At 42.9% G+C, this 1153433-nt stretch overlaps 4 protein-coding genes and 4 pseudogenes across 18 annotated transcripts; 5 read left to right on the top strand and 3 right to left on the bottom strand.

Moving 5' to 3' along the window:
- Positions 1–157651: 157651 nt before the first annotated feature.
- LOC308355934 (olfactory receptor 2L8-like) lies at positions 157652–158573 on the top strand (annotated as a pseudogene). The gene has a single exon. The product of its transcript is annotated as an olfactory receptor 2L8-like (transcript).
- A 44667-nt stretch (positions 158574–203240) lies between these two features.
- On the bottom strand, positions 203241–257815 carry RCOR3 (REST corepressor 3). Of its 9 annotated transcripts, XR_013967979.1 has the most exons (13): positions 257420–257664; positions 256944–257000; positions 247343–247420; positions 243964–244016; positions 241774–241935; positions 240280–240404; positions 239443–239521; positions 228806–229024; positions 222529–222606; positions 215178–215235; positions 206790–206922; positions 206316–206557; positions 203241–205846 (listed from the first exon to the last, which is right to left on the bottom strand). XR_013967979.1 is itself a non-coding variant. In XM_080823952.1 (12 exons), exons 1-12 carry the CDS (start codon positions 257592–257594, stop codon positions 205502–205504), a joined length of 1668 nt encoding a protein of 555 aa, XP_080680078.1. In that variant the 5' UTR covers positions 257595–257815; the 3' UTR covers positions 203241–205501. The 9 variants fall into 9 exon arrangements, 7 of the variants coding, with proteins under 7 accessions (XP_080680078.1, XP_080680077.1, XP_080680082.1 ...); XM_080823952.1 differs by lacking the exon at positions 206790–206922 and having other exon boundaries at positions 257423–257815; XM_080823951.1 differs by lacking the exon at positions 206790–206922.
- Positions 257816–322398: 64583 nt separating this feature from the next.
- LOC308355933 (dnaJ homolog subfamily C member 2-like) lies at positions 322399–324225 on the top strand (annotated as a pseudogene). The gene has a single exon. The product of its transcript is annotated as a dnaJ homolog subfamily C member 2-like (transcript).
- Positions 324226–344680: 20455 nt separating this feature from the next.
- Positions 344681–349199, top strand: LOC308355932 (small ribosomal subunit protein eS4-like; annotated as a pseudogene). Its single transcript has 3 exons — positions 344681–344773; positions 348224–348316; positions 348769–349199. The product of its transcript is annotated as a small ribosomal subunit protein eS4-like (transcript).
- An 8763-nt stretch (positions 349200–357962) lies between these two features.
- On the top strand, positions 357963–730062 carry KCNH1 (potassium voltage-gated channel subfamily H member 1; the record flags this gene model as incomplete). Of its 2 annotated transcripts, none has more annotated exons than XM_080824606.1 (11): positions 357963–358041; positions 386166–386289; positions 390010–390116; positions 402392–402520; positions 409335–409453; positions 438832–439224; positions 514644–515073; positions 619987–620186; positions 625550–625802; positions 644801–644997; positions 729188–730062. In XM_080824606.1, the coding sequence occupies 11 exons, from the start codon at positions 357963–357965 to the stop codon at positions 730049–730051; spliced, it is 2895 nt and encodes a 964-aa protein (XP_080680732.1). In that variant the 3' UTR covers positions 730052–730062. The 2 variants fall into 2 exon arrangements, with proteins under 2 accessions (XP_080680732.1, XP_080680731.1); XM_080824605.1 differs by having other exon boundaries at positions 438832–439305.
- On the top strand, positions 602610–603693 carry LOC308355559 (annotated as a pseudogene). Its single transcript has 2 exons — positions 602610–603004; positions 603149–603693. The product of its transcript is annotated as an uncharacterized misc_RNA (transcript).
- Positions 730063–737825: 7763 nt separating the features above from the next.
- HHAT (hedgehog acyltransferase) lies at positions 737826–1067710 on the bottom strand. Of its 2 annotated transcripts, none has more exons than XM_080824654.1 (12): positions 1067652–1067710; positions 1039675–1039808; positions 1025964–1026031; positions 1003478–1003591; positions 990743–990937; positions 988227–988442; positions 979391–979562; positions 926748–926898; positions 881137–881172; positions 821807–822008; positions 794958–795102; positions 737826–738811 (listed from the first exon to the last, which is right to left on the bottom strand). In XM_080824654.1, the coding sequence occupies exons 2-12, from the start codon at positions 1039763–1039765 to the stop codon at positions 738720–738722; spliced, it is 1482 nt and encodes a 493-aa protein (XP_080680780.1). In that variant the 5' UTR covers positions 1039766–1039808; positions 1067652–1067710; the 3' UTR covers positions 737826–738719. The 2 variants fall into 2 exon arrangements, with proteins under 2 accessions (XP_080680780.1, XP_080680779.1); XM_080824653.1 differs by lacking the exon at positions 1067652–1067710 and adding an exon at positions 1053606–1053788.
- A 63779-nt stretch (positions 1067711–1131489) lies between these two features.
- SERTAD4 (SERTA domain containing 4) lies at positions 1131490–1137637 on the bottom strand. The gene is made up of 3 exons (XM_080824781.1): positions 1137452–1137637; positions 1135907–1136022; positions 1131490–1134008 (listed from the first exon to the last, which is right to left on the bottom strand). The coding sequence occupies exons 1-3, from the start codon at positions 1137624–1137626 to the stop codon at positions 1133247–1133249; spliced, it is 1053 nt and encodes a 350-aa protein (XP_080680907.1). The 5' UTR covers positions 1137627–1137637; the 3' UTR covers positions 1131490–1133246.
- Positions 1137638–1153433: the final 15796 nt, after the last annotated feature.

Here is a 1153433-nt window from a genome sequence, read left to right as displayed (position 1 = left end):
TAGCATTGTAGTGGTTGTCAGGATTGGAAAATTAAAATCAGTAGTATTACCAAAGGTGGACTGGAGATGATAACTCCAGGACAGAGAGAGTATGACATGATTGGTGTATCTTATAGTCTAGATGACTCCAATTTAGTTTGAGAAGATTATTATCTTTGCCCAGGATACAAATATAACCCAAATAAAATTGAAGAATAATGACCCTTTCAAAATCTGAAGGTATCTTTTGGTCAGTGAAGCTGCTCTGACAACTGATATGTGTCTTTTGAGTTACTGCCTACTATTGAACAGAACGTGGTGTCCTGCACTCTCTGAAATCTATAAAAGCGCAATACAAATTTAGCCTAAAAACAAATCCTGAAACCCAGTTCATCATGTCCAAGTTTTCTCTAATCTCATTGTCCGTGATGATCTCTTCTGAATCGCTACAGCACTTACACCTAACAAGTACAGGATGTGGGTCATTGAAGACAGGGATGAGAATGTATAGCTGTTTCTAAATTCTAGCCAGCATCAGACATTGATCTGTACATGTCATGGGCATCTGGCATGCATGTATTTGTTAAATAGATTTGAGAATAACTTTTTTATCCAAAAATAAACTCACTGCTCCCAAAATACTAGCCACGTATTTCACATATCACTGCCTCATTCGTAATTTCACATGTGTATGCGTGTATAATGGATAGGTAGCTCTCATCAGATAATAATGCTGACATTCAGTGTTAAAACAACCCAGTTTTTAAGAAAATCATCTGAGAAGCATTTCACATTAGCACAGTCTAAGGCCAGCATATTAAAGGTCCTGTACAACTAGTATGTACACATGTCCTGCAGAAGAAAAAAGGGCCCACAGACAGTTTTTAGAGGAAACCTACATTGAGAACATTGCAGGTGTAGAAATCCAGAAGATCCATCAGTTCCATGTGCTACCATAACAATCTCTGCAGGTTCTTCACAGACTTCACCATTCTTTAGAGATTAGGTCCTTCCCCATTCTTTAGAGATTAGCTCCTTCCCCATCACCCCTAAAATAAAGAACAAAGAGCAGAAGTTACAATCTCACAGGCATTGACTTGTTGTCATCTATAAAAGACAGCTACAAAATGCCATACACACTGTTTGATTTTTAAAAACATAATGGCCTGTTCGCCTTAGCACAAAGCTAACTCTTTGCTGGCAGGGACTGTTTGGAGAAGACAACTAAAAAGTAGTGTAGAAATCTGTGCATTGAGAGTCACTGTAAAGAATGTGAAGGCAAGGGGAGAAAAGTTTTCAGTATACACACATAGACTGTACAGTCTTCATTGCAATAACCTGATACCACCCCCTCCCAGAATAAAAAAATAAAATCTGCTTGCAAAGAGACCTTTGAAACAGCTGATTGATTTCATGGTCACGTTACATGGTTTGTAAGACTTGAAGGTATTCAAGTCAATGATAAACACCAGATCTCATGATCCACTTGAGGAAAAGGTGTGGAAAAATCTTTCTGGAGGTTATACTGACTGTGCAAATGAATGCACTTAGTCATTACTCAACATCACACTTAAAAGCAAGCAACTGTTTCCCTTCAAATGCTCATCTTTTCTCTTAGCACAAACTGAAAGCCACTGCCAGCATCATTGAATTAACACCGCCTGCTACAGAAATAATAACTTGATAAAATGTTAACCTTAACCAAGTAAAAAATAGGGATTAATCATCTTTCCTGTTAAAATGGTATTTAACAATGTTTAGGGAGCAAAGGAAAACACATATCTTATGTAGGTAATCACATTATAAGATTATATGAAGGAAAGAAGAACCTAGGAAACACTGCTCTAAAATTATTTTCTACTTCTACGTGCCCTCCTAATATTTATTACTAAATAAGGAGATTAGATGAAAAATAGAACAGACACCATTTTTGATAATGCATGATTTCTTCACTTAAAAACATGAGTTAAAACAGATACAAGGAAAATTTCTCTTATCTGATTTCTCTTAATAAAAAAAACTGTTCTTGAGCCTAAAATCTGAAGAGAACTGATGAGGTACAGTTATCATCTCTTCGAAGATTACTGAGGACCTTGAAGAAGGTAAATCCTCAGAACTTTGCAAAATTCCAATACAAGTAAGTTTTGATGTGTTCATGGTAAATTCAGCCTTACTATTATAAATATTCTTTTTTTTTAAGATTTTTTTTTTTCGACAGATAGAGATCACAAGTAGGTAGAGAAGCAGGCAGAGAGAGAGTGGGGAGCAGGCTCCTTGCTGAGCAGAGAGCCCAATGCGGGGCTTGATCCCAGGACCCTGGGATCATGACCCGAGCTGAAGGCTGAGGCTTTAACCCACTGAGCCACCCAGGCACCCCAATATTATAAGTATTCTTAAGGGTATTTGGTCCTACCTGAGCTTTACACATGGTAGTCGATGCTCAGATTAAGTAATTCTTGGCTCCTGTTTATCTCAGAATAAGATTCAAGGTAAAACAATACTTAATGCCCCACTAAAAGATCTGTTTTCAGACTTTCCTCTTTCTTCCTCAAGAGGACAGTCAATATAAGCCTTCAGAAAGGGGAGTATTCAGAAATGGGTTTTTTTTTGTTTTTTGTTTTTTGTTTTGGTTTTGGTTTTTTTTTTTTTTTGGAAGTCATCTGGTGCTTTATTGTAGGGGAGAAAATACCAATTTCCTTTCTAAGTTCTTTATAACAGAAGACTTTTGAAAGAAAGCATACAAATTTATTTAATACAGATTTTATGTGCAGATTTTATGTGCAGAAGGAAATGAAGATCAAAAAAATGGTTAAAATCGATTTTTATCCTAGGTTTCATCAAAAGTAGAGGGAAGATGAAAAATACGATAGGAAAAAAGGAGTATGAGCTAAGAGTAGTAAACAGAGGAAAACAAGAGTCTTTTTGGTGTCCCTCCATCTTTAGAGAGAAGTATGCTCCTTCCCTCTGGATACAGGGAGGACACCTCTCATTTGAGGGCCTTATGACCTACTTCAGGGGAAGTTCAGGTAGTCCTTCCTGCATGTGCTATTTCTCAAATTCCTTCAGTTTATAATACTCAATATGCCAAGGTGCTATATTCTCGGGTAGAACGTCCTGAACCCTGTCATGTAATACTCCGTATGCCAAGGTGCCATATTCCGGGGTAGCACGTCCTGAACCCTGTCATTCCACCATGTGAAACTTGCCCAAGAAATTTCATAGTCCAAACCCCGAGTTGGTAGACTGTCCCACAACCCATGGAACCAGTCTCTGTCCTGGGAAGTGGTCGGTCCTGTCAAACAGTTGTGTCTCATTTCAGGAGGTGGTAGTATATAGGTGGGAGTAGATACCCACCTACAGTAGGCCTCTCTGTGGTATGAGCAGTCAGGCATTGAAGAAGACATTTTTCTAGAGACAAAAGAAAAACAAAGATTAATGTTTAGAACAAACTCTAAACTCCGTTTTTGAGTGCAGAAGGCAGGCAGTTAAGATTTCTAGATGTTGGGTTCAAAGCATCTTTGAGATGGTGGAGTGAGGACAGGCAGAGACAATCTGACAGATTTTCCTGGTTTGCAATTTGAATGTCTCTGGGGTCACCACGTGTTTCAGTGAACTTTCCGAGTGGCCCACATGGCTGCAGGCAGGAAGGTTGCTCACATGTGATCTGTTGGGGCGATTTCTCAGATGTTTAAATCAAATCAGCTATCCTCAGCTTGCAGGGCTTCAAGAAAAGGACAGTTTCGGTTCTCACTGCTTCCAAGGCAGGAGGGTGGGAGAAAAATTGGAAATGTTAATTTGGGGAATTATAGCCAGATATTGGAGGAAGCCAGAAGAATTCAGGATCTAGTCCAATTTATAGGTAGATAACAAAACCTTAAACTCAGTGAACAAGAGTAGAAATTAAGACCCCCCAAGGTGGATTCAGTTAGCTGCTGAAACATTATTTTTCTTTCTATAGTCACTCCCATTTCTATCAAAGATAAAGTGTTTCGTTTGCAAAATAAGGCTAGTCTCATTAACTTTGGCCTGATTATTTACACAAGTGCAGCAAGAACGGGGATTGACCATATAGACTCAAAATTCGATATTTGTATACATTACAAAATGGTCACCACAGTAAGTTATGTTGTGTCACCATACAAAGTTGTTAAAATATTATTGACTATATTCCCTATGCTGTACATTACACTGCCCTGTCTTATTTATTTTGTAACTGGAGGGTGGTACCTCTTAATCCCCTGAGCACTAGACTCAAATTTTTAAGTCTGCCTTGCTAGAAATTTTAATCAAATTAGATTTAGAAGCTTCTCATGGCTAGGAAGCCAGGAACTTGCTACTAGATTTTGCCTTCAGTACCTATAGATTTGGCTGTATTCCTCTCTTTCTGAGAGTCTCAAAATATTTTAAGTTTCCTGGGTCTCCTAGGAAGTGGCATTCCTTACTCACCTTAAGGCTGGGAAGACTGTAAACCCGCCACTTTTTTCCTCAAGAGACTTTTATTAGCACCAGCTGCATAAAGACCATCTTTGTCCTTAAAACTGTCTGGTCATATCTAATTGTATACAACATTCCTAAGTATGACAGTTGAGTAATATAATCAGTGTTTTCAGTTAGTTCCTGTTACAAGGAAAACCGATTCTTATTGGACTTAGGCAAATAACTATATTGCCATGGAAACAAAAATAGTAAGAGGTTCTGAGCTCTGGAAGGACCAGGGAGGAGAAAACTAATTGTCTCATCTCTTTTCACTGAAGTATACTTTACCAAGTTGCTGTAAATTATAGATAGTTTGAGAGGAAACCCAAAAATTATAGAATGAGCAATGTTTCAAAAAGTTGTTAAAAAATTATAACCCTCCTCATCAGTTAATTCAGTCTCAGGTAATTAATTATCGTTCTGGCTGATCTTTGATTAGCAGTTTTATGACCCCACCAACTTCATTGCTTGGAAGATTAGTCCACTGGTGTGATCTCAGAGTGATGGCATCATTGGCATTCTCACCTGTAGCTAATTGCAGACACTTTCAGAGAAGGATCAGGAGTAAGAAAACAAGTCTTTTGTCTCTGAATGACAAAATACTGCAAAATGGCCATGGATAAAAACCCAATGAGAGGTCATTCTAATGTAACTGTCGAGGAACTTTGTTTCAGTGACATATGATGCTTTAATGTGATAACCAGAATTGTGACTGATAACATGATGCTCAAAACATCATGAACATTAAGAGTACTGACAGATTTCTGTGGACTTCATACAGTTCTGAAATACTTATATTAATAGCATGTATCCATACAAATAAAACCAAAAGATAGTTATCACTTATTTGACGCTTCCCATGGAGTTTATTTGAATAAACTTAATTAGTTTAACATTTCTCACAAAGTGAGAAACAAATCCTTTGAGATTTTCCAGGGACCCTCTTTAAAATAACAAAGCTAGTTTCATTCAAAAAGACTTTATTTTAAATTTGATTTTGGAAAGCTTGTCAAAATGTCAAAAGATTTGAATATTTGATTAAATAGTACCATGGATCATTATAATACGTGATTATCTATTTAACCAAAGTGACCAAAAAAAGTTCTTAAAACCCTTAGTTCTTTTAATATTGAGAAGGTTTGGTTTTCTTAAGTAATCAAGGACCCGATAAAGACAACATGAAGCCTAGGAAATCATTCTGATAACACACAAAACTTTGGTTCCCAGGAAGAATACTTAAAAGATAACAATCTGGGGCACCTGGGTGGCTCAGTGGGTTAAGCCTCTGCCTTCGGCTCAGGTCATGATCCCAGAGTCCTCGGATCGAGCCCCGCATTGGGCTCTCTGCTCAGCAGGGAGCCTGCTTCCTCCTCTCTCTCTGCCTGCCTCTCTGCCTACTTGTGATCTCTCTGTCAAATAAATAAAATCTTAAAAAAAAAAAAAACAATCTTTTTTCAGTTTCTTAATGAAAGCAGACCAATAATCCAAGAAAATCTGTCATTCTAGTTTTACATCAGTATACTTCTGATATTAAGGTTCATTTTTTTTAAAGATTTATTTATTTGAGAGAGAGAGGGGCAGAGGGAGAAGGAGAAAGAGAATCTCAAGCAGGCTCCCTGCTGAGTGTGGAGACTGATGCGTGGCTCAGTCTCACAACCCTGAGATCATGACCTGAGCCAAAATCAGGAGTCCTACGCCTAATGGACTGAGCCACCCAGGTACCCCCTTCTTTTTTTTTTTTTGACTTACAAATGAGTCTATTTAATCTTAGCAGCTTGAATACACAATAAATAAATAAACACAAAATAAATAAAGTATCTACTCAGTTTTTGTCCTATTTTCCTTTTTCTCTTTCTGGAACAGCCAGTCATATCCTATATTAGGACAAATTACTCTCTCTCAAGACAATCATGATCCTTTATACCTTGTATACTTTTTCTTACCACAAATACATCTTGCACATTTTCCTTGCATACTTGTATATTTTTCTTCTTCGTCGTCTGTATTATTTTTAGTAGTTTCATTTACATAGTTGATAAGAATTTTTAATCTTTAGTAACCTTAATTTTCAGCAAAAAGTAGGGAATAGACAACTATGAACTGTCTGCCACATATTAACCATTTTTAGTATACGAGTAAGTTTATGAATACACTACTTCACAATTTCTAGAGGCATATGCCTCCTTTAAATACAACTGTTCAGTGCAGCAAAGGACATGTTTGCTAAATATCTTTTGTCTCTGTATAAAATTTAAGAAGCTAAATATCTTTTGTCTCTGTATAAAATTTAAGAAGCAAGAAGTATATAAACTTATATTTAACAATTAATGTTTCAGTGCTTTATGTTATTTGAAAATGGTCAAGATACTCAATGACTATCCATCATTTAACTTAACTTAGTATAGCTAAGTTTTTTCCAAGAAAATTTTGGAAACTTTTTAAGTAGACATATTATAAAACATAATGATTGTTTTAAGTAGCTCATTTATAAACTTTAATCCCACTTACATTAATTCACTTGTTCTTAACAATAATGCCTGAATTGCTCATGAAAATTTTGTGAGACACTAAACAAGACTAGCCATCATTTAAAATTATTTTTCATGTGGACAAATCAAGCAAGTATGAAAATTGTTGCATTTCTTTCCCTCTGAGGTGAGTTCCTTGATCAAAAGCAATGCAAAATACCATGATGGTGGATAAGGTATTTTATAATCCACGGATGGTAGTTTTGGCAGAACCCTGTATTTAAGGAAGGGAAATCAATATCCAAGGGTGTTCATTCCAGTAAGGACACAATGCTGACTCTCCCATGATGGAAGTGGCCTAGTGTCCTGGGGAATTGCGTCATATTAGGGGCTCAGCTTTGTTCCCTACAGCTGGCAGATTGGACATTCAGTGATGGCTGTAGCCATGTCAGCCTTGGTGAGTGGAAGTGTGTGTTGCTGAGCCCAGGCATATCCTCTAGCATTGCCACCACGAATACCTTCATGAGCTTGCCAGTTGACCTGGGGGTTGCTGGTGAAAGAGGCTAATTGATAGCCACAGAACAGATCATCTTAGCCACTTGATTGTTAAAATCTTCCTCTGCTAAAGTTACCCTTGGTGAGTATTACCATGGAACCCAGAGATCTTCATACATTTTGCCCATGTAGAAAGGTATGGCCACATTCATCTTTCCCAGGTTTCTTTGTTCCCAGTTTTCTGATTCTCTTTCTCCCCTGTCCCTGACCATCCAGCCACAGCACTGGCTACAGCCCACGAATTGTTAGAGTCGAGTGTCTGGTCATTTCTTCTTCCAAGCATAGTGCACAGCCAGATGCGCTGCCCCGAGTCTGTCCACTGAGAGGCTTTCCCTTCACTGTTGTCCTTGAGCCATGCCCCAGAGGAGGAGGGGTAGTGCCATTTCTGGCAGTGCCTGCTTGTCAGGCAGACCTGTCTGTAGACAGGCTTGAGTCTCCATCTGTTAGCAAATCATAAGGAACTCCCCATGAAGCTGTAGGTGCAGGTGAGGAGAGAAAAGGCAGAGTAGCAGGAGTGAGGGCCATGGGCGTTTGGGCCACTTCATGTGTCTGTCTTATGCTTTCAGGGCCTGCTTGGGCCTGACCATGAATGCACCACATACATTTGATGATGGAGTGTGGCTGTGCATGCCAAGCTGTGTGGCTTGGTGGGTCACATTACACTGCGTTCGGGATGGGCGGCTCAGATCTTATGGTAATTTGGGGCCCATAGCCAAGCATTTAATATTTACGAAGTCCCAGTAGCAGGCTAAGAGCGTGTCTTAAAAGGAGAGTAATTGTCTGGGGGTGATGGCCAGGCCTTACTCCAAAATCCTGAAGGCCTGTGGTGACTCACTTTTAGGGGACTGCAAGATGCTCCAAACACGTTCGCATCTGCCACTGACACTTAAGACGCCATGGGATCTGCTGCATCACATGACCCAAGGGGCGCAGCCCCAGTCAAACCAGCAGCTTTTCCAGTCACTGGGTAAGTGGGCTGGAGTCATACACCCAAATGAGGAGTATGTTTCTTTGGTTGTAGGAGGGACCAGATAGAATTTGCCCTTCATCTTGGAGAGGATGGGTGGTCAGCATGCTTCGATGTGTCTTACCAGCCAGGCTAGAGCAGTTCCGACTTTTCCTTCAGTAGGGCCTGGTCACCACAATGCCATCGACGTAATGGACCAGTGGAAGATCTTGTGCAAAGGAAAGGAGATCCAGGTCTCTGGGAACTGAGTTATGCCTTATAGCTGGAGAGTTGATATGCTCCTGAGGTAAGACAGTAAGGATGTATCGCAGACCTTGGCAGCTGAAAGCAAACGGCTTCTGGTGGGCCTTCTGGACAGGTCTTCGGAAAAGGGTATTTCCTGGATCAGTAGCTGCCTGCCAGCTCCCAGTGGGACGCATTCACTCATGCAGTGGGAGCACATCTAGCGCAGCAGCTATAGTTGGAGTTCTCACTTGGTTAACTTCGAATGGTCTGTTGTTCTTCAGGATACACTGTCTTCTCTCCAGTAGGATTTTCACAGGGATGTGGTAGGCATCCCTCCCCGCGCAGCTCTCAGCTCCTTGATGGTAGCAGTAAACTCGGCAATCCCTGTAGGGATGTGGTATTGCTTCTGATTTACTATTTTCCTTGCTTAGTTCTCCCGGCTTCCACTTGGCCTTTCCCATGTAACCCCTCATTGCACAGTTCAGGGAACCCATGTGCGGATTCTGCCAGCTGCTAAGTATGCGCATTCTAGTTATGCATTCTGGCACTGGGGAAATAACTGCATGATGGATTTGGGGACCCCTAGGCCCCTGTGAGACAGGTCTGAGCCAAAACTCCATCGATCACCTGACCTCTGTATAAGCCCATACTCTGACTGGAGGGCCACATGATGTTTTGGGTTTCCTGGTTTCTGTCATTTCAGACCCAGTATCCATTAGTCTTGAAAGGCCTAATTATTTCTATTTCCCCAGTGCACAGTTTATGAAAGGACTCTGTAGGTGTCTTTGGAGGGATGCTGGGAGAACCATTAACTGTATTCATTTTCAGTAGTCTGCCAGGGTCCTTCCTCAAGGGGACTGGGCCTCCCCTTCATTTCTGGATTTGGGGGCAGCTGGGGGGGTTGGTCGGTTCAGCATCTGATTCTTGATCTCAGCTCAGGTCTTGACCTCAGGGTCTTGAGTTCAAGTCCCGTGTTGGGTTCCATGGTGGGCATGGAACCTACTTTAGAAAAGGGGGAGGGGCTCTAGATCTGTAAACTGACTCAAGTCTGGGAATTGACTGCAGGACCGTGGCTCTATTTGTGTTCTGAGTTAGACTTTTGTTCACTTGACCTAAATCTTTTTCTGCTTCTGCAGATCAGGTGGGAATTTAGTAGACTTTGTACCTACATCACTTCTGGCAGCACCATGGATAACCAGCCAGTGCCATAGGCCTGGAAGAGTCCTGCTGTTCTGATGGCTGTTTTGGCTGCTGTCCATTACAGTAACTATACTCGCCTTGCCTTTGGCTGTTGAGTGCTGTCACTTGGCTGCTGCCCTTCTGGGATCCAATTACTCCCATTGCTTTCAGGTTTTCCGGTTGAGTTGGCTGTAGTTCCCAGGGTAAGGTCTGGCTTATAGAGGAGAGCAATTAATGGAGCTCTTCAAGAAGGCTGGGACCTCTCCTCACAAATTTATTTCTCAACGTATGGGTGAAAATTACATCTTCTGGATCCTCCCCCACCGAGTGAGCTGACCTTAAATGACAGTCCACTCTAACAGTCTGGTCTCCCTGAGCCTTTGAATCCCTTCCTCTGCGTTAAATCGAGGAAGCTTGGGCATTTCCAGGCTGCTCACAGGCACAGCATATTTTGATCTGCCTTTCAGCCAACCAACCAATGAACTGACCAATCGTTAGAGCCTTTGCTAACTCCCTGAGCTGCAACATTAAATGCAGAATTTCTTCTTTGTGAGCTCGTACCAATCATTTCAGCTTGATCCAACTTGATGTTTCTTCCACTGTTATTCCCCTGCCTTAAATATCCATTCCTATACACGTTCCTTGGATTTCTCCTTGTATAAATTAGAAAACCCAAGTAGTTCTTTTGAAAGGTAGTGCACTTCCTCATGAGTCACACTTTGTATCCCACCTCTAGGTACCTTGTGGGACTTGAGTCTGGTTATAGGTCCAGAAACATAGAGGGGTGGGAGAGGTGAGTCCTGAGGACAGTCAGCATTGTCTTGCATGACAATGTTTTGCTGCCTTTGGGCAGATCAGTACTATTTCCATAGGCAGGTTAAACCCCTCAGATGGAAGTGGACAGGTCATTTCCGCTGTGGGTGTGGAGGCAACTGCTTTTGGATATCCAGGAGTGTTTGGTTAGAACCAATCCAGTTGTGCCGTATTTAGCAGGAAATAAGATTTTATTTGAGAGAGACTGAGAGAGAGAGCATGAGTGGGGGTGGGGGGAGAGGCAGGGGGAAAGAGAGAAGCAGACTCCCCGCTGAGTGGGGAACCCAGTGTGGGGCTCGATCCTAGGACCCTGAAATCGTGACCTGAGCCAAAGGCAGACACTTAACCGACTGAGCCACCCAGGCGCTCCTAGCAAGAAATTTAAAAATAATATGTATTCCTTTGTCACTTAGCATGATTTAGTAGAAATAGTATAGGATCTAGAGACAGAATATGCGGTTGAATCCTGGCTGAATTATTATTAGCTATGGGACCTTTGGCAGATAGCTCTGAATCTCAATTTCCCCGTTTAAGATGGAGGGATGATAATACTTACCCGGGAGAAAGACTGCTAACTATACCCCAATAGTCATTTTTTTTTCTTCTTTGTGCTTTCTGGTCCCACCCCAATGTAAGCTAACCCATGACACCCCACCCCAACTGCATTCCCTAGCAAGATGCACTTGGATGTGGCTCTGTGACTAAGTTTGGGACCCTGGTATTTGGAAGGAAGAGTTGTGGGCAACTTCTGGGTCTTCTTCTTAAAGACAGTTATTTGGCCTGAATGTCCTCACTTCCTGTTTCTCTTTGGCTGGGAAATGACAAGAATTGAAGCAGCAGCCTTGGATCCAGAGGTAGACACCAAATGAGGACGACTCCTTCACTTTGAACTGTTAGGTGAGAGAGAAATAAACTTCTGTCTTACTTAAGCCCTTGCATTTCTGTATTTCTTTGTTACAGCTGTTACAGTTTGTTGCATTCTACCTAGTGACCTAAATAAAACACTACCTTAAAGAGTTGTGGGTTGCCTCCTGAATGTCAGAAAATATTTGTAAATCATATATCTGATATAAGGGGCTAAGATCCACATATATAAAGGACCCATACAACTCAGTGGCAGAAAACATTGTGGTTAACAAATGGGCAGAGGATCTGAAGAAACATTTTTCCAAAGAAGACATACAGCTGGCCAGCAGGTGCATGAAAAGCCGCTCAACATCACCAGTTGTCAGGGAAGTGCAAATCAAAACCCCAGTGAGATATCACCTCACACCTCTTAGAATGGCCATTCTCAAAAAGACAAGAGATAGCAAGTTGGTGAAGATATGGAGAAAAGGGAACCCTCGTGCACTGTTGGTGAGAATGTCAATTTTTTCATGCTTATACACATATGTTTTATTTTTTTATTTATTTAAAAATTTTTTTGGGGGTGGGGGAAATACAAATTTGTACAGCCACTGTGGAAAACAATGTAGAGGTTCCTCAAGAAAATTGAAAATACAGCTACTGTATAATCCAGCAATTCTATTTCTGAGTATCTGAAGAAGATGAAAGCACTAATTCAAAACGTATCTGTACCCCCATGTTCATTGCAGCATTATTTACAACAGCCAAGATGTGGAAGCAACCTAAGTGTCCATCGATGGCTGAATAGATAAAGAAAACATAATATGTGTGTGTATCTGTGTGTGTGTGTGTGTATCTATATTTAAATGTAATACTCAGCCATAGCAATGAAATCTTCCCATTTACGACAACACTGGTAGACGTTGAGGGCATTATGCTAAGTGAAATAAGTCAGACATAAAAAGATAAATACCATATGATCTCACATGTGGAACCTAAAGATGAAAAACTGAGCTCATGTATGTAGGGAACAGATTGGCGGTTGCCCAAGACCAAGGGTGCAGGTGGGCAAAAATGGGTGAAGGGGGTCAAAAGGTACAAATTTGCAGTTATAAAATAAGTCGTGGGGATGTAATGTACAGCATGGTGATTATAGTTAATGATACCATATTGCATATTTGAAAGTAGAAGAGTGGATCTTGAAACTTATAAGAAAAAGAAGTTTGTAACTGTATGGTATTGGATATTAATTGGACTTAATTCTTGGAAAAATGATTTAATTTAGACATAAAAGAATATAAAAATATATGGAGGGGTATTTCATGCTACTTGATATTATAAATGGTTGTTTCTTACAAAGGTTTATGGGTTTAATTACTGTTAAAAAGCCAACCAATGAGGTCAAGCCTCTAGAGAAAGATGTGGGTCAGTAGCCCCAGCGGCACCTGGTTTGAATTCTTTTAGCGGTTTCTTCTGGTATTTACCTCTGTATTTTAAATTTTTTTTCTTTTTCAAAGATTTTATTTATTTATTTGACAGACAGAGATCACAAGTAGGCAGAGAGGCAGGCAGAGAGAGAGGAGGAAGCAGGCTCCCTGCTGAGCAGAGAGCCCGACATGGGGCTCGATCCCAAGACTCTGGGATCGCGACCCGAGCCAAAGGCAGAGGCTCTAAGCTACTGAGCCACCCAGGTACCCCTACCTCTGTATTTTTAAATATTATTTATGATGCTGTTTCTTCATTTGTCACTTATCTGTTGACTGTTTAATGAGGCAGTTGAGGATTGACCTCTTCTATACCTCGCTTTTCAGTTCTCTCCCTCTCCTCTTCAACACTGGTTCTCCATAACAGGTACACGATTTTTGATTGGTCAATGACTTCATTATTATAATTAAGTATTATTTATAGCAGAGTTACAGTGACTGCAAGTTATATTCACTTCTTCCCATAACTTGTTTGTCTTGGGGTTTATGGGAAATTTTTCTTATATTATCTTTTTGATTATTTCTTCTGTTCCCTTTTCTCTTTTCTAGAATTTCTGAAGTGTAGTATTGGATCTCCTGGATTTTGGTCTTCTAATTTTCTTTTTTTCTCTCTCTCTTTCTAGTATCTGGGACTTTTCTTCTGCATTATCTTCCAGTCTTCATATTATATATGTATTTATGTTTCTGCTCTCAGTTTAAAATCCCAAAGGCTTTTTCTTGTTGTGTAAACATTTCTTTGGATAGGCCCTGTTAGTGTTCTGTGGACACACTTTCATCTCATCCATCTGAAGATGTTAGTTTCAGTTAAAAAAAAAACAACAAGATTTCTTTGTGTACCGTATTATCTCTTTTCCATTTGTTTTTCTGTTGTTTGGTTTCTGTCTTTCATGCAGAGGAATTCCTCACATGTTTCTCAAGTGCTTGGCTAATTTGAGAAGTCTTAGTGGAAGCTGTGTGCATGGCTTTCATTCCAGGGCTGTTAGATGAAGACCAGATTTATTTTATTACACATCTCTGACTCTTAATGCCTGTAATCTTTTCTGATTTTCTTCCCAAAGAGGAATCCTGTCTCCTATCAAGGGGGTGTAAGACTGGCCACCAGATTCTGGCGGTTGAGTAGGGGAGAGAGCTAGGGGTGGTGGGTAGCTCATTGCTTAGCATATAAACTTGCCTCTGTCCTCTCTGCTTCCCTGCGGTGTCTCATCCTCGTACTCAGCGCCTGCAGCCCCTCAGTGTAGAGTCCGTCAGAGTCTGTTTCTTCCACAGAGAGTAACTGCTTTCATCCTGCTGGAAAGAGACTTGGAGAATCAGAGAGAACATTTTTACATCCAGCTGTCTCAGGAAACGTTCTCTCCTTCTGATTCTAGCCCCACCCACCACTCTGCCCAGAGTCCTGAGCCTTATCTACAATTCTTCATTGTGAATTACCTTCTTGTTGGTATCCTTTTGACTACACCAAGTTAGGTTTCAATTTTCTCTGTTCTGCTATGCCAGAAAGTACTCACACCTCTGCTTTCCAGCTTCGAAAATTTGATTAACTTCTTTTGTCTATAATCACTTCTAGTCTTCATACTTAAGTGTTTCATAGTTTAAAAAAAATGGCTTCACTGGCATTTTAGTGGAGTTTCAGGAATAAGTGGGAGTAGATCTATTTTAACTAAAGCCTTTCCATGTTTTAGAATAGTAAAGTTTAAACAAATAGCATGAAAACAAAGACTGTTAAGATGAGGTAGTTTGATGCTCAGTGGACCGCTCCAGGGGCAAACCTCATTTACATATGTCCTGTTTTCCCTTTGGCTCCATCATCTTTACCCTTTTCTATGGAAATTGTGTTACCATATGCTAGGCTTTTGATTTGGGAATGCTCAGTTTTCCTGGCTCCTGGGGAATTACAGTCTTGGCATTCCTGAAAATCTCCCAAGTCAGGCATACCCTTGTTTTGCTTCTAAGCCAGTTCTGAAAGATAGCCTAATAATTTCTCATTCAAAACATGTATTCAGTCTAAAATTGTTAGGTCCCCCCCAAAATGGGTACCCCAATAATGGGTCCGTGATTAAAGGAGCAAGACTGATACAAAGCAAAGGTCAAGCAAAGCTTTATTTTGCACCAAGCATCAAGAATCAGACCGACCGTCAAACAGACCGGTCAGGGACACCCCTACAGAGAGGACGACCCCTCCCTGCTTTCCAGACTAACTTTTATAGAGCAAAGGCCATGTATTTGGGCCTGTCCACACACAGGTGGCTAATTGAATTACAATTCACCCCACAGTAGCCATGGAAACTAGCCCAACACCTTGGTAGCTAGGAGACAGTATGCGGCCCGCACTGATCAGATGTCTCCACCTGGCCTGACCCACCCTTGTACCTGGGCTTTGTTACCTGGAACTGGTTTCCGGGACTTGTTTTTAGGTCCCCTGGGGGAAGGGGAGCAGGGACAGTTGAAGGGTTAAACAACAAAGTTATTGTTTAACTTCAATGGAAGCCTCTGGCTAAAATAAAAATATGAAACAGGTCCTTACAAAATGAGTGGAAATTTTAGTGGTAGATCAGCTAGAACTTTACCTTTTACCATGGGTATCAGACAGAATGCTTCTAGTTGCAAATAACAGAAAACCTAACCAGCTAAATAAAACAGTAGAGATTTATTCTGTTCACCTGACTGGAAAGTTTAGAGATAGGTCAGTCTTACATGCTATTTGATCAAAACTCTGGTTCTTTTTGTCTGCAGTTCTCTCAGCGTTGGGTCCCCCAAAAATGGGTACCCCAAGAATGGGTCCGTGATGAAAGGAGCGAGACTGATACAAAGCGAAAGTCAAGCAAAGCTTTATTTCGCGCCAAGCATCAAGAATCAAACCGACCGTCAAACAGACCGGTCAGGGACGCCCCTACAGAGAGGACGACCCCTCCCTGCTTTCCAGACTAACTTTTATAGAGCAAAGGCCATGTGGTTGGGCCTGGCCACACGCAGGTGGCCAATGAAATTGTAACACACAGAGAAAGCTGCACAGTCATGCTAGGTGACCAATTGAATTACAATTTACCCTGGTAGACATTTGAACCAGCCTATCACCTTGGTCAGAATTGGCGCCCAAAAGGTGCTCAAAGGGCGGGACTCATACTCCTTGGTAGCTAGGAGACAGTATGCACCCCCACTGATTGAATACCTCCACCTGGCCTGACCCACCCTTGTATCTGAGCTTTGTTACCTGGAGCTGGTTTCCGGGACTTGTTCTTACGTAAATCCCCTGGGGGAAGGGGAGCAGGGTCAATTTAAGTTTTACTGCCTAAACCACAAAATGGGGTGGGGCTGCTCTGGCTAAATTGGCCCTTACACTCAGCTCTGCTCTGATCTACATGTTGACTGTGTGTTTAGGCTGGCTTCCCTCATGGTTCCAAAATGGCTGAGCAGCTCCAGGTTGAGAGAGGTTCTTTCCCAGAAGTTACCTGATAACCTCTCCAAACTTCAGGATGGGGTTGGGGTGAGGCAGGGATTATACTGATTAACCTTGCCTCTGAGTTCCATGTCCTGTTTCTAGAATGAGGGTGGTTCTAGGCCCCCAAAACATATAGGTTATGTGAAGAAGGACTAATACTCAAAAACAAAACAAAACGAAACAAAACAAACAAACAAAAAAAAGGGGCATGGATGTTGGGAAGGCAACCACAATATCCATTACTTGTGCTTATTTTTAATATTTCTGCTTTGATCACTAAGTGCCATAATCATCATATTTTATATCATTATGCTTTTTATAAATTGTTCTTCTCTAATTCTTCAAATTCTATTGGTTTTTACCTGTTAACAAACTATTACTGTCTTTTTCCTAGAAGCTCTCCTTAAAATTTGTGTTTCTAATCTGCCCTTGAACCCACTGTGCATTATTTATTTATTTATTTTTAACTTCTTTCTTTCTTCCCCCAAAGTCACATGGCCTCTCTGATGCTGTCCTTTTGTTTTCTCCTCAAAGTTTTATAAAGAATTTTGTTTTTAATAATTCTAAGCATATTTTATAGTTTCTATCTGTACTGTTATTTGAAGTGTTTTGTTGTCTAATTGTTGTTTTTCTTTCTGTTCTTTACCTCGTGGTAGATTATTTCTTCTTGCGCTTTGCAGCTTTGGGCTGTGAGCTCATCTTTAGTGAGGCTTTTCATTGTTGGAATTCTGCAGGCCCAGAGTAGTTACACATTTGTTTCTGCTAGGTATCCCATGGCTAGTATTGGTCTGAAATCACTCTTTTTATAAATTTCTGAGACTTGGATTTCTTGGATCATGCAGGTAGTATAAATTTGAACTTCAGGCCTTTGTGAAGGCTGGCATATAATTCAAATTCTCAGTGTAGCTTTTGGGGATTTTTTTTTATCCACTTAGAACTCAGGCCAAGGTATAGCTAAGCTTCCTTGATGGGGAAATTGGTTTTATGAGGGTGTTTTATTCCAGTTCCCTGTCTCTCAGGGTTAAGTCCTCATTTCCAGCTACTTGATAAGTGTTAAAATTCAAGCTCCTTGGTTATTGAAACTGGTAAATCTACCCCCAGCAACTACAGTCAGTTCATGCTGACTGCTCTGGTCCCCCGCTCCTGCCTGATTTTGGCCTCTCAGCACTTAATTTCTTACTGTGTATTTAAGGAATGTTTGTTTTATTTCATGCAGCATTTTGGAATGTTTAAGTTTGTCTTAGGTCTGGTTCTCTAGGCAATAGAGATTTGAGGCAGAGATTTACATGCAGGAGGTTTTTTAGACAGTTCTCTTGGCAGCAACACCTGTAGGAAAGTGAGGGCTTGTGAAGTGAGATTGGGCAGAGGAAGGAGCTAACCACAGTGCAGTTTCCACCGCTCCTGGAATCAGCCCCTTGGGCAGCTCTGAACGTTGGGATTATCACACATCCAGGCACTGGGACCAGGTCTTTGTGCCTCAGGGAACCCAGCTCTCTAGCAGTGTTTCTGGTGGCCAGCCTGGCCTTACGAGGATAGCCATCACTGAGCTTCTCAGCAGTATGGGTAGCCCTCTTGCAGGGGCGATCCTCATTGATTTGGGAGATGCAGTGGCCCCTGGGCCCTGCTGGAGCAGAGTGGCCAGCGGCTTTTCCAGCCTATCCCGGTCACGCTGTCAAGCATGCCCTCTTCTCTGAGGCTTTCCTTCCCTTATCTCACCATCTGCCACAGCAGTTCTGGCAGTCCTCCTGCGTGACTGTGGGGTCTTCAGTTTTCCCACCTTTCAAGAGCTGTCTTTGTAGTGTTGTAATGTCATTTCCAAGGTCCTTGTCCAGGTTACATCCTGGACATAAATTCTTCTCTGGACTCTTTCCTAATAGGTAACAGGTTTGGATATCATTTCTTGGTGTCATTCAACCCTCATTTTAGTCAGAAATTTCATTTTCAAAGAATTGTGTAAATCATTCATCTTTCCACTGAAATGAAAGATGATTTTGAGATAAACCTAGGCATGATCGATATATTCCTTTAAGGGGTAGATACACTTTTTGGTGATGGTGATATAATTTCTATTTTTAGGAAGTTTTATCATAGGGTGTCAAATTCCCAGCTCATTTAAAAAAAAACAAAAAACAAAAAACAAAAAACCCCACAAAACTTACAGAACCAACTCCTGCAGCTTATACTACTGACAGTCATGAAAAACAAGTCAGAACACATGCTCAAAGCTTGCATATATATGTGTGTGTGTGTATATACACACACACACACACACACAGACACGTATGTATGTAATTTTTGAAGTTTTATCGAGATACATTTCACATAGCATAACAGTTCACATATTGTAAGTGTGCTGTTCAGTGGTTTTTAGTATACCCAGAGATGGTTGTGAAACCATCACATCTAATAGTAGCAAAATGAGAACACCCCCATAAGAAACCCCATGTCCATGAGCAATCCCTGCTCCTCCCTTCCCTCCCCACCTCAGCAGCAGGAAAACACTAATCTACTTTCCTTGTGGATTTGCCTATTCCGGACATCTCACATAAATGGAATCATACAACATGAGACCTTTTGTGATTGGTTCCTCTCAATCAAAGCTAATATACTTTAATTCCACTTATATCAAGATTAGTAATAATTCTCTTTCTTATAATAAGGGAGAGTCAGAGTCTTGCAGAACAAAGCTGAGACTTTCAGAACCATCTCCACTTGATGCCAGTAGGGCTCCCGTCAGCTGGCTTGGTGAGGAGTTTCTGGTTATCAGTAGCAACTCTATTCGGTGGCTGTGTTTCAGTAGGTTAGTGAATTAATTTGTAATGGATGAAGTCATTTCAGTGATTTAGTTGTGTAATTTATTCATTGACTAGAGGCAGGGAAAGATGGTGGAGGAGTAGGGGACCCTATTTCAACTGGTCCCCTGAATTGAGCTGGATATCTACCAGACCACTCTGAACACCCACGAAATCAGCCTGAGATGTAAGAAGATATATCTGGATCTCTACAAAAAGAATATCTCCGGCGGTTGGTCTCATGATACAAGTGGGGAACTGTGATTCTGTAGGGAGATATCAGAAGAAAAACAGAAGGGGGAGGGAGCCTCCGGGATCCTGTGGTGCTGGAGCCCAAAATCATTCCCATGCTGGGAACCAGGCGAAGACTTGCAGACCGGTAGTGGCAGGGAAAGGACTTTAGGGAAGCCCCCCGGACTGAAACCTGGAGTTGCAGGGGTCACATGTATGAGCTGGGGACGGCTGGCGGTTTTAGAAGCACAAAGGACAGTGATTGCCTGCACCTGGAAGTGAGGGCTGGGAGTGATGCTATGGGGTGCACAGCCCAGGATGCTGTGGTTTTTAGCAACACAGACAGAAATGGAGACAGTATAGCCTGGAGAACTCAGTGAACAGCAGACTTGTATGTCTCTGTTCTAAGACAGAGGTTTGGTTACGGTCACTTTTGCTCTGACTCTCGGAAGAGACGAGGAAATCCACCTGGGAAAAGCCCCCAGAACGAGTTTTCACTAAGCCCATCCACTCCCACAGGGTCAGGGCAACTCTGCCCAACCAGGGTTGCCTGAGTACTAGCGCAAGATGCTCCTCCCCCAGAAGACAGGCTGGAGGAACAAGAGGCTAACAACCCTAAGATCCCTATAAAACAGGTGCATCTTGCTTGGGTTGTGGTCAATCCTTTGGACTCTGTACATTTCCTCAACCACCCCTCAACAGAATGACTAAGAGGAGGAACCCCGACACAGAAAAATTTCAGAGACTGTGACCTCTGTCGCAGAACAAATGGATATGGATATAAGCAAGATGTTGGAAATAGACTTCAGGGTAACAGTTGCGCAGACAATAGCTAGGATGGAGAAAACCATTAATGGAAACATAGATACTCTAAGGGCAGAAATGAGAGCTGATCTGGCAGAACTTAAAAATGCCATCAATAAGATCCCATCTAATCTAGATACCCTTAACAGCTATGGTAAATGAGGCAGAAGAACGAATTAGCAATCTAGAAGACAAACTGATAGAAAAGAAGGATCAGGAGGAGGCCTAGAACAAACAGCTTAGAATCCATGAAATCAGAATAAGAGAAATAAATGATGCCATGAAAGTTCCAATATCGTAATTACTGGGATCCTTGAGGGTGTGGGGGAGGGGACCAGAAGATATATATGAGTAAATCCTAGCTGAGAACTTCCCTAATCTGGGGAATGAAATAAGAATCTGTGTCCTAGAGGCAGAGAGGACCCCTCCCAAGATCAAGGAGAATAGACCAATGGTCTGGGAGGTAATAGTAAAATTCATAAATCTTAGAACCAAGGAAACCGTCTTAAAGGCAGTTAGGGGCAAGAGATTCCTTATCCATAGAGACCTGGCAAGCCAGAAAGGGCTGGCAAGACATATTCAGGAGAGGAACATGCAGCCAAGAATACTTCATCCAGCAAGGCTGTCATTCAGAATGCATGAAGAGATAAAGAGCTTCCAAGACAGGCAAAAACTGAAAGAACACGTGACCACTAAGCTGGCCCTGCAAGAAATATTAAGTGGGGTTCTATAAAATGAGAATGACTGCCAGAGTGGTATAGAATAGAAATTTACAGAGACAATCTGTAGAAACAAGGACTTTTCAGGCAACATGATGACAGTAAAATAATATCTTTCAGTAATTGCTCTCAATGTGAACAGCTTAAATGCTCCCATAAAACAGCACAGGGTTGCAGATTGGATAAAAAGATAGGACCCATCCATATACTGTCTACAAGAGACTCATTTTGAACCTAAAGATACATACAGACTGAAAGTGAAGGGATGGAGAAGCATTTTTCATGCCAACAGATTGCAAAAGAAAGCTGGGGTAGCAATTCTCATATTAGACAAATTAGATTTTAAGCTAAAGACTGTAGTTAGAGGTACAGAAGGACTCTATATCATTCTGGAAGGGTCTATCCAACAAGAAGATCTAACAATTGTAAATATGTATGCCCCCAACATGGGAGCCGCCAACTACATAAGCCAACTGTTAACCAAAATAAAGAGACATATTAATAATAATATACTAATGTAGGAGACCTCAACACTCCACTCTCAGCAATAGACAGATCATTTAAGCAGAAAATCAACAAAAGAAACAAGAGCTTTGAAAGACACACTGGGCCAGATGGACCTCATAGATATATACAGAACATTCCACCGTAAAACAACAGAATACTCATTCTTCTCGAGTGCACATGAAACTTTCTCCAGAAAAGACCATATACTGGGTCTCAAATCAGGTCTCCACTGATACCAAAAGACTGATGTGATTCCCTGCATATCCGCAGACCACAATGCTTTGGAACTCAACCACAAGAAAAAGTTTGGAAGAAATTCAAACACTTGGAAGCTAAAGACCATCCTGCTTAAGAATGTTTGGGTCAACCAGGAAATCAAAGAAGAACTTAAACAATTCATGGAAACCAATGGGAATGAAAACACATCGGTCTAAAACCTATGGCATACAGCAAAGGTGGACCTAAGGGGGAAATACATGGCTATCGAATCCTCACTCAAAGAAATTGAAAAAACCTAAAGACACAAACTGTCTTTACACCTTAAAGAACTGGAGACTCCATAACGAATTAAGCCTAACCCATGCACAAGAAGGAAAATAATTAAGATTAGAGCAGAGATCAATGAATTAGAACCCAGAAATACAGTAGAAACATCAACAAAACTAGAAGGTGGTTCTTTGAAAGACTTAATAAGATCAATAAACCACTGGCCAGACTTACACAAAAGGAAAGAGGAAGGACCCAAGTTAATAGAATTGTGAATGAAAGGAGAGAGATCACAACTAACACCAAGGAACTATAAACAATCATCAGAAATTATCAACCGCTATATGCCAATAAGTTAAGCAACCTAGAAAAAATGGATGCGTTCCTGGAAACCTATAAACTACTGAGTCAGAAAAAGAAGAAAATGACAACCTGAATAGACCAATAACCAGTAATTACTGAGATTGAAGCAGTGATCAAAAGCCTCCCAAGAGGGGCACCTGGGTGGCTCAGTGGGTTAGGCCGCTGCCTTCGGCTCAGGTCATGATCCCGAGGTCCTGGGATCGAGTCCCACATCGGGCTCTCTCCTCGGCGGGGAGCCTGCTTTCCTCTCACTCTCTCTGTCTGCCTCTCTGCCTACTTGTGATCTCTCTCTCTCTCTCTGTCAAATAAATAAATAAATAATCTTTAAAAAAAAAAAAAAAGCCTCCCAAGAAACAAGAGTCCAGGACCTGATGGATTCCCTTGGGAATTCTACCAAATAATTCAAAGAAATAATACCTATACTCCTGAAGCTGTTTCAAAAAATAGAAACAGAAGGAAAACTTCCAGACTCTTCATGAGGCCAGCATTGCTTTGATCCCTAAACCAGGCAAAGACGCCATCAAAAAGGAGAATTTCAGACCAATATCCCTGATGAATATGGATGCCAAAATTCTCAAGAAGATCCTAGCAAATGGGATCCAACAGTACATTGAAAAGATTATCCACCATGACCAGATGGGATTTATTCCCTGGGATGCAAGGGTGGTTCAACATTCGCAAATCAATCGGTGTGATAGAACAAATCAATAAGAGAAGAGAGAATAACCACATGGTCCTCTCAATTGATGCAGAAAAAGCATTGGAGAAGATACAGCATCCTTTCCTGATTAAAACTCTTCAGGTATAGGGATCGAGGGAACATTCCTCAACTTCATAAAATCCATCTATGAAAAACCCATAGCGAATATCATTCTTAATGGGGGAAAAGCTGAGAGTCTTTCTTTGAAGATCAGGAACATGACAAGGATGCCCACTCTTGCCACTGTTGTTCAATGTAGTACTAGAAGTCCTAGCAGCAGTAATCTCACCAAAAGCAAAGAAAAGGTGTTCAAAATGGCAAAGAAGAAGTCTAACTCTCTCTCTTCACAGATGACAAGATGCTTTGTGTGGAAAACCCAAAGGACTCCACCCCCAAAGTACTAGAACTCATACAGCAATTTAGTAATGTGGCAAGATACAAAATCATTGTATAGAAATTAGTTTCTTTCTTATACACTAACAATGAAAATATAGAAAGGGAAATTCGAGAATCGATTCCATTTACTATAGCACCAAGAACCATAAGGCACCTGGGAATAAACCTAACCAAAGAGGGAAAGGATCTATATGAATTACAGAGCACTCATGAAAGAAATCGAAGAAGACACAGAAAGATGGAAAAACAGTCCATGCTCATGGGTCGGAAGAATAAACATTGTTAAAATGTCTATGCTGCCCAGAGCAATCTATACTTTCAATGCCATCCCAATCAAAATACCAACATCATTTTTCAAAGTGCTAGAACAAACAATCCTAAAATTTGAATGGAACTAGAAAAGACCCTGAATTGCTAAGGAAATGATGATAAAGAGAAACAAAGCTGGGGGCATTACATGGCCTGACTTTAAGCTATACTATAATATATATGGAACACAGAGGTTGAGTAACATGTTGTGATTACTGAGTGGTATTCAGATTCCCCTCTGGGGAATCAGTATTCATGCAGCTCTAGATGGTTGTTTCCTGATTATTCTTTTACATTCTGTGCTGACCCCTACATTGGGAACAAAGCTTCTTCACTGATCATTTCCTGAAGGCCAGTGGAACCATAGCTGCGTGCCCTACAACTCAGCAGCAGTATTCCTACTCGGTAATGTGACTGAAGAGCCAAGGGTTCGCATCTGTGGCCACATAATGGTCATGCCTGTCTTGTTTATAAGATGATATTTGTTGGGTATTTATATAATGCCAGCCTCTATGCTGAAGGCTTTATCTCATTTGAATCCGAAAACAACTTACATAACAGTGGCTTCTGGAATCATCATTTTCAGATAAAACAGGTGAACTTTGACAAGTTAGGACACCCCTCTTAAGATACCTTAAGTTATAGAACTAAGTAAAGACAGTGCTGGAATGTGACCCCATGCATTCTGGTACTGAGGCCTACACTCTGAGCCTGCTCTGATGGCTCTTGTCTTTCAACAGTGATAATAGTCATCTTTACTCGTCTTCAGTGAACTTTGTCTTCCCTTCCATTCTTGTGCTGTTTCTGCTCAGTATGATCTCTGTCTTGCCGCTGGTCTTGTCTTTTCAATTTTGACAGAATGGTGAGTTGATACAAGTCATTTACAATAGTTGAGGAATAGTATTTTAGTGAGAAAATTTGAAAGATATCAAATATTTGGGGCAGGTGCCTGGGTGGCTAAGTCAGTTAAGCGTCCAGCTGTATTTCAGCTGAGGTCATGATCTCAGATAGCTCTCTGGGCACCCCCTATGTGCTCTCGCTGTAAAAAAACCAAACAAACATTTTTTTGTGATCAATTTAAAGATAATCACATGCAACTAATTTTGTCCAGTGGAGTAGTCTAAGTCTAGAAGTTAGACTTTTCCTAAGAATGTAGTATCCGATATCCTAAATATTTAGAAATATGCTGCTGATTTCAGCTGCTGAGACAGTACGGAGGGAGAGAGATATTTAGGTAATTGCTATCTGCTCTTAAAGGGATTATAGACTTAAATCTTTCAAAAATTTCTATATAAAAGTTTTCTTTTAAATACTGTGACCATTTATTTGTGTTGATTGAAGTTTTGTGTGCATGGTGTATACTTGAAAAATCTGGACATTACTAGGCAAGGTTGATACAAGTGGCCAATTTAGCAGGACGATCAGGCTATCACAACCCACAGCAGAAACATGAGGGTCTAAGAGCAACCAGAAACCTGCCTGAGACAAAAGAGGCACATTGCAGGCTTCAAATTGTCCCTGTTCATTTCTCTCAGAGCAATCAAATTATTTGGTAAAGAAAACAGTACTAGTTTCTTTTAAGTTCAGCTCCCAGAGCCAGGCTGTCCTTTCCAGCAGGCTCTAATCAGCTAGTGAGTGTGGAGCAGAAGGGAAGATGTGATTACATGTGCTTGTCCACCTGAGTCACCAGCTTGACCTTTCACTGGTGGTATGTCTAGAGGGTTCTTAAAAACCATGACAATAAAACCACATTTGTGCGCAGTTACACCATTTAATTACATACTATATACATATAGTTTATTAACTTTAAATTTTTCATAAACACTAAAGTGAGCAGAGTACCCCTGTAATCTTGGGTCAGAGATTTTATCTTGTTTATCCTTGTGACTGTGCACCTAGCACAGTGCTGGGTGTGCGCAAAGCCATGAGCATGTTTTTGCATGAAGGAGTCCACGAGTTAGGGAATAAGAACCAATTTTTAAGTTGGTATGCATATCATTATCATCCATAAATCCTTTTGTTATGAATATGTTTCATTTGCTTTCCTTAGGTATTTGAGTCCTTCCTTTTAAAAACTTACTAAACTTTGGGATGCCTGGGTGGCTCAGTCCGTTAAGCATCTTGTCTTCAGCTCAGGTCATCATCACAGGGTCCTGGGATCAAGTCCCTCTGAGCAGGGAGCCTGCTTCTCTCTCCCCCTCTACCTGCTGTTCCCCCAGCTTGTGCTCTCTCTCCCTCTCTCTCTAATAAGTAGGTAAAATCTTTAAAAACAACAACAACAAAGCTTAACAAACTTCAAGTAATTTTCCCTTATAATTAGGATTCCATAACAAATAAATAATGGCATATATAACAAATATTGATGTAGTGCTTCTTACGTGTCTGGTCCTCTTCTCCGTAAGTCATGCTCTTCTCAGGAAAACCTTAGGAGGCGGCTGTTGATATTATGCCACCAACATGGGGAAACTGAGGCACTGACAAGTTAGGTAACTTGCTCAGAGTTACCGGCTAGTATGAGTCTCAGTGGGATTTGCAGCTGTGTCTGGGTTCCAGAGTCTGTGCTTCAAGACCGCAGTAGGTATACTCCTGTTTTTAACAAATACCAACTCAGAATCTATTTCCATCTCTCCAGAAGACTGTCCATACCGGTGGGGTTTATCTCACTGTTTATAGTAAAATTTTGCTAAAATAGAAATTTTCTGAAAGTAACTTTCACTATACTTATCTTTTATCATCAAGCTATGTAATGAATATATTGGGTTATTTAAAAAGTTAAGCTATGTAATGAATATATCGGGTTATTTAAAAAGTTACACTTTTTGTAAGTATATTTTAAGTGTGCCTTTAATAGTTACATTGATAAACTATTGATAGTGGCAAGTGGGCATTATTTCCAACTGTAATGGTGGCTGTGACTGTTGGGTTGCTTTACCTTTCTATTGGTAAAGTGCTCTTTCTGTCTGAAGCATCTTTGAGGTGTCAGAAGAAATGAGAGTTGTTGGATCAGAAGGATTGGATTTTTAGACATCTAGCTGTTATTTTTGACACCTGTGCTAGGTACCTAGTGAAATCTGAACCTAGGACTGCCCTTGGTCTGCTCTAATAGCCCTGGGACCTGAGGAATTGGAATGTCTTTCTCCTTACCTAATTCTGTGATCTAGGAGAGCACTCTGAAGGTTCATGCTCCACTCTAGTTTGAGTTTGGTATCACACAAATCAAGGCACTCAATTTACATTTTGTTTATGGCTATATGCAGCCCTTTAAAAGCCTTTGGATATTAGTATTTTAGTTGTTTTAAAGTGCCCATCAGCCTGAATTTTGAAAAAATGAAATGTCTAAATTCACTGTGCCATCTCTTAAGCAAAACCTGTCATTTAAAAAAAGAAGAAAGGAATTATCTGTTGAATTCGTATACAGCTACAGCAGAAAGGTTGAATGTGAGCAGAGCGTTGCTTATCTTTTCGGGTGTTACTGTTCTTAGGAGAAGAATATTAACTTTATCTCTTTTTTTAACCTTTATGCCTTTCCTCTTTCCCCAGTAGCCAGTACCTTTACAAATAGAGCATCTTGCAGAAATTGCTTTATGTTAAAGATTAAAAACAACAACCAATAGTGACTATTCTCTGTAAATCTTAGCATTTGCCAAAATATATTCTGTGAGACTTTACTTTTGGGGGATGCTCCCCTGCAGTGTGGTTTTGTAATCATAAGCTGAGGAACAGTTGCATCAATACCACCCCTCCCAACACACACAGATGGATGGGTCAACACATGTGCTTTGAGGAGCTACAGTATATATGAATATGTTAATGATACGGAGAAATCCTGTAGTGATAAAAACTGGCTTCGCTTCCTTAGCTCCACATTTCCCACATTTGTTGGAACCTAGAACCCTTTTCCCCATAATATCTGTTGGCCCTTTATGATCCACAGACTGAGAAATAATGGTGCGCAGTATAGCAGTAACAATGTAGTGTTTTGCTGAGGTTTCAGAATAACAATCCATCAAAAATCTACCATCATTTCATTTCTAGCTAATAAATAGATTTTAGGAACTAGCACTTAGAAATTGTTAGAAATTGAAGTTACAATGAATCTTCTTTGAATTTATATGCTATAGTTCCTTATATTTGTAGGCATAATATTTACAAATGACTTAATTATTCTCTACTTGATATATAGGGTCACAATGATAAGCCTTATTAATTCCAACTCTTGGGGAAGTCATGCAAATCCAAGATAATATAAAAAACACAGACTGTTTTTTAAAGAAATGAGTTTTATCACTGTAAATATTTCATCACCAATTATACTAACAAAATATTCCCAAGCAGGAGATTCTGGGTGGAAATTCTTTAAAGAGTAAATATCAGTGACTTACAGTTAGTTCAGGTGCAAATATGTAGGTACTTCTGAAATACTTGAGATTATTTTAAAGCATTTCTTTCAAAGGCTTTAGCTTTTATGACATGAATCTTATTTATAGTATTTGCTTGCTAAGTCATTTCCTTATAAATTAATCTGCTATGGATTCTTAATATGGCGTGTCTCATGAAACCTTAGTTATTTAGTGAGCTGTATCCTCATTGAGAGTAAAATGAAACATGGAAATAAGGCAAAAGAGAGACCTTATCTAATGATGAAGAAGGAAAAAATAATTTGAGCAGTGATAAAAACTGACAAGAACCCAAGGCTTGACCATTAAAGCCAAAAGGAAGGATCAAGAATTGTTAAACCAAAAAGAAAGGCGTCTGTTTGTTGAGTTCTGTAAAAGTCCAGCTTGAATATCAAGAAGTATTAAGTTACCTAGAATGAAAAAAATAAGAAAAAAGTGATAAGATGCTGAGGAAAGCAAAAAGATGCTGGAAAAGAAAGATGAAATTAGTTATGGTGGTTGTAGCAGTCATGATGCTTAGACATGGAGGTGGTCTGAAGGCAGAGGCCAGTCTGCAGACAAGCCAGCCTCGGAAGGAGCAGGAGCAGCAGCAGCTGCAAAGCCAGAGATGCCCGTGTGGCTGTCGTGGTGGCTGCTGTGGGTGCCAGTGTGCTTCACCCTGCCAAGTGCACTTGGGTCCAGGGAAGACACCCGTGGGGTGGCAGCAGTCCTTACCCTGCTGCTTGTTTGCATGCCAAGTGTTCGTCTCCAGAATATATCTAAATGCTCCATCCTTTCCTCTTTGTTGTATTTTTAAAATAGCATTTACACATTTGTTTGTAAAATCTTGTCATATCAGCGGTTCTTACCAGGCTTTCATAAACCTGATATGTTGAGATTTCCTTTCATTGCTTTTTGCTTCTTCGGTACTTTAATTCCTTTGTACTACGAGAAAGTATAGTAAAGCATGGTAGTGTCACCCCTTTTGACAGGAATGGGGACATCACGGTGAGGGTTGAGTGGCTAATGCAAAGCATGAAGGGAAGGAGGCTTCCATGAGCAGAAATTTGGTATCTTCACAGGGAAAAACGATGATGGCTGACTGAGCAGGCTTTCTGAATTTAACTTTTAGATCCTTGGTTCTGCACTCTAAGTATTAAATCTTCAAGCATTATCTGGATCAACACTGACTAATCTGGATAGCTGATCTAGCTTTTCCTTTTAAGAAAATCCTTGATGTGGGGTGCCTGGGTGGCTCAGTGGGTTAAAGCCTCCGCTTTTGGGTTGGGTCGTGATCCCAGGGTCCTGGGATTGAGCCCCGCATGGGCTCTCTGCTCAGCAGGGAGCCTGCTTCCACCTCTCTCTCTATCTGCCTGCCTCTCTGCCTACTTATGATCTCTGCCTGTCTAATAAATGAATAAAATCTTTAAAAAAAAATAAAAGAAAATCCTTGATGTATTAGGTCGTTAAAACAAATTCTAACATTTGGTGTTCATTAGTGTTGTAACCGAAACAAAAACATTTTAATGGTTGATCCCAGAGTATTTTGAAGTTATTGTAACTTTGCTGGAAAGGTATTTAAGCTGTAGTATCAATTACAAACAGGCCACGAGCCAAGTTTCAAAGCTGTTTCTAAGTAAGACATTGAGTTTTTCAGAATGCAAAAAGGACATTATATGGCTGTGTGCCATGTGGCAAGAAAGCAGAATGGAACAATTACAACAAGATTTGTATTGATAATAGTGTTTCTAAGTGAGTAATTTAAGATATTGTGAAGTGGAGTTTGGAATAACTCCCCAGGGTGTCCAACAATTGCTTTATTTTAGTTGTAGACTGTGAAAGAGGTGTTTTGAATATAAAGGATGGGAATTGCTGATTAACAGTAAAAACTTCAGACTCCGCATTTAGGGATTATAGCTCGTTGACCTGACTAAATAAAAATGGGATACTTAAGCTTTCTGACTGTACGTTTCAAGAAAACTGTCAATCATTTACCTATAAAGGTTAAAATAATAGTTTTTTATAATCTAGTGATTAAAAAGGAAATATCATAATTCAGATACCTTACTGTTTGTTTTTGGCTGAGCAAAAGTGTTTGCAAAGTGGATATTTCTTTGAATACTCAAACCTAACTCACTTGGCTTGTGGTAACTGTCGAAGAAAGGCAGAAGTGTCACTAATGTTCTGTGTGCATTCGAGATTGATTCTGCACTCCATTTGTCATCCTAAAGCAAAAACAGAAATGGAGACAGAATGATTAGATTCATAGTAAATACCATCTAGTGGTTTATGTGTGTGTTTTGACTTTTAACCACGCACACCATTCTTTAAAGGGCTCTTTAAAAAAAAAAAAATCCCAGAGTATTTTTTATTTAAATTTGTTTGAATTTGTGTAATTTCTTAATGTAAGATAAAAGACTTAAAATTACATAGCTATTAGATGTGTTTTCAACTAGTGTTTTTGAAACATTATGTAGATCTGCAATGTGACATTAGCACGGGAAACATTTCTTAACAGGGTTCTCGATGAGCTTCTTGTTATTTGAACAACATGTTTAGGTTGTTTTGAATGATTTTTATTATGACTGTGAGTTAATTTGTTTTTGCTTGCATGTTTGTGTATTTTGGCTTTATCTGGACCTCAGCCAGATAGTTTAATGATCATGCTGTTGAGAGATAATTTTGAAGCCTTACTCTTTACTTTTTCCCCGTCTGTAAGATGCAGGATTTTGGGGTGGAAGTATGTTTTGAGATACAGTATTTAGGTACTATATGGGTACAGTATTTATAGTATTTATTTATAGTATTTATATTTACATAGTATTTAGAAATGTATGAATCACTTTACATGTTTCTAATACTCAGAATGATTTACAGTGAAACTGAATTCTTAGCAACTAGTCAATGTCCTTTATTGAATATCTGCTGTTTTTACCTGAGTAAAATGTAAATTTATCAGGTTTAACTTCTAGGCTACTTTGAAAATATATTTTTTTTTCTCTTTTAAAAAAATTTTTATTAATTTTTTAAATTTCTTTTCAGTGTTCCAGAATTCCTTGTTTATGCACCACACCCAGTGCTCCATGCAGTATGTGCCGTCCATAATATCCACCACCAGGCTCACCTAACTTCCCACCCCTCTCCCCTCCAAAACCCTCAGTTAGTTCCTCGGAGTCCACAGTCTCTCATGGTTTGTCTCCCCCTCCAATTTCCCCCAACTCCCTTCTCCTCTCCATCTCCCCCTGCCCTCCATGTTATTCCTTATGCTCCACAAATGAGCGAAACCATATAATAATTGACTCTCTCTGCTTGACTTATTTCACTCAGCATAATCTCTTCCAGTCCCGTCCATGTTCCTACAAAAGTTGCGTATTCATCCTTTCTGATGGGGGCATAATACTCCACAGTATATATGGACCACATTTTCTTTATCCATTCATCCGTTGAAGGGCATCTTGTTTCTTTCCACAGTTGGGCGACCGTGGCCATTGCTGCTATGAACATTGGGGTACAGATGACCCTTCTTTTCACTACATCTGTATCTTTGGGGTAAATACCCAGTAGTGCAGTTGCAGGATCATAGGGAAGCTCTATTTTTAATTTCTTAATATTTTAAACATTGGTTTCCTACCAGTTTAATTTTTAATTTTGAAAAAATTTAATTCTGTTAAAGATGAAATTTAAATGTTTAGTTTAATAACTTGTTTTTTATTTGTTTTGGTTTATATTATTTTGGTCCAGAGCCACAATGTAGAATATTGCTCATATAGAATAAAATGTCATTAATTCCAAACAGATTGGAGTAATTTTTGTAATTGTCCTAATGAGATTTCTATAATTATTTCTTGAGCCTAGTGTTTTGGGCAAGTATTGCCTTCTGCTTTTTTTTTTTTTTTTTTAAACCTGTGTTCTACGGCATGATTTACATGGAGAATAACAGCTGTAGGTATTCATTAGGAGGAAGAAAGATGGAAAGTAGTAGATGGAAAGTAGTAGATTTGTTTGGGATCCATTTTCAATGTTGTAAACAAACAGAATCAATATCTTTATGATGATGAGTAAGCGCAGTTAACAAGTACATACAATGACTGGAGAGTGTAAGGACTGTTTTGGTTGGGGATATTGTTTCCATTCAGAAGTGTGGGAGGGCTCTGTAAAGCTGTAAAACGACATGCTTTCTGAAGTTCATTTTCTGATATTACTTGATATTTCTAATATTGAATATTACTGCGTTTGAGGGGTAACAGCTTCTATCTCAGATTACTTTTTAAGATAGACACTGTATGCGTGTGGTAAAAAATTCAAAAGGGGTAAAGGTATTAGTCCTTCTAGCCTTCCCCTGTCCTTGGAAGCGACAGCTGACGCCAGTTCCTTCAGTCTCCTTCCTGAGATTGTATACAGATACAAACATGTATGTGATATGTGCGTATTTTTTATTTATATCACAAGCAGCATCTGTGCCCTCTCCCCTATTTCACAACACATCTTAGAGATCATTTATTCGGCCAATGTGTGTATTAATAAGTGCCTGGCTGGCACACATCCTGGGAATACAGCAGCGAACAAAATACGCAAGATCTCTATTCTCATGGAGCTCACATTCAGGTAGGGGAGATAAACACACACATGGAGAGAAAGGATGAGTATTAAAATAGGGTTATTTGGTGGCGCTTAGGGATGGTCTTAGAAGCAATGGAGACCTGTCTGACAAGAAGTGCCTAGCCAAGGGAAGATGAGCAGAAGGAGGCTCCGGGAAGGTAAAGAACTCAGTACCGATGGGGGCGTGGAAGGTAAAAGAGTCAGGCAGGCAGGCGCTCGGCCAGGTAGGGCCAAGGCAGACGGTTTGGGTTTCATTTTAAGAGTGACGAGAGGCCCTTAGGAGGCTTGTTTATGTGCCTGATTAGTGGAGCGTGATGTCTGCTTTAGGTTTTTGAATGGATAATGCTGGCTCCTGTGAGACTCCAGTCTGTAGACAGTAGGTATCTGTGCGTACAGAGCTGCTTACTAGTCCCTTGGAGGGATGATGGGGCATGTGCTTAGTCCTCTTTGGCTGACCTTTACGCTGTTTCCATTCTTGGATTTTGTGAACAATGCTGTAAAGGCACTATCTCTTTGTATGGATAAATCTCATTTAAACTTTTTTTTTTTTTTTTTTTTTTAGGTTGGGGGAGCAGAGGGAGAGGGAGGGAGAAAATCCTCAAAGAGGCTCCCTGCCCAGTGCAGAGCTCAACTCGGGGCCTGATCTCACGACCGTGAGATCATAACCTGAGTCAAAATCAAGAGTCAGATGCTTAACTGACTGAGTCACCCAGCCGCCCCTTGTTTAAACATTTTGAAAGTATTTTTAAAAACGTGGAAGCAGAATGATTTTCATGAAGGAGAACCAATGATACATACCTGAGCTTTGTATTACTAAAATATGTTTTGCAGATGACCAAATACTTGTACCCTGAATAGCTTGAGCCGGCCGGGGAGAAGTCAGAAACATGTGTAATCTTGGTAACCAGTGTTAAATGAACATTTTTTTTTAGTCTCTCAGTCTAGTTTTTTAATAAAATTAACTTTATTGGGGCACCTGGATGGCTCAGATGTGTCTACCTTCAGCTCAGGTCATGATCCCAGGGTCCTGGGACTGAGCCTTGGGTGAGGCTCCCTGCTCAGTGGGGAGCCTGCTTCTCTTTCTCCCTCTCCCTCTCTCTGAGATCATGCTCTCTCTCTCTCAAATAAATAAATTAAATCTCTAAAAAAATTTAAAAAATAACTTTATTGAGATATAATTTGTATATAATAAAATGTACCCATTTTAAGTGTATGGTTTTCGGTGTTTAGCACATCTCTACAGCCCCATCTAAAGAGGTGTTCTGGGCTCATCTTGTTCTTTCCCTGCTTGAGCTCTGTACCCAGTCATTTCTCCCAAGAGCTCCAGTTCTTCCTTGTGGAGAACAGTGTTTGAAACAAAGATCTAGACACTCGGTGTACTCACTTACTGCCAAGCCCTCATTGCTTTTAGGTCCTGTCAGTGGACTGACTTTGGAAGTCAAATATGAATGTGCATGTGTGTGTGTACACACCCAGGTGTCTACGTAGAGAATACATATCTATATGTGTTTCTGCATTTGTTCATCTGTATAAATACCCTCTGTTGTAGTCTGGTGTCATAGGGCTTTCTTCTTTTCATGCAGCCTGCCTCCCACTAACCTCGGGATTTTGCTTACCTGTTCAGTCTCTTATATGTACAACTCTTCTGGCTATAATTAGCTAGATTTTTGCTACAGGACTTGTTGGCTCCCCTTTCCCAGCAGCCATGCCCAGCCTAGGGGACGGGAAAAGGTGAGGGAAGGGAGAGGGAGGAAGGGAAGAGAGTGAATCTTGTCCCAGTTACTCTATCGGGTGGAAAGAACTGAAGGAAGGAAGGGGCCAGTTAGAATTTTAAACCTGACAATAGGCAATTTCATCAGTTTCTCTTTCTCTCTTTTTGTTTCTGACTTTCATGTCACCAGCGAAGTTCATAAAAGTATTTGTAGTACTCTTTATGCCTTTTGTTTCATTTTTGACATTTGAATCTTTAATCCACCTGAAATTTACTTGGGGGTGTTTTAGGATCTAATTCTATTTGATGTGTCCAAATGGAGTTTGGAGTTTGTCCAAATGGAGTCCAGTTATTCCAACATTGATGTTCACTGGTCTGTCTTTCCCCTTCCGAGCTGAGATGCCATCTCTGCCCAATTCTGCTTTACATTGTTGTTTTCCTGCGTTCATATGTATGTCCCTTTTATCTGTTTGTTCCGCTGTTTGCCCGATAGTGGGATAACACCTCACAGTGTGATGGTGAGCATCGCATGAGAAATGAACGTCCGATGATTAGTAATGAGTAGAGAAGATGTGATATGTACACATTGGAATATTACTCAGCCATGAAAAACAACACGATCTTGCCATTTGCAACAACAAGAATGGATCTTGGAGTTATCATGTCAAATGAAATAAGTCACAGAAAGACAAATACTGCGTGATCTCACTTATTTGTGGAATCTAGAAAATAAAAACCAAGCACCTGGATACAGAGAACAGATTGATGGTTGCCAGAGGCAGGGGGTGTGGGATGGGGGAAATGGGTGAAGGGGAATAAAGGGAACAAACCTCCAGTTATAAAGTAAACTAGTCACAGGGTTGTGATGTGCAGTATGGTTAATAACACTGCAGTACAGGGGCGCCTGGGTGGCTACACTAGTTAAGTGGCTGCTTCGGCTCAGGTCATGATCCCAGGGTACTGAGCTAGAGCCCCATATCGGACCCCCTGCTCAGTGAGGAGCCTGATTCTCCTCTGCCTGCTGTTCCCCCTGCTTGTACTCTCTCTCTCTCTCTGTCAAATAAATAAAATAAAATCTTTATAAAAAATAACACCATAGTGCATAGTTGAACGTTGCTTACTTTGGTGATCATTTAACAATCACTACAAATATCAAATTATATTCTGCACCTGAAACTAATGTAATGTACGTCAGTTATACCTCAGTAAGAAAATGACTAGAGCTAGCTGTCTACTACAGTGAACACATACTACCCATTGTTATTAGCATCTCAGTGGAGAAGGAATCCACTATTGAAATAGTAAGAGTGAAAATTGCAAAAGAAACGTAAAAAGCATAGCAAGAGGTACTGGCATCTCTTTTTATTTCCGTAAAAACTCAGAATGTCTCATTTTTGTACTCTACACACGTGTGTGGGGTGGGGGGAGGGGCAGAGGAAAAGAGAGAATCTCAAGCAGACTCTGTACTGAGTGCGGAGCCTGATGCAGGGCTTGATCCAATGACCCTGAGGTTATGACCTGAACTGAAACCAAGAGTCAGAAGCTCAAATGACTGAGCCACCCAGGTGCCCCTTAAATACTGTTTGAATGCTAGCTTCCCATGAACTACATCTCAGAGTAGTATATATCCGCCCCCTCCTTCACCCCCAAATCCTTGTAAAATGCCAGTCTCAAAAGCAAAAAGCCACATTTTGGGAATGCTTCCTTTGTGTATTCTCTATTAAATACATTAACTCTATATAGTCCATGTTTAATCCTGAATAGTGAATGTTTATACACCATATATTAACAAAATGGTGGTAATTTCTGTACGTTATTCTAATGTTTTCTCTGAATGCTTCTAATTCTGTGACTAAAGTCGTGTAAGTAGTTTGTGTGGTTTTTTGAAAAGATCAAATTAATGCATTTTAAAATCCCAAGTGTCTGTTCTATGTATGTTTCACACCTATGACAAGATGATTTTAGCCATTCACTTGTAGAAGAGAAGCACACTGTCAGGGGCATGCCAGCTTTGAGGCATATGTTCTATTTTTGCGGGGTAACTGTGTGAAAAATACCAATTACTGAAACTCTGGGAAGAATGAAGTTACTTGTAAACTGAGTATGCATAAATAAAGGGCCATCTAAATCAGAACCATGCTAGATGCAATAGACCAGAGCTGTATAACATAAACCTTTCCAGATCAGTGTAGCTAGAAAAAGAATTCCACGATTTGGGAAGGCAGCATTCACAAAATAGTATTGTTGACAATAATGTCAGGAAAGTAGCTGGCGGCCGGTCTGACAAACATGTACCTCGGAAAGACTGTGGAACTTGAAGTACCTTCGTGAGTGACTGTGACAGGTTTTGTTTCTAGTACATTTTTTAAATAATATTTTAATGCATATGATGCATTTTGACAAGTGGAATTATGAAATTTCTAAAAATCAAAAGCCTTAAAATAAAAGTACCAGTTCAGTTGGAACGAACATCACGACCCAGTGTGATACATCGATTATACCACAGCACAGCCGGAAAAAGAGAAAAGAACACCCTGACCATTTTGGCTCCTGACAAGCATGTCACTGAGATTCTGAAAGGGTGCCCCCTGAGAAAGAGAATGCATTCTGATGCCCCAGACATATTAGAACGTGCTCTGAAAGAGGGATGTGGAGAGAAGCACAGGTCATGGGTGGGGTGGGGCAGCAGGCCTCTGTTAGAAGTCACTTCCTGGTGGGCGGCAAGGCTGCTCCCCTTCCTGCGCCTCCAGCTCCTGAGCTGGGACATGTGCAAGGTGGATGTCCTGCAGTGCTTGCAGGATTGACATGGGCGCTGACATGAGAGATGCCAGCAGACCTCCTCCCTCCCTCCTTCACTCCCCGCCTACCCCTTTTGCCCCTTCTCCTCGGTGTTCTCATCTTCCCACGTGTTCTCAGTTCCACCACTCCCTTGTCCTTTCCTTTTTCTCTCTTCTCACTCTCTGTTTTTCCCACTTTACCCCAAGGGTTATTACATTTTTAAATTTCCCAATTCCTGCCCCTTTGCCTGACAGCCCAGTGGCCGTGATTCCTTCTTCCTTGTGGTGCTCCTGTCTTTGCGTGCCTTCAGCAGGGCTGCTGAATCCCTGGAATTGTACGCAAGATTCTATGAAGATGCATTATTTAAGGGAAAGTCCCATAGTTCTTTCCCAGTTTCAGAGGATTTCATGAGTTCTCTGAGTTGAAGATGTCCTCCTTCCCAGATGATTTGTGGGGCCCCTTTCCATTTGCTTCTCGAGTGTCAGGGAACCTCTCTGTACACAGAAAGGTGCTCCCCACTTTATTCTCTGCGTTCAGGGAGGACAGACAGATCTGCACCATACAAGTATAAAGGGACTTAATTATTCCCCAGTAATTCATTAACTGTTACATTCCTGGGTGTGCTTCAATATTTGAGTGTAACAGCTCTGCTTTTAAATATTTTAAAAGCTAATTGTCCAGTGGAGGAATGCTTTATTTGAAATCAGTTACAAACTCGTTAGGAAAAAGTTCAGATTGATAGCATTTGGGGTTTCTCATAAGCCTTCGAAGGCAGACAGGTCAACTCTAACAAAACAATAATGTAGACTTTTAGTGTATATTTTTCTAGTCGGCCAAAGTGCAAAGTTGTCTACTTGACTAAGATCATCATTCATGTGACTCACCATGATAGCCAGACAAAGTCAGACCTCCTCTAGGAGGACGAGATACCCAAGTAACACATCTTATCATGTATCACAGTTGAGAGAAGGAAAATACTCCTTTGAAATCAATGTTGCTTTTATTTCTGCACTGCTAATTCTGACCTCAAAAATAAAATGTCCTTTTTCAAGGGTCTTAATTCTACTGGGGAGTAATCAAACCAAATTAACAAACAGAAGCACCTTACCCCCCTTTTAAAAAACTACCGGTGAGGGGCGCCTGGGTGGCTCAGTGGGTTAAAGCCTCTGCCTTCAGCTCGGGTCATGATCCCAGCATCCTGGGATCGAGCCCCGCATCGGGCTCTCTGCTCAGCAGGGAACCTGCTTCCCCCTCCCTCTCTCTCTGCCTGACTCTCTGCCTGCTTGTGATCTCTATCTGTCAAATAAATAAATAAAATCTTTAAAAAAAAAAAAAAACTACCAGTGATTAATCCTGCTTTGGTGTGTGGGACTTAGCTAACAGGGTGTCACATACACGTTTAACGAAAGTAACTGAGTGCACTCACTTGGGTCATGTGCTAGTGAACATGGCAGTGATGGTGCCTCGTGGGTACTTGCTCAGGCAGTCTGCTGGTGAACGTGGCTGTGATGGTGCCTTGCGGCTACACGCTTGGGTTGTGTGCTGGTGAACGTGGCAGTGACTATGCCTTGAGGGTGCTCGCTCAGGCTGTGTCCTAATGAACATGGCAGTGACTGCCTCGCGGGTGCTCACTCGGGCAGTGTACTGGTGAACGTGGCACTGATGGTGCCTCGCAGGTGCTCACTCTGGCCGTGTACTAGTGAACGTGGCACTGGCAGTGCCTTGCGGATACTGACTCAGGCAGTGTGCTAGTGAACGTGGCAGTGACTGTGCCTTGCGGGTACTGACTCGGGCAGTGTGCTAATGAACGTGGCAGTGACTGTGCCTTGCGGGTACTGACTCGGGCAGTGTGCTAGTGAACTTGGCAGTGACTGTGCCTCACAGGTACTCGCTTGGGCAGTGTGCTAGTGAACATTGATGTGATGGTGCCTCGCAGGTGCTTGCACGGGCCGTGTGCTGGTGAACCTGGCACTGACGGTTCTTGCCTTGGAGACAGACGTGTATGTGTGTAAGTGTACGTCCTACATATGTTCATATACAAATAGCCTCAAGTACAGGAAACAGACGAATAGGGCCTGAGGAGAGGGTAGTCTTTGCTTTAAAAAGCCACCTCCCATGAGTTATTTGGCAGAGAGAATAGAGCCCTTTGCCTAGTCTTGATAATTAATGTTTATTCTGTGTTTTAATAATAAAGTTGGTGCCAGGCCATGGTTGTGGCAGTTCAGAGACGAAGCTGCAGTCATCCAGTAGTATTTGTGCCTGGAAACAGAAACTTTGCCCTGGAAATGCAGACATGTGGCCATACGGAAGCGGTTTAGGCGGCCGCCTGTGCAGGAGGGAAGGGGATAGATAGTCCCTGATACCACAGAACCAAGGTGTGGAAGCCGGTGCCGGAAGCTGCTCCTGGAGATGGCTGTGTGCCCCACCCTCCGCCGACCAGTCAGGTCTGGGCTGCTTCACTATTGCTGCAATGGTGGCTTCAGGTCTTTCCCTCCTGTTCATCAGAACAGATCCTCTTGTCCAGCCTAAATTTTCCAATTCACCGCTTTGTTTCCTTTCCTTTTTTTTTTTTTTTTTTTTTTTTTTGCTTATCCAGAAGACTATGCTTTGAAAGCTGAGCGCTGAAGGATATGTGGGGATGTCGAGCTGCTTTCGATGAACAAAATTGGGGGACTAGAGTGGGTGCTCCAGAGTACCAAGAGTCCTGTCTGTGGGGAAGCCAGGGCAGTTCAGTGTAAATCATTTTCACCTTTGTCTCGGGGGTACAGGGCCCCCCAGACAACCCTGGGGGCTGCCAGGGGGAGCAGGTTTGCAGAGATGCCGTGAGTGGGGCCTCAGCCCACCCTACTCCCCTTAATTAACTAGGGAGCTGCTACAAAGCCAAACAAAGAACTGGAAAGCAGTGGAAGTTCTTGACTCTGTCGCAGAGCCTGCCGGAGGTAGAGTGTGTGCACCAGCCCCCGAAGCATCTCTGCCTGTGATGAGGAGCCGTCACAGGAAACTTCTCATCGGGCCTTCCCTGTTCTGGCCTCCTCTGCCCTTCTCACACAAGGAGAGTAGGGGAAGGAACTGTTTAACAGTTGACTTCCACACTGTGAGAGCCAGGAAAGTAAGAGCTATTAGAAATGATGGATTTAAATGTTAATCAGCGTTTGAAAGCCCTGAAAGATACTCTTCCGTTTTCTCACTAAATGGAAAACTTGCCTTATCTTCATTAAGAATATGTGCAGATGTAACCAGCACCCTAAACTATTTGGAAAGCAGCAGATTGTAGCCATAATGAGTTTTAACCTTGGCAGGATCAACACGTGGAGATGGTTCTTAGATGCCCGGGACAGATGCACATCCCAGGCTGCCTCACTCAGGCCACGTCTTCATCAAATCAAGCTGTCCTGATTTTTGCAATTAATCTTAACTTGGTTACTAAGTGCTTTTCATGTTTAATGAAACAAAATTTAAAGAGTTAATTAGCTTAATTATGCAGCGTAAAATGCTTCCTTTTTTAAATTTCAAAACACACTTTTCTCCCCACCTTTCGAAGATATTTTCACTAATTCAGAGTTCGCATAATATTAAGAATACCATAACTTATAAGCTGTAAGGGTGTGTGATTTGAATGCTTCCTACGTAATGGGACTGGAATTTTTCTCCAATTACGGGAGAGGCAGACCATCATTCTCCAGTTTCAAAATCAGAATGCAGCTGGCTGCAGGAGGGCTGAGCTAACAGAACATTTAATACTTTGAAAAATATGTCCTGGGGGAAAAGATTTTTCTGTTCAAAAAGATACTGAATTATTTAGCTTGGCAGCTTCAGGGTGTGAATATTTTGAGCGCCGTGACTGTCATTTATTTTTTATTGAGTTCAAATGGAAAAATTGAAAACTGTATTCCGATGTGTAGTCCTTTATTAGATCTCATATAAACCTCTGGCTGCAACGGCCAGCGCGCTTCTGTGATCTGCATAGGCACATTCCACTTTGAGGGGGTCAGTGTTTAATTTTCAGAATTCTCAGCAAAGAGCAGAGCTACAGCCAAAAATTCCTGCACTGAGGCTCCTTCCGGCCCAGATGAAACTAATAATTCCCAGCCGTGCTGCTGTCACTCATTACTAATCCAGGTATGGCTGCTCACTGTTTTTAATTGTCCTTTTCTGAACCCAAAGGCAGTTTCTTTTCCCATGAGAAGGCGTGATCATGTGCTGGAGATTCCAGCGGCTGGAAGTGGAGGCCTTCTCTACCCTGACATAACTGGGCTTTGTTGTTGGGCTGGTGGGTGTGGGCTCGCTCATAGACACAGCACAGGGGAGGACCAGTGTGGGGCAGAGCCTTCTAGAAAAACGAGACTGTGTTGGGGGTTGGCCCTAAGGTGTTGAAGCTGGTGTGAGGGAAAGCAGCTCTTTCCTACCACAGGATATCGACTGATGCCACTGGCCATTTTGGGACAGAATGTTGAGCTGGGTGGACAGTATGTTTTAATGTTTATTACAAGTTATAAAAATAATAGTACTTTGGGAAACATTCAAAATGTTGTCACCATTTAACATTCTGTTAAAATCTGATCAGAATGTATCCATTTCACATTTTATTTTTATTTATTTATTTATTTATTTTTAAAAGATTTTTATTTATTTATTTGACAGACAGAAGTCACATGTAGGCAGAGAGGCAGGCAGAGAGAGGAAGGGAAGCAGGCTCCCCACTGAGCAGAGAGCCCGATGGGGCGCTCCATCCCAGGATCCTGGGATCACGACCTGAGCTGAAGGCAGAGGCTTTAACCCACTGAGCCACCCAGGTGCCCCCCATTTCACATTTTAAACTGTATTAATGGACACTTAAAAACAGTGAGTATGGAATAAGAATCATGGAACTTGGAATTGGGCAGTTTTGACTTTATCTCAGCTGACTCTGTGACCTCAGGCCAGTGACATAAAATCCTGGGTTTTAGGGGTTTTTGTTTTGTTTTGTTTTCATTTTTAAATAAAATAACATAACAGATTACAGAGTTAGTGTGAGGGTTAATGATATGGTAGGTATAGGGTACCTGTGTAAGGCCTGTGGCATATTTGGTACTCAGTAAATGATCCATTATATATTTACTGTGAATTGTCTGTCTCTGTCCAGTCTGTCTGCTTGCTCACCCATCCCCTGCCTACCTACTTGCCCAAATATTTATATTTATCTTACAGATCTTTTTTTTTTTCGGCCTCCCCGTTCTTTTTTAAATCCAGCTGTATTCTGGGGCCACCTGGGCAACTCAGTCAGTTAGGTGTCCAACTCTTAGTTTTGGCTTAGGTCATGATCTCAGAGTTGTGGGATCGAGCTCCATGTGGGGCTGCGTGCTCAGTGGGGAGTCTGCTTGAGGGTTCTTTCTCCCTCTGCTCCTCCCCCTACTTGCACCCTCTGTCTCTCTCTCAAAAATAAATATTTTTTAAAAATCTAATTGTGTTCTGCAGGAATTTAAAATATGAGAATACTTAGCATAAAGGACAAATGTATGAAAAATGAAAGGTTCACTGGTTATCTCCCAAGAGGCTTCTAAGATTATGTTATCTTCGTGTGACTTTCAGTCTGCTGGTATGTCAGCCTCTTAAGCCTCCAGCTCTCTCTCCTGGGGAGACATTATTAAGGTCACAGAGCAAGATAACTGCAGTTACTGCCTGCTAATAGGACTCTACAGACTCTGGCTTCTAGGCGGCCCCAGAGCAGAGAGCTGAGGAGCCGTAATCAGCATCAGGTTTCTTGGTGAGCAAGGGAGTGTGAAAAGGGGGAGCTAGTTCTGGGATTCAGATAGTTAGCAGCACAGGTAAATGTGGTAAACTGAACATGTGCTCTATTTTCTGGCCCCTATGAACTCTCACTGAACTGACTGTAATGGAATGGAGGGTGACAACCATAGAACGAACTTGACCAGCATTTTGGAGGCTGGACTGTGGATCGTCCAGCGCTGTGCTGACAGGTACTGTAGAGCAGAGAGGACAGAACAGGGTAGAAGCAGATAAGAAGTGAGTGATTGAAGATCGCGTCCCTGGAGGCCATAGACCTGGAGGGCATGGGCTATCTCTGAGGGCCAGCATGCTGCAGGAGCTGCAAACAGGAGAATTGTTTGAAAACTGGGTTCCTGGGCTCCTGTGTCTGCTGCATGTGGCCAGGGGACTGCCTCTCCCCGCTGTAACAGAAGACCGGTGCTGTATTTTCAGAATCCTTAAGTTGGGCACAGCTAAGGACGGGGTGAATACCGTGACAGGTATTGGGTCTGTATGAGTGATCTCAATGGATCAAAAAAGCTTTGTTCTTGTGGGAGGAGATGAACAGTAAATAGTAGATGTAGTGAAGTGATTTGCCTAGGATGTCAGAAGTGATAAATACTTGGAGAAAAAGAACTTAGAATCAGGGAAGTTGTGAGTGCTGGGGGGAAGGGCTGTGGTTTAAAACGAGGTGGCCAAGTGGGAGCCATTTGCGTATTGCACTGGGAGAGTGAAAGAGCTTTGCAGATTGGAGGTGGTAGTGTTCTGGGTAGAGGAACAGGTAGTGCAAAGGTCCTGAGGTAGATGCAAGACTGAAGCCACAAGGAGGTTAGCTGGTGGAGGGGAGTGAGAGATGAGGTCAGGAGGGCCATGGGGTGGGCAGTGGAGATCATGTAGGGCCTGGCTGGCTATTGTAAGTCCTTGCTTTTTCTTAGAATGAGTTTGAGTAACACAGTCTGACTTAACATTTTAACAGAATCAAACCAGAGTCTGCATACTGAGTTGCAATGCTCTCTGCCCAATTTTGGCCAACACATAGAGGCTCCCAGGCTTATACCCACCCCCCTTTCTCCACTCCCAACAGACACACACACAGGAGAATGGAGGATCTCTCTCTAGGGAAAAGAAACAGTTCTGCCATCTACATACGGCTACTGCTTATGTCTCTGCTGTCTCTTAACTCGGACAGACGTGCCGGAGGAAAGTCTCTCACATGAAAGAAACTAAAACAAACAGAAAGATTAAAAAAAGAATGTGAAAGGAGCAGAATCAATAAAGGAGCATAAGACATTTCAAGGAAACTGTAATTAAAGTCCTCAGGTATAAGAGAAGACGCTGTGTCTGTGGAACAACAAGGCTCCAGAAAGGATCATTCACAGAATAAATAGGGCTCTTGGATATTGGAAGATTATTAATTCAGTAGAAGGTCTGGGACATCAAATGGAGACTACCTTCCCCCAAATAGATTTCAGCAGGCAGGGAGGCAGACAATAAAGTGGGAATGGAGGTAACAAGGTGCAGCTAGAGGGAGCTGGCCTGGTGTTTGCTGGGGAGGTAGAGGTACAGGACCCCAGCAGGAGGAGCTCCGAGATAGACAGGATGGACAGGACAAGAGGAGGTGCAGTACCGACAGGACAGGAAGAGGTACAGGACAGATGGGATGGACAGGACAGACAGGACAAGAGCAGCATCATGATGGACAGGGCTGTCAGGATGGACAGGACAGGAGGAGCTCCAGGACAGGTTTGGGGGGACCGCTGTTGTCCAGGCTTTTGTACTCTAGACTCTAGATCCCATGGAGTTGGGAGTTGTTTGCTGTCCTGTGTACACATGTCACAGGCCTGGAGGTGTTGTCACTGAATCATCCCTGTATTGAGAAGATGAGCAGAAAAGTAGGAGGCTGCAGATGAGAAGGAAACATGTTGTCAAGAAAGGAACTGTAATCATTGTTCTATAGGTGATTCCTTTGGGAATAATATTGAGGTACTATTTAGTTGTAATGTGAAAAGTGCTGATTTAGCGAACAGGTGTGATTTGCAGAGAGGCGGGAGGGATGCTCTAGAGAGCTACATTCCTATCACCTGTGTGAAGTCCATGCATAATGCCTGAAAGACTTAAAAAGCAGGGGTGCCTGGCTGGCTCCATCGATGGAGTGTACAACTCTTGATCTTGGGGTTGTGGGTTTGAGCCCCACGTTGGGCGTGGAGCCTACTTGAAAAAATTTGCAAAGCAGTTATGAACATGTGAACTGCAGGTAATGAATGAGGAGAAGGTGTAGGGGAAGCAAGGCGGGGCAGGGGACCACTTTTCCCCCCAACATGGGCCCTGTAGAACTACTTTTAAAACTATGTAAATAGGTTTTACTTTTGATAAAAGTAAAAATTAAATTTCAGATATTTGATGGAACCAGGGTCCACCCATTCCTCCACTAAGGCCACAGTTGTCACCAGAGTGTGGCTGTCACTGGCCAAGAAGCCCTCCCTCTGGGACAGCCCATGTCTTATTCTCTTGGTTTCCGTCGCTGCCATCCTGCCTTCTGAATTACTGTGTTCCTTTAGAGACCTTAGGACAGTCAGTTCCATCACAGGCCAGTGAGTGGCTGGGAGCATTCTGACCCTAGTTCTTTGGTTTCTTTTGTGGTGACTTTGCATTTACGTACCAAGGCCACCCCTTATTAGCCATTGGTGGTAATTTTATTGTAACTTCGAATTACTGATAGCACATTTCACTCTAGAGAAGCCTGCTAGTGCTTTGTTATTCCAGCCATTTACATATTCTAGACCAGAAATACTGTGGAATCAGGGGTTATGTTGTTTATCATTAAGTGTCTGTCATACTCTGTGCACATGGGAGATCCTCAGACGTTTGACCAGAGTTCTCTTACACCATGAAACACAGATTCATGTAACAATTAAGTAATCATGTAGTGATTAAGAGGTTGGCTTCTGAGTCAGATGAGCCTGGATTTGAATCCCATCTCTGTCACATCCTGGCCCGGTCCCTCCTCTGAGTCGGGAGGGGGTGTGGGGAGGCAGGGACCTGGCTCAGCACTCAGCATGGGCCAGAAACTGCTCATGGTGCTGTTTCTGCCTTTCTGTGCGGCCATCCCTGCCCTTGGCTTGGTCTGGTTATGAAGTCAGAGCAGCTCAGCATGTGTTCATGACTCTCAGCACAGCTTTTCAGCCGTCCTTTGCGTGGATGTCTGCACCCACCTCTTGCTAAAGTGCTCTCCCTTGACTTCCAGTTAACACCGACAAGCCCACTCCTTCCCAAACATTTCACCTTCTCACCGTGTGGTGTTCTTGATCATCATCCTACTGTTCTTCCAAAATTCATTCACCATAGTGAATGATTAATTTGGCGTTTAAAAATAATATTTGTTAGTACAGCCACACTCCCTGAATTCCCTAGTAATGTTGTGTAATATAGATCATGTACAACAGAAATGTTTTTAAAGCAAAAATTCTGTTTCTCAGGGGACAGACATTTATTTTTAGGAATGTTTATTATCGAACTTCTAGTACAACTGGGAAAATGTTCACGTCCTTCACAATATGCTTTCCTCATGAGGTATTTTGGGTGCATTAGAAGAGAGTAGTAATAAGATAATTTTAGGGGTGTCTGACTGGCTCTATCCATAGAGCATATGGCTCTTGACCTTGGGGTTGTGAGTTCGAGCGCCATGTTGGGTGTCAAGATTACTTTAAAAAATAGAATCTTAAAAAGTGAAGATAATTTAATCATTTGTTTTTTTGAAAGGCTGAGCAACCCTTTCAAGACTAAGCTGTCCTCAAGGGTAGGAATCTGTGTTCTGTTCATCTTTGTCCACTGTGTGACTTTTATAAAGTCTTAACTGTCAGCCGAAGGACTACATACATGAGTGGATTAACTATAGTGTTTCGTTTGTTTGTTAACTTTTTATTCTGGTATAATTTTGAACTTAAGAGTTAACAAAATTAGGACAAGGAAATCTCATATACTATTTTTACAGATTTACCAACAGTTTACTAAGTTTTCATTTTTTTAAAAAGATACATTCATTTATTTGAGAGGGAGATTGCGTGTGTGCGCATGTGGGGATCTGAGCAGAGGGAGAAGGGGAGAGAGAGAGTCCCCAAGCGGACTCCTTGATGAGCAGGAAGCTCAACGTGAGCCTTGATTCCAGGATTCTGAGATTGTGACCTGAGCTGAAGTCAAAAGGCAGAACCTTAACCAACTGAGCCCCCTGGGCACCCACATTTTTAATTTTTTATATATGCATAGTGTTTTTCTGAACCATTTGAGAGTGAGTTGCCGCCATCATGCCCCTTTACCCCTAAATACTTCACTACGTAATTCCCAAGTAGTCCATTCTCTTTTAAAGTGCCATCCTCTGTATTTAGCCTTGATGCACTGCTGTGCTCCCCTGTAGTCCACGGTCTCGTGCTGTCTGGTACAGCCATTTCTTTCCGGTCCAGAGTCAGATGTTCCACGTAAGCCTCGTGTCCTCCTTTAATTCAATCTGGAGCAGTTCTTTAATCTTTCTTTACTTTCTTGACCTTAATTAACATGCTTTGAAGAGTAGAGTTCAATTATTTTGTAGAGTAGTCCTCAGTTTGGGTTTGTCTAATGTGTCCTCATGATTCAGTTGGAGTTTGCTAGTTTGGGCAGCAAAGCCAGAGGAGGGATATTGTGCCTTCTTCATATCTCCTATCGGCAGGAACATGACGTCAAGTACAAATACACTGATTTTTCAGTCCGTTAGATTGCATCCACCAGTTTTCTCCACTGTAAAATGATTGTTCTCCCTTTGTAACTAATATGTAATTTCTGGGGAGATGCTTTGAAACTGTAAATACCTGGTTCCTCATCAACCTGTTTCACTCTACAGCCACAGCGTCCATCCTTCCAGCCTTCCCTATTTGTTAGTTGGTATTATGCTCTAAGAAAGAGTTTCCCTTTCTTCCTTTTTAAAATTTATATTCGTTCAAACTCATAAGGTTCTTACTTTATTCAAGGAGTTATATTCCTAACAGTCATTAATTATTTTGATGCTTGAAATTATTCCTGCTTTGGTCTGTGGGAGCCCCTACCTACTAACTATTGCTCTGACCTTTGGAAATGTCTTCATCATTCTTTGAGAATTTCATCTTTCTTGGCATAACAAGATGTTTTAAGTTCTTTGTGTACTTTCTTTGCCCCAGCCCTGGACTTGGCCTTTTTCTAGGGTGTCTTGGTTCCTTTTTGTGAAGAATGGTGTTGTAAAGGCAAGATCTGAGTGCTTGGCATGCACGTTGCTACTAATTTGTTGTTGACGTTAGATCCTGTCAGGTCTCAGATCTCTCGGACTGAGCCAGGGAATATGTGTACCTGTGTGTGTGTAACACACCTCTGTCTGTGCCTGAATTAAAGCTCTGTATTTAAGTGAATGCTTGACATCATTGCACTTCAAATCCAGCAGCCCATGATTTGTTCTGGTCTCAGCATGTTTGTAACTCCAACGGGGGAAACCTGGCTCCATGATACTTTTCTGTGTCCCTAGTATCTTGTCCAAGTCTTTGGCATTGAGTGGTAAATCCATGGTTTAAGGTTTTGGATGAATGAATGAGTAAATACAGTCGTTACAGTGTTATCTCTGGATGTATTATTCACACTGCTGTGACCAATATTTGGCATGAGGTAGATGGTAAATAAAATTTTGTTGAACAAGTGGTTCTTTCCTCTCCAATATCTTCCTATTTTATTTTAAACCAGCTGAGATAGGACTCCATATAAGTATTCTTGGTTTGTTTTATTTGTTTTTATTTCTTTAATATTTATTTATTTAGAGAGCATGAGTGGGAGGGGCAGAGGGAGAGGAAAACAGAATCCCAAGTAGACTCTGAGCTAAGCGTGGAGCCCATGGAGCCCAACATGTGGCTCAATCCCATGACCCCAAGATCATGAGCTGAGCCGAAACCAATATTGGACACATAACCGACTAAGCCACCCAGGCACCCCAAGTACTCTTGTTTTTTGTCATTTAAAGCTTGATGCAGAGAAATTATTCAGTTACTAGAAACAATCATTTTCCAGTAAGAAAAAGTCATAAATAGAAATAAAATTACTCTGTAAGAGAAACAGTTCTTTTATTTGAATAACCTCAGATTTGAGCAGCACCGTTGAAAAGGTTCCTGTTTTTCTAATTACAGAAATTGTAGCTTGCAAAGTCTGGCACATTTTTCCACATTTGTCAGCTCTGCAACGTGAAATAAGTTTTTCATCTGAATTCTATTCCTATACCCCCGCTGTCAGACAAAAAGAATTTCCATGTCACTGGGACTTGTTATTATGTAAGAAAGAATGCTTGAAGATAACGTATGAGTAAGTGATCAGAAATCTCTGATAACCTTCAGACTCATTGCCAGCTATATTAACTGTGAGTAATCGGGGCGGGGGGTGGGGGGGACAGTGGAGTTTCATTCACCTATGCCCTCAAAGGTTGTAGATTTACAATTTAGGACAGCCGTTAATGATGTTCCTTCACAAAGTGGATTTTTTTCCTTAAACCTCAGGAAATGCCTATATTTGTCTTGATATAATTAAAACTAAGTAACTCCTTGCTGTATAAACTCTTATTTTATTCCTAGAAACTTGTTTAAAAACTACTTTATTCTTTTTTGTATTTGCTTTTTCTCTTTACCTGAAGGATATTAAGTGTAGCATATGCATTGTAACCTCTAGGATAGAATTCACAGTGTAATTTCTAATGAGTCATGCTACCAGATACTTAGGAAGAAACAAGGGGGTTAGTTTTATGTTCAGGTAGACTTTTCCATACAGTTGGCTGGGAATTGACCATTTTCTGTTTTAAAGACATTTTTTCCAATATGGTTTCTTTAAACTTCTACAGAAACATTTAAGTGTTTTGTCCCCATGCTTAAAAGGGGGGAGTGCCAGGAGTCTGCATCTTTTAAAACTAAGAAAAATCAAGACATTTAAACAACTTCAGTCTTGAAATCCCTTCCTATTTAAAGAAAAACTAAATAACAGTTTACCTCCTCTTTTCTAAGATTAAATGTTTGAAAGTAAAGTTTTTTGGATTTCTTTCTTTTGTTAAATGTTATTTTATTTTTTCAGTGTTCCAAGATTCATTGTTATCATCATCATCATCATCATCATCATTATTAATTAAAGAGGAAGAGAAAGAGAATGCATGTGTGTGGCCAGGGGGCAGGGCAGAGGGAGACGGAATCCCAAGCTGACTCCCCACACAGCATGGAACCTGACATGGGGCTCCATCTCAAGACCCTGAGATCATGACCTGAGCTGAAACAAGTTGATTGCTTACTGGACTGAGCCACCCAGGTGCCCCTGGATTATTACTTCATGGCGTGGGGGGAGGGGGGTGGGGCTTAAAGTGTTTTATCTTGCTTCCCTGCTGCAGAGACTGCTCTTGAGTCAGCCTAGTATTACTGATTGACACATGGGCTCATGGTAGTAATTTTTAGAGGCAGGTGTAGTTGGCATATTTCCAGAAATATCTTTGCACGTGTAGCACAAAGATACTTTTTTTCTCTTTGAATTGTCACTTCAGGGCCCCCTGTTGGGTTTATGATAATGCAGTGCCTTCTTCAAGGAGTGGGCCCCCCAGGAACCAGACCAGCATGAGGACTGGTGGGAGTTACCCAAGGAAACTCATGTTTACCTCAGTGGGTCCGTACTCTGCCAGCCCACCCATTCCTCCCCTTAAGCAGGAGGACGTGGGCGGGGCAGAGGGGCCAGTGGGGGTCTATTTCCAGGCTGGCCATTGTCCCCCTCCCCCCACACCCCCCCCACCCCCAGGCGCAGCCTCATCTCTTGTCAGTGCTGGCTTTGTCTTCACTGCTTTCTCTCACAGAAGAACATGGACTCAGAAATGGGATCCATGCAGTGTTTTGGGGTTTGTTTTATATTTCATTCTGTTTTATATGTTTTTGAGTGAGACAAACATCATGCAAATTAAGATGCAGGTACATTTTCATTTCACTCATGAACTAAAGGTACTCATGGGTGTGAAGTAATTCTTGTCACCCTTTCCTATAAATTTACAGTGAGCCAAGCCTCTCTTGCTGGTTGAAGTAAACACTAACTTTCCTTTCTGTGTTTGAGCATGCAGCAGAGAGGCCCCTGGGGGGCTCAGTCATTAAGCATCTGCCTTTGGCTCAGGTCATGATCTAGGGTCCTGGGATCGAGCCCTGCGTTGGGCTCCCTGATCGGTGGGAAGCCTGCTTCTCCCTCTCCCACTCCCCTAGTTTGTGTTCCCTCTTTCGTTCTATCAAATAAAATCTTAAATAAATAAATAAATAAATAAATAAAAGAATGTAGCAGAGGGGTGCCTGGGTGGCTCAGTCGGTTGAGGGTGAGACTCCTTATTGTGGCTCGGGTCATGATCCCAGGGTTGTGAGATCAAGCCCCGGATGGGCTCCACAATGGGCATGAAGGCTGCTCAGGATTATCTTTCTCCCTACTTCTCTCTCTGCTCCTGCTTGCTCACACACATTCTCTCTCTCTCTCTCTCAAAAAAAAAAAAAAAAAAAAAAAAAAGACAAAAAAAAAAAAACCCGCAGCAGAATATTTGTAAAAAATGACACACGAGGGGCTGCTGGGTGGCTTAGTCATTGGGCGTCTGCCTTCGGCTCAGGCTATGATCCCAAGGTCCTGGGCTCGAGCCCCGCATCGGGCTCCCTGCTCAGTGGGAAGCCTGCTTCTCCCTCTCCCACTTCCCTGCTTATGTTCCCTCTCTCATTGTCTCTCTGTCCAAAAAAAAAAAAAAATCTTTAAAAAAAGATTACACACAAATCTTTTAACAGAAATATATTGAAATTTAATTGAATCAAGTCCAGTGATGGAGGGACCAGTTTGAATTAGAAAACAGTCTAGGGTGCAGAACTGTAGGTGTGTGCCGTCCCAGTGGTGGGGGGCCACCCCAGGGGGGCATGGGTCTTTCCCATAGTTATGGCCCTGGAACAGCACAGTGTCTGCCCAGCACCCTGGACATGCTTGATAAAGATCATTTAATGAGTGGGTGAATCCTAAAGCTTTGGGGGTACTTCTGAGTTTTTTTAAGTGCAGAAACTTAATCTAGAAACTGAATGGCTGAGGTGGAAATACAGGCAGGTTCCCAGTAGCCATTCAACACTAAGTACATTTTTAAAAAAAATTTTATTTTCAAGATCTGTAATAATTGGAACTGAGCCAAACATATATAATAATGTGAGATTTTTAGTTACTGCTTCAATAAAATGACCATTATAATTGTGATTAGCATATAAGTTATAAATAGGTAATTATAATGTTCTTATGGAAATACTTAAATACTTAAAAAAGTTTGCTTTCTTGAGTTGTTAAGATATGTGTTCTTTTAATATTGTTTCCACTGTTCATTTTTTAGTAAATCTCTGTGGGAGTTAAACAAAGTTTCTTTTAGTAAATACCCTCTCTTGGGCTGTCATAAAGCCTGCATTCATTGAACAATATAGGATCATTGATTTTAGTGTGAAGGGACTAGAAATTATCTAGTTCACGCAGCTCATTATTTAGGAGAGGAAATGGCCCTCCAAGTAGTTAAACAACTTTTCAGTGTCACATTGGTGGCTCAACTGACACTGGAAGTAGAGTCTGGGGTTCATGGTTCTCTGTCTTGTGTATCTTTCTTGTAACTAATAGACTTCTCACTACCATGTAACATATTAGTGTCTTTCCTTGCAGATTTATCTAGGCAGTATGTTAAATATATTCAAACGGGGGACAGTGAGGTGTAGCCTTACCCATAAAATTGGGATTAAGAAGGAGCTTTTCCGTCCTTCCTAGCGCTCCCGGAGTGTTGGATGCAGAGGGGGTTAATGAAAGGGAGGCCCACAGGGAAGGGTTTAGGGTGGCAAGCATTCATTTGGAAAGAATCTGAACATCCGTCAGGAGAAGGGAGTAAAGGTGTGGGCATCACAGAGACTGTGTACGCTCTGTGTTGTGAGAAAAGACGTAGCAGGATATTAGTGGAAAAGGCAAGTTGCGAAGTAGTATGTATTATCTGATCAAAAATAAAATAAAACCCTGCGCATGTGTGTTTATATCATATGTCTCCATATGAGGAATGTAGGGATATACACACACATACAACGTATATACATGTATGTTACATATGAGAGGTTTCTCTATCTGTGAATGTGCATGGGGTATGCATTGTCTCCTGGAGTGTGATCTGGAAACCTTGTTGTTTCTTTTTATGTTTATCATTAGATTGTTTAATTTGTTTCAAGAAGCATCTATTCTTTTTGTTATGAAAAAGACAATAAATAAAAATTAAAATCAACCTATAGCTTTGTGTATTTGTGGTTTTTTAAAAAATATGGAATGCCAGGGGCACATGGGTGCCTCAGTTGACCACCCAACTCCTGATTTCAGCTCAGGTCATGATCTCGGGGTCATGAGATCGAGCCCTGAGTCGCGCTGGGCAGAGGCTGCTTAAGATTCTCTCTCTCCCTGTGCATCCCCCCGCCCCAGCTCATGCACACATGGGCTCTGTCTCTCTCGTTCTCAAAAAAAATAAAAATAAAAAATACAGGCTGCTTCATAAGTTTCTATGTCATCTGTGTGCAGGGGCCATGTGATCTTTTCTTCATTGTTCCAATTTTAGTGTATGAGCAAGCACTGATGTTTTTGATAGTGGGGTGTGTGTGTGTGTGTGTGTGTGTGTGTGTTTTAATAAACTTGTAACAGTGAAGTTAGTAAGTAGAATTTCCCATAGAAGAAAATCACAGATTATTACCTGGCTACCGATTGGCTCTGTTTGGATGGTTTCTAATATACTGAAATTCTTCATTAATAACATATACAGAAAGAACATCTTGAGGATAATTTTCAGATGTGCTTTCCCTAAGATCACATTTTTCAAATGCTTACATTGTTCATTCACATAATTTTAAGCATTTACATAATTCAAAGGCTTTTGTATTTAGCATCAAACTGATTAAATAAGTATATTTACCAATAAAAGATGAATGTTGTTTCCATGGGAAACCAAGGCTAATAAATTCTCATGCCCATGGTTTAGTGAAGACTCAGACCTTTCTTTTGTCAAGAAATGAGTTGCTTAGTGTAATTATAATTTTCATTTAAAAAGAGAACAACATGAACTCTTTGCATTTTGCAAATTTTCTTGAATTCTCAGACTCTGAGCCTTTAGTAACCAAAATAAGTGCAGATACCCTTGTAATTTTCCAACAGAAGGGATGCCTCACTCCTAAGATGCTGTTTGTTTGTTTTAAATCACAGGTACTAATAAAAGAGAAATATTTTTGAATGTAAATATTTACTGGAAGTGTGTTAGTCATAGGTCTTACGTAGCACTAAGAAAGCCATTATTCACATCAAACTTAAAAACTAGTCAATTTTAAAACTTGAAGAAAAATACCAGTCACAATTTGAGTGTACTTGGGGTGGAGAGAACAAAATACTAACACATTTCTTGGCCAAGATCTGTGTGTATAATCAGTTGCTCTTGTGTCAGGCTTTTATGTTTTCATTAAAGTAGCACAAAATTAGTGTCTTTAAAAGACCTTGAGAGTGGGGCGCCTTTGTGGCTCAGTGGGTTAAGCCTTTGCCTTCTGCTCAGGTCGTGATCCCAGGGTCCTGGGATCAAGCCCCGCATCGGGCTCTCTGCTTAGCAGGGGGCCTGCTTCCCCCACCTCCCTGCCTGCCTCTCTGCCTACTTGTGATCTCTCTCTCTCTCTGTCAAATAAATAAATAAAATCTTACAAAGAAAAAAAAAAAAAAGACCACGAGAATATAGCCAAGACCTGAGCCAGCAGTGCCTGTGGACTGGGGTTCTTTAGAGCCTACTGGAATGAGTGAATGAATGAATGAAGTTCTTAGGATTGTGTCTGACACAGAACAAATGTTTAATAAACTTCTTGGTTTGGATACTCATTTTATTTCATAAACCTTACTCACTTGCTCTGTGTATATGGGGAGAGGTTTGTTTGATCAGTGTTTGTGGGACCAGAAGACTCAGCTTCCCAAGTATATAATATGTTGTATCGTTAATCTTTAATCAATTAAAATGAAAGGAGTACCCGCATGTTGGTGAGCAGATTGGCTCTTTCTGTGCAATGATTCCTCTGTGTACATGAACGATTTCACTTCTTAGTGAGTAATGCAAGGGTTAGGAGCACCGACTTCCCAGGCAATCAAAAGTTTCTATGTAACTTTTGACTCCAGACTTCACTATGAAGAGCCTACTGGGAAGCCTTACCGATATCTTCTCAATGAGCACATATCCTGTCTGTTGTATGTATTGTGTACTGCACTCGTACAATACAGGAAGCATTAGGAAATCACAAGGAAGAGAACATATACAGTCATGTCCTCCTGTAACATCTGTGTAGGAGCAGACCTGTGCAGTTCAGACGTGCATTGTTCAAGGTCACCGGAGCCCTGGGGAATTACCTACATGTACCAGAGGCAGAAAGAGGTTCATTGCAGCACTGTCAGCAGTTGTAAAATATCAGAACTCCTCAGTGTCCATCAAAAGCGAGTATGTGAGTGAACTTTAACATCTCCACACTGTGGATTAAGCCTTAGCAGTTAGATGGAGGAAGCAGAGCTGTGTGAGAGTAGGGATTGCAGAAGCAGCAGTGAGCCAACACTTGGGAGCAGTGCATGTGATATGACGGCGTTTACAGGAAGTTGAGGACTTGCATGACGGTACCCTGTTGTGTATGGATACAAGTGAAAACCCCGGATTCAGGATAGCAGTCACATCTTTGGCATGAAGAAAGGGAAGAGGATCGCAGAATGTTCTGCCGGGGAATCTACTTAATATGGTGGTGGTGGGTGGGGGGCAGATAAGACAGAATTTAAAGATATTTATAAAGCTGGGAAATGAGGGCATGGGCACTCATTATATCCTTCTCTTTTCTTTCTTTTTTTTTTTTTTTAAAGATTTTATTTATCAGATAGAGATCACAAGTAGGCAGAGAGGCAGGCAGAGAGAGAGAGAGAGGAAGGGAAGCAGGCTCCCTGCTGAGCAGAGAGCCCGATGCGGGGCTCGATCCCAGGACCCTGAGATCATGACCTGAGCCAAAGGCAGAGGCTTTAACCCACTGAGCCACCCAGGTGCCCCTTTCTCTTTTCTTTCTTATGTTTGAAATACCTTACATGCACACAGATTAAAATAAGTACTTGGAGATACCATAAAAGCAGCAAGGAGAGAGAGACAGTATGGCCCCTGGAGTCAGAGGTATGGGTCTGCCCTCTCTGCTTCTTTGGACTCTGGCCCTCAGCTCATGGCCTTACCTCTCTGAGCTTGTGATCTCATCTCTAAAGTAAGGATAATAATACCGCAGGGCTCCTAGGTGGCTCAGTTAAGTGTCTAACACATGATTTCTGCTCGGATCTCAGGGTCATGAGATGGAGCCCCATGTCGCGCTCTGTATCGAGCATGGAGCCTGCTTAAGAGTCTGTCTCTCTCTTTCTGCCCTTCCCCCTTTCCTTGGCTCACATACACACTCCCTTTCTCTGTCAAAAAATAAAATAATTTTAAAAAATAGTGTCTCAATCCCCGTTTGTTGGGAATTAATAGCATCCCTAAAGTGCCTTTTATAGTTGTTGATGCAGAAATGCCAAGAACTGGGAGTAAGGTCTGAGCCCCAACAGACATCATCCTTGCCCTTACATCATAGGGGAGGTAGACCATCAGTTAATCACCCACACAAATGTAAATGACACCTGTAATCTGTGTCTTGAAAGACATGTGCAAGTGTGATTCCCTCTAATAGGGGATATTCTGGCCACAAATTTGTGTCCTCTCAGATTCATTGTTGAAACTCTAATCCCCAGTGTGATGGCATTTGAAGATGGGGTCCTTAAGAGGTAGGTAGTTCTTGAGGGTGGCGTCCTCATGGTGGGATTAGTGCTCTAGTAAGAAGAGACAGGAGAGATCGTGTTTCATCAGCTGTCCTATTGAGGAAACCAAGAAGGGGGCTCTTACCACAACCCCTTTCTGGCATGCTGGTGCCTGGATCTGGGACTGCCCAGCCTCCAGAATGTGAGAAGTAAGTGTTTGTTGTTTGAGCCCCCCAGTCTATGAGTTTCTGGCTACAGTCGTGCAAACTGACTAGGACTGGGGTGGGAAGCTGGTTGGGGAGGTCCTAAAAGGCTTCTCTGACAAGAGTCTTAGGGCTAGGCTCTGAAGAAAAAGAGCAGGAGCTCAGTGAAAAAGAGAGGGTGGTGTGGTCCAGCCCAAAGTCACAGCCTAGAAGTGCTGCTGGAGGGGGCACAGCCAGAGAGGAACCCAAAGGAGGCCAGTGGAACAGGTTGCAGAGCTCCAGGGGGAGGGACTGGAGATGAAGCTAGAAGGTACGAGTCATATGTGTGGCCCTCTGAAGTCCCAGCCGGGTATATGGGGAATGAGAAGAGCAAGGAAAGACACTGTCGGGTGGACTAGAGTCCCTGAAAATCAGGGTGAACCAAAAACATTCTTGAAGGATGGCATGGGAGCAACTGTAAACAATGGGGGCATTGTTAGGAAGTCTTACACATTGATCTGCTAGAGGGCCCAGGGTAGTCAGGTTACATGGCTTTTTAGAAGAAGACAAGAATTGAGAGGTGGAAGCTACATCCACAAGTCCATGGGTAGTTTTTTTTGAAACATCTGTGCCCTTGGAAAAGAGTCTTGGTCCTCACTCCCTTAGTCCTTTTTGCCAGTAGCTGTTCACCCTAAAGGTCACCATCTTTAAATATAATAGAGTGCTTTGTGGCGCACATTCCTAAGTTTACACTGTTACACAAACACGGAGTTAAAGCCTGAAATAAATAGTGAACAAATACCAAGGAACTTAACAGTGTTCTAAATAAATGGTTTGGGTCTAACCACTGTTACCAGAATGACCGTGATATTCCTACTCATTGCCACCCTCAGCTGAAGTGCCTATTAATACATTCATGTTTGCAGTGTTTTCCAACTTTCATGAGTTAAACGAACACTTGTTGAGAGTTCACTGTGGCTAAAGCACCATGTGCGGTGGGTGATCGATGGACGAGTGTATTGGTGTACTCCTCCTTGCTCCCGAGATCGCTCCCCTCTACCCAGCCCCGGCTGTGGAGCTGCTTCCCCGTGCTTTCTGAGGTGGTCCCCATGTCTCTGCCAGCAATAAAGGGCAGCCAGAAAGAGGGGAGAAGTTGTGAGCTGGGCCCCAGACACTGGTTAATAAGAGAACTAGATCTCGGTCCTCATGGTAATAGGAGAGTATCAAGGACTTCAGGTGTAGTTTAAGAAAATGGAGAAGCACAAAGATAAACATTTTTAAATAAAGATTTGACAAAAACTTCATGCTGTTGGGGGTTTGTCAGAATGAACATTCATGCCTTGCTTGTGGAGTACGGAACACTTCAAGAGAATGGCTTTAGCGTATGCATCAAGACTCCACTGCTGGGAGTCTTAAGGAAATGACAGTACACATGAAAAAGTCATGTATGAAGGTAATTCACTGAGGTTTCTCAATTGTAAAAATCAGAAGCAATCTAAAAGCTTATCAGGAGAATTTTTCAATAAATTATGAGGTATCACCGTGATGGAATATTATGCAACCGTTCCAATTTATATTTATGAAGCTTGACTTGAGAACTGGGTTGTCCTGTTAAGTGGGGAGGAAACAGGAGCACAATCCCAGCTCTGTTGTAAAAAGAGGAACGTGGGCACATACATGGGCCTGGAAATACAGGCACTGGGATGTTGAGAGAGCATCCTGGCTTTGGGATTGTGGGTGATTATTTTATCTGTGTTCATGCTTTTCTGTGTTTCTTCAGTATGCATGCACTACGTCCGTCACCAGAAAGAGAGCAGACAGTATTTACTTAAAATAACTTCTGGGACAATATTCCCATGCGAGGGAACGCAGCCTGCCTTGGCCTTCCTAGCAGGCTAAGAAGGCTGTTTGTTCCAGAGAAAGCACCTATGTTTTCCAAAGAGAGGGCAACACTTTCCTGTCCGAACTACTCAGGGATGCTTGAGCCCTTCTGGGGGAAGTGCAGCTTTCCTGAGTGTGAAGAGGGGGCCGTGTGGCCTTCTAGAAGAGCAGCAGGAGAGTGTGCTGTACAGGAAAGCTGGTTTGAACTCACGTGACTTCGAGAACACTCACAGGCCTGCTGTGTCCCATGACAGGGAACTGCTCCATAGCTTTTAGCACCTTTGACGCAGAATCATTCCCATTGTTCACATCCACGGATTTTAAGGAAGGAACGGGAGGTTCAGACAAGCGCTTCTGTCTTTTCTTTCTAAAGTTCTCCTTACAGTGGTGAGGGAGGAGCTGCATTTGTGGCTCTGTCATGGATTTATTGGCAGAGCCAGCTAACATTGGGGTATAATTTGAGCTTGTAAAATTAGCAACACAGTGTTTTCAGTTGTTGTGCTCAAGTATTTTTACAGATCACTGTACCTTTGGTTTTGGTTCAAAGGAAGAATACTACTTTGACACTCTTTAATTCTAGATTTTGGAAGGGACACAAAAGATGTTCCTATTTTGGAAAGAGTAGACAGGAACAGATTTTTGAGTGAGTACCTTCATATATATATTTGTGTGGGTTTATGTATCCAACACGTACACATGAAATAAGACTATTTTACCAAATGAAAACATTTGATTAAAGGAAATTTTGAGGTGGGGACTTCAATAATTAACATTTAGAAAAACAGCTTTTCTTTCTTTTCTGTAGAGTTAGAACCTTGCCCCATCTTGAAAGGAAGTACTACATGAGCAGACAAGGAATTGTCTCACTTCCTTCTGAGCCTGACATGGAGAATTTTTAGCTTTTCTTAATCTTTTCCATCATGGTCTCGTTACCGTATGTGTTCATGTCATGAGATAATCAAGAATAAAATACTTGTACATTGCAGATCATGTAAGATAAAATGTACATTGCAAATAAGTATAATAATGTTATTTTGCAACGATTTTTCTCATCTCTTAATTTAGCTTCTAAATTTAATTCCTCCTTGCAGGTGTGTGAATTTCTCTTTACTACTCAAGGGCCATTCCAATCATCTGCACCACAAAGGAACATTTTCTCTAACTAGTGTAGTAATTTGGGAATGGCAGGTATCTGGAGGACTCCAGTAGTGTGGCAAAAGAAGGAGATTGATGTCTGGTGGGATCTTGTCTTGTCTGCATTACATTTGAAAGCATCTTTGTCCGGTGAGGGAAGAAGAAATATGGCAAATTTGCAAGTTAATGCAAAGGAACTGAATTTTTCTCTTTATAACTTTGTAAATGGAGAAATTCTCTCTATGTTCCCTTTGTTGTAGTTTTACAACTTCCTATGTGTTCCTCTTTTAGGGCATTTCCCATTTGTCTGACTTGGTTTTCCATGGAATTTGACAGAACAAAGAAAACAGTTTATGATGGAATTACATAAATTCCTTATTTCTGTGACGGGCCAGTCTCACTGGACATAAATGATAATGGCAACAATTGAAAGTATGTTAAACATTAGCATAGAGGATCTGTACAGATACACAGAAACTAATGTCCAGTGGAGAAATTAAAAATATTATCAGAGAAGATGAAAGTTTTCCAAGGGACTTTTTCAGAAAGAATGTCAAAGTCTGTCCCATGTAAAGGCTTTACTGAAATAGGTGATTATGCCTGGACCAGCCTTTAGGAAAGATGTGTGTCCGTACAGCAATTAGACTAGTGGAAGGATACTGTTAACTAAAGAAATGCCAGTTAAAATAAGGCAGGAGAATAATTTCATGTCTTTTAAACTGACATTTTCTTTGTTTTTTTTTTAAAGAAGAGGAGGCCCAGTCCTTGTCAGGTTGAAGGATGCAGAGGACAGCTTAAGCACCGTAAATATGTTCATAGCCTCTGACCCAGGAATTCCAAGCATAAACATTTATCTTAAGAAAATAATTGAACAGACTTAGACACAGCTGCAACAGAGACCAAGGGTATGCACACGGACCAAGCGTTGTATAGAAACCTTATTTTTTCCACTTTGCAGACTGATTGTTTAGAGACAGACTGTACAGGAGTTACAAGACATAGTGGCTCAGCCACAAACACGCACAGAGCTGTTAATTCTGCAGATGGACTCGTACATGTGCTTGCACAAGGCTCACTGGAAGTACAGCCATGGCTCTGGAATGGGCAGTGTGGAGGGTCACGGTGCCAGAATATGGCGAACCTGGACGGTGTGCTAACTGTGCTTCCGGGTAGACATATGCCAGCTGCACCCGCACCGTGGTGGGGGCCGGTGACACACCACGAGGGGAAGGGGCTCTGATGATGAGGAGAGCCGGCAGAGTAACAGCTTGGAAGACAAGGACCGAACTGTCTTTCTCATCCTGGTTCCCCAGTAGAGGACCTGTCCTGTAGCTGGCTGTCAGTCAGGGGTTCATATTTCATCCGTCACTCTTTTCTCTAGACTCTGATTGCTGGTGCAGGCTTCCAAACTCCTGCCGGGTGACTTCACCAGAATCACTTGAGATGTCTGTTTGTTTATTTTTAAAGATTTTATTTATTTATGACAGAGAGAGATAGTGAGAGAGGGAATACAAGCTTGGGGGAGCTGGAGAGGGAGAAGCAGGCTTCCCTTTGAGCAGGTAGCCTGATGCGGGACTCAATCCCAGGACCCCGGGATCAGACTTGAGCTGAACGCAAATGCTTAATGACTGATCCCCCAGGTGCCCCACTTGAGATGTTTAAAAACATAAATGCCCTGGTCTCTGTTCCCAAGTGTTTATTTTGAAATAATTTTAAACCTTCAAAAAACAGGGACGCCTGGGTGGCTCAGTCTGTTGAGCACCTGACTCTTTTTTTTTTTTTTTTAATTTTTTATTTATTTTCAGCGTAACAGTATTCATTGTTATGAATACTGTTACGCTGTGCCCTCCCTAATACCCACCACCTGGTTCCCCCACCCTCCCACCCCGCCCCTTCAAAACCCTCAGGTTGTTTTTCAGAGTCCATAGTCTCTCATGGTTCACCTCCCCTTCCAATTTCCCTCAACTCCCTTCTCCTGAGCACCTGACTCTTGATTTTAGCTCAGGTCGCGATCTCAGGGTCCAGGGATGGAGCCCGGGGTCAGGCTGTGCACTCGCTCTGTGGGGAGTCTGCTGAGATTCTCCCTTTCCCTCTGCCCCCTACCCTGTCTCCATTCACCACCACCCCCTCTAAAATAAATAAATAAAATCTTAAAAAACAAACTTAGAGAGGTCCCCTTGACCCTTCACTTAGCTTCTTTTCATGTTACCCTATGTAACGATAGCACAATTATTAAAACAAGGAAATGAATATTGTCATAATACTATTAACTGATCTATAAGCCTTATTTGAATTCTGCCAGTTTTCCCATTTATATCCTTTTTGTGGCCCAGAATCTGATCTAGGAACCCACATTGAGCTCAATTATTTGCCCAGTCTCTTTCAGGGTGTGATGGTAGCTCCTAAGTCTTTATCTTCCATGATGTTGGCAATTTTGAAGAGCCTTTTTTTTTTTTTTTTTTTTGGTAAATGTCTCTCAATTTGGGTATATCTGATGTTTTCTCGTATTAGACTGAGGTTATGCATTGGGGCAGAAATACCACAGGAGCTGTATACCTGTTAGTAAATCCTATAAGGGGTAGATGATGTCAAGTCTTATCACTGGGGATGGTAACTTTGATTTCTTATGGTGTCCACCCAGGTTTGTTTCCCTCTGTAAAGTTACTATTTGTTCCTTTGTAATTAAGTATCTTGTGAGGAGGTACTTTGCAACTATCCTATTTCTCAACAAACCTTACCAGTAGGCAGATACCAGGATACCATAGTAGTGATTCTTATAGTCAACAGCATCTGTGGCTTGATGACTTTGTAAATATCCTGATTCTCATCAAAATGCTGTGACTCTTGCCTGCAACAAGTATCAGTATGGTACTTGCTTGATTGTTTATTTTTACCCTTCCTTCCACATTAATAACTGGAAAGCGACTGTAAGGAAGAACTGTCCCTTTCCTCTCATTTACTTATTTATGTCAGTGTGGCCTCAGGAGTGTTTACTGGACCCTGTGGGCTTTCATCCAGTACCATCATTAATTTGTTTTCCTGCTCAGATGGTTGCAACCTTGGCCATGGTGAACTCCTTTGAATTAGCTTTTGACTTCTTTCCACATTTTTTTTAGCACATTTATACTTTGGCGCATCACAAAATATTCTAAGCTCGTCTTCTGTTTTTTTCTGCAATGGCTCTAGAGCTCCAATGGTTTCCTGTACTGGAGAGTGACGTGTAGAAACCAAGATCAGGATGCTGGATGTGCCCCCTGCTGTTTGGGTGTCTTTGCTCGTAGGTCTGTCTGGCTGGATGGAGCTAGTTAATGCACATATGTGTGTGGACTCAGCTGCACACATTCATTTCAGTATCTACATACCTCTGACTCAAATCCCATAAGACAGGGTTCTTTCTAAAATCGCCCATCTTACTGGTCACTTGTTTCTCCAGCAGTGAGAGACTTGTCTCCTGTTATCTATAATACATTTACTTGTTTCTTCAAATCTTGTAGACACATGACTCTAACTGGAGGTCGGTTTGTCCCCAAAGGCCATTTGGCGCTGTCTGGAGACATAGTCCATTGTCACAACTCAGGTGGGGGAGTGCTAATGGCCTCTAGTGAGGAAAGACCAGAGTTGTGCCCAGGACGGCCCCCACACCAGAATTAAATGGTCCAAAATGCCAGTAGTGCCCACATTGAGAAACCTGGGGCATCGAGCAGTTTCAGAATGGCCAGCCTATCCCCCTATGAAAAACACATAATCTTTATGTAGTTCCTTTTTCTTTAGTCTTCCAGTATTCAGTCAAAACAGTGTAATTGAGTTTATTAGGACCATTTCCTTCCTCTGCCTCCTGCAGTATGGTTGTGACTCACTCGTAACCCAGTTAGGGTTCTTTGTTAGTGTCTGTACTCAGTGTGGGGTGTGGGTGATTGAACGTAGATTCTAAAAGTCAGAACGGGACAGAAAGATGTGCTCCAAAAGTACGGAGCAGTTTTTACAAGTTCCTCAGATGATTCTGATTTCCATCTTCTTTCAGAACCAGTGGTGTAGCCCATGGGCTGTGAAGTCAGACCTGAATTTACATCCAATCTCTAATCAGGTATGTAATGTTGGATAAGTTACTTTCCCTCCCTGAGTCTGTACTTCCAAGGGTTGTCATGAGGGTGTAAAAGTGTACACGTGGTGTTTATCAAAACATCCACACAAAAAGGGAGCTGAGATGAGAGCTGTGTTCATTCTTTCATGTATCCATGTAACAAATATATTGCATCGCTACTATGTGCTGGGGTGCTATACTTGTTCCCCAGTGAGACAGAATAACTGAGACCTGGCTCGTGCCTTTGAGGGGTTCATATTTTAGGGGGGCTCTTGGTGGTTTTAGAATAGCTATTTCTTACAATGATGTGCAATATAAGAGACTACAGTGAAAGTAAATCATGATTTTGTGGAAGCTTTTCCCTAGAAGGCCCAACAAATGCAGACTATCTGTACCTCTCTGGTCAACTATCATGGTAAAAAAAACAGCCATCTAGAGAAACAGATCATTTTAGGTCTCTGACTCTTTCAAATAGAAGTGATTTCAGCCTTGTAAGGATGTCTAGATATCGGACTATATGAAGTTGAACTCTCTAGGGAGCATCTGTAGTCAGATGTTCTTGGATACTAAGCACTCAGGCAATTTTTAAAAATATGTATGCGTTCTAGAGCAGTGCTTCTCGATTTTAGTAGGTACACAGATCATCCGAGGATTTAGTTCAAAAGCAGAATCAGAGTCAGTACGTCTGGCCTGGGGCCTGGGACTCTGCATTTGTAATAAGCTCCCAGCAGATGTAGCTGGTTGTGTGTCGCACTTCAAGCAACAAGGGTTATGACCTGACTTTGAAATCATATTTTTTGGCTTTGAACCCTAGTTCTTCAGCTTATTAGATATGTGCCTCTTATTAGTGATTGATTTCACACTGAGCATATCGTACCTTGTCATTATTAGCTATTAAAGTCACCACCTGGAGCTTATTGACATTTTAAATTCACAGTATGTGAAGACAGACCTCTAACAACTCACTGGTAGATCAGAAAGCAAGTGTCGTGATTTGGTATCGCAGCTAAAGATGTACTTCTTCTGTTTGGATCCACATATTATCTGAGACTTTTCTTCCCCATGGCGACAACCACTGGTACCTAAAAAAACTGAAATTAGGACCAGGGTTGTGTTTTGTTTTGTTTTTTTTAAGTAGGCTCTATGTGGCCAACTTGGGGCTCAAACTGACAACCCCGAGATTAAGACCTGAGCTGAGATCAATGGGTGGATACTTGACTAACTGAGCTCCCCAGACACCCCTGGTTTTTTTGTTTGTTTGTTTTTTTAAGCTCTACACCCAAGGTGGGCCTTGAACTCATGACCTGAGAGCAAGGGCTGGATGCTGTACTGACTGAGCCAGTGAGGAGGTGCCCCAGTACCAGAGGTTAAAAAAAGAAAGCATATATATACACACACATACATATATATAATAACACTGTTCTTACTATGTCAATATATAAATAATAAATAAAAATGTTATAGTGAAGCAGTTTTTGAAATAATAACTAAATAACTAAAATAACTAAATAACTAAAACAATACTTTAATGTATTATTTACATTGTCCTGTTAACAAATTTCTAATTTGTGTGTTTTTTAATTTAATGAATTTTTTAGTACAAAAGTACATTTCTGTAATTTATATTCTAAATTGGGGGTATGTGCTCAGGAGCACAAGGGGTGGAAGAAAAAAGTTTTAATTTTACTGCTATGTAGCAAAGGAAAAAATGACTTTCTTTTAAAAACAATATTGAGACATTGAGATACCACCTTACACCAGTTAGAATGGCCAAAATTAGCAAGACAGGAAACAACGTATGTTGGAGAGGATGTGGAGAAAGGGGAACCCTCTTACACTGTTGGTGGGAATGCAAACTGGTGCAGCCACTTTGGAGAACAGTGTGGAGATTCTTCAGGAAATTAAAAATAGAGCTTCCCTATGACCCTGCAATTGCACTACTGGGTATTTACCCCAAAGATACAGATGTAGTGAAAAGAAGGGCCATCTGTACCCCAATGTTTAAAGCAGCAATGGCCATGGTCGCCAAACTGTGGAAAGAACCAAGATGCCCTTCAACGGATGAATGGATAAGGAAGATGTGGTCCATATACACTATGGAGTATTATGCCTCCATCAGAAAGGACGAATACCCAACTTTTGTAGCAACATGGACAGGACTGGAAGAGATTATGCTGAGTGAAATAAGTCAAGCAGAGAGAGTCAAGTATCATATGGTTTCACTTATTTGTGGAGCATAACAAATAATATAGAGGACAAGGGTAGATGGAGAGGAGAAGGGAGTTGAGGGAAATTGGAAGGGGAGGTGAACCATGAGAGACTATGGACTCTGAAAAACAACCTGAGGGTTTTGGAGGGGCGGGGGGTGGGAGGTTGGGGGAACCAGGTGGTGGGTATTAGGGAGGGCACAGATTGCATGGAGCACTGGGTGTGGTGAAAAAACAATGAATACTGTTACACTGAAAATAAATAAAAAATTTAATTAAAAAAAAAAAGGAGAGACAAAAAAAAAAACAATATTGAGGGCAGATATGAATGGTTTGCCACACGGACAAACTAAAGATCCCCTCAGGGTGTTTCCAGGATATCTGACACTGAGAAACTCTCTATGACCACTCCAGGTAGTTTAGCTGGAATTGGGGACACTTCACTCAGGACTAAATGTCTGGCAACACAATATTCCTCCCTTCCCCAAAACAGAGGGTAAAGGATCCCAGAATTTAAGTGACCAGTTGGTGTGTTACATTGATTAAATGGGATTGACCTGGTCCTGATTAATGAGAGTCCCAGGATCTTCAAAACAAAGTAATTATTAGAGCATAAGGCAGTAAGTACAAATGCATTAGCCCACCCTGGCATTGTAGCGAGGTGAACTGCTTGGGGTCTCCCTTGTTCTCAGTCTTTGCCTAGACATTTCCGGCCAGCTGAGCCACAGTGCCCAGACTCTTTGATCTATAGAACCTTTTACACTCTTTACATTGGTTGAGGACCTCAAGGAGCTTTTGTTTATGTGAGTTACAGCTATGAATCTTTACCATGGTAGGAATTAAAACAGAATTTTAGGGGGCTCCTGGGTGGCCCAGTTGGTTAGGCATCCACCCTCAGCTCAGGTCATGATCTCGGGGTCCTGGGATTGAGCCCCACGTCAGGCTCCCTGCTCATTGGAGAGTCTGCTTCTCCCTCTCCAGCTCCCCACTGCTTGTGTTCTGTCTGTGTCTGTCTGTCTGTCTCAAATGAATAAATTAAAAAATCTTTAAAAAAAGGAATTTTAAAATAGTCATTAATTCATTAAAAAAATAAACCTATTACATGTTAAGATAAATAATGTATTTTGTGAAAAAAATAACTATTTTTCCAAATAAAAAGAAGAGAACAGTGGCAAGGTTTTACAATGTTTACAAATTTCTTTACTGTCTGGCTCACTAGAAAGAGAGGGATTTTTCTGTTTGCTTAGTCTGCTACAATGTTGCTCATCATGTAGCCTCCAGAAAACTGCACTGGACACTCATGAGGGAGTAAGAGTGAAAAGGGGACTGACCTAGCAGGTGCCCTGGAAGGGGATGTGGGACCTGGGGTCTCCCTTCTTACTGAGTTAAGGGGGGTTGCCATGGCTCTCCAAGGCCTGTGTGGGGCTGGATCTGCTTCTTGGGAGAGGATTGGCAGGGGCAGAGTTAGGGGCTGCATGTGGAGCCGTCTTCCCTGTTTCAACCTCCCTGACTGTGTCATGGTTTCATTCTTAAATCAGCTTCTGTGGTGCTCTGATGTCCCACACGCTGCCTGGGTGTGTCTCTGCTGTGTCCAGTAAACGTGGTCTCTTCCAAGTTCCCTGAAACATAGATTAACTGGATAGGATTTGCCCAGTTTTGAGTTTTTCTTTTATAAATTATTCATATCTTTTCTTACCTTTTGTTAGTAGACATTACGTGGAAAGACAAATGAACAGTTAAATTATATTATTGTTAATGCCAGACTTTTAAATGATCATATAAAATTTATAAACTTGTTTTTTGTGTGTGGTATAGGCCCTTGGTTGAGTTTTTAAAGGGAAGTGTTTCAATAATTGCTTTTATTTTTGTTCTTTTTTTAAAAAAAGATTTTTTATTTTTTATCTGAGAGAGAGACAGAGCACAAGGAGGGAGAGGGAGAAGCACACCCCACCCTGAGCAGGGAGCCTGATGCTGGGCTGGATACCAGGACTCTGAGATCATGACCTGAGCCAAAGGCAGACACTTCACTGACTGAGCCACCCAGGTGCCCCAAAGATATAAACTTCTGGGGGGGAATATATGTGTATATATATACACACACATATATATACATGTATATATATTCATATATATATATATATATCTCCTGTAAAGAACGCCTGCATTTCTTCCTCGAGGAGGATTGACTAGGATAGGAGGCAGCTGAGCACAAATGTGGCTGGCTGGGGGCCAGCTCTTTGAAGTTCCCTAAGCTTGTGTAGACTCGGCCTGTGGATCCCAGCGGTAGAGGAAGCTGCATGGACTTTGATGTCGGAACTGTTGTGAGACCTGTGAGACGGTCTTAGGTTGCGCTTCCTTTGAAGCAGAGTGATGCAAGGCAATTTTGGCATACCCGGGGCCAGTCAGGTGACCTAGAAAGGCCTAGAAAGAAAATTCCTCTGCCAGAAGGGAGTTGAAAATAGCTGCGGGTTATTTGAAACACCATGTTTACTTAAAGAGTTTTGAGAGAGATTATTTGGAGTTAATCTAGCTTCCCTATAGGCAGAGGATTAGTTTTTGAAAAGGATTCCTCAACGGGAAGTTGGGTGGGGTGTGGTGGGCCCTTCAAGTCCTCTGGCTGGTGGCCTATGTCCTTGCAGACATTTCTGGGAAGGGCCAGGTGACGAATGAGTGCACAACTCTGCACACACACCAAGTGTGCGGTTGAGATGTTTTCAGTGAAGGGTTTCAAGTGGGGAAAAAATCACCACAGATGCTGACGATTCAGTTCAGAGATGTGGAGTTACCGAGTTTCTCTTCCCTGAGGTCAGGTTAATGGGAAATCGGAAACCAAAAGCTGGTTTGTGTTACCCTCTCACACCTAAAAACCTTGCTTGTTAAGACAGGCACATTTTTAAAATACTTGTTTGAATACCTGAATTACAAACCTTATTTTCGTGTGGTTTGTCATCCTTCTGAGTGGCTGTCCTGATCGTAGCCAGAGCATCTGGACATTTCTCTACCAGTTGAGAGTAAAAGAAACCCATCAGAGTATTTTTTTCTCCCATTATTCTGACACTCCTAGGTCAAAATACTGAGTAGTGTCAGGTATAAGAGTTTCCTGAACTAAGTAATTACTTCTAAATACTACATTGGTCTTTTAAAAAAAAGTTCAGTCTTGTTTTTTAAAAATTCAGTTTCTTTAAACTAAAAACAACTACGTTTCTCCTACTCTCTACCTCCCACACCTCTGGCAACTACCTGTCTGTTCTCTGTACCTGTGAGTTTGGGGTGTTTGTTTGTTTTCGATTCCACAAATAAGGGCGATCCTATGGCACTCATGTTTCTCTCCTCTCTGTCTGACTTACTTCAGTTATCCTAACACCCTCAGGGTCCATCTGTGTTGTTGCAAATGGCAAGGCTTCATCCTTTTTTATGGTTGAATGGGGATATGGTACATGCACACTCACACAAACACACACACACACACACTCACATCTTCTTCATTCATTCAGCCATCGACGGACACCTGGGCTACTTCCACATCCTGACTGTTGTCAGTAATGATGCAGTAACCATGGGGCTGGAGATATCTTTTCGAGTTAGCGTTTTCCTTTTCTTGCAATAAATATCCAGAAGTAGCATTGCTGGATCATAGGGTAACTCTCCTTTTCATTTGTTGGGGACCCTCCACCCCGTTGTCCACACCGGTTGCACCAGTCTGCATTCCCAGCAACAGTGCCGGAGAGTTACCCTTTCTCCACAGCCTCACCAACACCTGTTGTTTTTTATGTTGCTGATTTTAATCATTCTGACAGTCATGAGGTGAGATCTCACTGCGGTTTTGACTTGCGCTTCCCTGACGATCAATGATGATGAGCCTCTTCTCATGTGTATGTTGGCCGTCTGTATGTCTCCTTCGGAAAAATGGCTCTTCAGGTTGTCTGCTCATTTTAAAAATCAGGGTTTTTTTTCGATTGAGTTATGTGAGTTCTTTATATATTTTGAATATTAGCCCCTTATCAGATGTATGATTTGCAAATATCTTCTCCCATTCAGCTGGCTGCCTTTTCAGTTTGTTGATGGCCTGATTTGCTTTATTATTTATAAATATCATGTTGCTTTTGTTTTGAACATCTTCATGTTCAAAATAACGATGTCCTTAAGAATGGAAAGAGCTGGGGCTCCTGGGTGGCTCTGTCATTAAATCTCTGTCTTCGGCTCAGGTCATGATGCCAGAGTTCTGAGATCGAGCCCTGCACTGGGCTCCCTGCTCAGTGGGGAGCCTGTTTCCCCCTCCCCCATTTCCCCTGCTTGTGTTCTCTTGCTCTGTCAAATAAATAAATAAAATCTTAAAAAAAAAAAAAAAAAGAATGGGAACAGCTTTTGTCCTAATGTAATAGGTGGGAGTGAGGTTCAGAGGTCACAATAGCAGGGAAGTGGTGCTGTGGACCCTTTATCATCTGATTGTTCCAGTCAATGATCCTGGGTTCCAACAGGGACTCTCCTGGGGCCTTGGCTGCTTGGACTTTGAATATTGATTAAGGAACTTTAAGGAGTTCACGGTTTGGGTGGATTTGCAAAGTTGGTCTCCCTGAATGTGAGGATCAAGTTGGCATTTCCTACCAGTTGTTTCATTGAAGACCATTCCCACTTCGTGGTTTAGCTTTGTAGATTTACCCCAAACAGTCACAGCATTCTCTCTTTGAGCTTCCCCCCTTGCCGCTGAGTGATGTGTGTGCAGCACAGAGAAGGGCCTGTGGTACAGTTTGATTTCAGCTGGAGAGGCAATCCCAGTGACCCCCGACCCCCACCCCCACCCCGGGTGACACAGGCTGGCCACAGCACAGGCATGAATGGCACAGAGCAGGTCCCTACACACGTGTGTGGTGTTTACACACACAGATGGAACAAACCATCTTCTAAACAGTAAAATTTCAAGCTATTACATGTATTGGATAAGCCAATCTTGAGAGTTTAAGTAAAACTTTTCGTGGTAGCATATTGAATGAAAAGAGATAAAACTTCTACTTTTGTTAAGTTTTTTTTTCTGAAGCAAGGGCGTGCCCGGTAGGGTGCTACTAGCACGTCCACAAGAGTGGAAAGATCTCTGAAATATTCAGTGTACAGTGTTTTTATCGTTGCTGTCCACTGGAGGTAACAGAAGGTGTTCCAATGATCCTTATTTTCTCCCACAAACTTCCACAACATCCCCAGTGCTATCTTTTATGAGAACTACAAACATTTTAGAGTTTCTTTTTGTGTTAGTGACAGCCTTATCCTGAGTCACTGCTTGTGTTCTGTGTTTTGGTGGGTTTTTGTTGTTGTTGGAAAGACTTCTAAGAGATTTCTTAGTTTATTTAGTTGTTTACTTGTTTTTAGCCTTGAAACCTTTTAGATAAGTAGTATGTTTATTTTCCTGAAATTCTAACTCTTGTTAAAAATACATTTTATGCTATGATGAGTGCTGTGAAATGTGTAAACCTGGCGATTCACAGACCTGTACCCCTGGGGATAAAAATACATTATATGTTTATTAAAATAAAAAAAATACTAAAAAAAATTTTATACTTCAAGTCATGTTTTTCTGGTTATGGTGTATTTTGGAAAACAGTGTCAGGACCCTTTCTGAGGTCAAGAATTTTTACTTTAAGAATGAGGGAAGAAGAAATGTCAAAATCCAAGTAAGCGAGTATTAAATAAATTGACATCTAATCCCTTGAAAGCCAGGGTTCTGTTTGGTGTCCAGTTACCATGTCTGCTCAGATAATTAATGATAAGGTGTCTTTTTCCCCCCAATAAGTGCTTTTCTGCAATTCCTAAAGATTCCCGTGTAAAAGGAACTCTTTTGAGAGATTTTCTGATTGAAAATGACATGCAAACAATAGCACTTGGGACAATATCTCTTGGTTTGTGTGATACTGTTTTTCTTCCAAATATAGTTTTGAATTGGCTTATCATTTTTCTCATAGTCATGGCCATAATATTATTACAACTACATGAAATGTATGTGCTTTGGGCAAAGACCATAGGAAACACAGAAAAAAGGAAAGTCCCTATTCTGTTAGAAACTTAGGATAATGGGTAAAAATAATTTTTTAAAATTTTTATGAATTTATTGGACAGAGAGAGATATCACAAGTAGGCAGAGCAGCAGGCAGAGAGAGAGGGGGAAGCAGGCTCCCCGCTGAGCAGAGAGCCCGATATGGGGCTCGATCCCAGGACCCTGAGATCATGACCTGAGCTGAAGGCAGAGGCTCAACCCACTGAGCCACCCAGGTGCCCCTGGGTAAAAATAATTTTTAAAAATTTCTCAGTGTTGCGGGGTACTTGGTTGGCTCAGTTGGCTAACATCCAATTCTTGATTTCAGCTCAGGTCATGATCTCATATTGAGTCCCATGTTGGGCTCCCACGCTTCTCTGTCCCTCTGTCCCTCCACCTGTTTGCTCTCTAAATAAATAAATAAATAAATAAATCTTTAAAAATTTGTCTTTATGTTGCTACCATTACATCGGCAATATCTAGAAAAAAAACATTTAGCCCTTCTCCATTTTGCTATTTCAGAGCAGAAAACTTAATGAAGAAAGTTTTGAAAGTTTCTTGTGTTTTTTTTTATTATTAACATATAATGTATTATTTGCCCCAGGGGTACAGGTCTATGAATCATCAGTCTTACACATTTCACAGCACTTACCATAGCACATACCCTCCCCAATGTCCATAACCCAACCACCCTAGCCCTACCCCCTTACCCCCCAGCAACCCTCAGTTTGTTTTGTGAGATTAAGAGTCTCTTATGGTTTGTCTTCCTCCCGATCCCATCTTGTTTCAATTTTTCCTTCCCTACCCCCCACAACTCCTCACCCTGCCTCTCAAATTCCTCATATCAGAGAGATCATATGATAATTGTCTTTCTCTGATTGACTTATTTCACTCAGCATAATACCCTCTAGTTCCACCCATGTCGTTGCAAATGCCAAGATTTCATTTCTTTTGATGGCTGCATAGAATTCCATTGTATATATACACCACATCTTCTTTATCCATTCATCTGTCGATGGACATCTAGGTTCTTTCCATAGTTGGGCTATTGTGGACATTACTGCTATAAACATTCAGGTGCATGTGCCCCTTTGGATCACTACATTTGTATCTTTAGGGTAAATACCCGGTAGTGTGATTGCTGGGTCGTAGGGTAGCTCTAATTTCAACTTTCTGAGGAAACCCCATACTGTTTTCCAGAGTGGCTGCACCAGCTTGCATTCCCACCAACAGGGTAGGAGGGTTCCCCTTTTTCCACGTTCTCACCAACCTCTGTCATTTCCTGACTTGTTAATTTTAACCATTCTGACTGGTGTGAGGTGGTAACTCACTATGGTTTTGATTTGTATTTCCCCAATGCTGCGTGATGTTGAGCACTTTTTCATGTGTCTGTTTGCCATCTGGATGTCTTCTTTGCAGAAATGCCTGTTTAGATCTTCTGCCCATTTCTTGATTAGATTATTTGTTCTTTGGGTGTGGAGTTTGATAAGTTCTTAATAGATTTTGGATACTAGCCCTTTATCTGATATGTCATTTTGGAATATCTTCTCCCATTCTGTCAGTTGTCTTTTGGTTTTGTTGAAAGTTTTGAGAAGTTTTATCTTCAGTCCATGAATTTAAATCATTTTGAGATCAGTCCTAGCTAAGAGCTGTGCCTTTTGAGTTCTTTTGTTGGCAAACATTCTTAAATAATAAATATCAGCTGGAAAGCAGAAATGAGTTGATGAAGAATGTATTAGTGCTTAATGAGATTTCCTTTAACAAAGAGAAGGTTATAGTCCTCAGACTTTCATTGTTTTTAAGTGACTACAGCATCCTTATAATGAACTGCCCGCCATACTAAATAGGCTCCTTCAGTCATTTATTCAGCCTGGAGAACTCCCGGTTGCCTTCTGTGTGACTGTATGCTGGGGACACAGTCAGCAGTGGGCAGAGCAGGTCTGGGTTCTGGGGTTAGTTGTCTATGGGTGGGCAAGCTCACTGCACACCGGCCACACACCTGGCGCCATCCTACAGGCCAGGGTCATGCTTGGTGGAGGAAGAAGCAAACAGTAAATAAGTACATACATAGATGATTGAGCTAACTTCAGACTGGGGCCAGGACCTCAAGGCCAGAGAGAAATAGCCGTGGACCTGGACATAGTCTGTTTTATAGACTAGAGGAGATCAGTGCCAGTACAATTAATCACACAGATAAATAAGATAAATGCCACAAAGGAAGAGTAGAGTGAGACCATGTAAGTGAGGGAGGTGGGGACTAGTTCATTTTGAGGGAGACAGGGAGGCCTTCCTTGAGGAGGTGACATTTGAGCTAAGATTGAACGACGACTAGGTATGTCAGTTTCCAAGGGTCTGCCATATGAAGTGCCACAGACTGGTGGCTTAAACGGCAGAAATTTATTGTGTCATAGTCTGGAAACTAGAAGTCTGAGATCAAGGTGTTCCCTCTGAGGCTTCTGAGGAGAATCTCTTCCATCCTCTCTCCTAGCTTCTAGTGATTGTGGGCAGTCTTCGGCATTTCTGGGTTGTAGACACATCACCCCCATCTTTGCCTTCATGCTCACACAGGCATTCTCCCTGTGTGTGTGTCCAAGCTTCCCCTTTATATCAGGACACCAGGCATAGGAGCTCATCTGAAGAAATTCCTCGGTTTTGACCCTACTTCCTAATGAGGTCATTCTGCGGTGTTGGGGTTAGGACTTCAGTGTGTGAATCTGGGGGGACATGGCAACTCACAATACCCATTGGCCAAGTGAAGAAGAGGGGAGGGGAAGACTTTTTTCTCAGGAAGTGAGGACAGCATGTGAAGGTCTCATGTTGGAAGGAAGCCTGGCTCACTGAAGGACAGAGTTGGGAGCCAGTGCAGTGAGGTGGCCCTAGGACATGCTAAAGATAGGACGGGTGCAGAGGCCGTGTGTGTCCTGAGCATGGCCTAAAAGAAAGCAGGATTGCCATCTCCAGGTGCTGAAATCCAGCAGACAGAAGTTTGTATCTGTCAGTCAGGAGCGAGGCTGCAGCTGCAGGGAAGGACCTGGGGGTCAGGGCGTCCTGGGTCAGAATTTGCTGAAATCACTCAGGAACAGTGTCTCAGATGGAAGTCCTGGGCTCCTTAGAACCTGAGGAAAACCTTCATTGGAGGAAGAGGTCAGAACAAGCAGCCCACAGAAAGGCAGTAGGAGGTACCTGGATGGAGCCCTGCTCAGAAAAACAAGTTAGAGGACTGATGAGTGGCAGCAGGTGCTACATGGAGGTGGAGGAGGAGGAGAGCTGAGAAGAGAGCAGAGGTCAAAGACCAGGCTCTGTAGGAGGTGAGAGTGGAAACCTGACTACCCTGTGTTGAGGAGGAGCAGGAGTAAATCATTAGTAAGATCTTTACATTGTATACATTTATACTACAACATAAGAATACATAGTAAATGTACTGAACAGTGGCAGGGGAGAGGGGAAGGAAGGCAGCGCTCAGAATGGTTTGATTGGAAGCCAAGAGCAGGAAATCAGTGGGAATGGAAAGGGCAGGTGATGAAAATACCTAAGAGAAGGGTTTCCTTGCACAATTTATGTCCTTTTCCCCAGACCCCTAAATGGTGGGGAAATCAGGAAAATAGGGAAAATATTGTAACTCTCCTGTAAAAATTAAGGATCAGCAATCAAGGCATAGATTGATTCAAAGGGTCCTGCTGACATCAAATCTTTAGCGAGAGCAGGAAACCTGGGTGCAGGTGTCAGGGGCCAGGGCACACATTCCTGGGAACCTGGACAGGAGCATGCAGGAGGGAAAGATTCACATTCTCCCGTTACATTTGGCTGTTACATGTATTCATGTGTATTCTTAGTCATGTCTGCTGCTAACAGTGAGTCCTTCTTGCAAACAAAGTATTTATTTTAAAGATTTTATTTATTTATCTGAGAGAGAGAGCACACAAGCAGGGGGAATGGCAGGGGGAGAGGGAGAAGCAGACTCCTTGCTGAGCAGGGAGCCTGACAAAGGGCTCAATCCCAGGACCCTAGGATAATGACCTTAGCCAAAGCAGACAGTTAACTGACTGAGCCCCCCCCAACCCCCACAAAATAAGTATTAATAAGTCCATTATATATTTCATCACTTTGTATGATTCCAGGGAGTGGTGTTCCAAGACCTAGCTGGTACTCATGCAAACTGGCGGTCTGGACCTGTGGGTCTATGTCACGCCCTTTCCCTCTCTAGAAGATTCAGATGACATTATTGGAATGCTACCTCATTATGTTTGCTGACAGTTTCCAGGGCTTGATACTTGCTACAGGCTGCAATTATTGTTAGTACTTGAGTAGAACAAAGCTGTGAGCATGGCTGTGGGATTGAAACTGATGTGTAATCTGAATTCATGACCCAATACTGACCTCGTTGGCAAAACCAAAATCAGGGCAAGCAGGCAAAATGATCTCACCATTAAAAAAGGAATGGGGGGGGGGAAAGGAAATGGGTATGGAATTTAAGAAACAGAACAAGTGAACAAAGAAAAAAAAAAAAAGACAAACCAAGAAACAGACTCTTAACTCTAGAGAACATGCTGATGGTCACCAGGGAGGAGGTGGGGAGATGAGGGGAACAGGTGATGGGGATGAAGGAGTTTACCTATCGTGATGAGCACCAGGTGATGTATGGAACTGTGAAATCACTATATTGTACACCTGAAACTAGTATTATACTGTATGTCAACTATATTGGATTTTAAGAAAACAAAAAACGGAAATGAGTTTAAATGAAGCAAAATATACCCAAATGCTCAGTCCACCCATTTGTCACAACTGACAACCCTTTGTGGAGCTGGCCCCCTTGGTGCCTTTTTTGCATCCGTGCAAAATGAAAGAAATTTTTCTGTGTCTGGATCATTTGTCATGAAACAGAGATTAAGACTGTCACTGTTTTGTGTGTTTTAAAATTTTTGTTAAAAAAATGATGACTTTCGGGGTGCTGGGCAGCTCAGTCAGTTAAGCATCTGAGTCTTGTTTCGGCTCAGGTCATAATCTCAGGGTTGTAAGATCGAGCCCCAGTCAGGATTTAAGGTGGGCATAGAGTCCACTTGGGAGTTTCTTTCCCTCTCCCTCTGCCACACTCGTGCTCTCTCTCAAAAAAAAAGATGACTTTTGGGGCACTTAGATGGCTCAGTCAGTTAAGCGTCCGGCTCTTAGTCTCAGCTCAGGTCTCGGTCTCAGGTCATGAGTTCAGGCCCCATGTTGGGCTCCACCCTGGGTGTGGAGCCTACTTGAAAAAACTAAAAAATAAAATATGATGACTTATATATATCTTTTAATTTTTAAATGACTTTTGTTGGACATTTACATTATGTTCATTTCATTTACTATTTTCTGTATTAGATGTCTATGAAGTATAGATCGTTTTTACATGTTATTGGAATATGTAATCTTATTACAATATGTTGGTGGTTAATAATAAAAATAATAATAATAATAAACAACCATGCCTTTGTTACTAAATATCTTGTGTTACAGGGAATCTCTGAAGCTTTTAATATAATTCTATCTTGGAAAAATTATTCACTGTGTATAATTTCTGTCGCCTGTTATTTAAAACATAAATGTATGAAAAATACAGACTAAAGTATGGTATTGTGAATTCTCGGGGATTCCAGTTTCCGGTTTCAGAAATGTGGATTCACCACGTGAGACACTGAGGCTAAGATGAAGGACATGGGTAGAGAATCCGGCAAAGAAGGAGGGACATTTCTTTCCTTTTTTCTGTCCTGGGAAAGAACTAACTTTGCATGGAAATATGGATGAATTTCAAAATCTAAAAGATAAAGATGGTTTCTGTTTTCTCTCTAAAGAAGGCGTGAACTCATACCTCTTGGTTATCATGGCCGAGCAGGCTGGCCTGGCTGGCCAGGGCAGGGTGGTTATAGTTGGGGAGAGCTGACCAGGGATGAGTCTGAGGGAGCACTGTCCAGCTGAAGACCAGGGAAAGCGTTTGGGGGAAATTCTGAAAGGCTTACTGACAACACTTTGTGGAGCTAGCTCCCTTGGTGCTTTTTTGCCTCTATATTCATTCCAAGTAGTTAACTGAGTAACAGTCAACTTAGAAAACTAGTTTAACACATTTTAGCATTACCTTGGCTTATATTTTTTGTTTTAAAAATAAGTGACCATTTTTAAACAAGATTTATTATTTATTTGAGAGAGAGAGAGAGCGTGCATGTGCATATGTTTTCACAGGTGTGTGCATATGGGGGAGGGGCAGAGGGAGAGAGAATCTCAAGCAGGCTCTCCACTGAGTGCAGAATCCTGCATGGGGGCTCGATCCCATGAACCTGAGATCATGACCTGAACTGAAATCACGAGTCAGACCCTCAACTGACTGAGCCACCCAGGCACCCCTAGAAGTGATCCTTTTTAAAGAATATCAAAATAAAAACTTTTGCCATTTTTCTCAATCTGTTACTACTCCTTGTTGAAGGGATGCGTCAGCATCAGCAGCTGCCCTGCTTCTGACTCCTGATACCAAGACAGAGGAAATAAAGTCCAGTTCTCCTCGTTAAGACAGCATGATTGGTAGATAAACAGATAAATAGAACAGAATGAAGAGTCCAGAAATAGACCCACACGTGTATAGCCAATTGGCTTTTCGGCAGAGGTGCCAAACATTAGCCTTTCAACATGTGATGCTGGGTTAACTGGATCTCCTGGGGGTCAGGTGAGATAACCTTGATCTCTGTCTCACGGCAAATACCAAGGTCTGTAAAAAATCTATCATAGACCTAAATGTTGTAAAACCTAAACCCGAAGCTTATAGAACAAAGCATGGAAAGCCTTTGTATACTTAGGTTAGGCAGAGCTTTCTTAGTCCACTCGAGCCCCTGTAACAAAGTAGCACAGGCAGGGGTGGCTTACAGAAAACAGACTTTATTTCTCAGAGGTCAGAAGGCTGGAAGTCCAAGATCAGGGTGCCAACGTGGTCAGGTGAGGGCCATCCTCCTGAAGGTGAAATTCTCCTTGGGGTTCTCTCTGGGCTCTCTTCTCTAAGGGTACTAATCCCATTCATGAGAGCCTCATCCACATGGCCTGATCACCTCCTACAGGCGCACTTCTTAATCTATCACATTAGGATGTAACTATGAATTGGGGGAGGAGGGGTGGACATAAACATTTAGAACATAACAACTTCTTAGGAGAAAATCACTATTCATACAATTAAAAAAATGTTTTGATACATTGGACTTCAAGACTGTACATGTTTCTGGCCTTCAAAAGTTACTATTTTAAAAATGAAAAAACAAGACATAAAGTTGGACAAAATATTTGTGAAACAATGTGTGACAAAGAGCTTGTGTCTGGAAGATCTAGTGAACTTTTTTAATACAGTAACAAGACGATTTTTTAAAAATGGGCAGACCTGAAAAGACACTTCAGTTATTTAAAATTCATAGCAAGGGGGCTCCTGATTCTTGATCTCGGGGCTGTAGTTTTGAGTCCCATATTGGGTGTAGAGATTGCTTAAAAGTAAGATCTAAAAGATAAAATAAAATACAATTCACAGCAAGGTACCACTTACAGCCACCAGAATGGCTAAAATAAGAAAGACTGAGAAGAACAAGTGTTGGACAGAAAGCAGAACGAGTGGAACATTTTCAGTGGGCGGGAATGTGGCATTATCACATGCCCAACAGCCAGTCTCTGAGTAAACACACGTGCAATTCCATAGCTGCGTAGCTAGTGAAAACAAAGACTCGCGCATGAACGTTCACATCAGCTCTATCTATAATCGACAAAAGCTGGAAATAACCTTGGCGTATATCCACAGGAGAACGTGTAAACGCATTGTGGTGCCGTCTTTGAGTCAGTGCTCTAGTGGGGAAGAGGCAGCTGTGAACACAGGAGTTAATCGGTGCTGGGGGGAGTGGCATGGAGTCGGGAGGCTGGCTGGAAAGGGGGCAAGAAGTGACATACTCTGTAGCTCGAATCTGGTAGTGGTCACGTGGACGAGCCCACCCGTTTGTCAAAACTCACTGAAATCTGTACATGTCATTGTGTGGAAATGATACATCAACAAAGCTGTTTAAAAATAAGAAAGTGAAATTACATTTTCAATGATTAAAACACTGTTAGCATCTAGTTTTGTGTATTTGTGAGAAAGTATATGATCACTTAAATTTGCAAGGGGCCGTTCTGTCTTTCCAGGGGGTTGTACTAACCCTTCGAGGAGGCCGTTCTGTGAGCCGGTCATGAATGGTTTAATGTTGCACCTAACAGATGTGGTGTGATCGAGAAATAAAGAGGTCTGCCCTGCTCTCTCCGGGAAAAGCTTCTGAACATCTACAGCTCTCACTTTCAGCTGAATGGCTTATATACTTAATGTGCGTACCAGTATTATTATATATACATATGTGTGACTGTACCTTCAGAGGCTCAAGTACTTGGTGTCTTGGTTAAACTACACGTGCCTTAAAAACACGATTGTGTTCCTTTTGGATTTCCTTTGGAGAAAATTTTCCCTGTGTCACCTGGGTACTGAGAGCACACGTTCCCCCATCTCGGTCTCCAGTTGCTGGTCAGCGGCACCTGCACGTGCCGTCCTGCTTTCCTGCCTTGTGTCTCCATGTCTTACAGATGGTTTATTGGCGTCTGATTTTCACTAGCTGAGTTCTTGGAGCAAAAACATAAGCTTGCTTATGAAATGGTCTTATTTGTAGAGTTCTGGTCGCTTTCTCCAGGGTTGGTTATAGCTTATAGCACATGGAAGAAATTTAGCTGCAGGGATATAAACATCTTTTTGAGTGGAGAAAATCGGTACCAGTTGATGTATTATAAAAGTTTAAGCCAGATCAGAATGTCTTTCTCAGAGGTGGGAAGGGGAATTATTTTTTAAAAGACCCGAGTTCACACAGTGGTTGGGGGAGGGACACAATGACTGAAGTATCAGCTTGATCTTTATGTGGCATAGAATGTTCTTTGAGGAGGAAAAGTGCTTCTCTTGAAAAACAAATGAAAATTTTTAGGTCATTTATAGGTCTTGAAACCCTTCCTGTTGAATTTTTGGTTTAATAATAACAAGAAAACTTTTTTTTTCGATTAAAAAAGTGCCTAACACTTAAAACCATGTTGTTGTTGTTTTTTAAGATTTATTTATTTACTTGAGAGAGAAAGGGTGAGAGAGAGTGTGAGTGGGAGGAGCAGAGGGAAAGAGAATCTCAAGCAGACAGACTCCCCACTGAGCACAGAGCCGGCTGCTGGGCTCCATCTCAGGGCACATGAGATCATGACCTGAGCTGAAATCAGGAGTCAGACACTCAACAGACTGAGCCACCCAGGCATCACCCCCCAACCCCCGCCACCAACCTTTTTCAAATGTGGCATCTCTCCTGAGCTCCCCAACAGCCCACTGAGGTTGGCAGGGAAGGCACAGTTTCCATTTTTAATAGACGCTATGTGAAGTTGCCTCCAGGGTTAGGTTATATAATACATATTACATTACTGTCATTCCCTTACATCTCTGATATCTGAGCTTGAATTTCAGACTAGTTTAAATTAAAGAAGCTTGTTGGTGTACTTGGGCCCTGATCTGGTTTATCAAAGTAACTGACTAACACTAGTTACTAACACTGAGCTACTTTAATTAACTAACCCTGAGCTACTTTAACTTTTGTGACATTTAATCTTTGATGCTTCTGAGAAAAGATTTATATATCTTTTTAGAAAATAAGTTGCAAATACATTTTTGAGCAGCTTCTTTTTGAAATAACGCTTGGTGTGAATTCAGACCTTTACTTTTCAGTCGATTCGTACAATAAGGCCACGAGAAAACCGAAGTACACAAAAATTATGTTTCATACCGTCTTTCCACTGCCTTGTGCTGTCTCCTGAAATTTTCAACCTGTTGATCATAGGGGGTAAATCAAGAAAATAGAGTCTTAGGTTCTAACAGTAAGAGGATATCTACAACAGTTTTAAAAGTAACTTGCTTTCCTTCAGTCTCTGCCTTCAGTGTCTAATTTTCTCAAGCAGATGTCAGATGAAGACTAAGATGTCTTCTTAGTTGATGAATTGTCATCTGTGATTTCTAAGTTGTGGGCATTCAAACCCAATTTTTGTTAACCAAGTTTTCAATAATAAAATCTCCATTTTAATGATGTCCTCATTGCAAAGGGTGAGGGCCTTATTTCATATTGTTAGGCTTAAAGGAATGAGATTATTTAACTGGAGCAAGAAGAGATTTAATGTCAATTTCTATGTAGAGCTGTCTGTTGCCTTAATCCAATTTTTCAAAAAGTAATGGCTTTTACACGCCCAAAGGTTTTCTGACTTCAAGAGTTCAATTAATTTTACGATTAAGTTTAACAAAAAGTACAGTATATGCTCTGTCATTAGGTAAATTAGTAAGATTAATTAAAACAAGTAAAATGCTGGTAGTTTAGTTCCTAAAACCCTGACGGGGTTATGTGTTGGAGAGCACACATTACCTTACAAACCTGAGTCCTTAGGACTGACCTGTACAGTGGGTAAGAGTCTAGGCTCTGGTCTCAGATGCCAGGCTTTATTGTCAGTTCTGCAATGTTGTTAAACCTTCATTTTCTCACTGCTGAAATGGGGATAATCATGGTACTTGATTCTCCGGGGAAGAATGAGAATTAAACAAGGTGAATAACAGGTCATCCATATATGGTCACACAATGCAGGGAATTTGGATTATCTATCTCAGTAGATGAGACAGGAAACAGAAAATCTAGTTGGTGAGTGGCTTTTCAGTTCATCATACCCTTCATTTATTGTTGTTCTTGGCTTCTGTTTTCTTTTTTTCTGTTGGGGATCCTACTGAACAAGGAATTAATTGAAATATGGAAAAGTCCCATCCTTCAACAAATTTGCAAACTGGGTGGTATATCATTCTGAAAGACTGAAACTTGACTTTAGTTAGACTTTCAATGAAAACAGCAATAACCAAAATAACCCAGAACTTACTTTAAAAAAGAAGTAGTATTTGTTCTAGAGCAGTTTTAGTTTCATAGCAAGATGGAGAGGGAGGTAGAGAGAGCTCCTCTGTGTTCCCCAATCCCATGCATGCATAGTCTCCCCCACTGTTAACATCCTCACCAGATGGGACACTTGGTAGATGGGTAGATGGACCTACATGGATGCATCGTAATCATCCAGAGGCCATAGTTGTATCCATTAGAGCTCATTCTTGATGGTGTGCGTTCTGTGGATTTGGACAGATGTATAATGATGTGTGTCTATTGTTATCGTATCACAGTGTTTTCAGTGCCCTCATAAACCTCTTCATCCTTCCCTTCGCCCTTGACCCCTGGCAACCACGGATCTTTATATTGTCTGCACAGTTTTTCCTTTTCCAAAATGTGCTATAGTTGGACTCGTACAACATGTAGCCTTTTCAGATCAGCTTCTTTCACGTAATAATAAGCATTTAAGATTCCTCCATGTCTGTTCATGGCTTAAAATGTCATTTCTTTTTAGTCTGAGTAATGTTCCATTGTGTGCATGTGTTCATTTATCCATTCATCTACTAAAAGATATCGTGGTTCCTCCCAGAACATGCTTTTAAGGCAGGATAGTAACTCACCTGAAAAATTAGAGATAGATCAATATGGCAGTAGTGAACCACGATCTCAAGTGATCCCAGTGTGATCCCATCAAACTTGACTATGATCTCACTTGTGATCAAAGCCAATATTATAAGAACAGAGTGATGCGTGGTTGCTGAAGGTAGGAGCTCTGTCTGGAAATCTGGGCATGAGCTGAGGGGAGGTTTTATATTTGTCTTGTTATTTTTAAAACAGAAAAACTAAGAGCTTATTTATGAACTGATGGGGTGAGCCAGTAGACAGGGAAGATTTTGTGAGAAGTGTTGGGCAGAGTTCTGTAGCATGTGAGAGAATGCATCTAGGGCACAAACGACTCTCATGCGTGAGAGTCGTTTATCTGTAGGAGAAGGCAGCTGTCAGAGAGCTGGCCTGCGTGCAGTTGCTGCTGGGCCCCTGGCAGTGAGTGTGGACACTGATTATTCATGTATCCCCGGGAAACTAGAAACCCAGGTCATTAGCCCAGCACGAGGATTGAGGCAGATTTGTCAGAGGCTGGAAGAGCCAGGACCAGGTGTGAAATAGTCATCGAAAAGAAAATGCTAGCAATGACTGCAGACAATGGTAGGTTTCCTTCCTAAGACTGACAGCCGACTTCCTAGCAAGTGTCAGAAGGCTGTGGGCTAACACTTTCAAAGTGCTAGGGGCAATAATTTAAGAGTAACAGTGAAGAAAAGACATTTCGGGATCTGCAGAGACTGAGGATGTGTCCTATCAATAGATTTTTGCCAAAAGAGCTGCAGAAGCATATCCTTCAACTAGAAGGAAATTGAACCCAGATGCAAGCGTGAGAGGCAAAAATCACTATGATCATAGACGTGGGTCAGTATTTTGATAGATCTAAAGAAGCATTAATTGTAACAGTAAATATTAAATTGTAGCATTATATACATATTTAAATGTATCTTCTGATATTACAGTGGGAAGAATTTGGAGCATATGCTTGACTATAGCAGATTGCTTTGTTACAAAAATTACTATGCTTCTGCTCTGGGATGAGTGAGGACACAGAAAAGCCCTGCAAGCTCCTGTCCCTTGGTGTGCCTTGTGATCACTGTGCAGAGATGGTGGGTGAAGTGGGGCCTGAAATGCACTGTGTAAGGTGCCAGAGATAGTTGACATCACCTTCAAGGTATGCTAAACATTAATAGTCTAAATCCTGGATTTATCAGATGCCAGAGACCTTCCCGGTCTCCAGGGGTGTTTGCGCAGAGACTGGGGAAGGGCGCTGCTCCTGTGTGTTGGAAGCTGTGTGTTTGGGTGCTCGCTCAGCACGAGACAGCAGCACAAATCAGCATCAAGTTTGTGCTTAAATACATCTTTTATTATCCTCGTATCCTCCACTCTTCGTGTTCAGATCTGATAGAACTCAGCGTGTGTGCTGGGTTCCCCACAATTCAGATCCCTTTTGTGGAAAATAAAAGTTTGTGTATTCCTTCCTTCAGGAAGGGTGAAGCTAATAGGCACTGGGCACCAGCTGAAAAATAGTCTCATGTCCTTTATGTAAAGGGTGCAACATCTTTAGAAATCACACAAAATATACTCAGGTTGCAAGTAATGTCTGCTGGTCATGCAAATCAGATTATTTCTTTTGAGGCTGATTTCATTGAACTTTTAGATGAAGATTTTATTGTTACTGTATCTAAAAGAAAAAAGGAATTAAGTGGCTACCATAAACCCTTTCAGGGATAAGTCGGAACGTAAAAATACAAAAATAAGATGTATTTATGACATATGTTCTGTGGGGTTAACATTTTATTTTACAAATAGTTAAATAATTTAAGAAATATTTTTTCCCTTCAATGTTACTACTAAACCAGGTTAGTCTGAGATACATATTACTAATGCTCAGGATGGAAAATATACACCTGTGGTAGAAGAAAAATGTCATGGTAAATATGTTTATACAGCTGTGTGGTAATGTCAGTTATTACGAGTACATTCACAGAATCATGTAATGAGCCTCATTTTCAAATAGCCGTTAACTTTGGCTTAGAAATGTTAATTAAAGAATAACTTCATTTTTCAAATGCAAACTGTACAAGCAGTATCTAGCATCATTTTAGCTATCCACAGCTCTGAGTGCATGAATTTGATCATGGGTAGATTTTGCCTAATTTCTGAGGAAATAGAGACTTTTTGTAAGACTGTTTCTTATTTATAACTTATGCTTTCATTGCATACGATGCCCACTCGTAGTACCAGACTGAGTTTCCATTAAACTTTATTGCACTTACATGGGCTCTTCTGTCATGCTTTAATAAAATTATAAAATTGACTTAATTGGGTCTGTGTGAAAGCTTCCTTTATCATTACTAATTCCATTTATTCCATGGGCTTATTAGTTTTGGATAACTTGAATGACTTCATTAAAATTTGCACTGGAAAATGAATAAATATTATTTAAAAATTAAGCACGAGTAAAAAGAGTAAAAATGTACTCATAGGATTTTGAGGATTAAGAAAATGTCTGTTTGGTTCAAAAGACTGAGTAAAATATGACCACTGAATATATATTGCCGTGGTGTTGTCTGTAAAAATATTTCATCTGAAACATATAACAGGCAGGGAGTGGTTTCATCCTTTTGTCTAGATCTTGAGCTGTCGTGTGCCATTAAGCTCCAGGAATACCAAGATGGCAGGCTTATTTCCGGCCCTCAAATACTTCAGTTTCCTTCTATGTAGAGAGAATACCCAGCATGAGTTTGTAATTACCAGCAATTAGTTTTCTTAAGCCTACAGCATGAGGTTGCAAATCAATTTAGCATATACATAGTGGAATCTTTGTTAAACTCTTTAACTCTTTTTTAGAACTCTTTAAAATGGATACTAAGGGGCGCCTGGGTGGCTCAGTGGGTTAAGCCTCTGCCTGCTGCTCAGGTCATGATCTCAGGGTCTTGGGATCAAGCCCCACATCGGGCTCTCTGATCAGCAGGGAGCCTGCTTCCTCCTCCCTCTCTGCCTGCCTCTCTGCCTACTTGTGATCTCTCTCTGTCAAATAAATAAATAAAATCTTTAAAAAATAAAATAAAATAGATACTAAGTTACAAGAGGGCCAGGAAAGAGACTACACTAGATACACCACATATCCATTTCCACTCCTGGAAAAACCAGTTCAGAATGCTTTGGGGGGACTTATTTTTTGCTTGTTTAAACAATTTAATTTCTAAGACAGATATGGAGTCATGGGGTATTTGTTGATTTGAGGCTAATTATGGCTGGTTTTGACCTCAGTATTTTTCACAGCACTAAGTATGGTGACTCCTAAATAGTTATTGAATTACTGAGTGAAAGAATAAGAAATGATAAAAGAGTGACCATTTATTGACAGATAAGGAGAGCCTTCTAGCCGAGTGAGATCAGGTAGTCAGAGCTGTGAAAGGGTTTGGTTGGTTGGACAAGAGATGCTTTGGGGGTGGACGAGGGATCTGATTAATAGAGGGGCCAAGGGAGGAAAGGGAGTTGTTTTAGCTTTCATGTGACAGCTCTGCTTGTTACACTGATGTCTGGCCTGAGGAGGATTGGTTTAACTCTATTGGATGTCGTGAAAGGGGAAAGAAAGAAGCTAGAGCCTTGGTTCTCAGAGTGAGGTTCTCCAACCAGCAGCTTCGACATCCTCTGGGAGCTTGTTAGAAATGCACATTCCTAAATTGGAATCTGCTGGTGAGTTTTAAATGGGCCTTCCAGGGACGCTGGTATCAGCAGGCTCATCAGGGAACAGCCGAGGATCAGGAATTCTATAGGAACGATGACCACTAGGGTCATTTCCAACAGAAGACAGGATGGTTTAAAGATCTGATGATTTAGCACAGCTGTCAAGAGATTATTAGTCCTGGAATGTACAGAGTTTTAAAAGAAAGTGATGTTTGTACTTCGATGGAGTGACCATAGGCTTTCAGCTTTGCAGGTTATCAATTTACCCAGAAGTAACCAAAGACTTCTTTGTAAAATACATGGTCAATATATTATGTGATAGCGGGAACGAAACTAGCTCGAACCAGAATGACACACTTGCATGTGGTGTGTTTTTTCTCCTGGAAGGTAAAACTATCAGTCAGAGCAGCTGTGTGATGCCCAGAGAATTAAGTCAGTGGCAGCTGAATATTCCTAAGCATTATTTATTTTGAAATCAACAACCTAATAAATTTAATTTCTCTGTACCAAAAATATTTCCATGTTAAATAAATGGAAGCCTTTTCAAAAAATCAAAGACCATTTTCTCCTGGTCAGTGCTGAAGCCATCTGAAAAATTTTTATTCTTTGACCTTTTCTTTCTTTTTCTTCCTTTTTTTTTTCTTTTTTGAGAATTCCTGGGGATTATTACTCTTCTTCCTGTGGTATTTATATGCTATGCTTTGCAAATGTATTTTATCCTGATGGCTTCAGGATTGGTTTGGGAGACATTGTTTTTCCTTACATTACACACTTCCTGCAGAAAAGCTTCTTGGAATGGCTTACTACTTTCTTTTTTTTTTAAAGATTTTATTTATTTATTTATTTTAGAGAGAGAAAGAGAGAGTGCACATGAGGTGAGGAGCAGAGGAAGAGAGGGAATCCCAAGCAGACTCCACACCCAGTGTAGAGCCCAATGCAGGGCTCAATCCCAGAATCCCAAGATCACAACCCTGAGATCAGGACACCAACTTCAAGACCTCAGCCGAAACCAAGACTCAGACATTTAACCGCTTGTGCCACCCAGGTGTTCCAGGATGCCTTTCTTCTGAGAATGATGTTGGCTAAATGGGTTTGAGCCGATTCATGTTAATTTCAGTTTCGGATCCGAAAAACATTTTTCTTAGGATCATGTCATCAATAATACATTAAATGTAGAGAATACCCATTAGCTCGCTGGTGTTCTTAGAATTAGAACTGTTTCAAGCTTGTTGTGAGTCGTATAGGAAATTGTCACATTCGTGTGGCTGGTGTGGACATGGCTATTTTTTTTAAGATTTTATTTATTTATTTGAGAGAGAATGAGGGTAAGAGAGAGAGCATGGGAGGGGAGAGGGTCAGAGGAAGAAGCAGACTCCCCACTGAGCAGGCAGCCCGATGCGGGACTTGATTCCAGGACTCTAGGATCATGACCTGCGCCGAAGGCAGTGGCTTAACCAACTGAGCCACCCAGGTGCCCCAGACATGGCTATTTTTAATCAAAGCAAATAAAACATATATGCCACAATGACTGTTGGTGCTGTGCTATGCTGATTCAAGACTCCATCAACATTGGGTTGTGTGCACTTACCTGTTGTGTATTAGGCACCACGCTGGGTGCCAGGAGAGTCCTGGTCAGTGAGCCTGATGTTCCACACCGTCCTCCACATGCTGATGACAAAACAGAAGAGAGAAAACTGAAGTGACACAGCCAGCCCAAAGACCAGAACGTGCTCAGAGATAGGCAGTTGTGATCGGACTGGAACTTGGAACGGTGAGCCAGCCGGTCTCCTGGCCAGAGTGGGAAGGTGCACGAGGGCTCCTTGGCTATTGGGACAGGGGCAATGGAGCCAGGCTCCTTGCTTGTGGGAAGGAGTGGAAACGAGAACCCTTCTTCCCCCACCTGATTCCCATCACCATTGTGACCAGATGCAAAAAGTCACTAGCTCTGCCATGTGTTGGGGCCGTAGTGTTGTTAGAAGTTGTGAAGCAAGGGAAGAAAGTGGGATAAAAACATGGTTTGACCAGAAACCAAGGCAGATTGTCTGCTGGTTCTGCTCTATTCCTGATATCACCATAGAACTGAAGCTCTAAAACGCTAATATCCACACTGTCTTAGAGTATGTATGTGAACACAGTCAGGCTGGGAGAAGAACTAAGTGCAGGCAGCTATGAAGACAGTTGTCAGGAGAACAAGGTCGAAACAAAACAAGAATGACCTCTCTTTCTTTTATTTTTTATTTTTTTTATTTTTTTTATTTTCAGCGTAACAGTATTCATTGTTTTTGCATCACACCCAGTGCTCCATGCAATCTGTGCCCTCCCTAATACCCACCACCTGGTTCCCCCAACCTCCCACCCTCCGCCCCTTCAAAACCCTCAGGTTGTTTTTCAGAGTCCATAGTCTCTCATCGTTCACCTCCCCTTCCAATTTCCCTCAACTCCCTTCTCCTCTCCATCTACCCTTGTCCTCTATATTATTTGTTATGCTCCACAAATAAGTGAAACCATATGATACTTGACTCTCTCTGCTTGACTTATTTCACTCAGCATAATCTCTTCCAGTCCTGTCCATGTTGCTACAAAAGTTGGGTATTCGTCCTTTCTGATGGAGGCATAATACTCCATAGTGTATATGGACCACATCTTCCTTATCCATTCATCCGTCGAAGGGCATCTTGGTTCTTTCCACAGTTTGGCGACCATGGCCATTGCTGCTTTAAACATTGGGGTACAGATGGCCCTTCTTTTCACTACATCTGTATCCTTGGGGTAAATACCCAGTAGTGCAATTGCAGGGTCATAGGGAAGCTCTATTTTTAATTTCCTGAAGAATCTCCACACTGTTCTCCAAAGTGGCTGCACCAGTTTGCATTCCCACCAACAGTGTAAGAGGGTTCCCCTTTCTCCACATCCTCTCCAACACACGTTGTTTCCTGTCTTGCTAATTTTGGCCATTCTAACTGGTGTAAGGTGGTATCTCAATGTGGTTTTGATTTGAATCTCCCTGATGGCTAGTGATGATGAACACTTTTTCATGTGTCTGGTAGCCATTTGTATGTCTTCATTGGAGAAGTGTCTGTTCATATCTTCTGCCCATTTTTTAATATGATTGTCTGTTTTGTGTGTGTTGAGTTTGAGGAGTTCTTTATAGATCCTGGATATCAACCTTTTGTCTGTACTGTCATTTGCAAATATCTTCTCCATTCTGTGGGTTGCCTCTTTGTTTTGTTGACTGTTTCTTTTGCTGTGCAGAAGCTTTTGATCTTGATGAAGTCCCAAAAGTTCATTTTTGCTTTTGTTTCCTTTGCCTTTGGAGACATATCTTGAAAGAAGTTGCTGTGGCTGATATCAAAGAGGTTACTGCCTATGTTCTCCTCGAGGATTCTGATGGATTCCTGTCTCACGTTGAGGTCTTTTATCCATTTCGAGTTTATCTTTGTGTACGGTGTAAGAGAATGGAAGAATGACCTCTCTTTCAAAAATGATCCTGCAAACCTCAGTGACAAAGCATCTCTTAAGGAAGACAGAGCAAAACCTGGGACATTGCATCCACTCTTGGAACTTTCTCACAAAGATTATAGATAAGTGTGTCTAGGATGCTCAGAAAGAAGGGCTGGGCACCCAACCCCAAGTCTTCTAGAATCGATGAAGATCAAGAGGCAGCAGATCAGAAGGATTCCAGGGACCAAACAGCAAATAAAGGCAAATTCACATGAACTATCTTGGACACAGAGAGAATTGTACAACGAAGAGGGGAAAGGCTTCCCTTAATAGACTTGTCCTTGGCAGCTGAGATGCCAGAAGACAGGGAAGTAATAATCCAGCAGGGCTAAGAAAAAAGGACAGTGTGTGTAGAATCTTGTATCTTCCTAAACTGTTGTTCCAGGAGGAGAACAAAATTAAGAAAATTTAAAATACATAAAATAAGAGTGTTTACCGTTCACATAACCTCCCAGAGGAAATACCAAAAAAATAGAATCAACAGGAAGAGAATTATCCCAGAGGGAGCACGTGGGTGAGATTGGACAGTAGTACGGGAGGGGGTGAATATGTCAGAGGAGTGGGAGTCAGGTGTGAACCTGATGTGCTAATAAACAGCTTTAATTCACTTACTCCAACTACAAAAATAGAAGCCCTTATGATCCCGCAAATACCCAGTACAGGCACAGAAACTAGCTGTTAGGCAATCAAAGGAAAGAAGGATTTCTATGAGTCCATAGTCTAAAAGGAGAAAAGGAGGTTTTAGCTGTACCTTGAGGAAACAGCATTCAGCTTTGCAGCTCTCACAGGAGACAGCATCGTGAGCACAGTGCACATTGGTAATGAGGTTCAGGACTCAACGCTGAGGGCAGTTTGTCCCGGCGTCAGGATTTATGTAAGAAAGTAGTGGATTTTTTGGAGCCCTTCTCAGGGGCATGGGAGTGTGTCTGTATCAAGAGAAACGGGTTCATCTCCTTGTATTACTTTAACTTATGGTTAAAACCCATTTTTCCTTTGTCCCTCCGGTGATCCTCAGACTGAATAAAGGCTGCTTAGGGATTGGTATAAATTAAGGGTGTCCCAGCAGCAGCGAGTATCTGCTCCCAATGGAAGCCTGTTGCTATTTCTCCCTGAAGTGTCCAGAAGATAACATGTCTGCCACAAAGGAACTGATAGCTCACATTTACTTTGCTCAATGGTAACACTGGGAAGAGAGTCTGGTTTGGATAAAAGCATGAAAAGCCAACCATGATATTTCTTATGATTCAACAGCAATTTACTCCAAATTTATAAGCCAATAATAGTGCAACATATTGTAGTCATACTTAAAATATATTGAATCTTGGCTGTTTCTTCCCCCATAATCACAGTGGAAGTGGTCCTTGGGGCTCATAGAAATCAGCAGGAAAAAAAGATTTTGTATACTGAGTTTTATTTTGCATTTCAAAACCACATTTATTCTGTTTAACAAAGTAGTAATAACATACCGAAGTTAAGAGTACAATGGTAGCAAATTGCAAAACATCCTTCTATCCAATAAATAATTGTCAGGTACTTGTCACATGATAGATCTTCCTGAGGGGTATTAAAATGATGGTGATAGAGTTTGTGGAGTTAAGTGTAGATGAAGGGGTGAAAGGTATAAAAATGAGCAAGATACAGGCTTCTGGGTGGTTCAGTTGGTTAAGTGTCCGACTCCTGGTTTCAGCTCAGGTCAGGATGTCAGGGTTGTGGGATCGAGCCCCACGTGGGGCTTTGCACTTGGTGTGGGGTCTGCTTGTCCCTCTCCCTCTGCTCCTCCTCTCCCTCTCTCTGGAATAAATACAATCCTTTTTTAAAATGACCATGATAAAGAACTAAGGTGTACATGCCATAAAAGAGATTCAGGGAGAAGGACTGGAGGGCTCCTGCCTTGGGTGGCCTGGGAAGGCTTTGTAGCAGGACGTTACCCATCCTGTGTTGTGAAGAATGGATAAGATGTGGCCGCAGGAAGGGTGAGCAGAGACCACCGTTGGTGAGGGAGGGCGATAGCACCGAAATGCCGTGTGTATGCGTGTGTGTGCAGCCCATTCTGTTTGGCAAGAGCACTGCATGGGAAGGGCCATAGCCAAAGGGTCTCATGTGCCGGCCAGGGACTTTAAACTTGACCTTGTGCTCCTGGAGCAGCTGCTTGTGTTTCCTGGACTGGGCGTAGTATACCCAAATCTGCCTGTTCCGATGGAGACTCGGGAACCTCTTGGTTGCCTGAATGAGGGAGCGCACAGCTGCAGCTGCAGCAGGGGTTAGAGGGCAGACTGGGCAGCCTGGGAAGCCGAGGAGGGGCGTGCCCACCAGTGGCTCCAGCTGGGAGGACAGTAGAGCGCAGTGCCGCAGGCAGCTGGGAAGGGGTCAGGACGCCACACAGGCAGGCATTCAGTAAATACGTATTTCAGTTAGAGTTTGGGCTTCAGTGAGTGAGAGGATAAATAAACACAGGAAAACAAAGAGGCTGTCTGAGGATGACGTGATAATTATACAGTAGTCCGTCTGTCCATACCCTGTCCCCGCCCCCCGCCTCAGCTTTTCTGGGTTTGGCTTTCCGTGGGTTCGGTTCCCCGCGGTCAGCCACAGTCTGGAGGCAGATGACCCTCCTGCTGATGTGTGGCCCGAGCCTCAGGGGCGGCCCAGTGCCGTGTTGCATGCCTGTGCCCTTCACCCCATATGTCATCTCCATCACAGGAAGAAGGTGTTCAGAGGGAGAAGCCGTTCACGCGCTGTTATTACTGCGTTGTGTTGTGACGGCTCTGTTTTATCCTGAGTTACTGTCGTTCATCCCACCTGCACCTCGTTTATACAGGAAGCTCCATCCTGAGCGTGTCTGTGTGGGAACGGTCATGCAGGGGCCCAGCCCGTCTGCCGTTTCTCGTGCCCACGGGGATCTTGCACACGTCCCCATGGATTGGGGGATGACCGTATTTTTCAATTACTGAGTTTGAGCTGCTGCCAGGACACATATCTTGAAATGTCCTGAGATAGCAAGAGCTGCAGAAATGGAACTTAGAAAAGAAGTTCAGGGACTCCTGGGGGGCTCAGTTGGGTAAGCATCTGTCTGCCTTCAGCTCAGGTCATGATCTTAGGGTCCAAGGATCGAGTCCCCGCATCAGGCTTCCTGCTCAGCAGGGAGCCTCCTTCTCCCTCTGCCTGCAGCTCTGCCCCTGCACGTGCTCTCTCCCTCAAACAAATAAAGTCTTTATTTAAAAAGAGGGGGCGGAGAAGTTGAATGTGACAACACAGGCAGGAGACAGCTGACAAGAGCCTGGGGTGTCACTAAGGTTTAGAATAAGAGAATTACAAGCGTCCTCCAGGAAAAGGGAATTGAGGTCCTGCATGCAGAGGACGTGAGAACAGCAGAGACTGAGCAAGGAGAAGAGAGTCTTGCCAGGGGCATTACGAGATGAAGAAATTTAAAGAAAGTGAGTCTTGAGAAAGGACTGTCGCTTTTCATTTCTGAAGGAAGGGTTTGGTCAGACGGTGGGTAGGACTAAGAAGGGGTGAGAGGGACTGTCTGGCGAGAAGAGAACGCTGGAGCTGCTAAACTTCCAGTTTCGTGGCATTTTAACTTAAATGTAAATTGTCACATGTGGCTTGTGTCTCCCTTACTGGGTGGCAGAGATACAGTGGGTAAGTAGTTAATTTCGGAAAGTGGACCGGACATTGTGAGAAATGAGAAGGACTGCCTGAAAAAGTTTAAGGGAGAGATGATAACATTAGAAGGAACCCATGGCCAAATAGTCTCATTCTTTTCCATGAAAGAGGTAGCACTGTTTGTGGAGAGGGAGAAGGGAGGGAGCATGGGAAAGGTTTTTAGCTGGCCCTGTGGGATTTCAGAGAAGATGGGTGGGTGGTGAGTCTCAGAGGTATAGACAGCCTGCTGAGAGGTGAGAGCCTGCATCAGGGAAGGTAGGTCTCTGCTTCCCTGTCTGTTGGCTTTTCAGTAGTGTTGACAAACCTGGGGGAAAACCAGAGGAGCAGGAGATGGAGTGGAGGGGATGCCGCCAAAAGGCCTGTATGAGGAGGGTAGTGAAGTGAGTGGGTGCCAACCACAGACTGCCGGGAAGAGCGAGGAGGAGGGTGCGGTGAGGGCCAGGGGCTGGAGCACGTGGCCAGGGTGAGGAGTAGATCTTGGGTTGTCAGACTGGAAGGTGAAGGGTCATAAAGCGTGCGTCTGTAAGAGTTGTTGATTTCGGTTGCAGGCTGTTCAACAAGAAATGGGATTTTTTTTTTTTTATTTGACAGAGATCACAGGTAGGCAGAGAGGCAGAGAGAGAGGAAGGGAAGCAGGCTCCCCACTGAGCAGAGAGCCCGATGCGGGGCTCAATCCCAGGACCCTGGGATCATTATGACCTGAGCCGAAGGCAGAGACTTTAACCCACTGAGCCACCCAGGTGCCCCAAGAAATGGGATTTTAAAGGAAGATGTTAACATGAAGGAATCCAAGTGCCCAGTGAGAGGAATCTATGAGGCCGATGTCTTGGCTTTGCTCCAAGCTCACGACCTCGGCATCAAATGTGTAGATGTGAAGAGTAAACTTGGGACTCCTTTTATCCATCTGCAGTAATGCCCAGAATCATAAAAACTGAACTCAGAGCTGGGAGGGATCTGGAGGCCATCTTGTGCAATGTGTGGATTCTGTAGGCTGGGGGGTGTGATATTTGACGGTCACTGGGCTGTCTGGGGGCACTGACCCCCAGTAGTGGCCAGGACAGGGCAACCGCGTGCTCTGGACTCTAGTCCTCAGTGTCCCCAACAATGTGCAGAGACATTAAAGTACAATGTGGAGTATTACCTGCAGAACATTCCTATGATCCCCTTCTCTGGACGTGTCCTTTAGGAGGACCGTGCTGACCCAGTGCTTCACTGCATCATACCTGCTGTGTGGCACACGAGGACATTATCGGATGGGAGTGTTGATAAATACAGCAAAACCTGGAGCGACGTTTTGGACTGTGTTCCAGTGTGAAAGAGTTTGTCAGTCAGCAGACCCGTCTTCCCTTCTCTGAGGGCCCCGTGCTGTGCCCCGCTGCCAGCTCCTGTCTCTGTCCTATCTCCCACCCTCATCTGTCTAGTTCTGGAGGGAGAAAGATCCCTTGATAATGGGACCTCAGAGAAAACAATATTGTTTTCAGAGAACATGAGAACTTTGTCAAGTTACTAGCACTTCCCTTCTTACTCTAAGTGGTATATTGAGAAACATACAGAAGCCCTTGGAAGTAATCCTGATGGTTATTTGTAAAATAGTAATGTAGTGCATGTGACCATGTCAGAGGGGTACTTTAAATGGTCTGCTTCAACATGGACCCAGCATTTTTAAGTAAAGTAATTAAAATACACCAGTTGGTGACTTGGTTAAAAATATAAGTAAGACATTGCAGGTTTATGAGTTGAAGAGTTTGGGTCTTTGGTTTCTGTAGCACCGTAACTAATTTAAAGGGTTTCTTGAGGTAACGTATGGATCAACAACTCTAGAACCTTTGTTTGCATCTCTTGCAACAACAAGCACGATGCTATGGGATTAGCTGCTTTAATAAACTGAACCAAAGTCCTCTTCAGACCATCAAAGAATGTTCATTGTAGTTCTTCCCCCTTTTTTGGAGATTTTTTGGTCTTAAACAACATTTGGCATCCATATGACATGGAATTCAAACACCCTGTGGTTTCAGAGACTGAATGTTTTAATGTATTTACTTGAGTAAATGCTTTTCTTCTTCCATCTTTGTCTTTTTCCCCAGGATTGTTTCTTCTGTATATAAATTCAGAGGATACAGGGGAAAAGTTACCTTCCTACCCTGGAGGAGCTCATACAATGTCTTTATTTTTTCCATGTTTGCAATTATGTTATTTTTAGTTGAAGTGTAATTGACATGCAGTACTGTATTACTTTAGGGTGTAAAACAGGGACTTTCATATGTTGGTTCTCAGATTGTGGACTCAGATCAGCAAGGTCTGCATTACCTAATCAGACAGAATGTGGCCTCAGATCAGCATGGTCTGCATTACCTGATCAGAGCCCTGGGGGGTTGGGATGCAGCAGTCTACCTTCTCCCAGCCTTCCTGGATGTTCTGACACACGCTCAAGTTGGAGGGCCTCTGGGCTAAAGGCTGGAACTTTATACTTATTTTGTTGTTGTTGAGATAAAATCCATATTCCAGAAATTCACAAGGTCATGCACCATCACCTCTGTTGAATTCCAGAACATTTTTATCACCCAAAAAGAACTTGCCTCCCCCATGGCAGTTACTCCCTGAGTCCAAACCCACCCCCACCCCAGCCCCTGGCAACCACTCACCTGTTTTCTGTCTCTATGGATTTGAGTTTTCTAGATGTTTCCTATAAATGCAACCATGCAGTGTGTGACCTTTCATGTCTGGGCTTTCACTTAGCGTCCTGTTTCCCAGGTTTGTCCATGTTGTCATGTGTGCCCTTCATCCTTATGGCTGAATAACATCCCATCGTGTGTGTGTGTAGCATTTTGTTTGTCCGCGGGTCATTGACACACATTTGAGTTGCTTTCTTGCTGTTATGATTACAGTGCTGTTGTGAACACCCAGGTGCAAGTGTTCGTATGTACCAGTGTTTTCACTCCTCTTGTTGCTTGTGGTGTTTCTATTCCTTATGGTCGCCACTGACACCAAATCAGGGAAATGCACGATTAGGTGCCTTCGAGCCTTGCTTCCATTTTGGATGATCAGTCAGTACATGACCTTGTTTTGTGTGTGTTTCTGTGGAGAGACACATTATCTAACATATATTGTTGGTTTGGGGACATCAGGTTCACGGCCAGCAGTGCTATAACTCGTGCTTGAAGGAATCGTACCTAACATACACATCACACCTTCATGAGCTTACTGACAACAGGCGGGCTGCTCACTGCTCTTTGAGGCCAGTTTAAACAGTGAAATTGCCAACGAAAAGCACAGAAATGTGAAAAAAACATGGCACTAAAGAACGCTTGTTTATTGCCTGTGAGCTAAAACAAGACAGGGTGTCACTGTGTTCAGTGTCACATGGGAACATGTGTGTTGGAGGACTCGAATTTTTCACTATGTGTGTGCGCATGTCGGAAGTAATGTGAAACCCCTGCCAGGATGATTTGGGGTTAGGAGCAAACTGGAGCTAGTATGCAAATTTGCAAATATGGAATCCGCAAACACCGTGCTAGGCATGGTACTTTTGTCCTACCCTGACAGTAACTGTTTCATTTGTTTAGGGAACTCCAGACCTGTTTCCTTCCCTGCCTTCCTCCATCCTTCCCCCCTTCTTTCCTCCTCCCTCCTTTCCCCGTCTTTCCTCCCTTCCTATCTCCTTCCTCCCTCCCTCTCTCCTTACCCCCTCCTTCCTTCTCCCCCCTCCCTCCTCCTTTTCTTCCCTCCTTCCTCCCTCCCTTCTTTCCTGCTACAGCCATCTTAGTGGTTGTCCGGTGATTTAGGTATGCTTTTATTTTGCATTTCCTTAATTATTAGTGATGTTGAACAACTTTTCATGCGTATATTAGCCATTCATAGTTTTTTTTGAAAAAATGTCTATTCTAAAACTTTGACTATTAGATTGTATTACTTGTCTTTTTATTGTTGTGTTTTCTATAATGTGGATACTAGCCTCTAAGATACATGATTTGCAGATATCGCCTCTTCTGTGAGTTGTCTTCACTTTCTTGATAATGCTGTTTGATGTATAACATTTCTTTATTTTAACAAAGTCCAGTGTTACCTATTTTTTCTTTGATTACATGTACTTTTGGTGTTAATTTCTTTAATTTTTAAAGTGCTGTCTTTATATAATTAATCAATATAGCCTGTTACATTTTTTTATTAGAGAGATGATGAAGAGTTAGATTTCATGGTTTCAATAAATGATTACTTATTTGCCAGTGGCTGTAAATGGAAAGTATTTGTTTGCTGATATCAGATATTTACAAAATTTTTACGTTGTGAATTTAAAATAATGACATCATCAGGGTCACACGTCTATAAAAAGTAGTGTCAAAGTCATTTAACAAACTGCTGTTTTGCTTAGGAAATTTGAAAGGAAACACTTATCACTGCTTTAAATAATACTTTCCTCTTAAATAAAGAAGACTCTGCCTCTTAAAAACTCTGAACTTTCTGCCCTTAGAGTGTCAAGAGCCATTCATGAAAAAAAAATGTAAGAATTCCGGAACTTGAAAATAAACGCAGTTGGTGTTTATTTGTGTTAGTTTAAATGTAGTAGCCCTATGTGTCAGAAAACTGAATCTTAACACTTAAGTTAGTCTAAGCAAGCAAATAATATCAGCTAACATGGCTTTAATCTACTAAGTAACTTTAAATCCAAAAGATCAAAGGAAGTTATAAGTAAAAACAGTCCTTGTTGCTATTTCCCTGGTCGAAGCAGGAAAAGGCTAGAAATTGCATGTCACCTTCATATCCTGGCTGGCTGACCTTGTGCTCAGATCCAGCCTCTGTGTGCCAGCTGTTCCCTGTTGCCCAGACCCTGCCCCTGGTGCGGGTGGCGGGGAAGGGGCGGCGGGGTGAGAGAAGGCGCTCCTGTCCTACAGGAGCGCAGACACTGAGAGTCCCAGCCCCTCACACTCGGAATTCAAAGCCCTCTGCCTGTGCTCACCCTCAGTCCTCCCTCCTCTCCTGCAGCTCTTGCTGTCTGGGTCCCTTGGTCCCTCGAAGAGTAGCCCCAGCCAGGCTCTGTTCTTTACACGCGAAGGTAATACATTTACCCATGCTTCTGTGTGTGTGCATTTGTTGTTTTGAGAATCTATTTAAAAATGGAACTTTGTCCTCTTCTTCAAGGATCAAATTTTAATTTCAACTCATAGGTTTTTTTCTTGGTTTGAACTTTGAATGGCATCTTAATAACGCACTAAAAATCTTATGAAGGTTATTTGAATTTTGATCTGCCACAGTAAGGTAAGGTCAGCCATTTTGGGGGGTTATTAAAATGTGCAGATTTAAAGTAGTTTATGTTCTTTCATGCTTTGAGGGTCGTCTTTAGCCTCTTCTAAATGAGAGGATTTTGAAAATACGTTCTTCTCTCGTTGCTGGCTGGTAGAAAATTAGGTTTAGAACCCTAGGAATTACTTTACTCACTCGTGTGAATTAAATATGGTAAAAAGATGGTAAAATATTAGACTCTTCCAAGCTATATGGATAGAAGTCTGGCAAAGATTTCTATCTCAGAGCTAAGCGTGCACAGCAAGCGTAAGTCATGGCGACGCTTGTCTTAAATACACAGGCTGTGTGCGACCTCAGGCTGTGTTTGAGTTGATGACATGTTTCATGCATTGTAATTGGATTTACCACTCAGAGTGGAAATCGGAATACGTGGGCCGAGTTTACATGTTTTCTTTCTTATTGAATACATTTGACATTTACCATTGTGTGAATTGTAGGCGTGGGTGGACTGATTTGGTACATTTATGTATTATACCAATGAACCCTGTAGTAGTGATATTTAGCACCGCTCTCCTGTTACATGGTTACCCTTTCTGTCCAGTGTTGGGGGTAGTGAAGTTTTAGGTGTCTTAGCAGGTTTGATGGTGGTAGTTCAGTGTTGCTGTGTGGATTCTTTACCCTGCATGAGTTTTCTGACGGGTTTAACTGCCCGTTGCAAGTCTGTACCTTAAAGGACATCCTTCTTACCCCTGCCGTGTTCACTTCTGCTTAACATAGAATGGACAATTTCTATGCCACTGGCAGGAAAATTCAGACTAGTATAACTTGTGCAGTATTTGTCCGAGAGTCAAATGTGAATTTTAAAAAATTGAAGCAGATTAAAAACGTTGTCAAAATTTCATGCCAATCATTGACCGTAAATGAGTTTCTTCGGTGATAATGCAAGAAATTGAGAGCACAGTTAACAATTTGGTACAATTTTGTCTAACAGGTATGCCTGTTGAAAGAAAAAGAATGAATATATCCTTTTTACCCCCACGAAGGTTGTTTTCAATCATAGTATTTATAATTAAGAAAACTCTAGTTCCCTTTGAAGCCTCAGGAGTCACTAAGCTATGCAAATAAATGCCAAACTAATACATGTTTTACTTGTGGACAGTGGATTTACTGCCCCCTGTAGTTTTAATGTCTGCTGACACATTTCTACTCTTAAAATGCTAACATAAATAATCTTTTTGCATTGTGTCATTTATTTTTACACTTTACGTGTCTAATTTACCTGCTTTCATTGCCAGACTTGAACATTGGAATACTCTATTAGATTACGTCTTATTTGTAACTTCTTGTGTCAGTGTACACAAGTAAGGCAGAGTATTTTCATGTATCTTCCATATTTCCTCTAGCTTCCATCTTAGATGTGAACTGGAGGATTGTGAGCAGGACCTCTTTGCACTGATTATGAAAAATGCGGAAGTGTCTGAAATGGCTGACCTATGAAGCAGCTTAGAAACCCCATGTAAACCTCGCCTCATCTAGAAAATACTGTGTATCCGCGGACCGATTCATCCCACCTTTTTAACTTGAGCCCATTGTCTGTAGTTTATACTGAACCAGTCAGCCCTTGTTGGCATCTGTGGGGGAGCCACTTGCCAGTGGGTCGCACACGCTGGTCCTGTGCCTTTTGCAGGCCCGGTGGGAGCAAGGTGTACACCTCGCCCATAACCGAGAGCACAGCCGGCAGCCTTGCCACACTGGCTCTGTGAACACACCTGGTCTTTAAAATGGCAAGTTCTGATCACACCCTAACACAGGAAGTACACGTGGGTGTTTAGGACAAGACGGGCAAGGTGCCTAGCCTGTCCTTCTTGGGAAAAATACAAAACAAAGTAAATTGAGTAAAACTTAGAGAAAGCAGGACTGGGAGGGTGGACTATGTTGGCTCCATCTGGATTTCGGTGCTTTATGGATTCAGTCCCCAGGAAGCAGGCTCATACCCTGCAGGTGCACATCACAGATTCCAAGAGAATCATTCGCAGTGAACACAGTAGCTGCTCAGTAAATGCTTGCTAAAGAAGGACCTTCACCTATTTCACTGGAAAACGTGAGTTGGTTCCCTTTGTAGGCAAATGAGGATCCTGCGTGGCCAGTCACTGTGATTTCAGTCCACCTGCTGCCTCCAGGAGAGCAGGTCAAGCTCACAACCATTCATGGTGATAATATCAATAAAGACAAACAGCTCTATGAACATCACACCCAGGTTCTCACACACAGGGAAGTTACTGATCCAATGCAAGGAAGAATAAAAGTCTTTATGAATTTGATGTTTCTCTAAGCTGCAGGTAAATTTCAGAGTTCTTTAAGTAAAAAGGCATGTTTAACTGTGTCTCATACCAGTACCTGGAGGGACTGCTCAATTGCTCGGTGGAATGAAGGAGGTCCTTGAGACGCTGTTTGCTGGACTCTGGAGAAAGAGACCCTTTGGGGCGCTGCTCTAGGAAATCGGATTTGCTACTGCTCAGACTTCACAGAACAGCAGGCCGTGGGAGCCTGCCATCAGACCCGTTAGTGTTTGTGGGGAAAGCTTAGATGATTCCAAGAGCGGTGTTAAAAAACAGCAGTTACCATTTAAACCAAACAGCCCCGAGTCCTTTATGGTGATTGATCTCAGTTTCTGTGTTGGGGAGGACATCTGAAAAATTCTCTCACATTCTCTTGCCTCACAGTACGTAGGAGTAGAATGTTCTTGATTTGATTTATCTCAGTGACGTGTTTTTCCTTTGAGCTCGCTGCTCAGTTTTGAGTTTCTGAGATGTGTGAAGTATTAACGTTCCTGGTGTCTTTGAGCTTACTTGTGGTCTGTTAACCAGGTTAGTTAAGCTCCGTAATAGGATCCTGTTTCTGCTGGGGAAGAGCTGCAGTGTCCCAGAGAGCTTGCCAGATTGCGAGGTTGCCTGTTGGGTGTTTTCACTTGAGGCAGTATTTTCAGATGCAATCTTATGGCCTACACATTGGCCTGACCTATCACAGAGTGGGGTTGCTGCTTATGGACAGAGTGTCTTTTAATTCTTACTTGTCAGGATGTGAGGTGAGATGCAGGCCTGGTGTCTGAGGCTCTCTGGTCTAAGCATTGGAACATTTAAGATGCTTAAAATACAATCACACGTCTTTTTCTTTTCTTTTTTCTTTCTTTTCCTTTTTTTTTTTTTTTTTGGCGCAAAACTTCAGAGAACATGCTCTTTTAATACGAGGGCTTGGGGGTGGGGGTGTGCCTGGGGGGCTCAGTCGTTAAGCATCTGCCTTTGGCTCAGGTCATGGTCCCAGCATCCTGGGATCGAGTCCTGCATCAGGCTCCCTGCTCAGCGGGAAGCCTGCTTCTCCCTCTCCCACTCCCCCTGCCTGTGTTCTCTCTCTCCCAGTGTCTCTGTCAAATAAATAAATAAAATCTTTAAAAAAAAAAAAATACAAGGGCTTAGGACTTCGTTTTGAAGACTGACAAGGGATTGGGGACATAATTTTTCTTGAGGGTTGAATAAACTCGTTAGTCAAATTGGCTGTATCCTAAACTTCAATCTCAAATAACCTGTGGGTCTGAGGCCTCGTGACTCCATGTTTCACATTTTCACAACGTTGATGCATGTGAATTCCTCACTGTTGTCTCTCAGAGTGTGTGACGAAGGCTTTCTCCTTACTGTGCCCTCGTCCCCACCTTCAGAACTTCAGAAGAACTCTTTACTGTTACAGAAGAGAAGTTAAGATCATCTAAATGCTCCAAAGCATTCCTGACATGGAGTACCGGTTCCAAATTTGTTTGAGTAGAGAGCAGAATCCTGCATTTGAAGCAATATTTTTTGCATGTTGAATACTTTGAGTGTCTGTTGCTTGCTCTTATGACTTGGTCAGCATTAATTAATAAGAAGCATAAATCAGTGATTCTCAACCCTAGCCACACATTGGAATCATCTGAGGAGCTTTTAAAAAATACTAATGACCACAGTCCATTCCAGTATGAATCCAGTTAGAACCTCTGGGGTCAAGGCCCTGGGTCTGCAATTTTTTTTTTTTAATATATTACTAAAGTGATTTTAAAGTGCAGAAAGGGTTGAGAGTATTGTAAGAGACTCGTACCTTTGTAAACATTTGTTGTATGTGTTACGTTCCCTTCAAGACTTGTGGCCGAGTCTAGACGCTGGTCGTGGCTGGCTCTAGGAGGGCTTTCCAGAACTTCTGTGAAAGACCTTTGATTGATACTAATAAGGAGAGAAAACATCTCTGGTTTTATTTTATATAGTCTTAGTTTTACCCATGAGCTCATGTGAAATTGAAGCTCAGAGACACAAGAAGCCTTTCTTTTTGAAGGCCACAGATGTATGGAGACGTTGTGCCTGCCGTGCAGACTGATAATTTCTGTGGATGAACTTGGAAAAGGGAACTCTGAAAACTGTCCTCATCACCGCAATGCAGCGACGGTCCTTCTGAAATAGGAATTTCAGGAGACAAGTGTTCATCAAGAAGATATTCTTGGCTGTCATTATCCCATGTAAAAGATAAGCTTTATTTTACATTTCTCTTCCCAGGAAGACCTGTTGTCAAAGGCGCATTGGACATAAAACACACAAGAAAACGGAGATTGGCATTTCTGCAGCCGAGAAAGACCTGACACCTGCCTGCGTGGGTCTCTGCTCAGACGACTGGATTCTCAACTGGTGATAAGACTGCTTCCCAGACTCCGGGTTTTCAGACTTGCAGTGACACTGTAAGATCTGCCTAAGGATATTTAACTTTTATATTTTTTGGTTGTAAATCTGGGAGCGAAAATTTATCAGACAATTTTTTCCCATATCATGAAGCTGTTTGTAAATACCGTGAACAGTTGTTGTAACGATGAAACATTTTTTACGGTTTATGATGTCTTTATCAGTATCAACTGTTATATTAAAAGTGGTTATATAAAAATAATAGATTTCATTTTCAAAGGTGGTGTTTATTATCATAAATGGAAACTACGTTCGTGATAACGTACATTGAATAGAACATAGTTATGTTTTCATTCTAAGAATGATCTGTGACTCAGATTTCCAGGATCAATCGGTTTGCTTCTTCGTGGTGTGGGGAGAGCATTGGAGCACGCAGGGGGCTCTCAGGGAGCATGTGCTCAGAGGATAGGTGCTCCAGTGTGCACCCCTGTCTCTCAGGGAAGACGACTTCTGCTTTAGTGCCATTTCTGAGGAAGGGGAATGACAGCAGCACTCATTAACTCTCACTACCACTCAGACAATAACATTTCTGTATAGTTCTTTGTAACATATGAAATCCTCGTCGGTGAAGATAACTGCTAAGTGTTCTTGTGGAAGGAGAGCTTTGTGGTAGGAAGTTCCTGAACTCAAACAAAACTAAGAAAATGTAACTTGTCTCAGAAGGGGAGAAGATTCTGTTTCCTCATGTATGACCGGTCTTTTCAGTTCCTTCGCAAGCCTGAGTGTCTGAGTAAAGATACAGATTTGGTTCTCAGGTCACAGTTATGTTTTGAAATTGTGCATGACAACAAAGTTCAGCCCCTTGCCTTGCCTTTCAGGTTTGCATGACGTGATTCATAATTCAGTGAAATCTGTCTCTGATGCTCTTGGATGCTGAATTGTACCTTCTGAAACTGTCTTAGGAAATACTGAATTCAGAGGCTATTTTTCATGTGAGGCTTCAGACTGAGTTTTGTATCTGTTGCCTCCAGGGGTCCCATCAAAGCTCCAGGAGCCGGGCCCTTTCCTGGGGGCATCTTGAGGTGGCAGGAGAGTCTTGGCGGGCTGGTCTGAGATGGAATCCCAAAGGTGTGATTTAGATTAGTTCCACTTCAATACTTTGAACCTCAGGTTCTCTGTAGTGGGTTTAGTAATATCTACAAAGAGGTATTATAAGGAAAGCACTTGACGCACTGAGATGATTAAAAAAAAACAGTTTTAGTAGCCCTTTAAGGGTAAAAAGGTCCCTGGAGACACGGCCTTCTACAGACCAACTTAGCAGCCCCACTGCAGAAGAGCTCACAGGACGTCCTCGCTGCACCTGGAGAAGCTACTTAACCTTCTGGCCACAGCACCAGTATTAACAGGCCAACCTGCTGGCAGTGATCAGAAATGAGGCCATCGTTCAGGACAAGCGTCCAGCCATTTTAGAGGAACGATTTCATGTTCAAATATATTTGATAAATAATGGATACAGGTGGCCGAATGCCTTTATACCTGGTGTGTCTTTATACATCCATACCCTGATATCTGATACCACCTGAGGGAAGAAGATTGTCTCACCCGTGAACTGGGCGTGGTGCTTTGATCCCTATTTGTGTGTTGTACCGGAATGATTGAAATCTGTGCCTGTAGCACTTGAGTAAACTGTACTTAAATTTAGTTACCAGCTAGAACCTCTTAAAATGTGTTACTTCATAGGAAGAGCAGGCCTTTGTTTCCGGCACTCCTGTCCTTTCCCTGCCTGACCCGTGCTGCTGGAATTGTGCATCTTTTGCCGTAACTGAGGCCTGCTGCAGGTCTGTGGTTTGCCTTGGTGCACAAGGTGTGTTCCAAGGACTCACAGTGTGGGCATCTTGCTGGAGCCCTGCTGACCCGCTCAGGCAGACTGGAGCCAGGTCTGCATTGTAGCAACAGCCCCAGGTGATCCTTGAGTTTGCGAAACGGTGGGATAGTGTTCTGTGTTTTACTCGGTGAAGCTGTGTTGTGGGGAGCATCATGCTTCTGGGAAAGGTAACTGGCTAGAGCTTGGAACCATGCTAGGGAATCCGTCTTGCTGCCAGCTATTAGGTTTGGTGATACGGATCTGCCAAAGGTGAGGGTTGTACTAGAATGTGTGATCGAACTTATAGAGAGTCCTTTAGCAGAAGGCCTGGAAATCCTGGGCCTCAGGCTTCCTGGTCAACCACTAGAGACTCCGCATCTTCAGTTCTCTTCAGCAAAATGGACTGGTGATGGCTGACCCGCCTGCTTGTCTGGGGGTCGAGTCAAGTGGGGTTCTGCTAGTGGAATGCTGGAGCCATCGATGGGAGTGGGGAGGGCGCTCCTCCAGCTGGTGAGCCCCTCCTTTGTTAAAGGTCATGCTGGCTTTGCTGGAGGTCACCGTGGTGATTGGAACAGGTCTGTGTATTCTTTTCATCATGGCATTTAGATTTCAACTTGGCAGTCTTCTGACCATGCTCATAGTCCTGACATCCAATTTCAGGTAGCTGTGATGAGGTTTTCATCGCAATGCATTAGAGGTCTCTGTGCTCTGCCAGCCACCGAAATAGCTTGATGGCCTTTGTGACCCTGTGTCCTGTAACTTATTTTTTATAGACTTTGTTGATGAATACAGTATGTTGATGGATAAAATTTTCATAACTCCAACAGGTCCTACTGTGGTTATACAATAATATGTTCAATAAGACACTATTTTTATTTTTATTCATTTAAAAAAAATATATATATATATACTACAAAGATTGTATTTATTTACTTGTCAGAGACAGAGAGAGAGCGGGAATAGGGGAGGAAGGGGCAGAAGGAGAAGCAGACTCCCTGCTCAGCAGGGAGCCCAAAGCAGGACTGGATCCTAGGACCCTGGGATCATGACCTGAGCTGAAGGCAGATGCTTAACCGACTGAGCCACTCAGGCATCCCTACTTTCTGTCTTTTAAATGTAATTTCCTTATATTATAAAAGTATGTATTACTATATTATTATATTTAATTATACTAATTATGTATATTACATGTAATTATATATTCTACAGCTAAATTGTAAGTTTTCTGGGTCCCAAACCAGAGAAGGAGGTGATCATGTGATCCCTGTAATCACGAGAGCTCCGATGACATTTCTCTCTACGTTGAAACATGAGCAAAGGGGTCTCTGTAGGGTCTGTGGTATCTGCCAGCCACCTGTGGCACTGGTCATGGTTCTCTTTCTTGGTTCGTAGATACCTTTGGTCCAGTGGATCATCATGTGTGTTTCCAGAAACCTGACATGGGAACCTGTCCTGAATACGTTGTATCATCCATTCTTGCCCCTCAACTTCCTGTTCATTTCCTGCTTCATCCAGTTACTCAGTATATTGTATGGGTGTTACTGTAACACAGCAGATACATTTTGGAAGATAAGCAATGTAAAACGCCCACTGATAAACAATGTAAAAGGCGCCCACTGAATAGATGTTTAGTCATCCTGTAAGGTAAAAGACAAATTGTTTCTGTTTTTACATTTTAATGATAATTACCTTTTGTGCAATGCTAGTCTCCATGCTAGAGACTTTCTATGTTGTTTTATTAATATTTTATTACTATAAAGAAGATACAGTTACAGCCAAAGTTGTAGGTACTACAGAAAAGGAAATGTGAAAGTCTTCTCTACCCTTCCAAAAATTCCCAGTGCAGCTCTGCAGCAGGAAACAGTGCTAGCATTTTTATGTCCTTCTGGAAACTATCTGTGTATCCTAACCATACATTAGTATCTCTCTCCTTTTTCAGTGGATTGGATTCATACCCTGCAGGCTGTTCTGTAGCTAGGTTTTATTTACACATGAAGATGGACTTTGGACTTCTTTCCATAGTAATATAGCCTGATATAATGCATTCTTTTTTTTCTTTTTTTCTTTTTTTTTTTTTTTTTTGGTGCAGAGTACCCAGTGTACAGATACAACAGAATTTAAGTCTGTCATTGCTGATATTTTAGATTGTTTCCAGTTTTCACTGGTACAGACAGTGGTGCAGTCTGTAACATCCCTATCTGTACATTTATCTTTACACATTGTTCAAGTATATCCAAAATCTAAATTACTAGTAGTACTGTGGTCAAAAGAGGGGGATATTTAAAATTCTTATTTTGGAGTGCCATGTTGCTCTCTTAGATGGTTATGCTAATTTGCATTTGAAATTTAACTCTCAGAAGAGCCAAGAGTAGAGAGTGTAAGAATGTAAATCATTTGACTCATGTTCTCAAAGGTGGAAAGTAGTAGAGTCAGCTTTCAGACTCAGATCCACTCACACTATTTCTTCTAAGCAACAGATGTCTCTGCTGCTGGGTTTTTGGTTTTTTTTTTTAAAGAGATTTTATTTATTTATTAGAAAGAGAGAACACAAGGCAGGGAGAGGGGTGGGTAGAGGAGATGGAGAAGCAGGCTTACTGCTATGTAGGGAGCTTAATGTGGGGCTTGATCCTGGGACTCTGGGATGATGACTTGAGCCAAAGGCAGACACCTAACCGACTGAGCCACCCAGGTGCCCCATATTTTTTTTTTTTTAAGATTTTATTTATTTATTTGACAGAGCACAAGTAGGCAGAGCAGCAGGCAGAGTGAGAGGGAGAAGCAGGTGTCCTGTGGAACAGGGAGCCGGACATTGGGCTTGATCCCAGGACCCTGGGATCATGACCTGAGCCAAAGTCAGATGCTTCACCAACTGTAGCACCCTGGCACCCCTCAGCTGCTGTTTTAAGCATAATTTTGGCTTTAAAGCTAGGAGGCATTATTCTTTATCTCTTTATATTCTTAACACTCAACCAGGCAATTATGATAATTCCTCCATCATAAATGCATGGCCTTTATGATTTTATATATTGATTTCATATCCTGCAACTTCACTGAATTCACTTAGTCTCACAGTTTTGTGGCGGAGTCTTCAGGGGATTCTATGCATAATATCGTCTGCAAGGACTGACAGTTTTACTTCTTCTCTTCTGACTTGGAGACCTTTTATTTCTTTTTCTTGCCTAATTGCTCTGGCTAGGACTTCCGATACTGTGTTAAATAAAGGTGTCAAGAGTAGACATCCTTCTTTTGTTCCTGATGGTAAAGGAGAAGCTTTCAGATTTTCACCATTACGGATGATGTTAGCTGAGGGTTTGTCATATGTGCTCTTTACTACATTGAGGTCTGTTCATCTGTACCCACTTTGTTGAGACTACGTATCACAAATGTATGTTGAATTTTGTCAGAAGCTTTTTCTACAACTATTGAGATGACTGTATGATTCTTCTGTGTCATTCTGTTAATGTGATGTGTCACATTGAATGACTTATGAATGTGGAACCATCCTTGTATCCCTGGAATGAATCCTGTTTGATCACGACGTATAATCCTTTTAACGTATTCTTGAACCCAGTTTGCTAATATTTCCTTGGGGGTTTTTGCCTCTCTGTTCATCAGGGATATTGGCCTGTAGTTCTCTTCCTTGCAGTGTCCTTGTGTGGTTTTACTATCAGGGTAAGGCTGGCCTTGTAAATGAGCCTGGAAGCTTTCCTTCCTCTTCTAAACCCTTAATGGTGGTCCTATGAGATGGACATTGACTCTTATTCTCATTAGTACATGGGAAGAACTGCGGCTCAAAGAAAAAAGAAATTAAATTTTAAAATGTAATCAGCAGATGGCCCTTGACCAAAGGCCTTATGGCCCCCGAACTGCCAAAGCACTCGTTACAAGAATGCTGGTAGAAGAGGTGAGATAAGGGGTGTGGGATTAGTGGTTTTGAGTGTATTGATACTGGTGCATTGTGTTCACTAACAACAGGGAAATACACTGATATTTCTGGCCATGGGGCCCTGTCACACCTCAAGCCAGTAGCAACTCAGAACAGCTTTCTTTTGGCCTCCTCCATGTGTGATGGCCCCAGGGAAAATGGGTGATTTGCAGTTGAGGGCATTTGATCCAGAACTTTCTTTAAACCTCACTGCAGACATAATCATGTGGCATTACATCTGTCAGGATAGTTCCTTTTTATAAAGTGAACTCTTCCTCTGTCTCATCTGCTTTCCTCTCAGCTCTGTCTTAGGCTCAGACCAGATCTTTTTCTAAAGAAATAAGATCTTTGTCTGTAAGGCTGTAGGATCCCTTCTTGACTTTGGATCGAAACTTTGCTATTTTCCAGGCCAAATACACCCACTGAACTTAATCCACAGATATTTCTTAGAATAATTTTTTTTCTGTTTTTGTTTTTAATTATTTTTTGCTTCTAATTCACAACTTATTTATAAAGTCAGTTTGATTGTTCCTATTTTAAGATTGAAGAACCTGAATCATAGGACGCTCGTGTGACTTATTTCAAATAAAAGCCAGTCAGAGTTCAAGTGGTTGTTTACTCTCTACTAGTGCCTACTCCATCGAAAGAAGGCTCCAAAGTAAGGAGCAGGTTATGTTCCAAAAATCCATTTGTAAATCATGATTTGGCACTTGGAGTGCATTTTACCAGTGGTGGGGGAAGTGTTAGAACTGGTGATTAGGCCCCTTGGCCAGCCTGCACAAGTCTGTGTAGCTCTTATATAATCACCTAACAATGCATTTGCAGTAAAACTAAGAATGATCGTGGGATTCTGGTTACCAAAAACTCTCTTTCCTGGGAGAAGCGTCCAGTTGGAAGATGGGAACGCAGAGGGAGCTGGAGAGTCTGCAGGGACATCAGGGGCACTGGGAAGGCTACTAGAGGCTGGGACACTGTCTAATGCCTGCTTTCTTGTTAAAACTTTGAGGATTTGGGTGGTTGGGTGACACTTGGCGCCAGCATAACTTCCGCGACAGCTGTGGTTAGCATTGATAGGACTGATGGAAAAAATCATTTATCTGAGGGGCTATTAATGATCCTGATGGTAAAGACAGACCAGCAAATCAGAGAAAACGTTCCCCCTTCGGTCCTCCGTGTGGTGAGGTCAGCGGAGTTGGTTCCCCATTGGCCCATGGACCCCACAAGCTGGGGCAGCCGGGCTGAGTTCTGGAGAGATGTGGGTCCCTGGTGCGGGGAAAGGAGCCCATGATGCCTGTGTGTCAAGTGGTTCTGGGATGTGATGACATTTATGTCCTGTGTTTACACATTCTGGGCTGCCTTGCACTTCAGAGTACAAAGCATCTTGTATTTCACTTGGCTTTGGAAAAAGTCTAGTGCCTCTTTAGACACCCCATGATTCCTGTCTTATTGTTCTCAGACATTTGTATGCAGCTTTTTTTGTTGTTAGCAAAAGGGAGGATACATTCTTTGGGGAGAGGAAGCTGAGTGATGGATCCCTCCTGAGCGGCCTCAGGGTGAGTTCTTGCCTTGCCAGCAAACTGAGAAGGTGAGGGGAGGCCCGCCTGCAGCCCCTCCCTGAGCCGGTGACACGCAGACCTATCAGAGCCCTATGCCAGGTGCTTAGCCCAGAGAGGGAAACTCCCTTTACTATGACCCCTCCCCATGGTCCCTGCAAAGGAAGGCGGGACCTGTGACCACTTTCAGAAGTGTTAACAAGGGAGGAGGAAAGTCAGCATCCACGGTTTTACGTATATTCTGAGGTTTATAGAGTCTTTGTTTTTCCACTAAAATAATTTACAAAGAAATTTTTTGACATCCATATAATTCTTCCATTTCTTATGATGCTGAATTTGTGCATGTGTTTGAGGAATCTTTTTCTGTCCAGGAGGGAAATACGGTAATGATGCTGGAGTTGTGGCCAACATCTTCTGGGCACCAGTATCAGATTGGACATGCACTGCTGTGACGTGCTCTGCTCAGCCAGTCCACTGCTGTGGGGGCATGGAGTGGGTGACAGTGCACACGGGGACCTTCCTGGGGCAGGGGGTAGGCAGGTTTGCCAGGTCCGATGACTATGTGCTCAGACTGAGCCCTGGTGATTTCTTCTGGTGCCTGCGTGTCCGCAGGAGGTGGGGAGAGACCAGGGAGGGACTATTCTGGAGGCTGTTCTACCTGCTTCAAGGAGTGCCCTGCCCAAAGGTTTAGAGAGCCACACGGCGTTTTTCTTCTTGGCTTGAATTCATGTGTGGGATAAATAGGCCGCAGGCAGTGGGGGGACCCGTTGCTCTTACTGCAGATTCCATTTTGTGCACGTGGTCAGAGGCTAGGTGGGTGAGAGGGGAGGGAGGAGGTTGTGTGTTTTTGCTTTTGTTTGTTGACGGACAGAAACATGCTACTGGTAATTCGACTGTTAATGTTCCTTTACATTGAAGCCCTGGACGTTCTGGTAAAAGGAAAAAAAAAAGTTAAGAACAAAAACCTCATTTCAAGCAAATCCCACTCGTACTATTCTTTTTCTCATGTGCAAACAATGCTACATAACATAGAGGACAACGTAATAAGTTCTTGGCAGCTTACATGGCATGCTTGTTCATTTTTTAAGCATTCTAGTCATCAGTTGAGAGAAAACTCTGGTGTCTGATAGCTTGGCTTAGCTGATTGCTTTTTATTTTCTTTTGTTTCTTCTTATTCTAGGACCTGAGAGACTCAGGGGAAAGATCATATTTTCTTGAGATTTTCCCAAGACACAAGACATTCTTAAGATTATTCAAATTAGGGGTGCCTGGGTGGCTCAGTGGGTTAAAGCTTCTGCCTTCAGCTCAGGTCATGATCCCAGGGTCCTGGGATTGAGCCCCCGCATCGGGCTCTCTGCTCAGCGGGGAGCCTGCTTCCCCCCCACTCTCTGTCTGCCTCTCTGCCTGCTTGTGATCTCTCTCTCTCTCTGTCAAATAAATAAATAAAATCTTACAAAGAAAAAAAAGATTATTCAAAATAGGGGTGCCTGGGTGGCTCAATTGGTTAAGCATCTGCCTTCAGCTCAGGTCCTAGGATGGAGCCATGCTTCTCCCTCTCCAAACTCCCCCTGCTTGTGTTCCCTCTCTCGCTGTGTCTCTCTCTGTCAAATAAATAAATAAAGATCTGTAGGGGAAAAAAAATATCCAAATTATTTTAAACTACACAACTCACCACCCTCATGGTGGCCCTTCATTTTGTCCATTACTCCTGTGTCCTAATACCCCACGCCTGGGTGAAGAGTCGCAGGGTGATGTTGGTGCTCTCTCTTTCCCTATCCTCCCCTAAAATGCACTAAGTCTTACCCCGTACTTCACACTGAGGACAAGGACAGGGGGAGAAGGGCCGAAAGCAGGGGTGGGGAGGCATGGGCGGGACGGTGGCTCTTCAGGTGCATGGGGCCACTGGGCCCCTTGCAGAGGCTGCTGCTTTCCCTGCGCTCTCCACTCCTTCCAGTATCTTTCCTGTCTTGTCTGCATCTTTGCCTGTCTGCCTGTCACTGGCTGATTTTATATAATTTTCTGTCTTAGGGGCAAGAAGTCAGAACATGGCAGTGAGCGATGGAAACAGTGATTTTGTGGTCTGGGCAATGGCAGCGTGACAACCAGTGCTCCCACCCTCAGTGCCGTCCCACCCTGTGACAGGGACCTCGCCACCCAGCAGCTTGCTGCCAGAGAGGCCCTGAGAACTAAAGTGAGTCCGAACGGATGCCTGCAGGTCAATGGCACCGTGAAGTCCTCCTTTCTGCCCATGGACAGCCACCAAAGAGCGCCCGCCATGCTGTCCCCATGCTGCCACCCGTGCCCATTCCATCGGCCCCTGGCCAGCCAGAGCAGTTGCCCAGAGGGCCGGCCCGAGGCTGGCCCAGCCACGCCTTCTGCTCTGGCCTCATGCTGTCTGCAGCCACACTCTGAGCGTTCTGCGCCTCTGTGCCCTGGCCATACGCCCGTCTACCAGGCTGCGTGCTGCCTGCAGCCCTCTCCGTCCTTCTGCTTGCACCATGTATGGCCTGGCTGTTTCCCACACCAGCCCGGGCAGCCGCACGTGGCCGGCTTCAGGTAAGTGTGCACAGGTTCTGCTCACCTTTGTGCCCCACCAAGTCTGCACAAATGCTCCTGCTTGTGTCAATTTCCCCAAAAGGAGGAGCCCGCGGGTGTCAGTGGGAGGAAACCAGAATGCATGTGAAATAATATGTCCCTGTCTCATCCGTTGATAGACCCTCGTGTGCTGCCTGCCTGCGTGCCTGTCAGTTCGTTGTCCTGGTGGCCTTGACTTACAACGTTCCATGAAGCTTTTACTGTCAGCAGCTGTTGTTACTACTCGTGGGGGATACATCTGTGACAAGGCTGCCTGAACAGGAGTCTTGGTGGTCAGCAACCTTTATGGCAATGAAGCAGGTGCTTCCGCATGCTTCCGAGCGGCGTGTCCACCAGCTCTGATCATGTGCTTTGGTTGACCATGTTGAGATCAGACCATCTCTCAAGGGGAGACCCTGTCGATCTGCAGCGTAGGTCTCCGAAAATTACATTTTATGAAGTGTTTTTGGATCTGGTAGATGGAAAAGTGCTGGGCACACCTGTGTCGTGTCTGGCGCCCGCCCTAGCCCAATGCGTGCTTTCTGCTCTGTGTCTCTTCCACACGCACTGCAGGTGAGCGATGCTGGTATTTTCTGAAACACTGAGTGCTTTGTAGAGACCACGTATTAGTTCATGTTTGTGGGTAATGAGCTTTCAGTGAGCTGGGAAAGCACTCTCCTTTGCCAGTGAGGGGAGAGTTCACACCCAGGGAGATGCGCCAGTCTGACACGCACAACTCCATCGGCATTGACCCTTGTGGTCCACACCTCGGCCCACTTGGAGCATTTCTTTCTGGGGTGACAGAGAACGTCCCCTCTGGCCGCCTGCTCCTCATTCCTGCTGTCTTCACCCCACACGGTCACCACTTTGAGCTCTGCTACCGCATGCTGGTTTTGCCTGGAAAGCTCGTGCAAATGCAGTCATACAGTGCGTACACGTCAGCGTCCCATGGTTTCCACTCAGCATAGTGTTGGAAACTCACTGCCATATAGTTTGCCTTTCTGTTGCTGAGTCACAATGCACTGTGTACCTGGGACAGGCTTACTGTCACCTACAGAGTCAGTCAGACCTCCAGTTGGGAAGTATGTCCTGGGGAAGTCACGTACATATGGTGTGCTGACTGTAGCTAAGAACATGGCGCTGTGTGCTTGGAAGTGGCTAATAAAGGAGATTTAAAAGCTCTCATGGCAAGAAAAAACTTTTGTAACTATGAGTGGTAACAGATTTATTGTGGTGCTAATTTCACAACGTATACAAACATCAAATTATGTTGAAACTAATATAACCCTGTATGTCAATTATAGCTCCATTAAAAAAAGGATCAGATCCAGAAAGGGGTTGAGGAATGGATCCTTTTCACCTTTATCAGGTTTGGGTTGCTGTTGACATTATCTGGTTTCACCGTTTTAAAAAGAACACAGAGGGAGATGGGGAATGACAATGGGTCTCGGGGGACTGTCCTCTGCAGTGTGTTCTTGCAGTTTCTAAATACATTTTCCAAGTCAGGGGCGAGAGTCTTTTAGTCACAGAGCTACAGGAAAGATGGGCCAAAGCTGTTTCTCCGAAGGCTTGTCCTGATAGCGTTGTGCTACGTGACTAGCTCTAGGCTCCTTCTACTTTGAATTAAACTGTGGAAGTGTTTGACTTTAAAATTATATGGTCACTGATATTGACACTTTAGAATCATCAGTTATATGGTTGCAGGATGTGAGGGGAGACAGATACCTCTATATTTTGAGGCTGATCCCACCTTTAAAAACCTTCAGAAAATATTAAACCCATGGGCAGGTAACCCATTCTTTTAATACACAGGCAGGACTTTACCATAGTGTTTCTGCACGTATTCTTAAAGGGATGAGAGTCCTATGTTCATACAGCTTTAAATAGGATGGCATGGGGGTGGCTCAGTCAGTTCAGTGGGTGACTCTTGGTTTCAGCTCAGGTCATGATCTTGTCAGAGGTCATGAGATCGAGCCCCACGTCGGGCTTCATGCTGGGTATGGAGTGTTTAAGACGCTCTTTCTCTCTCTCCCTCTGCTCACCTGCTCTCCCTCTCTCAAATAATAGATTAATAAAATCTTTAATAAAAAATAAAATAAATAGAATAGCATTAAAAAGCAGATAAAAATGTCATATTTGTCTATCAAGAAAAGTTGGAGGAAAAAGTGGAATATTCCTTGAGAAATTTTTCCTATCCCGAATGTTTCTCAAGAATTTGAGCCTTTTGATCAACTCCGTGTAACAGATGGAATCTTCTACAGATGTCTGTACAGGAGTGTCTCTTCGCAGTTGTGTCTATCACATACTTCACTTAGGATGTGTCCTTATAAGCTATAATTGACATACAGGATTATATTAGTTTCAACATTTACTTATTTATATAATCAACAGTATTTTCTGAGTGTGTGCTGGGCATCGCAAATGTAATTATGAACAGGATGAGACTGTGAGGTGGCGGGAAAGGAGAGAGAAAAGCCAGCCACAGGTACGAAAGCATGAGGCATGGTGCCGAGAAGGGGCTCGCAGGCTGCAGGCGAACGCTAGTCACCCATGGGAACGGGAACAGTTTGCGCAACGACGTGTCTCTGTGCCCGTGCCACAGATAGGCCCACCTGACTGGTGTTTGGGTTTGTTTTGGGGTTTTTAGTTTTATTTGTTTATAAAACACCTAAGCCATAGAGAATGTTTTAAAGGGTCAGTCAAGTTGGAACTGTAATTTTATCCTTCCTTACCATCTATAAAGTCATAGGTTCTGTCTCATCCCTTCTTGGCTCTTTATGTTCCAGCACATTGCTCCAAAAGAGCAATTACATCAATCACCTGTGTGTGCTTTTTTGCTTTGTAACCTTATCTGTCAATCTGTTGATGGATAAAATGGAGGTCAGTGTGAGAATCATGGTAATACCCTTTTTAATTCCATTTATCACCAAAGATGAAGCAGTTTACCTAGATATCATTTTAAAGCTTCCAATTTTTCATTTCTAGATTCCCATCTTCATACCCGCAGTCTGACCATTAATTACTGGGTCTAACCTAGAACACTGAGGAATCCAAAAGGCAAGAAGTAATGTCTCCCTACCAAAAGACAAGGCACACACCCCTCTGGCCTTCTGAATTACCTGGGGACTTAAACATTAAATAAGTACCATAATAATGATGTTTCCTTTGCAGTAGAAAAAAATAACTCTAGGCAATCAGAGGAGGGAAGGAGCCCTGTGGGTTGATGAGGTGAGAGGCCTTCTGACTGACAGGAGAGGGTTTGGAGGTTGGGGTGGTGAGGGGAGCGGGGGAGGAGCATGGAAGGAGGGGGAGGGAGGGGACATAGCATGGAAGAGGGAGAGGGGAGGAGAGTGGGGATGGAACATGGGAGAGGACAGGGGCAGAGCATGGACATCCTGGGGAGGAGGAGGGGAACGCATGCAGACTGACAGTGTGTGTAAGGATGAGTAGAGTGAGCAGGATGGCGGGAGTGGAGGGTTGTGCGTGCCGGAATGTGTGTGTGTGTGTGTGTGCATGCACACACATGTGGCAGCATGAGAGCGGGCCCTGCTGGAGGATCCTGAGCCCAGTTTGGTCCTCTGGAGATCTGGAAATGCCCTCTGGAGTTTTGGGGTCCTCTTACTGCCATTTGAAGGTGAAAGGGTAATAGTATTATACGACAGGATTAGCAAGGAATTCTGCATCTAGAAATAGCAGATTCCCAATGCAAGCTCTGAGCTGTTTCCAATTGAGGCAGAGGATGCCATGAATGATGCTTGGCAAGTCCCAAACTCGTGATCATGGCAGGGATGATGTGAGTTCTGGGTGCCCGGCAAGCGCACTTCTACTTCCCTGAAGGCAGTCTCGCAGACAGATGGTCACTCTGAGTGTGCCCCACTGCCAGAGGCTCAAGAGCTTGTGCTGCTCAGCAGGCTTGGCATGGAGAAGCCCATGAAAGGGGCTGACAGCGGGGCACACCCTTGTCCCCACCCCAAACATTGTGCCCTATGCCATTTGTAGCGTGCGTCACCTTCTCCTGTTGTCCTGGATTCTTCCAGCGTCTGGCTCACTTGCTCAGAGGTGTTCTGTTTGCTCTCCCCTAGGACACTACTTGCTTTCAGCTCTTCTTAAAAAAAGTAGGAAGTGATAATTCTTGTCTTATGTTAGGAGAGAATCTACTTCCTGAAATCTGGTTTCTTGGTGTACAGTATATCATAACACCCTGGGCCAGATGACAGCTCTGAGCATTGTTTCTCAAACTGCCTTCGTGTGATGCTCGTGCTCTGCAATGATCCACACTTTTCCCCTTTCCTGAGCCCTGGCGATTGAGTTATTTCTCTTTAGCTGGGACATTTGAAACAGAAATCACAGTGAACACTTCACTAGCATTGTGGCGTGAACCTGGCATTGATGCTGATCCCAGTGTCTGTGATTTGCCCTAATCACTCGACTCAAACCAAATGGCTTTTCTAAGATGCTGGTGTGATGAGTGGACAAATTCCAGGTTAGTGCTTCACTTGCTCAGCAAGTAGTCAATGAGTACTTACGTACCTGGTGTCAGGTGCTGAAAGCAGAGGTACAGACCGCGTGGTCCTCACCTTCAGAGGTGCGGGGGTGGTGTGGACGGGATGAGAGCTGGGTCTGGGCCTGGGTGGACTCTAGGTAGGTGTCCACAGTGGTTCCCGAGGTCCAGAAGTGAAACAGCGGCACTCTTCGTCCATACATTAATTCAGAAGGAGAACCAGATCATAGTTGCATAAATTCTTCCCTCCTGTTTTCCTCTCTTATTAAGAGCAACATAATCATGAGCCTTTACTTACAGATGGTGGGACTGCTGGGCAGGCGTGTTGGAGGATGGGGTGGTCCCACTGCATGCTTTAGAAGCGCGCTGCTCACAGGGCCCAGTGAACTTCAGAATTCAGTTCTAAGTCTCCCGGGCGCCATTCACCTGTGCCAGAGGCTTCCATACTGGACATGTGCATTCTGCTAGGGTGTTTCCCTGGGCAAGGCTCTCTTTTCTCTTGGAGCAACTGAGGTTCCTTCTGACCTCTGCAGCAGCAAATGGAGCTCCAGCTCCAGCTCCAGCCCCAGCTCCAGCTCCAGCGAGGTAGAGTGACAGCCGTATTTGACAGTGAATGATACCCTTTTTTTTTGTCAACACGATTCTGGTTAATTGGGGTTTGACTGCTTATGTTTTGCTAACTGTATCATAGGTAAATGTCCAAAGATTAAATCCCTTTTCTTCAAAAATCTAAAGGAGTAAAGCCTCCCAACTATAAAACATTATAGTGGGTTGGTACCCTCTAGCGGCCCCAGTTACACCCACAAAAGCCGCTGCCATGTTATTTAGATGAACCTGAAGGCAAAGCTATCTGCGTATTTCATTTGTCAATGGCAGGTCTACAATACAGTGTCAGACAGAGCTTTTCTGGGAGACACAGCCATCCTCGGAGGCACCACGGCCTCTACTTTACGACTTGCCTTTCACTCTTCCAGCTCTTTCTCCCCTGCTCCCCGTGCCAGGTGAGGGTTGTGCACACGGCTTCGCACACACACGCCCGCGTGAGTCCTGGCCAGGCCACTTGCTGTCTTCGTGTCTCAGGCAGGCATTCGTTTCTCCCAGCCTTCCCTTCTGTCTCTGCAAAGGTGGGAGTGACCATTCTCTTCTGGTGTGTTCCTTTCTGTTTCTTCTCTTTCTCCTAGCTGCTGCTCTTCACTCCATTAGCCTTGTTTCAGAAATCAAGCTATGGCTGACTCCTGGCTGAAATAAACACATGATGTATTGCTTTTCACACTTGTCCCCACCGACCCTAGACCCCAGAAGAACAAGTGTAGCAGACGGTCCCTGACTCACCATCTGGATGAGGAGAGGATTGTGGAGAATAAGGGGGCCTCCCTGCCCGGGGGACCCAGAGCCGCTGTGCTAATGTTAATATGTCATCTGGTTATGGGGTTAATTTTAGAAGTCTGGTAAGATTGAATCTTGAGTTCATTGAAACTGAGGTTTATTTTTAAATTCCTTAAAGTAGTCAAAATTAACTTTTAAAACAGGATAATATTTGTAAAATCTAAAATGTTCCAAGCTTGCTTGCCAAAGTCAGTCCGTCTGGCAGGTGGATGGGGTGAAGGCCTGTTTTATGGTAAGACTCCTCTTAGAGACTAATGTGGATAAAGGAACGGATTTCAGAGGGGGCTGTGAAGTGCACATTTCAGAATTTGGACCTTGGTCATCTTCTGCTTTCATAATACATGTCAGGAAACAATGCCCTCTTTCTTTCATAAAACTAATTAATTTTTTGGAATGCGGCAAACATGTTCTTTCTTCACCTCCTTTCCATGTCAGTGAGAGTTGTTTTAGTGGGTACTAGAGACTGAAGAGGGAAAAAAAAGAAATGGTTTAAATTTTCTCTTTTTCTTTTGGCTAAAAAAGTAGTTTAAAGAAACCTAAGATATTCAACCAACAGTAAACCCAAGTGAAAGGATCAGGTACGTCTCTTCAGGAAGACCCAATCATTTGCACCCTATTTCCATACTTAAGTGGATGGCTAGCTGTCACTTAAAAGAATTTATATAACTTAATGTTTATTAGGAGAATTTTGATTGCTATGCTATTTTATATTCTTTTCAGCAAATTAACTCCATAAAAATACATCTCTCTCTCTCTTTTTTTTTTAAAAGGACAAACAAGGTATCTAGCCAGTTGGTTGGTATTTTGGGTGTAAACTGTGCCTGCGGCATAGCTGGAACTCAGTAAATATTTGTTGAGTGAATGATCACAAAACAGTAATTCTTGGAACATCTTATGTAATGAAAAATTCACAGAGTTTAAACTTTTTAAGGAAAGTTCATGAAGTTAGTCTGGTCACTGACATCAGGGACCATGATGGTCTCGGAGGGTAGAGATGATTAGAGCAAACGCAGCTGCTATCTGAGCACAGACACAATCTAGAGAGTCTTGTGAGTCCCAGAGAGGGTTTCAGGGCCTTTCCTAAACCTGGCCCACAGGAGCAGGAGGCCTGGAGGGGGTGGAAGTGGGGGCATGGGGGCAGCAGGAGCAGGAGGTCTGGAGAGGGTGGGAGTGAGGGCGTGGGGGGCGGCAGGAGCAGGAGGTCTGGAGGGGGTGGGAGTGAGGGCGTGGGGGCAGGTAGCAGGAGCAGGAGGCCTAAAGGGGGTGGGAGTGGGAGTGTGGAGTGGGGGCATGGAGGGTGGTGGCATGTGGCCTCGTTCTGGAAAAGGACCCAGAGGAGGGGTGACAGCACGTTGTGCTGGGTATGTAACATGGGATCCTTGAAGCACAGCGTGCTGAGATGGTCCAAGGAGCCTGCTCCCCAAGCTGCACGTGCCCAGTGTTATGTAAGCATCATGAAGAACTTACTAAGGACTTGCACACAGCAGCTATAGCTGTAGCTATACCTTTGATTCACTGACCTTTCCCTGGGCCCTCAGAACCAGGTTTTGGTACTACCATGTGTCTCCAGGACCCAGCATGGGGCCTGGCATTTAGTAAACACTCAAATTAATTGTTTAACAGGCTAATAAATAATTGAGCATCCATCAAGTACTTCTTGTGCAGAGCTTATTTTGATGATGTGATAATTTGATAATGAAAATTAGGAACCAGTGGTCTAATGAGGTAAGATATTTGCCCAAATGTGGGGGAAGACTCCACAGGTTCTGTTTCCCTAAAAACACTCTTTTATTACTGTTGTTTGAGTCTATTTGGGGGCTATATCTCCTTCTGTTCTTTAAATCTCCCTGCAAATGCACTGACTTCTGACTTAAAAAAAAAAAAAATTGAGGATGCCTGGGTGGCTCAGTTGGTTGAGTGTCCAACTCTTAGTTTCAGCTCAGGTCATGATCTCAGGGTCCCAAGATCCAACCCTGCACTGGGCTCCATGCTCAATGTGGACCTGGCTTGAGATTCTCTCTCTCCCTCTGCCCCTCCCTCTGCTCTCTCTCCCTTTCTCTCTCTCTCAAATGAATAAATAAGATCTTAAGGGAAAAAAAAAAAAGATCACAGACTCGTTCATAAGGAGGAAAAGGAAGACATATAGAGACGAGGCCCTCACACAGCTCCCAAGCTGCCATCTTACCCGGCTCTGGAGCCACTTTGAGAAAGTCAGGTGGGGCCTGGAAACTTTACTCCAGAAGTCGGCCAGGAATAACCTTTCTGTTAGCTCGGCCCCAGCCTCCTCCAGGATATTTGCGGGTCCCGCAAGAGTGACTTTATAAAACTGGTGGATGAACCATAAATTCCCGAATTCTTTGTTCATATGTGTTTTATGAATTTAGAAAGCAGACTCAAAAGAGAAGTTGTAGGACGAGATGTGATACCATGTTCTACATGGATTTGCGAGTTAAGTGGTTTGAATCGTTACCGAGTAGTTTGAGACTCAAGCATGATGCTTTCTACTAGAATGTGAGCAGTTTACTGCTTCTAAGCACTGCTCTGGGTATCTAGTAAGAAGCACATTCATTCCTTCAGACCCTATTTCTGTGTCTGTGGTCGCCTGGGCCTGCCCGCCTCCCCTTCCTGAGACACTGCTTTCATCATGCCTCTCGGCCCTGGCTCAGGGATCCTGCACAGTTTCCCCCAACTCCTTGACCTGGCATTGGAGTCAGGGAGGGAGTGTGTTTGCTGGAGGAAGGAAGGGCGGTAGTTCAGGGAAAAGTCCGTAACCCTGAACAGGAACAGGGTGACAGATCTCAGTGAGTGAGCTGACTGTAACGGATTTTCTTCCTGCCATTCATCAGTTTAAATGGAAATCTGATTAACGGTAGACTGGGTCTTTGTTTCCATTTACACATAATTAAGACTTAGGTAACTTTGGGGGTCCCAGCCAACACTAAATATTCTGGGTCTTTATTTTTTAGGGATTAGCCGAGGAGTTTTTAGTTGTCAGCCTTTGGCTACCTTATTGACCACCAGAAAATAAAACTATTTCATTGTAAAGCAATCCCTAGGAGACATGCATTTAAATGTATTCTCCGATTATTAAAATGCACCCCCCCCACACACACACGCAATTAAACCCAACATTGAGCTCCACATTGTACTGATTTTTTTTCTGACTTTACTTTCTTACCCTCACCTTCTTCTCCCAAAGCACATTGTACTCGAGCAGCGTTTGTGTCTGGTGAGTATTTTGGCTTGAGGATTTTAGACTTTGTTCCAGCATTCCTTGCTCTTAAGTTAGTTAAGTTTAATAAGATTTTGCTGGCTTTCTTTGAGCTTTTCTTGGATCTCTTGTTAGTGATTATTATTCACATCTTACTAAGAAAAGCATATGCTGTCCTCTTATTTATTATTATGTTTGGTGTAGGGCTCACAGCAATCGTCTGGCGTGCAAAGGCTCACATTTAAGGGCAAGTGCTTTATAATTTAGTGTAACGTTAACTGTAACACATGAGGCTGTTTGCTTTATGGGCTCCAACTAAACCATGCAGATGTAACTTCATGGGCTGAGGAAGAATGCTTTCTCTTAACCAAAGCCACTTTTCAGCCATTTAAAACTATTCTTAATGAACTGATTGTGCTTTTTTCCCCAGTGTTCTAATGTCTTTAAACAGTTTCCTTGTGAAAACATAAGGCATTCTTGGATTCCTCTTTTAGGGTGTGCATTGCATGGGACCAGAGCCATGTGGCATTTCAACCTTTGGTTACTGCCTCTCCTCTTTCTCCCGTCTAAGTGGCAGAGACAAAATGTGTTTGAAAATGAATTTCCCACGCCCCGCTTCCTTCACCTTTCAGGGAGCAGCCAGCTGAAGAGCTGCCTTTTAACTAGCGCTCTCTAAAGAGGAGATAATTAACTAATAATAGTAGAGGAAGTGACATCTTTACCCATCTTCCCCCAGTTTTGGATAGCACAATTCCTTTCTTGTTTATTGAAATCACTGGGGACAAAATAGCATCATTTCTTCCTTGCTTCTTAGGACCAGACTCTACTAATAAGAACTTTCTTTTCAACTTAAATTAGAACTCAAGCTGTTTCATGCAAGTAGGATTTGTCCCAGCTGAGGGGCTTTGAGTCTGAGTGGGACAGACAGAGAATCACATATAGTATACACAAACATACTTTCGGAACATCGCATAGAAATGCTTCCACAGGTCACCAGGCCCAGTTACTAATGGAGGCCACTGTTCTTGCTCTTCCTTCCGTATCCCCACTGGAAAGACGTCTTTAAGTGTCAGATATTCCTCTTCTGCCAGTTTTGATTAAGTTGCCATAGGGATTTTTAAATATGTTCAAAATGCACATTTCTATCATTGTGTCTGCTGAATCTTTTATTACATCTCTGCAAAATTTTTATTGTCTCCAGGAGGGAAACTGCAAATTATTTAATAGCACAGTTGGAGGTAGGATTTTCTCAGCTGACCAATAGCCACTAAACGTTTACCTGGGCTTTCAAGTGCCTAGAAGTGAAAGACAGCAAAGGGGACTCAACAGAAGGATCGCCCATAACCAGACATTGTAGCAGTTTGGTCATTTTGAAAAACATGCCTTATTTTCTCCCATAGACTGGCATTTTCCCATCAGTCATAAAGAAAATATAAAACTTGTATGTTAAAAGTGCGGACATTCATTACTGAAGGTAGAAATGGTCATAATCAGCAGTCTAGATGTATCTTGGTTTCAAATAGGATTTTAGTGTCACATAGTTTACAAGTTAAATATTTTGTTTTTCATTGGTTAAAATAACCAACCTAAGACATTCTGCCTAAAAATCATGATTTAAAAGAAAAGCAGTTCTTTATCAGTGTGAATCAAGTCTGTGAAACACAGAGCACACTCACATGGATTTTAGGAGTGCCACCAAGGTGTGAAGATGGGAAGGGATGAAGGCGATCTTCAAGAGTCATGTCTCCCCTTCTCTCACCTGCAGATATAGACTGTTGCTGTCTCTAATATGTAATTAGACTTCATGCCTGTCCTCTGTATGACCTGCAGGCTGACTGTCCCCCTCCCCCTTCCCTGGTGATACCCAGACCGGTGACACCCATCTCCTTTCTTCTCCTGAGTTCTATGGTTCACAGCCCCCACTGATACCCGTCCGTACACAGTTTTCTCTCAGTAGCCCCAGAGTGCTTCTGCTCTTCCTGAGTGCTGTGACCATCCTGCCCATGTGCTGCTCACCGAGCCACTTTTTCCTCTCCCCATACCTTGTCACTGTGGTTTTCCTACCCGCTCTTGTCTGTTAAAGATTTCAGATCCCCGGAGTGCCGGGGTGGTTCAATTGATGAAGTGTCTGTCCTCAGCTCAGGTCATGACCCAGGGTCCCGGGATCAAGTTCCGCATCAGTCTCCCTGCTCAGTGGGGACTCTGCTTCTCCTTCTGCCTCTGTGCCCCCACCCCCAACAGCTTGTGCTCTCTGTTTCTGTCTGACAAATAAATAAATAAAATCTTTTAAAAAAGATTTTCAAATCCCCATTTCCTGCCCATATCTATCATGTGATGGATGTCTCTGTATTCACAGTAGCGTGTAGGACATCTTCCTTCAAATATTCTGCCAAAGTATCAGAGGAGAGCACTTTGAAACCCTTAAATGGAAGCCTGGGTACCTTTGTTAATTAGACACAAGTAAGCATAGCTTATTGTAACTAGATACCATTAACTTGGGCAAGATCATGAATTTTGGAAGAAACTAAAATGTAAGGAAACAGAACAATATGGATTTTTTAAAATAACCTACTCAGAAGTAGCATAAATGGCAGAAAACTGAACCAAGAGTAGCCTTAATGAACGAGGTTGTGTTGCTCGTCAGAGGCAAAGGGCCAGTGGATGCTCATCTGTGAGCCATCCACTGAAATGTCACTAGGGCTTCACCTTTACATATTTTCCTAAGTTTGAGCGAAGCTGAATTTTATTCCAAGTTTGACCTGAAACTTTTCTCTTCGGCTGTCTTAAAAAAAGGCAGTCCTTGAGGCAAAACTCAGAGTGTGGTGAGGGAAGCCTGGACGTTGCTTACCTGTGGGGGCAGAGTATGGCGATTGGTCAGAGGGAGCACCGGCGAGCCTTCTGGCCTGCTGGGGGGTCTTGTATCCCAACTTGAGTGGGAGACGCATGGACATGCACATGCGTGAAAATCCATCAGGTCCAACACTTATACTTTGTGCCTCTTACCGAGCAAGCCGGGGCGAAATAGGAATGATGTAAGGCCTTTGAAAAACTAAAATGTCCTTTCCTCATTTTGGAAGACAGGGAGGGTATTCCATTCATTCTTCTCTTCCTGGTTATGCAGTGGGGCGGGTTAAGAGGCAGGAGGAAGGCGTGGGGTGCTTTCCTCCAGGACTTTGTCATCCTCCCAGCTCCGTGCCCTCCTCCGCCCCTCCCCTGGCCCCCTGACTCATCCCCTTGCTGTTTGTGTGGATAAATGTTTTCCGGGATTTGAAGAGAGCACACCACATGCTCCACAGCTGCATTTTTATTCAGAAGCTGAAGGGTAGAGCCTTTTGTGACACATCACATTCTTGCCCAGTTTGCTTTCCTACTAGCATCTCTGTCGGCTGCCCATCTTCCCGTCGTGGTGCTTGAGAGTAGAAACTATTTTCTGCCTTTTCCTCCTCAACAAGTGCCTAGTGAATTGGAGCTTCTAGGGTGGAGAAGAGATGGCAAAAGGAATGATTTAGTAATATGGAGAAAATAAAGAGCCATCCATGTGGAGACAGTAACACATCTTTTTCATCCATCTGTTGAAGGCCTTACGATAGAACTAAGCCAAGGTTATAAAAAGATTGCAATTTTCCATATGGAAGAGCCAGATTTAGGGCCAGGAAGAAGGAACAGAGAGGGTGTTTCTAACATTTCTGACAGGAGAGAGTCTACATGTGTAAGCCTTTTCTTCCAAAATACCTCATCCTATGACAGAAGTCAGGATCGGGAAAATGTACTGCTCTCAGTTGACTTAGAATGGAAAGTGCGTTTACTTTGTGAGAAATTGCTTCATATTAGGAAAGCATCTGGGAGTCTGCTATAATTCTCCCTCTGGGGCTCATGCCGTTGTCCTGTTAGGAAGTGGTTCTGAGTGAGCTGAGGGCTTCTGAAATCTCCTTCAGGACCTTAGTTCTGGGCTGTAACGTAGGATGCACACATCACTGGAGAAGTGCAGTCCTCTCGTTACCCCTGCTGTTCTCTCCCTCCCCGGAGTCACTGTGAAGTCATGGATGCAGCAGTAACACTGTAAACCCATTAGTTCTCTAAAGGGAGTAGGATTTCCTAAGTTCACTCTGTCCCAGCTCTTGCCTGTCCTGAAGCCAAAATAACAAAAACAATGCAATTCTGTGAAAACCATGGAATCTGTGGACCCACCAGGATAGATGAGACAGACCTCGGTATACATAAAACCTCACTAAAGTAAAACCTCTTGATGACTCTGTGGGCTTCTGACTTCCACCCAGCTCCTAGTCTCAGATGGAGCCTAACATTTGCTGCTGCTTCTGACAAAAGCCTGGAGGAGGTGGGAGGTGATTTCCTGGCCCAGTGTCCCCAGATCTGGCTAAGGTGAGCACCAACTCACCGAGAAGATTCTTCACCACTAGCATAGGCTACAAAGGCCGTCAGTCAGGAGCCACAGGTATCACCACTGATGGTGAACCCATGTGAACAGCTGCACAGATTATGCCCAGTGGGTCTGGGGGCCTCAGCAGCTGCTCCGTGATCAGCTTGCTGTCATCACACGTGTTTTATGAAAATGAACAATTAGACCCTCGTTTCCCCCGAAAGCAGAGCTTTGCAGAAGATGACAGCCAAAGCATCATGAAGTAATAGGGCTGACCTCAGTTACTGAGGGGAAATTGGGAAGAACACAGACATCTGGATCAAAGGTCACTCTTCAATGGTAAAAGTAGTTCCCGAAATTACAAAGGAAGGATGCAGCTATGGAAATTTTAAGATGTGTGTCCAAAAATCATGTTAAAAACAGACCAGACAGCAAGTAGGAGAAATAGTTGCCATAACTGTGATGTTTCCCAGCTGTCACCAGGTTCCCATACATGAGTAGGAGAGATGTGTGTGCGCACAATGTGAACACACAATCACGTGGACATGCCAAAGAGAGGAGTGTGTGATTACCGCTGTGTGTATATGTTAAACTAATCATCATAACTGCAACAGTACACTATATGGCTACAGAATGCTATGTTTTCAGGGAAGTTTTAATTCCTTAGGAAAAGCTCATAATCTGAGGTGATGCCATGTTACATATCCAATTGTGCCCTAACTGTGCGTAGTGACAATCAGATTACTTACTTGTCACTTAAACCATGCAGTAAATGTTTGAACTGAGCAGAACTACCAACTTCATATTAAATGGATTTTAAGTTCTTTGAAAATTATGATCTGTGTGTAGTGTTACCTCTTTTCATCTAGTTTGCAGTTAGTCAGGATTCTGTATCAGTGAGAGAAATTTTCAAATAAAATATTTCAGTTACACATACTTAAATGAACAGGTTCCCAATTTCTCTTTATAAAAATTCTTTCACTTCTGTTTAATTATACAACCGATTCACGAATACATTCTCATGAATTCAAAAATGCAAAGTAGAACTCATCCTTGATTCTTACCCCCGGGGTAAAGAGGGCTATTGATTTGCCGAGTTCCCCTCCAAATTTTTTTTAATACATTTACATATTTAGGGGACCGAGCCTGTGTGGCTCAGTTGGTTGAGCATCAGACTCTTGGTCGTGATCTGATGTCATGATCTCAGGCTTGCGAGATCAAGTCCTGCGTCAAGCTCTGCGCTCAGCACGGAGTCTGCTTGAGATTCTCCCTCCCTCTGCCCCTCCCTACTCTCTCTCTGAAAGAAAGAAAATCTTTTTAAAAAAAGACAATTTCCTCATACTCAAGCATTTAATATGTACTGAATGTCTTTGTTAATATTTATAAAGTGCTTGGTGTTTGTGAGATGCTCTTTAAACGGCAGTCCTCCACTGCCGGCTCTTTAGTCTGCCCACATGGTTCATTTTGTGCTTCGTGTGGTAGCTGGAGCTCCTTGGTGGTAACAACTCCAGATGCAAGATGACCCGCGTGGAGTGGATGTCTGCAAGCATTCAGGAAGTGCATCACCCCAGCACACCCAGCTCTGGTGCGTGAACGTCCAGGGTGCTTGTTTCATCTTCTCGAAGCACCCGAGGGTCCCTGAGATGATCTGTGCAAACACTGGAGGACAAAGAATGCTTTTGCTTTTGTTGGAAATCTTTCAAGAACACTCATCAGGGTGTGGATTCTTTACTTTAAGGTACTTTCTTCCTCACATACCAGCGCTGAACTGAAAAGTTACTATGTGCAGACTGCCCTCTTTTACAAAAAGGCAATATGGTACAATCCCGTGGGACAATTGAGACAAAAACGTGCTACTTTAGGCACTTTCTTACTTAAATTTGACTAACACCACGAAGCAGAAAGTATATTTCCTTCAAAGCATTTTCACTCTTCAGAAATATACAAAGCTATGTCAGTGTTAACCAGACTTAGGATCATTGTGCAGTGAATCCAAATATTGATCATTAGGTTGTACTCCTGAAACTAACATGTTAGTTATACCTCAGTTTTTTCAAAAAGAAGGAATGGAACAGAATGGAGAACCCAGAAGTAAGCCCAGGCTTAAATGGTTAATTAGCCTTTGACAACAGAAACAAGAGTATCTGATGGGGGAAAAGACAGTCTCTTCAAAAAATGGTGTTGGAAAAACTGGACAGCTGCATGAGGAAGAATGAAACTGGACTACTTTCTGACACCATACGCAAAGATAAACTCAAAATGGATTACGGACCTAAATGTGAGACCTGAAACCATAAAAATCCTAAAAGAAACCATTAGCAGGAAACTCTTTGACATCAGCATTAGCATCATTTTTCTAGCTATGTCTCCTGAGACAAGGGAAATAAAAGCAAAAGTAAACTATTAGCATTACGCCAAAGTAAAAAGCTTTTGCCTTTTTAGCTTTGCGTTTTAGCTTTGCCAGCAAAGGAAACCATCAACAAAATGACAAGGCCATCTACTAAACAGGAGAAGATATTCACAAATGGTACATCTAATACCATTAGGGTTTAATATCCATTTTAACTAATAATAATAATTAATGGATATTAATAACCATTAATATCCATTAAGCTTAATAAGGGCTTAATATCCAAAATGTATGAAGAACTTACACAACTCAATACCAAGAAGATCCCAAATAATTCAGTTAAAAAGTGGGGCAGAGGACCTGAATAGACCTTTTTCCAAAGAAAACATCCAAATGGCCAACATGAGAAGATGCTCAATATCACTGGTCATCAAGGCAATACCAGTCAAAACCACAGTGAGCGATCACCTCACACCTGTCAGGTTGGCTTAAATCAACAACACAAGGAACACCAGGTGCTGGCCAGGATGCGGAGAAAGGGGAGCCGTCATGCTCTGTTGGTGGGAATGCAAACTGGTGCAGCCGCTGTGGGAAACAGTATAGAGGTTCCTCAGAAAGGTCAAAATAGAGCTCCCCTACGATCCAGTAATGGCACTGCTGGGCATTTATCCAAAGCAAATGAAAACACTGATTTGGAAGGAAACATGCATACTATGTTTATCGCAGCATTATCTACAGCAGCCAGGATACAGAAGAGCCCAAGTGTCCACGTGATGAATGGATAAAGAAGATGTGGTAGTGGGGCTCCTGGCTGGCTCAGTCAGTAGGGCATATGACTCTTAAGACTCTTGACCTCAGGGTTCTCAGTTCAAGCCCCACATTGGGTGTAGAGATTACTCAAAAAAATAAATAAAATACTGCAGTTTTAAAAAATAATTTAAAAAAGAACATGCAGTCGGTATGCGCGCGCGCACGCACACACACACTGGAATATTACTTAGCTATAAAAAAGGGTGAAATCTTGCCATTTGTAACAACATGGATGGACCAGAGGAGGGTATTATACTAAGTCAGACAGAGAAAGGCAATTATCATATGATTTCACTCATATGTGGAGTCTAAAACACAAAACAAACAAGAGCAGAAACAGAGCCGGTTGCAGAGGGAAGGAAAGAGAGGGATAGGTGATGGGGAGGAGGGACAGCACAGCACGGGAACACAGTCAGTGCTGTTGTCACAGTGAAGAGTAGTGACAGATGGTAGCCACACTCGTGTGACTGCAGCATAATGCACACACATGTCACGTCACCATGTCACGTGCCTGACACTAACGTCACAGCCTGTGTCAGCTACACTTTAACTTAAAAAATAAATAAGAAAAAATATAAAGAAATAATGCAGTTTTCCCCCATGGCTTTGATGTTCCCAACTGCTAAAAAGAATGACTTAGAATTTGTGAAGCCTGACACTGTCTCTTGGTAAGTTGTGATATTAATTCTGGAACTTTGTCAACAGAAGCAATCTAGATGGGTGGGTGGCAGGTTTATGGTTTCCTAATCTCCTTTCCCTCACCCTGCAATCTCCTACTCTATCCCCAGACATTGTTACAAGAGAGAAAACACAAGGGAAACAAAGAAACACCATTTATAGCTTTTCCAACATTTTTTCTTTCTTGTTAACTTTCCTCTCATACTTCTTTTTTTCTATTGCCTTTTTAAAGACTTCCCTTGCCTCTCTATCTGTCTCAACTCCATCACGGAGATACCCCCACTCGGTACCTCCGTACTCCCTTCCTGAGGACTTTGCAGGCTCCTTAGTTGTGCCCTTGACCTAGCCATGTGCACACAGCACAGTTCACTGCCATCAGGGTCCTGGAGCCACAGTCCCCAACTGTTCTTGTTCTCAGGTGTGAGGTGCCCAGCAGCTTACTCCTAATTGCCAGGACCTGACTGACAAAGTTACAAAGTGCTTTCTTATGCAGATTGGAACTTTGCCTATAATGATGTTTTTGTTTACATAGGAGTAAGCCAGAAACAGCCATCATAGCAGTCAAGTGAGCTAACATTGTCAAGGATTTGAAAGTAATTGTCCACAAGTGACATGCTTCTTTTTTCCCTAATAAAAATTCAAGAAACCTAAAGTTGACAAGATACATTTTTGAATTTTTTGAAGAATTCTGTTCCATCAACTTCTGTTCAGCACAGAGCTCATATCAAGATCTGCAAGTGTCACTACGATAAGACCCAGGATCTTACAGAAGGGAGGGATGCCTGGAAGAAATGACTCTGACCTGGGGCAGGGTTGGTGACAGGGAGGGGAAACCGAGACCCAGCTGCTGAGGTTGGTTGGAGAGTGAAGGGAGGGGCAGGTACTCATGGGGTGCCTTCCAAAAGGTGCTGGTCCAGGTGCCGATACGACACTAAATGAATCCAGAAAACAGGTATCTCTCTCTCCTGGAACTGAGGCTGACATGTTCGTTATAGTTCCAGCTGGAAGGAGAGTGGCAGGTTTCTGGGAAGTTTTGGGTTTGATTTGGTTATTCTGAAGATGGATGAGCCTCTTTGTGGGCTGAGTTCTCCGAGAACTGCCAAAGTACAAGGATGGTGAAACAAGTTCCAGAAGAGGCTGCAGGAGGATGAGTCCTGGGTTCCGGTACGTTCTCTCCCCACGTGAGGGTGTAGATTAGAGATCTCTCCAGGAACAGACGTAGATGTGAAATGCTGTCTGTCTTATCATCTCACTGCGTCTTTGATTGATAAACTCCAGGACTAGGTCTGAACAAGGAGGATTTAACACATTGCTCTCTCGGGCAGCAAAGCCTCTATTGCTTTTAAGTGGCCTCCTGTGTGCTCCTCTCTGCTCTGCAGCTACTCGTCCCTGATTGCTGACTGGCCCGTGGTGGTGCTGGGTATGTGCACTGTGTTCATCGTCGTCTGCGCCTTGGTTGGGGTGTTAGTGCCCGAGCTTCCTGACTTCTCTGATCCACTGCTGGTAAGGACGATTCAGCCCATCAAATTGCTGTAGCCCACAGTTAACTCAAGAAATTCAGTATTTTAAAACGTGTAACATTATGTAATTTAGTATCGCGTTTCTTTTAAAACCTTCTCAAGCATCAGGAGGTGTATGCAGCTCTCTTTCTGAAAAGTGAACCCTTGTCACCCTATTTTCAGGTTCTTAAAAAGTCAAGGAACTTGCTCGCCATTACAGAACTGGAAATTTTGCTTCTCGACTCCCACATTTAAGCTAAAAAGCAATAAAATGGAGAATCTGCATTCCATAAAAGTATTTTCATAAAGTCTTTAAGACTGAATGTCTCTTTTTCTTCCCTCCCCCCGAGAAGTGAAAGGAATTTCAGTTTTACTAAGAGATAGCAGGGTCTGTGGGCACCTGGGTGGCTCAGTGGGTTGAGGCCTCTGCCTTCAGCTCGGGTCGTGGTCCCAGGGTCCTGGGATCGAGCCCCGCATGGGGCTCTCTGCTTGGCGGGGACCCTGCTTCCTCCTCTCCCTCTGCCTGCCTCTCTGCCTACCTGTGATCTCTCTCTGTCAAATAAATACATAAAATCTTTTAAAAAAAAAAGAGAGAGATAGCAGGGTCTGTTTTTAAGTAAGTGTTCCCATAAAACACTGTAACGTGCATGTCATAATTCGATTACACCATAATTCTTTATAACATCAAAGTGAGTATTTGCTAATTGCTTAGGTATGATTTTGGAAGAGAAGCTCCAGATACGGTTATTCCTCTTTGCTGAGACGGGTCACTCACCAGAGAACCAAACTGCCTTGTCATGGTGAACAGTGACCACTGTCTTGCTCAGTACTGTCCATTCCCGGGGCAGCTGCGAGGAGCGTCTGTGTTTCTGTTGAAAACCACGTGTTGCCCCAGCATTGCTTTCCCAAACTGCTGTAATCATTCACAGCCTGAAGAGAAATGCACTAATGGGAATTTGTAATATTTTGTCTCAGCGTTTTGAGCCAAGAGGGACTGCGATAGGCCAGAGACTGGTCACGTGGAATAACATGGTGAAAAATACAAGATACAAAGCAACATGAGCAAATTATCCTTTTAAATATGCAGATGAACAAGCCAAAAGGTAATTGTTTATTAATTTTTACACAAAACATTACTTGATAAATTCCGCTGTTAAGGATTACCTAAGCAAGATGATTAAATGCCAGTGTGTGGCTCAAAATCCTTTGCCACTGAATTGGTTTACATTTTTGTTGTCTTTTAAGATTTTGTTGTATTAAGGTAAAAAAAAAAAAGGGAGGGTTCGGGTTTTTTTTTCTTTTACAGAAGTGAAAAAATTAATGTTGGTTGCTTATATTAATCCTTTTAATTTCTTTTTTTTAAAGATTTTATTTATTTATTTGACACAGAGAGATAGACAGTAAGAGAGGGATTACAAGAAGGGGGAGTGGGAGAGGGAGAAGCAGGCTTCCCACTGAGTGGGGAGCCCGATGCAAGACTCTATCGCGGGACCCTGGGATCACAACCTGAGCCAAAGGCAGACACCTAATGACTGAGCCACCCAGGTGTCCCAATCCTTTTAATTTCAATTAGGTCATGGCTGTGGTACACCATTACTGGTATCCTTATTGGCCTTAAAAAACTAGTACTTTATTTATTTTTATGTTTTTATGATTGCATTGTGGTTGACACACATAGTTTAGCTTTGGATATATAAGAGCAATTCAACAAGTCTGCGCCCTACACCGTGCTTGCCTCTGTCTGCCGCCATGCAATGCTATTATGACATTGTTGACTACATTCCCTGTGCTGTCACAAGTGCTTTATTGAAGATCATATTGTCGTTCCATTTCAGCCATCGGGATGATAGATGGTCAGATGATCACTATGAAAGAGAGAAAAGAGAAGTTGACTGGAACTTCCACAAAGACAGCTTTTTCTGCGACGTTCCGAGTGAGTGGCATCCTAGGTGAACAGCCCCTTGGGGCTCCTTGTACTCAGGATGGAGCATGAGTAAATCAAGACTGGTGGGCGGAGATGCTGGGCACTGACACAGATATTAGCTGTTAGTTTTCTTCTCAAGGTCAGTCAACCACTAATCTGAATTTATTTACCTATAATAAAAATTAATGAGAGTATTGAGTTAGATTCAGTTTTAAGGAAGATAAAAAATATAAAAAAAAAACTTGACCTTGCACCAAATTTCTTATCATTTAAATTTATTAAATTACTTTTTAAAAATATTCTCAGTGAGATAACAAGTACATATTTTTGGATCAAACTCTAAAATAATCTACTGTATTATCAGAAACCTACTTAAGTTTTGTTTTCATTCAGAAAGCATATATAATAGCCTTCTCTGTGCCTTAGGCATTAGAGATAGAAAGATGAACAGAATTCGGTCCAGAGGCCCACAGCTGGAGTGCCTCAGGGGCCAGCCTGTCACGTGAATGCATCAGGCAGTGGGATGTGACATCATGTTATGGAGCGCAAATTGCTGCCACCTAGCTCCACAGAATGTGGCCTTGCAAGAATGAGGGCCCAGATGTATAAGAACTTCCCCGAGGTCAGGAATCCAGATTTTAATGTAGCATTGCTAGGTCTCCAGACACTGGCAGCAGATTGACTAACCAGCATCTGCTGTGGCATAGAGCACAGCCTCGGGGACACCGGTGCATGGAGAGCTGGCTGCTTAGCCATGGAGAGCAGGCGTGAGGACCTGCAGCCTCTCCAACAGTGAATCTTCATACCAGTGCTTTTTTTAATACAGCTTTTTAAAATTGTTGTTGAAAATCCCCCTAAAATGTGTATTTTCCTGTCTCGTTAGAGGACCTCACTGGACCTCCTGATGTTTCTAGAGCTAGCCGAGGGTCTGTTTCACTGTGTAGTAACCGAGAGATGAAAGTAGGAAATTAGGGAGAATTCTGTCCTTTGTTTGCACGGGTTTGTTTCACTGTTCGAAATCAGTCAACATAGATAATGGGCATTTGATGAAGAAAAAGGGTTTACAAAAGAAAACTTCATAATCATGAGTAAAAGCTCACGTAATAAAGCTTTATTCATAAATTTGCAGATTGATTTTCTTTGTCATCACTATTAGGCATCTTAGATAACAGAAAGTGAGTTCACTCTATTTTATCATATGAAGTTCTTCTAATGGCAGAAGGAGCAGAAACAGCACTAACTGACCCGCTGTTTTTCCTTTAGTTCTCACACCTCTTTGAGAGAGATGTGCTTTCAAACAAGGGGCGAGGGTTCAGAGGAGCTGCTCATCTCCAGAGCGGGGGCGAGGCAGGACCTGGTTCCACCGCTTCTGACCCCAGCGCTGGGTTTACCCGTCCCACAGCCGGCCTGTGTTAGTGTGATTATCACAGTATTTATTCTAGACTCTGGTGGCCCAGAGAGACCATGGACCCAGCCAGAACGTGGAATATGTCTGCAACCCTGGCCCTCGTTCGATATCCGGTTGACTGTTTTTAGTGCTTTTAAAACGATTACCTGCTCTCTTTCCTCCCTGGTTAGCTGCCCAAGAGAACACCCACCCTTGATATCCCCTAATGGATCCTTCTTGGGTTTTACACCCCATTCTGGTGACATGTTTCAAAATTAACAGGGAGGCATTCAGTTAATTTTGTGCTGAGAGTTCTTACAGATTACTGTTCCTAATCACAGTCTGATCAGAAATGGATCTGTTATATAATGCCTATGAGTTTTCAGATGTCCTGAGTAGACAAAGACTGTGAGCAGGAACAATATTATAGCATTGCTTTATTTTTTTTCCTCCTGGAATTTATCAAGGAAAGACTCCCTGCTGTTAATGACTTGTCCCACTGCTTCCCCACTCTGAGTTGCTCCTGAATGCTGAATCTGATGAAAAAAATGGGCAATTATAAACCTTTCTCTTTTCTTTTTCATGTCACCAGGTGACCGATATTCCAGAGTAGTATTTACTTCAGCTGGAGGGGAGCCACTATGGAATTTACCTGCCATTAAATCAATGTGCAATGTAGATAATTCAAGGGTATGTAAAGAAAAACTGAAATGTGTTGAGAAAAAATAAGGTTATATTTTTGCCAGTCTGTTCCCTGCTGACCCCAGTGACTTGTGGAATGACAGTACTTACTTAGGCCTCACTTCTGGGGACCACACGCCTGAGGCCGGCTCGCACACTTGTAGACCCCAGGATCTGAGCACCTCCACCTGGCCCCATCTTTGACTCCTGCCGCCTTCTTCAGCAAAGAGCACTTTCCTTGCCACTGCCCCATCTCACAGCTCAGACTTGGTCTTTTCTTCTCTTGGGTGCTGTCTCTCCAAAGCTAGTTGCCGTATCTCCTCCTGAGGCTACTGTCAGCATCTCCGCTCCACAGTGAGCAACGAGTGGCAACAGTGGGTATCTGGGGCAGATTTAGGGCCCAGGCTGGGAAAGGGGACATCCAGGGGTGTAGGTGTCTCTGTAAATGATGAGGAATACAGCCCAGATTTCCCTAAACTCTGAATATCTTAAAGACAGAGGATTCAAAACAAAAAGCCGACCGTCCTCAGTCTCTGGAACCAGAAGACGTCAACCCCAGAAACTGTGACATCGGCCTCCAGGCCTGGAAGAGGTGTCAGTTCCGTGTGCTGAGAGGTGGATTCTCCCAGGAGAGCTTGCTGTCTTCTGTCACTGCTGCACCTACCCAAGCTCAGGAACCAGGCAGAAGAGGAGCTGGTTGTATGCCTAGTGTGACTCTAACGCGGAAACTCACTAATAGCAGGAAGTGTCATCACATGCCCACCTGAGAGCTAGACTGTCCCCTGGTGCAGGGCCCTGGGCTGGCCACAGGGCTTCTCGGGGAAGCAGGCTGGGCTCCCCGCTTGGGTCCCAGGCCTCCCGACTTTATTCCTCATTCTGAAAGACTCTGTGTTGTCTGCTGGCCCAGCTATTAGGATTTTCCGTGAGCACCATCTTTTCTCTGCCCAGTTCAAACAGGCCAAAGTCACCAACCTCTCCACACAAACCGAGGTTCTTAAACACTGGTCAATTTTTATCTGCAGGACTTCCTGCTCGGCATTCTCACCCCTCCCCGTAGTCAGCCTCTGACCTTGGCACTTGTGATGCGACTTCACAGACAGTGACATGCTGACCACACTCAACAGAACAGTTCAGGAATTCCACACCTTCTAGGCCTTGATTCCCTACCTTTGCTGTTGACCTTTAGACCTTCCCTCCCTCAAAGGCTCTCGAGCCACGGGATCCACACAGCTGATTAGCAGCTGCTGGGTGTTGGGTATTGTTGAATTTGAATTTGTCAGGGTTTGTCTCAAACACTTGATGGGGTTATTTCATTTAGTCCTCGTGACAGTCCTGTGAATTGAGGATCCTCTGAGTGGAAAATAGCATATAGGATACAACAAGACAAGGGAAAAGGGGTGGTTGTCTTCTGCACGTGATGCATGGCAGGAAAGAGACTCAAGGAAGGCTGGGTTCAAATCCCCATCCACCTATTAACCTCGGCATGGACTTCTCCATTCAGAACACAAGCAAATAAAAGGATTTAAAGAGTCCTGTGGCCTCAAATGAGCAACAGCCTGATTACGAGTGCCGCTGGGCTCTGCATGGACCCAGAGACTCTCAAGCCCGTGAGCACTGTGGACACTTTGTGGACACTTTCATGAATGGAAGCAGGACATTATTTCGTACACATGTGAATATGTATCAGATGCTATGAGATGATAAAAATCAGCATAAGTAGGTGGCTCACAGGAAGGACTACAGAGAAGGCAAAATGGCTAAATTGAAGGGAAAACCAGGGGAGGAAAAGGTAAAGCCACACATGTGACTTCTGTGCAGCAATACGTGCCCACAGTCCCCCACGCTCACTGGTGGTGGCTGCTCACCTGTTCCCTCCCTCCCTGGCCGCTGGAGCAAAGTGGAATTCGCAGTCGGTGACAAAAGTCACAAAGAGGGCAACAAGCTGCAGTTTTAGAAGAAGCCTGGTCTTCCCTGTCCTAACGGGGGGGGGGGGGCGCCATCTCCGTGCCCCCCTGCAGAAGAAATGTGATGTCATGCACAAAGTTCTTAGTTAACGGCATGTTCACGAGACGTGCAGTCATGAATCTGAGCTGATTTCTAAGCCACGTCTCAGGCTGGTCACAGGAGAACTTATGGCAAGAGGTATTTCTGTAAGAAATTGAAACAATGAAGTCTAAGTGTGTGGCTTCCCAATGGTCTGACTTGATCGCATTTGCCAAATGTATGGACTGTGGAGGGAGCAGTGTGCCCCCTTGTCTGAGTATTTCTCTCTGTGGACTCAGAGTCAGCACCAAAGGCCCTGAGTTTGAGCGTGTGATTCCCGGCGGGAACACGACGGGCACCCAGTCCTCTTCTGAAAAGTCGAGGAACAGACCCAAAACCTGTCTGCCCGAATGGTCAAGCCAGTTACAGACCCACAACAACAAATGAATAAACAGAGGGTCGGGGCCCCGAATTCTGCCTCACAGAGCAGGTTATCATTCTACTTGTTCAATATTGTTTTACCAGTTGCACACACCTTTCTATTCCAGTCTTGGCCTCTGCAGCGAGTGCCCAGCGATAACCTTCTGACAAAGGAGTTCATGTGTCCCGTGACACCCTAAGTGACAACTGATGCATAGCAGTTCAGCCTGCAGATTATTACTGTACCCATTCCAGGTCTCCCAGCTCGAGAGCCTTTACAGAGTGCTGTCTAGCCTGGTGGTGACGCAAGCAAGCTGTGTCCCCAGGCTACTGGTCAGCCCGTCCCATCCCTTCCCCTCCCCTGATCTCCTGCTGTCCCGCTCCAGCACGTGGCTGTCAGCCACCATCAGCGGATGGGACACAAGTGATACCAAGCAGAGGAGCTTACCTACAGCTGGTGGTTGGCACGGCGCCTCGGGCCAGATGTGGCCATTGTCACCTGCTTGTGTTTACGGCACGTGGAGCTCCAAGCTGAGTTGTCATAGGGAAACAGCTCTTGCTGTGCACAAGGAGGCAGGCGTGGGTGTAAGCAGCTCCAGCCTCCAGGAGGTGGTGCTGTTTTGCTCTGTAGAGGCTTTCAGATCTGTTGGGCAGCATGAATATGGTGGCACACCCCTTCTCCAGTCCCGGAGCTAAAAATTCATGTTCCCACTTTTCAGTGAGCCCTATCAGAAAATAAATTAATCCTTCTTGTCTTCCTGTGAACTGTATTCAACCCTGCCTTTGTGCGAGCTTTTTTATCTGAGGCACAAACTTCCATTTCAAAGGTCCAAATTTGACGGACTCTTTCTGTGCAGACCTGCTCTGTTCCTCCCAGGGGAAGGCGGGAGGTCTCCCCATGCTTATGCCTTTTGCAAAGCCCCTAACAGGAAATCGATTGGACCACTGTGCAGTGGTTTGCAGTTTATGGAACACAGAGCAGAAAACAAGCATCTAGACCCATTGGTTCAACCAGCTTCCCCCTTATGCCTGGGAACTCAGGTGCACCAAAACACTACTGTTCTTCTTGTGACCTCTGGGATCCTCAGACCATGCTGTCACATCTGGGATTCTGCCTTGCTTTACCACCTAAGCACCTTTAAGTTGGGAACATCCCTCATGTAGCACACTTCTAAAAGTTCTGATTTTGTGCTCCACTACTTGTAATACTTCATGGTCATCTCCTCAAGCAGCACCCCCCTCCACCGTGTCCTCAGCTATATCACAATGGATTTAAGAAACCCCACCTCCTGCATTCCAAACTGGTGGCTTTTCCACATGCAGACTTGCAGTAGATTTCTCAAGTGTTCATAATGAATTGATAACATTCTAGCTGTATTCAAAGGACAAGATAAACTTAGGGCCATTCTGCTCCTCCACCACCTTAACACTGCACATACATTTTAACCACTGGATTTCTGATTTAGTGTTAGGCCTGACAACAACTAACTCAATGTCCCCAAGGCATCCATTCATCACACAGGCCTTCCAAACATGCATAGGTGTCCCATGGTTCCAAGATGCTCTCCTAGCTTCAACATAGACCACATTGGCTGCTCCAATACCCTCCTGGGTCCCACAGACACTGAGATAACTGACCCTTGAAAACTACCAGGTGCAAGCTTCAATAGTACCCCAGTGTGCTCAGCATCCCTAACACAAACAGGCACCCTTTGCTTGTGGGCTGGAGTACAAGTTTTAGGAACAGATAGAGGGTGAAATCAAACTGATTTCGAACTCCCTTTTCCTACTGGTTTCTAATCTGAAGGTTTTCTAGATGTAAATACAGCTGCACAAAACCTCTGAATGTTTTCATTATACTTAGTCCGACCTTTGAAAACAAAAGGGAAGCAGTGACACCGACCTGTGTAATGGGTTCCCTTTGTAACAGGGGTTTCCCTGCCTTGAAATGTCAACCAGAATGCTTTCTTTCCTGTTTATTTGTTGAAATAGAGTTAACATACAGTGTTACATTACTTTCAGGGGGAGAGTAAAGTTATTCAACCGCTCTGTAGCTTACTCATTGCTCATCATAAGTGTGCTTTTTATCCCTTTGTCTCTTTCTCCTATCCCCCATCCAGCTGCCCTCTGTGAACCATCTGTTTTTCTCTAGTTCAGTTTGTTCCTTGGTCTCTCTCTCTCTTTTCCTTTGCTTGTTTGTTGTGTATCATATGTTCCACATATGAGTGAAATCACAGGATATTTGTCATGCTCTGACTTAACCTGGCTTGGCATACTACTCTCTAACTCCATCTGCGTCATTGCAAATGGCCAGATTTCATTCATCCTGATGGCTGAGTAATATTCCATTGTGATATGTAGTACATCTTCTTTATCCATTCATCTGTTGATGGATATGGGAGCTGCTTCCATCATTTGGTGACTGCAAATAATGCTGCTATCAACTTCGGGGTGCCTTTAAACCTTTCATTTAGTGTTTTTGTATTTTAGGGGTTAATACACCATAGTGTGATTACTGGGTTGTAAGGTAGTTCTATTATCAACTTTTTGAGGTACTTCCATACTGTTTTCCAAAGTGGCTGCACTAGTTTGCAATCCCACCAAAAGTGTATCCTCTGCATCCTCACCAACATTGAATTTTTCCTGTGTTATTTATTTTAGCTCTTCGACCAGCGTGTGGTGGTACCTCTTCTTGGTTTTGACTTGCATTTCCCTGATGATGAGTGATGTTGAGGGAATTTTTATGTGTGTGTTGGCCATCTGGATGTCTTTTATGGAAAATGTCTATTGATGTATTCAGCTCAACTTTTGATGGGATTAATTATTTGATTTTTAGGGTGTTGAGTTGCATAAGTTCTTTTTATACTCTGGAGTATAACCCTGACAATAATGTACAGATGGAAAGTGTATTAAAATCTCAGAAGGATTTATAACTATTTCTTGTTGTTGACTGACATTTTTAGCAACTTAGTCTGCAGAGTATTTGGAGTTTTTAATGCTTACGAAGATGGACATACACGTTCATGAATTGGTTCCTTCACTTATGATATAATACTCAGTGAAAACTTCCACCAGGAGAGCAGAGGTTCTTTTCAATTTCCAAACAAATTCTCTTTCCTCTTTGGAGCCATTAGCCAACAGTGGTCACATAAACAAAGGAGAAATAACACAACACTGAAGACATCGGTCATCTCTACAAGGGGTTGATTGAACCTGGCGTTTCTTCTCTCTGTACCACCAGGTGTTTGGAGGAGTGCTCTGTAGTCTAGCTGACAATGACTAGACCTGCATGAGGGTTAAGCCAGTGGTAAGTCAGCCCCGAACCGTGTGACCCTCCACAGGTACCACCCGTGGAGTGGAACAAAATTACTCCTCAATTATGGGCTTGACTAAGATATTCTCACTTCATCTAAGATTTAGAAGCACAGTCCTCCCTTGTCAGCAGAGGCCCTGTTATTATCTTGCTTTTCTTGTCACATATGGAGGCCCACTCAGCAGCACACACTGTCCCCTCCCAGACTCGTTCTGGACATTTTCCTACACTAAAAGGACAGAGCACCCAGTGCCAACACCTGTCATGCCACAGGTATTCAAAGATGCTATGTGAAAACATACATAAATAAAACAGTGCATCTTCTCTAATGCGATACAGACAAGCCTCAAATTGGAATCTGTTTCCCTGGTTGTGAGGTTCCTGTGGGCAGAACCAGCGTGTCAGCATCTGGATCCTCATCCTATCCCTTACATCCCACAGCCTAGCACATCCTCAGCCAAATGAGACACTTTTAAATAAAAGTTTATGGAATGAATGAGCATAGTCTTACTTTACTGGCTTCATAATTCCCAAAATGTGAAAGCACACCATGGATTAATTAGTTAATTAATCAGTTAATTAATTAATTAATCAGTGTAGAGTAAACTCTTCCAGAGAGTGCAGGCTCCTTCTGCTTTCTTGTTCAGACTCACAGCATCTCCAGCAGTGGCTCTCAGGTCTCCTTCTTTTTCACGGTAAGAATTCCAGGGCTTTTGAACAGCAAAACCTCCTTCACAACCAGAGGGTTCTTCCTGCCTGAGCTTTGATCGCCCCATGCCTCTACTCAGCAGCTGCCTGCTCCCACAGAGATGCAGTCTTCCCAGCACCTGCTAAGGATGCACCTCCCCAACTGTCAAGGACCATGCCAGGCACCGGTGGGATATTGTTATTGAAGGTAAAAGCTTTGAACACAGGGCAAAACTATTCTGAATGAACAGTGAAGGACCTTCTTCTGAACTTAACAATCTGTGACTTAAAGACAGAAGCTAAGCTGTGAAAAATGGGTAAAACTGGCTTTATGAGGACTGTAGTTAATGGTGACTATAGTTAGTCATATTATATTGTACATTTGAACTTTGCTATGACAAAAATCTACAAAGTTGTTTTCACAAAGAAACGTGTAACTGTGGGGAGAGAGGTGAACCAGAATTATGTGGTGAATATATCACAATATATACATAGATCACTCAGTTGTATACCTGAGAATAATAGAATGTGACATATCAATTATATCTCCATTTTTTAAAAATAAATGGGTAAAAAGGAATTGGCAAAATTTAAAGTTGGTTACATCAAAAATAATTGCTTTTACACGTGCTCCTTTTGTGAAGCAGGAAAAGTGGAAGTCAAAGAAAAGAACACTGGTTGCTGAACACTAGGGAAGACTTCCCAGAGGAGGAATTGCACTGAATTATGAAGTTTTCCAGTTTGGGGAGGGAAGGGCCTGGTGGGATGGCATGTACAACTACGTGTTTCAATCTGGACACTGCAAATAATCTTCCTTCTCTAAACGAATCATAATCATTCCTTTAAAGGCATAAGAGTCCTTCCTCCCTCCCAGGACTCCCCAGTCTCTTCTTTCTCCCAGCCAGTCTCTGCAATATCCAGTCCTCAAGACTCAGCCCCAAACCAACTCTCTCTGTGTCCCTTTCAGATCTCTCCACACCCTCTCAGTTGCTCTCTGCTCCACATGGCTGGCATTTTAGTATAGCTTACTGCAGTCTCCAATCCCATTTATTAGTTCCTGGTCATATCCTTTAATTCAGTTTGGTTTTTGTTCTTTAATTTCCCTAATGTACTGAAACCTCCATTTGTTAATGGTTTGTCTAGGAAACTATGAAGATACACAGTAGATCACTTATGCAAATCACAGTTTTTAAACGAGAGAAAAGATGAATTACAAGTTTAATTTAAACTACAAATTACACAGGTATTGCAATGAACTACAAAGGTGGTAGGGCTCCCTTTGGATTTTTCCCATGAACTTCAAAATATACTTGGTTCTTCTTAAAGTGAAAACTAAGGATGTTCCACAATTATCCTTCATTGTGTCTTCGCCAGTTCACCTCCCCACCAATATCCTTTCCTAGAAAGGAGATTGAGAGCTCATTGTCAAGGCAGAGCAATGTTGTCCAGCAACATGCTAACACTCCACTGTTAAGTGCTACCTGCTTTACAAGCTCACCAATGTACCTCAAATCTGAGAGAAAACTTAATAGCATGGTTTTGCTTTTAAGTTTTATTTAAATTCAATTTAATTGACATATACTAAATTATTCATTTCATAGGTAGAATTCAGTGATTCATCCGTTGCATATAACACCCAAGGCTCATTCCATCAAGTGCCTTCCTTAATGCCCATCACCCAGTTACTCCATACCCCTATCCATCTCCCCACCAGCAACCCTCAATGTGTGTTCCCCACAGTTAAGGGTCTCTTATGGCTTGCCTCCCTCTCTGAGTTCCTCTTATTTTATTTTTCCTTTCCTTTCCCACTGTTGATCTGATTTATTTCTTAAGCTCCACATATGGGTGAAATCATATGGTATCTGTCTTTCTCCGACTGACTAATTTCACTTAGTGCAATGCCCTGTAATTTCCTTCACATGGTTGCAAATGACAAGATGTCATTTTTGTCATTTTGACGGTTGAGTAATATTCCATTATGTATAAATAAATGGCCAACAGACTCATGAAAAAAGGCTTCTCATCACTCAGCATCAGGGAAATACAAATCAAAACCACAATGAGATACCATTTCACACTGGTCGGAATGGCTAAAATTCCGCCCCCCCATGTTGACTAGGATGTGGACAAAGGGAAACTCTTACTGTTGGTGGGAATGCAAACTGGTACAGCTGCTCTAGGAAACAGTATGGAAGTTCCTCAAAAAGTTAAAAATAGAACTACCCCCATGACCCAGTAATTACACTACTAAGCATTTATCCAAGGGATATGAACATAGTGATTTGAAGGGGTACATGTACCGATATGTATAGCGGCAATGTCCACAATAGCCAGAGTATGAAAAGTGTCCAGGTGTCCATGGACTGATGAATGGAGAAAGATGCAGTATACATATTTGATAGCAGTTTTAAGCTCCTCTTTCCTGTGTAACAGTTACACTCCACCCGAGTACAGCAGAATCCAATCCCTTTGGATGCTCCAAAGATCTCTCCAACCCAGATCTGGGTTCCTGCTGTGGCCGCTGCTCTCCCGCCACCCCAGAGCTCATGCTCAGCTGGGGTCCACTGTGCTGCTTGCCATCAGGGGTGTTGGGCTTGCATGTGGGAGGAAGGTGGCTGTAGCTCTCTTTCTAAGTGCATCTCTCTCCTTTTTTTCGTTCCCTGGGAAGGAATTCCAGGAGCCTTGGCTGCTTCCTGCCAAGCACTCCCACAGTGCTGTCCAAGCTGAAGCATCTGCCTTCAATTGCTCTTCTCTCTCTCTCTGCATTCCTCTCTGTCCTGCTTCCCTCTCTGGTTCTGCAACCTCTTCTGTGGTGCACTTTCCTGATTCTTGACTTTGCTACTTGCCCATCCTTGGGTACCAGTTCAAATTACATAAAAATAAATAAAGAAATGGAATATATACATACATACAAATCCATACTAACTCTTTTGCAGCTGGGAGAACCAATGTCTACTGACCCGCTCTAGCTGCTGCAAACTGAACAGGAAGCAGAAGCCACAGAACTCCTGCACTCACGGGACTCCCAGGCTTCCTGGCTCATGTGAGACTTTCAAAAAGCTTTATCTTGCATCTTGCAGACGCAGTTATGAATCACTTATTTTGGTTTACAATTAAAAGTGGTAACTGGGGCACCTGGGTGGCTCAGTCGGTTAAGTGGTTGCCTTCGGCTCAGGTCATGATGCCAGGGTCCTGGAATCAAGCCCCACATTGAGCTCCCTGCTCAGCAGAGACCCTGCTTCTCCCTCTCGTCTGCCTGCCGCTCTGCCTACTTGTGCTCTCTCTCTCTCTCTCTCTCTCTCTCTGACAAATAAATAAAATCTTAAAATAAAAAAATTAACTGGTAACAGAAGACTGTATATTGTGAATTTTCAACTGAATTTACTTTCAGGGAGGTGTCTTAAGTATAAGCACCAGTCTGCAAATAAGAGCCAGAAGGTACAAAATATTAACTTGTTGCTCCCAGCACGAAATTCAATGTTTTAACATGGTTAGCAATAATAATTTCCAAAATGACCTTTTTGGTTTGCTATTGACTAACAAACTAAGAAATGAATTGGTTTTGTTTGTCAGGTTAGACTGATTCTTTGGTAGAAGCATACTTTGATGTTGTTATCAGAGAGAGAAATAGAAAACATTTTGCTAAAGCAGTTTTAGATAGGAGCCATGATCATAGAATCGTAACACCAACACACACAACCTACAACCTGTGTCAAATGCTCTAATCAGTTAGGAAGAAAGATATGGGACAGGAGAAAAACAACAGGAAGCAGATGCATCGACACAGACAAACCACTGATACACATCTAAGGAGGTGGTGCACTAAGTTTTGTCTCATTTTCCCATGTATATGCTCAAGAATTTAGAGCCGTGTTGTTTGTTTCTGTGACAGCAGCACACCTCAGGGGATCCCTTGGCATACCTGCCCCTACCCGATGGTATGAAATTTTAGAGGGACCCAGTGGGTGGATAAGAATTTCCCTCCTTATACTTCCTTGGGCCAAGACAGCATTTCTGATGAAGAATAAGTGCTTCAGATACTTCCCTGTAACCCCAGCCCTGTCCAGTGGTGCGCATCATGAAAAACTCTCAGGCTCTGTGATCTCAAGTTCAGTGTGTCCCAGCACAGAAAGAGTGGTAGACATTTCTGGTTTCACCAGACCCCTTAAAAAAAAAATCACTATTAATAGGATTCCAAATCAAAAAAGCAGGATTGGATTGGAAGCCAAATAGAGTGAATTTGTCTTCTCTCTTTTTTTCCTTTGTTTTGGAAACAGAATTATTATCATAGCATGGTTATTGAATATATTTGGCTTACATTTGTGAAAACAGAAACACTGTTTTCCTGAGCTTGGTTTAAATAAGGGAAGGATGTACCAATAAAACAGGTGACCAGGCTGGGGAACCTCATCCTATATTACTTCAATTGAAATCAATGGATTTCAATTGGTCCATTGCAGACAACTACATATGATTATATGCAAAAAAAAAAAATTTGGCTTCTCTATTAAATGATACTGGGCGAGGTTTTATTGCATTATATATGGGAATATAAGCATCTCTACAGGTTTTTACTTTTTATTTTACTTATATATTTTTTTTACTTTTTTAGAGGAGTGGGCAGAGGTGCAAGGGAGAGGGGGAGAGAATCCTATGCAGGTTCCACACCTGACATGGAGCCCAGCTTTGGAGCTCCACTTCACATCACCTGAGCCGAAAACAAGAGTCAGATGCTTAACAGACTGAGCCAAACAAGGATCAGAAGCCTGGTATACTTATTACAAATTGTTGGAAACACCATTGTACTCAATCTCCTTTATGTGAATGGCTGCAGGTTACAATGAAATAGCCATTGGTGAGTATCATAAGGATACCAGTGGTACATTAGGAACAATGGGTTTTAGAATGCTTACTAGGTGTTTTCTATTTATGATTCAGTTGTATCTGACAAACTTAAGCAGCAAAGTTGATATTGTCTACACAAGTAAGGATGGTTATAGTTAGGATAGGAACCGCTGGTGGCATGGAGAACAGAGAAGAACCCCTTTCTGAAGGTCATCAAAACATAAGAGAGACAGGAGCAGGGGCAAGATGGCAGAGAAGTAGGAGACTCTATTTCAAATGGTCCTCTAAAGTGAGCTAAATATCTACCAGAACACTGTACCCACCCATGAAATCAGCCCGAGATGTAAGATTATATACTTCTGGATCTCTACAGGTGGCAGAAGACATCAGTGGAGAGGTAAAGCAGAGTGGGAATGTTCAGACTGATATCACAGGATAAGCAGAAGGGGGAGGGAGCCACCAGAAGTGACCCATTGGAGAGTAACACCCCAATATGAAAGGGCCTGTGCTTGGGGACCTGCATTAACTTGGAGTCTGGTTGAAGGCACTCAAAAAGAGCAAAAGAGCTTAAGGGGTGGAATCAGGTGGTCATGGGCATGGGCCTAAACCCACGGACCCAGGATGACCACCGCCAGGGACCACCCATGCCAGGGAGAGTGCAGCAGAGCCCCCAATGGTCCCTGAGCTCATGGCTTTCAGTTGCTTCCACCACCACTGGGATGGGTGCACTCCTGCCCGCACATGAGAGTCTGGTGTGGGTGTCGGCCAGTACTCGCTAGGTCCACAACCTTCTGTGCTCTGCCCGCCCTGTGTGACCAGGGGCTGTGAGCGCACACCCCTGCACCTGAGAGAGCTTAGGGTAGGTGCCAACCGACGCTCTTTAGGACTCCAGCCTCCTGCCACTGGCCAAGGATCTGGACACTTCCAGCCTGAGCCAGAGGGAACCCAGTGCAATCTCTGGTGGGGATCCCTGGTCAGCGGCAGCCTTCTGTGACCCGCACAACCATGAGGTCTGGATCCTAGACAGCAGTCCTGGCAAAGGCAGCCACTGGAAGCGGGCTCCCTGGACCAATATTGCTCATGGTTTTAGTGGCACAGGGGTGCAGAGACAAATGGGCACCTCGGTTGACCACTGAGATGGTGGCTGGGGTACGCACTTACTGTGGGAGGTTGTGTTGTTCATCAGACATTGCAGAGGGGGAGTCTGTGTGTTCCAGACCTCACAGAGGGGAGCAGACTGAGACTTCTCTCTGAGGTGGAGGTCTGGGCGCAGCTTGCTTTCCACTAAACCTCCAAAAAGCCAAAAGAAGCCACCAAAGAACAAAAACCTCCAGAGAACAAAAGCCTGAAAAACCGGTTTCCACAGAGTCCAGCCCCTTGATAACCTGCAGGGTGACTCAACCCAAGCAAGATTAATGGGAGAAGAATGTGGCAGTCACCTTCCCCAGAAAGTAAGCCAAGAGAACAAGAGGACAAGCACCACAGGGTCCCCTCCAAAACCGTAAAACTCCAGCATCAGGGGGAAACAATATATTGAACTCCCAATATTGCCCTAAAACCTGTATATTTCACAGATAAAACTTTTTTTTAAAAAATTCTTTCTCACGATTCTTTTTCTTTTTAATTTTTTAACCCTCTTACCATTACAACTAGAGGTTTGATACAACATATTCCATAACCTTTTAACTTGAACTTTTTTCATACATATACCTGTGTTTTTCTTTTTCTTTTCTATTTTTTTAATATACATATAGATATAAGCTTCAAGGTAATCCTTTTCCCCTAATCAATGCTACCCCTATATATAAACCAGTTTTAATCTCCTTTATCTCTGAAAAGTTGAGTCCTTTAACAAAAATATCTAGATACACCCAGGAAGAATCAAAATAACCTCCCTTGGGGCACCTGGGTGGCACAGTGGGTTAAGCCCCTGCCTTCAGCTCAGGTCACAACCTCTTATGGGATTGAGCCCCACATCTGGCTCTCTGCTCAGCAGGGAGCCTGCTTCCCCCCCTCCACCCTGCCTGCCTCTTTGCCTACCTGTGATCTCTGTCAAATAAATAAAATCTTTAAAATCTTTAAAAAACAAAAACCTCCCTCGCCCACATCAAGGATTTATAAACACCCTCCCATCTTCTTCTGTCAGTGTTTCTGTGTATTTGTTTTGCTCTGGTATTATATAAATCTTATCCTTGGGGTTCATTTTCGCTGGGTTCTTCTTTTTTTTTTTTCTTGTCGTTTACTTTTGTCTGTCTTTTTGTTTGTCCGTTTTTGCTTATATACCTTATAAATCTTACTTTGGGGGCTCATTCTGGCTGGGTTTTCTCGAGATTCTCTCTCTCTCTCTCTCTTTTTCTGTTTCCTTTCTTTTTGGTGGTGACTTTTGATTGCTCCAAAATGTTGCAGGGAACACCTTGCCTGGATCATCGTTGATATATATTCAGCTCTACATTCGCCCCCAACCACCTCTCACCAAAATGATTAAGAGGAGGAACACCCTACAGAAGAAATATTCAGAGACTGTGCCCCCTACATCAGCACTATTGGATGTGGACATAAATAGTATGTTAGAAAGGGAATTGGGGGTAATAATTATTCAGGTAATGGCTAGGTTGGAGAAAACCATTAATGACAACATAGAATCTCTAAGGGCAGAAACGAGAGCCGATCTGGCAGAAGTTAAAAATGCTATCAGTTCTAATCTAAATACTCTAACAGCTAGGGTAACCAAGGGAGAAGATAGAATTAGGGATCTAGAGGACAAAATGATAGAGAAAAAGAATCAGGAGGAAGCATGGAACAAACAGCTTAGAAGCCATGAAAACAAAATCAGGGAAATAAATGATGCCATCAAACGTTCCAACGTCAGAATTATTGGGATCCCTGAGGGGGTGGAAAAAGAGAGAAGATTAGGAGATATAGTTGAACAAATTCTGGGTGAAAACTTTCCCAATCTGAGGAACGGAACAAGTGTTCCTGTCCTAGAGGTAGAAAGAACACCCACCAAGATCAACGAATCTAGAAAGACCTCAAGCCACTTAATTGTGATACTCGTGAACCATAATTGTAGACAAGAGCTTCTGAGGGCTGCTGGGGGAAGAGATTCCTTAGGTACAGAGGAAGGTCCTTCAGAATAACATCAGACTTGTCCACAGAAACCTGGCAAGCCAGGAAGGGCTGGCAAGACATGTGAGGGCCTGTATGAGGGCCTGGTTAGCCAGAGGAACTTACTTGCAAACCCCAGATATAGGGGTGGGCCAGGCCAGATGAAGACATCCAATCAGTGGGGCACATATATATTTACTGTGGTGAGTTGAAATCTCATTGGCCACCTGTGTGTGGGCCAGGCTCAGCCACCTCTGTAAAGGTGAGTCTGTGAGGCTGGGGTGGGGGGGGCAGTAGGAGGAGGAGTTAGAATAGCCGTTGGGAGAGCCATTAGAGTAGCCGTTGGGAGGGGCATTAGGGTAGTCTTCGGAGTAATAGTCATTGGGAGCAGCGCCACCGCTGGTGAGGCCTCGTCGGCGTGTGGCCTTGGGGCGGTGAGTGGCCTTGCCGGAGCAGTGTCGTCTGGGAAGCGGCTTTGCCCTGGGAGCGGCCTCGTTGGGAGCTGCGTCATGGGGAGCAGAGTCTGCGTCGTCGGGACTGTCATCCTCGTCGTTGTCGCCTCTGAGTCATCGGGGTTGTCATCCTCATTGTCGTCACGTCTTCATCATTGGGAGTGGCCTCGTCCAGGGAGCAGCCTCATGGGGGTCGTCATCGCGGCCTCTTCATAAGAGATGGCCCCTACCAGTCAGTTTGATTTTTGATGCTTGGCGCGAAATAAAGCTTTGCTTGACCTTCGTTTTGCATCAGTCTCGTTCCTTTGATCACGGACCCTAACAAGACATATTCAGGTACTAAATGAGAAGAATATGCAGCCAAGAATACTTTATCCAGCAAGGTTGACATTCAAAATGGATGGAGAGATAAAGAGCTTCCAAGACCGGCAAGATTTAAGAGTATGTGACCACCAAGCCGGCACTACAAGAAATATTAAGGGGGGGGGTTCTATAAAAGAAGAAAGAATCCAAGAGTGACATAGGACAGAAATTTACAGAGACAATCTATAGAAACAAGGACTTCACAGACAACATGATGTCAATAAAAACGTATCTTTCAATAATCACTCTCAATGTTAATGACCTAATGCTTCCATAAAACAGCACATGGTTGCAGATTGGATAAAATAACAGGACCCATCCATATGCTGTCTACAAGAGACACATTTGGAACCTGAAGATATGTCCAGACTGAAAGTGAAGGGGTGGAGAAATATCTTTCAGGCCAATGGACCTCAAAAGAAAGCTGGGTAGCTATTCTCATATCAGATAAGTTAGATTTTAAAGACTGTAGTCAGAGATAGGGAAGGACACAACATCATTCTGAAAGGGTCTATCCACCAAGAAGACCTCACAATTGCAAATATTTATGCCCCCAATATGGGAACAGCCAACTATGTAAGTCAACTGTTAATAAAAATAGTGAGTCATATTGATATGAATACATTAATAGTAGTGGATCTTAACATGCCACTCTCAGGAATAGACAGATCATCCAAGCAAAAAATCAATAAAGAAACAAGAGCTTTGAATGACACATTGGACCAGATAGACCTCATAGATATATACAGAACATTCCACCCTAAAACAACAGAATACTCTTTCTTCTCAAGTGCACATGGAACTTTCTCCAGAAGAGACCACATACTGGGTCACGACTCAGGGCTCAGCCAATACCAAAAGATTGGAATTATTCTGTGTATATTCTCAGACCACAATGATTTTAAACTGGGACTCAACCACAAGGAAAAGTTTGGCATGAAATCAAACACTTGGAAGCGAAGACCCCCCTGCTTAAGAATGTTTGGATCAACCAGGAAATCAAAGAAGAACTTAAACAATTCATGGAAACCAATGAGAATGGAGATACATCAGTCCAAAACCTATGGATATGGCAAAGGCAGTCCTAAGGGGGAATACGTAGCCATCCAAGCCTCCCTCAAAAAAATTGAAAAATCCAGAATACACCAGCTGTCTTTACATCTTAAAGAACCGGAGAGTCAACAACAAATTAAGCCAACCCCACGCACAAGAAGGGAAATAACCAAGATTAAAGCAGAGATCAGTGAGATAGAAACTAGAGATACAGTAGAACACATCAATGAAACTAGAAGCTGGTTCTTTGAAAGAATCAATAAGATCGATAAACCACTGGCTAAACTAATCCAGAAGAAGAGATAGAGGGCCCAATTTAATAAAATTATGAAGGAAAAAGGAGAGATCGTGACTAACACCAAGGAAATAGAAACAATCACCAGAAATTATCAACAGTTATATGCAAATAAGTTAAGCAAGTAGACGAAATGGATCCATTCCTGGAAACCTATAAACTCCCAAAACTGAATGAGGAAGAAATTGACAACCTGAATAGACCAATATCTAATAATGAGATTGAAGTAGTGATCAAAAACCTCCCAAAAAACAAGAGCGCAGGACCTGATGGGTTCCCTGGAGAATTCTACCAAACATTCAAAGACAAAATGATACCTATTCTCCTGAAGATACAGATGTAGTGAAGAGAAGGGCCAACTGTAACCCAATGTTCATAGCAACAATGGCCACAGTCGCCAAACTGGAAAGAGCCAAGATGCCCTTCAACAGGCGAATGGATAAGGAAGATATGGTCCATATATACTATGAAGTATTATGCCTCCATCAGAGAGGATGAATGACCCAACTTTTGTATCAATATGGACAGGGGAGGGGGGATGGGAGGTTGGGTGAATCTGGTGGTGGGTATTATGGAGGACATGTATTGCATGGAGCACTGGGTGTGGTGCATTAACAATAAATTCTGGAACACTAAAAAGAAAAATAAATAAATAAAAATTTAAAAAATATATATAAACAGAAGGAAACTTCCAGACATTTTCTATGAAGCCAGCATTACCCTAATCCCCAAACCAGGCAAAGACCCCATCAAAAAGGAGAATTTCAGATGAATATCCTTGGTGAATATGGACGCCAAGATTCTCAACAAGATCCTAGCTAATAGACTCCAACAGTACATTAAAAAGATTATCCACCAGGACCAGTGGGATTTATCCCTGGGATGCAAGGGTGGTTCAACATTCACAAATCAATGTGGTAGAACAAATCAATAAGAGAAGAGTGAAGAACCACATGGCCCTCTCAATTGATGCAGAAAAAACATTTGACAAGATATAGCATCTGTTCCTGACTAAAATGCTTCAAAGTGTAGGGATAGAGGAAACATTCCTAACTTCACAAAATCTATCTGTGAAAAACCCACAATGAATATCATTCTCAATGGGGAAAAGCTGGCAGCCTTCTCTTTGAGATCAGGAACATGACAAGGATGGCCACACTTGCCACCCTTGTTCAACATAGTACTAGATGTCCTAGCAACACCAATCAGGTAACATAAAGAAATAAAAAGTATTCAAATTGGCAAAGAAGAAGTCAAACTCTCTCTCTTTGCAGATGACATGATACTTTATATGAAAACCCCAAAGACTCCACCCTCAAACTACTAGATCTCATACAGTAATTCGGTAATGTGGCAGGATACAAAACCAATGCACAAAAAGCAGTTGTTTTCTTATACACTAACAATGAAAATATAGAAAGCAAAATTAGAGAATTGATTCCATTTCCTATAGCACTGAGAACCATAAGATACCTGGGAATAAGCCTAACCAAAGAGGTAAAGGATCTGTACTTGAGGAACTACAGAACTTTTATATCACTTAACTATTTTATCCAAAGGATGCATGGACATGGCATCAACAAACAGCAGGGTAAAATGTTGGTCCTATAACCCATTCTGCTTGACACCCAATGCAAATCCTTCAAATTATTTTACAGTTTTTCCCAGTACTTCCTCACTACTTTAAACAATAAGCTCATCTAATCTTTGATTCCTAAATCCCAAATACCAGGGCATGATTTGTAACTCAGGCCACTGTGAATGGAGTGTCATCCCTTACCTACATCATCAACATTTTCCCCACCGTCTCCCATTCCGTCAACACAGTTGCATCCACGTTATGTTTGAGGACATGCATTGGTAGCATTCTTCCATCTCCTAGAATTTATTTTTGCATATAAAATACATCACAGTGTTGTGAAACATGATGCTATTTTATATACACTACTGCATATATTTCTTCTATTATCATAGTTTCTTTCAGGGAGAGTTTAAGATGTCTAGCTGATATTGAGAATTATCAAGAAACTATTTTCAAGACAATATTTAGTATTTTCATGAAAATACACTTTAATAGATTATTTCCTTTATTTTTCTGTTTTTTAAAGTCATCTTTGAATATCGTAGCTCATGCATAGTGTTCTGAAATAAGGTTTTGTATATTAATATTCACTTCAAATAAATATTACATCAAGAATAAATCAATGTGATATACATTTACAGGAAGGTACATAGTGTATGCTGGCTCATCTTCTACTATTTGTCTCATTCTCCTATCTGTCCTAAATGTCAAATGTTGTGTTTCAGTATTGCCTTCTGGTCGATTTTCATCAATTTATCTTTTGAAACGTTCAGTAAATTTATTATATTAATTATTATCCTTGATTTTCCAGAAGATTTTTTATTGTTTTATATATCACATAGCATTTTTACTTTGGATTTAACAACTTCTCATATTTCTTTGAAGACATTAGAATTTTTGTAAAGTTTTCTTGCATTTATCCCAATCATTTTTAACTCAGTGTGTGTGTGTGTGTGTGTGTGCACGCGCAACACATGTGTGTGTATGTCTGTCTTTCATGTAAAGACTTCCTCAAGAGTCTGATTGCTTTGGTCCTAGAAAAGTATGAGAGACTGAAGCACTACAATCTTTTTTAAGCCTGACATGCTGGGCTTTACTCAATGATGGTATCCCTTCTGGAGAAGATTTTCTCCATTCATTCCCCCTTAGAACACTCTCAAAATGCCTTTTCTCCTTCTCCTTTTAATTGTCTGTTCGTTAAAATTTCTTCTCCCCAAAAGTTCTTAACCTCTTCACCTCTGATTCCCCCCTCTACTCTCATTCCACTTTCTTCAAATTTATGCAGAGTTACCTTTTTATTATTATGTTCGTTGAGTTTTAAGACTGGGGGATGATACTTATAGGGGCTGAACTCTCACACTTATCTAGAAATGGAAAGAATTTTAAATATACAAAAGCAAGAGGTAAAACAGAATCAGAAAATGTGCCATAAAGCAGTACATAATGTTACATAATTATTGAGAAGCAGATGAACACAACACAGATCTTTTCAGAGTCCTTGAGCAGAGTCATAGAGCTACAATAAAATATTAGAATAATTTACCAGGAAAAGGGTTTCCTTAAACTAAAGCGTTTGGATATTGAGTAAGGGAGAAGAAATCTGCTTCATATAAATTACACTCTGCAATAATTATTTGTTGTAGATTTCTGGGGAAAAAAGAAGCAGATAATAATGCTTGCATCTTAAAATCTTGATTTGGCAAACTTTTTAAAGAAAACAAAATAAACAAAGAAAAATGACATATATCTACAGCACAACCTGATAGACTAGTATAGTTTCAGAAATATTATGACTTAATCATAAAAGAAAAAAATCATTGCCTAAGGGTCATAAAATATATTTTATGTAATTTATGCTTCTACACAGACTTACAAAGTATACTTAAAAGGTGTAAGTTCTGATGTTGATAATACTTAAATTTACATAGGAAAACAAAATGTATGTATCTTAATAAAGTCATAGAAATATATTATTCTTACAAATTTACACATTTCCATGAAATGTTTTGAAGACAGTTGTATGTGTCATCAAAATTTTATCTTTGAGGTAAAAATTGTTTTTCAAAATATGTGTTAAATTTTCTGAGAGCTGCAGTGTGTCATGAATAAATCATAGTGGAACTAAAATAATGAATTAATAAGAGATTATTTTTCTGTACTCAATATGTGTCTCTCTTTAGGGAAAACTAAATTAATGTCCCATGGAAAATGTTAACCAAATATCTACCGATTTCTTCTTATTGGCGTTATTCCCACCATCAAGAATTGGCCTGTTTTTCTTCATTCTCCATTTTCTCATTTTCCTAATGGCTCTCTTTGGCAACCTGTCCATGATCATCCTCATCCTCCTGGACACCCATCTTCACACATCCATGTATTTTCTACTTAGCTCTCCCCTGTGGCCATGAACTACACCTCCACCATTGTCCCCAAGATGGCATCTGATCATCTCCCTGGAAATAAATCTATTTCTTTCATTGGGTTTGGCCTTCAGTGCTTCTTATTTGTTGCTTTAGGTGGTGCAGAAGGATTAATATTGGCCTCTATGACCTATGATCATTATGTGGCTATTTGTCTTCCTTTCCATTATCTCATTCTTATGAGGAAAAAAGTTTGTGTGCTGATGATAATGGGATCTTGAATAATAGGCTAAATCAACTCCTGTGCCCATACTGCATATGTCCTTAATATAGCTTACTGCTGATCAAGGAACATCAACCATTTCTTCTGTGATATTGCAGCCATGTTATCTCTGGTCTGCATGGACACTAGGTCTACAAGCACGCAGTTTGTGAGCACCAACTTCTTCCTTGTGTTTCTTTCATTGACACTGCATGTTCCTATGGCTGGGTCCTCCTTGTCTTCTGCTGCATGTAGTCAACAGAAAGGAGGAAGAAGACCTATTCACCCTGAATCACCCATCTCACTGTGGTGCCTTTCTACTATGCATCCTTTGCTTGCACTTATTTGTGCCCAAGATTCTTCTGATCTCCAACAGAGGACGAGGTCCTGACTGTCTTCTACACCATCCTAACCCCAGTGTTCAACCCAATCACATACCAACTGAAAAACGAGGAGGTGATGAGAAAAGTGATTCTGAGGTTCTGTTCTGTAGAAATGTAGAGAGTTCTCACTAGTCCCGTTGCTTAGAAGTACATTAATTTCACCTTGCACACTCCTTAAGAACAATGTCATTCCAGGATTAAAGACAGGGATTACATTAATCTAGAAAATTAAAATAATAAAGATTTGATGAAATCACTATATATTCCTAATCGCTCTTTTTTTGTGTTACTTTTTTCTTTTCATTTCTTTTTTGTTACAAATAATTTATTAACTGCCATTTGAAGCCCAAAGACCACAGATATTCTCAATAATACAAGTACATAAGCTATACAACAAACAGGATCACAATGGCCAAAATATGGAAAGAGCCCAAGTGTCCATTGACAAATGAATGGATAAAGAAGATATGGTATACCATTATAAAAATATATACATAAGTCTGTATAGATATATAGATACACGTATGTATGTATTAATATTAATGTGCCATACAAACAGAATTAATTCTTGCCATTTGCAATGACATGAATGAAGCTACAGAGTATTATGTTAAGCAAAATAAGTCAGTTGGAGAAAGACAAATACCATGTGATTTCACTCATATGTGACTTCAAGAAACAAAGAAGCAAAGGGGAAAAAATGAGAAGAAGACAAATCAATAGCCAGGCCCTTAACTCTACAGAGCAAGCTAATGTTCACCAGAGGGGAAGTTGTGGGAGACTGGGTTAAATAGGGAATGAGGATTAAGGATTGCACCTATGATGAGCACCAGGTGTTGTATGCAAGTGTTGAATCAACACATTATACACCTGAAACTAATGTTAGGCTGTACATTCTCTAACTGGAACTAAAATAAAATCTTTAAAAAATTAAGTAATGACAAATGATCTAATTATCACTGCAATGGACAATTTGTTTATCAAGCATATAATGCTGTTATCATAACCCCATTCAATGACACTAAAGTGTTTAAAGGAATTCATTTTGCATTTATTTGTTTCAAATAATTTTCAGTTTATAAGCTTGGAAACAAGAGTTTAAAAAAATCTTTATCAATGAACAATCCTGCTATTGAACAATTAATAAAGCAAGGTGTCTTAATTGTCCTTGAAAAAATTAACACACACACACACACACACACACATATATATATACACATATACATATATATATATACACATATACACAAAGATAACACACACACATATGTAACATATAAATATGAAATACAAAACACTGAACCAAAAAGAAAAAAATTAGCACATTTAAAAGTGGTGAGTCACTGGATTCAAGCCAATCCCTATCTTTTTTTTTTTTTTTTTTTTAGATTTTATTTGTTTGAGATAGAGTGAGAGTGAGAGACAGCACAAGCAGGGGGAGCACCAGGCAGAGGGTGAAGAAGGCTCTCCAATGAGCAGGGACTGATGCTGGGCTCCTTCTCAGGACTCTGAGATCATAACCTGGGCTGAAGGCAGAGGCTCAACTAACTGAGCCACACAGGCACCCCAAGCCTCTCTCTATCTCAGTTAAGATTTTGTGAGATTTCATTTCCACTCACTGTATACAGACACGTTATACAATTGTGGTGGCTCTCTATGTTTTGATGACCTTCAGAAAGGGTTTCTTCTCTGCTCTCCATGCCACCAGTGGTTCCTATCCTAACCATCCTTACTCGTCTGGACAATACCAAATTTGCTTCTTAAATCTTGTCAGATTCAATAGAATTATAAATAGAAAATGCCTAGTAACCATCAACGTTCTAAAGCCCATTGTTCCTAATGTACCATTGGTAAACTTATGATACTCACCAATATGGCTATTTCATTATAAACTGCAGCCATTCACATAAAGCACAACAGTGTTTCCAACAATTTTTAATAAGTGTACCAAGACTTGGGGGTCCCTGTGAGGCTCAGTCTGTTAAGTGTCTGACTCTTGTTTTCAGGTCAGGCAATGCGAAATGGAGCCCAACAGCTGGGCTCCAAGTCAGGTGTGGAACCTGCATAAGATTCTCTCTCCCTCTGTTCCTCTGCCCACCCCGCTAAAAAAATAAATAAAATAAAATAAAATAAAAACGTGTAGAGATGCTTATATTCCCATATATGATACCAAAAAAGTATCATTTAAAAGAGATGCCAGCTTGTTTGCATATCATCATATGTTGTTGTCAGCACTGGGCACTTAGATAGATTTCCATTTAAGTAATCCAGGATGAGGTTCCCCAGCCTGGTCACCTTTCTCTTACTTAAACCTAGCCCAGGAAAACAGCATTTCTGTTTTCACAAATGTAAGCCAAATATATTAATAACCATGCTATGATAATAATTTAGTTTCAAAAAAAAAGAAAGAAAAAAGAAAAGAAAAAAGGGAAAAAAAGGAAGATGTTATAAAGGTGATATAAATTCACCTTATTTGGCTTTCAATTCAGCTTTCTTTGATTTAGAATCCTATTAATAGTGATTTTTTAAGGGGCCTGGTGAAACCAGAAATGCCTGCACTCTTTCTGTGCTGAGACACACTGAACTTTAGATTACTGAGACTGAGAGTCTTTCATGATGAGCACCACTGGACAGAACTGGAATTGCAGGGCAGTATCTGAAGCACTTATCCTTCATCAGAAATCTGTGCTCAGGAAAGTTCAAGGAGGGCAGTTCTTAGCCACCCACTGGGTCCCTCTAAAATTTCATACCTTCAGCGGAATAGGTCTGCCAAAGGGTCCCCTGAGGTATGCTACTGTCACAGACGCAAACAACAAGGCTCTAAAATTCTTTACACAGACATGGGAAATTGAGATAAAACTAAGTGCACCACTTCCTTAGATGTGCATCAGTGTTTTGTCTGTGTGAATGTCTTGGCTTCCCATTCTTTTTCTCTTGCCCCATGTCTCTCTTCCTAACCGATTAGAGCATTTGACACAGGCTGTGTGTGTTGGTTCTATGTTTCTATCATAATGGCTCCTGTCTAAAACTGCTTTAACAAAATGTTTTCTATTTCTTTTTCTGATAATAACACCAAATCACGCTTCTACCAAAGAACCAGGCTAACCTGATAAACAAAGCCGATTCATCTTTGTTTATGTTAGTCAACAGCAAACAAAAAAGATCCTTTTGGAAATTATTATCACTAATCATGTTAAAATATTGAATTTCTTGCTGGAAGCAACAAGTTAATATTTTGTACCTTCCAGCTCTTATTTTCAGACTTGTGCTTATATATAAGACAAAATAAATTCAATAGAAAATTCACAAAAGACAGTTTTCAGTTACCAGCTACTTTTAATTGTAAACTAAACTAAGTGACATCAAACGTGGGTCTGTCCAGTGGAACAGAGTAGAGAGCCCAGATATGGACCTGCAACTGTATGGTCAAATAATCTTCAACAAAGCAGGAAAAAATATCCAGTGGAAAAAGACAGTCTCTTCAATAAATGGTGCTGGGAAAATTGGACAGCTATATGTAGAAGAATGAAACTCGACCTTTCTCTTACACCATATACAAAGATAAACTCAAAATGGATGAAAGACCTCAACGTGAGACAGGAATCCATCAAAATCCTGGAGGCAGTAACCTCTTCGACAATGGCCACAGCAACTTCTTTCAAGACACATCTCCAAAAACAAAGGAAACAAAAGCGAAAATGAACTTTTGGGACTTCATCAAGATAAAAAGCTTCTGCCTAGCAAAGGAAACAGTCAACAAAACAGGCAACCCATGGAATGGGAGACGATACTCACAAATGACACTACAGACAAAGGGCTGATATCCAAGATCTATTAAAAAAAACTTCTCAAACTCAACACCCCCAAAACAGATAATCATGTCAAAAAATGGGCAGAAGACATGAGCAGACACTTCTCCAATGAAGACATACAAATGGCTATCAGACACATGAAAAAATGTTCATCATTGGCCATTAGGAAAATTCAAATCAAAATCACATTGAGATACTACGACTTTACACCAGTTAGAATGACAAAGATTAACAAGGCAGGAAACAACAAATACTGGAGAGGATGTGGAGAAAGGGGAACCCTCTTACACTGTTGGTGACAATGCGCATTGGTGCAGCCACTTTGGAAAACAGTGTGGAGATTCCTCAAAAAATAAAAAATATAGCTACCCTATGACCCTGCAATTGCATTATGGGTATTTAAGATACAGATGTAGTGAAAAGAAGGGCCATCTGTACCCCAATGTTCATATGTGGAAAGAACCAATGTGGAAAGAACCAAGATGCCCTTCAATGGACGAATGGATAAGGAAGATATGGTCCATATATACTATGAAGTATTATGCCTCCATCAGAAAAAATGAATACCCAGCTTTTGTATCAACATGAAAGGGACTGGAAGAGATTATGCTGAATGAAATAAGTCAAACAGAGAGAGTCAATTATCATATGGTTTTGCTTATTTGTGGAGCATAAGGAATAACACGGAGGACATGGGAAGATGGAGAGAAGAAATGAGTTGGGGGAAATTGGAGGGGGAGATGAGCCATGAGAGACTGTGGACTCTGAGAAACAAGCTGAGGGTTTTGGAGGGGAGCTAGGGTGGGAGGTTGGGTGAGCCTGGTGGTGGTGGTTATTATGGAGGACACTATGGCATGGAGCACTGGGTGTGGTGCATAAACAATGAATTCTGGAACACTGAAAAGAAATCTTAAATAAATAAATAAATAAACAAAAAACCAAAACCCTGTTATTCAGTTTTCTCTCAGACTTTGGGTACATTGGCGAGCTCGTAATGCAGGTAACGTTTAATAATGGAGTGTTAGCATGTTACTGGACAATATTGCTCTGCCTTGACAATGAGCTCTCAATCTGTTTTCTTTTTTTTTTTTTTAAGATTCTTATTTATTTATTTATTTATTTGACAGAGAGAGAGAGAGAGAGATCACAAGTAGGCAGAGAGAGGGGAAGCAGGCTCCCCGCTGAGCAGAGAGCCTGATGTGGGACTCTATCCCAGGACCCTGAGATCATGACCTGAGCTGAAGGCAGAGGCTTAACCCACTGAGCCACCCAGGCACCTCTCAATCTGTTTTCTAAGAAAGGATATTCGTGGGAATGTGATCTGGTGAAGATACAATGAAGGATAATTGTGGAACGTCCTTAATTTTTACTCTAAGGAGAAATAAGTGTATTTTGAAGTTCATGAGAAGAATCTGAGACAAGCCCTACAATCCATGTATTTCATTGCAATATCTGTGAAATTTGTAGCTTTACTCACCTTTACTTTTGTTTAAGAAATGTGATTTGTATAAGTGATCTACTGTGTATGTTCATACACTCCTAGACAAACCACTAAAAACTTGAAGTTTCAGAGCATTAGGGAGATTAAAGCACACAAAGCAAACTATAATAAGTGATATGACAAGGAATTAATAAATGGGATTGGAGACTACAACAACCTACACTAAAATTCCAGGCATGTGAAGCAGAGTAGTCAGGGGATGTGGAGTGACCAGAAGAGGACACAGAGTTGGATCTTGGGCTGAGTCTTGAGGAGTGGATATTGCAGAGACTGGCCAGGAGAAAGAAGAAGAGACTGGGAATCCTAGGACGGAGAATAGGCTTTCATGCCTCTAAAAGAATGACTATGATTCTTTTAGAGAGAAGGAAGATTATTTGCAGTGTCCAGATTGAGGCATGCAGTTATACATGTCACTTCACCAGACCCTACCTTCCCAAACTGGAAAATTTCATAATTCGGTGGACTTCCTCCTCTGTGAAAGAGGATTTTCAACAACCAGTGTTCTTTCCTTTGACTTCCATTCTCCTTCCACAAGCTTCACATACAAAAGCATGTGTAGATGCAATTATTTTTGGTGGAACCAACTTTACATTTGGCCAATTCCTATTTATCCATTGATTTTTAAAACCGAAATGTAATTGATATGTCACATTCTATTATTTTCAGGTGTACAACCAAATGATCTATGTAAATATTGTGATGTATTCACCACATAATTCTGTTTCATATCTCTTCCCACAGTTACATGTTTCTTTGTTAAAAGAAATTTGAAGATCTTTTGTCATAGCAAAGTTCAAATATACCATATGATATGATTAATTATGGTCACATTAACTACAGTCCTCAAAAAATCAGTTTTACCCATTTTTCACCTCTTAGCTTCTGACTTTAAGTCACAAATGTTTGTTAAGGTCAGAAGAAGGTCCTTGATTCTCTTTTCTTTCAGAATAATTATTCCTTGTGGTCATAGCTTTTACCTTCAAAGACAATAGCACACTGGTGCCTGGCATGGTCCTTAAAAGTTGGTGAAGCACATCCTTAGCAGGTGCTGGCAAGGCTGGGTCCCTGTAGGAGCAAGCAGCTGCTGAACAAGAGGCATGGGGGGAACTCGGGCAGGAAGAACCATCTGATTGTGAAGGAGGTTTTGCTGCTCAGAAGCCCTGGAATTCTTAATGTGAAAAAGAGGGAGTGGGGCGCCTGGGTGGCTCAGTGGGTTAAAGCCTCTGCCTTCGGCTCAGGTCATGGTCTCAGGGTCCTGGGATCGAGCCCCGCGTCGGGCTCTCTGCTCAGCGGGGAGCCTGATTCCTCCTCTCTCTCTGCCTGCCTCTCTGAGTACTTGTAATCTCTCTCTGTCAAATAAATAAATAAAGTCTTAAAAAAAAAAAAAAAGAAAAAGAAAAAGAGGGAGAAATGAGAGTCACTGCTGGAGAGGCTCCGAGTCTAAGAAAGGAAGCAGAAGGAGCCTGGGCTCTCTGAAAGAGTTTATTCTACACTGATAATTAATCCATGGTGTGCTTTCACATTTGGGAATTATGAAGCCAGTAAAGTAAGACTATGCTCATTCATTCCATAAACTTTTATTTGTAAGTGTCTCATTTGGCTGAGGATGTCCTAGCTTGTGGGATATAAGGGATAGGATGAGGATCCAGATGCTGACATGCTGGTTCTGCCCACAGGAACCTCACAACCTGGGACCAGATTCAAATTTGATGCTCGTCTCTATCACAATAGAGAAGATGCACTGGGTTATTCATAAATGTCTTCATGTTGTGTGTGTTGGCACTGGGTGCTCTGTCCTTTCAGTCTCCGAAAATGTCCAGAATGCATCTGGGTTGGGACAGTGTGTGCTGTGGAGTAGGCCCTCAGATGTTGCAAGAGAAGCAGGAAAATATCAGTGCATATGCTGACAAGGGAGTGACTGTGCTTCTAAAGGTCAGAGGGAGTGAGAATATCTTATTCAAGCCCATAATTGAGGAATAATTTTGTTCTGCTCCATGGATGGTACCTGTGAAGAGTCACACAGTTCAGGGTTGACTTACTGCTGACTTACCCTCATGCAGATCTAGTCATTTTCAGCTAGACTAAATAACACTCCTGCAAACATCTAATGGTACAGAGGGAATAAATGACAGGTTTTCATTCAACCCCTTGTAGAGATGACTGATCATCATCTGTTGATTGTGTTGTGTCATTTTCATGTTGTTTATGTGACAATTGTTGGCTAATGGCTCAAAAGAGGAAAGATGGGGCGCCTGGGTGGCTCGGTGGATTAAGACTCTGCTCTTGGCTCAGATCATGATCTCAGGGTCCTGGGATTAAGCCCTGCATGGGGCTCTGCTCAGCAGGGAGTCTGCTTCCCACCTCCCTCTGCCTGCCTCTCTGCCTACTTGTGTAGGCAAGTAAATAAATAAATAATAAATAAATAAATAAAATCTTTTAAAAAAAGAGGAAAGATAGAATTAATTTGTTTGGAAATTGAAAAAAAATCCGTACTCATTGTGGAAATTCTCACTGAGGGTTATATCATAAGTGAAGGAATCAATTCACCAACGTATATGTCCATCTTTACCAGCATTAATCACTTCTCCATATATTCCCTAGACTGTTGCTAAAAATGTCAGTCAACACTTGGGGTGCCTGTGTGGTTCAGTGGGTTAAAGTCTCGGCCTTCAGCTCAGGTCATGATCTCAGGGTCATTGGGTTCTCTGCTCAGCAGGGAGCCTGCTTTCCCCTCTCTCTCTGCCTACTTGTGATCTCTGTCAAATAAATAAATAAAATCTTAAAAAATTTTTTTTAAATGTCAGTCAACAACAAAAATTTATATATTAGATTATAAATCTTTCTGAGAATTTAATATAATTTCCATATTTAAATTATTGGGAGTTATACTCTAGAATATATAAAGAACTTCTACAACTCAACATCCAAAAGCCAAATAATCAATCCCATTGAAAGGTGAGATGAAGACATGAACAGATATTGTCCATAGAAGACATCCAGATGGACAACACGCACATGAAAAGATGATTCCACATCACTCATCATCAGGGAAAGAAATACCACACACACACTGTGTGGGGTCAGAATATCTAAAATATACCACACAGGAAAAAATAGATGTTGGTGAGGATGCAGAGGATACATTTTTGGTGGGATTGCAAACTAGTGCAGCCACTCTGGAAAACAGTATGGAGGTACTTCAAAAAGTTAATAATAGAAATACAACCCAGTACTCACACTACGGTGTATTTACCCCCAAAATACAAAAACACTAAGTCAAAGGGTTATATGAACCCCTAGGTTTATAGAATCATTATCTGCAAACACAAAATAATGGAAACATCTAATGTGTCCATCAACAGATGAATGGATAAAGATGTACTATATATACACAATGGAATATTTGTCATCAGGAAGAATGAAATCTTGGTACTTGCAATAACATGGATGGAGCTAGAGAGCAGTATGCCAAGCCAAATAAGTCAGAGAAAGACAAATACCCTATGATTTCATTCATATGTGGAACACAAGATACAAAACAAGCAAGCAAAGGAAAAGAGAAAGAGAAACCAAGAAACAAACTGAACTGGAGAACAAACAGTTGGTTCTCAGAGGACAGGTGGGTGGGGAATAGGAGAAAGAGATAAAGGAATGAAAAGCACACGTACCATGATGAGCAATGAGTAAGCTACAGGGTTGTTGAATAACTGTGCTGTCCCTCTGAAAGTAATATAACACTGTATGTTAACTCCATTTCAACAAATGAACAGGAAAGAACACATTATGGCTGACATTTTAATGCAGGAAAACGCCTGTCACAAACGGAGCCCATCACACAGGTTGGTGTCACTGCTTCCCTTTCGTTTTCAAAGGTCGGACTAAGTATCATTAAAACATTCAGGTTTTCATGTGGCTGCATTTACATCTAGAAAGTTACATCTAGAAACCATGTAGATTAGAAACCAGTAAAGAAAGTGAGTTAGAAATCAGTTTGAGGCCAAAATCCGGCTCTTGTTTGTTTCTGAAACTTGCACTCTAACTTATAAGCAGGGAGTGCCTGTTTGTGTTAAGGATACTGAGCAAACACTGGGGTGCTATTGAGGCTTTCTCATGGTAGTTTTCAAGGGCCAGTTATCTCAGTGTCTGTGGGTCCCAGCAGGGTACTTGAGCAGGTTATGTGGTCTGTGTTCAAGCTAGGAGAGCATCCTGGACTTGTGGGGCATGTTTGGAAGTCCTGTGTAATGCCTTTGGGACATTGAGTTAGTTGTTTCCAGGCCTAACATCTTTTCTCCACAGAGGAAATCAGAAATCCAGTAGTTAAAATATATGGGCACTGTTAAGATGGTGGCAGAGCAGGAGGATCCTAAATTTGTCTGTCCCTTGAATCATTATGAATACACGAGAAATCGGTGATCTGAGAAAATAAAGGCTGCAAGTCTGCATCGATAAAAGCCACCACAGTTTGGAATGTAGGAGGGGGAAGATTTGAATCCATTTTGATGTAACTGAGGATACGTTGGGGCGAGGCTGCTTGAGGAGGGGACTGCAAAGTATTATAAGTAGAGGAGCACAAAATATAAACTGTTAGAAGTCTGTTACATGGGGGATGCTCCCAACTTAAGGGGGCTTAAGTGGTAAAGCAAAGCAGGATCCCAGATGGGACAGCATTGCCTGAAGATCCCTGGGGTCACAAGAACAGTAGTGCTTTGGTGCATCAGAGTTCCCAGGCATGAGAGCGGGGAAGCTGGCTGAACCAATGAGTCTAGATACTTGTTTTCTTCTCTCTGTTCCATAAACTGCAAACCACTGCACAGTGATCTGATTGCTTTTCTGGGAGGGGCTTTGCAAATGGCAGAAGTACGGGGAGAACAGCTTCTCTCCCTTGGAAAGAAGAGAGGGTCTGCACAGAAGAAGTATGTCAAACTTGGAGTTTTGAAACTCAGTCGTGTGCCTGAGGTTCAAAAAACAAAACAAAACACAAAACAAAACAAAAACTCTCACTAAGGCAGGGTTTGAATGGAGTTCACATGGAGATGAGAATGATTAATTTATGTTCTGAGAGGGCTCACTGAAAAGTGGGGGCATGAATTTTTAGCTCCAGCACTAGAGGGCGGCGGGGGGGGGGGGGGCTGTCATATTTCTCCTGCTCAACAGGTCTGAAAGCCTATACGAAGCAGAACAGCACCACCTCCTGGAAGGTGGAGCTGCTTACACCCAGGCCTGTCTCCTTGTGCAATGGAGGAGCTGTTTGCCTAGGGCAAGTCCACCTTAGAATCAGCTCCACAGACTAATAAAGCCCAGAAACCCACCACAAGCAGCTCATTTACAACAGATTTATTGGTCAAACAGGACTGCAAAGTTTCACCTCTCAGGGAACACATTCTATAGCATTCTTTCCAATTTTACTCTTAAGTTCGTATTATTTTTTCAGTTATTTCCTTATTTTTCAAGTATTTTTTGTTCTTTTTTAAGGGGTATATATATATATACATATATATATATAATTTGTGTTTATATATTAGTTCTATTTCTTTTATCAAATTGTTATATTTTTTTTTCCAAGATACCCGCTGAGAGAAGCAGCTATGCCACTTTCTTCACCAACACAAGCCTAGAACCGTTCCTCAGGGATTCAACCCACACCCTTCAGGACCCTTTGTTTTTCAGGAACCAAAGAACTAGTGCAATATTGTTCTTGACACCGACTTCTTTTTCACTAACGTGTCGGACTCCCCAGTTGTTTGCTCGCGTTCCTGAAAGACTGTCTAGGAATCACACTCCATGTAATACATGAGGGAAGCCCTCTGACCAGAGCTGGCCTGCCGACCCAAGGCCATCGCACTTTTCCTCGCCTTTCTTCAACATTTGGCTTCATAACTGCTTTGATTCTTAGCAGAAGACGGAAGAGAGTGCCTCGTTCTTTGGCTTCCTCACAGCATACACCAGCAAAAGAATGCTTCCTTATCAAACAGCGTCTTAGCTCACAGTCGCCTGTGACACCTATGTCACTCTTCCAGTTAAGGATATAACCTTGCCGATTACCTTACAAGCGTAGCAAGGAAGAAGATTCTAACTTCATGAAACAAGATGACGGCTGAAGGAAGCCCTCTATGCAGCTTGCTTTCCTAGCATAAGCCTGGGACACATTCCAAAAGTGTATTTCACACATACACTTCAAGACGCCCCCCTCTTCAGAAACCATGGTGTTAGCTCCAAGTTGTTTTGACAGCGACGTGTTCCTTAAGGTTAAGCGTGTGGCTCTCTGGGGGCTAGTTTGCATCCTCTTGAAAGCCCTTCTATGCATGGGACCTCAGACGTTAGTTGTTGGAAGCCTTCCCCACAGGGGTTTTCCTCCGAGTGAAGGGTATCGAGCTCTTCCTCTGCTCTCCTCGACACTTGATATTAAAGCTGCATCAATCCTGAGCGAAAGAGAGGGCATTCCAGGGATGGCCTCTGTAAAAGGTTGCCTTTATAGGAAAGTTGACTTGTTTCTCGGTGCTAAATGTAGGGCTCACCTCGAGCTGGCTTGCATTCTCTTGAAAGCCCTTTGGTGCTTGAGACCTCATACATAAGCTGAAGGGAGCCCTCTGCGAAAGCTGTTCCTCCAAATAAAGAATATGGGTCTCTTCCTCCGATTTCCTCAACACTTAGTAAAGTTGCAACGATCTTAGCAGAAGAGACGGCATCTCTACAAGTTGTGTTTAGAGGACAGTGTGTACCACGGTCCTTAGGCTTCCTCCCACCAAAGGATGCCTTGCAAAGGCATCCTTTTTCCAGTAACAACGTGTTAGCCGGTAGTTGCAATCGACACAGTTTTCTTTCCTAGTTGATGGCATGGCGTTCTCCTTCTGCACTCACGCATGGCACAGAAGATACCCTCAGATGCATGTCACCTGAGAGAAGCAGTCTACACCACTTGTTTCACCAGTGCAGACCTGGGGAGCCTTCCACAGTTACCTTCCACCTTCCACACGTACCCTGAAAATGTTTCTAGCTTCAGGGAAGATGTTAGCGGAAGGACGATTTTTCTGCTACATAGTTGCTTAACAGTGCAGAATATGACCCTTAGTATTCAACACAGACACTTGAAGAGACTTCATGCATCGCGAAGCACGGTGTTGCCTCGAAACGGTGCTTCACCCCGATTATTGCAAAGATTATTAAAAGGTAGAGCTTTCCGGAGGCTCACACACATGCTTTTGAAAGCCCTCCTGTGTGCCACACAACGGACCTGAGGTGTGAGACGCCCACCCCACAGAACTGTGGCCCTGAGAGAAGGGCATCGAGCTTTCTCTCAGCTGCCTTCCACACTCGGTCTTAAAGCTGCTTCAGTACTGAGCAGAAGAGAAGGCCGTCGAAGGACAGCCTCTCCACAGCTTTGCTACTATAGGGAAGGGCGAAGCTCACTCTATGGCTTTCAAGCATCACCCATCTGCAAAATGCATCCATTTAACGAAGTGTGAGCTGGAAGTCCCTGTTGACACAGAGGTCTCTCTCCCTCTCACAGCTAAGCATATGAGAGTATTCATTCTACACCTAACGCATAGCAGAGAAGATGCTTCCAGCTGCATGTCGGGGAGGGGGATCTCTTCACAATGTCACTCACCAGCACTGGCCTAGAGCTCTTTCCTTATGGATGGAAAACCTAAAATTTCAGGTGTTTCACTCTTCAGGAACCACGGTGGTAGCTCAAAATCATGGTAGACAACGTCTATCAGCACCCAGTTAAGTGCAGGGCTCTATAGAGGCTACCACTCATGTTCTTGCAAAGCCCTTGTATCCTCAACACCAGAAGCTGGTTGACAGCAGCCCTCTGCACAGAACAGTTACTCAAGTAAAGGATATCGTTTTCTCTGTCAGTGTTCATCCACATTTGGCCTGGACTTGGCACTGATCCTGAGAGAAGAGACAGCAGTCAAAAGAGGGCACCTCTACAACATTGCTTTTAGTGGGAAGAGTGTGGCCCTTTCCTTAGGTTGTCTCACATCACACATTCGCATGCACCTCCTTCTCCACTGAGCTCATGCTAGCCCTTAGTCGCATTGGACCCAGACTTCTCTCTCCCTGTTATGTACATCCCGTCTTCTTTCTGTGATCAACTGGGTGCCATTTGAAAGCTCAGTCTGGAAGCCTAAGGAGAGGGCCACAACCTTACTCCTAGAAACAAGCTGGAAACAGAGCTGCCTTTCGCTAGCAAAGCTCTTGCCTGGGGAGAGAAAAATTCAGCTCCTGCTGTGGGTATGGAAGTCTAAGGAAGGTTGGGGGAACTTGGGTCAGAGGAACTCCAAGAAGGGCCCCCCCCCTTCACTCGGCCTCAGAGCAGCCCGGCACGCTGCTGGGGTGGTGATTACGCCAACAGCCACCTTAACAAAGAGCCCCAGCCGTGGGACACACAGCAGAACACAAACTCCAGTTTTGAGGGCGCCAGAGGAATTCTGGCAGCAGCCCCGCTTCCGTCAGCCTGACGCCCACTCTCGGTCCGCCCCAGTGGAGCAAGCTTTAGTAAAGCACCGTGCTGCACACAGGGCTCGAAGAAAGGACAAGACTGCGACGCCCGCCTTCAGGCAAACCTCTCTGGGGCCGCCCTGACTAGGGAGGCCTGTGCAAAACGGGCTGTGGAAGCACAAAGCCAGTGCCATGCGATTGCTTCAGGACGACGCATTGGCCCCGCACGCCTCACTGTGTCCCATGAAGAGAGAAGCGGTGGTGACACCTAGAAGCACAAAGCAGGGCGCCAACCCCTCAGTTCCTTGAACGAGCTTAAAGGAGGAGGCCTTGTCAGCTCCTCTTTCCCCTAAAGCCCTAAGGCTTCTCTCAGGCCCGGGCGACACTGCACAAACCCTGCCGGCTTGGGCCAACATCCCAGGGACCTGTGTTTGCTGCCAGCACCTCTTTTGTAACAGTAGCTTCAGGGAAATACAGTTGTTTCACGCAGGGGCCTGGAAGTCAAACGAGCCAGAGCAGCCCTGAAGTCATAGAAGCACCATACACCGGCGAGAACATCCTCCCCCAAATGACATGCCTTAAATGAGAAGTGTGGATGAGAGAGGAAAAGGCTCGCTTCCTGAGCCCGGAGTGCCCAGGCTATGGGGCCGGCCTCTCACTCGGCAGCGCCTCGTGGCCTACACGGGAAAGTGGTCTGTTGGCTCAGAGTGTGTGGGAATGCCTGAGGTCAAGCCCCTCAACCTCCCTGTGAGAAATAAGTCAGGGTGGAATGCCACCACCGTCCCCGCACCTGTTGCTCCATGGAATAAGATGCCTTCTCCAAGCTTAGCCTGGAAACCTTGAGAGAGCACCAGAACCTGACCTCCAAGAAACAAGCCTGAAGCCGGGCTGCCATTCGCATGCAGGCCTCTTTCGGGAAGAGAGAAAGAGTCGCCTGGTGGGTTGGGGCGGAAGCCGAAGGAAGTCTGCCTGCTGGTTCTCTGGGAGGGGGCCATCTGAGAAGGCGGCCCCTTCCGTTGGCCTCACCGATGCAACGCACAAGGCCCTCGAAAGCTGCTCCTGCAGCGACAGTGACCGCGGGACCACAGCAGAACACACACTCCAGTTCTGAGGGCGCGGGAGGAATTCTGGCATCCACCCCTCTTCCGTTGGCTGATGCCCGTCGTCGCTCACCCCACTGGAGCAAGTGTAAGGAAAGCACCGTGCTGCACACTTGGCTCGAAGAGAGGACAGGACCGCTACCTTGGCCTTCAGGCAAACCTCTCTGGGGCCGCCTTGTACAGGGAGGCCTGTGCAAAACGGGCAGTGGAAGCACAAAGCCAGTGCCATGGGATTGCTTCAAGACGAAGCATTGGCCCCGCACACCTCACTGTGTCCCATGAAGAGAGAAACGGTGGTGACACCTATTAGCGCAGAGCAGGGCACCAACCCCTCAGGTCCCTGAACGAACGTAATGGAGGGGCCCCTGTCAGCTCCGCTTTCCCCTAAAGCCCGAAGGCTTCTCTCAGGCATGGGCGAAACTGCACACACCCTGATGGATTTGGCCTAAACCCCAGGGCCCTGAGGGTGGTGCCAGCACCTCAGTTGCAACAGTAGGCATCAGGGAGATACAGTCATTTCACGCAGGGGTCAGCAAAGAAAGCACAGCTCTGTCAGAGCCATGCCACTTATCTAGGCTTTGATCTCCACAAGGGAGTTCTCTTCACTGTCTGAGTCCAGGAAATAGGTGATCACCCAATACCCCCGCCCCACCACATCCCGACAAGAGAGGGAGTTTCTTGGGATGGTGGGCTACTGTAGGCTGTGGATACCACAATTTGCAGATTGCCCGACCTCTCTACTAACTGGCAAAAGGGTGGCTCACTATGATAGAGTGGACAGCTGAGACCGAAGGAGCATTTCGGGAATTACAAACAGCCTTACTGAGTGCCCTAGCATTGGCCATCCCAGATGTTACGAAGCCCTTCCACTTGTATGTGTGTGAAAAACAGAGGTGGCCAAAGGAGTTTTAACTCAGACTCTGGGGCCTTGGCAAAGGCCAGTAGCCTATCTTAGCAAGAAACTAGATCCAGTAGCAGCTGGGTTCCCCCCTTGCCTCTGCATAATTGCTGCCACGGCCCTCCTGGTCAAGGATGCAAGTAAATTAACTTTGGGTCAAAATCTCATCATAACTACCACACACGATATCAAGGGCCTTCACCGGACTCCACCAGACCGATGGATGGTGAATGCCCGAGTGACAGGGTATCAGGCCCTCCTCCTCAACAAACCTAAATCCAGCCACGCTGCTGCCAGAGGAGCTGGCTGACCATCCACATGACTGCAGGGAGGTCCTAACCCAAGTCACAGGAGTAAGGCCAGATCTCAGACATTCCCCTCCCAGATGCCGAGATGACTCTGTTCACAGATTGTACATCACAGTAGCTACATGGTCAATGGAAAGAGGTATGCAGGAGCTGCAGTGGTTTCTCCTGAGCAGGAACTCCGGACAGCAGCCCTGCCACACAGAACTTAGGCCCAAAAAGCGGAACTGATTGCACTCACTAAGGCACTGCAGATGGCCAAAGCTAAAACCGCCAACATCTATATGGACAGCAGGTATGCCTTTGTTACTCTCCATATACATGGGGCTATTTATAAAGAAAGGGACCTAGGGGCGCCTGGGTGGCTCAGTGGGTTAAAGCCTCTGCCTTCAGCTCAGGTCATGATCCCAGGGTCCTGGGATCGAGCCCCGCATCGGGCTCTCTGCTCAGCAGGGAGCCTGTTTCCTCCTCTCTCTCTCTCTGCCTGTCTCTCTGCCTCTTGTGATCTCTGTCTGTCCAATAAATAACTAAAAAAAAAAAAAAAAAAAAATTTAAAAAAAAAGAAAGGGACCTATTAACAGCAGAAGGAAGGGGAATTAAAAACAGAGGAGAAATATTGTCTCTCCTCCAGACTATTTGGGACCCAAAAGAGGTGGCCGTTATGCATTGCCCGGGACACCAAAAGGGGACTGATCTGATTTCAAAAGGAAACCAATTAGCAGATCAAGCTGCAAAGCAAGCAGCCCGAGAAACAAGAACTAGTACAAGAACTAGTTACGCTCCCGGCTCCAGCCCTACCAGGAAAACCAAACTATTCAGAAGAAGATTTAAAGTATTTACAGAAATGGGTTAAATTGGACTATGAAGGGGACTGGGCTAAGACTAAAACAGGAAAAATAATTCTTCCTCGAAGACTAGGTAAGAAGTTAGTAGACCAGATACATCAGGGTACTCATTTGGGGATACGCAAACTCAAGGAGCTTATAGGCAAGCAGTTCCAGGTTTCTAAATTAGGGCGTATGGTTCAGGATGTAGTTGATAGATGTGCTCAATGCCAAGCAGTTAATGTGGGAAGAACTAAAATGGGAAGAGGGGAAAGAGAAAGAGGTAAGGAACCAGGAATTTGTTGGGAAATAGATTTTACAGAAATGAAACCCGGAAAATTTGGGCACAAGTATATGTTAGTTTTTGTAGATACCTTTTCAGGCTGGGTAGAGGCTTTTCCCGCCAAACATGAGATGGCAGGAGTGGTAGCCAAAAAGCTACTGGAAGAAATAATTCCTAGGTTTGGGCTGCCTCTTGCGATTGTATCAGACAATGGCCCTGCATTTGTGAGTTCAGTCTCACAGGCATTGGCCAAGGCTGTGGGCACTAATTGGAAACTACCTTGTGCCTACTGGCCCCAGAGCTCTGGACAAGTAGAGAGAATGAACAGGACTCTTAAAGAGACCTTGACAAAGCTAATTCTGGAGACTGGCAGTGGATGGGTGGATCTCCTTCCTTTCGCCTCCTCAGGGCATGATGTACACCCTATTTAAACAAGGTGATCCCATTTGAAATAATGCTTGGGAGACTCCCCACCACCACCGCTCTGTCCTTGGTTACAAGAGGTGGCCCAAGCAGAAATGACTGATCAGTCTATACTCCAGTCACTGCAGGCATTTCAGTCTGTCTTAAAAAAAAAAAAAAAAAAAAAGCCCATGCAGGGATCTGGACTGCCCACACTGGGAAGGAGACAGAGGTGGAACCACATCCTTACCAACCCAGGGACTTGGTTTGGATACATCACTATCAAGTGGGAAACTTGGAGCCTCACTGGAAGGGACCGTTTACTGTTATCCTGACCACCCCCACGGCAGTAAAAGTAGAAGGCATTAGGGCCTGGATTCACGCAGGTCACGTCAAACAAGCCAAGGATGAGGACGCCCCCCAGAGATGGAAGCCACAGCCAACAGACCCCGCTGACCGTGGACTAAAGCTAAGACAAAAAAACTGTGAGTTTATTATTGCTCCTATTGTTACCTGTTTATGTAAAGTATAGGTGGGAAATTAGATGAATGGAATTAGGAAAAATGGAAAAGGTTATACAAAGTGGTGAATGGCTAACTCATCAGCCGACTGTGCACTACTGTTACTTTTTGGCCCCTGCATTATAAACACCCTAATGTCATTTGTACCAGAGAAAATTAGAGCGATAAAAATGTTAGTCTTACATGCTTAATATAACCCTTACAACAGGAGAACATAGAACTGGTTGAAAAGTCAAGGATTTGACTAATTTCCAAGGAAAGGGGAGGAATGTGAGGGCCTGAATGAGGGCCTGGTTAGCCAGAGGAGCTTACTTGCAACCCCAGATATAGGGGCGGGCCAGGCCGGATGGACACATCCAATTAGTGGGGCGCACATATATTTACTGTGGTGAGTTGAAATCTCATTGGCCACCTGTGTGTGGGCTGGGCTCAACCACCTCTGTAAATGTTAGTCTGTGAGGCTGGGGGGGGCGGGGAGTAGTAGGAGGAGGAGTAGTAGCTGTTGGGATAGCCATTGGGGTAGAAGTAGTTGTAGTCGATGGGAGCAGTGCTGCCCACAGCAGCCTCGGCGCCGCGAGTGGCATCATTGGGGTCGGCGAGCGGCCTCGTCAGGAGTGGCGTCATGGGGAGCAGAGTCTGCATCGTTGCGGTTGTCGTCCTTGCCGTCTTCGCTTCTTCGCCATCGGGAGCGGCCTCGTCCGGGGAGCGGCCTTGTGGAGGTCATCGTTGTGCCTCTTTGTAAGAGACAGCCCCTACTGGTCAGTTTGGTTTTAATGCTTGGCGCGAAATAAAGCTTTGCTTGACTTTCGCTTTGCATCAGTCTCGTTCATTTGATCACGGACCCTAACAATCCCCATGCTTGATTTTAGGCACAGCCATTTCAACCCTCCAGGGGATGGTAACCGGCGGGCACATTCCAGTATTTATCAGAGTTCTCAGACACAGAGCATTCTCCCTACCAGCCTGGCTCACCGTTTGTGTTGACTGGAGCTGTTGTGTTGACTGGGCTCTTAACCAGTTTGCCTGCTCCTCTGCTTGGACACTCTATCGGGTTATGTACCCTGACATTTCTGTGCTCTTGAGATCCAGAGACCACAGTAACCTACCTAGAATTCTGCCCTATTTATCCCCTGTGCCTCATTCAGAAAAGAGTGTCTCTCACTGGAGCAGACAAGTAGTTCTGACTTTTTGCTCTGGTATTATGTCACTTTCTTGTTGCTACATTATGGAGGCTCCCTCCTCTGTTTATCTTCTGATATTTCCCACAGATTTCACTTCCTACTTTGCAAAAAGTAGTCGTTTCTGCTTGTAGAGATATAGGTATAGATATAGACATAGACATAGACATAGACACATTTATATATAGATATTAGGTATGTTATTTACACTCAGTTAGCCAAGGTGAACTACATCATTGGCTTTTGGTTTAAATTTTTTTTAATTTATTTATTTGTTAGAGAGAAAGAGTGAGTGAACACAGGCAGAGAGTGGTAGGCAGAGGCAGACGGAGAAGCAGGCTCCCCACTGAGCAAGGAGCCTGATGTGGGACTTGATCCCAGGATGCTGGGATCATGACCTGAGCCGAAGACAGCTGCTTAACCAACTGAGCCACCCAGGCGTCCCTGGCTTTTGGTTTAATGTTCAATGATTCATCAGTTCAGCATAACACTAGTGTTCACCACATCACATGTCCTCCTTAATACCCACCACCCAGTTACCCCATCCTCCCACCCACCTCCCTTTACACAATCATCAGTTTGTTTCCCAGAGTCAAAAGTCTCATATGGTTTGTCTACTTCTCTGAGTTCCAGATATATTTTCTTACATCGCAGGCTGAATTTGCGTGTGTTCAGAATGGTTTCATAAAATCCAGCTGAATTCAAGAGACCAGGTCAAATGAGGTCCCCTACTGTGCCACCATCTTACCTCCCCCTTCTCATATTCAATTTGAATGGCTTCTCAAGGCCAGCGGCCCAGTCAAAGACATCACAACAGATTTTGCCTGCAAGCCCCATAGAGTTGGATTAAGTCTTTTTTCTTCTTAAGGTCTCCACAATATCCTGAGGTTCTTGCACTTGTCATTCTAGAAGTGGGCTTCTTCCCTCACCTAATAAGGCTTCTGGAAACCTTGCAAACAAGGGGTCAGTCTGCTATTTCCAAGGGGCTGGGGCATCTCCATAAAGTCAACCTTATTCCTTCAAGCTCTCTGGTCAGATATGAGTCTATGTACACCCCTTTAAATATGCTTTTCCAGTCAAAGCCTTAGTAACATGACAAATGTTTCCAATTGTGTTCTGTCACAAGGAGAACATGCTCTTAATGAACCCAGGTGAATAAATATTTTACCACAAAAACAGAAATACTCACTACATTTCTGAATTCTGATTTTAAAAAAAAAAGAATTCTAAATGTTTAACTTCTAACCAAAACTAAGTAGTAAGTAGTTATGAACTGTGTGCTATAGCAGCAATCTTTAGAATGACAAATTTATAAATACACCTCATAATTCCCATAAACATGTACTTCTTCATAGTATAATCTTTCAATAAAACACAAAACATAGCCACTCAGAGGCTAAATTTCTCTTGAGTTTCTTTGTAATGAGGAAGCCAAAAGTAGGGAAAACTGTATTAAGTAATTTTTTTATCTTATTTGGAAATCATCTAGATATGCAGTGAATTTAACTGAACTCATCCTTTAATTGCACCAGAAATGAAAATTTGGGGAAACAGAAAGTTTACCTAAAATTTCTGGTGTGATGGCAGAGTGAAGTGGAAACACAGGGGCTGGAGGTGAGTGAGGTCATGACCTCTTCTGAGTGCTGTGTAGGCCCTGGGTAAGAGTGGAGGTCTGGGGAAGCAGCTGGATGAAAATGCAGATGCCTATTCTCCAACCAGCCATAGGGAATGATACACTCTGGAGGCTGAGGAAGGCCTTGCAAGCATTGCTTATGCAAGCTCAGGGCTGAGAAATGCTGACACCCACCTTGTGGATGGGCTGGCCACAGCAGGAAGTGAGGCCCACTCACACCAGACTCCACAAATTAACTTCAGGTGGCCTTTTGGACTTCCATTACCTGTCCCTGTTCCTCCAGGTGCATCCTGGAGACTGAGTGAAGACTCCCCTGAAGGAGGAAGTGAGGTGTCAAGTGAGCCCTCAGACACCTACAGACCTGGAGGTCAGCTGGAAATAATATCCCACCCCTTACTTGTCCCTCCCTTTTGAGGCCAGGCCCCACCCACAGCGTGCCTCCTTCCCTGCTGTTACATCTCAGGGGAAGGTGAATCTCTGCCCAGGTGATGATGCTATTTGTTTCTCAACCACCCAGGAAATTTAAGGTACTTTGCACTTCAGGCATATTTAGTGGAGACCATTTGTGTTACCTCAGAACAAACAGTGGGAATGCAGTATCCCAGACCTGCCTGGGGGCCTTGTGACCTTTGTCTGCTTTGTGTCCAGGCAGTGTATTATTCCCTCATCACTGTTAGCCTGCCTGTGAACAACTCAAGGTGTGACCTGAAAAGGCCAGTATCTGTGCCAATGTCACAGAAGTTCTCCTTTCATCCTGAAGAACTCTCATGCAGTGTGATCTCGTGTACTGTGTTCCATAAGTGGATAACCTGTAGGGTTCGTGGGAAACAGGGAGTGGGTTAGTCAGACGTCCTGGGACCTTTCTTAGACTATTGTGCCCTGGTCATAAGATGACAGTTGAACATGTCAAGATGTGTTGTTGCTGCTGCCAAGAATGTGTACAATAATAATGTTTGTTTTGGGAAAGTAAATGAAAGCTGTGTGCACAAAACACTGTCATTAGAGAGACAGAGAAAGAAAATGGCAATATCAAGAAATCCAGCTAATTCTATCTTAGCAGCAGGCTACCCATTTCTTCTGCCCACTGTACCTTCATGATAATCCCAGGTAAAGTGTTTTCTTTTCAAGATGCCAAGAGAAAGGGATTGGGTTTTTCATTTAGTAATTTATTATCCTCGTACTGATGCTGATAGTGCTGGATCACCCATGGGGTCTTGGCTCTTTTAGGGGATGTGGAGGTGGAGGAAGGATGAGAGCTGAGCGGCCAGTCTGGATATGGGGTGTAAGCCTCTGTCTTTGGTTCTCAGCACTGTGAGATCAATTCCTTCCAGAAGTAGGGCTCAGCTGGAGTCAGATGTGGCAGTGGAGCCCCACTGTGTGAGCAGGCTGCCTTGTCCAGCAAGCTCTTCACCCGCAAGTGGTAACAGCCGCTTGACCTTAGGGCTACTGAAGCTTGAAAGGTCACAAAGTACCCAAGAAGCTTCCTAAATGATTAGGTAGTTGAAGAAAGGTGAAATCAGAGATGGTGACAAGCAGGAGAAATTTAACTCATGTAAAACAGTCACTATAGTAGTTAAAATAGCTATCTGTTCATTACAAAGGATTAGAAACCAATGAACCTGCTGTCCCACCCAAGTTCCTGTTCTGCTTATTGTGTGTAAGGAACCACTAAGCCTCAGATGTGGGTACATGCCAGCTTCTGGGCTGTCCTGTCTAAAGACTGAGACTTCTCCAGCCTCATTCTATGGCTATAGTGTCCTCACAGCCATTCTGGCAGGCAGAGCTGCTTCCCAAGGCCTCCCAAGTCCACCTGCAAAAAAAGCCAGAGGCTGTGTCATGCATGTTGTGCATGGTTGTCATCTGATTCTGTGAATCTCTGGGCACAAGTTGCTCCTGCATCCCACAAGGTCAGCCAGCCAGTTTCTCTGGGTGCCCTGGGTGTGAATTATGGGACTGGTACTTCTCCCCTGAACCAGTGGCCTAAATTAGCCAGTTATGCAGAGTAGTGCTCCGTAGAAGCCTGCAATGGCCCAGAATGCAGAAACAGGGGATGTTCACAAAACCCACAAGAGGGACACAATGACACAAGTGTCCACCTCATCCTCACCATTTCTGCTGCTCTGTGGAACATGGGTTGAAACGTGGATAAGGGCAGTGCATATTTCATGTCTGTGGGAAGCATCCAGGGTCTGAAAGGGTCTCTCAGCACTGTGGCTTTAGTCCAAAACCCCCTACCATGGTCCTGCTGTCCTGAGCTTCCATCTCCTGCAGGTCTCATCTGTATTTGGGTTCAGTGCATGGTTTCCTCAGCAACAAAGCAGTCCCACTCTGGGTCCAAGGGAATACTCTCTCCTTCATAGCAGGACAATATTTTAAGGCAAGGCACTTAGTAAAGATTTGTGGTTCTATGTGGAACTCTTGGATAAATAGCTACTGTTGAAATATGACTTCATATTTCATAGACCTAGATTGAGCTGGATTGCTTCTTTCCATGTGGCTTCCCTCAAGAGCAATGCATTCATTAGTGCAAAATGCCTACTGGACCCTGAACAGATTGTGGGGATCAGTCCCTCTGCTTATGAAGGTAACATTATTGGAGAAAGAATACAATGCAGTGAAGCAATGCCAATGACTCCTGGGACCCGTGTGTTAGCTCAGGGGATGGACGGAAGGGAATAGGTGATGGACTAGTTTGTGGAGGGAGACTTTCTCTGAGTGGTTCCTGAAGGAACCCTAAGTGGACAAGGCACATGGAGATGGGTAACAGCACTCCAGGGGAGATAGGTACTGAAAGCGCATGACATGCAGGTCTGTGGAACTCTGGCGTGGGGTAGAATGAGAAGCTTGTGTCCTGGAATCCACAGGAGGTATGAACAGGATGAGTGTGGGATTGCTTAGCTTTCACTCAGTCCCTCACAGGGAGAAAAGCTGACTGGGAAGAGAGGAGAAAATCCAAGAATGTGGGTGTGTACCAGGAAGTAGTCCAGGAGGACACTGTGGTTTGGGCATGAGTGAGTAGGAGAGTGGGACCACTTGTTGAAGGGAATTGTGGTGACTGAATCTGGACTTGGGTAGCATTGTCCCACAGGGTTTTCTTCATTTTCAATGTGGAAGGCAGAGGTCTACAGAGGCTTCTATATGTTGCAGCACAGCTAGCTTCCTTGAGGTTCACTGTGTGTTGCAACACTCTGAAAATGCTGTTTCTGATGAGTCTACCTAGGGTATGGTTGCAGTAGTGCCTGGATCATCCCTCCAGCTCACCATTTTGCAGCCATATTCTCCCACTGCTGCCACACTAAGCAGCATGGCATGAACAAAGTGAACCTATCTTCCATTTTCCCAAGTGAGACTGAAATGCCTTTCTTTGAGAGTGTGGTTTAAGGGCATCACTTCCATTTCAGGAAACCCACTCCTTGAAGGAAAGTGTCATGGTTAAATTTTGTCAGTAGAGTTTCCCAAAGAGATGTTTTTATTCACCCTGAATGAATGGACTCCCCCATCTGTGGGACAAGACATAATGGACTATAGAGAGAGGGGTTCTGGTAGAGACAGAGTTCGTTTGAAATGCCGTTATCCCCTTTGGGGAGGGGCATTCAAGGATAGTCTCCTCATCCTAATTGGGGTGATCTGAAAAGTCAACTTGCTCCAGCAGTTCTGTGTAATAGGGGTTCTCCACTGCAAGAGGAGAGGCTGGATTTAGCTAAACGGAGGAATAGGTTAGCAGTCAGGAAATAAATACATGGGGCCTGCAGCCCGGTGAAAGCTGAACCAGGGATGGTAATTGTCCTTGGAGTATGCCTGTAGGGAGAACCCTCCATGAGATCCCTGGTCCTTTAGTCAACCGTGAGTGATGTGCTTCCCCTAGGGAGTGCCTAAGAAGATGTGAGGCTGCCCACACCTGCCCCAGGCTGATATGGAGAGGGGGAGAGACTGGCCTTTGGGGACTTCAGGTGACCTTTTCCCTTTGTTACTCCACTGTGATGGTTCAAATGAGAGTAAAGGTCATTCCCAACCTCGCATTTGCCAAAGTGGGTAGGGATGGGAATTTATGTCTAATTTCACCCAAGTCAGCACACCAACTCAGGGCTCACCACTTCTATGAGATCTGGGCTCTCTCAGCAGGACCTCGAAGGATGACAGCTAGGAAGAGGACACTAGTAAGAGGGGTCACCTTAATGTACGTTTTGAGCAAGCCCAACACCAATGCCAGCCATCCCAGTAAGCCATTCTTCCACTAGCATAAAATAAACTTCTCAAATTATGTCCATAAAAAGCTTCTGCACCGCAAAGGAAGCAGTCAACAAAACAAAGAGGCAACCCACAGAATGGGAAAAGATATTCGCAAATGACACTACAGATAAAGGGCTGATAGCCAAGATCTATAAAGAACTCTTCAAACTCAACACCCAAAAAACAGATAATCACATCAAAAAATGGGCAGAAGACATGAAGAAACACTTGTCCAAAGAAGACATACAAATGGCTAGCAGACACATGAAAAAATGTTCATCATCACTAGCCATCAGGGAGATTGAAATCCAAACCACATTGAGTTACCAGCTTACACCAGTTACAATGGCCAAAATTAACAAAACAGTAAACAACAAGTGTTGGAGAGGATGTGGAGAAAAGGGAAACCTCATACACTGTTGGTGGGAATTCAAGTTGGTGCAGCCACTTTGGAAAACAGTGTGGAGATTCCTGAAGAAATTAAAAATAGAGGTACCCTATGATCCTGCAATTGCACTACTGGGTATTCACCCCAAAGATACAGATGTAGTGAAAAGAAGGGTCATCTGTACCCCAATGTTCATAACAATCCCCAAACTGTGGAAAAATCCAAGATTCTCTTCAATAGACAAATGGATACAGAAGCTATGATCCATATATACAATGGAATATTATGCCTCCATCAGAAAGGATGAATACCCAACTTAGGTATCAACATGGACGGGACTGGAGGAGATTATGCTGAATGAAATAAGTCAAGCAGAGAAAGTCAATTATCATATGGTTTCACTTACTTGTGGAGCGTAAGGAATAACATGGAGGACATTAGGAGAAGAAGAAGAAAAGTGAATTGGGGGGGAAATCATAGGGGGAGATGAAGTATGAAAGACTGTGGACTCTGAGAAAGAAACTGAGGGTTTTGGAGGGGAGGGGGTGGGGGATAGGTGAGCCTGGTGATGGGTATTAAGGAGGGCATGTATTGCATGGATAACTGAGTGTGGTGCATAAACAATGAATCTTGGAACACTGAAAAAATAAAATTAGATTTAAAAAATACCCCAAAAATGATGTCAATACACAGAACACACTTTTCCTGAAAACTTCCCACTCCCGAGTAGATTTTGGACATTTACAAAGTCCTCATGAGTCCATCCTCAGAAATGAATCAGCAGACAACATGTTTTTAGCTCATCATGTGCCCTCATCTCTGTCTGCAGGGAAGAAAGCCACCAAGATGTGACTTTCCACGCAGGTTGCACTAAGGCTTTAAGCTGTTTCTGGCCTGGCTTTGGTGTGCTCCCTCTGGTTTGGGCATATAGCAGGGGCTGCCATTGCTAGCCACACTCTTGTATAGCCACCATGTACTCACAAACCAGATTGAAGAAAATCCAGTCTCAGGACATAACACCCCAAATATGCAAGATGTATAACTAAGAATATTCACCATGCTAAAATCCAGAAAAATGTCATCCTGAACATGCTACACAATCCAAAGACCATATCCAATGATGACCTATGTTGGGATATCCAATGGATTTGAAAAGAACTATCCTTTGAAAAGAACCTTCATCAAGAAATTGCAATCATGCTTTAAACCAATGAAAGTAAGTCTCAAGTCAGAAGCAAATATAAAAAGAAGAACTTAAAAAGTAATTAGAACTGAAAAATATAGTAACCATAATTTTTTACCACCCATTAAATGGGCTCAATAGAACAATGATGGTGACAGAGGGAGAGCAAATAAATAGAAGGTAAAACAGAAATACTGAATCTGAACAATGGAGAGAAAATGGACTAAAAAAAGTCAGGAAAGAAAGAAAAGGAAAGGAAAAGAAAAGAAATGAACAGAACAGTAGGTTTAGGACTCTCATGATGTGGTTGGCATGCTTATGAGAAGAGACACCAGAGAGCTTGCTCTCTCCGTGCACACCTACAAAGAAAGGTTATGTTAGCACACAGCCAGAAGTTGGCCATCGACAAACCTCTAGTAAGATGGGTTTCCCCAGAACCTGACCACACTGGTGCCTTATGTTGTACTTCTACCCTGCAGAACTGTGAGAAAATATGTTACAGAAATACATTAACCATTGGCCAAGGGTAGATTTTGGTGCATTTTTATACAGGACAATAAAGCAGGATATAAGTTATAACACAGGACTTTATCAAAATTAAAACCTTCTGTTCTACTAATGATCCTGTTCAGAGCATGAAATGACAAGCTATAGAGTAGGTGAACATATTTATAAATGACATATCTGACAAAGAACTTCTATCTAGAATATGTAATAATATTAATGGCACCATAGATTCATTAAGGGCAGTAGTGAGAGCAGATCTGACAGAACTTAGAAATGCTATCAATGAGATACAATCTAATCTAGGATGTCTAAGAGAGTAAATGAGGCAGAAGAAGGAATTAGTGATCTTGAAGACGAACTGATAGAACAGAAGGATCAGGAGGAGGAATGGAACAAACAGTTAAAATCCATGAAAATAGAATTAAAGAAATAAATGATGCCATGAAACTTTCCAGTGTCATAATTATCGGGGTCCCTGAAGGGAGTGGAGAGAGAGAGAGAGAGAGAGAGAAGATTAGAAGATATATTGGACCAAATTGTAGTTGAGAACATTCCTAATCTGGGGACTAAAACATGTAATCTTGTCCTAGAGGCACAGAGGACATCCCTCCAAGATTAATGCAGGCAGATCAACCCCCAGGCATGTAATAGTAAAACTCAAAAATCTTAGAACCAAGGAAATCATTTTAAGGACAGTTAGGGGGAAGAGATTCCTTACATACAGAGGGAGGAACATCAGAATAATGCCAGACCTGTGGTCCACAGAGACCTAACAAGCCAGGAAGGGTTGGCAAGACATATTCAGGGCACTAAATGAGAAGAACATGCAGCCAAGAATTCTTTTTCTGGCAGGGCTGTCATTCAGAATAAATGGAGAGATAAGAAACATCCAGCACTGACAGAGACTAAAAGAATATGTGACCACTAATTTGGCCATGCAAGAAATATTAAGGGGGGTTTCTATGGGGTGCCTTGGTGGCTCAGTTGTTTAAGCAGCTGCCTTTGGCTCAGGTCATGATCCCAGGATCCCGGAATTGAACCCTATATCAGGCTCCCTGCTCAGTGGAGAACTTACTTATCCCTCTCCTTCTGCCTGTCACTCTGTCTACTTGTGCTCTCTCTATCTTTCTGTCAAATAAATAAATAAGATCTTTAAAAAAATATTAAGGGGGTGTTCTATAAAAGGAGAAAGACCCCAAGAGTGATACAGAACAGAGATATACAGAGACAATCCATAGAAACAAGGACTTCACAGGCAACATGATGACAGTAGAATCTTATCTACCAGTAATCGCTCTTAACATGAATGGCCCAAATGCTCCCATAAAATGACACAGGGCTGCAGACTGGATATAAAGACAGGACCCATCCATATGCTGTCTAAAAGAGACTCATTTTGAAACTAAAGATACATCCAGACTAAAAGTGAAGGGATGTAGAACTATATTTCATGCCAATGGACCTGAAAAGGAAGCCAGGGTAGCAATTCTCATATCTGACAAATTAGATTTTAAGCTAAAGACTGTAGTCAGAGATACAGAAGGATACTATATCATTCTCAAAGTGTCTATCCAACAAGAGAATTTAACAATCGTAGATATCTATACTCCCAAAATGGGAGCAGCCAACTACATAAGCCAACTATTAACCAAAATAGACTTATTGGTAATAATACATCAATTGTAGGAGACCTTAACACTCCACTCTCAGCAATATAGATCAACTAAGCAGAAAATCAACAAAGAAACAAGAGCTTTGAAGCTTTGAATGACACACTGGACCTCAGAGATATATACAGAACATTCCACCCTAAAACAACAGAATACTCATTCTTCTCAAGCACGCATGGACTTTCTCCAGAATAGACTTCATAATGTGTCACAAATCAGGTCTCAACAAATACCAAAAGACTGAGATTATTCCCTGCATATTCTCAGACTACAATGGTATGAAACTGGAATTCAACCACAAGAAAAAGTTTGGAAGAAACTCAAACCCTTGGAAGCTAAAGACCATCCTGCTCACGAATGTTTGAGCCAATCAGGAAATCAAAGAACTTAATCAATTCATGGAAACTGATTAGAATGAAGATGCAGTAATCTAAAATCTATAGGATATGGCAAAGATGATCCTAAGGGAGAAATACATAGGCATCCAAGCCTCACTCAAAAAAATTGAAAAATCCTAAATACACAAACTATCTTCACATCTTAAGGATCTGGAAAATCAACAACAAATTAAACCTAACAAATGCACAATAAGGGAAATAATTAAGATTAGAGCAGAGCTCAATTAATCAGAAACCAGAAATACAGTAGAACACATCCAAGGTACTAGAAGTTGGTTCTCTGAAAGAATTAATAAGATCAACAAACCACTGCCCAGACTTACCCAGAAGAAAAGAGAAAGGACCCTAGTAAAATTATGAATGAAAGGGGAGAGATCATGACCAATACCAAAGAAATAAATACAATCATCAGAAATTATCATCAACAATTATATGACAATAAGTTAAGCAACCTAGAAGAAATGGATGCATTCCTGGATACATATAAACTACCAAGACTGAAACAGGAAGAAACTGACAACCGGAATAGACCAATAACCTGTTATGAGATGGAAGCAGTGATTAAAAATGTCCCCCCCCCCAAAATGTCCCCCAAAACAAACAAGAGCCCAAGCCCTGATGGATTCCCTGGGGAATTCTACCAAACATTCAAAGAAGAAATACCTATTCTTTTAAAGCTGTTTCAAAAAATAGAAACAACAGGGAAACTTCCAGACTCTTTCAAGCATTACCTTGATTCCCAAACCAGGCAAAGTCCCCTTCAACAAAGAGAATTTCAGACCAATATCCCTGATGAATGTGGGTGTCAAAATTCTCAAAAAGATCCTAGCTAATACGACCCAACAGTACATTAAAAGGATTATGCATCACGACCAGGTGGGATTTATCACTGGGAGGCAAAGTTTGGTTCAACATTTTCAAAACAATCAATCTGATAGAACACATAAATAGGGGAAGAAAGAAGAACCACATGGTTCTCTCAGTAGATTCAGAAAAAAATCAAGGGAGGAGGAAGACGGTGGAGGAGTAGGAGACCTAATTTCATCTGGTCCCAGGAATTCAGCTAGATAGTAATGAGATCATTCCGAACTCCTACAAACTCAACAGGAGATTGAAGAAAAGAAGAGCAGCAACTCTATGAACAGAAAAAACGACCACTTTCTGGAAGGTCAGAGATGTTGAGAAGTGAATCCAAGGCGATATCTGGGAAAATAGACCACGCAGGTGAAGCTCCATCAGCCAGCTACTGGCAAGTGATAGAACAGCAGAGCACAAAATCAAAACTTTTAGAAGCCTGCTCTGTGGAGGGACGTTGCTCCAGTGGCTAAGCAAGGGGTAGAATCCTCACCGGGACAGTGAGGTCTTAGGACCCTAGGAGTCACAAAAGTCCTGGTATCAGAGCAGGGAAGCCAGCTGCAAAGATAGCGCCAAGGACTTGGCTTTCAGCTCAGGGTGGCCATAAACTGTCAAGCCACTACTCTTCAAGCAGGGACCCCATAGTGCCAGATCCAGGGAGGCCTACCCCTTGCTTCACTGGAAGGAGCTGCACAGAAGCACACTGCAGGAATCTGCTGGGTTTGAAGACTCCAAATGCACTCATCTGCTGGAGATAGAAACACTCAGTCACAGGCTGGATGAGCATGGAAAACAACTGGAGACCAAGGAGACAGGAGTGATTGACTGCTTTCTCTGAGGGCTCACTGAAGAGGAAGATCCCAAGCTCTCAGCTCCTCTGGTGCTAGAGATTGGGAGGCTGCTAAAATTTAGGGCATTTCAGCTCTTTCCCCAGTCTGGCAATTGTGGACATTGTTGCTATGAACTTTGGGGTACAGATGGCCCTTCTTTTCACTACATCTTTATCTTTGGAGTAAATACCCAGTAGTGCGATTGCAGGGTCATAGTGTACCTCTATTTTTAATTTCTTCAGGAATCTCCATGCTGTTTTCCAAAGTGGCTACACCAACTTGCATTCCCACTAACAGTGTAAGAGTGTTCGCTTTTCTCCACATCTTCTCCAAAAATTGTTGTTTCCTGTACAGTTGATTTTGGCCATTTTAACTGGTGTAAGCTGGTATCTCAATGTGATTTTGATTTCAATCTCCCTGATGGCTAGTGATGAACATTTTTTCATGTGTCTGCTAGTCATTTGTATGTCTTCTTTGGAGAAGTGTCTGCTCATGTCTTCTTCCCATTCTTTGACATGTGTATCTGTTTTTTGGGTGTTGAGTTTGAGGAGTTCTTTATAGATCTTGGGTATCAGCCCTTTGTCTGTAATGTCATTTGCGAATATCTTCTCCTATTTCTCCAACAATGAGTTGCCTCTTTCAAGCAATCTATACTTTCAATACCATCCTGATCAAAATTCCACCAGCATTCTTCAAAGTGTTGGAGCAAACAAACCAAAATTTGTATGGAACCAGAAACCTGAATTGCTAAGAAAATGTTCAAAAAGAAAAACAAAGCTGGGGGCATCACATTGCTTGATTTCAAGCTTTACTACAATGCTGTGATCACCAAGATACCGTGGTACTGGCACAAAATAGACACATAGACCAATGGAACAGAGTAGAGTCCAGATATGGACCCGCAACTCTATGGTCAAATAATCTTCTACAAAGCAGGAAAAAATATCCAGTGGAAAAAAGACAGTCTCTTCAATAAATGGTGCTGGGAAAACTGGACAGCTATGTATAGAAGAGTAAAACTCGACCATTCTCTCTCACTATACAAAGATAAACTTGATATGAGTGAAAGACCTCAACGTGAGGCAGGAATCTATCAAGATCTTGGAGGAGAACATAGACAGTAACTTCTTCAACATTGGACAGCAACTTCTTTCAAGACACATCTCCAAAGACAAAAGAAACAAAAGCAAAAATGAACTTTTGGGTCTTCATCAAGATCAAAAGCTTCTGCACAGCAAAGGAAACTGTTAACAAAACAAAGAGTCAGTTTCTTCTAACCAACCAAAATACAACCAAAATCAAGTGTGTGGCTCTGTCCTATTCACAAGGCTGATTATTGATATCTATATATCTATATCTATATTCTTTTTCCCCCTTTCTTTCCCCCCCAGTTTCAGGTCTCTTCCAAAATCAATAAAATCATGAATGAAAGAGGAGAGATCAACAACCAACACCAAAGAAACAATTACAAACTTATTCTTACAAACAATTGTAAGAACATATTATGAGCAACTATACACCAGCAAATTAGACAATCTGGAAGAAATGGATGCATTCCTAGAGATGTATAAACCAGCAAAACTGAACCAGGAAGAAATAGAAAACCTGAACAGACCTATAACCAGTAAGGAAATTGAAGCAGTAATCAAAAATCTCCTTACAAACAAGAGCCCAAGGCCAGATGGCTTCCCAGGAGAATTCTATCAAACATTCAAAGAAGAAATAATACCTATTCTTCTGAAACTGTTACAAAAAATAGAAACAGAAGGAAAACTTCCAAACTCATTTTATGAGGCCAACATTGCTTTCATCCCAAAACCAGACAAAGACCCCAGCAAAAAGGAGAGTTTCAGACCAATATCTCAGATGGACATGGATGCAAAAATTCTCACCAAAATACTAGCCAATAGGATCCGACAGTACTTTAAAAGGATTATTCACCATGACCAAGAGGGACTTATTCCTGGGCTGCAAGGTTGGTTCAACATCCACAAAGCAATCAGTGTGATACAATACACTAATAAAAGAAAGAACAAGAACCATATGATGCTCTCAATAGATGCTGAAAAAGCATTTGACAAAGTACAGAATCCTTTCTTGATCAAAAGTCTTCACAGCATAGGGATAGAGGATATATACCTCAATATCATAAAAGCCATCTACGAAAAACTCACAACAAATGCAGCAAATACCATTCTCAATGGGGAAAAACTGAGAACTTTTCCCCTAAGGTAAGGAAAATGGCAGGGATGTCCACTATCAATACCACTGTTATTCAAAACAGTGCTAGAAGTCTTAGCCTCAGCATTCAGAAAACAAAAAGGAATAAAATGCTTCTGAATCAACAAAGAAGAAGTCAAAGTCTCACTCTGTGCAGATGAGAAGGTACTTTATGTGGGAAACCCAAAAAACTCCACTCCAAAACTGCTAGAACTCATACAGGAATTCAGTAAATGTCAGGATACGAAATCAATGCACAGAAATCAGTTGCACTTCTATATTCCAACAACAAGACAGAAGAAAGAGAAATTAACGAGTGAATCCCATTTACAATTGCACCCCAAACCATAAGATACCTAGGAATAAACCTAACCAAAGAGACAAAGAATCTGTACTCAGAGAACTATAGAATACTCATGAAAGAAATTGAGGAAGACACAAAGAAATGGAAAAATGTTCCATGCTCATGGATTGGAAGAACAAATACGGTAAATATGACTATGCTACATAGAGCAATCTATACATTTATACAATCCCTATCAAAATACCATCAAAAATTTTCAAAAACATGGGGCGCCTGGGTGGCTCAGTGGGTTGAGGCCTCTGCCTTCAGCTTAGGTCATGATCCCAGGGTCTTGGGATGGAGCCCCACATCGGGCTTTCTGCTCAGCGGGAAGCCTGCCTCCCCCTCTCTCTCTGCCTGCCTCTCTGCCTACTTGTGATCTCTGTCTGTCAAATAAATAAATAAAATCTTAAAAAAATTTTTTTTCAAAAACATAGCACAAATAATCCTAAAATTTATAGTGAACCAAAAAAGACCCCGAATAGCCAGACAAATGTTGAAAAAGAAAGCCGAAGCTGGTGGCATCAAAATTCCAGACTTCAAACTCTATTACAAAGCTGTCATCATCAAGACAGTATGGTACTGGCACAAAAACAGACACATAGATCAATGAAACAGAATAGAGAGTCCAGAAATGGACCCTCAACCCTATGGTAAACTAATCTTTGACAAAGCAGGAAGAATATCCAATGGAAAAAAGACAGTCTCTTCAACAAATGGTGTTGAGAAAATTGGACAGCCACATGCAGGAGAATGGAAGTAGACCATTTCCTACACCACGCACAAAAAAAGACTCAAAATGGATGAAAGGCCTCAGTGTGAGACAGGAATGCATCAAAGTCCTAGGGGAGAACCCAGGCAGCAACCTCTTTGACCTCAGCCACAGCAAATTCCTCCTAGAAACATTGCCAAAGGCAAGGGAAGCAAAGGCAAGAATGAACTATTGGGACTTCATCAAGATCAAAAGCTTTCGCACAGCAAAGGAAACAGCCAGCAAAACCAAAAGACCACTGACAGAATGGGAGAAGGTATGTGCAAGTGACATATCAGATAAAGGGCTAGTATCCAAAATTTATAATGAACTTATCAAACTCAACACCCAAAGAACAAATAATCCAATCAAGAAATCAGCAGAAGGCATAAACAGACTTTTCTGCAAAGACATCTAAATGGCCAACAGACACATGAAAAAGTGTTCAACATCACTTGGCTTCAGGGAAATGCAAATCAAAACCACAGTGAGAAACCACCTCACACCAGTCAAAATGGATAAAATTAAGAAGTCAGAAAATGACAGGTGTTGGTGAGGATGTAGAAAAAAGCAAACCCTGCTACATTGTTGGTGGGAATGCAAGCTGGTGCAGCCACTCTGGAAAACAGCATGGAGGTTCCTCAAAAAGTTGAAAATAGAGCTACACTATGACCCAGCAATTGCACTACTGGGTATTTACCCTAAAGATACAAATGTAGTGATCCGAAGTGGCACGTGCACCTGAATGTTTATAGCAGCAATATCCACAATAGCCAAACTTTGGAAAGAGCCTAGATGTCCATCAACAGATGAATGGATAAAGAAGATTATATATATATATATATATATATATATATATATATATATATATATATACAAATATATATAATCCTCTGTGTCTTTTTTCTCAAATTCCTCGTATCAGTTAGATCATATGATAATTGTCTTCCTCTGATTGACTTATTTCGCTTAGCATAATACCCTCTAGCCCCATCCACATCGTTGCAAATGGCAAGATTTTGTTTTGTTTTGTTTTTTGATAGCTGCATAGTATCCCATTGTGAGATATATGTGTGTGTGTGTGTGTGTGTGATTATATATATAATCACATATATAGGACAGGCGGAGTCCTGCGGTGTGGCTCAGAAGTCCCCAGTCTGGAGGGACGCTGTCAGTGTGACTTTAATCCTGTGGAGGCATTGTGAGCTGTATTAGGAGACCCTGGAAGGCCCAGCAGTGCCGGTTCATGCCACTGGAGGGAGTGGTGAGCTCTGATGCGAGAGTCCCTGACAGGCATGGTAATGTGGCTTGCAACCGCTGGAGGCAGTGCAACCTGCAGTGGGAAACACGCCAGAAGAGGAGTCAGTACAGTCTGTTGGCTCTGAGGGCAGATAGACCCTGAAAGTTGAGGCACTGCAGCTTGTTTTTACAGGAGGGAGTGGTGAGCTGAAGACTCTCTGTTTCCCCAGGCCCAAGAGTGGTGGTAACAACCCCTGGAGCCGGGCCCCCACTCTGCATTGTGCCCCTTTCCCCCAGGTTTGCTGGTAATGTGCTGTCAGGATGGTTCAGGAGGGTCCTCCCGGTGGGGGTCTGGAGCCCGGGGCGGGGGGGGGGGGGGGGGGGAACCAAACCCAACTACTGGTGCATTTGGAACTGATGAGTTGAGTGTTTGTTTGGAAGAGTATATTTGCTTCTCCAAAAGGGACAAGGGCATTGGTCAGCTTTAGAAGGAAATGAATGACCACTTAAGAAACAAGCCTGTGGGGAACCTGGGTGGCTCAGTGGGTTAAAGCCTCTGCTTTCGGCTCAGGTCATGATCCCAGGGTCCTGGGATCGAGTCCCGCATCGGGCTCTCTGCTCAGCAGGGAGCCTGCTTCCTCCTCTCTCTCTGCCTGCCTCTTTGCCTACTTGTGATCTCTGTCTGTCAAATAAATAAGTAAAATCTTAAAAAAAAAAAAAAAAAAAAAAGAAACAAGCCTGTGTCTCTCCTTCTCCCAGGAATCAGAGCAGGTGTGCAGGCTTTAGGTGGGAGGTGCCTGCTTATCCCCACCTGACAACCCTTCTTCACTCTGGCTCCACAAGACCTGAAGTTTTGAAATCAGCATCTGAGTCAGTCATGCAGCTTGTTCCAGGATGTCAGCATTCAGAGAAAATAGCAGGCCCATTGGGCACAACGTCACAAGGATGGGAGGTAAAACTTCTCTTTCACCCCATACCACCTGGGCTTTTCTCTTGTCTCCAGTGAAACCACAGAGTCACACTGAAGCAGCTGTCAGCAATCTAGAGTGGGTGCCAGAATTCCTGAGTTTCCCTGCAGGGAACCCATGGCAGGGATCCCATTTTCTCTGTTCATTTCCGGCTTGCGATGGTATTTGGAACATCTCTTTCTTAGGCAATCCCTTGGATTCGAAAGGGAAGATGAGATTGACTCGGTGTGTGTTTTGAACATAGAATGTGTTCCTTCATGAACAGTGTTTATTCCACTGGGCCTAGGCTGTGGTGGAATGGCAGGCATCCAGAGTTAGGTGGCTGTTTGTGGTCAGAGACTTGGATGATGTCTTCTCCTTTGTCAAAGGTGATGTATCCTAATGGATTTGTCTTTTCATCCAAAGAGTTCCAATGCGGGCAGAGGGAAAATTCAAAAGGACTCCAAGGAACCTTGTACGATTGAGAATGGAAGCTTGACTTTCTGAAAGTTTCACTCAATGGACCACCTAGATAGTTGAACATGCTGTACTTTCTCTGCAATTTCATGGGTGGTAAAGTCGGAAAAAGAGTGTTTGGGAATTCTCCTGGATAGAGGTATTCTGGTGGCTTCAAGGGGCTTGGCGTCAGGAACCCCGGGGTGAATTTCTGTGGCTGCTTGCCTGACACTGGGTGAGTCAGGTTACCCTACAGGTTTTCTGTTTCCTCCTTAGGAAATTGCTGGCAGGGAATATTCGGCTTAAAGCAGAACCCTCCTGCACTGTTGGTGGGCATGCGGGCTATTGCAGCCACTCTGGAAAAGAGTATTGTGGTTCCTCCAAAAGCTAAAAATTGAACAACCCTAGGATCCAGCAATTGCCCTCCTAGGTATTTCCCCCAAAGGGCACAAAAATGCACATTCAATGAGGTACAAGTACCGTGATATTTACAGCAGCATTATCAACCATAGTGAAGCGATGGAGGGAGTCCCAATGTCCATTCACTGATGAGTGATTTTTCTGAATGGAATAGGAACCAGCTTCAAAAAGAATAAAATCTTACCATCTGCAAAGATGTGGATGGATCTAGAGTGGATTTAGCTAAGCAAAATGAGTAAGAAAAGACCAATAGCCTATGACTTGACTCCTATGGAATTTCAGAAAGAAAACAAATGAACATAGTGAGGGGAGAAAAATAGGCCAATGAGGAAACAGACTCAACCTTAGAGCACAAGCCGAGGGTTGTTAGAGTGCAGGGGTGTGAGGGGAAAGGTTAAATGGGTGATGGCTATTAGAGAGGGCACTTGTGATGAACTCTGGGTGTTCCATGCAGTGAGAAATCACGAAATCCTACCCCTGGAGGGAAGGAATTAACACTGCATGAAAACGAATTGGAATTGAAGTCAATGTAGAAAAGAAGACCATGTTCTACTTCATGAAGAGTGAGGTAATAATGGAGTGACTTTTGCTCTCCTGTTCTGTGACTAATCATTTTCAAACACATTGTGGTAGGATATGCTAGTTTCTGATTGCATAAGGAGTCCTCAGAAACCTGCAATGAAAGATTCAGATCTCAGAGCATGTACATGTTCCAATGAAATGTTACTTCCAGTTTGCCCAGGTACAAAGGTAAGTGGAGAGAAATATGTCAGAAGAGGAAAGGAGGTGTTAAGCATTCAGGAGGTAGTCTTCTCCCTTTCTCATGAAAGCCTTGGGCCAGTGTAAATTTAGAAGAAGAAGGAGGGATCCCAGAGCTTTGCAGCAGACATGGGAGTTCCAGGTCTGCCTAGGGCTGACAGGGGTCCCTGAAGAGAGCTGAGCTAGGGACATGGCAGGCCTGAACTGCTGGCGCTGAGGTGGGTTCCCCAAGGGGCTGAGTTGAGGACGGGGTCAGGCGGCACATCAGGCTTTGGGTTTGTAGCCCGGGGGCTGTAAGACATGGGGGAGTTTTCAGGAGCATGCAGGTTTCTCCAGCTCTGAGGGTTCTGTGCAGCTCCAAATGGACTGGTTTCCTGCAGGTGGCGGGCAGATTCCAATGGTATGGCTCCACGGTTTCCCAAGCTGCTGGCGCTAAGGTGGGCTCCCCTCAGGGCTGAGTTGTGAGCATGCATCTGGCAGTGCACCAGAATCTGTGTTTGTGGCCAGGGGGTGCGCCAATAGTGGTGGTGGCTGTAGGGGGGCATCCAGGTTTCTCCCTCTCTGAGGGTTCTGCACAGCTCCAAACAGCACAGTTTCCTCCCGCTTGGTGGGCAGAGTCCTGGGTATCACTCAGGGGTCCTTAATCTGGGGAAGATGGGGGCCAGGCCCCTTGGGATGGAAGCCTGAAAACCTTAACTAGGGTTAGGGTTAGGACCTAGGGGCATGGCAGATCCGATATGCCAGTGCTGAAGCAGGCTCCATGGTGGGCTGAGTTGAGGGTGGGCATCAGGTGGCACGACACGGGTTTGTGTCTGGGGCACCACAGAACCTGGTGGTGCCTTAGGTGACATGCAGGTTTCTCCTGCTCTGAGGGTTCTGCCCAACTCCAAACAACACCATTTCACTCCGGGCAGCAGGTGGAGTCCTGGGGTGAGCCTCAGGGATACCTAATCTAGCAGGCTTGGGGTACAGACCTCTGGGCATGGAAGCCTGTATACCCCACCTAGGGTTAGGGTTAGGGTTAGGGTTAGGGCCTAGGGGCACAGCATGCCTGATCTCTGGGTGCCGAGGCGGGCTCCCCCTGGGGCTGAGTTGTGGGCATGCATCCAGTGGCACACCAGAACCAGGTTTCTGGCGGGGTGGGGCCGCCGATGGTGGGGGTGGCTTTAGTGGGGCATGCAGAATTCTCCCTCTCTGAGGGTTCTGCGCAGTTCCAAATGGCACCATTTTACCCTAAGTGGATGTCGGAGGTCCAGCCTGAGTCTCAGGGGTCCCCAGTTTGGCGGGCTTCGGGCCAGGCCTCTGGGAACAAAAGCCTGGCCACACCATGTAGGGTTATTTATGGTTAGGGCCTAGTGGCATGGAAGGCCCAATCTGCCGGCACTGAGGTGGGCTCCATCAGGTCTGAGTCAAGGATGTGGGTCAGGAAGTGCATCATGCTCTGTGTTTGTGGCCAGTGGAAGCTGCCGAATGTGGGGGTGGCCTCAGGGAGGCATGCGTGTTTCTCCCCATCTAAGGGATCTGCACAGCTCTGAACGTCACGGTTTCCTCCTCAGTGGCAGGCAGACTCCTGGGCTGTGGTTCCAGCCTCCCCAATCTGGAGGGCTCGGGGGACAGCCCCTTGGGGATAAAAGCCTGAAAACCCAGCCAAAGGGTTAGGGTGAGGGCTTAGGGCACAGCAGGCCCAATCTGCCAGTGCTGGGACAGGTAACCCGGGGGGCTGAGTAGAGGAAGTGGTTGGCCACACGTGCGCCTGGCTTGTAGAGGAATTTCTCACAGGGTTCTGGCCGCGACAATTCGGGACCCCAGGTCAGGCCCAGGAGGAGACCCTGCCAGACCCCCACCACTGGATTCGAGTTAGCCAGGGGATTCCCGGCCAATTCTCACGAGCTTTCTGCCCAAATCAATACCAACTTGGGCAGAAAACTTGTGAGAATTGGCCAGTGTGGGTTGGCGATTTGGGCCGCGCTGGCACCTGCTGTCTAGAGCACTTTCTGGCTAGGTGGGTGTCCCGACCATCTGGGAACAAGGGCCAGGATGATGCAGCTCCCCCGAGGGTCCCCGCCCAGGGGAGCTTTCTGGGAGGCAGAGTTGAGAGAGGGGGCCTGGCTGAGCATCAGACTCCATCTTTGTGGCTCGGTGAGGCTCTGAATGTGGAGGTGGCCTCAGGGGAGGCATGCAGGTTTCTCCTGCTCTGAGGGTTTTGCACAGCTTGAATGATGCAGTTTCCTCCTGGGTGGCAGGTGGAGTCCTGGTGTGTGGTTCAGGGATCCCCAATCTGGAGGGATTCACAGCCAGGTGTCTGGGTACAGAAACCAGAAAACACAACCTAGGGTTAGGGTTAGGAACTAGGGGCATGGCAGACCCAATCTGCTACACTCAGGCAGGATCCACAGGGTGCTGAGTCAAGGACAGGGGTCAGGTGGCTCATCAGGCTCTGGGTATGGCCAGGGGGCACTGCCAAAGGTGGTGGTGTCCTCAGGGAGGCATGTGGGTTTCTCCCAGTGTGAGGGTTTTGTGCAGCTCTGAATGGCACGGTCTCCTCCTGGGTTGCAGGCAGACTCCTTGGGTGTATCTCCTGGGTCCTCAATCAGGAGGGCTCAGGCGACAGGCCCCTGGGGACAGAAGCCTGAAACCCAACCGAGAGTTACCATTAGGGCTTAGCGGCATGGCAGGCCCTATCCACCAGCGCTGGGATGGGCACCCCAGGGGGCTGAGTAGAGGGTGGTTTTGGCCACATGTGAGCATGGCTTGCGGAGGGCTTTCTCACATAATTTGGGCTGCGACCACTCGGGACCCCCGGCCAGTCCCAGGTGGAGGGACTGCGAGCCTGTGCCACCGGAAGTGAGTTCCCCAGGGGTTTTCCAGCCAATTCTCATCTCACGATCTTTCTGCCCAAATCAATATCAATATTGATTTGGGCAGAAAGATCATGAGACTTGGCTGGCATTGGGTGGCAATTCCAGCCACGCTGGCACCAGCGGTCTAGAGTGTTTTCTCACTAGGTGGGTACGTGTCAGGGCCATCCAGGAACATGGGGCAGGTTCACGCAGCTCCCCCAAGGGGCCCTGTCCAGGGGAGCATTTCGGGGGAAGAATTGAGGGAGTGGGTCCAGCTGAGAGTCAGCCTCCATGTTTGTGGCCTGGTGGGTCGCTGAAGGTGGGGGTGGATTTGAGGGGGCATGCAGGTTCCTCCTGCTCTGAGGGTTTTGCACAGCTCCGAATGGCACAGTTTCCTACTGGGTGGCAGGCAGAGTCCTGGGGTGTGGCTCAGTGGTCCCCAATCTGGAGGGCATGGGGGCCAGGTCTCTGGGGAAGGAAGCCTAAAAACCCAACCTAGGGTTAGGGTTAGGGTGTAGGGGCATGGCAGGCCCAATCTGCCAGCACTGAGGCAGGATCCCCAGGGGGCTGAGTGAAGGACTGGGGTCAGGTGGCACATCAGGCTCCAGGTTTTGTGGCCAGGGGGGCCACAGGGCCACAGGGAGGCAAGTGGGGGTGGCCTCAGGGAGGCATGCGGGTTTCTCCCAGTCTGAGGGTTCTGCACAGCTCCAAACGGCATGGTTTCCTGGTGGGTGGCAGGCAGATTCCTAGCATTTGGCTCTGGAGTCCCTTATCTGGAGAGATTGGGGGACAGGCCCCTGGGGACGGAAGCCTGAAAACCCAACCGAGGTTTAGGGTCAGGGCCTAGGGGCATGGCAGGCCTGATCTGCCAGCGCTGGGGCAGGGACCCCAGGGGACTGAGTAGTGGGATGGGTTGGCCACACGTGTGCCTGGCTCATAGAGGGCTTTCTCACAGGGTCCAGGCCGTGACCACTCAGGACCCTGTGCCAGGCCAGGTAATGGCCCTATGGGACCGCACCGCCCAAAGCGAGTTCACCAGGTGTTCTCCTGCCAATTCTCATGAGCTTTCTGCCCATATTGATATCGATTTGGGCAGAAAGCTCGTGAGAATTGGACAGTGTTAGGTGGCGAGTCGGGTCGCACTGTTGTCCACTGTCTAGAGCACTTTCTCACTAGGTGCATGTCACGGCTATCCCGGAGCATGGGCTGGTCCTATGTGGCTCCCCTGAGGGCCCCAGCCCATGGGAGCTTTCCAGGGGCAGAGTTGAGGGAGGGGGTCTGGCTGAGCGTCAGCCTCCATGTTTGTGGCCCAGTGGGTTGTTGAGGGTGGAGGTGGACTCAAGAGGGGCATGCAGGTTTCTCCCACTCTGAGGCTTTTGCGCAGATCCAGATGGCACGGTTTCCTCCTGAGCGGTAGGCGGAGTCCTGGGGTGTGGCTCAGGGCTCCCCAGTCTGGAGGGCTTGGAGCACAGGTCCCTGGGGATGGAAGCCTGAAAACCCAACTGAGGGATAGGGTGAGGGCCTAGGGGTCTGGCAGGTCTGATCCACCAGCGCTGGGGCACACACCCCAGGGGACTGATTAGCGGGAGGTATTGGCCTCATGTGTGCCTGGCTTGTAGAGGGCTTTCTTATAGGATTTGGGGCGTGACCACTCAGGATCCCGGGGCCAAGCCCAGGCAGCAGCCCTGCAGGCCTGTGCCACCAGAAGTGAGTTCGCTGGGGATTTTCCAGACAATTCTCGTGTGCTTTCTGCTCAAATCGATAGCAATTTGGACCAAAAACTCGTGAGAAATAGCTGGCCTTGTGCTTCCATTTGGGCCGCATGCCTGACAAATGTTTGGAATGCTTTCTTGCTAGGTGTGTGTTGCAACCATCTGGGACCACGGGCTGCGCCCATGTGGCTCCCCTGAGGGTCCCCATGGAGACAAGCTCCCTTGGGGGCAGAGTTGATGGAGAGGTTAAGGCTGACCATCAGGCTCTGGATTTGTGGCCCAGGGTTGGGGGAGCCCAGAAAGCAGGGTTGACCTTAGGAGGGCCTGCAGGTTTCTCTCACTCTGAGGGTTCTATGCATCTCTGAATGGCATGGTTTTCTCCTGGCTGGCAGGCAGAGTCCTGTGGTGTGACTCAGGGGTCCCCAATCTGGAGGGCTTTGGGGCCACACCTCTGGGGAACAGAAGCCTGAAAACCCAACCTAGGGTTTGAGTTAGGGCCTAGGGGCACGGCAGGCTTGATCTGCCTGCACTGAGGTGGTATTCCCCAGGCGGCTGAGTTGAGGGTGGGGGTCAGGCGATGCATCAGGCTCCGCTCAGGGGGGCCACCGAAGGTGGGAGTTACCTCAGGCAGGGCATGCAGTTTCCTCCTGCTCTGAAAGTTCTTTGTAGCTCCAAACAGCACGGTTTCCTCCTGGGTGGGAGGCAGACTCCTGGTGTATGGCTCTGGGGTCCCCAATCTGGAGGGGTTGGGTGCCAGGCCTCTGTGGACAGAAGCCTGAAAACCCAACCTAGGGTTAGGGTTAGGGCCACGGGGTATGGCAGGCCCGATCTTCCAGCACTGATGTGGGTTCCCCAGGCGGCTGAGTAGAGGGTGGGGTTGGCCAGTGTTCTGAGGCAATTCGTGCCACTCGTGTGTCTGGCACTTTGAGCACTTTCTCACAGGGTTCAGGCAGAGAACACTCAGGACCGTGGGCCCGGCCTGGGTGGTTCCCCTGAAGCCTCCACCACTGGAAACAAGTTGGCTGGGGGTTTCTAGCAAGTTCACAAGATTTCTGCCCAAGCGATATTGTTATCTCTTAAAGTCAGAGTATTAGTTGTTCTGAGGAGACCTTGATACCCTAATGTTAAGTGATCAGCCATAATTAATGTGTGTGAGTAATCTACTTCTTATAGCAGGAAGAAACATTAAAATAGTACAACATATTTACTAACTAAACTCTGTACTTTAATAAAAACCTTGGCAATTTTTTGTTGTTGTTGTTAAAGAATTTATTTATTTGAGAGAGAGAGATAGCATGAGAGAGCATGAGGGGAAGTCAGATGGAATAGCAGACTCCCCGTGGAGCTGGGAGCCTGATGTGGGACTCGATCCCAGGACTCTGGGATCACAACCTGAGCCAAAGGCAGTCGCCCAACCAACTGAGCCACCCATGCACCCTTTGGCAAGATTCTTAATATTTTTTATTTTATTTTATTTATTTATTTTTTTTTTTTTAGTTATTTATTGGACAGACAGAGATCACAAGTAGGCAGAGAGACAGGCAGAGAGAGAGAGAGGAGGAAACAGGCTCCCTGCTGACCAGAGAGCCCCATGTGGGGCTCGATCCCAGGACCCTGGGATCATGACCCGAGCCGAAGGCAGAGGCTTTAACCCACTGAGCCACCCAGGTGCCCCAAGATTCTTAATATTTTTTAAAATCATGGCTGTCACTTTGTTTATTCTCTATATTCCTAAAAGTATGTTGGCCTACATTAAGACAGAATTTTATATTCTTTCATCTTAATTCTATATTGTATTTTACTCATTTAATTGTAGGATTATTAATTAAGGAAAAGTGTTGATCAAAACTTACCTGTAATTCCATCCACATTACACTTGAATTAAAGAATATAGAAAAAATATTTTTCATTAATATTACCAGGCATATCAACAGTGTGATTTATTTTTAGTTATGTAATGAAAAAAATACTTGGGTGTAGATTTTTTCAAAAATGATAACCATGACATGATGAAATGGTTATTAAAATATCTCTAGATTTTGCTTTTTTATAAAAATCAGTATTTAGAATTTCACAGTGAAGAGGTCCTAAATTCTTCATACAACATGAAATTATATAAAAATAGAAGACATAGACATCTTTAACTCTTTAATCCTTTGATTAAGCAGCAAGCATATCACTCTTCCAGGCCAAACACTGCTTAAACAAAAAAGAAAATTAATGACGTGCAAAATATTTACAAAATATGCAAAGCACACAATAAGACATCTCACTATATACATGTGTCATATTACTAATGAAGCTCAGATTTTTTTTACTGTGTGCTCTAGTGTATGTAAATCAAATCACAGCACATCCCTCAGATACAGCATCTTGGCCCATGGCTGGGATAGAACAGATTTTTAAATGAATCATAATATACTTAACAGCTGGACAGATGCTGGTGCTGACCAACACACTGACTTGTCCCACACACTGTATACTGAAGATCTACTGACAAGAGACAAGACAATAAAAGCCGTATAGTATGCACATATGCAAGACAATCTAAGTACTTTAAAAAAATGCTTTAGATATTTTAAGATATATAACTGCCCCCCACCCCGTGGCTTTTAAAGTAAAAATAAGTATAAATTCTTGAATATTAAGAATTTTAAATCAGATTTTTATCGAGTTACAATCCAGGGGCAGGAACTTTTTAAGATGATCCTATGAGAAAGACAAGACACACCCTGGAAAAAATTTGTGTCAGAACATAAGGTCCTTATGAAGAGCAGAGCTCTAAATTTCAAAATTAAAACTAATCAATGAATTTAAATCTAATAGCTCCTTAAGGCGTTAGAGCCAATGGTAGGAACTATTTTTCCAATATCGGGAATATGGGACCTCTCGAAACATAAATCAAGGGCCTTAGATGTTGACTATTTCGTGAGTAGTTCTAGATCTGATGAGAATATAAATGTGCAAACATTTAGCTTTAAGTTCCACTAGTATAGTAATCTAAGTGATCTCTTTGCACAAGTCATGATTCCAATATGAAATCGCTGTATCAAAAATATTAGTAACACATTGCTGAAATACTATTACTTGTAAAATATTCTTTGTAGGTGCTTAATGATTTATGTGTTCAATTAAGACTTGAGATGTTTTCGCTTCTTATAAAAAAGGGGTCTCAGCATTTTAAGTTAACAGCACAGTTGTGACAATATACTGATGCATCTTTAGATAACACAGAACAAATTCTTCAATTTATTTTATGAAATAGTGTTGATGATTTAACCCTAAACCATACCCACAAGCACAGGTCGGCTGCAAGGAATACACAATGTATCCAAATAGTACAATAAAGATTTATCAAGAAAACATCCTTTATATTAAATGCAGACCATATTAATAAGTATGAGGGCAATTTTATGTCAGAACCTAAACACAAAAAGGGTATTGTAAATAAATGCCTCCATAACTATCACTATCTCCACGAAACTGACAAAATATAAGTCTCTTCTAAAGTCCCCAAATATAGGCAACTACTAGTTAAAAGCAGGTAGCATTTTAAAAAATCAAAATTAACTCAATTTTCAAGGAACTTAAAGACATTGTACTTCAACAAATTTGTATGTAAAATTATCACGCCGATCCTCTTATTACTTATAGATGACAGGTCAATGACCTTTAAGCAAGGACTTTGCACTAGGTGTATGTTAAAGGGTTAGTAGGTTCAGTACATTCTTTGTGGTTTCATATAATTGCTTTGCAATTGATTAAATTGCTTTCTTTTAAAGGAATGTATTAAAATTCCTTTAGAAAAAAAAGCAAGATATTTTGAAAAAAGGGATATGCACTATAATTTTTTAAATATGCATTAAATGAACATATGTCAAAATCTGAAATGCAGGCTATTTATTCTTGTACTCCTAACATAGGAAAATGTTGTTAAAAATTAAATTAAGGAAGAAAAAAAAGTCAGACATCCTTAAGAAACTTAAGGAGTTTTCACAATTCCTAAGTCAGTATTTCTGTACTAAGAGCCTTGACTATGAAGAGGCAGAAATATAAAGAATCTCAATAAAATAAATACGGTAAAAACAAAACAAAACAAATTCTATATACTTTCTTAAGTATATAGAATACTTAATCTCCTTTTGTTCCTTTTATGAGATCATGTCGCTGAACGTATACTCTAGAAAGGAGGCTAACTGCAGGCTTTTTGTTGTATAACATTTAGTTTGATTGCACAAACCAAAAAATGTCCTAGACATCCACTTATGCTAGCCCCCTGCCACAGAACTAGTTCACAGCCTCAGTATCAAGGAGGACTGTTCTCCTTTGCATCAGTCTGATGAGCACTGGTCTAATGATGGGGTGAAGAGTTACTGTAGCTCTGTCCAGTTTAATTTTAGTGCAATGAGGACTGTGAATCTGTCTGAATTCCGATAAGTGACGGTGGCTGTTGACCACCAACCGTGGACAACACTGGTCTTGGGTTTAGACGGGGCGGCAGAGAATTAGCAGGGCGAATGAGAGGTGGTGGAGGCTGATTTAAAGTTGGCCGGGGCTGGATGAACCGAGCCTGCTGCTGGAGTGGAGGAGGCTGCCGGTGAAGAGCAGGGGCAGCAGGCAGTGTTGGACGAAGAAGTGGTGGAGGCTGGTTCAGAGTGGCAATGGGGGCTGTTGGTGTTGGAGTGGATGATGGGGCAGGAGGTGATGGACCCAGAGTCCGAGGAGCCTGTGGGGTCTGTGCCTAGAGGTGAGGAAACAAAAATACATGTATGAGATGAGCGTTCCTAATGAACTGAATACAATATAGTTTGGGCTGTCACAGGAAAAACAAAACAAATCAAAACAAAACAAAAACATAACACCAGTGTTTTTTGGAAGCACAAGCTTCTTTTATTTTAAACAAAACAAAACAAAAAACCAAAAACCGAAAAAGCAATGAAGCTACCAAACAGGCATCTTTATTAGTAATCAGCTTAACACTGGAAATAAAAATAAGACTACGAAAGAACAATACACTCTCCGTTCTTCTAGGATCAGAACTTAGCATGTCATTAGGACTTAAGAGTCACGAGAGAGGCACCACTGAATAAGTGTATTGTCAACCTTTCATGCTCATTTAGCTAGTCCTCTGACAAATTAACCTTACAGAACACCACACAAAATGATGATTCCTCAACTCATATTAGCTCAAATTCCATACACAAACACACCTCCTCTTCTTCATCAGTGCTCTTCCCTGATGGCACATTAGAAGCACTTTTTGTCTCCTCCCCTAAAGTAGAAGCATCACCATTAGAAGCCTGGGTTCCTTGTTCTGCTTCCCACTCCTGCAATACCTCCTCTAAGTTAAACCGACGCCTGTAGTTTACAAAGAAGTTCTTCACTTGGCCAACAGTCTTGTTGCCAATTACATCTGCAATAGCTTGAAAATCTTTACCATATTTGCGGACACCTGGAAGGCAAAGTAAATAATACACCTGTGAAGGATCAATAAGGAGAGCTGTGTGTACTATACATCATGCACACACAAAAGATACCAGCAATGAAAATCCTTTCTCATAAACTCTGCTCATTTCTCAATTCTGAGATAGAGACTAAGATATCAGGGTCACAGATGAAAACTATCAATCATGTCATTTCAGCGAGCCAGCCACTTGCCTTCAACTGAACAATCAGAAACTTACCATTTTTTACATACTCAGTTATTTTCTCCAATCCTCTCTTGAACTCTCAAATACAGTCCATTTATTGTAAAGCATTGAATTCTTTGTTCCATCCTCAATTCCACATTCATTTATTTCCCTAGTAGCCAGTCACCTAAATTTGAGCAACACCGTTTGTAAACAAAACTGAATGGGAATGAGCCATCTGTTTAATCCCCTCAATGGATTGAGTGGGTGGTCTTAGAGTTCCCCCATTAAGAAAAGCATCATAATTTTGGTCTTAATACCAGCTTCAATTGGTTTTCTTGCCTAATCTCATCAGGGCACCAATGAATAGAAATGAGGTAAGAATTGAAACATAAAAAAGAGAATGATGACAATGTGATTGGGCAAAAAAAGGGAAACTATTTTTCAGAGTTAGTTGGATTTCAACTCCTCGAACCATTTCAAAGACTGTGTATGAGGAGGAGTCATAGCTGTACTTTATAGCCTTAAGAGTAAGGTTACAGTAGTTACTACATGTACTTGTGTTTATCATCACTACCTTAAATTTAATGACTGTACATTCAGTTATTTGAGAACCTTTTTATAATGGAAATTTTATTGGAATGAAAGATTGATATTTGATTTATGAACCTGAGATAGTCAATTATACTACAGAATTTGGAATGATTTTATATGATCAGATGGATAATAAACTGCTCTTAAGGGAATTCTAAAAGGACGTTCACTAACTCATCATTTAACTCAAAATATAGAAGGTGTCAAAAGTTTTGACTTTATAATTTCATAACTGTTTAAAATACCAGAAAACAGTCATTAATTAGAGATGAGAAAGGAAAAAAAATGATACTTATGACACTAAAGTCTATAATATAACCTAAGCAAACAGAATCATGGGAATTTAAATAAATTCAATATGTATACAATCATAGATGAGAGAATAATATAAGGGTATGTTAACACCTCAGGAGAAATGCTAGATTCATGTCTTACAGATACCCAATTACCTTAAAGCATCATCATGATATGACAAAATTCTTGTTTTTAATTTCTGCCTTTATTTTATACAGAGAATTTGCGAATGAGTATCTCTTGCTTATATTCAACTAGCCAGGCTTGACGATGGGGAGTGCTTTTATCTTAAAGAGCATTTTGGGCAGGAGGTTTGACACTAAGCTATAATGATTTTTAATACAGAGTTTGGGGTCTGTAAACTGTGCTCATCTGCTCTGTTCTCAAAAGGAAAGACATATGCATGATAATAAATTATGACACATTATTTACATCATTTAGCAACATAAGTTCTTTTTAAATCCATAAGCTGGTTTTCAGTTCAAACTCCGTAACTGAGTAAAAATTCTAAGGATGACCAGGTTCCACTAATTCCATATCTGCAATAAAAACCCAAGGTTATTTCATATCAGGAATTATTGCTATATATTCAAGTACTTCTCTACTACTTATATTCTGGAAAAAAATAACAACTCATTTGAGATTGCTGCACTGAAAAATAACTCCTAATTAGAAATCAGACACAGAGTACTGGGACTCCTGGGTGGCTCAGTTGGTTGAGCGGCTGCCTTTGGCTCAGGTCATGATCCCAGCATCCTGGGATCGAGTCCCACATCGGGCTCCTTGCTCAGCAGGGATCCTGCTTCTCCCTCTGCCTCTGCCTGCCACTCTGCCTGCCTGTGCTTGTTCGCTCTCTCTCCCTCTCTCTCTCTCTGACAAATAAATAAATAAAATCTTAAAAAAAAAAAAAAAGAAATCAGACACAGAGTACTATCAATGTACAATTTTTTACAAGGAATATGTAATTTATATTCTAGAAATGACCAAATCTACTGAATACATGAGTTTGGAAATGAAAACTTCAAATAAATCTAAGATTAGTTCTTCTCTATTATAGCAAGAAATCACATTAAGATGGACTCCAAATACGAAGACATTACAATCCTCAGAACACCTATTTGTTTAGTAAAATATATTACAAAACCTACCAGTAAGTTGTCCCCATGTCTGATTCCATTTTATTTTCTCTTGTTTAAGGGACTTTATCTTGTTACCAACATTGTTGCACTTCCGGAATTACAGACCCCCAAATATAAACTACTTCCTATAGGAACTTTAGTTTTCCCAGACACTCTGAATGTCAAGGATTTTTTCCTAAGTCACCTAGATTCTGAGTCACCCAGGTATGTTTATCATTAACTCATGAATGCCATATAAACTACTTGGTAAAATCTCAAGGGTCAGACCATACTGCAGACTTCTGTCGTCTGGTTGAGGATCCCACTGGTGTCCCAAGAACAAGCAGGGCTTCGGGGATGTTAATGTGCTCAGCCTGCAGGGTGGCGGGGCAGGGTCTGGAATAGCTAGAGTTCCTTGACAGTTGTTTCTGGACAAGAGCAGTCTCATCCATTTGCCCCAGTGTGTTGTGACAAATTTCGTAATTTTTTCTGTATGCCATGAGGTGAGAAAAGTTGGGAAGTACTGTCCTATGAAATATAATGCTCAGTGCACAGGAAGTGCTCAGGAAATAGGATTTACTTTTCTTCCCCAAACCACAAGAGTCACATATAGCTAACTTCTTTATCACCTTCACACTTCCCATGATGCTGGTTCAACAGCATACTTTGTTTAGAAGGTGGAATTCTTAATTCTATACTGTGGCTGATAACTAGGTAAATTCTAGTGAAATACCAACTGAAGACTTAACTGGAACAGCTCTTTCAGAATCCCTAGCTAGGCTTCTGGAGGAAAACCTAGCAGGGGTAGCAATGCAGAGCAACTCACTTTAACAACCCAGGACATCAGAGCTTACTTTAGTTCCAATTTGTACCTGCAAGAAGGGTGGTCTACTGTTTTTCATAATTTATAGTAAGTAAGGCCATCTGATTGCTTTATCAGCAAGGCTGAGAATCAACATAGTGATTAAATCTCTTTCTCTTCCTGAAGATGTAATAAAAGGGTTAGGTCCATTTGAACCATGGTTTTAAATTAAACTTCTCAGCTTGGGGCAAAAGGTCAGTTTTTAAAGGTCAGTAAATGAAATTTTAGAAAATCCTGGAAGAGTTAAACTGTAAATCTCCCAGGAAGAGGAAAAAGTATTTTCAGTCAAATTTTGAAAGTTACAATCAAACAACTTGGCTTCTTATGCTGGCAGATGATACCTTATAATCTTTAACATACACTTTTAAAGTTCTGTTTGGGAATTAATATAAAATCACATTTTATAAAAGCCCACATTTCCCAAACAGTATTCTTCATCCTGCCCAACAAAAAAAACACACATTCATATTTTTAAAAATTTGGCTAGTAAGACCTTAACTTCAGGAGCATTTGTAGTGTGGTGTTTTCCAACTCTGGACATGAACAGTAGACTTTTTTTTTTTTTCCTGACATAGAAGGGCTATATCTGCTTTTGCTATGTTCAAAAAGTTATTTTTAAAATCTGATTTGGGGAGCGCCTGGGTGGCTCAGTGGGTTAAAGCCTCTGCCTTTGGCTCAGGTCATGATCCCAGGGTCCTGGGATTGAGCCCTGCATCAGGCTCTTTGCTCGGTGGGAGCCTACTTACCCCGCCCCCCTGCCTGCCTCTCTGCCTACTTGTGATTGCTTTCTCTCTGTCAAATAAATAAATAAATATATCTTTAAAAAATAAATAAATAAAATAAAATCCGATTTGGGGTTACCCCCCCACCCAAAAAAGTAAAAACATTACAGTGGCAAGCTGCTTCTAGGCAGTAAAATTTAGGGGGACATTGTTTCCTGCTTCTCATATTAACAGTATTTCTTAAAGTGAGCATGTACTTAGTATAACCAGGAAATCTATTTTTGAAATAAGAACACAGTGACATCGAGAAACTCCAGAGATGTGGTTCTTCCCTATCAATAAGAGATTAATTTTAAACTCAAACCATTTGGGAACATGCATTTCTTTCTACCTCCTGTAAATCTCTTCAAGAATTCATATTGAAGTAAAAAAAAAAATCAACAGCAGTGGGACAGTGAATGGTGCATCCAGGTAAGGGCTAAAAGTAAAAATCATATATTCTCTTTCTAATATCTAGCTTTTCTCTTCCAAGTCTTGTGTTCCCATCATACTTGTTATAAGTTAAATTCCATCACAAAGATGCTGGAAATTTCGAATCATGAATTATATGAAGCAAGTGCATCCGAGAGCTGACAATTATACTTCTGGGTCTCCATTCTTATGATACCTGTTATAACAGAAGAAACTCTCTAAAGCAAGAGTGTTTTTTCAATGGAAAAATATGAACCTCCTGATCTCCACTTCCTTTTTTTTTTTTTTTTCCCACTTCCTTTTGATTGTTCATGTACTGGTTTACAATCCCCATGTTTTAATCAAGTGCCAAATCTTTCTCCCCTCCTTTAGGAACCATTCTAGCTTTTTTCTTAATGTATGAGATAAAATTAGAAAGAAGAGAGTTTCTAGGCTTGCAAACTAAAAATGAATGAAATGTATAAACTACAGGAAAAGAAGGTAACATTTAACTGTGAAAGCACAACTGACTTGAATGTATTGCTGTCACTTACTGTTTCGTAAGAGAAGGCAGACAATATGGGGAAAAAAACTAAACTAAAAAAAAACTAAACTAAAAATTAAAGCTGATATCTTGAAAAAACTGGAAAAGTTTCTTGTTATTTACCCTAAAATAGCACTAATATTTTATCAGAGAGTGTATTATTTTTTAGCACAAATGATTAAAAAATAAATGCATTTAAGAGAAGGCCAAAAAACAGATATTGTTTACCAGGCTTCTGCCCCTCTAAACTTTGAAGAGTCAATGTTTTTTACTATCATTTAAATGTATTATTATTTTTTCAAAATATTAATTTGAAAATATTGTTTCATTTTACATGAAAAAAATACACCCAGAATCTAATTTTTTTCTTAATTCTTGCTAAATAAGAAATGTTTATCATATGAATATCAAGACTGATTTTAGGGTAATTTCTAAAAGCACTACAAATTAGAAAAGATATTTATATATGTATGATACAAGCTATAAACAGAGATATCTTCATTAACACATATTCTGAAGACTATAATTAATTGCTTGTTAACCAATCTGTTATAATAGAAAACTCAGATACTTAAGGCTGGCACTGATTACTGAAAGTATAGAAATACCATTCTTAACAAGTACTTTTCAGAGAAAGGTTTAAATTAGGCACATTTATAACATTCTACCTGGGGACTCTTGCAGAATGTTAATGAAGTTATAACATAGCTAAAACTAAAATTCAGAACTAAAATTAATATAATAAAGTGATAGAGTACACAAGTACAAACATTCCTGTTTGGTCTGGGCCACCCTTCCAAATAAGGGAGAAAGAAGGAAAAATAACTTTTTATTTATTTAAGTATTTATTATTAGAATAACACTTATTTAAATAGTTATTATTTAAATGGTAGTATTTAGTTAACAACAGTATTAAGTAGATGGGGAAAAAAGGGGGGAAATATATATATTTGAGCCCTAGGAAATGATCCTAATATATGTATGTGGTTTTAAAAGAGTTACAATAAAAAAGTTTAATAGTAAAATTGTAAGTGTCACTAATGACACTTAGAGTGTCATTAGTTTGTTTTTCTCTCTTCAGGTCACTCAGTAGTCAACTATGAGCAAGATTTAAAAAGGCATTTAACAAATGAGTGTTAAATCAGAATATATACAGAATATGTCTTAAATATAAAGTGCTTATAAACTAAAATGTTAATATCAAAACTTACATGATCTACCGTTCTGTAAAACTGAAACAGTGATAATAATACCATATAAAGCTTATCACAAATAAAGATTAAAGAGAAGAAAAAAAAAAAACAGGGACGCCTGGGTGGCTCAGTTGGTTAAGCCGCTGCCTTCGGCTTGGGTCATGATCCCAGGCTCCTGGGATCGAGTCCCGCATCGGGCTCCTTGTTCGTCAGGGAACCTGCTTCTCTCGCTGCCTCTGCCTGCCTCTCGGCCTGCTTGAGTGTACTCTCTCTCTCTCTCTGGCAAATAAATAAAATCTTAAAAAAAAAAAAAAAAAAAACACCACTGCCCGCTAAGATAGGTATTTCTGGACAGCAAACTACATGTTAAAATAAAAACTGCAGTTATGTCCCTTAACCACACTGAGATTCAGGTACATGTGACATTACTATAGGATTATACTGTTTATAAGACACACTTCTGAGAATTATATAAATGTGTGAGCCCATTAGCAAAAATGGCACTTTTTAGTTTTCCCTAAAATAACTATTTTGGACACAAATAGCTCTATATCGTTTTATTTTATGTAATGAACCCCCTTCCCAGAAGTAAAGAAAAAAAAAAACCAACACAGAAAAACCCTAAAACACCCAAAGTGAAGAGTTAAAATAAAGACAGTAACATGTCAAGAAAGTACCTTCAAAATCCAAAGACCACGCATATTTCTGTACAAATTACTTTCTAAAGGTGCATAAGAATATTGAATATATCTCAACAGGGAGGAAATGTTTGATTATATCCATAAATATTCTTTTAATATTTATAAACTGAGATAATGTCCACACATACAGCTCAAATTATACATGTAAATCTTGCCATTGTCCCTTCCCCTGAATGCAGTTCAGCATAATATTCGACCCAGGCGTAAGATTCCATGGTAGTGCTGCAGAACAATCCTGAATGCTCTAGAAACATTAGCCTAGATTTTCCTAAATGAGTCTCTCCAGAAAATCATTTCACTGGGATAATTTTCATATTAGAGTACAAGATTGATATGCTAACTTTTATGCAACTGAAATACTGGAAATCAGGCTACACACACACACACAAGGATGGACAGAAACACAGGCGTTACACCTGTAAAAGCAATGCTTCCCCAAATAACTATGTTAGAGCTCAAAGTCATAGATCTAAATCAATATGAAACAGACCCTGAAAATACCAGTTGTTTTGTTGTTGTTGTTGTTTTTATTAACAGGGAGCTTGTACTCATGACTCATGACTCAGATCCAGTCACACGCTCTACCAGCTAGGCCAGCCAGGCACCCTTGCTCATTTTTTACTCTAAATTTTAAACAGTTACTAATTTTAGAATAGCTATTACTGATTATAAACTAATTAAACTTTGTTCTCATTCTTAAACAGTTCCACAATTACAGATGTGCTCAATGCACACTCCACCACCCTGCTACCATAGGATTAAGTATTTATTCTGTTCATGAAATGACTGTTTTGGGCTGTACAGGCCAACAAGAAGGCTGCCATCATTCTGTTGGCATTGTCCTGTGACAGTTTCTAATCACACTGGTAGGGTAATTCTCACTCACTCTAGTCCAAACTGCCGAGTCCTCTATTAATCAATCTTTAATTACATTATTTCACATCCAAATGATAACCTGCACATCCTTTTTGAGTTAAGTATATTCTCTGTGTTTGAATAATTAGAAATATTTTTCAAAGTATACTTATATGTTTCACAGGGGCCCAACTCACTTATAGTTAACTACTATAACCTACTATATATATGACCTACTATATATCTAGGTTAACTAGATAAAAAAAAGCTATTAGTACTCAACACAAGGAGAGCTCAGGCAGGAAAAACCAAATTGTAGACCAAACTTATAATTACATGATCAGTCCTGCAGATAGTTTATCTTGAATGGGAAAGAAAAAACAACAAAAAACAAAAATAACTACAACAGTGAATAAAAAATATAAAGTTGGCCCTTCCTTAAGTAATTTAAACATGAGAAAATCCAATCTACAAAGTGCTCTGCCATATAATTCAACAAAGCATTCTAGTTATATTAGTGCATTTAAAAGGCTTTATGTATATTTTTCAGTGTATCTCTTAACTCTCTTATTATATATATATATATATAAGATAAATATATATGTATTTATTTTTAAAGCCAAGTTTCTAAGCATTCAGTGGCACATCTTAAGATACACTGAAAGTTAAGTATATCATTAATATTTTCAGTACCTGACATTTATCATACAGAGAAACACTATTATACAGAACAACTGGATAAACCAGAAACACGTAATAGTTTATGCTTTTAATGATGAGGGTTATCAATGACTAATATAGTAAGAATGAACCCAACTGCAGGAAAACTGAAGCAAAGGCACACAGAGACCATATGACTTGTTCGAGCTTGTCATCACCATCATTGTTAAGGCTGAGAATGTGTTACGTGCTGTACAGGACCCAAAATGTATATAGGCTCAGTAAAGCCACACCCACAAGAACAAAACAGAATTCCTGGTTTTCAGGACTTGGTGGTAAACACAAGTGCCCTTTCTTGATCCATTTCTAAATGAAGGGAAGAACTATGGAAGTCACCTTTCATGACAAGTTAAATAATTAACAATAATAACTGCTTATCTTTAATATACCTTGCACTGCTAGAAGCTGCTCCTCTGTGGTCCAACGGGCATTAATTTTCTGATTTGACTACAAAATTAAAGAGAAGTTTCCTAATGAGGATATGAAGACAGACATTTTTCCAAAGTGCTTATTTTTGTTTAACTTTCCACCAAATCATAACTTTTCACCAAGACATGAGATTACTAAAATTCTGATTTACAAAGATCCTGTTTTTAATAAGGATTTAAAAGTACGTTCTGAGTTACCTTTTACCCACACAAAAAAGATAATGAAAGGGAAATGTACCAGTTTGGGAGAATGAAAAACATTCACATTTATACTCAGGTTAGAAGCATTAAAACTGAGAAAATTTATTAGTCATCCATTTTCCAACTACAATGTTCCTATCACACATGGCAAGTGTTAAATTTAGCCTAGTTTTAAACATTCAAGAGACTTTATCTTCTTTAGAGAGATCTGTGACTTGCTCTAAAATTTCTTCTCTTCACATTTTGATTAAACCTAACCTTACTCCACCAAAACCAGTGTTATAAATTAATACAGAACTGTAGCTCAGTCCTAATTCCTAAAATATTTCTCTAAATTTCTGAAGCAGAAAGTGACCCACTATTAAGAATAGATTTTTCTCCCTAAGGTCTCCCCACATTTCTCCCAATATTTTTGTTTAAAAAAATCCTAAGTTTAAGACTTTCACTATGGTAAAACTACAATATTAAACACCAAATCAAATTTCATTAGTGTATAACCACTGATTAGTGCAAGGACCACTGGCAGTAGAAGGAGGGACAGAAGTAAGTTTACCAGCCTACAGAGGTTTACAAAAGAAAGTGCCCAGATAAATTTGCCTGGTGTAATACACAGATAGGCTGGGCAAAACAGAAAGAAAGACTTCCTTTGAGAACAAGTGTTTAGGTCTTATCTCACTTATGGTCTTAGTAATAAAAGATTCTACAGTACACAGAGGTTCTAGGAATATCCACTTTCTCACCAGAGGGAAGAGGTATAGAAAGTAAGTATTCAGAAGAAAGAATAAAACAAAAATTCAAAATTAGAAAAAAAATTATTAGAGAAGAAAGGAAAAAGTTTTTAAAAAGACGGGATAAATGAGGAAAAAACCTAAAGCAGAAAGCACCAAATACCAGATGATGATATTAAGAAGAGAGCAAGGCAAGGCCAGGCAGACAGTGGATAAAACTCAACTTGAGAATAACAGCAGTGAAGCAAAATGCAAATGAACATTAAAAAGGTAAAGAAAAAGAGGGGGCTACAGGCTACAAAGAAGCAGTTAGGGGTGCCTGGGTGGCTCAGTGGGTTAAGCCTCTGCCTTCGGCTTGGGTTGTGGTCTTGGGGTCCTGGGATCAAGCCCCACATCAGGCTCTCAGCTCAGCAGGGAGCCTGCTTCCCCTTCTCTCTGCCTACTTGTGATCTCTGTCAAACAAATAAAATCTTTAAAAAAAATAAAAGTAACATGCACTATGAAAACTTATCGGCTTATAAGCAAATTAAGAGACAGGATAAACGCAAATAGCTATTAATAAAATTAAAAGTTCAGAGTATACTGCGGATTCAAAGATGAGAGGAAAAAGTTACAATGACTAGACCAGGGAAGAGGGCCAGCTGGAAGGGACAGACACCGAGGTGGGTTAAAGAACATGATAAGTTCTGAAATGCAAAGACCAGGAGAAGACACACCATGTACAGGCAACAACAGGATCAACAATTAGGAAGAAGTGATAAATAACGTCTGGAAAGTTGGTGATAGTTTAGTTAAGTATGTAAGGACCACTTTTGGAAGGTCAGTAAATATCAAGGTCAATGAGTTCACACTAAATTTAATAAGCAATAGATTTCTGGGGGGAGGGAACAGAGGGAGAAGAGTAGGGTTCTGATCAGAATAAGACTTTAAGCCTGGAGAGCTGGAAGAAGAGTGGTGCTGTTAAGGACCTAAGACATTATGAAATGCTAATTGGGGAGGTGCAGGAAGGCAAGACTGAGATGATGATGGTAACCTGGGATTCACTGACAATGAGGTCATTCAGGTGGAGCTCAGGATCCAACTGAGGCTAAAATAGATTCATCTATGCAAACACAGCTTTTGAGGGTTTGGAAATGTTTATGAGGGAAAACAATGGAGTCATATCTTACATATAAAGTTCTAAAATCTGCCTATGAATTAAAAAAAAATTGTTTTAAATTCCAAATTACTATTGCAATGTTCTTACAAAGGTGGTCATGGACACAGGCACACGATTGCTCAGTCAGTTCACATGCCAGATATCCCTCCAGCACTGAAATGGACCAAGTCTTTCAGTTAATCCCAGATGAAGCTTTGGTTGAAATTTAGGGTAGTACTGAATGAAAAACAAATACATATTTAAATACTAGAATTTCAAGTCAAGGAGACTGCTCGCACAGGAGGCCTATGGAAGCTAAAGCCTTCTAAAGAAATAGTGGATTCACAGTTCTGGCCTCTATCACCTTGCTCTGCAAGGAAATATTTGATAAATGGGAGTTGAGGCAGGATTGTCAGCTCTGGGGCACCTGGGTGGCTCGGTGGGTTAAAGCCTCTGCCTTCAGCTCAGGTCATGATCCTAGGGTCGTGGGATCGAGCCCCGCGTCGGTCTCTCTGCTCAGCAGGGAGCCTACTTCCCCCTCTCTCTCTGCCTCCCTCTCTGCCTACTTGTGATCTCTGTCTGTCAAATAAATAAAATCATAAAAAAAAAAAAAAAAAAAAAAAAAAAAGGATTGTCAGCTCTACTCTACTTGCTATTACTAAACATAACTCCTTTATACTTGGCTGAATATCTGCAGTTGCGTTTGTGCCATTTAAATGTACATATGATACAATTTTAGTATAGTGAAGTGATGAGCTTGTATGTTTCCAAAGAGAAGAGAAGTGAATTTTGAGGATAAAAACTTGGAGAATGCTTACATTTACATATAGAAAGGAAAACTACAGCTGAAAAGGGAACATAATAGTTACAAAGGACATCCCCTCTCAAAAAATAAAGGTAGAGAGAGAGGTTGTCCTCTATGTCAAGGCTGAGAAAAAGGCAAGAAATATGAATTAGAGCTGTGGAATTTGATCATTAGCAGCACTGTTAGCCTTTAAGCAGCAGCTTCAGTGGAAAAATGCAGGGAGGAGTGTTGAAACTGCACTGAATTAGAGTCCGTATGACAAAACAGAAGCAGTGGAAGAAAGGGAAGACTGAAGGTGAAATGGGGTCAAAATTTTTTAAATACGTAAGATTCCTTCAAGTTACTGATTTTTCTATTCTCTTTTAAACCCAAGAAACTTTGGTAGAGATTTGTCTAACTTACAAAATGGACAACTAGGATGTATCTCGGAATTTAGAATTGTGTAGTTGTTATGGTTAGCTAGGTAGTATGACTGAGAACATTTTTCTACAGCAAACCCCAGATGGAAATACTGTTCTTTTTATCATAATGAAATACTAATCTAAACTAAAATGATCCAATATATAACAGTTATAAAACTAATAATATGAAAGGCCCCAAAGAGCCTTTTAGAACAATGACATCCTCGTGAATTCGGCATCTTTACTTCATCCTTTCCCTACTAAATTAGTCCTCTCATCTTTCCCACTTTTGTCAGTAGTAGATTCACACTATCTTTGAGTTGAAAGAATTAGAAAAGGATACCAAGTTAAACCTTCCATCCAACATCCTTAATGAAAGGATGTCACCTACCTATGCATGAAAACATCAAAAGATAGGGAAATTTCTAGCTCCAAAAAGCACTCCTTTTTTAGTTTCTTCCTTCCTGGTTTCATTAATCTCCTTGTCCCTCGTCTCCTTCCTACTTCCAACCAAAACAAATCAAAGCATAACCCCACAGGCCACCACTCCCCACAACACTCTTACATACTTTCAAATAGATATATTATTTTCTATTTTGCAATGTTCTTTGGATTTATCACTTGCTGTCCACTCCTACAACTAACACCTGACTGTACCCAAAATGCCTTTTACCACTTACTTTATCACTCACATCCTTAGTATTTTAGCAGCTGTAAAGTTTCCAATTTAGCCTGTATAATACTGCCAGGATAACCTTCCTAAAATTAAAAATTCCCATTATATCCTTCCTGTCTGGAAGAAACTACAGGGTCTTCACATTTGAACTAATTTAAAAGGAAAACTTCTCTTCCTAGCTCTCAGACTTTCACACTTTAGCCCTTGCCCACTGATTTCTATCATAAGTCCCTGTTGAACTCAATCCTGTTAACATCTCTCATTTACCAAGTTCATTCCTCCTCAGCGTCCAACTTTGCCTTCCTAAGTAGACAATACTCTTCATGAAAGAAAACTGTTTTACACCTCCACTAAATTCACAGTGGTAATCAGCACCACAATGCGCATGTAAGTGCTCAGGGAATGCCCCTTGACTGATTTTCTCCTTCACAGAATTTATATGTATTTTGAATGTATTGTTCAATACCAAACCATTGTTCATATTATTTCCTTTGTTCCCCTTTTTGTATGTACAAAACTCCTACTCATCCTTCAAACCTCAGCTGAAACATCCCCCGTTAGGAAATCTTCCCTGATTATCCTAACAAGAATGAGTAATCACCACTTGTTTTCCTGTAGCTTTTAAATTTTATAAATTTATAAATTTTATAAATTTTATAAATCTATCACACAACTTTAATCAGTTTGTCTTATAATATCTAGACAGTTTTTTTTAAGGCAGATGGAAAAATCTATCCAAATTTCCCATAGTGCCTAAAACAGTGCCTTACATGAAATAAGTGAACAATACTTATGGGAGTGAATAAACTTTCTTCACCAATTTTTTTCCTAAGTGAAAAGAACAAATACAACCAAAAGAGTAAGTAAAGCATCTTAGTACCTGTTTACTTTCAGTTGAGTTACACCACTTAGTAGCCTATTGTTCTAATGGTTAATGAAATTTCTTTTATTACATATTAGGTAGAAATTCTATCTAATCTAAAGAAAAGGTGATCGATTACATGATTTTTCAAGGTCTTTACTAAGATTGATAATTTAGTATTTTGAAATAGATCTATTCAGGTTATTTTTCCCTGCAAAGCAACAGATATGACATGATAAATATAAATATATCCTGTTTTCTAGATAATAAACCTACAGATATTTTTCGAGTCATATGAGTTCAATAAGTCAACCTCAAACTAATATTCAAACTTCAGCATATGGATGGTAGAGTGTTAAGATTCTGGTTGTTTCATTTGGATCATTATTTTTAGAAAAACTCAAAAGATGTAATATATGTCTGATAACTCTAACCCCAAACCGCATTTAAATGTGAGAAATAATACACAATTTTGCTATTAAATGAAAATTTACAAAAGTAAGAGTCAGCAGGATATGAATCTTGGACTCCATCTAGATTCTAAGACTGTGAAATATAGTCAAAATCTCACTATTGGGGCGCCTGGGTGGCTCAGTGGGTTAAGCCTCTGCCTTTGGCTCAGGTCATGATCTCAGGGTCCTGGGATCGAGCCCCGCATCGGGCTCTCTGCTCAGCAGGGAGCCTGCTTCCTCCTCTCTACCTGCCTCTCTGCCTACTTGTGATCTCTTTCTCTGTCAAATAAAAAAAAAAAAAAAAAATCTTAAAAAAAAAAAATCTCACTATTTATTAGATTTGATGTTGATCAAGCCAGTTAACCTGAGGCCCAGATAGATTTTTCATGTAAAATAGTATTTGCTTCATCTATGAGCATCAAATGAGATACCATACAGTTATGTTATTGCACTTTTATGTCTTACTTTTATGTAATGTTAATGAGTAAAGCTATCCTTCCGTTTTTTTGGAAAATTTGAGGTTAGAATCATTGCTTCCTTGAAAATTTGGTAGACTTTTTTGGTAAAACTGTCTGGGCCTAGTTTTTTCTTATGAAAAAAATGTTAACTGTTCCTTCATTTTATTTAATGACTATAAATTTATCAGGCTTTCCTTCTTAAGACAATTTTGGGAAGATACATTTTCCTACAAATTTCTAAGTTTTGTTTAAATTTTTGAATTTATTGACATAAAGTTCTTTATGGTATTCCCCTATTTTTAATCTCTAATATAATTTTTTAATTTAATTTTTTAAGTTACAAAATTACAGGCATTTAAAGCTTTTGGATTTTATGCATCTTAATGCATAGATATGAAATTAAATAATTTTAATATAAAATTTAAAATAATTTTTGTTACAATAATATAAAGTAGTATTCTTTGTATTACTATCGTTCAATAAATAAAAATGTCACTTAAAAAAAAGTCACTTGAATGTTTGTCAGTTTACTTGTGGGTTTGGAATGAGATGGTATATTAGTCTATGTATATTTCATTCTTTCTCGTTATCTAACCTTCTTGAAAGAGACCATTCAAAACAAAACAAAACAAAAAAACCCAAGAACAACTTTATTCCTAAGGATTCTTCCTTTCTGAAAGATTCTAATGAGTGAGACAACATCTGGTGCATTCGTTCTGAAGCCCTCCCCGCAACCTTGCTGCCTTCCCCCCAAGCCCCTCACGCATATTTCATTTGTAGATATTTCAAGCAACTTGTGATTGGGGGGGACATCCCATTAGGACCAAATAAGGATTATTTGATTATTAAATACATAAAAAAGGCAAGTCCAAGATATGAAGCATAGCATACAAGTCTTAAAAAAAAGAAACAAGAGAAAAGATTTACAATAGGAGCTTCTGTGAAAAGACTTGATTGGAATTACAGGCATTTAAGTACTCCTATAATCATCACAAATATCAAATATATATTAGGTTTCAGAGGAAACAGAGGGAAGAAGTGAGAAAATGGTTAATCTATATCTCATTTTTAGATTTCAAATTTTCAGGGACAGGAGTACAAGAATGTTAATTAAGTCCACATACTAAAATCCTCATTAAAAATCTGAGTCAAAAGACAAATACCTTAAAATTAAAAAATTGTTAAAATTGCTAAACAAACTCCTTTTCTTATGTTCTTTTTCTTGCTGTGTTACAAATTCACTTAGGTAGGAAAAGGCTTTGAGCAAACACTGCTGCAGACCCAGAAATGTACTGGTTTGCTCATCAATTACCTTCCATTTTCATATGCACTGGGCCTACCTGTACAGTTGTTTTTCCCTATTTACTTTGCTTGATATGTATTGCTAACAGCAGGAAAGAAATGACTTCACTTAAATCATTAGCCAAGTCTCAAAAAACTATCTAAATAACAAAATAGAGACATGACAAATTACCCACACTATGATATCTTCAAAGTATTAGCAACACATGTGACAAAAATAGTAAATACTGGATATAATTCAAAGAATAAGGTTTCACCATACTTAGTCACATACTCTTCAATAACATACCTCAGGAGGTTTGAATTCTTCAATTCCACCTTCCATTTTCTGTTTAAGTGCACTGTTTACTTGTTTAGCATTCTGAACCTTCAAAAGAATAACCCAAAATATGAATCAGATCTCATTCTTAGGTAAACATATGAGTACTCAGTAAGTGAAAAGGATATATACCAAATCCATCTTAAATTTTATTTCAGGAGGACAGACAATTATATTTTACCACACTTGGGGCCACGCAACTAATATCCACATCAAAAAACTATATATATTAACTAATTATATATGTATACCTAATATATCTCTAGTAGGACAATAAACAGTCTACAAATTATAGTATCTGAGTATTTTTTAACAATGTCTGTTATAAGACAAATGGTATACAGAGGAATTAAATTCCATCAATATTGCTCATTACTATAATGTTTTGATAAAAGTAACAATTATCCCAATAAGAATAATAATGATGCGAGTGGATAACATTAGGTGTTTATTAGGTTAAGCATCATTGTTGGTGCCTCACATGTAATAAATCACTTAATTCTCACTACTACTTTGTTAAGTAAGTATAATCAGTTCTGCTATAACCTGACATAGGCCTTCTCAAAAATCACCCTACTAGGCAAAATTGCACAATAAAAACCACAGGACTTATGGGGAAACAGAGCCTGGGACCCAACACTGAGAAACTTCATCAGTGACAAATAAAAAAAAGACAGGAACCTCGTAAAAATGATAGCAGATTTATGCATTCTAAATAATAAAGAAATTTACAAAGGCTACAATAAAGATGGCACTTTACCTTGGAAAAGACCTCAGGTTGCTTATAGAAGTGTCAAATAGTTGTATCATGTGAGTTACTGGGAAATGGTAGGAGAAGGGTTATTTGAAATCAAATGAAAAATTTTAACACCAGCTATAGATGTGTATGGTTAATAACATATAGTGAATTGAGAGAACTGATACACATCTGAAGTGTTTGGATATATACTCAGCTAGGTCAGTTTTCCACTGATAAAAATAAAATATAAACAAATGCAAAATTCACATTATATTCAAATTGTTCCCTAGTATATTAATTGTGTTGGAACAAATTCATGTTTTCAAAATAAGCATTATAGCAGAACTGAATCTACTTTTACTGTACCCATTTTACAGATAAGGAAGACAGGGCACAGAGAAGTCAAGAAACTTTCCCTACGCTATAGACAGATGCAGCAGAACCTGAATGTGAACCATGCCAAGTGTTTAACTATCATTCTACTAGAAATATTATTAATCTTTACCTAGAATATTAAGGATTAAGATTTTTGTTTCTTCATTTGTTTACATGTTTTTCTTGGTTTGCTTTTTTTTTTCCCCTCCAGTATGGACAATCAAATATTTATAAAGTGACTTGTGAATTTTTTTTCTCAGAGATCTTAACACAGCTAAAATGTAAAAATCTAGGTTGATTCAAATGTAGTTAGTTGGCCAACCATGTTATACACACAAAGATAAAAGGTAAAAACATAAATTCCTTAAGGATTTCACAGATTAGTGGGGAGATAAATATAAAAGTATAAATATAAAAATATTTATATATTTATATAAATATATAAATATAAATATATTAAAAATATATAAATATAAAAATGTAAAAAAAGCTAAAACACCTAATGTAGACTTGGAGGAAGAGAGAAAAGAGAGCAAATATTTTGTCTTCATGTTAACACACATGGGTAATAGGGAAAATAAGGTAAGTTTTCCAAAGGAGATGACACCCAAATTTAATTTCAAAGGATTAAAAAGAATTAAGCAGGTAGGCAAGGTTTGGCAGGAAATGCCTTTCAGGCAGAACAGCATGTAGGAAGACAGGAAAGCAGTTATGCTGGGACAAAACAGACAATTTGAATTCTGCCTAAAGACTGAAGAAAAGATTTTATTTATTTGTTTGTTTATTTATTTGAGAGAGCATGTGCACACATGCGGGGAAGAGCTGAGGGAAAGGGACAAGCAGATTCAGTGCTGAGCGTGGAGCTCATGTTGGCCTCAATCTCACAACCCTGAGATCATGATCAGAACGGAAACACTTAACTGAGCCACCCAGGTGCCTCGACCTAAAGAATTTTTAAGCAAGGGAGCAAGGTAACCATAACTGCCTTTTAGAATGATAAGTCCAGTAATAATTTGGAGAATGGAATGGAAAGAAGAAGATAAAAATTAATTTAACAGTCCAGATGAGAAACACTGGGGACTTCAAATGAAATAGCAGGAATGAAGTAATCACGGAGGTGGCACACAGATGGATAAAAGAAACAACCTGGAAACAAAAACTAAGATGTGTTTGTAAACACTTGATAAGGAGAATTTGGGAGAAGGAAGAATCAAGGATAACTCTGGCCATGGGCTTGAGTAACTGAGTGTATGTGGTGCTAATCACCATGACAGAGAATGCAGAGGAGTAACAGTTAACTAGGATGGGGTGTCAGAGGAGTCAGTTTGGACACTGTCTTCATATGAGGTGTGTCTGAGATATAAAAATAGTAGGGGGCATCTGGGTGGCTCAGTGGGTTAAAGCCGCTGCCTTCGGCTCAGGTCATGATCCCAGCGTTCTGGGATCGAGCCCGCACCGGGCTCTCTGCTCAGCAGGGAGCCTGCTTCCTCCCTTCTCTCTCTGCCTGCCTCTCTGCCTACTTGTGATCTGTCTGTCAAATAAATAAATAAAATCTTAAAAAAAAAAAATAGTAGAATTTGTAAACCTTAAAGTGCAAACCTTTACTATGTCACACATCAAATGACTAACCAAGAAAGGAGTTTAAGGTTTTAAAAAAGATCCATTATAATAAAAATATGCTATAAGTGAAGTAGTAGGGTTAAGGATAGAGTAGGATACAGGCAACTGAGTGCATTTTACTCCCCATTTTAAAAAATTTTGAGCAATTTAAAAAATTTTAACCCTATGTTTACAAAAAATAGTCATTCATCAAACTGGGTTTCCCTTGGGTTTTTTTTTTTTTGTTTTTTTGTTTAAATTTATTTATTTGACAGACAGAGATCACAAGTAGGCAGAGAGGCAGGCAAAGAGAGAGGAAGGGAAGCAGGCTCCCCGCTGAGCAGAGAGCCCCATGTGGGGCTTGATCCCAGGACCCTGACATCATGACCAGAGCCGAAGGCAGAGGCTTTAACCCACTGAGCCACCCATGCGCTCCTCCTTGGTTTTAATACACAAAAATGGCATGCAATCTAACTCATGTATGACTTTCTGAGACAGTGCAACTGGAAATATTTTTGCAATTTCAGCGGACATTTCTAAAAAGCAAATGCCTATGGATGTTCCTGCATCTTCAAAAGAAAAAGAAAAGAAATAGACACTACAGTTCTCCAAGGCTGGCTGTATTTTATACACTGCAGAAAAACAACTAAAAATTGACTTCAAGAGTTTCAGTATGTATTATAACACAGATTACCCTCCTTCAGTCTGCTCACTGACTTCTTAGAAGACTTGGTTCTCACTGCTGGTTAACTGCTATTGGTACCTGGTAGGCTCTACGTTTTAAACTTCTGAAAGGACCTTATAAGCTATTTCATGTAATTTAATTTTGTGCTGAATATTCTTCAAAGGGCTTTATAAATAATACAATATTTTAAATGAGTCTCCAATTGCTTGTCTTTCTGCCAGATTGTTGCTCTAACTTTTATCTAAAAATTCCAGATAGATTCAAGATGAACTCAAAGACTGTCACTCTTCCTATAAAGCCAACGACCATAGTAAAGAAGCCCTTGAACATGAGAAAGAATTCATAAATTTCAAAGATCATGCCTATCAAAGGCCAACCAATAAGAATTACAAATATGCCACCCATGAAAAACCCTATAGCTTTCATTTTAGGTTTCTAAAAGAATCTAAATGCTCTTTGTAAACCAATTACAAAAGCCAAGCCAGCTACAAAGAAAACATTACCAACAGCCAATAGTGCTTTGTCAAGTAAGAGAATCATTCCAAACGAAAAATATTCTATATCCTGTTAAACCCATTCCAATTTTCTGGGTGGCCATGAGGAAGATCACGGCTGCAGTGGTGAGGGCAGTGGCAACAGAACCTCAGAGCATGACGCAAAGTCAGGAGAAAAGAAGCTCGGAAGCAGATCAGGCAAGAGCCGCCACATCTTCTGGAAAGTTACAGCCACATCTTCTGGAAAGTTGCAGCCACCCCTAACCCAGCTTCAACCCAGGTTTGGAAGATGGGAATTGTGCACATATTCATTGTTCAACCAAAGGCCAAGCATTCAAAGACCTACTACATACATTAGGGAGCCTGGTGTCATAAAAGCCAAAGAAAAGGAATTCCAAGAAGGAAGAAGTGGTAGTCAGTGTCAGATATTAATGAGCAGTGACAGATTCAAGAGAAATAAGAACTAAGAAGAGGGCACGAAACCTGGCAATTGGTTAATAAATAAACTTAAGATAGCTTTTTCCAGTGGTAGAACTGGGATGGTGTATAGGGCAGAAATTACACTGGAAGGGTCAGAGAATATGTGATGGTAAGAAAGCAGAGGAAGCTTAAGTGGTAGGTATTTATTCAAGAAGTTTGCTGGATAAGAAAAGAGAAATTTAAGAGCTGTTTGGGTGAATAACCAGGGTCAAGAAATAGAGAAATAAGAATGTTTGGGATAGAGAAAAACTATCTTGATCCCATACTATACTACTGCAGGATTCTTACATTTTATATAAAGTAGTACAATATTAACTCTAAGGATAACATTGTAATACCTAAGCAAGGATGATATGGTAGGCTGAAGATGCATACTGTAATCCCTACAGCAACTACTAAAATAAAAAATGCAAAGGAATACAGTTGAAAATATAAATAAGACGATGTTACACCTCTCTCTAAAATCCTTCAGTGGTTTCTTAACTCACAACAAATTTTAAATTTAACAAGACCTTTTGATCAATTCCTATCTATCTCTGTTGTAACCTGCTAAAGACAAGTAGAAAATAATGGAGAGCTTCAAAATGAATGATTTTGATCATACCAGTATTTTAAGAAGATAACACAGACAACAATGTGTAGCATGGAGCTATAGCGAAAATGAACAGCAAGGAGAAGCCACAAGACAGTTGTCAGATAAGAGGTTATAAAGACCTGAACAAAGATAGTAGGGATGGGATTAAAAATAAGGGGACTAATTTAAATAAAATATCTCAGGTAAACTTACATAACTAGTTTACTACTTGGATTTGTGTGTTGGGGGATGTGATAATAAGGGATAAATCAAAGCGGATTCTCATGTTTCAACAGACAGGGAACAGAGAAAAACCGTCTTTTAGGGGTAAGATGAGATGCCTAGCAGGTAGCTAGAGATACAGCAATACAGAACTTGGGAGAAAAGTCACAGCCTGAGAAGTAGATTCAGAAGTCACTGGCATATAGTGTAAGACTGCTTGATACAGACCAAGAAAGCACAGACTTAGAAGAGTTACTAGGTCAAAATGGGATAGGGAAAACAACAGAAACCTATCTGTTTCTGAAAATGAGGGGGGAAAAAATGAGTAAAAAGGCCAGAGACCAAAGAGCAACCATTAGCTGAGTACTTACTATGTGCTATGCACTGTCATAAGCACTTTTTATATATTATCCTGTTTAATTTCTCCCAAGCATCATAATATTATCTACATTTCAAGATGAGGAAGCTGAGTTAAGAAGAATTAACCAGACACTAAAAAGAAATTTAAAAATAAACAAAAATTAAAAAAAAAAGAAGAAGAGTTAACCAGCTCCCCCAAGGTACTAGACAATGTAGCTAAGGTTAAAATTTATATTCACTGAAACTAGATCTTGACTCTTAACCATGATTAACCTGATTATGATGATGATATATTTATAATACCACGGCAGCTACTATTGGTGATAATGAGGAGGATGAAGAGAGCAGCCATCATTCACTGAGCATTCAAAATGTGCCAGACCCAGCTCAACAATCTGCCAGTAACATCTCAACCAACTCCTAACAACCTGCAAGAGAAGTATGAGTATTTTATCCTTAATTTCATAGATATAAAACTGAAGCTCAGAGAAATTCTATTATTTCCCAATATCACAGAGCTTACCCAGTAACAATGCTGGGATTCAAATTTAGAACAGACAGAGGCATCTTTGAATTTGGAAACCAAGTAAATTTTAAAGAGTAGAGCTTATGTAAGTGGGTAGCTGAGAAAATCCGTAGAAAACTTAGTTTACTGAGGTTTTAAAAACGGGATGAACAGAATAGACAGAATTATTAAAAATGTGATTTTTATAGACTACCTGACGCTTTAAAGAGATCAGCTCCATGTCCAGTTGCCGCAGGATGGTGTTGGCTGCATTGGGACTACAGGAAACAGCTACCACATCTTCCTGGGTTAAATACATGCCCTTAGGGGGACGGCACTTAGAACGCTGAGAATGATGGCGGTGTTGTAAACTCTGATACTCTCTCCTTCCAAGTCCAATCTTGCTGGTTTGGACAGGCTGCTCAGTATTACCCTAGAAGAATAAAGACAGAGTAATAGGTCATTATGTATAAACCAAAGAAAGCCTATTACTGGAAGAATCTGCTACACTAAGTACACCTTAAATATACTTCTAACCAATTACATTATGCACAAGTACACACACACACAGAAACACACACAGCACACACCAACTGGGGGATAGACAACATAATGTATCCTTGATATATCCACTCAATAAAATGTTTGGTTTCTAGCCCAGAGGACTATAAACAAATGAAAAAATTAGACTCTAAACTATTCTTGTTTGCTTCAAGATAGAATATATTTTCCCTCAGCAATAAAGGGCTTATAAAACAGAAAAGCTGTTAACTTATGAAGCGCAAAGTTTTTTAGGAAAATTAAAAAGGGGCCAATTAGAATTATGACAGGTGGCAGATAACACTTCAGTCTCACTTCAGAGTTGTTGAAAGAGAATTATGCCTCTGAAGATTAAAAAGGACACAGAATTATCTTAATCTTGACATTTCTAAACTCTAAATCTATTTATCTGTGAATAAAATGGAATGTGAATTTGTATTTTGAAAGAAGTTAGGACAGTTAGGATAATAAGGACCGTGAACTCTTAAGTAGGATTTCATTATTACTTGTAATATTCTTAACTGTGATATAAAAATACGATGTTATTCTGTGCTTCTGAGACAGGAATCCATTTGAAACAGTGCCCATTAGGTTGAAGGCCAACCTAATTTCAAGTGATTAATGTTCCAATTCTTTAGAAAAGGAACTCTAAGTAAAAGTCATAAAAACAACTGTATAATGAAACATAATCCACTTCACTGCTTAACAACTAACTCAAAGCAACACATGGCAAATTTGATGTTCAAGGAAATTCCTCCCAGTGCAGTACTTTTAAAATTGCTGGACCAAGTATTTTTTTAAAATATCTTTAAAAATTTAATTCTGAGGTGGCAAGGAAGTGAGAAAATTCCTCAGAGACCAGAAATAATGAGAAAGCCACAATCTAAGAGTATAAGTGCGTATGAAGGAGCTGGCATATGCCTAAGGCCCAGGCTTCAGTCACAGGAGATAAAGCCAGACCCCTGCCAGGGAAACCCATCATTGTGTGAAGTAGAAAAAAAAAACAAACACTCCTGTCTTGTGTCTTGTTGAGGAAGAGGATGATCAAAGAAAAACATGCCTACCTCATCCTTAGCTGAATGAAAAGTAAAGATACCCAAAAAGTCGTCCCTGAGAATCCCTAATCACAGGCCTACACTAAAGTTGGTTTGGGGACTAAATTTATATGAATTGTCTGGCCTGAAAAATCCCAAATCAGAAATTAAAGTGTATCAGGTTAGTAAGATCTTCAGACATTTAGCAAAAGCAAATGCAAAATGTCTCTAGAAGAATCCATTTTAAACCCCGTCTCAAAAATTTTCCACAAGTATGTTCCAAAGAAAATGATTTCCCAACCACAAACTGCTAAACAAGCCCCATGAGTGAGAGATGGCAGAAGCAAACTATAGAATTAGATCTGCAATGACTGCAGATATTAGAGTTACTGGATAAAGGAACTACAATAAATGTGTTACATGTGCATAAAGAGATAAATTGAATATATGGAATATTCTTTCAGTAGTCTATCAAAACTGACTAAGCAGATATGCAAAAGAACCGAACAGAACATCTAGAAATTAAAAAATATTATAAGTAAGATTAGAAACTCAGTGAATGGATTACTCAGCAGATTAGACAGAACTCAAAAAAACAATAGTGACCTAGAATGTACATGTGATAAAAATTACCACAATGCAGGGCAAAAATATGGAAAGACAAAAAAAGATGGAAAATGAGTGGTTAAGAGACATGTGAAGCTTCATTAGATTTCTAAAAGGATTCCCAAAAGAAAGAATAGAGAGAATGAGGAAGACAATATTCAAAGAGGCAACAAATGAGAATTTTACAGAACTTAAGACATAGGACTCAAGAATTACGATGAATCCAAAAGAAATTTACAAAAAAAAACCAAAAACAAAAACAGAACAAACAAAACAAAAAACCCAGTCAGATATTTTAAGGTGAAACACCACTAAAGACAAAGAAGAGACCATAAAAGCAGAGAAAGAGAAAAACACAAATTACCTCCAAAGGAATGATAATTAGACTGGCAGCAGATTTTTCTGCAGGAATGACCAATATCAGAAGTAGTAGAATATTATCTTCAAATGAAATAGACACCAAAACTATTTATAAGTAACAGACTCTCACTAAATTAACCTGTATAAGATATATTTCAGGAAAAGGGAAATGATTTTTGAAGAAAGTCTAATAATCAAGAAAGAATAATGAGTGAATTTTAAACATTTATGTAAATACAAATAAACACTGACTATATTTGAGAGATTTTAAAAAATAAGGTGTAACTAAAATAGGATAAAAACTGTATACATATCAGGAGGGCAGTGGCTAAAGTCAAAGCATTTTAAGGGCCAATATTAATCATGAAGTCATTAAAAAAAAAACCAATATTAGACTTTAAGTTAAATATGCAGGAAAAATTTCCAGGGTATACACTAATAGAAATATATTTCTATAACAACCCAAACTAGCAGAGAATAAAAAAGTGGAACCAGAGATGACTGAGTCTTAATGCAAGGAAAAAAAAAAAAGAAAAGAGCAAGCCTTGAATGAGGGGAAAAAAGGCAAGTCAAATAAAAGGTAAAAATGAGAAAGAACAAAAATATACACAGATCAGTTATCATGACTGATACACAGGGACTAGACTCTCCAGACAGATTATAAAATCCTACCAGTATTTTCCTCAGAAAGAGACACACTTAAATTGGGAGGACATAGAAATATTGAAAGAAAATAATTAAGATAAACCAGGCAAATAATAAATGAAAGAAAGATGGCAGAGTTATATCAGACAGAAGACATTACAAAATACGTAAAAATTTTTGAGACCTGGGCTTGAAATGGTTTCTTCTAGAGACACATACTGATAAAAAGTTCAATTCAGTAGCAAAATAAAACAACTCTAGACTTCTATTCTATGCATCTAATAACAACAGCTTTGAAATATAAAGAGTGTCACCTCTCAATTAATGATCAGGTAAGCAGGTAACAAAAACCATACCAGCAAGGCAAGCAGTAAGAGAACACAGATTTCAAGCACAGAACTGACTAGACACAATTAATAGACACAGAATCCTGTAACTAAAAAAGTATTATTTTCTTCTCAAACACGCATGGAAGAACATTTATGAAAATTCTGTATTCTAGGCTTGAGGTTTCAAAATATGTTATCAAAAGCCTCAACATTCCAGCCATTGAGAAGTGGGATCTATATTTCCCGCCCTTGATTCTGGATCAACTTCAGTAACTCACAGTAACCCACAGAATGCAACAGAAGTGATGTTGAATAACTTCCAAGGCTAGGCCAGAAGAGGCTGGGTAGTTTCCACTTAGTGCTTTTGGAATGAATGCTTTGGAGAAAACCAACCCATGGTAAGAAGCCAGATTACTCACAGACCACCAGGTTAGAGAGGAATGCCAGTTGGCAGCTAGCATATTAACTACCAGTCATGTAAGTGCATTGAAAACTTTCAATTATATTCTAGTTGATAGTGAAACATAAAAACCATTCTAAAATTAGGAATAAGGTAAAAATATTTGTTATCCTAACTTCTCTTCAACATTATAAAGGTCAATCTAGTTCAGTAAGGGAAGAAATAAAAGGCATGTAAGAATTAAAAAGAAATAAAACTATTGTTTTCAGAAAACATAAATCTCTTCATAGGAAATGCAATCTACAAATAAATTACACAAAGGTTTCTTTTCTCCCTATATGTCAATGGAGTATTTATTAAGGCTTTTCTAGGAACAGATAAGCTTTAAGAGCAAAGGTCCAAGAATAGCCAACTACTTACTCCTTAAAAAACACCACCAAGCAGTGGGACTTATACCCTAACAGCCATCAAGACTTACCATAAAGCTACAGCAATTAAGATCTTATAGGATGACAAGAGGAGCAGAATAGATAGTCATGCATATATAAAAACCTCACATATGATAAAGCTGTCACTGCAGACCAGCTACAAGAGAGGAACTCACTTCCGTATTAGGAAACACAAGTAAAAATGGATTTCTACCTCACATGAACCAACCTTAACTACTGACAGATCAAGGACTTAAAAAAAGCAAAACTTAAAGCTTAAGTTTGAAAATATAAAAGAACACAAATTGAATCTGTACATGCTTCTGATGTAATAGCTGTTCATCAAAAGCACGTAAAGAGAGTAAAAAGCTATAAACTGATAAAAAGCTATGCAACACATTTAACTAAGGGATCAGTATCCAGAATGCATAAGGAACTCAGTAAGAAAATGAACTTTTATACATTCTGTCTTTAAGAAAAAGACAAAAACCACCCCATAGGAAAGGAGGTAAAAAATAAGCAAACAAACAAAAATAGGATTTTTCTTTAAAAAGACACAATAATAGACAATAAACAGATGGAAAAATATTCAGCCTCATTAGTAATCTGATGAAATTGAGAACACAATGATACCATTTCATACTACTAGATTTATAACATTTTAAAAGTCTATTATATCAAGTATTGGCAAGGAAGTGGATTGTAAGTACTCTCATGGCCCAACTGACCCTTGAACAATGTGGGGGATGGGGGCACTGACCTTCCCTGCGATCAAAACTCTGTATCAACTGTGACTCCTCAAAAACTTAATTACAAATAGCCTACTATTGACCAGAAGGCCTACTGACAACACAATGGATCAACACATCTTTTGTTGTATATATTATATACCATATTCTTAAAATAAACTTAGCTAGAAAAAAGAAAATGTTATGAAGAAAATCTTAAGGAAAAGAAAATAAATCTACAGTATTGTATATATTGAAAATGTCTGTATGAAAGCAGACACACGCAGTTCAAACCTGTGTTGTTCAAGGGTCAACTTTACTAGGTAACGGCAAATATAAACATGGTTAATACCCTAGAGTAATTCCATTCCAAACACTCCAAGGGTAGTATTTACTCAATAAGTCACTGGTGGCACAATCCCTAATGTGCTGTGCATTTCAGGAGAGTTGGCATGCCTTTCCTACCATGCCACTATAATAATGAAAAACCCCTCCATAATTCTAAATGCCCCATCACGGGGGCAATACAAAACCTACTAAACCTGAGAAGCAATGTTCCAAAGGAATTCTTACGTATGTGTATTCAGGATATATTCTCATCAGTATTGTGTATGATAATAATAAACTGGAAATGATGTCCCTTGATAAGAAACAAATAAGTTGTGGCGTACGCATACAATGGAACACCGTAGTATAACGATGAAAATGAATTGCAAAAACATGCTAGACAACAACAAAATATGAGTAGCTGAAAAACATATATAATATGACTCCATTTAAATAAAGTTTGAAATGGACAAAACTCAATTACGGTTGGTCAGATACACACGTGTGATAAAACTACAAAAAAAAGTAAATAACTGATACAGTTCAGGATAGGGTTCCCTTTTCAGGATAGAGGTTCTCTCTGGAGAGAAGGGAGAGGGGTACAATTAACGAAACACACACACAGGACTTCTGTTTCTTAAGCTCAGTGAGGAGATGCTGGCTGTTTTATTCTTCTTTAAACTCTGCATACTCTATGATACTATATAGTTCACAATTTTTAAAAGTTTATTAAAATTCTGCATAATGTGTCAATAACATGTAGAAGCAGGTATGTAGATCTGTGTTAAAGGCAATAATATAGTATCACTCCTTCCTGTGTCCCTATGATTTGTGAAAGAACAGAGGAATGAATGAAGCTGCTAACCCTAACCTGCCCTGAACCACATTCTGGAGGATTCCTGTTAACATTTCTTTTCAAGATTTTATTTATTTCTTTGAGAGAAAGAAAGAGCACAAGCAGCAGGGAAGGGCAAAGGGAGAAGCAGACTCCCCATAGAACTGGGAGCCTGCCACCATGGGGACTGGATCCCAGGACCCTGGGATCATGACCTGAGCTGAAGGCAGACACTTAATATACTAAGCCACCCAGTCACCCTCCTTTTGACATTGTTTAACTTATACTTTCCTTATGCTAATAGTATGAGATCACAGTCAAACAAAAGGCCAAATGCATATATATCATCTCGCATAGTTGGACAGAACAGTATTACACATACGTAAGTTCTCTAGATAACTCAAGTTCCTAATCTCTTACATTTGTACAATAAACAACAAGTTTATAATGTGTATTCGCATTCATTATAGTAAATCTGACAGAATGCTTACTATGTTTCAGGCTCTGTAGATAGGATTCTTGCTCTTCAAAGGCTTACCACAAAGGGATAGACAGGTAAAACAGGGAACCCCAACGAGTATTTCAACAGATTTAAAGAAAAATAAGGAGGTGGTGTCAATTCAAGATAAAGCATAGGACAGAGTTCATAAAGAAGTTACATCTTAACAGAATTATGAGGAATTTCCTAGGCAGATTTGTGAATAAAGAGAATCCCAGAAAAAAAGAACCATCATAACCACAGGACAAAAGCCAGGGAACTAAGACTTTTCTAAAACACTGTTAGTAATTTGAAATATGTGGGGTGGGGTGGGGAATGCCTCACTAGAGAGCTTTGTGTTTTATCCTAATCCTACAGATAAAGCCATGGGAGGGTTGCAAGCAGTAAATTCGGTTTTAGAAAGACTGCTTTGGCAACAGGGTTAAAGAAGAGACTGGAAGGGGGTGGTGTGGAGAATGTGGAGACCAGGACAGAAGACAGAAAATTCCAATAATTCAGAGAAGAGATGAAAACCTAAAAGTAAGGCAGTTGTATAAAACATAAAGGACAAAATTTACAGTTATTTGAGAGAAAAAATTAAAAACAACAATAAAATGAACAGAATTAAGAAAGTATAGAATAGTATAGTATAAAATAATAACAAAGAAAAAAGTTACTAAGATTGAGACACAACAGTTAAAAAGGCAGACAAAGGGCACCTGGGTGGCTCAGTCAGTTAAGTGTCTGCCTTCAGCTCAGGTCATGATTCTAGAGCCCTGGATTGAGGCCCAGATCCCATATCGGGCTCCCTGTTCAGTGGGGAATCTGCTTCTGCCCCTGCCCCTCACACTACTTTTTTTTTCTCTATCAAATAAGTAAATAAAATCTATTAAAAAAAATTTTATAAATTAAAAAGTAGGCAAGAATCACAGAACCACCAATACTGTACTATATTTTAACAACTAGAATTTAAATAAAATCTGAAAAATAAAATAGGCCACTGGGTGAGGGTGGGGGGAAGAATCACAGAATCGTGTTACAAAAGTCAAAGAAATTTTCAGGGAAAAGGGAGGGGTCAGTAACTTGAAATGATACAGAAAGCTCGAGCAGAATACAATGAATCACTGGATGTGGCAGTTAGGTTGACATCTCTCAGCTGTTTCAGTGAAGTGAAAAGACAGAAGCCTGACCGAAGCGAAGTCAAAAGTGAAGTAGTAGGAAGGAGTAGAGTTTTTTCTAGATTGGTAGAGAGATAGTTACGCTTTTACACAGAAGATGTGAGCATAATTTGGGCTGCAATGAGAAGGTTGAAAATATGGCATTAGAGAGGGATGGGAAAAGTCGTAGTCCTGACATGAAGGGACAGATAGGATCAAACAAGAGAAGGGACCTTTGTTACTATGAGAGAGAGGCATTCAGGCAGACTTTATTCAGTAAATGTTCCTTAGTATCATTTCTATTAATAGATCTGTAAGGGGCACCTGGGTGGCTCAGTAGGTTAAAGCCTCTCTCTTCAGCTCAGGTCATGATCCCAGGGTCCTAGGATTGAGCCCCACATTGGGCTCTCTGCTCAGCAGGGAGGCTGCTTCCCCCTCTCCCTCTCTGCCTGCCTCTCTGCCTACTTGTGATCTCTGTCAAATAAAATCTTTAAAAAAATAAATCTGTAAGATTTTTATAAGTCTGATCGTATCAAATATTGGTAAGGAGGTGGACAAGGAGTACTATGTAAAGTGCTGGGAGATGTACAATGTACAAGATGTACAATGTAACTCAGTCTCTGACTTCAAAGTGTATAGCCTACTGGGCAAAATACAGTAATTTTAATGTTCTAAGTATAAACATGCTCAGATGAAAAGGGTAGTAAAGTAGCACAGAGGTCAGGGAGAAGGGCTGGAATTTAAGGGACTTCCTGCTTGATATTTTCTCTGTGAGATTATCAGGCAAGTTTTTGCAGGGGAGTGGAGAGATGGTAGGTGATGTGTAGAAAGGGATGCAAGTTCAGAACACCTGCTCAAATAATGAATAAAACAATAGTATCTTTTACTCAAGATTCATTATGTACTAGGTACTCTAAGAAGTGCTTCTGTATATATTACCTCTTTGATTCCCAAATAATCCTATTATTTTCATTTTACCAAGGGAAAACCCTGAGGCTCAGAAGTTAAACACTGAGAGACGTAAGGACTACGCTAAGATCTGAAGCCATTTTATCTAAGTAGCAACAATTTACATGATTATGCCATTTTTCTCCTGTTGTGCCTCTCAGACCAAGAATAACAACATTGTGGGTTCATAGGGTTAGGGGTTAGGGAAGGTATAGCAGAGGATAGGGAAATGGGGACTTAATACTAGGGATGTAAGAGAGATATGGGGAAGACAGCAATTTAAGTAGTTGATCACTAGGTCTATGGCTCAGAGAAACAAGGCGGACTTGGGAAAAAATGAAGGAATCAAGTAATTTGGGAGTATTTAGCAGTAGTAGAAAAATTAGTAAAATAACAAATTGAGGTAAGAATAGGATCTTTAAAATGTCACTTAATAAAAGAATTTAAGATGATGACAAGGACCAGGATGGGCCAATGGCATTGAGGAATGGTGGTCATTAAATAGGATGAAGGTACCTTCTGTCTCCCAATTTCGATCTTCACTATGTCACAGATGTCTATACCTCACAAGACTTTACCCTTCAATATTTAATCTATTTTTCACAATTATGTAAATCCCTGCCTATATAAATGAGTCAGTATATCAATTTAGCCTTTTCCTAGTGATTTTTTTTTGAAAGATTTTATTTATTTATTTGACAGAGATCACAAGTAGGCAGAGAAGCAGGCTCTCCTTAGAGCAGAGAGCCCGATGTGGGGCTCGATCCTAGGACCCTGGGATCATGACCTGAGCAGAAGGCAGGGGATTTAACCCACTGAGCCACCCAGGCGCCCTTTTCCTAGTGATTGTAAATCATCATCATCATCATCATTTAGAGGAACAGGAGTGCTTTCCTAGTTGGGGATTCTTGCATCTCTTCCTTCGTGTCTACTTTCACTGCTGTCAGTATACCACTACTACAGATCATCCCCAACTTATAATGGTTCTGGTTACAATTTTTCAACTTTCTGATGGTGTGAAAGTCACAGGCACTCAACAGAAACTGTACTCTGAATTTTCTTCTTATTCCAAGCTAGCAATATGCAGTAAAATGCTCTTTCATAATGCTAGGCGGTGGCAGTGAGCTGCAGCTCCCAGTCAGCTAAGTGGACACGAAAACAATCGATACACTGACAACCACTGTGTATATTTACAACCATTCTGTGTTTCACTTTCAGTACAGTATTCAACTATATGAAATAGTCAACACTTTTTTTTTTTAAAAGATTTTATTTATTTATTTGACAGGCAGAGATCACAAGTAGGCAGAGAGGCAGGCAGAGAGGGAGGAGGAAGCAGGCTCCCTGTTGAGCAGAGAGCCCTATGAGGGGCTCGATCCCAGGACCCTGGGATCATGACCTGAGCTGAAGGCAGAGGCTTTAACCCACTGAGTCACCCAGGCACCCCTCAACACTTTATTTTAAAGCAGGCTCTGTATTAGATCATTTTACCCAACTATAGGCTAATGAATGTTGTGAGCATGTTTAAGGTAGGCTAGGCTAAGTGATGATGTTTGCTAGATTAGGTATATTAAATACATTTCTGACTTACAATATTTTCACTTTATGATGAGTTTACTGGGATGTAACCTCATCATAAGTTGAGGGAGACCTAATTTCTAATTTCTAATTTGCTATAATATGGACGAAAACAAGTGTTTTTAAGAAAAATTGGGTAACAAAACCAGAAAGCTTAATTTTATACTCTATTATACTCATACTATACCATCTGAGGGTGGTTTTATTTCTTTTCTATGGATTAAGGACTAGCGATTGTGACAGGGCTTTTAGACTTCTGAGTGGATGAGATAACCCAATAATTATTTAAACTACTGGCTAACTAGTAGTTCTAGATATTTTTACAAAACCCTCTAACATCGAAATTTACTACTTCCTACATTATGATATAAAAATGTTTTTCTTAACATGAAGGATAGTTCATTCTTCTTTGCATGGATTTGTAAAACAATTACAAGCACTCTAATGATCACCATTACCTCTTTCTTGGCTTCTTTTTTTGGATCGTAATCACTATCATTTCCATCCACTGGGTGTGTTTCTTCCACATCATCATCGCTGAGAAGAAACAAAGATTAGTAAACTTAATTCCCTTTTTATTCTATTCTGGGGGTTTATCAAATTGCAATATACCTTGCTAATAATTTCACTAGACATTTTCCAAAAAAATAAGAGTGTCCTTGGAAGATTACCTTCTATAATTTAGACTGCTGTAGTGTTTAGAAACATTTATCTTTTGGGGTATATAGAATCATGTTAGCAAACATGTATACCTAAAAAACAGAGACCCAATAGGATAGATATTTAGAAAGAATACTATTTGGGAAAGAGAACACATATATTAATTTGATATAGTACTGATTATTTCATCTCTCCAGTTGGAGGATAAAGATAAACACCAGTAAGCAGAATGGTTTTATACCACCAGAAACATACAGCTACAATAATGCTGACTTCAGTTAGTCAGGTAATTGTGCTCAGGCAATTATGGAAAGAGCATGTTCTAGAGAGTGTGTTTCTTAATGTATTCTAAATATATGTACTGAATATATCAGTACTAAAAGGAAGCACTTGCAAGTAGAGTTAAACACAGCTCACATACAACACAGTTGTAGTGTCTGCTGGCTACAATTAACAGTTAAAGAAAAGGCCTTACTGTTAAGATTTCTGATAACTCTTCCTGCCAGAGACGAAACATCTTGAATGAAAGGTTAAGAAGTATTTACAATGTGTTGTGATAATTCTTCTGCCTTAGGAAGTATAAACAATTCAGTAAGTGTCCTAACAATGTAACTATATAAAGGCATCCAACCTACCTGTCACCCTGATTATGTCTATTGGCTAGTTTACGAGCCTGGCGATCCATCAAGCTTGTCCTGGATCGAGTTTTTTTCCAGGAATAGTAATATTTTACAAGGCTAGCAATTGTCTTATCTGGAAGCTTGGAAAAAAAAGTCATGTTATTATCAGCAAGTTTAATTCATAAATTCTGATTAACAGAATGAATAATATTTCTGATACTATTCTTTGATACTTAAAGGCATAGATGAAAAATATTTTCATGGGTATATTTATGAATTATAGAACTAAAAGTACTGTTATAGTCATAGTAACCCATCACACCTATGTCATCGACATTTCTGAATATTCCTATTTGTTCCAAGAAGAAAGGGGAGAAAAGAGTATCACAAACATGGTAAACAATGCACCCAGATGTCCCCAGCATGTTAGCTGTCAGTATTTGTTTTTCTTAAAGATTTACTCTTCTCTTCCCACCTCTGTAAGTTGAAATTTTAAAACTAATACATAATTAACATACCTCAAAATTTACCAATTTAAAATGTACAATTCAGTGGTTTCTAGCATATTCACTAAGTTATGCAAACATCACTATGTAATTCCAGACATTTTCGTAAGTTCAAAAAGAAACATTAGTAGTCATCCTCTGGTCTTCCCTTACCCCAGTCTCTGGCAACAAGTAATCTACTTTCTATTTCTATGGATTTGTCTATTCTGGAAATTTCATATAAATGGGCTCATATACTATATGACCTTTTATGCCTGGCTTCTGTCACTTAGCATCATGTTTTCAAGAAAAGCCATTCAATTTTCGACAATGAATTTTTTAAATTACTGTCTTAACTCTAGGTTTTAAAATGATAAATAATAAAATCAGACTGTAGCTACCAAATAAAGTCTCTGGGTATTAAAATGACTAATCATCATGCACTGATTTGTCATACTGGCAAACAAGGACACATATGCCCAATCAAAATGGCTCTCTTCAATATTTAGATATATTTGCAAACATTATCTAATTTTCATCCATTCAGGTTAAGAGATTCTAATGCAGCAACTTCTCAGGTTTATATTCTTTTGACACAATACTAAAAATTTAAAAAGTAGAAAGAAAGAGTTTTTCTCCTTAAAAACAATAGTGCCTGTATAATATTGAAATACAGAATTTTTTAAAATTGATTTTCATATCCAAAAGAATATATTAGAAAACCCTAATGTTAAAAAATGAAAACATTTAAAATAAAAATGAAATTGTGATTTTTTTCCTAGAACCACATTTAATACACATATTTAAATCATAACAAAAAATTATGATGAAATAGTACATAACTGCCATGCAGTTGAGTGCTTATCAAAAATAGGGTATATACAAATATATAGGTATCTGAATTATCAAATACTTTTAAACATTAAAATTAGGCTGAAAACTTTTTTGTTTTTAAGAATTGGAAAGTGTTTAATAACAGCAAATCTTTCAGGCACAAATTACAGTGAAACTAAAATTACCATACCATTTGCTGAATCCTGTGAAAGCTCTTCCCATGAAAACTAAAGGCTTGTTCAAACAGGACTTTATCTTCCACTGTCCACTCATCCGGAAAGGGAGTGAAATTAGGGAGATCAGCAAGGGACTTCTCAATGTTATGTTTATGCCAGAACAACATGCCAAGAGCCTTTGAAGAAAAATCATTCCCCTTTGGTTTTAATGGACTTATGTTCCATCACACTTAAGAGAGTTAAACACAAATTAGGTTAAAATCTTAAGCCCAATGACTTCAACTGAAGATACACTCACAATTTAGAGCTTTTAATCAGGAATGCCCAGGTAGACCTCATTTATTTATCTCTTTTAAATCAGGGCCTCAGAACAGTAAATGTTCTTACATACCACATTTGCTGCATAATCTAGGAAAAACAGTGAACTGAGGAGAGTGACTATAATTACTAAAGCAGGTTTGTAGACTCGTATTACAACTGACCTACATTTACTCATTAGTCAATGTGTAGAGAAAACATGCTGAAAGGAAAAATATCCAGTAAATATTTGAAGAAAACTAGCAATCATAATATCAAACTAGAAGTGCTCAGTTGAAACGTAGTAGAGAAACATTTGTTTTAATCTTTTAGAAGTACCATGGGCTGAACAGTTCCAAGGAGTACCTCAATGCAATCTTAATATTTACCACATATATGTCTTAAAGTTCTTTATTATCATAATGCATAGAATCATTATGAGGCATACTGATAACTTCAATGACTTTATTACCAAATCATAGTAAAGCCCAAAATGGGTAATTTCTAGGGGCGCCTTGGTGGCTCAGTGGGTTGAGCCTCTGCCTTCAGCTCGGGTCATGATCCCAGGGTTCTGGGATCGAGTCCCACTTCGGGCTCTCTGCTCAGCGGGGAGCCTGCTTCCTCTTCTCTCTCTCTGCCTGCCTCTCTGCCTACTTGTGATCTCTCTCTCGGTGAAATAAATAAAATAAAATCTTAAAAAAAAAATGGGTAATTTCTAACCTTCCATAACCTTCCCTTCTATTGTTAAGCTGCAGGTCTTTATCTTTCCTATAAGTTACCAAGTAGCAAATTTCATTTTTACGAAGAAATTTAGCAACTTTTCAAATAATGCATTTTAAAATTAATTTCTGTACTTCAGTAACACTCCTTTAAAATGAACATGAAAATAAACATATGTGCAGTCACATTTTAAAGGATTAACATCTCAAATATTAAACAGAAAGCCAAAAATTAAAAACAAAATAACCAAAGGCTTCAAAATTCACAAAAAAATTAACTATGTTTAGAAAAACATCTCAATTTCTAGAAATGACTTTGTATTATTTAGCCATGGTAATGACTGTAAAATTAGCTCTTAATAGTGCAGATTACAGGTAATTCATTTATTTTATTATTACTTCTGATAAAGGCTGATCTATAATTAGTTGAAAACAGATTTAAGAATCTCTATTTCATTTTTATTTTTTCATGTTCTTCATTCCCTCACTACAAGGGATAATGAACCATATGCCCCATATAGATCTTTTAAAATTATCTAATAAAAAAAAAGCCCCCCCAAGTAAATTAAAGAATTAAAAACTAAATTTGGGAAAAGCCCTTCATAAATTATTTCATTCAAAATTGAGAAGTCTTAAATACTAAATAAAAAGTTTAACTTATAGGTCTTTCAGATTAAAAGATGAGAGAGAACTGGGGTGCCTGGGTGGCTCAGTGGGTTAAGCCTCTGCCTTCGGCTCAGGTCATGGTCTATGGATTCCGGGATGGAGTCCCGCATTGGGCTCTGCTCAGCAGGGAGCCTGCTTCCCTCTCTCCCTCTGCCTGCCTCTCTGCCTACTTGTGATCTCTCTCTCTTTCTCTGTCAAATAAATAAATAAAATCTTAAAAAAAAAAAAATCCCTTTTTGGTTAGCATTTGCCAGAATAATCTAAAGGCTTTGAGATACTTTTAGAACCCAAAGCAGACTAAGAAACAGAAGTATTGAGAGAAAAATATTCAAGCCCTTGAGATGAGCAATGTTTATAATAAAAGCAAAATCCCTAAGTTTAAAAGGTCATACTTTACTAGACTTCTTATGGTATCTATAAAATTGGTGGAACTGCAATTTCTTAGGATAGAACCAACCAGATGTTCTTTGGATTTGTTAAGTACTGAGGCAAGCTTTAATACTAAAATGTTTCTCTACATACCTGTTCCACATTGTAGCCATGTTTCTCCTTTGCAATTGCAATATATTCATCCACTGCAATGAAACAATGTCATATAACTATATTTACTTCAGGTGCTCAGGTCTTTTTTTTTTTTTTTTAAACATAGCAAAATTAAAATATTATATTCCAGGGCTTTTCCAGGGAAAAGTCATTTTCCATGAATGGTACAAAAAAAGACTTCTACTTCTATAAACAGGATCAGAGGCTTCCTTGATTTAAAATTTTACTTAGTATGATTTATTTCTAAGATTATATAGCACATACTTATTAAATTCAACGCCATTTAACTGTTTTTGTATACAAAAAAGAACAATCTGGACATAGTCAATAGAACCTAACTACAGTGCAGAATATTAGATAATTTCTTCATTTTTCTGTTACAGTCTTTATTTGAAGAGACTTAGCTGCTTCAGATCCCATCTCAAAGTAAGAGTTGGCCCAAAGCTAGACGTAATAATGACATGTTCAAGTATGCTTCGGTAACCCTAAATTTTCTTCAGCTCTTCTTGCAAGCTATACAGAAGGTGTCTGAATATTCCATTTTCATTCAACATCCATATGTAATCAAGCCAAAAAAATTACTTAGATAAGCACAGCTTCAATGATGAGGTACTAACTATTTTAAGGCCTCACTTCTGAGAAGTCTGCCATTTCAGTCAGCAGGACTGTTTTATGTGAAATCCATATAGTCACTCCTGTTTGATCCTTTTTTAAAGTTTATATATAAAGTGCATATATATATATATATATAAATAAAGCATATATATATAAAGTGCATATATATATAAAGCATATATATATAAAGTGCATATACATATATTTATATATAAAGTGCATATATATGTGTATATATATGTGTATATATATGCACTTTATATATAAATATATATATACACACACACACACACACACACAAAGATAGATAGATAGATACATAGATGGCATATTTGGAGAAGCAGAGGTTAAGAATTCTGATCCCAGAACAGCTAGTCTACCAGGGCTTGATTCTCAGCCTTGTTGCTAGTTTTTTGACTATAGGCAATTAACTCTTCTTTTCTGTACCTTACTTTTCTCACTCTAAAACAGTACCTTCTTCCTAGGATTAAATGAGATAATACATATCAACTGTTTAGAATAACCCATGGTAGGTTTTAGGTACTTTATATGAGTTTGCTATTACCATTAGTCACTGTTAATATAATTTAATATATAAAAATGATATTATAACAATAATGCTGTTAGAATAGTAACTATTTTCGATGGATGCTATTATAGTTCCCTAAGACTGTAAACTTTTGCAGAAAATCCAAATATTGTATTTTGTTTAGAACTTAAATACATAGCACATAAACATAAGATAGGCCTAAATATATACTGTTTAACAAAAATGTCCTACAGTCCTATAAGTAGAAGGCTAAACAATACCAGTCAATCTATGGTTTCCAACCTTGGCTGTGCATTAGAATCATTGGGGGAGCTTTTAAAAAGTAAGCTCAGGAGCACCCACCTGGATCGGTTGGAAGAGAATGCAACTCTTGATCTTGGAGTCATGAGTTCAAGCCCCATGTGGGGTACAGAGATTACTAAAAAATAAAGTCTTTAAAAATAAATAAATGGGGGCACCTGGGTGGCTCAGTGGGTTAAGTCGCTGCCTTCGGCTCAGGTCATGATCTCAGGGTCCTGGGATCGAGTCCCGCATCAGGCTCTCTGCTCAGCAGGCAGCCTGCTTCCCTCTCCCTCTCTCTGCCTGCCTCTCTGCCTACTTGTGATCTCTCTCTGTCAAATAAATAAATAAAATCTTTTAAAAATAAATAAATAACTAAATAAATAAAATTAAAAAATTAAAAGTCCAGACTCCAACCCTTAAGATTCTGATTTAATTGGTTTGAGATAGAGACTAGACATCAGCACTATCTTTTAAAAGTTCCTCCACGTGATTCCAGTGCACAGCCAGAGCTGAACCCGCTGCCCGATATCTTTGGTCTAGAATATTCTACATGGGCACCACACAATCAAGATATGCTGGCTTCCTAAATTTTGTTTTCTACCTTGTTAAGAAAACAGTGGTAGGACAGCAGAAGTCAGTGATACCCTGATGCTTAGTTTATGAATGAAAACCTTTGCTATGTAACAAGAACTGAACCAGAGAAACCTGATAATCTCCCTCAGGTTTCTCAGTATACAGTCCCAGGCCAAATGTACAATTTTGTGTTTTCTGTTAAGAATGCCTCAAGGGTATGTAATTCCTAGATTACCAGCTAGACCTCTTGCTGGTATTCCCAAACTGTCAAAAGGAAGAATTATCAGGTAGGCAGCATAATACTCAATTTTCAATTTTTAGTTCTCTTATTGCATCAAGAAGTATTCTTAGCTTACTATTCACATGACATATAGAACATCATTAATTTTCATAGGACTAAATAAACCATTACGGGACATTTCTAAGATTTCATAAATATTTTTATAAGACAAGGTTATTTTATAGCTGCAAGAATAGCTGTGCAGTGGTTTTCTGTTTGTCTAATTAACAAATTCAAAGATAACTGAATGGAGGGATGGGGAACTTAGTTTTGTTACCTGCATGTTTCCTATATCTGATGTGCCGCAAAGGATCAGGTCCGCTACATCACATTGAAGTCTAAAGCCACACCATGATTCAAGAAGTGCATGGTCAATGATCCAGAAGGTCTCCGTCCAGAAATGGAGAGCTCAAAGATGACCTGATTGATGGCTGCTGAAGTCAGTTCTTTCCCCTTTCCTCTTTAAAATGGTAATGATACTGGGCTCTCTGAAGTTTGAAGGCATTTCTTTACAGCTCCATATACTGAGGAAAAGCCTGTGCAGATGTCTACATAGTAACTCCCTCCCCTGCTTGAGGATTTAAGCAGCAATGCCATCAGATTCTAGGTATTTTCAGTCTTCCTGGGCCTGACACAAATTGGAATGATCAACCCACTATCTTTCAAAAGGAAAAACATTCGGGACGCCTGGGTGGCTCAGTTGGTTAAGCGGCTGCCTTCGGCTCAGGTCATGATCCCAGCGTCCTGGGATCGAGTCCCACATCGGGCTCCTTGCTCGGCAGGGAGCCTGCTTCTCCCTCTGCCTCTGCCTGCCTCTCTGTCTGCCTGTGCTCACTCTCTCTGACAAATAAACAAATAAAATCTTAAAAAAAAAAAAAAAAACTGTTAAAAAAAAAAAAAGGAAAAACATTCTATTATAACAACCTCGATCAAAAAAACAAAACAAAGACAAACCGTGTTCTTATGAGAATCTAAGCAATCCAAAACAAATATAAGTTGCATTTTGAATTGGTTGATAGAATCCTATTGACATAAACATTCAATTTCAGAAAACTTACATTTAGCATCTGGGATACTGTGATATGGAGACCACACAAGCATTCCTCCATTGTCTTTATCTGTGTACTTTGTAGCACCTAGGGAAAAAATCCATTACTTTAAATATGATGGATTTTATGTACATTTAAAATTAAGTATAAACAAAGTAAATTTTTTTCTATTTTAGTACAGTACCTGCAAGAGGACAAAGGAACCAAGTACAAGGATACAAAGAAAAACAGATTTTACATTAAATATACTATTTCACTTATGGAATTGAAGAAAATTTCACAAAGACTGAAGTTAACCCCATTTAAATTAAAAAGAAAGACTTTCTTAAGTACACTATATAGCCCTATTTCTTTTTTTTTTTAAAGATTTTATTTATTTATTTGACAGACATAGATCACAAGTAGGCAGAGAGAGGGGGGAAGCAGGCTCCCTGCTGAGCAGAGACTGATGCAGGGCTCGATCCCAGGACCCTGAGATCATGACCTGAGCCGAAGGCAGAGGCCTAACCCACTGAGCCACCCAGGTGCCCCATATATAGCCCTATTTCTTGACAGATAATACATTTGATTTAACCTTCTAAACATTATTTGCAAGTCATTAAAAATTCTGACTTTTAAAACTAGAGAATACCTCTGGTGGTAAGTTATTTCTGTTTTGCCCCATATCTAAATGGGTCAAGACTACCATCATTCAAAAATACTTATATCTGCTTTTTATGTTTTTTCTTTAATCTTATTCCTTGTGAGTCTGCCAACTGTTCCTTTTGAGCGTTAATTTCATTTATTACAGTTTATATTTATAAAATTATGTGCTCTGTATAAGAGGAAAACAAAGTCAAAAAATGTAAAAGTTAATAATGCTGTTTCTCCTTGAAATAATCAAAGTCCACCTCAAACGTAGAAGCATAACATTACTATTGCTTATTTCTAACCTATTATAATCTAAAAAGTCAGAAAAATCAAGCTCTATTAATGTTACATCAAGGATAGAGACTGAATGAAAGCCCGACACAGCTGTCCCAGTGCCAAATACATGCCTGTGGGTTCTGTCTTTTAATTACTCGGTGGTCTTTTTCTGGATTCCTTCTAATTCCTAGGTGCATTCAAGTTAATTAAAACTATCAAGAAATGAAGCATTGTTGCTACCTACTTAAAGACTTGTCTATGAATATATCATAATTGACTTTTGTGAGGTATTGATAGCTACCACCAACAAATGGCAAAAATTCCGAAATTATTCATTATTCATAAAACATTAACAGAATTTTGAGGTTAAACTATAATCATTCATAAAGTTATAAGATATTTGGAATAAAGAACACTCACCTCCAAGGATAAAGGAACTAAGGGTATAATCTCAGGAATAATCTAATATAGTTCAGCAGTTTTTAACTTTTGGAGAATCACTACACATCACTATTGCATATTCAATCAACAAATTATAGAAAATTATAATTATATACTGTTAGTGAAAATATGAAGCTAAAATTGTTTAAAAATTGTATATGTTTTACTCTAAAAAAAATTTAGAATGGAAAAAAGAGAAATGAGAGAACAGTACCAAAGGATTACAAAAATCATATTTATAAAATGAATCTAAAAGGAAAACCTACTGCACTTTGTCATATCTTTAATAAAGAGGACAAAAATCTAAGAATTTAAGAAAATGCAAAGTAGAAGTACATTATCTAAAATTTATATTCAATGAAAACAAATTTCAAGTTTTTTAAAAACTTCAAAAATAAGATCTATATTAAATTTCTAACCACATAAAATATAAACACAAAAGCAAAACTGGCAGTCACTCAGTGGAAATAAAACAGACAAATCCAAGTTGGTCAGAAGTCTTAATCTACTGCTATTTCTAGTGAGTATTCTAAACTTCAATTCTTCAGCATGGACTTTTTCTTTTTTACAATGGATTATAACAATAAGATAATTTAAATCCTACTTAATAAGAAGTGCAACAAAGAAAGGTTTTCATTAAGTCTCAAGTCTTAACGGCGTTGTCATGCTTAATATTTAAACATATTTCTTGCATCTGCTTCTTGCATTACAGAAAATCTTAATTAAAATACCTTCATGAAATCTCTCTTCTTACACAGATATCAACTATTTTTTGTATTTTTTCCCCAGAAGAAAAACAGCTAGGTTTCCCCCAAAATTCTTAGGACTACAATTAAGGGCCTGATCTGACAAAAACTGACATCTAAGCCATGGGGACTAACAGCTCTTCTAACATAGGAGTAGGGAATGCTAATAGGGAGAGTAATTGTGTCTGGTAGCAGAGAATGACTAATTAGGCTTTTCACAGTGATTTTATTTATTTGATTTTATTTATTTGATTATAGTGATTTTATTTATTTGAAAGGGAGAGAGAGCATGAGTGGGAGATGGGGAGAGGGATAAGCAGACTCTCCCCTGGGCAGGGAGCCCCAAGCAGGGCTCAATCCCAGCACCCTGCATCATGACCTGAACTGAAGGCAGACACTTAACTGACTGAGCCACCCAGGCATCCCCACATTGTTCTTTTCCTAACCTTGAACTAAACTCCACCATTTTCAATCATGTATGTGTCAGCTAGGCCCAAGAAATGACTGATGTTCACAGGAAATGAGATATTTTAATATAATGGTTAAGAGCGTAACCATTACAGAGCCAGACTCTAATTCGAATCCAAGCTCTGACATTTCCAAGCTTTGTCATCTTAGGAAAATTTACCCATGTTGTCCATGCCTTAGTGTAATTCTTTAAAAACACTGATGAGGGGTGCCGGGATAGCTCAGTCTAACGGTTAAGCAGCTGACCATGGATTTCAGCTCAGGTCAGGATCTCAGAGTCCTGGGATCCAGGCCCCACACCGAGTCCCCATGCCAGGCTTCCTACTCAGTGGGGGGTCTGCTTGAGGATTTGTCTCTTCCTCTCTCCCTGGCTCCTCCCAGCCCCACCCCCGCTCGCTCGCATGCTCTCTCCCTAAAATAAATAAATCTCAAAAAAAAAAAAAATAGGGAAGATGAGAGTACCTACTTCACAGAATTATTAAAAAATTAAATGAATGTATGCAAAGTACCTGGCATACAGTAAGCATTACCTAAACATTATCATTACTAATATATGCTCACTGAAAGTCCTTTCTTGTTCCATTCGATCTCTACTCTGAAAACACTTCTTGTCACCTTATCAAGTAACACAAACGAATAAAACCTCATGGGGCTCTAACATAAACAGATAATGCCTTCTCTCACCAATCCCTTGAAAATGAGACTGGATAGTTGAAATGACCTTTCTCTTTTTTTTTCCTAAAAACTCAGACCTGACTTCTCTCCTATAAAAGGAGAAAGTAACTTGTATTATTTTATTATTAATATATAATGTATTATTTGTTTCAGGGGTACAGGTCTGTAACTCATCAGTCTTACACAATACACAGCACTCAGCACAACACATACACTGTACCCCTCAGGATGCTTTGCATACAATAATTTTATCCTTTCCATTGTAAAAGTTGAAGACAAATATCTCACGGACATAAAGTCAATATTTATTTTGCTTTTATGTGTAACAATATTTAATATTATATCTCAAACCTGTCTGATAACTCAGAAAGAATACTGAAGGGATGCCTGGGTGGCTCAGTCAGTTAAGCGTCTGTGTTCCGCTCGGGTCATGATTGAGTCCTGGGATCGAGTCCCACCCACATCAGGCTCCTTGCTCAGCAGAGAGCCTACTTCTTCCTCTGCCTGCCACTCCCCCTGCTTGTGTGTGTGTGTGTGTGTGTGTGCTCTCTCTCTGACAAATAAATAAATCTTTAAAAAAAAAAAAAAGAATACTGAAAATCAAGCTTGCCTCACCAACGAAATAATCCAACCTTAGAAGTATCTTATCTTCCAAATAGATGAAAAAAAAACAAACAAACCCCAAAGCCTAGATAGCAAGCTACCATCATTTTAAAAGACTATATATTAGCATGACAGTTCTAAAAACAAAATTATTAAACAATTTTTAAAAGTATGAAATGAAACACTTAAAAGTTTATAATCATTTTGAAATCTTTTAGATACCTTAACTGCAATTGGTAAAGTACATTTATGAGACCAATTGGGGAAAACCAACAACTAAGAAACAAAAATATAATTTTGAGGGGCGCCTGAGTGGCTCAGTGGATTAAAGCCTCTGTCTTTGGCCTAGGTCATGATCCCAGGGTCTTGGGATAAAGCCCCACTTCGGGCTCTCTGCTCAGCAGGGAGCCTGCATCCTCGTCTCTCTCTGCCTGCCTCTCTGCCTACTTGTGATCTCTGTCTGTCAAATAAATAAATAAAATCTTAAAAAAAAATTTTTTTTGATGAGCTAGGATTTTTACATCAATAGCAAATTTCAAAATAAGTACAAAAATAAAAACCTAGGGCACCTGGGTGGCTCAGTCCATTAAGTGGCTGCTTTCAGCTCAGGTCATGATCTCAAGGTTCTGGGATCGAGTTCCGCATTGGGATCCCTGCTCTGCAGGGGAGTCTGCTTCTCCCCCCACGCCTCCTCCCACTTGTTCTCTCACATTCTCTCTCTCTCCCTCAAATAAATAAATAAAATCTTTTATAAAAAGAAATAAATAAATCTACTTCTTAGATTTAGGACATTTAAAATAAGGAGTTCTATGGAAATCATGGGACAAATATTCTATAGGAAAGAACTTAAGGGGTGCCTGGGTGGCTCAGTTGGTTAAGCAATTGCCTTCGCCACAGGTCCTGATCCTGAGTCCCAGGATCGAGTCCCACATCGGGCTCCCTGTTCAGCGGGGGAGTCTGCTTCTCCCTCTGATGTCTCCCCTCTCATGCTCTCTCTCTCTCTCTCCAATCAATAAACATTTAAAAAAAAAAAGAAAAGAAAGAACTTAAGTACTGAGAATATTAAGACACACCAAATATTTGTTAAAGTTCTCCAATTTATGAAGTGGGCTCTCACATATTTAATTTACTACCTTCAAATTGGGATAAATAATGACTTTCCAAGGGTTATATAAGTAAGTTTTGTGGGAATTAATTTTCAGAACTTTAGCTTCCCTGTGTGCTCTTCCCCAAGACAATCTGCCTGAGAACTCACCTGCAGTCTAAGCTAGCTGTTCATTCCACTTATGACCTCTTTCACAGATGCCCTTCCCTCACTTACTAAAAAAAAAAAAAAAAAAAAAAAAAAAAAAAAAGGCAGCTCTTTTACCCCATCCCACATCTGAGAAGAGTACATCACCTAACATTTTAAGACCTCTACAGTGCCAAACGAAGGGTGTCAGCAAGGCTCTCCTTTACTAAAGGCATCATAGCTATTACAATTTCAATCAATTATACATTAAGTGTAGTAACTCAAACCAGAAGAGACTTAACACTTAGAACCTTATGTTCACAAGAATACATATTACAATGGTAGAGAAATTGGATAGTTGATCAATAAAGCACTTTCAAGCACAAAAATATAAAATTCCATGGGGTAAAATCCATGGCAATGAATTCTAAGATAAAAAGGAAAAATGTAAACTTTCAGACTATTCACCTCTCCATACTTCTTATAAAATAGATACTATCATATTACTGTAGTATTTATATTTAACTGGATGCATTTAAAACAAGGACATAATGGCTTTATTTCAAAGTCCTAGTATTTTCAATACACTGGAGATTATGTTTTTCAACTATTTTAACATAGCAACAAGTGATGTCAAAAATACATGAGAAAATTTTTTTGAAATTTCTTTTATGGGGGCGCCTGGGTGGCTCAGTCGTTAAGTGGCTGCGTTTGGCTCAGGTCATGATCCCATGGTCCTGGGATCGAGCCCCACATCAGACTCCCTGCTCCGCGGAGAGCCTGCTTCTCCCTCTCCCACTCCCCCTGCTTGTATTCCCTCTCTCGCTGTGTCGCTGTCAAATAAATAAATAAAATCTTAAAAAAAATTCTATTATGAATATATAAGCAAAACATTTTGAAGACCACTGCTTTATAGACATCAATTTTCACCTAATCTAATGACATGGTTAACATTATCTCCTTTCACAAATCACAAAATAAAGGCATAGATACTTCAGGCAGTTTGTCAAGGACACTATACCATATTACCTAAAAGGCATATGAAAAGAGGTAAGATTTAATCGCCACACAAAACTGCTCCTCCTTGATACACAAATAGGCAGGAGGCACTAAATAAAAGTTGGGAAGTGAAAAATCTAAAGGAAAAAAAAAGCACCTAAGAAAATAATCAAATCCAGGGATGCCTGGTGGCTCAGTCAATTAAGCATCTGCTTTTCTCAGGTCATAATACTAGGACTCTGGAATCAAGTCCCACAACAGGCTCCTTACTCAGAAAGGAGTCTGCTTCTCCCTCTGCCTGCCACTACCCTTGCTTACACTCTATATCTCTCTTTCTGACAAATAAATAAAATCTTTTTAAAAAAAGAAAAAGAAAGAAAATAATCAAATCCAGTCAGTAAATTTTTATAAAGACATTCTTAGCAATGGTGTTAATTAACATAAACTGTTCCTAAAATTATATTCAGTAATTCCAATTTAAATCACAATTCTTCTCATATTTTCTAAAATACTCATTTTAGTAAGTCATTCTGTTTGATTTCTATCACTATTAATTTCTTCAATAAAAATATCCTAAACACGCATACACACACAAATCCTCTTTAATTTTCCTATATTCTGATCATAATAATCTTGGTACCTAAGGAATTTTTCTTCCAAATAAGTTGGTTATGGCTGAATAATCTCCATGAATGTAGACTGAATGGTTTATGAGACTAAAGATGAAGGTATAGAAAAAGAAAAGGAGAGAGAGATACTGATCATTCCTCAAGCTCTATCATTAATAAATATCTCTTTTCCTTTTATCTTTTCCAAAGAAATATGTTTAATTTCTCACCAAAGTATACTGAATTGATAGAACTTCACCCAACAGCACAACACTTAGAATAAAACAGACGAATGGCACCGTATTGAAAGGCATAGGGGTTCAATATTTACTTTTTAAAAAAAGTGTCTAACAACTGATAATCTACATTTGCTTGACAAGATTTGCTTATAATGGCTATAGGAAAGCCTATCCAGGTTTAAGTGATAACTGGTTTTAGTTGTGTCCCTGGGTTCAGTATTCTTCTGCAGATTAAGGAGAAAATTTACAAATGAATTTCTAAAATGCGACATATATATATATATATATATATTTTTTTAAGATTTTATTTATTTATTTGACAGACAGAGATCACAAGCAGGCAGATAGAGAGAGAGGAGGAAGCAGGCTCCCGCCGAGCAGAGAGCCAGATGCGGGGCTCGATCCCAGGACCCTGAGATCATGACCTGAGCAGAAGGCAGAGGCTTTAACCCACTGAGCTACCCAGGTGCCCCAATGACATATATTCTTACCCTAATAGAAAGTGTCAATTATAATCTGTGTAAACAACTTGAAATGACTTTTAAAAATGTAATAATGCAGTGATTTTTTTCCCCACAAATATTCTGCTTAGGTTCAAAGTAATTAAAAAAATGATGATCAAGTAAACTGGATAATTCAAATAGTGGCCATGTGAAACTACCTGAAGTGTTCTGCACTTTTAATGAATTATTTTTCAAATTTTGAAATTTATTCTCTATCGTGAAATGAAAACAAAACAAAACAAAACAAAAAAAACCTTTACAGTGATCCAGACCAAGGCATCTATAAATTTGTTCCAGGAAGTCTGGTTTTTAACACAAGACCTCCTAATCAACTGTGTACAGTTATCTATGAAATATAAACCTATCTAATGGAGCAAAAAATAGATACATTTATTAACTTATGAAATAGTTCTGGTTGTTGAATTCTAATTTGTAAGTCAGTTTATCATTTCCCAGAAAAGCAAAGTACCAATGAATGCCCCAAGTCATAAAGATGTAAATGTATGCAGAATCGTTCTTAATTATCAAATTTGATCTTTACTGAATAACCGCCATATGCCAATCAGGTATTTCTGATAAGAATTCCATGAAGCATTTTTTATGTCCATTTTACAGCTAGGGAAACTAAGGATCAGAGAAGGTCACTAACTTGCTCAGAGCAGAAAAATAAAATACCTGGGAACTGAATTCAGTCTATTTTAAGCCAAAGCATGCTTTTTCCAAGTAACAGGTTAATACCTTGTAATGCCAAAATGTTATTCACCTACTAGCTACATCAATAAACAAAATTAGTTTCACAAACCATTTAAAATTATTTGAAGACCACCAGTACACACACTTGATAGCTTTTGAATAAAATATACTAACAGCTATGTCATTTGGAAGGCAACCCATACCCAGTGAGCACTCGAATCACTGGTTTTACCTATTGAAAAACAGACTGCACTAACAATCCTTTTAACACTCATTATTTTACCCTCCCCCTCAGGACAGAAGGAGATGTTACCTAAAACTCTTCTGCATTGTTGTAATGGGCAGGGGATGAATAATACCCATCCGTACCCTATAACGAAGTAAAGACGCTATCCCTCCCCTCTCCCACCAAAAAACACAAGTAAGCCCTATTAATATCTAATACAGAGTTCAAAAGCCCGACACAATGTTATTATGAGGGGACTGTGGGCAAGAAACTGACCAACTGTAAGGAAGAAAGGGTTTAAAAAAAAAAAAAAAAAAAAAAGCTCCTTCAAAGTCTATCCAAAGCCTGAACTGAAGAGGGTCTGGGGTGGGGAGAAGGAACACGCTCCACTCCGGGAGGCTCCAGCAAGGGCGCCTCCATATGCGGAACTCTCGCCCAATCCCCGTCCAGGCTGAAATCCCGTGACCGCCAGAGAGCCTGTTTGGAGAAAAGTAGACGGGGAGCCCGCAAGCTGGGTTAGCAGAGGACGCTGGAACCTGGCTGCTCGGGGAGAAAATGTCTCCTTGGCAGCTGCTGCCACTGTCCTGTGGTCTGACTGCCTAGGGCTGGCTGGAGGGCGAGGTGTGCCTCTGGCTTCTCCCCACCCCCTTTCCCCATCCTTTCTCTCCGCGGCTCCTACACTCCGCAGAGCTGTCGCGACCAAAGCTACACCACCTAGCTAAAAAGAAAGAAAAAAGAAAATCCTGTGTTCGAGCGGGTCGGCCAAGGTTCGCCCTCAGCTTCGGCCGATGACAGCAGCCCGGGCATCCGCCGCCCTTGCTGAGCGAGGCCCTCCGCTCTCCGGGGGCCGGCGGTGTGGCAACTGACATTTGCATGGTTCTTCCACAGGCAGCCTGCACACCCTCTCCTCCAGCCTCGGCCCAACAGCCGCTCCTTCCCCAGCCTCAGACCCTCGAATCCGCCAAGGGCCGCCTCCCTCTGCTCTCCCCCACCTCGCCCCAGGCTCATGGGGACAGAAAGGCGATGCCACCAGCGGGCAAGTGGCCTCTGAAGGAACCATGTTAACCTTGCAATGCACACATCTGCCCACACGCCCTGTGTCACAGCCCTGCCAAGCCTGACAGCCTCCCCGCCAGATGCCTGCCCATCCCCGCCCCGCATCCCCGCCCAACCGCACACCCTGACCCCTACCTCGGCAGCCCCTCTATCCCTTTCACACTAAACCATTACCAAAAAGAGGAGACAGGATTTTGCTTAAGCAAATATATCTACCTGGATCAAATTCAGGGATCCGAGCTTGGTATTCAGCTCCGACTCTCATCCCAACATCTGCAAAGCAATGCCAAAAAGAAAAAAGGGGGGGGGGAGAGAAAAAAAAAAGAAGAAGAAGAAGAAGAAGAAGAAAAAAGAAGAAAAAAAGAAAAAGGAAGAGACACTTAATAAAATATAAAATTTGCTGGAGGGAGGAAAGAAGCGGCGGGTGGATGGGAAGATATTAACTCCGGGCACTCCGGGAGATGGCAGCGGATGGGGGCGGGGAGCGGGGGGGGGGGCAGGGCGGAGGATTGGTCGAGGGGCGGAGGGACGGGGGTCGCGGGGGGTGCTACTGCACTGCACCGGGAGTTCGAGGCTACCGCAGCGCCCGGGCTCCGAGGGGAGGGAGGACGGGAGCGCGGCGAGGGGAGGGGGCTGGGGGAGGGGAGGAGGGAGGGGGGCAGGCGGGCTGGCGGGGAGGAGTTCGAGGCTACCACCGTGCTCGTCGTCGCTACTGCAGCCGCTCTCGGGCTCGGAGTAGTGCAGCCCGCCGTTGGTGGACGAGGCGCCGCCGCCGCCGCCGCCGCCGCCCGCCGGGCTCTTGGCGCTGCCGTTGGCCGATCGGTTCTTCCCCAGTAACTCGGGCCCTTTCTCCATCATGCCGGGCATGGTAGAAGAGGGGAGGGGGAAAGGTGAGGGGAAACGGTAGGCGTCAGGGTGAAGGGGGAGATGGCTTACGAGTGCGGGCGGGAGGGAGAGGAGGAGGAGGAGACGGCGGCGGCGGCGGCGGCGGCGGAGGCGGAGGAGGAGGAGGGTGTTAATATGGAGCCGCCATAACCACCCCGGTCCGGCAGTAGCGCAGTCGCCTCACAACAACCCGCCCCGGCCCCGCCTCTCTCCCCTCCTCCCTCCGCTCGCCCCGCGCAGTCCCGGGCGCCCCTGTCGACCGCGCCGCGCTCTACGCCGTCGCCGGTATCACTCCGCCCCGCAGGGAGGTTCCGGCCGCCGGGCGGGGAGGGGCAAGGGGGGGGCGGAGGGGAAGAGGGGGAGGGGCGGGGAAGCCCCACTCGCCGGCAGCCCTGGCTACCCCAACCGAGCTAATAAAATCGCCGCAGAGGCGCGGCCGCCTCTCCGGCTTCCTTCCTAGGGGGCGCTCTAGCGCGCGGGCGGAGGCGGACAAGAGGGCGTGGGACTCTTTGCCCTCTCTGGGCGGAAGGAACGCGCCCAGCCTGAGAAAGGGCCGGCGGTATCCGAGGCGCCGGAATCAGGCAACGGCCTCCCTCTCCCCGTGGGGGTTACGGGTCGGGACGGCCGGGAGGGTCTCGGCGGGAGCGCGGCCCTTTTGAGATCCTGTGGCGGTTTGCTGCTCGTTTTTGCGGCTCCTCCAACCGCGACGAGCTGGTGTTGCGCCCTTTCCCGCCGGGGAGTCGGACTGTGTGGCGGGGCGCCGTTCGAGTTCCAAGCCCAGAGTAGCAGTCGCGGTCTTGTTTATCTGGACGCTGCAGTTCTGGTGTCTGAATCCCAGATCTGGGGCCTGACTCCCGAGAGAGACTGAGGGTGCCGAGATGAGTTTCCAGTGCTAGCATTGCAGCTGTATTTTGCTAAAAGGTGTCTTGTTAAAAACCTTTCTTCAGTTTTCTTTTCTCACCTTTGCTTTATTTTTATCCATTTTTCTCCTCTACTGTTTTATTAGTTAGAAAGTGGGTGTTGTCAGTGGTGAAATAAAATTACGACCGCGGCCTTGTCCACTGGTGCTTACTCAGTCCTCGCTGACTTGTGGTCAGGGCTTGGAGCAGAGCTGTAGGGAGGGCGGAGTCCTCTAGTGGAGGTGAGGCAAGAGCTGCATTCTGGCCGAGTTTCCAGCTTGTCAGGCTCCGTGCTCTGTAATGCTTTTCTGAACTGCGTTAGGAAGAAGGAATAGGGAACTGCATATTTCCTTCACCCGATTTGAGGATATCTGCTCTGTTCTGGCACTGGGAGCTATTTATGATTTTCTATTTCTTTCTTCATTCGTCATTCATTCATTCATTCATGATTTTCTATTTCTTTCTTCGTTCATTCATTCATTCATTATTTATTTATTGTTTTTGCTCAGCAGTAAGAATTGAGGGCTTCCCATGAACATCTAGTATGCAAATGAATGAAGAGCAGTATTTGTGGTCCAGAGGTAAGGTATTCTCCAAACACTTAAGAGGCTGTCCTGAATAACTCTGTTACAGGTCAGTGCGGAGTGGATCAAAGCAGAAATAAGCATCTCTGGCCAGAGCAAGACTCCACCTAAAGCAGGAATGTCTCAATCAGGAATTGAGCCAGGGGGGGAAAAAAAGCCTGGGGAGTAAATATTTGGCAGGATCCCTGTCTAAAGGGGAAAGTCTCCTGAGCAGGTACAAAACGCCTATCTTGTTCTGATAGTGGAAATAGTTTGATCTATCGAAGCTTGATATGATTCCCTTAGATCATACAACTAAACCTTTTATTCTTCTCTTTCTCTCAACAAATACAGTTCTGGATATTATTTTAATTCCTGTATAGTTTTTCTACACTGAGAGAATATCCTGGGCAAATAAAATGAGTAGCCATTTCATTTTTATTGTAAATGAATACATTGGTGTTTTCATTTTTATACACAAACTTCCAAAGAACATGATTCAGCAACTCTGGTCCTGTAATGCAAAGGCCAGACCATGAACTAAGTGAATTCATGAAAGGTAAATGTCGCTCTGATGCCCTTTGGCCAGCATGTTTTCTAACTCCTCAACTTTGCAACACTTTAAGCCTCTTTTTTATTGAAAGGAATTTTATAGATCAAGGATTAAAATGTTTTAAATTGGGGACTTTTGTTCTTATTTCTAATGATTAGTAAAACCCTTAAAGAAGATTCCACACTTTTCTTGAGTACAACAAAGGGGGCAGAACAAGGAAGAATGCATTCCACTCTTGGGAGAAGAACCTCAGGGCTTTTCTTTCTGTTTTGCCCGGAAAAGGAGCAAAACCTGAAAGGAGAAAAGGAGAACACCTGAAGCTGACCTGCTTCTGAAGAAGAATAAGGCCTTAAAATGATTTCCCAACAGTTAATAAGAACAGTATAAAATTAGGAAAAGCCTAAGAAGAAAATCCTGGGGATGTCAATAAGGGGTTAGAGGAAATGAATCTGGTCAAGGAAGAAGAAAGCTTTAAGAAAGAGTTAATAATGTCCAATGATGAAGAATCATGAGAAGGGTTTAAGAAAAGGTCTCTGGATTTGTTAACAAACAATATTTTGTTTGTTTGACTGTTTTTTACTGTATTAAAAAATTTTTTTACTGTTTTCATTGCAGTTTAAATTTGGAATAGATATATCTCATAGTTCTAATATCAAAAGATATCAGAGGGAAAACTTCAGTATTGTACTGGATATCCCAGCAAAAAAAAGGCAAGGAAAAAAATGTATAAGGATTGTTTTGATTTGTTTTGTTTTTAATTTATTTGAGAGAGCGAGAGAAAAAGCATGAGTTGGGGGGAGGGGCAGAGGGAGAGAGAGAAGGAGACTCCTCACTGAGCAGGGAACGTGACTTCAGTCTTGATTGCAGGACCCTGAGATCATGAGCTAAAGATAGACACTTATCTGGCTGAGCCACCCACTTGCCCCCCACAATGTATAAGGATTGGAAAGAAATACATTAATTTGTTAACTGGAGAAAGATGATAGGCTGTATATATAATTATAATCTATAAACCTTTAGTATTAATATTGAATTTAGCAAGTTGCTGGATACAGTCAGTATATAAAGATCAGTTATGTTTTAGAATACTAGCACTAAACAATTAGAAAATGAATTTTTGAAACTGATAACATATGAATGAATGCATTAAAAATATCAAATATCTAGTGTATTAACTTTCTATGATAGCTGTAACAAATTACCACAAACTCAAGTGGTTTAAAACAAACTGTCATACTTCTGGACACCAGAAGTCTGAAATCAAGGTGTCAGCAAGGCTACACTCGCTACAGAGGCTTTAGGGAGAAACTGTTCCCTGCCTTTTCCAGTTTCTGGTGTCTGCTAGCATTTCTTGGTTTGAAGCTGCATCACCCGATCTCTGCCTCCATCTTCACATTGCCTTCTCTTCTGTGGGTGTCATGAATTTTCCTCTTCTTCTATTATATAAAGACACTGATAGTGTTATGATCCATCTGGATAATCTAGGATTATCTCCTTGTCTCAAGAGCCTTAACTTAATCACAACTCCAGAGACCCTTCTTCCAAATAGGGTGACATTTATAGGTTCCAGGGATTAGGACCTGATATTTTGGGGACACCATCTAACACATGGCTCTTAGGAATAAATCTTAATGAAAGGTGTATTAGGACACTATACTGAAAAATATATTTTTCAAAGAAATTAGAGAAGACCCAAATAACTGGTCAGATGTCATATGCTCATGGATTGGAAAATTCGATATTGTAAAAATGTCGGTCTCCCAGTTGATCAGTAGATTTAGTCTAATTCCTATTAGCATCCCAGCAGATTGTGTGTGTGTCATTTGACAAGCCAAAATTTAAATGGGAAATTCAGAAGATCAAGAACAGCCAAGACAATCTGGAGGAAGAACAAAGTTGGAGAATTTATAGTACCAGGTATTAGAAAGTAGACCAGTGAAACTAAATAGAACTCTTGTGAACGTATTATTTATGCAAAGGTGACACTGTACTAATGTGGAGAAAACAATGGATGCTTTGATAAACGTTGCTGGGTCAATTGAATGTCTATGTGGAAAACAAAAAACCTTGATGCCTACTCATACTAAAAATAAAAGAAAAAAACAAAAAAAACTCTAAATAGATTGTGGACCTTAAAGTTAAAGATAAAACAATAGTGCTTTTAGAAAATACCGTAGTTTATTGTCTAATAACATTGGATAATCAAATTATTTCTTAAGTAGGACATAAAAAGCATGAGGAAAATATTGAGCATTCCAGGTACAGAAAATAGTATGGGGGCCACTTGGCTGGCTCAGTCAGTAGAGCATGCAACTCTTGATTTCAGGATTGTGAGTTCATGCCCACCATTCAGGTGTGGAGATAGCTTAAGAATAGAGAGATCAGCAAGGAACCTGCTTTCCCCTCTCTGCCTGCCTCTCTGCCTACTTGTGATCTCTGTCTGTCAAATAAATAAATAAATCTTTTTTTAAAAAATAGAGGAAGAAAAGAAAGAACAGAAAGAAAACAGCATGGAATATGCAAAGAATCTTGAATTGTGTTATGTCAAGGAGCTACAAATAATTTTGTATTCCTGGAGCATGAAGTGAATTCAGAATGGGCCTAAAGAGTTAGGCAAGGGCTGAACCACATAAAGGCCTTGATAGTGTTCAAAGAGTTAAGCAATTTTTAGATAATCGAAGAGGAGCAGAGGGCTCTAAGCAAGAGAGTGATTTAGTTCAGTTGGTATTTTAGGTAAAAATTGAATGTGGCAAATAGATGAGAAGGCCATTGAATTTGTTAAGAAATTATGAGGTTTATGGGTGCCTGGGTGGCTCAGTGGGTTAGGCCTCTGCCTTCAGCTCGGGTCATGATCTCGGGGTCCTGGAATCGAGCCCCACGTCAGGCTCTCTGCACGGTGGGGAGCCTGCTTCCCCCTCTCTCTCTGCCTTCCTCTCTGCCTACTTGTGATCTCTCTCTGTCGAATAAATAAAAATCTTTAAAAAAAAGAATTTATGAGGTTTAAGTTATGGCATTGGTGACAAGAGTAGAATTGGGGATAGATGCAAATAATTAGGAGGTAAAAAAGTAGCAAAATTGGGGGATTGGTTGAATATGGAAAGGAAGAAGGAATGGAAGAGTCTAAGCTGACACCAGTATTTTAGCTTGAATGGCTGAGTGGATTGTGTGAACAACAGAGTTGGTGAATACTGAAGACTTACCAGTTTGAAGGACAAGGAGAATGAATTAATTTCCAGATACGTTGGGTTCTCAATAGGGAGATACCAGCATGCAGTTGGATATATAATTAAGCTCAAGAGTGCAGAGAGGGATTTGTTACCAATTGATTGTAGCTAACCAAGGTCATGAGACCAAAGTAAATCACACAAGAAGAGGATATAAGATAAGAAGTATAATGAGCTGAGGATAAAAAGCAAATGGACATCAACATTGAAAGGCCATACAGAGGAAAAGAAATGCATAAAAGAGACTGAGTGTAAATAGAGAAAGAAGAGAACTAAGGAGAGTGTAACTTCCTGAAACCAAAGGTTTAGAGAGATCTAAAGAGAAAGGATCCCAGGACAGCAGAGAAGTCAGTAATTAAAGCTAAGGCTCCCGGGTGCCTGAGTGGCTCAGTTAAGCAACTGCCTGCAGCTCAGGTCATGATGCCAAGGTCCTAGGATGAAGTCCTGCATTGGGCTCCCTGCAACAGGGAGCCTGCTTTTCCCTCTGCCTCTCCTTCTCTTTTTCTCTCTCTCATAAATAAGAATGAATAAAATCTTTTAAAAAACATAAAATAAGGCTCCAATATGTACAGTGCTTCAGCATATTAGAAAACGTGAATGATCTTGGAAAGACCACTTTTACTGGGTCATGGGCCAAAGAACCAAACTGCAGTAGATTGAGAAGTGAAGGAAGTCCTTTAAGGAAATGGGAACAACTAATATGAACCTATTCCAGGAAACTACTCATATGGATAAGAAAAGGAAAAAATGGAACTAAGTGTCTTAGAGCAATGTAGCTCTAAAGTTATAGGCAAGAGTATGTATATATGTAATATTTCAAAAGTTGAAGTACCAAGTGCAGTTATTTCTACCCCATTATCAGTTGGATATATACAGCTGGAACTTTATGTTAAGGAGAAGAGAGAACAAAGGTTATTTAGGTCTGCGTACACAGTAGATGTTTAGTAAATGTTTGCTGAATTGAACAAAACTAACATCCAGACCATAGCAGTATGTGTATATCTCCTTTCTAATGTATACACATAAATAACTATGGCTGCCTGAACATGCTGAGAGTATTTCTGAAAGAGTATAAAAGAAACTGTTTACTGCTGGGGAGGGGGTGTCACTGTTTGAGATGGGAGGGGGATTTTTATCTCATGTATTCCATTCACAGTTGGTCTCTTTTGCCATGAGTATGTATTGCTGTTTTGAGAAAATAAATGTCTAAAGAATCAATAGACAAAACACAGATAAGTATAATTTTTAAAAATAGTGTAGAAGTTCCACCTACTAGAAGTTGAGAGGTAGAACAGAAGAGGAAAGATGGAAAGAGAATAAGGGGTATTATCCTCATTTTACAAAAGAGAAAAAATTTAAGCAGGGCAGTAATTGTGGACTACACCTTAATTCACCAACTACACTAGGCACACAGGAAGGAACTCAACAAATTTTATTCATACCATCCAGGCTCATAATGATTTTCTTTATGACAACAATTTTGCTGAAAAGTTTATTGATTTGTTTTTTGCTGCTTCTTCATTATTATATTAGAAGTTCCTGTCTCAGAAGTTTAACTCCAAACAGTCAGGTGACGCTATGCAACGCTGAGCCCAGTTTGGTAGGGAGGGCCCAAACAACAGAGAGGAGCTCCAGGTTTTTGTTTTGTTTCTTCTGTTTTTCTTAGAGCCACTGATCCTCAAGGAGGGGTGAGGGTGGGATCACATAATTTTAGAGGTCTGGCAATGCCCTCCCCACCCCCATAGCTACCATTTCTGAAGCTGGTCTTAAAACCACCATTTAAACAGATGGGAAGATAGGAAACAACAACACAAAGTAGATATTTCATTTTTTAGGATGTTTAAGTCCTAGAAAACCTTTCTTTTTCCTTCATTTCCTTCTTTCTTTTTTTTCCTTCTTTCTTCCTTTCTTTCTTGTACCCAAAGTTCAACTACGTCTAAGAGAAACCCCAAATAACTGCCTTAAACAAAATGAAAATTTACTTTTCATGTAAAAGATATCCAGAAGTAGGCAGTCCTGGGCTGAAAAGACAACTGCAATGAAAAGTGTCAGCAATGCAGGCCGCTTTTATCTCAGCTCTCCACCATTCCTAGAGTGTCAGTTTTGCCCTTGTGATCCAAGATGGTGGTTAGAATGCCAGTCATCATGACCACACTCCAAGTTAGAGAAAGAAAGGCAGAAGGCCACACCCTGCTCTTTAAGACTTTCTGGAAGTATAGCATACCATTTATGTTGGTATATCAATGTTCAGAACTTAGTCACATGGCCCACTAACTTCAAAGGAGACTGGGAAATGTCAAAGTGCTCCACTAAAAATCAAGGTTCCATTGCTAAGGATGAAGGAGGAAATGAGTACTGAAAGGTAGCTAGCAAGCTCTGTCATACTGGTTATTTAACTATTTGAAAAGAACAGGGGTACCAGAATGGCTCAGTGGGTTAAGTGTCTGACTTTGGTTCAGGTCATGATCCCAGGATCCAGGGATCAAGCCCAGTGTTGAACCCCATGTGGAACCAGAGTGGAGCCCCCCTATCGAGCACCCCGTGGAGCCCAAGGTTGGGCTCCCTGCTCAGCAGAGATACCGCTTTTCCTTCTCCCTCTGCCTGTTGCTCCCCTAGCTTGTGCTCTCTCTCTCTCTCAAATAAAAATATTGAAAAAATAATTAAACAAGCTTTCTTGGAAACAACTGCCTATATTACTAAATCTGGAGTCATCTCTATTCTCTGGGTCTTTGACATTTGTTACTGTTTAGCCTATGTCTCCACTTAGACTCCCACAGGTTTTTAATTTTCTTGAATATAAATGTATAGTCATTTAATTAATTATAGTCATTTAATTATAGTCATTTAATATAATGCATAATATAATGTATAATATAAATGTATAGTCATTTAATTTCACCTGTTTTGTTTAGGTTATCTGAAACTTTTGAGAACTTTTTGAATTCCAGCTTTCCTACTTAGCTGTAAAGGATTTTGCTTTAAGAACAGGAACAGTGTTTTAATTTATATTTTCAGCATTGGGTACAATCCCTGTGCATAAGATTCTCAATATTTGTTTAGTGAATGAATTCTGTAGTTAGAAGTAAAGGACATATCTTGAAGAGTTAGGTTTTTGTTTTTTCTTTTTGTTGTTTGTTTTAATTCTGGAATTGTTTATGAAAGGAGACTATGAAATCTCCCTGTTTTTTATTTTTTTTTTAAGATTTTATTTATTTTATGACGGAGAGAGAGAACACAAGCTGGGGGAGCAGCAGGCAGAGGGAGAGGAAGAAGCAGGCTCCCAGCTGAGCAGGGAGTCTGACCTGGGGCTCGATATGGGGGGATTCCACTTGGGCTCCACGTGGGGTTCAACGCTGGGCTCAATCTCAGAATAATGGGATCATGACTTGAGCCAAAATCAGGCACTTAACCGGCTGAGCCGCCCAGGTACCCCAATCTCCCTGTCTTTCAAAATAATAAAGTCTTTTAAATGTCTGGGAGAGTTATATATTTGTTTTATTTTAAAATTTTATGTATTTTATTTGAGAGAGATCACAAGCAGGGGAGAGGGGCAAAGGGAGAAGGAGACTCCCCACTAAGCAGGGAGCCCAACCTGGGACTCCATCTCAGGACCCCGGGATCATGACCTGACCCGAAGGCAGACACTCAACCAACTGAGCCACCCAAGCACCCTGGGAGAATTATATGTGAACACATACCCTGACTTTTAGAAGTGGGAAGGTGATTTAAACTGTTTTTCTAAATTTCTAGATCATACACATATGATTTTGTGATGATTTCATTGGCTAAATTTTTAAAAAGGGAAAGACTAGATAGTGACAAGTTTAAAGTTTACATCTTAACTCTACCCGTGATACATAGTATCCTTTCCTAACTCACTTCTTCCCATCAGTTTTATAAATTACAAAATGGGATTTATAAATCATTTTTTTAATTGAAAAAGACATTTAAAGAACATATTGATTAAAATCAGTCTAGGATCCAAATTCTGATGTAATCTGAAGATTTGGGGATAAGATTAGAAATGCCACCCTCTGAAATGGAAACAAACTAACACTAAGTCCATTTGTGGAAATAATCTTAGAAAGTAACTTGAAAATGTATTAGAAAAAAATGCTGCTCATGAAATTAAGTGTTCCTAATATATATTCTTGTAGACTGGAGATAGTAATCAAAATACAATGTGTAGAATGATCTATAAATTTGTTACTTAGACATTAATCTCACACACATCCCTGTCACTAGTATATATTAAATATTCAGATGTTAATTATTGTTATTAAATGTATAGATTAGAAATAAAGTCAAAGAAAGAAAAGGAGACCAAGGAGATGGCACCCAAAATCTATACAATGGTCCTTTAATTAGAATAAAATATTCCTAGAGATAACAATACAAAGCAAAAGGTTTCCTGAAGAAACTCAATTTTCTGGGTTTATACAGGATTTTATAAAAAGTAACTCTTACGGGTGTGGTGCATAAACAATTCTGGAACACTGAAAAGAAATTTAAAAAAAAAAAGTAACTGTTAGCAATGGTGCTATGTTTTGTCCCCTTTTCCCTCTGGCTACAGGGTCTCATAGCTACATTCTGATCTAATTTCATTACTTTTGGTTACCGTAATAATGTGATTTTCTTAAGCATGGGCCAAATTTATGCCTGTTGGGGCTTGCAGTGGGTGTAGGACCCTTACTGTTATTAAGTCTCTCTCTCTCTCTTGCATACACTCATGCACATCTCTCATTTCTCATCTCTCAGCTCTATTTTCTCTGGGTTTATCTTTATTGTCTAATACGCAAGAAGCCACTCCCTAGACATGAACTTCCTTTAAGCCTCATTAAACAACAAGGAATGAGGGAGAAACATGGTACTTTACTAGATGGGTGGCTTTTCAAACCTTTTGTAACCCAGCGTAATACACGTTATATTGTCAACCCAATACAGACATACATAAATGTGTATCAGTCAGCTATTTCTGCATAATAACAGCCAGAACATCTCGGGCATATAACATTAAGCATTTATTTTCACTCACTGGTGTGTGTTGGTTAGGGTCAGCTGATCTGTGCTGGATTCAACTGGGTTTCATGGCTGATCTTGGCAGGGCTAGCTCGTGTCTGGATTGGCTGGTGGTTAGCTGACATAGGCTTCTCTTAACTCACAGAGGGGTCAGCCTTTTTGTTCTATTAAATTTTCAACTGACTAGACAAGACCCACCCACATTAGAGAGAGCAATATGCTTAACTCACCTAAGGATTTAAATGTTAATGTCATCCAAAAACACCTTCAAAGAAACACTCAAAATAATATTTGACCAAATATCTGAACATCCTATAAATCAGTCAGGTTAATACATAAAAGTAACCATCACAGTCTCTTTATGCTTTGCTTTCCTAAGATAGTAATCATCCCCAGTCTACCTAAGATTACTCTTTTACCAACATCCCCTTTCCCCCCACCAGAAGAAATGTATTGTTAAAACTCTTGTTTCTGGAAGATAGGCCATATTTATCTTGTAGTTTTGTGAACTTCCAGTCCACCACTGAATACCGTCTTTGGGGTTTAATATCTCACTGCAAATAATACTGTTTTACACAAAAGTCTTAAAGTAATTGTATTTTTTTCTACAAATACCCATAAAGCTATTTCAAATCCCTATGGAAAAGAATGGAATATAAATATGCATACATCATTTATGCCAGCTAAGTGTTTTACATATTTAACTACATTTCTTTTAAAGTGAAAGCTGTCTTAAAAAAAAAAACAAAAAAAAAAAAACAAAAAAAAAAAGTGAAAGCTGTCTTTTAAGGTCTTAAATTGTTGGGTTTTTCAGACTAACTCAGTCTTATCTTTTTTTCTTTTTCTTCCCATTTTATTAATAACCCAGAAAAAGTTTCCCTAGTTCTTAAGTTTTTTTCTGTTTTTTCACAATTTCTTAGTTTGGAGCAAAGAAGTCACAGACTGTATCTGATGAATCCAGAGGCTTTAAAATTCATTCCATCATTATTCCACAAATATTTACATCATAATTTTGAGATACTTGGAACACAAAGATATATAACACACAGTCCATAGCTTTAAGGGGCTCATAACCATATGAGAGAAAAAGAGACTTATCAAAAATAATCCTGGAGTTTAGAGGCTCTCTTTGTCTAGTAACATGCCCCATGTTTCTCCACTTTATAGGTGGAGAAAAAGATGCAGAATCTCTAACCAGTTGGGCAAATTATAATGAGTTGGTAACCTAGTAAGAGAGAAAACACCAAGGGGACACCCATTTTTATAAATCTATTCCTGGGTCTGAGCCTGGCTCACAAGAATCAAGCCACTGGGCAAACTGCCACTCTAGGAACTAACTGGCTGCAGCTCAATACGACTCACCATACCTCCCAACAATCCTGCCTTTAAAGGCAGCTCATTTTCTCATTCTCAAAAAGGGTCATTTCAGATACTCTTTGTTTTCATTTCTCTAACCCTACTACTCACCTCTCTTTATTTTCATAGATGACTTTTCTTCTGACTTCAACCCCCTCCCCCAACCCTAAGCCATTAAACACTCTACCACCAAATTGTAGTCCAAGCCTCTACCTTCCCTTCCCTTCCAGAGGTCAGTGTAGAGATCACAGGGAAGTTGTCTCACATTTCCCTTAAGCTGCCCACTTGGTTCTCTTCTGGGCACCTAGTCAGCTTTGTGGCACTGTTCTTTGTACTGCTGGTCACTGAGAGGAAATCTGGGACCTGGTATCCTTCAAGGAAGACATGGGCCTGGGGTAGACTACCCCTCCAGTTTACCCAGGATCACCAGTTAGACTGTGCAAATACACATGAATTTCTTCACTGGTACTCTGGGCCAGTTTTAAAGTGGAATTATACTGTAGGAGAGAAAAGGCTAAAACTCTGCACAGAATGGGCTTCTTCCTGAATCCAAAGGAAAACTATCTGTAGCAAACATCGTCTACATTCTGCTTCATATCCTCTTGGCCTTCTTAAGTTCTCTATGAGGATGGTTTCCACACGCTGAGTTTCTTACCTCAAGACCCCATGTCTCTTTCCTTTGCCTGAAGGCTCTCTTCAGCCCCATGAGAGCTTGTTCTGCTATAGGCAGGTGCAACACACAAGTGTGGAGGGGTAGTTACACTCATGGGGGCAATGTTCAACAAATTGGGGCTGGGGTTGGTGAATAAATGCCCCAGCCTCCTCACTGCCACTAGGACAAGTCTTTGTTGTTGCACATGGTTTCTCAGAAGATCCTCAGTGGGATTGAGTCCTTGTTGCATACTCACTGACAGTGTAAAACCACTCACTACTAACCAACTCATTAACCCCACTCAATAAAGCACACTTGCTGACTTTTCTCCCTTTTCTGTCTCACTTTTCCCATGTCCTCTTCTGTCCTTAGAATCGCCTCACAAATAAACCTTCTGCGCCCAAAGCCCTGCACTCAGTCTGCTTTTTGAAGAAGCCCAAACTAAGATATTGAACAATTTAGGTTTTTCAAAAAGGGAGTCCCTTAACTGGAGTCAACCCCAGTCCCTCCACTGACTGCTGCTTTCAGATTTGTTTCTGTATCAGACAGCTATTGTGAACCATTTCAGAGTGTCTTAGACTCACTTATCTTTTACTCCAACTACTGCTGTAGCAACCGGTTCCCTGCAGCTTCCTCTAGGTGCAGTCTGGCAATACCTCCCATCAGGCCCATGGAGCTTGCCTCTCAACTCTCCAACTGGGGTTTGTCTGTTGACTCCATAGTGAAGAACGCTGTGGAAACCAACTGTGGTGCTCATGCTTATGCAACTCAGGAGTACTGGGGCTCATGCCTTTGGGGGGAACGTTCGAGCAGTGGGGGATGGGATCCAAATGATAAATACTACCCCCCTTTATCTCTAATTGACATGTATTTCATGAGATGTATTTCAGGCAACTCCTTAGCAGTCCCCTGGATTCCACAGCCAGTCACCCACAGTAGTGTCCAATTTGGTAATGCATCTTTGCAGTGGTCTTGCTCTTGCATCTTTCCTGTTCCCCAACATCACTTGATTCTGCTTCCTGGTTCACATTCCTCAATAAGGAATGTATACTTAAGCCTTTGTTTCAGGCTGTTTCCCTGGTAAACTAGCCTAAGATAGTAACTTTCTTCTTCTCAGCCTCATTTGTAGATTCTTCCCTATGAAAGTTTACCAACCTTTTGGTAAACCAAGGATGAGGGGTGACTCCCTGAATCCATACTTCTTGCCTCTCTAGTACAATTCTGTAAATTTGCATCATTCAATCTGAAATTATGCTCTGTAGTTTTAGAGGCTGGTCAGGGATGTCAAGTCCCACGGGTGTGTGGGTGTGTGTGTGTGTGTGTGTGTGTGTTGGTGTATAGATATAGGGAGATTTGGCATACCTGCTCTCATTGTGGGTCCAAAATAGGTTAGGACTTCTGAGTTGGGTCCTCTGTTTGATGTAACTATCAACGTAAACTCCCCAACTGTTGCTATACTGCTGTACCCGATGAGACAAATGTGAATATGCTGTGGTGGTAGGCACCAGCTAACGTGGCTCCTGGTGATATGTGCTCCCAATATTCACTCCTTTTTGTATAATCCCCTCCTCTTGCATGTTGGCAGGACCCAGTGACTTCGTTCTAACAAATAGAATACAGCAAAGGTGATGGGCTGACACTTCCAAGATTAGGTTAGAAAGGACTGTGACTTCCATCTTGTTCACACTTTCTCTCTGGTTCTTCTCACTTTTTCTCTCTGATGAAGTCAGCTGCCACATTGTGAGAGGTACCCTACAGAAGAGCCCGCATGGCAAGGAACTGAGGGATGCCTCTAGGCAACAGTCTGCAAAGAACTGAGGCCTTCAGTGCAATAGCCCACGAGAAGCTAATTCCTGCTGACAACCAGGTGAGTGAGGTTGGAAACACATTCATCCTTCAGCTGATCTTTGAGATGAGTACAGACAGTCCCCAACATATGTTGGTTTACTTACAATTTTTCACTTTACAACAGTGTTGGATGAAATATTCAGTAGAAACTATACTTCGAATTTTTAATCTTTTCCAGGGCTAGCAATATACAGTACAATGCTTTTTCACGCCACTGGGCTGCAGCAGTAAGCCGAAGCCCCCGTCAGCCAAGTGATCACAAGGGTGGACAACCAAAAACATAACCATTGTTACCCACACAACCATGCTGTTTTTCACTTTCAGTACAGTACTCGATAAATTACATGATATGTTCAACACTTTCTTATAAAATAGGCTTTGTGCTGGCTGATGTTGCCCAACTCTAGGCTAATGTAAATGTGAGCATGTTTAAGGTAGGCTAAGCTATGATGTTTGGTAGGTTGCGTGTACTAAAGGCATGTTTAACATAATGGTATTTTTAATTTACAGTGGATTTATTGGAATGTGATCCCATTGTAGTCAAGGAATGTATCTGTACAGCCCAACATCTTGATTGTAGCCTTGTGAGAGTCCCTGATCCAGAGGACTCAGCTAAGCCATGCTGTGATTCCTGACCCACACGAAATGTGAGATAATAATAATTATATTAATGATGTATTTTCCAAAACAAACATCAATTCTCTGGGACACTAAATCTAAAGCCATAAAGAAAAAGAACATATTTTCTGATTACATTTCTGATTTGAAATGCGGGGCGGCTGGGTGGCTCAGTGGGTTAAGCCGCTGCCTTCAGCTCAGGTCATGGTCTCAGGGTCCTGGGATCGAGCCCCGCATCGGGCTCTCTGCTCAGCGGGAAGCCTGCTTCCTCCTCTCTCTCTGCCTGCCTCTCTGCCTGCTTGTGATCTCTGTCTCTCTCTCTGTCAAATAAATAAATAAAATCTTTAAAAAAAAAAAAAAAAAAGAAAAGAAATGGGCTGCCTTCCGCAACCCACTTCCCTTGGAATCAACTAGTTATTTTATTTTATTTTAAAGATTTTATTTATTTTTTTGTCAGAGAGAGTGAGAGAGCAAGCAAGAGAGAGAGTGCACAGCAGGGGGAGCTGCAGGCAGAGGAAGAAGTATGCTCACCACTGAGCAAGAAGCTAAGTGTGGGACTTGATCCTAGGACTTTGGGATTATAACCTGAGCCAAACGCAGATGTGTACCCTCCTGAGGCAACCAAGTGTCCCTCAACTAGTTATTTTAAACTGTAGAGTATTTAGTTCCTTTTATACTTTCTCTTTTGGACTTCAGATATAATAAAGGAGCTATAAGGGTTCCTCCCTTAGTTAAGTCAAGACCACTGAAATGATGGTTTTAAGTGTTTTCCTTCAAGAAGAAGAAGATTCTATCCTGATTTTATGGTTTTATGACCACCTCTCTCTCTCTTTAAAGCATTTATTCAGCACACATTAATTGGGAACTTCCTACTGTGTGCACCAAGTCCTCGGCCTGAGGTTGGGGCTACAATTCTATTCTATTTCACTTTTTCTGTATTTTTAATGTCTCCCTTTCCATTTGGCATCTTCTTCATAGCCTTTAAACATCTTAACATTTCTTAGATTTAAAAACAATGAAAAAGAAGATGTCAGAGTAGGAGGACACTAAACTCATCTTGTTCCATAGATAACTAGGTAATGCTCACACTAGCAAATAACCTAGAAAATAACCTGAAGGCAAGCAGAATAAACTCCACAACTAAATGTAGAGAAGAGGCCACATTGAAGAGGGAAAGAAGGACAGAGATACCATTGAAAGCTAAATGGACCTGCAGGACTGTCAGTGGGAGGGAGGGACACCATGGGCATGGCAAAGGAAGAGAAACAGCCCCTTACACAATGAGCCTGTATCCCCATAACATTTGGCTTTGAAAACCAGAGAGGCCTATTACTGTGTGTTCCTATAACTAGTAGGACTTAAAACCTGGAATTTTAGAAATCAACAGGCTTGGCTTTGGGAGAGCCAGAACAAAAGATCCAAAGGAAACTGAGTCCCCATCCTTAAACAGATAACACAGTGGAGGGATGGAGGGATAGGGTAACTGGGTGTTGGACATCTAGGAGGGTATGTGTCCTAATGAGCACTGGGTATTATATAAGACTGATGAATCACAGACCTGTACCCCTGAAACAAACAATACATTGTATGTTAAATAATTGAATTTAAATTTTAAAAAAGTGGTAACACACACACACACACACACACACACACACACACACAAACAGCCAACAGAGGCACAGCATGGAAGAAGCAGTTTGAAAAATGCCTGGGGCATACAGGAGGGAGAGTAGTTTACTCATCTCAGAGCATGTCCCCAAGGGACAGAGGTCCTTGGAAGACTTCTCCAAGAATAAAGGAGCTGGCAGGCACCTTTTCCCTCCCTTGCCCCCAGCATAAACACACAGCCACCTGCAGGGACTATCCTGGTACTGATACTACCTAACTTGCTAACACTGTCCTGCCAACCCCTTTTCCTCCTGTGCTCTGTTTTGGTGGATTCACCCTCTCCAGTCAAGACTGCCTCAGTCTCGAGCTACAGGGCCACTTCCACAGAGGACCAGTGACCCAAACCTTGCTAACTCTACTGCACTGCTCTCCTCCCCAGTGCTCCCCTTTCCCACATTTTGTAGATCTACTCCATCCAATATGCTCTTGGCTGGAACCTATCCTGGGTGGTGCCACAGGCTTAGAAGTGTGCAAGCCACCCCTTTAATGCCCAGCACCACTCCAAAGTGACTCTTGCCCTGGAGAGAGGGGAAGATAACCACACACGCCAGTGAGAAGGAAGCACCAGGAGTGGGCTGAAGGCAGACAACTGGTATGACTGCAGGCTTCGCACACCAATGAAAGCTTTTCAGGGACAACATAGAGAAAATGCCCTGCAGTTTGGTGCTACAGCATCTTTGGCAAACACCTGGTCTGACTCAACTCAAAACTAAGGCAGCCCCAGACTGGTACACTAACACCACAGGGACCAAACACTGCCTGAAACAGGCAGAGAGCCACTGCAGATGACTGGACTGAAGGGAAAAGGGGCTCAGCCACAACAACAGGGCACATGCAACAAATGTAGGAGACACACCTGAAGCACTAAATTCCAGTAAATGGGACATTGCAGGGCATGACAGGACCTCTTCTTCATAAGACCACTACTTTCTTTCTTTTTTTTTTTTAATATATTTTATTTATTTATTTGACAGACAGAGATCACAAGTAGGCAGAGAGGCAGGCAGAGAGAGAGGGAATCAGGCTCCCTGCTGAACAGAGAGCCCAATGCAGTGCTCGATTCCAGGACCCTGAAATCATGACCTGAGCTGAAGACAGAGGCTTAACCCACTGAGCCACCAAGGTGCCCCAAGACCACTACTTTCAAGAGCAGGAGACATAGCTGACTGTCTGAGCACAGAGAAACACAGAGAGTTAGACACAATGAGGAAACAAGGAATATGTCCCAAATGAAAGAACAGGACAAAATCACAGCAACAGACCTAAGCAAAATGGAGATAAGTAATATCCCTGATGCAGAATTTTTTAAATTATGATCATAAAGATACTCACTGGACTTGAGGAAAGAGTGGTGGACATCAGCAAGAACTTTAACAAAGTTAAGAAAGAATCAACCAGAGATGAAGAACACAATAAATGAAATTTTAAAATAACACTAGATAGAAGAAATAATAGACTAGAGGAAGCAGAAGAACAAATCAGAGACCTAAAGGGCAGAATAATGGAAAGTAATCAAGATGAGCACGTGACATAAAAATTATACAAAATGATGGGACGCCTGGGTGGCTCAGCTGGTTAAGCCGCTGCCTTTGGCTCAGGTCATGATCCCGGTGTCCTGGGATCGAGTCCCGCGTCGGGCTCCTTGCTCCGCGGGGAGCCTGCTTCTCCCTCTGCCACTCTGTCTGCCTGTGCTCGCTCTCTCGCTCTCTCTCTCTCTCTGACAAATAAATAAATAAAATCTTTAAAAAAAAAAAAAATTATACAAAATGAGAATAAGCTTAGGGAATTCAACAAAACCATCAAGTGTAATAATATTCACATTACAGGGATCCCAGAAGGAGAAGAGAGGGGAAAAACGGCACAAAATTTACTTGAAGAAATAATAGCTAAAAACTTCCTGAATTGGGGGAAGGAAACAAATCCAGACCCAGGACACAGAGATTCCCCAGGAAAATCAACTGAGCTACCCAGATGCCCCTCTACAAAATATTTTTAAAAAGAGCTAATATGTGTTCTTTTTTTTTTTTTTTTAAGATTTTATTTTTTTGACAGAGAGCACAAGCAAGCAGAGTGAGAGGGAGGAGCAGACTCCCCGCTGAGCAGGGGGCCTGATGTGGGTCTCGATCCCAGGACCTGTGATAATGACCTGAGCCGAAGGCAGATGCTTAATGACTGAGCCACCGAGGCACCCCAAGTCAATATATATTCTTCTCAAACTATTCCAAAAAATCGAAGAGGATTGAAAACTCCTGAATTCATTCTGTGAGGCCAGCATTACCCTGATACCAAAACCAGGTAAAGACATTATAAAACGAGAGAGAGAGAGAGAATTACAGGTCAATAACTCTGATGAACATAGATGCAAAAATCCTCAACAAAATATTAGCAAACCAAATCCAACAATACATTTAAAAAATGTTCCACCAAGATCAAGTAGGATTTATCTCTGGAATGTAAGTGTGGTTGAATAGTTGAAAACAGTCAACATGATACATCAATAAGAGAAGGATAAAAACCATATGATATTTCAATAGATGTAGAAAAAACATTTAACAAAGTACATCATTCATTTATGATAAAACTTTCAACAATGTAGGTTTAGAGGAAACATACCTCAACAGAATAAAGGCTGTATATGAAAACCCACAGCTAATATCATACCCAATGGTAAAAAACTGAGAGCTTTTCACCTAAAGTCAGGAACAAGATAAGAATGTCCACTCTCACCACTTTTATTAAACAAGTACTGGAGTCCTAGGCACAGCAATCAGACAATAGAAAAAGAAAGCCCAGAAACAAACCCACGATCATATGGCCAACTAATCTCTGACAAAGGAGGCAAGGATATACAGTGGAAAAATGCAACAAATGGTGTTGAAAAACTGGGCAGCTACATGCAAAAGAATGAAACTGGACCCCCCCCTTTTTTTTTTAACATCTACAGACAAAAACAAACAAACAAATCTCAAATGGATTCAGGACCTAAATGTAAGAGCTAAAACTATAAAAATCCTAGACAATAGCACAGGCAATAATTTCTCTGGCATCAGCATAGCAACATTTTTCTAGATATGTCTCTTGAGGCAAGGGAAACAAAAACAAAAATAAACTATTGGGAATACATAAAAATAGAAACCTCTACACAGCAAGGGAAATAACAACACTAAAAGACAACCTACTAAATAGGAAAAGATATTCCAAATAACATACCCAATAAAGGGTTAGAATTCAAAATATATTAAGAACTTATATAACTCAACATCCAAAATCAAATAATCCAATTAAAAAGTGGACAGAAAACATGAACAGACATTTATCCAAAGAAGACATACAGATGGCCAACAGACACATGAAAAGATGTTCGGTGTCACTCATCTTCAAGGAAATGCAAATCGAAACTACGGTGAGATGCTGAGAGAAATAAGAGAAAGACAATTATCATATGATCTCTCTGATATGTGGAATTTAAGAAACAAGGCAGAGGATCATAGGGGAAGAGAGGAAAAATGAAACAAGATGAAACCAGAGAGGGAGATAAACGGTAAGACTTTTAATCTAAGGAAACAAACTGAGGGTTGCTGGAGGGGAGCAGGGTTGGGGGATGGGATAACTGGGTGATGGACATTGGGGAGGGTATGTGTTGTAATGAGCACTAGGTATTATATAAGACTGATGAATCCCAAACCTGTACCCCTGAAACAAATGATACATTATATGTTAATTAATTGAATTTAAATTTTAAAAAAAGGAATATACTCTGATGTATGTGGAAATTGGGGGGGAGCTATGAGATATTACCTCACATCTATCAAAATGGCTAAAATCAAAAACACAAGAAATAACAAGTGTTTGTGAGAATGTATTGAAAAAGGAAACCTCGTACGCTGTTGGCGGGAATGAAAACTGGTGCAGCCACTGTGGAAAATTGTATTTGAGGTTCCTCAAAAAATGAAAAGTAGAACTACCCTATGATCCAGTAATCACACTACTGGGTATTTGCCCAAAGAATACGAAAACACTATTTCGAAAGGATATATGCTCTCCTATATTTATTGCAGCATTATTTACAAATAATAGAAGCAGCTCAAGTATCCATAGATAGATGAATAGATAAAGAAAATGTGAGACATATATACAATGGAACATTATTCATCCATAAAAAAAGAATGAAATCTTGCCATTTGCAACAACACGGGAGCTAGAGAGTAAAATGCTTAGGAAGCTAAGTCAGAGAAAGACAAATACTATATGATATCATTCATGTGCAATTTAAGAAACAAAACAAACAAAGGGAAAAAAAGAAGAGAGAGAGACAGGCAAATCAAGAAATAGGCTCTTAACTATGGAGAACAAACTGATGGTTACCGGAGGGGAGAGGGATAGAGGGTTGGGGGAAATAAGTGATGGGAATTAAGAGGTGCACTTGCTGTGATGAGCACTGGGTGATGAATGGAAATGTTGAATCACTATATTGTACACTGTAAACTAATATAACATGGCATGTTAACTAACTGGAATTGAAATAAAAACTTAAAAAATGAAAAAACTTATTTTTGTTATGTTCTTCTTATCTAACCTGTTTGGTGAATAGTTTAATCATGATAAAATTAGATAATGCATATGGAAGCAACATGGAAGCTGTCAAATGCTACACAGAAGAATCTAAGAATCTATAAAGACATGAAATTTCTTATTCTCTTCCCCAAAGAGAATAATCTTAAATCCTTAATAGGTTTGCATTTCCAACTGCACAAATCCTTGAGAATTTTTTTGGAAAATCTACTAAACTACAGTCAGAAATAGGGCCTCAGGGGCACCTGGGTGGCTCAGTGGGTTAAAAGCCTCTGCCTTCGGCTCAGGTCATGCTCCCAGGGTCCTGGGATCAAGCCCTGCATTGGGCTCTCTACTCAGCGAGGAGCCTGCTTCCCTTCCTCTCTCTCTCTGCCTGCCTCTCTGCCTACTTGTGATCTCTGTCAAATAAATAAAAAAAATCTTCATTAAAAAAAAGAAAAGAAATAGAGCCTCACACATCCTTTACATCTAATGTGTCCTTATACCAAGCCAGAGTTCCCAGACCTGTGTCATGCTGCCCTAGGTCTGATTTAGATTTCTGGTTTTCAGAGAAGTGGAGTATTCTTTGCTGATTTGCATCTTCCTCATTGTAGCGTTAAGCTCAATCACGCAAACTTTGTGTAGCTTTTCTTTGAAAGCACCCAAAAAATAGCTTCAAAATTATTTTAAATAATAGAGAATATTTAGCCCTTCCCTCTCACCACCAAGAAAAATATGGCAAGTTTTAAGTTTAGGAAAAACTACATTTTCTCGTTATGTCCAAATGCGAATGATTGCATTACTACTCACTAGCAAAAATTGTTTCAAGTTCTCAAAAACCCACTATCTACAGACTTCTAAGAGCTTATTTATAGTTGGAACTTAAAAAGATTATGTTATACTTAGTTACTTCAGAATTCCTTTTCTATACTATATAAGATGCTACTAAACTCTTAGCAACAATAAATTTTATTTTTTCTTATAGGAAGCTAGGCACAACTACCAAGGAATTATTAAAACACACAAAATTATTATTATTGAGAATAATTTCTTGATATTATGTGGCAACAAAGACATTAAGCCATATTCCACATTTGTACAAAGCCCCCGAAGTAAGGCAAGTCCTATGATCAATGTTAAGTGAGTAAATTTATCTTAAAATCTTGGTGGGTTTGAAGCATATAAGATAATAATATATTTTAAATGAGGTAAGAAGAAGATATTCTGCAATTTTCCCCCAAATTTTTTTGAGGAGAACTTTCTTGGCAAATATCAGAATTTATGAGACCCTGATAACTTGTCTTAAAATAATATTTTATAAAAAAAAATTTAGGATCTTTAGAAAGAGAAGTTACTTTGAAATGCTAATTACCCCACCCTTCCTTGGTTTCTATTGCATTTGTCATCTTATTATCTTTTTTTTTTTTTTTTTTTTTTTTAAAAGATTTTATTTATTTATTTGACAGAGAGAGGGATCACAAGCAGGCAGAGAGAGAGGAGGAAGCAGGCTCCCTGCTGAGCAGAGAGCCCGATTTGGGGCTTGATCCCAGGACCCGAGATCATGACCCGAGCCAAAGGCGGAGGCTTTAACCTACTGAGCCACCCAGGCGCCCCTGTCATCTTATTATCTTAAGACGTGTTGGTAAGAGGCTGATACGGAAGGGCTTTGAAACAAGAAGAAAGTCTTTCCAGCCTTGAATTAAGGTAATTTTAAGTATCAAATCTGCAGACATCCAGAGGGTTGTTCAAGAAAAAAGCTTCATCTGTTGCCTGTCCTTAGGCATTTTAATGTACTGTACACTAAGACTCAAGCTTCTGACTTTTGATTGAAACTCTTTTGCATGGTCTTTCACAAAAACAATTTATAACACAGAGAGTTAACTAAGGATTTTTAAATTGTATTTATTTATTTATTTATTTATTTATTTATTTATTAGAAAAAATGAGCCAGGCTTTGAAAAGCATTCTTCTAGAAACCTAAAGCTTGCTGATTGCTTCCATGTTTTGATATATTATTGTGGTTAACAGGATACCACAGTAGGGACATCAAAGAGATGGTAAATTTACACCTAGAAAATAATTCTATTTTTGTATTGAAATTGAATTTGCCTTTAGAAATAGAATAAATTTACATTTCAAATAACAAAGGAAATTCTGCAAAGGACTCCTACAACATCCATACCCAAGTTATCTATAGTCTACCACCTTCAATAACTTCTTTGCCAATTATCTTGGATCTGCAGAGAAATTCCTATAAGGGCATTTTAAGCACCATGAGGAATGTGTGATTAACTTTTATAAAAAAGCAATCTAGAATATAAGAACTATAGATTATATGTCCAAAATGCCTTTCTTTCTGAAGAGCACGGACTGTGGGGTCATCAAGATGAATACAAACCTAATAAACAGAAATAAGAGATACTGGGAATGACAGGAATTCAAGCTGAGGTGTGCCCAAAGCTCAGGGTGCTACTTGGTGGCTTGGATGGGGGTGGGGAGATGCCCTTTCACCCCACCAAGGTCAGCCAGGTACCTGTCATCCTCAAAGAGCCTGTCAGGATTAAATTCACCATCCCTGTTTTTATTAATCAACCTTTAAGTTTCTTGTCCTTGACCCAGTCTTAAACTTTACTTCCTACCTCTTTCTAAATCATTTCACTGCATTTCTAGGAACTTTTAGTCCGCAGATTAAACAAACCCTCCCATTATCTCAAGCTATGACTGAGAACTCACCTCCAAATCTTGCTTTAACTGAAACCTGACTCTGCTGGAGATACCCTCCTCTGTGGGCATTTCCAATAGTGGCTATTCTTACACCCAGCTATAGAGGAAGACATTTTATCAATGGGACCACCTCCTTCTGTTAAATATTTAAAGGTTGTATCTTCCCTTTCTGATTCTCCTCAGCACTATCCTCGAGGTTCAGCTAGCCTACCAGAAGGATGTGTTCTGTCCTTCCCTCTTCTTCCCCCCTCCCCCTTCCCCTCCTCTCCCTACCCTTCCTCTCCTACCCTTCCTCCCCCTTTCTCCTCTTTCTTCTCTTGTCCTTGTCCTTATCCTTGTCCTTGTTCTTGTTCTTTTTTTTTTCCCCTAAGATTTCATTTATTTATTTGACAGAGAAATCACAAGTAGGCAGAGAGGCAGGCAGAGAGAAAGGGGGAAGCAGGCTCCCCCACCAAGCAGAGAGCCTGATGCGGGGCTCAATCCCAGGACCCGGAGACACTACCGAAGGCAGAGGGCTAACCCACTGAGCCACCCAGGTGCCCCTTTGGTCTTGGTCTTAGTCTTGTTCTTCTGCTGCTGCTTCTGCTTCTGCTTTTTCTGTTTCTTCTTTTGGCTGCCAAGAAGCATGTAGTTCTTGGTGAGTACATTTAACTGGTAAAGTTTTAGTAAGTTTCAATGATGTTTAATAGGGAAATATCATATTTTGATCTTCACATCACCTTTCATTTTTGACAATATGAAAAAGCATTTTATATTAAACTCTAAATATGTAAGAGAAAGGAACAAGTTTTTTTTGTTTTGTTTTTTGTTTTTGTTTTTATTTTTTATAAACATATAATGTATTATTAGCCCCAGGGGTACAGGTCTGTGAATCACCAGGTTTATGCACTTCACAGCACTCACCATAGCACATACCCTCCCCAATGTCAATAACCCCACCACCCTCTCCCCACCCACCTCCCCCCACCCCCCACCCCCCCCAGCCAGTTTTTTAAATGTTTCTTTTTGTATGTTAATGAACTGCCTTATTAATTTTTCTTTTTTTGGTTTATGTATTATTTTCCTGGAGTTACTTAATTATTTTCTTAAGTACTCTATTCAGTGAAGCCATGTATAATTATTGGTGGATTTAGACTACCTATTCCAAGTTTTGCTCCCTAAATCAGACTCTTTAACCCCTTTGAGTTGCCATACTTCAATGCTGATGTGACAATTACTTAAAGAAGCATTCTCAGGTCTTTGGAGGGATTCTGATCAATGCTTTCTCTGAAATCTGGTAAAAGTATTGTACTTTCTTTTGCAACAAAGACATGTAACGTTTATAATAAGTTTGGAAAGATTACTTGAATGGAGGCTGCCTGTTCTCACATTTCCATAGAAAAAGGTCCTGGAGCAATCAACATTCTCTTAGTGCCTGGACTTTTCCCTTTTTTTTTTTTTTTTTTAAGATTTTCTTTCTTATTTATTTAACAGAGAGAGAGAAAGAGATAGCAAGAGAGAACACAAGCAGGGGTAGCAGCAGGCAGAGGGAGAGGAAGAGGCAGGATCTCTGCTGAGCATGGAACCCAACTTGGCGCTTGGTCCCAAGACCCTGGGATCATGACCTGAGCTGAAGGCAGACGCTTAACCAACTGAGCCACCCACCGCCCCTCTAGACCTCTTCTTTTTCATCCTTATATAGCAATCCTACTGTCCTTGGAATTGATACTATTTGACTATCCTCATTGCTGATATCTTCACATCTTGAGGTTACTTCCCTCATTCTTGAAGATTTTGACTCCTGTCTTCTCTTCTTAACACCTGCTCTCATCCTAGATGCTCTATCCAACACCAAAGCCTCAAAGTTCTTTGATCACTTTGATCCCATTAACCCATCCCTCCAATTTATTTTAGCAAATTACTTGCCACTCGGAATGACTTCACATTTATCACAGTTGTGGGAAGGAAGGAAAGTGCAGTAGACTGAAATTTTGGTGGACTCTAATGAACTATGCTAGTATTTATGACCTATATACCTTCGTGCCTTGACTCTGAGCTGGCTATGTGACCTGCATGAACAGTTATAACAGTTCCAGTTCTAAAGCTTAAGAAGTCTTAAGAGCTCTCACTTTGCAGTCTTGAAGAAGCCATCTGCCATGCTGTAAGTAGCTCAAACTAACCTTTTGGAGAGGCCATATAATGGATAATTAAGGCCCTGGGAAACAGCCCCAGCTCAGCTAATGCCCGGGACCACGTGAACTGTGCTATTTTGGACCTTTGGGCACCCCAGCACTTGAGGAGATACCTGTGAAGTAAAGTAACCACCTACTCAACCCATACCTTGTGAGAAGTAATAATTTGTTAAGAATTTAAGAACTCTAAGTTTTGTGGGTAGTTTATTATGAAGCAGTAGATAATGGAAACAACAAAGTATTTTCTCTCCCCACATTCCCATCCTGGACCATAGAGGAGGAACATATATGACCTCTCTTCTCCCTTAGGTGTAATTCCCAAGAATAGCTAATATAATTCTGAAGAATTTGCCCATAGTTGGTTGAATAGTGTCCCTCCCCAAAATTTATGTCCATCTAAAAACCTCGGAATTTAGATATAAGGTAATTAGTTAAGGATCTTGAGAGGAAATCGTTTTGGATTTAGGGTAGGCTCTAAATCTAATGACTGATATTTTTATATGAGAAAGGAGAGGGAGATTTGGACACACAGACACAAAGGAGACAATGTGCAGATGGAGACAGAGATCAGAATAATGGGTCCACAAGCCAAGGACTGCTAGGAGCCACCAGAAGCTGGAGGGAGTTTCCTCCTAGAAACGCTGGCATCTTGATTTTGGATTTCTATCTTTCAGTACTGTGAGAGAAGAGATTTCTGTTGTTTTAAGCTACCCAGTTGGTGGAAATTTGTTAAAGTAGCCCTACAAAATGAATATGTTGACATTCACTGTTGGATGAAATCATTGAAAGGAAATGGATGACCACAATTCCTGAATCCATCTGTACCTGGTTGGGTGTACAAGGCCTGAGTCCTTAATCCATGCATCTGATTAGAAAAGTGGACTTCTGCAAACCCTGTCATATCTCTGACTCTCAGGAAATTTTTCCTCCCCAATATTACTTCAGATGATTAAGTGTTATCTACCTATTCTCTCCCAACCAGGATTCTCCTATCTCTTTGGATATAAGGTAGTTCAGTTCAACTGTAGTGTTTCCAATTAGCACCAAAGACAGTATCTAACTTACTTTTAAAAAATGTTAGTGCGAGGGGTGCCTGGGTGGCTCAGTGGATTAAGCCTCTGCTTTCGGGGGCACCTGGGTGGCTCAGTGGGTTAAAGCCTCTGCCTTCAGCTCAGGTCATGATCTTGGGGTCCTGGGATCGAGCCCCATATTGGGCTCTCTGCTCGGTGGGGAGCCTGCTTACCCTCTCTCTCTGCCTGCTGCTCTGCCTGTTTGTGATCTCTCTCTCTGTCAAATAAATAAATAAAATCTTTTAAAAAAATGTTAGTGCTGCCAAGGGACATAATTATAGACAAGGGACATATGCTAAGGGACATAGTTTAGGAGTTTGGATAGCAGTTTGCCCAGGTAAATCCAACAAAATATTTGCATTCACCCCACACTATGCAACTTGCTTTGAAATGAACTATGAGCTGAAGTAACATGTATCCCTTCAATAGTAGAAGCTTTCAGAACTACATGTGAATCGTCATATCTTTTTCCTGCTTTTGCGTTCATAGAATCACATGGCAAGATGACCTCCATCAGTACTGGTTTTTGAATGTCTGTAATGAGTAAATTTCCCTTAGTGCTCTATATTAAATATGTAGTGAGAAGTAATGTTGGTTTTTTTTTAAGATTGTTTTTTTTTTTTTTTCAGGTTGTTTGTTGCCTTGGCATAACCTGGCCTATCCTGTCTATTTCAATACCAATATCAGTAAATTCAGTGAGCATCTAAAATCGTACTCTTCCTTTCTTGTTCTAACACCTTCAGAATTCATTTTCACACTTACTCTCCAGATTTCTGCATAGCATAAATAGCAAAATCTTATAATTATTAGGAACTGTAATCCTTTTCTTCTTGTTTTAAATTTGCAATTACCTCTTGGGGGTTTCTGGGGGGTGCCAGATACTGTCTGTTGCAAACTCAGCATCATCCCTGCCCTTCTAAGGAATCTCCTGTATTACAGTGGCCAGAAGTCTGGAAACTACATTTCCCAGATTCCCCGTCATCAGGGTTTTGGTTTTGATTCCTTTAATAAGAGTTATTCCTGCTAGATTTTGGAAGGTGGAAGACAGAAGAAATCATTATTGTTCAATCTTAGCAGGCAGGCATGTAGTCTTCAGTGACATCAGGTGTGAGATTTTCCGATGGTTTCTAGGCTTTCTATTGAGCACCATCTGTTTTTGTGCAACAGGCTATTGAGAACATTGGTGCTAGTTTCCTGTGATTCCTGAAACTTTCTGATTTCCATATATAACTGATGACTTTCCTTGTCCATCGCCTTCTTCAGCACTTCCAAAAGTTTTATAAACATCTAATCTCCTTTATTAAATATTTTCCTGCTTGAAAAGCAGTGATTTCTGTTTTCCTGACCGTAGACTTGCAGACTATGGTCTGACTCTAGTTAGTATTTAGGCATAGACACTAATCAATCCGAGCAGATCCTAAACTAATCAAAATAGATTCCAGTTACAAACAACCAGCCCAGCTTCACTGGTGGTACCAGCTGAATATCACCTCTGGTTAAGGAACTGGAGAGATGTGTATATGAGATAGGCCTGTAGTACATTGCTCTCCCTTCAGACAAGTCTTCACAGTTTAAAGTAACAGCTTCATCTGATAGGTAAGAGGTAGCTGCATTGCTAGTGTGGTGTAATAAATATATATGATCTTTGTCCTGCGTTTCCAGCACAGAGTTCCAAAGACCCTTGGAATTTTCCTGAGTGATAGGATTGTCTTTTATCGTGCACTAGAAGTCCTTCTGAGCACACTTGAGTTTATGCTAATGAGACAACTTAAGGTAGCCGCCCCCCCCATAACCTTGGGATGGAGCTCGGCACCAGAAAGATGAAGTGACTAGGATATAGGAACTTTCAGGCGCACCCAATGACCTCTAGGAAGGGAAAGGCAAGGGCAGCTACAAATAAAACACTACAAAAACTCTGGAACAATAAGAGTTGATGAACTTCTGGGTTGACAAACACATGGAAATGGGGAAAAGTGGACAACTCAAACACCCTTCCCACAAACCTTGCTCTATGCATCTCTTCCATCTGACCATTCCTGAGTTCTATCCTTTTATAATAACTGGTAATTTAGTAAGTACAATGTTTCTCTGAATTCTTTGAGCCACTGTAGTAAATTAATCAAACCCAAAGTGAGGGTTGTGAGAACTTCCAGTCTATCACGGTTGGTCAGAAACACAGATAACAACCTGGACTTCCAACTGACATCTGAAATGGGGGTCATTCTTGTGGGACTCACCCTTAATCTGTGGGATTTGATGGTTTCTCCAGGTAGACAGTGTCAGAATTGAGTTAAATTTATGGGACACCAATTCATTAAGAATTGAAGATTGCTTACTGTTGGAAAAAAACAAACCACATTTCAGCTAGTAAAAGAGATTGATGGGACTGGGAATTGAAGGTGTTCCAAATAATTTTATTTTATTTACTTATTTCAAAGATTTTATTTATTTGACAAAGAGAGACACAGTGAGAGAAGGAATACAAGCGGGGGGAGTGGGAGAGGGAGAAGCAGGCTTCCAGCCAAGCAGGGAGCCCAATGTGGGGTTCAATTCCAAGACCCTGGGATCATGACCTGAGCTGAAGGCAAATGCTTAATGACTGAGGCACCCAGGCGCCCCTCCAAATCATTTTATATACTCCAGGTCTAATTACTGGATCCCAGTATTTCTTTTTTTTTTTTTTTAAGATTTTATTTATTTATTTGACAGACAGATCACAAGTAGGCAGAGGCAGGCAGAGAGAGAAGGGAGGAAGCAGGCTCCCTGCTGAGCAGAGAACCCGATGTGGGGCTCGATCCCAGGACGCTGGGATCATGACCTGAGCCGAAGGCAGCGGCTTTAACCCACTGAGCCACCCAGGCGCCCCAAGGATCCCAGTATTTCTTGATCAGTGTCCTTTCTTGCACACCTGACAGATAACAGCAAGACTATAGGTTTAATGGCCCTGTAATTCAGTAAGTTTAGAGGTCAGGCTTTGAATTTATTTTCTAGCTATCTCAACGCTATGGTTAGATATGTTAGCAAAATCTAGAAAGTCCACAGGTTTCAGACTGTGACATAAGTAAAAAATTTAGGAATCTGAACATTCTTTTACTTTAAACTTTCTGGGGCCATTGGAAAAGCTATCCCATGTCATAGTCCTTGAATTCTTTATAATTTCCATGTGTTCTATGGCAATAGCCATTTAGTTGCCAATACTTCAAAAAGCACTTTATTCCAGATAGTAACCACTGGTGGTAATTTAGTTAGTTCTTTGGAAACTATGTTCCATGGACTATCAGATCACATCACTTAGGGGCGCCTGGGTGGCTCAGTGGGTTAAAGCCTCTGCCTTGGGCTCAGGTCATGATCCCAGGGTCCTGGGATCGAGCCCCACATTGGGCTCTCTGCTCAGCGGGGGGGGCCTGCTTCCTCCTCCCTCTCTCTCTTCCTGCCTCTCTGACTACTTGTGATCTCTGTCTGTCAAATAAATAAATAAAATCTTAAAAAAAAAAAAAAAGATCACATCACTTAATACTAACTGAGTTTTTTATACCTTCAGCTTTAATCATACCTTATGACTAACCTCCTCTTCTACTCGTATCACCTCCTCTTTTCCTTGAAGTTCTATTGCCTACAACCGTGTCTTTTCAATATCTCTGTCATATCCTCAGTTGCAACTTTCAGAAACTGGAAGTGGTAAGAAAAGTAATCTATTGAAAATAGGTCAGGTGATTCCTGACATCTCTAGGCATGCTAAAACACCAAGCTAAAGAGATTGGTACAAGGCATCCCAGAAAGCTACATCCAGAACCATACCTGCCATCACTGGCCACTGGGCACTTCAACTTGTGCCACCGCCAAACTCACATCTTGTGATCCAAGATGATCCACCCAGCTCATTTCATGACATACCCACTTAGATCGGCACAAAGGAATATGAGAAGTAGAGGAATACCCCTTTCCTTTAAGGCAAAGGTCTGGAAATGGAACACACTACTTCTGTTCATATCCCATTCATCAGAAAGTCACATGACCATACCCAGCTATAAAAAAAAAAATCCCCCCAAAACTGGAAAAGTGATTTCCTCTGGGAAACCATATGTCCAGCTAAAATTTTGAGGTCTTATTACTCCAGAAAGAAGGAAAGAATAGGTAGCAAAGACAATTTTCTCTACCAAGGTAATTTTGTGGAAATAAAAATACTCAAGGAAGTATTCTAGCCAAATGAAATTTGTAGCAAGAATAAAATCTCAAGATCAAAAAGACATGAAACATAGAAATAATATCTAGTGTTTAATTCAATAAAGCATGTGTATAAGTCAAAATTTAAATTAATGGTTATATGGCTAAGAATTATAATGAAATTGTTAAGGATTATTATTATTATTATTATTATTATTATTTGAGAGAGAGCAAGAGCACATGTGCAAACTCAAGTGGGATGGGGGGGAAGGGAGAGAAGAGGGAGAGGAAGAGAGAAAATCTTAAGCAGTCTCCATGCTCAACATAGAGCCAATGCAGGGCTCAATCTCACAACTCTGAGATCATGACCTGAACCAATATCAAGAGTTGGACACTTAACAACCGAGCCATGCAGGACCCCAAAAAGAACTCTTTTTTTTTTTTTAAGATTATTTATTTATTTATGTGACAGACAGAGATCAAAAGTAGGCAGAGAGGCAGGCAGAGAGAGAGAGAAAGGAGGAAGCAGGCTCCCTGCTAAGCAGAAAGCCCAATGTGGGGCTTGATCCCAGGACCCTGGGATCATAACCTGAGCCAAAGGCAGAGGCTTTAACCCACTGAACCACCCATGTGCCCCAAGGACTCTTTAAATAGAAAAGCGATATCCCTGATTATCTCTTACTTAGGTTTATCACTTGTTAATATGAAATTATTATTTTTTTAACTTGTAAAAATGAACTAAGGGTCTCTTCAGAGAACAGGTGAGAGACATAGTTATTGTTGAATTTGGTGTTAACAGAGAAATGTAAATACAAATGCTCATAAAAGCTTAAAAGAAACTATTAGAGAGTTCTTTGTTAAACTCAATATTGCCAGAAGGAGTAAAGAGAATAGTGAAAACAGGCAATTCATCAAAATAAAAGAAAGGAGCAGGGAGGAAAATAATATGAATACACAATAAACATAATGAGTTTATTAAGGAGTCTCAACTTGTTGGTATGGTAAAGTGAAATGATTAAGCTTGGGGGCACTGAGATCAGATTTAATGGTTTCACCACTTACCAGCTGTATGGCTAAGGCAAATTGCTTAAACTCTCTGGGCTTCAACTTTTCTTTATAAAAGGAACATTGCCTCATGGGGTTTATTGTGAGGTTTAAACAGACTTGCTATATGTAAAGTGCTTAATACAGTGCCTAGCACTTGGGAAGTGCTCAAAAAATGTTAGTTTTTGTGGTACACTGTGACATTGGTAGTTAACCACATTTCTTGGTATTTGAGTCCTTATACAACCCCCTCCCACATGACCCTGGGCTTGGCCATGTGACTTGCTTTGGCCAATGAGAAATTTATAAGTATGATGTGTGCAGAGGCTTCCCAGATGCTTTACATCTTGGGCTCCCTCACCACTGTGATGCTGTGAACTTTATCACAGCTATCCTGCTGGAAAGTAAAGTCACATGAACAGAACTGGCAAGATGAAATACCACATGGAGGGGGAACTGAGGCACCAGGCCAAGCCCCTGCTAAATGCAACAATATGTGCCCTCATTGGATAGTATGTGAAGAGTCCAGTTGACCTATAGAGTCATGAGAAATAATTAATCATTGTTATTTTAAAACTACTGTCTTGAAGTGGTTTGTTATATAGCAATAGAAAATGAAAATATTATCATTCTCAAGATGAAAACATTTTTCTTTTTTTCCTAATAATCCCCCAACTATGTTATGTCAACAGCCCTCCTCCCCTGGATAAAGAGCGGAGGATCCATGCTGGAAGAGATTGCTATCTTCTGTTGTCACTGCTTCTCTGGTGATGTGAATTGATTGTGCTTCATGACCTCTGTTCACAGGTGTCCAAAAGCCGGCCTTTTCATGGAACATGAGTGATTTTTTTCAGGGTGCCCAAAGGAAGAGCCACACACCACACCCCATTGCATATCCCTGAGAACAAAATCTGGCTCAAGTTTGACTTCTTCTCCCTCCGTCATTTCTACAAAGTTTCTCCATGGGCATCTTTTCCTGGGTTCCCTTAGCCTAGAGATGAGAAATTTCTGGGTATTTCCAATACTTTTATTTTATATTTATTCTTGAAAAGTAGTGTGGTTAACTCTATTTCTCCCTCACATCTATTTTTGTTATCATTACCATGTATTTTAATTCAACATATATTTTAACCTCAACAAGATATTTTCATTGTTTAACTAGTCAACATTTGTTTAGTTTTAACCATGTAGCTACCCTTTCTACTTTCTCTATACCTTGTGTTACTGAGCTTAAATCAGGGATCAATTTCTTTGCCTGAGGAACTGTTACAATGTTGCTTTTGGTGTGGGTCTACTGGCATTAAATTCCCCCAAGTTTTTGTGTGTCTGAAATTGTCTTTACTTCACCTTCACTTTTTTTTTTTTTTAAGATTTTTATTTATTTATTTGACAGAGAGAGAGAGATCACAGGGAGGCAGAGAGGCAGGTAGGGGGTGGGGGGGACAGGCTCTCTGCTGAGCAGAGCGTGCAATGCAGGCCTGGATCCCAGGTGCCTGAGACCATGACCTGAGCTGAAGGCAGAGGCTTAACCCACTGAGCCACCCAGGCGCCCTCACCTTCACTTTTGAAAGATATTTTAACTAGATATAATTTTCTGGGTTGACTGTTACTCTCTTCCTTAAATTTGAAAATTTTATTCCATTGTCTTCTGACTTCCATATTTTCTTTTGAGGAGTCAGCTATCAGTTTTTATTGTTACTCCTCTAAAATTATGCATCTCTCCCTTTTGCTCTGCTTTCAGGTTTATTCCTTTTTCTTTAATTTTTAACAATTTTACTCAGACGTGTCTAAGTATTATTTTCCTTATATTTGTTCTACTTGAGGTTTTTCAAGCTTTTTGAATTGGTGGCTTATTGTCTTTCACCAATTTTGGAAAATTCTCAGACAGTATCTTTTCAAATACAATGTGCCTGTTCTCTTTCACCTGTCCTTTGGGATGGCATATTTTGATCATTTTACCATGCCTTACAAGTCCATTTTATAATTCTCTTCGTTTTCCCTTCTTTTTATTTGCTTTTTTATTTTTTATTTTTTTTAATGTGTATAATTTCTTCTGACCTATTTTCCACTTCACTAATCATCTCTTCTGTTATATCTGATTTGTTTTTAACCCTATATATTGAGTACTTTATTTTTGAAACTTTATTTTTAAACTCTAGAATTTCTACTTGATTTATGTTTACCTATCTTCAGGTCTCTAACAAAATTCCCTATATTCTCACCTATTTCTGCATCATTCCCTTGATATTTTTGAATATATTGTAATTTTAACTTATAAGACTGACAACTTCAAAAAAAGGATTCATCTGAGTATCTGTTTCTACTGTATTTTTATTTTGCTTTTGCCAGTACATTTTTTATTTAATGCTGGACATTGTATATGAAACTTTCAGAGGCATTGGATGATGTTATCTTCCTCCAAAGAAGATTAAATTTTCTTCTTGCCCTCATTTAAGTAGAGGCAGATTAATCATTGGTCCTGTCAGGCTTTGAGATGATTGGAGGCTGGGCTTAATGCTTTGTAAGGGATGATATATTACTTTGTAGCCTTTAGACTGGGATATAGTCATTCAGAAATTTCTACTTGAAAAATGACATATTGTCCAGAATTCCTTCTCCACTTCAGGCTCTGAACTCCTATTTTTGTCTGTTTAGCTACATATGACTGTCTTAATCTCTATATATCCTTTAAACACCTTAACAAATTTGAGGGGTGTGTGTGTGTGTGTGTGTGTGTGTGTGTGTTTGTGTGTGTGTGTGTGTGTTTGCTTTGTTTTGGTATTTTGTTTGTTTTGTCTTTACCCTTACTGTTCTTCCTTACCCTATTCCCCTAGGACTTAGGATTCAGAGAAATTCTTTGAGACAAAATCCTTGTGGAATGTTATATTCTTTTCTCTGTGATTCTCTTCTCTCTGAGATCCTGGCCACTGAACTTGTCTTGACTCTAATTTTTTTCTTCCTATTCTCATGAAATTGTTAAAGATTTTGACCACCATTTTATGCTGTGTCCCTATCTCCTAGCTAGGAAATGGCAAATTCCCTGAGAGAAAAATTGGAGAATGTCCAGTTTATTCTAGTTTGTTTCTCTCTCCTCTAGGATCTTGACTTTTGTGGCCTGGCTACTGGGCTGCTCTTTAGTATCTTCAAATGACTGTCTCTTAAAAACCTTAATGTTAGACTTAGAAAGTAAAAATCTAAAGCCTCTACAGCCTTTTAAGGTTAAAAGAACCATAACATTTCCAACTACTACTTTTTAGACTCTCTAAGTTTTTAGCATCCTCTGGTTACACCAAATAAAAGATGGCTTTCAAAGTTTTTCTTAAACCATCTCTTCTGTTCTCTTTACTTGTGACATACTCATGTAAGTGTCCATTATGTATCTATTTTTTCCTCTGAATGCCACCCAACAGAAGAGTGTTCAAATAGCAACAAAACAAAAGCTGCCAAATAGATTAGTTGAGAGGGAGAAATACAACTCTTCCTTAAATAAATCACGTTGAATGAAATTCTCACTTTTTGCTTACTGAGAATCAGGATAGTAATCTTCATCAGTGCATTTTTGTTCTTGAAGTAAATGACTCCCTCTGCTCCTACTTTCTACAGCTCTCAGGTAGTGGCTTATCATAATAGTGACTTTTCAAACCACAAGTGATACCTCTCTGCATTTGTCACTAGAAAAAAAATTGTACTAATTTTTAACACTTTTTTGTGATTTGGCGTTAATATGATTATCCAAGATTCACTGACTGAATGCTTGTCTTGTTCTAGGCACTAAGCATGCAGTCATAAGCAAACAGACACATGGTTATTCTAGTCTGTGATAACAATTGACATGCCTCAGAGGGATGATGCAGTTAGAACTTAATCACTCTTTTTCCTGAATATTGCTAGGATGCTGCACTGTCTTGATTCATAGCTGGGCTATCTTCTCCTTCACTGATGCTTCTGAAATGGTGTGGTTTGTAGGGCTGAGTGCTTCCACACTGCATACTGTTAGTCTGTTTTTGGTGGTGATAATGTTGTCTTCTTTCTTGTTGCATCTGCCTTCTCCATGGTAACTTCTTAAAGCTGCCAGAATGATGTAACTTTTTCCCTCTTCCTTTCTTTCAGCCACTCCTGCACAGTTGCCAAGGGAAACCAGATAAGTATTAAGTGTAATATTAATTCAAATATTATCTGTTTGAATAGAGATAAAGTGCATGGCTTTAATGACATCTATTTCAAAGTAGCTTCAGGCTTCTGCTGCATTTACTTTAGGTTTTTTATTAGGCTCACAGGTGTTTCAGAGTTGAGGTTCCTGGAACTCTGAATACCAGATAAATAGGGTAATGTCTATAGGGAGAAAGTCTAGACAATGTTGTTAGGGAAATGGGGGAGGGGTGTTAAACATTTTGACCTATCTGAGATGGTCCTAATGTTAAAAAAAAAAAAAAAAGACTCTAATATGAAGGAGTAATGGTCTATAGGTATTTTTAACTCCTATTTTTTTCTCCTCAATAAGCTGGTCAATCTATGCTCAGCTTCTCAAATTCTTACTATCTGTATCTTTACAGTTTTGATTAGCTCTGTCACATTATGGCCTTTATGAACTAGTTTATTTCCTAAACCAACCATTCTGTTCTCTGCTTTGTGTTGCCAGATGCTGCAAACCAGTTTTTGCTTTGCCAGCTGCCCCTGTAGACTTTGACAACAGTGATTGACAATGACAAGTGATTACACTGTTTGGTTTCTGTTTGCAGTTCTTCCATTATACCAGTAGCATCCTTACTGTAAACCCAGAGACATAACACAACCTGACCAGTGTCCTTCATCAAAGGGTTAAGTGCCAGCTCCTTGGAGCTCCTTCTCCAAGACTTTATATTTTAATAATACCGATGTCTTCATTTTCTGTCTTTCTACAGCTCTAAGACTGGTACTTGCTTCCTTAGGTTACTATCTTTGTGATACCTTATCTTCCAGGACGTTTGTCTTTTAAGTTCCCTATAATTACTAACAATTATTTAGATTAAATTCTTTCAGTTGAAATATTTATGTAGTTTTTCTCTTTTGAACTTGACCCTGACCATGCATATGTACCCTTTTATTTCTTTCATAAGAAGTACCATAAGTTTATGACACACTAAAAGTATCTAGAGGATGGCCAACATTCATATCAATCAGCCCATAGTTCCTGGATTCCAGATAAGGAACATATGCTGTAGCAAAAAGCTATTCAGATAAGAACAGGGTGGTGTGTAGTCATTGATTTCTAAAACACAGAAATTTCTAGTAAAAAAATCAGCACAATGCAGAAAACTGATGAAAGCATGGGGAATGAGGTTTGTTACCATTCAATTGAGCTTTCTTTTTGTTTCTCCAAGATAAATGAGTGTTTCCAATGGATGAGGCTTGGGATCTCTGCTGAAGTAATCTGCAGCCTGACTCTCATGGTAATTTTATTTAACGCTTGTCATAGGGATTATTAAGTATAATTGGAGTATTTTTTAAAATTCTTAAAAGGTTTTATTATTTATGTATTTGAGAAAGAGCACAAGCAGGGGGAGTGGCAGAGGGAGAGGGAGAGACAGGCTTCCTGCTGAGTGGGGAGCCTCATGTGGGGCTATATCCCAGGACTCTCAGATCATGACCTGAGCTGAAGGCAGACACAACCCACTGAGCCACCCAGGCACCCCTAGTTATCCGAGTATTTTTTTAAATGTTTATTTACCCATTTGGGCTGCTTCTTAAGGACAGACACTATATCTGTTTTATTTCTTTCTCTATTTCCAATTTATAGTACAGTGCCTGGCAGAAAGGAGCGCAAAAATTTTGGTAAATGAGAAACAGGAGGAAAAAAGATAATTTAAATCTAAAGGTCACATGCACAGAATGCACAAGATGTCCCTTTTTTGGAAGTCACCAACTGGTCTAGGTGCCCCGGACATCATTTTCCTCTAAAATTCCTCTTATTTTATTGTCACAGGCTGTCCATCAACCAGGGATATAATTTAGTTGGTGCATATCAGCCATTATCATTCTATTCCCCCTTTCTAGTAAACTCATAGTGAAAGAAGACATCAAGATTTCTGGTTCTGAAAAAATAATAGGCCTGAAAACCTTTCTGCTAAAAACACCTAGAAATGCTGGATATAAGTTAAGAAGACATTATTTTATTTTTTAAATTTTATTTATTTATTTGACAGAGAGAGAGTGAGCACAAGCAGGTGGAGTAGCAGGCAGAGGGAGAGGGAAAAGCAGGCTCCCCACTGAGGCATTATTTTAAGTACATTTCTGAATTGGGTCCTGCTTTTTCCTCAGATTATCTCTTCTGTTATTCCTTGCCCCCCTCCTTTTTAATGTGTTTAGTCCATTAACATTTCATGTAATGAGAGATGTGGTTTGATTTAAGTCTGATTTTTCTTTTTTCTTTTTTTTTTCTGGTTGTCTCCTGTTTTTTTGTTTTGTTTTGCTCTTTCTTCACTTTCTGCCTACTTTAGAATTTTGTTTTTATTTGTTAGATTTTCAGTACTAATGTCTAGTTGTTTAGACGCTATATTATTAACTTTTCAGTACATTTGAATTTAATGTTTCATGTCTCATAATGTATACATCTTCATTTATAGTCCATTTAACCCTCTGTCTCCCATCCTTTATGCTTTAGTTATCATATGTATTACATCTATTCATTATAATCTCCAAAAGTAATTCTATAATTTTTGCATAAATAATTATGTTTATTTTAAATAAAATAGGAGAACAAGTCATATATACTTATCCAGTATTTACCATTCCTGATGGCTCTAGTTCATTCCTGAAGATCTGAGCTTCTCTTCTGTGTCATTTCCCTATAGTTTGATGAATTCCCTTCAGCATTTCTTATAATTATAGTACACTTCTGGTAGTAATGAAATCTCCCAGTTAACCTTTATTTAAAAATATTTTTAGTTTTCTTTCATTCTCGTAAGAGATACTTGCTAGAGACAGCATGCTGAATTGATAGTTTTATTCTTTAAGGATGAGAAAAATATTGTTCACTTGTTTCTGGTCCCATAGTTTTTGATGAAAAGTCCAAAGCCATTGAAAAATTTTTTCCTCTTATGTATTATTCATTTCTTCTGGCTGCTTTCACAATTTTCTCTTTATTTTTGGTCCAACCATTTATCAGTTATCTATTGCTGTGTAACAAATTATTCTAAAACTTAGCAGCTAAAACAATACACATTTATTCTCTTACAGTTTCTGTGGGTCAGGAATTCAGAATCTGGACACAGCTATCTCAGTGCTCTGGTATTGGTCTCTTATGGGTTAATCACAGTTTTCTCGGGCTTTATTATGAAAAATGTGCACATAGCTCATGTGCAAGATTGTTGCCAACATTTGGTTTCTTATGGGCTGTTGGCCAGGTGTCTCAGTTTCTCACGAGCTATTGACCAGAGTTTTCCCTCAGTTCCTTGCCACATGGTCCTCTCCATAGAGGATCTCACAGCATGGTAGCCTGTTAATGAAAGTAAGTAAGCAAGTATGGCGGGGGCGGGGGTGGAGGGGGGAGAGAGAGAGAGTGCGCACTACCAAGAGGAAAGTCACAGTTTTGTCATCTAATCATGGAAGTTATATCCCGCAAATTCTGTATTTTATTCACCAAACACAAGTCACAAGTTTCAGCCTGCACTTAAGGAAAGGGATTACACAAGGGAATGATTACAAGGGGTTGGAGTTATTTGAAGCCATTCCAGAAACTGTCTACCAGTTTGACAACCATATGTCCAGACTTGGTTTTCTTTGTAATTATTCTTTTTTTTGAAGATTTAATTTAGGGGCACCTGGGTGGCTCAGTGGGTTAAAGCCTCTGCCTTCGGCTCAGGTCATGATCCCAGGGTCCTGGGATCAAGCCCCGCATCGGGCTCTCTGCTCAGCGGGGAGCCTGCTTCCCCCTCTCTCTCTGCCTGCCTCTGCCTACTTGTGATCTCTGTCTGTGAAAGAAATAGATAAAATCTTAAAAAAAAAAAAAAAAAAAAAAAGATTTAATTTATTTATTTGAGAGAGTGAGAGAGAGAATGAGCAATGAGGAGGGATAGAGAGAGGGAGAGAGACAGAAAAGCAGACACCCTGCTAATCAGGAAGCTCAGTGTGGGGCTTGATCCCAGGACCCGGAGATCATGACCTGAGGCCAAGGCAGACACTTAACTGATTGAGCCACCCAAGCAACCCTATTCTTTTTTTCTTTTTAAAAATTATTTATTTAAATTCGATTTGCCTAACATATAGTATATTAGTTGTTTCAGAGGCAGAATTTAGTGTTTCATCAGTTGTATATAATACCCAGTGCTCATTCCATCTAGGGCCCTCCTTAATGCCCATCACCCAGTTACCTCATCCCCCCACCCACCTCCCCTCCAGCAACCCTCATTTTATTCCCTAGTTAAGAGTCTATTATGATTTGTCTCCCTCCTTGTTTTTATCTTATTTTTCTTTCCCTTTCCCTATGTTCATCTGTTTTGTTTCTTAAATTCCAAATATGAGTGAAATCATATGGTATATGTCTTTCTCTGACTGACTTACTTTGCTTAGGATAATACCCCCTAGTTCTATCCATGTCTTTGCAAATGGCAAGATTTTATTCTTTTTGACGGCTGAGTTTTATACATATATATATATTTATTTATTTATATATATAGTTTTATATATAAATATAATATAATATAATATAATATAAAACTATACATATAGTTTTATATTATATTATATATATTATATATTATTATTTATATAGTATATATATACTATATATATACATAAATGTAAGTATTATACATATATAATACATTTTCTTTATCCATTCATCTGTCAATGGACATCTGGGACCTTTCCATAGTTTGGCTATTATGGACATTTCTTCTATAAACATTGGGTGCATGTACCCCTTCAGATCAGCACTTTTGCATCCTTCGGATATATCTAGTAGTGCAATTACTGAGTCATAGGGTAGCTCTGTTTTTAACTTTTTGAGGAACTTCTGTATGATTATCCAGAGTGGCTGCACCAGTTTGCATTTCCACCAACAGAGTAAGAGGATTCCTCTTTCTCCACATCCTCACCAATATCTGTTGTTTCCTGAGTTGTCAATTTTAGCCATTCTGACTGGTGTGAGGTAGTATCTCATTGTGGTTTTCATGATCAACTTGGGCTTGAACTCATGACCCTGCAATCAAGAGTCACATGCTCTACCAACTGAGACAGTCAGGTGTTCCTGTATTTATTCTCATTGGGGTTTGTTGAGCTTCTTGAGTATGTAAATATATATTTAATCAGACGAGATCGGGCGCGTTCAGGGTGGTATGGCCGTAGACTATATATTTAATCAAATTTGGGAAGTTTTATTCCCATCATTTCCTTGCAAATTTTTTCTACCCTTTCTCTTCTTTTTGGGGGGGATTCTAGTTGCCTTATATCAGCCCTTTTGATATTGTTTCTCAGGTTCCTAAGGCTCTGTTAATTTTTTCAAAATTTTCTTTCTGTTTTTTTCAAATTGGGCAATTTCTATTGATCTAACTTACTTGGCTCTCAACTTTGTTTCACTATTAAATCTGCCCAGGGAATTTTTTTAAATTCAGAAACTGTATTTTTTAGTTCTAAAATTCCCATTTAAAATATTTAACAATGTTGTAACCCTTATTAGAAATTCCTTAGAAAACCCGGGCGCCTGGGTGGCTCAGAGGGTTAAGCCTCTGCCTTTGGCTCAGGTCATGATCTCAGGGTCTTGGGATTGAGTCCCACATCGGGCTCTCTGCTCAGCAGGGAGCCTGCTTCCCCCTCTCTCTCTGCCTGCCTCTCTGCCTACTTGTGATCTCTCTCTCTGTGTCAAATAAATAAATAAAAGCTTTAAAAAAAAAAAGAAATTCCTTAGAAAACCTTTATTAGAAATTCCTTCAAATTTTTAGTATAATAGTACCTCAAAAATGGAAGTGGTCAGACCTCTCACAACCTCTGAAAAAATGATTACCTAGAAGATACTTGACACATGTTTGCTGATTTGGGGGTGCCTGGGTGGCTCAGTAGTTTAGGCATCTGCCTTCAGCTCAGGTCATGATCCTGGGGTCCTGTGATCAAGCCCCATGACAGACCCCCTGCTCCGTGGGGAGTCTGCTTCTCCCTCTCCCTCTGCACCTGCCCCCCTCCCTCCACTTGTGTTTTCTCTCTCTCTCAAATAAACAAATAAAATCTTTAAAAACACACACACAAAAAACAAATGTCTGCTGATATGAATTTTTATTTATTTTTTAATTTTTATTTTTTCGGTGTTCCAAGGTTCATTGTTTATGCACCACACCCAGTGTTCCATGCAATATATGCCTCCTTAATACCCACCACCAGGCTAACCCATTCCCCCACCCCCCTTCCTTCCAAAACCATCCGTTTGTTTCTCAGAATCCACAGTATTTCATGCTTTGTCTCCCTCCGATTTACTCCAATTCACTTTTCCTTTCCTTCTAATGTCCTCCATGTTATTCCTTATGCTCCACAAGTAAGTGAAACCATATGATAATTGACTTTCTTTGCTTGACTTATTTCACTAAGCATAATCTCCTCCAGTCCTGTTCATGTTGATATAAAAGTTGGGTATTCATCTTTTCTGATGGAAGCACAATATTATGTTGTATATATGGGCCATATCTTCTTTATCCACTTGTCTGTTGAAGGGCATCTTTGCTCTTTCCATAGTTTGGTGATTGTGGCCATTGCTGCTATGAACACTGGGGTACATATGGTCCTTTTTTCACTACATCTATATCTTTGGGGTAAATATCAAGTAGTACAATTACAGGGTCATAAGGTAGCTCTATTTTTAATTTTTTGAGGAATCTCCACACTGTTTTCCAAAGTGACTGCACCAACTTGCATTCCCACCAACAGTGTAAGAGAGTTCCCTTTCTCCACATCCTCTCCAACACTTCTTTCCTGTCCTGTTAATTTTGGCTATTCTAACTGGTGTAAGGTGGTATATCAGTAAGGTTTTGATTTGAATTTCCCTGATGGCTAATGATGATGAACATTTTTTCATGTGTCTGTTAAACATTTGTATGTATTCTTTAGAGAAGTGTCTGTTCATGTCTCCTGCCGATTTTTTTGACGTGATTTTTTTTTTTGGGGTGCTGAGTTTGAGGAGTTCTTTATAGATCCTGGATATCAGCCCTTTGTCTGTAGTGTCATTTGCAAATATCTTCTCCCATTCTGTGGGTTGCCTCTTTGTTTTTTGACTGTTTCCTTTGCTGTGCAGTTTTTTTATCTTGATGAATTCCCAAAAGTTCAATTTTGCTTTTGTTTCCTTTGTCTTTGGAGATGTGTCTTGAAAGAAGTTGCTGTGGCCAAAGTCATAGAGGTTACTGCCTATGTTCTCCTCCAGGATTTTGATGGATTCCTGTTTCACATTGAGTTCTTTCATCCATTTTGAGTTTATCTTTGTGTATGGTATATAAGAGAATGGTCAAGTTTCATTCTTCTATACATAGCTGTCCAATTTTCCTAGCACCATTTATTGAAGAGATTGTCTTTTTTCCACTGGATATTTTTTCCTGCTTTGTCAAACTACAGAACATTCATGAAAGAAATCGAAGAAGACAAAAAAAGATGGAAAAGCATTCTATGCTTATGGATCTGAAGAATAAACATTGTTAAAATATCTATACTGCCCAGAGCAATCTATACCTTCAATGCCAGCCCAATCAAAATTCCACTGGCAGGGGCACCTGGGTGGCTCAGTGGGTTGAAGCCTCTGCCTTCGGCTCAGGTCATGATCTCAGCATCCTGGGATCAAGGCCCGCATTGGGCTTCTCTGCTCAGTGGGGAGCCTGCTTCCTCCTCTCTCTCTGCCTGCTTCTCTGCCTACTTCTCTGCCTACTTGTGATCTCTGTCAAATAAATAAATAAAATATTTAAAAAAAAATTCCACTGGCATTTTTGAAAGTGCTGGAACAAACAATCCTAAAATTTGTAATGGAACCAGAAAAGACCCCGAATTGCTAAGGAAATGTTGAAAAAGAAAAACAAAGCTGGGGGCATCATGTTGCCTGATTTCAAGCTTTATTACAAAGCTGTGGTCACCAAGACAGCATGGTACTGGCACAAAAACATACACATAGACCAATGGAACAGATTAGAGAGTCCAGATATGGACCTGTGACTCTATGGTCAAATAATCTTTGACAAAGCAGGAAAAAATATCCAGTGCTGATTTGAATTTAGTCATAACAAAGCCAGTGAACTCAACATCAGGCCATAGAAAGTCCAGGAAAGGAGCAAGAAATACCAGGTATCTTTATTGACTTGTTTTGGGAAGTCAGGCACACTGACTTCAGATAAGTCTGATTAGTAGAGTACGAAGAAAAGGGAATGTACGTCTTAACTTGCAGACAAGGACAGTTTTAATTCTGTGTAGCAGACAGATTATAAAATGGCTCTCATAATTTCTGTCAATTGGTGTTCACATCTTTGTGTAATCCCCTCCCCTTGAGTATAGACAGGACTTGTGACTTGCTTCTAACCAATAAAATATGACAAAGGTGATGGACTCCTGTGATTAAGTTGTATAAGACTGTCTTGCTAGCAAGACTCACTATTTGCTGGCCTGATGAAGGAAATTGCATAGTTGGGGAAACCTCCAAGGCAAAGCACCACAGGTAGCCTCCAGCCTCCAGCCAGGAAAAAGCTGGTCTTACCACCACAAAGAACTGAATTCTGCCAACAGCCGAAGCTGATTTAAAAGCAGATTTTCCCCCAGTTGAGCCTGCACGTGAGAACACAGCACAGCTAACACCTTGACTTCAGCCTTACAGAGGACCTAGCCAAGCCATCCCTACTCTCCCGACTCATAAAATCTGTGAAATAATGAATATGTGTTCCTGTAAGCCACTGAATTGGTGGTAATCTGTTATGCAACAATAGAATATGAATACAAACTGCAATGTTAGAGTTGTGCTACCTTTTATTTTGTTGACAGTGATTTTCCTATTTAATATGCTGCTTGAGTTCTAGGAAATGAAATATTTTGAGAGCAGCAATTTTATAGCGTAATTGTAGGAAGAGTAGGACTCTGGGGAACCCACAAGAAAAGGTTTTTGTTGTTGTTGTTGATGTTTGTTTTTAATGATCCAGTGCCAGCATTTCCATTCTCGGGAATTTGTCCATAGAAATAAAGTCTGATTCAGTGAGGATAAAAGCATGTATATATTTTTAATTGCATTGTTATAGTGGCAAAAGAACCAGAAACAAATTTTTAATAGCTAAATTGTTTTCCTAAAAGGCTGTTAGAATTCACATTTCAAAAAAAAAAAAAGAACTCACATTTCCACCAGCAATGTATAAGTACCCTTTTTCCTATGTCTTTTTTTTTTTTTTTTAAGATTTTACTTATTTGTTTGACACAGAGAGAGAGGTCACAAGTAGGCAGAGAGGCAGGCAGAAAGAAAGGGGAAAGCAGGCTCCCTGCTGAGCAGAGAGCCCAATGCCCAGCTTGATTCCAGGACCCTGAGACCATGACCTGAGCCGAAGGCAGAGGCTTTAACCCACTGAGCCACCCAGGCGCCCCTTTCCTATGTCTTTTAATGGATTTCTCCTATCCATCTATATTAGTTTGCTAAGGCTGCCATAACAAAGTACCAAGTGGCTTAAACAACTGAAATTATTTTCTCAAAGTTCTGGAGGCTAGAAGTCTGAAATTAAGATGTCAGTAGGGCTTTTTTATCCTGGGCCTCTCACCTGGGCTTGTGGATGGCTTGTTTTCTACCTATGCCTTCTCATAGTCTTCCCTCGGTGTGCTTGTATCCAAATTTTCTCTTCTTATATGGATACAATTAAGGCCCACCCTGATGACTTCATTTTTTTTTTTTATTTTTTTTTTAAAGATTTTATTTATTTATTTGTCAGAGAGAGAGAGAGGGAGAGAGAGCGAACGAGCACAGGCAGGCAGAGTGGCAGGCAGAGGCAGAGGGAGAAGCAGGCTCCCTGCTGAGCAAGGAGCCCGATGCGGGACTCGATCCCAGGACGCTGGGATCATGACCTGAGCCGAAGGCAGCTGCTTAACCAACTGAGCCACCCAGGCGTCCCAACTTCATTTTTTTTTAATAAGGACATATTTTTGTGTCTGCACTTATCCTTCATGATACCTCACAGTTGTAATATAATCCTATTTTTATAAAACAAAAAATTATAATTCTTCTTCATCTGTGTGTTTATATATTTGTGTATAATTATACAGAAATGACAAAAAGTATGAAAGATACAATATAGATTGGTAATATAGATTGGTAACATTGGATACATGAGGGTTGGAGAAGAGGATATGGTACAGAAAGCAAACAAACAAATAAAAATCAACCACAAAATCTGAAAAAGTATGGTGTTTATGCATGTATGGATAATACTGTACAATTTATTATTTTAAAAAATGTTTTTCATTACCTATATATAGTTGTATAACACAGTTGCAAATTTTCAGGGTACCTAGGTGGCTTAGTGGGTTAAGCATCTGCCTTTGGCTCAGGTCATGATCCCAGGGTCCTGGGATTGAGCCCACATCTGGCTCCCTGCTCAGCAGGGAGTCTGCTTCTCCCACTGCCCCTCTACCTCCTGCCCTCACTCATGCTCACTCTCACTCTTAAAAAATATATAAATAAAGAGTTGTGAACTCTCACTGACATAGAGCAATAAGCGTATCTTTTTTTTTTTTTTTGAGAGAGAATGAGTGAGAGAGAGCATGAGAGAGGAGAAGGTCAGAGAGAGAAGCAGACTCCCCAAGGAGCTGGGAGCCCGATGCGGGACTCAATCCTGGAAGTCCGGGATCATGACCTGAGCCGAAGGCAGTCGCTCAACCAACTGAGCCACCCAGGTGCCCCAAGCGTATCTTCTACATCTGGGCTTGACTGAACCAGCAGAGGTTTTGCACAAAGTGGGATCAGTAGGAGGGTTAAGGCAAGCTCTTCTTTGGAATAGCAGAATCCCAAGAGGTCAATAGGAGATATGAGAGGCATCTGCAAGCCGCAGCTTGAAACTGGTACATTGTCATAATTGGCCAAAGGGAGTGACAAAGTCAAGGGATTGGAAAGTATGCTCTACTCATAGAAGTGAGGCTAAGGAGGGAGTTAATATTTTTCTTTTTTCTTTTCTTTTTTTTTTTTTTTAAGATTTTATTTATTTGACAAAGATCACAAGTAGGCAGAGAAGAAGTCAGAGAGAGGGAGAAGCAGGCAGAGAGAGAGGGAAGCAGGCTCCCTGTCAAGCAGGGAGCCCGATGCAGGGCTTGATCCCAGCACTGTGAGATCATGACCTGAGCCGAAGGCAGAGGCTTAATCCACTGAGCCACCCAGGCGCCCCGGGAGTTAATATTTCTAATAATAATCTAACCTATAGGAGTTATATAAATATATATTTAGATTGTGACTTGATATCTGTTTTATTTTATTGCAGGATTTAAAAGTCACAATTTCTACACCTTTGAGGGAAGAAGGGGACTCTTAAATTTCCCATTTCCCAGCCCCAAACACCTAAAATTTAAGAAAATGAAATTTCTGAAGCATTGAATACTTTTCACCAGAACTAGTTACATGGCTGATTGAAGACCATCAAAATGCAACTTCTGAAATCTGAAGATGATGCCTGTTTCAGGTTTTTCCACCTTTCAGAGATGACTTTATTTCTTGATCCAGCAGGTCTGGGATCACACAAATACCAGTGAAGACAGACGACTCCAAAGAAGGAGTAAGGAGTGAGAGGAGCCAAAGGCTGTGCTAAACCAAGACCTCGTCAGGGCACCACAGAGGGTGCGTCAGGAGGGCCAGGGCACAGGCTCTGCTCAACTCATTCTGCTCTACTCTGCTCCACACTTTGTAGAAGCTTTAAAAGAGCGTTTCTAGCACCTGGGCCCATGGGTACTGCTTAGTGAGTAACCCTGTCAAATGCCCAGGCGGTGTGAGCCGTTAGCACCGTTTGCCTCTGCTTTCGAGTGAGTGATCAGAGATGTGACAGCATGAATTAGAAGGCAACCAAATCTCAGTTCTCTTCTCTTTTTCTGGTGAAAAGCCCTATGAACAAGGCCCTTGTCTGCAACATCGTAGGGATTCTTCTCAAACTGTCATGTAATTTCAAAAATTAATTTAATCACCTTAAATTATATTTCATTTCTATTTCATTTTCAAGAATCATCTAACTTTCCTATCCTTTCGTCTAACACCTCATAAACTTCTGAGTCCCCATTTTCTAGGTAAAATGAGCTTCCTGAGTTTCTCTAGGTGCCCATCTCAGTGACTTACAAGTCCAGTCAGATTGCAGAGACCACATTTGAAGCCTTCTTTGATTCCCCGGTATAGTGCATGAACGAGAGATGATACTACCATAAATATTCCTGAAGAAAACTCTACATGAGAGAAGGGCAATCCCCACACTGCATAAGCCGTTTTGTTTTTCCAGAAGATACCATGATAGAATGTTGAACAGAACAAGCCCAGACATGAAATGATGGATCCAAAATTAATGGGAGTTATCTGAACATGGTTGAGTTTGAAATCATGTTTACTTTTTTTTTTTTTTTTACTTTATGTGTTTAGATTTTTTGCCATGCATACACTTCTTTATACAATCTAACAATAACAGTAAAGATATTTTATTGGGGAATAAAGTAATTTACTCAAGTGAAGGGTATGTTAGGGAGAGGGAAGAGCAGTCTAAGCAGAGAAATCCCTCCAGAGTCAGGCTAGTTTTATACACAGGCATGAACCCCTAAATAACTTAAGTAAAAGTTTTCTGACTTTGCCAACATTATTTTGATCATTATGCAAAACCACTGTTTTTAGTCATGTAGTCAGTTATAATCTGGTATATTATCATCCTAATTTAATTTAATAATTATTTCATACTATATAAGAAAAGAAATTAAAGCAATGGTTCTCAAAATCCTAGCTGATCACTAATCAACCAGAGTGCTTTTCAAATTGTATAAATTTCAAAGTCCTACTAATGACTTAGGTCTATGAGATGAGGCTTAGAAAGCATTTTCATAAAGCTCACAGATAATTTTTATGATCACTCACATTTGGAAACCCTGGTATAAAGCCAATCTTGTAGACTTTGTCCAGCATCCCCTCTCTCACACAGATGATGAAAATGAAAAGAATTAAATTATGTGATTGTCTGTGAGCCTTTCAGTCGTCCTGACCATCCAGACTAGTTGTTTATATTGCTCCCACATCACTAGCACAAACAACGGTTGCCATACCCTCCATGTTGCTTGACTGTGTAAACTCGTATTATTATAAGTAGCTATGAAATATGTGAACTTGATCCTAGGGCTAATTTATATACTTGGTGGGAAGGCTGATTCACTTTTTAAGTGAAATTTAACAGTTCAACAGAAATTCTTGGTTAGACTGACTTCCATGCAGAGGGTTTTCCAATAGGGTTGAAAAACCTCCACATAACTAGAAGTGCTCTTCCTTAACCTAAAAAATGCAAGTTTTTCCTCAGACACCCAGGTACTGGCTCAGTGAACCTGGAAGTACATGCCCTAGGAAGGGTATAGAATAATTCCTGAGGTTTAATTTTTAAACATGATTTGGTTCCTTTTATGCTTTGTACTTAGCAGGCAGGATTTGAGGCTGCTTTACTCCCCAGGTGGGCAGACCTCAGGCCCATTGGAATAAGAGGAGATAAGCTTATTCTCAGCACTCTGGCTAAGGAAACAGAAAAAATGAAAACAACCAAAACCCTGATGCCCAGAATTTGGGAGGCTAGGAGAGACAGAAAAGAGTTAAAATGTTTGGGTATGCAGGAAGGGAACTCATTGAGAAAGTAAGTAGAAGAAAATCAAGGAGGCTATAGGTTTTCTGACAAGCTTATCAAGTTTGTCTCAATGTGGAGAGCAAAATCAAATTGACAGGCAATTAATGATTTGGACCCATTTTCAAAATTTATCTGCATTACAGCCATAGGAATTTGGAATTTACAGAGAGGTAAAGTAATTTTCCTCTCATATTTCATGCAGGTAAAATGTGCTGAGAAAAATAAATAAACCTAAACTAAATGTACAAGAGTACATATTTCTTGTTCTCTTGCCCGTCTCAAGGGCTGGAAAATTCCATCTCTCCCCATTGCATCTTAAACTTCTCAATTGCTTGATTTTGGATGGAGTCTTGTACTCCAGGCTGTAAAAGGTAAACACAAAGTCCTGTGAGGTACAAGGCATTCCCAATTGTAGCCACAAATTTAACCAATTTGTCCCTTGTGTCACTAGTTAGGATTGCCAAGAAGAAAATGCAGAACAAATAAAAATGTGATTAGAATTATAAATGAAAACACAAGTCACCAAATTCAGAATTTAGTTCTGTTGAAATGTGCCTACTCTGGTCTGGGGGAGTGCCATCACACTGTGGCTAGTCCTAGGGAATTCCAAAACGGCCCTTTCTCTCACTCAGTTTTTCCATTCATTATTCTTCCCTCACAGCATGCCTTTTACCACTATATTACAGGTCCTGATGCCTTTAAAAAACCAAAACAAAAACCAAACAAAACTTCCAGTTCTCCTAAAGATATTCCATACAGTGCTCAAGGTAAACCACGGCCTTCCCTTCTCAAGGGGTACAATTTAACCAAACGACTATTACTTTAGGTTGTTTTGGAGAATATTTTTGTGGACCAGATTTACTCAATAGTTATATAAAGCACAGCTACACATTCCCTTCAATCTGAACTGGTAATGTGCTTTCAAAAACCTTAAAATTTATTTGAAATACAGCTAAAATATAGCACTCAAATTTATTGTGTGGATATAATTTGTTTTCAGATGTAATTGTTTTGATTTTGTTTCAGTATCAGCCAAGATTACCATTGTTAAATCAGTCCTGGAACTAAAAGGAGTCCAGTTAAATAATTGTTAATATTAATTTTGGCCCTTGATAAGAGAAGAATTTTTTTTTTTTCTAAATAAAGGAAGAGAAGATTGGGAAATACCATGTCAATGATTCTTAAAATATATTAATACAGCCTTTCATCTGAGGATTTGAAGGAGGAGACAGGGAGAAGCAGAATATATATTTTTTGTAATTTTTAAAGATTTTATTTATTTATTTGACAGAGAGAGAGAGCCAGAGAGCACAAGTGGGGAAAGAGGGGAAATGGCAGAGAGAGAAGGAGAAGAAGGCTCCCCACTAAACAGGGAGCCTGGTGCAAGCCTCGATCCTAGGACCCTGGGACCTGAGCTGAAGGCAGACACTTAACAGACTGAGCCACCCAGGCACCCAAGCAGAATGTTTTAGATGAAAACTTTCCCTCTCCTTCCATGATCAATATTTTAAACCATATTTTAAACCATATTCTTATTCCAACTCCCAAGATAGTGACCCAGAGATAAAAGAAGGAAAAGAAAGATAAAGTTAAAGAACCATTCTAGAGTGTTTGAAAGTTGTCTAAAAGTCCTAGGTTATAAAGATACAAATGTAGTGGTCCAAAGGGCCACGTGCACCCGAGTGTTTATAGCAGCAATGTCCACAATAGCCAAACTATGGAAAAAACCTAGATGTCCATCAACAGATGAATGGATAAAGAAGATGTGGTATATATCTACAATGGAATACTATGCAGCCATCAACAAACCCAAAATCTTGCCATTTTTGCAACAACATGGATGGAACTAGAGGGTATTATGCTAAGCAAAATAAGTAAATCAGAGAAAGACAATTATATGATTTGTCTGATACAAGGAATTTGAGAGGAAGGTGGGGGGGGTGCTGTGGGGGGAAGGGAGGGAAAAATGAAACAAGATGGGACCGGGGAGGTTAATAAGCCATAAGAGATTCTTGGTCTCAGGAAACAAACTGAGGGTTGTTGGGGTGGGGGAGGAGGGATAGGGTGGCTGGGTCATGGACATTGGGGAGGGTATGTGCTATGGTGAGTGTTGTGAATTATATAAGACTGATGATTCACAGACCAGTACCCCTGAAACAAATAATACATTATATATTTTTTTAAAAAATAGTCCTGGGTTAGATGTCAGCCTTCCTCTTACCACTTTTCCTAAATTCAAACCTTCAAATGCATTTTGTTTCTCCAATAAACAGATTAAATTTAGTAGTTTGCCTTAAGAGAAGTCCAAGAAGTTTATTTTTTAAATGCTGAAGACTTAACCAAAACTTTATCAAAAGTAGTGGATTGATTCATTGTTTTGATTGCTTTAAGAGGACCAATAATGGTGTTAGGGATTGAATGTTTGTGTCCCTCCAAAGTACCCGATATGGTGATATTTGGAGGTGTGGTCTTTGGGAGGTAATTAGGTTTAGATGAGGTCATGAGAGCAGGCCCTCATGATGGGATTGTTGTCTTTATAAAAAGAGGAGAGAGTTCTTTTTCTCTCTGTCATATGAGTACACAGCAAGAAGACAGACACCTATAAGCCAGGAAGAGAGCTCTTGCTGGGAACTAAATCTGCTAGCACCTTGATCTTAGACTTCCCAGCCTCCAGAACTGTGAGAGAAATAATGGGTTGTAGCTTAAGCCACCCAGTATGTGGTATTTTGTTATAGCAACCTGAGCTGACTAATAGAGATAGATTCAAAAGCAGTCATAGTGGGATGCCTAGGTAGCTCAGTCAGTTAAGTGGTTCTTGATTTTGGCTCATGTTATGGTCCCAGGGTCATGAGATTGAGCCCTGTGTGTTTGGACTCCTTGCTCAGCATGGGGTCTGCTTGAGATTCTCTCCCTGTGCACCTCCCTCTCTAAAATAAATAAATCTTACCAAAAAAAAAAAGAGTAGTAGTGGTAGGGTGCACAGAACAATCCTGAAATTAAATAAAGAGACATGTAGAGCATAACAGAAATAAAGGTAGAATGGGTAAAAGTTAATCATCTGGTCTTAGAACCAGACTTAAAATGAATGTATAGGACTCCTCCTTTCCAACCGAGTAATTGGTCTTGGGTTTCCTCTCCTACTACCTACAATAAAGATACCAGATAAAATATGTTCTGAGATTTTTCTTTATTTAAGGTTTTCAGCAGTTTTAAACATTATTAATTAATTAAGTAAATTCCAGTATTTTTAGCATACAGTGTTAATGATTTTTAGCAGTTTGACCCTCATGTGCTAACTAGCTGTGGTTTTCATTGCATTTATCCTGTTTTGGAGGTTTGTTGAGCTTATTAAATATGCAAATTAATATTTTCCACCAAGTTTGGGAAAAGTTCAGCCATCATTCATCAAATATTTTTCCTGTCCCACACTCTCTTCTCTTATTTTGGGACTCCAATTACATTATCTAACAGGTCTTTGAAAATGCTTCAATCTTTTTCTCATTATTCTTCATATTGAATAATTTTTTTAATCTCTTTAAAGTTCACTGATTCTGTCTTCTACCATATCAAATGTGAAGTTGAGTCTATGTAGTGAACATTTCATTTCTATTATTCTACTTTTCACTCTAGAATTTGTATTTGTTCTTTATTAAAAAATATTTACACATGTCTACTGAGATTCATTATCTGAGCATTGAGATTACTGTTTCCATTCTTTCAACACATTTTATTTATTTTATTTTTATTTATTTATTTATTTGACAGACAGAGATCACAAGTAGACAGAGAAGCAGGCAGAGAGAGAGGAGGAAGCAGGCTCCCTGCTGAGCAGAGAGCCCTATGCGGGGCTCAATCCCAGGACCCTGGGATCTTGACCTGAGCCAAAGGCAGAGGCTTTAACCCACTGAGCCACCCAGGTGCCCTTCAACACATTCTAATTCTCTATAATAGCTGTATACAACATTGGGCTCACTTGAAGTCACTATATATTGACTTCCTTTCTCTCTGAGCGTGTCATGCTTTCCTGTTTTTTTTTTGTTTGGTTGGTTGGTTGGTTTTTGTTTTGTTTTGTTTTTTGTTTTTGGGGTTTTTTTTTTGGTATGGCTAGTAATTTTTTATTGAAAACTGAATATTATAGATAATGCATTGTATCAACACTTGATTTTTTTTTTAAGATTTATTTATTTCTTTTTGAGAGAGAGAGAGGGAGTGAGCACATGCCAAGGGAAGGGCAGAGGGAGAGAATCTCAGGCAGACTCTCCACTGAGTGCAGAGCCTGACATGGAGCTCTGTCTCACCACCTATGAGATCATGATCTGGGCCAAAACCAAGAGCTGGATGATCAATTGACACTGGTGATGAAGTTTTAGAGTACAGGTGAGGTTCAGTGGGGTGGAGTCTGGAACCAATGACCAAGAAAGAATTCTTGATATGTCTTTGGTGCAAAATGGAGGTTTATTAAAGCATAGGGACAGGACCCCTGGGCAGAAAGAGCTGCTGCCCCAGGGCTGTGAGGGGTGGCAGGTTATGTAGGATGGTATTGCGAGAGGCAAGGAAAAAGGGAGGTTTCAATAGAACTTTCATATGCTAAAGACCTACAGGATACTGGATACCAGAGACCTTGCCATTGTCAAGGTCATTTCCCCCTTCTTAGCAAGTTATTAACATTAAGATAGTTGGGAGAGTCCTAAAGAATGTCACCCAGGAGTGGGGGTGGGGGAAGGTTGCAGGGTGTCAGCTTCTGCTTTGTCCTCAGCCCGCCTTCTGTTCCCTCATCACTGCCACCTGTAAGGACTTATTTTATATTTTTATATTTTAGGAAGAGGCTTTCATTGAGGTTAAACAAAAAACTTGTTGTTTAACCCTTAAACTGTCCCTGCTTCCCTTCCCCCAGGGGATTCACTTAAAAACAAGTCCCGGAAACCAGCTCCAGGTAACAAAGCCCACAAAGGTGGGTCAGGCCAGGTGGAGACAGCCGATCAGTAGGGGGTTGCATACTGTCTCCCTAGCTACCAAGGAGTATGGGCCCCCACCCTTTGGGAACCCTTTTGGCACCAATCCTAATCAAGGTGTAATAGGCTGATTCAAATGTCTACTAGGGTAAATTGTAATTCAATTGGTCACCTGTGCGTGGCCAGGCCCAACCGCATGGCCTTTGCCCTTAAAAGCTAGACTGTGAAACAGACAAGGGTCGCCCTCTCTTGTAAGAGGTGCGGCCCCAAACGTTAGGTTAGATTCTTGATGCTAGGTGCGAAATAAAGCTTTGCTTGACCTTCGCTTTGTATCATTCTCGCTCCTTTAGTCACGGACCCGTTATTGGGGCATAACAGCACCCAACACTGGATATTTTTATATTCTTCTAAGGATTGTTGGTTTTTATTATAATAAGCAGCTAACTTGACTGGACTAAAACTGTTTAAAACATTCCATTGGTATGTCCAATGTGATCATAAGCTAGTGGCTGGTCAGGGAAATGGGCAGATTTATACTCAGGTTTTGATACTTTTGTCCTTTTAGGATTACATTTCTAAATTTCCAGCTGCTCCTTCAGTCTTGAACTCTGTCCCCTGTCACACTAAATAAGTAAGACTTTAGTTTTCTGTTTCTGGATATATGGTGTTTAGGAGAATATTTTAAGACAAAAGTATCACAGACACAATTCTTACCTATTTCAGTTGTGGATTTTCAAGTGGAAACTCTCTTTTGGTTTCTTCTGAATACTTTTAAATAGTTGTTTTTAAAAACATTCTGTCCAGATTCCATAATTGTTATCTGTGAGCAGATTTGCTTGAATACTTCACCTTGTAAATATGGAAAACTGAACTTTCACTCTTATTTTTGAAATGTATTTTTGCTGCATTTAGAGTTCTGTGCTAAAAGCTTTTTCTTGTTTCTGTTTAGCTCTTTAAGAAGTATTCACTGTCTTTCTGGCCTCCATTGTTTCTAATAAGAATTTAGTTATCATTGTTCCTCTGTATGTAAGGTATCTCTTTTTCTCCAGCTTGTGTGTGTGTGTGTTTACTTGTCTTTGTCAAACTTGGGGTTCACTAAGCTTATTGAATAAATATGTGCCCAAGTACATGTTTTTCACAAAATTTGGAAAATTTTGAAATTTGAAATCTTTAGTGATTACTTCTTCAAGAAATGTGTTTTCTCCTCCATTCACTCTCTTCTTTCCTTCTGTGATCCAAATTATAAACATTAGACTGCTTAATTTCTTTTGAAAACATTATTTAGACCAAAAGTAGTAACATTTCACAGTGGGATTTATAACATAAGTAACAACGAAATATATCACAAAAAAGGCACAGAATATGGAGGGCTAGGAATAGAGTTGTACAGTATACTCTTTTAATTTTATGTGTTCAATATTAACCCTAATTAAACTGTAGTTAAGTTAAACTTACTTACCGTAATTCCCAGAGCAACTGTAAGGGCCTATTTAGCCAGAGCGATTCCATCCCATTAAACAATGACTTTGAATGACTTTGTTGTTTATACAGTAAAACTTAAACTGTCCCTGTTCCCCCTCCCCCCAGGGGACTTACTTAAAAAAAAAAGTCCCAGGTAACAAAGCCCAAATAAAAGGGTGGGTCAGGCCAGGTGGAGGTATCCAATCAGTGGGGGCACATACTGTCTCCCTAGCTACCAAGGAGTATGGGCCCCGCCCTTTGGGCACCTTTTGGGCACCAATTCTAACCAAGGTGATAGGCTAGTTCAAATATCTACAATAGGGTAAATTGTATTCAATTGGTCACTTACGTGTGACCTAGCCTGACTGTGCAGCTTTCTGTGTGTTACAATCTCATTGGCCACCTGTGCATGGCCAGGTCCAACCACATGGCCTTTGCCCTTAAAAGCTAGTCTGTAAGGCAGAGAGAGGTCGCCTCTTTGTAAGGGGTGGACCGGCCAGTCGGTTTGATTCTTGATACTTGGCTCGAAATAAAGCTTTGCTTGACCTTTGCTTTGTATCAGTCTCGCTCCTTTGATTACAGACCCAACACAACCACTAAAAATAATCCAAAGATGTGTGCTTAAAAAAAAAAAAAAGAATTGAAATGTAATATTAAAAATATTTTATTAGGGGCGCCTGGGTGGCACAGTGGGTTAAAGCCTCTGCCTTCAGCTCAGGTTGTGATCCCCGGGTCCTGGGATCGAGTCCCATGGCCGGCTCTCTGTTGGGCAGGAAGCCTACTTCCCCACCCCCACCCCCACCTCTCTGCCTACTTGTGATCTCTGTCTGTCAAATAAATAAATAAAATCTTTAAAAAATATATTTAAAAAATATTTTATTAAACCAAAAGAACAGGTTGGGGGAGAAGAAATAATGGCTAGGACATACAGAAAACTAAAAGCAAGACTGTAAATCCAGTCCCAATGATATCAATAATTATATTACCTATAAGTGGATTAAATACTGCAATTAAAAGAATAAGATGGTCAGAACGGATTAAAAAGAAGAGAGAGAGAGAGATGCCCATGTCTACGGGAGAATGAACTTTCAAATTAAACACAGTTCAAAGTAAAAGAAAGAGAAAAGATAGATCATGCAGGCAATAAGCATAAGGAAGTAGCTGTTATTATATCAAAATCGTGCAAAGTAGACTTCAAATAACATCACCAGAGATAAAGGAGGAGCATTTCATAATGATGAAAAGATTGATTCATCAATGAGATATAAAATTCTTAAGTATCTATAAGCCTAATAATAGACCTTCAAAATATATGAAGCAGAACTGACAGAACAAAAAGGAGAAAAAACAAATGCACAATTTTTAACATACCTCTCTTAGTAATTAATGTAACAAGTGGATAAAACAAGTAGACAAAAATCTATAGGGATATAGAAGATAGCTTAATCAATTTGACTTATTTGAACACTCAACAACTGCAGAATATGAATTCTTTCAAAGTGAATATGGAGTGGTTGCCAAGATAGACCATATGCTAGCTCATAGAATAATTCCATATAAATTTCAAAAGGTTGAAATCTTATAGGCTATATTCTCAGAACATAATGAAATTAGAGACGTCCAGTCAGTTAAGCATCTGCCTTCGGCTCAGGTCATGATCTGGCGGTCCTGGGACTGAGTCCTGCGTCGGGCTCCCTGTTCAGCAGAGGGTCTGCTTCTCCCTCTGCCTGCTCTTTCCCCTGCTTGTGCCCTCTCTCTAACTCTCTGACAAATAAATAAATAAATAAATCTTTTTTTTTTTTTTAAAGAAAGAGAACATAATGAAATTAAATTAGAAATTAATTACAAACAAAATACCTAAAGAAACTCCAGATATTTGGAAATTAAAGAACTCATTTTTCTATAAGCCGTGTGTCAGGAAACATCATAGAGGAAAGTAGAAAATATTTCAAACTGAATTATAGTAACAAGTACGTCAGAAGTTATGGGAAAATGGTTTACTTTTTAAAAAATACTTAAGTCAGGGGTGCCTAGGTGGCTCAGTGGGTTAAGCCTCTGCCTTTGGCTCAGGTCATGATCTCAGGGTCCTGGGATCGAGCCCCACATCAGGCTCTCTGCTTGGCATGGAGCCTGCTTCCCCCCCACCTCTCTTTGCCTGCCTCTCTGCCTACTTGTGATCTCTGTCTGTCAAATAAATAAATAAAATCCTAAAAAAATAAATAAATAAAAATGTTTACATCAGAAAATGGTGAATTTTCAAATCAATGACCTCAGTTTCTACCATAAGAAGCTGGAAAAAGAGGAGCAAATTAAAGTAAAAAAACTACAAAGAAAAAAATTAAGAGCAGAAATCAATAAAATGGAAAATATATAAACAACAGAGAATAATTAATAGCTTAAAGTTGGTTTTTTGAAAGAAACCATTAAACTGACCTGGAAAAAAGGAGAAAAAAGACAAATTACTAAAATCAGGGGTGAAAGAGGGGCTATCACCATATAAGATCCTACAGATGTTAGTGACCTGTCTGGGTTGATGGAAATACTCTGTATCATAATTACTATTTCATTACAAGAGCATGTACATTTGTTAAAACCAATTGAATTGGGTTTTTTTTCAAGACTTTATTTATTTATTTGACAGAGAGAGATCACAAGTAGGCAGAGAGGCAAGGCAGAGAGAGAGGAGGAAGCAGGCTCCCCGCGGAGCAGAGACCCCCCCCCCCCCATGCGGGGCTCAATCCCAAGACCCTGGGATCATGACCTGAGCTGAAGGCAGAGGCTTTAACCCACTGAGCCACCCAGGTGCCCCAAAACCAATTGAATTGTGTACTTAATATCTATGCATTTCATTGTAATATCTATGCATTTCATTTACCTTAATTTTTAAGAGTTAAGTCAAATGTATCATGCTCTCAGTTGGCTTCTTTCTTTCCTTTTGTGTATGCTTTGGTGCAAACCAGCATTTTGGTAAGACTGAATTGATTCAGCCCATTCTCTAACTTGGAAATGCAGTCTTTGACCTATTCATTTTGTAGTTACTGTAATTGTATGCTCTTATTTCCTTTCTTCTTAGATTATATGCTCTTGAAGAATAGGACTGCCTCCTCTGTACACTATGTTCCAAGGACCTCATAGGGTACCATGAACTTTGTGGGTGCTTGACAAATATCTGGATTATTTCTCAACTCCCAGCTTTTGATCATAATTAAAGCAAGCAGAGCTAACCAAGATAGGATCAAACATCAGACATTTAAGAGGGTGAATTAGAGCATGCCTGCGAGTGTTTGTGTGAGTGATTGTGTGTATATAGCTCTGTTCCACAACAGATGAAGAACAATTTGGGTTAATTCCACATTAGTTATTTCTTTTCTCTTAGATACTGGGCATGATTAAGACTTACCATTTTTAATGAGTCTGGAAAATCATCTCAAGGATGTTACTTTGTTGTAAAAACATCTCTAATAAAGTTAAGGATTACTGTGCCTCACTTCCTTGTCAGAACCTTCATCAACAGACATGAAATCATGTAAAATGCATAGGAAAAAAAATTCCCTAATGTCAGTTAAATTGTTAAATGTGTATACTACCATGCACAACACTCCCACAGTAAATATTAATTACAAGAAAGTAAAAGAGACAGTATCAAACATGCATTGGAGTCTTAAAACTAGGGAAGTGCATAAGCTTAACTTCTAAGGGTATGCCTTTGAGGGGGTAAAGAAGAATTAAGAGGGCAGGTGGGAGAAAAAAAGAAGTGAAGGACAAATTGGGGGTGAAAACTTATTTTTAAGGCATTAGAAGCTTGAGTTCATCAATTCAGGGGCCATATGCTCTTTTCCTTCATTCTGAACATTTATTGTTCATTAATTTTGAAGCTCCATGGTTATTGAGACATTCCCTACCCTTGGGACAGCCTAGGACTTACGTGGATTCAGTGCATAATATGTACAAAGTGCCTCATATTTCTCAACATTTGGGCTACTTTCAGTCTTATTGTGTTTGTTCACTTTACGGATCCTAGTACTCCTTCCCCTCCCCTGGTCATTCCCCATTTAGATTTCAAACTTATGAAGAAATATGCCATGTCTTTTAATTTCATCTGTTATTTTATATAGTACTTAACACCCTATAGGCAGCACAACATTACTGTCCTTAGACTCCAGCAAAAGGGCCTTTGCAATGCCTCAGAGGGCTCCACTTATCACACATACAAATAGAGATGTGTGGACTGTGTCACTCATGAGATGAGCTCCTCTGTGGCACAGCATGACCTGTGATCCTAAATCCCCTCTTGAGACAAACAGCATTCATTTCCTCATCCCTTGCTACATGTCCTCAACATAAAAAATGACTGTGTCTGAGTGGTGATGATTATAGATTGTGCCACTGCCAATATTAGAAACAAACAATTTTGAGGGAAAGATCTGAGCAGTAGAAGTGCTTAGGTAAGAGGAAAAAAGCAAATTAATTAACTTGCCAATTTCTTCCTCTCAGTTAATATGAATACAATAGATTTTCACATAATGAATTATCATATTCCAATACTGCCTAGCATCCATTTTCTTACTTGCTTACAACTGAACACTATATCTGCGAAATACTGTGTAATATTAAATGACTCATATTACTCTTACATTGATAAACATGTAGGTCTTACATGTAGTAACCGATTCTTTATATAGAATTTTGGATATAGATATTGGTTTAAGAAATGATAAAAGCTATTAAATGATAGTGACTTATATGGTGAAATTAAAATATTTTGTAATATTTAGCACTCATAATAATTTTTCATATATAGCTTTTTAAAGTGTTTGAATAAGATACAAAAAGTTTATAATTTGTTTCTGAATCTAAGTAATGCTTTAGAGATTTTACTTTAGTTGCTGTTGTTTCAGTAAAGTTTCTCCAAATTGAAATTAGTAACCATCAAACAAACAAAAACTTATATAGGAACTTCTCTAGTTCAAGAAAGGCCATCTAATTAGGAATGACTGAGAGTAGAAACTAACTATGTGAAAAATCTTGATTACAACCACATAATTAGTGATTTTGCTAGAATGGAAACTAGAAAAATTGCATGGAATAAATATAATTAATGAATGTTTTGTTGCTCATCAGTTATCACTGACTAATCAACAGAATACCCAAGATGTGCGGTAGTAATTCAGTTGTTTTTTATATTTAGCTGACTTTTGATCATATAAAAAACATAGTTTCATACATTTAAAAAATGTTGTTATGAAAGATAATTTGTCAAGGTAAAAGGACAGAACATATTTTATTTGAAAGCTTATTAATGTGAGTTAGACCTTTCCAGTATCTCTTCTGTTGGTATTGATGAAGTTCTAGAACCTGGGTGAGGTTCGGTGGGCTGAGGTCCGGAGCCGATGACCAAGAAAGAATTCTTGAGACATCTTTGGTGCAAAATGGTGGTTTATTAAAGCACGGGGACAGGACCCGTGGGCAGGAAGAGCTGCTGCCCCGGGTTGTGAGGGATGGCAGGTTATGTACCCTGCGGTTGGGGGAAGGTGAGGGAAGGGGAGGTTTCAATGGAGCTTTCATATGCTAAAGAAGGTCTACACGGTTGGGGGAAGGCAGGTAAACAGAGGTTTGAACGGAGTTTTCATATGTTAAAGGAGGCCTGCAAGGTCAGGGATACCGGAGGCTTGATCAATGCTGTCTTTTGGCAAGCCATTAACATCAAGATAGTTGGGAGATTCCTGGTGGAATGTCACAATCCTGCTATCAAGCGTCTTTGTTAGTGAGATTTAGGTATAGAAGAAACTTAACTTCACTTACATTTCCTTCTACCCCAGCCTCCTTCAGTTTTGTTCATGGAGGGGAGGGTGACATTAAGGCTTGAGGAACTGAGTTATTTGCCTCTGGAAATTGTGCTATTGATAATGTAACTTCTTTGTTCGTAGATCTCTAGGACATTTGTAAACCAAGGGAGACTCCTGTCTTGCGGGATTGTGATCTCAGCAAGTTAACTATTTATTTCTCGTTTTGGCAGTCAGGGGTACCTGAGGAATGCTACACATATTACCGAGGGGAGCGGATGGAGAGGGGGTGCAAGGTGCCAGCTTTTGCTTTGTCCTCAGCCAGCCTCCCGCTCCCTCATCAGTATGTGAGTCTACATTTGTACTTACACTGGGTCATGTATATGTTGGGGGAAATTTCACAAAGTAGTGTATGATGACTACAGTTTTGTTTATTGGTTGATACAAGATCTTCATGGGAAATGAACATTTTCTTCATGGTTAGAATTCACTTAAAAATGCTTTAATTTGCTGAAAATCTTTTTCTAGCAGATTCAAATGAAAGTTTCTGGTGATTTCTTATTTCCTGGAACAATTCCCATGTTTTAAAATAGTATTTGATAATGTATCAGTTGGCTTCCTTTCTCCTTTCTGAAAAGCTCAGATATTAAAGTCAGAATAAGGTGGGCATTGTGCGGTGGTTATTGTGTAAGGGAGCCAGATCTGGGTGAGGAGGGCATTCACATGGCAGGGCACCCTAAAGCAATGTTGGAGTGCAAGGTGGGTGAAGTGAGCATCCATGTGTATAGGGAAGCCTAGCCATGAGGTTTCAGAGCCTGAGCAGAATAAAGATATTGTCTATATAGGGAAAAGATGGCAGCAATAATGGGACATGGATTACAAAATGAGGGGGTGGTAATCAAAAAGATAAAGACATCAAGAAAAAATGGGAGTCAGGATTTTCATTATCTCTTGGAAGGGAGAAAACTGGAATGGACACTGTGGTCTTAGGTTGGAATTTGTTGTATCTGTGTGAACTCGTGATTTCAATAAATATAATAATTTAAATAATAAAATAAAGAAATAGATACAAATGTGCTCTGTGTATGTGATGAAGTTCTAGAACCTAAGTGAGGTTCGGTGGGCTGAGGTCCGGAGCCAATGACCAAGAAAGAATTCTTGAAGCATCTTTGGTGCAAAATGGTGGTTTATTAAAGCACGGGGACAGGAGCCGTGGGCAGGAAGAGCTGCTGCCCTGGCTTGTGAAGGATGCCGGGTTACCTACCCTGCGGTTGGGGGAAGGTGAGGGAAAGGGATGTTTCAACGGAGCTTTCATATGCTAAAGAGGGCCTACAAGGTGCAGGGATACGGGAGTTCTGGCGGCCTGATCAATGTTGTCTTTTGGCAAGCCATTAACATCTAGATAGTTGGGAGATTCCTGGTGGGATGTCACAATCCTGCTATCAAGCGTCTTTGTTAGTGAGATTTAGGTTCAGAAGAGTTTTAACTTTATTTACATTTCCTTCTACCTCAGCCTCCTTCCGTTTTGTTTATGGAGAGGAGAGTGACATTAGGTCTTGAGGAACTGAGTTATTTGCCTCTGGAAATTGTGCTATTGATAAGGTAACTTCTTTGTTTGTAGATCTCTAGGACATTTGTAAACCAAGGGAGACTCCTGTCCTGCAGGATTGTGATCTCTGCAAGGTAACTATTTGTTTCTCATTTATGGCAGTCAGGGGTACCTGAGGAATGTCACATATATTACCGAGGGGAGGGGAGCGGTTGGAGAGGGGGTGCAAGGTGCCTGCCATCTTTTGCTTTGTCCTCAGCCAGCCTCCTGCTCCCTCATCGTATGTATGATGGCCTTGCAGTAGCATCCCTTCTCCACCCCAGCAGCAATGAGCAAACTTTTCATCCAGGTTTCTAAATGTCATTTCCTACTAAAAAGTATCAGAGCTTTCTAGAGATGACTGATTCCAGGCCTCAGTTATAACTTTTGGGACATCCGATTGAGCCAAAGAGTAAGTGTTCTAGGAACGAAGGAGCATGTCAAATGAATACAGGCACAGCAAAGAAAACCATCAACAAAATGAAAAAGCATCCTACTGAATGGGAGAAAATATTTGCAAATCATATATCTGATAAGCAGCTAAAATCCAAAATATGTAAAGAATTCATGCAACTCAATGGCAAAAAAACAATCTGATTTTAAAATGTGCAGAAGATCTGAATATACATTTTTCCAAAGAAGACATATAAATGGCCAATTTATAATGTACCTGTACCTGTTGCTCAATGTCACTCATCATCAGGGAAATACAAATCAAAACCACAATGAGATACCACCTCATACCTGTCAGAATGGCTATTATGAAAGAGACAAGAAATAACAAGTGTTGGTGAGAATATGGAGAATATGTAACTCTTATACAATGTTGGTGGGAATGTAAGTTGGTGCAGCCACTATGGAAAACAGTATGAATTTTCTGCAAAAAAATTAAAAATAGAGCTACCATATGATCCAGCAATTCCATTTCTGGGTATTTATCTGAAGAAAATGAAAACACTAACTTGAATTCACCCCAACTTCATGGCAGCATTATTTACAATAATAAAGATATGGAAACAAGTGTCCATCTTTGGATGAATGGATAAAGAAAATATGATGTAGCCCGGTGCCCTTATGCTGCTCCTGCCTAGCTCTGCAGACAACCATAGCACCATTGTCACCCATGCTCTGACTGTCTCTGCATTCTGTCAAGCTGAACCTCTGGGAATGTGGTTTGAACCTTTTGTTAAGAGGAGAAACAAAATGTTTCTGCCTTTTTTCAGGAACTGGAGGATAAAAAGTTATCAGAAGAATCAGAAGATAAAGGGTTGTAGTTAGAAGAGTTTCCCACATTGAAAACACTTGATCACAAAGAGCTGAAGATAAAGCAACGGTTTTAAAACAAACGGAAAGCAGCTGCTGAACAAATAAAGAAAGAGATAACGACTACTTCACTTGCATAACTAAGGCTTATGAAATGCTATCTGATCCAGTGAAAAGATAAGCATTCCACAGTGTAGATCCTACTTTTGATAACTTGGTTCCTTCCAAAAGTAAAGCAATGAACACTTTTCTTTGATGTGTTTTCCCCAGTGTTTGAAAGGAATTCCAGATGGTCAAATAAAAAGAAAAAAGTCCCTAAACTTGGTGTTATGAATTCATCATTAGAAGATATAGATGCATTTCATTCTTTCCGGTATAATTTTGATTCTTGGAGAGAATTTTCTTATTTAAATGAAGAAGAAAAAGAAAAAATAATATCATGATGAGAGGAGATGGATTGAAAAACAGAACAGAGCAACAAGGGCACAAAGGGAAAAAAAAGAAATAAACAGAATAAGAACATTAGTTGATAATACTGTGATCCAAGGATAAAAAAAAAAAAAAACTGAGGAAGAAGAAAAAGCCACAAAAGAAGCAGAAAAGAAAACCAAAGCAAAGCAAAATGGAAGGAGAGAAAACCTGAAGAAAAACAAGAACAAGCTGAACCAGAAGCTGTTTGATTAGGGAAAGAGAAAGAAGAGGAGGAAGTCAGACAATAAGCATTTTTGGCTAAGAAGGAAAAAGATATCCAGAAGGGGGAAAAAAAAAAAAAAGCCATTTAAAGGAAAGGCAAAAACTTCAAAACTTGTCTAAGACCTGGAATCACTTTCCTGACAATGAGGCAGAGCAGGTTAAAATGATGGAAGAAGTGGATACAATTTGTGATTGTCTTGAACTAGCAAGATTACAGTGTTTGAATGAAACACACCATCTACTAAAGAAGTAGGAAAGGCTGCTCTGGAAAAACAGAAGAAATAAATGAACAAGTTAGAAAAGAGAAGAGGAGCCTGAAGGTCACAGGCAACAGCATCTAAGAATGTAGACAAAGCAACTGGTGGAGTGGAAACAGCAGTACAAATTGGTCAGAAGACTATGGATCTGCAATTACTAATTAACCTCTTTCCTGCTGGGACAAATTCAACATGGGAAGTTATGGCTACATCCTACTAAGGATTAACATACATCCTTCTTCTGGAGTCAAGAGAACTGCCAAAGATGTTATTGATAAGGTGTCTTCAAAAACTTGACCCTTATCAATAAGATGATAAAAGAAAAAGGCGTTTCATAAATTTTAAAAAGAACATAGAGTGGTGCCTCAAGCAGACAATGCAACACCTTCAGAACCTACTGGAAGATCCACACACAGATTTCACCCCTTGGACAACAGAAGAACAGACGCTTTTGGAACAAGCTTTGAGATCATACCCAGTAAATACATCTGAGAGATGGGAACACATAGCAGAAGCAGTGCCTGGCGGGCTAAAGAAGGACGGCATGAAACGATGTAAGGAAACTTTTGAGATGCTAAAAGCAAAGAAGCTGCTGAAATGCAATGCTGAACGTCAGTGGAGCCAAGAAATGGCTTGTGATAATTTTTGTTTTGTGTGCATTTTTATAGTAATACTGAAAATACTGTAACAAAAAAAAAAAAAAAGAAAGAAAGAAAGAAAAAGAAAACGTGCTGTATATTTACAATGAACTATTATTCAGCCATAAGAAAATGAAGTCTTGGGGTCTGGTGGCTCAGTTGGTTAAGCAGCAGACTCTTGGCTTCCAGTCAGGTCGTGGTCTCAGGTGGCGAGATGGAACCCTGCCTCAGACTCTGCACTCAGTCTGGAGTCTGCTTAAGACTTTCTTTCCCTTTGCCCCTCCCCATTGATGAAGTTCTAGAACCTAGACGAGGTTCGGTGGGCTGAGGTCCGGAGCCGATGACCAAGAAAGAATTCTTGAAGCATCTTTGGTGCAGAATGGTGGTTTATTAAAGCACGGGGACAGGACCCGTGGGCAGGAAGAGCTGCTGTCCCGGCTTGTGAGGGATGCAGGGTTACCTACCCTGCGGTTGGGGGAAGGTGAGGGAAAGGGAGGTTTCAACGGAGCTTTCATATGCTAAAGAGGGCCTACAAGGTGTAGGGATACCTTCCGCTTGATCAATGTTGTCTTTTGGCAAGCCATTAACATCAAGATAGTTGGGAGAGTCCTGTCTTGCAGAATTGTGATCTCTGCAAGTTAACTATTTGTTTCTCGTTTATGGTGGTCCGGGGTGCCTGAGGAATGTCACGTATATTACCGAGGGGAGGGGAGCAGGTGGAGAGAGGGTGCAAGGTGCCAGCTTTTGCTTTGTCCTCAGCCAGCCTCCTGCTCCCTCATCACCATCACTTTCTCTCTCTCTCTGTCTCTCTCACTTAAGTAAATAAATCTTAAACAGAAAAGAATGCAGTCTTGCCATGTGGGATATGAATGGACTTTGATGGCATTGTGCTAAGTGAAATAAGTCAGATAGAGAAATAGACAGGTTCTCTCTTAGGATCTTACTTATATGTAGAATCTAAAAAACTCCAAAAACAAATGAAAAACCAAGCTCACAGATACAGAGAAGAGATCAGTAGTTGTCAGAGGTGAGGGGTGGGGATAAGTGAAGTGGGTGACAGAGGTCAAGAGGTACAAGAGGTACCAACTTCCAGTTATCAAATAAATAAATCATGGGGATGTAGTGTACAACATGGTGACCAGAGTTAATAACACTATATTTGAAAATTGTTAAGAGAGTAGATCTTAAAAGTTCTCATCACATAAAATTTTTTTGGTAATACAAAATTTGGTAACACGAATTTTATATTCATATACATAATACATATCATATACATGTTAATTAGACTTATGTATATGGATGTGTTATGCCCCAATGACGGTTCCGTGATTAAAGGAGCGAGATTGATACAAAGCGAAGGTCAAGCAAAGCTTTATTTCATGCCAAGCATCGAGAATCTAACCGAACGTTCTGGGCCGCACCTCTTTCAAGAGAGGGCGACCCTTCTCTGTTTCACAGTCTAGCTTTTAAGGGCAAAGGCCATGCGGTTGGGCCTGGCCACGCACAGGTGACCAATTGAAACACAATTTACCCTAGTAGACATTTGAATCAGCCTATTACACCTTGATTAGGATTGGCGCCCAAAGGGTTCCCAGAGGGCGGGGGGGGGGGGGGCCATACTCCTTGGTAGCTAGGGAGACAGTATGCAACCCCCTACTGATCGGCTGTCTCCACCAGGCCTGACCCACCTTTGTATCTGGGCTTTGTTACCTGGAGCTGGTTTCCGGGACTTGTTTTTAAGTGAATCCCCTGGGGGAAGGGGAGCAGGGACAGTTTAAGGGTTAAACAACAAGGTTTTTGTTTAACCTCAATGAAAGCCTCTTGCTAATATATAAAAATATAAAATAGGTCCTTACAGATGGATGTTAGACTTATGTATATGAATATTAAATCATTATGTTGTATACCTGAAATTAACATATTGTTGCATGTTAATTATACCTCAATAAAAAAAAATAAATAGAAAGTAATACAATAACAACAAAAGGACATAAGTTAGCTTGAAGGAGATCCCATTGATCAATTTGAGCCTCAAAGAGATATAATCTATTATCTTACAGATGGTAACCCACTGAATATAATAGGAAGTTATGAGTCCATTTAATATAAATTAAAAAATTTACATTGTTTTAATGTGCTTCTACACAAAATACTTATTAATTATAAAGGGAAAAGTAGGTTTGCAGTGGAGAAGCTTGGCAGACACGACCTAAATTATATAGTTAAAGGTGACATTCTCCATAAAGGAACAAATCAAAAGCTGCACCACCTAAGAATGCAATGAGAGGATGTCAGCATTGTTTTTGGAATATTCCTACCGAAGATGCCTTACCTGAATTTAATGAGGAGAAAATATCATCAGAGGACTCTAAATTGAGAGGCATCCTATAAAATAACTGGCCTGTCATTTTCAAATATGTCAGAAATGTTCTGGCCTAATCGAGACTAGAAACATGACCTGTCTTGATGCCATGTGTGATTGTGAACTGGATCTATGAACTACATTAATAGACAATTGGGGTCTGAGGATTAAATTGTAGTGCAGTGTCAGTGTTAACTTTATGATTGTGTTGGTTGTGTTGTGGACTGTAAGAGGATGCTCTTGTTTGTAGGAAAGATACACTAAAGCATTTAGAGGGTGATGGCGCATCACGTTGGCAACTTACTCTCAAATGGTCCAGGAAGAAAAGGCCTTTGAATTCTACTTGCAACTTTTCTATAAGTTTGACATTGTTCCAAGACCAAAAAATTGATGATAAAAATAAAAAATCAAAAACAATTCTCAAAATCACTAACTATAATTCTGAAAATGAATAGAAAAGAACAAGTCCGTTTTGGCCAACTAATGTGAAGGCACTTTAAGAGCAGTTTACATAAAACATCCCAGGCTGCACAAAATGTCACATAGCAAGGGGAGAAGCCTACATCCCGTGTGAGTACGGAGTACTCAAAATCGACGTCTGAAGTAGGCTATTGAGTGTAGAGTATATTTCTATATTATTAGAGTAGAAAAAATGAATATGTTTCTGTCTGCTAAGATAGAACATCACAAGTGTTTGGATTATAATTAGTTGATTGATTGATTCATCCTGGCTCTTTTGTTTGCTAGCTATAAGACCTTGACATGTCACTTAATCTCTCTCTGTGCCTCAATTTCCTCGTAGATAAAATAAGGATAATTATAGGGCCTACTTCATAGGTGTCCAATGGGTGAACTTTATTTACTTTTTAAAAAATTTTATTTATTTATCAGAGAGAGAGAGAGAGAGAGAGCGCGCACATGAGCAGGGGAGGGGCAGAGGGGGAGAGGGAGAAGCAGGCTCCCCACTGAGCAGGGAGTCCAACACAGGACTCGATCCCAGGACCCTGGGATCCTGACTTGAGCTGAAGGCAGAAGCTCAACCAACTGAGCCACCCAGGTGTCCCACAATGGGTGAACTTTAAATGAGTTAGTGTACGTACAGTACTTAGATTATTGCCTAACACAAAAAAAGTGCCACCTGAAGGTATTAGCTGTCATTGTTATTAATTCATTCACCAACAGTACAATTTGCATTTTCCAGTGTTAATGATGGTAATGCCATGGTGCGTCTCCCTACTGGGTTTTGAGAGAAACTTTCCCTGCTATGGAATTTCCTGTACCATCCCCTCAACCTCCCACACCCCCACCCAGCCTGTGTCCCTCCAGACCCTCCTCAAAGGCAGAGTGTCAATACTCACCATGGCCTGACCCCAGCTTTTCATTCTGACCCTAGAACCACACTGGCCAAGCTGGGAACACTTAGCCAGCATATCTAGAACATATCTTATGTTTTCTGGCAAATAGTTCATTGTTTTCCTTCGTGCCACTCTGCCTTTAGGATGTGTGCTTCTTTACCTCTTTGTAGAATTAATCAAACTGTCTGGGACTATTGTCCAAACCTACCTCCTCTGTGTCCCACAGAGCTCCTCTGTTCACCTCAGTTCCATTTTGAAGTCAGTGCATTTGAAACTGAAATACTGCTACATTTTTGATGTTTTCTCTTTTCAATAACCATGCAACACTTAGGCCCCCAAAATTGATGATTATGAGATTATTGAACACTGACAGAGAAGGGCTTACATAACTTTTTTAGGATGATGTGCAACATTTTAAGCTTTAATTATTGTTATCAATCAATAGTTAGACTTTTGTTCTTGTTTGCATCTGTTTATGGGACTCGTTTAGGCAACTCTCTTATGGTCTATGAGTCATTTATTTATGCATTTTATTGCTGTGTCACCATGAAGAGCAGATGGCAGTAAATATATCCTGACTTGATTTAAGGACTTGAATCTCCCTGGCATTTATGGATTGTCACTTTTAATGCTGCCATCCTCTTTAAAGTTCCTTGCTTGAGAGATCTGAGACTAGATGGCAGAAACCTGCGTGTCCTTTACCTCATCTAGTACATGTGCCTAAATATGCACAACAGTGAATAGAATATGAATTTCAAAGTCAGTCACAGCTGTGTTTAACACTTGGCTCTTGAAGAAAGTAGCTCATAACAGCTGATGAGTTTGGGCAAATTTCTTCATTAAAGAATGGAGCTATTGACAGTTGACTCCCCAAAAGGCCACCAGAAAAACAAAACAAGACCCACTGGCCAAACAAATCTATGTGTATTGGATTTGCTGTAGTAAGGGTGAACATCATCTTGACAGAGAGCAATATCTCAGAAGGGAGAAGTCAGGGGAGGATATTTATAGGATTTAGGTAGGCTGGTTAGTATTCAAGGTAGAGAACTAGCTGAGGTGGGCAGAAATGATGAAATCACAACTTTTGATTGGGGGTCTAGGGAGACAAGTATGCAGCTAATGTTGGAATTAACCTATTTTATTTGGTTCAAGGTCTTACTTTCCAAGGTCAAGGAGTTAGGTCATTTTGGTTTTTTTCAGTATTGTCTAACACTGGGACAGGAAGGTACATCCAGTTCCAGGACTATTTAACACAGGTTTAGGAAATTTGTTACTTTTAGTTCTTAGTGATCAAATTATGTCATCAGATTGTCCTATGAAATAGAATACTGTATGTAAATGAAACTTGCACTGAGTAAGTGCTCATTAAAATCTTAGTTTCTTTTCTCTCCTAGCTCAGCTGCTTCCCAACCTTTCCACCTCTCTTTATTTATGTGGAGAACTCCTCTTCATATTAACATCATCTAAATCCGTGGTCTGCCATAGTACTAGTACTCAAAAAAGCTTATTGAGTGAGTAAATAAAAATCAAAAGACTAGACTTGGAAAATCAAAGTATTTGCAGAATTTTAATAATAGCTTAAACCCATGAAATTGGATTTCTTCCAAGTATAATTACTTAATTTATTGTTGTACTAAATGCAAATTTCTCATTAACTCATTGAAGTTCTGGAAACTTGAAAACCTAAAGGAAAACACTAGATTTTTATTCCAAATATTTAAATTATTCAACTTTGTTGTCTCTCATGGGAAAACAAGTTATCCAAGTTAGCTAAGAGTCATTATATAAGGATCTTCTAAGGATGCTGTTCCGACATCAGAATAAAGCGAGAGGTCTAAAGCTCAGGTTCTGTTTAACATTTTTTCCCCTTTGAACTTGTAGTCTTTGTTTTTGATCACCTTCATTAGAAAATGATTTCAGGCGCTTCTGAATTGCTTTGCATCTACTTTTACAGATAAAGTGCAATAAATCGTACAATTGTAAAGATCTTACGAACCATAATGCTCTGTTTTCCCACAGTGTTGCCTGCTTTCTCTCTCTGTCTCCCTAACTCTGTCTCTCTTTCTCTTTCTCTCTCTCTCTCTCTCTCTCACACACACACACACACACACACACACACACAGATTCCAAACATCAGCAGTTCCCGGACCATTAGAGCCTCTCAGAACTTTTAATGGTACAGATATCAGAATCCCTTTCTCTCCTCATCCACTCCGAGGAGATTCGAACTCAGTCAAGTTTGAGCTGAGTAGGTAGGAATCTGCTCTTTTGCAAAGCACCTCAGGAGATTCTGGTGATCAGCCAGGTTTGGGAACCACCCCCCTGAGGAATATGGCCTTCAGGGCATTCCCAGATCCTGGGGGTTCGGAGGAGCCCCGCATCCTCCAGCAGCCATTCTCACACATAGGGTGCAAGGGCTTGTTTTCCTTTCCCGCCACCATTCTAGCTTTACTGGAGGCCCCCAGGTTGCATCTGGTTCTGGGCATGCTTCATTAGCTGCAAAATTAATACAACTGTGACGTTTGTTTCGTTTTGTTTTGTTTTGCAAGGGCCACCAAAAGGGCGGGATGAACAGAAAAAGGAAATTGAATACAGTAAAATTCTATTTTTCTTTTAAGCAACTGGAGTCCCCTTTATTCCTTCATTTGCACTAGGTGTGAGGAGTTGATGTGTCAGCTGACAACTGTTCATGGAAACCTCACCAAGAAATGTCTGAGTTTCTGTAGAATTTAAAGTCCAGACGGATCTGTTTGAGTTTGGAGGCAGGTGCTAATTCTTAGGGCTATAGCAGGCCTCTCTCGCTCTTTCACTTGGCGTGGCGTTGGCAGCTGCTATGTTCAGAGAACAAGTTCAGCACTTTCTCTACTTTGTTTCATTTAATCCTAATAGCAACACTGTTTTCCTCATATTACAGAAGAAACTGCGGCTGGGTTAAAATTAAATGATTTACTTGGGGTTAGACACCATGTACACTGAACAGCCAGCTTGGAAACCCAGGTTTTTAGCTCCAAACCTGTATCCTGAAGGCATTATAGAATAGTGATTACAACTGTGGGCTTTGAGCCCTCCTGCCTGGCCTCAATCCCCCACTGTGTAACCCTGAGCAATTTGTAGAGCCCCTTTGTGCCTCAGGTTCCTCATCTGAAAATGGGGTTCTTAACCCAGTTAATAGATGGGCAAAAGATCTGGACAGATGGCAAATAAGCATATAAAAAATGCTCAACATCGTATTTTGTCATTAGGAAATTGCAAATGAAAACAACAATGACATACCACCACACACCTATTGAAATAGCTAAAATCCAGGGGTGCCTGGGTGGCTCAGTGGGTTAGGCCTCTGCCTTCAGCTCAGGTCATGATCTCAGGGTCGTGGGATCAAGCCCCGCATCGGGCTCTCTGCTCAGTGGGGAGCCTGCTTCCCCCTCTCTCTCTGCCTGCCTCTCTGCCTACTTGTGATCTCTGTCTGTCAGATAAATAAATAAAATCTTTTTTAAAAATTAAAAAAAAAAAAAAGAAATAGCTAAAATCCAGAACACTGACAACCCCAAATACTGGAGAGGATGTGGAGCAACAGGAACTCTCATTTATTACTCGTGGAAATGCAAAATGGTATAGCCACTTTGGAAGATAATTTGGTGGTTTGTTCATTTTAAAGATTTTTATTTATTTATTTGTCAGAGAGAGAGAGAGTGTGAGTGAGCACAAGCAGGGGAGTGGCAGACAGAGGGAGAAGCAGGCTCCCTGAGGAGCAAGAAGCCCAATGTGGGCTCAATCCCAGGAAGCCCAGTTCATGACCTGAGCTGAAGGCAGCTGCTTAACCAACTGAGCCACCTCGGCATCCCCAGTTTGGTGGTTTTTATAAAGTTATACATTCTTACCATACAATCTAGCAATGATTCTCTTCAACATTTCCTCGAACAAGTTGAAAACATGTCCGCACAAAATCTTGCACATTTACAACAGCTTTATTCATCATTGCCAAAACTTGGATGCAACCAAGATGCTCAACTGGTAAATGGGTGAACAGGCACATCATTACGATGGAAGATTATTCAGCAATATGAAGAAATGAGCTATCAAGCCACACAAAACGTGGAAGAACCTAACTGCATACTGCTGAGTGAAAGAAGCCATTATGAAAAGCCTGTACATTATATGATTTCAACCATAGCATATTCTGGAAAAGGCAAACTATGAAGAAAGTAAAAAAAGCAGTAATTGCCAAGGTTCAGGGATAGAAGGGAGGGATCAATAGGTGGAACACAGGGGAATTTTAGGGCAGTAAAATTATTCTGTATGATATTGTAATGGTGGATATACATCATTACACATTTATTAAAACCCATCGACCTGTACAACACGAAAGTCAACTCTAACGTAAACTGTGGACTTTAATTAATAATAATGCATCAATATTGGCTCATCACTTGTAAAAAAAAAAAAAAAAGTACTACATAGGGAAAACTGTGTGCATGGTGGGGTGGAGAGAGGAGGGAAAATAGGGTATATAGGAACTCCCTAAACTTCCCACATAATTTTTCTGTGAACCTTGAGTTGCTCTAAAAAATAGTCTATTAATTAAAGAAAAATGTCCAAAAAAATACAGATATTTAAATAAAACCCTTAAAAAATGCCTGGCACTGAATAAATATTATTATCATTGTTGTTGTTATTTTTATTACTAATCTGTATCACTTCCTTGGAGGTGATCCAGACATTTGTCTGAAAGCAGCCTGAAGTTTTGGTGGGAAATTTAGTGTGACCTTGGGCAGGTAACATAAACTCTCTGTACCTCCATTTCCTCCCCTATAAAGTGGGGATGAGAATTGTACATACTTCTTAGGTTGCTGTGAAAAATCAATGGGTCAATGCATATAAATTTTCAGAACAGTGCCAGGCATGTAAGTGGACCCTAAATATAGCTACTTTTACTGTGTTTCTGTATGACTTCCTAACCCTCCATACTCCATGGAACTTGGCTCAAATTCATCACCTAATTTTTGTTTTCTTTGCTTGCCCCCATTTCAGCATAAGAACTTATATTTGGCCTCAGTACAGGATGCGGCACATCGAGATGCTCAACATCTGCTAAACAAACTGGCAGAGCTGTAGACCTGAAACCTGGACACCTCCCCTGCAAGGAGGCCTTCAGCGTTCTAAGTTGTGAGAGCACTGAACGTTATATAGGTCTTACATGCAGCCCAGATTTTGAGGAGTACATTTGCTTTCCTGGAGGACTCCCTCCTTTACTATCTAATGTGTCTTGGGCTCTTCTTGGGTTATTCTAACGTTTGGGCACTAGTTCTACAATATCTACCTCCCACCCCTCTTTGGGTTTACAACTCCAATGGACGATATTGCAATTAATTTCAGCTGTTTGATATCCCAGTGATGGTAGGTTCTTAGTCCTATGGTTGACTTTGAATTTGGGAGGTATTGTTTCTGGTCTATCAAACTTCATCAAGTTTATATCTAATTTTCACAGTCTGATATGAATTCTAGATTTCAAATAACCTTTACTCTCTTAGGGGGCAGAATTACAAGTATTCCACCAAAGTTAGTTTCTTTGTCTAGAATGGTATACACATATATGTGTGTGTATATGTGCACAGGCGCATGTGTGTGTATATGTATGAAAGATGTGTATTATTTTATGTTCCTTATGAATTCTACAGATATTTAATTAAAATATATAGACACTGAATGTTCTCAAAACAGAGTCACTTTTTTATGAGTGCTTAAAAGATTGACGTGTTTAGGTCTAACTCTTCTGGGGAAAGAGTGAATGAAGACAGTTTTAACAACAGCAGAAGAATCTATTGCCTTGCATTTTTAGATGTGATAATTATAATGCCAATGCATAAAAATTAGAATCAAGTTATTTCAAACTAAAAAAAAATCTGGGGAAAATGTACATACAAAATATGATATCTTTACTGATTATTCTAATAATAGGCTGAAGACACATATATACTTTTTACAAATAAACTAAATCATAGTAATTCACTGGTTCTGACTTATGCTCCTTGGAGTTCTTAAACATGAATTTAATCTTTCAAGGTGGCCTAGAGGATGCATTTGGTTTATCAATGTTGATGGTGTGGAAAATTCTCAAAGGAGAGAACTCTGTCTCTCTGGATAGTTTATCAATAAGCCGGTGAATGCTTGACCATTTTATTGAGCCAATCAATTGTGTTTGTTGATTATTCCAGCTTCAGAGGGAACCAAATGGCTCACGAGACAGTGTTATTAAAAGGCTTTTGTTCCTTAGAAGAGAGATACTTCATAAATATTAAAATTTTTTGGAATTCTCTCTGGAATACTAGAAGTTTACCCTGAGTACATTGTACATAAAATAGATTCTATATCATTGTGATAAGGGAAGGAGGACTCTGCAGGGCTGGGTAGGATGCATTTTCTAAAATGAGAAAATTAAGATCCTGGGTAGTCAAGTGACTTATTTTTTTTATTATTATTTTTAAAGATTGTATTTATTTATTTGACAGAGAGAGAGAGAGAGAGGACAAGCAGAGGAAGCAGAAGAGGGAGAGGGAGAAGCAGGCTCCTCACTGAGCAGGGAGCCCAACACAGGACTTGATCATGACCTGAGCTGAAGGCAGGCCCGTAACCCACTGAACCACCCAGGCATCCCTCAAGTGAATTTTAGGTAGCCAACATGAAACTTGTCTTTCTGCTTGATTGAACTGCTCCCACTCTATCTCCTCCTATAAGGGTATAAATATCCTCTAACTTCCCTAATTTTTCATTACCACCACCAACTGGTCACTGCCCCCAGGCTTAGCCCATTCTAATATATACTTTTCACTGCAGCTAAAATGATCCTTCTAAAATGCACATCTAATCCTATGACTCCTCTCTTTAAAATCCTTCAATGGCTTTCCGTTGTTTTTTGGTAGAGTAAACCTTTCATTGAGTCAACAGGGTCAGACATAATCTCCTCATTAACACATCACTACACATATCTCTCACACTCTTGGAGTAAGCTCACAACCTCTGGCCTTGTATTACCTCAGCCTGTAATGTACCCCACACCAGCTGATTCTTAGAAGAGGTAATTCCTTCAGGTATCTACTTAGATCTCGTTTCCTCTTCCCATTCCGTAAACTCTGCTTTTACTCTCCTCACCCATTCTCCTTAATTCTGTATCATAAAAGGTCTGGGAACTGTGATGGTAAAACACAGTCCACTCCTTGAGCTTTCTGGGGGGTGTTGGGAAGTGGAGGGGCAAGAAGGCCCTTGGAAGGAACAGTCCTGCATTGGTTAAGTTTTGCCTCTGTCATGTGAATGATTGAGATTTCTGTTCCAGTTAAAAACAAAGCTATTTGCTTCTCTTCATCAAGATCTTGTGTAGCCTCATGGCTCCTGCGGTGGGTGGAATGCTGTATTAAATGGCGTGCGGGATTCTCTGGGTCTAAGAATCTGCTTTTCTCTGGGTAAGCTATCTTTCTGTCCTTAGGCTCAGGTATCTTGTTCCTTCCATATTTCAAAATGTCTGTCCAAGATAGCTCTAAGAATTGATGAGAAATACTAGAGAGGTTGAAGGGGCAACTGAATGATTGCCCTTTGTCCATTTATTTTCATCTTTAAGGCAAAACCATCACATGCATGCTAGTAAATGTGTAACAATCAACCATCTAGGGGTGAGGAAGGAAGCCCGTATTTGTAATATTTGCTTGTTTCTGTGGTGGAAATTCTCCCACCATCCTCACTTTCGAGCTACAAACATGCAGTAGCACACCACTCCATAGCATTTCCACGGGACAGAAAAAATAGGTGCAAATAACTTCAAGAAGGCAGATAATAGTAAAGTAATAAAATACAAAAGTAAATAAATACTATACAGTAAAGCAGCAAAATAATTAGAATGTGATGAGTTTTGAGTATTTGTTTTAATATAATTTATTTAATTATAATTTAATGTAATGTTGAATAAGGCCTTTCATTAGCAACTGACTTGCAAGATTCTGAAAATGTAACCATCAATTCTCATAAGCTGGTGTGAATCAGTTCAAGCACATACTGAACACCATTTTCTCCCCTTAGCATGAAAGTTCTGTTCACTTTGAGATTCAGCAAACATGAAACTTAAACTTCCTAATTCCATGTAGGAATTTAACTTGTGTATAAAATTAGAGTTGTGAGTTAGGTACTAAAAGTATTGCAAATGGGGCATTTGGGTGGCTCAGTGGGTTAAAGCCTCTGCCTTCAGCTCAGGTCATAATCTCAGGGTCCTGGGATTGAGCCCTGCATCGGGTTCTCTGCTCAGCATGAAGCCTGCTTCACCCTCTCTCTCTCTGCCTGCCTCTCTGCCTACTTGTGATCTCTGCCAAATAAATAAATAAAATCTTTTTAAAAAAAAAGTGTTGCAAGTTAGAAAGGTTAAGAAATGTTACACTGATCTTTTCTCACTGTCAGGTGATTTTCTTGTTGTTGTTCCAGTATGTTTTTCCCATGAAGGAAACACACACCAATTTAATAACATATAGAAATTTATATCTTTAGATTTAATGGCTTACAGTGTTACTGAAATGTTGTCTGCTAACCCACAACATTGTTATCGCCTGGCATCAGATTGGAAATGAAGATTCTCAGGTATTATCCAAAACTCTTGAATCAAAATCTGCATTTTGACAAGATCTACCTGCTCAGTAAATTTTGAGAAGCATTGGGTTGCCTGGGTGGCTCAGTTGTTAAGCATCTGCCTTCAGATCAGGTCATGATCCCAGAGTCCTGGGATCAAGCCCTGCGTCGGGCTTCCTGCTCAGTGGGAAGCCTGCTTCTCCCTCTCCCACTCTCCCTGCTTGTATTCCCTCTCTTGCTATCTCTCTCTGTCAAATAAATAAAATCTTAAAAAAAAAAATTTTTTTTTTTGAGAAGCACTGACAGACTGAGTATCAGCTTAAAGTTAGACAAGTCTGGCTCTAGAACAACACTATCCAATAGAACTGTCTGTGAGGATGGAAATGTTCCATATCTGTGCTGCTCAAAACATTAGCTGTTAACCACATGGGGCTATTGAGCGCATGAAAAGTGGCTAGTGCCTGAAGAAGGTCCCCTTGAGTATTCAGCAAAGTATGAGATTAGCACATGTGTATGAGGAAATTATGTGTATGTACTAGATTGGCACATGTGTATGAGGAAATTATTCACATTGGGAAAGAACCATCCAAGAAGATTAAAGAGAATAATGCTTACCACCAGGAGAGCCAGGAATAGTTCTTGTTCCTATAAATCCAGTGTTCTATACAGTGAAGTAAATGTTAAGTACTTAGCTAGTGTTATGGTTGGTGTTGGTGTTGAATCCTTATACTCTTAAGAAAGTTACTATTATTAACCTTCATTTATAGATGAAAACAGGAACAGAGAGGTTCGGGAACTTGCCCAAGATCACACAGCCAATAAGGAGTACAACTGAATCTCAAATTTGTTCTATTTGACTTCAAAACTCATATTTTCTTTTTTTTTTAATCTTTTTTTATGTCTTTTTTTTTTTTTTAAGATTTTCTTTATTTATTTGACAGACAGAGATCACAAGTAGGCAGAGAGGCAGGCAGAGAGAGAGAGGGGGGGAAGCAGGCTCCCTGCTGAGCAGAGAGCCCGATGTGGGGCTCGATCCCAGGACCCTGAGATCATGACCTGAGCCGAAGGCAGAGGCTTTAACCCACTGAGCCACCCAGGCTCCCCCAAAACTCATATTTTCAACCATAATGCTGACCCATCTCCAATAGATTATTTTTTTCTCCTCTGCTCTTCAGTACTGAGCTTGCTCCAAAACTGGATTTCAGTATAAGTTGATTCCTCAAAAGGATTTGTGGTTGATAAGATAGATTGTCCTTCCATAAATCATTTTTGGAAAATGCCAGTACTCCCTAGGAAGCGCTCACACATCATTTCCCATTTTCCCCTGCACTGATGCTAGCATGATTTCTTAAATGCTGGTAATATGTGGGATGGTAATTGGAGCCTTGCCCTCTCTGCTAGGAACTAAAAGTATAAGACAATGAATTGGTGATCTGAGCCGCTGTCTGGCCTTCCTTCCATTACTTTGTTAATCATGGCACTGCTCTCTGCCCTGGGTTTAATGAGTTTATTTTCAATGTCCCCATATAAAATCATTTTTCCCATTCACAAACTAAAATATTCCATAATTTGCAACTTTCTCTGCCTTCCTACCCCGACTGAGCACTTGATTGCCTTTTTTCGTGTCATCCGCTAACCTCTAGGCATAGCTATCTTGCCATGCCAGTCACCTCAGGGGTTCTGTATCTTCTCCAAGACCAAGTAGAAAGTCTTTATTTTTGGTTTATGTAACCCATGTGTCAGTTTTAGATCTATTACCCACTGAAACCCAAATAGGATCACCTCAATCCAAGAAAATTCATATTTCTTTCCACGATTTCTGTCTCTTCATCTTTTGTATGAATACTCCTACTTCTTGGCTCAGATTTTAGTGGGTAATGCCTTTGCAGGTATATGATTCTGCTTCTTTGTAAGTTCTATAAACATTTAAGAACCTCCCTAGAATTTGGCCTTGAAATTAGCTGCCTCAAAGCTAATTTTGGGAAGATTTATATTGCATTAGTGCAAGTGACTTCAAATTGAACATTAGATATTCCTTTTTTGAAATGCCTTGTAGCTATTCCCACATTACTGGCCTTTTACCCTACATGGTCTCCAACTGTGCATTGTATCTCTTCTCCTCTTACACTCCCTGTTTAGATGTTAAAATTTATTTCTTTCTTTGCTTTAGGAAGACCACTCTAGCCACTTTTTAAAACATTTACCATGGTACCTGCTGACATTCACACTCTTTGGTCTGTCAATAAGCAGCAATCTAAAATATTGGCTCAAAAAATTACAGTAACCTCCCTAAGAGGATTCTGGTGGCAGTTGTTAAGACAATACATTTTTCACTTCCACTGACCTAATTTTTGCTAACATTTCCAGCCTCTTCTCCCCACTAGTGCACGTGCTATTTCTGTTATCAACATACTATGTTTTTCCTTATTTCCATATTGTAAAAAGATGTCACTACTTCTTTTGCCTGGAACTCCTTTCCATCCTCCCATAAAAGGAAATATATATTTTAAAGGGAAAGTCTTGCCTCTATACAATATAAATTTTTTTTTAAATCAAAGATTTTATTTAACTCATTAATTAATGTGGGAAAAAGTAAGATGCTACAACGGGTTCAAAGGACAATCCAGAGAGCAGAAACATAAATAGGCCATACAGGCCATCAGGAATATGGAGACAAATTTTCTTCAGAAATGCAAAACTGGTTTATTCCACATTGGGGGAGGAAAATCAATTGAAGCTTCATCAGGAAAAAATGCATTTGTACACCTCTGGACAAAATTAATTTGCACTGCTCTAAGTTGTCTACAAATTACAGAGCTATAAGTAGCTCAATGTCCATGTAGGGCACAAAGACCCCATAAAACCAGGTATCTTTGGAGGATGTGCTAGACTCCACTTGGTTTTCATTAAAGACATCCAGTAAGATTTTTCATGCATTTCCAAGGAATTCACAATTTTTCCTTTTATTCTTTTATTTCCTCTACCATCTTCTGCTCCTTTCTTCCTCTCTTTCTTCCCATTTCTAATTCCCAATGGTTGACTCATTCATTTCTAGATAGTCTCAACCTGTGTACTTAATCTACAGTTTGTGCAGAATCTGCATTATTAGCCTGCCAAACAGTGGTTTGTCTTTCTTTCTTTCTTTCTTTCTTTCTTTCTTTCTTTCTCCTTTTGAACGGAATTGGGAAACCATTGTGTGCTTAGGTTTCTGGTTACTCTAATGTTGCATTCAGTTGGGTTTGGAGGCTTGAATTAACTTGAATGAGCTGTACATTTTCTTAATATATTTTTCCCATATCTTAGACTTCAATTTCTTCTCTACGATATTGGAAGGTTGAATATAGTTCAAATATTATTCTCTTTAACAAAGAAGCAAAAGAGACCTTGAGGAATTCCATATTTGCTGTCATTTGTTGCATTTTTATGCGTACATATTCTTTAAATAGTGGTCCTCTGCTTTATATACTCATTTACTTGCTCTAAGAATAAGGCTTTGTTGCCTGTAACATTTATCATAATTCTCAGAATATTAAAGGAGTTAGTCTCTGGCATTTGGTTCACAGGCTAATACAACTCTTCAGCATTTATCTTTTGTCATTTCTGTATTTATGTCTTAAATGTGAACTGTTTGCAGAGCTGTAGTGCTTTGGTTTCTTTCTTTTTTTTTTTTTTTAAGATTTTATTTATTTATCTGACAGACAGAGATCACAAGTAGGCAGAGAGGCAGGCAGAGAGAGGAAGGAAAGCAGGCTCCCCACTGAGCAGAAAGCCCGATGCGGGGCTCGATCCCAGGACTCTGGGATCGTGACCTGAGCTGAAGGCAGCGGCTTAACCCACTGAGCCACCCAGGTGCCCCAGTGCTTTGGTTTCTTTATGTTCTTCTTCACTTTCTTCCTTCTTGGGATGATACATAATAATACTGTTAGAACTGTATTGTAATAGTCAATACTTTATAAAGGTAAATTGTATTAAGGCTCCTGATAATTCATGCTATGTAATTCTTACTGGAATATACGTTACCAAGTGACTTAATTAGGTGGCCACAGAAGGGGCCTATTGATGCTGAGACAGTATTAATTTCAGAAAAGGATAGCCAATGATTAAACCAAGTGGTACTTGAAGGACGGAGGTAAGTAGAATCTCATGCTGGTGTAGAGAGAAATCTTGTGATAACAAGATCACGGATAATGTAAACAAACTAAAGCTATCCAAACAGTGTCACAGTGATTCCTCAGTGAATTAAAAGCACAAATAAGGGTTACTATTCCACTGGATTTTCAATTCTGAATCTTGCCCAATGTTAAGAACAGAGAGGAAAGTCTTTTTTTTTTTTTTTTTTTTATAGATTTTGTTTATTTATTTGACAGAGAGAGAGATCACAGGTAGGCAGAGAGGCAGGCAGAGAGAGAGCGGGAAGCAGGCTCCCTGCTGAGCAGAGAGCCTTACACGGGGCTCGATCCCAGGACCCTGAGATCATGACCCAAGCCGAAGGCAGAGGCCCAACCCACTGAGCCACCTAGGCACCCCAACAGAGAGGAAAATCTTATGTTGTTCTCCTAGATGCTCTGGGTGCAGTTGGACAATCTTTGGTGTGGTCGAGACTATTAAAAACTGCTGCTCACAAAACTGTGGGGATTGAGGATCTCTGGCCTGGGTTGGAGAGGAAGGCTCTGCCTGCAACAGGCACTGTAGTAGGTAGAAAGCCAGGCTGTGGCAGGTGGGGCCAACTTTAAGTGTGTTGTCATGCAATGGGCACCTTCATGGTCTCTGTCCATGGCTTCTCTTAAGAGACCTCTGCTGTTTGTATGTCTTCTTTTTTTAATTGTTCTTTGGAGAAATGTCTGTTCATGTTTTCTGCCGATTTCTTGATGATATTTTTTGGTTTTTTGGGGTGTTGGTTTTGCTATGTTCTTTATAGATTTTGGATACTAGCCCTTTATCTGATAAAACATTTGCAAATATCTTCTCCTATTTCATATGTTGCCTTTTAGTTTTGTTGACTGTTTCCTTTGCTGTGCAAAAGCTTTTGATCTTGATGAAGTCCCAATAGTTCATCTTTGCTTTTGCTTCCCTTGCCTTTAGAGACATGTCTAGCAAGATGTTGTTGCGGCCGAGGTCAAAGAGGTTGCTGCCTGCATTCTCCTCTAGGATTTTGATGGATTCCTCTCTCACATTTATGTCTTTCATCCATTTTGAGTTTATTTTTCTGTGTGGTGTAAGAAACAGGTCCAGTGTCATTCTTTTGCATGTGGCTGTCCAATTTTCCCAACACCATTTGTGGAAGAGATTTTTTTTTTCCATTGGATTTTCTTTCCTGCTTTGTCAAAGAATTGTTGACTATAGGGTCCCTATTCTTGGTTTTTTATTCTGTTCCATTGATCTATGTGTCCGTTTTTGTGCCAGTACCATACTGTCTTGATGATTGCAGTTTTGTAATACAGCTTAAGTCTGGAATTATGATGCTCCTGGCTTTGGTTTTCTTTTTCAACATTACTTTGGCTATTTGGATCTTTTCTGGTTTCATACAAGTTTTAGGATTGTTTGTTCCATCTCTATGAAAAATGCTGGTGGTATTTTGATACAGATTGCATTGAATGTGTAGATTGCTTTGTGAAGCATAGATATTTTAACAATATTTGTTCTTCCAATCAGACATTTCTCCAAAGAAGACATACAAATGGCCAACAGGCACATGAAAACATGCTCAACATCACTTGGCATCAGGGAAATACAGATCAAATCATGATGAAATACCACCTCACACCAGTCAGAATGCCTAAAATCAGCAACTCAGGAAACAGCAGATGTTGGTGAGAATACAGAGAAAGGGGAACCGTCTTACACTGTTGGTGGGAATGCAAACTGGTGCAGCCAATCTGGAAAACAGTATGGAGGTTCCTCAAAAAGCTAAAAATAGAGCTACCCTATGACCCAGCAATTGCACTACTATGCAATTATCCAAAGACTACAAGCATAGTAATTTGAAGGGGCACATGCATCTCAATGTTTACAGCAGCAATGTCCACAACAGCCAAATTATGGAAAGAGCCCAGATGTCCATTGGCAGATGCATGGATAAAGAAGATGTGGGGGGGGAAAATATATATATATATATACACACACATACACACACACACAATGGAATATTACTCAACAATGAAAAAAGAATGGATTCTTGCCATTTGCAACATGAATGGACTAGAGGGTATTATGCTAAGTGAAATAAGTCAGAGAGAGACAAATACTGTATGATTTTACTCATATGTGGAATTTAAGAAACAAAACAGAAGAACATAGGGGAGAGGAAGGAAAAATAAAATATGAAAATTGAGAGGGAAGCCAACCATAAGAGACCCTGAACTCTAGTAAATAAATAGGGTTGCCGGAGGAGAGATGAGTCAGGGGATGGATAATTGGGTGATGGGTATTAAGGAGGGCATTTGGTATAATGAGCCCTGGATGAATGACTAAATTCTACCACTGAAACTAATAAAAAGATAAAATAAAATATAGGAGAAATAAATACACCACCAGCACAGATGGGGATGATTAAAAAAAGAAAGAGAGAGACCTCTGTTACAGCTTCCTGGAAAGATTAGTGGGGAAGGGGAGATTTTAGCTTCAAAGAGAAACCCCTAGAATTCATGGTTTTTCTTCTTTCTGTTCTTGTGCAGTGTCTCTCCCATCACAATCCTCTGAGCTGCAGGCAGTTTAGCTGTATTAACCAGTTTTAGACAGTGAAAGGGAATGGCAGGGCATAAAGTGTATAACCTAAAACAAGCAAACAATGATGTGCCAGACATTGTTCTCATTGGTTTAATTATTAATTTGTTTACTCCTCATCACAACTAAGTAAGGCAGATAATATATAACATTTTACAGATATGTGGATTATATAAAATTACACACATGTTGTTCTATATAATTCAATTACTTTGCCTTGCAAAGCAGTAATCCATTAAAAATAAGGCTCTTCTTATTTTACATGATAGCTAATCCCAAACTTTGGTGAGTTTAGGGGGATGTGAGGGAGGGGAGACCTTGTCTCTGGTTAATAGAGTTAATTTCTGCCCTCTAGTCTAAAGTGTCCCCCTGACTCCACCCCTTTCTCTTTTAATTTCTGAGGGAATAAATGCCATGTGTGAAGGTCAGCAATGTCCTTCTGCAGCAGGCCATACCTAGAAATATTGATTTGGCATTTGATACCATGACTTAAATCACACTGAATCTTCCAACTTCCTGTAATGCATGCTAAACATCTTGGTCTCCTTCTATATCTGTTGATCTATTCATGATTTTCACCAGCAATATGGCAATGGTAACTGGTCTTCAGATGGCTGTGTGTCTTATATTTGATGAAAATATTTGGCTGATAGTGATAATAGGACTCTTTCAAAATAGTTTTATTGTGGTGGGGGGAGCGTGGTGCTTGGGTGGCTCAGTCAGTTGAGTGTCCAACTCTTGATCTCAGCTCAGGTCTTAATCTCCAGGTCGTGAGTTCAAGCTCTGCATTGAGCCTACTCAAGCCCTGCATGGAGCCTAGTTAAAATAAATAAATAAATAAATAAATAAATAAATAAATAATAGTTTTGGGTTATTTGAAACTGCATACAATAGAGTAATGAGGCCCAACTCTGTTTTCCATGATAACTAAGGATGTTTACTGTACCCCAAAGATTGTCTAAAGCTACCAGTGTTCCTTTAAGAATAATAATGGCTAACAGTTACGTAGTGCACTGTGCCAGGTGCTATTCTAATTGCTGTATGTATATTACCAAATTTTAATCCTTATAGCTTGCATAACTTATGCAAGCAAAATTAGTTTGACTTGTTTCCTTACTTCTATCATTTTCTTCTAATTCCAAGTCTCATGTGGATGCAGTAAGTAGTGAGACTTAATGTCACATGCTTACACTTGATTGCAAGGGAGGCTGTCAAGGCAGGCCCAGGTCTTTGCCTTGGGAGTTTAGACTCATTGTGAAGAAAGTGAACACGATATGGAAATGTGTTTAAAAGATTCTAGGACACCATAAATGTAAATAATGCCAGTATAGAGACACAGTAGGAAAACCAGGAATGTGGCATCACATAAGCCAAGGGGAAAAGTATGTTTCCAATGCCACCAAGAGGTCCAGTACTGTGAAGAGTGAAAAATATTCATTGGTTCTAGTGATGTGGAGGTCACCGATGGCCTTAGTGAGAACCATTTCAGCAGAGGGTTGGGAGGGGAAAGAGATGGATTGGACTGAGGAGAAAATAGGATTTGAGGAAATGAAAATAGTAAGTTTAGGCAATTCTTTAAAGATCAACAGTGAAGAAGAGGAGAAATATAGGATAGCAGTTGATAGAGTGGGAAGTTGGATCAGGGATTTTTTTTTTTTTTTTTTTTTTTTTAATTCTAAGGTGAAGGATTCAGTAGAGAGAAGATGATGAAGATATAGGATAGAAAAGGTATAATCAGTAGTGGTAAGCTTCTGAGAAGGAGTCTGGAGATGGTATTAAGGGCACACTACTATTTCAAAAGGTGGAATAGATGAGAGAACAGTAGCAATTGTAAATAGGTCGTTGTGGTAGAAAGTCAAAGAAAGTTCTCAAATTGACTTTGTCTTTTGGGAAGTGGGGCATAAAATTGAAACTGGGAGAATGAGGGTGTGTTGGTTGAAGAAAGAAGGTTTTAACTGGTAAAGCATAGCAAGCAAGCTGACTCAAGCAGTATACCATGACTGCCAGGGAGTGCTGAGAGCTCTGGTCAAGGAGGAAATCTTTCAGGTATAGGTAGCAATGCCTCTCTGGCCTATTTCACAATTTCCTTAAGCATGGTTTAGCTGCCACGATGCAGACACAAAGAGAACAGATAGTGTATTTATCCAGGATTGGGTTTATGAAACAATAAAGGGTAGAGCAAGCAAGGGAGTCTTAAGATGCTGGTGAGAGAGTTACTGACAAACGACGTAATCTAAACTGAATGACGTGGGAAGTAAACATCATGGTGGTAATGGTGGTAGTGTTAACTAATAGGGACTTCAGTAACCTGAATGTCCCAAAGACACAGAAGGATGTTTGAGGTGGACAATGGTTGAATAATCAAACTGAAAAGATAGAAGTTTCGGGTCAAAGGTAGATGTGGTAAGCAGCCTCTAAGACAATTCACAATAACCCCTGCATCACTCTTGTGCTTTTTCACTTCCTCACTCTGAGGGTCTGCCGTGTTGTCAGCTTCCCCAGGGAGAGGCCCACCCAACAAGGGCTAAAGGAGGCTTCCGGCCAACGGTTAGAAATTAAATCTTGCCCAAAACCATGTGAGGGAGCTTAGGGGCAGATCCTCTGCCATTTAAACCTTCAGATGAAACTGCAGTCCCAGTCAATAGCTTGATTGAAGTCTCATGAGAAACCTAGTACGACAGGCACCCAGCTAAGCTCCCTAGATTCCTGGCCCACATAAACTGTGAGATAATAAATATGGGTTGTTTTAAGCTACTAAATTGTGAGGTAATTTGTTATGCAGTAGTAAGTAACTAGACCGGATTATCACAGTACTAATTAGATGTGAAGATCTTTTGTTTAAAGGAAAAATAAGATCTTTTTCATAAAAGTCATGTTAGAATTGGGTTAGAGTAACTTTTTATGGGTTCCAATACCAGTGATAAACTGAAGTAGTCAACTGGAAAAGAAAATGCCAAAAAAAAAAAGAAAAGAAAAGAAAAGAAAATGCCAAAGGAACTTTTGAGAAGGCGGAAAAGAGCTGAAATATCCCTTTAACTTAACAGCACCCATCTCCAAGGTCTCATGCTGGAAAATAATGCTGACAGTTCAGATATTTCCTATAATGATTATACCTGCTCTGAATCATTCTCTTTTAGCTGCAAAATGAAATAAAAGTGAGTAAAAAAAAAGTCTATGTTTTAACACACAAAATAAAGTGTGTAATATTTTTTTTTGCCAACCCTACTTAATCAGAATTTAGCTCCTTAAAGAATATTTGCCTTCTTCACTACTGTATCCCCAGAACCTAGAGTAATTCATGTACCTGTTTAAGTTTTTGTTCCTCTAGACTGTTCACAGAGTAAAGTCTAAACTCTTCAACATGACAACAAAACTTTTATTGACATGGCCTTTGGTTTTCCACCCTCCCACCCCTAGTTCGCTTGGATGACCACAGTGTAAAATCATTGTACTCATTGCTTTGTTTTCAGTTCCGTCTTTGCTTTTGGTCCCTGAACATTTATTGACATTTCAATTGAAAGCTACTCACTTAAAAGGATATATATATAAAATTACTTGTTTTATCCAGTGGTTTTTTTTTTTTTTTGATATATGTAGTAGGAGGGTTTTTAAATTTCTAATTTGAAATATTGCCCAAATCCAAAGTCTTACTATATCCATTTTCATCTCTTTCCATATTAAACATTTCTGTGTAATTGTCCTCCAAGTGAGATTCTTTTTTTTTTTTTAAAGATTTTATTTATTTATTTGACAGAGAGAGAGATCACAAGTAGGCAGAGAGGCAGGCAGAGAAAGGAGGAAGCAGGCTCCCCGCCGAGCAGAGAGCCCAATGCGGGGCTCAATCCCAGGACCCTGGGATCATGACCCGAGCCGAAGGCAGAGGCTTAACCCACTGAGCCACCCAGGCACCCCGTGAGATTCTTTTAAACCAGCAAAAGAGGGATTTTCTTTTGTTTTATCTGATCTAAAAGTTTGTTTTAATAAGCAAATTTAATCAATTTACATTTATTGTGATTACTGATATATTTGGTTATATTTCTGCTGCCTTTAATGTATTTTATGTCTACTGTACTTATTCTTTACACCTTTTTTTCTCTTTTAATGGCATATTTTAGTTTGGTTATATTTTCTTTATCCCCATTCCCATTTCCCTTTGCTGATTTGAAAGTTGTAAATTTTTCTAACAAAGTCTAAAATTTAACAGATTCTTGCTATGTCTAAATTAGAACTTTAGAATACTTCAATTTCACTGTTGTCAAGTATTTCGGTGTCACCATGTTGTTAGGATTCTTTCAATTTATCTGTTATTGTCCTCAATATTTTTAGGAGTCAATATTTATTGAAGTTTAGTAACACTTTTTTTTTTTTAACCACTTTCTCTGTTTACCATTGTATCTTGTGCTCCACTTCTCTCTTCAGCTCATTTTCTTTTCTGCCATAGTATATTTTTAATCATTTCTTTCAGCAAATGTCTATCAGTTTTAACCTTTCTGTATTTGAAAATGCCTTATTTTATCCTCCTTTAAAGTTAATAGTTCAGGTGGCTATGAAAATAATTCAAATATATAGAAGAGTGGAAAGACTTTTACAGTAAACACCTATATCCTAACCACCTGGATTCTATATTTGTTAACACCATGCTGTGTTTATTTTATCCTATATCTGTTTGTTTATTTCTCCATCTTATTTTTTGATGCATTTAAAAAAGTTGTAAACATCCATGTACTTCACCTTTATAAATGCTTAGACTGAATATGATTAGCTATTGTTCAATATGTGTTTAGAATTCCTTTTCTGAAATAAAATATACACAATGTATAAAACTCAAATGTATCACTTTATGAGTTGTGACAAATACATGTACCTTTATAACCTATACTCTCATTAAGATATAGAATGGTGCCATTCTTTCTAGAAAGTTCCATCATACCCCTTCTCAGGTAATCTCCAGAAACCCCCTTAAGAGGAAAACATCGTTCTGATTTCTTTTCACCATTCACCCACAAGACTGGGGAGAATTTCCATTTGATCTATGATACCAAGGCTTGCTTTGCTCTTCATCAGATTACACCTGAGGAGGTTAAGTATAAGTTGTACAAAGTGAGTGAGATCTTCTTCTTGTTGTTGTCTTTTTAAAAAGATTTTATTTATTTATTTGACAGAGAGAGAGCACAAGTAGGGGGAGCAGCAAGTAGATTTTTTTTTTTATTTTAATAAACATATAATGTATTTTTATCCCCAGGGGTACAGGTCTGTGAATCGCCAGGTTTACACATTTCACAGCACTCATCATAGCACATACCCTCCCCAATGTCCATTTCCCCACCACCCTCTCCCGTCCCCAGCAAGTAGATTTTTTAAAAAGATTTTATTTAGTTATTTGACAGAGAGAGAGAGCACAAGTAGGGGGAGCAGCAGGTAGAGGGAGAGGGAGAAACAGGCTCCCTACTGAGTAAGGAGCCCAATGCAGGGTTTGATCCCAGGACCCTGGGATCATGATCTGAGCCAAAGGCAGACACTTAACCAACTGAATCACTCAGGCTCCCCACAAAGTGAGAAAGACCTTTGTGGGAACAAAAGCAATCCCCCATCTGGTGATCCATGATGCCCACACCATCTGCTATCCTGATCCCCTCATCAAAGTGAATGACACAATTCAGATTGATTTGGAGACTGGAAAGATTACCATTTTCATCATCTTTGACACTGGTAATCTGTGCATGGTGACCTGAGGAGCTAATCTGGAAAGAATTAGTTTGATCACCAATTGAGAGAGTTACCTTTGTTCTCTTGATGTGGTTCATGTGAAAGATGCCAATGGCAACAGCTTTGCCATCTGGCTCTCCAATATTTTGTTATTGGCAAAGGCAAAAAGCCATGGGTTTCTCTTCCCCATGGAAAGGGTATCCACTTCACCACTGCTGAAGAGAGAGATAAGAGACTGTTGGCCAGAGCAGTGGGTGGTGTGATTGGAAGTCCTTAACTAAAAACAGTACAGCATGATAACAACAACAACAACAAAAACCTGCTAGGCTATTTTCCAAAGTGGCTTTTATTATTTTACATTTCCACAATAATGTGTGATGGCTCTGCGTCCTTGCCAACATGTTGTGCTGTCAGTCTTTTTTATTTTAACCATTCCATTGGGTGTATATGGGAATTCGTCATGTATTCCGCTGTTTCTGACTCTCTTGTTCATGTTGAGATCTCTAATGGCAGTGTCATTTTCATTTCTTTGTAGCTAATGTATTTTTTCCTACAATAGTTTTTAAGATTATCTTTTCCTTTTATGTTCTGAAGTTTCACTGCAGTATGTCTGATTTGTTTGTTTCCCCTTATGCCACTTTTTAAGTTTGAGAATTTAATTTTGGAAAACTCAATTTGGTGTAATTTGTAATTATGCCTGTATGCTCACTGTTGGGGAGAATTTTTATCATTTGGACCTTGAGGTGTACTGTTTAGTATAGGTTTTCCTATGGGGGTAGTTTCTTATTGTTTTCTGATAGGGCTATGTGAGATTTCTATATAAATTTCTTGGCACAGGGATGCCTGGGTGGCTCAGTCGGTTAAGCCGCTGCCTTCAGCTCAGGTCATGATCCCGGGGTCCTGGGATCGAGTCCCGCATCAGGCTCCTTGTCCAGCAGGGAGCCTGCTTCTCTCTCTGCCTCTACCTGCTACTCTGCCTGCTTGTGCTCTTTCTCTGACAAATACATAAATAAAACCTTTAAAAAAAAATTTCTTGGCACAGAGTTGTCGCACTGTGAGGGCATCCGGGAAAATCCCACTCCAAATATGTGGGATGTTTTGTCTAGGGGTTCTGATTCCTGAAGGTCAACTGTTTCTACCCATGTTCTGGGCAAGCTGAGAGCTAGGGGTGGTAGGTCCCAATTTTCCAAGCTCCTGATTTCATCAGAATTCCAGTTCCAGTTTCCCCACTATGCACAGAGCCTGTATCCTTAGTTTATACCGTCACACAAATACTTAAACTGCAGCCTGTAAGGTGCCTTTATTTTTAGGTTATAAGCCTCCCCATTCCCCTTAGATTCCCCTAATTGCTGTGAATTCCTTCCTATTTTTGACATGTGAAATTTCTCCCTTTTTGCTTTTGAGCTTGACAATATATTAAACATACATTTAAAAACATTTTTTTCCAGGGCGCCTGGGTGGCTCAGTGGGCTAAGCTTCTACCTTCAGCTTGGGTCATGATCTCGGGGTCCTGGGATCAAGCCCCACATCGGGCTTTCTGCATGGCGGGGAGCCTGCTTCCCCCTCTCTCTCTGCCTGCCTCTCTGCCTACTTGTGATCTCTGTCTGTCAAATAAATTTAAAAAAAATTTCCCCTGTCCTTTCTATGTTTATTGTAGAAAGGCAGTACTCACCTCTCCTTAGCTCAATCTGCCATCTTGATTGTTAATTTCTAGTTACCCTTTAAACTCATTGTAACTTGGCTTCTTCCCCAGTATTCCATTGAAAATGTATCTACTAAGGTCTCAAATCACCAATGAATCATTAGATCCAGTGGACATTTTCCAGTGTTTACAGCATATAGCATATGATAGTGTTCTTCATTTCTCCCACTTCAAAGACTTTCTCTCTCTGGGCTTCTAGAAAACTGCTTCTCAGAGTTATCCCTGCTTCCAAACTGCTCCTTCTCAGCCTCCTCTGAAATCTGTAAATTGCTGATTTCCACTCTCTGGCTCTACCCAGATGTGTCTTTTGGGCTCTACACCTGTGTGTATCCCCTGCCTACTCAATATTTCTTTGTTATGTCCCACAAACACCTCAACTTTTTCAAAACTGGATAAAATCTTCCCTAAATCTATTTTTTTTATTTTTTTTAAAGATTTTATTTATTTATTTGTCAGAGAGAGTGAGCACAGGCAGACAGAGAGGCAGGCAGAGGCAGAGGGAGAAGCAGGCTCCCTGCTGAGCAAGGAGCCTGATGTGGGACTCGATCCCAGGACCCTGGGATCATGACCTGAGCCGAAGGCAGCCGCTTAACCAACTGAGCCACCCAGATGTCCCATTCTCTAAATCTATTTTAAGAAATGAAGAAGAGTAGAGTGTTATTTCTATTGATCATGGTCTTCAAAGGAGAAAGTTTATATGAATGTGGAAGAGTAGTGATTTGGAGATGGTAGTGAGGGGTTAGATGAATTCTCATTGCAGCTTCCGGCTTCTAGGAACACAGGCCATACCAGATGAATAGCCTCCAAAGGAGGGGGATCAGTGGGATTTCAAGACCTTAGAGGAAGGTCAAGTATCAGTTAAGAGGAGTTGGGAAAGTCTTCAGTGATGAGATCAAGCTGAACTATAATTTATTGACAGAGAAAGAAAGATTTAGAGTGTGTAACTGAGAGAGGAAGGTAGCTAAAAGGAGAGAAATTGTAAAGAAGCAAAGCATTCACCAAGTGTTTATTGAGTTTCTTGAGTGCAAGTGCCAATCATTAGCATCTTTCCATCCTCAGAATCTCTCCCAGTGTCTGGTTTATACTAGTCTCTGAGCAAATGTCATAATAAAATGAGACTGTTGTAAATGGCTTTTAATTATTTTCCATGATGGGGAGTGCAGCAACAGATCCTGTTCTCTGATGGTAAGAGGAAATGAGAAAGAAGGATATTAACTTCGGGCATTAGAAGGACATAACCCAATTCTACAGACATTTATAAATGCCTGTTGAGTTAGCCACAGTTGAGTGCAACACCCACATCTGTGCATCCTTTCCCCCAGTCATATAGATTATGGAGTATGATTCTCATTGTGGCAGATTCTCTCCCTTCTCCCAGCACTCCAAGGGTGAGGGGAAGTATCTGTAATAAAAAACAGTTCCTTCCAGTGGATATGGCCTTCACAACCCTCTTCCTGTAAGTTTATTAGAAAAGAATTTTTGTGGACAGAAAATAAATGTAACAAATAACACATCAGTCATTGGGTTATAGGAGCTGAAATTTCTCTTGCTGCAAATTCCCCGTTTTAAATATTTCACTCATGGTGGCAGAGCAGGTGACGTTACCTTCACGTTCAATTTCTCCTAATGGTGCTAATTGTTTGGTAATGATGAGGCATCCCTGCTTGGCCATTTTGGCTCCCAGAGCTTCCAGGACTCATAGCTGACTCTTTCATGTTTGAGGGGTCTGTAGGGGCCTACTTAGCCAGAGCAACTCCATCTCGGTTAAACAGCCATTTTGTTGTTTTTGCAGTAAAACTTAAACTGACCCTGCTCCCCTCCCCCAGGGGAACTTACTCAAAAGCAAGTCTGGGAAACCAGTAAAATATTGTCAACCAGTCCCTGATAATAGAGCCCAAATACAAGGACAGGTCAGGTCAGGTGGAGATAACAGAGCCCAGAATGCAAGGATGAGTCAGGCCAGGTGCAGACATCCGATCAGTAAAGCACACATACTATCTCCCTAACCACCAAAGAATGTAAACCCCGCCTTTTGGGTGCCAAGCTAGGGCACCAATTCTGACCAGAGTGATAGGCTAGTTCAAACAGCTCCTATAGGGTAAATTGTAATTCAACTGGCCACCCATGTGTGACCTAGCATGACTATGCAACTTTCTCTGTGTATTACAATCTCACTGGCCAGGCTCAACCACATGGCCTTTACTCTATAAAAGCTAGTCTGTGAGGCTGGGGGTTGTCGCTTTCTCCGTAAGACAGCCCTGGCCGGTCCGTTTGATTCTCGGTGCTGGCGCGAAATAAAGCTTTGCTTGACCTTCGCTTTGTATCAGTCTCGCTCCTTTGATCACGGACCCCATCAGGGTCCTTGGCTTTCTGAAATGTGTCACCTATACCTGACGGTCTTAATAAAAGGAAAAAAATATATAATTTCTTTCTTTGCATGTTGTCATTTCCACCGCCCCCCCTCCCATACATGGCATTGTCTTCCTCTGCATTTGATAGGGGGTTTTTTTGTTGCTGTCGGGCATAGAGATTTTTCTGGTAACTTCTGGACTCCAGTCTGTACACTTCCATTGCCATGCTTTCTCTGTTGTAGTATACCTCCATCACTATCAAGCCCCCGGTGAACTCACTAATTACATCATGGCTCAATTACATTGGTCAAAACAAAGACTGGCAAAGTTCACCTTAGTTTCAAGGAGCTCTCCATCTATTGTGTGGTATGATATAATGATAATATGATATTATTGAGGGATAAACTAAATGCTGGAGAGTACAGGAGGAGAACCGCTGAGAAGGGTAGGTGAGAGACATTGGAGTCAAAGTTTACAAGGTTTCATTTCAGACTCTATTCTTGGTAGAAGTTCTAGACAGTGGTAACCAACTTTCTGCAAGGAGGGATAGAGGCAACTTAATTTGAATTCTGGTCACAGTTATTTAAAATTGTCCCTTTAAATGAGAAGTGGCTTTGCCTGTTATATAAAAATACTGGAACTCTCAATTGCTTTGCCAAGGCACATCGGTATAGTGTGAATCCTTTACAAATGTGTTACCAGATTTTGACAAATTTGTAAGAAGAAAGCTTGCTCCAACTGAGATTCTTACATTTCAGTAATAGATCTCAGAATTCGAAGCTGAGCAGATCCTGGAACTGAATGTAGAGTAGGGAACAGAAGGTTTGTCAAGTAAGAGGTAAGAAGTATAGTGTATTTTCAAACCTGCTCCTGAAAAGATGGTGTGTTTACTGAGCACATGCAACCTTGGCCTGTGAATTATCAAAGAGAACGTGGATGGGACAGAACACAACTCTCTTCCCACAGTCTGATAGTGCTGAGTGTGGGGCAAGAGAATGCTTTGCTTTCTCTTTGAGACGTGCTTTCATAGACACTGTGTGACATGGTCACACTGAGTAGTAATGGTGGTTAAAGATTGCTGATGTTTTAGTGTTCTTTTAGGTCTTTTAATCTCTCCAAGTGTGCCACTAAAATTTATAGTATTTAAAATGGTGCCCCTCCCCATACAATGTAGTGCATGATGAGAATCACAGTAGTACCACATTTAAAATTAAAGTGGAAGATATCTCCTTGTTCTTTCTTCTTATCAGGTAAAAGGCTTTAACATCTCTCACCTCAAATGAATATCATCTGTTTCTTTTTTATCTGAGCCGCAGAACATGAAAGCTCATTAAAATCTAAGAAGTTTTATTAACTCTCTCTGACAGTTTCCCCCCATTCTCTTCTTTATCTTCCTTGCACAAGCAGGATTATGAAGTCGCTTGATGGGTTTTTAATATTGTCATGAAAAATCTCCCTTTGGGCATGTTTGTGCAGTAGATAACATAACCTTAAGAACCTTATTCAAATGAACTTATTCAAATGAAGTGGGCAGTCACCACCGAGCAGGCTCAGCACCAAATACATTACAGATAAGTTCTTGCCAATCACCGTGTTACCTCATTTGTAATGGAACAAAGGGCCACTAGACGGAGCTAGGGCTTAAGAAATCACAGCTCTAAGCTGGGTGTCTTATGTGATGGGCTATCTTATGGAAGAAGTGTTATCATTACTTCGATTTCAAATTCTACACAAATCTTACCTAACTGGGCTATTAGCCGACCCCTGTTTACTTTGTGGCCTCACACAATGATGTCTGCAATGGCCCAATTTATTTAGTCACTCAAATGATGACGTCTTACCTTGGTATAGCACTTCACAGTTTAGAGCACTGCCCCCGGCGTCATTATGTTTGATCTTCATGCCAACGCTGAGGCTTTGCTGGGCAAGAATCAGTCCCTGTATTTTGAGACTAGTAAATGGAGCCTGTCTGCAATACAAATAGGATGAGTCGGGGTGGTTAACCTGGACCTTTGACGTGGTGGTGTCTGTTTTTCCCTTGTAAACATTTTTGTGTCAACTATTCATCTAGTCTGGAACTGACTAGAAGACTATCAGCTCATTCCTTTTGTGGGGCACCGTTTCTGGCCACATCCACCGGGGACATACAGTAAAAAAGACAGGTAAAAAGAGTCATGTTCAGGGGCGCCTGGGTGGCTCAGTGGGTTAAAGCCTCTGCCTTCGGCTCAGGTCATGATCTCAGGGTCCTGGGATTGAGCCCCGCGTCGGGCTCTCTGTTCAGTGGGGAGCCTGCTTCCCTCTCTCTCTCTCTGCCTGCTTCTCTGCCTGCTTGTGCTCTCTGTCAAATAAATAAATAATAAAAAATCTTAAAAAAAAAAAATCCTGTTCCGGTGGAAATGGCCCAACTAAATGAGCACAGGAAAGCGAGCCAACGTGAGGTCCTGCCCAAAAAACTTTGATGTATGTGATTCGTTATATCAGGGGCAGGTGTGGAGACCAGTACCTCATCCTTGTGGCGTAGACAGTCCTTCACGCCAAGGCTGGGGAAGCTGCTGGCCCCATCCCTCCACCCCAAGCATTTGCCCTCAGAGGCAAGCCCACCGTTTTTGTTTTTGTTTTTTAAGATTTATTTTTATTTATTTATTTATTTATTTATTTATTTATTTATTTATTTGATTGGACAGAGAAAGTGATCTTAAGTAAACAGAGAGGCAGGCAGGATCCTGGGATTATGACCCGAGCTGAAGGCAGAGGCTTTAACCCACTGAGCCGCCCGGGGAAGACTGACAGTCTTTTGGGTTTTCCATATAAAGAATCATGTCATCTGCGAAGAGAGAGAGTTTGACTTCTTCCTTGCCAATTTGGATACCTTTTATTTCTCTTTGTTGTCTGATTGCTGTTGCTAGGACTTCTAATACTATGTTGAATAAGAGTGGTTAGAGTGGGCATCCTTGTCGTGTTGCTGATCTCAACAGGAAGGCTGCAAGCTTTTTCCCATTGAGGATGATATTTGCTGTGGGTCTTTCATAGATAGATTTTATGAAGTTCAGGAATGTTCCCTCTACCCCTATACTTTGAAGGTTTTAATCAGGAACGGATGCTGGATTTTGTCAAATGCTTTTTCTGCATCAATTGAGAGGACCATGTGGTTCTTCTTCTTTCTTCTCTTATTGATTTGTTCTGTCACATTGATTGATTTGCGAATGTTGAACCATCCTTGTAACCCAGGGATGAATCCCACCTGGTCATGGTGGATAATCTTTTTAATGTGCTGTTGGATCCTGTTTGCTAGGATCTTGTTGAGAATCTTAGCATCCATATTCATCAGTGATATTGGTCTGAAATTCTCCCTTTTGGTAGGGTCTTTGCCTGGTTTGGGGATCAGGGTAATGCTGGCTTCATAAAGAGTCTGGAGGTTTTCCTTCTGCTTTAATTTTTTGAAACAGCTTCAGGAGAATAGGTGTTATTTCTTCTTTGAAAGTTTGGTAGAATTCCCCAGGGAATCCGTCAGGTCCTGGGCTCTTGTTTTTTGGGAGGTTTTGATCACTGCTTCAATCTCGTTACTAGATATTGGTCTGTTCAGGTTGTCAATTTCTTCCTGGTTCAATTTTGGGAGTTTATAGTTTTCCAGGAATGCATCCATTTCATCTAGGTTGCCTAGCTTATTGGCATATAACTGTTGATAATAACTTCTGATGATTGTTTCTACTTCCTTGGTGTTAGTTGTGATCTCTCCCTTTTCATTCATAATAAGACTGACAGTCTTGACAGTATTCAGTTTCCTATCTATGAACACCTCTCCATTTATTTATATCTTCTCTGATTTCTCTCATTAGAGTTTTGTACTTTTTCCTCATATAGATTTTTAAAAAATATTTTTATTTATTTATTTGACAGACAGAGATCACAAGTAGGCAGAGAGGCAGGCAGAGAGAGGAGGAAGCAGGCTCCCCGCTGAGCAGAGAGCCTGGTGCGCGGCTCGATCCTAGGATTCTGGGATCATGACCCCAGCTGAAGGCAGAGGCTTTAACCCACTGAGCCATCCAGGCGCCCCAAGCCCACTGTTTTGATGTCTGTCAGTTTGCTCCTATTAACAGGTTGAGCTTGGGCTAAAAAAAAGTTATGCATATATACATATATTTTCTTGGCGTTTTGTGAAAGTAGGTGCTGGATAAGAGTGGCAATCAGGTCAGTCACTCAGCAAATTTATCAAACGTCCAGAGCCTTCATTTGTGCCTTTGGTTATCTTAGCAACTCAAGACCGTTCTTCGGGAACTCGGTCAGGTGGTCACTCTGCACGTCTGACCTCTTAAAATTCAACTTCTTTAACTACTGGTGGAACACTGGCAACTTTCACAGATGAGGCTAACAAACCCTAAGGAGAGGCGGGAAGGTGTTCCAAGAGGCTCAGAGCTCCCAGAGGCTCCGGCCTGAAAGAGAGCGAAGGAAGAGAGTTACAGGATCATGTCCCCCCAGGACTCGTGGTGACCTTGTTTGAAGTGAATCCACCAAGGACAGGGCTCAGAACGCCTTCCTTTCCACTAGCCCAAGGCGCATCCCCAACCCATCGCGGGGCTGTGCCCAGAGGGTGGCGCTGCTAACCCAGCCTCAGCCCACCGTCGCCGGCTCCTTCCAGGCCGCTGCGGGAGCCCCCCGCCAGCCCTCCCGCAGGCCGGCGGGGGGTGGGGGGCGCAGCGCCCGGTAGGGGGCGCCCCGTCCCAGGCGCCGCGGCTCCCTCCGCCCACCCGGAAGCGGCTGCGGCGAGGCGAGCCCCGCGCGAGTGCTCTGTGAGGCGGGCCGCAGGGAGGGAGGCGCGAAGAGGGTGCGAGGGTGGCCGCCGGAGGGAGCCGCCGCCCCTGGCCGCCCGGGTCCCCGCGGGGCGCATGAGGCACTTGGAGCTGGGATCGCGCGAGGGCCCGGCACCCAGCTTCCTGCTGCCGTGAAAAGCCGCGCCGGGACGCCCCCAGGACTCCAAACTGCCGGGAGGATGACCATGGCCGGGGGCAGGAGAGGACTGGTGGCCCCGCAGAACACGTTTCTGGAGAACATTGTCCGGCGGTCCAGTGGTAAGAGGTGCATTCGGATTTCGGTTACCCAGGCTTTTTATCCGTGCCTCGATTGCCGCCGCCTCCCGCCGCTCGGCGCCAGCAGATGCAGTAGGACCCGGAGCTCTGCTGGGAGCCGCGGCGCGGGCGCCCGGGGCTGCCTCCCGGAGGCTGGGCTAGGTGGGTAGGGTGGGGCGAGGTCTGTGGGCCCCTGTCCCAAGAGGAGAGCTCTGCTGGGGACGCCTTTGGGGCTCTTCTCGCTTCTTCTCTGTCTCCTCTCCAGAGAGCGTGATAGCTGATGGGCAAAGTATTGGGAAAAGTGATGGGAAACCGGACGCGGCAGGAGCGGCAGCGCGCTCCGCATCGGCACTGCCCACCCCTCCGCCGAGGCTCATCGGCTACGGCTGCATCCCGGGCGCCGCCTCTCCCCAGGGAGAGCCAGCAGCAGAGAAGGCCACTCGGGTCTGCGCCCCCGAGGGATGGGGGCGGCAGCTGCTTCCACCTTCCATCGGGCAGCAGTAAAGTCCGAGGTGTGGGGACGCGGGGATATAGGGACGAGCTGCAGGTTATCCGGTTCCACCTCTTCACCCACCCACCCTCTTGGAGGTTAAGTTAAGGCCCCCGAGGGGCAGAGTTTCCTGGACTTATATGGGAAATGGAGCCCATAGGTGCAGAGCTGGCCAAACGACACAGGGACAAACCTGCCGTATAGTTCCTCTCTTCCAAACCTCGGCGGTGTTTTATGCCTATAAATCTTGCTCAGCTCTCCATTCCCAAGCTCACTAAGTGTGCAGTCTATCCCTTACCCAGTAAAGGATAGAGGATAGAGTAAAGGATAGAGGTGCTCCCCGCTCCTCTCTTTCTCTGTGGCATTAAGAGGGACCGTGTCGTGAAGCGCTAGACTGTGAGAGTTCTAGCATCAGGGTTGGAAAAGGAAACATTTTTATACCTTTAGGACCCACAGCAAAGCATCCTGGCTAAAGCGCTGGCAAAGCAGATAGGAGGTGGCATCTGGAAGGTGCGGTGCACACCCGTTCGTCAAAGGGCTGGATGGAAAGGGGCCAAGAGCAGAGATATCTTCACGGGCTCTGGGACTCCTCCTTCCAGATGCAGATGATACAAAGAGTTGACTGAGGAAATAGGTTTTAAAAATGCGGAAATATCGCAGCTTTAGAGCTTTAAGGAGGAGCTTGTGTTAAAATCATGGGCTTCTATTTGGATTTAGTTAGGGATTCAGGGGAAGAGCGTAAAAAGTGACTTATGCCTCCAAGAAATGCTCTTTAATTAAAAAGTGATGTAAGGTTAGCTTGCAACAAAAAACTTGTCAACTATGATAACATACTATTGTGGATTATTTAAATATTTTAGAAATGATCCTTTATCGTGTGCCTCTGAAGAATAAGAGTATTGAAGAATTTCTGGTTGGTCACCTTTCCCTTCAATGTCTTGTCCACTCAAACTTAGTGAGGTGGCTTTTAGAACAAGGTCACAGCTATGACCTGGGGATTCAAGGGGATGATAATTACTACGCAAAGGGTCAAATGAACTCTTCTGTCATAAAAAAGCTGGAGGTGTGCATGCATTTTTAAAAATGAAATCACTGAGTTAATCTGCTGTGGTTATTGACCTGTTAGGGGCCGTGGAGACAGTCTTGCAGATTTGGGGATCCCAGTGTCCGTGACACCCAACTTTCTCATAAATATCAATGACAGTTCCATTTTTTGGGGGGGAGTGTGGTGTGAAGAGGCTGTGTTCTTTAAGGTATAGGGGAAAGCTTATGTTTAATGTGCATCATATAATGTTTTTGAGTGGAGAGAGAGGTAAGAATCTTATATGAAACAGTCATAAGGTTCACTGGGCTTGTAGGAGGACCTTAAGAATGGTGGAACCAGGGGCACCTGGGTGATTCAGTCCGAGGAGTGTCTCACTCTTGGTTTTAGCTCAGGTCATGATCTCAGGGTCCTGAGATCAACGTCTGTGGTGGGCTCCTCACTTAGTGGGGAGTCTGCTTAAGGATTCCCCCTCCCTCTGCCCCTTCCCTGCTTGTACTTCTCTGTCTCTCTTTCTAAAATAAATACATAAATCTTAAAAAGAAAAAAGAATGGTGAAATACCACACAAACTTAAAATGAATCTTGGAGCTGAGACGGCAGAATACTCTAGTTGATTTTCTTAGAACCACTTCTCTCTAAGCATATATAGAATGTCAATAGACTAAGTAGCTGGGAATATTTTTAGTGTTGGCATTTTAATTTCAGCACCAATTCCAACAGCTTGACTTCAGTTAACTACCCAACCAAACAACATCAACAACACAAACAAAACATCCTAGGAGAGTTGGATGAACTTTTAAAATTATCTATTATTTCAGAAGAAAATATTCTGGTCTTGACACGTGGGATATAAGCTTTTAGTGATCCCTTTCACATTTCCAAAACACAAATAGAAGAAAAATATGTGGACTCATGGAACTATCACGATATCTCCATGCATGAGTTTATTTTACTGTGATGGAAAAAAGTCTATTTAAAAATATTGATTGTCTCCTCCCCAAATCCACTAGCCTTTTTTGGACATTACAGTATTGAAATAGCAGTTTACCTTTAAATAGCAATACTTTTTGGATCATCTTTATTAAGCATTTTCTCCCAGTGGTCTTATTGCAGTATTTTTGTTCATCTTTTACAGATCTGAAAACAGCCCTAGGAATAGTAAATGACTTATTCAATGTGGGAGGCACACAGTGCCTGATGCAGGAGGTCTTTGGAGGCTATCATTCATCATTGTTTTTCCAGCCATAAGATTTAGCATGTGTAACTACTGTTATCCTTAAAAAACAACAAAACAAAACAAAACAAAAAAACCACTCTCATTATATGTTTATGGATAATAAAACTGGCTTTGTCTTGGGCCATTTGAATATCTGGTGTCTGGAATATTATAACCTGTAGGGTTTGCTGCTATGTTGTCTGCCTCTCCTTCCCCATCTTTGTATACATGAAGAAAGTGAAACAAGCACATTTCCTCAAATATTTAAGGGCAGAGCTGATGAGACCCAAAGTCCCTTGACCCCAGCGTCGTGTTCCTCATGGTACATTCTGCAACGACCTCCTTGTATTACCATTATGTTCTCTAGAGAAGCTTAATTTCCCAGTGGAGATTGAATAAAATGTTATAACAACAAGAACACATCCATTTTGGCTAACAGCCACATTGCCACATCCAAACAGAGTAACAAGGCAAAGGAGAAGCTAATTCTGTTTTAAGGAAGGGCAGCAGTTTCACCTTTGTCCATGGGTTAACTGAAGTCACCTGCAGGGTAACAGGCCCTTACTGATTCAAGCACCTGTTATAAAGTATTAAATAACTTGGATCCTCATATGCAAGCAGAAGAGGAGCAGTGTCTCCATTTTAGAATTTTAAGACCTGAGAATCTTGGGACACCTGGGTGGCTCAGTCAGTTAGGAGTCTGCTTTCAGCTCAGGTCATGATCCCAGGGTCCTGAGATTGGGTCCTGCATCAGCTCCCTGCTCAGTGGGGAGCCTGCTTCTCCCTCTCCTGCTTCCCGTGCTTGTGCTCTCTTACTCTTTTTCTCTCAAATAAAAAAATAAAAATCTTTAAAAAAAAAAAAAAAGAATCCTTAAGTTAAGTAATTTACCTCTAGTTAGTAAAAGGCAGAGTTAGAAAATGCAGTTAGAGACCCGTCAGGGACTAGTCAGCAGCTGTGACAGGTTTGTTCATTCAAAAAGGACTTATTGAGCCCATTTCTTGAACACTGGGGATATAGTGGGAATCCAAAACCCTCCTTACTCCCTTAGAATTCTACATTCTAATGAATCTTGGTCCAAGCACCTTTCCACAGTGTTTCTGGCTGGAGCTCTTATTTAGGCCTGACATTGTGTTTAAAAAAATTTTTTTTAAGGTGTTTAATTGTCCTTGATGGGACTAAAATCTAGTTTAACTTTTTCTGAAGACCATTTGGAGGAGAGATTTAGTAATTATCTGTGGTTTGGATAGTTGCAAGTGGTTAGCAGGAATAAGTGACTGTGCCCCAGATTTTGCTTATGGTCATATCGGTGATCATTTCAAATCCTCCTTTTGACTTTCTAACCAGCCTGTTTCTCTTTATATTCATGATTGGAAAGTGTTTTTCCAGAATATTTTGTGATGGTTGCTTAAATCCAGGCACTTACTCTCTTAGGAAGGCTGGCAGACTTTAGCGCCAGAAAACTACAAAAATATTACCCTAAATGGTCCCATCCTAGGCAGAACATATGTTTTAATGTTCGGAAACCTGTATCAAACAATTGTAGGTGCCAGTAGAAATCCATGCACATTAGCAGGAGTGAAACGTAGCACATTCTGGTACAGATTTCTGTACATGTATAATTTACAGATTGCTAAATCAGCTGTGTTTTTGTATAGTGTTACGTTGGTTCAGGTTGTTGATATAATTAGTACACAAACAGGATGAAAGCCGCGGGTAATGTTGTGTCTCCTAGATGTGTTGAGCCTTGGTAATATTTATAAAACAGAAAACTGGTTAAAATCCATTGTTGCTCTGAAAGGGGACTAGGTGGTAATCTGGATTATTACCAGCTCAGTGGAGCCTGTTTTTTTTCATGTAATGTGTTCTAAGATAACCTTCAGCCAAGACTCCGCTCTCTTGCTCTGAAAGCATCAAAGAGTTAATTCTGGTGATTGATATCAGCTCGGAGATGGGGAGGATAAAGTCTTCTGAGTTAACGTGAGGCAATAACATTTCCATACTCCATGGTTTTTATGAAATCCTTCTATTTTGATAATCGATCGTAAAAGAAGAAAAGCATTTGAGGAGCATTGTGGACGGTTTGGATCTTTGCCTTTGTTCTGACACCAGCTCTTCATTTATGATGCAGCCTTATTTGACAGTGGTTTCTCCAGCATTACAGTGAAATTCCTCAGTTTTCCCCCCTCCCCGCCCCCGCCCTTTATTTTTGGTTAGTTAATGGCTTGTATGCAAACCCTTAAAAAATGCTTGTTATTTTTTCAAAGGAACCACTTTCGCGAAGTGAGTGTCTGCTTTGTATATTTAGGATATTTGGACCATGTTGTTATTGTTTTGGTTTTTGTTTTGTTTTGTTTCTTTAAGTGGCCACACCTGTAACTGGTGAGAAAGAGAAATAGAATCATAGAATCTTAGGTCTGAAGGGACATTGTTTACTATTCTTTTTCCAGTGTTCCAGTGTGTCCAGAACCTCCCTCTCAGTTTCTCCAGCCCATGCTTGAATAGCTTCAGGGATGGGACATTCACTTTCTTACAAGGATTGTTCTGTTTTTAAGTAACTGTAATTGTGAACAGGTATCTCTTGTCTTGCTTTGCCCTCCCTCCCCTCCCCTTCTTTTCTCTTTTCTCCTCCCTCCCTCCTCTTCTTCCTCCTCCTTTTTCTTCTCTTGTTGTTATTCTTTGGTCTCACCCAAATCTGTCCTTTTACCTTTTACAGCTCTGCTCTGTTTGAGGTATGCCTCATAGAACAAAACTGACCTAGTTCACTCCTTTCTTCCACCCAAAAACCAGCTTTTTTTTTTTTTTTTTTTTTGGTGGTAGTTATTTGGTAATACTTGGCCTACCTTGATTCTTCTCCGTTTTTTTTTTTTTAACCTTTTTGATTGTATAATACCACAACAGAAAAGCACATAAAATAATTTCGTACAGCTCAACACATTTGTATAAAGTAAATACTGTGCTGTTGCCATCTATGCCAAGAAATAGAATCCTGCCAGCTCTCCAGAAGCCTCCGGAACCCTTCCTAATCCCAGCTCCCTTACTCCCCAAAGGGAGCCATTTTTTGATTTATGCTGATCACTTTCTTGCTTTTCCTCCTAACTTAACACCTTGTTTTGTATTTCTGAATACCCATAGATTAATTTATCCGATGCTGAGGTTTATATGCATGGGGCCACAGAGCGTGTGTTCTCTGGTCAGCTGGAGTTTTGCCCATGTTGTTACAGGTGCCATTGGTTCATTTTCGCTGTGATGTCATAGTTGATGGTATGACTGTACTACACATTTTATTTACCTCGTCTGCTCTTGATGGACATACATTGGTTCACAAACTGGCCCCTGGACACGGAGGGCGAGGATATACCGAAGAAAGAGGCAGAGCACTTCAGATGGGTAGCTGGCAGGTTTAGTCAACAAGGGAACTTACTTCAGAAGCTTGTCTTGGGCTGCTGAAAGACAAGTAGATCTCTACACCCACTGCCAGAATCTGAAAAGTTTATATACCGGCCTTAACTGGGGTCAGCCATATATACAGCCCACATGGTATCTACCCCTTACTGTCTCAGGGCTACATGCTTGGAATGGCTCCCCCGTGGTAGCTGTGAGCAGAACATACATTCCCAGGGCAGGGGAAAGGGTGAGGTGCCTCTGATTGCCTGGGTCCATCTGGCAGGTCAACCAGTGGTCACGTCATCTCCATGACTTCCTCCAGCAACTTGTGAGTTGTTTCGAGTCTTATGCTATTCGTGCTGCTGCAGACATTCTTGGACATGTCTTTCCGGACACGTGGGCACAGGTTTCTCTTGTGTAGATACTGGATATGTATGGTTTACTGTGGTAGAAGCTGCCAGCCAGTTGTTTGAAGGGTATGTATCAACTTACCGTCCCACCCTCGGCAAAGGGAGAGCTCGCATCACTCCACCTCCTTGCCAAAACTTGGCATTTTTGTCTTTTTCTCTTTGGTAGGGACATTGGCCAAAGAGTCTAGTAACTCATAAAACAGGGTCGTTTAGAGTTATGTTAATAGTGAGCACATGAACAAAATGAAATGAAAATGAAACTTGCTTGTGTCCTTGGGGAGGCATCAGCATCTAGTGAGTGTTGAAATGTTCTCACAGTCTGAACTCCCTCACACACGCTGGTAAATGACCTGAAAGACTAGCACAGTTAGAATTGTGTGCAAGGGGTGCATGCAGGGGTGCATGTGTGCAGACGTGCGTGTGGATGTGTGTATTTAGGAACCCCATTTTCTTAAACTGAGAAGCACTAAACCCCAGGGATGGAGATTGTGGGAGAATCAGAGCTGGAAGTGAGAAGGAAATAGGAAGTGAAGACTTAGGTTTATTTTAGTGAAAGATGGAAAATGACTGATGGAAAGAAGGGCAGAGATGAAGGAGGAATGAAAAATCAAAGACAAAGTAAAATGAAAAGAAAAGGCTTGCTCGTGGGTTCAGCTTCACAACAAACATGGTGGACCTCCTCTGTGTCTCATACTGAGCTAGAGGCTGAGCATACCAAAATGAGGAGGACTTTTGTGATTTTGGGGTTCCTTGAGGGATTTATGATAAAGATGAACACGCCCTATAAACCTGGAAAGATTGAAGAAATGTTACATCAGCTGAGCACACGCTACACTTTTTCCCCTTATAAATGCCTTACCCCCAAATTATTCTTAGATTTTTATAGCCATTTCTTTTTCTGCGAGATGGAATGTGGGATGACTAGATCGCTGAAGTCAGTTTACAGAAGATTCCAGAATGTGTGAATCTTTGTTTTGGTGGGTGGAAGTTCTCCTAAAAAAAAATCTTATTCCTCTGGGATATCTCATTGCTCTGACTTCTTTGGCATGCTCTCTTGGTTTGTTCACCCATTGTGAGTTTTCAGCTGTTGACCTTAAAAATAAAACATATTTTTATTTTACCAGCAGAAGTGGGTTGATTCAGGAATAGCAGAGAATTGCAATTTGGGACAAGCAGGCTATGGCAGAAATGACAGGATAGTCCAACAGAGGAGAGGAACGTTGTTTTATGGAGAAGAAGAAGGAAGTTGGAAGGGGTTGTTTCAAACAAACATTCATGGGAGAAAGGCAGAAATTCAGGGTGATGATGGTTTTTCATTGTCAGTTCTTACAGGAGACACAGTGTACTTTGTTCCCTGTTGGGCCTATAGCTGATGATGATTCTTTCCTGTTGAGGATTCTTCTGTTGGGGGTCTGTCTGTAATGGACAGTTTGTTTTTGTTTTTGTTTTTGTTTATGTTATTAGTCACCATACAGTACATCATTAGTTTTTTGGTTTGTTTTTTTTTTCACATCATTGGTTTTGATGTAGTGTTCCATGACCCATTATATGCATAAACCCCCCAAGTGGTCATTAGAACACATGCCTGCCTTAATACCCATCACTGGGCTACTGCATCCCCCCACCTCCTCCCCTCTGAAACCCTCAGATTGTTTCCTGGAGTCCATAGTCTCTCATGGTTCATCTCCTCCTCTTATCTCCCCTGCTTCAGTTTTCCCTTCCTTCCTCTAATGTCCTCTGTGCTATTCCTTATGTTCAACATATGAGTGAAACCATATGACAGTTGTCTTTCTCTGCTTGACTTAATTCACTCAGCATAATTCCCTCCAGTTCCATCCATGTTGATGCAAATGGTGAGCATTCATCCTTCCTGATGGCTGAGTAATATTCCGTTGTATATATGAAGCCCATCTTCTCCAATCTATAATGGACAGTTCTTGATGTTGAATGGCACCACGGGAGAGCTCCCCTTTCTGGCCTCTCCACTTGCATTTTAGTAAGGTGTCCCTTTTTAAATTTTCATACAGCATGAGCTAGATGCTGGGATTTGTTTGGTGCTCTGGTGGTTCTCCATGTGCATGCAGTCTTGGCGAACCTACTGTGGTCTGACCAACTTGAGCATCTCCTCAGTTCTCATGGTCTCTGCTCTAACAGCCCCACATTGCTGTTAATGATCAACTACCAAAAACTCTTCTGATAGGGTATTAGACAGTTGTGCCAGTGATCAGGATGTTTGCTTACTCATCCTAAGATTGCTCATTTTGTAATTTCAAATGACAGTCTTTTTGTTAGTCCTATGTTGCATAAAGCTGAGTTTGCAAACTAACAGAGTCAATTCTTCTTCTTTTTTTAGATTTTATTTATTTATTTGAAAGAGAGAGAGAGAGAGAGCAAGAGAGAGCATGAGAGCGGGTAGTGGCAGAAGGAAAGGGAGAAACAGACTCCCTGCTGAGCTGGGAGCCTGATGGCGGGGCTCGATCCCAGGATCCTGGGATCTTGACCTGAGCTGAAGGCAGATGCTTAATTGACTGAGTCACTGAAAGGCCCCTGACTCAATTCTATAATTATTAATGTAATTATAACTGAGAGTGCCCCCAAACCATCATTTCTCACATCTTTTTAAAGGTCTTGTGATGATATCAGGTGCTTCTATAAAGAATGGCCACTCCTTCCTTCCTTCTTCTCTGAAAGCAACAAACAAGCATAGGCACCCTGCCCTGACATTCAGGGGCTGGGGTCAGCATCTGGAAGATGTTTAGCTCCTGCTTGAGTTTGGTTTTTATTGTACATTACACAACCATGGCAAAGAAGATGGAGTTAATTTGAATGATAAGACTGTATTTATTTTATCTAAATAGATTTTTAAAAAAAGATTTTATTTATTTGTCAGAGAGAGCATAAGCCGGAGAGCGGCAGGGAGAGGGAGAAGCAGGCTCCCTGCTGAGCAAGGAGCCCGATGTGGGACTCGATCCCAGGACCATGGGATTGTGACTGAAGCTGAAGGCAGATGCTTAACCAACTGAGCCAGCCAGGTGCCCCTCTAAATATATTTTTCAGTTTCAGTTTTCTTTTGTTTCTTCTCAGCATTATTGGTATCAAATTGACTAGAGTTCTATCACGACAGTTGTGCTCTGAGCCTCTTCTTGGGTCGGTTTCTTGCCCATTTTCTCTTTGTCTCCCTGGAGCCATTCACTCTTCTTCTCCAACCTGCTCTGTCTGTGAGGCTGACTTGTATGGATTATGTCCATAGGCTCCCCTGCTTTCTGGCTTCTGGCTGGCTTCAGCTTGTGGGGCGTACCACCATGAGATGGGAGGGAGAATTTATTTACTCTGTGCTATTTATTCTTCCAGTTTCCCCCCTCCCTCCCTCCCTCCCTCATAAACTAGCTGTTTTGCCTTGATTAACAGTTACATACCCAGCTCGCTCTCTTTGGGTCTGGGGAGGTTTGAATGTCTTACTAACCCTGGGGGTTCTCCCTGTCCCTGAAGTTTCCTCAGAGGTGTTCTGGGGGGGCAGGCAGCAGCCGGCTGGTATCCCCTCTTAAGATCTGATTATGCGCGTCTCTTCCCTATTCTAGGTTCTGGGACATCAACTGGGTAGCTGCAAACTTGCCCTGCTGGGAGCATTTCCCTCAGAAATCAGCAGATAGTATATATCATTTGCTGCTGCCGGCACCTCACACGTGCCTTTGTAAATAGTTGCGTCATTAAACACTCCTCTAGGTAACTAATTGAGTATGCCATTTCCCGCCAGGACTGATGGACAGAACCAGTCACTTGTTCTCTGGATCAAGTACTTTCTCAACCTTCTGTCCAGACCAGCTGTAATTCAAGGGGTTGAACTTGGTCAGGGGGTGTGTGTGTTTAGGTACTTCTTTCAACTTCACGAAAAACACCTGTGTTCTGCCTGCTGAAGACAGCGAGTCCTTGCTTTTCCAATCGGCAAGTTGGTCATCTGGAGGCTGGAGAGCTGCTTTCACTTTGCTTCTCCGTCTTTCCTCACTGTCATGATCTCAGAAGTCACGGAAGGCCATAGGTAAACTGAGAGTTTACCATAGACGTTGGAAAGCAGGAACTGCTAGTTAGAAGCACTATTAGGTTCGAGTTATTGGTTACAGTTGTGACCTTGGACAGATGGCCTTTCTCACATGTGTGCCTGGCCGCGTGCCTGAGGTTTGCATGCTTTGCCTACTCTGACCTTTAGGGTGACTCTTGTCCTGTGGGTGCTTCTGTTATTGCCACTCTACCCTTGCAGATGCTGAGGTTTAAAGACACTAAGTCAATGGCTTTCAGTTAATTTCTAATAGTAGAATCTCTGGGACTCATTAAGAACGCAGATTCTCAGGCCCTCATCCCGGGTGCATCAGAATCTCTGGGCAAGGGGCCCAGCGGCTGTGTTTTCCTGAGCCTTCCACACAGCTCTGAAGGCTGTCGCAGGCAGAGAACCACTGCTTTGAGACCCACCCCAGGCGTTTTTTTACTTGAGAGCCACAGGGTTGGCTGCTCGGGTGAGTGGATGGAGGAGGGTGCCTGTTGGAGGGTGAGTGAACTTTTTCACTCACTGAAATAGCCTTTCAGTTACTGTTCCAGTTTTTCTCACATGCCCTTCCTGCCTCATGTGGCAGCTAGTGTTTCAGGGTGTGAAATCTCTCCAGGGACCTGTGGGGCCCTGTTAGCCCACTCTGTGGCCAGATCCCTCTGGAATTTTGAAATTGTGGTTTCCTGTGCTGCACGTTTACTCCCCATCTACTATTCATCTCCTGGAAATGGAGTTCATGCCTTCTTTTTGTTGTTGGGTATATTCCTTTCAGTTTTCAAGCCGTCATTCCAGAGTGAGGAGATACACGGCATGATCCATCAGCCATTTTGAAGTGGTAACTGATACCTTCTGAAGACCAAGGATTCCCTCAACTCTAGTCATTCTCCCTCTGTCAGATGAAATGACAACTGACGTTTTTCCCGCCTAGCGAGCACGGCCGGGGATTGTGCTCTTGCTGGACTTTCAGAGTGTGCCATTTTTCTCTGTTGTTGTTTTTTTTTTTTTTTTTTTTTTTTGACAGAGAGAGCAAGAGACACAAGCAGGCAGAGCAGCAGAGGGAGAGGGAGAAGCAGGCTCCCCACTGAGCAGGGAGCCCGATGTGGGGCTCGATCCCAGGACCGTGGGATCATGACTTGAGCTGAAGGCAGTTGCCTAACCAACTGAGCCACCTAGGCGCCCCTCTGTTGTTCTTGACAAGGACAGAACTAAAACAATTTAGTGATGACTTTGATGTTCTTTATTCAAGAGAAAAGCAATGCATGGACTGGGGGAGTGCCGTGCCTCACAAGTGGCAGAGGCTCTTCTGGAGGGATTTGAGGGCAAGAGCAGTTTTTATAGAAGAGGCAATGTGGAAACAGGGCAGCATGATGGCTTAGGAGGTCAAGGGGTTTCCTCACGAGACTAGAAGGTCTTGTTTTCTAAGTAAGGTAGGCTAACTACAGCTGAGTTGGACGATTGGGATTGGTGTTGTGAGGTGTCCTTGACAGTGAGGCGTAAGTGTGGGCTAACTTAAGTTTACGTTTGTGACATGGGCTGGGCCACTGGTGCGGCCACCATTTTGTGGGTCCCAGCGTATGAATTAGCTATCTCTCTCCCCAACTTCCCAATCCCTGCTTTCCTGTTGTCTCTAGTTATGCCTTCTCTTTGAATTTTCTGGTTTTCTTCTTTTTCTCTATCTCCTTCTGGCTCTTGGTCTCTGTCTCTCTCCTCAATCTCTCCTGCATGCTCTTCCAGTGGGCTTATGTTCTCTGCTCACTCACTCTCTAGGTCTTGCTGTAGGTATCTTGCTCTTGGGTGCCCATTCTCCAGCTGTGACTCACACTCTTGTACTCCCTGTTGGCTGTCTTCCATCTCCCCCACCCCCCACCAATACTGCCTGTCCTTCCATTCCCTCTTTCTCTCCTCTCTCCTTCTGTCCTTCTGCTCATCTCACCCCACTGCTGCTTGCCACAGATTGTCTCTGTTTTCTGTCTCTGTTCCTCTCTGCATTTTGTCTATATCCCCGAGTGTCTGTCTTGATCTCTGCCACCTGTCTTCATCACTCTGTCATCTCACTCCATCTCATTCCTGTCTCTCTTTGGCTATAGTCTCTGCCTCTGTCTCTCCATCTCTGCCTTTGTCTGTCTGCCTCTTTCGGTCCAGTCCTCTCCTCACCTGCCTTAGTAGATGCTCTTCTGTGTATCCATTTGAGTGCCTTGCTTCTCTCCCAAAATCTCCTTTCTCCGTTTACCGACTAGCACGTACGGGGTCAACTGTGCAGACCTCTTGGCCTTATTGTCTTGTTTATTGTTTTGTTCTGAGAGAATCTAATTGGCCTAGCCCTGCCTATGGGTTGGTTGGGCAGTTGTCCCCTCCTGGTCTCGTGTGCTGTGACTAGACCTGGGTGGGCGATGGGGAGGGTAGGGAGTTATGTGATGTGTAGACTATGGTAGGTACAGCTGGGCAGGGGAGGTCAGCAGAGCTTTCAGACACACAGCTATGTCCCCTGAACTCCTTCTGTGTCTGGGACAATGTAGATACTCCAGTATTTGTCATATTAAACTGAGCTGCTCTGAGATTCCTTCCATTCACCTTGGTACTATACTTTAGCTTCACTGAGCCGTTTACCAAGAAAGTTCTAAAGATTTTATTTATTCATTTGTCAGGGAGAGAGAGAGAGAGAGCGCACAAGCAGGGGGAGCAGCCGGCAGGGGGAGAAACAGGCTCCCTGCTGAGCAAAGAGCCGCATGTGGGACTTGATCTCAGTACCCTGAGATCATGACCTGGGCTGAAGGCAGACACTTAACTGAGCCAGCCAGGTGTCCCACCAAGAAAGTTTTAAAATAACACAGGAGGCAAATGTAAAACTAATTAAAAAAATAATTTTCTAACTATTTAATATTCTATACTGCTTACTTTGAGTTACTTTTTTTTTTTTTTTAGTTCTGGGAATCAAATTTTTACATATTCTTCAATGATGGTCAATGAGTTTTGTTAAAAATGCCTATAATATGTATAGATATGCATTAAAAATTATCTTGACTATAAAAATGAGAATAAACCACCTACTTGATTAATCTATTTCACCATTTGTTAGCAACTGAGGACACCAATATTTCTTCCCAGTAATTCAACATATCACTGACCGCTTATTTATTATGTAAACTATCATTGAATCGTAAAAAATCTACACTTTTAACACAATTTCATGGGGTTTTTTCCCCTTCCATCCTGCTTATAAAACTGATTCATCTGTTTTTATTGTTTTAAAATCCTCTAATTTGATGCTGAGTGAAGGTGGAGGTCATGTTTCTGAAACCATGTACTTGGAGGTAGTAAACAGAGTTTTGAGTTTGCTCTTGAAACTGAAGCCTCTCTTTCCATTGTAACTTACTGACTTAATCGAAGTGTATTTATGGGAGCACCTGGGTGGCTCAGTGGGTTAAAGCCTCTGCCTTCGGCTCGGGTCATGGTCCCAGGGTCCTGGGATTGAGCCCCGCATTGGGCTCTCTGCTTGGCGGGGAGACTGCTTCCCTCTCTCTCTGTGCCTGCCTCTGCCTGTCAAATAAATAAATAAAAAAAAAAATCTTCAAAGTGTATTTATGTGGGATATTAAAATTAGAGGCAAAACAAGTGATTATCGAATCTCTTGGGAGTTTGATTTGTAATGTGCCAGTATTGGGCCCTTTATAATTTAAAAGAGTCATTTTCATGGAATTTTATTGTTGGAAAACACAATAGGTCAGAACATGACTTCTGCTGGTATTAAGATTTTAGGTGTTTTATTTAGGTGTGTCATACTGGCCTAGCTCTTATTTCTCTCATCCCATCCTCTCCATTCTTCCAAATATTACCATATCTCAATCTTTTTTGTATTTCTAAAAATTAATTTCTGGTATGGATTTTATTTAGGTTCAGGCAAGTTGAACTATTGTTTTCTTGTCTTTGTCTAGTGCTTATGTACATCTTGTTCTCGTCATTCATCTCAATGATTTCTTTTAATTGCTTTTCTAGTGTTTTGAAAGAAAGGAAAAGATAATTTAAAAAACATATTTTTATTTATTTATTTGACAGAGAGCTAGAGAGCGGCAGGTTGAGGGAGAGGGAGAAGCAGACTCCCTGGTGAGCAAGGAGCCCCATGTGGAGCTCGATCCCAGGACCTTGGGATCATGACTTGAGCCAAAGGCAGCCACTTAACTGACTGAGTCCTGCAGGCCCCCCAGGAAAAGATAATTCTACTCAAACTTTTTGTAAGCACACTGATATCCTTAGTGATCTGTAACAGTAAAAGTATTCCAAAGATGTGTTCCCTTCTAAGAAAAATATCTCTAGTTCTTAGAAGCATATTGTGAAATTTATATTGTAGTCCTCTAAAAAACTGGTGTGTGTAGGGAACAATAATACATTACCGTGAACTGTTTGCTGGATATAGCTTTTATCTGTGTGATGGCCCAAACTGAGTCACTTGCTAAGTCATTGCTTAGTTAGTCTCTCTCTCTCTCTTTTTTTTGGTGCTAATGAGGATGAAAAGCAAATTTCTAATAATTTCTTTTTAGAATATCTCTGTGTTTTGCTTTTGGGGGCAAATGGTAGGATTGGAATGATGCTCTCTTAACTGCGGTGTGACTTGGCTCATGCCCCATCAGCTGAAGAAACTTTACATGCTGTGGGGAGAGGAGCCTTCCAAATTTTAAGAGAGTATTTATTTTATTGTACAAACTGGAGGAAAACTGTGTGGGCTGAGGAAGGTTGAATTTGGGAAACCTTACATTTAACTGCATGCGTTCTTACAGCTAAAGACCTTCAGGGGGTAAAAAGGCATCAGAGGGAGGCAGTAGAATCTATCTAATTTGCATCAAAGACCTGGAGATACAGGGAACTTTCAGATGAGAGCCAATGAATAAATCATGGCCCAGGGACGCCTGGGTGGCTCAGTTAGTTAAGCGGCTGCCTTCGGCTCAGGTCATGATCCCAGGGTCCTGGGATCGAGTCCCACATTGGGCTCTTTGCTCGGCAGGAAGCCTGCTTCTCCCTCTGCCTCTGCCTGCCTCTCTGTCTGCCTGTGCTCACTCTCTGACAAATAAATAAATAAAGTCTTTTTAAAAAAAAAAAAAAAAAATCATGTCCCAGGCAGCCAAGTGGAACCTGCACATTTTCCTGAACAAGGTAGGAGGGACCTGATCAGTTCAGAGACTATGATTCTGTAGGTAGACTTTGGTGCTTCAGACTGGGCCACTGGCTGGCTGGAGGTCACACATTCCATGCGCAAAAGCTATATGTACGGGGTAACTTGAGTGGTTCAGTCGGTGAAGATCCAGCTTGATTTCCACTTGGGTCATGATCTCAGGGTTGTGGGATCGAGCCCCATGTCAGGCTCCATGCTCCGCACTGAATCTGCTTGTCCCTCTTCCTCTGCTCCTCCTCCTGTGTTCTCTCTCTCTCTCTCAAATACATTTAAATAAATAAATAAATAAATAAATAAATAAAATCTTTTAAAAATAGCTGTATGTATAATCAAGAGCATATGTCTTACTTGGATTTTACAGATTCCAAAGACACACGTGTGTATTTTCTGTATATATAAACTGACCTACCAACATGTGATTTCTGTCTACCGTAGACTCCCTTGACAAATGGTACACTTTTACAGGGTTATGGCCCATCATATCACGTATCCAAATCCAGGCAGTTCCGCTGAGCAAAAGCTCTGTACAACATGGTTCACCTGAAATGTGTCACTTCCCACCGAGTTGAGTTTAGAAGGTATTTCTGCTCCTTTTAAAGTGACCTAGACTCTATAGAGTCCAGCATTTAGAGAAGGGATAGTTCAGGGTGATAACTGGTTGATGACAAGGGTGGGTACCCGCAGGTTGTAGAAATGCCATCTGATTTGTGCTTTGTTATGAATCTAGTCACTTAGGAGTCAGATTTTATTGCTACCAGCAGAAGAAAACTTGTAGTTCACCTCCACTGGGACCCAGAGAGCTGAAGTGACATACACTGCCAGTAGGACCCAATTTATTGTCTCCATGATTATTCTTTCAAATGGTGCTCTGGAGACCTAGGGATTGCTGGGGAAGGGTGGATTAATAGGGTGACTTTCACCCTTCTTCTCCCATTGGTTTTCATTGTTGACTAGGTTCCTTGGTGCTTCTCCATAGAATCTCATGGCCTCTGTCTTACTAGATGCCCTCTGCTTGTAGAATGTCCATGTGGTGTCTCTAGTAGTATAGCTCAGGGGTCACCTGGCAGCTCAGGGCTCCCAAGAGTGCAGAAGCAGATTCTTCCAGACCTTCAGAGCTTAGGCCTGGGTTTGGCATAGCATCCATTCTGCTGCAGTCTATTGGTCAAAGCAAATTGCAGACCCACCCAGATTCAAGGGGGAGGAACTAAACCAGGGCGTGAGCACAGGGAGGCATGGATTTTGGGGGGCTACCAGTGTAATCTCAACTGTTACTAGTGATACTTTGTTCCAGATCTCAGAGTCATGGGCCTGAGACATGGAAGGGCTGGTCTCTACTAAAAATATATATGTACGTATATATATATATATATATATTCTTTTAAAAAAATTTTTTTCCCAAAAAGAAGAGAGAAAGTGAAAAGGACTTAACAAAGCACCTGGAGTGTTCTGGAAGGGATCATATTGCCTCTTCCTTTATAGATATTTTATAAAGACTCTCATCAGTGCAATTTGGCAGAGCCAGGAGGCAAGAAAGCAGATGATCTCTGAACACCTTTTGGGATTTTGGAGCTTTAATCCATGTTAATGTGTTCGAGCCCATTTAACCTTCATTCCTCCAGGTTTTTAGCCAAGTAAAGTTTGTCTGAAGGAGCTATGTGAAAGTCAAAATACAGTATCAGCTTTATGACTATTAAACCAGATTGGAGAACATAAAATGCCACCAGTCTCCCTCCTCAAGCCCGGGCTTTAACTTCTAGACCAGAAGTCACTGACCTACTCCTAGAGGAAGAAGCTGAAGATGACAGAGCAGAGGGCTGGCAGACTGTCCCACTAGGTTCTTCTTCATTTTTTTTTTTAAAGTAGGCTCCGCACCCAGCATGAAGCCCTGTGCAGGGCTTAAATTCGCAATGCTGAGATTAAGACTTGAGCTGAGATCAAGAGCTGGATGCTTAACTGACTGAGCCACCCAGGCATTCCCCCCACCACAAGCTGAGACAGATAGCTCAGGCCCTCACTCCACAAGCCACACCAGGCACAGGCAAGTCTGAGAGGTCAGTACACATGGTGGATTTTTCTTGCTTTTGAGATGCCTACTGATAGCTTGACCAATCTACATAGGCAGGTATAAGTGAGAGGGGTGAAGAAAGGGATCAAAGGATTCATTGTAACATTTCTTTCTGGGGTTGCGTACATACTTCTTCCTCTCAGTGAAAGCCCCAGGTGTGGAAAGATAAGTGTTGCCTTTGTGAAATCTGTTTATCAAAATAGAGTTTTATAGAGGTACTGTATTCTGCCCAACTTCGAGTCCTGGAGTACTACCAAGGACTTTGAGGGAGCTGCAGAATTTGTGAGCTATGGGTCCGCTGATTCCGTTAAAGATTTTTGTAGAGCATCATACAGTTAAAAGCATTGGCTGTGGTGTTTGTGATGGTTAATTTTTTTTTTTTAAAGATTTTGTTTATTTATTTGACAGAGAGAGATCACAAGTAGGCAGACAGGCAGGCAGAGAGAGAGGGGGAAGCAGGCTCCCCACTGAGCAGAGAGCCCAACGCAGGGCTCAATCTCAGGACCCTGAGACCATGACCTGAGCTGAAGGCAGAGGCTCAACCCATTTAGCCACCCGGGTGCCCCTGTGATGGTTAATTTTATGTGTCAGCTTGATTCAGTTACAGAGTGTGGAGATATTTGGTCAGATACATTCAGAGTGTTTCTATGAGGGTGTTTTTGGATGAGTGTAACATTGATTTTATTCATTTATTAAAAAAAAAATTCTAATAGGCTTTTTCTTTTCTTTAAGATTTTATTTGTTTGTCAGAGAGAGAGAGAGAGAGCGAGCGAGCGCACAAGCAGGGGGAGCAGCAGGCAGAGGGCGAAGCAAGCTCCCCGCTGAGCAAGGAGCCCAATGCGGGACTTGATCTCAGGACCCTGGGATTGTGATCTGAGCTGAAGGCAGATGCCTAACCAACTGATCCACCCAGGTGTCCCTGAGCATAACATTTTTTTTTTTTTTTTAAAGATTTTATTTATTTGACAGACAGAGATCACAAGTAGGCAGAGAGGCAGGCAGAGAGAGAGAGAAAGCAGACTCCCTGCTGAGCAGAGAGCCCGATGCGGGGCTCGATCCCAGGACCCTGAGATCATGACCTGAGCCGAAGGCAGAGGCTTTAACCCACTGAGCCACCCAGGCGCCCCTGAGCATAACATTTTAATCAGTAGACTGAGTAAAGCAGATTGCTCTCCGTAATGTGGGTGGGCTTCATCTAATCAGTTGACGGGCTGAATAGAATAAAAAGCTGACTTACCCCTGAATAAGAGGGAATTTCTTCTGCCTGACTACTTTTAAGCTGGGATATTGGTTTCTTCCTGCCTTTGGCTTTGAAATGAAACATTGTCTCTTCCTCAGTCTAAACCATGAGCTCTCCTTATTCTTAGGCCTTTAGATTTGAACTGGAACTACACGTCATTGGCTTTCTTGGGTCTCCAGCTTGTCAGTTGCAAATCTGGGGATTTGTTATCCTTCATGATCACACGAACCAATTCCTTATAATAAATCTCTTTCTCTGGTTACACACATGTGCACACATGCACACTTCCTATTAATTTTGTTTCCATGAACCCTGATACAGTGTTAGGCAGTCCCCGTTCTACTAGATATATGGCCTAGGAAAAGTTTTGTCAATTTAGTACCTTTTTGCAATATTTATAAAAATGGGTTAATACTAGTGTCTACCTACCTCAGGGAGTAATGACCCAATGACTATTAAAACATGCAGTCTTGGTTGTGATGATGCCCTTTGCACCAATGAAGAATGGCATATTTCCTAACATTTCTCAGTTTAAAATCTCCAGATCTCTTATATCCAGATCAGGCCAATTCTGTTGCAGCCTTAGGAAATTATGTTTGTTTGGGGTTTGTTTTTTTTTTTTTTTGGTTTTTTTTTTTTGTTTTTGTTTTTGTTTTTTAGTGTTTTGTCCATGCAATGGGATACTTTCCTAATCAGGTTTTGCTTGGCTTCAAAATAACTTTTCATATATTCAGCTTGGAAAATAGTAAATAATCCCAGAGTCATTTATGTTTGGATGTGGAATACATATCTCTCCATTTAGCTAGAAAGTCCGTATCACTTCACTAGAGCCCTCTTATTTGGCATTCTTAACCAGTGGGAGTATAGCCAACCACCTGGAGGAATTAAGGAGAGTTAGTTGAACAAAATTGCTCTCACGGAGTTCTTACACCAGAGTTTATGCACTTTTTTCAGGAGATTCCCACTTTCTGAGCCATCTCCTTTTATGCAGATATACTTCCAGAAGCATGGTAGCAAATTGACTCAGACCGACCTGGGTTCACTTTATTTTTTTATTTTTTATTTTTATTTTTTTTAAAGATTTTATTAATTTGACAGAGAGAGAGAGACAGCCAGAGAGGGAATCAAGCAAGGGGAGTGGGAGAGGGAAAAGCAGGCTTCCTGCTGAGCAGGGAGCCTGATACAGGGCTCCATCCCAGGACTGGGATCATGACCTGAGCTGAAGCAGACACTTAACGACTGAGCCACGTGGGTGCCCTGGTTAACTTCTTTATTTTATTTAACAAAGCTTATCTCTCAGAAGTTCCCACTCCACTGAACAGCAAAAGGAGACTCTGAATGTCCCAGTTAGTAGTATCTCAAATGCTTCTGTTTTAATTATTCTTTTCGAGGTAACTCAGTCTCTTGTGTTGAAAATCCAATTCAGCCCACCCCACTGTTTCCCCCTCTGATGGTGTGTGGGGTGGACACAAGCCACCCAACACGTGTGTGTGGGGTGGACGTGCACCACCTCGGGGCCCTCAGATCCCCAGTACAGAGTCTTATTTCCCCCCCTCCCCAGGTCTTTGGGTCTCTGGTAATGGCCTCTGTTCTGGTTACTAGATGACTAGCAGCTGAGCTTATATTCTTTTCCTTGAATTGAGCAGAACTTGATGCCCTGCCTCAACCCATCACATACTCCTTGTGTGTGTATGTGTGTGTGGTATGTGTGTGTGTATGCATGCATATGTGTGGTGTGTGTGTACTAACTTGATCCTGTCTAGGCCCCCACTGGCTGTGCAGCTCACCTCTGATATTTGCCTGAACCCCTAAGTCAGGCCATTTGACACAGCCTTTGGCTACAGGGTCACTTCACTCTACTGTGATAACCATCTGCTTATGCAACATCAGCACTAGTAGCATAGTTGGGAACTTCTGGATCCTTTCCAGAGTCCATGGTTGCTGCGGGTGGGGGTGGTGGCAAGGGAGGATGCCCAGGAAGTTAATATGGCCAGGTTGGTACCACAGCTCCTTTAAGTCACCAGTGTGAGGTCCTCTCCCACCCCTGAGTGTCAGATGGGGATCTAGGCACAAAGTCTCCCCTCTTCTCCTGTCCTTGTCTGTCACTATGAGGAGGCAGGGCTGTTAGAGAATAGGTCAGCACACTAAATTTTTTGTTTTTTGGGATTTGTTTTTTTTTAAATTTGAACCTCTTTCTTTTTTTTCTTTTCTTTAGCATAGTAAGTTTTAAGAAGTGGAGGTGATAATTTGCAAGTGGGGCAAGAGACAAGCATTGGAAATCTAGACAGGGAAATGCAAACATTTAGATGAGGAGTGATTACGTCCACGCACATCAGTATTTCCTAAGGACATCATTGTAGATCACAAAGTAGAATTATAATGTATGGTAACAAAAATGGTAATGTTGACTCACCAATTAAAAGTCTCATTATACTTAGTATTTTTATAGGAAAGCCATAAATCTAATGTGTTAAAAAGATTTTCATAGAAATGGTCTGATTTTAGTTCTTAACGGCATGAGGGAGACAATGTAATATGATGATTAAAAGCGAGAGTTTTGAAGTCAGATAGACCTACATTCAAATCCTAACTCTAACCTGCTATGACTATGTCCTCAGAGGCTCTGTGTCCTTGTGAGTAAAATGATGAAATCAGTGACACTTCATTTAGTAAAGTAATACCACCTCACAAAGATTATTATGAAGATTAAAAAAACCCTCCCCTTAATATATGATCAAGTCTTAGTATAGAGCCTGGCACAGAGTAAATATTGATGAATGGTTTGCATTCTTACTAATATCTTTAATATTGCTTATGTGGAATCCCTTAGTTTCTGATGATATATGTAGCATTATGGTATTTGTATGGGTAGCCCACAATTTATAAACAGATTGTTTTTTGGAAGGTAATTTGCAAGTCAGTTATTTGTAGTTTAGGAATTGAAGACAATCTAAACTAGTCCCCCTTTCCAGCCAACCATAATAGGGTACGAACATGTGTGCAAGGGGATGGAGCAGGGGAAGGGGGAAAAATTTCCTTCCTGTTGGGGGCAAATGCCTTTGTGACTGGGACCAGAATCCTTTCCTCCATTCACTCCATATCCTTGGATATCACATGGTAGCAAAAGAACCTTGCTTCCTGGCAACTATAATTTCTTGCTTGGGTTAACGCTGAGAGGTAACTATTTTAGAATTTTAAATTCTATAATGAGACTTGCTTTTTCCCGGATAAGACTAATCTGCACTGCAGCGACAAATGGGAATGCTTGAGGAAGGGTGAGGACCTTTAAAGGATGACCAGAATACGTTTATGGGAAATTGCAGCAATACCTGGAACTTGAAATATATCCTGTTTTCATTTTTCTTAACAAAAAATTTAATCAATAAGTTAATTTTTTCTGATTAAATTCATTAAAAATTAAGAATATACTTATTTTTATCAAAGTAGTATATGTTCTTGCTTAAAAAAGTCAAACTGAAGAGCTTATAAAGAAAAACAACCATCCTGTGCCTTTTCCCTCTGCCCATCCTGCTCATCAGAGGTCACATGTTCTAATTTTAGCTGTTTCTTCTTATAGTTTCTGCCATGTCTCTAAATAATATGCACTACAGCTATTTCTAGATGTATCAATTTTAGCTATTAGCTGTTGACTTCCATTAATTTAGCTGAGTTTTTATCTCACTTTATTTACTTTCAACCTCCTTCTCCTAATATAATTATATTACTCCCTTATTGGTTATCTTTGCAACTTGAAAATATTTATGCCTTTCTTTTTTTTTTTTTTTACTATATCAGCTCTAGACACCATCCCATGATTGTTCTCACTTTTCTCTCTTAACTTATCATTTGTATTTTTACGGCATTGGAATTGCTAAGATTATATTTAGATACTTATAGTTAAATATTGCATGCTTTGACTTTGTTGGTTTTAAAAATTAGAAATTAATGAGGTGTTTAGACTGTTGTGATGGTGATGAGACATGGTGTGATTTGGTTTCCCTTCTTGCACAGCTTTTGTTTCTTTGATACTTCTACTTTCTTTTCCTGCCCATTCCCCACCCCCAAATTTTGCACCTATATTGACTTATTTTTTAAAGATTTTATTTATATATTTGAGAGAGAGAAAGAGAGAGCAAGAGCACAAGCCAGGGGGGAGGGGCAGAGGGAGAGGGAGCAGCAGTGTCCTGGCTGAGCTAGGAGCCCAATTCAGGACTTGATCCCAGGACCCTGGGATTCTGACCTGAGCCGAAGGCAAATGCTTAATCAACTGAGCCAGCCAGGTGCACCCTATATTGACTTTTTATGTTGTTTCAAATGATCAGGAATATCATCAGATCCTGACCTCCTTTATCCCTAGATAACTCTCTTCTGGAACATCTGACATCTGTTCTCTGAACCATTCTGTGCTGAATGCTTTCTGTTAGCTTCCTTCCTGATTTCTATATTTGGAGCCACTTTCCCTCCGGTTCTCATGTTATCTTCTTTCCTTATTCCTTCACTTTGCTGATACACATCCCCAAGTAACTTCCCAAGAAAGAATACATAGGAGGGTTGCCTGGGTGGCTCAGTCGGTTAAGCATCTGCCTCTTGATTTTGGTTCTGGTGATGATCTCAGGGTCCTGTAGTCTAGCCCTGTATTGGGCTCTGTACTCAGTGGGGAGTCTGCTGGAGGAGTCTCTCTTCCCCTCCCACTCCTGCCAGTCATACGATCTCTATAAAATAAATAAGTAAATCTTAAAAAAAGTGAGAAATGGCCTTTTCTAGGTCTTTGCACATCTGAATATCTTTATTCTACTCTCACATTTGATTGTTCTAACTTTTAAAAAATGTCTGGCTTTTTCTCATGTTGTTCTTTCTCTTGTTCCTGTTAGTATATATGTTGTTCCTCTTGGATTGATGCTCTATGTCTTATTTTAAAAAACTGTTTCTGTCTCTTCTCTACTACTCTCTGTGAGACTTTATCTTCTGAAATTTATATTGAATTTTTAATTACTCACTTTTAATTTACAGGGGGTCTTAATTGTTCTCTTATTTTTTTTTTTTTTTCCATAGCATCCTGTTCTTGTTTTATGTTTGTAATATCTCTTGAATTTCTCTCAGGACACTAATCAGGAATTTTTTTTTTAAAGTTATTTTTTGTTTCCTATATTATTTCTGCTTCTTTCATTGTCATTTATTCTGTTCTTTTTTTACTCTAATTTTTGTGTGGATTTTTACCTTTTTAATTCATTTACTTTAATTTTAGGGGGGGTGCCTAGGGTAGGAGAGGAAATAAACACATGTTGTCAAATCATTATCTATAACTGGCTATCATTCCCTCTTAGCACTTAACTTTAGTGGGGCATTAGTCATGAAAGAGCTCACTCAGTTTTTCCTAACTATGAGCTCTTTGAGGGAGATTACTTACACTTTTAGGAGTCAACAAGAAAGTTAAACTGATTGGACTTCATATACATTTAAGGGTGATTTAGTGAATTTGTTTCTTTTCTTTTCTTTCTTTCCTTTTTTTTTTTTTTTAAGAGAGAGAGAGGGCCATGTGGGGGGCGGGGCATAGGGAGAGGAGGAGAGTGAGGGAGAATCTTAAGCAGGCTTCGCACTGAACTCCACGCAGGGCTCAATCTCACCACCCTGAGATCATGACCTGAGCTGAAATCCAGAGTCACGCACTTAACTGACTGGGCCACCTTGATTTAGTGAATTTTGTACTTTTTTAAAGGCTTAGTTGTTTTGTTCAAGAATAACTCAGGAAGGGGTGCCTGGGTGGCTCAGTGGATTAAAGCCTCTGCCTTCGGCTCAGGTCATGATCCCGGGGTCCTGGGATCGAGCCCTGCATCAGGCTCTCTGCTTAGCGGGGGGCCTTCTTCCCCCTCTCTCTTTTGGCCTGCCTCTCTGCCTACTTGTGATCTCTGTCTGTTAAATAAATAAATAAAATCTTTAAAAAAAAAAGGAGTCTGGTATTTTATTTTTTTATTCATTTTTTTTTATTTTAATAAACATATAATGTATTTTTATCCCCAGGAGTACAGGTCTGTGAATCGCCAGGTTTACACATTTCACAGCACTCATGATAGCACCTACCCTCCCCAATGTCCATTTCCCCACCACCCTCTCCCGTCCCCCCTCCCCCCAGCAACCCTCAGTCTGTTTTTTGAGATTGAGTCTTTTATGGTTTGTCTCCCTCCCAATCCCATCTTTTCATTTTTCCTTTTCCTACCTCCCCCCAACCCCCCCGCATTGCATCTCCACTTCCTCATATCAAAGAGATCATATGATAGTTGTCTTTCTCCGATTGACTTATTTCGCTAAGCATGATACCCTCTAGTTCCATCCACGTCGTCGCAAATGGCAAGATTTCATGTCTTTTGATGGCTGCATAGTATTCCATTGTGTAAGGAGTCTGGTATTTTAAAAAAAAGAATAACTCAGGAAGAGAAGACCAGCATGAAGGATTATCCACAGCCCCTTTGAAAAAAAATACCTTTATTGAGATATAATTCACATACCATAAATTTCACACTTTTTAAATGTACAGTTGTTTAGTGTATTTACAGAGTTATGCATCCATCACCATTATCGCATTCCAGAATATTTTCATCACCCCAAAAAAGAAACTCCACACCCATTGGCAGTCATCCATCTTCCTACCCCTCCCCTCCAGGCCTCTGGCAATGATGAAACTACCTTCTGTGTCTATGGATTTGCTGCTTCTGGACATTTCACATAAATGGACCAAAAATATATGTGACTTTTTGTGTCTGGCCTCTTTCACTTAGCATAATATTTTTAAAGTTCATCCATGTTGTAATATGTATCAGTATTGTTTCTTTTTATTGCCAAATAGATACCACATTTTGTGTGTCTGTTCATCAGTTTATGGATATTTTGTATTATTTTCATGTTTTGGCTATTATGAATACTGTTGCTATGAACATTCATGGACAGGTGTTTGTGTAGACATATGTTGCCATTTCTCTTGAGCACATATTTAGGAATAGAATTGCTGAATCATATGGTAACTTGATGGGTAACTTTTGAAGAACTGCCAAACTGTCAAATTGACTGCACCATTTTACATTCCCACCAGCAGTGCACAAGGGTTACAGGATGTGGGTTCCAGTCTCTCCACATCCTCACCAACACTTGCTATTGTCTTTTTTATTATAGCCATCCTAGTGGTGTACCTGAAGGGTTATCCTGTCTCCAGAAAAAAGTCGAAGATCTTTGACTATCAAGCCCATCCTAGTCTGGTCTTCCTGGTGCCCTTTGTCTGTTTACGCCAGTCTTTATGTGTCCTATCCTGCCAGACCTTGACTTAGGCTTCTCCTCAGCCTGGAATGTTCCCTTCCTCTCACAACCTCTTGAGTTCACCAGTGACAGGCAATTTCTGTTCATTTCTTTAAATATTGTTTTTGTATCATATGTGTTAGTTACAAGTTAGCATTCATAATGTTTGAATGAGTCTTACTCATCCTTCCAGATTAGAGCAAGTTCAAATGTGACCCCAAGGAGACATGGTCCTTTACCTCCCTCAGAGTTAATAGTTTTATTACTGGTTTCTTAGGTAGTTGTGCACTTGTCTTTTTGTCCTGATAATTTCCTGGAATGCATGGACCATATATCATCAGGCTTGATATCTCCAGGGTCTCATAATGTGCTTGGTACCTAGTGGACACTCCAGAAGTATTCATGATTATATGGGAGAAATGGAGGGAAAAACTGGTTATAGATTTTCAGTAAAAGCATATTTATAAACTTAACAGTTGTATAGATTAACTTCCTGATAGTTGTGTTTTATGTTCCTTTTAAGTAGATGAAAGCATTTTTAAGAATAGATTACCATATTTAGTTATTTCTCCTCCTTTTGGTTCCTCTATTCCTCCCCACATAGATAAGAAGGGATGGTTATCCATATTGTGAATAAATTGTAGATGCTGTTCTAGAACAAAATTAACGTCCCAATTAAATGAGGACATTATATGTCACTACTATTTCACTTTGCATGGTGTGCATATATAAACAAAACCCCTTCCTGTTTACAACAAAAGAAGGGTTGTGTGCGTGTTCTTTTTCTTCCTTTTTTTTTTTTTTTTCTTTTCTTGGGGAAGGGGTAAGTATTCTGTGGAAAGGAGCGAGCCAAGCTAAAATCACGATGATGTTTAAGTTCTGGATGTTATTTGCCTAATTTAAGGTCTTGAAGAGAAAAAGAGGGACAGTTGATTACCTAAGCACAAAAAGTATTGAAGACTTTTGATCTTGAAAAATGTGGGAAGTGGTAAGAGAACACTGAGCATCTGTACGTTTCTGGCCCACTTACTCCCTGCATCTGAAGTGAATGTGGGTTGGTGGGCAGTGAAAGAACTCTGAAATGTGACTTCTGTGGCTACAAAATTTCAGAATCAGCAAGAAGGCTTTTGTCATTGTGAGCATCTTGATCAGGTTCTATAAGGCTCTAGTATTAGGAGTGTCTAGTCACTTCCTTACCAAGAGGAGGGCTCTCTGATATGTGTGTTGCACGAGGCAATCCTCCCTCTCCCTTCCTCTGCCTCTCTAAGAAGACTTTTTCCTCCTGGAATGGGTAAATGCTCATCAGGGTCAACAAGGCCAATTTGTAGCTTTTGGCCAAAGGACTGACAAGGCTAAGATGCTAGATAGAGCTCAGAAGAAATCCCTTTTGCATTTTCTCTTGCTCCAGAGTACCACTGTACTTTCACTGAGATGAGTTAGGACTTGAACATGTCTCCTGGATATCACTGGATTTCTGCAGGATTCATTGATTGGTTGGTTAAGTATGCTTCCTTTGCTGACTTCCTCTTGGAGGACAATTACCTTAGCATTTGAATTCAAAATATTCAGCTCTAAAGAACTATTCTTTTGTATTCCTCACAGGGCCCTCTTCCTGTTCAAGAGACTGTTTTAGAGGGAAATCAAGATACCTGGATTTGTTGACATTATTTTTGTCCTCATTGATTCTCAATTAATGTCTTGCCTCCTGTGCCCCTTCTTTTCATTTCTCCTTCTCCTCCTCCTTCTTCTTTTTCTTCTTCTTCTTTCTTTCTTTTTTTTTTTTTTAACAGATACTAATTTTGTGTTGGGGAATGCCCAGATAGTGGACTGGCCTATCGTGTACAGCAACGACGGATTTTGCAAGCTGTCTGGCTATCACAGGGCGGAAGTGATGCAAAAAAGCAGTACATGCAGGTATTTATGTCCGGGCTCGTTCTGTTCAACATTCTATCATGGTATCTTCTGGAAAAACAAAACGGCTTATGCAGTGTGGGGACTGCCCTTCTCTCATGTAGAGTTTTCTTCAGGAATATTTATGGTAGTATCATCTCTCGTTCATGCACTATACCGGGGAATCAAAGAAGGCTTCAAATGTGGTCTCTGCAATCTGACTGGACTTGTAAGTCACTGAGATGGGCACCTAGAGAAACTCAGGAAGCTCATTTTACCTAGAAAATGGGGACTCAGAAGTTTATGAGGTGTTAGACGAAAGGATAGGAAAGTTAGATGATTCTTGAAAATGAAATAGAAATGAAATATAATTTAAGGTGATTAAATTAATTTTTGAAATTACATGACAGTTTGAGAAGAATCCCTACGATGTTGCAGACAAGGGCCTTGTTCATAGGGCTTTTCACCAGAAAAAGAGAAGAGAACTGAGATTTGGTTGCCTTCTAATTCATGCTGTCACATCTCTGATCACTCACTCGAAAGCAGAGGCAAACGGTGCTAACGGCTCACACCGCCTGGGCATTTGACAGGGTTACTCACTAAGCAGTACCCATGGGCCCAGGTGCTAGAAACGCTCTTTTAAAGCTTCTACAAAGTGTGGAGCAGAGTAGAGCAGAATGAGTTGAGCAGAGCCTGTGCCCTGGCCCTCCTGACGCACCCTCTGTGGTGCCCTGACGAGGTCTTGGTTTAGCACAGCCTTTGGCTCCTCTCACTCCTTACTCCTTCTTTGGAGTCGTCTGTCTTCACTGGTATTTGTGTGATCCCAGACCTGCTGGATCAAGAAATAAAGTCATCTCTGAAAGGTGGAAAAACCTGAAACAGGCATCATCTTCAGATTTCAGAAGTTGCATTTTGGTGGTCTTCAATCAGCCATGTAACTAGTTCTGGTGAAAAGTATTCAATGCTTCAGAAATTTCATTTTCTTAAATTTTAGGTGTTTGGGGCTGGGAAATGGGAAATTTAAGAGTCCCCTTCTTCCCTCAAAGGTGTAGAAATTGTGACTTTTAAATCCTGCAATAAAATTCTCTTACATTTGTGATGTGCTGTTACCCTCATTAGTGTCTCTTTCTGTATCTGCATCTCTGTCAGTGTTTGCATATATACAATTAAAACAAATCGGGAAGTTAGCCTCACTTTCTGGTGGGACCTGAGCAACCTTTCCTTCCCTTTCTTCCTTCTTGTTGGTTCTAACCAGACACTTGAAGAAGATCAGAGCAGATAACTTGCAAATTTAGTTTTCATTCACAATTGTAGGAAACTTATTTAATTCCCTGAAGGTGTCCCTTTCCTGAAGATAAAGAAAACCTGCCTTTGTGCTGGCTCTGTTGCTAATCACTCAGGAGCCTCTTTTGCTTATTTTTTGCATTGCGGGTATCTGAAATCTAACGTCCAGGTAAAGGAAACTTTACAGCTACCAGTAAATTACAGTTTGAGGAAACAGTACATAAGACCAATGAGAGCAGGGTGTGATCATGGCACCTCACTTACTTCAGGTCTCCTTCCTGCAGGGATTTGTTTCACATTGTGAAAGAAATGGCCAGCATATATACCATCATGTCACTTAAATGGAGGTCACTTATCTAGCAAATTAACTCAGAAAGAGAAAGTGGGAGGAAGCTAAAAAGGCAACTGGCTAAGTAAGATGGGCACAGAGCTTACGTTTTTGGCTCCTAGGAGAAGTCCTCTTGTTCTCAGGCAGGGCTAGTTTAGTCTTGATTGAGCCATCTTTTTAAAGATAATGCGACAAGCTCGGTTATCTGTTTTCCTGATTTATAGATGGAAAGTGGAGCATTCCACGAGAGAAGTACGAGGGCAACCATAGATAATAATGTCTCTCAGCAGGCTGGGAAGGGCCGTAATAACAAAAGTGACACAGAATTCATAAAATCAGCAGCACGGCACTTTTTTTTTTTTTTTTTTTTAACAGAGCGCTGGCAATCGCAAGCCTGTAGTAAGCTCAAGGCTGTCCCAGTATCAAGCCAAGCAAGGCCCTTGAGTTGGTGGTGGCCTTTGGGGTTCTTCGTGGCTCAGCAATTCTATGATTCTGTGATTCAAGTCATCACCAGAGATTGCATTCAGTATGTGCAGTTTTGGAAGATGGGGACTATATTGTTTAGGAAGGCATGCCCTTGCTTCCACTTTACCCAAGGCTTGGGGGCTGAGTGTTGGTGTCTTCTTGTTCTGGTCACATGAAGGCCTGAGGTTGTCAGGGGAAATGCTTGCTGGGTCCATGGGGAGCCTTTGACAACTGGCTTTTCCTGCCCCATGGAGAGATGGCTTTTCTCCTCTCCCATGTTGTGAGTGTCCTGTGCCGTGGTTTACTCCACCTAACTGGGAGTGTATCTTATTCCCAGAGGTTCAAACCTTGTTCACAATGGAGCCTAGGAAAATGGACAGTTTTCCTGCCTCTGCTGAGAACCATAATTAGTCAGTAGGAAGTTCTATCTGGAAGTTTTCTCTCATTTTCTTGCATGCTACTCGTTTCTCCCCTTAGTCTACTTTTCTCCAAATGTGAGCAGTAGGGAGGTATATTGGTAAGAATTGTAGGATTTTATCATCTCAATTTTTTAAACCTAATGCCTTTTTTGGGGATGGGGTAGGGTGGGTAGGAAAATAGAGCTCCACACACAGTGGCTGAATCTTCTGTTTCTTTCCTTAGCTCTGCCTTAACGTTTAGAGCATCAGATTGCCCCCTTTGGTGCAATTCTTTGGTTGATGAATTTTTGTGATTTTTCCTATTCTTTTGTTTATTTGTTTGGGAATTAGAAGAGGAAAAAGTCTGTGGTCCAGATTTACTCTTCCATCTTTCCTGGGAAATTTCCCAGAGTTCTACTTCTAAAATGCAAATCTGATTATGGAACTCTCTTGCTTAAAACCTTCCAGTGTCTCCCCCACACTCCCCCTCTCCCCCCATTGCTTTCGAAAGCCATGTGTTCCTTCATGATCTGGTCTGTGCTTATCTTTCTATGCTATCTGTTGTGAAATCTCCCTTCATTGTGTATATTCCAGTTACAGTGAACTGAACTGCATTCAGATTCCAGAATTAACCTCCCTCTCACTTCTCTGCCTTTGCACATACTTTTCTTTTGCCTGGAATATTCTTTTCCCTCCTTCCTGTCTAATTTCTACCAGCTCTTCAGATTTCATTTGTCCCTACCTCTGGGAAGCCTTCGCTGACCACACAGGGCTCTGTGCCTGAAATCTTTGTTCTGTAATTCCGTATGTGTTGGTCACACTGTTTTCTGGTCCACTCTTTTCTGTGTGTCTCTCCTTATTTACTGTTAATTTGGGGGGAGATGGTGACAGAGTGCTGGTGTATCAATAAGTCTTAAAAAATTTTTTTTTTAAATTTAATTATTTTTATTAACATATAATGTATTATTTTCCCCAGGGGTACAGGTCTATGAATCATCAGGCTTACACATTTCACAGCACTCACCAAAGCATATACCCTTCCCAGTGTCCCATCACCCAGCCACCCCATCCCTCCTCACCCCCACCTGCTAGCAACCCTCAGTTTGTTCTTTGAGATTAAGAGTCTCCCTATAGTGAATGTTTTCATTAAGTATATGTGTGTGTTCATTCCACATAGCACAGTGCTAGGTATAGGACAGATGTTTAACATTTGCTGGTACAATACTCAATATTTGTTAAACTAACTTGAGCTTTTTGGTTGATTTGCAGTTTTATGTATGGGGAGTTGACCGATAAAGACACAATTGAAAAGGTGCGGCAAACGTTTGAGAACTATGAGATGAATTCCTTTGAAATTTTGATGTACAAGAAGAATAGTGAGTATTCAAACCATTCTGAACCATACCTTTATGTGCTTGGAATAGTAAAAGAGGTGCTCTTCCTCTGTTGTCTTGGATCTTCTTCTCCCCCATCAGCTAAATGTTGTTCCATGAGGCTATTGTGTATGTTGGGAGAAATGGTGTAGATTGCTGAGTTACACTCTTCTTTACGGAATTTTTTTTTTTTTTTTAAGATTTTATTTATTTGAGAGAGAGAGCGCAAGTAGGGGACAGAGGGTCGGGGAGAAGCAGTCTTCCCGCTGAGCAGGGAGCCAGACATGGGGCTCCATCCCAGCACCCTAGGATCATGACCGAGGCGAAGGCAGATTCTTATCTGACTGAACCACCCCGGTGCCCCCTAATTAAGACTTCTTGATCTTGGGGCACCTTGCTGGCTCAGTCAATAGAGCACATGACTCTTGATATTGAGGTTATAAAATTGACCCTGATGTTAGGTGCAGAGATTACTTAAAAATAAAATCTTAAAAAAAAAGACTTCTTGATCTCTTTTTCTGCCAAGGTAATGTTTTTCTTATTGGTTTACTTATGGTGAGCTGCTAGCTGCAAACACTTGTAGACTTTAAGGCTTCTTGGTGGAAAGGAAGACATGGGACAGTGACTCTGGCCAGATCATCTTTGAGTCCGTCCTCCACAGTACCTAGCACAGCAGGTGCTATGCCCTGTTGGGGAAGGAAATTAAGAGCACATGTATCTTGATGAGTACTGAGTATTGTATGGAATTGTTGAACCACCATGTTGTACACCTGAAATAAATATAATCCTGTATGTTAACTACAGTGGAATTAAAAAAAATAGTTTCTGAATAAAATTTTCTTCTCCTGATGACCTTACTTTTCTGTCAGAGATGGTATTAATATTCAGAGTAGATTGTGAATTTGTATTTGTTTTGGCTACAGTTACTTCCGTGGAGTATGTTAATGAAGAATTTTGGTCAATAGCTGTACGCAGATATAAAACTCACTTTTCCCTCCTGAGGTTTCCTATCGAATGGAAACGAGCTGTGTTGGAAGTATGGGACAGTGGGGTATATGGCCATAGCATGTTCCAGAGATGTCTAATAGTGCTGTGTTTTGGTTTTAGAAAATGATTTTGTCTGTAAAGCGTTCTGTTCTTTATATGTAGGATTGAATGACAGCTCATAGATTCAATAGAATGTTTCCAGAGTGGCCCAGATAGCCCATGAGGTTACGTGTTTCTCTTGGTGGCATTCAGAGTGATACATTTTCCTCTGAAAAGCAAAAGGCACACTTTTTTTTTTTTAAGATTTTATTTATTTATTTGACAGACAGAGATCATGAGTAGGTAGAGAGGCAGGCAGAAAGAGAGGGGGAAGCAGGCTCCCCACTGAGCAGAGAGCCCGATGCGGGGCTTGATCCCAGGACCCTTAATCATGACCTGAGCTGAAGGCAGAGGCTTTAACCCACTGAGCCACACAGGCGCCCCAAGGGCACATGTTTTTTCTCGAAGGAGCTGGGTATTCGGTCTGGACTGTTGGAGCAGACAGCTGAGAGCGCTGTTTACTTGGTCCTGTGGGCTAATGCTGATCTGAGAGACTGGCTTGGGGCATCAGCTAAGCCAAGAGGGTTGGTCCTGTAGCTTTCACACTAGCATGGAGTCTCGCTCTGTCCCCCTCCTTCAGCCAGGAGGTTGAGTTCCTTCTGGCAGGAGAGGAACAGGGGGAAAGACTGCATGGCTCTGTGCTGGTCCTCTACCATGGCAACCATAACCCAGAGCACCAGCTCTTACCAGGAGCACACTTGCCTTTTTGTGGGGAGGAGGGGCCCTGTCCACGTGCCCCAAGCTACTGAAGTAAGTTCAAGGTTTTCTACCCTGTGAGCTTTGCATCCTGAGCAGTTGGATTTCCCCTTGACAATGCATACTAATTAGACAGGTGTGTCACAAAAATAATGCTTTGCATTTATATTTTGCTATAGAGTTTTTAAGCTTCATTAGACTATGTATTTAACTTGCTGAAATTATATGTGTTTGGCACCAAAGCGAGAGAAGAGGAAACTTAATTTAAATTGAGTCAGTGATTTCATTTGCCGTCATGTACCACAGAGGAAGTGGCAATGGGGGAGGAGAAGCTGCTGTTCCCCCAGCTGCCTCTGGGGCTGAAGACCTTGTATTTATGAGTGTCTTCTTGCCCTGAAGGTGATTCTTACAGCTGAAGTTATGTGCTTGAGGTAGACCTGGCCCACGCATGTAAGCCGATTGGTTCACTAATGTTCTACAAAGAACCAGCATCTCTTTCCTGCTTTGAGGTTGTGGGAGGGGTATTGAGAGATGTGTGCCAGTCTCCAGGGTAGCATGTCAGCCTAGGGATGGGGTTCTACTTCTGGGATGGTGGGAAAGAATTTTCCAGAGTAATTGTGGTCATATGCAATTTTTTCCTTACCCTTTGGCTTGAGAAAATAAACATTGTGGAAAATAGGATTCCACTCTATTTTAAAATGTTGATTCTCGAAGCCCCATGAAGTAGGCATGGCTGATGTTATTTATGCCCATTGTATAAGAATTTAAATTCCTAATTCAAGGTCACGTGGAGCCAGGACTTGGTTTCCAGTGTCCTGGCTATCCTTCCAAGGCTGTGAGTACAAGGCAGGGCCACCGTGTATGGTTGTGGAGGCTATTCCCTGAATAGAGGACAACTAGAAACCAACTTATGGTTTGCTTCTTGAATCCTCCATACACCATAGCCTAGCCTTACCTCTGTGCTGAGGGAGGAACTTCTCTTTCTGATTTACACAAAGATGTCTAGAAAGCTAGTGGGAATTTCATTCAAGGCTAAGCCCGAACGGAAAACAGGAAGCATGAAATTGATGCCGATAATGTTGGTTTCTTCCTAGGACCTCCATGTCCCATCCTATCCTAAGGAATTTAGAAATTTTAAATTATATATTAAGCCTGGGAATTTTACATTTACATTGAATTCTGTGCTTTTAAAAAAAAAATTCTATTTATTTATTTGAGAAAGAGAGAGCGCAAGTTGGGGGGGGGGAAGGGCAGAGGCAGGAGGAGAAGCAGACTCCCTACTGAGCAGGGAGCCTGATGCAGGACTCAATCCCAGGACCCAAAGATCATGACCTGAGCTGAAGGCAGATGCTTAACCCACTGAGCCACTCAGGTGTCCCTATGCTTTTTGTTTTGTGTTGTTTTTTAATTGCTTTTTATTGACCCACTACCCTCTGTTAGACACAGACTTCTGCTAGGGATGTGGTTGTGAAAAGAAGCACAACCTTTGCCCCTACAGCAGCGGTGGGGCAGCATCTATTCCACGGCACACAGCCATAAGTGTTTTGATGGTGACACCATTTGGAGAGGATCATCGAACTCTAATGTAGAAGGTCAGGAAAAGAAGTCTTCCCAGCAGATAGGAAATCTATGTAGAAACTGAAGATGTGGGAGTTAGGCAGAGGGAAGGGCAAAGAGTAGCTCAGGCGGATGAAATGCACTGAAGTCTCAAGAGACCCAAAGCAGGGCTTCTAGGACTTTGACACACATTGGAAATCACCTGCAGCAGACTGAGCGGACTGAGCAGACATGGGCGGGAGGAGGGAAGGAGGGAGGAGGCAGAGTTTGCTCCTGCTTTCAAAACATCTAGTTCAATAGACTGAAACTTTCAGCATTTTGAAGCTGTATAGAATCTCATGGGGGAAAGGCACTCCTGTTGAGATTTTAAAATGTAAAATGTCATCCTCTAAAATAATATTTTTTCCTCTGATTTCTAAATTGAACCATTTTTACTATGGAGAATACATGAACATGGGAAGGAAAACAATCACCCTAAAGACTCACAGCACTTTTACTATGCTATAAACGTTTCGGTGTTTCCTTTTGACTTACACATATTACATACATATTATTATGTATGTAATATGTTACACATATTACATAATTGAGATTTTGATATGTATGCAACTTGAAGTCATATGTATATTTAATCTTTTATCATAAAAATACCCTCCTCATTAAAATCCCCCATAAGTATAATTTAGAAAGAATTCATTTATAGTTCCTCCACTGTTGGATATTTATGAGGCTCTGAACTTTATTAAACACAGAGCTGAGGGTACTATCTTCATGTAAAGATATTTATTGGGATTCTGAAGTATTTCCTAGAAGTTGAGAATTACCATGTCAGAGAACAGGAACTGAGGTTCCTGAGACATTTTGCCAAACAGTATTTCAGAAATGAACCCATTCCCAAGTTCACTTACAGGTTTCAAGTATCTGACTCATTGTGCTACACCAGCACCAAACAGTAGAACTTTCAAATGTCAAACTGCCTACAACTGAACATTTTTTGTTGTTTCATGCATGTTTTTCATGCTAGTGAGACTGAAGTACTTTTTCCTATTTACTATCCATTTAAAATTACCCTTTTTATGTTAATTGTTCAGATTCTTCGCTCATATCTTCAATTTAATTCCAGTGATTTTCTTACCGATTTTTTTTTTTATAAACTCTTAATAAATTAGGTTTTCCTCTTTCCCATTCTTTGGTAGTATTTGCAAGGACAACTTCATAGAAAGACTCTTCTCTTGATAAGCATTAATGTTTGTCCCACCTTTGGGGGGTTGGGAGTAATTAGCAAAAGTCTTCCTGGTGTGCTTTGGAATGAGTGTGTGGAGTACTATTAAGTATCTGGGAGGACGGATGATTTGAAAGGTTTCTTTCTATCTGTTGGCCAGTCTGATGAAGGAACCTGGGCATTGGGACACCTGGGTGGCTCAGTTGGTTAAGCCGCTGCCTTTAGCTCAGGTCCTGATCCTAGGGTCCTGGGATCGAGTCCCACATCGGGCTCCTTGCTCAGCGGGGAACCTGTTTCTCTCTCTGCCTCTACCTGCCACTCTGCCTGCTTGTGTTCTCTCTCTCTCTCTCCCCGACAAATAAATTAAAAAAAAAAAAAAAAAAAGAAACCTGGGCATTTTAGTAATGCTCTGTGGTTTATATCATTCCTTAACTCATTCTCAGTATGTTAGATCATTTTCATACATTGGTGACAGTCGTCATTAACAAACTCATCCAGTAAATATTTAGGTGGTCACTCTTGTGCTAATCAATTAGTTTTTCCATTTTTCAAACAAGAAAATCATGAGTGTCAGCTTTGAGCGAAAGTAGGACACTCTCTGGCTAACGGTCCGAGGCATGTGACTGACTCCACCATTTGTGGCATGGCAGCACTTCCTGTTTGGGACCTCTGGGTCAGCTTCTGTAACAAAGGAGTACAGGAAAAGCCTTTTCTTGCCACTGTGCCAGGCCAGCAAGAAGAACCTTCCAGCCAGATACTCATTGATTACCTACCATAGGCCTATGGGTTTGAGCCAAAGAGATCCAGGTATAAGAAACTGACTCTGCCTTTGAGGAGGTTACAATCTAGTTGTGGAGGCAAATCCGATAGGAAAACCAACATATTTTACTTATTCAGTGCTAGGAGCTATTTATATGTAAGGGATATTGATTCTATGTTGAAAAACATTTCTATTTAAAATGTTTTTCTTTTCTTTTTTTTTTTTTTTTAAGATTTTATTTATTTTTTTGACAGAGATAGAGGTAACAAGCAGGCAGAGAGACAGGGGAGGGGGTGGGTGGAAGCAGGCTCCCTGCCGAGCAGAGAGCTGGATGCGGAGCTCCATCCGAGGACCTTGAGATCATGACCTGAGCCGAAGGCAGAGGCTTAACCCACTGAGCCACCCAGGCGCCCCAAAACGTTTTTATTTTTAATTAAACTTTCTAAATACCATTTATAAAGTCAAAAAATTATGGCTTCGTTTTCCCTTATGGTTCTGAGCTTTATATACTGTTTGGGAAGCTCTCCTCTTTACCTAAACTAGTGAAAATATTTTTCACTTTTTCCTTCTGGTACTTTTATGTTGTGTTAGAATATTTAAAACATTAAACCATTTGGAATTTGTTTTTTGTTTTGTTTTTTTTTTTTGGTATTATGTGACATAGCAGTTTAACTTCATTTATTTTCCACATTGCTTATTTACATTGTCTCAGTACAGTGTATTGCCTCAGTACCTTGTCTAAGTACAATGCATTAAAGAATCCAGCTCTTCCCTTTCAGTTTGAAATTGTCCTTTTCTTAGATGCTAGATTCTCCCACATTCATGAAGTTGTTTCTCTCCTCTCCTTTTCCAGGAGCCCTTTTGTAACTTATTAGCTATGTGAGTTTGATTAAAATGCTCTCCACTGGGGTTTCCCATATTTAAATGGGGGATAATGCAGACACAATTCCATTTCACAGAGTTGCTGTGAGAAGTTAGCCATAATGTGTCAAGACTGGGCCCCATTGTAAGCACTTAATAAATGATATTGTTGTTTTCACTGTTGTTTGTTTTAGGGCTGTGCCAATGGCTCTTGGTTACTGTACAGTTGACCTTGGAACAAGGCAAGGTTAAGGATGTCAGTAGGCTCCACCTCCCCCCCCCCCCCCGCCCCCTCCTGCAGGAGAAAGTCTGGGTTTAACTTTTGACTCCACCCAAACTGAACTACTCATAGCCTACCATTGACTGGAAGCCTTACCAATAACATAAATAGTTAGCACGTATTTTTGAATTTTATATGTATTATACACTGTATTCTTAAAGTAAGCTAGAGAAAAGAGAATGTTACAAAGAAAATTGTAAAGAAGAGAAAATACATTTACAGTAATGTATTTATTGAAAAAAATTCATGTTCCCCAGAGGAAGTAGCAATGATAGGCTCTGTATTTTCATTCCAAATAAAATTCTCTTTCTAAAAAGAAAAATAATCCATTTATAAGTGGACATGTGCAACTCAAATGTGTTTTGTTCAAGGGTCAATGATGGTAGATAGTCCTTGTTACTATTTTTCTTTCAAAAAATTTCCAAGTTTTCTTGGCTGTTCTTCTACCTTTATTTTTCTACTTGAGTTGAATATCAATTCATCAAACTCCAAGAAAAACAAACAAAAAAAGAAGAATTGAGATTCTGATTGAAATTGCATTAAATTTATATATTGAATGGGGAGGTTTGACATGTTACAAAATTGAATCTTTTCATCTACAAACAATGTAGCTCTCTTCATTTATTTAGGTTTCGTGCTTTGTTTTGGTCTTCAATCAAATTTTAATTAAGTTGAGGCTTAGGCATTGATTTTTCTAGTTTCCCCATGTCTGAGACCATCCCTCTTCCTCAGAACAGGTAGAGGCAGCTCTGGAGTTTCATTAAACACCTTAAAATACGTTCTCTTTTAAGTCATCCAAACACCCCTGTGAGGTAAGATCGAACATTTCCGTCTTACAGGTGAGGAATATAAAAGGAACAGAGGAATGTATCAGACACATACATATTTTATTGAGTCTAAAGTAGGTCTCTTATCCCCATTTTGCAAATGAGAAAACCGATTCTAAGAGGTTAAGTTGACATGGCCAAGGCATACAGTAAACTAAGAGATAGGGTTCGAACCCGGGACTTGAGGTTCCCAGTCAGATGTTCTAATGGTCAGCGGCCACTGCTTCTCCCTGGTGCTCTCTCAGACTCTCTGTACTTGTCATTTGTCTCAATGAAGGTGACCTGAGACCAACCAGTCTGTTTCTTAGGGGAGGCAGCCATTCCCCAGTCCAGTTTCTCGACCTGTCATCTGAATGGCCCAGTACATACAGCCATTCCCATGAACCAGTGATATGGTCGTCAGTTCCGTTGGTGTTGAATATGGCCTGGATACCTGGCTGCCTCTTATCCTGTTACAGAGAGTACTTGGGAGGAGGCCCAGGGTAGGAGGAAGCCTAAAGGAGGCCAAATAAATCTCTTGTATTCCTGAGCCTTGCTTTTCTGACTGCTTATCTGACTGCTAGGGTTGAGAAACCCCATGGCAGAGTCAAGTTGTCAGGTTCAATTCTGGATGACCTAAGGCAGCTAGTAAGGGATGAGAATCACAGAGTGAGTGGGAGGCGGAGCCTGACCTGTAGCTGCCCCTCTACTGGTAACCTCCACTAGGAAAGACCTGCTGTCCCAGCAGCAACCGCCTTTGCCATCAGCCTTTGCTATGTTTTCCCCAAATTTGTGCATTGATCTTCCTTTATTTATCATTCACCCTTTGTCCTTTTTGCAGAAACAGGACATCACGTACTTGCTTTTCTCGATTTGCCCACTGTAGGCACTTGGGTGCAGAGGCAGAATTTTAACCTCGTCTTCCTGATTTTGTGTCCGTATGTGTGAATATTTGTGCTTGGATTGCCTCTCTTGTATCGTGGTGAAATGAATTATAGTCCAGAACCTAGGCTCTTGGAGAGATCCCTGGAGGCCAACTGCCCTGGCTCTGCCTCTGGGCAGGTCTATATCTGAATGGAGCCAAAGGGCTCCTGACTGTTCTTGGGGGCATTCAGAGGGGTGGAAGAGAAGCTGAGTGAGGGCTCCAGGTGCCCTGTTTCATATTTTGAGAACTTGAGTAATGTTTCACTAGTTAAAAATGCTTTGCTCTTCAGAGTAGAAGGTTGAGGGGCGCTTGGGTGGCTCAGTGGGTTGGGGCCTCTGCCTTTGGCTTGGGTAATGGTCTCAGGGTCCTGGGATCGAGCCCTGCATCAGGCTCTCTGCTCGGTGGGGGGCCTGCCTCCCCCCTCTCTCTCTGCCTGCCTCTTTGCCTACTTGTGATCTCTGTCTGTCAAATAAATAAATAAATAAATAAATCTTTTAAAAAAAAAAAGCGTAGAAGGTTGAGATTACTGGTCTCTGCCAAGTAGGTGGGATTCATGTTCTCCTTTGAAAGAATTTCAGAAATGAAAATTTAAGCCAATTATGTTTGATTTCCTAGATTGTATAGGGAATGCTAATTTGTGAGAGAGGCAGGTCTGAGTGACTCTGAAGACACTGGAAGTAGGATTTATTTCTTTGGAACTCAGCAGGTATCCCTAAAGTACCTGCCCCTCCAAGGGTGTTGAGTTTTCCAGCTCTAAAATGGCACCTTCTGGAGTTGACCGTTATAATAACCTCATGTAACCCAATGCATAACCTTGTACTACACAAGGGTGCAGGGTGATGAGACAGAGAAACCTCAGATCTCCTGCCCCAGAGTGAATTACAGTCTATTTAAGGAAGGAGCCCTCCATTGTTAAGGTTTAAAGGGAGCCCTCACATAGTTCTTTCCTTCCTTGCCTGTTATCAGAAGCAATTGAGAGAGATTCAGGACTCAGGCAGATGGAGGTTAAAATATCCCCTTTAGGACCAGCAAAGCTGATTCTAGAGAACGTAGTTTATGTCTGTGGACAAGTAAAGTTTCCAAAAGTGAGTCCTAGAATCAGACTTCCACACCCAACACAGGTAGCACTGGAGAACCGCAGGCTTCGCCTCCTGTCGGTCATCGCCCTACCGTTTTGAGTTCTCCCCTAACATCTGTAGAATGGGGAAGCAGAGCAGGGTGCAGATTCATCTCTAAGAAAGCAGATGAAGAGAAGTGGTTGAGCTACATATGTCCTCTGAATTACCAACCTAGAGAAAAGACTCAGGACTTGCTTTGAAATCTGTCTGTCCATGAGGAGACACCAGATCAGGGAGGAGGAGGTTCCCTCCCTCAAGAAGCCCAACTGATCAATTAGAGACATGCTCTAAGGCATCCGGGCTATATGAATTTTGGTATAAGATTCATATTTATTGCCTAAAAAGAAATGATCAGGATAGCACGTGTTTAATCAGGGAGCGTTTCTGGAGGAAGCATTGGGCTCAGTTTGGTGGAGAGAAGTGCACAGTTTTAAACAGATTGACCTCTAGAAGTAGGGGAGAGGGGAGTTCAAGATGAGCTTGAACTGCAGTAAAATGAAAAAGGCCTCCCACCATGGCAGACACAGTGGGCTCCCATGATCTGGGAGGTGTGGGTAATGTCATCAACCCCAGGAGCCATAAATGGAATATGAAGATTAGATGGCACAGTCCCAGCTGGAAAAATTCACAGGCATGGGGCCCAGCTGATAAGTACCGTGGGTGGCCCATAGGTGGCAGCTGGGAAGGTTATGGTTCCAGGGATTCCAATAAAAGATGAAGCTCTTGGGTTAGATCTCATGGATGGGGGGGGGGGCTCTCCTCTCATTCCTTACTGGTTTGATAAATTAGCAGCATTTACCGTCTGAAAAAAAATTTTTAATTTTTTTTTTAAGAGCAGAAAGAAAATGGTGTTTTGATTTGTTTGCTTTTTGTCTTACCGCTATAGGATATAAGGGAGAGCTGTGGGTGTGTGGGTTCAATTGGTGTGACGCTTTGAGTTTTCTGTTTAATTGAAAATGGTTTAAAATCCTATAGTTTCTGAGCAGGAAACTGGGAAGAATAGTAATATAGACCTTGCAAAAACAGTAGATGATTCAAAGGCCATATTCTTCTTGATTTTGGAAGGCTATGTGTGATTTTTGGTATAGTGGATTTTTCTTTCAAAACACTTTTTTCATAGGGTGACATTATAACCTGTTTGTCTTCTAAGAGTGCCCAGAAACTGGCAGCTGAAAATTATGGAACAGAAAATTGACAGAGGAATAAAATTAACTATGGATGAATGTATAGATAATGAAGATGTAAGGAGAATATATTCCCATCTGATCTGTTTGCTGCCTGTTTGACTGTATATTTTATGGTTATTTATGCTTCCATCTGAGTAAGTGGGATAGCCAGATGTGTAAGCTGGGTATTGTTAAGTTGGATTGGCTAATCCTCATGTCAGTCAGAGATGTCTGTCTGGCCATGTTGTCGTATAATGTGGAGTTTGCTGTGATTGCCCGCAGAGAGGCCCAGAGATACGTCTTGGGGATTTATTTCCATCTCCCAAGATTCAGTGAGTTGTTTGCTTGCTATCTTAAAATAAAATAATATATGTAAAATGCTGAACACAACGCCTGGTACACAGGAAGCTTCTCTACTTCTTTTTGTAAAATATTTTATTTATTTATTTGACACGCAGAGAGAGAGAGAGAGAGTGTGTGTGTGCACAAACAGAGGGAGTGACAGAGAGCGAGAGAGAGAGAGAGAGAGAGAGAGAGAGAGAAGCAGGCTCCCTGCTGATCAGGGAACCCAAGGGAGGGAGGTGGGGCTCAATCCCAGGACCCTGGGATCATGACTTGAGTCCAAGACAGATGTTTAAGCAACTGAGCCACCCAGGTGACCCAGGAAGTTTCTCTAATTCTTAACATGGAGAAATCCTTACTGTATTTTAACCTGAAAGTGGTTATAAAATAGCATATAAAGTATTATCCCAGTTCTGCAAAATTCAGCAAATAGTTGAGTCCTTATATCCCAGATGCTGTTTAAGGGGATATGAGAACTAGATAGGGAAGAACTTAAGTTTCTTTGTGTCTCATTTAATTTTGCATCACAGAATTGTTTGGTGTGGCTGGCTAGGATGTCCTCTATAGATAGAAAACATTTGTTTTCTCTAATTCTGTTTTGGAAGCCAGGCACTGACTTTGTATAGATAGTTAGTGGTTGACACCTGAGTGGGTGCCCTCCCTGAGAAGTTAGATGAGTCCTGCCCACCTTCTCCTTGTGTGGATTAGGGCAGTGCTTTGGAAGAGCTCATTTATCCCATTTTCACTCAGGAATTAGGGTTGAAGTGGAAACACAGTGGTTGAGCTCTGTAAAGCACTAATGTAAACACTGCCCAAAGCCACATGGGAACCTCCCTTTTTGAGGGAGTCTTTGCTGGGTTATTGATTGTGGTGGTTCTCTTCTTTCTTCAGTGTGTTGTCATTTGCCCATTGCTTTGGACCTTTTGGGTTTTTATTTTGGGGAGAGAGACTTAGAAATATAGCTTTTGGTCCATGGTTGATTGAGCGTGTGAGTCAAATTGATAGATGCCCAAACTGGATTTGGACACTGGGGCCCTTTAGCAATGGAAATTCGAGTTTGCAGTGGTCTGCCAGTCATGGTTGGCAATGCCTGTCCTGGTCCCTGCTCTTTACTTGTCTACGGCATGGTCTAAGGTAAGTATTTAGGTTTCTGTACCTTAGTGACTTTCCATAAGATCAGAAGGGATTTTTCAACCCATTTTCTAATCATTTTGCAAGGGTTAAAAGGCCTACATTTATGAAATATTGGAACCGGAAGAAAATCCCTGCCAAATAGTCACTGTGAAAGTTTCTTATCCTAGCAAGAAGAGGAATTCACGGTATGACATCCCAGCCCTTGAAGAAATGAAACCATTTAAGAATGAGAAATTATTTGTACCTATTCATTCCCAAGTCTTTTTTTCAGAGCCCCTCATGTGAGAGTGCAAATTACTGACCAACCTTTTGATATTTCTTTCAGGGACGCCTGTGTGGTTCTTTGTGAAAATTGCTCCCATTCGAAATGAACAGGATAAAGTGGTTTTATTCCTTTGCACTTTCAGTGACATAACAGCTTTCAAACAGCCAATTGAGGATGATTCATGTAAAGGTGTGTAATTCTGATTGTGCGCATACATTTATGCACTGTGTGTTTTTTTTAATCCTGTGGTGTGACCCTCCTTCCAGAGAATTTGAGGTTGCCAAGGCAATCTCTGCCCAAAGATCAAGATTTAAACTTTAATTTGTGTCGGGTAAAGCATTGTATCATTCTGGAATGTATTAAGGGGGAAGAAGAGAGGGGAAAAAAGCTTTGTTTAGGAAAGCATTTGAATCAATTTTATACCTTTTTAGATTAACCCTTTCCAGTAACGATTAGACAGAAGAAGGGAGCTGGGCACCTCTGGTAGCAGCAGCTTCTTTTCCGGGGTCCCCAGGACAGATGCAGGTCACCCAAATGAGGCAGTCCATGGCTACATTCATCTTATTTGTATGTAAACTTTGTTAGATTTTATTAACTTCTTGTATTTCAAGATTGTTTAAGTAGATTTTAACACATCTCTGCCTCTGTGGTTGATTGAGTTAAGTCTTGGCTGGTGAATTCATTGGAAACGTGGTATTAATGAGGCCAGGGTCTTGAGTAACATTTGCATATGGGTCATTTAATCAGCCTGTGACTGCAGATGGTAGTGGTCACTTTAGCTGTATCACGGGCATGTATTCTTTAAATAACACTGGGGGCCAAGGAAGGAAAGGGCTCAGAATTTCGAGAACGATGGTACTCCTGAAGAGCTCGAGCTAATCAGATACACACAAGATGGCATGTTATTCCTGGAGCTGTGGGATTCAGGGGCGTCCCGGCACTCTCTTCTGTCCCTCTTCCCCAGCGTGTATATGAGGTAACCTGGAGGCTGTAGCTCCCCTTAGTTGTAGTGCTTCTAGGGCCTGTGGCTGATTTTCCAGCTCCCTAAGAACCATGCTCCTTGAGGTTTCCCGAGATGCACCAGAGAGATCTGAGCGGAGTCCAGGGAGAAACCAAATGGGGATGTGACAACACTGTGATTGTTAAATGTGCCTAATAGGAGGAAATAAAAAGCGTGATGTGGCTGTTCTCCTGGGCTGTGTCCTCTAGCACGTCTGGAGGCCTACATTTATAAAGTTCAGAGCACAACACTGTGTATAACTGTCATCATAGTTTTCATCATATTTTTCCTTTTAACTGTCTGATAACCCAGTAAATCAATTGCAGCCTTCTTCTTGGTTTCAAGGCAGCAGCAGGTGTAAAGTTTCTCGAAGAGCACCCCAGCCTCCTTCAGTCTCCTCTTTTTCCTATGGGTTTGTGATTCCCCGATTTCTGGATTCTAGCTTGAGGATTTCTCAGTATGATAGTGATTCCATGGTGAAAGACCGACTCGTGATTAAGTATCACCCTGCTACCCTCCAGAAAAGCACTTTGCTTCTTTAACTGAATAAACTCATAAACAATTAAAGGCCGTTAGATATTTTGACATTTGTCTTTGTAAGTTTTGTCTTAAAAATGTAAAGAGTCAGCATGTTGGTTGAGTCAGGCTACTTGCCTCTCGCCACCGCTGGAATGTCTTTGGGTGACACGCAAATGTTGTTTAGTAGGAAAGGCATCCTCAGCAGAGAGCACACCTCACATGCTGCCGAAGCTTCTGCATTCGGCTCTCAGGAAATGTGAATGAGGTGATCAATCAAAGTGATGCGGTGATATTCGCCTCAGTTTATTGTCCAGGAAAAAAATATACTCTTCATCATTTAACCTGAGTCAGTGATGCATTTCCTTGCTGATGAATGTTTAGGTGCACATGCACGCACGCACACATGCATGCTCACAAGCACACACGCGTGCATGCTTCAGTACTCCTGTAGGAATGCTGCTAGTGATCGCTTAAAGCCTTCTCCAAGACATGACTTTATAAGTCTGTCCATTTCCAGTGCCACAACAGATATGTTTGGACCCTCCCTCTTGTTATGTCACTGTGCCCCTGGCCTCCTTTGAGTGGAGCACTCTCCTTAGGACAAGGTCAAATTTTATATTCGTCAGTTTATGGTGGAAGAGCTTGAGAGCTGCCCAGGCCTTGTTCATTGTAAGTCTATAAACTGCAGCTCTGGCTGCAAGGATCCAGTCTAGGAAGATGTTGCCATGTGGCTGGTTTGTTCTTCTGACATGACGTTTCTTCTTGGATGTGCTCTCCCATTGGGAGCTTCTGGCAGATTCTAGCTGGATTTTCAGTGCAGCACCCCAGTCAGCAGCAAGAGTCTTGAGAGCCTTGCTGACCCAGGGTTGTTGGGAATTCACTTTTGAGCGGGAAGGGGAGTGTGGCTTATCCAAATCCCCAGAAATCCCCAGATAATTGCTCTTTGGCTTAGGAGCACATGTTTCCCACTATCAGATTCACCCTTTGCTTTAGTCAGCTGTGCTCAAATTGTCTTTAAAAGGACATTATGCCCCTTGATCACGCAGTGCCTAACTCTGGGGCTTGGGACGGGACTAAGTGCCTTGCTAGTGATGGGAGAAGCCAGCGGGTGCCTCACATTTCCCCACAAACAAGCAGCTGTGGACTATTTCAGCATCAGACACAAAGTAACTCCCCTTCCCCCAGGCCCCTCTTTGATTGAGCGTATCAATTCTCAAGCTCCTTTGTAGGAATGATCCAGGCCCCTGACCACCTCATCTTCTCTTTTCTGCCCATCTTTTGACTGCTTCCCTTGGTTTCTGATAAAAAGTGTCCACAGATGGTGGGAGCCAGGAAATACAAGTCAAGCTACAGCTGTGTGTGTGTTTGTGTGTGTGTGTGTGTGTGTGTGTGTGTGTCTATTTGAAGTCAGAATGAGAGAGTAGATGGGAATTCTTGGCTGACCCGAGAATCTGTGATGTTCTAGGGGTTTCATTTTTTCTAATCTCTCACTTATCTGTTTTTTTAAGTTTAAGTTCAATTAATTAACATATAGTGTATTATTAGTTTCAGAGATAGAGGTCAGTGATTCATCGGTTTTATATAACACCCAGTGCTCATTACATCGTGTGCCCTCCTTGATGCCCATCACCCAGTTACCCCATCCCCTCACCTCCCCCCTCCAGCAACCCTGTTTGTTTCCTATGATTAAGAGTCTCTTATGATTTGTCTCCCTCTCTGATTTCATCTTGTTTTATTTTTTCCTCTCTTCCCTTGTGATCTTCTGTTGTGTTTCTTAAATTCCACATATGAGTGAGACGATATGGTGATTGTCTTGCTCTGATTGACATATTTCCCTTTCTTACTTTCTGTTATTATGGATAATTGATAGTGGCTGCAGGATATTTTTCTCTGTCCTATTCTCCCCTTTGAGTGAGGAGGCTTGGGTCCATGGGTAGAGAAGAATTAGATGGTAAGGCTCAGAGTTTTCTCTCCCCATTGTTCCCTGAAGGATGAGGCTGAGTCATCCCTCTTGTTTTGTCTCTTACCCCACCAAATAATCTCACATTAAAGGAGTGAATTCACTTTTAAAGACTCATGTATTTACTTCCACACAGTAAACTTGAGCCAGATTCAGATCAAAAAAGGAACGTAAAACTTTAGAGGAGATTTTTAAAGGCCAAAGATTGAGAACATGCAGGGAGGAGGGCTCGAGCAAGCTGTTGTAACTGCAGACCATTCCCCGTATCTCTTTCTGTGCGATGTTTGCGAGGCAATCTTGGAAAAGAATCTGGGCAGTGGATACAAGCCACAGGTCCCCTTGGCTCCTCTGATACTAACATTTTGTCTGTCCGCCCTTGGGATGATGGAAAGGTGATGATTTAGTGACTGCTCCTTGAAGAAGCCACTCTAGAGTTTTGGTTATTTCTACACTGTTGAGGAAAAGATCAGGGGAGGAGGACCTGAGAATCCTTAGGCGGTGTCCACACTGACTGTCCATCTTGGTCCCCGGTGTCCTCTATTCTCTTGCATACATTGGGTTATGGCACCAGGTCCTCTAAGAGAATCTGTGATTCTGCAGATTAGGACCCACCTGTCCTCACAGCCTCCCCACCAAAGTCAGGACTCCTGCCAGCCATCCTCTGCAACTTCTACTCAAAGCAACCTGGCATTCTTTCCCGGGGCAGGAGCCTGCATGTCTGTCTTGTCTCCTATCCCTGAACTTACTTATCCTTCGAGGAGCTGGGATTTCATTTCATCCCAGAACCCTCTTGTCTGGCTGAGGGAGGATACAGGGCTGTGTGGGCTCAAGCAGCCTGGGGGGGTTCTCGCCCACATTGATACCTGTTGTGTGCTGTTGTGTGTTCAAGGAAGGGGGATATGGTTGTCCTTATGGAGAGTGGAGAAAGGATCCAAGGAGTACTTTTTAGCCAACTGCTGGATTGTACATTGTGTTTTGCTCTTTCTGGCCTTCTTCTCCTTTCATGCCTCCCCTTCCTGTCCACCCCTTCTCACCCCAAAGACACCCAGTACCTGTGTGTGCTGGATAGATACAAGTCAACCTGAGGCCGGGGGGAGTATAAAAAGAGGGAGTGGGCAGTTCTGCCTGTGGAGGGGCAGTGTCCAGGAAGGGCACTCTTGAACCTTATCTTCCTGTGGAAAAGGTCTACTGCGCTTCCCCGAAGGAAGGTCATCCTGACCTAGGTTCTCATTGGGTTGTCTCCTCCCATGTGGCCTTTCGGACAATAAGAAATTGTTTCCAGGAGGGTTTCTCCTGATGGCTCTGGTGCAAATGGTACCTGTTATGTTCCATCATGTGCGTTTGCTTCTCCGACATGTTTTTAATCTCACTGTGTGGCTGTCACCCCAGTCCCCCAAACCAGGAACCCAGAGACTGCCTGGGATGCCTCTTCTCTCCTTCTGCAGCTGTTGCTCCCCGAGTTCTGGGTGTCCTACCCCTACAGCTGTTCTCAAGCTCTCCTTGTTGCCGGGCCCAGGCCCTGGGATTGTCCACGCATGCAGGACCTCTTGCCTGGGGTCCTGACTGGTCTTTTATCTGTCAACCTTGTTTTTTTAAAGTGTACCATGCTTGTTCCCATTCGGTCTTTCTAAAGTGAAGTTGGTGTGTTTCTTCCTTCCCAACCTATTAAAACTCCTTCCTGCTTCCCCATGGGTTTCAGGATGAAGTTCAAATTTCTTAACATGTTATCTTGGTTCTTACCACTGACATTCTTCTCCATGTGGCCCCTGGCAGCCACTTGAACATCACTTCAGGCCATGGTCTTCACCCTTCTTCCCTCTACCGGCTGTGCCTCCTTCATCTAGCCTTTTAGGTTGTCTTACTCTTCACTGACATATTACTCTGTTTTATGGTTTTTGCCTTAGTAGGTGCTGTGCTTTCTGTGTATAACATCTCTCTTTTTCTTCTTGTGTTTTAATTCCTACTCATCTTTCAAAATTTTGTTCTGGTGTCACTTCCTCTGCCCTAACCCTAAGCTATGCCTTCTCTGGACAGTCTTGACCATACCATCCTATACTCGTATCTGTCCCAGAACTTAGCTTCCATATCATGGCTTTTTAAAAATTTATCGGTCAGTCTTTCCTGATGGGGTGCATGCTCTTTGAAGCCGGAATCCGTATCTTATTGATCTTAGTATCTCCAGTACCTAGCACTATGCCTGGCATGTAACAGTTATGTTTACAGAATTAATACATGAATGAAGCAAGTTTTTCATCTGGCCCGTTAGAAAATATCTATAGTTCAGCAAGGAAAACATGGGGTGGAACTTGGAAGAGAACTTATTTCCTTCCTTCAGAACAGGCAGAACCTGACCATGCTGATACAGATGTGATGGAGAATTTTAACACTGTTGGTCCATTTCCCCATCCAACACCCATTCATCTTCCCCTGCCTTCCACTCAGCTAGTGGAGAGCCAGCTCCTTTGAGAGCCACATTCCTGGAAAGGTTTCAGGGCTAGCCCAGAGCGCGAGAGGCTAGCCAGAGCCTGGGGAAATGCCCAGAGGTCCAGGGATCTTTCTTTTCATCCCTTGTGCTAGATCAGCTTCTGGACCGGGACCCTGAGCTCCCTGCCAGACACGGTCTGGGGTATCTGTCGTGCCACCTCCTTCTTACCATCTGTCTCAGAGTTTGGGTCGTGGTGGTGGTGTAGTGATGGTAGCGGAGGAGTGGGTTGGATCGAGGGCTTGCAGAGCCCTTGCTGATCTTTTCATGCACAGCTGTGTTTTACCTGATGGAAAAATACACTTTCTGTTCTTGAAAAGCTTTGCAAAATTTAGTTGCAGTTTTGTTTCCAGCTGAAAGAGCCTAACTCTGAAAAAATCCAAGTTCAGTACTAGGCTCTTTGGGATTCTTGTTATTTGGGGAACCTGTCACCTACAGTCCTTCCCCTATCCCAGAACAGGCTAAAATATGCCCTTGCTTTCTCCCCACCTACCCAGGGATTAGATTCATTTCTTATTCCCTTGGCTTTGGAGATTGTAATGCACTGGATGGCCATTTAACTAGCTTGTCCTTGCCACCTCTGGAACCAGCTCGGTCTCTGCTAGATCAGACCATGGGGTTGGGAGCAGCCTGAGCCCAGTCACAAATTCAGAGAAATAGCTCAACGGTCTGCTATCATCTAGCAGGAGAGCTTTGGGCCAGAGTGGAAAGATCTGGGTTCTGAACTCTTTATAATTGTCTAGGCATTCTGTGCCTCAGTTTTCCCATTTGTAAAACGGAACTGAAACCTGCCCTACCTACGTTACAAAGCTATGATTAGGACAAAGTGAAAGTGCAGGGAGAAGTAAATTGCTACACAACTTTGAGTGTGTCTAGATGCTTTTCTGAGAGCCAGTCTGGGTTGGGAGGAATGCAGAGGAACTCACAGGAGCCCAGGAGGACAGTGGGCGTGTGGGCTCCCAACAGTGTAACCGGTGGTGTGAATGTCTGTGACCTTCAGGACATGGTTGAAACTGTCTTTTCTCTCCTCTGCATGCTCCAGGCTGGGGGAAGTTTGCTCGGCTGACCAGAGCTCTGACGAGCAGCAGGGGCGTCCTGCAGCAGCTGGCTCCCAGCGTTCAAAAAGGCGAGAATGTCCACAAGCACTCCCGCCTGGCCGAGGTAAGGGCAAGGGGCTAGCTCTTCGTAAACCTCCCTTCCCTGGGTCCATGTGCTAAGAAAAGGGTACAGAACAAGTGCATGGTTTGGAAGGGACGTTCAGGACCCTCAGATTCATGTCTTGGTTGGGTACACGTCATGATGTGTGACTTTGGGAAAGTGACCTCAGTCCTTTGACCTCTGGATTTTCCGTTAGGTAAAAGGAGTCCGCAGACCACTCCAGTCCAGCTTATTGAGGTTACATGTGCCAATTCATTTTCTTGAGAGAGTAGAGAAGGAGCTAGAAGAGCTACATACACGAAGGGGTGTTTATTTATAAACCATAAGTAATTTCATTATTTGGTCAATACACATTAGAGGAAAACAATAGGAAACAAACAAAAATCACCTGCAATCCCACTAACCAAATGGCTTTGTTATAATTTTTGTATGCATTCTTTAAGTTTTTGTTAAGTATATCCTATTACCTAAAGTCCAATAAATACATTCTTTCATAGTTAATATTTATGAAGTTCAAATGTATCTAAGAATCAATGCATACATTTAATGTGGTTGTGTTACCTTTTCTTCACTTTATATAATCATGAACATCTTTCCAGGTTAATAAAAGTACGTGAATTTATCATTGTTTTGGTAACCTTTGTCATAAGGAAAGCCTGTGGTGGTGGTATTTTCCCTGTTGCTGGGACAAACGAGTGGCTGGGAAGCCTGGGCGAGGGGGTTCACTAGGCTTAATGCACCCCAGTGATTCTTACGGTTTTGGTGGTTCTGCATCCAAATTGTGTATTATCTTTGATGGTGCCTGGCCTTCATTTTTCCCACTCAGCCTGGGTGGAGAGTGAAGAGTGTTATCCCTTGCGCCTGGCATGTTTCCGTCTTACCCAGAGATGACAACATAAGCTCTCTGTTTGCTGGCTGATGGCCCTCAGTTCTTGGCCCTTGCTCGTATGACTGGGTCCTCTCTGGCCTGACTCCTGGCTCCCTAAGGGAGGAATAGCCAGCTTGGTGCAGCTCATGTTCAGGGCTCTGAATATTAGATGGTTCACTACTGATGATGATCTTGCGGCATCCCAGAGCTTCTGCCAACAATGGGGATGAGAGCATTCACCTGTGTCACGTTAGAGAAGAAAAGGCACTTGGAAGCATAGCTTTTGGTCCTGATGTGGGCTCAGTACATCATGGAAAGAAAACTAAAGGAGACCTTTTGGCATACAGGTGCACTTGTCCTGTCCCTGCTGCTGCTTTTTGTTAATAAAGCAATCTCCTTTCCTGCTGCTCTCTGCCTTGCTTACTCTTAATCAGCTGCATTCCTGCTGTGTGCTCCTCGTGCACACCAGGCTTGCTCTTCTCTCAGATGTCTTGTGTGGCAGCTCCTTCACCAGCTGCAAGTCTTGGCTCAAGTGTCTTTTTCTCTGGGGGGCTACCTGCGTCAGTCAGGGTTCTCCCAAAGAGATAGAACCACAAGGGTATTTATATATTCAGAGATTTCTTGCAAGGAGTTGGTTTATGAGACTATGGGGACTGGCTAGGTGAGTCCAAAATTCGTAGGGCAGCTTGGCCAACTGGAAACTCTTGGAAGGATCCAATGCTAAAGTCCACAGATGGTATTTGTTCTTTCTCTGCTTTGCTCTTCAGGCTTTTCAACTGATTAGTTGGGGCCCACCCAGATTATAGGGTATAATCTGCTTTCCAGAAAGTTGGCTGAGTGTAGATGATAATCACATCTACAAAATTCCTTCACAGGAATGCTTAGATTAGTGTTTGATTGAATAACTGGGTACCAGTGGCCTAGCCAGGTTGACCTATAAAACTAATCATTAGAGTTCACCCCCTTTCAGCCTGTCATACACATTTCCTTAAACCATACTTACTCACCAAATAAAGACAGTTACAGAGTCATACTTCCACCTAACATGATCCAGTTACCCTGCATATAACCAAAAATGCCAACTCTTCCCACCGGAGAGGGTGCAAAATCTTTGGGGGGTGTTTACTCTTCCCTTTGATATTCTGTAACTTAAATTTAACTGAGTTGTAAACTATTGTTAATACATCTTATGTTTGATAAGGGAATAAGAGAGGGAAGAAAATAAAATATTTGCTTAATAGATATATGCATATATGTATGTCTCATATATACACATTCATAAGAAAATAAAAATACTCATACCTCCTAATTCTCTCCTATTCTTTTTCTCCACTTAGTACCTTCTAATATACTATAGAACTTATTTATTTTTTCTGTTTGTTGGTCATTGATATATCCCAACCACTTGAAACAGTGTCTGGCACATAGTAGATGCTTATCAGTAGTGGTTTTTGTTTTTTGTTTACATTGGTTGAGTGGATGAAAGAAAGGAAGTGATGTTAGTGCTTTTGTTGACCTCCTTTGGCAGAAGTAGTTGCTCATTGATTGACAATATAAGGCAGACATCGGGGTCCCATCCCAGGGACTAGTTAGCCTGGCTAGAGGCTTATGGATTTTACTGATCTTTTCAAAGAACCAGATTCTGATTTTGTTGATTTTCTCAAAGGATTTTCTATTTCTAATTTCATTGATTTCTGCTCTAATTTTTATTATTGCTTTTCTCCTACTTACTTTGTATTTAATTTGCTCTTCTTTCTTTTTTAATTTCCTAAGGTGGAAACTTAGATTATTGATTTTTGCTCTTTCTTGTTTTCTCATATATGCATTCAATGCTATAAATCTTCCTCTACGCACTGCTCTCACTGCACTCCACAAACGGGCACAAGTTCTGTGTTCATTTTCATTTGGTTTAAAATATTTTAAAATTTCTCTTGAGATTTCTTCTTTGATCTCATGTGTTATTTAGAAATGTGTTGCTTCATCTCTGAGCATTTTGGGATTTGATAGCTATCTTTCTGTTACTGATTTCTAGTTTTAATTCCACTATAATCTGAGAGCAGACGTTGTATGCTTTCTTTCTTTTAAGTTTGTGAAGGTGTGTTTCATGGCCCAGAATGTGGTCTCTCTTGCTGAATGTTGCAGGGGAGTTTGGGAAGAACATGAATTCTGTCGTGGTTGCATGAAGTAGTTTATAGATTGTCAGTCACATCTGGTCGATTGATCGTGGTGTTGAGTTCAGCTATGACCTCAGTGATTTTCTGCCTCCTGGTTCTGTCCATTTCTCGTAGAGGATTGTTGAAGTCACCAACTGGATAGTGGATTCATCCATTTTTCCTTGCAGTTCTCGCAGTTCTTGCCCCACATACTTTGATGCTCTCTTGTTAGGCACATACAGATTAAGAGTTATTGTTATCTTCTTGAAAATATCTTCTTGTGATACCCTTCTTTATGCCTGATAACTTTTCTTGCCCTGAAGTCTGGTCTGCCAGAAATTAATATAGTTCTGCTTTCTTTAGAGTGTTAGCTTGGTATATCTTTCTTCACCCTTTTATTTAATCTATCTGTGCCCTTATATTTAAAATGGGTTTCTTGTAGACAATTGGATCTTATTTTTTGATCCATTTTGACAATCTTTGTCTTAATTGGTATACATAGACTATTGATGTTTAAAGCGATTATTGATACAGTTAGATTAATATCTGCCATATCTGTAACTGTTTTCTATATTTTGCCCTTGGTCTTTGTTCCTATTTTGTTGTCCACTTTTTCTGCTTTTTTTGTGGTTTTAATTGAGTGGTTTTATGATTCTATTTTCTCTCCTTTCTTGGCATATCAATTATACTTCTTCTTTTACTTTTTTAGTGGTTGCCCTAGAGTTTGCAATATATATTTACAACTATCCTGAGTCTACTTTGAAATAACACTGTACTGCTTCATGGGTAGTGCAGCTACTTTACATATATATATATATATATACCTTATATAGTAACAAAATAATCCTAATTCTTGATTCCTCCCTTCTGTTCTTTGTATCATTGCTGTCATTATCCTTAAGTGTATGGATGTGTATGTATACATATGTATATATGTATGTATACTTATGTATATATGTATGTATACATATGTATGTATGTGTGTATATATACACACACATATATACACACATGTATATATATGTGTGTGTATGCATGTATATATACACACATCTGTGTATATATATGCATATATATGCATGTATATAAGCATATATAGCATATATATGCATATATATGCTTATATATACACAGATGTATGTATATACATACATGCTTATATATGTATGTACATACATACATATATGCTTATATATAATACATGTGTGTATATACATATGTATATACATATACATAGATATATGTGTGTATATACATATATGTGTGTTTATATACATATACATACACATAGATGTATATGTATATACATATATATGTATACACACACATATATAATATTAATAAATATTAATAAATATGTACTCATATAGAATTAAACACACTGTTGCTATTTTATTTTGAACAAGGTGTTACCTGTTACATCATTTAAGAAAATGAAAAGTTAAAGTTTTTATTTACTTTCACTTTTTCCTTTTCTGATGCTCTTTCTTTGTGTAGATCTGAGTTTCTGACATGTATTATCTTCCTTCTCTCTGAATAACTTCTTTTAACATTTCTTGCAAGGCAGTTCTACCGGCAACAAATTCCCTCAATTTTTTTGAGGAAAAGTCATTATTTCTCCTTCACTTTTTTTTTAAAAGATTTTCTTTATTTATTTGAGAGAGAGAGAGCAAGAGCAAAAGCACAAATGGGGGAGGGGCCGGGGGAGAAGGAGAAGCAGGCTCCCCACTGAACAGGGAGCCCCAAGTGGGACTTGATCTCAGGACCCTGAGATCATGACCTGGACCAAAGGCAGATGCTTAACTGACTGAGCCACCCAGGCACCCGTCCACTTTTGAAAGATAATTTCACAGGGTATAAGATTCTTGGCTGGTGTTTACTTTTTCTTCTCTCAACTCTTTAAATATTCCAATTGGCTCTCTTTCGTTTATGTTTCTGAGAAGAAGTTAGATGTAATTCTTATCTTGGCTCCTAATAAGTTAAGTCTTTTTTTTTTCCCTCAGGCTTCTTTCAGTATTTTTTCTTGACCTTTGATTTCCTGCAGTTTGGATATGAAATGCCTAGATGTGTTGTGTTTGTTTGTTTGTTTTGTGGCTCTGTATCCTGCTTGGTGTTCTGTGAGATTCCTGGACCTGGGATTTGGTGTCTGACACAAATTGGGGGTAAATTCCTAGTCATTACTGCTTCAAATGTTTTTTTCTGTTTCTCTCTTTCTTCCCCTTCTGGTGTTCTCATTACACACGTTACACCTTCGACAGTTGTCCCACAGTTCCTGGATATTCTGTTTTATTTACTTATTCTGTTGGTCCTTTTGTTACAGGATATCTGTTCCTTTAGCACCTGCAGTTCTTGGTCACACCACTTCGAAGAATGAAGAGGTAGACCAAAGAGTGGTTGGTGGGCAGCAAGGCAAAGTTTATTAAGCAGAGTACAAAGCTCTTGAAGAGGGAGGGGACCCGAGAGGCTTGCTGTTGGAGTTTCTAAGTTTAGGGGTTTTTATGAGCTCTTTTGCAGAACCATCTTAAGCAACCAGGGTGTGCTGAGTTGTGCCAATCAGGGCTTTGATCATGTATCTGTCTACCTATTAGGTTCATGTCTAAGTGCTGTTTGTCTTTTTGGGCTGACAACTGGGAGCTTTTGTCTTAGCTGCCCCTTGCTCATGATAGTGACAAATGCTCTGTGGCTACTTGTTTTATTTTAGGACATTTTGCAGAAGCCATTTCTACAAAGTCTACAAAACAGAATGTTGGTGGGATCCTGTCTAAGCTGCGAACAGAATGTTAGTGCTGTTCAAGTTTAGCTGTCCTGACTCCATATTTTCTTGTTGGGGACCCTGGCCCTGACTCCCCACTGTCCAACTAACTCCTACACTTTTTGTCTTTGCTTTTTGGTTTTGGAGGTTTCTATTAACATATCCTCAAGCTCAGAGACTCTTTCCTCAGCTGTGTTCAGTCTGCTGATGAGCTCATCAAAGGCAGTCTTCATTTCTGTTTTAGTGTTTTTGATCTCTAGTATTTCCTTTTGGTTCTTTCTTAGAATTTCCATCACTTTGCTTAAATAACCCATCTGTTCTTGCGTGTTACATTTTTCATCAGAGCCCTTCACATATTAATCATAGTTTTAATTCACGGTCTGATAATTCCATTGCCCCTGCCATATCTGGGCCTGGTTCTGATGCTAGCTGTGTGTCTTCAGACTGTGTTTTTTGGCTCTTAGCATGACTTGCAATGTTTTGAAAGCTGAACTTGATGAGCTAGGCAAAGTCTTATGGGTAAGTAGGCCCTTAGTGGTACAGGGGTGAGGGGTCAAGGAGAGACAGTGTTGTATAGTCCTATGATTAGCTGTTTTAGGGAGTTTATGCCCCTGGGATGTGAATTTCATGAATGCCTCTGAGTATTTCCCCTACTTCGGCCAAATGAAATGTATGGGGGGGGGCAGAATTGGGTATTTCCCTCCCTCCCCCCAGGGCAGGGAGGCTCCATGAAACCCAACACTTTAGGCTCTGGTTATACACTTTGTCCTAAGGGCAGGCCTTTCTGAAAGAGAACAGAATGCTCTGGTGTATTTCAATATAGTTACCTTTGTTCTCCTCTTCCAGAAGCAGGAGGGGATTTTTTCTCTGATTTTCATGGTGAGGATCTGGTACAGCTCTTGGAGATAAAACTCACAAAACCAGCTGGTTCTCCCTGGACTTTGTAACTGTCAGACTTGGTCACACTGAGCTTCCAGAGACTTGCCAGTTTTGGGGTAGGTTTTCTTATCTGGTGTTAGTTTTTGTGGAAGCTTCTTTTCATGGGTTTCTTCTCTGGCAGGTTGTCACTTTTTATTCACCTGCCTCCTGTAGTTTTTTGTGTAATGATTTACCTGCAGTTTGACTTCTCTGACAGATCTAAGAATTGTCAGTTTTGGGGGTTTTGTTCAGCTTTTCACTTTTTAGGATCAAGTGACAAGTTCCAAGCTCCTAACCTCCTGGACTGGAAACTGGAAGATGGCTAGTAAGTTTGAAACAGAGAAAGCTCTGTTCCCTGGCCATAGCTTACAGTCAATTTCCTGCTCGGTTTTCTCACTGGTCGGTGCCATTAGCCAAATGGAGATTGAGTAAGAGTATGGATATGCCCGGCCTCTCCCCATTCTAGGAAAAATTTGACACAAAGTGCAAGTGCACTGGAAATAGCAGTTTTGCTTTTAAATGGATTGCACTTGGTATTTTCAAGGAGAACTTATTTCCCTGTTAGACTGTTTTTCCCTGAGCTCTGGCAATGTGGCTTTGGTCCTCACTTTACTCCTCATGTCTCCCTCTTGGACTGATTGTAGGAAAGAAGGAGGCACTTACTTACTATGTGCTAGGCTCTGTGCTTCTTGTCTTCAATACTCCCGACAGCTCAGAGCAGTTTTACAGAGGGGTAAACGGGGCCATAGGAAAGGTCACTAACTTGTTCATGGTCACCCAGCAGGACATGGTGGACTTTGGATTGAGAACCAGGTTTATGTGACTTTAAACCCAACCCATTTCCCATTAGGTTGGTTCCTTCTCTGCATTCTTTTCTTCCCAGTCCTGTGCTGTTACTCAACCCAGGGTCATACCAGACCTTCTGGCTTTAGATGTAGTAGGCGTCCATGATCTCCCTCATCTCAGGATGGAGAACTAAGCCGGCTGTCTTGTCTGCTGTTCTTGAGCACCTGTTCCCTTGATCTCCATTTGGGATGAGCATTTGTTCTTTTAGAGACCAGTTTATTTTCAGATTCTAAAAGTATCTTAGTCAATGTGTAAGTCTGGCTGGAGGACCTTTGTCAAGGGTTGAGTTTTGTGGGATGCAGACGCTGGGTAACATTGGTGAAAGAAAAGGGGGAGGAGGCAGCCCTGGGCTGGGGGAGCACCAGACCACAGTGCAAATCTGAGGGAGGCTCTGCAGCAGAGATGCCAACTAGAGGAGTCCCACACGGGGTAGAAGGGTCATGCCTCTCCGCCACTCTCCTGCTCAGCCATTGGTAGTGCCTCAGCAGAAAGTTCGGGTTTCCATCCCTTAGGAATCTGATAGGAGGCAGTCTGCTACCTGCACCTGCCGCTGGGTAGAGAATCCTCTCCTGAAGTGGGATTTGAAGGGGCACATTTCTGAATTTACTACCACGCTTTCTGCCTTTATAGGGCAGAAGGTCATGGTCGGTGTCTGAGAGAGCATTGCTCCTGCTCTGTAGGATTTCACCTTGGTTTTCACGTAGGGGTGACCCTGCTGGGGTTTAGTCTGTCTGGGAGCACTCTGCTGCTCCCCCTGGAATGGCTGTGGGGAAGACCTGGAGGGGAAACCACGTTTCCCTGTCCCCTCTCCTTTCAGTCCTTCCCTATGAGGGAGCCAGGTCAGGATGTAGTCTGAGATCTGCCATTGTGGTGGCTGGAGCCCGGGCACATCATGCAGCCAGGTCCCTAGGAGGTGCGAGGCCCAGCTCACGAGGCTCTCCATCTCTCTGTACAGACATCTGGCCAGTGCTGTGTGTTTCATATGTTTTGCTGCTGTTCTTCATGCAGGTGATCGGAGTGCTGGGCTGAAACAGCACTCAGTTCCAACCCACTGAGCAGCGTGTCCAGTTATGTGGTTTCATGCAGGGCATTTCATCTCTGAGAGCTTTAATTTCTTCCTCTTCCTTGTCTTTAAGTGGAGGTAGTGAGCACAGATGAAAGTAATAGGTGCCCATAAATTTGTTTGGGGCAGGGAAGTTTCCGAATGCAAGCACTATGACATATACTAAATGCTCAACAATATTAGCTTAATATTAAGTTTCAATGTTTGGTTCATTAAGTCCTTTTGAAAAAAGTTCTCAAAAAGGGAAATCCTGCCATTTGGGACAAAATGGGTGGATATTAAAGGCAGTGCTAAGTGAAATAAGTCAGACAGAGAAAGGCAAATACTCTGTGATCTTACTTACTATATGTGGAATCTCAAAGCAAATAGGCAAACAAAAACCCTGAGCTCAGAGAGACAGAGAATAGACACAGAGAACAGATTAGTGGCTGCCGAGTTGTGGGTGGGAGAAATGGGTGAAGGGGCTCAAAATGTACAAACTTCCACTTACGAGGTAAATAAATCCTCAGGATGTAACTTACACAATGGTGGGTATAATTAACAATACATTTTTGGACCTTTGAAAGTTTCCAAGACTTTTCTTTAAAAAAAGAAAAAGAAAAAAGAAAAAAATGCTTAACTGTGTGTAGTGATCATTTCACAATATATACATATATCAAATCATGAGGTTGTATACCTGAGACTAATATGTTATATGTTAATTATATCTCAATAAGAAAAAAATTTCAATTTTTGGAAATAAAACAGGTTCTTCTTTATCAGATTTTATTTTATTATTATTTTTAAAAATTGTACTTACTTGAGAGAGAGAGAATGAGCAGTGGGGAGGGGCAGAGGAAGAGAGAAAAAGAGGGAGAGAGAAGCAGACTCCCTGCTGAGCAGGAAGCCTGATGTTGGGCTCCATCCCAGGACCAGGAGATCATGACCTGAGCTGAAGGCAGATGCTTAATGAACTGAGCCACCCAGGTGCCCCTTTTATCAGATTTTAAAACAGAGGCATATGAAGTAAAAAGTGAAATGCCCACTGTTTCTTGGAAGTAACCATTTTTATTTTATTTATTTTATTATTTTTTTAAAGATTTTATTTATTTATGACAGACAGAGATCACAAGTAGGCAGAGAGGCAGGCAGAGAGAGAGGAGGTGAAGCAGGCTCCCTGCTGAGCAGAGAGCCTGACGCGGGGCTCGATTCCAGGACCCTGGGATCATGACCTGAGCCGAAGGCAGAGGCTTTAACCCACTGAGCCACCCAGGTGCCCCGGAAGTAACCATTTTTAAATAGTATATGAGTTTTATTATAATATGTTTGTATATATTTATATTGATTTTTTTTAAACAAGAAATGAGGTCAAACTATATTTCCAACTTGCATTTTTTTCTTCTTCACTTAATTGTATATTCGGGGTATTTCCCTAAGAGTACATATCCCCTTCATTATTTTTAATAGTTGCCTTATATTCCCCTGCATGACTATATCCAAATCTATTTAGCTATCCCCTGTTGATGGATATGTAACTGTTACCAATTGTTGGCTATTACAGTTAATGCTTCAGTAAACCTCCGTGTGTGTGTGTGTGTGTGTGTGTGTGTGTGTGTGTGTGTGTGTTTAAAGATTTTATTTATTTGACAGACAGAGATCACAAGTAGGCAGAGAGGCAAGCAGAGAGAGGGGGAAGCAGGCACCCTGCCAAGCAGAAAGCCTGATGCAGTGCTGGATCCTAGGACCCTGGGATCATGACCTGAGCTGAAGGCAGAGGCTTTAACCCACTTAGCCACCCAGGTGCCCCTGTGTGTGTGTGTGTGTGTGTGTATGTATGTATATATGTGTGTGTGTGTGTGTGTGTGCGCGCGCGTGCGCGCGCACACATATATATATTTTGCCCTTGTATATATATTTTTAAAGGTTTTATTTATTTATTTGAGAGAAAGAGAGAGCACCTCAGCAGAGAGAGGGGTACAGGACTCTCCATGAGCAGGGAGCCCAATGTGGGGCTCGATTCCAGGACCCTGAGATCATGACCTAAGCTGAAGGGAGACACTTAATGGACTGAGCCATCTAGGTGCCCCTCCTTGTCTGTATATTTTTGGTTTTAATTTAGAAATCTTTAAAATATTCAGAGTAGCAGAGAGTAATTAATCAGCAAGCATTCCTTTATTTATACTATCTAGATAGTGATTTCTCACTTCAAATCATTTTGTAACAATTAAAATATTAAAGTTGAGGTGCTCTTTGAACTTATTTCTAGAGCTAAATCACTACCCTGAAGTTGTGTGTCTCCTTGTTATTGATGATTTAATATTTGTATTACTTACCTATTTATCCAGAAAGCACCTATAGTATAATTGTGTGTTTTTTAAAAACATAGTTGCACAAATGATATCATACTGTGATATTTTACAACTTGGATTTTACACCCAATATTGATTTTTGAAAGCTTTTTATTTTGAAAAAATTACAGAATTACTAGAAGTTGCAAAACTAGTACAGAGAGTGTCTGGTACCCTTCACCCACTTCCCACAGTGGTAACATTTATATAACTGTCCTACAGGAGCAAAACAAGGAAAGTGACATATGTAGAATAGTGTTAATTAAATTAAAGATTGTAGTTGGGCTTCCCCAGTTTTTACACGCATTCATTTAAATGTGTGTGTGTGTGTGTGTGTGTGCGCGTGCACATGCATGTAAGTGTATTTTTAGTCCTGTAAGAAGCTGCCAAACTATTTGCCAGTTGCAGTTGGTTCTATCACTCTATGTTCCTACCAGTAACATAGGATACATCCAGTTTCTCTGCATCCTTGCCAGCCTTGGATATTGCCACTCTTTCTTATTTTTACTAATGAGGATGTCGTGATACCTCATCGTGGTCTTAGTTTGCATTTTAGTAAATGGCTCAAGATGCTGAACATCTTTTCAGGGGTTTGTTTCCAACTATGGATTTCCTTTGGTGAAAATCTTATTCATGTCTCTTGCCCATTTTTATTTTTTTATTTTATTTATTTTTATTTTTTTTTTTAAGATTTTATTTATTTATTTGACAGAGATCACAAGTAGGCAGAGAGGCAGGCTGAGAGAGAGAGGAGGAAGCAGGCTCCCTGCTGAGCAGAGAGTCCGATGCGGGACTCGATCCCAGGACCCTGGGATCATGACCTGAGCCGAAAGCAGAGGCTTTAACCCACTGAGCCACCCAGGTTCCCTCTTGCCCATTTTTAAATTCAGTCCTGCTAACATTTCTTTCTTGTTCATTGCTTTAAACATATAGACATGCTTTTAAATCTTCTCTCTTAGTGGCTCATTTCCTCTCATGGGGAGCTTCTCTACAACAAGAGAGGTTTTTGGTGGGAGGCCGTTGGGTTCTCAGTGGTGGAGGCATCTGGATGTGGTGGTTGAGATTGTCTGTGCCATATATAATAAACTTTCTCCTGGGTCAGACCAGCTTTTCTGTAAAAGTTTTAGCCCTGGGGTTCCCAACCAGTGAGCAGTGGGAATTCCAACTCCACACTTGTGTACAGCACATGTTTCCCACAGATAACCATTTTGCCATCCCAAGTTCCAGACAGGTGTCCAGTGTCCTTATGTCTCTGGTATATGTGGTAGGTGTCCTCTGTTCTGTGTTTCTCTGCCAGGGTTGCCCTTTGTCACCCCAGTCAGAGCACATGTGTTCCCCTCCTGTACTCTACAGCGTATTCCCTGTTCTGGTAACCCCTGCTCTGAGAAATGCCGGGACTGTTTGGTTTCCACTCCTACTGACTGCTTTGGTTTTGTGTTCCTGCTTTGTTTCTGGTACCTGAGATTTTGAACTTTTCTATTTCTTTTTCAATGTTGAATTTTTATTTTTTTAAAGATTTTATTTATTTATTGAGAGGGAGCAAGGGAGCATGCATGAGCAGAGGAAGGGGCAGGGGGAGATGGAGAGAGAGAATCCCAAGCAGATTCCCTGCTGGGAGTGGAGTCCAACTCAAGACCTGATCTCATGACCCTGAGATCATGGCCTGAACCAAAATCAAGAGTTGGACACTTAACTGACTGAGCCACCCAGGTGCCCCTTAAGTGTTTAATGTTTAAGTGGCATCTCAACATGTTTGGTGTAACTGGAAGTTTGTCATATTAGAGCTTAGTTCATTGTATTGACTGTTGGTTCGCTACACACTTGGGTTCTCGTGAATATGGTAGGTTCCTGGAAGTGGAGTGAAGGAGACAGAGGGTACAAACATTTAAAAGTGGTAGAAAGTGCCACAGTTCACAGGACAAGGTAATCCCAGTTCGTGCTGCCTGTGCAATCTCATGTGCCAATTTCTTCTCTCACCATCACTGAGAATTGGTGCTAGCAATCGTTTTACTCAATCTAAAGTTTTAACATTTTTTAAAAGATTTTTTTAGTTATTTATTTGACAGAGAGAGACATGGCGAGAGAGGGAACACAAGCAGAGTGAGTGGGAGAGGGAGAAGCAGAATTCCTGCCAAGCAGAGATCCTGATGTGGGGCTTGATCCCAGGACCCTGGGATCATGACCTGAGCTGAAGGCAGACTCTTAACAACTGAGCCAACCAGGTACCCCTAAAATTTTAACATTTTTTTAAAAGATTTTATTTATTTATTTGACAGAGAGAGAGATCACAAGTAGGCAGAGAGGCAGGCAGACATAGAGGTGGAAGCAGACTCCCTGCTGAGCAGAGAGCCCGATACGGGGCTCCATCTCAGGACCCTGAGATCAGGACCTGAGCCAAAGGCAGAAGCTTTAACCCACTGAGCCACCCAGGTGCCCCGAATTTCAACATTTTTTAAAAAAAGATTTTATTTATTTATTTGTCAGAGAGAGAACGAGCATGCACAGAAGCAGGGGGAGGGGCAGAGGGAGAGAGGGAGAAGCAAACTCCCTGCTGAGCAGGGAGCCTGATGCAGGGATCTATCCCAGGACCCTCAGATCATGACCTGAGCTGAAGGCAGACTCTTCACTGACTGAGACACCCAGGGATCCTGAAAGTTTTAACATTTTCGTTATTTTTTTAAAAAATTTTATTTATTTGACACAGAGAGAGAGATCACAAGTAGGCAGAGAGGCAGACAGAGGGAAATAGGCTCCCTGCTGAGCAGAGAGCCCGATGCGGGGCTTGATCCCAGGACTCCGAGATAATGAGCTGAGCCAAAAGCAGAGGCTTAACCCACTGAGCTACTCAGGCGCTCTAATATTTTCATTATTTTTTAAAGGAAGAGCTCTTGTGTTTTGTGCACTGCACAGGGATTTGATGGGATAAGTATAGAGGATGCCTTCCTTACATGTGTAAGCATGCTGCCCTAGCTGTCCCGGTAGGATGTGCCGGAGGCTCAGGAGGTGGTGCTGAGCCAGCCCCTCCCCAGGCAGCAGGACAGAGATGCAGAGAACTCAGGTCAGCTCACTCCACACGTGTATAGCTTTGCTTGCTGTCCGCACTTGCAGGGGATGTACTGAGGGCTGCCAGCTGCCGAGGAAGGGCAGAGGTGGGTCCTGGGTCCGGAGTGACTCTGTTTTCCACTCTCATAGGCCAAAGTCTCTGGTGGAGGCTGTCAGCATGTATGGGAACAAAGGTGTTATCTTTTCTCCTAGAAACAGACTCTGTGTACCTTGAACCTGAGATTTCCTGCTTCATTTTGTTTTGTTTTATTTTGGGTGTTGACTTCATTTGATTCCTTTAGACTCAAGGAAAAGTGACAACACTCCAGTGGTCCCTTCCTGCTAGATGGTTCTTTCCTGCTTCGCAGAGGAATCTGATTTGAACAACTTTTGCCACAAGCACCTGGGTTTTGGGCTAGTTTGCCTCTCATAAAGAGTCTTTTTAAATACTCAGAACTGTCTGAATGTGGGATAGGCGTGCCTGTAGGTAGTAAGTTTGTCACTGGCAGGGGTGATTGGAGGACCACTCGATGATCTGCTGAACATGAGCTTGGGAAGGGTAGCTGGATTCATGGCCTTGCCCTTGCCTTCCAGCCCCGAAGGCCAGCCTGTGCCTGGTTGCTCCGTGTGCACTCACTGTCTGTGGGGCTCCTACTGGCCAGTCCTCTTTTGTCTGAGGACTGGGATCTTGTGATGGGGGGAGGATTCTTGGCTATTCTCCTAGGAGGATCATTTTGTGTATGTGTTTATTATATTTTAATACATTGTTTACTCAAAACACACATGGGAAAATTCAAATGTTTGGTGATACCAGAGATCAACCCTATATTTGATTTTGGTAAAAAGTTATAAATAATCAGGTGAAATGAGGGTTGAAGATTTTCTACAGCCCTTTTCTTTTCTTTTTTTTTTCTCTTAAGAGACAGGATGATATAGTGGAAAGAGAAGGGGATTTGGAGTCAGACTGACCCGAATTCTCATCCAAGACTCCACTGCATTCCAGCTGTGTGACTTTCTGAAAGTTACTAAGCCTCACTCATCTTTCCTTATCCTCATGAAATAGGATATGACCTACCCCAAAGGATGGTAGTGAGGATTTGCGATGCTTTACGAGTATGATTTTATTTCTCCCTGCTTAAAAATCCTTTAATGTAATCTTGTTTCTTTGGATGAACTTAAAATTTATGTTATGACTTACGAGACTCAGCTCGTCTCCCCAGCTTTATCTGGCTCCCTACTCACTCTGAGCAGCAAACTCTTTCTTGCCCCTGGGCCTTGGAATATGCCCTTCCTCTGCCTGCAAGTTCTTGATCCTTCTCTCAGCTGAGCTATTTCCTACCCATTCCTCAAATCTCAGTGTAGACATCACATCTTCCTAACTGTCCCTGCCCCACCCAGGCCGGTTCAGCCTCCTCAGACACTTTCCTCACCATGTGCAATTTCCATGGTTGAGCACTCATGCCCCTGGGAATTGCCTCCTCTCGTAGATGGAATTCTCCTCTCTGTGAAGTCTCTTAATTATTCCACATCCCTGCCATTGAACACAATGCTGACACGTAGTCAGTGCTTGGTAAAATGTTCATTAAATGAATGTAGGAGTAAGGAAGCAAGAACCTCACTCAATGCTTGACACTTAGTAGGTCCTCACTAAGTGTTGATTCCCTTTCACATTAACCCCTTCCTCCTGTCATGACAGCTCTCTGCCTTGGCTTATGGGGTACTACTTGTTGCTGGTTTGGTAATGATGGCGACGCTTTTGTAACTCTGTCTGATCACTTCTTCTCAACACTTGGATTTAAAAAATATAGTTGAAGATTTCAAAGTAAGAAGTTAAAAGAATTTCTCAGGAAATTAAGAAGACCCTATTACATTTCAGTATGGGCTTATGAAGGTGTCATGTGGGTTGGTACTCAAGTGTGATATGAAGCATACGGGTTCATACTTTTAATTGCTTCTCACTGCCTTTATCTCTTCCATTAAAGAACAAGTGCATCATGGGGGTGCCTCGGTGGCTCAGTGGGTTAAACCTCTGCCTTTGGCTCAGGTCATGGTCTCAGGGTCCTGGGATCAAGCCCCACATCTTGCTCTCTGCTCAGCAAGGAGTCTGCTTCCCCCCCTCCCTCTCTGCCTGCCTCTCTGCCTACTTGTGATCTCTCTCTCTCTCTGTGTCAAATAAATAAATAAAATCATAAAAAAAAAGAACAAGTGCACCATGGAGAAAGTTCTAAAAATAGCACCTTCCTGGTTTACGGGGAAGGGTGTTTATGATAATAATTAAGCAATGGTTTAGCTCGGGTTGTCTGAAACCCCAAATCAGGCTTTATTTAGTGGCTGGAGCTTCATTCTCAACCTTGTTAATATCCTCCTCTCCCTTTTCCTTTGAATGGGCTTTTTCTGGCTGAGCCTGAGTTTGTTCTCACTCTGTAGTCATAAAAACCAAAGTAGGTTTTTCAACAGAAACAGGAGATATACTAAGTAAGAGGTAGGGGTCGTCTGGAGTAAGGGGTTCAGAAAAGCAAGGTTTCTCTTTGCCCATAGGTGGAGGATGTCTGAGGCAGTCGTGGTGGATGATGGGATGGTGGTGTTTGCAGGGTGCTCCCTGCTGTGTCCTGAGATGATCAGTGAGGCCAGTTTGGTGTGTGAAGTGTTGAGTACCTTGGGGCAGCTCTCAAAGTGGAGGTCCCCTGTGTTTGACACTGGGTCCTTGTGCTGATATCATTCTGGGAGATGACAGCTGGTACTCCCCATTAGATGGCAACCTTGAGACTGCTGCCTCCTCTGACCCTTGTTAGGAGCCATCCTGGTCATGGTAGATTGGCCTGGTCTCCAGCTTCCTAGGAAGGCTATAGAGTCTGCCTGTGGTCTCGTGTGTTGCTACTCCTGTGTTGAAGCCCACATCCTGCCTCTCCTGGAGTTCTGTGGTCCTTCTTGCCGGCTTTCCTGAGCTTTTGGGCCAGCCTCTTCTGTCCTTCTGCCACATAGATGCCTGAGTACCTTTGTACACAGCGATTGATTATGAACCTCCCTTCCTTAAAATGCTTACCTCTACTTAAGGGGCACATCAAGTCTTGCCCTCCCCTTCCCTTATATTTAGGGTCATTTTCCAATTTTGTCTTCTATAGACACCCCCCAACCCCAAGACACAAAACAACAATGAAAAGCAAACCACTCCTAGGCCCGAGTCACAACAGCCTCCTCCCACACCGAACTCTTACCTTGCCTCCTTCGCACGTCCAAGGCTTGGGTGCACTCAGTGCTGAAAACGCCCTGCCTGAGCTTTGTCTGTGGCCTGTCCTTCAAGGGAAGTCTTTTTTTTTTTTTTTTTTTTTAGATTTTTAAAAAAATTTATTTATCAGAGAGAGAGAACACAAGTAGCCAGAGAGGCAGGGAGAAGCAGGCTCTCTGCTGAGCAAGGAGCCCAGTGTGAGACTTGATCCCAGCACCCTGGGATCATGACCCGAGCCAAAGGCAGCCGCTTAACCGACTGCCAGGCGCCCCCAAGGGAAGTCTTGACAATCACCTCATGTCTAAGCCTTTCCTGACTCCCTAAGTTTGTTCATTGTCTCTTTTTCTCTGCTCCTGCAATACTTTTATCCGTGCATCTCTTCCCACTTTTCTATTATGTGTTAGTAGTTTGCTTACTCATGTCTCTTCCGTTATAAACTATGGGATCCTTGGAAACTCGTGAGTCCTTTTCAGTGTCCGAGTGTCCATGTTTGCTTTTATAAGTGTCCACAGAATTAATAGGGTCTGTGAGGCCATTTCATTTTGTCTTTTTTTTTTTTACCCCCCCAAATAAATGTACTTTATCAGTTTTCCTTTCTTCCCAGGCCATTCAGTTCTGTCATTGTTGGTCCCTGACCAAGGCCTTTAGACAAGTAGGATGTACTCCTTGAGCTGATTGCTGGAGCCTTCCTGATTATCATCCAGAATCTTCTGAGTGGGAGATGTTTGCAAATAATCTATCCAATAAGGTGTTAATATTCAAAATATATATAAAAAATTATATAAGTCAACATTAAAAAACTCTCCAAGTAATCTTATTAAAAATGAGCAGAGGACCTGACATTTTCCCGAAGCACCCGTTACAGATGGCCAACAGATACCTGAAAAGTTCCTGAAACAACCTTTTCTTTATTTGCACAAAACGACTCATGTTTGGATACTATTTAATGATTTACAAGAAAAATGTATAGATTTGTGTATATAGGTACACACCTATCTACATTTATATTTTTATTTGACCTTCACAGGAACTATCTGGTATAAGTGCTATTAGCTTCATTTTCCAGTTGAGGAAGCTGAGGCATGGGGACCTGGTGTTGCCTGAGGTTGATCAGCTGTGGAGCCAAGATTGACTCCATCAGGCGGAGCTTCTGCCCGGTTCTCCCTGCCACAGCTGTATCTTGATTGACTTCCTTTGTTTGCAGTTCCCCCCTCCCTAATGATGTCCCTGGCCACCCATTTGTTTTCTGACGTGTCCTCCCTCCCTGTCTTGTTCACGTTTTTACATTTGCACATGCACTTCTGGTTTATATTTTGAATGTGTTTTCTGTTGTCTGACGTACGGTTAGTTCATCCCTTCCAAATCTGCTTTGGAGAGCAGTGCCTGCCTTTGTGTAAGTTGGTCCAGGATATTACTATGGCTCAGTATAAGGTCTTAGTTCAGACTTGTGCTGTCCAGTATGGTGATAGCTGACCGCATGTGGCTCTTGAGCAATGGGGATGTGATTCATCTGAATGGAGGAGGGTAGTAAGCTACATTATACATGCTGGGTTTCAAACTTAGTATGAAAAAAGGAATGTGAACTATCTAATAACTTTCTGTATTGATTATATCTTGAAGTTATCCTATTTAGGTATATTGGGTTAAAATATTAAAATTAGGGGGGCACCTGGGTGGCTCAGTGGGTTAAAGCCTCTGCCTTCAGCTCAGGTCATGATCCCAGGGTCCTGGGATCGAGCCCCGCATCGGGCTCTCTCCTCAGCGAGGAGCCTGCTTCCCTTGCTCTCTCTCTGCCTGCCTCTCTGCCTACTTGTGATCTCTGTCTGTCAAATAAATAAATAAAATCTTAAAATAATCCTTTGAAGGAAGAAATTTGTCTTCTAAAAAAAAAAAAAAAAATATTAAAATTAGGGGCGCCTGGGTGGCTCAGTGGGTTAAAGCCTCTGCCTTTGGCTCAGGTCATGATCCCGGGGTCCTGGGATTGAGCCCCACATCAGGCTCTCTGCTTAGCGGGGAACCTGCTTCCTCCTCTCTTTCTCTGCCTGCCTCTCTACCTACTTGTGATCTCTCTCTGTCAAATAAATAAATAAAATCTTTAAAAATATATTAAAATTAATTTGACCTGTTTTCTTTTACTTCTTTTTATGTGGCTACTAGAAAATTTAAATTGCACGTTAGAGCACATTGTGGCTCACATGCTCTTGGCATCCAGTTTGGGCTGTGGGCTCTTGAATCAAATTTGGGTTTGACTCTCAGGTCCACTCCATTAGCTTTGTGGATTTGGGCACTTAGCATCCCCGAAATCATTTCTCTTATTTATAAAATAAAAACCAACATCTACCTTGCATGGTTGTTGTAAGGATTAAATTGTATTTTTCATGTAAAGTGCTCAACCCAGAACATGGAATGAGGACAGAGGGGTTACAAATATGGATCTTGGCGTTAAACTTGACAAGGTTAGCAATGTTGGCTGCACCACTTAAAACCTTTTCTGGCTTGGACAAGTTATTTGAATTGCCCAAGCCTCAGTTTCTTCAGTGTAAAATAGAGATGATAATAGTATGCACCTCGTGCGATTAGGAGTATTAAATACGTTCATCTGTGTAAAGGGCTTACTAGCTCAGGGTAAGGCTTATAGGTAACACTCAATAAATGATAACCAGTACTGTAATATCTAGGGAAGGGTATCTGCTGGAAGCTCATGCTATTTAGTAGTATATGTAGACCTTGGTTTTTGTTTTTACTTCTTTATGACTATACATGTAATTAGAATAAGGTCTTAAGATAAAACATTTTCTGTTGTCTTTATCATGGTTATGGTAGTGTTCTAAGAACATTCTTGATATTATATTTTTGTCAAGAATCATATTATTATTTAGTTCTTCTTTTATAGCCTCTCCTTTGATTTTCTTCATTCAGCTGGTCATTCATGTATTCAGGTGGTTTTTGTTAAGCATTTACTGTGTGCCAGGAGCTGTGCTAAGGACTTGCGTATGTGGGAGTGAGAAGACAACCTCCCTGCCCTCATGGCACTTAGAGTCCAGCGGGACAGTCATCTGCTAACAAGTAAATAGATAAGGTATTACTATGATTCCTGATAAATGCTAGAAAAGGAACAAATCTGGTGATGTGATAGAAACGAATAGAGGAAGGGTAATGGTGCGTGGGGATCGTTTCAGATCAAGTGATGAGGGAAGGCCTCTGTGAGAAGATGGCACTCACACCAAGACTCAGAGCTTGGGAAGGACCCATCCATGCTGGGGCGGAACATTGTGAGCTGCTCCAAGGTGGGAAAAGCACTTCCGTGTTTTGCAGAAAGCCAGGGGGGTGGAGTGGTTGGTGAGGTAAAGGGCTTAGGTGAGATTGAAAAGATAGACAGGGACTCATATGTCACAGCACGAATGTAGATCTTGTTTAAAGTTCAGTATAATGAGCTGGAGGGTTTTGGTTGGAGAGGCAACATGATCTAATACAAGTTGCTGTATGGCAGATGACTTTGAGGAGGGCCAGCTTGGAAGTAGGGAGAGGTTGGGAATCTGTCTCCATGCTGCAGTGGGAGGGGATGGGACATTGAGTGGACTTGTAGAAGTAAGCTGGAGAATAGTGAATGGATCCTGAGTTATATGTTTTTGGTGGTGGAAGCAACAGAACTCCCCGATGGGTTAGTTCTGAAGGGTTTCCTGAAGGGAGATCTGAGCTGTACCCCTCTGTGGTACCCCAACAGGAGGGAGTGGCAAGGAGTGTGTTTCAAGAAGGAAGATATGTAAAAACCTGTAGAAAGCTGCCAAGAGAGTGAGTTAGATCAGGAGACCCCACTGGATTTGGCAACACTGAGATCTTGGTGACCTTGGGAAAGCGATTTCATTAGCTAGAGGAGGCTGTAGTCAGACTGGAGTATGTGGGGTGTGATGGCAGGGGAGGAAGGTGGAGACACTGTGTTTACTACTTTTTCAAAAGTCTGGCTATACAGGGGAACAGCAGAAGGAGCCTAGCAAGAAAGGAGAGTTGGGTGATGTGCAACGATGCTGCCAGAGTGATCCTGTGTCTGAGGAGAGCTTGATGGCATGAAAAGAGAAGGAATCATGGCAGGGGGTGGGTGTAAAGCACTTGAGGTAGGGAAGAGGGGTGAGGTTCAGAGCACACGGGAGGAGCGGGCCTTTGACAGGAGCGGGCCTTTGACAGGAGCTGGGCACTTTTTCTGTTGAAACCAGAAGGAGGTAGGTGGGTAAGGGTGAAGGCCCATTTGTAGACATTGACCATTGGAAGACGCAGGAACCTTTCTCTGGTTCTCTTTTTTTCCTTGCAGGGGAAACCATGAGCTAAGAGGGAGGTGTGATGGAGAGCAGCACTTAAGAACCTAGAGTGAGATGCTCTCATCTCTGACCTACTTAAGCAGAAATCGCTTGCATGGGGACTGTCTCTTGATATGGAAGGGTTTCCGAGTAAGGTAGTTTGGTTCTGCTTCTTTCTTAATCTAGCTAGGTGAGGCTTCGGGATGAGGGTAGTGATTTCTGGGAGACAGGCTCTGGCCACTATGGTTGGTTTGGGACTTTTAATTGGGAAGGCCTGGAGAAGGTCCACACTGGGGGTTGCTGCCTTTGACTGGAAGCTGGCTTCATAAGACGGCAGGGTGTCTTGTTGCCATCATGCAGAGGTCTAAGGGAAAAGTAGTAGTTTTTCAAGAGTCATGCAGTAGAAGAAAAGCATTGAATTAGGAAACTGGGCTCAGGCTTAAGGTCCTATTTGGTTATCTACAATATGACGGTAAGCGAGCCATTTACGTTGTGAGCTTACATTCTCAATTTGTAAAATAAGAAAAATACTATTCTCCCTAGTCTCCTGAGGTTGTGTGAGATGTGATGACGTATGGCACTGTGCTGTGAAAGGTATTTCAGGCTGTACAAATAGATTAGTGAAAACACTTAAAGGCTTGGGGCTGGCAGCCTGGCTTGTGCTCCCAGCTGTCTGCTTACTCAGGCCTGGTATGACTCAGGCTGAGTCACTTGGCCTCTCTGAGCCTCTGTTTTCCCATCTGTAGAACTCCCTCACAGGGTGATTATGGGGATTCAAAAATACAATAGAGGGCTTTGGAAGTAAAAGCGCTGGAGAAATGTGACAATCAGACTGATGTCCCTATTCTTCATGGGGGGGGTATGGGGGGGAAGCCCTATCTCTATTTTTTGCCCCAGTATCAGTCTTCAAGATGAGCATTCTTCGGCATCGTTCATAATGGCCTGTAATGAGCACTTCTTGTGCAGAGCCTGGCACCAGTTGTTGTAGGGGGAGAGACAGGGAGAGGGTAAGCTAGTAACATTATACCTGGTGAAGTTGTATCTGCATTTGGGGGACTCCTGGTTTGACTGGGCATGTAGGACAGACACAAGCCCATCTTAGAAGTGCATTTTGGGAGGGCTGCCAGCTCTCTACCTTTGGAAACTTCCACTGTACAAGACTAATCAAATGGAAGAAACTAGAGGCACACGTCACACTGACAAGTGCAGAAAAGGGGTAGGAGAGGAAACTGGCTGCTATGGCCCCGGGGACCACCATACCAGGTCATTGTGTCCCATGTCTGGTGAAGCTGTTTCTCTGCAAAGCTTTTGAGGTGTCATCGGCTATCTCATATAAGGCAGGCTCCTTATGGCTGAACACATCCTATCTCTCTTGACTCTGTGCCCTAAGACTTCCCCCTTCGGAGGGCACTGCCCCCTTTTCCAGATAATGATATTCTGAATGACTCTGAGAAAGCTTTCTCTCCTGAGGATGACAGTCATGGAGCTCATCAGAGTGGTGTCCGGGTTTGAATCTGTTTCCACACATACATCTGAGAAGGAAGGTAGGTCAGTCTCACAGGAATCTTTGGGATCAACACGCTTAATTAGTCATTGTCACTGTACTCTGTACTCTGTATATCTGTACACTGTACTCTGAAAAGACTATTGGAGTTGGATATTTAAGTGGATGCAAAATAGTCTTTTGATCAAGAAATTTTCCTTCAGAATATTGATTATCTGTAATGAAGAACTCCACGGATATTTCTGCTTTCCATTTTTTTTTTTTTTTAAGATTTTATTTATTTATTTGACAGACAGAGATCACAAGTATGCAGAGAGGCAAGCAGACAGAGAGGGGAAAGCAGCCTTCCCCGCTGAGCAGAGAGCCCGATGCGGGGCTCGATCCCAGGACCCTGGGATCATGACCTGAGCCCAGGGCAGAGGCTCCAACCCACTGAGCCACCCAGGCACCCCTGCCTTCCATTTTCTATAGATAATTGCTAAAGAGTTAAGGTGAGAATGAAATATATAGGATCTCAAATCAGACTACAAACACTTCGCCTAAAAAGACTTTTAAAATCTTATTTATTAGATGGGGCGCCTGGGTGGCTCAGTGGGTTAAAGCCTCTGCCTTCGGCTCAGGTCATGATCCCAGGGTCCTGGGATTGAGCCCCACATCGGGTTCTCTGCTCCGCGGAGAGCCTGCTTCCTCCTCTCTCTGCCTGCCTCCCTGCCTACTTGTGATCTCTCTCTCTCTCTCTGTCAAATAAATAAATGAAATCTTTAAAAAAAATTTATTTATTAGAGAGATAGAGAACAAGCAGGAAGGAGGGGCAGATGGAGAGGGAGAAGCAGACACGCCCCCATTGAGCAGGGAAGCCCAACATGGGCTTGATCCCAGGACCCTGAGATCGTGACCTGAGCCAAAGGTAGACGCTTAACCCACTGAGCCACCCAGGCACCCCTATTTGTAGCCTTTAACATAAAGATTTGGAAAGACAATGTGTCACATTTATCCCAATCAAACATCCTAGCATCCAAGTCTACTCCCAGGATGCAGTTACCCTGTGGTTTCAGTATAAAAAGCTGCATCTCAGAGATGGGAAGAGAGAAATGGAATATAAGTCTCCAGCAGCCCTCTCTGGCTAGCTGCACACCTCTGCCAGTTCCCTTTGAACAGCTGATTTTGGGAATAGCAGTGGGGGGGTGGGGGCATGGGGCAGGGGTGAGTGTTTTGGGGAGACACTTTTTTGGGGGAAATATGAAGTTTTGGGGAAATATGAAGACACCGTTGACTCAGGCCTCATTTAAGCAGAGCTTAATAGTGTCCTGGAAGGCATGGGAATCCACTTAGAAACAATTATGGATTATAGTAAACTGTCACAGGAACAGCCATTTTTCTCTAAAAAGGCATTTTGTCCTAAGGCTTGCTACCGAGAATCATGGAGCTCCAGGCAACTTTGGTGTGCGGTCAGCAGGTGGCTGCTTGCTTGCAGATTTTTTTGAGTTCTGGCTGAATCATTTTATCACCCTGACTGTATTTTGCAAGCATACAATAAACCCCTAAGTAATTTCTCTCCCTTTCCCCAGCCTTTCCCTTAGCTGAATGCCCATGACCCCTTCCTTACAAGGCTTATCATTCATGTCTATTCATTGACTTTTATTTTATTTTATTTTTTAAAAAGATTTATTCATTTGACAGAGAGAGAGAGTGAGAGGAGAGAGCACAAGAAGGGGGAACTGGAGAGAGAAAAGCAGGCTCTCCACTGAGCAGGGAGCCCGACTCAGGGCTCGATCCCAGGACTTTGGGATCATGACCCAAGCTGAAGGCAGATGCTCAACTGACTGAGCCACGCAGGCATTGACTTTTAAAAATTAAACTTCTTATTTTGAGATGATTATAGATTCACATGGAAGAAATAATACAGAGAGATCCCATGGATTCTACTCAGTTTCCCTGGATGGTAGCTTTCTGCAAAACTGTAGTACAATATTCCAGCCAAGCTACTGATATTGGTATGGTTAGGGTATAGACTGTTCCATTATGTCATGTCACCTTTTTTTTTTTTTTAAAGATTTTATTTATTTATTTGACAGAGAGATCACAAGTAGGCAGAGGCAGGCAGAGAGAGAGGGAAGCAGGTTCCCTGCTGAGCAGAGAGCCCGATGCAGGGCTCAATCCCAGGACCCTGAGATCATGACCTGAGCTGAAGGCAGAGGCCTAACCCACTGAGCCATCCGGGCGCCCCGTCATGTCGCCTTTTTATAGCCACACCCAATTCCTTCCAGCCCTCACCCCTTCCTTAAGCCCTTGATAACCATTGATTTGTTTTCAAGTCTTACCATTTTGTCATCTCAAGGATGTTGTATGAACAGACTCACGCATTATCTCTGGGAACTGTTGATTCCGTCTCTGCAGATTCATTGAGCTTGCCGCCCGTCTCACTAGTCCGTACACGTTTATTGGTGTGGATGTACTGCAGTATGTTTAACCATCTACCTCTTGAAGTACACTTGGGTTATTTCCAGTTTTTGGCTTTTGTAAATAAAGCTCTGTCAATGTTCATGTACAGGTTTATGTGAATCTAAGTTTTCATTTTTCTGGGTTAAATGCCCGGAAGCGTAACTGCTGGGTCCGTCGGTAGTTGCATATTTGGTTGTTGAAGTGCAAAACTTTCCTGGAGTGGCTGTACCATTTTATATTTCTGTTAACAATATATGAGTGCTCTAGTTTATCTGCATTATCACAGCATATGGTACTTTTTAAGTTTTTAAATTTATTTTATTTTTAATTTTTTTTATTATGTTCAGTTAGCCACTGTATAGTACTTGGTATTGTCACTATTCTGTCTTGTAGCCATTCTGATAGGTGTGTGGTCATATCTCATTGTCCTTTTAATGTGTACTTCCCTAATGACCGATGATATTGCATTTCTGTAACGACCAATGATATTATCTTTTCACAGGCTTATGGGTCATCTGTATATGCTCTTGGGCGAAATGTCCCTTCATGCCTTTTCCTCATTTTCTGATTGGATTGTTTATTTGTTTGTTCACCTGTTGAGTTTGGAGATGATATATTGTGAATTATGTATTCTAGATACTATTTCTTTGTGGGATATGTGGTTTGCGAATATCTTCTCCAAGTCACAGTCTGTCCCTTCATTCTCCTAATAGAGCATTTTGCTCCTGATGGGTGGAAGTGTTCTGTAAATGTCAGCTAAATCCTGTTGGTTGATGATGTTGTTGAGCACTGCTGTATCCCTAATTTTCCATCTGGTCATTCCAGCACAGGTTGGGAGAGGACAGTGTGGGTTTGTCTGCTTCTCCTTCAATTCTATCAGTTTTTGCTTTGCATGTATTTAGAACTCTATGGTGTATACACATCAGGGTTTCTAGATCTTGGTGAATGGACCCTTCCATCGTGATGTAAGATGCCTTTCTGTCTCTGTTGTTCAGCCCGGGTAATTTTTACTGTTTCCTCTGTCCCCTCCATTCTGCTGTTGAACCTATCCACTGAAATGCTTAAGTTGGTTATTGTATTTTTGGTTCTAAAATTCACATTTGGTTCATCTTTGTATCTTCTCTTCCCTTGCTGAGACTTTCTACTTCTTGGCTATTTATGAGACTCTCTATTTTTTTTCCCCATTTGTTTCAAGCGTATCCGTAATTGCCTGTTCAAGCATTTTTAGGACGGCTGTTTAAAAATCTTCATCAAATATTTCTGGCATCTCTGTCAATTTGGGTTGGTATCTATTAACTTTTTCATTCATTTGAGATTTTTCTGTTTCTTGGTATAACGAGTGATTTTTGTAGAAACTTGGGCATTTTGGATATTAAGTCATAAGACTCTGGATCCTCTTTAAACCTTTTGTTTTAGGTGCCTTTCTTTGACCTGAGTATGGCAGAGGAAGGGGTAGGCATCCCCTCATTCCTCCACGTTAGGGTAGAAGTCCAGGTTTTTAACTCAGCCTCTACTGATACCTGAGGGGTGTCCCTTGTTATCTGTGGGTGAGCATGAGAGCTCCAGTGGCCTGGTGAGGTTACATGGATCCCTCCCTGCCTTGTGGGCAGATATGGCTTCATTACTGCAGGGTGGGCAAGGAAGTCCAGGCTCCCCATTGGGCCCATTCCAGCACTACTCCTATAGGGAGGAGGAGAAGGAAAAGGAGGTTGGGTGCTTCACTGCAGCCCTGAGATGGGGGAAATCCAGCTTCCTAGTATCCTTTGGTGGCATGGGTGGCAATGGGGGTCAGGGTTTTTACTGTGCTGCTTAGCTGTGGTTGCATGGTTCTTACCTACAAGTTTTTGTCTTTTGAGGCTTTCCCCTTCCCAGTCCCTTTCCCTCTCCCAGTCCCTTTGCTACAGAGTGGGTTTTTGTTGGGACTCTTTTGGTCTGCACCCATGTGTCATTCCAGGTCCCTGGCTTCTTCAGCTCTAAGTCTGGGAATGTCTGAGGTACAAAGAACACCCAGAGAACTCCTCACTGTTATTCCTAGGCAGTGTGCTCTTTTTCTTCCACATTTCAGAGTCTTAAGTTTGTGTTATATGTTATGTCCAAGGCATTTAGTTGTACTTAGAGGAGGAATAGAGAAAAGTGTGTCCACTTTGATCTTTCTGGAAGTGGAAGTTCCATTCAGTTCACTTTTATTGGCTTTATTAAGTCAGTCCCTTTTCCTGCCTTGAGATCTCAGGGCCCAAGCTTCTTTAATCACACTTGTATAAATTTCTTTTCATGGGGAGAGAAATTAAAATCCCAAGCCTAGGAGAGCTCTGTGCATTGGTGGGACGGGGTGGAAGTAGTTCCCACATTTGAAGATGCACATTGGGAGCTCTCTGGATTTCTGGCTTGCTTTCACTCAGCTTTTAAGGCCTGGGACCAACCCCAGAGGAAACAGGGATGTTCCGATTGTTCACGAAGGGATCTTTATATCCTCCAGAGGGAAAAATAAGTTCCCAGGACACAAGAGGAAGTTTCACCCAGAGATTTATAAGAACCTGTAAGTGGCCCAGAGGAACAGCTCGGGGTTGGGAGTGAGGGTCCTTTCCAGCTTGGCCTGGCTTTTGAAAGTGTGGCTTTTTGCTTTTGACTCCTGAGGGTGAAACCCATCTGTGATACTTTCCTGGAGCCAAGCTTCTCTGGGCTTCATCCTTCATGAGTCGGCTTCCTTAAAACCCTATTCCTTTGGGAAATATAACCTCAACATATAACAGTCTGTGTTTCTAATCCAGCTAGACCTAGTTGGGGATCTGGTTCCGTCTTTTGCTAGCTGACCTTGACGTTCAGTCATCCACTTAAAAACCATCCTGTGGTGCCAGCTCTGGGCCAGCCACCGTGCCAGGTTTGGAGATAAAGTAGTGGGTACCTTTCATTTCTCCCTTTGCTTTACCTTCTAGCCATGAGCAAATGATCAGCTGGTTTTACTTCAAAAATATATCAAAAAATTGGACTGCTTTTCCCTTTCCCCTCATTTCCTTCCCTGGCTGTTAGAATAAGTTCCTTGATTCTGTCCTTCTAATTCTTTGCCTCAATTCATTATCTACACAGCACCCAGGGTAATCTTTTAAAAACATGTACCAAATTAACATTCTTTTGTTAACTCCTTCCAGTTACACTTAGACATACTGAGGATGAAGTCCAGCCCCTCCTCAGGGCCCACTGGGTCCTGCATGTTCTAGTTTCCACGTCTCCTCTGATCTCATCTGGTATCCCTTTCCTCCCATCCGGTGGGCTTCAGTCATGCCAGACTTTTCCCTCTGCCTGAGAACATTGAGCTTGTCTTACCCTTAGCTTATTAAGCTCGTTATGCTCTCTGCCTCGGATAATTTTCCATTCAAGTTTGAATGGCTGGTTTCTGGTTGTTATTCATTCAGGTTTCAGTCAAATGCTGTCCCATCCCTGCTCCTCCTGTCACATTTTATCCCGTCACCGGGTCCTCACCCTTGCCTCTTAGGTAGCACTTACCACAACTGGAAATTACCTGGATCTGTCTACTGGACTGAGCTCCATGAGAGCAAGCATCACGCTCTTTCCTTCATTGCTATCCATCCAATGTCTCCAACAGTTCCTGGCACTGAACAGTAAATGTTTGTTGAATAAAGTTGCTTAATCCTCTGGGGCCTAAGTTTCTCTCTTGTCACATGAAATAATAATTGGCTAACAGTACAAGGTTGTAGTTTGAATTAAGTGAGATAATACATGTAGGAGAAGTACTTAGTACAGTGCTTGGCTCACAATAAGCCAAATAAGTGTTTGTCATTGTTTCCTTACGATTATTTACATTATAATGTTCTTTTCCTTTCTCACATACTCCTGGAGTGTTACGGGCATTTGTCAGTGGCAGATGCTGACTGGTTGGGCACTTGCAGTAACATCCTAACTGGGTTCTCTCTTGACCATGTTTTTCTACAGGTTCTGCAGCTGGGCTCAGACATCCTTCCCCAGTACAAGCAGGAGGCCCCAAAGACACCCCCGCACATCATCCTACACTACTGTGTTTTTAAGACTACGTGGGATTGGATCATCTTGATTTTAACCTTCTACACAGCCATCCTGGTCCCTTACAATGTCTCCTTTAAAACTAGGCAGAACAATGTGGCATGGCTGGTTGTGGATAGCATCGTGGATGTCATCTTTTTGGTGGACATTGTGCTGAATTTTCATACTACCTTTGTGGGACCAGCTGGGGAAGTGATCTCTGACCCCAAACTCATCCGCATGAACTACCTGAAGACGTGGTTTGTGATTGACCTTCTGTCCTGTTTGCCATATGATGTCATCAACGCTTTTGAGAACGTGGATGAGGTTAGTGCCTTTATGGGTGATCCAGGGAAGATTGGTTTTGCTGATCAGATTCCACCACCCCTGGAGGGGAGAGAGAGTCAGGTACATGCCTCAAATCTCAGACCTTGTTGTCATGTCTTGAAAGCTGAATAAATGTGGGTGGTCAACAGAAGAGTCAATACGTGGGTGGGAACTGGCATGGCTGATGTCTGAAGCAGAGGGAGCATGCTTGATGGATAGTCTCGCCTGCTGTTTTTGTCCTTTGGAGGATTGGAGGCCCTGCATGTCTGTGAATGGATGTGGAAGGGATCAGAGGCTTCCCTCTTACTTCATGTGGAGTGCAAGCTACTGGCTTGGGGTGGTGGGGCTGCAGAAGCAGGCATGTGTCGCCACTGCATTGGAGAAACTTCCACTTGGTATGCAACTGCTGAATGTCTACCTATTGATTATTCTAATTATGGGGATTTTTCTCTCTTCTGCTGCTGACCTTTGGCTGTTTCATAACTCATTAACTCCTGCCAACAGGGATGCTGTTCTCCCCCCAAGTTTGCTTGCTATTTTTTTTTTTTTAAATGTTGGAAAAAGTTGTTTCTTTGCTAAAATGAGTCTTGGCAGTTACCAGTGGTCCATAGTGTTCCATGTGTAAATTTGCTGAAGTAGTCAGGCTACGGTCAACTCTGGCCCTGTGACCAGGACGTGTACTATTGCTGGATGATGCTGCTTTGGATTGTTAGTCCTGCAGGCAGTGGAAGGAATGAAAAGGAGACAAATGCTCTGTACATGTGTTGGAATTAGGATATGCTCAGGCAGTCGGTGAATGGGTGCCTGTGTCATGTTGCACAGGCAGGGACCACTGGGCTGGTTCAGGTGATTGCCTCCTTTGAAAATGTGAGGACATCAAGACATCACAAAGGAAAATGTCAGATTCTTATTCAGCTTCAGTGTTCTATGGGTGTTGTCGTTCCTTTTTCCTACTGCCTCATTGATTCTCCAACTGGATGAAGATAAGGTAGTTGGGTAAATCTTCAGCTTCGTAGAGCAGTGGACCCTCACTGCCTCGGATGACAGAGAGTCCCGGAAGTATTAGTCTGGCTGGGGTGTTAACTGGGTGGGTAATTCAGGAAGCTACCTGGAAGTTGCGTTGAAGCAAGATTCATTTTCAGGCCTAGAGAGTTAGTGGGAACTAGCCTTGAGATAATTGGAAGGAACAGCCAGCTCCCTGCCAAGACAAGGCCTGGCCAGTGACTGCGACTTGCTGCTGACATAATGATGCCTCCCAGCCTTCAGATTAGTATCAGTAGTGGAGGTGGACTCCAGCCCCTTCCAGGGTGAGAACCCAGGTACCTACCACTTCCCTCTCCAGGGAAGGGGAGCTGATGTTCAGATGCTCTAAACTCAGAAAAACCCCTGCTTTTATCTATGTGCTGTGTTTTAATATACTAGGAAATCTCACGGACTAAGGCTCTGGGTGGCTTGTGTGGGTTTTTAAGGGGATTAAATGAGTGAGACTGATCATGTATAAGAACAAAACATCTCTAACGTGAACGCTGGGATTCTTTAGTGTGAATATGAGTACTCATTGGGAAGGATATTTTTCTCTGTGAGCCCATTTCTAGAAGATTTTATGTTAGTTGGTGAGGAAAATATGATCATTTTGGCTTAGATTACACAACGGAATTATTTCAACCTAAAAGAGCTTTTTATACACATATGGGAAATTAAATTTAACTTAAAAAAAAACCTCTCAAGTTTTTAAAATAAACCATTTACTATTTAGAGCAATAGCATGGAAAATTTGCAGATAAATAGAACAGTTCTTCGGCTTTCACAGGTTCTTGTTAAACATGGGCAGAGCCATAAACACATTTGTTAATGTGTCAAGATTACCTTGTTCCTTAGCAAAGCAGAGTGGCTCCCCTCAAGCACTGTGTGTGTCATGGTGGCAGTCCGTTGCCATCGACTGTGAGTACCCCTGATGTGGTTTCTGATTTCCATAGTCATGAAATAGGTTGGCAGATAGGAAAAATGCCAGTTATCCGTAGCTGTCTAGTTGGGAGGGGTTTAGCATCATAAGTAATGATAAGAGTATTAAGGGGCTCTTGTTATGATTTGCTTCCATGAAGACTTGATTTTACGTTTCATAATTTCTCTTCAAGCTTTGGCTGACACCTGAAACAATGCCTTTTCATAACATTTGTTGTGGTGTGTGGGATTCAGCGCCAGGAAACGGAAGATTTGGCTCCTGGCCCTCTTGGTATCACCTGTTAGGACAGCTGGGACTTTGTGCATGCCATTTAGCCTCTGTGGATCAGTTTTCTTGTCTACACCTTAGAGACCATGCTACCAACCTGCCTGAAGACATGGCATTTGGGCAGGAGATTATTTGAGTTCCCCACTAGCTGCAAAGTGGGTTTATTGAGTTCTCAAATCTCATCTGCAGTCATCTCACTTTAGGAGCTGATGATAAAAACGAGAAGCCCCACACTTTGAGCTCCTACCTCCAGTGGAGGTGGGAGGGAGGTGGGATGGGATGAGGGTTCAGAGCCCAGGACTACCGTGAAGGTCATCTAGTTCAGGCCTCTTAGCTCCCAAATAAGGGAACAGATGCAAGGGCAAGGTGACTCACTCAAGATGACATAGCAAATCATATGGCCACGGCAATAATGAGTCCCTTTCTGACTCCTCTCTATTCTTCATGGTGACAGAGTGGATAAAAATAGGGACAAAACACTGATGGACAGCGTTGACCAAAACTGACCAAGAAGCTTCCAAAGTCTGAGGCTCAGCCCTTGGCCTGGTAGTGGTGGAGATGTTGGGCACAGTGTCCAAGGAGGGGGGTCTCTGTTCCTCCCAGGGCAGCCATGTTAGTGATGTGACAGGCAGTTTAAGATGCTCACAGAGGGACAGACCTAGCATGGTTTTCCAGGCATAGGCCTTTTGTCGAAAAGCGCCATTAAATTAGTGGAAATGGAAGGCTGGTGGGACTTAGAGGAGGTTGGGGAGGCCACAAAGGGTGTTGCACCTGTCGAACCTGGGTATATGGCTGGGTGAGAGAATTCCACTTCATGGTTTCTCATCTACTGCCTGCTGTCTTCTTGCCCATGCTCTGTTGGTGAAGTTGCTAATCTAAGATTGCAACTCCCTCTGCTCTAGTCCCTTTTTCTTTGGGAGAGTGTGGGGAGGACAAAAAATTATTGACTCATTTTTTCATAAAAAAATACATGGAACTGAAGCCTCTCTGGTGTCTTCTTAATTATGCCAATGGAATTGTGTCCCAGTGGAGACCACCAAAGAAGAGAGGAATGTGCAGTGGTGGCTTTGCCATCTGTGTGTGTTGTCGCGGGTTGGGGGGGTGGAGGCTCTTGAAGTGAAAGAACTAGATTCACCCAAGGCTTGGGTCAAGAAAGAAGCGGGTTAAATTGCTAATGCCAGTGGTTGTGAATTCAGCCCTGTGGATGTCGCCCACCTCCATGATTTAAGCCACACAAATGCTCCCTTTGGACTCAACTTGTTTCACTTATGTAGATGGTCTACATTTGCGTCATTCTCCAGCCTGTTGGTCATAATCTGTTTTGGAGGCTGTTTGGGAATATGTTTGCACATTAGTTAAGCTGGTGAGAGCACAAAAGGTCTGGAAACTGGGTGAACTGAAGCTGGCCCTGGGTCTGCCAGAGCAAAAGCCAGATGAGTCTTTCTCAAGCGCTTAGTGGATTACTGGCCTGGTGAGCTCCATGGATTAAAGATGGAATTATTATTCACCAAACATATTCCCTTTCCCCAGGAAGCCTTATTGCCTCCTGCCATTGGAGTGTGGAAGTGCCCAGGGACAAATGGAGCCAATGAGGCTCCCGCCCAGGTTACAGTTCTGGGGCCAAGAGCCTCCTTCCATCCTTGGCTCTGTTACCTTGGACAGCAGCCAGTGGTGTTGCCACAGCTGACCCTTGCCAAGAACCTGCTCTCACAGGAGATGCTCCCCGTAGGGCAGAACAGGAGCAACGAGTGGAAAGATGAATAGTATTGACAACCACTTCCTTCAGTGAGGGTGTTTAACTTTCCAAAACATTTCACACGGATTATCTTTATTCTTATTCTTCTGTCCCTTTGCTACCCAGCTGGGCAAACTTGTACAAGTGTTTCATCTCCCTGGACTTTGTTTGCCTCACCTGCAAGACGGGTCAATCCCAGCTCTAACCTTGAGGCCCCTGCGCAACTGTGGTCCCAGCTTTGCAGCTGAGGGGAAAGGGCCTGGCAGTGAAGTGATCAGGCAGTGAAGCTGAGCATCATTCTGGCTTCTTGGCCTGCACTTTTCCCCAGGCAGGTCATGCTGCCTCGGCACAGAATCTGGAGCCAGAGTGAATCAGGCTGTGCATTTTTGTGCCTGAGTCCCCCTTTTCAAATCGTTCCCTGGCACAGTCACTTCTGCTCCCTTTTACACACCTGACAGGTGAAATGTTTGAGTGGCCGGCGTGGGTAAGTCTCTGTAAATGTTGCTGGTCCATGTGCACAAGGCTGGACAGTGAAGGTGAAGGTCAAAAGTGACTCCAACATCAGGTTGCCCCCCTGCTTCTCTCCTCTTGGCAGATGGGCTCCTCTCTAGGTTCTCCTAGGTTCACTGTTCCTGGCTCTTCCAGGCTTTCCCTGATGCTGAAAGCAAATGACCCCCATGGGTTGCTCGTCCTATTAATTGGTGACCATCAGTCCTACTCTGTGGTTTTGATTTAGGTGGATGGACACCAGTTTAATTTTCACTCAGACTCTTCTGCTGTCACCTGAAAGTCACGAGGTGACCTGGAATTTGCTTCCTTAGGATCCCAGCAATAGAAGCCATATCCATGGCTTGCAGTAGCAATTAAAATCAAGACTTTTTCAGAGCAATTTTGGGTTCATAAGAAAATGGAACAAAAAGTGCAGAGACAGAGTTTTCCTATCATTACCATCTTGCATTAGTGTGGTACATTGATTACAGCCAATAGTGATACATTCTTACTAGCTTAAATTCATTGTTAATGTTGGGGTTCACTCTTTGTAGAATACATCCCAAGGGTTTTGGCTAATAGTTAATGATAGAGCTCCATCATTATGTGTTATACATAATGTCCCACTGCTCTAAACAACTCTGTGCTCCACCTGTTCAACCCACCCTCCTCCCCAACCCCTGGCAACCACTGATCTTTTTACTGTCTCCATAATTTTGCCTGTCTGAGGATGTCATATAGTTGGAATCATACAGTATGTAGCCTTTCCAGATTGGCTGATTTCATTTAGTGATCTGTATTTAAGGTTCCTCTTCATTTTTTTGTGGCTTGATAGCTCATTTCTTTTTCATTGCTCAATATTCTGTTGAGTGGATGTATTCTATCTCTTCAATACGAGCAATTAAAGAAATTACTGAAAGCTATTAGTTTTCAAGCCTGATAAGTGCAGACCTTGTCTTGGGATTTCCTCCTGCTGTGGACCTGTTGGACACGGAGAGTGGGCAGGTACTGAGACACTGGTGTGCAGCCAATGCTGTCTCCTGGATAAAAATTGACAACCTTTAGCACAAGTTGTTATGTCTGCTACTATGATGGACAGCAAAATGAACATTCAGGATACTTTCCTCGTATTTCAGACTCTTTTCCTTGGCGTTTCTCTCTTTTATTTTGGTGCTATTTATGCATTCAATTTTGACAAACAAAAGAGGACACAAGCAGACAGACACACTATAGTTTTCATCCCCATGTCTTGTTAGGGGCAGGAAGTGCTGCTGATGGGTGTGGTTCTCCTTTGACAGCCTGCCACGGTAGCCAGGGGCTGAGGTCTGATCGCAGTGATGTTCCCGATGTTGCCACTGTCCCCATGCTGGCAGTGCTGCTCTCTTCCCCATCTTACTTACCTGGGGACTCCAGCTTTCCCTCTTATTTTATTACTTAATTAATTAATTGATTTATTATTTATTTTTCGTTATGTTCAGTTAGCCAACATATAGGACATCATTAGTTTTTGTCGTGCTCAATGATTCATTAGTTGCGTATGACACCCAGTGCTCATCACAACACGTGCCCTCCTTAATGCCCACCACTTGGTCACCTCGTCCCCCTGTCCTCCTCCCTTCTGTAACCCTCAGTTTGTTTCCCAGAGTCCAGGGCCTCTCATGGTTTGTCCCCCTCTTCGATTTCTTCACCTGCAGTTCTGCGCTCCCTTCCCCTGTGGTCCTCTGCTCTCTTCCTTATGTTCCACATTTCTATTTATTTTTAAAATCATTCTTCCAAACTTGTGCTCATAGTGTGTGAAGGACTGTGGAGGTCCTTGGAGCAAACTAGACTCAGCTACCCTGCCTTGTTTCTCAATGTTTCCCTACTGTCCGTTCTCTTCCAGGCTCTGTTCTAGCCAACCCAAGTTCTGCTTCTCTTTTAATTCTCCCCCAGCTTTTCTTGGCACCTCTTTAAGGTTGTTCCTTCTTTTTTTTTTTTTTTTTTTAAAGATTTTATTTATTTATTTGACCCAGAGAGAGAGAGAGAGAGAGAGGAGATCACAAGTAGAAAGAGCAGCAGACAGAAAGAGAAGGAGAAGCAGGCTCCCCGCCGAGCAGAGAGCCCTATGTGGGGCTCGATCCCAGGACCCTGGGATCATGACCCGAGCCGAAGGCAGAGGCTTAACCCACTGAGCCACCCAGGGGCCCCAAGGTTGTTCCTTCTTTAAGGAGATCTTACTGACTGGGGTACTAGGGGATGCGAATACAACTTTTCAAAGCTTGCAGTCTGATGGGGGCTGCTGATAATTGACAGTGACAGAGAAAGTGAGACATGCTATTCCAGGGCTCAGCTCAGGGTGTTATGGCTTACTAAAGGAGAGTACTTAGCTTAGCGAGAGAATCCAGGAAGCCTTCCTGGAGGAGATGATGGGAGTTAGTTTGGTGAAGAGTAAGAGGTGTTCTTGGAAGAGGAGAGAACCTATGCAGAAGAATTTGCCCTCAGGGCCGAGCAAGGCATTCAGTGTGTCCTAAGCAGAGTCAGCATTGGGGGAGGGAGGCATGGTGAAAGAGGGAGGCAAGATCTACTGATGGAATCTCAAAGTCTTGCCAAGGAGTTTACATTTTATCATGTGGTCAAAAAGAAACAATTAAGGGTTTCCATTAGATGTGTGCCATGATCTGACTTTGATTCTGAAGGTGTATCAGGCAGCAGTGGTGACAATGAGAGGAAAATGCCCCAGGTCTCCCCTCCACTAGTTCCCTTGAACCTGCAGCATTCAGGCTGTTCCCTCCCTTACTGCACTGAAGCAACACTACCTTCCTGCCCCAGATCTCCTATTCCTCTGGCCCTCACTCTTAATGCCTGGCCAAGCCCCCACCCCGAACCCTGATTGGACCCTGTTCTCTGCCCGTCTGGGCTGTGTTCCAGTGCCAACTGTCCGTGGAGAACTCCACACCATGTATATCCATCCTTAGTACACTTGGGATGCCTCTGTATTTCTCCAGGCACTGCCCTCCAAGGCAGGTCCTTTGTTCCCCTAACCCATTCAAGCCTGGCTGTTACCTCCAGCCCAGCTCTGAGCCTTGTCCGTAAATCAAGTGGCTGTGCGTGTGGAGGCTTGTTGTTGGACTCTGTTATTATGTTCCACTGGTTTGTCTATTCTTATGCCAATACCGCACTGTGTTAATTAGCATAGCATGATAGTATTAGAATCAGTTACCTGTGTTCTTTTGTTTCAAGACTGCCATGTCTATTTTATTTTATTATTTTTTTTAAAAAAGATTTTATTTGTTTATTTGATGGAGAGAGAGATCACAAGTAGGCAGAGAGGCAGGCAGAGAGAGAGGAGGAGGTAGGCTCCCTGCTGAGCAGAGAGCCCAATGCAGGGCTCCATCCCAGGACCCTGAGATCATGATATGAGCGGAAGGCAGAGGCTTAACCCACTGAGTCACCCAGGCGCCCCCGCCATGTCTATTTTACATGCTTTGTATATCCATATAAATTCCAGAGCTGGCTTGCCGGTTTCTACCCAAACCTGAAAAAACCTGTTGGGATTTTGGTTGGAATTACATTAAATCTAAAAACCAAATTGGAGAGGGGAGCCTGGGTGGCTCAGTCAGTTAAGCATCTTACTCTCGGTTTCAGCTTAAGTCCTGATCTCATGGGTCGAGATTGAGCCCCAGGTTGGGTTCTGTGCTCAGGTGGAGTCTGCTTGGTTATTCTCCTCTTCTGCCCCTTCCCCTACTTGTATGCATGCTTGCTCGCTCTCTCAAAATCTTAAAAAAACAAACAAACAAACAAACAAACAAAAAAACAATTTGGAGAGAATGGAAGACTTACTGTTGAGTTTTCTAAATGTTGGCCATAGAATATTCATTTATTTGGGTTTTCTTTAATTAGCAATATATTAACAAAATATTCTTAGCAATATTTGCTGCCATTCTTTTTGTTCTTGCTGTTAACTTATTCCTAAACACCTGGTATTTTTGGCACTCTGTAAATGGCTTCATTTCCTGATTGTTTTTTGCTGGTATAAAGTGTTTTTTGTTTACCGATTTCGCAGTAAATTTACCAAATTTTCTTATTGATTTGAAGATTTTGTAGGCTACTTAGAATTTTTCACATGCACAGTAATGTCTTTGTGAATAAAAATTATTTTGCTCGGGGCGCCTGGGTGGCTCAGTGGGTTAAAGCCTCTGCCTTCGGCTCAGGTCATGATCCCAGGGTCCTGGGATCGAGCCCCACGTCGGGCTCTCTGCTCAGCAGGGAGTCTGCTTCCTCCTCTCTCTGCCTGCCTCTCTGCCTCCTGTGATCTCTGTCTGTCAAATAAATAAATAAAATCTTTAAAAAAAATTATTTTGCTTTTTTTTCTCTGCAAAATCTATACCTTTATTTTTCTTGACTTAGTCCTGTCTAGCATCTATAGTATAATGTTGAATAGAAGTGGATATAGGAGACATCCTTCTCTTATTTCTGATCTCAGAGGGAATATGTTCAGTGTTTCAGCATTAAGTATATTGTTGACTTTTGTTGTTTGTAAATACTCTCTGTTATATTAAGGAAGGTCTCCTGTATTCCTGGTTTTCTGAGAATTTTTACCATTAACAGGTTTTGAATTCTACTGAATACTTTTCTGCATTTATTGAGATAAAATGTTTTTTCCTCCTTTAGTTTGTTAATGTGGTGAATTATATTGATTGACTTTTTAAAAAAAGATTTTATTTATTTGTTTACTGGAGAGAGTGAGAAAGCACAAGTAGGGGGAGTAAGTGGCAGGGGGAGAGGGAGAAGCAGGCTCCCCCTGCTGGATTCGGGGCTTGATCCCTGGGGTCATAACCTGAGCTGAAGGCAGATGCTTAACAGACTGAGCCACGCAGGTGCCCTGCTGATTGACTTTTGAAGGTTGAATTAACTCTATATTCCTGGAGTAAACCCTAGTTGGTCATGATGTCTTCTACTTTTTAAAAAAAATTTTTTATTATATTAGGTTAGTCACCATACAGTACATCATTAGTTTTTGATGTAGTGTTTCATGCTTCATTTTTTGTGTATAACACCCAGTTCCATGCAATACGTGCCCTCCTTAATACCTACCACTGGTCGAACCCATCCCCCTATGGCTTCTCTCTAAAACACTCAGTTTGTTTCTCAGAGTCCATAGTCTCTCATGGTTCATCTCTCCCTCTGTTTCCCTGCCTTCATTTCTCCCTTCCTTCTCCTAATGTCCTCCATGCTATTCCTTATGTTCCACAAATAAGTAAAACCATATGATAATTATCTTTCTTTGCTTGACTTATTTCACTCAGTGTAATCTCCTCCAGTTCCATCCATGTTGATGCAAATATTGGGTATTCATCCTTTCTGATGGAGACATAATATTCTATTGTATATATGGACCACATCTTCTTTTTTTTTTATTTTTTTTTAAAGATTTTATTTATTTATTTGTCAGAGAGAGTGAGCACAGGCAGACAGAGAGGCAGGCAGAGGCAGAGGGAGAAGCAGGCTCCCTGCTGAGCAAGGAGCCCGATGTGGGACTCGATCCCAGGACACTGGGATCATGACCTGAGCCGAAGGCAGCCGCTTAACCAACTGAGCCACCCAGGCGTCCCCGTGGACCACATCTTCTTTATCCATTCGTCTGCTGAAGGACATCTGGTTCCTTCCACAGTTTGGCTATTGTGGACACTGCTTCTATGAACATTGGGGTGCATGTGGCCCTTTTTTTCACTACATCTGTATCTTTGGGATAAATACCCAGTAGTCCAATTGCTGGGTCATAGGGTATCTCTATTTTTAACTTTTTGAGGAACCTCCACACTGTTTTCTAAAGTGGCTGCACTGACTTGCATTCCCACCAACAGTGTAAGAGGGTTACCCTTTCTCCACATCCTCTCCAACACTTGTTGTTTCTTGTCTTGTCAATTTTTGCCATTCTAACTGGTGTAAGGTGGTATCTCAATATGGTTTTGATTTGAATTTCTCTGATGGCTAATGATGTTGCACATTTTTTCATGCATCTGTTAGCCATTTGTATGTCTTCTTTGGAGAAGTGTCCATGTCTTCTGCCCATTTTTTGACTTGATTACTTTTTGACTTGATTATTTGTCTTTTGGGTGTTGAGTTTGAGAAGTTCTTTTTTTTTTTTTTTTTAAGATTTTATTTATTTATTTGACACAGAGAGATCACAAGTAGGCAGAGAGGCAGGCAGAGAGAGAGTGGGAAGCAGGCTCCCCGCTGAGCAGAGAGACAGATGTGGGGCTCGATCCCAGGACACTGGGATCATGACCTGAGCCGAAGGCAGAGGCTTAACCCACTGAGTCACCCAGGTGCCCTGAGTTTGAGAAGTTCTTTATAGATCTTGGATACTAGCCCTTTATCTGTAGTGTCATTTGCAAATATCTTCCCCATTCTGTGGGTTGTCTCTTTGTTTTGCTGACTGTTTCCTTTGCTGTGCAGAAGCTTTTTATCTTGGAGACACCACCGAAGTTCATTTTTGCTTTTGTTTCCTTTGCTTTTGTAGACTTGTTTTGAAAGAAGTTGCTGTGGCTGATGTCGAAAGATTACTGCCTATGTTCTCCTCCACGATTTTGATGGATTCCTGTCTCACATTGAGTTCTTTCATTCATTTAGAGTTTATCTTTGTGTATGGTGTAAGAGAATGGTTGAGTTTCATTCTTCTATACATAGCTATCCAATGTTCCCAGCACCATTTATTGAGGAGACTGTCTTTTTTCCATTGAATATTTTTTCCTGCTTTGTCGAAGATTAGTTGACTATAGAGTTGAGGGTCCATATCTGGGCTCTCTGTTCTGTTCCATTGATCTGTGGGTCTGTTTTTGTGTCAGTCCAGGACCTGATGGCTCCCCAGGGGAATTCTACCAAACATTCAAAGAAGAAATAATGCCTATTCTCCTGAAGCTATTTCAAAAAATAGAAACAGAAGGAAAACTTCCAAACTCATTCTATAAAGCCAGCATTACCTTGATCCCAGAACCAGGCAAAGACCCCATCAAAAGGGAGAATTACAGACCAATATCCCTGATGAATATGGATGCCAAAATTCTCAACAAGATCCTAGCTAACAGGATCCAACAGTACATTAAAAGGATTTATCCCTAGGGACGCCTGGGTGGCTCAGTTGGTTAAGCAGCTGCCTTCGGCTCAGGTCATGATCCCAGCGTCCTGGGATCGAGTCCCACATCGGGCTCCTTGCTCCGCAGGGAGCCTGCTTCTCCCTCTGCCACTCTGTCTGCCTGTGCTCGCTTGCTCTCTCTCTCTCTGACAAATAAATAAATAAAATCTTTTTAAAAAAAGGATTTATCCCTGGGATGAAAGGGTGGCTCAACATTTGAAAATCAATCAATATGATAGAACATATAAATAAGAGAAGAGACAGGAATCACAAGGTCCTCTCAATTGATGCAGAAAAAACATTTGACAAAATACAGCATCCTTTTCTGTCTTGTAGTTTTTTACAGAACTGTAAATGGGTGAAGGGGAGTGGGAGGTACACGCTTCTGGTTATGAAATGAATAAATCATGGGAATAAAAGGTACAGCATAGGGAATATGGTCAATGATACTGCAGTAGCGTTGTACAGTAGCTCCATTTGTGGTGAGCATAGCATATGGAGTTGTCCAAGCACTCTGTTGTACACCTGAAACTAATGTAACATTGTGTGTCAACTATACTTAAATAGGAAAGACACAGGAAATTTAAATAAAAGAAGTGGAAAAAAGGCATGTCAGGCAAACACTCTCAAAAAGAAAGTTGGATGCCTATATTAACATCAGACAAAGCAGACTTAAAAGCAGTAAGTATTATTAAATAAAAACAGGAATATTTCATAACAGCAAAAGGACTCATTCAACAGGAAGACAAAGCAATCCTACCTGTATATACATCTAGTAACGTAACTCCAAAATATATACATCATATGTGTTTATTTTTTTAAATGTTGGACCAATAATGTTTTTTCTCCCTTGGTCATTTGTGTCTTCTCTCTGTTTACCTTGGTAGAATTTTCTCAATTATAGTAATCTTTTCAAAGAATTAACTTTTGGCTTTGTTAATTGTTAATTGTCTGTTTTCTATCTCATTGATTTTTGCTCCTGTTTGTTTATTTTCTTTGTTTTACTTTTCTGAGGCCTTAAGTTTACTAGGATTCTATTACCCAAAGCAAAAATTAATAGAAATAAACAATTCCGGGGCACCTGGGTGGCTCAGTGGGTTAAAGCTTCTGCCTTTGGCTCTGGTCAAATTCCAGGGCCCTGGAATCGAGACCTGCATCAGGCTCACTGCTCGGCAGGGCGCCTGCTTCCCCCCAACCTCTGCCTGCCTCTCTGCCTACTTGTGATCTCTGTCAAGTAAATAAATAAAATCTTTAAAAAAAAAAGAAATAAACAATTCCATAATCAAATTTTAAGACTGTATATACCCCTTTCTCAGTAACTGAATGACCAAGCAGACAAAATAATTAGTAATACAATTTTTTAAAAACTCTATCTACTTGACCTAATTTAATTAGCCTATAGAGAATAAACACTTAACAACTTTAAAATACATTTTTTTGCTATTTTATTTTTAAAGATTTTTTTTATTTATTTGACAGACAGAGAGAGAGATCACAAGTAGGCAAAGCAGCAGGCAGAGATAGAGGGGGAGGCAGGCTCCCCGCTGAGCAGAGAGCCCGATATGGGGCTCGATTCCAGGACCTGGAGACCATGACCTGAACTGAAGGCAGAGGCTCAACCCACTGAGCCACCCATGCGCCCCCCCTTTTTTATTACAATTTTATACAGAATATTGACCAAAATAGACCAGATGATGAACTATAAAGAAAGTCTCAACAAAATTTCAAGATTGAAATCATATAGTGTATTTTCTTACCACTAAGAAATTAACTTAGAAATCAGTAATAAAATGGTAAGTAGGAAATTATCAAAAGTTTGAAAATTAACCAATACACTTTTACCTCTGGCAACCATCAGTTAGTTCCCTGTATTTATGGGCCCGTTTCTGCTTTTTTTTTTTTCTTGTTCATTGGTTTTTGTTTTTGTTTTTGTTTTGGTAGATTCCACATATAAGTGAACTCATATGGTGTTTGTTTCCTTGTCTTACTTATTTCACTTAGGATAGTGCCCTCTAGGTCATCCATATTGTCCCAGACGGCAAGATCTCATCTTTTTTATGTCTGAGTAATACTCTGTTGTGTATGTGTGTGCATGTTCGTGTGTGTGTGTGTGTGTGTGTGTGTATAACATCTTCTTTATCCATTCATCTATGGACAGACAGTGGTTGCTTCCCTATCCTGGCTATTATAAATAATGTTGCAATAAACACAGGGGTGCATATATCTTTTCGAATTAACATTTTTGTTTTCCTTGGGTAAATACCCAATAACAGAATTACTGGATCACATGATATTTCTATTTTTAATTTTTTGAGGAACTTCCATATTGTTTTCCACAGTGGCTACACCATTTTACATTCCTGCCAACACTGCATGAATGTTTCTTTTTCTCCACATCCTTATCAACACTTGTTATTTCTTTCCGATAGTAGCCATTCTGACAGGTGTAAGGTGGTATCTCACTGTGCTTTTGATTTGCATTTCCTTGATGATCATTGATGTTGATCATCTTTCCGTATGTCTGTTGGCCTTCAGTATATCTTCTTCAGAATAATGACTATAGGGGCGCCTGGGTGGCCCAGTGGGTTACAGCCTCTGCCTTCGGCTCAGGTCATGATCTCAGGGTCCTGGGATTGAGCCCTGCATCGGGCTTTCTGCTCAAGCAGGGAGCCTGCTTCCTCCTCTATCTCTCTGCCTGCCTCTCTGCCTACTTGTGATCTCTGTCTCTGTCAAATAAATAAATAAAATCTTTATTTAAAAAAAAAGAAGAATGTCTATACAGGCTCTATGCCTATTTTTAATTAAATTATTTGGGGTTTTTTGGTGTTGAGTTATAGAAGTTCTTTATATATTTTAGCTCTTAACCCCTTATTGGTTATGTCATCTGCATTTATCTTCTCCATTCAGTAGGTTGCTTTTTTATTTTGTTAATGGTTTCTTTCACTGTGCAAACACTTTTTACTTTAATGTAGTCCCAATGGTTTATTTTTGCTTTTTTCCCCCTTTGCCTGAGGAGACATATCTAGAAAAATGTTGCTGAGGCTGATGTCAAAGAGATTACTGCCTGTGTTTTCTCCTAGGAGTTTTATGGTTTCATGTCTCACAATTAGGTCTTTAATCTATTTTGAGTTTATTTTTGTGTACTGTGTAAGAAAGTGGTCTATATATATTTCTTTAGCATGTAGTTGTCCCGTTTTCCCAGCACCATATATTGAACAGACTGTCTTTTTCCTGCTGTATATTATTGCCTCCTTTGTTATCGATTAATTGATCATACAAGCATGGGTTTATTTATGGGGCTCTCTATTCTTCTCGTTGATCTATGTGTCTGTTTTTGTGCCAGTACTGTACTGTGTACTGTTTTGATTATCACAGATAGCTTTGTAGTGTATCTTGAAATCTAGGATTGTGATGTCTCCAGTTTTGTTGTTCTTTCTCAAATTGCTTTGGCTATTCAGGTCTTTTGTGGTTCCATACAAATTTTAGGATTATTTGTTCTAGTTCTGTGAAAATGTTATTGGTATTTTGATAGGGGTTGCACTGAATCTGTACATTGCTTTGGGTAGTATGAACATTTTAACAATTCCTCCAGTCCACGAGCATGAAATATTTTTCACTTGTTTGTATTGTCTTTAATTTTTTTCATCAAAGTTTCATACTTTCCAGAGTACAGGTCTTTTGCCTTCTTGGTTAAGTTTGTTCCTAGGTTTTTTGTTTTTGTTTTTGTTTTTTGGTACAGTTGTAAATGGAATTGTTTTCTTAATTTCACTTTCTGCTACTTCGTTATTAGTGTGTAGAAAAACAGTAAATTTCTGTGTCTTAATTTTACATCCTGCAGCCTTACTGAATTCACTCATTAGTACTAATAGTTTTTTTTAGTGGAGACTTCGGGGTTTTTATATATAGTCTTGTGGCATTATTTTTAAAGAATATCTCTTATAAATAAATAGCAGAAGATTGAGTCTTTTTTTATTTTTTGAAAATCTGTTCCATTGATAATTGTCTTATAATTGGAATACTTAGTCCATGACTTTTGTCATTGTTGTTGCTGTCATTGGGTTTTAGTCTGTCATCTTGCTATTTATTTTCTTTTTCTCACACTTGTTATTTTTTGTTGTTGTTTTGTTGTTGTTGTTGTTCCTATTTCCTGTTTTCCTTCTTTGGATTAATTATTTGCTTATTATTCCATTTAATTTCCCAACTTAGCTTTTTAGTTGTATACCTTTTTATTATTCTTTTAGTGCTCACCCTAGAGATAACAATTGCATTCTCCACATATTAAAAGCTACTTAAATTAGTACTTTTACCCCTTTTCAAACTACATAAGATTTTTACAATAGTTTAATTCTATTTAACCTCCTTCTTGCCCTTTGTGCTATTTTTGTTATAAACCTACAGGCTTTAAATTGCCAATATCTTTTATACTTGTTCATATTTTTCACTCTTCTTTTTAGTTTCATATTTTTGAGAGGGGGATCAATTTTTTTCAGCATGAGCATCTGTTTTCATTCTTTTTTACAGTACAGTTCTTTCAGTGATGAGTTTTTTAAATCTTTGTTTGAAAATGTCTTTATTTGAATTATTTTCTCAAGGTGTAAAATTACAGGCTTGCTTTTTTCTTTTTAAACCTTTTGGCAATTTAAATATGTTATTGCTTCTGATGAGAATTCAGATGCCATTCTGCTATTGTTCTCCTGAATGTGATATGTCTTATTTTCCTCGGCTTCTTTTATTTATCTTTTCTTCAAAGTTTTATTTAAATTCTAGTTAGTTAACGTGTAGTGTAATATTGGTTTCAGGAGTAGAATTTATTGATTCATCACATACAACACCCAGTGCTCATCCTATCAAATGACCTCCTCAGTACCCATCACCCATTTAGCCCACCCCACCCCCCCAACACCTCCCTCCATCATCCCTCAGTTTGTTCTCTATCATTGAGAATCTCTTGTGGTTTGTTTCCCCCTCTCTCTTTTTTTCCTTCCCATATGTTCATCTGGTTTGTTTTTTAGACTCCATATATAAGTAAAATCTTATGGTATTTGTTTTTCTCTGACTGACTTATTTCGCTTAGCATACTATATTGACTCCATCCATGTCATTGTGAATGGCAGGGTTCTGTTCTTTCTGATGGCCGAGTAATATTCCATTGTATATACACCACATCTTCTTTATTCATTCATCAGTCAGTGAACATTTGGACTCTCTCTGTAGTTTGGCTATTGTGATCATGCTGGTATTAAACATCAGGGTGCACATACCCCTACAGATTTGTACTTTTGTATCCTTTGGGTAAATTCCTCTGCTTCTTTTAAAATCGCCCCTATATTTTTTGTTTTTAACATTTTGACTATTAAGTTCCTGGGTTGGGTCTTGTTGTTGACAATATTTCACATGTCTCTTGTGTTCTGTTCTCTTCTTTATTCTCTTTCCCTTCTGTGATTCAGGTTGACTACTTTTTGCTGACCTGTATTCGAGTTTACTAATCCTATTTCTGCTGTAATTAGTCTGCTATAAATCTATCTGGTTAATTTAAAATATAAGTTTTTTTCCCCCTAGAATACCCATTTGATTCTTTTTTCTCCTCTTTTATAACAGGTTGAGATATAATTCACATACCATACCATTTACCCAAGCCATAGTTTTTAGTATATTCCCAGAGTTGTGCAACCATCACCAAAATCAATTGTAGAATATTAAAAACATTAATTATGGTAAAATACACATAACATAAAATTTACCACCTGAACCATTTTTAAGTGTACAGCTTAGTGACATTAAGACATTCCCGTTGTCTTGATACGGTCACTACCAATCATCCACAGAGCTCTTTTTGCCTTGCAAGACTAAAACTCTGTACTTATTAAATAATAACTCCCCATCCCCCTTATAAATACAGGTCTTGTATATATTAACTTCTGACTCTTGATGGGGTCTGAGACAAGGAGATTGGTGCTATTACTGGAAAGCACAGAGTGAGTGAGATGCAGAACAAATCTTGTCTTCCTGTTTGAGGTTCCAGAATTATTGAAAATGTTTGGATGATGGCTTGTTTAACCTTGAGTTCACTGCAGACTAGGGGCCCAATTTAGCTTAGATGATTGTGGCTTCTATTGGAATTATCCATCCCACACCAATAATAGCGTCCATGGCCTACATTTGTAGGAAAGGGAGTCTGAAGGATATGGAAACTATACTAAAGGGTTTTGAGAATTAGACCTTCTCAGGGAATTAGCATCTTACTGTTTCTCCCACCACAGGAAATCTGTGTGGATAAGACATAAGGTTTGAGAATTAGCTGGAGTGTATCTCAGGGTGTTGGTTAGGAGGCAAGAGAGCATTGCCTGTCTGGTAGCTGAGGCCTTTGTAAAGACTCATGACAAAGCCTTCCTTTAAGAAGCGGTAGTTTCTGTGTGCATGTGCTCTTACCTTCCTAATATGTTGAAAGTTTTTGAAGGCAGAAATGATACTCACTGCTCATTAATTGACAAGTGTCCACGTATTTGAATTAGAGCATGTGAGAAGGAAACTCCCCAGTAGAGTGATAAGAGATGGTCAGAAAAATTCTCTTCCATATATCATCTCTCCCACGAGCCTCCTTAAAATTCTTTTTTTTTTCCTCTTTGTTATTGTTCTGTGTTTTTCATATTAAGCAAAGGAACAAATCAAAACAGTTGTAATTGTGAGAGTAGTGGTAGGGGGCTGGTCTCTCATGACCTTCGGTGAGGCAGAGAGGAGTGTGGCCTTGTGGAATGAGGGCCTACCGTGGAGGTTCTGAAAGCCTGGTCTGCCCCGGAGACATAGATGGCAGTGACAGAGACGGGCTGTTTTCTTCCCAGTGGTCCAAAGATGAACCTGCAGGAATTGTGTAGGTAGTGAATGTAGGGTCAGGCTTGCTATAAAACAGATTGCCAGATGCATGTGGAGCTATGTAGGAAAGAGACGTGAAATCTCATTGAAAGGAAACATAAAGAAAACAATAGGAAATAAAGAGTACTAAGCAACAGAAAAGACTTGCCTTTTTTAGTTACATTTTTACATAATCAGATTTCTTTGAAAGAGATGTATGTAAATGAAAGGCTTCTATTTGAATAGAAAAAGCAACAAAAAGCATAGCAACACTTAAGAGGAAAGAATGGGACCTTGTAAATAATGTCATTTTAAATGTTTTACAGAACTCCTTATGTCTTATTACAATAAAAATGTTTTGTTTTGTTTTTTAAAGCAGTCACTTGAACAGATGAGAGAGTAAATGTGAGTGTGTTTTGTGTTCTTTGGGAAAAGGTACAAGAGAAACATACCTCTATTTATTCGCTGGTTATTGATTGAACAGCCCCAGAAATAGAGCTCCGTGTTCAGTGCCTTGGGAATTTTAGAGGAAATAAAATGGCCTCAGGTAGAGGGTTTTGAGCCAGGTCTGGAGGAAAGGTAGAGCTGGGGGCTGGCAGGTAGACTTGGCAGTTGGCCAAACAGTGTAATTTCATGATGAAATAACCAGCTGCCTGTTTGATTCTGTCTCTGGGTAGCAGTGTGATCTTGAGCACATGAGTTATCCTCTCTAAACCTTGGTGGGTTTTTTTTTTTTTTTTTAAGATTTTATTTATTTATTTGTCAGAGAGTGAGAGAGCACAAGTGGGGGGAGCAGTAGAGGGACAGGGAGAAGCAGGCTCCCCACTGAGCAAGAAGTCTGATGCAGGACTCAATCTCAGCACCTTGGGATCATGACCTGAGCTGAAGGCGGATGCTTAACCGACTGAGGCCTCCCAGGCATCCCTAAACCATGGTGTTCTTATCATTAATGAGGGCAGTGTCTATCTTGCAGGGTGTTATGGGGATTACATTAGGTAACATGTGTAGATTAATGCAGTGCCTGGCACATTGCCAGCACTTAGTAACTAGTACTGCTCTTCCTATTGCTGTTAGCTCAGAAAATGTTCTGAAAGAGTAATAATTAACTTCCCTCATGAAGATTCTTGGCCCCGGGAAGTATCGCTGTTAGTGATGAAGTTCTTGAACCTAGGTGAGGTTCGGTGGGGTGAGGTTCGGAGCCGACGGCTAAGAAAGAATTCTCAAGACATCTTTGGTGCAAAAAGGTGGTTTATTAGAGCACGGGGACAGGACCCATGGGCAGACGGAGATGCTGCCCCGTTATCCTGATGAGTGGCTGATTATATACACAGGAGTTGGATAGGTGAGAACAAAGGGGGTGATGTTAGTCTCTAAGGAATTTTGGAAGCAAGGTCTCCAGGACCTTGAGGGGCTAGCTATTGTTGGGAGAAAGGTTATTTATTACTAGTAGTAAAAATCTTCTTGTGAGACCCTTTAGATGTATATCAGTGGGCCATATGCTTGGGAATGATTTTCAACACTATCTTGGAGATCTAGAGATAAAGTTTCACATTTCTCCTATCAAGTGTCCTTCTTAGTGAGATTTGGGTTTAGAAGAAATTTAACTTTATTTAGGGTTTGAGGAACTGAGTTATTTGCCTCTGGAAATTGTGCTATTGTTAAGATAGCTTCTTTGTTGTAAATCTCTAGGACATTGGTAAACCAAGGGAGAATCCTGTCTTGCAGGATTGTGATCTCTGCAAGTTAACTATTTGTTTTTCTTTTAGGGCAGTCAGGGGTGCCTGAGGAATGTCACACATATTACCGAGGGGAGTGGGTGGAGAGGGGGTGCAAGGTGCCAGCTTTTGCTTTGTCCTCAGCCAGCCTCCTGTTCCCTCATCATTAGGAGGCTCATCTTTGTTCCCGAGCACATAGCCTTGAACCATCTGAGGACCATTCACACCCCACCCTTCATGGAGACCTGGCTAAAAGGAGAGGCCTCAATCACATGAGAGATTTCGCATAGATTTTGCATACAGAGCTGAAGACCAGACCGAACAGCTATGCCCACTCTGCCTTCTGGTTCTGGGTACAACCTGACTGCACATTCAAATCATCTCGGTTGCCTGTTGAAAATACATAGTCCCAGGCGCCACCCCAGTCTGTTGATTCTCTGTTCCCCAAGCTTGTATTTTTAACATTCTTCTCGGTTGGTGCCTTGGTTGCCATCCCAGCTCCTGACTAGCATTTGGAGTCCCCTCAGACCATTTGGAAACTCTCCTAATGGACTGCTATTCCAGGCCTTACTGGTGTGCTCCCTGTTTTCCTGGATCTTGGGATGTCTTTGAACATTGACCTACCAGCTCCTTGACTGTCCTCCTCTCCCACGGCCATGCATTCTGAGTTCTCAAAGCCTGCACCAACCCCCACATTTGAATCAACAAACATTTACTAAGCTCCAGAGAGGCAAGGTGTGCAAACAAAGCAGAACAAATTCTTGTTTCCTTTGCTCTTTGTGCACTGCTCTGTGACACATACCTCTTTACACTGTGGTGATGATAATAATTATACCATACAAAAAATATGTTCATTGGGCACTTACCACATGCCAGGCATGTACTGAGCTAAGTGCTTGCTGCTTCTCATCTAATTTTGTTTTATTTTCACAGTTCAGTGATGGAGACTCACTCCCATTTTATAGGACAGGAGATTGAGGCTGAGAGTGGCAGTCTGCTAAGGAACAGAGCTGACATTCTCACTGTGGGACTTGGAAGTCCTGTTCTGTCCACTTTGTTGATCTTGTGGTTCGTATTTACAGCAAGCTCTACAGATTTCTTAGGGAGGACTTGAAACTTTAGTCCATCAGTCCCTGCCCCTCCCCCCACCTCTTACATAGGCTGAATGTACCTGGCAGGTTGGGTTCATGAATGGAGGGATGCAGAGGGGCTTGCAAAATGCTCTGAGAGCCCGAGGAAGGAGTTGTTAAATGGGCATGATGGGAGAGTTCATGGAGGAGGTGGCCGAAGGGCCATGCCTTAAGGGAATAGGCTTGTTTTGACAGATGACACTGTGGCCAAGCACATTTTCTCCACAGCCACAGCTGTAATGATTCAGGACTTCAGTGTCATAACATATCTGGGGGATTTGGGTTGGGCTTAGCCTATTTTTGGTACTTGTTGATATGATTGTGCTAATATTGATAATCGTCTTCCTTGAGCCATAGTTTACAAAGTGGAATTTAAAATGTGGAAAACATATAAAAATGTTTAGATTTTACAGCTTTCCAGAGGAAAGAGAGGTGGAAACAGAAGGCTCCCAGTGTAAAAGATGGTTATTTTAAAAGACTTCCTTGTGTTTGTTGAAGGTCACCTGAAGAAGCATATCTTGGAACTGATCCCTCTCTAAGAGGAGTCAGGGATGCCAAAGACTAGAAAGTTTTAACCGGGGATAAGTAGTATCAGGCGGTAGGAGTGACAAGGGACCCTCTAGCCTGAGCAGATAGGATAGCCAAATCCTGGAGGTATGAAACTCCATGGTGCGTTCAGGGCACAGCGAGCTACCCTGCAGGGCTCTGGAACATAGTGTGTGAGGAAGAGCATGGGAGATAAGGCTTCAAAGGTGGGATTGTGGGGACACCTGGGTGGCTCAGTCGGTTAAGTGTCTGACTTCGGCTCAGGTCATGATCCCAGGGTCCTGGGATGGAGACCTGCGTTGGGCTCCCTGCTCAACGGGGAGCCTGCTTCTCCCTCTGCCCCTCCCCCTGCTTGTGATCTCTCTCTCTCTCTCTCTCTCTCTCTCTGTGTCAAATAAATAAATAAAATCTTTTTTTTAAAAAAAAAGGTGGGATTGTGGAGGACTTTGAATTTTGGGTACACTTTTGATGGAGGTAAACACAGTATTCATCCTAGACTTTAATACCAGCATGGGAGATTAATTTTATATCCTCTTATCCAGGAGGGCCAAAGGAAGGGCCTTTGGGGAGCATCCCACATAGTTATCTTGCCTGTTTTTCCACCATCCCTGCTGGTAAAACAAAGCAGTGGTTATTGCAGGGTTCTAACGAATCTCTGTGAACTCTGTATTACAGTGCTTTAGCGCTGTACATCGTTTCCATATGAAATCTCACTTTGGAGTCTCATAATCAAAACAGATGGAGTATTGCTTTTGGATCCAATAATAGTTACCACTTACTGAGTTCCTAATATGTGTTCCCAACATGCCAGGGCTTCACGGACAGGATCACCAAATCCCCACCATCATGCAAGGTCATTGTCATTTTTTTCTGTTTGCCTGAGGAGGAAGCCAAAGTGTAGAAAGCTTAAGTAACTTACTCTTTCATTGAGCCCGCATCTCCGGTTTTAGAAACCCATATTGCCTTACAACTGAGTCCATGCCAGCTCTGCTGCTGCCCCCATCTTACTGCTGGGGGACCTAAGGTCTAGAGAGGGTATCTTTTTTTTTTTTTTTTTTAAAGATTTATTTATTTATTTAAGAGAGAAAGAATGCGAGCGTGCATGAGCCCACCCAAGTAGGGGGCATGGGGCAAAGGCAGAGGAAGAGAGAGAATCCACAAGCACACTCCCTGCTCAGTGCCAAGCCCAGCGAGGGGTTCAATCCCAGGACCATGAGATCATGACCTGAGCCAAAACCAAAAGTTAGTCACTCAACCGACTGAGCCACCCAAGCGTCCCCAGAGAGGGTATCTTGCCCAGGGCACATTTGGAATGGTGAGACAGCATCTTGTCCAGGTCACTGTGAGTCTTTTCTTCAGCTGCGGGCACCCTGCTGGCTACCAGGTACCCCTAGTGTGACCCTAGTGTCCCATGAGTCACTGGCCAGCTAGCCCTTCTGGAATCTGTAATATTCATTCTTCGTCATTTGTCCAGGGGTGTCTGGTCCTCCCTCCCTCTGTAGTTAGGACTCAAAGCTCCCTCCTAGTGTTGACAGCTTAGTCATTATACCTTCTTCTCGTATTTCCAATGTCTTCACCCATACTTGCTGTGTAAATCTCCAGAAATAGCCTGTTTATAAAGGGTCTTGGACAAGGCTGTATCTCTAGCCTGATTTGAGGAGGCTGCTATGATTAGTTACAGGTTGGCATTAGCTAAATTGAATATAATCCATCATTCTTATTAGATGTGGTGGGGGAAATTGCCCCCTGAAGCCTCCGTAGGAGGAAAGACACATTAAATATAGATAAGCTGAGTATTTCCGCAGGCAGCTGCAGATACAGAGCCGTGGGTTTATAACACAGCAGCCCCCCTACACTGGCACAGAAGAAATAGTGGGGACTGGGGAAGAGAAAGCACTTAGAAGCTTACAAAGTAAATGGAGCTAGTTACAATGTATCTCTAATAAAATTTAAACAGTAATATGTGAGAAGGGAAAACACAGTAAGTGACTCTCTGGTAATTCCCAGAGATTTCTCAGGTAGGATGGAGTTTTCTCCAGGTGCAGGTATCTTGACGCGTTATAGACTATCTAGGAACCCACTGGTTTTTACAGCATTTGGGAACTTTGGCTGCTTCCAGTAGCATGCAGTGCTACAAATATCATTTTCTCCATCCCAGTTACTTTGCAGCTCTTTCATGTTTTGGTCCTCAACATCAAGACAAACCTTTATTAACAGTCTCATTTTAAGATGCATTAGAGCACCTGAGGTATATGGCTTGGGTCCCTTGATATTTTGGGGGGTGTGCCCTTGAAGGCAGCACTGTGATAGCGGGCTCCCTGGATGTCAGAAGCAACCCAGATGGACAGGCACTAATACGAGGTTTGTTTGTATATTTCCCAGCTGGGCAGCAAATCTCTGCTTGTGGCTGTAGTAAGAAAATTCACCGACTGGTTTTGATATGTATTTCTTTTTTTTTTTTTAATTTTTATTTTTTTCAGTGTTCCAAGATTCATTGTTTATGCACCACACCCAATGCTCCATGCAATATGTGCCCTCCTTAGTACCCACCGCCAGGCTCACCTAACCCCCCACCCCTTACCCCTCCCAAAACCTCAGTTTGTTTCTCAGCGTCCACAGTCTCTCATGGTTCGTCTCCCCCTCTGATTTCCCCCAATTTTAACTTTTCCTTTCCTTCTCTTAATGTCCTCCATGTTACTCCTTATGCTCCACAAGTAAGTGAGACCATATGATAACTGACTCTCTCTGTTTGACTTATTTCACTCAGCATAATCTCCTCCAGTCCCGTGCATGTTGATACAAAAGTTGAGTGTTCATCCTTTCTGATGGAGACATAATATTCCATTGTAGATATGGACCATATCTTCTTTATCCATTTGTCTCTTGAAGGACATCTTGGCTCTTTCTACAGTTTGGTGATTGTGGCTATTGCTGCTATGAACATTGGAGTACAGATGGCCCTTTTTTCACTACATCTGTTTGATGTGTATTTCTGATCAGAAAATTGTATTTAGTACTTTTTACCTTTTTTTTGGTTTTGTAAACCTATGGGAAGTTCGTAAAAAAAAATTGCCCCACACCACAAGTTAACAACTGTAAGAGTCCCGAGCTTAGTAGAGTGTGGCCCTTGTGGAGGGCAGGTGCATTGAAAAAAGAAGGCTTGGCCCCAATCGCATTTCCTTTTACCTCTTGCGGGCTGGCCCGTGGTCATAGGGGCACTGACAGAGGATGTAAAAATGCCACTGCTTGGTCCAACTTGTTCCTGGAAAAGCAACCTGAAATGTATGACAATAACACCATTCTTTTAAAAAAGAGAAAAAGGAAAGAAACAGAGCTACCCAGTTTTCATTTCCTATTGGATACCTGCCATATTTATTCTGCCTCTCCCCTGCTTGTAGCTAAAATCTAAGAACCATCTCTTATTTTCATCCTATTAAGCATGTCCATCTCCAGGGCCCGATGGAGACACACACAGCTAGCTGCACAGCACTACTGTTCCTGGTGAAGGAAATTTCCTTGCTTTGTTGAATGTTGTCAGGTGTAATCTCAAGCATGCAGCACAACATAAGTGTAGCTTCCATCATCTTGTTTTTCTTCTAGAGTAAGAATCTGATTTTTCTTGATCTTTAGTCTTCTAGAACGTGGGCACGCTTCCCTGCTGCATTCATATATTAAACAGAAATATTTGTGTAGAGGGCTTATAGGTCTTCTGTTTTCACAGAACCCAATCCAATTTTCTGGTTCCCCAAATTAATCATTATGACCATTTATTATGTCTTGGGGGAAGTATTTTCAAATGTGTTACTTCTAAATATGTATCCTGTGATCAGGAGCTGGATTTCCAAGCTGATAGCTTATTAGGATGAAGCTGGCTTGTTTTGCTGGCCTTAGTTTATTTTAATTTCATCTGAATTTTTCGACAGTTCTCAGCCTATCTTGCAATAATAAGGCTTTTATTAGTTTTCACATCCTTTTCCTGTCTGTTATTTTATTCTATTCTCATCATCCCCATGTGGATGTTGAGAATTTTATGAAAAAGGGAGACAGAGGTCAGAAGCAATGGACTTTTTCAAAGTCTTATGGCTGTGGAACTAAAGATCAGATTTCCCAACCTTTAAGCCAGTTTTCTAATTCTTGCCTGATTGAATCCTGAGTTTTTCTTTGTGATTAATAGGAACTTTGTTTTCGGCATTCTCTTTTAAATTATACCTCCTGTCCATCCTATACACCAGACTCAGACACACATGTTCACACACGCATGCATGGGACTACACCTGGGGATTCGCCTTCTCCTTTGCTCCCCATCAGACCTTGAAAATTTGAGTTCTCTACTGTGTCCTCACACACTCTTCACTGCTAGAGTTAAGGGGGGAAATGGAAGAGGAAGTTGGAGCAAAAGGAACAATGCTGGTGTGGGGGCGGGGAACACAGAAGTTTCCAGCATGTTTTGCCTGAGTTCAGTGGACAGCTGGTCCCATTTCTGCCTCAGTTTAACAGTATAGATAGACTTTGGGCAATTTGAAAATAATTATAGAGAAGGGGAACCTGGTTCGGATAATGCCATTCCTGAGTTAGTATTTATAGTTAGAAAATGAAGAGATTTTTATATTGAAAGAATTTCCCCAGTATTAAGGACCTGATTCACTTGGGATGGCCACACAGTCACTTCTACTCAATCCTCAAGAAAGCCGAACACTGGCTTTTCTTTTTCCATATGCTAGTGATTTTCTTCGTATAGCCATGGTGTGAAAAGGGATGATTCATTTTTTGTTGTTGTTGTTGTTTCTTCTGTGACTCATTCATGGACTGAAGAGTCCTTTGGACTAGATGTAGTTCTTGCAGTGATGATATCTCTAAAACTCAGCTTTCTTTTGGGCCATCAGTTCCCTGGCATATCAGCCCAGCATGGTCTATGTGTAGAATGAGACGTGGGTTAGACTCCCTGCCTGTTTCCGTCCGACCTAAATATGCTGTAAGCACTGTCTGCCTGGATGGGTGAAGTCTTGAGTGGCCCTAGCTGAGTGACTGTAACACATGTTACCCAATCATGAGAAGGATTTTTCCAGAAACCCAAAGGGTTACTTAGAAGGATATAAGAGTCCCTATTCTGGGATATTCATGGAACTTTCTCCCCAGTTTCAAGATACCTAGTCAAGATTTTAAAAGTTGTTCCAGTGGAAATGTGAAGGTCCTGGAGCTAGTGAACCAGAGTAACATTTATAACTAAGACTCTGTGTCTTCATATATAAAATGTAGATAGCAGTGTCTGCCTTGCCTTGTCACATACACATCCACACACCCACCCACGTGTGTACGTACACACACACACACACACACACACACACACACACACACAGAGTTACCTAATACATTGTGATGCCTGTTCTCAAGCTTCTTATCTTATTGCTTCTCAATATATATTGGGAGCCATTACCCTACACAGAGCTTAGGATCAGAGTAGAGAACTGGATGGACTGACTCTCTCTGCCCATTACTGCTTATACCTGTCTCCAGACTGGACAGTTCAGTTACAACAGACAACGTCTTCCAGCCTTGGATTGTATCATGAGGCCATCCACATTACTCTTTTCTTTTCTCTGAGCTTCCTGATGACCTACCTATTTGTACAAGCTATTTCTGTATTATCTTTCATCAGGATGCTTTTGTGGGGACAACATGCTGCCTGTAAGTCTCACGTTGGGGACAGTCTGTTATGGAAAGATTACTCGAGGTACCAAGCCCTGTTAGTGGGTAGATTCTTGTGAGCACCCATTAGAGGAGGTGATATTCTCTGACCTATAGTCTTCATGCAGTCCTGTCGCTATGGCTGCCTTGGCCTGCCTTGACCTGTATTTGGGGATCAGGCTTATATTGGAGCTTGTGTGTCTTGTCCAGCTTCCAAGGTCATGCTAGACTTATATAGCAGTTGGTTCAGACAAAGCCTGGATTAAAGCTTGTCAACCACAAAGGAAGCCATTTTCAGGGTGATGGAGATGGAAGAGGTCGACAGAGGAAGACAGAGCATATTTAATCCAAATTCTTGAAATAATTTAGCATTTTGTAATATGTTAATATTGGTGCCAAATTAAAAATGTCTTTGTTTATTAATAAGTGTTCTCTCCAGAACCCCTTGGTGTTACTTTGTCAGAAGCTAAAGATAGTGTAATAAATATAATAAAACTGTATATGTTATTTAATTTGGATTTCACTAATTAATATTGCCTCCTGTTTGCATTAATTTTCTGTTAAAATAATTTAATTCATTAAACACTTAATGAATGGCTTGTTTACTAAGGAAAGTACTGTGTGTAGAGTGGGCTGGAGTTGGGAGATGAAGGCATTAGTTGAAAAGCTATTCTAACTGGTTTTAGTAGAGTGTAACTTTCTTAGGCTTGAAGCATTAGAAAACACTCTGAAGCTTGAAATGAAAGCTTCCAAGGAAAAATTATGAAAGTAATATAAGAAAAATAATTGAGGTCAATATATCAAACATATATAGGCAAAAGTTTGATATCTATAATATGTTCACAGAGATGAGAGAAATATCAAGATGAGTGGGAGTAAAACAAAAATAGAAAATTCACTTGGGCAACAAGTGAACAAGAAAATATTCAAATTTCTAATAAATAAAATTGGTAAATGAAACAGTAATGGGAAATTGAAAATATGGGCTAGCAATGGCTAAATGAGGTTGTCACATCCTCTTGCTAAAAAGTGACTCTAAACTTGATGAACTTGGTGAAGATAACAATTTTGGTGCTCTAGAAATTGACCCAAGTTATATAATCCTCTGAGAAATATTTATACACAAAACCCCCACAGAACTTCAGGTAAGAACAGTGGCAGTATGTGGCCTATTTGCTTGGGGTACCTGTTGTGTCTCCTCATTCCCCCACTGCTCCGTTGGCATGGAGGCTCTGCCAGGCAAAGGCAGGGTGAGGACCAGCCACTGTACTGCTGCGGTCAAAGGGGATTCACTTGGTTTGGACCAGCATCGTCAGCGGAAGTGGCCGTCTCCACGATAGGGTCCGTGCAGAAGGCCACTGTCTCTAGCTCGAGACTGCAGTTGTGATTAGGGCAAAATGTTCTTGACTGAGGTGCAGCAAAGACCGGAAATGATCCAACCTATCTCCCTATGTAGGTAATAACCTCGAGGCTGTTTGCACATGCAGAGAAGGCTCCAAAAGCCCCGACAGCCAACAAAGCACTAGGTAGACTTAGAAGAGCTTGAATTTTTGATGCACTCTCCTACTTCCATACATATTCATTGTAGAGGATGGAAATCTAATGGGTGTGAGGTGTTCAATCCCATCCTCTGACTGACTGCCATATGACGCTGACATAGGAGTGAACACTATGAGTCCAGGCTTAAGGGGTGCCTGGGTGGCTCAGTTGGTTAGGGTTAGGGTTAGGGTCAGGGTCCTGGGTTTGAGCCCTGCATTGGGCTCCCTGCTCAGCAGGGAGCCTGCTTTTCCCTCTGCTGCTCCTCCTGCTTGTTCTCTCTCTCTCTGTCAAATAAATAATAAAAAAATCTTTAAAAAAGTCCAGGCTTAAAAATAAAAACAAGACTAATAGTTAAGAAACACAACTCAGCAGAGACATTATGACCATACAAAACAAGGGAGAGAGATTTCATAGATTTACCTGAGGCAAGTTAGTAAACAAACAAAAACGAAACACGAATGACTTACTGTGATTATATTATCTATTATATTATCTATATTATATTATATTATCTATAATGTCCTATTTGCAACAAAACATGATGAGGCAGTCATACAAAGAAACAGTAAAGTGTGATCCATACCCAGGAAAAATAAAGTAGTTAATAGAAGCTGCCTGTCAGTGTCCTCAGATATTGGGGAGACCGAGACTTCAAAGGAGTTAAATACATGTTCAAAGAAGTAAATGAAATTATATTTGAAGAATTGAAGGACAGTATGACAACAATGACTCGACAAGTAAAGAGCCAAGAATTAAAAAACAGAATTAATTCAGAATTCTGGAGTTGAGAAGTGTAATGACTGGGATAAAAAATTCACTGGAGCCAGTGGCGGGGGGAGGGGTCGGCACCTGGGTGGCTTAGTCGGAAGAGTGTAGGACTTTCGATCCTGGGGTCCTGAGTTTAAGCCCCACGTTGGGTCTAAAGATAACTTTAAAAAATAAGCTTAGATCGTAGATGTCAGAAGAAACATTAAGTGAACTTGAAGATAGGTCAAGAGAAATGATCTAATCTGAACAGAGAGGACAGAGTGAAAAATGTGAGAAATGGATGTGGCAAAAGACAAAGTGAAAATCATGGGAGCTTCAAGAGAAAATTACTCGTGGGCTTATGGATACGGTTAAAGGCTGACTTCTCATCTGAAACAATGGAGGCCAGAAAACAATGAGATGACCCATTCAAAGTGTTAAAGTTAAAAACAAAAACAAAATTCTGTTCAACTAAATTCCTCCGAGAATCCTGTATGCATCAAAACTATCCTTCACAAATGAAAGTAAAATAAAGATGTTCCCAATAAACAAAGACGGGGAGAAATGGTTGCTAGCAGATATGTCTTTCAGGACATACTAAATGAAGTCCTTCACAATGAAAGGAAATGACATTAGATTTAACTTGAATCCTCAGGAAGAAAAGAAGGGCATCAGAAATGGCAAATATATGCATTAAAAAAACTTCTAATTATACCTTCTTATCATTTCTCCTCTTAACTTCCTTTAAAGACAAGAGTGCTTAAAGCAATAATTATAATCCTGTACTGTGGAGTGTGGAACATATATAGATGTGATGTGACAATAATAGCACAAACTCTTTTAAAAATAGGGGAAGGGGGAGCCCATCAAACAGAGAACACTTTATCTCTGGGACTAGTAGTATTCTGATAAAGACAGACAATACAAGAAAAGAAAACAATAGACCAATATCTTAGGAACATAGACATAAAACTTCTTAACACAATATTAGCAAACCAAATCTGGCAACATATAAAAGGATTTATTCACCATGAGGAAATGGGATTTGTCCCTGGAATGCATGGTTGTTTTAACACCCCAAAATTAACTAATATAATATGCCATATTAATAGAAAAAAGGCAAAGACCACACACAATCATCTTTAATGCAGAAAAAGCATTAATAAAAGCCCAACACCCATTCTTGATAAAAACTCCTAACACACCAGGAATAGAAAGGAGATTTCTCAACCTGATAAAAAGCATCTATGAAATACAGCTAACATCATTATGGTAAAAAACTGGATGTTTTATCCCTAAGATCTGGAAGAAAAAAATGAAGGAAGGAGGGAGGAAACAAGAAAGGAAATAAGAAGTTAACGGCATTCAAATTGCAGAGAAAGAAATAAAGTTGTTTTTATAAGCAGATGAAATGATTCTTTATATAGGATGTTCCATGAAGTCTACAAATGGCCAGAACTAATAAAGAAATTTTACAAGATAACAAACTATAAGATCAGTATACAAAACTCAATTCTATTCCCAATTCTGTTTTCTATTCCCAGAAAAACAAAAACAAAAAATGAAATTAAGAAAAAGATTCTATTTACAATAGCATCAAAAAGAATAAAAGTTGTAGGATTGACACTAATTGATTTCAAAACTTGCTATAATGCCACAGTAATCAAAAAAGTATGGCATTAGCACAAGGATAAACCTATAAATCAGAACAGAATTGGAAATCTAGAAATAAATGTTTACATTTATGATCTGCTGACTTTCTCCAAGGGTACTGAAATAGTTCACTGGGGGGGAAAAGACAGTGTTTTCCACAGGTGGTGCTGAGACAGTTAAGTATCTTCATCTCTTCCTCACATCCTACACCAAAATTAACTCAAAATGAATCATGGATCTAAATGTAAAAGCTAAAACTGTAAAAGTTCTAGAAGAAACCATAGGAGAAAATCTTAGTCACCTTGAGTTAAGCAAAGAATTCTTAGATACAATACCAAAAGTGTAATATAATGAAGGAAAAAATAGATAAATTCAACTTTATTAAGTTTAAAACATTTGCGTTTTAAAACATACCATTTAGAAAGTGAAAATATAAGCCACAGACTGGGAGAAAATGTTTGTAGATCATATAACCAATAAAATATTTGTATCCAGAATATATGAAGAACTCTTAACATTTGGTTATAGCTTAGCCATCCAATTAAAAATGGGCAAAAGAACTTTGGAAAACAGTGTGGAGATTCCTCAAAAAATTTAAAATAGAGCTACCCTATTACCCTGCAATTTCACGACTGGGTATTTACCCCAAAGACACAGATGTAGTGAAAAGAAGAGCCATATGTACCCCAATGTTCATAGCAGCAGTGTCTGCAATTGCCAAGGAGCCAAGATGCCCTTCAACAGATGAATGGGTAAAGAAGATACGGTCCATATATATAATGGAATATTATGCAGCCATCAGAAGGATGAACACCCAACTTTTGCATCAACATGGATAGGACGGGAGAAGACTATGCTGAGTGAAATAAGTCAAGCAGAGAAAGTCAATTATCACATGGTTTCACTTACTTGTGGAGCATAAGGAATAACATAGAGGACATTAGAAGAAGGAAAGAAAAAGTGAGTTGGGGGAAGTCAGAGGGGGAGACAAACCATTGGAGACTGTGGACTCTGAGAAACAAACTGAGGGTTTTGGAGGGAAGGGGGTGGGGGAATGGGTGAGCCTGGTGGTGGGTACTAAGGAGGGCACATATTGCATGGAGCACTGGGTGTGGTACATAAACAATGAATCTTGGAACCCTGAAAAAATTAAAAAAAAAAAAAAAGACAAAAAAAATGGGCAAAAGAACCTCCTCAGGCCCTGGAGAACCTCTCCACCCTGGAAACCCTGCCTGAAATTCCCAGGTCATTGAGATGACCTCTTCCAGATCACATTTTATACCTATTCATCTCCTCTTCTCAAAGAGGAGCCTCCAGCCCCAGTCTAGAAGGTAGAAGCAACGTAGTAAGAACTGCTGTTTACTGAGTGTTAACTATGTGCCAGACACTTGACCTATGTGGTCAACAGGATAATGGGCCCAAAGATATCCCCATCCTAATCCCTGGAACCTGTGAATGTGACCTTATGTGGCAAAGGGAGCTCTGCAGATGTGATGGAATTAAAGATCTTGAGATGCGGGCATCATTCTGGATTGTCCAGGGAGTCCCTAAATGTGATCACACTCGCCCTTATAAGAGGAAGCAGAGGGAGATGGGATGACAGGAGAGGAGAAGGCGAGGTGATGACAGAAGCAGAGACTGGAGCAGTGTGATAATGAAAATGGAAGAAGGAGCTGTGAGACAAGGAATGGGGCAATCACTAGAAGCTGAAAAATCAAGGGATTGGATTCTCCCTGCAGCCTCCAGAAGAAACCAGCCCTGCTGTCACCTCGACTGTAGAGCTGGGACACTGATTTCAGACTTCTGACCTCCAGAGTGTAAAAGAATAAATCTGTGTTGTTTAAACCTTCACCCCCAAAATGGGCAAAAGATTTGAATACACTTTTCAACACTACAAATGGCAATGAAGCATGACTAAAGATCCCTTTTTTTAGTCCTGTGATTTAATTTCTTTTCTTTTTTAATTTTAATTTTTTTTTTTGCATTTGACTAAAGATTCTTAAGATCACTAATCATGGAGATACATATTAAAACCAAAATAAGATATGTCTATTTACCCATCATAATAAAAAAGTATCAAATATTGATGACAGTGTGATGAATCTGGAACTCTCATACATTGCTGGTAAAGAATATGAAATGGTGGAGCTACTTTAGAAAACAGTTCCACGTGCTTAGTCAGTAGGACATGCGACTCTTACTTTTGGCTCTGATCACGACTTCATGGTTGTGGGATCAAGGCCCATGTTGGGCTCCGTGCTCAGTGGAGAGTCTGCATGAGATTCTCTCCCTCTCTCTTTGTCCCTACCTCTGTGTGTTCTGTCTCTCTCTCAAATAAATAAATCTTTATTTATTTATTGGGCACTTTCTAAAAAGTTAAACATTTGCCACACAACTGAGAAATTTCACTCCTGGGTATCTACTATGGTATGTGAAAGTGTATGTCCACACAACGACACCTGTGCAAGTGTTCACAATAACATTTTTCATTGTAACTGAAAACCTGGAAGCCACCCACATGTCCATCTGGTGAGTGAATATGTTTCTGGAGGATATTGGAAATGTACTAATGCTGGACTGTGGTGAAGGTTGCACAGCCTTATAAATGTACTTGTTATCGTTGAACTGCTCACTTACCCCCAAATGGGGCTGATCTCTTGGGAGAGTGTGGTGAAACCAACAAACTCATGCTTTGAAAATTATTAGGAACATTTGGGAAAATAAGGCAGCAAGAGATGGTATGTATAAATATGACAGTGTAAGTGTTTGGATTTCACTCACTCTTAAAAATGTTTATTTGGAAATAATTCCAAGGAAGAAAACTGGTCTCACGTGCAGGAAATCTTCCTGGCAGCATTCTCTCTACAGATGTAACACTGGAGACAACCCAGTAGTCTCATAATAGTGAAATGGTTAATACATCATTTAGATGAAATATGTTTTCATTTAAAAACAGCTATGACTGGCATGAACAGATGTGTATAGTAGTCTCATAATAAAAGAAAACAGTCTGTAAAATTATGTTTGCTCTAATTAAATTGTGTAAAATTATGTATACGGGGCCCATGCTTGGAAGGGAATGTTAACTGTGTGCAGTTGACTCTTTTTACCTTTTAAAAAATCCTTTTATTCCTGCTATAAAGTTGTCAGAATAAGACAGATATGGCACTAGGAGGAGAAAAAGTAGCAACAAGCAATATTGGAGGTATTTAAATTTGAATAGAAAAGAAGAGATGGATGGATGGATAGGAGTTTTGTTTTATAGATTCAGTTAGTTAGGAATTGGGGTTGGGAGAGAAAAGAGTTTCTGTGCCCAATGAATTTCGGTCTTTTTCAGAAGATGATGATTCCATTAATAGACAAAGAAAGTAGGTCTAGGGGCCACAGGCAGAGATAGCAATCACATTATCTGTTATATTACTGAGCACACACATGAAATAAAGGTATTCTCTTAATATTATCTCCCTTTTGGATGTTGAATTTGAAGTGCCACTGCGATTTCCAGGTTGAGATGTCCAAAGGGCAGAATGAAATGGGTATATAGAAGTTTGGAGAGAAGTTGGACTAAAAGGATAGAGATGGGGACTATCTAGCACGTGGGCGCTAGAGCTGGAAGAGTTCATGGAAGTTGATGGCTGGACATCCCTGTGACCTGAGAGCACGTGCTGGAGACAATGGGTGCCCGGCATGAAGGGGTAGAGCTCTAAGTGTGTAGGAGGCAGCCAGCCAGTCTTTTAGGAGACGTTTGGCAGTGACCGGAAGGAAAGAGGTGAGACAAAACTCAAATCATAGCAAGACGGTAGAAAGGACTTGTTACAGAGGTCTTCCTGAAGATTTTAGGGTGAAATTTTCCTTTGGTTGGAGAACCACCCAGAGTCTTCACTGCTGTGAATGCACGTCTGCCTCTCTCTGACTTGAATGCATTTGCCCAGCAGATACAGACATTCCCCAATGAAGCAGAAACACTTTCGTCAGGTTCTGCAACTGAAACGATTGTTGCCCTAATGGTAATTTTCCTACTGAAGTGAGAAAAGAATTTTAAAAATCAATTTCTCATTTTAGTGACTCTTACAATGGCTCTTCATCAGAAAACAAACCTGCTTGCCAGTTTTGACAGCTTTCTTGTTAAAAGCAGGGTTTTTATCTTTTCTGCAAGTGTATAAATAAGCCTTTTAAAAAAGTAACTTTAGGGCAGCTGAAAATCATTAAAGAGGTTGAGGGCTTTCCTGATGAGGACCGACAAAAAGATCACAACTCCTTAGTCTGAAATTACGGAGGTGAAGCTGGACAGAATTGGAATCGAAATTGATAGAAACTGTGAGGAAACACAACCTGGTCTATACATCTCAGACAACGAAATAAGAGACAGTCTTCTGGATGATAAAACAGACCTTGTGGGCTCTTTGCTAGTATTAAGAGATGTTGTAGAGAAAAATGCTTTGTAATCCATCAAGCACTATTCAAATATATGATGTTATTCTTAGAACTTGGTGGGTGGTGTTTTGGAAAAACAGAAGGAAAAAAAACCCTGCTTTGGTAGTTGGGTAAGGTGCATGAACCAAGAGAGTAAGAATAGAATGCCTACATAAGGTCACAGGCACTTGCACCTGAGTGGATTTTTAAGGACCAGTGGGTCTTTTCTGTACGTTCCCTTGACCCTGAAGTTGAACTACCATATGCTCCTTATCTATTTGTTAATGGCCCAATCATAGATGGGATGGATACTAAACCCACCATTTCCCTCAGTATATAGCATTTTTAAACTCCTTTAAGTGACAAAATATTATATGCTAGAAAATAAATAAAAAACATATACATATTTAGCAACTTGCTCTCCAAAAGAAAAATATGCTGAGTTGTAGAGTTTACTAATTTCTATGGTACAAATACTCCCTCCATAGCCAAATTCAGGCTACCAACATGAGGTCACTTAATGTTACTTGGAAGAGATACACAGTAGCATATCATTATATAATATTCTGACCATCCTGACATAATAAAAGTAAATGACCTTGGGAGCATGGATAATAGTAAAGTAGAATAACATAGAAAGTAATATGTTTTGAGTATTTGGTTTTAATATAATTAATTTTAAATTTGTATAATTTTATTTTTAATAATAGTTGTATTTAAGAGCCAGCTCTCAAAATTCCTAAAAATTTAATAATTGCTCACTTGAGGTGATGTGAGCAGTCTCAAGTACACAATATTCTGAATAACTTATGGGTCATGGATCAGAAAATATTTAGGTCTATTAGATGATAAAATTACTATAAATCAAAACCTGTAGGATGATGCTAAGATATTGCTAGCTGGCAATTTAAAATATTAAATGGCTGTACTAATAAATAGGAAAGATTAAAAAATAATTAGGTAAGCCCTCAAGATAATAAAAAACAACTAAGTAAATATTTAAAAAGTAAAAGGAAGATAACAAAGATGAAAGCAGAAGTGTTAACAAAAATACAAAGACAAAATCATCAGTGTCAAAATTTCGTTCTTTGAAGAGACACACAAAATTGACAAAACTTTGCTGAGATTAATCCAGAAAATCAGAGAAGACACAAACAAAAAAGCAAAAATAAGGCACATCTACAGATCTAACAGAAATTGAGAGAAGAGTAAGAGAAACTTAAGGACTTATAGCACCACGATTGAAAACTTGGATAAAATAGTGAATTCTGGCAGGGTGGAGGGACTTAAAATTGACCCTATTAAAAAATATAGGAAACTTGAATTCTCTTATAACCATTAATAATTGAAGTAGTATTTAATAAACTTATAGTAAAGAAAATGTTAACACTAGTGATTTTATAGATTAATCCTACCAAGTTTTCAAGATAGATATCATGATAGTCTTATATGAAGTTGTCCAGAGAATGGAAAAAGGAAGATTACTCCTAATTCATTCTGTAAAGCCAATAAATTCGCAATACTGAAGCACACAGGATGGTGTCTGAAAGACAGTTACAGGTCAAACTCATTCATGAATACGGATGCAAAATTCATAACCAAACAATGTAAATAGGATGCTGTCCTATACAGAAAGGATTATATGTCATAACCAATTTGGTTTGTTTTAAGAATACATAGGAAGTTTATGGGATGCCTGGGTAGCTCGGTCAGTTAAGCATCTGCCTTTAGCTCAGGTCATGATCTTAGGATCCTGGGATTGAGTCTGCATTGGGCCCTGCTGCTTCTTCCTCTCCTCACTGCTCCTGTGCTCTCTCTCACTATCCCTGGCTCTCTCAAATAAATAAATAAAAATCTTAAATTTTTTTTTTAAAAAAGAATGTTTTCTAAAAGCCTCAGAAAATAATCATTCTAACAGGGATATTTTATAAGCGTTTTCCTTAAAATCAGGAATAGGAAAATGATGCTCATGATCACAGCATCAAATCAACATTGTACTGGAAATCTTTACCAGCATGATTAGAGAAAAAAAAAAGAAGTAAACAGTATAAGGATTGGGAGGGACAAAAGAAGAAAAATTAAGTGGGAGGATATCCTCTAACAGATACCAGGACTTTCTTTATAACAACATAGTCACTAGGACAGTGTCATTTGATATAGGAAAGACAAATTAATGGAACCAAAAAGATGGAGGCCCACACAGATGGGAATCTGGTAATGAACAAAGGTGGCATTGCATGCACAGGGGAAATAAGTGGTTCTTGGATACTTGATTATTTGTATGGGTAAGATGATATTGGTTCTTTTCTTCCTACCACATGTAAACTCCAGATAAATTGTTGACTTAAATGTGAAAGGCAAAACTAAAACTTTTAGAAGAGAATCTAGAAAAACTTTTTTGTCCTTTGATAGTAAAGGGTTTCTTTTTTTTAAAAATTAACATATAATGTATTATTTGCTCCAGGAGTACAGATCTGTGAATCATCAGTCTTACACATTTCATAGCAGTCACCATAGCACATAACTTTCCCCAATGTCCATTACACAGCCACCCCATCCCTACCCCCCTTCCCCCAGCAACCCTCAGTTTGTTTCCTGAGATTAAGAGTCTTTTATGGTTTGTCTCTATCCCTGGTCCCATCTTGTTTCATTTTTCCTCCCTTACCCCCCACAACTCCCCTGCCCTGCCTCTCAAATTCCTCATATCAGAGAGATCATATGATAATTGTCTTTCTCTGGTTGACTTATTTTGCTTAGCATAATACTCCCTAGTTCCATCCATGTCATTGCAAATGGCAAGATTTCATTTTTTGATGGCTGAGTAATATTCCATTGTATGTATATACCACATCTTCTTTATCCATTCATCTGTGATGGACATCTAGGTTCTTTCCATAGTTTGGCTATTGTGGATATTCAGGAGCACGTGCCCCTTCGGATCACTACATTTGTATCTTTGGGGTAAATACTCAGTAGTGCAATTGCTAGGTCATAGGGTAGCTCTATTTTCAACTTTTTGAGGAACCTCCACGCTGTATTCCAGAGTGGCTGCACCAGCTTATATTCCCACCAACAGTGCAGGAGGGTTCCCCAGCAAAGGGTTTCTCAAAGCAGTTACCAAAAAAGCTACCCACAAAAGTTTGATGTGTTTAACTGTATTAAAATTAACAATTTTGTTTGTTTGCATTTAAAAAAAAAATTTATTTTGAATTCTACTAATTAACATATATTATTAGTTTCAGAAGTAGAGTTCAATGATTCATCAGTCTTCTCTAACACCCAGTGCTCATTACATCACGTGTTCTTTTATTTCTCCAGAAAGGGCTTTTATATCTCCAGAGAGGGTTTCTCTAATATCTTCCATGCCTTTTTCGAGCCCAGCTAGAACCTTGAGAATCATCATTCTGAACTCTACATCTGACATATTACCAATGTCTGTATTGATTAGGTCCCTAGCCTTCAGTACCGCCTCTTGTTCTTTTTTTTGTGGTGAGTTTTTCCACCTTGTCATTTTGTCCAGAAAAGAGTATATGAAGGAGCAAATAAAATACTAAAAGGGTGGCAAAGACCCCAGGAAAATGCACTTTAAGCAAATCATAAGAGACCCCAAATCATGGTGGGGGGGGGAGAGAAATGGGATAAAAAGAAGTTCAGAAAAAAAGAAAACAAATAATGAAAAAAATATAAAAAAGAAAAAAATATATATATATATATTAGACTGGTGACTAGAACAGGGTCACCCACTTAATTTTGGGAGTATTTTGGTCTCTTAGAAGAAACTACCTCCCAAAATTTTAAACAATGAAAAACATATATGAGCATAAACACAATGAAGGATGGAATATGTCTATAAGGATGAAAAAAAAAATTTTCTAAAAAAGGAGTTGATAAAGTAAGTTGGTTGGGAGAATAAAGAAAAAGAATGTGGAGAGAATTTGCTCAGGCTGGAGACTAGAACAAGCTCAGAGCTAGATTTAGGGTATATTTTGATCTCATAGAAGAAGTTGTACCCCAAATTTTTTAGAAGAAAAAACCCTATGTGTAAACAAAAAGTAAAGTTAGATACAATGAAGGATAAAATATGACTATAATAATGAAGGTTCAAAAAAGATTATTATTTTTTTATGAAAGGTATTGTTAAGATAAACTAGTTAAAAAACATTAAAAAAAGAAAAAGGTAAAAGTTCAAAAAATTTAGCAGAAGAAAAAAAATTAAATTAAAAAAATTTAAATTAACTGCAAGACTAAAGAATCATGGGAAGAAAGCCATGAGTTCCGTGCTTTGCTCTCTCCTCCTCTGGAATTCCGCTGTTCTCCTTGGTAAGTGAGCTTGGTCATGGCTGGATTTCTTGTTGATCTTCTGGGGGAGGGGCCTGTTGTAGTGATTCTCCAGTATCTTTGCCCGAGGCAGAATTGCACCGCCCTTACCAAGGGCTGGGCTAAGTAATCCGCTCAGGTTCGCTTTCGGGAGCTTTTGTTCCCCGAATGCTTTCTGTAGAGTTCTGGAGGACAGATATGAAAATGGCGACTTCCGAATCTCTGGTCCAGAGGAGCCGAGAGCTCAGGGCCCCACTCCTCAGTGCGCCCTCAGAGAAAAGAGCCCAATCACTCCCGTCTCCCTGGGCTCCCGCCGCGCTCCGAGCTCACCCAGCCTGCAACCAGTTCAAGGTAACCCCGAGCTGAGAGCTCACTCCTCGGCTCCATCTCTGTAGCTGGCTTCCCCGTTCTAATACCTGTGAGCTCTGCAACACTCAGACAGCCCGGATCTTTCTGTGACCCCACGGGACCTGAGGCTACGCTGTCCCTGCGTGGGCTTCACCCCGGCTTAATCTCTGGAGCGATGTCCCTCAGTGGAGCAGACTTTTAAAAGTCCTGATTTTGTGCTTCGTGGCTCCGCTGCTTGCCGGGAGCCGGCCCCTCTCCACCGCGGTCTATCTTCCTGTCGCTTTGGATTCACTTGTCTGCAGGTCCTACCTTTCAGAAAGTGGTCGATTTTTTGTTTCTAGAATTGGTGCTCTTCTTCTCTTCGATCTCCCGTTGGATTTGTAGGTGTTTGCAATGGATTGATAAGCTATCTAGCTGATCTCCTGCTCCCTGATGTCGTCTCAGCCTGCTACTTCTCCGCCATCTTGACTCCTCCACCTCAAGATTTCAATTTTTTGATGACTGAGTAATATTCCATTGTATGTATATACTACATCTTTATCCATCTATCCATTTATTCATCTGTCAGTAGACATCTGAGCTCTTTCCATCGTGGACATCACTGCTGTAAACACTGGGGTGCAGGTGCCCCTTGGAACCACTATGTTTGTATCCTTTGGGTAAATATCTAGTAGTGCAATTGCTGGGTCATAGGATTAAAATAAAGAATTTTTGTTTGGCAAAGACAGCATGAGAAAAATGAAAAGATGGGTTACTAGTTGAGAGAAGATATTTCTAATACTTAAGAAGATGCTATTACTTCGTAGGTCAGGGACTTTAAATTTTACATCCAGTGGCAATAATGTGACAGGACAGTGTAAAATCCAGCAGTCCTACTCCTAAAATCCTAGAATCCTTAGAATCTTGTGCAAAGATGTGTTAAGGGACATGTTCAAGAATGTTCATAGCAGCGTCATTTCTAAGACTAAAAACCTGGAGACAACCCAAATCTCCATCAATGGAAAAATAAAGATACTGTGGTACAGTTATCTAATGGGATGTCATTAGGTGGTAAAATGAATAAACTTCAGTTATTTGCAGTAACATGCCTGCAACTTGAAAACAGAGTGTTTGATAAAATCAAGTAAAAACTTAGGAGGAATGCATAAGGTGTATTTATTATGTTTCTAAAGCTCAAGAATAAGCAAAACTAAGTAACATATTATTTAGGGCTTTATACACATGTTAAAAGGAGAGAGAGAGAAATAGCCCCAGCATAAACACTGCTCTGGTATTGTCTAACAATCCTTAAAAGCAAGACCTGAAGAGATCAAGGAATAGCTAAGTAATGTAACAGGGTCTGAGAACAAAGCTCGGTAGTACTTACGGGAATATAGAAATATCTGCACCAAGTGTGGTGAATTCACAACGTCTGGCATCAAATAAAAAGTTACCAGTCATGCAAAGAAATAGGAAAGTATGATGTACAATGGGGAGAAAATCCAGTCAATCAAAACTAACCCAGAAATGATACAGTGGATAAAATTAGCAGACAAGGCATGAAAGCAATTACTATAATTGTATTCGTATGTTCAAGAAATAAGAGAAAAGATGGAGCACCACAGATAGGAAAGTCATAGAGTTCCATGACTGGGGACATCCAGAACAGAGTGGGATGGCTCAGTCTTGAAATGAAGAAGGCTCACTTTTTTCTCTAAAACTCTAGAATAAAGAGGCAAAGATGACTCCAGGTATAGATAGGAGTATAGATGTGAGAGAAGGAATTTGAGGGAGTTGGTAGTTGATAATTTTGATTATATGGGTCAAACAAGAGCTGGGTTAACTTTTGAAATGCGGTACAGAAGTTAAGCATTGCTATAATAGCATATTAAAGAAGGAGCTGACCAAAAAACAGACAAACAAAACCATGCAAAATTACACCTATAGTTAAAGCCATTTCATATGGTTGTGTGACTTACATAATGCATGAGACTAGAAGCACCAACCTTCTCATAATAGTTTATGTGAATAGTACTGTGGAGGATTGTGAAATAGGTGACCTAAACAACTGTACATGGCAGCCTTAGCTTATTGTAAACTAGACTGGGATTGGAAGCCATAAGTTTACAAAAAATTGCACCTGAGATTAGAAACCATAAATCTGCAGTAAGAGCAGTCAGCATGTTTATGTGAATTTCTTAAAGGTGAATTTTTGGATTGATCCCAAATATCCAGGGTTAAGGGACTTTTGGGAGCATGGAGGAGGAGAAAGACAAAGGACTGAATGTTAAAGATCATTGTTGGAGGGTGATGGGAATGCTGAACTTGAACCTCTGTTCTAGTTCAGATGTCTGTGTGTTCCCATCCTCTCCCTGTACTGTGGATATTATTAGTTTGTCTCCCTCACAAAGCTCTAAGCTCCATGAAGAAGTGACCGGTCTTAATGTCCCCTGTAGTGCCATGCCTTGGTCACACCTGCATATAGTAAGGACTCCATGAATATCTGTTGGATGGACAGATGGATAGATGAGGTCTGGGCTGCATGGGGAAGGATGTCACATTCAAAGAGTGGGGACGATGGAAAAAGGAAGGAGATAGGGTGTATTTGATGCATTTCAAGGACTAGTGAAGCTGGAGTAGAGGTGTGAAGGAGCTGGAAGGGGTCTGTGGTTAGAGGTGAGGTTAGTCCAACCCTGTGATTCTCAGATAACGACCTTGAGAGTGGGTGCTGGGGGCGAGAGGAGGTAAAGGGATGAGGAGGAAGATCAAGGCACCAGTGTAAGGCATATAGCTGATTCCAGTCAAGTCAGTCCAGGGAGGGTGTTGGGAGAGGGGCGTGGGGGGGAGAGGGTTGGGGGGGAAGGCTGGACCAGGTTCAGTTAGGAGTTAATCTGCCTGCACTGAGTAGGGATGCTACCTTTGCTCTCTCCCTGAGCAGCTAGTCTCTTTATATACAATAACCAGTTGATAGTTACAATAATGCTTTGATATTTTAATGAAATCACACCATTACAGAAAAAACATAATCTGCTGGATTTTATCCCATTACTGATACATTTTTCTGTGCCTGAGGGAAGCTTATCCCATTCACCCCCAGAACCGTGACCAGCAGAATATCTGGAAAGAAACTGCTTCTGCCAAGAAGCTTAAACCATGAAGTTACTAGACGGAGCCCCACCCTGTTGTAGAAATCACACGTACAGACGTTCAGATGCTCTTCAAGTAGGGAGAACGTTCTCTTTGACAGACATTAACAGGGATGTCTCTATTTCACTTTTTCCACTGGGTCCTGTGCCTTACAAACCTTTACCTATACTTCCCTTTTTATGTTTTTCCAGTTTCCTGGATGCACACAGGCCTCTGGGTCTCCCCTTTTACACACTGCATCCTGCGTGGGGGGCCAGCCCCTCGCCGGGTTCTTGTAATAGCCCCGAGAAGAGAACAGCCTAGTCCCCACCCCTGCTGAGTGTGCTGAGTACAAAGATTCTCCGTGCACATTTAGGCTGAGGCTTTCTGGGGCAACTCCTCTTCCTCCCCCTTTTCATTAAAAATGGTTCTTTACCCATTTAACCAATTTATGTCTTTATAGCACTTTACATAGTAAACTTGTTTTTTTCTTTTCTTTTTTTTTTTTTTAAAGATTTTTATTTATTTATTTGACAGAGAGAAATCACAAGTAGGCAGAGTAGCAGGCAGAGAGAGAGGAGGAAGCAGGCTCCCTGCTAAGCAGAGAGCCCAATGTGGGGCTCGATCCCAGGACCCTGGGATCATGACCTGAGCCGAAGGCAGAGGCTTTAACCCACTGAGCCACCCAGGTGCCCCAAACTTGTTTTTTTCTTAATTTTTTTGTCTCACACTGGAAGAGTAAGTTCCATGAAGGTAGAACTTCTATTATTTACTTACCATTGAGTTCCCAGTGCTTTGCACAGTGCCTGGCAGAGGGGGCCACTCGGTAAGTAGATCTCTCAAACCAGGGTGTGTTGGCGTTCCTGCATTTTTATTAAAATGAGGATAAAAGTACTTGTCTCATGGAGTCATGGTAAAAGATGAAATGAACTGCTGCATTAATTAAGCACCTAGCACGCTGTTTGGCATGGGAGTTATGAGTCTCAATAAATGACGGCTAGTATGAGGGACTGGACACTTTTTGAGGCATGTATGTGGGACCTTCCCTGGAGACCTCTGACCTGAGAAGTGAGGAAATCGGCCATCTGCTTGTAACTTGCCCTCCCCCCGCTGAGCAGTAGGTGGCGCTCTGGAGGGAGACCAGCAAGAGATTCCCTTGGAGTAAGGAATATGTGCACAGGGAGAAGAAACTCTCCTCCTCCCTGTACATCTGTTTTTATTCTTGTTCTCTTGTGTCTGTGTGGCTTGATAATCTTTTCCTCGCTGATGTCTGGTTTCAGAAGAATACTGTGTTTGATTAAAGCGGGTTTCACATGGTGGGTTTGCCCTTCTTCCTTTAAAAAATCTTTCCTATAACTGAGTGATTGATTGATTCATAACATCTTTATCTGATGTTACCTCCTAATGTCATTGCTAAGGCCTATAATTGCAGTGAGTGGTTCTGTGCACAGAATGTAATTACTTTTGCAGCAGCTTGGAATGTGTCAAAATAATGACCAGATAAACAATTATAATGGGCAATATGGCTCATGGTAGCAGATCTGCAGAGAGCACTAACCGTATCATTACTAAAATCAACAGCAGAAACCTGGGCCATCTGCTGGTGTACCCCGCCCCATTCATTGGCTGGGTCTCTTCTAACCACTTACACTCAGTGAGCATTTGTGAAGTTCTGTTGTGTGTATGTTGTTCCAGGAGGGGCTGTGGGAGGTAGAAAAGTAGCAGAACGCATTGGTCCTGATCTTGATTTTGCTATCTTAATAGAAGAGAGAACATATATTGCAATGAAACAACTGGAAACAATATAAAAACATCTATATTCATACTGCTTAATGAAGCAAAGGAGTGAGCTGTTTGGGTTGAGGTCTCTGAGAGGAGAATCCATGGAGAAGGTAAGCCCAGACTGTGATCTTCAAGAAAGTGGTCAGATTTGGGCTGTCAGGGTTAAGGCATTAGAAGAGAACTTAAAATGTCAAAGCTGAGAAATCAGCAAGTCACGTACTGACATCGCCAAGGAGAGATGAAGCTGGACACCTGGGGCTGTGGCAGCTTCTCTGGGACATGTTAGGAGTTTGCAGAGAGAGTAAGGTCCAGCAGGTTCATGTGTGAATCTGAGCTTGGTTAGTTTAAATGGCTCTGGCCGATCCCACGGAATGCATGGTATCCCCGTACCCCCCTTAAATATAAAAATCACATGACAACAGTAAAGGCAATTATAATGAAAGAAAATAGTTTACTACACATCATTGTAATCTAGGGCTCAGCAAACTGTGTCCTGTCGGTCAAATCCAGCCCACCATCTGTTTTTGTACGGCCCAGGAGCTAAGAGTGGTTTTCACCTTTTTAAATAGTTGAAAACATTCAAGAGAGAAAAATAATTTTGTGATTTATGGAAATGACATGAAATTCAAATTTCAGTGTCCACAAATAAAGTTTTATTAGAACATAGGCACACATTCATTTACATATTGTCTGTGGCTGCTTTGGCCTATAGTGGGCAGAACTGAGCAGTTGTGACAGAGGCTATATGGCCTACAACACCTAAAGTGTTTACTATGTAGTCCTTTACAGAAAATGTTTGCTGATCCCTGTCCTAACCGAGTAACCCAGAAATTTCATTTCTGCCTATTTCCTTTCAATCTTTATCTAAATGTATACATAATTTGCACGGTTGTACATTTTTGTATATAGGTTTTCATGCTTTATATCCTAAACATTTTCCTATAATTAGTCATCATAATTATAATTTGAATTCATGTAATACTTTAAAATGTAAAAAATGCCTTATATCCATTGTCTTGTTTTATTATCATAGCAGTCCATGTGAGAAGAAGGAGTGCTCCCATTTCAAGGAACTGTCATAGTGATTAAGCGATCAAGGTCGCACAGAGAGCAAGCAAGTAAAGCCAGGATTTCTGACCCCATATCCCTTATTCACTTCATTTTATAATATTGCTTACTGATAATTATATAATTTTCCCCAAGTTAATGTGAATGATTTTTAATTAATTATTCTTCTATTGTCAGATATATATGCTGCCCATCGTTCTTCCTTTTTTACCAGTCATGTCTTAGTGAACATCCTGTCTATGACTTGTTTTGTCTTTTATGTACTTTAAGGGGAAGAATTTAGATTTGTCTTAACACCTGCTTTTCAGCGGAGAGCACCAAGGGTATGGATGAGGCAGGAATTGAGCTATAAGTTGGGGGGATAAAAGCTGCCTTCTCAGAGGCTGAACTCATTTCCAAAGTTATCTAGCAGTTATTTGTGGAGTGTCTGTTAGTGCCAGACACAGGGCTGGCAGGTCCTGAGTGTTTGGTATTGAAATTGATGGAGTCCCTGCCTTTAAGAAACTAAGTCGTGTATGGGCAGAGAGAGGGATGGGTAGGCTGGCAGGAAGCTGCACAGTGCCAACTGCAACAGGGACACTCATGGATGCTTGGGCGGGGGCTGTCCTGGCTGGGAGCTCAGAGAAGAATCTTTAAATGGAGGACAGGTAGGGAGTTGACTTGGTAGAAAGGAGGAAGAGGTGGGACAGTGGGAGGAGATGTTATTTTAGGCCTGGGGACCAGCCTGTGTGAAGGACAGGCTGTGAGACGCACTTGGAACATCTAAGGAATTCATGTTGTTCACTGTGGCCGGGGTGTAGGTGTGTGAGAAGCTGGGGAGAGAAGGCGGGTGGAGCAGATGGGGACCCTGTCACTGGGTAGCATAAACTATATCACGAGGGCATTGACGAGTCTGAGCAGGAGAGGATTGTGATCAGGACTGCCTTTTTAGAAAGAACGATTGAGTCGCAGCACAGAGGATAAGTTAGGTGGGACAAGGCAGAGGCAAGAGGTCAGTTGGGGCAGCTGGTGCGGCAATCCAGGTGGGAGATGAGTGTATCAATGTGAATGGAAAAGAGTGTGCTGGTTCCACTGGGGGCAAATGAGTAGAACTCCATGATTGCCTGTATGTAGGGTGATCGGCGAGAAGAAAGAACCAAATCAAAGATGACATCCAGGCTCCTGGAATAGGTGTTTTGCCTTTTAGATTTTTTTTTCATGGTTTCTTCTACTTTTTATTTATTTATTTTTAATTAACATTTAATGTATTATTAGCCCCAGGGGTACTGGTCTGTGAAACGCAAGGTTTACACACTTCACAGCACTCACCATAGCACATACCCTCCCCAATGTCCATAACCCAACCACCCTCTCCCTACCATTCTCTACCCCCCCCCCCCCCCGGCAACCCTCAGTTTGTTTTGTGAGATTAAGAGTCTCTTATGGTTTGTCTCCCTCCCGATCCAATCTTGTTTCATTTATTCTTTTCGTACCCCCTAAACCCCCCATGTTGCTTTTCGACTTCCTCATATCAGGGAGATCATATGATAGTTGTCTTTCTCCAACTGACTTATTTTGCTAAGCATAATACCCTCTAGTTCCATCCATGTCATTGCAAATGCAAGATTTCATTTCTTTTGATGGCTGCATAGTATTCCATTGTATATATACACCACATCTTCTTTATCCATTCATCTGTTGATGGACATCTAGGTTCTTTCCATAGTTTGGCTGTTGTGGACATTGCTGCTATAAACATTCGGGTGCACATGCCCCTTTGGATCACTACATTTGTATCTTTAGGGTAAATGCCCAGTAGTGCAATTGTTGGATCATAGGGTAGCTCTATTTTCAACTTTTTGAGGAACCTCCATGCTGTTTTCCAGAGTGGTTGCACCAGCTTGCATTCCCACCAACAGTGTAGGAGGGTTCCCCTTTCTCCGCATCCCCGCCAGCATCTGTCATTTCCTGACTTGTTGATTTTAGCCATTCTGACTGGTGTGAGGTGATATCTCATTGTGGTTTTGATTTGTGTTTCCCTGATGTGGAGTGATGTGGAGCACTTTTACATGTATCTATTGGCCATCTGGATGTCTTCTTTGCAGAAATGTCTGTTCATGTCCTCTGCTCATTTCTTGATTGGATTATTTGTTCTTTGGGTGTTGAGTTTGGTAAGTTCTTTATAGATTGTGGATACTAGCCCTTTATCTGATATGTCGCTTGCAAATATCTTCTCCCATTCTGTCAGTTGTCTTTTGGTTTTAACTGTTTCCTTTGCTCTGCAAAAGTTTTGATCTTGATGAAGTCCCAATAGTTCATTTTTGCCCTTGCTTCCCTCGCCTTTGGTGATGTTCCTAGGAAGAAGTTCCTGTGGCTGAGGTCGAATAGGTTGCTGCCTGTGTTCTTCTCAAGGATTTTGATGGATTCCTTTCTCACATTGAGGTCCTTCATCCATTTTGAGTCTATTTTCGTCTGTGGTGTAAGGAAATGGTCCAATTTCATTTTTCTGCATGTGGCTGTCCAATTTTCCCAACACCATTTGTTGAAAAGACTGTCATAAATTATTCCATTGGACATTCTTTCCTGCTTTGTCGAAGATTAGTTGACCATAGAGTTGAGGGTCTATTTCTGGGCTCTCTATTCTGTTTCATTGATCTATGTGTCTGTTTTTGTGCCAGTACCATACTGTCTTAATGATGACAGCTTTGTAATAGAGCTTGAAGTCTGGAATTGTGATGCCACCAACTTTGGCTTTCTTTTTCAATATTCCTCTGGCTATTCGAGGTCTTTTCTGGTTCCACACAAATTTTAGGATTATTTGTTCCATTTCTTTGAAAAAAATGGGTGGGATTTTGATAGGGATTGCATTAAATGTGTAGATTGCGTTAGGTAGCATAGACATTTTCACAATATTTGTTTTTCCAATCTAGGAGCATGGAACATTTTTCCATTTCTTTGTGTCTTCCTCAATTTCTTTCATGAGTACTTTATAGTTTTCTTAGCACAGATTCTTTGCCTCTTATGTTAGGTTTATTTCTAGGTATCTTACAGTTTTGGGTGCAATTGTAAACGGGATTGACTCCTTAATTTCTCTTTCTTCTGTCTTGTTGTTGGTGTATAGAAATGCAACTGATTTCTGTGCATTGATTTTATAACCTGACACTTTACTGAATTCCTGTACAAGTTCTAGCAGATTTGGAGTGGAGTCTTTTGGGTTTTCCACATATAGTATCATATCATCTGCAAAGAGTGATAGTTTGACTTCTTCTTTGCCGATTTGGATGCCTTTAATTTCTTTTTGTGTCTGATTGCTGGGCTAGGACTTCTAGTACTATGTTGAACAGCAGTGGTGATAATGGACATCCCTACCGTGTTCCTGACTTTAGCGGAAAAGCTCTCAGTTTTTCTCCATTGAGAATGATATTTGTAGTGGTTTTTTCATAGATGGCTTTGATGATATTGAGGTATGTATCCTCTATCCATACACTTTGCAGAGTTTTGATAAGGAAAGGATACTGTACTTTTTCAAATGCTTTTTCAGCATTTGTTGAGAGTATCATATGGTTCTTGTTCTTTCTTTTATTAATGTATTGTATCACATTGATTGATTCGTGGACGTTGAACCAACCTTGCAGCCCTGGAATAAATACCACTTGGTTGTGATGAATAACCCTTTTAGTGTACTGTTGGACCTAATGGCTAGCATTCTGGTGAGAATTTTTGCATCTGTGTTCATCAAGGATATTGGTCTGTAATTCTCTTTTTTGATGGGATCCTTGGTTCCCATCCTTAGATCCCCTGGTTTTGGGATCAAGGTAATGCTGGCCTCATAAAATGAGTTTGGAAGTTTTCCTTCCATTTCTATTTTTTGGAACAGTTTCAGGAGAATATGAATGAATTCTTCTTTAAATGTTTGGTAGAATTCCCCTGGGAAGCCATCTGGCCCTGGGCTCTTGTTTGTTGGGAGATTTTTGATGAGTGCTCCAATCTCCTTACTGGTTATGGGTCTGTTCAGGTTTTCTATTTCTTCCTGGTTCAGTTGTGGTAGTTTATATGTCTTTAGGAATGTATTCATTTCTTCCAGATTGTCAAATTTGCTGGCGTATAGTTGCTCATAATATGTTCTTATAATTGTTTGTATTTCTTTGGTGTTGGTTGTGACCTCTCCTCTTTCATTCATGATTTTATTTATTTGGGTCCTTTCTCTATTCTTTTTGATAAGTCTGGCCAGGGGTTTATCAATCTTATTAATTCTTTCAAAGAACCAGCTCCTAGGTTTGTTGATTTGTTCTATTGGTTTTTTTGTTTGTTTGTTTGTTTGTTTGTTTCTATTTCATTGATTTCTGCTCTGATCTTTATGATTTCTCTTCTCCTGCTGGGTTTAGGCTTTCTTTGTTGTTCTTTCTTGAGCTCCTTTATGTGTAGGCTTAGGCTGTGTATTTGAGACCTTTCTTGTTTCTTGAGAAAGGCTTGTGTTGGTATATATTTTCCTCTCAGGACTGCCTTTGCTGTGTCCCACAGATTTTGAACCGTTGTGTTTTCATTATCATTTGTTTCCATGAATTTTTTCATTTATTCTTTAATTTCCTGGTTGACCCATTTATTCTTTAGAAGGATGCTCTTTAGTTTCCATGTATTTGGATTCTTTCCAAATTTCCTCTTGTGATTGAGTTCTAGCTTCAGAGCATTGTGGTCTGAAAATATGCAGGGAATCATCCCAATCTTTTGATACCAGTTGACCTGATTTATAACCCAGGATGTGATCTATTCTAGAGAATGTTCCATGTGAACTAGAGAAGAATGTGTATTCTCTTGCTTTGGGATGGGATGTTCTGTATATATTTGTGATGTCCATCTGGTCCAGTGTGTCATATAAGGCCTTTATTTCCTTTTTGATCTTTTGCTTGGATGATCTGTCCATTTCAGTGAGGGGAGTGTTAAAGTCCCCTACTATTATTGTATTATTGTTGATGTGTTTCTTTGATTTTGTTATTAATTGGTTTATGTAGTTGGCTGCTCCCATGTTAGGGGCATAGATATTTAAAATTGTTAGATCTTCTTGTTGGACAGACCCTTTGAGTATGATATAGTGTCCTTCCTCATCTCTTATTATAGTCTTTGGCTTAAAATCTAATTGATCTGATATAAGGATTGCCACCCCAGCTTTCTTCTGATGTCCATTAGCTTGGTAAATGGTTTTCCACCCCCTCACTTTAAATCTGGAGGTGTCTTCGGGTCTAAAATGAGTTTCTTGTAGGCAACATATTGATAGGTTTTTTTTTGTTGTTGTTTTTTTTTAATCCATTCTGGTACACTGTGTCTTTTGATTGGGGCATTTAGCCCATTAACATTCAGGGTAACTCTTGAGAGATATGAATTTATTGCCATTGTATTGCCTATAAGGTGACTGTTACTGTATATTGTCTCTGTTCCTTTCTGGTCTACTAGTTTTAGGCTCTCTCTCTCTGCTTAGAGGACCCCTTTCAATATTTCCTGTAGAGCTGGTTTGGTGTTTGCAAATTCTTTCAGTTTTTGTTTGTCCTCGAAGCTTTTTATCTCCCCTTCTATTTTCAATGATAACCTAGCTGGATATAGTATTCTTGGCTGCATGTTTTTCCCGTTTAGTGCTCTGAATATATCATGCCAGTTCTTTCTGGCCTGCCAGGTCTCTGTGGATAAGTCTGCTGCCAATCTAATATTTTTACCATTGTATGTTACAGACTTCTTTTCCCGGGCTGCTTTCAGGATTTTCTCTTTGTCGCTAAGACATGTAAATTTTACTATTAGATGATGGGGTGTGGACCTATTCTTGTTGATTTTGAGGGGGGTTCTCTGCACCTCCTGGATTTTGATGCTTGTTCCCTTTGCCATATTAGGGAAATTCTCTCCATTAATTGTCTCCAATATACCTTCTGCTCCCCTCTCTCTTTCTTCTTCTTCTGGAATCCCAATTATTCTAATGTTGTTTCATCTTATGGTATCACTTATCTCTCGAATTCTCCCCTCATGGTCCAGTAGCTCTTTGTCCCTCTTTTGCTCAGCTTCTTTATTCTCTGTCATTTGATTTTCTATATCACCAATTCTTTCTTCTGCCTCATTTATCCTAGCAGTAAGAGCCTCCATTTTTTATTGCATCTCATTAATAGCTTTTTTGATTTCAACTTGGTTAGATTTTAGTTCTTTTATTTCTCCAGAAAGGGCTTTTATTTCACCAGACAGGGTTTCTCTAATGTCTTCCATGCCTTTTTCGAGCCTGGCTAGCACCTTGATAATCATCATTCTGAACTGTACATCTGACTTATTACCAATGTCCATATTAATTAGGTCCCTGGCCTTCGGTACTGCCTCTTGTTTTTTTTTTTTTTTTTTTTTTTTTTTTTTGTGGTGAGTTTTTCTGCTTTGTCATTTTATCCAGATAAGAATATATGAAGGAGTGAATAAAATACTAAGAGGGTGGCAAAGACCCCAGTAAAATGTGCTTTAAGCAAATCAGAGGAGACCCCCAAATCGTGAGGGGAAGAAAGGGGGTAAAAAGAAGTTGAAAAAAAGAAAAATAAATTAAAGAGAGAAAAAAAATAAAGAAAAAATATAAAAAAGAAAATATTTATATATATTAGACTGGTGAATAGAATAGGTTCACCCTCTTAATTTTGGGAGTATTTTCGTCTCTTAGAAGAAACTACCTCCCAAAATTTTAGAGAATGAAAAACATATATAAGGGTAAACATGATGAACGGATGGAATATGACTATAAAGATGAAAGAAAAAATTTTTTAAAAAAATTTCTAAACAAGGAGTTGATACGATAAGTTGGTTGGGAGAATAAAGAAAAAGAAAGTGGAGAGAATTTGCTCAGACTGGAGACTAGAACAAAGCCCTGTGCTAGATTTAGGATATATTTTGATCTATTAGAAGTTGTATCCCAGGGGCGCCAGGTGGCTCAGTGAGTTAAAGCTTCTGCCTTTGGCTTGGGTCATGGTCCCAGGGTCCTGGGATCGAGCCCTACGTTGGGCTCTCTGCTCGGCGAGGAGCCTACTTCCTCCTCCTCTCTCTCTCTGCCTACTTGTGTTCTCTGTCTGTCAGATAAATTAATAAAATCTTTAAAAAAAAAAAAAAAAGAAGTTGTATCCCAGATTTTTTTAAAGGAAAAAACCCTATGTGTATACAAAAAATAAAGTTAGATACAATGAAGGATAAAATGTGAGTGTAATAATGAAGGTTCAAAAAAGATTTTTTTTTGAAAGGTATTGTTACGTTAAACTAGTTAAAAAACATTAAAAGAGAAAAGGGTAAATGTTAAAAAAAATTTAAAGAAGAAAAAAATAAAAGTAAAAAAAATTAATTAACTTTGCAAGACTAAAGAATCATGGGGAGAAAGCCATGAATTCCATGCTTTGCTTTCTCCTCCTCTGGAATTCCGCTGTTCTCCTTGGTAAGTGAACTTGGTCTTGGCTGGATTTCTTGCTGATCTTGGGGAGGGGCCTGTTGTTATGATTCTCAAGTGTCTTTGGGGAGGAGCCTGTTGTAATGATTCTCAAGTGTCTTTGCTCAAGGCGGAATTTTACCGCCCTTACCAGGGGCTGGCCTAAGTAATCTGTGCAGTTTCGCTTTAGGGAGCTTTTCTTTGCTGAACGCTTTCTATAGAATTCCTGATGACGGGAATGAAAATGGCGGCCTCCCAATCTCTGGACCGGAGGATCCGAGAGCTTGGGGCCCCACTCCTCAGTGCGCCCTCGGACAAAAGCGTTCAATCACTCCCATCTCCCTGGATTCTGGCTGCGCTCCGAGCTCACCCAGCCTGTGACCACGCGTCTCTGTCTTTGGCACACAGCTCCGCCTGGAGTCTCCGAACCCTGCAGATACCTGCGCTCTTCCAGGGGTGTCTCCCGGGTCTTTTGGGGTCCCCGCTCACAGAGTAGTGACCTGTGCCACGGATCACAGTAAGGTAACCCCGAGTTGAGAGCTCACTCCTCGGCTTTGTCTCTGTAGCCGGCTTTCCCCCTCTTAATACCTGTGAGCTCTGCAACACTCAGATACCCCCGGTCCTTCTGTGACCCTGAGGGACCTGCTGTCCCCATGTGGGTTTCACCCCTGTTTAGCCTCTGGAACAATGTCCCTCAGTGGAGCAGACTTTTAAAAGTCCTGATTTTGTGCTCCGTGGCTCTGCCGCTTGCCGGGAGCCTGCCCCTCCCCCTGCGGTCTATCTTCCCGTCGCTTTGGATTCACTTCTCCGCCGGTCCTACCTTTCAGAAAGTGGTCAATTTTCTGGTTCTAGAATTGCTGCTCTTCTTCTCTTCGATCTCCTGTTGGATTTGTAGGTGTTCGGAATGGTTTGATAAGCTATCTAGCTGATCTCCTGCTCCCTGATGTCATCTCAGTCTGCTACTTCTCTGCCATCTTGACTCCTCTCCCCCTACCTTTTAGACTTTTTTAAAAAAAGTTTTTTTCTTTCTTTCTTTCTTTCCTTCCTTCTTTATGAGAGAGAATGAGCAAGAGAACACGAGCGAGAGAGCACAAGCAGGGGGAGGGGCAGAAGGAGAGGGAGAAGATGACTTCCTGCTGAGCAGGGAGCCTGATGTGGGACTTGAAACCAGGACCCTGGGATCATGACCTGAGCAGAAGGCAGATGCCTAACCAACTGAGCCACCCAGGTGCCCCTAGATTTTTTTTTTTAAAGATTTTATTTTTAAGCAATTTCCACACTGAACATGGGGCTTGAACTCAACAACCCTGAGATCAAGAATCACATGTCCTACCAACTGAGCCAGCCAGGCACTCCTCTTTTAGATTTTTTTTCCAAACTGTTAAGGCCCAGTAAAAGGATTGCTGGACAAAGGGGACATGAATCTTTGAAGATTCTCTCTCTCTCTCTCTTTTTTTTAAAGATTTTATTCATTTATTTAATAGAGAGAGAGAGAGAGATCACAAGTAGGCAGAGAGGCAGGCAGAGAGAGAGAGGGGGAAGCAGGTTCCCTGATGAGCAGAGAGCCTGATGTGGGGCTCGATCCCAGGACCCTGAGATCATGACCTGAGCCAAAGGCAGAGGCTTAACCCACTGAGCCATCAGGTGCCCCTCTTTGAAGATTCTTTTTATGATTTAAGGGTATTACATTCTCAAAGAGGCAGTCAGTTTACAATACCAACAGATGGGTTTTGTGTAGGAGAGTAATTTGATTAAAAAAGTGTAAGATGACAGAAACATGTAGGTCACATTCAGTCAGGGAGTCCTGGAGAGGTGGTTCTTAGAGAAATCTATGTCTGGGGATAAGGCTGGAGTGTTAGCCAAAGCTTGTCACATTCTTGTCAATAGCTGATCATTTGTTTGTTCATCCCAGAATCAATTACTATGTGCCTGCTATGTGCTAGGACTGCATTGGATGCCAGGGACATATCAAGGAGTAAGAATCACGTTCTTTTGCTTAGAAAGGTATTCTGTATGTAGTAAGAGATCCAGATACACAGCAAAAACTTTGTCAAAGGTAGGGTGCGATGAATGTAATAATAATGGTATAAGATGAGGAATTCAGTGAGAAGAGATTAATTCTTGAGTGGGGGTAGGTTAGGTGAGGTGGAGGAAGAGGCCGCTGCAGACCAGGTTTCTTTGAAGAGCTATTGCTTGAGCTGGTTTTTATAGTCTGTAAATAGAAGTTTGGGACAGGTGAACGGGAAGAGTCAAGGTGGAGTATAAGACACAAATCTGAGGACCCATTGCTCCTTGTTTATTGTGAGATCTGTCTTCGGGCTGTGGCTGATGCTGCCAAGAAAGAGGCACAATTTGTTTTTGCATCTGAAGCTAGATGAGTAATACAGGAGTTTCTAAAACCAGGCGTCTCTCAGAGTTTCTCTGCCTCACAAGACAGTGCCCTAGTTTTGTCCCAGAGTGAAGCCATGCAGAAGGATTTCTGATTTGGAGCCACGGTGGTGCCTCCACGCTTTTGTTAGGGACCGGCAAGACTTCTTGCCCTCCACGAGGCAGGCTGGGGTGCTTCCAGGCTTCCTGGACTGGACTGGGTATCCTCTGGCTATTTTCTGGCCTGGGGTTCCCTAACTCCCCCCCTAGAAAGTGCAGTCCACACCTCAGGCCACCAGAAATGTGTTCCCAGACCGGTGAGACATGGAAAGCCTGGCCTTCATGGTTACGATTGAACCAAAACATTTTCAGTTATTTTATAAATAACAAGTGGGATCATATTCATGGAAGAGTTTTGTAAACTGTTAAGTGCTGGGTGGATGCTCAGTATTCATCCATTCAATGAGTCATTATAGAGGGTTTGCTCCAGTGTTCTAGGTGCTGAGAGTACAGTGGAGCCCTTCAGCTTGGGGTTTATATTCTAGGACATGGGACAGTCAACAAACAAAAGGTAAAGCCTCCCGTATGTTAAATCTGTTAAATGCTCCAGAGAAAAATGAAATAGGGAAGGCGGAGATGGTGGGTCTATTGGGTTAGGCATTGTGATTTTGCTGGGGGGTCAGAGAAAGCCTTGTTTGAGAGGGTAGCATTGGGTAAACAGCCCCTAGAGAATGAGGGATATTAGGGATGTTGGGGTACTATAGTCCTGGGCAGAGGGAAAGCAGATGTGGAAGCTCTGAGATGTGTGCCTCTCCGACATGCCTGAGGAACAGCAAAAGTTCTGTATGGCTTAGGGGGAGGGAGGGAAGGAGTGGGCAATGGTAGGAAATGAGGTTGGATATGTCCTGAAGTAGGAGAGAGAGAGAGAGAGAGAGCAGTGCAGGATATATGGGCCTCGTGACCACTGTGAGGACTTCGGCTTTCCTTCTGAGCAGAAGTCATTGGAAGGCCCATTTGGTATGTAACTGTTGCTCTTCTTGTCCCTTCCTGCCTTCCTAGCGATCCTGAGCCTGACGGCCTGGTTTGTATCCAGCTAGGACAACTTAGCTCACTTTGTATTCTGGTGCAAGTTACTTAACCCCTCCGTGCCTCAGTTTCTCCTCTGTAAAATGGGAATAATTGTGGTTCCTACCTTACAGGAGTCATGAGAATTAAATGAGCTCATGTGTATAACATGAGTGCCTGGCACGTGCTCAATGCTGTGCAAATATTTGTTAAAAACAAAAAAGTTTTTAAATTATTGCGCCCTTGCGGTGCCTGGGTGGCTCAGTCAGTTGAGCATCTGATTCTTGATTTTGGCTCAGGGTCGTGGGATCAAGCCCCTCATCAGACTTTGTGCTCAGCATGGAGTCCACTTGCCCCTCTCCCTCTGCTCCTCCCCCTGCTCGAATGCTCTCTCTCTCTCTCTCTCTCAAATAAATATCTTTCAAAACTGTTGCAAAGCTTGGGGACTCAAAACAGATATTGTGCACTGATTCGTACCAACATTATTCACCATGGCTCAGTGGAAACATCTCAAGTGTCCATCTGTGGGGGAATGGGTAATCAGAAGGTGGTATAAAACTGGTGGAACCACTATGGAAAGCAGTATGGAGGTTCCTAAAAAAATTAAAAATAGAACTACCCTGTGATCCCACAATTGCTCTCCTGGCTGTATATCCAGAGGAAATGAAAATACTAACTTGGAAAGATAACCTGCACCCATGATCATAGCAGAATTGTTTATGATACTCAAGATGTGGAAACAACCTCAGTGTCCAGAGATTCAGCTATAAAAAGAACAGGGAGGGGATGCCTGGGTGGCTCAGTTGGTTAAGTGGCTGCCTTTGGCTCGGGTTATGATCCCAGGGTCCCGGGATCGAGTCCCACATCGGGCTCCTTGCTCAGCAGGGAGCCTGCTTCTCCCTCTGCCTCTGCCTGCCTCTCTGTCTGCCTGTGCTCACTCTCTCGGACAAATAAATAAATAAAATCTTAAAAAAAATGAAAATTGAATAACTTTTGGGCTCCTGGGTGGCTCGGTGGGTTAAGCCGCTGCCTTCAGCTCAGGTCATGGTCTCAGGGTCCTGGGATCGAGTTCCGCATCGGGCTTTCTGCTCAGCGGGGAGCCTGCTTCCCTCTCTTTCTCTCTGCCTGCCTCTCTGCCTACCTGTGATCTCTCTCTGTCGGATAAATAAATACAATCTTAAAAAAACAAAAAACAAAAAACAGGGAGGGGCACCTGGGTGGCTCAGTAGGTTGAGCTCAGGTCATGGTCTCAGTGTCCTGGGATCGAGCCCCTTATCAGGCTCTCTGCTCAGCGGGGAGCCTGCTTCCTCCTCTCTCTCTGCCTGCTTCTCTGCCTACTTGTGATCTCTCTCTGTCAAATAAATAAATAAAATATTTTTTAAAAAAGAACAGGGTATCTTGTCACTTGTGACAACATAGATGGACCTTGGGCATTATGATAAGTGAAATAAGTCAGGTAGAGAAAAATAAGTATTTTCTGATATCACTTACATGTGGAATTTTAAAAAAGGTGTAAAAACCCAAACTCATAGAAAAAGAGATCAGATTTGTGGTTACAGATGTGGGCGTGGGGAGAGGGGAAATGGGTGGGAAGTGATCAAAAGGCACAGACTTCTAGTAATTAAATAGTAAGTGCTAGGATTCTAACAGTACTGTATGATGGATAGGGAAGTTGCTAAGGGAGTAAATGCTAAGAGTTTGTATCACAAGTCAAAAAAGTTTTTTTAATCTATATAAGATGATGGATATTAACTAAACTTATTGTGGTCATGATACCAAAGTATCATGCTGATTTGACTTATACAGTGCTGTAAAATCAGTGCTGAATATCAATTATGTCTCGATTAAACTGGAAAAAAGTAGAGTATTATGCACAATGGAATATTATTCATCATAAGAAAGATTGAAATTCTGACACCTGTTATAACGTGGACAAACCCTGAAGACAGTAGCAGCTCCGTGATCCCTGGGGTCACCTTCTGACCCAGAGTTCTGTGATGCCAGGACTCCTGAGCTGAGGCTCATGTCCTCAGCCCTCCATTGACATCTGGGCCATTCCACAGTCCCACCCCTTGGCAGCCTCCTTTGGCCATCTGCTTTGTGGTCTGGGGAACTGCAGCTCTGTCTGCTTGCCTGGAGGGCTTTGCAGCTGAGAGCTCTGTTCTGTACAAAGATGGGATTGTGTCCTGGTACCACCAGGAGGGGATTTAAATTACTATCTGTAAAGGCATCATGTCTTTAAAATAATCATTTGTGTGTTATACCACCACTGCCAGCAGCATTCATTTGTAGATCTTTTGATTTTAACTCTCCGAAAGCTGTCCCCATGAATTAATTTGCTATAGTCTCATAGTTCAGTGAGTCAGGTGGAATCGTGAGCCCTCGGGAGCGGCCAACCTTGGCTCCTGGCCTTTGGGTCAGCCTCTTACCCCTCCTGGTTCTTAGAGGTCTCATCTGCGGTGGAACTGAGAATCTTGGGAATCTCTAAATGCCCATTTTGTTTCACATCTGAGGTGAAGTGATTTGCGTAATAAACAGCACGGAAAGAACTGAAGCCAGCTTGCTGTCACTGAACCTGTTATATGTGGGAAACCCACAGCGATGGAGTCCTGGTGAATGCACATGAGGGGCTGCCCTGGGTAGTCCTCGGATGCTATCCTGCCTGTGTACAGGTCACCTTGTGAGAGTCCAGAATCCTTAGTCTGTCCAAATGCAGCAGGGTCGAGTCCAAGCTTTTTGCAGGCAATAATCTTTAGGCAGTGGAAGGAACATCATGTCTTTATCCTAGCACTGCTTTTCTTTCTCACTTTTTCATTCTGCTGCTTGCTGTGTAGACACCCAGCCTACTCCCTGCTTGAAGAGAAGCTGGGAACCATCAGTTTCTCCTACTATGGTCAACCTGGCTTTGGCAGAGGACTTCTGAGTGAGTGGAAGAGAATAGTAGGTTTATGTCTTTGGAACAGCCATGGAAGGGTTTGATTGCATTGCTTGTATTTAATTAATTGATAAATTAATGAATTTTTCCATCGGTCTTAAGCAATTTTATTTATTTTATTTTTATTTTTTGTTATGTCCGGTTAGACAGCATATAGCACATCATAAGTTTTTGATGTGGCGTTCAATGATTCATTGGATGCATGTAACTTGTTTTTAAAATTTTAATTGCAGTCAACACACATCATCTTCCATGGCTGCTTGTCCATCAGTTAGTTCATAAAAAACCCAAACTCTCTGAAAAAATGGAGAGAATTGTATTATTTATCCCTTAGAATAGTTAAGAGGAGTTAAGCAGGTTGATGCATAAAAGACTAAGAGTTAGGATTCTGTGCCCTGTTGCAAGTGCTTGGTAAATTACGGCTGTGATTGTTTCCTGTTACTTAGTGGGATGTGGCTGACAGGTCCGGGTCTGCATCTAACTTTTCCATTAAAATAAACTTGTAAGTGGCTTGTTTGTGATTTTCATAATTTCTGATCATGGTAGAGAGTGCTAGATCTTTTAAATTGAGTTTAGAAATACAAATACCTAGATTTATAGATTGTATTCTGTTAGTTTCACAGGTATCCTTGTCAGGTGAGCCTGGGGCTCTGTGTGTCCTGAGGCACAAGGCCCCCTGCCTGTTCTCCTGCCCCTCAACTGGTTGTTCTCGACTTTTCAGGGAAGGGCCATTATTTTTCGTCTTAATTCATCCTCAGAGGTGACTTCTTTCTGACATTTCATATCTTTTCTCTTCTTTTTACTGAGGGCAAACAGTTTCTCCCTTTGTGACTCTGACTCTGACCCTCTCTCTCTCTCTCTCTCTCTCTCTCTCTCTCTCGGCTGAAGAAGACCGAGGTGACCCCTCCCAAATACCATACTTTTGTGAACATTAACCCTGGTAGGTGCATTTTCCCCACTTGACAGGTGAGGAAGTGAAGCTCAGAGAGGTTCAGTGGCCAGGTAGGGTCACGGAGGTAGTAAGAAGCATACCAGAGGCAAAGGCCTGGTTCGAAGCCTGAGATGCACATGTGGCTTTGGGTGTGCGTGGGACTTCTCATGGTGGCTTTTTTTTTTTTCTTTCTCCCTAAGGAGAAGACAGTTTCTTTTATCTGTGGCTTCTCTCAGTCTCACATGTTGTAGCTACTGATTATTTAAAAAAATTATTTTTATTAAGATTATTTATTTATTTGGCAGAGAGGGAGATCACAAGTAGGCAGATAGGCAGACAGAGATGGAGAGAGCGGGAAGCAGGCTCCCCACTGAGCAGAGAGCCTTATGCAGGGCTTGATCCTGGGACCCTGGGATCATGACCTGAGCTGAAGGCATAGGCTTTAACCCACTGAGCCACCCAGGTGCCCTGCTACTGATTATTTTAACCACACAACACGGTGACTATTCTTACTTCCCCCCGTCGACTTCCAGAAAGTTTAGAACTCTATATTTACCAGAAGCCTCTTAAAGGAGCCATAACTTTTCCTTAGAACCTTCCTGCAGAGATTTATCCTCAGAAGGCCAGATGGCAGGAGAGTAGAACTCTGTGTATGTCAGTTGCCTCACGGAATGAGAGTCTAGAATGATTAGCGGTCCCGTCACTGTTCACTGCTGAGGCTGCAAGAAACAAGTGCCCTTGAGGGCTTTAAATCTATTTGTGAAGATGAGGCAGAGTTAAAACCATGAATAATATTAGAGACGAAGCCCTGATACTTCTAGCTGAAGGGGCTCCTTATTGCCTTTAAGCTACTGGTCCCTTAAGTTGCGGTCACTCAGTCTGCCCAAGAGTCTTGTTTCTACCTGTCCCTTTCTCAGTACTCACTGTGTTAGCCACACACCGTGTCCTGGGGCTAAGCCCACCCCCACAGCTTGCTCCAGGGACCCTGCTTTGATGTCCTCCGTGGTCTGCCAGAAGTGTGCCTTGTGGCTTGTTTCACTCTTGTCCTGAGACCGCTCTGCCCCTGGGTATTTGTTTGTCCAGTGCCATGACCTAGTCCTTGAGCACTGGGGATACTTTGCACCCACCCCGGCTCTCACAGGTACAACCCAGGAGGCTGGGCTGCTGGCCTGCAGCTCACTATACCAGGCTCCCCAGATTCTGGGGAACTCTTTTTTTTTTTAAATTAAGATTTTAAGATTATATTATTTTTAAGATCATACTATTTATTTGACAGAGAGAGACACAGCAAGAGAAGAAATATAAGCAGGGAAGGTTGGAGAGGGAGAAGCAAGCTTCCTGCTGAGCTGCGAGCCTGATGAGGGGCTTGATCCCTGGACCCTGGGATGCTTAATGACTGAGCCACCCAGGAGCCTTCTGGGGAACTCTTCACACATCCAAACCAGCTGGTAGAGCCTTCCCTCCTCACCGCCACTGTAGAGGCCTCAAGGCCACACCACACATTCCTGGTGCTTGTCCTGAGGCAACACATTTGGGGGACTCCTGTATAGCATCTGGGGGCTTCACTTTCTGACTGGAAGCTTAATTTTGGGTGACGATGAGGCTGAAAGTGGATCGTGTCTGAGGATGGAGGGAATATGTTTTTTTTTTTTTTTTTTAAGATTTTATTTATTTACTTGACAGAGATCACAAGTAGGCAGAGAGGCAGGCAGAGGGGTGGGGGGAAGCAGGCTTCCTGTTGAGCAGAAAGCCCTATGCAGGGCTTGAACCCGGGACGCTGGGATCATGACTAGAGCCAAAGGCAGAGGCTTTAACCCACTGAGCCACCCAGGCGCCCTGGGAGTGTGTTTTTTTAAAGCCAAATTAGACCGCGTAGGGATGGATCTCCACCTCACTCATCATTAAATAGAGAGTTGTTATCACATGTGGTCAGAAGGTCTGAGCTGCGTGCTCACATGCTTCTTTAGTGAGGTGAGACTTTCATAATGTCAGCCCTGCTCAGTACCAAGAACTCTGGCCAAGCAATGATAAGTGGACTGAAGCCTTCCTTGGGCCCCAGTGCTGAAAAGTCTTACGTACACAACCCTCATGAAACTCACTGGGATTTTTACCTACACCAGACCGTCAGATTAGCTTAAAGCAAATTAAGGGCATAGCTAATTCTGCAGAAATGTTATAGCTGTAAGCACAACATGTATTTATTGTTTCTTTGGGTATGAGAGAACGTACAATCTAGGTGATTTAGATTAATTTCACCTCCGTGGAAGAAAGGAAACCAAGATGAGGATTCTGTGAAAGACAAAGATGCGGCTTGACAAAACCAGATTCTCTATTCTGTAGACCTAGGATTTTTATTTGGCCAGGGATAGATTTCAATTTTTGGTGCCTCCAGAAAGAGAAAGAGCTAAGGCTTTAATACTGCAACTGAATACATGGTTTATTTCAAGGTTTGAATTGTCAACAGAAGGAAAGTGGATGGCTCTAAACTTCCTTCAGTGATTGTTTTCTGTGGTGTCTGCAGATGTGTCCATTGGATACACTACCAGATTAAACAAAGGCAGGATTGCAGGCTATCCCATTCCTGGTTAGGAAGCCCCCCTTAAACTCAGTAACCACATCCTCCTCCTGAATATGGTCAACAGACCTGTTAAGTGAGGTAGAAAACAGTTCCCTTTATGTACAGCCCCTAGCCTCGTGGGACTTCAGCCTTGATGGTGGCAGCTGACCTGTGTTTGCTGCTGCTCCTGTCACTGGCAGGCTGTGTTTTCTCTGTGGCCTGATTGTAGGCATCGCGAGGGCAGGGCACTGGATGTTTATTTTTGTACCCCTGGTAGCTCTAGGCTGTGTCTTCCTGCACTAGGTTTTCAGGAAATGATCATGGCATTGAAATCAATAAGCCGAAAGTAAAATGGAAACAATGGAAGGGAAACCAATTGTGCTTAAACTTCAGTGAATAACTTCCAATAAGATCTGGTAAGCCAGTTTATTGCATTAGGTAGTTGAAATGGATCTGCAGTTCTCAGAGTGGTGAGATCATCATGGAACTTTTATTTATTTATTTTTTTAAGATTATATTTATTTATTTGACAGAGAGAGATCACAAGTAGGCAGAGAGGCAGGCAGAGAGAGAGAGAGGAGGAAGTAGGCTCCCTGCTGAGCAGAGAGCCCGATAAGGGGCTCGATCCCAGGACACCGGGATCATGACCGGAGCGGAAGGCAGAGGCTTTAACCCACTGAGCCACCCAGCTGCCCCAGAACTTTTATTCTTGAAGTCATCTCTGTTTTAAAGACAGCAAACAAACCAAGCTCTGTTAATAAAGTAGTAAATCCTCATGCCAGACCACTATTTGCAGCGGTCACAAGTTCTTCTTGTGAGCATCAGTGTAGGTTTCCACTCAATAAACATGTATTGAGCAATGGAAAGGAGCTGGAACTTTAATGGTGGGGAATTAGAGCAAGGAGTTAAGGGCATACACTGGGGGAGTCAGTTGATCAGGGTTCAAATTCTAGGTCCACCACTTTCTACCTGTGTGATACTGGACAAATGAAAACATCAGTTTCTTTATCTGAGGGGTGGGTGTATAATATATTTACTTCCCAAGGTTAAGAGGATTAAGTGAGGTAATCCTTGTAAAGTTCTTAGTACTCAACAAATGCTAATTATTACTCTTACTAAAGGTGCGGTTTGTGACCTCAAGGGGCTATGTCAGCCTAATATAAAAACACTGTGACATTCCTGCCTCAGGACATTTGTACTTGCTGATTCCTGGGTCTGCAACATGCTTCTTTTAGATACTCTCGGGTCCACGTTCTCATCTCCACTGGGCTTTTACTTAAATGCCAAGATCTCAGGGATGTTTTCCTTCACAACCCTGTTTAATGCTGAACATCACCCCCTCTTCCTGTTACTTTTTATATTCATTTTCCTGCTTAATTTTTCATCTTTTTGTCTCATACCATTGATTTTACTTATTTATCCTATTTATTGTCTATCTTTCCCAATTAAAAGAGAGCTACAGAAGAATGAGGATTTTGGTCTGGTTTGCCACTGATCTGTCATCAGTGCTGGAAATCATGCGTGCCCCATATTAAATTGCTCCATAAGTGTTTGTTGAAAGAATGAATCAAGGACCAGTCATGGGAATCTGGAGGGCATTTTGAACTTTGTGGGTGTCAGGGAGAGACATCACAGAGAGATGACTCTGTGTTGATTCTTAGGCTTGCCATTCTTGGCCTTTCTTCCATTAACAATGCCAATAATTATGGAGGCTGAGAAGTCCCATTATCTGCCTCCTTCAAGCTAGAGACCCAGGAGAGGTGGTGGCGTAAGTTCTAATCTGAGTGCGGGAGACCGAGGTCCCAGCTTGAAAACAGTCAGGCGGAGAGTGTGAATTCCTCCTTACTCGCCTTTCTGTTTTATTCAGGCCGCTAGTGGATTGGAGGAGGCTCAGCCACACTAGCCACAGCAATCTGTTCTATTCAGTCTGTGGATTCAGTTGTTAATCTCAATCCAAAAACATCCTCCCAGACACACCCAGAATAATGTTTAGCCAAATGTGTGGACACCCTGTGTCCCAGTCATGTTGAGACATAAAATTAAGCATCACAGCCACACAGAGAAATTCTGTTTCTGTGTGTGACCTCTGAGTCACAATTTTGAGGGTGCTACCGTAACTACACTCCTTTCTCTACACATTAAGAAAGCAGATTGAAATTCAGATGGGAGAGTAGTACTATTATTGGAGTAAGTTTGAATTCACTGTGATACTTACTAATACTTACTTCATTTTATTTATTATTATTATTATTATTATTATTTTTAATTTAGAGAGAGAGAGAACAGTGGAGGAGGGGCAGAGGGAGAGGGAGAGAATCTTAAGCAGGCCCCATGCTGGCAGGGAGCCTGACTTGGGGCATGATCTCATGACTCTGAGATCATGACCTCAGCTGAAGTCAAGAGCTGGACACTTAACTGAGTGAGCCACCCAGGTGGCTCCCACTCTAATACTTACTTTATTTTACTTAATTTTTAAAATTTTTTAAAAAGATTTTATTTATTTGACAGACAGAGATCACAAGTAGGCAGAGAAGCAGGCAGAGAGAGAGGAGGAAGCAGGCTCCCTGCTGAGCAGAGAGCCCGATGCGGGGCTCCATCCTAGGACCCTGGAATCATGACCTGAGCTGAAGGCAGAGACTTTAACCCACTGAGCCACTCAGGTGGCCCTATTTTTAAAAAATGATTTTATTTATTTGTCAGAAAGAGAGAGCACGAGCAGGGAGGAAGAGCAGAGGGAGAGGGAGAAGCAGGCTGCTGCTGAGCAGGGAGCCCAATGCGGGAATCAATCCCAGGACCCCTCATCATGACCTGAGCCAGAGACAGACACTTAACCAACTGAGCTACCCAGGCATCCCCTCTAATACTTATTTTAAAAGGCAAAATGCTTGTATACTTGCTGAGGATATGTGACTTTTCCCACCATTGGGGTGTTGAGAAATGTTTTTAAGGATGGGTAAGGATTTTCCAGGCAGACAACCAGGGAAATAGTGTTTTGAGGCAGAGGGAACAGCATATGCAAAGGCATAAAGACACAGTGTGATTGTTGAACCACAAGTGATTTGATATGACAAAAGCAGAAGATGCCTGGGAGAGAGGCAGTGAGAGACGAGGCTGTTGGGGACCAAATTGCAAAGGATTTTGTTTGCTAAAGGAATGGAATTTTATCTAGAAGGCTATGGGAGCCATTGAGTGGTTCTAAGCAGGATTGTGTCACATTTTTAAACTTCTATTTGTAACTCGATTTTTTTAAAATTTGGAAAAACAATAATTCACAAGAAACAACATTCAAAAGGGTAGATACAGTAAAGAATCTCTCTCCCTGGGACAGTCAGTGTTTTAGTATCTTATCTATACTTCTAGAGATATTATATGCATAGACAAGAAAATTTGCTTGTTTTCTGTTTTTACCCAAATGGCAGCAAAATTAGGCATTGGAATACTGATACACCTTATTTTCACTTTTCTAAAAAGAACGCCCTATTAAGAAAAGTTTGTATAGCCAACTGAGATGATGACACCTAGTTTTTCACTTGGAAGACTGTAGACCTGGAGCACATTCTCCACACCGGGGAGTAGGAGATGGAATGAAAGTTACATGTGCCAAACTCAGGAACTCATAGGATAGGCCACTGTCAAGCTCATAGGGCTCTTAAAGTTGGGAGAAATGTCTAGTTTGGAAAAATGGATTTGTAGGTTGTTAATTTATAGATATGGTGGATGCAGCCACATTAATGGATGTAAATGACAAGGAAAGGGGTATATGGAGAAGAGAAAAAGGCTGAAACCAGTGCCCTGTTAAAAAATCATTACATATTATAAATCATATTAAATATCTAATCAGGAAAAATTAGAAAGAGTTATTGTGGGAACCAAAGGAGGACAGTGCATGCCACATGTTGTAGTAGTCAGTGTTTGAGTCTGGCAACTATCAGAAAGAAAAAGTTTATTAAAAGGGCATTAGGTACTGGGAGAAGGTTTGGAAAGACAAGGAAAATATTTGGAGGCGTTTTGGCAAGATCATATTGCAAACTAGTCCTGTAAATAAGCCACTGCTGCTCCTGGACGTGTGCAGGGCTGATGCCACGATCAGTGGAGCCTGGGCACCGATTCTGGAACAACTACCTGCTGCCTGTGTGAACTAGGTGATGCGGCCATGCTCTTGCAAAAAGGGTCCTGCTCAGTTTCTTCAGTAGATGCTCTTCAGTGTTGGGGTGTGTGTCTCTGATGGCGGATTCTAGGTCATGTGCTCACACGTTAGCTGCAGCGAGGGTTGGAGAAAGAAGATTTGTGGTTATCTTCAGCTTCTGGGGTAGGAAACAAGTTCTACTCTGTAGGGTGGTGATTCCTCACATGCAGAAAGACCGTTTTTGTGCAGTGTGGTCTTGAAGGATGTTAAATGTCCATTGCAGGTATCAAATGCCAAAGGTGTAGCAGTTAGAAGGCAGTTGGTGACCTTCAAGATAGTAGATTCTGGGGAGTGGTGGGAATGGACATCTGAATGCAGTGGGTTGAGATATGAATGGGAAATGAGGAAATTAAGCCATTATGTGTTGGTTATGGTTTCAGGAAGGAATATTAGGAAGAGGAGGAGAGTTGATATATCTGGAAAGTTGCATAGATCTTGAAACAGCAGTGTGATTATAGTCTGAGAGAAATTAGTCCCTGAGAGGGAGGTTTGAAGACATAGGCAGAGAAGAGAGAGGAGGGTGGATAGTGACGGAGTGATGTCCGTGAGCAGGTGGAAGAATTGTGCAAATGCACATACTTGTATTTGTGGAGGTGGGATATAGAAGGAGAGTTGATACGAACGACCTCTACTTTCTCTGTGAGTTAGGAGGTAATGTTGGCTGAGAACGAGAATGGCATGGGTCAGGTGGGATCCTGAAAAGAGTAGTGAAGATTTGGGATATCTATCACTGTGAAGGAGAGAAAGCGTTGTTCAAGGAAGAGAAAAAGGATGGGTGAGAAGCATCCAGGGACCCACCTGAGAATGGAATTGAGAGCTGGGTCCCTGCTATTGGATCCCATGCAGTGCTGAGTTTGGCAGAAGGGCGAGGAGACAGGTTGTTGGTTGGTAAGGAGAGAGTACTGGAAGTGATGTAACAGGGTGTGGTTTGATGGGAAAGGAAGTGAAATCTGGAGAGTCAATGGTTGGAAAAGAAAATACATCAAAAAGAAGCCACTACATCAAAAACTAATGAGGTACTATATGGTGACTAACATAACATAATAAAAAAATTTAAAGAAAAAAAAAAAAGAAGCCAAAGAGTAGATTGGGTTGGGTGGGGATAGAGAAGAGAGTGTAGAAATGGAAACATGTAACTATTGTGTCAAATGTTAGTGTGTAAGATGTCAGTGAGGGAGTGGTTTCCAATGATGACCAAACTCAGGACATGGAGAGGGGGTTAATAAGGTCACTGGGAATAGAGAGGCTGGAGTGTTGAATGAGTTTTCCCCATGGATGTTGAATGTTCCCATGCTGATAGAAGAAAATGGGCTGGAAAGCCAGGTGCAAAGATTTTAAAGGATGAAAGGAAGAAGTTGATAAGTGGGATAATTAATGAAGGATTAGTTAAATTTTGTCATATTTGTAAGCATTAAACAGATGTTAGCCATCAATAATCAGATGGCCATAATGAGGAGGTGTTTTTTGCTGGATGGCATGAATCTTAAAGGAAGGGTTTTTTTGTTTTGTTTTGTTTTGGGGTTTTTTTTTTTTGAGTGCCAACCAGCTCTTTTTTGGAAAGAAGTGTGGAGATTGAAAACTCCCTGCTCCTAACTCTGGGATGTATGGGAGAAGCAGGGGGAAAAGCAGAGTGCTCAGGGAAAACTGGCTTCAGCTAATGCAAGAAGATGGTGGGAGCAATCCAGGAGGATGTTGAGGCTGGGAATTTCTTGCATGTGAAGATGGGTTCTAGAGGCCTCACAGGGAAACATGTGAAGGAGACCTTTAGTTGCAGGAGAATGTCGGCGAAAAGGAATCATGTGAAGTTGAACTATTCAAGGACCTGAAAGACTGAATGGTTTTTTTCATTAGCACATTGTCCTTAGTCTGTGACAGTGTTCTCTCCATGTATATGGCAGAAAAAAAAAATATGAACCAAAACCTCACGAATTGGGCTAACCGAGAAAGTAAGGTGTAGCCCAAGTTAAGGAAATGATTAATGTGTAGTCCAGACGAATAGGTAAAACTTGATAGCTCACATAAACATGAATCTGAATGTGGATTAATATTTGAATGGTGTCAGTATTACTGCAGCTGAGGTGACTGAGAATCTAGAATGGCTTCCTTGCAGTCACACTTGTTGGCCTCAGGGGTGAGGCTCACCAGCGCTATACCATCCCTTCATCCACATTGATTCATCTTGAAAGCCTTGGTTCTTCATCATTTTAAGGTTGTGATAAAGAACTTTCTGGGACAATTTGGAATGTGAGATAGGTTTTCTGATACAAGAAGTCCCTGGGGAAATGGTGATTCTCTAGCATATGGTGCTGTCATGTTTTTAGCATACTAAAATTAAAAAAAAACCCCAAACTTTGGACTATTTTGTTTATTTATCTCATCTACTGAACTTCAGGCAAATAAGAAAAAAATGCAAATTAATAACTTGAAATGATTTTAAGTAGCTAGAATTCCAGCTGTTAGTGCAATAGGAGAGAACTTATATAAAACTGTGTCATAGAGTATCAGTGTACACAGATAAATAACACAGTGCTTATTTTTTTCCAGAGGCTTCTTGAAATGAGAAATAGTTCTCTAATAATCCATACTTTCAATTCTGTTTAGAAAATGTTTCAGACCCTTTCTGAGAAGGTGCTGGCTTTAGATCCCGTGTAGGTATATTAATTTTCCAGGGCAGCTATGACAAATTACCCCAAACTGGGTGGCTTAATAGAATAGAAATTTATTCTCTCACAGTTCTGGAAGCTAGAAATGCGAAGTCAAAGTGTCAGTAGGGCCATGTTCTCCCTGAAGGCTCTAGGAGAGAATCTGTTCCATGACTTTCTCTTAGCTTCTGCTCTTGCTGGTAATCCTTGGCGTTCCTTGGCTTGAAGACACACCACTTCAATCTCGGCATGGGTAGAGAACACCTGGTTTTCTCTCTCTGTGTCTACCTCTTCTCTTTTTATAAGGACATTAGTCATACTGGATTAAGTATGACCCCATCTTAACTAATTATACCCACAACAACCCCATTTCCAAATAAGGTCACACACTGCTCAACCCAATACAGGAGGCTTCTCAAACGAGTAGCAAATGGCTTCTGTCTTCAGGAAGATGTAGCACCTACTGTAGTTGGGAAAACTGTAGTGCAAAGCAGTGTGTTGGTAATGGACACAGAATACCATGGACACATCGAGGGGTGAGTGATTATTGTGACTCCAGGGTAGTCATGAAAGGTTTTAGGGTAGAGGTAGTGGCGGACCTGAAGGATAACAGTGTACTAGCTGGTAGAGAGGCGAGGCTGGGCCTTCTGGGTTGAGGGTCTTGTCTGAGCAGGCACAGAGTTGCAAGTGTGCATCCCCCGTGTGAGATGCTCCAGACATCTGGAGTGTATGGCTGGAGGATAGCAGGACTGTGGGTCATGGTTGCATGTGTTGAGTGGCCATTGGGAGGCGATAGAAAGGGGAGGAGGGATGAAGTGCAGGTGAAACAGAGGACGATAAGAAAGGTAATGGAGGCCCAGTGACTCATGTTCATGAATGATAGCTAGAATGGGGTCTTAGAGATGTCGTGGTTAAGGGGGAGTTCGAGGAGAAGCTGAATGGAGCTCCTGGAAGGCATCACTGGACTCAGAGGGCTGGACTAGATGACATCTGCGCTCCCTCTCAGCAGTCACATTCTATGACCATTAGGTGGAAGTATCTCTCACTAATATCTTGCCTCTTTCCCTGGTTATGACGCTCTTGCTTCCTCTCTCTTTCTTCCTATCAAGACTCTTCCCCATGCCAGGCACTGGTGCCACAACAGTGAACATGAAGACAAGGACAGCATCATTTTAATCTCTGCCCTGTGGCATTAGCACGGGAGTATGTAGTAGGTTTTCCTTAAATGTTGCTTTGAATTAAATATGAGTGAGGAAAAATGACAAGGCAGTTTTGCCCTGGGTAATAAGTTCTGCTTCAGAGTAGAACTGCTTTGAAAGATGATCTCAGGAACCTCCTTATGAGCAGGTGGAGAGTAGGTGGTTGCTTACATGTGTTTGATTTCTGAGTCATCAGAAAGGCTCCTTTGCCTCCCAGAATATCTGCTTCACCCAGGCTGTGGGTACTTTTAATTCCACTGTTGGAGGTTGGTTTCTCTGTTGAAATGCAGATACCCTCTGGAGAGAGGATATCCATTTACCCTCATCAGTCTTTTGCACCTTAATATGGGGGGGTTTCTTAGCATTTCCTGCCTGGCAGGTTTTTAAGAAAAACATGGAGGGAAAAGGGGACACAGGAGAGGAGTACTGGACATGCCAAGTCCATACTGGACTTCAACAGAGTGAGCAGTTTGGATAAGCTGACCCTGGGGATGTAGTCCATTGGCCTCGAAGAATCCACTATTATTTATTTGCTTGTGTATGTTGGACAAGAAGTGAGTCTTTTTTTTTTTTTTTAAGATTATTTATTTATTTATTTGGAAGACAGAGATCACAAGTAGGCAGAGAGGCAGGCAGGGGGAGGGGGGAAGCAGGCTGTCTGCCGAGCAGAGAGCTTGATGTGGGGCTCAATCCCAGGACCCCGAGATCATGACCCAAGCCAAAGGCAGAGGCCTAACCCAATGAGCCACCCAGGCACCCCAAGAAGTGATTATTTCTGTTCTAAGTTTTATGGCTACAAAACTGTTGTTTATTTGTTTTATTTTTTGAAAGGTGCAATAAATCCCACCTCCCCCACCCTTACCTTAACAAAAATAATTTGTGTGGCAGCCTGATCTGTGGTCTTTTTTTAAAAATTATGTTCAGTTAGCCACTGTAGAGTACATAACTAGTTTTTGATGTGGTGTTCAGTGATTCATTAGTTAAGTGTAACACCCAGTGCTCATCACAGCAGGTGCCCTCCTCAATAGCCATGACCCTGTTACCCTCTACTCCCACACTCCTCTCCTCTGAAACCCCCACATTGTTTCTTGGGGTCCATAGCCTCTTGTGATTCATCTCCCTCTCTGATTTCTCCCCATTTGGATTTCCCTGCCTTCCCCTGTTGTTCTGCCTGCTATTGTTTATGTTCCATGTATGAGTGAAACCATATAATTGTCTTTCTCTGCTTGACTTCCTTCACTTAACATAATCCCCTCCAGTTCCATCCATGTCAATGCAAATGGTGGGTATTCATCCTTTCTGACAGCTGAGTAATATTCCATTGTGTATATCGACCACATTTTCTTTATCCATTTATGCCCTGTTGAAGGGCATTTCGGCTCTTTCCACAGTTTGGCGATTGTGGACATCACTGCTATGAACGTGGCCCTTCTTTTCACTACATCTGTATCTTTGGGGTAAATACCTAGTAGTGCAGTTGCTGGGTTGTAGGGTAGCTCTATTCTTAACATCTTGAGAAACCTCCATACTGTTTTCCAGAGTGGCTGCACCAACTTGCATTCCCACCAACAGTGTAAGAGGGTTCTCCTTTCTCCATATTCTCTCCAACATTTGTTGTTTCCTGCCTTGTTAATTTTTACCATTCTAACCGATGTAAGGTGATATCTCCTCGGGGTTTTGATTTGTATTTCCATGATGGCTAGTGATGATGAGCATTTTTTTATGTGTCTGTTAGCCATTTGTATGATCTGTGGTCTTTATTGACAAGGCTATGCTACATATGGTCTGTGTGTTCGCATGTCAGGGAAGGCTAATAATGGCTACTCCACCAAATATTCCCTGAATTTTCAGTGGCTTATTTCAGAGGTTTTAGTGTTCTTTCACATCATAATATGATTCACACTGATTGGTGGGGACAGGGTGTTCCATCCACATAATCTTTCAGGGACCCAGGCTTCTTCCATGCTCTATGTCCCCATCTTTAATACTTGGCCTCAGGATCTCACTAGACTCATCTGGAAGGCATGCCAAGGGGAAGAGAAAGCACATTCACTTTTAACTGCCTTGGCTTAGAAATGACACACATTTCGCCTCATAGCCATTGCTGAGAAGGGTCTCAGAGACCCATCCAGATGGGAAGAGGCTGGGAGATGTAGTTTAGCTGGGTACCCAGGAAGAGGAAGCAGCCTTGGTGAGTCTCTGGCACAGGCTTGTCAGAAAGCATGTACACATTTTCCTTCTGTCTGTAACATAACTGACCCTTGGGGGTTCTTGTTAAGGGAATGGGGGACAAGAGACATGGGCAGTGACCTGGAAGCTCTCCAGTGTTTAGAATAGTGTAAAGTGATTGATTCTAGTTGGTGAAGGGCATCATCCTGCCATTGGATTATTGCTGGGTATGAGGGAGACCGAAGTTATGGTACCAAAAAGTATTTCTGTTTTTGTGCTTGTTTGTTGGCTTATTAATTGACATAGGAATAACTAATGGAAATCTCGCTTCCCTACAGCTTGGAATCACTTTGAAATAGGAATTTTGTGGTTCTGAATGCACTGACTTCTGTGATGTTAGCATTTCCTCTAGTCTACTTCCCTCATTATCTAGATGAGACAGGCAATCGAATTGCCCAAACTTATATAGTAAGTTAGTGGTTTACTTGGATCTCAAACCTTGTTTTCCAGATTTCTAATCTGATGTTCTTTTCTGTACGCTATTGCCCTGGGAGGGTCTGCAGGATGGCCGGAGGCTTGACCAGCTGAAATCAGAAGCTTCCTTCTAGCTCTGAGATTCCTTGACTGATTATGTTTAATGTATGGTGTCTGATTGTATAATCCCTGGCTTGACAGGAGTGATGTAGCTTCAAAAAATTTACAACTTTCCTGAGAAAACAGAATCTTAGTTCTTTATTTTCTCAGCTGTTTCTTTAGTTCATTTTTATCTTTTTTAAAAAAACTGTGTTTGTTTTTAAATATATGTATTTTTCTAACTGTAAAAGTAATAATTTCAATTATAGAAATTAAATAAATCTATTCAAGTGTAACAAAAATATATACAAATATAACAAAAAATTTCCTGTAATTCTGTAACTTGACAATGCAGTGCTAACCACTATCAATGTTTTACATTTCTCTCCATGTGTTTCCTAGCCACTTTTTGAACACATAATACTTGCATATTATGTATAGTATAATTAGAATGAAATATTATACAAATGAAATAAATACCATACAACTCTTAAAATATTTCATATTACTTAGTATGAAATATTACATAACCCTTGAAATTGTTTTAAAATAGTAACGATATGAAAAATGTTCACATATATTTGTATACTTATCACAATAATTAGAATAAATTAGAAATAAAGTTCTAATTTTATCTTGTTTGTTTTGTTTTGTTATCTGCCTTTTAATGGAAGTAGAAAAAAGCAAATAGAAATCTCCCTTTCATGTATCTTGGAATAAAATTCTAACTGTATTGTACATAATTATACAAAAATATATGAGCATTTCTCCATATTGTGACTTATTTTAAAATATTTTTTTAAAGGGTTGCATACCTTGCATCTTGTGGAAGTACGCTATGCTGAAGCAAACAGCCCAGGTGGGGAGGAGGCAAGGAGTAGAAGTATTTTTGATTCTTGGCCCTAATGCTCCACTCCTCTTCTCCCAGGGCATCAGCAGCTTGTTTAGCTCACTGAAGGTCGTTCGGCTGCTTCGTCTGGGGCGAGTGGCCCGTAAGCTGGACCACTACATTGAGTATGGAGCTGCCGTGCTGGTCTTGCTGGTGTGTGTGTTTGGGCTAGCTGCTCACTGGATGGCCTGCATTTGGTACAGCATTGGGGACTATGAGATCTTTGATGAAGACACCAAGACCATCCGCAACAACAGCTGGCTCTACCAACTGGCGATGGACATTGGCACCCCTTACCAGTTTAACGGGTCTGGCTCAGGGAAGTGGGAAGGTGGTCCCAGCAAGAATTCTGTCTACATCTCCTCGTTGTATTTCACTATGACCAGCCTTACCAGCGTGGGCTTTGGCAACATTGCCCCATCCACAGACATTGAGAAGATCTTTGCAGTGGCCATCATGATGATTGGCTGTAAGTATGACAGTTGCTGGGGCTGGGTGGGGGATGGGCAGGAGGCATACTGTTTGGAGGTCTCTTCCATTGGCTAGAAATAGGGTAATGACTACAGTGCTAGCAGGATCAGGATCAGGATCAATGTAATAACTTAAAACAAGAAAGGCTTTTCTTTTAAAATATGAGTTTATGGTTTTCCTGATAAAGCATTGCTGCAAGGTGTTTACTGCAAAGAAATTTAGAAAATGCAAAAAAGTATGAAGTGTAAAATCGAGACCAACTATAATTCTGCCTATCAGAGATAACTATTATTACCTTTGGCCTCTCCCTTACAGATTACTCTTCACATAGACACAGGTTTTCATAAAGTTAGAATAAGATCATGTTGTATATACAACTTGGTAACCTACTTGCTCAAAGAACAGTGAACTGTGAGTCTTTCTGTGTCAAATTGAACATAGCTCTAGACCTCCACAGCCCCATATGGTGTCAGAAAAAGCATGTATGAAAAAAATGTGAGCTATCACATTAATTATCTTTTATGCTGATTACATAATGAAATAATATCTTTATATAGTGGGTTAAGTAAGATATTATAATTAATTTCATGTTTCTTTTTTATTTTTTATATGTGGCTCCTAGGAATATTTTTATTGCATTTTCTATTTTTCATGCATTTTTAAAAATTAAATTTAATTTACTTTTTTTGTGTATTCCAAAATTCATTGTTTATACACCACACCCAGTGCTCCATGCAATACGTGCCCTCCTTAATACCCACCACCAGGCTCACCCAACCCCCCACCCTCCTCCTCCTCTCCAAAACCCTCAGTTTGTTTCTCAGAGTCCACAGTCTCTCATGGTTTGTCTCCCCCATTTTTGATGTCTACTTGATTAAGAAATTTCCCAAATCCAAAAAACAAACCCCCGCCCCCAAAACCCACACAGGATAAAAAGGCTCCTGTTCAGTTGAGAAGTAATGGGTTATTGGATTAACTTGACTGGACTGAAAAACAAAAACAACCTTAGTTCTCGAGGAAGGTGCTTAAATCTGTCACTTACCCATTGCCCGTTGTGTAGCTGTTGCTAATGGTGGGTCTGGGAACAGCCTTGGCCTAGAAACCATTGACAACTCTTCACTGGAGGGAATCCGTGGGAGAAGTAGACCTTACTGGGCTGAGGAAAGAATATGCATTTGAATGGCTTGGACTCAGTTTGAACCTGCCAAGTGCACCCTGTTGGTACTTCAATAACAAATGGCAACATGGGCGAGGACAGTCCTCCCATGAAGCCTCAAGTGTGGACAGGAGTCTGGTCACACATAATGAAGCTGGGCTCTGGTTATAGCAACCAGAGACTGTTCTGTTCCTTGTGCTCCCTCAGAGTGGAGTTCACATCAATTGTTAAATTAACCAGGGAATTCCAAGATCAGGAATCCTAAGGTGTCAGTTTGCCTTACTTTGTCCAACCTCCCAGGGATCCAGTATCCCCCTCTGCAAATGGGCTTTATGACCCCCCAGTTGTCCCACTGGCTGCTTGCCTCCTCCTTTTCTGTAACCAGCTCATCGTGTCTGATGTGGGTCTTCATGCGAGCCCTCTCTGCAAGGCATAGAGTTCAGCTCTGAATAGTCACTGCATGTGTCTAGGTGTAATTGATTTGTGGGAAGTGTGTGCTGATGGAGCTTTGGGATTTGCTTCTGACTTTCAAATGGGTCTTAATAGAGATGATTGCCTGTCCATGGGAAACAGCGTTAAGTATCTGTGGGTGGCTAATTGCTTTAGCTTAATTAGAACTTGAGGTGCTTTCTCATGTCGTGTAGAAGGATTTAAGACCTTCGCTCTTCTAGGACAATTTCAGCCTTAACAGCACTAGTTTTCTAGGTAGTGCTTACAGCATTTTTGTGAGCCATGGGGCATGAGATAAGCAGCCATATGTGCTGTGCTCTGGACCCAATTTCTGCCTCTAAGAAGGGGAGAGGAGACATTTTGTTAATCTAAATACTTCATTATATGCATTGCAGAAAATTTGCTGGAAGTGGTCATTTAGGAAGCGGGCCCCATGTCATGGGGTCTTCAAGGCTTTCAGATACGAGACAAATTATTTGCAACTTTTTACTTGGAAGTAAAGAAGAAAGAGAAAGGTTCTGGGTGGCAAATAATAAAGATAAGCGCAGGTGGCTGGGTGGCTCAGTCTGTTGAGTGTCTAACTCTTGATTTAGGCTCAAGTCGTGACTGCAGGGTCATGGGATCGAGCTCCACGTTAGTGGGGTCTGCTTGTCCCTCTCCCCCTGCCTCATCCCCACTCATGCGTGCAAGTGCACATGCACTCACTCTCTCTCGCTCTCAAATAAATAAATACAATCTTAAAAAAAAAAAAAAAGTTTGTTTTTCCAAAACCATTCTTCTATGGAGAGCATGACTTCCTGGGTATAATCTTCAAGGAAAACCTCAAACGATTATTATCACCTTTTTTCTCTACCTTCTCAGATCTTTATGATATTTCCATTTCTTTTTTAAAAAAGTGTAATAGTACACAGGCAGTCACCTCTGCATTATGCAACCAAGTGTGACGTTTAGGTAGGCAGACCTGCTTCACTGTAACCCCATTTCCCAAACACTCATTATGTGCCAGGTGCTGTGACGAGTGCTCCATACATGGATTCTGCTGCTCAGAACCACTCTGTGCTTAGAGATTTTATCACTGGCTTGTAAGGAAGTGGACTCAGTAAAGGTAACTTTCTTCCCAAGAATATGGGGCTGGTAAGCAGGAGAGACAGGCTTTGGACCCAGGCCCCTCTGAATTAGAAGCCAGGTCTTCCTGTGGAGCCCACCTGCGGTCGTATGGTCTGAGAACACAGATGGCCAGCCTGAGGCCCTGACTCACTGCCACCCTGAAAATTCTCTCTGTCCATTTTCACAAGTCGACAGTTCCTGCAGTAGAAAGTTTTGTGTGCTTGTTGTTGTTGTTTTAATTTAAGAACAAGATTATGATACAGGCTCAGGGCACCAGGTGCCTTGGAAATCAGCCATTTTTCATCAATCTGTCACTTACAGTTACAGCTGTTCCACTTTCCATGTGACATGTCTGACAAATGGTTGTGCTAACAACAAAGTTATTGCGCTCTGTGTAATGTGGTGGCAGTTATCCTCATAAACACACATTCTAAGCAACCTTTGTTTGGGACAACTGCTGTTGTCATACTGGGCTTATGGAGCTCTCTGCTATCCTGTGTTGCCTGTGTGTGCACATGCGCACAGGTGTACCCTTACTGTGTGCTCACGGGGGTGGGCTGATGCCAGAACTGGGGTCTGGGGGAGTGGGAGGCATGGACCACAGCCTGCCTTTGTGCCAAGGTGTCATGCTGCTCCCTGGCCGGTCACCCTAGCAGTCAGGCCCCGGGAATCCTCAAGGAGTACAGAGAGACACAAAAGCCAAGTGGGCTTTTTGAAGTAATGGTATTTTGTGAATTTTCCTTCTTGGCATTGAGGTTTACATGTGTTGATAATAGTATTTCTTTGGGGGCACCTTGGTGGCTCAGCCATTAAGCGTCTATCTGCCTTCGGCTCAGGTCATGATATCAGGGTACTGGAATCAAGCCCCGCATTGGGCTCCCTGCTTGGCGGGAAGCCTACTTCTCCCTCTCCCACTCCCCCTGCTTGTGTTCCTGCTCTCGCTATCTCTCTCTGCCAAACAAATAAATAAAATCTTTAAAAAAATAGTATTTCTTGGCTATTCTACAGCAGTGTATTAAATAGTATAGATTATCCAGACATCTTCTGTTGATTCTCATCTCTGCTCTCTGGCACCAGATATCTCCTTATAACTTGGCCAGTTTCCCAGAGAATGCAGGAACACTATTCTCAAGCTTGCCCACCTTTCTCAGTTCTGGTAAAAAGTTGCAGGAGCACCTGGGAGGCTCAGTCCGTGAAGCATCTGACTCTTGGTTTCAGCTCTGGTCAGGATCTCAGGGTCCTGAGATTGAGCCCCACATCAGGTCCGATCTTGGGGTGATGAGATGGAGCCCTGTGTCAGGCTCTGTGCTCAGTGGGAAGTCTGCTTGAGATTCTCTCTCTCCCCACCGCCCCTGCTCTTTCTCTCTTTCAAATAAATAAAAATCTTTAAAAAAAAAAGAAAGTGGCAATAGGAAGAGGCACAAACTATTGGCTAAAATGAGTTTTTATGATTCGCTGTGGATATAGGTGACCTATGATGTCCCATTTCAAGTCTGGCATCTTGACCCAGGCCGGGGCAAGCCAGCCCCTCACCCTGATCTCCCTGCCTTCTTCAGGTGGGTCTTTGGTCTCCTGCAAGGGCTTGCCCTGAGGTGAGGTGAATGGACTCCTTACATCTTTTTGCATGTCTCCTGTGTGCTGACGGTGCTAAAAGGATCACAAGGCCACCCTAGCCCTCTGGGTGACACCTGGGAGAGGATGTCCTCCATTCAGCAGCACATACTGAGTACCTGCCCAGCGGACCCCCAGCTGTGTGGCAAGGACACATGCGCTGTAGGTGACACTCTCAGGGAGTCTGAGGTCTGAAGAAGATGGAGGCAGTGGAAGGAACAGAGACAGGTCCTATCACCCAGCAGCTGGTGACTGAGGCCTGGAGATGAAGCTGCCACTGTGGGCCAGACCTTGCCCAGGCCTCTGAGGGACCCCTCAAAGGAGGAAGGATTGTCCGTAGGAAAGAGTGTCTTTATCTGGAATGTCTCAGATTAGGGACATGACCCTATCTTGGGGAGCTCTCCAGAGAGAATTTGATGGTGAGGAGACAGTTTCCATTTTCCTAATATGGGCTTTTGCACTTTTCTGATTCTTTCCTTATAATGTCATTGCTGTCATCCTGTCATTATAATTAAGCCACATTCATTTCCTTTCCCTCTGATAATGGCAGGGGGTCTAGACATTGTACTCCTACCCCACACACTCTCCACCCCCCCGAACATCAGTCTCCTACCTCAGCACTGCACACCTGTCTCTTTGGATTCATTTCTCCCTTGCCGATTCCCCCCACCTCAGCTCCTCAAAACCACAGCAGAATGTCAGTGCTGAAGGGACCCTGGAAGTCTCCATTTGCCCCACAGCAGCCCTCCTTCTAGTTCTTCTGCTGGGCCAGCTTTCCTCCTGATCACTGTTTCAGTCAAGCTCCTCCTGAGCCCAGGAGTTACCTGAGAGTAACTGGGCTCACTGCTGGTGGCTTCTGTATATCATCTTCTCTCCTGGGGAAGGGACACTGGTGACCTGTACACCAGGACATTTGACCCCACTGTCTCACCCACATGCAGCATGCTTTGTGGCTTCCTTTCAGCTGAAACTGTTATTTGCAAGCAAATAGGGACTTTCCCTGCCTCCTTTGTGATCTTTCTCAAACATTTCTTCTTTCTTTCCATTTCACCTTTGTTGAATATGCTTTTTTGCATTCTATACCAATATTGTGGTTTTTCAAAAATGAGATGGCACACATCTCCCAGGAGGCTGTAAATATACTCTTGGGAGACTTCAAACACATAGTAGACTCTCAATAAATATTTACAGATTTGTTGATTCTGAGCAGTCGAGGAGACTCCAGAGTTTTGGAAGTAGTCTTTAGTCCCATTGGCAAAGCTTTATGAGTTAGGATATGGGTTCTGCTGCTGGGCAGAGACAGAGAGTAATAGTAGCATCAACAAGGGATATGTTTCCTACAAGGTTAGGGGTGGTCTGGCGGCTTAGCCATCATCGGAGACCCAGGTGACTCTGGTGTCTTCAGCACGTGACTTCCGTATCAGGATCCCAAATGGCTGATCCGGCTTCAGCCCTATTTTCGTTTTCTGGAAAGTAGAAAGAACGGGAAGAGAAAGACTAGGAAGTTGTACCGTATTATCTGTTTCATATCTCATTGGCTGGAACTTGATAAGCTGGCCACACCTAGCTGCAAAGGAGGTTGGGAAATGTAGTCTTTATTCTGGGTAGTCATGGGCTCAGGTGGAAGACTAACATAGACAAGGAGACCAGCTGTTGGAGAGCAAAGCAGCGAAGTCTTTGTGCCTCAGCTTTCCTCCGTCTCCTCGTCTCCCTTCTGTTGATACCAGCAAACATTATAGACATCCCCTGTTGGACTTCATCCCTGAACTGCTGATTGAGAGACTTTGGTTCAAGTCCTGGGTCAGCTCTGTGCTTTGGGTTATACCTTTGAATTCCTGCAGGTTAGGGGTAAGAGACTCTCCTTACATCTCACTTAGTCTTGTGAGAACTAAATGAGATCATGATGTAGCATAGCTCTTTGAAAGAGCTGAAAATTTTACATTCAGATGTTGTGATTTTGTTGTTGTTAGTCACAGTGATTATTTCGTATTCTTCTCAGTGAGTTTTTTCCTTTCCTGTTCTTAGGGGGAAAAAATCATTCCTTCCTTCTCAGAAGCTGTTTAGTTTTGTCTTTGGTTTATGTTTATGTAGGAAATAGGGCACTGTCCAAAATGCTATGGGAGAAGGAGCCAGTCTTTTTTCTCATTTTTTTCTTAAGAGGTTTTTTTCTTAGCTGGTAAATCTGGTTATTGTTTTCCTCTAGAAACTGGTAAAAAAAAAAATCTGCCTGCACTCTGCAGTTCACATGGGTATCCCCATCCCTGACACAGCCTCTAGCTACTTTCTGTCTTCTCCATCCCTGTCTGCCCCCCACCTCCGGAAAACTCTCTCTGGATACTCCCTCCCGTTTTTCAACCCGTAGCTGTCTTCACACTCCCTAAGGCTAGTGGACTCTGCTTGGGGTTTATTCACTTGCACTTAGACTTCACACTGCTCTTTAAATATTCTTGTGACTTCCTAGTTATCTTTCTTGTCTTGTGTATATTTTGTTACTTCCTGTGAAACTCTCGGCTTCTGGAAGGCAGGGCCTGTGTGTCTCCCTTGCCTTCCTCTTTTCCTTTGTGCCTGGGTGTGTGCTTTGACCATGGGAAAGAACATGAGCTTTGGAGCTGGGCTCTTCTGGTTTTCAGACCCACCTCTACTCCTGATTAGTGCTTTCTCCTTTGGGAGGTTACTCAGCTGACAAGGGAGGCCCCAGGCCCTGTGGGGCCAAGTTTGGAGATGGGAAAATGAAATGCCCTGTCTCTAGCAAAGTACTTCTCACACGAGTTGTTCAAACAATGGTAGTTCTCTCCCTGGCTCCCTGACCCCTGCCTTGGTCCCTCTCTTCCTACACATCTCTTGGGCTCACTAAGCAGTGATATTTCTCAACCATTTATTGGTCCTTCAGGTGTGCTCTACTTTAAGAGAATCTGAACTTGCCTAGAGGAGCAGGTGCATTGCACTGTTTAAGTGCAGGTCACCAAGATACATGTATATGGATGTAAGTTTCTTTTGCTATAAAGCTTCTTTAAAAAAAAAAATTGTCTTGACTTCAGAACAAGTTAAAAAAAGAGAAAATGATTTTGTGTGGCTAGAAGGCCTCCTAGGCATCATTGCCCAGACCAGACTGGCAGGATCTTCACTGTACAGGAAATAGTATAATGAGCAGTGAAAGTACCCTCTGGAGGAGGAGAGAAGGGGCTAGAAACACTGGTGCACTGAGCACCCAAAGTGAGCGTGGTATCATGCTGGGAACTGTCTCTTACCCAGTAACTTCAAACAAGGCTTTATTATCCTTGTTTTGCAGCTAAGAATACTTAGGTTCAGAGACATGAAGTAACGAGATCACAGGTTAAGAGGGGCTGAACTGAGTTTTGAACCCAGTTTTATCTAACAGCAAAGTTTCACTTTGTTTTGTTGCTTCTGTTGCTGATATTTTGGAATATGGGAGCAGAAAATGTTCTCTTTGGTGTGTGTGGTGTTGGGAGGCAGGGAAAAGAGCTGGGGAGAGAGGGGGCTGTGGAAAGATTGCAGAGAGGAGGTGCTGTCCTTGGAATCCTTCTCTGTTATTTTGAATTTTAATTATAGTGACAAAATATCCGATTACGTGTGTTGTGGGAAGATATTACCCTTGTTCATAGCTGGATTACTGCACTGAGGAGAAGAATTTACAGCAAAAGTCTTAGATGCTAGGGAGCTCTTCCACGGGGAAACCAACTGGATGAAGGGTATTGTTTCAGACCTTAGAGATGCCCACATCATTTGCGAAATTTCCTCCTTTTTGAAAATACGATTTCCTACCAAGTGAAAATGATCATGTGGAGCTGTTGCTATAATTCTTTTTTTTTTTTTTTTTTTTTTTTTTTTTTTAAAGAGAAGGAGAGAGAGAGAGAGGGTAGGGGAGGGGCAGAGGGAGAAGGAGAGAGAGAATCCCAAGCAGGCTCCACACTCAGCATGGAGCCTGACACGGGGCTCAATCCCACAACCCTGAGATCATGACCTGAGCCTAAATCAAGAGTCAGATGCTTAACTGACTGAGCCACCCAGGCACTCCTGTAATCAAGTCTTTTGCTTCTGTTTTGCTTTTGTGTCTCTCTTGCCTTTGCAACCTTCCATGTTCCATGGGGTAGATCTTCCCCATTTTTTAGATAAGGAAGTTGTAGAGTCACTTGCTGTAGGTCCTACAGCCAGTTAGAAGCAGAGCTGAGCTCTAGCCCAGATCAGTGCCCTCTGCTCAGTGTTTTCCCTTCTTCCAGATCAGCATGCTAGCTGCTGGTATCCTAGCCACAGGTCACAGGTTCTGGCGGCGGGGCCCTTGATGGGACATCCTCAAAGCTTGATGAGAAGAAGTGAAGGTGGGGAAAGAATGGGTAAGGCTTCCATTTTGCTCGACGCAAAGGAACTTGATTTATCAAGGTTCACACCTCTTCGTTGCTTTTTATCAAGCCTTTACTGGTGCTCTCAGCCTCTGGGCTTATGACTCCAGACGGCTAGAGCGAAATCACACAGAAGAGAACATCATTTTCCAGAGGAGGAAAGCCCACCAGGGAACTATGAAGAATGGTCCCCGAGAAAACAAGTGTCAGAGTCACCTGTCAATTCCCTGGAACCCCAGTCAATCGGCACTTTACTGGATATTCATGTAACGAACAATTTTCAAGCATCTGCCATGTGCCAGACACTGTGTAAGTCCTGTTGATGGAGTAGTGGGTAAGCACGCTGTGCTCTCATGTTGCTTGTGGTCTGCATGGGGAGCTGGGACTTGTTGTGGAGTGAGGTGAGTCTCTGCTAAGGGAAGAGTAGCTTGTTACGGGAATAGGGGCAGGGGCCCCTCACCCAGCCTGGATCAAGGAAGATAACAAGGCATTCACACCCCATTTATTTGGGCGGAGCCCTGGGAAGACATCATCCATTCCTGAGTTTGCTTATAATATTGTTTGGAAAATACAAAGTAGGAAAGACTTTCCAGCAGGAAAGACCATGGGAAGCTGGAAAGTAGTGCAGTAGTCCCCCATCCCCACCCCCTCCACCTCGCTGTCTGTGGAAGACACGTTCCAAGACCCCCAGTAGATGCTTTCAACTGCAGATGGTACCAAACCCTATGTGTACTATTTTTGCCCATGCAAACCTATGCTAAAGCTTCATTTCTAAATTAGGCGCAGTAAAGATTGACAACAACTAATAATAAAATAGAACAATTGGGGTGTCTGGGTGGCTCAGTCAGTTAAGCAGCTGCCTTTGGTTCAGGTCATGATTCCAGGGTCCCGGGATGGAGTATGGCATCAGGCTCCCTGCTCAATGGAGGGAGTCTCCTTCTTCCTCTCTTTCTCCCCCAGATTGTGCTCTCTCTTCCTCTCTTCCTTGTTCTCTTTCCTCAAATAAGCAAATAAAATCTTTAAAAATTTTTTTAAAAAATAGAACAATTATAACAATATCTTGTACTAAAAGTTACGTGAATGTGGTCTCTCTCTCTCTCTCTCTCAAAATATCTTACTGTGCAGTGCTCACATCACAATTTCTTGTGATGACAGGAGGTGGTAAAATGCCCGTGTAATGAAATGAAGTGAGGGGAATGATGTGACCTAGTGTTAGACTACTGTTGACTTTCTGACAACAGAGAAAGGATCCTCAGCTTCCAGGCTGCGACTGACCATGGGTCACTGGAACCACAGGTCAGGAGAGGTGGGATTGTGGCCACTGTAGATGTTTGGGGAATAGCAATCCAGCCAGTTTCTGTGTCCAGACTTCTGGAAAGACAGTGATCTTTTTTGTAAAGTGGAGAGGAGAGTGGCATTAAAGGAGAGAAATTTTACTGGCCGGTGAATAACAGGTAGGATGAGCAGGGCTTACAGAGATGCTAGGTAAAAACTGTACTAACAGTAAGCTACCCAACACGCACTGTGTATAGAACCCTTCATACATGCACTTCTTGGGCTTTCCTGGCACTCTGTGTGATAGGTGTTTTTATCCCAGATTTACAGGTGAGGAGGCTAGAGCGCAGAACAGTCAGTTATATTCCCCTGGCTCAACCTCTTGGGACTGGTGGGGTCAGAATGCAAACCCAGATCTCTGGCCCCCAAGTTCATTGTCCTTCCACCATCTGTGCTACCTTCCCAGTCACTGGCAGTGGTAAGAAGGCCCCTGAGGACACCACTGACATAGCCTGGAGCAGAAGACTACCAAGAAAACAGCCAGCATCCTTTCCTGCCAAACACTCGTCCAAGAGGGGCCGAGTGCCTGCTCTGTGCCTCCTGGCCCATCAGCATCTCCATCTCCCTCCTGCACTGGGCTTGTGCTTAGGGACCACCTCCAGCCAGCCGTTAACGTGCCAAAAGCCCGGGATGGTGACAAATTGCAGTGAGGCTAATTCACTGATTTCTTGAACACCCAGATCTCAATCTTTCAGTCTACCCTTTAGAAAAATCATTGCCATGCAGACTTTATTTTTTTACTTGGAGGACATCCTCCATGATTTCTGGATTAAATGGCAGCTGGTTAAGCTAAAGATGCCACAGCCATGATTCTGGCCAGCTTGTTCCCATCCAAGCCTGTCCCCTTTTCCTGGACATCCCCCTTTTCAATCAACACTCCTTAGAAAGGAGACTAACTCCAAAATGAGACTGGTTTCTGAGGGCGGTCTCCATTGCTGACGAAACCAGTTAAGCTGCACGTGCAACTGACATTGGATCAGGAGGATGGTTTTAATTTCTAAAGTTATCATAGTGTAGACTGTCCATGGGAGCAGGAGAGATAAGCATGGGCACGAATCTTGGCTCCATTACTTAATAGTCGAGTGAACAAGCTACTTAATTCCCGAGGCTGTGTCTTCATCTGTAGCATACCAATGCAGTGACATCCACGAAAGTGAAAGTTCTCCCCTTTCAGAGCCCTCCTTTCTGCCTGGTGCCAAGCCCCGAGCCCCAGATGGCCTGTCGGTTGATGTTGATGCCGTTCTTACAGCGCCCTTGGTCTGCGCTGTTGGTTCGGCAGCTTGGCAGGGGACTCGGGTAGGCATTGGCTGGGGCGTAGAGGCTGGAGGAGGTGTGCAAAGGCGGTGACAGAATAGGGCCAGCACAGCGCTCTGCCTACAGAAGAGCTCGATAGGGTTTGCTGGTGGAACTAAATATCAAGAAGACAATTTGCTAGTGAGGCTGCCACAGACGAGATGCTGTCAGGGCCAGCTCTGCCAGTCGTCACCAGTGACTTTGTAAGACTCAAAAATGTTTCCATTTTCACTTTTCCCCATTGTGGTCCTCGATGTGTATGAGAGCGAGAATAATTTTAGCTCTCATCAGTGAGAGGTCTGGCTCTGAATCATAGCTACATGGTGATAAAAACCCACTGTTGCCACAAGAAAGCTTGGCAGAGAGAGGGGTCTTGGTGCGAAGAGCAAAATGACAGAGCTGAAAAAGAAAATCAAATAGATGAGAAATCACCAGTGAGTTCTGCAGAGCTGCAGGTTACTTGTAGGGCTAACCCTGTTCAGAAGGGCCCCTTTGTTCCTCCCTGGGCATGAGAAGAGGAGTTGGGCTGGGCTGGAACAGGGGTGATGGCAAAGCCAGAGCCAGAGGGAGAACTCTTCCTGATTGTAACCCCAGACCTGAGGACCAGGTCTCTCTCTTAGAGCTCCCTGGGTTAGGTATGAGGGAAGCAGAATGCACCCCTTGGAATAACAAGAGTAAAATCTGAAGGGTCCTTACAAAGCAGGGTGATAACAGGCATCTTAACAGCTCTGCAGAGACAGTACACAGTGGGGGGATTCTCGGGCTGTGTGACTGCCTGTCCTCTTAGTCTTGCCAAGCAGCAAGCAGGAAGGTGGGGGAAGTGGCAGAAGCCACAGGTTCTCTCCCGCTTGTCATTTTGATTCAATCCCTCCTGGGAACTCAGGTGTTTAATTACACTGAGCTGTGCTCGCACGCCTGCACTGGAGGCCTTGGCTGCCATCCAGTGCCTTGAGTAGAAGGATTTCTTAGCAAGAACCTTTCTGGACGTCCAGTGGAACATGGGATTTGAACTTGCCATCTTTGCTTCTTTCTCTCCCTCCCTCCCACAAATATTTCTAAGTGTGCCAGCCACTTAGAAATGGTATATGGACAGTTGAGTAATCAGCCATTCTTTGTCTGTGATAATTAACTAGATCTCCAATTATTTTATTGGCATTCATAGAATTTTGGAGTTGGGAAGGACCTCAAGATGTCATCAAGGTCCCCTACTTGTTAGATCCTTGACTCCCTTCTCCTGAGGTTTGAACAGCCCATGGAATAAGACTATTCCATTTCCAGATAAGTTCAAGGGTGAGAATTTCCCTTTTATATAAAACTAAAATTCCCTCCCTATGGATTCCATCCTCTTTTCTTGCCTTTTTACTCCTGGGACTTCATGGGACAAATCTAGCTTTTCTTCTGCACAATGATGCTTCAAGTGTTTGAAAACCATTATTTCTGCCTAGAGGCTTTACCTCTCCAAGATTAATAAAAAACTGCTTCGTCCATGTGGTTCTGAGAATTTTTTGGTGGTGATCTCTTTTCTCTCTCCTTTGTCCTTGTGTTTCTCACAAGGGACCCAGGACTAAACTCTGTTTTCTTTCTGTGGTTTGGTCAGAGCATAACTGAGTAGGACTCTTGCTTCCCTCACTTGGAAATCACATTTATAGATTGGAAGAGCATCAGAATGAGAAGGGTCTTAGAGATCTCCTGTCCTAACAGCATCCTTGTGAAGGTGAACAGATGAGATCTGGAGGGAGGTGGCTCAGCTAGTTCGTGGCAGAACAAGAAAAAGACTTAAGTCTCCCCAAACCCCAGTCCTTTAAGGTTTGAGTACTTTCCATCACTCCTCACCACATCTCTACATCTCTTTGGATTGCTCTTAATTCAAATTTGTATTTTTGACTACTACATCATACTGTTGATTAAAATTCACTGGCCCCAGCTAGTCTTAAGTTATTTCATAGATTCTACTATGAATGATGTTTCTACCATCTTCTTTTCCAGTTGGCTTTTTGGATCCAAATCTGTGATTTGACATTTCTGCAGATCTGTTTCCCCCATTTCCCTTGGCTGCACCAATCTGGGAATATGGTCATGGAACAAATCACAGTAGTAGGAAGAGAACAATGACTCCTTTTTCTGTTGCTTTAAAGCAAGACCATTAGAACCTAACTTATGGTTTAAGGGGTATTCGTGATCTCATGTTGACTCAGGAGTGGCCATTGATGCTCTTTTCTTCTACCTAGTAGTATCCCCTTTCCTTCCCTGTGCAGTCCTATCACTTACCATTGTGAACCTCACCCTGCTGGGCTATGGACCTTTTTCTCATCAAAGTGCTGATATTACTCCTGTGTGACCCAGAATGACACACAGAAGCTCTGTCCTCTATTCCAGTGTGGGCGAAATGCCCTTCTCCTACCAGTGCTAAACCCTGGCATCAGGACAGAACAAGATCACATCATGCTGCCAGTTACAGAACACTTTGATTTGACTCTTGAGTTTGGACTAGAAGACACCATGTGCTGCTGTACTCTCCCTTTCCTGCTCTCACAGAGTCTCACTCTATCCCAGAGCTCATAGACAAAGCTCGTTCTTGGTAAGCATCTTTACATGGAGAAACCATAGTTCCGCCATTGTTTGCTTTTGCAATTGGCTCTTTGGACTCAACTCCATGACTGCCGGTAGGGTGAGTCTTTCCCCAATGGCTACAACTTGGCCCTGGGAGGGCTATTGTTCTCTAGGTACTTAGAGGTCTTATTGGGGAAGCGGCCATTTGTTTCCTGCACCATTCTCATCTGAACCGCTCATGGGGCCTCATATATAAATAAGTTGCAACTTTTTGCCCCCATATGCATGGATGTAGCTTCGGCCAAGTTACAGTTTTAGATTTATTTTTATGATTTTTTTGATTGTCAGATAACATTCTGTTGGTTGCCTTTTCATTCTTTAGATTCTATTTATTTATTAACTTATTTATTTATAGTGAGTGGGAGGAGGGGCAGAGAGAGAGGGATAGAGAATCTCAGGCAGACTTTGCACTGAGCACGGTGCCCAACACGGGGCTTGATCTCACCACCCTGAGATCATGACCTGAGCCAAAATCAAAAGTTGGGTGCTTCACTGTAGGCACTCTGCCTTTTTATTTTCTTGATGGTGTCCTTTGCACAAAGTTTTTAATTTTGATGAAGTCCCAGTTACCTGGGGTTTTTTGTTGTGGCTTGTGCTTTTTGCTGTGTTAAAGGATGGCACTCTTTAATCTGCCCTCTTGGCTGTTACCTCCCTTGCCAAAAGTTATCCATGAATTTGATCAACACATTTTCCATCTGAGGTGTTCTGGCTCCTTTCATCATTTGTTCATGGCACATTGTGTAAAAGCAATATATGTTCTAGAATCCCTCCCTTTCTCCCACTACTTCAGAAACTTGCAGGGGACTTCGTAATCTATGAGGGAAGGGATCAGAGTGAATACGAGGAAGGCATGGAATGAAGAGCAAGGTATGTAGCTCATAAATCCATAGATTTATTATAGATAGGAAATACTATTGTGTGAATTTCACTGGGTCTGTCTTCTTTGTAGTGAAGGGAGTCATTGGAGATGGTTATGAAAATCTCTTAATTTTTCTGGGATACTGCTAAGAGCTGGAGCCAAGACCATCGTTGTGGGGAGTGACAATCAGCACTGTTCTCCAGGGAGTGTTCCTAGGTATTACCTGAGTCTGGGAGGAGGCATGTGGTGTTGAACAGTGGTGCCTGACCTGGCAGCATCTTGTCATCAGGTCCCCCGGCTCTGTGACCTCCATGATGCTCTGGCATCCCAAAATGGCTGTGCCTCATCCCATATTAAACCACTGACCTGCTTTTCACAGTCAGCTCAGCCCTAGAGACCAGGCTATTTCTAATTCCCAGGCTCTGAAACTGAGCACGAGGCTTGGGGCAGGGAGAACTCTCACATGAGGTCACATGCTGACCTTTCCACCACGAGCCCAGCTGAAAATAGCACCCTGACTTCTATCTTTGGGAGTTCAGACCGAACTGTGCATTTGTCACCCACATTGCCCCTTTCAACCAGCTGCTCCCCTGAGACCCTGAAACCAGCTGAGAGAAGGGAGTGTACAAAAGTGTGAGTGAAAGTGTGCAGGTGAGGTCTGACTGGAGGGAAGTAAGAACTTACATCGGAGCAGGCACATTTGAATTAGGGAGAATGAAAATATTAATTCTAGTTCCCTCCATGGCTATGATGCCTTGCAGCAAATGGAGTGTATTGTACACATTATGCCCCTTAATCCTCATAGTAACACAGTTGAGGAAGTGAGGCGCGGAATGCCTGACTGGTTTTCCTGACATGGCACAGCCACTGAGTGGAAGAGCAAGGCTCATACCTAAGTCTTCTGGGGTGTTCCCTCGGCACCCCGCAGCTGCCCCTTTGAGAACCCCACAGAGAACAAGGCGAGGCTGAGCCAGTTTCACCTTGTTCTTTGTTCACTGCGATGAAAGACATGAGTCTCACACAGAGCTCTCTTGCTCGCAACAGTCCATGTGGACACTTTATTATTAGTGAAGTCTCAGTTCTGTGGACTCGGGGCCGCATGTCAGGAACTGAAGGCTGACTGAGTGTGGGAAGGAGCCAGTGCTCTGCTTTGGGGAGGCATCTGCATCGGCCATTCAGACCCTGGTCATATAGAAACACATCGGTACCAGGATGTCTTGCTTGGCTTTGCTTTGCTTCCTTCTTTCCTTCCTTCCTTTCAGAGAGAAAGAGAGGGAGAAAGGGAGTCTTAAGCAGGCTTCACACCCTGCATGTGAGCTTGACATGGAGCTTGAACTCACAACCCTGAGATCACAACCTGAGCTGAAATCAAGATTCGGACGCTTCACTGACTGAGCCACCCAGGCGCCTCAGATGTCTTGCTTTTCTGTGTTTGGATTAGTCAGGATAATGGCAGAGTTTCCGGCAATATTAAGAGCTAAGATTTATTGAACACTTAGTATGGGCCAGGTCCTCTTAACTCATATTGACTCATTTAATCATCACAGCACTATGAGATGGGACTATTACCATCATTCCCATTGTACAGATACGAAAACAGAGGCACTGAAAATCAGCCTCAAGTCAGCTAGGAAGTGGGATTCACAGATTCCAACCGCAGATGTTCCCCTAACTCAGTGTGTGTTGAAGACCTAATGGACGCCCAGACCTCTGGGGCCCAGGCCACTTACAGGGCGTGGCTCTCTTCGTGCTCTGCTGATTCTTCACCCCTGCTTCTGCCTCTCTTAAGGGCTGAAGGTGTGGGGAGTTGTGAGGGAGGGCCTGGTGGGGTAGACCCTCTCATGAAAATAGGCTGTAGAGGTGTTCTCCTATTCACCTCGCCTTCCCTTAGCTACTTACTGCCTGTGTGACTTCGAGACGTTCTCAAAGCCAAGGATTACCTTCTGAGCTTGTTTCTTCATCTGCAAAACAGAGATGATGATGTCTACTTGGCAGGGTGGCTGAGAGGACATAGTGTCTGTGAAATCCCTGACACAGCCTGGCACATAGTAATTTCCAAATAAATAAGCGCTGGGGTTCTTAATCATGATGACTCTTTCCCCTTCTCCTTCTCCTTCCTATCCCCACCCCAGACAGAGATGTGGCTATTGCCCAGTGAGCGCTATCTGCAGGTTCTCTGACCCCAGCCCCTCTTTCCAAATTGGTTCAGAGGCCTGTGAAGTGGGCGAAAGTGACCCACTCTCAGGTGAGTTCCAGAACCTTCTCCTCTTACTATGAAATGGCAGGCATTGATCTCTTTTTCAAACCCTTGGTCTTTGGGATAAATTAAATAATAGTGCACCAATGAAAATTTCTCCACACCTTCTACTGAGTGTGTCAGCCCTCCCTCCCCAGCTGCAAGCCTCTGGAGACTGGAGACAGTAGCCCTGGAGGTTGGGTTGGGGAGCTCGGAGGCCTGGGGAGAGGAAAGATGCTCTCCTTCTGCATTGCATGCGAGCTTCTGTGACGTCACCTTCTTGCTAGTCTCACTCAGCAGCTGCTTTCCCCTTTAATCAGGCTGCTTGCAAAGCTGTTATCTCATTATTTAAATATCCTCTAGTCGAATGTTCTCACATTCATAATTTAATGACCTTAATTATGCATATTAGCTGCCTGCTGACATTCCAAGGTTCCTGGGAAGCCAGGAGTTGGGCTTGGAAGTGCTTGTTCCCTGGTCAGGTACAGAAAGAGATCAGAGAACAAGAGAACTGCTAATAGGCTTGAGCCCTTTCCTGGCTGACTGCCCCTCACTGTCTGCAGAGGAGGTGGGGTGTCTTGGCTCAGCTGGTGCTCCCTCTTTGGGGTGGGGATGAGCACAGAGCAAACATTTGGAGGGGCCAGTTTGGTCTCTGTCCCCAAGGAGCAGTTTTGCATTTCTGTGCCTCTGTGTTTCTCCCCCTGGAGACAGGAAAAAAGTAACCCTCTTTATCCCTCCTGGCTCCCTTCTGAGAGCAGGTGCATGGGGCGCATTTGCGATTTGCTGTGTAACTTTGGGCCAGATCTTTCAGACCAACTTCAGTGAAAACATTAACAGTTGACTTGAGGTCTGTTATTTTAGTATAGAAGGTGAACAGGGCCTCATCTCTTAGTTATGGCATTCCATTTTTTCCTAAACTTATATTTAATGCCTACTGTGTGCAAGGCACATCGAAGGTATTTCCAGGTAGCAAATTGAACTTTCTTTGTTCTGAGCCTGCATATCAATAAAAATTGTTGCTCTTTGCTAATGGAATGAAATACCTACTGTGTCCACCATCCATGCACAGAGTGGGGGCTGGCAGCGGTATTTCTGAACGAGGCAAGTAAAGCCAAGTTCTCAGCTTAGCCGGGCTTCCAGAGGCTTGACATCATTCCTTGATTCCATCAGCCCTTCTGAATCTTCCCAGAGAGGTCACTGATTTACTGTCTGTGGTTGGCAAGCATATTTTATCCATTCATTTGAGAAATGATTGAGCAGCTAGATGCTGAGAATAAATAAAACAATAAAAACATTGCAAGGAGGAGACAGCAGGGGAACAGACGGTTTTAATGCAGTGTGAGAAGTTCCATGATGGTTGGTGAGGCTGGAGTTCGAAGAGAAGACATGGGCAGAGGTTTCCTAATCCAATCTGTGGGGTCAAGGAGAAATGGATATTTGCTGTGCCCTGAAGGCTGGTTACAGTTAGCCATGTGAGAAGAATTTTGGGGGGGGGTGGGGAGATGGGAGAGCATGGAGGCAGTCCAGAGAACACGGTGCATTTGGAGAGAATGAAATGAGTTCACACGGCCGGACCTTAGGGGGAGAGAGAGCCACAAACTAGCAAGCATCAAGGCTCCAGCAGAAAGTAGGGGATAACCTTGCGGGGTCACAGGTGGTAAGAGCTTGCATTTTTGCCAGAGAGCAGGAGGATCTATCCAGAGATTTTCAGCAGGGACTTTTCCTATTAGAGAATGGATTGGAGGGGAAGTCTAGAAACAGAAACAACAAATAGGAAATGTTGGTATTATTTTAGTAGAAAAATAATGATGGTTTGAGCTAAGGCAGTGGTAGTGAGGATGGGGAGAAATGGAGGGATTCCAGAAATATTAAGAAAGTTGATGGGCAGCTCTTGGCAATGTCCCTGCCTAGGCTTGGGGACAGAGTGTGCCACTACACGGCTTCTTCACCATGGGCTTCCTTCCCAGCCAGGCAGGTAGATAGATGTGGCATTTTAACAATGCCCAAAAGCACCACTTTGAGCCATATGGAGGGTCTGTGGGCGGCTGGGCAGCGCCAGTGGGGAACAGACGGGCTGGCCGGCAGCGATGATGAATGAGCACGTCTCCTGGAGCCAAGACTTCCCTCCAAGCTTCCCTCCCACAACTGCTGTGCGCAAGGGCCTGGGGGCACCCAGTGGCAGAGATGCCATGGTCGGCAGCAGAACAGCATCTTTGTTTCTTCTCTTTTTCCTGCAGTGCCCTTTGCTTGAGCTCCTCTGGGGCACAAACAAAGAATTGCTCCATCTCTCTGGGATGATTTTACTAAAGAAACAATCGGTCAGCTCACCCTCTAGCCGAGCCCCACGCGTAGATGTCTGCTCTGCCGACTTGGAGGCCAGCCACTCCTGGCTGAGGGGGTTGCCGGTGGGGGTGAGCGCCCTCTTCCACCCCTCCCTCCTCTCACTGGTTCATTTGTTCCTGGTTGATGTTTCCTCAGGGTCTGTTCATCACAGTCTTGCCAGACAGACCCTTGCCCCTCACCCCACCCGTCTGGGCCACCCACCTGTGCATCCTGGAAGGTGCTGGACATCCTTAGGGAGGCCAGCCCTTGGTGCTGGTTGAGACAGACTGGCGTGTGGAAGACGGAAGCCTCCCCACTGTCCTCCGAAGGCCTGAGGTTCGGAGGTCTAAGTGTTCTGATGTTTGTTCCTCTAAAATCACTACCCATGTTTTTCTCCTTTGGGGCCATCGGACTTTGCTGCACATGATCCAGGCTGACCCTGCGTGTGTGTCCTGTCCCTGCTTTGTCTCCTTGCCCACTTCCTCCCCCCCCACGCAGGGCTCCCCTCCTCCAACTTTGTGGGCATAACCACGCTCTTCCCTGCTCCCATCCCCAAGTACTGCCTTCCTTCCCTTCTGGCCCCCTGGGGAAGCCTCTCCCAACGGCCTTTATGTCCTTGGCTCTGACACCAGTCTGCCAGCAGGGCCCCTTCCCTCTTGTCAGCTGGGAAAGCACCTGCTTCTGGGGAGAGGCCCCTCCCCTCCCAGTCTCCTTTGTGTAACACAGGGGCTGATGTGGATGCGTTTTTTCCTGAAACTCTTCATTGTCCCTGCCCACCCTATCCCACTCCTAATCCTGATGCCCCCAGTTGGGAGCTTCCTTGGAGTCCCTAGAAATAGAAGTAGGTCTGTTTTGAAATTGTTTCTTCTCATGTGAGGAGAAGGGGATGGTGGGGTGGGCTTTGGGTGTTGGCCTGCTTCTGAAATTCAGTAGCCATGGTGAATGCTTTCCCAGCACCCCAAGGCCAGGGAGCCCCCCGGAGGGAAGGGCTACTTCCGTGTATTTATTCGGGCTTTGGCTGTGTCTCTTGGGCCGCTGGGATCTGGCTGCTGTGAGCCAGACAGGAGCAGTGGCGTTCTTTGGCCTGACTGGGAACTCACAGGTGGGGGAAGCAGCAGCTCCCGGGGACCTGCTGTGGGTCCTTGGCTCTAGCTGCCCCAAACATTCCTCTCTTTCCCTTCCTCTTTGTTTCTTCTTGGCAGGTCCTTGTTGGTGTTTGTCTGGGGGTTGGTTCCACACCAAAGCATTGGAGGTCAAATGAGTACCCTCTGTCCTTGGAGTAGGGGGAGGGGACCCTAGGTCCTGGAGGACTGGCACATCTGCTCTGAGCAGCCCCCCAGCCTCGCTGGTGCCATCAGCAGATCAACAGGGGCGGTAAGGGAGTCATCGCCCTGTGGTGGGCTCTTCTTACTCTTTTTACTTGTGTTATAGGGTCATTTCATCTTTACCTGGCAGCATTGGTTCCAAGCCTCTAAGTATTCCTCGAGTTCCGAAGTTGACACGGACAACTGTCTATGGGAACTGTGCTTTTTTCATTTCTTTGCTGATCATACATACTGGAGTCCTGTGTTTGAGGCACTGGGGATCCTAGAAATGGATCATTCTTAGAGACTGCCTTCGAGGAGTTCTTAATCTGGTGGTGTAGCAAACAGCTCTCAATCAGAGTGCACATGATAAATGCTGCAAAAAGATCTCTGGAGAAAGGGCTAGAGTTTAGAGAATGAGAGCTGACTTCAGGAAGACACACCTTCTACGGCTGCAGGAGTGGGTCTATGAGAATACTGTGTTCATGCGAATGAGCTCCTCACAAGTCTGTTACTGCTGTTACTGGGCAAGCCGAGATTGATTTGTGGACCATGTAGTATTTGATGTGAGTCTGAAAGAAGGCTCTGTGTCTTTGGTTATGGGGATGGACATTTCTTGTCTGTCCATCGGGCCAGTGTATATATGCCATGGACCTTAGGCAAGCCAGAAGAGGAAGCTTCAGGAGTTCTTCCTGCCTACTTGGGAAGACCTAATTCATGGGCTTAGAAGACATTTAAACTAAGCAGATAGCAGATATGGCTGGCTCACAGTCAAGGAATGCCAGCATAAGACAAGTGGATCCAGGAGATCTGAGCTGGAACATTACCATGTATGAAGCTGTGTGAAAGAGGCAGGAAAAGTTATTTTGAAAATAAGCATTAACCTTCAGAGGTGAGGGGTTCCAAGCCATAGGAGATGTGGTCCTAGCCACCAGGCAGCTCATCATTCAGGTGACTATTAGATCTTCCATATAAAACACATAAATGAGGTATAAGACACTGTGTGAAACTGTTCTCTACTATCTCAGGGTCAACAGGGTTTGCTCCAGACCCCCAGACCAGCTCTTCCTCCTGACTTCCTTAACTCTCTTAATAGTGCCACTGTATTCCCAGCTACCAGATGTCTGCCCCTGGGCCTTTCCCCTCCTTTTCTGCATCATCTCCTCCCTGGAGAACCTAGAGAGTTGCATCCCCTAGAGCTTGGTGTCCATCCACCACTTTAGGGTCTCATTACCACACCCCGATCCTGGCCCTCTTCACACTTCATTAGGATTATCATAAGAGCCTCTTGATTTGACCCCTACTTCTTGCTTTTCCCTCTTCAACCCGACCACCTGCTGCCATGCAGGGATTGGATTGGAGGCTGAGGGTGGAATGGATGCAGAGTCCTGTAAGAAGGGCGCTATCATTGTCCAGGTGAGAGGTGAGGTGGGCTCTGATGATGGCCGTGGAGATGGAAAGAAGTGGGAAGAGCACGGGTAGATTTTGGAGGTGGAACCAACAGGAGCAGGGGGTGGATTGGCTGTGAAAGGATTGAGGGTGGAGGTTATAAGACTAGTTGGTTAGTTGGACTAATTAGACTAATTGGAAAACTAGTGCCTTATCTGGGGCTGGGTTCATAGAAGTGGCCCATGTCTTGAAGTGAGGGTCCGGTGTTATTTAAGGGTGGATTCAAATAGGTTGAGTTTGATGTATCCGAGAGATGTAGTAGAGAGTTGACTTTGGGACTGGGGCTAAGGAGGGAAGTTTGGCCCAGAGATATAAATCTGGGAGCCACTGGCATAGAGCATCCTAGTTAGATCAGGATGGTACCCGAGCAGATACTACTAGACACATTTTCCCAGCCAAAGGTCTTGGTAATGGTGCATGTGTTTTATTTTTACATAGGTTATGTGAGCCATGTATCATAGGGTACTGAAGCTGGGCCTCTATCTGGCCAGGTTCAGGAGAAGGAGGATGGGAATAGTAAACAAGGGGCCATCTGTGGTTAAACATATCAGTGAGGGAGCCCCACTGTTCTTTAACCATCGCCTGTGAAGATGACCATGGCCTTCTATTAGTCCCACAGAAAGGCAGTTTGTGTGAGCTGTTCACACCTCTCCTCACTCCTTTGTGACCTTGGCCCAGTGTTTGCACACCAGAGCTAGGAGTGTGGCTGACTGCATCAAACCCACCTCAATACCACCCACCGGCCTAGTTATTATTCTTGCGTCTGCCCAGAGTCCTGTTCCAGAAATTCTCTAAACAGACCAAACATACCCAAGAGCTTCACACCTCCCACAGATTTCCCTAGCCCACCAGGCCTCACAAAACATATTTGTCCTTTCAAATGAAACAGTAATCTTGGCTTATCTAGATTCAATAGTCCAGAGATGTCTGCAGCTGAAAAATAAGGTAACAGTGGAACTTTTAAATGTGCGTGTGCTCACACTCCCCGTGTGAACAGCCCCAGCCAGCCTCTGACAGGAGGGCCAGGGGCGGCATGTGCCACATGGGTGCCTGCCCTGCCTGCTCTTGCCCTCCCCACTTCGCCATATGTCATAAATGGAGACAGCTCTTGGCAAGCTCAATTCCCAACCAGACGTCCCTCTGCTTTTGCACTGCTTTATATTTTTGTAATTATTTGTTTAAAGTCGGCCCCCTGCTCTCTAAGCTCCTTAAAGGGAAGGAAGGGTCTGTCTTGTTTACTGCTGTCTTCTCGAGGCACCAGACAGCCCCTGGCAGACGATTCATGTTCAGGGTTAAAGAAGTTTACTCATTTACCCATCAATTACTCATTATATATGCATTAGTTTCTACCCTTTTACCCTGAAGTTTCCTCCTTCACAGTGGGTCTGCTCCATTTCCACTATTAGGTCTATTTTTTTTTTTTAACTGTTTTCTTTTTAAACTATCTTTAACGTGTAACGTCTTTGCAATATTGGTTTTATAAGAGCGGGACAGCCATTAGTAGCCTGGGCAGACTTGGGCTTGACTTTTGTTCTGCTCATTGAATAGCCGCAGGACCTTGGGCAAGTGTCTCAACCTCTCTGTGCCTCACTTTCCTGATCTACAAAATGGGGACAAGTTTCTTACCCTAATATGTTGTTGTGAGGAACCAATGAAATCACAAATTTAAACTGCATAATGCACTGTCTGGCCCATCCTTTAGCGATGGTTAAACACAAACATATTTTCAGAGTCCGTCTTTACCTTTATTCTTTTAGACCCATGGTTGTCAAATTTTGGGTCTCAAGACTCCCTTATCATCCTAAAAATTACCCCAAATCCCAAAGAGCATTGTTTGTATGACTTATATATACTAATACTTACTGTTTTAGGAATTAAAACTGAAAAAATTTTAAAATATTTATTAAGTCATTTAAAGATAGGAGTAATGAACCCATTGCATGTTGGCTATAGCTATATTTTCCAAAACAAAACAAAAACATTAGTGTCAGGAGTGATATTGTGGGGCACCTGGGTGGCTCAGTTGGTTAAGCACCCCACTCTTGATTTCGGCTCTCGTCATGATCTCAGGGTCATGAGCTGGAATCCTGTGTTGGCTCTGCACTCAGCAGGGCTTGGGCTTGAGATTCTCTATCTCTCCCTCTGCCCCTCCCCCTGTTGGCTCTCAAATAAGCAAATAATCTAAAATAATAATATAATATATAATATATATATAATATATATAATATAATAATAAAATAATCTAAAATAAATAAATAATCTAAGATAAATATTAAATGATGTAAAAAATATAAAGAAGGGCATTGTTTTACATCTTTGCAAATCTCTTTAATCCTGCCTTAGTAGATGACAGCTGGAATGTCATGTGTCTCTGCATTCAGTCCACTACACAATCACAGACCATGTGACCTCTGGAAACTTTACTCACTGGACACTTGTGAGAGATCTAGGGTGGAAAAGGAGAGTAGTGACTTAGTATTATTATGAGAATAATTCTGAACTTAAGGACCCTCTGGAAGGGTCTCGGGGCTTCTCGGGGGTTCCCGGTCACATTTTGGGAACTGCCGTTCTAGGTATTGGATTCCAAAAATTAGGATCACAGTCAGATATTTGTGGCTAATCTGAGCGAGGAAATCAATGAGACTGAAAACCTTTGCGAGCTGAGCCCCATAAGGTGCTGTGAGAATTTCAAAGCCTGAGCATCTTCAATTGATTCTTTCCTCCCTCTCCAGCATCCAGGCAGGTGCATAGCTCCCTGAAGAGCCTTCTTTCACTTCTGTTTTCTCCAGTCTCCACTCGAGTCCAAGCTCTAATTACCCACTCCTGTATAGTCAACCCCAGAATCTTCTCCTGGGTGTGACCATGTGATGCTGGAGTCAGATCTGGCTAAAATTCTAGGTTCATTTACCATGAGGTTGTCCCATCTGTAAAGAAAGCTGATTGCCAGGACTGTCCTCAGGGAGTCATGTAGTTCTAAATGAAGATCATGATGCCCCACACCTGGCACAGGGCCTGGCTCACAGTGGGGACTCAGTGAGTTCTGCCAGCTCACTCCTGGGGCATCATCAAACCTCCCTCCTCTGCACCCCCAGGGGCCTAAAGCCACTACTGTCTACATTTACCACTAACTTGTAGGTTGTGTTGTTTCTTAACAAGTTTCCCAAGATTGTTAGGCATGGGTAGCTCAATTGGTTAAGTGGCCAACTCTTGATTTCAGCTCAGGTCATGATCTCCGGGTCATGAGATTGAGCCCCATGTTGGGGTCTGAACTTGGCAGGGAGTCTGCTTGAGACTCTCTCCATCTGCCCCTCCGTGCTTGCATGATCTCTCCCTCTCTCTCAAATAAATAAATGGAATCTTTAAAAAATAAGATTGTTAAGCACAAGAGGCAAAACCATGCCCATAAATGTTTCTGTATCTTCCATGGGCCTAAGGTCTATAAATATTGGCTTTGTGTAAAAGAAGTAGAGGATGCCCTTGCCAAAAGAATGGCTTGGTGGGAGAACATATTCCATTTGTACGAGGAAATATTGTCATTCTTAGAAACTGATGTTATCCACAAGTGACAGTCAGCAGGCAGATCAGATCCATGGGCAGGAGATGGCTACTACAAACACATCTGTTTAACAAAGATTGCCAAAGGCTTTGCCAATGGCGGACGTATTTTGGGTGTTTTTCCGTACGATGCAATTCACAGAGAGAAATAAATGTAGTGGTTTAGAGTTATGTAAAAAGACATTCGTCTAAGCTAGATGTTACTGGAAGAAGCAGCTGAAAGGTGGTCTTGGCCAGTTACCACCTAGCGACTTCCACCAGCCCTTCAAGGGGCTTCCACCATCTCCCCAGCCCTGTGAGGAAACCCTCTCTTCTTAGAGACTGCAGACTTTTGTCCCCTTCTGGTCTTGGAGCATGAATTCTCTCTCCTTGCTTCCCCTCTTGGCTCCCTCTATGATTTGACCATCTCCCTGCCTCCCCCACGCAGAGTACTCAGAATGGCAGGAAACAAAAGCCCAGGAAGAGAAGGTGAAGGCAGGTTTTGCTTCTGCCCTTCCAAGCACACTACCCTCTCCCACTGACCTGTAAAGACAGGTGCACAAAAGTTCTCATACCTCCTTAAAGCAGGGAAGAAGAAACCGTAGAAAGACTAATGCAAAATCCAAATATATATCCCAGTAAGTTACTTTGTCTCATTAGGGAATCATAGTTGGGCTTTTGCCTGATTTCCTTCTTCCTAGGACTCTGTGGGAGTCTTGGAATGGAGACTGGGGGGTCATCATCACATGTCTGGGAGAGAACTGTCAGCTTCCTTGCCCACCATACAGGGTCCCACAGAATGTTCCTGATGGGGCCAGTCCTTAATGGGGATCCTGTCTAATCTCCTGGCTCCGGATGAGTTTATAACCAACCCACTCAGAAAGGCTAATTATTTGTCTTGATTTTAAAGATTTTTTAAAAAATATTTTTATTTATTTATTTGACAGAGAGAGACACAGCGAGAGAGGGAACGCAAGCAGGGGGAGCTGCAGAGAGAGAGGGAGAAGCAGGCTTCCCGCTGAGCAGAGAGCCCAATGCAGGGAGCCCAATGCAGGGCTCAATCCCAGGACCTTGGGATCATGACCTGAGCTGAAGGCAGACATTTAACAACTGAGCCACCCAAGGTGCCCCGGTTTTAAAGATTTTTAAGCCACACATCAGTCTTTCTTGCTTCCCTAGTCTTATGTCCAGTCCGTTCAGCACCATGTCCTACTCCAGGGGTGAGATATTCCACTGCTGCTTTCTGGCTGACCTTCCTCCAATGGCCCCTCCCTCACTTGAAGGCCAACTGCTCTCTGTCCTCTGTGCTCAGGTTGCCCTTGAGCCATCTAGCTGTTTGCCAGCCTGCTGCTGGTTTAGGGAGAGCTCATTTCTGATCCTGTTGTGATGCGGTAAAGCCATAGGACCGTGGAATGCTCCCTTCCGCAGAAGACCATTCCATTTATTTTTTTATTTTTAAAGATTTATTTATTTATTTATTTGACAGAGGGAGATCACAAGTAGGCAGAGAAGCAGGCAGAGAGAGAGAGAGAGGAGGAAGCAGGCTCCCCGCTGAGCAGAGAGTCTGATGCGGGGCTCGATCCCAGGACCCTGGGATCATGACCTGAGCCGAAAGCAGAGGCTTTAACCCACTGAGCCACCCAGGCACCCCAAGACCATTCCATTTAAAGGTGTGGACTGGACACAGGCAAGGGTTTGCTTTCCAAAACCGAATAAACTTGTTTAGAAATGCTGTGGGGACATTCTGTCAGGGGATCCTATTTGTGTGCTGTGCTGTGTGTTTGCTGGAAGAACTCAGAAAAAGAACTCAGAAAAAGATATAGGATTTTATAATGGTGCAGTTATCCACAACCCTCCCCAGCTTGGGCTAATAGGAATAGGAAAACAAAGCCTGACTTCCTTATTCTTCTGTTCCTTTCTTTTCCTCTTTTGTTCCTATTATTTCCTCCCCACTCCCTCCCTGTTCTCTTCATTTCTTCTACATTCTTTGTGTATCCAGTCGGCATGAATTCTCCTAGAGAAAACTGAACTTCACTGGGATGCTGGGCACCAGGAATCCAGAATGTCCCTGCTGCAGGTTGCTAGGCAGTTTCCACATAGCTTTCTGGAAAAGGCCTTCCTGTTTAGCTGTATACCTTTGGTTTATATATAATCCAAACTCAGTTCTTTGGAGTTTCTTTAGCTGAGATTAGGGGTCCAGAACCCTGTTCTTCCCTTATTCTGTTTGCTCGCTGACTGGACTCAGCTCCTTAGCCAGTCTGTCTGTGGCGGGGACAAGAAAAATAAGAGGAGAAAACCTCCAGTCTTTTTTTGGGGTAGTCTTTGATCTCATGTCTATTGCACCTTCACTCTGTGCTGCTTAGAAGTGTTCGAAGGTGGGGGTGCCTGGGTGGCTCAGTCAGTTAAGCCTCTGCCTTTGACTTGGGTCATGATCCCAGGGTCCTGGGATCGAGCCCCACATCGGGCTCCCTGCTCCAAGGGGAGCCTACTTCCCCCTCTCCCTCTGCCGCTCTGCCTGCTTGTGCTCTCTCGCTCTCTCTGTCAAATAAATAAATAAAAATCGTTCCAAAAAAAAAAAAAAAAAAGGAAGAAGGAGAGTTTGATGGCAACTTCCCACAGTCTGGTTGCCAGCCAGCTTTTCTCTAGGGCGTCTGTTTTTGATGGCAGGGGTGTTGTCAGGCAACATTATAAAATGACCTGTATATCAATGACACCAACTTCATCGATTACTTATGATCTAGGGTGGTTGAGGCTAAGATCTTAGAATTAAGGACTAGGAAAACCAGTTCTAGACTTTGTCCTTTAGTCATCCTGGATTTTAGTTCCTGTATTTACAATGAGGGAACATGGGCCTGTCTTACCTAAGGTGCAGGGACAAAGAGGATTCGTGGAGATTGTTAGTATCCTTGTAGTAGCTCACATCACATTTGTTTTCACACACCCTCCTCACGATAAGCAAAATCAATAACAATGGTTGACGTTCTGCATCACCCAGAATCTCTGTGACTGTCTGTGGTCTTACTGTGAGATTGCTTGTTTAGTGATCTGTCTGTGTTCATCCCAGCCACATGGGGGTTTAGGGTCTGTGCGTGTGCTTGCACGTGCCTGCACATGCTGGCGAGTGGCTTGACTGTATTGGAAAAATGAAGGCAGAGAGATGTCTCCTGCTAAGTCAGCACAATGTGAGAACCAAGGACAAAGATGAATCAGAGAATGAGGAGGCCCAGCCCTTCTTCCTTTTCAATAGTCTCCTCCAAGGAGCCTTTGTCTTCTGTTTGGGGCCTGTCTCTTCTCTGCTACCATCTCTACCCTGTTTTCTGGTCTCAACATTTATCCATTCCCTGTGCTTAGTGGTCCTGATGTCTTTGTCTCCAGAACCATGCTGGTAATGGTTGCATGTAGGGAGATTATTGTGAGCCAAAGAGGCTTCCATTGCAAAGCATCTTACCTGCAGGTAAGACATGGTACCTTGTCTCTTGTCTTCTCTCTCCACATAAGCACCATACCTCCTTCTGATGTCTTGTTAGGGATATTTTGCCAGACTTTTATGTTTTTTAAAGGGATAAAATGGAGGGCCTGCGTGTTCTCTTTCCACTCCAAGATGTTGTAATTATACATGGATCCTTGCTGCCAGAACTCCCATTGTGGTCAAAGCAGCGGCAAAAGGCAGCATATGTTTGTGATACTGAATTAACCTTCATCAGTTATTATTACATCTTCACTGTGAGCCAGGCATGTATAAAGGTTTGAAGGTGAATAAAGCACAGACCCTACCTTTAAGGAGCTCTGAGTCCAATGGGATGGCTAGACACATAAACCCAGTATTAAAATACTGTGTGATTGATTGGGCCAATGTAGTAACAGATTGGATTTAGCCTCCTGCCCCAAAACAAAACAAAAGAAAACAAAAACAAACCAGACAAAACATACTAAGCAATGCTTTTCAAGACACTGGGCATCAAGCAATGAAGGACAGTGATCTCTGAGACAGGAAACAAAGGAGCTTTTTCCTGTGATTGCACTAAATTACTGCTTTAGGAGAATTTCCAAACTGTGAGTCCAGGGAAGAGGAACCCAGGCCTGGGGAGATGAAGGAGAGAGTCTGGGACAAACTAAGGCAGTCAGATTTTACAGAATAGAGTAGCAAACGGGAGAGACTGTGCAGAGAGAGAACTCAGGATACGTCGTAGAGAGTCTCCCCTTGAGTTTTCAGTAGACCACTGGTCACTGCATGTAAATGAAGGTACTACCCAAGTCTAGGAAAAGAATCACCCAGAAGGATTAAGGAAACAGTGCTTAGTGCTCACATGGGGTGAGAATAGTGCCTATTCCCACCAGGCAGTCTGGATTCATAGGCATTGGATTGGGCTCTCAGGAGGGTCTTTCCTAGTGAGGAATAATCAACTTTAGACTAAGCACTGCTCTGACTTTAGACTAAAGAGGTAACAAATCTCAAAAGCAAGACCCCTAAGAGTCACTCTATTTCCAAGTAACTTAACAATTTCCTAGAACAAAGCTCAAAAATATTTATAGGAATGCAAATATATCCAGCATCCTGAAAAGGTCAAATTCACGAACACTGACATTCAATAAAATATTACCAGTTATACAAAAAGGAGGAAAATACAGTGCATGATGAAGGAGAAAAATCAACCTATCAAAACTAATCCAGGGGCGCCTGGGTGGCTCAGTGGGTTAGAGCCTCTGTCTTCAGCTCAGGTCATCCTGGGATTGAGCCCTGCATTGGGCTCTCTGCTCAGTGGGGAGCCTGCTTCCCCCTTTCTCTGTCTGCCTACTTGTGATCTCTGTCTCTCAAATAAATAAATAAAATCTTAAAAAAAAAAAAAAACTAATCCAGAACTAATCCAGATGTTAGAATTAAATCTTAGAAAGAAATGAAATTAGTTATTATAACTCTATTCTGTATGTTCCAAAAGTTAAATGGATACATGGGAGGTTTTTTTTGTTTGTTCATTTTTTTAAAAAATATTTTATTTATTTGTTTGACAGACAGAGATCACAAGCAGGCAGAGAGGCAGGCAGAGAGAGAGGAGGAAGCAAGCTCCCCGCTGAGCAGAGAGCCCGATGTGGGGCTTGATCCCAGGACCCTGAGATCATGACCTGAGCCAAAGGCAGAGGCTTTAACCCACTGAGCCACCCAGGCACCCCCGTTTGTTCATTTTTTTAATCCAAATCAAGCTTCTGGAGATGAAAAGAATAATATCTAGGGTTAAACAAATGTACTGGTCAGGATTAATGGTAGAAATAGACACCAGACATTGCAGAAGGAAAGGTTGATGGACTTGAAGACGTAACAATAAAAGTTACCCAAAATGAAACTCAGAGAAAGAAAAGAATTTCTAAAAAATGAACAGAGCATCCGTGAACTATGGCACAACTTCAAGGGGTTAATATACCTGTAATTGGAGTCCTTGAGAGAGAGGAGGGAACAGAAACAATATTTGAAGCAATAATGTCTGAAAAAATGCCAAACTTGATAAAAACTGAATTTACCAATTCAGGAACTCAACGAACCCCAAACACAAAAAACATGTGGGAAAAAAGCCTTACACCAGGGCACATCAAAACCAAACTGTTCATGTACTTAACTAAGGCATAAGAATACCAGATTTCTCGCTGGAAACAATGCAAACAGAAGACAATGGAGCACCATCTTTAAAGTACTGAAAAAAAGAAAGAAAGGAAGGAAGGAAGAAATCCTGTCCATTTAAAATTCTATATCCAGCAAAAATATCTTTCAAAAATAAAAAGTGAAATGAAGACGTTTCGGACATAAGAAATCTAAAAATATTTATTACCAATAAACCAGCACTATTAAAAAAAATGTACACAGAGATCCTTCAGACAAAAAAGAAAATGGCTCTTGGAGAAAGTATGGATCTTCACAGTTGCCTCTCTGCCTGAACTTTCTTTTCTTCTTTTGCTAAATGACTTCTACCAGTCTTTCAAGACTCAGCTCAGATGACGGCCATCTTTCCCCAACCTCCGAGGCTGGAGTCTGCGTCCCTCCCAGAACACTCTATGGTGAGCCCTTACCCTGCGTTCATCAGATGGTATTGTAACCGTCTGCTCACTTATCTACCCCTCCAGGAACTTAGCAAGCTCCTTGAAGGCTGAGACTGCATGCTAGTAACTGGCAGTCCGTGACCAACAAATGCTTATTGGTTGCATCAGAATTCTGAACTAAGACAGGGTAGTGGTGGTATGGAAAGTTTGTCTGAAGACACTTCTGAGCAAAACCAATAAGACATTGTTGGTGACCAAGCAGTAGTGGAATCCACGTCTTTGTTTCCCAAGACATTAGTCCTTTGCAGACTCCTTTTTGTGGTATCCAAGTTCAACATGTATTATTATTTACTTAACATTATTTTTAAGTCGAACCATACATTTTTATATAACTCAATGTATTTTTTTTCAATGTATTTTTTTTAAAGATTTTATTTATTTATTTGACAGAGAGATCACAAGTAGGCGGAGAGGCAGGCAGAGAGAGGAGGAAGCAGGCTCCCTGCCGATCAAAGAGCCCGATGCGGGGCTCGATTCCAGGACCCTGGGATCATGACCTGAGCCGAAGGCAGAGGCTTAACCCACTGAGCCACCCAGGCGCCCCTCAATGTATTTTTGAAAGAACAAATACATTGTAACTAGTGCTGGAATGGAGGCATGAATGGGGGAGCCATTGGTGGGGGTGGTGAGCCTCTGGGAACCAAGGAAGGCTTTGCTATTGTTCGCATAGGTGGGTGACTGAAAGAAGGAATGAGGTGTCATTTGAAAACTTCTAAAAGAAGGAATAAGCAAATCCTCCAGCAGAAAAACAGAGAAAGTCTGCACCTTGCCAAGGATACTGCGTCTGCAAAAGCAGTGAGCCTGGTTTGCAGATGAACTTCAGGCATTTGGGGAATGGCAACTGGCGAGGGCAGAGGGCAGGGGTTCATGGTGAGAGTTTATTTTTGGCCTCAAGCTGGTCCTGGAAGAATGAAGCTCACTCACAATAGTCCCATCACTGACCTCTTCCCCTCTGCCTAGTATTTTGTTTGGAAGGGATGAAAGACACTCAGCTGAAAATGGCATTAGATCTCAGCTCAGAAACTGTGCTATGAACTGGCATGCATGTCTGGCCGTGAGCAGGGCAATTTGTGAAAAGACGTCCTGCGGCTCTTACCAGGCACATTTGGGGGGCCTAGTGATTACCTCCGTGAGGCCAGCATGGCTCCAGGCCAGGCCTGCCGAGGGGGGACAGGGGCAGAGGGTGGCGGGCAGGTTTCCTGGCTGCTGCTGCTCTTCTCCCACCCGCAGCAGGTGTGCCCCTGAGGGGAGGAGAGAATAGTCCAGGGTCTGAAGACAAGTCTGGGTCTGAGGGCCTAGGACCATGACTTGCAAAGACACTTACTGTCTCTGAACTGTGGGGTCTTCATCTGTATAGTAGAGCTAGAAAGAGCTTTTCTACCCACCTAGCAAGGTAAGAAATACAGGAGTGCTTTGTAAGCCCTCACATGCTCTGTGGGTGTTACTTGTTCATGTGGAGAGTGGCCCTCTGAAGCGGCTTTTGAGAAGGAGGTTGCCTTTGGTGTAGATCCCATGTCATTGGACTTGCTCTTGGAGCCAAGGATGGCCATGCACAGTCCTTGCCTGGAGTCAGAGTGAGGCTTACTGAGGGCTCTTTCCTTTTCAAAGGCTAATGGTCTGGCTCTCTGCATGCCAGGGCCTGTGGCTGCAACAGTTCCTCTGCCCTCTGTTTGTTGCTCTTAGTTCTTTTTCTGTCCCTCACTCCCCCTTGATCTGATGTGGGCATCCAGGGGCATGGCTTAGAGCTGTTAGTGGCTGCAGAGCTGAAGAGGCTGATGAGTTACTATCCAGGCTGGGAGGAGGAGGGTCCTAGCAGACCATGTCCAACCCAGGCCCTTAGTTTAACCCTCCGTGATTAATCTTTTGATGACCCTTGTTCGGCAACCATTTGTCAGTGCCGTACATTTCCATTAACCCTCTTGCGTTCCAGACCCTGTACTAGGTTCTTAGTTTCCATTTCCTCAGTAGGCCAGCCTCTACCAAACTTGCTTGGAATTGATGAAACTGGGCTACCCAAGACAGAACATCATAAACCTGTGATTTGTCCAGCTCTTTTCTATGTATATGTAAATGTATTACAAAGGCTTTTACATGGCCCTCTTTATGCCTTTTTTTTTTTTTTTAAGATTTTATTTATTTATTTGACAGACAGAGATTACAAGTAGGCAGAGAGGCAGGCGGGGGGGTGGGGAGCAGGCTCCCCGCTGAGCAGAGAGCCCGATGTGGGGCTCGATCCCAGGATCCTAGGATCACGACCTGAGCTGAAGGCAGAGGCTTTAACCCACCGAGCCACCCAGGTGCCCCCGGCCCTCTTTATGCTTTAACTACACAGTATGCAATATAATTTTTTAAAAGATTTTATTTGGGGCACCTGGGTGGCTCAGTTGGTTGGGCGACTGCCTTCAGCTCAGGTCATGATCCTGGAGTCCTGGGATCGAGTCCCACATTAGGCTCCCAGCTCCATGGGAAGTCTGCTTCTCCCTCTGACCTCCCCTCTCATGCTCTCTCACTCTGTCTCTCTCTCAAATAAATAAATAAAATTAAATTTAAAAAAATTTTTATTTATTTGACAGAGACAGCAGGGGGAGCTGCAGGCAGAGGGAGAGGGAGAAGGAGGCTCCATGCTGAGCAGGGAGCCCGATGCAGGAATCGATCCCGGAGTCCTAGGATCATGACCTGAGTTGAAGGCAGATGCTTAACCAACTGAGCCACCCAGGTGCCCCGGGGTGCAATATATAGCTTAGGTGCCCTTAAACTCAGGCTGGCTGGCGTGAAAAGAGATGAAGCAGCTTGTTCAAGGTAGCACAGCTGATAAGTGGTGGACTCAGGATTCAAACGTAGCTTCTGATTCTAGAATCCCAGTGCCATCCAGCACAGGACCTGAAGCCCATTGTGCCTTGTCCATGAGGAAGACCAAACATTTTTAGGGTGTGTGCTTTGTGTTCGTTGGTGGGTTTGTAGAGAAACCCCTTTGCTCCTGATCTGGTGTGGTCCCTCCATAGGTCCAACACCAACTTCCCTGAGGCGCCAACTTCCCTGAGGCAGGACGATGAGGTGCCTCACACCCTGGCCAGGAAGAAAGAGCTTTTCTCTACTGGAAGCAAATCCCTGATGCCCCCTTTTGTCTTCAGGAGGACGGATTCCCTTCTCTAAGGCGGGGAGTTTACCGCCTCTGTCTAAATTCATTTACATTCATTTCTCTGAAAAGACCTCCCCTTGAAGGTTTTTCTAAACACTCCCTCTTCCTAACCTCATACTTAAGGGCTTGTTCCTGGTCAATTAGATTTGTAATTTAGGAAGAAAATTAGGCGACTTCATATTTTAGGGCAGGATTTATTCATTTTAACCCTACCATTGCTACTGGAGCTTATTACTTATTCTTCCGAAGTGCGTTCCTGCTAAATGCTGGTGGCTGTGAGCTTCACAGACTTTTTTTTTTTTTTTTCACAGTTTCTATGTTTCCCGGGGTATTAATGACTCCATTTTGCAGAGTGATAATGTGGTGATGTTTTTTCTTTTCAGGGCTGAAAAAGTTTAGAGATTCTGCCAGGTGTGGCTTCTCATTCTAAATGGAGTTTAGAGGCAAGCATTGATTTCTTCTTTCCAAACAAAGGGAAACACCTCAGCAGCCTTCCAGCAAGCACGTTCAGCCTGAAATGGGAATGATTTTTTCCCCCCGACCCCTCATCCTTCTTATGTTTGTATTTTCTTCCTCCTCGCGACTGCTCACAAGTACACTGAAAACGTCTCTGACTCATACCATGGGAGCCACAAAGTTCCTCTTCTAATCTTGAATGTTCCGTGCTTCGGAATAAGAGGGGCCGGCGGGTTTGCCGTTTGAACCTGTTTGGGTTTGAGCACTTGAGATTCTTGACGGCTTCTTTTGGTGGGGGGGGTGTGTTTTTTAAGTTTTTCACTTAATTCTGGTAAGTTGCCATGCAGTGTTATGTTAGTTTCAGGTGTACTACATAGTGGATCAACATTTCCATACATCACCCGGTGCTCATCGTGACGGGTGCACTCCTTGAGGGCTGTTTTTGATCTTGAGATCTGGGGAATGAGGTTAGAAGTGTTTTGAGGTGGTGGGGTAAGGAGATTCCTTCAGGAGCTAACTTCCTCCGCTTCTATCCTGATTTCCCCTCCCTTGATTAGAATTTAACTTCTTTCTCTTGGACCCACATGAGAATCACTGTTTTCTAGAAATATTACTTACCTGCTTGGTGTGTGCACCTGTGACTACACATGGCTGTGAAAACCAGCTCCGTTAGGTACCGTTTTTAAAAAAACATATTTAGGGGCACCTGGGTGGCTCAGTCATTAAGCATCTGCCTTCAGCTCAGGTCATGATCCCAGAGTCCTGGGATGGAGCCTTGCATCGGGCTCCCTGCTTGGGGGGAAGCCGCTTCTCCCTCTCCCACTCTCCGTGCTTGTGTTCCCTCTCTCACTGTGTCTCTCTCTATCAAATAAATAAATAAAATCTTAAAAAAAAAAAAATATATATATATATATATTTAGAGGGGTTCTTTTAGCTGTAGACTTCGTAAAACCCAAAGATAGCCAACACATAGAAATTTTTTAGTTCAGTATTGAATTCATATGCCAGATTTATAATCAGGAAGATAATTAAGTGACTTATTTTTTTATTTAATTCATTTCTGTGCATTTGTATGTTTGGCTTATATTGTCAATGACAGGAGGAAAAGGATCATTCATTCATTCATTCCTTTGGTACCACTTGTTCCAGATAAGTCTCTTTTTGGGAATACGGGGATGTGTAAGATAGATAAGGTCTCTTCCATCTTGGAGCTTTGGTCTAGTGGAGAAAATGAAAAATTAATTAAGTCCCAGTGGTGGGGGCTATGAGTACCCAAGCCATAGCTAGCTTTTGTATTTTCCCCAGAAGGTAATACAGCAATACACACATAGAAGTTGTTTAGCGTTTGCAGAACAGAAGGATTGAAGAATTTGTAATCATGCAGTGAGAAAATGGGGGCAGGTTTAGGGAGGCACTTTTGGGTAGTAGTGGGTGAACTTTGGGGATTTGTTAGTACTGTTGTTGGTGGAGCTGGTGGGCCCTAATGCTGGTGTGGGAAATAGGGCATCCTGTGCCCTGCTAACCAAAGACTTCCACGGCTTACCCAGCTGCTCAGGTTGTGGGTTCATTCCTTCCCCCCTGGGAGCTGCACCTCAGAGCCACTTTTCCTGGCTGACTTATGCCCCAAGGAGACTCCAAACAAGGCTGCACTCAGTGTCCTGCTTCAGATTCTGCAGCCCCGTCTTCTGCCCTCCCTTGCCCATACTCCTGCTCCCCTCTTCTCCACACAAATGATTAGATCAATATACCTTTAACTAAGGATGCTTCTAAACTTCTAGAAGCAGCTTTCTCCCTTTCAGAGAGAGAGAGCGAGACCAGACAGAGAGAGAGACCACAAGTGTGCAGAGAGGCAGGCAGAGAGAGAGGGAAGCAGGCTCTCTCTCTCTGTCTCTCTGCTTGTGGAAAGCATATGCTGCTTTCCACAAGCAAGTTGTTTATCCAGACTGGTGAACTGTGGATATCAGGTTTGGTAGTGGTGGTAGTGCCTTTTTTTTTTTTTTTTTTTTTTTTTTTAAATTCAGGGGAAAAGCCCCACGCTAAGTTAACTTAGATTTTCCTCATTTGAGTTGATTTTTCCCTGTGACTTGCTGGAGGCGCCACTCACTGGAGGCAGAACAAATTTGGCCATGGAGGGCCAAATTTGTTGGCCATTAGAGGGGTCTAATGGTGCTAAGTGCCACTAGGGACACCAGGAGAAAACAAGATGGACTTCACAGTCCCATAGAGAACTGGGTGCTTTGTGCTGCTTCTTACTTTAGTGCTCCTTGAAAGAATAGGGATTGCTTAGGGCACCTAGGTGGCTCGGTGGGTTAAGCCTCTGCCTTCGACTCAGATCATGGTCTCAGGGTCCTGGGATGGAGCCCTGCATCGGGCTCTCTGCTCGGCGGGGAACCTGCTTCCCTCTCTCTCTGCCTGCCTCTCTGCCCACTTGTGGTCTCTCTCTCTCTCTCTCTGTCAAATAAGTAGGTGGAATGTTTAAAAAACAAAACAAAACAATGGGGATTGCTCTGGTTACCTTCTTTAATTTGTGGGCATTAAATGCTGACACATTTCTATGGCTCTTGAGAGAAGTCCATAAAACCAAAGGCTGCGCAGAGATGGACATGTGGTCAGAAGAGCAGTGAACAGATTTCTGTTTTTTCTGTCATCCCTGTTACCCCTGGCCATTTCACTGTAGTTTCAGGGAACATATCACGGTCCGTTCCCATCGATGGAGGAGTAAAGAATTGAATCCTTGGGAAATAGGCAGAAACACTTTCCCTCCTGTTAAACAACTAGATTCCAGGGAGTGTCTGTCAACTGAAAGGGAAGATGGGGGAAGAGGTCGAGGATGGGGGGGGAGGGGAGAGATTGGTGAGGGTTTTGGACATTTGGAATTTAACAAGTTTTGGACTTGTTAAATTTGAGATGCCAAACACAGATGTTTCCAGCGTTTTCTAACCTCATCTACCAATCCCAACCACTGTGTTGACCTCTACTTTAATACAGACGTTTAATATATTTTAACCAGTAGGTCAGTTTTCTTTTTTGCTCTTCTTTTAAAAAATTATCTTAATTCTTCACATACTGTTATTATTGCACTGAAATTTTAAAATTAGTTAATGTGCTCTAAACTCTGGGAAGATTTGCTTGGAATCACCTTTATAGCCATTTTGGGAATTATTAACATTTTAATAATGTTGAGTTTTATCATACTTAATGATTTATTTCTCTATTCAAACATTTAAAAAAATTTTAATGATATAGGTTGGGTAATTGTCTCCATTAGTTTTCTGCACATTTTTATTAGGTTTATTCCTAGATGTTTGCTACTGCTTGTTTCTATCCTGAGTGGTCTTTCTCCCTCTTTCTTTTTTTTTTAATAAAGTTTTCTAATTGATTATTGCTTCTCGAATACATTTTTAATTCCAGTTTAGTTAATGCAGTGTTATATTAATTTCAGGTGTATAATATAGTGATTCAGTACTTCCATATATTACTTATCAGCAGTAAGTGTACTCTTAATCACCTATTGATTTTTGCACGCAGTTTATATCCAGCAACCTTCCTGAACTCTCTTATCAGTCCTAATAGTTTTCTCTGATGATTCTCTTGTATTTTCTACATAGAAAAACATATAACACACACCTACAATTATTAACTGTAATTTTTTAATCATTACCACTCTATTCTTTTTTTTTTTTTTTAAGATTTTATTTATTTATTTGACAGATCACAAGTAGGCAGAGAGGCAGGCAGAGAGCGAGGAGGAAGCAGGCTCCCCGCTGAGCAGAGAGCCCGATGCGGGGCTCGATCCCAGGACCCTGGGATCATGACCTGAGCCGAAGGCAGAGGCTTTAACCCTCTGAGCCACTCAGGTGCCCCATTACCACTCTATTCTTAGTGAATTTTTAGGGCATGCAGCATAACAGTCAGTAGGTATATATCATAGTAGGCTTGTTTCCTTTGTTCTTGACTTTAAAGGGAAAGGTTTTAAAGTTTCACCACTGAGAATTAATGTTGACTCTTGGTTTCTGATGGATGCTCTGTACAGGTTAAACCAGTGCTTCTTTAATCTTGGCTTCTTAAAAGTAATTGAAAGTATGTTGTTATTTTTTTTAATATTTTATTTATTTATTTGACAGAGAGAGAGATCACTAGTAGGCAGAGAGGCAGGCAGAGAGAGAGAGGAGGAAGCAGGCTCCCTGCTGAGCAGAGAGCCTGATGTGGGGCTCGATCCCAGGACCCTGAGATCATGACCTGAGCCGAAGGCAGAGGCTTTAACCCACTGAGCCACCCAGGTGCCCCGAAAGTATGTTTTATTAATACTTCATTAGTATCTCTTGAAAAGAATATATATTTTATTTCAGTCTGTTAGGGCGGTGAATTACATTGACAGGTGTCTGTCCCCTTCGTTCTTAATGCCTTTCTTCTTCCCTTGTTCCCTCTCCTTTCCTTCTTCCTGATGTTTCAAGTGTAGGGAATTGAGTTGCTCATTGTCCTCAGAGTATGGAAACCTCACAGCCTTGGTCTATCAAGACCCTTTTTGTTATTATTATTATTTCCCTTTAACTCACTATTTTAACTTTTATTTGTGTATTTAGAAATACCTGTAGATTGAGAAATATACAGTGTGGTCTTGTGTGTATGTAGAGGTATATGTATGTGTGTTTAATTTGCATAAAAGATATTGTGCTATGAATATCATGGTTTCTTTTTGTCTCATTCAACTCTGTGGTCTTTGGCATTATATTTGTGCTATTATATATAAATATATAGAAATTCACTGATTTTTTCCAGTAATATGATAGAAATATATTACTACTGATGTGATTCTGCCCAGAATGCAATGTTATATCAAAGTACATTTTACTTATTCCCTGGTGATGGACTTATGTTACCTCCCATGGCTTGGTACCACAAACACTGCTGTGCTGAATAACCTTGGTCGTGTTTCCATAGAACCTTTGAGAGAGTTTTTCTGGAGTATAAATGAATGAAAGTGTGACATGTTTGTTAGGTTTTCTAATATTGATCAATTCTTACATTTCTAGCGCAATTCCAAGTTGGTTATTAGGTAGGATGTTTTCAGCTATAAATAGAAATCTCTAACTCCCATTGGCTTAAATAAACACGAGAAAAATTTATTATCTCACATTATAAGATGCCCTAATGTAGAGCTTCTTCACTGTTTAATTCAGTAGCTGAAAGGCAGCATCAGATTTCTGCCATCTTTCTGCTCTGTCATCTTCCACATTGGCATTACCCTCTGCCAGGGTCCCAGGGCTCACATGCAGGTACTAGAAGTAGAAGACAGCAGAAGTAGAAGACAATTTCTTTTCTTTGGATCCTTTTAAAAGTGAGGGAACTTCCCAGAAGCTTCCAAGTTCACCCTGAACAGATTCTTTTGTGCCTTGTTGGCCAGAATTATATTATATCATGCCGAGGGCCTAATCTGCTCCCCAGCCAGGAGAATAAAACCATCACAAGTTGTTTCGACCAGTGACTCTTAAACCTGGCTACACATCAGAATCACCTGGAAGTTAAAAGATGAATCAGAGGCTCTCAGTTTTGCTTTTCTGAGTTATAGTGACTAATATTTTATCTGAACTTTTGACTACTATCTAGTGTCTCTTCTAGTTATTGGTCTGTTTGAATATTTTCAATTCTTTGCTTTAAATTTTTTTTTTAAAGATTTTATTTTATTTATTTGAAAGAGAGACAGTGAGAGAGAACATGAGAGGGGCGAAGGTCAGAGGGAGAAGCAGACTCCCCGTGGAGCAGGGAGCCCGATGTGGGACTCGATCCCAGGACTCTGGGATCATGACCCGAGCTGAAGGCAGTCGCCCAACCAACTGAGCCACCCAGGTGCCCTGCTTTAAATTTTTTATGATCATAAATCTCTGTGATTATTGTCTGCTTTCTCTGGAGGAATTTCTTCTTTTTCATTTTATGTATTACTTTTCTATTTTCTTTTTTTAATGCCCTCAAACCTGTGGTATGTTATCATGGTAAAAGGCAGGGGCCCAAAAGGGAAATCCCAACTACGCAAGCATATTTCAAGACTTTGTTCATTGTATACTTTCTAAAATCCTATTTTTCACATAAATTCACATGGTCAACTCCAAAGTCAAGGAGTTGGCAATTTCATTAGACTTATTCTAAGGCCATTGCATAGGTTTGGATAACAATGTTGCTTAGGAGAATGAAGGAGTAAGACCAGTGATTCAATCTAGACCAGATAGGAAGTGAAAAAGGACAGTTCAGTGGTAATGGTAGCCAAAAAATTAGAGAATGGGCAGCTCTGTCAAATGCTACAGAAAGGCCAAGAACTAAGAGGACTTTTAAAGGGCCACTTAATGTGGCTCAGTGGTTGCTGGTGTGCTTTTTAAAGAAGGTTAAAGTGTCTAGGATAAGGGCTGGATTAAAGCTAGTTAAGAATAAGGTGGTAGAGAGTTATAGAATTGATAAGCCGTATTTATGAAGAGCTGGGAAGGGAAGAAAAGAACATACTGCTTTTTTTTTTTTTTTTTTAAAGTAGGGGAAATCTGGGAAAATTTAGAAGGAGAAGTGAAAGGAGATTGACGTTGCTTGATTGGTAGTTAGGGAATAATTGTAATCATCAGGCAGAGGGATGGTAGGTGAAGTGTGTGGAAGAGCTAGCTTTAATCAGCACCACTGTCATTATAACTCAATTTATTAAGCTTTTGGTCCAGGCACAGTACTTTCCATGGATTATTTTACTTAATCCTTAAAATAACCCTAAGAGATACATGGAATGTATTATCCCTATTCCAGAGTAGGGGCACTTTCAAAGGAAGTAAGTAAATTGCCTAGGGCTACCCAGCTAATAAGGGCAGAACTAGTACCCGAATCCAAAGGCAGTGTTATTCATCCTAAGGAAGGATGGGTGTGGAGGAGTGATGAGTTGAAGTGAAGGTGGGTGTGCCCCAGAAGCCTAACGATCTCACAAGTATGAAGTGTATTGAGTAGGGGGAACAGGGTGAATAACCAGAGTAGGCAAAGAAAAAGGCAACTACAGTATAAAGAATATATAAATACCACAGAAAGGCAGGGTGGTATTAGAAAGCGTCACTCTGTATTGGACCAGTTCTCATTCTCCTCTGTTAGAAATGATCAACTTGACAAGAGATACTAAGGGAAAAAAACGTCTAAGACTTGAGACTTGACATGTCCACTAATGAGGTATGACTAGGAAGATGCTGGGACCAGGCTAAGAAAGAACACTGGGCAAAAGCTAACTGACTAACAGAGGCTGCAGCTGTTAGCAGAGACGTGAGTATACTAAAGTAGGGGAGAGCAGCTGTGGGACATTGCTCACAATGGGAAAAGAGAACTGAGAATCTTGGGTGGGAGAGTACCCAATACTTTTTCATCCCAAACCTGGTGTGGGGGAGCTCATGGTGTTTTGGGTTAAGAGAAGACCATCAGGGGTGCCTGGGTGGCACAATCAGTTGGGTGTCAGACTCCTGGTTTCAGCTAGGGTCCTGATCTCAGGGTCATGAGATTGAGCCCCGCATCAGGCTCCATGCTGAGTACAGAGTTTGCTGAGGTTTCTCCCTCCCTCTCCCTCTGCCCCTCCCCATCTCATGGGCTCTCTCTCTCTCGTTCTCTTTTTCAAATAAATATATAAATCTTTTAAAAAAGAGAGAGAGGGAAGACCATCAGACCTAAACCAGGTCTTGGATATTGAATAACACAGAGACAGTTTTAGGGGGGTGGGGGGGGAAAGGGGGACAATACTGATTCTTTTCATGGCATCAGTTACTTCTACTTTCATATATAAAGAGTAGCTGGGACTAGACTTGCTTTCCTACTGTAAACAACTAGAAAAACGGACAAAAATCTATGAAGCAACTCTTTTCTAGATACTGGGCAATAGAAAGTGCAGGTTTATGACCCCTCAAAGAAGGGAAACAAATGCAGTAACCCCCCCGTAAGTGTCAGCTTTCTGTCTGGGGCACTTTCTGGACAACCAAGAAGAACGTGGTGGTACTGCTGAGTTCAGGAGATAGAAATAGGAATTTGGAGAGGCTAGGGTGGCTGGAATGTGCTATGTAGAAAACGCTTAGGATCTGCATAGAGGTCCTCTTGCATCTATTACTAAGTACTAACTATAGGGTGAAACCACATGAGCAGGCAAAGGAAGACTAGATACCTGTGAGGTGAATAATTCCTAAAGGTAATACAGGGTTAGTAGAAATTTGAGTTCTAACCAGCCAGAATGGAAGATCCTTGATGAACATCAAGGTCTTTACAAAAGAGATCACAAAAATGTCACAGCTTAGTAATAGGACTAAATGAGTCCTAGAGTAAACTCTACTTAATAATGTTTTAATAAAGCTTAGAAAAGGATCAAGCTGATATGCAAGTAAATTAACTGCCCGACAGAACATAACCCAACCCATATTAAAGAAGACAACAAAATATTTGTAATGGAGAAATCATTTTAAGAAAGGTTGCTAAGAGATTTTTCTTGGTTAAATGATGACAAAGAATTTTGTTTCTGAATGTGGTATGAATGTGTTTACTCTGAAATATTAATCTCTGAACTTTTAAAAAATATTGGAAACATTTTTTCACCTGTTAAAAATCTTATAAATAAAAAGTTCTTGTGGGCTTTGATTCCATTTTAAAAAGAAGAAGAAGAAGAAAACAACAAAATCCAATATTCAATAACATAAAACTCACGATTTCTAGCATCCAATCCAAAATTACTAGTCATGTATTAAAGGGAAAAAAAAGAGTTAGGATTTTAATTTTAGATTAATTAGGAGAAAGACCGGTTAATAGAAACAGACCCAAAATAACAGAGAAGAAAGAATTAACACACAGGCCTTTAGAACAGCTATAATATGAATGTGATTGGAGTCCCAGAAAGGGAGGAGGGTAAAAAAAAGTAAAAGGAATCAAAACTAAAAGCTTTCTACATTTTGTGAAAATTATTATAAATCACATATCCAAGCAGCTCAACAATTCCGAAGCAGGATAAACACAAAAGAAAAGCAAACCAATGGGATTCAGATCCAATTACTAAAAACAGTTTATAAGGAGAAAATTTTTAGAATGTATGGAAAAATACTACATACAGACAGAAATGCATTACATATGCAGGAACGAAGATAACATACGTCTTATCAGGCACTTTTAAGGCGGAAGCAGATGAAATAGTATCTTTAAAGTGCTGAAACAAAATCAACAACAAAATAAGGTATTCACCTTGGACTCTATATACAGTAAAAATATCCTTCAGAAATAAATGGGGAATAAAAACTTTTTTGCAGAAACAAAAATTGCCAGAACTTTTCACCAGCAGACCTGAAATGCAAGGTAGATAATATCAATGAAACTTAGATCTACACAGGTGAAAGAAGAGCATCATGTGTGGATAAATACAAAAGAATAAAAAGCCAGCTCCAAGAGGGTATATATTTTATGACTTCATTTATATAGCGTTCCTGAAATGACAAAATTATAGAAATGGAGAACAGACTAGTGGTTGCCAGGGCTTAAGGGAAGGAGGATGGGAGGAGTGCAGGAGGGAAGTGGGTATGGCTATAGAAAAGGAAGTATGAGGAATCCTTGTGGTGGGAAAGGTGCTAAGAGTATTTCAATGGGGAAATACATCTTTTCAACAAATTGTGGTAGGAAACTTGTTATCCATATTTGAAAATTAACTTTAACCCTTGCTTCACACCAGCATAAAAATTAACTTGAAATAGATAAAAATTAAAATGTCTAGGAATCAGGATATTTTTGCAGCTTCTGGAAAGGCAAAGATTTCTTAGGACACAGAAAATTTGAAACATAAAAAATGGATACATGGGACTTCATCAAAAATACTGTTAAGAAAGACACCATTAAGGAAATGACATTTCTAGCCATACACTAGGATAAAATAGCTGATAAAGGATTTGAATCCAGAATTGATAAAGAACTCATACAACTCAGTAATTTGAAAAAAAAATCAATTCAGTTTTTTAAATAGGCAAAAGATTTTGACAGAAATGTCACAAAAGCAGATATATGAGTGGACAGAAAGCACATGAAAAGATGCTCAATTTAATTAGGCATCAAGGAAATGCAATTTAAAACCACAATGAGATACCCAATAGACTAAAATTAATTGCTTGTAGATGTGCAAAAATGGTATTTACATTTTGTAAATCAGTTTGGCAGTCTCTTATAATGTTAAGTATTCCCTTATAGTAAGACCCCGTGTTTCCACTTCTGTGGAAACACTCTTTTTTCAAGAGTGATAAGAACATATGCAAAAATGGTATTTACATTTTGTAAATCAGTTTGGCAGTCTCTTATAATGTTAAGTATTCCCTTATAGTAAGACCCCGTGTTTCCACTTCTGTGGAAACACTCTTTTTTCAAGAGTGATAAGAACATATGTCCACACAAAAACCTTATGCAATAATGTTTATAATAAATCAAATTAAGAAAATCCCAAATATTCATAAGCAGATGAACGAATAAACCAATTGAAGTAGCTTCATATGATGTGATCCTATCAAAAATAAAAAAAAGCAATGAACTAGAGATACACATAATAATGTGGTTGAATATCAAATCTATTAGGCTAATTTGTAAAAGAAAAAAAAAAGCCAGCTCCACAGTAGTACACACTGTGAGATTTAACTTATATGGAATTAGAGAAAAGGCAAAACTAACTTGCAATGAGGTTAAAACAGATACCTGGTTCCCTGGGGCTGGGCACTGGGGCACAGATAAAGATGTTACAGGGAATTTTTTTCGGGTAATTAAAATGTTCTTTATCTTGATTGTGTTGGTGGTTACATTTGTCAGAATTCATCAGGCTGTAAACTTCAAGTGGGAACATTTTGTCACATGTAAATTGTACCTCGATAAAGCTTTTTAAAAGAAAATTAGCATCATCTAGTTGCTTTTCAGTCTACCTCTGTCACACAAACCCAAATGCCAGGCTGAAGCAAAGCTCCTGTGGGCGGTTCATTTCATTCTTGACATTGCCTAGGTCTTCTATGAAACTTTTATACATATGTATGTATATGTATGCATACTATGTATGTGCATAGGTATACAAGATTAAATATACCTGTAAGTATATATACTTTATTGAAACAGAGCTCACATATACAATGCACACATTTAAATTTTACAGTTCAGTGGTTTTTGTATATTCCCTGAGTTGTGAAACCATCTCCACTGTCAATTTTATAACATTTTCATAATCTCAGAAAGAAACCCCATACCAATTTGCAGTCACTCCTATTTCTTCTTAAAAATTTCTTTGTGAATTTCTTCCCACATCCCTTAGCCCTAAGTAGATTAATGGTACTACCACTAATACACTGTTTCTCTATCTATATAGATTGCCTGTTCTGGATATTTCATATGAATTAAATCATACAGTGTGTGGCTTTTTTGACTTGTTTCACTTAGAATAGTATTTTCAGAGTTCATCTATAGTGTCGCATGTCTCACTACTTCATTTCTTTTTACTGCTGAGTAATATTCCATTATATGGATATACCATATCCTATTTATCCATTCATTATTTGATGGACATACAAGTCACTTCTACTTTTTTGGCTGTTATGAATAATGCTACCAACATTCATGTAACAAGTTTTTGAATGGACATGTTTCCATTTCTCTTGGGAGTGATTGCTCAGTCATGTGGTCACTCTATATTTCACACTTTGATGAACTGCCAGACTGTTTCCCAAAGCATTTACACCATTTTGCATGCCTACCAGGAGTTTATAAGGGTTCCAGTGTTTCCACGTTTTCACCAGCATTTGTCTTTCTGGTTATCACCTTGTGGTCTGAAGTGGTATATCTTATGGTGGTTTTGATTTGCATTTCCCTGATGACCAATGATGTTGAGCAACTTTTCATGTGCTTATTGACCATTTATATATCTTCCTTGGAGAAATATCTTATATATTTCCTTTGTCTGTTTGATAGTTAAGTTGTCTTTATTATTGAGGGTTTTTTAAATTATGTTCAGTTAGCCAACATATTGTACATTAGTTTTTTAGGTACTATTTAGTTTTAAGAGTTCTTTATAGTCTGGATACAAATCAGATATATGATTTACAAATATTTTCTTTCTTCTGTGGTTGTGTTTTTACTTGTTTGATGGTATTTTTTGCAGTACAAACTTTTTTTTCCATTTAATCCAATTTACTTTGTTTCTTATGCTTTTGAGGCATAATTAAGAAGGCTTTGCCTAAGCCAAGGCCATAGAGATACAATCATATATATATTTTTTAGTTTTTGTAATTAGGTTTCTGATCCATTTTGACTAATTTTTGTGTGTGGTGTCAGGAAAGGGTTTAACTTCATTCTTTTGTATGTGGATATCTACTAGTCCTGGCACTGTTTGTTGAAAATACAATTCTTTCCCCCATTGAATTTAATTGGTATAAAAAAGCTGTCCTTTATCATACTTTTTGATTCATATTTAGCCTGTCCATCTATCAGCTGCCTGAAAGAGAGAAAAGCAATGGGGATCAAAGTGGGAATTCCCCCATCTCATTTGATTGTGCTTTGTCCCACAACCTCAGTTAAATTTCAAAACAAAAAGTATCTGTCTTAAGGGGTTGAGGAAAAGTAAGAGAGTGGCCTTGCTCCACTTTGAAAAACAAATTTTGAGCTGTGCCTTTCTTTTCCCACTCTGGAAAATGTGATGGGGGTGGAGGGGAGAGGGGAGGGACCAGCAGGGCAGCCCACACACATAGCTTCCATCCCATCTGGAGACATACCATTTTTCCAAATCTTTCCTTCTTACGTAAAATGCGTTTATCAGCAAGAGAAATAACATTTATGAGTTCCAAGGCTTAACTATGGCATTATATGTACACTATGAATGTTGAGGCATCAAATGAGCAATTTTTGATGAATTAAAGACTGCCTTTTTAATTTTTTTAATTTTTTTTTATTAAAGATTTTATTTATTTATTTGACAGAGAGAGATCACAAGTAGGCAGAGAGGCAGGCAGAGAGAGAGAGGGGGAAGCAGGCTCCCTGCTGAGCAGAGAGCCCGATGCGGGACTCGATCCCAGGATCCTGGGATCATGACCTGAGCCGAAGGCAGAGGCTTAACCCACTGAGCCACCCAGGCGCCCCAAGGCTGCCTTTTTAAAAAGAAAAAACAACTTTGTTCCCACCACCCTAGAAACCAAGATCGTTTTGTTTGTAGCACCACGTACTGGAAAGATTAGCAGCTTTGAGTTTGAGTAAGTTGTTAACAGATTTAGATCTGGACTTGATATTCTTTCTATTCTTAAAAACTGCATGACCTTGGGCAAGTGATTTGAAGTCTTTGAGTTTTGTTTCAGGTACAAAAATGGGATAATAAACTATGTTGTAGTATTATTGTGAAGACTAAATTAACAAGTTGCCGCATGAAAATACTTGGTTCAGAGCTGGCACATACAGCCTTGCAGTGGGAGAGTATATGCCCACGACTCTGCTAGGCAAAGAGTGTGCGCTCTGTGGACGCACTGATAGGCTCACCACGTAAATCAGACCAGGCCTCTCTGCCTCTTGGCAGCTCCAAACTTAGAAGTTTCCTCGTTGGAAGGCCTTCCTGGGTTCAAGGAAGTTCTTCCGGCCATTTTTTACTTTTGTGGGAAATAAGTCATGCTGGCTGCCCCCTTTGTGAATCTCCCAACTCAAGTTGGGGTTGCAACATGCATGCCCTGAAATTCCTTCTCCCACCTATGAGGACAGGGCAGATTCCAGTTAGCATTTGGTTTTCTTGCCCATTGGCTCCAGGGAATCCCTGGAGGATTGGGACACTCCTATCAGGTCATAGGTTTTTGAGGTTTGGCCAATCAGCTGTGAGCAGAAGTTGGGATAAGATTGGGATAAGGACCTCTTTTCCGTGTTCCCTGAGTTTCTTTCACATGGCACTGCCCACAAAAGCAGGGAGTGGGTCTTATTTCCACTTGTGTACCCAATGCCTAGGACAGAACCTGTCACCTAAATGGGTGCTCATGGATGTTGTTTTGAGTAAAGCACAAAGGATCACTCATCAATCCGACCTCTGGAAGAACATCCAGGCAAGCCTTCTTGATCTTTGGCTCAACTGTCTGGACGGTATGGCTTGATTTCATCTAAAGGTCTGGCCTCATGCCTAAACAAAACAGGCAACAACCCTCATGGGCTGCTGATAGGGCCTCAGGCCCCTCATTTGTTCCTCTTTTCTGCTCTTATATGCCAGAAATTCTTCTAAGAGAAATAAAGTCTTTCATAATGAATAATATTAAATGGGGTCATTGGTATGAATAGTTACCTATTGACCCAAGTGTGCTATAAACTGGTGCTTCTCAGATGTTAATGTACGTAGACCAGCTGGGAATCTTGTTGACATGTGGATTTTCATAGAGGAAGTTTGGCATGCAACTCCTGGCTCTGCGTTTTTATTGTCTCCCAAGGGATGCTGCTGCTCCTGGCCAGTGGCCCATACTTGGAATGGCAACCTCTATTATGGGCTGAATTGTGTCTTCTTGAAGGTAATATGTTGAATTCCAACACCTAGTATTTCAGAATGTGACTATATTTGGAGACAGTGTCTTTAAGGAGGTAATGAGTTAGAGAGAGGTCATTCAGATGGGCCCTAATCAAATATGGCAGGTTTCCTTATAAGAAGAGGCAATCAGGACAGAGACCCACACAGAGGGACAACCACGTGGAGACACCTGTTGATCCATCTACAAGCCAAGAGAAGAGACCTCAGGAGAGACCAACCCTGTTCACACCTTGATCTCAGAGTTTTAACCCCTAGACCTTTGAAGAAATAAGTGTTGTTGTTTAAACCACCCAGTCTATGGTACTCTGTTATGGAAGACCTAGCATCATAATACAGACTCTAAGCCAGGGTTTCTCAACTGAGAGTACGTCCGAATGATCTATGATGCATGGCTGAGATTTAAGGCCTTTATTATTAAAGGTACCTGGTGAGCATCTCCAGAGGGAACACCAGGCATGTGAATGAGTACTTTTTGAAAAGACCCACCCAGAATTCTGATGTGCTCTACTGGGTAATAATTCCAAGGAGTAGTTTCTCTTGATGGGAATTTCCAGCAGGAGGTTGGGTGAGGGTGACTGTCTTTAACAGAGAGAAGATTTCTATAGAATTCTGTAGTGACTCAGCAAGATGGTGACTTGTGCACATGGCTGGCAGCGTCCAGGTAGGAGGAAGAGGCCGGGCAGAGCTCCTTGCCTCTCTCTGTGTTCTGTGATTCCATGTTTCATTCTGCTTGCCTTTTTCTCATTACCTCCCCCATCAAGGTAGGCTTCTGTAGAAGTCAGTGGGGGAAAGCAAGGCTGGGGTGGAGGATGGGCAACATAGTTCTTCTCTGAACACCCATTCAAAGAGCAAGGAAGCAACAGACATTCAGTTCATCGAGAGAGTGTTTCTGGCTCTTCTAGAGAAATAGGGCTGGGGATCACTCCAGTTGGGCTCGGTTTGTGAAAGGTACATGAAACACCTCACAGCAAGTCTCTCTCTCTCAAGAGGGGTTGGTATGCATGGTAAAAATGAGTTCAATGAAAAATTTTGATTCTAGTCATATATGGAAAATACAGTTTTTAGATGGCAGCTACCCAAAAGGTTTGGAATTCTTGCTTTATAACAAAGCTCAGATGAGACCTCAAGAATCAGTAAGGAGGAAGATTTGAAAGAGTCTTGATGATGAGGGTAAAAAGATGCCTTCAGAACATCAGCACCGTTGCCTGGCGCATGAGATCACCTGCCAAGAAATGGCAGTCAAGAGTAAGTTAATTGCTTGATTTTTTTAAAAGCTTGTGAACTTATTCTTTGAAAATAAATGAGCTTTCAGTTTTCAGCTTTCTTGGTACTCTTACCTGCTCAATGTCTTAAGTTTAATTCCCAGCCTAAAGAGGGAAAATATGGTCAAGGTCATGTCCTTAAAAATCAGCAGACATCCAGAATCTGGGCTTACTTCTCCCAGGTTCTGCTGGTAGCCATGGCCACAGTGCTCACACCTTTGGTGGCCCACAGGGGAGGTATTATTTTTTAGGGAGAATTGACTCTGCTTAGAAGCTCAAGGGAGATAGTGAGAGGTTTGAAAAAGAATGAATTCACATTTCTTTTAAAATCTCTGTTTCAAACATTGTGTGAGAAAGTCAGAGTCTTGGTCACTTTGTGGCAACTTCCATCCCTCCTTACTGTGGTTCCTTCCTCTGGCTCAGTGGGTGCCTTTGCCCATGGCTGGTGATGTCCTGGCCTGGGCTGTGGACACGTTTGACATGGATAAAGCTTTAGATGATGTTTTGGAGAGGAGAATTCCAGAACTTCCCCACATTGGTAGTTTTACCCTTCTTCATCACTAGACATTTGTATCCAGGTGGAATCTGGTCAGAATGAATAAGGAGAGCGGCCTTTTCGAGAGAAAGAAATTGCAAAGGGCAAGCTGAAGGGTGAGCCCCAGGCATTTTTAGCATTAAGGAAAAATCTCCTAGGGGTTGTCATGATATTAAAGCCACAGCCAAGGAAATGGCTTGATTCCCTGTGCTCAGACTTATTTAGGCTGATGTGAGGTGCATCTTGCATGCACAGCATGGGCCGGCCCCAGGTAGGTGATGTATTTAGTTGTCACCGGTTGTGACTGGTGGACAGCCATCATTTGGCAGCTCATCTCCAGGCCTCTCTGATATAAGCTCGGCCATATTCCTTTTCAGTCTGCAGTGGCTGCGGGTTGTCCAGATCTCTTTCCTTTCCGTTGTTTTTTACTCTGCTGGAATCCGGCACTGACCATTCTTCCCTCCTCTTGGACTGGATGAATTGTCTGAGGCAAATTGTTCTCTGAGCCTTGATGTCTTTGTTTTTAAATAGAGAGGCTCCTTCTCCTATTTTTTTTTATTCTGTGAAATGAAGGAAAACCTTTCTCATTATGACTTGATAATAAAATATGATTAGGAGGAGAATCTACTATTACACTGTATAAAATAAGATTTGTGGATTTTAAATTAATGTGTAGATTCCAGATATAAAGGCTCTTCTCTTCTAATAATTGATCATTTGCTGAATTTTTCCTACTTCACATAGAGTCATAAAAATGAGAGGCAACATGTTTCCGGAATAACATGAGTTTTGATCCTTGGTTATTTTATCTATGTGATAAAACTTGTCAAGAACATCGAATATATTATATCAATAGATAAGACTTTGGTCTAATTTTTTAACTAGGGAAACCCTTTTATTTCTCAGGATATTAAAATGTTGCCTGATTCAGACTCATTAGTCACCTAGTAAAAGAACTGAAATGCTAGACAGAGAAGTCACAGGAGGCAGAAGACAGCTGGACTGAGTTTCACCAGGATGGTTGTGTCCGTAGGCAGAATTTAGACAAGGGTATTGATCAGAAAGATAGGAAAAACAAATAATGGGTTCATCTGGTAAAAACCGAGAAACCCCTCCCCCACAAATTATGTTTCTCTGATGCCAGGCTAGGGCAGTGATGGCTTTTTCAGCTCTTAAAAGCAAATACTTTTCTGTGTAGTTCTACCCCGTTAGGCTGAGTCTGGGCTCTGCGGGATGCTCTAGTCCCTGGTGCTCCTGCCCATCCAGGAGGCTTTGGTCCTCTTGTTCTCCTAGAGACTCCTATAGGACAGAGTCCCCTGGGGGATTTGAGGTCCACTGGAGGATTTCTCACCCTGGTGAGCTCAGCGGAGTAGATCTCTCATGCTGGGCTCCAGATGTCTCTGTTCATCCTCACTCTTGATGGTCAGGCCTCTGGTGAACAGTCCTGCCAGCAAGAACTTTGCCATATCCTGCACTTGGACCCCCTTTCAAACCTGTGTTTTGTCGTTTTGTGCCTAGTATGCTCCGCACGCCAAGCTAGGGCCTTTCTTTAGATGTGATCTCTTTTAGGCCACAGAGGCCCTGCTGGCTCTGTGTTGTCTCTTGTCTGGCAGAAAAAAGAAATAGACTCAGAAATGGATAGCCAGGGGTTGCAGCTAGCTGTGTTTCCATCCAAATTTTCTATTGTAACTGAGGGACGGGACCCTGGCCAAAGACACATCTTAGCTGTGTTTAATCCTGCCCTTTCAGTGGCCCCGCGTTCATGCCTGATCGGCACTTAGAGAGCCACCGAATGATGGAAACATTGGAACCAGAGAAAGAGGAGAACACACGGATCCCCCAAAGAGGACATATCACTCAGATTGGATGTGGGTTGTGAATTATTTATTTATTTGTTTATTTATTTATTTAGGTAGCAGAAACAAATGGTGGTGTTGTGCCTGGGATGTTCTAAATTGCTTTGGGCCATGTGGGTCTTTTTAATGGGACACCTGAGAAATGCCAGCGTTTTTTCTTGATGTGTGAGCCTTGTGTTTATTTATGTAAGAAAGGGAAGCATGAAATGATGTTGACCTTGCAGGACGTTTGTAGCTGTGGAATCATTTGTTGCTTCCCTTGGGCTGACGATGTTTGCCTGAATTGCATTTAAACAGGGCATCCTTCCTTTGGGCAGATGAGACTAGTGGAGGAGAATTCTAAGGGTAGAATTCCCTTCCCACAAGGGTTCTGTTAATTTTGTGGTTCACAAAAGACAAGGGACTCTGTTAGATTTTTTTTTTTTCCTTTCCTTAGGAGTTTGTAGACTAGAATCACTGAAAAAGAAAGGGTCTTTGCAATCATTTCGCTTAGAAATTAAGTTGGACTCTACCAGCCAAAACATTTGTTTGGAGCCCATGTTAACTGAGGGCCTACTGGTGTGCTCACTGCACTACCTCCCTTGGTGAGCTCTTCTCCAGCTTCTGTCTCATAGTCTCCTCTTGCTCCCCATGGTTCCAACTCCAAACACCTGAGTTTGTTTGAGTTCTCGAGTACACTGAGTCCTTCTTTCCTTCTGGGCCTTTGGGTGTAACATTTCCTTGGCCTAGAATCCCCCCTTTCCTGTTTCCCAAACTGGTTTTTCCTCATCCCTCTCACATACCTCCCCTTAGAGATGCTTTCTTTACTCCCCAGCTGGAAGAAAGTCCACCCCCTATCCCATCTTGCATTCTTCCAAAACACAGTTTTTACCCTCTGAACACTTCAGATTTGTAATTATATATTCGTTTGCTTACTGATCTAGGTTCTTTCTCCCCCACTTGTCTTTAAGCTGCATCAGGGCAAAGGCCAAGTTTGTTCACCAGGGTATTCTTGGCAAATGCTTCCTGGCACATGGCAGACAGGCACTCAGTAGAACATTTACTGATTTGGGAGTAAAGATCATAATCCTTAGTCAATGCAACGGAAGTGCGGGGAGGTGATCGTGACTTCTCAAAGTCACCCACCTAGTAAGTGTCAGAACTAGGACTCTATTCTGGTTCCTTATTCTCAAATCCAGCATTCACTTCTCTTTACAGTTCAGTGCGACTTTCATTTAGCTTTTTTGCTTCATTGTTGTGCTGACAGAAACAGACTCTTTTAGCCATTAGTTTGTCCTAGTTCAGGATCAAGACATGGTACAAGGTCCCTGTGTACATCAGACCAAGAAGACAGAGTATCTTCTGTTAAATGGGAGCTCCTTGGGCTCAAGAGTCACAGCTCTCCAAAGCCTGGCAGCCCTGTGACCAGAGAGAGTTCTGGACTGACTCTTTTTTCTGTGTCCAGGGCAGACAGCACATGGCTTTGTCTTATGGGAATGCATAGGCCACGAAGGCTGATTTTGAACAGCCCTTTATATGAGTAAGAAAGTTGATTTGGTGGGTGTTGCAGCCAGAGAACTGCCTCTCTCTTCCTTTCTGAAACGACCTGTTTGTACATGAAAGGAGAGACACTGGGGACATGGCTCTGTGAGGCCAATGCTCTCTATAGGGATGGAAGGGACATCTGGAACAACTTCTAGAAAGTGTGCTTTTGATCTCCCCTGGATGCTGACAAGCAGAGCCCATTTTCTCTTTCCTTCCATGAAAGGCTGCTGTTGTAGTTGTGACTCACTGTAAATCACTGATATTAGAGTGCCATTGTTCTGCTTCTTGGCTTGCTGTTGGAGCTGCTGCATCAGGTCTGAGCTGGTGCCCTGAAATCCCTCAGGAGTCCCTGCTTTGCCAAGGCCGAGCTAGCAGAGCTGTATGAGAGGCAATATGTCTGCCCATCTCTGGACCCTACTTTGGATTCAGCAGTTTATCTCTGGGTTCTGCATTCAACACTGATCCAAAGACTTTTAGATAGAAGTAAATGACTTGCCTTGTGCCCTTGCTGCTAATGTCTTCCTTGACTTCTTTTCCTTTTCTGAAAGCCCTTCTTCTGGGATGGGAACTTCAACAAATACTTTGCTTTTCTTCTTCTCACGTGTTCAGCTTTCTTCCTCAACTGTAGGGAATACTCCCAGGGAGGACTCCAAGTCTCAGAGAGCATGCTCTTCCTTCTAGACCACACACTGCCCCACAGAGACTTAGACTTGAATAGCAGGCAGGAAAGGCAGGAAAGGACTGACTGATCATCTCAGGGGATTTCCATCTTCTGGTACGTGGAACCCAGGGGTCTTTGGCAAGTGGGAAGAAGGTGCAGGGCACATGGAGCTCCATTTCCTTCCCATTTTTTCAGCCATTCTTTACCCATTTTACATGCTGAACTTCTATCTAAAATGTTGCTTGATTGAAGGATTCATGACTTAAAACCTTGGTTTGAGGAACTGTGTTCTAGTTCAAATTCTCCAGGGAGGCCATGGTGATCAGAATGAATCCTCATAGAAATTCTTCACCTAAATGGAGTTGTCAAGCTTTCAGCTGATACCATGTTATTTTTAAGAAAAATTATGTTATATTTTAATTCTGAATTGTATCCATGTAGAAGAATGTTTGTAGAATTCTGTACAAGCATAGGTTTAGTTTAATATGTGCACATAATACACACCCACACAAAATACACATGCGTGTGTGTGTGTGTGTGTATGAATGACAAGGCTCCAATATGCACATATCTAAAGAAGCAGTTGGTATCCTCCCATCTGGAAGTAATCTTGCATTGCCTTTTAACAGAATACTTAAACATTTTTTTCTCTTAATTTCCCTCTGCCATGAATTGTAATTACTTGTGTGCATTTCTCTCCTCTGTAAACTCTAAGTTCTTTAAGGTTTGAAACTCTGAACTGCTTATCTTTAATTTTTATAATACCTAGCCATATGCTCTCTCTGCACATGCAATGAAGGAATCAGTATTTTATAGTATAGTATTTTATTATGTCAGAACTTCATGCTTGTGCCTCTTAAGGACCTAATGAATTTTTCATAGAGAAAAAAATGACATATAGCTACGGACAGTAAACTGGCCTCCACCTCCTAGATGTATGCTGTTATTCACAAGGTGGGACAGAGAAGATGGCCCTGAATGCTCCATGCAAATTAATTTCCACCACTGCAAAAACAACTCTAGCTATGGGTCTTACTATAAGAAGCCACAAATGTTAGTGTTACACGGGACTTCGTGGAAGTGGATGCAATGGTTAATTTTGAGTTGTCAAGTTTATCCTTCAGTTTGACTGGGCCACTGGGTGGCCATGTATTTGGTCAGACAACATTCAAGGTGTGTCTGTGGAGGTGACTTTGGTTGAAATTAACCTTTGAGTCAGTATACTGAGAAAGGAGATTGCCCTCCTCAGTGTGGATGGCCTAAATAGAACAAAAAGTTTGACTGGTTGACTCTGCCATGAGTAAGAACTTGTTCTCTGTCTATTGAGCTGGGACATTGGTCTCCCCCCCCCCCCCGCCCAAATTGATTTTTTTCTTGCCTTTGGAGTGTAACTGAAAAAATTGGCTCTTCATGGATCTTGTGCTTGCTAACTTTCATAGTGGAAATTACACTGCAGTCAGCTCTTCTGGTTCTTAGGCCTTCAGACTCAGACTGAACTACAGATTGGCTCTCCTGCATCCTCCAGCTTGCTGACTGCAGATCTGGGGACTTCTTAACCTCCATAATTGTGTGAGCTACTTCCTTAAAATAAACCTCATTATCTCTGACTCCTCTTGGTTCCGTTTCTCTTGAGAACCCTGATTAATACAGACTTTGGTACTGAGAAATGGAGTCTTGCTGTAACAAAAGTCTAAAAATTTGGAAGTAGCTTTGGAACCAGATGGAGGCTGGAAGAGTTTTGAGGTTCTTGTTAGAAACATGGATGTTAAGTACATTTCTGGTGATGTCTCAGACGGAAATGAGAAACACGTTACTCAAAATGGGAGAGAAGTTGCCATCAATGACAACACCTTGACTGAACTGTGTTCTAGTGTTTTGTGGAAATGAGAACTTCCAAGCAGTGACATTGGATATTGAGCTGAGATGATTTCTAAGCAAAGTGTTGAAGAAGTGGTTGTTCCTCCTGCCTGCTTACAGCAAAATGCAAAAGGAGAGAGATGGATTAAAGAAGAAATTGTTATGCTAAAAGGAATCAGAATTTGGTAATTTGGAAAATGCTCAGCCTATCCATACTGTAAACAATGAGATAGTATGTTCCAAGTAGAACATCAGGGGTGTAGCTGAACTATCAATAAAGAATTTGTGGGATTATATGAATGGAAACACTGCCAGTTTGAACCAATGGGAACGGAGATGGGGCAAAATGATGGAAGGCTATTAGACTTCTTAGATTTGACAGGACAAGAGAGCTATTTGATAGCAAAGGTGGGCTGATCTTCAAGAAGAGGGAAAATGACCCCAAAGGCAATTCAGAGATCATCAGGGCCACCACCTGAGTTTTACCAGGCCCAATAGCCTCTGCCTGAAGCCTTGCGGGTAGGACCGTCCTGCAGAACCATGGTGGTGGGACCCTGGCTTGTCAAAGCCTCAGGGGTGGGAACACCATCTAGACCTATGAGGTTGACACAGTCATCCCAGTGGGCTTTGGGGCAGAGTATTGAACCAAAGAGGATTATTCATGGGACTTAAAAGCTAATTTGCCTTGCTAGGTCTTACACCTACATAATGTTTAGACAAGACTTTGGACTTAAGACTTTAGAGTTGATGGTGGAATGAGTTAAGACTTTAGGGACTTCGGGGATGGAATTAATGGAAATAATGTATGGAATTAATGTAGTAATACATACAAGAAAGACAGGGCTGGAGATGAATACTATGGACTTACTTCCGTCCTTCTGAAATTCATATTTTGAAATCCTAACCTCCAAAGTGACTGTATTTGGGGACTGGGCTTTCAGGAAGTCATTAGGGTTAAATGAGGTCATAAGGATAGGATCCTAATATGATATGATTGGTGGCCTTATAAAAAGGCCAATCTCTCATCCTCTCTCTCCACACACATTCACTGAGGAAAGGCCATGTCAGCACACAGCAAGAAGGTAGCCATCCATGCCAGGAAGAGAGATCTCTCCAGAAACGGAAGTTGCTGGACTTTGATCATGGATTTTTCAACTTTTCAACAACTGTGAGGAAATTAATTTCTGTTGTTTAAGCCATCCAGTCCTTAGTATTTGTTTTGATAGTCTGAGCTGACTAATATGGTGGGATGCCTAGAGATCACTCTTGTAATAAAGTTCTAGGACCTGGGTGGTTAATATGGACTCTTCAGTCTTGGCAGAACTCAACTCAAATGCTTATCTTACTGAACTGAATTTATCAAGACAAGGGTCAAGAGAAAGCAGCAGTATGACCAACTATCAATGAGAGAGACATGAACCTTGGAATATTTGTAACATTTATGCCCCAAATTCTCTATGTCCAATAATCTTCTATAGTATAAAATAATAGGTGGGAGAAATCATGCATTGAGTAAGGTAATTCAACAAATATTTATTGAATGTCTACTATCTATAAAGGTACCCTGCCCCATCTGAGTAAAAGGTATTAAGATTCCTAAGAATGTGGCCTCTGCCTTCCAAGAACCTATAGCTTTGTGGCTTTCCTGCCTCACCAATCCTTAAACACATAGGTGGACATTATCAACTTGTAATGTACTTCAGATAGAGATTACACATCAATCATAACTGTTGTTCATCTTCAAGGACAGTTGCCTCCCAGGGTCCAGCCCAACCTATTTTTCCTTCTTCCACTCTTCATCCCTGACCTGTACCATTAGATCTTGGGCAATTGCTACTTTCCATCTCACTTTGTTCCTGGTCATCTTAATCACCAGGGAGATGCTAAAAAAACTTCTAAGAAATGGAAAATGGAGGTGTTGGTTCATGGGTTACAAGACTACTAACTTGACATAATTTAGGTTTCTGTGGGAGACGTTAGAAGGTGAAATTTAAATTTAAGTATATTATGCTTTCCTGATAGGCACTAATGATCATAATGAAACTTCACTTCTAATCAATGAGTACAACATGCATTGGGAGTACCTTGACCCTACCTAATGCAGACATCTATTGTGCTTTCTTGCTCTTGCCCACATTTGCTCATTAGCCATGACATGAGTAATAGGCCATTTCATATTTTGGATTGAGTGTTACTCTGCCCATAAATGATGAGATTTCATCATTTTGCTTTGAAATCTAGTGCCTATCTCATAGGGGGATTTTTGAGGGGCAGGTTTATCTTTTGACTTTCCCATGTAAAAATATGGAAATAACGTGCCTTTCTTTTTTTTTTTTTTTTAAGGTTTTATTTTTTTAAGTCCTTTCTACACCCAAAGCAGGGCTCAAACTTACAACCCGAAGATCAAGAGTTGCATAGTCCACCAACTGAGCCAGCCAGGTGCCCCAGAACTTGCCTTTCTTGTTGAAAACTGTCTTTGCCTTTCTTCCAGAGTGGAAGAGGCTGTAATTTTTAAATTTGTGAGAAAATTGGACATTTGTGGGTTAATTGGCAGTATTTGCATGCTATAATTAGTTTCATTATGCTTCAATTATATTAATTAAACTCTTGTCCTGGAGAGGACATTTTTCTTCCCTGGGTTCCTCCAAATGTGCATCTGGAAACTGCTTCCCTGTGGTTTTGTGAGCACATGAGGCAGGGTCCATGTTTTTTCATCCTTGTATTTCCCAGCACAGTATAAATGTTTGTTGAATCAAACATGTAGAGACATGGTTTGGAAAATCAATGCTGGTAACTCCAGTGGCTTTTAAACTTGTTCGCCATGTTTTCCAGTGCCTAAATTTGCTAGCCCACACACATGCTTTGTAAGTCTTCCTATTCCAACTCATTTTATGAATTAACAAAATCAGTGAGACAACAATCTAGATGCATGGTGAGAGATGGGAGAAAGAAAGAGATTTGTGTTTCACTGCCAATTTTATGCCAGGAACAGGGTTAGGAGCTTTCATATACATTGTCTTATTTTATCAGCAAAGTGTTTTTTCCCTTGGCCCACCAGGTTGATTTTAACAAAAAGCCAGCTGAAGCAAAAAAGAAACTGCAACTTGGCTTGCCGGAAACCCCTAATGGCCTCAGATGCTGCTGAAGGGGTTGATAAAAATGGGCTTAACAGAAGTCCTTCTTTGTGATCTCATCACTAAATCATTACCTGTTGCAAAAACAATTTTCTAGATGATATACTTACAATAAGCTGTTCTGAACTACCAAATCCTTATTATTCCTTACTGACTCTGAGTCAGTTGCTGTTCACCTGGACAAGGGTAGCTGGTTCTGAAGCAGGGCTGTATGTGAGGTAGAAATATGAGGCCAGTTGCCTCCTTAACATGTTTGTGCTTTTAGAGGGGAATAAAATACGGGGCACCTGGGTGGCTCAGTCAGTTAAGTGTCCGACTCTTGATCTCAACCCAGGTCTTGATCTCAGGATTGTGAGGTTTGAGCCCTGAGTTAGGCTTCACGCTGGGTGTGGAGCCTACTTATAAAGAAGAAAAAAAAAAGAGAGATAAGTTACATAACATTGTGTTAAAGGTGCTCCTTAAACAAAATGTGATTACAGACAATAAACAACTGCCTTCCATCCCTGATACTAGATGTGAGTATCAGTGCCCTGCTTTTTCACAAAACACATGCATTAAATGAATGAGATCTTGTGACTCTCTGGTAAATGCTGTCATTTGGTTCTTTTCAATTAGCTGTGGCCTCCCCAGGGCTACCTTAGTGTGGGGCAAGATCTAAGAACACACAGAGGTCAAATAATACCCACCTACGGGCGGTCCATCCCCAATATGTCAGGTGCTGGGAGACTTTATTGCAATCTTTCCAAGCCAAAGATTGGCTGATAACAGTTACCAGAGTAGAGTTGCAGAATCAAAAGCTCAGTGTTCAGCAAGAATGGGAGGAGCATAAACATTTGTCAAACAGTTAGCTTGGTCTCCACCTTCTAAAGAGCTAAGCATCTTAGTGGTTGGTTTCCTAATAAATTATACAACAGGATGCTCTAGGGGGTCCATTTCCTGATGGTGATGGCTCAACATCATGGAGCACTGAGCACTGTCAGCACCATTAATGGTCTATCAGAATCGTCCAGTGGTCTAGAAATGTCACTCACATATTTCTTGCAAGCACATTAATTCAGGCTGAGAATAAGCAGAGAATAGCACCAGACGGTTGATGCACTCTTCTTTCTTCCCTTTCTTTCTCTTCTTCCAAGAGCGCTTCCTACCTTCTCAGGTCTGGTGATAGATAGGTCCACATTGGATGATTCTGAATATTTTGCAGGCAGCATTCCTTATTTGTTTCATTATGCATCTTAGAGGAAAAACTACTTTCTCCTTAACTCTGGCTTGTTGACTTGTTAATACATATGAAGAACGAGGGGCTGTGGGTGGTGGAATATCATCCCCAGCTGTGAAAGAGCAACTCCTTGGGGTTCTTACAATCTATCAGCTGTCAATTATCAACCTCACCATCACTGAGGATTTTTTCACCTTGTCTTACTTAAACACCAGCTGTTTTGTCACCTGAAATCTAAAAAAGGTAACACCACACCAGGGTGGTCTGAGTAATAAATACCATGATTAGAGGGGCTAGCCCTGTCCCCACCCCTTAGTAAGCACTCAGTAAGTGTTAGTCAAACTTGAATTCCCATCACCATCCCTGAAGAATCACCTCGTTAAAGCATTGTACCTTTGGTTTGAGCATAATAGGTATTTTTCCTCATGTCCATTTGTTAGCTCAATTCCTTGCCATCTGTGTTCTTTGTCCACCTGCCAACCTAGAAAAATCCTCGTTTTGTCTCTTAACGATGAGTTCAGTTTTGTTTTGTTTTTTTAGATAACACTTTTTATATTTTGGGCTTTATTAAGGTGGAATGCTGTAGAGTATTATTATTTCCAAGCATTACACTAGTGTCTTATCTAGATGATTAAGCTTTTAGGTGTTCTCTAGGTGAGCTTTCTGGTCATGGTAGAAGAGGAAGCAACATGCTCTTGTGCCCTCATGCTCCTTTTGGCTAATGGAGCAAATGGGAAATCCAGAGCAAAACAAAGCCAAAGTTGCAAGTATGTTAGATTTACTGAGTAGGTGCCTGTTGGGTCGGTGTCCCTAGCCAGCCTGCGGTAAGGGAATTAGAACACTCAGTGGGGAAAAGTTTGTTCTTTGAAGAAAGTTGTTAAAGAAGGAGCTCATGTTGTATCCCATTTAGACCCTGTTATCAGAAGTTTTCTCTCACCTCCTGTCATCTCACATATATTTCTCAATCCCAAATAGAGTGTGTGCATGGGGATTTGAAAATCCTTGTCCAAGCACTCCACCCCACTCCATGGTGCTTATCTTCTGGTCGTATTTATACACTAGGGTTGCTTGTACTTGTAGATTCATTGGTTCTTAGAAAAAAAGCCTCTTGATACAAACAGGGGAAAAGCCTACTTGGGGGCAGTTTCCCCCATATTAAGATAAGAGATTATGGAAGCTTTGGGGTATAACGTATTAGCAGCTACTGTCCCAACCTAGATTCAAGATGCTGGATCTTTATGGCTCTGTGACCTTTTTTCCCTGTGCCCAAGAAGGTTGGTTAGGATGTCACAGTGGGTGGTGGAAAGAAATAGGTAAGTTTCTTTTCTTTTCTTTTTTCTTTTTTTCTTTCTTTCTTTCTTTCTTTTTTTTTTTTTTTTTTACTTATTTGACAGAGAGAGATAGTGAGAAAGGGAATACAAGCAGGGGAAGTGGGAGAGGGAGAAGCAGGCTTCCTGCTGAGCAGGGAGCCCAATGGAGGGCTCGATCCCAGGACCCTGGGATCATGACCTGAGCCTAAGGCAGATGCCCAACGACTGAGCCACCCAGGGGCTCCAACAGAAAAGTTTCTTCCATGGTTTTAAGAACATCTACATCTGATCTAGTTTTATAGGGGAGTAAATCTCACGATTATTATTTTTCCCAGCCTGACTCATATTCTAAAAGTCATCTTCACTGTGCAGGGAGTAAACTACATTCCCTGTTCCCTGGTGGCTTTCTTTATGGCACAGAGGATTGCAGAGGCTTTGTTCTGGTAGAAACCAGCTGGGAGCTTCTAGTCTCTGGGTTTTACAGGGGACCTTGGAGGCTCGTCTGTTAGAGTGTTAAAATGATATTGAACCACCATGGCTCCCTCACAGAAGAGGACAGTTACACATGCTTGTAACTAAATGGAGATGAGCGTAGCTGGGAGGAAGATGAAACATAAGCTAATGAATCTCTTACATCTTTAACTGATATTTACCAGGAAACCACCCCAAGTGTTGGCTCATTACTGACTGAGCATTTTGGGGGTCCAGATATTGAACTGTATTTTCTTTTTTTTTTAAGTAGCAAAGACAGATGTTTGCAGATGCTAATTCTGTTTTGCCTGAGCTCCTTTTTATTTACTGGCTCACATTTGCAGGACAGCTGGCCTGGTGTCCTTTTTATGGGGAGAGAGTTAACAGGCCAACATAGGATCCAAAACCACGAGATTGTCCTCGTTAGGAGAAGCATGCTTACCAGTGGTGTAAACCACGCCATCTTTCCTCCTGATGGTTTCGGTGAGCTGGGCATTTGTTTGAGTTTTGTTATTTAAATTCTAGTAGGGAGGCTGCCCTAAGTTTAGGAGACCTAAGGGGGCCTTTGTGTCCCAAATGATAGCTCCACAAAGAACTTTGGATATTGGCCAAGACCATCCCCTGGCCTCTATTCGTCTCTTGAAAACAGAGCCTTAACTTCTCTGTAGCCTCTCTGGAGAAGACTCCAAACCTGATTTTGCAAAATGCTAGAAGCAAGCTCTTCCTGCTAGCTTGTCCCTGGCCCACCTGTGATGTTACCATTTCCATTTTGTCCTCTCCTGATGGGGTGCAGGGGAGACCCTCATTACCCCTGAGCATCCCTCCTGCCTGGCCTGGGGCATGTATGTCAATGGTAGTGGGAAACAGCCCCAGCCCTGTCTGGTTTTCAAGGTTCGGGATTGTTACCCCCCACTTCTTTTCTTTTCTTTTGTCCTTTATAATATATTTTCTTTTCCTGGACTTCATTGACCCCTCTCAAAGTCTGGAAATACTCAGGAGAACACCTGCTGGGTGGTTTTTTTTTCCCCCCTTATTTTTTGTGTTTGATCTTGGCTGCTTTTTGTGAAAGAAAAGCTCCAGAGCCACTAGCTAAGGTGTGTACATAGTCTTGACTGAAAGGACTTCATGCTACCGAGGAGAGATAGCTCTTCTATGACCCACGTTGTCACAGACTGAGAAAAATAAGTATGTCTTCAGATATTTCCTGGAGAAACTTTCAGAAGACATCAGAACATATACACACACCCCTCACCCTCCCAGCCCTGGTTAGCTTATTCAAGGGTGCTGGAACCTTTCCTTTATTCTTGGTAGATCGTCCTTTAGACAGGCCATCTATCGATTCTTCATCTGCACCGAGAACGTCGGAAACCAGCCTTCAAGTGCCAAGGCAATTCCTTCCACTATGAATACAGAATATTTCCTTTGAAGTCTATCTTCAGAGTTTTAAAAAGATACCAGAATATATCTAAATGAAATTAAGCAGGATATTACTTTAAAACAGGAGTCTAATTTGACATAAAGTTATTCGCTTATAGCTCTCCAGGGACTTTCCCTGCTGTCAACCTAAAGAGACTTCTGAAAATGCTATTTTATTTTTCAGATCACAGACATTTGTTTAGCACTTTACAAAGCATTTTCAAAAAGCAGTAATGGCAACAACAACAGTATTTGGCATTTACCAATTGTTGATGACGTAAAGGATGATCTCCTCAATGTTTTCCAGGCACCAGCTCATTTAATTGTCTCTATAACTGTATTGATGACATGCTGCGTTGTCCCCATTTTCAGGTGTGGAAACTGAGTCACAAGGGGCTAAATCACTTTCTCTAAATCACATAGCCTGTAAGGACTAAGGCAAAGGATTCCTTTCTATGTATGGCTGATTCCAAGGCTCTTGAACTTCCCGCTACCAGCATCTTAATCATCAGTGTCATGTGAGAATCCCAAATTTCAGAGCAATTAAGTGACTTGATTCTGGCTGCCCAGCCTGAAGTGACAGAATAAAATTTAACTTCTTTTCCTTTTCCTTTTATTGGTTTTTTCCCCCCCTCCTATGTCATGGGGCCCTAAGTCATTATTTTGGTGGTCCAAAAGCATTCATTGAATCCATGTTGTGTTCCAGGTGCTGAGAGACTTTGGGTGATGCAGAGATCCCGAAGTTCCTGTGCTTAAGAACTCACAATCTGAGTTTGGGGAGTTATACAGATAAAAACACAATGACAAATGCAAGCAGTATGATTAAATGCTCTAAGAGGGCTAAGTACTGGGTGTTTTGGGAACACAGGGTTGGGTGGCTAACCCAATTTAAGGACTGTCCAGAAAAGTTTTGTTGGGGAACTGAGTCTGTAGGAATGAATGGGAGTTAGTTAGATTGAGACAGGGAGATGTTCTGGACAGAAGGTACACCTTGTTGGAAAGCATAGATATAGTTGAGATCACGGTATCTTTGGAGACCACCAAGAACTTCTGTGTGACCTTGGGTTTAGAAGAAGAGAAGCCAGAGAGAGGAACAGGATTTAAATCATAAAGAACACTACAGGTCATGGTACGCAGTGTGGACTTTTGCAGTTGGCTGGGTGTCATCGAAGGGTTTTAAGCAGGTGTTGTAGAGAATGGGCTAGAAAGATGAAGTAAGCTTGGAGGAAGGGAGACCCATTCAGGAGGCTCTTAGAATTGTCTAGATAAGAAATGATGAGGGTCCTGACCTCAGGTACAGGCAGTGAGTCAAGCTTTTCCTGCCTCCCCAGGATACGCTTCATCGATTTATTTGTTGCTTTCAGCAGCTGGCATGTCTGCCTGGCTGTCTGTGTTACCACCAAACCTTCATCCCTTGTCTCTGTAGTATTTGCCTTTCTTTGTCTTGTTGTACCGTGAATCATGTACTTCTCTCCTCCAAGACCTCGGCTCCTCGGGGGCAGGAGTGTATCTTTCTCACCTTCGTTTTCACTGTACGAGTACTGTGCCTGGTACACGCTCCTCAGGTTTAATGTGGCTATAGTCAAGAGTCCTTCTTGGGAAGTAGTCGGAAGAAGGGACTCTGGAAAGGAAAGATGAGGGAAGAGAATTCTTTCACACTACAGCGAACTGAGGGGTGTTGGTGGTTGAGAGTTTTGTCTGACTCCCCTTGGACTCAGCCAAAGGGCATCAGTCTTCTTCTGGGTCTGAGGGTAATTTCCCAGCAGGCTTCTTCTTTGCCCTCAGTAATGTTGCACAACTTCTTTTTTTCTCTTTGACTTTAATTTTTATTTATTTTTTATTACGTTCAGTTTGCCACTGTATAGTACATCATTAGTTTTTGATGTGGCGTTCAATGATTCGTTAATTGCATATGACACCCAGTGTTCATCACCCCACGTGCCCGCTTGAACACCTATCAGCCAGTTACCCCATTTCCCCACCCCACCTTCCCTCTGAAACCTTCAGTTTGGTTCCTGGAGTCCAGAGTCTCTCATGGTTTGTCTCCCTCTCTGACTTCTCCCCCTTCAGATTTCCTTCCCTTCCCCTGTGGTCCTTTGCGCTATTCCTGATGTTACACATATGAGTGAAGTCTCTGCTTGACTTATTTTACTCAGTATAATCCCTTCCAGTTCCATCCATGTCGATGCAAATGGTCGGTATTCATCCTTGCTGATGGCTGAGTAATATTCCAATGTATATATGGACCACATCTTCTTTATCCATTCATCTGTTGAAGGGCATCTCGGCTCCTTCCACAGTTTGGCTGTTGTGGACATCGCTGCTATGAACACTCCTGACACAGGTGCATGTTCCCCTTTCTTTTCACTACATCTATATCTTCGGGGTGAACACCTAGTAGTGTACAACTTCTGTGCCATTTCCTAGAAAGAGAAGAGACTTCAACACAAATAATTAGACATAAGAATAGCATCATTCTTTTTTTTTAACCTTTATTTTTTAAATTAAGTTTTACATTTTAATTCCAGTATGTTAACATACAGTGTTATATAGTTTCAGGGGTACAATACAGTGATTCAGTGATTCTCTACATCAGTACTCAGTGCTCATCAGAATGTTCTGCATCTGTCGTTCTATTACCTCTGTTCCTAAATACGCACCTGCCCTCCCTGTAAGTGAAAACCTGTATTCTTCCCTGTAAGTTCTGTTGGAGCTGGTCATTTAGTTCAGGGGCTTTCAAAATCTCTTTATCCTATTAAATACAAAAGCCTACATGGAAGCCCAGTGTAGAAATCACATTTTTACAAGGAGCTGCTCTTGTTGAAGCCAGAGCCAGTTTGGGGTCCTGAAGCCTTGTCCAGTGCCTCTCTTTGTCTTCCCATTCTTACCTCCAAATTAAGGGACTGTGAAAATCACTACTTAAGAACATCAATGTTTTCCCTCTAACCATACACTTTGCTCAGTTTCTCTTAAGTTACATGTGGCTTTCACAGGTACTTGGTAGTTTGGTTTTTATGAGCTCAAGTGCTCCACCACTTTTTGGGTCCTAGAGTCTTCCAAGAAGAGAGGGATTTGGATCATCTTCTGCCTACCCCCCCTTCCCTCTCTCCCAGCTTCTTCTTCTTCTTCTTCTTTTTTTTTTTTAAAGGTTTTATTTATTTATTTGAGAGAGAGAGAGAGAGAGCAAGTGGGGTAGAAAGAGAGGGAGAGAGAACCTCAAGGAGACTCCATGCTGAGTGTGGAGCCTGACATAGGGCTCAATCTCACAACCCTAGATCATGACCTGAACCGAAACCAAGAGTCAGACAATTAACTGACGGAGCAACCCACGCCCCTCTCCCAGGTTCTTATATACCATTCTTCAGCCTTGACTGGAAGACAGTCTTGCACCTAGCAGTGAATGCCTCCAGAGACCCTAAATCAGATATCATCATCATTTAGATAAAAGATTTCTTTGGAAAGGTAAGTGTTAAGGAGGTAATGCTTCCCTTGAATTCATGCAATTTATTATTCTGGTTAAAATTTAATTATACTTCATGGAGTTCTGGCACAATTGAGTGGCCTTTCATGGCCTTCATGCTCTTACCAACTGTGTTAAAATTACTGCTTGGCCTTATAGAGTAAGAGGCTAAACTCTGTCCTAAAGATTTTTCAGGGTTACTGATAGGCTGAGAGAGAAAAGAGACCCCAACTTGTTTATGACTACATGTGAAAATGTAGTGATTTATTTGTCTTGAGCACACACAAAAAGGATCTGTGTACATGAAATTTGGTAAAGAATTAACTTTATTAGAAGAAACGAAAGGCATTCTATGGGTGTGAGTTTTTAGGTGCTCCTTCAAAGATTCCCAGCCATTTCTCCCCTTCTGTCTCAGAAGACTTTACCACTCACGTACAGAAAGCCATCAGGGGGTGAGGTGAGGGGCTCCCTGTCAGCCCTGCAAGGTGGCTTTGCAATGAATTCTTTGTATCCAGTAAAATAATTGTGAGGTGGTACCCCACTTGAGAAGTTGGATTTACAAACACAGCATACTTAGTAATTGTCAGTTCTGTGAAGGGTGATTATTCACTTTGGAAAAGGTCTTTGTGAGTAATTGTATTTACCCAAATTCCTAAAAATAGCCCTCATTTAGTGCTTCCCAGGGATTGTATACAGATCATGAACAATCTAGTGTTAGGAGAAGAGAAACTTTAAAACCAAGTTGTTTAGGAATCTGCTGGCTCTTTGAAGAACAATCTGCAAAGATGATAAAGAATCTCTGAAATGAGGGGCACCTGGGCAGCTTGGTGTGTTAAGCATCTGCCTTCGACTTAGGTCATGATCTTAGGGTCCCTACTTCTCCCTCTGCCCCTCTTCCCATTTGTGCTCTCTCACTCTCTCTCTCTCAAATAAATAAATAAAATCTAAAAGAGGAAGAAAGAAAGAAAGAAATTTCTGAAATGCTGTAACTTTCTCAAATTCAACTTACACATAACTTTTTTTAAAGAAATATAACTCCCATCAAATGATTTGTCTAAAGAACACCACATCTATAATTTGCTGATATTTGACTTTCGGTGTAATATATAAGACATATTAATGAATGGAATGAAAGAAATGGAATGAAATGAAATGAATGTAACCCCTTCTGAGATGGCATCCAGGGCTGAGTGAATGGGAAGAAAAGCTTCTGCCCTACCGAGCAGAGAGGACTGAACTTTCTCTCACTTTGATTAATGTCACTTGTAATCTCTGAAAGGAAGTGCTTACCTAGAAATGTTATTCTCCGCCAGATAGTGATTATTATTTTTTCAGAGGATTACTTTTTGTTATCTACTCCTAGAGGGAGATCAAATAACCCTACTTGTCCTTTATAGTTGAGTTTTTACACAATGTGTTTTTACACAGTTTTAATGTAGGAATATCTGATGTCATTCAGAGCCACAAATTCTCAGAGCCAACAAAACAAATCATAACAGAGGGAAGAAAAAACGTAAATTTGAGAAGACTCTGAATTGAGAAAATGGGCTCATCAGATTACACCAAGATACCTGGAATATTCATTTGAGCTTTAAATATTTATTGAGTGTCCGGTACCTGCCAAACATTTACAGGCTCAGTTAGGTTTAAGGAGAGAATTATCGAACATCTGAGCAGGACCAGATAAGAGACCATGGTCTTTTTGGGCAGACCTTACCAGGAGTTCCCTGTTTTAATACGTTGTGGCAAATCCGGACATATCCAGAGAGGACTGACTGCATGGAGAAGGTTCTGGAAGCCATTTTGTTTGAGAAACTATTGAACAAACAAGGGCCGTTTCCCTAAAGAAGAGAAGATTTTTGGTAAAGAGGTCATGAAAAATGTTTTTAAATCTTCACTGTTCGATATGATAGCTATTAACTACATGTAGCTTTTTCAATTTAAATTAATGAAAATTGAGTAAAAATGAATGAAGACTCATTCCTCAGTTACACCTGTACATATCAAGAGCTCAGTAGCCACATGGGGCTAGTAGTTACAGTATTGGCCAATGCACAGAAATAGTAATTTCCATCATTGCAGAAAATTTTATTGGATAGTGCTGCTGTACATACCTAAAGAATTTCGTGTAAGAAAAAGAATAGGTTCATCCTGCATATATCTAGAAGGTATGATTATGCCCAATGGAGAACAGAGAGGAAAACTTTCCCAGCACTTGAGTTTGGTCAATAACCAAAAACGCAGAGTGGAAAGCTAAGAGGGGAAATACTGACTCTTGGTGACCCTGTCAAGGATGCTGTAGCAGGAAGGATGAGTGGATGGGTTCTACAGCTTCCTAGCTGCTGGACTTTGTCGGCCTGTCCATGTCAGTCCCTGAGCTGTAGCCCACCCAGCCCATTCAGTCATCTGTTAGAGCTCTTTCCAACACCTTCATTTGGTCATAGAAAGTACCTGATGGTCTGGTTGAGACTGATCTCAATTCCCTCTCTCTGTTCTTAGTCTCATTTGAACCCTCCTTGGAATGGCTGGTAATTTATAAAGTTTATTAAAAGCTCATTTCTCAATGAAATTATGCCTGGAAAGTACTTATTTCTAGAAATCCAAAAACAGAGATATCTTTTCTGAATATAAATTTGGATGGTTGATGGATGGGGATAATGAAAAGGCATTGTTTTCTAACCCTGTGTAGGCTTTAATTATCCAAGGTCCTATGTATTCAAATACTTGAATTTAGGCAGAGTGAAAACATCAGTTAAAAGTTGGCAACAATATTTACTTTGGATAATCCACAAAGCAAGTAGTTGATCTGTGTGTTTGGAGAGGTCTGTGTTTGCAGGGTATCTTTATGGCAAAGTGATGCTTCCTCTGATGCTTTGTTGAACGTACAGAAAATTAAGGGACCATAATTAATAGGGGTTTATAAAGCCTTTACTAGCTTTTAAGGAGTCTGTTCCTGATAACTCAAAGCATTACTTCTGGAAATCTAAGACCAGAGTTGATTACCTGAGCACATTCCTAAATTGAAGCTTGGTGGTGTTGCCTTGTGTAAGAATGTCACCTCTGGCAGTTTTATTGGTCCTTTGTAGTTCTGAAATGACATTCTCAAACTGCCTGAGAGTACCAGAGGAGGAAAATGACACATCAAATACATTAGGATCATCTCTCCAAGAGGTCAAGTGAGAAAGGTGGCAGAGTATTGGAGACAGATTGTGGTCCGAACACCTCAATTATTTTGGATTGACTTTGTCATTTTTCCCTACTCAATGGGAAATCATTGTCTACTTTTTTTTTTGAAACTTCCTTGTTTGGCTTTCAGTGTCTTTTAATCTGCTCCTGTGAATGGCATAAACAGCTGACCTCCCTTTTCTTTCTCCTCTCTTATTCAGTACAGAATCTGGTTTACTCTTTTTTTTTTTTTAAGATTTTATTTATTTATTTGACAGAGATCAGAAGTAGGCCGAGAGGCAGGCAGAGAGAGAGAGGAGGAAGCAGGCTCCCCGTGGAGAGAGAGAGAGCAGAGAGCCCGATGTGGGGCTCGATCCCAGGACCCTGGGATCATGACCTGAGCCGAAAGCAGAGGCTTTAACCCACTGAGCCACCCAGGCGCCCCTGGTTTAGTCTTATCCAATGGATGGGGTTAAAACATACTCTAGACAAGGGCTTTATCAATGACATATTCCAACTCACCTTGTGCTTGAAGCTCAGGTATTTCTTCTGTGCCCCGACTCTCCAAAGAAATGTCTCCTTGAAGTAAACACAGATGTATTTATTTGCCAGAACTAAGTTTCTTTGGCAAAGTATCCTTGGTTTGATGTGTCTACAGTGAAGAAGGAGCTCTTACCTATGTCTGTACATAGTCAAGAGGAAGTTCTCATGGGCAGTGAGGCTTAAATCAAGCTAAAGGATGACTAGGGATTTGTGGCATAGATGATGGGGGGAAAGCATTCCAGGCAGTGGGAGTAGCCTATACAAAGGGAGAGAAACTCCAGAGCTTGAGGTGTTTAAAGGAAATTCAAGGATGGTTCTGTGAAAAGAACCTAATGAAATAACCTGTGAAATAGTAAAATAACCTGTGAAAAGAACCATGATATGGTAGGCACTGTTCCCGACACCAAAATATATTAGTGGATAAAACAAACATTCCTGTCCTTATGGAACTGATACGTCAGAAAATATTCAATACATACAAAATAATAGTAATTAATTTGTTATTTCTAAAGAGCTTAGAACAACCCTTGGCACGTGGTAAAGGCTACATGAGTGTTTGATTGATAAACCAAATAATTTTATGTGTTTGTTAGAAGGTGGTGAGTGCTGTGGGAGTTGAGGGGTAGGGGATCATAGAGTTTGGTAAGGGAAGTTGGAAGCACCAAAGGGAGGCATTAGGCATGGGTCGTAATGTTACACCCTCTTCGAGAAACCTTTTGGAAGAAGTACCATTGAGCAAAGACTTTAAAGAAATAGAGTTTACAAAGCAGTTATTTTGGTAAAGAGCCTTCCTGTGTAGGTAAGAGCCCTTGCAAAGGCCCTAGGGCAGGATAATGTGGGGAAACAGCAAGGACATCGGAATGGAGAAATGAAGTTGGAGAGATGGGAAAGGACTGACAGAAGGTCATCATCAGGATTTCTGGGTCATCATAAGGACTTTGGCTTTTAGTCTGAGTAAGATGGAGAGTCGTAGGAATATGATCTGACTTAAGTTTTAGGAGGTCAGTCTTGCTGCTCTATTGAAAACAGATTTTAGGGGGACAACATTAATGGTCACATGAAGCCACTTAGGAAACCAACCCATAAAGAGCATTGCAATAGCCCTAGGAATTTTGTAAGAAAGAGATAGTTCTTACCAGAACTCACTGTAGGAAAGTACGTACATCAGAAGAGAAAGTTTAACACTGGGACATGTTTGGTTGGATAACAAAGATATCCACTGAATGCCTTCTGAGGACCATGGGTCTAGTTAATTATAGGCCTTTTGTTTTGCTGAGTGGGAACTGCAGTTTGCTGCCAGAGCCGAATTGTCCTTCCTTCCCAGCTTCCCTCCACTTAAAGCTCATCTCTTCTTAGACTAGGGTTCTTATTGAATCAGACTCCCCAGAGAGCCCTGTGTTTCAGTTCCTCCACCCTAAGGAGAAATGCAGGGGCCAGATCCTAAATGACCTTGAACATCCTTCAAAACATGCCTAGTTACATAAACTATACACACTTCCCTGATGGCCTTCTTTTCCCACCTCCAGACTCTAGGAGAATGTTCTCTTCCTTCTTCCTGAGAGTAGTGTTATTCCATTCATTGTTATTCAGAAAGTCATTGCAAATCACAGGTGAAAGGGTCTGCTCTTGAACAATGGGTTTAGCTGAGGATATCTAAGAGGATTAACTGCCACTGTGCTCAAAGTGGGGGATCCTACCTGGGAGGGGAGCCCCAGGGATCTTTGACATAGATGAATAGTTTTCAAAGCCCCTATCTAGAAAGGACAGTCTTGCATTACTTAATGTTAAAGAGGTCAATTTCCAAGAAGATATAACGACCTTAATATGTATGTGTCTAACAAAAGAGCATCAAACTATAGGAGGCTGGGATGCCTGGGTGGTTCAGTCTGTTGAGTGTCTGACTCTTGGATTTGGCTTGGGTCATGAGATCAAGCTCCGAGTCAGGCTCCATGCTCAGCAGAGTCACTTGTCCCTCTCCCTCTGCCCCTCCCTTCCTCAAATAAATAAATAACATCTTTAAAAACCCACAAAACCATATGAGGCAAAATCTGATAGAACAACAAGGAGAAAGAGATGAATCCACTATCATAATTGGCAAATTCAACACCCCTCTATCAAAAATGGACAGATCTAGCAGGCAGAAAATCAGTAAAGACAAAGTTGAACTCAACAATACCATCAGTCAACTGGATATAATTGACATCTGTAGACTACTTCATCCAGCAACAGCAAAATACAGTCTTCTCAGGCTCACATGGAATATTCACCAAGATAGACCACATTCTGGGCCACCTAAACAAATTTAAAAGAATAGAATTCATTCAGTGTCTGCTGTCAGAGCACAGTGAAATTAAATCAGAAATCAACAGAAGAAAGGTAACTGGAAAGTCCCAGAAAGAACAATCTAAGCATCAACAACCTGCTTTAAGTCAGCATGCTTTGTTGAGTGCCTGCTTCATGGCAGGTCCCCAAAGGCGAGCGCCATGGCTGTGTCCTTGGGGTGTTCATTCCCTGACTCTGCGATCTGTCAGTACTTGTATAGTAAATAAGTAAGAATTTGGCAAAATAGTAAAACTTACCTAGACTTCATAATCTACTGGGAAGAGGGGTAGGTGTGGGGTAGCCAGAGACTCTGACAATGATAGTGTATTCCTTAAGTGCTCTGAGATCTAGATGTTACTATGGAAACATTGAAGATGCAGTCCTTATTAGTGCCTCATCTGTTGCTTTTGTTTTATTATGTTACTTCCTTTGCCTATTTTTCCTTGTATTGCATGGTGAGTGCTTGTGTCTTTCTCCACATTCTATAGTACTCTTGATGAAGTAATGATAGCTACCATCACTTACTGAACTCCTCCCATCTTCACAAACATTTTCAGTTAATCCTCCAATAGCCTATTAAGGTAGGTGTTACATATCTCCATTTTATAGATAAGAAAATGGAGTGGGCTCATATGTCCAAAATAACCAGCTAAGGTACCGACCATTGGAGCTGATTTGTTAACGCAGATACATCTGATCCCCAAGCCATGCTCTTAGCCATCACTGTGCTCTGGATCATACCCTTGTGGTATGAATGTAAGGAGATAATTTAACAAGTCCTATTTTCCAGTTCCTCTTTGGGAGAATGGCAGTAATTCTTCCCTGCCTATTTCAGTTGAGATATTCAGATGTGAGCTGTAATGTGCAAATAGAAGATATTGAAGTAATGACCTGTTTATTTTATAGCAAAAGTGCCGTTAGCATAGAAATTGTCATACTCATCTTTGATCTTCCTGATTCTCCACCCAAGTCCTTGGGGAGTAGTAGTATTTGGGAATGTTTGTTGCAGGATAAAATTACAAGTTTAAGAAGAGATTATGTTGTCATGAAGGGTTTTGCAAACTGATATTTCTAAAAGGTTGGAATTGCATTTATAAAATGGAAGAAGGTTGAATTTATGTTCTCTCCAGGTTTAAGAGACTCACTCTTTGATGGTGAATGTGTTTCCCACCAGACTCTGAGTTGCCACGTGCCAACTCTGCAGGTCCCGGGCTGACTTGGCAGAGGGACTGCCTAGGCTCTGTGCCTGCACAGCGTGGTCAGGAGGGAGAGGTCATTGCTCACCGGGCTCTGCACAAAAAGGCACATTTTGCAATGCTGCTTTCTGCACGTCGTCAGTTGGAAATGGAACATTCAGAGCATAAGTCATTTTAGTTTGCGTGTATTCAGAGTGACTGTAGAATTGCTGTAGCAGATAATTTCATGTTGAGAGGAAAAATACTTCTTAGATATTCTCAACTGAACTCCTGCAATCCTGAACTCAAGGCTGTCAGCTCTCTTCTTTCTATGACTGTGCTCCCTTTCAAAAGAAGGAGAAAAAAAAAAAAAAAACAATAATCTTCAAGTCCTTCTTCCCTTGAGGCATAAGATCCCATGATGCCTACGTTGTCTGACCTTTTCAATGGACTCTCCTCTGGTTGGTTTTATTGTCTAAAATGAGTTGCACTTATGTGAGGTTGCATCTTTATTATTTTCACTTTATTCTTTGTGGACGGCGTTTACTAACTCCATGGGGAACCGCCTTGTGATGTCACCAGCATAGGGAGATGGGTGCAGGGGAACGGGTAGAGGTTGCTCCCCAGAAACCCTTTGTTGCAAGTGGAAAACAGCTCAGAGCACATCTACCAATAATGGGGTTGGAGAATCTCCACAAATCAAAAATAAAAATAGTAGCATATGCACTCTTGTCAGTCTGCTAGCTCAGTTCTCAAGCTGTCTGTGGCAAAGAGCTAGTTTTTGATTTCTCGAAATATCCAATCCATCTCACAATAACACTTCTGTCAAAAGAGAATAATTTAAATGCGGAAAAATTAAATCTTATATAGGTGAATAAAGTACAAATCCCAAGTTTTAAATTAGACTTAGTAGACATAAACTTTTATTTCAGTAAACATACTCAAACAGAAAAAGGAAAGAATTACAAAGACTGTGCACATTTTTTATTTGACACGCACACACTGGTGATTGATACAGAAAATTCCTATTACACTTGTACTTTGTCGTTCCACAGTCACAGTTAAACAGAGTCACAAGTGAAAAGGCAATTCCTTCTATTAAATGCCTATATGCACACTTTGAATGAACACCATGCGTAGATGAGCTTGCTTCTTGCTTGCTATTTTATCGAGTCTAGGTTGGATTGACAAAAATGCTGTTCTCGGGGGATAGATGATGAAGCCCAAACTGAGTGCATCAAGGACACAAAGCCATGGTTTAGGCATTCAACAAAAGCATGTGGAATTAAAGTAGGTTGTTGGTAAGGAGATGGTCCTTTCTGATATGTGGTTTTGGGAACCACTCATCCACGTCAAAAATCTGTAGAGCTCCACTCCCAGGTAGAGCCCACATCTTTTAGGACAGCGACAGCTAATCCTCTGAGCCTTCCTCAGCTAAACCCCTTTGTTCAAGAGCAGAGGCTTTCAGAAATGATTTGCAATAACTTTCTGAATAACAATGAACAAGAATTGTTATTACTCAAGAGTGGAATAAAGCTGCTCCCAGCATGAAGGAATAGAACAGTCTCCTACAGGGTCTGGAGACAGGAAAGAAAGGCCTTTGTGGAAGTATATGTGGCTTATGTTCCTAAGTATGTTATGAAGGGCACTCAAGGTCATTTAGGATCTGACCCTGCATTTCTCCTGATAGTGGTGGGATTAACATACAGGTTCTCTGGGTGGTTTGATATAATGTGCGCAGGAATAAAAAAAAAAGAATCTAGCTAATTTAGCTTCGCTCGGAATATTCATTTGTAATTTTTATCTAAAATGAAGCAAGTGGTGGTGTGTTTCCAAATTCATCTTCAGTCCTTCATCAGTAGCCAGTTCCAAAAATGTTAATTAAATTTAAATTATCTTTTGATGAAAAAAGTGAATCCATAGGATGGTCTATGCATAAACTTAAAAGAAATAAATTCAAAACATTTTCTCAAATTCAGAAAATATTTGGTGATAACTTTTTTCAGATATGTTAAATCAACATCATCACATCCTTCAGTGATACTTGTTAAATCTGGAACATGTCGTCAGCTGTGGAGGCTGTTCTTTTAAGTGTCTAGCTTTTGTTTTGGTCTTCAGTCCTCTCTGTCATTGAAAAACATGTTCCTCCTTTACATGGAAGTATTAGGATCATTGAAGTAACAAGGACAGACAAAGAAACAAGTTTGGATGTCTAATTTACATCTTTGTAAAGTTGGGACGAAGCTGGCAAAACACTAAGAATTTCTCCTATACTTAAGACATTCTTTTTTTATTTTTTTTTTTAAGATTTTATTTAATTTGACAGACAGAGATCACAGGTAGGCAGAGAGGCAGGCAGAGAGAGAGGAAGGGAAGCAGGCTCGCTGCTGAGCAGAGAGCCCGATGTGGGACTCGATCCCAGGACCCTGGGATCATGACCTGAGCTGAAGGCAGAGGCTTTAACCCACTGAGCCACCCAGGCGCCCCTACTTAAGACATTCTTGACAGAACTCTTCCTCTTGATAACCATCAAACGTCAACCTGTAATACTGTTATTTATTATTGGCTTCCTTCTTAACCGTTTATTCAGAGTAAGCATAAATTTAATTCATTTACCTTTATGAATTTACAATATTTACTGTATCACTAAATACAGTGTTTCATTTAGCTGACTTCCTTTTGAAGAAAGTCTTTCTCAACAAAGACAGCAATGAGTTAATTTACATTCTGGTGCAAGTTTATTAATCTGTGTAATTCCAGAATGTTTTCTCATCTCTGCAGCTGTGCCATCAGAACATCCTCTACATAAAACTTAAACTCCAAGCCCCATCTGTTGACAATGTAATTCTTCCTGGCTTTATACATTTGAGAGCTAGTTGTCTCTTTTGGCAATGAACATGGGGAAAAGGGATTCTTCCTTCATATCACCATCATGTTCGAATCATATATGTACCAAAAGATTGCCATCTTAGTGGTATTGGTGCGTTTGTCAAGTTGCAATGAGAGATCCTCTGCTTGCTTTATTTGGTTTAAGAGCTGATCTTCAGCCTGCTGAGTTACTCTGTGATATCTGAAAGAGGTTCTGGAGCTATCTTCTTTGCCACAGATTCACCCAACATTTCTGAGCAAATACCTCTGCTGCAGATTTTATTGAGAGAGAGAGAGAGAGAGAGAGAGAGTGTGTGTGTGTGTGTGTGTGTTGCCTTAGCAACCCAAAGTGCTATTTTATTAGAAGCCTGCAAAGCGTTAATAGCTAAAATTTTGAACCTTTGCTTCTGTGGCTTTCTAATGCAATCCTCTCATTTCAAAAAATTCTTTTGGTTTTGAGCGTTTTTTGTTTGTTTGTTTGTTTTTGTTTTTGTTTTTTGTTTTTTTAACCTTGTGCAAGTAAATGTTGCCCAAGAAGTTTTGGAGATATCATTACTTAGAACATCTCTGTCAATAACACACTTTTGGGTTTAGCATGCCACTCTTAAACATGTCTACAAACCCAAACTTAGTAGACGAGTAATGGTACTTCCAAATAAAACTAGCATGAACTCCTTGGTCTCCATTTCTTTGGAATCATTTCCACTGCCTTTGTCCAGTTCACTTCTACTGATGGGCTCAGTAGAAGTATATCTTGTCTTAAAACAAACAAGTCCCGTGAAATTGCTTTTACAGTTTTAAATTAGAGCTAAAAATATATACTACAGTTTTTGCTTTCTTAATTTAACTTATAATGTTAAGCCACAAATAAAGCAAGTTTGCTTACAAATGGAACCAATCACAAAAATAGCAAGTTATAAAAGTAAATACATGCCAACATTGTCTCCATCTGCCTTGTCTTCTCTGGCCTTCCTCATCTGACTTCCCAACTGGCTACCTCATACTTCTCATCTGAGCTGGCCAGGAGGTAGGTAGGAAGACATTGGTCTGGTAATGCCTGTTTAAAATCCTTCTGTAGCCTAATTCATTGGCGGGGGGGGAATAGGAAGACTAGGGTTTCATGTCATTTCCTGACGGGTATGGTAATAATCTAACTGTGTCCTGCATAGGATCCATGATTAGATTGAAACAAGTGCTGACTTCAGGTCAACACATACATTTTGAGCCCTTAACAATATGTACAGCCCTATGCTAGATGTGGGAGGGAATACTGGAATAAGTATGTCATAGTTACTGTCTTCTCTGACCTGACAGTTTGGTAAGGAGGATAATTCACATATCAAGTGTATGGGATATCTGTTGCTGCATAACAGATTACCCCAGGAGCACCTGGGTGGCTTAGTCGTTAAGGGTCTGCCTTCGGCTAAGGTCATGATCCCAGGGTCCTGGGATCGAGCCCCACATCAGGCTCCCCACTCAGCGGGAAGCCTCCTTCTTTGTCTCCCACTCCCCCTGCTTGTGTTCCCTCTCTCTCTGTCAAATAAATAAATAAAATTGTTTAAAAAAATAACATATTACCCCAAAATGTAGTGATTTAAAGCAGTAGCATTTTTAAGAAAAATTTAACTCAAAAATCTGTAGTTGGTCAGTTGTTCATCATGGTGGCTCATTTCTGTCCCACATGTGGTCAGTAGGCTTAGCTCCACTGGACACTGGATGATCCTTTTTTAGGAAGGTTCACTCACATGGGTAGCAAACTGGTTTCCTGGATGGAGGCTAGGAACCCAGCTTTGGCTTTGAGCCAGGGACCCAGTTTGCTTTCCATGTAGGCCTCTCCAAGACTGTTTGGACTTTCTCCTCATAATGGCTGGGTTCCAAGTGGGACTGTCCCCAGAGATGAAGGCAGAAATACATGGCACTTTAAAGACCTAGCCTTAAAAGTCACATGGCATCTCTTCTACCGTGCTCCAAAGGTTGGTGCAGTCACAAAAGCCAACCAGGTTAAAGGGGAGGGAACAAACCTATGGATGAGTATGTGGCAAGAATATAGAAGAGTAAGTGTGATGGGACATAGTGTCATAACCATCTTTAGAAAACACAATCTACTGTAAAAATTCTTCATTCACTGAACAGCATTTATCAAGCAATTACTATGTGCTTGGCACTGTTAAGGGCTTGGTATTCAGAGATAAATAAGACATAGTTTCTGCCTAGAGAAACTTAGAGTTGTAGGGAGAAAGACGATGTAATTAACTATGCCTCATAAAATGTTATAAGTACTATGCCAGATGTTTGTGCAAATTACAGTAGTAGCTCAGAAGGAGGGGAAGTGGTAAGATTCTTCAGGGAAGTATCCTTCAAATTGACTCTAAAGAGGTGTGTAAAGGGCAACAGTTCTCAAAGCAGGATCTTTGGTTCCCAGAGAACCTTCTGGGGCTTCCCAAGACTTTCTCAAGGAGGTTGCAAGGCCATAAATATTTACATAATAATGCAAAGACATTATTTGCCTGTTCCACTGTGTTCATAATATGCATTGATGGTACAAAAGCAATGGTGTGTAAATAACCAGCATCTTAGCAGGAATCCAGGCTGTCCCAAAGTATGGTTGTCCCAAACTGTATTAGTTGTCATTTTATTCTTCACTTTCAGGCACTTGTAAAAAAAAGAAAACCCAGTTTTACTGAAAAATGCCCCTGATGAAGTGATAAGAATAGTTAAATTTGGTTATTTTAACCCTTGAGTATATATTTTAATATTCTGTGTGACAGAACGGGAAGCATACGTAAAACACCTCTGCATATTGAAATACGGTTGTTCCAACAAAAAGTATTTGTGCAGTTGGATTCCAAGCTGCAATAGGGTCTCCTTTCTCACTGGATTCACCACCATTTTTACTTGAAAGAAAAAATGACACACAAAGCATGGCTTTCCAGACTTGGGTATTTGGCAGGCATTTTCATGAAAATCAGTGGGGTGAGCCCATTACATCAAGGAAAACGACTGACAGTATTTGCTGCCAATTAGGAAATTCAAGCTTTCTAGCAAAAATTAGAATTACGGCAAACCAGTAATGGCCATCACAAGTGTGACAGTTTCCAATATTAAAGACTGTATGATGCAACTGACAGGGATATTAATGAATACGGTTTTTTGGTATTCTTTGATGGAAAGTGTTGACTTTTGGAAGATCTTCATAGCTTAATGAACTCATTCCATAACTCGTCACGCACCAGAAGAGCTCAGATATTTAAAATAGGGATTGAAGTAGTGCCTGTTATCTAGGTCTGCTAGGATTCAATGAAATAAACTCCGTAAAATTCTTGAGCTAGTACTTGGCATAAAGAAAGCACTCAATAAATGTTAGCTATTTTTTACTGAGGTGTTTGGACTCTGTTCTCCAGTAAGGAGAGTGTCGGAAGGCTTTTAAACAAGAAAAAGACAAGGCTGGATTAAGATGTGTTGTAAGAAAAATGTGGAGAGAGCGCATGTCATAGTTGGGCCTTTTCTTGATGCGATATGGTCCTTAGGGGAACACATTTAAGCTGTGTTCCGTTGGCTACTCTTTTGGTGGAAGTCTTCAACCTCAGGAAGCCACTTGGGCATACGAGTCACTTCAGGAACAGTTTTATGCACGACCGGGGATCGAGTCCCTTTTGTGGAAAATTTTTCTGGCCTATGAACTTTCAAAGTTGGGTTGGTTTTTGTTTTTTTGGTTTTTATTCCCCTCCTTTTCACTCAGACTGCTCTTCATGGGTATGACTAGTTACAGAATCATTTCGTTCTCCTCAAGTAAGTGACTGCCTGGTGCCCATTCTCCCATTACCATTGTTGCTAAGAGGGCCAAACGTTACTATGGGTACCACCCATAGAACCAGGCAGGGCTGGGAGCTGCTCATGGAAAGAAGAGGCCCCGGTGTCCAAGAAATCACTGGATTATTCTGGAGAGGGAAATTCATTTCATCAATAATGCATTGAGAGTTTACTCTGTGCCGGGCACTGAGGAGCAACAGATGGGAAAGAATATACCTGCCACCCCCATCTTTAGGGAAGCTTGCCTTCCCTGTGGTGAGGGTGAGGAGGCACATTTGCAGACAGCTACATCATGAGTTATGTGTGACATATGCTAAAACAGAAATAAAAGGGAAGTGCTGGGTGGGCAGAGCCCAGAGGAGAGCCTGCTTCAGGCGTGGGCTGATGAATACTTGATGGCATTTGAACTGGGCCTTGGCAGAGGGGTCGGGTTCAGGCAGAAATGGGCAGTTAAGGTCCTTACTACAGGGAGAAGACAATGAAGAAAGATGGAGCTGTGAAGCAGGCAACGTTGGCAACGTATTTGTGGCACCCAGTGTGAAAGGCAAATGCTAGACCCTTTGTTCACAAACCAATAAGAATTTTGAGACAGGGCAGCAGAGCATTCACCCAGGCTTGGGACCTTCCAAGGGCAGAGGTCACGGGGCGTCATGGGTTGCGTGTCGGTGGAACCAGTCCCAAATCTGGGGTGCATGCAAAGAACGGGGGTTCAAGGCATAGCTATGCAAGCATGAGTAGTGGAAGACAAGTGTGCGTAGGCATGCTGGAGCCACAGGCCTGAGCACGTTCCTTAGGAGGGTGGGCCAGTTGCTGAGTTCAGGTGGAAACCTGAAATTTGGAGCCAGGAATGCTACCATCCAAAGAATGTCTTCAAAACTTGGCTGCCCGCTGTGTCAAAACAAGATTTGAGGTGGCTTGGGAGGGACTGGAGAGAGGATGAGGGCTTGGGTCCTCTGAGAAGGTATTGCTCTGAGTACCAAAAACAGCAGCAGGAATGGAAGGGGAAAATGGACACGGGGGTAACTAAAACGAGAAAGAATGTACATAAATGATCCGAAATGTTGAGCCCGCATGATAGGATTGAGAAGAAAAAGTGAAGGAGAGCTGGTAGTTAGGAAGTCAGGCATTCAGTCCATGTTCTCCACAGACTCCACAAGGATTTAACCAAAGCACTAAGACTTCAATGGTGGAAATAACCAAGTACGTGTAAATTCTTCAGCAAAGGGCAGTGCCCATACCCTCATTATATTTAATGAAGCTCTGAAAATGTCCACTGATTCAGAGCACATGCTAGGGTTTTGGTGAGTGTCTTAGTCTGACATAGGGCTTCAAGCTCAGCCCCTGCACACCTGTCCAACCTCCTCTCTCACTGTCCCCACCCCCCATCAATACCCCATGCCCCAGGGCTGGGCCAGATGCTTTGGCTTGGGAGTCTTCCTTTCCCACTCCATTGCCACACCCCTAACTCTGTTTATCCTTCAAAAGTGTTCTCTGGGCATGCTGCAGAGCCTTCCCATCCTTACCCCCACATCTAGATTGTACCTGACCACACCGTGTCTCATTTGTCCATGCATATAGACGTTGGTCTCATCAGACATTGTACCTCAGCACTAGCATCATGCCTAACACAAGGGACATGCTCGGTAGATGTTTGTGGAATAAATGAATCAATAAAGAGATCAAGTTTGGCCATTAGACTGAGGTGATTATCTGAAAACCCATTCATTTCCGCATTAAGAGCTGAACTCTTTTTGGTTCCAAAGAGGACACATGACCTGCAATTCCTCAGCAAGCAGAGCATATACCACTGCTGCTTAAACAAGCATGTGCCAAATGGAGCTCACTTTTATCATTCTGATGCCCCAGCCCCTTTGCTGTCACCAGAGACCAGGGAAGAGCAGGACCGATGCGAGTGCAAGAAGGGGGAGGGAGTGGTCCATCCTAATAATGTATTGTTAGTGGAGAATGTAGGTGATATTAGTTGATATTAAAATATCCACTGGAAAAAAAAAATATCCACTGAAAGTTGGACCATTTCTGTTAAAAGCATGAGCTGACACTTCTAAATGTCAGAGGTAAAATACTCCTTCCCCTCAGAGGCTGTCCTGCTTTCTCCCCCAGAGAACCCCAGAGAGCCCCACTGGGGAGCATCTCAGGTTTCAATCATGCCTCTCAGGGCAGAGTAGAGGCTATTTATCTGCTCTTTCTAACTGTGGGCCCCTCAGAACTTCCTTTTCCTCCTTCTGTTAATGGCAATGTCACAGTGACCTTCCCAGGACCAACCAAGCCTGGCACTTCTCAAGGGCTCTGCTTCCCTCCTTTTAGGTTTGGGGAGACATCCAGAGGCTTGGTTGGCTCAGAAAAGCCTCTCGGAGTGGAGCTGAAATCTAAGCTTTAGAGGGGAAATAGAGGGCTGTCACAGACTCAGCATCTCTGACCCTGTGCATATACTGGATGAGAGTCTATTTCTGGTCATGTGTAGACTGTAGACCTCATTCAGTGCAAACATCTTTCTGAAACCGCTCCCTCTGTGCTGAATTAAGTTGGAAACTATTTCAAAAGCTACAGAAGCTATGGCAATTTGAGGACTTTTCTAGCCAACATTTTGTATCAGAACTAATGTAGTATCAATATGGTGTCCCATCTTGGCAGACCAAATTAGCAGTTTGAAAGGTATGGTGGTACCAGTGGATCACTCATAAATGTTGAGATGATTGGTGTCTCCCTTGGCCTTAAGCCAGCTCTCAGAATGAGCAACCCAGTTGGTGGGCTGCTCTGACCCTTCTCCTGGAACCTGTGAGCAGAGCAAATTCTGCATCTTGGATAATTGAAGTTGCTATGTCTGTGCTGACCTGAGGGGTGGAGAAAATAAGGAGCTCCACTGCCTATAGAATAAAACCTAAGGATGCCTTTCATGATATGGGTCTTGTCACATGCCAGCTTCCTCTCGTAGGGTCATCCCACCACTAACCTTGAATTATATGAACCAGCTAGCTATGCTGAGAGACTTGCAGTTCCTCAGACAAGACTTGTTCTCGCAACCATTCAGGCTTTGCCATACCATTACCTTTGCCCAGATTTTCCATTTACTCTCATTCCCTCATTTACCAGAATAATTCAAGACTAAGTTCTGGCATCTTCTCATGCAGGAGGGCTTTCTTTGCTCAGTTCCCCAAATGGCATCAGTTAAATGCAGACTTTATGTCCATGTACTTAATATCACAGCTAAATAACCTCACCTTTCCCCTAGACCACATCGTCCTCATCGCTGCCTTCTGCACCTTTGGAGATGTTATTTATATTGTCTGGGGCACCTTCCCACGTACTTCCTTCTATCCTCAGCATTGCCCCTCCAGGAGAATTCTCTGGGGATGTTTTTTTCTGCTTATCTCAAGTCTGATTATGTTTTTATGAGCACTGTTCTTACAGTCCCTGATAGCTACCATGAACTCTACTGTTCAGTGGTAATAGTGTGGTGAAACTGAATCAGAAATCTGCAGGAATTTACCAGTTGGGCCTTTTCTGTTAACAACAATACTGTCAACAGAAGAATAGAATCCAATAATTTCTGATCGTTATTTTTTGGACTAATTTATCAAGATATGTATATATGTTATCAATACAAGTTGAATATGGGTTTTTCTCCTCCCTAAACTCAATGCATCCACCTCTGCTTAGCTTACTTTTTATTTTTCTCTCTCCCCTCAGGGTAACCTTGACTATCTTATAACCCTAGTGATTCAGGGCAGGAAGCCCAGGGCCTTTGGCTTGTCCAAAGTGTCATGGCAGACACTCAACTCTTGGCTGCTCAAAACCCTGGTAAAGGCTCTGTTTCCTCCTCCTGACATTTGGCCAGCCCCCCTTAGGCATCTCTCTTCATGAAAAATATTGACCTTGCTAATTTCAAGGACTAAAATTATCTTTTTCTCTACATACTATTTCTTACTCTTTCTTCTTTCAAGTGAGAAAAGAGAAAAAAAGTCAAGGCTGTAATTTTTTCCTGATCTCTGTAAAATCTGAACCTGGCCTATGATTATTTCTTCTTAACTAGCAAAAAGTTCAAAAGTTACTAGTTTCTTCAATTAACTACACCCCCTCTTTTATTTTTTTAAATTATAAGTACCTAGTTAACATTAAGTGCTTCTCGGCTAAACCTTTTCTTTTATAATCTGTTTCCTAAAGGCATCATATTCTTTTCCTTAAACATTTTTAGAATAGTTGAACATAACCAGACTTTTTTAAAACAAGGCATCCAGTGGTTACTTGTGGATAATTTAGAGACTCACAGATGGGGATGAGATAATGGTGCCTATAAGAATCATGGGGAATTTTTAAAAATCTACTTGCTCACCCTCTTCTCACCCCACATCACCCCAAGTCTAAGTAAACCGAGGAAAACATAATTTTTTTTAAAAAAAGTTATTTTGATGATTCTAATATGCCCCCTGATTGAGACACATGGTCATGATGGTTCCAGGCAGGCAGGACCCATCTGAGGATTGTTGATTTCACACAGGAGTCACAGTGAGGAGCAGAAGTGGGGGGTAGTTAGATGTGATGGTTCTGGGAGGCTTTTGGAAGAGTTATGTGTTGTTTTGAGTTGGATCTTGAATAAAAATAACATAGCAACAACTGACATGTGTTGAGCGTGTACTGTGTGGAGCACTTCATCTATGTCATCATGTTTAATCCTCACCAAGGATGGTATTATCCCCTATTTGTACAGATGGGGAAAATGGAGCTCAGAGGGATCAAGTGCTTTGCCCAAAGTCACACAGCAAGTAAGTAGCAGAGTTACTATTTAGCCCTTCCGTCAGTGTGACTCCAGAGTTCTCACAGCTGTGATGTGTCCGATTTAGTGGGAGGAAAGCAGCAGAGAGAGACTCATCATGTGGGTTATGGCAGGAAAGTTATCCTACCTGATCAAAATCTTTGCGGGAGACAGTTATCTGGGTTTATGAGAAGTCCTTAAAGTCAATTATGGACATCACCATTAGGCTGAAAATTGTCTTTGTGTCTCTGGGAAGATGAGAAAGGCCAAGTTTTTGTCGTCATGAATAGACCTGGTATATGACCATCCACCTCAATTTTTCTATCTAATTTCATAATCATAATGTATAATCAAAGTACTTTCTTGGAGATCAAAAGGATTTTAGATCCCATGCAATCCTTTTTCTTGTCCTACTTCCTCATTGGGCAGGTTTTATTTAAGGGAAGGCAGCAGCCAGCCAAGTCCCGCGGAGCTGCCCCAGACATCTCAGCGCAGTGCGGCCCGCGGCCGGAGGCGGCGGTAGTGAGACGAGCGCAGCGCTGCAGCCCCCTTCCCTCTGCGGATTCCCTCCGCTCCCCGGAGTCACTTGGCTCAGGGGCTCTGCTCCGTTGCCTGCCGCTGGGGACTGTCCGAGGGCCCTCCCCGCACAGGTGCTGGGGACCATCCGAGGGCCCTCCCTGCGCAGGTCCAGATGCCTGTCACCCCTCCGCCCTTCAGCGGAAAGTGAAGTTTGAAGAGTGGGGAAGAGGGAACCATGGATGTGGAGAGGAACCTGGAGCCGAGGCGTCTGACACTCTAAGCTGTTGGAAAACTTGTCCCGGACAACTGCAGATCAAATAATGGGAACATTGCGGGGTCAACACTGAATTTGTGAACTTTAGAGTTGCTCAGTTTCATAAATGCAGCTTGATTTCAGTTTCACATCACCCCCAGCTACCTAGATTGAAAAAGCTTGAGCTCAGTGACAGTAGCATCTTTGGAGGTCTGGACATGTTAGCAGAAAACCTTTCAAATCTCACCCATCCGAACGTCAGCGCATTCTACTGCAAAGTATCAGCACCTTGGAACCTTTGAAAAAGTGGGAATGTCTGAAAACCCCGAACCTGTTTAACTGTGGGGTTACTAGTCTGAATGACGAGGGAGGAGCGTCTTCCCCTGGCTAGGACCGAGAGAATCAAGAAGCCCCTGGTTCAGATGCCCAGGTGAATGGTGAGCACGAAGAAGAGCCCTGCGAGGGAGAACATGCGGAGGATGAGGACGGTGAGGAGGAGGAGGAGTTTGATAACCATGAAGATGAAAAGGAAGAAGGAGGTGTAGATGGAGGGGGCGATGAAGGTGAAGTCAGTGGGGAGGAAGAAGAATTTGGACATGATGGAGAAGGTGATGAAGATAAGGGGATGAGGAGGAAGAAGAGGAAGAAAAATAAGAAAGTGGGAAGGTAAAAGAGGAAAAGAAAAATTGATAATGAAGGAGAAGATAATTAAGACCAAAATAACCTGCAAAAAAAGAACTGCTCCATATTGGCTGGACTGCTCACAGGTAGCAGTTTAAATAATAATAGTAATACAGGTAATAATAGTAATAAAGGGTATCGGTAATACCCACCACAGGACCCCACCCACCCAAAGAGCCAAAGAATAGTTCCTGTGACATTCTGCCTTCCTCCATTTGGTCTGTCTTCAAAATCCACCATCAGCGTGGGGATATCACCCCAACAAAACTGCACGTCCTGTTAGGTTCTCCTGTAAGACTTGCTGAGCAGGGGTCATTGTGGTCAGTGAGTCAGCCATCAGTGGCTGCTAGTTACATCAAGACTATAATGGCATTTTTATTTTCTCTACAACAAAGAAGGCTTGTAAATAAAATCTTAGCATAAAAAAATAGTTTCCCACAACAAGGAATGAGTTGGCCCAAAATATCAATGGGGCTGAGGCTGAGAAACCCTGGTATAAATGTTCAAGGCATGGGATGGATTTGAATCCAGCACCATATTTACTAGCTGTGTGACCTTAGCCAAGTTACTTAACCTCTCTGTGGCCTATCTACAAATAAGGCTCCCGACAGCTCCTTCCTCCCAGGGCTGTTAAGAGATTTAGACAAGTCAGCGTATTTGAGGCATGGGAGCAGTAGCTGGCACACAGCAGACTTGGGCTTAAGAGCGGCGTCTGCTGCTGTGCCGGAGCGGGTTCCCAAGTCGGCCTGCCGGCGTGTAAATCCCCCATCTGCCATTTACCAGCTGTGTGACTTTGGGCACATCACTTAAATATTCTTGACTCAGATGCATCAGTAGAAGGAAGATAATAATAGTATCTACCATGAAGATAAATCATGTATGCAAAATGATTGGGACAGTAATTTGTACACCCTAAAAGCTGTATACATTCCAGTTGTGATTATTACTGTTCTTATTCCCTTTTTAAACAAATATTTGGGCCTCCTGGGCACAAAGGGGTGAAGACACTCAGCTTACAGCTGTTAGACAGCAGAGTCAGGATGAGAACCACTAACTCATGAAAGAAGGAAAGCTCTGTCCAGTGTGAGAGTTACCAATTCTCTCTAGTCCTTGGCAGCCTGTTTAGTAGAAAGCCTGGTGGGGCACGATCCTTCAGGGTAATTAGTACTTTGGAGTCAATGTAGAGAGAGGCACTCTGACCTACAGTGTCACTTAGCAACCATGTAATTCCAGAGCTGCCTTTGAAAAACGAAGACTGCGGGTCATTCATGGAGGAAAATCACGAGATGCTGAAGTGTCTAGATCAGAGTGGTCAACAGGGGAGAAAGTGATTTTAATTTCTTTCTATTAACTATTACTGGAAGAGGTATTTCTTTAAAAGATTTTGTGCAGTCATTGCGCTGTTCCAATTTAATTCACCATGGTGATACTAGTGCCTTTTGGAAAAAAAAAATTCTTTTCTTTTTTGTAGTTGTTTTGAGATGTAGAAGAAAAACCAAAATTTGAGCTTTCTCTGAGTTTATAACTTCAGGAATTATAACTACTATCAGAAAATGAGCCCAGTTAAGGTTTACATACCTGTTTAAATGGTTTTAGAAAAAACTATGTATTTTAAATGGATTTGTTAATTAGATTCTCTTTGATGACTCATATTGGCAAAATATAAATGTAGGGCTCTCATTATGACATCAAGCAAGACCTGGGTTGGGAAAGCCGCAAGCCAGTCTACCTTTTTAGCCAGGTATAACTGTAACTAAGTGTTTGTCTCCTTGCAGTCAGGAACCCAGCAAGCACAAAATAAGTGGAAGTAGCAGATTATTTGGAGACCTTTCCAACCTGTATCTGACCTTCTTGATTCATTTGCAGAGGTAATTGCCTGTGGAAATTGCTGTGCTTTTATCTGTGGTGCTATTAAAACACTGGTTGAAATGAGGTGGCACAGACTGCATGGATAATGGGGTACCGTGGCGTGGGAGCTGTTTTATTCGACAGATGAGAAATGGCTGAAAATAACCTTCTGTCTCCCCTGTAAGAATTTTGCTTGTTAAGTGACATTCACCAACACAGCAGAGTTTCAGCGTGGTATAGGAATTTGAGCTATTCTTAGCAAGATATTAAGTGAGAGTTTTCAGGCTTTTCTTGTTATAAAGTAGGCAGTGTATGAGTGTTTTATATTCCCTGATTTCGGGGGCACTTTCTGTGCTCAGGGGAATAGCTGTTCCAGCTTGGGGAGGAGTGAGGACACCATGCTATTAGGTCATTCAGAGTGGAGTAGAGTCATTCCTATCAGTGTCCCCTGCATCAGGGTACCACTGACCTGTGGGATCACTCCCTCATTCTCTCCTGGTTTCTCTGTCATTTTTCTCTCTGGTGGGGTAAGTTTTGCTGCCTTCTTGGCCTCATCCTGCCTCCTCAGTATGGCCCAGTATTTCTTCCCCCTTTGACCATCCTCCTCCCTTAGAATGGAGCATTACACTTACAACTTATTAGGGAAATAGTGGGGATCCATGTGGTATAAAACAGTGTTTCTCAAACTTGAAGCTGCCTCAAAATCCCCTGGAGAGTTTGAAGAGATACAAATTCCTGGGTCTCACCCCCAGAGATTTGGATCCAGTAGATTTGGAGGGGGCATGAGAATTTGTATGTCTACAACCTAACTGCCCAAGCAACTGATGGTTCCTGGTTTGAGACCACATTGTGAAGCCTTTGTGTGATGTTATGATTTGTAATAGTAAATATATATTTGGTTTTCCTCCATGTTTCTGGCACAGAGTTCCTAAAACTCTTGGAATTCCCTGTGCCAACAGCAATAAATATGTCTCTTGTATGAATGAGGTGACTTTTGGAAGCACCTAAGGATCTGAGCTGGTTGCCAGAAGAGCCAATCACACAATTAGAGGGTTGGAACTTTTACCTGCCCTTCTGCCCCCGTTTCTTCTCCCCCACCTCCAACATCCTGGGAGGGAAGAAGGGATGAAGATGGACTTCATTCACCAATGGCCAATGATTAAATCAGCCGTGCCTACGTTACAAAGTCTCCATAAGAACCCAAAAGGAAAGGATTTGGAGAGCTTCCAGGTTGGTGAACCAGAATGCTTCCAAGTGCCATGCCAGGCCCCAGACTCCAGGAGGACAGACACTCCTTTGTTTAGGGCCTTGCCCTGTGTGTCTGTTCATCTGGCTATTGACTCCTATCCTTTAATATGCTTTGTAAGCACCCAGGAATCTAGTGAGTAAATAGGTTCCCTGAGTTCTCTGAGCCGCTCTAGCAAAGTAACTGAACCCAAGGAGGGGTTCCTGGGAACCATTATCAGAAGTACAAGTAGCCATCTGGACTTGCAAATGGCATCTTTAACTGGGGGCAGTCTTGTGGGACTGAGCCTTTAACCTGTGGAATCTGATGCTGCCTTTGGCAGATGGTCTCAGAATGGAGTTGAATTGTAGGACACCAGCCTGTGTCAGAGAAATGGTTGTGAGGTGTGGAAAAAGCCCATCCACATTGTAAACCTTGTACAGTTGAACCTGAGGGAACTCACCTCATTGGGACAGTCTCTTCAATAGTTAGCCAAGAGCACCTTCTGAACACCTTCTGAATGCTGAGGAAGAAGTCGCTAAATTGACCCCCATAATTCCTGCATTCCAGAAAGTCTTCTGTTTATAGAAAAGCACAAGCCTACATATCACTGTAGGAGGTACCCACTCAAAGCCAAGAGGGGAGGGGAACTGAGTCTCAGGGTGTTGAATGGAGGGATGTTAACACTGGGTGGGTCAAGAGAGAAAACTAAGATTTATTTTGGATCTATCCCATGCCAGCACTGTGGCTGGCATTCGTCATGTTAACTCATTGAATCTTCACAGAAATCCCGAGAGATGAAGATTTTGCTCTTCCTCTCATAAATGAGGAAACTGAGGCTCTTATGACTTGAATTTGTAGGGCCAAGGGCAAGATGCCCCAAGCTGAGCCACTTTGGCATGAAGATTATTTTGAGCTGACGACAGTCAACACTCTGTGGAGTCAAGATAAATTCTTGCCCTTCCCTTAACTACATAGAAGAATCTAAGTTGGGGGTCTTTCTCAGAATAAGGGTTATTAGCAGAAATAAATTTTATCTGAGTGCCCCATCTGTATGGTAGGGCAAACATTTAATTACCAAATATCTGCTCTTCTTACTGCCCTGTGAAATGCTTTCCTTTCCTCTGAAGTCCCAGACCCCTACCCCTGTCTTGTTAGTCCAAGATGATCTATGGACCTCATTTTACCTGACTGTCTTTGGAATTGCCATGTCTGGGTGGATTCCCTGTATGTATGCTATCGAATTTGATTTTTTTCCTGTTAATCTGTCTCATGTCAATTTGATTCTTAGTCCAGCTAGAAAGGACCCTTGAAGGGGATAGAAATTCTTGCCCCCCACCCCCGACAGTGGCAGGGCCAATAGGGTTCTTTCTTCTCAGAGACCAAGTTATTTTCACTGCACCATGTTGCTTCCCAGCATAGAGCATGACATGCCTGAGTATCCAGTTAATGTTGGTTGAATTGAGACATCAGATGATTAAGTTAGTAAGTGAATGTTTCCAGGAAATGATGACTCCAGAGATGGTCCTTAAACATACTGCTGTTAATTATTGTTATATTTCTTGAGCATTTTATCATGTACCAGGTACTGTGTGTGATAAGCATTTTATCTACATTATCCCACTTACTAAAAAGTAAACTATAAGGTAATTATTAACTCTATTCTATTCTGTATGAAGATATTTAAAGTGCAAAAAGAATTGTCCTGGGGTTGGTAGTGAAACCAGGTTCCCAAACTGCAACTTTTTGTCTCCAAAGTACAGAGTTCTCCTATTCTGTGTTGATCTGCTGTAGTAACCCAGTAATCACTTTTTTATCTTCCCCTTGTTACTACTCATTTCCTCCCCCAAAATGAGATAGATCCATAGCCATGGATTTCAAGACATAGGAAATACGATTTTAAAAGTTGGTTGCCGGTTACTATACCAATATAAACCTTTTTTCACGTCCGCTCATCATGATCACATTAGAATAAGCACGAGCAGTTACAGCAGCAAAGACCAAAAATACTACATGAACAAAATGAGATGTGCTGCTGTCTTGTGGGCCAGATGACATGGAACAAGGATTTAAGTCTGGTTCCCAGGACTTCCTCCCTACCCTCTCTGCCTTCCTGTATGCATCCACTAATTCTTCAGTCCTTCCTAATCTATGAGTAGCTTCATCCAGAATCACCACATGGTCAGTATTTTAGCTGATGTGTCAAAGTTCTCAGCATTTATGGATTTTAGAGATTCCTCTGCAGGCCTCGGTTTTTGCAGGATGAGCTTGGTTTGAGACCTCTCTCTGGACTCCAGTATTTTCCTATTATGATAACTTTTGAGTCTGTCTGTGCAACTAAAAGATAATAGTTCCTGTTCTGGCTAGTGTTCCAGGTTGCTGTCTTAGTGAAATGCCCTCCCATGTGTGTGTTCTGACATTTGACTCCAGGACAATTGCTGAAAGAGACGATAACATTGAAGATCTCTTTGTTCCAACTGAGTACTCTGGGTATTTTCACACAGCGTCTCGTTCCCCCAACAATACAGGGAAGTGAGCGGGTGATATTTCTTTTGTCAGACTGACAGAAATGGAGGGAAAAGCAGCAAAGTAATTTGCCTCTGGCCACACAGCTCTAAGTGGCTGAGCTAGAACTTGAACCCAGGAGGGTATAACTCAGAAGACCCCCATCTTCCTGTCCTTATCAGATAATACTGGGGGTGCAGACATCATTGGGTTCACCTCTCAGGATTTGCTGGGCTGTGCTTGACCTAGAAAGCGGAAGATTCAATTTCTGAACTCCTTCTCTGGTTTTTCAGATTCTACTTGCTGTATCTCATTAATCTCTTGGAAGTGAAAGGATGTCTCTGGACTGCTTTGAGCTCTCAGTGCCAATGTTGTGTGTGTTAATGACTTTTACCCCCAACACACCAGTGCAGCCACATGAGTTAATGAGCAGTTCATCCTAATCAGATGGCGGCTAATGGGGAATTACGGATCATAAGGCTGGAGATTTTATTGTAGGGGAAATTCATATAACAAGAGTCTTTTTTCTTTTTCTCTTCAAAAAAATGGAGAAATTAAGTCTCATTAAAATAAGAGGCAACAAGCCATAATCTTTTTTTTTTTAAAGATTTTATTTATTTATTTGACAGAGAGAGATCACAGCAGACAGAGAGGCAGGCAGAGAGAGAGGGAGAGAGGGAAGCAGGCTCCCTGCTGAGCAGAGAGCCCGATGCGGTACTCGATCCCAGGACCCTGAGATCATGACCTGAGCCGAAGGCAGCGGCTTAACCCACTGAGCCACCCAGGCGCCCCAACAAGCCATAATCTTAATAGATATTGAATTTGATGCACTATCTGGTTCAAAAGCAGGGGTTGGAAAGGGCTTCTGCTTCCTTGGTTTTTCCTGTTGGCATCTACGAGGTCTGGGGGTGGCAGGATAGCCAGGGTGGGAATAGAGTTGAAGAGGAGAACAGGAAGGAGAGAAGGAAGGAGGGAGGGGAGAAAGGTGGGGGAATAGTATAGTCTGTATCCTGGAAATGAACTTTTTATAGAAAAGCAACTCTCCTTTTGATCTTTCTAAACTACTCTGAAAAAAGAAATTGGTGAATATATAATGTACCTTGACCATGAAGAACAAATCAAAACCAACATTTATGTCCATAGAGTTTGACAACATAGCCTGAAATAAAGCATGAATTATGAAAGAGGCTAGAAAATCATAGTACTATGCTTCTCAAGGTTCCCAGCAGTAACAGTATCACCTGGGAACTTGTTAGAGATATCCTTTCTCTAGGGCCCACCCAAGACCTACCGAATCAGGAACTCTGGGGTCAAGGGCCCAGAACTGTGTCAAATGCCCTCCAGGTGATTCTGACACACACTGAAACTTGGGAGTCGGTGATTTAGTGGAGGATGGCCTTGGAGTCGGAGAGGCCCTGGCTTCTGGCCTCTGTACACTGTTTCTCTGATGTTGGACTTCATTTTCCTTTTCTGCCAAGCAGTGATGGTACCCACCTTTAGGTTGTGCTATTTTTTATGATTACTACCTACATTGCTCTGAGCTCTTGGCTTTGAAGATTTGGGAACTATTTTTTCAGTTTTGTGGGGGGTCACCTTGGACCAGAGCCAGCAGTTCCTAATAGCCTTTGTAAACCATCTGTATGGTTGTCAGTAAACATGGCTGTTAGAACACACACATTCGCATCTGATCCTTCCCAAAACCCCACTAAAGCAACAACAAAAGAAAGGTTCTTTTAGAGTATTAATGCCTTAGGACAAAGAGCATGAGAGGTGAGGAATATAAAGTGGAAAGCTAGAAAGCAGTGATTGACTTGGCAGACCAAAGAAAGCTGAACCCTAAGGTGATGGAGGGGAGATCTAAACAATAATTTGATTGACAGCAGAACTTCCCCAAAGACTCAGGCATTATGGCAATAGTGCCACTAGAAGTGAGGATAAAGGGGGTGCTAAGAATAGGGCTAGTTGAAAGTTTGTTTAAGAAGCATTTCGACCCTGCCCTGGTCCTGGATGGCTCAGTCAGTTAAGAGTCTGACTCTTGATTTTGGCTCAGGTCATGATCCCAGGGTCATGAGATCGAGCCCCTTATCAGGCTCCACACTAGGCGTGGAGCCCAAGATTTTCTTTCCTCTTCTCCTACCCTCCTTTCCACCCTTCCTCCCCATTTGCTCATGCTCTCTCTCTCTCTTCCTCTCTAAAAACAAAACAAAACAAAACAAAACAACAAAAGCATTTTTTTTTCTTTTAAAAATAATTTGCTTTCTTTTGCATGCCACAGGACAGATTTCTAGTTTTTAAACAAGGTACATCAAGAACAAAAATATCCCCCCCAACCATCTTTCTTTTCACCAATACAAGAAATCCTTCTGGAAACATAAGCAAGTGACTAAACAGGATCAAACCATCAAATCTACAAGTTAATACATGATCTGTTATGGCAGAATAATCAAGAATTTTCCCCCAAAGAAAGATTTTAGTTTTCCAAATATAAAAGAGTCTAAGAGAATCATATATGAACAGAAATCTTATTCCAGATTTTATGGTAAAGAAGGATAACACACTGGCAGCTGAAGAAAACTGAAACTCTTCCTAATAAATAGATCCAAATTAAGAATTTCTACAATATTTCTTTAGGACACGGAACCAGAATACTTAAAAAAAAAAAGAGAGAGAGAGAGAGAAGCATCTAGACCCCCAAGAGACTGAGGACTTCTCTAGGAACTCAGAGAGTCCAAAAGGACAACCCTAAAGTTGATGGCACCATAGTTTCTAAAACACGAACTTCAGACTGGTCACCCTACAGTGAATTCTCATAGTTGACAACCCCCACTTATACTCACAAGGGTCCCACTGAGCAGGCATCTAAGGATTACCATATATTTCTAATCTGAAAGGCAGGCAAACACAAATAAGTGAGGAAATAAAGACCAAGCAGGGGTAAGAAAACTTAAGAATATATCTATTATTGATATTCTCAGAAGACAAAAGGTATTAATGTCAATGAAACAGAACAGAATGCTATTAAAAAATAACATTCAGTGCCGTGAAATGTGTAAGCCTGATGATTCACAGGCCTGTACCTCTGGGGCAAATAATACATCATATGTGAATTTTTTAAAAAGCAACATTTAGTGAACCTGAGGGAAATGAAAAGTATGATATTGAATGGAAATTAAATAAAAGGAATAGAAGATGGGACACCTGAGTGGCTCAGTCGGTTGAGCGTCTGAATCTTGATTTCAGCTCAGGTCATGATCTCAGGGTTGTAAGATTGAGCCCTGCATTGGGCTTGGGCTTGTGCTGAGCATGGAACTTGCTTAAGATCCTCTCTCTCCCTCTCCCTCTGCCCCTTCCCTGTTCACGTGCGTGCTCTCTCTCTTAAAAAAAAAGGGGGGGGGAGGAATAGAGGATAAAATGAAGAAATCTTCCATAAAGTAATAGGAAGAAACTGGAGAGAAAAATAAGAAAATCAGATTAATCTAGGAGTCCAGCACCTGATTCACAGGAGATCTGGGGGGAAAAAAAATGAAGGGAAAGAAGCCATCAAATAATCCAATTAATTATGTGACTAAACTATTAACTATATAACTAAAGATACATAACCATTTCTCAGTATATACATATATCAAATCATTGTGTTATACACCTTAAACTAATGTAATGTTATATGTCAGCTATGTCCCAAAAAAACTGGAGGAAACCAGTGATAGGACCAAGAGAATCCTTTACGGATACAACTGAAAGCCTACCTCCATTTCTAAGGATTCTCTTTTCAAAATTATTATGTTTTTACCTGACTTGTTTCTTGCATCAGTACTTATTCCCTCAGTGTATTCATTCAGCCCATGCTTTTTTAGTCTTTTTCTGTATTTGGCATAAAAGGGAAAAAGAAAGATGTCAGAGGTATCAACATGGTTTTATCCACATCAGCTCATCTTCCATCACTGCCAAATGGAGTGGCCAGATCATAAGAGCTAACAAAGGCCTGATGATCTAATTCTACTGGGAATTAAGAGTCAGAAACAAGCAAAGGTGTGAGTAGTCTTCTTTAAATTCTGTTTTAATATATCTTTTGGAATTCTGTATGGAACAATGTCAGTTTGGATAAACCTGTAAACTACCCACAGAGAGCAATGATTTTTAAATTATTACAAGGAGGAAAAAGACTCATTAGTCCTTTATCTCTAAGCTTTGATACACCTGCAGAAATGGCTTTTTTTTTCTAGCCTTCTTGAGTTTAGGAGTAAATTATGCTCTGCAGAGTTGTTTAGAAGTTGGGGTACACTTTCCCACAGGAGTAATTTTGTGAATAATAACCGACTTCCTAAAGAAGCCCACAAGTCTGTTTACCCCACTGATGAGGAAAAGTATGCAGGTGAGGGGCTAACAGCTCTGTAGAAGCCAGTCACCCAGGACTCCAGAGAGGCTCTGCTAACACAGGGGTGGGCACTTCACATCTTCACTCCCTTATGTCAGCAGGCAGATTAAGTGCCCGTCTCGCTTCAGGAAGCTGGAGTAGATGTCCCAAAGAGACAGTGATGAGAGATGTGGGAGCGGTATGGCCACTGGCTCTAGACTGGAATGCTAAGGAGACCCGGGAGCTGGAGAGCAGGTTAAGGGTAAACAAAGAATAAACGAGGGGCTTCGGAACTGCAGCCTGCAAAACACACTTCTTATGTCCAAACTCAACTCCTGCAACGTCTCTTTTCTGTCCCACCGAAGAGCCTCAAGGCTGACCTACCAGCTTTACTTCCATTTCCAATGTCTTTGATTTGCTTTTTCTGACTAGGGTTTTCCTCCATCATGGGTTCATGAAATAGAACAGTCTCTCAACTTTCCTTCTTCCTTACCTTTTAAGAAGCTGTGAATAATTTTTTTAAGTGATTAAAAAAAAGAAACTGACTAGAAATAAAAAGTGTCCTTATTATGCTTATCCTTCCGTCACCCCATCCACCACTGTCCCCACCCTCCATATTTGCTTTCTTTGCTCTTCCTTCCCCTTCCTTCTCCCCTCCCCTCCCCTCCTCTCTCCTCTCCCCTCTCCCCTCTCCTTCCTTCTCCCCTTCTCTCTTTCCCTTTTATTTTCACGTTAATCTGCTGGAGGCAAGTTTAAAAAAAGAAAGAAAGAAAATAAAGTAGCCCGAGAAAATTTCCTTGAAATGAAGGCCATAAATTCCTGGATTGAAAGGACTTACTGAAATCCTCACACAATGGATGAGAACTGAGCCTCAGCAAAAGGCACGCTATTACGAATTTTCAGAACATTGTGGAAAAAGAGTTTCTTGAGAGGAAAAAACAGGTTCAGTATGAAGGATGAAGGATCTGAATGCTTTTGTCCTCACAACAGCAAGAGAAGACAATGGAGAAATGCTTCCATTGAGAAATGAGCAAAATGATTTCGCATCTAGAATTCTACACCCAGCTTAGCTATTAATTGATTGTAAGAGTAAACATTAGGTCTCAAAAATGTTGCTCCTATATACCCTTTCTCAGAAAACTACAAAAAGATGTCTTTTACCAACAAAAACTAATAAATCAAGAAGGTGAAACCATGGGATACGGGAATCAGGGGATCTAAATGAAGCTCCTTCCCAGGATGCTGGAGCCGAGACATCCACACAGCTGCCAAGGGAACAGTTCAGAAGCCTGCAGGGGAGTTTTCTTTTTTCTTTACTTTTTTAAAGTAGGCTCCATGCCCAGCATGGAGCCCAGTGTGGGGCTTGAACTCACAACCCTGAGATCAAGACCTGAGCTGACATCAAGAGTCAGATGCTTAACTGACTGAGCCATTCAGGTGCCCCCAGGAAAGATTTCTTTATGGAAATGACACTGATAGGCTAACTAAGGTATTTTAATATATTAGGAAGAACTTTTGTCTGTGGGAGAATTGGAGTCAAATCAGTGATACGTAAACTAAACAAATGAAAAGACCATTATTAGCTGTAGGGAAAAGGAAACACTGTAGAAAAGGAAAAGTGACCTGAGTATCCTGTGTGGCTTAGCTGTGAATATGTGTCATCCAGTTACAATAATATGCGCACAGATAATTATCTAACCGAATTGATGCTATAACCACATTAGAGGATGGGGCCATGGGAAGAGCTGTGGGAAATGAGTGTGAGATTGGAAGGCAGTGGGTAGAAGAGAGTGAAATTCTCAGAAAAAAGCTAAATTCTCAGGCCAGTAGATAATTCCTAAGCCTGAAATATCAGGACATGGTGACTTGAGAATGACATTGAACTATGAAGATCAATAGCAAAACAATCAGCTTAATACAATGGAAAATGGGTGCTTCTGCAGAATGGGAAATTGGGTGGAAAGAAAGAATATCTAGGGGAGTAAAGACTTCAAAAGAGGTTTTGGCCACTTAACTCTTTAAATGATGTGTATGTGTATGTATGCACAAATAAACATAAAAATTTAAAAAGGGAAACAAAAACTTTTGCCACTCTTCCTCTAAATTCCATACAGCAAGGTTTAATTTCGGGCCAGAGAATACTATGTTTATTTTTCTTTGGGTGGGACCCAGAGTTCTTGCTGATACAGTGTTAACTTTAAACTGCTCAAAGAGAGAAACCTGCCCTTAGGCAAATCAGCATTTTGCCTTGGGATTGAGAAAGGGCCTTCCTACTGTGGGGGATGGTGGGGGGACCCAACTAATTCACATTTAGAGTCATCCAGGGCCTCATCTGCCCTGTGAGACTCTGTTGTGCGGGGACATTCCAATCTCCCGGTCTTCCTCCCCACATCACACTCGAGTTCAAGTGATAGCTAGATTTATATGCAATCTCTCCCAGTTAGGTTGTGGGTATGTAAGGCATAGTGCTTTATCCAGAGATATCAATAAATAAAATGTATACATGAAAAATGTATAACCTCACTTCATATAAAATTAGACAACGGGCATTGAGCAAATTATCCATTTTTAATAGTAATAATGTTTCTAATAGTGACAATAATTAAATAGGTCCCTCCTGAGGACATTTAACCTTCTAGAATGTCTCAGAAGCAGACCTGCATGAGAGCAGCCCTGGGCTGTAAATGACAGATGTGTCATCACTGCCTTAATGGTCTGACCAGCACCCCAGTGCCTCAGATGTGAGCCTAGTTCTCAAGCCATGGACAAGAGAGCTATTCTTACTGTATCGATTTGGTATAACTATATTTTTAAGCTCAAAATTAAATTAGTTTTCTGGCAGCCCTCCTGAGAAAGCCACCTCTTACTATTCATGCATGACCTCTGGTTCATCGTGGACTAGAAAACAGAGCCGAGCCACGACTGCCATAGAGGCTTATTGAGTTAGAGTCAGACTCGCTGGGAGCAAGGGAGCCAGCCAGGAGGCCCTGGGAGGCAGGTTCTGGAAACACTTGCTGATACAGGAGGCAGGAAGCTGGAGATTTGACCCTCTTGTGTATAAGTTAATTTATGAGCTTCCAAGAGCCGTGTCTGCATTATTCGGGCTCTGACTACTTTTGCTTTTCTCTGGCTGCTTTTGTTCAGATTGATAAGCACTCCCCGGTACCTTTCTAGAGCTGGCAGCCCTCCTTCCAATCCTCATTTATAATTCTTCTTGGGTAGAATTTTGTCCTCAGTGTCTTGGGCAGCCATATTCAGCCTGAGTGGATAGACTACTGAAGACTTCCTTCCCTTACATCTAGATCTACACCTTTCTCTGATTTTTTCCCCTCTCAGTCTTCAGCTAAGCCTGAGTAAGATCATTTGAAAGAAATCATTGTGGCCTCTCCATACAGTGGGACAGTATTCATGAACAAAATGGAATGAACCATTGACACATGCACCAACATGGATGCATTTCCAGGGCATTTTGCTAAGTGTAAAAGGCCAATCTCAAATGTTCACGTACTTCATGATTCCATTTATATAATGTTTTTGAGATGGCATAATTATAAAAAAAGGAGAAAAGATTTGTGGTTCCCTGGGGGACCATGAGTATGAAGGGGAGTACAAGAGAGATTTCTGCAGTGATGGGACAGTTTTGTCTTCTAAATGGTGAGCTGCTTACCTGAACTTATCCAGGTGATAAAATGACAGAGTCATACACATACTTCATGGCAGTGTAAATCTTCTCGTTTTGACATTGCGCTCTACTTCTACAAGATGGAACCATTGGGGAAACTGGGTGATGGGTATACAGGACCTCTTTGTACTATCTTTACACCTTTCTGGGAATTTATAATTATTTCAAAATAATTTTTTAAAAAAAGGGATGAACTATTCATAAGGCAACAATATGGATGAATCTGAAAATAAATTATGCTGAGTATAAGAAACTAGTCAAAAAAGTACAAAAGAAAAATATAAATGAATTGTACTACCTCAAAACTAAAAATGTTTATGTGCAAACAATACCGTCAAGTAAGTGAAAAGACAAAAAGAAAAGTGAAAAAACAACCCACATGGTGTGAGAAAGTATTTGCACATCATATCTATCGGATAAAGGATTTTTATCCAAAATATATAAAGAATGCTTACAACTCAGTAATAAAATGACAAACGACCCAATTGAGAAATAGGCAAGATTTAGGTGGACATTTCTTCAAAGAATAGATAAAAATGACCAATAAGCACACAAAAAGATGGTCAACATCACCAGCCATCAGGGCAATGCACACCCAAACTGGGATGAGATAACAGATCTTACTCCCTAAGATGGCAGTAATCAAAAAGACAGATAATAGCAGTGTTAAAGGGGTGTTGGGGACATCTGGAACTCTCACGCACTGCTGATGGGAACAGAACAAGGTGCAGCTGCTTTGGAAAACAGTTCCTCAGAATGTTAAACATAGTTACCAGATGACCCAGCAATTCCACTCCTGGGTGTTTACCCAAGAGAACGGAAAACATGTTCACGCAAAAACTTGTTCCTGACGGTTCATAACAGCACGATTCATAATAGCCAAGAAGTAAATCACCCAAATGCCCATGGACTGATGATTGGATAAATGAAATGTGGATTGTCAATATGTCAAACATTATTTATTCAACATTGAAAAGGAATGAAGTACCAAATTATGCTGCAAAATGGAGGAACCTTGAAAGGGGCCAGCCGTAGGAGTTCATATATTGTAGGACTTAATTGATATGAGATTTCCAGAGTAGACAAACCTATAGAGACAGAAAGCAGATTACTGTTTGCCGAGGGCTAGGGGATGGGGGTGGGGTGGGGAATGATGCTCATGGGTAGGGGGTTTCTTTGGGAGGAGGATGGAAATATTCTAAACTTAGACGTAGTGATGGTCACCCAGCTCCATAAATAAAATAAAAGCCACTGAGTTGTACACTTTAAATGGATATATTTCATGGTATATGAATTATATCTAATTAAAACATTTAAAAAGAGTACATACTGTATGATTACACTTATAGAACTTTCTTGCAAGCTAACCTATAGTGACAGAAAATATTAGCAATTGCTTGGGACAGGAAGGGGTATAAAGGGACATGACAAAACTTTTTGGAAAGTGATGAAAGTGTTCAGTCAGACTGTGTGATGGCTTTGTGGGTGTATACGTATTTCAAAGCTTATCAGATTGTATATTTTAAGGGTGCGGTTTATCATATGTCAATAATCAATTTTAAAAAAAGCAAAAATGTGTGAGTGTCACAAATAATATATGTATTATTTATTAAAAACTAATTTGACAAATATTTATTGGGTACTGGTTTAGTGTTAGCTCCCAGGGATACAATGACAAGGAAAAGATGGGTCTAGCCTTCAAGCAACTCATACAGGCACCGGCAAAGAAAGACACATATGGTTGCAAAATGGCTTATATACCATTTCAAGCCTGGGAAGTCATGGTCAACTTCAAAGGAAGGTTTTCTGGAAGTGGTGAAACCCTTGAGCTCAGCCTTCAAGGGCAAATGGGAGTTAAAGGTAGGAAGTGAGCTTTGTGATGCCCTAATGGTCCTCCTTCCTGACACTAACGTAGGAGGAGCCAGGGGAGCACATAGTAGGTACTTGTCATATCTCAGAGGTGACCCGACTTTATTTTTGCCATATTACAGTCTTGCTCTTCTCCCCAGGAGCCACATCACAGTGGAATAGATTGTTGTCTTTACCTGTACCTTAACAGTAAGTGTGAAGCCAAGGTATAAATAACATCCTTCATTGCTCTTGGCCGATTTGCTTTTATTTAGTTACTTGTGATGATGTATTCAAGGTCTGTCTTTGCACTATATTGTTTGCTGCGTGAGAGCCAGGACTGAGGGTCTCACACCATCCTGTCCTCAGCAGGTAGTGTAGTACTTAGCATGTTAGCAGTTCTTGAAAAAGTTTACTTGCTGATAGGTTAGGAATTGGGCTGATATAGAATAACACATTTGACTGGTGGCCTCAGGCACGGCTGAAACTTTTTGTGTCAAGAAGTATAAATTGGTCTCACTGCTCCTACCCCCACTCCTTTTTCTCTGCCTCTTAGCTCTGGCCGCAGTCATGCCAGGTCCTGCCCATCCTAGCCCTGCCTACCACCTGTTGGTCCTACTGGCCTGCTGTCAGGCAACTCTTTTGATGGGTCCACTCCCAGAGGCTGCTGTGTGAGGTTCTTCTGAAGAGATCAGGACAGTCTGTCCTGGAGAGGGCAGCTCTGGCCGTTGGCCTGCTCTTGGCCAGTTGGGCATTCTTGGGCCCTGGTTGAAGGCCCACTCACATGTTGTCTCTTCTCCTCAGCCCTTCTGTATGCCACCATCTTTGGGAACGTGACGACCATTTTCCAACAGATGTACGCCAACACCAACAGGTACCATGAGATGCTCAACAGCGTTCGGGACTTCCTGAAGCTCTACCAGGTGCCAAAGGGCTTGAGTGAGCGAGTCATGGATTATATTGTTTCCACCTGGTCCATGTCCAGAGGCATCGACACCGAGAAGGTAAGGAGGGCGATAAGCTCAGGTGAGCCCTGTGTGTCAGCTTTCCCAGGGAACACAGAGGTGCACCTGGGGCAGGGGGTTCTCAAACCTGGCTGAGGTTTGGGTAGTTGGGGTTCCCAAGTCCTACTCCCAAAAGTTTTGGTGGCTTCCAGATCGGCTTTGCTCAAGGACCAGCAATTAAGAGATTAAGAGCCATTATTTAAAAAACTGGAAAGACAGTGTATATCTCCTGGAGAAGACAGGTGTTGGAAGTCTAACTGTCTAGGGCAGAATTTCCCAAACTTGTGTGATGGTAAGGCTCAGGGCCATCCCGGGGGAGGTCATCATCGTGACTAATTTTCCTTTGACCTCAGGCTCTGAGATGGCCCAGCCCTGCCACTGATTCTGTCCTTATTTAAATTTTTGATATTTTGTTCATTGGGAATTTTTTTTTCCGTGGATTTTGATTTTTTAAAATATTGTATTAAAATAAAATACAATATTGTATTAAATTGTAATTTATGTTGATTACTGAGATTTTATCCCAAGGCTGTTGCCTCACTGTAGTCTCAGCTCTGATAAGATTCTCAGAATTCGCGGTCGTTAAACAGATTCCCAGCCTCTATACCAAATGTATTGGAATGCTGGATTTAGAGGAGGGGGAGGTGTGAGGAAAAAAGTCTGCATATTTAACAATTGCCCAGGGGATCCTCTTCATCAGACAAGTCTGGTGAATACTTATCAAGGGTTTGTGCCTTAGTCTCACTGGCTTGAGGAAAACCTCAGTTAGACCTCTCTCTAAGGCTAAGGTATCAGTTTTCCCATCTGTGAAATGGAAACAGCCATAAATCCCTATTGTTCTGTAAGAGTTGCGTTATTCTAGATGCATTTCAATAAAGTGGAGAAACTTTGGTGGCTGGGAAGATGCAGTGGACTTTTTATTCACTTCGAAGTTACCTCCTGTGTTCGTTTTCTATGAACAACATGTCATCCTGGGTCCATTTTTCTCTGCTGCTCAGTGTTTTCCACCCCACTTCTCCTTTTACTGCCAGTCTCTAGGTACTTGGGGGATTCTGATTCCTTTCACTGTCAGAGTAAGAAAAACAGAAAGATAATGCTGTTGCAGAAACCTAACACATTCAAAGCCAAATGCCACTCACTGCCTTTGGAGCAGCCGGCCTTGCTCCTCTTCCTCCGTCAGAAGGGTTAGCTGAGCGTGGAAGTTTAAAAGGAAAACCTGAACTCAATTTAATTGATTCCCACGTAAAAGGAAGGATAATTCAGGTTTGTTGAAGATCAGCCGTGACCACAACGGTAACATAATAAGCTCACCACTGTAGCACTGGCTACCTTGCCTTGAACGCACGTTAAAAATAAGTATTTACCGCGCTCTCTGCGTGCGGTCCCCGCGCTCACGCTTCAGTGATGCTCTACGGCAGCTCTGGGAGGGAGCCGCTGTTACTGTGACCCCAGAGACAAGGACCCAGAGGCCCGGTGAGTTTTGTTAACTGCCTCTGGTCATAGTCAGGATTTGAATCTGGTTTTGTTTGACTTGGAAGCTTGTGCTTTTCCTACTGTTACTTTTTAATTTATTTTTATTTATTTTTTTAAATTAAAACACGTACTGGAGGGAAGAAGAATGAGCAGATGAGTCCAGATGGAGTTGCCCTCATTTCTGACCCAGGCAGGGCGTCATTCGGGTGGGTCTGAGTCCCTGGCTTTGCCAACCACCTGCCCTTACTGAGTCTGGTGTTTCTGCTTCATTCAGCAAGGCATGTAGGTTCTGTGGGTGCCTGGCAGCTGATGGAGCAGAAAGGAACTTTGATCTGTCGGCCCTGGGGCTCCTTTTCCCAGGGACCAGGAGGGCTTTGTAAATCTGGTTGTCTGGAAAGAAACCCTTCCCCATCCCATGGCAGGGCTGGGCTGGGCGGCTGCCCGTGGGAGACAGCACCGTCAGCGTTTGCCTGCCCTGTCCCTCTCCACTGCCTCACTTTCCTGAGAGGCTTTGGGATTTGCCCCAGGTCCTGGCCTAGGTGGAAGAGGGAGTACTGTGACAGCTCACTGCAGGGCCCAGCCGGCCTGGGCGGCTGCTCTTCTCAGCAGGGGCTTGGGGCAGGCAGCTTCTGTGGAGGGGTCCAGCAGTCCCGTGGTCCCCTGGCTCTCTCTGGTTCCCGTCCCCTCCATCCTGGGTCAGAAGGGTCAGGGAAGACCACGGAAGCCTAGGGGTATGGTGGGGAGGATGGGGAGTGCTGGGCTCTCCTCGTTTGACCAGCAATTAGCCAGTGACCATGAGCATGTTGCCTGTTCCTCTGAGCCTCAGTTTCCATGTCTATAACACATGGACTACTAGATGCCTTTTAGTGCTAAGGCCAACCCCTAAGGCCCCTTTATCTATGACATTCTGGACCTCCCTCAGCCTGACTCACTGCTCCTCTGTGCTAAGGACCTCAGAAATGAAAGCTCGCATGCACTGAGCCCGTGTGTGTGGAAGGCACTGTGCCAGCACTTACCACACACCAGCTCAAGGGAGCCCTCAGAATTCTGTACTCAAGTTCAAAACAGAAGACTTGGGAAAAGAAGCTAAGTATGGCTTCAGGTTCACTGGATCAGTAAACCTTAAAGCCAGGAATTGAATCCGGGTCTGCCTGATCTTAAAGTCTATTCTCTCAACCATGTGTCTGTCCTGTCCAGCCTGGGGTGGTTCCATGAGCCTCCATGGTGACATTTCCTTGTGGCCTTTGAGGTCCTCAAGAACCAAGAGGGATGGTTTCTCTTAAGGACCAACCAGAAAGGAAGGTGCCCAGGAAGGGGTCTGCAGCTGAGAAGCATTCAGCTCCGAGAGGAGGGTTCAGGACCCCCTAACCCGCCCAGTGTGGAGCCAACAGGAGAATGATGCCTGATGGCATGGCAGTCCGGAATGCTCGACCCCCCACTTCCCTCTCCCCCTCACAAGTGCTTTCCAGTGGATCCAGGAATAGGGCCCATGAATAAAACATTGTTTCTGTGCCAAGGCCTCGTTCATTAGCAGCCTCTGCCAGCAAAGCCCAGCCCAGGGGAAACCAAATACTGAAAGGTGAATTTACCTGGAGAGCAAATGTTGGTTTTGAACTGCTGGGCAGATTTTGACAGGACATGCGAGAGTTCTCCCCCTGGTGTTCTGCTTGGGGAGAAGAGGATCCAAATTGAATCTGCATTTCTATAGGAGTCTTGTTTTTCAATGAGCCGGAAGGAGGGAAACACTTAGCAAGCGCTCAGCCCCAGCCCAGCCTTGGCAGTCTGAATTTTCCTGTCCTTCTGCTCTGTCAGTGCTCCTTCCCCTCTCGCAGAGATCCTGCTCACTTCCTCAGCATCCCGCAACCCCTGAACAAGCAGGAAGAGGCACATGGAACATGGGGACCAGTGTGTATGGAGCCCCTTCCTGGGTCCTACACTGTCCTGGGGGAACCATACTGGTACATGTCCTTTCAGTTAATCCTCCTGAGCCAATGTGCGCAGTGTGCACTTTATAGGAGAAAGTCAGGTGTAGAGCAGTTAGGCCACTTGGAGGGGAAGGAGCTGGGATTTGGACTGTTGGACCTCTCTGTCCACCGCCTCGCCTCCATGCAGAGTGCAAGGCCTCCTGAGAAGGTAGGGTAGGAGCAGCACAGTCACGGGCAAGGTGAGACTTGCACAGACTTTTGAAGGAGGCGGAGAAACTTACAGATTCCAAGGTGAGCTCCAGGCACAGAGGCAAATGCCCTGTGTGAAGGCACAGAAGCAGGAGTGTGGGGGTAACCAGCATACTAAGGAAATGTCTTCATTGAACTTGTTTGATTTTATGCCCCCAGCTTTGCTCGCTAGACTAGAATGGAAGAAAGGATTATTTAAAGGACACAACTAATTTCTCTGGAAAAGTCCACTTGAAGGCATCCTACTGTGTCACCTAATGCTTGCTATGGGAGGGGCCATGCAGTGGTTTATTGTAAAAATTTAGTTCAGGGAACTATTTCTCCCCCTAGAAAAGGCTGAGAAATTTTCCTTTCTTGAAAGACCCACGTGACCTCTTAGAGTTCTCGCTTTGCCCTGAGTTTCTAGATACTAAGAGTGGAATTGCTAGTGCCTTTGTTTAGGGTAGCCATGTAACGTAGGAAATGGTTAGTATCTAAACTAGGCTCTGGATTCAGACTACCTCGTTTGGGACCCCAGCTCTTGCCATTTTCTGGCTGTGCAACTTTGGGGAAGTTATTTATCTTCCCTGTGCCTCAGTTTCCTTCTCTGTAAGATGGTACCTTACTAACACTTACATCAGAGGGTTATGTGAGGATTAAATTACCTACTAAATGCACATAACAATCATGTAAAATCATTTCTAAATTTCACTCATTTTGCTTAGAATTTGTCTCCTCCCACGAGATGGTAAGTTACACAAAGGCAAGGGTTTTGTCTGTGCTGTTCACAGCTACATCTTCAGAGCTGAGAATGATTCCTGGTATATCATAAGGGCTCAATAAATAAATATGAAATGAATGAGTGACTTTAAAGCACTTAGCAAAGCCTGGCACAGAGTAAGTGCTCACGAAATATTACTTTATCTCTCTTTAAGCCATACACATTCTCAGGCCATCAGCAGTGTGAGCCCAACCTTCAAAATACGTCCTGAATCTGACCACTCCTCCCTGGCTTCCCTGCCAGCATCCCAGTCTGGGCCCCCTCACTTCTCACTGGGCCTCCTGCAGGAGTGACTTAACTCAAATCCTTGGCTCCATCCTTGCCACCCCAAAGTCCGGGCCCCCGAACTCCACTCTCTAGCTATGGTGATCCTCTTAAAATACAGCCTGGTCTTGTCACTCCCTCCTCACACTCCACCAGTGTCCCCATCACACTCAGAATAAAGTCAGAGGCTTTTCATAACATCAGGTCTTTAGGTGCATGCGTACTGGGCATTCTCCCGAAGCTTCATCCCCTACCCTGAGCCCCTCTTTCATGCTGGCTGTTGCTCAGGTCCTCTCACCATCTTGACCTTGCTGCTGGGATGTCTTCTGACACATTTTGCAGGTGTCCGCTTACATGTCACCTCTTCAGACAAGCCTTCACCAGCTATTAATCTAAAGAGCTCCCCGTACTCCCAGCCCCGACTCTCTGATCCTTCTTCTGAGCATTTAGCGTGGATTTCTATGCTTGCTGCTTATCTTTCGCATAAGAGTGTAAGCTCCAAAAAAAAAAAAAAAAAAAAAAAAAGAGTGTAAGCTCCATGGGGACAGGTACTGTGGCTGTGCTGTCTACCCATGCCTTGAAGAGTGCAGTCTATCCCAATGGGGGTGGCTTCTGCTCCTGAGGTCATGAGGGGCCACAGGCTGGAGAGTGCAGTGAGGACCTTGACACTTTTTCTCCCTGTGCTCGCCCAGGTTCTGCAGATCTGCCCCAAGGACATGAGAGCTGACATCTGTGTGCACCTGAACCGCAAGGTGTTCAAGGAACACCCAGCTTTCCGGCTGGCCAGCGACGGCTGCCTGCGGGCACTGGCCATGGAGTTCCAGACAGTGCACTGCGCCCCGGGGGACCTCATCTACCACGCAGGAGAGAGTGTTGACAGCCTCTGCTTTGTGGTCTCCGGCTCCCTGGAGGTGATCCAGGATGACGAGGTGGTGGCTATCCTAGGTAGGTGTGTTAACTTTGCTGTTCACACACCTCTGGGGACCAGGGTTGGCCAAGTTACTGGGTAGCTCAGTGCCACTGTGGCCTTCAGCCAGGGAGAGTGGGCGCCTTGGGGCAAGGCCAACTGCTTGCCTCTATACAACACACAGATATTTGAGTGCCTGCATTGTGTCAGTCACCGTCTTAGGCACTTGGGGTATTTCAATGACAAAAATGGGTTTTGTCGTCTAGGGGCTCCCAGGCTACTGGGGGAGAGGAGCAAATAAGCAGACACTTATACACTGTGGAAGAAGGGTCTAACTCAGTATTCAGGTGTCTGGAAGGCTTCCTGGAAGAAACGATATGTAAGCTGAAACCTACAGACTGGAGAAGTGATGGGCAAGGGGGTGTCCTCAGCAGGAGGAAAGCACGTGCGAAATCCCGCAGGGAGAGCAGGATGTATTTGTAGAACTGCGGTGTGTCCCTTTGGCACAGCTGGAGCAACAAAGCAAGAAGGGCCATGGGTGGGAGCTACATCCTAGGCAGATCATGGCAGGCTCTGGGAGCCACGCTGAGGAACTTGGACTTTACTACGGTGCGCGTGGGAGGTTTAAAGCAGGAGAGAGGGTAAGTCAGATTTGAACATTAGAAAGAGAACTATAGTTGCTGCTTCGGGAGTGACTGCAAGGGGGGTGGCTGGGGCAGGGAGAGGAGCTTGGAGACATGCTATCCAGGGGCAGGTGGATGGTGCCCCAGACTGACACTGTGGTGGGCAGAGGGAGAGAACCAAATGGGGTTGACTCATTTGAGAAGTTGAGTCAACAGAGGATTTGTTGGAGCTGGGGTGGGGGTTGGGGGAGTGGTTGAGGACTGCAGGATTTCTCACTTGGATAACAAGGAAGCTGGTGTGCCACACACTGGACTAAGGGATGTGGGGGATGGAGCGGGGTCGTGGGGGGACATGTTGGTGCTTTGGCCTTTTGAGCATCTGCAGCTTTTGAGAGATTCATCTGATCGTCTGAGGAAGCTACAGAACAGCTCTTCACTGGGGCCATTTCTAGCTCTCCGAAGGGATCAACCATCAAGTTCTAGCCACCATTTTTGCTCATCTAGTCGGTGCCAGGCATTTTACATAATATGCTCATTTAACCCTTGCAGTAACCCTATGAAGTGATTTTATTATCCGCATTTTGCAGATGAGACAGTGAAAGCTCAGAGATGTTAGGATGAGGTCCATGGAGCCAGCATCCTGGAAAACCTCTGAGTCCAAAATCTCCACTCTGATCCATTTTGCAATACCACAGTCCTAAGGATAGATTATGTAGTTTGCTGGCCCATTAAATTTCCAGATACTGCTAGACATTGTGGACATATTTTACCCTGTATATATGATTTCTTAAGAAACTGAGGGAGGGAGAGGTTACATTTTGTGAAAGTTAGAAATGAGATTCAAATTAAGTAGCTAAGCATACATTGTGTGTGTGTGTGTGTGTGTGTGTGTGTGTGTGTATACACACTTTCCAAACTTTGTTCCTGCTTGACTTTGGAGTGCACGACATGCAGCCTTCCTGTTGCTCCCCTGGCCCCAAGCCATCTCTCCCTCTTGATTACATTCTGCTCAGGTTAACCCAAGGATGATTTATATTCCTTCAGCATGAGATAGCAGATGGTCAGAGGGAGCCTGGGATAGAGACTGGGTGCGGGGTGGAGGGTGAAACTATTCTTTGCTAAAATAAGGATGTGGATTCCTGCTCTCCACTGAAATCTGTAGACAGGGTTATTCTGCTCTTTGCTGTCCTCATCCACAGAGAACTGAGATTTGACTGTGTGTAGGACTAGCACACATGAAGGGGACAGCCACTGCTTTAGTGGCTGAGAGGCGGAGAGGCCCTTCATCCCTTCCTTTAATCCTCATCGATGTCCTTGATAAAGAGGATTTTCCATTGGTAATCACCATTGAGATATTCACCTGGCTAAGAAGAAGTAACTAGTGATTAGTGAGCTCTTCTTTGAGTTGGAATTGGAATTGAATTTGAATCGATCCTTTGGTTAAGGGCATCCTTCACTCATCTCTGCCCTTTTTTTTTTTTAAAATATTTTATTTATTTGCTCATCAGAGAGAGAACACACAAGCAGGGGAAACAGCAGGCAGAGGGAGAAGCAGGCTCCCTGATGTGCAAGGAGCCTGATGCGACACTCCCATCCTAGGACTCTGGGATCATGATCTGAGCTGAAAGCCAGCTCAGGACTGAGCCACCCAGGCATCCTGGCCCATCCCCCTTATTGGTAACTCACCAAATGCCTTTCCAAGGCATCTACACGCATGACCAGCACCATCCCCCTCCCATACGCATCCACAGGGCATCCTTAGTGACCCACCTCACACAGTTGCGTGTTAGGAGTTGGGATTGGGCAGTGAAGCCCGGAGAGAGGTCATAGGTGCGGAGGGCTTGACAAAGGCAAGTGATTGCTTCTCAGTGGGGTCTTCTCTCTCTTCTCTCTTCTCGTGGGGAAGCCCACCAGGGCTTGATCCACTGTTGATTTACTTGGTCACTTGACTGCTTCTCCAAATCCAGCCCTCTGTCTCTGGCCCCCTGTGGACCCAGCCGGCTCCGGTTAGCAATGTGGACGGGACTTCTGGAATTACTCAGCAGCTTCACATTCGGGGCAGTTGTTGCCCTTAAGCTGTCCCGACTAGAAAAAGCATCTTCGCTGTGTCCCCAGGAGCCAGATTAGGTCCAAAAAGTAGGTCCAAACTTGAGATCCTAAGTAGCCTGTAACATTTCAAGAGGTTCTTATTCTATAAAAAGACATGAGACAAGTCCTTTGACTAAACTTGAACTCTGGGCCAATACACGTAAGGTTCCCAGCTATTTGCTCCCTGGAAACTTACGTTCAGAGTTCTGTTGTTGTTGCTTCTTCCTAAATAGACTATCTTTTGCTCAATTTACTGAAATCAGTTGTTCATGCAAAGGGGGTTCAGGTGACAAGTGATTGTTAAAACTAGATCTCTATTGCTTTTTGATGCATTTCAGTTCAATACAACCAAAATTTATTGAACATCTACTACTTATGAGGTGCTGTCATAGAATTGGGATTATCAGTGGACCAGAGATTAGCTCCCCTTCCAGGAGCTTCTACAAGCACAGGAGACTGAGGTTATGAAAAAGTGTTACCTGTTCTAGAGGGTCGTCTGAGAAGTAATTTTTGAGCAGGTACAGTACTGTATCTAGTGCTCCAACAAGGAAAAAATAAATAGCCAGGGGATCCATAGTTACCACAAAGCCAGAGGCTTTAGAATAAAGCCCAGAGCTCATCTGTCACATTCAGTTGTCTCTACTGTCTTGTTATCAGATCGCTCATTTACATTCTGCTAATTTGTTTCTTCCTCCCAGTTCTAATAGTCTGCTTAATTTTAGCACAAGAATAAGGAAAAGCGTATGTAGTCATAACTGTGTTTAATAAATGTTAAAAATAGAACTCTTTCTAAAAAAGTTTTCTAGGAGAGTGTTTGTCAAACTTTCTCAACTCACCTAGGAAATGGTGTGTTGTCTCGTGAATGAATAAACACAGTCATAGGTCAAGCTCAAGTGCTTATTCTTGCCACAGGCGATGCGACCTGGTGCTTTCTATTAGATTCCATTCTCTTTCATTTAAAAAGAAATTGACGTCATGACTCACTAAATTGCTTTCTTGACTGACGCAAAGCCTGCCGTTGAAAAACGGGGTTCCACCAACGTCAACAGTGCTTCTCTTGGACTGAAAGCCTTGCTGTACCCTGAGGGCAGAGACTACCCCTGAATCATCTCTTCTGATCTCCTTTTCCTCTGATGTTCTCTGCCTTATGAGTGAGAGGACATTTTCTCAATCTCCTTTTGAATTCTCTTAGAAATCACTCATGTCTTCTCAAATTCAGTTTGGCGGTTCTTTGAAGTAAATTCAAGCCTTAGAGTGTTCATTTTATTCATTATATTTTTAAAGCCATTTTCTCCCAGTTTGTCATAACTGTCAGAATAAAAAGGCATAGGTACCCATTTTGCCCCTGCCCAAGTGGTGGAAATGCCCACACACCTGCAAGTAAGTCATTATCTTGGTTCTGTGACACTTGACCAAAGTAGAGGAGTCGTGGAATTTCCTCCGGGCTCTGTCTGCTTGAGTGTGGTCCGTCTCCCTACATTTCCATCTCAAATATGCAGATGATCTTGTTTCCTTGTGATTTAGTGTCCCTATAGTGACTTCTGTGGGTTTTGTATTTTAATACCTAATTTGTATTTTAACCATGGATCATCTTGTGTCCTTTCTTTCTGTTTTGTTTTGTTCTTGTTGTTGTTTTTTCCATTCCCTTGGGCAAGGTAGAGTCTTTTTGGCCAGACTGCACTGAGGAGTGTAAAGAGCCATGGGCCCGGAGCTGGATACTTGCCCATAGCCCAGGCTCTGCACAGACTCCCTGCAGGAATGCCCCCACTAACCAATGAAATCTCAGGGTCTCCTGTGCTTCTCCTGACCCCATCACACTGTGCCAATTGCATGTTTGCTCCTCTGTCCCTCCTGTGAGCTGAGATCCTTTGATTTCCTATCTCTAGCTTGGCCCAGTGTATGGAAGGCACCAGGGGCTCTTTGCAGAATGGAATTGAATTGAGCTGAAAGGCAGGGAGAGACTGAGCAGTGAAGGGCTGCTAGTTCCAGAATACGAGGTCTGGACTTTATCTTGTGGGGACAAGGAGCTCAGAGAACATTTCAAACATGAACGACGTGAAGATGTGGGTCCCACAAATGCACAGGTGTGGAGGCTAGCTAGAAGATTCAGATGAGAAATGATGAGAGCCTATGTATGGTGGTGGAAGGGAGATGTGGGGACTAGCTGGAGCCCAGAGATATTAGGGGAGGGAGAAGCTTCTGGCTGGAGGAGGTGAGGGGAGGGAATAGTTTCTGGCAGCTCATCGACAAGCAGGAGGGCCAGAGGAAAGATGAAGGGTTTATTCTACTGAATCTGCTGCGTCTTTTTGGAACAGATCTAAGTGTGGCTCTCAACTAGTGGAAACTCTTCTCAACTTATGGATGAGCCAGAGTCTGCCCAATGAAAGGAAGCAGTCTTAGGGAAGATTGACAGGCAGGCCGTGGCTCATCACACACTGTGAATTAACTCATGATCTGTGGTCCTGTCACTATTGAACTAGGACTTATGTGTAGATTCTTCTTACATGTACATGTAAAGTTATAAATGCTTATTTACAGGTGAAATCTTTTTTTTTTTTTTAAATGAACACCCCCTTCTCGTGGTTCCTAATTTGGAAGACCCTTTCATCTTTGCTTAGTTAGATTTGTATTCTAGAGGAGGAGGACCTAGCCTAGGATGGTGGCTCTGTGAAGGTGGAGTTAGGATTTGGACATCTGAGGTAGGGCATTCTAGATGGAAAGAATAGTGTGAGCTGAGGCCCGGCGAGGGAGAGTGTGTTGTGTAAGCCCAGGACCAGTACTTGAGTTAGAGCTGAGAGCCCTGAAGGGCAACGGTGGGGCCTGGGGTCAGAGAGGCAGCTCAGAGCTCATCTGTGGACATTTCTAAATGTCAGCATGAGGAACTAGGCAGTGGGGAGTCACTGAAGGTGATGGGTAAAGTGACACCATTAGAACTGTGCTTTGTAAAAATTAATGAACTAGACACAGAGCAGGGAGGGAGGGCAGTTGGTGACTCTGGCATGTAGTAGAGATGAGAGGTGGTAAGGTATGGGCAGTAGAAATGGAGATAGAAATAGGGTTGCCAGGTCAGATACAGCACAGCCAGTTAAACTTGGATCTCATATTAATAGGTCATTTTTGACTGAAGTATTTCCCAAAGGTGGAATGGGATATACTTATGCTAAAAATAAAAAAAGTATCCATTTATCTAAACAGGATGTCTTATTTTTTTTTTTTTCTAAATTTGGCAACCTTTGATGGGAGAGACATGTTGATGAGACATTCTGGAAGGAGAGTCTGAACGGCTGTACAGAATAGGATGTGGGGAGGAGCCAGAGGGAGTTGAGGGAGGTGATTCTGACATCCCAGTGAGTGGGGAGATGGAGGCACTGGAATAGACAACGCTGAGTCAGGAAGACACAGTGAGAGAGAAATGTGATGAGCTTGGCTTTGACTTGTTGCATTTAAAGACCAGTGGGGTATCCAAGTGGAGAGCTCAGAAAAGTGGGTCTGGAACCAGGGAAAGAAGCCAGGGCTCAAGACAGAGATTTAGGATTCAGAGGAAGGACTCGGAAATAGGAAAAACAAACCAACAAACAAAACCGGTGCCGAGAGAATACTGGTATCACATTCATTTTATGAAATGACCAAGTATTTCAGAGCATTTTTTTTAAAAAGGGAGTCTAGGGTGTCTGAAGATACTAGTTAAGCATCTGCCTTTGGCTCAGGTCATGATCCCAGAGTCCTGTAATTGGCTCTGCATAGGGCTCCCAGCTCAGCGGGAAGCCTGCTTCTTCCTCTCCCACTCACCCTGTTTGTGTTTCCTCTCTTGCTGTGTCTCTCTCTGTCAAATAAATAAATAAAATCTTTTAAAAAAAAGAAAAGAAATGGAAGTCTACCCATTCAAAATGCTCGTGAGGAATTTTAAATGGGATTAGAAACTCTTATGATAAGTAAGAAGATATCATTTTTAAATGCAGTATGATCTCAGTTATGGGGAGGAACACATTTGTAGATAAAAACCCACAAACATCTCTACCCACATGTCATAGTTGATGTTTTTAGTCTGTGAGGCTATAGGTGATTTTAGTTTCCCTTTGTCATATATATATATTTTTATCTTTCAAGTCTTTTTTAAAAGAGCATATGCCCTTTTCAAAATGAGGGATTTTTTTTTTTTAATTTAAAATGGAACTTGAGAAAGTCAGCTTTGTTTCGTATATTCTTTTGGTTCTTAGGATATCATTTGAAAGAATAACTTTTTTTTCAGAAAGCAGTCTCAACTGCATTTCTTTTGTTATTTACCGGTCCAGTCAGAAAAAAAAAAAAGGCATTACTTAGTGGGTACTACCCAACCCCTCCCTGAAACGCTTCTAGAAAAGGAAGATGGCTAGGTGGTGAGGACAGAGTGGCTATCTACCCAGGATTTTGAAAAGATCAACAACTTTATGTAAAACCCTCATTATTTTGGAGATGGAGGAGCTAAATCCTTCACGGAGCTGCTTCCCAAGATGCCTGTGAGCTGGAGGGGCTGAGGGAGAGGTCCCCCACTTCCTGTGCTACCATCTGGAGTGCCCCTGCCCCCCACTGCCCTGGGGACGTGGCGTAGCTGCTGGAAGAATATAATATAATAACGTCACTTGCTCACGCTCAACCCAAGGGGAGGGGGCTGTGTTTAAGCATCTCTCTCAATGCTCCAACCAAGCATTAATATTCATACAGCTGTTCCATCAACCGAAGCAATTACTTTAAATCCACACTCCCAGGGAGAAGCTAGCCTAGGAATAATCTAGAACTTCCAAAATGCATAACGTTTGTGTCGGGTAATGCACACGGTAGTGGGGAGCAGGTTCTACTTCTTTAATTCTGTTTTTGTTTAAGCAATTAAAAAAAAAATTGGTTTGTAGTCTCTGAAGACACCGGTAGTTAGCAGAGTCAATAGATCTTTCTAAAGGAAATTCTTACAACTTCAGTGCCCAGACAGAGGGGAATGGTTAAAAAACTATGGTAAATTGAGGCAGCTGTTACGATGATGATATAAAAAGTATTATTGGCATGTGAAATGTTTTAAGTATAACGTTAAGTGGGTGGAAAAAGCAGAGTCTATAGCTCTATGTGCTGTAAGCCCAACTGCATAAAAGTGGACTTGCAAGAAGAAAGATGGGAAGTATACCAAAATGTTCAGAGTTTTCTAGGTGGCGGCCTGCAGAGCCAATATTTTTCCATTTCTCAGTATATTTCAGTCATTTTCTGTAGTGCACACGGAGTCTTTTATAAACAGGAAGGGAAAAAAATCAACTCAATTTGCAATTCTTATCTGCAGTGATCTTGGAAATTATCACCTGCCTTCAGTGAGAGATTTGTGATCTGTTTACTTAGCAGAGACACATTGGGCTAATTTAATTTTACCTAATTGCAGTTGCAAAGAATAGGAGAGTGTCATGATGTTTCCAAACCATTGCTTTAATGTAACCATTGCTGAGTGAGTCCACGTTACACAGAGAGGCCAGCGTTGTTTGCTCCTGCTCAGTGTAGTCTCCACAAGGAAGGCTAGTGACCCACATTTGGGTGAAATTTTTATTCCTTAAAGGAGAGCACTTAAGTGGTATGATAGGGTGATTTCTAACATTCATTATCTTTACATCTTCTTTTTAAATTCATCTATAAATTTTCAGCTTACCATTAGCTAGATAGGAGTGAATTATGGGACTGTTTCTGAACAGGTCAGCAAATTCTTTCTTGGGCCAAGCTGACAAGGTAGCTACCTGAGGACACCCGGGTTCTTTGCACTGGGGCTGGGGACCAATCCTCTCCTCAAAGCTGCCATCCTGAGACATTCTAAGTCTTTCATATCTTGGATCACCTTATAGTCTTCCACTCAGACCCATCTTTTCCTTGATGTATTGATTTATTCACTCCATAAACATGCCAGGTATAGTCTGGGGATTGAAGATACATTGGCAAATCAGACAGACACACCTGGGATAGAGTTAATAGCCTCATCCGGAAGACAGATAAACAAACACACAGTTTTATAACATAGTATTGCCAAGGGCAATAGGAGTAAGAACAAGATGCTAAGGAAGCTTATAAGACAGACATCTAATCCATCCTGGCCAAGAGAAATCAAGGAAGGCTTCCTGCCCGAGGTGGTACCTGAGCTGAGAATTGCATGGTGAACTGAACTCCACTGGAAGCAGCAGTGGTAGTAGGGTTTGGAATAGGCGATTAAAGAGAAAGTGTTCTAAGCAGAGGGGACAACATTTTCAAAGCCTCCCCTTTTTTTTTTTTTTTTTTAAGGATTTATGTATTTACTTGAGGGGGAGAGAGAGCATGGCTAGGCATGGGGAGAGGGACAGAGGGAGAAGGAGAGAGAGAGAGAAAGAAAATCTCAAGCAGATTCCCCACTGAGTGCAGAGCCCGACTCAGAGCTTGATCTCACGACCCTGAGATTATGACCTGAGCATAAATCAAGAGTCACTTAACCAACTGCCACTCAGGTGCCCCAAGTATTTTAAAAGACTTTAAAGCAGAAGATATTTGTGTTTAGAGAGGTCATCTTGGATGCTGTAAAGAGAATGGATAGCAGGCAAGAAGACCAGAGAGGATGATGTTGAGAGATGAGGGTGGCTTGAATTGATTTGATATCAGTGGAAATGGAGAAGAGTAGACAAATTTATGAGATCCTTGAAGGATAAAATGATCAGAGCTTGGTCTTTTGTTGGATATGGAGATGAGCAAAGGGGAGGGGTCAGGAATGACTTGGACAGCTTTCACCAGGACAGGGAACTCTGGAGGGTGGGCAGGCTGACCTGTGGGTGGGACCAGTTCCATTCTGGGATTTGTGGGTTTGAGCTAAGTGAAAGTGTCCAGTGTGAGGTTCTAGACTCAGAAGAGAGACCTAGGCTGGAGGCATAAACATGGGGACCATCAGGAACCAGGTGGCAGGTGAAGCCAGGTGAGAGGCTGAGAAGAACCCAAAGAAAAGGAAGGGCAAGAAGCAGTAAGGTCTAGAGCAGAGCCCTGAGGAATGCCAGTGGAGAGGCCAGTGATGGACTGCCAGCAGAGGGGAGTGGGCTATCACAGAAGACAGAGAGTGAGGGAAGGAACACGCCAGTATTTTATGGCCCACTGAGACGTGACGCTGCCAGTTAAATGGTGATAGGTGGTTGACTGTAAGACACATTCTGATTTCAGAGATAAAAAAAATGCTCGACAACTTAAGTGTGTATTAGAATCAAAGAGCTAGAATAAGTTGAGGACTAAAATATACCTTTTAGATTGATTAGGAACAGAGCTATGATTGACTGTGGTGAGAGTAGTGCTAGCAGGGGCTAGGGGATAGAAGCAAGATTAGAGTAACTTGAGAAAAGGAGGAAGGTGGCCATTAGTTCTAGGGTACTTAATAAATTGCAAAGATCTTTCAGAGTTCTGAACCAAGAGAGAAATAAGTAAGAGAGATACCAGTCAAAATATCACCTCTTTTTTGATTAAGCTAATATTGAGGAATATACTTTGTATCTGCATCCAAGAGGTCTTCCCCATATGGAACCCCAGAATTAGCCTACCCTGGTGAGGGTCTGCCTCACGTGGAGAGGCATGGAGAGGCATGGAGAGAACATGCTTCCTGCAGGCAGGCAGATTCTGAAGAGAGCAAGGGGCTGGCCTACTGTGCATGTTCAGGTTCTTCTTCCAAACTCCTCACACAGACGAGGGCCACCGAGAAGCCAAGAGTGTGGTGCAACTGGGATTGCCTTTACAGAAGAGGAACATTGGGAAATGGGGGTAAATCACCCCTTAACCCTAAGAGTGTAGAGATGCTGTAAATACTATTATCAAGACACTGAGTCATAAAAGAAAGGAGAACAGCCCAGACCAGCTAACCTCATTTCCAGCCAGCCAGCTTTTCCCCTCTCGCTGTTTGGAAAAATTACCCATCTCTTCCACGTGTCTCAGGTCTCTTGTCTAGCCATAGAAGCCCCACTCCATTCTCAGTTTTCACTATGAATTCCCCATAGTCCTGCCCAAGACAACCTCTGATGTATGTTGTTATTATGTTTTTGTTTTATACTTTGCTGTTACACACCTTTGGTTTGTCTTTCACCATGTAAGCCCCTTGAATGTAGAGACAACGTCTTTTCTGTGTTCTGTGCTTCTTCACTTCTGGAACGCCGCCTGGTCCGTGATAGGTGGGGCCAAATTGTTGAACTAGAATGAACTGGGTGCCAAGAGATGGTGAGATGTAACCCCATCTTTGGGAACCCCCAGTTTCATAGCTGTCCAGGAGAGAGAGGCAGGGGCAGTTCCCATTAGAGCCGGTGTGTGACATGACAGTTCCTGGGTTTCATTGACCAGGGATGTGGCGGACCCTCGCCAGTGTCCCATGTCCAGAGGTAGTTTGCCGAAGAGCCTAACAATTGTTCTCCTTTGTACTAACTTCAAAAAAAGACAAATGTTTCTTGAATATCTCTGAGCTCTCCTACCAAAGCTAAATTAAAGACCAAGCCTCTCTAGAAGGAGATGCCCATCTTAGAAGTGGGGTGACATGCATGCCTCTGCCTGGAGCCTAGGCCTCCTGAACATCTCCAGGACCCACTTTCTTTGTTGGCAAAAGAAATCCAATGAAATGTGTTGGCTCAGTACCTAACACCGCAGCACACTCAGATAAGACCTGGCACTTAAAGCCGAGGCTTTGTTCTGAGTGGTATATTTTCACAACTTGGACAGGAAAGCACATCGATGAGGTCTCCACTCTGTATTGGATGGTCCTTCTCACTTCTCTAAGCTGTAGCAGGTGAAGCAGAGGTCACAGACTTCCAGCAGCATTTATTTTCTCAATACGAGCAAAAAAAAAAAAAAAAAGGGAGGGAGGGACTTTGTAGCTTCATTACAAATAAAAGAAGGCAAAATTTACCAGGTGTCAAAATTTCCTTATCTACTCTTCCCCGTGGTCTCAGGTGACCTGAGGGAAACAGCCATAGATGCATGTGGGAGGGTTAAGGATCCCAAATTAAGCTGGAAAGCCTGGCTTCATCATCTTTGGGGTAAGGGACATAGTGGGTGTCTGCAGCAGCATCCCTGGCTGGAGTCTGGCCTGGTACACAGTGCACCCTTGGCAGATCCTGCCCACCCTACCCCTGCCCTGGCCTCCAGTCGCTGGTCTGAGAAGTGGTTGGGTATCACCAAGGTATTTCACTGAAGTCCTTGGAGCTTTGGCTCTGAATGTGCTTCCAGGGCTCCATCATCATGTGAGTGCCGGGCCCTTCTGGTGTATGGAAGCCGACGCTTTTCCCTGCAGCAGGGGGAGAAAGGCGTGGATGGACCTTGCCCACAGTAGAACCCACTGTACTGCCCCACCAGACTGTGGACTCTGGAATTGGCTAGGATGTGGGTTTAGCTGCTCCACCAGAAACCCAAAGTAATAGAAGCTTAGACAAGACAGAAACATGTTTTTCTCTCACGCCACGGCCCAGGTATTAGAGCTGGTGTGTCCATTTCATGGTGTTGGGCACCCTGCTTGCTTCTTGTCTCTGGCTTCATCCTAACTAGGTTGTCACCCTGGCCTCCTGGTCTAAGAGCACTCACAGCCTTGTTCCAGCCAGGAGGAAGGGAAGAGAGGTGAAGGGCAGAGCAGGACCCTGGAAGTTGTGCACATTCCTTCTGCAACCCTCGCCTTAACCAGAACTTGGACAAAGGGCCACAGCTAGGCGCAACGCGGTCTTTATTCCGGTCATCTTTGTGCCCAGCTACAAGTCATCGGCTCCTTTACTAGAAGAGGAGAGAATCGGTTTCGGAGAACATGGGGATTCCTGGGCCATAGCTCCTTAAGGTCAACCCTGACTCTGATTTATCCTTTTTCCCATCACCTAGCATGGTGCCTGACCAAGGTGAATTGGGCAATCATTTAACCTCTTCGGAGCTCACTTTCCTCTCTTTAAAATGGGCCTGATGATCTCTGTGGAATTCGCTTCACAAGGCGTTAGGAGAATTCTTCTTTTACTGTGTCTCTGATTTACTGAGCACCTACTGTGTTCCAAGCCCAGGGCTAAGTGCTTTGTTCATATTAATTTCATGTAAGCCACACCACGGCCCTATGAGGTGGGTCTTAGCATCCACATTTCTTAGTTGGGTCAGTTGAGAGTAGGAGGGGTTTAGGAAGAGGCCCAGTGCATTGGTTTATCTCCGTATCTAGTATCTGCTGAGTGTCCACCATGCATCCGAGCCGCTGCTGGGATCTAGGGCTTCTGGGGATGGGGGTTGAAACAACGGACACACGTAATGGGAAAGAGGACAACGGACACACGTAATGGGAAGATGCTCTGGCCAAGGGCTCAGGGAGGAGGTTGGAGCATGTTTGGAAGCCAGAGCAGAAGTTATCTAGACCAAGGAGCAGGGTGGAGGTCTGAGATGGTATTGGCAAGGCCCTGAAGGGAGCAGGGAGCCAGACTTGAAGCGACTGTAGGAGTCGCAGTGTGGCCAGAGGGCAGAGAGTGAACAAAAGAGGGTGCAGGGGCCCCCTCAAGCTCCCAGCAGGGAAGTTCAACCTGTCTGGCCCTGAGGCTTGAGTTGAGGGAGTTCGATAAAGTGCTTGGAAAACATGCGGTGCCGGGGGCGGCACCAGGGAGGGAGGGTGAGACTTGGCAAATTCTCTTAGTGTCTTTGCCACATCTCCGAGGACCTAGGAGGGCACCTAGATGTGACATGCCTGGCTTATATGATGAATCCAGGAGGTCTAGACCTCCCTTATTCTCATCCTCATCCTCCTGAACTATATTCTGTCTACTCAGAACTTACCTGGAAATATTTGTCCAGCCCCTATTCTCTGTCGCACAAGCAGAATTATTCCCAGGGCCAGAAGACAGAATGGCCGACCCTCCGAGCCTCTCTCAGTGGTGCCAGGGTCTCTGTGGTCCCATTTCACCACCCTGATGAAGTGAGTGATGAGGCCCCTCTCGTCTTAAAATGGCTTGAGAGCAGAGGAGCTCCTGATGTCCCAGAGAGGAGAGATCTAGATGGTAGGGTAGGCTGAGGGTACTGGTCACACACCCCACCCCCCCGCACTCTGTGTCCTGGCACCACTCTCAGCAGCCCCAGTGTGGCCCTAACGACATCCTGAATCCAGGTCTTTAAGCAGTGACTCAACAAGTTGGTGTCAACAGCTCACTGTGTAGAGTATGGAAGGCACTTAGGTGAGTTTACAGCTGGCTAAGGAGACTGGGTACTTTCCTCAAAAGATTACAAAATATACTGGCAACACTCATCTCTACAGATAAGTGGAGGAACTATAATCCAAAACACAGGATAATGCAGGCACTTCCTTTCCTCCTCTGCAGAGCCCTATGGCATGCCTCAGGTCCTTTGCATCTGCCGTTTCCTCTCCCTGGACTCATCTCTGTGCTGTATATTTTTTTGCTGGTTAATTGGAACTCTTCCCTCGGGTCTCAGCTCAGACATGCTATCTCCCTGAAAACTTTCCCTCACCCCTTGACTTGAGCCAGACAACCCTCCTGCCTGGTGTCTTATCATGTTAGTATTAGGCACTCACCCCTGAAATGTTATAATTTGCTGGGTCTCTGTCTCTCACTATATCATGTCTCCTTCCCCTGCTATACCTCAGCTCCTAGGACAGTGCCTGCCAAAAGTTGCACGACTGACTGAATGAGTTCTTTCTCTTTGGTTCTAGAAATGGCTGGTGACTTTAGAAGCAGATAGTAACTTATATTGCAGAATTATGTTTTGGCAATATAGGTTACCACTTGTGAGGGCTCCTTGTATGAGCACACAATAGGGAATAGTGAAGAGAAGCAGCTGGAGATTGCAGTTTTGTTTTTACCCCTCTGGCCTGCCAAACTCACTCAGAGCCTGTCTTTGAATAAACAGGGCCTTTTCTGAAGGGTTCCAATTGTCAGTTTCGGAGCAGAATTGCTTCCCAGTGACTTTATAGCATTTGGGTAGGTTGTTTGATCCTCCTGGGGTCCCAGTTCCAGCACCTCTAGAATTCACCCTGATCACCCCTCCCAGCCCCCCACTCCCACCTTCCATGACTCATCAAGCCCCCACATTTGGGCATTCCTGCCTCTGCCCATCCTTAAATTGAATTATCTACAGGGTCTTTTTCTCCTGTGCTCCTTGCAGAGATCTGCCCTTCCTCTCCCTGCGCCACCTCAGCTCTGTGTCCCACCTCCCACCTATGTCTTATGAATGTTCTTCAGTCCCACGGCTGTACCTCATGGCGTTGTTTATGTCCACTGCAACGGTGGAGGTGTGGGAAAGAGCTGCATTGACGTGGGGGCGGAAGGGGGAGGAGGATTAATTATCACAGGGATGTTTGCTTGAAGTTTTAATTAGACTGCCTTTCCTTACTTCCCCTTTTCATTCTTTTTTCTTTTCCCCAGCTCAGAACATCCACTTAGAATGTATTTTAGAAACTTGGAACGTTAGGTTTTAACATTCTGCACCCAGCGCCTCAGTGTAATAAATAAATCAATAAGCTGATTGCCTCCAGTAGTTTGATTGCCAAGTGCATTGGGGTAACTTTTGTTTTTCAGTGAGTGATCATTTCATGCTAGGGAACAAGGGATGAATGTGGGTGTAGAGCTTGTCCTGGCCTCTGATTTGTAACCCTGACCTGGGAAGTTATTATTCCCAGAGCTGTGCATAACTTATAAGCAGCCTGCCCAAAGCTCTGTATCCTCCCCTTTGACAGTTTCCCCAAGTTCCATGTCATAAATATATTTCTCATTTGCCAGAAGAGGCTTAGGTTTGTTTTGAATCTAACAGGCCCCCTGACACCACACTCTTAAATCTCACTTAACAGATCATGTATACCAAAAATGCTGCCTTGACAGAAAGAAAGATCGTATGGTATTCCATTTGGGTTGAAAATCAAATCCAAGTTATAACAACACTTTGATTTCCTGGACCCTATAGATTGATCATGATTATCTTACCGTGAAATACTTCATATAGTAATAACTAATCTCTATTTATTGTTTCTGTTAAAACCTTAGATGGAAAACTTTCTCCAGTGGGCTTGTTGTCATTTCTAAAGATGCTTTTATTAATTTCATGATGTGTTTCAAACATAATATGGTTGTCCTTTATTTTATGCAATAGTTCGAATTTCTATAGGTAAATCATATGTTAAACATACATGAGGAATTATTATTTTACTTTCTGGGTTCTTTTCTAATTGGAAAAACTACTCCAAGTTTGTTTGAGAAGTGTAATGCTCATTCATTAGGTTCTGTTTAAATGCAGGACAATTGACCCTTGAAGAATGTGCAGTTAGGGACTCTGACCTCTGTGCATATCTACATATAACTTTTGAACCCCCAAAACTTAACTATCACTAGCCTATTGTTTATGAGAAGCCTTAGATAACATCAACAGTAAATTAACATGTGTTTTGTATGTTATATATATTATAGACTATATTCTTATAACAAAGTTAGCCAGAGAAAAGAAGATGTTATTAAAAAAATCGTTAAGAGGGGCATCTGCGTGGCTCAGTCAGTTAGGCGTCTGCTTTCAGCTCAGGTCACGATCCCAGAGTCCTGGGATTGAGGCTGGCCTTGGGCTCCCTGCTCAGCGGGGAGTCTGCTTCTCCCTCTGCCCCTCACCCCACTTGTGCTCTCTCTCACTCTGTCTCTCTCAAGTAAAAAAAATAATAATAAAGTGTTTTAAAAAATCATAAGGAAGAGAAAACTCATTTACAGTGGTTTACTGTATTTATCCAAAAAATCTACATGTAAGTGGACCTGCGCAGCTCAAACCCGTTCAATGAGAATCAGGCAAGATTACTCATGGTAATCTACGTTCGGTAGCTCTGGCTTTGTCATACTACGTTTCATCCCAATAGGCGGCTGTAAGATTTGTCAATGCCTCATGTTCTCACTGACTGATGCAAAACTCTCAGGAGAAACTGCTCCTGTTAGAGCCCCTTGTCGCTCTTTTCTGTCCCATTCTGTCAGAGCAGGAAGTGGAGTGCCCAGCACAGGACTGGGATCCTTTGCAATGTTCTGGTGAAATATTAGCTAATCTACTAAGTAATTTCTCATGGGCGTCTCAGTCCAGAGTTTCATGAGCCTGTGTGTTCCCGTGATCTATTTCTGCATAATAAACCTCCGTTAAATTTAATGGTGTAAGAAATTGATACCTGTGTCTCACCATTCCATGGGGTCTTTAGCTCAGTTGGTTGGTTCTGACTTGGGCTTTCTGCATGCTGCTGCAAGCCCGCGTTGGCCGGGGCTGCGGGCATGTGAAGGCTTGCCTGGGCTGGCTGGCTGACCAGGACGGCTCATTTACATGACAGGCAGAGGCTGGCGGTCAGTGGGAGCTCAGCTGGGCTGCCCCCCAGAGCACTGATATGTGACCTCTGGTGTGGTTTGTTCTTCTCAAAGCACGGTACCTGGATTCTAAGAGGGAGCATCCTACAGTAAGTGTTCCAAGAGACCCAGGCAGAAGCTGCAAGGTTTTTTATGATCTGGTCTCAAAATCCCTGCCACATGCTAGAGAAGGGACCAAGGCAGAGTCCGGATTCAAGGGGAAGGAGATTAGGCTTTGCCTCTTGATGCCTCTTTACCATCTACCACATTATCATGTAAAAATGAAAGGCATGGGAGGCATTGGAGTGAAGTGTAGGAAGTTACAGAATGCTTCCTATGTATGAACAAATGGCCAGCCTTGTTGGTTAGAACTCAGTAGTACCAGGGAGCCCACAGTGAATGAACCCCTCCCCATGGAAGCTGGTAGCACCCCACAGAGAGAAGCATTCCCAGCCAGTTGCCCCAGCCCTCAAGTAACCAACTCAGAGTGCAGATGACTGAAAAACACCTGCGAGGTGAATTTAATTAGTGCAGGTTTAAAGACATTGTTCCCTAAAAGCTCCCCCATGCATGATACTGAGTAGTAAAACTGTCTTCTTAAATCAGAACTGTACATTACCTCATAAACACAGAGGAAACTCTGGAGGAATGTGTCTGGTACAGTCCATTTCTTGCTCACACTTGGAGGTGCTTGGAGAAGGCTATGTGCGTGGAGTACCTTGTATCCTTAGAATGGAGTCTTTGGTGTTTGAGAAAAGATCAACTTCTGTCCAGGCGCTTGGAAGTCTAATCTCTTCCTTGGCCGGAATGACGAAAACGCCCGCCCTGTTAATCATACTGAGTCAAGGGGACCTGGCTCCCTGCAGGGGAGTGTGGCTGGTCTGGGTGCGTGGGCCAACTGCTCTCCTGAGGGTGATGAGGGTTCCTTTCCACCCTTGTAGCATTTTTTGTTGCCCCCTGCATACTCCTCTCCGGCTCCCTGTGGATTCAAATTTGTGTTTATCTGTGCTGAAAATTTAGAGGCACGATAAACAACATTTCAAGCTATTTATAACCAGAGGCTGTGCCAGGAATGAATTAGGCTTTACATTAGACATATGTTAAAATGTTGGACTCGGGGAAATGTAGGGAGAATATCCCTTGATGTGAAAAGCAGATATTTAGAGGAGACTGATGGAAGTGGGACCCGGAATATGGTTACATGGGATTAGTACTCTGTTGGCTTTTTAAATACGCTCTTGAGGAATGCCAGGTATGGAGTGGCTTGGAGATGCCATGTGGAGGGGGCCCGTAGTTTTACCCTCCCAGGAGGGCCTTTGGCAGCACTGAGGAACATGGAAGCAGGTAGTGGGGGAGGGTGAGGAATGAGACACCATACAAGCATAAACCCGAGGACCGTGGACAGAGTACGGAAGAGAATGAACTCTACTCCTATGTGCCTTTTTCCATGTGAATCATCCTAAACAGAGGAGAACTATCCTGATGTTCAGCTCCCGAAGGAAAGTCCACACCTTCTCCATACTGTTCACCTCTTAGTCTGTCCCATGAATGGAGATCCACAGTCCACCCTCCTTCCTTCCTTCTGTTTTGCCTGCACTTACTGGCAGAACTCCTATTTGGTGCCAGACATGGTATGATGTGGAGGGAACTCTCACGTTGGGAGTTCCACAATCAACAAAGACACAGACAAATCATGTGATTATAGATTATGATTGGTGTTTTGGGAAAATGGGGGAGCAATAAAGAATAACAAGGGGTTCCCACTTTGGATAGGATGTCCAGGAGGTAACATGACCCCAATGTCATTGGCTAAACTTTGACATGTATTATATAGTATTTTAAAGTTTCTTAAATTGCATGTTTTTAAGGTTCAAAATAAAACCTGTTTTTGTTTTTTGTTTTTTTTTTTCCTTTCCTGAGCCCATGTTGCAGAATGTAAAATGGGAGATGGGGAAGCAAACCGGGATGGTCAGACGCCGTCTGGTTGACACTTTCTTTACCAGAACTTTCTCTCCCTAGGGAAAGGAGACGTGTTTGGAGATGTGTTCTGGAAGGAAGCCACCCTGGCCCAGTCCTGTGCCAACGTTAGGGCCCTGACCTACTGCGACCTGCATGTGATCAAACGGGACGCCTTGCAGAAAGTGCTGGAATTCTACACGGCCTTTTCCCACTCCTTCTCCAGGAACCTCATTCTCACCTACAACTTGAGGAAGAGGGTAAGCTGACAGCTTCAGTTTCTTCTCCACCAAGCGCTGTCTCTGTGCACTTAGCATAACCACACAGGCCAAGAAGAGTCCTCTTGCGGTTTCTGGAAGGGGAGCAGTTGTTTCTCTAGAGGTTCTGAGCGTGGTTTGCTCTTCAGAGCTTCTGCTATGAAATAAGGGCAAGAGGAATGTTGCTAGATTAAAAGATGGATTTGTTTTGCTCCAGAAGGGATTTGTTTGTGTGTCTGTGCGTTTTTTCCCCAGCAATAGCTAGACCTTCTAGCATTTTGAAAAGATGAGTTAAAAAAAATGAGGTCATTAGTCACTAAAATGGCTGAGGGGGGCTACTTAATTAAAGTAAACTGAATTTTCCCTGGTGACTAGGACTCACTAAATGGTGTGAGGCCATTAGTCAGCTGGTAATAATAATTTTGAAAAGCCATGAAGATGAGTCAGTTAGTCCAGATAATCAGAAAGGTATGGAATCTGATTGCCTAGAGAATATCTTGTAGACACTGGCCTATTTAATGGGTTGTGAAATGATGAGTAATTTTAAGAACCAGAGAAGATTTCTTGTCTGAAATTGTTTCCTTCACCCTCAAGTAATCAGGATTGCTCCATCCATCTCTGTGAGGGTTAAAGTATTCATTCATCTTATACTCTTTAGATTTTTCATGACTGATTTCTTGCCCATCATCTATCTCTTATTGTGAACAAGGTAGCTCTGACCTATAGAAACCATCAGGAAGAATTGTTTTAAGAATCTTTCCAAAAGTGACCTCATAGGGGGTGCCTGGGTGGCTCAGTGGGTTAAAGCCTCTGCCTTCGGCTCAGGTCATGATCCCAGGGTCCTGGGATCAAGCCCCGCATCAGGCTGTCTGCTCAGCAGGGAGCCTGCTTCCTCTTCTCTCTCTGCCTCCTTCTCTGCCTACTCGTGATCTCCGTCTATCAAATAAATAAATAAAATCTTTTAAAAAAATTATTTAAAAAAATGACCTCATAATCTTTTCTCCAACATTGTTCTTCCCGTGGTCCTTATCTCTGTGTATCCTTGTATCATGCTGGTCCATGTATCATGCTAGTGTTCCAAGTTGGAGACTGGCATTGTGGTTGACTTCTCCCCCTCTCCTGTGTCTCAGGTAACTCATTAAATCCTTTTGGTTCCACCTAAGCTCTCAAACCTGGGTCCACACTTTACTTCCATCCTTGGGGCTCAGCCCGAGCTCTCGGGACACGGTGCCTCATTCCTGACCTTCCCTGTGTCCTGCAGCACACAGTAGGTTCCTGTCTTTTGTCAGTCCTCAGTGCAGTGCTCCCTCCTTTGGCTAGTGGTGTGACCTTAAAAACAAATAGGATCATGTCACTTCCTTTGTAAAGACTTTTTGTCCCCACCCTAACTTTAGGATAATGTCTGTACACTTCAGGATGGTTTATGTGGCTTTTCGCATCCGACCCCAACTTAATGCCAAGCCCCAAGCTCAGCCACTCTTCCCATTCCCTGCTCTGCCATCCTGACCACTCCTAGCATGAGAGCTCTGCCCGGTTCTGCCCTGCTCTGCAAGCACGCCACACCCTTTCAGAGCCCTGGGCCTCTGCCTGCGGCTTCCTCAGCCTGGCATTCTTTTTTCTCCTGCTGTGTGTGACAGACACCTGTTAACCCTTAAGATGGCTGAAATGTTTATTTGTTCAATCATCGAACGCAGTGTGCAGCAGCTGAATGAGACTTGACATACAAAGCGAAACCACACTCAGGTCTCAATCCCTTGCATCCTAAAGTCTAACAGAGAAAATCAGCCCAGGAAGGCTGGATGCAGTGCACGATGCCGAGTACAATGATTGTGATTTATAGGAGATACTGTGGGAGCGTGAAGGAGGAGGGCAGCTGAAGGGGGAGTTGGGAAGAAAGCGTTGTGGCAGGGGCTAGGGAGACTTGAGCTGACTCTTACAGGATGGAGTCTGTCCAATAAAGAGAGGGGGCAGCGTTGCATTTGGAGGGGCAATTTGAGCCAAGGCACAGAAGAAGGAAATAGACTTTTGTCTTTCAAGTTCCTTGTCCAAGGTTCCAAATGCCTATCATTGGGTGCCCCAACAATATGCTCCCACCTATTTTATTTTATTTTATTTTATTTTAAGAGAGTGAGCAAGCACAAGCAGGGAGAGGGGCAGAGGGAGAGAGAGAATCTTTTTTTTTTTTTTTTTTTTTTTTTAATTTTTTATTTTAATAAACATATAATGTATTTTTATCCCCAGGGGTACAGGTCTGTGAATCATCTGGTTTACACATTTCACAGCACTCATCATAGCCCATACCCTCCCCAATGTCCATTTCCCCACCACCCTCTCCCGTCCCCCTTCCCCCCCGCAACCCTCAGTCTGTTTCTTGAGATTGAGTCTTTTATGGTTTGTCTCCCTCCCAATCCCATCTTTTCATTTTTTCTTTTCCTACCTCCCCCCAAACCCCCCCACCTTGCATCTCCCCTTCCTCATATCAAAGAGATCATATGATAGTTATATTTCTCCGATTGACTTATTTCGCTAAGCATGATACCCTCTAGTTCCATCCACGTCGTCGCAAATGGCAAGATTTCATGTCTTTTGATGGCTGCATAGTATTCCATTGTGTATATATACCACATCTTCTTTATCCATTCATCTGTTGATGGACATCTAGGCGCTTTCCACAGTTTGGCTATTGTGGACATTGCTGCTATAAACATTCGGGTGCACGTGCCCCTTCGGAGCACCACGTTTGTATCTTTAGGATATATACCCAGGAGTGCAATTGCTGGGTCGTAGGGTAGCTCTATTTTCAGTTTTTTGAGGAACCTCCACACTGTTTTCCAGAGTGGTTGCACCAGCTTGCATTCCCACCAACAGTGTAGGAGGGTTCCCCTGGGAGAGAGAGAATCTTAAGTAGGCTCCATGCTTGGTGCGGGGAAGCTGATGCAGGGCTCAATCTCATGACCCCGATATCATGACCTGAGCCGAAATCAGGAGTCAGAGGCTCAGCCAACTGAGCTACCCAGCTGCCCCTGCTTCCAATTATTTTAAATCCTTTAATTGTATTGTCGTGTGTGAGTCCCTGCTCAGAGACTTGGGAGGGCAAGGCCTCAGTACCTTGGTATCCCCAGTGCCTAACCCAGTATTCAGGATTAATGAGCATTTGGGGATGCCAAAGAGAAAGAGATGGGATCTCTCCGCCCCAGTTTCCACATTGTCAAATGTGAGGTTGTAGCTGGATCATTTTTATGGGTCTGTGATTTGAAACTTGTCATTCAAATTCTCGTGGGGAGTGGGCCGTGGTGGAGACATGTATATTCACGGTTCTTCCTTGTTTATTTGGGAGCCTGGAATGCTTTCTGGTTGTCCTTCTAGCCACGTGGATTCTTCTAAAGTCTATCTTTTTAATTTTTTCCTTCTTTTTATGAAAGCAAGTTGATTATAATCAGCTTTCAGTGTTGCTGATAATATAGGTTGAAAAAAAGCGCAGTTCGGGTTATTTGGAGTAGTAATCATTTTGGAATAATTGTGAATCAAATAAATCTGTCTTTTAAAAAAAAAGGACGACAAAAAAAAAACAACAGCGCCTTAGTGGTCAGATTGTTTTCGTAAGTGCAAAGTGATTGACAGCTCTTGCAGAAAGGGAATCCCCGGGGGTGGCATTTTTGAAGGGCTAGGGTGGAAGAGGCTTGGGCAGGGCCTGTGTGGCCACAAGGTGCAGAGGAGGCATCCAAGTCATAGAAGGTATGAGAAGGAACTTGGGAAAGGTCAGAAGTGTCCAAGTAGGCAGTGCCGAATGGTTCTTAAGGTATTTAGACACTCCCTAGATACCATCAGACATGTGGAGGAGGAAACTGAGACACCCATTGGAGAGTCACATCAGTTGACCTTCAAATGTCCTTCCAATCGCAAGTGCCTATGAGTCTGTTATGGAGCCAAGACAATTTTAGGGAGATCCTTTATAGGAAGAGGTAGGCATTGTTTTTCTTGGAAAAAAGAGGCTTGTCATTTTGGCATTGCCATTGTAATCTCTCATTGTGTCCTTCTGAGAATTCATCGTTAACATAGGGCATAGAAGACAGGAACATTACATGCATGAATTATTCTTGTAGCTATTTTTTTTTCTGGCAAAGTAAAGTGTATTCTTGTGGCTGTTTCTATCTTGGCAAAATCGAGTGTTATTTGCAAAGATTCCTGAGAACAGAGTGCCTTTGACATCTGCTTGGGGAGTTGTGTGGGTCTGGAGAAGTCCTCTACGGCACAGCAAAAACTCTGAGCTGGAGGTGCCCCCATGGCCATCCAGTCTCTCCTCTATTTTCCCACCACCCTCATTTCACAAATAGGACTTTTCAGAGAAAGGTCACAGAGCCAGGTCAGTAACCAAAGATTTAGAGGCACCCGTGACTCACTGCACAGGCCTCCTGCGGGTTCTTCCAGCTCATTGGCCTTCCCTGGCCTCTACATTCTTACCCTCTCCACCCCCATCCCCAAATCCATGTATATGACCACACCCCTGTTCCCGGCACTGCTCTTGGGACCCAACTCAGGAAGGGACCTGTAACCTCCCTCTTTCCTCCCAAAACACCTGAAGTCCTAGGCAGGGGTGAAAGGGGTAGGACCCGGAAGCCAATCCAGCACTTTCCCTGCCTGTGGACACTGAGCCAGGTGAGACCCGGTCTGTGTCCTGCCTCTGCCACTTAGTGCTTCTGCAAGAGTTGTTAATGTTTCCGCATCTGTCAAATGAGGGTAATGAGAAGTTCTACCTTGTACTCGAACCATGAGGCTGAAATAAGGTCTTGCCGACAAGCTCTCACACACAAGATCTCGAGCACAGTGCGAGCTCCCGTCGGTTGTGGCTCGTCATCATTTTGTTTTACCCACTTGACAGCCTGCTCCACTCTGCTCTTTGTCACCACGCACCTTCCGGAAAATAAGAAGGCAGTTCTTCTGCCTTTGCTTATGGAGGGTACTCGCTCTGCAGAACGTTCTGCAGGCCGGATGCTGTCTCGTAGAAGAGGAGGTGCTGGCGGCTGGGGAAGGCTGTGGGGGGCTGGCCCGCGGTCTCTCAGTTCCCGCCCCTGGAGGGGTCAGCACTCACTCTTCTCACCGGTTTCGTTGCAGAGGGAGAAAGTAGGCCATTCTGACATCTTCGTTCAGTCACCAGGGGGTCAGGGTTTTGCCAAGAGGAAAGCACAGCATCCTTGTTTCTTCTGAGGGATGTGGCACATGTCCAAGGGTAAGTGGAGCCTTCCTCACCCCAGGCCCTCAGCATTCTAGGGTCCAAGGCTCTCTGGGCATTTTCTTCCAGGCCCTGAGTGGCCTTTGCTTTGCACTCAGAGCCTTGCTGATAATAGCATTATCATCAACTCCCCATATGGGACAAGCAGCAACCTTCGGCACAAAGGCAGGATGTGTTTTAGGTCGGTTTATTCAGTCCTGGGAATGGCCTCATGGCATTATAGTATCAGTCCCATTTCTCAAAGGAATAAACTAGGACCCTGTGGAGAAGAGAATCACTTCTCCAAGGTCACAGCCAAGAAGTGGCAGGTTCCAAACCCTGCGCGTACCCTTGAGGCTAAGCGGCATTGTGTCCTCCGGTAAAGCCTGACTCTCTGCTTTTCCCGTGTTGGCGTTCTTCGGCTTTCGCTTTCTCCTGGTTTATTGACTTTTCAGAGGTGGCACAAATTATCTCCAAAGTATACTCACTATCTCCCAGCACACTCAGAAATGTGTGCAGTGAAAAGGAAGGGAGGGAGGGAGGAAGGAACTAATTTGTATAGTGGATCATAGTAATATCCCAGTTGGGGAGACATGAGAAGTTTCTCCCGCAGAGTGATGACCACACCATGGCCAGGTGTGCAGGAGAGGCAGAGTACACCTCCCTTTGGTTGGGCAGTAGGCTAACCTGGCGATGATATCAGTAATACACAAAATGGAACACCAGCTTTAGGGTGAGCGACCTGGGTTTGAATCCTGTTTGTTTTTTTTTTTTTAAAGATTTTATTCATTTATTTGACAGAGATCACAAGTAGGCAGAGAGGTGGGCAGAGAGAGAGGAAGGGAAGCAGGCTCCCCACTGAACAGAGAGCCGATGTAGGGCTTGATCCCAGGACTCTGGGATCATGACCTGAGCCGAAGGCAGAGGCTTTAACCCACTGAGCCACCCAGGTGCTCCTTGAATCCTGGTTTTGACTGCTGACTAGCTGTGTACCCTTGGCAAAGCTACTAAACTATTCTAAGCTATCTGTAAGAAGGGTCTAATAAAAGTCCCTCCTAATTAGGTTTATTGAGAGGATCATATGCATTGAGAAAAAAAGAAAGTGACATGATACCTGTAGGAACCTCTCAATACCTATTTGTATCCTTTTCTCCATCTACCTTCAGCCTTAGAAGTTCCGAGTTCAGGCTTTACTCCCCTTTGTGTGTATCCAGACACTTTCTTTAATCAGTATCTCATTTGATTGGGCTCTACTTCCCTTCAACCGGGGATGAGTGTTCACGTCCTAGCAGGTGCTAGCTAGGAGATCGGGTTGTCCTGTTCATCACTGGGACAGTAGAGAAAATGTACCATAATTAAATGATGTATCATAGACAGATAATTAGGTAATTAACAGTGATCTGCACATGGATTACTTGGCATGTAGGTAATTGGTGGGGTGGTTCTCTTTCTCTGTGTGTGGGGCTTTATTTTTGAAGCCAATGTTGTCATGATTTTAAGTATCTTTTGCATCAGTTGTGCTTATGGTAATGTGTTCCAGGATGGATTTTTCTTAGCTTGATAAGGCCCTGACCTAGTGTGTTTGGGAGGGAGCTGAGACTAGAGTTACTGGCAGCTTCAAAATAGGGACCTACTGAGGCCTATTTTCTGTGACTGAGGTTGCCATAGTGAACTGTGTCAAGACAGTTAAATACCGCACATACATTTCTAGCCATCCCCCTCCTCAGTAACCAAAGGGCATTTTCTTCTGGAGAGGAGAAGGTGAAGGCATTGGAGGCTTTGGAAAAAGAGCTCTGTTCTGGAAAGCCTCTCGGTTTTCTTTCTGCACAAATTCTTGTGGAAGGTGATAAGATGGAGAGAAAGATCCCAAGGCCAGGTGCTTGGCAATGTATCTCCTTCCCCATTGAATCATCACAGCCTAAGGTTTAAAAACAATCTCTACATAGCCCATATATATATATATGTATATATATATATATATATATATATATATATATATATATTTGTCATCCTTCCATAGTGAGGTCTTCTGTGGAATTAAAAGCATCTATTAGACTGTCAAATTATGAAGATAATAAAATCAGGGTGTTGGAATTAGGGGTGGGGGATGGGGACATGATGTGAGTGGTAAGGCCATAATTCTTCCAGGACAGTAACATAAAAATCAAAGCCAAGGCCCTTTTCCCTCAAGAGGATCAGGGGATGATATTAGGGACCTGTGTAGACTTCCATGTATCCTTAAGGATTCTCCCTAATACCCCAAAAACCTATAGCAGAGCCCCATCATGATCCCTGGGGGATGGGAGACAGTGAAACCACTCCATGCTTTGTTATGAATCAGCTTGAACTGCAGGTGGCTAGGGTTTATGTGGACAGTTCCAAGGAAGCAGTAAAGTTCTGGGATGAATATGGGCTTTGAAGCTAGATCTCTGCATCTGGGCTCAGCCACGTGCTTGCTGGGAGGTGAGGGTGCAGGGGGAGATTGCACAGCTGTTCCTCTTCTGTGGATTCATGTTGCTTACTCCAAAAGGTAGCTATGGGAAGGATGATCGTGGCCGGGGCACAGTGCCTTACACATACGCATGGGCACAGTCGAGTTACTTTCCTTCCATTGTCCATAGGAAAGGGGGTAACAGAGTGAAGCAGAGCAGGAGCCCTAATAGCGTGGCTCATAGAATAAGCATGAGGAGGCAAGAGAGAGTGGCAGCTACAAATGTGGACTCTGGAGTCAGAGTTCTTGGATTCAAATCTTGACTCTCCTTAGTGACCACTGGCTGGTTATCTAAACTCCCTGGGCCCCAATTCATTCATGTATAAAATAGGAATAGGAATGGTACCTTAGAAGGGTACTTTGTCATAACAAGTTTTCAGTGTATGTGTTGTTCTTGTTATGATTACTGATGAGCTCAACTTTTCTGGAAATGAGGAGATCCCATCAGGTGGTAAAAGTTTTAAAAGGCAAGTAGGGGCTGAAATTTAACACCTGGAAATCTCCTAGACAGATGACTCCAAGATCTGTGCCTGGGCCTCTCGAGTAGCACCAAAGGATCAGTGGGGTTTGGCAAATAATGGCTCTGTTGGGCTTGACACAGATCCTGCTTTCCTCTTAGGGCAGAATGGATAGAGAGAATGAGAGAGTCGGGTGTGGAGTAGGTGCTGGGGGGGGGGGGGGGTTATAATTTACCTTACCCCTTACCAACTATTACACAGTGTGTTTACCACAAGTTAGAAGAGATCTGTCCAAGTTTAGAGACCCATGGGGCCAGGGCAGTTCTTTAGAGAGTAATGTACCTGCCTAATATTTTCTTAGAAGTGTGTGATTGACTCCTAACAAGTAGGGTAGTGCTAATGAGTCCCAGATCATGAGTTCAGTCCCCAGGTGAGCAGGCTGGCTTCCTGAGATCTCCGCTGGTGAGTCCAGCATTTCACACATTTATTTGTCCCCCACCCCCAAACACTTTTTTGAATCTCACCAGGACTTTCTACTGTCTACTCCAATATAGCTATTGACATCTGTCAGAGCCGGTGTTTTCCCGGACATCTCTAGGAAACAGGGACTAGATGCTCTTCAGTGTCTCTTCTGCCTTAAATGGCCAGTGACCTGTAGAATGGCCAGGTCGTGTCTGTGAAACATTAAGAAGCCAAAGATGACCCTAGCAGTGGGAATCCGTCTCACTCAGTCCTCAGTGGCACCCCAAGCGGACACTGCTGGCCGAGTCTCCCTGCTTTCTCAGTATCCTCCTGTGCTCAGCTTTCCCCCGTCGCCCCTCCAGGGGTGCATTCATGTCTAGTGAGCAGTGGCCTTATGTTACCAGCAAGCAGTTTGTCCCCATTCTGGCAACCCCTGTGTCAGTGAGAGGCTGCTCCCCAGGGCGTTCTCCCAGGCTCCACCAGTCCCTTACCAGCCCAGTCACATTTCACGTTCCTACCCATCTGCCCTGTTTCTGGGGCTTCCTTGTTTAAGGGCTCCTCCCACTCTTCAAAATGTGCTCTTTGGCTTTGAACATGTTCTTATGAATTTTTCCAGTGAGTCACGGGGGTTTTTATTCTAGCCTGTGCTTTTAGTAAGTGGAGTGTTAGGATCACAGCCCAGGTGACCTTTCATAATAATAACTACCTTCTGAGATGTTAGATTAATGGAAGTGAATGTTAGTTCAGCCCCTCCAAGGGTACTTTGAACACCTGCCTCAGGAGCTCACACACCAAATCTATCCCAGCCCAGATGTCCACACGGAAAGTTTCTGTGTAATGTGTGTCATGGGCCTGCCCAATTTTGGTTCTTCTCATTGCACACTCTGTTGGTTGCAAATTTGTTTGTGACTAGTGTCACTTAATGGTCTTGTCCTGGCTGTATTTAACTTAGGGATCTGGAGTGAAGCTCTGAATCCACAATGGGCCCTGACTCTATACAGCATCTCTTGAATCTCTCTAGTGTAGGCAAGGGCCCCTGTCTTTCGATCCAATAAGTAGCAGTCACTTTCTCTCTGTAGCTCTCATCATACTTCCAATGAACTGTTCACTCTAGGTAATTTTTTTTTTTTTGCAATCTAGAAGCTCTGTAAGGCCTGGGCCTTGTCTACCTGATTCACCTCTCTTTCCTGATCAACTCTCTTAGAACTTGGTGCAAAGTAAGCATTCGATAATTGAATGAATGGATGAACAGTAGGCCAACCAACCATTCATGCAACCAATAAATGAACACACAAGTATACCAACCTCCTTCTTGTTATTGCTGTAGATTTTTAGTGCCTTGACTATAAGTTGGTTTCTATAGAGACACCTCTCCTTTTTTCTGTCTCTGAAACTTTGCCCACATATCCCATCTCATCCCTCTCCCCGACCCTGGGTATAGAGGTCTTTCAGCCTCTGTAGGTACCACTGATGCCAACATAAAATAATAATAATCACCCCCATTTATTAAGTATCTCCCAGGCCCAGTATGTGCTAAAGGCTTTATATGCATCATTATCTCGTTAAGGTGCTGAGGAAACTAAGGTTCAGTTAGGTGAAATAATTTGCCCCAAATCCAATTAACTAAATGGAGCTGGAATTTGGGCTAAAGTCTGGCAACTGCCAAGACCATACTCTTTCTTGCTTTCATGCCCCTCCTCTAAGTGGGGACCCCACTTCACTGATCTGGGGTTAACAGTCCTGGTTCACAAGCCTTCGGTTCCCTGGGAAGGGGCTGTCAGCCAGAGGATGGCTTTGGAGGCTATAGCATGGCTTGCCTGTGTCCTGTGTAATTCTGTTAGAAAGCAGACCCAGTCTTTTGCGGGTACCCGTCTACGTCATGGTGGACAGGGCACAGATGGTTGGTTGAATGGCTGACACTCAATCAGGAAGGTGTCTTCACCTGGATGGTGGGAGAACAGTGAATCTGAATCATTAAGAATGGTTGAAGAGAAGGCCTCCCGAGGGAAGGCACTGGTCAATTTGCCCATCCCCCAGGTTTTGTTCTTGCTCCTTCCCCACCTGGTTTTGAAGACTCCAGAAGGGCCCTGTCCCAGACTTACAGGGCAGCGGCAGCTTCAGCTTCCGGGTTTGACTTTTCTGGAGGTGCCTAGAGACCCCAAGGAGAAGCGGACCAATATGAAGGATGTGATGCTTTCAGGGGTCTGAGGGAGCTTGATGCCTCTCCCAGCCCTCTTCCCACTACACCTGTGGCTGCTTATAGGACCCCAGCCACCCCTCAAACCCCTCACTTTCCAGGCTTTAAAATCCACCTGACTCTCCCTGGGTGGCCTGAAGTAGCAAGAGCCAGCATATTTTCCATGCCCTTGCTGCAGGCAGCATGCGGAAGATGGGGCCTTATCCCTGGGAGATCAATTTGCAGACAGCTCCTGCATTCATGCTGCTGCATTTCCCAGAACGCTTCTTGCAAATGCTTAAGCCAGACATGAAAACAGCTTCTGGTTCACAGGGTATGAATTTCTAAAAGGGGATCCTTGTTCAGAGGATAGCACCAAAATCCTGCCCTCCTCAGGTTGGAGCGCATCATACATTTGGCACTTCCTGTGTGTGAGGCGTGAGAGTGCATCCTAACCATGTTGGGCCTCTATGACCATCTGGGTGAAGAGACAAGTGAAGCTGGGTCCCAGTGACAGAAGGAGGGCGAGGACTTCCCCAGGCTTGGGACAAATCCCATAGCAGGTGGCAGGTGGCAGGGGAGGGGAGATGAAGAATAACACGGAACACCTGTAAAAATAAGAAATGGCATAAAATACTAAAAATCCTAGGTGATGGGTGGTAACTGGACTTGTGATCATTTGGCAATAGATACAAATACAGAATCATTGTATCGTATACCTAAAATGAATAGAATGTGATATGTCAATTATATTTCAATTAAAACAATACTGGAAAGCCTGACAAAGTAAAGTACTTTACTGAGGTCGGCGGCTAGTGGCGTGCTGTGTGGGAAACCTCCCCTTCCCTAAAGCCCCTCACTCAGGCATACAGGGGAATACTGCCGTCGGATTTTAATTTAACTTGATTTCATGAAAGAGATGATGAAATGATTATGAAAGGCTCAGGCAGTGGGAGGGGTGCTGCCTTTCTCGGGTATCTTCCCTATCTGGTTGATACTTGGCCCTCAGGGCTCGGGAAATCTGGGCAAAGCCACTTTCTTTGGTCCTAGGATAGCAAGGATCTGGGGCAAGCCTTGGGGTAAGAGAAGGAAAGGGGACTGAGAAAAGTCAAGGTAAAGGCGATCTGTGATTGGAAGGTTTCAGAAGGTTGAGTAGATTCTGCAAATAGTATTTATCGAGGAGAAGAACCTGGCATGCGCTCTGCGCAGCTGAGCTTGGCCTGGGGAGGCACATGCCTTTGCTAACCCCCGACTGAGAGCTGGGCTGGAAGAACAACCCGGGGAAGAACTCATCTGCCAAATCTGGTTTCCCCAGTCCTTCTGCCCTGGGGCAAGATGCATGCCGAAGCAGAGTGGCTTTGTTTCACTATTAGGCTGCCTGTTGAGGCCGCTGGGAAGCTGCCAGAGTTTTTCATCCCGGGCTTTCTGCTTAAGCTCTGCCTCATTCCACTCTGACATTTCTCTCCAGTCAGAACCTGAAAAGGGATGCTTGGGGCTCAAGGGCTCAAGTCCTGCTCACCCGTGCCAGAGGCAGCTCCTAATCACCTGTGGTCACGAGCAACAAACCTCCTCCGAATCATTTTGAGCAGTGTTTCCATTTCCAGCAGTCCCAGCTGCACTGATGGGAGAGCAGCTGCCCGGACCCCCGTGCTCCGTGCTTCCTCCTTACCCCCCTCCCACTGCAGGCTCACTGCTCCGAGAGCCTCGGGCTCACACGGAGGCCGGAGCAGGGGTCGTTGTCCCTTTGTCACCGCACGGGTGCTGGATTCCGGCCCCTTCTGCAGAGCCAGGCGCCGTCTTCCTGTGTGCGTGCATGCCCCTCGTGCACCCTTGGCTGAAAGTTTGCAGGCTTCTCAGTGAATTGGTCTGTCTGCCAGCAGTTGTTGCTGCCACCGCTGCTGTGTGTGTGTGTGTGCACGCATGCACCAGCAATTCCTCCCATCGGTGATTAGTCCTAAAGGAGGCTGGCAACTACACCAGCCAGGTGCTGGATCCAGTCCCCCTAGCACCCCGTTCCTCTCCCAGTGAGGGCTGTGGGGTCAGCTCTGCTTGGCTGGGGAAGCAGGTTTTTTCCCTCCGGGTTAGAGGTAAAGATCGACCTGACATCTGTAAGCTTGATAACCCTGTAAAGTGCCATGTGTGGCCGGCTGTTATTTGTCCATGTGTGTACTTTATTGAAAGTAAACGCTCCTATTTGGGGCCACTGGCTGGAGCCCCCAATCCTTAGTGATTGCAGAGCATAAGGCGGCGGGGGGTGGAGAGAAACTGCACCTGTTCTGTACTCTGAGTGCAGGGCCTTGTGGGCCTCAGACCTTGGGTGGCATTTACAAATAACTCATGGCTACAACCCCCCAGTGAGTTTACTACAGTGTATTTATGATCTGAGGCTCTGGTTCAGGATACAAAAGCTGCTCTTCCATGGAAGCAGTGGGAAGCAGTACGTTCAAGGTCCCAGCCTGAAGCTTGGGAACAAATGTCCAGGACAGAGGCTACCTTCTCCCCTCTGTGAGGCCAAGAACAGTCCCTCCGAGGAGCTGGCCTCTGGCTCTCTTGGTGCTAGAGGTGGTGTCGAGACTCCAAGTTTTGATTGCTTTTGACTTGACTTCCACTTTATTTACACGTCTTTCCTGTTGTCTTGTGTGTCTGGTATGGAGCTCGCCGAGGAAAGAAAACCATCCAGTGGAACGCTTCTTGGGAATGGCACCATGATATCTCCCTTCTGCCTCCCAACACTCACTCAGCCATGGTACCCCCAAGTGTCTTACTTCCCTGGGCCTGTGGTCACAGATTACCATGCACTGTGTGGCGTAAAACCATGGACATTTACTCTCTCACACTTCTGGAGGCCGGAGGTCCAAAGTCAAGATGTCTGCAGGGCTGTGCTCCCTCCTAAGTCTCTAGAGCAGAATCCTTCCTCACTTCTCCCAACTTCTGGTGGCTCCGGGCATTGGCTGGCTTGTGGAAACCTAACTCCAGTCTCTGCCTCTGTGTGCAGATGGCCTCCATCCCTTGCCTCTGTGTGTCAAGTCTACCCTTCCTTGCTCTTACAAAGACACTGGTTCTTGCTTTCAGGGCCTACCCCAATTCCAGGACTATCTCATCTCTAGGTCCCTATATTAATTTCATCTGCAAACACCCTATTTCCCAGTAAGGTCACGTGTACACATCCGGGGCTTTAGACCTTGCATCTGTGTTTGGGGGGGGGGGTGCATCTTAACTCCTATGTCACTCTTCTCCTCCCCCTTCCCTCTCTTCTTCCTCTTCCTTCACCTCTGCTCTCCTTCCCTCCTCTCCCTCTTTCTCCTCCTTGAGTCCCCTCCCAGCACAGGAATTCTTTTTTCTCATAAGGAATATTCTTGTATAAGCCGTGCCCCTTTTCTTGGATGGTTCTTGGAATAAGGTCCAAGGATTTAATTAATCCTTGTTCCTTTGAATCTTAGAATGAAATATTTTCCTTTGCTTTTCTCATCACTTAGAACCCAGCGGAACTCAGACATAGAAATTGACAAAACACAGATAGCACCAGGATCTCAGGAAAGAGCACTGTGTTAAACATTAGAGAGAACGTGCTGCTGGCAGAAGCTGTGAGATGTTGGTACTACCCACCGCAGATGGCCAAGAACAACCTCTGCCTGACCTTCCAGCTCTGCTCGCTCACACTCTCACTCTAAAAACCTCTTGTTTCCACACAGCCTCAGCTTAAAGTCTAGACCCAGGGATCTTGTGTCAGCCTGTACTTCCAGCTACAGAGCAGATTGCACCTTCACGCTGCTATGTGATGCTCACCCACACCAACAGTTCTAGAACGTTCCATGTACTTACTTCTGTGTATGTTGTCTGGCTTGGAGCACCCCTCACCCTACCTCACCTCCTCCCACAGCTCCCAACCCAGCCATCAAAATGCCTACTCAGATTCTCCTTCCCACCAAAGCCGCCCTCAGTCTACTTCAGCTAGAAACTCTCTCTTCTCTAATTTGTCTTTTTGCAGTATTTTGTTGGATTCTTGAGAGGAGATAGCACTCAGGTTTCCTGTGTGGATGGGCACATATCTAATGTTTCCTACGGATTTGGGGACCTTATTGATATGTTTATTCCTTGCATTTCTTCATGTAGTGCTTGGCACATAATAGACAATAATTTAAGCTATTGGAATCAGAACTCAGTTGCCACTCACCCATCTTCACACTTCAGGTCTAGAAGTGGGGATTCTAGCTCCATGTCCTCATCCGGGCTATCTTTGTCCTCTCTCTCCAGAAGACACCCTCAGGTCAGGGTGCTCCCCCAGTGGCCCACACCCTCCATGTCAGGGTGACAGGCCATCTCAACTTACCGGAGACTGTCCTGGTCTCAGCAGCTAATGCTCTACCTCCCAAGAAACTCATCAGTCCTGGGCACACGGGTTGCTCTGCTCCACTCTTGGCCTCTCCGGGCTCTTGCCGGAAACACCTCTGAATGGAATCATAGTCTGGCTCCAACTTTTTCTGGTCATTTGTCGTGCAAGCACCTAATTCCTTTCCTCCCCTGCAGGTTGGCGTCTGGTCTGGCCTGGCACAGCTCTCCTGAGGCTTCCCCGAAAGACAGTCTCATAAATGTGACTTCTGAACTTTCCACCAGCTCATGGGCATCCTGATCTGGTCTCCATACCAGCACTGATCCTAACTTGATCCATGTAGCTGACCCTCCCAAGTAACCTTTCCCTCCCCCCCTCCTCCACCCAAATCCCTGCCTTTATCACATTCAAACAGGGTCTGGGAGGATCGGATCCCAGACCAAACCCTCCTGTCTATAGAGCCACAACCCAAAGACGCCTTCTCTGTGAAGCCCTCCCCAGGAAACTTTTCCCCACCAGCTCCTCACCACTCCTTCCTTTTTCCTCTGGGGGCTCCTAAGTGACTGAATCGATCATGACCTCTTGGGGGAAGTACATGGTATCCCGGACTAGTTGCTGGGACCCAAGTTCTACCCCAAGTTTGCCCTAAGGTCAAGTTCTTAACCTCAGTTTCGTTAATGGTAAAATGAGAAAGTTAGGTGAATCCTAGTAATTTTACAAGCCTTACCAAACTTGGATTCCAAGGGTCTCTGCCAGCTGGTGTCCTCTGGAGAGCCTCGGATACAAACGTCTTAAGCAAGACATCCATGGAAAGAGACCTCTGGAATCTTGTCTCCTATTGGCACATTCCCTTCACCAAGCCCAGCTTGACTTGTAATTTCTATCTTCATCCTTTGATTCCCAGGATAATCCCATCCTGGCTCAGCTGTGAATAGGACACAAAGCCACCACCTACAGTTTAAGAGACCACTTAAAGTACAATTAGAAGTCTGATTCCTTGGCCATGACTTGACCTACAGAACTTAGGATTTGGGTGGAGAGGTTATATTCTTGAGCTTTGTCCCGGGCTTAGTTTCCAGCAGACCCACAGCTCTGACTTTCCCGTTCTGTGCCCGGGGATGAATGTGTCAGGAGCCATGTTTTTCTGCCCTCAGATGTTTTCAGGAGAACTCAGTCTATCGAAAAATCGTACTGGGGGTCGTTCAGCTTTGAATTTTCTAATATGTGCACGTGTGTGTGTGTGTGTGTGTGTGTGTGTGTGTGTGTGTGTGTGTGTTACTTTTAACATCTGTGCCCCACTTTCCTCTGGACAAGGTATTTTCACATATTTTATCTCATCTGATCTTGGCAACAACTTTGTGAGGAACCTGAGGCTGATGGGGGGCCTGAGGATCCGAGAGAGGAAAAGTAGGCTATGTGGCAAAACTAGAACTTGAACTCGTATTGTCCAGCTCCGCATTCCACATCCCTTCCACCAGCCCACTGGCCTGTGTGCACCTGCAGTGAGGTGATGGACAGCCTTGGGGATCCCCAAACAAGGGCCCTGAGAACATTCCATTGACAGAGGCTGGTGACCAAGGAAGCAACCTCGTCCCTGAGTTTAGTTCTGTAAACTAGTGTCTCCCAATCTTCAGTGCACACACAAGTCATCTTCAGTCTTGTTAAAATGCAGATTCTAGTTCAGGAGGTCTGGGGAGGAGTCAAAATGAAGTGTTTCTAATAAGCCCGCAGGTTGTGCTGGTATAGCTGCTAGCTAATGGCATTTTGAGGAACACACCTGAGCAGCAGGGCTATGACAGCTCCAGGTGACACAGGCTGACAGGGACAGTGACTCTCTATCTCCCCAGGCCTGTCCCCAGGAATCCACTGTTCTTCCCCAGTGTCAGAGGCCGTGGAGAGGCCCAAGAATGCTGATCATGGGGTAGGAGAACCTAAATCCCCACCCCACCATCCCTATAGAGTCTGTCTGTAGTCAGGAGCGGGGCGCATGGGTTCCTGTGTCTTATACAAGGTGTGTCACCCTGGGCTGTGACCTGTGTGCCCCTGTAGCCGTGGCCCTTTGGCAGAGGGAGGTGAGCTCTGTCCTGGAGCAGAGGCAAGCGTGTTGTCACATGATGCCTGCCTTGTCCTGTGTTACACCAGATGGGTAGCTTTCATGTCTGGTCACCATCAGTTCTCACCTGGTATCTATAGTCTAGAAAAGGCCTTTTTAGCTACTTTCAGGAGCAAATGCACATCTGGAAATACAGTTTCAGATATGCTCAATACCAGAGTTCCCAGGTTAAAAAAAATGGAGCAGAATATTCGAATCCTGGTGGCCCCAGAAAATCAAGGCAATTCGATGTTCCCTTAGAGCATTTCTTCACAGAGACCTTCCCTGACCCTTGCACTCTCCATCCAGGTTAGTTTTCCCATCTGTTTTCTCTCACAATACCTTTTCCCTCCTTTGTAACACTTAAGCCATTGATCATTTTAAATATAAAATCTTTGATATTTGCTTCCCAGAGTAGTTTTGTCCCCTGCTGTCACCCCAGTAATTCTACCTCTATCTTTGAGGGTGGGTCCTGCACTCTCTACCTCTCAGGCACTAGGCAGTGGTTCTCAAGGTGTGGTCCCTGGTTAGAATGACAAATTCTTGTTCCCACTCTCACCCTATTGATTTAGAATTTCTGGTGCTAAACCCAGAATCCTGTACTTTGTTAAGCCCTGCTGGTCATCCTAATGCCCCCTGAATCTTGAGAACTACTACATTAGGGTTTGGGACAAGTGCCACAGTGTCACACAGGTACAGCCTTATGTGGGCTGGATGTCAATCGAAGAAGAGGGCCATGGGGCCCTTGGACCCTCTCATCATCTCACAGAGAGGTGCTGGCACCTATTCTGCACCTGCATTCAAGTGGAGGGACCCTGACCCTTGTCCATCTTCCCGTCTCCCCCCTTCTAGTGTAAGTGGGAGAGCAAGCTATTGGTGAAGGGCACGCTGGGTCTGGGGAGCTAGCGGAATCCAGGAGTAGACTTGGAACATAGCTGCCTGAACCCAGGAAGCCCTCAGCCCAGAAAAAGCTGGAGACCCCACCACCCCAACAGAGTAGAAACCCCAGCCCCAGGAAGTGGAGCTAGATGTAATCCCTCCCACGGAGAGAAGGGAAACCTCCCAGTCCCAGCTAGCTTGCTACCTGGACAATGCAGAGTGAGATCCCAGGATCACTGTGGTACAGCTCTGATCACAACTCTGGCACTTAGTAATAGGCTGTCAGTAGTTTGTGGGTGAATGAGTTGGGTCACTTCCAACTCTGAGGCTGATCCTGTTTTTTCAAGGTCTGGGTTAGTCACCATCACACTGGTGGCTCTGAAATATTTAAACAGGAATGGTCTCTCTTGAGGGGCAGGCAAGAGGCTGTATTAGCCCCTGTTTTGTGCCCATACCTAAAAACAGGTGCTTGTGTTGAATTTCTGGATTCCTCCCTTCCACGCAGGCAGCTTGGCTTTCTGAGAAACTTTGAGGGCTCCTCAGCTCCACTCTCCAGTTGTAACCAACACCCCAGGCTTCCAGGTTGAGTCAGGCCAGTGGAGAGACCAAGTCCATTGGACGCAGGGCCACCCAGGTAGAGGCAGTGACTGGGAGTATTTCTTTCCACCCGAGTGGAGGAACCCCCTAATGACCCGACCCCCAAAGCTTTCTCTGAGGCATGCTGGCCCTCCCAGGAAAGCTGATCTTGCCTTGCTCCTGCCATCCACCCAAGAGCCTCCCTCCAAGGGCCCTCTGACTTGCATTGTTCAATTAGCAGTCTCTGAACAACTCAGGGAACGCAATTACACGGTGCCTTTGTGACATCTGCAGGAAATGACAGGGGATTTCTTGTCATGCAGGCCCCCAACCCCAGGCTCTCATCTCTTTCTTCTGCTCTCCATGCCTTTGGCTTTGGCTAGAAGCTCAATTTCACCCCCATTTTTTGCAAAGTAATCTATCCCATGAATCATTTACAAGCAGTCCTCTTCCTTGACTCTTAATTTCTTCTCAGTGCCTTAATCTCTGTCCTCTTTCTTGATTTCCTCTCTGTTGCCAGGACTACGTTTTCTGGACTGGTAAATAATGCCACTGACAATGCTTTGAAGTAGTTTTATAGTGTTTTCCATCCCTGAAAACACACACACATGTGCGCGTGTGCACGTACCATGAACTGAGGCTCCTCCATCTGTTTTCATAACTTGAGTCTCACAGGTACATGATTCTTCCTATCGCTCTGCATTGGGCTCCCCCCACTTATTAAACCTGCTCCCGGGTATGATTACCTTACAGCTTCTCTGTGAGCTTCCTCTGGAGCTGAGAGCTGGGAGGGTGGGGGGCATTGGGGACAGAATCAGGGCCCTGACCCATAATGTTCTCCCTCAAACCCAACCCTGTCCCAGAAGCCTGACTCTGTGCCCAGTTCTGTGCTTGGAACAGTGCAAGGGATGGGGGGCAGGGCTTGGGATGGTGTCCCCTCCAGCCTGAGGAGATCAAGGGCTCTGGAATTCTCAAACCAGGGGTCTCACTCACTCCCCTCTGCTGTGCCCCAGCATAGTTCCCCTGGAGACTTAGAGAGAAAAGCCATGGGTAGTAATGTATGAGGACTTCTGGTCTAATGAAGGGAATTATTTTTATGACAATGCTCTTTGGCCAAAGGTCACCTTGAGCCAATGGTCCCCTTTTGATAAGAGTGACTCTAGCCAAATTCTCAGGAATAAAATAATTCCTTCTGACTTCACTGTGACTAGATTTGATCCATTGTCATTTTCTTCATTGTTTTTGTTGTTGTTGTTTTCTTGGCCTTTCTCTGACCTCACCTGGTGCTTTTGAGAAGGTCTGCAGGGGTCCAGCTCCTCTCCGCCTGCCCTCAGCGCCAACAGGTGACTGCCCAACTCAGTCCTGCCTGGCAGCTCACCCAGCTGTCTTCCTTCCAGGAGTTATGGGAGCACTGTCGCTAATCAATTTACTTCAGGCAAATTAAGCAGGATCTCGCCAGCCAGGAATCCTGTCTGCAACTTCTAATCTGGCTGTGTTCTTTGGCCCACCCCCAGAACGTTTCCGTTATGTCATTCTTTCAAATACTCCCACACTGGTATCCAGTTGGTTATTCAGGCTGTCACTGACAGGATGTCCTTTCAGGCTGGTGGGCTCTTCTTGACTCTTTCCGTGTGGTACCCAAGGCCAGCCCGCGGCACAGAGAACATTGTGCACATTGAGACACACCGTCTGTGGAGGGTTTTCCGTGAAGGTTTTCCATTCTCCACTTGCACCTCCAGCCTCCTTGTGCCTGCCTGCTTGCAGCTGGCCTTGGGTAGAACCGTTGTTCAGGTGCAGCTTGGTGTCAAGATCCCTGGGCTGGGAGCCCCAGGAAGGGAGAAGCTTTTACTTCCTCATTTCTGCCTGGCCTCTTCTTTCATAGCTATAGTGTTCTCAGTGTCCTTATGCCTTCCTCTTTTGGCCTTTCCCTCCTGCACAAACAGAAGGGCTGAAGAACAAGACTGCCAAGGAAGAGTCAAGTTGGCCTGGATCCTTCTGCCCAGTTCTTGCTTTTGGGATGTCCTGGCCCATGTATACAAAGCCCGTCCTCTTGACTAGCACACTTCAGTTTAGCAAATATGAATTCATCCATCCCATTGGTGGTAAACTCTATGTTTATGGAAGCCAAAAGGAGAGGGAAGTTCGGTGGTATTCTGTTATTTTTTTAAGTCTTCATTATCATGGATCAGGTAGTGTCAGTATTCAGAAAGCCCTCACGGTCACACTCGGCCATTTGAAGGATCCCCAGGGACCAGTTTACCAAAGCCTGCAATGGGCCAATTGAAATGAGCCTGTCTCCCCTCAGGTGAAAGTTGTCTGTCTTTTTAGAGACGATTTTATGTGAGGGGAAAGCAGGTACCTTGGTCACTCTGATAGGAAATGATAGAAGAGATTGCCTTCCATTTTGGTTTTGGACTGAACTCACCTTTCCTGTGTCTGAGCCTGAGTATGCTGAGTGTGTTTCGGTTCTCACTAGCCTGAGTCTCGTTCTTCAGAATGCTCTTTAATAAAGAAAAATATTTTTTTTTAAAGATTTTATTTATTTATTTGACAGAGACCACAGTAGACAGAGAGGCAGGCAGAGAGAGAGAGAGGGAAGCAGGCTGCTCGCTGAGCAGAGAGCCCGACGCGGGACTCGATCCCAGGACCCTGAGATCATGACCCGAGCCGAAGGCAGCGGCTCAACCCACTGAGCCACCCAGGCGCCCAAGAAAAATATTTTTAATCATAAAATTTAATCAGAAGCTTTGTCTCAAAGCAGGGAGGAAGGGAAAATTAGGCACTAACCCTAAGAAGAGGACGGTGTCATATCCACCTAATTAAACCCTAACAGGTAAATAACATAGGACAAGGGAAATAAGACAGTGGCAGCTTGTGAGTAAAAATCTGAAAGCTTTCCAGAAGAGAACAGCTTCTGGCAGAGTGTAGGACTGAGGATCTAGAATAAAAAGAAGGGAAAATACACCCAGAAACAATGGAATTGAGTAATCAGAGGAGGAAGAGCAGCAGTAGATGTGAGAAGCCTCCTACCGTGGCCAACATTTCACCAGTTCTAAATATAGTCACCATTCTTAGAAGGTAAAAGTTCATTTTTTAAAAAGATAGTAGGGAATGAAAAGAGCTTTATCAGAAGTTGATTTGCAATTCTATTTGAAGACTGTATTTGAATATAATTACAAGAAGATGGGATGGGGCATTCTTTTTCAGAGATGGTATTTCCTGGTGTGGTGGGGAAGGCTGAATGTATTGACGGAAACAAGTGGGTTGGACTTTATTGTCTAGTTCACCTTTATCTGTGCCCTCCTGCTGTGTGCACCCTTCTCTCTATCACATCAAGTCCTTCCCTTCCTTTACATCCCTGGGTAGGTCTCAATTTTTCCAGGAAGCTGTACTATCTTTGCTTAGTACAGCCCCATATTACACTAGGGAGCTGCTGTAGACTTTTTTGTTTGTTGTTTTATGTTCTTGTGTTTGCTTTTCCTCCCAGTATCCTGGGAAGATCTTTAGGACAGAGACTAAGATGGGACAGCTGGGCTCTTCCACCTGCAGAGTGTGGAACTTGGTGTCCCGGAGCTGGGCTCAGAGTGCCCTCAGAGGTCCTTCTCCTCTGGGTTACAGAAAACACGCTGTCCAGGGTGCTGATCGACTGTTTGTCAGATGGTTAAAGTGACTTCTAAACTTCCACATATATTGGACTGAAAATTCATTTTGGCTAAAGCCCTATGGCCGATGTCCAGACAAAACTACAAACATTTTTAGTTAGAGTTGAGAAAGGCTGCGAGTGGCACTCATGCCAGATGGTTAAGGAGCTTCTATCCGTAGTTCTTTCTCTCTTACACCTGCTTGGTCTCCTTTTGGTGAAAACAAGCCTGGTGATGTCAGAGAAGTGGGGTAGCACCAGCTCACTGGATAGATCTCATGGTGGATTTAGGTCTGCCAGGTTGGCATAATCTCTGAGGATTTTCTGTGGCCAGCCTTGGCCTTAGAAAGCAAACTATGCTGTCTAGTGGAGGCCTCTAGCTGTTGCTTGGTGGTGGTGGTGGGGGGGGGAGGCAGGTTGTCTAATTCTGGCAACTGTGATTTGGGATGAAGGGTTCAGTCCTAGACACTGTGAAGGAAGATGACTGGCCCTACCATTCTAGCTTATTCTGTTCTGCCAGGATGAAAATGACCATTTTTGAGCACACAATTGGGCAATCACTCTGAATTCTTTGTTCTTTCTTTGGCAATCAAGCTCTAAATTCTGGACTCTTTTCACACAATTTCCCAGTTCAAATTCTTGGGCTTCCAATTTCTTTTCAGTAAAATGAGAAATCAGCTCACATTTTGGAGCTATAAGGAATATGGTAGGAGAATGGAATCTTAGAGTGAGAGGAGTACTTCATAACAAAATAACTAGATTAGACTGACTGGTGTTCTCGTGGAGCATGGAACACTTCTGCAGAGGGGCTGGGGAACCAAGAACAAGAGAGTATAGAAATTGGGAAAGGAGACAGCCAGCCAATTAGAGTTATTGTTTCAGGCAACAGAAAGTGATACTGGTTAATTTGGGGGAAAAAAAAAAAGAAAAGAGTTTATTGGTAGGAGGTAGAATAGGTCACTGGTCTTACTGAAGAAACTGGCTAAGAAAAACTAAGATCCAGGACAGGACAGACTGCAGACAAGACTGTAAGAGCATCACTGCTGGATGGATTCATTCCATCTGATTTTTCTCTCTTCCCATACCTCAGGGTTCACAGACCCAGGAGAGAAATTCCAGTAGTCCTAGCTTGGATCAAATGCCTAGCTTTAGCTAGATTTCTTCATAGTTAAAAATATATGAGTGTCTCTGATGTGTTAGGCTGTATTGTATGTCATGGATACATCAGGGAACAAAGTTCCTGCCTTCATTGGTCACTTGATACAGTCAGAGGGGCCTTCACAGTTGAGAAAACATTTGATCAAAGACTCAGAGTGTATGAGGGAACAGGCTATGTGGATACATGGGCAAGAAGGTCCACACAGAAGAAATAGCACATGGAAAGCCTTAAGGTGTATAAAAGGAAGCAAAGAGGCCAATATGTTTGGGGTGGAAAGAGTGAGGGGAAAGTGACCGGAGATGATATCAGAGAGGTGGAGGTAGGGGACTTACCCCGTAGGACAGTATGTGGACGTTGACTCCTACTTCAAGGCAGATGGAATTGTTAGAGTATTTTGAGCAGGAAAGTGATGTGATCTTAGATTTTGAAAGACCAATCTGATACCTGGATTGAGAATAGAGTAGTGTGGGGCGAGGGTGGGAGCAGGGGGAGGTCAGTTAGGAAAACACTGTAATAATCTACATAAGGAATAATGGTGACAGACAGTGACAGCAGAGGCAAGGGGGAAAGCGATCGAATAACAGAGTTTTCTGTGGGAGTACAAGAGAGAGTGGAGAATGATTGCAAGACCTTTGACCTGACTGACCAGAAGGGTGGAATAGTTACTGAGTTGATGAAGACTTTTAGAGGATCAAGTGTGTGGGATGGGTATGAGAAGGGCCAGGGGGAATCAGGAATTCTGACTCAGATTCTGGGCTGTATAAATTTGGGAGCCATCAGTGCATATGTATGTTAAAGGCATAAGACCGGCTAAGATGACCTGAAGAGTAAGTTCTGTTAGAAAAGGGATGAGGCCCAAAGTGTGAACCTTAGGTTACAGGAGCATAAATTGGCCTAATTAGAGTAATTGAGTGATTGGCCTAATTAGAGTAATTGAATGAAGGACTAAGGTCTGTAATTCCAAATGCCAACAAGTAGGCTAGCAGACAAGCAGATCATCTTCTGCTCCTGAAGAAAAAAGTTAAAATGCACACCTAGCCTACATAAACCCACCTTCTCACTATGTACTGGGTGCCTTTTTTTCTTTCTTTCTTTCTCTACCCTTTGGTTCATCTTTTTGCATTGTTGCTCTCTCTCTGACTGAACCCCTTAGCTGGGACCACTTCTACCAACATCTCGAGAGCAGCTGCTGGTGACTGTGGCCTCTGGCTGTCCGGTGACCGCCCTTCCTCTATCCCCACTTTCCATTGGAAAGTCTGGTGGAAACCCAGGTGATAGGGCATGGAGAGGCTGAAAATAAAAGATCTGATTACCACTTATCTTGGCCACTCTTTTGTCCTGTACCAGAAAGTGGCTACAGCTTCCTTTAGGAGGAGCTGAATCATGTCATTCAGCATAAATGGTGATATTTCTTGAGGGAGGAGCAGGGGAGGGTGTTGAAGGCTCTGTGTGAGCAAGCTGTCCAGGCACCCACCTCATAATCATACTAGCGGTCTGCCATGTTGTGCCAAAAACCCACGGAGGAGTCCTGAGTCCTTTGAGGGTTACAGCCTCGTGATGTGGGAGCTAGTCACACCTGTCTGAGAAGCCACTGCAACCCCCTCCGGCCCCTCCAGCCTCCTCCTTCACTTAGCCCCTGCAACCTGGGTATTGAGGTGCTTGAGACTATTTGGGGCCCATCTTTGTGTGCCTTTCAAGAACCAATACGTCTTTTGGGGGGTTTTTCCCCCCAGTTTTTATTAATCTGGGAACTTCCGAGGGCAGGGAGTATAGGGAACTTCTGTGTCCTGGTCATGGGCAGTCTCATACCTGCTCCCTTTCTCCAGGAGAATCTCATTTTTAAAGATCTAAGGTTAGAAAAATAGATAAAATAATACAAAAGACAATGTAATAAAAACCCAGCCTGCAGAAGACAAGTGGATAAGATAATGAAAATTATCATAATGAAAAAACACAAAGTTTTGAACAAAACACCCATTCAAGAATAAAGAAATAGTTTTGGCAAAATTGAAGTGGCAGGAAATAACTAGAGTAGTGTGTGTGTGTGTGTGTGGTCTGAGCCCAGTATCCTGGACCTGTGTGGGGAGAAGATATAGTTTGACTCATAGGCAAGTAAAAACCTGTTCCCATTGTGATCAATATCTAGAAACCTTTTTAGCAGCCCTCTCATCTTACAGCACTGGGTTGAGGACTGACCAGCAGTAGTTGGTAGATGGGTTCCCTGCCCTCTGGGACATGACAGTCCATTTTCACAGTCTCTAGTGCTAAACAAGTGTATCTTCCATCTTCCTTAACCCCTATTTCCCCCTCCCAGCATTAAAAACACTGCCCCCCCACACACACATTCATTCACCACACATTTGTTGAGTGTCCCATATGTAGATGAGACATGCAGAGATGAAGTCTCACTCCCCAAGGAGCTGGACTTCTGAAAGATGAAATGGACAAATGACCAATGATGGAGATAGTGTATGATGAGTGCCACCTCAGGAGTGCACACAAGGTCCCTGGAAAAAGGGAGGGCTGAGAAGTCTCACAGATGAGGTGCTGCCTCCTTCTGGATCCCATCAGGTGAGGGGGAGTTCACTGGTGAAATGGGAGGCTGTGTGGTGGGCATTCCAGGTAGTGATCAGCACACACAACAGTCTGTGCTGTGGAAGAGCATGGGGACTCTGGATCATCCCAGACTAAATGCTGGAGTCTGAGCCTTGGGTGACTGGAAGGAAAAAGCAGAAAACGAGGCTAGAGAGTTAGGCAGTGACCAATTGGAGGGGTCCTAGTAGCCTTGAGGAGCCGATGTGGTCATTATTTTAACTAAGGAGGAGGAAGAGAAATATTAATAGTGACATTTCTTGAGTGTCTGGCATGGAGCATTTCGCAAGTGTTATTCCCTTTAATCCTTCAAACAATCTTTCGGGGTGGGTACCATTCAGGCTTTAAGTAGGCACCCTCTCTGGTTCCTAAGAAGCCCCACGAGCAGGTTGACCATCACAGAGTCAGGGCCTATGGCTCTCACTGTGCCCCTGGAGCCACAGGGCTTGGCGTCTGCCCACACGTGGTTCAGATGGCAGAAGAGAAGGCTGAGACCCCTGGGGAGGTCCTTGCCACTGCTCTAAAAGCTGCTTCCTGGAACATCCGTTGTACCCAGAAACTTAGGGGGGAGATTAGGTAGGAATAAAAGCAGATGTTTTGTGGAATAGTATGCAAACTCTAACTGTAAGATAAGTGTAAGACTTAAAGAAAAAAAATGTTGCGTTTTTGCTGGGCCTTAGCTGGGCTTCTATTTTCCCTCTTGCTCTGTGTCCCTTCTGGAACATTTTGGTGGGAAGGCTTAAGAAGCACAGTAGTGTTCTGACTCCCAGAGAAGAAACAGTTTCTTAGTGAGGTCTCTACAGGGGGGCGCTGTCTGGGAGTATTTAGGACTGGCTGAGAGTTGGGAGGGGTCCTATTTAAAGGGAGTCAGCAGGATATCTTTACATGTAATCCTGTAAAGTCATTGCCATGACTTCTCCAATTAATCTGCTTTGTAATTTCATCATCTTTTGGAATTGGGTACAGGGTAAATAATGACAGACACGTAACTGTGGAGTTTCTTTGAAGTCTGATTCCTTTGCACAAGATTTCAGGACCTCGCTTCGTAGCACCATGGACAGAGCCACCTGAACCAGGACTTCCCAAATCTGCTCCCTTCAGAATGATCTGTGTCTCTTCTCCTAACTGTCAGTCATTTAACTTCTTCCTCTTACCTAGCAAAGTTTAAAATTTCAGGAGTGCCCTGGTACATGCCGACAGCTGGTATGACTCACCCTTCTCAAAGGGCAATGCAATTTTAATAACTATAGTAATGTCTCGAAATTGCTCAAAGGAAAACATGAATGTTAAAGTAGGAACTTAACAATTAATTGTTAACGGTATGATTTTAAGCTTTGTGAGAGGCTGGTGTAGAAAGTATTTGAGGGGGCTTCCTTGGGTTTCTCAGATCCCCTCCTTCATCTGTGCAAAAACAGGAAGCATTGTGCTGCTCCATGGTCACCCGTCATAGTCCAGATTGATCCTCAGGTAAATGCCAACCCTTAGTCAGATTTCCATGAGCTGTGCTTCCTCTTTCTCGAGTCAGAACATTTTCCAAACTTAAACTCATTTCACTTGAGCTCCACTTAGAAAATGTTTGCTCCGTTTGCACAGCCTTCTAAGAAGGGCAAGAAAGACAATCTACAACTCGAGGCAAGAAAGAGAAAAAAATTGGGCTCTGCCAGTGTACTTTGTTTTTCATTTAGCTTGTTTCATTTAATTGATAATTTAATCCCTCATTCTTCTGTCACCAAAAACAAGGAGAAAGGAGCTTATCTTTTCAGCTGACAGATTGAGGGGCTCTGGGCATTTGAAGGCTTTACCTCAGAGAGCTGTTGCACCCTGGGGTCTGAATGACCTGTCAGCTAATCCAGAAAGTGTTGGGGCCTCCTGTGTGCTGAAGACTGAGTGAGGCTGTGCCCTAGAAGGCGCAGAGAGGGAAGAACCTCTCATGAACACACAATAGATGAGTTGGCTGGCCTTACTTCAGAGTGCAGAGCAAGGCTGCTCTGTGGTAGGATTTCTGCAAGGACCCAGGTCAGTGTGGACTCCAGTCTTCGGGAAAAGTTCTGAGGCTGGTGCACAAATTGTGCCCTTTGTGTCTGACCCACTGTTTCCAGACACCTCTCCCAGCCTATTGTGTTCTCTCTGTGGGCCGCTCGGTTGCTGGATGTGAGCTGCTGATTGGATACCGGGTGGGTGATGCAGCCCGGAGGAGCCCATACAGGGTTACCTGGTTCTGCCTGGCAGAGGTGGGTCTTGCGAGGCCTTTCCTGCAAAAGGAATTCATCCTTGGTCAGTTAACTGCCCTCAGAGCTGTGGTCTGACGGTAGGGGCCACAGCCAGTGCTATTTGGGGTGTCCTCAAGGTCCCAGCTGGCCTGGGTTCCCGCTGATCTGACGAGCTCCTGAGTGACCTCGGAGACATTCGAGGGCCTGAATGCTTCCACTGCGCATGGGGCCGCAGGCTACAGGGGAGGTGTTCTTTGGCTTCACTTGCTCCAACCTGACGCCAATGTGCTCGGCGCAGAAAATCAAAAGTGGTTGAGATAAAAGGCGTGATCTCTCCTTCTCTGCGTGGGCGGTGCAGCGTCCTGCCAAACTGGGAAGAGGAATCCGGCTAAGCGTACCTCTCATATATTGATCCTCACGCTTGCTCAGTGTTTGCTCAAGTCATGATTTGTGAGCTTAATAAATGTACCTAGAGCTCCCTTACTTTACCTGAGAACTCCATCAGAGCCTCCCTAAGACAGCCCTGTATTTGAGTAGGAACATGTGTGTTTTTGAAGAGGTGGTTTCATCAGAATTTACACTCTGTGCTATTTTTTAAAGGACCTGAGGTGTTTCTAGAAATGCCAAGCCTTCCATAAGATTTCCCCAGTAACTGGAAACAAGACCTTGAGTTCCTCCCCTTCCTCTAACATACCTATGTCTGCTTTATTAAATTCACTTACTAGAGCCTCTGTAAATAAATTGTCTATTCAGAGAGAAAGAGTCTTGTGATAAAGAGAGAGGTGGGCCCGCCCTGGTAAGGGACTGTGTGGTGGGGGTGAAGGTGGACGCTGTGAGGCCGAGCTGCCCAGATCCAGATCCTGGCCCCGCCTCTCCTAGTTGCCAACATGGGCAAGTGTCTTAGCATCTCTGGAATTAGGGGCCAAAAGGATTTTTACTCTGAGTGTGAGAGCATTTTATAAAACATCAAGATCTATGTCTACATTATTACTGTAACTATAAATAACACTTCATAGGAAGTTAGGGAAGGTGATGGGAGAGCCAGAAATATTTCAGAATCACTTCTGCTCTTAAAAAGCTTGCAACCCAGCTGGGAAGATAAAACACAAGAAAATACCAGGGTGGAGACAACCCTCAAATCTTTTCTCCTTATTTAATCAGTTGGCTTCTTCTGTGTCATTGATTCAGCGGTTGTAAACAGCAGAGTCCTCATCTTTAATAAGAGGAGAGTTAAAAAGACCCAACATGTCTTTTTATGTCAGGTGAATGCCCAGGTGCCTGCCGGGATGCCGTCCACAGGAGAGGGCTAGAATAGCCTTTGAGTATATTGTAGATCACAGTTGAAAACACAAGAGCCACTTGGTTTGATTACGATTGAGCCTGAGTAGGCAATATGAGTATTTCAAATTTTTTTAAGTGCTATTTGAAAGGACAAAGTTAAAGCCAAAGGTTTGTTAGGCTCTGGACTGGGTGAGAGGTTGCTGCAGGGCAAGGCAGCCCTTGAGGCCAAGTCAGAAGTCCAGGCTGAGTTCACCCTCCTTACTGCCTCCTCTGACCCCCTGCCTTCCCAGAAAGTTGTCCCACCCGCATCCCACCGGACTCTCCCTCAGAGTGATAAGGGACCAGAAGAACTGCACTGGGATGGACGGCATGGGAAAATGGCAGGTTTCATCCTTGCTTACCAGATACACTTGCAACTGGAGGGGGTCAGGGGTAAAAATGAGCCTGGATTATCACTCAGCTGCTTCTCACCTCAAAGCCGTTTGCTGCTGTTACCCAAGGGGACTGTTACACAAGGGGACTCCAGAAGGAGCCACAGTGGTAACCGTGGTCACCTGGCGAGTGGCATGGGCCACTCCTTTTTTCTCAAGTCCCTGTCAAGAGCTCGTTCCAACTTAATGTGCCAGACTTTGTCACCCAGGGGCTTAGCCCTGAACTCGTCCCTTTGGAAAGAGATACCAGCTGCCTTTTAGAGAGAGGAAAATTTGGCAGTGAGTCTAATTTTCCTGCCTTGCCTCAGGCAGTGATAGTTCTCAGCTGCAGCTTTGAGAGGCCATCATCCTTGTCATAGCAAACACATGCAGCATTTCCTATGGGCCAGGTTCTGGCCATAGCACGTTGTAGATGCGTAACTATTTAAATCTCACCCCTGAGTCACAATTGCTCTGGAAAACAAGACCACTGACCCCAATGTCAGAGTAAGCCTTTGATCTTTACTGACAGCGTCCTGCTGGAATGAATAGAGAGGGTGCCTTCTCTCCAATCTCTCTTCCTTCACTGATCTCACCAGGTCTGGATGGTTTATAATTGTCAAAGAGGGTGGGGTGAGCAAAAAAGACAATGGATATCCTTTAGATATCGTTAAGTCTCCAAGCAAGGTGATTTGGCGAAGCTACAGCAGGACTGGCCCTGGTGTTGGCTAAACTCTGCATTTGCACACTCTGAGAGCTATTTGTGGAGTACTGATAATACGCTTTTGAAAGGAGTCACCGTCTTCCTCCAGGGGGAAGTGTCTTATCAGTGTGCTAGGGCTTTTCATGGTTTTCTAACTGATAGCCCAAAGAACAAGTACTTTGTTGTTGAGTAAGATAGAGGGACTTCTTTTTCACAATTATTTGTGAGGTGTTTTGCAAGTAATTTATTACTAATGACGGTAAACTACAATGGTTTCAGATGATTTGCTTTAAAAAATGATGACATTCAAAGTTGTACCTCCAATAATGCGATTCTCATTCATGGTATTTCAATATGCTTTCTTGAGTGGAGAAAAATGGGGAGTTACAGCTTGCCAGCTGGAAGGACCATGATCAATGCACAACAACCCCTGCCATGCATCAGGGGGACACTATTGCCCTAAGTATTTCATGCTGGACTTGAAGTATTTCCACCAGAATCTTCTGCTTGATTTTTGAAGCGTGGGGGAAGGACAGCTGAATTTTTTCTTTCTTTTTTTAAAGATTTTGTTTATGAGAGAGAGAGAGAGAGACAGCCTGAGCAAGAGAGCATAAGCAGGGGGAGCAGCACAAGGAGAAGCAAGTTCCCCACTGAGCAGGGAGCCCAGTGCAGGGCTTGATCCCAGAACTCTGGGACCATGATCTGAGCCAAAGGCAGATACTTAACCAACTGAGCCACCCAGGCACCTCAAGGACAGCTGAATTTTTCCTGATGTTTACAAGTAAAGTTAAGTTCAGGCCAGCATCAGGAGGAATAAGGAAATACAAAAAGAAAGAAAACCTAAAGAAGAATCAACTTTATTATCATTGACTTGGTCCCTTAATTTATAAATGTACCCCATGCTCTAAATTCTCTTTCCCTGTCCAGCTACATGCAGGGGAATTTAAAAATACAGAATGGATTGAATGTGAATGGTTACTTCTAATCCTTTTCTGTTCCTCATAGTCTCATCTGTAATCCACCCTCAGCCACATTATAGTCTACTTGGAATTTTCTTTCTAAATTTGGTCGACTTTGTGTTCCTACCTGCCAGTATTTGCTTTGGCTCTTGAGTTTCCAGGGGTCAGGGACTGCATCTGAATTGCTCTGAACATGTCTCTTCTAATACAGTACCCAATGAAGGCACCTTGGGAGTTTGGGATGCAGATGACTAGGTATCAGCAAAGGGCAACAGCTCAGCCCAGCCAGTTGCCTATAAGACATTTGCTGGCTCTGTTGATACCTCTGTGTTAAATGGCAACACCATCAAAATGTAGACCTTCACCTTCTAATAAGGGCCTATCCAAGGCTGAGCTTTTCCTTGGTGAACACATTTGAAGCTGGCTCCTCCTGCTGAGCTGATCGGTATTGAATGTGGCAGCCGGATCCCTGGGTGGCTGTGTGTGTACACGCACATGATAGACACCTGCACATGTACCTAGAACCTGTGGTCTCCACTATTTATTTTCCTGTTTCATATGCATGATATGAAATGACCAGAAAGAAATTTATCTGGAGTTGTCATGTTATCAAGGCAAAAAATTCACTCCAAGTTCATATTTTGTAATTGCTATGTTGAAATCTATTATTCCTCCATTAACCTTTATGATTCCCTCCATCCAGTCACCTGTCCTTCTGTTTGACCTCTCCACATAGTCTGTTTCCCCATTCCACCATTCATTAAGCATTCATTGTGTGCCAGGCATTGGAAAGGAGAGATACTCACATCCTCTTTCACATGGATCTGGGCTCTGAGGTTATCACTAAAGAAGGCACAAAGACAGTCTAGAAACACAGAACTCATCAGAACTAGGGAGAAGGGGCCGAGAGTCTTCAGGCTCCAAGGCCTCAGTTCACTATGGCTTGGAGCAGTTGTCTGCCAACTCTAGTTCCCAAAGAGCTTGTTTAAAAATTTAGGCTCTGGTGCCAACACCCTGAGATGAAGAGTCAGTAGATACTGGTGTTCCTTAAGAGTGTGCGTTTAAACAGGTATCAGGTAATTCTGCTGCAGGTGCTCTGCAGACCACAGAAAACACAGATTTAGAACCCAAGTCCCTCATCCTAATTTAGCGTTCCGTACACAGCTGTTTCACTTTGTTTTGTGGTTCAGATCAATTGCTTGTTTGCAAGACTGTCGAGATTCTTGTGGAATTAGTTGTGTAAATCCCTGGAGACAGGAGATAGGCTTCAGGGGGATTTGGTTTTTAAACTTCCTTGCTACTTTCTATCCCATGACAGTCTCTTGGACTATTTTGAATATCGAAGAGAGGCTAAAAATGCACTTGGCTTCTGCATGTTAGCAGAAGCTGGACTCCAAAGAAGGTTTGCCAAGTAATTTCCAAAGAATCAGACTGTTTCATGCCTTAAGAGGAATTTGTTTTGTTTGAGGATGTAATTCCTTGTGTATCTCATGTTTAAACATCTAGACAATGTTTTTGAGATTATCTATATTCCACTTTGCCCCTTTGCCTAGAGTTATAAACATCCTTTGCACCATTTCCTCCTGGACAATGACAAGTTAACCCGAGGCCTTGCTTCTGTATCCTATGAGTCTCTTGAGTAATGGAAGCTTCTGTATGCAAATTGGAACCATCACATACTTAGCATGATGGAGACCCTGGTGGGATTTGCCTTGATCTTGCTGATCAAAAATAGGACTTTGGTATTCAAGTGCATTCTTTTCCCCCACAACACACTTTGAAATATACATCTCTCCCTCCCTCCCTCTCTTTCTCTCTGCCATAGTGGACAGAATAGTTTCTTCTGAAGTATAAAGACTTGCAATAGAACATGAAAGACTTTGTGCTCTTCCTAATCATAAACAACATCAAGACATAAATAATCATTCATCATCATTAACAATTGTTGACCCTGTAACACATGCTAAGTAGAGACTGAGGCCAGACTGAATGTGGTGATAAATAGCCTCAGCCTCCTTCAGCTCATGTTGATTTCTCACAGCATTTGTGATGAAAAACACGGGAAGAGTTCCCATACTTACTCCTCTCTACCGAGGGCTGAGTAGGGATTTCTGGGTTGAGACCTGCCATTTTGAATGAATGCCTCTCTTGGGCACTGTCCATGGTGCTGAAATATCAGGCTGTCTGTCACTGACTCACCTTGTTTGGGGGTTCACTGCAGTACATGAGCAACAGAAATTCTGACATGAGCAATCAGATTCATCTGGTTAATCACCTCATCATGCATCTAAAAGGGCTGTCCTTAAAATGAGACAAATTCTGGGTGACTGGCTTGGATTAGGGGCATAGGCTCTGGTCACATAAAAATATGCCTTATTGTGCTGCAAACTAGCCCAAGAGGAGTTGAACCTGACCTTGGCCTGTCAGGTCTGAGGAGTTGAGCTGGCCTGCCTAGGATGATTCACCGCACACCGGCCCAAGCTTCCTGTCACTTCAAGGTCCAGATGCCAACCTGGCAGGGTTTCCTCTGTCCTCTGCATGAATTATTATAGGCATCTGAAAGGGGCCTTTCTTGAGCTGTTAGTTGTAATTGGGTTCATGAGTAATCAGTTTGCTCCCAAGTCTCTCCATTCTTTTCTGCTTCCTCTGGTGCAATTGTGCATGTGCAAATCACCAAATGAGCTTTCCTTTCAGAAGGTAGGCAAGTGCTGCTGCCAGGCATGTGGGGAGCCGGTACCAGGATCCTATTTTTTTTGTTTTAACTCCTATTTATAGTCTGCACTGGGGAGACTCTGGCTTGTGCATTGCAATGGATGAAAACAATCCATGTGAATTTTTGATATGTTGCTTTTTTCCTTCATTCCTTTGTCAACATTGGGAGTGTGAGAATGATTAAGAGGCAGTTTCTGTCCTCTAGGATCTTGCAACGTAGAGAGGCAAATGCATAATTACAATACAATGCCACAAGTGCTGATTGTCCAGAGGTAGGGAAATAGTCACATAAAAGGTGGCATTTGTACTAGACTTTGAAGGGTGAGTAGGAGCTCAGTGCACAGAGAGGGGGTGATAGGCATTCCTGACAAAGTATACAGGCCCAGCAAGAATGAAAATATATGGATGTACAAGGTCTGGCTGGGGAACAGCGATTAGTGATGTGGAACTCAGTACAGGGGACCTGGGAAAGAGAAGGAACCAGAAGGCCATTTTGGAAGGGCCTTCAAGGAGACAGAAAAATTTGAATGAGGCAAATGCTGTCTTGGCTGCCACGCAGACGTGAGCTTCCATGGTGGGTCATTAAGTAACTAATGATCCTTGATGCTTCTCTGCAGATTTCCTCCACACCTAGTTCCATTTGTGTAGGAGGTCCTCCCTGTTCAGCCTCCACTTTCTCCTCTCAGGCTGGGTTAAGTAATCCATGGGCAATCACATTAAGTAATTCAGCCATCACATTGGGTTGGGTTACATTGACCTTTCATGAGCAAGCTTCCCTCCCCAGACTGGAAGCTTCTTGGGTCAGAGGCTGGACCTGATTTGTTCTTTGTCCAGCATGTAGGGTGGTGTGTAGCATAGAGAGGATGCTCTGGTAGTGTATCTTGGATGAATGTGCGAGAAACTGAATGAATGCCCTAAAATTTCCTTTAAGATAGAGCCAGAGATTTACATTGAGGGATTCAAAAATACTTTCATAAGTAATTCAGACACTAAAATATATCTGTGTGGTATGGCTATGGGCTGGGAACAGTGGGAAGCCATTGGGAACAGACATTTCCTAAAACGGACCGTGAGCCAGGGAGTCCTTCAGGTAGTTCTAAGTTATAATCTGGCCTGCAGGAAAGGGTTAATGTGTGATCGCCAATGGCTGATGGCTCCAATTAGCCCAGACTTTATTAGGCAGTCCAACTAGATGTCTGGTTAATGTGGCTGTGGTGGGCTAATACGACTGTGGTGGCTCTTATCCCTGGGAAAGCAGACAGTTTCATATGGAAAATTATTTTCCATCAGTTTCTCATGACAGGAAAAATCAGGGAGATGGAAAGTTCTGTTCCACATGGCAATCAATAGAAGAAGCTTCAGTCCTGATGATTTTGCCTAGAAAAGGAGGACTGTTCACCGAAGCATTCACTGGCATGGGCAGGCAGGACCCATGTCTCTGAACAGATGAGGTCTGAGTGTGATGTTGGCCAAGGGTGTCCTTAGTGAGCCGATACACTCACTTTGGGCCCCAGAAGGCAGCATGAGACCCTAAGGTCAAACCCCAGTTCTGTCCTCCAGCACATGGCTGGAACTGGATGATAAAATACAAAGATTTTGAATGTCTGAGAATCCTGTTCACAAAGCCCATGCACTTGCTGTTTGGGAAAGACGCTTAGACTTCACCCTGTTTCTTACCCTATTTATAAGAAAAATAGATATTATGCCAAAGGGACTTCCTTCTTCTGAATCCCAAGTCTCTCCATATGTCTTACAGCAAAGCCATTTGATGAATATTTCTTTAAGTCTCTGGATTGTTCCTTCGTGACTGGCACTATCACAGAGAAGACTGAGCAGAGACTTGGGATCAGATTCAGATCCTAAGTCTACTGTTAATCGGTTAAGTGGCTCTTCAGCCATCACTGCACATTGGACTCATTCAAGGAGCTTTAAGAATACTCCACCCCAGAGATTCTAATCTAATTGGCCTCCAGTGCAGCCTGAAGACTGTGTTTTGGGGTTCTGAGGTACAGCCCTGGTTGAGAGCTGCTATATTAAAAGAATCACCTTGGAAACATCACCCAGCACCCGCCTCAAGGTTTATTTTTTCTTGCCTGTTAATGTGAACCTCACAGAACTGTAAGGAGGAAATCAGATAAGGTCTGTTCAGTGATGGCTACTGTTATTATCACATTGCTGAAGATGGGATCAGGGACGGGCCATGTTAAGCTAGTGACCTTGAGTCTCCTGCATAAATGACACAGGCCACACACTTTCCCAGCATTGGTGGGAACTATGTGAGAGACAGTAGATGGCTTAGTGAGGTCCATGTATGGAGCTCAGTGAGGAGTGCTCAGCTCACTGCAGGGACAGACCACAGGCCTTTTTTCCACATGAGGATGTCCTGTGCTAACCAATGACCAGACTTTGGCTCACAGGTGTCCTTTTTGTTAACCTTCTGAGGGCTGGACTTTTCTACTCCCATGGTTGGCTTGTTTGTCTTCTTTGTTCCAGAATTATTGACTTCTTGTTTGTTTTTTTCTTCTTAATCCTAAAGAAATCAGGACCTGAAAGCAGAGGAATGGAGGGAAAAAAAAGTACCTTGCTTTTATTTTTCTCTCTGTTGCTCAGCACACTGGCTGATGGTCCCCAGACTGTCATCAGAAGGCCTCTTTGTTTTGAGGAGGTCATCAAGTTACCAATTAGCTTTATTTTTTTAAGATTTTACTTATTTATTTGACACAGAGAGAGAGCACAAGCAGGGAGAGCAGCAGGCAGAAGGAGAGGGAGATGCAGGCTCCCTGCTGAGCAGGGAGCCCAACGTGGGGCTTGATCCCAGGACCCTGAGATCATGACCTGAGCCAAAGGCAGAGGCTTAACCAACTGAGTCACCCAGGCACCCTCAATTAGCATTATTTTAAGGGAAGGATTAGGAGTGTCTTCTCAGTTTTTCCCTGGGGAGGGCTTCCTGGAGGTCAGTGTGGACCCTTCCCTGCTTTCTCCTTCACCTCTGAGGACTGGCTAGACCCATGAGGCAGGGCTCCTCTCCCTGGGGGCCACAGTCACTCCTAAGGTAGAGATGCTCAGTGTTGAACACCATGATTGACCATGACCATAAAAGAACATTTCTCTGATGGCTGAAGGATGAGAGAGGCACAGTTTTACTTTATATAACATAGTCTTAAAATTTTAAGTTTAAAAATATAAGATTTTTTTTTTTCCAGTCAAGAAAAGGATTTGACAGGTTTTCAGACACCCAGTATGGGTGGGGCCAGATGGGTTTCCTGTCTGATCTGCCCCAGTTTACTTAAGTACTTTGGTGAAACATCTCTACTGATTAATTTTCCCCTTAAAGTTGCATGCCCTTCAGAAGTCTGTTTGCATTTCCATAAATCAGTTATGATTTTATCAGATTAAGTTATCTCCTCTGAGGCCTGTCAGCAACAGGAAGCACATTAACCCCAGCAAGACAAGTGTGGGATTTTTCCAGAAGTGCGTCGGTTCTCCCACATATATGGGGTTAAAACAAACAGTGCATTTTCTAGGGCTGTCTTTTGCTCATTATGTAAACTGAATCTCTCTTCTCCCATCCTTTTGGGTTTAGAAGACTGTATTTTCCTGGTCTCAGTTCTATGGTATCTCAGAAACCCATAGAGAAAGACAATCATTAATTCCATGAACTTATATTAAGTCCCTAGACTGTGCCAAGCCAAGAGATGGAAGATGAATCTGAACCCAAGGAGCTCAGGTGGCTAAAAGACAGACATGAAAATTGTCTGTTACAACTCCAAGGGGTGAGGGGGAGGAGCATGAGGCAGAGGCACACAGAGGCCTGGGGGCAGAGTGCAGAATCCATCTGTGCGGTCCCCTCCCTGGGGCAGAGGGGGACTGATCCTTTCTCAAGGAGCTCTGGCTTTCCTTCATTCCCTGGTAATTCAGTGTGCTCCTGCTCTGTGCCAGGCATTGTTCTCAGTGCTAACAATAGAGCAATTACAAGATAGCAACAGTTTATCTTTGATGGGCAATATAATGCGGGAGGTGGTGCCTCCCTGCAAAATGGGAGTATACAATAGGAAACTGTAAGACTGTGTCTAAGCACACATAGCTAGAGCCAAAGCAGCCCTTGGAGCCCCAGGCAAACTTTTGAGGGTGACTCAATAGTCCTTTCTACCTGTAGAGCTTCCTCTTATGCATGGGTCTTCCCATCCTCACCTTTGAGCTTTACTTTAGCCCTTGATGCCATATAGCCTGGACCACTGTTCCTGTTCATATAGGACAGGGAGGAGACTGCTTAGGTTTGAAGTGTAGTCTCTTGGCCTTAGAACAAATTTTCCTTTTTACGTCGCAGTGAAGTTCATGGTCTCTTGTGAGATGGCAGCTCAGGGCCTTGGTCTCCTTACAGAGTCTACAACTGGACATTGGAACTTGCTCATTGCTTAGTCATGGGTCGATGGGCATGGAGAGAGGTATGAGGGTATGTGGGAGAGAGGCTCATTCTCAGTAGACTATGAGTCAGTTTAGAAACATAAGGACAGAAAGCTGGGTCAGGCCTTGCTGGAGCCACAGGGAAAAGGACAGCTCGGATGTAGCAGTTGACTTCTGACAGCTTCCTTCTGCAGCTTCTGACATGTCTCCGAAAAGCAATGAGAAGGCGAGACAGACTCTGCTCTGTGCCTTGTTGCCTGGGAGCAATTATACCCCTCCATTGAGGGAGAATCTAAATTTTATTTTAGCCATCCACTTCTACGTGGTCTGCCATTAAGTCTTGGAGACATATCAGGGATCTCATTATTCTAAATACAACACAAAAATACCTCAAGAGAAAATGCATTTCATGAGATCTAAAAATTTTATTAACCCGAACTATCAAGTGCTTATATAGCTGGTGGCAGCCTTTGCGAGCCAGAACTCTTGCACTGAAGAATTTTCATTAGAATTAAAAACCACTCTGGTTATTGGATGGGGTTGGCTAAGAGCCGGGGCAGCAGGGGCTGGGTCATGCACATTGAATTTAGGTGCTTTTCGTCAGCAGGGCGTCAAGCACCTGTTAGACCGGCAAATGCAGCACCAAGTGGAGAGGTCCAGAGACACAGAGGAGAGAGCCCTGAACCTAAGCCAGAGCCTGGCCTGGGCTCCTCACTGCGGCTCCCAGTTGCTCCTCCTCCCCCCAGTACTCCTCCAGTGCACAGCACTTCCCTCCTGCTCTCTGGGTCGTTGAGTTCTAGCTATTAAAAAACGAGGAGACTGAGCTTGAGTCCTTGAGTCCTCCTGGCACAAAAGCTCCAGGAGAAGTGGTATGGGTTGCAAAAACTCTAAAGAAAGGAGATGCAGAAGGGTGAAATGACATCAGTTCATCCACCTGTTACGAGAGCATTTTGTTGACTCTGTTCTTCTCCATGCAATCCCCTGACCCTGACCCCCACGCCTCAAGGAGGCCCCACTTTCTGGGACAACAGTGTGGAGCAGAGAGAACAATCTAAGCTTCTACAATTGCTCCTATCCTTGGTCAGGAGAGAGAGCTGCTGCCGTGTCCTGGGCCATGGTCCCTCCAGACAGGGGTTCAGCCGAGAATAACAGATGAAACCCTGTGGAGAGAGCCCTGTGCCATTTCTTATACATCATTTCTGGCCAGAGTCTGTGAAAGAAACTATAGGTCTGTCTTGTTCCCAACTCTTTGGAGCAAGCAGGTTCAAGTTAACCTATTTAGACATAATTAAAATTCTATCCCCTATGACTTACCCTTTGTCTTTGGCACAGATCATTCCACATTCTTCCACATACCGTCCCTAAGCTAACCTGAACTTGGGTGACTCTGCCTTATTTACTATTTATTTTAATTGCATGTGGTTATTCTCGCATTGTTGTCATTGCTGTGAGATAGAGATTTCGTGGCCTGGACGAGCCAGTGCAGTGTCAATCTTCTTGAACTTCTATTTCATTAAACCCTCCTGTCTTCTTGTCTCACTTCATTTTGTTGTCGTTGTTGTTGTTAAAAGAATACAAAGAATTGCTCAGTTCTCTCCCCCTCTTCCCCTGACTTTCCATACACCTTCGTTTTCTTTTTCTCTCCATAAAGTGTGGCTGACCATACTAATTATATTGCTCCTGCAAATCCTGATGCTCTTTTTAGCTTCTATAAAGTGGTTTGTTCCTATTAATTCTGTCTGCTTGGTAGTTTGGAGTTTGCTCTTCACAAGTCCTCTTTGGCCATGCACTGTCCTTCCTGCTGTGGGGATGGGGAGACAGGGTCCCCAGTGCAGTACAGTAATGTAGCCCTTGTTTTCAGAGAGCTGAAAGTCTGCCTGCTCCCCCGTTTAAGAGGAACATAGGTATACACAGACACATACATGCACAGCTCTAGAATAGAGAGGGAAGGGAGCCAATGTGCGAGACCTTGGGATAGGTAGGTGTCTGACCTTCTTTTGTCTTTTTTAATCCTTATACTACCTTGTGAGATGGTATGGTTTTCCAAGTTTACAAACAGAGCAACATGCTCCAAGAGTTAAAAAGAATGTCTATTAAAAGTTAAAATAAATTATTAATCCCATTCCACAAATTCAATTATATAAGGAAAAAATGACCTTATTTTTCTATAAATCGATTCAGAAGGTTTTGTTACAGGCCCCCATGCTTATAAGTAACAGAACCTTCATCTCATAAAATTGGAAGCTACTTACCCCCTCCCCCCCATTTCTTAGGGGTTGATCCAAGTTCTGTCTGATAGAATTTCCTGTGATGATGGGAATATATTTGCACTGCCCTTAGCCCTATATGACGAGTGAGCATTTGAAATGAGGCTAATGCAATTGAGCTAATGATTTTTTAATTTTTTAACTTAATTTAAAGAGCCGTATATGGTTAATGTCTATACTATTGGACAATGCAATTGTGGACAAACTTACATGGTACAAAGACATTTAGTTGGTCTCGGTTGGGGGCATATCCTGGGAATACTCATTTACCACATTGAGAACCCTAAGAATGAGTTCGTTCCCAGCAGGATATCCAAGTCATTGGTCCCTGCAGACTCCTGGGTCACCTCTATCCCTGACCCCACGTTTCTTGGAGCTTCCTCTAAGTCCTCTAAGTCACCCCTTCACACTGCACTGGTTCTAGGGGTACAGTGTTTAAAATGGAAGCCACTAGCCACATGCACTTGTGAGCACTTGAAATATAATGTGTGAGGATTGGGTGTTCTATAAGTATAAAACATATAATGGATCTTAAAGACTTTAGTATAAAAACAGAATATAATGTATCTCCTTATAGTTTTTTACGTTGATAACCTGGCAATTGAATTACATTGTAATTGAGTACATTGTAAATGAAGTTTGGACATATTGGGTTAAATAAAACATTATTAAATTTAAATTTCATCTATTCCTTTTACTTGTTTAAATGTAGCACCAGAAAGGTCACATATGTGACTCCCATCTGTGGCTTGCATTGTATTTCTGTCAGACAGCACTGCTCAAGGGGGTCACTGTGCTTCCCCGAGTCCCCCACAGAGAGATATAAATCAATTTCCTGAGAGTCTGGCTTACAGGATGGAGGAAGTGTTAAGGGGTAACAGGGAATAGGCAAGATGGGGTATTTCAAAATGTTACTACTTTACCCCCCCCCAGCAACTGGGTTTTCCAATGAGAAGGAAAGAGTTCCCAGCCTTTGGGTCTAGGAACCAGGGACCGGGCCTCCTTACAGGCTGAGGGTCTGCCCAAGAGTGAAGCGAGGCCCAGGAAAGGAGAGAAGAGCACTAGTCAGCCTCCGCCTTAGGGTAAAACCTGTTTTATGGGTCAAAAGCTGAATCCCCACGGGCTAAGGAGTAGCAGGGGCCATACGGAGGTGCAGTCTGGAGACTAAAGTGCATTTGTATCCTGATCTGTGGTGCTTGACTAAGGGATCCGGTCATAGCCCCTGCATGTCCCACTGGGTATACCAGTTGGTGCATTCCATCCCCATGTCAGGAATTGGATTCTTTTGTCCCCCAAACTCTAGTCAGGCCTGGCCCTTCAGAATGCTTTGGGAAATGATTATGTGATTAAAGTTAGGCAAATGAGAGCGGCTTTTCCTTCCCATAATGTCTCACCTGATCCCAGAGGCCCTGGGGGAGGCAAAGAGAGCTACTTGTAAAGCAAAGTGATTTGAGAAATGACTCAGTATGTAGTCAAGTAGGAGATAAAACTCAAATAGAAGATGTAAACCCCTGTCTTTGGTTGGTCAGTCAGCTGTATGCCCAGCACTTACACTTGGCCGAGCCCTCATGCTCTCCATAGCTGAAGTGGAGAGATAGGCGTTCTCAGAAAGCCTGGTTGGAGAGGGAGGATATGCAACCAGAGTTAACCTGGTCATCATGCTCAGTGGACCATGTCGACAACCAAAGATGAGCAAAGCAGGCCTCCGACATGTTGGGGGAAGGTAGAGATCCCATGCAAGTTAAAGTTCATAAATCACATTCCATTCCAAATGCCTGTAAAGGAGATCCCATTATTTGAAGAATCCTGCAGACAACCATCCTGCAAGGTAAATCCTTTAATAATAGCATATGGCTGTTGAGCGTTTTCAGAGAAGTCTGTATTTGTGTGTCCTCCAACCTCAACGCAAGACCCACCTGACCCACCTGAGTGTTGCAAAGGGAACATCTTTGAGCAGGGATGAGGTGTGCTTAGAAAATGGGATGACTGGAAATGGAGGGTATAAACATGCTGATTGCCTTCTCTGAGAGACCATTGCCATTGTCCCAGACTCTGCTTCCCTTTGGAGTCCTGAGGCCAGGGAGCCAGGTCCCTGGAGTTTCTCCTTCAATTTCTATTCTGTCCAGCTGCTCTGATCTCAGAGCCCACACTGGGGCCAGAAAGATCCCACTGAGGATTCCTTCAGTCCCAGACCCCACAAGGCTGTGTTGGTACAACTGCATACCTCGGGGACCCTGTCTCCTTCAGGTCCCACAGAGGGTCACACAGAACTTGATTTTATGATTATTGTTGCTGATGTTGGGTTAGAACCCCAACCCCCACTTTCTCAAAAAAAAATCACAGCTTCTCATGGCTGTCTGTAACAATTAGCTCTTGATAGGAAAATTATGCCCTAGTGATAATGGAACAAAATCCTGGAGGGGAGGGGTGGGCATGAGCAAGATTAGTAATGCACGGTTGAATCAAACCAAACTAATCCCCTTAAGATTTACATTGTGTGTTGTATAAATCTGGCTGTTGACAGCTGAGGCTCAGCAGAAGAGACTTGCACTCCTTGCCCCTCCCACCCTTGTCCTTATCCTTGAGCCAGCAGTGGCCAGAGGCTCACACCATGCCTGGGCTTGAGTCATCTGGTGCAGGCAGCACATGGTTCCCAGAAATGGTCCCCAGGCCTGTCAGAGTGGGTGGAGGACTGTCCTTGCCCCTATTGGAGAAGAGCTGGGGGTTTCTATTTCCAGAACCTTCCCTGAATCATCACCTATCTTTGCTGCTTCCACCCCCTCCCCCCGGAAGCAGATCCTTCATGGAAATGAACTGAAAACTTCTCTGAGGTCTGGCTGACCCCATGCCCTCCCTCGAGGACCCACACAGGCCTCCAACAGAGACTTTGTGCTAGTCAGACATCACCATGGATCATCCCTTTGGGAACCAACCCTCTGTTCCAGTACATTCCAGGGGACTCCCCTCAGAGCAACAGTCAGGGCAAGGGAGGTTATCCACCAGCCTCACATAGTCACTGCATAAATCAGGTACCCTCGCTTGTTGCTTAACTTCTGGGTTGTTCCTTCCAGAGCAGACAGCCCTAGAGAGACAAAGGGCATACAGAGGAGGGTGGGATGCACAAAAGATAAAGACAAAAGGGATGCCACCCCTTTGAGGGCAGGGATGGTGTTGTGATCCTCCACATCTCCCATGCAGGTACACAGTGCCTCACACGCAGGAGCCGTGGGCCATCTGGAGTGACTGACTGAGGAAGTGAATAAACAGAGACCATAATTCCTGAATGATGCTGCACATGGGACCCCCTGTAATAAACATGTCTGCTCTGACCCACTCATGCAAATTCATTGCATGCATAATGGTGTTTAGTCCTCAATGGCCCATTTCACTGATGAGGACACTGAGTTCTGAGTTGAGCAATTTGCATCAAGTCACGTGGCAAGTAAGCAGCAGAGGTCCTGGAGCCTGAATAAAGGAAAAAACAAAACAAAACACAGGAAGGAAGAAAATATTTAATAAGCACAATCCCAGGCCGGGTATTACTATAAATCCTTTCATAACATTGATATTTTATAAAGTTGGGTGAGGTAGATTTTACTCTTCTTATGAACAGTTGTAGAAACTGAGGTGCAGGGAGGTTAAGAGACGTGCCCTTGGCTGTCAGCCACGTACACAGCCACACACAGCCACACACATGATCACACACAACCACAGACAGCCCTACACACAGCCTCACATGCCCACACATACAGCCACACACAGCCACATACAACCTCACATACAGTCACACACAGCCTCACACATGCCACACACACAGCCATACAAACAGCCACACATAGTCACATACAGCCTCACACATGGTCACACACAGCCCCACACACAGCCACATATAACCTCACACATAGCTACCCACAACCTCACACAGCCATGTAGACGACTACACACAGCCACACACAACCACACACAGCCACATGTACAGCCACACATAACCACACACATGGCCACACACAACCACACAGCCAGTAGCCATCGCACAGACTTGGAATTATAGTCCCCTCGCAGCTCTTCTCTGTGCCCTCGGTGCTGCCTCCCACACCTTAGATAAGACAAGGCCTCTCTGTCTCTTGCTTCTCACAGTGGTTGGTAGGTTAGAGAAAAATATCAATATTCACACCCTTCTGGTTAAGACAGTCGTGAGAAGCTGCCCTCCTGAGTGGCAGGAAAATGTGTGAGTCTTTCTAGGCTGTGGAGCCTCCCAGGACATGGTCTGATTTGTGGGAGCTGAATTCCTGCTAGCTTCACTCACAGCTGCCTTGGTCATGGAGGAAATTAACTCCTGGGTGTCAGACCTCTGACTTTCCCATTTGTAGACAATCTTTAATACAACACAAGCAGATGTATATTGATTATTGCCTACATGTCTGGACCTGGGCTGTACCCTGAAAATATAGACATGAATAAGGTAGGCCAGAGGGCAAAGCAGAAAAGCCCATGCCAGAAGGAAAAATGAAACGTACTAAGTTGAAATACTTGTCACGTGCCATGGGAATAATTAATTTAGCCTGGGATAGATTGGAAGGCTTCCTGCAGGAGGTGGCATTTGAGATGGACTGTGAAGGATGAGGACTTCTCTGGGCAGTGAGTGAAGGATGGGGCTTTGCAGACCAAGAAAAGGGAAAAGCTAAGACTCTCGTTCTCTTCTTCCCCACAATCACTTCCCTAACCCCCACACCTCTGGGCAAAAACTCACCACCCAAAGCTGAGCACAATTAGGGGGGCAAATCTATTTCTTTATGGAGAACAGGGGAAGGGATCACAGCTTGATACATATTTTACTCCCCACCCAAACCAATGCTTAAGGCTAGGTTGGCTGAGAGGGGTGAGTTCCATGGCCAGGAACTAGAGCAGCCAAAACAAAGGGAGGTTCTGGGACCAGAAGGACAACCTGAGCCCGAACCTCCACGGAACAGCAGAATGTGGGAGTGGCCAGATGTGCAGCCCAAGGCTGGTATTTGGAGCCAGTGCTTTGAGGAGAAGCAGGTTGGAATCATGGAGCCAAGGGCAGGGGCCTCGTGATGCCCCTGATTAACGAGGATGGGCTGGCCTGATTGTAGGGATTGAAGACACATTTCTCCCTCTCAGTGGGTCTGGCTCGTGGGTCAGTTTTGTTGAGTTCCTTTATTTGAATGTGGGATCCCTGAGGGCCGGGTTTGTGCAAAGCAGCAGGTGTGACAAAAGGACCCCGTATTTGAGGCCAGGTGGGCCTGAGTATGAATCACAGCCCTGCCACTTACTAGGCCTGGGTGTTAGACAAACGACTTAACCTCTCTGAGCTTCATCTTCCTATTTGGTAAAATGGGGATAGGGGTATCTTTACCACGGACTGTTCAGGACGACTCATTGCCATAGTGATTGTGCCGTGTGGATCCCATCGTCTCCTTGTGTGATGCTTCTCCAACACTCAGCCACCCACACAGAGCGGTGTCTCTCCAGTCCTGTGTGGGCGGGGGGGGGGGGTTTGCTGCTGGGCTAGGGAGGGCCCAGGCACCATGTCTGCACAGTAGTTAGAGCCATCTGTTTATCCATTATCTATTCATCTGTCTGTCTGTATATCTGTCTACTTATCTATGATCCATCCGTCCATCCATCTATCCATCCATCCATCATCTATCTAGGTGTCTATTACCTATCTACCTGTCCATCCATCCATCCATCCATCTACCCATCTTCTATCCATGTGTCTGTCTGTATATCTGTCTACTTACCCATCATCCATCCACCCATCCATCCATCCATCCATCCATCATCTATCTGGGTGTCTATCACCCATCCATCTGTCTATCCATCCTTCCATCTGCCCATCATCTATCTGTCCATCTATCCATCTATCATTACCTATCTACCTACCCATCCCTCCATCCACGTCTAGTTTTCTGTACACGTGTTTCTTAAACTAACAGGATCATGGGTCTAACCCTTAGTTAACTTAGCTTCATGGTCTCATTGTCAGCACATGTAGTCTGCCTCGGGTCTCTATATTAATTTGCTCAGGCTGCCACTACAGAGTACCACAGCCAGGGTGACTTAGGACACAGGAATGTATTGTCTTACAGTCTCGGAAGCCAGAAGTCCAAGACTGAAGTGTCAGCAGAGCTGGCTCCTTCTGAAGGTTGTGAGGGAGCATCTGTTGCTGGCCTCTCTCCTGGTCCTGGGAGCTGGTGGAATTCTTTGTTTTCCTTGGCTTCTGCTGCCCTCTGCCTTCACCCTCATGTGGCCTTCTCCCTGTGTGCGGCTCCGTCTCTAGTCCAAATGCCCCCTTTCTATAAGGACACCTGTCATATTGGACTAAGGGCCTATCCTGCCTCCATAGAAGGCTGCCTTCTGAGGTAGGAAAGGTCAGGACTTCAGTAGATGAATTTTTGAGGACACCATTCAACCCCTAACAGTCTCCCACTCTCTTCTCCAACTGCCTGTGCACTTGAGAAACAGCTGTGTGGGATCACGGTCACAACGAGGTGGGGTTTTGGAGATTTGAGTCAAGTGAGTTCCTAGAGCTTGAATCCACACCCTTTGGTGGCCAGGACTTACCAAGTGGATGGGCCTTATCATTGTGAGTTATTTAGGCCTTTCTTCCCTGTGTATAAAAGCATGAAAAGTACCAGAGTATTTTAGTCTGCACACCTCTGCCAGGCACTACTCCAGCCCCTGGCCGTGGGCTCAAACACAAATTCCTCCTCCACCCTTGTCCTCCCTCCCAGGGAACTGAGAATCGTGCTGGTGCGAGGCGTTTGGAGAGGAACATAACCAGACAGAGACTTTCCATTTTGGAACTGGGAATCAGAACATTGCAATTAGACTAGAGGTTCTAACCTTGCAGGAAACTTTCACGGAAACTAATTTGACCCCATTTCAATCCCCCCTGATTTCAGCCTGTGTCTGTGCCTAGGGAAGGGGCGGGTGGAATCCTTCCCCATTGCTGGGTCTGTCCCGTCACTCTGCCAGCCTGAAAGAGCTGACCACAGCCCGAGAGCGATCAGCCGACTTCCACCGTCGGTTTGCAGAGGCTGGAACTATTAGCGGAGCTGTTAAGGAGCTGTAAGCACGTAATGGGGGATCTAGTGATGGTCACCGTGTCATTCAACTTCCAGGCACAGAAAGGGTCTATTCCACTTTGGAGGCTCAGGATTCCCAGACAGCGAGAGCTTCTGAATGGTCCTCACCCTGGATGTGTGCTCTGCACTGGATGCTGGGAGGAGAGGCCCCTGGACAGAGCCTGGCAGCGGGGCCATGGCCCTGCAGCTCCTGTTGGCCCCAGGTGAAGCGCGGTCTCCGTGTCAGCCCTTGGAGCACACAGCAGGCTGGACGCCTTTTCAGGTCTGGTTGCACACAGAGCTTACCTCCAGGGCGCTGTGCTGGCTGTGGGGTCCCTTCTTTTGGAATCCATCCAGCCACCCCAGCCCAGCTTCTTCCAACCCCACCCTGCTCTCAAGAGTCCTGGCTCTTTCCCCACAAGGTCGCATTGAACCTCTGGGTCCATCCTTGGGAGCTGTTGCCAGATTTTTCCAGGCTTGAGAGTATCTGACTCTTAGACACAGTCTTTTCTTTTTGCTCGTGTCAGCTACCATCCATTGCACACATGTGATACAAATGATGAACTGAGGAGAAAAAAAAAAAAAACTTCCATCCTGGGGAGCAGGAAAATGAGGGGAACAAGTGAGAGCACCCCAAGATACCTGCTTGCCAGCCTTGCATGTCTTTCACATGTGTGAGCAAGAATGTTGTGTTCCTTCATTCAGGAGACATTTGCTGGGCTCCCACTGGGGGCCTAGCACTGCGCTTAGACCTGTGGGGGACGCTGGAATGAGTCAGACATGAATCTTGCCCTGGGTGGGGGGGGAGTTCATAAATTTGGAGGGGAAATTCAGATATTTACATAAAAGAGTAATGTTGGGCCAGAAAGCATTATTTATTATTAGAGCTGGATGAAGATCACATTGTGTTCGGAAAAGGGCTGAGTGCCTCTGGCTGAGAGGCTCAAGGAAGGCTTCCTGGAAGAAGTGGCATTGCTCAGGCCTTTGCCGAAGAGGTGGGATTTGAATCAGTGGAAATGGCATGGGGGGAGGGAGAGCGGTCCAGCATGAAGGCAGCACGAAGGGTCCCGGAGTGGGGGTGGAGGGGGCGCAGGAGGCGTGTAGAGTCCTTCTTCGTCCAGAGAGCAGGGCAGCAAAGGGCTCTCGCAATGCACATACTGCTGCTGGCGCTGCCCCATGTTTGTGCCTCCGGGCTACGTGCTCTCGTGTGTGTGCTTACATTCTGTGTGTGCCCCATCACGCCCTTGCACGACATAACTGTATCACAGCTCATGCACACCGCACAGCAGGCCGCGGGCCGGGAAGGGAGACCTTGCTCATAGTTTCTCAACAGACTCATGTGCCCTCTCCAGGGAGCACAGGGAAGGCCCCTTCCTTTCAAGGCTCTGCAGGGGCAAGGAATGGCCTGGCTATAGGGGCGTCATCTTTGTGAGCTTGGAGGGGCTTTGTAGAAAGTGTCCCCACACACAGGCCCCACCTGGAGCTGGTGGCCCTCTCTGGGCGGGGCAGGAAGCCTGCAATCTCTCCCCCACCCGCGGTCAGCTGGTTTCCCGGCCAGACACTCACCCCTCAAGTCTGCTGCCAAGAACGCACATCAGGTAGCCACTTTATTGACCATATAAAAAACAGAGCGGGGAGTGGAGCAGAGCTGGGCTTGGGTTTTACTGTCAGTAATTGTTTGTGCTGTCCCTGTCCTTCAATAGTTCTGGATGTAAATAGCTCTCTCTGGGAGCAGAGTCTGGGTCAAGCCAGGGAAGATGCCCACCGGCCTCATTCTGAGCTGGCTCTCTGTGTGCCTGGACAGGGGAGAAGTCCTGGTCCGTTCGGTGCTGGGGGCATGGGGACAAACATCTCACTTCAGAGCTAGGGTAGGGGCCCAGCCCAGCCGCTGATTACCTGGTACCCCTTCCCACCCCTTCCAGGCATGGCCATCCTTGCCTGCACCTGCCAGACCCCTCTCAGACCTCGGTCAAGAAACAATGTATACGGAGAAGTGACCTCATTGCCTTCTCATGCCTGTCCCAGCACAGCGTCTCTGCCCCCCACCCCAACACCTGTTATATTCCCAGACCGTGGATTCCCAAGGAGATGGGACTGGGCTTCCCTTCAGCCCCAACCTTCTGTGTGGTACCTGACGGAACTTGGCTCCAGTACATGTCTGTCCAACGGAAGGTAGAGGGAGAAACTAGGAGATGCCAGCCCGGGACCTCCTTGGTGCCCAGACTCTTCCACTGAGCCTGTCTTCTCAGCCATAAAATGGAAACCACAGCGTTGACCTGGGGTGGCGCGGTGAGAAGGGGCTGCTATGCTTAGTAAGAACTGCTCATGCCTTTATTACCTTCCACCCACTTGCTAAGAGGCATGGTCTGAGCTCAGAAGAGCTGCTGATTCCCTGTTCAGGCTGCCGTTTCCTGGCTGTTGGGCCCAGAGGATGCCCCTCCCCCTCTGTGGGCCTCAGTTTTCTTATCTGTAACGTCAAGAAGTTGAACAAAGTGGTGTCTGAGGTCTTTTCCAGCCCTGACTGTGGTTCTAAAAATTAAGTCATTAAGCACCTGTCAACCACATTCTGAGTCACCAGCCATGGTGCACATGATTCTAAAGACTGGCTAAAGCAAGGGTCATTTTTATTTGATTTTCAAATCCTTTGTTTATTTTGTGGTGGGTTGTACTCTCCATGCTGCATTTTGTTTCTGCAAATACTAGAAGCCATTTGCATGTCTTACGCACAGCAACGGGTTGTGGGTAAGGAAGGGGTGACAGCCTGCCCTCAGGGGACTGCTCCGCACCCCGCGCAATTAGTCCTTCAGGCTGAGTGAGTCTGGAAGAGGCCCTGCCGGCCCCCTGTGGAGGAGGGGAAATTTCAGGATGAGTGCAAATAGTGACAGTGAGGAGGGGAATGAATGGGCAAAAGGACAGGATCTGCAGTCGGACTTTCTGGATCCGAATCGCAGTTAAACTCACCGTCCCACGTCTGTTTCCTCAGCTGTAAAGGGGGCTGGTGATGGGCCCCACCTCAGAGCTGTTATAAGGATTAAATGCCGTGCAATAAGGGAAGAGTGGGTGGCCCATCACGTGGCTCTTAGTAAGCGGATGGTGATTATGGTTGGGGGGTGTGGTTTGGGGGGGGTGTCATGGCGCAGACGCAGACTGGGATTGAATTGGGAGCCCCAGACACTGGGCAGAGACACAGTATGACGTGGAGGGGAGTGAGGAAGGAGGGCGGGATGGCTGACCATCATGGGTGAGTGTGAGGGAGGACCCTGGCTGAGAGCTGTGGGCAAGGGGATTGCCAGGGGGAGGATGACCAAGAAAGGGAGACCAGGAGGCCTCCAAGATCTGTTTTCTGAGCTCTTTCCTTCTATTACATCTTTTGCGCTGTCATAGCAGGTGGTTTTAGCCTTTTGTTGTCATCGTTATGGAAATTGCAGCCAAATGGGTTCTGCGCCTGGGCCAGCCAGGGTCCCCCAGGAACACCACTGGCCTAAGTGTGCCTCGAATTTGGCTGTCCAGCCCCAAGACGGTGTCCCCACTGCTCTGACAGTGATGCTTGCTCGCTGAAAATCACACACCTCAGGAAGCTATTTTCTCTGTCTGGCCCAAGACCTCCATGCATTTCATGAGGTGAAGGTCAAACCCCCAGGGAAGAGAGGCTGGAGAGGCCTGTAATTCTTCTCCAGCTTCATCAGCTTCTCGGGTGCAAGCTGCAGGAGAGCTCAGAGCTAAAGGCTTAGAAGAATGTGTGTTTCCACCAAGGGCCTGGGCTGACAGTTCTTTCCCCTGGAGAGGCTGGCAGGCCTCACCTGTTCAGTACTTTTCAGCAGACCCGCTCTCCTTGTCTCCTCCCTGGCAGGGAGGTGACGGCGGGGAGAGGTGATGAAGTCCACAGCTTTCTCCAACATTCTCAATGCCAGCGAGATGAACTCCCATCTCCAGAGCACGTGCTACCCTACCTCCCTGCCTTCCCACCTCTCTCCCCCCTGCCTGGGAATACCCACACCAAACCCCTGCTGACCTACTTACAACCCCACACGCTCCTGCTGACCGGAGAGGGAAGGAGAGAGCTTGGGGTTTTACAGGCTGGCAGGGAGAGGGCTTCTGGCTGAGTCATTTACTGTCCTTGACTTTGCAAAGTATATACGGGAAGAACAGACAGAGACCAGCTGCTCTCCACATATATGAAGAAATGAGCAAGTGGAATTGGGTTGACATGAAAGCCAACACAACTGTGTGTGTGTGTGTGTGTGTGTGTGTGTGTGTGTGTGTGTGTGTGTGTGTGTGACATTGACCATCAGATGACTAAATGCAGAACTGACTCTCTGGACCTTCAGAAAGAGAAAATAGCATTTGGTGTTGCAAGAGCCAGGGACCTGGGCTCTCCCAGCTCTGTCCTCATCTACACAAAAGAACACTTGCCCCACATATGCTGCAGGGCTGCTGGGATCTCAGAGGAGACAGCATGCATGCCAGCTCTCTGTCAACCGAAAACAGAACGAATGTCAACTGTCATGTTAATAATGCCAGGCATAATGGCGGCTTGCATTGGAAATGGTTTACAAGGTCACTGACCTGAAGACAGAGGACTGGCCAGGTGACTTCCTGAGGTCCCCCTGATTCTAGCATCGCTCCCTGCCTCCCTCTGCCTTCGTTCTCAAAGGAGCCAGGGCTGCTGGGAAACAAAGGCTGGCAAAAAGGGCCTGAGGTCTCTAATCTTTGAGGCTTAGAAATTTTACTGGAAATGGGATCATAACCTAAACATGAAATGGTTGGGACATCAGGAGGCCTCCTATGGAGACCTCCGGCATTGGGTGGCTCCTCAGGCCCTTCCTTCCCTCGGATTCCCCAGCAGGAGGCAGATAGGGCCCCTGCCTCTGAGACATGTTCTCATGTGGCACTAGAAGCTTCCCCCAACCCTTGACCCCAGGGAGATAGCATTGTGGGGTCTGCCCTGCCCTGCCCCGCCCCACACATCTCTCCCCAGCGAGCCGGTGCTTCTGGAGCTGGCAGCTGGGCACCAGTGATGGGCAGTGCTAGTGACCATGGAGTCACCCGTGGTGACTGTCTCACCCGTGACAGGCCTGTCTGCTGCTGGGGTGCCCTCTGCCCTTCAATCCCAGGGCACCGGCTCTGCACATGGGCCTGCACCCCTATTGTTCATCTCAGCGGCTGGCCTCTGCCCTCCTGCTCAGAGGCAATAGAAGAAACTCTGGGCACAAGCCCAAGATTATAGGTGGAGGCTAAGAATGAACCATTGTATTTCATTATATTTCATTATATTTCTAACCTGGGTGTTTAGTGAGCCCAGGCTCTGTGTCCTGCCCTGCGCCTGGGACTGAGAACCACACAGAAGTGTGAGGCTTGGTCTCTGCCCTTGGAGCTCTCATAGGAGCGTAAGAAGGCAGCATTTATTTTCATCTTTTGTAGAAACTTCTGTGAAGAAAACTACAATAATGGTCAAATGGATGTTAATAATGTTAATAAGTAGTATTTATTTCTTTTTAAGATTTATTTATTTATTTGTCAGAGAGAGAGAGAGCACAAACAGGGGAGAAGCAGGCTTTCCGCCAAGCAAGGAGCTCGGGACTCGATTTCAGAACCCTGGGATCATGACCTGAGTCAAAGGCAGACCCTTAACCAGCTGAGCCATCCAGGTGTCCCAATGAGTAATATTTAACTAAGGGTTCATTAAATATATGTTAGACACTCTACATGCATTATTTCTTTTCATCCTTCTAATAATTCTGTAAAGCATGTAGGCACTATTATTAGCTCTATTTTACCGACAAAGGAAACTGATAGTCCAAGACTACAAAAACTTGCCAGAGGTGCAGGAGAAGATTTATTTCCCCACAACCCTTATCAACAAGGCGAATTACCAAACTTCAGGTTTTTACCTATCTGATAGTTGAAAAAAATGGTATCTCAAAGTAGTTTAAATTTAGACTTCTCTTATTTTGAGTGAGATCTGGCTGTTTTTCATATGCTTATTAGTCATTTAGATTTCTTTTCCTATGATCCCGGTCCATTCTAAAAATTGGAATATTGGGGGTTTTTTTCTCATTCATTTCTAGAAGCTTCTTTTTGTAATAATAGAAATATAAATAAGTATCTTCCCATTTTTTTCATTCATCTTTTAATTTTGCATACAGTGTCTTTTGTCATGCAGAGCAGGGTGGTTTGTTTTTTTTTTATGTTACCAAATTTATTATTTTAATGTTACAGCTGCTGGATTCCAAGTTAGTTAGCAAGGGCTCCCTATAGAGCCCAAAATCACGTTAAATATAGGGGATTGGGCAACAGCATCTATTTCTCATTTCCCCTGAAAATCCAAAAACCGATGGAATGACACTAGAGGAATTTTTTTTTTCTTTTTTGACAGCAAGAAACATTTTACTTCCAGGTGCTAAGCAGCCCTGGGCCACCAGCCAAGAGCCCCCAGACTGGGCAAGGTCAGGTGGGGACTGGCCATCTGGGTTTGTTCCTGAAGGGGTTTTGGTGGAGACGCAATTATGCAGGAGAAGAAGGGGGTTACTCTTTCCGGAATATGACGCATTTGTGGGCTGGCGTGTCCACCATTCTCTCCAGGAGCAGGCCACTGGCTTGGTCCACATCCTCCAGGAGGGCTGGATCTAAGCGTTAGTGTTAGGTCAAAATCTACATTACTCTGTGGTGTGCCCCTCCGTGGATTTTATTAGGCCCGTAGTGATCAGCAGCGCCGTGGGGGTGAGCAGGTAGGTTCCCTCCTGCTCTGAAGAGCATCTCGGTGCACTTCGGGGGGCTGATGTGGATCATGAAGATACTGAGTAACAGGTCCGGAGACCTTGCAGGATCCTGCCCCACTTGCTTCCAGTCATTCCAGGTCACATCCAAGTAGTGTGGCCTTCACACTGGATAGCCCCTGAGCCCGACTGGTAACTGAGATGCTGGTGAAGTTTTAGAACATAACAAATGGTTTATTAAAGCACGGGGACAGGACCCATGGGCAGAAAGAGCTGCTGCCCTGGGGTTGTGAGGAGTGGTCCATTATATACTTGTAAGTTGGGAGGGAGTCAGGGATGGTGTAAGTCTCTAAGGAAATTTGGAAGCAAGGTTTCCAGGACCTTGAGGGGCTATCTATTGTTGGGAAAAGATTATTCATTACCAGTAATAAAACCTTCTCTGAGACCCTTTAGATGTATATCAGTGGGCCATATGCTTGGGAATGATTGTCAACACTATCATCAAGGGTTTAGAGATAAAGGAAGTTTCCAAAGGAATTGTTAAAGTAGACTTATAGGATCCTGGTTGGGGGTAGGGTTCGGTCAGGCTAGGATTGCCCTTTGCCCTTAGCAAAGCCTTAAGGTGGAGGTAGTTGAGTCCCTAGAGGAATGTCACTCTGCCTGTTTCGAGGGCTTGTCAGCAGGTAAGAAAATTTAATAATTTTTCTTCTGCCTCTGTTTCCCACATCAATGCTGTCCCCTCGGACGGCTCCACTCAGCATGGGGGAAGGTCTGCATAAAATGGGTAGTAGGCTGGCCAGAGCCTGAGGCCACCTCGTGCTTGCAGGGTGGGTCCTGCAAGCTGGGCTGGGTCCAGGTACTGCCCCAGCACACGCAGGATGGGCTCCCTGTTTCACTCAGCCGCCTAGGGTTGTCGTTGTAAGAACATTTTTCAGAGCCAAAGAGCAAAAGTCCTAGTTTGCAAGGTCATCGAGTGTCTGGCTCTTTGGGTAGAGAAGACCCACATCAAAACATATCATTGGGGAATCCTGGAACTTCAGGGGGTTGAAACAATCTACAGACTTCCATAGAGATAGAGTAGTTCAAATGCCAGAGATGAGTAGTCAGAGTGCCTACGTCAATAGTAATGCTGGCACGTAAGGTCTAGTGGAGTGGTACTTGCAAAATTTTGATGAAAAAATATTTCGTTCTGGAGTTCTGTATACAGTTAGTCACGGATGAAGTTAAAGACATTTTTAGGAATGCAGGGATTCAAATGGCTTTCAGGGAATTTTTTCTTGGGGAGCCACTATAGGATTTGTGCCTATGAAATGAGGAGAGAGCTAAGAAAGAGGAATTACCAGTGAAGGAAGCCCTGAGCCTGCAAAGAAGCCAGAACAGACTTAGAGCAGGGGGACAGAGGGTTCCAGAAATGGTATCTCGAGGGGGGAGAAAAGGGAACTAATTACTTAGAAATATAGAATATATTATTAATGGGTATATTATAGAGATATCAGGGCCTATGGAATAAATTAGTGAGGGTTCATGGATAACCAGGCTGATTTTAATAATTAGGTAACAGTTAATTTCAGGAAAAAGAAAAGGGGGTGTGTGCATGAGTGTGTGTGTGTATGTGTGTGTGTGTGTGTGTGTGTGTGTGTGTGTGTGTCTTGTCCAAGTATTAGTGACAGACCAAAATTCAAAGCAGAGGCTGTCTGATCACAAAGTTGGTGCCCTGTGACCTTATAGGAGAACGAAGTTCCTGCTACAGAGTACCTGTGAGACCTCCGTAAGCCATTCTCCCTCCTGGGCCTCACTTTCTTCACCTATAGAATAAATGGGCTATACAAAAAGCATAAACCATACATCAAAAGACAGAAAAATTTGATTGTGTCAAAGTGAAAAATGTTAGTATGACAAAAGAACATTAAAAAAAACAAAAAAAAAACAAAAAAATACATGGACCAGGACAGCAGTGAGCCAAGTGGCCTGACCCAAGTTAGGTCCACATCTTGCTTGTGTAAGTAAAGTTTTATTGGAACACATCCACTCCCATTCATTTATGTTTTCTCCTGCTGTTTATGTCCTACAGAGGTGGAAATGAATAGCTTTGACAGAGATGGTATTGTGGCCTATGAAGTAGAAAATATTTATGATGTGTCCCTTAACAGAAAAGGTTTGCTAACCCCTGAACTAGGAGGAGATTCTTACAATGAATGTAAATAGCAACAAATTAAGACCTGAGATAATATAAAGTAAGTTGACAAATTAATATAAAAAAGAAAGAGAACACAGGGTGAAAGTGGGAAGAAAGGGACTAGATGGTGATGTTGAAATGCAGGCAGAGTGCCTTTGAAGGGATGGGGAGGCTCCTGTGCACAGACGGACTCCGGACCCCGGTCTGGGACCTCACACATGAGGCTGACTTTGGACACTCCCGACCTGCTGCAGGGAATGTGGTGGGGATTTTGAGCCCTGCCAGTGGGCAGTGAAGTGTCTGCTGCTCATGCCAAGGGTAGTGGTGCTTGGTTCCCAGCTCAGAGCTTTCAGCAGCCTCTCTTGTCACTCCCAGTGCTCTCGGGAGAGAGTCTAATTGTGGCAACCATTGCATATAAAAAGACATGTGCCAAGAACAATACCTTTGGTGGCTTGTTACTTTCCAATTTGCCTTAATTGGCTCACGTGTTGGCTGGCTGATTTTCAAAGGGCAGCTCAAGGGGGACTCTTCCTAAGTAGGAGAGGGACCTGGGACCTTCAGCTCCCTGCTTGTGTTCTTTCAGCCAATTAAGCTTAATCCTGGGAGCCAGCCACTGAGTGGCTGAGTGCTTGGCAGCTGGGTGGGAGGGAAACAGCCTGGCTTTGTGGACTCACACCTTGGTTCATCTCTGCTCTGTTGATCAGCCAGACAAGCTGAGCACCAGTGTCCACATTACAAAACAAACGATAATAGGTATAGCCCAACCTCCAAGAATCCTCATCTGGTCAGGTTGACTTTCTTCTTTTATCCAGGAAAAAAAAGCGTGTATACAATGTCCATTGGTGAAATACTTTTGAACTATCACTGTGAATTAGGGAGCAGAGGACAGCACACAGCCCTGCATGCTGGCAGCGAAACTTCCGCCATCTCCCAGCAGACCACCCTGGTTCCCACCACCCTCCTTCAATTATGCACAGTGACTTCCCTGGATGCCTCAGGACCAGGCTCCCCAGGCCTGAGGGGTTCCATTCCTCCCCACAAAGACGGCTTATTGAAGCTTCTCCTGTGCAGAGTGGGGCTCTCTTGGCCGTTCTTGTGCTCACAGGACAGAGATATTCCTCGCCAGTCTTAATCTGAGCCGCTGTGTCCACACCATGCCCAGGTCTGACCAGACATGGCTCCTTTGGCCTGGGTGGCAGGACGGCCCCTGCCACTGAATGGGGGACCCAGAAGGGCCACATCTGCAGTATGAGGGGGAGAGGGGAGGTGAGACCTTCTGCGCAGGATGGCGGGGGGCAGAAACTGCATTTACTGATCCTCGGTGGGTGCTCAGTCCTGTGCGCACGGTAGAGCTCCTTTGCTCCGTATGCCCACCCTGAAGAGTGTGTGGTTCTGTTCACAGCAGGTTCAAGAATGGTACCAAAAGAGACCCACTTTGGGGAGAAGGTCCAAAACGTGGAGGCAGAGCGTGCAGTAGAGACCGGGCTTGAAGACTGATGCTTCCCTTCCGTGGGTCTGTGCTGGGAGGCAGCCTTGGGGAGAGGGTTCTCTTGGCAAGGTGGATTCTCCACCAGGTGAGAATCTGGGAGGAGGAGGGGCCTTGAGGGGCCTTGAGGGGCTGCAGGCTGGATGGCAGTCAGGTGCTCCAGCCTACAGGCTAGCCCTAGCTGGGCCCCTTACTCGCTGTGTCCTCTCCCTGCGCCTCACCTTCCTCCTCTGTGTAATGGGATTACAAGAGGGGCTACTCTGTAGGGTTGCTGGGATTCACTGAAATAATGTATGCAAGCCGTTTAGAGCAGCATCTGATGGACAGGGAGAGCGTAGCGCCTGGGGGCCCTTGCTGTCTTCAGATGACTCTGGGCTCCCTCTGTGCAGGCTGCCCCTGCTTTTTCCCTTCTGTGGTTTGGGTATGTGAGTGCTTGCTTCTCTGCCATCTCTTCTGTGCCCATTCTCTGGTTGTTTCTTTCTTTTTTTTTTTTAAGATTTTATTTATTTATTTGACAGAGATCACAAGTAGGCAGAGAGGCAGGCAGAGAAAGAGGAAGGGAAGCAGGCTCGCTGCTTTGCAGAGAGCCTGATGCAGGGCTCGACCCCAGAACCCTGGGATCATGACCTGAGCCGAAGGCAGAGGCTTTAACCCACTGAGCCACCCAGGCGCCCCCTCTGGCTGTTTCTTATTGCACCGTTCCCGTGAGCCTCTTCGGCAAGGGCTGCTTCTTTTTCTGTCCTGCCTTCCATCCGTCTCGTTCTGTTCTGTTCTGTCTGTCCCCCTTTTAGGGCCTCTATCCCCCTCAGATGCCCGGGTCTCCTGGAACAGAGCAGGCATCCTCAGGTCCACTGCCCTAGCTCCTCGCAGATCCCATGGCCCTTTTCTTGCTCCCCGGTGATCTCCCAGCCTTTGGGGGTCAGAATAGAGAGGTGGGACCAGTTTGCCACACTTGAGCTCCCCCTCCTTCTCTCCCTGCGAGAAGGTCAAGGGGCGTTGATGCATTCCTGCTTCAAGTTTGTGGGCCGAGCGTAGGCGTGGGATGGAAGGACTATGGTCTAGATGTTCAGCTTCCAGGTCAGCTCAGACACTGGATGCCGAGAAACCCAAGGCCAGATTCTGCAGCCTGACCCATCAGCCTTCCTTTGTTGTCCTGGACTCAGGACTGACCCCTGCCATCTGTATACCCAAGGAAGGAGAGAAACACAATCCGGAAGGTGTCTCCCTGGGTGCCATGTGCTCTGATGGTAGCGTGGGAAGGGATTACAGAGTAAAGGAGGTGGAGCTGGTTCAGCCACATGGTATGGGCCACAGACCCCCGGAGGCAGCCTCAGCAGCTTCTTGGCAAGGAAGATGTCACTTTCCCAGATGCACTGATGTGGTTGACTCTGTCTGACCCAGGGCAGGGGGTGGAGTGGGGGGACAAGAAGAGGGTCCTCGGCCTTTGGAGATCACATGGCCAGGTCCCCAAGCCTAGTAGAGATTGTGGGCCAGAAGGAGGGCATAGTCCCTGCCTCCGTGGGGGAGAGTGGCAGCTTCAGGCGTGGGCCATGTGCTTGGCCAATCTGGGATTTGGCATGACTGTGTGGCTGGGGAGGCAGGTTTTTGCCCCTGCTCCCTAGGAGTGAGGAGCTGGCTGGTATTGAAGAAACACATCCCATATCTGCACTTGGTCAAAGGGGTTGCAACAGAGGCAGGTGAACACTTCTGAGGGTTGACTCGACCTCTCAGCCCCAGGCCTAGAGCCTGGTTCCAGTCCAGGAGGCAGGCCTGGGTCTGGGCAGCTGACATTGGTCATACCTGACCATCATCTCATTCCTTCTTGGGGGCATTCAGTGCTGATCCCAGGATAAGCTCTGAGCCTGGGACAAGTAGATGTCCTGCCCGTGTTTCTACAGTTCCGTCTGCCAGGAACGTCCTCTTGGCCCTGAGGTACTCAGAGCGCTGGAGACCTTCCCGGGGCAGCTTCCTGAACAGAGGAGCTTGACCCTCCCCTCTGCTCAAGGCCCCTTTGCTCTGGGATCTGTGGGGATCCCAGCCCCAGGGGCAGAGCTTGAGATCAGCCAACTTGGGCTCTGGTCATCGTTCTTTAGACTAATTGACTGAGTAACATTCATCTCTGAGCCTGAGTCCTTCATCTCTGAAAGAGGGGTAATCATAGTCCCAACTGCATGGGCTTGTGGTTGAGAGTTAAGGGAAGGCATGTAAGCGCTGAGCATTGGCCCTGACTCAGTAGAGGGTGTGAGTCACACAGGCCGCAGCTGGGCAGCGGCTGACTCATCCAGAGACGGGGTATTTCTAAGGCAGACGTGGGTGAGAATCAGCCTCCTCCTCCCCTGCCCAGGCCTTGTGCCAACTGTTTTCTGGAAGCTTTAGGAACAACAGATCCACTGAATGATGGGAATAGACTGAGCTGAGAGGAGGAAGGAAGGGGACCCCCAGTCCTTGTAGTCAAGAGAACCAGGAGAAAGTCAAGGCCTTGACAGGAGCCCTCACAGGCTCCAGAGAGAGAAGCCAAGGTGCTAGGGACATGGGCAAAGGTAACGCTGGCCGGGGCCCTCGCCCAGCCCCCGTGGGTGGCTTGTGGTGAATAAAACGGGGGCTGTGGACCTCAGGTGAGGGTTCAGTCCTCTCCTCCTCATGCACTGCTACATTTCCACGTAAACTTCCTCCCCTCGGCTCCTCCCCCTGCTGCAGTTAGGGCCCTGTCAGGAAAACAGAAGTTGAAACTACACTAATTTTTAAGAGCTTTAAATCAGGGAACTGGTGTCGGAAGGCTGAAAGAGTGAAAGGCAGATGTCGAGGATGCCCGGATATTAGGAGCTAGAAGCAGCAGTGGCATTCCCATGGATGTGCACGAGGGAGAAGCATGATCACATCCGAGGGCCCAGGGAGGCCCCCCTTTCTAGGAAGGGTGCCCTGGGGTGCTGTAGTGTTCAGACCTCTAAAAGGGACATGGTGTGTCTGGTGCCAGGACATCCGAGGAGACACACCCAGGGCTTGTCCCCAGCTCTGGGGACAGGGCCTGGTTTGGGGGCGCCCAGAGGGCGGGGAGCGCTGTGGGGCCAAGCTCTGACTGCCATGTGCACAGCGGGGCTGCCACTGGTGCCCCAGAGGAGCATGGCAGAGCTGGCACGCGGGGAGCACGGAGAGGAAAGGAGCTGCCGGAGGGTGGGCCCGAAGCTGCCCGCTGCTGCTGGCGCCATGACTATAAGAGCTAAAAGCAGGGAGGAAGGCTCTTCTGTCCCCCCCCTGCCATTCAGTCCTGCCATGGCCTGCCAGGGACAGAACCTAACTAGTAGCTGGCTGCCGAGGGAGTCTGGGAGACGTGGGTGATGGGCTCTCAGCGCCAGCGTCTCCAAGCAGAGCGTGGAGGGTGGATCGATCCGCAGCACGTAAATAACTGCACACATGCGCACACGTGCACACACACACAAACACACCCTGGGGTGTACCGTCTCATTTTAGCCTCGTGGCATTCCTCTAGAGATTCCAGTAATGGCTATTATTTCTAAGCGATAAAGACGAAACCGAAGACCAGGGAAGCTCATGGATTTGCCTAAGTCAGACAGTCAGTCCCCAAATGCTCATGGGATGTCTGCTGTGTGCCAGGTGTCGGTCTAGCTGTGGGGGCCCAGCAGTGAGCCAGAGCCTGTCTGGGCAAGGACACGGGTCTTGTAGCTGGGGGCGTGGGGACGGTGGGAGTGGGGAGACCATCAGAGTACCCGTGGAGACAGGTAAACACAGTAATAATCTCAGGAACATTAAACAAGTGCTGAACACTGTGAGTGCCTCTGGTGGCATGGGAGCAGGGCTTAGAAGAGGTCCAGGCCCCGGGGGACAAGAATGTCAGCAGCTGAATACTGAATACCCACATGCATGGCCAGTGGCCATTCTGAGTCACCCTCACATCCTGGACCTAGGAGCCGTGCTCCCTGGGCTGGAAAAGCTCTTCATGGAGCGCAGGGTGCAGACCAGCTGGGCTGCAGGCTCCTCCCAGCAGGAAGGCCAGGCAAGAGGAACCCAGGGCCCCAGCCATCACTGGTGGGGCCGGTGCCGCAGCCCAGGACTGGGACTTGGCCTGTCCTGATGGAAGAGTGGCGGTCCCGTCCCAGCCTCAGCATGGCAGAGAGCCTGGCTGCTCGGGACAGGGAGAGTATGATAGAGGCAGACACTGGGAGGGAACCCTGGCCCCCCGCCCCCTTTTCCTCATTCCGGGGGTCCTTGCATAAAATGCAGTGGTTTCAGATCAGCTCAGGCCAGAAAAGCCATTGGACCATCACTTCCCAAGGAAGGCTCTTTGGCTTTCTTTACACGTGGACTCCCCCACCTCATATACCTTGTTACCTCTGTCTGTATCCAGTAGACACTAAAGACTGTGAATGGCTGATCAGAACTGCTTCCTGGTGGAATTAGGTTTGGGGGAGGGTGTCCACTCTCCCTGTGGCAGAGCATGAGGCTCAAAGCTGCCATGAGGAATTCAGGGTAGGCCTTAGGAAGGAAGGACTGATCATGGAGAGCCTCAGGCTGGTCTCCTGACCGGGGGTGGGGGGCTAGGGAGGCTGCCCAATGCCAGGGCCAATTCACTGGGTATATCTGGTGTCAGAGGAGTGGGCCCCTTCCCAGCTCTGGGATCTGCCTATAGCAGCAGAGTCCTAACTGAGCTCCTCCCCAGCGGGGAGACAGGCTACGGCTCTGCTCCCCAGCTGGATGCATCCAGCCCGAAGAGGGCTCAGACTGTGTAGACATATATACCTGGGGCCCAAGTGGAGCTATTTTTGTCTTCAGATCCACTGTCTCAAGACCTCTGCCCTGATAGGGCTCGAGACCGGGGAGGTGGATCGTGATGGCTGGTGCCCAGGAGGGGAACACACAGCAAGAGGGGGCTGGTGAAGCCAGTGAGGGGCTACGTTGTATGCAGCTGGTCCCCTGGCACTGAGCAGAGGGCATCTTGCCTCCTGAGCATGGGCACAGCCATGGCCTCTAAACACAACTGTGAACTATGTGCCTAAGGGGCTATCTTGATGACATGTAGGAAGTTCCCCAGGTGATTCTGTTCTTCTCCTGGTGGACAAGCACAGCCTGGGGAGGGGAGGCAGAGGACTCCAGGCTTCTTCCCATAACAAAGGAGCCCTGAGTCATACAGCTGGGCCGTGAGCTTCAGGGTGGAACTTCTGATGGGAAAGGGGAAGAGAGTTAAAGTTCTCCAGTCTCGAAGAGGTGCCATTCAGTTTGGTGTCCCTGACATTTCTTCTTTAATGATTTCTCCTGAGAATGGGCCCACTGTGCCCCTTCTCTGGATGATTAAGGGGACCAGAGGGACCAGAACCCTGGGACTGGAGGCAAGGACAGGCAGAGGAACTGGCAGTGTGTGTTGCCCAGAGATGCCCCTAAGGCTGCAAATACCCCTTGGGAACCTGGCACAGGTGGGGCCCCAGGTTGAGGTTCAGGATTCTCAGACCATATTTATTTATTTATTTTTAGTTAACACATAATGTATTATTTGCCCCAGGGGTACATGTCTGTATTCATCAGTCTTCCACAATTCACAGCACTCACCATAGTATATATCCTCCCCAGTGTCCATGACCCAGCCACCCTATCCCCTCCTATACCCCAGCAACCCTGTTTGTTTCCTGAGATTAAGAGTCTTTTATGGTTTGTCTCCCTCTCTGATACCATCTTGTTTCCTTTTTCTCTCCCTATGCCCCCACAACCCCCTGCCCTGCCTCTCAAATTCCTCAGATCAGAGATTATATGATAATTTCTTTCTCTGATTGACTTATTTCGCTTAGCATAATACTCTTTGGTTCCATCCACGTCATTGCAAATGGCAAGATTTCGGGTTTCCTGATGGCTGCATAGTATTCCATTGTATATATATATATCACATCATCTTCACCCATTCATCTGTTGATGGACATCTAGGTTCTTTCCATAGTTTGGCTATTATGGGCATTGCTGCTATAAACATTCAGGTGCACGTGCCCCTTCGGATCACTACATTTGTATCTTTAGGGTAAATACCCACTAATGCGATTGCTGGGTCATAGGGTAGCTCTATTTTCATCTTTTTGAGGAACCTCCATGCTGTTTTCCAAAGTGGCTGCACCACCTTATATTCCCACCAACAATGTAGGAGGGTTCCCATTTCTCTGCATCTTTACCTGCACCTGTCATTTCCTGACTGGTTAATTTTAGCCATTCTAACTGGTGTGAGGTGGAATCTCATTGCGGTTTTGATTTGTATTTCCCTGATGCCGAGTGATGTGGAGCACTTTTTCATGTGTCTGTTGGCCATTTGGCTGTCTTCTTTGCAGAAATGTCTGTTCATGTCTTCTGTCCATTTCTTGATTAGATTACTTGTTCTTTGGATGTTGAGTTAGAGAAGTTCTTTATAGATTTGGGATACTAGCCTTTTATCTGATATGTCATTTGCAAATATCTTTTCCCATTCTGTCGGCTGCCTTTTGTTTTTGTTGACTGTTTCCTTTGCTGTGCAAAAGCTTTTTATTTTGATGAAGTCCCAATAGTTTTGTATTGCTATATACTTTCCTCCCAGGACTGCTTTTGTTGTGTCCCACATATTTTTGACAGTTGTGTTTCATTTTCATTTGTTTCCATGAGTTTTTAAAATTCTTCTTTAATTTCCTGGTTGACCCATTCATTCTTTAGTAGGATTCTCTTTAGCCTCCATGTATTTGAATTCTTTCCAACTTTCCTCTTGTGGTAGAGTTCTAGTTTCAAAGCGTTTTGGTCTGAAAATATGCAGGGAATGGTCCCAATCTTTTGGTACCAGTTGAGACCTGATTTGTGACCCAGGATGTAATCTATTCTGGAGAATGTTCCATGTGCACTAGAGAAGAAGGTGTATTCTGTTGCTCTAGGATGGAAAGTTCTGGATATATCTGTGATGTCCGTCTGGTCCAGTGTGTCATTTATGGCCTTTATTTCCTTGTTGATCATTTGCTTAGATGATCTGTCCATTTCAGTGAGGGGGGTGTTAAAGTTGCCTAGTATCGTATTATTGTCGATGTGTTTCTTTGATTTTGTTATTAATTAGTTTATATAATTGGCTGATACCATGTTAGGGCCATAGATATTTAAAACTGTTAGATCTTCTTGTTGGACAGACACTTTAAGTATGATACAGTGTCCTTCCTCATCTCTTATTATAGTCTTTGGCTTAAAATCTAATTTATTGGCTATAAGGATTGCCACCCCAGCTCTCTTTTGATGTCCATTAGCATGGTAAATGGTTTTCCACCCCCTCACTTTAAATCTGGAGGTGTGTTTGGATCTGAAATGAGTTTCTTGTAGACAGCATATCGATGGGTCTTGTTTTTTTTAATCCATTCTGATACCTTATGTCTCTTGATTTGGGCATTTAGCCCATTTACATTCAGGGTAATTATCGAAAGATATGAATTTAATGCCTTGTATTGCCTGTAAGGTGACTGTTATTGTATATTGTCTCTGTTCCTTTTTGGTCTGTTACTTTTAGGCTCTCTCTTTGCTTAGAGGACACCTTTCAGTATTTCCTGTAGGACTGGTTTGGTGTTTGCAAATTCTTTTAGTTTTTGTTTGTCCTGGAAGCTTTTTATCTCTCCATCTATTTTTTTTTTCCTTCATCTATTTTAAATGACAGCCTAGCTGGATATAGTATTCTTGGCTGAATATTTTTCTCATTTAGTGCTCTGAATATATCATATCAGTCCTTTCTGGCCTTCAGGGTCTCTGTGGATAGGTCTGCTGCCAATCTAATATTTCTACTTTTGTATGTTATAGACCTCTTGTCCTGAGCTGCTTTCAGGATTTTCTTTTTGTCACTGAGACTTGCAAGTTTTACTATTAGATGACAGGGTGTTGACCTATTTTTATGGAATTTGTGGGGAGTTCTCTGTGCCTCCTGGATTTTGATGCTTGTCCCCGTTGCCAAATTAGGGAAATTCTCTGCTATAATTTGCTCCAGTATACCTTCTGCCCCTCTCTTTCTTCTTCTGGAATCCCAATTATTCTAATATTGTTTCATCTTATGGTATCACTTATCTCTCTAATTCTCCCCTCGTTGTCCAGTAGTTGTTTGTCTCTCTTTTGCTCAGCTTCTTTATTCTTTGTCATTTGGTCTTCTATATCACTAATTCTCTCTTCTGCCACATTTATCCTAGCAGTACGAGCCTCCATTTTTTATTATACCTCATTAATGGCTTTTTAAATTTCAACTTGGTTAGATTTTAGTTCTTTTATTTCTCCAGAAAGGGATTTTACTTCTCCAGAAAGGGATTATCTAGTATTTTCTATATTATACTTCTATATATACTATCTTCTATACTATACCATACTTTTTTCAAGCCCAGCTATCATCTTGATAATCATTATTCTGAACCCTGGTTCTGAAATCTTACCAATGTCTGTATTGATTAGGTCCCTAGCCATCATTCCTCTTGTTCTTTTTTTTTTTTTTTTTAAGGTGAGTTTTTCCACCTTGTCATTTTATCCAGAAAAGAACAGATGAATGAGAGAAAAAAATACTAAAAGGGTAGCAATGACCTTAGAAAAATATACACTAACCAAATCAGAAGAGACTTAAAACTGGGGGAGTGGGGGTGTCTGGGTGACTCAGTGGGTTAAGCCTCTGCCTTCGGCTCAGGTCATTTGGGGTCCTGAGATCAAGCCTCACATCAGACTCTCTGCTCGGCGGGAAGCTTGCTTCCCCCCTCTCTGCCTGCTTGTGATCTCTGTCAAATAAATAAATAAAATCTTAAAAAAAAAACACCAAACTGGGGGAGCAGATAGGAGAAAGAAAAAAAGTGTATATATACAGTTAGAACAGAGCCACACACTTGATTTTGGGTGTATTTTGGTCTGTTAGAAGAAACTGCTTCCCCAAATTTTAAAGAAATAAAAACTTATGTATATACAAAAATAAGGGTAAACACGATGAAGGGATAGACTATGACTGTAAAGATGAAAATTGAGAAAGATTCTAAAACAGGAGTTGATAAGAAGTTGGTTGGAAAAAAAAGATAATGTGATCAGGCTGGAGGCTAGAACAAAGTCATAAACTAGATTTAGGGTATATTTTGATCTGTTAGAAGAAACTGTATCCGAAAACTTTAAAGAAAAATTTATATGTGTACAAAAAGTAAGGTTAAATACAATGAAGAAATAGAATAAAACAATAAAAATTAAAAAGGGTTTTTTAAAAGGTATTGATAAGATAAAATAGTTTTTAAAGTTAAAATAGGAAAGAGGAAAAATTTTTAAAGGATAAGAAAAAAAAATTTAAAAAATTTAACATCAAAAGACTAAAGAATCATGGTGAAAACACCATGTATTCTATGTGCTGCATTCCCCTAGCTCTGGAGTTCTGCAGTTCTCATTGATCAGTGAACTTAGTCTTGGCTGGATATTCTTGCTGATCTTCTGTGGGAGGGGCCTATTCCAGTGATTCTCAAAAGTCTTTGCCCGAGGCAGAATTGCACCGCCCTTGCCAGGGGTAAGGCTAAGTAATCTGCTCAGGTTCCCTCTCCGTAGCTTTTCTTCCCTGAACTATTTCTGTACAGCTTTGGAGGACAGGAATGAAGATGGAGGCCTCCCAATCTCCAGCCCCGGAGGAGCCGAGAGCTCAGGGCCCCACTCCTCAGTGCGCCGTCAGGGAAAAGCAGTCAATCCCTCCTGTCTCCCTGGTCTCCAGTTGCATTCATGCTCACCCAGCCTGTGACTGAGCATTTTTGTCTCTGGCACACGTACCCATTTGGAGTCTCCAAACCCAGCAGACTCCTGCAGCACCCTCCCACGCCACTCCTCCCGGAGGAGGAAGGAGGGGTCTCCCCAGATCTGCCACTTGTGGGGTCCCTGCTCAAAGAGCAGTGGCCCGACTATGCCTTGGATCATGGTTTGTGGCAACCCCGAGCTGAGAGCCCCTCTTCAGCTCCGTCTCTGTAGCCAGCTTCCCTGCTCCAATACCTGGGAGCTCTGCCACACTCAGACACCCCTGGTCTCTCTGTGATTTCACAGGTCCTGAGACCACACTGTCCCCTTGAGGACTCCACCCCCTGGTTAGCCTCTGGACCAATGTCTCTCAGTGGAGCAGACTTCTAGAAGTTCAAATTTTGTGTTCTACTGCTTGCGGGGAGCCGGCCCCTCCCCCTGTGGTCTGTCTTCCCTATATCACCTCAGATTCACTTCTCTGCACAGGGTCGCTTTTCTGCTCCTAGAATTGCTGCTATTATTCTCTGCAATCTCCTGTTGAGTTTGTAAGTGTTCAGAATGGCTTGATAACTATCTAGCTGAATTCCCAGGACCTGACGATATTTTGGTCTCCTACTCGTCCCCCATCTTGCTCCTCCACCTCGATCCATTTCTCTTCTATGGGGAGTGGGCGTGTGTGCCCAGAAGCAGGCAATGCTGCAGGCCTGCGGCCGCTCCTCTTCCCCAGGCCACCCCTTCCATATCTGTCCCAAGCTACAATCACAGCCTTTTACCTGGCTTCCCACCCTTCAGTTGCCCCGCTCCACCCAAACCCCTGCAGTCTTCAACCCTTGCTGTCCCCTGTGCTCTCCTGGCAAAGCTCTGTCTCTCTTGCTGGAGACTCCTTGGGAATAACCTCACCGTAGCTGGCATGTGCAGCCCTCTTCCTGGTACCGGCACTGCCCGAGAGCCAAAGCAAGTGTGATGGTTCCCAGCTTCCAGACGGGGACAGCAAGGCTCAGAGAGGCAAGGCAAGGGGCTCGGCCCTCTGCTCGTTGTGGCTGGGCTACAGCTGACAAGTGGTTAGCTGGCTCTGTGTACAGCGCTGAAAGAGGATTCTGTGATAAAGTGGCCTTCTCTGCTTCTGGTGGTGTTTGCAGAGAAGGCTGCTTGAGCCCACAGGTGAACAAGGGGCCACTTGCCTCCTTCTGGCCCATATGTTATCACGTGGCCCAGGGTTGCTCGCAGCCATGCACCCCTCCTGCATGCAGCCCTGAGTCTCAGTCATTTGTGTGGGACCAGGCACGACTCTGGCCCTGGGGTACAATGCCCATGCTTTAGCAAGGAGGGGAGACCTCTGCCATGACCCAAGAAAGCAGGGAAGATACTGGGTCAGAGACTCCTCTCTGCAGTAGCATGGCATGGGCAGAGAATGGAAGAGACCCCCTGACTGTCTCATGTACTCTATATTCTACAGGGAAGGAGACTAAGACCCCAAAAGGCAAAGCTCAGGAAGCCAGTAACTTTCTCCCTTATCACTGAAAGAGCCCTTCTCCAGACCTGCCGGCACTCCTGATTGAGCATGGCCCTGGGGGGAATGAGGGCTTCCTGTCAACCCCCACCCCTGGGTTGATAACAACCTGGTGGGGACAGGAGGAAGCAGGAGCCGCTCTCCAGATGAGCCCACATGACTTGATGAGGGCTGCTGGGCTGACAGCTCGGGAGGAGGCGCAGGTACCTGGGTGCCCATCAGCAAAAACTGGCCCACATTCTGAGATTCTCCCAGAAGCATCTCACCTCCACCCACCCTGTTGTGAGAGACTCCACTGTGTAGACAATGCTGATCTTAAGTCTGTAGTGGAGGTGGGACCCTCTCAAGGAGTGTGGAACTGGAGAGCTTCTGCGCCCAGGGAAGTCGGGGAGCCACCTGGACTCCTGTGTTTAAGAGCGTAGAGAGTCAGCATCCTATAACGGGAGTTTTAACAGCAGGCCAGAAAATGACTTCTTGGGATAGTCAAACCCTAGAATGATCCAAACAGTGAAATTGTTACAACTGTTATTTTTTAAAACAAGACGATTGCATGAATCAAAGAGTTAATTGCACTAGAGCTTCATCTGTGAAATGGTATGGTCTGCAGGCTGCACCAGGGGGTGTCCGAGCCACCCCAGCCATTTGCCACCAACGGAGCGGGGAGGGGGTAGGGCGGCAAAAGGATTAGGAAAGACAACAGTGATGTCAGAGCCAACTCTCTAGGAATGTACAGGTTGTCAGGATTCACAGTGTTTGTCCATTTTGGTATAAAGCGCCTATTTCTTCCTTTTTTGAAAGCATCTTTTTTTTTTTTATTAGTTTCAGAGGTAGAATTTAGTGATTCATCAGTAGCATATAACACCCAGTGCTTATTATATCATGTGCCCTCCTTAATCCCCATCACCTAGTTATCCCATCCCACCAATCTCCTCCCCTCCAGCAACCCTCAGTTTGTTTCCTATGATGAAGAGTCTCTTATGGTTTACCTCCCTCTCTGGTTTCATCTTATTGTACTTTTCCTTCCCCTTCCCTATGTTCATCTGTTTTGTTTCTTAAATTCCACATATGAGTGGAACCATATAGTGTTTGTCTTTCTCTGATTGACTTATTTCGCTTAGCATAATACTCTCTAGTTCATTCCATGTCATTGTAAATGGTAGGATTTCGTTATTTTTGATGCCTGAGTAATATTCTAGTGTGTGAGTGTGTGTGTGTGTGTGTGTGTGTGTACACCACATCTTTTTTTTATTGTGTTATGTTAGTCACCATAAAATACATCATTAGTTTTTGATGCAGTGTTCCAAGATTCATGGTTTATGTACAACATCCAGTGCTCCATGCAATACATGCCCTCCCTAATACCCACCACCAGGCTCACCCATCCCCCCACCCCTCCCCTCTAAAACCCTCAGTTTGTTTCTTAGAGTCCACAGTCTCTTATACTTTGTCACCCCCTCTGATATACCCCAATTCACTTTTCCTTTCATTCTCCTAATGTTCTCCATGTTATTCCTTATGCTCCACAAGTAACTGAAACCATGTGATAATTAACTTTCTCGGCTTAACTTATTTCACTCAGCATAATCTCCTCCAGTCCTATCCATGTTGATGCAAAAGTTGGGTATTCATCCTTTCTGATGGCTGAGTAATATTCCATCATATATATGGACCACATCTTCTTTATCCATTTGTCTGTTGAAGGGCATCTTGGCTCTTTTAACAGTTTGGCTATTGTGGACATTGCAGCTATGAACATTGGGGTACATATGGCCCTTCTTTTCACTCCATCTATATCTTTGGGGTAAATACCCAGTAGCACAATTGGAGGGTCATAGGGTAGCTCTATTTTTAATTTTTTAATCTCCACACTGTTTTCCAAAGTGGCTGTACCAATGTGCATTCCTCTTTCTCCACATCCTCTCCAACATTTGTTCTTTCCTGCCTTGTTAATCTTTGTCATTCTGACTGGTGTAAGATGGTATCTCAGTGTGGTCTTGATTTGAATTTTCCTAATGGCCAATGATGGTGAACATTTTTTCATGTGTCTGCTAGTCATTCGTATGTCTTCATTGGAGAAGTGTCTGTTCATGTCTTCTGCCCATTTCTTGACATGATTATCTGTTTTTTGGGTGTTGAGTTTGAGAAGTTTTTTTATAGATCTTGGATATCAGCCCTTTGTCTGTAGTGTCATTTGCGAGCATCTTCCCCTATTCTGTGGGTAGCCTCTTTGTTTTGTTGACTGTTTCCTTTGCTGTGCAGAAGACTTTGATCTTGATGAAGTCCCAAAAGTTCATTTTCACTTTTGTTTCCTTTGTTTTTGGAGACGTGTCTTGGAAGAAGTTGCTGTGGCTGATGTCTAAGAGGATACTGCTTTTGTTCTCCTCTAGGATTTGGATGGATTCTGGTCTCACATTGAAGTCTTTCAAACATTTTGAGTTTATCTTTGTGCATGGTGTAAGAGAATGGTCAAGTTTAATTCTTCTATACATAGCTGTCCAATGTTCCTAGCACCATTTATTGAAGAGACTTTTTTCCACTGGATATTTCTTCCTGCTTTGTTGAATATTATTTGGCCATGGAGTTGAGGGTCCATATCTGGGCTTTCTACTCCATTCCATTGGTCTATGTGTCTGTTTTTGTGCCAGTACCATGCTGTCTTGGTGATCACAGCTTTGTAATAAAGCTTGAAATCAGGCAACATGATGCCCCCAACTCTGTTTTTCATCTTCAACATTTCCTTAGCGATTCAGGGTCTTTTCTGGTTCCATACAAAGTTTAAGATTGTTTGTTCTAGCACTTTGAAAAATGCCGCTGGTATTTTGGTTGGGATGGCACTGAATGTATAGATTGCTCTGGGCAGGATAGACATTTTAACAATGTTTATTCTTCCGATCCATGAGCATGGAATGTTTTTCCATCTTTTTGTGTCTTCTTCAGTTTCTTTCATGAGTGTTCTGTAGTTCCTTGAGTATAGATCCTTTACCTCTTTGGTTAGATTTATTCCAAGGTATCTTATGGTTTTGGTGCTATTGTAAATGGAATTGATTCTCTAATTGCCCATTCTACAGTTTCATTGTTAGTGTATAAGAAAGCAACTGATTTCTGTGTATTGATTTTGTATCCTGCCACAATACTGAATTGCTGTATGAGTTCTAGTAATTTGGGGGTGGAGTCTTTTGCGTTTTCCACATAAAGTATCATGTCATCTGCGAAGAGAGAGAGTTTGACATCCTCTTTGCCAATTTGAATACCTTTTATTTCTTTTTGTTGTCTGATTGCTGTGGCTAGGACCTCTAGGTACTATGTGGAACAACAGTGGTGAGAATGGGCATCCTCATCGTGTTCCTGATCTCAGTGGGAAGGCTCTCCGTTTTCCCCCATTGAGAATGATATTTGCTGTGGGTTTTTCAAAGGTGGATTTTATGAATTTGAGGAATGTTCCCTCTATCCCTAAGCTTCGAAGAGTTTTAATCAGGAAAGGATGCTGTATTTTGTCAAATGTTTTTTCTGCCTCAATGGAGAGGACCATGTGGTTCTTCTTCTTTCTTCTCTTATTGATTTGTTCTGTCGCCTTGATTGAGTTGCGAATGTTGAACCACCCTTGCATCCCAGGGATAAATCCCACCTGGCCATGGTGGGTAATCTTTTTAAGGTACTGTTGGATCCTATTAGCTAGGATCTTGTTGAGAATCTTGGCGTCCATATTCATGAGAGATATTGGTCTGAAATTCTCCTTTTTGATGGGGTCTTTGCCTGGTTTGGAGGTCAAGGTAATGCTGGCTTCATAAAAAGAGTCTGGAAGTTTTCCTTCTGTTTCTATTCTTGAAACAGCTTCAAGAGAATAGGTATTATCTGTTTTTGGAATGTTTGGTAGAATTCCCCAGGGAATCTGTCAGGTACTGGGCTCTTGTTTTTTGGGGAGTTTTTAAATCACTGTTTCAATCTCGTTACTGGTTATTGGTCTATTCAGGTTGTCAATTTGTGTTTCAGTCTTGGTAGTTTATAGGTTTCCAGGAATGCATCCATTTCTTCTAGGTTGCTTAACTTATTGGCATATAGCTGTTGATAATAATTTCTGATGATTGCTTCCATTTCCTTGGTGTTAGTTATGATCTTGCCCCTTTCATTTATAATTTTATTAATTTGGGTCCTTTGTCTTTTGGATTAGTTTGGCCAGTGTTTTATGGATCTTTCAAAGAACCAGCTTCTAGTTTCGTTGATGTGTTCTACTGTATCTCTAGTTTCTAACTCATTGATCTCTGCTGTAATCTTAATTATTTCCCTTCTTGTGCATGGGGTTGGCTTAATTTGTTGTTGATTCTCCAGTTCTTTAAGGTATAAAGAGAGTTTGTGTATTCAGGATTTTTCACATTTTTTGAGTGAGACTTAGATGGCTGTGTTTTTCCCCCTTAGGATTGCCTTTGCATATCCCATAGGTTTTAGACAGATGTGTCTTCATTCTCATTAGTTTCCATGAATTGTTTAAGTTCTTCTTTGATTTCCTGGTTGATCCAAACAAACATTCCTGAGCAGGATGGTCTTTAGCTTCCAAGTGTTTGGATTCCTTCCAAACTTTTTCTTGCAATTGAGTTCCAGTTTCAAAGCATTGTGGTCTGAGAATATGGAGGGAATAATCTGTCTTTTGGTATCTGTTGAGCCCTGATTTGTGAGCCAGTATGTGGTCTGTTCTGGAGAAAGTTCCATGTACACTCGAGAAGAATGAGTATTCTCTTGTTTCAGGGTGGAATGTTCTGTATATATCTATGAGGTTCATCTGGTCCAATGTGTCATTCAAAGCTTGCTTCTTTGTTGATTTTCTGCTTAGATGTTCTGTGTGTTGCTGAGAATGGTGTGTTAAGATCCCCCACAACTAACGTATTCTTATCAATATGACTCTTTATTTTGATTAACAGTTGGCTTATGTAGTTGGCTTCTCCCATGTTGGGGGCATAAGTATTTACAATTGTTAGATCTTCTTTGTGGATAGTCCCTTTAAGAATTATGTAGTGTCTTGGGGCGCCTGGGTGGCTCAGTGGGTTAAGCCTCTGCCTTCAGCTCAGGTCCTGATCTCACTGTCCTGGGATCGAGCCCCACATCGGGCTCTCTGCTTAGTGCGGAGCCTTATTCCCTTTCTCTCTGCCTGCCTCTCTGCCTACTTGTGATCTCTCTGTCAAAAAAAAAAAAAAAAAAAAAATTAAGTTTGCCCCCCCAGAGAGTAATTTGTATTTATTAAAAAAAAAAAAAAGAATTATGTAGTGTCCTTCTATACCTCTGCCTACAGTCTTTAGCTTAAAATGCAATTTATCTGATTTGAGAATCACTACCCCAGCTTTCATTTGAGGCCCACTGGCATGAAAGATGGTTCTCCATCCCTTCACTTTCAGTCTGGGTGTATCTTTAGATTCAAGTACCACATCTTTATCCATTCATCTGTCAGTGGACATCTGGGCTCTTTCCATATTTTGGCTATTGTGGACATTGCTGCTATAAACATTGGGGTGCATGGGAAAACACCTATTTCTAAGAGTAGGAAAACAATTTTGCACATAAATGCTCTGTATCAGATTTTTCAGAAAAAATCATGAAGAGAATGCAACCAACCAGAAGACGTTGGGGATGGATGAATCTTTAATTATTGTCCTTCTGGGTACACAGTGCAGAGACATGAATCCAGAGGGCATCAGGTGCAGACTTACCTGGGGAATGACTTCTCTGTTCACCTCTGAGGGTTGGAAGGGTCACTGATGTGGACAAAGCACTTAGTCCAATATCTGGTCCTTTGTTGAATGGCTGATGGGCCTTAGCTGCTGTTGGGGTTGAATGCTCTGATGAGGAAGTGAGGAGAAGCCCTGGAGAGGGATTCAGATTAAGACAAGGGTAGTGGAATGTTGACTCGTCAGTGTGTGCCCTGAGTGCTCCCTCCCCCTCATGGGTGACCCCTGGTGGCAGGCTCCAGGGCAGACCCTTTCTCCTACTTTCCATTTCCCTTTGCCTCCTGGCCTGAGGCACTTTGTGCCCAGGGTGGAGAGAAACATGGATTGTCAGGAGACAGTGTGCGTAAGGTTGTGTGGGATAATCAGGCTGAAGGCATAATGGGGAGTGAACCAGATGCTCAGAAGTATTTGGTGGGTTTGATATCTGCAAATCCCAGGTCACCTTCCATTTTCTCAAGTTGCCCCGTAGAATAATGAGACCGCATCGTGTTAACTGGATTTCCCAAACCACAGTCAGAGCATCCCCAGACAGGGAGGCATTACTGAGGACGTGTTGGATGCTGAACGCTAGTTCACTGTTCTTGGCCCCATATCCTCCTGACCCACTGAAGACTTGGCTCATGCTGGGGAAGGGTTGGGTGGGAAGAGAAGCTGTTCTGGCCAGGAGTGCAGAGCCCAAGGGGTCTATAAGACATTGACACAGCCATGCTCAGCGCAGGAAATTTCAGGTTTAGGGCTGAACTAGTGAGAAAAGCAGGATTATTTATAAAGGGGGGAAGGGCAGAAGGGGTGTCTCACAAATGTCATTTACTGCATCACCACAGCAAGGCTGGAAGGAGGAGTAGATGAGACAGCTGGGGGCTTAGAAAGATCAAGAACCATCCTCTGTGTCTGTGGCAGCACACAGCAGGGTGGGCATTTGCTCTGGGTCTGGCCAGCACCTCCACAAGCTCTCAGCTACATGAAATGTGCAGTGAAGCAAGAGGACAGCCAGGGGGAGCATGGAGAGCAAACCACAGGCGGGATGGGAAGTAGCAGTGGCAGGAAAGGAAAGTGAGGTCTAGATGCCAAGGGCCACAGTAGCAAATTACCACCAGCTGAGAAGGCTTAAAACAGCAGCAATGTATTCTTCCTCAGTTCTGGAGGCCAGAAGTCAAACCAGGGTGCCTAGAGTGCCAGGTCCTGCCGGAGGCTCTGGCAGAGAATTCATGCTTCTCTCCTAGCTTCTTGGTGCTGCCAACAATCCTTGGCATTTCTTGGCTTGTAGCTGAATCACTCCAATACTTGCCTCCACATTCACATGGCTGTTTGCTCTGTGCTTTGTGTCTTCTCTTTTCTGAGACACTCACCATTGCATTTGAGCCCTTAGGAGGTATGATCTCATCTCAGGATCCTTACCTTATTACGTAGGCAGAGACCCTTACTCCAAATAAGGCCACATTCTGAGTTCTGGGTGAACATATCTTTTGGTGACCATAATTTGGTCCACTACACTGAGGGAGCAGAAAGCAGGGAGAAGAGTGACAGAGACAGCCCTGGTGAAATGCCAGAGGCTGGCAGCTCCCACACAACGTTCCATCTCATCCCTGAACAGCAGCCAAGGGATGCGTGTCTTTTACTGGGCAGCGGGGATAAGGAAGGGTCCTCATCCCTCTTGGCCTTGTATCATCCTTAAGACAGAGGGACAGGTGCATCTGTAGGAGTGTTTCATGCCCTAGATTAGTTTGTCCAAAGACGACCTTGGTGTGGGGGCCAGGAATGAATGAGAGGATGCTCGTCTTGCTGGGATGTCTCTAAGGGGTCTGGCAAGGTCCTTCTTGCTTAATGCCAGAAGGAAGTGCAGATGTGAGTGGTGGTGGGTGGGGCCAGCTGAGAGTAGCACTCTGAGGGGCACCACCCCAGGCCACCTGAGGGCAGAGCACCTCTAGCCTCTAGATGATTCCTGGAGAAGGTCCCCTGGGACTTCAGTGCATTCCTGCTCCCCCTTCCAGTGCTGGGCCTCGAGGTCACTCATGGCTAGGAGGGTAACTGGTGCCCTCAGCATCCTCCAGGAAGGCACAATTTTTCCCATAACCCAGATGCTCCGCTCATGAGCTACACAGACTCTGCTACTTGTCCTGACCACTCAAAGTCTGCATTTCACCTTAAGTGATTCCTCCATCCTGATGAACTGAAGGGCCACACAGTCTAATGGCCCTGGGGAGTCATCCCCCTGCCTTGAATGCTCTGGGAGCCGCAGCTTCTTGGCCAGATCTCTCTGCTCTATAGAACTGCCCTTGAATTCTTTAGAGAAGTTGCCGAAGGACAGGAAGTGAGAGAAACTAGTGGAGAGGGAAGGCTGGGCATGGATAGAGGTTATCAACAGGTACTGGCAGGCTGGGCATGGATAGAGGTTATCAACAGGTACTGGCAGGCTGGGCATGGATAGAGGTTATCAACAGGTACTGGGGAAAAACTGTCCTTTTCCCAAAAACCCAAGGCATTTTCCCTTAGCAGAACGGCTCAGAACTCGGGGCTGGGTGGGGATTCAGGTGGCCAGGCTTTGAGTGCCATCTCCATCATTTGCATGCCCTTATTAGTCACTTACCTTTCTAGGCTGGGTTTCTTCATTTGGAAAATGAGGGTAGCGATGGTACTCTGCTGCTGGGGCTGCTGTAAGGATGGTATGAGATAGCACATGTCAGACATGGCACAGCAGTGCCTGGCACGCGAGATACTTTTGGTCAGTGTCAGAACTGCCCACCGGGGCTGCTCCCACAGACATATGTTTCTACGTTGGTGACATTTCTGCCTTGTGTCATTGTCTGGGAGGTCCTGTCTGGATACTTCTGCCCAAATTCTCCACCTTTTATACCTACTTCCAGCTCCTCCTTCCAGAATCATCTCAGGGGTCACCCCCACAGAGAATGACCCAGATCACACTTCTTCAGCAACTATTCGAAGGGTTTACTGAGACCCTCACGTGAGCCCGGTAAATTTGGTCATGTTATCTGCTTGTGTGGGTGAGGAAGCCAGGGTGCAGAGAACATGATCCCCAGGCTGTCTGACTTCAGAGGGTGTGCTTGTGCTGTCTGTCCCTCGTGCTGCCTCCATGTGTGCCCCCATGCCCACCCCGGGCCCCCACGGCTGTTGTCGAGGCTGGGCTTGCCTGTCTGGCTCCCCACAAGCCGGCAGCCCCAGGAGTGTGGGCTGGCAGAGATGGGCTCCATCCCCTTCTAGCCAGAGGTACTGGCAGCTCATAGTCTGGGCTCCGTGAGTGATGTCTGACCTGGACTGGCCTCCGTCGGTCCTTCTGGAAGCCTTGACCCCTCCCTGGGCAGTCCACATATCCATGCTGCTGTGAGAGAAAAAAAGCAGCCCTTGATTCCATAAAGAGCCATTCAGAGGGAGGTTAAGAACTGGCCTTTTCCAAAAGCAACACCCAGCTCACTGCCTTATCAGATCGGTCCATCTCCACTTTGTTTTTCCAGGTTTTCAGTTTCGTAAGTGGCCCCGTTTGTTAATCTTCATGTTTTATGCTCTGTCGTAAAACCAGGCAGGGCTGCCAGTGGAGGGGGCTGGTGGGAGGGGAAGCCATGAGGAAGAGGCCACGTCAGCAGGGCCTTTAGGGACAGGAGGCTGGGGACCTGCCCCCCTCTGATGCTGCTCTGTCTCTCGCAGTAGCTTGGGTCTGTGCCAGCCCAGACCCCCGCTCCCCCTGCCCCGCTCCCCCTGGCATGGCACGGCTATGTGTGTGTACCCCACCGAGTGCCCCACACACCAGAAGTGCTCTGTAAATGTTTGCTCTATAAACGTAAATCTTTGTGTCCTCCGTTCCAGGCCACAAACCTCATTCTGTTGGATCAAAGGATGAAGGAGCCCAAAGTCATAGCAGGGCCTATCAGGCCTCTTTGGGTCCTCCTCCAGGGACCAGGGATTCATTGGGTCTCACTGAGGTCACCCCCGCCAAATCCCAGGCAGCACACAGGGGGTGGAGCTGCAAGTGTGGGCTCTGGCAGAGGGGCACTCGGGGAGGGGGGGCTGGGCCAGTGTGTGGCCACACTCCTGTCTGAGCATGCGTGTACAAACAGAAGACAGCAGAGTGGCTGTGACCTCACTAGTCATCAATCCAGGGGTCGGAGACCTGGCTCAGGCTGCCAGAGTCACAGTCACTTGAGAGCTTGTCACCCGTGCCAGTTTCTGAGCCTGCTGCAGGAAGTTCTCCCTCAGTAGAGTGGGGTCTGAATGACAGCCAGGTTTGAGAACTGGTGATCTGGTCCCGCCAAGGAAGTACATGACTTACCAAGGCCGCAGGGTGGCTGGTCAGTGACAGGGTTGGGAGCGCTCCAAGCCTGTGCTCTCCCTACTGCTTCTCCATGTTTAGGATCGGGGGCATGTGTCTGAATCTGAGGAAAACCAAAATAAATTCCTTTTGGTTTATCTGTGGTTTTCTATGATTCATGCTCAGTCTCTGTTCATTTATGTAAACCACTGAGAATTGACATTATGTATATATTTTTGATGCCAACCTGAGCTCTTTCAAGCAACGGGGCTCCCACTCAGCTGCTCTCCCCTCACCCTCTGTGCTGTCCGGACTCCAGGCGGTCCGTTCCCTTCCCTGCCCCATCTTTCCCCGACCTGTGCAGCTGGGGCCCTCTTGCTCAGTGACGCTGAGGAGACTCTGGCCCCACCTTGGTCTGGGTCTGGGGCTTGGGAAGGGTTTGAGAGCACCCAGCATCTCCGTGAATGGAACCCAGAAGGGCATCGAAGGTCTGACTCACCTCAGACTCCAGGCAGTTTTCTTTTTCAAGCACACTTGAAGTAGCTGCTCAGAAAGCCCTGTAGCTTGACGAGCCAGGTGTCAGTTCTGCTCAGCTCAACAGCCACCTAGTAAAGGCCTCCAGGCTCAAGGTTGGTGCCTGGTGAGCCCCCAGAGGGATGCAGAGATGAATGAGGGAGGCACAATGGCCATCCTGCCCAGGACCTCCTCTGTCTCCCCAAGTTGCCATAAGTCATGAGCTGCTCGGCATTCTGCAGGGGCCTCTCGTGCCCCCCCACGTCAGGCAAGGCAAAATATATGTCCCTGGGGGCCTGCAGGACTCTGGCTGGCCAGGAGCGATCCAGACTGATCCCGTCATCAGTGACTGGACCCAGGCCAGCCTGTCACCAGGTTGTGGCCTTTCTGGCGGGTGACTGGAGTCCCTGGTAACAATTTCTCCAGACCAACCCCTGGTGCTGTGGCCCTGCTACCCTTCACCAGTGGGAGGAAAGGTGATGGCAAGGCGAGAACACCAGCCTGCCCATGAAGTTCTGTTTTTACTTATAGCCCTGTGATCTTCCTCTAACACAAAGCCTATTTTATAACAAAGTGTTGACCGTCTCATATAAATGATCGAGTGCTGTAATGAAAGGGAAGGACAGCACAGTTGCGTGAGTAGGAATGGTCCTACATGGGTCAGCTGTCCACCTTCGTGATTGCCTGGCTGCCCAGGAGCTGGGGCTCGCTGCCTCTGCCTGGCATCACGGGAGAGCATCATGGTGCGTATCGCTGGCCCCAGCAAATGCATAATTTCTAGGGAACGTGTATCCCTTGAGCACCATCTTAAGGTAGAAGTATCGTAAATCAGGGTCCATGTGCATAGATAAGTCCACTGGTAATCTCTCCTGCTCTCCATTAGACCCCAATTTTAGTATATGTGCTGCCAAAGCGAGCACTCCATTAGACCCCAAACATCTGAGTCAGCTTTGTCTGTGTGTGTGTGTGTTGGGGGATGGCATATGCATCATTTTTTTTACCCCAGCACGAGCTCACAAACAGGGAGATGGCCATAATTTATTCACTGACATACTCAGTGATTCATTGACCATTGATTAAGCACTATATATATCAGACATGGTACCGAAGATGAAAAAAAAAAAACACAAACCTGGAAAAGATGAATAACCAAAATGCTGCTTTTCACTATGGTTGCAGCTGGCTGTGACAGAGCTGTGTGCTCCCAGCTGCCAAGGTCTTTGACCGTGGGGAAAGCCAGGGAAGCTTGTTGGAGGACTGACTCCTAAGCTGAATCCTGAAGGTCATGTAGGAGTCAGGGTGAAGGGGTGGGCCAGGAGATGAGAGGGCATGGAGCTTCCAGCAGGTGAACCAGGCTTTTCAAGACCTGAAATTGCTTAGAAAGGATGGAGCTTACCCAGGGCCTGAGGGGTGGGAGGCGGGAGAGTTGATCGTGCAGCTTCATCCGTCCACTAGGGGGCGATGGAAACACAGAACCCGCGCTCTGCAGCTCCACAGTGGGGTTAGAGATGGGAGGCACCACCTGACAGGAACATGGCACAGGAAATGCCCTTCCCACCCATCAGGGTGATGCACAGATATAGAGGGCGCCCCATTCCTGCCTCACTACTGTGAGTCGTGTGGCCACCCCTGCCCACTCAGATATGAAATCCTTGGCCAAATGTGTGGTCGTGGCTGCCTCGGAGACAAAGATTCCAAGACCAGTGTCTCCAAAAACACAGGTGAAGTTAGTAAGCAGAACCCCAGAGCCCAGGTCAGCACAGCTGTCAGACCACAGCAGCTCTGTGTCTGCTGGGGATTGCTGGTTTTACTCATGGATTCTCAAAGGGCGGGCGTTTTTGCAGGGCAGGAAGCTCTCTCCTGGTTCATCTGCTCATCAGGCAAGCCACGGATGTTCAGGTGGGGCTGTCTCCAGCTCACAGGATGGCTGATAGCAGCACTAGGAGGACACTTTGGGATAAGCCAAGAGGCTTCAGAAGAGTCGGCATAGAGCCAGACATCCCCTACAGGGAGCCCCAGCCCGTATGTGCTGAACTGCCCTGTTAACATGACTACAACAGCTGAAAACATTGCCTGGGTCAAGCTGGGCCCCCATCCTCTAGTCTAGGATCCATGGGGCCTTGGGTTGAAGAGCAGAGGATACCCTGCCCCTCACAAGCGTCCATCACAAGTGCATATTAATGACCTTTTGTCAGTCTCCTGGTATATTTCACATTCAACCTCTTGGGATAAGTTCTGTGTTGCTTTCTTGGTGTCTAAAGAAGTACTTCCTTTTCTTTAGTGTTCAAACATCTCAGGTCTCCAGAGCTGCCCTACTCTTTGATGTTGAGAGAGCTGCCAAGAGGACCGTGTGTGTTCCAAGCCAGTCCCTTCTTTCAGATCATTGATTGTGACATCTGTGTTTCCTCTTTCTGGGCAGAAGACATTCTCCCATCAGTTGGCACCTGGAGGTTAAAAAGGCCTCGAAAGGGTGAAGGAAGAAGGGTTCAGATTGAGCATCAACCATGGGCCAGTGCTGTCACATAAGTAGTCTTGTGTTAGCTTTACACCAAGTCAGAAAAGTGGGGATTTTCCCCACTTTTTAAGGAGGAAATAGACTCAAGAGTTACAATGCCTGTGTGAGGTCACACAGTGACGTGGCAAGGCTGGGATTTCATTCTTTCTGATCCCAAAGCCTGTGTTCCCGGCCTCCCAACCCATGTGCCTCCCCAAGACCTGAGAACCCTGTGGCAGGTCCTCAGGGTGGGATCTGCGTTGGTCTGAGCCTGCCTGCCCAGGGCACAGGTTTCCAGATCGCAATGGTGGAAAAGCTGCTTCTCTCCCTTACACAGGCCTCTCCTCTGCTTCTCGGTGATCACAGATGGGTCCTCAGACCAGTGATTTCTATAACAACATATAGTAGGTGGCTTCCCACAGGTTCAGAGGTGGGAAAAGTCAGCACATCCCTGAGTGCACCTGCCCCATGCTGCATAAGCCAGAAATTACATGGCTTTCCCATAATCGGAGGGCAGCCCGGGGAAAGCCCTGTCATTTGTGGCTCTTGCTGCACTCAGGGCCAGATTCTTGAACTGGTTGGCTGACTATCTGTCCATCCTCTGCATGAAGCATTGTCTTCATGCATGAGTACTTGTTGGACGTCTGATGGGTCTGGGGTTAGACGCCTCGGGAATGAGTCGCTTATGGCAAACTTGTCTTTCATGTGACATTTAGCTACCTGGAACCTTGGTTTTCCTCTTTTCTAAAATGAGAATGCATCCCAGGGGCCTTCCAGTGCTGCTACGAGGAATACATGAAGTAACATTCAAGTACCTTACAACCCATCCTGGTGGTTGCTGGTGTTAGGACAAGGCCGTGTGGAAGGCCATGGGCTCTTCCCCTGAGTCGCCTGAGGATGGGGGGGGGGGGGGCTTCCGAGTGAGACTGGCTTTTGCTTTCAGAGCCAGCCGAGTTCACTTAAGGGTCCAGATCTGCAGATGGCAGTGGTGGTCTTAGCTGTGGCCCTGCCTGGGTACTCATCTGAACCTTCTTGCACTGTAATGTGGCATAGACCAGGGGGACTCAAACGCTCAGGCATGCATCACCTGGGAAGCTTGTTATGGATGCAAGGGCTTCCTGTCTGGAGGTTCTAATGCAGCAGGTTGGAGGCAGGGTCAGAAAAATTGTTTTTGAAAAGCTAGACTCCAGGCCAGGACAGGTTAACAGGGGCCCCGCTGAGACACCAGGACAGTCTCCCAGGAGGAGGCCATCTGGCATCTCCAGCCTCCCTCCGGGCTCTTGGGGATGGACGGGGTGGGGATTGTTTCTCTTGAGGAGAATGAGGGCAAGAGTCAATTCCTGGGAAGGAGGCCTGAAAGTCGGGAAAGGCAGGGGTGGGAAGGCCCTGAGCAAAGCCCGGTGGGGCCCAGCAGGGATGCGGGTGCGCCATGAGTGCACCCGGCCCTTGGGGGCCCGAGAGGCTGATGCCGAGGGGCTAAGCTTTGCTGTGTTTCTGTCTCGCTGCAGATCGTGTTCCGGAAGATCAGCGATGTGAAACGTGAGGAGGAAGAGCGCATGAAACGCAAGAATGAGGCCCCTTTGATCTTGCCCCCGGACCACCCTGTCCGGCGACTCTTCCAGAGGTTCCGGCAACAGAAGGAGGCCCGACTGGCTGCAGAGCGGGGCGGCCGCGACCCCGACGACCTGGACGTGGAGAAGGGTAGCGCCCTCCCAGAGCACGCCTCGGCCAATCACAGCCTGGCGAAGGCCAGCGTGGTGACCGTGCGTGAGAGCCCCGCCACGCCCGTGGCCTTCCAGGCGTCCTCCACAGCTGCAGTGGCAGACCACGGCCGGCTGCACGCGCCTGGGGTAGAGTGCTTGGGCGCCAGGGCCGGCGGCGGAGGCGGCGACTGCGCCAGGCGCAAGGGCTGGGCCCGCTTCAGGGATGCCTGCGGCAAGGCTGAGGACTGGAGCCAGGTGGCCAAGGCCGAGTCCATGGAGACCCTCCCCGATAGGACCAAGGCGTCCGGAGAGGCCACCCTCAAGAAGACGGACTCCTGTGACAGCGGCATCACCAAGAGCGACCTGCGCCTGGACAACGTCGGGGAGGCCAGGAGCCCCCAGGACCGAAGCCCCATCTTGGCGGAGGTCAAGCACTCTTTCTACCCCATCCCTGAGCAGACGCTGCAGGCCACGGTCCTGGAGGTGAAGCACGAGCTGAAGGAGGACATCAAGGCCTTGAACACCAAAATGACAAATATTGAGAAACAGCTCTCTGAGATACTCAGGATATTAACTTCCAGAAGATCCTCTCAGTCTCCTCAGGAGCTGTTTGAGATATCGAGGCCCCAGTCCCCAGAATCAGAAAGAGACATTTTTGGAGCAAGCTGAATGGTCTGTTTAAAAAAAAGAAAGAAAGAAAGTCAAAGATAAAACCCCGCCTCCCTGCCCTCAACACCCCTCCCACCACACCCACCTACATGACCAACAACTTCCAAAGTAGGCTTTTCCTGACAGAAAATCAGAGCGGGACCAGTGGCTTAGGCACACGCTCACGCTCTCTCTCTCTCTCTCTCGCTCTCTCTCTCGCTCTCGCTCTCTCTGGGAGCAGACGTGGGAAGAGGCGCATGCCACCACCCTGCAAGATGGTAGCCGCTCTCGAACTGTCTGCACAATTTTGGAAGAGGGGGCATGCTGTCTAAAGGGTATTTTCCTTCATTTTTAATTTTTTACTGCCATGATCCTTGTAAAAGAGGACAACCACTAGAAAAGAGGAGCAGCTACTTGGGGACTAGTGGGAGCGCCCTGGAGACCCGCCCCCCTCAATGTAGATACCAGGCTGGGCTCCTGCGCCAAGAACCCCAAAGACTGCGGTGGGCACAGGGACTTCCCAGCATTCCCTGTCCTTGTACAGCCCATGTCTGTCATCATCTTCTATTTTCCTACGGTAGTCATTTGTAACAAGCCCAGGACAAGGGGAGCTTGAGGGACAAGGAGGGCAGGGCCTTGCAACTTTCTGTCCCTAATGGTTAAGACCAGAAAGCCGTGAGGTGCTTTGGGTACCTTCCATGGACACTGAGAGCTGGGAATCCTCAGGTCTCCCTTCCCAAGTAGAAGAGCTGGAAAGGGGCTTTCAGGAAGCAGACACTTTCTGGGCTGTGTTCTGCAGCCTGCTATCATGGGAGAGACCACAGGGAGGGTTCCAGAAGCCTCTCATGCGCCTCTGTCCCTGCTCCATGCCGCTGTCCTCATCGCATGGGCCCCTTCGCTTCTATCCTTCTCAGCCTCTCCCCCAGTGTTCCTGTGGCCTTCCTCAGGGTGTGCGGCATCGGCAGGAAGGGCAATGAGCCCAGAGTTGCTTTGTTAGCAAAGCAGACACACACACACAACCTCAGAAAAATGATTGTAGCAAGTCCTATGTTTATGTTCTGATTCTCACTGGGATTGAGGGCCCTTCAGAAGTTTGTATTTTGTCCACTGCATGGGGTCATTAGAGGACCCTTGGGATCCATGCTTGGCCTTATTTTAAAATTAACTTCTTTTTCTCCTGCTACAGTCAGCAGGACTTCAGGAGAAATGGAGAAGACTGCAGGCCAAGGCTGTACTTGCTTCAGGTGCAGGAGAAAGAGAAGGAGGCAGCAGGTTCTCCATTTGGCTTTGTAGGGTGATGGAGAAAGGAGGCCCAGGGAAGGTCTGAGCTCAGGGCGACAGTCACAGAGCCACCTGCGGGCCATCCAGATCCCTATGCCAATGCTCGGGGACACTCTGTTGCCTCCTAGGCACCTGGGGTCAAATTATTCATGTGTTTGGGCTCCTTCCAAGGGCATCTGAGAAGGGAAAGAGGTCTCTCCTAGGCCCAGTGGAACTAGCTCAGGTGTATGCCCTGCAGAGAGGGTCAGGACCCTAAGAACTAGCTTGGAGAGAGAGGGGACCTGGACTCTGGGTGACAGCAGGGACTCATCCAGGGCTCTGGCTTTCTGCATGGGTCACACTGCAGCACCTCACCCCTGCACCTGGCATGACTTTGCTGCACGGATCCTGAACCCGTGCTCATCCCCTCACTACTAGAGGGGAACCGCCAGGGCAGGACTTGCCCTACCAAAGATACTCAGCATTTCTGAAGGTCTCCTGCCAGTGCCCACATACCCACATGTCCCTTTGGTCCTGTTCAGTGGCCATGATAGGTCCCAGGACTTGGCCTTCAGCAGTCTGTGCAGAATGGGGTTGTCCCCTCCTGGCTCCCAGCACTGGCACAGATGGCCCTGGGGAACAGAGATCCAGGAAGTCAAGAGAAGCTTCCTTCCCCAGGGGTCCCATATAACTTATTCACCCATTCATGGGAGGCTTACTGGGGTGGTTCCTGGCTTCCCAAGCCTGCAGCATTATTCAATCTAGCCTCAGATGGCAGCGTAGAATGAGGGGGAAGTATGTTTTCCCAAGGCCAAGTCATGACTGTTTGTGACTCTGGATAAAGCAGTGGGAATTTCAGTCTCCTTGAGAAGCTGCCAACTAGTCCAGAGGCTATAAAAGACCTGGAATCCCATCTGCTCCACAGTGTTCTAGTTTGGCGTTCCTTAAATGTGCTCATTAGCCTGCTTCTGAAGTTTAGTGCCCACTACTTTCAAGTCAGGGGTCAGGGCCCTAATAACTCCGTCGCCCAGCTTCAGAAGCACCCGCCCAGCTCTCCGCGGGTTTGATGACAGGCTCCTGTACAGCGCCCTGCAGGCCAGCCTAGTGGGGCCCTTCCCCACTGGCTCTGCTGGAGGGCACAGTTGTGTTGTTAAGAAATGATTGCCCACTGGGGTCTGAGGGACAAAGACACTGATGGGCCAGGCTTAAAGGTCCACACTTGTCTTGGGGGAAAAATAAAGCTTCGTGAATGTACTCATGGATTGACTCCTAGGATCTGGATAGGGCTCATGACCAGAAAGCCTGGATCCTGTGGCTGGAATGTTCTCATCTCGGGGTCACAGGGCCCGCACATGAGCCTGTGGTGGCAGATCACCGCAGTGTGGCTGTACGTGCTTTTAGTCTTTTCTGCTTAAGGATTATAGGGACTTGTGCTTTGTTTCCTCTGGAAAAAAATTTTTTTAAATGAGCCAAACCTTCTCTCCTTTCATCTTTGCGACATGCATGTGGCCGTGGTCTGCTTTGTGCTAACTACCTGCTCTTGCCTGGATGCAGCTCTGGCTTCCTGAGCAAGGGCCACAAGCTCCAAATACTGACTGAACCTTCCACTATCTGGTGGCTGAAGAGAGGTTAGGGAAACAGAGTCACTAGGTGTTGGGCCAAACATTTAGACTTTAGAAGTTCAGCTGAGACATATTTACCTGAGTAATTTGTTCCTTTCCGAGGGAAGGGGACATAATGTATTATACCATTCCATTACCCAGTACTTGCTGGTTACTTGATCTCATACTTAAACTCCTTACCTTGAATGTGGTTTGTAAGGAGGCTCCGCTTTCCAGAGTGTCCCTGCTTTGGAGCCAGAGGTCCTGCCCCAGCACTTGGCTGCTTGTTGACCATGCTCTCCTCTCTCTCACTGATGGAGGTGTGGGGATGAGGGTTGAGTCTGTGAAAGAAGATGGCCGACCAGATGGTGCGCTCATTCTTGGTGGAGGACGCAGCCTCCAGCTTTGAGGGCTGCTGGCCCATATACCTGCAAGGACACCTCCACCAAGTAGGATAAGTTTCCCCCAGGAAGGAAAGGGAGGCACCCCTCTGGCTGAGAAGCCCTGGTTTCGTGCACAACTTTGATATCTGCACCTTCAGCCACCTTATTCTCTCGTGCTCAGACCTGGCTAATTCCTAAGACCATTTTTAATTCTCAACCCCAGACTACATCTGTGTGCCGAGTTTGTAGCCAGTAGCAGGCAACCAATGGCTTAAAACATCTCTGATGCTACAATAACATGGGCCCAAGTGTTTCAAAGTGGTTCCCATTCCTTGTTATCCAATTCCTGGACCTGTTTTACCCTCAACCTTCTAGATCCTGTGTGCTGTTGCTGGCCAAATATCAGGCCCTTTTCTGGACTCTCTCAGAAGTGTGGAGCCAGCATGGCACAGAGTCAAAAATGCCCTGCACCACCGCAGCCCATCCCTCAAGCTTCCCCTCCTGAATCCTTCGGTGGAAGGTCAAAGTAAGAAGCCAACTGTTAGAATTTTTGTCCAAGCCTTTGTGGGAACTAAAAGAATGCCTTAAGGGGGTCCCAGGTGTAGGGAGAGCCTCCTCTCCCCTTGTTGCCTCAACCACCATATGGCACATACACTCTAGAAAATTTTAGGAGCCCTGGTGGAGATAAAAGTTTCTGATGTACATTCAATTAATACATTGTACGTTTTGCAATAAAGATGTTTAGCCTTAAGACCCTTGAATGGAACTCCAGCTGGGATGGAGCTACCAACACTACCCCCCGACTCGTGTTGCTTAAAGAGGAACCCCCTAAGGGCACTCTCAGACCCCAGGGTAGCCTCTCCTCTGTCACGAAATTGTACTGCCTTCTCGCTCGCTTCAAGACCAATACTTCCACCAGCTTTTGTGCCCTCCAGCTGGGGGGACTTCACTGTCCCCTCAACACCATCCGCAGCCACCAGAGAAAGCATCATTTTCTCACACAAGGCATTCGTGTTTTGAAGTTTTGAATCCCACTCTTCCCGCCACCATACACAGTTCAAAAGAATCAATGTGAATTTGCAGCTTAAATTCGTTTCAAACGAAACGTCTTTCTCATGCGAGCAAATCAGACTCATTCTGGAACTTCTAGAACTGGACTCGAGTGCCCCACAGGCGCCAGACCCGGTGGGTGCCCTCCCCGCCCCAATGAATGTATTCTCTTAGTATTCAGACGTCATATTTCTGCATCAGTAGGAGGCTGTCCACAGCTGACGGTTTGCCAACGCCGTAAAGACACTTCTACTCCTGAGCAGCCCATCAGTCTGGGGCTTCTCCTTATATCTCCTTATATCTTTCTATTGAGTCCCGCCAAATCCTCCATTGGGTTTTTCTTTCTCCTTCGCATCTGCCACTTTGTCCAAATGAGCATGAATAGACAGAAGTGCAAATGAGCTGATACTATTTTTATGGTCAGCTGACCATGCTGCCAGAAACTCCACTGTATGTGTGCACTTGGGAATGGTAAGAGGAATATGCAGGCCCCTCCATTGATGATATGCCCTTCTCAACATTTTTAAACAAGCACAAATGATATTTGTAAAAAAAAAAAAAAGTTTATTTATTATGGTAATAAACTATTTTATACAGGATACTTGCTTTTTGCCTTTTCTTACATAATTTTAAGGCATTGAATTGGATGTTCTGACCTAAGATGACAGAACAAGGATGGTACTTTCTATTCCTTTTCAAGAGCTTGGGAGGCCCTAATTTGGAGAGTACCTGTAAGTCTGGTTTTGGGGGCCTTAGGATTCTAGAGACCCCAAGATTGTGTGTCTAAGGACAGCATAGCAAGAGAATGTTTGTGACAGTGGTTTGCCACATGATCCAGAAATAAGGCTGTATCTGCTCTTCGGACGTCCCGAGATGCCTTCCAATGGTGCCATCCCTGGAAAACTGTGATTTCACACATATCTGAACATGACCTCCTAATTAGAAGTTTACATTTTAAACAATTTGGGTTGAAATCTGTTCAAAATCTATTAATGCTTCTCTGCCTTTTAAAACAGTGTAAAAAACAGAACTGCGTCTTTTTGGAGTGATTCCATATCAACGATATGAGTTCTGATCCATGTTTTAATTCATGGATGGTCTCAGAAGCTACTAAGGTAGAGGACTGCATGACCCTAAATGAACTAGTCCTAAGTCCCAGCACTCTCAGTTTGGCTGTGGTTTTAATACTTGCTTGAATAATTGCTTCTTGCTGGTGAGATTCTCCACAGGACTGTCAACCTTTCTTTTTTAATACCAGGGGACTGCATTTCAAAAAGCACACCTTGCTTTTTGTAGACAGAACTTAAACTCAGGATGAGGAATTTGTGATCTGCAAGCCATATTTGGGCCTCTGTTTGATCCCATAGGGCTGTAGTATGAGTACAGCATTTTTTTTTTTTTTATTTGACAGAAAGAGATCACAAGTAGGCAGAGAGGCAGACAGAGAGAGAGGGGGAAACAGGCTCCCCGCTGAGCAGAGAGCCCGATGCGGGGCTTGATCCCAGGACCCTGGGACCACGACCCAAGCCGAAGGCAGAGGCTTTAACCCACTGAGCCACCCAGGTGCCCGAGTACAGCATTTTTAATGATGTCCTCTACAACCCATTCTTTCATTACATTGCAGAAAAACATAATAAAAATAAAGGAAAGGCGAAGTATTTAGAAGTCCAAGTGACTGATACTCATTCAAAAGTCTCACCTAAAAAAAAAAAAGTTTCAGCTAATAAAGCACTGAACATTAGGTTCTTTATATATACCCTCAATGGTGAAAAAAATCCCTCTTTGTGAATATGATTTTTGTAATTAGTCAAAAGGACTAGTAATACAGTGCTAAGTAATAGATACTACATTCTGGGTGCCAAAGGGGTGTCAACTATTAGGGGGATTTTGTTGGTTTGTTTTAAAATAAAACAGTTTCCCTGAAGAAGGGCCTTGGGTTTCTCAATGTCCACTGAGGAAGGCCAGCACCCTCAAGATAACCTGGCTTCTCAGTGGCTGGGCCTCTTGTGTGGAGATATTCTGGGACATTTGTTAGAAAACAAACTCATTATATTATGGTTAATTTCTTATTATATATAATTATATTCTTATATATTATATACTTGGACATCTTCTTGCGCGGTCCCCAAAATTAGTCAAAATGACCGAGAGTTGCCTGTCCTTCAGATGTCCTGCTTGCCTCCTTGGGGATCATCTTGGTGATCGTGTTTGCAGCTCGGCTTGTCCACAGGGCTCAGCTGAGGTCAGAGGATCCTGGGGCTAGAAGCGACCTTGGTACCCTGCCTAGTTGTTTTCCCGCCCCAGGCCTGAAGCTGCCCGGGGCTGATGGCTTTTGCAAAGTGAATATCAGAGCTGCTCTGTCCTGCCAGGCACTTCAGGAGTCTTTCATTTAGAGTAAATCCAAGACTTGACTTCACATGCATGAAGAGAGATCTATTACCGCTTTCATATTACAGTTGGAGAACAGCAAGAGGTCAAAGAAAGAAAACAATGGTCCTAAATAATCCGCATGTTGGTTAATCAGACCTCAAATATGTAGCTCATCGTGAACTAATTCCCAAGAACCACTCCAAGTCATGTAATAGCTTAAAAGAAATTCAGGATTATTAGCTCCAAATATATTCACCAATTCTTCCAATATAAGTTGAGTGAATAAATTTGTTTTTACATAAATGGTGTCTCTGAAGAGTTCAAAATACTTCGCATTATTTACGTATGTACATCTATCAGACACTTGCCTACAATAATCTTCACGCCCCTGTGTGTGCTTAGCCAGGCTCCCCGTGGCTGGCTACGGTTCCGGAACGAGTCAGTCCATGATCCTGTACTACAGTCCCTGGAGTGTTCTCTCTTCCCAGCACCATACCCTACTTAAAACTTCCTAGCACCTTGGGATCACCTGCATGGGCCTCTCTGTCCTTTACTCACCCAACTGCTAAGGCCACTGCTGTCAGCCTGCCTGCCCCTCTGGGTCTGTTCCAAGCAGCAGTCAAGCCGGGGTACACCCACTGCACGCTTGCCTGCTCCATCCACGTCTGCTCTTCCAGGCAGAACGGGTAGGAAGAAAGCAGGTCAGCAAGATGGCCAGTCCTGCATTCTAGGAGTTTGAATCTCACTGAGTTAAAAGCCACAGCCAGGACACAAGGATCACGCCTGATGGCAAATGTAAGATATGTGGCCAAACCAGGTCCAAGGGAACCTTTCATTCGATAACAATTTTATCCATGGGTTTGAGATGTACTAAGTTCTCCCATAATGAGGTACACTATGGATCAAACTTCCCAGCTTCTTCACATACCACTTGCCCTCTCAGAAAAAAAAAAAAAAAAAAAAAAAAAAAATCCAAAGTCAAACAGATCTCTTCAGCCTCTTCTACCACTTATGGCTATTAGTGACCTGTCACCCACATTCCAGAGGGGTGAATAATTAAATAAGAGTCACAGGTATTTCCATTTTAAGCATTTTCTTCAAAAAATACTCAAAATGATTCTGCAAAAATGTGAATGACAGAAAAGGCTCCATTTTATTTGAAATGAAATAAAACATTGTAAACCAGAGTGTAAACCACTGAGCGGGAAGATGACTGCTGGGGCTTACTCGTGAAGAGAGGAGAAAGGACCATAGAAAACCATCCTTACCCTTTTTTCACTTGCCTGGTAGCACCCGTCTGTGGGTGCACTAGCTCATGGTTCCTTAATTCTTCTTCTTTGTTGGGAAATGAAGATTAACTGTCCGGTAGAGGAACTGCCATGTTTATACTCTGCCAATCTAGGGAACCGAGCATCCGAGTGTTAATTACTGTGACAGTGTTCCAATAACAGATCTCCTTAGGTACTGGCCCCTTGGAACACGATAGGATATGCTGTATCTTCTTTGACTGGACAATGAGAAACTTAACTGTGGCTTTGTCTCTTCCCTGCCAGGGAGCTAAAGTGTGAAGCTCAGACCCCAGTGCTGGTTCTAGAGACCACACTGCAGGACATGGGAAAGAAATCACTTAAATGTTAGCAAAATATTTCAGAAATATCTATTGCATTTAATTCTTGGTAAAGCAGAAAGAACCTGAAGGGCCCCTGGGACCGCGTTCTAGACCACAAGGTTACCATGTGCAGCAGGCAAGACAATACTGCTCTGGGCCCCTGCTTACTCAACAGGAAAGTGATGGGGCTGGGGGAGATAAGCTCTGGTTCCCAAAGTTAGAAGCCTCACTGGTTGTCAATTTTCTATGAGAGCTCAAGCTTCCAGTCTTGGAGGGAGATAACTCCAAAAAAAGATGACGCCTCCAAAAAAAGATGACGCACTGGTTCTTTGGAGGTTATCTTGGTGTATGAGGTCAGGGTGAAGCACCAGTTGCCTTGGAGGCCAGCAGGAAGGACTGGCACCAGCTGGGCGGCATTAGTCCACTGAGTATGTCTGGGCCCAGGCAATGCCCACATGGGAGTAGCAGTAGAGGAATCCCAAGACAGAGAGGGTCACATATGGCCAGCCTGTAGCGGGAAGACAGAGACAGAAGAGCAGTTAGAAACACTTGGGATAGGACCTTCCACAAGTGCAAACTCTTCCCCTTTGGAGAAGGCAACCCAAGAAACAACATGGGCCTCAGCTGACACATCAAGACACATACATCCTGGAAAGTGTGCTCTAAATGGAACACCAACAAACTTGAACCCTACATTCCTACTGGGCCAGCATAAAATGAGGGGTATGCTATCTCAAATGGAAATTAGGTTTAGGAATAGGACTGGCTTTTTGCCATTTGCAATGACGGGGATGGAACTAGAGGGTATTATGCTAAGCAAAATAAGTCAATCAGAGAAAGATAATTATCATATGATCTCTCTGATATGAGGAATTTGAGAGGCAGGATGGGGGTTCATGGGGGGTAGAGAGGGAAAAAATGAAAGAAGATGGGATCAGGAGGGAGACAAGCCATAAGAGACTCTTAATCTCACAAAACAAACTGAGGGTTGCGCGGGGTGGGGGGGAGGGGGAGGGTGGCTGGGTGAGGGACATTGGGGAGGGTATGTGCTATGGTGAGTGCTGTGAAGTGTGTAAGCCTGATGATTCACAGACCTGTACCCCTGGGGCAAATAATACATTATATATTAATTTAAAAAGTTTAAAAATAGGACTAGCTTTTAAAGAATATATATTTAGAAAACTAAGGTAGTTAATAATAAAAAAGAAAAAAAGTCCGTAAGACCCACAGTAAATCTCAAAATATAGATTGGCCGTTATATGGAATTGAGTGCCATCTGTAAGAACACAGAAGGGAGAGCCTAAATTAAACATTTGCTTTCAAAACTCAAAGCTTTTAGTGGTTCCTTCTAGAAGTACTCTTAGAATATCTGATGTTCTTTTCTTTCTTTTTCTCCTCCTCCTCTCCCTTCTCCTCCTCCTCTTCAATTAACAGTCCTCTCTTGCTGGTCACTTAATGACTTCCATGTCCTCTACATGTTTCACTTACTCAAACATATATTAGGAGCTCTGGAGATCCAGAGATGCTGTGGAAGGTACCAGATGCCAAAATAGGTGATCCCACTCCAGCTTGGCAAAGATACACACTACTGGGATCTATGAGCCATGTCACATGTGCTAGACAATGATGTAGACAGAGCACATCTAAACTGGGCCATGTGGGGTGAGCAAGAGTTTGTCAGATGGAAAGGGGCAGAAATAAGCAACCAGAGAGACCACCTCAAGTGTGAACATCACAGGCCACCCCAGGAACCAGGATCACGGGACTGTGGCTACTGCACAGGAAGGGGCAGGCAGGGCAGGGCTAGAAGTAGGGAGGAGGCAGTGGGAGCCACTGAGGGTACTATACTTCTATAGGCTCCCTTCTTGCTATATCAACAAGCAGCTGCGATTATTATTACTAGAAGTTCTATAAATATAGCATAGTGGTTAAGTGTGCCGGCTCCGAGGTGAAACCGGACACCAGTTCAAACCCTGACTCTGTCACTTGCCAGTTCCTTGACCAGGAACAACTTGATAAATCTCAAATGTAAAACTAGGAGGGACAGAGCACCTCTGCAGGATGCCTGAACTCATTGTGTCCCCCTACATTCATGTATTGATGCCCTAACCCCCACTGCATATTTCAAGGTGGGGCCTTTGGGAGGTAAATGGGTTGAGATCAGATCATGAGGGAGGAGCCATCATGATGGGATTAGTGCCCCCACAAGAAGGGACACGAAAGGATTGCCTCCCCTCTCTCTCTCTGCCATATGACACAGTGAGAAGGTGGCCATCTAGAAGCCAGAAAGAGGGTCCTCACCAGGAACCAGATCAGCTGGCATCTTGATCTTAGACTTTTCCAGTCTCTGGAACTGTGAGAAATAAATGTCTGTTGTTCAAGCCACCCAGTCTTCCTTATGGTGGCCTGAGGTGACGAAGACATAAGGAGGGAATGTGTGACATGATGTAAAGGCCTGCACGGTGCCTGGGCTCTGATGGGCACTAAGGAAAGGTAGTCATAATACTAGGGCGAAGACACAGAAGTCTTTCTCCACCAAGACGAGAGTGATAACAGGAAGTCCAGCCCTGGTCTTCTTCTGAACTCTTGTTTTCAACTCTCTCCTGAGATTAGCTTGGCACCAGAATTCTAGGTCCTGAAGGCGGGAGAAGTGAGGGGAGCCGAGGACCCCCAAGAGCCTGGCTCTAGGCCCAGCCCTACAGTTCTACCTCCTGTCTGCTCATCGGCCAGTGGGTTAGCTTCCTGTGGCTGCTGGAGCAAATTACCACGAACTTAGTGGCTTCCAACAACAGAAATGCAATCTCTCATACTTCTGGATGCTGCAAGTCTGAAATCAAGGTGTTGGGAGGTTGTCCTCTCTCTAAAGGCTCTTACGGAGACTCCTCCCTTGCCTCTTCTGGCTTTGGATGACCCCAGATACTCCTTGACTTATGGCCACATACTTCCAATCTCTGCCTGTATTCATGTGGTACTTTTCTTAAGAGAGTACCTCTTCCCTGGGTATCTCTGTGTCCTCTCCTCTTAGGAGGACACCAGTCATTGGGTTCAGGGCCTACTCTTAATTCACCATGATTTCTTCTCAAGACACTTAGCTAATGACATCAGCAAAACCCCTATTTCCAAATGAAGTCCAATTCTGTTGTTGCAGACAGACATGAATTTGGGGGGAGGGCAGGCCCTAATAGGCCTAGGACAGCCAGGTACTTTTTCAAGCTTCAAAATGGACACATCCTGCCTGGAGCCCTCAGACACAGAAGCCAGGGGACCTGCTGACATCTGCTCCTCAGTGGACTCAGGAAGCAGAAATTAGGGAGGGGGCTTCAGACATGGGGAGCTGACCCAGACTTCAGCTGTGTTTAGGATGATGCGTTGGCAGGTGTTTGGTAAACACAGAACCCAGAAGCGGGCTGTGGAGGTAGGAAAATGGAGAGCTTATATTTACACAAAGCTGGACCTGGGTCATTGGACAGCTGTGCTCGGCCCTGCAGCCGTCCAGGAATATCCCTGTGAAAGCTTCCGGCCAGCACACAGAACTGTAAGGAGAAATATCCCCAGCACCGCCTGGAAATGTGGCATAAGCATGTTCAGTTGGGAGCCCAGTTAGACCCTGAAAATTCCCTCTACCATTAACTGTCTGCCATGCAGAGGCAGACAGACAACAGGTAGCACACCTGTAATCCTGACTCTGCTATGAGACCCTAGCTGGGCCTCAGTTTCTCCACCAACACAATGGGAGGTCAAAAACAAACACATGTGCATGAAATTGGATCACAGACTCAGTAGTGCTTTTAAAGAGTTTCAGAAATGCAAGTAATTCCTACACCTGAGAAGTCGATGTATATAGTCTATGTGTGAAGCTGTTATGTAAACAGCTCACTGGCCCTTTTGACAGGAGTGTTCCTATAGATAGTAACCTCAGTGCATACTGGGAGGCTGCCAAGGACCTCTTAGCCTTTCCTGACCTCAGGAGTAAGCCCTGTGATGACAAGAAGATGAATTCCACAAGTCACCCTTCCGCAGTATTCACTCAGTATTTCATGAGCATTTGCTGTGTGCCTGGCCTGTCCAAGACGTCAGACATCAGTATCACCCTCTGTCGGCTGCCTGCTCTGGGCATTGGGACTTTGTAGAAGCTGCTAACCAAGCACTGATGTACTCCAAGTGTCGGGGGTGCTTGGGGCAGAGCCTCCTCTTTATTAGGGCTCAGATCAGTGCAGAAAAAGAGACGGGGATGGGCTGTCATTCTGGCCACATTTGAGGTTTGCTATGATGCCGTCATCCAGGCTTGTCAGCCGTGCACAAAAAAGAGGGCATCAAAAAGGGTTCTGTCCCAACAAATGAACCCCGACCTCATCCTGTAGCCCTCACTCTCCCTGGCCTTTCCCCATTCTGTGTTCTCCTTCCAAGCTCGTCCTTCTCACCAGGGTTTCTAATCCACACTGTCCAGTCAACTCCCACATCCTGGCATCCCCAACCCCATGCATGCTCTTTCTTAAGAGAGTACCTTAAGGCCAAACCCCCCCTGCACACTTGGTATATTCACGGCTAGGCCCCCAGATTCAATGATTTGTCCCGGTGAGCTTTTGATACCTAGACCTATTAAGATCTAAACAGTTGAACACTTTTAACAGCTGACAACTAGGCAGCACTGAAGATACTACAAAGAGGATACTAGCAAGTTAGGCAATGGTTGCAAAAGACTGGGTAATGGAGCTAATAGGACAGACTACCTGACAGGTATAGCTAAATGCATACAAGTAGGATGCATAGCACCACAGATTCGTTTAAGAAGATCCATGTATGTGGTATAATAGAGGGAGTTAATAGGATGTAGGTGGTTGTATCATGCTATTGTTAAGAGGCCACTGGTGTATTGTAGAATAACTATAGCTAATGAGAACAGGTAGGACACAGAGGAGAATATCTATAGCTAAGAAAGCAAGTGGTGTAATTTTACTTGAGGTTATTATGGCTGAGTGATTTTCTGAGCAATTACATCAATCTGAAAAGACTGGAAGGCTGAGGCTCAAGAGAGTGAAGGAAAAGACCATTATCATGCAGGGGGATATATAAAATTGGTTTTCTGGAAAGTGAAGGAATAATCAGAACAAGCAGCAAGTCTAATGAAAATCTTTATTTAAAAGGTAACATTGTAAAATGATTGCAGCCACTGTGGAAAACAGCATGGAGGTTCCTCAAAAAATTAAACACTACCTAAAACAACAGAATACTCATTGCTCTCAAGCACACATGGAACCTTCTCTGGAATAGACCACATACTGGGTCACAAATCAGGGCTCAACCAATTATTCCCTGCATATTCTCAGACCACAATGCTTTGAAACTGGAACTCAATCACAAGAAGAAGTGTGGAAAGAATTCAAACACTTGGAAGCTAAAGACCATCTTGCTCAAGAATGTTTGGATCAACTTGAAATCAAAGAAGAACTTAAACAATTCATGGAAACCAATGAGAATGAAGACCATCGGTCTAAAACCTATGGGATATGGCAAAGGTGGTCCTATGGGGGAAACACATAGCTATCCAAGCCTCACTCAAAAAACTGAAAAATCCTGAATACACAAACTCTTTTACACCTTAAAGAACTAGAGAATCAGCAACAAATTAAGCCAACCCCATGCACAAGAAGGGAAATAAGATTAGAGCAAAGATCATGAGTTAGAAACCAGAGATACAGTAGAACACATCAATGAAACTAGAAGCTGGTTCTTTGAAAGAATTAATAAGACTGATAAACCACTGGCCAAACTAATCCAAAAGAAAAGAGAAAGGACCCAAATTAATAAAATTATGAATGAAAGCGGTGAGATCACGATTAACACCAAGGAAATAGAAACAATCATCGGAAATTATTATCAACAGCTATATGCCAATAAGTTAAGCAACCTAGAAGAAATGGATGCATTCCTGGAAACCTATAAACTACCAAGACTGAAACACAAAGAAATTGACAACCTGAATAGACCAATATCTAGTAACGAGATTGAAACAGTGACTTAAAAACTCCCCAAAAAACAAGAGCCCAGGACCTCACAGATTCCCTGGGGAATTCTACCAAACATTCCAAAAACAGATAATACCTATTCTCCTGAAGCTGTTTCAAGAATAGAAACAGAAGGAAAACTTCCAGACTCTTTTTATGAAGCCAGCATTACCTTGACCTCCAAACCAGGCAAAGACCCCATCAAAAAGGAGAATTTCAGACCAATATCCCTCATGAATATGGACGCCAAGATTCTCAACAAGATCCTAGCTAACAGGATCCAACAGTACCTTAAAAAGATTACCCACCATGGCCAGGTGGGATTTATCCCTGGGATGCAAGGGTGGTTCAACATTCGCAACTCAATCAAGGCGACAGAACAAATCAATAAGAGAAGAAAGAAGAAGAACCACATGGTCCTCTCCATTGAGGCAGAAAAAACATTTGACAAAATACAGCATCCTTTCCTGATTAAAACTCTTCGAAGCATAGGGATAGAGGGAACATTCCTCAAAATTCATAAAATCCATCTTTGAAAAACCCACAGCAAATATCATTCTCAATGGGGGAAAACGGAGAGCCTTCCCACTGAGATCAGGAACACGATGAGGATGCCCATTCTCACCACTGTTGTTCCACATAGTACCTAGAGGTCCTAGCAACAGCAATCAGACAACAAAAAGAAATAAAAGGTATTCAAATTGGCAAAGAGGATGTCAAACTCTCTCTCTTCGCAGATGACATGATACTTTATGTGGAAAACGCAAAAGACTCCACCCCCAAATTACTAGAACTCATACAGCAATTCAGTATTGTGGCAATAAAAAATAAAAAATCAATGCACAGAAATCAGTTGCTTTCTTATACAATAACAATGAAACTGTAGAAAGGGCAATTAGAGAATCAATTCCATTTACAATAGCACCCAAAACCCTAAGATACTTTGGAAAAAACCTGACCAAAGAGGTAAAGGATCTATACTCAAGGAACTACAGAACACTCATGAAAGAAACTGAAGAAGACACAAAAAGATGGGAAAACATTCTGTGCTCATGGATCGGAAGAATAAACATTGTTAAAATGTCTATCCTGCCCAGAGCAATCTATACATTCAGTGCCTTCCCAATTGAAATACCAGTAGCATTTTTCAAAGTGCTAGAACAAACAATCCTAAAATTTGCATGGAACCAGAAAAGACGCTGAATCACTAAGGAAATGTTGAAGATGAAAAACAGAGTTGGGGGCATCATGTTACCTGATTTCAAGGTTTATTACAAAGCTGTGATCACCAAGACAGCATGGTACTGGCACAGAAACAGACACACAGACCACGGAACAGAGTAGAGAGCCCAGATATGGACCCTCAACTCTATGGTCAAATAATCTTTGACAAAGCAGGAAAAAATACCCAGTGGACAAAAGACAGTCTCTTCAATAAGTCGTGCTAGAGAAATTGGATAGCTATGTATAGAAAAATGAAACTAGACCATTCTCTTACACCATACACAAAGATCAACTCAAAATGGATGGGAGACCTCAACGTGAGACAGGAATCCATCAAAATCCTGGAGGAGAACATAGGCAGTAAACTCTTCAACACTGGCCACAGCAACTTCTTACTAGACACATCTCCGAAAACAAAGGAAACAAAAGCGAAAATGAACTTTGGGGACTTCATCAAGATCAAAAGCTTCTGCACAGCAAAGGAAACAGTCAACAAAACAAAGAGGCAACCCACAGAATAGGGGAAGATGCTCGCAAATGACACTACAGACAAAGGGCTGATATCCAAGATCTATAAAAAAACTTCTCAAACTCAACACCCAAAAAACAGATAATCATGTCAAGAAATGGGCAGAAGACATGAACAGACACTTCTCCAATGAAGACATACGAATGACTAGCAGACGCATGAAAAAATGTTCACCATCATTGGCCATTAGGAAAATTCAAATCAAGACCACACTGAGATACCATCTTACACCAGTCAGAATGGCAAAGATTAACAAGGCAGGAAACAACAAATGTTGGAGAGGATGTGGAGAAAGGGGAATCTCTTACACTGTTGGTGGGAATGCACACTGGTGCAGCCACTTTGGAAAACAGTGTGGAGATTCCTCAAAAAATTAAAAATAGAGCCACCCTATGACCCTTCAATTGCACTACTGGGTATTTACCCCAAAGATATAGATGTAGTGAAAAGAAGGGTCATATGTACCCCAATGTTCACAGCAGCCATGTTCACAATAGCCAAACTGTGGAAAGAGCTGAGATGCCCTTCAACAGACAATTGGATAGAGAAGATGTGGTCCATATATATGATGGAATATTACTCAGCCATCATAAAGGATGAATACACAACTTCTGCATCCACATGGATAGGACTGGAGGACATTATGCTGAGTGACATAAGTCAAGCATAGAAACATAATTATCACATGGTTTCAGTTACTTGTGGAACATAAGAAATAACATGGAGGACAGGAGAAGGAAAGAAAACGTGAATTGGGGCAAATTGGAGGAGGAGACAAACCATGAGAAACTGTGGACTCTGAGAAACGAACTGAAGGTTTTGGGGGGGGGGGAAGGGTAAGCCTGATGGTGGGTATTGTGGAGGGCACATATTGCATGGAGCACTGGGTGTTGTACATAAACAATGCATCTTGGAACACTGACTGCATCAAAAACTAATGATATATTTTATAGTGACTAACATAACACAATGAAAAAATGAAAATTAAAAATTAAAAAATTAAAAAATTAAACATAGAATTATCATATATATATACCCAAAAGAATTGAAAGAACTAGAAGAGATACTTGTGTACCCACGTTCACAGCAGTATAATGTACAATAGCCAAAAGGTGGAAATAGCCCACATGTCCACTCACAGATGAATGGATAAACAAAATGTGGTCTATACACACGATGGAATATTATTCAGCCTTGAAAAGGAGGGAAATCCTGACACAAGCTACAGCTTGGATGAACCTTGAAGACATTATGCTAAATGAAATAAGCCAGACACAAAAGGACAAATATTATATATGAGGTCCCAAAGTAGTCAAATTCTTAGAGACAGAAAGTGAATGGCAGTTACTAGGGGCTGGGTGGAATTATCGTTTAATGGTATAGGAGTTTCAGTTCTGCAAGATTAAAACCGTTCTGGGGAGATGGATGGTGGTGATGGTTGCATAGCAGTGTGAATGTGCTTAATACCACTGACCTGTACACTTAAAAATGGTTAAAATGGCAAATTTTATGTTATATATAATTTACCACAATAAAAAATTCTATGCTGAGTGAAAGAAGACATCAACAAAATAATATATACCATATTATTCCATTTATGTAAAATGAAATTAATTTATAGTAACAAAAAGCTTGTAGTGGTTGCCAGGGGCTAGAGCAGGGGGAGGGACAAATTACAATGGGGACACCAGGAGTCTTTGGGGATGATGAAAATGTTTTGCGTTTTGATTACAGGAATATTTTCAAGGGTATATACAAGTGGAAAATACCTTAAAAATGTATATTTTACTGTGCATAAATTATTTCTCAATAAAGTTATAAAAAAATTAAAAATTGAAAAAATGAAAAAAATAATTTTCAAGAGAACATTGGAGTATTAGTGAATCACAGACTTGCAGTATTCCGCTACAATGTCCTAGTGTTATGTATGCCCTAAGGTATTCATATAAAAGATGCACATGCAAGAAGATACAATTTACTTTTTAAATGATGATGGGTTCTCAATCCTTCCTCTCCCTAGGGGCTGGAGGATTTGCCATGTATAGGGCCAAACAGTGGGCTCCCCCCTAATGCTCTCTTCCACTGGGACCTCTGAGCAGGAGAACAATGCTAAGAGCTCTTTCTTAACTGTGCAGACACACTCAGCAGCTGAATCAGCACAAATCCCTATCCCGGGGAAGAAATCAATCCTTCCTAATGGGAGAGAAGTTAATTGAGTTGCTGAATTGTGTGTGCTATCAATTACCCCATCAAAGGCTCACTCAGCTGTCAGTCTGGGCAACCAACACTCCTGAGCTTGCGGCCGCCATCTTGGTTCTAATGGTGCTTTTTCAAAGACCACATCCTACGGCCAACCATTTTTAGAAGAAAATGGCTGGTGACCACCATATGATCAACCTTTGCAGGGAAGTCTTTTTCCTGCCCTTCCTCCAGCCAGCACCATAGTCTCTGTCCACATGTAAGTAGTTTATGAAGAATAGAGAATCTACTATACAGTTTACAAAGAATACACAGTCTTAGTGAATCCTTACAACACTTCAAGATAGAAATCGTGAACAGACACCCATATCCTTGCTTGTAGCCACACTGCCTCAAAAGGGCCCAGAGTCCACATTCCAAGCCCAGAGCATCAGATTAAATCCTATTTGGAGGAAAGTCTTCAGTCTTTCTTTTACTTTTATCTATAATTATCTGTCTTTTATCATTAACAATGCCTTAGCTTCCTCCCTCCATCCACCCAGGCAAGTTTTCTAGCAGAGGCTCTGCTGCCCTGTCGCCCATGGATCCTATCGCTCGTCCACTGCTCAGCTGTCACCTTGCTGAGTCCCAGTTCTTCTTGAGGTTAAGGAACTCTCAGCTTGGCTCTTGGGTCCCTAGAGTTGAACAGATAGACTCTCACTGTCTGTCCCATAGAGCAGCAATGTCACTCAGTGACTCAAAACCATTCCAAGAAAGGAAGAAGAGGAGGTTTCCATTCTTCCTGAGAGCCATGAGGCTACAAAGGAAACAAGTCTCACCACCCCAGGCAAACTGTCCTTGGTTGGACCCAAGCCTGAAAATCTGAAGGATGCATTATAATAACTAAATGCCATCAACATATCCACCCATATCCCTGGGGATGCAAGGTGCATGTGTAACAGCCCACGTTGCCATCCTGGTGAAGACAGATAGGAGGCTGATGAATTTCAGCGTCCATGGACAGCCTTTGTGAAGGGGTAGGCTCGGAGAAGGATATCCAATGGGGAAATGGAAAGAGGTGATTCCAGGAGATGCTGCAGAAAAGAGAGTCATAGGACTTGGTGACTGATGGATCTGAGAGCCAAAAAATACATTCCCTCTTGTTGACCCTGAGCACTGCACACCAAGTACCCTTGGGGCTGACATTCAGCTAGTGCATATCAGAGGGACACCACCTAATGGTAACAGGCTGATCCACTACCCTACTAGATAGTAAAAGCCATGATTTCAGCCTTTCCCTCCTGACCTGTTCTCTGATTTCACATCAAAAGGGGTAAAGCCCTGGTTCTGGAGGGGCCTGCAGGATTCGCTCCAGCATATGGCTGCGCTCTCCCTGTGCCCACACCTTACATTTGTTAGATATACTGAACACCAGCTCCCCACTCTATACACACAGTGTCCTGCTTTGGGGATATCTTCTACTCTGAGGCCAGCAGAGTTTGAGTGTCCTTCTCCTTAGAGAACCAGCTCAGGCACTGGACTCTGGTCCTAGAGTGTTGGCGCCACTACCCGTGAGCCCTGGCTCGCTCTGCACCATTGCACCAGCCTCGCTCCTGTCATTTCATTAATTTTTCAGAATAACTTTATGCACTGTTGCCTTTGTTAAAAGAGCTACCTCCTGGCAGCATTTTATTTTTAACAATATTCAGGCCTGATGGGGGGAAATGATAAGGTGCCTTGGTGGCTTTATTTAAATCTTATTTACTCCAGTAGTCCCAGCCTGGAGATAATGTGGAGCCATTCATCAAACAGTCCTGAGCCTGCAGACCTTCCTTCACAGCTAAATTTAGAGCAGTAACCTTAATAAAGCTATAGGGCAGGAGGCTTTTGCCATTAGAAGGCTACCTCATTGAAGGATACAGAGCAAGAGCAAAGCTGCCCAGGCTTCAAAGCCTGTAAACTGCCAGATCTGTTTTCAAACACATGGGGATAGTGATGGAAGGTGTGAAGAACAGGCTCTTTGCCACTTCAGGGTTAAGTAACAATTTCCTGCCTTCATATGGTTTACAAGCCTGGGCCTCAAGCCGCGGATCTGAGGCCTTAGTGTTTTTTCAAAAATTGCCCAGCTGACTTTTTCACATCCTTTCAAGAGAAAGAAGGATTAGATGGTTCTAATCTGTTCATGAAATTAAAGCATGAAATCCCGGGGCCCTGGCTTTCTAACATGAGCCTACAGCAGAATCATCTGGAGGCCATGTCAAGAAGCTGCTGGGCGACCAGACCCCCAATTTCTGATCCATTCCCAGGTGACGTGGGTGCTGCTGGTCCAAGAACCGCACCTTGGGAACCACCGTTCTAGGGGAACTCCAAAGAAAATTGAGGGAAGAGCTTCCTATTGATGGAGTTGCTCATGAACTGACTGGGGTTTTTCACAGAGCGGAGGAGACCGACAGTCACAGGGCTTTACGTTCCTAGGTCCGCTGAGGGGCACCTTCTACATTCTCTCAGCTACCTTACCAGGGACGTATTATTAGTCTCATTTCTTTTTTCTTTTTTTTCAAGAGTTAATTTATTTGTTTGACAGAGAGACAGTGAGAGAGGGAACACAAGCAGGGGGAGTGGGAGAGGGAGAAGCAGGCTCTTGGCTAAGCCGGGAGCCCGATGCGGGGCTCGATCCCAGGACCCTGGGATCATGACCTGAGCCAAAGGCAGACACTTAATGACTGAGCCACCCAGGTTCCCCTATTAGCCCCATTTCATAGAGAAAGGAAACTAGGGCTCAGGGAAGCAAAGTGAGTTTCCCAAGGTCAAACAGCTAATTGGTCATTAGACCCAAGTGGGAATTTAGGACTGTGTGACTCATAGGAGTGGGAAGGAACAGGTTTGTGTTTTCAGGCATCACCCACCACTAAATTACTAGGTCATACATCTCCAGAACCCTCACTTTCTCCATTTTTGTGAAGAGGGGTACAAAGAAAGCACTGATGAGCACATTTATATCCCGTCTTGGTGAGTGCCTAACTCAGGCGGCATCCATTAAAGAGCATGTTCCCTACGCCTGAGCGATCTTTCATTAACACTGTCAGAGCCAGGGGATGAGCCTCCGTAAGGGGTCTAGCAGGGAGACACAGAGGAAGGGGTGGCTCTACCCCACCCCTCCAACCACCACACACACACGCAGAACTTCTTGTCATCCTGAGCAAGAGTTATTTGCTGGGCACTCTGTGTATGTTTCACCGTCACAAACAGCGGTCGTTAATAAATCACGTTGTTCACAGTCAATTTCGCATTCTGATGCAGCCGACCTAGGCTGCATTTTTCATCCTTTCTTACCTCCCAGCACAAGCCTCATGGGCAGAAGCTTAACGAAGCACTCACTTCCACAAACGTAAAATCATTTCATGTGAAATTGAGGAAGTGGGGACGAGCCAAAGCCACTTTTTCTTACTCTGACAGCATAAGTAGACAGTAGTGCTGAGAAAACACATCTTTTCTCTCTCCAGGGCCAAATGGGTAGGGACGTGCTTCCCAGAAAACCATCCCTGCAGTTGGTGCCACCATCCCAACTCCTGCCACTGGGGCCAGAGGCTGCACATTCATAACATGCCCCCCAGCTGTTGCTCTCCCCTCACCTGTGTTTTTAATACAGTCTCATCAAGGCTGTTATTCACCATTCGTGCATGACCACGCTGCATAATGCAGCAGATGCTGCCCAGCAAGTGAGCTCATGAAAGGCACTTCCCTGCTATGAAGGGTGTGCACAGTGTGGCTCAGGCTCCCCATCACACAGCCCGACCACCACTTCCCCACACTGCTCTTCAAGAAGCTCCTACAGCATCCCTGGCATTCAGACAGGCAGCCTTGACCCTTGCCCTGCAGATAGCCGCACCTGCACCTGAGGCCGGTGCACAGGAGCCCCTGAAGGCTGACAGTGCGCTCCAGGCCCTGGACACTCCCCCTCCCTCTTTGGGTTCAGTCCCTCTGCTCCATCATTCGAATGTGCAGATCATGAAAGCGTCAGGGGAAGTGGAGATTCTGGAACCACTGTGTAGGCTGGGATGATGAGCTGACACTAGTTAGTTGAAATTTCACTATCATTAAAACCGCGGAGCTTCACAATTTTTGTTTCCTAGTCCAATGATGCCAATACCAGATGGACGAGGTCTGGGAGCACATCCCAGGAGGAGTGGCTGAAGGACCTGGCAATGTCTATCCAGGAGCACGGAGACTCTGGAGAAAAGAGTTGCCTGCTTATATCTAGAAGTCTACCCTTAGAAGAGGTTTGTGGGGGCATCTGTATGAGGAGGGGAGATACCCTGGGGGGCAAGGCACACTTTGGCAGCAGGAGCCCCCAACCCCGCAAAGGCTCAGGTTCCTCCTGCAGGGAATGCAGGGAAAGCAGCAGGGGCAGGACAGAGGCCTGAGCACAATGGAGGAGATTCCTCTCTCAGACCAGAGGCAGAACCAGGCCTGAGAGTCCACGAATCTGCTTCTCTCTCTGCAGGGCCCAAGGACCAGGGCACGCATGGTAAATGGACAATGAATAATGATGAGACAGAAGAAACACAGATACAGTGGTGGACTTTTGAGTCCTCATTCACAAGACTTCCAAGTCACTACCACAGGTGATTAGAAATAAGACTTGTTGCAAAATCCCTGAACAAGCAGCCACATGTAGGGGGAGTTCTGGCCTCCATTTCCCCAGCTTGTGGGATCTGAAGCCAACTGATAGACATGACTGGGGCACGCGTGTGTCTGAGAGAAGAGGACCACGAACACCTAGACTTTGGCCACAGGCCAGTAGAGCACAAATGCCACTCTCGGCATACCCAGCTTCCTATGACCCCCCCCCCCCCATGAACGTGCCAGAGAGAGTTGGAAAGGGAGAGAGAGAGATGCCTAAACCATGTGAATGTCTGAAAGATCATGTCAGTGACGTGTCTGACATGTTCTTTTCCTGAAGCAGTTGTTAAGAGAACTCCACATTACTTGACTTAAAGTTCTCAGCAAAGAACAGGAGAAAGCCAGGCTCCCCGTGGTGGCTGTGGCAGCTCTCAGAAGCACTGGCACTCTCAGAAGTGACAGTGGGCTGGGAATGCTACCAGCCCCTTGGGAAGAAGAAGGAACCGGTCCCCCTTTCAGAGATGGCTTTCTTCTGACCTGCTGTTCCCACTTACCGCATCTCCAAAATCTATTTTGCTCACCTCCATGCTGAGGAAGGGGTAGGTTTGAGCGGGAGAGCTATCACAGACCAAAGAGCTTGTCTGTGCCCGATCTGCCAGCAACTGTTACTTGAAAAGGGGCTCAACCCCCACCCTCTGCCCCACTCCTGTGACCCGGCCACAGGCAGGCCACCTGTGTCTGGGGTGCAGTGGGGGTCCACAGAGCAGCTTCTAAGGGTATTGAGCCCACAGGGTTGGTCTCATTCATGCTGACTTTAACTACCTGAGCTGCCCGGTGCCTTTCTGAGAGGAACCTGACAGAAGCACAAAACAGCTCTGAGATTAGCTCAGAAAAATGTGGCTCCAGTATTTACAAATGGGATTTGGAAAAGGCATCTCATTTCCTAGGTGCCGGTATGAGGAGGAGCGTGGAAACAGGTAAGAAGGGGCAGGCAGTGACAGTGTCCCTGTGTCACCTTCCGGCCAGCTGGCTTGAGGGGGAAGCAGCTTGCTCGTTGGCAGCAGCTGGGAACAGCTGCTCAGGGCAGCTGAGCACACAGGTGGCCCCCGGCGCCTGCAGAAGGCAGAACAAGGAGCAGCGGACCGTAGCCTCAGGGAGCCTGGGCCTTCTCTGCTAAAGAAGCATCACTGATGTACTAGATGTTGGCTAATTGAGCATAATAATAAAAAATAAATAAGTAAAATTAAGTTTTAAAAACTTTAAAAAATTAAAAAAAAAAAAAGCATTGGTGCTTCTGTAAGGAGGGGACAAGGGCTCTGTTTAGGAGAGAGAAAAGGAGTGCAGAAGATCCCACAGGACCCTCGCATCAAACCCGCACATGCTGAAGCCCCCGGGGCTCCACTGAGGGCACGTGGAGAGGCACAAAGCTGCCCCACACTATAGCTGCTCCTCCCTCACAGGGGCATGGGGCAAGCCATATGGCTCAGGACAGCAGCCACTGTCACTGTCACATGGCAAGTGCGGGGCTAGTGAGGGAGATGTGTGTGCAGCTTGCAGGTGAGAGAAAGCACGTGCACAGGCGTGTAGACTCGCATGAGGCTGGCCAGCTCCAGGCTTCAGTTTCACAAGGGACACTGCCACACAGAAGCCACATCAAGATGGGTCTAGAAGGGCTTCATAGTGTGGGCATGCTGATAAGTCAAAGTTTAGTCTGGAAAAAGAACACAAGGTCACATGAAAAGGGAATTAGGCTTATTCTAGGTCACTCTGGAAGACAGAATTGGGGCCAACAGACAGAGGTGACAAGAGACAGATTCTGATTTCCACTGAAAGGAGCAGATATCAAGCAGCACTTCCCCATAAGGTGGGCATCCTGGGCTCCCATCCCTGTCAGCATCAGGCAGACTCCCAGAAGATGCGTCTTGGGGATGACTTCCTCTCATGGGAGTGGGACCAGAGGCCCCAAGGTCCCTTCCACCTCTTAGAGATTACAGACCTACAAAATTAAAGCCCTCAAACCATCCTGCCTTCCCCGCACCCAGGAAAGGCACAAAGGCTGAGGTTAGACTAAAAGACCCTGTGTCAGGAGTAGGGAGAAGAGGATCCTCCTGTCTGTCCTGGGAACAGAAGGCCATGACAGGCTGTGGAAATGTCACAAGATACAACAGATTTTTAGTGAAGTGCTTATGAAGATATTTACCTGACATAGAAAGTGACTCAGACACTTTTTTTTTTTGGAGTTGGGTTATAGAAAAAGACATTTTTGTGCCTTAAAGATTCCATTCTGAAGGAATACCGTATTCCCCCTCAGGCTCCCAACTCTGCCTGATGGCCTTGATGGGGTCTGCGTGGGACTGGAGGCAGCACTGCCAGAAGCTCTGGGCCCACACTGGGATTTGTCCCCCGGCCCCCCCATCCAGGGTCCCTTCTGGCAACACTGCTCACTGGGGCAGCACGAATGTCCCGACTCTGGCCAGCCTCTGCAGAGGCAACTTCACAGAGGATGCTCACAGGGAAGCTCTCTTCCCTGCCTGTCAACTGCTAGGAACCCAACACCTCGTACAGATTTCCTACAGGACTAGGGAAGACAGATCTGTTGAAGTGGGGTTGAGAGGCAAATCCAAGGCAGCCTGGCTTTCTGGGGGATGTGAGGACTTAATGTTAGCTCTAGTGAGCAGGAAGGTATTTTCCCCCTTCCCTGCCTCCTCTGGACTTTCTGTTCCGCCAGCAGCAGTGTCCAGGAGGCCGGGATCCCTTGTGAAACATGGCCGCTATTCAATCTCCTCCTGACAGTCTTTCCACGGGGTTAACTGTCAGCTGCCAGCCACCCCAGTTTCTCGCTTGGTTTTGTTTGTGACCTCAGAGCACAATATTTGCACTCTGGACTCCTTGTAGAGTTCCCAGATGCTCCCTTGGCGTGGTCAACTCGGGGCATGGAACCAGGCCTCAGTGTGATTTCTCAGATTCTTCTACAGTGACAGGGCAAGTGTCTACCAGACTGCTCCAGGTCTGGAGCCCCCACTGGGTCAGTCCTCCTGTGTCCCAGCAACAAGGCTTGAGGTGCTGGTGGAAGAAGGAACTGTGACAGTCCCTCTTCCATGCCTGCTGGTCATCTCTGACGACATCTTATCAGCACCATCGGAGTGTGGTGCTGACGAGGCTGCTGGCAGAGTCTCCCACCCCCCTTTCTTGGGGCCACTGTGTATTCCATTTGGGATGATTTGTCCTTGTTCTAAAGGCTGGGGAGTAGCTGATCTGAAGAAACACTCATCATCCTGGTGACTCATCATTCAACACGTACTGAGCTCCTACTACATACAGGGCACTGGGCTAAGCGTTGGGGATACCAGAGAGATTGAAAGGCCAGCTTGTGGGGGGCCTGGGTGGCTCAGTCTGTTAAGTGTCCAAATCTTGATTTCAATTCAGGTCATGATCTCAGGGTTCTGGGACTGAGCCCCGGGTCAGGCTCAATGCCAGTGGGTGTCTTCTTGAGGATTCTTTCTCTCCCTCCCACCCCTAAAATAAATAAATCTTAAAAAAAAAAGGAAAGAAAGAAAAAGAAGAGCTGGCTTCCAGTTAGAGACAGGGATTAGGTGTAAAAAGGTACATCATAACCTCAGGGTGTTCCCTGGTGTAGATGAATAAATGAATGAGTCAGCATTCATTCAACATTAAGCTTGTTCTTGTGTGCTGGACATAACAGTCAAACATTGGGGAAATGGGATAGAAAGGATGACCTCAAAGAGCTCCATCCTGGAGAAGGACAGAGGCATCTGTGAGGCAGGACCCAGAGCACCAAGAGCCCGCGTGGAGCACGCAGGCACAGACAGGACTAAGGGAATGCAGTCTGCACCTGGTCACTGCCAGCCGTGCCAAGCAAGTCCACTCTCTAGGCATGCACCTGATCGTGGTTTCCATCCTCTGGGTAACCACTCCCTCAATGGGAGAGGGCCTACCCTCCCATAAAACTGTCCATCTCATATGCCCCATCTCAGGGACCAGGCTCTGACCTCCGCAGCAGCTCACCATTTCACTGCTCCTGGATTTCTAGGAAATGAAGAAATCAAAACAAACTTCTTTCCTCCTGGCATGGTACTCTCTGCAAGGAGTTCACACAGACAGCCAGGCAGGAAAGGCTGCACACCTATACTGTCACTCTTTAGACCCTTCCGCTAGAGAGCCAGGGGCAGGGTTGTGTTTGCTTTGATTTCCCCTCCCTCTGCCACACCCCTGCTCCTTCCCTGCTCCCTTGCCTTCATCCCTTCCCTCTCCTCTCCCACGCACCAAACATTTATATTGATTGCTGGGGCAGGGAAGGCTGTGCTGCCTTACCCTTCTCTCCTGCAAATCTCCCAGTGTGGCCGAGCTGCTGGTGTGTATCTCATATCTGTTCCAAAGCCTTCCCTCAGCTCCTGACTATTAGGTCCTCCTTCAACCCTGAGCCAGTCAGGACAGACGAAAGCAAGCATCGAGCTAATTCGCCTCAGCCACACCCTCAGCCACCTGGGAATGGGCCTCAGGGCCAGGGTTCAGGGCTGTGGGGAGGCACCCACCTCCTGGTTGTTGAGTGTCCCTTTCTGCCAAACAAGCCTGGGCCTAGAGGCCCCTAGGGGCAAGCCTAGGTTCCTGCTTTCTTACTTGAAGCTAGGTTTTCTATGCTTCTTTCCAGGATGGTCCAGGCCCCATCGCCAAGCTTGTTTTCCCCTTCAATTCTGAGCAGTTCCTCTAGGCACAAAGGAGGAGGGGAAGAAGCAACTCCTTCCAGTCTCCAGTTCTGTCAGTATCCCTTTGACAACAGAAGGCAGCTGCGGCTTCCACTGGCATGTCCAACCTCACTGGAAATTGCCTCCCTGGAGGTCTGAGGAGACCATGCAGCAGCCCTGGATCTGGGGTTGAAGCAGAAGCCGAAGAGCCAGGAGACAGCTCTCCAGGACTGCCCAAGAGGACATCTAATCAGTGGAAGTTCATATGTTGGCTCATCTCCTCTTTCTGATTTTATAATATGAGAATATTATAAACAAAAACACTCTATTTGGCCCTCCCGGACCAGCTGGAGAAGGTGCCATGAAGCAACAAGTTAATAAAGGACAGACTTGTCCAGTGCCGCATACTCCTAGCTTATCTCCCTACCTTCCCCACCACCTTGTAAAGACAGGATTCAACAGCTTGAAGAGTTCCCAGGAATATCCAGCTGATATAGAAAGAGAAAAAGAGATAAGAGCTTCCAAATATTCTGAGGAAGAGTCTGAGTCAGAGCTGAATCCCCTTAAATGTGTTTATAGTTGGCTAAATTCCAAAGCTGCAAATAAAAGACCCGTGTATTATGTCTGTCCTTTTATTAAAAGCATTAAATAATCAGACTATTCTTCTCCCTTTTGTTTAACCCAAGAAGGCACCTATAGTCTAACCGTTTTAACAGAACCTTTAAAAATAAATTTTTATATGGTATTTGTCTCTCTGACTTATTTTGCTTAGTATAATACACTATCACTCCATCCACATCAATGCAAATGCCAAGATTTCATTCCATTTATATATATCCCCCCAGAATTTCTTCATCCATTCATCAGTCAATGGACATTTGGGCTCTTTTCATAATTTGGCTATTATTGATAACGCTGCCATAATCATTGGGGTGTATGGGCCCCTTTGAATTAGTATTTTTGTAGTCTTTAATAGCAGTGCAATTGCTGAAACTAACATTACACTGCATGTTAACTCACTGGAATTTAAATAAAAACTTTAGGGGCAACTTGGTGGCTCTGTTGGTTAAGTGTCTAACTTTCTTCATCTAAGCCAGGTCTTGATCGCAGGGTCATGAGTTCAAGCCCCACACTGGACTCCATGCTGGTCATAGAGCCTACTTAAAAGTAATAAATAATAAATAAATAAGGAAAAAAATAAATTAAACATTTTTTTAAAGATTTTATTTATTTATTTGACAGACAGAGATCACAGGTAGGCAGAGAGGCAGGCAGAGAGAGAGGAGGAAGCAGGCTCCCTGCTGAGCAGAGAGCCCCATATGGGGCTCGATCCCAGGACCCCAGGATCATGACCCAAGCCGAAGGCAGAGGCTTTAACCCACTGAGCCACCCAGGCACCCCAATAAAAATAATTTTTTAAAAATCCTCTCTACTTCAGAACTCTCTAGGAACAAGAACCACAAAGCAGAAAGGAATAATATTGCCTGCTGGGGCCAGTTTCAGGAGCCAGAATGCTCAGCCCCAGAAAACAGTGCTGCCCTTGCACTCGGGAATCCTGAGTTCTACCACCTGATAGCTACAAATACTAGCTTCTCTAAAACACTTCTTTTCTTTAAAACCAAGATCATCAAACCCTCCTCAAAAAATCCTTATGAGGAGTAGACCTGCCTGATCCCCCATTTATTAGCAGAATGCTTGAAGAGGGCAAAACTCTAGCAAGAATGTACTCAGACACCTCACAACTCTAAGTCCAAAAAGGTTTCTTCATGCCTAAAACGTGCCATTGAACAAGCCCACCTCTGGCTTAGAGAGCTATGGAAACACAAACCCTAGATGTACTATTTTGTCGTTTCTAACCCCAAACTTTCTGCCATTTAACCCCATCATTCCTCTAGCATGGTTGTCAGTAGCATGATTTCTGTACCACTAGCCTGCATCCCCATGCCAACATTCCAATGTGCTGCTTTCCCATTCCCGAGAAGCTAGACAAGCTTGTCAACACCACATATGACAGATCAAGGCCTTTCATGACTCTGTCCCCCCCAGTGGCCACTGCTAGAGACAACATGGGACCAGAGACAGACATGGTGTGGATGGCTCCAAGCAGCCCATCTTCCCAGGTGGAAAAATGCTGCACTATCCATATCCCACTTTCTGAGGGTCATATTTGTATAGAAATGTCTACCATGGCGATGACGAGGTTTGCCTTCAGCACTACCAATCATTGCTGTATTCAGTGTGACCAGTACTGTGCTCAAACGACCACTCAGGCCCTATCTAAATTACTCTTTGGGAGTGGGTCCATGTCTAGTTTCATGAATTTCTTTAAAATTATCCTATGTTTAGATTTCCTGAAAATGAGTCTACGTTCCCAAGCTTACTTAGACATAGGCAAAAAAGGGCTCCCGTGTATGGTATGTGGTCAGAGGGGACCCAGAATGTGATTTCAAACACTAGCTGAAGACAGCAAATATTTGAGGATAACCCCTAAGTATTACTTACTAGAGTTGAATATATACCCAAATATATGTTAAGTATCCCTTCTGCCCTCTTCAAGCATTTAACTGAAGCCAAGATTATACAGTTGGGCTTATTCTAAGGATTTGAATTACTGGAAGCTGTTTTCATATACACCAATTGGGTTATTTAACACAAAATTCAACAGTGCTGGATGTCTGAGTCTGAATAAATTATAAAATCATTATGCTGGGAATGGTCTGTTTTTTAAAAGCTCAATTCTGGTGTCACTTTAAGTGAATCACAAATACCCTGAACATTTCTGCATGCAGGCATGTTAATTCAAACAGTCATAATACAACCAGTTTTTGCATTTTGCGTAATGCACATTCAGACCTTTGTGCAATTTCATAATTAATCCTGCATTTTGTATTAACACACATTCAATACATACAGCCATTATTCATTCTCTATAGAACAAATAAAACCGCACTTTGGGGGGCAAAACCGCTTGAGAATGCATATGGTATTGTGCATAATCAATCAGCGTGTGGGATTTTAACACTAAGTGTGTACAGATTTAGGTTTGGGGGATAATAACCAAATAGCACTGAATAAGCAGACTGGATATTGAGGACAAGACTGCAAACCTCTACCGATGAATAATGAACCCAGAGCAGTCCAAGTAGAAGGAAAAACCAAATGCTGCCAAGAGTGGGGGAGACCTTTTCCCCATCACCATCCCTACCAAGTGCATTGCCATGGGAGACAGGGCTGAATAATGGATGCACAGCTTCAAGTCTCTTTCAGCCACAAATTTGTTGACTACATGTTCATAGTAGTCCTCTGAGGATCAGTACAACAGCACTTAATTTACCTGAAGACCCCCACCCCCACGTTAAAGTAGTTCAGCTGTTAAGGCTGATGATACCACACATGTGCCAAGAAGGTATGAAAGGTTTTATTACTCACATAATGAAGATTTCTGGGGAGAACATGCATTCAAGCCATTCCAAAATGGCTTGAGCAAAGGAAGGGGCAAGTGGCTTTGGTTTGCAATGTGTTTGAGGGTAGGACCAGGGTGAGCAGTGGCTGGGTTTGCATAATTTGAACTTTCCACCTGCACCCAGGGAAGAAGCAAGTCCATTTTCTTGTTGGCTTGCCCAGAGATGGGACACAAAGGAGGGCTGGGGCTGGAATGCTGTCAGCAGTCAAACATCAAAAATGGAGCATCTTTATTACAATTTTCCTACCTTCAAGCTGCCTACTCTGAAACTGACCTACTGTGTGACTCTCTTCTCATCAGTAAAAGTTGTATAACATTTAAAATAAATGCTGTCACACATATCAAAGAAAACTGGCCCAGTGCCTGTATATAACAGATGTTTAATCACTGCTTTTTAATCTCAATCTGGAAATTTAAGGAAAGAGAATCTGTTTCCTCCACATAGTTCTACCTTCACCCTTAGTTTGTGTTCTTATGAAAACCAGAGAAGCCACCAGCTCTAGTAAGACTCTTGAAACTATCTACCAGAGATATTAGGATAACGGTGGGACAAGAAGAATAGAAGGGACTGTAAGGCTGGTGGTGGGGGAAGGGAGACCAGGGAGGGTGGTGGTCAGGGCACTGCAGAGGGCAACTTCCCAGGATGTGTCACAGAACATGTCTGGCTGAGGCATCTCTTCTGGTCACAGGGGACAGGTAGGTACAGAAAAGCATTGCTCCAGTGGGGTGAAGCAAAGGACAGGAAATCGTAAGTATTATGGACTGAACTGTGTCTCCCCCAAAAGATATGTTTAAGTCTTTTTTTTTTTTTAAGAATTTTATTTATTTGACAGACAGAGATCACAAGTAGACAGAGAGGCAGGCAGAGAGAGAGGAGGAGGCAGGCTCCCTGCTGAGCAGAGAGCCCAATGTGGGGCTCGATCCCAGGACCCTGAAATCATGACCCAAGCCGAAAGCAGAAGCTTTAACCCACTGAGCCACCCAGGCGCCCCAAGATATGTTTAAGTCTTAACCCCCACCACTACACTAATTCAGACTGTGACCTTATTTGGAAATAGTCTTTGCAGATGTAATCAAGTTAAGATAAGGTCATTGTCAACTAGAGTGGGTCCTGCATCCATTATGACTGATGTCCTTGTAAAACGAGAGAGAGACACGCGCACACACACAGACACACAGGCAGGAAGTGTGCCATGGGAGAACAGAGGCCAAGGCTACAGTGCTATGGCTGTAAGCCAAGGCCACCATCAGAGGCTGGAAGAGGAAGGAAGGGCTCTCCCCAGAGTCTCAAAGGGGCAAAGCCCTGTTGATACCTTGACTGTGGACTTTTCTCCTCCTGAACTGTGAGAGAATAAATTCTGCTGTTTAAGGCACTCTTTGTGATATCCTGTTACAGCAACTCTAGGGAACTAATATAGTACAGAAGAGATCATCCATTACTTTCATTCTTTTTCTTCACTGAAGATTTGAGTGTGTAATTTTACTCCAAATTGGACTAACTGGGGATGCTAAAGTTTTTTTTTTTAGGATGATGAACAAATCGTAGATCCTTATATGCTGCCAGTTAGTCTTTAATTCCTCAGATTATTTTAAATACACAATAAGAAGATATTTTACGTAAACTATCTACAGTTTTGGCTTGTAATATTTTTTATACTACATGGTTAGTGTTACAACAAATTTACAAACAGAAGGTAAAGAGGATTTTCCTGAAGATCTGCAAGCTAAGACAAGATGTTAACAGTGATTATCTCTGAGTTATGGGATTATAGGTAATTTTTCTTTCCTTTTTATAACTTTCAAATTGTCCCCACTGCAATAATTTTTTTCAAGAGAAACATATTTTTACTTTCCAGGAGACACTATCATTTTCATAAAAGCAAGAATCAGGATTCAATGTCTTGTCTTATGGGCTTTTGTCTTGACTTTCAATCCTGCGGCTCAGAGATCTGTTCATAGCCTCCCGATTAGGCTTAAAAGGATTAGAACAGAGCATGCAGTGGCAGGAACATCTATTTGTTCCTTTAGAAATTGGAAAAAAAAAAATGAACTTAATCTGCCACAGAATAAGAGGCTCAGGCCAGGGAGCTTGTGGGTAATATTTTCTGATTTGGTCTAATATGGAGAGTTCTTTTACTCTCAGGAGTCTTCACAAATTGGCCTTAAAGTCCAGCTGCTTATAAGTCCCTTCGTAACAAAAACCAAGCATATTTAAAGGAAAATAGAGTGTTCTGATTCTGCTAGGACTGCACAAACCTAATAGAGCCTCTGTCCCCTGTGACTTACAGCTACAAGCTGCAAAAATACAGAAAGCCACTACCTGAGGACTCAAGAAAGTAAATGAGAGCAGAAAATTTTAGAGAAGTCAAAATTTGGTGAAGCACAAGGGTAAGATGCCCTCTATTTTTTTTTTTCTTTTATCTCTTTGCTGTGCCCAGACACCGGGTCCCAGCTGTGGGGTTGCAGAGTGGAGCGGCAAGATGGGTGGATGGAAAACTGACAGAAACCTTGTCTTCCTGACCACAGCAACCAAGAAAAGGGCCCCCGTGGGCCAGAGAGTATAAGGAGAATGTCAGAGAAAGCAAGAATGAACTGAGAATGGAAACACAGAACTTGGCAGTTTGAACCCAACCAGGCTAATTGTTCTGTATCTTGATGGTGGCAGTGACTACACAGGTGTATATCCTTGTCAAAATTCATTGATGACTATACAGCACTTAAAAGGGTTACATTTTATTATATGTAAGTTATACCTAAATAAAGTTGATTTAGGGGCACCTGGGTGGCTCAGTGGGTTAAAGCCTCTGCCTTCCGCTCGGGTCATGATCCCAGGGTCCTGGGATCAAGCCCCTTATCGGGCTCTCTGCTCAGTGAGGAGCCTGTTTTCTCCTCTCTCTGCCTGCCTCTCTGCCTACTTGTGATCTCTGTCTGTCAAATAAATAAAAAAGGCCTTTTAAAAAAAAAGGTTGATTTAAACATTTTTTAACAAGAGAGCCCAGAAATAAACCCACAGTGGACACTCCAGGCCCAGTGACTCCACCTTAGCACTTACCTGGCCCATCACACATGGACTCCCTGCCATGCCCAGGCCTCTACCAGGCCTGACACAGCTGAGGTCCTATAGCAGATCATGGCCATCACTGATCAGAGCCTGGAGGAGGCACAGGCTAGTAGGCTCCACGCCCAACATGGGCTCGAACTCAGGACACTGAGATCAAGAATCTCATGTTCCACTGACTGAGCCAGCCAGGTGCCCCAAGACCTTTCTACTTTTTATGTCTATTAGCATAACTAAACTATGTCAGCAGGATATCTGGACTACTCCAGCTGTAGTAGTCTCCAGACTGGTGTTCCTGGTTCCACACCTTGCCTTCCATTCCAGTCTCAGAGCAGCCACAGTTATCTTTTAAAACTGCAATTCACTTAAGGACAGGCAAATAGATCAATGAAATAGAGTTGAAAATGCAGAAATAAACCCATACATATATGGCCAATTGGTTTTCTACAAGGGTGCCAAGGCCTTGGGGAAAAGAATAGTCTATGCAACCAATGGTCTGGGAATCCTACTCTCAACATGCAAAAGAACAAATCTGAACCCTTACCTCACACCATATACAAAAACTAACTCAAATGGATCAAATACCTAAGTGTAAGAGCTAACCCTGTAAAACTCTTAGAAGAAAACATAGGCACAAATCTTCATAACCTTCAATTAAGCAATGGGTCCTTAGATATGATGCCTAAAGCACAGGCAACAAAAAAGAATAGACACACTGGATTTCATTATGATGAAAAACTTTTGTTCTTCAAAGGACACTATCAAGAAAGAGAAAAATAACTCATGGAATGGAAGAAAAAGATTTGTGAATCATATATTTGATAGGAGTCAAGTATCCAGAATTTATAAAGAACTTTAATACCCATGGGTATTACGGAGGACACAGACTGCATGGAGCACTGGGTGTTATACGCCAACAGTGAAGCATGGAACACTGCATGAAAAACTAATGATGTACTGTATGGTGACTAACGTAACACAATAAAAAAATGCAGGGGAAAAAAGAACTTTTACAACTCAGTGGTAAAAAAGAAAATTATCCAATTAAAGGGAATTCTCAAAATGTGAAATCTCAAAAAATCAAACACTAATCAACTCTAAACAATCGTCAACTCTCAAAAAATCAACACTAATAAAAAATGCAATTCATGTCAAAAAAGAGAAAGAAACCCAAACATATAAAGTCAATTAATTTATGACAAGGTAGCCAAGCATATACAATGGGGAAGGGCAGTCTCTTTAATAAATGGTGTTGGGAAAATTGAGCAGCCTCATGCAAAAGAGTGAAACTGGACCACTATCTTCCATCATACATAAACACCAACTTGAAATGGATTAAAGACTTGGACATAAAACTCGAAATCATACAACTTGTAGAAGACAACATAGGCAGTAAAGATGTAGATCTTCATGATGATTTTTAAAATTTGACACCAACAGCAAAAATAAGCTAAAGAAACTACATTCAACTATAAAGCTTCTGTACAACAAAGGAAATCATCAATAAAATGAAAAGGCATCCTACTGAATGGGAGAAAATATTTGCAAGTCATATATCTGATAAGGGGATAATATCCAAAATATATAAAAAAACTCATACAACTCATAGCAAAAAACCCCAAGCAATCAAATTTAAAAATGGGTAGAAGATCTGAGTAGATGGTTCTTCAAAGAAAACATGCAGATGGCCAAGAGGTGCATGCAAAGATGCTCTATATCATTAATCATCAGGGAAATGCAAACCAAAGCCACAATGAGAGGGGCACCCAGGTGGTTCAGTCAGGTAAGTGTCTGACTCTTGGTTTCGGCTCAGGTCATGATCACAGGGTCGTGATCAGGGGTCACGGGGAGTCCCACTCAGCAGGGAGTCTGCTTGGGATTCTCTTCCTCTTTCTCTCTCTCTGCCCCTCTCCTGCTCTCTCTCTCTCTCTTTTGCAAGTAAATAAGTAAATAAACCTTTTGTAAAAAGCCACAATGAAAGGGTGTGGAGGAAAGGGAACTCCTGTACACTATTAGTGGGAATATAAATTGGTGCAGCCACCATGGAAAATAGTATGGAAGTTCCCCCAAAAATTAAATACAGAACTATCATACGATCCAGCAATTCTACTTCTGGGTATTTACCTGAAGGAAAAAAAAAATGGAAAAGAGGTACACATTCCCATGTTCACTGCAGCATTATTTACAATAGGCAAGATATGGAGACAATCTACGTGTTCACTGATGGATGAATGGATATAAAAAAATCTATAGGGTGTATGTGCATGTGTGTGCAATGGAACATTAGTCACCCATGAAGAAGGAGGAACTCTTGTCATTTGCAACAACATGGGTATACCTCAAGGGCATTATGCTAAGTGAAATAAGTTCGACAGAGAAAGGCATATACTGTATGACCACTCTCATATATGGAATCTTTAAAAAAAAAAGCTTATATATAAAGAGAACAGACCAGTGGTTGCTGGGGGAGGGGATTGTAGTGGTAAGAGAAATGGTAGGTTTTGGTTTTTTTTTTTTTAGTTTAGATAAATTGAGTTATTCTTTATTTAAAAATATTAAAAATCTCTTTAAAAGTTAAAAGTAAGAGAGACAGAACACTGACACCTGATACTATCTCCATAATAATGAGGATAGAATTTGGTAAAGAGGCAGCCAGGTGTGAGGGAAAGCGTATCTTGTTTGCTAAGCCAGGTGACCAGGAACAAGTCATTTAACCTCTTGGATTCTTTGTTTCCTCATCTGTAAAATAGGGATTATAATACCTAACCTTCTAAAGAATTTTGTGAGGACAAATAGGACAGCATAAGCAAGAACCCAGGCACATGGAATCAGTAGATGTTAGAGGACGTTTATATCCAGATGATCACTCAGAGGGCATGGCAATGGGTGACAAGTGAAAGTGACAAGGAGAGGCCTTACTAATAGCAAAGGCTGTTGGATTCATATTGCCTACTACCTTAGAACAACTTGTTCTAAGCAAAAAATGTTCCAGGGTTAAATGTTTAGGAAATGCTGAATTAAAGTTAAATAAATATCCTTACTTTATGGAAAATTGCAAAAGAGGACGTGCTATGCAAAAGTTTCCAACTGATTTTGCCAAGGGTCCCTTTTCAGATGAAACATTTCACTCTCTCAAGAATATTGTTTTAAGGTTTAAACTTTGGCAATATTGTGGGAAATGCTGACCTCTTGAAATGAGCATGGGACTGAGAGTCCAGAGACCTGGCCTCTGGTTCTGGTCTGATGAAAGTAATTTACCTCTCTGAGCCTCAATGTCTTCTCCAAAATGGGAGGCTTAGGCCAGTATCTCTCCTCTGGATCTTTTTGAATCTAACTTTCCACAATCCTATGGCTTCTGCAAAAAATACTAGATTGTCTTGCATCAGAGAGAAGGCAAACCAGAGGCTTCTGAATTCCCAAATAATTCTTTAAAAATGTCCATATATTCAGCTCCAAATCTCAAAAACAAAAAAAAAATAATTTCTCCATAGTATGAGCATTTCCAGAAGTATTAAAACTCATTCTTGGCATATGAATGTATCATTTTCCACTAGCTCTAAACACCACTGGCTCATCTGTTTAATGTCTCCAGGTGCTTCTGCAATTAGCTCTGTTGTATTTAAATTCTGTCCACTAAATTGAATAAGATGTTCCCTCTTCTATTCCAAAAAAGCTGTCTGGGGCAAAAAATTAATGGAGCTAACAAGGGGCAACAGGAAAGCTGCACTCTGCAGGCAGGTGGCTTACACAAAGCCCTTACATGATTCATTTTCCAGGGCTAAATCATGATCAACTCCATCTCTGCATCTCCAACTTCAACTAGCATCGCTACAGTGATGCCTTACAAAAGACGAGGTAGTGAGCCCCCCTCCATATGAGCAGTAATTCTAGAATGTTTGGAAATAGTACTTATTTCCTGGGGCGCCTGGGGCGCTCAGTTGGTTAAGCGACTGCCTTCGGCTCAGGTCATGATCCCCGAGTCCCGGGATCGAGCCCCACATTGGGCTCCCAGCTCCATGGGAAGCTTGCTTCTCCCTCTGACCTTCTCCCCTCTCATGCTCTCTCTCACTCTCTCACTCTCAAATAAATAAACAAATCTTTTTTTTAAAAAAGATTTATTTCCCATCTATACACATAATGATTTCATTTGTGATTATCAAAGACTAGTGCTAACTCTAAGATTTATATTTTTTATTTTCTAGATAAATCAAGGGATATACCCAAATTGTAGAGATGTCAGTTCTCACCAAATTTATATACATATTCATAGTGATTCCAGTCAAAAGTCAACCAAGGTGTTTGGTTTTTTGCTCTGTTTTTTTTTTTTTGCAGAAATTGGTTAGATGTTTCTAAACCTTTTTACAGAAAACCAAAGATCTAAGAGTACCTAAGACAATCTGAGAGAATGATAGTGGAGGAATTATATTACCAGCAACAAGAATTATAAAAATTCCTCAATTATTATAGTACAATATTGGCCCAGGAGGCAAATAAACCACCGGACATCTGATTTATGATAAAGTTGGTGCTGCACATCGGTGGGGAATTGAGGGTCTTTTCAGTGAATGTTGCTAGGTCAATTACAATATTCACACAGATGAAAAACAGATCTTCATCCTTATCTCATATCATACACAAAATTAATTTCAAATGGAGTAGATCTAAATAGGAAAAGTTAAAAAAAAAAAAAAAGAAAGCTCCCAGAAGATAATATAAAGTGATAGCTTCATGATCTTGAGGTAAACAAACATTTATTAATGAGAACACAGAAACTACTAACAATAAAGGACTAGAAACAGGACCTAATGAAAATGTAAAAGGACTATGTATCAGAAAACATCATTAAAAGAATAAAATATGGAAGCCATAAAGTAGGAGAGAACATATTTGTGATACCTACAACCAACGGAAGACCTACCTGGAATATAAAAAGGGTTATAAATCAAGAAGAATAAAGCAATTGACTCAATTTTTTTAATGGCCAAAAGACTTCTAAAAGTATTTCCCGAAAGAGAAAAAGAATTGGTCAATAAACATATGCAAAGACACTTAAACTTTAGTCATCAAGGACATCCAAACTGAAATAATGGTGAAATACAATACACACCTACACACATACACCCAGACACATGTACACCTGCACACACTTCAACACATACACCCATGCACACCTATACTCACACATACATACCTGCATGCACACAATACACACACACACTAAAAGAACTAAAGTTAAGAAGATGGACAATTCCAAGTTTGAGAGAGGATACATAGCCACTGGAATCTTCATGTATACTGGACAGAGAATAAATTGGTGAAACCACATTAGAAAACTGAAACAGATCATACACATATCCCAAGACCTAGCAATTCCATTCCTGCATTTGTACCCAATAAAAGTGTGGGTATGTGTGCACTCAAAAACATGCACAAGATTTTTCAGAACAGCATTATTTGTAAAATATCAGTTTAAAAGCTATCTTAAAAGTCCATAAATAGCTGGATATATGACTTGTGGTATATTACACAATGAAATGTGATGCAGCAAGGAAAATGAATAAACTATTGCTATATGTAATGATATTGATGAATCTCGCAGGTGGAAGAAGCAAGACACCAAAAAGAAATGTCAGTTCTGCCAAAATGTGATGCATATGTTCCTAAAAACCACCACACTACACAAAACCATGCAATTAAAACTATGGCACTTAGAAGATATTTGCAAATGACATATCCAATATATTATATATATCCATATATTATATATGTACGCATATATATATTAGAAGATATTTGCAAATGACTTATCCAATATGTTATATATACCACTTCTTTATCCATTCATCTGTCAGTGGACACTTGGGCTGCTTCCATAATTTGGTTATTATAAATAATGCTGCAATAAACATAGGGGTGCATATATCTTTTCAAATTAGTGTTTTTGCGTTCTTTTGGTAAATACCCCAGTGGGATTACTGGATCATACGATAATTTTAATTTTAATTTTTTGAGGAACCTCCATACCGTTTTCCACAGAAGCTGCACCAGTTTGCATTTCCACCAACAGTGCACGAGGGTATACATACACACACATATACATATATAATTATGGAAGCAGCCCAAGTGTTTACTGCTCGATGAGTGGATAAAGAATGTGTACACACACACACACACACACACACAGGAATGTTACTCAGCCATAAAAAGAAGGAGATCTTGCCATTTGCAACAACATAGATGGATCTAGAGATAACACTAAGTGAAACGTCACTTAGAGAAAGACAAATATATGATTTCACTCATATGGGGAGTTTAAGAAAGAAACAAAGAAAAAAGAGACAAACCAAAAATAGACTCTTAACTACAGAAAACAAACACATGGTTACTAGAGGAGAGGTGGATGGGGGATGGGTGAAATAGGTGAAAGGGATTAAGAATACACTTATCCTGAGGAGCACTGAGTAATGTATAGAATTATTGAATCACTATACTGTACACCTATAACTAATATAACACTGTATGTTAACTATGCTGAAATTTTAAAAAAACATAGGGCTTAAGAAAAAAAACAGTTAAGGGCATAATATTCAAAACTTTGTTAGTGACTCATAAAATTAAAAAAAATAAATCTAATAAGTGGTAGCATGGATTTACACATGAAAAATTGTTAGGAAGCAAATCAAGTAAGATCAGGTAAAATAGTATTTATGTTTACAAAGACCTGAAGTTTGCATATGGACACTGCCTCAGAGAGCTGCAGCTTGTGAGGTACCATGAAGAGATGGGGAGGGTTAGCTGAAATGCGCCGGAGTGCTAACACTAAATGTGGGTGAGTGTGGTTCACAACATGCTCCACGAACTGGGTGGCTGGTAGACGTGTGAGGTGTGTGCATGTGTACATGTTCTGTACTTCCACTGGTTCAGCTCAGCTGTGTGCAGTTTCCTGCATTCGCTTTCTTGAAGATAGCATTGCATTTAAGAAAATACTGAACTGCATTATGCTCAAATTGCTCCTTATGTATCAGTCAGGATGGAAATTCACACTTGCAACATAAGCAAGACTGCTGGACTGATAGTACCTTATTAATCTATTTAAATAAAGTTCACAGGCAAATTCATCTATGACATCAGGTAACAGGATGTTACCTAGAGGTAACCCTAGAGGGGGCTGTAACTAGAAAGGACCACAAAGAGAAACTTCCATTGTGCTGGGTACTAGCTAAACAGATGTGTCTACTTTATGAAAACTCGTCACACCACACACATAGGATTTGTACATGTCATGAAACATTTAAATAAAACATCAAAAAAAAAAAAGGAATGCTACATTAAAAACCAAAAAGATCTGCCCCTTTTAGGAAGGCTTCCTGGCCTTAAGATAAAGGAAGAGGTTTTCCTATGTGGCTGGATAGACATTAAGTTCTTCCCCAAATGAGTACACTAATCATCCCTATACATGTCACAAACATTTATATAGCTCTTTTCACCCAATGTTCAGTAGTCCATCATCCATACCCTAAAGAATAACAAAGTAGGATCCCTAAGTTATCAACTCCAGACAGGTTCTTAGCTGAAACTCCCATGTCTTCCTAGCACTGAAAAAGGAATTGGATGACATGGCTTCAGAGTTTCAGCTCTGCCCTTTCCTGGCTAAGTGGGTTTGTCATCATTTCTTAAGTATTTCCTCTCTCCCATTCAACTGAAACTTAGTTTCAGTCTCCTCCCTTGCGTATGGTAAGTCAATGATGTCTTGGACATCAGGATCCCCAATAACAAAGATGGATGATATCACCTAAATTGTTTTTTTTTTTTTTTTAAATACAGCCCCATGTGTAATGAGGGCTTCCCACGAAGGCATTTAGATGGCGACGGTGGAGAGTAATGTGGTGCTCTGATGGATTTACTGTCTTCGTAAGGAAAACATGCATCCATACAGCATTTTGAAGTATATGGAGATCTAGAGGCATTTTAAAACTTCCTCTTCACCTTACTGGAGTTAGCACTCAGTTATCCGTGTTCAGATAAGAGTTTTCACTACAACTAACATTGCCCCTATTCCACTCTCCACTGGCCCTGGCCATTGTCTTCTTAAGATGCCTCCATCTTAGTCTCCTATAATTCAAGTTGTTTTCCCTACCAAATCAAGCAAGTTGAAGAGGGTGCAAAAATCTGCTCTCTAACAATATGCATCTACACCCAGATGCTGTTTACTTGGATATGTTACAGTTTGGATTATCTCCATCACTGGACATAGGAAGGTTACCTAGAGTGGTTGGGTCCTTGTCTCCTTCAAGAAGCTCAGAGCACATTATAGATTCTACAACTAAACTCAGTGGGAGAGGCTCACATACAGAATAAGGTTTGCCTCTTCCTAGCCATGGTGCAACAGCTCCAGGCTTGAAGACTGGCAGTAGGAGGGCACTAGAAGGGAAACCAGAAGTTTTCCATGTTGTTAAGTAATGCTGGCACTGACAGATCAATTATGGGAGAGGATCTCTGGGTGATAAAAGGAGCATTTCCATCAGATTCACTAAGGGTGGTTATTCAATACAGATTCCTGGGTGCCACCCTAGACCTACTGAATCAGAATCTCTTGGAGGTAGGGACTCAGGATTTTGCATTTTAAATAAGCTTCTCAAGTGATTCTCACGAGCATCAACTGTGGAAACTGTACTGGAGTCTGGGCCAGAGAAGAGCTGACATCACACTGATTAATGATGACACAAAGGAGAGCAATCTCATTAACTGAGCTTTGTTAGACCAGGTCAGCCCTGAAATCATTCAACATTGTGTTCATAATGAGAAACGCAGTTACCAGGCATCTAACCTGCACTGAGCCACAGACAGGAGGCAAGAGAGAATGTCATACATATTTAACATTGAGTTGTCACAGCAAATAAACAAAACCAGAAAATTTCCTACATACCATTCTGAGGACTCATCAGAGGTGAGATGTGGCCCAAGTGTTCCAGCTATGAAGTATTCAGCACACCCCTGGTTACCTAACGAATTTCCCACCTGTGTGCATTAATCTATTTACTGGATGGATTGATAAAGAGCATTTCCTCTGCAGAGCTTGGAGAAGCCACCTTATGCTAGGCAGTTGCAACTCCTAAGGACACTAGAAATGACAAACTAGCATTATGAAAGGCAGGGAGTAGCCTGGTTCCTGGACTTTGACAGATGACCACTGAACGTTTTTGGATTTACAGAGTGAAGTAGGAAGGAGAAAAGGAGGGACTCCTGGGTGGTTCAGTTGGTTAAGCATCTGCCTTCAGCTCACTTCATTATCCCAGGGTTCTGGGATTGAGTCCTCCATCAAGCTCCTTGCTCAGTAGGGAGCTTCTCCCTCTGCCTGCCACTCTTCCTACTTGTGAGCACATGTGCACTCTTTGTTCTCTCTCTGACAAATAAATAAAATCTTAAAAAAAAAAAAGGAAAGATGAAATGGAATGTTATGGGAGGATGGAAGGAAGAGTAAACTGAAAGAAGGAAGGTCAGGTAGATAAATGAATGGATGGACAGATGAACAGACAGATGGATTGAGGAGCAAATAAAATAAGTATGCCAGACCAATTATCCTTCAGCCTCAAACTAATTTTAAACAAATTTATTGAGATATACTATACAATTAACCCAAGCAAAGTATATGATTCAATGGCTTTCATAATCAGAGTTGTGCAACCATCACCAATTTTAGATTACCGTATCAGCCCTTCCCCAAGAAAGGAACCCCATGAACATTAGCCATGATCCTCTCAACTCCCATCCCTTCCAGCTTTAAAGCAACCACTCATATACTTCTTATCTCCATAGATTTGCCTATTCTGGACATTTCACAGAAATGGAATCATACAATACTTGGTCCTTTGTGATTGGCTTCTTTCACTTACAATAATGTTTTCAACACTCATTTATATTGTAGCACATATCAGTACTTCATTCCTTCTTATTACTGAATAATACTCTACTGGATGATTATACCACATCTTATTCATCTATTCATCAATTGATAGACAAAAGGGCTCTTCCCACCTTTTCATTATTATGAATAATGCTGCTATGAACATTCATGTACAAGTTTTTGTGTGGACTTCTATTTTCATTTTTCTTGGGTATATGTCTAGGGTATATACCCTGGGCCACAGAGTAACTCTGTTTAACTTTTTGAAGAAGTTCCAGACTATATTCCAAAATGTCCGTTTTCTATGTCATAGTTCCACTGGCAGTGCATGAGTGTTCAAATTTCTCTGACCAGTGCTTATTTTTCATTTTGGGTTTGCTCAATTCTTATCACAGCAATCTTATTACAGGTTGTGAAGTGATATCTCATTATGGTTTTGATTTGCATTTTCCTGATGGCTAATGATGTTTATCTTTTCATGTGCCTATTGGTCATTTGTATGTGACATTTTGTTATTGAGCTGTAATAATTCTTTATGTATTCCAGATACAAATGATCAGATATATGGTTTGCAAAGTTTTTTCACATTCTAGTTGCATTTTTACTTTCCTGATGATGTCCTTTGACTCACATACAAAAAGTTAATTTCAATGATGTCCACTTGATCTATTATTTTTCCTTTTGTTACTTGTGTTTTTGATGCCGTATATAAGAAACTACTGGATAACCATGGTCACAAATATTTGCCCACCAAAGAATTTTGCAGCTTTAGTTTTTACACTTAGGTCTTGATGCATTTTGAGTTAATTTTGGTATAGGATGTGAGGCAGGGATCCAACTTCATTCTTCTGCATGTTAAATATCCACGAATTATTTTTGACAGAAGAAAAGGTGCTACATGGGTGGGATGGCGTTAACAATATTACCAATAATAAACTACCATTAGTAAGGGTTGTCTAAGGTTTATATTCATTACCTTATTTAAATCTCCACAGTCTCCTACGAGGTACATGTTTTTCTCAAATTACAGGTGAAAAGTGGTGTGTTAGGGTAAGTATCTAGCCCATGGTCCTGAAGATAATAAATGACTCAATTGTGTTTGACTTCAGAATCCTTTACCACCATTCTACACTACCACTTAAACATAGCTTTCAGAAATTAGGGGATTCCTCAAACACATCTACCTTCTCTTAGAATCCAATGTGAATTCACTTATCAAGAATTTATATGATGCCTTCTGGTTATATTTGAAGGATATTGTCATTTCTTGGATGTTTCAAAGGAGCATTTCCATCAGATTCACTAAGGGTTTCAGGATTTCTACAGAGTCTAAGGAAGACTTCTCTTTCTGGCAATGGCAGTTAAGTTATTTGGACCAATTCTCCCTGGAATTGGAAGGAAAAATTCTCACCAGAAGAAAAAAAAACTACAATTGCTAGATAAATATTTTAATTTTTTCCAAAAGGCGGCAATGTTCTGTACAACAGTAAGGAATTTCCTGGCCAAAATCTAAGAGAAAATGAGAACCAAGGGAAACAAGGAAAGCTCTTAAAAATGTTTTTGTCATGAGAACATTTGTCTTTCCAGACTGGGCTACAATACTTGGGATAAGATAACAGAAAAAAAGTTCTAGGGGCCTGCTTAAAGTAGGGAGTCTAACAGGCAAATCACAAAAGCACATTAGGTTGGGACCTGAAAAGGCATCAAATCATCTACAGGTTAATGGTGAACTAGATGTCAACACAGCCTCCTTCTTTCAAGGGAGGGGGAGAAGGAAGTGAATCTCTCCCTAAGAGAATATAACCATGAATCAGTCCCATCTGGTATCTATCAGATACAACCACAAATTTTGTCTGGAGGAAGGTACCTTCATGGTAGGCCTCGACCCCACATATAATTACAGAAGACAATGAGTAGCACATAGTCAAAGATAACCAAGCCTATAAGGAAAGAGGTGCTATGGGTAAGACCCAGCACAAAAATAAGACAATAGATGTAAATACAGATTTAATATATTGAAAATATCAAGCACAGATTATAAAGCAACTATACTTACTATGTCTAAGAAACAAAAGACAAATCTGAAAAATACCCACAAAGAACAAGAAACTACAACAGATGACCCTTGATTCTTCAAGATGAACTGGCCTTGGAAAAAGTATTAATACAAGCAGTCTACTGAGCAAGCAGCTTATCTCCACAAAGACCACCTCTTTGCCTTGGCACGTTCTTTGACACATTTGCATATTCCCTCAAATTCTGAGGCAAAGGTAAGGAAACAGAGAAGTCTGTAGTGGTCAATTTTTGTTCAAAATCCTGAAATTAATCTAACTGATCTATAAAAACAGCAGATAAACCTCAAGTATTTTTGTTCTTCTCAGGTACCAAAACCATTAAACTATACAAACTGTGAAGACTTAGATAATTCTGAAGACTTCTTCTGTCCTTTGTCAGCATCCCTTGTCATACCTCACATAGCCTCCTGACTGGCCTCTCTGCTCTAAGTACCTCTCCTCTACAAATCTGCCTCCACATTACCTCGACACAGATCTTTCAAAACTCAGAAGCATGTTACTCTCTTGCAAAAATCTTTCTGTGATGGACCCCTCCCCCAGCCTACTCAGAATGAAGTCCACACTCTGCAGCATGACAGTATGGTCTTCATAACTTTCTGGAGGCCTCTGCTGCAATCAGCCCATTCACCAACATCACGTCTTGCTTCTTTCCTCTCACGATCCTGAGATGCTTACAGTTTCTTCAACGTGCAATTTTATGGCTTCATGGTTTTTGTGTATGCTGTACCGATCCCACAAGTCTCATACTTACTCATCCTTTAAGCGCACCTCTGATGTCACCTTCTCACACAGAAGATAAAGTTAAGCGTTCACCTTTTTGTTCCCAAAGCACTTATCAAAGTGCTATGTCCCAAAACACTGTGGCACATTTTGCCACGTTTGCTTATCACTGTATCCTAAGCACTCGGTATAACGACTGGCAGGGTACAGGGAGGCCCTCTCCTTCAAGCAATTTTCTCTGTAAAAAAAAGAGTTTAGTCTCACCCATGCTCACCTGACCACTGTGTCTCTTTCTCCTGAATCAGGTAAGCTGAGAAGCTTCCCAATTTCTTATTTCCTTACTCTGTACTTTTGCTTCTTTTAGTAAAATCTTCACTGATGATAGCAAAATGCAAATGCATTGATAGCAAAATACAATGCAAAAGGTATGACCCAACCCTCCAGCAATCTGGTTGGGGCAACCATGAAGTGAAAAAAGTAATCAAGAAGCAAGCTTCAAATATGAGAAAAGTAAGGGATAGGTAAATGTGGGCATGAATAGAATGTTAAGACAGGACTAGAAGCAATTTTTTTTTTTTTTTTTTTTTAATGTTAGAAGTTACCTGGTTTCTTCTAGCTTAGTAAAAAACAATGACTTTCCTAGGAAAGGCATGGTTCCCAAGACAGGCTTATGTGACCACTGATAGGCTATTTGTCATTTGAAAGTCAGCACACAATAGCACCCAATATGTTATCTGACATATTTTTTATTTTGTGTGACTGGCAACCCTCAGAATGCAAATGATCCATTCTCGTACATTACAACAAATGTGCTCAAAGACCTTTTCACTTGGGAGACTCAACTTGGAACAAAGAAAATAGCTCCTTCTACCCAATTTGTCAAGAGACAACTGGGGAGAGGGAAATCAAACAAACACCATGTTTCTCTGTCATACACTGGGTGGCTTGGCCTCCCACAGCAGCCGGATACATCTCTCTAATGTTCTCTGGAACAGTGTTCTATCCCCTGCCTCAGCCCTCAGCTGTCTGTTTCCTTCTCTCTCCAAAAGCCACAGGTCTTAGGTAACTCCCTTTGGTACATACTCCTAGTGCCTTAGAGACTTCTAACAGCACAGCAAGACAATCACCTTTAAAATAAAATATGAGATTTCCCCTTTTACGTTACTGATAGAAGGTGAATCTTCTCAGTTTCTCACCTTCAAGGTCACAAGAAAATGCCACCAGAAGAATAAAGAAAATTCCTGAGACATGCTGCCTAGAGACATCCATGGGTCTAAAATTAGTAGCTGCCTCCCTCTCCGGGCAAGAGCTGGTAGCAGCTGGAGTGTGACAATACCCAGATACCCAGGGAAGAACAGAGGGGAGCAAGGGGCTGCTGCCATCATGCTACTCAGGCCTGCATCAGGGAGAGAGGCTTCAAACCTTGGGTAGGCTGGATGCTGGGCCACTTCCAAGTGGGGGTCAGTCCTGCTTGACTTCACAAGCAGCCTTGGTGTGCCAGCCTAACATGAGAGACATATAATTCCAGATCAGCTATTTCTGTCTGCTGCTTCCTGCATAACAAATGTCATGGGTTAGAGGAGGCCACAGGAGAAGATGAATATTAGGCATGGACTTAACTTAAAGAGAATGTTCTGACCTTCCAGTTCTAGACTCATGCTCTGAACCGCTCCGTTTCTCTAAGTGGGGAAGAAGTCACTGCTAACCCATCTCGATGCCTTATCCCGCCACCTTCCTGCACCACACAACCTGTATGAGTTTCCCAGGGCGGCCATAAGAAAGTACCATAAACGGAATGGCTTGAGCAGAAATCCGTCATCCTTCTGGAGGCCAGAAGTCTGAAGGCAAAGGTGTCGGCAGGGCCATGCTTCCTCAGGGACTCCCAGAGGAGGTCCCCTCCCTGCCGCTTGCCACTTCTGGTGCTTCTAGGCTTCACATGTCTTCTTGCGGCCCTCCTTTCCCCATGGCTTCAGAACATCTTCCCTCTGCATGTCTGTCTCTGTGCCCAAATCTCCCCGTTTTACAAGGACACCAGTCATATGGATTAGGGCACACCCCAGCAGTCTCATTTTAATGTGATTCTCTCTGTAAAGACCCTATTTCCAAATAAAGTCACATTTTGAGATACTGGGTTTAGGACTTCATCATATCTTCTGGGGGGACACAACTCAACCACAGCACCCCCTTCGCCAGATCTTACTCTCTTAAGAGGTTTCCCCTGCAAAGAATACTCAGCAAGAGGGGATGTGAACAGGATGGCTGCTGGCAGGACTGGAAGTCGGTTGAGGGAAAAATGGCCCCAGGGAGACTCAAATGCCTGCGGACACCGACCTCTGACCTTTTAACTATTCTGAGACGTACTTAACAAGGCACTCACAAACAGGATTCATTTTTGTTTCTTTCTTTATTTCGAGACAATAAATAGTTTTTCTCTGTGGTTTTCATTCTCATTCACTGATATTCACTGAACTACTTGATTGCCTTAATTATACTCAAGAGAGGTGACCACAGTGCTGGACAGAATTCCTGAGGCGAGTCAGTCCCTCTGGATTCTGGATTCAGCTTTCTGATCTTTACTGCAAACAGAAGAGCCACAGGCTGCTCATGTTGCTGTCTGGGCCTTCGTTTTCAGCGGGGCACAAATAGTACAGGCCTTTGGCTCTCATGACCGCCATCCCGAGGTCATTTTCTCTGGTTAATTCAGACAGCTCTCCCAAACAAAATGATCTTTCCCTGCTCTCCTGGCCTGAGTGAGGATGATTAATACTAGACAGGGGCTCATGAGCAAGCTAATGCAATACCTGAGTAAGCCTACCAGAGGGAAAGCCAGCACCTGAGTGCTGACTCGACAGGTAGCAAGAGCCCTGCAGCAACCGAGCAAACTTGGAATAAAAACAGTTGTTTGGGGGTGCAGACCGGCTAGCGGCCAACCTATGGCCATGGGCTGGCCTATCAGCCCGAGAACCTGGAAGTCTGATTCCTGTCATCTCCCTCCGACTCCCTAGGGTAAGTACCAGGAACAGAACAAAGAGCCGGGCACCACCGACTGTGTCTCCAACAATGGCCTCCAGAGATGTTCTGTGGTGAAAGCAGTGCTCCCCTGTCTTGATGCAGGCCTCACAGGGAAAGAGGCCAGAGTACAGTATAACATAAAGAATGTGGGACCTGTGGGGCACCTGGGTGGCTCAGTGGGTTAAGCCGCTGCCTTCAGCTCAGGTCATGATCTCAGGGTCCTGGGATCGAGTCCCGCATCGTGCTCTCTGCTCAGCGGGGAGCCTGCTTCCCTCCCTCTCTCTGCCTGCATCTCTGTCTACTTGTGATCTCTCTCTGTCAAATAAATAAATAAATAAAAATCTAAAAAAAAAAAAAAAAAGAATGTGGGACCTGGACTCAAAAGGCCTGGGACTCGCATGGTCTCTCTGCTTACTGGCTGTGTACAATGAACAGGTTTCCTAGCCTCTCTGAGCCTCAGAGCTCTGGGTAACACTGTGGTAACTTCTGCTAAACTACCTCACAGGACTGCCAAGCAGGTCAACTGAGCTGGCAAAGTGAACACTGATTAACAATGAACAGTTAGGATAGTAACAGCAGATGCTACTAACGGGCTTTGTGCAATATTTAGTCGGAGACCTGAGGAAAATCTAAATGCCAAGCAGCCTAGACATCTACTTAAAGCAAAGAAATACTTGCTTGTTAGCTGGGCTCTGGCCCCACACCCTGTGAAGAGCTCCACATGGCCAGTCTGGACCACATGGAAGCTCCTTTAGGTTAGACCAGCCTGAAAGTCCCAATGTTCCAGATTTTCACAGTATGGATACCACACCCACGTACACACACACACGTGTAAGGGCGTTTGTGATTACTTCACTGCAAGGTAGAGCTAGCCTAGGCCTTAGCTCCAGACCCCCTCCTGGCCTTCACCAGCCAAAACAACAAAAATATAGGAGTTACCTCATGGGGGGGGGGCAGAGAAAGCTTCTGAAGGGGGAAAAAAGCAGGGGAGAAATGGCTACAAGAGAAGAGGCCAAGGGAAGAGATGGCAAAATGGGACCACAGTGTTACCTCTCCAGTCTCAGGGAATCATCTCAACAGTCACCCTATTGTGCCAGCTCTCTGTCCCCTCTGAATACATGACTGAGACACTGCAAAAATAGTCACACCCCATGATATTCCTGTATCAGCACCTTCGCAAAACGGGAGTACAGCTCCTCCCACCAGGAGATGGAGTCTGTTGCCCCTTCCATGAACTTCAACTAGCTTTATGACATGCTTTGGTCAAAAGAATGCAGAAGTGATAGTGTGCCAGTTCCGAGCCTAAGCCTGAAAGTCCTTGCACACTTTCTGCTCCCTCTTGAACTGTGAGGACTGCCATGTGAACGAGCCTGGACCAGTCTGCTGGAGGATAAGACACCAACACGGAGCAGGGGACTCCATCCGTTCATCCCAGCCAAGGCCATAGAATTGTGAAAGCCCCGCTAAAGCCAACCCACAGCTGACCCACACATGTAGGCCTGATGCTACCCGAGACCAGCCAGTCCCCAAACTGACAGAGACTCATGAGCTAAACAGTACTTCTTCTTTTAAACTATTACATTTTGTGGTGGTTTGTTCACAGCAGTGGCTAAATGATACATGCTAATCCCACCAACCAGGGTCCAGTCCAGATCACCATTCCTTTCCTTCGGGAAGGAATAAAGACTATGAAGTGGGACATGGAACAGTGACCTTCTGTCCCCTACATGGCACTACTCGTCACACTGAGTTATGCATACCTCTAGGGTTACAGCATGACTTCCCCAAGTATAAGCAACATGGATAAGCTTAGAAGAATTGATTTCCAGGGCACCTGGGTAACTCAGTTGTTAAGTGTCTGCCTTCGGCTCAGGTCATGATCCCAGGGTCCTGGGATCTAGTCCCACATTGGGCTCCCTGCTCTGCAGGAAGCCTGCTTCTCCCTCTCCCACTCCCTCTACTTGTGTTCCCTCTCTTGCTGTGTCTCTTTCTCTGTCAAATAAATAAAATATTTAAAAAAGAATTGATTTCCAGATTGATTCTGTGTATGTATGTATATAAAACAATAGATATAATTATACAAATAGTATAACTACACACACACACACATTCTTCTTCAAAAATTAACCTAAGGTTAAGGTTCTCCTTTTCCTTTCTTCTCTCATATCCTTTATCCCACCTTACAAAGGAAAGATAAGCTTTTCCCCTATCCTTATATTACCTCAGGATATTGTTCCAGGGTGCAAAATCCTCAAGGGAATTGGTAAAACAGTCTGTGAAACTGTTTGGCAGTGTCTAAGAAAGCAGAACGTATGTATAGTGTGTGATACAGCAATCCCATTCTCAGGTGTACACCCAACAAAAATGTGTACATAGTTTCACCACAGGACATCAATCTATCAGAGGAGCTAAGAGCTTCTATGTTCATCAACAATGGAAGAGAGAAATGAATTGTAACATGTTCATAAAGGCATATGTTACAGTACTAAGCAGGAAAAATCTATAACCACATTCAAAAATATGGATGAATCTCTCAACATGATATTGAGCAAAAGAAGTTTGACACAAAAGAATACATAGTATGTCTAGAAAACAATATAGAGGCGCCTCAAAAAATTGAAAATAGAGCTATCCAGCAATCACACTACTGGGTATTTAAGCTAAAGATACAAATGTAGTGATCCGAAGGGACACGTGCACCCGAATATCTATAGCACAATGTCCACAATAGCCAAACTATGGAAAGAACCTAGATGTCCATCAACAGATGAATGGATAAAGAAGATGTGGTATATGTATATACAATGGAATACTATGCAGCCATCAAAAAACCCAAAATCTTGCCATTTTTGCAACAATGTGGATGGAACTAGAGGGTATTATGCTAAGCAAAATAAGTCAATTAGAGAAAGACAATTATCATATGATCTCTCTGATATGAGGAATTTGAGAGGCAGGGTTGGGGGTAATGGGGTTAGGGAGGGGAAAAATGAAACAAGATGGTACTGGGGAGGGAGACAAACCATAAGAGACTCTTAATCTCAGGAAACGAACTGAGGGTTGCTGGGGGATTGGGGGAGAGGGATAGGGTGGCTGGGTGATGGACATTGTGGAGGATATGTGCTATGGTGAGTGTTGGGAATTATGTAAGACTGATGATTCACAGACCTGTACCCCAAAGCAAATAATACATTATATGTTAATAAAAAAAAAGTAAAAAAATAAGACTTCAAAAAAAAGAATACATAGTATGTGATTCTATTTATATACATATTTAAAAAAGAAACAAGCTCTATAACAAAAGATGTACATTTAGAAGTCAGAATATTGGTCACCTAAGGCAGGTAGTAATAGGTAGAGTCAGAAGAAGGGACATTTAGGCACCAGTTACACATGTGTGTTCACGTAGAGAAAATTCTTATGATATGTACATGTTTCTGGGCTATGTTATATTTTAATCAAAAGCTTGAAAAAAGAGGGACAAAATAAAGGGGTAATTACACAATTCCTTTAGTCAAATAACCACAAATTCTTACATTATCCACCTCAAGAAAAATGCACTTCTAATAAATTTTACATTTTAGGTTTAATAATTACTTACCATTGTTACAACTTTTGTACTTTGTGTTATGCACTAATCATAATTGTAATAATGACTAAATCTAGGAGAAATGTTTACGTTTCTAGCTTTATAGTACTCAAAAAGCAAACAACACAACAATGCTACAGAGAAGTAAGATAGCTGAAAAAGGAAGAACTTTTAAACAAGACAAAACTCTGTGGGAGAAATGAAATACAAATAGATCAAGGAAATATCACTGTGAAAGAACTTGCCCATATATGTTTTTAAATGTAGATGGTGAATAGCAAAACACTAGATTACTTATAATCTATATTATTTAAGGGTATCGGTTTTATTTTTAAATATTGATATTCATATTACATCAAAAATGAGATCTTTTATATTTATTTAAACTTCTAATAGAAGAATTTAGATGCCCACATTAAAAAGCATAACAGGGCATACAAATTTTCAAAGTTTCTTTATTAGGAAGAACAGAAGCCAAAAATGGTTCTGTGAAAAAATGATTCAATGTAAAAAATCTCCCCAAGTATCCTTCCCTTAAGAACCTGTCAACTGGTATGTTCTACCTACATTTTTTTCAGGTTAATCTACATTAATCAGGATGCTTTGGTTACAAGTAACAGAAACCCAACCAGACTGGATTGGCAGATTGTGAAGGGTCGGAGATTTTACCCTACTCGTAAATTACAAATCAGCTTGTCACAATTTCAGGATGCTGGCAGAAGACACAAGACTCTTAGGTCACTGATGAAGGACTTTATTACTCACAGCAATAACAGTAGCCAGAGCATTTGTACCATTTCCCTGAGCCCCTCATCCTACAATGCAATGCAAAGAGGGCCAGGTGATGCCTGCACAGGCAGTGAGGTATGTCATTACAGGAGATAAACCCAGGCTTAGGAAATCCAAGTATATTTTTTTTAAAGATTTTTATTTATTTATTTAACAGACAGAGATCACAAGTAGGCAGAGAGGCAGGCAGAGAGAAAGAGAGAGAGAGAGAGAGAGAGGAGGAAGCAGGCTCCCTGTTGAGCAGAAAGCCCGATGCGGGGCTCAATCCCAGGACCCTGGGATCATGACCTACGCCGAAGGCAGAGGCTTTAACCCACTGAGCCACACAGGTGCCCCAGAAATCCAAATATTTTATAATGAGCAGTAAGCCGGTCTGACTTCTGTCCCAGAGAAGTACATTATCTTTATTATACTGAACTGTTATATTATCTTTATTATACTGAATGGTAAACAAATACCCTTTACTTTGGAGAAAGATACAGTTTCCATCTTCTAGAGATATTTGTTATACAAATATTCTTGGAAATATGGTCTGAAAGAGAGTCAAAAGATATGCACAAACACAAAAGAACCCTAGAGAGCTGTCTACCAACATAAGTTGAGTTAAAAAAAACAAAAGCAAAAATAAGTTCCTATAACTGGAAAGTACATAGATATGTTAGCTTCAAGAACTCCTGGATTCAGGGCCTTAAAAATATGTGGCAGTGGGTTGTCTCAAAACCATATCATCCAACATGCAGCTCTGCTTTCCTTGGAGTTGGCTTTCCTTGCTACTTGGCTCTCACTGCTGGTGGCAAGAGGGCCGCCAGGAGCTCTGCCCAATGTTCTGACACTTCCACAACAGCAAAGGAAAGAATGTTTTTCCACCTTATACCAGTTAGAATGGCAAAAATTGACAAGGCAAGAAACAACAAACATTGGAGAAGTTGTGGAGAAAGGGGAACAGGGAAAGGTGGGAATGCAAGTTGGTACAGCCACTTTGGAAAATAGTATGGAGGTCCCTCAAAAAATTAAAAACAGAACTACCCTATGACCCAGGAATTGCACTACTGAGTATACAGATGTAGTGAGAAGAAGGGCCATATGTACCCCAGTGTTCACAGCAGCAACGTCCACAATAGCCAAACTGTGGAGAGAGCCAAGACATCCTTCAACAGACAAATGGGTAAAGAAGATGTGGTCCATATATATGATGGAATATTACTCAGCCATTATAAAGGATGAATACCCAACTTTTGCATCAACATGGATGGGACCGGAGGAGATTATGCTCAGTGAAATAAGTCAAGCAGAGAAAGTCAGTTATCATATGGTTTCACTTATTTGTGGAACATAAGGAATAGCATGGAGGACATTGTGAGAAGGAAGGAGAAAATGAAGGGGAAGAAATTGGAGGGGGAGATGAGCCATGAGAGACTATAGACTCCGGGAAACTGAGGGTTTTAGAAGGGAGATGGATGGGGTGATGGGTGAGCCTGGTGATGGGTATCAAGGAGGGCACATACTGCAATGGAGCACTGGGTGTTATACACAAACAATGAATCATGGAACACTACATCAAAAACTAATGATGTACTGTATGGTGACCAACATAACACAATAAAATTAAAAAACAAAAGAAATGTTTTTCCTTCCTCACAGTTCCAACAGAAACTCTAGAATTTCTCTGCATGGGGAGATGGACCATACTGACTGGCCAGTCCTGGTCACATGCTGACCCAAGATCTCAGATGTAGTGTGAGCCCCTCAAGGATGGCACAGATTTAGAGTGGCATGGGAGAGCTTTGTTCCCAAAGAAATGGGGAACTGAGCTGAGCAGGCAAAGCTGTTGCTTTCCCCTATATGACTTTCTAAACACCTTCAAGATGACAAACCTTACATGTATACTTCCGGAAATTCAAGTACCATTTCTTTTTACAGGTTGATACTCATTTTAATGGTGCTAGTGGCCTATCCAATTTGCCATTTTTTAATCAAAGCTCTTTAGGAAGAATCTATCACAGTGGTGCCACAGAAAGGGTGTTCTGTTTGATCACGGTTGTTACCTTATAGTGCTATTCCAGAATAAATAATGGCTCCTCCAGAGATGACCATGCCCTCGTCTCTGAAACTCATGAAGTTTACCTTACTTGGTAAAAAGGACTTTGCAGATGTGATCAAGTTAAGGATCTGGATATGGGAAGATTATCCTGGATTATCCAGGTGGGTCAGATGTAACCATAGGTTCCTTATAAGAAAGACACAAGGAATCAGACAGAAGGCATGGTGAGGACGGAAATAGTGGAACATAGAGAGTAGTTCGAAGAGGAGGAAGATCAACCATGAACCAAGGGATGTAGGCAGCCTCTGGAAGTTGGAAAAGGCAAAGAAAGAGATTCTACCCTAGAGCCTCCAGAAGAAACTAGTCTTGCCAACACTTTGACTTTGGTCCAGCCAGACTGAATTCAGATTTCTGGCCTCTAGAATAGCGAGAGATAGATTTATATTGCTTTAGAGCATCCAATTTGTAATGATTTGTTACAGCAACCATAGCAAACAAATGCAGGTGGTGGCAGAAAGCAGGTGGTCAGTGCCCAGGGCAATGATAAAGGGAAACAAACCCAGCAATGGGCAATGGGTCCTGTTGCACGAAAGAATTTGTCCCAGACCTGAGACACCTGGTGATGGTAGTTCTTGCAGAACTTCGTTACAAAATGTTACTGAATTCCACATTACATACACTGAATTTTTTAATACCTTTAACAAATGCTCAGTAGTGACTGGTGGAGACAGCGTGGTAAACAGGGTCTCTTGGCTACTGGTACATGTGATAAAGACTAGAGTAGTTACCATTTCAGATTTTATCCTTGCATAAGGCACTGGTTCCTGAAGCAGTGGGTAAAGAGCAGGGCACTCCCCCTTTATCCGTATCCGGCATGTGCTTGGCCCAGCTGGTGCTGAACTATTCCTACACCCATAGCAGAAGGTGTAACAGTAATTGCAATAAGCAGTCAAATAAATTAATAACATAAATTCTAGGATGTGTGGTTCATTTTGGAAACCATGTATGCACTGAAATCCCAAGAGATTTCCTAGTGTGGGCCTTAGAGTACAGGGCTGGGAATCCTGCTGCAGATACCCTCATATATAGTGAATATAGATATGTGGTGAGCAGCTAGATGCACGGTTAGAGAATGAAGGGGACATACTTAAATTTTTTAAATTATTTTGGTTTGATTTTAATTTCTACTGACATATTTGTAATAAACCTTTTTCCCTCCCCCCAGTTTTATTGAGATATGATTTGCATATAAAATTGTATTATTTTAAGGTCTATAACATAATGATTTGATTGTAATATACTTTAGAATATTACCCTCCACACGTATGATTGGGGGCAGGTGGACTGGAGCCAGTGAGAAGTAGAGACTTCAAATATTACATGCTAATAAAATAGTAAAAGTCAAAATTATTTTTACTTAACAGTGTCTAAGTTCTACTAGTCTTTATGTGATATTCTATTTATGTGATATTCTATTTAAATATGTGATATTCTATTCTGTCTTCTCTCACCTATATTCTATTTAATTCTATTTATTATTTACCAATTTAAAATGTTCCCATATTCCATAAAACTCTTTCCAAATGAATTCACAGAAACTCCTAGTTAACAGGAAAAAGTTTCCTACAACCTCACAGAAAGTACTATTTAAATGTACTATGATTGAAATTCCTTCCTAGATATTTTAGAAATTCCCTCCGCTTTAACTAACCCCAGGAGGACTGCTGGATAAGAACGCCCACTCACTATTTCTTGTGTCCTTAACCTAGTGACTTGGCCTGAAGTACCCCTGCCCAAGCCATCTGGGTGACCACATGGCACAGAGTAAAGAAGAAACTAAGACCTCTGGGGCGCCTGGTGGCCCAGTCAGTTAAGCACCTGCCTTTTGCTCAGGTCATGATCCCAGGGTCCTGGGATCGAGTCCCACATCGGGCTCTCTGCTCAGCGGGGAGCCTGCTTCTCCCGCTGCCTGGCACTCCCCTTGCTTGTGCTCTCTCTCTCTCTGAAAAATAAATAAATAAAACCAAGAAAGAAAGAGAGAGAGAGGAAGGAAAGAAAGAAGGGAAGAAGGAAGGAAGGAAGGGAAAGAAAGAAACCAAGACCTCTGAAAGTCTTGAAATTCAGATTCCAAGAATGGCCATAAATGGACCACTGTGCAACCAAGGATAAACCGTACAACGTGTATCTACGTATCAAGTGTACCACTAGTACAGTGGGCGGGAAGCTCCTACTCCTCTAACTCTTCTAGAACTTGCAGGGGATCCAGTGAGGCAGAAGCAGAATCCACTGGAGCAAAAGAAACTCCCTGTGAAGGTAAAGGCTACTAAAGATAGCAAGACAACGTAATCACAGGGGAAGGCCCCTGAGACGCTGATGACTGCCCCGTCTTCTCTCATCAAAAATGAAATTTTAGTCCCAAGAACTTAACAAGATGTGAGGGGAATGAGCGTCTATTTAACCACAGCCTTCCTGAGTTTCCAGTGCGATACCCCAGTTCAGCTTTAAATAAAATGCCTGTCCAGAGTCATTTGAGTCAGGAGACAAATAAACTGCCTGGACAAGCTAGTAATCAGGAAGAAAATATACTTTCTCTTCTCTCAGCTAGAAACAATAAGTGAATATGGGGAGTGTAAAGGTTCTGACCTGCATTAAAAAATTACTAGTTCCAAAAAAAGAAAAAAATTACTAGTTCCTCTCTCATTGCAATCTAGAGGGGAAAGAACCAAATTCTCCTTGCCTTGGCACAGGGCCACTCTGGGAACTAAGTGCTGAGATGGAGTTTGCCTAACTAGATCAGGCAACAAAAGGAGGGAGTGTGTGAGTGTAAATGTGTGTGTGTGTGTGTGTGTGTGTGTAACGAGGAGTCAGGCAGAATGTTCAGCGGATGCCATGCCTCTACCAAACTCCTAGCACTGCAAAACCCACTTCTTGGGAAATGATTAAGTCCCTTTTTTATAGAGCCCATGTCTACTGCTAAGAAAAGTGGATGGTCCCTCCGGAAGGAACACTACCCTGCACCCAAACAACACTGATAAAGCCCACGGCCTCCTCAAAGCCAGATATATTCCCAATGTCTACTGATCCCTGCTGAACACCTTTTCTCCCCTGCTGTCACAGGACTATAGGGCACAGCGAGGATGCTTGATACACAACCGGTTTATAGAACTTGATCTTACAGACTTAGGAGTTATAACTCACTGATATTTCTGAGTTATAAAGCTGTCATCATCTGCTTGTTCAAAAGATAAACTTGTATTTCAACATCAAGGATTTCAGGCAGACACGAGAGCACTCTTTTCCATCAACAAATGCTTTTGAAAGAAGCAACCTGAGTTTGCCTCCACAAAGCATCACACAGTGGGGTCCCTCCAAGAGCAGGCCTAGGGACAAAATCCCCAGACCACATCCTTCTCAGATCCCTTGAGCCAACTAAGCTCCTTAAATATCTGAGGCCCAGACATTCACATTCCTCAAGCTGCCAGAAGTAAATTTCAATAACACAAGTTTGGGACTTTTTTATTTAAAGGCAAACATAGAGATTCTTATCTTCCACAATTAATTGAACATTACTTCTCCAACCTCTGCAGCAGAGAAAACACTTGATAACAATTTGTGTGTGATGCATCCCAGAGCCCTCAAAAGGCCGCTCAGCATTCCCAACCCTTGGCTGGCATGGTCCACTGTTCTGGGCAGCGGGGCAGTATGCGCAGCAGAAAGGAAAGGGTCTGGTTTTTCAGCCTGCTCTCACCAGTCCCATAGAGAACAGGCTAGAGATGTTTACATACGCTACTAAGACAAGCTTTGTACCTTTAAGCAAACAGAGCTGCACCAAGGTAGGGAGAGAGTGAACTGAAGACAACTCCTTCAGGCTACTCATGAGATGCTTCCAGGGATATCAGTGGTACAGTAAAGAGGTTCCCTGAGAACTAGCCCCCTCAGCATCCGTGAGAACTAGCCCTTTGATATCCTCTCAGCCCCTCCACTGTGTGGGAGGGGGTGGAATTCACAATCTCTTCTATAAGCCCTAGCCTCAGACACCTGGCTGTCCCCTCTCAGTTCTTCCAGGACTCACCAAGGCAAGAGCTGATAGGACACCTGCTACCAGCTCCTGTCATTGCAGCAGGTCCCAGTCCATCAAGGATCAAGGTGCACAGGGACCGGGCTGACTACCCCCAGGGACGGCTGCCTTCCCATTAAACCTGGGAATCTCATATGAGCTTGAACTCTCCCCTCACTCACTCCACTGCATGTTCCTCAGCAAGCAGACATGGGTCTTGGACCAGCAGGCTCCATGTGGCTGAAGGAAGAGGCCACAGACAACCAGGCTGTTAAAGACCTGAGTCATTCATCAGCAGCTACATGTACAGTACAGTAATCCCATATCCAAAACCGCTGGGACCAGAGGAGTTTCAGAATTCAGATTTTTTTTTTTTTAATTTTAGAAAACTGGTCTAACACCCCCAGCAGAGTATGAGCAAGCATCCTATAAGCTCATTAGAATTTTTCGTGCCCAAATATGAATATTCATACTACTCTTCTATCAAGTCAATCAAATTGATTATGAAGAGAAACCTAGAGTCCTCAAGGATGGGGGATTTGGCATCATCTGGTTTACTTTCCTCCAGGAGATACTGAAATTCACTCAGAGACAAAGACCCATGGTGGGGAACAGACAAACGAGGCAACTGTCAAATCCCCAGGAGACATTCCCTGACTCAGGGGGCCCGGGGGACTGACTAATGAAGACGGGACCAGGCTGACTGAAAGAACCTCTGATACACTAAATGCCTCCTAAGTTGAGCTTCCCTGGCCTGAGAACCCAGAGAAAAATGCTTCCCTAGAGCTCTCCATATTTGGAAATTTGGTCTCCAGGGCTCAGGCCCCTGGCTCTAAGGATACAGCATAGATCCAGTCATGGGCCACAGCAGGACCCCCTTGGCCGAAGCACACAGGTTTTGTCAGAGCCCTGAACCCTGTGTGCCAGCTGTTAGCTCCACAGAGTGCAGGGCAAATCATGCTTCAATCTTGATGCCTTTGAGAAACAGAAAAAACATCTTCCAGCTGCCATCTCTCCTCTGCCCCTATAAAGGCCAGCATGCCCAGGAGCCATCTTCCACCCTGCTCCCTTCTCACTCTGTGCCTGCTCCCTGCCTAACTGTATCCACTCCCATGACCTCACCTGCCGTTATGCCCGTGACTCCCACAACTCTTAGTTCCACCCTCTCCAACTGCAACTCACATTTAAAAAAAGATATTATGGAAGTATAGTTGACATACAATGTTATATTAGTTTCAGATGCACAACACAGTCATTCAACAATTCTGTACACTATGCTGTGTTCACCACAATAAGTATAGTTACTGTCGGCCTCCATATGACGTTATTATAATATATATTAACTGTGCTTCCTGTGCTATGCTTTTCATCTTTGTGACTTACTTATTTCATAACTGAAAGTCTGGATTTCTTAATTCCCATCACCTATTTTGCCCATCCCCCACACCCCTTTCCCCTGTGGCAACCACCAGTTTGTTCTCTGCATTTACAAGTCTATTTCTGGTTTTGTTTTGTTTTGTTTTCAGATTCTACATATAAGTGAAATCTCATGGTATTTGCCCTTCTTTGTCTGAGTATTTCACCTCACATGATACCCTAAGTCCATCCATGTCGTAAATAAAAAGATGACTTTTTATGGCCGAGTAATATTCCATTGTGTATATGTACTGTATTTTTTTATCCAACCATCTATTGATGGACACTTAGGTCACTTCCATATCTTGGCGGTTGTAAATAATGCTGCCATGAACACAGGGGTACACCTATCTTTTCCAACTAGTGTTTTCATTTTCTTTGGGTAAATTTCCAGTAGTGGATCATATGGTATCTCTATTTTAATTTTTTGATGAAACTCTATGCTGTTTTTCATAGTCTAACTCACATTTTTAACTGCCTCTTGGGCACCTCCAAGTTGCCCCATGTCCCCTCTCCTCCTGGGCCATAACCTACTAATATCTGTGTACTTCCCCACATCTTGCGACCCTGCACTTTTTTGGTCACATGACTCATTCTAGCCAGTGGAACATGAGCAGAAATCTTGTGTGGCACTTGTGCACTTGTGTGTTCTTGTGTGTTCTCATCCCTTCCCTTAGGCCAGGTCAAGACAGCAAAGAATCAAATAGAAACATACTAGGTCCTGGAGTCACTGCCTAGAAAAAGCCACTGGACCTGCACTGAACAGTGAGAAGAACAAAATTCCGTGGGGGAAAAAACCCTGAGAGTTTAGAACGACCTGACAGAGCAGCTAGTGCTAATTACCCCCATATACCTGCCTTCTCCACCTGGAAAGTTCCTACTTAATGCTCAAAACTCCAATTCCAGGGGCACCTGTGTGGCTCAGTCAGTTAAGCGTCTGCCTTCGGCTCTGGTCATGATCCCAGGGTCCTGGGATTGAGCCCTGCATCGGGCTCCCAGCTCAGTAGAGAGCCTGCTTCTCCCTCTCCCTCTGCCTGCTGCTCTCCCTGCTTGTGCTCTCTCTGTCAAATAAATAAAATCTTAAAAACAAAAAACAAACTTCCAATTCCAATGCCACCTCTTCTGTGAGATCCAACCTTTGTGGGAAGGCAGCCACTTTGTCTTGTGACCTCTAGCAATTCACTCACATATGCAGCACAACAGCTACCTCAGTCTGTGGACATGTTTCTGTTTGCACGTTGGCTCCTACATGTGTGTGCTTCACTTTTAATTCTCTAGTCTCAGTGCCTTGGAAGTAGCAAACACCTGATGTTCGATTTCCTGAAGCAAAGACTGGAGCCTTCTTGCTCATGTGACCAGCAAACCCCAAGTCAGCATTTTCCCCCAAGTCACAGTGTTCTTGGCATCATGCTACATTGGGGGAGGCAAGAAAAGTAAGACACCATCGCCCATGATGAGGAGTGTTTTTTAATCTTCAGCTCTTCTGCACCCATTAGCTTCCATCTTTATTAAAGGAAGGGTTCCACTTAAAAAGCACATTGTTGGGACACCTGGATGGCTCAGTGGGTCAAAACCTCTGTCTTCGGGGGCGCCTGGGTGGCTCAGTGGGTTAAAGCCTCTGCCTTCGGCTCAGGTCATGATCCCAGGGCCCTGGGATCAAGCTCCGCATCGGGCTCTCTGCTCCGCAGGGAGCCTGCTTCCCCCTTCTCTCTCTGCCTGCCTCCCTGCCTACTTGTGATCTCTGTCTGTCAAATAAATAAAATATTTAAAAACAACAACAACAACAACAAAAAACCTCTGTCTTCGGCTCAGGTCATGATCTCAGGGTCCTGGGATCGAGCCCCGAACTGGGCTCTCTGCTCAGTGGGGAGCCTGCTTCCCCCTCTGTCTCTGCCTGCCTCTCTACTTGTGATCTCTGCCTGTCAAATAAATAAAATCTTAAAAAAAAAAAAAGTGGTTCCTCTTTAGGAACCACTGGCTAAGACATTTCTCAGAAGGCAAGATCAAAGAGAGGTTTGTGATGATGAGGAAAGCGGATGGGGGCTCTCCCGTGACCTCCATAAGCCTGGCTCCCCCTAGCTGCCACGCTTCAGACTTGTGACGTGGCATTCTGGAGCATGGCATCATGCAGCTATACCAGGGTTACATCCGGTATGAGAAAAGATGCAGTGAAAGCACCGCCAACCCCTCAGGGACCCAGATATAGAGACAATAACCTGGCCATGTAGTCACGTCACCACTGTTTGGCAAAACTTCACAAACCGGAGGCGCAAAACCCCACCACTGGGCAAGGAAACAGAACAGGGAACCTTTGATTTTCACCACCAGTGAACTGCCAACGTGCATACCAGCAGCTCCCACTTTCCCGATTCTTCTAAGGCTGTGATAGAACTCCTAGCTCCAGCCCGAGGGAAGTGGGGCCCATCAATCAATGATGCTTGATTCTGAATGCAGTTTTCATAGCAATTCCCAGAGACTAGCATTTGACCTGCTGCCGGTGTGGCTTTGCTGTAGACACTGGGACATGCCACCTAATGCACAGTAAACATGAGGCTGACCACTACTGCTGGCATCCCAGCGCTCAGACAGAAACATCCACAACAAAGAGCCATGGCAAACCCAGGTGCCATGGCCACAGCTACAAGGGAGCAGCGGGACTTCTAGGACCTTCCCTGGCAGGACGCTCAGAGTGGAAATGAATCAAGGTTGGACTCTGCAGTATACTGAAGGCTGGGATGATGAGGAAGGAAGATTGGAGACATTTTAAAAACCAGAGGAGTGGGGCGCCTGGGTGGCTCAGTGGGTTAAGCCTCTGCCTTCAGCTTAGGTCATGATCTCAGGGTCCTGGGATCGAGTCCCACATCGGGCTCTCTGCTCAGCAGGGAGCCTATTTCCCTTCCTCTCTCTCTCCCTGCCTCTCTGCCTACTTGTGATCTCTCTCTCTCTGTGTCAAATAAATAAATAAAGTCTTTAAAAACAAAACAAAAGAAAACCAGAGGAGTAACTTAGCAGAAGGCAAAGGTAGAGTTTGGGAGAGTTGGGACAGTACCTTTTCAAGTTCACTGTCGCATGTGATAGATAAGAGGTACAGCAAAGGAGGGGACCCTGAAAGACACAGCTCAACACAGGGCATTGTTTCTGGTTTGTATTTCAAGGGTCACATACCATGAACAGAACAAATAACACTTCCCCCTCAACTCATTCAAGGTACCAACAGCATACACAGGAAACAAGAAATGGACAAAAACAGTGCCATTGGGCAACTTACCTTGTACGAAGATCCTGTTCCAGTAGATTTTTCCCACTTGGCTGCCCCCAAGAAACACCAGGTTGGACAGGATCAGCATGGAGGTAGAACAAGATGCAAGGGCGGCGTGAAATCGACGGCGGGCTTGTGGGGAGAAGAACTGAACCTGCGGGAAAAGACAGGAAGTGCCTCATCGCAGGGGCAGGAAAGCAGTGCTGAGGTGCCTCCCAGCCCTCAGGCACCTGCCCAGGATACCCAACCCAGAGCCCAAGCAAGCCCGTGTCTTCAGCTGTTCTTAAAACCTCTATTCCTGTGACAGGCACACTCTGGTCTAAGGAAAGTGGCGACACACCCCCAACTTGTTCTTCCTCCTGCCCAACGGGCTCCCCCCTGACATGTGTGACACAAGCACTGAAGCTAGCTCAGATGTGGCTGCAATGCCTCCACATGTTCTCTGTGTGCGGACCTGCAGGGCCAGGAATGTTCCCTGACAACCTGCACAACTCCCTGTCATGAGGTCAAGATCAGGGTGATCTTCTGGGAAGCCACCCTGTCAATCCAACCCACCATCGCAAGGGTGCAGGAGAATCAGCACAAGCCACTGTCCTTCCTGGAATCAGAGCTCAGGGGACACGGCCCACGGGGAGAGAACCTGCCACAGCATCCGAATATGCAGGAATTGGAGAGGAGGCTTCCAACACCAACGGTAAAGAACTCTGCTCATCCATCTGAGGTCTTCACTGTATTTTTTCCTCCCCTTTTAATGTCTTCTTGGGGATTGCATAAAGCAAGCCAAGCCTTAATTTCTCAGCACTGACTGTTCTGCTGGCCCTGGCAGCAGAAGATCGTAGTGCTGCACCCAGAGCATGTGAACGTAGCGGGAGATCGTAGTGCTGCACCCAGAGCATGTGAGCATCGCCAGTATACCCCAGGCACTGTCCTCTGGGCCTGCACAAGCAGCCTGAGAACCAGGTACAGCGCAACCACCAGGCTGAAGGGCCCCAGGGTTTCTGACAAATGCCTCAATCTGATCCAAAGACAGGGGGAAAAGAGGGAGCTAAGAGTCCAGTGATCGTTCCTGAGTATCTTCCTGAAACTTACACGTCTCTGGGGTCACTTGCATCCTGATTTCAGCTGTGCTCCAACTACAAATAAGAATCTGGGAGCACCTGGATGGCTCAGTCAGTTGAAACCAAAACTGAAACTCTTGGCTTCAGGTCAGGTCACGATCTCAGTGTTGTAAGATCCAGTTCCGCCATGCTCGGGGCGTTGGGGGGGGGGTGGGGTTCTGCTAGATTCTCTCTCTCTCTCTCGCTCCCTCTGCCCCTCCTCTCCCAGCATCTACACGCTGTCTCTCAAATAAATAAATACACCTTTAAAAATGAACAGAAAGGTGAATTACCCAAATTCCTAATGGGCAAAAAGGATTAAGCTGAGGGTGTCTCCAGGAGGGGGCTTACTTAGTTCCGGCAACCCCACCGTCTGGGGCCACTTGTGTAAATCTTGGTCAGTGTCCTCTGGAAACCTGAATAAATGAATTTCTGACCCCCCTCCTTTTCTCTCTCCCACCAGTCGCAGCTTCTGTTCTCTGTGCAGAGACGCCACTGCTACCACACACATCCCCACCCATGACATTCTCTTCCAGCATCACCTCAGAGCGTTTTACTGCCACCATATGTGACAGGGTGGCCTTCTCATGGATGAGCTGTGTCATGGGCACTGACTGAGTCATCTGCTTGGACATGATTATTCTGGAAAACTCTCAGGTGATGCTGACATGCCCCTGGGTAGAGGCTACCAGATAAGATGACCTCTAGTCTCTCCCTTGTCCTAAGAGGCCACAAGCACGTACAGGAGATGCTGTCAAGCCAGACCAGATAAAAGATAGCTACACGGTATAAAAACTGGTAATGAAAGAGAAATGGGGATGCAGGCTTGTAACTCAGCCCTCTTCACCTCTGAGAATAAGGAGACATTAATCCACTGGTTTCTGCATCTTAGAGCAGGAGAAGACATTTTCTGGGTATTACTGACTCAATTAGCAGTAACTGGGGAGGCAGGGTGAGAATAAGCAGGGAGATGGCGGCGGGGGGAGAAGTCCAGAATAATAAATCATGAAAATATAAATTGCTGTAATTGGAATAACTGCATCCAAATAATTCTCTCCATGTACAGGACCACTGATAACACGTTTGATTTCTAAGGTACCCGGTGAATCAGATGTTCTACCACCTCTATTCTAACCCCATCCATGTCGTCCAACCTTACATCCTGTTAGGGGAATTCAGAGGCCCCACACAATCTTTTCCATATTAATGTCAATGACAGAGAATGCACACAGCTTGGTTAAACTCAGAGTGGTTCTCCTTCTACAGGAAATGATTACAATAATTATTAAATAATCAACTGAGAGATACTGAGAGAGGAAAACACTCTTCGCACTGGACTTCTAAGCAGGGTTGTGGTGCCAGGTGACCTGGTGTGGGGCAAGAGCCAGGCTAGTTGGAGGAAGAGCTGAGAGGCAAGGGGCAGAGCAAGGGAGGAGGCAAAGGGGAGAATGAGTGCATGAGACACAGAGCTCCTCTTTCCAGCACCAGAGGCCCTAGTTGCAACGGGACTTCCTTTGCTTCTGTGATTACTTGGCTACATGATTCAATAAATTGCGATTTCTACTTAGGAAAAGAAGCCAAAATAATAGCAAATATGAAGGAGCCTCTGATCTCACAGACAAGGGAGGACATCTAAATCAGAAACAAAGGACTACAATTCAACTTTTATAAAGAGTTAATTCTGTAAAAACTAAGCAAGAACATTAAAGGCGTAGGCTGTTGGAATCAATGAACTAGAAAGATATAAAGGAGAAATCAAGATGCTCACAGGCAGTTCTTGATTACCCCTAGGGTGAGCAGATGGGAGACAAAGTAGGTGATGATAAAGAAAATTCAAAATCCTGATTTAACTAATAGCCCCATCCTCTGAACTGACCAAATCAGCCTTGCCAACAAGCAGCAAACGCGACTGAGCATTACTTCTCTTCATTGTGAATCAGTGGCAAAGCATAATGATAGGCCACTAGGAGCAAAAAAAAAAAGGGGGGGGGGCTGTGGGGATAACCCATGATTAATATTAATAGCAAAGGGGACATGAATCCCAGCTATAATTCGTATCTCCTCTTTGAATTCCCTGGATGCACCACGGAAAGTGGCAGTTTTGACACTGAGGCTCTCCCTCTACGTTGGGAACCATCTGGCTTTGTTTACACTCTAGATTTAGGTTCCATACATAGGGGTGTTAGGAGGGAAAAAGTCACATGGGCAAGACAAAATCCATCAATAAATACAACTTTCTGAATGTCTAAGGACATAGGGCCAAGGATCCCACTTAAAGTCTTGATTTCTTGTATACACTCTCCTCTGCCATCCTGTGGCAATTGTCGTCACTCCTGCGGTCCTTCACATCTAGGATACAGGCTGTCTGTCCTATGTGCAGCGTGCAGCGACCATGTTAGCCATGGCTGGGGTGCTTAAAGTCCCCCTTGGTAGGAAAACTTATGTGAGGGACTGTGAACCAAATAGGGAAATAAGTCAGTGTACAATGAAGAGTCATCAGGCATAAAAAGAATTGCCAATTGACCAGATAAGGCAATGGTCAGTAAACAGATGTTGATTTTAACACAAATATAATAGAATAAAAAAGAACTCTGGTCTGGTCATGGTCCCCTTCCCAGAAGACAGATAAAGTGGCAGTCTGATACCCCAGCAGCAAAAAACTGGGAAGCGCATGGTCCCAGGGGATATTTAGAACTTGCTGAGAACTTTTAGTCATCCCAAGGACATCAAAATTATGGCATGCCAAGTGTGAGACAGAACTGTCCAGCCTAGAATGTCAATAGTGCCTCTTGAGTGTGGGTGAAATGTTTGGTTCTACATTCACTATAAAGCCAACTTCCCTCTTGCTCTATGGGGACAGAGCACCTCACTTCCTCATTAGTAGCAATGCTAAAAATGTGCTCCCTTTCCTCTGGGGCCCATAAAAAGCCATTCCAGGGCAGGGAAAGTGCTCTTTACAGTGCCCCAGTGTGAGCCAACCACCCCCACCCCAGCCCACCCACTATCCCCAGCTTCAAACTTGAGGAGGAGCTCCTGTGCTTCTGACCACAGATGGGCAAGGTGTAGCCCCAGTTCCAAAGCTCGTCTCCCTCACACCACTCACACCCAGAGGAAAGAGGAAAAATGGGAGGTGGAGCAGGTCAGAAAGTATGGCCTCCCATGCTGGGGTGACCAGTTCTCCCTCAGGGACTTTGACTTCAATGAAAGGCGGGGGGGAGTTACTCCATGTTAATGTTGCTATAACCCATTCTTCAGTCCCAAGAGAAGGTACTGGATTTTGGGCCTGGATACAGCAAGCCCTTTAGAACACCTGGAAGTGCAGGCGCAGAGTGGACCTCTAATTCCTGTCTGAGTTTGGGGTCTCTGATGGAAGAAACAAGAGGTGGGATGTGGGAATGCTGTATAAGGACAGTCTAGCAGCACTTTAAACTTCTCTCTGAGACACTGGCTACCAAAGGTGAGGAACTGACCCAAACAAAGTAAACCTTAGGGCAGAACTAAATTGTCAAACTAGTTTGTATTTCCTGCTGTGAGGTGTCAGCTCCTGTGTTTATTCTTATCTCTATGGCAACTCCTCTCTCTTTTCCAGTCAGCATCCTGTCCCTGGAAATCAGAGGACTTAGGCTGGGGCAAACAAGCTGGGTGCTGGCGTGGTGTGGTCCATGGAATCTGAAGTTACTCTCAGAAGGTGGGCAAGGGTGGGAGACGGAGGGCGCGGTGGGACTGCAGGCTGCTGTGCGAGGCGGGTCCCACACTCATCCACAGAGGGACTGCATGTGGGGCCGAACTGGGAGGAGGGGACAGGCTGAGCATCTGGGGGAGCAGATGGGCTGGAGGAATGGCTGCTGGAGACTGACAAAGGCTTGGCAAGTGGGACCTGATACTGTTTATTTTTAAATGGGGAAAAGCTAAAAAAAAAAAAAGCAATTGGGTGGGTTTGAGCAGCTGGACACAGTTCTTCCATACAATCACTGAAAACTTTCATTTTCTAATAAAAATGGTAACCAGAGGGTAAGAAAGGATGAACGAGGAAATGGAAAGGGGGATACTGGGGGAGACCAGGAGGAGCAAATGAGGGTAGACACCCCATAGGCTGTAAAGATGAAACCAAAGACAACCAAAGAAACAATTACAGCTCTTACGAAAGAGAAGGGTGGCCAGAGCAAAAACACTCAGAAGGAAGACTTGAACTCCTGTCCCATCCTGTACCAACCCACCAGGACACTGCTCCCTTGCTCCCTTTGCCAAGGCACTTGGTCATTTCCATTTAGAAGTCATGTTTCACGAATAACCCCTCTCTCTCATGCTGCCCCCAGCATGGTGAGCTCTGTCCTTCACTCTGTTTCACCTAAGACCCATGCATACTCTCTGTGCTCAGCAATTACTTAACACCTGTTTCTCTCTTCACCCAGAAAAGTTACAGAATCTCCTGACTTTCTTAATGTTCCATTGCATCCTATTATCCAAGCCAAATGAATACATGAAGGCACTCAAAAGCAACACCTCCTTCCTTCTTGTAAGTGTATAGAGCTTCAAAATATACCAGTGAAGTTAAATTTTCCAATCTCTACTCCTGAATCTAAGCAATGCATGTTCCTGAGATAGAATCAAATACTGCAGTGATAAAGACAAAGCCAGTTTTGCTCACATGGACGAGTCACCTGCTCCATAGTTTAGATACCCTGCCTGGTTAAAAACAGCAGAGGCTATAATCTGGCATCTAAATCCACATGGCATATGAAGGGATTTCAGAGGACTTTAATAACTAAGCAAATTGGCTCTTGGTATAATCAGAGAACTTAAGCCATATTTGAGGAGACAGGGTCCTGCTAAAAGTTCTGGAATGGCCAACAGCACTGTCTTACTCTGTGTTCTTGCTCTTCTAATGATATACCCTCGCTTCTAGTCCTCATGTTTCTGCTCTGGGTTTTGCAGAAGCCTCTTTCTTAGCTGGCATGTTATACCCTGGCCTTTCCTCCTCTGGTTCATCAAGCACACTGAGTATGTTCCCCCACTGCACAAAATATTTTGGTGGTTCTTCACTGCTTACAGACTAAAATCCAAAGAAGACCTTTTACAAACGAGCTCATTTTACTTTCCAACCTTAACTCCTACTACTTTACTAATGACACACTCTATTCAGCTCTAGTCACAGCTCTTCCAACATGGCATACACTTTTACATCTCTGTAGAATTACTTCACACATTACTTCTTTTGCTGAAACTGTTTTCTCTACTGAGAATGTGTCCTCCTAATTCTTTCTTCAAGCTCCAGCTCAATGTCAGCTCAGGAGACCAACAGCTTCGGACCAGCCCAAATGATGCTCAGGTTCTGGCCCCACTTTTGAACTGTGCCACCCAGAGCAAGCTCAAACTCCTCATATACATAGTTCACAATTGGTATTTGATTAATGGTGGCTACTCTAACTCTGACAGAGTCAGTCACCCATTTTCTGTGTTTCTGTAACCCATGGGATAGACAGCATCAACCTACAAGTTTTAGATATAGGAGCTTAACCTATATTGCTACCTAAGTAGGAAAAATTATTCCCATTTTACAAAGGAGGAATTAAAGAGCAGAGACATTAAGCAAGTGGGCCTAGGCAGACACTGGTAAAGTACAGTAGTAAATATAGTACAGTCATTCACACATTCCGCTAACTCAGTGTCTTCGTGCTCCCTGCTATATTTCGCATAGCAATGTGTGTCCCCTCCTCTAGAATGAAATCTTCAAGATACTGGTCTCTTCAGTGCCAGATACAAAGGAGATCTTCAAGAAATGTTTTTATTTCTTTAAATACTTTAAATACTTCAAAAACGAGAACTTTGTGCCTGTGTTCCTTTAGTAATGGTTGATAGATATTCACCAAGTGTCAATTTCAGGATCTCAATATTTTCAAGAACAGTATGGCTTAAAATGACACTGGAACTTAAAGAAAATAATTAGAATTCACTATTAGAGTAGGAGATTTAACATGTTCCCCCAGAAAATGACACCTAAAAGATCAAAAGTAAGAATATAAAATAGCTGAATAAAAATTGATAGGTCTAGCATCCAAATTGGAAAGGAAGAAGCAAAACTTATCTCTGATTCCAAGTGAAATGATCTTTTTACAAAGAAAGCACTAAAGAGTCTACAAACAAACAAACAAACAAACAAAAACAAAAACGACCACCATCCCAAAACACTGCTACAACTAACGAAAAAGTTCGGCAAACTTTCAAGATAAAAAATCAACATGCAAAAATCATTTGCACTTCTACACACTAACAATGAACAATCTGAAAAGTAGATTAGGAAAACAATTCCATTCACAATAACATCAAAAACAATAAAATACTTAGGAATAAATTAAACTAAGGAGGGAAAGACATACTGAAAACTACAACATATTGCTTAAAGAAGAAATAGAAAGACATCTATATTCATAGAATGGAATACTTAATATTATTAAGATGACAATACTACCCAAAGCTGTCTATAGATTCAATGCAATACCTGTCAAAATCCTAATGATTTTTTCAAAAATAGAAAAACTCATCTTAAAATTAATATGGAAACTCATCTTAAATTACCTAAATGGGCAAAACAATCTTAGAACAGGAGAGACTACCAAGATGGCAACATGAAAGGCTCCTACACCCCTCTTCCTCCCATGGATGCACTGAATGTACAGTTTTACATGGAGCAATTTACACTGCAAGAACTCCAGAAACCAACAAAGCAACTCCTACACATCAGGAAAATGAGAAAATACCCACATCTTAACAGGTAGGCAAAGCTGAGACACACTCTTGCTATAAACTCCAGCCTCAGCACAAGCATCATACAACTGGGAGAAAACCCCAAATCGAAGCTTCTTCCTGAGGAACAAAAATTTTGAACTCCCATCTAGCACCCCAAATTTTAGAACTCCTACCACAGGAATAGGCAGTAAACTAAAGGTGCTTGTGTTCACAAGACCTGCAAGACTAGCAAACAAAGCAGGAGTTCTTCAGGGTCACATGAGGACTTGTTGCAGCTCTGCCCCCTAGAGCTCACCACTGAGGGAGCAAGCAAAACTCTCAGTCTTTCTCTGAAAGGGGTCTATCTACATACTTTAAAAGCTGCTGCCTGAGGGGTGCCTGGGTGGCTCTGTCAGTTGAGCATCAGATTCTTGATTTGGCTTAGGTCATAATCTCAGGGTTGTGAGATCAGCCCAGTATTGGGCTTCGTGTTCAAGCAGGGAGTTGCTTGAGATTGTCTCTCCCTCTTCCTCTGCCCCTCCCCCCATTCTTACATGCTCTCTCTTGCTCTATCTAAGATAAATAAATCTTTAAAAAAAAAAAATTGCTGCCTGAGAGTCAGGCTTCTAATTTAGCACACAGCTAAAGGAGGACTGTGACACTCCCAGGACACTAGGAAGTTAACAGAACCTCCCTCACCTTTTCCCTCCAGCTCACTCTGAGTTGTCAGTATCTCCCTGGAAGGAGCTTGTAATCATACCAGTACACCAGCTTTTGCAGCTGCTGTCCAAGAAAGAGGTCCCCCAGTGGCCTGGCTCTGAGAGCCAATGGGGCTTTCATTCACAAGTCCCACAGGACTGTGGTAAACAAACAAGCAGTTCCTAAGGGGCACAAGAGCACTTTCCTGAGACCATACTACAAGTCCTGACACAGGGTGAGCGGGAAAAAATTCCCATCTCCCAGTTCTTCCCTGAAAAGGGGTTTAAATACATACCCTCCCAGATGCTGTTTGAGGATCTGGATTCTAATCATACTGCATCAAGTTGCTGACTGTGATCCTTCCCTATGGGATACTAATAGGTCTTAGCACATCTTCAACTAAGGGGGCCACTAAGAACAAAGAAGGTGACTTGAACTTGGACAATCACAAAGGTTTGAAATAAAAATTAGAAGCTCGGGCCAGGCTGACTGATGTGGTTCATCTGCTACACAACACTACTCTGTTAAGACTGGGAGAGATGGCATTTTTATATAGAGCCACCCAGGCACCCTGCCAGAAACAGATCTTAACAACATAAGGAAAAGTGATTTTTACCTGATTCGGAGTTTAAAATAATAGTCATTAAGATGCTCACCAAAGGGGCACCTAGGTGGCTCAGTGGGTTAAAGCCTCTGCCTTCGGCTCAGGTCATGATCCCAGGGTCTTGGGATTGAGACCCACATCAGGCTCTCTACTCCACAGAGATCCTGCTTCCTCCTCTCTCTCTCTCTCTGCCTGCTTCTCTGCCTACTTGTGATCTCTGTCTGTCAAATAAATAAAATCTTAAAAAAAAAAAAAAGATGCTCACCAAAGCCAGGAGAGCAATATATCAACAAAATGAGAATTTCAAAAAAGAGACAGAAAGTACCGAACAGAAATCACAGAGCTTAATAATACAATAACTTAATTGAAAATTTAACAGAGGGATTCAAAAACAGACTAGGTCAAGTGGAATAAATAACCAGCAAACTCAAAGATAGGTCAGTGGAATTTATCCAATCAGAATAGAAAACGAAAAAAGAATGAAAACAGTTAAGATGGTTTAAGGGACTTATGGATACCATCAAGCAGCCAATATACATATTGCAGGGGTCTCAGAAGACAAAGGGGAAGACTGAAAGGGGAAGAAAGCTTAGTCAAAAATAATAATAATAATAATAATAATGACTGAAAGCTTCCCTAATCTGGAGAAAGAAACAGACATCTAGATCTAGGAAGCCTAAAATGTACCAAATAAGAAACCAAAAGAGACCCACACAGAGACAGATGATAATTAAATTGTCAAAAGTCAAAGACAAGGAGAGACTCTTAAATGTAGCATAAGAAAAACAATTTGTTACATACAAGGGAACCCTCATAAGACTATCAGCAAATTTTTCAGCAGAAACTTTACAGGCCAGAAGGGAGTGGCACAATGTATTTAAAATGCTTAAAGAAAAACATAGCCAACCAAGAATACTCTACCTAGCAGGGCTGTCCTTCAGAATGAAGGAGAGATAATGAGTTTTCCAAACAAAAGCTGAAGGAGTTCGTCACCACTAAACCAGCCTTATAATAAATGTTAAAGGGATTTTTTAAGCTAAAACAAAAGGATGCTAATTAGTAATAGGAAAATATATAAAAGTACTGAAAAAAGGTAAATACACAAATTCAGAACACTCTAATGTTGTAATGGTGGTAGTAAATAATTTATAAATCTAATATAAAGGTTAAAAGAAAAAGTACTAAAAATACTAATAACTACAAAAATGAGTTAATGGATAATCTAAAAGATGTAAACTGTAACATCAAAAACATAGAAAGGGAGGGTGTAAAAATGTTGAGCTTTTGCATGCAATGGAAGTTATCGGCTTAAAACAGACTGTTACAAGATGTTTTCTGTAAGCATCATAGTAACCACAAAGCAAAAACCTAAAGCAGATACACAAAAGATAAAGGAATCAAAGCATAGCACTAGAGAAAATTATCATATCACAGAGAGAGTAAGAGAGAAACAGAGGGATAAAAACCAGAAACAATTAACAAAATAGAAATAGTCCATATCTAGCAATAATTACTTTAAATGTTTTATGGAAGTGTGGAATGACTATATCGTACACCTGAAAATAATATTACACTGGATGTTAACTGGAATTTTTTAAATTTAATTTTGTGTGTGTGTGTTCCAAAATTCATTGCTTATGCACCACATCCAGTGCTCCATGCAATAAGTGCCCTCCTTAATACCCACCACCAGGGTTAACTGGAATTTAAATAAAAACTTTTTTAAAAATGTAAATGGACTAAACTCTCCAATCAAAAGACAGAGATATTTGTATACCAGTGTTCACTGCAGTAGTATTCACAATAGACAAAAGGTGGAAACAACCTAAATGTCTGTCAGTGGATGAATGGATAAACAAAATGTGGTATACATAGGATGGAACAGTATTCAGCCTTTAAAAGACAAAAAATTCTGATGCACACTACAACATGGATGAATCATAAAGACATTATGCTAAGTGAGATAAGTCAGAAATAAAAAAAAACTACATGCTTCCACTTATATGTGGCACCTAGAATCATCAAATCCATAGAGAAAGAAAGTAAAATAGTGGTTCCTGGGGGCTAGGGGAAGGAGATAATATGAAGTTATTGCTTAATAGGTTTAGAGTTTCTGTTTGGGATGATTAAAATGTTCTGGAGATTGATGGTGGTAATGGCTACACAACATTGTGAGTAAATTTAATGCCTTTGAATTGTACATTTAAAAATAGTTAAAACAGTAAATTTTATGTCATGTATAATTTATCACAGTAAAAGAATTATTAGGCCTGTCTCACAGACAGATATATGGAATAATGAATACATGTAATTTTCATACCAAGTAGATCATAATCAAACTGAATACAAACTAATACTGTAAAGGAAGACAAATATATTCTAAAAAGTTATCATGAAGGCCATGCTCACCAACAATGGAATAAAATAAATTAGCAACAAAAAAACCTGTAAAACTTAACACATCAGTAAATTTTTTAAAATATCATTAATGTAAACCAAAAACTTTTATTGAAGGAATAATAAAATGAATAAATGCTAGCAAATATGATCAATTAAGAAAGCAAGGTCAAATAAACAACAGGAGGTAATAATACACAGGAGATTTAGAACTCTTTGGAGATTATATGGCAATATATTTAATAACATAACTGAGAAACATAAAGTATTTAGGAAATACAAATTACCTAAAATTCTCATAGAAAAAGTAGATGGCCTGAAAAAAACATAACCATAGAAGAATTGAAACAGTGGTCAAAGCTCTATGCTCAAAGAAAAATTGCCCAGATGATCTTAATGAGCAAGTTCTACCAGGAAATTGTCAAGGAGCAAGACAATTTCCATGGAAACTGTTTTAGGCGATTAAAAAAAACCATGGGAAGCTTTCACTGATTTCATGATGCTAGTATGACCCCAATACTAAAATGATAAAAAGCCAACATAGGGAAAGAAAACCGTAAGTTAACCTTTCTTCTACACATTGCCTTAAAAATTCTAAGTTAAATAACTGTAAATTGAATATAGGATTAAAAGAATTATCTCAATCAAGTAAGATTCATCTCAGGAATGGGAGAGGGATTCAATATTAAAAATATTAGAGATTCATGTAATTCATGAGATTAAATAATTAAAGGAGAATAGTCTTATGATCACTCAATAGATGCCAAAGAAATATTAGGTGAAACTGCACATTCATTCATGATTTTTAAAAAATAGTAAGAGAAAAAGTAAGCTTCTTTTTTTAAAATTTTATTTATTTGACAGAGAGAGAGAAAGAGAGAGAGCGCAAGCAGGAGGAGCAGCAGGCAGAGGGAGAAGCAGGCTCCCCACTGAGTAAGGAACCTGATGCAGGACTGGATCCCAGGACCCTGGAATCATGACCTGAACCGAAGGCAGGTACTTAAAGGACTGAGCCACACTGGTGTCCCAAGAGTAAGCTTCTTTAGGTTGATAAAGGTAATATGTCAAAACCCAGATTAAGTATTTCCACTAGCTTCAAGAAAAAGACATTTTCTCCTCTATCACTCAAAATCGTACTGAAAGACCCAGTAAATACAACAAGACAATTAAATGCAGCAAGGGTTAAATCTGTTGGCAAGGACAAAACTGTCATTATTTGTAGATGATAGGACTATCAATCTAGAAAATTTACAAGAAACAATTGACAAATTACTAGAGCTAATAAAAGATTTAAACAGGACAGATGCAAAGTGACCAATTCAAAACAAAAATCCTCATTTTTCCTATATAAAAGCAATAATCCACAAAGAAGTATCCAAGACTTCTAAGGAGAAATGATAAATCATTATGTAATAACATAAGGGAAGACTTGAATACATAACTAATTCATGACTGGAAAGACAGCATCATAGACATATTAACTCTACCTAATTTAAGCTACAAGTTAATGCCAATCTAACAAATTCCAATATAAATACCAGGAGTTCTGAGGAACCTCCCTAATTCTAAGACTCATATGGAAGAGTCACTGTACAAAAACAGCCAATGTGATTTGGAAAAAGAGCCAAAAGGGGCATGAGATTTTCCAAATCAGGAATCAAGACATGTTATAGAACTCTAGCACTTAAAATAGGAAGAATCAAGTAGATCAATACAACAAAATTGAACCTAAAAATGAACTTAAGTGTATTTGGATATTTACTATATATTAAAGATGATCTTTCAAATCAGTTGGGGAAGTATGGGCCACTGAATTAAACAGTTTGAAGATATAAAAACCATTCTCACTTAGTTGCAGGCCATACAGAAACAGGCAGTAGACCAGATTTGGCCCATGGGCCATAGTTTGCCAACTCCCACTCTATTCTATTCTTGGTATCTGCCCTAAAGAAACACTTACACATATGTACAAGGAGGCATATCTAGACATCTCCACAGCAGCTGCATTTGCAAAAGAAAAAAATGAGAGGCAACCTAAAATTTCAACAATAGAAGAATCGTCAAATACATTATATATCCACACCATGTCCAATTTTGCAGATCTACATATGCTAATAAAGAAACATCTTCAAAACATGCCATGAGGAGGAAAAAAAGCATAAATTTCAGAATATTTATATATTTACTATAACACACACACACACAGTAGTAAAGGTACGTATGGAAGGCTATATTCAAATCTGACAACAACGGAAGAAGAAAGAGAGCAAGGTGTGTTTGTTGGGGAGGGGGTGGCTGTCTTAGAAGACTCCAGTCTTATCTGTGTTTTGTTTTTTTTTCCAAGAGCATACGGTCATGATTGACTTCATAAATTAAAAAAGAATTGGGACACCTGGGTGGCTCAGTTGGTTAAGCCGCTGCCTTCGGCTCAGGTCATGATCCCAGGGTCCTGGGATCGAGTCCCGCATCGGGCTCCTTGCTCAGCAGGGAGCCTGCTTCTCTTGCTGCCTCTGCCTGCCTCTCTGCCTGCTTGTGTGTACTCTCTCTCTCTGTCTGGCAAATAAATAAAATTTTTTTAAAAAATTAATTAATTAAAAAAGAACAAAAGAATAAAAAAAGGAAATCTAGGAATCTTTCCATTTAATGACCTTAGACTCTGGCTATCTCCCTTAAGTACGGGGTCAAGGCATACGGGTGGAAAGAGAGAAGCTAGAGGACCATCACATTCAAGTTATGACTGTTCATGGCACTGGGGACCTCCCTCTCCAGGTAGTACTGAGGTCCCTTGAGACTACTAAATAAGTCTAAAATGTGACAGATGTGGCCTCAGCTATAATCTGTTCAAACACAAAACAACAGCTTAGGGCAAGGTCTGCTTTTAAGCAAACTTGATATTTAAAAATCTAAAACTGACAAACAGGTAAAGCATTCCAAAACGACTCAGCCAACAGCACAGAAAACTGTTCTATGACAACTAGTTAAACACAGTAGATTAGAGATCTCTGCTCCTTTCAAAACCCCATTAAAAAGCAAGTAAACATTTGAAAAGGTATAAAACCACAGGCAAGGAATGGAATAGAAGTGAAAAGCAAGAAAGCAAAATCAACCCATTTTTATAAGATAGAGAGAAGATGGAGGAATTAGCAGGACTGAGACACCTGGATAGTAGATATCAGAGTCAGGAGTCATTCATACACCAGATAGATTCCCAGAAGGCCTAGCCATTAGAGACACCATATACCACAGATGGCAACAGTAAACCATGGAGAAAGAAAACAGGAAGGTTGGTTAAAAATCTGGGTAATGGGGGTGCATGGGTGGCTCAGTGGGTTAGAGCCTCTGCCTTCAGCTCAGGTCATGATCCCAGGGTCCTGGGATTGAGCCCCATATATCAGGCTCTCCGCTCAGCAGGGAGCCTGCTTCCTCCTCTCTCTCTGCCTGCTTCTCTGGGGTGCCTGGGTGGTTCAGTGGGTTAAAGCCTCTGCCTTTGGCTTAGGTCATGATCCCGGGGTCCTGGGATTGAGCCCCACATTGGGCTCTCTGCTCAGCAGGGAGCCTCCTACCCTCTCTCTCTGCCTGCCTCTCTGCCTACTTGTGATCTCTGCCTGTCAAATAAATAAATAAAATCTTTAAAAAAAAAAATCTGGGTAATGGGCGTACAGACCTTGGGGTTTCCCCCTTTCCCCACTGGCACCCCACGATGAATGAAGGTGATAACAGGGGTTTTTTAAATCAATAAACTGCATTAGAGTGACTCTAAACTCAGGGCCAACAGGCACAGTAGCATTTCAGAATACCAAAGATAATTTCATTTAGGTTCTGGAGAGAAATTACACACAAAGAATCAAAAATCAAAATGGCATTTCTCAACAGTAAAACTAAAAATGAGAAGACAAATTACAACTTCAAAATTTTCAGGAGAAACTACCTTTCAACTTTAAAATTTAGTGCTCAGATAATTGATCAAAGGGGTGGTAGAATAAAGAGAGTTTGGGAACTATAAGGTCTCAAAAAAAAATATATCACCCACAGTCCCTTTCTAAGGCAGCTACTAAAGGATGTTCTCCACCAAATCGAAGGGAGGGGAGAAAACAAGGAGTTCTGGGGCCCACGACACAGGGATTCAGCCCAGGAGAGAGGAGGAGGGAAATGTCAGGACACCAGCTGTACCGCCTATCTAAAGGGAAATGATCCAGATGGGACAGGAGGATGGAAGGGCTTCAGGAGAGGTTCTCCAGGAAAAGAAGAAAGCTGACAGATTTCCAAATACATCTGACTACATGGAAAATACTATTCTGAGGGATTTTCAGTTTTATTGGGGAGTTTGGAAAGAAGTGGTAATAGTAAACTCCTAATCAAAAAAAAAGAGGCAAGGTGATTTTCTTAGTCTGAGATGGGGAAACAGGTGACTAAAAAGGAAGATCGATGATAGTCTATCAACTGGCTTGGCAGTGAGCCACACTTACCATCATGGTAATAATGTAAACAGCAAATGTTGATTTAGCCAAAAATAGAGAGGCTATTCTATTAGAAGTTGAGAGTACATCTCAGATGCAAAAACCTCAGGTAGAAAGCAGTTAATATTTATAACTCATAAGTGAAGAAATCAGAGAAAGACTTTAGAAAGGCAGAGGTAGATGTTGGAAACAACTGAATTAGAGAATTAGAAGGTGTTGCTGTTGAGGACAAGGACATATGCACAAGAGGAATGGAGACCAAAGACTCATTTATCTCAAGAAAGCCTTGCAGCATGATTTGACTTCTGACCCAGAAACACATATTTCTTAAGCTTTCTGGATTTCCATCCGTTACCACTGTGAAACAGGGATAAAGATAGTACTTACCTATAAAGCTACTATTGAAACCACATGACAGAATTGGGTAAAAAATGGTTTTGTGAGCAGTCCCACTTCACTTGGACCAATTTTTCCATAGACAGGTTGAGTGAAACCACAACTAAAACATAAGTTGTCCAAGAACTGAGGACCAGAATGTCAATTAATCTAATGCCAAATGGTTTGGCTATAGCTTGCTTGTCTTGAATTGCAATTCTTTGTTATTCCTGAGAAAACCCATTTTTGCTGGTTAAAAAGAAAATCTAGGGGCGCCTGGGTGGCTCAGTGGGTTAAAGCCTCTGCCTCCGGCTCAGGTCGTAATCCCAGGGTTCTGGGATCGAGCCCCATGTCGGGCTCTCTGCTCAGCGGGGAGCCTGCTTCCTCCTCTCTCTCTGCCTGCCTCTCTGCCTACTTGCGATCTCTATCTGTCAAATAAATAAATAAAATCTTTGAAAAAAGAAAAAGAAAAAGAAAATCTAATGCCAAGTGTACATGAGTAGCAAGGAGAAATTAAATGAAAGAATATAAGTGTGTAAGGTCTATCGAAGCAGATGTCTCTTATCTGATATCAAGGATGCTTAGAATAAATTGTGTATAACTGAATTTGACTCCCCTTCTAATTGAACTAATCATGTGTTCCTACACAAATCGTACACGTTCCCAGCCCGTAGGTTCCTCATCTATAAAAATGAAGAGGAGGAACACCTGCTCTGCATGGTTGTTGTGATGCTTAAATAAAATAAAACAATAAACAATAAATAAAATAAAACTATACATTTCTTCCCTGGCAAAGGGTGGCAGCTACAACAACCCCATGTGAGTCTGGTCCTTCCATTCCCACCATCAGCTAGGCAAAGCCTCCAGAGGGTAGATCCATCCTGTACCCTTTTCTCTCAATAACCTTTAATTAGATAACAGTACCTTTGCACTGTAGAAAGGCTGAACACATAAATGAGTAAAACCAAGAAAATATGTATCACAAATAATCCCGTCAGTAAAAAGCTAACCACCATTAATGTTGGAGGGTGTAACTTTCTATGCTCTTCTCTGCATTTGCAGGTACTTTAAAATAAAAATAAATTTTTGTTATACCTGTTATTCTTTATTCCTTTCCATCTTTCTTCAAAGTGAAATTATTTGAAAATCACTACTTTCAATGGTGGCTTAGTCAACTGGATAGATGTCCCATACCTTTTCTATGACATTTTTCCTGCCACCCCTCAGGGGATGGACGGTGGCCATTCCAGCTCTCATTCTAGCCTACTGGGTGGACTACAGGGTTCAGACCAGAGGAAAAAGCAAAAGCCCCCTTAAATTGTGTTTCAATATGTTCTGGCAATCACAGTACATTGATACCAGCTCAGCTCATCTCAAATGAGGCCAGCAGCTGCTCCATAGGCTTTTTAAAGCAGTGTTTATTTCTAGGTCTTGGGAGGAATGTGAGATATTTTGGAAGTCCTGAACATCTCTGACTCCTCAGAGCTTTATAAAATGAACACACATACACAAACATATATACATATACACATACATATATACAAACACATATATAAACATACACATATGTATATGCACACATACATACATACATATACACACATATACATGTATTACATATATGTGTGATACAGTTATAGCACACATACATAATATTCATTGCACATAAAGCATAAGTATACATTTTAAATTAATACATATTGTAGAAATATATTGCACAAAGTATGTGTGTATTATTTTTGGGAAAGGGGGGCTAATTTCATCCTTCTATTGATAATAGGAACACTGGAAACTCAAGCTCTGCTACCTTCCATGAGTAATGGGTTTTCTGGGAGGAAAAGAGCTAGATTTGGAAAGACACATCCAGAGCTTCAGCACGTACACAGTAAGATTTTGCTTTTTCCTAAGCTCATCTACTGAGAGCCGCTGGGCACGAGGCTGTGACTCGAGTAACCACACTTATCTGTGCTGTAGAAGCAGGAATTGGGGACTCTCAAGTAATGAGTCTAATCCCACGAGCCACCAATAAAGCCCATTTCAACCACTGACATTCAAGTGATAGATCTCATGTTTGGCTTAGTATTCTTTCCCGAGGTTACCATTCCCAAGGCCGGGAGACTGTGCTGTGCACTTGACCGGAAGAAAGGACAGAAGCGCCATGGCAGCAGTGATGATGAGAGGGTGACCCTGCCTTGCTTGTGCTTAACCTGACAGGGACGGGGAAGGCTGCAGAAGTCCAAGAGCAGGCCAGACCTGGGAGGCTCACCAGGCCACGAATAAATGGAAGTTGGCTCTAGTTCCAAGCTTTCTCTCTGCAGATAGCAGATTCAGTAATGGAAAGTTAAAAAAGAACCTGTGAAAAGACTTTTGCTGTGCTAAACGTATTCAACTAAAAGGTGGAATTATTTGCCACATTCCACCTCTCAGACCAGAGAGGTTAAAGCTTAGGTTCAGATTCCCACAGAGAAGAAATGTGTAAGCAGTGAATTGCGCAGTGTGCTTCCTGCTTCCTAAATGATCCTTCGGAGTGGGAGACAATGGAGGGGGCACCAACAGGTCGTCATCCACCAATGAACACACTGTTCATAACAACATGCATTGCTTTTTCCAGACAGAGAGGCCTGGGTGAGTGTTAACAAGCTGGCACAACAGGCTAATTTGACGTGTGGGATTAATACGTTAATTTAATGTTCTCCTGTTTGGTTAAGTGGTTCACATTTCTGTATTTCTAAGTTTGGCATTCAAATCCCTTTATATGGGAAACCATTTGGCTTCTCTAGCTTCCTTTCTTCTTTCCTCCTGAGTGATAACCCCTCATCGGCCATGTCTGCCTCCTCACTTCCATGGCAACCCTATTCCTGACTTTAGGCTCTATGGGTGCTAGGCTCCTGAACCTGGAATGCCTATCTTCTCTCTACAGACCTATCCAAGCCCCACTGTGAATTCTTCAGAGTCCTACTCATGCCCCAGCTCTTTAATTGAACCATTCTTAAAAGCTTAGCTCTCACTGACCATCGTGCCTCGTAAACATCAGCTGCCCCATCACTCATCCTGCTCTCTGTCCATCATGCCTTACTCTGGTCTTCAACTGATGGGCACATGCCTTGCATCTCCAGCTGGACCATGACCTTCTATGGCACTGGGACGATGCCTCACAGTTCCTTCCTCCCACTGTCAGTACCCTGGCCTGGAGACATAACCACTCTTTAACTTCCATTACTTTAACCCTTAATGGCATCACCCCCATTGATGACCCCTTCTAGGAAATACCCTCTTTCTCTTCGTTTCTGTGAAATTACCCTCTAGGTTTTCCTCCACCTTCTGGCCCCTTCTCCTCCACCCAAGTTTCAAATGTTAATGTTCCTCAGGTTCAGTCCTGGGCCTCCACTTCTTGCTCTTTTTCTGTTCTCTCTGGAAAGTCTCAAACATTTTCCGGGCTCCAAAATACTAACTATATGCTCCCAATGTCTATCTCTAGCCCAGACCTTTCTTCTGAGCAATGCCAGGGCAGGCTAGGCCAATCGGTTTATGAAGACCAGACTGTTTTTTAATATAGATCACTTAGCTCTTCCTAGAGAAAACCTCTCATATCATGGTTTTTTGTTCTTGGGGTTTTTTTTCCCCCTCTTTATTCCAAAGCAGATACCGCAAAGATGACTATCCTGATAGGCCACACAAAATACCTTGCTCTTGGAGGGAACTAATAATAGACCCCACCATTGAAGGTCTGAAAGAGATGGAAAAATAAAAAAAAGAAGAAAAGAAATTTGGAGGAAGGGAACAGGTCTTTCACTCAGAGCTCCTTAGGGTTCTGCAGTGTGTCTCCCACACAGGGTTTTTTTTTTTTTCTAAATGTTTTTTTTTTTTTTCTTAAATGAGCAAATTAAGAAACAAAGAACCAAACTGACTTTGAATAAATGGCCAAGTCTAGGAAGCCTTCCAGTCTTGAGAAAATGGCTTATCTACAATAAGTACTTGATCTCTATTTGTTGAATCAAGCCAGGTATTAGAGAAATAGAAGATCATGGGTCATTGTCAAACAGAACTACTCTTCTTAGACTACATTTGCTTTGTAATCCTTCAGTGAGTTAGTCAGGGCTGGTGTCACTGACCTCAAGTGAAAGTTTTTCTTATGAGGCCAACTGATATGTATATCCTGCTAATTGGTGGGTTGGTATTCCAGAGAACTACGTAAGCATTAGTTGGATCATGTCAATAATTCTTACAACTGACTGATCAATTTAAATTGACTGATCTCTCAAACGCATGGGATTTCTGAACCTACATCTTCAAAGTCAAACTGAGCAATATAGCAGATAAACTGAATGGATATCATCACAGATCTGTGGTCTTTGGGCTCCTTCTGACACACCAGCTCCCTCCCAGAACCATTAGACTGACCCTCCCTGATTATCACTGGAGGCGCCTTTCCTCAATTAAGTCTATAAATAGAAATTTTACTGCTTCAGAGAGGATATAAATCAGCTCAGCAGGATACTCTTGGGGCAAAGAAAAGAAGACAAGGGCTGGGGGGAGGAGGACATACTGAAATTACTCAATGAAATGAGCATAAAGGGGGGGGGGGGCGGCGAGCTGCTTGAGATGTTGATTCTCCTTTTGTAGGAAAAACTGACCAAGGAAGGAATCTTCCTTCAAAGGAGAGGGCACACTGAGAATTGGCAAGAAGTAATGTCACTCTACTGATGCTTCAAAATGTTTCCAGTTATTAAAAGATTTCAACGCTGAACACGAATTCTAGCTCCCTTCTTGAGAGAGTGCTTGTATAGAGAAAAAGCGTGTTGCTTCAGCAGTAACTCCTCTTCGTCCACCTAGTTCAGGTGCTTTGTGAAAGTACCTTCTGTCAGCTTCTTACAGTTCTGCGCCCCAGTGAGTCACAAGCAATAATCCCCCCTCTCATAAAGCAGCAGGGTATCAGATAGGCTAATTCCTCCCCAACCCTTTCTTTCCTATATATATTTTTTGTTTACTGAGCATTAAAATAGCATTTTGCCATCACTAGTTCAATTACTATCTATGCTGCTAAGACAAAAAATAATCTCCCTGTATAATACTCCTAAGCCTCAGCCTTAGGAAGTTCTTCCAGTATTCAATCTATATTCTTCATGCTGCTGTATGGGCCTACTTCCTCTTATACTGCCCTCAATGAAGTCAGAAAACATTCATTCATTCATTTAACAAGTATTTACTACACACATACTCTGTGTCAGGCATTTTGATACATGGATACAGGTCTCTGACTTCATGTGGCTTACAGTTCAGTGAAGGAGGTAAGGACTAAACAAGTTATTGTACAAAAATATTTCATTGCACCTATGATAAGTACAACAGAAGAGATTACCTACAAGGTGCCCAAAATGACACTACAGATAAAGGGCTGGTATCCAAGATCTATAAAGAAACTTCTCAAACTCAAAACCCAAAACACAAGTCGAAAAATGGGCAAAAGACAGGAATAGATAGACCACTTCTCCAAAGAAGACATACAAATGGCCAATAGACACATGAAAAAATGTTCAACATCATTAGCCATTAGGGAAATTCAAATCAAAGCCACATTGACATACCACCTTACACCAGTTAGAATGGCAAAAATTGACAAAACAAGAAACAACAAATGTTGGAGAGGATATGGAGAAAGGGGAACCCTCTTACACTGTTGGTGGGAATGCACGTTGGTACAGCCACTTTGGAAAACAGTGTGGAGATTCCTCAAAATTTAAAAACGGAACTACCCTATGACCCAGCAATTGCACTACTGGGTATTTACCCCCAAAATACAAATGTAGTGAAAAAGAAGGGCCACATGCACCCAGGTATTTATAGCAGCAATGTCCACAATAGCCAAACTGTGGAAGAAGCCAAAATGCCCTTCGACAGACTAATGGATAAAGAAGATATGGTCCATATATACAATGGAATATCACTCAGCCATCAAAAGGATGAATACCCAACATTTGCACCAACATGGATGGGACTGGAAGAGATTATGCTAAGTGAAATAAATCAAGCAGAGAAAGACAATTATCACATGGTTTCACTTATTTGTGGAACATAAGGAATAGCATGGAGGACAACAGCAGAAGGAAGGGGAAAATGAAGGTGGGGGGAAGAACCATGAGAGACTATGGGCTCTGGGAAACAAACTGAGGGTTTTAGAGGGAAGGGGGGTGGGGAGATGGGTTAGCCCAGTGGTGGGTATTAAGGAGGGCACGTATTTCATGGAGCATTCGGTGTTATACACAAACAATGAATCATGGAACACTACGTCAAAAACTAATGATGTACTGTATGGTGACTAACATAACATAATAAAAAAATTAAACAAACAAACAAAACAAGGTGCCCAAAATGATTTGTTAATCAGGACCTGATTGACTCAGAAGGGTCAGAGGAGGACAAACAAGATATCACTCAAACTGCAATCTGAAGGATAAAGAGGTGGAGGGAGAGGAGAGACAGCATCTTAGAAGATGGACGAGCCCATGTGGGGGTTCTGAGGCTGAAGGGGCAAGATGTGCAAATGAAGAAAAGGAAGAACACAGTGTGAAGTGGGGGGTGGGAGCAGAGAAGATGGGGAGAGGAAATACATACCAAGTTCAAGATCAGGCAGGGCCTCATAGGTCATATTAAATATTGGCGGGCTTAGTCCTAAAATAATGGGATACCACTAAGGATTTTAAGAAGGATAACAACATGGTTAGGTTTTCATTGAGAAACATCACTCAGCACTGTGAGGATAATGAATTTAAAAAGGCAAAAATGGAATCAGGGAAACTAGTTAGAAACTATCTGGTAGACTGGGCAAGAAATAAGAATAGTAAGATTAGGATGACTTAGCAGAAATGGAAATAATGTTTAAAAATAAGATCTACCTAGGAGATAGAATATATAGTATTCTATCAGGTAGAACTGAGGGACAGAGAGTATAAAGAGTAACTTGCTGGTTTTGGTCTTCAGTAACTAGATTGAAGATGACTTTTCTAGAAATAGAGAATGCTAAAGGGAATGGAGCTACTTGGAATTATGGGGGGATGGGCTATGCGAGTTCAGTATTACACATGCTAAGTCTGAGATATCTGTGAGATACACAAGAATGCGACATCTCAGTAGCCATTGGATATACGAGTACCTCGTCATTAATGAACACCATTTAAAATTATAGTCACAATCTACATTCTTTTAAATTTTTTTCTGGATAGGGGTATGTTCTAGAATTGTACTAGTCAAAATGGAAGCCCCCAGCCATATGGGGGCTACTTACATATAATTAAAATTACATACATTTAAAAATTAGTTTCTTGGTGATGCTAGCCACATTTCAAGTGCTCAGTGTGGCTTGTGACTCCTACACTGGACATATCCATTACCGCAGAAAGTTCAATTAGACAGCCCTGCCTAGAACACCAGAACGCTTCCCACAACACCCAGCTCTGATTAGTCTTCTGGTGAATGGTCAACTGCCATTCCATCAACACTGAGAAATCCTACTGTATTTTGTGCTCCAGGTTGAAGATGAAAAAAATACGGGACAAGAAGATATGATCATACTTGTTACTCAAGGATCTTCCTACTTATCTTTAAAAAAACAGGAGAAGGATTAATGCCATGGAGAGAGTGTATGAACAGCCTGGGGGAGAGGTGAACTCATATTGTAAAAATACTATCAGATCAGTCATGGACAACTAATGTCAGAGGAAATTAGGTGCTAAGGAGATAATAAGTCTTCTGAATTAAGACAAAAGAATGGGGAATGGATTCATGAAAAGAGAGGGAAAAAGAGTGACCCAAGTGGGGAAAGAGTTTATTCAAAAGGTTTCACAATATTTGGAATGCCAGCCCTATTTTTCTGAAGGAAAACAGAATCTATGCTGAACTCTATAAGAAAAAGAATAATGGAAGAAAAGTCTTTGGGTGGACAAGTGGAAGAACAACTAAAGAATCAACCCAATGGTATTATGCTGAGCAAAATAAGTCAATCGGAGAAAGACAATTATCATATGGTTTCACTCACATGTGGGATAGAAGAAATAGCATAGAGAATCATGGGGAAGGGAGGAAAAACTGAATAGGAAGAAATCAGAAATGGAGACAAACAATGAGAGACTCTTAACTCTAGGAAACAAACTGAGGGTTGCTGGAGGGGACGGGGGTGGGGGGAATAACTGGGCGATGGGCATTAAGGAGAGTACATGATGCAATGAGCACTGGGTGTTACATGGAACTGATGAATTACTGAACTCTACCTCTGAAATTAATGATGTGCTTTTGGTTGGCTAACTGGATTAAAAAAAAGAATCAACCCAATTGTGCACAGACTTAACACTGTGGCTAACTCTGACACTGATATAAACAGTAATGGAATCCTGATCTCATGCTCAAGAAGCTCCTCAACTGCATAGCCACAACCAACTACCAGGCTGTCCTGATAGAAGATGATAAAATAGATTTCGCGGGGCACCTGGGTGGCTCAGTGGGTTAAAGCCTCTGCCTTAGTCTCAGGTCATGATCCCAGGGTGCTGGGATTGAGCCCCACATTGGGCTCTCTGCTCCACGGGGAGCCTGCTTACCCCTTTCTCTCTCTGCCTACTTGTGATCTCTGTCAAATAAATAAATAAAACCTAAAAAAAAAAAAAAAGGTTTTGCAAAATATGTTCTCACTCCACAAATATATATCCTAAATACCATATTCATAATACACAAGATACACATCTCACCAAAAAATGCACACTTAAAAATTACTATACACTTAGGTGTGTGACTTGTGGATGGGAGTTCAAATGAGTCAAACACATGAGGGTCCTGAACCGAGTGTGATGAGGCAGAGCAGTCACGTGCTTCCTGTCAGTAGGGTTTCCACTGTCTTCATTTTTAACCAAAATTAACAAGCCATAGGCCATATAGCACAATTTGAGTTATTCCTTTAACATTTTAGATTTTTAATATTTGTCAATAACATAAGCCACGGCTCAAAGTCTACAGAGCAGTGCTTAACATTAAGTTCAAGGTTAATTTTAGACCCTTCGTAAAGGAATGCGGAGATGTGTTACAGGGCTTCAGCCTAGGCTGAAAAGAATTCTCTGACTTTCACAGATGATAATTGGGTTTCAGGCTTTGGAAGATGGAGATTGAAACCTTGATGATACCACCTTTTGTGGTTTTTCTTTGTGTTACATAGCCATGACTTTCACTGAAAGTCTGTTTTCTATTGAGATTCACTGACATTTCTTTCCTGCTGATTGCTGGGTACTACTACTGAATAAAATATTTATCTTTAAACATACAGAGCATATTCAAATTCCTTCAGATGTATTATTTTGCTATGTGCTTTGTATCAGTTTTTATTGAAATAACTGTCTACTTTTACTATGGCTATTTCTATAGGAAAAAAACTGATTAATCTTCTATTCTATGTATTCTAGTTGGTGGTGTTGGGCTTCTGAAATATATTTGCTTTAGTTGCATATACTGGGGGAGTTTAGGCACATTAATCACTGCTCAGTAAATTTCTTGTGTTTTATTGCCTGCCATGAACACTGATGACAGCATGTTCTTCTTAGCCACTTTTTTCAGGGGTATCAGAATACTGCTGCATATTAAGAACTGACAATTTCCTACAAGATTCTAATACACTGTGTATCAATTTTATATGATAAAACATTGGTGTACCCTATGTGTATAAAATGCCTAATTATCTAAATCATTTTCCTGTGGAATCAGAATGTGTCTTAAGCACTTAGCTGTGTGTGTGGGTTTTTTAATGCTACAGTAACAGTACCTATCAAATTAACCAAGATTAAAAATACCACCACTACTCAGTACTGGCAAGGGCATCCTTGTACACTATTGGTAGGAAAGTCAATTGGTACACTTTGACTGTAGAGCAGTTAAGGAAGAGTGAAGCTGTATGCAAGGCAGAAAGGGGTGAGGAAAACCTTTACTTAGCAGTTTTACATATAAGAATTCGTCCTGGTCATGATACTCATCTCCATTTTGACTGACAACTGCAAAGAAAATTAGAATGACACAATTGCCAAGAGCAAGAGACGAAATAAATGATGGCATAGCCACATAATGGAGTTCTATGTGGCCATTAAAAGGGGTTGTTAGAAATGTTGTTGGTGACATAGAAAGGTGGTCCTCATACATCCATGTCTCTAGAATAACAGCTTTTGTGTTGAACATTATACATGTGTGCGTATATATAAAGAAAAAGTTAGAATAGTTGTAACCGTTTTTGTTAAAGAGATATTTTTCTTTTCCTCTTATGTGAATTTTCTTATTTTTGTACAATAGGCATGCATTGCTTTGAAACACTTATGTAAAACAGGAAACAACAAACAAACAAACAAAACCCCTGCTACCTCTGGGCACATACTCTTTGAACCCATCTGGCAAGAATGGCCCATGTTGGGGTGAATCTGATGACCGCCTTCCACCCACGCCCAGTCCACCTGGCTCAGCTGTCCCCAACCACCTGCTCACCACGCTGTCCTGGACACACGGGGTCTGTACAAGCCTCTGGACTGCATTCTCCACGGTGACTCCCAGCCAGTTGAGGGCCGCCCAGCACCAGAGATAGTCATAGCCACCATGCCAGAAGCTCACAAAGGCAAACGTCACTGCGGTGGAAAACAGTGTCCCCAGGAGGCCGTGCTGGGACCCGCCTACTGGAATGTACACATACCTAGAGAAAGAAGAGGCAGTTAGGAGCCATGCAGTGGGCTGTCTCTTCGCTGCACTTGCTTCTGCCCTTGATTCTCCGGTCACACATTGCTAGCGACCATGTGGAAATCCTTCCCTGGTTCCAGGAAGCCACAGAGTACTCCCTGCATTCTCCAACACACCAGCAACAGGCAAAAACACAAGCCTCAGTTCTGAGGGGCTTGAGGTTAAATGAACGCACAGGCTCAAGAGCTCTCATTACCAGAGCAAAATAGCACTTACGAGAGACAGGGTGAGGGGTGGTGAATTTAGTTTCTGAAAGGGGTGTGCCCTTCCCTGGAAGCCTAATCACAGAAGGACAATTAAGCTTCCAATTACATGGGGACACCAATCTTCAAGACAGGTATAGATTTTACAGCTCAAACTATTATGTTTATGGTAAGCCCAATATTTAAGCACAATTGTTGCAATCAAGCTCCTAAGTAGCAAGAGCTGGATGCAGAACAGGGGTGCCAAGACCCGTTGCTCAGGCTTCCCAGGCAAGTTGCCCAGAAGGAGTAGTGACTTTGCAAGTGAAGGGAAGAGCTCTGTGCTCACAGGTCAGCCAAATTATTACCCAGAATGCACAGCATCCCTGGGGTCTGCTCTCTACCGCTGAGGTGGCTCTATGACTGTATAGAAGCAGGACTTTAATTGGTATTTTCCAGCTAGGGTTGGGCAAAACTCACACCTTGGGTTGGTAGAATCTAGAGAGCTAGGAGAAAAGCCTCCTGGAAGCAGCCTTTAAAAAAAACCCAGAGGTCTTTGGTCTGTGGTGAGTGCATCTTTGTTCAACCTTCTTCCAGGAAGGAAAATTAAATCTCCTTTTCCTGAATATACAGTGTGTCCCAGGCACAGCACTACACACTTCACACACATTACGTGCTTTGATTCTTTGAAGCACCACATGGTTTACACCTGCTGTTCTAGTATGCCAGTTTACAATATACAATTTGTATATTATTTTAATATTTTGTAGGAAATCTTATTTTGAAAACCATTTTTGAATAGAACAATTTTATAGAGAAGTCAAAAAAAATAAAAATGAAAACCACTTCCCAGTCAATAAATATTTCAAAAAACTATAGGATAGGTATTTTTAAATATCCTCCTTCATTCTCAAATGTGCTCCAGTTTAGATGAAATTATATGATCAGCTTAAAAAGGCCCATTTTTGTAAGCTAGAAAACGGAGGCTAGGAAGTTAACTTGAGCAAGGCATGCAACCAGGAAGGAGAGGAGCCATCCTGCAACCCAAAGTTCATGCTCTCCACCACACCCACATCGTACCCTCCAATCTAAAACCAGAGCGCACGTGAGAAAGTAGCCATTTCAGAAATAAGTGAAGCAAATAAAATGCCTTCTCTTGTGCAAAAACAAGACCATCCTGACAACTGTATTCGCAAACACGTATCAAGTGCTCACTACAGATTACAGGATCCTCCAGCTGCTGTCAAGCATTTATGTAGGCCTCCAGGGCAGTTCTGGCACTCTGGGAAACCCAGAGACCTGAAACACTGATCCAGCCGAAAAGGACAAGGTGCAAACACGGCCCAGCATTAAGCTAGATTATACACTATAAAGTAGACCAGGAGAATTTGAGTGTGGTGAAGGGACTGAATGGAGGCAAGTGGACCATAGCCTGGCAAGGCCAAGAGGATGAATTTTGCTGCGACAAGGGGAGAAGGTGGGTGCTGTATCATGGACCTAGAAGGGCTAGACAATGAGCCAGAAAAGCTTGACAACCCCGAGCGCAGTAGTTTTAGTTGGTGCTCTGCTGCCCCCTAGAGGCGGCTTGGTTAGTGGTGTGAACACTGCTCAGCAAGAGCAAAAAATGGGCTACAATTCGCTCTAGCCTCCTACCTGCACGGAGGGAGCTGCTGCCCCATCATGGTACTCCATGAGTCTGCACTTCACTTCCTACAATGCTGTGTGTAAGACGCTTGCATGCATAACATGAGCATATATATATATATATATATATATATATATATATGTATGTATGTATATATATGCATGCCTGATAGGTATGTATGTATACATATATGTGTATGTGTGTATGTATAGAGGCGGCGGGAGAGGGGAAACAGGTGTTCAAACCAATTTCAAAAGAATGAGGAATGGCTGCTATTAACAGAAACTACCGATAATTTTGTAAAAAGAGGTAATACTAATACCAATACTCCTCTCTCCCAAGATAAATATTTCATGTTGACCTCTTACTGTATCTCACTATGTTAAGGTGAGCGGCCCTCTATACGTCAGGAAACCCAGTGTAGAATAAAAGCCTCTCATCATCCATCCACACCAACAGTCCTTCATATTGGATTCAACTCCAAGAAGGACATGTTCTCATGCTTGTGACGAGGAAGTGTCTAGCCCCATAATTACACGCACAGCTATTTTAGGGACTCTTGGCACTATGGCTTTGTAACTTTGCCTTCCAAATGACAGCCGACAAAAATCTAAGAATTTCTTTTATTCCTAAAATTCATATACGGCAGGTCTCCAAGGACATGAGGCTGCTTATTTTAAACCTGAAGAGGGTCTGGCTTCCAGACTGGAAGATAAAAATCCCTTCTTCACTCTTAACCTCTGGAAGGCAGGAGGTGCATCAAAAAGGAGAGTAAACAAGTTATTTTCTTTTACAAATTCTACCAATCTCATGTCAGTTCCATGATTAATAAAAGCAGAAATGTCTCTCTTGCAGGAAAGCAGTAGTATGACCCCTCTCACTGAGATCCTCTGCACAGTGAAATTGATTTCCCAAAGGAAGAAAGCTTTCAGCACCGCCTTCCCCGCAAAGCAAAAAATAAAAAGATTTTTCCTGTCAGTGACTGTGAGCTTCAGTCTGCACAGGGCCTGCCCCTGCCAGGCGGCCTCATGTGATCACTGCTTGCAGAGAATGCTGCTTGAAGGAGTTAGCATCCATCCATAGCCGCCGCCTTAATTTAAAACCACCTCACGGAACCAGCACAACATAGCAAACCCCCAACTCAGGAGGAGGAACTTCTATAAAATGGAGATGTTATTAATAACATCTACCCTTTATGGAGCGTCCGTGAGCCAGGTGCTTTATGTACACTATGTCTAACCATTACAACAACCTAGCAAGGAACTAGTGACTAGGCCTGTTTTATACAGAAGAGGTGAAATCTGAACCTAGAATGTTCTGGTTTCAGAACTCCCAGGCCTAGGTCCTATTTTGCCTTTTTTGTTGTTGTTGTTAATAGAAATATTTCTTGGTGGTATGTTCCTCTTATTTAACCAAATCTTCACAGCAGTCTCCACAAAAACATTTACCAGCATTTTGTTAACTGAAGAGATGTACTTTGTTGGAAAGGAATCTTGCTGGGGAGAAAGATGCTTATTATTTACAAAGGCATTTGGGCCAAGGAACACTGGGCCAGAAGTTCAGGGGTATAAGTTCAAGTTCTAAACAGTCTAACTAGTTTCCTTCTGTCCCACAAGTGGATACGTGCTATCCTGACCAGGCTGGCATCTCGCAGATGTCTGACTACAAAGAAGTGGGGGGTGTAGGGGCACCTGGGTGGCTCAGTGGGTTAAGCCTCTGCCTTCAGCTCAGGTCATGATCCCAGGGTCCTGGGATCGAGCCCCACATTGGGCTCTCTGCTCAGCACGGAGCCTGCTTCCCCCTCTCTCTCTGCCTGATGCTCTGTCTACTCTCACTCTGTCAAATAAATAAATAAAATCTTTAAAAAAATAAGTGGGGGGTAAAAAGTCAATGGTTGGGTGCAGGTTTGGGGGAGGTTGCTGAGTAGGTATACATGAAGGGAGAAAATATGTGGCTCTTTCGCAGATCCACTATGAGAAACAACTCAGGAATATGTCCTACAGTTGGGGAGAGGGGTGGTGAAAATCCATGTAGCAAAAGCATTAATCTTAAAACTGTAACACTCCCTTTTCCCAAGACCTACACAACAGCTTCCCAGCTTGACATATTATCTTCAAACTCTTTGCTGAGGCCTAATCCCTAACCCCCCTTGAGGTAAGAGGATGAGGGACAGAGGATACTGAACGACTCCGTTTCTACTCTCCGGTAGAATGAAGTAAGGTGGGCTTGCAGGGTCCCAATCTTCAATTACCTTGTGCTTGGCAGGGCTAGTCCATCCTACTCCAGCTCTGCCATCTCTTTCTATCCTTATTTCCCACTAGTTCTCTTGGTAAATCATGAAATCCTGAACAAATGGGGATTTCACACCTCCACGCCTTTGGTCATACCATGTTCACATCCTCCAACCTCTCTGGTTTTCCAACTTCTGTTCAGCCTACAAAATTTTGTCCCTTTTCTATCTCCTCCCAGAAGTCTCTTTTGAATATGCCCACTCTTCTGTTTAACCCAGAGCACCTACTCTCTACCACTGACTGAGCAGTTATTCACCAAAAAATGTCTCCTCTATTATACTGTCATTTCAATTAAGTTGTAAACTTCTTTATGGAAGGACTAGATGTGTGATGTGTGAACATGCCTGCATGTGTTATTATATAGTTCCTAGTCAATGGTATTTATGTACCTAGCAACATAATTTTCACAGTCTCCAATAGCTTTTAAACTTGTGATAAATTATCACCATGGCCACAGACCTATTATAAGCAATCAGGAACCAAGGGAAGACTGTAAGGTCCTGCCCCAGTTACTGGGAGAAACTTCAGAGGACGCTTGTTCCTAAAGAATACAGACACTTGAAGGACGTAGAAGTCTCTCCACACTTTGTAATCCTACCTCTCCTATTAGGGTCAAAAGCATGTGGCTCCAAACCACTAAACCTATCCTAACCTCAGGAGAATTCACAGATGACAAGTACTAGGCTTGTAAAGATAAGAGCCATTAGTAGAGGGAAGGGCAAGACATTGTTGGTGAGGTGACCTCACCGTGGCTTCACCTGGGCTCTAAGAGGAGCTCCTAAGAGTTCTTCGCAGAGCTGGCCAGGCTCTCCTAAACCCAGCTGTCACAGGCAATAGCTCCCTGAACTGACCCTGGCTCTAACCTTGGCCCACATTTGCGTTCTCTCTCCCACAACCCAGGCCAACCCCCATCCTTTGGGTTTAGACCTCACAAAGGAAGCTACAGATCTGCTTATAAAAAGCTTTCAAAAGAAGATGCACACAGTAAAGAAATCACTCTGTCTAGTACAGATCATAATGGAATTTTAATAAGTAAAAACCAGCAGTTGGTTAATGGACAACTCTAGACTTTATCATCTACAGAATGCTAAAAGAGGTCTACGTTCAAAGCAGAGGACACATTTTGAGCTGGGCTAATTCTCGGCTCTTTTACCGAGAGAGATGCTGGCTGTAAGTTTTATAAGCAACTCTGAAAAATAGCTTATTAAAAATGGTATGTCCTATTTGGCAACAGAGCATTGTGGAATTTATAAAATAGAGATTAAGCTCAGGCTATATTTAGTCTGCATTTAAACTTCCAGGTTCATGTAATTAGATGCCAACTTTTTTTTTTAATTAATCTTTTCATTCCACAAAGTCTGTAGCTGAGTGGGTTGAGGTGCTGTGCTGATAAACTCAAGCCTGTAACATCTATCCTGGAGAAAGATTCCGTTCTAACTTCACAGACTGAAACCCAGACTCTAGCTCCCAGAAACCTCTATCTTCCTCACCACAGAAGAGGCTGATAGAGGATGAATGGCTCATCCCAGCCTTCCTCAAGTAGCAACATCAGCAAAGCCTAGGGCAAGCAGGAGGGCAGTGCTTAAGACCTGGAGATGTGACCTTGCTTCTGCTCTGCCACTTACCAATCTCTGTAACCTTGAGCTCATCAATTAAGCCTACTCAGCTTAAGTGTGTACACTGATCCTATGCTAGGAGCACTGAAACCCTTTTTGGGTATGAGCTGCTATGAAGATCAGAGGAGACAATATATGTGTAAGGAGTTTGGAGATGTCAACATTCCATACGAACAGGAGGAGGCATGTTACTAATAATGAGCCAGCAGCACCACACTTGCATTCAAGAAAAAACAAAATGCCATTATCATAATATCAGATTATCATAATGATCAGATACCATTCCTGTATCTTCCATAAGCATTTGAAGGCACCAAAGCTCTGAACTGCTTGCTCAGAGATGTTCTTTACTTAAAACCATTAGCCTTAAGTGAGCCACCATCAGAACCAAGCTGCTTAGCGCTCAGGGGTCTAAGCTATGGATTCAAAACCCACCCATGCGGACCTGTTGATTAGGCTTAGCCCAGACGGAGGCCAGCTGTTCTCCAAACATCTGACCCTGGCTGCGGAGGGGCCTGTAGAGGGTACGTGGATGGGTCAGGGTACAGTAGCCCCAACCACAACTTGGTCCATCACCAACATTCACTTACAATCACTGTTGGCCTTCCACTCGGGTTCCCTCATACCTAGAGAATACAAGAGCCATCTGACCAAATCCTGTCCTTATAATGGGTGACTACTGGGTGGGCAGGGCCTCGAGAATGTGCTTTTACAGGTTTACTCATTCAACCAGTTTAAAGCAGCCTGTTAATGCTCCAGAAGTTTCCATCCTCAGTGATACATGAGTCTCTGCAGCACTACAATTCTCACACTACAGACTGGAACTAAAAAACAAACAAACAAACAACTCTTTAACACGCAATACTTCCAAAGTAACTTCCGGTCACACGTGGGGGAAGGAAAGGCCCAGGCGGAGGTGACCACAGACAGGGGTACACAACTGCTTCCCTTCACGGGGTTTCGACCTTCTTCGGCTTAGGAGCACACTGAAGCCTCGGCCCGGGGCCCGTGTCTATTTTGGGTTATAAATAAACACAATACGAAACAGATTCTTTAGAGATTTGAGCAGAGGAGACAGAGCGGAGTTTATACTCTTTAGTGCCACGGAGCTGAGTCTAATCACTAATAAAAAGGTCCTTGAGCCTCAGTTTAATAACCACCAAGATTTCCTGGCTGCCTGCCTGTCTCCCCACCTTCCTCCCAAGAGGATGCTAAAAGCATCTATAAGCTTCCCTAGACCAGATGAAAAGGAGAGGTGTATGGAATGTCAGACGAGAAGGGGCAAACCCAGCTGACTGCATGATGTAGGTCTGTATGATTCCCCATCTCACAGTCAGAGGGAAAGGGTTAAGGGGAAAGACACCATCCTCTGCTGCTCCTAACACATTTCCCAGCCTTTGCTTCATCGGCAGATCCCAAGCCCGGGGTCAAAATTACGGCACTCCCAGGCACACAACTCCTCTCTTAAGCAACTGTACTGTTTCTCTCATATGTTCCCTTTCAATCTCTGCCTCTCACCCACATCCTATCCAGTGTCATCCTGCTGGTCTAACCTTCTAATTTATTTATCATGACTGTTAGGGAAATGTTCACTTCAAAATGAACTTGTACAACTCAACTCAAAAGTTGCTGCGCTGGTACAATGCCTCAAGTGTCTCTAGAACAAAGTGCTCTGAAGACAAGTGCTCTAAAGAAATGCCTAACCAAGAGCTGAGACATTTCATTCTCCATCTGGGTTTATGTTGTAATGATTGTGAGACATCTGTGTTAGGGCCCCACAGAGGCAGGGCCCACAGCCCTGATGGGCATGTCATATGTATGTGTTCCCACAGTAAAACAGTATCTCACACATAAAGTCCAGTTGGTTGGTCATGCAGGCCAAAACAAAAATTAACAGGTAAGGAAGGGACAAGGCAACTTCTGTGTCCTCAGGAAGCATCTAGTCTGACAATGGTAGCCAAGTCCTTATCCTCAGGGGGTCCTACCTACAATGAATTCCCATGGCAGTATATCCTAAATTAAAACCTATCTACCTGACTTTTCAAAGTCATTCTCCAACTGGCTCCCTCCTATGCCACCAACTCCATCTTCTGAGTCTGCAAAATAGGTTTTCTACTCTAGTCAGTGAACTGCATTTTTACACAAGTCTGGGCCCTATAATCATACCAGCCCATCCCCCCCACCATGGAAGACCCCTGGCCATCACTGCCACAATCTGATTTTTCAAAATGGGTTCAACATTCAAGGAAAATTTCCCCTGCCAGTCTCACAGAACGCTGGTGGCCCTTTGATTCTTCCTCTCTTCAGAATATAGGTATTCACTGGGCCTAATTTCCTCAGACTTCTCACTTTCTAGCATTTCTGAGTGACTTCATCAGGTTATAATATACTATATATATATATATATATATATATATATATATATATATATAATCTGATATTATGCTGCTTTCTAGCATTTCTGAGTGACTTCATCAGGTCCGTGGGCAGGTACAATTCCCCACCTCACAACCAAGACATGGAACAGGGAAATGTTACATTTCCCTTATTTCCCCCAGAGTCTACCTTAGCCTCTGAATTCAGGGGATGTTCAGTAAATCCTGACGAATTTCCTTCTTTCCCTCATCCTCCTCAATTCCCTGATTCCCTGATTCCTTCCTCTTCTTTTTTTCTTTGACTGTCACTCTCTCCAAACAAAAGATGATTCTCCAGTTAGAATGTATGGCTTCATAAGTAAATGTCATCATTCACATCTGCCACCACATTGTCCTCTAAGGTGCTGCGGGTTTTGCAGAGTTACATTTACAAAGTCAGACTAAATCACAGATACCAACAGGAGATGTCCTGAGCCAGGGGATAGCTGGCAGGACTGAGAGGTGGAAGATGTGCCAACTCCAACTTCTCCAGGAAACTGCCAGAGCTACCCAAAAGAAAAGGGAGAGTTAACCAAAAAGCAAAACTTCAGTGCTAAATGTTTTTTAAAAGATTTATTTATTTAGAGTGCAGAGCAGAGGGAGAGGGAGAAAGAAACTCAAGCAGACTCCATGCCGACCGTGGAGCTCAATGCCAGGCTCGATCTCACAACCCTGAGCCAGAACCAAGAGCTGGACACGTAACCAACTGAGCCACCTAGGTGCCCCAATGTGTTAAATGTTTTTTTTTTTTTAAAGATTTTATTTATTCATTTGACATACAGAGATCACAAGTAGGCAGAGAGGCAGGCAGAGAGAGGATGGGGGGGAAGCAGGCTCCCTGCTGAGCAGAGAGCCCGACGCGGGGCTCGATCCCGGGACCCTGAGAACATGACCTGAGCTGAAGGCAGAGGCTTTAACCCACTGAGCCACCCAGGCATCCCTGTGTTAAATGTTTTTAAAATTAAAATACCTAAGTTGGGAGGTTTAAGATTTAAAATGTTAACTTTAAAAGCTTCAAATAAAATCATGGACATGACCATCAGTGTTAGGTACCTGTGAGCAGAGGGTGTTCTTGAGGCCAACAGGAGTGTGGCTTTAACCCTTCAACTTTTGGACAATATCTCTTCCTCTGCCATGAATGTCACTTCCAAGTCCAGTGTGTGTTTTGGCTGTAAGAGTAGAACTGAGCTGAAGGGTCAAGACCATTGCTGGACATGGATTAATGAATGAACATGAACACACACACACACACACACACACACACACCCCACCTTAGAGCATAGAGAAGGGTGGGAGTCTGGATGGGTAAGTCACAGTCATGGACTTCAGAATGCTGGTTCCTTCTCTGAGCCTTGGTTTACAACTAAGAAGAGATCAAGGGCTAAGGGAGAACTAGGGGGTGATGTCTCTAGCTTGGAACATGAACGTTCTAGAATGATCATTCACAATGGCATGCTGTTTTGCTACTGGTTTCTGCTAAAACAGAGATGATCTGTCTTTCCTAATGGATTTTCAAGACATGGAGTACCTGAATTATGAGCTTATGCTTCTGAGTTCCCCATTTCTCCACCTCCCTGTTGCCATAAAGCTAACTCATGAATTAATATGAAATGCATGAGGAAAGGGTTATCTGAAGGAAGGCTGCAGGGAATCCTGACTCAAGGTGATGAATCTTTTCCTGGTAGCAAATTTCTATCCACCAATTTATCTGCTTTGCCAATTCAGACATTTATATTCTGGACCTCCTTAAAGAGTAACAACCGATTGGTAATAAAAATGCTCATTTGGGGTGGCCATAGATGGGCTCAATGCCCACAAAGGGAGAAAAGTGGGAGAAAAAATGCCAGCAGATATCATACAGGCACCATTTTAAACACAAGGCCATTCAAGACTGTTTTCAGGAAGAAGGAAAATAAAAGTCTCAGGCGCCGAATGATTTTCAGAAAATAATCTAAGCAAAATGGTTGCTGATAGTAATAATGAGGCTACTCCCCTCTGGACTGAAGTCAGCACTCTGACAAATCAGCTCCGACAGCACTGTTTCGACTGCCTCTCATTTGTCATAATTATGATCCATAATCCCTATCAGGCATGATACCTTTTAAGGCCTGGCTCTGGAAGGAAAAACTGACAATGCTTGGGTTTGGGCGTGAATGGCAATAAATCTGCAATGCCGTCCAACACAACCACGCTAGCGCAACATTTACGGAAACAAAACAAGAACATCATCTCATGCCCGGAAAACAATGCCCCAATAAGTATTTTCCCCTTAATGCAGTGAGAGGCTGCCCAGATGACACTGCTTATTCGAAAGATCCCACGGTAATTGAATGAACCCTTGAATGCACATTAGAGATTAATATTTTAAGAGCCGGCATTTTACAGAGACAGTCTAAGAATGACATTCAATGTGTATCACAAAAGGCAGAGTCTTCTGTAGATTAAAAATGCCACCATTCATGCAGTAAAATCATAAGAAATCCACAGACGTCAGACGTGGAACTGGATATTAACATGGTAATCCGTGTTGGAAAGCATCCCTTCCCCAGGGCTGGGGATAGAAGTGGACCATAAGAATGGCATTTTACTTTCTTCCTGGGCTCCTTCTCAAGTGTGGTCAAGATGAGGAAGGAAGTTTTATGAGCTGGAGGGTACTGTGCTTGACTTTTACCTTACTCCTGAGAAAGGTGGGCAGAGAGAATGGGGAGTAACATAGCGGTCCCCAGCTACGAGTGCCTAATGGGGCTGCAGTGACAAATGAGGTCTTGCATCTAGATAAGCAGAGAGGCAGCTGAGGTTCAAATAAAAGAAGTGTTATTCCCAGATCTTCCCTCTCACATCACGGTCCTGACATCCAAGACTATGCCCAGTGAAACCGCAGACAAGGGCAGCTCCCAAAAGGAGCCATTTCATGGGGGCCAAAGAGCAACAGCATCCCCTCAGAGCTCCTACCTGCTTGTGGCATCTCATCTGCCTGGGCTACATCCACTAATACAAATCTAAGGCCCAGTAACCAGTGCAGCAGGCCTAGGCTTCCAACACCATCACTCTTCCTGATGAGAAAGGAAAAGGCGTGGAAGAAATGCGATCAACCTGGGTCATGTGTTCAAATACAAGGTGTAAGGCAGAAAGTAGCTGACTGAGTTTACTATCTCCACCTAGTAGCATTGATGAAGTTTATTTTGAGAGCTCAACTGACACACCCTTTTTCCATTCCATGATCATGGCTAGGAGACCGGGAACCTACTTCCAGAATATTCCCCCTTCTTCTAGAAGGAGTTTCTGGAACCTCGCAGGAGAGAGGCATGGCTGCCTATACTGTTGAGCATGGAGGTGCTAAGATGCAGCTGTGAGCTTTAAACATCAACTCTTCTCAGGGAGCGAAGCCAAGAAGCATGCAAGGGACACTAACGTGGGTGAGAGGTAGGGGGCAACCAATCTATTCTTGAGTTCAGCTGCGGCATCAGTATTCCAAGCCCATCTGGTTGTCGTCATGTCTGCCACACTTTCCTGCTGCATCCCAGTCATGACAAGACCTCTGAGACTTTAGGCTGGACTGGAGGGCTCTGCCTTAGTGACCTCCACTGGGACTCTCAGTACTGTGATTCTCAGTCCCATCAGCTCTCCATGTTCCAGCTCTTCAGTGAGGAGTTTGCTGGAGGGATGGAAACGTCAACACCACACTGGATGTCAAGGGGACTCCCAACTCACACTGGCTAAATGGTCTCCCCAGCCTGAGGACCCTTCTGCTCCTCTCGCCAACACCCAGGCCTGGCTGAGGCTGTCTGTGGCTGCTTCTTGTCCTCAGCACCAGCAGCTGCACATGTGGCTGCCTCTGGCACAGCTGCATAACCTTCGGTGTTCTCCCCAGCATCTCCTGAGCTCTCTAGGAACCTCTCGGTCGCCGGGACCACACTGCAGTGTCATATGCTGAACACCGCTCTTGGCGGGGGAGCTTGCATCAGGGTCTCTGCTGAGCCCCAGGGGGCCATGTAGCTCTCTGGAGGACCCTCGTCCCAAGTCCCCTGGGGAGTGATATACCTCACAGCACAGACCCCACAAAGGACTAAGCCGCCCCGCCCCCACAGCTCTGGGTGAGCTCAAATGCTTCCCAGTACAGCACGCAGTGCTCAAGGTAAAACGTCACCAAAGCCAGTGTCAGTGGAGAATAGTTATCATTGCCAGCTCAAATCTTTGAGGAAAAATATGCTTAGGAGTTGATGATTTTTTAAATGTAATCAAAATGGTAGGCTACAAGGGGACATGTGGGCACATGAGACACAAAATGAAATGACACTTTCTTAACGAGTTCCCTGGGAACCAAGGGCATCTAGACATCGCACCTCGCTGGATGTTGATGCTGCTGCTCCAGGAATGTGCCTGGCTCAACAGGCAGGGCCCTGGGTAGTGCTGGGCTCTGCCTCCACCTCCATCACCCTGAACAGCTGTGACCCAGGCAGGACCAGAGAGCCTCCCTCTTGGAGATGCATTTATAATCTATGTCCAGCTCACCTCATAGGATTGCATATGATGATCAAATAAAACAAAAGGAATGAAAAGGAACTGAAAATTCACATAAAAAATGATGATTCTACTAACAGTATATGGAACATAGTATATTAGGGATACTATTATCTATAATAATCAGGGAAATAATTTCCATTGAGTTAAATATTTTGCTTAATAAAGAGGAGAGAGAAAAACCAGACTGCTTACTTAAGCTAGGCACTGTGCTAAACATTTTATAGGTGTTAATTCAATTTTCAAAACTACCCTGGGAACTCCCCCACCCCCCACTCCAATTTACAGATGAGGAAAATGAAGCTGAGAGAGGTTATTTACTTTCCAAATCAAAGAGCAGACAGACTTCTTCAGCGCTGCACCAGAGAGCAGAGCCTGGACCAACCGATGAACCTTACAAGGAAGCTTTTTTTCTTCAGTCTGAGCTGTCTAAAGGTAGAAAAGGCTACAAACAACGCTAATGGTGGAGGGGAGATGGAGATTGAAGTCTGATTCCAAAATGCATGCTTTTTCACTAAATCAAGTGGATTCTCCAAGGTAACTATGGATGTTAGGCATAGATAACTTATATGCTTAACATTAAAAAGGCAGTTAATATTTAATCCAGTATTTTTTAGCTTTCAAAAATGTTTATTGAGTCCCTAGTAGGTGTCACTCACCATGCTCAGTGCTTTATACACTATTTCACTTCATTTAGATGGTACTTCAGCATTTTTAGTGCCTCAGAGTCATTTTTGTGAACCTAAATTATCCTTGTAGCAGCAAAGCATAACAGTTCTAGATTATAGAGTGCCCAAACTCACTACAAGATGACAAAATAATCCAGTGCTTTTCCACTCAAGTAAACCCAGTGGAAACTTATTATATCACCTCAAAGTTCAGAAGGAAGAAGAAAGGATCTTGGAGGCCATCTTGTGTATAAATCCCCTGTACTATACCCACAACCAAAAGTTGTCCAGCCAAACCATCAACACTTGCAGTGGCCAAGAGTTCTCCATTTCTTGAAAAAGTCTTTTTCACCTTTTTTCTTTTTTCTTTTTTTAAAGACAACTTAGATTGAAGAGACGATGCTTCTCTGTACTTTTACCAATTAGTCCTGGTTCTCCTTTCTGAAGAAACATGAAACAAATGTAGCAGGTCTTCAACCAGCAAGCAGCCTGTCAAATATCTGATGAAAGTACTCCTCTTGCTCCAAAAGCTTAAATGTGCAGGTGACATACCCTCCATTTCTTTATACATTCTTGTATATCTGGTTTCAAATCTCCTGTCGTAGTGCCCCCTTTCCTAGATAGTTCCTCATCTGTCTGGGTTCCTCTGGGATTATGGTGCCTAAAGCAGACTGAACCACTTAAGGAATGACATGAATAGGGCACCTGTGTGGTTCAGTCAGTTAAGCATCTGTCTTTGGCTCAGATCACCATCCTAGGGTCCTAGGTTTGAGCCCCATGTCAGGCTCCCTGCTCAGCGGGGAGTCTGCTTCTCCCTCTGCCTCTGTTCATGCGCGCACACTCTCTCTCAAATAAATACATAAATAAATATCTTAAAAAAAAACAAACTTGGGCACATGGGTGGCTCAGTGGGTTAAAGCCTCTGCCTTCGGCTCAGGTCATGATCTCAGAGTCCTGGGATCGAGCCCCGCATCGGGCTCTCTGCTCGATGGGGAGCCTGCTTTCCCCTCCCTCTCTGCCTGCCTCTCTGCCTACTTGTGATCTCTGTCTGTAAAATAAATAAATAAATAATCTTTAAAAATAAAGAAAATTAAATAAAAATTTTTTAAAAAGCTTAAAAAAAGGAATGCATGAATAATGAAGAACAGACTGGAAATACCAATTCTTTTTCTAATCATAGAGTGGTATAAATGACAAGTATTTTCTAAGCCTCCACTATGTGCCAGGTATTATGCTAAGTACTGAAGACACATGGGAATGTCCCATGTAAGTTTGCCCTCACAGAGCTTACATCCAACTTATTATACTGACAAAACCCATAGGGACATTTATTTTGGGGGCAGCTTTATATAAGACCAAAGCTTGTACCTGCTGATTCTCTGAAAAAGTCAAGACCATTCTATAAGAGTGTCTTCATCTTCTTTCCTAACCACATACATCTTTATCTCCACTGGCACCTACCCACTCATTCATCTGTGTTCTCATAGTGTAAGGGACAGCTTTCCCATGACAAAACTAACTCTCTGTGCTTTGATTCTCTCCCCTTTAGTCTCCTGAAGGACCATCCTCCATCAGTTATCTCCCTCTCGTCCTGCACCCTCATCCAGCTTATCTTAACTGGTTCTCTCCTTAGCATAAAGACATATTCCAGCCCCTCCCACTTTATAAAGATCTTTCATCCCACAACTTCTACATCATCAGCTTCGATCCTAACTTCTTTTCTTCATGGCCAAGTCCTTCCAGACCCTTGAAAGAACAGTCAATGCCCAGCCTCTAAGTCCTCCCCTCCCACCCACTCCCTACCCTGTTGCGGTCTGACTCCTGTTCCTCCCTGTTCCATTTAAAGAACTTTTGTCAAGGTCATTAACATCCTCTCGATTGTCGAAGTCGAGGGATATATTTACATCATTCTCTTACATGAAGACGTCTGTCACATTTGGTATTGACTGCACCTTTCATGTCTTACCATTATAGTACAACTTAAATTCATTATACAAATTTTAGGAATAGATACATTAAAAAATTCAAAAATAACAACTACCAATCACCTTTTTTAAAATATCTTCTGTGACATTTTTCTATAAATACACATAGATACATACTTCTCATAAGAATAGGATCACATATGGACCACTTTAGGAAACTGCTCTGTTCACCTGTTCATGAGCATACTTCCATATCTCCACCATCTGTTTCCACAGTTTTTCCTCCCTTGGCTCCAGTGAAACCACTCTTCATTTTCCTTTTTACCTCTAGAGCCATCATTTCTCAGTCTCCACCCTCTTCTCATTCTCCGGCTAGTTCTAAACACATCAGCAACTTCTCGGGCCTCTCTCCCCAGACCTCTCTGTGTTCACACCAGGAGTCTGTATCAGCTTATTAACAAAGCAATTACTGGAGTGTGGTTCACCTATCACATTAGCTGGCAAGTCAGCCACACACAGAACAAGTAAACAGTGATGCTAGTATACACAAGGTGCTCAAGGCATGTCTGCTACACTAATCAGAATCAGAAGGCAAGAGGAAGGGGAGGAAGAGCTCCAGCAAGGAGTACTGTTGGGGAAATGACTGCACATGTGAAGATCGGTATGAAGGCAAGGAAAAGAAGGAAAAAAAGGACGAAGGAAAGATGATAGAGAAGCATCGAGACAAAACTCCCTCCTCCACACCTCTGCTGAGAGCTGGATGTGTCATGCAATCACTGAAATGCAGCACTGAATGGGTGGGAGGAGCTCCTCACTACCCCCTCCTCGAAATCAGCCTCCAATAATCACTACGCATGGGAACCCTTGTGAGGTGACCCTGCAGCAGCTCTCCCTGGCTTTCACCCCACTGCAGAGTTGAAGAACCCTCCCCACCATGCTTCCCACCCACCACTTCATACACTGCCTTCAACCTTCCCCAATATCGCCTTTCAGCCCCTTCCCAGATTAACATCATTAATCTGCCAAACCCAAATGATCGCCCTGACCTCTAACACCATCTTTTCTGCTATTCTTAAACTCTTACAGTTTTTATAACTGTTCAAGTTTTCAGTTGTTTCATTGACTCTACGGGAATGCCACAGGGCTGAGACCCAGGATGTTACTTGAATCCATAACCCCACATGCCTGGTACACTTCTGTATTCCTCTGGGTGCTTGCCACAGACAGAACCACCTGATCCAGGGCACTAAGATAAGGAGAGGCGTTAGAGCCTCGTGGTTATAACAGAGCCTGGGCTCCCTCAAGGGCTCTGATCCCACTTTCACTTACTAGTTGTGAGGCTGTGGCAGACAGTTAATGCTCTCTGAGCCTCAGGTCCCTAATTGGTAGAGTATAAAACCCACAGAGATGTAAAGATTAACTGAGATATTGAAGGAAAAGAGCTTGGAACAATGCTTGGCATACAGCAAGCACTCAATAGACATCAGATGTCAGCTGTGACAACGTTAACACGTTTAGAAGCAGTCACGTAAAGAGAGGGCAAGAGCTCCTGCTCTTCTATCAAAGCATTAATGTCCTCACATCCACAGCAACTTCAAATTCCTCACCTACCCCTACCTCCCACCCCTTGATAACAGGATTTAAAAAAACTTCTACAAAGCATTCTTTTCTTTAGGGGCATCACATTCCTTAATAGACTGGGTGAGTAGGAGGCCCCAATGTCAACAATTCAGATAAGAAAAACACACATTATTAAGTATCTTCTCTAATTCATGTTTGTATGATTTATACAACTAATATATTTTACACTAGAGAGAGTCCTAGAAATATCAGTATATTCCCTATCTCCTAAGTGTTCAACAGCTACCTAAAACTGAACTAGCTTATTGCATAGTATTTGTGAATTGTAATCCTAAAATTAAGGCTTCATTAATCCCTGTGATGCCGGTGCTCTGTAGTGGTTGATATGATATGATGAAGTTTATGTCATATTCATTAAATCTCTGTCATTTTCATCCATTCATTCATTTATTATTTCGGTACCTACTATGGGCATCCACTACGGGCTAAGTGCTGGGGATTCACACACTTCTGTGATGTCTCTGTGAAATTTCATGCCACTGGGCAGCTCTTGTTTCACCAGCTCTAAATGAAGCTTCATTAAGGATTTTATGAAGTGGCTGGTACTCATCGGGTATTGTGCTGGGCATGATGAGGAATATAAAGATGATAGAGATAAAACCCCTACTCTCAGTAAGTTTATAATCTGGTGGGCAGACAAAACAAACATGGAAAAAGACAGCAGTGTAAGACAGTGTAAGTAGCACCAAACGGGATTTGAATTAACACTTATCCAGTACCTTCTTACCCAGCCACTTGCCTGGGCACCTGCCATATTTAAGCGTAGGAGGTAACTTAAAAACTCCCAATTTTCCAGATGAGAAAAGTGACTTTTAGACTCAGATCTGTCTCTGAAACTGGCATCCTGTCACCAAATCATGCCAACTCTTAGCTCAACTTCTTCACCTAGACTTATTTATGCATTTATACTGATTTATACAAAATACATGCAATGAGGTACAGAATGGTTAAGTGCCTTGCTCATATTTTAAAATTATGAACAGGTTTATTTTTTCTAAGAGTTCTTAGTTTTCCATGGATGGAACTAGAGGGTATTATGCTAAGTGAAATAAGTCAATCAGAGAAAGACAATTATCATACGATCTCACTGATATGAGGAATTTGAGAAATAAGACAGAGCATCACAGGGGAAAGGAGGGAAAAAGGAAACAAGATGAAACCAGAGTGGGAGACAAACCATAAGAGACTCTTAATCTCAGGAAACAAACTGAGGATTGCTGGAGGGAATGGGGGAAGGATAGGGTGGCTGGGTGATAGACATTGGAGAGGGTATGTGCTATGGTGAGTGCTGTGAATTGTGTAAGACTGATGATTCACAGACCTGTACCCCTGGGGCAAATAACACAATATATGTTAATTTAAAAAAAGACAGAGAGAGTTCTTATTCTTCAAATCCTACCAACTCCATGATTAAACCAAACGCCCCTCTGTTCTGTCTTCAACCAGGAAAGGGGGTGGCCGCTATCATCCTATCTCTCAGCTATTTCTCTGAGAAAAGGTATACAAAAGAACCCTGAAGATGACCTGGCCCTCAGTAACCACTAACTTCCGCAGTGGCTTGGATTGTGTCTCTTCCCATTAATCCAGGCATCCCAGCCTCCAGGGAGAGGGCATTAGGAGGTGGGGCCTCTGCGACATAATCAGGTCCTAAGGGTGGAGCCTGTGGGAATGAGATTAGTGTCTTTGTGAGAGAAACCCCAAAGAGCGCTTTTGCTTCTTCCACCATGTGAGGATACAATGAGCAGTCAGTCGTCTGCAAACAAAAGAGAATTTTCACCAGAACCTGATCACGCTGAAACCTTGACTTCCAACCTCTACTGGAAAACCTCTCTTCTAGCACTTAGAATCTACTCCAATGATTCAACAGGTTTTTGCCAAGCACCTAATATGGGCCAAGTAGAGACTAAATTATTTATTTTCAGTTGTAAACACAACAGACAAGGTCTCTGCTCTCATGGAGCATTCTATTAGAGGAAAATTAAACAAGTAAACAAATGAATAGGTGATGTACTTTTGTTAATAATTTCTGTGAAGAAATAGAGCAAGATAAAGGGCTAGAGTCAGAACACATAATTTAGAATCCCACCATAGATGGCATGGTGTACTCACTACTTGTTTCTGTATGTTGATCTATATCCTGAGCTAGGAGATAAAGCTCTTGTAAGTATTACAAGTATTACAAAGCAAGCCTTGTAAGTATTTATTCCCTATGACATCCATTAGAGTGCCAAGTACACAGCAAATTTCCATCAGTGACTAAGGATGAACTGACTAAAGAATATTCTGCAAGTCAGACGTCATCTAATCCCGTGAGCTACTACATGACATCATTCCAAAATAGAAACTTTGGAAATGCAGTTTCCTGACTACTTCCACAACAAGACTTCTTATATATAACTTCTCATCTTTACAACATCCTTGACCCCAAGAAAGTCCCAATCTTTCCATTTCAATTTCTTCGGGCACCTTTCCCAAGGATGCCTCATCAGACCACATACGAGCCATCTGACCCTCCCCCATCTATGGATACTTGGCCACTAGAATAACTGACAAAATTCTAACAGAATAAACAGCTTCCTTCCTCTAGAGCTATTTTGGAGGTTTGAAGGAAAGGGGAGAGATTGTTTACCCATTTGAAAATGAAAGTGTTTTCCTTCCCCACTTTTCTAAAACTTGCAAGCCCTTTCAACCAGGAACCCTCAAAACTGATCAGGAAAGCAGCAAGAAAGTTACCAAATCCATTTCCTAACACTGGAAAGTTAATTTTTCCTTTCCTGTCCCTTCCCCCTAGCAGTTCTCCTACTAGAATCCCTAAACACCAAAAACTACTCAAGTCAACAAAAACAGATATGTAAGACCCAAAGTCAAGTCCTGGCAGGTGCCAGGTGTCTGACCTTCAGGACAAGTGTCTGACCTTCAGGACAACTGCAGTCTTTATTTCCAGGTAAAGTAAAAAAGAAAGATACACAGGGTCAGCCAGGTAGGAGTTACTACCATTAATTAAAGCTCCCACTATCCTGATTCTTTCTGTAATAGGGACCACTATGCTTTGTGAATAATATTTTATATTCACTTGGCTTTTACCCAACTACCATTTGTTGGATGCCTTTCAGTAGAAGGCCCTATGCTATAAGAAATTCAAACCTGAGTAAGAAGAAAAATCTTGCCACCAAGTAACCTGCAATATAGTATTATCTCTAAATGCAAAGTAGAATCAACCATTATCACCACCTAAGCTAAAGAACAGATCCTAGGGATCCAGGTCCACATAAGGTGTACCCATTTGCCCAAGACACACTGAAGGCCAATTAGGAAGACTGTTCTTCTGGCCCTCTAAAAACTGAATCCAAATGCCCATGTGGACAGTGTCATCTGACATGTTCCACCCACATACTCCTGGCCTCGTAGATTATCAGCCAGTAACCTTGCCCACTCTTTTCATGACAGTAGCCAACAAATAACTGGCTCTGGGTATCAATTACCCAGGCAGGAGACATTCACGCAGAAAAGTGACTTGGGTTATGACCTTCAGGCTGAGAAGCTTACAACTTTTCAGTGCTGAAACAAGGGTCGGTGGAGTTGGAAATGTGGGGAGAAGAGGTTGGCTAGTCTGAGATTTACCTGTCATCTGAGGAAACTGACATCTGTGAGGGTATTTACTGTAACAAACCAGTCCTTGACATAATAAACATCTTCTTTCTGTATATTTACCTAGCAACTTACTGTCACTTGCAAACATAATACATGTAATTCCTTAAATAAGCTATATACTCAGAAGCTGGTCCCAGCAACACATAGCCACTCTCTCTGAGGTCCCTTTCTCATCCATGAGTCTTTGGTCTCACTGTCCCTTCTCCGTGCTCCTTTAGCCTCTCGGGGGTAAGGACTGAGTATGGGCAACAACCAGCACCATCTATAGGAAGCCTAGTGCATATGTGGATCCCATGCCCCTACAGCCATAATACTACACCCTTCTTCATATAAAAGGACAAAATGCCTAACTCCTTCAGGAGGTCACTGGCTTTGAGGTGCTTTGCCAGTGGCACTGAATTATACTGAATTTGTTATACTTTCTCTCCCAGAACAAGTCATACCCTTTTGTGAGTGGCTGGTCAGGTTAGGGGTAAAATCTATGGTCAATGAATTGTCATTTGGGGAAAATTATATGAGGTTGAATTCCATAATCTTGGTCTCATCAGTACCAGTCTCCAACTCAAAGAGCTAATTAACAACATCTACCAAACTACAATCAATCAAATGTGGCAAGAGAGCAGGGCTGTTGGTGTCAGGCTTCGGACTGCTTCTGGGTCTCCAAGATGATACTCATATGTGTGCATCAGTGGAAGGAAAGGACATGTGGGTGCAAGACTGTGATGCCGTGCTGGCCTGATGGCAGGGAGAGCAGCCCCCAGCACTTGGCGAGCAGCAAGGAGCAGTGGGGAACAGGATGGGTGTGTCTGCTGGTATGTAATCATGCACTTAATAAATGCCTGGGACCGAACACAGTGAGGGCATCTAGTGACCAGCAAAAGAAAGACAGCGCTCGCCCCAGTAGAACTGACATTTCAACAAGGGTGGAGTCAAATTATAGATGGTTTTGGGGTTTTGCCTCTTTGTTTTAAGAAAACCTGAAGAAAGATGCCATTTTAAGAGGAAACTTTCTGCACAGTCAGGAAACATGAAACAGCACTGGAGGGGGCTGGTGGAACTGTGATACCACCCCCACTTCCCAACCCCCTTCAACCACCACATGGTAAGAGGGAAGCTGAGACAAAGAGGGTTGGGGAAAAGGAAGAGCAACAAGAGAGCAGAGTAAAACCCGCCCTCAGCAGACTACAGTTCTGATTTTTCACAAAATGTTTCTTCAAATGAAAACTGTCACTGAAAACAAACAAATAAAAAATCAAGGGGAAGAAAAGAACAAAGATGGTTGCTCTTATGAAAACAGGACTCAAAACATCGACATTAATAAGCAAATTTATTGGTGGCAAGAAATTCCAATCAATACTAATCAGGCTCAGCTGGCCCTCTTTTCCTTGCCAGGTTTAATGACACTTCCGAGCCCTTATTGGATTGAGAGTCCACACGCATGCATACTAATGAGGTCACCAGTACAGAACTCACCGCTGGCTTCCAAGGGGACCTGATGGGCAGCATTTCTGTCCCCGAGTGTCTGTCAACCAATACATGAGGCTTGGGCCATTAGATCAGTTGGTTTGTTGGTTAGTCCCTAAAGGTTTCAACCTGAATGCTTGATCACTACTCAATCTTGTTATCTAACAAGGGATAGCATGTGAAAGACTGGCTGGTTTGAAATTGTGCAAACTCTCCTCTGAAACTGAAAACCAGAGAATTCTTGCTTTTGACAGTGATTTAATGACCACCTCTTCCAACATTTCCCCAACTGCCCAACTAGTCCATGGCATCTCTACCTCCCATACACTCCCCCAAACTTGGGTGGCCATGCCCTTAGCAGGATCTCAGCCCAATTCCAGGACTTCTCCAGCCCTTTGCCCCAAGACTCCTGTCCCACGCATGGATTCGAACTCTTCTCCTTCCTGCACACCACCCCCATCCCTGCCCCCAGCACAGGCAGGAACTGTTGTGTGTTTCACCAGGTTGGAGAGAAAGACCAAAAAGTCTATAGACAAATGTCTCTCCTTCCCTTATGTGTGCTTTACCTCTGGTATCAGGGTTGGGGGGTCAGGAGGAAGAGGCAGAAGGAAGTCTTCTCAGGTGAGTGTTTAGAGCAAAAAGGCAGTCCTCTTTCTGTGGACTGTCCCTGTTTCTTCAGATTGGCTGGTGGTCAGTTCTTCCTTGTGGCAATATGTCCAAATGTCAGTCTTTTGTGGGGAGTGTTTATTGGTTCCTTAGAGGGACCTTCTCCTCCAACACCTGGGTGAGAGATATCCTTCTCAAGTTTACCACACTCCCCCATCCTTGGTTCCCTCCCAGAGGAGAACCAATCCACATCCTCTTGCTTCTGGGACTCCTTATCTGGTGGGCAGCCTTCCTGGCAGGTGGGGGGATGGGAAACAGAAGATTCCATAAGGTGGTTCAAGCCCAGCCACCTTCAAAGGGGCCCATGTAACAGACATGAACCTCATGCACTCTACCCTTGCCAGATGAATGACAGCTGACTGCTTGGATGGCACCTCTTTCAGACCTCCACCTCTCTCCTGACCTTGTCTTCAAACCACAGCAGCTTTGGGCATTTTGCAAACCTGGTGGCTTGATGATTTTCAAAAGTGAGGTAATTGCTAGCCCTGGTTTAACTGAGGAGGAAGAAGTTGGGGAACCCCCAACCTGTATGAGTTATTCTCTTGGGGGTCTTCCTCTCCCCGTTTTAGAGAGAAAAACATTCCTTCTCCTTCCCCCAAGACCGGGGAATGGAGGACACAACAGCCTCTCTTTACAGGCACCTCTTTATAAACCCTAAACCCCTTTCTCTCTTCCAGTCCCTTACTACTGGCAGGCAGGTGATAGGAAGGGGCCTGTAAGGCTGCTTCTCTGAGTCTGGACTTTCAATAAGCTCTGGGAGCACACCGTGAACTTAGAATGTAGGGTTAATTGGCTCTTGTCCCAGCTTTGGGTCTTCATCAGCTCCCCAGAATAAAAAGAAAACTCTCTTGGCATCATGTTCCAGAAGTTACCCACTCTAAGGTCATATCTCCACTGACCACATGGGGCACCATTAGAAAAACTACATGATTCCATACAAATCCATCCCTAAAGACAGGCAGCCCAGGAAAACCCACTCTCTGACCATGATGTAGGGATGGCATCTTCCCATTCAAAGGACCTCTCAGCAACTTTATAGGCTCAAGCTGAACACTACCCCCTTCCTCCCCAGCATCTCCTCCAGCACACACACCACACGTGCCTGTGGACTCACACACACATCCATGACTCACACACACAGGACAGGGTGCCTGGTCTCCAGGTAGAGAATGGTACCTTTGTCCCCAAACCCAAATCTCAACTTTCAGAAGCCAAACCCTACACTGAGCTCTGTCCAATACGTCACTGAATGGTGAAATCACTTCCTCGGCCCTCGGAATTCCAGTGTCTTTGAAGCACAATACTAACCTGAAGCAAGGAGGACCAAGCAGCAAACGAGGCTATGCCCCTAGTTCAATTAGGGTGGAAAGCTATGGTTTTCCTGGAGATAATTAATTACATAATTGATTCAACAAGTATTTTTGAACCCCTACATTATCACAGACACTCTAGAGGGCACTGATGAGACAGCAGCGAACAAAACTCTAATTACACAATTATAACAGTGGGTGCCCTCATCTTGGAATTATTAGCCTTTTTTATTGCTATTATTATTATTATTATTAATATTACTACTGCTGCTGCTGCTTTATCTTTGTGAAAATGCCTGCTAGAAAAACCACGGGCATTCACTGCTTCCCTCCCTGTCTCTCCACACACAGTGTTCATAAACCCCATCAACCCTCGATTCCGCTTGCTCATGCAAAGCTTCGCATGCCTATGATGTATGACAACATAAACGCAGCCCACTCCACTTGAAATTTTCAATAAAAATACAGATCTAAGTGATGAATATTTTATCCAGTGAAGAAAACAATTTCAGGGCCATTTCTAATAACACGTCAACCCAACAGGAGAGGGAGGGAGCTGGAGAGTAATGAGGTGGATAAGCACCAGCACCAGGAGGAGCCAAGGCCCCAGGCAAACCGGGGGGGGGGGGGGGTAGTGTGGACTGAACAGCTCTGAGTCCAGCTCTGTTTGCAGCCGAGGAGATCCAGGCCCACAGAGGAGTGATGAGGGAAGCTCACATCGCAGGGACCTAACCCAGCCAATTCTCAATGACAGAAGTGTGACTCTGGTATTGGGAAAGGGGACTCGGGGTGCTCAATGAGCGTTCAGAAGGAATACAGGTGAAATTGGAAGGAGACTGTGAAACCCCATGCTGAGTGAGCAGACTAAAAAATGCACACGGATTTGGGCCTCGTTACCCTGCATTTATTCGTGTTCCTGAGGCCTCTCTATTCTGCCTCCATGGGTGTGTGTCTGTCCTCTCCACGATCCCAGAAGTGCCTCGGTGGAAGAAATAACGTCCCTCTCTTCCGTCTGGAAAGTTTGTGAGAAGAGGGAAGCTATGTTGCCTCTCTCAGGCCCAACTCCTGAGGGCGCCTCTAAAAAGCAAGGGCTCAGGCTAAGGGCAAAGGACAAGCAGCAGGGGTTTCCACACTCTGAAAATCTGGTGTGGGGTCCAACATCACAGAAGTTGGCCCTTTCTGTGGTAAGCCAAGAAGCCGACCTTGGTCCCCCACTTCTGGTCAGTGATGGAGTCACTGGGGGCAAGAAGCTTCCAGAGTTGCCTCTGGAAACCTCTCTTCTGCTCCCCTCCGCAGTCTGCCATGGCTTTAACAAGACGCTGAAATCTCAGAGCAGCCCCTTCCTGGAGGCAGCTCTGTCCATAACTTGCTCAGGAGAGGGTTCTTAAGGTCCAGCCTCCTTGTTTCAAGGCGGGACAGTGTGAAGGGCATCCCCGCTCCACAGCTGCCCATGGGGTCTACTGAGAGAGGCCTCTCCGTAACTGACCTTCCCTTTGTTTAATCCTGCCTCCCTCGCTCCCTCACAGGGGTCCATCCCAAGAGCACTTCCTAACAAGAACCTGCACTCAGATCTCATCTCACAGTCTGTTTCCCAGATAATCTGCTCTCTCCTGGCCAAGCACAGGCGGAGGTTGACCGAGAAAGGCTTCAGGGAAGGAGAAAAATCTGATGCATAAGTTACTTACATTTTAAGCAAGCAAGGCACTGATTATTTGCCAAACATGCAAACTTTCCCCCAGAGCACTCTGGAAGTCATGAGAGGTCTGGAGGAGTTGCTATGGCAAATTACAATGCCCTGAGGAATTCTCAGAACGTCTTCCTGCCACCTGCCTCTCTGTGCATCTTCCTCATTATTCACAACTTTGTTTACCCATAGAAACAAAATGTTAGAGCTGTCATCAGGAATACAAATGGGAAGCAAGCCACTCAACGCAATCAGTAATGCTGAGGAAACAATGGGACTGCAAACTTTTAAAATTTTCCTTTAACTGCTGGTCATGGATTATGAAGCAGAAGGAAAGGAAATTCAACTCTTCACATTATAGTTGACTGTCAGTAAGAACAGCTCATTTCCCTATCTATTTTAGCCACTTTGCAGAAAATCAGTGCTCAGGCATAATTGAAATGGCCTTGAGAATGAATAAAAATATTAGGTCCACTTTCCAAACTTCAGCATTGCAAAACTTTTGGGATCTCCTCCTTTCTGCAAAGCTTACACATAAATTTAAAAAGGCAAAAGGTTCTCCAAAGTACCTTGGTTGCCAAAGCAGCCCACGAGCCGATAAACCAATTTGTTTTGCCCTCAATAAATCGTTCATTAATGTTGTTATGACATTTAAAGTTTAAAATGGTTTTATGGCTTGAGATTAAAAAAGAATCGTTCCAATAAATTTCTTGTAGCCGAGAGGATCCTGGCATTTTGATGAGGTAGTTCCTTGTGATGATAAAGTTTTATCTTGAATAATGAAGGGGGAAAGCATTAATCACCTTAAGTCACTGGTAGGCAGTCTCAAGAGCCAACAGCCCAGCTGCCTCTCCTAGGGGGTTCTCAGAAACAGAATTTTAAAAAGACAAAAAGCGACCAATCTCCTAGTGGAGTTAGAATGTTCAGAATAATTGCTAGATCTGAGCTGTCTCTAAAATGGTGCAGAATCACCAGAAGGGCTCTCTCCTTCCAGCTGCTCAGGTAGAAACCTCTATGGGCACTTGGCTTTGGTGGCTGGAGTACATGCTGTGGGGTTCAAGGAACCCACGACTCCTGAGATAAGCTGAATGTTACCGAGGAAAGCCCGACCCGGCCTATGTCAGGATTCTTACCTCCACAGAGCGTGAGCTCTGGCTCGGCCTGAGGAAGATCTCAGTTCTGTTTGAGAAGTCATTTCTGAAGATAAGACGAACAGTGAGAATGAAATGTTCGGTTTCAGTGGGGCTTAGAAATATCTCTTCCCCGCCTCACCCCTACCCCTGGTCTTTCTCTGTAGGGGAGAGGTGACCTGAAATATCATTGACCGAATGCCTGCCACACCTTGAGCTTCCTATCATTTGAGTTGCATAATGATGCTGACATGGGTATTACTATCACCATTTTACAGGTGAGAAAACGGAAGTTCAGAGAACTTCAAAAATTTAGCCAAGGGTCCACAGACTGTAAGAGGCAGAGATAAGATGCTGAGCTCAAGCTCCCAAGTGCTGTTTCTACTACCCAGCCAGTCTCCTTTCTCCAGCAGACTTTCGGATGTACATATAGTCATCTCAAGTCACCTACAAGGTAGTTAGAAACCCAAACCAGCTGGGGTTGAAGAATAAGTCAGTGCTAATTTTTAGATTTCAGAAGACAGACCCCCGCCTGGCAGGAATAATCAAACAGCCAGGCTTGAGGGAGAGCTACGCTGAGATGACAGGAGGCAGGAAGAACCAACATTTCAGGAACCAGCATGAAGGCCTGTGGCTGGGAATCAGCACAGTGCCGGGTTGGGGGGTGGGGGGTGGGCTGGTGGGGAATGCATGCAGACAGTCAATCCTCTCCTCGCTGACCCTGCTGAGCCTTTGGTACATGTGCCTCCGGAAAGATGATGATCCACAATGCTGTTGGGTTTTTTTTAAGTTTTGTTTTGTTTTGTTTTGTTTTTTTAATTTGAGACAGACAGGGAGCGTGGAGAGAGCACAAGTAGGGGGAGCGCCAGGCAGAGGGAGAAGCAGGCTCCTCGCCAAGAAAGGAGACCAGTGCGGGACTCAATCCCAGGACCCTGGGATCATGACCTGAGTCAAAGGCAGATACGTAACTGACTGAGCCACTGAGGCACCCCACACAAGGGCAGAATGCAAGTGAGGTCTTAAAAGCAGAATGCAAGTGAGCAGTGGGATCCAATTTAACACTAATCATTTATTGCTATTATGAATATCTTAATCTTTCCAAACTATTTCCTTTGACATTTTTATCCTGTAATAATGCCATTGGTTAAGCAAGATATATATTATTCTGCTCACTTCAAAGAAAGGGAAAATGAGGCCTACCTTCCCTACAACTCCTCCAAGTTACAGGGAACCTAAAACTCAGGTCCCAGACCACCAGACCCTTCAAGGGAATGGATGTCATCTGTTAAATGACCTTGGAGAACTACACTAGCACTATGGATTGCCACCCCTCCATTCTCACCTCTCCTCAAACTCTTCTCTATACAGTATCATGAGTCGGGGAGCTCTGCTTACCCTGGACTCCCCAGAGGACCACAGACTCAAACCTGAACCCCGACCTCAGCCTTCGCATACCATCAACATGTCCTGTCAACGGCTCAATGCCTATCCTTCATTCTAAGAACCGGAGCCTACACTGAAAATACAGACAAAGTCTGACCCCTCCTCCTTTACTCCCCACCCAACAGTAAAATAACAACAATAAAAATACCTAACTCAGTACTTTAAATGTATTATGCATGTGATCCTCACAATAACATTCTGAGGCAGGTCTTATTATTATCCCCATTTAACAGATGAGCAAACTGAGGCCCAGGGAGATTAGACCTGCCTAACTGAGCTACTAAGTGCGGCCAAGAGTGAAACTCAGGAGCTGGGCTCCAGGGTCCATGTTCTTAATCACCTCATGGCACCTCTATTTACCATCGGGGAAACAGTGCCCAGGCACTAAATCTGGTGCTGAAGCAAAGAATACCCTCCCATTAGTGCATGTGTGGGGTTTCCAACATCCTGTTGCCTGATCGCCAGTGCACCGAGGAGAACAGGAGCCCTGGGAACCACATGAGCATCTAGCTGCTCCTGGGCCCCATCTCAACCTTCCCTACCCACCCATCACACTAGCTCCACCAAGTCCCGTGGTTCCTACTCAAGGTCCTTCACTTGGACCCTGATTCATCCGTATTTTCTTCATTCATCTCACTGTTCGTTCACTCATTCATTCAATCATTCAGCTTACAAATGATTATTAAAGAGTTACAATTTTCCAGGCCTGTAGACTCAACGGATACAGCCTTTCAAGCAGCTCTATTAGCCTGCATCCCTGTCAATGAGCCCCTCTTGTCTGCCACAGCACCACCATCACACACACTACCATCAGTCCTGTGTTCAGAGCCACCCACTTGGCCTTGGTAATGGGGTCACGCCCCTTTCCTAGGTGTTTGTGGAAGCTTTCCTTTGCTTTGGTACCCAAGAGTGAGCACTGAGGGTAAAGTGACATTTATGTTCAATAGATAGTGGGGGTCCCAAGGAGGGTCCATTGCTTTTGGGGACAGTGAGTACAGGAGGTATGAAAGGAGAGTACAAATGTCCCTTCAGAGTCTTCTCCAGAGCCCTTCTGGACTCTGCTTCCTGTAAACTCTTGTCGCATAGTTGTTTATGCCCAGCCCCCATAAAATATGAATGGTTTCATAATTTGACTTTTTAAAGCCACTGGCACTTCCAAAGCAATCTGCTGTGCCCTCTACACACATCTGGGAACTACCACCTTTGTGGTATGACACACCTGTTCAAATAGCCCAGGTTCGATACAGGCAGAAGAAAATGGCCCTTGAGTGGGGTTCTGGAGTTACTGGAGGACTCGGCCCAATTTACAGATTAAAGTTATTCAGTTAGAAACGGGAGCCGAGTTACCAGAGGCTTAAGAGGACGTGAGATTTTCACGACTCACTTGGTTGTTTTCCTTACAGCGCCCAACTCAGTGTTAGTGCACAACGGCTATCCAGTAAGTTCAGAGAACTGAAAGAGTAACAAGATTATTGGAGTACTGTCAAATACAGGTCCTTCGGGACCTGCCTTACTGAGCAGATAAAACCAATATGCCCTCATCACAACCAGCCCAAGAGCCACGTGGGGGCCAGGGATATATTTTCTTAGTGGGATCACAATGAAATTTTCTATTAATACGATCAACAAGTCCAGCAATTTCCTTCCTCACAGAGAACAAATGCAAATTTTGCTCAAGATCTACTCAAATTATGAATCAAAAAGTTCTTTTTTTCTTATAATTTATCAAATTTACTTCTCTGTATTACATTCCAACCTGCCCTGCCATCTGCTGACCACTGGAGTCACCTGGGACCATCTGAATCCCAAGGAGCCTTGGGGACTCCCTCCATTCAAGATGTCTTTATCTGTCACTTCACTCCAATGAAAAACCCTGAGCCACCTTGCCTCCACTCTCCCCTCCCTCTCACCATCAAGATTCATCATCAAGTCTTGTCTTTTCCACTTTCATGGTGTCTCTCAAATCATTTGATCCTGCCCACTCCCACTCCCATGGTGAAGGTTCAAGCCCTCCTCATTCACCGCTCAGATCCTTCCAACAACTCCTGTCTATCTCTATGGCTCCACGCCTGCCCTTACTAGCTGCCACACACTCTCCATGCTGAAGTGATCAATTTAAAAACATGAATCTGACCTTGTTGATCTTGGGTTTAAAACCATACAGAAGCTCCTTGTTGCACGAGCAGGATTAAGTCCCAGCACCCAGGCCTGTCTGTCCCTCAAGGCCCTCCTCTCACCACAGTCCCTTGCATTGGCCTGATGGCTCTGCCTCAGCCACATCGGACCTCACTCATTCTAAACCCACACCCATCTTCCCACTCTGCACCTCTGCTCTGGCTGTTTCCTCTCCAAAGATGCCGTCTTCCTCTAATTGCCAGGCCTGCCACGGCAACATCACACACAAATCTTCAAGTTCGGCCCCTGTGACACATTCCCTGGAATATTCCCTGGCTTCCCCAGGTCAAGCTGATGCTTCCTCTTCTGTATTTCCCTATTACTTTATTCACAGCCCTCGTACAGCCCTCAAACATACCACATGCTATAAGCTGCGGGCCACTCTGTGTCATAGGCTGTGTCCTTTCCATTGTTCTATCCCCACGGTGCAGGGTGCGGCCCAGCACAGCAGCCCTGAGAGAATGTTAGTGGGCATGATCAGCTGAATTACTCAGTAACCCAAGCTGCTGAGGACGAGCACACTGTAAGCTAAGGTGAGGCATCTGGACTGAATCTTAAGAGGAGGAAAAGAAGAGGAGCTTCAGTGAGAAAAGAGCACGCACTAAGCGTATGGTAAATGCCCTTCCTCATGCCTTTCAGCAAATATTCAAAGGAGCCTATTAAATGTCAGGTATTGAGCTAAGTGTTGGTGATATAATAATGAATAAACCCAGACAGGATTCCTGCCTTAATGGAGCTTAAGACCCAGGAGGGAAGAAAAACAACCAAATCATTTCATGAACGAAAAACAAACAAACAACCTGTAATGAGGCCCCAAAGAGTTAGAACATATGGTTTAGAGAAAAATAATAGGAGGATCTGACTGAGAGATCAGAAGAGGCCCTTTGAGTTCTAAAAAGAAAGTTTATTAAGCAAGCGAGAGAGGGATAGTATTCTAAGCAGATCCAATAGCTATGCGAGCACCCTGTGGCAGGAAAAGGAAAATGCACCTGCAAGGAAGGAAAGAGAACTCATGAGGCTGAAGGGCACAGAGTGAGGGACGTAAAATCCTGGGTGAGGCTGGAGAGGTAAGAAAGAGAAGAGGCCAGACCCGAGGGATTCTCACAGGTCAGCTCAAGAATTTTGTCTTCATTCTCAAAGCAGTGGAAGGCGCTGGAGTATTTTAAGCAAACGGTGCCATGATTCAGAACTGTGTTTCAAAAAATTCATTCTCAATACAGTATGGAGAATGGTAGGGTGGGGGAATAAGTGGGTACTGACTAGATGGGAAACTAGTTCAGTTGTCCAGATAAGAGAGGAGCATAGCAATGGCGATTTAGAGACAGTGTGCACATTTGGAAGCTATGAGGTATGTAGAATCAAAACATGGTAATGGATGGATATGGGGGTACAAGGGAGCTACAAGGGAGGTATCAGAGATGACACCTGCGGTCTTCTACAGGAGGTGATGGCACCACCTGCTGAGATAACAACTCCTAAAGAGCTTAGTTCTTCTTGGGGGAAGACCATGAGTTGTAGTTAGCAAATGTTTTGGATGAACCAGGTGAGGGACCCACCTATAAGAAAACTGAACCAGGTAAAAGCTGGATTATGAATTACTGGCACTGTATGCTTTGAACAACACCCTGGAACCTTTTCAGACCCTTCTAACTTTCCCTAAATAAAGATACCTGACAAGATCACCAACAGGAAGTCACACAGTCAAATTCACTAAGACTATTATGCATTGCCAGCCATATTCATCCCAGTGGAGATGCCCAGAGCTTGAAAAGATCCCACCCAGGTCCAGGGGTAGGAGAATAGAGGAGATGGGCAATGCACACATTTCCTTCTCTGTCCTTTTATCAGGGTCTTTAAAGGCCACAGCCATGGAACAGACCTATCTTGGACCTGACAGAGGGCCCACAGTCCATCTACACCCCAAAGACACAAAAGGAAGAAATGTCAACAGTGCGTTCTCGGACTAACAACTGGTTCAGCTGCATAAGATCAGTGGAAGGTGGACAATACAAGTGCAGAAAAACAAGGTTAGGAAGAAAACTAAGGTTGGGAAGGTGAGCTGGGTGGGGTCCAATATGAAGGCCTCCAACTAGAATGTCTTGGACCCTCACCCAGTCGGCAGAAAGGAGCTTTCAGAGTTTCTCAGATGAGGAGACTCTGGTCCCTGCTCTGAGAAGGTAAAAAGGCAGTGAAAGGATGGACTACAAGGGCAAAAGAACACAGGGAATCATACAGAAGACAGAGAGAAGGCTACTGGAAGGGTCCCATGAAGAAAGGAAGAGAGCCTAACAATGAAAGTACCAAAGGTAGTAGTTCATAAAATCTGAGTTTGGAAGTGTCAAGAGAGATTATTTGAACAACTCCTTTAGTTCTTCAGGTAAAGCATGCAGAACCATCCCACTCAGACAGTTAACCCTTCCTGCCACCCCCTTCCCTGTCTTCCTCATTAGCCTACATTCATTAAACCTGATGAATTTCTTTTCCTCCAAAATACGTCTGCTTTTTAAAAAAGGGTACTCTGTCATTTCCTGACCATGGGCTCACTAAAAATGCCTGCCCTTTCTCAGCAGGTCCCAGAGGCTTTGGGATAAGAAAATTAAAACCTTTGTTTAACTCTGATCATTATGGTGATATAATGTAATTTACCTCACGGCGCTTCCCTGCAAGCAACAGTGCCACATGAACCCACTCTGCTGGCCCAGCTCTGAGAGCAGCCCCTAAGCAATTTGCCAAAGTAGAACAAAACCACCAAATGAAAAATACACACACACACACACACACACACACACAATATGTATATTTAATATGATAACATTGATTGGGATAACATTGATTCCTTTAAACAAAAACACTGAAGTAGCAAAAACAGCTTCAGAATTTTATTAATTTCCTAAACCTAACAGTGACACAGCAAAACCACGGAAAGAAACTAATGCATCTGCTGGACTGGAGAGGAATCAAGATGTGTTGTTCAAACACAATGACACCGGTGAGATAACCATGACTCTGTAATGACGGGTAACAGTTTAGCGACAGCAAGAGGTCCAGGCAAGTTGGAGAGACCAATCTCCACCCCCTACCTGTTTATTCTCTACCTGGAGGTGGGGAAAGGCTAGAAGATGGGTAAGCAGAATAATCAAGGTCCTTAAGGAAGCAAAGATATAATTTCTGTCAGAGGCGACAATCTCATACCAATCTTGAAACAGTTTGAATTTCACCCTCCTTTGCCACCCAAGAAAGAGTAGAGCTAGTGACAGAGAAAGCAGCCTCCAAATGCCTCTAAAAACAAGAGGATATCAAGGGAGAGGAGAAAGAGAGAGCCAAGGAAGAGAGAGATGAATCCACCAACTGGTCAGCATTTAGACACCGGAGCTCAGTGGGGAACCACCAGAATAAACTGCGATGGGCTCCCGGCCAACCCAGAAGACATTCACATGAGAGCCATGTGGCTGGCCTGGAATTCTGGGTGGACCTCGGGCTGAGTCACTCAGATCAGGATGCAGACAATTCCACCTCAGCTCCCCAAAGTTCCCTGTGACAGCAGATACTCCTCTAGGAGAGTCAACCTTTGTGCATACATGTTTCCAGAGGGTACCTTCATTGATGCCGCACAAATACCAATTTGGGGGTGTCACCCTAAACCATCTTCAGAGCGCAGACCTACTCCTGCAGCTCTTCACCCCTAGCCACGTAGGCACTGCTATCCAGGGGCCCCTTTGCTTCTCCCAAGTGGACTCAATATTGTCAGTGACCAAGACCTCTGGTCCTGGAGTTGAACTGCCTGAGTATATGTCTGGCTGTTCAACCCTGGGCAGTTACTTAAACTCTCCAAGATTTCTTACGTTAGATGGAGTAATAATAGTACTTCCCAACTTCAAAAGGTTTAAGTCACACAGTCATATCTACAAAAACACTTAGTAAGGCCTGGAACATCATAAGTACTCAATAAAGGTTGCCTCTTGGGGCGCCTGGGTGGCTGAGTGGGTTAAAGCCTCTGCCTTCGGCTCAGGTCATGATCCCGGGGTCCTGGGATCGAGCCCCGCGTCGGGCTCTCTGCTCAGTGGGGAGCCTGCATCCTCCCTTCTCTCTCTCTGCCTGCTTCTCTGCCTACTTGTGATCTGTCTGTCAAATAAATAAATAAAATCTTAAAAAAAAAAAAAAGGTTGCCTCTTGTTGTCATCTTCTCTGTGTATTTTTGTCAGTTGAGAGGAGTCAAGAGTTCTTCAAAAGTCAGGAAAATAGTTTGTAGACTAGAGCATTAAGTGTTGGAATGGGCATAATTCAACTTATTTTCTCAAGAAAACTGAGGTCCAAGGGGTGAAATAATTTGGCCAGTGTTTTAAAAAGGAACAATCTTCTGGCTTCTATGCTATTATTTTCACTAATAAACAGGTACAACGTGATGTGTTCAAGCACAAAAACAGAAAGAAATGAAGATATTCACTTGTGGTCAGGGTCGATTGACTTATTCACAATTAGTATGTGAATATGTAAGTTGTATCATTAAAGAAAGTATTGGAAGATGTGTTACGATTTCAGGTGGGATTGAAAAAAATCAGTATTTTCTATGAAAATGAACAACTCAGATGAAGAAGTAATCCCGTTTCCAAATCACTGTTCAATCCATATTATGTATCGCCTAATTACAACTGCTTTCCAGGACTCTCACCACAATGCTCTCTAATGAGGCTTTACCATGCTTTACAACTTGTTCATTCATTTTTCATTCCCAACTCAAATCCCTGCTAAAGCAAAAACAAAAACAACAATAAAGAAAAAAGGCCAATTCCTATTGGCTCGACTGCTTAGATGAGTTCAAGAACATAAGAGTGACAAGATGCCAGGACTGGACAGCCAAAGCCTCGAGTTTCACAAAGAAACCGAAGCCTACGAGGGGGCAGAGGGGAAGACTTGTTTCATACCACAAAACTGGTGGTTTCTCTAAATAACCTTTCTTCAAATACATGAAGGGAATTCTTGAATTCTCCCCACTGTCTACTCTTCTGCATTGTGATTAATCCCAGTGCTGTGACACAAGCTTGCCAGGTCTCATCTCAAGCCCTGGCTTATTCAGAAGAGGCAATGAACAGGGTAGAGAGAGGGCTCTGGAGATGCAATAGACCCAGATTCAAAACCTCAGATGTGCCACTTACTGCCTGAGAAACCCCATCAAGTCTTCAACCTCAAAGAGCTTTAGCTTCCTTATTTAGAAAATAGCAATAACCCACACTCTCTATTGGATTCATCAAGAAATTTGGAGAGACAAAGTAAAGAGCCTAATATGGTACCCAAGGCACTGTAGGTTCTTAGTGGGTCATTACTGTGGTTTCGTTTGGAAATGTCTCTCAGGGTCATGTCTAAACTTTTTAATAGAAAGTTTACCTTTTGATTTAAAAATCAACACTCTTTGAAGCAAATACACACACATGCTATGTACATGCATGTGTATGCATATGGATGCATGTGTGTGCACATGTGTGACAGGAGACAGAGAAAAAACATATAAATAAATTACCTATTATCCTACCATCAGAGAAAATCATGTCAATATTTTGGTATGTTTTTTCCCAGTGTTCTTCCTAGGCAACATTGTAGATCTGTTTGCATGTTGGGTGCCTCGTTGTAGCTATATGTGGATGCAATTATAATTCTGATAAATGCTACCTGGGAGAGAGGCTGTTTCAGAATATCTTTCACATCAGATTACAGGACTATTGCCTAAATTAGGAATAATGATCCCAGACAACATTCTTTCAAGTATTGTCTAGATGTCATTGTGAAAAGCAGCAGCAAACCTTCCACCATATTCTGTGTCATGAGCATGGCTGAGTAAGAGAGTAGTTCACTAGGTGAAGAGTCTCCTCAAGATTTTAGTGATAAATTGAGTCTTAAGCCTTATGAGAGTCCCACAGAGCAATCCAGTCTTTTCATACTACCTCATTATCAGATTTATAATTTTTATTCTACTTCAAACAACTTTTTCAATGAAACATTGCAAGGTGTTATACTTTGTAAGTCTTTGACTACCTAAAAATGTCCTTGTATTAAGAAGTTTTCTTCACTGGAAGAATTACATGCTCTTGTCCATGAGGATTTATTGTACGGAAAAGGGACAAAACTCAGAGGGCGAAAAAGGCTGGTGGGAACAAGAAAGGTACTGAGACTGTTACTCTGCCTCCTTCCATGGCTTCTCTGCTTCTCACTGACCCTTCTCACTTTTCCTTCCTCCCTCCACCAATCTACTTCTCTGCCTCTTCACAGTTTCTGCCTCTCTTGGGCAGTTATCCTGCACATCATAGGACCTGCCATGGCACAAATGATACTGTAATCTCCACAACTTTGGAGATTCAGTCTTCAGTGCCAACCACAACAGTTCACTCTTCCAAAATCCTTGAGGAAGGATCTCATTGGCCCAGCTCATCTCTATTTGCCAGATCTGAAGTCACAGGTTACTTACCAGAGATTTGCACTCTTGGTCCAATCAGGTTAGCTGGAGATGGCAAGGCACCTGGCTCAGGTGGGCTTGGGTGCCCACCTACTCCATGAGTCCATTCAGGTGAAGATGATTCTCTGAGGAGACGGTTTGACCACAACAGGCATTTTTAGAAAGCAGTTCTTTTTTGACTTTAGACAGTGAAACAACTCCACTGGACATAAAATTCTGGAATGACCATCTTTTCACTTGGTACCCAGTACCCCATGTTTCACTATGTCTAGCATGAAGGGTTACCAAGCAGATGTCTGACATCTTTTTATTTCTTACCAATAACCCTGTTTTCTTGCCTGCATCCCTGCATGTTTCCTCCTTTGTTCAGTGATTTTAAAATTATTCCAGAATACACCTCCAGGGGCACCTGGGTGGCTCAGTGGGTTAAAGCCTCTGCCTTCGGCTCAGGTCATGATCTCAGGGTCCTGGGATCCCTGCTAAGCAGAGAGCCTGCTTCCTCCCTCTCTCTGCCTGCCTCTCTGCCTGCTTGTGATCTCTCTCTCTGTCAAATAAATAAATAAAATGTTTAAAAAAAAAAAAAAAGAATACACCTCCATATGGCTCCCTTTCTGGTATTTTATCTGTAATGTGGTTAATCCTTTAAGTCCAAAAAAGTCTTCTTTTATATTTTATCGTTTCCAATTGCTTCTGCTCTCATTGTTGTAGTTTCATTTTCAGGAACCTCAACAATTCTATGGTGATTCTTCACATTTATTATTTTCTCTCATCATACCATCTCTTGTTTTTTCTACAGTGTGGAAGGAGAGCATCTCAACACTGCCTTCCACATATGAGTCATCATTCTAAAGTACCAATTCTGATCTCCAAAGTGGATCTTAACGATGTGATTGTATCCTCATTTTTCCTCAATAACTCTTTCTTATTTCACCTAGCTCCATTCCCTTCCCTTCTTATCTTCTATTTATGTCTTGGCACTCCTATTTCTTTTATGCCATATTTTCTTTATATCACACTGAGGAGAGTAAAAAAATTTTAAATATTTCTCCTGTTTCTTATAATAAATCACTTTATAGATCTGCTCTTCCTTTGAGACCTGGGGTGATGTGCCCTTTACTTTATAGGTCATTTTTTTCAGTGGCTACATACAACTTCTTTCTCTACAGAAATCCCTAGAAATCCCTAGATGAAGTAAAATGTATTCAGACTTAGCATCTATCAACAACTTGATATTTATCAATAAAGAGTTTACTGCTCTTAGCTTTCTTTTTTATACTACACTGCACATTATAGTTCAATGATGGAAATAATTCACATTCATGATGCACTATAATAGCAAATTATGGTACACAATGAATCCATTCTGATTAAAGCCTATGTGGAGAAAAGCAAAGAATATAAAATACATGTAACTGTTTAGGAAAAGTGTCAGGTAATATAAAAGATACTCTAATCACTACTTCTAATTATGAAGAAAAGAAAATCACTAAAAAATTTTAGAGCATCTAAAAAATGCATCTTTTTACCAAAAAAACACCCCCAAAAACCTAAAAAACCACACCCAGAACCACAAAGTATCTCTCTATAAAATTAATAACGAAGGTGGACTTCATATGACTGTAGTTTCCCTCAAAATTGTTCTTCAATTGAAAAAGGGAAACAGTTTGTGCCTTTTGCTTTATTCTCTGACTTCTTCAGCAACAGCCAAATCTCATCCGCAGGCAATACACATGGTGACAAAATGAGGTGCCAGTACCTAGTCCAATTCCAAGTTTCTGACAGGTGTTCTATGATGCGGTTCATCTTTCCTGAGGGGGGAGAGGGGTGGAGCACTATCGTCTGTCAATTTCCCTGCCCGTCTGATCAAGACACTGGCATAACACAACAAAGTGACAATTGCCCACATGTTGGCAGGATCCCTTCTGTGGGTGCCTCCACATCCAGAAGCACCTCGCGGAGGAGGCAGTATGGACGGGCACCACTGACGGTCAGCCCCATGTCCCTCTCCTTCCTGCTGACTTACTTAGATATCATGGGGTGGCTCCATGGTGGTGCAGAAAGAGGGGTGCTTACGAATGGAGGAAGAGGACAGTAGTTGCACTGGAACAAAACATAACTATGGCTGGAGGACGCCGGTCTGCTTTCCTGGTGGGCACGGATCATGGGTTTCCAAACCGGCAAGGCAGACAGGAGGCACTATTTCCTCTCTGACCTATTCCGTGTGCCACGGTGAAGGAGACATCTCATGACTCTGACAACAGACTGAAGTCTAGTCCTGCTTACCAGTGTTTATCGTGTTCCTCTTTTTCCGTGTTTTCTAGACATCACTGTGGGCACCTGGCTGAGGCTATATCAGAGGCCACGGACAGACCCCATTTAAAACTTGAAGCCCCGTGGCTACCTTCTTCACACCCTCTTTTATGTACAGCTCAAAATCAGGCACGGTGTTGTTTTAGAGCTGGGCTGCTCAACTGAGAGCAATTCTTACCCCTCCCCCGTCCCACCCCAGTTTCCACTGTCTGGAGACATTTTTGTCTGTCAACAACTAAGGGTACTACTGGCATTCAGTGAGAAGCCGGAGATGTCGCTAAACACCTCCAGAACATGGGGCAGCATTCCACGATGAACAAGGGTCTTGTTCAAGATTCCCACAGTCCCAAGGCTGAGAAATCCAGTGTTACAGCAAGGGTCCAGCTCGAACAGTAGCCCACAGGGGAATGACGTGACAGGTGTCTTTGCTACTCTCATCACCTGTATTAGCAACCATACCTGTTATCTGAATGCCACAGTTACACTAACTTTCTGTTGATTAGAATACACAAATCCTTAAAGGAGAAAGGACAGCTTTTGCTCTCTTTGACGCACACGACGCACACCACACAGTGCAAGCACGATCTAACCATAAAAGGACAGATGCAGAAAAGCTCCCAGTCCACTGGCAGTAACGTGGTGCTGAACTCAGCGTGACGGGGCAGCCATGAGTGAAAATCGCAGACAGCTGTGTTCCCCGGTGGGAAACGGGGGTGGGTTGGAGGCATTCTGTCTGATCAAACAGTGTTGAAGGGGCATCAGAAAGATGCTCTGAAACTCATCCTCGTGATACCAGCAGTCACCGTGAACCACCAGGAAACAAGAGAAATCAGAGGCTCTGGGTTGGATGGGTGGGGGATGATAGTGGTCTCTGTGCTGGAATGCACTAAATTTACATAAATGTTCTCAGAGCATTCATATGGTTATTTGTAGAGGTCACAGCAGTGGCTTCAATGATTAGCTCACTAAAATCTCTGGAAGTTTTTATTTTTGGTAGGAAACACATATCCATTTAGTAGGGGAAAAAGGAATTATATTTAGGTAATAGCTAGTTATTTTTCAAACCATACTTTTTTCATGAAGTTTTCCTGGACTTCCCAGGTTGAAATAATCCTATCTAGGCTCCCAAAACAAATTTTACTTCTGGTTTTTTAACTTCCATGTATCACTTGCCACATCGTATTAAGGTAATTCCATACATACTGTATCTTTACTATGCTAATCTACATTTATTTGTCTTTGTATTACCAACACCCATCCTATGGTTTGACTATGTCAGTTGGTTCAAAAAGTTTTTTTTTTAATTGAAGTGTAGATGATATACACTGTTATATTAGTTTCAAGTGTATAATAGTGATTCAACCATTCTATACATTATGCAGTGCTCACCACGGTAAGTATTTTCCCCAATTAAAAAGAAGAAAACATCTCTTAAAGAAAACATTTCACCACTTTAAGACAGCCCACTCAGTCAGTGGCCAGCACTCTGATGGCTAGGGCCAGTGACAAGCAGTGTCTAGACCTGACAAGCATATGCTTCAAGCCCCTCTGGAGCGGAGAGAGCCTGGAGTGGCTCTCTCTGAGTTAGGCTGCTGGCTGAGTAATTGCTAGGATCACACCCTGAGCACACCCAGGCTGCTCTTCCAAGCTCTGGAATTCAAAGCTGAGGGAGTCCTATTGGTTGCAATGCTTTTAGCACATTTGCATGTTTTCTGTTGTTATTTTGGTTTGGTCTGGAATATTGTTTACTTTGCTTTTTGGCTCTTGGAAATTCACCCATGGGTATGCTATCCACAAGAATTCTCTCCCATGGCAAAAAAATTTCAACCAAAATCTTTGCCATCTTTTTCGTGCAGATATAGCAGGAAGGGACACACACACAGACACACACACACACACACACACACACAGAGCAAGCCAGCCCCTCAAAGCAGTTTCTGTTATAAAAGGTCAGTCCATGTTTGATGTCTGACGTGGGGACAGGGCGATCTATACACCAAGCTGACTGGTCTCCCCTCTCCTACCATTTTCCCTCACCAACCACAGGGATTCCAGACAATGCCCAGAGAATCATCAACTACAAAAGACAGATGAATATATCTCTTATGTTTCTTCTACATCCTTGAAAACAGGGTCCATTTTTTTTCTACCTAACAAATCAGCAAAAAGGTATCACCCTGTTTCTCAGTCCTCTGCCCCCACAGAATTAGAGCACAGCAGGTCAAAGCAACAGGCTTGTATCCAGCCGTACACTACTTTGCAAGGTACTCGGTTCTCCCACATAGATCATCTAACCCATTCCTGTGACTTAGGCACTGCCTTCCCTTGGCAGATGGGGAATGGAGACTGACAGAGGACCCCTCACGTAGCCAGGTAGCAGAGGTTCTGGCATCCGAGGCCAAGTCCTCTAGCCCAGAGCTCTGTGCACAGCGGCAGCCCTCCCAAGGGCTAGGATTCCAGCTGTCCACCGGTTCTGTCCCACAGAGACCGCTGTGCCCCTCCCTGGATCCCAGTGCAACTCGGCAACCTTACAAAAAGCAGCCGGCTCATTAGGAAGACTAGTTAAGAAAATGTGGATGCAAAGTCAAACCCTTACCGAAGGGTAACATCCAGTGGTGCAGTCTACTGTTAGTATATCCATGGAAAGCAAAGAGAGATCAGACAGTCCTCATCAACAGCTGTGAAGTTAGACACAGGAGGTACAACTCTGCATGTGTTGGCATTAATGTGATCAGCAAATCTAAATCCTATGTATCAGGGCTTTTCTAGGAATTCTACTATTGCTTGTGTGCACAAGAAGTAGGAGATTTATGGGGTGGAGGGCTGCTTTATAAAAAGAGCATGCAAGTAAATAAATAAGTAAAGTAAGCTACAACAAGACCCTATAAAAAATGCATGCATCTCCACTCTGTGTAGTGTGAGTGATGATCACTCCGTCCCCTCAGGTAACGAGTTAACTATGACAGGAGGGACAAATCCCCCCAGGGCACCAGGGCAGTGACACAGTATGAAGTCTGAAAAGAAAAGCCATGGGGTTCTGCATGCGCCATCAGAGAGCCAGGAAGGAGTCGGACGCCAGGCTGGGCCAATAGGCACCTGCTCAGCAGCCCCAAGAAGAGCGGCGAGGAGGGCATTCCGCAAATCACAGCATATCTAGCTTAGTCCTGGGGCAGCCCGCAGGTGTGAGAGGGTGTTCTTCCACTCTGTGCCACAGCCTGACACTCCCAGTTCTCCCACTGGCTCTCGGGGGTTGCCCAGCAGCAGCGGTTCTCCCATCCCCGTCTCCCATGGCAACACCAGGAACCAGGCAGCATTCTTCGTGGTGAAACCCCACCGAGCAGCCAGACAGTCTGTGAGCAGACAGTCTGTGCCAACACATACTCACTGATGCTCCACCCGTTTTTAGTTCTCAGAGTCAGGGGTGATTTCTCAGAAGTTTAACAAATTTTAAGCGAAAATTACCAGCCTCTTAATATTCTCATTTGAGAAAGCCAAGGACATCAACACCAGAGAAAATCCCTAAGCTTCATTTGATCTGATAGCTGGATTGGCAGGACCGCACAGTCCCTTTAAAGACCCCCAGATGCCGGCGCCCATGGTTTAGCTGGGTTCCGCTGCTCTCAAAACAGATTCCTGTTTACAGGAATCTATCCACTTTCATCAAGTCACAGAATTCTGCCATTATATAGGATCCGAGTTAGAAGAGATCTTTCAAATCATAAGGTGTTTTACAGATGAGTCACTGATGCCCAGAAACTTCTGGTGACTTTCTCAGGGCCCTGGAATAAATGAAAAGGCCAGGACTAGACTCATGGTTGTCTGAAGTACCAGATCAGAGTAAAGATGTCTCTACACTTTTAATGTAAGGAACCACCCTCCAGCAGAGCAGGAGGAGACAATACAGATTTGCATCTCACTCCAAATGAATACTTTGCTTAGTAATCAGCTGCACATCCTCAGCTAAATGCTTTCTAATTCATGATTTTGCTTAAAAGTGATTAAAAGATTCAAAAATAATTATCTATTTCCACTTACAAAATGGATTTCACTGCAATAGACTCAATGTATTAATAAACACAAACGTCACTCTATGAAAAACATACTGTCGGCAGATAACTTTTGAATTAGAAACAGATGCTGTGGGCTTTCAGATTCTAAAGTGTTTTTATTTTAAATGGCCTGGTCATGAGTGAAACCAGGCTGGCAGCAAACTGGTCTTCCTTTCTCCTCAGGATCCGTTTCAAAGGTCTGGCCTTCCCTTGGGATTTCACATTACTCCAGAGCACTGGGATTCACAGGCTGCCAGTCTGGAATGTGCTTCTCAATCTCTTCTCTCAGTAAAAATTGTCCCAGGACCCTGGGATCATGACCTGAGCTGAAGGCAGAGGCTTTAACCCACTGAGCCTGGGTGCCCCGAGCTGACCGCATTCTTGCACCAGATACCTGCTCATCCCACCCCTTTCTCCCACTGGCCTCGTTGGGCCACATGCCCTTAGAAGCACTGAAATCGAATCAAATATTGAGAACTGAGGACATGGTTCTCTAAGACCCTGTGTAAAAGAACACAGAACGAGGACCCAGAGCCACCCATCTCAGTCATGGCTCAAGTTGTATAAAGCCTGCTAGTGCCTTCCCCCCACCTCCTTCTGCCCTTGTCTCCAGAACTCAGTGGCTGGGGCCCCTCCTTAGAGCCCTCTCTACCATAAAGGTAGCATATTTACTAGATCCTTACCAGAATATTCATTTCCTAGGTATGCAGCGTGACTTCCCAGTTGTGCTGCTCTTTTTATTAGGGCTGTTATTATTTTTCTTGGTGCCCTGGACAGTGTTATGTAGGTTTCAAGTGATCTAGCCAACTCCATTTTTCCATAAATCCTGTGCATTTTGTGTGTGCAATTTTATATACCTGAGGATTTTCGAGTTTGCTGGCCTCATTTAGTGGAAACACCTGAATAGATACCATAACCAAAAGAACAAAACTTTATCCCATGACCTTGTGATTCCTGAGGTCCCTCCTCAGCACTGAGTTGCCATGAGCACAGAGCTACTTGCTACCTTGACCATGTCCATCTGCATAGTATGATAGAGTTTTTAGTTGCAATCAACAGGATCTACTCTAGCAAATTTAAGCAGAGAAGGAATTTCTTCAAGAGCATTAGGTCACAGAATATCTGGGTGGCCAGCGAATCGGGCGCGGCTGGGAGAGGACTGGTCCACCAGATGGCTCTGTGGATGCCACTGCCGGTGGTGCGTGGGAACCCGGTCTAACAGCATCTAGAAGCTGCACATCTCTCTACCACCCTCGCCAGAAACACTTCACCAGGGTACCTCTTTTTGTCTCTTGCGAATCAAAGCTGCCTCTTTGCTACATCAGAGTGTCAGGGCCCGGGATATATTCTGACCCTAGATGTAAGGGAGACCCAGAAAGTGACTTTTGACTTGTACTTTCAGGAGGTCCATTTCAGAAGGCCAGAAATTCTCCAAAGCCAGAGGGTGCTCTAAAGGTACTGAACAGCCAGAGTATGGAGAAAATGTCCACGACACTTAAGAAGCGAGTCTTACATTACTCTTAGCATATACCAACCTCCTGGTATGAGGCTGGTGCCCTACTAAGCTCCTGCCCCAGAGCAAGTTGCCCCCATTCCTGAGAGCCTGCTCGCTTTAGCGTTCTGTCTGGCCCCCACAGATTTACAGATTTACAGATACACACATTTCACAGTGTGTATCCTCACTGCAACAGAACTGGATCTTAAATGTTGACCAATATTTGAAGGCAACCCCAGGGTTCCAAGGTTGCACTTCTTAATAAGTAATGTTTGTAGGAATGCATTCCCATGAGTGCATTTTGACAATCCTCTAAAACAAATGATGGAGAAGTAGATCACTACACTGACTCCCAGCCTGATACTCATTCTCCACTACCCCAGCAACTCCCTATTCCCACAGACTGCGGGGTGTTCCCGATTCCCAGCTCACTGAGTAGACAGTTACCCATTCTTCTCAATCGGGTAAAAGCACCTGGATGTAAATAAATCTGCTCTAATTAATACAAAAGTGTATGTCATCGTAAATGTTGAACACTGGTGATAAAATTCCTCACAACAGATCCTTCTACTCTAGTAAATAGGCTATATTACACATTTTCTATTGCAAGTTTCTTCTCTTCAGTATGTCGATGCCATCGTCCAAGTGAGGACTTTGAACATGCTAGGATACACATGCATATGTCAGTTTTAACTATAGCTACACTTTCCCAACCAACTGCTCAGTCACTCATTCCCAAGTTACTGCTGAGAATCTGGGCTGGCCTGAATGGCATGGAAGGCCTAGCATGGCCTGGCCCAGGATAATTTCCCTGTCTCACTCTGTGCCCCAACCACAAGGACCTTCTTTCTGTTCTTCTTGGAAGACACCCTGCTTCTCCCCCTCGGGGCTTTGGGTCTGCTTTTCCCTGTACCCTCCATCCCAAGCATTGCCTCCTGGGGGAGGCTTCCCCATGGCTGGCTCCTGCCCCACCCCTGGATCAGGTGCCCTGTGACACACAATTGTAGGACCACGTGTTCCTCCTTTTTTGGCATTACTGACTGCTCTACTTTTCCAGACACGCATACGGTCTCTGACAAACATTTCTCTGCTCCTAAATGATAAGCTCAATGGGAGTGGGAACTATGTCTCTTTTGCTAACTGCTGGGTTCCAAGCACTGAGCAGGGGGCAATAGGTACTAAAACTGTTTGATAAAGAAGTGAGTGGAGCCATAAATTTAGAATGATCGATCTCACCCATTTGGCATTTACTTATTTGTGTGGTTTAACTCAGATTTTTGAAGTACCAGACTGTCTTCCTAAGGCAGCATTTCACAGGGGGGAAACTAAAGCTATAATATTTAATAACTAGCTGATCAAAAGTCCCAGAACTAGTAAGTGCCCGAGCTGATTTGGGTTTGGGCTATAGCCGTGTCCAGCCATGGACACACCATCCATTGCCAGGTGCTCAAAGAAAATGCAGAAGAAACCAAGCTCACGTTTCTGGTCCTCAGGGGTGGCAAGTATGATGATAATGATGCTGACAGCTAGTAATTATCAAGTATTCACTCTGTGCTGAGCATATTTTAAGCATTTGATATATATTATATCATTTAATCCTTAGAAAAAACCCATGAAGTAGGTATTACTAGTACCAGTACTACCCATTTGCAGATGAGAAAAGTCAAGCACAGAGCTGCCTGGTTGGCCATAGAGTCAATAGGGATGCGACCAGCTCTCAAACCCAGACTGCCCAAGCCTCAGCCCCACGCCACTGACTGCAATCGACAAGACCAAGTGTGTTGGTCAGGGGGAGAAGGAGTTATCTAGCACTTTCAGGTGCGTCAGCTAGGCTTTGCAAAAGAGGTGTCCTCTGAACCAGGTGCTAAGAGGGTCTATGTAGAAAGAAGGAACCAGAAATAACATGCACAAAAAAGAAAAAATGAATGATTGAGTCTTGCCCAGGGAATAAAGAGAGTCTAAGGAGACTGTTCATGGGGCTGTTAGGTCTAGAAAAGCCTTTGAACAAATGATTGAGGGAGGAGAGGGCTGACTGAAACTGCCTTTTGTTTCTGGACTATTTTGATTCAATACCCTTGGGAGTGGCCTGAGGGGACAGACTGGAAGGAGGAAGACGATAAAGGTAAGGTTCACAATACAAGACAAGTGAAAGATGAGGGAGGCCTCAGTTATGGCATACAGAGTAGGAATGAGGGAAACTGGGCATGTGCAGTTAATATTCATAGGAAGAACTAACAGAATTTAGGAATGAAAATGGATGTGGGGCGTGAGGAAGAAGGACATTTCCAGAATAACCCCAAGGCTTCTATCCTGGTTGGTGTGGGTAGAGCAGCACCCTCTAAGATGGGGCAGTGGGGGTGGGTGGAAGAGAGTAGGACTGGGTCACGGCTGGGTAGGTCGGGCAGAGTCCCATTTGAGGCAAGCTGAATGCTAATAAGGTAGATATTGATCATTCAAGTAGGCGGGCAGAACTACAACAGAACACCCAGCCTTTCTACAAGGGAAGCAGACAAAAGGCGTTATCATCTAGACCAGTGTTAGGCAAGAGAATGTTCTGTGATGATGGAAATGTTCTCTCCCTGCTCTGCACCATCTGCTATGATAGCCTGTAGCTACATGTGGCTGCAGAGCCCTTAAAATGTGGCTCATGCAACTAAGGAACCGAACTCTGTAATCTTGTTGACTTTTAACCAATTTATATTTTTATTTAAAATAAATAACATGGCTAGTAGCTACTATAGTAGACAGTGCAGATCCAGACAACAGAAGTGACCCTCTAATATTAAACACACCAAAGCTGCTTATCGGTTGAGATTAGAAAGGACCTTGCAGTTAATCGGGTATAATTCCCTCTTTTCCCAAATAAAGAAACTGAGGTCCCAACAGGAGAAGACACTTGCATGAAGCCAATGAAGCCAATGCAGCCAGAGAGCAGGGAGGCAGACCATGACCGTGGCCTTTTGTATCCAACCCAGTGTCCTGGACCCTTCACGCGCTGCTTCTGCCCTGACACAGAAACAGGTGCAGTGCTAGCTCCCGTGTGTGTGGAACTGTGGTGGCTCACAGGCAAAGCGCCTACCACCACCCCCAGCCCCACGGCACTACACATCCCAGACACCACTGGGTAAGGAACTCTATCAGGTGTAGCTACAAATAACAGAACCCACTCTAACTCATTTGACTCCGAAAGGGGTTGATTAGAGAAGGATGGGCAGTGTGCACTGTCTCTGGGAGAGGGTCTCAAATCCAGGCTTAGAGGCGATGCAGTCAGGAACTGCTGACAATTTCACACCACCCCTTGCCAATACAGGGACCCTACTGTGCCACCACTTGACTCAGGGGAGCGGCTTCCAATCACCAGTGCCAGGTGCAGGCCCCAAGCCAGGACCTCTGCCTCTCAGATCTGGATGTCACACTGCCACGCTCAGCAGAAGGCATTCCAGTCCTACCTGCGCACACCTGTTCTCGTCAGAGTCAACATCAAGGGGAGGCGGAATCCAAGACCCTTGCCGCAGTGAAGGAAACCAAGTTTCTGCCTTCTACCTGGTGTGGAAGCCCCACAGGGCAGAATGATCCCGGGAATCAGGAAAAGAATCTTCAAAAAAGGCGCTACCACCATCATTACTTAATAAATGCCCTGTCAATAACCCATCAGCACTAGCTTTAGACCACGGAACTTACAGCCTGTCTTGCTCAGCAGCAGCCCTGTCTCAGAGCTTTTTACATTTAAAATAATGTCTCCACATTGCAAATTTTCTCAATTAGTTCGCCAGCGCCTCTTTTTCATTTTTTTTTAAAGATCCATTTATTCACTGGAACATCTGTATTGGTAGAAGCTATGTATGGTAGGAAGTGAATTATGCACTTCAACTCAGAGCATGAAGGGTTTTTTTAGTTTTTTTTTTCTTTAATCTGGGTTTTCTAATTAACAAACCTAATATAGCACAGCCATGAAGATGAATAATTCCAAAACCTTTTTCCTCAAAAGTGGTAGCTGTAAGATAGAACCAAGAGTAGATCTGAGAACTCGTCTAAGAACTGAAAATTACTGTAACGTAGAACAGAGTCATCAGGGCCATTCCAACCCCAAAATTCTACAAAGGAAAGTGAAGGACTGCAAAGCACTCCAAGGGTTTCAGTCTAGAGAATAAATAAGAAAAACTGTCTTGGGGGTGCCTGGGTGGCTCAGTGGGTTAAAGCCTCTGCCTTCGGCTCAGGTCCTAATCTCAGGGTCCTGGGATCGAGCCCCGCATCGGGCTCTCTGCTCGGCAGGGAGCCTGCTTCCTCCTCTCTCTCTGCCTGCCTCTCTGCCTACTCATGATCTCTGTCAAATAAATAAATAAAATCTTAAAAAAAAAAAAAAAAAAAAAAGAAAGAAAAACTGTCTTGGACAGTGACCGTGATGGAGGAACTTAGGAAGGGGGCTCAGTTTTTTATAACAAAGCAGAGAATACACCAATGCATTAGCCAACAGTTTTCATGAGCAAACCGGATAGGGTTCTGCTGCAGGCTGTCCCAGAGGGGAAGCCAGCATTGGGGATGTAGGAGGCCTCTCGACTGACGTCCAAGGGCAGCAGCACAAGACAGGAGCACTGAGGGCCTACGATAAAGTACCAGGGAAGGAGCGAGGGGCCAGGCTGGCAGGGAGCTCCCAAGACAAGATGATGACCTGTTTCCGGGAGAAGGCTGCAGACCTCCCTCCTGAGTGAAGTTCCTGGTCCCAGACCCACTCTCTCCAGCTGCCCATGCTTCTAGAGACAGCCTACTGCCATGTTCCACCATGCTTCTGTTGCCTTCAATTACTGCCCACGTGCACAACCGCATCTTTTGTAATATATAAGCAAACAAAAACAGGGGGAAACTAAAGGATAGTTTAGGGTTGTTATCATTACTCGACAGAGCAGCCTTCACAGCTGCTGGTCATCAGAGAAGCTTCCCTGAGGAGCAAGGATGGGCCTGGGTCACTGAACTCCAGCCTGTGGAGGCGAAGCATGGTGATGGTGGAGGTTCTGAAATCCCAATTTCACTAACTTCCCAGCTAAGCCTGTCACAATGAGTTTTGAAAAATATAAATTAAATCATGGCTCCCCTCCTTCAAACTCTCCGATGGCTCTGATGACATTTAAAAGGGAACCCAAAAAGATACAAACGTGGTGCTCCGAAGGGGCACGTGCACCCGAATGTTTATAGCAGCAATGTCCACAATAGCCAAACTGTGGAAAGAGCCTAGATGTCCATCAACAGATGAATGGATAAAGAAGATGTGGTATATATACACAATGGAATACTATGCAGCCATCAAAAGACATGAAATCTTGCCATTTGCAACGACGTGGATGGAACTAGAGGGTATCATGCTTAGCGAAATAAGTCAATCGGAGAAAGACAACTATCATATGATCTCTTTGATATGAGGAAGTGGAGATGCAAGGTGGGGGGGGTTGCGGGGAGGTAGGAAAAGAAAAAATGAAAAGATGGGATTGGGAGGGAGACAAACCATAAAAGACTCAATCTCAAGAAACAGACTGAGGGTTGGGGGGGGGAGGGGGGACGGGAGAGGGTGGTGGGGAAGGTATGGGCTATGATGAGTGCTGTGAAATGTGTAAACCAGACGATTCACAGACCTGTACCCCTGAGGATAAAAATACATTATATGTTTATTCAAATAAAAAAATTAAAAAAAAAAAAAAAAAGGGAACCCAATCCTCCTCACCGTCTGGCTGTGGCCTCCGCCTCCAGACCTCATTGGACTCAGTGCTCCCTGGTCCTGCAGCCTCCGGCTTCCTTCCTTCCATTCTCATGTGGCTTCTCTTCCTCTCAGGGCCTGGGAGCTTGCTCTTCCCCCTGCCCAGAAACAGCCTAGCCAAGACCTTGCTCTGGCTGCCTCCCCCTCCTCACTCAGATCTCCGCTCAGTGTCCCCTGCTGCCTCACAGAGGCTCTTCCTGCCTTCCCCATGCTGTCACAAGTGCCTCTCAGCCCTTGCCCCTCCGTCACCTCACGGGAATCCCTGTGCCCACTTGGGTTCTTGTCTACCCTTATCTCCACCCACTGCAAAGCAAGCCAGCTGAGGGCAGACCACTGTCTACCTTCTCGCTGCTTCTCTCCCAGCTCCTGGAAGAGTGCTGGTTGCATAAAAAGGTTACATGAAAAGATCAGGACATGGCTATTAAGTGCTGTTACATGTTTGAGAGTTACAATTTATTCATTCAAACATTTAAAAAAAAAATTAGTGGTGCCAAATGCTCAGGCCACCCTCCTTCCTACACTCTGTGTCCTTGGGTTATTTAGACTGGGGACACTGGCTTCAGCCATATCGTGAAGGAAATGAACTTTCTCAATCTGTTGCTTTATTCTTTTTTTAATATTTTTTTATTTTTAAAAGATTTTATTTATTTATTTGACAGACAGAGATCACAAGTAGGCAGAGAGGCAGGCAGAGAGAGAGAGAGAGGAGGAAGCAGGCTCCCTGCCGAGCAGAGAATGATGTGGGGCTCGATCCCAGGACCCTGGGATCATAACCTGAGCCAAAGGCAGAGACTTTAACCCACAGAGCCACCCAGGCGCCCTATTTTTTTTTTTTTGTTTAATGGGAAGGCATTACTTGTTTAAAAATTGACATATATCTAGGGCGCCTGGGTGGCTCAGTGGGTTAAAGCCTCTGCCTTCGGCTCGGGTCATGATCCAGGGTCCTGGGATCGAGCCCCGCATCGGGCTCTCTGCTCCATGGAGAGCCTGCTTCCTCCTCTCTCTCTGCCTGCGTCTCTGCCTACTTGTGATCTCTGTCTGTCAAATACATAAATAAAATCTTTTAAAAAAAAATTGACATATATATGACATTTAACATATTAAAAACAAGAAAACAGGCCCAAAATGGAGTTGTTAATGCTAAGCCCCACATCAAGATTTCACCAAAAGACTTAACAGCCGTTTTTGCCCTTCCAGAAATGGAGTCTTAAACCAGTCAGTCAGGAATCACTTGATCAGCAAGTTAGATAATGTGCCCCATAGACCCCCGCCATCCCCTAAAGCAAAATAAAATAAGCAAAATGACCCCGCAAAAGCCAACCCATTCTTTTGCCTGGCTTAACTTCCTTGTTCCTGGCCCTCCCACCTATGCAAGTCTTTCATTTTGTACAGCTCCTCGGGCCTTTTTCTCTCTTGCTAGATTGCATACTGTCCTGACTGGCTCAATTTTTGCTCAAATAAACTCTTCAAACTTTTCAAACACCTCAGTATTTCTTTTAACAAACATTATACTGAATTTCAGTGTACAACATGAAAGATCTGATCCACATCACTACTGTAAGTCTGGTTAACAACCATCACCTCACAGGGTTACAAATTTGTGTATGTGTGATGAGAACTTATAAAATCTACTCTTAGCGACTTTCAAATCTGTGATACAGTATTATTAGCTAGAGTCATTATGTGGTGCATTACATCCCCAGGACTTATTTATTTTATAACGGGAAGTTTGGGCCTCTCAAATTCTGTGCATGAGACACTGTGGGTTATTATGGGGAATACACACATGAACCAGACCCTGCCCTCAAAGAGCTCACTGTCAAGGAGGAACGTAGGGCATGCACAAAAAGAACTCTGTTTAAAGCTATGGGTTCCAAGGGTCACCTGGGGCGAATGGTAATGGCACTGATTCCTGGCCCGCGTGCATCTAAAACATCCCAGCAGATTCCCATGGTCCAGGAAGCTTGGAAAGTAGTGCTGTCGAGGGAGAAAGAGGAAGGCTGCTTGGAGGAGGCAGCACTGAGCTGAACCGGAGAGGGCCAGGAAGTGGGTGTGGAGGAAGGAGGCACATTCAAGCGCAGGGAACACATGAGTCAAGGAAAGAAGCCAGGAGTCTGGGGAGGAACAGAAAGCCACATCTGTTCCCATTTGGCACAAGGAGGAATATGGTGAGATGAGGTGGAAAGCCGCTGAAGACCAACTGTGGTGGGCCCAGAACATGAGGGTATGGTCTGTCTTTGATGGAAGCGAAGAGAAGCACTAACTTGCTCTGAGTAGGGAGGGAAAGCCTCAGGTAAACAGCCAACTTACAGATGAGTAATGGAGAGCTCAGAAAGGGTCCTGAGCTACCTAAAGTCCCACAGGTGGAAGGAGAGAGGCCAGGACTCAAACCCTGCTACTGATTCCAGTGGGGAGGTGCAGGGGGGAGGGACAAACTGGCCCTCACTGAGTCCCCACTGTTTCCAGGCACAGAGCTGAGCTATTGGCATACACTGTCACACCTCACTACAGCTCTAGGAGGTAAGAAGCCTGAATTACAGGCAGAAGTGCATAATCTTTCTCCACAAACAGAAAGGAATGGGTGATGTGAAAGATGTTGAGGAGGCAGACTCAAGAGCATTTGGAAACTGGGCCGGGAACAACGATGGAAGTAGGGCAGCACTGCGGAAGAGGGGACAGCCTCGTGGAAGGGGTGGGGGGACAGCCCCCGTGCAAGGGGGGAGGACAGCCCCGTGGAAGCAGGATAGTTTCTCTTCAGGACCCTGTCCTGCCTCTGTGGGGCATGTTTTGGAATCTGGCTGTCTTTACTCACATGTTCTTCACTTTTTATTTAAAACACTTTGTTCCGGGAACACAGCACAGCTCATTAGCTGCTGGTTTTCATATACCACAAGAAGAATGAAAGGAAGGTTTAAAAAGAACACTGTGCTACTGCAGGGGTCTCAGAGGAGAGGAGTTTGCAGCAGGCAGGGACCAAAGAGACCCGGTGGCCCCCAGGAGCCCCTTGTCCCCTTCGGGTGCCACTCAGAGACAATGAGCAGGGCATAATTAGGACTGGAAGACACAGAGTTTAAGCTCACCTCAGGTGGGAGCAGCTTTTAATCAATGCATTTGCTTTTCATACCACTACTAAAAATTATCTCCTTGGACAAAGTTCATGTCCATGTTACATTTGCAAAATTAAAAATCCAAAATCCTGTGCAACAAATCAGGTATTCTCCCTGAGTTATCGTGTGTGTGTGTGTGTGTGTGTGTGTGTGTGTGTGTGTGTTTAGAAATATATACATAATAGTTCTTTTATATTTATCTACAAAATATGTATATGTGTGTGTTTATATGTTTCTAAACTGCTAGACTGAGTACAGATGCTAATTATCTTCCTATTACCATCTGGTTCTTACTCCCAGGACCAAATGCCCACCCTCCTGTCCTTAACCTCCCTGCATCCAAAGCAGCTCAGAGCCTAACCAGGTATCAGCTACCCTAAGGAGACACAGAAAAGAGGGAGGCTTATCCCCAGCTCTCTTCCTTTTTCTTAGGAGGAGTCCTTTAGCCTAAATTAATCCTTCATTTGACTACTTGCCTTCTTAAAAATGCAAGGCAGACTCTTTTGAACATTTCACACATCACAGAATCCAAGACATATTTCAAATGATGGTGAGCAGACTTCTTTATCAACACCACGAATGCTACAATTAACTCCTGCAAATGTGCTGGTAGACTTTGCGCTACTCAAAATAAAGGAGGTTAAAAACTATCCTGTGATTCATGGAGCTCAAAACGCCGACATTTTTTAGCCCAAACAACCCTTCTCTTCTGCTCTCGGGCTAGTTTCATGAATGGATCGGGTGAAGGATGTCACCAAGGGAAAGCCAAAAACTCCATGCTCACTTCAGAATTCAGTGAACCAGTAATTCACACAGGACTGTAATCCGCTGCCCTCTGGCAACTCAAAGACCTCCAGACCACAGCGGAATCTCAGAATCCACCTCCAGAACAAAAGCATTACAGGAAGGGGACAGTTCCCCCATTCTACCTTCTCTCTCACCAGAACAAAGTGCCTCAAAAGGGCAAACACTTTTATATAGACATTAGCGTTTCCGTAGGACTGAATCTACACTGTATTGAACAGCACTCTTGTAAGCAGCATCTGATTACTTAGAGAAAGGAATTTCTCTTCTAAGGACCATTATCAACTCTGGAGATCTTCTCAGATAACTTTAGGGCCACGCAAGAGGCTCAGTGAACTTTTCTATGTGCCTAAGAAATACCATGGCAGGGGGCGCCTGGGTAGCTCAGCGGGTTAAAGCCTCTGCCTTCGGCTCAGGTCATGATCCCAGGGTCTTGGGATCGAGCCCCATGTCGGGCTCTCTGCTCAGCGGGGAGCCTGCTTCCTCCTCTCTCTCTCTCTCTGCCTGCTTCTCTGCCTACTTGTGATTTCTGACTGTCAAATAAATAAATAAAATCTTAAAAAAAAAAAAAAAGAAATACCATGGCAGGCCATCACACTCTGCATTTCTGCTAGTCATGACAGGACATCGAGACACCATCCTTAGGACAAAACTAGTGGCTTCGATGCATTCACACCTGGTCTTTAGAATAAAAATGAAAAATAATAAAGAAAACTTATTTTGCCATTTAGAAAAAGAAATCCTTATTTGAAATGTATTATATGGCTAAGTATAAATAATATAGAAAAGAAGATGAAAATACAGGTGCTATTTTTCCGATTTTTAATGTGTGAACACAAGGGCAACACAGAAATTGTAAAAGGAAAACAGACAAATTTAATCTTCCAGACAACACAGAAGAGGGATGGCTCCAGGTTTTCTTTTTAAGTCATGATGACAACGTGTATCACTTAAAACAGTTTGCCAACAGGAGGAGCTCAGAGAAGGATGGGCAGGTACAGAGCATCACCATGCGCCTCCATCAGAGGGGCAGGGCTGCCTACAACTCCAGGTCAAATGAAAAATACCTTGGTCGGCAAGAATCAAACCAACTCTCACAAATCATTTTGACTTTCTTGCCAAAACTAACCCAAGCTAAACTTAAACACAGCACCCTATCCTTTAAAATGAAACAGAGCTATTTTCTTCCATAATCTCTCTTCCCAGATTGGACACGTCTTCCCTTTTTCATTGGTAGGACCCCAACCAAGAGTCTCTGTCTGAGGCTATTCGTAAGTGAGTTGTGATTACTGTTTCCTGAAAGTCTTTCCTTTGATTTCTTTAAGATCTGGAATGATTGAGGTCACTCAATTTTCCAACAGTCATAATAAAACACCAACACCAAAAATGCTCACATTTCATCAAACTTGACAGCTCCTTCCTGCCCCCACAGCTCAGTGAAATACTCCAACAACTTAAAAGGAAACCTGCCCCTCGTTGCAGTTACCTAGGCTGGGAGTACAGAGAGGGCTCCTGGCTTTGTGGAAATTCATGTCATTCCGGAGAAGTCGACATTATTTTCATCAACATAAAAGATGCAGCTGATTAATTTCAGGCATGCTGCACTTTCTCTCATGCCAAACACTAAGTATTCAGTACAGTCTGATGACCCAGAGTACATGTGAAGAGCTTGTTGGAGTCAATGAATGTAGTTAATTAATTTCACCAATGCCTCCTCTTAAAGAAAGGGACTTGGCCAATACAGGGTGGAAAGGATTCAAGCAGCATTGCCTCACTCTTCTGACCCTCTCCGGTTCTTTCCAGGGACAGAGTCCCAGGAACATGGCAGCACTCTCCAGCGCAACAAAGGTACCACCACCAGCTTTGCTTTCCCACTGCCTGGGCAACCAGGCAATCACACTCTGCTTCTCTCCACCCAACTGAAACCACTTTCTCGAAGTTGAAAAGGGCACTTAACACCTTCTGGTGGCTAAATACAAAAATTCCTCCAATTAAAAAGGGAAAAAAAAAAATCCTCACTCAAACCACCCTCTCCACCAGCTGCCTGGCCTTTCTTTCCTTCCCTTCCCAGCTTGACTTCTTAAAAGAGTTGTTGCTGCCATTCCCTCACATGCCCCTCACACAGTATCCCTACCTGCTTCAACCTGGCTTCGAGACCCTCATGCTGGGGTAACAGTTCTCACTAAGGGGCTCATGAGAAACAGCACTCTGTCCCCATTGGGCTACACCGCCCAAACCAGGAGCAGAAAGGACCCATTTTTCTCAAGGGAGCTGTAAATAAAGGGATGATATCCCCACCCCTAAAAGTTGGAGGACTGCTCCCTCCAACCACCTCCCCACCACATCTCCAGCCCCCAAATCCCAAACTGGGAGGAGGGTAGAGGAAGGAACTCAGAGTCTTCACATCAGAGTCTTGGCTTAGGGCAGAATGCTGTCATGTGGGGGCAGGGTGAGATGGGGGGGGTGGGTATGAAGAGACCTTGTCACAGAGACTGGGCATGCCCTCAAGGAGGAGAGACTGAACCCTCATTCCCTAACTGGATACAACAGCACACATATCGATTTGCTCTGCCCCTACCAGAGCAAACAAAAGGACAACTGCAGAGAGATGTCAGGGCAGAAAGAAGCCTTAACCCCCAGTTCTGTTTGGTTCACAGAACACTGATGAAGGTGACCAGTTAGAACATGTTACCAGTACCCATCCAAAAGGGCCTCCTGCCAGGACAAAGGGATCCCAGCACCAGTTACATTAGAAGCCCTTAGCTGCCCCCATCCTTCCTTCCCACCCAACACAGGAGATTTGGTTGGAGCCCAGAAGAAGGAAAGGGAGGAAAGGTCCCAGAAGTAGACCATCCCTCCCCCCGCCCCAACTTCAGGTCCCTCACACAACAAGCCTGGCTAGTAAGAAGCTCAGGGAAAGCCTTAAATCAGATGCCTACATTTCTCACAGTGGTACCCCAGACATATCCAAGTAAGTGATACATGATAGGCTTAACCATTATTTGTTGAATAAATGACTTAATGGCTTCTTCCTAATCCTTGCCCTCTTTGTCCTTTCTGCCTCATTTTGTTCACTCCAACCACAAATATTTGTTGAAGGTTGATTCTGTACAATCTAATCAAGCAAAGGCGATTGAGACATGTTCCCTGCCCTCCAGAAAGTTACCAGAGAAGGTACAGGCTAGCATCTGCCGCAAGTACATTAACTCAAAAATCCAAACCACCCGCTCAAGTATCCCCACCCAGCTTTCTCTCATCAGTTTACATATGGAATTCTCATGTCTGCCTTTTTGGTGAGCATTGGTTTTTTATCCCTCCTGCTAAAACGCATTTACCCTTAATGTGTCAAGAGTAGTGGGTATCACACTACCATGTATGTGTGATACCCTGGAGAGAGCCAGGAAAATCCAAGTTCCTTGGGTCTAGAGTAAGCCAACAAGATTTCCGTGCACAGCCTTGGATGAGGCCCTGGAGAAATGTCCAGGAATGCACGGCCCTTCTTAGAACACCACTGTAGGTGATGCAGCACAGAGGAAAAGCTGTGGGTTTCAGTAAAGGTGATGCCAGTGATGTACAGTTCCCCTCAGAGAGTATCTTCCCAATAGAAAGCTGGTTATGCATTGTACAGAGCCGAACCACTCTAACGCCTGGCCAGAAATCACATGTGATTTACAGGTGGTTTATTAGCAGACTCTTAGAATTGGCCTTTAAAGTCTCATACTTGCAGAAAGCAAATCACTCTATACAATATCCTGTTTCCTTGTAATCACTAGCTTACAGTCCTTCAGCAACTGTTATTGCTTCTCACATATTTTTTTAAAGATTTTATTTATTTATTTATTTGACACAGAGAGAGAGATCACAAGTAGGCAGAGAAGTAGGAAGAGAGAGGGGGAAACAGGCTTCCTGCTGAGTAGAGAGCCTGATGCGGGGCTCGATCCCAGGACCCTGAGATCATCACCCGAGCTGAAGGCAGAGGCTTAACCCACTTAGCCACCCAGGCACCCCCTCACATATGTTTTTAACGAGTTTTTTTAACGGCCATTTTTCATAGTTATTAGAATAATATATGCTCAATACAAAAAAAATCTAGAAAATACAGCAAAGTTGATAGCAGAAAAAAAATCATGCAAATTTTCACCAACCCTGCTAATATTCTGGTATATTTCCATTTAACCTCTGTTTGATTTAATAGCTATTTAGAATTAATATGCCCCATAAGCCAAATCTGGTAAAAATCACCAATAAACTAGGATATAAACTGCCATCTGTAATCTCTTCCAATTATGAACAAGGTTGGAGCTGCATGACTATAACACAAACAGTAGATTCAACTTGAAAAGTGTAAATTCAGTGGAGGGAAAACTGGTTAAGCGGTTGGTTAATGTATAGAAGCAAGATGGTACTCTTCATTGTCTATATGTCTTTCCAGCAGCCCAGCACTTGGAGTAAGTTTGTCCAAGCTTTCAGGAAACTATCACTTCAGATATGAACCCCTTGAACAGAATTTCCTCTGGTTCTTTAGAAAAAGATGATTTCATGTGAAATTCTTAAAGGCCCAAAAAACCATAGTGTTAGTGGTTGGTTCTTTTGACAAGTATACAATTTGCCATTATTTGTCAAGATATTTAAAAAGGATTTTATTTTCATCCCAGTCTTCCATTATCTAGAATTTTATCTAGAATAAAAATTATGGGCTTACCTGATTAAGAAATCATGCAGTCCAACATCAAAATACCTGTTCAAAAAAGACACAGACAAGTAGGTCAGTAAAAGAAATGTACACCAATGGTGGACTTGACCAAAAATACATAATTTACATTCAGAGCATGGTGAATAAATCAATCACTCTCTGACAGTGGTTCTGAGAGTATGACCCCTGGAGTGTGGCCAGAGCAGCATTACCTGGGAATGTGCTGGAAATGCAAGTTCTCAGGCCCTACCTCGACATACTGATTCAGAAATCCTGGAGGTGGGTTCCAGCAATTAGATTTGACAAGCCCTCCAGGCAATTCTGAGGCCAAACCACTGCTCTATGGCAGCAAAAGTGTCTCAGCAAGTCTATGCTCTCTCTCTCTAGAAAAACGGCCGTAAAGGCAGAGTGCAACATTTTGCCAACAGGTGAGCCCCTTTATAACACTAGCCATCTCAGATGTTTCCTCGCTCCAGCATAAATGAAATGTTTTACAAGTGCAAAACCATGCTGGTCAAAGGTAAGAACAGAGGTGGGAAAGAGTCAGCTCTGTCTTTCCCTGTTCCTCCCAGCCATAGTCCCTGGAGCTTTTTACCAGAGAGCAACCCTGTCCATAGCTGGGTCTGCCCTGGGAGGGAAGAGAGGAGAGGGGCTCCATGCACACGCTGGTGAGCTGGCCACTGTGCTTAGCCTCAAACTGGGCATCCAGTAATTCCTGGGCAGTGGTGGACCCTTCAGAGACAGCTTCCCTTGCCACCACCAAACTGGCTTGGTCCATATGAATGGCATTGCCTTGGTTTCTCTATTTAGCTCATTTATTCCCCCTAAACCTCTGACCACTTAGCCAGTGTCTTTCTCTCCCCTTTGGGTCTGGCTATGAGTAAAAAGACTAGGGGGCTGGAACCATGATGCTGCTGCCCACCACGCATGACCGTTCCTCCTAACACCTAGATGGTCGTCATTGTTTCCCACCCACCAGCCTGGCCTCACAGGTTCGATCTGCCCAAGTAAAGCCTGAGTTCATTCTGTTACGACAGGCAATGAGCAACAGACACAGAAATTCACCCTACACTGGGGTCTGACCACCAAGGCCCTGACTGTCCCTAGCTCCCAGCTTTACCCCTCCCCCATCCCTGGAACATCCCAGCATGCCCAGCACCTCACCTCACCTGACGTAGAGCAGATGATTACTGACATTACAATAGGATGACTTTGGGTACCTCTAAATGGCAAGCTCCCTTTATGTACTCAAAATCTGTTTACATGTCATGGACATAGGGTAGAAGAGAACAGAAAAACAAAGCCAAAATATAAGTACCTCATTCACTGTATCACTTACTTGAAGTCATCACACGATTCAAGGAAAATGGAATTCAAGACACATAAATTCCACTTACTCATAAGTCTTCTGAAAAGAGCTCTAAAGGGAGATGTACCTGCAGGGCTAGCTGAGTTGTTTCAGTGGCTATTACACTGACCTGAAGAGATGCTAAGTTCTCCCTCCAATCATATTTAACACAGATTTAAATTAAAAAAAAAAAAAAAAACGGAAAACAGAAATGATCCCTCCTCTCAACCAAAACCCAGGCTACATTCCTTGGTCACGTAAGTAAATATTCATAGGACGGATAGCAACTGCAAGTTCGCCAGGATCTGCAATATGGGAGCTACAAGTATGTTTAGATTAGAACAAAGATTTCAGCTGCTTTCACTCATCCAAAACCTATTCAGCCTTTTCAGAGTCATCGGCCACAGAAAGCATCAGATTCTGTTGCAGGAATCATAGCATAAAACAGACACAGAAAACCACAATACGGTGGGCGGAACGAGGGAAAGAAGACTCTGAGGGAGTAATAAGAAACCTAATACTACTCACAGAAGGGATTATTTAGAATCTAGAAGGTGGCAACTACTACATTCGGTTGCAATACACAAGCCGTTGCCAGTGAGGCTGGTGCCCGCCTCTCCACTCATCAGCGCAGGAATGAAAGCTCAAGGGCTAAGTAACCTGCAGCGCTCCCAGCTAGCAGAGGACAAACCTGGGAGTCAAACTGGGCCCTAAAAGCCATGAATTGCTTGCTCCTCCCGCTAAAAGCACAGGCTCTCACTGCCTCTCATTATTACTAATTGAAAATGACTGTTCTTTTTAAGAACGGGTCCCTTTCCACCTGCCCTGATTCCTGCTTCTTCCCACGTGGCCTCCCTGCCCCAGGCAAGCAGAATCATGTCAGGCTCTGAGCTTCAGCTTCTCCATGGGAAAATGGAGATCCTTATTCATGGAAGGTTATGCAAAGCAGGTGAAATACCATAAATACGGGGCTTAGCACAGTGCTTGGTAAACCCGTGAGTACTCAATAAATAGTAATCTCCTTCCCTCCAACTTTGAAGAGTTGTTCTAATGGAAGCCCAATTCCCAAAAACTCAGTAGGAGAGGGAAGCCACATAAAAAGGAAATAGTAGGTCTCACTGTGCAGCCCACAGAGAGAGGCCACTTCATCCAGGATGCAGGCAAGACCTGAGCAGTGGCGTAAAGGGTGGTACAGCTGGAGAGCTGAGGGACAGGTACGGAGCTCAGGAAACAGGCAGGAGAGCAGGAAGACCAATTATTCCATGGCAGCCTCATCGAGAGCCTTGAAGCTGCATGTGAGAGCCGAGGGGTGGGGGGGCATACATGGGAATGGGCTCTGGCCACCAGGCAGGGAAGACATCCTCCTGCCGTGGTTCAGACTGGCATATCAGTAAGAAGGACCAGTACATACTAGTACATGACCAGCTTCACCTATCGCCATCGTGTCCCCTAAAATTTAGGGCCTAAATACACAGAAGTAAGGGATTATGATGCATGGTGTTTCAAAACATTTCTTCTCGTGCAAATGTGAATGGTCATGGATGGAATTTGGGGCCAGGACAATTAGCGTCTTTAAGCATCCTGCGATAGGCACACTTAGGTTGGGGGATACTATAATGAGTTATCAGTTACTTGGAAACCAGTGGAATGGAGAAGGTCAAGGAGGTGGATTAGCATCAGAAAACGTACCAGGAAAAACGTAAGGGGAAGAAAATGGAACTTCCCCCACATCTTACTCCTTTGCTGTATCAATTGATCTGTGTGGGTATTCATTCATTCACTCAACTGATATTTTGTAAGAGCCTTCATAGTGCTGGGCCCTGATCTAGCCCTGAGGATGTGAGGGAGTAACATTACGTGGGTCCTGCTTCTTGTGGCACTCACAACCCAGGTGGGAGAGGTGAACAACCGATAAGCACTTACATAAAGGAGATAACATCAGAGAGCAGAGAATGCACATGAGGTGACAGGACAGAGGGGCAGGCCACATGACTGCTCAGGGAAGTCCTCTCTCAGGAGGTGACACCTGGGTTGAGATCCGTATGGTCAGAAAAGACAAGCTATGCAAAGACCAGAAGGAGAGGGTTCCGGGCAGCAGGACAGCTGGGTAAAGCCTTGAGGTGGGAAGAAATGTGGCACTCTGGAGGACAGGAAGAAGGCCAGCAGGGCTGGGACAAGCCAAGGTAGGAAAGGGAGGCAGGGACCAGATCTGAGAAGGCAGTACATAAGAAGTTTGGACTTCATGTTAACATCGATGGGAAGCACTAATGGGTCTTTAACAGGGGAACGGTATTTTTTCATTTGTTTAAATTTTATTCATTTAGGAGGTGAGGCAGTGGCATGCTTTATGTATCAAAAAGAACACTCTGGGTGTCCTGAATAGAAAGGATGGGAGCAGAAGCGGGGCGGGGGGCCATGGCCGTCTAGCTGAGAGGTGACAAGGACTCACCCCAGGGCAGAAACACTGGAAATGAGGGCAGAGAGACAGGGATGGGCTCAGATCGGATTCTGTGGTCAAGTACAAAGATTTGCTCACAGACTCGCCAGGATGGAGCCAAGGAAGCGAGGGAAGGAGGGAGGGGAAAATAACGTGTGAAATAGCAGGCCACCTCGCATCTCACAGTTCCACACCAGGCAACCAAAGGCTCAGCCAGGCCCTGGCTGCTTCTGGAGGCCCCACAGTAACAGCTGTGAGGGGATGACAATGTTCTGTGACTGGCTTTACTTGGAGAACAGCTCACCTGCTGGAAGAACTGTAAATCATGGCAACGGTTTGGGGTCTTTTTAACGAATTTATTGTGGCAAAAACCATATAACACAAAACTTCCACTTGAACCATGTCTTCCATGTACAACTCAGGTGTATTAAGCACACTCACACTGCTGTGCAACCATCACCACCGTCCAGCTCCAGAACTTCTTCAGCCTGCCTCATGTGAAACACGGGGTTTCCTCTTTACCATGGGAAAGCAGAGGTGGGCTCCTTCCAAAGGGCTCAGGGTTGCCCCCTCACATAGGGCTGTGTCTTACACAGATACAGTCTAGAAGTATCTTCTCACTTAATTTTCCTGTATAGATGTAAAGGGCACCTTAGGAACTACAGTAAAAAGGGAATATGCCTTTCTTTTTTTATTTTAAAATTGTATGCCAGGCACTGGGCTAGGCCCTCTAGGTATTACCTCTTTTCGTCTTCACCACATGCCAGAGTAGATCCCTGTTTTATAAAGCCCCGTGTCCTTATCCCCTATCACATAGCTAGTAAGCTGCTGAGTCAGGACCTGGCTCAGAGTACCAAACGCCAAAGTCTGTGCTTTTTCACTTTGCGTGTTCAGCCACTGACTCTTCTAACAAATAGTTACCACGTATCAGGTAGTGGGAATTCAGTAATGCACAACACAGAACCCCTGCTTCAAGGAAAGTGGAGCCTAGGAAAGAGATGCCAGAGTCAACGATAAGTTCAATACGGTGTGATGAACAGCAAATGTTCTACCCCTCAAGGGACTGCCAAGTCCAACAGGGCAAGAACCAGAGCCAGTCACCAAGCAGATACTCAATAAATATCTGTTACGTGAACCAAAGTGTGAGTGGTGTGCTGTATCAGGACACTCCCGATGCCTCTGTCTGCTCTGGCACTTAGCACAGTACACTGCACACAGAAGATGCCCAACGTGGTTATTTAATACACCAAGTACCATACGTAAATATATAAAATAAACACCCACAGCTAGAAATGGGGCTTCTCTCCTGAAATACGATGGCTGTCAAACTGCAACACAATCCTTATCACCTGCTGAGAAAATAATCTCTCCTAGCTACCAGCCCTCGGTAAACCAGGATTTCCTTAACAGACATGAGAAACAGTGACCTTGTGTTGTGTTATTCTTGGTTCCTTCCAGAAATCAAAAATAGGAAGTCTTTTTTGTGTGGATGGGATAGAAAAGTTTTTGTTGTCCGAATGTCACCTAGGAGCAGCAGCGGGAGGCAGCTTTCAGCTTGCTCCATGGAGAGGAAGTTTCCAAAAAGCTACAGTGTCCTACCTACGGCCGTAAACTTCCCATCACAGGGTGAGTTTGAGCATGGGCTATAAGGATATTTAGAGGAGTGAACCACTGCATAGGAAGCTGGAATGGATGACCTTAGCGGGTCCACCTGGCCTCAGGTTTCCAAGTCCCTGCTGTAGTCACTTTCAGGAAGCACCTCAAAGTCTGAACACGCCCTTGCCCAGCAGCTGCTCTGATGACCATCAGCACACCCGCAAACTGGGCCTGCCCTGAGGGTCCCATGGCAGCCCCAAAGGCTTAGTTATTACCACCCTGATCGCTGTGCTTGTAGAGCCTCCCAGGCTGCTGGAATTGGGCTTGTTGCCCCTGACACAGTGCAGCACATGGGTTTACCCCTGCAGCAGTCCCCACTTTGGCAGGGGAGGACCAGCCCCACACAGCACATCCATGGCAGGACTCACAGCAGATCCCACACATGGTTTGAGGATGTGCTCTGCCCTGCTAGGCTGCCTGCCTCCCAGGCTCCCGGTTCTTCCTCCCAGGCTCATCCACTGTTTGGGAGCTGGGGATACAAATGGCAAGGAGCCATGGCCAGAAGCTGCCAATGCCATCTCACTGGGGAGGTATGGTTTAGAGCCATGGCTGTTAGGGCCGCGTGGCAGGCCATACACAGGGCAGCCAGCGTTTGTATGAAGTACCACGGTTAGGTCTCAGTCCTTGCTCTAAGTCTTCAATCTATAGTCCTCACTGTCTCCTCTGCAGCTGTGGTCACCCGGCAAGCAGGCCACGAGGGTTAAGCTCTCCCATTTCCGCCTGCGAAATGTGAAAACTGACTTCGACAGCTGGAGGTAAAACCAAGTCCAATGACTAAGAGAATAAAGTTTACCCCCAGACTCAAGAAGCCCTGATCACTTCTGACTGGGCTACCCAGCTTCATTTCAGAGAATGGAAAAGACCTTTAAGTCTGTCTGCACTGACCTCCTTCCTCACTTGATAGACTAGGAAACGGGATGAAAAAATGAGGTCATCTGAAACAGAGCTCCACAACCAGTGCCAGAGCCGCGGCCAGCAGTTCCCGAGACCCTACTTTATCATTCAGTGTGTCCCCACACAGACTCCTCCCAGTCTCCACTGGCATTTTTTGGAGAATGCCCTAGACTGGCAACAGGCTTCCTGACGACATCACGTGATAAGTGGCACCATCTTATACCATGTCCGTCTCTATTGGTGGAAGTCACGCGAAGGCTCTGCAGAAGCCCTCACTCTCTTATGCTCCTTCCACTGCCTGGGCCTGTCTGGACCTAACCTGCATATGGATTTGAGATTCAGAGCCTGCTGACAGTCAAGAATAAAAAGTGATGGTGGGGGTTATCTACAACAGCCAAATTATGGAAACAGCCCAAGTGTCCAACCATCGACTGATGAATGCATAAGGAAGATGTGGTGTGGATATACAATGGATTATCATTCTGCCATAAAAAAGAATGAAATCTTGCCATTTGCAACAACATGGATTATCTAGAGTATTATGTTGAATGAAATAAATCGGTCAGAGAAAGTACTGTGTGATCACTCCTGTGGAATTTAAGAAACAAAACAAATGAGCAAAAGTGGCAGGGTTGGGGGAGAGAGAGAGAAGCAAACCAAGAAACAGATTCTTAACTATGGAGAACAAACTGATGGTCCAGAGAGGGGGTGGGTGGGGGGTTGGGGAAATAAGTGATGGGGATGAAGGAAGGCACTTGCTGTGATGAGCACTGGGTGATGTATGGAGATGCTGAATCACTATATTGTACATCTGGAACTAATATTACACTGTATGTTAACTTACTGGAATTTGAACAAAAACTTTTTAAAAAGTGATGCTGGGGGATCAGGGAAAAGTAAAAGTGAACTTAGGCCAGTAAGACCCCAGTTGGCAGCCAAAGCACATTTGGTAAAATACCAAAGTCTGATGGGAAAGTAGAAGGTAAGAACTGCAGCCCATGAAGACAAATTCTAAAAAGCTAACAGTAAAAAACCCACAACAACAACAAAAAACAAAAAAACGGTGCTGGGTCTTCACAGGACATGCTCTTCACTGCATGAGAAAGTATGTCTGCCGTCTGATTATTACGGAGCAAATTCTGGGAAAACAGGCCAAAAGCCTGGACATCTGGGCATTTCACAATGTTGGAGAAGGAACAAGAGAGAAGGTGCCAGTTCCAGGCATAAACAGCTCAGGAGTGAAGAGTTTTAGGGTAGAAACCACATCTCCCAAGATGCAGAATTAGAAATTCAAGTTCTAAAAAAAAAAAAAAAGAAATTCAAGGTCTGAACTCCGGTTATCTCACTTCATAACGTCAGACCGCGGGCAGAAAAATCACCTCTCCACATCTCAGGGTTTATAACTATGGCACAGAGATAATACCCACAGCACAAAAAGGAACAAATATAGTGGGTGCAAGGGATTCATAAACCTTCTGCAAATGTTCAAGAGTATTTTCTTTCCTCCTCAGACTTTGTGAAGTTCCTAGAGGCTCTTCCCCAAACTGTATCAATGCCATATGCATTCGTTCATCCAGCAAATATTTATTGAGTACCTTCTAGATTCTGAAGAGCACCTTCAGACCCTGCAAGAGATGCCTGGGATACGAGTGTGAACACGACAGCTGAGTTCCTATCCTCGTGTGTATTCCAGAAACAACTCCTTTATCTGATAGGTGATTTGAAAATGTTTTCTCTCGGTCTGTAGCTTGTCTTTTCTTAAAAGTACCTCTCAAAGCACAAAAGTTTTGAATTTATAAAAATCCATCCATCAGGGTTTGTTTTTTTTTTCCAGTGGTGGATCATGTATTGGTATCGTTATGTAAAACATCTTTGCCTAACTCATGGTCCTAAAGATTTATTTCTCCTATGCTTTCTTCTTAAAATCTTTAAGTTTGGTTTTTAAATGTAAGTCTTTAATCTATTTTTTCAGTAAAAACATACATGTCGTTTATTAAGTGTGCTTTATAGACAGTTAACAAAAAGGAATCACTATGACATCACCCCTTGTTGTCAAGTCTTTAATCTATTTTAAGTTAATTTTTGTGCACACTGTGAGGTAAGAGTCTAAGTTCATCTTGCTTTTTATCTATTCATGTAAAAATGTCTCCCAAACATATCTGACAACATGGAGGTCATTGGCAGCTTTGACAAGTGCATCAAGTCTCATCAAGTGGTGGAAATGGAAGCCAGACCAGAGCCGAGAGCAGAGTGAATGAAAAGGACAGGAAGCAGAGACAGTGAGATACAAATAACTCTTATGATCGGTTTGGTTCTGAAGAGGGAGGAGAAGGGTAGTAGCTGCAGAAGGACAAGACAACCGAGGTTGTTTCTTGTTTATCTGGGGGGATGGGTTTCCACTGTGACGCATGATGGGTGCAGAGGACAGAAGATTGAGCAGAGGCAAAGAATTTTAACAACAGGTGAGGCAAAGCTATCACGAGAGAGAAGTGGTTGGCGCTTCAGCTCCCCCCATGGAAGCCAACTGGCAGTGACTCCCACAGAACATCACTGGGTTGGAATCTAAAGTGTTGCTGAGATGAAGGGCGGCTGGCTCCAGAGCCATAGGGGATGGTGACACAATGCTCTCCTTTCTTCCAGGCAGCATTTGTGCCCACAATGCCACCCGAAGTAGCAAGACAAAGTGAGAGAAATCCATGTCCCTGATATCTCCCTGCTGATCCTCCCACCCAGGCTGCCTTTGACAAGCCAACTACTGAATTATCTCCAAATGCAGAGTAATATCTGACTTTTGCCTTTTATTCTCCCTTCAGGAAAAGATTATGCAGAGACATGGACCTCAGCTTCCATTTATAAAGTAAACTGGGCCCAAGACACCCAGTGCTTTAGGAACCACAATCAAGTAGGTCGGGTCTCGAAAGGCTGGAGATTGGAACTGGGCAACAAGTCAACACTCACCCAAAACATGCTAGCAGGTCACAAAAGTTTAACACAAAGCAAACGTTAACACAATCTTAAAAGCCGATAATGTCTTCTCTGTACATAGATTTTTCCAGCCAATCCTGTTATTAAAATCTCATTAGAAAGTACAGCTTTTCTCTTGTAGATACGACATTACTATGAAGGGTCCTTCATGATACGTGTTTGATGAAGCTGCCCACTGTGGTTTGAAAAACTGCCATCGCACGATCACGTCAATGATCTAGCTTTGCCCCTTGGAATCATCAAACATTTGGTTCTTCGACTGTCAGTAATCCAAGGCCAACCAAGTTGAACATACAGATATGAAATTCAAGTGTGTTTAACTGGGGTGAGGTACACAGGTTTTTCCTCCTTCTTAATAGGGAAATAAAAGACTCTTTACTGTAACTGGAATTCAAAATAATGGTCATTAACATCTAAAAGTGATACTTAATAACAAATTGTAAAAGAAATTCAATATTAGTCTCATTCTCACTAAATTATATCCTTTCCCTCCTGTTTTAGTTTCATATCTGTTATATATCAGAGCCTTGATAAGAATGCCTCTCTGGTATTTACCCCCTACTTGACCATCTAGGATATAATCAGATTCCAGAGTTTAAAACAACCACATCCCTAAATCTTTGCAGCCTCTCCTGTACTCACGAATTACTAGCAAAACTTCTTAGTTTCTCCTTGGACGTCTCTCTCACCTAGATGGCTCCAGCTAGTCAAAGTGAATATGACTATTTTTCCTTCTATAATTTTCTATCAAGTTCTCTTTATGGAAATCCAAAGAACAAAATAAAGGCAGCCATACAGCAACAATTTGTCAGTGGGAGAATAACCCACATCACAATCCAGCAGAGGCAGGAGCAGAGACACGGGGACGGAGCTCTGCGGGGCTGGGTCGGTGGTACGAGGTTTGACGCTGGAAGCAGCCTAACATGAATGCATCACTGGGACTGCACGGGACAAGCTGCATAAGTCCGATCAGCACAGCAGAGGCAGCAAGGAAATCGAATCGTCTCAAATCAAGAGATATCAGGGCAGAGAGCTTACACACACACAAGCTCTTGGCTTTTCATAAACCACCACGTAAACATTTGCCTTTGTTTTCCATAGTTTTAATACCAGAGCCAGGTTGGGAGCCCACACCTAGAGCAACTTCACCAGAAGTCCTCCATTCAGACAGCATTCCAGACAGAGAAGAAGTCCTTTCATGCAGCTGACTGATGAGCTGCATGGTCTACCAGGAATCTGGCCTTCAGGGATGTGTGGGCTGGAACCTAAAGGGTTCTTCAAAGTTCTCTAGCTTGCAGTCCTCAACCTGCTCACTCAAGCTGTCAGTGGTCAGCATCTGTGTTACTAAAATTAAACGTCTCTCCCTTTAGATGTTACCAAAAGTGACATGGGCTTCAAAGGCAAAAGAGTTCTTACTTCAAAAAATGGGAATTACATTGTAAATTGTCTCCAACAATTTAAAGTTCACAGATTTCAAGGAAAATTAAAATAGACTACCTTTAATGAAAACACCAAGGAAAAGTAGCATCGTACACATACTGAACCACAAACCCGTTTGTCTGAAGATAAACCCTTTCAAGAGAATAAGGAATTTAATTCCCTCCTCTCCTCAACAAATACTCATCAAGCCTCTACCTCAGACCAGATACTGCCAGGTGCTGCAAAGAGTCTCTGCTTGCAAGAGCGTACGCTTAGGGAGACAACTGCTACGTAAACTATGAACTACAGTAAGGCCAGCATGCTAGGGGAGCACGTCTTCACGGACAAAAGGGCCTCTATCCTTGGGAGCCTGCTGAGAGTGACAGTCCTCCAGTCGTCCCCTACGACTAGCAGATGAGGAAAAGCCTCAGTCACAAGTTCTTAACTGGTCAGAAGAGACCAAAGGCCCCGGGGCTGACAAGAATGAGCACCCCCAAGCACAAACAGTAAACACCACAGCAGAAGGCTCCCAATTATTTGGTAGCACTCACTTCATCCCAAGAAACTACTCCATTCTCAAACTCCCACAGTTTTAAGAGCCAGTGGCCATATGTTTCTACTTAATGTTGTGCTTTCTATTGGCCTCTTAACTGTTTAACTAGAAACTTCTAGATGGCTTAGAGCCTATTAGTACCTCAAAGATGGTATGTTCTTTTTCAGTCACTTATGCATATAAAAGATAAAATAAAATAAAAAATAAAAAATAAAATAACATGCCAGCTAGGAGAGCTAAAATATATTTATTTTTCACAGCAAGGTATATCCAATTATTTAAAAAGTCCTATTGGGGGGGCACCTGGGTGGCTCAGTGGGTTAAAGCCTCTGCCTTCGGCTCAGGTCATGATCTCAGGGTCCTGGGATCGAGCCCCGCATCGGGCTCTCTGCTCAGCAGGGAACCTGCTTCCTCCTCTCTCTCTGCCTGCCTCTCTGTCTACTTGTGATCTCTGTCTGTCAAATAAATAATAAAATATTTAAAAAAAAAATAAAATAAAATAAAAAGTCCTATTGGGGTGCCTAGGTGGCTCAGTGGGTTAAACCTCTGCCTTTGGCTCGGGTCATGGTCTCAGGGTCCTGGGATCGAGCCCCACGTTGGGCTCTCTATTCAGTGGGGAGCCTCCTTCCACCTCTCTCTCTCTCTCTGCCTGCCTCTCTGCCTACTTGTGATCTCTCTCTGTCAAATAAATATATAAAATCTTAAAAAAAAAAAAGTCCTATCGGACTATTTAATCTATTCTCTAAGATTCCTTTAAGTAAGGCACACCTTTATACACGTAATAATCCCTCTTCCCAAAACATAAAACTTTCCGTTTACCCCATTTATCTACAGGTAGAATCTTCCACAAGCTCATTACCTAGACCACATTCATGTGCCAATAAGCAAGTAGGAAAAAAAAGGCAGAACGTATAACTACTATCACAAAACCATATCTACAGAAACCTGGCCCACAGGTTTGAAGTGGGAGCTCACACACAGGAGCTGTACTTGTCAGACAAGTAAAAGATACAAAACTACAGCAATCGGACAGGGGAGCTATGAAAGGACCCTGGTGCAGGATCATTTTATTTAGGGACAAGCAGTCCCACACAGCCCATTTAGACTTCAGTTGTATTGTTTCACTGTAAAACTCACTGGTGTGAACACTCACGATCTGAAAGTCAGCGGAACTCAGCCATGGGAGCAGAAGAGGATCAACAGCAGAGCTTCTGCAACAGGCTTCTGCCAGCTCACGGACACCTCCGCCCCGGAGAGCAGTATTTCTTTAACATCTTTTTCTACATGATCCATGTTAACAAACATATTTCATAGCTCAACCTAGCACTCACAGAGATAGAGAGGTTGTGGTAGCCAGGCTCCAGGATGGCCCTCAGTGGTCCCCACCTCTGACATTCATACCTATGTGTGGTCCCCCCGTACCAGGATCCATCTGTGTGAAATCATGGCAGAAGTGACGACGAGTCACTGCTGAGACTAGGTCATAAAAGAGACTATGGCTTCAGTCTTGGGGGTGCTCTCTGGTTCTCCTTCTCCAATCATGTGCTCTGGTGAAGGACAGCTGTGACGTTATGAGTAGCCCTAAGAAAAGATCCCTGTGGCCAGGAGCTGAGCCCCCTGCCAACAGCCACAGGAGTGACCTGCAAGCAGGTCCCAATGACTGCAGCCCTGACCCTGTCTTCAACCTGAGGCAAGCCAACCAGTGAGGCAGCCCCTGACCCCCAGAAATGATAGAGGCTTATTGTTTTCAACTGCTAAGTTTTGGGGCAACCGTTACACAGAAACAAATAACTACTACAGGTATTTAAGTGAAAGAAAAAATTTCTAGAAGTCTGTCTTACTTTTACTCTGAGAAATTCATAGTGATATTTCTATTCTGCTCCATTTTTTCAGAAAGCTGTTTGCAACCCATGAAATTGAGTATGACCTACCAACTGGTCATAACCTAAGTGATTCAAGAGACACTTACAATACACCAATTATCTTGAGTCCCATGTATACATATACACATATATGCAGACATATACAGACTTGTGAATATGCATTTATATAGATACAGATAGAATGTGTACTAACAAACCATATCTATAGCTATTATTTCAACTGATTTCTCACAATAACTCAGAGTGAGACAAGAATTAAGATCCCCACTTTCCAGAAGAGTAAAATATGATGCTCAAAAAAGGCTCTTTAATTTGCCTGAAGTCTAAGAGGTAAGAACAACAGAACTGGGCCCAGCACTCAGGCCTTCAAACTCCTGGTATTTCCCCATACGCAATTCATCATATGAATCTCTCATTATATACCTATGTAAAGATATATGTATATTAAATATTTACTACACACTTATCTTAATATAAATATGTATAACAGAGGACATTTTAAGTTTGTAAACCATTCTGTAAATATCCTCCTGGACTTGCATTCAGTCATCCAGGACATCACTCCCTCCTGATTTCCCTCAGACCTCATGGGCTGCTCCTTCTCAGATGTCTTTGCTGATTCCAAACTGTCACTGTCAAAGAGCCAGTGCTCCTTCTTCCTGGATTCTCTTCTCTACACACTCATTCCCATGGTTGTCTCACTACCTCATCTCAGAGTTTTATTTTTTTTATTTCTTTTTTTAAATTTTTTATTTCTTTTTAGCATAACAGTATTCATTGTTTTTTCACCACACCCAGTGCTCCATGCAATCCGTGCCCTCCCTAATACCCACCACCTGGTTCCCCCAACTTCCCACCCCCCGCCCCTTCAAAACCCTCAGGTTGTTTTTCAGAGTCCATAGTCTTTCATGGTTCACCTCCACTTCCAATTTCGCTCAACTCCCTTCTCCTCTCCACCTACCCTTGTCCTCCATGTTATTTGTTATGCTCCACAAATAAGTGAAACCATATGATACTTGACTCTCTCTGCTTGACTTATTTCACTCAGCATAATCTCTTCCAGTCCCGTCCATGTTGCTACAAAAGTTGGGTATTCATCCTTTCTGATGGAGGCATAATACTCCATAGTGTATATGGACCACATCTTCCTTATCCATTCATCTGTTGAAGAGCATCTTGGTTCTTTCCACAGTTTGGCGACCGTGGCCATTGCTGCTATAAACATCTCATCTCAGAGTTTTAAATGCTATCTATAGGCTTAAAACTCCCAAATTGGCATTTCCAATTCAGACCTCTCTCCTGTACTCCAGATCCATATATCTCCTTGCCTTTTTAAATATCTCCACTTGGATGCCTAAGAGAAATTTCAAACTTAGCACATCTGAAAGTAAACTTCTGACGATCCCCTGGCACCTGCTCCTCCCATAGCCTCCCCTGTCGTTGATGGCAACCCCATGCTTCCAACCACTCGCTCAGGCCAAAAACACTGCAGTCATCCTAGACAGTGAGCTCATGAATCAACAGAACTGTGAGACAAACAAACAAACAAACCAAACTTAGCATCTGTCTGCCTTAGCAGAGGAACAAAAGAACTAATAATGTGTCTTTGTGCTCACTAGACCATACTGGGAGGGTTATTCTCAATTTCAAGTGCCTACTTGAGAGACTGGCAGAGAGGAGCAAGCTTAGAGGATACCAATCAGGATGAGGAGGGGATGGCACAGGGAACCAGAAAAAATTAATATGGACAAGTGATGGATCAGAAAACATTATGGAATGATTATATGTTCAGGTAGATTTAGCACAATTGTGATTATGACCAAATGGACATGGGAGGTTTCCTGTCACAAGATCATACTGTCTCAGTGATCGTCATCCTCCCATCCATCCACGAGCACACAGTATGTAGACAGCAAGTATGTAGAAATGACTGAGATATAACCCCTTTTTCACAGGAGCAGGGAAAGACCTACTGTACTGTGTGATAAATGTCAGGATAGAAGGAAGAATGGGAGCTCTGGGAGCATATACCATACATCTGGGTAGGCTGCTCAGAGTAAAGGAGCTCTGGTCTGAGCTTTGAAGGTTGAGGAAGAGTTAACCAGAGGATGTAGTAGGTGAGTGGATACAGAGAGAGAGAGAGAGAGAGAGAGAGGGAGAGAACATTCCAGGCAGAGGAAACCGTTTATAAGAAAGAGACAAAAAAAGATGATATGTCCCATTAAGAGAATGAAGGCAGGAAAAGTATCTGCAAATACTTTGGTATGACATAGGGCAGGGGAGAGGGGCAGAGGCAAACAGAAAGCAGGAAATAAATAATATGAATGTTTCGTACTAGAATGTATTTGATCCTCACAACAACCCTGTCGGATTGTACTATCATCAGCACCCTCTCCATTTCATAGTTCAGACAGCTGAAGCCCGACGATGTAAATAATTTGGCTGAGGGCTCTCAGTTGCTAAGTGGCTGAGGCGACACCCTAAACCAGAAGTATGGCTCCAAGCTTGCAGTGGTAAGCCCTGCCTTCGTACGGCCTCTGTGGACAGACCAGTCCATCACAGGACTTCAGAGTTTATCCTAAGGGCACCAGGGAGCCATTACACATTTTTAAGCAAAGGAAGGACTGGATAGAGATTTGCCTTCTAGAAAGATCCCACTCTTGCCTAAAAGAAAAGAGGAAGAAAGGGCAAGAATACAGTGGGGAGCCCCATTCTGGGAGATGGGGCTGGTGCTGCTCTGCTTAGCCGGAACCAGGCTTGAGCCAGGTGGACTAAGCTCACAGAGGGCTTAGCACATAAAGAAATCTCTGTGCCTTTCCATTTCTTCCCACTTTCTATCAAGGACTATATTTAACCTCATAAAAATGGTGACTTTGGGCAGGTTTTATGAGATGGCTGCATAATGAAGAAGCTTAAACACATAATGTCTGCTTCAATGTTTTCTATATGGAGCATTTTTTCTTTTTCTTTTTTTTTTGCCCTGTGCTCTTTACAATGCGCTATTTCTGTCGTCTGGTGTGAAAAAATTTTTTTGTAATTTCATATTTTAAGTATTTTTCTAGGTTGAAAGTAAAATTCTCTACGATGGAATATTTTTCTTAGACGAGTTCTCCATAATCTTTCTCTGAATTTACCCTTGACAAAAATTAAGACATAACACTTAAAATGCCATAGACCTCCTTTAAATTTCTGGTGTAATGCCACCATCAGATCATTGGGTCCCTGTTTCATTCCCTTTGTAAGAACATTAGTTCTAAGTAAGAGTCTCATTAAGGATTTTGCCTAAGGTCATGCAGAGATGTCAAATCTGGGAAATTTTCTGAAGTGTTTGATTTGGCTGAAATACCACCTCTTGGGTGAATGTGAAAATTTTTAGGTTTGGTATTTGAGTTTCTGTGTCCTCATCTGGGGGCACTCCCCTAGAGAGTTCTCCTGAGAACCAAGTCTATGAAAGAGTGTTTCAACTCCAACTGGAGATACCCATGGATATCAGTAGAGACATGCTTCCACTCATTTCAACTTGTGGTCATTATATCTGGCACAGTGCCTCATGGTGACTGTAATTTCTCAGAGATGCTCAGAGATGCCTTTTCTTCCTTTCAAATATGTGAAAGGCCAAAAATTGATCCTGGTTTAACATGTTTTTCTTTCTCCTCTCTCTTAAACCATTACTTGGTCCACCACTCCATTCAATATAACTTGAAGGTCTATTGTAGCCTATGGGCCTGGAGTCCAGACCCTTCATCAGACATCAGGGAGCAAAGCTCAAATACCAAATCTGGGCTGATTCGGGGGCCACAGTACTCGTTACCAGATCTCAAAATGATGTGTTTCAGTTACATAGCGGACTTTTTGTAGGTTACTGTTCTTACTAAAATGGACTCATAATGTTCTTTGCTTCCTTCTACATCTCAGAAGTTTGTGAGGCCCTGTGTTAGGACATGGAAAAATCCTTAAGGACTATGCCCCCTACTGATAAGACCACTTAGCCAATTTGAAGTAACAGTGAGTGATGTTAATGGTCTTCTCCACTATAGAACCCTGGGAACAAAGACTTAGAAGTGACATGGGAGGAGCATCCATAACTTTCTGTTGAGCCCCTCTTTAACGAAGGGCAAGCATCCAAGAGGTGTGTGCTATGGTTCATATGGTCATGGGAAGTTTTCCTGGATTTACAAATTATCAGCGTGCATGCAGCCTGACCTATAATTTCAGCTTTACAAGCTCCACATACAAAATGGAAACACAGGAGTTGACAGTTACCAAGACTACACTGAATGTCAGTTGCTATGGAGTAGAGAAAGAACATTGCAGAAAGAGGCCCTGGTCAATAGAAACTGAGAAAACACTTGGGGGAGGCTAAAAGACAAAATAATGACGTGGGGACAGTTGGAAATACTGTGAGTCATGGAGCACAAAATAAGATTCTCCAATTAGGCCTGCTTCTCTCTCAGGAAGCCTTTAATCGGTGTTTCCTCAACATTTATGTGTTTAATTATGTAGAGCAATTATGAAGTTAAACCAACAGCCTCTCAGAGTGACTTTTCAGTCACTCCTCCTAAAGAATCCCAGTTCAGTTAGCCCTGGCCCCTGGTTTACTTCCCTCTCCTCTTTCACTCCCCGCCCTCTGCTTCGCTAATCCCCTACTTCCCACTCAGCCCTTCAAAGCCAGTAGAACACCAATCACCAACAATAACACAACCTTTTTCAAACCATCACATTTTAAATAACCTACGCAGCACTTAAACCCAGTTGTACCAAAAGCAAATGATATCAAACTGGTAACTTTTTTTAATCAAAGAGATGGAATCTTAAAAGAACAAGCACTGGTGGAAAACCCACTACATAGGATTTTTCAGTTGACAAAATTTGTCATAAACCATTCAGGAGAGCCTGGCTTCTATTGTCCAATTTTAGTATGGAAATTTCTTTTTTCTCTTATACCACACTTGATAATGGAATTCCTCCAAGACCCTATTTTGTCTTATTTGCTATCCGTAATTGTTTTTTACTTTATTTATTTCATTCATTCATTGAGCAAATAATAACTGAATATCTACCATGTGGTAGGCATTGTTTTGGCTCTCATAATACACCAATGAATAAAACAGACAAACATGGATTTTCCATTCCAACAGGGAGAGAAAGAAACAATTCAAAATTCACATTATCGGTAAGCAGGACCATACAGTGTGTTAGGGGAGGGGAAGTAATAGAGGAAAAAGAAAAAGTAGAGCAGGGTAAGAGGGATGGGTGGCATGTGGGGTACAACTTTTAACACAATAGTTAGGGTAAGCCTCATTTTGGAGGTGACAACTGAGTCAAGACTTGAAAGAAGAATTTGGGATGCCCACATGTGATAGAAGGGCATTCACCCAGAAGAAAGGAAGGAAGAGCCAGATGACCCTCACGCATATGTCCCTTCTGTATTATGAACCTACAGTGTAGATCTGTCAGCTTCTGCAGCAGCCCTGGACCTCTCTTCCTGGCCACTCACTATCCATTCACTATCTATGGCTCAGGTCTCAGCACAGTGAAACACACAAGCTTCCTAACTGTCAAAATGAATGTAGAAGAGGACAGGGCTCCGTGGCGACCACTAGGAACCTCCCTTCGAACACTCCTGATCCTTGTCCTTTAACTGGATACCCCTAACAACCATTCCCTTTGAAGTTCTGGAAGAAACTTAAATAGATGACATGTGGCTCTGCAGGAAACCGTTTGTCCTCTTCCATTGCTGAAAACCCCTCCTGGTTGCTTTTCATTACTTTTAACTATTAACTAATTCTGGGCATAGCATCCCTTACCACATCCGCAAAGCTACATAACTCCCTTTGTTCTCTCCCTTAGCCCCGGGTCCTTCCCTCTCCCCACAAACCTTCTGCTTTGCCATCAGAGCTAACCTTCCCCTACTCCCGAGTCACCAAGCTGCATGACACGGCAGCCCCGTTCCCTTCCATCCTCTCCCACCCCATACTCCTCCACACCAAGATACGGACTTCTGGGGAGTGAAACTTGGAAAATTATATCACAGGTATGAAGAACAGCCTGTGAAAACAACACAAATAACGGTATGGCTTGGGTTAAGAGAGACTGGGGACTTCATTATTCCTCTTTTTCACATTGTCCAGAGGCAGACTTCTCCCTTCTTGCTGAAGAAAGCTGAAGAAACTTTCAAACTATGGTATAATCAGCAAATCAAGCTCTCCTTTAGGCCAGCAGCCTGTGCAGGGTTTAATGACATGGGGAGGGAACACTGACTGCCTGTGGCCAAAGCCAGCAGGAAGACAACCAAGAGGCTTGACCTGAGACAGCCATTCCCAAGCTGAATGCTCTTGACTCTTGAGTTTGTAGAAGCTCCTAACTTTCTAAGTACACAAACCATAGAAAAGTACTGTTATAAATGAATTATAAATACTGGGGGCAAATCCCCTGGAGTTAATAATCTCAGTAGTCGGCGTGATTATATAGGAAACACTGTTCTTGCCCCATTAGGAAAGTCTGGGTGCAGACCCTGACTGTCCATTCAAATGGACACACACCCAAGGCTGCAGATAGTGAGAGTACTTACCAAAGCAGCTAGTCTCTTGAAAAAAGCTCTAATTATTAATGTGAATAGCACTTTTAACATCTCCAGAACAATCCTTCAAAATGAGTGAAGAAGAACTGAGAGACTGATTGGAGTGGCTTCCTTCTGGGTAAGCATTAACTTAATATAGTCTTAGGAAGAACTCAGAAATTTGGTCTTTAACAGGCTATTACAGAAATTCATTTCCTTTATTGTGAAAATACTTTGTGCCTACACATCTCTATGTTATAGCTAGCAAATACATTAATTAACATCCTGATTAGACTTCTATCACTAGGGATAATTTGGGGGGATAAGAAATTATGAAAGAAGATAATCCATGCAAAGTGCCTATTCTGCTGGACGCAAGAGCAGAATATGTAGGGTTGATAGGACAAATATATGAGATATGAGATATGAGACATATATGAATGTCATACATAAATATATGTAGTTTGTCAGGACAAATATATGAGAATATTAATTCAAGTACATAAAATCCCTATATCAGTTTTCAGAACTAGAAAATTTTAAAGCTGAAGAGGACCTTAAAGATCCCAATTCTATTCCCTCATTTAGGGTTAAGAGAAACTGAAGCACAACGGTACAGCTCATCAGATGCCTTCTAGAGCACAGAGCCTGAAATCTGAGATCGCACGGCCTGAGTGGCCCTGGAACCCAGAGCACTGCTGGTGGAGGAGGCCACACGTCTGGTCTGCTGGGCGCCCAAGGGGGCGACAAGAGGGGCCCTGTTCTTAAGCATCTATAAAGGCAAGGATAAGACCGTAGCTCCGACCAAAAGCAAACTGGTGAAAAGTATCTGGAGCCTGATCCTGAGCTCACAGAGAAAAGGACTACCTTGGAGTGGTTGGACTCTGAGACTCTGTGTCCCATGTCCTAGCACAGGTGCATTCTCCCTTCTTAGTCCCATTAGGTCCTGGGCCCAATCTTGCATGGAAGGAGGTCTGGCCTCTTTGTTCTTTCTCCTTCCTCATCCACATCCTCATGTACCCTCTTCTGCTGTGCCTCTGGTAGCCACTTGGTGTGACGCAAGATACTGAGGTTCAAGTTTGGGCTCAATGAGGAGCAAAGGGACTCCAAAAACCTCAGCTTACTGGTACTTTTCGCATATACCACCATGACCCTGGACTTATTTATAGACACGTCAGGGGCCACAAAGGAGAGAAGGGTGATTGGCAGGGCAGGGTCTGCACGTATGAGGTATCCCTCCCAAATACCATTTGAGCATGTCCAAATCAAGTGGACAGGTCTTCCCCTGGCTAAGACTGGAGCAATCCTAGCACTATAAAGTTAAGTACAGTTATGAATTATGAACCTCTGAAAATTAGGAAGTGGTACAACCATTTAGATAATAAACAGATTTTTTTTCAATGGGGGAAAGTCTCTTATTTACAACAGAATGCCAATTGGTCAGGGCCAAAGTTGGAAAATCATCATTTACAACCATCACGGTAAAGATTGGATCAGACAAAGATCATCCATAATGCTAAATTGAGGGGGAAACACTGACAATGAGCACAGTATTTGCAGGGTCTTAAAGTGCCTCTCACAGAACATTTATTAATTGCAAAGGGGAAAAAAGGTAATGGCACAGCAGATGAATCAGACAATACCCTTTCAGGATGATGAAAATTAGCAACTCTTAATGAGAATTTTTGGGCATTGTGTGCTTCCAGAGGTGATATCATAACATTTCTTCTGTAGTATTCCTACTTGACATGCATACTCTAAATCTAATCACAAGGAAACATCAAGGTAAAAATGCGGAATGTCCTATTAACTAAGGAAGAGAGGTACTCTTCACTGTCATGGAAGACACAGAAAGACTGTGGGAATATTCCTGTGGAAAAAGACTCCAGAGCAGTCCGGCACTTTTCCATTCTTCCCTTTGAGGGAAGTCAGGCCTGGGGTTAATAATAGGGTTTATCGTTCCTTAAGTGAATAATGTACAGGTAGAAAATCAGAAGTAGTTTTGTTTTTTAATTCACAGACCTCTTACACAACCTAGTTCATGCTGAATCTTACAAAAATAAAGAACAATTAGCCCCCTCCTCGAAGATGAGCCTGCCATTCAGCCACAATCCCATTTTGCCACTGCGCTTTGCTTAATACTTTTTTTCTAAATTGTGAATTCACAGCATTCTGAACATAGCCTTTGCTCTGTAGAAAATGGATTTGTGTTTTTACCATAGAAATAGATTTACATTGGGGTACCTGGGTAGTATAGTTGGTTGGGCATCTGACTCTAGATTTTGGCTCAGGTTGGGATCTCTGGGTCCAGGGACAGAGCCCCATGTGGGGCTCCATACTCAGTGGAGTCTGCTTGTCCCTCTCCATTCCCTTCTGCCACTTTCTCCCCACTCTTCCTCTCTAAAATAAATAAAATCTTCTAAAAAAATAGGTTTACATTACAATATAGAAATGGATTTATACTTATGTTATCCTACTTTGGTTGCTATATCTTTCTAACTGCTATACCTTTCTAACTGGACTTTCAAAACACAGTACATTTGGAGATACACAGTACATACAGTAAAAGTAACTTCCTTCATGGAGCTGGCCATAGCTGACTTTAATCTGAAGTCCTAGCTAATTCAGAAAGTAAAAATACAACCAGTAGCACCACTTCTTCCACTTTGTGTCATGGACATTATGTACCTAGACATTATGTATCTAGATCACACTGCTAAAAATAATCACAAATGGATTTCCTGTTCATACTACTTCCCCTTGCCCCACAAACACATAGACACACACATAGCCTAAAGGTGGAAGGAGTCATTAGAAATCAAGCAGACTTTTCTCCTGCCTTAAGATATCAGGAGCCCAGATGAGGCCATCACAGCCCAGTGGTCCAACAAGCGACTTAAATTCATGCAGATAGGTAACAATAATATGGGATTAAGATCCTCCAGTGGCTCAGAGCAACATTCTTTCTACACTTCTAAACAAGTGTGGGACATCACTAAATTACTGCATTTTATGGTCGAGCTCTCCAGCTCATCTCGCGAATCACTAATACGGTTTGATTCATTACATTTAATTTCCCACCATTTGAAGAGTCCCAATGCTCCCCTCATTGTAATAAAAATAAAGGTTTGTAGATGTTTCGCCAAAATAACAGTAGAAAGGTTCACAGTGATAAAGGGCCACCCAAACAGAAAATAGTACTTTACTGTGCATTAGTTGGATTTAACTAGTGGCAAATCTACAAGAGGTACATTCATGTCAGACAAAATGGACAAAAAGCATAACCCTCCCCTGGCCTCAGTGTCTCCAAGCACGAAAGCAGCTACATTGATACAGCACAGCAGCTCTGGAAAATAACCTCTGGCTTTGCATCCAAGCCAGAAGCTGAGATCTTGGGGCCATGAGGAAATGAGAAGAGAGTGTTGGGGAAAAGCTACTGTCATGAGCATATTACACCTTTTAAGCAGTGAGAAATTCATTTAATAAATCGATTGAAGTCTGAAATCTAATTAAATCTAAAAGAGGGAGCAAACTGAAATGCAAATAAGTTCACGCTTCAATTGTATACAAGGAAGCTCTGCCGTGCATGCCCTCAATGATGCATTACCCAAAGTGCTTTCTGGGTTCATTAAAGCAGTGCGGCAACGTGCCATGAATTATTTCTATGCTCTGCCTCAGACACAAATATCTTCATGCAGGCGATCTGGCCACTTTCCCCTTCCCAGTCAAGGTGAATGAGACATGTGGTTCTCAAGGGCTCTGAGCGTGGCTGTAATAGCCAAGCTAAAACTTAGTAAGCCAACATGCATACCTTGATTCAGAAAAACAATGAAGCATTTTTCTAATTACTGGCACCCTATATTTAAGATAATCTGAATGTGCAAGACTAATAATGCAGAATGACCAACTGCATTCTAGAGACCAGTGCTCCAATTAGTTTGATTTCAGGCTAGAGCACATCTTCAGATAGGCACCAGCACCACTGGGTCCTGCCATCTCCAGGTTTAGCTGGCTCTCAGAAGCAGCAAACAAAGCAGCCAAATCCCAGGAGCTGGGCTCCATTTGTGAAGTGGGAGAGTTGCAGGGGCCAGGGAGGTGCTAGAAAGTTCTTTGAAGATGTCAGCAAATGACTGCATCAAGGCTTAACTCCGGATTGCAACACCCCCTCACTGGCGTACTGCTTCTGCCCTTGACCCTAAAAAGACTAGTCTCATAACAGAGTATAGTGTCACTGTCAATTCAAATCCCTTCCATATCTCCCCATCTATGGCGGTTAATTTTTTTCAAGCTCTTATTTAAATTCCAGTTAGTTAACATACAGTGTTATATTAGTTTCAGATGTACAATATTGTGATTCAACATTTCCATACATCACCCAGTGCTCACCACAGCAAGTGCCCTTCTTAATCCCCATCACCTGTTTCACCCACCTCCCTTCTGGTAACCATCAATTGGTTCTCTAGAGTTAAGAGTCCATTTCTTGGTTTGCTTCTCTCCCTCTTTTCCCCCCTTTGCTCCTTTGTTTTGTTCCTTAAATTCCACATGAATGAAATCAACTGGTATATGTCTTTCTCTGAATTATTTCACTTAGCATAATATGCTAGCTCGATCCATGTCATCACAAATAGCAAAATTTCATTTTTATGACTAATATTCCATTGTGTATATATGTATATATGTGTGTGTATATGTGTGTATATATGGGTGTATACACACACACAAACACACACACATCTTTATCCATTCATCAGTCAATGGACACTTGAGCTGTTCCCATAATTTGGCTATTGCAGATAATGCTGCTGTAAACATTGGGGTCTTTTGAATTAGTATTTTCATATTCTTTGGGTAAATACCCAGTAGTGCAGTTGCTGGATTATAGGGTAGTTCTATTTTTAACTTTTTGAGGAACTTCCATACTGTTTTCCAAAGTGACTGTACCAGTTTGCATTCCTACCAACAGTGCAAGAAGATTCCCCTTTCTCCACATCCTCACCAACACTTCTGGTTTCCTATTAGCCATTCTAACTGGTGGGAGGTGATATTTCATCACAGTTTCAATTTGCATTTCTCTGATGGTAAGTGATGATGAGCATCTTCTCATGTGTCTCTTGGCCATCTGGAGGTCTTTGGAGACATGTCTGTTCATGCCTCTGCCTATTTTTAAATTGGATCACTTTCTGGGTGTTGAGTTTCAAAAGTTCTTTATGTATTTTGGATACTCACCCTTTATCAGGTATGTCACGAGCAAATACCTTCTCCATTCTATAGGTGGCCTTTCAGTTTTGTTGATTGTTTCCTTCACTGCGCAGAACCTTCCTATTTTGATGTAGTCCCGATTGTTCATTTTTGCTTTTGCTTCCCTTGCCTCAGGAGCCATATCTAGAAAGAAGCTGCTATGGCTGATGTCAAAGAAGTTACTGCTGTATTCTCTTCTAAAATGTTTATGCTTTCCTGTCTCACAATTAGGTGTTTAATCCATTCTGGATTTATTTTTGTGTATGGTATAAGAAAGTGGTCCAGTTTTCCCAAGGCCATTTAAGAGACATTCTTTTTTCCTATTGCATACTCTGCCTCCTTTTTCAAAGATTAATTGACCAGATAATTGTGGGTTTATTTCTGGGTTTTCTATTCTATTCCACTGATCTATGTGTCTATTTTTGTGCCAGTACCATACTGTTTCGATTACTACAATTTTATAAATTGAAGTCTGGAATTGTGATGCCTCCAGCTTTGCTTTTCTTTTTCAAGACTGCGTTAGTTATTTGGGGTCTTTTTTGGTTCCATACAAATTTTAGGATTGTTGGTTCTAGCTCTGTGAAAAATGCTGTTGGCATTTTGATAGGGGTTGCATTAAGTGCATATGTTGCTTTGGAGAGTATAGACATATTAACAGTATTTTTTCTTCCAATTCACAAGCATGGAATGTCTTTCCACTTCTTTGTGCTGTCTCCAGTTTCTTTCATCAGTGTTTTATAGTTTTCAGAGTATAGGTCTATCACCTCTTTGGTCAGGTTTATTCCTAGCTACCTTATTATTTTTGGTGCAATTGTAAATGGGATTGTTTTCTTAATTTCTCTTTCTGCTGTTTCATTATTAGTCTATAGAAATGCAACAGATTTCTGTACATTGATTTTGTATCCTGGGACTTTACTGCATTAATGTATCAGTTCTAGCAGTTTTTGTTGGAGTCTTTCAGGGTTTCTACATAGAGTATCATGTCATCTGCAAATAGTGAAAGTTTGGCTTCCTCCTTGCCAATTTAGATGCCTTTTCTTTCTTTTTGTTGTCTGATTGCTGTGCCTAGGACTTCAGTACTATACTGAGTAAAAGAGATGAAAGTGGGCATCCTCGTCTTGTTCATAACCACAGGGAAAAAGCTCTCAGTTTTTCCTCTTTTAGGAAGATACTAGCTGAGAGTTTTTCATGTATGGTCTTTACTATGTTGAAGTATGTCCCCTTTAAACTTACTTTGTTGGGGGTTTTTATCATAAATGGATGTTGTACTTTGTAAAATGCTTTTAGTCTATAGAAATCATCATATGGTTCTTATCCTTTCTTTTATTAATATATCATATTAATTGATTTGTGATTATTGAACATGGTGGTTAATTTTATGTGTCAACTTGACAGGCTAAGAGATGCCCAGATAGCTTGTAAAACATTATTTCTGGGTGTGTCTGTAAAGGTGTTTCCAGAAGAGATTAGCATTTGAATTACTAACATGAGTAAAGATGATTGCCCTCCCCAATGAGGCTGGGCATCATACAGTCCACTGAGGGTCTGATTAGAACAAAAAGGCAGAGCACATCTGCTCTCTGCTTGAGCTGGTACATCTTCTTTTGTCCTCAAACATCAGTGCTCCTGAGTCCTAGGCCTTTGAGCTTAGACTAGGACGTACATCATTGGCCTCTTGATTCTTGGGCCTTTGGACTAGGACTTAGAGCATCAGCTTCCTAGTTCTCAGGCTTTCTGACTCAGACTGAATTTATCCATTCGCTTTTCTGGTCTTGCAGAGGGCAGACTGCAGCATTTTTTTCATGACTGCATAACCCAACTTCTGTATAAAAGTCACTGTCTTGCAATCGATCAATCTCTCTCCCCCACACCACATATATAGACAAACATACACACACATACACATGTACCTGTGTATGCATCTCCTACTGGTTCCATTTCTCTGAAGAATCCTAATAAACCCTCTCCGATTTAAAAAAAGGAAAGAAAGAAAACCAATGGCCCTCAAAGCTCTTACCCGACCTGCCATTCCTCACTCCCCTCTCCCACCACTCCTCTCTGGTCACTCCACACACCACTGTAGTCACACTGGCCTCCTTGCTATTCCTTGCACACTTCAGGCACACTTCCAGCCCAGGGCCTTTGCACTGGCTGTACCCTCTCCCTGGAACACTTCCCCAGGCACCCACATGACTCATTTCCTCTCCTCCAAGTCTTCTTCAAATGTCACCTTCTCACTGAGGCCTACCCTCATCACTCCATCTACAGTTGGTCTCATAACTTGATAATTGCATATTTGTAAATTTGCCTACTCACTAAGATTTTTAACTCCAAAATAAATACTTGAGGCACTTCTGCAGTCATTCACAGCCAAGCTCAAGGTGGCAAGTATAGAGTAAGTCACTCAATGCCACAGGCCCAGCTGAGGGAGGACAACGTGACACTCGGACATCTTGCTTCAGTCCACATCACAAATGAGGGTCCTTGTTGCAGTCTCTCTAGTGCTATAGTTTTGCACTTCTTTGCTTCTTATTGGTGACCCCACTGTAGGAAAAAGCCCCCAAATACAGTGCTAAAATGCTGTCTGGTGCTCCTAAGCCCCAGAAGGCTGCGATGTGCCTTACTGAGAACAGATGTGTGCTACAGAAGATTCACTCAGGCATAAGCTACAGCACTGTTAGCCAACAGTTCAATGTTAATCAATCAATGTTAACAATATATATCAAGTGTTGTTAAACAAAAACGCACATTAAAACAAGGTTATGTATTAACTGATTGTCAAATGTTATGATTAAAGGCTCACAGGAACCCAAATCTATATCTCCCTTAGGAGCGATGATTTAGTTATTTGCCAATTCAGGGTTCACAGCAAACTTTATCTGAGCATTGCAACCCTTCCCCCGGACTCCAGATCACCCTTACCAGGCTCCATTCTTTCCACAACATGGATTAGGTCCTAGCACACCATATTACTTACTGTACTTATTATTACCTGTCTCACCAGCTAGAAAGTAAACCCTATGACAGTGCACACTGTTGCTGGTTTTGTTCATACTCTGTCCCCAACACCTAGCATAGTTTCTGGCATAGAACAGGAGCTCAGCAAATACTTGTTGGATCAATGAATGAACAGGCGGATGGAGAGTCAGAACTTCCCCTGAAGCAGAGGTCTGGACAAGTACATCCCTGAAGTCACATAGGTAGGTATCCAGAAACACAAGGAATAAGGTGGGAATTCTAGCCTACAGAGTGTCTAAGGCAGTGAAGTACGAGAAATAGTTCAAGGTCAGCTGGGACCAAAGGAAGGGAGGCTGGATGAAACAAAAGGAGTTTGCCTGCAGGCTCCAAAGCTGAGCCCAGATGGACAGTTAGCAAGTTTCGAAGGGTAGACTGTACATTTGAAATGGTACAGGCCATTGAGGGGCACAGAAGCCAATGGGGTCCAAATAGAGAGAAAGCATTGTCAACGTTTCCTGTCTCTCTACATGGTTGCTACAGAACTGCTAGGGCAATCATTAACCCTTGATAAATAAAATCCTTGATGCTGGTTCCCAGGAGTAAGCCCAGAGTCGCCTATGTAAGCAGCAGCTATACCACACATCAGTAGGGGCCGTGGAATGTTTGCCTAGGCAACTTTTTACTTGTTGCTCGGCTTTGACTCTCCAGCTTGTGTTCTGTCCATGGGGTCTGTAATACACAAGCCAAGTCTCCCCCTGTCCTCATTCACTAGGTGTCAGCTCTCCTGGCAGGTGACTGCCCCTCATTCTACCCAAAATGAACTTCTAAAAGGCTACACAGCTTATATCTTAAGTCAGCTCTTCCTAAATACACAGATCTTTAACACCCACATGATTCAATAACAACCAGAATGTGAACCTCATTTAAGATTAAAATAAAGATTAAATTCTAACTTCATCCCAGCAGGTAGGCATCATTAGCCCATTAATAGGTAGAGAAATCGAGGATTAGAGAGGTTATAAGCAATTTGACCAAGGTCACAGACCTAAAAAGGAAAGAACGTGACCCCACATCTGCTGGATTCCAAAGCTCATACTCTATTCTCTGTACTACATAATTCCATAACTCTCAGTTTTTAAATGGATATAAAATATTGCTCGGCTTTCTCCAATAACTTTACGTTAATGGTCACACACTTTTATTTTTAAAAAACTTATTTCACGGGGCGCCTGGGTGGCTCAGTGGGTTAAAGCCTCTGCCTTCGGCTCAGGTCATGATCCCAGGGTCCTGGGATCGAGCCCCACATCAGGCTCTCTGCTCCGCAGGGAGCCTGCTTCTTCCTCCTCTCTCTCTCTCTCTGCCTGCCTCTTTGCCTACTTGTGATCTGTCAAATAAATAAATAAAATCTTTAAAAAAAAAAAAAACTTATTTCACATTTTTCAGGGATTTAATATAATTTTCATTTATTTTTCATGGTATCCATTGACTCTACGATATTTACAACTTTGGAGACATAGCAGTATAAACCTAAAAATACTAAAAAAAATACTAAAAAAATACTAAAAATACTAAAAAAAAAAAGGCAAACACTCAGTAAATTAAGACATGCTACTAAGACAGAACCTGGTGTTGTCCCAGCTCTACCACTTACTTCTTAGGGCAAATCATTTAACCTCTCTGGGTTTTTATTCTCCTCACCATCAAATCGGGATAGTAAAATTGATACCCTCCCTGACTGAACAAATAGGACAATAGATGTGGAAGCATTTATGAGTACTAAAGTGTCATACAGGCTCATGACAGTCATGCCTCTCTTGGGATACATAACCTGTTAGCATTAATTCCCTAAAGGCATTCAGTTCTGTACCCATCAGTGCCATCAGTGGCTGGCTGGCACTCAGTAGGAGCTCAATAAATACTCACTGAACAAAGAGAATTTGGACTTTCATAGATAAGCTGTTAAGGCATTTTTTATGATTTATTTAAATAGTCTATAAATGGAAGAGAAAAAATAAAAATAACCTAAACCATTTGAGAATCAAACATGAAGATGCAGAGTAGTTTGGGGAAAGGTCTATATAAGGTCTACTATAAGACATTCTGCTCAATGAGATGCTGATAAAATTTGTGCTGGAAAAGCAGACATATTTTTTGCTACACCTGTTGCCAGGCACGTCTACCAACTGCTCAGTGGTCAGAGCACAGTCATGGGTTTAACCCCACATGGGCCAGGTGGCTTGGCACAGAGACTGCCCCCACCCTGATACTCCTCTCACAATTGCTAGTCTCTTCTTATAGAGGGAAGGGCTCTCAAAAACCATTCCCAATACCAAGAAAACTTCCCATGTTTGGAGAAACAGCATGTTTGAGTTGCATATATGAGAAACTCATTTAAGAATGACCTGTGTGGATTCTTGAGGGCAGCTCTTGTACCTACTTAACATACTGCTGGAACACTGTTGAGTCCCTTGGGCCAAGGCCCTATTAGATCATGCTCTGATGGGGCACATGGGTGGCTCAGTTGGTTAAGCATCTGCCTTTGGCTCAGCTGGTAATCTCAGGTCCTGGGATCAAGGCCCCGTGGGCTCCCTGCTCAGTGAGGAGTCTGCTCTTCCTTCTTCTACCCCTCGTTCTCCCTGCCCCCAACTTGTGTTCTCTCTCTCACTCAAATAAATAAATAAAATCTTTTTTAAAAAGGGAAGGAGGGCTTTGACAGATGAGAGAAAGCTGCTCTCTCTCTCTCTCTTTCTATCTCCGAGTCTTCAGCCAGGACACTAAGGATTTTCCCAGATTCCAACAGTGACCCTAACTCTCCTCTTTTGCTATTATGGGAGACAAGGATCACAGCCAAATCCCACAGGTAACTCAAGTTGAGGTTCTGGCAGTTATTTGGCTTTACTGATGGGACTTCTGTGGCCAATGACCTTGAGGAAGAAAAGCACAGAGACCACATTTTAATTGCAAATGATTTTGAGTCAAAGGCCAAGTTCTGCCAGATGATATCGCTAGTAACTTTTAGGAAATTAAATCTGCTGTCAAATAGGAAATGAAACACAGAAAACATAACATACAAAACCAGTCCCTTCAATTTCTCTAGGAATCAGTTTCATGGGACTGAGTAACCACACAACTGTTTAAAGGAAATACACCCTTCTTGGGGCACCTGGGTGGCTCAGATGGCTAAGCATCTGCCTTCGGCTCGGGTCATGATCCTGGAGTCCTGGGATTGAGTCCCATGTTGGGCTCCCAGCTCAGCTGGAGTCTGCTTCTCTCTCTCTCTCTCTCTCTCTCCCCCTGCTTGTGTGCTCTAATGAATAAATAAAATCTCTTTAAAAAAATAAAGGAAATACACCGTCTCAAATACATGCATCTCGCCCCATTGCAAAACAGTCAATTTCTCACTTGAGAAATCCTGGAGAACCTAACTTGTTAAATTGTAGTTCTCAATTTTTACAGTAAAATGACAAACTGTAAGAAGGGTACCTAATCCCTACTACAACAAAAAATAGTGGTCCGGGAAATATATTGCTATTAGGTCAGTTGCCAACTAGACAAGTAACATTACATGCAAATTTACATCATGATGGCAATGTGTCATAACAGGACTTGGGCTACTGCCACTGTGAAGTCTCTGAAAGTCCATTTTCCTCAGTCTCCTGATATAGTGCTGCTCCCCACTCCCAGCTGAAGAACCTTGGCTGTAACAATACAGCAAGCAGCCTCGCCTGAGTGCTGCTAACTCACTCACTAATCATAACCCAACTGGCATCTGTAGAATACACTTGATGTATATTTTAATTAACTTCTTAGCAAATCTTCTGCAGCTGGTGACATTTCCGAGAAACATAATGACTTCTTATATTTATCATCCCTGCTTCAACAGGAAGGTCATGTCCATAGGCATTGCTTTCCTGAAGTCTGGTAAGATGAGTCTCCCATATAAATAGTCTCACTGGGAACTACATCCCTTCTTGCAATGGGGCAGCCCTCCCAAAATCCAAAGAAGGTTGTCTGCAGGGTCACAGTCAGCAACCAGGAAAGACTGGGCATTCCTTCCTGGATGGCAGAGTTCCTCATCTTTAGGCCTCTCACACACAGGGAGCAATTTTAGGGGAACAGAGGGAAGCAGGCAGAAATGGGAAGAAGTCCACATGTAGGATAACAAGCTGGAAGACAACAGCCTTCTGGGGATAACAAATGGGGGAATTCATTTTTCATAGGTTTTTGTGACTACAGACCAGCGGCCTCCCCCATCTGGTTCAAAGTCTACTGTACCAAACTGCTCATTCTTTACCAAAAAGCCACCTGCCAGTCCCCTCCATACCTTGAGGCTGGTTGAACTCATCCTACCTGCCTCTTCTGTCCTTCTGTGGTTTTATGCCCTAGGAACATCAGTAAAAGCTCCCAGTGAAGTTCTCCTGGGGACCAGTCCCTGTGACCCATGCGAATACTCATACTTACAGTCACTCATGGCCATTATCTAGGTAGTCTACAGAGTCAGGGCAAATCAGGAAGGAGGAATCCTTGGGATTCATCTAGCCCAGTCCATTGCCTCCTAAATTTTAATGTGCATACAGTGTCCCCAGGAGATCTTGTTAAAAAGCAGATTCTAATTCAGTAGGTCTTGGGTGTGACCCAGGATCCTGCATTTCTAGCAAGCTTCCAGGAGAGTCTGATGCTGTGGTCCCTTAGACCATATTTGGAACAGCAAGGATCTAATGCAAGGCTCTTGCTAAACACAGACATTTCCTCTATTAAAGTAAAATACCATATAGAAAATAAGTAAGGAGTGATAGCCTCTGGCCTCCATAAGCTAGACACAGTGACTCTATTAACAAATGTAAGTTTTAGAATATGTGAACCTTGTACAAAGTACCATAAAGCAAAGAGGAATGAGCAATCCCTCTGCCAGGGGGTTGGGGGTGGAGCATAGTTTGACAGGAAAGGTGACACTGCAGCTAGCACTGAATTGTACAGTGGGAGGCATAATATCTGATAGAAGGAAGAGGAGCATGGTGAGCCCTACAGCCCTAGGAGGCCAGCCCCAAAGTCATGAGGGTCTGTGGGTGAACCGGGTGGGCTGGACTGAGAAACAAGGACTAGTTCTTAGTGTAATACAAGGTGAGTGAAAGGAACTGGAAATAGCAGCTTGGAGCCAGGTTTGCCTGTCATACTTAAGAATAAAACGTTCTTTTCTTTTTTTTTTTTTTTAAGATTTTATTTATTTATTTGACAGAGAGACACACAGTGAGAGAGGGAACACAAGCAGGGGGAGTGGGAGAGGGAGAAGCAGGCTTCCCACGGAGCAGGGAGCCCGATGTGGGGCTCGATCCCAGGACCCTGGGATCATGACCTGAGCCAAAGGCAGACGCTTAACTGACTGAGCCATCCAGGTACCCTAAAACATTATTTTCAAGCATGACAAGCAGAGAAAAAGTCTTAACTTTTACTCTGCAGGCCTACTATAGTTTACAATACTTAGTAGAAGGCAGAGTATACATCTTATTCAATAGGTAATAAGTTGGACTGTATCAGAACATTTTGCTAGCATTTCGAGAAAATCCTTTGAATATCTACTACAGTTGGGTGGATCAAAAAGATGGTGGCAGGGATATTGGTTTGAAATTCTCCTTTTTGATGGGGTCTTTGCCTGGTTTGGGGGTCATAAAAAGAGTCTGGAAGTTTTCCTTCTGCTTCAATTTTTTGAAACAGCTTCAGGAGAACAGGTATTATTTCTTCTTTGAAAGTTTGGTAGAATTCCCCAGGGACTCGAAATGAATAAAAGACTTCAACATGAGGCAGGAATCTATCAGAATCCTAGAGGAAAACATAGGCAGTAACCTCTTCAACATCGGCCACAGCAACTTCTTTCAAGATATGTTTCCAAAGGCAAAGGAAACAAAAGCAAAAATGAACTTTTGGGACTTCATTGAGATCAAAAGCTTCTGCACAGCAAAGGAAACAGTCAACAAAACAAAGAGGCAACCCACAGAATGCGAGAAGATATTCGCAAATTACAGTACAAAGGGCAGATATCCAAGATCTATAAAGAACTCCTCAAACTCAACACACACAAAACAGATAATCATGTCAAAAAATGGGCAGAAGACATGAACAGACACTTCTCCAAAGAAGACATATAAATGGCTAACAGACACATGAAAAAATGTTCATCATCATTAGCCATCAGGGAGATTCAAATCAAAACCACATTGAGATACCACTTTAAACAGTTAGAATGGCCAAAATTAACAAGACAGTAAACAACGTGTGTTGGATAGAATGTGGAGAAAGGGGAACACTCTTACACTGTTGGTGGGAATGCAAGTTGGTGCAGCCACTTTGGAAAACAGTGTGGAGATTCCTTAAGAAATTAAAAATAGAGCTTCCCTATGATCCTGCAATTGCATTACTGGGTATTTACCCCAAAGATACAGATGTGGTGAAAAGAAGGGCCATCTGTACCCCAATGCTCATAGCAGCAATGGCCACAGTCGCCAAACTGTGGAAAGAACCAAGATGCCCTCCAACAGACAAAGAGATAAAGAAGATGTGGTCCATATACACTATGGAGTATGATGCCTCCATCAGAAAGGATGAATACCCAAATTTTGTACCAACATGGATGGGACTGGAAGAGATTATGCTGAGTGAAATAAGTCAAGCAGAGAGAGTCAATTATCACATGGTCTTGCTTATTTGTGGAGCATAAGGAATAACATGGAGGACATGGGAAAATGGAGAGAAGTGAGTTGGGGGTAATTGGAGGGGGAAACGAACCATGAGAGACTGTGGACTCTGAGAAACAAAGGGAGGGTTTTGGAGGGGTGGGGAGTGGGAGGTTGGGTAAGCCTGATGGTGGATATTATGGAGGGCATGTATTACATGGAGCACTGGGTGTGGTGCATAAACAGTGAATTCTGGAACACTGAAAAGAAATTTTAAAAAATAAATAATAATTAAAAAAAAAAGAAGGTGGCAGGTAATGAACCTGTAGCTATGGCAGACTGAAATCCCAGGACTTAGAAAACTATGACACTAAATATTTTTGCCTTTCTTCTTGGTATAATAGGAAAAGGAAATCTATTCACTCTTGGTGCTATTGAATGTATGAATTTTCACATAGTCATCTACAAGCAAATGCATTTATGCATCTAAACCTTTCTGGATAAAAAGGATTAGGGTTTAGATTTTAATATATAAGAACATGCTACTTGCGTGATCTTGGACACCTTACTTAGTGCTCTGGTTCTCAGGCAGTGATGATAATGTCTAAATCCTTACTCAACAATACTATTACAAGAATAATTCTAAAAGAGACTTTTTGAAAACTAAAACAATGCATTCTGTTCCCAGCAATCCCTAATTCCTCGTCCAAGTACTCGCAAAACTATGTCTAACTGAATCAGATCTTAGAGTATTCTTCCCTGTAGTACAGAAAGAATATCCCCTTCTACAATAAGAGCTGGGCCATAAAGCTACCTGCCCTAGAGAAGAATGTCAAAAGAGAAGGTAGGAGGGGGAAGTTGAAAACCTATCTCTTATGACACAGTGAACTGTGGGAAGAGATGGAAGTGGACAGAAGAAACATGTCCAAAAAGGGAAGGTTATCTATAGGTGGAAGTAAAGACCCAAGCAGAGAAGCTCTGGCTTTCCTTCCTGGTCCAAATGGTGACAGACCACCTGAAGAATGTTCTTTACAACAAAGGGTGGCCATAATGGGGTAAATATTGTTAGGCAGAGTGAAGGAAAGAGCCTAGTTTCTATTGCTGAGCTTCCTTCAGCAGCCTTATGGCAAGAAGACATACAGAAGTTCTTACATTGAAGGTAGGAAGATGTGGGCCAATAAACCTGGTTTAGGGACACCTGTGATGAATGGCGAGTAGACCACCGCAAAGTGTAGTACGTGGCCTTGCAAGCATAGTGTGTCCCCTGGCTGAGACTCAAAGGGGTCTGCCTAGTCAAGAAGAACTTGGGCGAAGCCCAGTCTGGAAGACAGGAAGTCTGGGCCCTAACCACACCATGTGCACCAGCTTCCCCTCATTAGACCCCACACTGGTTCCTGGGGTCAGATCAGATCCATTGTCCTCTGAGCCCATTTTAATGGGGCTTTTGCCCCCACCACTTCACTAAGATTATTGTTGTCAAGGTCACCATGACCTCCATGGGAGGCCAACTCCAATGTCAATCCTCATCTTCCTTTACAACTTTAGCTTGGGATCTGAAGAAGATTGGATAGAAGAAAGGAGCAATGAACTTAAAGATAAGTCAACAGATGGTATTCAAACTGAAACACATCCCTCTTCTCCCCAGCCCATTTCTGGTACTATTAATTTCTTTGTATAGATGTAAGTATTCCATTTGGCTTTATGCTTCCTTCTGCTTGAAGAACATCCTCAGCCTTCTGGTCTGCTGGCTAAACTTTAATTTCTTTTCTTTCTTTCTTTTTTTTTTTTTTGAAAATGTATTTATTTTGCCTTTAATTTTAAAAGACTTCTTTACTGGATATAGAATTCTATCTTGACAGTTTTTGTTTTTCAGTATCTTAAAGATGTCTTTCTGTTATCTTTTGGCTTGCATGGTTTCTTTTTTTTTTTTTTTTTTTTAGATATTTTAAAAATTTATTTATTTGATAACAAGAGAGAGAACACAAGAAGGCAGAGGGAGAAGCAGGCTCCCTACTGAGCAGAGAGCCCAATGCGGGGCTCAATCCCAGGACCCCAGGATCATGACCTGAGCTGAAGGCAGACACTTAACTGCCTGAGCCACCCAGACGCCCTGGCTTGCATAGTTTCTGACAAGAAGCCTTATGTAATTTCTCTGTACATTCCGTTTCTTTTTTTCCTCTAACTGCTTTCAAAAATTTTTCTCTTTAACTTTGGCTTCAACATTTTGACTGTGATGTGCCTAGGTGTATTTTTCTTTGTATTTATTTTCTTTGGAGTTTTCTGAGGCCCTTAGATCTGTGGTTTATTATCTCATTAATTTTGGAAATTTCATGGACACTGTCTCTTCAAATATTTCTTTCATTCCCTTTTCCTTCTGGGACTCCAGTGACACATATGTTAGACTATTTGATGTTATCCTACAGCTATTTGATGCTTGGTTCTGATTTCTGTCTCCCCCCCACCCGCCCCTATTTTTTTCCCTCCTTGTGTTTCAGTTTGAATACCGTCTGTTGGCTTATCTTTAAGCTCATTGCTCCTTTCTTCCATCCAATCTGACAATGGTTTAGACCAACTTTCCTGGTAAACATGCACTGAGAATGGTGATGTGGGATACCAGGAGCCTTCTTCACTCAAGAAGCAAGGGCCTCCCTTCCCCTCATGTGAGGAGTAATGGAGCTGGTCCTGCTCCTTCCAGTCCTGGGCCAAAATGACTCCCATGGCCAGGGCTAGAGACATTAAATAGTGTGAAACAAAGAGAGACAGAACAGAGAAAAGAAGCAGTGGATGGGAAGTTCCAGGAGGTTCATAGATGATAATCTGTAGGTTCAGGTTTTCAGAACCCCCCTTGGGCATAATTTTCCCATTCCAGGTGACAGCTCCCAGCCCTGTCTTCAGGGGAGTCCGAATGTTAGCCTTATTTCCTTTTGCACAAGCACCACTGATCAGGGATTCACTCCATCCCAGGCCACTGAGAACAGAGGACAGTCTCTGCCTTATTCCCCTGTCCCTAAAACCGTGAAGGTCCTCTAAATTTTACTTTGCTATTTTTGTTGTGGTGGTGGTGGTGGTGGTGGTTTGTTGGTTGTTTTTAGCCTCTAATGAAGAAGAATAGAACTGTTTTCTTTACTCAATCGCTTCTTTTTTCACCAGACACCACAGAGAAATGCGAATTCCTTCTTGGATTCTAATGCTAAGTCATTCAATACAGAAAAGATTGAAACATTCACACTGTAAAGAAACGAATAACCTGGAATGCATGCTTTGCAAGGGAGGCCCAGAAAAAGCCTCAGGCACAACACAGGAAATAGATGATGTGGCAAAAGATGGTATTTTATGTCACCATAAATGCAGTCAGGATGGCAGGTTAACCACTGGAAGTAAGTTAGACCCCCCCACTTCACATGTAAGTCAGTTTTTCTTTTCTTTCTTCTTCAGGAGTGCAGGAGCACAGGGGTTCATTATCTTTCACTCAGGAAATATGTTTGTTGAGTGCCTACTATGTGCCGGGCACCGTGTTAGATGACAGGAAGTTTGTGGCGAGCGGGTGTTTGAGAATCTACAGAAAAACAGTTTCAGTAACCAGTGGATCCCTAAAGTAGGAATTCCTCCTTACATAAAAATAAATACATTTCAAATGGGCTTCCTCAGCTTATCACCAAAGGCAGAAACTACACAGGCAAAGGAGGAGAGATCTAACTGCATACCAATGTTAAACGAAGACATCAAAATTCCTATAAGCATTTACGAGTAAAAGCAGATTGCACTTTGAATTTAATCCTCAGATCTGAGGTGGAACAAAAAGCAACACTAGTTTGCTGAAGGGAAGGTGTAAATTAGAAATAAGATAGTGCTAAAATAAAAAAGAAAGAAAGAAGATAGTGGTGGGGACCCAGACATTTAATGACTGGCAGAGAAGGGGCAATTCTCCATTTTTATTGTCAAATAGTATCTGACCCAGACCAACGTGAGGTAAAGAAACACAGTAGGAGGAGGACAGCCATTACCCAAGCTCCACACAGGAGACACTGGCAAGAAAAATGGAGTCAAGTTTCTATTGTTGGCACCAGATGAACCCCTCTCCTCCCACCTTCATTCAAGCAGCTGTTTCTGGATTGCATAAGGATGCTGGCCCACTGACCCCACAGCACTCAGTTACTCAGGGTTAAATGGCAACTCCCTTTCTCCTCACCCCTGGGAGCACAGAGGCCAACCCACTGCCTGACTGTACCCTTCCCTGTTCCATCTCCCTTTTAGGGGGTCAGTACATAGACAATCATCATTCTCAGATACCCCCAAAGTCCCAGATCCTGTCACACAAGTCTCATGCTCCAGAACTGGGAGGAGGAATTCACTTCAGTTTCATTTCTCTGGAGAGACAGGAAAAGGTGGTGATACAAGTACAGAGTCCAAAACCACATGCTTAGGTTCAAAGCCCAGCTCTACCACCTACTAGCTGTGTGATTTAAGGAGAATTACTCAACCTCTCTATGTCTCAGTTTCATCATTTGCAAAGTGGGGATAACAGTACCTACACAGAGGAGTTTTGTGAGGATTAAATAAACTAAATATATAAAAGCACTCAGAAATATGCCTTGCTCAATGTTTTTGCTGCTTGCAGACCCCAGTGCTGTTGTTACTACCATTACTATTATTACTCTTATTATTACTCATTGTGAGGACATGTTCTAGAAGGGCTTCACTCCCAGTCTGCCCCTAGGTTCCTCATCTTCCACTGCAGGGGATTAGGATCTGTTCTTCAGCCCCTCCCTCAGACAAATCCAGTCCCCAAAGACAAACAGTCTGAATGGAATCGCTTTTCTTCCTTCAACTTTGCAACTCTCTCCTTCATCTGCTCTCAGGGATGTGGCAGGATATCTAAAAAAATAATGACAGGAATGAAGTTAAGAAGGTGTTGACTCCTCATTCCTTTCAAGGAAGACTCATTCCCAAGGAAACCGCAAGCCAACACAGTATTTCGGCACACCAGCCCCTGAGAGTCACTGAGACACACACAGGGAGGTGAGGAACACGAGGCACCAGTGTGGCCGAGGCCTGGAACGCCCACAGCAACGACATGGGGGTGCACGCTACATGGAGAATCTGCACAGCGGTCACACAGAGAAGTTTGAAAAGTTTGCTCTTAAGACCTGATGATGAAGATTTCAGAGAAAAGTGACCATTCCTCCCGGCAGCACAGAGTTCCTGAGCACCCACTACATGCTGGGCCCTGAGGAGGGTGCTGGGGGACACAGGTTAACCAAGAAGAAGGTCTGATCACTCTCCTCAAAGAGCTTACAGGCTGGTGGGTGTGAGCTGGTGGGGACTCAGGGTATCCGTTCTCAGAGGCAGGCACAGTCACATCTCCATTTTCCAGAGAAGGAAACTGAGGCACAGAGAGGTTCCCCCAGAAAATAAGTAGTAGAGCCAGGATCAAAGCCACAGAGTCAGGCTCCAGATCTGGGCTCTCAGTCACTGGTGAGCAGCCAGAGAGCCCTCTGTCAGAAGCTGCCCAGTGTTTCTCGTGCCAGAGTGCTGCTGACTCTGAAAGACCCCAGTCTGAGAGTTTGCTCAGTAATACGCGCATTGGAACCATCCTCTACAGGGGGAGGGAATGGAGAGGAGACAGAGTATCTATATTTGAAGTCAAAATAAATCCAGGAACCAAAACATAATAATGGTTCATAAAATCTGCTCAACTTGGTATTCCACTCTGATTTATGGAAGTCTGTGTTTGGAAGGAAAAGGTAAAGCGATTTTGAAATATAACTGTCGGGAAAAGGAAATATGTTATCTAGTCTGTTGAGATGGGATAAGACAGAAGGACCAAATGTGAGGTAATACAAATGTCCAGTAGCTGGAAACTGTATGCTAAAAGAACCCCCTAAATTGAGGGAGAGTTCAAATCAGTGCAGATTACAGGGAACTCGTGCTTTCCTTCTGAAATTCATGCTTTCCACATATTACTCCCCATTTCTACCACCTTCCACCTCCTTCCACTGCCCATGCTATTGGGTCCGTCTTTTCTGGGAAATTTAAAACACAAAACAAAACACACAATATGGAGTTCACACGCACATCTCTAATTATGATTATTGACTAACATCGTAGTGTCTACAGTGTGCCTGCCCTGTGTTCCTGTGTTAGCTCTGGTCTCACTGAAGCCTCGCAACAACCCAGGGAGGCAAGTCCTATGATGAGCTTTATTTTACTGACTCAGAAAATTGAAGAATTAGGAAGTTAAACAACTTTTTGACCAACCACATGGATAGTGAGGGAGACAGGACTCCACTCCCAGGGCCTGGTGGTCCTCCCCATCCAATGCAGCTGGGGCTCATATAAACACAGAAATGGAAGGGAATATAGACAACATCTAATGACAAGAGTCTTTCTTTCATTCAACAGTAGAGAAAACTGAGAATCGAGTGGATCCATCTCTCCTCTGAGGGCAGAGAGCCCGTGATTTTCTGAGCTGTCACATCCCAGGCTCAGAGCTGGACTGGAGCCTTTCCTTGGCCAGTCCCATCACTGCCCACTGCTTCCCCAATACCACCTACCCACAGGCTGACTTCTCAGTCACCTCTGGCTTTGCTAGATTTTCAAGTGCAAAAAAACACTTAGAAGCTACTCCTTCCTGAGGACCTACTGAACACCAGGCTCGGTCAATCCTCCCATTGCCCCTGTGTGCCAAGTGCTATTATTATCTCTATTTTAGACATGAAAAGGTTAGCCCAGAGCATTTTAATTATTTGCCCAAGTCACACAGTTAGTAACAAGATCTTGGTTAGCAGGCTGCCTGCAAAAACAGTGAACGCATATCAACGGCACCCTTTCCATCTTTCCCCCTTTATGTTCATGCTGCCCCCACCACCTACCCAGCGGGGCTGGTGGACATGGTGTGTCCTTCACCAACTCCACGCTCACCATCCACTCCTACAACCTGAGGTCAGAAATGATTCAAAGGCAGGTCTAACATAAAGCCAGCAGTTTACAGAGCTAGTTTTCAACATCTACCACAGGCCTGGACCAACTCTCACCCAGGCCCTAAATTCTTCTATTGACCTAAAAGTTCATGCCATCAATTTCCCACTGAAAGAAGAGGTTCAGACTCCACCCCAGCCCCAATTCCAAAATGTCCCCACTGATTAAGGTCTAGCAGTACCCAAATTTCTCTAGGTTAGGCAGTGATGCATGAGTTTGCCTATGAAGACCTGAGAGCACCATAATTCAAGAAAGGCAGAGGGCAAGCTGTGCGAAATTCCTGAGATAATTGAAATTGACCCATAACTCACCAGCCGCCATGAGAAATTCTATCACTTTGCACACTTTGCTTCCATAGCTAAAAATCAAATCAGGGGAACATGATCAGACTTCTAATTTGAAACCTCAGACATGCAATGTCATCTTTAATGACTCCCAGCAAAAGATGCTCATTACAGATCTCAGCCTACCTAAATTAAAACATGAAATCTAAAAATTAAGCAGAAAATTCTCAATTTCTCAGGTCTGTAAGGTCACAGAAAAATCACACAAGTGGGAATACACATACTCCTTAGGGTTTTGTTATGCCGCCAAATATATGAGCAGGAATTATATGAAAGAAAAGAGCTAGAAGGGGAAAAAATAAATAAATAAACAAACCCACCAGGTCTTACCCTTCGGGTCTGGGCTATCTAGGTAAATAGCAATTTTTCATGACCAATTTGAACTAGCATGTCAAGGAACATTATCTTTCTGCTGATGGCCAGTGTCATTTGTTTTATGATGTAGAGCTCAGACTCCTCTGATATGGTAGGCTGCTGGCTTCAAGTCTTCTCTCACTGGTAAGTGGACTGAAATATGCTGCAATCAGTCAGCACGGTGTTCAGGTGTGTAAACTGCCTTTAAAATGGGAGGCTAAAAATTCATCTCTCATCACCAGTTCTAAACCTCATCCAGGGACACCTGGGTGGCTAAGTCGGTTAAGCATCTACCTTCGGCTCAGGTCATGATCCCAGGTCCTGGGATCGAGCCCCACATTGGGCTCCTTGCTCAATGGGAAGTCTGCTCCTCCCTCTCCCTCTGCCCCTCCTCCTGGCTTGTGCTCTCTCTTGCTGTCTCAAATAAATAAAGGCTAAAATAAATAAATAAATCTCACTCAGTATGGACTTTCTAGAAGGTCAGGTAACCACTAGACAATCTGAGAACACGGTTTTTTAAATTTCTTCCCTCCACTTCCCATCCACCCTTCCCTTTGTGTCACTATATGACTGGTTGCCACTGCCCAGAGTAATGTGCATGGCCAGCTTTCACATCTGTTTGTGATTCAGTCCCTTCCAGATCCCTATCCAGGAGGAGAAGGCAATTCCCTGTCTGCAGCAACACCTCGATAGATGGCTCAGAAATATTAAGATAAAGCTAAATGTAAACAGAAACTACAAATTCAAAACTTTATTTTCCTTCAGTGTGCATTTTACAGAGAAAAGTTAGAGAGTGGAGACCAGGGCTGCTGTAGGGTTAGGCTAGCAGATCCCGAGCACGAACAGGGTAAATTTCCTCTGAAGGACAGGGGAATATCTGCAAACAGTGTAAAAGAGAAGCTATAAGGTTTATTTTTTCAATTCAATACTATTTCTTCTGAGCCTTAAATTGTGCACTGTAGTGCAGAGTTGACCTCCCTTCCTAAATTCAACTATTTAGTGAGGCATGGTCACAGTGTACAAAGAACAAAGGCCAAGGTGTTTCTAAGTATAACAGGCAAACTGGGAAACCCTTCAGCAAACTAAAACCTGTGAAGGGGAAAACCCACCCCATGTAAGCTGAGGGGGAAAAGCCAGGCTGAAAGTCTTGGGTTGCGAGGGTGGCTCAGTGGGTTAAGCCTCTGCCTTCCGCTCAGATCATGATCTCAGGGTCCTGGGATCGAGTCCCAAATCAGGCTCTCTGCTCAGTGGGGAGCCTGCTTCCCCCTCTCTCTCTGCCTGCTGCTCTGCCTGTGATCTCTCTCTCTGTCAAATAAATAAATAAAGTCTTTTTAAAAAGTAAAAAATAAAAATAAATAAAAGCCTAGGTCACTCCCAGAGAAGACCATGTTTGTCACTACATCACAAGCTCTCGTAAACACTTCACCCTAGAACTGCATCACTCCCAGAGCTCACCCAAAGCTTCCAGCTCACAGCAGCTTCTATCACTCTCTCGCCCACATCTGTCTTAAAACTTTAAGGGGAGGGAGGGAGGAGTGTTTCCACAACCTTGAGTCTACATGATTTGAGTCTAGTTTTAACCGAAAATGAAAAAGGTCTTGGCAGATATGCTCTCTCTGCTTTCATTGTGTATAGACAACAGAGGTTATTGGACCAAAAAGAATTAATTAAAATAATAAAGGACAAGAAGACAACTACTCTGAATGTGAAATACAGTCAACAGTCCAAAGAGCCTCTTGTGACCATCAGTGGGCTGAGCTCTGTGGGCAAGGAGCCTGGGTCTAGCATGCCTGCCCAAGTCTCATGGGTTTTCATTATACCAACCGACACAAGAAGCCCTTTAGGAGAATATGCTTCCTAAGAACTGCATGAGGGCAAGCATTCACAGGGAGGCAGAGGAACCATGCTAGGCGCACACCAGTCACTGGAGATAGGACCCCAAATTATGCTGGGTCCCAACCCATTTGTTTGGTAAATTAATTTGATGAGTAAGTCAGAAGTTAACAGAGCCTCCCAACTAGGCTCAACTTTTAACCAAGAACCACTCTGTGTCCCCCTGGCTAGAGAAAACCCCTTTGCTAGCATTCTCCAACCCTGCCATTAAAACTGGGCAACCTATGATAATTGACGTAATTAAGGACAAATCAAAGCAATCCTCTAACATTACTTGCAATAACCATACGAAATTTCTAATCCCAAGAAGCAAACTGAACCAATAACAAAATGCATTTCAGAGGTTTAAAAAATTTCAGCATCTATAATCAGCTGCTATGGCCCGTCACAGGCTACCTACACCTTTGTTAACAGCCACATCAGATATGATAATATTCACTGAGCTCTTCCTCTACCTGGGTCCTCTATCTTCTGCCTACAGAGATGAAATATAAAATGAAAGGTGCCATGTGAATGAGCCAGAACAGCAACTCCGAGCAGGGATGAGGCTCTGGTGGGGGAAATGGAGGTGCCTAAGACGTGCTGACCCCCATGAGTGAGCAGGTCCCCAGGCTGAGCTTCCTCCATTAGGTTTGCAATTGCAAAAGCAAGCCTGTCACTTATTGCATACTCGAAGTGATAAGAAACACACAGGAGCAAGCAAGCCCATCTGGAGAACATCAGAAACAGAAGGGGGCTGAGGGATCTTTTGGAACAAAAACTCCAGGCCAGCCATACGTTTAAGGGGCAAAATCAAGAAGAGAAAGAAAACTCAGAAAACACATCTGTCTATCCATGTGCATCAAGTATAGGAACAATAAAAGGATAAAAAGCTAACATTTGTAAACATCTATGTGCCAAATGCCTTAAATACATCAGCTTATTTAATATTCAAAACAACTCTCAAATATGGGTATAATCACCCTCACTATTATTATTGCCATTTAAGAGAGAAGAAAATTGAAACTTAGAGAAATTTAGTAAATTGTCCCAGATCTGGGAGCTAGTAAATGCCAACAGGGACCTATTCTATTATCCTAATTCTGTTGTTTTAACTGACAGTCCCACATGGACAGAGGTCATTTTCAAGAAAAACAGAAAGCAATAAAATAATCCATTGCAGCCTATCCCAAGTTAGTAAGACACCATTTACATACCATCCTAAGTGCATTTGTACATAGACCTGGAGAGAAATTGTCTTATCTCACATTATCTTCACAGCTTGGCAGTAATTTTGAGCTGTTCGGAAAGCACAGATTTTCATCCTATTAGACAGATGAAGAAACCCGAGTGCCAAGTGTAGCTTGAGTGAGGGACAGAGAAAGGATGGTAGCCCAAACCCTCTGAAGTTCACCAAGCCATGGCTCCTCCCACTGGACAACCCCAAAAGGCTTTAATAAAACAAACTACTGACCTCCACATCCCCGTGAAACTGAACATGGTGCTCACACAGCGAGGGAGGGGTGGTGGTGTGAGTCCATCCAGGCGCATGAGCAGAGCTGGAACACCAAAGAGCACCAAGTACTTCAGATAGAAGAAGAGCACATGGGCCAACGCCAGTCCTCCTGAAAGACAGGGGGAGCTGTGAGACACACAGATAAGCAATAGGGCAATCTCCTGTTCCTGAAAATACACCACCTGCTCCCACTTCTCCACCCATTCCCTTCCATCCCCTTCCCTCATGCATTACAAAGTTTCCCACATTGGTTTTGAGCAGTAAGAATATTTGAATGAGCAAATATTGAAATCTTCTTTATTACTGTGATAGGCAATAGGACATCTTGGCAGCCATTCTTCTATAGACACTACATTTAAAAGTGTTTTGTATATAGTTATGCATTTAAATTATATTTATAATATGTATTTATATATAATTATATATAATGGATTTCAAAACTACTAGAAAGGGAAAATCCTCCCTAAATTCTTCCAAAACCTCATGAGCTCACACCCACTAGTATGGCTAAAAATCAAAAAGTTAGATCAACAAATGGTGAGAAAGATGTAGAGAAACTGGAACTGTCATACACTGTTGACAAGAAAGCAAAATGGTGCAGCCACTTTGGGAAACCACTTGGCATTTCCTGAAATGAATAAACTTAAAGTTACCACATGATCCAACCATTCTACTTTTGGTATATACCCAAGAGAAATGAGAACAGATACCCACACAGAAACCTATATCCAAATATTTGTAGTGATATTATCAACACCAGCCAAAAGATGAAGCAACCCAAATATCCATCAACAGACAAATAAACAAAATGTGGTCTATCTATACAATGGAATATTATGCTGCCATGAAAAGGGATGAAACAGTGACACATGCTACAACATGGATGAATCTTTTTTTTTTTTTAACATGGATGAATCTTGAAACATTATGCTAAGTGAGATAAGCCAGTCACGAGTGACCACATAGTCTATTCCATTCATATGAAAGTCCAGAAAAAGGAAACAGGGACAGAAATAGAAAGCTTATTAGTAGGTCCCTGGAACTGGAGAGGTAGGGGGTGGGGTAATGACGGAGGTGGTGGCTAAAGGGTAGGGTTTCCTTTAGGTTTTGAGATGATGAAAATATTATAAAATTGACAGTGGGGATAGTTGCTCATATCTGTGAATATACTAAAAGCCACTGAACTGTATCTTCAAGTAGGTGAAATATATGGTATGTAAATTATATCACAACAAAGCTATTAATAAAAAAAGAAAACAAACCAAAAAAACCATCAGGGCCCCAGGCTACAATGGCCTCTTGGCCTGAACTGTGCCTTTCCAGACTGAGAAAAACACAGGATGTGGATGCTAGGCAAAATATGAGGTCAGAGATTCATGCTATGGCCCACAAAGGCCTCTGCCTGTTCCCACTGAGAATGACCCACTTCTGCAGCAAGGGCTCAGGGAGCTCTACCACCTTTCTTCTCTCCTCAAGCTTCCTGGCCACTTTGACCTCTGTGCCCTATGCCCAACGGGGTACCACAGACCTGGGCCAGATGGTGGACCCATTCACACTGGCCTCAGCAGATGGGAGGTGTGGCAGGTTTGGCAGAGCAGTGCTCACAGGAGAAGGCAGAGGGCGAAATGGGAATGGAATCCCTGAGAAGACAACCAGTGGCCATGTGCTGTCCAACCCCCAGAGCGCCTTCCCCCATGTGTGGGAAATCCTGCAGGGCAGGTTCCTGCAGCTGAGCACGTTATCCGTGAGCTACTGAGAAGGAAATAACTAAGCATTAAGAAGTACTAACAAAAAAAAAAAAAGAAGTACTAGCAGAAAATATTACTGTCTGGCACCTGCCATGTTATACAAGGATCTTGGAAAGGATGTCACTACAATGGAGAGTGTGGCTGTAAATGGTAACTCTGTGCCAGAAGAAACAGAGAGCCATTTTCAGAATACATAGTTTGGGTGAAGGCAAATGGTGGTTCAAATTCAAAAGCCACATGTCTTACAAGAAAAAATCCAGGAGTCACTGTGTCTCATTTCCAGTCAGGGTTCTTCAGACTTGTGGAAACTAGACTACAATCACATGTACTGAAACAACTGGGTATAAAATTGTAGCATTCTTAGATAGCAATCTGATAGCAATCAAGAAAAAAAAAACTGGTGTGTGTGTGTGTGTGTGTGTAGAAAAATATATATATATATGAATATATTAGAAAACATATATGTATATAAGTGTGTACATATACACACCCTTCAAGAAGTGGGGTGTATGTGCTAGCAATACCATAAAAAAAGTATTTAGGGGACATATAGCCACACTGAGTGGTGAAGAAATTTGTTCCATGGGGCGCTGAATGGCTCAGTCATTAAGCATCTGCCTTCCGCTCAGGTCATGATCCCAGGGCCCTGGGATTGAGCCCCGCATTGGGCTTCCTGCAGAGAAAGCCACCTCTTCCACTCCCCAACTTGTGTTCCCTCTCTTCCTGTGTCTTTCTTTATCAAATAAAAAATAAAATATAAAAAATAACTCTGTTCCACTGGTCAACATGGAAAGGGCAGGGGACTCTAAAATACTCCAAAATGAACCACCAGACTTTAGTCAGAAAAATCCCAGAGCTAGAAGAAGCAGGACAGAAGTAAGGATGCCTAATTAAAGGGCACAAAGCTTCCAGAGCTAAAATTAAACAGCCTGAAGAAGTGAAGGCATCAGAGGACCCAGGGAAGACTGTCCAAGGTTAAGGCCACCTGGAGCTCTTTCACATCATATGAAGCAACAGAAACTTCTTTTTCCTCTTAACAGGATCCAAGATCAGGGAAAACAAGCTGCTTCTTTCTCAAATACTGCTTTTAATGTGACACTATTTTTATACAGTCATCACATTTGAGGCATATAGATTAAAATCTGTAAGATTTTTTAAATGGCCTATCCATTTAAATATTTTATAATTTCAATTCTAGTATCATACCATCTACATTATGTATGAGGAAGGAGCACTAACACCCCTATTACACATTACCCTATAGGCTTTCTGCTACTTACAGATATTTCCTACGAGATTACAGGATGCTCAAAGCCCATGCCCACATGGTTGAACATCAGGACTTTCAATAACAGGTGCCCAGTGAAGAACAGCTTGCCCAGTGAATGTTGCTAATGGTGGGAAGTTCTTCCCAGTGGTACACACAAGGGTTTGAAGTATATTAAATCCTCTTAAATTGTTAGATCTGCTAGACCTGAAGAACTTAGCATCCACCTAACAAAAAGTCTTCATGAACGCAGAGTGGGTCAAGCTGTGTCTTGGGCCAGAGTTTGCCAAGGACTGGGGAGAGTTGGCCATAGAAAGGCCCCTTGACTCTGTCAGTCAGCTGCAGAGCCACCATCTTCATACAGCTGAGCCTTGCCATCAAGATTTGCATAGTCAGTATAAGACACTGATACCAGCTTCGATTCGTTTCAAGAAGCATGTTGTCTCTGCACTATTATGCGTCCCCACCAGTTCGTGTGCCCTGCCTCACTGTTGCACTCTCTCACCTCCAGCCTATGCTGGGCTCTCGCTTCTATCCATGGCCTGACTTCATCTCTGAACCTTTTCTGTTCCAAGGAAAATGACTCCAGCCACTTTGACCTTGTCTACATCTAACCTACTCTAGATTTTGTTTAAATGCTCCATGACTAAGTCTGTTCAGATTCAGGAAGCCTAGACATTTTATGAAAGTTTATTTTCAGGGCACTTGGGTCGTGCAGTTGGTTTAAGTATCTGACTCTTAGTTTCAGCTCAGGTCATGAGATCAAGCCCCGCATAGGTCTTCACACTCAGTGGGCAGTCTGCTTGAGATTCTCTCTTTTCCTCTCACCCTCCCTATTGTGCTTATGTGCGCACTCTCTGTAAAATAAGTAAATCTTTTAAAAAAGTTTCTTCTCATATAAAGTTCTTTATACGACTGTCTCATGCCTACAGTTAACAATATTATATTATACAATTTTTTTTAATTTGTTAAGGTAGATCTCATAATAAGTGTTCTACCCAGTTTTTTTAAAATAAACTTTCTTATATAAGATCTAGGATAAGAACTAGCAGTATAAAGATTAATCAAGAAGATCTGAACAGACCAATTGCCAGCAAAGAAATTGAATCAGTGATTTAAAAATTCCCAACAAACAATAGCCCAGGACCAGATGGCTTCACAGGTGAATTCTACCAAACATTTACAGAAAATTTAACACCTTATTCTTCTCAAACTATTCCAAAAAAATAGAAAAGGAGGGAAGGAGTAGCAGGCTGAGATGACATCAGGTAGCAGGAGTTGAGCTAGATAGTTATCAAACCATTCCAAACACCTACAAATCCAACAGGAGATCGAAGAGAAGAAGGACAGCAACTCTAGAAACAGAAAATCAACCACTTTCTGAAAGGTAGGACCTGTGGAGAAGTAAATCCAAAGCAACGGGAACACAGGGGAGGGGCCAGCTCCTGGCAAGCAGCGGAACAACAGAGCACAAAATCAGAACTTTTAGAAGTCTGCTCCACTGAGGGACATCGCTCCAGAGGCTAAGCAGGGTTGGAGCCCTTGCGGGGACAGCGTGGTCTCAGGTCCCGCGGGGTCACAGAAGGATCAGTGGTGTCTGAGTGTAGTGCAGAGCTTGCAGGTATTAGAGCGGAGAAGCCAGCTACAGAGACGGAGCAGAGGAGTGAGCTCTCAGCTCAGAGTTACCTTAAACTGTGATCTGTGGCACAGTCAGGCCACTGAGCAGGGACCCCGCAAGATCCAGGGAGGACACCCTGGAAGAGCGGTAGGAATCTGCTGGGTCTGGAGACTCCAGGAGGGGCTGTGTACCAGAGACAGAAGAGCTCGGTCACAGGATGGGTGAGCTCAGAGTGCGGCCCGAGCCCAGGGAGACAGAATTGAGACAGATTGAGCACTTTTCTTGGATGGCGCACTGAGGAGTGGGGCCCCGAGCTCTAGGTGAGCTCTCGGCTCCTCCGGGCCAGAGATTGGGAGGCCGCCATTTTCATTCCCGTCCTCCAGAGCTCTATGGAAAGCATTCAGGGAACAAAAGCTCCCGAGTGAACCAGAAGATTACTTAGCCTGGCCCCTGGCAAGGGCAGTGCAATTCCGCCTCATGCAAAGACACTTGAGAAACACTACAACAGGCCCCTCCCCCGAGAAGATCAGCAAGAAATCCAGCCAAAACCAAGCTCACTGATCAAGGAGAACAGTGGAATACCAGAGGAGGGGAAAGCAAAGCATGGAGTTCATGGCTTTCTCCCCATGATTCTTTAGTCCTGCAAAGTTAATTAAATTTTTTTAATTTTATTTTTTCTTATTCTAATTTTTTTAACTTTTACTCTTTACTCTTTCAACATTTTTTAACTAGTTTATCTTAACAATAACTTTCTTTAAAAAAAATCTTTTTGAACCTTTATTATTATAGTCATATTTTATCCTCCATCATATCTAACTTTATCTTTTGTATACACATAGGATTTTTTCTTCTAAAAAATTTTGGGATACAACTTCTCCTAATAGATCAAAATATACCTTAAATCTAGCACAGGGTTTGTTCTAATCTCCAGACTGAGCAAATTCTCTCCACTTTCTTTTCCCAACCAGCTTATCAACTCCTTTTTTAGCATTTTTTTTTTAATTTTCATCTTTACAGTCATATTCCATCCCTTCATCGTGTTTACTCTTACTTGTATGTGTGTATGTGTGTATAAGATTTTTTCGTTAAAATTTTGGGAGGTACTTTCTTCTAAGAGACCAAAATACTCCCAAAACCAAGTGGGTGGTTCTGTTCTATTCACCAGTCTAATATATATATTTTCCTTTTCTATTTTTTTTAATTTTTTTTGGAACTTCTTTTTACCCCCTTTCTTCTCCCCATGATTTGGGGTTTCTTCTGATTTGGTTAACACCCATTTCTCTGGGGTCTTTGCCACCCTTTTAGTGTTTTATTCTCTCGTTGATATATTCTTATCTGGATAAAATGACAAGGCAGAAAAACTCACCACAAAAAAAGACCAAGAGGCAGTACTGAAGGCTAGGGACCTAATCAATACAGACATTGGTAATATGTCAGATCTAGAGTTCAGAATGACGATTATCAAGGTGCTAGCTGGCCTCAAAAAAGGCATGGAAGATATTAGAGAAACTCTGGAGAAATAAAAGCCCTTTCTGGAGAAATAAAAGAACTAAAATCTAACCAAGCTGAAATCAAAAAAGCTATTAATGAGGTGCAATCAAAAATGGAGGCTCTTGCTGCTAGGATAAATGAGGCAGAAGAGAGAATAGTGATATAGAAGACCAAATGACGAAGAATAAAGAAGCTGAGCAAAAGAGAGACAAACAACTACTGGACAACGAGGGGAGAATTCAAGAAATAAGTGTTACCATAAATTGAAACAATATTAGAATAATTGGGATTCCAGAAGAAGAAAGAGAGAGGGGGGGCAGAAGGTATATTGGAGAGAATTATTGGAGAGAATTTCCCTAATATGGCAAAGGGAACAGCATCAAAATCCAGGAGGCACAGAGACCGAGAATCCCCCTCAAAATCAATAAGAATAGGTCCACACCCCATCATCTAGTAATAAAATTTACAAGTCTTAGTAACAAAGAGAAAATCCTGAAAGCAGCTCGGGACAAGAAGTCTGTAATATATAATGGTAAAAATATTAGATTGGCAGCAGACTTATCCACAGAGACCTGGCAGGCCAGAAAGAACTGGCATGATATATTCAGAGCACTAAATGAGAAAAACATGCAGCCAAGAATACTATATCCAGCTAGGTTATCATTGAAAATAGAAAGAGAGATAAAAAGCTTCCAGGACAAACAAAAACTAAAAGAGTTTGTAAACACCAAACCAGCTCTATAGGAAATATTGAAAGGGTCCTCTAAGCAAAGAGAGAGCCTAAAACTAGTAGACCAGAAAGGAACAGAGACAATATACAGTAACAGTCACCTTATAGGCAATACAATGGCACTAAATGCATATCTCTCAATAGTTACCCTGAATGTAAATAGGCTAAATGCCCCAATCAAAAGACACAGGGTATCAGAATGGATAAAAAAACAGAACCCATCAATATGCTCTCTACAAGAAACGCATTTTAGACCCAAAGACACCTCCAGATTTAAAGTGAGGGTGTGGAAAACCATTTACCATGCTAATGGACATCAAAAGAAAGCTGGGGTGGCAATCCTTATATAAGATAAATTAGATTTTAATCCAAAGATTATAATAAGAGATAAGGAAGGACACTATATCATACTCAAAGGGTCTGTCCAACAAGAAGATCTAACAATTTTAAATATCTATGCCCCTAACATGGGAGCAGCCAACTATATAAACCAATTAATAACAAAATCAAAGAAACACATTGACAATAATACAATAATAGTAGGGGACTTTAACACCCCCCTTACTGAAATGGACAGATCATCTAAAGCAAAAGATCAACAAGGAAATAAAGGCCTTAAATGACACGCTGGACCAGATGGACATCACAGATTTATTCAGAACATTCTATCCCAAAGCAACAGAATACACATTATTGTCTAGTGCACATGGAACATTCTCCAGAATAGATCACATCCTGGGTCACAAATCAGGTCTCAACTGGTACCAAAAGATCGGGATCATTCCCTGCATATTTTCAGACCATAATGCTCTGAAGCTAGAACTTAGTTACAAGAGGAAATTGGAAAGAACCCAAATACATGGAGGCTAAAGAGCATCCTACTAAAGAATGAATGGGTCAACCAGGAAATTAAAGAAGAATTGAAAAAATTCATGGAAATAAATGATAATGAGAACACAATGGCTCAAAATCTGTGGGACACAGCAAAGGCAGTCCTGAGAGGAAAATATATACCAACACAAGCCTTTCTCAAGAAAAAAGAAAGGTCTCAAATACACAACCTAACCCTACACCTAAAGGAGCTCGAGAAAGAACAACAAAGGAAGCCTAAACCCAGCAGGAGAAGAGAAATAATAAAGATCAGAGCAGAAATCAATAAAATTGAAACCAAAATAACAACAGAACAAATCAACAAAACTAGGAGCTTGTTCTTTGAAAGAACTAAGAAGATTGATAAACCCCTGGCCCGACTTATCAAAAAGAAAAGAGAATGGACCCAAATAAATAAAATCATGAATGAAAGAGGAGAGATCACAACCAACACCAAAGAAATACAAACAATTATAAGAACATATTTTGAGCAACTATACTCCAGCAAATCTGACAATCTGGAAGAAATGGATGCACTCCTAAAGACATAAAAACTAACACAAGTGAACCAAGAAGAAATAGAAAACCTGAACAGACCCATAACCAGTAAGGAGATTGAAGCGCTCATCAAAAATCCCCCAACAAACAATAGCCCAGGGCCAGATGGCTTCCCAGGGGAATTCTACCAAACATTTAAAGAAGAATTCATTCATATTCTCTTGAAACTTTCCAAAAAACAGAAATGGAAGGAAAACTTCCAACTCATTTTATGAGGCCAGCATTACATTGATCCCAAAACCAGACAAAGACCACATCAAAAAAGAGAATCACAGACCAATATCCTTGATGAACACAGATGTGAAAATTCTCACCAAAATACTAGTCAATAGAATCCAACAGTACATTAAAAGGGTTAATCACCACTACCAAGTGGGATTTATTCCAGGGCTGCAAGGTTGGTTCAACATCCGCAAATCAATCAGTATGATACAATACATTAATAAAAGAAAGAACAAGAACCATATGATACTCTCAATAGAGGTTGAAAAAGCATTTGACAAAGTACAGCATCCTTTCCTCATCAAAACTCTTCAAAGTGTAGGGATAGAGGGTACATACCTCCGTATCATCAAAGCCATCCATGAAAAACCCACCGCGGATATCATTCTCAATGGAGAAAAACTGAGAGCATTTCCACTAAGGTCAGGAACATGGCAGGGATGTCCACTATCACCACTGCTATTCAACATAGTACTAGAAGTCCTAGCTTCAGCAATCAGGCAAGAAAAAGAAATTAAAGGCATCCAAACTGGCAAAGAAGAAGTAAAACTATCACTCTTTGTAGATGATACTTTTCCACTTTACATGGAAAACCCGAAAGACTCCACTCAAATATGCTAGAATTCATACAGGCATTCAGTAAAGTGTCAGGATATAAAATCAATGCATAGAAATCAGAGCATTTCTATACACCAACAAGACAGAAGAAAGAGAAATTAAGGAGTCAATCCCATTTAAATTGCACCCAAAACCATAAGATACCTAGGAATAAACCTAACCAAAGAGGCAAAGAATCTGTACTCAGAAAACTATAAAGTACTCATGAAAGAAATTAAGGAAGGCACAAAGAAATGGAAAAATGTTCCATGTCATGGATTGGAAGAACAAATACTGTGAAAATGTCTATGCTACCTAAAGCAATCTACACATTTAATGCAATCCCTATCAAAATACCATCCATTTTTTTTTTCAAAGAAATGGAACAAATAATCCTAAAATTTATATGGAACTAGGAAAGACCTCAAATAGCCAGGTATGTTGGGAAAGAAAACCAAAGTTGGTGGCATCACAATTCCAGACTTCAAGCTCTATTACAAATCTGTCATCATCAAGACAGTATGGTACTGGCACAAAAACAGACACATAGATCAGTGGAACAGAACAGAGAGCCCAGAAATAGATCCTCAACTCTATGGTCAACTAATCTTTGACAAAGCAGGAAAGAACGTCCAATGGAAAAAAGACAGTCTCTTCAACAAATGGTGTTGGGAAAACTGGACAGCCACATGCAGAAAAATGAAACTGGACCATTTCTTTACACCACACAAAACAATAGACTCCAAATGGGTGAAAGACCTCAATGTGAGAAAGGAATCCATCAAAATCCTTGAGGAGAACACAGACAGCAACCTCTTCGACCTCAGCCACAGCAACTTCTTCCTAGAAATGTGGCCAAAGGCAAGGGAAGCAAGGGGGAAAATGAACTATTGGGATTTCATCAAGATCAAAAGCTTCTGCACAGCAAAGGAAACAGTCAATAAAACCAAAAGACAACAGACATAATGGGAGAAGATATTTGCAAACGACATATCAGATAAAGGGCTAGTATCCAAAATCTATAAAGAACTTACCAAACTCAACACCCAAAGAACAAATAATCCAATCAAGAAATGGGCAGAGGACATGAACAGACATTTCAGCAAAGAAGAGACTAGATGGCCAACAGACACATGAAAAAGTGCTCCATATCACTCGGCATCAGGGAAATACAAATCAAAACCACAATGAGATACCACCTCATGCCAGTCAGAATGGCTAAAATTAACAAGTCAGGAAACGACAGATGCTGGCGAGGATGCGGAGAAAGGGGAACCCTCCTACACTGTTGGTGGGAATGCAAGCTGGTGCAACCACTCTGGAAAACAGCATGGAGGTTCCTCAAAAAGTTGAAAATAGAGCTACCCTATGACCCAGCAATTGCACTACTGGGTATTTACCCTAAAGATACAAATGTAGTGATCCGAAGGGGCACGTGCACCCGAATGTTTACAGCAGCAAAGTCCACAATAGCCAAACTATGGAAAGAACCTAGATGTCCATCAACAGATGAGTGGATAAAGAAGATGTGGTGTATATATACAATGGAATACTATGCAGCATCAAAAGAAATGAAATCTTGCCATTTGCAACGATGTGGATGGAACTAGAGGGTATTATGCTGAGCGAAATAAGTCAATCAAGGAAAGACAGTTATCATATGATCTCCCTGATATGAGGAAGTTGAGAGGCAACGTAGGGAGTTTAGGGGGTATGGAAGGAAAAAATGAAACAAGATGGGATTGGGAGGGGGACAAATCATAAGAGACTCTTATTCTCACAAAACAAACTGAGGGTTGCCGAGGGGGAGGGAGGTAGGGAGAGGGTGGTTAGGTTATGGACACTGGGGAAGGTATGTGCTATGGTGAGTGCTCTGAAGTGTGTAAACCTGGTGATTCACAGACCTGTATCCCTGGGGCTAATAATACGTTATATGTTAATAAAACATTTTAAAAAAATAGAAAAGGAAGGAAAACTTCCAAATTCATTCTATAAGGCCAGCATTACCCTGATACCAAAACCAGATAAAGATACAACCAAAAAGAGAACTACAGGCCAATATCTCCAATGAACATAGATGCAAAAATCCTCAACAAAACAGTAGAAACCGAATCCAACAGTACATTAAAAAATCAAGTGGGATTTATTGCTAGGTTGCAAGCGTGGTTCAATATTTGCAAATCAATATGATATATCACATCAATAAGAGAAAGGCTAAGAACCATATGATAATTTCAACAGACAAAGAAAAAGCATTTGACAAAGTACAACATCCATTCACAATAAAATGACAGGTTTAGAGTGAACATACTAAACATAATAAAAGCCATTTACGAAAAATCCACAGATAGCATCATCCTTAATGGAGAAAAACTGAGAGCTTTTCCTCTAAGGTCAAGAACAAGACAAGGGGGCGGCACCTGGCTGGCTCAGTCATTAGGTGTCTCCCTTAGGCTCGAGTCATGATCCCAGGATCCTGGGATCCAGCCCCACATCAGGCTCCCTGCTGGGCAGGAAGCCTGCTTCTCCCTCTCCCACTCCCCTGCTTGTGTTCCCTCTCTTGCTGTGTCTCTTTCTGTCAAATAAATACATAAAAAATCTTAAAAAAAAAAAAAAAGAACAAGACAAGGATGTCCACTCTCACCACTGCTACTCAACATAGTACTGAAGTCCTAGGCACAGCAATCAGACAACAAAAAGAAAGAAAAGGCATCCAAATTGGCAAGGAGGAAGCCAAACTTTCACTATTTGCAGATGACATGATACTCTATGTGGAAACCCAGAAAAGACTCCAACAAACAGCAGCTAGAACTGATACACAAATTCAGTAAAGTTCCAGAATATGAAATCAATGTGTGGAAATCTGTTGCACTTCTATATACTAATATGGGGCAGCAGAAAGAGAAATGAAGAAAACAATCCCATTTATGATTGTACCAAAAACAGTTAAGATAGCTAGGAATAAACTTAACCAAAGAGGTGAAAGACCTGTACTCTGAAAACTATAAAACACTGATGAAAGAAATTGAAGACAACACAAAGAAATGGAAAGACATTGGAAGAACAAACACTGTTGAAATGTCTGTACTCCCCAAAGCAATGTACACATTTAATGCAATCTCTATCAAAATACCAACAGCATTTTCACGGAGCTAGAACCAACAATCTGAAAATTTGTATGGAACCACAAAAGACCTCAAATAGCCAAAGCAATCTTGATAAAGAAAAGCAAAGCTGCAACCATCACAATTCTGGATTTCAAATTATATTACAAAGCTATAGTAATGAGAACAGTATGGTACTGGCACAAAAATAGACACATAGATCAATGGAACAGAAAAGAAAATCCAGAAATGAACCCACAATTATAGGGTCAATTAATCGTCAACAAAGCAGAAAATGGAAAAAAGAATTTCTCTTCAACAAACAATGTTGGGAAAATTGGACTTTCTTACACCATACACAAAAAGAAATTCAAAATAGGGATACCTGGGTTCCCTGGGTTCAGTCAGGTAAGCATCCAACTCTTGATTTCAGCTCAGGTCTTGATCTGTGTCGTGAGTTCAAGTCCCACACTGGGCTCCATGTTGGGCATGAAGTTATGTAAGGTTTTGTGTTAGGAGGAGGACATGGTCAGGGCCAAGAAAACCAAGAGAGTAAATGTGACTGACAGGGGAAGGGAGTGAGGGAATGGGCAGAAACAAGGAATTGTGACCAGGAGCTCCAGAAGGATAAGCACCTAAGTCAAGAAGGGAAGAATGGCATGCTGGTGAGAGATGCAGGCAAAGCTCTTGGCAAGCTTGTCCAGCCTGAAGAGGCCAAGGAGGTCAAAAGAAGTCAATCATCTCTAGTCATTGAGTTCTGGGAATAAATGACTATGGCAAATGCTCCAACTTCCACCTCTATCTAAGGATTTCAAAGTTGAACCAGGTAGGACCCAGTGTCCCCTCCTGCTGGACTCAGTAGGATAAATGACCTGCTGAAGGAGGAGCTGGTTGAAACCCGGTAGGACAGTCAGGCTCATCCAGCCCGCAAGCTGAACCTCCAACTGAGGTTCATACCTGTCCTCTCCTTCCCCGGGCGGCTGGTATCACAAGACTCTCTACCGATACTACAGTAAACATGTGCTCAAGGCCACCCATAGCTGGCAGGTGACCCTCCAGGACTCAAAAAAGAGGGTGCTCCCAGGGACCCAGGCTGCCCCTGCCCACGAGCAGTTCCCAGTGGAAGGTCTGAAGGTTCTTTCTAAGAAATCCAAATACTGAGTATACAGTGAAACAACACCAAACCAAGGAGTGGAAGGACAGACAAGAAGGAGACCAAAAGGCAATGAGCTGGAGAGGCTAGAGTAACCCAAGGGCCCAGACTCCCCAAACTGGAGATAAACAAAGAGGGTGGACAGACTCAGTCAGTTCAAGGGTGATCTTGGGGATGTAAAATCCTGGCTGCACAATTTCTTTCTGTGCGATGGTACAAGAGAGGACAAAGAGGCTGGACTATAGTCCTTGGGTGGGACTCCATTCCAGGAAAGGCAGCAGTCAAACAGCCAAACCAGGGGATAAGGGCTGGGCACCTCTGATGGGGGTGTCCAAACTTTGCCCTTTTCTATACACGTCATGGTTGTGAGGCTGGAGATCTACAACACCTTCCACACATGGCTTCTCAACAGTTCTAGCTCATTTCTCATGGATCTTGTTAGCCACCACTAAAAACAATAGCCACATGTGTAGTAAAAGTATAAAACACATGAGGGCAAAATCACCAAACTCAGGATAGTGGTTACTGTTTAGGGGGAGCATGGGAAACGCAATTAGGATGGGTAACCAAGGTGGCTTCAACTATGTTAGTAATATTTTATTTTTTAAACTAAGTGATGTGGGGCACCTGGGTAGCTCAGTCAGTTAAGGGTCTGACTTCAGCTCAGGCCATGATCCCAGGGTTCTGGGATCGAGTCCCATGTCGGGCTCCCTGCTCAGCAAGAAAGCCTGCTTCTCCCTCTCCCTCTGTAGCTCCCCCTGCTTGTGCTCTATCAACTAAATAAATAAAATCTTTTAAAAATAATAAAATTAAAAATAAATAAAAACTGACTATAGAAGCATAACAGAATAGGCTCTTACCATTCCCAAACTGTGAGGGAAGAAAACTCCACAGAGCAGAAGCAAAGCAGTAACACACACACACACACACACACACACACACACACACACAAACACACACACCCTGCACTATATAAGACTTAAGGAAGGTGGGAACAGGAGGAGATTTACATGGGGCCAAATGACCTGAAAATTGTGAAAAGCAAATTTTCCGGTAAAGACCAGATGTACATCACAGTTTGAATTTTGATGCTTCGCTATGACTCACTTTGCCCAGTAGAAGTGCTCTGTAAAACCTATGTGTAAAAAGAACTAGAAATCAACTAATTATTCTACTGCAAATCCTTCAAGGAGCAAAACAATCCCTCTAGAAAGCAAATAATTGCCTCCCTTAAGTATTCGACAAATTCAGATTTCCATCCATCAACTTGGCTTAAAAGAAAGATACACCCACTTTATGGCATCTAAGAAGGTACCTGTGTTGTGCTAAGTTACCTGGGCATAATAATGGGTTAGGTGGCAATCGGCAAAGATCACGGTGTTTGAGGGATGCTGGGGGTGGGAGGAAAGGGACTAGTCGGTGTCACAAATAGCTGCGGTACAACTTGCCACCCTTTATCATGCTACCTCAAGCGGGCATCCCTTCCATTCCTCAAGCAGGCACCATGAAATTACCCTCACACCACACAGAGTCTCTGTAATTGAAGAGTCAAGTTCCACAGAAGTAAATCCCAGAGTAGCTCCGGGTTCACACCACATTAATTTCAAATAACCTCGGGATTCTAATCCAAGAAGAGAATTCATAAAAATTAATTTCTTCTACGGATCTTAAACCTTAGAACATTTAATGCCTCCAAAAGGTGGGAGGAGAAGAGAATCTCATGCTATCTGACATGTGTTTGTGTCCCCAGTTTTCAAAACAGTCATCAGATGTCAAGCGTCTTATCCCTCCCCCCTTGTTGTGATTTGCAAAAGGAGAAAAAGCAAATAAATGATTTGGATAGCATTTCATGACCATTTAGATAGGTGCACAGACATTATTTCAACAACAGCTGGTACTTTCGTGATGTGCTAAAACGAACAAACAAATGAACAAACCCTATGACTGCATGCACTCATCGGGATGGGTCCCTCGACTTCAACCACGGAGCAGTTAAAATTGCAAAGAGGACTCTAATGTACACTCCACAGAGCTTTATTATATTTTTACCATGGAAAAAAACAACTAACTTTCAACCATTTTCACCTCCTCACTTCTTGGTGCACTCTCAAATCCCTTGCAAAGCTCTTTTCTATCCCTATAATCTCATCTACCTTGATTCACCACTGTGAAACACCATTCTATAATGAACTCAAGACATGGGACCTTTTTGAACTCTTTTAACAGAAAATCATAAATTACCACCTTTGCCCCCCCCCCTTATTCCTAGACTGTCAAGGTATAGTAAGAGTCTGTCATGTTTTGTCTCCTTGTAAGATTCTGATGTTCAAAAGAAAATGGCCAAATGTTTAGCCAACCCCCTTGAACATACAACACCGAGAGAGAAGCCTATTATAAACTACAGACTTTGTGTGACTATGATGTGTCAGGGCGGGTTCACCAGTTGTAACTAATAGACCCTCTCTGATGGCAGGTGCTGATGGGAGGGGATCCTGTGCATGTGTGGGGGGTACGGTCAATCTCCATACCCCCACTTCAATTTCTTTATGAACCTAAACTGCTGCCCAAAAAACCCTCTTTTTTTAAAAAGAAAGGAAGAGAAGAAAACAATACTTATTACCTTTTAAATAGACTACTGAAATATTTATGAATAAAAAGACATCTGGGATTTGCTTCAAAACAACGTGAGAGAGAGTAAAGATTAAAGAAAATTGGCAGTGCACCTGGGTGGCTCAGTGGGTTAAGGCTCTGCCTTCGGCTCAGGTCGTGATCCTGGGGTCCTGGGATCAAGCCCCGAATCAGGCTCTCTGCTCAGCAGGGAGCCTGTTTCCTCCTCTCTCTCTGCCTGCCTCTCTGCCTACTTGTGATCTCTGTCTGTCAAATAAATAAATAAAATCTTTTAAAAAAAAAGAAAGAAAGAAAGAAAGAAAACTGGCTGTGAGTTCATAATTATTAGACCAGAAGATGAATACATGGAGGTTAATTATATGTTTATGCCTTTAATTTTTCTGAAATACGAAGTTTTAAAGGGGTGAACCCAGAATTTTAGCCAAGAATGTTCAACTTCCCCTCACACACCAACCAAATATTTTGTGGGAGACAGTGAGCAAAATGGACTTATGTCAGCACAATTCCACCTCTGTGCTCAACCTATGAGCACAGAGAAAACAGAAAGCGTAAAAGAGAGGCAAATTAGAGAAAGGAGAGGGGGGAGAATGCCATGAAGCCGAATAATGAATGTGCTCATGATCAGTCCTTGAATCACTGGGAACTGGCGGCCTTTGAAGTAGGTCTCCTTACAGCAAGATGCCCACCACAACCTCCGTCAATTACAACAATGTTTCTCAAATTTACCTGCTCCTAAGAATCACCTGGGGTAATAGTTCATCACAGAGATTCCCAAGCTTCTCCTTGACAGATACTGATTCAATAAGTTGGGTCAGAGTCCTGAACTCTGAATGCAAAATAAATACAGATCTTCCTTGACTTACAATGGGGTTACACTCTGATAAACCCATCATAAGTCAAAAATATCATATGTCCAAAATGCATTTAATACACCTAACCTACTGAACATCATAGCTTAGCCTCATCTACCTTAAATGTACTCACTTATATTAGCCTACAGTTGAACAAAATCATCTAACACAAAGTTTGTAATGAAGTGTTGATACCTCACGGCTGCACGGGAACAGAATGGTTGTGTCGGTTGTCTACTCTCGTGATCACATAGCTGATGTGTGACTCATCGCTGCTGTCCAGCCTCACAAGAGCACAACCTACAGGATATTGCCAAGCCAGGAAAAAACTGAAATTCTTAATTCAAAGTATGATTTCTACTGAATGCTGTTGCTTTTGCATCACCCTAGAGTCAGAAAGTTTTAAGTCGACCCGCCATAGTCAGGAACAATCTGTAGCAGGAAGCTGCAGTCAGTCAAGTCTGAGAAATTCTGAGTTAGAGGACTCACACCCTACTTCCTTTTCCCCATGAATAAAAATACACATCAAAGTGTAACATAGCAATTTTCTTGGGGAAGGTGAGGTTACCATTCTGTTGTTCACTTTTTCTGTTTTACCTTTCTGTTCTTTCATGCATAGAAAAAGAAAAAGAGGTCTCTCCTGTCCCATCTGTTTGTTATATGTCACAACTTCAAAGGCAATGTTACAAACTCACTCTGTCACTCATCGCCGAGTTATCCAAAAAGAGAACACGCAAGGAATTCCAAAGGAAAATCTTGTGCCACAGGATTGACCTTTAATTTTATTAACTAAAGGCTGCTAGAATTTTGATGACCACAACTTAACCGTGAAGAAACGATGTTCTGCTAGCCTGAGGGGAGATCAGCAGTCACTCAGGCACAATCTAATGCTCTCCTTAGAGGAGAAAGCCCTACGCTTCTCTGCAGAGTTCTGCCAAAATAAATAACTTCCACCAAAAGCTGTGCTACGGAAAACTCTCAGCAAAACTTAACTCAATTCCATGATGGAAGGAGCAATGTAAGAGAAAAAAACTAAAACCATGGCCAGTTATCAAAGCCTCCTCCAAGGGTGAATCCTCAAGTAATTCTCAAATCTGCTACCATTTCAGGGGGAAAAAAAACTGTCAAAGTAACCAAGCTATGTTATATATTTTATCCACATATTTATTTAACCTACAGATTCATTACAGTATGTTCTCTCTACTGTGATAGTCCTTGGGGTATGTGAAAATGGTTTGAAGTGTACCAATTATAAAAGATATTAGATGATTTTTTTTAACCCTTCAGAAGAGGAAGGTTACACCCTGAGTACCTACCCTTTCCCAGGAGGAGAAATATTTGAAAGGCAGGATGTGTCCAAGTCCCCAGCAATCCACATCACTTGCCCCATAGCTTTAACAGACTGAGCTCCTACTGCCAACACTGACGTGTCTCTCACATCCCCCAACTGCAGGTGCAATCACATCTGGACGTCCCCCTTTCAGGCCATACCTCTGGCCCCCATGTGGTATCTGGCACCCAACAGGCACCTAATGAAGGTTTGGAGAATGAATGAGTGGGTAATGATTTCCTTCTGGAGGCTTAACAGAACTTTGTTGAATTGATTTGCATTAAATGACCATCATTTTTTCATTGATCATAATTAGATCCGAGGAAGGTTCATCCTTAACACTTTGCAATCATCAAGCCCATCTAAACTCCCTTAATACGCTTGTGATACCAAGTTAGTGACAATTCAGGACGAGAACATTCAGTTTCTCTCTCCTAATCCAAAGGAATTGATTATGGTAGTGGGGGGTGGAAGAAGTCATCATCTAAACCTAGCGAGCAGGGGTAGTAGCCCCGGAGTGAGCTGTATGGAAGAAAGAGTCAGCTGGATGAAGGAAACTTCAGGTAAGGACGTGTGCCCAGCAGGAAGGTGTGAGGGGGCCAGCCCGCTGGGGTGGGCGGGGAGCATTTTCCAGCTGACCTTGTGGCTTCAGCAGCAAGATAGGCATGGTCAGAAAGGGTCGTGCTGGCCGGCTGAGAAGCACAGCCTCATAGGAAAAGATCTGGGAAACCAAGGGAGAATGCAAGCTGGATTTGCTTGGTGTTTTAGAAAGATCTGTCTGTAAGAAAACAGGAGATGGTGGTTGTTCACGAGGGGACAAGGGCAGCAAAGCAGCAGGGCAGAGGGGAGGATGGAGCAGCACGGATGGAGAACAGAGTCTGAGTTTCAGGCACAGCAGAGGAACCGGGGAGGCCCAGCTGTCAACTGTAAGTTGTCTGGGGACTTAGTTCCAAACCTTTAGTAAAGTCCCTTGTCACACACAACTGCTTCACCTGAATAGATCTCTGTGTGTGTGTGTATACAAATCAAGAAAAAGAACCAAGTGCCATCATCAATGCACAGTAGGGACAGCAATGGTCCTTAAATAGAACTAATTCCGCAGAAGCAAGGGAGGAGAGGCAGGGGAGGCCATGAACTGGGAGTCTCAGGAGAGCCCTGGGCTCTGCTCAGTTCAGGGAACATCTAGAAATTAAGGAGCTGGGAGATGCTCACTGCTGAAATCCATGACAATCTGATCTACAGTCTACATATAAAACTACGTTCTACATAAAATCTGGAAACTATAATAAATTAAGAATTTTTCATTTTGCCGGAGAATTTCATGAAAAGAACTTGAAGTGATTAATACTCAGGGATGCTGTGAAAACTGAGATGAAAATGGATACTTTGGCAGACCTCCTCTTTCTGGCCCAGAAGCAATACTACTGCCTCACCACCAACCTCAATACATTGCAAATTGCCTGGGAGGCTGAATATTAGACGAATAAAATTTTGTCTAGTTCGCATTGCTCAAATGACTACCTAGCTTTTACTGCCACCTACTGTCCATCTCCGGTATGTCTACTCTGAACTCCTGTGACTGACCACACGCGCGCACACATGTGCCTGCACACACAAAATCGACGGCTCCATTCAAGAATCCCCAGAGAAAGCATCAAATTAAACCAGGATCACATTGCAAATGGAAATCTGTGATACCGGGTGGGAGCCCCTGGACAAGGCAGCTATACACTGATAAAGTAACCCCAGCCAGGCCGATCCCCTGCAGACTGTCAGCACCCTGAGAGCTGATCTGCGTCCAGTGGTATTTTCATACTGACCAAGTTCACAGGGACACATCTGTAATATCAGAATGCCAATCGCCAATTAAGAGTGAAAAACATCACCTCCAAGATAACAAGGACCTCACATTTTCCTATGCAAGCCTCTTTTCTCTCTGGGCCAACCACACAGGAAATCAAATTATGCACTCAGGGATTGCTTGGTGAGGGAGACATCAGGGTCAGGGCACTGGCCAGAGAAAATGAGCATTTAAAGGCATCCAGCTCTGAGAGATGAAGGCATCTTCCCCACCACAGGGATATTCTGCCACTGGACATGACAAAAGCAAATGGCTGGAACAGGGTATCCCTCTCAGTCAATGTTTATTGAGAACTGTCAGGACTTGCCTTTTGGATGTTTCTCTGTCTAGTTCTGACCAAACTAACAACCCTCCTGGTTGGCAGAATCTTTCCATGGGTATGAGAAAGCTTCCAATGACAGTCATCAGTAAAGGCAAATCCCATCTCTGATCCACTGTGCACAGTAAAAGCAAATCCCATCTCTGATCCACTGTGCACAGATAGGATAATCTGCTCTTTGTAACGGGCTGTATTTTGTCTATCCCCAAGTTTTTGGAGGCACCCCCCGGCAGTCCCATGTACTTCCACTAGACAAGTAATGACAATTTCCATTCGCTGAAAGATTACGAGTTCACAAAGAGCTTGCACATCCATTACCACAGCTATTCCCCTCACGCACCCTTTGGGGTTCTTTTGGTAAGACCTATAATTCTTATTTTAAAAATAAAGATGGGGTGTCTGGGTGGCATAGTCAGTTAAGCATCTCCCTTGGCTCAGGTCATGATCCCAGAACACTGGGATCAAGCCCTGCATTGGGCTCCCTGCTCAGTGAGGAGCCTGCTTCTCCCTCTGCCTGCCCCTCCCCCTGGCTCATGTTCTTTCTATCAAATAAGTAAATAAAATCTTTAGGGTACCTGGGGTGCTCCATCAGTTAAGCATCTGCCTTCAGTTCAGGTCATGATCTCAGGGTCCTGGGATCAAGCCCCGCATTAGGCTCTCTGTTCAGCCGGGAGACTGCTTCTCCCTCTCACTCTCCCTCTGTGCTTTCTCTCTATCTCTCTCAAATAAATAAATAAAATCTATTAAATAAATAAATAAATAAATAAATAAAACTTTTTAACTAAAAATAAATAAATAAAGATAAAGACAGTGAGGTAAGTAAGGGGTTTTTCCAAGGTCACAGAACTACTGAATATGGAGCAAAGACTAAAGCTCAGATCTTCAAACCCCAAGTGAGACTACCAAGGACACCTCGGTAAACAGTGCCTGACCAACTACACCATATGCAATAAAGTGTGTCAATTATTAGCTACCTACTATTCTAGGCACGGGAACACCAAGGTGACCAATTTAAATAAGGCTCCTACTTCCATCATCACACATGTAATAAGTGGTGAGAAGACAAAAAGGAAAAACTCAGATGGTGATCAGCCCAGTGGAGAGAACAGGATGGTGTAAAATGCTGACTGGTTATTTCTTCTTGGGAAATAGCTTCTCTTTGCAGGGGAAAGCTTCTCTTAGGAAATGACACTTCAGCTGATACAAGAATGAGAAGTCATACGATGATGAAGGGGAAGAGCAACTGAAGAGACAGTTAATAAAAATGCCCTATGGTGGGACCACGCTTGTCTGGAGAGAAGCCCGCACAGTGGAGTGCAAAGGACAAAGTGATAGGAGACAAAGCAGTGGTGTGGCTAGGAGCCAAACTATAGAGCATGTTGTTAAAAACCAGTCTGGTACTAGTCAGTGCACAAAGGGAACCCATCACAGTACTAAAGAAATGTGCAGCTTTTCAATGGAGTCACACACCATTCGAGAACAGATTTTACACCCCAGAATCCAAAGTCTCATGACCTTGCTACTCCTGGTGCTCAATGATTCGGATCTTCTATTAATATGGAACGTTTTCCAAAACGCTTCCATAGGAGGTATTTGAAAGACTCTGAAAACAACTTATCTTGCAGAAAGGAAAAAGGTTTATCCCATCTAAGAAACCCATATTTATAAATGGTGGGTTCACAACCTCAACATTCAGGCAAATCAAGCTCCATGAAGCCCAGCAAGGCTCCCATGGGCACTGGCTGTCTTTTAGCAGAGCTCAGTTCAGAAACGCTGGGAGCAACAGCCAGGCTCCACGCCTCACCCACCCTGACAGTGGCATCTCCCTCAGGCTCAAGCCCGTCCTGCTCTCCCACAGTTCACTGCTCAGATGGCAGCCTGACAGCTGCTTCCTCTGGAACGCAAAGATAAAACCTGCGACTGTCCTGTAGCAAAGGGATGCTCAAAACGCCCCAAGAGAGGGAACAGGGAAAGAGAACCAGGAAGGGAGGGAGGGGGGTGTGGGGGGAAACCTATGCCTTCTAAACAGAAACTCACTGCATAAAACAATCACAGTCCTCCACACCCACAGTGAAAACACTGCTGAAGCTGGGAGAGAAAAATGGCCCTATCTAAAGAACAGTGTGGCAAGGAGTAGCCTGGAGTCACCTGGGAAGTCACCCTCAGGAAATCATCAGGGATGATCAAAAGGGCTTATAGAACTATGTTCGCTGCAGTATTATTTATAACAGGGCAAAATTCAAGCCAAGGATCAACAACAGAGAACTAGTCGACTAAATTACAGCAAAGCCATGGGAAGAAACACCATAAAAATGGCAAAAATCATACTCTAAAAGAATAGAATCTATAAGAATATTTCATCACATAAGGGAAAATTCAGAATACACTGAGCTTAAATAGTTGGTTGTAAGGAAAACAGGGCAATGAGCAAATCCTTGTAAATAATTTAAACAAGAAACCAAAGGTAAACAGGACAAGTAGATGGCGTCTGGGAAAAGCGACTCACTTCGATTCCCCACTGTACATGCACTGCTAGCATGCACGCTCGTGAGCAAGCCAATTCATTAAAAACTCGTTTGGGTAACAGTCTGGCATCAGGAAGGTGCTGAGAAAGATCACCAAAAAGGTGAGCAAGGTACCTTTTGGCAAAGACATTGGGCAGGCACCTCTGTCAAAACCGTGAGTGTGCTTTCTGCCTGCAGGGGACGCAGTGGGCTTCAGCTTTCCCTTCCTCAACGCCTGCACCAGGAGGCCTCCTCAGCAACTGCTACGTGTTCAGTCTACTCAAAAGGAAACAACTCTGGTCTAACAACCACACTGTGTTTTAAGACTCACTGCAGTGCCCCTCCTGTTTCTCAGTCCTTACCCCCATCCATGTCACATGCACTCGCCGCTCCCTGCGGCAGTCACCGAGACACTGCCACGCATCAGCAGCAGTTGAAGCGCCAGAGCCAAGTGAGAGCAGTGAAGGCAGCAGAAGGAACAAAGGCCTGAACAGCCACACACTTGGCTGCCCCCTTGGCTTGGCCACCAGCCAGCTGTGATGCTGAAAAAGTCACTGGGCCTCTCTGGGTCTCCATTTCCCAATCTGTAAAATGAGAGTGTTAAATAAAATGTGAGATCTAATATGGTTCTAAGTTTCCAAGGTTCAAAATATCTCAGGGCACCTGGGTGGCCGTCAGCATCTGCCTTCAGCTCAGGTCATGATCCCAGGGTCCTGGGATCAAGTCCCGCACCATGGAACCCTGTATCGTCAATCATCATCAGTCATCACCATCATCACCATCACCATCATCATTACCATCATCATCACCACCATCACCACCATCATCATCACCATCGCACTCCCTGCTCAGTGGGGAGCATGCTTCTCCCTCTCCCTCTGCCCTTCACTCCCACCCAGGCCCTGCTCTCTCTCCCTCTCTCTCTCAAATAAATAAATCTTTTTTCTTTTTTAAAGTAAAAGAAGAAGTAGAAGAATCAGCATGCTGGAATCCAGGAGCACAGGAGTAACCGAAAGCTCACACCGAATCTCAACAGAAATCTTGGAATAGGGAGCAAAGTGTCCGTTGTTGCTTTCAATCACCAACTGGTCATAGGAGCACAGGGATGACATCTCGCGTCCCAAGAGTGCCTGGGTTGAGAGCCCAGCAAGGATGGATCTAAAGGCTGATGGTATCTGGCCGCCAGCTGCCCACGGCAGAATCTCAGCCCCCAGCTGTGGCTTCTCCCTCCGGCCCTCATGCCCACAGCCAGCTGTCTAGCAGTGCCAGGCAGTTCTACCTCACGCATGTTCCAAATTTGCTTTCCTGACCATTACCACAGACGTTGAAACCCTAATGACCTCACCTCAGACTTCCATGGCCTCTTCTTTTTTGGGGGGAGGTGCATTTTTTGCTGTTTGGTTTTGGGTTTTTTGCTTTTTTGCCTGAACAACTTTTTAAGCTACGCATTCTGCAAGAACAAAGGCTGCACTTTACATCCTTGTCACCTAAATCAAGGAAGTTATCAATCAATCAGTTCATTCATGAATGTGCAGGGCACAATTCTTTCACTGTCCATGTCTGCCTGGACTTCCCTCTTTGCTGCAAGGCTCCACCTCCTGGCCAGACATTCTGACCCAACGTAGATGTTGCTCCCTGTCTGTCTCCTAAGCTACATCTAGCCAGAGGACCAGTGCACTAATCAGCACCACGCCTTGAGAGGAGGCCGTGCTCTACAAATGAGCCAATGATGGCCCCCGAGCATTGGCTTCTAGGTCGTCTATTTCTGCACACCAGGCTGAGACCCGTTAGTTCAAAAGCCTGCTGGTGCCAAACTCAAATTTTGAGACATCCAGTTGCTTTAAACATAGTCCAAATCAACAGACTTTTTGCCATGTAGGCCAGCCTCCTTTGCATACCCTGTGAAACTGTGCCCAAAACCTGCTAGCCATAGACAAGACCAACCTCGGGGCTACAGAGACCCCAAGCCACTGGTGCCCTTCAGAGATCTCTAACTCAGACACTCCCCACCAAGCTCCCCATCACGCCACCCAGACACCCCCTTTCTCCCCGATTCCACCCTTCCCAGAGAGTCCCCTTTACCTGCTCCCCCTCCGATGGTGTAGACTCAGAAGACCACACTGCGTGGGACCTCCCCCAGCGCACACCTATGAAAGTGTCACCCCAGTGAAGCTGCATGTGCGACTGTCCTCCTCACGTCTTCTTCCTTGATCAGCCATGGACCCCCTCCAACCTGACAGGCAGAAATCTGGAGAATCCTGCATACTTATAAGTTCTTTGAAGTCCCCATTTTATAACTTCTAATCTGTCTTGTAACTCTAGCTTTAAATTTATCATCTGGCTTAGTCAGTATTGCTTTGAAAATCTAATCTGCACCTACAAATTTCTGTTTCAACAATTCATAACAGCCTCCTAAGTTCTCCTGACCCTGGTTACCTGATCTCAAATCTTACTGGACTTTCATTAAGTCCTATTCTCCTGTGTTGGAGGACAATTGGGAGCACTGGGTGTATCTGTCCCAATCCATGTTTCTGGACCATGCTCTTGGCAAACAGCCCTGGAACTACAACATTATCCATGGATGCTGTAAGAAAGTCTTGAACTGAGTATTCGGCGGAATTTCTAGTTACGTCTGTTAAGATTATGGAATATTTGCAACAGAGCCTAATGTGGCTGTAGAGGGAACTGACAATAATGAGCACAAGAGCAAATGGTATTTGCAGCCCTGCTTGTACAGGTACAGAATGTACAGAAAAGAGGTTTGTTAGCATAATGGGATCCTGCGTCTTGATTTTTTTTTTTTTAAGTTATTTGTTATGACACTGAGTGAGCCTGAGATCCTACTAAGAAATGCTGGAAGGAAATAATTAGTCATACATGCTTCTGAAGGTCAAGTACATTTTCTTAGTGAAGTTATAACTATCCAGAAATATCCAAAAATGAGGGCCACTTCACACAAATCAAATAGGTACAGTGGATAAGAAACGTTGATGCACTTTAAGTAATAATATTTCCCTTAGGTATATTAGCCCACATCAGGCCTTAACCACATACAACATTTTGTTAGGAAGAACGACCGAGAATCCCAACGAAATGCCACAGGAAGGGGGATTATTAAAGAGACATGTAGAACTACAAAGTTATAAAGTGACAGTGGTCTCACTCTATTTTAGGGGCCTGTTGATTTGAGGGGTCCTGTCTGCCTGCCCTCCGGGATGTATACTGACTTTTTGCAAAGGTGCTCTCATCTTTGCATCTTGCTATGGCTTTGGAGGCATCAACATCTGGCAAATACATGCACAAAATTGTTTGCTGCTGGGGAAAGCTCTCAGGTGCCGTGTCGGAGGTCTAGCACAGCTGGCAATGAACATCTGGCCTCCACTTTTCAAGAGGCACTTGCTTCTCTTTTCTCAAATGTCTGGGACCTAAAATAGGTACAGCCCAGAGCAAAGGGGATGCCACAGAAAGTAAGAAGGGATCTCTTCCCAGCACCAGTAATTTTACAGTCTTATCTCTCCTGTCTCACAAAGAAAGTCTCAGATAGACACCCAGCTCACATGGCACCACATTCAAGACATAGAGAAGATGTTCCCAGCTTCTCCCAGGTTTGTTCACAATAGATACACTGGGACGAGAGTACAGGTCTGAAATACTCAAACAGCCCATGTATGCACACATGTACCCACAAAACCCCCAACTTATAAGAGAGCAATAGGCCATATCCTCCATCCTGGATAAGCTAGGTCAAGAGAGTGGAGAATGGGCAAGAAAGCACAAAACTGGGAATGAGAATTTAGACAAATGAGAACAAGAGAGTCCTAGAAAGACAGGCTCTTAGAGTTAGAGAAAATCAACAGTTCTCCCATTTTAGTTACTGGGACATAATTCTGTATACTAGCAATGCCAGATCACTTCACCATTGATTAGAGACTTCTGATTTAATGGACAAAACTGGCCCCATTTGCCTCTGGTTATAGCATTTGCTAAGAGAATCCACTCATTCATATTTGTAGTGACAAAAACACAAAGAATTCTTAATTTTTCACAGTGGTGTTGCACCATTAACCCCACACGTCAATTTTTAAATGTCTCTATTTCTTGGATATGGGCATCCCTGTTCTGTAGATTTGTCTTTCTTCATTCATCCATTCAAAAGATACTTATGTGCCAGACATTGTGTTTGGGCTGGCAGACACTGCCATTCACCCACCCTTGTGCCCTTTCTTCCTTAAAGAATCTTCATTTTTCTCAGGATGTACACTCTTATGGTCACCTTCCCAGAATCCTTTGCACCTAGAAGTGGCCATAACCCTATATTTATTCTGTAAGAATGTAAGCAATGTTCTATTCTATGGGGCTTCCAGGAAAACTACTGCTTTTCCAATAAAAAGTAAAGAATGATTTGAAACTTACCTTTAACCTTTTTGTCTTCCCTCCTAGAATGCATATGTACATGACTGAAAGTGATGCCATCTTGAGACCACAAGCTACAGAAAGCTGGAAGGAGCCTGAGTCACTGATAACTTCCCACGGCAGCTATACCAACACTGACCCACTTGTCTTTCCCTTCTTATTCTGAGAAAAATAAAAGCTTACATGGTTGCACACTGCTGTCAGGCTTCTTATACGTGCAGGCTAACTGGGGTACAATAGTCAAGCAGAAAGAAACTCTGCTCCTACCTCTAAGAAGCTCATGCTCAAAAATGAATGGCCAAGAGTCACCAGTTATTTATTACCATGAAAGACACCAAAGAAACAAAGGAGAAAGCAGGAACCTGGAGGAAGGAGCAATGCAAAGAGAAGACACCCTCCCTCTAAATATGTGTAACATGATCAGTGAAATAAGAGAAGATACCATGATTCATAAGAATGCTACACAAAATCAACGTGAAAATCAAAAAAGGGCTCTTGAAAATTAAAATTATTACAGCCAAAATTTTTAAAAATATACTAAGAGAACAGTTAGAAGAGAAAGTTGAAAAAATAGTCCAGAAATCAGAGCAAAAAACCCAAAAAGATGAAAAATAGGAGAGAAAGCACTAGAAAATCAGAACTCCAACTGAATAAAAGGGAGAAAGAGAAAGAGAGGAAAGTGGCGGTAGCAAAATCATCTGCAAAATAATTCAAGAATATTACCCAGAATTAAAGAAAGTCCATTCCCTTTTTGAGGATGCATCATTATGAAATCTTAGAACATTCTGGACAAAGAACTTAAAGGCTCCCCAAAAGGAGGATCGAAAGTCAGGCGTCATACACAAGACCAGGAAAAAGAATGCTTTGGACTCAATAGCAGCACCATAAGCCAGAAAATAACAGAGCAACGTTCTCAAAATCGAGTGAGGGCAAATGAATTCTCTATCTCACCAGCATCCAGAGGGCAGAATAAAGACATTTCAGACATGTAGGATATCAAAAATTGACTTCTCCCTGCCTCCTTTTTCAGAAAGCCACTCAAAAATATGTTTTGCCAAAATGAAGGAGTAACCCAAAGAACACATATCCCAGGAAACAAGAAAGAAGCAAAGCAAAGAAAGAAGGGAATTTCCCTGGACAGCAGTTAGGCAGCAGGCCTGGAGATCAACAAATCCGGCTGGGGGGGGGGGGCGGTGCAGGACAAAAGGCTTCAAAAAAGACCTCAAGATAAAACAGGTAGATTTAAAAAGAAAAAAAAAGGTAGATTATATCAACACATTCAAAGGAAATGGATATAGCCAGGGGAAAATGTGGGGATTAAAAAAAAGAAAGCAGACAGAAAAGTAAACAAAGACAATAACTTTAGGGAAACTAAAAATTATGCAGTAAAAGAAAAATAATCATGGTAAGTAGATAACTCAGATTGTCCTATAATGAAAGCATTATGTACTAATCTAAGCAGAACTGAAAATAACTATATTGCAAGGATGGGAGGATGAGAAGCATGTATATTTATAGTAAGGGGGGTATGAAAAGTTAAATTATTATCTTCTAGAATGAAATGCCAGCAGTAGCTTGATACTGTTGTTCTGGGGGAAAATAAAAGATAGAATGGTGACTAAGGTATGCAATGAGTGGTCAAGTTTGTTTATTTGTTTTAACGATTTAGTGAATATTTTTAATTACTTTTGGTTGCCAGCATCCTGTGTTCAGGAAAGTCCCCATCTTATGAGTCTTTATAGTAGGGGCAGCCTTCCTCCTACTACAGCATGGAAAATGCCAGACATTTGTTTCCCCAGAGGGGAGGGGGCCGCACTTTACCTCCTCTCTGCCAATCACACAGGGACACTCTGGTGGCAGTGGCATTAATGATGGCACCCAGTGGCCAATTCTGGTATTGATGGTGTGGGCAATAGAGACTGGTGCCAACAGCAGCTGTGGGAGAGGCAGGAGCACCCTCCCAGGATCCGCTGTGTGACATTTATTGTCCTGGTGACACAGCCTAGAGCCCAGTTTCCAGCCCTCCAAGAACTACCCATTTTTCATTTAATGCATTCGGCTTTCTACATTAATCGTCCTAAGTTGGTTTTTTCTCAGTAGCTATAGGCATCAAACCCTTAGGGAAATCTAGGGAATCTTGATTTGTTACCTACATTCTTTGGGGCTTAAGGCAGTGAAAATCCAGCTCATAATAAACAGTGAGGCTCTGGAAGCTTCAGGAGCACAGTGTTGAAACTGTTCATTAAATCATTTTTTGCCTGCAGATGCCTCAAAAACTGCACCCAAGGAGCACCTGGGTGGCTCAGTGGGTTAAAGCCTCTGCCTTCGGCTCAGGTCATGATCCCAGGGTCCTGGGATCAAGCCCCACATCGGGCTCTCTGCTCCGCGGGGAGCCTGCTTCCTCCTCTCTCTTTCTGCCTGCCTCTCTGCCTACTTGTGATCTCTGTGAAATAAATAAATAAAAATCTTTAAGAAAAAAAAAAACTGCACACAAGTCCCTGAATGGCCAAGTGTACACTACTGTGGTGGGCACTAGGATATGCCCCTCAGATCTTCCTCCAGAAATGAAAGCCTTATTATCCCAGCTGATGGAGTGGGGGGTGAGCAGCAGAAACCCTCAACTATTAGTATCTTTGGGGGTTGCTTTGGCTCAAGAAAGCTGCCTCACTGTCACACCCTTTGTGGGACGGCGGCATCCATGACTGACTGACATGTGGGTATGAAGGCCTGTCCCCTCACTCGCCCTAGGCAATCCTAGGTAATCCTAGTCAAGGGTCTTCTCACCTTCACTGCCTTCTATAGGATCCAGTGACGCTCTCGTTGCATCACAGTTCAGTTCTCCCTCTGGCCAGTCCCGCTTCCATCCCTTTCCTTCCACAGATGCTAATCCCAAGAGAAACCCTAACATCCACCTGCAATCTAGCCTCTCTGGGGAACTGAAACTACAAGGACTAAGAGCATGGTGTCCTTTAATTCAAGAAATGTGATGCAGGCTGTTTGCTTCCAACTCCCACAGGGAGCTTTAATAGGAGAGTAAGAAAAGAATGACAGGCCCAAATTCCTAAATTCTCAGTTCAAGCAATGGATTGAAATCCAAGGATCTTTTATCACTCTGCTTAAAACAAAACAAAACAAAACAGCAACCAACAACCAACAAGAAATGGAAAAAAAACAAAAACAAAAAACCCTCTTATCTCCTGGGATCATAGGTCTCAGAAAGCCAAAACCAACCATGTTGGATCCTTAGGTTTATCAAATTACCATGTCAAACGAATTCTCACTCTTGCCAAGTATCCATCACAAAAGTCAGAGCACCAATGTATAGAGTCCCCCAAAGGACTAAAGTGGAGGCCCATGATTACTCAGAATACCCTGAACCCCCAAACTTTCATGGGCACTCCCTGCCAGCAGAAGCAGCCCCCCCTTCCCTGTGAGATAAGGCTGATCTGGGCTTGACTGAGGACTCGTTACTCAAATCCCTTAAGGAAATTACTGGGCAAGAGAAGTCAGTTTTCCTCATTTCTCAGACTCCTCCTCAGTATCTGGGATGGACCCCAGCATGTCCCAAGGCTTTCTTCACTCCGAAAGACTGCCAGAATTTGTTACTTTATACTGACAAAAATCTGACCAACATGTATAGAAATGGATTCTGAATATTCTAGATGAAGGAGAAAAGGACAATGGTACACTGGGTGGAATTATCTACATGTACTTCCAGCAGCGGAGGAATCCACAGGCCAGTGGCAGCAGCGAGCAATGGTGCTGTGTGACAGTCTGCAGACCCAGCCACCGCAACTGCCCATACTTATGGGACAGAGATGCCAGAAATTCTTCAGGAAATCATAAAAGGAAGTAATAGAATCATTTCAAGGAATAGGAATGTCAGGGTAGATTTATCGTGTGTGACCTGCTAAATCCACTCCCTAATTATGTTCCCAAGAGAGCCCTATGACATTCCCTTCACCAAGACTCTGAGAAATACATGAGTGAGGGGAGTACAAGACTCCCTGAAATGTGTTGTCAAGGTCATTCTCTGTGACTTAGGAATGCTGTTAGGGGACAAAGAGATTCTTCATTTCAATGTGGAGACCAGACTCCTTAAGTGATAAAGATTAAGTAGGGGCATTCCCCCCACCCCCCCCAACACACACACACACAGAAGCAATCTGGGCACGCTAGCACAGTAAGCCACGTGGCCAGCTCATAGTCCCAATGCCCTCATCCACAGGCATCTCTGGTGAAACACAGTTGATTATGAGGCTCCCAGACCTTAAACAGATGAATAATTGTATCACTTAACCTGAATAAGTTACTGAACTTCGTGTCCGTTTCCTAACCTGTAAATATAGAGATTAAAGTACCACCGGTTTATAGGGTTGCCATGAGGGTTATTTGTTGATATGTGTAAAGTTCTTAAGGTAATGTCTGGCACAGAGTAAGTGCCCAATAAATGTTAGCTATCGTTATTATAAATACATGTATCTGGGAGAAAAATCAAGTCTTAGTAAACAGAGACCTGACTTAAGCCACCATGAGCTTTCTAGCCCTTCAGCCAAATCCAAGACCTGAGTCAATTCCCAGATCTAAAATCTCTTGAATGAATGAAGGGGAGGCTAAGTCACCGTGAGAGGAAAAAACCCTACAATACCACAAGGACACAATATGATCCGCCTCCTCCTACTGCTTCATGAAGATACTCAGGTCATTTCCTTGGAAGGTTGTGTTCCTAGAGAAAGTTAAATATCCAGAACTTGGGGGGAATCATTGACCACTGACTCTAAGTTAACTCTAATATACAGAAACCTGAAACACTATTCTGATCCCTGAGTCAGACGGGGAACATATGAGGGAATTGCTAAATAGATTTTGACCTGAATCTGTTAAATAGTAGATCCAGCGGGACCCCAAACCCATCTGTGATTATTTTCTGAGTTCTTGAGGAAAAAACTTACTCCCAGATCCATGAACTGAAGATTATCACTGTAGGGAAACAGAAGCTGCAGGCACTACTTCCCCTATCAAAATAGTAACCCAAGAGCATCATGGCATCTCTGATAAAATTACAGAGATGAAGACTAATATCAAAAGACCCAAAAGATGTAAGTAAAATGATTCTAGTCAAATCCCCATTTACCTTGCCAGTTCAGTAGGGGGAGATAGAGGGGCCTTGGAGAAGGAGTTTGCATCACAGGGTATTTAATACAGTTAGGGACTCCTATTAGAGATGCTCTTCCAGATGTGATATATTAGGACATATTCAAAGAGGACCTGACACCTGATTATCTGCTCTTGACCTGGAAATTTTTTCTATTTCCTAATAACTAGTGAATATCAAAAGTAGTATACTTTAACCTTGTTGGGACAGAAGTACACATCTACAGCATTTCCTTAGGATGCTATTACCTCTCCAGTTCTGAGCCCCTAATTCATCCATAAAAATCAAGTTTGTCTCATTCCCACAGAAGACCTACAGTTGGTTTGGTACATCAACAGTATCGTGCTAATAAAGCCCATAAAACTAGAAGTGCCAAGTATACCAGATGTTTTAGTAAGATAGAAACATCCAGAAGTGAAAGAGAATATAGGTTGAATTATCTTAGAGAAATTTCTGTGGGGTCAAGATCCAAATTAAAAACAAGTAGGTGCACCTTATGCCACTTAGTCCTAAGAAAGAGGTGCAATTGTTGGGAAGCCTCTTTGAAATTTGGAGACAATGTATACATAGTTGGACGTGCTGCTTCAACTCATCATTTACCAGGTGAGCTATGCCTAAGCATAGGACACCAGAGGACCACACTACCTGAAATGTCCTTAGTCCACTTGGAGTTATCTGATCCACCCAGCCAGAAAATCAGGTGTGCCTGGTAGCACTCCACCATCAATGGATCTCTCTCTCTCTCTCACACATACACACTCTCTCTCTCTCTCTCTCACACACACACACACACACACAAGCACACACAGGATCCTGAAGTCACAAATATACTGCAGGAAAAGGGACTTCACTTTCCCAATTTGCTGACTCCTGCTAATTGCCATCCTTCCCTCATCCCACACCTAAGGCCCCTTGAGGACTTGATTAAAGAAGGAAAAAATAAGCTCTGTTCACTGATGGCTCTCCTTGGTATGCTTGGAGGAGTGTTGATGAGATGTGGGACAAAATATGTAAGTGAACTTCTCAGAATGAGATCATTGAGAATATTTGTGAGGGTTACCCTTATTCTGGGTGCGGATTTGCTTTCCATACCCACCATGCTTCTGCCAGCACTGACTGTCTTATTCACTGTCATGCGATCAGACATAACTTGGCTTCTACATAGTGACTTCACTTTATGCACACGGAGAAAGACAGCATGCTATACCCATGGCATTTTCTGGTCTTATGCCATTATTGAGAAGCAGCTGGCCTTCAGACCAGTCTAGCAATAGTTCCACAATGGCACCAGACGAAAGTCACTGTCTTATGATGTTGGAATGCTGACTTTGCCTGTGATGTTCAAGTGCTCTGAACCAGTGAACTACATACAGTGCTCTTAACCGTAGCTTAAATATGTAGTTGGAATCCAAACAGTAGAAGTGCGAGTGGCACCTCTCACTATCATACCTTTAATCCACTCCTAAAATACCTGCTGCCCATCCTTGCAAATCAGTGATCTAGTTGCTTATAGAGATTTTACCAGCAAAGAAATGCTTTCATATGGGGATACACAGTGATTCCACTGAATCAAAGTTTACTACTATTACCCAGCCATTTGGAGCTTTTCATGGATCTAGGTGAACAAGTAAAGAGGGGTTATGGTGTTTGCTGGAAAGATCAACACTCGCTATCAAGGGGCAATAGGGTCACTACCCCTACGCAATGCAGGCAGGAAGGAGTACAGGTGGAATTCAGGGGACCTTGGAGTCCTCCTAGCTTTGCTGTGTCTACCAGTTAGTTAAGGAAAGACCAGATTAGCCAAATATTTACGGGATTACCAAGGGTTTAGAGCCCTAGAGCCCTCAGGAATGAAGATTAGGATCACACCACTGGGAAAAGGACCTCAGACAACAAAGGTACTGGAGGAAGGTGAGAAGAACATGGAAAGGGAAGCAGAGGGGGAAAAGTCATAAGTCCTCTGATCAGAACTGGCCCTACAACATTTACATATTTTTCTTATTTGCTGGCTTCTGCATTAAACATATTCAACTTATAAATTTTCATTACTATTCCCCTTTATTCCCATCCCTTTCTCCTATTATTTCATATAAAGTGTGTTGGTGGGGGCTAACTCCACAGCTGAGCCCACGGTTACAGAACATTCACATTATGGCAGACCCCGAGGAGGCAGGAGCACCCCAGGAGTCTGCGCTTGGAGCTTGGTGCGATGACTCAGAGATGTCCTCTTTGGGAAAGAAGATGTGCAAGTTTTCGGCTATATGTGGGACAGCTGTGTACCTCCCTGAAGATGTTCAGTCTATGGCATACAGCTGGGGGACTGTATCCAATAAGGTCTCCTTCCTTTCACTGAAATCTTATTTGGATTCAACAGACACAAAGAGGAGCTGTTCAGCAGCCTCTTCCTGTAAACTCCTGCATATTAATAGAACCCATCCTCTTGTTGGCCTTCGGAAAGCTACAATTACTATCACTTTTCACACTAGTGCCTGCCCTTCTGATTGCTCTCCATTGGTTTCAGCAGACACACTCAAAGTTTCCTCAAAACCGCTTCTATTTTTCTCACGATGCCTCATCCTGTGACCCTGGGTTGTACTCCTCCAAGACAACCAGCGTCAACCACGGCTTCTTATTTGCCAAATGAAACAGAGTTTCTTCAGTCTCCTCTTACTTGGCCACTCTTTGAATTCTGATAAACTGACAGCAGCTTTCTTGTCGACACCTTCACAAAGCCATCGGTTTCCTCCTGCCCGGATTACTACTCCTTCTCATTGGTTGCTGACTCCTCCTTTTCTCCATGCCTCTTAAATGCTGGTGCTCTCTCTTTTTTTTAAGATTTTATTTATTTGAGAGACAGAGAGAGAGTGGGCACAAGCAGACAGAGCAGCAGGCAGAGGGGGACAGACAAGCAGGCTCCCCACCAAGCAAGGAGCCTGATGCAGGACTCAATCTCAGGACCCTGGTATCACGACCTGAGCCAAAGGCAAAGGCTTAACTGACTGAGCCACCCAGGCATCCCAAATGCTGGTGTTCTTTCTCCAAAGTTCTACCCTTTCAGTAAGAATGTCTGACAGAGAACAGGCCCTCAGGGGGCAGAGGCAACCCCATTTCAGGCTGGGTGACCCTCAATGGGGCCACCCACAGCCCCTAGAGCCCTACCTGCCCGGCACTCATGCAGCAAATCTTCCTGGAGCCTGGCTCCCCCTGAGAAGCTGGTGATCTGCCGGAGGCTGGAGTAGAAGGGAAAGGAAATCAACATCTCCCTGAGCAAGAATAAGATGAACGGGAAGGAAATTCTATTTTGACATCTCCAGGAGAGCATCAAAGGGAATGAAAGAAAAACAAATGTCACCTTGTTGCCATGGAGTCCCTCACGTCCTCTTAATTACTGAGAGGAGCACCTGAGCTCTGACAGCCAAGCCAGGCAACACTGCTTTTCCCATCTCCAAGGAGAGATGGCAGGAGAGGCTCTAATACCATCCATGGAGTTCGTGAGTATCCTCATTGTTTGATCAACCCCATCAGATGAATCCGATATGGGTTCATCTGCAGACCCAGATGAACATCCGGACCGGATGTTCTACAGACATCCCTATCCCTGTGAACCTGGCAGTCCTCACTCTTTGGAGGTGCATGGCTCCCCTTCAGCACTTTATGCAAGAATCTTGACTGGATTGGGCAGCTGGTCACTCACACTAACACCGATATAATGTCACTCACTAGGCAGGGTCCCTATAAAATGTATTCTCTTCACCTGAACGAGCTCATGAAGCATGCATTAAGCACCTGGGCAGAGTGCTGCCCTGTAGTGAGCACCAAGGGGGGATAGACACCAAAGGTGGGGGCATAGTTCCTTTCCTAAAGTGGCTTTTGCTCTACTTAGTGGCACTGGGGGTCAGGGGTCCTTTCTGGACAGGAGAGAACATTACCCAGCCCCAAGATCCTTGGAGATGAAAGCCCAGTGATGAATCTTCTGGCACGTAAGACAGCGGCAGCTCTGACACGGTCTGTGCTGCTGCCTCACTCTCTACAGCAACTGCAGCACAGGGGAGAAGGTGTTACAGAGGGAGAGAGAGTGTAAAAATGACAATACAAAGATTACAATGCCTGTCTCTTTACTAGTTCAGTTCAGAAGGGAATCAGAAACTACACACCAGTGTCCAAGGCCCCATGGCCTTTGCAAGCCTTTTAATTCCCTAACATTTATTTTCTTTCTCTCTGTGAACATCTTAAGGAATACTGTCCCCCAAACCCTAAAGCTACGGAAAGCCTGTGACCTGGAAAGAAAGGGGGCTGCTCGTGAGGCCAGGTGAGGGTTACTGGGCTGGCCCACAGCAAGGCCACCTGAGCTTCCTTGACAGGACACAACACACCAGCCATTGTCACTGAACACCATTAAAGCAGCTTATTAGCTACTGTCTCTATCTTCTCACTTCTGATTATGCTACAACCCTTGTTCATACTCCCTAAAAAATGACTGAGTCAACAATGGAAAAAACTAACCATGGCCAAAGTCCAGAGCAACTTTCAAAATGAAACTCTCTTCACTTCAGGCCCTTCTTCCCTGGCCTCTCTCTAATTTCTGATACATTGAGCATTCTTTTCTTCTTGAAACCTTCACAAAGCCATTTGTTTTCTCCTACATTGGTTACTACTCCTTCCCATTTGTTGCTGACTCCTCTTTTTCTGCCTGCTTCTTAAATGCTGGCATTCCCTCAAGCTCTATCCAAGACCTCCCTTTATTCTCACTCTGCACATTTGCTAGGAAATCCCTTTGCTCCCGTGGACTTGACGATCACTCACTTTCAAGAGTGTGTCCCATCCCCAGTTCCTCTCCTGAGCTCCAGTACCATCTGCCTCACTGTAGCAGAGAAGAGTCTACCTCGATGTTCTATTTTAAACTTAACGTGTCAAAAGGTGGACTCTCTATTCTGCTCTAAAACCTGCTCCTGGTCCTCCTATATTCCCCGCTCCTGGTGAATGGAAGGGTCAATCATCACCTCGTCTCTAAACCTGCAAATTCCCTAGACTCTTCCTTCTCCGTCACTGTCTTATTACACTGGCAGGGAGACTTCATGGACTGTACTTCCAACTTGCTCATCACTTCCTCCTTCTCCACCCCCTGCTTCATTCGAGGCCTCCCCATCCTGTTCTTGGTTCACCAACAGTCCATCCATGTAAAACCGAACCTGGCTCTTTAACATTTGTTGAATGAAGAGATAGACCATATTCTAGCAGATTTTTCTCTTTACAGTCTTACTCCATTCTGTTTCATACTCTGCCCTGCAGGCAGAATGATATCCTAAACCCCAAATCTCATCCTTTCTTCTCTGCTTGAACACTTTATGGTTTTCACCTCTGGGGTATTTAAAATACCCAAAGTAAAGTGAAATACTTCCATGGGACCCCATCACGTAAAAGGTAGAGTAAATCATCCTTAGCATGACCAGAAGCTATCCAAAATAAAACCCCCTCCCTGTCTCTCTGGAAGAATCTCTCAGTAGATCTTAGACTCTGCATCCAGCTCCATTTCCAGCTTATAGTCCCAAGTGCACCAGAGTAACCCATACCAAGCAGGACCCTTGTGAATACTGCGGCCCCAACCCTTCCCTTTCAGCCATGTCCATTCAATTTTAAGAATCATCTGAGGCATCAGCCCCACTACAAAACCTTTGTGACCCACCCCTCTTTCCAGACATAGCAGGAGGGTGAGGAGTAACCCCATACTCTTTTGTACTCTCTGCCCAGTGAATCTACATAGACATCTATCTCAGAATTATAAAACTGTAGATGCAGTAAGAAAACAGTGTTCTTCGTGTATGACTTCTCTAGAATAAGCTTTTGGAGTACAAAATCTGTATCTCATTCATCTTGGCATCCCTCCAGCCAAGTCCAGGGCATGGCACGTGATAAATGCTTACTGAAGGGAGCAATGAATAGGACATTACACAGCTCAAACAATAAATGCTCAAGTACTAAGGGAATTCGGAGAAAAGGCACTTTCATGTTTGCAAAGTGTTGATATGAAAACTTTCCTGTTTTAACTCAGAATTAGAATAAAAATGGAGTCAGAATATCGTTTGTCCAAGAAAAGGTTATCACTAAGGTAACTATATAATGACACTTCAGAGAAGGAAAGGGGTTGCTACTGGTAATTACAATGAGACTAGTGGTGTCCAACAGAATTGTAAAATGGGATATATAGCTGCTCTGCAAATCATAAGAACTAAATTAATTTTTAAGGGTGGAATTATTAATTACCAAAAAAATTTGAGATCTTCTCTGTTTTCCTGGCTGTCTCACACTAATTTTCAGAACTTTCTGTATGGGAACAAATTTCCGAGACATCATTCTTGACTTTCTATTCAGAAGCAAACATGACTGGTTGCCCACCAAACACATCTTCCCCACAATCCTTGCCATTGGAAACACAATTTCGTTCAAGTGTTCAAACTTATCCCTACCTCCCCTCTTACAGTGACCTGGAAGAAATTCCAAATTATAAACTAATCATGGGACACTCATTCCCTTTGCATGAGGCTGATGACAATGTGGGCATAAGACCCCCAGTAGAGTCATTAGACGTCAGAGGAGGAAGGATCTTGGGGGTGTTTCCACAATGCACAAGTACTATTTCTATAATAATATAAAGGTTTTATAGGAAAATGTCTTCATGACTTTAGGATAGGAAAGAAAAATGTTAAAATACTCAAAGTGTGATAATTATAAAGTTTATAAATTCAACTACATTAAAATAAATTCTGTTCGGGGTGCCTCTGTGGCTCAGTGGGTTAAGCCTCTGCCTTCAGCTCAGGTCATGATCTCAGGGTCCTGGGATCAAGCCCCGCGTTGGGCTTTCTACTCAGCGGGGAGCCTGCTTCCCTTCCTCTCTCTCTGCCTGCCTCTCTGCCTACTTGTGATCTCTCTCTGTGTCAAATAAATAAAATCTTTTAAAAAAATTTAAAAATAAATAAATAAATAAATTCTGTTCATCAAAAGATTAAAAAATTTAGAAGTCAAACCAGAAACCAGAAGATATTACTATTTCCCAAAACATTGATAACTGGGAAAAGATGGTAATAAACAAGTCCTCTGAATTCATGAGAAAAAGACAAAAATCTTACTAGAAAATGGGCAAAAGTTATCATAGGTATTTCATTGAGAATGATTATACTAAAGTTCTAAAACTATTAAAAAACACTCGAGGAGGAGTCGAGATGGCAGAGAAGTAGCAGGCTGAGATGACATCAGGGAGCAGGAGATCAGGTAGATAGCTTATCTAACCATTCCGAACACCTACAAATCCAACAGGAGATCGAAGAGAAGAAGAGCAGCAATACTAGAAAAAGAAAATCGACCACTTTCTGAAAGGTAGGACCGGCGGAGAGGTGAATCCAAAGTGACGGGAAGATAGATCACGGTGGGGAGGGGCCGGCTCCCGGCAAGCGGAGGAGCAACGGAGCACAAAATCAGGACTTTTAAAAGTCTGCTCCACTGAGGGGCACTTGAGTGGCTCAGTGGGTTAAAGCCTCTGCCTTCAGCTCAGGTCATGATCCCAGGATCCTGGGATCGAGCCCCGCATCGGGCTCTCTGCTCTGCAGGGAGCCTGCTTCCTCCTCCTCTCTCTGCCTTTCTCTCTGCCTACTTGTGATCTCTGTCTGTCAAATAAATAAATAAAATCTTTAAAAAAAAAAAAAAAAATCTGCTCCACTGAGGGACATCGCTCCAGAGATTAAGCCGGGGTGAAGCCCATGCGGGGACAGCGTAGCCTCAGGTCCCGTGGGGTCACAGAAAGATCGGGGCTGTCTGAGTGTTGCAGAGCTCACAGGTATTAGAACGGGGAAGCCAGCTACAGAGATGGAGCCGAGGAGTGAGCTCTCAGCTCGGGGTTACCTTATTGTGATCCATGGTACAGACCACTGCTCTGTGAGCAGGGACCCCACAAGACCCAGGGAGACTCCCCTGGAAGAGCTCAGGGATCTGCAGGGTTCGGAGACTCCAGGTGGGGCTGTGTGCCAGAGACAGAGACGCTTGGTCACAGGCTGGGTGAGCTTGAGCACAGCCGGAGGCCGGGGAGACAGGAGTGATTGAGCGCTTTTCTCTGAGGGTGCACTGAGGAGTGGGGCCCCGAGCTCTCGGCTCCTCCGGGCCGGAGACTGGGAGGCCGCCATTTTCATTTCCGTCCTCCAGAACTCTACCGAAAGCGTCCAGGGAACAAAAGCTCCCGAAAGCAAACCCGAGCGGATTACTTAGCCCGCCTGGTAAGGGCGGTGCAATTCCACCTCGGGCAAAGACACTTGAGAATCACTACAATAGGCCCCTCCCCAGAAGATCAACAAGAAATCCAGCCAATACCAATTTCACTTACCAAGGAGAACAGCAGAATTCCAGAGGAGGAGAAAGCAAAGCATGGAATTCATGGCTTTCTTCCCATGATTCTTTAGTCTTGCAAAGTTAATTAATTTTTTTTTAATTTTATTTTTTCTTCTGCTAAATCTTTTTTAACTTTTAACCTTTCCTTTTTAATGTTTTTTAACTAGTTTATCTTAACAATACCTTTCATTAAAAAAAAATCTTTTTTGAACCTTCATTATTATAGTCATATTTTATCCTTCATTGTATCTAACTTTATTTTTTGTATACACATAGGGTTTTTTCTTCTAAAAAAATTTGGGATACAACTTCTTCTAATAGTTCAAGACACTCAAATTCATTAGCAATCAAGGAAATGCAAATTAAAACTACGAGATATAATTAACACATTTTCAAAATTAAGTATTAATACCATACAATCCAGCAGTTCCATTACTGAGTATTTACCCAAAGAAAATGAAAGCACTAATTCAAAAAAATATATGCACTCCTAGGTTTACTGCAGCATTATTTACAATACCCCAAATATGGAAGCAACCTAAGTGTCTAAAGATAGATGAATGGATAAAGATACGGTACACAGACCACACACAGACTCTCCCCCCCCCCACACACACACATTGGAATATTACTCAGCCATGCAAAGGAAGCATCTTGCCCTTTGTGACATGGATGGATATAGAGGGTACCATGGAAGTGAAATACGTGAGACAGAGAAAAACAAATATCATATGCCTTGACTTATATGTGGAATCTAAAAACAAACGAAATAGAAACAGACTCATATATACAGAGAACAGTCTGGCAGTTGCCAGAGAGATGGGGGAAGGGGGTGGGAGGGTCAATATGCAGAACAGGGGAAAGGGATTAAAAAGTACAAACCATCAGTTATAAAATAAATAAGACAAGGGGACAGAATGTGTAGTATAGGGAATAGAGTCAAAAATATGTAACAACTTTGTATGGTTAAAGACAGTAGCTAGATTTATAATGGTGATCACTTCCTAATGTACATAAATGTTGAATCACTGTTACATACCTGAAACTAATATTGCATGTCAACTGCACTTCAATAAAAATGAATGAATACTACGTGTTGATAAGAATCTTGAGTTACAGGAATTCCCATGAACTGCTGAAAGGAGTATAAATTGGTTTGATGAATTTAAAAAAATAATTTGGCAAAATCTTCTGAATCAAAACATATACTGACCACAATCCAGCAATTCTATTTACAGATACATATACTAGAGCAGTGTTTTATAAACTTAGGATAGTGACTCACTCGATTTAATAGTTTCTAACCATCCTTATTAAATAACATAGTATAGAACAGAAAAATTATCACAGTACACTTTAAGTGGCATGAGGTTAAGTATTGCCTTGTGAAAATTCGTGCGTGTACACACACACACACACACACACATACACACACACTTGGACACAAATGCATTTCTTACTATGGGCCATGAGCCAAAGAACTTGAAACCTACTTTCTTTGCACATGTTCTTCAAGAGATCTGCAGAAACAGCATTATGCATCATAGCCAAACCCTGGGAAAAACTAAAAAACTCTTCTCCTGTAAGTAGTATATGCATACACTGGCATGCTATTCAAAAGTGAAAAGGCCAGTTATGGTAACATGTACCATATATTCTCAAAAACATACATTTAAGCAAGGAAATCAAGTCACAGTCAAGTCACAAAATCAAGTCACACGCCAAGTATGAATAAAGATTCATACATATGAAGATTTCTTCATGGAGTTTTAGGAATTTAATTTTGGGAAAACTGTAGTGAAAAAGAAGGAAATGGATTTCTGGTTTCCAGTCCAGCATGTAAAGAGGTTACAAGTCATCAGTGCACCCTAATAGCAAGCAAAAAGCTAAGCAAACTGAAAATTAACAACTTTTCTTAGCTCCATCAGAAAAGTGAGATCACAGGGGAAACTGCTGTCCACAACTTGGAGATAGACAGGTGTATTCAGAGAACCAAAACTTACTGGAGCAGAAATCTTTGTGGGAACAGGTACCGGGGCATGAAAATCTGGACTGTAAAGGACAGTACTGGAGGCTCAGTGTGGGAAAGTCTGAGAGTTAAAAACAGCAAGGGAATAGTTATAAGGTGCCCCCACACTTCTGTGAGCTTTACTTCTAGGAGCTCTATCACATTCTCAGGATGGAGACTGAAGAAAAATCCCCTCAGGCTTCTGGCAGGGAGAGGGGAAAAAGTAATCATTTGGAAATACACCAGAGCATTCTGCTCTTCTTAACAAGGCCTTCCCTCCAGACAAGTTTTACTGGACCTTAACCTAACCATCAGAGCCTAATCAACCCAGGAGAAGGAAAATATCTAATTCCAGTTTGCTCAGGCCTTCTACACAAACGGAAGAGAAATATCCAACTCCAGTCTCCTCTAATCATCCTACACTTCCTAAAGAGGGTGGTGGAGCAAAAAAGAAGAATTGTTTGTGAAGTTCACAGCAGAGGGACTAGGCTCATAAAAGAGTGAGACCTAGGGATGCCTGGGTGGCTCAGTGGGTTAAGCCTCTGCCTTTGGCTCAGGTCATGATCTCAGGGTCTTGGGATAGAGGCCCACATCGGGCTCTCTGCTCAGCGGGAAGCCTGCTTTCCCTCTCTCTCTGCCTGCCTCTCTGCCTACTGGTGATCTCTCTGTCAAATAAATAAATAAATAAATAAATACCTAATCATAAGACTACAGAACACTCTCCCTTCCCCAATGCCTTACTACTATATTAATTACTAAAGGCCTGTTTACTGAAGTTCTTTTTACTCAGTACATCATGTCCACCTTTCGAAAAAAATTACAAGGCATACTAAAAGGTAATCAATCAATCAATACCCCCCACAGCCTAAAGAGACAGAGAAAGCATCAGAACCAGACCCAGATATGGCAAGGATGTTGAAATAATCAGATTGGGAATTTAACACAACTATGGCTAATATGTTAAGAACTCTAGTGGAAAAAGTAGACAGTATGCAAGAACAGATGGGTAATTTAAGCAGAGAGAGAGAAATGCTAAGAAAGAATCAAAAAGAAAAGCCAGAGATCAAAAACACTAACAGAAATGAAGAATGCCTCTGATGGGCATATTAGCAGATTGGATGCAGCTGAGGAAAGAATCTCTGAGCTTGAGAATATGCCACTAGAAACTTCTAAACCAGAAAAGCAACAAGACTGAAACAAAGAAAACATGGAACAGAGCACCCAACAACTATGAGACAACTACAAAAGGTGTAACATACATGCAATGAGAAACCAGAAAAAGAAAGAAAGGAACAGAAGCAATATTTGAAGCAATGGTGATTAAGAAATATCCTCTAAATTAAAGTAAAACACCAAACCAAAGATCCCGAAAAACCAAACAGAATAAATGCCCCCAAAACTACATGTAGGCATAACATAGTCAAACTGCAGAAAATCAAAACTAAAGAAAAAAATACTGAAAGAAGCCAGAGGGGGTTGAGAAATCTAACCTATAGAGGAACAAGGTAAGAGTGACGCTCAGCTTCTCCTCGGAAACCAAGCAAGTATGGACAGTATAATATTCAAAGTGTTGAGAGGGAAAAAAATATCAACCTAGAATTCTGCATCATGCAAAATGATCCTTCAAAAATGAATGAAAAATAAAGACTTCCTCAGATAAACAAAATGGGATTTGCTTCTGCTAGATTTGCCTTGCAAAAATGTTTAAAAAGTTCTTCAGAGACAAGAAAAATAATGTAAGTCAGAAACGCAGACCTACACTTAAGAAAAGGTAAAGCAACAATGAATTCTGGAACACTGAAAAGAAATTTAAAAAATGAACAAAAATTTCAAAAAAAGAAAAGCAAAAGCATCAGAAATAGAATAAGTGAAGGTAAAATAAAAAACTTATTAATTGATCTAAGAGATAAAAGTCTGTCCAAAACAATAAAAGCAACAATGTATTTATGACTACAGCTTACACACAGGAAATGAATGACACCAATTACACAAGTGATGCAAAGGAGGAATTCGGAATATTTTGTTGTGAGGTATTTGCACTAGCATGAAGTAAATATGGTATTATCGGAAATTGGTCTTAGATTAGTTGTATATGCATACTGCAGACTCTAGGGCAACTACTAAAAATGTTTAAAAAGAAGTATATTTGATATACTAAGAAAAAAGAGAAAATGGAATAATAATAAAATAATAATAATAATAATAATTTTCAATTAAAACCACAAAAGGCAGGGGTGCCTGGATGGTTCAGTGGGTTAAAGCCTCTGTCTTTGGCTCAGGTCATGATCCCAGGGTCCTGGGATTGAGCCCCGCATTAGGTTCTCTGCTCAGCAGGGGGCCTGCTTCTTCCTCTCTCTCTGCCTGCCTCTCTGCCTACTTGTGATCTCTCTCTGTCAAATAAATAAATAAAATCTTAAAAAAAAACACACAAAAGGCAGACAATGAAATACAAAAACAGGAACAACAACAACAAAAAACAAAAAAACAAAAACAAAAAACAAACAGAAAACAAGAGGGATGAATATACAATATTAAAAACATAGAAGATATCAATCTAATTATATCAGTAATCACTTTAAATGTCAGTGGTCTAATTACACCAATTAAAATACAAAGATTATCAGAATGAATCAAAAAACAAGACCCAACTACATATTTATTGTCTAAAGAAACACACTCTAAATATAAAGACACATTAAGATTAAAGATTAAATGTAAAGGAACAGAGAAATATATACCATGCTAACATTAATCAAAAGAAAGCTGGAGGAGCTATGTTAATTTTCAAACACATCAGACCTGCAAGCAAAGAAAATTATCAGGGATAAAGAGGGGCATTATATAATGATAATGATATATAATATATATGATATATAATGATAATGATCTAAGAGTCACTTCTTTCAGAAGATATAATAACCCTTAATGTGTATATACACCTAATAAAAGAGGGTCAAAATACATGACGCAAAAACCGATAGAACTGCAAAGAAAAACAGATGAATCCATGTTTACAGTTGGAGATTCTGACACCCCTCTCTCAGAAATGGACAGATCCAGCAGGCAGAAAATCAGTAAGGACACAGGTGAACTTAACATTACCATCAGTCAACTGGACAGAACAGATATCTATAGATTACTTCATCCAATGACAACAAAATACAAATTCTACCCAAGCTCACATGGAACACTCATCAAGATAGATCACATTCTGGGCCATAAAACATACCTAAACAAATTTAAAGTAGCAGAAATCATACAAAGTCTGCTCTTAGACCACAGTGAAACTAAAATAGAAAATAATACTAGATAGCTCGGGAAAATCTCAAAATATTGAATATCAAATACACCTCTAATAACACATGGAAGAAATCAAGAAAATTAAAACATACTTTGAACTAAACAAAAAAGAAAATATAACTTATCAAAATTCATGGGATGCAGCAAATACAGTGCTTAAAGGTAAATTTGTAACATTAAAGGTATATATTAGAAGAGAAGAAAGATCTACAATTAATAATCTAAGTGTCCATCTTAGGAAACTAGAAAAAGAAGAGCAAATTAAATACAAAGTAAGCAGAAGAAATAATAAAAATTAGAACAAACATCAGTGAAATTAAAAATAGGAAATTAATAGGGGCGCCTGGGTGGCTCAGTGGGTTAAAGCCTCTGCCTTCAGCTCAGGTCAGGATCTCAGGGTCCTGGGATGGAGCCCTGCATCCGGCTCTCTGCTCAGCTCAGCAGGGAGCCTGCTTCCTCCTCTCTCTCTCTGCCTACTTGTGATCTCTATCTGTCAAATAAATAAATAAAAATCTTTAAATAAAAAATAATAAATAAAATACATTAAAAAAATAAAATAAAATAAAAATAAAAATAGGACATTAATACAAAAATGTCAACAAAACCGAAAGCTGCTTCTTTGAAAAGATCAATAAAATCAGTAAGTCTCCACAAGTTTAAGTGAAACCATATGATAATTGACTCTCTCTGCTTGACTTATTTCACTTACTTGTGGAGCATAAGGGATAACACAGAGGACACTGGGAGATGGGGAGGAGAAGTGAGTTGGGGGAAATCAGATGGGGAGACAAACCATGAGAGACTGTGAACACTGAGAAACAAACTGAGGGTTTTGGAGGGGTGGGGTGGGGGGTTGGGTGAGCCTGGTGGTGGGTATTAAGGAGGGCACGTATTGCATGGAGCACTGGGTGTGGTGCATAAATAATGAATCTTGGAACACTGAAAAAATAAACATTTTTAAAAATCAGTAAGTCTTAGCTAGGTTAAGAAAGAAAGGAAATTCTCATATTATTAATATAAGAATGAAAATAAGGACATCACTACAGAACCCATGAAGATCAAAAGGATAATAAAGGAATAATATGAACAACTCTGCACCCACGAATTCGATAACTTAGATAAAAAGAACCCCAATTCCTTGAAAGATAAAATCTGCCAATTCAGGGGTGCCTGGGTGGCTCAGTGGGTTAAAGCCTCTGCCTTCGGCTCAGGTCATGATCCCAGGGTCCTGGGATCGAGCCCCACATCGGGCTCTCTGCTCAGCAGGGAGCCTGCTTCCCCCACCCTCTTTCTGCCTGCCTCTCTGCCTACTTGTGATCTCTGTCTGTCAAATAAATAAATAAATAAAATCTTTTTAAAAAAAAAAAAAATCTGCCAATTCACACAGGAATAGATAATATGAATAGGCTTATACCTATAAAGAAACTGATGTAAAGATTAATAACCTTCCAAAACAGAAAAACATTTAAGGAAGAAATTATACCAATACTCTATAATCTCTTCCAGAATATAGAAATAGAGGAAATACTTCCTAACTCATTCTATGAGGTCAGCATTATCCTAACACCAAAATCAGACAAAAACATTACAAGAAAACTATAGACCAATATCTGTAATGAACACAGATGCACAAATCCTCAATGATATATTAGCAAATTAGGGGATCAAGAGGTACAAAATTTCAGTTACTAAATACGTCACAGGTAAAGTATAGCATAGGGAATATAGTCAATAATATTGTAATAAAAAGATTAACAAATGAAATCAAGGAATATATAAAAACAATTATGCACCATGACAAGTAAGATTTATCCCAACTATACAAGGCTAGTTCAACATCTGAAAATCAATTAATATAATCCATCACATCCACAGACCAAAAAAGAAAAAAAAAACACATAATCATATCAACATATGCAAAAAAAACTAAAATAAAACAAAAAACAAAGGGGCGCCTGGGTGGCTCAGTGGGTTAAAGCCTCTGCCTTCGGCTCGGGTCATGATCCCAGGGTCCTGGGATCGAGCCCCACATCGGGCTCTCTGCTCAGCAGGGAGCCTGCTTCCTCCTCTGTCTCTGCCTGCCTCTCTGCCTACTTGTGATCTCTGTCCAATAAATAAATAAAATCTTTAAAAATAAAAAAATAAAAAAAAATACATTTGACAAAATCCAACACCCATTCATGATAAAAACTCTCAGCAAACTAAGAATAGAGGGGAATTTCCTCAACTTCATAAAAAGCATCTGCAAAAAACCTACAGCTACCATCATATTTAATGGTGAGAAACCAGAAGCTTTCCCACTAAGATCAGGAAAAAGGCAAGCATGTCCTCTCTGATCACTCCTTTTCAATATCATACTGGAAGTCCTAGCTAATACAGTAAGAGAAGAAAATGAAACAAAAGGTATACACTTTGGGAAGGAGAAAATTTTTATTTGCAGATGACATAATTGTCGATGTTGCAAATTCCAGAGTGAACAAAGACAACAACAAAACTTCCTGGAACTAATAAGCAGTAGCAGCAAGGTTGCAGGATACAAGGTTAACAGACCAAAGTCAGTCACCTTCTATATACCATCAGTGAACATGTGGAATTTAAAATTAAAAACAGGGGTGCCTCGGTGGCTTCTTTGGTTAAGCATCTGCCTTCAGCTCAGGTCATGATCCCAGGGTGCTGGGATCAAGTCCCACGGTGAGTTCTCTGCTCAGCAGTGAGTCTGCTTCTCCCTCTCCCTCTGGCCCTACCCAACCCCCCCGCCCCACGGCTCATGCTCTTGCTCAAGCTCTCTCTCTCAAATGAATAAATAAAAAGTCTTTTAAAAAAATCTTTTGAAATCAAAAACAATACTATATGTATTAGCACCAAAAAATAAATATTTAGGTATAATCTAACAAATATGTACAAGCTAAACATAAGGAAAACTATAAAACTCCGTTGAAACAAAGAAAAGCTAATTAAATGGAGAGGTATCCCATGATCAGATTCAATATTGTTAAGATACCAGTTCAACCCTAATTAATCCGAAGATTCAGTGCAATCCAAATCAAAATCCTAGCAAGTTATTTTGTGGATATGAATAAACTGATTCTAAAGTTTACATGGAGAGGTAAAAGACCCAGAATTATGAACACAATATAAAAGGAGAAAAGCGAAGTCAGAAGACTGACACTATCTGGCTTAAAGACTTAGTATAAAGCTACAGTAACAAGACAGTGTGACACTGTGGAAAAATAAACAAAAAGATCAACAGAACAGAACAGAGTGCCCAGAAATAGACCCCGGAAATAGCGTCAATCTCTGACAAAGGAGCAAATACAATACAATGTGAGCAAAGATAGTCTCAATAAATAGTGCTGGAACAACTGGATATCCACATGCAAAAAAAAAAAAAAAAAAAAAAAAAATCTAGACACAGATTTTTACCCTTCCAAAAGTTAACTGAAAATGGAGTATAGATCTAACTGTAAAGTACAACACTATAAAACTCCTGGAAGACAACGTAGGAGAAAATCTAGCTGACCTTGGATGTGGCCATGCCTGTTTAGATGCAACACCAAGGGCGTAATCCATGATGGAAGGAACTGATAAGCTGCACTTGCTTATCAATTTCTTAATTTTTGTTCTGTGAAAGATACTGTCAATAGAATGAGAAGACAAGCCACAGACTAGGAGAAAATATTTGCAAAAGATACATCTGATAAAGGCCTGTTATCTAAAATACACAAAGAACCATTGAAACTTAATAAAATGAAAAACCTAACTTAAAAAATGGGCAAAAGACCTGAACAAACAGCATGAAAAGATATGTCAATGGCAAATAAGCGTATGAAAAAATGCTCCACACCGAATGTCACTAGAGAATTGCAAATTACAACGAGATACTACTCTCTACCTATTACAGGAGCCAAAATCCAAAAAGGTGACAACACCAAATGTGGACCAGAATGTGGAGCAACAGGAAATCGCTCACTACTGGTGGGAATGCAAAATGATACAGCTACTTTGGAAAATAATAGGGCAGTTTTTTTACAAAAATAAACATACTCTTACCATCCAATCCAGCAATTGCACTCCTTAGTATCTATTCAGAGGAGTTTAAACTCATATCCACATTGTGCTCGCTTCGGCAGCACATATACTAAACTCATATCCACATAAAAACCTGCACACAAATGTTTGTAGCATCTTTATTCATGATTGTAAAACCTAGAAGCAACTAAGATGTCTTTCAGTGGGCAAACTGTGGTGCATTCTAGACAATGGATCATTCAGCACTAAAAGTAAATGAGCTATGAAGCCATGAAAAGATGTGGAGGAACCTTGAATGCAAAACAGTACTAAGTAAAAGAGGTCAACCTGGAAAAGCTACATACTGTGTGATTCCAATTATATGACATGCTGGAAAAGGCAAAACTATGAAGATGGTAAACAGATCAACAGTTGCCAGGGGTGAGAAGGGAAGGAGGGATGAACAGAGAGAGCACTGAGGAATTTCAGGGTTATGAAACTCTCTGTGACATTGTAGTGGTGGATACATGTCGTTCCACATCTGTCAAAACCCACCAACTGTACAACAAACACCAAGAGTAAACCCTAATGTGAATGATAGACTTCAGGTGATAATGATGGGTTGACCTAAGTTCATCAGTTATGACAAATACACTGCCCTCGTGGGGATATTGCTCATGGGGGCAGCTATGCCTACACTTTCCTCTTCATTCCTCTGTAAACCTAGAACTGCTCTAAAAATAAAGGTGTTTGATTTTTTTTTTTTAAGATAAAAAAATGGGAATGACAAAACCAAAACTCAGGAGCAGGTGATAGGTGATGGGTTGTCACTATAAACAAAAGGCTTCTAGGATTCTGGTTAATTCTTTTTTTTTTTTTTTAAGATTTTATTTATTTATTTGACAGAGAGACAAAGAGAGAGAAGAACACAAGCGGGAGTGGCAGAGGGAGAAGCAGGCTTCCCACCGAGCAGGGAGCACATTGAGGGGCTTGATGCCAGGACCCTGGGATCATGACCTGAGCCAAAGGCAGACGCTTAACCACTGAGCCATCCAGGCGCCCCAAGATTCTTAAGTGGAGTGACAGATCCCCAATGGATCACTGATGATTTTTCTGAGTCACCAAATTTACCACCCTGCTGATGACCTTAGAAGATAACAGTTTTCCCCTACAGTTTGAACCCCATTTTGAGTGGTGCTTACTGTTATTCATAGTTAAAATCACTCAAACTAATGGTCTCTTAATTTGGAAGCAGTACAACTGGGATCTGATTTAGCATGTCATCGTTTCCTCCTATTCTATTTGTCTAAACATATCATTAAAAACTTGTCCCCCCAACTATAAAAAAGATTTGTTTGGCATAAAAAGAGGCTCTAATTAAAACAACTCAGTATTTTTCCAATCCCAAAAGGTATCTTCCTTGAAAACCTTCTGATTAAGCCTGTGTGATACACCAAGGACAATCATGACTTTTAAAAAAAAATCTATAAATCACCAAACAGATAAGGAGTCTGGCTTGTACTCTTGCCCTCCGTAGGGAGCAGCTTAATCTGGTTGGAAGATCACACATTTCCCATGGGAGCTACAGGCTGGAGGTCAGACCACAGGGCTGAATTCAGCTACCACAGGAGTTCTTAAAAGGAGGGCCAACAAGGAAGTGAGGAGATTTTGTTCAGAAAGGAGCATAGTTTCTGCAATTTTGGCCAGAGAAATGAAGAGCTGTGGTTTCTCCAGACAAGTCCTATCCTGGAGACTCTCCTGCTTAGGAGATGACTTCCATCCCACCCACTACAGATAAAGGAAATGCACAGACCAGAAAGGGGGTGGGACAACAGAGGGACACACACAGGCACACACCATTTATTCCCTCCACGGGACTCTGTAAGCCCAGCCCTTCACCCTCCTGCTTCCATTTAACCCTCAAGCCAACCCTGCAAAAGCAAGTCTGCTCATCTCACAGGACAGAGACACAGAGAAGCTGGTAAGCAGCAATGGGCCGCCCGCCGGGGCTTGGTAGACTGAGAGTCAAACCCGCATCCGTCCCACTCTAAAGCGCATATTCTTCTCTTTAGCATCATACGCAAGAACCATTACCAATACCACAAAACACACTCAGTCCTGGAGCATCACCTCTTCGCAAGTCCTCAAAGGCTGTCCCCCCACCCACCGTCTCTTGCTGTCTCCAGTCAAGTGGGCACCACAAAGGTGCAGAGCCCCTGCCCCCTCACCGCCCCCCCACCCCAGCTCAGGAGGATTCCATTATGAAAAGGGCTTCCTACCAACCTGGCGTCCCCGACCACAGAGCCCGGCCCTCACAGCCATGAGCCCCTCCCAGGCATCACCTCAACCACAAGAGGAACAAGGTGGCAGGGTGGGGCGGGGGGGGGGGGGGGGGCGGGGCTCAAGGCAACCACACCCTGTCTGCCCCCGTCCAGCCTCAGGCTGAAGCTACCTCCTGCTGCTTGTTCTATGGACAGTAACTGCCCCCATTACCTAAGGTCCAACAAGAGACAGCCCTCAGGAGGGAGGCGCTGCTGTAGATGGCGTGCATGTACATGAGGTGAACCATCAGCTCGGCCAGCCACCAATAGCAGAGGAGACGACCCAGCCCCACGGCAAAGGCGGAAAGGTTGGACTTCAGCGAGCAGTACTCTTGCTGCTGCATCTAAAGTAGAAACAAAAGAAGTCATTAGATTGTGCCTTTGTTTTTCCAGTCTTCCAAAGAGTCCCCTAGACAGTATTCCCAGTGTCCTTCTCACAAAGAGGAGTGCTCTATCTACCCAAACAGGGCTGGATTAGTTATGCATTGTTCTTGGGTGAAAAAGTCACCCCCGAGCGTGGGTGGGATCAACGAGCTAGCCTCGTGCCAGGAACAAGGAGGGGTTCTGCAGCCCTTCACCCCAGCAACAGCTCTGCAAACACCAGCATGGAGGGCAGTACCTGACGTACTCTCCCTCAGGACCTTGGAGTCTCTTTGGGCTCAGGTGTCGCCCTGTCTTCATCCATCACCCACATTGGAAGGCTGGTAAAAGTAGGGCCAAGTCAGGAGGGGGTCACAGGAGAATGAGACAGAGCCTGAGAACAAGGGAAAAATCTGATGTGGGTATGTCGTCTTGCCCGCAACTATTTTTGAAACAAGGCAGAATGATCACAAACAGGGACAGTATGTGGGACAAGTCTCCTGCTCAGCACACAGTGCAGCGTGACAGTTTAGGGATATGGACTTTGCAGTAAGAATGGGGATCAGACTATGCACAAACCACACAGCTGTGTGATCCTGAGCGGGTTACTTAATCTCTCTGAGGCTTGATTCCCTCATATCTAAAGTGAAAATAAATGGTCACGACTAAATATGGTAGCTTCTATGAAGTACTAAGCACAGCACCTGGCCTATAAAAAGCACTGGCTAATTGGCAGGTAGTATCCAGTAGCTTATATGCCTCCTACTGGGTCTTCTTCACATTCTTCCCTCATGGCATCCCAGACTACCAGCTACGGGGCAGAATTAGGACACAGCTCAGAACCAAACACCAAAGGTGAGAGGAGGATGTTTGGATTATTCATGGCCATAGACAGACTACTGAGAGTTCACTCAACACATATGGACAACATAGAACGAATCCGATCAGAGGACCTGGGTTCTGTGTCTTGCCTCACTGCCTGCTGTTTAGGGACGCACAATAGTTTAAAACACACAGATGCTGAAATGCATAAGCGCCTTATAAAATGTGTGTGAATTCAGTTTCAGCTGTACACCACTAGACCAACACTCAAACACAAGAGAGAGCACATGCGTGTTCCGGGACCTTCTCTGACAAGATTTTAGTAGACAGAAGCCTGCCTTGTAACGCAGAGGTGAAGCCAATGCATAAATGATGACGTTGAACCTGCAAACATTTGCTGGCAAAAGAAATGGACGTGATTTAGCTTTTGACAATCTGGACTCCAGCAGATGCTCCCCGAACAGGAAAGACCCATTCCTAAGGCCTCTGAGGGCTTCCACACGTCTTGAATATCAAAGGTGCGGGGGTCCCACTGGAGCCAGGGGTGATGGGCACTGCCCTCAGAGAAGGAGGGAAATCTTCATGCCAGGGGATTTATTTTTATTCCATTCTGACCACACATTCTACCACTTTCTCAACCCGTCCTCTCAGCACAAGACGCTAGCTTCAGAAATTCTGGCTGCCTCAGCGACATCGCAATAACCTGCACAATGGCTTGCTCCCTTTTCCATCTGTGTGGGTAGCTACACCAAGGAAAGCTCGTTGGCTTAATATTTTTGTAAGATAAATTGATCAAGAGGAATTTCCTTTCTTTTTTTTTTTTTTTAAATATTTTATTTATTTGACAGAGAGAGGGATCACAAGTAGGCAGGGCAGCACACAGAGAGCGAGCGAGGAGGGGGGAAGCAGGCTCCCTGCTGAGCAGAGATCCCGATGTGGGGCTCGATCCCAGGAGTCTGGGATCATGACCTGAGCTGAAGGCAGAGGCTTAACCCACTGAGCCACCCAGGCGCCCCGAGGAATTTCCTTTCTTTTTGCTTTCTACAGCTGGTCTTCGGAAGGTTATTTTGCCCTGCCTTACCAAGCTGCCTTGTTAGAAGCAAGGTAACTGCTGGAAGGGATCTCCCGGGTCATCTGGGAAGGGTTTTCCTGGAAGAGGACTAGGCACATCAGGGCTTTGCAGACCCACAAAGATCACAGCCAACTGCAACCGCAGCTGAACTACATGACCCAATGCACATCCCCTTCCAGGCATAACCTGAGGGTGGTTTTCCTTTGAATGCGCACCACAAGTGTGCACGCTCTGCAGGACCACACAGAGTCTGCAGCCATGGATCTGCAGGCCAATGGACGGGTAAAGCCTCCAGGCAGAGATGCCTACCTGCCCAACCATCATGTCTGTTACTGAATTGAGAAGAAAAGGAAAGAACCCAAATGTCCAGCAGGAGGAGGCTGGTCAAATGCACGAGTCCACCTCAATATTATGTAGCCATGAAAACTACTTTTTTTAGTGTGAGTAAATAATGGAAGCCTGGAAAGATACACACCAAAATGGCAACAATGATTGTATTTTTTTGGTAAGATTTTTAGATTGCTTTTGACAATTGGTTATTATTGTAATAAGGGGAAAGGAATGGAATGTCAAGATACTGTGAAGACTCGGGTTCTCTCTATGGATGAGGCAAGGTCCTCTACTGCTTCACTCTTCTAAAAAGTATCTAGCTTCAGGATCTCGCCTGGGCAGCCCGGTGTCTTCTAGGGGTAAGTATTCTGCTCGCTCTCCTACAATGGACCCATCTTAATTTCTCCTCAACTTCCCACCTCACTGGTTGATTTTCTTACCTATATACTGAGGTCCTCTTTGTTCATTCTTTTCCAGCTCTCTAAAGCAAATTCATTTTGACCTCATTGCCATCAACATATGAGGAAACAATTATGAACACAGTGTCCATTGGTCTGTGGGGACCGGAAGAGTTCTCACCAAGGCCGTCAGCTCAGCTAAGACATGAAGAGGCATGTAAACCATTCCAGACCATAGGTGGCCCTTTCCTGGTGCCACACTCCTGGAGGGAAGCAAGTTCCCAGCTGAATAGGGTAACGGCCTCAGAAGCAGTATGGACAGAACACAATCTTCACACAACAGAACGTCTCCAGTTTCTAAATAAGCAACTCTGCACAAGGCCCGTGGGCCCAAGCGCAAGCCCACCCCAAGCTCAGGTCCCCTGAAGACCAGACCTGTACCTGAGGCCTCAGAGCATCACTGAGTGTGCAGCCCCAGCCCCAAGAGCAGAGAAGCAGCTGGACGGGAGGGGAGCCCCACCAGGCAATCAGGAAAACATGTCTACCCAATCACCTCTTAGCTCCAGGCAATTGCCATTCAAGTTCAGTTCAGAGGCCTGCCTTAGCCTCCCCAAACAATGTGCAGTCTAAAATGACACAAATATCTGTAATTAAGGAAAAACATGAGGTGCATTTTGTGACTGATTGGCTTCCCAATAATGCTTATCTATTCTCCCCAGGGCAAAACTTCCCTACCCGGTTTAATAAGGTATAATTATGTGTCACCACTGGACCAGAAGGGCTGGACTTTTCTCTGCAATGCCCCCTTTTTGATGCTGGATGCCTCCTCATTCAGAGGAACAGAACCGTCTTCCTTAATCATACAAGTGAATACAGGAGAAGGAAAACAATCCATTTTTTATTCTATTAGCTTGTACTTTAAAAAATGGTTGTTCATCTTTCTTTAGAGTCATATGATTCAGTCCATTTATACCTTCAATCTAGTTGACTCCCTTTTATTTTAAAAAAAATTCAGCATTTGTCCCTTGTCGATCCAGCAGAAAGAAAAGAGATGCCATACACAGCTCACCTAATGAGCAGGGTTGCTCTCTTGTCTGCATGCAAGCATTTCATTTGCAAGATCTCAAACTCAGGGAGTGCCAACCTTCAGACCACTGGAAACTGCCATCAATGGGAATTTTTAGTTAAGCCTCCTCTAAAAAATACACATTAACTCATCTGCAAAGTGCATTTTAAAACACATTATATTTCAAAACCTTATTTCATGCAAATTGCATAAAAAGGAATGTCGAAGTCTTTCAAAGACAGTCTGATGACTAAAGATGACAGTTCTCAAAGATGAAAGGTTCTTTTCCTTCACACACTAATAATACAGATGCTTAAGAGCACCAGCCAAAGTCTTCCCTGGAGCCAGGGTTTGACTGCGCCAACTCTGCTCCCACCTCTGCACTTGGGTCAAGGGCACCACAGCCAGGAGTCTTATCCTTTGTGATGGAGGAACGGCTCTCCAATCCATGGTCACAGACCCTACCCTACTCCCAACAAAGCCTTCTGCAATGAGCCCTCCTCTCCCCCTCCCCAGGCATCCAGACTACAGCATCCCTACGGGTGGGATCCCGTAGCCAAAAGCAGCTGCCACAGGACTGGGACCTGCCCTAGCCAGCTTGAGCCTTCAGACCCAGATGTCCACCAGGTGACACCACGTCCTCTAACTCCTGTGGGGCTGGCTGCCTTCCACCCTGATCTGCATTCAATTAGCCTCTCTTTGTCCCTGTGTCACCATCTGTGACGTGGCGCTAACAAGAGTGCCCCTCTTGTCCAGCGGATATAAGGATGAAGGAGTTCGCACATACCAAGTCTGGCTTGGAGCAGGGGCCCAGTGGCTGTTATTAATTACAGTCTGTATTATTCCAGGTGGTCTCCAGAGCCAGAGCCTGCCCCAAACCCTGAGCAGCATATCTGGGACTCCGCCTGCCTGCCCACCTCTTACCTAGACACTCAAGGGCTTGGCCTACCCTGGCACCTGCAGCGACCACCTGCCTCTCTCTCCTGAAGAGACAGAACTGACACACTGGCCCCTTCTAAGGCCAAGAATGGCCACTGCCCAGGATCCCGTGCTGCCGTGCCCACTATTGTGACGGGGCGCCCTGGGTCTTGGTTCTGGCCTAAACCTATGTTAGTTCACAACCTTGGGAGCTTTCTGGGGTAAAATCAGAAACTGGCCCCTCTATGGGGAGGGCAGGAAAAAAACGAAGATGCAGAGCACTCCGGATTGGTAGGTGGCAGGTGTAATGAGCAGAGGAACTTACACACAAGGCGGATCTCGTCTCGAGTAGCTGCAAATCTCCACCCCCGCCTACCCAATCTTAAAAGTTTATACAGAGGCCTTAACTGGGTTCGATCACATATTCAGTTCAGACGTTCTCAGTGACACCTTACTTTCTCAAGTCTGCGTCCTTGAAATAGCTCCTAGTGGGGAAAAGCAGGCGAAATGCACTTTCTAAGGACGGGAAGGCATGAAGAGCCTCTGATTGCCTGGGTTCAGCTTGTGGGTCAACCAGCAGTCAGAGCCTCATGACCTCCTCCAACAGCTTCCCCAGAATTGCCAGTGGCTTCCAGCAAACAACAGTGACAGTAATCATTAACACCTCACAGCATTTACATGTGAAGCTATGTTACCTTTAAGAAATCACTTAATCCCTGTAACAATCCTGTGACGGAGATACTATTATTCTAACCATTTCACTGATAAGGTAACAAGAGTCACAAATAAGGTAAGTAGGGGCGCCTGGGTGGCTCAGTGGGTTAAAGCCTCTGCCTTCGGCTCAGGTCATCATCTCAGGGTCCTGGGATTGAGGCCCACATCGGGCTCTCTGCTCAGCAGGGAGCCTGCTTCCTCCCCTGTCTCTCTCTGCCTGCCTCTCTGCCTACTTGTGATCTCTGTCTGTCAAATAAATAAATAAAATCTTTAAAACAAAACAAATAAGGTAAGTAATTCACCAAACGCTCTCAAGCCAAAGCAAAGCAGGAATTCAAACCCTGACAACAGGGTTGGGCTCCAGGGCCTTTTCCCTTAGCCCCCAGGCAAGATAACTGTTTGAGCACTGGCTTGTCCACTGGGGGTGGGAGCACAGCCCTCAGTGAGGAAAAGCCCCCTGGTCTACCACACTCTGCCTCACCGTCCTCCCCCACACCAGCCCCCACTGCACAATTCAGCCTGCTCAGAGGAAGAAGTGGGGGCCCCTGGCTCTAGGCTAAGCGAATAAACAAGCCTTGTGTGTAAGTGCCTCTGCTAATTAAACCTGCCCCCAGCCAGCCTGTCCTCTAGCATCAGCCCTAGCTGAGTTCCACAGACCACGGGACCAGAGTTTTTGAGTTCCATAGACCACGGGAGAAAAATAAATGGGGCAGGGTGCCTGGGTGGCTCAGTGGGTTAAAGCCTCTGCCTTCAGCTCAGGTCATGATCCCAGGGTCCTGGGATGAAGCCCTGCTTCGGGCCCTCTGCTCACCAAGGAGCCTGCTTCCTCCTATCTCTGCCTGCCTCTCTGCCTACTTGTGATCTCTGTCTGTCAAATAAATAAATAAAATATTTTTTAAAATTAAAAAAAAAATGTAAAAACAGTTCACGTGTTCCTCAAACTCCGAATGCTGTTGAGATGGCCTTCAAGCTAAGGCACTGTGGCCTTTTAACAGGCAAATTCATACCTGCTCATGATCAACGTGCAAATTTCACATGCCTTACTTCACAGAGGACACCTCTTCTGTGCTTCCCTCATCTTGTGGATGCTATTTACATACTAAAAAACTTGGGTGAAAGACACATTTTCCCCACAGCGTGCCTAATACTGTCATTTTATCAACCAGTTTGGCCTTCTGGTTGGTTTCCATGGTGGGGCTCTGCTGCCCCCTGGTGGCAGAGTCTCATTCTGGGGCTCTCCTTGATCAGACAACCTAAGAACAGTGAATGTCAGTATTGTCACTTCATGTTACATTCATTCATTCACTCACACACTCGTTCAGAGCAAACGTGCTTATAAGTTCTTCCAGTTGGCTTTCTTCCCCTCCTAGCAGCCTTTTCCTTTGTGGCCTCCAAGAAGTAATTCTTTCACTACCAGCTTATCTTCCTAGCTAATCGCTCCCCTTCAAGACCCATTTTTCTCACAGGGGGTCAGTGCTCCATTAGGACTGTCTATACCTGCAGAACCCTAATGGTTGTCTTTATTTGCCCTGCAGCGTACTAAACATTTTGCCTTTTCTAGACTGACTTTCCTATGAATCTTCCCAGACCACAGAGAAAGGCTCCAATTTGCCTTGTGAGTTCTCTGCTTTTAGCAAGTGCTCCCATTTTGAAAGGAGTGAAAAAGAGAGGGGTAAGATACAGCTGCAACCAGCGTCTCCACACCTGACTCCCTAAGGAAGAAACCTGGTCACCCCCAGCCTCCAGCCCCCGACTCTGCCGGGGAACTCAGAACTGTGGTTCTCAACCTTGAGCCGGCAGCAGAATCACCTGGAAGGCCTATTAAAATCAATTGCTGGGCCCCACCCCAGAGTGTCTGAACCAGATCTGAGGTGGCGGCCCAAGAATTTGCGTTTCTAACAAGTTCCCAGATGATCCTGCTGCTGCTGCTCCTAAGGCCACACTATGAGAACATCAGTGGCCATGGCTAACCACCTGTCTTTCACACAATAATTTTAAACATAATTTTCAAACATAGACTTCAAGTTACTTCAGGACAGAAGAATGATTATATGTAACCCAAACTGAGGTATGAGAAACCATATGCTAAACACATATCTGCCTAGAATATCAATTTCACTTGAAGATTTATGGAGGGGTAAAAGAGTTAAATAATTTAATTGGTAATTCTTAAACTGCACATTATTGTTTTAATGTATATATGAAATATACAAGTGTATAATGTATAGATAATACACAATATAAAAATGTATAATGAAATACACTTTTGAGTATAATGAAAACCTGTGTGGGATTTTTAAGACAGAACATGGGATTTCTAAGAACCCTGTTACTTTTCCAGGGGGCATCTCCCACATTGTGCTTTGGAAATACGTATCAGTACTGCTGGCCCTGCACTTGAAACTCATCCCAGGCGTGTGTATGTATGTGTGTGTGCATTTGTGCATGTGTGTGCATGTGTGCACTGTGCACAGGCATGTGCTATGTTCCATGTGCACATAGGCTGTGCTGTGTGTGCACATATGTGTGTGCACCTGCGTTGTTATTCCCACCTCCATCGAGACTGTTTTGTTTTTGTGGTGGGAGGTAGAACTGTCCCTCAAGAAACAGCTTTTAGGTATGATCGATTACTAAACCTTAATTGACTTCCTAAGCATGTTCCATTAGGCTGGCTGCAGCATGAGAAGGAAAATTCTAAGTAGGAGGGAGAAGGAGGTGGGAATGATGAAGGCAGCTTGACAGGAGGTTCAGACAAGGCTGCAGGGAAGCTGGGTCCTGGGCAGAAACAGGCACTGGGAGCCCAAAACACACCACTATTGTCCAACTCTAACTCCACTCTGCTGTCTTACCTAGTCACCCTGAGCAGTTCTCAGGCAATGACAGAGTTATTTCATTAGCAGTTTGTGACAATAAAAGACAACATGGTATTTGCCAACCAACAGCTTAGACAGTTTCCCTTTCCACTTTTCCAAGTAATACCATCAGAATCCAATTTTTTCTTCCCCGGGACCTCCCAGCAGTGGATATCTACTCTTAAGTTCCCTGCTGTGCCCAGTTACTAATCCTGGTTGTCAAAGACCACTGAAGAGTCGGGGGTGGGGGGGAGGGTTCCTTGACCCAACAGGCCCAAGAGACAGGTCGACCTTCATTTCAAATACATACTCCTCCTAAGTATTTCATTTACTATGTAAGCAGTCACAACAATCACATGTTTTCAATCTGTGGGCCCCCCGGAATGCAGAGCCTCAGATGTCTCCTGGATGGCCATGACCAGTAAGGACAGAGGTTTGATCTACAGAATATCAGCCCAGTCCCCAGGGGGCCCTACCTTGGCGATGAACTCCGGGAAGCTGAGGATGGGCCCATTGTGGAAGACGGGGTAGTAGAAGACATAGGCCACCAGCCAGGGAAAGGAGTAGAAGCTGCTCCCGCAGGGCACCTCCTGCCAGCAGAGCTCCAGGCTGAAGCTGGTGTAATACAGACAGCGCACGGTCAGCGTGAACTGCAGCAAGTAGTACTCGTTTTCTGTCTGGTACCAGCCTCTCTGCAAAGTCCCAAAAGAGAACAGCCCTTGAGCGTCAAAGGACAGCATCTAGGCCCCTGGGAAGGAGATCAGTTCCACAGGTAGCCCAGCTGTCCCGTAAAGAGGCAGCAGGTAAATTTCCCTGGTGATTGGAGCAAGGAGTTAATGAGCACTGGGCGGCGGAGTGTCTCTACCACCATCCATCCATGTAGCATTAGGCCTGATGCACTACAATGAAAGTTCTCCCAGAGGACACAGCTCTCGGATTCATCTTGACATGCAGGTGAACTACAGCCAGTGGGGACTTCGACAGTTCCTCCAACAATCCAGAAGGCAGAGAGAGGCTTACGAATGTCATACAGGATTCCTGCCTTCAACGTATTTTTCCTTTTGTTCTTCTATTATTCATTTGGTTCCACCTGTAGGTGAGGACTATTTGCCAAAGAAGCTTTAGAAACACAGTCAAGAAAAACAGTCCCTTGGAACTAGAGGGTATCATGCTTAGCGAAATAAGTCAATCGGAGAAAGACAACTATCATATGATCTCCCCGATATGAGGAAGTGGAGATGCAACGTCGGGGGTTTGGGGAGTAGGAAAAGAATAAACGAAACAAGATGGGATCCGGAAGGAGACAAACCATAAGAGACTCTTAATCTCACAAAACAAACTGAGGGTTGCCAGGGGCAGGGGGTAGGGAGAGGGTGGTAGGGTTATGGACATTGGGGAGGGTATGTGCTATGGTGAGTGCTGTGAAGTGTGTAAACCTGGCGATTCACAGAACTGTACCCTGGGGCTAATAATACATTATATGTTTATTAAAAAATTTAAAAATTATTTAAAAAAAAAAAGAAAAGAAAAACAGTCCCTGCCCACCATGTATCTAAATTCTCGTACAGGAGATAGGCATGGAAGTACACAATGCAACATGAAAAAAGAAATAACAAGCATGTACTAAAAATGTATGTGGTAAAATATAAACAGTACAACCAGGAATAAAATTATGGGTCATTTTATAATCAGCATGCTTCTATATTTTCCATAATACTTATGTATTGCTTTTTTAATGAGAAGAACAATTTATGGGAATACAAGATAGAAAACTGGGACAAAGGGAGGAATGGTGAATGTGATGCATGGGGACACTTTTAGGGCTTTCCACAGAGAAACTAAGCACTGAAGAGTTTCTATTCCATGCCCGGGACTGTAGCAGCCACCAAGAAAGACTGAGAGAACAATGTGTGCAAAAGCATGAAAACCCAAAGCAACAAGTTTCTGGTCATTTGTTCCCCTCGGGCAGTATTTCTCAAATCTCTAGTCTGCACAATAAATGGACTATTCATTCACCACCAACACCCACAACTGATACTAACTATCCCCAAACAAATGATAATTACCATTGAAGCTTTTACCCTACTTTCTCTCTTAAGCCCAGATTTTAATATATGTGCTTAAAGTGTTAGCCCCTATCTGTTGGTGAGAGTGAAGAAAAACTAAGATAATATAACAGAAAAAATAACTGAATTTTCAAAAGCCTACCATTTTTACAAAATCGCTTAACAAATATCATCTTATTAGAGCCTCAGAACAACTCTGTGAGGAACACAGAGCACCTATTACTTCCATTTTCAAAATGATGAAATTGAGACTCAGGTTAAATGACTGTACCCAGTCTCACGAGTAGGAAAGACAGTCACTCGAAGAGCAGAGGAACCAGGTCATCCACTGGCTCAGCTTTCCCATCATGTTCTTTCCCATGACCTTGCCAAGTACTATCACTTGAATCAATGCATGAGCAAATGAACAAGTGAACTAAAATAAAGACACTGCAGAATTTCAGTTCCATGATGACTAAAGAAAGAATATCAAAACTTCCTAAGATTTTCTGGGCCAGGAAAACACCTGCCTTATCTGTCTCAGGGGCCATGATGGGCACTGGATGAGATAAGGAATGTGAAATTTTCCTATAAATTCTAGAGCACTCTACAGATGATTTTTTGTTAAATGCAGAGAAGACTATTGTTTTCTTTTCCCACTGTTCCTTACCCTCTGTTCCTGCAACATCTGGCACCACCCATGCCTATTAAACTGGGAAAAGTACAAGGTCCACCCTGGGCAGCCTTAGATGGCTGGGACATAGATCCAAAAGACAAGACTGCAGAATGCAACACACCAGGACTCACATGTACCAACCCCAAATGGCCACTAGGGGGACCCCCACCATGCTTCGTCAACTGACTCTTGGCTAAAAACAAGGCATCTCCCTAATGGAAGCTCTGCCAAAGACAGCGTCTCCTTCCAAGGATAAAACAGGGACACTTACCTTAACTTCCTCCACATCTTGCAGCCTCAGTGTGGAGAGCAGGAGGAGAGAACAGAGCCATGTGAGGACCAGCGACCGGAACTGGGCTACACAGAAGGAGATGAGGGTGTGGAGAAAAATAATGGCCGTGCCATGGGCCCCCAGCACACACCAGGAGGCCCATATTCCATAAGCCCCCAGGATCCAGGGTCTGTGCTGCAGACAGGAAGGGATTCAGGGAGAGAGAAGGAGGGAGAAGGCCAGGGAGGAAAAGACAAAAGAATGAGCTGTATGGGTATTGCTATTAAAGGTTTTACATATAAGAGCATAATACTTAGTGATCCATTAACCAAACTATTCTCACCGCCCCAGGGATTTAGTGCAACAAAGACTAACAGGATTCAGAGGGACCTTCCACATTAACCCCAGAACTCCACCAGATCCACCCAGAAAGAAGGAACCACTTTCGGGCCTTCGGCCAAAGCCACCCAGACCACTGGATTCCCCCAACAAGATACTTAACTGACTTTTCAGCAGACCTATGGAAGCGAGAACACCGGTGGAAAAACTACTAATCTGGAACACTAGCCCCTACATACACTACCCTGCAGAAGTGAAGGTAAAAGAAAATGCTGGTGCACGTGTTCTCGGGAGTCTCACTGAGACAACTGGGCCATTCAAATTCACAAACGGCATTCTAAACTCCAAACCAGAGATTTAAATGAAAATATTTTGGTACATTTTTACTAGCATATCATTCACAGTCAAACTGATGTCACAGAAAAAGTGTATCTTACCTGCTTTATACAATATTGAGGCCTTTACAAAATCAATCTGATGGACACATTCATTCCCATTTTAGCAGAATCAGGTTATTTTTCTCTCCAATTATCAAGTTTTGTAATTATTGACATTGAATAAATAATTAAACATGTCTTTGCTTTTATGATATATTCTTGGTCCTATCTGGGTGGTAAATCTTTACTTAAAAGCCACAATAATGTTTTAAGATTGTTTATAGATACATATTAACCACATATTATAGTGGTTTAATTATTCAAGCTTTGAAGTCCAACTGCCTAAAATAAATTCTGGTGTCCCCATTAACTAGCTGTGTGGCCCCCAGGCAAGTTACTTAATCCCCCTGTGCCTCAGTTTTTTCATATGTCAAATTAGGATAACAGTATCTATTTCATGAGCGTGCTGTGAGGATTGTTAATGCATGTAAAATCCTTACAACAGTATCTGCATGCACAGGAAGGACATTACAAATTCTAGTTATTATTCCTATAGAGAAATATGATGAGTCTTTTCGGTGTGCACTTAAAAGTATGTTTCCAGGAATACACTGAGTTAAAAAGTGGGGAATGCTTGAATTGAGGTCTTCTTGTGAAAACAACAATTCTTTTAGGCAAAGACAGATGTGGACCATGAGCTGTAAATCCCTTCTTTAGATGCTAACTCTTCCACAATATTGTCTAAATACAATTCTTTCCCAAACCTACACTCCAGCCCAAGAGAGAACATTTTAGATGAGCGACTAGGTCAGCCACTTTTAAGTTCCAAGAAAATCAGAGAGATCTGCAGTTCTATTTTACTATTTTTCCATCCTACTGCCCACAGAAAACAGTCACATAAATTTGCTTCAAATTTTCCCCCAAAACACTCACCTCTGGGCAGAGTCCAATTATAAGAAACAAGGTTGCCAAAGACCATTTTACTGATTTTAACAAATGGGGGAAAAAAAAAAAAAGGTTTTTCCAACAGGATCTAGAGGACTGACCACCAGAGATCCTTTTCCATGGGCTACACACATACACACAGCCACATTTTTATTAAGCATGATTTGATCCATGTGGAAGAAGCCTATGTGTTCAGCTTTCATTTGGAAACTTAACCACAGACTAAGGGGCTTCAATATGGAAAAAGCAGAACAAGATTCTCTGATGAATTTAACTGTGCTCACCAAAGCTACCTTAGAGGCACACAACTCTGTCCCAATTCTCATCCCTCATGGCCTTCCTCCTGCTCAAAAGGACAGGCAGGCAACACTTGGTACTGTTCCAAGATGGTGTACACAAGGCTCTCATGTTACCTGCACACTCTCCACTATCCCTCGTATCACCTACTCCTCCTCCCCGGTAGGGAGAGGCAGCTCTACCACACACATCCATGGCAGACAGGTGATATAAAGGAAAAGATGTAAAATAGGCAAAAACAATCACCAATTTTTTTTAAAGTTATGTAAATAAGAACCCCACTAAACTCCTGACAGCATGATCAGTCATCCATGCCTTGTTCTCTGACTGGCATCAGAGAAGGACAGTCCCCGCTATCAGTACAGCCCTTAGGACACACCTCCTCCAACCACTAACCTTCCACATGCATCTGAAACTGGCAGAGTCAGCTGGAAATAGAAGAGCAACATGGCCCACCAGCAAGCAGCCCCATGGATGGCCTGCTTCTCTGAGGAGGAAGAGGAGGGGGGAGGGCTCAAAGGCCATTTTCATGTGCAAAGGCCTAAAACGGCCCTGTTCCACCTATTTCTACTCCAAAAGTGCTTGTCGTGATCTCAGGGTCATGAAATTGAGCCCCCACACTGGGCTCTGGGCTCAGTGCAGAGTCTGTTTCTGCTTCTCTCTCTCTCTTCTCTCTGCCTCTCTCTCCCCCCCTCCTCAAACTCCTGCACTCTAAAATAAATAAATCTTTAAAAATAATAAAGTAAAGGGTATCAAAGTATAAGCCACCCAAAGCTTGAGAATATGACAGGCTGGGTGAACTCGGCTGAGGCCCAGGACTGTCCTGACCCCCTTCACTTGCCTCACTCCAGACTCTTCCGTTTCTAATAGAAGACGAAAAGGCAGGTGAGGGAAGAGAAGAAACTTTAAAAAGTCTAACAAACAGTAAGAAAGAAACTGTATTTTTGTGGTTATTCGGATACAGCTGAAGAGTGAATACAGCAGCCTTCCTAACGGGACACAGTGCTTCCTGCCCCAGACTGAAGGACGGCCACCTGCCCGCTGCTCCCCGTGTCGACACTGAACGGACCCTCTGCTTGACAGTCCCCCTCCGCAGGCTAATATCCTGTCTTGTTCAAATTACAACAACGTAGGCCCAGAGTCTAACATGGCACCGAGCATACAGCGACCGTCCCATAAATACAGGTAAGTGAACAAATGTTGAGTGGGTAGATATGGGGGGATGGATATGCTTCCCCAAGTCTTTGGGCTTAACCTGGTAGTTATGACTAACAGGTGACAAGAAGTTAGCACCAACACTTGGGGTTTTTTAGTCGATGAACATGAAAAGCTGCTGTTTTCGAAGGCCTGTACTTGTACCGCTTGTACCGCTTGTACCGCTCATGAACCACTCATGAACGAAGGCTGCTTTGCCAGTGAAGATGGAACGGAGTCATTTCATGTCCTGCTGCCTACTGCTTGCTTTCCACTCACAGGGGTCTCTTACACCTTGACTTGTGTTGTGAAAGCTCAGAGTTTAGCATGGTCAAGGCACAGGCCCCAAGCCTTGAAGGCGGACATCTGTGGTAGAACCCACTGCCTCTCAACCAATGGACGGGTTCAAAGAGACTAACCGATTGAACTGGCGTGTTTCCAAGGCTGAACTCAGCACCCCTGTGGGAAACTTCACCCTTCTGTTCTTCAAATCTTCTTCATCAGGAGTAAGGACCTAGCCCCAGGGAGAGCCGGCTGGCAATGCCCCCGACCCCACCATCCTTCTCTCCCATAAGCTTGCTCTGAGCTGCGGGACCGAGTGACAGGAGGATGTGGCTCCCTCATTAGCTTACCTCTAGAGGGAAGGGTAAAAGGGTAAAGCCTTGGTGAGGACTCCTGTTGGCAACGTTACCAGACTTTGCTGTCTATGAATTATTTTTGTACAGCTGCCCAGAAACCATTCAGTGGGGGCATTGAGAAATAAATAAAAAGAGTCGATCAATAATCCTTATGCATGGCATAATTTATTATATACTATATAATCAATTGCAGCTGCTATTAAAAATATATATATTTATATGTATATATCTCCCCAAAGAGAAAAACCAAAACCATCCCGGAGTCAAAACAACCACATTCTAGCCTGCCTTTCCTGGGGGCAAAGGCCAACGGGCCTTCACAAAGCAGATTTCAGTCCTCCTTAGATATGCACTGAGGGAGCAGAAGAGTCTGCTCATGAGAGCACATGAGATTCCTATTAGGTGTGTGGTTTCAATAAGATGCTGGCAGGAACACTGCTCACCACAGCCTTCCAGAGGTTAGTTTACTCATTTCAGCCAGTGCCACGGGACCACACTTTGCAGCCCTGTGGCTGATGAGCTCAGCTGGTCAGGGCCCCATGCTAATGATGTGGGTTCTGCCAGTCAGAGGTACACTGAAGACTCAGCTCTGGGGTTAGCAACAGAGCCACCCGCAGCCCCCACATCAGGCCAGCCTCCTCAAAAGGTGCACACAGGGGTATTTTTAGTTCCGAGGGCAGAGAACACAATGTCTCAGGTGGTGGCAAGGCCACAGGGGTGTTCAAGAAGGGAGGCAACGGTCTGACCCACCCAACACACAATCCAATCATAACAAGCCCAGAGCCAAAGCTCCGGGCCTTACTCAGCCTCCCCTCCCAGGGCACCGGCCTCTGACGCAGTCTCGCCAAGCCCAGAGAAAGAGCCCTACCCAGAGAAAAGGCGTTTAACCTTGGCCAAGAAGCTCAGTGGAAAGTTTTATTACTTATCATGGTGGGAAGAAAAGCGAGAAGAGCAACGCAGTCACACTTTTGGACATAACCTGCCTCTCTCTGGGAGGAGGTGCGACCCACAAAGGAAGAGAGGAGATTCGATAGTAGATGGAGATGGGAAGCCTCGTTCAGGGCTTAAGAACTGGAACAGCAAGACTAGCTCAGATGCTAACATGCTTTCCCTACAAGGGCTGTCTGTCCACACCTCCTGACCCCTCCAGGAATGGGGAAATGAAAGACAGCTGCAGCCCAAATCTTCCACTTTGAGTAAGTCCCATAAACATCCACCATCTGGGACACTTAGTCCAGGTGGTGAAAGCACAAAGCTAAGGGGGCCAAAGTTGTGGTTCATACTTACCTATCAGGGCCAAGCAGACTCAGACAGAGAAAGCCCTGTGCCCCAGCCACAGGCAGACCCCGCCCACCAGCTATCACACAAATCAAGCCTGCAGCTGAGATGAAGGGATGGGAGAGACACACACTGATGACTCAGTGCTCCCCCCTGACTTTGCATAGGATGTGCTCTATGGATACAGAGTCCACCTGTCCACCCAGGCCTGGTACAGAGATGCAGAAAGCTGAAAGAAGCAAACACCTGCATTCCTTCAGACCACAGCACAAAGGCACCTCCTGGGAAGCTTTCCCTGACATCCCCAGGCAGATGTGGCCCCCGCCTCCTCCCAGGCACTCAGCCCACCACGGCAACAGGTCCAGAATCAAGATCAGTATTTGGCCTCCTCTGTGTGCTCACCCAACTTCCTCAGGGGAAGGGTCTGTGTCTCCATCCTTCCTCCCATCCCCACAACCCAACACAAGTTTGAGAGATGGTCAGAGAAAGACAGGCAGGGGAGGTGTGTAGGTATGGCTGGACAGACAGCCTCTACCCTCAGGGTTTCAGAATCTCAAGACGGTGGCCTCCTTTCTTGAGCATGGTAGAGGTGACTGCTCCCAGAAGCAAACACACAGACCACAGTCACGGCACACAGCAAATGTCAGCAGCCCACAGCAGCCCTTGGCTTTCATCCCATACAAGCATAACCCTGAAAAACATCAGACCCTCACCACTACCCTGAGAAGCAGGCAGTACCTTCCCTATGGCACAAATGAGGAATGGGCTCAAAGATATTAACTAACTGGCTTATTAAGACCACGGTAGCTTGAAGGCAGCAAATGTGGGATTCACTTAAGTGCTCTTAAGTATTCAGAATACTGCCTAAGATAAAAAGAGTTTTGAGTTAGCTCAAAGTTACAAGCAAATTAAGTGGAGAAACATCTAGATCCTAAACCAGGTATATTTCTGATGCCGGTACATGCAAAACAGCAGCTGAAAATGGAGGAAGTTTGGAAAGGAGGCGCATCCAGTGGAGAGCCTCTGGAAAGTTAATCCACATCTAGCATTCTCCACCGGGCCAGGTCACCTGTGGTGAGGGCTGGTTCTTGGAGGCAAGAAAACCTCACTCTTTATGCATAAAGCACAAGCATGCATATACTACATAAACAGTGTATCTGCGGTATTAAAATTTCACAGTAAGAAGTCACAATTGGGAAAAAGGTGGGGGTGGGGGCGCCTGAGTGGCTCAGCCAGTTAAGCATCAGCCTTTGGCTCAGGTCATGATCCTGGAGTCTCAGGATTGAACCCCACATCAGGCTCTCTGCTCAGCCCGGTGTCTGATTCTCCCTCTGACCCTCCCCCTTCTTGTACACACACACTCTCTTTCTCTCTCTCTTTCTCTCTGAAATAAATAAAAATCTTTAAAAAATAATAATAAATAAAATAAAAAATTAAAAAGGCTCAGAGGGGAAGGGGGGGCCATAAAGGAAAAAAAGGCTACAGAGACACTAATCTACAGGAAGCAAACACGAACTAGCAAGAACAAGTGAGAGGCAAAGGAGACCAAATGGATGTGGCCGTTGTCAGGCCCAACACAAGTGCAAGAGTCATAAGGGGGACAGGAGATGAAAAAGTCAGGTGTTCCCCAGGCACCCTCAGTTTTCCTTCTGCCCGACTTCATTCTTCCACATGTGCAGTTACAAGTATATCAAAAATCAAACACAGAGAAAGGAACATTTATAAAGTCTGTAAGGTATAGAGAAGAGGAAAACAGCCCCCACACATGGGCCACCAGCTGCAGAAGGACAAGGCTCTACCAGGGTTTTGGAGGGCGCTGGCCAGAGGTCACTTAGGCCTCAATTAAAATAAACCATCAAAGGTAAAAAAGGGATGGACCTGCATCTCCTCCAATGCTATCTGATGAGGGAGCAGAAGGCCAGCTGAGGGCAAAGCAGAAGCTGAAAGCCCACAACCCCAAACCCCCCACCCCCATGGGATATACAGGACATTCCTCAGGCACTCCTGGCTGCCCTAAAGGAACAAATAGCTAACTTAGATCACAATCCTGCAAGACAGGGGTCTCCCTCAGTTTACAAATGTCCTAGTGATTTACATGGAAGAAGCTTGCTTATCAACAGCCTAACTTCCAGAGACCCAGAGCTCAGTTTCCTGAAGTCCTAACATCACCCTCCCCTCCATAAAATTGAGGAAGGCTGAGACAAAAGGAAATGTAAATAAAACTGAATTTCGTTTAAACCTGCAGCCCATTGATAAAGACATGTGATAGGAGGAATGTAACATTCCTCCAGGAAGCTCCCAACTATCTTACTCTTAATGCCTTACTAGAGGGGTAAACAACCTTAACTTGACAATGGCAAGGCCTCCAGGATCCCGCGGATCTTAACATATGAAAGTTCTTTCTCAAAACCTTTTTCCTTACCTCTCCCAACCCTGTAGTATATGATCAGCCACCCCTCAAAATCCCAGGGCAGCAGCTCTTTCTGCCCACAGGTCCTGTCCCTGTGCTTTAATAAGCACAGATTTTGCACCACAGACGTCTCGAGAATTCTTTCTTGGTCGTTGGCTCCAGACTACTCCACCCCACTGAACCTCACCTATATTCCAAAACTCCATCATATCTACTTCCCATCCCAACCAGACATAACTACTATCCAGAATTTTAATAGTTATCTCATCTTTGTAAGCATACATGTGAATGTATCATTTAGTTTTGCACAATTCTGAGCTTTACATGGGATCATATCTGATGGAATCCTCTGCAACTTGCCCTATCAGCTCAATGTGCTGATCCAAAAATTCATCTGTGTTGACCATTACAGCTATGATTCAGTCCTTTCCGTGGAATAAATTCACCACGATTCTCCTTTTCCCCATAATGGACACTTGGATTGCTTCTGGTTCTTTATTATAAACATCACTTTAATGAATGTCCTGAGTCATCTCCTGATTGGCAAAAAAGAGTTTCTCCAGGGGATATGTCAGAATTAGTACTGTAGCTATGGGCTAGGCACCTCTTTGTATTGCAAAGAAAAATACATATTCACAAGCTCTCTGTAGGAGTTCAGGTAGCCATTACTTGACACAACCAGGAGTTTTGTCTTTGCGCAACTGGAGAGTATGAAATGATACGGTTTTAAGATGCATTTGCTTGATTACTAATAAAGTTGAATATGTGTTCCAAGTTTATTGGTCATTTGTGTCTCCTCTTCTGCAAATTTCTTTCCACATCTTGAGCCATTATTTACTGGGTGATTTGTCTTCCCTTGGGAAATTTCTTTATGTATTCTAAATACTTATCTGTCAGCTTGTAAATGACCTATTAGTGACTTGCTAATTTGCTAACTTTCTTCATTGTCTCTTTGGATACATCCAATGATGTACACACTGTTGATTACACAGGGTTATACACTGGTAAGTTTAACTACATTAGAATAAGAACTTACCAATTCATTCCTTCACAATTTCTACTTTTTGTGTCTTAAGAAATCTTTCTCAACACTATCATTAACAGATAGTCCACATCACACTTTCTAAAAATGATATACCTTTTCACTGTAAGTCCTTAATTTCCACTGAAAAGGAAAAGTGTGCATTTCTTTTGAACACAGCTAAACAACTGTGTCAGCACCGTTTATTAAACACTTCATCTTTTCCACACAGATCTGAAATGCTAATTCTGCCACAAAACAAGTGTCCATCTACACACAGGTATTTTCTAAACTCTATTCTGTTCCATTGGTCCATTTGTCTACCCTGCTGCCAATACAACAATGTCCTCATTATCATATCTTTATAAGTCATAATATCTGGTAGGATATATCCTCTGGCTTTAGTATCAATTTCATACTATCTTCTTAAAAGGTATGTTTCCTCTTTTTCTCTTTTCTGAAAAAGTCTGGGAAAGATTTAGGTCATTTGTGTCTTGGATTTTTGGCAGAATTGGTTTATTACTAGTGTTTTCATTACAGATAGATTTTTGAAGAGTGATTCAATTTCTTTTCACGGTCATAGCACAATTTGGTCATTCTATTTCTTCATGAGTCAGTTTCAGTAAGTTGTATTTTCCAGCAATGTGTCCGCTTTGCCAAAGTTTTCAAGACTTTTGGTGTAAAGTTGTACAAAATATCCTCTTACTATATTTTTTCATCAGCTTTTCCATACCTAATACTGCTTATTTGTACGCTTTCTTTTTCCTTGACCAATCTTGCCAGTGATTATTTTATTAATTTCCGCTCTTATTTTTGTTTCCTTCCTTTCCTTCTATTCTAACTTAAGTTGTATGCTTAGTTCAGTATTTTTCAGCCTTTCTTCTTTTTTAATATGAGTATGTAAGATTATGGTTTACAATTAAGTGTCATTCTAGCCACACCCTGTAAGTTTTGATATGTAATATTTTTCATTCATTTCTAGTTTCTAATTTCTAGTATGATCTCTTTTTTGACCTACAAATTATTTAAAAATATGTTCTCTTTAATTTCTAAATGAAATAGAGTTTTCAGGTCATCTTGTGTTACTGGTTTCCAAATTTAAGTGCACTGGGATTAAAGAGGGTAACCTATATAAAACATATACTTCAAAATCTATTTGAAAATACTTTTGAGATTTGTTGAAATTTATGGTCCATATATGATTAATTTTTTAAGATTTTATTTATTTGAGACAGAGAGAGAAAAAAAAACAGGAGCAGGGAGAGAGTGGCAGGCTGAGCAGGGAGCCTAACGTGGGGCTCAATGCCAGGAACCCAGAATCACGACCTGAGCTGAAGGGAGATGCTTAACCGACTGAGCCACCCATGTGATCCCTATGTGGTTAATTTTTATAAATACTCTGTATTCTTTAATACAGAATATGAATTCTCTGGTTGTTAGGTATAACAATTTACATATACTTCTTATATCAAGCTTATTAATTATATTTTCCTTTTTTTTTTCTATATATCAATTAGTCATGAAATTATGTTAAAATCTCTCCCTATAGGGGCTAACTGGCTAACTCAGTTGGTTGAGCATCTGCCTTTGGCTTGGGACAGGATCCTGGAGTCCTGGGATTGAGCCCCACATCAGGCTCCCTGCTTAGCGGGGAGTCTGCTTCTCCCTCTGCCCTTCACCGTGCTTGTGCTCTCTCACCCCACTCGTGCTCTCTGGCACTCGCTCTTGCTCTGTCAAAAAATAAATAAAATCTTTTTATAAAAATCCCTATAATCATGTATTTATCTATCTTTATGGTACTGACCAACTTTTGCATTATATTATATTAAAACAAACAAAAGTAGAATTATAACACCCTCCTAATTAACTCTTCATCATTAAACAATAAACCTCTTTGTCACTAATAATGCTCTTTGCCAGCTATTGAAAAAACTGTACTAGTATTTGGGTGGGCAGGGGAGACGGAGAGTCTTAGATTTGCTTGGAACATCTTTCCCATCCTTTTACTATTAAACTTTTCATGTCCCCCATTTTAAGTAGATCTTGCTAAGAAGCACATCTCAGGACTCTATTTTTATTTCTTTTTTTATTTTCCTTTATTTCTGTTTTTCTTTTATCCAGTCTGACAATCTTTTTCTGGGGGATATGGGTGGCGATAGATCCATTTCCACTGATTGTGATTTATCTCCCATTTCTTTTGTACTTTCTATTTGTCCTATCTTTTCCATGTTTGACTGTTACTTTTTTTTTTTTTTTTTTAAGATTTTAGTTATTTGAGAGAGAGAGTGCACAAGCAGAGAGGAGGGGCAGAGGAAGAGAGAGAAGGAGGCTCCCCACTGAGCAAGGAGCCCAATGCAGGACAGGATCCCAGGACCCCGGGATCATGACCTGAGCCAAAAGCAGACACTTAACCAACTGAGCCACCGAGGCACCCAAACCTTTACTTTTTCATGAGATTTCTAACAGATGAAAACCACCACTTTTTAAGGTGGTAAAAAAAGAATAGTACTGTCTCCACCCCTACTTTACAGAAAATGATGAATTAAAATTCGGTGGCGAGAAGCTTTCCTAAAGTTATAAAGCTGATCAGTGAGAAAGCCCAGGACCTAATACACCAGCTAATATTCTTCAGCTACACTGCAACTGACCCTTACCACAGCACTAGTAATAAAACCGGACACTTTTCACAGGTCCTCCTGGACATTTCACCTTCCCCTCACAAAATAAAAGTGACAGGTATTATGCTATTCATTTTACAGATGGGAAAACTGAGACCTAGGAGCAGAGTAAGTCATTTACCTATGGGAAGAGAAACCTTGGTTAAATACAAAAATGTTAAATTTCTAGAAAACTTGAACTCTTAAAAAAATACCAAACAGAAATTTGTGGCTTGAGTACCTATACTATATAATCCTTACTAGCTTAGGGACACCCCCAAACATGTATTATTTATTATTGGGTCTGCTTAGAAAGTCCTAGGAAACTTCTAATGTATGAAGATATGACTGCATGTAATGATTTTAGTTTTTGCCATTTTAGAAGATGGAAATCAGTTGAATACAAAAAGTAATCAATATCATATTTAAAACAAAGAAAGTTAATGTGCTGCTGGGATTTCCTATCTGCCAGGATGAGAAGTGAGCCTTAAAAGTACCAATTTTCAAGAAACAGCTAAAAAATGGCCCAAGTCAGGCCCACCTCTCAAGCCACATGCACACCTTGTTTTCTCAGTCTCACATTCTGGTCTCTCTTGCCCAGAGGCTCCTGCGTCTTGTTTCTTCACCTCCATGAACCTCTAAATATCAAACATTTTTTGTGGGCTGACTTCAGGTCACTTTCTGGTTGTCTTTACTACATAGATTCCCCAGCAGAGACTCATTTTTTTTTTCAAATTAGGAATCTACAGAGTCGAGAAGCATACAGCAGAGGACTCTGGACAAAGCATGGTCCCTCCACTACAGAGAGATCCTCCTGGTAGTATCTCAAACCCCATGGTAGCTAAACACATCAAGAGGCTTTCAATCTTCCCGCGTGCAAAAGCAATTCCCAAACACCCCCTTTGAAGTAGCCCTTATCCTCCAATCCAGGCCAGGGTCAGAATAAAAAATACTCCGGGAATTCTGATCTACAACAGCTACCATGACATTAAAATTATTCCCACTTAATGATATCATTCACTCTACTTTCTTCTGAACTTGTACGAGAAATCAGAGGTCCTGACAAGCATTTTTTTTAATTTTTTAAAAGATTTTTTATTTATTTATTTGACAGACAGAGATCACAAGTAGGCAGAGAGGCAGGCAGAGAGAGAGAGAGGAAGAAGCAGGCTCCCTGCTGAGCAGAGAGCCTGATGCGATGCGGGGCTCAATCCCAGGACCCTGGGGTCATGACCTGAGCCGAAGGCAGAAGCTTTAAACCACTGAGCCCCCCAGGCACCCCAAGCATTTGTTTTAGTAAGATCATTTGATTAGGTATGATCTTAATACCGTCTGTAGTTCGTTTTATTCTAAAACCTTCTTATTCAATGGTTTTAAAAATAACTTGGAGGAAGCAAGTCCAAGATAAGAATGTATGAAACATTTATCATAAATGCCTTTTTTGATCATCAGCAAGTCTTTCTCATCTTTTCCAGGCTTCCAAGACTAATATCCACATCTCCTGATTCCCAGATCAGGACTCTTTTCTCTCAGAAAGCAAAGAAAGCAGCTTAAAAGGAAATGAGGCACGTAAGCATACCTTCCTTGCAAGCACACTGGCCAGCTGAGACACAGCCACGTGGCCGAACAGAAACCGCAGCAGCCGCTGTTTTCCCCATTCCATCCAGAAGCTCCACTCAAAGTCGGTCGGGTCCTAAATAGGCCGAAACAAGTTAATCAGAGGGATTTCCGTGCACCTTAAGCAGAACACAAACTCCAGTTAATGAAACAACCTGAAAGAAGGCCAGTGTGAGTCCAAACCCCATAAAATGGCATTTATGCACGTCCAGCCCAGGCGCTGCCACAGTTCCACCCACTTTGACTCTTCCCTCCAGCTCTGCTGGTCTCCTTGCCATTCTCCAAAGAAGCATCTTGTCAGAGCGGATCCCCCAGGACCCTCTGTGGAACAGAAACCATTATTATTCCCATTTTATAAAAGATGAAACAGAGGCTTAAAGAATTCATGTACCCAGTGTCCCATAGATAGCGCAAGCAATGAATTGAGGTTATCTCAGGTTAGCCACGGGAACAAGAGAAATGCAAATTGGACACTAATAAAATTGCTTAAGGTCAATCCCGTTAAGTCTTCCTGTCATTTCAGGCAGGAGGATAATTTGATAGAGAAATTAACCAACTCCCTATAGGATTAGGATGAAAGAATGAGAGATATGCTTCCCTTCCCTTCAGGAAGCTCTGTGTCCATTAGCACCGTGTCTGGACCCGTACCAGGCACAGGGTCTGTGTAGTTCCCTGGCAGGGGGAGGTGAAAACTTCTGGCAAGACTGAACAAGTGAATAGCTGGGAACCGACATCCAAAAGCCTTGGTTTGGCCTCAGGAGCCCCAGGGAGATCGTGGTAGCCAAGGTGAGTATGGAAAGAATAAACAGTAACTGGCCACTCTAAAATGGGCAATGCAAGGTTGGCCAGTGAGCATCTCGGCACCACCATGATAAGCGGGGATCTGAGATCCTCTGGACTTTCTAGCCAAATTGTGTGGGCGGGGAAGGAATCCCCTAGTGCTACTGATACTGAACAACTCACTGGTCTCTGCCAATGGAACTTTAATTGGATTTAGAGGAAAATACATGATTTTTTTTTTACACCTGAGGATTGAGGGGCAATTTCATACCATTACACATATAATAAAACTCTTTTTCCAGAAGGTAAAATATAGATAGAATTTATCTTGGTTCGTATCAAACTATGAATACAGAGGTAGGAAACCTAGCAGCCAACATTGCAAACTTGTTTTGATTTAGAACCCAGATCTGCCCATATATCGGTTATAATGATCTTGAACGAGATGCTTCACCTTTCTATTCTATAGGCTCATATGATAACATTACTGACCTTCTAGGGGTTTATGAGGGATTTTTGTTTCTTTTTTCAAGGTTTACTTATTTATTTGACAGAGAGAGAGCAAGCATGGGGTGTGGGGGCAGAGGGAGAGAGAGAATCTCAAGCAGGCTCCATGAGATCATGACCTGAGCCAAAATCAAGAGTTGGATGCTTAACTGACAGTTAACCCAGGCACCCCAGGGTTTGTGAAGTTTAAATGAGAATATATACATATATATATACCAAAAGTTTAAAACAGTTACTGGCATGCTACACTCACCAAAAACTGCTACCAGCACTGCTAGTTCCATGTACTTCCCATTCTATGTTAGCCAGCAAGACTGTATCATGCTTTCTACGGTACCACTCGTTTGCATTTTTTTCCATTTTCCAAATGAATAGCATATTTTATGTTATTAAATCACACATGTTCTCCACATTCAAGATCCTGATACACACATGACCTGCTCACAGAGCCCCATTCCCATCAAAATCATGGATCTGGTCCAGTTCCTTCCACTCAGAGATGATGACATCAGAGCCCAGGACATGCCCGTGCCTCACAGCCAGGAAGCTGCAGAGCAGGGAACTCAAACTTTTAACCTGGCTCTTGACCCCAGGCTAAAGCTCATTTCCCATCTTGAAAAATTTCATACTAGCAGAGAGTAAATTAACTAAATAAAGGCAAACAAGCTCAAAGGTCACATGATGATGTCATACTAGGAAAAATGCCATTTTTGTAACAAGGATAAAGGTAAAAACACTAAAAGCCAAGCTTGAATTTTTTTTTAATTCTCCTTCAAAAAATATTACAATATTTTACCTTTTTTAATACAATGTTCTTAACTCAGAATTACACTTAAAATTCAGAACCCCAGGCTTACCTATGCTTCCAAACTTTTCCAACCTTAATTTTTTAGCAGAAAAATGATATCTCATAAAATATAAAAAACCAAAAAGACCCTTATGTTCCACCAGAAGGCCCAGGATTACTGAACACCCTGTGCTGGTTAAGCCCCATCAACAAAAATTACACAGGCTTTCATCATTAATTCCTTTTCAGAAAATATCCATTTAAAAGAAATAAAAACATATCTCTCATGTCTGTCCTTCTCCATTTAAAATATTTACCTACAGGAAATAACTGGACAGAAAAGCTGAGCCAAGAACAGAACAAGATGGCCAATAACTAGTGGTTAATGATTTGGGTAAGAAAAATGTTGACTGGCCTGCTTTTATAGGCAAAAGCTTTACAGACACTGAGTTCAATCATACAATTCAAGGCAAATGTTAGAGATTCAAATCAAGAATAATTTTTCCATACTTTGTTCCTTCCCCAGTTCCTTTCTTGACCCCGCAATTCTTAGTCAATTTGAAACCATTCTTCAGTTCTCGAAGTGAGTCAGAAATAGACTGGGGATACATTCTAGCCAGACAGAACCAGGACAGCTCCTCCACAGAGAAAAGGAGAGACTGAACTCCCAGGGACGGTCATCCACACCCCATGTTCTGTGTAAGTGCTTCTCAACCTTCAGTGTGCACACAAATCATCTACACATCTTGCTAAAATGCAGATTCTGGCCCAGGTTCTTATCTCTGGGATGGGGACTGGGATTCAAGATTTCCAACAAGCTCTCAGGTGATGCTTCCTGGCCTTGGGGCCACATGTTGAGTAGCAAAGATCTAACACTGATTACACCTCCCTACAGTTGAATGTTCATCACCCCAGAGGATCCGTAACAGGTCACCCCACCTCATATGATTCTCAGGCAAGGACACACCAAAGTGGACCTGGGGTGCCTCGGGGGCTCAGTCGGTTAAGCGTCTCCCTTCGGCTCGGGTCATGATTCCAGGGTCCTGGGATGGAGCCCCATGTTGGGCGCTCCGCTCAGAGAGAGCCTGTTTCTCCCTCTTCCTGCTGCTTCCCCTGCTTGTACTCTCTCTGTGTCAAATAAATAAAATCTGAAAAAGAAAATCTTAAAATGGAGCTTCCCTATGACCCTGCCATTGCACTACTGGGTATTTACCCCAAAGATACAGATGTGGTGAAAAGAAGGGCCATCTGTACCCCAATGTTTATAGCAGCAATGGCCACGGTCACCAAACTGTGGAAAGAACCAAGATGCCCTTCAACAGACGAATGGATAAGGAAGATGTGGTCCATATACACTATGGAGTATTATGCCTCCATCAGAAAGGATGAATACCCAACTTTTGTAGCAACATGGACGGGACTGGAAGAGATTATGCTGAGTGAAATAAGTCAAGCAGAGAGAGTCAATTATCATATGGTTTCACTTATTTGTGGAGCATAAGAAATAACCCGGAGGACATGGGGAGATGGAGAGGAGAAGGGAGTTGAGGGAAATTGGAAGGGGAGGTGAACCATGAGAGACTATGGACTCTGAAAAACAACGTGAGGGTTTTGAAGGGGCAGGGGGTGGGAGGTTGGGGGAGCAAGGTGGTGGGTATTAAGGGGGGCACATATTGCATGGAGCACTGGGTATGGTGCAAAAACAATGAATACTATTACGCTGAAAAGAAATTTAAAAAAAAATTTTTTTTTAAATGGACCACCTAATATTTACAAACTGAACAACCATCATCTTGCGCACTATGGAAAGCCCTGAGCACCTAGATTCAAGAATTTTTCAGATGAATAAGTTAACACACACAGTTATTCATTCTGATGCTTTCAATCTGCAACCAGGCAAAACTGAGAAGTCTAAAGCACATGACAGTTCAAAAGAAAGGGCCCAGGTCTGGTATTCTTTTTTTTTTTTTTTTTAAAGATTCTTACTTATTTATTTGACAGACAGAGATCACAAGTAGGAATAGAGGCAGGCAGAGAGAGAGGAAGGGAAGCAGGCTCCCCGCTGAGCAGAGAGCCCGATGCGGGGCTCCATCCCAGGACCCTGGGATCATGACCCGAGCCGAAGGCAGAGGCTTTAACCCACTGAGCCACCCAGGTGCCCCCAGGTCTGGTATTCTTAAATGCCTCTTTTCCACATGGAGAGGAGAGTTCTATCCTAGGCACTGTGGGAAACCCTACACGTATTCTTCGCCTTGGAGAACTCTCAGAACCAACACCAACCCCCTATCATCAAGACATTGAAAATCTGCAAGGCAAGAGAGGTCACAGTGATGTGATTCAATCACATATATTTGTATAAATGAGACCTTTCCTTCTCATATAAATCACTAATATTCTGCATATGTGTTTTCTAATGATAACCTCCCAACAACCCTTCCAGTCATTTTGTTTTTAAACTACATTACAGATGACTTAATTGGAGGTCAGAATAGGCAAATTATTTGCTCAAAATTAGTAGAGGGGGGAGCAGTTTGGGGGAGCAGAATTTCAAACACAGGCCTGTTACCACAGAGGAAGTCCTTTTCCAAGATGTTTCTACTTGTGCTGGCTCTACCTGTGGGGCAGGAGAGCCCCACCCAGACAGACAGATACACACACACACATACACATGCACAGACGTGTACCCCACTATCTGACCAAATGGTCCGTAACTGAGAGGGTGCTTCCTTAATGCCACCATAACCACAGAGACGTTGGCTCAGTGTGATGTCTTCTCCCCTCTTCCAAGTGGATCTCACTGCACCCCCTTCTGTCATTCACATCTCAGTTCCAGCCCCTTTATCATAGCAGATCTTATTCTAGTGCTTTTTATTATAGTTGGTTCATGTGTTTTCTCTCCAGGAAGAAGAAATGGCAAGTTCTTGAGAGTAGAATCTTGGCTTAACCAAATTTGTACCACAAATGCCCAACATTCAGCACGCCTTAAAAAATGGTGGGGGCTGGGGCGCCTGGGTGGCTCAGTGGGTTAAAGCCGCTGCCTTCAGCTCAGGTCGTGATCCCAGCATCCTGGGATCGAGCCCCGCATCAGGCTCTCTGCTCAACGGGGAGCCTGCTTCCTCCCTTCTCTCTCTGCCTGCCTCTCTGCCTACTTGTGATCTGTCAAATAAATAAATAAAATCTTTAAAAAAAAAAAATGGTGGGGGAGTGCAGTCAGGCATCCTAAGTTCTCATCACACTTCTGCTCCTGCACAAACCTGGATAAGTCCCTTGGCTATCTGGACCTGAGACTTCTTGCAGGTAAAATGAAGGGATGAACTAGCATGATGTCTAAGATTCCTTTCAGAGAGTAACCCAAAAAAAAGTTATTTTCCAGACTGAAGGAAAGAAGCCCTAGTAGAGAGCTAGTCACCTGCCCACAGACTGAGTTCTGACCAAGTGCCCACCCTTTAGGAAAGGGGTTGATCTCCCATCACCCTCCCGTGTGACCACTCCTGGCCTCCACCCTGTCTGCCTGCTCTGTTCCAGAAAGTCCACCACTCACCCAGCCTGCCCTCTTTCCCAGATTAGGGGGGGAACTACAGTATCTTTAGTATGTAGTAGGATACCACCCATAGAAAGATAAGTCAGCTATCCTCAGAGAGGCTAAATATCATGCCCCTGGTCCAACAGCCAACATATGACAAAGCCTGATTTTAAAGCCCTAGGTCCTACGCTGCTAAGTCCAGATTTCTGTGCTAAATACATATAGCATAAAAACGGTTAAGATGGTAAATTTTAAGGTACAGCTCAGCATTCAGTCCATTTACACTGTGATACAACCGTAACCACCATCCAGCTCCAGAATTTTCAGCTAGAATGTTCAACTGCTTGACTCAATAGAGTTAAATCTGACATTCATTTCTGTACTTCTCTGGAACCTTGAAGGGAGGTTGGGTGGGGATTCCCATAGAGTGATTTGTACTATGTATTTGATAATACATAAACAATAAACTATTGTACTCTGATAGCCCCAGAAACAAAAATTTAAGAGTTTTTAAGTTCATATCCTGAAACAGACAGATACTCATAGGTAAAATCTGAGACAGTTGACTTGCTCAAGATCCCTCTAACCCAGTCAAAAGGAAAGAAAAGAAGAAGGATTCTAGAAAGTGGACTGAAAGGAGTGAATTCATGGCTAACAAAAGGGAACCATGAACATTCAGAAAAGCTGCAACATCTAAAATGCCATGGGAGGGGCACCTGGGTGGCACAGTCGGTTAAGTGTCCAACTCCTGGGTTTGACTCAGGGCATGATCTCAGGATGGTGATCCTTCAGGGTCATGAGATGGAGCCCACTCAGTATGGAAATCTGCTTAGAGTTTCTCCCTCCCCCTCTGTCCCTCCCCACCGTGTTCACGCCTCATGTGCGTGCACACTCTTTCTAAAATAAGAAAATAAAATAAAATAAAATATGCCATGGGAAAACAACCATCCTAAATGACCTTCTCCTCAAAATAAAATATTGGCTCTGTATGGCAGATTCTGCCCACTGGCTCAATCAACACTTTTCCAACCCTTTTCTAGTGTGACTTCCTAAACATTAGAGGTCACAAGGCCAAAAAAAAAAAACCACAAAAACAAAAACCTACATTTCCCAGAATTCCCTGCAGCTAGCTAACATATCTGCATGCACCCCAACTTTTGATGAACAAATACACAATGACTCTGAAGGTGTAAGAACATAAAGATGTGGGGCGCCTGGGTGGCTCAGTGCGTTAAGCTTCTGTCTTCAGCTCAGGTCATGATCTCAGGGTCCTGGGATCGAGCCCCACGTCGGGCTCTCTGCTCAGCAGGGAGCCTGCTTCTCTGCCTGCTGCTCTGCTTAATTGTGATCTCTCTCTCTCTGTCAAATAAATAAATAAAATCTTTAAAAAAAAAAAAAAAGAACATAAAGATGTCTAGGCTGTGAGGCTCTCCTGAAAGAACAGTGGTAGAGGCCCCTGTTTCCTGCCGCAGCATCAGTGGACACTCCAGGGTCCAGTCAGTCCAGAGGTGCGCCAGTGCCAGCGCCAGCTGCCCTGTGTGGCAGTTTTGGCTAGCGTACCACAGTACTATCTACTCAAGCTGGGACCTGTGCACCGGCCACAGTTTTGCTCTGGGACTTGTTCCTGGAAGTTCACTTCACGCCTGTCCCTACAGTCCTTTTGACTACTCTAAAATCTCCTTACATCCCTGCTATAAATTCCTCTCTGCTTAAACTGACTAGTGTGGATTTTATGGTCTGCAATGGAATCTTGATCAACATACTTTGGAGGGAATTTTTCTTCTGATTGCAATCCAGCTCCAGCTGTGTAATAGAACCCACTACAAAAACAATTCGCTTTGAAGAGCACTATTCTGAAATAAGTCTATTCAGTGGAGGAAAATAAAATGAAGCAAAACACCAGCAGGTCAGGCCAAGGAGGTTCTAGAACTAAATAAGGAAGGTGTGAGTGTGTCACATTTACAAGTGCATCAATTTATATATTTCAAATCCAAACAGAAAATGATCTACCTTGCCCACTAATCTGTATTTCTCATTACCAAAACTCTTTCCTGAGATAGAGAAAACAATAGAGAGTGGAATATACTGCACATTACTGTTTTCCTTACCCTCACATCCAGCATTCTTCAAAAAAGGAAATACTACAGAAATACTGGACACTTTTGTGTATCTATTTCCTAAATAGCATTATGTTCAGATTACTTCAAGACCATACCTAAGAACTCAGCACATTGAGCAAAAGTTCTCTCTGAACAGAGAAAAGCTTTGTAAGATACTGGAATCCAGAAATGTTTCCCTGCATGTTCAAAGGCAGCAAGCTCACCATAATGGCTTATAAATCTCCAGAGGAGAAAAGAAAGAGAGAGAGACAGAGAGAGAGAGAGAACTAATTTGTAAGAATCCTGCACAAAAGAAGCACTGCTCTCTGAATGAACTCAGGCTAATGATTTATTTAGCAATTATTGGAATAGTTTTCTTTATCTTTCAACAGATGCTTTGCTATGTCTAAAATAATCTGAACTCAATTATTTTACTGCTCACAATTTCCAGAGACAACACTCTTCCCCCAACCGACAGTTCCTCAAAGATAAAATGTTTTGGGGGCGCCTGGTTGGCTTAGTAGGTGGAACATCGGACTCTTGAGCTCAGGGTTGTAAGTTTAAGCCCCATGTTGGGTGTGGAGCCTACTAAAGAAAAAATTTTAAAGAGATAAAATGTTTTCACTACAAAGTTTTTTTTTCTATCAATAAAGTATCTGCTTAAATGTTTTTGCCGGCTTGCACAGGTAAAGAAGATCCCCCACAAGGGTGGGGATGCCATCAACAGGGCCAGCACAGGCCATAACTGTTCTACACTCCATGATTCCCAGTCTCTTAACCGGCCCTCATGATCCAAGCCTCATAAATCTGCCCAGGGTATGGTGGGAGCAGGGAGGTGTTCCACAGAAGAAAAGAAAACATCTCTCAAGATGACTTAGTAAAATCAAAAGACCTAAATTCTTCAAATCTCTTCAACCCTAACAACAGTGTAAATCCAGTAACATTCTCTGGCCAACCCTTTCCTTATCTACTTCCTAGGAGTTGCTCCAGAGTATTCAAGACTTATGCATATACTTCATCAAACATGTATAGATTCTGCCTCCCTGCCTTGTCTAGATTTCTCCTTTTCTTCCTGAAGCTAACAAAGAGAGTCAAATTTTTAAAAGTAAATATTACATTTTAGTATAAAGCCAAAGGCACAAAAACTATATTCTTTCCCCCACACTTCTCAACTGGAAAAACTGTATTTTCTATAAGGTATATGGAGAAATGAGCTGTAAACCAGTAATAAGTAATAAGTTAGGGATCATGACAAAAAAAAAAAAAAGTAATAGAACAGGATGGCTAGAGAGTAAATTATTTACATAAGATTTCCTAGCTACAAACTCTGCTAATAAATCACACATCCCATTATTGTCACTTCTCCTGAATACCAGAAAGACAAAGTGAGTCACAATAACATGGGCGGGGAGGGGGGGGGATCGTCCTCCCTATCCCTTGGGGGCCTTGGCTCCTAACATGGCCCTCCTACTCAGGATTTGCCTTCTGCTTGGGAAGTTTGCACACATTAAAAAACAACAACTAGTTACTACACAACATCTCTGCAGTGGGCAAACATGAGCAAATGAACTCTGGGTAGAATCCCCAAATGTTAACAGCCCCCAGGGCAGAAGGCAATTAAGAAGATATGAGTGGGGGCGCCTGGGTGGCTCAGTGGGTTGGGCCACTGCCTTCGGCTCGGGTCATGATCTCGGGGTCCTGGGATCGAGCCCTGCATCGGGCTCTCTGCTCGGCGGGAGGCCTGTTTCCCTCTCTCTCTGCCTGCCTCTCTGCCTACTTGTGATCTCTCTCTCTGTGTCAAATAAATAAATAAATAAATAAAAATCTTAAAAAAAAAAAAAAAGATATGAGTGATAAAAGAGAAAAAAGAAAAACATTTTTGTCATCTATCCAGGGGACAGGAGGGGAAGTCTTCATAGCCCCAGATATCATTTTTCTTTTTGAATTTGACACACTGCATGAAAGTCAGGCAGAGTATGTGAAGGGTTCTCCCACACACCTTTTCCATCTGTCCCCTTTGCCCATCAGCTGCCCAAGCTCTCAAAATGAGACCTCCCTGTGAAACAGAAAATACATATATTGGTCTCTCCCCCCAGTGCCTACACAGAGCTCCTAAAACCCTTATAATTTCTTGTGATAAGAGCACTGGGAGAATTTTTTGTTCTAATACTTGGTTCCTGACACAGGGTTCCTAATTCCCTTGAATTGTCTGGGTGAGAGGAGCATCTTTTGTTGTAATAAGGTGACTCTTGGTGGGCTCCTGGATGAGGGCTGCTCACCAGAAAGACCAAACCAGGATTAGAGGTTTGGAATTTTCCACCCCGTGCCCCATTCCGGAGAGGGGAGACAGACTAGAAATCAAGTGAATGATCATGCCTATGTGAGAAAGCCTCCATAAAAATCCCAGAAGTACCAGTTTCACAGAACTTCCAGACTGGTGAACTCATGGTGGTGCTGGGAGAGGGGTGCTCCCGGAAAGGTCATGGAAGCCCCACACCCCTTCCCACAGACCTCGCCTACACACTTCTTCCATCTGGATGTTCACGTGGATCTTTTTTCATACCCTTCCGTAATAAACTCATTTCCCCCAAACCCTCCCATGAAGAGTGACTAAAAACGCTGGGTGTAATTATAAGACAAACATAAGAAGATTCTGAAAGATGGAAAGAAGAAAGCAGCCTGCCTAGGAAACTCAGGATTTGAGGAATGACATGAACAAAGTAAAATAACTCACAGATGGGATTCACAGTGGAGGTAGAGGACACAGGAAAGAAACATCAAACATAAAGATAGGTCAACAGAAATTACACAATCTGAATAACAGAGAAAAATGGGCTGAGAAAATAAACAGAGCCTCAGGGATCTGAGGTACAATTATAAAAAATATAATGTTCATGTCATGGGAATCCTAGAAGGAAAGGGGAAAAAAAGGTAGGGCTGAAAAAAAATTAAGAAATAATGGCTACAAATTTCACAAATTTGACAAAAGGCATAAACTTACAGAATTAAGATGCTGAATGAACCCAAATCAAATCAAATATACCAATTAAAAGAAAATGGCAGAATGAATTTTTTAGGAAATGAGCCAAATCTACACCATCTGTAAAAATTTCACTTCAAATGTAACAATATGGGTAGGCTGAAAGTAAAAGGACAGAAAAGGATACACCAAACAAAAGAAAGCAGCAGCCGGTATGTTAATATCAGACCAAGCGGACTTTCGGTGAAAGAAAACCAGGATCGTTAAATTATGATAAAAGGGCCAAGCCAACAAGAAAATGTGCCAACTCTAAATGTGTATGTACCAAAAAACAGAGCTGTAAAATCCGTGAAGAGCTAGCCAAAAAGGAGAAACAGATAAATCCACAAGACTTCAACACCCCTCTCTCTCCAGAGTTGATAAAACTGCTAGTCAGAAAATCAAGGATACAAGAAAGCTTACCACCAACCAACAAGAACTAATCAACATTTATAGGACGTTCCATCCTACAGCATCAGAACACACATTCTTTTTAAGTACCCATAGAACATTCACTAAGATAGATTATATCCTGAGCCATAAAACAACAAATTTAGAAGAATTTCATCATAGAGTGTATTATTCTCTGACCACAATGGCATCAAATGAGAAATCAGTACCAAAAAGGTAACGGGAAAATCCCCAAACACTTAGAAGTTAAGCAACATACTTCTAAATAACCCGTGAGTCAGAGAGGAAGTCTTGAGGGAAATAAAAAAATAGAACTGAACAAAAATGAAAGTACGATTTATCAAAACATGTAGGGTGCAGCTAATGCAAAGCTGGAAAAACATTCGTAACACTACGTATATACATTAGAAAGAGTCAAGGTCACAAAACTCTAAGGCACTACCTCAAGAAACTAGAAAATGAGCAAAATAAACTCAGAGAAGTACAAAGAAGGAAATATAGATAAGAAACAGAAAACAGAAAAATAGAGAAAAATCAGTGGAACGAAAAGCCCGTTCTTTGTAAAAATCAAGCTCACAAATCTCTAGCAAATGGACAAAGAATAAAAAAGACAACCCAAATTACGGATAACAGGAATGAAACAGGATATCATCCGCAGACATTAGTGAGGCTAATAAGGGATACTATGAACAACTCTATACACATAAATTTGACAACTTAGATAAAATGGACTAATTCCTTAAAATTCCACAAACTACCAGAACTCACTCAATACAAAATAAATCGTTTTAACCACCAAAAAAATTGAATTCATAGCTTAAAACTCCCTAAAAAGAAATCTCCAGTCCCAAGTAGTTTCACTGAAGAATTCTATGAGACGCCAGAAGACGTTCTCTTTAAGAGGGAAACACTAACTCATTTTATAAGTGAACACGAATGTGAACAAGTGAAATCTGAAGTTAAAAATACAAGACTACATATAACTGCTCAAAATTGGACCGTACCAGAAAAAGAGAGAGGGGGAGGGAGGGAGGAAGAGATTACTAGAGTCCAATATCCCTCATGAATATAATCACAAAAATTCTCAACAGAATATTATCAAATGGAGTCCGGCAACATAAAGAAAACATTGTAAACCACAATCAAGGGGGTTTATCCAAGGGATAGAAGGCTGGTTTGACATTGAAAAGTTAATCAAAGTAACCCACCATATTAACGTATTTTTTTTTAGGATTTTATTTGTCAGAGAGTGCAAGAGCACACAAGCAGAGGGAGCAGTAGGCAGAGGGGGAAGCAGGCTCCCTGCTGAGCAAGGAGCCCAAAGTGGCACTCGGTCTCAGGACCCTGAGATCAGGATCTGAGCCGAAGGTAGACGCTTAACCAACTGAGCCACCCAGACGCCCCATATTAACATATTCTTAATAAAGAAAATGCCTTGATCCTATCAATTGATGCAGAAAAATTATCTGACAAAATTCAATACTCATTCATAAAAACTCTCAAAAAACTACAAATAGACATAGGAACATCCTCAACCTGATAAAGAACATCTACAAAAAATATACAGAAATATCGCACTTAACGGTGAAGCTTGACTGGTTCAGAGTAAGAAAAAGACAAGGATGTACACTCTCATCACTCTTATTCAACATAACACTGGGAATCCTAGACAGTACAATAAGAAAATGCAAGTTATACAGATTTAAAATGAAAAAATAAAACTGTTCTGATTTGCAGATGACATGGTTGTCTTTGTAAAAAATCTCAACAAATCTATCAAAAAAGGGGGAAAAATACTTCCTATAATAAATGAGTCTAGGAAAGTCATAGGATACAAAGTCAAAATATAATAGCCAATTATATTTCTGTATACTAGCAGTTAACATGTGGAAATTGAAATTAAAACTGTAAGATCATTTATAATTGCTCAAAAAATAAATACTTAGGGGTGCCTAGCTGTCTCAATTGGTAGAGAAAACAAGCCTTGATCTTCGAGTCGTGAGTTCAAGCCCCACACGTGGCATAGAGTTTACTTGAAATAAAAATAAATTTAAGCATTAAGAAAAATAAAATAGAATACTTAGGTTTAAATCTAACAAAACGTGTACGAAATCTGTATGCTAAAAACTACAAAACACTAATGAAATAAATAAAGAGGTAAATAGAAAGATCTGCTGCCTTCGTGGGCCAGAAGATTCAACATAGTAAAAACATTAATTTCCCCCAAATTGATCTAATAATTTAATAGAATTCCTATCAAAATACCAGCGAAATGTTCTGTAGATATAGAAAAGCTTGTTCTAAAACATACAGGGAAAAGCAAAGGAATCTGAAAAAGAATAAAATTAGAAAAATTATATAACCTGTTGTTAAGACTTACCAGTAATCAAGAGAATATGGCGTTCGTGGAAAGACCGATACACAGATCAATGGAACAGAAATGAGAACCCAGAAATAGAGCCATACGAGTCTGGCCAACTGATTTTTAACAAAGGTACAAAAACAATTCAATTGAGGAAAAATATTCTTTTCAATAAATGGTGCTGTACCAACTGGACATCCATAGCAAAAAAAATAAATAAATAAACTTCCACCTAAGTAATATAAAAATTAACTCAGGGCACGGGCTGACTCACTCGGTAGAGTGTGTGATCTTGATCTTAGGGTTGTAAATTCGAACCCCAAATTAGGTGTATAGAGATTACTTAAAAATAAAATTTTTTGTTAAGATTTTATTTATTTATTGGACAGACAGAGATCACAAGTAGGCAGAGAGGCAGGCAGAGAGAGAAAGGAGGCTCCCTGCTGAGCAGGGAGCCCAATGCGGGGCTCGATCCCAGGACCCTGGGATCATGACCTGAGCCAAAGGCAGAGGTGCCCCCAAAATAAAATCTTTAAAACAGTTAAATCAAAATGGATCATGGACTTAGATGTAAAATGCAAAACTATGAAAGTCTGGGGGGAAAAATGAAAAATCCTTGGGCGATACAACCAGACCAAGAGTTCTTTAAAATGACACCAAAAGCATAATCCATAAGAGGAAAAAAAAAATCAATAAGCTGACTTTCCGTGAAAGACCCTAAGAGGATGAAAAGAAAGCTACTGACCAAAAAAAAAAAAAAAAAAAAAAAAAAAAAAATTGCAAATCACCTGACAAAGGACTATATAACTAGACTATATAAAGAACTCTCTAAACTTAACAGTAAAAACTAAAAAAAAAATCCAGGGAGAAAACTAGCAAACGACATGAACAGTATTTCACCAAAGAGAATATTCAGATGACCACTAAGTGCATGAAATGATGTTCAACATCACTGTCGGGGAAATGTAAATTAAATCAGGAGATACCACTGCACATCTATCAGAAAAGCTAAAATCTGAGTATTGATAATACCAGATGCTGGTAAGTTTGCAAACTAAGCATCTCGTGCATTGCTAATAGGATCTCAGAACCATTCTGAAAAAACAGTTTGGACAGCTCTTTGTAAAATTAAACATACACTTATCATACAATCCAAGAATCAAACTCCTGGGTATTTATCCCTCAGAAATGAAAACTTATGTCCACACAAAAACCTGTACACAGATATTCGTATCAGATGTATTCCTAACTAGAAACTAGAAACAACCAAAACACCCTTCAACAATGGAACGGTCTAACAGTGTGTGGTCCATCTGTGTCATGGACACTGCAATGAAAGCAATGAACTATTGATACACACAACTCGGACAGATCTCAAGGGCATTATGCTGAGTGGGGAAGAAAAACAAAAAAAGCCAGTCTCAAAAGGTTATATATTGTATGATTCCATCTGTATAACATTCTCCAAATGACAAAATTATGAGATGGACACCATGGACACCATGGAGTGGCTTCCATGGGTTAGGGACAGGGAGAGTAGGATGGTGTGTCTAGAAAGCTGCGGCAAGAGGGAGCTCTTGTGGTTCTGTATCTTGCTTGTGTTGGTGGCTAGGGGATAGCAAAGGAAAGGAATGAGACTGTACTCCAAGTCCCAACATACAGAAGAGATTAAACTGGAATTTCCATGGTTGAACCAGGATAGGGTAGAGAGACAGACTTCTGCTTCACCCCCTAATGGTGGCTCCAAGCAGCAGTGAATACAAAAGTATTTGAAGTCTCTGAAAGTGGATGACTCAAACTTCTCATTTGCATACCCATAGTATCCTGCATAGAATACAATCTTTTCAAATTTAAAAGACTATTTCTTCCACTTGGACATTTCTGACTATGAGAAGTTTACTTACAGAATTTCCTGTGTAAATTAAGTAGGGAGTAGTGCTCATGGATAAAAAGCCACCATCAGTGAACTAGGAGTTGCAGTTACAGGAGTACTGAGATGGGGAAGATTATAAACCCATACTCTGGTTTCTCTTCAGATCGTATAAATCTTTCGCCTTTTACTAAAGATTTCCGTGGAGAGAAACAATTGAGTCTTTGACCAATTTTTTGAGGCCTTGTTTTTCAACAAGGCTGTATTAGGTGTTTTAATGTAAGATTAAGGTGTAGGAATATTTGTTCTCCTGCTTGTACAAACAATCTTGCTAAGTGATTGTGCTTATTAGAAATGTCTGAGGTTGTATGATACTGGCACCTTACATGGTGTCTCTGAGGCTACATCCCAAGGCCTTGCATTCCACCACAGAATTGAAGGGTTTTGGGTTGCCTCATGCCAAATAGCTCAGAATCCCCCATTAGGCTGGTTTCTACTGCTTGCCTAATCAATGTATACAAGGTAGATTTGGTCTGATACTTGCTTTCATGAAACCTGGGAGTAAAATGATGACGAACTAACTAGCCCTTACCCCCTGGAACAGCACCCTCACATATTCTCCCATCAGCCCAGTGATCACACACAGAAACATTGTTAAATGTAATGCCAGGGCCAATTTTTCAGGCAGGACACACAAATAAGGCCAGTTGTCCTGGTTGTATACAACCGGTATTTGGCTTGATTGATGCTTCTCCCCTTTGTTAAAGGCATAGTGCATCATCTATGTCAGCCTGGAATTCTCAGAGGAAAGAAACCACCCGTTACTTTCCTGACCCCCAGCACTTGGTACCCAACCCCCCAGCACTTGGTACCCGGCAGTCTGGGCTGCAAAGCAGTGGGTGAGCCAACAGTCACATGTAAACTCACTGGTTTATGGCTGAGAAACGTCTCACTCCAAACCTATATCGCCACAAGATCTGACAGCATTCATGGGGAACACCCACCCTTCTCTCTACTCATCCCTCTCCACTCTCTCTCCTTCCCTCATACACACACACACACACACACACACACACATGATCTTTTAACTTTGCAGACCTCAACTCTTGGTTCTAACTTCACCTTATTTCCCCTGGCTTTTTCCAGTGCTTTTGTAATGAAATAATATTTTCTATGAACTAGTAAATATAAGAGTGAGGAGGGCAGAGCCAGGGACTTGATGGCTAAGAGCTAATAAGCCAATCTGATGTGTACCCATTGGCACTGCAGATCCTGTTTTTCCAGAAAGCAGAGGATGACACCCGTTTCTCTCCTCCACAGGAAATCACTACCACATCCTTTTTCTCCCGTCTCACTGCAGAGCTTTCCACACCTCAAGAAGAAAATCCAGCAGGGATGAGACTAGGTAAGAGTGTACTGACGGGCAAGGAGCAAGAGTTCTTCATGTTAACAAGAGGGAATCACGCCCAGCGTGTGCTCAGGAGCCTTCCTTCCATCACCAGCCTGCAGTCTCTTGGCCCTTCCATGTGGAGATTCTTCAGCCCACACTCTCTCTGCCTGGAGAGGCTGGCAGAGGGCACAAGAATCGGCCTCTGCTGGGCAGCCCCTCTGTGAAGGGGCAAAGCTGCATAAAATCCAATTTTCTGTTAATAAGGAAAGGCTGAAAGTTCTCACGCACAGCCAAACTGCTTATTAATTTGCTCCCATCACACGGAGGGAGGCAGAGATATAATAAGAACACTGGAATCCTCTCAGAGGGGCTACGGCTTAATGAAAAGGAGGCAAAGCCTAAACCCTCTAAACGTGCCAGAATGTAGACACATGCAACAAAGTCAGTGTTGCTGAGGCACCATGTTCCTTTACCACAAGCCCCCAGTGAGACAGGCATGTTCACCCTAATCCAACAAACACTACTGGACACCAATTAACTGTCAGGCAGGGGAGGCAGAGAGGAGAGAGCCTCTGAGATCTCAAACAGGGAACTGTTAGATAACAGAGGTTCAGGAGAGAGTCCTGGGAAAGGAACTCATATGAGAGAGAGACTAATGCCAACCAGAGGTTGGAGCAAGGGGAGAGGAGTCAGGGAAGGTTCCCTGGGGGCTGCTCCCCGAGCCGATGGGCATGTGCACTAGTCTGCAGGAACTGTCACGTGCAGGAAACATCAAGGCGTCTTCAGAGGATGTTACTTAGCAGCAAAGGGTGACTGCATGGATCTGAGGTGCTGACACAAGGTAGGGTCAGCGGACAAATGGGGCTGAATATCAGCTAGGGAGTCTGCACTTTATACTCTAAGAAATGCGGAGCACGAATGGCTTCTGAGTAACATTATGAGAGACATGAACTCCAGGGATGCACAAATCTGGCAGGGCAGGGGGGCAGAAGAGACTAGGTAAGGGGAGGTGCAGGGTGGCAAGGCAGGAAAATCACGAGGGTCCTGAAAGAGGCCTCAGAAGAAACGACAATGGCCTGACTCCCTTCAGTAACTGTTCACAGCCTTTTGAATAAAGTCCAGACTCCATACATGGTGCCCAGAAGCCCTGGTGGTCAGGCTCTATCTCGTGCCGTCCTCCCCGCCACACCTAGCCTCCCAGCCCAGCTATTCTCACTCTCTCTCATCCAGGTCCAAAAACATGCTATGCCCTTCACCCATCTTTCCCCACCGTCTCCCTACACCTTGGCTGGAATTGCCATGGGTCCAAATCACATGCCCCTTCAGCTTCTGCACGTCCCACAGAGGGCTGCATCACCCGCCCCACGGTCCAATCATCAGCTTCCCCCAAATCCAGAACCCAGGGAGGAGAGAGACTGGGCCCAGAATGTCCTGGCCTCCCAGCACCCAGCCCAATCCCTGAAAGCCTCTTACACAGTAGGCGCTCAAGGAATATTTATTCAGTGAATCAAAGAGAGCTTTTTTTTTTTTTTTTTAAGTATTGAAACACGGAGCAATTTAAAAATGAGCTGAATCTTAAAAATCTGTATAGGCAAACCTTGAGTGCTAGAAAACTGTCTGTACTTTAGAAAAGTACCTCTTTTCTCTTCACATTCAAAGACTTAAGTGATCAAGCTTCCCTTCTCTGATCTCGTCTTTTCTTCCTCATCGTTCTGACAGGCACTGAAAATTCCTCTCTGCTTCTACTTTTGAAAGCATGTCTTTTCTACAAGGATCCCCCCATTTCAGAACCTGCCGCAGGAAGGAGTGTCCTTAGGAAAGGAGGAGGAGTTGATTACATGTAAAATTTTTCGTAATACATTAGGCTTTTGAGAGCTCCCTTCAGTAGCAATCCCGATCTAGATTTAAATGCTTCTCTGTAGAACATTACCTGCTTGCCAGAGAAGGGGAATCAGTGAATCTTAGCTCTGAAACAAGGATGTTTTCCATGGGGGGAAAAGCAGAACTACTCCCACAAAAATACACCTGGGGCATCCGTTCTGCCCCAGGCACACACAGGCTGGGTGCTCTTCACCCAGCATCTCCATCCCACAGCCTCCCCTTCCCATGCTCCGGTTAATAGAACTGAGGCTCGGAGAAGGTAAAGGATTTTCCAAAACCCAGTAAACTGCATTGTGAAATCAAGTCCATCTAACTCCAAACCCGTACTCTTTCCATTATGCCAACTACCTTGTATCAGAAATAATAAAAGGGAAAAAAATTCATGACACTATAGCCCAACATAGAGCTTCATTTGTATCCATGTGATTCTGACCCTGTCTGGAAGCAAGTTTACCACATCGAGCAAGGCAGACAAGCAATAAAGTTCCCTTTATTGATTGGGACCACGAGCCAAAAAAACTAACATGGGAAAAAGACAAAGGGACCACCAAACACCAAGACAGAGAATGGCCAGAACTGGAAAGGGACCAGGCAGGACCCACCCCCGGCCACCCACAGGTTCCCAGCTTGCACCCACTCCAGGGAGCCACCAGAGCCGCAGGAAGGGGCCCTTCCAAGCCAGGGAGAGCAGACACTGCCAAGGTGGGTGCGAAGGTCCCAGCGTACAGAATGGAAGCAGTCGGTGACAGCAGCCCCACACAAGTTCCCCCCACCACATCTGGTGTCTCAGCAAGTGCCTTCGGCTTTATGCCAAAGAAATAACCAGGCCCAAAGGCATTCCTGATGTGGGCTATAACCCTCCAAACTCTAACATCATCAAAAGTTGGAGGGCTGTGGTCATCCCCACATGCCCTTCCCTACCCTCGAGCGAAGCTTCACCTTGATCAGCATGTCCCTAATACCTCCTTCCCTTTCCCAATCACAGCGAGCCCCTCCGGAACAACAACTCCTCTACTGGTGACCTTGCCAAATCCTATGACTCTGTGGAGCTGAGGGGTCCAGAGCAGTTTGTGGAAGCCTGTGCCACGGTGGTCTCTCCCTGCTCTGACTATAGACACCATCCCACCCAGTTTACCTACACATCTCTCTAGATGCAGGTAGTACGGATGAATTTTTCTCCAGTGTTACAACTTGGCACGGTGGTACTCACTCTTTCCTACAGTTACCTCCTACCAAATACTCACCTCTTCTATTCTAGGCACTAAAGATACCAGATTGATTAAATCCCAGTCCTGTCCTCGTGGCACTCAGTCTAGTGGAGGACGGATCATATAAAATACAACTGGACAAACATATTTCTCATTACAGGGCACGAGACACAATCCAAAGCACTACAGCACATCACCCTATTCTTTTCATATCACTTAGCTTGATCTATAGCTGTCAGGTTTGTTCATTTACTTACCTTCAATCTGTCCCCATTAAGAGACAATGGGACAGGAATCTTGTCTGTCTGGTTCACTATCCTGTCCAGAAACATACTCATTAAAAGTAGTGTGTGTGGAAGGGGATAAAGAGAGAGGCAGGGAAGTGTCAGGAATGTTGAGCACTAAACCCAACACATAGGTCCAAGCAATGCTTCTACGACTGGCTCAGACATAAAGAGGGAATATGGACCAGAAAGGGAAGGGGAGAGAAAAAATCCAGAAGAGAACACAGGCCGAGCAAAAGAAACGGCAAACCAGAAATGGCAGAGGCTGTTTGGGGAGAGCCCCTGAACACTGAGTGGACCAGTTGTTCTCAAAGACACCTGTCGATGCCGGGAGACATTTTTGATTGTCATGACTTGGGTCAGTAGTTGTTGCTGGCACTCACTAGGCAGAGCCCAGAGGGGCTGCTAAATGTCCTACAAGGTACAGAACAGCTCCCCGGCAAGAGAATTATCTGGTCTAAAATGTCAGTAGTCCTGAGTTTAGCAACTGTAACATTTAAGGCATGGACTGGTCAGAGAACATTAAAGCTTTCTTTCTAAAGTTCACAATTTCTACTCTCACCAAGTATGTTCTTTTGATTAGAATTTAGAGCCGGGTAGCATTTGCTTACCACCTCCCATAACCTCGAAGAAAGGAAATATACATCAAGGAGTGTCCAGAACCTGTCAGGCCTCAGTACTAGCCGAAATGAGACTTTCAGCAGGTATCTGTTAACTCCCTCATGCTGCACTTGGCCTGGGTCTGTTCTATGATCTTCATCAAGGACACAGTATCAACTGCCCTTACCTACTGACTATCCACCAAGACTCCTCATTTTCCCTCTAAACTCTAAAACTCCAAACTACCCACCGCACTTGCAAGGGATGAGATGTAGAAAGATGAGGACAAGAGGTACTCAACAGCTCCAGATCAATGGATGGATGGGCAGACAAACAGAGGCATGGACAGAGATTTTTCAGAATGGAAAGGACTGAGTCTGTAGAGCTCCAAGGGCATGTATCTGTGCTTTACACACTTTTCCATGAAGGCAGGTTTGTCCTGAATGTTGACACCCCTGGCCCCACGCCCTGTTATGAAGAGTGGGCGGGAGGCGGGGTCTGTCAAGGAGTATGCTTAGCAAAGGTCATTTCCCTAGGAATCTACAGACTTGGCAGGGAGTCAAGCAGCTAAACTTGAAGGAGTGGTGACAGGAGCTGGGAAGTCAGCAAAGACAAAGCCCCTTTGTCTGGAAGTAGCACACACAGCAGGACGGAGCCTGCCCCTTGACAATGAAATCTGCAGCAGCTCCAGAACTCGCTGGGGCCTGACCCTCTGGTCAGCTGCCTGTCCTGCCTTGCAATGGTTTCTCTTCTCAAGAGCTAGAAGTCTCTTAGTCTAAAATGGGTTTATTTATTTTTGCCCCTGGCAAACAGTTCAGTATTGTCTGAAATGCTTGAATTGTAACTATAAGAGGGGGGAGAGAGAGAGGGAGAGAGATCACCATTTTTTTTTCCTGTTGTAAGAGATCCAATAGTGAAACATTTCTGAAGAGTAGATCTTAGACACTCACAGGGGCTATCTCCTGCTACAGCTCAAATTCTACCATGACAGAAGTTTCCCAGATTTCCTCATCTCTGAAGTGGACACAATACCATCCACCTTACAGTCTTATTAATATCCTAAAAAGGCTTGTTTAAATCAGAAATATTTACAGATGGATGCAATGAATGAAAACTCAATTAGCATCCAACGTCTCAGGGAAACTTCTGGTGGACAGAACAGCAAAAGCCGGGAATGGCACCCACTGCAGGGCAGGAGTTCTTCCCAGTTCCACAAGATCATGGGCCTTCCGTCTAATACAGCGGCTCCACACAGAGCCAGAGCTGGAAAGAAGGGACAGTTTACCCTAGAACGTCAAAATGGAAATTGAAGTAAATTTGCTGCAATTCTAAGCAAGACCAGCAACTTTCACAGTAGAAAAATATCAGCACAGGCAGTGCCCAGTAAGTAAATGAATGGTTTTCCAAAAGCTCATTTGTAAGTTGCATGTTTGAAACTTGGAATGAAAGCATTATTTTATGTCCCAAGCTAGCCCACAAACACTGATTGAACTTAAAATACTTCTGGCACACCACATACTTAGAGTGAAAACAGTAAAAAGCAATGTTTTTATATCACTTTAAAAATCTATCAAAATAAAAAAATTAAAATTAAAATAAATAAAAATCTATCAAAATTGCTTAGAAAAACAAATACACAGCTCATCACTAGCCAAATACAATAGTAATACAAAATATTGAAACCAGGTTTGAAAACTGAGAAGCTTTAACATTTATCCACTGAGTACCTTCTTTAATCCTCCAAATAAAGTGCCAATCTCCAGGGCAAACTGCCGGTCCAGCTCCTCTTCATGTTCTGACAAGAAAAACAGTGTTTCATTAGTCAGTTTTATTTAAAACTGGGTTGGTTTAATAGGAGAGGCACTAAGAGAAATTGGAATATGTTCTGGAAAAGCTGTCTGTGGACTGAGCTACAGACATGGAGACATGTCAGACTCCTTGACCTTCCGCTCTAGTTTCCTGTGACCTAAGTTCCTGGAAATACAGAGTGGGGCTGATGGAAATGTCCCCTTCAACTTGTAATAAAGGTTACAAATGGAGAGGGATCAAGACACATAGCTTCCAGCACCAGGAACCAAGGGTGGAATTAGTGCAAATGCCTCACCTCTACAGCTCATGAAAAATTATTCTAAACAGATCACACCACAAAATGACAGTGATCATAGCCCCATGATATGCACATAATGCTAACGAGATTATAAAATGAAATCCTATAATAGTAATAAGCATACAATTGGTTTAAAACAAAAAGTATTAACAAAATATTCATTCAGATACTTGCTAAGGGTGTGCAATAACCAGGCACACACTGTGATATACCAGGAATGAAACAAAACAAGATTGGCATGACCTTTGCCTGGGACTCCTGGTACCCCAGGGAAGAAAGACAAACCAATAATGATAAATTGCAATAGTGCTGATGTACGCCATGTAAGGAAGGAGGAGTGCTGAAGTGCCTGTGTGATGTCCCCTAACCAGCCCAAGGGGAATGGATGGAGCTCAAAAGAGTACACTGAACTGGAGATGAAGCCTGGGGCGTCTTCAGCATAAGGGTAGCGATGCAGCCACCAGAATGTCTGAGCTCACCCTAAAAGGCACAGAGTGCACAAACAAGGGAAAACCAATCCTTATCAGACCAACAAACCTACAAAAACCACAGAAGAACCAAAAAGAAACTACCCAGAAAGATGGCAGGAAAACCAGGAGAGTGTGTAGTCATTAAAGGATGCTGGTTTCACAGTGGGATCCAGGGACAGAGTCACACGCTAGAGGAGCCCCAGCATCCAACCACGGGCAACACTGCCCTGGGAACAACAGGAAGGGGTGGGGTGGTGAGCACCAGCCCAGAGCGCCACATGGCCCAGCTGCAGGACAGAGTCCCACTGCATCCCACGGGGTACAGGGGGCGCTGTGGAGGTGTGGGATTACAGCCGGGCTCTGGTTCTTTCTGTTACAGCGGCACGCAGGTCACATTGCGTGCTCAACTGTGCGCAGACTCAAGTCCCAGGAAGAGCCCACAAACAAGGGGCAAACTACTGCAATCCAACAAAGAAGTTAACAGGAACCTTCTAAAATTCATTAACCCAAAGAAGGTGAGAAAACCTCCCTGTCTCTTGCCTCTTCTGTTTCGGCTTCACAAAAAGCAACCTCCAGGAACATCAGAATTGTGCAGAACTGAAACGAGGCAGAAACGTGTTTGGGTGGTTTTGTTTTTGTTTTTGGCTTCTTTTTTAGAGTACGTTCCGAAGCAGTGAAATTTACATGCGAAAGCACCAGACTTCCTGAAACTGGAACGCAGCTCCCTCTAGTGGGAAAAAGGAATCCTACACAGGAGAATAATGACACCCTGTCTGGTGCCAGCAACCGAAATAAAGGCACAATTTTAAAAAGTAAAAATAGATGAAATTAATTTTAGTATCTTTAATTTCCACACAGAATCAGTATTAAACAATTACGTATGAGTCATTTTACATCCCTTTTTCTTACTAATTCTTCAAAATCCAATATACATGCTATCCTTATAGCCCATCTCAATTTGAAGAGGCTACATTTTAAGTGCTGGGACAGCTAATGACTACAGTATTAGACAGCATGGCCCAAACCAAAAATCTTCTCTCAGGTTTGGAGAATTTTTACAACTCCCCCGGTCTGATTTCTTGACACCAAATGCTATACAACATCCATTCCTCTTTGGAATTCACAGTCCTGAAACGGTCTTAAGTTAGCTGAAAATGCGTGGCTACAGAATTGGGTTGCTATAGGAGAACGGCAGCTGAGAACATGTAGTGGGAAATCTTTCCCCAAAGAGATTCGGCCCACAGAATTTCTCTGCTGCGGCCTTTCATTAGAGAGCCCATATTCTCACTCAGAGCAAGAGTTTTCATCGTAGCTCACACACACTCAAGCAAAAGGACCCTGCAAATGGAGAGAAGCCTTCTTTGCCTGAGCAATTTTCTCCACACCACACAGGCCTGACTGTTGGGCAAAGCGATCTTTTTCTTCGAGGTGCCCTGGTTTTATTTCCCAAAATTCAGCGCTCCACAAAACTGCCTCAGAGCATAGAAATGAAGCAATTTCTGTTGATGAGCCCTCATTACTAAATCAGCTGTTGATTCTCCCCACTCCAGCCACCATCCAACAAGAGGATATATCAAAGCCCCATTCTACCTACTGAGTGAGAGGATTTGCATTTTAATGGATGCCAATGAGCTGTGGTGGTAAACCATTTACTTGAAAGTGCTAACTAACCTACCCCTTTCACCCTCAACATTTTGATAGGAAACCATTTCTGGGGTGGGGTGGGGGTAATTAGAGGGCAATAATCGGGAAGGGGAGGAAACACACACACACCCTTGTCTGACACAAGCCACTGCCAAGGACTAGCACACCCAATCATGGCTTAACATGTCCTGCTGTTTCTATGCATTTGAAAAATTCCAATCAGCTCCTACTGATTCTTTATTTCTCTAGGAAGCCGCCGGGTACAGCAGACTGTGGCAGTAAATGAGTAGAGAAAGGGAGCAGAAAAGATGGGCTTCTCCAGATAAGAGAATTTAACGATAACCAGCTCTCACAAATTCATATAAAAGGTCATATAGAAGGATGAGAAGGTGCTGGTTTTCCCATGATAACTCTTGAGAAGTGGCTCCCCGCCCCCCAATTCCCATAAGGGAATGAAAAGTTGATGTAGAAATAGCCCAAGCAAAAGCAAATCATATATGTAAATAGGATACAAAGCGACATACAACATAAAAGGCCTTCAGATCTCCCTAATAAGGCTGCTCATCTGTTACTCATCAGTGGGAATTCTGGGGTCTATCACTGCGAGCCACCAGGTACACGATCTGCATGGGAGTCCTTAGGGCTCCAGACTGAGATGGAAACACTCCAGCAAAGAGGAAACCATAAGCTCTGGGCATATTCTTTTGTGTTTGACAGAATGGCAAGGAGCACTAGCTGGAGGAGTAAGGAGCTGTGGAGTCTAGTACTGAGGGTTGCTTTCACACGCCCTTAGCTCAGGCCCTGTCCCAGGTCACTGTTCACTGTGACAAGTTTACTACTGGTGCGAAGAAAGTCGACTAAGGGTGGGGAGCCTGGGTGGCTCAGTTGGTGATGCGTCCGCCTTCTGCTCAGGTCATGATTGTAGGGTCCTGGGATCAAGCCCTCCATCAGCGGGAAGCCTGCTTCTCTCTCTACCCCACTGTCTCACGTGCTTGCCCGCTCTCTCTCGCTTGCTCGCTCGCTCTCTCAAATAAGTAAAATCTTTAAAAAAAAAAAAAAAAAAGTCAACCAACACTCTCCCGCCTTGAGGGCCAATGTCCACATAGGAGGAGAAGGCCCATGTAAGCCTGAGAGGAAGGAGTGGGCCAGCAAGCTTGGACTCCCAGTAGGAAAGCCGGAGCTCTAACGTTTCCTATGACCCTGGCCACAGGTGACGAGAGAATGGGGTGAGCCATAACATGAAGCCCTGCCTAACAGATCCCTCGGAGCCTGAGTATGACACACACTTTCCACGCTGGCCATCAAGCCAGACTGCCCAGTCCTTGGCTCCCGAGGGAGCTATGCCCTTGGGTCCTTTCACAAAAGACCTGTTAACTGAAGGGCCCCTGGTGGCCCCTCCCATGGTTCCAAGGGGAAGGCCACCTGTTCAAAGACAGGACCAGGGGTAGCCTCCATTCCCCCCAACCCAATGCCACCCACCCTGAACTGGGCCCTCCAGAGTTGCCAGCTGTCTTGCAACCAAATTCTCTAGTCACAAAATCAAGTGGGAAAAGTTAACCTCTTGTTTACAAAGCCCGCCCCTCATGAGAGGTTAGTGTGTTATGAACAAAAAGAAGAATCTAAACGCACTGTTGTCTCCTTTCCTTATAAACAGAGACTAATGGTAAGTGACAACAACAGGGGCGTTTAGGAACAAACAGAAGGTAGAAGGTGAAAATGTTCAACTACAATTGTATTCCACTTTCAGAACACCTACTATATAAACACAGAAATTGGACGTGGCAATTCAAATAAATCATTTGTTCGTAGTTGCTTAAATATCGGGGATTCTTGGTGCTACACAGTTTATTTAGAGAAACATTTAATTCTGCTCACTCAAGATTTAAGAATGAAAATAAAGGGTCTGTGAAATGGAAATGCAAATTTGTGGAAAAATAACACTCTGTTTATAAAAATGTCCCCAATATGCAAGTTTTCATGAAGAGAGCCAGGGCATAAAACTTGAACCTGGGCTCTGGAAAAGCCAAAAGTCTCTAGCGTGGCCTACTGTTCAATGGAGAGTAATTGTTACCAAAAAAAAAAAAAAAAAGTAGAACTTATAAATAAACCCAAGAGATTGTTGGGGTTTTTTTTTGAAAAAGAGAAGAAATCCACTAAGTAGACAAAACCTTTAGTAAATTCCCTAAAACAGAAAAAATGAGACATGAGTGATTCAAAACATTACATGATCTAAAACTGGATGTTCATACATTTGAAAATTTCAATGCAAAGGAAAAATGTAGGGGCACCTGGCTGCCTCAGGCAACTCTTGATCTCAGGGTTGTGAGTTTGAGCCCCCACATTGGGGGTAGAAATTACATAAAAATAAAATCTGAAAAAAAAATTTATATATATAACTCAAACTGACTTAAGAAAACCTAAATATGGGGTGCCTGGGTGGCTCAGTGGGTTAAAGCCTCTGCCTTCCGCTCAGGTCATGATCTCAGGGTCCTGGAATAGAGCCCCACATCTGGCTCTCTGCTCAGCAGGGAGCCTGCTTCCCCCTCTCTCTCTGCCTGCTTCTCTGCCTACTTGTGATCTCTGTCAAATAAATAAAAATAAAAATAAAATTATTTGGAAAAAAAAAAAGAAAAGAAAACCTAAATATAACCTGAAATAACTGAAAGGCACTGAAGTTTTCAGTGAATCTATTTCCAAAGACTCCACGCCTAGACTAGACAAACTTATAAATGAGTATCAAACTTTGAAGCTCACGTCTCGTGCACTATTTACACAGTTCCATAGCACACACAAAAAATAAACTTCCCCATTCATTTTATAAAGTTAATGCTGATATTAAAATCTGATGAAACGAAAAATAAAACTACAGGCCAATGACTCTCACTTAGAAATTAGTAATTTTAAAAAATCTTGGAAACAAGCAGTTTATTTAAAAATACCATAGTCATAGATTTGTTGTAGGAATCCACATAAGCCGTATTGGAAAATGTATAACTTTAAAATATGTCAACAACTTGAAAGGGAAAAATTTTGCAATCATCTGAATAGGTGCTTTAAAAATGAATTCAACATTCACTGCTGATTTTAAAAATTTAGTTAAAGGGAGCTAGCCAGATTCCTTAGAATAATTAAAAAAAAAAGAAAAAAGAAAAGTTAATTCAAATTTTCAGTAATGGTAAAAACAATATGGGTAATTCCATTAAAATTAGAATTAAAATAAAAATAGCATTCTTTCCTGACTACTATATTGTTCTACAAGTCCCAGCTAAGCAATAATAGATGAAGCAAAACCATTAGCATGATCTGCAGATATTATCTAAACACAAAAATTAGGAAAATCTAAAATAAATAAATGGAACATTAAGAGAATTCAATAAATTGTTGGAATTTAACATACATAAACCAAAATAAATACCATTAGATCAGAAATAATCAGCTACAAATTATAGGAAATATAACTGGAAAATTTCCCAATCATAAAAGGAAAAAAAAAAAAAGACTCAAATGATCTGAATAGGAATTTTAGCAGGACTTGTTATGAAGAAGACCAGCAACCTTTACTAAGGGAAATAACAGAAGACTCTGAATGAATAAGGAAAAAATACCATTATCTGTGTATGGAAAAATATAATAAGAATACTAATTATTTACAAATTTCTAGGGTTCCTAGAATTCTAATAAAAACGCAATGAGATTTTTTCAAAACAATTTCATATATGTATATAGAAGAATAAACCAGTAAGAATAGCTAAGTGGATACATTATATGTTAATAAAAAATAAATTAATTAATAAAAAAAAGAATAGCTAAGTGAGGAAATGAAGAACGATGAGTGGTAACTTATTCCACCAAATACTCAAGTATTTTATAAAGCAATTTATTATTTATTTATTTATTTATTTGAGAGAGAGAGAGCGAGCACAGAGGGGGTGGTCAGAGGAAGAAGCAGACTCCCCACTGAGCATGGAGCCCGATATGGAGCTTGATCCTGAGACTCCAGAATCATGACCTGAGCTGAGGCAGTTGCTTAATCAACTGAGCCACCCAGTTGCCCTATAAAGCATCAGGCTCCCAGCTCGGCGAGGAGACGGATTCTCTCTCTCTACTGTTCCCCGCTGCTTGTGCTCTCTTGCTTTCTCTGTCAAGTAAATAAATAAATAAAATCTTTTTAAAAATAATACTTCTTTTGTAGAGTGTTCCTCTTCTTGTGTTTCAGCAAGTTGAGCCTTTCTTCTTTGGCCCATCTCACATGTATTTGGTATATGATTGAAGTGAAAAGTTAAATTATTTTTTCCCAAATAGATAACTAAATATGATTAACTATTTTCTTCCATATTGAATTATGATGCAATCTTGGTCATTGCTAACTTCTTTTTTAAAAAGATTTTATTTATTAGAGAGGGAGTGCGTACACACATACGTGCATGCATGTGAATGGAGGAAGAGGCAGAGGGAAGAGAATCTGAAGCAGACTCCGAGCAGCACAGAGGCCAAGATGGGGCTCTGTCCCACGACTGGGAGATCAAGACCTGAGCCAAGACCAAGAGTCAGCCGCTTAGCTGACTGAGCCACCCAGGTGTTCCTATCATTGCTAAATGCTTATATATATACCAGACTGTTTGAGGTTATATAGAATAAGCCAGTAAGAATAGCTAAGTGAATACATTATATGTTAATAAAAATAAACTAATTAATAAAAAAAGAATAGCTAAGTGAGGAAATGAACGATGAGTGGTAAGTTATTCCACCAAATACTGAAGTATTTTATAAAGCATTTTTAAATCTATTTATTTATTTATTTATTTATGATTTATTTATTTATTTATTTGAGAGAGAGAGAGAGAGAGCGCGCGCGCGCGCGTGCATGGAGGGGGTGGTCAGAAGAAGAAGCAGTCTCCCTGCTGAGCTGGGAGCCTGATGTGGGACTTGATCCTGGGACTCCAGAATCATGACCTGAGCTGAGGCAGTTGCTTAACCTACTGAGCCACCCAGTTGCCCTATAAAGCATTTTTAATTAAAACAGTGCAGTAATGAGGTACGAATTGATTGAGAAATCCACTGATATTCTCAGAAAAGAGAGCTCCCAACCCCAGGATCATGACCTGAGCCAAAGGCAGATGCCTAACTGAATGAGCCACCTAGGCACCCAAGAAGTACTACTGACACAACCTTCCTGGAGAACAGTCTGGGGAAGTCTATCAAAAACCTTAAAAATATTCATGTAGTTTTACTTTGCAATTCCTCTTCTGGAAATCATTCTTCTGAAAATCCTTCTGAGAAAAGCTCTCCAGTATGACACAACAATACAAATAGATTCCTTACAAAGTAAGTGAGCTACGCATTCAACTCATACAGCTGGAATGAAAAGGAACAGAGCAAATCCAAAGAAACGATAAGAAATAATAAGAGCAGAAATTGGAGAACAAAAGGAAACAACTGAGAAACCGAACAAAGCCACAAGCTGGAAAGATCACTAAGCTCTCTGACACAACTGATCAAAGCAAAAAAAAGAGGAGGAAGGGAGGGACGGAGACAATGTAAAACAAAAAACACAGTAAGAGAGGAAAACAAAACTACAGAAACAAAAAAATTTTAAATACGAGTATTATGAACCACAATATACCAATCAAATGGAAAACCTACATAAATGCATATATCCCTGGAAAGCTGCAAAATGTCAAAATAGGTACAAGATGAAATAAACTTGGGGCACCTGGGTGGCTCAGTGGGTTAAAGCCTCTGCCTTCAGCTCAGGTCATGATCCCAGGATCTTGGGATCAAGCCCCGCATCCGGCTCTCTGCTCAGCAGGGAGCCTGCTTCCCCCTCTCTCTCTGCCTGCCTCTCTGCCTACTTGTGATCTCTCTCTGTCAAATAAATAAATAAAAATTCTTAAAAAAAAAAAAAGATGAAATAAACTTGAATATAAATCAACAAATAATTGAAACAGTAGTCTAAGACTTCCCCTCCCAGCTGCTTTCCCAGGTGACCACCAATCACTCAGGTTTTTACTGATGACAATCCGACTCTTTTCATTTCAAAAACTACATCAAACTGATATGAACACAATATACGGGCTTTTTTTAGGTGCGAGCATTAACTCTTTCAAGGTTACAGCACGGCAGATCTCATCTTTCCTCAGGTTAAGGGTACGCAGAGGGACATAAAAGTGTTTCTACATCTACCAAACCACAAGGGCATCACCTTGACCCAGCAGGTCCGGATTAGCCACCACGATGCAGAGCTCGAGGGGAGCAGTTCCCAAGCATAGCAGATCACCACCACCCCAAGCCAAGTATTTCCATATGACTTAGAGATGTTCTACACCTGGTAGAGTCGGAAGGAAGAAAGGGTGTTCTGTTCAGTCCCTGCTGTGAATTTAGCAAAAGATTCCATTGGATGAAGGCCATTCAAGTAAGACTGCTGTCCCACATGGCCCAACAGCCCTGCCTCCCCAGAGTGCAGTGAACAAGATGCCTGCTCCGCGCCCAGAGAAAGAAGCCGTGCAGATGCCGACTAGTGGCATTTCACTGAACGGGTAGGTTTTGAGCCTGTAATATGTTCTAGGCACTCTATTTGCTCCAAATACAAACATCCCAAAAAAAGTTTACAGAAGAGACAGTTTTCCCAGTGACCTACTTCTATCATGCGGCTAAGTAGCACTTTTTCCTGAATTAGACAGTAAGACATGGAGCCAAAAAGACTTAACATTGCACCATTAAACACACTTTGGCAAGACAGGGGGATCCGGCTTCCATGAGCTGAACTGGCAAAAGTATTAGAGAAAGAAGACATTTCTTGGGAGCAACCTGAGAAACACTTTAGCACTGACATTTAAAGGAAAAACAGAGGATGAAAGAAGCTTCAGGCTAGGGAGTGGTCACTAATAAGTCCAACAGCATGACAGCCTCTGGATCAGCTGAGGTGCAGAAAAGCTTCCTACTATCCACAGAAGGATCCCCTCCCACCCCCATCCCAGCAGCCAGCGTGACACAGAAAGAAAACATTTCATTCCAATTCTTGGATAAAATTTTAAAAATTTTATTGTAGAATAAACAAAAGGGCCTCCCCTTTTAAAGTGAGGTGCTTTAGTAATTATCAATAAATACAAGTGGCAGAATAGAATAAGATGTTGGGTCTCGAGTTGGACACCTCTGAATTTAAACCCAGTTCCATTAGAACTTACTAGATGTGGGACCTTAAATTCTATCTTTTAGTCTCTGTATCCTCATCTGGGTGAAAAAGTACAACACCCATTGTGAAAGACTCCTAGGATGACAGCCATAAATTCCATACACAGGCATGCTGCTCCGGCCATAAAGAGGCTAGACTACTCCCCTTGAATCTGGACTGGAGCTGTGATTTGCTTTCACCAATAAATGAGGCAGAAGTGAACTGTACAACGTCCCAGGCTGAGCTTCAAGAGATCTGTAGCCTCTGCTTTTGTGCACTTGCAATACCCCCTCTTGAACCCAGCTATCCTGCTATGAGAAATATAAGCCATGTGGAGAGTCATGCAGAGAGAACCTCTGCACACTAAGTGACAACTCCCCACTGAGGTCTTGGCCAGCCACATGAGTGAGGCACCAGATGACTGTAGTCCCAGCTAACACCACACAGAGCAGGAGACCTGCCCTGCTGAGTCCAGGAGAGGTTTGTTCAAAGGACAAAGACTCACAAAAATGAGTTAGTGTAATCCATAACATCAACAAGCAAAGAAAAAAAAAAAAAAACAAAAAACAAAAAAAAACCCTCCACACACACAAAAACACATGGTCATATTAATAGAGGCACAAAAGCATTTGACAAAATCCACACTCATTTACAATTAAACACTCTCAGCGAACTAGAAACAGAGGGAACTTCCTCAATTGGATTAAGAAACCTACACTGAACATCATTCTTAATGGTCGGAAAGCTTTCCTGCTAAGATCAGAAAAATGGCAAAAGTGTCCCCTCTCACCCCTCCTTTTCAATATCATAATGGTAGTCCTAGCTAGTGCAATAAGAAAATGAAATGGAAGGTATATAGAATGGAGGGTTCCTAGACAGCTCAGTCAGTTAGGTATTTGCCTTCGGTTCAGGTCATGATCCCAGTGCCCTGGGATCAAGCTCTCTTTCCCTCTGCCATTCCCCCCAGCTTGTGCTCTCTGGCTCTATCTCTGGTCAAATAAATAAATAAAATCTTCAAAAAAAAAAAAAAGGTATACTAAATGGAAAGGAAGAAAAACAATTGTCTTTGTATGCAGATAATACAAATACCTATGTAGAAAATCCAAAGAATCTACAAAAACACTCCTGGAACCAATAAGTGATTATAGCAAGGTTGCAGAATACAAGATTTATATGCAAAAGTCAATTCCTTTCCTACAGATCAGCAATGAACAAGTGAAATTTACAATTAAGAATACAATACCATTTACATTAGCACCCCCAAAAGTGAGATACTTAGGAATAAATCTAATACAAGTCATGTGTTAGGAGAACTAGAAAACTCTGATGAAAACTAAAACAAAACAAAAAACAAAATTTGAGAGATATTCCATGTTCATGGATAGGAAGGCTCAATATTGTTAAGATGTCAGTTCTACTCTACTTCCTCTATAGATTGAATGCTAGCAAGTTCCCTTGTGGATATTGACAAAATGATTCTAAAGTTTATATGGAAAGGCAAAACATCCAGAACAGCCAAGAACAAAGTCAGAGGACTAATATCACCCAATTTCAAGACTTATTATAAAGCCTCACTATTCAAGAGACTGTGGCACTGGAGAAAGAATAGACAAACAGATGAATGGAACAGATTAGAAAACCCAGAAAAAGACCCACATAAATACAGTAAACTCACCTTTGACAAAGGAGCAAAGATAATACAACACAGGAAAGATAGTCTTTCAACAAATGCTGGACCTGGACATCCACATTCAAAAAAAAATGAATCTATATGCAGACTTTACATCTATCACAAAAATTAACTGAAAATGGATATTATAGATCTAAATATAAAATGGAATACTACTGAACTCCTAGAAGATAATGTAAGAGAAAATCTAGATGACCTTGGCTCTAGGAGGTACCTTTCAGATACCCAAGACACAATGTATTAAAGAAACAACTGGTAAAGTGGACTTAACCAAAATTTAAAATATCTTTTCTGCAAAAGACACTCTCAAGAGAATATGTGACAAGCCAGAGACTGGAAGAAAATATTTACAAAAATCCTATTATCCAAAATATACAAGGAACTACTAAAGCTCAAGAATAAGAAAATAAACAACCCAATTAACAAATGGGCAAAAGACCTGAACAAACACCTCACCAGGGAAGATTAGATCTATATGGCAATGAGCATATGAAGATGCTCCACATCACTTCATCAGGGAAATGCAAGTTAAAACAATGAGATACTACCACACATGTACTAGAATGGCAAAACTCTGGAATACTGACATCCATTCGTGGAAAAGACTACTGATTAACTGCCATTCTTTCCTCCTCTATAACAGAACTCTTGAATTTAGCTGGATAACTGGACTTTCAACCAAAAATTACATTTACTTGCTCCCCTCACAGCTGATGTGGCTACAGGACTGGGTTTTAGCAAATGATATGTCAATGGACATGATATAAGCAACTTTCAAGTCATATTCAGGAAAGAAGAAGGCCTCTCCTCCCCTCCCCTACCCTCTCCCTTCCCTGCCCCACCCCTCCCCTTCCATCCTTCCTTCTGGGAGAAAAGGGAATATGACAGCTGGAGCTAAAGCAGCGACCTTACATCACGCGGTGAAGCCACATGATGAAGAAGGCAGAGGGATATGGTAGAAGGAGCCAGGCTCTTTGATGCTCTCTGGACATCATACCAGCCTTTGAACAGTTATGCTGGAGGTTGTGTTTCTGCTGCCAAGCCTATCTTCGAAGTAATAGACCATCTCACAGGGCTGTTCTAAAGGCTGAATGAGCCAAGGTACACGTAACATCTAATATGGTGCCTGACACAGAGCAGGATTAGCTTCCATACATGGGCCATGGGAGCTCAGAGGCTGCAGCAGGAGAGTGCAGCTGCTTGGCCAGCTGGGACAAAAGAACAGTCCTCATCTACCGTAGCTGGTCTGTCTCTGCAACCAAGCCCATGGCTTTGAGTGGGACATCTGTCAGCTGGGAGAAAAGTCCATCCTGGGGATGCATATCCAAATCAGGCCCAGTGATACATAAGGCAGTAGGTGATCAGAGCAGAGGACTCTCAACTGTGCTTCCCAAAGCACTTTTACAATCTGAAGTGACTTTTCAGCATACTCTCCTGCCAAACTCCTCACAATAACATGCAATGTCTTTCACAGCCTTTCCCTGCTTTTTTATCTAAGCTCAACTTCTACCGCTGTCCCCTCACACTCTACACCCTGGTCCCACTGAGTGGTTTGTAGTTGCCAGACAATGCTGTGCTTCCTAACACGCTAAGGTTTTGTCCCTTTGCCCGCAAACTCGTCTCTTTCCACAAAGCTTCTGATGTCTCCTCTACTAAGCTGGCTCTGGTTGTATATTATGAAAAAGCCCAGAGTTCTCATAGCCTCATAGCCTGACTACAGAAAAGACCGGCATGGTCCCTCCTCATTTCTTTCTCCCATTCTCCCACAGCATGGGAAGTCTGAGAGGTGCGTGGCCACCAAGCTAAAGATGATGTTTTCCAGCCTCCCAGCTGTGTCCATAAGACCTGGCACTGGCCAACTGGGGGTGAGCAGAAGTGATAAGGGTAACGTTCTGAGCTCTCCATAAAGGACAGGAGGATTCCCATCCCCTTTCCTATGGGCTGGAATGTGGATTTGATGATGATTCTTCTTCAACAAGCATACAAAGCACTAAACACAGCAGAACAAAAGGACGAAAGAAGTCTGGGCCTCCAACACCGTGAGCTGCCTGCACGTGTCTGAGAGCAATGATGATAGAAGGGAGATGGAAGAGGTTACTGCAGGTCACCTCCACAGCCTTCAATAGCCATTGAATCAAACCCTCCCTCCTCTTACAGGATCCCGTTCAAGATCTGGGATTGGGGTGGAAAATCGTGTTGACTCAGATCATAAACTCCAAGCATCCCAGAGAGGGGAAAGCAAAGCAGGGTCCAAGTCATCCCAAGTCCACTAGACAATCTTTCGGAGTCTTCTACCTCTGAGTACTTCCTTCCCCCTTCCTTTCTAGATAGAAGGTTAGGAAAGTTGGGACCTTACCTCTGGAAGCTTTGTAAACTTCATAGAAAGAATATAAGTGGAAGCCTAGTGAAGCCAACAGGTAAAAAGACAGTTCCCATCGGGGCAGCATTGTTCCTTGTGACAAAGGGTCCAGGCAGACACACTGAGAGTTTCTAGGAAGAGCAACAGAAATAAAAACATTAAGCCACAGACATGACACTAGGGAATGGCATCATATCAGTTCACTTGCTGTCTAAGGGATTCGTCACTGTTTAAAGTAATAGAGATAAAAAAAAATAAAAAATAAAAAAAATTAATTAATTAATAGAGATAGAGCCCCAGTTATACTTCCTTCTGCCTTATGCATCCTGCGCGCGCGCGCGCGCGCACACACACACACACACACACACACACACGTCCTGCCTTCCTTGGGGTGAGCAGGTCTTCCCTAGGAGCTCCCACAGCCCCCAATCTGCCTCCCATCAGAATGCACACCAGACAGTCATGTGCTCCATGCCAGACAGGACTGGCTCCCCCTGTGGGATGGACCACTGGAGAACAGGGACTCTGATCTCTGCGTCCCCAGTACCCAACGCAGGGTGTAGAATGTAGCGAGAGGGGACTAGTGCTCCATGAACAATAAATGGCTTCAAACCTTAAATAAAAGAAAAGTATAGATCCTCTCCAAACCTGTTCTAAGCCAACAGCCTTAACCTCCTCGTTCTCCCCTTCATAGGTCATTCCACAGTTGTTTACATGAATGGGTGAATGAAAGCTGCCATCTTCCATCTTACGTAAACTTCTTAAAGGGAAGTGAATCACATGATCCCCAGCAGCTGTGGCGGACACTGCTAGCTGCCACCCCACAATATTTAGCCTCCCTTCTTACACAGTAATGTAATTTTTATCTGAATGCATGGATGCTAAGCTCAACTATATAGTGTAGCCAAGTGTGGGCATTTGACTAGTTCTGGCTGCAAGGCTGTGGTCATGTCCTTCCTGCTGGCCAGAGCTGGAACAGCCACCTTGGGCCAAGAGGTGAGAGCCATGTGAGAAAACAAGACCGAGGAGCCTCAGTTCCTGACTCCATGTACCACCCCACCCCCAAAACCGCCCCAGACCATTTATGTCTGGACTATTACATGAAAGAGAAATGTACTTCCAGATTGTTTCAGCCTCTGCTATTCTCAGTCTCTCTCTTAACAGCAGCCATGTCTATATTCTAAGTATTAGAGCAGGAGATAGGAAGTCCTAAAATTCTACAAATTAAATGATCAGCTCCCAAGTAACAAAGAGTTAGTTAAATGGCTCTCAGTGCTTTAGTGAAGCCTCTCAAATATGTCTCACAATGGATGCCAAATAAGGAGCAAAATTTTAAGCCCCAAGCAAGCATTTCTCATATGAGACAGTAATGCCAAGAATCAGAATTCACATATCTCATTTTATTGAATGATCACCCTAATGAACAAGGTGAAGCAAGAGAGACAGGCATTTTACAGATGAAAAATGTGAAGCAGAATAAGACCACAAGTGAGAAATAACTGAGCCAGCGCTCAAATCCAGGTCCTGGGCCCACTGAGCCTCCATGATTCCCCTCAGCCACAGCCAGCCCTATTAATGCCAGTTTACAAAGTCACTTGTCTCTATAGCCTGGCTCATAATCTACCATGCACAAACTCCTTTCTTCAAGCTAAGAGAGATAGAGATAGAGCAGAAAAAGATAAACTTTGGCTTTCAGAAAACAGGAGGTCAGAAGTCAGCGGTCCTCCACCCAGAGTACCAACTGGCAATGACCTAAAAGTTGCTCAGGCAGTTTGGCCTCCTGCCACCTCAGGGATCCAGAAGCAGGCACTTATGCTTTCAATCCCAAACACTCTCAAACCCTCATCAATGCCTTCTCAGGTCCCCTTGCTGTTTTTCAGAACCATTTCTAGCTTTAAACATTCCTACTCAAACTTAATTTTTTTTTTTAAAGATTTATTTATTTATTTATTTGTCAGAGAGAGAGAGAGAGAGAGGAGCGAGAGTGAGCACAAGCAGACAGAGCGGCAGGCAGAGGGAGAAGCAGGCTCCCTGCCGAGCAAGGAGCCCGATGTGGGACTCGATCCCAGGACGCTGGGATCATGACCTGAGCCGAAGACAGCTGCTCAACCAACTGAGCCACCCAGACGTCCCTCAAACTTAATTTTAAATACCTGGCATCTCCTAGAATACCTTAGAATCTCTTCGTAGAATTTTGTGGGAATATGGTGGTCTTCCCTTTAGTGGAAAGCTACCTTTAGCCTCTGCGTTTTACGTGTCTCCTTTCAAAGGACGTTGGTATTACATTGGATGGCCTCCTCACCTCCTTAAGAATATGTGATTAGCAAAGTCTGAACCCCTAAAAATGCTATTGAAATGTGAACATAATCTTAGAGATGAAAGAAAGTTCTGGGAAGTCCTGCTGTTTAGAAGCTTTCCAGGGACATTCTCTTCTAGGACAATTCCTTTGCATTAATGAACTGTGGGGAACCAAAAAATTCAGTGTTAAAACATTTCCCTTTCTGGCGCTCTTAGCTATACTGTGTACCTTTTGTAGACACCTACACAAAGATACATCCTTACAAGCAACAAAGCAGCGGGGCTGCCTCTTCCCATTTAAAATGTGGAGACTGGGGTGCCTGACTGGTTCAGTTGGTTAAGTATCTGCCTTTAGCTCAGGTCATTATCCTGGGGTCCTGGGAATGATCCCGGGGTCCTGGGAGCAAGCCTCACATCAGGCACCCTGCTCAAAGGGGAGTGTGCATCTCTCTCTCTCTCTCCCCTTGCTGTTGCCTCCACTTGTGCTCTGTCAAATAAATAAAATATTTAAAAAATAAATAAAATAAAATGTGGAGACTAGACCAAATAGCCTCCACCACCACCACACACTCACTCTCATGTCCTTATTAACAGGTCCTTCTTCCCTATACCTGAAATGTATTCATTTCAGCTGTGCCCTTAAAAAGCAAATCAGAGTAGATATGTTAAAAGAATTTAACAACCCAACAGTATCAAAGAAAAGGCAAGTTGGACATTGGGGAATATAACTAGCACTTTTAAATATCCAAACCCATAAAGTTTCCTAAATACGCTCAGAAAGTTCTCAAGTTTCCATTTCTTGTTCTCTAAACAAGTATGCTCTTCTTTAGGGATAGGCTATCATGATGAAATCAAAGAGGTCCTTACTCAAACGTGTAAGTAATGCTTCTTTTCTGTTGTTCACCTACAGATCCTGTCCTGCAATAGCATTATCAGCTTAGTGGGTATCTACCTGTGAGACAGCCTAGAAACTAATCACCATTTGTAAATTACTTCTATAGGAAAAGCCAACCGATAGCAGAGCAGCATAGCCTGAGTTTGAGTAAATGCCAACCTGATTACTCTACGTAACTGAGGCTGTGCCACTGACAATGTGAGAGCTAAGGAGAGAGGCCAGGATATGTGATGGGAAAGGGATGGGGCCCAGGAACTCTGCTGCCTTCGTGGGAATACTGGTCAGTGAAGTACAAATGTGAAGAAGTACAAACGTAGATAGCAGAGGTGAAGGGAGAGCGGGAGCCACGTGGCAGAGGGTCTTAAACATAAAGAACTGCAAGTTTGCATTTGATTTGCTGAAGAAAACTCAGGCGTATAAGCCCGTACATTTAGCTATTTGAGTGAAGCTTCAGGAAGAAGCCCTTTGACAGTGTGACCGTCTGGAGGCAAGGAGAGCAACGATTCAGGAGGAAGCAGAGAGAAAGTTCTAGAACCAAGCAACACAAATAAAGCACAATTAAGTCGTACCTGACGTGAAACCAGTCCAGGAAGCAGGATTGAAAAAGAAGAAAACAAAGAACATACAACAGCAACTCCAAAGCTGTAAGATCACAGTATCTCAAAGCCAAATATTATTGATGAGAGTAGACTAATTGAGGCAAATGAAGACAAAGAGAGAAAGTACATTTAATATCAGGTGTTGGAAGGAAACCATAGCAGGTTTCTCTGGGATCAAAGGAAAAGAAGTCAAACCGGAGCAACAAGGAATTTCACCTGCATATTGGGGTAAGAGCCCGTGAGGCTGGGTATTTCAAAAAAGTATTTCTCTGGGGCCTACAGAACTGCAGAGGCCCACAGAATAAAATCCTAGTATAAAATGGCAAGAATTCCTCAGCTAACAGAGTTTTCTCTATACTGAAGAAACATACATTTGCGTTTACTTTGTAATTTAACACTCCACCTGCTTTCAAAGACATCATCTACTCTACTCCTCACCAGGAGGGCTAACGGTTAGCTCTTTTTCAGGAATCAGAATCCTGCTCAGGGAAAGGCAGTGATCTGCCCAAGCGCAGAGAGAAGCCAGTGATGGCGCAAAAACCAGAACCCAACTCCCCAGCTCCCACTCTTTCACAGGCAGAAATCCTGTTCCTTAATCTTGGCAGAAAAGCACAGCTCACTATGCCAAAGCCAAAAATGTGCATAAACATAACTTCTGTAAGATGCTTTCCCCCGGCAATTTCCAATATCACTTCAAATGTATCTTTATTTTTGATGCATGCTACAAATGGATTCCAACACTTCCATTTTAAATGTTTTCTACTCCTTGGTCTTGATATTTCCAGTGCTGAATGAGCTATAACCACATACCCGCATGTACCAGAGGACTTTCAAAACCACACTCTCAGCACTGAGCTAATAATCGTTGGGTACCAGCATCACAATTGTCACTTCTACCAATTACCAGTTGCTCAATGTCCTAAACTAAAATTTTCCTCCACTTAGTTTTCTTATACTCTAGTAACAGCTGTACTATAAGTGCTATTTATAGGATACCTATGCTAAGCAAGCACTTTAAAGTATTATCTCATTTAATCTTTATAACAACTTCTCAAGGTTGGTACTTCTGGTATCCTCATTTAACACAAAAGAAAACCAAAGCCCAGAAAGGTCAAGAAACTTGCCCCAGATCACACAGCTGGTAAGCAGCAGAGCTTAGCTTCATACCCACCAAGTCTAACTTCAGAGCCTTCCCTCAGCCCTATTTTTTTAAATTAACATACAATGTATTATTTGTTTCAGGGGTACAGGTCTGTGATTCAGCCACCTCCCTATTCTTACGAGGGCACCTGATTCGTTTTTTTCCCTGTCTATGATGAAATCAATCCATCAGGAAAGCTAGAGAGTTATACAAGCTACATACAAGCAAAAGAAAATTTTAAAGTCATGTGAAATTTAGATACTCCCTAGGAAGAAAATTTGTAAATCAACTGGATGTAATCAAAACACACATGAACCATCTAACTCACACTTTCCTTAAAAAACTGACTGAAGAAGACAAACTAAACCAATGTATTCAGATATAAGAAGGGAAAGTCAGCAGTCACATAGAGAGAAGGGCTGAGTAAAATTGAAATAATTCTAAATTTAGAAACAAATGAGCACTCTGTAAGTCACAAAGTAATAGAAGTAAAAAGAGCACATGTACACTGAAATGACAATGGCTTTGGAAAGAATGAAAGAGTAGGATAATATTCTAGCACATTTGGAAAAATTATGAGACTTGCTCCTTTGTTTGATGAAACAAACTTATTTTGCATAATACAAATTGCAGGACTCTCACGAGGAAACCCAAATCCAGACACACTGTGTCCTCTCAGTTTTTGCCAAACCCTATTTAGGAGTCTTACAAAGAGTCTTATTCCTTTACTATGTAATACTAACAAAAAATACTTCTCCAAACCCAGAAAGGCTTCACTAACAGAGTGATGATGGTGGCTTGGAGGAGGTCCGCTGGATGGGACAGAACATCTAATTACAGAATATTTTAAAATACATACACTACTTCCAAACATGCACCAAAATATCATGTATCAGTTATGTCTCACTGCACCATAAACCACCCCAACACATAGTGGCTTAAAACAACAAAGATCCCTTTTCTTCCTGATTCTGTGGGATGGCTATAGAGGCCATTCTCCTGCTCTTACCTGGCATCACTCGTGTCACCAAGTCACCACACAGCTCAGTAGGGGCTGGAAGGGCCAGCATGACCTCCCCCATGCCTAGCATTTGGTGCTAATTCTCAGCCAGGAGCAGCGCTTCTCTTGCACATAGATCCGGCTGCTCCAGAAGGCCTGACACTTCCCAGCACAGCGGCTTTGGGGGTTCAAAAGAACAAAGGCAGGAGGGGCAAGGTCTCCTAAGGACCAGGCTCCAAAATTCACAGAACACTGTGTTGGTCCAGAGACCAGTACAGATTCAAGCGAGAAGAGGGATTCTACCTCATTAGGAGAGCACAGCAATGGCACCTTCAAAGGGGGCAGGACACAGCCTACCACACCAGTATGTGAGAAGTTCTGGAAAGTTAGTGGGAAAACTGCAGTTCACAAGGGAGCTTTAGTACATGAAATGTCACAAAGATTGATTATTTGTATATAAAATGAAAATAAAAATAATTATTTTCCCTAGATCAGAACTGCAAAATCACTAAGGACCCTGCTGTCATCTGATCTAATCTCCAGTCAGTTTGGGAATTCCTTTTACAAAAACCTACCTGACCATTTCCAGTAACATCAAGAGGCAGAGAAACTTTTTGTAAGCAGTTCTGGTTATTATCCTATTTTTCCTCAAATCAAGTAAAAAACTGGTCCATTTTTTTAAAAGATTTTATTTATTTATTTGACAGAGAGAGATCACAAATAGGCAGAGAGGCAGGCAGAGAGAGAGGAGGAAGCAGGCTTCCTGCTGAGCAGGGAGCCCGATGCGGGGCTCGATCCCAGGACCCCGGGATCATGACCCACTGAGCCACCCAGGGGCCCCTGGTCCCTCTATTTTTAAAAGCTTTTTGTCAGTAGTCCATTTGTACCTTCTAGAACTAAAGGCATGGAGGCAGGGTAATGGGATTACGTAGAGACGGCTGTGGTGTGAGAATTCCAAAGTTCCAATCCCCTCTCCAGCTTCGCTACTTCATAGCTGTATGCCGTAAGACAAGTTGCATAACCTCTCCATGCCTCAATTCCCTTACGTATAAACAGGGATGGGGCACCTGGATAGCTCAGTGGGTTAAGTCTCTGCCTTTGGCTCAGGTCATGATCTCAGGGTCCTGGGATTGGGCCTCACATTGGGGTCCCTGCTCAGTGGGGAGCCTGCTTCCCCCTCTCTCTCTGCCTGCCTGTCTACTTGTAATCTCTCTCTGTCAAATAAATAAATAAAATCTTAAAAAATAAAACAGAGTTAACAGCAATTGCTGTAAGGATCAGATGAACTTACAAAGTGGTAGAACAGTGCCTTGGGTTCTGTTCTAAAATGTAATTCTTTCTGTTTTTAATGTTACTGATATTATACTTAAAAGGCTTAATTGTTCTCTCCAATAATACTTCTTCAAATATTTAAAGATAACTAATGCCACACACTCCATCCCAAACCTTCTTCCAGGACAGACATTCATGATTCCTTCAACCATTTCTTCAGTGACTTAGTTCCTAGACCCTTTACCATTCATCAGTTGTCTCTGTATAGTACAGGTGTCTAGATCTGAACCTAAAACTCCAAATGTAGCAGAGAGTAGGGCAAGACCATCACTTCTATTCTTCCATTAACTATACTTTTAAATAAAGAAATCTAGATCCAGTTCTTCATTCAGCAAGTATCAGTGAGCTCCTAGTGAGATTCAGGAAACTTATTTGTGAAGCAAAATATAAAATCCCGTCTGGGAAAGCCCTCAAATGGGTTCTCCCAGAAATGTCCATGTGTTGGGACGCCTAGGTGGCTCAGTGGGTTAAAGCCTCTGCCTTTGTCTCAGGTCGTGATCCCAGCCTCCTGGGATCGAGTCCCGCATCGGGCTCCTTGCTCGGCAGGGAGCCTGCTTCTCTCACTGCCTCTGCCTGCCTCTCTGCCTGCTTCTCTGCCTGCTTGTGTGTTCTCTCTCTCTCTCTCTCTCTCTCTCTGGCAAATGAATAAAATCTTTAAAAAAAAAAAAAAAAAGAAATGTCCATGTGTTAATTCCTAGCCTATAAATATAGTTCCTTACAAAACAAAGGGATTTTTTGCATTTGTCATTAAGTTAAAGATGGGGACATTAGCACTGACCATCCACTTAGGCCCAGTGCAATCGCAAGGGCCCTTCTGGGAGGGTCTGGGACAGAGAAGGTGGGATAATGGAAGCAGAGGTTATCGTAATGTGCTCTGAAGATGAAGGAAGGGCTCACAAGCAAAGACATGGAGGCAGCATCAAAAGGCAACAACAAAAGAGTCTGCCCTAGAGCCTCCAAGAAGGAGTGCAGCCCTGCCTACACATTTTGGACTTCTGACCTTCAGAAGTGATAATAAACTTCTGCTTTAAGCCATTACGTTTGTAGTAATTTGTTACAGAAACAATAGGAAACTAACATGCCACACATGCCTGGTGGGAGGAAAGTATCTAACAGAAAGGATTTACATTAAAAAAAAAATCAGAATGTTTTTAATTCAACTGTTATAAAACTTAAATTGTAAGAAAATTAAATCTAAAACAAAATTTTGTGTTCAGTTTGCACCTTGGCATTTTTTTGGCTTCCACCTCGCACTGATAACAGTCTAAATATCAAACAAAGCTCTAGGTCTTTTTATACGAACTGCCATTAAGCCAGATCTCTGTTGTTAAAGAGTGCCGGAAAGGAGTCAATTTTTTAAGTCCCTAATTCACAAAAGGTACTAATGTGCTATTATACGGTCTCTCATGAAAATTCTTTTTTTTTTTTTTTTTTTAAAGATTTTATTTATTTATTTGACAGACGGAGATCGCAGAGAAGCAGGCAGAGAGAGGAGGAAGCAGGCTCCCCGCCGAGCAGAAAGCCCCATGCGGGGCTCGATCCCAGGACCCTGGGATCATGACCCGAGCCGAAGGCAGAGGCTCCAACCCACTGAGCCACCCAGGCGCCCCTCTCATGAAAATTCTTAACCTACTTTAAGCCTTTTTAATCACCAGGAATCATGCCAACTATATCTTACACTCCCCAGATTAGGGGCATGTGAATGAACCAAATATTTTATATATACTACTTTAAGTAAACTTTGCATTAAAATGTACCTAAAATTAATTTAAACTAATTTTTAAAATTAGTTAAAAATTTAAAAATTAAGATTTTCAAAAAGCAGATTCATTGCCACTCAGATTAAAACTTAAATGCCTCAGGGCGCCTGGGTGGCTCAGTGGGTTAAGCCTCTGCTTTTGGCTCAGGTCATGATCTCAGGGTCCTGGGATCCAGCCCCACGTGGGGCTCTCCGCTCAGCGGAGAGCCTGCTTCCCCCCACCCCGCCTGCCTCTCTGCCTACTTGTGATCTCTCTCCCTCTCTGTCAAATGAATAAATTTTAAAAATCTTTAAAAAAAAAATTAAATGCCTCAAAATTCCCCTGGCCTGATTTCTATCATCTTATTCCATTGGGCCTGTTTTTGAACCTACTCTGCTGTTTCTACCTTCCTTTTGTTCAGCTCCATGCGAGGTTCATCCACAATCTATTCTCATTCTCATTACTGAAGAGCAGTCCATTTGTATAAACTATACAGTTGTCCATTCCACTACTGATGAACATATGGGTTGTTTACAACTTGAGGCCATTTTGAATAACAGTGTTCTGTACATTCTTTGACATGTCTTTCAGTACCCACATGTCTGCTGTGTTTATCCAAGAATGGAGTAGCTGGGTCATAGGAGATAATAGATGTCCAGCTATAGTAAATGATACACCAAACAATTTCCAGGACAGTTGCACCAAGTTTTATACCCAGCAGCAAGTATGAGAGTTCCAGTTTGTCCACAACCCAACTAGGACAGGTATCCCCCACTTTCTGAAAGGTCAGGTTATACCACTTTGCTTTTACAAACGACCTACATTAGTAGCTATTTTTGTTAACCAAAAGAAATACAAAGATTTCCACTTTTACAGAAAAAGGCAAGAGGAGACAATGGCACTCCATGTTTGTTTTGCAGCCAGCACTTACAGAGGGAACACACACCCCCAGCAGCAAGAGTGGCCCTGGGTTCCTTCCCAGGGAACTACTACCCTGAGGGTCTCAGCATCACGTCACCAGAGCTCTGAACTCTGCCTGTAACATCTGTGCTTGGCCTTCATTTATTCTGTGCATCCACCAGCGAGATGTATCCTAAGGTATCAGAAAAGCTTAAGAGGGATTATTTTGGAGGTCTGGAATGCTCAAAATTTTTCCATATAAATTAATGGTAATTCCTCCTTTGCTTCACATTTCAGCTTATGAAAGATTTCACAGGAACGCTCTGCTTTCGGATAGCGGGGGAAGCCTGTATATACTTAGTCCTCACTCTGGTGAGCATATAATGATAATGCATTCTCATTTTAATTTGCATTTTCCTAATTACTAATGAGGTTAACCATCTTTTCATGTGCTTAAGAATTTGGATATCTTCCTTTGGGAAGTGACTTGCCCATTTTTCTACTGGGGTGTCTATTTTTTTTCCCTAATGATTTGCAGAAGCTGTTTCTACATTGTGGGTAGGAGTTCTATATTGGATATATGTAATTACAAATATCTCCATCATTCTGTAGCTTACTTCCCACTCTCCTTATGGAATCTTTAAATGAACAGAAGCTCTTACCAATCTTGTTCCTTTATAATTGGTTGCTTTTTGCGTCCTATCTCACAAACTCTTGACTGTCCCTAGGTAATAAAGATATTTTACTTTGCTTTCTTCCAGAAGCTTTATTATTTCAGCTTTCACATTTAGGTATGTGATATATCTTAATTACTATTTGCATATGGGATGAGGTAGATGACCAAGATTCATTTTGTCCAATGGAGATCCAGTTGGCCCAGCATCATTAACTGAAAAGGTTGTAGTTTCTCCAGTGCACTGAGGTGTCACTTTTGTCACAAACCACACATACGTGTGATGTAAGTCTGATTATGGATTCACTACTCAGTTCCATGGTCTGTCTAGCATAGTGCCAATACCACTTGAGCATATTATGTATTGATCTAGACATCCAAATTTGCTTTTTCTTAGATTATCTAGAATTTCCAAATAAACTTCAGAACTGGCTATCAACTTCTATTCTTGAGAAGACATCTGCTAGAATTGTGATTGGGACTGTGCTAAATCTATAGACTCATTTGCAGACCAATGATATACTCTCCGTTGTTTAAATCTTTAATTTTTCTCATTAATGTTTTAGCTGGCAAAAAGTTTTTATCATGAATCGTTGTTCAAGTTTGTCAAATAATTTTTCTCCTTTATGTGTATGTAGTTAAATTACATTTGACTTTCTGATGTTAGCCAAAGTTTCCCTTCCTAGAGTAAGTTCAAATTGGTCATGGTTTAGTCTCCTTTTTATAGACTGTTAGATGATTTACCAATACATCATTAAGACTTCTGCATCTTTTGTGTGAGACTATGACCTGGAATTTTCTTGTAAATTTCTTCCTCATCACGCTTTAATAACAAGATTATGCTGGCCTCATAAAAGCTGCCAAGGAGTGTTTCCTTTTTCAGTTTTTTAAATGCTTGGACTATTTCCCTTATGAAATCATGTGGGTTTGGAAATTTTGCTTTGGAAAGGATTTTAACAACAAATTTAATTTCTTTAATAGATACAGGACTATTTTGCTTTTCTAGTTATGTCTTAGTTAAGGGTTTGTTTTTTTTTCAAGTATCCATTTCATCTGAACTTTCCAACATATTACCAGAATTGTTCACAATAACATCTTAAAATCTTTTAAAAAGTTTTGGGGATATATAGTGAGAACACCTTTTTTCTTCTCTGGAACTAGTAATACCATACTCCATTAAGGTTCACAGGCACTCTCAAAAAAAAAAAAAAAAAAATTTCTCCTGCACTATGTGACACATAGCCACTAACACAAGAATATTCTCCAGCAGAATTATCCACAGGAGCAGAGCAAGTATATAAACAATTCAACAATTCCCTCTCAACAGCTCTTATCACTAGAAATAACTGAACCTGAGTAAAAGGAGACACGAACTGAAAGAGAAAGAAATGGGTATTTGTAACGCTCTAGGGTGTCCAGCAAATACTCAGAAGAAAACCAGAAGAAAAACAACCACTAAGTAGGGCTTGTAACCTCAGATACCCACCCCACCACCTCCAAGACATCCATAGGTAGAATTCAGGAGGCCATAAACCTATAAATTCACTCACACAGCTTTATTTTCATGAACTTCTAAAACAACTGCAGGATTCTTATAAATATGACAACAAACCATATTAGAAGGAGTTCTGGCAGCTTTGTCACCAATAGAAATCAGATACTTTCATTACACAGTGCAGTTATTGCAAATATCGGGAAATATTATTTATGTGGGCATCACTACTTCGAAATTATGAGTTATTTGATACAGCTGAATTTTGTTACTTAGTGCATTAATAAACACAAAATACTCTTGTCACAAATGTGGGGGTTTGTTACACTATTCTGATAACTGTTTCAATGTAAGTTGTAACTCTATTAAATAATGCCTTCTAAAAATTGGCCTCCCCAGACTCCAAAGAGGTCCATTTGTGTGTGTGTACACATACACACACACACACATGCACACGAACACACAACTAAAAATCTTACAAGGAATTAAGGATTTCACCCAAGGGAAGGAACTCCAAAGCAAAAATTAAGGAGCATCTTCCCTTGACCAGGCCCTGAGCTGCAAGCAGGAAACACTCAGATAAGTAAGGCCTGGGCTGGCTAGTTTTTGATGTTACCTACAGAGTTACTACCAACATCTAGCCTCCCACAATGATGACTGGTCCCTTGGAGACTCAGCCTTGACCCTAAGTTAGTCTATCTAACCTGCTTCCCAAGGAGGGAGCAAAATAAATAATAGATACAACACAGGCTTTGATCCAGAAAAGGGAGTGTAATACTCAGCCCTGAAATCTACTAGTTTGTGCCTTTGGCATCTCCTCTCTTCTGCCGTGAAAAGGAGTAACACTACCTACCATCCTTTATGATTGTAATTTAGGTACAATGGGTTCACGGCACCTGACAAGCACATCGGCCTTGTTAATATTAGTTGAATCTTTCAGGTCAGAACTAACTGTCCTTGTTCTATACTAATCACAATTACGGACTGCCACAGAGAAAAAAGGGATAAGAATTATAGGAAAGATGGAGCATGAAGAATGGAAGCGGCGGGAGGGGCGGGGGGGAGACTGTACTTGGTTGTTCAAATTCCAGCATAAAAACCGCCCCCTCAGTGAAGCCTTCGCTCTCGTCTCCTGTACCCATGGCACTTAAGTAAGCCCTTGATAGGGCCTAAGTGCCTAGCTCTGAGAGTGAATGCATGAATGAGGAATACAACACAGAAAGAGACAGACACGGTGAGTCTAACCCCCAGAAAATGCAAACCAAGGACACCAATCCCCCAGTAGGACAGCTCTGATCCAAAAGCCATGAACCAAGGAAGCAGCACATTTCTTAACACCAAGGCCACCCCAATACCCGGACTGCCCGGGGGGGGGGGGGGGGCTGCCTTTCTACGTAAAGACCGGTGCCACCTGCAGGCTAGACTTTGAAGACCGCACCTGAGTCTGAAGAGTAGAAACCAAAATAAATCTCTAACTTCGGGGGTCACTGGAGCCACAGCAGTAGGACCGGCGCACGTCCAACACTGCCTGGGGGACCAGCGGAAACTAGGGACCAACCCCAGGGAGAGGCCGCTGGCTGGGGCGTGCGCGGACTCCGCCCGGCCTGCGGGAGCCCGGCCACCGCGCCGGGAGCCAGGCCACCGCGCCAGGAGCCCGGCGTGGCCCGAGGCGCACGGCCCACGCCGCCTTTGTCTCCACGGCGGGACGGGGCGCCTCCTCTGCCCCGCCCCCGTGCCCGCACGCAGGAACCGGGGTGGGAAACGGAAAAAGCCTGGAGCATTTCTGGTTCTCCAGCGAGCACACCACGAAAGTCAGCACGTAACCTCCCCGGGACCCGCTACGGGCCCCGGCTACCAACCTCCGGGCTGTCCCGGGCAGCGACCGCGGTGTTCACGCGCGCCACGAGTCCCCAACAACCCTCTCGGCACTTCCGAGTCCCGGCGGCTGCGGCGGCCGGCTTCCCGGGAAGCCGCCCTCTTCCCCGGGAGCGGCAGTTGGAAAACCAGCCCCGCGCGCGTGCTCGGAGCGCGCCCCCGCCGCTGCGCCCGCGCGCCCCCGGCTCCAGGCGGCCCGGCTCGGAAACGCGCGGCGCTCCGGGAGCCGGGCAGCCGGCATCTGGGCGCCGGGTGTATGGGGTTCTGGCCGGCGGGCGGGCGGCCCCCCCCTCGGCTCCCCCCGGTCTTCCTCGCTCGCCCGCAAGGGGGCTGCGGGTTTGTCCGCCCGGCGGCGTCTGCCCCATCCGTTTGCTAGTTGCGGGCCCGGGGCTGCCCCGCATGTTCCGAGCGGAAGTCACCTGAAACTCCAGGGGGCTCTAAACCCAGCCCAGTAGTCCCCATGGACGCTCAGCAGGCGGGAGGAGGTAGCTTGGTGGGGTGAAAGGAAGGCGGGCTTTGCGGACGGGCTGCTTGACCGGCTTGCGGTATGAACTTAGCCCCTGGAATCCTCCCGGCCCTCCTCAGTCAAGCGGAAATAAGCTTCCCTGCTTGCCTCGAGAGTTAAGAGTGGAGACCGAATGGGATGAACGTTACCCGTAAAGCCATTTACAGAGATGATCACCACCGCAAAATGTATACCAGTGATTTAGAATGGGTTGTAAAGAGTAGACGTGACTTCGGCTGAGCGCTGTTAATCAGAGGACAGAGCCTGCCAGAGTTCCACAGACCTACCTGAGCCAGAGCATCACCTGGCTTTAAAACAAGAGGCATCTGAGGGGCGCATGGATGGCTCAGGGGGTTAAAGCCTCTGCCTTCGGCTCAGGTCATGATCTCAAGGTCCTGGGATGGACCCCCGCATCGGGCTCTCTGCTCTGCAGGGAGCCTGCTTCCTTCTCTCTGTGTGTCTGCCTCTCTGCCTACTTGTGATCTCTCTTTGTCAAATAAATAAAATCTTAAAAACAAACAAAAAAAACGAGGCATCTGAATCCCTCTTCAAACCAAAGAATAGTCCAGGAGATTATCTTTCTGAATGCAAATTTCTCCGAGGAAACCAGAGCATAAACTCTGAGAACAGGAACTGTCTTCTCTTTCAGCTCTCACCACCACCCCCCACTCCCACTGCCTTGTACAAGATGGTGTTAGGTAAGCAGGTGTTAATAAACTAGCTCCAAGTAGAAGTGCCAGATGTATCAAATAAAAATACAGTCTGCCCAATTGAAATTGAATTTCAGATGAATAACCAATACTTTTGAGATATTAGTATGGCCCGTGCAATATTTAGGATATACTTATACTTTAAAAAAGTATTAGTTGCTTGACTGAAATTAAAATTAATTGGGCAACCTGTATTTTATCTGGGAACCCTCAGCCTCACAGAGGGAGTGACAGAATAACAACTCAACTCAGGTAGTGGCAGACTTGGGGACAGGAATGAGATAACAGTTCCTACCTTATTTCTAAATGACACTAGTAGACAATAATGTATGTTCACTGTCCTTTACACTTAACCCCTTTCTACACAAACAACAGTCACCTGAAAACGCATACAAAAATAAAGGCAGTTATAGTCATAGGTACATTAGAAACATCAATTAAATAAAAATAGCCAAAATGTAAAGAGAAGCAATAGACTAGGAAAAGTACTTGCAGGCACTATAATGCAAAGTTGTTACTTATTATTATATATGGATTAAATAAGAAAACTTAGAAGCCAGCTGCAGGTGAGTAAGACGCGTAAATAAAGAATCCAATAAAAAAACTGTTGGGATACACAATTAGGAAACATACTGCAGAAAGCTTAAAGAAGTGCAAAGTGGGGGTGCCTGGGTGGCTCAGTGGGTTAAAGCCTCTGCCTTCAGCTCAGGTCATGATCCCATTTCAGGTCCTGGAATCGAGCCCTGCATTGGGCTCCCTGCTCAGCGGGGAGCCTGCTTCCTCCTCCCTCTCTCTCTCTCTCTGCCTCTCTGCCTACTTGTGATCTCTGTCAAATAAATAAATAAAAATCTTTAAAAATATTAATAATAAAATAAAATAATGGATACTATTCATATGTGATATGACAAACTATATCTTTTTAAAACTTGTGTGTGGAAAAATAACGGGAAATGATTGAAAAGGAAATAAAATTAAATTTGGGTGGTGGGACTAGCTTTATTTTTAGTTTTTCCACATTTTTATTAAACACAAATTAACTTTATAATAGAAAATTAATGTGTTACCCCTGAAAAAACAAAAAACGTTTTCTTTCCATAAAGCTAGTTTTAGGAACTCTAGAATCTCACTTTTGCATAATCATATACTTAATGCTGAGACTTTCTAAATATTAAAATCTCCTTAAAACATTTTCCCTAAATATAAACACCTTAACAAACTTTGCATGTTATCTGTTAACCTAGAAACTATCCTTAGCAAATTCTTAGTCCAATGTTGAATTCATCAACTTAATCAGTCACGTAAGTATATGGTAATTAAAGTGACTTAAACATTTCTTAAAATTCAGCAAATCATATGAGGCCTTAGATTTTTCTCCCATCAGATTACATTCTGAAAGAGGACAAATGTAACAGCATAGACCTTTTTTGTAGTAGTAAAATACACATATAACGTTTACCATCTTAACCATTTTTTTTTTTAAGATTTATTTTGTTTTAGAGAGAGAGCACATGAGCTTACACATGCATGTGGGGTCTGGGGGAGGGACATAAAGGGTGAGTGAGAGAGAGCATCTCAGCAGACTCCCCACTGAACTCGGAGCCTGATCTCAAGACCCTGAGATCACAATCAAAGCCAAAACCAAGAGTCAAATGTTAAAACCACTAAGCCACCCAGGCGCCTCCAGTCTTAACCATTTGTAAAGGCACAGTTCAGTCGTGTTAAGTTCATTCACAGTGTCATGAAACTCCAGACTCTTCATCTTGCAACACTGAAATTCTGCACCCATTAAATAATAACTCTCTACTACCCTCAGCCCCTGGCAACCACCATTCTACTTTCTGTCTCTATGTATTTGACTTTTCTAGGTACCTCATATACATGGAATCATACAGCGTTTGTCCTTTTGTGAACAGCTTATTTCACTTTGCACAATGCCCTCAAGGCTTAGCCTTATTAGAGCCTGTGTCAGAATTTCCTTCCTTTTTAGGTTGAATGATATTCCACTGTACATATATATCACATTTTTATCCGTTCATCTGTAGATGGACACTTGGGTTCTTTCTACCTTATGGCTATCATAAATAACGCTTCTATGAACACAGGTATACAAATAACTCTTTTTGGTGACTGTGCTTCCAATTCTTTTAGCTATATACCCAGAAGCAGAATTTCTGGATCATACGGTAATTCTATTTTTAATTTTTCGATGAATCATCGTGCTGTTTTCCATAGCAAGGGCACCATTTTACATTCCCACCAACACAGCACAAGGGTTCCAATTTCCCCACATCTTCACCAGTGCTGTTATTTTGGGTTTTGTGTGTTTTTTTTGACAGCAATCCTCCTAATAGGTGTGAGATAATACCTCACTGTGGTTTTGATTTGCATTTCTCTAATAATTAGTGATGTTGATTATCTTTTCTGTGCTTATTGACCAGTTACCTATCTTCTTTGGAGAAATGTCTATCCAAGTCTCTTGCTCATTTTTTTTTTAAGATTTTGTTTATTTATTTGACAGAGAGAGAGATCACAAGTAGGCATAGAGGCAGGCAGAGAGAGGGGGAAGCAGGCTCCCCGCTGAGCAGAGAGCCCCATGCGGGGCTCGATCCCAGGACCCTGGGATCATGAGCCAAGCCGAGGGCAGAGGCTTTAACCCACTGAGCCACCTAGGCGCCCCCTCTTGCTCATTTTTAAATCAAATTGTTTGTCTTTTTGTTGTTGAACTATAGTTCTTCATATATTCAAGATATTAACCCCTTATCAGATAAATGACTTACAAATATTTTCTCCTTTTCCATGGGTTGCCCCTTTACTCTGTTGATTGTATCCTTTGATGCAAAGAAGTTTTTCGTTTTGATGAAGTCCAAGTTATCTGTTCTTTTTCCTGTGTTTTCCTGTGGCTTTGGTGTCATATCCAAGAAATCATTGCCAAATCTAGTGTGATAAAGTTTTCTCTTATGCTTGTCCTAAGAGTTTTGTAGTTTTAGTCCTTAAGTTTAGTTGTAAGTCGATTTTGAGTTAATCTTTGTATATGACATAAGGTAAGGGCCCAAATTTATTCCTTTTCTCAACACCATTTGTTGAAAAGCCTACACATCTTTCAAAGGCCAGAGTTTAGAGTGGGGGTGTTGTCTGGGTTGAAACACCAGGAGAAAAGTTGGGGTTATTTAGAAGAAGGGAGAAAAGAGGGGAGGATTCTCCCCACCCTTCAATGCTTCACACAGGCAGAACTGTCCAGCTTTCAAAGATCTGTACCTGTCTTAGAAAAGAAGTATAAGGGTTCTGGGGTGTCCTGACTTGAACCTGGAGCAGTTAGGCCTGGGACAAGAAAGTCAGAGCTGCCTTCCCTTGGAAGCCTTCTCTGAAGCCAGAGAATATCCTCCAGGAGTTAAGAAGAAAAGCGTGGCTAAAGCACATTGACCAAAATTACTGATGATTGAGGTTTAAAAAAGAAAACTAATTTGTGCCTTGGTATTATATTTCTTTAAGAACAAATATATCAAAACTAGTATGTAAAGGTGGGTAAGTAATGGTCAGTCACTCTTTATGACATTATTTTAACCCCAAATTATTAATCAGGTACCTGCACTGGGCATGTTTTCTCTCTGGTCCTCTTAAGTTCAAGGGGCCTGAGCATCTCAACAGGGCTTTCTGTCTAGAAAGATGGCCCTGAGCACCTGGCAGCCACTCTCCCCACTGTGGGGCTGGTGCTTAGGAAGGATTAACCAGACCAGCTCTTCTTTATACATTCGATGATGACTTAGCTATAGCAATAATAACCATTGAACGGAGACACAAATAGCTGTTAAGACTTAACTGATGAAGTCTTCAAGATAAAGGACAGAATTTCTACTCATGAAGTTTCAGGCACAGGCAATAATGTAGAGTGCTTCAGAAGCATTAAGGGCCTTCCTAACCCTCACCACTGGGCACAGGCTCTCATCTGTTCCACCTACAAGGATGTTGGTGCTGGTTCACGGTGATCCTCAGTAATCAACACTGAACTCGCATTTATATGTCCAACATCTACTTGATGCATAGCACAAAACCAAATATTAGGAGATATATTTTTTTTAATTAAAAAAAAAAAAAGACTTGTCTTGCAGGAAGTTGCAGCCTAGCTGAGGATTCACCAAGTACATACAAAACAACTAGCAAATAATAAGCACATTTGAAAGCATACAGTTCAAACTACCCATATATACTCAAGAATGCAGTCATATTAGTAGGCTAAACAAGGCAGACACAGTTCAATGTCACCTTCTCCAAGAAGACTTCCCTGATCACCTTGGGAAAATTAACCCCTGCCCAGACACTTTCCATTTCATCGCGTTATTTTTTTTATGTTTTTCTATAACACTACAACTCTCTGAACTTCTCGTTTTTTTTTAACATATTTATTATCTAAGTCAGCATTATTCAGACTACTTGCAACACATAATATATTAGTAGATTGTAAACTATAGCTAATGGGTTACACCAGACTTAATTTTTTTTTAAACAAAATGTAACAGAGTAGAGGAGAATAGAGAATAGAATATGATAGGACAGAATAGAAAATAGGAGAGAGGGTGCCTGTTTGGCTCAAGTCAGTTAAGCATCTGCCTTCTGCTCAGGTCATGATCCCAGGATCCTGGAATCAAGCCCCATGTCAGGCTCCCTGCTCAGTGGGAGCTCCCTGCTCCATCTCCTGCTGCTCCTCCCCCCACTTGTGCACTCCCTCTCTCCCCTCTCAAATAAATAAATAAAATCTTTTTTTTTTTTTATAAAAAAAAAAAAAAAAAAAAAGAAGGGGCACCTGGGTGGCTCAGTGGGTTAAAGCCTCTGCCTTCGGGTCAGGTCATGGTCCCGGGGTCCGGGGATCGAGCCCCGCATCACGCTCTCTGTTTGGCAGGGAGCCTGCTTCCCCCCCTCCCCTGCCTGCCTCTCTGTCTACTTGTGATCTCTGTCAAGTAAATAAATAAAATCTTTAAAAGAAAAAAAATTTTTTAAGAAAATAGGAAAACATACCACTGGATTTTTATTAAGAATTGTGAACTTTGGGGCACCTGGGTGGCTCAGTCTAGCTAAGCAAAGCTAAGCCTTTGGCTCAGGTCATGGTCCCAGAATCCTGGGACCATGCCCCACATCAGGCTCCCTGATCCATAAGAAGCTTGCTTCTCCCTCTCGCACTCCCCCTGCTTGTGTTCCCTCTCTTGCTGTGTCTCTCTCTGTCAAATAAATAAATAAAACTCTAAAAAAAAAAAAAAAAGTAAAACTCATTAAAAAAAAAAAGAATTGTGAACTTTGTCAGAAATACTGCATCCAATTAGGGAAGAGAACTGAGAAAGATAATGGAAGGCTATGACAAATATTAGCTGACTAATACGATAAAATTCTATCTTCTAAAAAACTCTCATTTGATTTTCTGGTATACGATGTGAAGTTGACTGTTACCGTTACAGGACAACTAACAGAGTTTCTATTTTACAGTAATATTAATCACTTCATTGTAAAGCATTTTCTTCTGTAAAGACATTGACAAGTAAGATATGTTTCAGGTTTGTATTAAATGTACATTTCATGAAATTAGCATGAATTCTCCTTTCAGGCGACTTCTTACTGTTAGAAAAGGATGATGAAATGAAAATTAGAGGGATGCCTAAGTTCGACCTCCAGATATTTAGAACTATAAATAGCAACAATGGTGAGAAAATGGTAAGGTTCAGCTTCACTGGAGGAGCATGCTAAAAAGAGGATGCAAGACGTTATAAAGAAGAATATTTGAAATGTTTTTTTTTCCGGGGTATCTGCATGGTGTCAATTAGGGGTCTGACCCTTGATCTCAGAACAGGTCTTTATCTCAGGGTTTTCAGTTTTAAGAAGGAGTCTCACCTTGGGCTCCACACTGGACATAGAGCCTACTTAAAAAATAATAATAATAAAAAATAAAATGTTTTTCATTGTGTAAAATCTCACAAAAGTGACAAATACCAATATTTGTCATTTTGTCATTTATTTTGTAATGATACCTTTAAAATCAGTCAGACACTGGGAAACACAGCACAATGGACTTGTCAACAAGCCCCTCAAACATTTTGGACAAAAAATTACTGGCACAATTTCTCAGTAGTTCTACAGACTGCTAATGAGATTTAGTTGCATATTGCTCAGCAAAAGAGGGAATGGCTCATCCAGATGTTGAAAAATTACTCATCTACTATGACTAGATTTGATATCTATGATTTTTAATGCTAAACTAGCGAGTAAAATATACAACTCTTTGGTAGAATACTATTTCTAGTTAAATCTGTGCTACTGCAGAAACTTCTAAAGCCGTGCTTCCCATGTGGTTAAAATCCAGTATAGAACTTGTGATCCATCCCGGAAAGAGTATGGATGAATTCTGTGAATTATTCAACTTTTCTAGTTTTTGCAAGATGACAAGGGGCATGTGTGTGCGCACGCGCGCGCGCGTGTGTGTGTGTTTAAATTTAACCTCACACACACTGGATCAGCTATATTTACAAAACTGGAAAAATGCCTCATAGATATCAAGGAATGATGAGTGACAGAGCCAGCAGATATGGCTAGAAAGCATAACAAAGCTATTAAAATACTGTTAGAAGCTACTAAAAACACTTGTGCTTAGAAATCAGCATCAATAGGAATTCAACTTAGCATCTCTAGAAATAATTCTGCTGAATTTCATGGAAGTGTTAGAAAAAAAACATGGTGAAATTTGTTAAATTCATTAAAGAAAACTCATTGAACAGAATATTGATGTGTTTTGTTTCATTTGGTGCAAATCAGACAGTCATGCTGAAGCTTATTGAAGCCCATTGATTGTCCTAAGGGGACCTAAAGGGAAGTATTAAGCAGAGTGAATAAACTCAGAAATGACAATAACATTTTTCTTGTTGAAAAGCAATCTCATTTGGCAAACAATCTCATTTTCGAAGATGATGTTTGGGATTTTAAATTGGTATATTTGACTGATGATACTGATATTTTTAATGAACTTATATTTATAACTACAGGGAGAAAACAATGTAATTCAGCAAGTCAAACGCCCAGGATTCCAAAAGACATTTTGTTACAGCAAGAAAGACTTAAAAGCAATCACCCTAGCTCCTATTTGTTCCCAATAGTGTTGCGACACATTGAAGAAGAAATTACTAGTAAGGACAGGGACTGAAATAAAGTTAGGGATATTGTTATATTTGGCTCCTCAGTTGTAAATTTGCAATCATTATTTTCCAGAAGAGAAATTACAAAATTATGAAAAATTTTTCCAATGAAAGAATCATTTTCTTTTTGAAACTCTGAATCAATAATTCACCCAAACTTGGAGCCCTAAAAAGACAAATGAATCATTGCTGCTGAGTTCTTCATTTGCACTAAAGGATGATCACAAGACATTAAATGTATATTATTTTAAAGTAAGATTAAAGAAGAATTTCCATTGAAAGGTAACAAGAATGCATTGCTATTATCACCACTGGCAATCAACTAACTATTTGTATGATCAAGGATGTTCAACCTTTAAAATTGACTAAAATGACAGAAAGAGGCTCATGAGTTTATGCACAAAGTATTTGTCCTTGTGTGTTCTGGACTCCATTGCATGAAATAAATCTTGCCTAACTCTTGATTTGCATTACTTACTTGGGAATTTTTTTCTATGTTGCATTCAAGTATTGATAACAATAATTTATGTTTTTAGCTTTTTTTATGTAAGAAGAGTAAGTGCTGTTCTATAATACTTATGATTCTGTTGTGTAGGGCAGGGCAGGGGGAGAAAGCACGTACTTGAGTGCTGTGCAAAAAGTATTTCTTACTGGGAGGTGTGATTTTTAAAAGAAGGTTGAAAAGTGCCCATCAGTGTCTGCCCTCCCCTGAAGACAGCCCCCTCTAGAATGTAAACTCCGCAAGAGCAAGAGTTTTTGTTAGGGGTTTCAAAGGGATAGGGGCAGAGAGAGAGGGAAAATCTTAACAGAGAGAGGGAAAATCTTAAACAGGTTCCATGCCCAGCGAGGAGCCCAATGAAGGGCTTGATCTCACAACCCTGAGATCTTGACCTGAGCCGAAATCAAGAGTTGGATGCTTAACCAACTGAGCCACCCAGGTGCCCAGAAGGGCAAGAGTTTGATCTGTCTTGTTCACCACTAGTAGTATGTGGAGTAGTGCCTACAGGGGAGCCTGGGTGGCTCAGTTGGCTACATATCTGACTCTTGGTTTCGGCTCAGGTCATGATTTCATGGTCCTGAGATGGAGCCCCATACTGAACTCCTCACTCATTGGGGGTCTGCTTCCCTCCTCCTTCTCTCTCTCCCTCTGCCCTACCCCTTGTTCTCTCGCTCTCTCTAAAATAAATACATACATCTTTTAAAAAAAGAAAAAGAATAGCACCCATGTATTCAATAAATATTCAACAAATGTATTTACTGAACACACAAACTAACCAAATTAGGAAAAATATTAGTTTGCAATTGTCTTTTGTTTGTAATACCATTTTCTTCCTTTTATAGATGTGTGTTTTAGAAAAAATAAAGAGAAATTACTACAGTCATTTCTATAAAGGGCCTGCAGGTTGCTAAGAACTAGGAAGGATTCCCAGTCCCTTTTAGTTTGGGAAAAAGTTGTGGATAATCTTGAGTTTAAGGGTTTAGGGGGCCCTGGATGGGGAGTGACTAAGCAGCAGAAGGGATCATGTACAAGTCAAAATCACATAAGACCATTACTTTTCAAAAGGCGTAGAAAGCAGCCATGCTTTGACAAGGTGGCTGAGCCCTTTTGGAACTGAAAGATACAGTCTAGTCCTCCTCCCTCATTTTATAGAGAAGGAGTAAATACAAAGAAAGAAATGAACATGAATAACAGTTTTCAAGTGTGCAGGGAGGGAACAGAGTCAAATTTAGATTCATTTTTGTTTCCTTTTTATAAAGTGGGGATAATAATGGTACCAGATCATAGATAAGCTATAATGATTAACTGAAATAATTAATGTGAAATACTAAGCATAGTGCCTGACCCATAATATGCACTGAATCATTATTAGCTATTATTATTAATATTACCAATAGAACACAGGATGTTTGGAAATATTCAATGAGGTTTTATTTCCTTGTGCTTCTTTATACTCATTATTTCCTCTACCACTCTGTCATATTCTGTACACATTGTTCTCAGACTGAGAGTAGATAAAGCTGAGAATAAAAAGTCTGTTGAATGTCTGAATGGATTTATTTTAAACTCATAGTAGAGACAACATCTTGAAAGACAGGACTTTCTTTTATTCCGAAAGCTGTGCATTTTGAGAAGGAGCAAAAATGTGTGTGGAACTGTTTCCTGATTTTTGGTTTGGGGCCCAATGCCCACTCCATGAGCCAAATCCCCCAGGGGAAGCGAACAATAGAAACCCACTATGAGGATGGTGTTTTTCAAATTGCGGGTTGAGACTTACTTTTGGATCATAAAATTGATTTATTGACCGGGTTAAAACTGGCATTAAAAGAGATGAAAGGGAATGGAATAGAAAATACCAAAGTACACTGCGAGGATTCATGCTAAGTATTGTTTCATGAAGCCATTGTTTCACTTGTGCTGTGTGCATGTCCTTTGCCACGATGTGAACTCTGTTTTCTATTGTAGTCACAGTCATTGAAATTTGCACATCACCAGGGATGTCATAGTAGAGGGCACACATGTCTCTCCTCTCAGAATGTCCCAGGGAAGACAACGGCTCCCAGAGAATTACCACATCCAGAATGGTGTGTTGGAAGAGCAGAGCAGCCACAGCCTAGGGTGGCTGTGCAGAGCCATAGGTACCTCGGCAAAATGGGAAAAGGCCAGAAACTTATTGTGACCACCAAGAAGGATGGATAAGAGGCCCTGAACCTTGGTGGTTTGGCAGAAAGTGTTAGCCAAAGTGAACTGAAAGAAATGGAGTCTGGACCATGAGAATAAAGGCAAGGGGGTTTAATGGTGGACATTTGGCACATCAGGACAATGGGACATGCAGGAAGAGTTACCCCTCAGCAGAAGCTGGTGTGGACAGAGGGTCAAGATGGGCTGGACACTGCTTTCCTCCCCAAACCAGAGTGATGCATAAGTTCCACCCTCCAGACACATGTCCTCTGCAGCTGCAGAGACTGAAAGAAAGAAGGGAATCGAGAGAAGAAAATTCCTGAATAGCTACCCAAAAGAGACCATGTTCTAAAACAGAATTGGAAAACAGTATGGAGGCTCCTCAGGAAATTAAAAATAGAACTACCCTTCCACTCAGCAATTGCACTACTAGGTATTTACCCAAAGAATACAGAACTACTAATTCAAAAGGATACATGTACCTCCATGTTTATAGCAGCATTATCTACCATAGCCAAATTATGGAAACAGCCCAAATGTCCATCGACTGACAAATGAATAAAGATTTGGTATATATATATGCAATGGAATATTACTTAGCCATAAAAAAGAATGACATCTTGCCATTTGTAACAACATAGATTGAACAAGAGAGTATTAGGCTAAGCAAAATAAGTCCACCAGAGTAAAACAAATACCATATGATTTCACTCATATGGGGAACTTAAGAAACAAAACAAATAATCATAGGGAAAAAAGAGAGAGGCAAGCCAAGAAACAGGCTCTTATTTATTTATTTTAAAGATTTCATTTATTCATTTGACAGAGAGAAAAAAAATAAGCAGGGGAACGGGTAGAGGGAGAAGCAGGCCTCAATCCCAGAACCCCAGGATCATGACCTGAGCCAAGGCAGACACTTAACTGACTGAGTCACCCAGGGGCCCTAAGAAATGGACTCTTACGGGTGCCCGGGTGGCTCAGTCATTAGGCGTCTGCCTTTGGCTCAGGTCATGATCCCAGGGTCCTGGAATTGAGCCCCACATCCAGCTTCCTGCTTGGCACGAAGCCTGCTTCTCCCTCTCCCACTCCCCCTACTTGTGTTCCTCTCTCGCTGTGTTTCTCTCTATCAAATAAATAAATAAAAATCTTTAAAAACAAAACAGAAAAAAAGAAATGGACTCTTAACCATAGAGAACAAATACATAGCTACAAGAAGGAAGGTGGGTGGAGGGCATGGTGAAATAGGTGTTGGGGATTAAGGAGGGCAGTTGTTGTGATGAGCACCAGGTGTTGTATTTAAGTGTTGAGTCACTAAATTGTACAGCTGAAAGTAATATCACAGTGTTCACTAACTGGAATTTAAGTAAAAACTTAAAAAACATTTTAGGGGTGCCTGGGTGGTTCAGTGGGTTATAAGCCTCTGCCTTCAGCTCGGATCATGATCCCAGGATCCTGGGATCCAGCCCTGCATCCGGCTTTCTGCTCAATGGGAAGCCTGCTTCCTCTTCTCTCTCTGCCTGCCTCTCTGCCTGCTTGTGATCTCTGTCTGTCAAATAAATAAATAAAATCTTAAAAAAAATTTAAAAATCACATATTTTTATTATGTGATGTTATTCTTACGATAATATAAAGGACTAAGCAATATACAACTATGTAGAAAACAGACCTGCCCAGAGAACCAGAAAACAAAGCTTATTTTTTAATTATTAACCCCCGCAGGTAGTGTTGTATATGGATCAAACAAAAACAAAAACAGAAGTGGCTGAGATTGGGACGTCTGCGCGGCTCAGCCCGTTAACCGTCTGCCTTGGGTTCAAGTCACGATCCCAGAGCCCTGGCCAGAGTCCCGTCCCGCATCTGGCAATGGGAGTGCGCGCAGACAAGCACGGATGGCAGGCTTGAGGACAATTTCTGTTTAAGGGGAGAAACCTAAGGCCTGCTTTATTTATTTATTCATTTGACAGAGAGATCACAAGTAGGCAGAGAGAGAGAGAGAGAGAAGGAAGCAGGCTCCCCGCTGAGCAGAGAGCCCGATGCGGGCCTGGGATCATGACCTGAGTCAAAGGCAGAGGCTTTACCCACTGAGCCACCCGGGCGCCCGGAAACCTAAGGCAGAATCTGCAGGCACGGGAGAAAAGCTCACACAGAGCTGTTCTGGGTAAAGGTAGGAACCAGGGCTAAAGATAATTTCCAATGTGGTGCACGTTGGATACGCTTTTTTTCTTTTCTTTCTTTCTTTTTTTTCTTTTTCTTTTTCTTTCTTTTTTTTTTTTTTGCAGGTGAACACATAAAATTAGCAAAGGAAAGGCGATGTCACGCAATGGCACTGCCATTTCAGCACCTGCAAGCCGTGTATAAAACTGGAAGGAGGTGTTGGTAATGGTGTCCGGTCAGGGCCGATCCTTTACTTCTGTCTCCCAGGGCCACCTCCTCCCTGGGGTTTGGAACTCAGAGATCGCTGAGGACCGGGGATCTGCGGGGAGGTTCCAGAGTGCCTCCTCCTGGGAGCCTCGTTGGACGCTGTGGTCCCAACCCCTCCTCGCGCAAACCCCACTGCCCAGGGGCTGCTGGCTTCCGCTGGCCCCCTTCTCTGGTCACCATTCTGCCGTTCCTTTTCTGTGTCCTCCACCAGGAGTTTCTCCACCCAAGGGACAATTCTGCCAAGGACTCCAGTGAAGAGTTCAAAACGGAGGCGAGGGACCTCTGCTAAATAAAGCTCTCAAAGGCTGGCTTCCCTCGGGAGACAAGGGCAGTGTGTCTCGCCCTGGCGCTCGTCCACTCTCCCCACCCCCAACCCTCTGGTCCAAGGCGGCTCAGAGGAGGCGGCCATGACATCACTTCCTTCGTCTTTAACAGGGCCACCCGGCCTCACGCCGGCAGCCTTCGGCCACCCGGCCCAGCGGAAGTGGGGCAGCGACAGGGCTGAGCCCGCCCTCGCGCTCACCCTCCCTTCTCGCCCGGCTCACCTTCCACCGCGGGTCGCAGGCGTCTTCAGGAAGGGGCGGTCTTCAGAGCGGCGGCTGCCTGCAGTTTCCCTCAGCTCTTCTAGAAGCGACGAGGGACTGCAGTGACGAAGAGAGTCCACTAGGTGGCCTCACAAGACCTTGTTTGTTTAGTGTAGGTGCCCAGCTGGTGGCGAGAGACCATCCCCCCCCCGCCCCCCGCCCCAGCCAGCCACTCTGGTGGGGCAGATGTGTGGTGTGTGGTGTGCGGCGTGTGGGGTGTTGTGTGTGTTTAAGGGGTGCTCAGTGCGCAGAACGGAGAGGCAAAGACAGAAGTTTAAGAAAAGCCAATATACCAATAACTAAATTTACAAGACAGTGACGTCGTGAGTTATTCATGCGGATTCATACAAGGAACTCAGAGTTAATAAGGAGCAGAACTCCCTTAATACCTTTAGTCATTTTTAGATCATCGGTTGTTTGGCAGAGAAAGTGTTAGCCTACTAACATTTCAGCCTACTGAAAATGAACCGGAGGTGAGAATGTGCATGAGACCTGCTCTCCTCTAAGAATCTGATTTGTACTCTCATTTTCATTCGTGATCAGAAATTTAATGAGTGCCTACTACATGCCACAGCCCAACTAGGGCTGAGGATACAGCTTTGAACAAGACTAACGACCTCACATTCTCACATAACTTATTTTCAGAAAGTTCATACACGTAATAAAGACTGCATACAGTTTCTCTAGCTCTGTTATTCTATGATTCCACAACTGTACACTTCCTTTGCCTGGCCCTCCCGTGTAGAAGTATGGGATAATAAGATACAGTTAATCCACCAAAATTAGATGCACACAGTTTCCTGGAGTAAAGTTGCAATGTAATTTCCAGTACTTGGTCATTATGCCATCAGGAGTTCCGTGAAGAGACAATGCCGTGGAATTTCCAAGCCTCTCCTCTTTAACTATCACCCACTTTTTAAATAATTTGCCAGGACCGGGACAGACCGTCTGAGATGTGGTCCCTTCCTGAGGCAGAAAGAGCAGTGGGATGCTGAAGAACGACGACTGAAACACTCAAATGGAAAATAAGAAAAGTGTTTCAAAATCCAAAATACCGAGAAGACTGCGGAAAAACTCAGAATACAAAGGTGTGGCATTTTTTAGCACTGCCAAATTTATTTCTCCAGCCAAGTCAAACATGACACAATGGAAGCTAGCTTCCAGACTCCCCCCATGAAAAAGTACAAATTCTAGTCAGTGTGGAAATCACCGATAGGTCTGGGAGTTGTCTGGCTTAATCTGCAAGAGGGCGGCATATGCTTTGCGTGCCTGCATGCGTGTGTGTGCACAAGCACAGATGAGAGCTAATTAAAAGAGAGACTATTCACATGGAATCATAGGACAACAGAGCCCGAAGGGCTCATTTAATCCATCTTCTCATTTTAGAGTTGTAGATATCAGGCCTACAAAAGGGAGGATCGTGCCTAAGATCACAGAAGTAAGACTATAAGCCACTATCTGGTCTCCCAGTTCTCAACTTGTCTATATTCTCTGTTCCCCGGGTGTTATAGAGGTGTGAGTTGCCTTTCTTATATGGATTCACTTGATTTTCCTTTACGTGTTATTACATTGGTTAAATGGTGATCTCCCTCCTCGCCGAAAGATACGTCTGCCTAGAACCTGTGAACGTGACCTTATTTGGAAAAAGGATCTTTGCAGATGTAATTAAGTCAAGGATCTTGAGATGAGATCATCTTTAATCAGGGTTTTCCCTGAATCTAACGACAAGTGTCTTTATGGACATTTTAGGGGAGATGTCTTCATAAAGAAGAAAGTGTGATGAATACAAAGGCAGAGATGGGAGTGATGTGTCTACAAACCAAAGAATGCCAAGGATTGTGAGCAGCCACCAGAAGCTAGGAGAAAAGCATGGAAAGGAGCTTCCTGGAGGAATCAACTTTGCTAACACCCTGTTTTTGGACTTCTGGCCTCTAGATTTATGAGAGAATAAATTTCTATTGTTTTAAGCCACCAAGTTTGGGGTGATTTATTACAATAGCTATAGAAAACTAACCTATGTGTATTTCTCAGAACATCTGAGATGAATGAAGGGAACTTCATTGCCTTTTCTCATCTCTTCCTCACCTTTGAAATGAGTTCTTTTAGCACAATAACACCTATGGGAGGCCACTGGCAGAAGAGGCTATTGGCCAAAGAAAGATTGCTTAAGAATGGTGCTTTGGAAGAATCTGAAAATGTTGGACACTAAGGAGCCACTAACTGAAACCAGCCCTAGAAACACCCCAAAGCGATGGTGTTAGGCATTAGGGCCTTTGGAAGGTTTTTCGGGTTTAGACGAGGTCACACATGTAGGGCCCACGATGAGGGTAGTGTCCTTCTGAGAAGAGGAAGAGAACAGAGTCTTGTGAGGACACAGCAAGAAGGCAGCTGTATGCATGCCAGAAAAGGAGCTCTCACCAGAACCCGACTATGCTAGCACTCCGGTTTTGGACTTACCAACCTCCAGAACTGTGAGGAATAGTTATTTAAGCCACCGGTATTTTGCGGTATTTTGTTAGAGCAACCTGAGCTGACTGAGATGGACCAAGATAGACACAGAGATGTCTCAGCCCTTGTGTACAGATACATATAAGGTCCAGAAACATAAAAGTCAGTCTTAGCAGTTAGGTGCCTGGGGAAACAGCATAGTAGGTCTTCTAATTCAATGAGCAGAATGAGGAAGGAAAGGAACTTTGATTCTTTGAGAACATGGCTCAGGGCAACTATGAGCACAGAAATGGTAGAGAGAGACAACAGCCTGTGGTGACCCTGAGGGCTTAGGAAGGAGGGAGAGGAGCTGCCCAATGGTCCTAGAAAAGCAGCCTCCTCACCTTCCACAGAGACATAGACACACAGCTAGGTCCTTGGTGTCTCTCCCTGTCGTGTCTCTGATTTTCTCACTTGGGATCAGTTAAATTTCTCTTCCAACTCTCTGAGGTTTGCTCCCAAGGTTGATGTGGTCACTGAAAACCAAAGAGTCATACAACTAAAGAGAATGTTCAGGGTCATTCAAAATTTCCTCCCACCCTAGGAAACGGACACTGAAGTCTTCCAGTACAGTAGGGCTTGCTGCCTTCAGGGTTCCAAGGTTCTCTTGCTGCTTTCTTTAGAAAGTCTTTTTATCCCAAGGAGATCTTTCCCCTAAACTCTGGGATTGGCCGGTGCATACTGATGGGGGGAGTATCTCCTGGGGAAACATGTGGGCTAAATGGTTTCAATTACCATCTGGTCTATGGTCAATCCCCTGGAAATCCCAGGGACCACCCACCAGGAAGAATAGAGCAGTGGTCTGCAACTAGGTAGCACAGGAAAGGCTCAAGGACCTGTGGTATTGATAGCCCAGGTTTGTTCCTTCTTTCCCCCACCCCCCTTTTTATTTATTTATTTAGTTAGTTAGTTAACAGACAAAGATCACAAGTAGGCAGACAGGCAGGCAGAGAGAGAGAGAGAGAGGAGGAAGCAGGCTCCCCATGGAGCAGAGAGCCCGATGCAGGGCTCGATCCCAAGACCCTGGGATCATGACTTGAGCCGAAAGCAGAGGCTTAACCAGTTGAGCCACCCAGGTGCCTGTAGTTTGTTCCTTCTTATCCACTCACACAAGCCAGCCTCCGGATCTTAGGAGCAGGTGCTAAATAGGAGACTCTGATTGACTGAAATTAGTCTACTCATCTGGCCTGGGTATGGGCGTGAAGACCGGGGCTAGGCTAGACCAGGCAAGGAGGCATAGGCAGAGTTTCTGTCCCTGACAGTCTAGTATATGTGACAACATCTCAGTTCAATTTGTATCACACACAGTCTCAGAGAGACAGGGATGATCATGGCATTGGACAAACACAAGTCACCATAGAAAATCCCTTAGATTTGGACCAAATCACATAGACCTCAAGGAAAATCAGATATGTGCCACTTCGAGAAACCTAGAATGGGAACTTGTACAAAACAGAAACACTAGGTAAACAATGATGGCTAGGTACCTATACTAGGTAAACAATGATGGCTCACTTTTTTATGGAGGTGGGGGTTTGGGGTGAGTAATGGCTTTGGGGAGGGTCTTACCTCAAGTGAATTTAAAATAGAAATGGGATTATAAATAATATTAAAGGGCAAATCTATTGCACAATGCCTTCAAGTTTATTTTTCCTTTTCATGTGGTTGTTGGCAAATATCTGGAATGGGAAACAGGATCATCCTTTTGGGAGGCTTTCTCTTTGTGTTTCTTAGTGTTGCAGAAATAAATACACAACTTTAATTTGTTCCCCAAAGAAAGGGATAATAAAAAACAACCACTCAAAACGAGTCAGAATTGCTAGAAGAGCCAGGAAATAGCTTTTGTGGTTGGCTAGTTTGTTTGTTTTTCTTCGTAGTTTTCCGGGAAGTATGATCAAGACAGTAGCTGCCCTTTGGGTAGCATATTCATTCCAAGCACCAAAGGATTGATGCATTTGCTGAAACTATCTCTTTGACAGAGCACATGGCTCCCCCGGGGCTCGGCTCAGAGCTGTTGCTTGAGCAAGTCAATGGTGTCCTTCGAATAAAAAGCAGGATGGCAGCTATGGGACTTGGTTAGAAGTGACATAATCTGATAAATTCCACCTTGAGTCCAAATTGAGGTTCACACATGTCAGAGAATGTACGCAAACTACTGAGTGGACAGGAACAGTCAATTTGCAGGTTTGTGGGATGGGGCTGAAAGAGAAAGGAGGACATTTCATGACGACTGGTGGGGTGGAAATCAAAGCCCAGCATAGAATTTTTTCCCTACCTGGCACCTTAGCCTGGTCTGAGCTCTACAGAAAAGGTTCTGAGACAGAGCTAGCGGATTGGTCTTCCAAAAGGACTCTCTGTGAGAACTTGAAGCAAGAGTAGCACTCTTATGCCTCCATATGGACAGGGGACCGTGGCTAGAGCTGGACCCAGAGAAAAGGGGGTGAACCTGGGGGAATCTTTGTGTTAACTGCAGTAACACGGTCCCCATCCATACAGTCATGTGAGACATCTCCGTGGAGTCTGAGTGGGACTTCATTGAAATAGGAGGCCCTTACTATGCATGTGACAAGAAGAATCAGTAAAATGTGGGTTACTGCTATTAAGGTGGCCCCCTCAGGGTTGAAATTACACCTTGCCTCTCAGGCTGTAGTTTTCAAACTGTGCTCCATAGTAGCCTGAGTGTTCGGACATTAGGGGAATAGCCCATGGCAGGTTCTGGGCCTTCTCCCACCAACTCAACCAACAGCAGTAACTACTTCATCTATTTTCAAAATAAGAAAGATTTTGTAACTTAATGAAAAGGTCTTCATAGCTTAATAGAAAAGTCTTGAACAGCCCTGCTTTAGGGTTCTCTTAACTAAGCCTGGTGACTTGTACATAGTAGATTTTCAATGGATTCCATATTTATTTGCCAAAAGAGGAGTTGAAGTGATAATAACTTTTTAATTAATGGATGAGACCAAAGTAATTGATTTATTTCCAGAATATATTGAAAAGATCAAAGCAAATAAAATATTAAGTGTTGGGAATATTGTTCTATTTCTTTTGCACACGCCAGCAAGGAACAAACACAAATCTTAATGTGAGACAATTACAGTGATTCTTATTGTTGGAAATAAGCAAGATAGTGGAAAATCATGCATACGTTTGTTATTAACTATATTTCAAAGTTATTGCTGGTTGTGTGGTTCTGTTAAACATTTGTTGGCTAATTTTCTATTGCAAGAAAGAATAATGACCACCTCATAAATTGGGTTTCTGCATGCATTTTGATTAACAGAGATTATTATCAACTTAGAAAAGGGGAGTTTGAAAAGAGTAAAACTCCATTAATAAATAAAAACTGTTTGAATGTTCACATTTTGAATGTCACTAGCCTAAGACTTCATAACACACAGATCTAACAAGTATTTTCTTTCAGGCAGAAGGTCTCAGTGAAAATAGCTTTGAATATAGCAGTACCCTGAACCACAACTAAAGATTTGGTGGGTTGTTTTTCTCTATGGTGAGTTGATGGACTGTTTGCAAGAACTTTACCCATTTGTGTAACTATGTTGGACCAGATGGACCCGCTCCAAGGCAGAACATTCTTTTGAGGGCCAGTCAAAGCTAGCCAGATCAACAGATTTGAAAATGGCCTGGTCATAAATCTGTCAAATCACCTCTGGCTTGAGCTAAGGTTCGGAGCAAATAAAACCATGTGATCTTCTAGAATATTCTCAGAGAACTTGGAAGACTTTGAAAGGTAGATAAAGTTCTCTGAAAGTCTCCTTGCTTGATAAGATGTCTTTATTTTGTTTAGAACAGGTCAGAGCTATATGGAACTATTTTGTAAAGGGAATTAGCATTACCTAGAATTCCAGATTAAAGATAGTTGCATCACGCCCCGGGGGGTGCAGCAGGTCACCGAATCAGAATCTATGGATCAGACGCAGTCTTCCCTGTGTGGCGATAGACCAGTCCAAGAGACGTGGCACAACCACGGTCTGTTTCCAAGCCGGCAAAGTGATCCAGCAGGGTCTGATCAGAAGGGGCCAAATGGGAATCCAGTTTCATGAGTTCTTGGCAGCAGCAAATGCTCACTGTTAGGGGTACACTGAAATGCTAACAGGAACCAGCCAGCTCCATGTGAGGCGTGAGACTGGGATGAGGCCCAAGTCCTGAGAAACTGAACTGGCAGCAACCAGCTAGGCGGCTGGAACACAGGCTAGGCCTACCTCGATGCCAAAGACCAGGGCAGAAGGGACCAAGCAGACAGCCTCGCTACTCATATGCTCCTATTTTTTCTGTTTTACAGCCAATTTCAGGGCTGTGCTCATAGTGCTCCAGCCACCGGCAAAAGGCATTAGTAGAGGGTCTTTAAATCCCTGTCTTCATGGGGAAAAAATGCAAACCCGAAGCTAAGCTTCCATGGGCTGTAGCCAGTACTGGGTGGAACAGGGCTGGGGATTATGCAAAATGTAGTGCCCAGCATCAGGCCTAAGAAGTCCTGATTTTGAAGTAGCCCCAGTGGGCAGAACAATTCACAGATGAGGTGGACTTCTTGGTAGACCACCACCAAATTCTGCATCTACATCTTTGAAAATGTGCTTTTACTGAGAAACCAAGAGCAACTTTCCTCTGAATGCTTGCAGGTAAATTTTGCTTTCAGCCTAGCTAAACAACACATCCTCTGAAGAATTTCTGAGTCCTTCGGAGAAGCATGAGGAGGTCGTGTCAGCTTTCCCATCATCCTCCGTAAGCCAATGTCTTTGCTTTTCTGCATTTTCCCAGAGGCTGGGAGCCAGGCCCAAGAAATGTTGAAAGGAAGGGGTTTTCCGATGTAAAACAAATTCAGGTTCATGTTTAGACGATACTAAATGTAAATGTGCAAAATCATGTCACAGTCTGGCTCTTGTTTCTTATCAGTCCAAAAAGCAAATATCCAGAAGCTGCTCCAAGTTATGAGTTTAAAAGCAAGTACCTTTCGCTATCTGGAACTAGCTTCCACCGTGCCACATAGCCGCCCGGAAGATTAGCCAAAATTGCTTTCAACTTACTACTTGCAGCTGTTTGGAATTCCACATCGATTCTCTGCAGAGCCGCAGAGCCTTACTGGGCGAACCGTACAGTAAACACATGAATCTCTGCCAGCGCTGGCATCTAGAGCGCCATGATTTGCAAACATGTTGAATTGCTATTTTATTCAATAAATGGAATGTACAATGGAAAATAGATTTGGAAGTTACATCAAATTTGTTTATCCTGCTGGAGTGGGCTGGGTAAAGCTATTGTGCTTTGGTTATGAAGGAATCTCTGTGGGGAAGGAGTAGGTGGAGTTCTGCCATTCCTTCCTAGACTAATATTAAGCTCTCGGGGTATAGCCTGTCTGCACCCTCCCTCTCGAAGACCTCCTCTCCCAGCACTAACTCCATAGTTTACGTTAACTAATACTAATTATGCCCTCGTTTCCAAATCTCAGTGTTATTCATAGATGCCACTTTAGTTTCCTTTTCCTTCCTTCCTTCCCTTCCTTTCCTTCTGTCTTTCTTTTTAGAGAGAGAGAGAGTGAGTACACACGCATGAGAGAACGAGGGGGCAAAGGGAGGAGAAGAGAGAATCTTGAGTGGGGTCCACACCCAGTGTGGAGTGTGAAGCCGGCAGGATCTCATAACGCTAAGATCATGACCTGAGCCAAAGCAACAGTCAAAGGCTTGACCAACTGAACTACACAGACGCCACTCGATGCCACTCGTCTATATAAGTTCTAAATACATATATAGTTTTTATACATTCATAAACACAATATTTAGTGGAAAATATATGTATGTGCATGTTTGTACGTATGTATGTGTATATGTGTGTGTGCATGTGTGTATACATGTAAGTTTCCCCATTGTAGGGCTGTGCCTTCTCCATCAGCCAGGAGCTCTGCAAGGGCAGATGGCTATTTTTCCTCCCCTAGTCACAATGACCTGGGATGATGCTCTGCCTCTCGCATCAGTCAAGAGGCGTCCAGGACTGGGAGCTCCCTGACCCTTGCCAGAGAGGGCTTAGGAGAGAAGACGCAATACCTTCTGGATGTGCCCGAATGAAGAAGGGGCAGTGAGCACACAGCAGAGCGTGCAAGGGGAGGAAGAAACTCAGATTTGCCCACATAATAGCTACAGTTACTTTGCCAGCCTATTCCATCTGAGCAAATGGATGTGGTCATTATAAGAAGGGGACTATTCCCCCCCCCCCCCCGGTTAATAGGGTATGCTATTTGGTGGAAAGGAAATTATAAGAGAAAGCGTCTCATTTCTGCAGTTTGAAAGCAGGTAATCTCTGTAGTCTGGGTGTCTATTTACACTGCTTTTCAGCAATAAAGAGTAACATTACCTTAATAACCCGCTCATCTGAGGCAGGGAGGATACGTAAGGCATCAGAGAAAGAAGCATTTACTCTGATGAGCCACTTTCCCCAAACAGCATAAGATCGACATCATTCACCCAGGAAATTTTTTTTTTAATTTCTAAAAATATTTCCTGGTTATGACATGTGATCTAAAGCACAGGTACCCTAGGCTCACTTTCTGTGATGGCTAATGACACATGAGTCCCACCCCTGTCAGAGAGGGGGGAAAAGGGAAAAATAGATGTAGCACTAGACTAGAAGAAAGTTTTACAAGTTAAAAACCCAACTAAGTTAATTGTGAGGCAGAAAATGGCTTAGTAATTTGATCTTGGTGCTTGTAGAAACACCTCTGGGAGAGAGTGCTCAGTCAATGGGAGAATGTTGGCTCTGCTCCCCAGACACCAAAGGGCAGGAAAGTGGGTTTTCATGCTCTTTTCTCTTCAAAGAGACCTGTGGACGTTTCTGACCTAGGCACTGCTCTCTTTCAGGCAACAGGAGCATTTATTTCAAAACCGGTCTTTTTTTTTTGACACCTGTTCAGAGGCTGCCGGATGACAAGCCACACCCACTCCCACGCCCACAGCCATGGGGCATTGTTCTCGGTGCCAGCCAGCTTGGAAGCTTTGTCTCAACTTGTACTTTTAAAAGGATCTGAGGACGAATTCAGGGGAAGATTTTTTTTTTTTTCTTTTTCATAGATATGGCCCGAGGCATACAGTTTTGTGGGTTTGGTTTTTGGGTTTTTTTTGTTTGTTTATTTTTGGTCATTAACAACGAATACAATGCAAGCCCATGTCTTTTCTTTGAAAAAGTTCTGCTGGGCATTATGGCCGTGGTGGGGAATGGGGGTATGCAGACACAGTGAACTCATTGATTCAGACACAGCTAAATCAAAATCTGATCATTTTGACCTTTGAAGAAAGGGTTAGGTCTTTTTACTTTTTTTTTTTCTTTAAATCTGCTTAGGAAGGTAATTGAAAGGGTAGGCAAGATCAGAGAAGACAAGTTCTGTGTCTTTAGCATGCTTCTAACTATTGTAGATACTTAGAAGTGCTAGAATGGAAATGCATGTTGTTTAGCACAGAATAGTTTTATCTGTTCATTAACCAGGCCCCACAGAACCATAAAGCCGCCTCTGGGAAACCCTATGAACAGTCGATCCAAAGATGATCATGAAACTAAAAATACTTAAAATGGACTCGAGTCTTTAAAATGATTTTGTAACACAGGTCGCAACGAGGTGGGAAAGTATAGGCTGTGGTTTCAGAATGTCTGGGTTCAAATCTCGGCTTCCTTACTGCCTAAGAAACGTTAGGTAACTTCTCAGAGCCTGAGCTGCCTCATCTTTTTTTTTTTTTTTTTTTAAGATTTTATGTATTTATTTGACAGATAGAGATCATAAGTAGGCAGAGAGGCAGTCAGAGAGAGAGAGGAAGAAGCAGTTTCCCTGCCGAGCAGAGAGCCCGATGCGGGACGGCACGGGACGGGACGCTGGGATCATGACCTGAACCGAAGGCAGAGACTTTAACCCACTGAGCCACCCAGGCGCCCCAATGAGCTGCCTCATCTTTTGTAAGGAATTTCTCATTCACAAAGTGTAAATGGAATATGGTCAAAGTGCTTTGCAAACTATAAAGTGCTAAACAAATGTACCTTGTTCTGAGAACAAGATTATAACATCTTTGAATTTCTTCCAGTAGAGCCCAGGAATCTCTATATTTAAACAGGATTTCCTTAAGCGTTGTGCCATTCAACTTAGAATCAGCTTGGTATGGTCCCTGGACTAGCGGCAACGGCACCACCTGGGAACTTACTAGAACTGCAAGTTCTCAGCCACCCCAACCTTCTGAATCAGACACTCTGAGGGTGAAGTCCTGCATCCAGGGTTTTAATGAGCCCTTTAGGTGATTCTGAGCCAAGTGAAAATATGGGAACCACTGGTCTAGGGTATTACTGCTCAGGCTTGAGTGCTCATACAGATGATCCAGAGGTCTTGCTAAAATGCCTGGGATGATTATAGGGAGGGAGTAAGGGGAGCAAAGACCTGGAAGACACCAGCCCCCTCTGGCAGAAGGAGTTACCACCCCGCAGGGCCCCCTCAGGCCAACACCTGACAGGACTGCAGGGAGACAGAATTTCTCTTCTGACACCTATCCCCAAGACTGGGGAGTGGGGTAGGACTTGGGAGTCCCTTCTAAGTTGCCCTAAGGTCACTGCACCTGGTGGAGAATGAGGCAGTATGGATTGGGAGGGCAACAGGGTACTGTGGTCCTATATGGGTTACCCCTTTGTGTGGTTGGCAAAGGGGGATCTGCTCAGATCCCCATATTACAGAGATGGCTTTTTGGGGGTCATCCCAGAAAATTCATCCTAGAAGAATCTGACTAGATATCTTCTCCAGAATCTTTTTACAAGGATGAGTTGTTTTTTTTTTTTATAATTTCCCCCAAAGATTTTATTTATTTATTTGACAGAGAGAGGGGAAAACAAGCAGGGGGAGTGGGAGAGGGAGAAGCAGGCTTCCCACGGAGCAGGGAGCCCAATGCGGAGCTCGATCCAAGGACCATGACCTGAACCGAAGGCAGACACTTAACGACTGAGCCATGCAGCCATCCCAGGATGAGTTTTTAATAGGGGAGGAAGAGAAAAGCTGGTTGAGAAATCCCGCAAGGTAATTTTTTAAACTCCACAACCCAACATAACCTCCTGATTACTATCTCCTCAATGAGTGTGTGCCTCTGGGGAAAACGTGGTCAGAGGACACTTTGTTTTCAGACTCACAGGGGTATTTCCAGTGATGGAAAAAATAGATATTGTATTCAAACAAGGAAAAGCATTTGGCAGAGCCTCTGCCCCTCCCGCCCCGGGTTCCCTGGGCCCCAGCGCCAGCCTTACTGACATGGCCCTTGTCAGAGAACCTGGTGCTGAAAGGAGGGTTTTCTTGATGGGGAGAAGCATCTTTCTGGGTTTTAATGAGATCATTTATTGTCTCTTTGCTCTGACGAAGATTGTAAATGTGACGGGTGAAATATAAAGAATAATTAGTCCCAGAGGTGAATCCATCCCCTACAATATGTCTTTTCTCCCTCTCAGCCTGTTGAAAAGTTTACTGCTTCCAGATGCGCCCGATTTCAACAGTTAAGAGGAGCCGGTTCCTTTTGAGCTGCAAACTTGTCAGGGAAAAGCTTGTTTCTGAGAAAAGGCTTAAGCTGGAGAGATGATTCCTGAAGAAACAGCTGACGCGGGAAGGAAATATGGCCATGGTGAGGCATTGCTGGCCTCCCTGGGGGGCCTTGACCCCTGTGAGGAGGGGGGGGCAAGGCCTAGGTCAGCCCCCATTACAGTAGCGACTTCTCACTAATTAGCTGTTAAGGAATCCAGCAGCTTCTGAAGGAGACATTTGTGAGGAATGCTTTCCTCAGATCCTGCCAGCGCTCCAGCAAAGCCAGCAAGCCCCAGCCCAGCCGGGAACTTCCTGCTTTCACAGAGCTCAGGACAAGCCTCAGCCACCGTCTGAGAGGCCGCAGGAGCCCACACATCAGTCTTTGATAAACACCAGCCACTCCCACTTTAGAAACATAAGCTCTTTAGTCCCTGCCAGTTGCCTGGTAGCTTGAAGAGAATTCTAAGAACTATGAGCCCCCAAGGACTGCATGATCCAGTCCTGTGACTTCAGACAGGAGAAAAGCTGTAAGAGCTGCTTTTCCTTTCACGCCCATTCTCTTCCTGAGGCCCTTTACGTGGAAGGGTGTCCCTGACAGGGCCTGCTGGGCAGGGGTGGGGTGTTTGAACGCATGTGAGGAGGGCACGGCCAAATATTCTAGATGTGGGCCTCAAGAAGTTGGGGCACTGAGGGAGTCTGGCTGAGGAGGCCCAGGGCCTGGGGTTTCCCCTGGCAGGAGGAACAGGCATCTGGTAGATTAGATGCCCATCTGTGAGGAGGGACTGAAAAGATGGGGCTCCAGGGGTAGGAGGGCCTCATTCTGCGTGCTTGGGTATAAGTAGAGGGAATGGAAATGAAGGAGAGGAGCTGCTGTCTAGCACACCTAATGCAGACGAAGCACTGCCTGACAGATCCTGCAGAAACACCTAGCACTTCAAAGCCCACAGAGCAATGGATGGGAGGGGTGGGTGCTGAGCTCGTGAAAGCCGTTCTTCCCCCACCCTCACCCATTACCTTCTCCTCTCAATAGTCTCTTTGCTGAAGTTCCTCAAACATCATAGGCCTGCCCCTATGTCTTAGTCTGGGGTACCCCAAAAGCATATCCAGAGCTGGGGATACAAACAGGGCCTACTTATCCATTAGGGTCATCCATGCAGGGGGCCCGCAGTACTTCTCAGAGCCCATAAAAATGTGTTCTTTGTAGGGGCTTAGTGGGTTGAAGCCTCTGCCTTCGGCTCGGGTCATGATCTCAGGGTCCCGATCTCAGGGTCCTGGGATCGAGCCCCACATCGGGCTCTCTGCTCAGTGGGGAGCCTGCTTCCCCCTCTCTCTCTGCCTGCCTCTTTGCCTACTTGTGATCTCTGTCTATCAAATAAATATTTTTTTAAAAGTCTTCTTTGTAGAAGCAGAAGAAAAAAATGAAATTTCAGATTAAAAATGTTTTAATACATAACATCTTGTATATTCCTCTTGAGAGATGAATAATGCAGTCATTAAAAATGTATTTTTAATTTCTTATTTTTTTGAAGAAGGAGCCCATGGCCACAAAGGCACAAGTACCTAGGATTCATGACAAGTCACAACATGGCCCTGGGTCTGGCCCTAATGTTACCCCAATGTAAGAAGTAAGCAACGGAGGCTCAGGGAGGCTGAGAGTCTCACTCGCAGCCCTGACTAATGGTTTGGGGAGCTAGGATTCCTGCCCGAGTCTCTTGACTCTCATTGCTCTCGCCCTTTCTCATGATCTTGAAACTTGAAACACTTGGGTGGGTCGCAAGAGGAAAAGCTTGGTAGGGAAGATGTGCCTTTTCTCTCGCCTGTTCTCATTTCTCAGGAACAGGACCCGGAACGGAACCCAAGCCTCTGGCAGCTCAGCAGCTGCAAACAGCCGGCCGGTGCATCTCTGCAGACTCTTGGAGCTGCTCCGTCTGCCGCGGCCAGATGCGTATTTGTGGCTTTCCTCCTGGCTTCTTTCCCCCGGTTTTCAGTCCTTTTATTCTGAGATGGAGCTGAAATTTTTCCAAAAGGGCCCAAGGTGGACACCCAGGAGTCAGTAGGGACTCCAAAAGGAAGTTAAGGCCGGGAAAGGGGGCCAAGAAGAGGGGGACCAGCCTAAAGTATACAACACTCAATCCTTTATTGCTCACATGTGGCCTGACCGCTGGTGGACGGGCTCCAGGAAAATCTGAACCCTGGACTAAGCCTCACTCCCGGCCATCCAGGCCAGGCCTGGATGTCTCCCCCCAACCCCCCCGCCCCAACCTGAGCCAGGCTGATTTTTTTTTTTCAGAGTACAGCTGCAGAAAGCACTGAGCTGGAGCTCTACAGACCTGGTCCCTGTAGTCCTAGCCACACCACAAACTTGAGCTTTGACCCTGACAAAACCTCTCTGGTTCTCAGTTCCCCCATCTGGGAAATATGAAGGCTGTTGGACCCGATGATCTTTGAGATTCCAGTAATTCAGCAAACAGAAAAACCTGTGCCGCCGAGCGGGAGTCCAGAAAAATGTCTGTTGCTTAAAACAAAACAAAACAAAACAAAAAGCCAGTCCCCCGAGCCCCGAGCAAGCCCCCGACGCCTGGGTTTGTGTTGTGTTGAAGGCCATGCCGGCGCTGCCCCAGTTCTGGGGGCGGGAGGTGTGGGAAACGGGCATCGCCTGAAGAGCATCTCCGACCCTGGCTCCCGGCAGAAGCGAAGGCATTTCTAGGGAGACGGCGGCAGACCTGGAGGACCTGGCGCCGAGGGTCGGGGGCCCGCGGGGGACACCTGCGCCCGGCCCAGCCTCTAGGCGTCCCCTCCCCCCTCCGGGCCAGGCCGGCGTTTCCCCCGGGCCCCACGCGGCTCCGGCTCGCGGAAGTCGCGCTCTTTCTTTCTTTCCCCTTGTTAGAGGAGCTGAAATCTGATCGTGGAAAGTCTGGGGCGGGTCTGAGACCCGGCCGGCTCGGGCTCCCAGCGCCTGGGGCGATTCCTGCCGGAGGAACCCAGGCCTGGGCTCGCCGCGGGGGCGGGAGGTCGGACACCTCGGGAACAGACGGCTTTGTCTCTGGGCAAAGCAGGAGAGGTACTTAATTGCAGGGGCGGGGAGGGGGAGGAGACCCGGGAAAGCCGAATGACACCTGACAGCTTTGAGCGAGCCCCCCTCCCAACCCCGGCCGCTGGGGGGTGGTCCTGCTAATCCCCTTCGCGAGAGGAAGCTAATTGCTGCAGCCAGAGAAGGCAGGATAAAAGCGAGCAGGGACCCACACCCACCAGGCCTGGAGTCATGCTATTTGCTGCTAAATTAATATAATTATATTACCTAATGCAAAAACTACGTTAAGAACTCTGGCTTTTGGCTACATCTAGGAGCTTCTGATGGGTTAAAGGCAACATCTTGGTCTAATTCCCCCTTTTTTCCCATCTCACCCCCCCCAACTACAAATGTCAGAAATAAATTATCGAAACCAGATGTAAAGTTTTGGGTGCACATTTTCAGGCAGTTCTGCGCTAACAGATGCCTTGTATTAATAATGTACAGTTGTGACAGGAAATACGGTTTAGAGTCCTGGAAAAACATGAAAGCTAATTCCATTACCCCTTTTCATGGTACCTACTTCTCAAATGCTCAACTGGTTTGGATTACAGCGAAACTTTAGAGGAAAAATGATTTGGTCTGAATTGGTAACTCAGTTCTGTTTTCCAGCCTCTCCCCCTCCAGCACCCACCTTCCCAAGCACCTGCAGACCTACGTTCTATGTGCAAATAACCAGAGATGAGAACATCTGGACCTGGTCATTCCTCAGGGGACACACTTCCAAATGTTCCTCACCTTCCTGTTCATGGGGACTTGGTAGACAGGAAAGCAGGGCAAGCGATCCCAGCTTCAGACTCTTGCCTGGGAGAGTCCTTTAAAACCTGGCCTACCCCCTCACACTTCACTTTCAGCAAAAGTAAAAACAATAAAACACTTTTATGCTCGAGGAACCAGATAAATCCTGGTAATTGATCTCGGGAGAGGGATTATTAAGGAGCGAAGTGCAATGCTTTCCAGAACTGGGGGTGTAATAAGCATGAAGCCCAGCAAATGCACAATTTGTTATCTGAATTTCACCACTCGATGCACTGCAAGCAACTGGCTTGAAAACAGCTTTTCTCTAGGAAGGGAGAAGGCACTAAACTAGCTGTAACACATCCAGGGACGGTTATGCACTGTGACTGAGAAATGTCTGCGCTCTCCCTGTCTCACGCCGGCAGGCACACTCAGCAAGGTCAGAATGTTCCTGCTTGCCTTTTTAAGGGACAGATTCCCCTCCGCTCCATGCCAAAGCACAATGCAAAAAGAGAAAACTCTCTGGAGGTCTTCCCCTCTCTTATATTCTGCCTATGAGAAAACAAGACAAGCAGCGAGGGTATCCAGACTGTCCTGGATCTGTAGATGGGAAAGCCTTTTCCTATTCAGATAAAGAACAGTCATGAAGGAAAGAGATCTCCCAATTCGGTTAAGTGGGACCAAAGAATCACAACACCCAAAATAATACTACTACTTACTGAGAGCATATTATGTGCCGAGGACTGTCCTATCTGCACATGTATCTTGTGCCATCCAATCCTAGGAATCCCCAATAAGGTAGAGGCATTACATTATGTCCCCAGTTTACAGATGAAGAAACTGGGTTTCAGGGATGCTAAATCATCTGCCAAAATTCACCAAGTGGCAGAGTCGACAATCAAAAGTAAGTCTGTCTGATTCCAAAGACTGTTTTAAACAACCTCTAACACTTGATCTTAGCCAAAAGGCTGAGAAGGGATCAACCGATTGGTTTACCCTCATGGATAACAAAAGTGTGTCCTGAATCATGGCCAAATCCAAACTGTGTCATTCCTTTAGCAAAACTTTTTTTTCAGGCAGAGCACACAGTCTTAAAGTGCAGAAGAAATTAACAAAAGGCTGCCCTGTGGGCATTTTGTGTGAACAGCACAGATAAAACTAGGAGTGGAGGAAGCTACTAGGGACCAGGAATCAAGTCTTGGCTCTAAGCCCTGGCTTTCCTTCTCACTGGCCGTGAAATCAAAGCAATTAGTCTTGGCTTCAGTTTCTGTACCTTTAAGGTTGACATGATAATACTTGCCCTGTTTGTGAAGATCATGTGAAATAATGGCTATCCAAATTTTCATCAAGTACTAAGTAAATTGCTGTGTGATCTTAGGCACCTTCCTTTACCTTTCTGATCCTCATTTGTCTCAACTGTGAAACTGTGGGATTGAATGAAACAACATGTAGCTTCACCTCATGCTCTGAAACTGTACAACCCAAGGGTAGGTGTTGCGGCATGGTTCAAAGGAGCAAAAGCCGGGAAACAGAGGGAATGTCTTCCAAGAGAGAATAGTTGAATAAATTACTGCACATCCACACCTTGAAACAGTATGTAACCAATGAACAATGAAAAATCATAGCTATGCCAGATAACTTGGAGGAATTTCCATGCTGTGTTGTTGGAGGAGAAAAGTAAAATGTGGAAAAAGATGTATAAGTGATCTCACATTTGCAAAACAATGAATGGCACTCCCTCCAGTGTGTGTATATGCATATATTCTACATAGAATTATATGAGCAAAGAGAAATTCAATAAAATAGGTTTTTTATGAAAGGCATTACCGGGGCTTGAAAATGGGGCCAGGGATGACCATACAAATAAGGGAAAGACTGGATTTAAAAATAATAAAAGGGGGACCCCTGGGTGGCTCAATCAGTTAAGCGGCTGCCTTTGGCTCAGGTCATGATCCCAGGGTCCCTGCTCAGCGGGGAGCCTGCTTCTCCCTCTGCCTGCCACTCCCCCTGCTTATGTTCTCTGACAAATCAATAAACTCTTCTAAAAATTAAAAAAATAATAATAAAAGAGATGAATATGCTCAACACCTGCCTTGGTGTAAAAATGTGTATCCGTAGATATGTGCTATTTTTAAAAGATGAATCAATCACAAGTTACTTGAAATAAGTAAAATGTTATTTATAAATAAAATAAAATGTTTCATTTGGACTTGCATCAAGATACAAGAGGTTTCTTCCAAATCTCCAAAGTACCCACAGAAGGTACTCTCATCCCAAGTTGGTTATATGTCAATAGGTATTTAAAACAGGGAGTTCCTGGGGCACCTGTGTGGCTCAGTGGGTTAAGCCTCTGCCTTCAGCTCAGGTCATGGTCTCAGGGTCCTGATATCAAACTCAGCATAGGGCTCTCTGCTCAGCAGGGAGCCTGCTTCCCCCTGCCTCTCTGCCTCCATGTGACCTCTCTCTCTCTCTGTCAAATAAATAAATAAAATCTTTAAAAAAATTAAATTAAAATTAAAATAAAACAAGGAGTTCCCGAAGATAGTCTGAATTCTCCCCCTGCCCATCAATCGTGTTTACACTATACATTTGCATAAGAAACCCTTTCCTCAAAGAAAGAAAACATACTCAGCTCTTTGACAAGCTCTTCTGTGTCAAAGGCAGACCTGTTGAGGTTCTTCTGTTCACAAGCACTTGCAGAGGGGCCGTGATGCAGAAAGGAACAAATTCAAACCCCTTCCCTTACGGAGCTTACCTTCTAGAGCAGGAGACAGACGGTAAAAACGCAGTCAACACAATCAAGAACAGGGAATGATACAGACTGTGATTGAAAACAAATCAGGGAGAGGGAGCGATAGAGAAAAAGGGTATCTGGCACCAAATTCAAGAAGATGTTAAGAAAAAAAAGCCTCCAAGGAGGAGATATTTGAGCAGAGATCTGAATGGCATGAGGTGCTAAGTAAAGCATAGTCAGGCTACGGGAAATAGACCAGGAGGGAGGGAGTTTGCAAGCAGAGGGGAGACAGCACCCCCTTCATTGCTACCCCTGATCCAAGCCACCATGTCTCCCACCTGGGCCACTGCTATAACCTCTAGCTGGTCTCCCTGATTCTGTTTCTTGTTTTCTATGGTCAATTTTCCACACTTGCAGCCTGAGTGATCCCTTAAAAATGCAAATCAGGTCATGTTACAACAATGTGCAAAACCCTCCAGGAGCTTCCCATAACTTAAAACAACACTTAAAGTCTTTACCTTGGCTGACGAGCTCCTCAGAATCTGGTTCCAGCTACCTCTCTGACCTCAGCTCACCATGTTCCCCTTTGCTCACTCACTGGCCTCCTTGTTCTTCTCTACCAGGCCAAGCACACACCTGCCTAGGCCTGGAGTTCCCGTAAATGGACCATGAATCATCCAATTGCTCTGGCCATGGGTTTAAGAGTCACTCCTGACTCCTTCCCTTTCTCACACTCCACAGCCAATCCATTAGCAAGTTCTGACAGGTTTACATTCTAAAGAGATCCCAAATCAGACTACTTATTATCACCTCCATCAACAATGCTAACCCCAGCCACCACCACCTGGATTACCTCTCACCTGGATTACCACATCAATTTGCTAACGGTTGCCTTGCTTCCTACTTGTCCCCCACAGCCTATCCTCTACCCAGTAACCAGAAGGATCTGTTTCCACCATTTATACAACATTCAAAAAGTATTTATTGAGCCCAGCTACGTGTTAGGGTTTATTTAGGTTGCTGGAGATTCAGTACTAAACAAAATTTAAAAGTTTTCCACCCTCCACGAGGGAAGATTTGAAGAAAAAAATGAAAAAGAGTTTTGTTTTGTTCATGTTGAAACAAACAATCAGTGTACTTGGTCAATATTATCAAAAACATTTGGTTGTGTGGACACAGCATGGGCCAGTGTTTTTATTGTTGTTCCTTAAAAATTTAGTTTAACAAATTTAGCACTTAGGATGCTCTATCTTTCCCAGAATTGGAATGTTCTGCACCCAGCTGGTGTAGATGCCTCAATATCATATTCCAAATTTCAGTGTATGTGTCGTACCTAAGATCTAGTTTGGGATGATAACGATTTCAGACATTTAAAAAATGAAAAACAGAATTCTTTGCTAAAGCGTATGAACCCCAGCACTCCATTTGGATGAGATACTCAGGAAGCAAGCTTTTCAATAAAACACATAGACAAGGATATCCACCTACTGACTTGTGTCAGTTCCAGAAAGGATTTGAGGGAAACAACTATGCAGAATTGATTAATTTTAACTATCATCATTCACAATCTAAACTTTGTCTTATTCCCAAACTTTCATTAAAATGCCCCTTCCAAGTTACCTTTAATATTTATTTATTTATTTATAATTTAGGGTGTTTGCCCCATGTACCCGTAGGGCAAGGATTATGGCTTAGTCTTCATTTGACCCTCAATATCATCCTTGGTACAGAATAAATGTTTGTTGAATGAATGAATCAAACTTTCTTAGGGCAAACTTTATATCCAAATCCTCTATCCCAACTGGAATAAATACTGGCATAAAGAAATACGTTTTTATCTTTTTTATGGGCATTCAGCCAGAGGAATATTGTAACTACCCCTTTCCACAGGTAAATACTAAAAAACGAATTTCCAGTTTTTAGCTCTTTTTCTTCCAAGGCCCCTTGCTTCAAAAGAGGTTAAGTTGTAGGAAACAGAACCCATTATAACTGTGCTAAACACAAATATTTACCATCAGGCATCAGGTACCTGAAAAATCACTGGAAGAGCTGAGAGAGCGGGTTGGAATGACTCCCAGAGCAACACCCCAGAACTGGCCTGATGGGAGAGCTGCCAAGTGGATGCATCTGAGGCTGATGAATTAAAAAACCCACATGGCCATGGGCCATCACTGGATTCAGCGATCAGGAGCCTGTCACCAACACCACCACAGCCACCACCTCTTGAGATCTATAGGGCTGGCAGCAAAACACTGAAGGCTGCTGTAGAAAAACACAGGGTCTCCGTAGCCATGCTTGCTGCTGGTTCCCGGGTGACCCTGGGCAAGAATCTGGGGTAGGACCAGCCGGGATGCTTTGTTGCCAAAACTGCCGGAAGAGCGCCTTCACCGACTTATGTGGAGCACGTCTCATTGGAAGAACCCAATCCCCAACCAGAGCCTTAGCTGCAAGGGAGTTAGAAACAACTTAGTTCACACCCATCTCTGTCATATGGGAAATCCTACTCGGGAAGGTGGAATAGATACTGAGTGCCAATCAACCCTAACCAGTCTTTTCACCCATTTGGCAGAATAACAATACAGCTCACATCGGGCATGCGCTCTATGCCAGTTTAAAGAAGAAACAACTCCCTGAGGCATCCCCAGTGTGAGAGCCTAAAACTCCATGAACAAACAAACTGCCCACCTTTGTGGGAGCAAGAATTACCACTTGATCAATGTGAAGGCAAACAGCATCCTTGCTGAAGCTGAAAGTGGGGAGCCAGGAACAGAGAGACATTTTAGGTGGTAAAAGGAAGGAGAGAAGGGGAGGAGTTTCCCGCTTCGGATAGGCATCTTTTGCTTCAGAATGACTTCTCTGGATATGCTGAGTGTCTTTTGGCTGATCACTGTGTGGGGTGGGGAAGAGTGACAGCTGTCTCCAGGCCGAGGAGAGAGACCCACTTCCTCCTCCAAGGGCCCTCTGGGGGTCTGGTTTGGTTCGAATAATGCACAAAGCTTAATGTGGTTCTAATTAAACACAAAGCTTGACAAAGAAAAAAGTGAGATAAAATGGAGAGGGCCAGAGGGTAGGAATTGGAGGACTCCCAGCGGCCACTGGGGAGAGCGACCATGGAACAAAGTGTGTGTGCCAAGGAGAGAGGGCAGTACGTGCAGAGCAGTGTGTAAACAGCCACAGGACACTGACAGTCGTGGAGCAGCTCCTTGAGAACCAGAAGCATAGGAGGAGCCCCCCCCAAGCCACCCAGCTTGTTTCCACATCCCAGTTAGGGTTCTACCCAGAGCCATCCCTGGCACCAGAACAAGCTGGGCTCTGGAGGCCCCATTCTAGTTGGAGCTGACAAATCAATGGCAGGACTCCCTTGTTGAGGTAAGCCCCCTTGCTGAGCTAAGACCCACTCAAGGACACTGGCCAAAGACTGAATGGTCCTTGGAACGTCCTTGACCAAACAAGGTCTAGCAGGGAGGAGCTATGGAGATGGTGATAAGAGAGAGCGGTGGTGGAGGATAGGTTGGAAGAAATGGAATTACAAGTTTAGGAAAGTCTGTCTGGGGAATCAGCTTGTCCTATAAAGCTCAATAGCCTGGGGTAACCAGAAGAGCCTACTGGGACTCTGCTTCTTTACCTTTCAGGTGACACTCTTCACCTGAAGCAGTCTGGACAAGAGGCTACTCCCTTGCAGGGCCTTCAGAAAAGAGCCAGCAGCTGTCCCTGGGCCCTCCCTGGTCAGGTGCAGCCTGGCTCTTAAACTCTTCAGTGACCTCAAGAACTTCTCTCTCCTTGCTTACCTCTGTTTACCTCTGTTTAGGAATTCCAGAATTAGGATCCCTGTTGGATGTGTGGTGAGTGCATTCCCTGGTCTCTCTGTGCCTCAGATTCCTCATCTCTTAAGACAGAGGTAGTAAAACTGCTTACCTCAAAGGGTTGTTGAAAGGTTAAAATGAGATGTAATTTGTTTAGACATTACATTAACCTGTAATTAGTTTAGAACAGCAACTGGCTCATGAGAAGTGCTGAATAAATATTGTCAGCATTTGTTGTTTTATTTCAATGGTTCTTTTCAGAAGTTGGAGATCACAGATTGTTTAGAGATAGGCTCTCATGGAGAAGCGAGAATGGGATGGGGAGGGCGTTAGGTGGAGAGTGATATAAGCTGCTGCAAGGGACAGTGACTGAAGAAACACTGGCAGGGGATCAGAGGTTGACCAGTCAGATGGAATGGAGCTGAGAAGAGGATACACATAACTAGGACCTGGGAGAAACATGGCTGGGACCCTATGGGTTTGAATACAGTTGTGGCTATTACTAGTGGCCAAACAGTGGTGTCTTTTACAGATTGTATTTCTTTTTTTGTTTTAATTTTATAATTTATTTGAGAGAGAGAGAGAGTGAGGGAGTGCACACAGGCATGTGCATAGGTGCATGAGAGCAGGGGGAGGGGCAGAAGGAGAGGGAGCTACATATCACTTCTGCTTAGATCTCACTAGTCAAGACTCAGTCCTGGGGCACCTGGGTGGCTCAGTGGGTTAGGGCCGCTGCCTTCGGCTCAGGTCATGATCCCAGCATCCTGGGATCGAGCCCCATATCGGGCTCTCTGCTCAGCAGGGAGCCTGCTTCCTCTCTTCTCTCTCTGCCTGCCTCTCTGCCTACTTGTGATCTGTCTGTCAAATAAATAAATAAAATCTTTTAAAAAAAAAAAAAAAAGACTCAGTCCTGTGTCCACAATGAGGTGCAAAAGAGGCTAGAAATCTGATCTTTTGCAGACTAGTCATGTGCCCAGCTGCATTTTGGTGAATTTTTTCCTGAAGAAAGGAAAGGAAACTTATTTTCCTTTCCTTTGGTCATTGGGAGTGATCAATACTATTTGCTACAAGACTAGTGTATATTTTGGGATTTTGATGGAATTTTTATTCCTAATGATTTCTGAAAACACCTGGCAAAGTTATGTCATATTGTTTGTGAGTCATATTCAAAAGGCCAAACTGTATACAGAGTTCAAAGCTGGAAGCTTCCTAAAATGGCCCCACTACCACCTGAGTACCAAAGCCACTTCTCTTACAATTGTGGGTTTTGTTTTTTTTTTAAAGAATTTATTTATTTATCTGACAGAGAGAGAGCCAGAGAGCATGAGCGGGGGTAATGGCAGGAGGAGAGGGAGAAACAGCCTCCCCGCCGAGCAGGAAGCCCAACATGGGGCTTGATCCCAGGACCCTGGGTTCATAAGAGCTGAAGACAGACGCTTAACCAACTGAGCCACCCAGGCACCCCTCTTACCATTGTTGATGGGAAAAGCCTTGAATTGTCCAATTCTTTTCCAGGAAAATGTTTTGAAGATTAATTAAGTCAAATGAGAATTAAATCAACTGTTCCTCTTGAGTGATTCCATCCATTGCCAATGAGATTTATGAAGCAGTTTACCTTTTCTGAGAAAGGATTATTAAAGGACAGTACAAGCCAAGCTTTTTAAATTTGACAAAAATACTCAGATTATTATTAGATTCTGAGATATGCTCTGAAGGTGATGAAGGAGCTTTTTGGAATAGAGCCAAATGCTAATGCTGATTTCAACAGCTGAGCAAGATCTGTGCAGGCACTTCAAGATCACTCCCATGTTCTCTGTCCTGCTGTTAAATGCCTAAGACATAGTTTTGCGTATGGTCCCCGGTTTTTATTTGCCCAAAGCCCTTTCTGGAGGGAGCTAGGACACAAATAAACCACAGGATGGATACCTTCCCAACTAGAAAGTGAGAATGAGCCAGCTCCTTTGTTTCTCCCCATTCCTCTCCTGATAAGGATGCATCATTTTTTAACAAACATATCAAAACCATGCTATGAAAGAGGACCAGGATTAGCATCAGAAGTCTTTTTTGTTGTTGTCTTACAATCTCGCTGCTATGAAAATGGAGAAAGGAAATAGGAGACAAGAGAGGAGAGAGAGCACTTAACCTTTTGATCTGTTTTCCTACCACAGACTACTCTGACAGACTAGCGAAGCCTATGGACTCCTCCAAATAATGTTTTCAAATACATAAAATACTTAGGATTACTCAGAAAACTGATCATATTGTGATAGAGAGCTACTCATGGAGATTTACTATGGAGGTCTGTGGACCCCACTGTAAGGACTCTTCTTGGTTTCCTCCCATGTCTAGATTATCAACTTCCTTCAAATCAAACCCATGTTTCAACGATTCAGGCTGCCTTAGCTAAGCGTTTGACAAACACACTCCTTCATGTGAAGTTGCTACAAAACACACCCACACTTTCCCAGGCACATAGTCCACACATTTCTGTGGACTTGTATCTGTTATTTGAAGGCTATTGCCATAAAGCTCAAAGCACAGTTGTCCTTACTACAGGTCGCCTCAGCCCCACAGGCACAGATAGTTATGGGCTCTGCCCAAATGGCCCTTCCTGTCTTAGAGCACTGAGCAGAGATTCAGTATTGGGATCCTTCTTCAAAAGTAAAAACTTCATAATAAACATAGGAGTTCTCCTCTTGATAAAATATCCAGTGAGACGGAGCTATTTTCACAGTAGCAGAAACTTCTGGCCTTTGAAATAACTCTTTGTTTTGGCAAAGAGAGGCCACAGAGAGACAGACAGATGGGGAAAGATGGGAGGGGGTCAACATTGCATGCCTTTGTTAATTCTGCCTCAACAGTGAATCTAGACTGAGGGACCTACAAAGGCCAGATCCACCTCAGCTTTGGTCTTTGCGTGCTTCCTCACATAGACAGGTCTGGAATAGGAAAGATGATACCAAGTAGGGCCCCAGGACTGCTGTCAGTCCAGGATCTCAACAAGCCTTACTGACAACTACCATGGTACCTTATCACGTGTTCTCAGGAATCCCCAGGGGATAATCCTTTCTTAGATTGCCTTCATTGGGACCCCACATCTGAGGGGAACCATTTTACTGGTTCAAAGAGAGACTCAGTTGATGAGAGTCTTAAGAACCCAGGTCTTTCTCTACCCTTCATGAAGGACTCTGGTAAGGGAAGTGCAATCTACAAATTCCACCCAAAGATGCAAGATTCCCTCTGAACTACCAATCAGAATTGGATTATTTTAATGATTTCCACTGTAGGGGCGCCTGGGTGGCTCAGTGGGTTAAAGCCTTTGCCTTCGGCTCAGGTCATGATCCCAGGGTCCTGGGATCGAGCCCCGTATGGGGCTCTCTGCTCAGCAGGGAGCCTGCTTCCCCCTCTCTCTCTGCCTGCCTCTCTGCCTACTTGGGATCTCTGCCTGTCAAATAAACAAATTCTTTTTTTTTTTAAGATTGTATTTATTTATTTGACAGAGATCCCAAGTAGGCAGAGAGGCAGGCAGAGAGGAAGAGGAGGAAGCAGGCTCCCAGCTGAGCAGAGCCTGACGTGGGGCTCGATCCCAGGACCCTGGGATCATGACCTGAGCCGAAGGTAGAGGCTTTAACCCACTGAGCCACCCAGGTGCTCCTCAAATAAACAAATTCTTAAAAAAAAAAATAAAATAAAATAAAAAAGATTTCCACTGTGGATGGAACCAAAAGAATCCTTCATCTATTTAAAGCCCATATGAGACCCCGTCATTTGACTGCACTTAGCATATGTCTGAAGACTCCCCACGAAGTGCTCGGGCCACCTCCCCTACGGAGAATGCTACTGTTTCCCTACTTCTAGAACAGTTGAACCTCTGTCGCACAAAAAGAGAAAGAACTCATTCCAGGAGTGCAATATTTTCTGGAATTTCTCTTGTTTGGTTCTCATGCTCTCCTAGAACTATACATGACTAAAAAAGTCAATTCTACGATACATACAGTTAAGCAGTATTTATTATTATTTATTATTGTCCTAAATTACTATAAAACAAAATTAGAACTAAGTATTAATAGTGCTTTGTTTCTGGGTAGTGTAATTGCCGGTGACTTTTAGTTTCTTCTATAGGCTCGTGTGTATTTTTGAAATTGTCTTCAATAAGCTCTTATTGGTATTGTAATCAGAGGAAAAAGAAATCTTGTGAGCAACCACTCTGCTGAAGCCAGAGGCAATTACTGAAGCTTAACCACTTCAAGGCAAAGGAGGAAGATATTTGTGTTTGTTAAGACAAGGGGTCTGCCCCAATTTAGGTAAAATGGATGAAATTCACTGAAAGGACACAAATTACAAAAGTAAATACAAGGGGCACCTGGGTGGCTCAGGCTGTTAAATGGCTGCCTTCAACTCAGGTCATGATCCCAGGGTCCTAGGATCAAGCCCTGCATTGGGTTCCCTGCTCAGCGGGGAAGCCTGCTTCTCCCTCTCCCACTCCTCTGGCTTGTGTTCCCTCTCTCGCTGTCTCTCTCTCTGTCAAATAAATACATAAAATCCTTAAAAAAAAAAAAATAGTGCCAACCTTACAAACACTCTCTCAAAAAATAGGTGATACAGGGAGGGGCATCTGGGTGGCTTAGTTTTAAGTGCTGCCTCCAGCTCAGATCATGATCCCAGGGTCCTGAGATCAAGTCCCGCCTTGGGCTCCCTGCTCAGTGAGGAGCCTGCTTCTCCCACTCCCCCTGTTTGTGTTCCTTCTCTAGGCTTCTCTCTGTCAAATAAATAAATAAAACCTATTTTTTTTAAAGTTTTGCAATTAAAAAAAGAATAGATGGCCAAATATTTCCCAACCAATATTACAAAGCCACTTTATAATTAATACCAAAATTAGACAAAGACAAGGACATTACAAGAAAAGAAAACTGTAGGGACACCTGGGTGGCTCAGTCGGTTAAGCCACTGCCTTCGGCTCAGGTCATGATCCCAAGATCCTGGGATTGAGTCCCGCATCCAGCTCCTTGCTTGGCGGGGAGCCTGCTTCTCTCTCCGCCTCTGCCTGCTTGTGCACGCTCTCTCTCTCTCTGACAAATAAATAAAGAAAATCTTAAAAATAAATAAATAAAAAAAAATAAAACTGTAGACCAATCTCTCTCATAAACAAAGATGCAAAAATCCTTAATATGATATTTGTAAATGGAATTCAGCAAAACATAAAAAAAGAAAAGAAATGTTCTTCTTTTCAGGATCATTTTAGCTGTTCTAGGTCTTTGGCATTTTCATATAAATTTTAGGATCGCCTTGCCTAGTTCTACAAAAAAAAAAAAAAAGTGTGTTAATCAAAGAATGTAGTTAAGAAAGTGAATAAGCAAGCCATGAATCTGCAGAAATATTTGATATAAACACATATGCATGCATGCACAGATGTACACTCTGGTAGACTAATAATGGCTCTTTCAAAGATGTCTACATCTTAATCCCCAGAACTTGTGAATTCATTACTTTTCATGGCAGGAGGAATTTGCAGAAACAACTAAATTAAGAATCTTGAAAGGAAGTTATCTTGGATAATTAAGGTGGGGTCTATGTAATCACATGGTCCCTGTAAGAGGAAGGCAGAAGGGCGAGAGTCACAGAGAGGAGAGTCACAGAGAGTCACAGAGAGGAGAGTCACAGAGGGCAGAAGTAGAGGATGGAGTGAAGCATTTCTAACATGGAGGCAGTGCCTTTGGTGCTCTCCAGAAGCTGGGAAACGAAAGGAAATAGACTGTCTCCCTTAGGCTCTGGAGGAAGCATTGGCCCTGCCAACATTTTGATTTCAGCACAATAAAACTCATTTTGGGTTTCTGACCTCCAAAACTGTAAGATAATAAATTTGTGTTGTTTTAAGCCACTAAGTTTTTGGTAATTTGTTACAGCAGCAATAGGAAACTAATACTATAGTCACACTTGTGGAAACATATACCCCTTTATCAACAAATAATCAAAGGGTTATTATTTTAATCCTTGGAGAACTATCTATTCAGATCCTTTGCCCATTTTCAAATTGGATTACTTGTAACCTAAGTTGTAAGAATTATTTTTATACTCTGGATACAATTCCCTTTCAGATATAGGATTGACAAGTATTTTTTTCCCCATTCTGTGAATTGTCTCTTCATTTTCTCAATGGTGTTGTTTCAATCCAACAAGTTTGTCATTTTGATGAAATCCAAATTATCTGGTTTTTATTTTGCTATTGATGCTTTGGGTATCATATATATGAAACCTTAGCCAAATCCAAGGTTATAAAGGTTATTACCCTTATTTTTTTTAAATACTTTAAGGTCTTACACATAGATCTTTGATACATTTTTTAAAAGATTTCATCTATTTATTTGAGAGAGAGAGAGAGAACACGAGTAGGGGAGAGCCAGAGGGAAAGGGAAACAATTTCCAGTAGACTCTGTGCTGATCCCAGAGCTTGAAATGGGGCTCGATCCCAAGATCCTGAGATTACAACCTGAGTCAAAACCAAGAGTCAGATGCTTAACTGAATGAGCCACAAAGTGCCCCAAATCTTTGATCCATTTTGAGTTGATTTTTGTGTATATGGTGAAGTAAGAACCTGGCTGCATTCTTTTTCATGCAGCTATTCCCATTTCAACCATTTGTTGAAAAGACTGTTCTGTCCTTATTGAATGGTCTCGGCACCTTTGTCAAACATTAGTTGACCATAGACAGATGGTTTTATTTCTGGACTCTCAATTGTATTCTATTGCTTATAAGATTTTACTGTTCCACTACTACAATGTTTACTGCTGCCTTTTAGTAATTCTTTTAAAAGATTTTATTTATTTGACAGAGAGAGACAGTGAGAGAGGGAACACAAGCAGGGAGAGTGGGAGAGGGAGAAGCAGGCTTCCCGCTGAGCATGGAACGGGATATGGGGCTCTTGATCCCAGCATCCTGGGATCATGACCTGAGCCAAAGGCAGACACCCAATGACAGAACCACCCAGGTGCCCCAACCTTTTAACAATTTTTTAAAATTGGGAATTTGAGCCCTACTTTGTTTTTTTCTTTTCTTTTTTTTTTTTTTTCCCAAGATTGTCTAGGTTATTCTGGAATCCATTTTCTGGAATCCAGTGAAAATCCATATGAATTTTTGAACGAGCTTGTCAATTTCTATGAAGTAGTAGTTCAAATACCACAGACTTTCACTTTTCTTACTAAATATTTGTAGATTTTCTTCAATAGATGTTTCTTTATTTGTTATATGTCCTTTCACCCATTTCCAGAGCCTTTAAATACTGCTGTTTTGTTATTTTTTTTAAATAATTTCTACCAGTTTCACTGGAGAGTGGTTCTATGGAGCTCCTCACACCATCATGCCAGAAACCAACCTCCCAAACATAAGATTATATTAAAAACTCCTACAACTCAATATCAGAGAGACAGCCCGATGTTGATGAGGACATCATACAACCAGAAGTCTCATTCATTGCTGGTGAAGTGTAAAATAGTACAAAAACTTTTGGAAAGTAGTTCAGCACTTTCTTATAAAGTTCAACATTCCACCTACCGTACCTATTACCCATCTATTCTACTCCTAGGTATTTAGCAAAGAGAAACTAGAATTTATGTCCACAAAAAGACCTGTATGAGAATGTTCATAGTGGCTTTATTCATAATAGCCTATCCATCATGGGTAAGAAAATAGTGGCATATACATTCAATGGAGTATTACCCAAGAACAGAAAGGAATAAATTATGGAGACATGCAGCAATGTGACTCAATCTCAAAAACATTAGGCTGAGTCAAAGAAACCAAACACAAATGTATATTCCTTTTATATGAAGTTAGAGAAAAGGCAAAAAATTGATGAAAATTGGTTAAAAAAAATTGGGACAGTGGTTACCTGGGGGTCAGGGTGGGGAAGGAAATAGGATTGACTAGGAAGGAGCCTGAGAGAACTTTCTAGGGTGATGGAAGTGGTCTGTATCTTGACAGAGGTGTGGCTTATGCCAGTGTGTGCCAATACTCATAGAGCTTTTATTCTTAAAATCTGTGCATTTCACTGAATTTAAGTTATGCCAATATTAGAAAAATGAAGGAGAAACCAGACAAAATACGTAATGCAAGGACAGAAGAAAGACACCCTGGATCCTTTTAAAGGAGGAGACTAGGAGAGACACCATGGATTTGGCCCTCTGGCCTAGTTCGCTCTGTAAGACCCTAAATACCCAGACAGGGTCCTACCCTGGGAGAGCTTATGCTCTGCTCCCGGCTTCATCATGAGATACATGGTTGTAACTTACCTATTCCATTTGTGAACATGCAAAACCATACACATACATATTTGTACGTCCTCCTTCCTGGTATGAAAAGAGACCAACAAAAAGAAAAAAAAATAGAGATGAAAGGTACTTTAGGGGTCCTGGGTGGCTCAGCTGGTTAAGTGTCTGCCTTCGGCTCAGGACGTGGTCCTAGGATAGAGCTGCGCTTTGGGCTCCCTGCTCAGTGGGAAGCCTGCTTCTCCCTCTTCCTCTGTCCCTTCCCCTGCTTGTGCTAGCTCTCGATCAAATCAATAAATAAAACCTTAAAAAAAAAGGGTACTTCAGATTCATCTTGTCTAATGCATTTTTATCGTTATGAGGAAATAGCCGTTCAAAATGGGGAAGTGTTGACATCCTGAAGGTCGTACAGTTCTGCCTCAGTTTCTTCACCCATAAAATATGGATATTATGAAAATGAAATGTGCTAAAATGTGTAAAGCAATTAGAGCAGTTCCTGGCACATAGTTTGGTTATTATTACTATTACTGTTAACGTCTGTTCTTCTATGAACAATCTGTAAAAACCCTAATTTTTTTTAGTTTATGCGTATACAATCCGTGTCCTTCCCGCCAGAGAGCAGGAGAGATGGAGGCAAAGGGAGATGAGAAGCTGGAAAGGCAGAGACAAGCACCCAAAAGTGCTTGTTTGCCACAAAAGGCTGCTGGATGCCTCCCCCTTACTCCCCTTTGCCCCCTCCTTACCCCCATCCCACCCCAGCCAGCCTGTGTTAACAGAATTCAAAAGGTAACACAATCACCAGGCTCTGAATTCCTAGAGGATCCTGGCTGGGGGCTGCTAGTCGCTGGCGGGAGGCAGGGAGGCAGAGAGGGCTCAGATAAAGATCAGGTACCCACAGCCCTCCCATTTAGTGGGAAGAGAGGGGAGGGGTGGCAGTGGGGCCGTCTGCCTCCTTAAGCCTGGCCTCAGCACAGGTTTGCAGAGTTTCTCCAACTGGCTGCCTGGGAAGAAAGTGTTCAGCCCAGGGAGCCTCAGGAATGGGAATCTAATGAGACCCAGGTGGAGAGTCAATCTCACAGCTTCTCCGGGTTCTTGCTGCTTCCACCCGGGACTGGAAGGAGACAGCAGTGGCCTGATCCAGGAGGGCCTTTCTTATGGGGAGAAACCTGGTGGCCAGCGTCCCTCCACCCTCTCCACACCGATGCTTAGAAACGTCTGTGCCCCAGCCAGGGAGCCAGGATCTAGACAAGGGTTTGATTGCTTTTTGCTTCCCCCAGGGTCAATGAAAGTAGAAACAAATACAAGCTCACTGGGACAGAGAGAAAAGGAGGGCAGAAAACACCCAGAGAGGAGGAGACAAGGGCCCTTTCAGAGCCCTCAGGCTGTGAGGAGACACAGGCTAGGACCTGCCTAGAACCCCCTTTCTGGGGGCAGAAAGGTGAGGCGCCCACAGGACCGAAGAGGAGTAAAAACAGAAGAGGAGTAAAACAGAAACGTATTAACAAGAACAGAAAGAGTGGCGGTGACTGGAGTGTAAGGGGTGGTTACAACCCATTGTTGTTCTCCTGCTTCTGACAGGAGCAAATGGCGTGAGATGTGTGACAATTCCTTTTTAACTCTTTTCAGAACCAAATTCCTGGCAAAGGAGGAACAACAACAGCAATAAACTGCCTGGAGAGCTTCCTGCCTTCTCGCTGACATTCTGAATGAACACTTCCTGAGCGCTTGTCTTCACCCTGTGTGGTGAAGGTGCTTCGACCTCCAGTCGAGTCTCAGTATTCGTGGCAGTTATGTTCTACGAAGTCCCTGTGAACCCAGAACCATTGTTTCTGGGGGAAAAGCAAGGTTAGGTTCCTGGGACCCCCTGGTGACATTTTCATCAACTCATCAATACATAACCTTGTTGTGTGTGTGCTTCTGTTTACTTAACACAGATTGTTGACCCACGAACACTGAGTTCACTGGGGACAGCACTACGTGTAACCCATGCTTGAACCAGACTGTCTCACACGTGTGTTTTCTCTAGAAGGCACATCACAGCATTCTCGAGCTTAGAGCAATAGGCAGAACTTCAGCACTGTCGGCTTGGGCCTATTTTAAACAGCAAAATCATCAATTAAAAAAAAAATCACAAGCATACCAAACACATGGCAATAAATAGGCCACAAAAAGGACACAGGTTTGCAGTAGGAGAGTTGAAACAAGAAGGTGTGTCTTGTTTGACTTCAACTAGAAACATGCATGTTGGGTGGCTCAAGTTTTCTGCCCGTTTGTGTCCAAGCATGATCCGGAAAGCCCGGCAAATACTGATTTGGGGTTTATAAATAAATTTTAGCGAGTAGGTGAATTTGTAAATGCAGTGTCTGCAAATAATCCGAATCAACTGTACACTGTCTCTTTCAATTCTTCTAATAATCCCATGTAGTGGGAATTATTATTCCCATTTTAAAGATTGGTAAACTGAGCCTCAGGGGTTTAGGCAATTTACATAAGGTGATACGGCTAACAAGTGATGTATTTCTCCTACATCAAATGTAAGATATTTCATTTACAAAAAAATGCTGCCAAGGAGGAGAGGACCATCCTGCTTTCATCAATTCTTTGTTCTGTATCCATTCACTGTAACTAAAGGGATGTGCTCAGCTGTTGCTGTGAGTTGGTGTGTTCTGCCTACCTAATTTGGGCATGTTTTGGGGGATGAGGAACCATGTGCCCCCCTTCCACCATCACTGTACTGGAGCTTCCTGAGTATAGAGAGGGTCTCTCCTGCAGTTTACTTCCCAGGAGATTCACAAGCAGACTCTTGAAAAATCAGTCCCATTCCTCTCCTGGAGGCTGTAGTCTGGAATGAGTGTGGGAGGCCGCAGGGAGGCTCTGCTTTGATTCACTTGGTAGCTGCAACAAATATTGGTCCCCTGCCAGCATCTTAACCGAATGCCGAGCTCCACTCAGAGTCACCGTGTGTAGGAAACATCTCAATCCTGGTCCTCTTTAAGAAGGTTACACGTGATATGTGGACACAAAATAGGACACATAGATTATGGGCCCATCAGACCCATGCCAGGTGCAGGGCCAAGGGTGGGGCAGGATTTCAGCGGGTGAGGGGGATCCGTGAGGACTGGAATGGGTACTTCTTCATGGAGAAGGAGTCTTGAAGCCGGCTTTAAGTGGAGAGTGGGATAGAAAGAAGGAAAGAAGGAAGTACAGGTATCAGGAAGGTCAAAGCAGACATAGCTTATGATAGACCAATATGTCTGGGTCTGGAGGCCTCTCAAATAACACTGAATGGAGCCCAGGAAAAATTCATCCAGTTTCTTTACCAGCCACAGTGGGGCTTCAGGTCTTCTGGCTTCCGAGCCCCTGGGCATGAAGAACCAGTGCGGACATCAACCCTGACAACAGAGCATCCTCCACAGAAGTGATGTCCTTGCCGGGGTTCTGTGGCACCATCTTTACCTTCAGAGAAACCAGAGATACCTTTACCTCCCCAACCCATTTTTTACACTCGTTCCTCAATGCACCCCAGTCTGGATTCTACCCCATCACTCTAAACAAACTCATTCTTACAAAGGTCACCAATGACCTTCCTCTCACTACGTCCAAGGCACATTTTTGCAGTTCTCAACTAACTGGATATTTCTCTCTTAGAATGTAACTATCATGAAGTTAGGGAATTTTGCATTCACTTCTCTATTCCCAATACCTAGAACAGTCTGGCATAGAAGGTTCTGAATGAATGAGTGAATGAATGAATGAGTGAATGAATGAAATTTCTCCCAGTGACTTCTGTGACATCATACTCTTCAGGTTTCCTCTCACCTCCTTGTGTGTTCCTCCTCTGCCTCCTTTGCAGACTCATCTTCTCCTGCCCTGTGAGATCACACCAAATTTCCATTATAGGCTCTTTTCTTTATACTCTCTTTCCTTGGGAGGTCTTATCCATCACTTTCAATTACCATCTGTGGCAGACTGTATTGCCCAAGGCTAGTTACAGCTATGTATTTATCTCATCCCACATAACCCCTCTACAATGTAACTGACACTCTTCCACCAAAAAGTGGGGTCTGAGTTCTCTTCCCTTGAAACTGGGTGGCAGCTTATGACTTCCTTGGCCAATGAAGTATGCTGGAAGTGACACTATGGGACTTCTGAGGTTAGGTCATCTAAAAAATACAGTTTCCACCTGGCTTTCTCTCCAAAGATTTTTGCTTTTGGAACCAATCCATCCTGTTGTGAGAAAGCCCAGGCCACATGGAGAGGCCACGTGTTGGTGTTGCAGCCAACAGCTAAGCAGCTAAGCTAAGGTCTCAACCAACAGCCAACATCAACATCAGATAATTCCAGCTCCCAGCCATTGAGTCTTCCAGCTGAGACCTCAGACACTGTAGAGCAGAGTTAAGTCATCTTCTCTGTACCCTGTCCAAAGTCCCAATACACCAAAACCATAAAAGATAAATAATGACTGTTTTAATCACCAAGTGCTGAGGTCCTTGTTGCTCAGCAATAGACAACCACGACACCATGTTTGCTGGTATCTCCTACATTTACATTTCCACCCCAGTCTTTTCCTTTGATCATTGGATCCATATATCCAAATGCCTACTCATCACAACCACTTGGATGTCTCAATGGAACTACAATCTTGCCATGTCCAAAACTAAATTCTCATTTCTCCACAACTCTGCTCCTTTTCCAGTGTTTTCTTTCTCAGTAAATGGCCCCACCTTCCTCCACTTTTACAGTCCAGAATCGTACAACCCATCCTTAAGACTTTCATGTCTCCCCTGATCCACAACAAACCCATCAACAAATTCTGTCCATTTTTTCTCTTCAACGTCTCTCTAGCCACCTGTCTTCATCCTCACTACCATCCTGGGCCAAACTGCCATTACTCTTCCCCTGCCTTCATCTCTGCAATGGTTCCCTGTCTTCCCAAATCTCACTTGATTCTTTCCAATTTGTTCTTCACACTGCAGTCAATGTTTCCTTATGTAGGGCAGTGGAACAAGGAGCTTTTCCTTGTTCTGAAGATCAAGACCAAAATCCTTAGCCCTAGGAGACCTTGCTCTTGCCTAATGCCTAACCTCTCAGTATGCCACCTCCCCCTAGACCTCTGCTTTACACAATACTGACCTTTGTATTTCCTGGGATGAGCCACGTTCCTCCCAACAGAGGCATGTGCATTTGTCATTACCCTCCCAGAAAATCTCTTCTGCCCCATCCTTCATCTAGTTAATTTTTTGTTCATTCCTCAGATCTTAGCTCCACCAAGGACACCTCTCCTGACTCTCTTCCACTCCACATCTAAGGTCCCCTGTTATATGCTGTCATAGTTCCAAGTACTTCTTAATCCTGGCATATTTCTGTCTATAGTTGCATATCATCTGTGAGATTATTAGATTACTATGTCCCCTACAAGACCACAAGTTCCAGGCCAGCAGCACCCATGTTTATTTTGTCCCTAGCGCAGTGAGAAGACATTCTGTAAATATGTACTGTTTGTGGAATAAATGATTGGGGGGAGGGGATGCAAAGTGGATGACTGGGCTGTAAGCTCCAGCCTGCAGGGCCAGGAGCTCACTTCTCAGTTTTATGAACCCAGTAAGTCAGGGAGATTTTGACATAAACTCCACACCACCTTTCCCCTCTCCAGAAAACACATTTTCTTTTTAATAAAATATACATTTTCTTCAGGTCTTGGACCTCAGTACCAGTGTGGGGGTGGAGGTGAAGGATTTTGATTAGTTTAAACTAATCAAGGCAATCCTCTTGCCCAAGACTGACTTGGCAATAGGCTTGAGACACAAGGCTAGTGAGATGGGAAGGGAAGTTAAGTTTCAAACAGTGATGGGAGGATGCTCTTGAATGAAGATGTGATTCTTGGAGCCATTTAGTGTCTTTGGCCCTGAAAGAGCACAGGCCCCATTAAAAGAAAAAAAAAAAAAGAGGTAAGGCCTACTGATGGAGAGAACCCAGCTCTTCAATGAGTGGATGAATTAACCAACTTGAAACTGTTTACAATACTGACCAATAAACCACTCCATATTGGTTTAAGCCATATTGGTTTAATTGCTGACATTTTGGGAGGCATAATTCTTTGCTGTGGGTGCTGTTCTGTGTGTTGTAGGATACTGAGCAGCCTCCCTGGCCCCTATTCTCTAGATATGAGTAGCACCTCAAAGCCCAGTTTTGACAACTAAAATTGTCTCCCCTTATGGCCAAATGTCCTCTGGGGAATTAAGTCATCTCCACTTGAGAACCACTGGTATAAGCCAACAGAACTAACTTTCTACAACTTGAAGCCAAAAGCATCTTGTGATACAGTCCCCCAGTGACCTTTGTTAACCCCAGAGATTAATCTCTCTCTACCTTGTCATACCCACATTGGTCTCTAACCCCAGACCTCCTTGCATACCCATTCACACAATTACACCTGCACATCAGCTCTATTCAGTCCTAGACTTCCTAACTGCTGTTCTGCCTGAACTCTCAACACTCACTCACTGCCCTGACCACATCCTCAACCATCTCTGCCTTCACCACCTTCTGCCACTTGCTGTAGGGGCTGACGACTGTGTTTTCGGTTACAGGCTCTTGCACTGATGCATGTCTCTGCTGCTGCTCCCCCTCATTGGGGTGAGGCCAATAGAAATTTCCTTTAACTACCCTTACCAGGGCTCATTCCCCCTCTGTCTACTCCTGTGTCATTCATGTCATCAATCTATCTCTCCATCCTTCCTGCCATCCTTCCTTGTATCCATCTATGTTTCAACTAGGTTGCGCACACTGACTATGATCTAGCAGTTACAACAGGCACTGGATAGCAAACCCATTAAGAGATGGAGTATGTCCTTAAAGAGCACACAGTCTGGCTAAGAAGACAGTTCACTAAGCCAATGAGAAGAGTTACTGATGTTGAAGACATCCGACCTATTAAGGAAAAATGTGTTTTCACACCCTGAATAGCCCTCACATTAATTAGGTGTTCAAGATGATGCTAATAACAATCTTCATCTACGCACGAAGCAGCCCTGGCAGGACCATCTCTGCAAATATGGTTAGTCCAGTTCCAGTGACTGGATGAACTTGGGAGAAATAAGAAGGCCCAAGTTTAAGCCTATTCTGTTAAGTCCGACTTTTTTCCCTTCTGGACTTTTCTCCAACTGGTCTGAATTAGAGAGGTCCAGCTGTTTCTATTTAAAGACAAAGGCAACAAAATCTTCAGGGTGTGCCTCCAAAAATCTTGCCAGAAAACACACACACACACACACACCCCACCACCACCACCACCACCAACAACAACAACACGACCATCCACACGCTCTGCCCTAGGGACAGGGATGCACACTGACACACACTGTCAAGCAGTGAAGGGAAAAACAGAAACCGGGCATCAGCTCAAAGGGCTTGAAGCTAAGGAGGTGGAGGCACGACGGTGGGGGGCCGGGGGGTGGTGGGACAAGCGGGGAGCTGGTGAAGACATGTTTCCAAGCACAACAGAAAAGCTCTCGGCCCAAAGATTCTGGATTTCCTCTTTGGTTCTTTCAAAGAATTAGTCTCTGACTCTATTTGGCGGGGGTACCAGCATTTGTGGGGTGTGTCCTTGGGTTCGCTTCCCTTCACAGTAACTCTATTGTTCAGAAACTGCGGCCAATTTATGGAAAGAGGTGGAATGTTTATGTAACTGACTCTGCTTTAGACAAGACGTTTGAAAGGGGGAAAAAAAATGACAGATGGAAGGAGGCCAGTCCAAACAGGGTTTTTCTTCCTTTCTGGACACAGATGTTGGAAAAAGGAGGAGAGGGAAGATGGGAGGGAGAGAAGAAAGTCAGGGACTGAGAAGGAATGCCAAAGTCCGAGCCGGCCAGAGACAGCCAGAGTCTGTCTTCGTGGCCAGGGGCAGAGCCTTGGAGCAGAGTCTCCATTTTTGGAAGCTGCTGTTTTAATTAAATAGGTCAACCCAGTCAGAGCAGCTCTGGTGTGAGGTCTGGATCTCATTAGGCTAAAATGGGTGGGGTAGGTCTGGCCAGGGGGGAGTGGATCCCCTGGTGTGTACGTGGGGGGTGGGGGCCGGGGATGAGGGCACTTCTGTACTGCTCTCCCCAAAGCCAGGCCCCAGGCAGCTGGAGCTGCCAGGAGGGCCCGACCACAGATGGAGAATGCGCTTCATTAAGCACAGAGTCTGCTCTGCCGCCTGGAGGCCCAGGCAGACTGGAAAAATCAGAACGGCTTTGGGGGAGGGGGGGTTTGCAGGGACAAACTCATCGCTCCACCAGCCCAAGTGAGTGAAGAATTATGAGAAAAATCCTCATACCTATACCTTCCCTTGAGTCTTGGGAGCTGACTTTGGGCATAGAAGGCAAAGACAGGAGAAAAAGGAGATGAAATCTTTGTCTCCCAGATTATAGGATTCCTGATCTTGGGAGCCCCTATCTAGTAGGGGAGATGGGTAGGGAGCCCAGTTTGTTGCAGGAGACTCCATCCTTGCTCTTGGGAATCCCCAGGAGACAGCCCTGACCCTGGGGTCTCTAGTCTGGTGGGGGAAGCAGGGCTGTAGTGATGAAATGCATATCAAGCTCATACAAAATTAGCATGAAAACAGGCTCCAGAGAATTTCATGCCAAGTGAGAACAAGGTGTATTACAGGACTTGTACTGGGGCACCTGGGTGGCTCAGTTAGTTGGGCTTCTGCCTTGGGCTCAGATCATGATCCCAGGACCCTGGGATCCAGCTCCACATCCGGCTCTCTTCTCAGTGGGGGGTCTGCCTCTCCCCTGCCCCTCCCCACAACTCCTGTTGTCTCTCACACGCTCTACTGTCTCTCTCAAATAAATAAAAAATCTTTAAAAATCTTAAAAAGTAAAAATGAAGGACTCGTATTTACTGTGGGACTAGGTTAGGGATGGTTCCCAGAGAAGGGCGGTTCTGAGCAGGAAGATGACCGAGGCTTGGCGAGAACAATAGGACAAGAGCCCGCGTATGAGAGTCTGTGTCACACAGTCTTCGCTTGCAGGGAGCAGGACTTAGAAGCCCACATCTCCAGAGGTCTCAGTTTGACTGGTTGGAGGTAGTGAGGCAGGTCCTAGATGTCCAACATCTGCCAACAGAATAAAGACCAGTCAACTGACTGCCAAGTTTTCCCCAAGAGATCAAATCCAGCCACAGAGTTTGCTGGATCAGGCAGTGGTGACATGGTTGTCAGCGGATCCTAGGGGCCAGACACCTGTCAGGTCAGGTGTCCCCCAAGAATAAGATGCCCGTAAAATGTATCATCTAAGTAGGGACCCTTTGGAAGGAGATGGGAATGTTACTAAGAATGATGCTGGGCCCACAGCCATAAACCAGGATATTTCACTAAAATCTTCCTAAAATCTTTAGGGGTCTAGGTACATGTGCAGCTGAGGTTTTTTGTGTGTGTGTTTTTTTTTTTTTTAAGATTTTTATTCAACTATTTGACAGACCGAGATCACAAGTAGTCAGAGAGGCAGGCAGAGAGAGAGAGAGAGGAGGAAGCAGGCTCCCTGCTGAGCAGAGAGCCCGATGCGGGGCTTGATCCCAGGACCCCGGGATCATGACCTGAGCCAAAGGCAGAGGCTTTAACCCACTGAGCCACCCAGGTGCCCCGCAGCTGAGGTTTTAAGAAAGCGAAGGATTAGTTTCAAATATCCTCCTCTGTGCCTCAGTTGCACTCCAAGATTTTTAGAGAAATATGATAACCATGCTAAATAAAATATGCATATCGGTAGCACGTCTGTCCTTAGGGTTAGTGCACGTGTATGTGTAGACATACAGACCTCTGTCCGTATACGCAGCTAAGTAGAGAAATAGACACATGAATATTCAAAAATTATTTAAATTAAAATGAAAGACCTTGAAAACCTTAGTTCTTACAGCAAGCCTTTTGGGACTATGTCCCAAGCCTTCCAAGGGATGCTATCATAGATGAATGTTACTTGTGATTGCCCACATCTTTTACATACCCTCTTGATATTTTAATAGTTCTTCAGGATATACACATCACTTTACCAAGGAAATGTAAGACAAAATGAAATGGCCCACATTTTCCAGTTTCCCTCGCTGTGAGGGGGGCAGGTGAGTGATTTAAGGCAGAAACATTCTGGACTCAGAACAGAATTTCTCAGGGACAGGGACATGGTAGAGGTCACCCTCTTTGCTGACACTAGATCACCCCAGGCACAATGACAGGCAGCAATTCTTTGGGCCACCAGATCTGCAGTGTGGTTTGGGGAGCTGTCCTAGAAACTCAGCCTGGAGTCGCATTTTTCAGTCCTTCCCAATATCCTTAATAAGTCTTTTTATGCTTAAATCAGATGGAAAAGGTTCTAGGTTTTTTTGTGGTGTTTTGTTCTATTATATACATATACATATATATATATATATATATTTTTAAGATTTTATTTATTTATTTGACAGACAGAGAGAGAGAGCACAAGCAGGGGGAGTGGCAGGCAGAAGGAGAGGGAGAAGCAGGCTCCCCAAAAAGCAGAGGAAACCCAATGCAGAACTCAATTCCAGGACTCTGGGACCATGACCTGAACCAAAGGCTGTTGCCCAACCAACTGAGCCACCCAGGCGCCCTGTTGTGTTTTATTTAATGAAGAAAGATCAGTTCAGATGATTCAGAGGCAAAGTTTGAGGAGTTTTTTGGTACATACTATGTGAGGAATGGGACTCATCCCAGGGGAAAGTTAGCCCCAGGGGATGAAATGAGACTATCAAACAAACCACCTCATTTATCCAGTGCTCAGCCCGTCTTTTAACCTGGGTCTCCAGTCACTTGCTTCCCTCTGCCCTCCCCTCCTTCCCTTCCCCCATCTCTGGAGATCCATCCCATTTTCTGCTTATGTATCCTCACACTGTCCCTCAGAAGCAGGGAGTGAGGGAACAAGTCTCTCTATCTTTCGGAGGGTAAAATGAAGTTCAGAGAAGGCAGGGTCTTGGCCATGGTTGTGGAGCTGGCAAAAGGTAGATCTGGGATGACGTCTTGGCTCTTAGCCTTCATCTCCATGTCCAGGAGCCCATTGCTTCCTAAACCAGGAATCCCTGCAGTCATGAGACCTTCAGGCATCCGCATTAGCTTGGTATCCTCTGAAAAGAGTGGTCTGACTCAGATTTGGAGTCTTTCCTCTGACCTGGGGCAGAGCAATCCTGGATAAGCCACTGACCCTCTTTGGGCTTCAGTTCTCTGATCCGTTAGATGAAGGACTTGCTAATTCTTCACCTTTTGGATGTCATAGTTCCTGTTAAAAAAATCTGATCCTCTTTCTCCTGTCTTTCCCCTAAACCCCTCGAAAATGCACACAAGGTATTTTCTGTAAAATTTCAAGGGGATTGTGCCCTCTGGCTTAATACCTGCCTGGACAAGCATATAGGATTGTTAAGAGAATCAGACCAAAATTGAGTTAGAAGGGTTTTATAAGCTACAAAGTATTTCATAATTTTGAGAGCGATCAATTAGCCAGGCAGCTTTTCCCCTTTCCTAAGCTCTGGGGATGGTGGTGACATTAAAACTAGAGTTCCCGGATCCTGTCATGAGAACTTGCCCCACCAGGGTCCTCTTAGCAACAGGTGGCCCTCTCCCACTCATGGGGCCTCACTGAGGCTTCACTGCTCCACAGTCCAGGGCTCCAAGCTTTCTGCTCCTTGCAGCCGACCAACTCCACTCAGCACACAGACAGTGGCATCTCTCAGACCCTGTCCCTTTGAGGACAATCACGTAGTCATTCATCTTCTATCCTACAAGATGGCCCAGAGCAGTCAGGGAGTGTGGACGGACTTGGCAAGCACGGTGCCATCTGTTCCGGCTTTGTGGTCCTCTCTGTCACTACTATTTCTCAGACCTCATGTCTAAATTTGGGGCTCAGAACATACGAACCCAGGACTCACTTCTCCTCGGGATACTCTCAGATGGGAGAGATGTAGAGACAGGCATGTGCAGTCTGATTAGAGGTTAGGGCACATGTGTACGTGCACGCACACACACGCAGTCACACTCACCTGGGGAGGGCCGTGTCTGTCACAGGCCTGACCTGGCCTGCATGGCATCAAGGCGCTACATCAAAGGAGAGGAGTGGCGGACTTGATGGTTTCTCTGGCACGTGGCTCACCTTCCTGCCGGTATTTTCCCTGACAAGACTTGACTCGCCATCCACATCCTCCCCCTGTGGTGGCAGGGAGGATTAGGGACCGCTCTGCTCCTATCAAAGGCCCTTGCCACCCTGGGAACGCGGCTGCCAGCCCTGTCCCACCACCTGCCCACCCAGTCCTGGTTCTACTCACTCTAGGTTGGCCCCACACATCCCCTCCCAGGCAGAAGGAACGATGTGAAGAGGGAATGGCCCAGAGCCAGGGCGCCCCAGTATTCTGACCCTTCGGTGCCTGGAAGTTTTCTCTGAACAATTGCTGGGAGTAGCAGCAGTGTCCAATGCCCTTCTGTGATCCCATGGCCTTGAACTGGAGGGCTGGGCCTGAGGGTTGCCAAGAAGCAAGATCATGGTGCCCAGGCAGCGGGGAGGAGAAGGGATGTTGTTGTGAGATGGGGGAGCTGCTTGCCTCCCTGTACAAGGGATCGAGGGGATCCAAATCTAGACCCAAGACCAGGCCTTTGCCTGGGCCCGTGACCCAGAACTATGCTGTCCAGTATGGCAGCCACTATGACTGTTGAGCCCTTGAAATGTGTCTTGTCCTAAGTGATAATCTGTTTTAAGTGCAAAATACATACCAGATTTCAAGGACTTAATACCAAACAAAAAAGAATATAAAATATAGTGTTCATAATTCTAATATTGGTTATATGTTAAAATGATAATTTTTTATATATTGGGTTAGTAAATAAATTATATTATTAAAATAAATGTCAGCCACTTCTTTGAATTTCTTAAGATATTATTTATTCATTTGAGAGAGAGAGAGCATGAGTGAGTGGGAGGGAAGGTTGGAGAGGGGAGAAGCAGAATCCCTTGCTGAGCAAGGAGCCCTATGTAGGGTGATCCCAGGACTCCGGGATCATGATCTAAGTCAAAGGCAGATGCTTGGGCGCCTGGGTGGCTCAGTGGGTTAGAGCCTCTGCCTTCGGCTCAGCTCATGATTCCAGGGTCCTGGGATCAAGTCCCGAATCAGGCTCTCTGCTCAGCAGGGAGCCTGCCTCCTCCTCTCTCTCTGCCTGCCTCTCTGCCTACTTGTGATCTGTGTCTGTGAAATAAATAAATAAAATCTTAAAAAAAAAAATAAAGGCAGATGCTTAAGTGACTGAGCTGCCCATCTTTTTTTTAAATGTATGTTTTTAATGTGGCTACTAGAAAATCTAAAATTGCATGTGTGGTTCACATTATATTCCTACTGAACAGAGCAGGTCCTGCAAAAGCAAAGCAAAGGGCCCACCCAGAGCAGCCAGCTTTGGAGAGAGGACCAGGAAGGGAGGCCCGCCTCAGTGTACTCACCATGAGCTTCAGCTGGTATCAGGAGCTTCTGAAGAGCTTGTCTGAGAATGAGCCAGAACTGGACCTAGAAAGCAGAACTCCTGATGCCCATTCCCATGCTCAAATCCCTCAAAACAAGCCTCACTCATTCCCTCACTCTCGGGGCTAGGCTGTTGAACTTGTGGCTTGTGGCAGAGGCCAGGGAGATGTGCTCCCAGGACTGTGGACATCTGTCTAGTGGATCATCTCTACTGGACACACCGAGGTTTCGGAGACTAGGGAGGTGGCGGTGGTGGGAGTGGCGGTGGTACCTGTTTCTTCCTGCCAGGAGGCTTGTCACAGCCTCCCAGCTCAGGAAAGCAAGATACCCCTGCCATCGCCAGGCATGTTCTATTATTCATTGACCCTGAGGAGGACTGCCCACGCTGCCCTTCCAGCTGGTTAATTGGATTTCATGACAACTTTTTTAAAGGGAATTTTCTGAGGAGCAATGTTGTGTCCTGCCCCAGGGGTCCTGTGAGCTACCCTCCATCTCCTTGAAAACGCAGCTATTGCTGCCTACCGTGGAGCTTTAATCATACATGTCAGGGTAGTCCCAGCCCCACCGGAAGCTGTGGTGAGGCTAACGATCGGCTGATGCTCACAGATGGGAAATAAGCCCCTTTCTTGGCAGAGATGAAGAAAAGCCACCATATAGCTGATATGCGGGGGACTGCTGGTTAATTTGGGTGCCATTTCTGCTTGGATTCCAGCCCCTGGTAGTGAAGGGGTGGGGCTTATCAGAATCAGAATGTCAGAAGTTCTCACTTCCTTCTGGTGAGGAGACTCCTAAACTAAGGCCCATGATAATACTTATTCTCCAGACAGAAGCCCCTACTTAAACGATTACTTTGAGAAAAGGCAGCTAAATACTAGTACGTCATGGATCCACTTATTTTCCTTTCTGGGCAGTCAGCTCTGCCAGGGGGAAGTCCTCATCCCAAAGATGCTCGGGGGTGGAAAGCAGGAGAGTCCCCTGCTGGTTCATGGCCATTCACTGTCCCATGGCTGGAGGAACAGAAAAAGAGAGACACAAAGACTGCCGTGCAGTACTTCTATGTTCCCCAGCCTGTGCCGTGGAGGACAGGCGCGATTCAGTGTTATGGTAGGATTTACTGGAGAGCTCTTTTAAACTGTTTCGTTCCTGTCAGAATGAGCTCCTGCGTTCAGAGGGTCGCTGAGGATGGCAGCTGACGAGCATAAAGCCAGAAGAGGAGGAGCTGAGCCCAGTGTCTTCACTGTGCCGAGTTCCGACATTGGACACTTGAGCACAAGTATGTGCCCACCAAACCCTGTCTGGTGGATGGCCAAGAAGAATCCTGTCTGAGGGTTTAGTAGGGACCCCACAGAACAGGCTCCAAAGGACAAGCCCTCAAACTTGTAGACAGAGGTTGGCAGTAGAGCCAGCAGCCAGGGGAGCCTTATGACTGTGGGCTCTCTCTTCCTCATGGACCTGCTCCCTGAATTGTGCCCACAACAACAAGGAAGATGATCACAGAGCTACTGGGATTATATGCCTATATTGTGTAAAGTGACTTCCATCTATTATCTAGTTATACATCCCAGTAACCTAGTGGGGTAGCTGTTATCATTGGCCTCATTCTACTCATGAGGAAACCAGAGCTTAGGGAAATCATTCACTGGACAGAAGACATTTATAGAAAGTATGTGCCCATAAACCATTGTCCTGTGGTCACAAATTTATGTGAAGCCAAGCTTGTGACTAAGGTTTCTGATTCCGAGTCTCATGGTTAATTCCTACTTTTAATGCCTTTCTAAAAACAAAACCAAACACCTAAATCTAAAATTCTCATTGAAAATTGATTATGGGGGGACAGGGGATCTTACATCTTATATATCATGGAACAGCCTATAGGAGCCTAGGAAGGTGCATGCAAAAAATGGACCTTGAATTGGCCTTCAAGGGAAGTTACTCTTTAGGGGACAGGGAGAGGTCATCTTAAGCTAAGGAAAAGATAGAGGTGAGGACTGAGAGAAGAGAAGGAGCAGGTCATTAGGAGAAGACATTGAACAACCAACATGGCTGAAGCAGAAGGTGGGGTTGGGCAAAGTTTGGGGTGTATTAAAAGTCAGGCCTTATCAGAAGTTTTAGAAGTCTGCTCCACTGAGGGACTTCACTCCAGAAGTTAAGCGGGGAGTGGAGCCCTCGCCGGGACATGTGGTCTCAGGACCTGCAGTGTCACAAAAAGGCCAGGGGTATCTGAGTGTGCCAGAGCTGCCAGGTATTGGATCAGGGAAGCCCGTGGCAGAGAAGGAGCCAAGGTGGGGGCTCTCAACTCGGGGTTACCTTAAACTGTGATCCGAGGCATAGTCGAGCCACTGTTCTTCGAGCAGGGACCCCACGAGTGGCAGATCCAAGGAGACTCATCTTCCACCCCTGGGGGGAGTACACTGCCAGAATCTGTTGGTTTTACAGACTCCAAATGGGTTCTTGCACCAGAGACAGAAACATTGGTCACAGGCCGGGTGAGCTCGGAGTACAGCCGGAGACCAGGGAGATGCGAGGGATTGACTGCATTTCTCTGAGGGCACACTGAGGAGGGGGGCCCCGAGCTATCACCTCCTCTGGGCTGGAGACTGGGAGACCGCCATCTTCATTCCCATCCTCCAGAGCTTGATGGAAAGCGTTCAGGGAACAAAAGCTCCCAGAGAGCCTTGGGCAAAGACTTTTGAGAATCACTGCAACGGGCCCCTCCCGCAGAAGATCAGCAAGAATATCAAGCCAAGACCAGGTTCACTGATCAATGAGAACTACAAAACTTCAGAGCTAGGGAAACACAGCACATAGAATTCATGGCTTTTTTCCCTCATAATTCCTTAGTCATTCAAAGTTAAATATTTTTAATTTTATTTTTTTCTTAATCTATTTTTAAAAACTTTTCCTCTTTCCTACTTTAATGTTTTTTAGCTATTTTATCTTATCAATACCTTTTGAAAAATCCTTTTAAATTTTCATTGTTATATATATATTATATTATATATAAAATATAATATATATAAAATATACATAATATATATTATATTTCATATTGTATCTCTTCATTGTATTTAACCCTATTTTTTGTATACATTTAGGTTGTTCTTTCTTTAAAATTGTGGGATACAGTTTCTTCAAACAGATCAAAATATACCCTAAATCTAGCACAAGGCTTTGTTCTAGATTCCAGCCTGATCACATTCTTTCCTCTTTTTTTAAAATTTTTTCCGTTTTCAACCAACTTCTTATCAATTCCTTTTTTAGAACCTTTTTAAATTTTCATCTTTACAGTCATATTCCATCCCTTCATCATGTTTACCCTTATTTTTGTATATATACAACTTTTTCTTTCTTTAAAAGTTGGGGAAGCAGTTTCTTCTGGACCAAATGGACCAAAATACACCCAAAATTTAAAAAAAAAAAATAAAGGGCGCCTGGGTGGCTCAGTGGATTGGGCCGCTGCCTTCGGCTTGGGTCATGATCTCAGGGTCCTGGGATCGAGTCCCACATCAGGCTCTCTGCTCAGTGGGGAGCCTGCTTCTCCCCCTCTTCTCTCTGCCTGCCTCTCTGCCTACTTGTGATCTCTCTCTGTCAAATAAATAAATAAAATCTTAAAAAATAATAATAATAAAAAATCAAGTGTGTGAGGTACCCGGGTGGTTCAGTCAATAAGTGTCTGTCTTCAGCTCAAGTCATGATCCCAGAGTCCTGGGATTGAGTCCCATATTAGGCTCCCTGCTCCAGGGGAAGTCTGCTTCTCCCTCTCCTGCTCCCTCTCCTTGTATTGTGTTCTCTCTCTTGCTGTCTCTCTCTCTGTCAAGTAAATAAATAAAATCTTAAAAAAAAAATCAAGTGTGTGGCTCTGTTCTATTCACCAGTCTAATATATGTGTGGGTGTGTGTCTATCTATCTATCTATCTATCTATAATTTTTTTTCTCCTTTTCTTCTTTTTCTCCCCCCAGTTTTTGGTCTCTCCTGATTTGGTTAGCATACATTTTTCTGAGGTCATTGCTACTTTTTTAGTATTTTGTTCTCTCATTCATCTATTTTTATATGGATAAAATGACAAGGCAGAAAAACTATCTCAAAAAGAAAAAAAGAACAAGAGGCAGTACTGATGGCTAGGACCTAATCAATATGGACATTACTAAGATGTCAGAACTAGAGTTCAGAATGACGATTATCAAGGTTCTAGCTGGGCTCAAAAAAAGCATGGAAGATACTAGAGGATCCCTTTCTGGAGAAATAAAATCCCTTTCTGGAGAAATAAAAGAACTAAAATCTAAGCAAGATGAAATAAAAAAAGCTATTAATGAGGTACAATTAAAAATGGAGGCTGGTACTGCCAGGACAAATGAGGCAGAAGACAGAATCAGTGATATAGAAGACCAAATGATGGAGAGTAAAGAAGCTGAGAAAAAGAGAGATAAACCACTGCTGGACCACAAGGGGAGAATTTGAGAGATAAGTGATACCATAAGATGAAATAATATTAGAATAATTAGGATCCCAGGAGAAGAAGAAAGAGAGAGAGGGGCAGAAGGTATATTGGAGCAAATAATGGCAGAGAACTTCCCTAACTTGGTGAAGGGGATAAGCATCAAAATCCAGGAGGAACAGAGAACTCCCCCTCAAATTCCATAAAAATAGGTCTATAGCCCTTCATTTAATAGTAAAACTTACAAGTCTCAGTGACAAAGAGAAAATCCTGAAAGCAGCTCTGCACAAGAGGTCTGTAGCATACAACAGTAGAAATATTAGATCAGGAGCAGACCTAGCCACAGAGACTTGGCAGGCCAGAAAGAACTGGCATGATATATTCAGAGCACTAAATGAGAAAAATATGCAGTCAAGAATACTATACCCAGCTATGCTGTCATTGAAAATAGAAGGAGAGATAAGAAGCTTCCAGGACAAACAAAAACTAAAAGAATTTGCAAACCAGCCCTATGGGAAATAGTAAAAGGGGTCCTCTAAGCTGAGAGAGTCTAAAAGTAACAGACCAGAAAGGAACAGAGACAATATACAGTAACAGTCACCTTACAGGCAATACAATGGCGCTAAATTCATATCTTTCCATAGTTACCCTGAATGCAAATGGGCTAAATGCCCCAATCAAAAGACACAGTGTATCAAAATGGATAAAAAAACAAGACCCATCGATATGCTGTCTACAAGAAACTCATTTTAGACCCAAAGACACCTCCAGATTCAAAGTGAGAGGGTGGAAAACCATTTACCATGCTAATGGACATCAAAAGAAAGCTGGGGTGGCAATCCTTATATCAGATAAATTAGATTTTCAGCCAAAGACTATAATAAGAGATGAGGAAGGACACTATATCATACTTAAAGGGTCTGTCCAACAAGAAGATCTAACATTTTTAAATATCTATGCCCCTAACATGGGATCAGCCAATTATATAAACCAATTAATAACAAAATCAAAGAAACACATCAACAATAATACAATAAGGGGCGCCTGGGTGGCTCAGGGGTTAAAGCCTCGCCTTCAGCTCAGGTCATGATCCTAGGGTCCTGGGATGGAGCCCCTCATCAGGGCAAGAAAGCAGGAAGCCTGCTTCCTCTTCTCTCCCTGCCTACCTCTCTGCCTACTTGTGATTTCTGTCTGTCAAATAAATAAATAAAATCTTTAAAAAAAAAAAAACAATAATACAACAATAGTAGGGGACTTTAACATCCCCCTCACTGAAATGGACAGATCATCTAAAGCAAAAGATCAACAAGGAAATAAAGGCTTTAAATGACACACTGGAACAGATGGACATCACAGGTATATTCAGAACATTCCACCCCAAAGCAACAGAATACACATTCTTCTCTAGTGCACATGGAACATTCTCCAGAATAGATCACATCCTGAGTCACAAATCAGGTCTCAACCAGTACCAAAAGACTGGGATCATTCCCTACATATTTTCAGACCACAATGCTTTGAAACTAGAACTCTACCACAAGAGGAAAGTTGGAAAGAACTCAAATACATGGAGGATAAAGAGCATCCTACTAAAGAATGAATGGGTCAACCAGGAAATTAAAGAAGAATTTAAAAAACTCATGGAAACAAATGAAAATGAAAACACAACTGTTCAAAATCTTTGTGACACAGCAAAGGCAGTCCTGAAAGTATATAGCAATACAAGCCTTTCTCAAGAAACAAGAAAGGTCTCAAATACACAACCTAAACCTGCACTTAAAGGAGCTGGAGAAAGAACAACAAAGAAAACCTAAACCCAGCAAGAAAAGAGAAATTATAAAGATCAGAGCAGAAATCAATAAAATAGAAACCAAAAGAATGTACCCCTGGGGCTAATAATACATTATATGTTAATAAAAAATTAAAAATAAAAAAAAAAACAACCAAAAGAACAGTAGAACAAATCAATGAAAGTAGGAGCTTGTTCTTTGAAAGAATTAATAAGATTGATAAAGCCCTGGGCAGACTTAACAAAAAGAAAAGAGAAAGGACCCAAATTAATAAAATCATGAATGAAAGAGGAGAGATCACAACCAATACCAAAGAAATACAAACAATTATAAGAACATATTACGAGCAACTATACACCAGCAAATTTGACAATCTGGAAGAAATGGATGCATTCCTAGAAACATATAAACTACCAAAACTGAACCAGGAAGAAATAGAAAACCTGAACAGACCCATAGCCAGTAAGGAGATTTAAGCAGTCATCAAAAATCTCCCAACAAACAAGAGCCCAGGGCCAGACAGCTTCCCAGGGGGAATTTTTTTTTTTTTAAGATTTTATTTATTTATTTGACACAGAAAGAAGAAACACAAGCAGGGGGAGTGCCAGAGGGAGAAGCAGGCTTCCCACTGAGCAGGAAGCCCAATGCGGGGCTCGATCCCAGAACTCTGGGATCATGACCTGAGCTCAAGGCAGACGCTTAACAACTGAGCCACCCAGGTGCCCCTCAGGGGGAATTCTACCAAACATTTATTTTTTTTTTTAAAGATTTTATTTATTTGAGAGAATGAGAGAGAGAGAGAGCATAAGAGGAGAGAGAATCAGGGAAGACCCAGACTACCCACTGAGCAGGGAGCCTGATGTGGGACCTGATCCTGGGACTCCAGGATCATGACCCAAGCCAAAAGCAGTCACTTAACCAACTGAGCCACCCAGGAGCCCTCTACCAAACATTTAAAGAAGAATTAATACCGATCCTTCTGAAACTATTCTAAAAACATAGAAACGGAAGGGAAACTTCCAAACTCATTTTATGAGGCCACCAAAACTTGATCCCCAAACCAGACAAATACCCCATCAAAAAGGAGAATCACAGACCAATATCCTTGGTGAACACAGGTGCAAAAACTCTCACCAAAATTCTAGCCAATAGGATCCAACAGTACATTAAAAGGATCATTCACCACGACCAAGTGAGATTTATCCTGGGCCGCAGGGTTGGTTCAACAACCACAAATCAATCAATGTGATACATACATTAATAAAAGAAAGAACAAGAACCATATGATACTCTCAATAGATGTTGAAAAAGCATTTGACAAAGTACAGCAAACTTTTTTGACCAAAACTCTTGATAGTGTAGAGCCATCTATGAAAAACCCACAGTGACTATCATTCTCAATGGAGAAAAACTGAGGGATTTTCCCTCAAGGTCAGGAACTTGGCAGGGCTGTCCACTATCACCACTGCTACTCACCATCGTACCAGGAATCCTAGCCTCAGCAATCAGACAACAAAAAGAAATAAAAGGCATCCAAATTGGCAAAGAAGAAGTCAAACTTTGCAGGTGATATGATACTTTACGTGGAAAACTCAAAAGACTTCACTCCAAAACTGCTAGAATTCATACAGGAATTCAGTAGTGTCAGGATATAAAATCAATGCACAGAGATCAGTAGCATCAACAGCAAGACAGAAGAAAGAGAAATTGAGGAGTCGATCCCATTACAATTGTATCCCAAAACCATAAGATACCTAGGAATAAACCTAACCAAAGAGGAAAAGAATCTGTACTCAGAAAACTATGAGGTATTCATGAAAGAAATTGAGGAAGACACAAAGAAATGGAAACATGTCCCATGCTCATGGATTGGAAAAATAAATATTGTGAATGTCTATGCTACCTAAAGCAATCTACACATTTAATGCAACCCACATCAAAATACCATCAATTTTTTTCAAAGAAATGGAATAAATAATCCTAAAATTTATATGGAACAAGAAAAGACCCCGAATAACCAGAGGAATGTTGAAAAAAGAAATCAAGGTTGGCGGCATCACAATTCCAGACTTCAAGCTCTATTACAAAGCTGTACTCATTAGGACAGGACAGTACTGGCACAAAAACAGACACATAGATCAGTGGAACAGAATAGAGAGCCCAGAACTGGACCCTCAAATCTATGGCCAACTAATCTTCAACAAAGCAGGAAACAATGTCCAATGGAAAAAAGACAGTCTCTTCAACAAATGGTGTTGAGAAAATTGGACAGCCACATGCAGAAGAATGAAGCTGGACCATTTCCTTCCACCACACACAAAAATAGACTCTAAATGGATGAAAGGTCTCAATATGAGACAGGATTCCATCAAAATCCTTGAGGAGAACACAGGCAGCAACCTCTTTGACCTCAGCTGCAGCAACTTCTTTCTAGAAACATTGCCAAAGGCAAGAGAAGCAAGGGCAAAAATGAACTATTGGGACTTCATCAAGATAAAAAGGTTTTGGGGTACCTGGGTGGCTCAGTCATTAAGCATCTGCTTTCTGCTCAGGTCAAGATTCCAGGGTCCTGGGATGGAGCCGTGCATTGGGCTCACTTCTCAGCAGGAAGTCTCCTTCTTCCTCTCCCATTCCCCCTGATTGTGTTCTCTCTCTTGCTGTCTTTTTCTCACTCTCTCTCTCTGTCAAATAAATAAAATCTTAAAAAAAAAAAAATATATATATATATATATATATAGCTTTTACACAGTAAAGGAACAGTCAACAAAACCAAAAGACAATGGCCAGAATGGGAGAAGATATTTGCAAATGACATATCAGATTAAAGGGCTAGTATCAAAAGTCTATAAAGAATTTATCAAAATCAATACCCAAAGAACAAATAATCCAGTCAAGAAATGGGCAGAAGACATGAACAGACATTTCTTCAAGGAAGACATCCAAATGGCCAACAGACATGAAAAAGTGCTCAACATCCGTTGGCATCAGGGAAATACAAATCAAAACCACAGTGAGATACCACCTCACTCTAGACAGAATGGCTAAAATTAGCAAGTCAGGAAATGACAGGTATTGGTGAGGATGCAGAGAAAGGGGAACCCTCCTACCCTGTTGGGGGGAATGCAACCTGGTGAAGCCACAATGGAAAGCAGTAATGAGGTTCCTCAAAAAGTTGAAAATAGAGCTACCCTACAATCCAGCAATTGCACTACTGGGTATTTACCCTAAAGATACAAATGTATCTTGAGATACATTTGTATTTTGGATATGTGATCCAAAGAGACACGTGCACCCCTATGTTTATAGCAGCAATGTCCACAATAGCCAAACTACGGAAAGAACCTAGATGTCCATCAATAGATGAATGGATAAAGATGTGGTATATATCATGGAATACTATGCAGCCATTAAAAACCCCCGAAATCTTGCCTTTTGCAGCGATGTGGTTGGAACTAGAGGGTATTATGTTAAGCAGACTAAGTCAATTAGAGAAAGATAATTATCATCTAATCTCTCAGATATGAGGAGTTCGAGAGGCAGGGCAGGGGGTTGTGGGGAGAAAGGAGGGAAAATTGAAACAAGATGGTACCGGGGAGGGAGTCAAACCATAAGAGACTCTTAATCTCATGAAACAAACTGAGGGTTGCTTTTTGGAAGGAAGGAGGGATAGTGTGGCTGGGTTATGGACATTGGGGAGGGTATGTGCTATGATGAGTGCTGTGAATTGTGTAAGACTGATGATTCACAGACCTGTACCCCTGAAGCAAATAATACATTATATGTTAATTTAAAAAAAAAAAAAGTCATTCCTGAAAGGTTAATAATACCTGTTAGGTGGGTGACAATCAACCACAGAATGGATGGGAGGGGAGGAGTGAAGTCTAGGATAGGTCACGGCTGTGATAGTAGTACATTCTCAAGTTAGAGATAACTAGAAACCAGCTGTGGGGGCAGAGGGGAGAGAAGTCCTGGTGACTCTGAGATATCAAGGATGTGAATAGAGGATGGCTCCTTGTAGGTGCCCCCACCCCCAAAAGCTGGAGGCGGCTTCCCAATCTAAAGCCACCCACCCACTGGGCATTCCTGGCCTGCAGGCCAGCTTGGGGGTAGGCTTTCCCTTCCCAGCTCCTCCCTGCCCCCTCTGCAGAAAGCCTGAGACATTCCTCATTTCTCCAGCTTCTTGTTTCTCTAATTTTATGATTGTATGAAAATAAGGTTCCCAAATTGCCTTTAATTAGCTTTAATAAGACAGCCTTTTTGCTAATTAAAATGATTATTAAGAAACCATTTATTGAGAATGAACACAGTTGTTAGAACCTAGGAGAATTCTGAACCCTTAATAATAATAACAGCAGCCATCACCAGGCCTGGGGGCCACCAGTTCACCTGCCCCACTCCTGCATTCAATGGGGTGGCACTCTGGCTCAGGGCCCAAGATTTCAGCCCTCTCCCTCTCCGGGTGTCTCCAGGACTAAATGCTGCCTGCATTGCTAGGATTGTTCATTTCCCTGGCACTGGGGTTCTCACCGCAGAATATGGGCCTGGGAAATAATCACTGGGGTTTACCTGTCAAAGCCCCTGGCGTAGGGAGCAAAGCTGGGCAGGCAGACAGAGGCCTGCGAAACCTCCATACTCACTTCATCGCCCTGGGGCTGGGCCTCCCAGACTGTGAGAAAAGTGGGTGGTGGGCCCGTGTGGCCTCAGAGGTTCCTACACCTCTTGGAGCGTGGTGATGCTAAGTCACCTGACAGAGCCCGCACTCTTGGCAACGCGCCCCTCTGGATAATGCGGGAGCGTGGGACTGGCAGAGCCATGCATCTCCGTGCAGTTCTCCTCTCCTCCGTCTCCGACTGGGCTGTGCAGGCAGCCAGTGCAAGGGACTCCTGTGGCGAAATGCATGAGAAGCATCGGAGACACCCTGGCTCCCGCAAGGAAGAAGCGGGGCACAGGGTAGCAAGGCGAGGAGACCCAGGCGCTGGGCCGGAGGCGTGTAGGTGTAGCTCCCCGGTCCCCCATCTCCGGATCTCCGGATCCCCGGCTGAGACTCCCTCCCCTCCCTACCCTGCCCCCCGCTGCAGTTGCCAACAGCTCCTGGGTGACTGCGAAGGGCTTGTGCTGTCATCTTTTCCTTAAGGCAGCCTGGGAGCCAGAGTCTGGAGGAGGCTGGACCGCGTCCGGAAGCAACACCCGGGGCAGGGGAGGGGAGAGGGACAACTCGGATCGAATGTGGTGCAGAAATTCGGGCTGGAGGAGAGGCCCCGGGCATTTTCTGGGGACGTCGTCTGGGCTGTGTCTGCCTTCCCAGGGGCCGTGGGTCCAGCTGTGCCCTGTCCCCCCTCTTCCCCAGTGTCCTCCCAAGGTCCTTCGAGGGACTTGGTCAGCAGTGTATTAAGAATATATTTAAATATTACAGTGGAAAGAATGTGGGCTTTGAGTCCCACAGCCCTGAGTTCAAGGTGGCCGCATTACTAGCTTTGTGACCTTTTGTGACTCTTTACTGAGCCTTAGTTTCTTCCCAGGGATCGACTGGAAGGACTGTGTGCAGCAAGGACGCTGAGGGGGCCCAGTCGGAAACTTGGGACAGAAGCTCTAGGGTCGGAGGGCTGTGCACCCACTTGCGCAGGCGGAGAAGCTTCGGGGCCCTAACCCAAGGCTCCGCCGACCCCTCCCTGCGGCCCCTCCCTGCACCAAGGGCTCTCGGGCAGCCAGGTCAGCGCCGGAAGGCGCAACGGAGACCTCTGTAGGGGTCCAATCGCCCTCGAGTCGCCGGGGTGGGGCCAGGGCCTGGGTGCTACGTCAAAGCTCCCCAGGGGTTCTTCGGTGCAGCCAGAGTTGAGAACCAGTTTCCCTGAAGGAATAAACAAAGAGGCCTTGGCGGGGAGGGAGAGGAAGGAGCAGGTGGGTCCCCTCCCATCTGCAGGTGGCCCCTTCGCACCACACTCATGTGCTCGCGGACCCAGCCACATGCCCGCCCATGTACACACGCACGCTCAGAGGGACCCACGCTTATCCATACACACACAAACACACACGCGCGCGCGTATTCACACCGTCACGGACATTCGACATTCACACCCACACCGTCCGTCTTCTCCGGGCGAGCCCCGCGGCCGGGACTCCCGGCTGGGATGGACACCCGCGATGGGGTCCGGCCCTGGCTCTCCCAGGGTCTAGGGCCGGGCAGCCCCGGGCGCTATGCTGCCGGTGACAGCGCGGCTCCTCCGAGCCCCGGGCGTTCCGCAGAGCCCCCGCCGGGCCGCGCCGCGCTTGCTCCGGCTCTTTGTTATGCTAATTCCCCTTCCCAGCTGGTGCCAGCTGCCTGCACAATGAGCGCCTGGAGCCCTCGCCAGCCAGGGAGTGGGGGCGGGGTGGGGGGTGGTGGGAGCTCCGCGCCCTGCACCCGGGATCCCGGCCTGGCCCAGCCTGGCGAGGTGGTGAGTGGCCCAATAAGCATCCTTCCCTGCATCCTCCCCTCCCCCACGCTTGCAGGGCCGCGCCCCCTCGGGGCCTGTAGGGCATCCACTGATTCATTCCAGCCGCCCCGGCTGCCCGCCCTCCAGGTGCCAGGGCTTGATGAAAAGTAAAAGGCTCCTCCGCGGCTCAAGAGCAGTGCGGATGAAAGGGAAGCAGCCGCCTCCCAGACCACACAGCTAATCCTCCCATAAACCTCGAGCAAATAAGGGGAGAGGAAGAACAGGCCCGCTACAGATGTGGAGTAGCAGCCTCCGGGGATCCCCAAATTAAAACTCGCGCAGGGGAAACACTTGGACCACCACCAAATGACACTAATTGGGTTATGGGACCATAATCTTGGCTCTTACGGAAAAAAAACCAACAACAGTCATAGTCACAGCTGCAAGGACTGTCTTCATAAAAAGAAGGGGGAAAGTCCGCTATTTTATTACTCATAAATATGAGAGAGAAGAGGGTTCGCGCATCTCTTGCCTGCGTAGGGCGGGCGGGCCAGTTGCTTGAAGGAGAGGATAACTTTGTGCCAGGAGGAGCAGCGCTGTGGCTGGCTGGCTCGGTGATGTGTGGAGCTAATGGGCTAATGTAGGGGGGAGCACTCTGGAAGGAGGGGGAGGGGGCTGTACTGAGACACCGCGGGGGAGCATGGCCTATCTAGAGGAATGTATTTCAGACAATAGGTTAGCAGCCATATGCAGAAAATCATTCTGGACAGGAAAACTAAGGGATGTATTCTTTTAAGAGACATCCAAAGCAGTTTCTCAGTTTCACTGGGAGCAGGGGGGAGTGGGAGTGATGGGGAGGCATCATTGGGAAGGAAATGATGGGATGACAAGTGTAGAAAAATGCAGGTGAAAATCTTCAGAAAGATCTGTTAGTTGTTAGAATCACAAATGTTAGGGCCAGAAGAGACCAATCTTAGATGCCATCTGAGTCCAGCCTCATCATTTGACAGATGGAATATTAAGACCCAGAGGTGTTAAGGGGCTTGTCATGGGGAGACTGCTAGCGGGTGGTAGGAATGGGCAAGAGACTGTCTCCTAACTCCTACTCTCGTGCTCACAACATTAACTTGGTAATAATTTTGTTGTTAAGAAACAGTAGTCGTTTGACCAGAAATCAATACAATAGACTGCAGGGAAATAAAAAGTTAGAAATTTTTTAAATAATTGAGTTATTACAGACCTTTTTATGATCCGTAATGAGGATGAGAGTTGGAACTCAATCAGTTCTTACGGATTCCATCCCAGAGTTCTTCCTAGCATGTGTCCACTTATTCATCCATTACAACACACCCAGGAGGACTGATGGCCCCAGGATTCCTTTAATGGGTCCTTTCGGTGCAGGGACCAATACCATTTCCAGACAGAGAGATGCCCCCACACTCCATCCCTCATTACCCCTCTACACTAAGTCATCTTGGCTAAAAACCAGCTGAGTTAAGGCTGGACTGGTTGAGAATTCGAATCAGTCATCCTTCCTCATTGGTATTCTACTCACAGGAAAATAAAAGTATCTTCTCCAGCTGCTGGGTGCCCAAACACAGAGAGGACAAGGATGGGGAGATGGCCGGCCGAGATCTCCCTGGGCAGATAGAGGTGTCCCCACTTCCTAGTGCCTCTCTCAGCTGAAATGGCAACTACTGGTACCATTCATGAGATCCTAGAGGCTGTTGGGGTAGGAGGAGAACCTGTTGCAGAGAAGTCTTGGAACAGTCATGGCACAACACTGCATTTTCTTTCATTATATTTGGGTGCCTGTTTCTCATTCTCAAACCATATGGTTCAGTTTGATTCTCATTTCAGACCTACTAGCCAGTAAGCATCACTACAAGTGTACCTCACCTTATGGAAAAAGATAAGTTCTTGAAAAGTTAGGGGGGGATGGAAATGTCATTTGTTAAAGGAATCCTATTTTGAAGCCCTCGGTTGGTCTTTGAGTTTAAAGGGGTAGGGATAATCACTCCCTAGCTGATCTGCTTCTTATTATTTTTTAAAAATACTTTATTTAGGGGCATCCAGGTGGCTCAGTGGGTTAAGCCTTTGCCTTTGGCTCAGGTCATGATCTCAGGGTCCTGGGATCAAGTCCCGCATCCGGCTCCCTGCTTAGCGGGAAGCCTGCTCCCCCACACCCCACCTGCCTCTCTGCCTGCCTCTCTGCCTACTTGTGATCTCTCTCCATCAAATAAATAAATAAAATCTTTAAAAACAAATAAATAAATACTTTATTTATTTATTTGACAGAAGATCACAAGTAGGCAGATGGAGAAACAGGCTCCCCACTGAGCAGAGAGCTTGATGGGTGCCTGGATCCCGGGACCCTGGGATCATCACCTGAGCCAAAGGCAGGTTCCTAACTGACTTAGCCACCCATGTGCCTCAGTTAATCTGCTTTTTAAAACTTAGATCTTGTAGGTGAAAACTGTGTCTTAGTTATTTTATGATAGGCCATGTCCTCAAAGTTACAGTTATCCAGGAAATAATTCTTTGGTCTCCATTACCAGATGTAGGAACACTAGAAGTCATTTTGGGTCTAAGTTATCCATATTCAATACTGTACTTTTCTCTGAGTAAAAACTAAATCTAAGAGAATAATACCGTAATTGAATAAGCTTGAACCTTGACAAATACTAGGATGAGTCAGAAGTTAATGGTTTTTCATCTTTTCATTTATGAGGTTTATACCTCTTATTTCCTTCAGATAGTCAGTGTTCTGAGAGATCCTATCTATGAAACCAATTGTATTTATTGAGGATAATGCCTTCATTTTCCCAGAGTTTCTTCTTGATTTGTGCTGTGTTAACCCAGAGCTGGTTCAATTCCAAGCAACAGTAAAGAAATCTGCCATGGGTTAGCCTATGCAGCTGCTTTCAGGAAATTTTATGATTTCCAGTAAACCATTTGAAATGTTAAAAATATCTCAAGAACCCCAGTGATTACTTTCATAGCTGTCTGAGGGTGCTAGGTCTCCAGGCTTGACATCATCTCCGTATTTGTTTCAAGCTTGTTGTACAGAACCCAAAAGGCTGAACGCTTTCCACAAAAAGGAGAATCAGGTGCTGTCAAGGTCCTGCTTTCGGGGCATCCAGGGACATTCATGGAGATGTCACGGAGACTCACCATGACTGCATATCCATCATGTGCATCCAGGCAAGGGCCAGTCACTCCCTGATATCAAAGTCTTTAAACCTGGCAAACTTGCCAGGTGTGTACATTATGCCACCTCATTTTACAGACAAGGAAATCACGGCACCAGGAAGTCAAGGAGCTGCAGGCCAAGGTCAAGACCACACAGCTACAGTGGCAGAGTGGGATTTGTACCCAAGCAGTTATTCTAAATCCCACCTTTAACCCTCTGCTCTATTGCAGCCTCACGAGAAACTTACAATTGCTATGCAGTTCAACTGAACAGGAGAGAGGTGCCTTGGACTAATAACTATACCTAGTCACTAAGATCATTTGATGGATTAATTGAAAAGCACACAGCATCTAAGGGCTTGGAAAACTAGGAGAAAAGCTCCCAGCTCCCAGAAAGACCAGACAACCCATTTTTCTCTTCTTGCAAAAACATGAAGGAAATCCTTTAGTCCCTGAAATTGTTTTCCTGTCTTCCTAAAGAAGTTGATCTCCCAAAAAAAGGGTCATTTCTTTTTCATCTTTAGACTTTTCCTTAAGGAAAGTGAGTTCATTCTGCAATGCATGCGGGCCACTGTCTATCTCGGACTTCTGGCTCTCTACTCCACCAGAAAGCAGCTCCCAACCTTTCGCTGAAATCCCATGCCTGATAGCCTGTCATTCTCCATCTTTGCTCTATCATGCACACAGGTGTTTTGTGAGTTTCGGGGAAGCTATAGATGCCTGAGTGCTGGGCCAGGTGCACTGAGAAAGCTCGGCTTCTTGATTGCCAGGATACAGAGTTAGTTTATATCTGATTGTAGCTCATTGCACTCACCTCAGAAAACATCCCCAGGCATACTTAGGCTGGCATTGGCAGGGGAAAGGAGCGTCACATGCCTGATGCATGGATCCAGCTGCTGCCATGGAATGACCTGGATGAAGGCAATCCCTGTTGAAAGCCACGCCAGGCTGGGCAGCACAGGCCGTGGGGCAGATTGGGTCTCTCCCAAATTTCACTATTTGTCCATTGTCTTGAGATCTCGGCAGGAAGAGGGATCACAACTTACGTCCTTGCAAGTTTTCTATGTGTGTTCTATCCCCCAGATATGGCATTTTATAAGATTTTATAATTTTAAATCAAAAGAATGATTATAAAAATGGGGTTTAGAAACACGTGGGTACTTCATGAGCAATGAATGACTAATTCGTCTCCATACGTTCTATCAGTTTCACCGCGGTCAAAAGCAGGTGTTTCCAGGCTATGAATAAGTAGTTTGCATTTTCAAAATTAACAAATTGGACCAACACCAAGGAAAAAAACAACAACCATAGATAGCCCACCAGAGAATTGTTTACCAAAGAAGCTGAAGCTCATAGCAATGGTTTGCAAACTCCACCAGGCGAGCTTGTGTAAATGCCCTTCATGTAGTCATGGTTCTTCAGCCTGTCACAGATACTGGAGGGAAACGCAGAAACAGGAAATTACAGACTATTTTAAACAGCATGTTTTATTAAACTCACTTGCTGATGCACTTTATGGCAGGATGCGAGATTCAAGTGTTCATAACTTACATCTTTTCAAGTGCTTTTCCTGAGTGAATTCTCCCAGTTGAAACACGGCATGTACGCAGGGCTGGAAACAATCTCTAAAGTAGTAACTGTTTCACCCTCGGTCATGTAGCTCTCACAACCAATGAAGCAGTGATAGCCATGTGCAGATAATCGACCTCGCTTACACACTGTAACTGTGTAGGGAAGCAATGGAGGCCTTGAGAAGTGACTTACAAGATCCTGAACGCATTTCAGGTTAAGCCACAATCAAAGCACAGCGATCTTAACATGAATTACTAGAAACCGTACATTGTCTCTCATCACTGAAATACTGATGTCATTCCTTTCTTCATGGGCAGTTCTGCATGTTGTTTAAACCATCATTGTTCAGGGCCTGCTACACCCTCATTTTGGAAACGGCCTAACAAAATAGGCAGGGATAACCTTAACTACGAATGAAATAGCTTCAAATTTAAGGGGCTGTCATTAAAATGGATTTGAACAGCTAATTATTTTCAAAAACATTTTCTGCTCACAACTTGTTTGAGGAATAGAAAAGCCTAGCTACGCTACATGGGAACCCTTATATCCTTGCCTGATATTTATTGTGAAGTTGACAACTCTTAACGCCCATGTTTGCTCCAAGTTGTTCTCAGCTCTTCTCTAGACACACCGATAGGAAGTCATTAAGTGGAGCTGTAATACAAGTTCATGATTGGAGGGCTGGGTAGCCCTGCTTTGATGGAGTTAACTACGATCTCTTAAAATAAAGGTTCATTCACTTACTTCTGCCCTCATGAAACAAAATGTTCTGAATCTCTATTGTCTTAAAAGACCATGCCGAAGATGCCTTAACCTACTTAGTCACTGGTCGTCAGATAGCCACTTCCGCTGGCTTTCAGTTTTTCTACCATCCTCCCAAGTCCTGGCCACTGAAATCCTGTCCTTGCGACCCCTTCAAGGTGAAGGACAGAATAATAGGATTTTAAGAGTTGGAGGCAAAGCACGGTTGATATCTGTGCTCTTTTGAAGTGACTCTGCCAGACCGTCTTCTACAATTGCCACTGTTAGAGAGGAAGGACCAGAGGCAAAGGTTAATGATTTGGTTAACGAGGTGCACCTAGAAGCCTCAGGGAGTAGCAATTAAAGGCATTCTTGGGGGGAGCTGGGTCATTTTAAGTGAAGATTTCCCCTTGTTTAACTTTTAAAAGTCTGGAATCTGCCCTATCAGGTTCTCCTTAAAGCAGAGCCCAGTCATGAGAAAGAGTGCTACTTCTAGTGGATAGATAGAATATGGGGTGCAGAGTGTCTTAGCTTTACCAGTCTCTGAGACAGAACTCTAGAACCCAGTTAGTAAATTATTATCTATGCTTTGGGCACCTGGAAAGATTGAACTGAGTATCTTCTGAATAGAAATGGTGATACAGGCTCCTAAGAGGCCCTAATGCTCTCATACCAACCAAAGGAACATTCTTATTTGGATGGGTGTTTAGGGGTTTTTCGGGGAAGGGTGGAGGCATGTCTTTTGGTATGCTAGAAATGTCTTAGGGACAAAAACTTGATGACTAAAAATTACAAATTTTAATGCTGCTGAATTCAAAGGCCCCTAATCGTCCAGCAGAGAAGCTCCAGTGGGTTCTGCTGTAGATGCCTGAGCCCGCAGCTCAGGTGAGGGCTGTGGAAAATCACCAGCTGTCACTTTACAGCTTTGACCATCAAGAGGAACATTATCTGATAACGTGGGGGAGGGGGCCCTTCTAAAGAGCAAAAGGGATGTCATTTCTTTCATATGTAAATCTCTCGGATTAATTACATTCATAGTAAGAATGTTACATGTGACAATTAAGCTCCCAACAAGCTTTCTCCCTTTATCGAATGAAATGTTAGCCTCTACGAGCAACCTTAAAACAGTGGTATGGAATACCAGCAGTAATCTATTGCTATTTCGACTGCGGACATACGGGTCATCTTTTTGACAATTTGACATTTCATAAGGCGATCAGCCAGGATTCCTTCAGTATTTGTGTCACTATTTTTTTTTTGTCAGAAACTTTGAAAAAATGAAAAATCTTTAGATTCTTAAAGATATAACCTTCTTGATGATCAACCACATCATTTATTAACGTTGGCCTCTTAATCCACAGAAATCTAACTCACAAACTAGGACCATTCTAAAACACCTGTCAGGTTGACCTCTTAAAAGAAGTCTTTCATTTTGAATACTCCCGTGTGGCCACTGCCCACTAGACATCTTGAGTTTTTTAAAGGAGAAAGAGCAACGGAAAACAGAAACATTGCCGGTGATCATTAAAATAAGGAAATCTTAGTGCATTTTGATCATTTTAATAAATATATATCAAGAAAACCTCACTTTATTACAACACATTCATATACAAGCATCTATCATCTAAGTTTTCAACATCAAATGTTTATCAAATATTGAAAATAAAGGACAAAACGTTACTAGACTATTAGCCATAACACAAGAACATGTTTTAAAAATTGGTCCTTGTGGACATTGTCCAAATGATGATCCTACTCATACACTGTATGAATGAGACCTATATTTAATATTAATAGCAATAATAAAAAAGCTTTATCTTGGAGAAACTGGGAGGACTTACTTATTTCCTCCATTTGGCATTTGGTTCCTGTGAAGTACTGTTTAAGGAGGCCCAAGTCAATTAGCAATCTTGGAAATTGGAATACAGTTTAGCAGGAGGAGTTGGCTGGAGTAGGAGGACGGACGGTCAGAGGGGCACTCTGAATACTCTTGCAAATGTACAAACTAAAGAAATCATTGAGAAAACTGTGACCCAAATACATGGTAGCTATTGCCAACTGAGTCCCATTTCTCCAAAATAACTTTCCAAAAACTAAAGTCTTTACATTCTTTAAGATAAAACCTTATTGATCACCACATCATTTATTAACATTGTGCTTCTTAATCAACAGCAAAAGTCATATATAAAAAACCACATGCTTTTATAATCTAAACGAGTGAAATGATGCAAAACAGATTAAAGTATAATGCATGCCACCGGTTCATGAACTTCATTGGACAAGGAAACAAAACAAAACAAAACAACCCAAAACCCAAAAAACCCAAACCCCAGCAACAGACCCGTTGCCATAGAAAAGCTCAAGCAGCTTAGTGCTGGTTTCTAACAGCTCTATTGTTTCCCCCATCCCTTTCTAAAAATGCCAAATCCAAAAGCAATTGGGCATCAAAAAACAAAGGAAGAATAGAGATGTTGAATCAAAAGTTAAACACAATAGTTTCGAAGTTAACGGTTTCCAAACAATATTGATCCACCCTGTGTATTTTTTTCCTGTTTGTTAAATCCCTGCTGTAACTCTGATTTATCCTTAATTTTCACATTGGCAAAAATTAAGATAAAGTAAGGCACCAAAAATCGCCCTGTATAACACCTCTCTAACTGCCTGATCACGCATTGCAGGCAAGCCAGGAACTCGCAGGGATTACCCTTCTCCGCATATTGTTGATTGCCGCCCCTAGACAGGTGTTTCATTATGTTACATCCTATTTTCGTCTGTCATGCAAGACTGTTAAAGACAAGTCCTTAACGGCACGGTGAAGCCACTTCATCTAGCTCCCTGTCTTCAGTCTTTCATTCAGAAAAAAAATACTGTATCACATAGAAGCAGCAGACATCCTTTGCTGGTTATGTTGATTTGCTGACCAAACAACTACCTAATTGATGGGCGAACATGTTGCCATTTCTTAGCTAGTGACAGGCTCCTTGAGGGGGTCATGGAAAGGTCACAAGGGCACACTGTCCCCCAGTCTAACCTACTGGACCTTTTCTGTGAGAAAACTAAGGTATACTTTTAAGCATCGAGTCAACTGTGTTCTTGGTAACATCACCATATTGAGAAGTAGCTCGCTGATGCCTACTCTACAGAGGTTTTACGCAATCTGCTCTCCAGGCATTAAAACGACACGGCGTGTTCATGGCATAATTTTATCAGTTGTACAAAACTATAAAATCCATTCAAAATAAAATTTATGAGAGCTAATTGGTCATGCTGTGCATGCTTCAGAGGTTCGGTGGAAAGATGGCTCATAGTTTGCTCCCTTTGCCACAGCACGGTTTGTTACTTGGTGAAGGCTCCTTTCTCCTTAAGGACTTTTTCCAAGACTCACTCACATTGTTTTTGTCATTATATCCAGTCTCAAAATAATCGTAAAATTGGCCTTTGCACTCAAAAGCAAGGTCGTTTCCCACAGGTTCATGGCTTAATGGGCCACCATCCCTGTTGGTGTCGTTATTTGCCTTCTCCTCACTTAATGTGGCCTTTTCCTGAACACCTAGTGACCCGACATTAGTGACAAAGATTTCGCTGGCGGGTACCTGACCGTCACCCTTGTAAGCAGATGTACAGCCTACATTGAAATCCACCTGGTGGGAACAACTCGGTAAAGGCAAAGGGGGAGGGGAAGAGGAAGACGAGGAGGAAGAGGGGGCAGTGGTGGAGGCACTTCCGACACTAGCATGGACGGAAAGGGGCAGGTTTAGGTAGTGACCACCACATTCCTGGTAAAAGCAGCAGGCGTGAAACTTTTCACACTCCTCTTTGGCCATCCGCGGTCGTTTTCGGTAAGGACAGTCTTGAGCCAGAAACCACTCTTGGGCAGACGGGCCGTTGAAAGAGCAGGCAGGAAAGCACCAGTTATTCTGCATGATAATCTCGCCGTGGATCCGTTTCATCAAGTTGTTGATAAGGACGGACCTTCGGAGGTACACTTCAGGATCATCGATAAACTTGAGCTTTTCTAATGACATATACAGGATGTGGGCTCGTTCCTCAAAAATTGAGATGGTCTAAAAACCAAAAACGGAAGAGAAAACTTAGAGGACGTGGGCTGTGTAAACATGCCATTGCAGTAGATTTCTTTCTGGGCATTCTCTGGATCTGGGCATGCTGTGGTCCTGTTCCTCCCAGGTTCATTTAGGGATGCTGTCCCCGGTGTTGCTAATGACCCTCCCCGGCTTCCCACCTCAAAGGTGCGGTCAAGCATCTGGGAATCCGGTCCCCCTGCAGACCTCAGCAGGGACAGGTGAGGTTGTTCGTGTTTCTATGGCCAAGGGAGATGCCAAAACACACAACTCATCTGCCCTACTAGAAGTCAGGGGAGCGGCTTCTCCGGAAGGAAGGGACATAGTAACGAGGGGCGCGAGGAGGGGTTCTCAGTTGCTGGTTATGTTGTTTCTTGATCTGGATGCTAGTTACATAGATATGTTTCTGCTGTGAAATCCAGCAAGCTGTACTCTTAGGATACTTGGGCTTTTCTGTGTGTGTATACAAACCCATGCATGTGCACACACATACACTCATGTATTATATGTTGGTGTCTTTTGAAAGATGTCAAAATGCAGGTCATAAGTCTACTTCAAACCCTGGCCAAGAGCACAAGAGCTGCATTCAGCGCTGTCCCTCTGGCTTTCACACTTGCAATTATCCTTACTTGATTGAGGGACAGCACTAATTGAGGCTCAGCCCCTGAAATGATCAGTCAGTAGAAGGGCCAAAGCAAGCCTCCTTCTGTGGCCAGGCAGGAGGAGAGATGCAGGGAGGAAATAAGAAGACTCATTTCTGAGCACTATGATACTATCACTGGGTGATGACTGGTACAAATCCAGCAGCCACTGGGAAACAGTCACAACCATAACACAGAAATGAAAGAGGAAATAAACTGCTTATGTCCTGGTGACCAGCTTTTCCAGGTCATATTAAAAAAAAAAAAAAAAAAAAGCCACCTGGTAGCATGACCTGAGGAACTGCAAACAAATCCTGCCCGGGTTAACCAAAGGCAGGAACTATACAGTCAGAGAAAAGCCCAGCATGCACCAACCCATGCCGGTGTCTTTAAGAGCAAGGTCAAGGCAACACCTGAAGGACATGTTTGTGAGGTGGCGAGGAGGGGGAGTGAGAGGAGACACAGAGGAAGATGAATTGAAAAATTACAAATCCTCTGTTTCTCAGAAAACTATGGTCTGGGTTATACCCTCCTTGATTACATCTGTAGTTTTTTTTTTTTTTTTAAAGGAAGAGAACCATAAGGAAAAAGAACGGATATTTGAAAAGTTTAGGTGGCCAGTTCCTTATTTCTAGGCACTTCCTGGATCCCATTATTTTCTTCTTATGCATGCAGAAGAGTCAGCTGTGCTCCTTCCCAGGGAATGAATTACATATTTTAACAAACTAAGCCTATGTAACGAGTATACAATGAAGTGTGAGTTTCTACTTGCAAGCACACACTCAAGCGATAGTGAGTCCATCTCTAATGGGTCAAGAGAAGCCCTGGGAAACTGCTCCCAGGTGGGCACACACAGAAGGGGCTCTGGCCATGGGACCTAGAGTGTGGGGAGAGGGGAGATGTCAGGAGAGAATGGTGCGTTTCTGCACACATGTGAAAACATGGATGGCTCATAACCACTAACGCAACTTGATAACAACCAAGACATTTGTAAAAAAGATGTTCCTTGGATTATATAATTTTGTTATTTCTGGGTAGAGGAGCTCCTGCTGGCTCTTTCTTCCACTACTTGTGAAAATAACAGAGGACCCAAAAAAGTGACAACGATTAATACAGCTCTGCTGAGAAGTGGCTCATTTTCATTGCTTGGGTGGAACAATTTAATTTCTGGAAATGGATCAAGCAACTGTTACTAAGTATCTTAAATTCTTAATAAAAATAATGACTATTAAAAAAACATACTTTATGGCTACAGCTGCTGAGTGGTGGGTGAAAATCCTCTTCTTCCACATACTTCCTCTTAAAGTATGTGATCTTGGATGTTGTTATAGGATTTGAAATTCCCCTGTAATGTGATCCTGTGGTAATAAATCAGATACGACAAATGACATGCAGTTTGCCAGAGGTTCTCCAAACAAAATACTTTCCTTTAATTTCCTTATAGAAGATAAGTTGGCTACGTATTTGTACATGTGGTGATTAAAAATAAACATTTGTGTTAATATTTGCTATCATACAGAATTCTGTGACCCAGGCTAGACCAAGGATTTCTAGGTAATCATAAAGGAAAATGACCTATGTCAGCATTTACAAAATACTCGGAATCTTAATTCTATGCACAAACAGCAAAATTCATAAAGGGGAGGATAGTAGTTATTCAAACTGCTTAATTAAATCCACGATAATAGGGCACCACTGCTCAAACATATACATCTTTAACCGTAAGCACGAATAACCAAATAACTTTAAAATGTTATTGGCTGTAGGTAACGAAGCAAACGACTATCTGAACATTGGAGTTATAATATTTCTTCTTTCTTTCTTTTTTTTTTTTTTTTAAAGATTTTATTTATTTATTTGACAGAGAGAGATCACAAGTAGGCAGAGAGGCAGGCAGAGAGAGAGAGGAAGCAGGCTTCCTGCTGAGCAGAGAGCCCGATGTGGGGCTCGATCCCAGGACCCTGGGATCACGACCTGAGCTGAAGGCAGAGGCTTTAACCCACTGAGCCACCCAGGCGCCCCATATTTCTTCTTTCAAAATATGAAATTAAAAAAACTTTAGCTTAAGACTAAAATATGGGCTAACCAAAGCCCTTTTTTCTCTCTCAAAAATGTTACACGTCAACCATGAATAAAAGGAGGGTCTAATTTTGAATGAACAGAGTTTTTAATCCCAAATGAACTTCAAGGAGTACTTAGTTTACATTTTAGGTTTTGGTTTTTTTTTTCAAGCACAACACACAAAAATCCAAGGAACTTATCTTAGAATATGAGAATAAAGAATTAGGAAGAACATACTCCTGTATCTAAAAAAATTTCCCCCTGAATACGAAAGCCAATTGTGTGGTTAGTAAAAAGAGAAGACACATAGCTTCTGGCCCAAAGTGCAGATTCCTTTACGTCTCAGGGGATAAAGATTTCATTGTCAAAAGCTCACCAGGGCTTGTGTACCTCTGAAGAGAACCATGCAGTTCCACAGGGTGAAAAACCAAAACCCAAACTCAGGGTCTCAAAATCTGGTTTGGTTCTTTAAAAAATATAGGTGGCACGACTTACACACGAAGCAGCAGTACGTGTAGACGCAGATTTGAATGCAATTTCAGTATCACCTCTGATCCTCTCCCGGAGCCCTGGGCCCAGTTAAGAGAGGGGCACAGACAGCCTGGAAGTCCCTAGACTAGCAGCTCTCTCTGGGCTCAGAAGGGCGCCGGAGACAGGAGACACCAGTCCCGCTCACTAGTCTGGCTGCAGAGGGCAGGGTTGGAGGGGGGAGGTCAAGGGCAGTACCTGCCAGTGGGGGACCGGCTCCCCGGTCTCCCTGCAAAGGAGCCTGTGCTGGCCCGGGGGGGCTAGGGCCTCCGTAGCTGTCAGCCTCCCATAGTGTCTGGTACCCAGCAATTTCAGCAGCTCCTTCCGAGACAATGGGCTCGCAGAATCTATTCATGGACAGAACCAGAGTCATCTCTGACCGCCTCAGATCTAAAGAGAAAAGAAAGAAAGAAAGAAAATAGCCCTAATCAAGAGTAAGCCAGGGGATGGCCTTGGCATGTTCATTCCTTTGCTTTGGGAAACTTCTACTTCTCAGTCCTCTCCTTCACCCTGAAAACATTTTATTATTTTTTCAAAGAAAACCTCAGCAAACTCTCTCGCTGCTATTAGCTCAGCCTCTGTGTTCAGCAATCTGCATTTCATGGGCGGATCTTTAAAATCCCATTTCTTATTGTTCTCAGATTCCCCTCAGCCCCATTTGAGACAGCTGCTTTGCCTCCTGAACACATTTTCCCCCTGACCTTCCGGCAGAAAATGTACCGCTAAGAGGCAAGTCCCAAACCCTTGCACCTCCTTTCTATTAATAAGGCAAAATCAATTTTCTAGTCAATCCCGAGAGTCTCCTTTGATGAAATCCGCTCATCAGTCAAAAAGGGTGTGGAGGCCAAAATCTCCACCGTCATCCCTACTGAGGCTCTGGGTCGGTTGGGGCTGGGCTGCTGCCCCCTCCTCTCCTTTCTGCAGGGCCAGATCCTCTACACCAGTTTGGGGCTCCCTCCACTTTCTTCTCCCAAAATGAAGCAGACAGAGACACACTTGGTAGTTGTTTCCACCAGCCCTGATCGGCCTGAACTGGATCTGCCTCCAGTCAAAACACTGTAAGATGAAGACAGAAAATTGGCTCCAGTTTCAAGCCGGGAGTTGCAGCCCCACAGGAGCCAAGCACAACATCAACGGAGCAGGCAGAATATTAAACAGGAGCCAGGGCTTCAGGGCCAGAGGCAGCCGGCAACTCTCTCCTCCGCGAGGCCCAGACACAAGGCAGCAACTTTCCAAGGGGCACCATGCTGCGGCCCTCCTCTCCGGTTCACGTCCCTTCCCCCAGGGGCCTGCGGGGAGCCTGGGAGCCTGGGAGCCTCTTTGCTCCGTGATGCCTGCTGGGTTCCTGCTGGGCTCAGGTGCTGTGGGCCACTTCCAGCGGGGCTCTGGGGCTTCACTTGGCCCCAACTAAGATTCAAGGCAGGGTCACGGGTGAGTTCAAGGGGAAAGAGTTTGATACTCCGGTAAAAACACCGATGGGCCAGAGATCAGTGTTGACGGCAGAGAAGCCTCGGCGCCTTCTTAACTGCGAGTTCTTTTGCAAGACCAGAACTTCTCCTATCCCACTCTGCCATTTAAAGAACTGTGACAAAGACTGATATTAGGCTTGCTTTCTGAAGATATTTTATCTTTCAAATATACGCTAAGGGTCTATTCATTCTTCTCCAAATGGTACAGCTCCTAACATTTTTGGAAAAGGGTGAGTCCCCTGCTGTCCAGCAGGAGGCTAGGATTACCTACGTGTTCTAATGAGGGTCCACTTCCAGGGGAAGGAAGGAAAACCACCAGGGGAAGGGGAAATAGCTTCACAGAAGTGATGAGGTCTTTATTGCTAACAGCAGCTCTTGGCAGCAATGACTCCACTCTTTACCCAGGCTTCTCCTTGAGGTCCTAAATTCTGCCCCAACCTCACTGAAGGACGAAGTAGGGGAAGTGTCGGTGTCAGTGGCTGGAATGAGGACCCAGCGATTTGGGAGGCTAAACCACATACCCCTTCTCTTCTAAAATGCCCTCCAAAGAGGGAGCAGCCAAGGACTTGCTGTAAGTAAAATCTTATTACAAGGAAAAAAAGAGAGAGGTTCGATTATTCTCTAGAAGGAAATGGTGGGACATGCCATTTATTTTGTTCTTGACTCAAAAAATTTACACTACATTGATTTGATAAACCAAGCTATTCTGTCTATCACCCCTCAAATTCGGCATCCAAACAAGGTATCAAACCTCATAAGAATTTATTCCCTGGGAGACTCTCATAAATGGTCTAATAGCTTAACCTATTATAAAAGGCACTTGTACCAGTAAGTGCTACTGCCAGGAGCATATGAATTATAGCTATCTCTCAGTAGCCCTCTCTCACTGACTGCAACAGTATTTTCCAGCTTGAAATTCACACTCACTTTTGTGCTGGATTCTGGGAATAAGACCCAAGCTTTTTGTCTATATTGAACTTTTTTTAAAAAAGATTTATTTATTTATTTGAGAGAGAGAGAGAAGGCATGAGCGGTGGGGTGGGGGGGGCGTCGGGAAGCAGACTTCCCGCTGAGCAGGGAGATTGATGTGGGACTGGATCCTGAGCCCAAGGCAGATGCCCAACCAACTGAGCCACCCAGGTGCCCCTATACTGAACTTTTATAGCATAAAACCAAGGAGGTTGACAAATCCATGCCCCTTAAGAATATGAAGCATTTGTAGGCCCCCTAAAGCAATTACCTTTGTTTAATAGGACATTATATGGTCCCGTGCTATTTTATGTTCCTAAGAGTTTGTTTCCATTTTAATGACTGATCCTTGTGGCTGTTTGGGTTAAGGATTTCAGTGTTTGTTTGTTTGTGTTGATTCCAGCATATGAAATCCTATCAGGATGCATCTGAACTTGAAACACAGCTTAGGCCTTTTATCTTGGCTTTTTCTTTCCATTATGATATCTGATTTAAGTTTTTCTTTTTTTGAACTGGAAACTTTTACACACAAAATCCTAAGCCGGAGAAGCTGAGTGCCACAAATGGTACTTCTAAGTCTGAATAAAGTATGAATGACTTTGGATTATTTGGGAGCAGACAAGAGATTTTGCAGTGAATTCTTCCTAGTCTATTTAGAATTTATGAAGGGATGTTAAGAAATTAAGAAGGCAAGTTCTACATTCATGAGGCATTAGGACTGGGTGGTGCTATGCATCAATGTTTCATATAATTCTTTATTTGTATTATATGTACAGATCCAAACTGTCATTATTCTCTATAGGATAAGACTTACACTATGACTCTGATATTGAGTTCAGAAGTTTAAATCCACAAATTCATATGCTGTTAATATTAGATATAACCACAAAGATGTACATTTATGGTAAAATGTGTGTGTGTGTTTTTTTTTAAACATCAGAAGTGAGTGGTTTCAAAAGTAGGCGGTTAAAGTGTGTCTGGTCTATATATGGGTTTTAAAAACTTAAAAATAAAAAGCTCCTAACCTCTTATCCCTAGGCTCCTCCTGCCTATCTGTTTTGTCACCCAACTGGATGAAATGGAATGACACCTCAAGCATTCCCAGAAGGCTGAGGGCTAAAATGTCATGCTTTCCCAGCAAACGTTCATCGTAAAGTTACCAGGCGTTGCTACACAATTTGGTTTTTCCAGATGAGTTAGGCTTGTTCTTTCCTGAAAGTCATTCTAATACTAATATGAGTGGCTGGCACACAGATCCAGCTACCTAAGATTCAGTGGCCCCTTGAATCTAACGGGTTCCTGGTCATTCTTTGCCCACCCCTCCCCCCATCTCTCATTGGAAATTAGAGAACATTAAGAGCATTATAGCAGTTAAAGATCGGATTCCCACAGTGAAACGCAGAGAAGTAAAGGGCTCATGTTTTCAATGCACCTTTGGTGCTGCCCAGGTGGAATCAAGCGCCTGACCTCGAAGTTGTGCTTAGCAAGATCCCAACAGCTCGTCCAGCTGCTACTGCTGCTGGTGATGGAAGGGGCTGAATTGGCGGAAGGAAACCCTTCAACCCTTCTAAACAGACAGATGTCGCTTTTTCTGTCGGTCCCTGCAGTACACCTGTCTACCCTGGAAAGTGCATTTCTCGGCTGTAGCTTCCAGAAGCCCGGAGCTTTAGGTCAGGTCCTGGGGCTAGAAAGGCGGGTGCTGGGCCTGAAGGAGAAGATGGGGTGTCCGGGTGTCCGAGCCCTGGCGCCAGATCTCCGCATCCCTGTCCCAAGACAGGGGTCGGGAGGTTTGAAGAACCGACCCCCTGCAGACACCGGGTCCGGCTCCGGCACATACACCCCCAGGGGTCGGTGCCACGGCCCCTGAGCCCTTCCTGGGTAGCGAGCGGAGCCCTGCCGGCCGCCGGCCGCAGGAGAAAGTAAACAACACCCCAAGTGTCTGGGAACAAAGGCAAGTTGTCTTTCCACGGTGCCGGAGCCGTGCGCCTCTCCTTCAGAATAAGAGCTATTATTACTGTTTCTTTCTTTTCTTCTTCTTCTTCTTCTTTTTTTTTTTTTTTCAAACAAGTTTCCTTCTAAGGGAAATAAACACCAAAGGTAGGATTCCAAGGAAATGACTCACGGCGGCTGGCAGGGCTCTGGCGAGGCTGGCCCGGGCCCCGCGCTCCAGCCCGCAGCAGATGCCTGCCCGGCCCGCCCTCCCTCGCCGGCCAAGCCCACTCGGAGCCGGCGGCTGCGGGAGCGCCCTGCGCGGCCGTGGGACCCGGGCAGCGGGGGCCGCGGGCGACCTCCCTGTGCGCGACACCCTGGTCCCGGGGGGCCGCCTCCTCCCCACCCCCCACGGCCCCAGCCGGGCACTCGGGAAAGTTGCTAGGGCCCAGGAGGCGGGAGGAGAGGAAGGGAGGAGAGAGGCGGAGGCGTGGACCAGGCGGGCAGCAGCCGAGCCCGCCGGGGAGGTGAGCTGAGGACAGAGGAGCCGCCGCCGCCCGCAGCGCGGCTCGGCTCCGCTGCCGGGGAGGAGAGTGCGGGGGCGGAGGTGGCGGAGGACAGAAGGTGTCAGCTCCTGCAGCTATTCCTTTTTCTCGCAGACGCGCGCTCCTGACATCCACAATCCCTCCCTCTCCACCTGCCCCGCGCCGCGGCGACCGGACCCCGGGGCATCCCTCCTACTGACCCCCGGCCCCCAGGGGAAGGGAGGGAGCGGCCGCCGAGGACCCTAGCGTCTCACCGGGGCTGCCATCCCTACCCGCCCCCGGAGTCGGCTCGGTGAGCGCAGGCGGCCGCCGTTCCCGCCCCGGTAAAGGCCCCGCGGCGCACGCCAGCCCCGGGAAAAGCCCGCGCCGCCTCGGCGCCTCTGGCCCCCGCGCCGCCCGGATCCCGCTCCGGCCAGTGCGCGTCCACTCGGCGGCCCCGGGGCGGGGAAGGCGCGCGGGAGGCCGCGGGGGCGCGGGTGGACGCGCGCAAACGCCCGCGGGGACCGGCCCTCGCCCTCCACCCGCCCTGGCCTCGCCGCCCGCGCCCGGCCCGGCTCTTACCGCGGGGTCAGCAGGGAGGCGGCGGCCCGAGCGCTCGCGCCGCCGCTGGTCCGCTCTGGGCTCGGCGCCAGCCCGGCCGCCGGTGCACAGTCGCGCGGAGCCCGGCCCGGCGGCCCGGTCGGCGGTGGACGCTGGTGCGCGGCGGGCGAGGGTCCCGGCAGGTCCCGCCGCCGCGACTGGGGCGCCGCGCCGCCGTCGCTGCAGACGGTTATGGTAATGAGCGGCTCTGTCTAGCGAAGAGCGTGTGAAACCCGTCAATCCTGTTTGCCATTTCCCCGTGGATTTCCGAGGAGAGGTTCTGCAGGATGCCCCCAGGGTGAGAGAGGGAACATGACAAGCGCGCCCGCTCTCCCGCCCTCCCTCTGCTCCCGCCGCCGCCGCCGCCGCCGCTCCTCAGGCAGCACACGGGGCGCCTTCCCCTCACCCCCACCCCAGCCCGCCCCCTGCCGCCTTCCCTCCTTCCCGCCCTCCCTCCTCCCTCGCCTCCCCCCTCTCCCCTCCCCTCCCGGTGCCCGGGGACACGCGGGCCCAGCTCCAGCCCGCAGCCCAGACCCCACGCGCTCCCCGGCTCCCGCCCTAGCCCTGGGGGCTCGGCTCCAGCCGGATAACGTATTCACTCTGCAACCTTCTGAGATGTCTTCTCTTTTTTTTATTTGGTTTAGTTCTGTTGTTGTTGTTGTGTGTGCGTGTGATTAAAAAAAAAAAAAAAAGAAAGCAAGCAAAGAAAAATCTGTGCCGTTCCCACCCTTTGCAAAAGACTTTCTTCTCCTTTGCCACAGCAAACGGAGATGAGAAACAGATGTCTTTGCAGGACCAAGCAGTTATTCTCCTCTCGCCGCCCGCCCCCGCCCGTTCCCCTCCGGAGCTGCATATGTATAAAAAAGCAACATTGGTCCTACTGCAACTTGAATTGGCAACTCTTTCTGGGTGGGGAGCCTCCAGGGAAAACCTCCAGGAAATAAAAAAGTAATAAAGGAGGTTGTCCTTGGTCAAGGGAATGTAATTTAAGCTCCGGAATCACATTATTTTGCAAATAGTAATTTTACCCTATATTAGGCTCAATTGGAGTTTGTTTTTTGAAACATTAATTCATAACTTCTGTCTAGGGACTCCTCCATAGTCGAGATGGGTCATTTCAGGTGTAATGAACACAGAGGATTGAAAGGCATAGACCTAATAAAATCGGGGGGAAGGCACCTTCACAAAAGTGTTACAAAGACTATAATGTTTGTTTACTGCTACTATGCCAGATGTGCTAAATATAACACTTCTTTAAAACAGTGATCCTCCGACTGTGAAAAACCAAACCTCTTGCTGCCTGGCTCCCTAGGAATCAAGGATAGGCACAGACTGAAAATCAGGGAGGAAAGGAATAAGATCAAGGATGAGTATTAGCATCTGCAAATTGAACTCTATCTAATTTGCATGTTTATTTCTTAGGATTGTAATTAAATTTGTGTAATAAATGTTTTCCATTTCATTTGTACACTTAAAATTTGGGTGACTGACGTGCAGTTAAGTGAATTTCTTTTCTTTTTTAAACAAATGTAGTTTATTCAATAAAGCAGCAAACATATTAGACATAATTAGAACTAATCTACTTTGAAGGTATTTTTGTTGAACTTTGTACATTTAAAGACTCTCAGAGGTTTTAAGGGTATTAGGAAGCTGAAGGAAGGCAATTATGCTGAAAACAGACTAACTCAACAGACTTCCAGGAGCATTATTTCATTTTTTCCAAAAAGACATTTCAGTGTTGCATGCCTAAAATTGGGAATTGGGCATCCATCTTGGCTTTATTCTGAGCCATATTAAAGCCATATTAAATTGCATTGGCTCATGAACGACATAGACCATTATGATAATAACTTAAGAACTGTAAGAGATGTCATTTTGTGCACTCAATGGGTGTTGCATGCCCAGCTTATGGGCAGAACATTATTTTCATTTGGGTGGGGGGAAGAGAGTAAGACAACATGCAAGGGGATTTAAAGTGGTGCAAGTACTTGAAAGTCTAAATCAGTGCCCAAAACTGGTTAGTGTCTAACTCAAATGAAGAACTAAATGTGAGGGCTTGGAGGCATGGCTTATTATTGTTTTTATCTCCCTATATTAAAGTTTTATAGCATTTAAAGGACTGTGGGGAAATCCCCACATACACTTGGCTGTGTCAAAATACATAAAACCAAAAGGAGCAAATTAAGCATAAAATTGAGAAATAACATGAGACTAAGTATCAGCATGGGTTGCTTTGGCACCTTTTAGAGCTTTGGCTCTGAGAAACGAGGCTTCTGGGAAACTGGCATTGCCCGTGGGTGGGTAGGACTCTTGACTTTAATGTTACAACAAAATGACATCACAACACAAGTATGAAATCATTGTACTTCACAAATCATTGTACTTCACAGCACTCTTGTGGTTTTGAGTATGAACTTGACCCTGTCCTGTTCAGATATGTTCGGTTAGCATGTTGTACTAACAGCTTTCCCTGCCCTTCTTTTTAATCTCAAGCTCAACGTTTTCTAACATTCAGTGTCCAACTGTTGACAATGTGAACTAATGCTGACGAGTAGAAAAGTCAGTCAAACCTCCACAGAAGGAGAAATATCTGAATGTTTAAAGTGAGTTTCCGGTTGAAGATAGCAACATGGGAAGATCCTAATGGCACCACCTCCCAGACACGAGGAATCTACAGCTACATGTGGAACAATTTCCTCTGAAAAGAAATCTAAAAACTGGGGGAGCAAGCCCTTCACACGGGGCAAAGAAGAGGGAAACCACGTCGAAGTGGGTAGGAAGGGCTGAGCTATGGTTTCACCATAAACCTCACTGCTGGTACGGTGACCCACAATCAGGAGGGAACTCAACCCTGAGCTTCTCCCAGAGGATCGAAGGGTTTGCACCACACTTAAAAGATGCATCCCATCTTTTAACACTGGCCTCTGAGAGATAAGCCCCAAACATTTAGCTTCGAACACTAATGGGGCTCATCTTCACCAGGCCTGCAGGGTCAGGGTGAACTGAGACACAGCTCTGAAAGGGCCCTTGCACAGACTCACTCACCCTAGGGCCCAATGCAGAAGCGGCCCTTTGAAAATCACCCAGACTTTATGTGAATGGGACACACTTCCTAACTTTATATATTTTTTTAAGTTTTACTTATTTATTGGTAAGAGAGCATGGTGGGGAGGGGCAAAGAGAGGGGGAGAAAGAGAAGCAGACTCCCAGCTGAGTGCTGAGTCCAAAGCAGGGCTAAATCTGATGATTCTGAGATCATGACCTAAGAGGCCCCTGGGGGCTTGCATTCTTGCCCCCCCCCCCCCCCCGTAACAATCGGAGCGATCTTGCTGGCAGGCCGCTGTCCCCAGCACACTGCCCAGACAGCAGGCCAAATAATTTCCCCACCCTGCCTGTTCTTCCTTCTAACCCAGAGGTCTCTTTCTTTGTCCAGGAGCTGTGGCCTGAGGGGCAGGCTTCTGGTTTGCATACTTGCAGGAGCTTATGGAAATGCCCTCGGGGAACAGAGGCCAGTGGCCTGGAACCTTGCCCTCTCCCTCTGCTTCATTCCAGCCTGCTGGTATCTTCCAGAAAGCAGTTTATATCCTTGCCTGGTCCCCTGATTTTTGTGGCTGCTGCCAGGGGACACGGCTGCGTTGCCTGGCTCTGGTGCCCAGTGGAGCTTATACTTGCTTCAGGTCCTTCTGGACAGTCCACAACCAAGAGTCCTTAAGCAGCTACCACACCCACAGCAAGAGGCAACAGACCCAGGAGTTCAGTCTTTCTCTAAAAGAGGCCAATTAGCTTATCACAGCTGCAGCGTGAGGGGCAGGCTTCAAATTAACACATCTAAGGCCTGACTAGAAACCTTTCCAGAGACCTCAGAGCTCTGAGCGCTATCTTCGCTATCTTCGCCCTCTCCCTCTGCCGTGGCACTAGCCTCGCTTAGAGGGGAGCTTCTCTGTGTGTCTGGTACCCCAATTTTTATTACGAGTCCTCTGGTTTTTATGACTGCTGCTCAGGGGATATCCCTTGTTTGCCTAGCTCTGATGGGCAGGGGTTTGCACTCCGGGTTCCCCTGGGACCGTAGCCACCAGAGGGACAGTTTTTGGCAGACTCCCATCTGCAGGACACTGCACAGACAGCAGACTGAACCACCCACCCCACTTTTGTGCAAGAAGACGACTTGCCAGTCCTGGAGCTTTGGGCCTACTGCAGGTTTGGCACATGTCTAGAGGCTTTGGAGGTATTCTCAGGGCACATAGGGCAGGGCATGTCATCTTTGTAATTCCCCACTCTCTCACTACAGCTCACCCATATGTCCCAGAAAGGGGCTTGTACACTTGTTTAGAGCCCTGATTTTTGCAACTGCTGACCAGAGGACATCTTCAGATTGCCTGGTTCTAGGGGCCAGTGGGGCTTATGGATGGGATTCCACAGGCCTGCATATATTAACATTCTTTAAATGCTGTTGCCTGAGGAGAGTCTAGCTTCTAATCAGCCTGAGTCTTGGTGCTCACCGAGGTGCTCCCCTTTGGGACACTGACTAGTCTTGGCACCCCCTCAGTTACTGGGAGCTATTAAAAATAAAATAGGCTGCTTGGAAAGTCACAAAAGTCTGAGAGACAACCAAGAGTTAGGGCAGAGCTGAACAATGTTTCATCTTCTATACAAGGTGGATCCTTCAAGACCAGGAGAAATGACTGTTTCATCTAGTGCATGGAAACCAACACAGTCAAACAAAATGAATAAACAACAACAACAACAAAAAACATGTTCCAAAAGAAAGAACAAGATAAACCTCAGAAAACATTAATGAAATGGAGAGAATTGATTTACCTGATAAGAATTTCAAAGTCATGGTTGTAAAGATGTTCACTGAATGCAAGAGAAGAATATAGGAACACAGTGAGAACTTCAACAGAGACTGAAAATATATGAAAGTTCCAAACAAAAGTTACAGAACTGAAAATATAACCGAACTGAAAAATACAGTTGAGGGATTCAAAAGCAGATTAGATGAAGCAGAAGAAAGGATCAGTGAACACAAAGATGGCGGAAAAACAAATGGTGTAACAAAAACAAAAAGTGAAAAAATAGTGAAGGTAGCTTAAGGCCCTATAGGACAATATCAAGAAGACTAAAATTCACATTATAGGGGTCCCAGGAGAAGAGAGAGAGAAAGAAGCAGAAAACTTATTTGAAGAACTAGTGGCTGAAAATTTTTCTAACCTGGATAAGGAAACAGATATCAAGATCCAGGAAGCCTATAGAGTTCCAAAAAGGATGAAACAAAAAAGACCTGCACCAAGATACATAATTAAAATGTCAAAATTAAAGACAAGGGAGATTCTTAAAAGCAGTAAGAGAAAAACATCTTGTTACACACAAGGAAAACCCCATAGGACTATCACCAGGTTTTTCAGCTATAGCTTTACAGGCTGAAAGGCAGTGGCATCCTAAAGCCCTACATTTTTATTACCCATATCTTTTTATCTTGTATATCCCTTAATTATTTTAGCTATGGTTATTGCTGCTTTTGTCTTTTATTTTAATCTTTAATTAGCTTTATAAGCATTTACTCCACTACCTTTCCTGTGTATTCATTCACCTTTACCAGTGAAATTCATGCTTTCGTATGTTTTCTTGTTACTAATTTGCAGCCCCCTCTACTTCAGGTTAAAGAAGGTCCTTAACATTTCTTGTCTGATTTAGTGGTGATGAACTCCCTTAGCTTTTGCTTGTCTGGAAAACTCTTTATGCCTCCTTCAATTCTGAATAACTTTCCTGAATAATGTATTTTTCACTGGAAATGTTTTTCTTTCAGCACTTGAAATATATAGGATGTTTCTGGGGCTAGTGATAAGCAGCAGGATCTTCTCTCATGATGCTGGACATCAAGCTGCAGCTCCCAATCAGCCACATGAGCATGAGGGTTAACAACTGATACTTAAAACCATTCTGTACCCACACAACCATGCAATTTTTCCACTTTCAGTTCAATGTTTAATCAATTACATGGGAGATTTAACATTTTATTATAAAGATGGCTCTTTTACATGATTTGGCCTAACTGTAGGTTAATGGAAGTGCTCTGAACATGTTTAAGGTAAGCTAAGCTAAGCTTTGATATTTGGTAGGTTAGGTATATGAAATGCATTATCAATTAATGATATTTTCAACTTAATATTGGGTTTACTGATATGCAATCCTACCATAATTTGAGGAAGATCTATATACTGTTATGGATCTAAGTTGTTTTATGTAAACCTCATGTTAACCACCAAGCAAAAACCTACCGTAGACACACAAAAGACAATAAGAAAGGAATCTAGGCATAACATTAAATAAAATCATCAAACCACAAAGGAAGAGAGCAAGAGAAGAAGAAAGGAATAGAGAAACTCCAAAACAACCAGAAAACAACAAAATGGCAATAACTATCCACCTTTCAAAAAGTACTTTAAATGTAAATGGACTAAATTCTCCAATCAAAAGACATGGAGTGGCTGAATGGATAAAAAACAAAAGTCATCTGTATGATGCCTATAAGAGACTCACTTCAGATATAAGGGCACACACAGACTAAAAATGAATGGATGGAAAATTATATTCCATACAACGAAAACCAAAAGAAAGGTGGGGTAGCCATACTTATATCAGACAAAATAGACTTTAAAACAAAGACAGCAAATAAGTACATTACATAATGATAAAGGGATCGATCCAACAAAAAGATCTAACAATTTAAATACCTACATACCCAACACAGGAGCACCTAAATATATAAAACAAATCTTAACAGACAGACAGACAGCAATATAATAATAGCAGGAGAATTTAATATCCACGCAGAAAATCAATATGGAAACATTGGTTTTAAATGACAATTAAGCCAGAAGGGCTTGATAGATATATACAGAATATTCTATCCAAAAGTAACAGAACACACAATCTTCTCAAGTGCACATGGAACATTTTCCATGACAGATCATATGTTAGGCCATGAAACAGTCTGACAAATTTAAGAAGATTAAAATTATATGAAGTATCTTTTCTGACCACAATGGTTTGAAACTAGGAAATCAGTTATAAGAAGCAAACTGGAAAATTCACAAATGTGTTTAACATTTGTGTTGTTAAACAACATGCTACTGAAAACCAGTGCATGAATAAAGAAATCAAAAGCAAAATCAGAAAGATTCCTTGAGACAAAAGAAAATGGAAATACAACATCCCAAAATGTATAGGATGAACCAAAAGCAGTCCTGAGAGGCAATTTCACAGTGATAAATGTCTACCTCAAAAAATAAGAAAAATATCAAATAAATAACCTAACTTTACACCTTAAGGAACTAGAAAAAGAAGAATAAATGAAGCACAAAGATGGTAGAAGAAAAGAAATAACAAAGATCAGAGCAAAAATAAATAGAGGAAAAAAATAAAAAAGATCGATGAAGCCAAGAGTTGGTTCTTTGAAAAAATAAGCAAAAAATGACAAACTCTTAGCTAGACTCTCCAGGAAAAAAAGAGAGGGCCCAAATACATAAAATCAGAAATGAAAAAGGAGATGTTACAATTGATACCACAGAAATACTAAGAATCATAAGAGAGTACTATGAAAAATGTATGTCAACAAATTGGACAACCTAGAAGAAATGGATGAATTTCTAGAAAGTTGCAATCTTCCAAGACTGAACTAAGAGGAATTAGAAAATGTGGACATACCAATTACTAGTAAGGAGATTGAATCAGCAATTTTAAAACTCCCTACAAACAAAAAAAAGTCCTGGACTAGATGGCTTCACTAGTGAATTATACCAAACTTTCAAAGAAGTAACATAAATCTTTCTCAAACTGTACTGAAAAATAAGAGGAGGGAACACTTACAAACTCATTTTGCAAGGCCAACATTACCCTGAAACCAAAACCAGGCAAGGACACCACAAGAAAGAAAAATTAGAAGTCAATATTTTTTTAAAAAGATTTTTAAAAAAATTTATTTGACAGACAGAGATCACAAGTAGGCAGAGAGGCAGGCAGAGAGAGAGAGGGGGAAGCAGGCTCCCTGCTGAGCAGAGAGCCCGATGCGGGGCTCGATCTCAGGACCCTGGGATCATGATCTGAGCTGAAGGCAGAGACTTTAACTCACTGAGCCACCCAGGCACCCCACAAGTCAATATTTCTGATGAACATAGATGAAAAAATCCTCAACAAAATATTAGCAAACCAAATTCAACAATACATTAAGGGGATCATACATCATGATCAGATGGGATTTATTCCAGTGATGCAAGGATGGCTTAACATCCACAGATCAATCAACATGATATACCACACTAACAATTGAAGGATGAAATAATATGATCATCTCAATAGAGGCAGAAAAGCATTTGACAAAATTCAATATCCATATATGAAAAAAAGTGGGTATAGAGTGAATGTAGCTCAATAAAATGAGGACAATATAAGAGAAGTCCATAGCTAACATCATACTCTAAGTTCAGGAACAAGACACGGGATGCTACTCTTACCAATTTTATTCAACATAGAATTGGAAATCCTACCCGTAGCACTTACATTAGTGAAAGAAATAAAAGGCATCCAAACTGGAAACGAAGAGGTAAAACTATTTGCAGATGACATGATATTATATATAGAAAACCCTAAAGAAACCATAAAAAAATGTTGGAATTAATAAGTGAATTCAGTAAAGTTGCAGGATAAAAAAAATCAACATACAGAAATTGGTCGCATTTCTATACACTAAACTATCAGAAACAGAAATGAAGAAAATAACCTGATTTATAACTGCATCAGAAAGAATAAAATACCTAGGAATAAATTTTTTTTAAAAGATTTTATTTATTTATTTGACAGGCAGAGATCACAAGTAGGCAGAGAGGTGGGCAGAGCGAGAGAGAGGAGAGAGCCCGATGTGGGGCTTGATCCCAGGACCCTGGGATCATGACCTGAGCCGAAGGCAGAGGCTTTAATTCACTGAGCCACCCAGGTGCCCCCTTAGGAATAAATTTAATCAAAGAGGTGAAAGACCACTGAAAATTACAAGACACTGATAATTTGAAGAAGATGCAAATAAATGGAAAGATATTCTATGCTCATGGATTGAAAGAATTAATATTACAGGTGGTTAGATATACTCTTGAATGTCCATCTACCCTGTATTTTAAACCTGTGGATTTAAACATAATTGAAATAAACTGTTGATAGGAAAAAAAAATAAAATCTTTAAAAAAAAAGAAAAAAGATACATCAAACTGTTATTAGTATCTTATATCATAGACTTATGGATGATTAATTTACTTCTTTGTTTTGGTTATAACATTTTAAACTTATCATTTGAATAATAAGAATTTAACAAATATTTTAAGTTCTACTTGTCAAAACAATACATTAAACTAATGTATTCTTAAAAAAAAAAAGAAAGAATTAATATTGTTAAAATGTCCATAGTACCCAAAAGAATATACAGACTCAATGCAATCTTTATGAAAATTCCAGTGCCTTTTTTTTTTTTGCTAGAACTCAAACAAACAATTCTAAAATTTGTATGGAACCACAAAATAACTCAAATATTCAAAGCAATCTTAACAAAGAACAGAGCTGGAGGCACCATGCTACCTGATTTCAAACTATACTACAAAGCTATAGTAATCAACACTGTATGGTATTGGCATAAAAGCAGATATATGGGTCTATAGAACAGAATGAAGGGTCTAGAAATAAATAGAAATAAATAGAAATGAATATATATACCTATATATAAAATAAATAGAAATAAATATATATACCTATATATAGTTAATTAATTTACAACAAAAGAGCCAAGAATAGAGGATGTAGAAAGGACAGTCTCTTCAAGAAGTGGTATTGGGGAAACAGGACACCGACATGCAAAAAATGAAACTGGATCACTAGTTTACACTGTACACAAAATTAATTGAAAATGGATTAAAGAATTTAATGTAAGATCTGAAACCATAAAATTCCCAGGAGAAAACATAGGTGGTCTTGGCAATGATTTTTTTTTTTTATTTGACACCAAAAGCAAAGGCAACAAAAGCAAAACTCAACAAGTAGCTTTACATGAAACAAAAAAGCTTCTGCAAAGCATAAAAAATCATCAACAACATGAAAAGGCACCCTACTGAATGGAAAACATTATTTGTAAATCCTATATCTGATAAGGGATTAATATCCAAAATATATAAAGAACTCATACAACTCAATAGCAAAAACAAAAACAAAACAAACCACAATTTGATTAAAACATGGGCAGAGAGTCTGATTAGATATTTTTCCAAAGAAGACATAAAAATGGCCAAGAGGTACATGAAACACTGCTCATCATTAGTAATCATCAGGGAAATGGGAATTAAAACCAGAGTGAGATATCATCTCACACTTGTTAGAATGGCTATTATCAAAAAGATAAATAACAAGTGTTGGCAAGACTGTGGAGAAAATGGAACCCTTGTACTCTGTTGGTGTGAATGTAAATTGGTGTAGCCACTATGGAAAATAGTATGGTGAGTCCCTAAAAAAAAAAAAAGTAGGACTACCATATGTACCATATGATCCAGCAATTCCATTCTGGACATTTACCCAAAGAAAACAAAAACACTAACTGAAAAAGTTATATTCACACCCATGTTCATTGCAGCATCATTTACAATAGCCAAGATGTGG

Source organism: Martes martes, assembly GCF_963455335.1.
Source record: "Martes martes genome assembly, chromosome: 15".
Taxonomy (NCBI): domain Eukaryota; kingdom Metazoa; phylum Chordata; class Mammalia; order Carnivora; family Mustelidae; genus Martes; species Martes martes.
This window is presented reverse-complemented; position numbering and strand designations above follow the sequence as displayed.

Coding starts and splice junctions, on each gene's coding strand:
- RCOR3 (XM_080823951.1), bottom strand. CDS start 257,594: ATGCCCGGCATGATGGAGAAAGGGCCCGAGTTACTGGGGAAGAACCGA. Junction 241,936..243,963: donor ATGGCTACAATGTGGAACAG/GTATGTAGAGAA, acceptor TTTTCTTCAAAG/GCTCTTGGCATGTTGTTCTG. Junction 215,236..222,528: donor AAGAATTCAAACCTCCTGAG/GTATGTTATTGA, acceptor TTAATTTTGTAG/TCAAATCAGAAAATTAATGC.
- HHAT (XM_080824654.1), bottom strand. CDS start 1,039,765: ATGCTGCCCCGATGGGAACTGTCTTTTTACCTGTTGGCTTCACTAGGC. Junction 1,003,592..1,025,963: donor TATTTGGAGGATTAAAGAAG/GTACTCAGTGGA, acceptor CGGCCTATTTAG/GACCCGACCGACTTTGAGTG. Junction 822,009..881,136: donor CTGCATGATTTCTTAATCAG/GTAAGCCCATAA, acceptor TTCTTTCTCTAG/GTATGTGTACATTCCAGTAG.
- SERTAD4 (XM_080824781.1), bottom strand. CDS start 1,137,626: ATGACTCTGGTTCTGTCCATGAATAGATTCTGCGAGCCCATTGTCTCG. Junction 1,136,023..1,137,451: donor AGCCGGTCCCCCACTGGCAG/GTACTGCCCTTG, acceptor TTATTACCACAG/GATCACATTACAGGGGAATT. Junction 1,134,009..1,135,906: donor TCAGCAGCTGTAGCCATAAA/GTATGTTTTTTT, acceptor TTTGGTTTTTAG/ACCATCTCAATTTTTGAGGA.